Source organism: Lissotriton helveticus, chromosome 11 (genome assembly GCF_964261635.1).
Source record: "Lissotriton helveticus chromosome 11, aLisHel1.1, whole genome shotgun sequence".
Lineage (NCBI taxonomy): Eukaryota > Metazoa > Chordata > Amphibia > Caudata > Salamandridae > Lissotriton > Lissotriton helveticus.
Window position 1 is genome coordinate 1050222241 of NC_136072.1, and position 1005921 is coordinate 1051228161.

Sequence of the window (1005921 nt, forward strand, 5' to 3'; positions counted from 1 at the left end):
TCTCTAAAGGGGTGGGAGGGAGTGTACAGGGTATGGTTTGCTTTGAAAGTTTGAAATTGCTCACAAAGTTACCAAACTCCTCTCCCTTCTCTTTTAACCCTAGAAAGATAAGATAAATGTGCCAGTCTCCTTCCAGGATGGGGAGTGGGAATGATTCACCTCCAGAATTGGGGTGGTCGGGGCAAAGGGCGTTCTACACAGCAACAAATGCTTTCCCTGAGGAAAAAGGTGTGTGCGCATGTGGCTCTAATCCTCCTGTGCGGACTCCTTCGCGATGAAGAACACTCTTCCACAACTAAAATACATGTTTATTGTGATCTTCACAGTGAATGAGTACCTGGTGTGACATGCTAAAACTTTAAACCAACTCGTGAAATGTATCGCTCTTCAGTGAGCAATCTAGCTGACCATTTTCATTAAGTATGGACATAATGTGAAACAGAGCATTTACTTTGTTGATACTGATGTAGCGCTTTTACCCTGTTTGCAATCCAAAACACTACTGATGAACCAGGACCATGCTGCCGTCGGCCATTGGCCGACGGCAGAACTACTCGCTGGTGCTGCCGTCGGCCAATGTCCGACGCGGCCCCGCCCGTTATGCGGAAGTGCCGCACTTCCGCAAAATCGCGGGCGCAGTAAACGGGTTAAGATTTTGTTGATCCACAACTGGACTTGGTCAACATGTAAATGCATTTTTAATTGACATTTCAGAATTAAATGTAAAGCACATTCGGCTTCACAATAAAGACTGACAAGTATTAAACTGAAAACCATGAAGGTTTATTAACTGTTTAAAGGTATATATATTATTTATTCGATCAAAAATATGATCATTTACAATAATAAAAACATATCATGAATGTAAAACAATAAAAGGTTAAAAATCCATATTTCATAAAAATCTTATATCAGGCGAACAATAACAGCACTAAAGGGAATACATAAAAACAAGATTTCATCACAAAAAACATATAAAAGTAGGTATTATCCAGTCAAATTTACGGAGGCACTTTTATGGAGTTTGGACCTTCTTCACCAAGCGTACAGCAAAAATCTCGATATTGCAAATACGAGCCACCGTGTTGTATCAGATCTAAAGATGCGTAGAGCTTCACTAGGAGATCTGAACGACAGAAGGCGGCATACTGGAATTATCCAGGTTTTCTTATAATCAGCATGAGTGGGACAATAAAAAAGAAAATGATCAGTGGTTCCGCACTGGTGTGGCACGTGGGGCACAGAGGTGTTACAACTGCATTTCCCCACGTGCTACTTCTTAGATTCAGAGGTAAGGTCCCAAGTCTTAACTGAATGTACAAAGCTTTTACCTGTGGTGGTTTAATATCGTCCATAAATATTTCAAAGCCGAAGACGCCTCTAAAATTTTTAAAACTAGCAGTTAAAGTGCCATGGGCAATACCTTCTATATGTTGGCGATCCATATACTCCCAAAACCTTCTTTTGAGCAGAGGAACTATTGATTTTGTTATGGAGCCTGGAACCTCCCATGCGCACCCCAACCCCAGGGCCAGAAACCAGTCCTTGATTTTATTGAACCATTTTATACGGCCTGATTTGTTTATGCAAAACAATTAGTTCTTCCAGAGCCACCTTCAACAAGACCTTTGTTTTACTGGGCCAGATTCTGATCCAAAACAAGAGTGCCTGGAGGATAGCTAAGTGGTCTATGGGTTTAAGGCCAAAATCAAGTCTTAACGGCAATAAGGGGGTGCTCGCAGGTAGGTTCAGGATCGCCCTGATGAATTTATTTTCAGCCAGGGTTAGATCATTTAAATTTTCCAATCCCCATAGCTCAGCACCATAAAGGGCTGCTCCTAGACCTTTATCTACATGGAGTTCCAAAATAGGCAACACTGGGCGATAAGGAGATGCCCTGGCCTTCCTGGCTATAGCCAATCAGCATGCTGGAGGGTCACAACGCTCTTCTCTATTTGGGGCGTCCAGGCCAACCTAACGCTAATACGAACCCCCAAATAGTCAAAATATTTAACCTGCTCCAGTGGTTGCGAGCCCAGCATGAGTTTCCCCTTATTTGATTCATAGGGATTAAAGGTCATGTATTTTGTTTTGGAGCACTTTATTTCTAACCCCTTCTTCTTGCATACTTTGTCAAATTGATTTAAAAGGTTCTGGATTCCACAAGGTGTCCTTGACATTAACAGGGTGTCATCAGCAAAGAGTAGACAGGGTACAGAACTGCCTGCTAATCTTGGGGCATCACCACCACAATTATATAGTTCTTCAATAAGACCATTAATATAGAGGGTGAAAAGTGTTGGGGCGAGGACGCAACCTTGTCGCACACTTTTCTTTACTAATATGTCTTTTGTCAGGCTGCCTTCAGTGTTCCACCTAACCTTTGCATAAGTATTAAGATGTAAACTAATCAAAATGTTAAGTAAATAGGGTGGGATACGCAGTTTGCTCAAAGCAAGCCATAGTTGGTTGCGGTCTATCGAGTCAAAGGCCGTTTTTAAATCCACAAATACAACATACAAGTGGCCACCTCTTATGGTCACTTCCTTCCAGATTAGCAGGAGAAATCTGAACACTTGATCAGTGTGGCGGCCCTGAATCCCGCTTGAAGGTCTGACAAGATATTATTATCCTCGATCCAATTTTGGGTTCTAGTCAAGATTATTTTGCAGAACATTTTTTGTGAGACCTCTATAAGGCTGATCGGCCTATAATTGCAGGGCAACCCCCTGGAGGAGGAGCAGTTCGGTTTTAGACCGGCCCATGGTACGGAGACAGCACTGGTGACCGTAATGGATGAGCTTCGGAGGCGAGCAGACAGGGGCCAGGCAGCAGTGTTGATTCTGCTGGACGTGTCTGCCGCCTTCGATGCGGTCAACCATAACATCTTGTTGAGACGGTTGAGTGAGGTGGGAGTCACGGGGGTGGCCCATAGATGGTTTCACTCCTTTCTCTCAGGGAGACAGCAAGCAGTATCCCTTTCTCCTTACCAATCTGCCTTTACTCCTGTCTCACATGGGGTGCCTCAGGGCTCGGCCATCAGCCCCATTCTTTTTTTTTTTGTTTTTTTTTGAAAACCTTTATTGTACAAAAAGAGCTCACAAATACGGGCCTACAACCCACCGGGCTGGCCACCACAGAGCCGAATGTCAGGAGCAATGCACAGAGTATCACAGTATACAAAGGCAAAGAAACAGGAGAAATAACAAGCATCTTAGAGCGATCACAGGAGATAAGAATTAGAAAGGTAGTTTTCTTATTTTAAAAGGACGGGTAAGGGAGTACAGGAGTGTGGCGGGCCAAGAGACAATCCAAAGGGGCGGGGCCGCGGCGGGCAGCAATACAATGATCGTAAAAACACAGGAGAAACAAACACGAAATAGGCATACCAATAAGCACCGGTCAAAACAACAGACATGAGGAAAGGCCATCGCACACACCGTTCAATGCCCGCCCACCGCAGCTACCACCCGTCCCACCAAACAGCACAGAAAAAGACCCAAAGACAAGAACAATACGAAACGGACCCCCAATAAAAGAAAGGAACCCCGCATAAGGGGGGGGCGGGGGGGGGGAAAGGAAGGGGGAAGAAGGAAAGGAAGGGACTCTTATCCAAACACCCGCCCCCGGGCGACGAAACAGGAAAACCATAACCCGGTACAAAATAGACATTGAAAATACAGAAAACACACCCAGCAAATCAGAATCATCGTGATTCCGGAAAAATACCCCAGAAAGACACCAGGGGGACAGACGACGAGACAGAGCCCCGAAAGAAGGGATACACAAGGGCCATAGAACCAAAAAGGGAGAAGAAAGGAGGAAAAAGATCCCCCAAAAACAGCAAAAGACCCCCCCACCCACCCCTCAAGCCCACCCTACACCCCTGCAGAAGGCTACGGCCAACCCCCCAGCAGCGTGCCTGTCGCCCTAAAATAGAACCCGAAATATATGAGAAAGAAACAAGGTAGAAACAAAGGCAAAAAGAAGGGCCAGGGAAAGGAAGGAACATTACACACGGGAGAGGGCAAAAAACAGGATAATCTGCAACCATCCCACCACCTGTGAAAAGGGGAGAGGCAGAGCCCACGGGAAGTTAAACGACATCAGGATAAGTTTCAGGAGTCCCACGAAGTTACGCAACATCACAACAGCACATGTCGGTCATAGATCAAAAACAAGACTACCGCATATAATAAGTCATTTCAGCCCTGTCCGCTTTTGTCCAAGGTTGTAATCATCCAAACAAACAAAGTCCAAACGACGAGGGACACAGGGTTCAGGAGGAAATCCAGCGGCAGTCCCGAGGAGAAACGTGAAAGAAAATACGGAGAATATAAAAAAGTTACGGTACAATCTTCGCACCGCAGGCACAGTTCTATGGACAAGTCCAACGAGGCAAGCCCAGCTGGGTCGGCACAGGCGCCCCGGCCGGGGAGCCGACGCGATGAGAAACAGAAAGGATCATCGAGGCCTGGACAGGATGCAAACGGACCGCAGACCAGCGGCCGAGGCAACAAAGCAGGACGACGAAGGGCGTCGGAGAGTCTCCAATTCAAGGATGCGGTCTCCGCCGGAGGCACAGAGACCAGGAGCACACCAGCCGTACCCTGCAACAAGGAAGCAAAATCCAACGATGGGGGCCCGCCTAAATCAAAAAGTGGGTCCGCCTCCACAGGGGAAACAGGCGCAGCCACGGAAGTCCGCCAGGAGTATAGTGCATCCAGGACAACTTGAAGTGCAGGAGACCCTTCACAAGATCCGACATCCGGGCCGTGTGGCGGGCCCCCAGTGCTCGCCCAGGCCCGGCAGAGACTCTCAGGGTCGGCCGCCATCTTAGGAGCCCAGCAAGCCCTCGGTCGACGGGGGCCCCGGCCGGAGCAACACCAAAGCAAAAGGAGGTCAGCCGAACTGCGGCGGGGCGCCCCAAGGCAGGAAGGAGACCCACCAGAAGAAGGATGTTCGGCGGCCCCCTCGTGCCGCCGGCCCCGTTCTCCGAGCCCGGGCGGAAAATTCAAAATGGCCGGGCCGGGGAACAAAGGGGGGGACCAAGCCGGATAAATGAGGAGGCTCCCCCGCAGGAGGCAGCGTCCGCACCCCTAGGCCCAGGCCAGTCGAGTCCGCCAACGGGCACAGCCGGCCTATTCGCACATCAGCCTCCGCAACCAGATCCACAGCGCCAGCAAGGGCCGACCATCGCGCTCCGTCACGTCCCGTCGCTGCCAGGAGGTCAGGCCAGTCCGCCCCGAAGGCACCGAGCGGGACCACCGCACAGGATCGACAGCACCCAGGATCACCGGAGCAACGGGTAAGTGTCCGCAAAGTGCCCGCGGTACCGAAACACCGCAAGGAGGGCTTCCCGGGGCAGGAGAAATACAGGATAATCGAAGAAAACAGGTGGTTGAACGGAGCCGAGCTAAAACGCGGCCATCTCGGTCGCGAGCTAGGCTCCTCCCCCAGCCCCATTCTTTTTAATGTCTATTTGAGACCCCTGCTGACCATCATCAAGCATCATAACATCAAAGTCATCAATTACGCTGATGATACGCAACTTATTCTCTCCCTGGAGGGAGAGCAGTCCATCTCAGCAGAAGGGTTTCATAGATGTTTAGGAGATATGTCACTATGGCTGAAGGAGAATTCCCTACAGTTTAACATTGCTAAAACTGAACTGATGCATTTCGAGACGCATAGGAACAGGGGAGGGCCGTCCATGAATCTATGGCCCCCAGAGTTCCCCAACCCCGGCCAGCCGGTTAGAATAGTCCGTAACCTAGGGGTTACATTTGATTGTAACCTCTCCTTGGAGGTGCATGTGGGGAAGGTGGCCAGCTGCTGCCTGGCGATTATTCGCTCTTTGAGGAAGATCTTTCCTCTTTTACCCCATCAAGCCCGCCCTGATAGCACAAAGCACGATACTTAGCCGGGTAGACTATTGCAACGCTCTGCTCCTCGAGTCTACCTAAATTCCTGCTAGACAGGCTACAGCGGGTACAATCGGCCGCTGCTAAACTGGTTTTAGGCTGGTCAAGGCGGTCTTCTGCCTCTGGAGCACTTACGGAGCTGCACTGGCTACCCGTGGCACAGAGAATTAAATTTAAATCTCTGTGTCTAGTATTTAAAGCCTTGCATGGAAAAGGACCAACCTCTTTTCAGCAAATGTTTGAGTGGTACGTCCGGGCAGAGCGCTCCGCTCTTCGAGAGGAATGTCAATAAAAGTACCACGCTTTAATAAAGTCAGAGCAGGGGGCAGAACATTTGGGGTGGCTGCGGCCAGGCTGTGGAACACTTTACCTCTTGAACTGCGGCAACACAAGGATCTCCTCGCGTTCAGAAAGAACCTTAAAACTTGGCTTTTCCCCAAGAACTAGGCCTGTGCATTAACCCCCTCCTGTGTTGATATGGTCTCTGAGTTACTAGCGCAAAGATGCCTGTCAGGTGGTAGCGCGCTTTAGAAATTGTATAAATAAATAAACCCTTTATCTCCCTTTTTGTGAATGGGAATAATCTCGGCACCCCTCCAGGTTGCTGGGATTTCACCACCTGAAAAGATGGCGTTAAAAACTGCTTCTAATAGGGGGCCCCAGATTAAGGGTTCAGCCTTGTACAGGTCTCCCAGCAGCTTTTCTAAGACCGGGGATTACCCTCTCTGTAGTGCATTTATAGCTGTGATGGTTTCCTCTACGGTGATGACTGTCTCCTCAGTTAAAACTGTGTTTGGTAATTCGAGTTGCAAGCCCAGATCAGTGGTAGCACCCTGTCCTGCGTATAACTCTTTAAAATAGTTTAAAGGTATTACCCAAAGAAAAATAAATTGCAAGGAGTCGGTCAGTTAATCATTTGTCATACAAAGCATGAAGCTCAGAATAAAATGCAAATCATGAAATAGCAGAACAGAGTATAAGGCAGCTCAGTAAAAAGGTAATACATTAGAGTTCAATCAGACAGAATGCCGCATGTAGGGGAAAGAGAACCCAAACCCTCTGGGTAAAGCTTATTTTTTTAGTCAAACACAATAGAATTCATACATTTTGTATGAATGCACGCAGACTCATAATTCCCACCACATTATATTAAAGAAATATCAGTGCAATTTGAAATCACATTTCTCAGCACTGCCCCACAGGCCTTTACAATACAGTTCCCATCCCCGGTGCTCCTGTGCCACCATATGGGTAGAACAAACTCTGTTACAATCAAGGTTAAGTTGTCATGATAATTATATTGTGATGCTAACAGGAGAGACCTTGAGAAAGCATTCACTTTGCTAACACAGCCCGAAACGAAGCTTGAGAATGAAGCAACATATTGCATCATGAGAGAATGACATTGTGATTCAAACATCATTTAGAAACTAACAATTGTGTACTGAATGCATGGGTGAGGGAAATAACAGAGTCATGACTGTGTGGAAATTAGATGGTGACAGACAGGCACCACTAAAACTGAGGTCTATGTAATTCATGTTAAAATATACACAGATCCCAGTACAATACCTCGAGTTCATTATCAATTACTGAGTGTCAATACAAATACACATATTCAATAAATCTGCTATACCAATATTCACATTTTAAGGGAATTATTTATTCAATAATTTGTTCTGATCCACTTTACGTAGTAATATATCTTATGGAAACATTATTAAAAATTACTTGAGGTCTGATTCATACATACTCACACAAACTGTAGAAATTGAATCTCTACACTCTCACTTGATTAAATTGTGTGATCTTAAGCACATTACTGTTTCTCTCACTTAAACGTTCTCTATCTTGCACGTGTCTATTCTGCAAACATAGAAAAGTTACATTTTAACCTCCAAAGTTGACAGACGTGAACAGTTTACCCAAATACGTTTAGTACGTGCCATCCGAATGGTACTTTTCAGGAATGGTGGGGTAAACACTGTGTGTGCAAGTGAAGCAGTGTTGCTGTAATAATAATTTCTTTTTCCCAAGACCCCCGCAGGCACAGATGGAAGTTGGCTGAGTGGAGTGATTAAGTCCTTTCGAAAGAGAGGAAATTATTTGCTAGTTGTCCAATGGCCTGGCGTGTAGGAGTTTCACCACATGGCATTCTGATTGGCTGCACAATCCTTAAAAACAAACATGCATTGGCAAAACTTGTGTAATGGTTATTTTTTAAATATATTTTTTATATATATTGCAAACAGATGCCACATAAAAAAAGGAAAAAAGAAAACATGCAGTGGCCTCAAAGAGGCAGATCAATTTGCTTGCAATAACATTTAATATTAAAAAAAATAACCATCATTTATGATTTTATGTTCACTGTATGGGTGCGACCTTGAAGGTATGGGTACTTAGAGTAGGTACAGAAACATTTTTTAATTTTAATGTACATATATGTATAGAAAAATGTGATTCTTATTAATACAAAGAAAAGAAGAATTACTATAACCTGAAGACTTAGTTTAACCACAAAAAGATGCACAGAAGCACAAAAAGATGACTGAAAAACTTAAAAAAAGAAAGAGCAACAGAAACAAAACAAGCATCTGCAGTGCAATAGGTCTCGCAACAACGCGAGTTTAAGCTATTGACATCGTAAATGACAATGCCTTTTATTTATGTTTTGTTTTTTAAAACATAAATAAAAGGCATCATCGTTTACAACAACTAGCTTAACCCCTTTGCTGCTTCTGTCAGCCAACAGCCGTCGCGAGCACTACCTCCGAAGTGCTGCGCACGTCCGTTGGCCTGCCCGCTTGATCAAAGCGCCGCACCGCGGCGGAATTTTTGCCGCGGTTAAGCGGCTAAACTCTCGCAAATGCGAAACCTATTGCATTCCAAATGCTTGTTTAAAAGTGTGTTTGTGAGGGGGTTGCAAACAGAAGGTAGCAGAAGGAACACAGACAAGGAGAGTGTGGGGAAGAAAAACTGATAGCGCTGTGGGGGAAGGGGCACTGAGGGCATAGGTAAGCAAACGATAGACAGAGCAATGTGCCCGGCAGGGGGAAAAAAGCAAATGAGCGAGAGCAACGTTAAGCTGGGGGTGAAAGCACACCATTTACAGGTAATCTGAGCCGAGTAGCAAAGTGCTACGAGATTCCACTTTGGCACTGGATAACTGCTCCAATAACTTCTGGGCGGGTTCACGCTTGAGGTTGCGGGCGAGTGTGTCCAAAGAGACATTTGCAGCCAAAGAGTTTCTCTCTTTCTGGGTCCATTTCACAGAAGAACAAATTGAGAAAAGAGGGTAGGAGCACTTTGTTGAAATCATGGTTTTTAGCAGGTGAGTGGAGGAGCAAACCTAAAGCATATTAATGTTTAAGATAGATGTTCGTTCAGAAAATAAAACAGGTCAAATCTAGTGGAATTTACGCACCTTTGACCTCCCTTAACCCCTTCGCTGCTGGCCCAATTCCCCTGCCGTGCTGGGGGGAGGGGGAGCGTGCACAGCGCCCCGGTGCCCACGGTTCTCGTGTGCTCATGACGAGCTGAGCTCGTCACGGCCACGCCCGTTTCAATAGAATGCTCAGCACAGCAGGGGAATTATCCCCGCATGTCAGCGTTCTAACGGCCGTAACGAGCTCAGCTCGTCATGAGCACACGAGAACCGTGGCTCATGACGAGCTGAGCTCATCATGAGCGTGGGAGGGGTTAAGGTATCACTGAGTTGCTCCCTTCTTTCTCCTGTGGCCCGGGAAGAGCTCCCCATTTGCTACGAGCTACGAACCAGCATTTACGAAGGACAATGACACAAGCCAATGACAAATATGGGCGGAGAGTGGGAGGGGCTTCAAGTACATACTCCAATACAGTATGGCTCGCAGAACAGAGCATGCACTGCCCAGGCTTGACCTAAAAAGCATTGGCAAAGTAAAGTGTTTACCCACCATCCCTGGCACAGAAGTGTACATCTTTTTATAAGAATGTGCACATGTGATCCAAATTAATTCCATCACTCACAGTGCAAGAAAAGCAATGGCAAAAATAGGCTGACTCGCTGCCCCACCCTATATTCTGTGGTGGACAGATGCAAAATGAGAAGGAAACTTGTACAAACCAAAGTATGAAGGTGGCTGACCCAAACCCCATCTATGTATATATAGATATCAATGTATTTTTTCTCTATACATGTATATTAGAGCAAGCCCTGACAAAGCTAATGGGTCTCACCTTTTGGGTTTATTGGCTTTGCCAATGCTGTTTGCTGATACTGGGCAACATCACCAAATAGCAAAATGCTTTTTAACAATTCTGCACAGCCATGGCAAATAAAAAAGGTTCAATCACATAGTTGCTGTTGCTAGTCACCTCCTTCTTTTTGTAAGCTCATGTGTCACCACACATGAGTGCACCTACTGAATGATGCGGGTGCCATTTTCTATTTTTGCTGCCTGACCTCAAATGGTGGACACCACTTAGATCGGTCAATAAAGAAAAGAAATACGAAGTACCCAAAAACGCTTTTTGGTGTATTAAAGTTCAAAACAAAATCCACCAAAAACAAAAGTTCAAATGTCCGCGAGGGGTGGGGGAGCAATAAAGACACTGGTGGGGGAAGAAACAAAGGTGAGACGAAGCAGCACATGAGGGAGAGAGCAACATGGACCACAGGGGCTTGGGGAGAAGCAGACAAAAGAGCGAGAGATGTGGAAAGAGCAACACAGAGTGCCTCAGCAAAGGAGCACACAAGCGACAGAGTGCTACACAGTAAAGAGAAGAACACGGAGCATGTCCAATCAAGGTGGCAAGTGTTTGGGGAGGGAAGCAGCTAGAAAACACATGCACTCTCATAGAGTGCTGAAAGAAAAATAAAAAATAGTAGTGCCTTAAATGTGTCTACTGGAATGATAAAAGACGTCCAGTCAAACAGATGGTAAAGAGGCCATGCTCTAAGGAAGGGGCAAACAGAGGAAGTGGAAGGAAAACCATTAAATAAGAAGCAATCAAATAAGAGTTACAATATACCCAACTTTAGGTAAGCAATAGGCGGGCTCGAAGCCCACTATAAGTTTTTGGTAAGCACACAATAGGTCTTTTGCAACAAGACATGACTGTCTTGTAGGCAATATCTAAACATGGACCGATCTTAAAACGTATATGAACTACAAAAATGGAAAAGCTCTTCACAGACCATCTAGTGACCCTTAGTCAAGAATTTGGTATGTATCTGCCGCACCCTTCCAAAACATTCTTCTATCGCAAGAAAGGCATTTTCAGGTCTCTGGAACATCTCTGACACACAAACAGAGGGGGTGCCTGCAGTTTCAGCCCAGCCATCCAAGCATAATGAAACTTCGGGCCAGCGACCACTGCTCTGTTATGCATTGGCACCAATGGGCCACTTTGGTAAAGTGGTGGGACCTACTGATGCGCTCTACATCCACATCCCCCACGAAAGAACATTGGCATGTATGGGCAATAAAGTGCTGATAGGTGTCATTCCTAAAATTACTTTTGCACTTCTTAAAATAAGTGTGACAATATGTTACACCACACACAATCATTTTTTTTTAACAAAGGGACATTTCTGTCTGCTTTGCGCCTACATTGAGCTTTCCTCTTCCAATGGAAAGCTACTATTGGTGCAGTAGGTGCAGTGGTACCGGGGCCATGTGGAGCCCATTGAACCTTGACAAGTGCTGTACATTACTACCCCAAGAGCAGTCAATGGGGCCATTTTGTTGCTTGCACCAAGGCCCATGACATCCATGCTGTGCTACTGTCTTCTGCAACAGCTCTGCCCCAGGTCAGCTCTGCCAACGAAAGATGCACTGAAATCTGCACGTGCTACGCCTTATAGAACGCCCCAGAGTGCCACTTTTGCACAGGAGCAGTAGAATATGGCACGTACAGGTCAGTTTGTGGACATGCATCCTATTTCAAGAAAAATGTTCTTGAAAAGAGCTTGTGTTATTTACTTGCCTTTCTCTCACTACCTTCTGATGTAAAGACAGAACTGTTATTTGTCACTATTATCCCTACCTAGCTCTTTTTTACAACTGTTACTGGTAAGGTAATAATATGGCATGTTCCTGTCTATTCAGAAGCATAGCTGACAGCTCGATCCAGGTCTTGAGGAATTCCTTCAGCCAGTCCTAGTTTTTTATCCAATAACATGTTGCATTCTGAGGGCCCGATTACAAGTATATGTGATATTTATCGCACCTGTTAAATAAGGATACCAAAGAGTACGATATTTATCAGTTCGATAAATAGCTCCTTTTACGAGTTTTTGGTGTTGGTGTAAAATCGGCATGATACTGTCAATATCGTATACTTCCCCTGTTATTCGGCGGGCTGGACCTGCCGAAATTTTAAATAAAGGTTGAGTTATAGTGCGCACACAACGTGACACTCTCTCTCAACCCCCACGGCCACCAAACATCGCTCTCCGCCCACTCCCCGCCATGCCCAAGAATTATCATGGTCAGGTTATATTGTCCAAAGCGTAGAATTTATTCACTTCAAACAGGTAATTCACCATAATCCACAACAAGAGTACAAATATCCTACTTGAATATATATACATAAGATTATACATGGCATCACATCATCTTATCAGAACCCACATGGTAAGGCAGTAAAAAATTAACATTGACATTACAGTTCAGCATTGCGTCAAGTAGACCATACACTTGAACACTCAGCTGCGCACATGGCGCCGGCAGGCCCCAATGCGCTACAGCAAGCAGATAAACACTCAGCTGGGCACACTGCGCCGGCAGGCCCCACCGTGCTACAGCAACCAGATACATAACTTGAAAATCAACTTGAAATCCAGGGCACCGCATAGCGCACCGGCCCTCCGGGGTACCTGAACAAAGGCAACCTCCCCAAGAATCACCTCAGTCCATAGGTGGCAGGTTAGGGCAGTAGAGCCGAGGGCCACCGGCTGGCCAATCCCTCATCCCCGCCAAACCTATTGCACCGCAAGCCTACCCCCTCCTGGGGTCCATCTAGTCACTGAACCTCCATTGTTGTACCTGCCCCTTTGCTGTTAACCCGTTTACCGTGGCGCGGTGCAGGAGTTTCACGCAGTGGGCGGGGCTGCATCGGACGTTGGTCGTGCGCATCATCCCAGGGGTAGTGCTTGCTTCGGCCGTTGGCCGATGCGAGCACGCAAAGGGTTAACTGTCAGCGCTCCGCTTTATTTATATTGCCGGGTGGGTGGTTGCCGACTCTCCTGAAGCTCCAGGGGTCCAGGGATAAAAAGAGGACGGGACCCTTAAGACACCACCTTTAATACCTCAGGACTTAGGATTCAGTTCCATTTTCCGCTAAGGACCATCCCAACCCTACGTCACCTATCAGTCTCCCTCCTCACCTTGGGACCTCGGTCCTGTGGCGCTACTAAGGGCGCCCCTCCCCTAGGCGTGGAGGGCGCCCGTGCATTATTTAACGCATCCAATAATTTTCGAATACAATAGATACAGGCATGGGCAGCGTGGGCAGCTGCCCAGGGCCTCGCACTCAGCCCACCAGCATGGGGCCACGCACTGGTGGTGTGTCCTGTTGTTTCCCTGGCGATGCATTTCAGAGAAAGGTGTCACCTTGCAATTAAGGTCTTTCAGAGGGGTCCCCCTCCCCAGGCCTCTCAGGGATGGTGTCTTGAGGCATAGCGGAGGGAGACGCTCCCTTCAATTGCAAGGAGACCCATTCAAAGACACCATGGGAGGCCCATTGTCCAGCATTTTGGCACCGCCATAGTTTTAACTTTTAGCCCACAAGCAATTCTCACACCTGTCGGACTGAAGGTGTGAGAAATGCTTGTGGTCTGAAAGTTAAAACTGTAGGGGGCCAAATGCTGGACAATGGGCCTCCCAGAGTATCTGTGAATGGTCTCCTAAAGGGGCCACTTATCTACATTAGAGGGGCCTCGCACATTCCATTTTAACCCAGGGCCTCGCAAATCCTGCCTTCACACTCGCATACATGCCAACATTTTAGAAGAGGAAAGTGAGAGATTTTAAGATAATAATCGAGTGAATGTTTTCCTGCCTTTGACTTCTATTGAAGGGGAGGCTATGTCAGGGGGGAGCTGCCAAAATAAAGCCATTGTATGCGCTCGTAATTGCGACCCATGTCGTACAATTACGAGGAACTCGTGAATTCAGGAGCTGAGACTTTGGTACTTTAGCTTTTTAACTTGGGAGTGAAGGCTAAAAAGTCAGCACTCTCGTTTTTTTTTTTATAAAACGTGTAGCTTTTGTCCCATAACTGAGCCTGTTCCCCGAGCACTGTTCATGCGGTGATGATAAATCGCTCCCGGAAGCGGAGCCTTTTCTAGGAAAACTCTAGAAGCTCCGGGAGGAATGCACAACATGTGTGTTGCAGCCGAGTACAGCAGCATCCGAGAGAGGTGGGGGAAATCATTTAAAAAACAAGAAGAAAAAATGAAAGCGCTGTACTTTTCACATCACTGAGAAGTCCCTTTGAAGCGCACCCAGGGGCCATCAAATGCTGCTGTGTCTTCTTTACTAGGGGACTCGAAACTGAAAATAGTGCCTGTGCCTAATTTGTGAAAAAATAAATAACTGCCAGGGCTCTCCTCAGGAGGCTCTGCAGCTTGCATCACACATCGACCCCGTCATGCTTCCAATGACAGTAACAACATAACTACTGACCATCACCCCTTACAAGTGTGACAATTCGGACTATTTAGGGCTTCCAAAGGTATGACTGGCTTGGGCGGCTGGTAATAGCCATTTATTTTGAATGTATATTGAATTATTATTTAACTTATGTTGTGATCATTTCTAGATTAGCCAGACAGCGCCACCTTGTGGCAGACTGTCACAAGCACCGGTGTTGACAATTAAGGGCCCGATGTAGGTCGCCAATTACCGGTCGGTAACGGCCGATTTCGGCCGTTACCGACCGGTATTTGGGAATTGACATGTAGGTGGGCTCATATTTACAGAATCAGTATATTTACCGATTCGGTAAATTTACAGAATTGGTAAAATACCGAATCGGCGATTCTGTAAATCAATATGTAGGTGGCACTGTAATCAGTGCCACAGGCCCTTACCGAATCGTTATTTACCATGGAATACTATTCCATGGTAAATAACGAATTCCAGTGTACATGCACATCTGTGCATGTACACCAGTGCCATGTGGCACACAGACATGCCCTTAGGGCATGTCTGTGTGTCACATGGCACACAAGCCAGAAACAGGGGTGCAACAGGGTGTCAAAGTGACACCCTGTCCCCCTTGTAAAATCGGTAATTTTATCCAATTCGGTAATTACCGAATCGGTATTTGCTATTGAATCCTATGGGCTTCAAGGCCCATAGGAATCAATGGCAAATACCGATTCGGTTACCGAATCTTACCGCTTCGGTATTTTTACCGAATTTTTTACCTACATAGCAATTACCGAATTGTAAATACCGAATCGGTAAAATTCGGTATTTAACATTCGGTAATTTGCTATTACCTACATCTGGGCCTAAGTGTTGAGCACCAGAAAGCACCGGCTCAAATTATGCATTACATAGTGCACAGCACTGGAAAACACTTATCATGCCTCGATTAATGTTAATTTGATTTAATTTCTCATGTTTTCCAAGTACGACTTGAAAAATGTGCCCAGGGGACATGTAAGCTGCCTTCTCAGGGTTTATGAAATGTTCCAACGTGCCTTTAAAGGGTGGCTAAGCTGGTTTACTACCGGTCTTAGTACATCTTTTCGAATGCGGTCTATTTGGGTGCACCACAGAGTACGATCAAAGTCCTACAAATCGTTCAGAACTGCGCAGCCCGACTTCTCATGGACGTCCCTAGACGCATCACTGCCAAAGCGGCACTGCGACAGCTGCACGGGCTTCCAGTGCAGGAAAGGATTTGGTTGAAGGCCATGTGTATGGCCCACAAATCTATTACAGATAACGGCCCTGCTCTGCTACGTCCTATGTTCCATCAGTACAAGAGCATTCGGCCTTTAAGATCGAACCACAAAAATCTGTTGACAGTCCCTAGGGTAAAACGGACACGAATGGGTGGACGTCGTTTTTCATTTCATGCAGCAAAATTTTGGAATCAGCTCCCCGAAGCTATCCGGCTCGAATCGAATCATCGCACCTTCAGAAAAATTGTTGAAGACCTTTCTTTTCCCTTGAATGATGAACTGCGATGTTGGTCTGAATGCACTGGGATGCCTCCGGGTAGCCATGCGCAATACAAATGTGTATTCAATTCAATTCAATTCAATCTATGTCCTTACATTTATTTATTTAGCTACTGCTCCATCCTAAAGCTTATCAGACAATTAGTAAAACCAATACTGCTGGGAATATTGACTGGTAAACCAGAATGCTCAAGTCATAGATCAGATAACCAGAAGAGACCCAGGGATAGAGGTTAGGAAGCAGACACCAGGATTTGGAATGAGTTGGAGTGGGGCATTTACTGAGATTGATGACGGAAGATTCACTCCCCTTTGACCACTGGCCCAAAGTTAACAAAGAGGGGTCTAGAGACCTAGAACTCCAAGTACGTGTCAGGTTCATTCTAACAGTTCCTAAGTGCAAAGGGCAGAGAACATTGAAGACACCAGCCTTTATGAAGGATGCAAAAATAAAGGTTATTGGGCCAAATCCATGAACACATTTCCCCATAGAAACAAAATGGGTAAAACCCTTTGATGCATCTGGCCCATTGTAGTGTAAAGCTTCGGGTTCCACAAAGCGTCTGGCTGATGCGGGAGACACCAAGAGGAGCATCTGGCACATACTGAATTGGGTTGGTCTTTGATCATCAGAAAGTGCTCACAGCTACTAGTTCCATGAGGAGTTTCCTCACTCCCCCTCTACCAATTCGAATACATTGTCAGCACCATGTTGTCTGTCATAATGTTTGCAATTCCAGCATAAGAAAGTAGAACAACGCGGTCTGAAGGACAGCAGAATATTTTCTGCAGTTGGAGTTGAGGAAAGATTCCTGGTCTGACCAATGATTCTGCACAGACATTGACTCTAATGATGAATCCCTCCTGTCATGCTGGCATCAGACGGAGGAGGCATCACAGGTGATGGGATGGAGTTGATCCTCTGAAGCTCAAGTGCCATGGGCCACGTCTGGCAGGATTGGACTCTGGAAGGTGGGTATCCAAGGGGTGAAGGACCTTAGAAATCCAAGGGGTGAAGGACCTTAGAAATGCAAGGTGCCATCTCTTCCAGAAAACGAAATACTTCACAAGCGCAACACAGTATGAGAGGAAGACACAGAGGTGTGTCTTGAGCTTACAAGCCCTAGGGGTTCTTGCAGGACCTATATGAGAGAGGGGTCTAAGGCAAGTCAGTTTTCTTAGGGGGCAAGTCTATGTCCATGCTGTGTATTAGACCCACTCAGGCTAAAGCCTGGCAATGGCATTAGCCCAAACAGAAGCATCCTGGCCTAGCATTGTCCATCTGGATTAGCTGTTCTTAGTAAACAGCGAAGGGTTCGTAAAATGGAGATATGAGAGTAAGCATAGGTAAGATCTATGGAGCTAATTCAGAATGTAGTGCCCCTGGCACATGTTTTCACATCCTTCGCATCTAGTATGGGTCAGAGGTTTTTCAAGGGACTGAGGATATGCCAGTCCCCCACTTCCCCTGAGGGGCCAGGACTATGGCCACCTCAATCAGCAGCATCAGGATGCTTCTCTTTAGTGCACAAAAGTTCACCAGAATCTTGAGTACTTTTGATTTTTTATGGTTTTTAAATGGTTTTATTTAATTTTGTCAAGAATGATAACAGTACGCCCACCTACAACCACAGGCCGGCGGGTAATTCGTTGTTGCCATCATGTTTTATAGAATCAAGCACAGAGATGAACAAAAGAAGGAGACAAGGAGGGAGTTGAGAGAGAACAGAGTATAGCAAAATATAGAGAGAAATCAGTTGGGGAACAAAGAGACAGAGAACCACCCATTGCCCAAAGTAAGGCCTGGCAGGGAGTCAAGTCCGAGGTCCCCTTGAGGAAGAGGGTGGGGCGGTACGGGGGGCGTGAGAAATCGCAGGAGTCTGAGATATCGAGGGCATGTGAGCTCAACGAACTCGGAGGAGAGGTACACCACGGTAGACCCCCAGGTTTTGTCAAACTTAGGGAACGTGTGATGAAACCCAGCAGGGATCCGTTCCATCCCGACCACCTCCCACAGTCTGTGTAGCCTGTCTAGCTTGGTGGGGACACTTCGCCAGGAGGACTTGTTTGGCTGCTCCCAGTGCCAAGGTAACTGCCCTACCTCTGCAAGAATGGAAAGGGTATGTAAGGGGGTTAGGGAGTTTCAACAAAATGTAACTAGGGAATCTAGGGAGTTCTGTTTGGTATATGTGGTCAACTAAAGGCAGGACGGAATCCCAGAATGACTGCACCTTACGGCAATGCCAAAGAATATGAGATAAAGTGCCCTCCTGAATGCATTTGAGCCAACAAAGAGCACTGCTGCGGGCCTCCATTTAGCAACCCGCGCCGGGTATAATACCAGTAATGTGCAATTTTTAGGAGCATCTCCTTCCCTGAAATGCTGCATGATGATGCACGAGCCCTGTGTATAATGTCCGACCATTCTTTCGGGTAGAATTCCCTATCCAGCTCTGATTCCCACCTTCGCAGCGCTGGGGACTTAGAGGGGTTCTTAGCCTTATTGAGAAAATAATAAATGTCCGACAGGAGACATTTATTGGAAGTGCGGGTGATAAACCAGATCTCAAATTTCGTAAGGAGACGGATGGCATGCGGACGCACCTGAGGCCGCAAAACCCAATGGCGCAGTGCTAAGTACTGCCAGTATGCTTCCTTGGGGATCCCGTAATGAGATACCAGTTGGGGAAGTCCATAATGCCCTGCAAATCAAAAAAGTCACTAATACGCTTACAGTTCGCCTCCTGCCATTTCAAGTAGGTGTTCCCAGTGAGAGCTGGAGGAAAGTCTGGGTTCCCAATAAGGGGAGTCAAGGGTGAAATGGTCGTAGAGAGCTGACATCTTTCTGGTACTCTATCCCACACCAGCATGGTAGTGTGCAAGACTGGAGAGAGGGAGGCACCCGGTGGGCGGTGTCACCACAGGAGCCAAGAAACTTTCCAAATATGAATCCCGGCCACGCCTAGTCCATAAAGTACCAGTGCTTTTCAGACTCCAGTTGGACCATTCCACCATACAGCGTAGCCGCATCAAAGTACCGGCTCAGGTGGGGTACCCCAAGACCTCCGTCATCCTGTCGCAAATACGTGAGGTGTCGTGCCATGCGTGGCTTCTTCCCTCCACAGATGAAGCCATTAATTAGTTGTTGCATTTGGGCCAATATTGTGGGTGGCGAGCATAGGGGAAGCGTTTGCATTATGTACAACAGACGCGGTAATATTGACATTTTAACCGCAGCTATCTTGCCCAACCATGAAACAGCATGTTTCTTCCAGGTGTTTGGGTCTTTACAGGTCTTAACCAGCGCTTCCGAGTAGTTCAACCTAGGCTCCCTTCGCAGGGTCAAAAAGATCCGGAGGCTCAAATACGTGATATCACTGACCGCCCAGCAGAATGGAAAGAGTTGTGACAATTGGAGGCGATCCGCCGCCGGGATCGTGAGACTCAATACCTGTGACTTCTTCAAGTTAATTTTGAACCCCGACACAGCGCTAAAGGCGTCCACACCCGCCAACAGGGGTGGAAGAGATGATAGTGGGTTGGAGAGGAAAAGAAGCACGTCGTCCGTGTATAGCAAGATCCTATGCTCCCTGTCCCCCATCCGGATCCCGGTGACCGTAGGACGGTGACGGAATCGTTCAGCAAACAGCTCCATGTACAGCACGAACAGGAGAGGGGAAAGCGGACACCCCTGTCACGTGCCGCGCCTGATCGGGAAAGGTTGGGCGACCACTCCATTGACCCTAATCCGGGCTTGTGGCCCTTCATACGCACAGTTCACCCATTGCCGGAACCGTTCCCCGAGACCAAATCGGCATAGGAACTGGTGCAAATAGGGCCAGTGGACCTGGTCAAATGCCTTCTTGGCATCCACTGACAAAAGTATCGCCAGAATCTGGTTGCGCCACATTTTATTTAAGAGATGGCACAGTCGCCGATTCCCATTCCCACAATTGCGATCTGGGATGAATCCCGATTGGTCCGGGTCCACCAGACCTTGCATATGCGGAGCGAGTCGCGCCGCCAGAATGCTGGTAAAGATCTTCAGGTCAACTTTGAGCAGGGAGATGGGACGATAGGAAGCACACTCATGAGGGTCCTTCCCAGGTTTGGGTATGACCACCACTTCAGCCATGGTCATTGAGGGGGTGGTTTCCCAGTGAAGCTGAAAGTGTTGAAGAGGCGGGCCAAATGAGGAGCGAGGTCGGACACATATACTTTATAAAAATCTACTGAGAATCTGTCTTCGCCCGGGGCTTTGCCAGCCGAAAGACCCTGAATAGCCTGTTAACTTCCTGTTGTCCGCCTCCAACATGGTCGCAAGGGAGTCTAATAGCGGTGTCACTGGCGCTGTCTGTGGGTATTCTTCAGCTGCGATGGGGTCCAGACTGTCAGCCGAATATAGAGCCTTATAGGAGGCCTTGAATTCAGACGCAATGTCTCGGACCGCTCGCAAAGTCTTTCCCCGGGCAATCGTAAGTTCCGCAACCCGACGCAATGCCGTTTCAGCTCAAAGAGCATGCGCCAAGAGTCTCACGGCTTTGTCCCCCCTCATAATAGTGTTGTTTGGTGCAGAGCAAGGCATATTCGGCACGATCCAGATCTAGGGCTCGTAGTTTCCTTGCTTGCATAAGCAGACGCCGTGTCTGAACTGCCCCAGTACAGCGGTGGACCCCCTCCAGCTCCCGGACTTGAGCCTCCAGCTCCCCCCTCTTCTCCCTCCGGTCTTTGTTACGACTCGCCGCGATAGCAATACAACGCCCGCGAACGACCGCCTTCAAAGCGTCCCTAGCGTGTCCACCCTGACCATGCCCACATCGTTCAGTTTCAAGTACGTTTTTGATAGCATCCCACAGTTCAATGATATTAGCCTCGTATGTGAGTATGGTGCAATTGGGACGCCAGGACTGTCGCCCCGGGGATCCTCCCAGGAGAGTCAGCATTAAAACAACCGGTGAGTGGTCCGAGAGAGCCGCTACCCCAATAGAGACGTCTTCGATGGACGCCGTGACCCTGGTAGAAGTCGAGAAGAGGTCTATGCGGGCATAGGTCTGATGAGCCACGGAAAAGAAAGGGCATTCCTGCGCGGAGGGAAAGCGGTGGCGCCAAGCGTCCGTAAGGCCAGCTTCTTTCAGCCTATGAAGTGTCGTGGGGTAAATCGAGACCATATGCCCCACCCTAAGCATCGACCTGTTCAGGTCTGCGGCCGGGACTAGTCCCCCTTGATTACCAAATCCTCATCCAGGGATTCCATAAGCAAATTAAGCGCATAGCGTTAAGAAGACCTCCTGATGCTCATTAGGACTATAGACCAAGGCAATTGTGTGCACCTGCTTTCCCATTAACACCCGCAAACCAAGAAGTCGTCCAGCGACTTCTGCGAAATTCTCGACCACTGTCCCCTGGAAATGCGTGGCCAGAAGGATCGCCACCCCGGCCTTCTTCCCGGGTTCCGATGAGAAGTATTGTTGATCGAACCATCTAGAGCGAAGCCGCCGCCAGTCCGCCCGCATGAGATGAGTCTCCTGTAGTAGGCAGATATCGCACGTAGATTCTCTCAACAAGGTAAGAAGCGCTCGCCGTTTCGCCGGTGAATTGATGCCCCGCACGTTGAGGCTCAAGATGACTACATTAAGATGGATCATGAGCCTGTATGGGAACTCGTAGCCAAACCTGCTCCCCGCCAGCAACAAATAAACCAGGGAGTGTTACTGGGTACTATAGGAGGCTTGTGAAGGACTATGGATCCTTAGTGATTCCCCTCATAGAACGTACCTCAAAAGGAAACCAAAGATAGTAAACTGGACAGTGAGCTGACAAAAAGCTTTTGACACTCTGAATGATACAATGTGCTCTGCGCCAGTTCTGAAAGAACCAGACTTTACCAAGCAGTTTATTGCACAATACCAAGCAGTTAATTGCACAAACAGGTGCCTCTGAGCACAGCAAACGTGCAGTCCTGACTCACACAAATGAAGAGGGACATGACCAAAACCTGTTGCTTTTATAAGCAGAAGACTACTGCATAGAGAACAGCGTTGGAGTGCCATAAAGAGGGAAGTCTTTGCTGTGGTCTTGGCCCTGAAAATGTTGAGGCCATACCTGTTTGACATTCACTTCCTAGTTCAGACAGACGCAGATAAAAGGTGAACATCCCATATTGTTATAGTATTCCATATACCTACAGGGAATAGACTTTACAGTGAAACATAGACATAGGACTGCACATGCCAATGCAGATGGCCTTTTCAGGTTCTTCCACTTAGAAGGTGAAGACTCTACAGTGGAAGGTTAGTTTCATTCTCTTTCCTTTGGCTGGGGGAGGGTAGGTCATGTGAGAAAGTGCCCCCTTTTGCATGGTTAGCCCCCACTTTTTGCCTGGTTTTGATGTGGTTTCAAATGTAGTGCACAGGGTCTCTGCCAACCAGGTCCCCTGTGCCAGGGCTTCTTCCCTAAAAACAAATCCCCAATTGGTACTTCTATCCCCTGTAATTCCCTAGTAAATGGAACCCTGAGTACCCATGGCCTGGGAGCTGAAGAGGGTCCCCTGGGACTATGCCGCTGCCCTTGTAGTCTGCATGCCCCTGTAAGGGAGAAAACTATATGGTCGACTTGGCACCATGCCTGTGTGCCATGCTGACTAGCATAGGTAAGTCACCACTCTGCAGGCTTCACAGCCCTAAGGCAAGATGCACTATATCACAGGTGATGATATATCTGCAGGAGCAGTAAGTGCCAGGGAGCCATAGAGAGCACATGGGTTGGAAACTCGACAACTCAAGTTCCACAGCACCATGATGGCTTCACTGAACATAGGATTGTTTGGTACCAAACTATTCCTTTCAATAAATCCACACTGATGCCATTGTGGGATGTATTGTACCAGGTACCCAGAAGGCACCTCAGAGATGCCTCCTGAAAACCTACCAACCCAAGTGTGGTCTCTGATCAGCTACCCACCCCAGGCATGCTTCTGGGCCCCTGGTATAGAGCCCCTGCTCTCTGGGACCAGAAACAATGCATATGCTGGGCAGAGGTGTCACTCCTCTTCCCACAGGATGGACCAGTGTTCGAAGAGGGACACTTCAAAGGCCTGCCGCCTTTGTAATGTGACCCCTAGCCTCTGCTGCTAGCAGCAGATGGCAGCTCCTGGTTTACACCCCCATTTTGGGTGGGAAAACTTAGAAGAATAGGAGGTGTGCCCACCTCTGCCAACTCCACCCCTAAGGTGGGGGAAGCGAGGTGAAGTCCCTGCCATCATAAAGATGGAAAGACTCCTCCAATCAGGGCTAGATCTATGCCCCCTCCCACATGAGGGTGGCATGATAGAGGGTTTAGTCATCTCAGGTAAGGTGCCCCTTGGCCCTACCTGCTACTCCCCTAAATGCCCCTAAATCTAGTATTTAGGTGGCTCTCCCAGGCCTAGACACTAGATCTGTGATGACCTAAGAAACAAGACGACTGCCTTCGCCCCATCCCTACCGACATGTCTCCAGCTTCTGCAAACCTATGGCCAGTCTTGCAGCTAGCGACCTCTGAAAACCCTGGGAGGGCTGCTATCTTCGAAAAAGACTCCGATCTCCCGTGGACAGCGGACCTGTCCAAGAAGAAACAAGCTCCAAGGGCCCCAAGTCTAGGTGGATCCGCGTCTCCTGCCCACAGCCCGAGTCTAAGTGGCTCACCTGTGCAGTGAGGTCTCCCCAGCGACCCTGACCTCGTGTCCAGCATTGGCTGAACTCCATGGCGACACCTGCAGTGTTAATTCAGAGCTACCCCTACCGGCTATGATAAGAACACTCCGAAGTCGAAAGGCACACCTGCACCAGAAGCCGCTTTGCCTTGGTGAGCTGAACCAACAGTGCCCCTACTTATCTCCGCTGTTTTTGGTCTCCCTTCTGCAACCTCTGGTGCCACACCTGCAGTCTGTTTGTGCAAAGAAGAACCCCCCGTTAAAAAGCATTAAGCGTCCAACGTCGAAATTGCAACCGGCCGCCCCTGCGTCACAGGTGGTGTATGTTTAGTGCTGCTTTGTGGCCCCCTGTGCTTAACCTAACCCCCAAAGCTTTGCCCCTCAACCGATCTACTTACCTGCAAGCAGAGTGGTTCCAGGCACCCCCAGTCTCCATTGAACAGCATTGGTACGAACTCTGATTTTTTGACCTCTGCACATGGCCACCCCTTTGCCGCTGGTGGTGCAGTTTGGTACTCACCTGACCCTTGCCCCTTGCTGACATTTGATCTCGAAGACTGGAATTGTAAGTGCAGTACTTACCTATGTAACTGAGATATTGTTTTCCCCTTAAGATAACACTGAACTGTGCTGAAAGGTTTCTATGTGTCGATTTTTAAAAGTGAACACTATCTTTATTTAAAAACATACTTACCTATTGCGAATATCTTGGTCTTAAAATAAAATGCAAAGTATATTTTCCTAAAATTAGTCTGGCTCTCCTTTTTGAGTCGTGTATCCATTATTGATCACTGTTGTGCAATAAATGTCTTACACTCCTCTGTGTTAGGCCTAAGCCTGCTCGCCCACACTACCACTAATAGAGCACTTTGGGTTGAGGCCTGAACCCTTTGGGGGAATCCCTGGACTCTGTGCATGGTATCACCACCTAGTGGTAATACCATATACAGTATAGTTGATGAGGGGGTGAAACCGCGAAACCGGTCCTATGATGCTTGTTTCCGGTCCAGGGAGGACCTGGCTTGGCAGTTCGGGCTGGACTGTTCCCATGAGGCACAGGGTCAAGACTGATTTGCATATGGCCAGGTCCAAACTGGGATGGCATGGTGAGCAAAAAAATGATGGATTTAACCCAGATCTCTTGACAGGGGGTGAATGTTTTGATTTGTTCTGCATTCCGTCCATCAATTGTGTGTCTTTTGCTTCCTCGCCCAAAGTGCGCGGGGTATAATCAGACGAGGGTCCCGGGCTCACTGTACCACAGGATTCAAAACTGGGGTGGCATGGTGAGCAAAAGAATGATGGATTTAAACCAGATCTCTTGACTGGGTTGCATGTTTGGATTTGTTCTGCATTCCGTCCATCAATTGTGTCTTTTAATACCATATACAGAGCCAGCTTCCTACACAGGGTCAGCTCACCCTCCCTCTCATCATATCATTATACTTTCGATCTAGACCCATATCCAGTAACAGCCCTGGTGTCTGAGGCTTTATTCGGGTTGAGTGTTGTTTTGTGAGGTGGTTTTTTGCTGCTCCTTTTGTGGCGCAGACCACTTTGCACATCAGTGCTGGGGAGTCTGATTTCTTGATGCCTGTGGCTGATGCTTGATTCTGTTGCTGCCTGTTAACACCGGAAGGAGGCTGTTGCTGAGCATACAGCTCTTGTTCCCGGTGTCAAGGGCTTGATTCAGAGGCTTTTCTGGATCCGGCAGTAGGAGGTTATTGTCGCTTTTCCTAGGACAACCACAGTCCTGGAGTATCTTGTGTTTTGTTGCCAGATCTGTGTTAGCTGACACCGGCTGAAGGTTACGTTCTTGTTGTCGTGGTTGTTGTCTGGGCTATCCGAGGTTGCAGTGGCCACTTCTGGGCATAGCTCACACAGGATTCAACATCTGATCAGGGAACAGACTGGGCGGAGAAGTGCATGATGCCAGATTCAGCTGGGAGATGATCCCGCTCAACCTATACGTATGCCCCGATGTCTTGTGCTTTGGGTTCCATCCTTGGCGCTGTTGCCCCCACTCCATCTCACAGGCCCTTCCTTGGCATCTAGAGGGAGGTATTAAAATAAACAGTATCTACAACGCAAAGTATACAGTGATTTCTAGTGCACAATGGCTCACTAACAAAGAAAATCGTGTATTTGTCAGCTCAAGTTTGGATCAAGCAATTTTGGGTTTTGTTTATGGAGTGAAGTTCTGTTTCACTTTGGTTTTTACAATGAATGATGTCATGTGATTGGGTGTGAGTGTGGATTGGAAAGCTGTTTTACCTGTCGTTGCCTATTGCCAAACCGCTCTTAAAGATTGTATATTGATCGCTGGGTTTTTATAAACATTTCACTTGACTTTTTTTTATTTTTTATTCACTGTATTAAGTTTTGTGAATATATAAACACAGCTTGAACCTCAAACCTAATTGCAGACCTTTTGGTTGAAGATCGCCCACTTTGATTTCCTTGTAGGCACTGTGGTTCCCTTTTGGGAGTTGCCTGGTTGTCCGATTAGATTTGGGCACCATCTTGTAGCGGGTTTGTACCCGAATTTGAATGTTTTTAGGTCTCGCTGAGATAACGCGCATGCGTTCTCAGCGAGACTTAAGTAAAGGCATTCAAAAATGCTCCCAAGCAGGCGGATTGCCTACAGTGCATGTGTGCAGGCGTGTGCACATCGAACACCATTTGGCAGCCTGTAAGCCTCTCTCTGCACTCACACTTCAAAGGAATCCGCTCCCCCGCCCCCGCCACGCAATGCTGAGAGCTTGTTGTTTACACACAACACCCCAGCTGCTTTTGACCCACCACTTCCATCTCCCTGCTCTGTTGTTTCACCCAGCCCCCTACTCCAGCCATGTCCTGCGCTGTCCTGTCCTCTATTTAAAAATTAGTTGGCTATGCTTTGGGAAGCATTCTTACATTTATCGAGAACTTTACCCCATCACAGGCTCTAAAACAGTCAAACTAGTCTGAAACTCAGCTGGTCTTTCTGGATCCCTCCATTGTTCCCACATGTACGAGTTTGAACTCGGCATCTGGTAAATTCTTTTGAACGTGCATTCAGCACAGTACTCGAGGCATACTGTGCATCAAGCTGGTTTTCCCGGCCCACATTTTCACTTAATGACCAGACCGAAGTTTTTGGAGCACTGTTAGCAGAGTTTGTTAACAACCATTGACAAAGCCAATAGACCCGACTTATTGTCAGTATGCTGCTACTCATTGCATCATATATCTGGATGCAATGACAGAAACAGCCAAAATACAAGTGGGGCAGCACACTAAGCTAAGCACAATTAATTTTTTTTTGCACGTTATTCAAGCCACTCCTTTTATTACATTACCCACGCCAATGGCGTTATCCTTTCAATCCACTTTTTGCTGCTGTAATGTCCCTCACATTTTAGCAAATTAAGGTGTTATGTGGGGCTGTTAGGGCAGGGCGATGGTAGGTGGTATTGCAAGTTATTTCACCCTTCACCCCCTATCAACCCATTGTAACCTTCAGCGGTGTGCACCCCTTCACACACTCGCACATAGCTGACCATCGCTGCGTGCTCTATTCAGAGAGGCCAGGTATTGCATGGGCGTACATCAGCCGTGTGATGTGACTACAGGCCAGGTAATGTCCCCCAAGTGACTTGTGTTCCCACTATCTTTCCACAGCTTGCGCCTGTTTAGTCCCCTATGCACCCAAATGTGCTGCATTATACTGCATAATTTGGCTTCTTTTTTTTAATTTTATTTTTTTTAGACCCAACCCTGCCGCATATTATAGCCCAAGCCATCGCTGCTGCTTATTTATCTTATGCAACTAACAACCATTGACAAAGCCAATAGACCCGACTTATTGTCAGTATGCTGCTACTTGTTGTATCATATATCTGGATGCAATGACAGAAACAGTCTAAATACAAGTGGGGCAGCACACTAAGCTAAGCACGATTTATTTATTTTTTGCACGTTATTTAAGCCACTCCCTTTATTACATTACCCACGCTGCTGGCGTTATCCTTTCAATCCACTTTTTGCTGCTGTATTGTCCCTCACATTTTAGCAAATTAAGGCGTTATGTGGGGCTGTTAGGGCAGGACGATGGTAGGTGGTAGTGCAAGTTATATCACCCTTCACCCCCTCTCAACCCATTGTAACCTCCTTCAGAGCTGTGCACCCCTTCACACACTCACACATAGCTGACCATCGCTGCGTGCTCTCTTCAGAGAGGCCAAGTATTGGATGGGCGTACATCAGCTGTGTGATGTGACTACAGGCCAGTTAATGTCCCCCAAGTGACTTGTGTTCCCACTATCTTTCCGCAGCTTGCGCCTGTTTAGTCCCCCCATGCACCCAAATGTGCTGCATTATACTGCATAATTTTGCCTCTTTTTTAATTTTATTTTTTATATACCCTACCCTGCCGCATACTATAGCCCAAGCCATTGTTGCTGCTTATTTATCTTATGCAACTAACAACCATTGACAAAGCCAATAGAACCGACTTTTTGCAGTATGCTGCTACTCGTTGTATCATATATCTGAATGCAATGACAGAAACAGACAAAATACAAGTGGAGCAGCACACTAAGCTAAGCATGATTTTCTTTTTTTTGCACGTTATTTAAGCCACTCCCTTTATTACTTTACCCATGCTGCTGCCGTTATTCTTTCAATCCACTTTTTGCTGCTGTACTGTCCCTCACATTTTAGCAAATTAAGGCGTTATGTAGGGCTGTTAGGGCAGGACGTTGGTAGGTGGTATTGCAAGTTATTTCACCCTTCACCCCCTCTCAACCCATTGTAACCTCCTTCAGCGCTGTGCACCCCTTCACACACTCGCACATAGCTGACCATCGCTGCGTGCTCTCTTCAGAGAGGCCAAGTATTGGATGGGCGTACATCAGCCGTGTGATGTGACTACAGGCCAGTTAATGTCCCCCAAGTGACTTGTGTTCCCACTATCTTTCCGCAGCTTACGCCTGTTTAGTCCCCCCATGCACCCAAATGTGCTGCATTATACCGCATAATTGGGCCTCTTTTTTTTTTATACCCAACCCTGCCGCATACTATAGCCCAAGCCATTGTTGCTGCTTATTTCTCTTATGCAACTAACAACCATTGACAAAGCCAATAGACCCGACTTTTTGTCAGTATGCTGCTACTCGTTGTATCATATATCTGGATGCAAGGACAGAAACAGCCAAAATACAAGTGGGACAGCACACTAAGCTAAGCACGCTTCTTTCTTTTTTTTGCACGTTATTTAAGCCACTCCCTTTATTACATTACCCATGCTGCTAGCGTTATCCTTTCAATCCACTTTTTGCTGCTGTACGGTCCTCACATTTTAGCAAATTAAGGCGTTATGTGGGGCTGTAAGGGCAGGACGATGGTAGGTGGTATTGCAAGTTATTTCACCCTTCACCCCCTCTCAACCCATTGTAACCTCCTTCAGCGCTGTGCACCCCTTCACACACTCACACATTGCTGACCATCGCTGCGTGCTCTCTTCAGAGAGGGCAGGTATTGGATGGGCTTTTCTCCTGTTAAGGGGCGTCATTCATTCCAGTTACCTTCCACAAGGTCATATTCATTTTTATTGTCCCGGAAATATTAGCTTATTTGTCCAGAACTATAGGATGTCGAGCGACTCTGTGACTCAAACCCGATTCCCAGTTCTAAAGTCAGCAGGTCTGGCCATTACACCGCATCCTGGGTTGAGGGGAGAGGGGCAGGCAATGCCACATGGAGGCTCAGCTCGTCATGGGCTCGAGGTGCCAACACGACCTCAGGCTGAGCCAGAGCCAGGCATGTCCCCCCCCCACACCCCTCTTCCCCTCCTTCCAGTATTCAGGGAGCTAAGCTGAGCCTGCCAGGACATCTCTACAGGCCTCTGCTCTGCTGATGTGGACGGCATTAAATCAAGTGTGTACTGGAAGGTGATGCCACGAGTCCTCGCTTCCTTCCTGATGGCTCTGCGCACAAGGCGTCTCTTCTCCTTCTCTGTACATCTATCTCCCGTAGCGCCTCGCTCTCCACACAGCTGCTTTCTCCTAGCGCTGCATGCTTCTAGCTCACTAAAGCCTTACTAAAGCTTGAGGATGAGTTCAAGCGCAGTGGAAGACCTTTTACAATAGTTGACTAGTTATCTTTCATTTGTTTATTGGTGCATTTGGATGATAAACAGGTACTGCTAATAAGGTGAAATCTTTGCCCAGATGGTAAAATAGTTAAGTAATATAACAAAATGTGTTGCATTATGACGCATAATTTGCCTTTTCTTGCCATATAATTTAGCGGCATACTTTGGTCCATCACTGCCACATAAACCCAGTGGTCCTATATATAATGTTCTAGTTAGACCACTATTTCTATGTCAAGAGAGTTTACAAGCTCAGAAATAGACATGTGCATACTTTTGTAATCGTCTAGCGTAGGGACGGCATGTCGGGGTCTCGCAAATTACCTATTTTGCATCTATTTTCTCACATTTCGGTAGTTTTGTGAATACAGTTGGGTAATTTAGGTGGCTCCTGGACATGTCACAGCAGCTTCTTTTGGCGTCTCAGGTATAATCACCCTTGGATCTCAAGAGGCTAACTCTCGGATCTCACCGGAGGGTCACTTTATTATCTCACGTGAAGGTCATTTGAGGATATAATGTAAGGGTCACTTTAAGAGCTAACATTAGGGTTATTTTATTAAATGCTTTAGATTTCACAGGAGGGTCTCCATTAGCCGGCCAATGAATCAATGTACTGGTATACTGCTTTTTCCCAGCTGCGATAGATGCAAAGCGGAAGTGTGCCTGGGATTTATTGAGGCTTAACAGCAGTGCAAGGTGTAACTCGGACCGACCGTCAAGGGGGAGCAGGGAGACTGGAAGCACTTCAGAATATGAGCATAAACTGTGTGCTCCTCAGAGCTGACAACATTACGCTTATCTGCCCCCTCACCCGACCCACACACACAGCCACACACACACACCACACACACATACAACCACACATACAACCACACACACACACAATCACACACAGAACCAACCATCAATACACACTTTCACCAAGCACAGACACCATCAGTCATCAGTGCAAGCTTTCACCGGGCACAAACACCACCCGCTGTCAGTACTCGCTTTCACCAGACACAAACACCATCAGCGGTTAGTGCACGCTCCCACCAGGCACACACCACCAGACGTCAGTGTGCGCTTTCACCAGGCACACACACACCACCAGCCGTCAGTGCACGCTTTCACCAGGCCCACACATACCACCAGCCGTCAGTGCACGATTTCACCAGGCACACACACACCACCAGCCGTCAGTGCACGATTTCACCAGGCACACACACACCACCAGCCGTCAGTGCACGATTTCACCAGGCACACACACACCACCAGCCGTCAGTGCACGCTTTCACCAGGCACACACACACCACCAGCCGTCAGTGCACGCTTTCACCAGGCACACACACACACCACCAGCAGTCAGTGCACACTTTCACCAAGCACACACACACACCAGCAGCTGTCAGTGCACACATTCATCAGACACACACCACCAGCCATCAGTGCACGCTTTCACCAGGCACACACACCATCAGCTGTCAGTGCACGCTTCCACCAGGCACACACCCCACCAGCCGGCAGTGCACACTTCCACCAGGCACACACACTACCAGCCATCAGTGCACACTTTCTACAGACACACACACCACCAGCCATCAGTGCACACATCAATTGTTAACGCATCCACAATTAACTATTGTAACAATAGCAGTATGGCGCACTTTACTTTTAAACATAGTCATTTAAAGTGCAGCATGCCACCAGTGCTACAAAAATAAATACACATTTTTTTGGCCTACAATTTATAGACTTTTGTTGCAATCGGTGTTGCAATATTTAGCAATGCCAATATCTCAAACGTAATTAATACGAGACCTATTGCATTGTAAATGCTTGTTATGAGTTACTTTTCTCACCATTCTGTTAACTTGATTTTGTTTACCAGTACTGTCCTTCTGCAGGGGAGCCTGCCACTGGACTAAGGGGTTGCTGGACCCCAGTTTGCAATTTCTTTTACCCACCTGCTTGCTTGTGCCTGAGTCTCCTCTGAGGTTTCGGCCACGCCCCTTCTGCTTAGCGGCCTATTTAAAGAATGTGTCAGTGCGCCAAAGGATAGCCCGTCCGCGCCCGGACAGCACCCAGCCCCACAACCCCATTCCGATTCATATGGGAAAAAACGTACTTTGTGAAATACAAGAGGGAAGAACTTCTAGTGTTTAACATGGCAAGTAAGTAGAGCAACTGCACGATATTCAAACCTTGGTGTGGTCCTTTAGAATGCCCCTCCGGTGGACTCTCTTTCCTATGATAACATACAAGCAAGTCGTCGAAGAAAGCCCAAGGGCACCCCAACCACAGCAATATCAAAATGCTTCAGCTGTGCTCTTATAAATGCTCGGTCTCTAGTTAAACAGACTCGAGTTCGCAGAGATGGTAAGTACGCACAAGTTTGATGTCGTATTCATCACTGAGACTTTAGCCGACCAGTCATCTGACCCAGACCTGGTTCAAGCAATCCCTGCAGGATACTTAATTCATAGAGCAGATAGAACCGAGCGGGGAACTGGCTCTCATTTACAAAAACGATCTGGTGGTATTGGGATCATGAGTGGTTAGTGAACTGGAATGCGAAGAGCTTTCATTTCAAATTGAACTCACTAAAACATATACTTTTTTTTTCTTTTAAACAAACTTTATTGAGATTTTGTGGTACGTTGCGGCAAGCGCCGGTTGCATATATTTCGGATACAGTACATTGCAGAGTAGTACACATATATTCAAACAACAATACAGCCTGTGAAAGTAGAGACTAACCAAAAACTTGGCACAAACTACACAGTGTTCCCCCATGCAAGAAGTATCTACTAGGCTGGTGTATGAGGCCAGAATGTCCCACCTTGTGCTCATGTGTTGTAGCACTGAATAATACATATACTTTTAGAGGCATCCTGATTTACCGACTCTGTGGTCCAAGAAATACATTAATTCCCAATACAAGCCCTTTTATTGAATCTAGTATTGATGCCTCTGATTTTTCAGTTCTATGGGATTTCCATTTAGAAAAACTGAATGAAGGAGACACTGCATCCCTGATTGATTTCATGACCAACTTTGAGCTACAACTGGCAAAGCACCCTACGCACTTCTCTAGCTATACTTTAGATGGAATCTTTACAAATGGCTCTACAATAAATGTAATAGAATTATCATTACTATGGTCAGACCACAAACAAGTAACTTTCAGCATTAGTACAGCGCTACCTCAAGAAAGATTAACTAACTTATCTCCTGCCTTCGAAGGTCATGTTTGGAAGAATATCGACCTGTCATGTTCGAATCTTGTTAAGAAATTCTAAACTGAGCTTTAACTCAGATGTTGAGCTAGCTGTCTCTTCATACTCTTCTTGGATCAAGGCAACAATTGACTCCCTAGCTCCTACAAAACTGATCTTAGCGACGAAAATAAGCTTAGACTGCAAAAACAGTTTTGCAGAAGGAAAGAACAACAGTGGAAATCCAAATATGACTTCGTAGACAAAGATTTACTCACAAGCTATAACTGATTATAAAAACTAATCTTAGAAGAAAAAAAATATTTTACTGAAAAGATATCAGGCAAAAACTCAAATAAAGAGCTATTCCGCACAGCGGCAAGCTTAGCAAGAGTACTTGAACTTATAAGCAACACTTGTGGTCAGAACCTCTTCAATGTTCTAGCTACGTTCTTCCAGGGAAAAGTAGAAGACTTATTTAATTCATTTACCAACAATAGTCTTAGTAGAATAAACAGCTTTTGCAGGCAGGTGCGGGGGCAAGATGGCCGCTGTAGCGCTGTAGGTAGAAGTCGCACCATACCCCCTCTCCGACCCAAAGCCTAAATGAGGAGACGGATGATGATCCAGGGACTATAGGAATGCAGTCCTCCCCTCAAAGCGCAAGGATCTATCAAGGCGAGAGCAGAAGAGCGATCTGGCAGAGGAAAAGCGGCATAGTTGCCAGAGCTGTATCCCTCTGGAAGAAGACCAGGGCTCTGTCCACCGCACTGGGTGAAGCGCTACACTGTTTTCTGGCTGAGAGGGTGATGGCGCAGCGCGGCAAGGAGAAACAACAGCCGCTGTCTGGTAGCACGACTAAAGAGGCTAGCCAGAAGGATGCAGCAAAAATGGGCGCAATCCCCAAAGCCAAGATGTTATTGCCCCCCGCTAAGAAAGCCACACCGGTTGCCCTAACATCGTCTGCTGCATTGAAAGCGCAGCAGCGCAAGCTGGAGAAAGCCCAAGAAAAAGAGATAAAGCTGACGCGAAGCACTGCCGCTGCCCGAAGCAGCGGGGGACAGGAAGGGCCGTCCCGGGGCCTGACGGACAAGAAAAGAACTGACAGGGACCCTACCTTGAGACAGCCCTCGGTAGCAGAGGCGTTTGGCTCATTGGTGAACACGGGGGAAGCAGGAACAGCGGCGGCAGGCAAACCGACGGGAGTTGCAAACAGGAACGTCCTCGAGGACGCCAGCGACTGTGTTGCTAGGCAACAGGATTACGCGGTCCTCACGCTTCCCGCGGAATTCTCAGCAACCTCGGCAGTAACCTCAGCAGTAATGGCAGACGGTCTACAGCAGGAACCGGTGAGCCAAGGTGAACTGGGAGACGCTGCCTGGAGGGTAAGAGAGGATACTGATGGGGCAGAGAGCCACAACAACTCCCAAATGTTGAAGGCCTTAAAGGAGGTGGAAGCAGAGATGCTGGGGGGGCAGATACAGAAACAGGGGCCCAAGGAAGTAGAAGGTGGGAGCCTGGTGAGCGTGGATTCACAGAAAGAACTGACAGAGCCAGATATGGTCGAAGGGGCTGAGGGAGATAGGTTCTTCACAGTCCCAGAGGGTTCTGAATCTACCATGGCCAGTAGCGACGAGCAGAAAGAATTTTCAGATCTAAGTCCCGGTACGGATAGTGGAAGCTCTAGAGGCTCTAGGGGGTCCAGGGGGAGACGCACCCTGAAAAAACGGAAGGTGGGAGGAAGGAGGGCTGGATCCTCTCCAGGCACTCACAAAAAACTACTATGGGACTATTCGGCCACATCTAGCATTTATAAAGAGGATGGGCAAGTCGGGCAAGGCGAGGGGGAGAAACTTGATATTATGTTTGCCATGCTAAAACAAATGCAAGTAGAAGCCAGAGCGGAAAGCAGAAGAGCTAGGCATGACACCAAAAAAATCCAAGCCACAATCAGGAAAGTAAACAAAAAATACGAAGAGGTGGAAGAGAGAGTGGTAAGCGTTGAAGAGAGAACTGGTAGATTGAAGGACGAAGTAACGGACTGGAACACATATAAAGTTGATCAGGAAAAGGCTGTGGTGGACTTGCAATGGAAAGTGGAGGAGTTGGAGAATCGCCAGAGGCGCAATAACGTTAGGCTCCTTGGGATAGAGGAAGGGGTGGAACAACAAGATCCAAGAGGGTTCGTAATCAAGTTGCTAAAAGGGGCTTTCCCTGATGTGCCATGGCAGTGGGAGATGGAAGTCCAGAGGGCCCATAGATTTCCACTCACCAGAAAGAAAAGACAGGATGGGGGCACAGACACACTCCCAAGGGCTATGCTGGTGTTCTTCGGGAACTTTCTGGCTAGACAAGAACTGATGGACAAGGCCAGGCCAGATTCCAGGAAATCCTTTGATGGTGTAACATTCTTTGCCAGACCTGACTTTTGTCATGTGACTGTGGAGAGGAGATGGCGCCTCAGACAGTTAATTGCAGCATTCCAGAAACAAGGGGCAGAGGCGTACCTAATGTTTCCGGCAAAGTTAAAAGTTATATCTGCAGGACGTATGAGAATGTTTTTTTCTGAGATAAAGGCGGGGGAATTTTTGGCAGAACTGTCAGAACAACGCAGAGATAGGAGCAAGGAAATGGCAAAGTGAAGGAATAGGGGCAAAACAAAAAACTGAATAGGGAGGGCTGCGATGTGTTTTTTTTGTTCTCTAACCTGAATCATCACGGGTACTACTGGAAGAAGAGGGAAGGAGAGGGGGGGCGACTCTGCAACGCACAGCGATCACGCATAGGTCAGCTCTGACCTATTTCCCTGTGCTAGGGGGGGAGGGTATCTGGCGGGTGGTGGGGTGGGAGGGGGTTAAGGGGGTGGGTGGTGTGGGGTGCGGTGGTGGTGGCGTAGGAGAAGAGAGATATGCAGTACAGATTTGTAAGATACACAAAGGAGAGAGACAATTACTGATTAATTTTATAGGAGGAATGGGAGAGATGGCAAAGTCAAACCTGATTAATGGCTGTTAGGATAATCACGCTTAATATCTGCGGGCTAAATAATGCAGAGAAAAGGCAAAAACTAGCCGCAGCTTTACGATTTTGGAGATCTGATATAGTATGTTTACAGGAGACGCACGTGGCTAGGAAAGATAACTATATGCTTGAACAAATGGGGTTTGAGGTGCTCGCCTACACAGGACAGGAAGATAGGAAAAAGGGGGTGGCGATATTAGCTAGGAAAGGGGTTGTAAAAGTTAAAAGGAAGAAAGAGGATCAGGATGGGCGATGGGTACTGCTGGATGTGGAAACATTGGCAGGGAGACTCACAATTACCTCAATATATGGGCCAACTGAAGACGAATCTGAACTACTGGAATTTCTGGATGGGGAATTGGCACTTTGGCCGGAGCCTGTAGTATGTTGCGGGGACTTCAATATTAATGGTTTGGATGGCTTAATCGAGAGGGATGGGGGTAAATACCGGGGTAGGAAGATAAGGACATATAAAGCAGTACAGAATCTAGTTCGACACAACGCCTTGGTGGATATGTGGGCTGAGAAAAATCCCATAGGTACAGGCAGTACCTACTATTCAGCTCCCCATAGAAAGGTTACTAGACTGGACTATTTTTTCATCTCGAGTTCACTGATGGGCAGAGCTGATATTGAACGACTCCCTAGGTTAGTGTCGGATCATAGTCCGCTGGCTTTAAGCTTGACATCTAGCAGAGAAAGGGATAGGACGCATAATCAATGGACGTTTGAACGGGGGCTGCTAAAGGAGGAGGAGTACGTGAAAAGAATGCAGGATTGGATTACACAATATTGGGATATAAATAGATATTCGGCCTCAGCGGATATGGTGTGGGATGCTTTTAAAGCTGGGGTAAGGGGAGAGACACTAAGTTATACTATGTTAGGAAACAAGAAAGAAAGGGAGAGGATAGAGGAGGGGCTTAGAAGTCTGGCGAGTTTAGAGGAAGGTCTAGTGGGTGCAATAAGCAGACAAGCACCTATTGAACAGATTTTATTGGATATAGAGTTACAGAAAGCGGAGATAGGAGCAACTTTGGCGCAAAAGGCAGCAGGGAACTTTTTAGCAAAAAAAGAGAAATGCTATGAGTTCAACGAAAGAGTGGGTCACTTATTGGCAATAAGAACTAGACAAACATTAGCTGCAGGGGAAATAAAAGAAATTAAGGACAGCACAGGGACTATAGTTAATAAGGTGGAGGAAGTGCAGGAAGTCTTTAGGAGGTTCTACGAATCACTATATGAGCAGGATGCAAGTAACGATATGCCAAGGATAACAGAATATCTGTCACAAACACCAAATAGAGGGTTAAGTACGGAAGAAAGGGAGAGATTGGACCTTCAGTTAACGCTACAGGAGGTAAGAGAAGCAATATTTAGCCTCCCCTCTGGCAAAGCAACAGGACAAGATCAAATTCCGGTAGAATTTTAGAGGACCTTTTGGGATGTGCTGGGTACAGATATCTGGTCAATATGCTGTATGGCGCAGGGGGGAAGGGTAGTTCCACAGTCCTGGGCCGGGGCGGATATAATTGTAATATTAAAAAAGGATAAGCCTCCAGTAGAGCCAGGATCATATAGGCCAATAACGCTATTAAACGCAGATGCAAAAATATTCTCTAAAACACTAGCAAAAAGGCTTAGTAGGGTTATAGAGAGTTTGGTGTCCCCAGAACAGCATGGCTTTATACCAGGTAAGGGTATCACCCAGCATACCAGACAGATGATCACCGTCCTGGACGCAACTGAGGTGACAGGAGACCCTGTCGCGGCTATTTTTCTGGATGCTGAGAAGGCCTTCGACAGGGTCTCCTGGGACTATCTGTGGAAAGCTTTGGAATGGGCTGGGATAGGTGAAGGCTATATAAAATCAGTTCAGGCACTTTATAAGCAACCAACGGCTAGGATAAGAATTAACAAATCATACACAGAGGCCGTACGGATCCGACGTGGGACTAGGCAGGGATGTCCAGCTTCACCTCTACTATTTGCCATATACCTAGATCCGTTGCTAAGAAGACTGACATGTAATCACAGGATCCCCCCAGTCAGATTACACGAACAGGAATATAAGTTGTTTGCCTATGCGGATGACGTAGCAATCATAACATCAGAGCCAGGGGGGGCCCTAATAGAAATAAAGCAAGAGGCAAAAAACTTCGGGTCTTTTTCGGGGTATCTTATAAATAGAGGAAAGACGCAGATAGTGCAGAACAGGTTTGCCAATTTCCAGGATACCAGAGTAGTTCCGGAAGCAACGTATTTGGGGATCAGGGTTTCAGCAGAATTGGATAGAGTCGTAGAGATTAACATAGAGCCACTCTTAGGGAAAGTTAAAAGAAACTTAGAGAGAGTCAATAATTTACATCTGACGCTAATGGGGCGAATTAACATGATTAAAATGGTCACGTTTCCGAAACATCTATATATCCTTAGAGCAATTCCGTTATATATTGAGGGCACATGGTTTAATAAAATAGAAGCAAATATGAATAGGTTTATATGGGCACAGGGGAAGACACGAAGGGCGTATCGTTTCTTGACACTACCGAGGGAGAAGGGGGGTTGGGGTGCACCTGATTTTAGACTATACTACTGGGCAGCAGCTCTACAATACGCGCAAGGATTATTAGGTGATAGCAGCCAGGGTGGAGAGAGATCGGGCAGTGTGAATGCTTATGAAGCAGTTCTGGGTAAGGAGGCAGGGAATGCCTTGGTGAATACAGTGGATTATGTATATTTCAAACATACTAGGTTTAAGACTTTGAGCGCAATCTATAAAATCTGGAAGGCTGTTGGGAAAAAGCTAGGAATCGGGAGATATAACAGATATCTTAGGTTACACTCTAATAATGATCTCCCCGCAGAAATCTTCAGAGATACAGTCATGAAGGAATGGGATGGTAAGGGGATTAAAAAACTAGGGGACCTGCTGGATGTAGAAGGGGTGTTCCTTTTATTTCAAGAGATACAAACTAAGTTTAATATTCCAGGATGTAATTTTTTTTAATATTTACAAATCAGAAGTTATTTTTATAAGAAACAGGGTGGGACAGTAGGGATGTCTCATTGTAGGATAATGGACTACTTGGAGCGTAGTACACGGGCAACGATTAGACAAATTTACGCTGAACTTTATGCACTAAAAACAGATGATAGAGAGAAATTCTCCAAGAAATGGGTGGAACAAGTAGGGGCGCACCCTGATGGTTTACAAAACTCACTAGATTTAGGTCGATCGGTGTTGTGCTCAGCTACGCTACAAACCCAGCATTACAAGACGATTTATTCTCTCTATCATACGCCTGCAAGAATTGCCCAGTGGGGGGGCACTACGGGCATAACATGTCCAAGATGTAACTCAAGTAGTGCCAACATTGTACACATGTTTGCACAATGCCCACAACTATATACATTAAAACTGGCAATCGAAGAATTTATGGAAGTCTCGCTAGGGATAAAGATTAAATTGTCAGAAGAACTGATAATATTAGGGGTGAATAAAAGAGATAGCAATGCACATCCAGAACTTTTTTTTATGGTCACGGCAGTTTTAAGGATTATTATTGCAAGGGCCTGGCTTGATAAGACGGCACCCACATTTCAGACATGGATAGCAAGGCTTCTCTCCACATACAACTTAGAGAAGGCCATCTATGATAGGAAAGGTAGAAGGGCAAGGTCATTGGGGGGTGGGATCTGGTCACCCATAGAGAAATGGAAGAATAGGAGTAAGTAGAGGCTCAAAATATATGAAGTCTGATTTTGATTGTACTTGAATTTTGCATTTGTACTTGAATTTTGTGAAATGTCTATCGATTTTCTTTTATTTTCTGTACTGCTAAAACATATTGGTATTATTGGAAAAATGAGGGGCAAAACTCAATAAAAATATTTAAAAAAAAGAATAAACAGCTTTTGAAAGCCGTCCATATATCAAAGGTTGGGAGAATTGCTTCCATCTGAATACAAAATAGGTACACAAGCTAGTACCAACAACCACCCCCGGTTCGCCTTTAGACCCCTGCCCGCCCAGAATAGTGAGAAGCTGACTAATCTGTTCAATTAAATCATAAGAACAGGCCATTTTCTATGTAACTGGAAGACGGCCTCTATACTTCCTCTGCTAGAAACAAAAAAACTAATATGGAGGCGCAGGAAACCAGTAGTTATAGACCCATCTCTAGGCTGCCATTTCCAGCTTATGAAATTCTGGATTCAACTCAATTTGGGTTTTGAAAAGCACGTATTACGGAAACAGCTCTTATCATGGCTTCCACTGAATTAAGATCCATTCCAGATGCGGGAGGGAAGGTAGCTATTATCTTAATAGACCTCTTAGCGGCCTTTGACACTGTTGATCACAACATTCTCATCAACCGACTCTTAAAAGTCTGAAATCAAAGGCAAAGCTCTTAAACTTCTCAAATAATTCACTGTTACTTAAACCGGGTAAGCCCCCACTCAGTGCCAGTCATATCGACCGTTGTCACTCCTTAACCATGAGTATAAAATCTTGGCCAAAATACTGGCCACCCGTTTAGCGCTGCTCGTCGACACTACGCTATGTCCCTATCAGGCGGGGTTCGTACCCGGCCGATCGACTGCACTCAATTTGCGTACCCTGTTTTCAGAGTTGAATCAGATGGAACCATCACTACCAGCGGCGGCTATTTTGCTAGATGCCGAAAAGGCATTTGATTCTTTGGAGTGGTCTTTCTGGTACGCGGTGATGCACAAACTGGGAATACCCATCGGATATTAATAGTGGGTCCAACTGCTCTATTCTCAACCCATTGCCCAACTACGAGTAAACGGGACAGTCACGGCACACTTTCCACTCACCCGAGGGACTCGACAGGGGTGCCCACTATCCCTCCTGTTTATTGTCGCAATAGATCCCCTCACTCGCCATATTCAGGTGCGTCATCTCCATAGGGGGTTGCAACTCCACACAGGACCGCTTGCTGCCTCCTTCAATGTTTGTTCGAAACCCAGCTGAGAATTTACCCCCGCTTTTGAGGGAGGTGGTCCGCTTTGGGGTACACTCAGGATTGGTCATAAACTCGGCGAAGTCGGAAATATTTCCGCTTATCTCTGCCGATACCCCCGCGGACGTAGAATTCCCACTGAAATGGTGCTCAGACCCTCCAAAAAATTGATCATCTATCTACATTGCAGTGCTGCAGAGGTTATTCGCCTTAACTATGAGCCTGTAATGGACCGGTTAATGGAACAAATTAATAGATGGATCAAACTCCCCCTCTCTATAGCTGGGAGGATCGCTATCATTAAAATGGTAATTTTACATCGCTTGTTATATTTATTTCTAAACATTCCAATTGCCTTGACCACGTCTTTTTTTGCTACCCATCGCTCCCTGCTGACTCGACTGATTTGGGCGGGTAAACAACCATGTATAGGTCTCACTACTCTGATATTACCATTTGAGCGGGGAGGGTTTGATGTCCCCGACTTTTATTTATACTATCTTGTGGCACAGACACATTTCACATACTTTTGGTACCACCCAGATGCCCGTATACAATACCATAGGCCTGAGCGCTCCCAGATATATCCACGCTCACTCCAGACGGTCCTGCCACTGGTCCTCCCTCGCCACCCCGGTGAGATAGAAACAATGGCAACGACATGCTGGGCATGGAATAAATTGCGACGTTACTTGCGCCGCGACATTCTATACTCCCCCCACAAACCCTAAGTTGACAATTTATGGCTACCTCCCACCACTGAGGCACTCGCCAAAAAAACGTTGGACAGACATAGACTGCGCACTGTTGGGGATTTGTTCTGTGGCTCTCGCCCGCGAACAATTGCTGAATTGACAGAGGGGGTGGGCACGACATATATGGATAGTGTCCTCCTCCATAGAGTACGAGGTGCCCTATTGAGCGCCTTGCCGGAAACAGCTACTTAACCGGAGGAATTTCCTCCTCTCACTTTGGTCATTAATTCCCCGGACTGCACTCACCTAGTTTCACGGCTATACCACTTATCGCGGACATTGAGGACTGTAGAGGGCCTTAAGGCCAAAGCAGCTTGGGAATAGGATCTGGGGGTTCCGCTGACGGACGTAGTCTGGACATATTGCTGCTCACAGACGCGATATATATCATTCAACTATAGGCACAAACTACTACATTATAAATACCTCCATAGAATATACATCACCCCAAAGTTAGTATCCAGTGTGGAAATGTGCCTTTTTAAGGGGCACACCGGTGCAGGAGTCACCCTTCTCTGTCCACAGGTCCTTAGACCACAGCTTTCCAAACTGTGTGGCGCGACACGTTACTGTGTCGCGCCCCATGCGTAGGTGTGTCGCGGGATGTGATGTGATGACGTCAGGGGCGGCCGGCCGATATAGGAGAATGAGACTCCAGCCTCGCTCAGCATAAACTCCTCGTGTCTAAAAATGGATGTGTCTGTGTGTAATGCAACTGGTGCACGTGTAAAGCGCTCTGAGACCTTCCAGTGGAGTTTGTGCTACAGAAACTCGCACACACTCCGGCGTTGATCGAGGGCTTCCTGCCAGCTGGTGTCTGGCTTCTTTGAAGTTTTGCCGCCCGATGCCCAGGCGACCATCGGGGAGTGGGGCCATCTCTGGGGGAGGTAGGAGGTGGGATCGAAACTCCTCCACCTCCCTCCTTTGGGAAAGGCTCGCTGCACCGAGACCTGGCATGAGCGTTTGGCGCTCCTGTTCTTCTTCTTTCGAGGCCCTGCGTGGGTTTTTTTTGGAGCCAGGGGTCTTAGGACGGGTGCAGTCTAGTTAGGCTGGGGACTGTTTTGTTCTAGGGCTGGGCTTCAGGAGTCCGGGGGATCGGGTTGCTATACTGGTGTCTTTCCTACTTCCCCGGGGTTGGTGAGGGCAGAGGCCCGGGTTACATAAAGGGGGCTGCTGGGGGGGGGGGGGTCAGGGACAGTAATGTAAGGGGTCCAACGCCAAGGGGGCCAGGTCTAACATGGGTAAATAGCATAAACTCCCGGTGTCTAAAAATGGATGTGTCTGTGTGTAATGCAACTGGTGCGCGTGTAAACGCTCTGAGATGTTTATTTATTTATTTATGTGTTTTTATATAGCGCAGACTTTACCCGAAGGTGTCAGAGCACTTCACAATAGGAACAGAACTGATACATGAGAACATTACAAGAGAGCAAATTACAAAAGCAAACGTTACCAGGCAGTAGAGATGTGGCATGGGGGAAAGGAGGGGGTGCAGGACATGTGCCCTCTAGTCTTCGGCAGAGACAGGAGGTGGCCCTGGAGAGAGGTCCGTCTGAGTGAGAGCTGTAGTGCACCAGGAATGGAAAGGCACACATTCTAAGAGCAGCTCTCGGGAAGAGGCCCTGCACTGAAGGGTGAGCTCTGGGGGCAGAGGTGTAATAGGAGAGAGGAGGGGGTGAAACACAGGAGGAGAAATACAACAAGAGGAAGAGAGCCGGGTGATTAAAGTGAGAGAAAACCACGAGAGAAAGCATAAGAATGGGGAGAAGTGGTGGCTCTCACTGCAGTGAGGGCAGTGCCCACTGCGAGGAAAAGCAAACCTAGCTAAAGCCAGAATACTAGATCAAAAGTGTGGCCATGAAGAGCAGAGTTTTACGAGACAGAATTCCTCCAAAAACATGCAACATTCTGGGATTCTAGACCACAGAGATTTAGTCTAGGGGCGAAACTACTGGTGACCTGGTGATCTGGAACTTTTGGTTTTAATTCCAGCTCTGGTGTGTGTGTGTGTGGGGGGGTGTGGGGTTGTGTGTGTGTGGGGTTGTGTGTGTGTGGGGGTGGGGTTGTGTGGGTGTGTGTGTGGGGGGGGGGGTTGTGTGTGTGTGGGGGGGGGTTGTGTGTGTGTGGGGTTGTGTTTGTGTGGGGGTGGGGTTGTGTGGGTGTGTGTGTGGGGGGGTTGTGTGGGTGTGTGTGTGTGTGGGTGCCTGTGAGTGGGCGTGTGTGTGTGTGGGGTTGTGTATGTGGGGTTGTGTATGTGGGGTTGTGTGTGGGTTGTGTGTGGGGTTGTGGGTGGTTCGGGCTAGCTCGCTGTGCTCGCTTGCGTTACCGTGTCCCTGAATTTTTTTTCACAAAAAGGTGTGTCACCAACATGAAAAGTTTGGAAAGCTGTGCCTTAGACTAACAATGTAGAGATTGGCACTGAAGCTGGAATTCAAAATAACAAGTTTATTTACTCATGAGTGAGACCACGTCCATACAACACCCTCAAGTGTTCCAGGAGGTAGTGGCTTGAATACACAAACAATGGTGCTTATATAATGTATTTTCTGCACTGGTAAGCATGTAGTTACAAATAGAAGGTACAAGCATACACAGGAATAGTTACAGCCAGACATGGGCAGATGAGTAATCACTTAGTCAGCAAAGTGGGAGGGGGAACAGAACTGCTTACAGCAGCACAAAATATCTGACAGTTACATATTTAACCAGGTGCATTTTAGCAGCTACAGGCCTTTGCTCAGCACCGACATTGCTTTGGCCCAGTACAGAAGGAGTTAACTAAAGTTGATGACTCAAGCAGAATAGAAGGGCAAGCAGCAGTGAAGACAGAAGAATTACATAGCTTACAAAATGGATGCCACAGACAAGATGGCTTCAGCTTATGCTAACAGAAATTATTACACGTTTTCCACAGACGGCCCTTTTAGCATAAGCTAAGACATTTTCTTACGCTTCTAAGGGGGTACGATAAATGTGACACATATCAATTAACATTATGTTGCTGACTTCTTGATCTATTGCTAAACGGGCATTTACATTTTAGACATTTGTTTTAAATGGTAGATAAGTAGTACAAGTGGAAATACAGAGGGAACAAAACATCTGTCTGGTCGACCACAGAGACATTCATTGCACGTTTTCCCCTTCTACCAGCATAGTGATTGAACAATTGCAAATCTTGCAAGTTGGGGGAGCTAAAAACACAGGTGGTAGAAGGAAGACTATGTAACAGGTCCCAGACCAGCCTGGAGGTAGGAAGTAGTATGCCTTAGTTCCACACAAAAATAAGCATGACGAAATGCAAGGAAGCTGCTTCGGCCACTCGTAGACATCTGCAACACTGCAGTACAGTTGCTGTGGCCCACTGGCACATCGCCTGTACTTTGTACAAAGAGGGGGCGAGTGGCATGGCAACAGAGATAACAAGAGGTCCATTTCCTTTACCCAACCAAGAATTTGAATACACATAGTTTGTTGCTGCACTTCTTTTACTATATTCTTCCATTTCTAAAGCAGTCCCTTTTGCTTTTAGATCCCCATCTTCATTGGGGTAACAGACTTTGTTCATTAGAGGCATGTAGAAGTTTGAACCAATCTGGGCATGAGCCATTGTTAGAGAATGGCAGCGGTGACAATGGGATTCCTTTTATGTTCCGATGAGGAGGAATCTTGCCACAAACCCAACAGTTAGTAGCATTGCTTAGCTGGTGTGTCTGATGCAACATTTGAAGAAAGGAATTGTTTCTCAAATTTTGTCGGTATCCCTGTTCATGTTGCGGCAAATCAAAATGAGGGTGCTCTTTTGCAGCAAGTGATGTAACAGTAATGTTAGAAAAGGAGGCTCCAGGCATTACTTCCTCCACTACCCACATTACAGTAGCGATGATGGCAAAAATCAAAGTGAGTCCAATAATGAACATACTCTTTCGATCACAAACTTTTGCAGCACTTGATTTCTTCTCCACAGGTATGTTCCTCTTGCCGTTGAACAACAGAACAGATGGTGCCCTAAGGTCCTGGGCAGACGTTGGTTTCTTCGCCGAGGTTCAGACGAGTAGCCACTAAAAGAGTACCCCCCTTTCTAACTCAGTCTTTCACTTAAACAGTCTTTTTCAGCAATGAAGTGTCTTTCTTCCGGGGTCGCAGCTGATATCGAGATGTACCAGGGATCGTATGGTCCGGGAAGACTTACTCAGGTCCTTCAGGTGTCGTAGCTTGTCCTTTCTCGGTGTCCAGGATATTGCGGGCATCTGCCAACACAGCGGAGCTTACAATGGCATGAGGCATGGAATCGCCAGACCGCAGGTCATGGCTTTCACCCCGCGACCTGTCTGGAGGAACTTCCCGTACCTGTCAGTTAACTGAGACAAATAGTCGTTCATCAATACATAGGGTACATCATTGATAGGGCGTGGCGTAGGAATCCCTCAAATATTCATTGGCCTTCAAAAAACCACCTCATACGGTGTGAGGCCAGATCGTGTATGTGTTATCGATCTGATAGAAAGTAGTGCTAGGGGCAGGCCATCGTGCTATTTCAAAGATATGGAAGCCTGTATTTTGGCCAATTTGAGTTTTAGGGGAGAATTGTAATGTTCCACTAGCCCTGCTGATTGTGGGTGAAAAGCAACATGAAACTTCTGTTTAATTTCTAAACCTTTCATGAGGTAATCAACAACTTGCCCAATGAAATGGGGTCCGTTGTCCATTTGCAGGACCTCAAAAGGTGCAGTTGGTGTCGCAAACCCTCCTGTTGGAGTTTGCGTTCACTTTCTAGGATTATACTGGAGACAGATGAGACAAGACTGGACTATCTTTTTAGCAGTGCTGGCAATATCAGGATTATCCCAAACTTGCATAAGTTGTTTTGCTATTGAGGATGCACCAACATGTGCCGGCCCATGTGCCATGTGAATCATAGGGTGTAAATAGACTGTGGATAACTTACATTGGGTTATTTCTTGATTCCTCCAACAGCCCTCATCATCCAATGCTCCCTCCTCCCTCCAACTCATCAACAGAGCCTGTCATTTTACCACATACATGAAGGTGGTACTTCGCTGCATTGCGGTCTCCCAAGCTGTGTGATCCGCAAAGGTATTGCCTGCTCCTATTTTATCGGTCACTTTCTTGTGTGCCCTACATTTAACAATTGCCACTTTCTTAGAATAGGCCAAGGCAGAAGGAGATTATGTACTAATTCCCCATGCACTATTTGTGTCCCATGTGAAGTGAGAAAATAATGTATGAAAAACTAGGGATCCACTTCCTACAGTAAGAAGTAAGGCCAATCAATGCACGGACGTCCTTCTGAGTATGGGGCACAGGTGTGTCTAAAATGGTCTGAAAGCGGTCTGGTGTGAGTGCACGTCCCTACTTAGACAGGAGGTGACCTAAATAGGTAACCTGCTGTCTACAAAATTGCAACTTCTTCTGAGAGACTTTGTGATGATGAGAGGCAAGGAATGATAACAAGGACAGTGTTCCTTTCACACTAGGTAAGGATGCCAGGGAGGCATCTTCATGGATAAGACAGGACCTCTCAACCATTGGATAATTGTTATTTATAATAACATGCACACCTTCTAGAGAACAACGTATTTTGGAATTAAAATATTTAAGCATATCGTTACCCACACTGTTGTCCGGTGTTTTGGGGAAAGCAAAAATGGACATGCTGCAGTGAATGTATCAAGACTAAATGCAAGTGGCTGTGACAGCGGGCTAGATGTAGGCGTCCCATTGAATCCTATCGATGTTTTCATTGCGCCAGACAGGGGAGCTCTAGGAACCAATTTTTTAGACAGAGCGCTACGAGTAGCTCCTGTATCAACCAGAAACTGATCAGTAGAGCCCAAGACATTTTAATCAACATAAGGACCTTTCTGATCTACTGGGACCTCAACCGGTTATTTACCCCATCCTAGGCCTTCCTAATCAGAATCCCCAGGACCATCAGCCGAATAATCAGACATTTGATATTGATTTATTATATCAAAGATATTACAATAATTTGGTCCGTGTTCAACTGCCTCAAACCTGGGCCGATTTCCTATTCCTCCTCTTTATCCTGAATTTCCTGGGCGTCCTCTCATGCTTCCTCTACCCCGTTGATACTGCTGACCTCGCAAAAGGGCGCACTCAAAGTTCATCGAGAGAAAGGGGGTACACCATGGGTATATACTGCACGTCTGCCTCTACCACCACCTCTGAACGGTGGACCATATACTTGAGCCAACATAACTTTCGCTTTTAACTCCTTAACCTTCTTATCCTCTTTGCCTTATGCTTCCAATTCCGGACGCTCATAATACTGGGCCATAGTCAAAAGGGAGACTGGGGAAGACGTAGTCCATGAACTCTCACTTGCATTGAGGTGACTAGCTATTTCTGGCAACATGTTAGCAACAAATTTGTCGACAAACAAATGCTTACCCGTGTCATCTGTCAATGACTGTCCACTAAAATCATGGAATGTCTCTTCAAATCATGTATAGAAATCAGAAACTGACTCATCCGCTTTCTGTTACAAGACACTAATGTAGCCCAATCTATTTTCTTAGGGGGTATGAGAGTTTTCAATTTGATCACAATAGCTTTGGGAAGATCTAGTATCTCCTGTTGTGGTTTCTGCGCAGGTTCTCTAGCCGCATACGATGTAACCTGCAACTATGGTCTGATACTCATGTAAAGCGCTCTGACACCTACGGGTCCAGCCAGCGCTATATAAAAACTTTAAAATATTTACATCTATTTGCTCTAAATGCACACAAGTATCACCATAGGCAACATTATTATCTACCTTCCGAATTGATCTCAACATATCAGGGGGCAAAATAAAGTCCAAAAAACATGTCAATATCTGGCCGAGTCATAGTACAGGAGCTAATAGCTCCTTCCACTTCTTCATAAAAAGCGGCCAGATTTTTCCATGGATCAGGCAAAGCAGCTTTAAGAGCCATAACGTCTGCTCTACTCCAAGGAGTATAGACCCAATTATAAACAAAATATCCTTTTGCATCATCTGAATCTTTATCATCATTCGTTCCCGCTTCCTTTGGGGAACATACAGAGGTGCTGCTTCACGCATGGGGTTCATAGTAACTTCAATATCACTAGTATCTTTGTCTGTCCCCGTAGCTCCCTCTTGTCGCTCCGGGGTCTCAAGTGTTTGTTCTGTTGTAGCTTTACCAGCTGCTTTTTCCTCCTCTCGCAGACGGAACGTGTCAGTGCGCAATTTAGCCACTCGCCTAATTAGATTAGGCACCTGTGAAGGAAGAACGGTACCATCACTTAATTGTTTATAATTAGAATTTATATCAGAGGGCTCTAGATCATCAGAGTGTTTTCTAAAACTGAGTATTACTTCCCAAGTAAACGTCTCTACAAAATATAACTGTTCTAAATCTTTCCACTGCTAAACCATTGCTATGAATTCTGGAACAGAGGAGCGGATCGAAGAGTGACCTTGCCTTCAGTAGTCAAATTAGAGCGAGTCTTCCGCCCAACTTGCTTATCTTCATCCTTTACTTCTGAAGACAAATGCTCCTCATCAGAACCCTCATTCTCAGGGGCACTAGGGAATTTATACGGGGTGGAGGTCTATCTAACAGTATGGAATCATCCAGAGGTCTATTAAGTATGGGATAAATAGGGCGCCTACTAGGGTACTGGCCAGTTACCTCTAAACGACGCTCCCTATCTTCTTTTTCTTTTATTTCCTTCATCTCCTGATTTTTCAATTCCAACGCTTTTTGATATATCTTTTTTGCTGTTCTTTTTCTGCTATAGCTTCTTCTTTCCTCAATCTCTCATGCACTTCTTTCTCCCACATTCGTACACAATCAAACATATTATGTCGACTCTTTTGTTTAAACAGACACTGCTCTACATACTAACAGCCTGATTCATCAAGCCGAAATCGGCTCGCAAACGGCCCGATTCTGAGAATCTGGCCCTTTGCGAGCGCTATTTTTGCATTTGGGATTCATCATCCCAAATGCAAAAATCGATAATAGCGATTTCGCTATTTTGCGAGGATTTACATTTAAGGAATCTCTATTTGAGATTCCTTAAATGCAATTCATCATCCATTTAAAAATTGTGAATTCGCAATTTCGGCCCGCTATTTACCGCGAGGTCAAACCTCGTGGTAAATAGCGAAAACTTAGAAAAATGCTTTTAAAAGCATTTTTCTAAGTTGCATGTTGCACACACACATGTCCTTTGGACATGTGTGTGCGCAACACCTGTTTCAATTTGCATTTAAGGGGTGCTACAGGGTGTCCTTTGGACACCCCTGGCACCCTTTAAATCGCTATCTTATTTGCGATTAGCTAATTGCTAATCGCAATAAGGAATACTCCCCAATCATTCCTATGGGCCTTTTGGCCCATAGGAATGTATGGGGAGTTATTCCTTATTTGCGATTAGCAATTTGCTACTCGCAAATAAGGAATGTGTAGGAATCGCTATTTATTTAGCAATTCCTACATGAATCCCGTTTTGCAAGTCCTTAATAGCGATTCGTTATGAATCGCTATTAGGGGCTCGCAAAACGGGAGATTGATGAATCAGGCTGTAAATCTTTTTAAAATCAAATGACCCATTCACTAGCCATCGTAGATTAGGATCCTTTTTTGTATATTTGTTCCACAGTGTACTATACATTATGGAAGAAATACCGTATTTAATATACATGCACCTATTAGGGGTCCCTTATAGGGGAGCCAGCTGACTTCTTTCTAAATCCATTTTGGTACCTCCAAGACAGCAACACAACTTACGGAGTGCGCTAGGAGCAGGCATGCTACCAATTTTGTAAAATATTACTTATCGCAGATACATCAAAGTAGAGAAAAAATCTCCACATTACCTGCCTTTATCTATTGCAACAGATAAACAAACAAACAAAACCAGAAACTTTGCCAAGCAAATCCAAAATCAAGAGTGCCGCTTCAGCGACCTTACCAAACAAAAGTCTCCAACCTCCAACTACCAATTTCTTGTTCTACCTAATCGTCACTGCAAAACTTGCGCCAAAGGAGATCTCAGTCGGGACCGGCCACCACCTGGAGGGTCAAATCGGGAAACCAGAAAAGTCACTTCGGTCTGCAAAGACAAGGGTCTCCTCATGCAGGACGTCTCCTCAGTAAGATTCCATTCCCCCGTCAAGACCACTCCTTCGGGCGGCCACGTCTCCGATGAGCCCCACGAGTTGGGCACCAAATGTGCCTTTTTAAGGGGCACACCGGTGCAGGGATCACCCTTCTCTGTCCAAGATTCCTTAGACTAACAAAGTAGAGATTGGCACTGAAGCTGGAATTCAAAATAACAAGTGTATTCACTCATGAGTGAGACCACGTCCATACAACACCCTCAGGTGTTCCAGGAGGTAATGGCTTGAATAAACAAACCATGGTGCTTATATACTGTGTTTTCTGCACTAGTAAGCATGTAGTTACAAATAGAAGGTACAAGCATACACAGGAATAGTTACATCCAGACATGGACAGATGAGTAATCACTTAGTCAGCAAAGTGGGAGGGGAAACAGAACTGCTTACAGCAGCACAACATATCTGACAGTTACATCTTTAACCAGGTGCATTTCAGCAACTACAGTACTTTGCTAAGCACAGACATTGCTTTGGCCCAGCACAGAAGGAATTAACTAAAGTTGATGACTCAAGCAGGATAGAAGGGTAAGCAGCAGTGAAGACAGAAGAATTACATAGCTAACAAAATGGATGCCACCAACAAGATGGCTTCAGCTTATGCTAACAGAAATTATTACACGTTTTTCACACCAGGATGCACCCTGATACTTCTAGTGTATGTGCCAAATGGGCGATGCTGGATGCTGACTTTGGACATCCAGCATGGAATTGTATAAACATTCAGGCATATTGGGGAGAGGTATTTCACCACCTGTCACTCATGGTCGAACAAGCACTGTCCCCCTCACCACTTCTGGCATTGTTGGGATATGTCAAACCTATTAAAAGGTGCATCACGGTTCACCGCCATAGCCCTGCTCTTAGCTAAGCGTCAAGTTTCCTTGCACTGGGGTAGAGCACACTCTCCGACAATAAAAACACGGCTTCGAGATCTCATATATTGTAACACAACGAGCGATGATTATGCCACACTGCTGCCTCTGACCTCGGGACATTTGGTAGCCGCTTAAAGATTACCTACAGCTTCATCCATTTGTTGAGAAGCGGGACTGAACCGCATGCAAACTAATGGAGATGCCATGCCCGCTGTGCTTTCTGTCTTGGCCAAATGCTATTATTAAACAGCTCCCGGATGATGTGCACTATGCAATGTATATTTACTGCCCTATTGCCACTGTAGGAGAGTAGGATCTGCTTCCTATGGTTACCCCCACGTTTTGCTGTTTCACTGGTTTTTCGACTTTAGTCTGGCTGTGGCCCTGCTAATCAGGACCACAGCCTAGCTGTTCTCTCTCTAGATTGATTGCATGTACATTAGGTACGCAACAGATTGGTTACTGGGTTACCCTTGTGAGTCCCCAGTATATGGTACCTTAGGTACCAAGGGCATAGGTACCCCTGAGGCCTACCAGGGGCTGAAGCATGTATTATGCCACGCCTGGGAAGCCTTCCAAAATGGCACCACATGTCTGCACTTGCAGCCTGGGTAAAGGTGGTGTAAGCACCCTTACTTAGATATAGTATACCTATATCTACCTATATATATGGACACATATGAACCTATAAGTCACTCCTATGGCAGACCTTGACAATCCTAGAGGCAGAACACTGGGTTTGTGTGAGAGTGTGGAAAAGTAAATTTTGCCTTGCCATATGTGCCTACGTGTTCCCCATCCTATGTTATATGTGCATGATCGATATGCATATATCCCCCTATGATCGATTAAAGACGCATTTATAGTTGTGTCCAACTCTAGTATGCCAGTCTCCAGTTCTCGTGAAAGCAACGAGTATTAGGCCTATGTTGCCACGTTTTACAGTGTGCACGTTAATTCATTGAATTGTCCCCGTTCCTAGGCCTCAAAAGGGCCCGGACACCAGATTCAAGCTCCAGTCTCCTGAACCCATTCCGAGGAGCGATGCAGCCCCCACCTGCATCCCTGACCCTTCACTTACTTCCGCCGCGCAGCGCGGTGCCCGGCCTGGCTCTGCCTGCCTGTCTGCCAAGAATATGTTATGCTTCTAGTTATCAGTCCAGCTTTCCTTCTTCACATTCCTAAGCTAACGAACCGTATAAACATCTCCAGCTATGGTCTAGTCTTTCTGTCTCCATGTAAGAGAAATACTGTATTAATATTCATAGAATATTCCTAGCACACGCAATACATGTAGAATAGATGCATGCACCAGTCTTAGTGTCAAGTAGCCTCTGCCCTGATGACATTTAGATTCTATCAACATGTTCTCCAAACACCAGATACCAGATATGATATAGGTACATGTCGTCCTGACCTCTCAGACTTTAGTCTCCTCTTTTAGTACAGAAGTCATAGCCCCCAGTTCTCCCCAGATACACGTCATGGCCCGTTTGCGCGCACCACTAGGTTAAAGGTTCCAGCTGCTCAGGTAGCCCCCCTCCATGTTTCCGCCCATTTCATGACACTTCTGTGAAGTTCTCATCACATGTCTAAGTGCACGCCCTGTGCACGCCTTCTTTTCACACCCATGTCTCCTTATCTTACGCTTGTCATTAGTTACGCCTACTGTATGTAATGTAATTGAAATGTCTTACTATATATATGTTGAATTATGATGAAAGAGCTGCAGCTGCCATCCCGTGCCTTCGATGTCACTTTATTTCAGGCTGTCCTGATCCTGTCCCTTCCCTTATGCCTGATTAAAGCCTGATAACCTCAGATTCCTCGGATCTTGCCTCTTATTTATTGAGCTATCTGTTATTCTTAATGTATTCAAAAATAGTACCGGTAATTAATTATTTATTTACCACATAAATGGCGCCCGAACAGGGACTTACCTCTTCCCCACGCGCCGGCGATCCAACGCAGGCCCCCTGACCCTTCTACAGCCGTGACGGAACCCTATGCGCAAGTGCAGATATTTCTGCTTCAAGTCTCCCTCAGGCCTACGGAGGAGACGGAAACTGCGGTCCGGTATCCAGACGAGGCGGTGTGGAAGGCGGTTTGTCCCGACCAGAGCCCAAGCCGAGAGAGCAAGGTCCGAGGTATCCGGAGGCCCACCTGTAACCGAAGTTTCCGAAGTTCGTAGTCCGACGTCGTAACAGTCCAGTCCAGTCCGAGGCCTTCCAGTTTCTGCTTCCCGGTGAGTACCGTCGCGGGGGAAGTATCTAGACAGGATCATTAGTTTGATCCTGGTCCGTTGGGTTTGGGTACACAGATCCATTACGAAGTATTCACCTAGGTGGATACGGGTCCTGACGTGTCTCTTTATGGGACCGGTATGTTCTGTACTGTTTTAGCAGTGCATCCGGTAATTCTAGTAAGTTTCGTTCTCGAGAAATTCATGTGTTCTGTTTTCAGTGTATCAGGTAGAAATTCTGTTCGAACTGTTATTCATGTATTTTTATGTCGTGGTATGAGTGCTTTGTTCGCTATTTTATTACTGTGATTATTGTGTATTGTGTTGCAATTATATAACCGAAATGCCTCTGTTCTCGAAATTACGTCAGTTAAAGACCAGAAAAGGGTTACTCGAAGAAGCAGTTCCTGTCCCTCCTAGGGACAGTCCAGGACATTTTATGTATCACAAGCATGGCTTAGATGCCATAATATATCTAGACTTATGGGCGGATTATACTAAGGAACTAGAAGAGAAATATAGATGGCCCGTATCAGGTACATGGGATGCCGAATGCATCATGCGAGTAGAAGAAGCATTATGGAAAAAGAAAGCCAGACAGTCCCAGAAAGATGCCATCGAGTTATGGCGCAAAGAATCTCATAAAAGAACCGAAAAAGAATTCAGAAAAACCGAATTAAGTAGGGCATCCGCAGAAAAAGCCCAAGAAAGGGAATTAATCGAAGAAGGTGAACGAGTTAGAGCAGAACAGTCAGACAGACAGAGAAATGCCCTTATTAAAGGTATGTATCCTCTTCTTGCCGAGGGCTTGCCAAAAGCAACCCCGGAAGCACCCTGTAATTTACCGCCGCCATTGGTCCCGACTAAGCTACGTCATAAACCGACTGCAGCTGATATTTTTCTTTCGTCCTACTTGGACGACACAGTACCAGCATATGCAAATCCTGTTCCGCCTGCTCCTGTTAATAATGTAATCCCTGTTCCTCCAGCCGCTGGTCCCGTGGGTCCAGTTAATGTTACAGTACCTGTTACAGCACCCCCGGCCCAGCCTACAGTACATGCACCCGTTTTGCCAGTCTCTCTACCAGCCCGTACAGTATTCACCGACGATTCTAGTTTAGGAGCCGCGGGGGGAGGTTCTCCTCGCACCCCGCCTCAACCGAAACGTCTGACGCTACATGAGCTAGCGCTTCAGCGTACGCCAAAAGTGTCTACATACGTAGATATCAAGCGACTTCTTACTGATTGTATATATGATCCAGTTCCAGGCGAAGATCACATGATCTTATATTCAGTACGTCTAAGACGTGTGGCCAGCTTTTTGACCACCCTGCCCGATATGAAGGAACATCTAGACAGAATATATCGTTTTATCCGTACAGGAGTAAATCCAGGAAGTATTCACGAAGCTATGGTTCAAAGAAAAGTCGAGACTCAGCTCATGATTTTAAAGTTCCTGATTAACTGTTTAATAAGAGAGCAAGATTGTCCAGAAAAAGATCAAGAAGAACTGAAAGTCCTGACTAGGTGGAGTAACAATATAGCCGATGGAAAACACAAGACACAAGGTTGTATAGAGAGTATGTACAAGAAAATTCGTAAAGAAATAATACGTATACACCAGAAAGAGGAAGAAAAACGAGCAACCGAGAAAGAGAATGACTCTTCTAGTGAAGAGGTAGACAACGAGAATCCCGACAGAATAGCGTATGTAGGTAGAACTAGACTTTCTGACCGACATTCACGCCTAGATTACAAGAAAGCTTTTCCTCCTCCAGCACCAGAACAGTGTTCTCTTGAGCAAGTATTCCAAGCTACCGATCACATTCTAAAATCACGAATAGGGTATAGCGAGCTTAGTACAATGCATGAACAAGAACTAGCCCCATCAGCAGTCCGATGGACTACTGATTCTACCACGTTTCCAGACAAAATAGTGGCTCAAATTTTTCTGAAACTCCCCCCAGCCGAGCAACGTCTGGTGGGTATGTATATGATCCAGCACCTCATTACGCTGTATGAGGAACAACATTCTTATCCAGGTCCGCTACATGATGTATTGAACGAGTTACTCCAATATAGATGGAAAGGTCTAGGTACCGATTTAATTAGTGTCATTCTAGAACAGCGCCACAAATACCGAACGTTTCTGAATCCACATTTTGTTCACGTCTCACCCCCAGAAAGTAAATCATTCTACATAGACAGACAGAATCCGTTACGAGAAGTGCATCCAGTCAAGAAAGAGGGTGGTGGTCTAGAACGAGTATTTGTTTACACCCCTATCACGAAAATAGAACTTTTGGAAATGAAAAAATTAATTCCCTGTCATGATAAAGATCCAGCAGGGTTTCACCGTGAATTAAAGGACATGCTCCGTATGGGAGAATACACGTATCCTGATATCATTAAAATGTTAAAAGTCCTGTTGCCTGCGGGCATATATGAAAAACTCAAAGAAAAAGAATGGGAGGTGGGAGAGAAAAAGATAGATTGGACAGCATTAGAAGCTGAAGATAATTCACGAGTTCCAGGTACCGGTCTTGGGGATAAAGCTAAAGCTTTGCCCGAATTGTTAATCAAAGTTTTGCCAAGATTACTAGCCACGAAAAAGGAAGATTGGGATGCCATCTCAGCCTGTAAACAGAAACAAGACGAAGATACTAGTGATTTTTATTCTAGATTTGAGAAATGTTTCATTATTAATAGTGGTCTGAAAACAAGTAGTGAATCGTACCCTCATCTTTTTGTTACCAAACTAGTCGAGAATTCAAGTCCACAAGTTAAAAATCGAGTCCTGAAAGTCGAAAGTACATGGCAAGCTAATACTCCGTCACAGATGCTCCAGATGTTACAGTACCACCAGAACAGAATCAGGGAAGAGCAGGAACACGAAAAGAGACGTATGAAAGACACGAAAATGAAAGTACTAGTTGCACAATCTGTTCCACAAGACAGTCAGAAGAGGGGTCCGAATCAAGCCAGTCATCCTGCAGTTCCCGTTAAAGGGACATGCAATTACTGTAAACAGCCAGGTCATTTTATAAACGAATGTGCAGTTCTGAAACACAACATAGCTACTGGCAAGACTAAAGAAAGACCACGTCCGCCTAGACAAGAACAAGTTTCACAGACTTCCCAGTCACCACAGAATGCACAACAGACAGTTACAGTACCGCAGCCTATCGCTGCAACACAGCACGTTACACAGCAGATGTACCAGTACGCACAGTCAGAGTATCCAGATTATCAGCCATACTCATGAAACAGCCTAGAGAGGGAGGTAGGCTTGCCTCTCATCGAGATTCCTGTAGATCAAGAGGGTCCCTATGTACACAGTCAAGTATTAGGGAAAGACAGAAAGTTTCTGATTGATACAGGGGCAAGTAGGACTACCATCAGTCATGACGAGGTTCCAGGGGCTCCACTCTCAGGCTCTAGAAATGTTTCCCTTGGATTTTCAGGAAAGCCTATTGTTAATGAAATATCGAAACCAGTTACTCTAGAAGTTGGTCCATTGTCCCGAACTACAGATTTGTTACTCACGAAGTCTTGCCCAGAAAATCTGTTAGGCATTAAAACACTGAAAGAATTAGGAGCAGTCATATGCTGCTCCCCAGAAGGGGTCCGTTTGTTTCTCCGTGATTTTAAAGGTCATTATGTATTACGTGATTTTGATCCAAGATTATTGAATGTACCGCAGCATTTATGGGCGCAAGGTCCAACTGATGTAGGTTGTATGCATATCACACCCCATCGTGTTACTCTGAAGAAAGGTGTTGTGTTACCACGAATCAGACAGTACAAATTGCCACCTGAGGCTGTAGCAGCCTTATCCAAAATTATTGACGAGCTTATTGCCCAAGGAGTGGTTGTAGAAACTGACTCCAATGTATGTAATTCTCCTATCATTCCAGTCCTGAAACGTACTGATCCCAATGCACCTCCAGTTTATCGATTAGTGATTGACCTTCGAGAACTTAATAAGTGTATCATTCCCCAGTACCCAGTAGTCCCTGATATTTCCTCACTCTTGACAGCCATTGATTCTGAAGCCACATTCTTTACAGTTATCGATCTCAAGAACGCATTCTTTAGTGTCCCTATTCATCCAGACAGCCAGTTCCTTTTCGGTTTCTGTTTAAATGGAAGAAGCTATAAATTCACACGAGCTCCTCAAGGTTTTACAGAAAGTCCTAGTATTTACAGTCAAGCACTTAAAAGACAACTAGACAATATTCACATGCCAACTGACACTGCCCTGCTCCAGTATGTCGATGATCTATTGATCACAGCCCGTTCTGAACGTGCGTCACTTACAGTTTTGTATTTTCTGGCCGAGATGGGGCACAAGGTGTCCCCTTCCAAATTGCAATTCTGTGTCCAGCAAGTGGTCTACTTGGGACACTTACTGTCCAAGAGGGGTAGGCAGTTGACACCTGACCGTATCCAGTTAATAGCACGTCTTCCACAACCCAAGACACAGAAGGAGGTACGAGCTTTTATCGGCCTCACTTCTTACTGCAGACAATGGATTCCTCAGTACGCATATCTAGCCAAGCCACTGATACAGTTAACGACACAGGAGGCAGCCGTATCGACTGTCCTCCCTTGGACTCAAGAACATACACTTGTTTTCAATGAATTAAAGAAAGCTTTATGTAATGCACCTGTTCTAGCAACACCGAACTACAGTAAGCCTTTTACACTTTTCGTTACTGAACGTGATGGTACTGCATTATCTGTTCTCACACAAGATCAAGCAGGACAATACAAGCCCTGTGCTTATTTTTCTAGCACATTAGATCCAGTGGCCCAGGCTCTGCCTGCGTGCCTCAAGTCAGTTGCAGCCACAGCTCTAGCTATCAGACAAAGTGATTCCATAGTGTTAGGATACTCCCTGACAGTACAAGTCCCACACTCCGTGGAAGTTCTTTTAAACCGAACACAGACTCAGCACTTGACAATTGCCCGTTTAACAGGTTATGAACTGACACTGTTCCAGCCACACATAGAAATCAGACGCTGCAACATTTTAAATCCAGCTACACTGTTACCGTCAGTTACTTCAAATCCTGCCACACATGACTGTGTGGAAGTTGTTAACACCATGACAAAGCCAAGACAAGACTTGACAGACATTGCATTACCTGATCCCGACCTGACACTTTATGTGGATGGTTCATGTATGAGAACAAGTACAGGAGAACTAGTAGCCGCGTATGCAGTGACTACTGAAACCGAAGTTATAGAAACACATCGTATAGACACCCTGTCTGCTCAAGCAGCAGAGCTTGTCGCTCTGACCCAAGCCTGCATACGTGCCAAGAACCTGAAAGTTAACATATACACAGATTCACGTTATGCATTCGGAGTCGTACACGACTTTGGAGTGCTCTGGCAGGAGAGAGGTTTCATGACTTCTCATGGAACCAAGATTCAACATGGCCCCCTCATTCAAGCTCTGTTAGATGCAATACATTTACCGACAGCTATCGCAATCATGAAGTGCAAAGCACATACGAAAGTCACTGATATCATTTCCCAAGGTAACGATCTAGCAGATCGAACAGCCAAGCTCACAGCTCAGACTCCAGACATTCCAGTTAACACGACACAGACACACATTCCAGAACAGACTACTTGTATGATAGTTAAGGACCCTACACAAGATGTCATAGACATACAGTTACATGCTACTCCCGATGAAATCAAGAAATGGTCTGAACAAGGAGGGGTCCAGACAGATCAAGGATGGTTGACGAAGGGAAAAGCCACATGGTTTCTCCCCGACTCTATGGTTCAAGTCATTATTAACACCGCACATAGTCCAGCACACTTAGGAGAAAAAGCCATGTTAGACAGTATCCAGAACCTCTGGTTCAACAAGCATTTACGAGCAGCAGCCAAACAGAAAGTCCGTACCTGCATGATCTGTTGTCAGTTCAATCCAGGAAAAGGTGTCCCGGTGGAACAAGGTGGATTCCATCCTCCTGACCACCCTTTTGAAGTCCTCCAGATGGATTATATTCAGATGGAGCGATGTCGAGGTTTCAAGTATGTCCTCGTAGTTGTATGCGCTTTGTCCAGATGGACAGAAGCATATCCAGTTCCAGATTACACAGCTGCGACCACTGCCAGGCAGTTGGTTCGTGAGTATTTTCCCCGCTATGGATTACCTAGGGTCGTGTATTCAGATAACGGCCAGCCATTCTCGTCCGAGCTCATGAAACAAGTTTCCCTTCTGTTAGGGTACCAGTGGAAGTTCCATTGTGTACGCCATCCTGAAGCAGCCGGTCTCGTAGAGAGACATAACCAGACTCTGAAAATCCGCATCGCAAAAGTATGTGCAGAGAAAGGCGTAGATTGGATAGTAGCACTGCCAGTTGCCCTTTTCTATATGAGAATGGTTGCTCATTCCCGTTCAGGTCTGTCCCCGTATGAGATAGTGTTTGGACGTCCCCCCAATATGTGGGGTACACCTAGACCCCGTATCATTACCGATGTTGACAGTAATATGCTGACAGATTACCTTGCTTCCTTGATGTCTGCACTACAATCTTGTCGTTCACAGGTTGCCGCTGCATTTCCAGACAACACCGACGTGAAACCACACGAGATCGTTCCGGGGGATCTCGTGCTGATCCGCAATTTTGATCGTTCAAGTCCGCTGCAGCCCCGTTGGAAGGAACCCCGTCTGGTCCTACTCACCACCCGGACGGCGGTGAAGGTGGGAAACCGAAAAGGGTGGCTACACGCGAGCCACGTCAAGAAATTCCATGGACTCAAAACTAGAACATTTCTCAAGGACTGCCCCGTTCTCAAGGACTGCCCCGTTCTCAAGGACTGCTCAGAAAATGAATCTAAACTCCCCCTGTTAGAGAAAACTCCGCAGCAGGAGTATAAATCCAAGTTGAGGTCTAGTAAGTCAGCCAGTTTAATTGTCTAAGTCCCTCTCGGGTGAAACGGTTAGACAGGTTCCTGACATGTATGAGACAGACCCACACAGTGAGAGAGTTAGTCAAAACTCTAAGAGATGTATCGTTACTCTATTCTTTTTATTGTTCCTGAGTCTTATGGTTACATGCATAAGTTATGCGTTGCATTTATGCTTTCCTATTTCACATGTACAAATGTTTTCTAATGTTACAGTAGAGCACACATTTAGTGACCTGCCTCCTCACGAGTTATCCTATCGTCTTGCTATGCGTAATAATACTTTTATCCGAATGCTGCACTATTCACACCAGACCAGCAATGCCACTAATTGTTGGGTGTGTGGTCGACTCCCCCCTTTCCAGACACCGAAGGGAGTTCTGCCACTCTTTCCTTATCCGTTTTCACATAATGGTTCGTGTGGAGCATGGTCCACGTTAACGTCATCCCTAACTGATATATCCCTTCTGAATCGAACATGTTTCCCAGACAAGGAAGGTCTTTCCCATAGAACAGGGTTAGATCTAGAAAATGAAGTATATGATCTAGGTAATTATTCCTCGAATTTCATGGTTCTGAATGTTCACTCCGATACTACTCCAGATTTGCCTGCTATTTCAGTTCTACCAGTTAAAGGCGAATTATGTGTCAGAAAGAATGGTTCCGCACATGTAGGACATAGTGATTGTACTACTGTGGTCGAGTATAGTGACAGTGGGAAATCTAGTTTCAAAGCCTCACGTCATTCTTATTTTGTTTGTGATCAGACCGCATATGTTCGTCTGCCCCTCGATTGGGATGGAACATGTTATATTGCCTTCCTACTGCCACCAGTTTTCCTAGCCCCATCCGATTATCACAGAAACACACATCTAGTACACGTTAGACATAGAAGGGAGACTGAGTCCCCAATTGTCGATCAAACTGAAACTGCTCTAGAACAGTATCAAGACTTCAATAAAGGATTCTTTTTCTTTATAGGCCCTGTCCAGAATAGTAAGTTAATACGTAGGTTAACCAGAACCCTTGAAGCAGTAGTGAATGAGACTACTTCCGCTCTAGGTAACTTAACTGAAGAGCAATCTGCTATGAGATTTGTCGTGCTCCAAAATCGTCTCGTCCTTGACGTTATACTGGCCGATAGAGGAGGAGCTTGTAGAGTCATCGGATCTAGTTGCTGCATTTTCATTCCTAATAACGCGCCGTCTGTTTATTCAGCTATAACCAGACTTCATAAAATTGCCCATCAGTTACACCAGAATCCAGGCACCTGGACATGGTCCGGTTGGCTCTGGAATATCATATCTGCCTGGGGATGGAAAGTATTGTCATTCCTAGGTATAGCAGTAATGATCATATTCAGTTGCTGCCTCTGTTTACAATGTGGCCCTGCGATTTGCGGCTTGTGTGCTACCTCTTGTATTCCTAGTCCTAAATCCCGTTCCAAGACAATTCGAGACGAGCAAATGATGCTATATGAACAGATAGATGGTATCATGAATATTGATGTTTCCTGATGGAAACGTAGGGCACAAGGAGGGAATGTGGAAAAGTAAATTTTGCCTTGCCATATGTGCCTACGTGTTCCCCATCCTATGTTATATGTGCATGATCGATATGCATATATCCCCCTATGATCGATTAAAGACGCAATTATAGTTGTGTCCAACTCTAGTATGCCAGTCTCCAGTTCTCGTGAAAGCAACGAGTATTAGGCCTATGTTGCCACGTTTTACAGTGTGCACGTTAATTCATTGAATTGTCCCCGTTTCTAGGCCTCAAAAGGGCCCGGACACCAGATTCAAGCTCCAGTCTCCTGAACCCATTCCGAGGAGCGATGCAGCCCCCACCTGCATCCCTGACCCTTCACTTACTTCCGCCGCGCAGCGCGGTGCCCGGCCTGGCTCTGCCTGCCTGTCTGCCAAGAATATGTTATGCTTCTAGTTATCAGTCCAGCTTTCCTTCTTCACATTCCTAAGCTAACGAACCGTATAAACATCTCCAGCTATGGTCTAGTCTTTCTGTCTCCATGTAAGAGAAATACTGTATTAATATTCATAGAATATTCCTAGCACACGCAATACATGTAGAATAGATGCATGCACCAGTCTTAGTGTCAAGTAGCCTCTGCCCTGATGACATTTAGATTCTATCAACATGTTCTCCAAACACCAGATACCAGATATGATATAGGTACATGTCGTCCTGACCTCTCAGACTTTAGTCTCCTCTTTTAGTACAGAAGTCATAGCCCCCAGTTCTCCCCAGATACACGTCATGGCCCGTTTGCGCGCACCACTAGGTTAAAGGTTCCAGCTGCTCAGGTAGCCCCCCTCCATGTTTCCGCCCATTTCATGACACTTCTGTGACGTTCTCATCACATGTCTAAGTGCACGCCCTGTGCACGCCTTCTTTTCACACCCATGTCTCCTTATCTTACGCTTGTCATTAGTTACGCCTACTGTATGTAATGTAATTGAAATGTCTTACTATATATATGTTGAATTATGATGAAAGAGCTGCAGCTGCCATCCCGTGCCTTCGATGTCACTTTATTTCAGGCTGTCCTGATCCTGTCCCTTCCCTTATGCCTGATTAAAGCCTGATAACCTCAGATTCCTCGGATCTTGCCTCTTATTTATTGAGCTATCTGTTATTCTTAATGTATTCAAAAATAGTACCGGTAATTAATTATTTATTTACCACAAGAGGGTGCCCTAGCATGAGCTGAGCTCCTCTGTAGCTTTCAGAATCCCTTCCTTATAGCTGTTCCATGATATAGCCATACCATATACTCTTAAGTGCATTATAATCCTCACGGTTAATGCTAACTTTGGAATGGCTTTATCAACACATGTTACATTTCACCCTCCTAGAGGGAGAAGACATGTACACACTGGTAAACCCGGTAGAAGTTAAACAGAGCCTCAGCATCACAAAACTGATGCTGCTGCCAAAGACACACGGCTCTGACCTCCTGCTGCTGGACGAAACTCCGGCAGGGGAAGCCTGGACAATAGGTTTCCTGTCCAGGGAGGTGCCAGCACCTCCCCAGACAGGCTTTAGTCTATTGGGGCAGGGTGGGTTGCATTCAGTGAATGCTTTTCAGAAACTGCCTGGGGCACACAAGGTGCTCCATGCATTTCCCAGTTCTAACCGGTTGCTGGGGCACTCAGCCCCAGCTCTGGTGCGAAACTGGACAAAAGGGAAGGGGTGTAACCACCCCCTCCCCAGGTCCTCCCATAGGTGGGACCCTAGAGTTAGTCCAACCCCTCAACTTAGTATAAGTATAGGAACCCAGTCCCTAGGTCTTTAGATTACCCTGGACGAAACTCTGAAGTAGAAATCTTGGACCTTTGACATTTCATTTCGACTGAAAGACTGAAGAAATCTCCCTTGGGGTCAAGAAGTGACCTCCCTGTTCAAACAGGCATCAAAGAAGCATCTTGCCAGTCTGCATTTTCGAGGCTCCCGCCGGATCCTGAAGAATCTGCGACACAGAACACGGACTTCCAGACATCTCCGAGACTGACACGAGTCCCCAGCAGAGCTGAGACCTGTAGCTATCACGAGAGACGTGGGACCGGAACTCCTGTGCATCCTGCAATTTTGCAAGTGCACCTACTTCCCAAAGTTTCCTGAAGTTGTACATTAGGGTATTTGAAGCCCCTGCCCCGAGCACTTTTTGCACCGAAGCTCAGAGGCCTACACTTCCGAGTGTTCCGTGGGCCCGCTTCCTGCATTTCCGCTCGAGCTCTTTCGCGATCTCTAGTCCGTTGGCTAGTGGGTACCCACGAAGGAAAATCCTTTGTTTCTTGGGATATCCTGGTTGCTCCAGAAGTGCCCTGACTCCCCTTCAAAGGGTGAGTCCCTCAGATCTTGCTGGTCTGCACCGAAGCCAATCTTGTCATCTTGCATGGGTTGCTCTTGCCAAGGCTTGTTGGGTCCAATCCAGATATCGACGCTGCAGCACTCGACATCCTTCGTGGGACAGCTCTAAACCAGCTCCTGGTCATCGTCGACGCCTCCTGGACCTCGTGGCTGAAGAGTCAAGCTTCACCTACTTCACTTGAAAGCACCCGACATCGGCTCGCATCTTCTTGTCGCCATCCTGGTCACTAGCTAGAGATCCAGACTCTGTCCCCTCTGCTTTCAGGTTCTTCAGATCTCCGATCCACCCGGACACTTTTTCTCTGGTCGCCTGCAGCACTTCTTCGCAGCTCTCCATTGGCATCGACAACGAAACCCGACACAAAAAGACACCTATGTACCCGGCTTCCCTGGGTGAGGTAACACAAGTACTCCGGTTCTCCTGTGGGTCTTGACTCTCGAAGTGTCTAAGTCTAAAGGGGTTCCATCGTAGTTCACTCCTAAGTGTCTCTAAACTTTAAACTTGTAACTTGAATTTCCTCCATAGAAGTCCATGGTGATTCGCGGCTGTGTTTAGACACTGCACACGTCCCCCGTGGGTCTCCTGCGTCCCTACCTTGGGTGGTTCCTGGGTGCCCCAGCAGTTCTACAGGCCCTAGGCCTTGTCTCTATGTTCTACGTGGTTCTTATACCACTTTCTTAGTATATGGTTTGTGAGGACCCTAGGGCAAAGCGTATACTGTGCAATTTACTTTGTGCTAATTAAGTTCTTGTATTGTACTTTGACCCCTAGCCTCATAAAGAGACTAGAGGGGTTGTGTTTAGAATAAATACATATATTTTTTATATATACCTGGTGTGGTTCTCCTTTCATTTGATCATTCGAGAGATTATACACTGGTAAAACAAGCTGCTTTACATTCCTTCAAGGCTTAGCCTGAAGGCTGCTCTTCACAGCTACCACTAGGATAGCTTTCTATAAAGGTTGTCTAAACTTACCATTAATAAGGGTCGTTTGGACTGGTGCAAGGTGCCTACTAGAATAGTGGACATCATATGCCAGGTCAACTTCTCATAGCCGCCACTTCCCATGCTATTTGATCATACCTGTACTGTGATTTTTAGTGAATGATTAGTCAGGTAAGCTCCCATGTTGTTGATGTTTTGTTATTGGTACGCAACTACTGCTTATCCCATCAATCTGGCCATTCTTGGGCAGTGTATTTGTTGAATATTGTATTGTATGCACGATTGTTTATTGGCTACATACAATAAAAATAAATATACATTTTAAAAAAAACTTTTCAAAATTTTTTTTAGCAGGTAGGGAACAATTTGTTCAGATGGGAGAGGGGTGGAATAAGATAACAAGATTTAAAGGCCTTTTTACAGAAATCCAGTACTGATGGAAGAAAACAGTAAAAAGGGTTTAGGCAAGGACTCAACCTGGACAGCCTAAAACAAGTAAATCCAGCAAATAGAAAGCAAGCAAAAGTGAGTTTCAAACCACAAAGCCAATGGTAAGCAATGGATAGAATGCATTCCCAGGGAGGCTTGCTGAATGTCCCCTAAATGTTGTTAGTACACCACTTCCTTCTAAAAACAATCCTGCCACCCATCACAATTCCAGAGCTATAATACACATATTTATTTGGCTGGGAGAGGGAACAACTCTGGCTCAGAGGATTATGGTTTGCCTCTGGGCCTAGCAAAGGCCAATGTGTGTTAATTGCTAATCTCTTGCTGGGATTAGCTATCTGGGAGTGGACAGGAATATTTAGTAGAACAAATGGCTGCTACCTCTTTTGACTTTCAGATATCAAAGAGGGCTTCTTCCATTCATCCCCAGGAACTTCCTAGATAGTTAGGCCACAGTAGGAGATAAATCCCGTTTTGACTCAGCCCGGTAGGGAGTGGCCAAGGGGCTGAAAACAGGCCTATCTTGTGGCATCTGGGTCTCTTGATCTTGAAACATGGGTCCCTGTGTAATTACACTAAAAGGCAAAGAGGAAGTACTGCAAAAGGAAGTTGGGGGACTGGAAGAAAATTGTTAGTATTAGGCAGTAGAATACCTCCAATGCACAGGAGGAATCCTACCCCTCCAACACTACCTCTCCTGATCATTCCTCGACCCAGGTAAACTATCTAAAGAAGGTTATGTAAGGAAGACATATCCGGACTCCTGTTGGAAGAGGACTCACGGGGATCCATGATCCTGTTGGCATCCAGGGACTGGAACTGCTCTCAAATGATCATGTGGTTGGCCTCCTGTTTACCTGCTTGAGGGAAACAAAAAGCAGAAGGACTCCCGACTACAAAATGGTTGAGCTGACTGAAGAGGACTAAACCCTGTAAAAGATATAGCTGGAGAAAAACCTGGTGCCCCCTCACCTGCTCTGAGGAACTAGGGGCTGCAGGTGTCTTTTGCTCACTACATTGATCTCTATTTTCCTAATTGGTTCGGGAATGTTATTGTGTTATGTACTTAACTTTAAAAATTGTTGGAACTGCTTAAGAAAAAGACTGATGAGAGACAATACACAAAAACATCTAATTGCAATACACAAAGCAAAGTTCTTTTCGCAAGTGTAGTATGTTTTGTAGAAAATCTTTATCTTCCAGAAGGTCCTTTGTATACATGTAGAAAACAGCCAACGCGTTTCACCCTTCAGAAGGGCTTCTTCAGGGCTGTGAAATCATACAAAGTAGTAAACATTTAGAAACCGCTATTTAAAAAGATTTACAAAAGATTTGTGGTTTAAAAAGACAAATACGATTTAGAAAAAAAAGTTGTACGCTTGGACAATCAAAGTCCAATAGAGAAGCACGGAGTAAAGGTCAAGACAGAGGAGGAAACAGGACATCTACATATTTTTGGGCAACGTTTATCTTCACTAGAATAATTTCAGCGGTCACATGGTTAGCTTAACACCTTCCTTTTTGGAATTTATAGCATATTCCTCTTAACAGTATCGGCTCAATATTCCTTTCATTCAACTTCTAGGTACTCTACCTGACTACACAGGAGGCTTAACAATGCCATAATAATCATTTATTTGCCATCGGAGACAATGTAAGATCTTATTGGATTTATGAAAGGTAAGATCTTATTGGAGGTATGACATTTGGGTACTCATTATTAGCATTAGGTATGCTAGAATTACTTATCTCATCCACATTATGGGTGACAATGGTCATGGTTTAGCGCTACTTTCTGCCCTTATCGTGTCTTATCTTTCTCTTGAGCGGTTTGCTCCTTTTTCCTTCTTGTCTTTCTGATCATTGGGCCCACAATCCTTTACCCCCACCCCCTTCCCTCTTTTCACTACTTTTAGGTTGTGTGGCAAAGAGTTTTTAATAGCTTACATTTTCTCTCTTTATCTAGGTCTCTTGTTTGGAGAAAATGTCCAAGAAGTGGGATGGTCTGCTATAACATTTTTGGCTGGATTATACAAATGGATACATGATTTTGGCCATCTTACCCTTGGCAAGAATAGGCTTTTGCATCACAATACTCTACATTTTTTCTGCACTTAGGGTGTCTACTATAGATCGGGAATCGACCTTATCAGTATCTTTCAGGCTTTTTCTCTCCTTCTTTTTGTGACACGAAGGTCACAAATTGAATTCTAGCTGCTCTCTTTTTACTCTTTGACTTTCCTTAAATCATATTGAGCATGGTTCTTTCCTCCTCTGTCTTGCTTGACCTTTACTCCATGCTTCTCTAATGGACTTTGGTTGTCCAAGTTTACCAGTTTTATCTTTTTTTTCTAAATCCTATTTGTCTTTTTAAACCACAACTGAATTTTTCTTTTTAAATAGCGGTTTCTAAATGTTTACTACGTTGTATGATTACACAGCCCTGAAGAAGCCCTTGTGAAGGGTAAAATGCATTGGCCGTTTTCTACATGTATACAAAGGACCTTTTGGAAAAGAAAGATTTTCTACAAAACATACTATGCCTACGAAAAAAACTTTGCTTTATGTGTACTACAATTTGATGATTTTGTGTATTGTTTCTCAGCAGCCTTTTTCTTGAAATTATTTGTGGTCATGTTGCACCTGGCTGTTTGAGGTAGGCGATACAAGTTGAGAGTACCTTTAGTGACCTGCCTAGGTAGTGCAGTTGCCATATACCTTGCTGCCCTTTGCTTTTTTGAAACGATGTTAGGGTTTGAATGACACACCTAGCGCACTTTCACACTATTATCAAACATGAGTTTTGACAACAACAGGGAGGAACTAGCCAAAGACCTCTATTAACCAAACAGTGAGATCAAACAAGTAGTCTCTAATGTAGGTAGCAAGAATGAAGGTTTAAAACTAAAATGTCAGAGGCTTGAACGACAAAAAATAAAAAGGAGTTGTCCAAATGGTGGGAGGGGGTCACCCTTAAACGTTACCTAGAAAAAAACAAAAGTCCCCAAGGGACATAAGATCGTCACTTTTCCCAATTTTGACTATCTTGATCCGAATCTAATATCAGAATGGGAAGATAATTTACACAACTCTTCATTTACCATGATGAAGATATGGATCCAGCATGTTGAAAGAAAATACACCAAACTCCAGACTGAGATCAAGGCTCTGGAGGAAGAAATACGTCAACTAACTTTCCTGAGGCCACTGCTAAAAACTATGCAATCCTGAAGGAACAATCAGACACTAGTTAAAAATAGGAAACGTAATGAAATCATGAGAGATGATCGCGACTAGGACAACAGTCGTATCTTTACGTTTGCAAGACGATTTGATGATATACAGGTCCCCAAGGCCACAACACCTGTCACTTCCAACACCGGAAGCATCTCTAGCATCAGCGCTAGTTCAGAGGCCTCTTTGGTAGATGAATCAAACACAGAAGGGGGCAACAAGACTGAATTACAGGGAGCTTGTTCCTCGACTTTTTTAGAGGAGGTACTATGATTTAGAATCGGAAACAAAAAGCAAAGAGAACAAGCATTGCCAAAGCCAACAGGTCTCGCCTATGGGAGCTATTTACTTTGCCAATGGTTCTAGCCATCCTATACAACATTCTGATGTAGTGCAGTGTGTTTTTTAAGCCAATTATGGCATTTACAAAATAATGAAAGCATTTTTATTTGTCTGTCCTAGTTGGATTGGTTAACAAAGAAAAAAGTAGCAAGGGGGAAGCAACAGGAGGAAGTGTGAAGCAACACTGTGGCGCAGGTGGGTAAAGCAACAGGAGAGCATTGGGAAGGTCAGGGGCGTAGCTTCAGGGGGCGTTTGGGGTATGACACAGCCCAAATAAAAAGATTCTTGGCTTGCTAGTTGGGTCTGGGGCCCCTTATTTGCTCTGCTGTTTATATGTCGGTATTTCTTGTCATGAGCCAAAAATGAAATACAAAATAATTACATTTGTTGTAAGTGGGAAAGAGAGAACAGAGACAGAGATACCCATCTGGTGGCTGAATTTCAAAATGTGAAACCAGATAACCTGGAATAATTCTGACTTCCCTGCTTGTCCAAATTGTGTGAACCAAGGCAAATATTTTATTTCACAGAGCTTCCTTTATCTTTTTTATCACATATGAGCACACTTTTAAATACTAGAGGTCAGAATGCGTACTGTAGAAACAGCTCTTCCTTTATCTTTCTTGTCACATATGAGCACACTTTTAAATACTTGACGTCAGGATGCGCACTGTAGAAACATCTCTTATATTTGATTTAATAGACTTTAATGTTGCGCCCTCTCCTATAAGAATTCAGGTCACATGACTACTGAATTGCCTCTTAGTACACTTATGGCATTTCAGTTGGGGGCGAGCCAAAAATGTTTCTAAAAACTATCACTTTTAATTAATGTATGTCCATATGATGATATAATCTGAAGCACTAAAAAGAAATGCTTCCACATAGTGAAGAAATACACTTTTATGGATTTTGAAGGGATTGTTACATATCACATTTTTACATTATGTTTGTTGCACAATATACATGCCAAACATTTTCATTTCTTGGCTCGAGCTCATACTCTTAGTGCCAAGCCAGATCCATGACTCTGGCTCGGTTCGCCCTATTAATTTATCTGTGCACCATCCTCTACTTTTGACTCGGGCTTCATAGGAAGGGCCATCAGTCACTTGATTAAATATTTCAAAGGCGGGGACTAGAAAAATTGAGCCTTCCCGATTTGACAACTCTACCATCATGGCTTTTTATAGCAGAGACGAAGCAGAGTGCGTGCTGTGAAAATACATTTAAAATAAGTGATCCTAGGGTGGGGACTCCAGTCCATTGTGTCATAAGTATCCGTAGCCAAGAGTTCCCGGGGACAACTACCTGGCCCAGGTGGGATGGGCAGGGGCGTAGCTTCAGTGGGTGTTTTAGGTGTGACACCCCTTAAATTCATTCTTAGACTGGCAGTTTTTCTCATCATTATCATTTCACTAAGAGTTTTTAACTTGTTGATTTTTTGGATCATGATTTTGAACACATAGATTGACTGGTTTACTAAAAAAGTCGTAAATCTGAACCTACAGAAGTACTTGTTGAATTGGTGCAAATGTACTACTTTTTGGAATTCACAAACATTGGCAGTAGTAGGCTTAGAAAGCTGTGCAAGTCTCAGGTTTCTAGGCATACTACTGGCAATCAAACACCCAAAAGGTAATGGGATGAATGCTTGCAAATAGTCTAACCAGTGGCATTCGCTCAGGGTAGCATTCTAACCCTTCGTTTGTTGCCCACTGTGTCACCCTAGATAGAGGCCCAACTAATTAAAATCAGTACAGACCCTATTCCTCGTGGAAACAGTCTTTCCCCAATTTTCGTCATCTCACCTCTTCAGTGTGCAACACGTTGCTTTTTTGGATGGGAAATTTGAAATTCACCCCTCCAAATGTCATTGACTAGCCTATGCCCATGAGAAAGGTAAACACAGTGCAAGTAGGATGCAAAAAGAAAGCGAGAGAGGATCATGGGGGGGGGGGTAAGTAGATGAGAGAGAGGTCGAGGTGAAGGTGAGGAGAGAAGCACAAGTGCAAAAAAAGCAAAAAAGGGTTGGTATGAGCAAACAAGAGCATTACAGAGGAAAGCAGGGGAAAAACACATGGGCAGCGCAAGCACATGAGCGAGTTCAACGGAGGTGAAGACATACATGAGAGAGACAGCTGGGAAAAAACCCACTCTTGTAGAGTGCTTAAACAAAAAGATCAAATTAGCGACTTAAAACAGAGCAGTAACAAAATACAAGTTATGGGTCCATGCTCCAGGGCAGAGACAAACCCAAGAAAAGGAAGTAAAGCCCACACCTGATAACCAATTAGAAGCAAGAAAATGAGAGTAACAATGTTAAGCAATGGGCGAGCCTTCGCCCATTGAAATCTGATAATGTGTCTTGCAACAAACTGCGCATGTACTGTTGTAGGCAAGACCTAAAAAGAAGTTAAATATGTTCCCTTTATATCCTTTTTATTACCACTGAACAGAAATGTCGCTGCTTGTTCAGTGCTGTAGTCACAGACAAGAAACACAACAAACATTTGTAGTCTCAATTACTTGCCAGCAATTTTCTTAACATCAACCCACACTCATCACAGTCTTTCTTCATGGAGGGGACAATTGTATCATCACACAGGAAGAAAATACCCCCCTAGGATCTCTTGCATTAATAGACACATTTTCACTTCATTCCATTTTTCCATTTGCTTTTCTGGACACAGACTGATTTTGTTATCTTGAAGAACACACATCATTCATTCATTCTTCAAAAAAGTAAATAAGAAATATGAAGAGAGTCGGCTTTGTGTCAGCCCCTTCAGCTATTGGCTGTTATGTGTTTTCTGTAGTTTGCCATACGTTGGATAAGTGGTCCATCTAGGCCAAAGGAGTTTGTGGATGATTACATCATTTCATTTGGGTTCTTCTTATATGATGGGATTCAAGTTGTTTTGTTAGACTACAACATTGTTGCTTTTTGATGTATTTACTGTGCCTACATAATAAAATGAATCACAGGTTTATGGCTTTTTTTGTTTAGGAAGGATTTGTTGTTTACGTATCTAGCCTGCTATAGAAGCAGAGTGCCATTAGCTAACTGCTGCTGCACTTTAATTTGAATTATTTTGCTGGCATGATAACATGTTGTATTTGCAGCCTTTTTAATCACAAAGTAAAAGCATGGACTTACATAGTTTTTCTTAAAGAAATAATGAATATACTTGAACTTTACCAAAAGTATATGTTATGCAAGATTTTGTGCTTATGCTTTTTAAGGGTACAACTTAATTCTGTCAGTACACTCTGTTCAGGAAAGGAGCCCCACCCCCAACATCCATATTGGTGTAGCCCAAGGTTTTGCTAATAAAATATTGGATCTTTTCCCTAAGACAGCTGGGTGCAACACACTCAATGTCGCCTAACTCTAATTAAACCCATGCCCTAACAAAAGGTCAGGTATAATGATTTTACCGTAGGTAATTTTAGTTCAAATTTTTAAATGTTTTTAAAAAGTGGGAAATCTTCCCACTGTTTTACCCCAAACTGCCTTTGCTCCTTCCACATTCCGGTTTATATGACGGCATAGGGAAGGATATCTTTAGAAAGAAGAATGTAGGACTGATATGAGGAAGACATGGACTCAGACTATAGAGGATTATCAGATAAGGATTGGGGCATCACCTCATCCATCTTCCTCGTCATATAATTTACTCATTATACACTTATAGTTCTCTGCAGTGCATAAAGAAAGATTCTGGTCTGACGATATAAAATTCTTCACAAATCTTATTATATTATCATACCAAATACAATTATACAGTCACTGATAGTAATTCAAGGATTTTTGATTCAAAAACCTTGGCCGTGATACATTTTCTGGATCTTTCCTCCAAAACACGGTCCAGAATATGGTTTTCTAGGACGCCCCACCCCACCTCTTCGGCACTAAGGACTTAGTCAAATCAACACAGAAAACCAGTTGGACTTCAGCCACCCCACAACCTACTAAGCAGTATTGGAGTGAGATGTTTCCAGTAACGATCAATCCTATAAGACATCACAAAGCTAGTTAGTAGAATGACATACCTTCTTTCATTAAGGCCGGGTGTGGTGGCTCAGTGGACTGATGCGTGTACTGCAAGGACCTGTGTTCGACCTCATGGTCACAGGTTCAAATCCCGGGGTCCACTCAGCCTTTCATCCATGTGAGGTCGATAAAATGAGTACCATTGAGTTGGGTAACAACAAACATCTGTTATTCAGCGCCAAGATACCTGTAGTGGTGAACGTGCGCTTTACAAACACACGTTATGTTAAGGAAAGGCAGACTCAAGAACACTGAGAAACATTTGAAATGTTCATTTTAAACTCAAAATCCTATCCTAGTGCACACAATATGATTTGGTAATTAAAATAAAAACAACCAGAGCTGTAGCTGCAGCATTTTCCAAAAGTGTGAACAGCAGAAAATAATCTTAACATATTGGCTATGTAACTTTATAACAACCCCAGCCTAATTTCTTTACTTATTAAGCTAATCTTAGCACCAAAAGGAAAACCTAGTTTGAATTTCAGAGATGGTTCGCTTTTGCATACTTGTTTGAATAATAAACGGCGATATTATGTTCAATATGATAGCAATATCTGCTATTCTTATTAGCAATTGAAGCCAGGCTGATAAGGTTAGCAACTGAAGGCAGAATGCCTCAAGTTAGCCTTCAGCAACAGTAGGTGGTGCCGATTCTGCATGTCCTACCTTGTCTGTGGCACTTGACACAAAGTTCCTCCCTAATCCTTCACACAGTGTGGGTGGCTCCTGTAAAAATATTTAGTTATTATTGAGTATTTCAGGATAAATAATTAGCAGAAGACAGCCTGGTGCTTGTCCTTTGATTTATTCCGGGAGACTGTGCTCTTTGAACAATAACAATAAGAAATATAGTTATCGGGTAAGATGGCGGCCAGACCTCTGGCTGTGTGAGCTGGTCCCAGCGCTCTCTCCCCTGGATGACTTGCCGACTCCGGTTTTCTAAGGATTTCTAAACGGGCTAATCGTTTAAGCTGAGTGACCATCTGCTGGATTTGAACCGGCATTTCCTTCACTCTGGGGAAAGCTAAAAGCAAGTGATAATTTACTTTACACCAACCTGAGAAGGGAATGCTTTGGTGGCCCCGCATTTATAGAAGCTGTCTTCCTCGTTGGATCCTTTCACTGCGGCGCTCGACGGCTGGCAGCTTATGCTTTGAATCGCGGCATTCTCGTAGTGCTGACATGCCCCCGAAAGGTCAGACGAAGAACCCGCCTCGGAGCTCTGCAAAGACCGGGGCTGCAACGACACAACTTCCACGGATTCAGGCGGGAGCTGTACCTGGTGAAAGTATTAAAAGAGACCAGTTAGACTGCGCGGCTGTAAAAGGGGCGAAGAATGTCAAACCTTTCCCGACGATGTTTAAACTTCAGGCAAGCAATAACAACAACAAAACGCCACAGAATCCGGCTGCTGTAAAATCTCGCTGCTTGCCTGCTGTCTCGCCCAAAACCTCGGCAATGTCCTCTACTGGTAAGGTAGTCAGCGCTCCTTCTTCATTATCTCTTACGACTGACGCCATGGTGGGGGGCGCACTCAAGCATAGTTGACCAGCCATTAGTGGGGGCAGTTGGTAATAATATTCCCGGAACTACGTTTCATACTGAAGCTTTGCTGGATTTAGAGGTGCAGCCCAGTGGGCTGATGGGAGCTGTAGTCCCTCCAGATTCAGCATTAATTACAGTTAGCAGTTGCTCACCCCCCTTTACATCCCATAGTGCTTCCACAACAGCAAAACAAGCATATTCAGAGAGCAATGATGCAAACTCCCCTGCAGACTGTCTTAGCAAATCACGATGGTGACACAGATGGCGACAATTTTTATTCCTTGTCAGAACATACAGTCTCCTCTGTGGATGATGGTGGTTTGGATAAGGACTGGACAGATGATGAGGATAGTGAGGCAGGGGACTGGCGAACAAACGAAGCCTTGAATTTCGATGTTGCTTCCAGGGGCCTGTGCACAGTTCGGAAGCTACATCAAGATTCCTGCTCAAATACTGGCTCCCTAGCTTGGGACTATTCATTTTCTACACAGCCTGGCGTACACGGCAATGCTATAGACCAAGTATCCAATGGCTCTGACCCACCTCCTTGAGGAAAATTATATTTTGCCTTGTTATATGTGTCTACGTGTTCCCCATCCTATGTTATATGTGCATGATCGATATGCGTATATCCCCTTCTGATCGATTTAAGACGCAATTATAGTTGTGTCCAACTCTAGTATGCCAAGTATCCAGTTCTCGTGAAAGCAACGAGTATTAGGCCTATGTTGCCACGTTTTACAGTGTGCACGTTAATTCACCACATTGTCTCCGTTTCTAGGCCTCAAAGGGCCCGGACACCAGATTCAAGCTCCAGTCTCCTGAACCCACTCTGAGGAGCGATGCAGCCCCCACCTGCATCCCTGACCCTTCACTTACTTCCTGCCTCGCAGCACGGTACCCGGCCTGGCTCTGCCTGCCTGTCTGCCAAGAATATGTTATGCTTCCAGTTATCAGTCCAGCTTTCCTTCTCTGCATTCCTAAGCTACTGAACCGCATAAACAGTTCAGCTATAGTCTAGTCTTTCTGTCTCCATGTAAGAGAAATACTGTATTAGTATTCATAGAATATTCCTAGCACACGCAATACATGTAGAATATATGCATGCACCAGCCTTAGTGTCAAGTAGCCTTTGCCCTGATAACTTTTAGATTCTATCGTCATGTACTCCAAACACCAGATACCAGATATGCTATAGGTACATGTCGTCCTGACACCGCAGACTTTAGTCTCCTCTTCTAGTGCAGAAGTCATAGCCCCAGTTCTCCTTAGTAACACGTCATTGCCCGTTTGCGCGCACCACTAGGTTAAAGGTCCCAGCTGCTCTCAGGTAGCCCCCTCCATGTTTCCGCCCACTCATGACATTTCTATGACGTTTCATATCACATGTCTCAAGTGCACGCCCTGTGCACGCCTTCTTCTTCCGCCCATGTGTTCTTATCTTACGCTTGTCACAAGTTACGCCTACTGTATGTAATGTAATGTAATGTTATACTATATATATGCTGCACTGTTAATGAAATGGTGCAGCTGCCTTCCTTCCTATTTTATTTCAGGCTGTCCCGTTCGAGTCCGTTCCCTTTTGCCTGAATAAAGCCTGTTCAACTCGGACACATCGGATCCTGCCTCTTATTTATTGAGCTATCTGTTATTGTTAATATATTCAAAAATAGTACCGGTAATTAATTATTTATTTACCACAGAAATGGCGCCCGAACAGGGACGTACCCCTTCCTCACGCGCTGGCGATGCAACGCCGGTCCCCTGACCCTCTGCAGCCGTGACGGAACAATACCGTGCACGTGCAGATATTTCTGCTTCAAGTCTCCCTCAGGCCCACGGAGGAGACGGAGACTGCGGTCCGACATCCAGACGAAGCGGTGTGGAATGCGGTTCGTCCCGACCAGAGCCCAAGCCGAGAGAGCAAGGTCCGAAGTATCCGGAGGCCCACCTGTTTCCGAAGTTTCGGAAGTATGTAGTAGTCCGACGTCGTAGCAGTCCAGTCCAGTCCGAGGCCTTCCAGTTTCTGCTTCCCGGTGAGTACCGTCGCGGGGGAAGTATCTAGACAGGATCATTAGTTTGTTCCTGGTCCGTTGGGTTTGGGTACGCAGATCCAGTCCGAAGTATTCACCTAGGTGGATACGGGTCCTGACGTGTCTCTTTATGGGACCGGTATGTTCTGTACTGTTTTAGCAGTGCATCCAGTAATTCTAGTAAGTTTCGTTCTCGAGAAATTCATGTGTTCTGTTTTCAGTGTATCAGGTAGTAATTCTGTTCGAACTGTTATCAATGTATTTTTATGTCGTGGTATGAGTGTTTTGTTTGCTATTCTATTACTGTGATTATTGTGTATTGTGTCCCAAGTGTACTACCGAAATGCCTCTGTTCTCGAAATTACGTCAGTTAAAGACCAGAAAAGGGTTACTCGAAGAAGCAGTTCCTGTCCCTCCTAGGGACAGTCCAGGACATTTTATGTATCACAAGCATGGCTTAGATGCCATAATATATCTAGACTTATGGGCGGACTATACTAAGGAACTAGAAGAGAAATATAGATGGCCTGTATCAGGTACATGGGATGCCGAGTGCATCATGCGAGTAGAAGAAGCATTATGGAAAAAGAAAGCCAGACAGTCCCAGAAAGATGCCATCGAGTTATGGCGCAAAGAATCTCATAAAAGAACCGAAAAAGAATTCAGAAAAACAGAATTAAGTAGGGAATCCTCAGAAAAAGCCCAAGAAAGGGAATTAATAGAAGAAGGTGAACGAGTTAGAGCAGAACAGTCAGACAGACAGAGAAATGCCCTTATTAAAGGTATGTATCCTCTTCTTGCCGAGGGCTTGCCGAAGGCAACCCCGGAAGTACCCTGTAATTTCCCGCCACCATTGGTCCCGATTAAGCTACGTCATAAACCGACCGCAGGTGATATTTTTCTTTCGTCCTATTTGGACGACACCGTCCCAGCATATGCAAATCATGTTCTGCCTGTTCCGCCTGCTCCCGTTAATAATGTAATACCTGTCCCGCCAACTACTGTTCCCGGGGGTCAAGTTCATGTTCCAGCACCCCCGGACCAGCCCACAGTAAATGTACCCGTTATGCCAGTCACTCTACCAGCCCGTACAGTATTCACCGACGATTCCAGTTTAGGAGCCGCGGGGGGAAGTGCTCCTCGCACCCCGCCTCAACCGAAACGTCTGACGCTGCACGACGTAGCGTTACAGCGTACGCCAAAAGTGGCGACATACACAGATCTCAAGCGACTTCTTACTGATTGTATATATGATCCAGTTCCAGGCGAAGATCACATGATCTTATATTCAGTACGTTTAAGACGGGTGGCCAGCTTTTTGATCACCCTGCCTGATATGAAGGAACATCTGAACAGAATATATCGTTTCATCCGTACAGGAGAGAATCCAGAAAGTATTCACGAAGCTATGTCACAAAGGAAAGCCGAGGTTCAACTTATGATTTTAAAGTTCCTGATTAACTGTTTAATAAGAGAGCAAGATTATCCAGATAAAGACCAAGACGAGATGAAAGTCCTAACCAGGTGGAGTGACAATATAGCCGATGGAAAACACAAGACACAAGGTAGTGTAGAGAGTATGTACAAGAAAATTCGTAAGGAAATAATACGTATACACCAGAAGGAGGAAGCAAAAAGAGCAACCGAGAAAGAGAATGACTCTTCTAGTGAAGAGGTAGACAGCGAGAATCCCTCCAGAATAGCGTATGTAGGTAGAACTAGACTTTCCGACCGATATTCACGCCTAGATTACAAGAAAGCTTTTCCTCCTCCTGCACCAGAACAGTGTTCTCTTGAGCAAGTATTCCAGGCCACCGATCAAATTCTGAAATCACGAATAGGTTATAGCGAGCTTAGTACAATGCATGAACAAGAACTAGCCCCATCAGCAGTCCGATGGACTAGTGATTCTACCACTTTTCCAGATGAAATAGTGGCACAAACGTTTCTGAAACTGCCCCCAGCCGAGCAACGTCTGGTGGGTACATATATGATCCAGCACCTCATTACACTGTATGAGGAACAGCATTCTGATCCAGGTCCGCTACATGATGTATTGAACGAGTTACTCCAATACAGATGGAAAGGTCTAGGTACCGATTTAATTAGTGTCATTCTAGAACAGCGCCACAAATACCGAACATTTCTGAATCCACATTTTGTTCACGCCTCACCCCCAGAAAGAAAATCATTCTACATAGACAGACAGAATCCGTTACGGGAAGTGCATCCAGTTAAGGGAGAAGATGGTAGTCTAGAACGAGTATTTGTTTACACCCCTATCACGAAAATAGAACTCTTAGAAATGAAAAAGTTAATTCCCTGTCATGATAAAGATCCAGCAGGGTTTCACCGTGAATTAAAGGACATGCTCCGTATGGGAGAATACACGTATCCTGATATCATTAAAATGTTAAAGGTCCTGTTGCCTGCGGGCATATATGAAAAACTCAAAGAAAAAGAATGGGAGGTGGGAGAGAAAAAGATAGATTGGACAGCATTAGAAGCTGAAGATAATACACGAGTACCAGGTACCGGTCTTGGGGATAAAGCTAAAGCTTTGCCCGAATTGTTAATACAAGTCTTGCCAAGATTACTAGCCACGAAAAAGGAAGATTGGGATGCCATCTCAGCCTGTAAACAGAAACAAGACGAAGATACTAGTGATTTTTATTCTAGATTTGAGAAATGTTTCATTATTAATAGTGGTCTGAAAACAAGTAGTGAATCGTACCCTCATCTTTTTGTTACCAAACTAGTCGAGAATTCAAGTCCACAAGTTAAAAATCGAGTACTGAAAGTCGAAAGTACATGGCAAGCTAATACTCCGTCACAGATGCTCCAGATGTTACAGTATCACCAGAACAGAATCAGGGAAGAGCAGGAACACGAAAAGAGACAAATGAAAGACACGAAAATGAAAGTACTAGTTGCACAGTCTGTTCCGCAAGACAGTCAGAAGAGGGGTCCGAATCCAGCCAGTCATCCTGCAGCTCCCGTTAAAGGGACATGCAATTACTGTAAACAGCCAGGTCATTTTATAAACGAATGTGCAGTTCTGAAACACAACATAGCTACTGGTAAGACTATAGAGAGACCACGTCCGTCTAGACAAGAACAAGTTTCACAGAATTCCCAGCCACCACAGAATGCACAACAGACAGTTACAGTACCGCAGCCTATAGCTGCAACACAACACGTTACACAGCAGATGTACCAGTATGCACAGTCAGAGTATCCAGATTATCAGCCATATTCATGAAACAGCCTAGAGAGGGAGGCAGGCTTGCCTCTCATCGAGATTCCTGTAGATCAAGAGGGTCCCTATGTACACAGTCAAGTATTAGGGAAAGACAGAAAGTTTCTGATTGATACAGGGGCAAGTAGGACTACCATCAGTCACGACGAGGTTCCAGGGGCTCCGCTCTCAGGCTCTAGAAATGTTTCCCTTGGATTTTCAGGAAAGCCCATTGTTAATGAAATATCGAAACCAGTTACTCTAGAAGTCGGTCCATTGTTCCGAACTACAGATTTGTTACTCACGAAATCTTGTCCAGAAAATGTATTAGGCATAAAGACTCTTAAAGAATTAGGAGCAGTCATATGCTGCTCCCCAGAAGGGGTCCGTTTGTTTCTGCGTGATTTTAAAGGTCATTATGTATTACGTGATTTTGATCCAAGATTATTGAATGTACCGCAGCATTTATGGGCGCACGGTCCAACTGATGTAGGTTGTATGCATATCACACCCCATCGTGTCACTCTGAAGAAAGGTGTTGTATTACCACGAATCCGACAGTACAAATTGCCACCTGAGGCTGTAGCAGCCTTATCCAAAATTATTGACTAGCTTATTGCCCAAGGAGTGGTTGTAGAAACTGACTCCAATGTATGTAAATCTCCTATCATTCCAGTCCTGAAACGTACTGATCCAAATGTACCTCCAGTTTATCGATTAGTGATTGACCTTCGAGAACTTAATAAATGTATCATACCCCAATACCCAGTGGTCCCTGATATTTCCTCTCTCTTGACAGCCATTGATTCTGAGGCTACGTTCTTTACAGTTATCGATCTCAAGAACGCATTCTTTAGTGTCCCTATTCATCCAGACAGCCAGTTCCTTTTCGGTTTCTGTTTAAATGGAAGAAGCTATAAATTCACATGAGCTCCTCAAGGATTTACAGAAATCCCTAGCCTTTACAGTCAAGCACTTAAAAGACAACTAGAAAATATTCACATGCCAACTGACACTGCCCTGCTCCAGTACGTCGATGATCTACTGATCACAGCCCGTTCTGAACGTGACTGCGAACGTGCGTCACTTACAGTCCTGTATTTTCTGGCCGAGATGGGGCACAAGGTGTCCCCTTCCAAGTTGCAATTCTGTGTCCAGCAAGTGGTCTACCTTGGACACTTACTGTCCAAGAGGGGTAGGCAGTTGACACCAGTCCGTATCCAGTTAATAGCACGTCTTCCACAGCCCAAGACTCAGAAGGAGGTACGAGCTTTTATCGGCCTCACTTCTTATTGCAGACAATGGATTCCTCAGTACGCATTTCTAGCCAAGCCACTGATACAGTTAACGACACAGGAGGCAGCCGTATCGACTGTCCTCCCTTGGACCCAGGAACATACACTTGTTTTCAATGAGTTAAAGAAAGCTTTATGTAAAGCACCTGTTCTAGCAACACCGAACTACAGTAAGCCTTTCACACTTTTTGTTACAGAACGTGATGGTACTGCATTATCTGTTCTTACACAAGATCAAGCAGGACAATACAAGCCCTGTGCTTATTTTTCTAGCACATTAGATCCAGTAGCCCAGGCTCTGCCTGCGTGCCTCAAGTCAGTTGCAGCCACAGCACTAGCTATCAGACAAAGTGATTCCATAGTGTTAGGACACTCCCTGACAGTACAAGTTCCACACTCCGTGGAAGTTCTTTTAAACCGAACACAGACTCAGCACTTGACAATTGCACGTTTAACAGGTTATGAACTGACACTGTTCCAGCCACACATAGAAATCAAACGCTGCAACATTTTAAATCCAGCTACACTGTTACCGTCAGTTACTTCAAATCCTGCCACACATGACTGTGTGGAAGTTGTTAACACTATGACAAAGCCAAGACAAGACTTGACAGACATTGCATTACCTAATCCCGACCTGACACTTTATGTGGATGGTTCATGTATGAGGACAAGTACAGGAGAACTAGTAGCCGCGTATGCAGTGACTACTGACACTGAAGTTATAGAAACACATCGTATTGACACCCTGTCTGCTCAAGCAGCAGAGCTCGTCGCTCTGACCCAAGCCTGCATACGAGCGAAGAACCTGAAAGTTAACATATACACAGATTCACGTTATGCATTCGGAGTCGTACACGACTTTGGAGTCCTCTGGCAAGAAAGAGGTTTTATGACTTCTCATGGAACCAAGATTCAACATGGCCCCCTCATTCAAGCTCTGTTAGATGCAATACATTTACCGACAGCCATCGCTATCATGAAGTGCAAGGCACATACGAAAGTCACCGACATCATTTCCCAAGGTAACGATCTAGCAGATCAAACAGCCAAGCTCACAGCTCAGACTCCTGACAGTCCAGTTAACACGACACCGACACACATTCCAGATCAGACTACTTGTATGACCGTTAAGGACCCAACACAAGATGTAATAGATATACAGTCACATGCTACTCCCGATGAAATCAAGAAATGGTCCGAACAAGGAGGGGTCCAGACAGATCAAGGATGGTTGACGAAGGGAAAAGCCACATGGTTTCTCCCCGACTCTATGGTTCAAGTCATTATTAACACCGCACATAGTCCAGCACACTTAGGAGAAAAAGCCATGTTAGACAGTATTCAGAACCTCTGGTTTAACAAGCATTTACGAGCAGCAGCCAAGCAGAAAGTGCGTACCTGCATGATATGTTGTCAGTTCAATCCAGGTAAAGGTGTCCCGGTGGAACAAGGTGGATTCCATCCTCCTGACCACCCTTTTGAAGTCCTCCAGATGGATTATATTCAGATGGAGCGATGTCGAGGTTTCAAGTATGTCCTCGTAGTTGTATGCGCTTTGTCCAGGTGGACAGAAGCATATCCAGTTCCAGATTACACAGCCGCGACCACTGCCAGGCAGTTGATTCGTGAGTTCTTTCCCCGCTATGGATTACCTAGGGTCGTGTATTCAGATAACGGCCAGCCATTCTCATCCGAGCTCATGAAACAAGTTTCCCTTCTGTTAGGGTACCAGTGGAAGTTCCATTGTGTACGCCATCCTGAAGCAGCCGGTCTCGTAGAGAGACATAACCAGACTCTGAAAATCCGCATTGCTAAAGTGTGTGCAGAGAAAGGTGTAGATTGGATAGTAGCACTGCCAGTCGCCCTTTTCTATATGAGAATGGTCGCTCACTCCCGTTCAGGTCTGTCCCCGTATGAGATAGTGTTTGGACGTCCCCCCAATATGTGGGGTACACCTAGACCCCGTATCATTACCGATGTTGACAGTAATATGCTGACAGATTACCTTGCTTCCTTGATGTCTGCACTACAATCTTGTCGTTCACAGGTTGCCGCTGCATTTCCAGACAACACCGAAGTGAAACCGCACGAAGTCATACCAGGCGACTTCGTCCTCGTGAGAAATTTTGATCGTTCAAGTCCGCTGTAGCCCCGCTGGAAGGAGCCCCGCCTCGTTCTCCTCACCACCCGGACAGCAGTAAAGATTGAAAACCGAAAAGGGTGGCAACACGCCAGCCACGTCAAGAAATTCCATGGACTCAAAGCTAAATCTTTTCTCAAAGACTGCCCCGTTCTCAAGGACTGCCCAGAAACTGAATCTAAAATTCCCCTGTTAGAGAAAACTCCGCAGCAGGAGTATAAATCCAAGTTGAGGTCTAGTAAGTCAGCCAGTTTAATTGTCTAAGTCCCTCTCGGGTGAAACGGTTAGACAGGTTCCTGACATGTATAAGACAGCCTCACACAGTGAGAGAGTTAGTCAAAACTGATAGATGTATAGTTACTCTGTTCTTTCTATTGTTTTTAAGTCTTATGGTTACATGCATAAGTTATGCGTTGCATTTATGCTTTCCTATTTCACATGTACATATGTTTTCTAATGCTACAGTAGAGCACACATTTAGTGACCTGCCTCCTCACGAGTTATCCTATCGACTTGCTATGCGTAATAATACCTTTATCCGAATGCTGCACTATTCACACCAGACCAGCAATGCCACTAATTGTTGGGTGTGTGGTCGACTCCCCCCTTTCCAGACACAGAAGGGAGTTCTGCCACTCTTTCCTTATCCTTTTTCACATAATGGTTCGTGTGGAGCATGGTCCACGTTAACGTCATCCCTAACTGATATGTCCCTTCTGAATCGAACATGTTTCCCAGACAAGGAAGGTCTTTCCCATAGAACAGGGTTAGATCTAGAAAATGAAGTATATGATCTAGGTAATTATTCCTCGAATTTCATGGTTCTGAATGTTCAGTTCGAGACTACTCCAGATTTGCCTGCTATTTCAGTTCTACCAGTTAAAGGCGAATTATGTGTCAGAAAGAATGGTTCCGCACATGTAGGACATAGTGATTGTACTACTGTAGTCGAGTATAGTGACAGTGGGAAATCTATTTTCAAAGCCTCACGTCATTCTTATTTTGTTTGTGGTCAGACCGCATATGTTCGTCTGCCCCTAGATTGGGATGGAACATGTTACATTGCCTTCCTACTGCCACCAGTTTTTCTAGCCCCATCTGATTATCACCGAAACACACATCTAGTACACGTTAGACATAGAAGGGAGACTGAGTCCCCAATTGTCGATCAAACTGAAACTACCTTAGAACAGTATCAAGACTTCAATAAAGGTTTCTTTTTCTTCATAGGTCCTGTCCAGAATAGTAAGTTAATACGTAGGCTAACCAGAACCCTTGAAGCAGTAGTGAATGAGACTACTTCCGCTCTAGGTAATTTAACCAAAGAGCAATCTGCCATTAGATTTGTCGTGCTCCAAAATCGTCTCGTTCTTGACGTCATACTGGCCGATAGAGGAGGAGCTTGTAGAGTCATCGGATCTAGTTGCTGCATTTTCATTCCTAATAACGCGCCGTCTGTTTATTCAGCTATAACCAGACTTCATAAAATTGCCCATCAGTTACACCAGAATCCAGGCACCTGGACATGGTCTGGTTGGCTCTGGAGTATCATATCTGCCTGGGGATGGAAAGTATTGTCATTCCTAGGTATCGCAGTAATGATCATCTTCAGTTGCTGCCTCTGTTTACAATGTGGCCCTGCGATTTGCGGCTTGTGTGCTACCTCTTGTATTCCTAGTCCTAAGTCCCGTTCCAAGACAATTCGAGACGAGCAAATGATGCTATATGAACAGATAGATGGTATCATGAATATTGATGTTTCCTGATGGAAACGTAGGTCACAAGGAGGGAATGAGGAAAATTATATTTTGCCTTGTTATATGTGCCTACGTGTTCCCCATCCTATGTTATATGTGCATGATCGATATGCGTATATCCCCTTCTGATCGATTTAAGACGCAATTATAGTTGTGTCCAACTCTAGTATGCCAAGTATCCAGTTCTCGTGAAAGCAACGAGTATTAGGCCTATGTTGCCACGTTTTACAGTGTGCACGTTAATTCACCACATTGTCTCCGTTTCTAGGCCTCAAAGGGCCCGGACACCAGATTCAAGCTCCAGTCTCCTGAACCCACTCTGAGGAGCGATGAAGCCCCCACCTGCATCCCTGACCCTTCACTTACTTCCTGCCTCGCAGCACGGTACCCGGCCTGGCTCTGCCTGCCTGTCTGCCAAGAATATGTTATGCTTCCAGTTATCAGTCCAGCTTTCCTTCTCTGCATTCCTAAGCTACTGAACCGCATAAACAGTTCAGCTATAGTCTAGTCTTTCTGTCTCCATGTAAGAGAAATACTGTATTAGTATTCATAGAATATTCCTAGCACACGCAATACATGTAGAATATATGCATGCACCAGCCTTAGTGTCAAGTAGCCTTTGCCCTGATAACTTTTAGATTCTATCGACATGTACTCCAAACACCAGATACCAGATATGCTATAGGTACATGTCGTCCTGACACCGCAGACTTTAGTCTCCTCTTCTAGTGCAGAAGTCATAGCCCCAGTTCTCCCTAGTAACACGTCATTGCCCGTTTGCGCGCACCACTAGGTTAAAGGTCCCAGCTGCTCTCAGGTAGCCCCCTCCATGTTTCCGCCCACTCATGACATTTCTATGACGTTTCATATCACATGTCTCAAGTGCACGCCCTGTGCACGCCTTCTTCTTCCGCCCATGTGTTCTTATCTTACGCTTGTCACAAGTTACGCCTACTGTATGTAATGTAATGTAATGTTATACTATATATATGCTGCACTGTTAATGAAATGGTGCAGCTGCCTTCCTTCCTATTTTATTTCAGGCTGTCCCGTTCCAGTCCCTTCCCTTTTGCCTGAATAAAGCCTGTTCAACTCGGACACATCGGATCCTGCCTCTTATTTATTTACCACATGATGACTTGGGCAATAATATACCAGACAATAATGGCGCACTGTGAAGAGACTCGACTGGAGAGTGCCCACACACAGGGAGCATGTCGAAGGGTCCAAAACTCTATTCGCAGAGTAGCCAAAACTTGCGCAGATATCTCTTCCAGGATAGGTGAATCAGAAGCAAGGATCTCCACTCTTGAAGATGACTTAGCCACTCAAAAGGTCACTACAGACTCAATCAAATCTCAGAGGGACGACATCCAGTGGAAACTTGTTGACATTGAAAATAAGGCCCGGAGAAATAACCTAAGAGTCCTAGGGGTGCCTGAAGGGATTGAGGGTTCAGATATTAGGCTGTTCGTGGCTGAACTATTCGCTGAGGCATTTCCCGAGGTCAAGGAATGGGATTGGCAACTTGAAATTCAGCCGTCCACCGGTTCCCTTTCAAACCGAAACAACGCTCTTGACAAACGGATAATAGGCCACGTGCTATCTTAATTTGTTTGACCAGCTTTCTAGCTAGAGAAAAGATTTATGATTTAACCAGGCCTGATAGGAAGAGAGCTGGCAAGGGCTGTGAGTTTTTTGTTAGGCCTGACCTTTGCCCAGCTACGGTTGAACGGATGTGGCAGCTCCGTCAGCTAATTACACCTTTTCAGTCTAAAGGTGCGCAGGTGTTTTTGCTTTTCCCTTCCAAGCTTAAAGTTATTTATCAAGGCCAGACTAGATTTTTTGTATCTGAAATCCAGGCTAAAGAGTTTATGGACTCAATCTGAATTGTTAAGCTGTAAGGAAATGCTAGTATAGCTTTTCTCTTTTTGGAAACCCTTAGTTTTTTTTTCTTTTTTTATAAGGGGCATTGTTCTTTATGGGGGGGTGATGTTATATTTGTTTAGGAACTTTTTTCATCTCTTTGTTTACTTTTATATCCCCTCGGACATGCCTTTCATTGGTATTTCTATGTTGGCAATGAATTCGGGGGGGCTTGTGCTCATACCAGTTCCTCCATCTCCTGGACTTCGGTCCTGTTGCCTTATTTGGGGGGGGGGGGTGTTCGTGGGTGGGGTCAAGGGTTGGGCGGGTGGTCTGGTGGGAGGGTTGGGGTTGCATAAAAAAAAAGCTTGAAAAAACAAACTGATCATGGCTCTTTGTTGAGTAATGTTACTAATGTGATATTTTGCTATTACGAAGGGTGGGCTGATATGATTGTACATGTGTTGGCTAATTTAGGTTCTTCTCTTTTCAAGACTGAATGGCGCTGGGTAAAATTCGAATAGGTTCTTGGAATGTCTGTGGGTTGAATGACGGGAAGAAGAGGGCCCTGTTTTCTAGAGTAATTCAGGCTCTACATTTAGAGGTACTATGCTTGCAGGAAACCCATGTACCCTGGAGCAATCGAGATTACCTAAAAATTCCTGGGTTTGACTTAAGTGTGTGCTCTCGGCAGACCTCAATGATTAGAGGGGTGGCAAGTTTATTAAGATGAGGACTGGGATCATGTTTGAGAACTAGCCAGGATAGCGGGGGGAGATGGGCAATGGCCAAGATATTGATCAATGGTAGAACACTAACTGTTTGTACTGTATATTGTTCAAATTTGGATGATCCTGCAGTCCTACACCATCTGAATGCAGAACTGGCTCTCTGGCCACACCCCATTTGTCTTTGCTGGGATTTCAACATCAATTTGCCAGCTGATTTTAGTCTATTAGGGGGGGACAAAATTACTTAGGTAAGAAGCCTAGAGTATTTAGAGCTCTGCAAGCCTTGTTTCAGGAGCACTGTCTGATCGATCTTTGGTCCCATCATTATAAAAATATTGATGCCTATACATATTTCTCTGCTCCCCATAAAAAAATGGTTCGCCTAGATTATTTTTTATCTGACCAATTGGCCGACTCTACCTTGATTTCGATATCACCCAGGATAATATCAGAGCATAATCCTGTGATTATTGGCTGTACCCTAAGTCGCATAGCGAGGGTCCCAAAGGTCTGGACTTTTGAGCGTAAACTGCTATCAGAGCAACCGTATTTAGATCATATGAGGACATGGATAGTACAATTCTTAAACATTAATAGGGGGTCAGCCTCAAGTAACACTGTTTGGGATACACTAAAGGCAGCAATCTGTGGTGAAACGAAGAGTTTTTCATCTTTCCGCCAGAGGAACATACAAGACCTAACTAATGGGTGTATTGATGAATTACGACTTGCAGAGGTCCAACTCACATGTGCGATTAAGGAGGGCCGGGACATAGTTCAAAGTCAGTTACAGGTTGCTCGAATTAGGGCTTCCCTGCTGGAGTTTTTAGGCCAGGACCTTGCTGCAAAGTATTTGCAATTTCGCTCAATGATGTTCGAGTTCAGCGAAAAATCGGGCAGGGTCCTCGCCAAGCGCCTTCAGCAGCGCAGTCTGGCCAATCGTATTCTCAAGATTCAGGACTCTCAGGGCCATATCCAGGATACATCTGAAGGGGTTTTAGCTGTTTTTTTCAGTTTTATCGCTCTCTATATACAGAGGAAGCTAGGGATCTATTTTTAGATCATGAGTTTGGGGCCTTCGTACATGATCTTAACACCTTACATCAGGGGTCTTCAAAGTGTGGGGCGCGACACCCAGGGGGGCCGTGGAGTGATGGAAAGGGGGTCGCGCATTCTCGATCACACTTCTGCCAGGGCCCATCTGACTACAGGGATTCAGCCCACCTCCTCCCCCGTAGTGTGTCTCAGCTCGAGCTGCTGTGAGCTCCGCTGGGCTGTGTCTGCAGTCTTATCTCCAGCACAGCCCGGCACCCCGGAGTTTTTCCACAGGTCGTTAACGACCATTTGCATATTTACATACCTTTTGAAAACTGGTTACTGAGGCTTAGTTTTTTTTTTTTATAGTTCCAGTACCCCGGGCCCCAACTCAGCCTTTTCCTTACATTTGTATTTTACATTTACTGCAATAGTGTGAGAATGCATTTCATGAAAAGAAATAAAAAGTAGGGTTGCCAGAAGAAAAAAAAATACCAGCCATTTCCCTTGTAACACACTGTTTGCTACCTATCACATTTTGTTTGCTTTATATACTTGCACAAGTGCCACCATTGCCTACGTAATGTTTGTTCTTGTGTTTGAGTGTCTGCCATTTATTGCAGCATTATACCTCTACTTGTACTTTGTACGCTTTTGTAACCTGCACACATATCACTTTTTCCTCCTGTAATGTACCGTTTGCTACCTCTTGTATTTTGGTTGCTCATTATTGTCACTTTTGCTTCATGTAACTTAACGTTTGCTTTTGTAATTTGTTCACTTGTAATTTTCTCCTCATGTAACATTACTGTTCCTATTGTGAAGTGCTCCGACACCTTCGGGTAAAGTCCGCGCTATATGAAAACGCATAAATAAATACATTCGTAATGTGACTTTTCTGTCTTTGTTCCCTTTAATTATCAGTCATGGATCATTGAGGCAGCCCTAGAACACAATTAAAAGTGATTTCTATTTAGATTTTCTGTTCCAAGTATGCACAGATGAGTGCTGAAATATACAGCTTTAGGTGACTGCTTATTTTTGTACCGTCTGGGACATCAAAATAATGAGCAGGCAACCCTAACCATAGGACTGGAAGTATGTTGCAAGATCAGCATATTATTTATCTCCTCCACCCTCGATCCCTGATTAATGTCATAATAGCAATAGTTTAACTTATATCTTAAACCCAACGCCGCCGTCAATATGTTGAGTTACTTCAAGTGTCTGGAAATGCACCCTGCATTCAGAGAACTCACTTCTCATTCTCGCACTTCACTTTCATGCTCACCCTGCACTCACAGCGATCACAATGCACTCATACTGATCACCATGCACTCGCATCATTCACCCTCTCACCCTGCACTCACAGTGATCACTCTTCAATCACAATGCACTTGCGTTGTTCACCCTGTACCTCAGCCTGCATCATTATTAACCATGCATTCATTCATCCCACTCTGCACTTATATCCACACCCAAATTCATATGGCCACCTCACTCACCCTGCAGTCACTCCTCTTTCCCTACTCTCATACTGTTGTATCGCTCACCGTGCACTCACATGGGCACTCTTCTCATCCACAGAGTGCAGAGGGTTAATGTGCCTGCTACAAAGAATATGTACTATGCAGATCACAGAACTGAGTGTGAGTAAACTATGCATAGCACTATAAAAAAAAAATGTTTGTCAGAAAGGTGCTACAGAGAGATGAGGTGCATTGTTGGTGCCACTGCAACTTTAACCACCCACCCATTGCCTTGCCTGTGCGGCCAATGACAATACCTATGCACCTACCAACCATATCACTGTACAAGTGTGACTATTTCAAGCCCCCAAAGCTATAAGAATGGCATGGATGTCATGAGTTTATCGTTTTTAATGTATATTGAATTAATAAACAGCTGTTCTGCTCATCTCTAAACTACACAGACAGAGCCACCATGTGGCAGACGGTCATGGTGCCTGTGTGCACAATTAGGTGCCAGTGTAGAGCACCGGAAACCACCTGCTCTAATTAAGCACTGGTGCTGGGGTAACAGGGAATAGGGACATTCGTTCAAGAAGGTGTGAAAGAACAAAGTAGAGATGTGAAAGATGAATAAGGGGACTGGAGAGGTTTAAGATACAAATAGACAACAATTGAATGGAGAGACTTGAGGTGAATGAGAAGTGCAGATGGGCACAGGAGGTGACGGGGCCAGAGAGGCCATGAGATAAATGCGAGAAACTGTTAGAGATGAGGGCAGTGACAAGACAGAATGGCAAGAGGTGATTAAGGGTGAAGTGAGAAGTTGAATGGGGAGAGTTCAGAAGTTGTAAAAAGGGGTGAAATAAAATGCCGGCAATATGAGAGAGGGATACGGGGTTGGGAGAGGAGAGAGGGATGGAAGGGAGGGGGTGAGAGGAAAGCGGCATAGGTAAATTGCTTAACTCTACACAAGACCGCCAGGGTTTTAGGGACTCCTGCTGCTCCCGGCCAGGGCCAGGTGAGCTTCTAATGTGGAAGCACGTATTCCTGCAGAGTGGAAGGCTCATCACAAAGGTTGACAAGACATCTTTCTGATGTTCATTGCTGTATTTAGGTTATAAACTGGTACTGATGGGGTCAACTCTTTCCTCTGTGTTATTGTGTGCAAAAAATGTCAAAATAATGAAGCAATTCTATCCCAAAATAACGTGGCATCACATAACATTATTTACATTTTCCTCTCACACAATTTAGTCAAGCCTTTCATGTAATTTGGTCCTCACCTGCCTCGTAATTCCAGAAGCCCTGCCTACAGGTTTAGAAATGTTTGTCAGGAGGGGGTCCTTACGACTGAAAATGTAGAGAGGGGGTCTCGGCACCCAAAAGTTTGAAGACCTCTGCCTTACATGATGCGGATCAGCAGAATGCTGCTCTTGCCGCACCAATTGAGTGGGAGGAGGTCGAATCAGCAATCAATTCATTAGCTAATGGCAAAGCGGCTGGTCCTGACTCTATCCCTTTGGAATTTTACAGTGCGTTTCGGTCAGAGATTCGGGTGGATTTCTTAACAATACTTAGAGAAGCTCAGCTAGGTCATATACCAGACTCAAGGTGTCACATCACTATTATTCTTTTTAAAAAGAAAGATAAGCCGGAGATAGACCCTTCATCATTATGCCCGATATCGCTGATCAACACGGACAGCAAAATATATGCAAAACGTTTGGCCACTAGATTAGCTTTGGTGATTTCTCCACTAGTTTCAATACGTCAACATGGCTTCATTCCTGGCAGGGACATGGTGGACCATGTCCCTCATGTTATAGCACACCTCAGGCAGCTGTGACCCCCTCTAACTCCCCATTTAGAGATTTTGCCAGGGGTGTAGTAAAGATCGAATAAGGCCATGTAGCTTTGGGATCGCAGGCTACTGGAGATTAGCACAGTACTAGATAATTCTAAAGCATGGGAGATATCCAAGTGGATAATCATCTGGGAGACCAGAGAGTAGGTTTTGATATAGCAACCCGATTCGTGACCTCCTCAAAATCAATTCCATAAGTGTAATCTTATCAAATAGGGTGGCAGCTTGATGTGTCAATTTATCTAAATAGCTTTGGACCTGTAGATACTTAAAGAATTCATGCATATCAAGGCCAAACTTATCCTTAAGGAATAAAAAAGGAAGCCATTTTCCCCTTCGAGGTTAGGTCTCCTAGAACCGTTATTCCATGCGGCCTCCACCTGGATGTAGTTTGTTCTTGGAAAACAGAGGGCAACAATCTGGCTGCCGCGAAAGGGGGTATAATAATTAATGCTGGGAATTAGCCATTTCCGAGGAACATTCCTCCACACTGAGTACATTGATGTAATAACCTTAAACTTGGTCTTTTTGTAATAACTGGGTTCAAGAACCGACAGTAATATCCCCTTGGCATCTTCACCTTAACCAATCTCAAAAATAGAGGGTCTGCAGAAGAGTGGGAGTATCGCCCTATCCCCGAACAGCGGCAAAGCATAGTGCTGAAGAAGAGCTGACCAATTATAGAGCACCAAGTTTGTCACGGACCACCCACCCCTATCCAACGGGAGGTGCATCCACTTTGCCGCTCGTCGAGGCTGAGGATAGCCCCAGAGAAATCTGTTACAGCACCTTTCTGCACGAGCGAGACTTGACTGTGCAAATTCAAGTGGGATAGTTCTAAATATATATAAAAACTTTGGTAAGATCGGCATTGTTAAAACATTCCTTCTCCCATACAGAGATAGACGCAAATGATATAATATTACCAAAGTGGAACTAACCAAGTTAATGATGGGTGTGATATTAAAATCTGGAATATTGTCAACTGCAGCTGTGATTTTTATCCCTAAATACATCGCCTATTGAACCACTGGTGCATCGGAGAGGGCCATAGCGGTTGATTGGATAACCTGAGTTTTCTGGACATTGAGCTTATAGCCAGAAAACTGGCCGTACTGTTCAGCTAGGTTCTTAATAGCTGAGAATGAAGAAGATAAGCCACTAGTTAATACTATAATATCGTCGGTGTATGCCAGAACCTTGTACTCAGACACATTGACCCTAACTGGAGATATATTCAGAGAGCATTCAATTTTGCTAATAAAAGGAACATTATAGAGAGCGAACAGCAGGGGCAACCCTGCCTGGTGCCCCTGCGGATATTAAACGATATTGAGACCGATCCCGATATAGACAGAGTAGCTTCTGGGGCAATGTAGAGTGACTGTAGTACTTGAATAAATCCTGGGCAGAACCTCTTCCAGTGAAGGACTTTCCATAAAAACTCCCAGGCAAGCCTGTTGAACACCTTTTCGGTGTCCAACAGGATCGCACCGAGGGGAGATTTTGTAGCTTGGGGCCAGTCTAAAAGTGATCCTTAATCAAAATAGTGTTCTTCTCTTGGATTCCTGGGGACAAAACTGGGAGCACTGTGATTACTGGCTCCATGGGCGTCCCCGAACCTGCGTTAAAGACCCCCGGCACTATTTTGATTAAGGATCACAATTTTGTGATTCTGGAACTACTGCCGGCGTGGACAGAGTGCGCCTTAGCAGGCGCAGACCACCCAGTCAGCAACACATTGGTCCTGACGAAAACCTTATACTGACACATAGGTTGAAACATGTAGACCTCTTTTTATAAAAAAAACATAAACACGACTTGTTTAAACACCTACAGCCCACCTAACCGGGTAAAGGTGTCCCATTATTTTTAACTAGCATCCAAGACACTCCAGAATAAACTCTACGAGTGGGTAGTACTGGATACTTTTTAAAACACACTATTACCTTTCTTGTACATATAAAAACAAAAAACCAGCTCCACTGTAGTCAGGTGTCGGTGGATGGTCCCAGGTGGGACCCCAATGATGAAGCATGTCACCAACTAGGTTGGTGAGTGAGGGGTCTTCTAAGGACAAAGGTTGTCCCATTTTGGGTTGCGAATAAACGCACCTCATTGTCGTCCTTAACAAAGGTAGTCTTCTACCTCTAGGGGGCACTCCTCTTTTTGTTGTTTATCATTCATTTAAGGGGATCAGGAGCTCCCACCCCATCTTGACTGGTGAAAGACCCTTTCTCTCCCTTACTGTTTATTAATTATTTAGAACAGTCAACTCTCGTTAAATACTGTGAATAAAGTCGAGCAGATTTGATTATCACGTAACAAAGAAAAAATGACGTAAAATAAATGTGCATTCTATATTTAACACTCATTCATATCTAAATTATTCATATGCGTAACCTAAAATACCTATTAGAGAAAGAAACGTGATAATTGTGAGAAACCGAATTGTTGGTTGACTGGGGTGTGAGCCCTGGTCAAGCAGCAACCACAATCTTAGTCATGGTAAGGCTCAACCAAATCCCAACTTAACCTGTCCTCATCACCCTTGTAGCTTGGCACAGAGCAGTCAGACTCAATTTATTTGTGTAATACTTCAAACAGTAAAACTGTGAAGATACCACACAAAAAGATCCCACACAAAGTTAGAAAAATAGCACACAAAAATACAATTTAGTAAAACAGGAGTTTGTTTTTTTAAGAATAAAGTGAATATAGCGCCAAAAAAAAAAAACACAAAGCGCCAACTCGGGACATCTGGTCACACTGGCCCGGGTCAAATTCAAAAGTTTAGACCAACTGCAGGCCCAGAAGTGTACTGAAGAGGTGGTGTCTGAGGTTCAGTATTTATACACAATTGTGCCTTTGAAGTGGGGAGAAGCTTCTAGAGGCATGCCTTTGAAGTGCAGAGATGCCTTCCTTCCTGGCTCCAGACGAGGGGGTATGCAGCCCATTCTGTGAACTGGGTGAAACACAGGTGTCTGAAACTTAATTCAGACAATTCTGAAATTATGGTTTGGCAAAGCCACTCCCTTTGACCGTAGAACTTTCTGACCTAAAGATCTTGGCACTCTACCTATTCCCAAATCGGAAGTGAGAAGGCTGGGTATTAAATTTGACAAATACTTAGCTTTTAAACCTTCATATGAGGGCTATTACAGTCAATTTGCGTTGCGTTGCTAAGATCATTAAATTAAAAAAGACATTGAAGTTAATCCCCAAACACACCAGGAAAGTGGTAGTGCATTCCTTGGTCACTTCTAGGTTGAACTTTGCTTTATTTCGTATTTTCAGTTAGAAAAAACTGCAGTAGCCAGCCTGATTTTGAACTGCCCTAAGAGGCAATCCACTACTGAGAACCTCAAGTAGTTGCATTGGCTACCGATTCAGCAAAGGATTAGATTTAAAGGCTTGTGAAATATCTTTAAGAGCATTGCCTCATAAAGGGTCTCTGTATTAACAGAGAAGATTAAAGATGTATACCCCTGCCAGGGCTCTTCGTTTCAAAGTAAGGTCTGCATCCCAAGGATTCATAAAGAAAGATTGGGTGGTAGATCCTTCTAATTTCTGGCCGTTGAATTGTGGAGCTGCCAACAGCTGTGACTTGCGTCTGAGCAGGCTTTCAACAGCGTCTTTTTTAGAGATGCTTATTTATAATTCTTACCTCAGTTTGCCTACTGGTCTGAGCACTTATCTTTGAAGTAGCTCTGTGCTTTATAAATGGTTCTTCATTCCTTCATTCATCCTCTAACACAGCTCCTGGAGTTGAGATCTCTACATAAACCTCTGTGAGGAGACCTTCTCCAGGGTTTCAACACCATCCAACTATGAGAGAACAAAAGACTGAACCAGCAAACAAAACAACCATTGGTGCAGTTGGTGTCATACCAAGGAAAGACAAGCATTTGCAATGCAATGCAATGCAATAGGTCTCGCATTTACGCGAGTTTAAGCTATTGCCATTGTAAATGACTGCGTTTTCTTTATGTTTTAAAAACAAAAATAAAAGGCATTGTTATTTGCAATGTCAATAGCTCAAACTCGCGTAAATGCGAGACCTATTGCATTGCAAATGTGTGTTTTTCTACATATCGGGTAAAGTTCCAAAACACTGCTTTCTGATCAGAGGCCGAAGCTAATGCTACCTTTTACTCTGTGCCTTTAAAACTCGCTACTTAAACCAAGCTACCCTCGTAAAAACAATTCTATATAAAAGCAAGTAGAGCACATTAGAAATGTGGGAGCTTCTTTAATTCGCATTTACAGTGCTTCAATTTTTTTTCCATCTTTATTTTCAGTTTTATAAAATTACAGACAAATCAGCTGTCAGCAAGGCGCAAAGTAAGAGTCTACACACAATAATCCATATAACAGTTCGATAATCATTGCCAGGGATCCTAGGTCTCCAGTATTGTACCCTGGGTGGAAAAACTGTATGTGCTTACACTCCAGTATTTATGCATAAAAGTTGCTCTACCCACCCCTTCTCATGCAACTCTCTTCTCATTCGTCTGTGTGGTCACTGTCAGCTACCACCGTATACAGTGCTTCCAAATGTATAAACTCTTCAAAAAAAAGCACGAGGTTTTTCAAGGTAATTAAGGACCTTTCGACTGTTAGAACAACGATGTGCGTTTGTTGGGAGCATATCTTGGCAAGAGGGAATCTGACCTTAGTACACACTGCAGGAAAAAAATAATTTGTTCAATTCTGTAGCCATAGCTAGTGGCCACCAGATTGATCAATTCAATTGATCCCGCAGCAAAACAAACCAAAGCATGCAGGCAATACACACCTTACTCTCACCCTCTTAATTGATGGCCCTAACAACAACAACAATGCTGCAAGTACATTGATAATAATTACGCTGAAGCGACTACATAAAGAATTCATACGAACTTAAGCCTTCATAAAAGCATGGAGAACACTGCTACAGAAAAGCAAACTCTAGCGTGTCTCATGTAGCTAGGAAGGTGTTTATGTTCTCTGTTTTTATATTATTCGCCTCGTCAAGGGAATTGAAAAAGACTAACAAACCTGATAATTTTCATGATCTACACTAGGAACTGAATCATGGATGTAATTTTAGACCTAAAAGGGTACCATTTGCGGGAGATTAACTTTGAGGTCAAGGTTTTGCTGCATAATAAGGAGTCCTCAAAGCAGAGCCACAAAATAAGTAGCACAGCATAGGCGCTATGTGCTCGGGTGTTATTACCTTTGCATGATGGAATTTATTATTAATCAGGGGAAATTCCTTACCCAGCTTGACAGCGAGACACCAATAAAAATTAATTGGCGCTAGTGAAACCTGCACGCACCAAAACACGGTATAATTATCTAGTGGACAGGCACATTTGTTAATGGCAAAGGAAAATAGTCCCATCCTCATCCCCAAAAAAATAGTGGTGATTAAATGGTCCTGTGCGCCCGTCGTCAAACCACAAGCACATTAGCAGAGTATTTTCTGGTCTTGGAGTTCTGTCATCCCATTTCCAAATTCACAAGCACTGTTGAATCTGGAATAGAAATAGTGGTATTTGTAGAATGCCAACCTATCTGAATGGAGCAGAATCTGAAAGTGATGTCAGCCACCACAAATTATATGATTGTTGTACCTGGATGCTATGTCGGCCATGGTAAACACTAACAATGACTAGGTCACACATACTGAAGTTCTATAGGGATTGTTGGGTGGGTGGGTGCAATAAAATGATTGGAAAGACACTAAGTGAGGGGAGAGGTGTTTACCCGAGGAGGGAAATGGAGAAATGTTCACGGGTTAGAGTTTTTGTTGGTGTAGCATAGATTGTGTATTTATTTGTGTGGGGTGACGATTGTGACCAGGGACTGTAGGAGATGTGACTTTACATGATGAATGACTGTATGTCTGCTCACATCGAATGTGCCAGGGGTAAACTCCTTTGTGAAACCGTATAGAACCCACACCTACCTTAGAAGGATTGGGGTGCATACTGCGCTCCTCCTGGAGGCAGAGGCCGATAAACTCCACAAAAATTGGAGGGGACAGCTTTAGTCATCTACATACTCCTCCTATGCCAGGGGAGTGTCTATATGGGTGGCTCTGGTGGTCACGTTCCAGCTGCGCGGTCAGGTTGCCAATGTAGCAGGTCGATATGTGCTTCTACATGGTACAATAGATAATAAATGTGAATGCTTAATGTATATGCACCCAATGCTAATGATGGGGAGTTCTTTGGGGCTATGGAATCTGAACTGCTGCCTTACGTCGGACTCCCCATTGTTTGGGCAAGTGATTTTAATTGCGTCCTAGATGTACGACTGGATCGGCATCCTTCTTGGATGGGCACAAAGCCTTGTATGGTGACCAGATTGCGGGAAACCATGACTAGATTACAACTCGTTGAAATATGGAGAGAACTTCACCCCACGACTAAGGAATTCTCTTGCTATACCCCCACCCATAGTGCTCATAGTCAGCGGGATCATTTTCTTTTAACAAACGAGGGTATCCTAAATATCCGATAGTGAGCTACCTGGAGCGGTTTTTATCAGCGCCAAGTGCAAGGGTGTACACTGACAGGGAGGTTTTCGGTGCATTTTGAATCGAGAGGGGTACCTCAAAAGCTACACGCTGTTGCTCCTCCTGTTTGTGCTCCCTATGAAGCCACTGGCGAGATAGCTCAGAACCAAACTGCGAGTCTGGGCCATGCGGGTGGGAGACGTGACATGTCTTGTCCCTATCCATTGACGACGCACTGATATGTGCGAAAGATTCAGAGCACTCCCTGCTTCTACTCCTGCAGCTAATGGAAGGTATAATATTTTGTATTTTGATAATAAAATAATGAAGAATGCAGATAAGTCAAGTTGAGTGGGTTTAATAAATCCTCATCCACGAACATCCACAATTAACTGACTCCCTCAGAACCCCAGAAGAGTGTACATTCTGAGAATCAAGAACACGGAGTGGAATGACAACTCTTAAAGAGAAAGTAATACATTAATGTAAAATGAGAGAACATCACACATCTCCCTTCTTTTATAAAATGAAAAAGAACATCACACATCTCCCTTTCCTTATAAACAAACTAGAAGAAAAACAACAGGCTAAATGAAAAAAAAACAGACTAAACATAATCTTTTAAATAGTACGGCGCACTACGAATTCTTTGACTTCTTGTAGAAGACGAAGACAACCTGTCAAAAGAAGCGTTAGAGGGAAGAAAAGAATTATTGCACAAACTATTGTCATTATGAGACGAGCCACAATTCACATTAGGGTTAACAATAACAACACGACTCTTATTCCAAATTCTTCCATCTTCAGTCTTAACAGCATTTTTGAAAATTTTGACAACAGCTCTAACATCAGTATATTTTGACCACGGTTTTCGTCCAACAGGGGTCTTTATCTTAACTAGATCACCAACTTTTATCTCATGAAACTTAACACATTTCTTTATGTCAAAATATGACTTACGTGCACTTTGCTTAAGCAATTCTTTCGTCCTCCATTCACCTATGTCATTGTTCACCAAACCTTTGTTTAAGCACATCCACCCAGGACACAACAACGTATTAGGAATCCTCCCTTTGAAAAGCTCGAATGGTGATCTCCCAGTGGAAGAATGAGGGACAAAGCGATAGGTATTTATCCTGTCTTGGAGAGTGGTTTTCCAATTCAAACCAGAAGCCCGAGCAAGTTGAATTGACTCCTTTAGAGTTTTATTGACCCTCTCAACAGCACCATTAGTCTCAGGGTGATAAAGTGAACATTTTTTTTGAGTAATACCACATTTTTTTAAAAAATCAACAAAAAGTGTGGAACAAAACTGGGGACCATTGTCAGATAATATACTATTTGGAAATCCTTCCTTGGAAAACAGAGGCTCTAAAAAATTAATGATGGAATCAGAAGTAATCTCCCTGACAGCAGAAACTTCAATCCATCTTGAATAAAGATCAATTAAAACAATGAGGTAGGGAGTGTCAGAAACACCAGATAAAGGACCCAAGATATCAATGGCAACCTCATCCCAAGGGTGACCAGGTAAATTCCTCTTAACCATGGGCATTTGTCTAGTTTTAAGAATCTTGTCGCTAGAACAACACTCAGGACACTCTCTGACCATTCTTTCAGTCTCAAGATCCATACCCGGCCACCAAAATTGCATACGTAAGAACTCTTTGGTCTTAACAATCCCCAGATGACCACAATGAGCTAGGGACAACAATTTTCCTCGTAGCGAAGAGGGAGGAACAAGTTTAGTACCACGAGTCAATAGACCATTACTTACAGAGAGCTCATCTGAAACTAAAGACCAAGGTTTAGACAGGCGTAAATCACCATTTAAAGAAAGAATCACATTGGAAATTTCTTCATCTTTACCCAACTCCAACCTCCATTCATTTTCATTAATTGCACCATCTGTAATTTCACACACATTAGTACATTCATCAGGTTCACACAATTCTTCATGATCAGTATTCTCACTGTTAACTAATCTAGATAAACAATCAGCTGATCTGTTAGCTATCCCAGGGATATACTCTACCTCAAACTCGAATTCTTGTAGAGAAACAATCCATTTCCTAATTCTTGATGAAATGGCATCAAGACCTTTCTTTGAAAAGACCTCTCTCAAAGGTTTATGGTCAGATAATACACACACCTTCGTTCCCCAAATGAGATTCTTGAACTTTCTCAACGCCCAAAAAATGGCAAGGGATTCCTTCTCTATTACTGAGTAATTAAACTCCGATCCTCTGAGGCAACGAGAAGCACAGCAAATAAGATAATCTTTACCATTTCTCTTCTGAACTAAAACCGCACCCAGGCCTTTATCACTTGCATCTGTGAACATGACAGTGGGTAGTCCAGGAACAAATGCATGAAGAGAAGGAGCTTTTCTTAATTCTTTCTTGATACACTCAAATTCCTCTTTACATTCACAAGACCAGTCAAATACAACACTTTTTGCAGTCAACTTTCTCAAATTATGGGTTTTGTCTGCGAAATTTGGAATAAATTTACCATAAAATTCCACCATGCCCAAGAATGAGAGAAGTTCATCTTTACAGGTTGGATCCTTAACTTTGTCTATAGTTTCAACAAGTTCCTTCTTTGGAAAGACACCATCACTAGTGATACGATGACCCAAATAATTAACTTCCAGAACTCTAAATTTGCATTTGGATCTCTTTAAGGTCATGCCAGCACTAGCTAACCGCTTTAAAACATCAGACACACGACAATCATGTTCAAGAATATCATTTCCATAGATTAACAGGTCATCTTGATAGCACTTAACACCTGACAAACCTCTTAGGATCTTTGACATGATACGTTGGAAGACCGAGGCAGCCGAAACGAGGCCAAAGGGCATTCTCTTAAATTTAAACGTACCCATAGGTGTAATAAAGGCAGTCAGGTCTTGAGAATAAGTATCTAGCTCTACCTGATGGTACGCGGAAGCTAAATCAAGAGTGGTAAAATATTTTGCACCTTCTAGAGTGCTGACTATTTCATCAATATTGGGAAGGGGAAACCTATCAACCACTACTTCCTTATTTAGGGCTCTCAGGTCAATGCAAAGACGAATTTCACCTGTAGATATCTTTGCTATAACCACAGGCGCAAGCCACTCCGTCGCCTCTACAGGTACAATAATATCATTCTTCACAAGTTTGTCAAGTTCTTCCTGAACTTTCGCCTGTTCTACAAGGGGAATCCTCCTCACTTTGGCCGCAATAGGAAGAGCATTGGCTTTTAATTTTATGTGAAGTTTATAACCCCGCAAACACCCTAGTTGCTCTTTAAAAACATCTGGAAATTGCTTTGCTAAAGATAAAGACAAACTTTCATCACTCACATTTTTACTTACAGAGTCAGACACTTCTTGAATTTGAACTTGGGGAGTGGCATTTGGATCAAGAGTTACTCCTAAATAGCGTTGATGTAACCAACCTAATAGTGCATCACCTTTCTTTGACACATAAACTTTACCAACAGTAATCCTTGAACCAAGTTCTATTTCAGCCATGAAATAACCCAGCATCATAATGGGTTTTTCACTATAACCTAGAGGAAAAATATCACACTTGAATAGTTTCACTTTGTCTTTAAACAATTCATTATATAACTTTTCATCAATTATGGTTATTTTTGAGCAAGAGTCAAATTTTAAATTAATCATAGAACCTTCTACACTAACTAAATGAGATGGATGGTCTGATTTGTCATCATTAACTTCAAAGCAAATCGATCTCACATGAGGCTGAGGCCATCTTCTTCTTGAGTTATCGCTATTATATGTTTTACTTCTGCATAACTTCGCAAAATGACCCCTCTTATTACATAAATTACATGTTACTTTCAATGCAGGACACATAGGTGAATTAGCCAAATGATTATATTGACCACACCTAAAACAAGAAAATTTGCCAGTAGAGAAAGGCAAAGAAGAATTAAAAGACCTAGCATGCTTTTCATCACTTTCAAAATGTTCTACTTTTTTTTTTTAACTGATAAACAGTCTCATCCACTTTTACTTCATCCTTCGACTCAGGGGTAGCTGGCTTTTCTTTCTCTTTTCTAAGTTCACCAACACATTTCGTCATGTGTTCTACTTGTTTTGCTATAGTTAAAACTTCTTCTAATGGAGGTTCATCTTTTAGCCATAGTTCTTTTCTTATATCATCATGTGCGCATCTTAAAACAAACTGATCACGTATTCTTTCATCAAGTGTCTGTCCAAAATTGCATGACGAAGCAAGTTTTCTCAAGGAAGATACATATTCTTCTACTGTTTGATCTTTCTTTTGCTCACACAAACCAAAATGGTACCTTTCCATGATGGTGCTAAGTCTTGGCAAATAATGCCTATCAAGTTGAACTATGGCTACCTCATACTCATTAAGATTTCTTTGTTCAGCCGCTGTTAAGTCTGGTAAATGTTCGAGAACATCTTGTCCTTCGCCCCCAAGACAATGTAATAAAAGTGAGTGTTTTCTTTCAGCACTCAGATTGGTTCCGCAGACTCTAGCGTAGTTCGCAAATTTTTTTTTCCATTTTTTCCATTTTATATTTGGCTCTCCAGGACTTGTAAGGAAAAAAGCAGGCTGTGTAACATTTTGCATTTCTTATATTATAAATAAGTACACCTTATTAGTTTAATTAAATATGTAATCTGTAACCAATCACTTCTTAATGTTTTCTTTCTCCTAGTTATGCCTTGTTAAATAAGAGTTTGTATTCTCTCTTTCTTTGTGTTATTCTATTACTGTGTTAAAACGAAGCTTGAACTACAATTGTTTTAAAATTTCTCTTGATCTCCACAAGATGGCAGTGCAGATAGATTGTGCTCTATTATGACTCAGCGCTGTGATGGCAGTGTAGATAGATAGTGTTCTATTCTATTTCAGCGCTGTCTTCTTGAGTCATAGTATTATCTTTGCCAGAACACTCCAGGAACAATGTACGTTCCACTGGAATGCAGCGCAGCTCTCCTGAAGCGCAGAACACCGTCAGCGCGTAGTGCGTCCTCTTTTTTTTTTTGAAACGCATGCGTTTGAAACGCACGCTGACGTAGAGCGCGAGCAGAGGCAGAGACGGAGCGCGAGCCAAGACAAGCCCGTCTTTCTTATTTAAAATCTTTAATAACTCCCAAATCCTGTCAAAGTACCTCCCGCTCTCCTCACCACAATGATATTCTTTAATCTGCCGCTGGGAAGTCTTCGCTTCCTTTGATATCCGCGTTGACAGCCGCCGGAGGAGAAAGCAGGTCAGGAGGAAGTAATCTGCTTGAAATGTTTGTCGTGTTGTCCTGTTGAGGTCGTTTCCGATCGTCGCCAGTATAATATTTTGTATTTTGATAATAAAATAATGAAGAATGCAGATAAGTCAAGTTGAGTGGGTTTAATAAATCCTCATCCACGAACATCCACAATTAACTGACTCCCTCAGAACCCCAGAAGAGTGTACATTCTGAGAATCAAGAACACGGAGTGGAATGACAACTCTTAAAGAGAAAGTAATACATTAATGTAAAATGAGAGAACATCACAGAAGGCTTCGGAGTGGTTCAGGTTTCTGTGTTAACCACCAAAAGGCAGTGCTGTTACCCCTGGTGGCACTGAATGTACCCGATCTTCCACAGTGAAGTTGCCATGGGAGACCAGGAGTTTTTGTTACCTAGGTATGCAGATAACACATGAACGCCACCTGCAATATGAACTAAATATGGGTAGGGTAATGGATGGGCTCACAGACTCAGTTCAGCTTTGGACCACCCTGCTACTGACAGTCATGAGTAGGGTAACTTTAGGCAAAACTGTCCTATTGCCCCACTATCTATATGCAATGCAAACTTGTTCTGTATGTATGTTGCCATCCTCATTGGTCCTGGTGTCCCTGGTGTGGGTGGGGAAGAGAAGCAGGGTCTGCCTTGCAATCCTTAAGTTGAATCTTCGCCATGGACCTTCAACTATACTATCTGGCGGGCCTACTGGTGTATGCCACTCTATGGTGCAAAGACGGCCTTAACTGGGAAAAGAAACTGCTATCGGGCTCCACCATGATAGCTGAGATCACAAGGTTACTAATGACAAACTTCCGGCGGGCTCCCTTCATTGTCATACAAGTAGCACAGGCATGGGAGAGGGCTGTCACTGAGGTTCTGAGACATGCGCCCTATGACAAGCTCCATTCGATTTGGTGCTACACTCATTCATGCACACACGGGACACCATGGATGTCTCAAAACGGCTGGAGGGAGGTCGTCAGAGGGCAGGAGATTTATTTCTAAATGGTGATTTTATGTCCCTTTAGGAAGTTAGAACTCATTTGGGAATAGACCAAGGACAGTTCTTGCAGCAGGAGAGGATATCATGCACGGCCTAAGAGATATGGAAATAATTCCTGGAAGAGCCAGGAGAATCCGATGCATTGCCGGTGATTTTGGATGCTAGTGACAATACCTATATCGACTAAATGCAGCACCAAAAAACAACTAAACACTAATCCCCCTACGCCGACTGCTGTCCATCAGAACTTACCCGACTGATGGATCCACTCCACCTACACTCCCCCGAGACTTCTATTGAAAATGGGATGCTTTGGAGAAAACGGAGCTACAGCCCACTGTGGTGGACACCCCTCTGGATCTTGAGTGTTTAATGTGCAAGGGATGCTCCTCTCTTCCCTCCAAGGTTTCCCCAAAACTTATTTCTCCTCCCCCTCCAGGGAACATGTACTGTGCTCATAACTCTTTTCACACACTGAGATAATACGCGCCAATGCTGTTACACGGTTTTATTTACTATCATATTCTGTTTTCATAAGGTTATTGACTCACAACATTTGGATGGTTCCTACAGAGGCACTGTTCATGTATTTTATACAACTACCCCGTTTTTATAATATGACCTATATTGTCTTGAAAAAATGGATAAGAAGATTTTTTAAAAATAAATAATGACTACTGGTTCTGAGGAAATGCCAGTCAATTGCACATTAGAGATTTACGGTCCTGGGATCAAGCACCCTGGTTGCAATGTCAATGGAGTTCTGGGTTAACCACCTTAGGAAGAAGTTATGCCCGACAATGAAAGATAAGTGTTTAGAAAATTATGAAATCTTTTGCAGACAGTCCCAAAGATGAATTTACTTTACCAACATTTAATGTCCCTGGTAACTAAGATGTTTTCCATCTACCTTACAAAAGATAAATTTTTATCGTTCGCAATATTACTACACATGTGAGCAATAACAGATAGTCTAATCTACTCAAGGGCATTCTTTATCCCCATTACGGGAGATTGTGAATTGAATTCATGCTTTAAAAATACACCGAGAACAAATGATAAGAATACGACGTCACCTGCTTTTACAGTGGTAAAAGCTGCAACCATGATAAAACAAGCATTTGCAATGCAATAGGTCTCGCATTATGAAAGTTTGAGCTATTGGTCTTGTAAATGACAATTTTTTTATTTATGTGTTGGTTTTGAAAATAGCTAAATTAATGGCTTTGTCATTTACAATGCCAATAGTTATAACTTTCGCAAATGTGACACCAATAGCATTTGTAATTCAACATGTTTTGTATTTACGTGACTTAGATGTATTGATATTACAAATAACAACGGCTTTTAATGTTTTAAAATAATTACTACTTAAATAAAAGTGATTATAATTTATAAGTCCAGTGGGTCGCTCACCACTTATCCTACCAGCGTGTAGCCCCGATGCGTTGTGGTCCTTGTAGTCAGCATCAGCGGGTGCGCCTCTGCCTGGGTCTTGAGGAAAAATCAGTCGCGTTGGCCATCCCTGGACACCGGTGTTTCGAGGTTGTTGCCTCTCGTCAGCAGGGAGTAGGAATGTGTGAAGGGGTGCTGCGTAGGCTGCCAAAAATATTTTCAGGTGTGGTACCGCTCGTGGCACGTAGGAGCGCAACCCGGGCTCGTCAGCCCCACCGGCTCAAGGGAGCCTGAATATACAAGTAAGTCCAGTGGGTCGCTCACCACTTATCCTACCAGCGTGTAGCCCCGATGCGTTGTGGTCCTTGTAGTCAGCATCAGCGGGTGCGCCTCTGCCTGGGTCTTGAGGAAAAATCAGTCGCGTTGGCCATCCCTGGACACCGGTGTTTCGAGGTTGTTGCCTCTCGTCAGCAGGGAGTAGGAATGTGTGAAGGGGTGCTGCGTAGGCTGCCAAAAATATTTTCAGGTGTGGTACCGCTCGTGGCACGTAGGAGCGCAACCCGGGCTCGTCAGCCCCACCGGCTCAAGGGAGCCTGAATATACAAGTAAGTCCAGTGGGTCGCTCACCACTTATCCTACCAGCGTGTAGCCCCGATGCGTTGTGGTCCTTGTAGTCAGCATCAGCGGGTGCGCCTCTGCCTGGGTCTTGAGGAAAAATCAGTCGCGTTGGCCATCCCTGGACACCGGTGTTTCGAGGTTGTTGCCTCTCGTCAGCAGGGAGTAGGAATGTGTGAAGGGGTGCTGCGTAGGCTGCCAAAAATATTTTCAGGTGTGGTACCGCTCGTGGCACGTAGGAGCGCAACCCGGGCTCGTCAGCCCCACCGGCTCAAGGGAGCCTGAATATACAAGTAAGTCCAGTGGGTCGCTCACCACTTATCCTACCAGCGTGTAGCCCCGATGCGTTGTGGTCCTTGTAGTCAGCATCAGCGGGTGCGCCTCTGCCTGGGTCTTGAGGAAAAATCAGTCGCGTTGGCCATCCCTGGACACCGGTGTTTCGAGGTTGTTGCCTCTCGTCAGCAGGGAGTAGGAATGTGTGAAGGGGTGCTGCGTAGGCTGCCAAAAATATTTTCAGGTGTGGTACCGCTCGTGGCACGTAGGAGCGCAACCCGGGCTCGTCAGCCCCACCGGCTCAAGGGAGCCTGAATATACAAGTAAGTCCAGTGGGTCGCTCACCACTTATCCTACCAGCGTGTAGCCCCGATGCGTTGTGGTCCTTGTAGTCAGCATCAGCGGGTGCGCCTCTGCCTGGGTCTTGAGGAAAAATCAGTCGCGTTGGCCATCCCTGGACACCGGTGTTTCGAGGTTGTTGCCTCTCGTCAGCAGGGAGTAGGAATGTGTGAAGGGGTGCTGCGTAGGCTGCCAAAAATATTTTCAGGTGTGGTACCGCTCGTGGCACGTAGGAGCGCAACCCGGGCTCGTCAGCCCCACCGGCTCAAGGGAGCCTGAATATACAAGTAAGTCCAGTGGGTCGCTCACCACTTATCCTACCAGCGTGTAGCCCCGATGCGTTGTGGTCCTTGTAGTCAGCATCAGCGGGTGCGCCTCTGCCTGGGTCTTGAGGAAAAATCAGTCGCGTTGGCCATCCCTGGACACCGGTGTTTCGAGGTTGTTGCCTCTCGTCAGCAGGGAGTAGGAATGTGTGAAGGGGTGCTGCGTAGGCTGCCAAAAATATTTTCAGGTGTGGTACCGCTCGTGGCACGTAGGAGCGCAACCCGGGCTCGTCAGCCCCACCGGCTCAAGGGAGCCTGAATATACAAGTAAGTCCAGTGGGTCGCTCACCACTTATCCTACCAGCGTGTAGCCCCGATGCGTTGTGGTCCTTGTAGTCAGCATCAGCGGGTGCGCCTCTGCCTGGGTCTTGAGGAAAAATCAGTCGCGTTGGCCATCCCTGGACACCGGTGTTTCGAGGTTGTTGCCTCTCGTCAGCAGGGAGTAGGAATGTGTGAAGGGGTGCTGCGTAGGCTGCCAAAAATATTTTCAGGTGTGGTACCGCTCGTGGCACGTAGGAGCGCAACCCGGGCTCGTCAGCCCCACCGGCTCAAGGGAGCCTGAATATACAAGTAAGTCCAGTGGGTCGCTCACTCCCTCGAGGCGCTTTGAGCTGACGAGCTCGTGGAGAGGCACCTGCGCGCCTGGAGAGATACTGCGTTCCAAGAATACGGCAGCCTGCTCAGCAACTCCAAATAATTTTGCCTAATCTCTGCTGATGACGGATAATAATCCAGAAACACGTGTCCAGAGATGGCCAGCACTAATCTGCACCCACCTGGTGAAACACTCAAGACTTTCCAAGTGTACTCGCTTGTCGATCGGAACTGCATCTACCATGATGCCCAGGGGCGACTCTGCTGGGAGGTGAAGCAGTGTGCTCCCACATCAGTTTCTTACTTAAAGGCTCCCTCGAGCCGCTTTGAGCTGACGAGCTCGTGGAGAGGCACCTGCGCGCCTGGAGAGATACTGCGTTCCAAGAATACGGCAGCCTGCTCAGCAACTCCAAATAATTTTGCCTAATCTCTGCTGATGACGGATAATAATCCAGAAACACGTGTCCAGAGATGGCCAGCACTAATCTGCACCCACCTGGTGAAACACTCAAGACTTTCCAAGTGTACTCGCTTGTCGATCGGAACTGCATCTACCATGATGCCCAGGGGCGACTCTGCTGGGAGGTGAAGCAGTGTGCTCCCACATCAGTTTCTTGATTATAATTTATAATGGCAATAGCTTAAACTTTTGTAAATAACTTTTGTGAAGATTATGTTCAGTGTATTTTATTGTGATGAAAATCCAAGAACAGAAGTGAAATATTAACATCTTTTTGTGACATTTGTAATAAAGCTTTAAACATTGAGAGAACATAATTGAACCAGTTGTTGTTGAATGGTTGAACAGATTGATGTAGTGATGGCGCTGAGTGATGCTGTGATGGCGCTGAGTGATGCTGGGGTGGCGCTGAGTGGTGCTGGAGTGGCGCTGAGTGGTGCTGGGGTGGCGCTGAGTGGTGCTGGGGTGGCGCTGAGTGGTGCTGGGGTGGCGCTGAGTGGTGCTGGGGTGGCGCTGAGTGGTGCTGGGGTGGCGCCGAGTGGTGCTGGGGTGGCGCCGAGTGGTGCTGGGGTGGCTCCGAGTGGTGCTGGGGTGGCTCCGAGTGGTGCTGGGGTGGCTCGGAGTGGTGCTGGGGTGGCTCGGAGTGGTGCTGGGGTGGCTCGGAGTGGTGCTGGGGTGGCGCTGAGTGGTGCTGGGGTGGCGCTGAGTGGTGCTGGGGTGGCGCTGAGTGGTGCTGTGGTGGCGCCGGGTGGTGCTGTGGTGGTGCTGGGTGATGCTGTGGTGGTGCTGGGTGATGCTGTGGTGGTGCTGGGTGATGCTGTGGTGGTGCTGGGTGATGCTGTGGTGGTGCTGGGTGATGCTGTGGTGGTGCTGAGTGATGCTGTGGTGGTGCTGAGTGATGCTGTGGTGGTGCTGAGTAATAATGTGGTGGTGCTGAGTGGTGCTGTGGTGGTGCCGAGTGGTGCTGTGGTGGTGCTGTGGTGGTGCTGTGGTGGTGCCAAGTGATGCTGTGGTGGTGCCAAGTGATGCTGTGGTGGTGCCAAGTGATGCTGTGGTGGTGCCGAGTGATGCTGTGGTGGTGCCGAGTGATGCTGTGGTGGTGCAGAGTGATGCTGTGGTGATGCCGAGTGATGCTGTGGTGGTGCCGAGTGATGCTGTGGTGGTGCCGAGTGATGCTGTGGTGGTGCCGAGTGATGCTGTGGTGGTGCCGAGTGATGCTGTGGTGGTGCCGAGTGATGCTGTGGTGGTGCCGAGTGATGCTGTGGTGGTGCCGAGTGATGCTGTGGTGGTGCCGAGTGATACTGTGGTGGTGCCGAGTGGTGGTGTGGTGGTGCTGAATGGTGGTGTGGTGGTGCTGAGTGATGCTCTGGTGGTGCTGAGTGATGCTCTGGTGGTGCTGAGTGATGCTCTGGTGGTGCTGAGTGATGCTCTGGTGGTGCTGAGTGATGCTCTGGTGGTGCCGAGTGGTGCTGTGGTGGTGCTGAGTGGTGCTGCTGAGTGGTGCTGCTGAGTGATAATGTGGTGGTGCTGAGTGGTGCTGTGGTGGTGCTGAGTGGTGCTGCTGAGTGGTGCTGTGGTGGTGCTGAGTGGTGCTGTGGTGGTGCTGAGTGATGCTGTGGTGGTGCTGAGTGATGCTGTGGTGGTGCTGAGTGCTGCTGTGGTGGTGCTGAGTGCTGCTGTGGTGGTGCTGAGTGCTGCTGTGGTGGTGCTGAGTGCTGCTGTGGTGGTGCTGAGTGCTGCTGTGGTGGTGCTGAGTGCTGCGGAGTGATAATGTGGTGGTGCTGAGTGATAATGTGGTGGTGCCGAGTGATGCTGGGGTGGTGCTGAGCGATGCTGGGGTGGTGCCGAGCGATGCTGGGGTGGTGCCGAGCGATGCTGGGGTGGTGCCGAGCGATGCTGGGGTGGTGCCGAGCGATGCTGGGGTGGTGCTGAGCGATGCTGGGGTGGTGCTGAGCGATGCTGGGGTGGTGCTGAGCGATGCTGGGGTGGTGCTGAGCGATGCTGGGGTGGTGCTGAGCGATGCTGGGGTGGTGCTGAGCGATGCTGGGGTGGTGCTGAGCGATGCTGGGGTGGTGCTGAGCGATGCTGGGGTGGTGCCGAGCGATGCTGGGGTGGTGCCGAGCGATGCTGGGGTGGTGCTGAGCGATGCTGGGGTGGTGCTGAGCGATGCTGGGGTGGTGCTGAGCGATGCTGGGGTGGTGCTGAGCGATGCTGGGGTGGTGCTGAGCAATGCTGGGGTGGTGCTGAGCAATGCTGGGGTGGTGCTGAGCAATGCTGTGGTGGTGCGGAGTGATGCTGTGGTGGATGCTGGGTGATGCTGTGGTGGTACTGAGTGGTGCTGTGGTGGTACTGAGTGGTGCTGTGGTGGTGCTGAGTGATAATCTGGTGTTGCTGAGTGGTAATCTGGTGTTGCTGAGTGATAATCTGGTGGAGCTAAGTGATGCTGTGGTGGTGCTGTGGTAGTGGTGCTGAGTGATAATGTGGTGGTGCTGAGTGATGCTGGGGTAGCGCTGAGTGATGATGTGGTGATGCAAAGGGCTAACAGAGAGCAGAAGGGCAGAAAAACAATGGAAAAACGAGTCTAACAGAGGGCAGAAGGGCACAAAAACGAGTCTAATAGAGGGCACAAAGGCACAAAAAACGAGTCTAATAGAGGGCACAAAGGCACAAAAAACGAGTCTTACAGAGGGCAGAAAGGCACAAAAAACGAGTCTAACAGAGGGCATGAGGGCAGAAAAACGAGTCTAACAGAGGGCAGAAGGGCACAAAAAACGAGTCTAATAGAGGGCACAAAGGCACAAAAAACGAGTCTTACAGAGGGCAGAAAGGCACAAAAAACGAGTCTAACAGAGGGCATGAGGGCAGAAAAACGAGTCTAACAGAGGGCAGAAGGGCACAAAAAACGAGTCTAATAGAGGGCACAAAGGCACAAAAAACGAGTCTAATAGAGGGCACAAAGGCACAAAAAACGAGTCTAACAGAGGGCATAAGGGCAGAAAAACGAGTCTAACAGACTCTATTAACCAGGGGAACCCAGGTACAAAAAGCGGCCGCGAAATGAAATGGAAAGCGGCCGGGAAACGCATTCCTTTGAAGTGTGAAAGGCGGGAGCGCATTGGCAGGGGAGCAGCAGCCTTTGATGTGCGAGCGAGTGGGAGGGAACACCATATGGGGTGTGATTAAGAAGTGAGCTCAAGCGCGCGCTGGGGAAGCGTCGCGCTTGAGTAACTCACATGCATTGGGGACAATCCTCGCTGGTTTCAAGAGCTGTTTGGCCTACTATACTCTCGCAGAGCAACGCATGCAGGTTGGTTGAGCGAAACCTAAAAAGGACTTAAAACAGTTGAAAATATACTTCACACAAACCGAATCAGACTAAGTCCATTATCACACAAAACCAACAGCTGGTACCTTAACACCCTCTAATAGAAAATAATAAAGGCAGGGACTTAATCCTGTTACGATAAATTAATGTCTTTTTACTGTAAAAAAATACATATTTAGTTTAATGTTAAAAAATATATAAAAGACATTTTTTTATCAGAAGATATTTAATAACCTTATTCATTTAAAAAGAAGTGTAGCTTTTTAATAGATATACAATAATTTAAATTAATTCCTAACATAACTTGCAACAATTTTAGTACAAACAGAATAAATATAAATATTTTATTTTAGGTGGAGATCTTTCAAATACACCTTTTAAAAAAAATTGAATTTATTTTTAATGTATTTGAATCAATTCAATATTTAATTCTAAATTAAGTGAATAGTGCTTTAGCATTTTTTTAGTTTGCTCTGCATTTCAAATACATATCTAAAATTATTTTCAATTAATATGTAATATAAACATATTTGTACTTTTTTTTAAAGTTGAATAGCCTTTTGAAAACACCCCTATACATTACTATAGGGAGAAGGGTTACACCCCTAACTTTAGTGAGTGGAGACATGTAAGTCTACACTTTGTAGCACGTTTAAACTTGGAAAACGGGGAAAGTAGCAAAGTTACTTCAAAGTATAAGAGTAAATTTACATATATAGATATACTCACTTGTAAAGGTACCTTTGTGAATAGGCCTCTTAGAGAGCCGAGAAATTAAGTATCCCAAAAAGAATAATGCTGCTGAGAAAATGTAAGTGGATGTATAAGGTATTGATTGATAGGCCAGTGTCTACTGTAGGAAGTCAATCATTAAAAAGTCTCCGAAGTCATCCAGTCAGTGAATGGTTACAATGTTGCAAAATGAGTAGTCCATTCTGGCACCATCGCCTCAGTATTTCTTTGGCAAGGTAACTCAGTGGGCTTAGGTACTTTCTACTGAGCACCAGTTAAAAGTTCAGATTAATTGCCAGTAGTGGAAGAACCTCACAAGGCTGTTGAAAGAATATTCTTGCAACTGGATTCGCAGTGACGTGAACCAACCAGGGCCTCTTAACAACTATGTGGGGCTATCAGGAAATGCTCGGGGGGGGGGGGGGGCAGTAATCCTGGACGGGTCTGATACCATTTTGCGGTGCTCCCTGTGCACTGGATTTTTAGGGGCCTGTGTCGTCTAGTGGGCCGGTCCTAGTCAAAACTTTAGAGTCTTATCAGTGAAACGTCTAGGATGTCTCACAGTTGAAAATGTATTTTGAAAGTAGGTTCCTGTAGGGTTGGAGTTTCAGCTGGGATGGTGGACAGCGCTGCAGAAGTTAAAGAAATGTGGACCTCTGAGAAGAAACGCACATCTCAAAGTTTCTGAAATCCAGAGAGCACGTTTTTGGTTCCAGACACATTTTGAAGCACACCAAGGAAGGGTCGGGCCCAGGCCTCCATGCAGGCAGGTTAAGCGCCAGATAACAGGGCTGTGAACAGGTGATGGGGTTCACCTGTGCAAAGACAAGGATAATGCTCTCCTTCGTAAGTACAGTGGTGAAGATAGGTAACTGGAAGGGTCCAAGTTCAGCATCTCCTATCCCCCCTTCCGTGCACAGCCGGCAGGTTCCCAGCTCCAGAGGCTCGGTACGATCCGGGGGTCTCAGGACCACAGCGGGCTGGATCTTGTACGTCGGGACCCTCCCAAGAAGAGTCCCCCCTGGTGCCCCCCACACCTCTGTGCCAGAGCATAATTTATCTAAAACCCACACTGCCAGTCGATGTTACGAGCGATGCTGCGGAAGGTCAGCTACCAGTAAAACCTAAGCAGAGGGTCCCTCTGAGCAGTGAGGTACAGTTTCAGTGCCCATACGTCCTGGTCGGCCGTCCCCGCACTGGTGCGTTCAGTGACTCGGCTCCTGGATGCCAGTAGTTTTCGTCAACACGGCAGTCGCTAAAGAAGGCAGAAATACCCACATCACCGCCGGAGATTTCCGTTGAATTTGCAGTTAAAAATCCCTGAGTGAACTTGTGGCTCAACTCAAAGTTTGCAATCTCTTTCACGGGTTCGCCTGAGGTGACGGTATCTGCAGAAACAAGTCAAAACGAAAACAAAACCGAAACCTACTGTCATGTATTCCTATAGGTTCTGAATCGATCCCCCTATTCCTGACCCTATTCTGGTTAAACTAACTATCAAGTTAACTAACAGTCAGCCCATGAGGCAAGAAAAGCCCCCATGATGCAGATACCGTTATCTGACGCAGTCACACTACGGCACAGGAACGTGTTATCTGATTAGGTCATAACGCTTGAGATCTAATTAGACAAGCGACATTCCTCCAGCCCCTGATAAGGCATACGACGTTCTCATAACAAATCAAATCTATGACAACCTGGAAAATCCGTGCGGCCATTGTTTTGATTTCACAGAGAACTTCAGTAAAAGAATGTGCTAACGAGCAAGTCGTATGACATCTTTATTGACGTATCTATGTCCATCCTTACGTCAATCTCGGCACCTTTAAGGTATAAATATTGCCGATCTTGCCCTATGCAAACACACGCGTGGTGACAAGACGGAGCAGCCATACTTGCCGAAGCCGAGAGCAGAAGCAGACCCCGCTGGCAGCAGCCCCGCCTTCCTGACGCGCTGAGAGACGCGCTGCTATCTCAAGCCGAGAGACCCAGCACCGGCGCTTCTGGGCAGCCCTCGCAGGCAGCCTGGAATATCGAGAGCAGAGAAAGAGATACCATTCCTCATTCATCCTAAATTCCAGGTACAGAACTGAATAACCCCTCACAGAGAATTCTTTAGTTATTCACTTGGCAAAAACAAACTTAACTTAAACTGTAACTTTCTATTCCCGCCCACGCATTAGACTTAGGTCAGGTACACGGGGTAGGCGTATTTAGAAACACCAGTTGAGTACGTTTAGTCAAATGTATATGTGTATGTAAATATATTTTAATCATTTTAAACATCATATGGCTCAGAAACCATATCAATGTTTTTACAGTATTATTTTATACTATTGCTTTTAATGTATGCACTTTACTTAACTATAAGTATTGCAATAATATCGATCCATTTCTCTTGTACGAGAAAAGAGACTGATCAATAAATAACACCTTTTTATTGAACACGCCCGTCTCTTCCTTTTCTCTACAATCTGATGAGACTAAGAATGCACGTACTGACTGAGTAAAATAATTGCCTTGTGCTCACACGACTCTTGAGATTGACTCTTGATTAGGGGAGAGCAAAGTTGTCATGTTCTATGGTTGTCAGAAACTAAATCCCTTCTCGTCTAATCAGGGAAGTTAATTCCTCCTTGAACATTCGAGAAAGTTTCTAGCGAACTCTGAGCTACGCTGGCAAACCCAAAACTTAAGTCTAGTATCGACAGTAGTAGACCTAGTTAACGTCTGGCCTAGGCCTTTACTGCTGTAGGTACTATTCCAATGCGCAGAGCCTATTGGGAAAATAGGAGCTACACTACATGGCGCCCAACGCGTTTGGAAAGGGCGATAAAACTAACGTAAGACATTTAGAGTAACTCAGTCGTGCTTTCTCACTCAGACCGCTTTTCCCAAATACTCCAAAGACGTCTGGAGTGGGTGAAAGGTAATATCCTCCAAAACCGCACAGGAGGGAACTCCTATGTATGTTTCTTGGTATAGTCAACGTTGAAGGATACACTGTTCCAAAATATTGTGCATCTAATCTCTGTTCCATAAGAAACCTGATCTGCAAACAAACAAAATAACCATCCTGACAGTAAAATGTCAGAAAGTGATGAAGAAAGAGAGGCAGTTAGATTAGCAGCTGAAATAGCAGCAGCAGATACTGCACTAAAGGATGCAGACGCGGATATAATACTCATTCCGGTCAGCAAAAGGAAATCTATAACCGTAAAACTTATAGAAAATGGACTGACACCTAGAGGTGGCACAGTCATATTCGTAATTGAGGCACACGAATATCGGCAGACAGAGGTATACTATTCATGGATACATTTTCCAGCAGCAAATGCTGTAACAAAGTACTTCCACTATTACAAAATAGAGGTTCCACCCGACATTTACACTCCTTTCGAGGAGGTGGAAGTACCACTCAAATTCCAAGAGCATTTGCTCTTATTTGATGGCGCCCTAATACATAATAATCACATCACCAGGCTCGGTCCTTTAGGTAGACCAGGAGCAACGTGGCCGGTCTTAGCCGGATACACACCACACCCAGACATCGAAGGGATGTCTACAGGAGAGCTCTTAATACAGCTAAAACAATTACTAAAAATTCATAGACAATTAGTTCAGTATGTAATGCGGACTTCAACAATTCAGCCAGCGATTAAACTACCACAGCTGACCCCTCACCAGGGGAACACAAATAAAATCACACCACAGAACATCCAATCCTGCCTAGGTAAAGTTCCGGCTAAACGGGAACAAATACCATTCTGGTTGGCACAGAAAATCACCCAAATAGAGGCGGTGTTTCCTGACACCACCCCATTAGAAAAACACAGGATTCTGACTATATGTCTCCCAATGGGAATCGCACCACACATAGAGGACTGTGACACTTGGGGTACAGTCTTTGCTTCCATCTACACAAAAACGCACGGTGTTCCTTCCATTTCGGTGATACCAGATGTGCTAAAACAAATTCAAGATGAATACGGTCCAGAACCTGCTTTAACTCTTGGTATGAAATTACTGAAAGACTTCAAGCAGGTCTCGGCTATATTAGTAGCCAATATAAAAGGTGAAGCAGCAAACGTGGCGATCCGCCAGAGGTTAAAAGAGACAGATATAGCAGACCAACCAGCTGAAATGGCCAGAATCATAGAAAAATCCTATGAAGAACTAGGTAGAGACAGTTTAGGTGGAATACCAGTAAAACCGCAACTGACTGAAAGTCCAGAAAAAATATTTTTTAATAATAATTCACCAAAAAAGAACTGGGATGGAAACAAACAATCCAATCCAAAAGAAAAGAAATTCCAGTCCCGAGGAAGGTCTCCTAGGCGAAGGGAGAAATCTCCGAACCAGAGACACAGGTCACCCCAGAGTGACCCCTCTGGGAAAAGATATAACCTTAGAAATAGGGATAATATTAAAAAACCTGATAGATATCAAGACATTGATACACGTCCCTCTCAATCTTTTCAGAATTCCTCGCAGAAATCGGAAAGAAGAGGACGATCAGAACAAAGAGAAGAGCACGCCAAGTCCAAAGACAAGGAACCTGCTCAGCTAAAAAAGAAATTACAATTTCCAAAAAAGAAGGTGGCCAGTATCAAGGTAGTTAACAATGCCGAGAATACTGAGGACACAACTGAAAAACGGAGAGTGGGCTCAGACAATGCTAGACAGCGCAGCAGAAGTGAGCATAGCTCGCAAAGTCCTTATGAATCATCTGGAGACAGTGGACACGAATGAATACCTTCAAGTGGAAACTGCAGACACCAGAGTTAGCAAGCCCCACAAGATATACGAGATAACATTACGTATAGAGGGAGATAAGACTAGGAAAATAAGGGGACTATTTTGGGATAACCTCTCCAAGGGCTATGATATCCTTCTAGCTGACAAAGACTGCCCACCAGAGTTTGTCAGGGAGTGCCCTCATGGCGAAGAAGTAATTATGCCTGCCTTCTCGAATCAAATCCCGATTCATAAAAAATACACACTTGCTAGAAAGTGGGCAGTGGCCTTAGCACCTGCTTTATATAAAAATCATGTAGGATGGGATGAGGATTCTCCTCCTCACAAAATCCAGTTAAAATCACAACCTACTGCACAAAGGCAGTACCCAATTAAGCAAGAAGCTAAAAAACAGGTAAATGAAATACTAGATCAGCTAGAATACCAGGGGGTGATTGAAACTTGCACCTCACAAATGAACAATCCTTTGTTTCCGGTCTCCAAACCAGACAATTCATATCGTCTAGTTTTGGATTACCGACACCTTAACACATGTTGCAAAACCTTTGCAGTGCAAAACTCACACAGTGCTGCACTAATGAATAACATAGTACGCAAAAAATACAAAACAACCTTGGACATCTCCAATGGATTCTTTTGTCAAAACATAGCACCAGAGAGCAGATATTTAACTGCATTCTCAGTAAATGGCACTCAAAAGCAATTCTGTCGATTAGCCCAGGGGTACAAGAACAGCCCGGGGGTATTCTCAGCGAGAGTAACAGAATTACTACAACTATATGATGATGAAGCATTATCTTATGTCGATGACATTTACTTAACAGATGATGACTTGGAGACTCACTTGAAAAGAGTGAACACCATAATACTTTGGTTCGCTGCAGAGGGTTACAAATTCAACTTTAAAAAATCCAGAATTGCCCATCTGACAGTCCTGTTCTTAGGATATGAGTTATCAAGTGAAGGTAAAAGCCTGGCAGACAATTTCCTAGAGAAATGTGCCGTAATCCAAGCTCCTAAAACACTAAAAAACCTAGTCAATTCTAGGCTTCCTAAATTTCGGAAGAACATACATTGCAAATTACGCAGAAAGGGTCAAACCCCTTTATGATCTAATTAAACCAGACTTTAAAAAATCCAATTGGACTCAAACACATACAGAAATTTTGAGATCCTTACAAACAGACATGCTAATTAAAACAAAATTAGAAACACGTGATAACACACGCAATCTTGTGATTCGAGTCATCCCAGGGAGATGCGGATTCACATACCTGACCTCTAATGAGGGAGAAAAGGTACCAATTGCATTCAAATCACACTTGTGTACAGAAGCTGAACAGAAATTCAGTAATACAGAAAAAATCATTCGTGCAGTTCAAACCGCAATAGCTAGAGAAAAAGACATAGCTGACGGTAGACATATCACAGTCAGAACAGCAGAATCAGCCTTTGAGGCACTAACAACACCGTGTAATTTACCAACAACAACATTGAATCCGGAATGGATACAATGGGTGAATTCAATCACAACGGACAAAGTATACTACTACTTTGATCCAGAACTAGAAGAATTAAAAAATCTAAAATATGAAAAGACGTATCCTCTGCCAATCGACATTCTTCCTCTACGACATTACGCCTGTGTAATCTATACAGACGGACATGCTCAACCCTCCGTTTGGGGAGAACATGCATACAACCCCACATGTGAGATTACAAAAGAAGTGTGGCGCGGAGGTAAACTAAGACCTCTATTAACAAAATCACACTCAGTAGAAACTAATTCAGAACTACAAACTGAAATAATAGCTTTGAAAATGGCGCTAGATAATGCGGATCGCGAATTCCCGACACTTATAGTGTCAGATTCATATTACTGCGTCAAAGCATATAACAAGGATTTGCAGACATGGATTCAGAACGGTTACAAAGATGACACAGATGCACCAATAAAGCAGAAACTGCTCTGGGAACAAGTAGCTCTTTTACAAAAAGAACTACCAAAGACTCACGTGACACACTCACTGAGTCATCAGCGTGATGGCGTTCACGTTGTAGGGAATTCATTGGCTGAAGCAGCCGCAGCGGCAGCCACTAAACCGGCTCCCGTAGATCGAAAAAAGCGTACATTAAAATACATTGACGGTGAAACAATGCTGGCGGTGAAAACGTCATCAAAAGGCGACTGCTCAGCGTTACCGATCAACTATCCACTCAATTATACATACATAATCGATGCAAACTCTGTCCCTTTTGCTCGAATCCCTGGAGTGGGGGATAGAGTGATTCCAAACATGGACAGGAGAAACTTGTTAATCGCAGACGCACACATGGGCGAGGGTCTCAGACACCTCAAACTGAAAGATTCTCTGGAAGAATTACAATCACGGTACTGGTGGCCAGGCATGAGCCTGCATTACACCATGTTTGTAAAAAACTGCCCAAACTGCAACAGAGATCGCAGTGGGGAGAGAAACAGTTTAATACCTCGTCGTATCAAGGCAGATAATATCACCAGTAAAAAGCAGGGCTTGCGATTAACATATACAGGCTAGTTTCCACTTATAATGTAGATCACCAGCACTCGGCTGACGTCCGGACTGTTATACAAAGATTTGCGAGTCTAAATGGCATATACGCTAAGAGCATGCTACGTTCGACCATTGTTTTCACTCAAGCCCTCCGGCCGGGGGGGAAACATGGCCTAATGAGCACAGCCCAGCGGGAATCTTCTCACTTCCTTCCTGAGGGTACTGGATGGTGTAAAGAAAAAACCAAGGCAGAAAGCAATCTATAATGGAAAGGATATTAGGTTCGGGAGCTGGGTGGGTCAAACATCTAATAAGTGTCCAACGTAGTCTAAATAACTTGCCAAGAAATTCTCTGAAGGGATTCAGTCCGTACGAATTATTATTTGGAACTAGAATGATAATCTCTGACCTTGATAGTCAGACTTCAGTGGTTAAAGAAAAAAGCTTTGATGTCAAAGACCGTTTGGCTATTTTGCAGGACTTAAACAAAACAAGAAAAGACCTGAGCAACATACAGTTGAAACAACAGCCAACAACCACTGAAGAATCACCACCTGTCCCAGCAAGACCTGTCTGGATTCCAAAAGTCGGGGATCTAGTCAGGGAGAAGATCGCGGTAAAGAAGGAATTTGGGCCTTCTTACAGAAAAGCAGTTCCTGTCTTGTCTGTCAACGGGACAAGATCAGTTGTACTACCGCCACTTGCTGGTAAAAAGGAGAACCGAGTTGTATCCATCGACCTGGTAAAACCACAACATGTGGCCGATAACAAACAGTAGGCCAAGTGGACTCCCAATAAGTAGCAGAACACCAAGGTTTGCTACCAGTACAGAGGTCCTAACGAAGAGGCTCATCACATTCGAAACGCCTACAGAAGAACAACAAGGACTATGCAACAATGCAATAGAACTCAGACCTCTGAAAACCCAAATAAAAACATTTAGCAGGGACACACCAATCTATAATGAAGTACCAAGTGACAATGCAAGAAACAAAAATCCTGAAGCAATTGGAACAATTGACAGAACTGCATCCGGGTACTTCATCAACTTCGATGATTCCTCTGAAGGCTTCAGTGATTCAAAGACACAGCCATCATCAAAATCCTTTAAAGACAAAGCTAAGGAACTTTTGAAACAACTGAAAGAAACATATCTGATTTCTCCATGGATTGAATTTTGGGTGGGTTTTGGTGCATTTATCCTCATACTTTGGCTCATCATGGTATTTACTTTGGGACGCTTCATTGAGGGAAAATATGCTAAAATGGACACAGCAAGTCAGAAAATCAACTTGATCCTCAAGCCACACACATCTTCACACGTCGAGAAAAGAGAACTTTCTTCAACCAATTTCACAGCCAATCCGATACCTGGTGGGGTAGCCTGGGACAACACTGACTATGAAATTTATGGTCCGGTCGAGATCCTGAAATATCCACACCAAATCAAGATCTCCGTGAGTGACTTTGCAAAACCAAACTCATTTGCTGATGATTGGGACTTCGAAAGCATTAACAACATGATGTCTGATCTAGTAATGTCTGCTAAATTTACAAAACATGATTATTTGCAAGGTTCTACAAATTATGATAGTATGTATTGCTATAACCACTATGGTAATCATTTTTTGCATAAATCTGCACAACCTAGAAATGTTTTAAATTATAATCAATGGGAACATTGTGCAACACCTCCAAAAGGGAGCTCAAGAACCGTTTTAACACAAGTAATGCTGAAACATTTTATTTTAAAATGTCAAACAAGACAGGGATGAAAACCATGATAACCAACACAAAGTTGATATATTCAGATTCATTCTTCGAAGAAATGAATACTTTAGGATTTAATTATTGGGACAAAATTGTTGATTTGAAAAGTGTTTGGGGTACAAAAGATTGGCAAGTACAGGGTTTAGAAGCTTTGTTTAGAGCCTGCATGATCCCAGAACAAATGATATTTTTAAAGGACACTGTTCAACAAACCACCTGTCTTGGCTTAGCCAAAATCAAAGATTTAAATAAACCGTCTATTCCAAAGCCAATAATGTTTAGCAATAACTGATACAGATGAAGAGATAGACGTAAACCATATATTAAACCAAAACAGAACACATCCTGATTGGAAACAATGGTTAATCTGGCCCACAGATACAAATAACTGTCAAGATAGATTTCTGAATAAAACACAGGGTTTCAAAATGACCAGGCCAGACCCTAGATATCCCCAAAGACATCACCCAGGGATAATAACAACCTACAGTGTGGGCAAATTATGCCTTCAATGGCTACAAACTTCCACACTGCCTGAAATTAAGCAACACCTAACTTTACTTACTGATGGTGCTGACTTGCGTGATTTCATAATGGGACCACGCAAACAGCGTCAAAAGCGTTTCATAGCAGCCTCTGTATATGCAGCATACAATGAGGCCTGGAAGGTTACTCAAATTGAAACAGCAGAGAGAATACGGGAAATTGAGCGTATTAATTTGGAAAAATCACTTTCTGTAGTGGACAATGGGTTAATGACTCTGTCCTCCAGAATTTTTTCTTTGGACAGCTTTGTGTCGTCAGCAATCGATATATTATCGCAAGACTTACTGTTATTACAACATGGTCAGTCACAATTGCGTTCTATTGTACAGCTTGGCTGGACGTTACAAAATCTTCGTTCAGGCTATGTGCCTTGGCGTTTAATCAACACAACGTCACTATTCCAAATCTTTAACCTTACTGATAGACAAATCGGTATGGCACAAAAGGGTGCTGATTATACAATCTTGAGCATTGAAAAACTAGAAAGATTACCAATGACAATGTCAGAACGACCTGTCAGTGAATGGATAATCCACGGAATCATAAATATTCCAATCTCAACCTTCAGGTTTCAATACTGCCAAAAATATATACAGGCTGGCATGTACGAGAAATTGGGAAAGGGGTACCTTAAAACAACTTGGAACCTGCCCTATTCACATGCATGTGTCAGTAATAAAGGACAGAAAGTGTTTCTTAGTGGCAACAATTGTGCTATGTCACTAAGCGGCACGCTTCTGTGTAACGGAATTAGTTTGCATGGAGCCTGTGAAGGGAATTCATACAACCTTTCATGTCACCAGCAAGGCGCACCTGCAACTGAAATAGAACCATTCTTTCAAAGACTCTATAATGGGAGTTACATTCTTATTGTAGACCGCAGATGTTGTAGTCTTATGCCCGGGACTCCTTATCTAGTCACTACGACGGCGAAGGTCAAGTGCTGTGGACGTTCTTTATTCCCCAGCTCCTTTCCAGACAGGGAGGCAAGAGCATGGCCCAATTTGAAAATTACTTCTATTCGAATATATACTTTAAGCAGAATGAAAACAGTGCTTCTTCAGACGCCTACAAGGCTCACGTCATCAAAAGAAACGTATGATCTACAAGTCGCAAGGACGACTGCAGAGATACATACATTATTATCAACTAATTCCCCCGTACATTTCGCGGAAATCCTGAGCGAAATCTTAAATATTTCTGATACCACTGGGGTCTCAAAGGTATTTAAGACAGTATTTTCGATGGCATTAACACCATTCAAAGCCATACTGGGTATTTTTCCAGATTTCGTCCATTAGATTTTTGGCGGACTTCCCCTGATCCTGGGACTAATTGCAGGAATCCTATTCTTAGTCCTTATTTTTCGTTATGGCAACCCATGTCACAGATCAAACTCTCGCGACAATGGAAGATACAATCCTAGCCATTGGATACCGGGACCGGATATCAAAAATCCTGGGACTATCCCGGCTTAGAGACCTGAACATGACTTGGTTTCTATCATTTCGACCAATGTGGCAAAGATGTGTTTTACCTGTATTGAGATGTCTGCTATGCGGAGAAGAATGCGTGTTAGACACCTGTCTGACGCTACAATCGGATGCGCCAGTGGATGCAGATACATTGTTGGTTCCTACCAAGGTTCACGCTTTGTGCTGCCCTCAAAGGCTACCAATCCTGATGACGGCATTCCTGGAATCTTCACCACTACGATTGAAGAGTAGTGAAGTTCAAGATGAAAGCAGCATTGAACAGGTACGACCTTCTGTCAGCAATGCGAATCAGAATGTCAATGCAGACAATCATGCGCACAAATGCATGGTTACCCCTATTTCCGACTTAGTGGAACTTTCCCATGAAGCTGTTGACAGTTTTTTCGAAAGCCTTAATGATATGATGTTCCCTCCAGAACAGAAATAGAGACTTTGAAGCAAGCTCGCACACGGCGTTCCCTGAATTCGGCCTTCAACTTTAAAAATAAAGTCACATGAACAATTCTTCCCACCAGTTCACGGACAACAATTTTTTAGCAGCCCCAAATTATTTTTCACAAAATTTTCGGGACACTTATCTTCTGCTTAAAGTAAGAAACTATTCCTAGAGAACTAAGATTTCTATTTTTAGATACTTTATAAACTTTAGTTGCCCGCTGGTATGTTCACAAATGTTTTATTATGTGATGAGATGGTCTCGAACTTTCTTTCTGTATAGCCATATTAAGAGCCATTTCATGTGTATTTCTCATATACCAAATAAGCAATAATGCATACAAATGCGTGTTTACTTTAGCGTTTAATTCATAGCTTAAGTGCATACAATATATATGACTGCAATTTTTCAGTATATTTGAAAATTTCAAAATGCATTTATGTATTTTGGGGTGGTAAGGTATACACTATACTCTATAGTATGTTGTACTATGTTATACTAGGCATAGATTAGTAAATATGACCATAGTTAGCATGGAGTGGGTGTCATGTATTCCTATAGGTTCTGAATCGATCCCCCTATTCCTGACCCTATTCTGGTTAAACTAACAATCAAGTTAACTAACAGTCAGCCCATGAGGCAAGAAAAGCCCCCATGATGCAGATACCGTTTCTGACGCAGTCACACTACGGCACAGGAACGTGTTATCTGATTAGGTCATAACGCTTGAGATCTAATTAGACAAGCGACATTCCTCCAGCCCCTGATAAGGCATACGACGTTCTCATAACAAATCAAATTTATGACAACCTGGAAAATCCGTGCGGCCATTGTTTTGATTTCACAGAGAACTTCAGTAAAAGAATGTGCTAACGAGCAAGTCGTATGACATCTTTATTGACGTATCTATGTCCATCCTTACGTCAATCTCGGCACCTTTAAGGTATAAATATTGCCGATCTTGCCCTATGCAAACACACGCGTGGTGACAAGACGGAGCAGCCATACTTGCCGAAGCCGAGAGCAGAAGCAGACCCCGCTGGCAGCAGCCCCGCCTTCCTGACGCGCTGAGAGACGCGCTGCTATCTCAAGCCGAGAGACCCAGCACCGGCGCTTCTGGGCAGCCCTCGCAGGCAGCCTGGAATATCGAGAGCAGAGAAAGAGATACCATTCCTCATTCATCCTAAATTCCAGGTACAGAACTGAATAACCCCTCACAGAGAATTCTTTAGTTATTCACTTGGCAAAAACAAACTTAACTTAAACTGTAACTTTCTATTCCCGCCCACGCATTAGACTTAGGTCAGGTACACGGGGTAGGCGTATTTAGAAACACCAGTTGAGTACGTTTAGTCAAATGTATATTTGTATGTAAATATATTTTAATCATTTTAAACATCATATGGCTCAGAAACCATATCAATGTTTTTACAGTATTATTTTATACTATTGCTTTTAATGTATGCACTTTACTTAACTATAAGTATTGCAATAATATCGATCCATTTCTCTTGTACGAGAAAAGAGACTGATCAATAAATAACACCTTTTTATTGAACACGCCCGTCTCTTCCTTTTCTCTACAATCTGATGAGACTAAGAATGCACGTACTGACTGAGTAAAATAATTGCCTTGTGCTCACACGACTCTTGAGATTGACTCTTGATTAGGGGAGAGCAAAGTTGTCATGTTCTATGGTTGTCAGAAACTAAATCCCTTCTTGTCTAATCAGGGAAGTTAATTCCTCCTTGAACATTCGAGAAAGTTTCTAGCGAACTCTGAGCTACGCTGGCAAACCCAAAACTTAAGTCTAGTATCGACAGTAGTAGACCTAGTTAACGTCTGGCCTAGGCCTTTACTGCTGTAGGTACTATTCCAATGCGCAGAGCCTATTGGGAAAATAGGAGCTACACTACACTACGAGCCGCGCGACGTGAGCTGTCTACGGTAGAAGCTCACGTGCGCGACCCAAGGCGCATGGCAGAGTCGGATTCCAACGCGCGAGACCCAACCCCAAGGCGCGCGACCCAATCCCAAGGTGCGCGTCGGAATCAGACTCTGCCATGCTTCTTAAAGTGCGCGTGGCCATCTCCTGTCTCCAGCCGTTGTCGGCTGAACCGATTGCTATACTCTCTCAGCGAGAGCGCGCTTTTCGCAGCGAGACCTAAAAAATGACACAATGGTTTTACAGCTACGGTAGGGATACAATCTTGGCGACAGTGATGTGTATATACCCTCAATGTGATAACAATTAATATATAATAAAGCATGCAGATCAGAGGCACCACACACACAATTTGAAGAGTCCGCACTGCACACCTAGCAATGGCCATTAAGGACCCAAAAATAAATCAATGTCGACCCTTCAAAAACATCTCACACACACACAGGTTTTAGCAACCATACCCAAGCACACGACCCTCTACATAACGGCTCATCACACACCCCGCAAATGCGCTTCACACACACACTGCCTTTTTGCACCTTTACATGCCCAGCGCACAAAACAGCAAAGCTATCCAGTGGCCCTACACTGAACCTGCTAAGATTCTTGTTGCTCTACATACGGGTATTTCAGCTTACCTGTACCTCCAGAGGAAAGTCACTTGTTATCTCAAAATCCCCCTTCACACCTCTTTTCGCATTTCTATAGTCCCCACAAGAGCCCAAGCAAACAGATAAACAGCCAACCTGTTAATACTACCTTATGAAAAAAAGCGTCCAAAAGAAAACAAATAGGGTAGGAGTTAACGTGTACACAACTTGGCCTACGCTTAACCATCACGGCTCTAGTAACATATATACATCAGAAGTGTCATTAGTGACGTGCCACGCGAAAACACTACTTGCAACCTACCTAATCTGATGAGGAGCTTCACGGTGCAAATATATTTCAATCACGTTAATTTCCCTTCAAGGCGAAATCACTGGTTACATAAAATAAACACGTTTCCTTTTACATCTACTGAAAAATGCTCCAATCATGAACCAAAATGTGTAGTCCAGAAGAAATAATTACAACATTCATTTCCAAAAATATTGAGTACAATTCTACCAGTCAAAACATTACATGAAGCCGTCACAAATGATTCTTTGCATAGGTAAATGTTTAGATTCTTCAACAAATTCAGTACTGCTACGCATGTGTGCCTTAGTGTAAATATTACAGCACCTTACTCGCAGGCCTCTCTGCAACTACCTCCCTGTGCAGAAGCAGAACCACAGCAATTAGAACTAAATACAAATACAGAAAAAAACTGCATTCATAATTGATAGACCCAAGTAAAACAAGCCGAGTGAAAGTGGCGCTGAACAAAACAAGGCTTCTTTCATTTACTTGCTTCCCCGTGAAATGGATCCAAATTAAAAAAAAAAAGCCTGTCAGTGGTGCACGCGCCATTGTGAGCCATGTGCTTTCAATTATCGCGCTTGTGTCTGGGCACAATAATTGAACCCACATGGCCTATTGGTGTCTATTACGCGCACCAAGCGCGTAATAGACACCAATAGGCCATGGGCGGAGCAATGCGCCGTCTTTGGCCAATTGCGTGCAGTCTTTTTATTAAAGACGCACGCAAAGGCCAATCGGGTAGCAGAAAAGGAAATGCACACGCACAAGCGTGTGCAATTTCTAGGTCAGCTACGAAACCACATTTTTCCCTTACAAAATGTCTCGTGCTATGCAGTGCATCGCTAGGCGCGAGACCTAAAAACCAGGAGAGGAGGAGGAAAAACTGTAGACAAGGACAAGGTACTCACAAGAAATCAGAGGAAGCAATTGAACAAACGTTAGTGTAAACAATGCATGAAAATCAGAACCAATTGTCTGAACTAAGATCTGTTGAAGACCTTTATCGGATTACACTTCGATCATGCATGAAAAAATTTTTTTGAATAAAGGACTTGGATTCTGTCCTGTATCCTGGGGTGTGTTTTCAGACCTGCATATTGATCTGTTTTTTGTGAGGAGAGCTAAGCTCAAAGGTCACTTTGCTATCAACTGCTCTGCAGCTATAATTGATGTACCACAAACAGATTACTGTTTCACACATTAAGGATGTATCCACACTTATCCTTAGACACTGACAATGAGTCCTCAATTGAACATGTTCTAGACAGCTTGAACATCATTCAGGACTACAACTGTGTTAGTGGTCTAGATACGTGTAGTAAATTCACACCCCAAGGCTCACATCTAAATAGCATTAAGGTGTTTCACAACTTAGTGACTGATGACTTACACCACTTAGAGGACAGACTCAGGCACACGAACAGGAGATATGTCAAGGACAATCTGACATTAGACGAGAGGAAAGCCATCAAAAGTCGGCAGAACACTTGTGATAAGGGAAGCGAACAAGGGGGGAAATGTTGTGGTTATGAACAGGAGTGATTATGAGGGTGAAGTACAGAGGCAACTCAACAACACAACACATTTTGTTGAACTTGCACATAATCCATATGCACAAGCCTTTACTGCGATTAATATCCAGCTCTCGCATTAGAAAGAAGCGGGCCTCCTCTCAGACACCGAGTACAACTTTCTCAAAATTCAAGTCCCTAGGTTTCCATGCATCTATCTTCTACCGAAGATACAGAAGAAACAACCATCCCCACCAGGACGCCCAATCATTTCGGGTATTGGCTCCATGACGGAAGCACTCTCCAAGTTTGTTGACACCTTTCTGCAACCTCTGATAGTCAATCTGCCTTATTATGTCAGGGACAGTATGGACATACTGAATACGTTTGAGGACCTAAAATGGGATGACACAATGTGGTTCGCCAAATTGGACGTAGAATCTCTTTACACCTGTATTAGGCGAGACCTTAGGGAAAATGGCTGTAGAGTTCTCTCTCTCTAAAAGACGGGCGAATCTCTTTGATCATAACCTGATGCTGCTTGAGATGATCAACCTTATCCTTGATAACAATTTCTCTTTGACAAAATATGGTTTAAACAACAACAGGGGACTGCAATGGGTTCTAAATTTGCCCCTTCGTATGCCAACCTCTTCATGGGGTGGGTGGAACACACATATGCATGGTCAGCAACAGCCGCCTCGAACCGGACTAGGCACATCCAGTTCTGGGACCACTACATAGATGACATCATCATCATATGGACAGGGACTGGACTGGAGCTACAGGAGTACTTTGGCTATCAGATTGACAATACACTCAATATCACCTTCACCCTTGAGATATCACAATCCGTGATACATTTCTTTGACCTTGAGCTATACATTAACAACAACAGGATTGAAAGCCCACTACACAGAAAGGAGACTGCAGTGAACAGCATTCTACACTAGTTCACATTCACCGTAAACTAAGTCTATCCCCTATGGGGATCTGTTACGCATTCGCAGAAACTATAGCAAGGAGGTAAACTTGGTCACACATGCTAAATTAGCAACAGACAGACTCAAAAGGTAGGGCTACGATCAGCGCACCTTACACACTGCAGAAAACAGGGCTAGGAACACCGACAGAAGACACACACTTGTCAGTAAAAAACACAAGACACTTGACCTCGATAAAAAAAGACTTTCTTCATCACAACACACTCTGCATTGAATCATGAGGTCTTCAAAGTACTTGGTAAACACTGGGCACTGCTTAAGGGTGTACCAGGGGTTAACACTCATTTCAGAGAGGCCTTCCATAACATTCAAGAGAAGCAGAACTATCAGGAATGCACTGTGCCCTAGCTACACACTTTACAAAACACCACAATCACAAGGTTGGCTTCAGAAACCCTTGAGCTTCTACACCTGTGGAACCTGCAACATATGTAACCTGGGCTGCAACAAACCAATGATCCGCTACAATAGAGGGACACAGTACAAGATACATTGCATCAATTGTCTCACTAGCCATGTGATATGCGTACTGATCTGTGGATGTGACAAGATCTACACTGGTATCACTACTAGACAGCTTGAGACACGCATCCAAGAATATCACAGGGACACTACATACGCGCTGGTTTCTCATGAATGTAGGAGTGGTGTGGACAGATCCAAGTTCCGTTTCCATGATATTGATGTTGCACAAGGCAACATGAGAGGAGGCGACAGGGAACTTGCACTCAAGACAACTAGAAGCAAGATGGATATGCAATCTGTGCACTACTAAATTGGGTCTTAACATTGACAATGAGATGCATTATTTTTTGTCATAATCTTGTGTAATGCACCAAATGTCATTACCATCTCTTTAGTGTCAAGGATCCATTGTGCATTTCAGATCTTTGCAATACGGATGTCGAGTAGGCAACTACCAATTATGCCATACACCTGGGGCACTGTAACCCTATTGCCCTACTGGTAGTTACATACATGCATATGGATATTTATTTATTTTATTTATTTAATTTAATCAGTTTTATATAGCGCTGGCTAGCCCCAACGGTATCAGAGTGATTTACAAAGGTTGGGAGTGGAACAAACTGCAATAAGACAATAATACAAAAAGGGAAGGTGCAAGATAATAAGAACAAAATGCAAAGAACAATAAATAAATGGACAAAATAGTTGAGCTAGTATGGGTAGGGAGGGGAGAGTATGGAGGTAGGGGGGAAGTGAGGCGGATGAAGAGAGAGGGGATAGTGTAGGAGAAGACAGTGATTAAAGGAGAGCTAGTGGTGGGAGGGTGACAGTATTTGTGGGAATGAAAGGAGGGGGGAAATAAGTCAGGCATAATGAGGAGGGAACATCGCAACAGTCATGGGAACTTTGATTAGGTGGCAGGATTCAGGACCCCAGTATTTGTTGAGAAGGTGCCGCTTGAGATTTTTTTTAAGCTGAAATAGGAGTGGTTGCAACTCACTATGGGAAGTGAGTTCCAGATCGTAGGCGTATTTCTTGAAAAAGAACGCAACTGGGTAGATTTCTTATTTACCAAGGGGGGTACTAGCAGAAGGATATCTGTGCTCCTCATTTCTCTAGTGCATCCTGCTTTGTGGGGTTTGTCTGAGAGATATAATGGGGAGTGATGATGTAAGGCTTTATGTGTGATGCAAGCATTTTTGTAGGAGGATCTGCCTTCAACAGGCAGACATTTGAAATGTTTGAGGAAGGGAGAGATGTGGTCAGTTCGCTTACAATTCGAAATAAGCCTTGATGCTAGGTTAAGAACTGATTTGATCGGGCCAGGTGGACTTTCGGTGTTCCAGATAGAATGGCGTTACCATAGTCTAATCTAAAAAGTACTAGTGATTGCACAACTAATTTAAAGTCATCAGCAAGAATAAAGGGTTTCATTTTCTTGAGGTGCTGTAGTGAGAAGAGCGCGCCTTTGACCGCGTTTTTATGTGGTGGAAAGGCTGAGGTTCTGGTCAATGCTTATTCCGAGGGATTTAACTGAGCTAGAGATGGACAAAATTAAGAGCTTTAAGGTCAGAGATCCAGTGATGAATGGGGAGCCGGTTGTTTCTGGGAGCAAACAGAATGACTTGCGTTTTTTTTAGGGTTGAGTTTCAGGTGGTTGTGATGGAACCATTGTTGAATCTTTGTCAGGGCATCATTGAGGTGTAGGATGTCAGCTTGGGGTTTGATTTTATAGTAAAGGTGGTAGTTGATTACTGCTTGTTTAATAAGGAGGGTAAGGGGTTCCATGAAGAGGTTAAATAGAGAGGGAGAGAGAATAGAACCCTGGGCAACACCCAGAGAGACAGGAATAGGTTTGGAGAGGCAATTGCTAATTTTAATTTGTTGTGCTCTGTGCTGAAAGAAGAAGGTGAACCATTTGAGAACAAGGCCATTTAAGCCGAACCGGTCTTTAAGGGTGTTGAGTAAGGCGGAGTGGTTAACAGTATCGAACGCGGCAGAGAGGTCAAAAAGAATGAGAAGGGAGGGCTCCCCTTGTCAAGAGAATGATGGATGTCATCAACAATGTTGAGCATAGCAGTTTCAGTACTGCAGCCCTTTCTTAAGCCTGACTGTAATGTGTTTGTCCAGTTGGAGTAAGGCACATTTTTCGAGGGCCTTTGATAGAAGAGGAAGATTGGATATGGGACGTAGATTATTAAGGTCGATGGGGTCAGCAGAAGCATTTTTGAGGATGGGAGTAATGTGGCCAAGTTGGAGGGAAACCGGGATACACCCTGTGGCCAAGGCGGAGTTGATGATGGTAGTCCAATTGGGAGCGATGATTTGCTTCAAATCTTGAACGAGGTTAGCGGGAAGAGGGTCCAAGGTATGAGAGGAGGGTTTAAGCTTAGTGATGATGTTGAGGACTTCCCGTTCTGTAACTGGGCTGAAGTTAAGCCAAGACGCATTATTCTAGTGAGGAATTGGTCCGGGGGAGAGATGGTGGAGGGGGGATAAACAGAGTCGGGGCGGAGGTGCAAAAGGAGAATTGGATTGAAGGTCATGACGAGGTGAAGAGCACTGTGGTGAGGTGGCAAAGGATAGATCTTGGCGATTTTTTGGGAAAAGAAGTTAGCAATTTCATCAAATTTTTTCGATAGTAGCCATCAGTTGGGGGGGGGGGGGGCCAAGCGGTTTGATTTTTAATAATGCTGAATAATTCCCTGGGTCTATTTTTAACTCGGTTGAGCTGTGCGCGGTAGAAGGAGGTCTTTTCATTGAGGGTGTGTTTTTTTTTAGATAGCTATTGCGGTTCTGAGGAGGGCAAGATTTGAGGGGGAGGGTGTTGTCTCCATTTGCGTTCGGTCAGCCTAAGCGTGCGTCTCTCATGTATTCGAAAGTGGTTTGATCGGTATTTGGAACATGGGAGAGTTGGAGTTCATCTTTAAAGATTATGGCTAGGCCCCCACCAATTTTGTCAATGGCTTTACTAAGGATGGTTTCCGAGATTTCTGTTGCATGTCGTGCTGCTGATCGACAGTATGCAGTTGAGGGGTTTAGGGTTGGGTTTGGGGGGCAGCAGGAATGTATAGTGGTAAGTTGCGGAGGACGTCTGGGCAAACCAGGGGTGGGAGGGATACGGCTTCTCCCCAGGATCACCTGAATAATAGAGTGGGGTGTAGGAGGGTCAGTACCACGGTGAGTTGTGGAGGAGGCCTGGGGGAGGCAGGGATAAGGCTTCTCCCGAGTTACCGGACTAGTAGAGTGAAGTGTAGGAGGGTCAGTAGTCGAGTAGCTAGGGTGGTAGGTATTATTTATATCCCCAGGGTCAGAGGGGGAGAGATGGATCGGGGCTAGGGATGGTATAGTAGGACAGTTGCCAGGGGTTCCATCGGCTAAGATACCGTGAGGAGTAGTACACCCTTGTTGAGGGAAAGGAGTGTTAGTTTGTACTGCGCCCATGGTAAAGGGATGTTTGGCAGGATTAGAGTCGGAGATGGCATTAAAATCTTTCCTGAGAGATGAGAGTTCCAATGTCAGGATAGAGAGGTGGAGTTCAATGTTAAGAAGCGATTGGGTTAAAAGCGAGGAAGGTGAGTAGGCAAGTAGGTCAGGGGGGAGGAGAATGTTCACCATTAGACCGGGAGAGAGGAAAAGAAAGCGGACGGGGAGGGAACCCAGGCGGCTGGAAGTGCGGAATGTTCAAGAAACTAGTCTGGGGATGAGTTATAGAGTGAGAGCCCACATACCCGGGGTCTGATGGGTGCTATGAGAGGAAAAGGGGGCATGGGGCGAGTGAAGAGGGGTGCCATCAAGTCTGTGGGAGTGGGCGTCATTGAGAATGGAAGAAATTGGTGTCCAAAGTGGAGCAGTAGGGGGGTTGGAGTGATGGGGAATCAATATGAGGGGGCTGGGGGAAATGGGAGGTCAGAGGGGAGAGGTTAGGGTTGAGTGGGAGAGAGTCAGGAGGAGGGGAGAGAGTTTAGGGGGGGCGAGTGGGATGACAGAATATCAGGAGAGGGTGGAGGGGCAGGTGAGGCGAGGGGGGAGAGGGTTTGAGTGGTTAGGTATGATGTGGAAGTGTCGAGAGATGGAGAGGATGTTAAGGGGCAATGGGATGAGAGGTCTGGGTTGGGAGTCATAGGTAGTTGCGGAATCAGGAAGTGGTCGGGTTGAATCAGGAAGTGGTCGGGTTGGTGACAAGGGGGGGAAAGCCTGGGGGAGTTCCTGTAATTGCGAGTTTGTCGATTTAGGGGAAGGAGAGGATAGAAGGTCGTATAAGGAGCTGTAGTGGTGCTCAAAGATGGTGAGGTGTTTTTCAGAGGCTTGTATGAGGATATTTCCGAATTTAAAAACAGAGATGTGGAGGAAGGGGTGGTGGATAGTTTCAGACCATATGGGATTTTGCAAGATTTCGTGATGGGGAGGTGGTGGAGGAAGATACTTTTCCATTTAGAGGGGCATCAGGAGTAAAAGATGTAGTTGGTTTTAATAATGGAGGTGAGGCTGAGATACTTATCAACAAATAAAGTTTCTTGGTGACATATTAATAGTTTGTTTCAAATTCTTCTTAGCATTTTTAGAGAGGTTGGGAGGGTAAAGGATAGTCCAGGAGTTAGGGCCACACCTAGAAATGAGTGAATCCAGGCTGCAGGGCTATGATTGATGGGCGGCATAGTAAATTGATTGGGATGATCGACTATGTGGGCAGGAGATTGGCGGGAGGCGCAAGGATGGAGGAGAGTGGAAGAGTAGGGGGTTGGAGAAAAATCAGTGAATGGGAAATTAGCCCCAAAACCAGGGCAAGGGCCTTGTATTGAAGTGACTGGATGCAGGGAGGGGTTGGAGACAGGGGGTAACAAGAGTTACAAAATCGTGATCTAAGTCAGGGAGAGGATGAAATAGTGGTCTACCAGTTGGGGAGACCGCACAGTAGGGACCACAGGGAGGATGGGTGAAACATCAGAGGGGGATCAGTATATAACTAAAGGCAGAGTGCAATGTGCATTCGTTTGGCTAGTAAGGGAGCCTGCAATTTAACATTCAAAGCAATAAAATCCAGAGGAGGTAGATCGCGTTGGGAGCATGTAGCACATTAGACAAGGAACAACAAATCACTATAAATTAGATACAGATAGGCTGACAACAGACAAAGCAACATTTGAATAGTATAGCATCAAAGTGAGGTAGATAAAGTTGGGTGCACGTATAGCATGGGTTTAAAAATACAGATAACTTAGCAGCAAGTCACAGAACATTTGTAATATAAGAGCATCAAGAGGGGATAGGTCAATTTGGATGCACAGGTTGCAGAAGATTAAAAACATCTAGTGACAGTTAAGGAGAAAAATTATAGGTTGTCAAGACATAGGTAAGGAAACAAAATATTAAGGCGTCAAAATGAGGTACAAAATAATAAAAGGGGGTACCAATGCACATTAAGTTAAAAGCATCTTGGGGCAGTCCGGATAAGATAGAGATAGATATGATAGTTGTCTAGTGCCAGACACCTGGGGCACTGTAACCTTATTGCCTCCAATGTGTAACAACTCAAGGATTATTGTATGTGGGTGTTGTCCCAGTCTCAACCTCTTTTTCCATTTTGCTTAAATTTTGGTTGGTTGCACTTACAACTGCAACAATACCCGGTTACTCTTTCCCTTTACTCGCATATATATGAGAGCAGCGCACGCTGCTTAATTACCATTATGCCATACCGCGGGGGCACTGTAACCCTATTGCCCTAATGGTAATTAACATATATGGGTATGATAGTGTCTTAAGTATCACCACTGCTGTATACATGGGGTACTGTAACCTTATTACCCCAGATTTGTAACAATGCAAGAATTAATGTAAATGGGTGTAGTCCCAGTCTCAACTGGTTTTTCCATTTGCTTAAATTATGGTTGGTTGAACTTACAAATGCAACAATGCCCTGTTACTCTTTCCCTCTACCTCTACTCGCATAGTTGTGAGGGCAGACATACACGCTTTTACAACAATAATTGTTAACTGAAATTCGATGATGAATTACTTTTTACTGTAAATTTAATGTATAATTTGCTCACCTCTCCATACATATGCATTTATATATGATGGGCTTACACTATTTTGCTTACCATTTCCGGTAAAAAAGTTAAATTCTCCTTTCTTTACATCCCTCGTTTTTCAAACCCCTCAGACAAGATTAAGCAATGAGGTGGACTACCTATCTCACATAAATTTGCGTAACCCTAACAACTATATTTACTAGTGCACTAATCTTACTCAAAAAGTATTTACCACTCAATCCCTTAATTGCAACAAACATTTGATAAATTGTTTTTTATGGGTGGGGGACACCTCTTATATGCCACATTTTTTTAATCTAGAGTATCTTGCATCTAATTGTACATTCTTCTTAAGAATATTGAGACTGTTTTACCGACTTTTCATTCTTTTTGTTTTTTATTTACTTTTTTTCCACAAATACCCTCTGTATTAGTCTGCAGTATAGGATACATTTTTAGCGTTTTTTCCACCTTTCAGAATTAAGTATGTATATCATTAAGCTTCCCTGGAATTTCAGGGATAACGCTATACAGGAGGACGAAAGTGCTTTTTTGCTTCAACTACGACATTTTGTTTAGCGCTTAAGCCTTTTTTTTCGGTCTCGGCAGTACGAAAGTGACATGCACGTGTTGGTGCACGTCGGTTACTAGGGACACGGTAAGCTTTATAGGCTACAGCACAGCGCACTCCATGCGTACTGCTGCTGGAGCTGGACTCCGGGGTTGAACAGACGCGATAGGATAGAAGTAAGTTCCTTTACACCGGGATCGTTTTTAGGTCTCGTGACCTATCAATGCGCATGCGCATTGAGAGAAGCGAGACTATAGGGCTTTAAACAAAGTTTAACTAACTGTGGCGATTTGGTGCTGTGCCCGTGCGCTTTTAGGTCAATGCGCAAGCGCATTGACCTAAAATGCGCGTGCACAGCATCAATTCGCCAGCCATCTGTTCCCCAGCAGCTCCGCCCCACAAGCTTCCCTCAGCGTGCGCTCTGGCTCAGCCGAGCCGCACTCCTCCCACACAAGTGAAGGTTCACTTCAAAGGCCCCCGCATTTCTCCTCCCCCCTCCCCACAGCAATGCCGGCCGTACTTTCACTTTGACGGCCGCAGGCCGTCTCTCGTGTTTTTCCTCCCCCCTCCCAGTTTTTTTTTTTTTTTAAACTTGTTTGTGTTGTTGCTTATGCCGGCCGTACTTTCACATTGACGGCCGGCCGTGACTCTCGTTTCTGCCGTGCTTGTTTTGCTCTCTCTCTCTCTCCTCTTCACTTTGACGGCCGCAGGCCGACCCTCGTGTTTTTCCTCCCCCCTCCCAGTTTTTTTTTTTTTAAACTTGTTTGTGTTGTTGCTTATGCCGGCCGTACTTTCACATTGCCGGCCGGCCGTGACTCTCGTTTCTGCCGTGCTTGTTTTGCTCTCTCTCTCTCCTCAAGTCCTCCGATGCACTTCTCTCCCTGCCCGCAGCGTGCCCCCGTCTCGCCTTTATTTTTGCTCTCTGTCTCCTCAAGGCTTCCCCGGCGCTCTCGCGCATTATTCCGCCAGCTGCAGCAGTCTCGTTCTGTCTGAACGAGCAATAATAACATCATTTGAGACCAGCATCGCAACCGACCTGTTATTATCCTTCCTTGGAAGAGACTGTAGCGCTATTCTTTAGGATGTTGACACTCTTTTCCACACCCTCCCCCAGGCGTCACCGTTAAATTAAAGTGGTGTGGTAGTCAGCTGTTGCATTTTGTTAACCCGCTCGCGCCCCCAGTGGACAAATACACTTTTGATGTGAAAATCTGCACTTTTATTAATGCCATCCTGCGGGCCGGCTTCGGCCTGGGAAAGGTGCCCGGCTTTGGGGCGGGGGAGCTTTGAAGGTGTCTAGTGCTTGGGTTAATGAACACATTAAATGCTATTGTCCCCTTCAGTCGAGCACCATTTGCACAATAAAGAGGGGGCTGTTTGATCAACAAGCTACCCCTCCGTCCCTGGCGCCAGGGAGTCACACACCTACGGGCTCATCCACAGACCCCTGGTGATGGCTTCTGAATACCCCTTCACACCTGCATATCCTACAGGAGACGTAGTAACACAGAGGGGTAGTGACTGCCCCATAACCATGCTTTTTGGCAGGGTAACGCTGCACGTGGTATGTTGCCTGTGAATTAAATCAAGCATACAGGAGTAGTTTATATAGGTCGTATGCGGTTTAGTCAGGTTCACAGCCTCCCGTGTTTCAGCAGATTAGGTGATTTAGGCGGAAGGTGAAAGCGATTTTTCCAGGATCACACACTTTCCCCAAGTGAGAATCCAGAATTAAATTCTTGTCTCTTCGTGGTTTCAGACAGCTTAATCACTTTACCTAATGCAGTCCGGCAGGTTTGACCTACTGACATTTAATGGTTAGCAGGGTTGCAAACTTTACTGCGCCTGGTAATTACCCGATACGATAATCATCCTTCCTATTCTAATTACAACCCCTGTGCAAATAGGTGCTTGTCTAGTGTTCACAATTTAACGGGCACTTATAACCAGACCGGTAGCGCCTTGTTAGTACAGATGTAGCATTACTTGCTTGTTGAAAACACTATCCCTTGGACAGCTGTTACAACAAGATGGCACACATTCCACATAATATGCAAAGCCTGACACAGCACATCATGTCGAGGTACATATACTTTATCAACACATTTTGTGGCTGCGAACTTTATGGTAAATGTGTCTCTTTGAAATCTGAATGGAGATGTAAGCCATGTTAGTGAATATATTTTATGCTACACATTCTCATACATCAAAACTGCTTAGTAGCACCTTATGTTGATGACGTGGACTGTTACAGAGCGCTGCTTAGACTTGGCGAGCAGATGTTAGTGCAACCTTCCTTTTTGGCAAAAAAAGTACAACAAACCCTTAATTTAGCCAATTGATTCAATCAGCTGGTTTACGTATCGCAGATAAAAAAAACATTAAACAATGATCCCCAGTAAAAATACCATTGTCACTAACATGCAGAAACCATTAATAGCGTCACATGAAACACATTAATGGCCCGATTCATAAAGACTTCTGTACAAATGTATGACCTGAAGTGCGTATACAAGTTTTTTTTTAAAACTTATGGTTTTAGTTTTCAGCGCAACAGCTTCCAATTCATAACATATACATTTACTATATGGAACTACTACACTGCCATGGAAACCTGACACTCTACCATCAAAACATAGTTGAGATGACCCATCCAAGGTAGCCAATTATTTCTCACGCCTGATGGCTCTACCTTATTTGTTCGGCAGCATCAAGAATAAAAATGGACCTGGGGATCAACCGATTCATTAAAAAAAAAATTTTCAAGGGCCCCAACCCAGTTGAAATTGAAGGGGTTAACTTGTTGAAATGGCATCCACCAGGAATAGAAAGAACTAAAGCAGGTGTGTGCCACTACTGTGGACGCGTTGATAAGCAGTTGCACGCCTGAGCCCTCCACACACATGCACGCTCTCTCGCACTCACACACACACACGCATACTCACACATGCAGGCTCTGCTCTCTGTCTCTCCCCCTCTCACACACATGCACTCTCTCTCTCTCTCACACAGGCATGCACACATGCACATTCTCTCTCTCTCTCACACACACACACACTCAGCCTCACACCCTCACCCACCCTCACACACCCTCCCCCTCACTCACCCTCACACACCCACTCACCCTCACACCCCCTCACCCTCACACCACTCAGTGCTACAACACATATTGTGTTACAATAGGTGTCACATTTGCGAAAGATAAAACTATTGGCATTGTAAATAACAAAGCTATTAATTTCGCTATTTTCAAAACAAGCACATAAATAAAAAAAAGTGTCCTTTACAATACCAATAGCTCAAACGTTCCTAATGCGAGACCTATTGCATTGCTGTGCTTCTCTCCCCTGCTGCGCACTCATGCTCTCAAGAGATGTGGCCTAACGACCAGAGCTGCCATCTAAGTCACATAAATACAAAACATGTTGCATTCCAAATGTTATAGGTGTCACATTCGCAAAAGTTATAACTATTGGCATTGTAAATGACAAAGCTATCAATTTAGCTATTTTAAAAACCAACAAATAAATAAAATATTTGTCCTTTACAAGACCAATAGCTCCAACTTTTCTAATGCGAGACCTATTGCATTTCCAATGCTTGTTGGTCAATGTATATCTCCGTTTCTGAAACGGAGATCACAATGAGGATTACCGGGCGGGGTCACCTTTTGGAAAATAAAGATTTTCTACAAAACATACTACGCCTGCGAAAAGAACTTTGCTTTATGTGTACTGCAATTTGATGATTTTGTGTATTGCCTCTCATCAGCCATTTTCTTGAAATGATTTGTGGTCATGTGGGTAGCTGGCCATTTGAGGTGGGTGATACAAGTTGAGAGTACCTTTAGTGACTAGCCTAGGTAGTGCAGTTGCCATATACCATGTTGCCCTTTGTCTTTTTGAGCACTGCTTAAACGTAAAAGCACTTCTATGGGGTTTGTCTGCTGTTTGTGCAATAGCACCCAGAGGTTAATAAGAGATTCACTCAAAACTGTTTTGACCTAACCAGAGTGGGATTAAATTGGCAGGGGTGCCCTCCTCCCCAATTAATAATTACATTTCTGACAAACTGCAAGGGCAACAAGCATTGGCAAACACAATAGGCTATTGACTTAGCCATTACTGGGAAAACGAGAACTTGCAAAGCCAGTAGTTTTGCTTGGATTTGGAGTACTAATATAATATTTTTTTAATGCTGCTGTGCTGAAAATAAACAAAATAACTGTTTTCTGTATACAATGCATTTATAAAATGATGTAATGCCTCATGAGTCAGTGAATATTTAAAAGGTCAAATAGTCCCTCAGCATTTTAATGCAAACAGTCCATAACGGGCGGAATGTAGCACTAGATAAAGATATACTCCTCTGGGTGTAGTTAAAGTCCACTATGTAAATTTTAAGGAATTTAGTAGTGATGGTAATGCACACAAATGCGCTATCAAACCAGACCGAAAAAGAACAACTTCTGCATAGAATGCAGATATAGAACTGAATGTGACAGTGTAATGATTCACTACTCTTTTTGGATTTAAAACAAGCCATCATGCATTCCAACAGAAAAACTTCCTAGAAGACGGAATGACATTCCAATTACCAGTCATTAAGAGGAGGCAAAAGGAAAATACTCCCCTAAGACCGTCCAAAGCCCACTCTAAGTTTAAACAAAGGATAACACGAGGTAAACAAGCAGCTGTGCAGTCAAGCCAGAACTAAAAAATAAGCGAAACTGCACACTGTTACAAAGAGAATAAAGTGACCAAGATTTTAAACACTGTGAAATACAGACGTTACTGAAAGCAATATTTCACACAAATATCATGGACTATTTCATTATACTCCTCTTTGTATATTGGGTGTTGTGCATGAAATGTGGGTGTATTTTTAGGTTTGGGGAATTTACAGAATTACTTCTTAACAATCCACCATTTTCCAATCAAAACATGACACGCACACCATAATCATCTCATTTTAAGGCACTAATGCTTGAAATGTTATAAACAAAAAACACAATTATGTTTACATCAGTGCCATAAGAATAGTTCTTAGAATTAACAAGTGGCCGGTTAATTTTTTTAAAATATTTACTCACTTGCAATGGTTGCCAAACTGGCAGAAAGCATTACAATAATGAGGAAAAACAGACTAACAGTGTCAAAATAAAATCTTTTTAAAAAGAGTTCACAAGTTTAATCTCGTGTGTGTGATCAAAGTCCCTTTTTATGAGCTCCCATCATCTCGTGGTGGGCTTTGTATGCAAATTGAAAAAACACAATTTATATTAGTTTTACCTAATCTTTTTTATTGCAAGTATAATAGAATACAAAAACGGACATTCTACCCATGCGCTTAACATCTTGGGTATACTCAATGCAGTGACTACTCTGTCGTAAATGCCACATAGATTATCCACCTTTTACATACATAAATATAGGTCTCGGATGGGCTGGTGTTGACTTAGACGTGGAGTCAAGATGCCGACAGCATCAGTTGAGAACAAGTAATACTTCGATAAGGCTTCCTTTAGACCCCAAGTTATTAATTCCCTGAACTTTTTGAATACGCGGGGAATGGTTTATATCCCTAACATGGCTCCACCAGAAACGTTAACATAATGCCATTAATATCAGGGATCGTTCCGGACACACGTTGTATGGCAGCCGCTCTAGTCTGCCCTTGGACAAAGAACCTGGCCTTCATCCCCTTGAAGTGAAAGCCCGAGGGCTTGAAATTCACGCCACAGGAATTCGCAATAGCGAACAGTAGCCACTCCTCCCTGTACCAGCTTCCGTTTAATATGGTAACCCGGTACCACTGAGCTTCCGGTCCTAGCATGTCATCTTTTTTCATGGTGGCGCTGTTGTCCATCTTCGGAAAGTCTTCGAACACTTTTCGGAGGCTGGGGGGCGCACCGCACTTCTCCACTATTATGGGTATCAGTTTGCCCTCCTCATCTGGGATTCTGAGGTTCAGCTGCTGCAGGACATTCGCTACATCCTCCCCTTGCAGGTAGAACCGGGCCTGCGGGTTACAGAACTGAAAATCCACGGGGGTGAAATGCAAGATGCAGGCGCCCTGGAGAGTGGACAGGAGCCAGCCCCTCTCGTATTTGGCGCCCTGTGGGATGGTTATCCTGAACCACTGCTGTGGGTCCTCCATGTCATCGCCTCCCTGGCCCGGCGAGGCTATGGGTTTTAGGCGGGTTGTACTGGTCACGGATTGGAGAGCGGCGTTAGCGACCACTCTCCTCCGCCTGCCACCCACACGATTGCTCTCGGTGTAATTCGCTCTCAGCCCGCAGGATTCTTTGTCTGCGACCGGATGTACGCGCCCGGACTCGAACAGGAGACACACACCGAAATACTTTCCACCGGAGGGTCGAGAAGATCGCTGCACACTCACACGCAGGACGTCAATACGTCAGCATCGGGGCCACCAGTGCGCATGCGCGGTGTAAAATACACATGTAAGAATGTTGTTACAGTGAGATTCGGAAGAGGGTGGCTTTCTTAACATCTCAGTGACTTATTGATCAGTCACATAGAAATAAAAGAATAATGAAAATAAGCAGTGAGCTAGCAAGAATTGCCGCCATTTATTTGTAGTTTCTGTAATTTTAGGCACGAGCCGGTGGTATTAAAGATTATTATACTATTTTTTTTTCAATATTTTTTTTTCAGTGAGCTTGCAACATTAATTGATGTATGTTTATAATGAATGGTGGTCTTATTCACTCGATCAAACTTGAATTGTCATTGAGATTTTACAACTGACCTCGCTATGTGATGACCTAATGATAGACCCTTTAAAAATGGCCGTATTTTTTTCCTTACCGATATGGTTCTTCATTTGAGCAGAGAAACGTTCGTAGCATGTCTAAATAGAAAGCCAAACTCATCGACGATACAGGACTACTTTACTGCGTCAAAAAAGCTACCCGTAATCCAAGAATATATAGTAAAATGATAACTCGTTTTTGTAAGTATACTATATACCTTGATATTCGCTAGGTACATCTCACGCGGAGTTAGTTTTCTCAGACTTTGTTATGTGTAAAGCGTACTACACCCGCGAGGGTATCCTGGGGTGGGGGAATAATTTAAAAGCCAGGTCTTTATATATAAAGTAATGAAGAATCGTACAGTTTCAAGATGGCTCTTTGTTTTTTGTACACTTTCATGGCGTTCGGACGGGAGGGGCGGGGAAGGGGGTGGGGCAAGTCTTTCTTTTGCTGATCCAAGAAGTACCTCTTGTATTTCTATTTCAGCGTAAAGACTACAGCTACGGGTCGCGTGAAGGGGTACCTGTTTTCTGCCAGGACATAAAAAGATGTCTGAAGCAGCTGGTACTAGTGACCAGAGTGCAATAGTGACCGTTGAGGATGTACAGTTGCTGGTGAAAAAGAAAGACGAGTTGGAAGCGCAGATCAAAGCCTGCTATGATGTATTAGACGACGTGAGTACAGAGAAAGTGCCAGTCACGGGGCCTAGTAGGGAAAGGGAGTTGCATGATCTTCTACAGCAAAGGTAGCAAACATTTTTGGGACATAAAGTGTCTCTTTAAGAGCTGAAGGTTTGTGGAATTAACGTTTGCGCCCTTTTCATTCAGTCCTGCATCTTTAGCTGACTGAACTTTTGTATGGCTGTATTTTTGGGCTCTTAAGTGCAGGTTGTAATTAAAAGGTAAAGTTGTTTTCCTCACTGCTGCGATTAGACACTCCATATTTCACCATACATGTAATGTGTCATCGCTGGACTCATTCTTTCAGTCATCCACATTCATTCTTGCATTCACCCACTCATCTACAGTAAAACAAGCAATTAAGCATGTATTCGTTTATTGTAAGAATACGTTTAGGAAACGATAAAATGCTTGTCAACATGTGGGCAGGTGTTTGTCATGGAAAGCCAGGATTTTCCATAGCTGTTGCTGGAAAGTCCTAATTTTTATTAAAGACACAGAGGAGAGTATTATGCCTTCTTTTTTGCACTTATTTAACATTGGAGCCAGATAATAAAAAGTAGTAAATAAAGAAAAATAGAGTTCCCAGCATTCCAAGAGAAATAAGCTAAGGCAGTGGAACCCTATAGAGCACAGCACCTAACCCGATATCCCTTATGCAGTATGTCTGTCTCTTGGGGATACCCAGAGATCTGTGTGCACATTGTCAACGCACCCACTACCACAATGCAATCCAGTAAAGGAGCATCATAATTGAAACAAAAGCAGAAGTGCACCACAAAACAAGGAAAAATTATTCAATCCAAGTCCAAAAGTGTATTCTTCAAGTGAGCTTCTTTTATTCAAACCGAGTTAAAACAACAGTCTTGATGTGTTTGAGCAGCCGACGCGTTACCTCCATTCACATGGACTTCTTCAGGGCAAAAATGGATGGTATGCAGTAAAGCGTGCTTATCAATCCAAATATGTTGTACAAGCAGTGGATGTGGTAGAGACCTTTTCAGATATTGAGTCACACTTATGAAAAACCCTTCGTACAGGTAAAGTATACACGCTAGGGATCAAGTTGTGACCGATCCGGGTCCTCCAGTTTAATGTGGGCCCAGCTGTGCCGGTCTTGATAAACCGCGCTGTACAGAAAAGCGCATCTCCCGTCGATTACTGTCAGAACGAAGTTCCCAGCATGCCCTTGTGCCTTGATTACCAGTGTGTACCACACAGGTGTTTGCATTAGTCCTAGTATAAATAGACCTCTTGTAGCCCGCAGTGTCCTCCTTCTTGATGCTAAAATGACTAGTCTACAAAATCAAGTAACTGCAGATAAACATCATCAACAAGAACACAGTCCATTCTTTGAAAACATTGTCCTCACTGGTTTGTTTGCACAACTGTAAATTGCGTAACTAGAAAGAAACAGGTTATAAATACTAGGGAAATATGGTGAGTCAGGTGAAAACATTCTGAAAGATGTGGGATAATGCCTTTGTTTGTTTAATAAAATTGGGAATTTTCAGCAATAGCTCCTTTTTGTGTCAAGAACCGGAGGTTCCTATTATGCTTTTTTTAAACATTACTAGCAACAGTAAAAGCAAATTGAGATATTGGTTTGCAGTGCAGTGTTTTAAACATTGAGACAGAAGACCAATCAGTAAGCCATAGTGGTACCCGGAGCCCAAGCTTTGTTGATGATATTGATAGTTTCTGGCAGAATGCCTGAGACTCACCAGGAATTCCCGACAACTTCCACGCCATGAGTTGATGGTTGCCGGAGAGGAGAATGTTGTGAAAGTGCCCTGAATGAGTCTGATGGAGATGTTGGACATCGGGCAGAAGCATTGAAATGTCTACATACATTTGAAGAAGATCCGGATATCAGATCTGAGACGACAAAAATTGAGTAATTATGATCACTGTAGTCAACTCTTATCTGATCTTTGATAGACATCGGAATATAATCAGAAATAGAGAAAAAGCGTAAAGGTCGGGCACTAGAAAATATTTCCCTCGATTGATGACAAAGTCCCCATTTTCCAGGAAAGAAATTGAGAATTGTAGTGAATTCAGCAGGGCAGTCCTGTTTTGTGGATGATGAAGAATATTGTCTAAGTAAATGAGAAGTCTAAAACCCAGAGTACTCAGGTAGGATACCACATGTTTCAAGAGTTTGGCGAAACTCTGTAGTGCTGAGAATAAACTGAAAGGTAGAGCTGTTAAGTGGTATGAAAAATCCTTCTCTTGGAACTAAAAAATCTTGCAAAAATCTGGATGAATAGATACTGAAAGAGCCACCTATCCAGTTGATCCCTGTGATGGAGTATAGTTTCCATTTTGAAGTGTCTTTAAACGAATAGTTGAACTGATGTAGGTTTATAACCAGTCTTAATTTTCTGCTCTTTTTTTTTTTGCATGAAAAAAATTGCTTAAGAATCCTGAGGAATCTAAAGTTGTCTTATGAGTTGTACCTTTTTGTAGAAAATCTTGTACTTCCTGAGAAATAATGGATTCTGAGTGAGAAAAAATGATTTTTGTGTAGGAACAAAGGCTCTACTGGATCTTCATAAAACTCATATTTGATAGCTCAACACAGTTTTCGGAACCCACTGATCAGTTGTCAACTGACTCCCATCTATGGAAAAATTGTGAAATCCTCCCTGGCAAAAGTACTGGAAGTGGAATATACTTACAGATGGCAGAGTTTGATCTGGTTTGAAGTCTGTGGTAGTATCAGCCACCTCTTATCCTCTGGGGATGGAAGGTTGGTCTTCTATATTAGTAATATGGGTGTCTTTGTCCTGTAAGAACAGGGACCTGGAATCAAATTGTCCTTGCCTGGCAGAACGGCCCTTCTTTCTGCCAGGCCATGTAAAAATAAGCTGGTCAAAAACGTTCTTCAGTGAAAGTTGTGGCTTATCAATTGAGTTTAATGTTGCAACATATTTGGAAATTTCTTTGTTAAATATCTCCAAACAATTGGCACTTGACAACTGGACCTTCTTTTGAAGTTTCTAGTTACAAAAGCTTAAGATCAAGTTTGAGAAGTAGGCCCTTGTGTCTCTTGGTGGAAATGGTTGTGTTGGTGCTGCCAATCAAGAAAAAATATATTTGCCCTCAGTTTGAGTTCGGAGTAGTCTTTTGAGTTTGCTCCCTAGTTTGCTCTTTTAGCTAGCTTGAAACTTTTTGTTATTTAGTCAATTTCAGTCAGTAGTTTATCCAGACAGGCCGACTAGGCTCTGTCAATAATTTTTTAGTGTCTTTACAATATTTAGTAAGCAAGCATTTGCAATGCAACAGGCCTCGCATTTACACGAGTTTGAGCTACTGGCATTGTAAATGACAATGCCTTATATTTACGTTTTGGTTTTTGAACCATAAATAAAACGCATTGCCATTTACATTGCCAATAGTTTGAACTCCCGTAAATGCGTGACCAATTGCATTGCAAATGCTTGTTCAAGGTAGGAAACCAGTCATTAAGTACACTTCCTATGCATTTTACACGTCTCCATAATTCGAAACGGGAAGAAAGCATGGCAGTGGAAAGAATGATGTTTTGTAACCGAGAGTTGGTCTGGAAATGTGTTAATTCTGTTAAAAAAAAGCCTGACTAACTTTCCTAATTGCATTAGAAACCTGGTATGGCAAGATGGCCGCCGTCAGGCCGTAGGGAGCTGTCGCACTTTCCCCCTCTCCGATGATTATTGCTGACCCCAGCTGATTGCGGATTACGGACGATGGCTACTACCTGGCTCCTTGGGGATTAAACAACTTTACTACGGAAATGCTCAAGGATGATTTTGCTCACTAACTGCGCCCAGTGGTTTATGCAGTAGGTTTCTGTGTATGAGCCCAGACAAGCAAATTTAAGGTCACAGTCTGCTACCTCGATTGTGGAGATAGCTAGGCGATATTCCGTTTTGGCTGGAGAACCTTGAGACAGACCATGGCACCAACAATTCAGAAGGAGCGGAAGGAGCAATGGGAAAAACAGGAGAAAGAAAATGAAAAAGCGGCTTCCAGCGACCCAGGTGTCCCAGCGATCAATCTAAGGATAAAAGCTTTGTCTAAACCCCAGACCCGAAGGGCACTGGAGAAAGCTGCAGAAGGGTGTAAAAGAATCGAGGGCGCCGAGGAAAAAAAAGAGAAGAAAGAGAAAGACAGAGACAGGGGGCTCCCTGGAAAAAGAGGAAATAAGGGGCGACAATGTGATGAAGATTTAGGGAAGGAAACAACCTTACGCCAGCCTACCTTGCAGGAATCCTTTGCCTCAACTCCGACGCCGATGCCAACTCTGCAGAACAACCAGTCATCTGCCGCTGAAGCAGCCGGAGGCGCGTGCATCCAGGTATAGGGAGAGGCGCCCATCGGGAACTCGGAGCCGCGAGTGGAGACGCAGGACGCCATGGAGGCTACCGAGGGACAGAACTCGGAGGCGGATTTGGACGCCACTGATACGAATGCACAGAGGAAGAATCATACGATGCCTATGTTTCAGAGTATTTTTAATGTTTAAAGGAAAACAATATCCCAAAAGGTATGAATAAACAGACAATTTATATTGCATGCACAAGGCATTACAACAGTCAGGGAAAGGAGACGCTTATACACAAGGATTCAAATTACAAAAATGATCTTTAGTCTCTTAATATTCAATTCATATCAAGATAATTTCATGCCACAGAGAATATGTACAGCACATAAATGGACAGTTCAAATGACAACCGATAAAACTTGGTGCTCAATATATACAAGTGATAAGTGGCGACGCAAGTGAAGTAGGTGAACAGCGATGAACGGCGCAAAGTGAGCAAAGTGAAATATATACACAGTGATTAGCTCAACAAGTGACCAACAGTCAATAACTTTATGTAATATAATTCACAATTTTTTGTTAAAGTCATAGTAGGATGCGCCAATAAATTGCGCTGTGGAGTCGACGACGTTTCGGTCCATATCAAATGTAGACCATCATCAGGACTGGGTTGTCTCGTTTGGAGTGCTGTCAGGGAAAACAGGACACAGGGTAAGGGTACTTGGACAGACTGGGATGGAAACAATTAGGTGAGGGACGTAAAGTACGTCGTGACAGGGGGAATAAACCAATGAGGGACCGGCGTATAGAAGGACCCAGGTGACGCTAAACAGAAGGGAAGGTGAATGGAAAGGGGTAGTTAAACGGGAGCATGTGAACTATATCGATGAACCAGATGATGGTAAGTAATGCAGTAGGGAACGAAGTGAAAGGAGGAAAGGTGTAAATGCGTGCACTTGTATAATCAAAGCATGGGCGGTGATGTGTTTCAGAGTAAGCAACTTGCGGAATAGCGGGACCAGCGGTCTGGGCAACCCTCTAAGAACACGAAGGTAGGAGTGAACAGCAGAGCGGGCTCGGGAGGCAGTTACATGCGCCTGTTTGTGTAAACGCTGGACTGGGTGACTCTGTCGACAAGGAATCTGGGGTTGAGACTGTCGATAGCTTGGGCAGTGGGAGAAGTGATACCCCTACGCTTTGTGGCAGTGATGCAAGCTGTACGGGCCAATTGATGGAGATAACTGGTAACATGATAACTGAACAGGATACAGGGGGGGAGCCCAATACCTTGAGGCAATCTGTGTCACTGAATAACATTAGCGAATCGCTTGCTGTCAGTGGGTTTATTACGCATGGATTGAACATTAACTCTTTAAATCCTGGATCTCCGAGTGACGACTGCTTTTATTCAGTAAACGATGAGGAGGGGGAGGAGGAACACGATGAGGTAGGCTCAGATTCGGGGTTGGATGCAGGCTTGCACTCATCGACATCGGAAAGTTGCATAGAGGACTCAGAGTTGGTATCGGATACCTCAGAGGTAGATGAGAACAAGGTAAACAAGGCCTGTGCTCGAAGAAAATCAAAGAGTGCTAAGAATAGATCACGCAATAGGGCAAAACAAGTATTAAGCCCTTCGCAGCCTGAGGGAGCAAAGAAATTGGATTGGGACTATTCCGCCACTTCGCAGCTATATCAGGAGGGAGTAGGAAATAGTTCGCTACATTTACAGCAGTCCCATCCACAGCCTCAAGCACAGGCCTCCAGCTTTGACCTCTTATTTACAACATTAAAACAGATGCAAAGTGAAGCTAGGATTGAAAGCCGTAGAGCTAGACAAGCGAATAAAAAAATACAAGGGTCATTACGAAAAGTCAACAAGCTGTATACAGATATTGCAGGAAGGGTTACGGAGGTTGAAGAAAGAACTGGGAAGCTGGAAGATGACGTATTAAAGTGGCAAGAGGTTAGGCATGAGCAGGAAAAAACATCGGACATCTTATGGAAACTCGAAGATTTCGAGAACAGACAAAGACGCAACAACATAAGACTCTTGGGTGTGGCAGAGGGGAAAGAAGGACAAGATGTCTGTGCATTTGTGGTTGATTTGCTCAAAGGGGCACTCCCTGAAATAGTTAAGTGGGATTGGGAAAATGATATCCAACGTGCCCACCGGTTTCCTCTGTTTCAGAGGAAGGGAAACGTGGCAGATAAACCAAGGGCAATACTGGTGAACGTAGGGAATTTCTTACTAAAGGAGGAGACCATGAGTAAGGCTAAGCCTGAGACTAAACGCACATACAAAGATATTACCTTTTTTGCTCGGCCTGATTTTTGTCACGCCACCGTTGAGAGAAGGTGGCGGATGAGGCAATTGATAACACCGTTCCAAAACTTAGGGTGTGAAGCCTATTTGATGTTTCTGTGTCGCCTCATGGTAGGGGCAAATGGTCAATTTAAGGTATTTTTCTCAGAAGTTAAGGCCCAAGAATATCTTACATTTTTGAAGGAAACCAAGGGCCAGGGCAGTCTGATGGTAGCTGTAAGGCAGATAAACCACAAATCACAACAATAATAAATAAAGGATAACTTAAGGGCATTAAAAAACCGGTGGCTGTAAAATATCTGGACTGATTAGCAGCAGGGTCAGTATATTAAAGGAAATAAAGGAAACAACAGAGGCTCCGTCCCTAACAACCTCAGAAAAGTTCCCCTCACACTAGAAAGCTCGACCACCCTTCTCTCTCCCAAACTCAAATGCATCCTACTAAACTGCAGATCGGCCCAGAGACATTCCTCCGACATCGCGGATCTCGTCTCAGCTAGGGACCTGGACCTAGCCATTCTAACGGAAACATGGCTCACTGAAGCCTCTACCCCGATTATGGACATACTAGTCCCCCCCAATTATCACATCATTAGGCTGGACAGGTCTCCGGGCAAGACGGGTGGGGGAATTGCATGCATTTTTAGGAGCAACCTCTCCGTTACTCAAGTCTCCTCCCCCTCTCTTTCCTCCTGTGAACTCCTCTGCCTCGACATCACCAGCAAGGGCAAACAAGTCTGTGCTTTACATCTCATCTTTCACCCTCCTGGTGACAATCTCATATTCACCCAACAACTCATGGACCTGATCACTTCCAATGCCGGCCGGCAGACCACTCAAGTCTACCTGGGTGACTTCAATCTCCACTGGAACGATCAGAAAGACACCGTGGTGAATGGTCTCAAAACTTTCCTCAATACGCTTGACCTCATCCAATTATGCGATAAACCAACACACGACAAAGGTTCGATTCTCGATCTCATCATTGCCAAAGAGAACGCTACTCAACTGGAGGCGATTCTACCCTGCGATTGGTCAGATCACCACATTATCACCTTCTTTATCAACGAAAAAGTTAAACCTAACCCTACTCAACCAATCAAATCAAAAACATGGAAAAGGGATTTGAAGAATCTTAACCCCTCTACCCTACCTCCCCACATCGGCAACCTCCTCCTCCCCCCTTCAGGTGCCTCAGATGCTCAATCACTGACTGACCACTACCTTGAATCTATGAATACAATAGTCAATGAAGTCGCCCCTCTGCAACTAAAGAGAGTCTCCACCAAAATTTCTAACCCCTGGTATGATGACAGACTCAATGACGAAAGCCGTACTATGCGAATGGCAGAGCGCACCTGGAGATCAGACCCTTCAGCACTGCATCTCAAAAAGCTTAAGAACAAGAGAAATGCCTACTTTAGGAAAATAAAGCGCACAGTCGGACTTCTTCAGCCGCCAGTTGGGGATATATGACTGTACCACGCGTACTTTTACAACGCGTACCGTTCCAATGCTACTTTTACCACGCAAGTCGTTACAACGACTTGCGTGGAGGGGCGCTGGATAGTAAATTTTTTAATTTACTATTCCAACTCCAGTCCCCGTGGACTCTAGGGAAAGGAATTGGATAGTAAATTAAACTATTTACTATCCTGGAGCGCCCCCCAGCGCAAGTCGTGGTAACGACTTGCGTGGTAAAAGTAGCGTGTTAACGGTACCGCGTTGTAAAAAATGCGTGGTTACCGTTGTATACCGCCAGTTGGACCAAGCGAAGAACAGGCCAAGAAAGCTGTTCGAGCTAATCAAGACCCAAACAAAGGCACAACCCGCACAACCAAACAGCACAACAAATGACACCCCACATTGTGAAGCCTTCTCTGCTTTCTTTAAACTAAAGACTGACAACATAAGAAATGACCTCATCATGGATGTAAGCTGATACCCCAACCGCACCAGAATGGTAAACACTCAACCTAAAAACAAGGCATCCTGGCTTTACTTCGACACCTACTCGGAAGAAGCAATACACAAACTGCTCTGCACCTTGAAGCCCTCTAATCACCTCACAGACCCTCTACCGGCTAATGCTGTAAAAGACTTTATCCCCTTGCTCCTCCCTCTCTGGACCAAGATCATCAACAGCTCTTTGCAACAAGGCCACATTCCAGACTCCCTTAAGGTGGGGCAAGTCACGCCTATACTCAAGAAACCTACAGCTGATCCGTCCGACCTAAACAACTATCGGCCCATCACCAATATCCCCACCCTGGCCAAACTGCTGGAGAAATGTGTCCAACTCCAACTAACAAAACACATTGATCAATTTGACCTCCTCAACCCTCATCAATCAGGCTTCAGAGCGAAACATAGCACGGAAACTGCTATGACACACATAATTGATGACGCCCTCCAAATTCTGGATCGCAATGAGTCCTGCCTCCTCATCCTTCTTGACCTCTCGTCAGCATTTGACACGGTCAAACATGAGAACTTGCTGGAGCTGCTAAGTACTAGAATGGGGCTATCGGGAACTGTTCTCAATTGGTTTTCGTCCTTCCTTCACAACCGGTCTCAGAGGTTCAAGATCGACAATGTGCTGTCTACACCTGTGCCTGCAGATCTAGGTGTTCCACAAGGATCCACCCTCTCCCCTACACTGTTCAACCTCGTCATGGAACCGCTCGCCACCTTGCTCCAAGCATCCAATGTTCAATTCCATATGTACGCCGATGACACACAACTCTATTTAAAGTTACAATCCCCGGAAGATATTCCACGCTTATTAACACCCAATCTTGGCTGGCCGATAATCACCTCAAACTAAATGCTCTGAAAACTGAGTTCCTACTCATCTCACCCCCGGCGAAAATCTCCACCACCCAAACCTGGCTCAACAACCTAACGGCACTCAATGTCCAACCTACCATCGTGGACTCGGCGAAATCCCTAGGCATCACACTCGACGCCAAGCTCAACATGCAGCAGCACGTCAGCAAAGCCACAAAAGCAGCTAATTTCCAAATTAACACGCTGAGGAAAATTAAACCCTTCCTCCCGGCCAAAGACTTCCAAACTGCTGTACAAGCTTTAGTCATCCCTCGAATAGACTACGGAATTGCGGCCCTCAGCGGTCTCCCGCTATCCACAACAGCACCCCTAAGAGCCTCCCTGAACGCTGCCGCGAGACTCATTACTGGCTCAAGAAAGCACTCGCACATATCCCCAGACTTAAAGTCTCTAAAATGGCTGCCTTTTGAAGCCAGAATACAGCTAAAAATTGCAGTTATGACACACGCGGCCGTGCACCACAAGGCACCCAACTACCTCGCTCAAAAGTTGTCTATATCAGGAGGTGCGAGATCCAATAGGAGTACAAAAAATCTACTCCTGAAACCACGGAGATTCCGGAAAGTGAAAACATACAAGCGGTCCTTCTCAGGAATGGCACCCAGGATCTGGAATGCGCTCCCTCCGGAAACCAGGCTGATCTCCTCCACTGCACTCTTCAAGAAAGAGGTGAAAACCATCCTTCTGGCCAAGATCTCCTGATCGTTATAGATGTTGGTTCAGAGACTTTGCATTGCTTTGTATCACTGCTCACCTCTATCCTTTGGCACTATACACTATACTCTACCTGTAGGGGACACTACTACGCTACTCTCTTACTACCGACCTAGATATGATACACATATATATTATTTCCTTACCTGATTGTATATTGATTGGTTTTATGTATATTATTATTATCCCTGTTAGTACCATGTTATTGATTATTATACTGTTCCCATTATCTCTGTTGACTCCTACTGCCCCTACCCTGTCTTTGTGAAGCGCTCTGATATCTGTACGGATCCTGTTCGCGCTATATAAATAAATAAAATAAATAAATATGGGAGAAAAAAAAAGGAGGGGGGTAACCTGGGGCCTCGGTTGTCATGCATAGGTCAGGATTGACCTATTTGCCAGTAAGGGGGGGGGGCTCGTAGGGGAGGGAACTCAGGGGTGGGATTGGGGGAGCAAAGGGGCACAGGGCGCGACACATTGAAAAAGCAGATGGGTGCAATAGGAAGAGTAGAGGATTGGGTGTGCACAGTTGGTACAAAACCCCTTATGAATAAAATAAGTAAGGAAATGGATAAATGTAAAAATGATAAAAAATGTATTATGGCTTTCTCGTTTGGACAATCATGGGATGCAGGTTAATGGGTACTCGTTTAGTCACGTGGAATGTCTGTGGTTTAAATGTTCGTCAGAAGAGACAGACTGTCTCTATAGCATTAAAAAGATGAATGTGGATTTTGCATTATTACAGGAAACCGATATTATGGGGATACAAGGCTATCTTCTCAATCAGTTAGGATTTCATGTATTAGAATACTCAAAACAGGGGGCCAAACATAGAGGAGTGGCTATCTTATCTAAAAACAAGGATGTAATAATAAGGAAAAAACTGGAAGATCAGTGGGGTAGGTGTGCATTGGCTGAGTGTTTTCTTAATGGGGATTGGATTACCCTTGGGGTAATTTATGGATCTACTGAGGATGATCCAGATTTTTTTGAATTTTGGGATGTAGAATTAGCTACTTGGGCCCCCCATATCATCCTGGCCGGGGATTTTAATATTAATGGAGCAAATGGTTTGGGGCCATGAATGTATGGGGGATATCAAGGCAGGAAAAAAAGGGTATGTCAAGCGCTACTTAGCCTTGCAAGAAATAATGCGCTAACAGATGTAGGGGGAGCTTAAAACCAGGGGACAAGGGGTTTACATATTATTCAGCTCCACACAGGATTTGTGTAAGGCTTGATTATTTTTTTACGTCCAATTCGTTGCTCCCTAATCTAAAAATAGAAAGGCTCCCCCGGGTATTCTCTGACCATAACCCGCTAATTTTGAACTTAACTGCAGCAACAACGGTGAGGAGAGAGAGGGTATGGACATTTGAAAGAGGACTATTAAGGGAGGAACATTATAGACAGCATATGGTACAGTGGATCAAAACTTTCTTTGAGATTAACAGGGGGAGTGCGGCTGCAGGCATAGTCTGGGATGCCTTTAAGGCGGGAGTTAGAGGGGAGACCCTTAGTTACAGCACTTTTAAAAGGAAACAAGAGCGCCTAAGGAGTGCAGAATTAACTAAGGCAGCTCTGGATGCTGAGGAAGAGTTGTCACAATGTGTGTTGGTAGGGGCACCGCTTGAACATGTTCTTATTAAGGTTGCAAAGGCAAAAATGGAGGCAGAAGAGGACGTTGCAAACAAGGCTGCTAAGATCTTTTTGGCAAACAGGGAGAGATGTGGGACGTACACTTGCCATCCGCACCAGGCAAAAGGTAGCTACAGGGGAAGTTAGGGAAGTCAGGGATCTCATGGGTGTGCTCCATATAGATTCGGAGGGGATACGTGAAGTATTTAGGCACTTCCATGCTACTTTTGTATGATGAGCAACAAGGCAAAGATCCCGAGGCAATAAGTGCATACTTACAGGAGATACCGGTGACAATGCTAAATGAGGAAGAAGCTGAAATATTAGAAGTGCCCCTAGACATAGAAGAAATTAAAGCTGCCACGCTGAATCTTTCCTCCGGCAAAGCGGCTGGACCAGATCAAATTCCAATTGAATTTTATAAGGTTTTCTGGAATACACTTATTAAGGATATTGTGAATACAATGCAACAGGCGCAGGCAGGGGATTCTATACCGGGATCCTGGGGAGGGGTGGATATTGTTATAATCTTAAAAAAGGGGAAGCCACCTACTGACCCCGGCTCATATAGGCCAATTACTTTAATGAATGCCGACACGATGATTTATTCTAAAGTACTGGCATTAAGATTTGCCAGCATAATCCATACTCTGGTGAGCGATAATCAGCCCAGCTTTATCCCCGGGAGGGGTACTACCCATCATACCCAAAAGGTCATCACATTATTTGATGCGGGGGAAGTCTCAGGAGACCCGATGGCAGTAATGTTATTAGATGCAGAAAAGGCCTTTTATCGGGTCTCCTGGGACTACCTCTGGAATATTTTAACCTCATAGCTGCTATGGAACGTCCAGCTCCAGTGCTGGACGTTCCATTGCGCAGGTGCAGTTCGAACGTTCAACGGCCGACGGCAGCACTACGGAGGTAGTGGTGCCGTCGGCCGCTGAACGTGCGCATCGCTTAAGGGGTTAAGGAGAGCTGGGTTTAGGGAGGGCTATGTTAAGGCGCTGCAAGCTCTATATATAGCTCCAGTAGCTTCTATTCGTGTAAATGCAGGATCTACGCTCCCAGTAAAAATAAAGCGGGGAACAAGGCAGGGGTGCCCGTGCTCCCCGTTGTTGTTTGCGATGTATATGGATCCATTGATTTGCAGAATGGAGTTGAACGAAAGAATTACTCCACTGACTACACGTATGGGCCAATGCAAGATACTTGCATATGCCGATGACGTGGTGGTTATAACACCAAACCCCGCAGAGGCGATAGAACAGGTTGAGATCGAGGCAGTAAAATTTGGGCAGATCTCAGGGTATGCGCTGAATACCTCTAAGGCACAAATAATAAAGAATCGCCAGGTGGATTGCTCTGATTATCGTGAAGTGCAGTCAGGAGTATATTTAGGGGTAAACATCACTTCTAATTTAGACACCTTAGTCGAGGTAAATATAACTCCAATAATCACTAAAGTGAAGAAAGACTTGGACAGGCTTCAGAACTTGCATCTTTCTATAATGGGGCGTACTAATATTGTAAAAATGATGATCCTCCCTAAGTTTTTATATATTTTTAGGGCAATTCCGCTACTCTTTGAAGCTAAGTGGTTTAAAATTTTAGAGAATATGATTAACAGATTTATCTGGCCCAAGGGTAAGACAAGGAGAGCGTTGAGATTTATGGCGCTCCCTAGAGATAGGGGAGGGGGGGCGCTGCCGGATCTAAAACTCTATTACTGGGCAGCTGCTCTACAGTATATGGTAGGCTTACTGGGGGGTGCAGAAGTAGAAAGCCACAATGTGTTTGGCACCGTGGCAATATATGGTTTAGTATTGGGGGCAGAAGCAGAAAATGTATGTTTGAAGCATGTGGACTCGCGTTATTTTTAAAAGGACTCGATTTAAGACAATTTTTGCAGCATTTAGTATTTGGAAGGCTTTTATGAAAAAATTTGGCCTTGGCAGGTATAATGCGTATACTAGAATGAGTGATAATCCTGCTTTTCCCCCGGACATTTTTTCTGACTCTGTGTTTAAAGAATGGGGGAGGCTAGGGATAACGAAGATTGGTGATATCATGGGTACGCAGGGACTTATGCAATTCTCGGAGATTCAGACAAAATACGGATTAGAGTCAAGACAATTTTTTAAGTATTTACAAGTAAGAAGCTTCATGGCAACAAAGAGGGGAGGGTCGGCAGGATTTGAAAAAAACTCAATTATGGAGATTATACAGGATGGTTCAGATTGCACGATTAAAAGGTTTTATTCTGAATTGATAGAATCTAAACAGGATGATTTGGAAAAGGGGGCAGATAGATGGGCACAAAGATTAGATATAGGGAAAGAGTGTTTTTTTCTTTCATTGGATATGGGACAGAGTATCTTATGCCAGCGGCTCTTCAGGCACAACACTACAAAACTCTGTACCGACTATACTACACGCCCGCAAGAATTGCACAATGGGGGGGAACAACGGGAATTAACTGCCCAAGATGTGGAAGCTTAGCGGCCGATATAGTTCACCTTTTTGCAACATGCAGTCATCTGCAAACAACACAAAAAGTTATTGAGGTGTTCTGTCTGAGGTCACTAGGAATAGAGATTACTTTATCACCTGCGATAATACTCCTAGGTGTGAATAATGATGATAGACAGATGAGAGATGGCTATTTTATTTTTGTTGCCATGGCAGTGCTGAGGCTGTGTATAGCTTCAGCATGGCTTGACTCCGACCTATCACCAATGGTTAGCCAAATTATTGACAACTTATAACTTAGAGATGGCAATTTATGCTAGAAAGGGAAAAAAGGGAAGGAAATTGGGTAGGCAAATCTGGGAACCTATAACTAGGTGGAAAGAGGGAAATACTGGTTAGTTCATTACATATTGCCATAATCATTATCATTAATTTCAATGCCTGTATAACTTATTTTTCTTCGTAATGTATGCTAAAATTATTTCTTTTAAGAATGTGGTAATGGTAAACAGAATGTAATTGATTACTGATTTGCTTTATATTCTTCTTTTATTGTTGTATTTTTTTTGCTGCGCCCTGTGCAAGTAAAAGGGGAAAAACTTTCAATAAAAATATATATAAAAAAAAAGAAACCTGGTATGAAAATGCAAGTGGAGCAAGCAGGGCTGGCTCCAACGACATGTAAACGACGCCCAAATCAAAATCTACTTTTGAGTTACTTAGAAAACACAGCAAGCTTAAACACGGTGTAAACAAAGTTATTGAAGTAAAGCTATGTAAAGGAAGGGTGCAATCTATAACACCTTGAACGCTTAGTTTAAAACAAAATAAGGGAAACACTGGTATCACTCTATTCATGTACATTTTAGCAAATGAATGCAAAACATACGAGCTGCAGATGGCTTACGTATTTGTTAGTTTAGGCGTACATAAAATGTTACGTTAAAGATTAAAACGACATCTAAATCCATTTAAATAAAGTAACCAGCAGAAATTTAACAAAATATATATATCACTCTAAATACTTAATTAGGCAAGGTTTGTGAAATTACATCAGCTTGATTTACCATTAAAATGTTTTCAGCAGCTGAAGTGAAACATCATTTCATGAACTGCCTGTGTGCCATGGTACTTATAAAAATAAATACATAAATAAATCAACAAGAAGCAACACAATCTGGTCTTTTAATACCCAGCACCCCCATCATGTGTTCCTCACAACGCTCTTTGCTGCTTGCAGGCTTGCTGTGTGAAGCTGAAGGCATGTTGAAGGAGCAGGAACGAAAGAGGAAGGGAGGAGTGTGAGCGAGTGAGGAGGCAACAAATGGGACAAACCTAAGGGCTCATTAGGATGGCGGACGGACCTGCGTCCGTCCGCCACCCCAGAGGAGGAGGGACCGTCCGCAGGGGCAGCGCGGTCCCACCAATGCAATTAGGATGTGACCGCCAGCCTGGCGGTCACATCCTCAATATTTAACATTGCGGCGGGTGCTGCTTGAAGCAGCACCCGCCGCAAGGTTAAATATGCATGCTTAGCATTTGCATGCACAAAGCGGCAGGCACCGCGCGGTGCCTGCCGCTTCGTGCACGCAAATGCATTGGTACCCCCCATGTGCACCCCCCACGCACCCTGGGGGCCCGCAACGGGCCCCCAAAGAAATCACCGTATGCCTTTCCACGGCAGAGAATCCGCCGCGGAAAGGCATCTGTTAACCCCCATCCTAATATGGCTGGCGGTGTCTGATAGACACCGCCAGCCATGTTAGAGCTTTTCCGCCGCGGTCGGAAGGCGACCGCGGCGGAAAAGCTGCAGACGGATTTTGAGACCCACCGCCATCCTAATTTGGCGGTGGGTCTTTTGTGCCTCCCCAGCGGTGGCTTCCGCCGGCCCGGAGGATGCGGGAAAACCCCGATCCTAATCGGCCCCCGAGTGAGTTGTAGAAAAAAAATCACATTGTATCAGCACAGTGCCTGCTTTCATAATTCTAAAGCGGGCGCCCGGTATACTGTTGACAAAGCTAATAGCTGCATGTGTGCAGCCCAGCCTTGCAGTGATTGACTTTGTCAACAGAATACCGGCGCTGTGCTGAAAGTGCAGCGTCTGTGTTGTAAAGATGAAGGGGGGCACCATGCTGAATCAAAGCACGGTGCCTGTGCACATGAAGCAAATGCCATAGTAATAAGAAAAAAAAAGCAACACAATCTGGTCTTAGCCTGACAAATTGGAGACAAAAAAAAACAATCCTCCTACACCAAAGGAACAAATCTGTTTTGTTCTCAGTAGGGGGAAAACCTGCTCTGTCAGGAGAGGAGGTAAGCACAGCATAGAAACGTGCAAGGCGCTGAGGAGACTGCCCGAGGTGCGTATCCGGGTTTTAAATTATGTTATTTACGTGTGTGCTGATTGGTATGTACTTTAAAAAAAATGATTTTGCAAATCATTGCAATAATGAAGTTTTAGAGAAAAAGGAAAACATTCCAATGTTTCACTCACTACGCTACGTCCCGGTTTATGTACCTAATAGATTGTGAAGGGTTTGAACAAGAAAACACCATACATTTGACCATATAGAGAACAAAATATGAATGGTGGGAGGGTGACTCTGTGATGGACACCAAGATAAACCTCCCAAAAGGAAAAAAAGTGTATCGTCTGTGACCGAGAAGGTGGCTTAACATCCAAAGCTGCTGATTTTGGTGCTGGGTAACAGGGCTCGAGTCTCACCATAGGCGTAAATTATTATCTATTTATTAAAAATGAATAACCAGTGTCTCGAAGAATGCAATCAACCACCATTGATAAAGTTGCTACTCGGAGAAATAGAAGTACAAAGTGTGTTAGGAAGCAGCTGCCATGGCTGAAGCTGGTGTCCTGTGAGTGCGGTGTACAATTATAAAGTAAATAGTTCTTGAGACTGCTATCGAAATCTCCCGTGTTAGGGCACTAGTAAAACGGCCAATCCTCATGGGCGGTTAAAAATGAAGACAAGGTGGTACTAAGGAGGGACCAGCGAGCCTATTAAATAATCACCACCCTCTTTATGAATCGTTTGGCCACCATAAGTGTGGAAGGGTATGCTCAGATGTGAGTCCCTTGCTCACTGCAGCATCAGGATTCAAGCAAGCCGGGCCGAAGACGGCTGTAATGCCAGAAACCGGTCCCCGGAAGCTTGTTTCCTTTCCAGTAAAGAATTGGCTTGGTAGTTTGGTCTGTCCTGTTCCCATGATGCACTGGGCCAGGGTCAGACTAATTTGCATGTAGCCAGGTTCTGAGCTGGGATGGTGCAGTGAGCTAAAAAACGGTGATGGATCAAGCCCTGATCTTTTGACTGGGTAGGAGTGTTCTGCTTAATTCAGATACTCTATCCATCACCACCCCCTTTATGAATCGTTTGGCCACCATAAGTGTGGAAGGGTATGCTCAGATGTGAGTCCCTTGCTCACTGCACCATCAGGATTCAAGCAAGCCGGGCCGAAGACGGCTGTAATGCCAGAAACCGGTCCCCGGCAGCTTGTTTCCTTTCCAGTAAAGAATTGGCTTGGTAGTTTGGTCTGCCCTGTTCCCATGATGCACTGGGCCAGGGTCAGACTAATTTGCATGTAGCCAGGTTCTGAGCTGGGATGGTGCAGTGAGCTAAAAAACGGTGATGGATCAAGCCCTGATCTTTTGACTGGGTAGGAGTGTTCTGCTTAATTCAGATACTCTATCCATCACCACCCCCTTTATGAATCGTTTGGCCACCATAAGTGTGGAAGGGTATGCTCAGATGTGAGTCCCTTGCTCCCTGCACCATCAGGATTCAAGCAAGCCGGGCCGAAGACGGCTGTAATGCCAGAAACCGGTCCCCGGAAGCTTGTTTCCTTTCCAGTAAAGAATTGGCTTGGTAGTTTGGTCTGCCCTGTTCCCATGATGCACTGGGCCAGGGTCAGACTAATTTGCATGTAGCCAGGTTCTGAGCTGGGATGGTGCAGTGAGCTAAAAAACGGTGATGGATCAAGCCCTGATCTTTTGACTGGGTAGGAGTGTTCTGCTTAATTCAGATACTCTATCCATCACCACCCCCTTTATGAATCGTTTGGCCACCATAAGTGTGGAAGGGTATGCTCAGATGTGAGTCCCTTGCTCACTGCACCATCAGGATTCAAGCAAGCCGGGCCGAAGACGTCTGTAATGCCAGAAACCGGTCCCCGGAAGCTTGTTTCCTTTCCAGTAAAGAATTGGCTTGGTAGTTTGGTCTGCCCTGTTCCCATGATGCACTGGGCCAGGGTCAGACTAATTTGCATGTAGCCAGGTTCTGAGCTGGGATGGTGCAGTGAGCTAAAAAACGGTGATGGATCAAGCCCTGATCTTTTGACTGGGTAGGAGTGTTCTGCTTAATTCAAATACTCTATCCATCACCACCCCCTTTATGAATCGTTTGGCCACCATAAGTGTGGAAGGGTATGCTCAGATGTGAGTCCCTTGCTCACTGCACCATCAGGATTCAAGCAAGCCGGGCCGAAGACGGCTGTAATGCCAGAAACCGGTCCCCGGAAGCTTGTTTCCTTTCCAGTAAAGAATTGGCTTGGTAGTTTGGTCTGCCCTGTTCCCATGATGCACTGGGCCAGGGTCAGACTAATTTGCATGTAGCCAGGTTCTGAGCTGGGATGGTGCAGTGAGCTAAAAAACGGTGATGGATCAAGCCCTGATCTTTTGACTGGGTAGGAGTGTTCTGCTTAATTCAGATACTCTATCCATGACCACCCCCTTTATGAATCGTTTGGCCACCATAAGTGTGGAAGGTTATGCTCAGATGTGAGTCCCTTGCTCACTGCACCATCAGGATTCAAGCAAGCCGGGCCGAAGACGGCTGTAATGCCAGAAACCGGTCCCCGGAAGCTTGTTTCCTTTCCAGTAAAGAATTGGCTTGGTAGTTTGGTCTGCCCTGTTCCCATGATGCACTGGGCCAGGGTCAGACTAATTTGCATGTAGCCAGGTTCTGAGCTGGGATGGTGCAGTGAGCTAAAAAACGGTGATGGATCAAGCCCTGATCTTTTGACTGGGTAGGAGTGTTCTGCTTAATTCAGATACTCTATCCATCACCACCCCCTTTATGAATCGTTTGGCCACCATAAGTGTGGAAGGGTATGCTCAGATGTGAGTCCCTTGCTCACTGCACCATCAGGATTCAAGCAAGCCGGGCCGAAGACGGCTGTAATGCCAGAAACCGGTCCCCGGAAGCTTGTTTCCTTTCCAGTAAAGAATTGGCTTGGTAGTTTGGTCTGCCCTGTTCCCATGATGCACTGGGCCAGGGTCAGACTAATTTGCATGTAGCCAGGTTCTGAGCTGGGATGGTGCAGTGAGCTAAAAAACGGTGATGGATCAAGCCCTGATCTTTTGACTGGGTAGGAGTGTTCTGCTTAATTCAGATACTCTATCCATCACCACCCCCTTTATGAATCGTTTGGCCACCATAAGTGTGGAAGGGTATGCTCAGATGTGAGTCCCTTGCTCACTGCACCATCAGGATTCAAGCAAGCCGGGCCGAAGACGGCTGTAATGCCAGAAACCGGTCCCCGGAAGCTTGTTTCCTTTCCAGTAAAGAATTGGCTTGGTAGTTTGGTCTGCCCTGTTCCCATGATGCACTGGGCCAGGGTCAGACTAATTTGCATGTAGCCAGGTTCTGAGCTGGGATAGTGCAGTGAGCTAAAAAACGGTGATGGATCAAGCCCTGATCTTTTGACTGGGTAGGAGTGTTCTGCTTAATTCAGATACTCTATCCATCACCACCCCCTTTATGAATCGTTTGGCCACCATAAGTGTGGAAGGGTATGCTCAGATGTGAGTCCCTTGCTCACTGCACCATCAGGATTCAAGCAAGCCGGGCCGAAGACGGCTGTAATGCCAGAAACCGGTCCCCGGAAGCTTGTTTCCTTTCCAGTAAAGAATTGGCTTGGTAGTTTGGTCTGCCCTGTTCCCATGATGCACTGGGCCAGGGTCAGACTAATTTGCATGTAGCCAGGTTCTGAGCTGGGATGGTGCAGTGAGCTAAAAAACGGTGATGGATCAAGCCCTGATCTTTTCACTGGGTAGGAGTGTTCTGCTTAATTCAGATACTCTATCCATCACCACCCCCTTTATGAATCGTTTGGCCACCATAAGTGTGGAAGGGTATGCTCAGATGTGAGTCCCTTGCTCACTGCACCATCAGGATTCAAGCAAGCCGGGCCGAAGACGGCTGTAATGCCAGAAACCGGTCCCCGGAAGCTTGTTTCCTTTCCAGTAAAGAATTGGCTTGGTAGTTTGGTCTGCCCTGTTCCCATGATGCACTGGGCCAGGGTCAGACTAATTTGCATGTAGCCAGGTTCTGAGCTGGGATGGTGCAGTGAGCTAAAAAACGGTGATGGATCAAGCCCTGATCTTTTGAATGGGTAGGAGTGTTCTGCTTAATTCAGATACTCTATCCATCACCACCCCCTTTATGAATCGTTTGGCCACCATAAGTGTGGAAGGGTATGCTCAGATGTGAGTCCCTTGCTCACTGCACCATCAGGATTCAAGCAAGCCGGGCCGAAGATGGCTGTAATGCCAGAAACCGGTCCCCGGAAGCTTGTTTCCTTTCCAGTAAAGAATTGGCTTGGTAGTTTGGTCTGCCCTGTTCCCATGATGCACTGGGCCAGGGTCAGACTAATTTGCATGTAGCCAGGTTCTGAGCTGGGATGGTGCAGTGAGCTAAAAAACGGTGATGGATCAAGCCCTGATCTTTTGACTGGGTAGGAGTGTTCTGCTTAATTCAGATACTCTATCCATCACCACCCCCTTTATGAATCGTTTGGCCACCATAAGTGTGGAAGGGTATGCTCAGATGTGAGTCCCTTGCTCACTGCACCATCAGGATTCAAGCAAGCCGGGCCGAAGATGGCTGTAATGCCAGAAACCGGTCCCCGGAAGCTTGTTTCCTTTCCAGTAAAGAATTGGCTTGGTAGTTTGGTCTGCCCTGTTCCCATGATGCACTGGGCCAGGGTCAGACTAATTTGCATGTAGCCAGGTTCTGAGCTGGGATGGTGCAGTGAGCTAAAAAACGGTGATGGATCAAGCCCTGATCTTTTGACTGGGTAGGAGTGTTCTGCTTAATTCAGATACTCTATCCATCACCACCCCCTTTATGAATCGTTTGGCCACCATAAGTGTGGAAGGGTATGCTCAGATGTGAGTCCCTTGCTCACTGCACCATCAGGATTCAAGCAAGCCGGGCCGAAGACGGCTGTAATGCCAGAAACCGGTCCCCGGAAGCTTGTTTCCTTTCCAGTAAAGAATTGGCTTGGTAGTTTGGTCTGCCCTGTTCCCATGATGCACTGGGCCAGGGTCAGACTAATTTGCATGTAGCCAGGTTCTGAGCTGGGATGGTGCAGTGAGCTAAAAAACGGTGATGGATCAAGCCCTGATCTTTTGACTGGGTAGGAGTGTTCTGCTTAATTCAGATACTCTATCCATCACCACCCCCTTTATGAATTATTAAATAATCAGAAGCCAGCATTTACAAAGGACACTGACACAAGCCAATGACAAAATGTGGGCGGTGCTTCCAGTAATGCTCTAATACAGCATGCCTCGCATAGCGAGCAGTGTGCATTCGGTGCATGCGCGCTGCTGCTAGGCTTGACTTAAAAATGTTAGGAGTGTTTGAAAAGTCACTGGTGTTGGAAGAACAGGGTCTGCTATCAAAGGTATGGGACACTTGGGTCTGAATTTATTTCTAAGCACCTTCTGCCCCTTCACCAAATGTGTTTAGGGATGATCACATTTTTTCATGTATATATTCTTCAACATGTGGAATAGTGGACCAATCTGATGGCACAGTATGAAATAAACAAAAAGGTTCAAAATAAAGGTTCCCCGCTGTCTCCAGAATGTTTTTAAGAGAAGAAGAACATTTTTCCTTGGAGAATTTGGTTAGTCTTTTTATTTATATCATCAAATTGGTCACCCTAAAAGAAACAACGTTTCCTGGTCTTGAAATCTACCACACGTTTGGATGATCGTTTGGGGGTGGATCATCATTGGAGGAATCAACATCCTCAATTATAATTATGTCAGCGTTCATGTACGTAGAACCTGCTTGATCAGTGAACCTACAGAATTATGATTAGTTTTTTTTACTTACTTTTGAGGTGTTTAAAAGGAAACAGCATTTGTTTCTGGAGTTTTAGATTTCGGAATTTATTTTGGCCTTCTACCAACAGCAGGAAGGGTCTGAAATGAAGAAATAATTAGTTTTTAACATCCTTCCGAATGTTCTTTGTAATAGATTCTATGGATTCGTTGACTACTGCTTTTACTGAGTTATTAATAAAAATGCTTTTTGAAAATCTTTGAAATCAATTTTTCATTATCCTCCATTCCCTTAAATTAAGAAGGTCAGCTGTTAGAAATAAAATATTTGTCCCAAATAGCTAAAAGAAATGTAGCAAGCACTAATATGGGTGCGCTGTAGCCCTTGAAGAATCCTCATGACAGTTGCACACCCAATTTGTGTGGTTAGGGGGCTCTGTTAACCTTAAGTTTATGAGGCAATGTGTCCCAAGAGGCAAAATTCAAACCAGCATTTGAAAAAACAGTCAATATGAAAGGATTAACCCAAAAACGGATTTCAATATCAGAAATTTAGAAAACACATGGCGCTTTATTAAAATAGTAAAGTGCAGTACAGAAATCCAGAAAAATATGCAAAAATAACCGTATTAAATTGAATGAAGCCAATTTGCAATGAAGGCTTTCAGTATTCAGAATTAATAGAAAATTAAGCAATTTCAAAACATATTCGAAGTCTCATGTGCTATCAATAGAAAATCAAGCCACATCCCTAGAGGCTCAGGTAAGGTCTCAAAGAGTTCAACCTCACCCTAAATCCTGGGGTTTATATATAGTTGTTATGCTTAAACAATGATAGAAACGACAACATGAGCATAGTGTGATCATTTCTCCAACAGATTGTAAATTGTCATTTTTAAAACGTCACATAGCCCTATCACTTTATCACTAACCACCTGCATGGATATTGATTCTGTCCCTGCTGACAGAATGTCGCCCGGAGGTGTTACATAACACACAGAAATTAAACTATTATTAATGGATGCAATCCAGTGCGCTAGCAAGAAGAACCTTGGGCAATGTTACAAAAGGTTTTCCCTTCCAGTGAGTTCTTCAAGAACAATATTGTAATATAAAATAAGCAGTGCTGCTCGTAGGGTGAGACAGAAATATAAACGGATAATAAACATACTAATGTGGCATCTATCTTAGTTAAAATGGCATCAAGGCCTAACTGAGGCCTAGTGAATCTAAGTCAGGGAACACACAAAAACACATCGTCATGATTTAATTTCAATTGCAATAGCCCTCTCGTTGTGTAAAGTGTGAATTAAAATGCAGAACAACTAATGCTTATGCATATTTCAGTAGAATCATGAAAATTCGAACAATTGTTTGTGTGGTGATTACATTGTCACCAAACCCAAAACTATTTAGAGTATGCTTCAATTTCTGTCTCTTGGGTCTTGATTATTCTAACATCTTAAGTTGATCATACTCAATCTCTAGTATCCTCCTTCTCCAACTCACAATGTTTTCTTTTGGATGCCGTCAGCTTCCTCTCGTTGCACCTGCAATTTGACCCCATCTTTGAAATGATTAGTTCAAAGAAATAGAACAATTGCACAAATGAACACAATAATTAGAAGTTATAACCCGTAACATGTTCCGTCCCAAACCTCTCACCAACCTTTCTAAAGCCCTTTCCACGCTCACTGACCCGGAACCCAATAATTCCCACAGTCTGTACACTTCAAAATCTTTGACTTCATGTATATTAGTTACATTAGTGACATATGCAACTCACTCTTACCTTCAAAACCCTATAGACCATACTCCTTCGCTAGAAGGATATTTAATGTAAGGTGGTTCTCTATAATTGTAGCATGCATTGCAATTAATTCATTATTTATCTGAGTTAATGCACCAGCAGTGTTGAAAACAAGGCAATCTATCCAGAAGCTTTGATAATCTTCTAATTTTCAGATTGTTCATAGCAGCACCAATAGATTAAATCATAGCACATAACACTTCAAACGCAGTTTGTCCAAATCCATGCTTCACTCTTTAAACCAACCACATAATTAATCTAATTTAAATGGTAAGCTCTCTGGAATACCAAAGGCTGGTAACCGCTTCCCACCCAGTTGTAAAGTGGGTTAAAATAGTCGCACACAATAAATCCCTCTGAATATTGGCTCTTCACCAATCAAAAACACATCCTTAATAATATAACTCCTTCCACACCCACTCTCACCCACAAATTCCATTGGCTTAATTTTTTGTGACTCCTGGTGCACCATACACTATTCACTCTTTCTTTAATGGCCCATTCTCAACCTCGATGCACAATAGAATTCCCAAAGTTCTGCTCTGCCTCAATTAAATCTTTAATTTCACTTGCATTTCTCTATTCTCTCAGAATTCTCGCTCTCCTTGCGTTATTTTTCTTAAATTAACTCATTTTTCTTTTTACTCAAACTATGTATAGGATTGTTTTTCATTTTTATCAACTTTTAAGTTAGGTTGTGCAAACTCTTTCAAATCTTTAGAATAAGTCACAGAGCTCCCAAAGTCTTTGGGAACAGAAAGTTCTTCCAACGAAAGATACAGCGACAAAAACGTTTGGTTGTGAAATATACTAACAAAAACATTACAAGACCAGCTTTAAGTCTAAGGCAACTAGAAGTATGTAGAGCCTTTTCCTGGAGATGAAAGATGAAAAGTGCAGACTAAACAATTTCCTATGCCCGTATCTTAATAAATTATCATATATGTTGTTTTCACAACTAGCCACTAATGTGTCCCTATTTGTTGTCATATGTTCTACTTTATTGAATTTAGTTCAACTTGTAAAGGAGAGACCTCGCCAGCGAAATAAATTAGACACAGTATTAGGCTAATTAAAAGTGTTAATAACATTATCCGAGAAATCATGCTAATTATACAGCATCTGCGGTATGCCATCTGCTACAGAGGAGAAAATAAAAGATTGAGTTAAACAATCAGGAATCAAAAATCAGGGCTCTGGATCTCTTTTTCAGAATTCAGATCTTATAGATTCTGGAAACTATTATCGTTATTTGGATGCATAGGTTTCAAGCAAAAGCAACAATATTATTTTGCAAAGTTAGAAATCCGAGTTTAATCAACTCATTAGGTTTCAGCAAAAGTTCCTGGCCGTTTTTCTTCATTTGGTTTAAAGATCAATTGGCAAATATGATTTCCACATATAACTCATTTTTTTTTTCTTCTTCTGACGCTAGACGGATCCACTCAGGTAACAAATACTTTCTGTTTGGCACCCTCTTTCTCATTGGTCTTTAAGCCAGAGATGGTTCACTATCGCTACTGTCCGAATCAATTTCACTTGTCTCTAATTCTTCTCAAATTGATTCTGGTCTCTGATTATTCCAGTGTAGTCTCTTGTTGCTTCTCACAAGCCACTTTTCTCCTCAGTGTACCTTTTCAACTTTTGTATCATCACGATTACTGCTGAATCTTCTTCTCCATTTGCTGCTAGATACATGCTCGAATCAGGAGCATGACAGCATAGTGAACCGTTTTCCTGTGATGGTTTCTGAATCTCTGATTTTCACTTTCTTCTTTTTGCTATGACTTTGCAACAGTGTGTTTTCTTGATTTCTTTTTTCAATCTGCTGATTTTCAAACTTACTACTTGTACCTTCACCATGTTCTTCTTCTTCCCTCTCTGGATCCAAGCAGAAAACTTGAGAATGAACTGTAAATCAGTGGTTGTATTCACCACTTCTTCATCTGCAGTCTTCACTTTATGTGAGCTGCATGGATCTACTGTGGGACTCCAGCACATTTCTCAGCAGTGTTAGTCACAAGCACAACTTGATAGGCTCTTTCCGCCTCGGCTCCAGGCAGGTTTTTACAGACCTGCTTCTTGATCAGCGCCCAATCTCCTTATTACAGTGGTGTTTCCAAATTCTCCTGATCAGAGATGGATTTCTTCACATCAGCAAGACCTTCATAGTAATCCAATGTGACATCATCAGTTATTTAAACAAAAATACTGCTATAGGAACAAATTACTAAACAATAGCAGTGTGGGTCATTCAGTGTCGCACCAGTGTGACGTTCCTATTTTGCGGATGTACTCCGCTCCACTTTACATGACCACACTGCTTAAGAATCAAGATCAAGCTTAAAAGAAACAATACAAATGAAAAGGGTGAATGTTAGAAATGGGATTTCTGGTAGGCTAGGGCACGGGCCAAAGCCAGGCAAAAATCTCCACTCTAGTCAGGATAAGGGAGTTACACTCCTAAAATAACCCCTGCTCACCCCCTTGGTAGCTTGGCACGAGCAGTCAGGCTTATCTTAGAGGCAGTGTGCAAATCAGGTGCACAGAACCCACAGTAATAAAGTGTACGCACTACAAACGGACAACACACCAGTTTAGAAAAATATCCAATATTTTTATATGTTTAAAACAAGACCAAAAACGACAAAAATCCACAGTACTATATGAAAACAGTCTGTAGTTACCAAAATAAGTTTAAAACACAGTTCCTCGATGTTGATAGCTCCGCCCGGGGGTACCACGGCGTCGTGAACAACAAATCCAACAGTTCTGGCTGGTCGCGGGCCAACTACGGTGTCGGGAAGACCAGCAAACAGTACCTGTGAGAAATGCAGGGTGATCAGGCCCTTGAAGTCACTCGTGTTGCAGATCGAGCTCCTCTCAGATGGAATCAGAAGCGCTGGCGTCAGGTGCTGCGGTTTGAAGTGCGGCGTGCGGTGCCCCCAGGTCGGTGTGAGCAGCGACTCGGTGGCAGCGTCAGATGGCGTTGTCGGTGAGACCGGGGTCGCGGTGCGAGATGAAGGCGGTGCTTGTCACGGTGCTGGCAGGTCACGGTGCAAGCAGCGACGTCGTCTTTGCTGAAGCGCTGTTGTTGGCTGACGAGCGGGAGTCGATGGTGTGGGCGTCAGTGGGCTAAGGATGCGACGCGGGATGAGGGCGGTGCTTCGTGTGACTTACGAGCGGTGCCCTCAAACCACAGTACAAGCAGCGGTGTCTATTTCGGCATTGAGTGTCGGCGTCGGGGAGGCCAAGGCGTCCTCGTGAGGCAAGGCGCTGCGGAGTGCGGTGCCCACAGGTCGGATGCGAGCAGCGTCTCAGTGGCGGCATCAGCATGTGTCTGTGAGACCAAGGTCGCGTTGCGGCGGTGCTCTCTGAAATGCTAAGGCTTCGGCGTGAAGCGAGGCGGTGCCGAGTGTGGTGCCCACAGGTCGCGGTGCAAGCAGCTGCTCGGTGGCGGCATCAACAGGCATTGTCTGTGAGACCAAGGTTGCGGGGCGGCTTTGCGGCGGTGCCCTCTGCAGTTCCTTCAGGACACTGAGTCGGCAGCAGCATCGTAGACATTGTCGAGTTCCTGTTCCTCTGATGCAGCACAAAACACACAGTCCCCAGTGCTGCGTGCAGAAGAGCTTGAAGTCTTTGCTGTTCCTGAGACTTTGTGAACAGGGGGCAAGCTCTACCTCAAGCCCTTGGAGAGACTCACAAATTAGGTTGCAGAAAGTCCAGTCCAGGCCTTTCACTGCCCAAGACAGAAGCAGCCACTTCAGGTCAGCCCAGCAAAGCACACTTCAAAGTGGTAGTTCCTCCTCACAGCTTATCCAGCTCTTCTTCTTGGCAGTCTTCTTGATCCAGATGAGTTCTAAAGTTCAGGGGTCTGGGACCCAGTATTTATGTCCAAAAATCCTTTGATCTTTCAGGCAGAGGGTGTCTGTGCCCGGCCAGAACTAGTTGGGCCTTCTCTGGTGTGAATTCCTGGCAGGAGGTGAAGATGGCCTTTGTCAGAGGCAGACCAGGCCCTTTGAGGTGCAAGGAAATCTTCCCCCTTTCCCCATCGTAGCCCAGGTTAATTCAGCACTTTCCTGACCTACCTAGACTATCTGGAGCCCATCCTGCCCCCAGCCTTCTGTCATCCAAAACCCAGACAGGCAATCCACATTCCAGCAGAGGCATACGGGATGACCAAGCAAGAAAATACCCACTTTCTAAAAGTGGTACTTTTAAACGCAGAATGTAAAAATCACCTTCACTAAAAGATGCATCTTTAGATTCTGAGTTCAGGCCTACTAAACTTTTTTTTCTTACCGAATTCCCTGGGCCAGTTGTATTTATAAGATGTTTCAAACAAGCCTCCCATTCTATCCTATGGAGAACTGGTAGCCTTGCAATAGTGAAAAACGAAATTGGATGTAATTCACTATTAGGACATGCCACACACACCAGGACATGTCCTACCTTTCATATACACTGCACCCTGCCCTCAGGGGTACATTGGGTTTACCTGAGGGATGTCTGACATGTAAGAGAAGGGAAGATTAGGGACCGACCAGTGTGTGCACTGGCCTAGTCGACATGGCAGTTGTAAACTGTGCACAGTCTCTGCAATGGCAGGTCTGAGTTACCGTTTTCAGGGCTACTCACGGGGGTGGCACAACTAGTGCTGCAGGCCCCCGGGTAGCATTTGATTCACCAGCCCTGGCACACGCAGTGCACTTCACTAGGGGCTAACAGGTAAATCAAATATCCAATCATGGAAACACCAATCCATAACACAATTTACACAGAGAGCATATGCACTTTAGCCCTGTTTAGCAATGGTAAAGTGCCCAGAGTCCTAAAACCAACACAAACAGGTCAGGGAAAAATAGGAGGAAAAAGCAAAGTTTTGGGGATAACCCTGCAAAAAGGGCCATTTCCAACAATGGAAAAAACCTATCCATAGTATTGCTCGAATTTGAGCAATACGCACAAGTTCCAGAAGATTCAATGTCTATGTATATCCACAAAGATTGTTTGAATAGAGTCAATTCCACTGGAACTTTGTGTGCGGGCTGGAACACCAAAGAGGAAGAAGAAAGGTGGGGTACTGTACCGCCCAAACTGGTCCAACTCAACAAGGACTCTTGGCATATGACACCTTCTACCACATGGGGGAGAAGTGATTATTTGTAACTGTCCAATCCTGATGAAGTCCTAAGGGACGAAACGCGTTGGTTGGGAGGAATACAATCTGTTTTTGATGCCAATTATTCAATTAAAAGTTGGACGAAAAAGACTCCCATGGAATTGGCTTTCTTTGAACTATCTTTGTGGATATTCATGGGCATTGACTCCTATGGAACTTGTTCGGAATGCTTGAATTGGAGCAATACTGATGATAGATTATTTTTTTCACTCCCTTTCAACTGATTTGACTGCTATAGGAACATTTGTAATCCACATTCTCTACCCATGAGTACGTCCTGAGGCAAGAGACAAGACTTTGTTTGGGGTTCTTCTGATGTCTCATGAGAACAAGAGGAAGGACATCTGGCCACTTCAAATTTGTGGAGGCACACACCATGGCAATCTTGGCTTTAATAGTGCCATTCATCTTCTAAACCACACCTGATTCTCCTAGTCGGATAGGATTCCACTCATTTAGAAAATGAGCAACCACTGCAATATATTTGAGCCCATTATAAACAGACCTCTCTATGAAGTCTGCCTGCAATCTACTACATAGGCCTTCATATTTCCCTATGTGACTAATGATGACTATTGTATGCTTACCCTGGTTAACTATCTGGCAAGTAATGAATCTCTGACAAACATCTTACCCTCCACTTCTGAACTTTGTATTATACCAGTACCTTTTAATTATCCTGAACATACAGTCTATGCCCACATGGTTCTGCTCACGTAGATACCTGCCCGTATCCTGAAGCACGCAGTCAGGGAGAACCGAGCCTATTGGTGATCCAAAGTGACCAATATATCATTATAATCTCTCCAACAGCCTGCTTTTTTCCTACTTTTCTTTTCATCCTCTGGTACTTCCTCCTGCAATTCTCTGAGCACTCTCTATGTTGCCTGTTTTGGATACAACATAAAACCATTCAAATTGTTTGCATCATTAGTTTCACATTGTTTTGTTTCCTGTGCTTGTTTTTGCTTATTTGATTGCACTTTCAAAAGCACAATATTGCACAACTTGATCTGCTTAGTTATTGCACACTGTAATCATGTCATCACCAGACGTATGGGCTACGCATTTTACAGCTATTTCTCTAGGTTGTATTGTTTCAAGTAAGTCTAGAATGCATACACCATTCATATTGGTGCAAAGTCATGTACCACTACAAATCCATATTGTCTGTCTTAGTAAATCATCACTCAATTCATTGGCTAAACAACAAGCTCCCGTCAGTGTAATTAGTTCCACTATATTGTGATGAAATTACGTCAGACAAGTATGATGCTTGAATAATTTCAGAAATGGAACAGACGGCATAAGCAACTTTCAGTGTTACTCGATGGTCTCTCAGACAAGAACCATCCACAAACAGTCAGATTAGCCTTTTCAAGGGGAACATCTGTGATATCTGGACCCTGGCTTGGAACACAACTCTGTTACATTGATAAAGTCTTGATCGGGATCTTCATCGTGCTTGAGAACTTTATTATCATTGCAACCCAATGCTAGCCACATGCCCATCATTACCGTAGAAGAAACCGTAGCCACCATGAAGTCCATCAGCTCAGGGGCTCCATCGGACCACTGTCCCACCACACCTACTTCAGAGGAACGCAACCCATCAGTGCCATGCTCACACCCATTCTGAATTTCTCCACCTCTTCCATAACCTTCTCAGACCCTTGGAAACACGCAATTGTTCTATTGTTGTGGAAAAGCTGTCCGCGGACCCTTCGACGCTCACCAACTACAGACCGCTCGCCCTGCTACCTACCTGGCCAAGGACTTGGAGAAAAGCATCAACAGACTGCTCACCAAATACTGCAACGACCACTAACTCCTCCTCAACACCATTCTGTCTGATTTCAGACCCAACCGTAGCTTGGAAACTGCCCTCATCGCTGCCACAGATGACATCCTCATGACTGTACAGAGGAGACCTGGTGGGCCTTACTCTCCTAGACCTCTCATCAGCGTTTGACAGTCTCCCACGCGGTCCTTCTCTAACACCTACATAACATTGGAATACAACTACCCTCACTCCAATGGATCTGCTCCTTCCTTACTGGAAGGGCCCAGTAAGACAACTGTGCCCTATTCACTTTGGACGCCAGCGACCTTATCTATGGAGTTCCGCAAGGATCATCCCCGAGTCTGACCCTCTTTAATGCATACATGATCCTACCAGCCAGCATCATCCGCTCTCACATCAACATCCCCACCTACACTGACTCTCCCTCACAAACAAAATGCCCAGACCTTGATCAAGTTCAATGCTGGCATGACTGAAGATTTGGCAGTTGAGCCTTCTCCTGCATCTCCCCTAAAGTGTGGACCGACCTGCCACTGCACATAAAAGCCTCCTCCTAACTTGTTGAATTCTGCTAGAAACGGAAGACATGACTTCTCTAATATCCCTCTAGGCCGTAGGTTTGGCTAGACTCACACTTGCTCAGTGCTAGGAGACCCTCCTGGGTGATGGTGTACTCTATAAATCTGCATAACATAACAGTTTGGAATCTGCATCAGTGTTGCAAGTTTCAAGTGATTGCACATTTTTAATGAAATATTTTCATCTGCCAGTATTGTTTTCTCATATTTTGTAAGGCAGCTGTGTCAGATGCGGAGTTCGAGTAAGAGTCCGCAAAATTTCAACTAAATGAGGGACTATCACAATGACCCTGTCACCCATAATAATCCTTCACTCATTTCAATTGCTAGGAAAACGGCTGCAACCACTTTTAAGCATCCGGAAAGAGTTGCAGCTACTGGATTTATTGTAGCAGAGAAATAAATGACAGGCAGCGTTACCTCACAATACTTTTGGATGAACACAGATAAGGCACACCCTTCTTTTTCATAATAAAGCAAGTAGAATTATTTTTCTTAATCAGGCATTCCACGATTGAGTGTGCTATACAGATTTTCTCTGAGCTTTTAGAAGACTTTCATGCATTCACCATCAAATGGCACCAGATGCTCTGTCACTGCGAGTAAGCCTCGGTTAAGGCTTCACAGTCAGGGAAAAAATTGGGATCCCCAGATAGTAGCCAGCAATTCCCAAAACATCCTCACTTCCCTCTGGGTGGGTGGAGAATTCATCTGCAGGATTTCTGAATTGAATTCATTGGAAACTTCCTTTGCCCCTTTCTCAATGTGATGGGCAAGATAAATGACTACTTTTTTGCTATACTTCATCTTTGTAGATAAGACCTTATGACCATTGTCAGAAAAATAGTTCAAGAGCGCAATTGTATCGAACTTGCAATACTCTTTTGCCTTTGCCACTAAAAGGTTATCCATGTAGTGGACTAGCAAACTTTCCAAAAATTTCTTAGCAATATGACTAAAGATTGAGGAATCAAAATGCTAAATATTGGCTATCCTCATGTACGTGAATGGAAGTATCATTCTGAATCCGGAGGAATTTGAAATAATCAGGATTTCAGTTCCATTGGACAACATGGGGCTGCAATTTTGTTAATCTTTCTCCGGTCTTGAACTACCCTCTGTCCTCTGGTGTTTTTTTCTAATGTCCATCACGGTGAGTTGCAAGGACTACCAAGCACCTCTCGTAAAATACCCTGCTCTAGCATCTTTTCTAGGACTCGCTTCATTACCTCTTCTGCTTCTAACAAAAGTTTGCACTGACTAGTTCTGGAATAGAAAGTGTCTTGTTTGACCCGTATTCTGTACTAATATATCAATCTTATTTCTTTACCTGTGAGATCCCATATCTCTCCTTCAACTGTGTGTCATTACCATAAATCAAGAGGCAAGTAATTTTTGTGAGACCCGGGAACAACCAAACTCTTGACTCTTGTGATCTATTTTTTTTTTTACGCACTGAATCTTCGTCTTGAGTTTATAGCAAAGTCTTTAAACTCAGGAATAGCAAGCGCCATCCACGCCAAGCTGAAAAATGAAAAAAGCCTTTTACCATTCCAGGCACAGTGTTACAACTTTGGATTGGTAAAATTGCAACATCATTTGGTGTTCAGTAAATCAGCCCATTTGTCTTGCAAAGCAACTCTGTCAAGTGAATTAACAGAACTTGATTTTGCCATAGTTTGCTGTCTCAGTCCAACAGACCCTATCTGGTTTGCTTTCTGCGGCATCTAGAGACAAATCATTTTGAATTAAATCTGGGGGTCTGTCTACAGTCACGCTTTCAGTGCCAATTTTTCTGCAGAAATGACAGTGCTCTTCTTCAGCAAGTTGATGTTCACATTCGTCCCAGAATTTGTCAGACTTTCTATCTCTACCCGTAGCGCCATATCCCTGTGTTTCCACTCCTTGAATTCCTTCCATCCCATTCACATAACAATTTTTCATGCAACACAAAATCCATATCTAAATTTGTTGCCAGATTTCTAGCATTTCTCTGAATCTGTTTCGCCTATGCAATCATCAACTTCTCCTAAACTTTTTCTGCTTAACATCAAAACAGTCACTACAATATTTGGCATCCTTGAGTATCTCATTGATACATTACACCCCGCTGAATATTTGAACTAAGTTCAGGTCGCAAACCTAAACAAAAGCCAACACGAATCTTCTAATGCCTTCTCTTTCTGGCTGTTCAACTCTGCTATACTTATTATAAATCCACATGAGTTTTACATAATGCTCATGCACTGACTCTTTCACCTCTTGTGGGACTTTCATTATTTGTGCCCCGTTCACCTCTTTCTCTGGCACCTTCATTTTCAAATGTTCTAGCACTACCATGTATTTTTCTATAACTAATTCAGATGGAGTATTAGGTTCTCGGTCGCTCCTGTGCTGGACAGGCAGAAGCCACTTTACATTCCGCCCACAAATCTTTAGTAACAACAAATTAAACCGGTGTCTCCAGACCTGCACAAAGCACATTTCAAAAGGGTCACTATCTGTGTACCACTTGTCTAGTCCCTCTATCAGCTTTAGAAATGTTTCCGTAAAAGCATAACGATCATTTCTTGTCTAAAGAACATGCACCTAGTTCCCTCCATGTACTTCTTGCGAAGGAAACTGTCACAGATTCTGATTCAGGCTCACTGATGAAGTTGTTCCATTTCTTTCCTGTATCAATGTTTATCTTTTCAGATTTAACTTTCTTCTACCGCTTGTCCCTTTATTTTCTCAAATCACCCACCTTTTGTACGTTCAATTAAGTCTTCAATATGAGCTTGCAGAGTCATTTGAACCGTGCCTGAAATGTCTGAGAGGTCACTTGTGTAATGATAATTGATTTTTTTTTCCATCTCCCATGTGCACAGGGCTCTCTGCCCTCAGTACCCCTCATCCATCCCTCCTGTGCACAGGGCTCTATTCCCTCAGTTCCCCTCTTCCAGCCCTCCTGTGTACAGGGCTCGCTGCCCTCAGTACCCCTCTTCCATCCCTCCTGCACACAAGGCTCGCTGCCCTCAGAACCCCTCTTCCATCTCTCCTGTGCACATTGCTCGCTGCCCTCAGTACCCCTCTTCCTTCTCTCTTGTGCACAGGTCTCTCTGCCCTCAGTACCTCTCATCCATCCCTCCTGTGCACAGGGCTCTATTCCCTCAGTTCCCCTCTTCCAGCCCTCCTGTGTACAGGGCTCGCTGCCCTCAGTACCCCTCTTCCATCCCTCCTGCACACAAGGCTCGCTGCCCTCAGAACCCCTCTTCCATCTCTCCTGTGCACATTGCTCGCTGCCCTCAGTACCCCCCTTCCTTCTCTCTTGTGCACAGTGCTCTCTGCCCTGAAAAAGTGGAAATACGTGAGAGTGAAAAGAAGAAAAGAACGACAGAAAAAAAGAGATAGGACGCTATTTAAAAGAGTGGACATGCATTTTTTAAAGATCTTTAACCCAGGCTGGCACAGACTAATTAACTGCCCTTTGCACTGAAATAAACACATTTATACAATTCCACTTTAACGATCTCATCTTGCTGATAGCGGCGTCACCCAAGTGAATCCTCGTCCCATAAAATATTTCCTCCTTTCTTTTTTCATGCCATATTAAAGCATTTATATTTTGAGTTTTGAACTTGCTGCCTGTCTTTTTAAAACTAAAAAGGACACACTCAGCTGCCGCCTGATACAATAGATGGATCTGCAATGAAAGCGTCGGCTTTCCCTGACCTGAAATGTGCATCTCAGCTGTAGTCATTTAGGAGCACGGAACCAAACCAATGTCGTATTCTTGAGGTAAAACAGCGGAACCTTCCTGGGGAATTCAAGTGCGGGAAAAAATTATCGTCTCGAGTCCACACGCCACGGACAAATACAGCTGTCTACTCTAGTACACAGTGTAGGGCATTAAGTGGAATTTGAAGGCGGTTCCTGCAGGGCAGCCACGAACCACTGAGCGTAAGAAAAACATGTCTTTTAAACACAACCTGCAGGTTTGCTGAATCTGCACTTCCATGGGTTAGCATGAAAAATTGTGAGTGACATAATCCGGTATTTTCACTCAAGTGAATCGAACACTCAAAAGCACTGAGTGATGTGTAAATTATGCAAAAATGCAAAACAGAAATGGGGGCTGTGGGCAGGGTCGGATTGGGATTGCAATTTGGCCCGGGCACTGACGAAAAAAGTGGCCCACATTTGCGGGGCGTGGCTGACATTTGCGGGGCGTGGCCCACATTCGCGGGGCATGGCCCACATTCACGGGCGTGGCCCACATTCGCAGCCATACCCTTTCATGAAACGCACAAGGAATGTAAGTGGGAGGATATTGTTCTTGGGAAGGACACAGGGCCAAGGTGACAATGTTCTACAAGCTGAGCACCTGAAAAGCAGACAGGCCCCTTTCTTTTACAAAATTATTCCTCAGCCCTCCAGTTCAGGAGCAACTGAAAAAAACAGCAAGGCCCCTTTCTCTTAAAAAATTATCCCCAGCCCTCCAGCACAGGAGCATCTGAAAACAGCGAGGCCCCTTTCTATTACAAAATTATTCCTCAGCCCTCCAGCGCAGGAGCATCTGAAAAACAGCGAGGCCCCTTTCTCTTAAATTATTCCCCAGCCCTCCAGCACAGGAGCACCTGAAAAACAGTGAGGCCCCTTTCTCTTAAAATGTTATTCCCCAGCCCTCCAGCACAGAAGCACCTGAAAACAGCAAGGCCCCAGCTATTTGTATATTACTCAACCCTCGCCAGCCCTTCACTGCCTCAGGGCAATGGTGTGGCAGGAGAGGGGCTAAAGCAAAAACACAGCTTCATCCATGGGGCTGGGGGGGAACTAAGGTGAAGATTGTGCAGTTCCCCACATCACCTGGCCCCCATAGTGAGACCCATTCTTCCTCCCCACTATGCCCTGAATGAAGGGCTGTGGGTGAGGTGTTAAAGCAAACACTGTTTCTGGGATGCGTGGGCCCCAGGGGGCCAGGTGAAAATGGCTCATAGGCCTGAGCAACCCCTGGCCCCCTGGGAGGCCAGTCTGGCATACAATCACCCCTCCCCAGCCCACCATCAGCGTGATTGCTTGGCAGGGCAGGGGGTCAAGAAGAGGCCCGCGATCCCGGTTTGGTCTCCCCCTACTCAGAGGGGAGCTTGCAAATACAGCTTTAGGCTAACTAGATGCTCTCCCCCATCGGTTTGGTCTCCCCCTACGGTACTTATGGGAAGGGGGAGATCATCACGATGGGGAGATTAAAACGACAGAACACCGGGTGAAGCTGTTTTCCTCTCCCTGTCAGTGCTCTCTGTGGACTGGTAAAGGGGGAAAAACCGGCCCACAGAGTGCACTGAGACACCGGCCCTTCGGGCCATGCCCGAGTGCCCGCAGTGCCAATCCGCCCCTGGCTGTGGGACGCCCCCGGTTTAGAAGGAGAGTTTTCCCGCCAAAGTTATCCAGCCAGCGAAACTTGAAAGCCCGGCAAACGATAAGCACACTTCTCAAAAGATAGCTCCTCGCAGCTGCCTGAAACTTTGAAATATATTTTTTTCTAGGCATCCCCACAATCTGCAAAAACATGCTACAATATCCAATCCATAAATAATAAATCTGGATAGCCAACATAAATATCCTCGGGGAGCTTTGCCATATTTTGACCTTTAGCCAATGGCAATCTTTAATACTTTTTTATATTTCCAAACGATCTTTGCTATCATTGCAGTCATATAAAATGAAACCTCGGGAGTTTAGCAAGCCACACTGTTCCCAAACCTATGCCTGCCTGATGCATATAATAGCAGTCCCGGCTCGCGGGGGGGAAATGGGGGGGGGGGGGGTGTTGCACGGGGGTGGGTGCCAGGACATTAAATATAAAACAAAACTTACCTCACAGCCTGTCCGCTCCACCTCTGCTCCCCTTGGCATCTTCACGAATGGCACTGGAGCGGGCTGGCAAACCCTCTCAGCCCATCCTGGCGCTGCCAGCAGCGCCAGGATTGGCTTAGGGCACGGTTAATCTTCGCCTGCCCATTAGAAGACCGAAGGGCTCCTAATGGGCATGCGCAAACAAGTGCAAACACAAGTGTGCATGACTGGGCACGGGTGAAAAAATCGCTCACCTTCCCCACTCATGCGCACTTGTGCAGCTGCCTGTTGCCCCTGGTCTGACAATCATGTCAGTCAACATGACGCCAGACCGCCCACCCCCTTCAGACTCTAAAGGGGTGGGCGGTTCGACATCATGCTGACTGACATGATTGTCAGTTCTCCCTCAGCGTCTTCGAACTTAAGTAAACTGATTCAGTTTACTTAAGTTCAGAGCTGCCGAGGGAGCTGCGGGTGGGGGGGCTACACCCGAATTGACCCACCACACCTGGTGTGGGCAGAAGGGGGAGAATCAGAGGCTGGATTCCGGGAGTCAAAGGAAGGAGAGGCAAGAGCCAGAAGAATGGTAACGAAAGAGACGAAGAAGGTAGGGAGAAAATAAAGACATGTAGAAGACAGCAAAGAAGGTAACACAGGGAAGCATGGAGGCAGAGAAAGAAGCCAAGAATGAAAGATGCTAGATAGGAAGTATGGAAGAACGAATGGACGAAAAGGATAAGGGAGTGGGGGAGAGAAAGGAACAGAGGGTTTGAGTTAGCAACTCGGCTTGAAAGATAAAACCGGGACTAGCTAAAGGATTTTTTTCCTACTCCGTGATACCCCAGTATGATTTTCCTCGACAATCAGTACCTCTTAGAATGGAAAACGTTGGAGACCCCTAACCTACATCCACACGGAATAAGCCATCCTGCAGCATTATAGTGAGTGCTTCAATCAAGTAAGCCCTGTTGAGATTTATGTTGCAAAGTACTGAAGTAAAGCTGTATTTTGCTGAAGCCGTGGCTTCACCACACAAGATTATGAGCTCATGTAATGTGGGCCAGTAATCTTTGCGCGTGACCTGAGCCTAATACGCTGGGAACCATTATTCCAGGGAACAGCATCCCAGTGACATCATCGCATTGCACAGTGATACTTTGTGCACTATTACTACTGAATGTAGTATTTCTGATGATATTATTCCTGACATAGTATTCCTTAGTAATTTTAGCACCATTTTCCATTCATAACCTAATGTTGCTCACATAAATTAATTACTTTACCATTATATTGAGGACTGAGGCTCTTCCCCCAAATAAGGCTCGTTGGCACCTGTCTTGTGGTTGTTTCAGATGATTTATTATCAGTAAGATTCCCTTATTTATTTGCGAATGTGCCCGCTGTAAATGGCCAAACTCCACCACATCACATTGTCACACATGTAGCCCATTGGGCTTCAAAATGCTTCAGGGGTTCACATTTTTAACAAAAAAATCTTAAGCAAACTGCATCACACTCCCTTTCCATGACTCCTAAAAGCACACACTCCTATTTATAGAGTGTTGTTTCTTTGATAGACTCATTTGTTTTTTGACCCCCTCATAGTTTTGAATAGCTGACATCATTGGCCAGCACTCTCACTCTTAATTGTTCCAGCACCACTGGGAGCATGGAGGCTTTTGAAAGATTGCATAGTTGCAGCAGTACGTCCTCTCATTAATGGCACTCTGTGCATGCTGCTCAGGTTAATGTACGTTCATTGTGTTGTCCCAGTGAGGACGTGTCTTCTGTGGCTCCAACACATGAATGCAGTCACATGCAAGTCTACTTGTACCCTGTCTTCCTTTGTGCTGCAAGTACACCCTCATTTATAGAGCGTGTGGGGGGAGGGCTGCAAGTTATCAATGCTGCATAGTGATGCCCTCTTGGGAGACAGCATGCACTGCTTGAGAGGCCTTCTGTGATAAGACTACTGCACACCAGTAGGACAAAAAAAGCTTTTGTGGATTTCCTCACAACGTCACTCCAGTGTGACTTCTGCCCTTCATCTGATCACCCTTTAGGTTGTAGGAGGGCAGATTACTCAGTGGAGGAAAGCCCACAAAGTGGTTCTTGGGGGTCTGGATGATACCGTGGCCTTGGCCACTGAGGTACCGCAGCACCCACCAAAAAGTGTGGCATCAAGAAAGAAAGAAAATGGAGGGAACTTTACCTTACCTGCACTGCCCGATTTCCCCACCCAACTTGCTCATTAAAGGAGTGGAGCAGCGAAGCGCCAAAAGTGGCGCAAACCTTTTAAAAGGTGACGAGGTCACTAGGTGAGTGAATCAATTGTGAAACCAGAAAGGGGGATGGATAATGGCAGCGACAGGCAGGATTACAGAAGACTGTACGAGCTTGTGGTTAGCAGAAGGAGTCTACCGGAGGCCTCTATAGCCAAGGAAGCAGCCTTTTGAGCCAGGCCTGGGAACCGGTCAACTCTACGGGCGATGTGACCTAAGCTTGACGAGACGAAACTGAGGAACAGCCTAATGAATTGGTACCCAGGAATGCCAGCAGCAGGGGGTCATGTAATCTATGGGTAGGCCAAACCCAGGAGAAGTTTGTACCAGCAGAGCAGGTGCAGACAACAGACAGTCTGGTGACGTCCTGTGTGTAGAGGCAGAACAACGGAGACCACCAACTGGCTGGTAACGCAAACGGAGTCCTGTCAGCCATGATGACAGAAGCTTCCAGCACCCAGGAGAGCCTGCACTAAGAGAAGCTTCTGCACCCCCAAAAACTACCAGCAGCTGCACTATGCTAAAGGAACCGGAATAGCCACTGCAAACCACCTTGTGAAATCTTCCCGCCACCTTCAATGCAGCAGCCTGCAACAAGAGGCAAAGATACAGATGGTTACAGTGTGGAGCCAGCAGTGTCCGTATGGGAGCAGTAAGTCGTGGCGAGGGGAGTGACAAGTGGGCCTGTCGGGATCGGTAATAGTCATTGCCTTGAAAGTTAGCTTGAGTTCAAGTTTCCGAAAGTTCTAGTCAATTACAAAAGATTGAAGTCTAGTCTAATATGTCACATTAACTTCGGGGGCACCCAAGAGGCAGCACCAGCAGTAAATCAGTAGGAAAAGCCTAAGTTCCCCAGACTTGGCATAGAAGCACAAGAGTGGTTGGAGGTCAGCAAAACCACACAGATGAATTGAAGAAGAGTACAAGAAAACAAAGAAAAACTCAACTGAGGCGGGCTAGAGACAGTGCATACCAACCTTAAAGTTGGCTGCAGATGGGACATAGTGCCTTCAAACTGTGGAGAAGATAATACTAAAGGAACTGTGCACAGCTACAAGCTGAGGACATGGGGAAAAGGGCTAGCATGGTATAGGAGTTTATTGAGGCCAACAATACTTTGCCAGCATAATGCAGGCAGCAAAAGCAACACAACATGGTAAAGAAGCACCTGATGGAAAGTGTGGAGGGGGTTACTAGTGTACAAAGAGGAACAGGTTCCTGAAATTAGGGCAAGCGGATTCAACAGGACGACATATATAGAGTAGCAAACAGATGAGGACCAACCAACTGAAGGCAATGAACGGCAGAGAAGCACCAGTATCAAGAATGCAAAAGAGAATAGAGACCAAGTGCTAGGAGGGGGAAGGTTCTAACATCTGTAGCCAGCACGGAGGCAACCGGGTCTGGCCGAAAAAGTACCAGCAAGAACAGCAGTGGTAGGCCAATAAGCAAGTATGCAGAATCTAGGCCAAGAAGCAGTGCAATATGGGGCTCTGGGGTAGGGGCTCAGACACACACCCATTATAATGCATGCAGAGAGCACCCCCAATTCTGGGTTAGCTTGGCAGGATGTTGGGAACCCATTAAGAGCAGTCAGCCACACAAGCAATGCATAAGCATGCAATGCACCATTCAGCAAACTTCTTCACCACAACAGCACTCATTATCCATGGCAGTGTGCATGCAGCCACTTTCAGCACCGGTAGCACAGAGTCACACAAGCGACCCAATAAGTGTGTAGGGCGCCAATCTGAGCCTGAGCGGGTTGGTGACTAGCCCAGTTTTGAGTGAGCAACAGTTCTTATGTCAAGGCATCCCCAGGGCTGCCCTACTGATTACGAAATAAACAGGTCTATCTAGCCACCTCCCTTTGGCGGAAAAAGACTCATTTGGAGAAAGGAAGTAATTGACATATTTTTGCTGCTAGAGATACAATTATAGGGCATAGACATATTGACAAGAAAGATGAGGAGGCCCTGAAAAGAGCGGAACATTGACAAGTAGTTCAGTGTCTTTTGTATCAATGGATATGTGAATGTAGAACGGTTTCTGCAGTGTGCAGCTGATTTGTGGCTCTTGAGGCTAAGAAGCACGAAGCATACAAGCTAGTCTAAGGGAATCCCTAGTAATAATAGGACAAGGGGTTTCAGTTGAAGATGCGAATGGGGCCTAACATGGAATGGGACAACAAAGATGTGTCAGGCAGCATTCACAAAATGATGGCAGCCAAAGATGATGGTGTAAATAGGACCATTCCTCTCGTCAGTCAAGTTTCAAACCTAGCCCAGACAACCCAAGTTCTTCAACAGGACAAAGCCTTATACAGGGTGGAAGAGCCATGCAAAAGGAAAAAACACTTGAGCCACATTTCCGAAGTTCCAGCAGACTAGTGGTTGTGGAGCCCACCCTCTTAATTTCAGGCACATATGTGCGGCAAGTGTGAGGGGGGTACACAGCAGCCGAGTGCCGCAAAAAGGAGCATGGGATAAGAAAGAGGCACACAAGAGAAAGTAATATATAAAGAAGAGTCACTCAAATTCCACTTGGCAGACACACCCATAAACAAGATAAGACTCTTAAGAATTTCCCGGCTTCTACCAAAAAACATGGCAGATTTACTGCTGCTGCTGCTCGAGAGATTTATAGAGGGAGTCCAAATCTGTCATGAAGGAAGCATAACCTCAAGGCCAACCTAAAATATCAAATTCACTGCAGAGCACCCAGGGGTTGATTCAGAAGGAGCGGTGGTTAGGGCGCATTGAATGTCCATTTGAACGGCCTCCTTCTTCAAAACTGGAGATATACCCTGTGAGAAATTGGGTTAATGATGAGATGGTGTGAACCCTTCTCAAGAAACTGCCACAATCCTTGTCAGGGTAAACCAAAGAACGTCACTAAATTAACTTGTGCTTAGCCTTGCACAAAAGCGGTCAGGCTTAACTTGGAGGCAATGTGTAAAGTTTTTATTTCACACTCCTTTAGATAAATAGAGAAAATGTAAATACATTAATTCACAACAAATCAGCAAAAATACAATCCGTAGAACCGGAGTTATACCTTTTTTTAAATGAAAAATAGCAGAAAAGATCAATGCGTCAACTGAGGGCATGTAGTTGTGCGAGACCGGGTCAAAGATGGAAGTCATGACTGACTGCAACGGAGCCCACTTTGGTACAAGAAGTGGATTGGGCCCAGTCTCTGCTTACCTTTTGGATTTTTAATATTTTTCAAGAAAATATTTTGAGGACGTAAAGTTCTGCAGGGCAAGGCAGCTGCTGGTGTCCGAGGAGGAAGTCTCATTGTCAGGAAGCCGCTGGAAGAAGTTGATGTGAAGATTTCTACATTCAGACTAGGAGCCCGATTTTAGATTTTGGTGGATGGGTTACTGTGTTAAAACTGTGACGGATATCCCATCCGCCAAGATATAAATCCCATCATATCTGATAGGATTCATATTTCGGCATATGGGATATCGGTCACTGGTGTGATGGAGTAACCCGTCCGCCGAAATCTAAATCGGGCCCACAGTCGATTGTATGGAAGTAGAAAATCTCCAGCTGGACCAGGCTGTAGCCGATGAGGGCTCCACGAGGCAGGATACCCCTTCTGTGTACCACTCTGAACAAGATTTGCTGCTGTAGAGAAGTATTTAGCAGGAGTTGCTGTGAAGTCAGGTCGACTGGTGCTGTACCTTGGGTGGATCGGCAATCTGGTAGATCCCAGTCTCCTCTCAGTTCCCAGAGCACTTTTTCCCAGAACTTTTTCTAAGTCCCTATGTGGTGATGTGTTGGATTACATCAGTCATTGATGTCACCTAGAATGTTGCTGGGCATGTGTTCTGCAGAAGGCAGTTACTCTTGTGTTTCTGGGCTGTTGCAGCTGCGGCGGCTCTCTCCTACAGAATAAACTACTTAACACTTTTCCAGTGTCCAGCTCATCTTTACACTGGCGACTGAGGATGTTTGGATCAACTTTCAAAGCATGACAGTCACTGGAATTCAAAGGTGTTCTCTCTAATTATCGAAGCAAGTGTTTAATCTTCTGATGACCGTTGATGTGCTGATATGGACTTTACATTTATGTGAGTACACACTCTTTATTTTCGTGTCGCAGCGCAGTTTGAAGAGAGAGCCGCCGCGTTTTTTTTTAAGAAGCTGCCAACAATTTGACTTATGCGCGCTGTGTTTCTTTTTGCCTTACCCATATCAGAAGCGCTGCCTGCTTTTCTTTATGTGTTGAAAAGACTGTTTCCTGCACTTTCAGAGGCATTTTTTAGGGTGTTTGCTGCTTCGCTGCTCCTTGTCATGTCGAGTGCTCCGCGGCTGCAGCTGCGCTATTGTGAGCTCCTCTCAGCTTGATTTTCTGGATCAAGTGATGACGTTGTAGAATCTTCCGTCTCACTCAGCCAAGCTCACACGCATGCGTCATTTTGAAGACACTCCATTGTGATTACGTGTAAAGCGTTTGTCTCATCAGCGCCATCCTCAAGACAAGCGCAGAATTTTATTTGATCAGCGCTAACAGCTACATGCGTCACGTCGTTACCAAGACACTTCCTTGTATTGACGCGCAGACGCCGTTTCCAAGACGATTCATTGTCTTCACGCGAAGAGTATTTACCTAATCAGCGCTGATGCGCACAGCCTTGTCTTCGTTTATTCTAATCACGCTGATGCGCACAGCCTTGTTTTTGAAGTAGCGTTTCAACGTACTGTTTCCTTTCAAGTGGCATATATGTACTGCATCATTAAGCAAGTTGTTTTAACAACAGTGTAATTTTCATCGGCTATTGTACTGCATCTTATTGCTCTGTTTGTTTTTAAATATAAGTTTTCTATCATTCTTGACATATTTTCAATTTTTCACGCTGACACACACAGCAACTTTCTGTGCTTGTCGAGCATTTTTCTAATACCACGCTGACATGCACAGCAGTTTCTGAGTTATATTTCTTCATCTTGTGTTTGTGGGACATGCTACTTGCAATTTGAAAAGAAGGCTTATGGGTTATATAATGCCATTTAGTAGGTGAAGTTTATTTTATGTTCAGAATATAAAGATATCTTTATTCAAAGGTTTATTCTTATATGAAACACAAGAAAATTTTCTCTTTTTCATAAACATTTTGGATTATTTTTATTTTTATTTATTTATTTTTTCTCGATTTTGGATTTTGATAATATTCCTACTGTTTTAAAATGCAGCGCGTCTTACCTCCAGCACCTTTTCTTCAAGAGCCTGGTGATCCACCATTGGAGTGGAAGTTGTGGTTCAGATCTTCAGATCTTTTAATGCATACGTAGGCGCTATTGATGGTCTTAGATATAGATTGAAAGGAAAAAGAACCTCATGTACTATCATTTAGGTGTAGAGGGACAAAATATTTTTGATCACCTGCCTCCTTATGTTCCACCTGAGGGTGAGAATCCAGATGAATTTGACCAAGCTGTCTCACAATTAGACAAGTATTTTACTAAAACCAAGAACTTGGTAGTTCATAGGTACAAGTTCTACACTAGAGTACAAAAACCTGATGAGAATATTGACAGTTTTATTACAGCTTTAAAAATTCTAGCTGCGAAATGTGAGTTTGAAAATTTCACATCACGGCTGATAAGAGATCAGCTTGTTGCATGTTGTCATTGTAAGAAGACACAGCAAAGACTGCTTACATGTAAAGATCCATCACTGGATAAGGCTGTGGATATTGCAAAAAGCATTGAGACTTCTATAGATGATGTCAAACAGCTTGAAACTGCATTATCCAATTCAACTGTTTCTGGTGCTGTTTCTTCCAAGCAACAAGTGCCTATTAGTAAGCTTCCAACTCCTTTAAACCAGAATACCACTCGAGGTTATATCAGAAGACCATATGGGTTTAGAGGAGGCAGGTATTTCGTACAGAATAGACAACAATTTAATTCAAGAATGTTTTGCTACAGATGTGGTTCGAATCAACATGTTTCTTCTTTCAAAAACTGTCCGGCATCTAATCAGCAATGTGGTCAATGTGGAAAAATGGGTCATTTTGCGAAAGTTTGTATGAGTGGTAGGAAAAATAGTGTTAGATGTGTTATTAATGATAGTGATGAGTTTGTTAACAATGAACAAGATAATGACCAAGATGATGTCATTAGTCAGAATTATGTTGTTGTAGTCAAACAACAGTCAAACAAAGAGGAAATGTTTCATGTGCCTGATCCTGAAATTGATGTTTGTATTGGAAATAATCATATTCAGCTTCTAGTTGATACTGGGGCACGCATCACTATTGTTTCACAAGAAAAGTTTTTTAAACTTTGGAAAGACAAAAGTCCACTACCACCAGATGTTCTTACTGTAGCTTTCGAAGGAAGCAGAATTGAACTACTAGGTTATTTTTGGGAAAACATTACAGTATTTGGAGTAACTATCAAAGGGAAAGTATATGTAGCAAAGAGGGGAATAAATGTTCTAGGTCTTTTGCATCAGGCGGAATTTGGTTTGACAATCAAACCTGGTCAGGCTAATCCTGTTATGATTGATCAGAATAGCATCAATTTAGTATCCAAATCACATGTCTCTAGTGTTTGGGAGCATAAGTTTAGCAAAATTTTTGAGGATCGCAGTCAAGTTGTCAAACGGAAATTGGTGGAGTACCTCTCGTGTTGCTAGGGATCCAGGTTTTTCATCTGAAATTGTTAAAGGTAACAACAACAATGTGAAAAGTAGTAATAACACTAGAGTGAGCACAAGAGTTCGTAACAGACCACAGTTTTTAAGAGACTATGTTTAGCCAAATGTATGCATTTCTTGAAACTTTGTTTGAAATTAATGGATTATTGTATTTTACTTTCTACCTTGTCATTTTCAGTTGTGTTTTTTTTTTATTATTGAGGGGGGAGGTGTGGTGATGTGTTGGATGACATCAGTCATTGATGTCACCTAGAATGTTGCTGGGCATATGTTCTGCAGAAGGCAGTTACTCTTGGGTTCCTGGGCTGTTGCAGCTGCGGCGGCTCTCTCCTACAGAATAAACTACTTAACACTTTTCCAGTGTCCAGCTCATCTTTACAGCCTATATTTTCATTTGGGCACCTTAAGTACCAGAGCGCTAGAGGGGCGCCACTTCGACGGTCTGTACTCACTCAGGCTCGATCCACGTGCTAGTACGAGATGATTGGAGCCTTTTCTTTCTCTGAGGCTCTTATTAGTAGGCCAGCCTCATAAGCTTTGTAGTCACTCTGGAAGTCTTGGGTTTAAGCAGGAAAGCAGGTCTCAAGCAGCAGAGCAGTCCTTTTGGTGTAGTAAGGCAAGCCTCTGAAGTACACAGCAGCCCATAAGCAGCAGGGCAGTCCTCTGAGTCCTTCTGCAGGTCTAGAAGCAGTGGCGGTGCGTCCATGGGGGGCGTTGCCCCACTAGCCATGGACGACCGCACTGCCAAAATGAGCGTGATTACTTTTTAAAAAATAAAACTGAGCCGAGCGCGCAGGCACCCGAGCACTGCGTGCTACCGGCCCGGGACAAGCCCGACTGAATCGGGCATCCATTAAGGAAGTGGGCCGTGGGGGGCGGGGCTGAGGCAGAGAGTGACAGGCAGAGTCAGGCAGCACACAGTTACAGTACAGACAGCTGCCCGCTGACTGCGCATGTAAAATACCGGAGTCTTTAATATTTTGCCTGGCCCGCGCATGCGTAGACTGTAGCCCTTCCCTCCCCCCTCCCCTCTTGCACTCAGAGACATAGGCAGGACCCAGGCCCCCGGTCTGATTTAGGGCAGATAGTATCCTGCTCTTAGCCAATCCTGGCGCAGTGGCGCTGTTAACGCTGCGCCAGGATTGGCTGCTGCAGCAGGATGGTGCCGCGTGGGTGTTGGCTGCTATCTATGCTGAGGGCCGCACACTATGGCCAATCACATATGGCTATATCGCCATGTCGTTTGTGATTGGCCATTTGCCTACGCTGTGGGGACGTGACCGCGCGTGGCACACCAGTGCTGGAGACTCCTCGTCGTGACCAGCAGTGAAGTCGTCGTTGCGCTGGCGTTGCAGAGTGCGGCCTACCGCCTGCGGCCTGCCTGGACCTTTGCTTGTGCAGCAGAGTAGACACTAGCACTAGTTGCTATTGTCCAGCTACACGACACACATGGTAGCGAGTACTCATGATGGGGTTGAGCCCGGGACCCACACCTAACACAGATCTAAAAGATTATTGCTTCATCATAATCCTCGCTGTGAATAAACCTTGACGGGGCACTTGTGAGCAAACCATGAAATGTTAATTGTTATACTGTAGAGAGGACTCCCCAATGCATGTGTTGGTTCGGATGAAGTTGTTATGGGATTACGCATAAAGAAACCAATCTGGTGACTCAATGTACAGTGAAGCACTAGTTCAGTATCTTTTTAACTAAATCACAGGTTTAACCAATACCAGTACGCTGTTGCAGCATCTAACGAGAGCTCATTAGTCTGTGATCTGGCATAATCAAACCACACTCCAATGCAGATCCTTCTAGCTTGAACAGTGGTGTGGGATGCTTGGAAATGCCAGTTGGATATTTTAACCCCGCCCTTTCACCCAGGTAAGTCAATAGCCTAGAATGCATTATTGTAAAACAAGGAACCCACACTGTGTTGCCCGAGAACTGGACCTATTTATTTTGGCAAAAGATGGAACTAAAAACGCATTGCAGTGTAACCTGTACTAACCATGCACTATTTCTTTACCACAGCAGAAATCTGTTGGCTTAACTGGAACTTTGGTGGACAATGCCGGGTACCCGAGAGCCGATATTGACATTTATCAAGTCCGTACAGCAAGGCATGACATTGCATGTAAGCACACCTTTCAGGATCCGTCAAGTTAACTTTGATTTCTCGATAATAAATCTTTTCCAGCTAGTGCAGAAAGCAAACGGTACATGATAGGTGTTCTGGCTTGGTTGCTGGCTGTGAATTATTGTTGTAGTATCTCGTAGTATATAGCGTTTTTAACAGAAACCTCTTTTCAAATGATTGTTTTGGGAGTGTAAATGTTGATTTATTTTTTAATTTTTATCATCCTACTCTGAAAGCCGGTGTCTTAATGATCTGTGACCTACAGTTCTGTAATACCAATGAAGGAGAAGTACAGTCTCGTAACTGGGTATACAATACAGTTTTTGCCCTCCGTGAGGGGTTCCAATATGAATTATGTGATGCTACAGCAGATGCAGTTCTGAAAGTAATGCCATGACTACTGCTGTATTCTTGGTGCCAGATTCCAACAAGCATTGGCAAAGTCAGGTCTCACCTTTAAGGCCTATCAGCTTTGCATTAGTTCTAACCATGCTATTTAGCAACCCTAATGCTGTGCAGCATGGCTTTAAAAAACAGAAAAACAGGCCAATGACATGACTGGCTGTGTCAATTTGTAGACAGATGCACGCACCAAGAATATGTGCGCCTGCAAAAGGCCGCAATCGCTTTTATATTTTTGTATGCCAGTCAGTTCGATCTGTAAACAAAAAGATAAACAAGTAGAGTAGGTGGAGGAAGCAACACAGAGAGTGCTTGTTGGGCAGAAACACAGAGGGTTGGGGATGCAACATCTGGGTGTAAGTAAGGGTAAGTAACACAGACAGAGTGGGTGGGGGAAGCAAATGCAGAGAGAAGTTGGAAGGAACAAGCAGACAATACAGTGCAACATGAGAGAGGAGTTGGTCTAACGGCTAGGGCGGTCGACCTTGAATCTGGGAAACTGGGTTCCAGTCTCGGCAACGACGCTGAACATCTTGTGATTCTGGGCAAATCACTTAATCTCCCCGTGCCTAACAAAAATTAATGTGTGTCCTCATGTAACGTAACTGGTGCTATGTAAAGCGCTCCGATAACCGATTTGGGTCAAGTTCGCTGTATAAAACTCTGTAACAAAACATGGAGTTGGGGAGGAGAAGCAAATGAGGGCAGAAGAGACTTACCCAGCCATCAAAAGAGTAACACAAGCGAGTATGGCAGAGGGGAAGTAGATGAGAAGACTGCTGGAAAACACACATACTCTTGTAACTGCTTAAACAAAAATAATGAAGTAGTGCCTGAAAAGGGAGTTTTGGAAGGACACAGGAAATGCTTCCATGCTTTTGGGGAGAAGCAGAAAAGCCCACACATGCTAACTAAGAAAAAGCAAGCACATGAGAGTGACGATGAAGACAACCAGTGGTGTGCAATGGGAGGGCTCCAAGCCCACTGTAAGCTAACCGTAGTCTTGCAACTATCAGTGTGTGCACTGGCCTAGTATGTGGAACCTAATAACACTATTTCTTTCTTAGTAAAACATAGGTGTGTAAAAAAGTATCATTTTCACCCAGAGACAAATACTCTAGAGCCACACGCTCTGGATCTGTCTACTTGCACTGATGTTACTTAAAACTACAGAAAAGTAAGTAGGTATTGGTGAGATGGAAAATGTGGGTACTCGGTGAAATGCGATGGTTGGAAAGCTCCAAGTTTGGTGGATTTGTTAACATAATTTGTAGAAGTTTTGACATTTTTAGAATTCATTTCTGGTTCATAAAATCAGATTTATGGTGAACAACCAGTTACACATCACGTTTCTATCAATGTATGTTTTAATAGGACCTGGGAATGAGCCCTTACCGTTTTACACCTGAGTTTCAAACTCTCCACCTCTGCATCCAAAACAACCTGAAGCAGTTTTTGTATTTCTGTGTATTGGTCAAGAAGGTTCCACAATCAGCGAAGGGCTCCATTATTCAGTACCAAGCAATAGAGACATTTAGTAATGGCAAACGTACTGGTTCATAGTTTGATTGCCTACTCCAATGCATTTCAGTGTATCCCGTTTAAAATATGCCAGTTAATGCGCATCAGAGTGCCTGCCGTTCCTAAAAAGAACAAGCATTAGAAATGCAATCGGGCTCGGATTTATTTGAGTTTGAGCTAATGGCATTGTAAATGCCAATGTATTGTTGCTATGTGTTATGGAGTGTGTTCATGTGGTGTGTACTGCCAGTGATCTCCTTGTGAGTGTGAGAATATTGCACCGTTACTGCCTGTGATGTCCTTCTTGTGAGTGTGAGAAGCTTGCACCTCTGCTGCCTGTGGCCTCCTTGTGAGTGTAAGAAGCTTGCACTGCTGCTGCCTGTGATGTCCTACTCACTACTCTACTCACTACTCTACTCACTACTCTACTCACTACTCTGCACTCACTACTCACTACTCTACTCACTACTCTACTCACTACTCTACTACTCTACTACTCACTACTGTGCACTCACTACTCTACTCACTACTCTCCACTCACTACTCTACTCACTACTCACTACTCTACTTTCTACTCACTACTCTACTCACTACTCACTACTCTACTCACTACTCACTTCTCTACTCACTACTCTGCACTCACTACTTTACGCACTACTCTACTCACCTCACTACTCTACTCACTACTCTGCTCTCACTACTCTACTCACTACTCTACTCACTACTCTACTCACTACTCACTACTCTACTCACTACTCACTACTCTGCACTCACTACTCACTACTCTGCTCACTACTCTTCTCACTACTCACTACTCTCCACTCACTACTCTACTTTCTACTCACTACTCTACTCACTACTCACTACTCTACTCACTACTCACTACTCTACTCACTACTCACTTCTCTACTCACTACTCTGCACTCACTACTTTACTCTCTACTCTACTCTACTCACCTCACTACTCTACTCACTACTGACTACTCTACTCACTACTCTGCACTCACTACTCACTACTCACCTCACTACTCTACTCTACTCTACTCACTACTCACTACTCTGCACTCACTACTCACTACCCTACTCACTACTCTACTCACTACTCACTACTCCACTCACTACTCACTACTCTACTCACTACTCTACTCACTACTCTACTCACTACTCTGCACTCACTACTTTACTCACTACTCTACTCACTACTCACTTCTTTACTCACTACTCACTTCTCTACTCACTATCCTGCACTCACTACTTTACTCACTACTCTACTCACCTCACTACTCTACTCACTACTCTACTCACTACTCACTACTCTACTCACTACTCACTACTCTGCACTCACTACTCACTACTCTACTCACTACTCTACTTACTACTCACTACTCTGCACTCACTGCTCACTACTCTACTCACTACTCTACTCACTACTCTACTCACTACTCTACTCACTACTCACTACTCTACTCACTGCTCTACTCACTGCTCTACTCACTACTCTACTCACTACTCTACTCACTACTCACTACTCACTACTCTACTCACTACTCACTACTCTACTCACTACTCACTACTCTACTCACTACTCTACTCACTACTCACTACTCTACTCACTACTCTGCACTCACTACTCACCTCACTACTCTACTCACTACTCACTACTCTACTCACTACTCTGCACTCACTACTCACTACTCTACTCACTACTCTACTCACTACTCTACTCACTACTCTGCACTCACTACTCACTACTCTACTCACTACTCTACTCACTACTCTACTCACTACTCACTACTCTACTCACTACTCTACTCACTACTCTGCACTCACTACTTTACTCACTACTTTACTCACTACTTTGCTCACTACTCTACTCACTACTCTACTCACTACTCACTACTCTACTCTACTCACTACTCTACTCACTACTCTACTCACTACTCTACTCACTACTCTACTCACTACTCACAACTCTACTCACTACTCTACTCACTACTCACTACTCTGCACTCACTACTCTGCTCACTACTCACTACTCTACTCACTACTCTCTACTCTACTCTACTCACTACTCTACTCACTACTCTACTCACTACTCTCCACTCACTACACTACTCACTACTCTGCACTCACTACTCTACTCACTACTCTACTCACTCACTACTCACTACTCTACTCACTACTCTCCACTCACTACTCTACTCACTACTCTACTCACTACTTTCTACTCACTACTCTACTCACTACTCTGCACTCACTACTTTACTCACTACTCTACTCCTGTGTCAGTTTTCTGATGTTAGTGTGAGCCTCCCTTCTATGTCAGTGTACCAGCCTTAGAGCCCCATGTGATGTGATTGTCTCCTTATAAACTGCTTATTACATACTAAGTAAGCTTAGAAGAAGTAACAATATGGATGACCACTGGGGGTGGGGGAGAAGGGGTAAAGGATAAAGATGGAGAGTTCTGGTGATGAATATTTTAGGTAAGAAACTTGAAAAAAAGTGGAAAGTAAAGGGCAAATTTACTAAATGTTAGCGCAACTGATCCCAGCAATCAATGTTTCTGTGTGCGTGGTTCAATTGAGAGAGAAATATTGGCGAGCTATATTTACTAAAAAAGGCCTGTTCCTGCATTCTCCCACTGCACTGCTCCATGATGCACAAGCAGGCACCATTGTGCAAAGGTGTGTGTGTGTGTGTGTGTGTACGTGTGTGCGTGTGCGTGTGTGATGGTGTGAAAACTAGATCTGATGCATGTGATTCTCTACATTGCTGCCCGGCTGTTCATGCGCTCGCACAGAGCTGAAGGGAAAAAAAACACAGCAGTGCACACGCTCCCACACCATCTGTCTTCAATTACCGGCACCTCGGACAGCTGGTAATTGAGGATTTATGTATTCTTCTACGCGTTTCCGAACACTTTATGCAGGAAGTGAACATTGACAAATTCCTAAGCCCTATGGCGTGCTGCCTTACTTAAACACAGCCTTGCCTGGACCAATTACCATGCACATGGCAAAATACCACACGCAAAAAACGCGCGCTTTCTGGAATGTGGCAGTCCCGAACCCCTTTCAGAATTCTTTTTTTTTTCTACTCCATAAGAGCTCGGAAGCCCCGCCCCACTTCGTGGTGACGTAGGCCCGAGCCCTAAAAAACAGTGGCTTAATTAGCATATGAAATTCACTGAGCAATGGTCGGTTTCCATTTACTTGTCTGTGGACACAAATCAGTGAATGTTTTAGACAGTAAGCAAACTGGCATTTAAAGCATACTCCGCAGATTTCTAAACATGTAATCATTTGCATAGTATGAGCAAATTATTAAGCGCATATATCTGATGTGCAAATAAATATAATGTTAATGAACGCAGATTTTTTTTGAAAGTCTGTGCTGTCATTGATATCCAGAAATTATGACGTTTGTAGCAGTGATGACATGAAGTTAAAGCTAATCATTTGCGAGAGATTACAAAATATGTCTGTTGTGACCATGTGAGTTCTCAGCACTCAGAAGTGGCCTCCTGACTGCAAGCGTGCTTTGCAAAAACAATAAATTAATGTTATCACATCGACATGTGAAAATCGCGTTTTACAATAACATATACATTTAGTCACAAAGACGTGACATTAACATGTTTGATTTCAGTTTTTCTCATATAAATCACATTAATGTTTTACACATTAATGCACAATTTAGCTTAGAAACAACTGACAGTGACTTCCTTTTAAACAGGACTGTTCTTAAGGTATCCATAGATTACCCCTGCTGAGTCATTCTTGCAATTTAGGAAGACACTGCCGGTGGGAGAGAGGATTGAATACAAACTGAGATTACATTACAACTGTATGTGATGGCATATACTGTTTGCAAATGTGAGCAGAAGCAGAGGTGGGGCACAAGGTGAAATACGAAGTGTCTCAGTCTATGTCCTCCTTGGGCTAAGGCAAACTGGTCACCCTTCTTGAGTGATTGAGGAGTACCACGGATACTCGTTTCCACCCTGACCTGTAATCTGATCTACATGATCACAATGAACTCTTGTTTTAAATTCCATTGTGCTAACCTGCCTTCACTGAAGAAGGCCACGTAATGTTTCATCTTACAGTAAAAGCCTCCATAATGTCTAATGCAGTGGGTCTTCCAGAATAGTTGGAGATACAAATGGCATTTCATCTGTTTTTCTGTTTTTCACTCTAAACCTATTGACAATGGTTCTCCTTTAGGCTTGCAAAATGATCACAAAGCAATAATGGTGCAGATCGAAGAAGCCCTACACAAGCTGCATGCGCGAGAGAAAGAGAAGCGCGCACAGGACGAAGCAGAGGCACAAGCTGAGTCACACAACCAGAGTGACACTCTGCCACATCCTTTCGCTAAAGTGGATGCTGTCACTCCAGGATCTCCGGCTAACATATCGGTACATTTTTGATAATCACCTTTGTGCCTTTTTTATGGTGGGTGTAGTGCATGGAGTATAATGGAAAACTGTTGGTATATCATCAATCTATTTTGAAGTGTAAAATGTAATCCAAATGCTTTTAGCAGTCTAGTCCCTGTATAGATTCTGTCTGAGATAATCATCATCTTAAATAAATTAGGAATTTGCCAGACCACTAGTGTGACTGATGTCCTACACTTGGCTGTCACCTCGGTGTACTTGCCACCTCTGTTCAAAATGAACTATTTGCAGTTGGATCATTTCAGATCTAATTTGCCCCACTCCTGTACTTCTATCTTCTCTGGTACAATGTTTGAAAAAACTATTTTGTTATATGTAGAAAGCACTCTTCCAACAAAGTCTAGCACTGGTAAACTGCACACAAACTTAAACCTTCTTGCCATGCAATAGGATTGTGGAGGGACGAAATGTATAAATCTGAATATAATATGCAATTTATCTTAAACACTTAATACGTTTTTAAGGGTGGCTTAGATTTTTAAAAATATTTTTCTGAGGTCTGAGTGTACTAGGTGGAAGGAGCGCAGAATCTTCGGTTTGAAAATTACCTAAATGTGTATTTTGCTCTATATGGGAGGGTGAGGGGAGAGGCAGAGTGGGGATGGTTTCTGTCACTGTATACCCAAGCATCTCTCAAGGTAAGGGCATGAGCGGAGCGGGATAGTTAGTGCTGAATATGCTTTTAAGTTTGAGAGTGGAATGGATGTAAAGTGTTGCAGGGATTCTGTGCAAACACAGAACTATGCGTAGGATTATGGGACCTTAGTGCATAGGGACTGAGTCATCCTACCACCTTAGTACCCATGAGCCCTGGACCGACTAGCTATAGTGTCTCACTTGCTCTACTACTAACCAGAACACAACACTCACGACCCTCTCTGGAATTGCGGTTGCAAGACACACCTTTTCACTTGCACTCTTGTACTTGTCCATAACAAGATCTAACAGAGGCACGAACCAGTTTAAATTATTTATTTTAACTAACGTGCTCTAATATGCAGTATACGTGCCACAATAATCTGGAAAATGTGCAACACCAATATGGTAAGCATAGCAATTAGTCTGTAAATCATAAAAAGAGCTGTCATTATAAAAAGAGTGTAGCCTAAGTTCCCTCCCCTTGTATAGAAGCAAAATGATTATATATCAGAAGATCTCTAGGCGTACCTCAGTCTATAGATGGTAGATCTACATCATACCTGCGGTCTTGCTTTTCTCCCTGGAATCGTCCCTCTCCAAGTGTGTGCTACCTATTTGTGTATTCCAATAAGGCCAAAGTGCATATTCCCAAACAGCTGCATCGGTATGTTTTGTCTAGGAGCTAGGGCCGTACCAGCACAAAATAACGAGGGACGCTGTTGTTCGACCTTGCTCACAATGTTCAGACTAAGTCCCAGGAACCAGTAGAGTGTGAACACAGCGATAGATTCTCATGTGAAAACGGCAAAAGAGGCATTCGCAAAAATAAACTTGTGTAGTAACGTGTACAAAGCAGCGATCAATCTGCAGCGTGGGGATGCTAACTTAGAGAAGACGACAATGTCCCCATGGGCCATGTGACAAAAGTAGGTGACTTATATTAAAAAAATTCAGTGTGCAGATGAAGGTCCCAGTTCTGAAGAGGAACAAGCTTGGCAGTATAGTCATAAGTTGTTGCACTGTGCGGAAAGCTGTAGCATCAGTCTGCCTGTCATCTGAGAACTGTAACTTCCTACCTCGGGTCAACCATTTCTTCTTGGCACTGTCAATCAGGGTTCGTTATGCGTACCTAATCACCCAACGCGGTCTCAAGGCGCTAGGGAGTGGATGGGGACGAGGAGAGGGCGCAGCTCCTGGATGTTCACAGCTATTCGTCTAATAGCCAGGTGTTGAGGTCCTTCAAGAACTTGGAGGGTGTTGGTGTTTGGAGTTAGAGAGTGAGGGTGCCCCATGCCTTGGCTGTGAGGAAGGAGAAAGAACAAACTCCTGTTCTGGTCTTCTTGGTGCGCGGCACCGCAGCAAGGGAGAGCTGGGCTGAGTGGAGGGATCTTTGGGGTGTGTGGAACGAGAGACGGTGGTTCAGGTAGGCAGGTCCGGTGTTGTGGAGGGCTTTGTGGGCGTGAGTGAGAATCTTGAAGGCGATTCTCATCTCAACTGTTTCCTCTTGTGAACATTTTCGCAAATCCAGTGAAGTTGCTCCATGTGATTGCTCTGAAACAAATATCTGGACTCAGTGTACAGCCAAATGTTCCAGCACTTATAAATTGAGGATGGTTACTGCCTCTTCCGTAGGGTATGGAGAGGTTACGATGGGGGAGTGAGTTTGGGATAGATACCTGGCAGCTGTTCCAGGGTGCGAGTTTGGTAGATGGGCGACATTAAAAGTAGCCTATAAAGCTCTTCACAGAGATGGCAACTGATTTTAATTGTGCAAGGACACACACTATGATGCATGTACCCAAGGGACAGCATCTGCCGTACCCCTCATGGGAAAATCTTTATTTCCTCTTAACTGGCAACCTTTACTTTATCCTTAATGTATGTGGTTGTGCATTTTTATATATGAGTCTACATGCAGCAAGGACACGGTAGTGTTTACCCTTCAGGTAGACTTCTTCCTGATGAACGTTTCAGCCTATATATAGCTGTTCTTGTAAATATCTAGCCCCTCTGCAAGGCATTGGACAATTTACATTTACATTCTGCCAGGGCAACGGGCCTTTCTGGAACAATTTATTGGCTGAATCCACTTAAGCAACCTCGACTGCTCAGTTCCAGAATTTAACCCCCACTTGGTTGTCTGGCCACAGACATCCAAATACATATCCAACTAACCACTTGCTACAGTTTACTGCACTCTTGACTTAAGTACCGGTTGTCTAGAAAGTAGCTCTCTGATCTGGTTGGCTCAGATAATGGAATTTGAACGTGGGTCACTATCTGGTCAAGTAAGCCCTCAGTTTGCTTTGAGTCCTACCATTGACTTTGGAAGAAAGCTCCGACAACCACCTATGAAGTGGCATTGTACCAGGACCTGTACTTTAAGTTTCTGTTAGCCACCCAACTTCACCCCTCCCCTGCCACCACTCCAGGACATACAGTCTAGATGATGCAAAGGCCCTACTGATGTGCCCAGGCAGGAAAACCAGCCCAAGGCCCAGATGATGGAGACCTGCGTGGATGGCATCTTGAATTGAAGCAAAGGTATACTGAAGAGCCACAAGAATCTGCTGCTAGTATGACCTGGCCTAAACCCAAGACTCAAACCTTTTCTAGACAAGAGAGTTGAGAATGTTCTACAGACACAATAACTGTGCGCGCACCTGAGCTCCATTACCCTTGAAAAGATGACCCACTGACTGAGCGCGTGCTGTTGTGACCCTTTAGTGAACCTTTCCATGTCCTGGAGAAGGTTGCTGAACTCAGACTGTATTCGATTGCACCTGCTCAGCCTGATCTCAGAAGTGATAGACCCCTCTTTCTGCGATGTATTGCTTCTGAGTTAACTCAGTTGGTCCACTTCCACCCAAACCAGTGTGCTCAGCAGTCCAGGATGTGTGCCCCTTGTCCTGTAAGTGATGCTCCACTGTAAAATGTTGCCTGCAACCAAGTGCCAGTTCCATGTTGCCAAACAGTGGTATTCCTAATTTGTGGCCTAACATCTAGTTCACTTTTGGATGATTGTCTTTTAGTGCTTTGAGCACAGTCTCTGCCGCACTGTTTGGTTTGAACCCTGAGCTGCAGCGGAAAGTAGGGCAAACAGAATTTGCCTACGTTTCACTGCTATGCCTTTCATGTGTGTAAATAAAGATCTATTGTTTTTGTAAGTAATAGCATGACTGTATGTTGTTCTTATTGTGTATGTTTACTGTCATATTGTGGCTTACATCTCCTCCAGGGGAATCCTTATAACTAGTCATAGCACCTGAATTGTCTAGCATGTGTGTCTGTGTGTGTGTGTGTGTGTGTATGTGTGTGTATACAGTGCTTTTCTGGGGGCGTGGCTTGGCGTGTGGCAAGATGGCAGCACTGTGAGGCTGCTCAGCCGGCCACCACACGAAATCCTATAATATCCTGCATTTCAGGAGGCTGATGCCGATGGTTTGAAGGGGGGCGGCCTGTGTTTACCACCCGGTGCGATTGAGGGGTCTGCTGCGGCTGTACGACACCAAGACGCTGCACCCCTGTCACTGAACGGAGGTGCGGGTCTGGAAGTGGTGCGGGGACAAGCGGCGCATGGACGGCGGCTGGTGTCGCCTGCTCGCAGCTTAGTGCAGGAGCCTGCTGCGACGCCCGTGCCCGACAGACAACGATCGCTCGAGGGGTGGAGAGGCCTGCTGGACTGACCCTGGAACTACGAGACGCAGGGGTGAGTGCGCTGTAGCCGGGGAGTGCGGAGCGCTTGCGGCCTCACGTCACCATAGACCACTGAGAGGACTGCGTGCCCTCCCCCTCCCTCCCCGCCATCGGACACTTACTGCGGGGCTACAGCTGTGAGGTGCACATCTGCGGGAGAGCAGGAATCACACGCTGCTGGGGTGTGCTTCAATTCCATGTGGACTCCAGCGGGGGAACGCCGAGGGTGACCGGAGGAGCGCTCTCGAGTTTCGCGCTTGCTGGCGGGACGGCAGGACACTGGGAGAGCCTCCAGGACAGCGCCCGGCTCTCGGGGGCGCACTAGGCCGCAACTAGGCCACGACACCCGAGAAGAGGCTGGTGCCTGACAGAGTAGAGAAAGAGGCACTAGAACGGCTGGAACTGGCGGGGGTCCTTCCATCCTTGCAGAACTAGCTAGCTGAACCCCTCGAAGCTGTAGGATAACCTGGTGCATGGGGAGTGGATGACATCGAGATAGATATTGGTGCCCCTGAGTCCCCTTGGGCCCATTAAGCATCTGGGCCTGCTCTGACGACTCCGTGCCGCCTGGCGGGGCCTCCGAGAGTGGGGGTAAGACGGTGCGCCTGACAGGGGGGAGCACTGCTGCTAAGACGAACTTGGTGATTGCGCAGGGTGACGCAGAGTGTATTGGAGCACGAAAGGGAAGCAACCCGCACGGTGGGTCGACGACGTTTGCCCCCCCCTCACCCCCCGCATCTGCTAGTGGAAATCCATTGGAGAATTGTGGGGACCGGGGCGATTGGGGGCTCGGGCTGGGAAAGCGGCTCACCTAGAGACCAGACATGGGCAAACCAGACATGGCCCAGCCGAAATTGACATTTGAGCTTCAGAAAAATGGCAAACCGCCACAGTCAGATGCGTCCGACCAAGACACGGAGGCTGCGGCACAGAGCGTACTTAATCTGGAAAAAGCATTAGCCGCCATTCAGAATAGTCTACAGGCCATAGACGGAAAGATAGAAGCATTGAATGGCCGCATGGACCAGTTCTCGGCCAAACTAGATAAACAGGCCGCGCGCATTGGTGAGGCGGAACAGAGGATCACGGAAACCGGTGATGGCCTTCAGCAGGTGGCGGAGAAGGCGTCGGATATGTCTAATCTACTTGCGGTAATCCAAGCAAAGAACGAGGATATTGAAGCACGCTCGAGGCGCAACAATATTCGGGTCCTGGGGCAGCCAGAATCGACAAATGTTGGCCGGCTGGAGGATTATATGGAGCCCATGCTGCGAGAGGTGTGTGGCCCGGACGAGTTGTCCCCTATGTTTGCGGTGGAGAGGGCTCACCACTCGCTGGCGGCGCGGCCCCCCCGGGTGCCCCTCCGAGGCCTATCATACTTCGCCTGCTAAATTACCTCGATAGAGACACTGTGTTGCGCATTACTAGGCAAAAGGGCAAGGTGATCTATCAAAATACGCCGCTGGCATTTGATCCTGACTCCACTGCTCAAGTTCAGGCGGCGCGGAAAGAATTTCAGAACGTAAAGAAGCTCCTCATGCAAGAAAAAATCCCGTACGCCATGCTGTACCCCGCAAGGTTGAGGATTGGCGAGTATGAAGGAGGGAAAATCTTCTCGACACCGAAACAGGCCATGGCATATGCTAAGTCCCTCAAGTCCACGCGCAAGACTACTGGCTCGACATCTGATGTTGAAGACTGAGTATATTACTGATTGAAATGTCTGCTTGTTGTCTGTGATTTGACAGGTTGTTGGACCTTTGCTTTCCTTCACACATTGGTGCGCGGGTGAATTTACTGTGTGGGTAGGGAAATGGCGTAATTGGTGATTTACCCCATTTAGAGATGTAGTTGCTAAACTGTGTTTATGCTCAGCCTTTGTGGGAGGTGTGCGGGATAGGGGAGCCAGGTAGAAGGGCTTGAGACCTCTGGGTGGTATACGACGCTGGTCGCTCCTGTGATAACGCTCAGATTGGTATACTCCTGACTTCTGAGGTGTAGGAGGCTTGGTATATATGCGGTGGCCCACTTCCGCCTAGTGCCGGAAGTGTATGGTGCCGTCACGACCCCCAATGGGTATGCCCCACAAAGTAGTACGGTTTGTGTTATGTTTGTTGGGATGGGGGGGTGGGTTGAGTGTGCCTTTGGCGGGTTGGGGGTGCCAAGGTGGGTGGTGGGGTGAGGGCCTGAGTCTTCTGATTATTTACATGGTATACATCTGGTCATCGCACATACTGAGCTATATGATTTCTCATGGTGGCAGGATGCTGGCTCGAGATTGCATGTAGGGGTGACACCTGATGGGTGAGAAGTATGGCTGTATTACCTGGAATGTGCACAGACTGAACACACCCAAGAAAACCAGGCAGACGCTCGCTTATCTTGATAGACAGGGAGTTTAGATTGCCTTATTACAGGAAACCCATCTGACTAACCACACGGAGGGAGCTGTCGCGCGACGGTGGGCCTCCTTTAGACTGGCCTCCTCATATTCTAGTTATGCCCGGGGTGTCCTAATTTTAGTGAAGAAAGGCACCCCGTTTCAGCCGATTGATACTAAGGTAGATGGCGAGGGAAGATGGGCTGTGGTGCGGGGGAAGTTGGGGAGGGGGATGGTGACCATAGCTAACATATATGGCCCAGTGGTTGACGAGACAGCATCCTTCTTAACCTTATTCCAGGCGCTGCGCGCATGGCCGGATTCAGCTTTGCTGCTTAGGGGAGATCTGAATACCTGTCTGGACCCCACTGTAGATAAATCCCCCCTTGCCAGTGCCAGCTCAATGTGTGCGGGACTTTATGGAAGAGTGGGGGCTGTCTGACGTCTGGCGCCTGCGACATCGGGGAGTCAGGGAGGGCACACACATCACCCCAGCCTACAACACATGGTCCCGGCTAGATTACTGGCTGATAGGTGGTGAAGCGCAGGACTAGGTCACAGAGATTGGTGCTCTCCCGCAGACCCTATCCGATCATAAACCAGTTAGGCTCACTATTCTTGTGCCACACAATATCCACCGACCCTTCACTTGGCGATTTAGAGCGGACTTCCTCTTAGATCCAATCTATGAAGATACCATCAGGAAGGCCATAGCACAGTACTTTGATCTGAATGTAGGTTCAGTAGACAGTGCGGCTACCCTCTGGGAGGCATTTAAAGTAACGATAAGGGGAGTATGTATAGGTTCATCGGCGGGCATTTTGCGGGACATAAGGGGACACATGAGCCGCACTGAACGTAAACTGCGAGAACTAGAGATCTCTTGCGTCTCTCTACCCTCACCTGAGACGCTCACTCTCATTCGAGAATACGTTGAGGAGTACAACGCACTGGCAGCCTCAGAGGTTAAATATATGTCTAAAAGCTTTGTGGCGAGAGCCTATGGGGAGGGTGGAAGGCCCGGTCGGGTCCTGGCTCAACAACTGCGTGACCGAGCGGAGACTCCTTTAGTTCACTGCATAGTGGACGATTATGGGGAAGAACACCACACACCTGATGACATTCTAGACCAATTCCGAGATTTCTATGAGACATTATACATGTCACGGGGCGACCTGGTGGAATCTGAGCTGACGGACTACCTTTCAGATACAGCGTGCGCTTGGTTATCCGATGAGCATAGGAAATTCCTCAGCTTACCTATCGATTAGCAAGATGTCCGAGAGGCTATACTGTCGCTTCCTAACAAGAAAGCTCCAGGGCCTGATGGGCTGACGGCTGAATTTTATAAGCGCTTCGCTGATCTCCTGGTGCCCCATCTCCTCGCGGTGTACGCGGAGGCACATGAGGTTGGCTATCTCCCCCCATCACTTCGCAGGCGCTTATTATCACCCTGCTAAAGAAAGATAAAGACCCGGCTCGGTACGAATTGTATCGTCCTTTATCGTTAATTACCATTGATGCTAAGGTACTTGCCAAAATACTAGCTACTAAATTGCATCCTCTAATGCCCCTATTGGTTTTACCGGACCAATCTGGCTTCATTCCTGACCGCTCCACGTCCTGGAATCTTCGTACGATCTTTGCAATGTTTCATGTATTGAAGTCCAAGTTGCCCGCTGTGGCTGTGCTGCTAGACGCAGCCAAAGCGTTTGATTCAATTGAATGGCAGTACATGTTCTCCATCTTGCGTAGAATGGGGTTTCCTCCTGTGTTTGTCCGCTGGGTGCAGATTTTGTATGCAGATACCTCGGCAAGGGTGAGAGTGGGTGGCCTAACGTCGGAACTCTTCACCATCCACAGGGGCACTCGACAGGGGTGCCCACTGTCCCCCTTTCTTTTTGCCATAGTGCTGGAGCCTCTTGCCTGCCGCATTCGCCAAACACAAAGAGCGGCGGCCCTGAACTTTAATAATAGGCCGGTGGGCATCTCTGCGTACACGGACGACATGGTCTTATATATCCGGGAACCTCAAGTATACCTCGCACAGGTTATCCGAGAATATATTCGATATGGTTTATATTCGGGCCTCACCATAAATTGGGAAAAATCGGTCATCATTCCCCTCACGTCTGCCACTGCGTCCCCTCACTTGGAATACCCTCTGCAATGGTCAGAAGATCCGGTGAAATATCTGGGTGTGTGGGTCCATCGTGATCTAACACAGGTAACTCGTGAACATTACGGTAGAGCGTACACTAATCTGGTGGACCAAATTGATAGGTGGGTCAGGTTACCCTTGTCGTTGGCAGACCGCATTGCGGTGATAAAAATGGTGATCCTGCCTAAATTTTTGTACCTGTTTGCTAATGTGCCGATTCGCTTAAATAAACATTTTTGTAAAATGGTACGGACGCAATAGCTCCGCCTGGTGTGGGGTATGAAGCCGCCCAGAGTTGGTTGGGCCACGCTTACGTTGCCGTTCGATAGGGGCGGGTTTTGTGCTCCTGATTTCTTTGTCTACTACCTATGCGGATTGGCCCAATACGCGTATTTCTGGTATAAGCCGCATGGTTTTATCCCGCATGTGGCGGTCGAGGAAGGAGATGCTGGAGAGGTCCCTCTGCATGGTATTATCACACATATGCATAGAGCGACGCTCAGAGCAGAAATCAATACTATCGATGCCACAGTTTGGGCCTGGCACAGTATAGGCCGCAGGACTCAGAGGCTCCCGCTGTACGCTCCTAAAATGCCGATAGAGGGGCACAGCGCCCTCTCTGTGGCGCAGGAGCGTGGAGCACTGCGTACCCTTAATGAGGCGGGTATAACAGTGATGGGTGATTTATATAAGGATGGGACGTACATCACCAGGGAGGACTTGAGCTTCATCTCCAATCCCACACCGCTATTTTTATATACATGTTATCGACTGCGTAGAGCAATCAGGGATCATTATACTACATTTCCGAACGAACCGCCGATATCGAAATCACTGCAGCTGGTTGTGACGGCGCCCACTATAAAACATCTACTCCCTAAACTATATCAGATGGTACAGGAGGAATCGATACTCCCGGAGGACAAGAGCCTGGCGAGATGGAATGGGGTCTTGGATGCGCAGCTTACGGCGGATTTGTGGGGCCAGATATGTGGACTAACGGGGAGGCTTACAGCTAATAGCAATCTGCGCATCATACACCTAAAGTTCCTACACCAGACATATCATACCCCAGTGAGGTTACACAAAATTGGGCTTAGAGATACCGATTGTTGCAGACGCTGTGGGCAGGAGGGTGCAGACTTTGTCCACCTGGCATGGCTATGCCAGAGAGTTCATACATACTGGTCAGGTGTATTGGACATGTTATACGAGATGACTGGACATAGGCTAGAATGCACACCACTGCTCTGCTTATTAGGATATGTGCCTGGGGTGCAGGGGGTGATGGGTCGCTTTGTGCAGATCGCCCTGTTGTTAGCCAAGAGACGGGTGCTGTTCACGTGGGATGGTAAGCTGGCCCCCACTACTGCTAAATGGTTAACTGATATGACGTATTGTAATGAACAATTGTCTCTGTATGAGGAGGAACTTCCAAGAAACTCACGACCTAAGGACATCACAGATCAAAAGTGGTAGCCCAGACGATACTATCCCAGCGAGGATAATGCCCGCCCTAGCCGAACAACTCTGCCCCATGATTGGAGAAATGGTAAATCTCTCTCTGAGCACAGGCAATGTCCCTAGAGTATGGAAACGAGCCATTGTTAGACCAATTAGGAAAAACACTGCGACTCCGTGGACCGAATTGGCTAATCTGAGGCCCATCTCCTTACTACCTTTCCTAGGGAAACTGACTGAGAAGCATGTCAACCACCATCTCTCCAGCTATATCGAACTTGCTGGGGCCCTGGACTACTCTCAGTCAGGTTTCAGACCCAAACATAGCACTGAATCCACCCTTCTGTCAGTCACTGATGACCTGCACATGTACCAGGACAAGGGCATCTCAGTAATCTTGGTTCTTTTAGCTCTGTCAGCAGCGTTCGACACCGTGTCACATTCCATCCTGACTGAGCGGTTGTCGAACGCTGGCATCAAGAACAAAGCCCTTGCCTGGCTAAGGAGTTTTTTATCCGATCGCACCCAGACTGTCACCATGGGTGCATATCGTTCAGCGGAGGTGGAGATATCAAAAGGGGTGCCACAGGGTTCGTGTCTAAGCCCGACCCTCTTTAACATTTATGTGGCACCCCTGGCTAGAGTGATGCGTAGGTACGGGTTCATCCCAGTATCCTACGCTGATGACACCCAGCTCCTCTTCCCCTTTAAAACCCTCTCCGCTGAAGTAAGAAACTCCTTCTCATCAGGCATGAAGGCAGTGGCACACTGGATGTCCTCCAACTGCCTTCAGTGCAACGTCAGCAAGACGGAAGTCATGCTGTTTGGAGAAGCCAGGATGCTATGGGCCCCGGATTGGTGGCCACAGGACTTGGGAGCAGCCCCCGAACCCAAACAGATAGTGAAAAACCTGGGGGTCCGTCTGGATCAAGAACTATCACTAAAACAGCACTCAAACTACATCTCGGGTTCTTGTTTCCATACCATCAGCCTGTTGCGTAAGGTCTTCCCTCTACTGCCGGATTCCTTTAGGAGGACGCTAGTGCAGGCACTCGTGCTAAGTCGGATCGACTACTGTAATGGCCTGCTGCTTTCTGCCAATGAAGGCGTGTTGGCTAAGCTCCAGGTCATTCAAAACACAGCGGCTCGCCTAGTTCTGAATGCTTCGCCAAGAACTCCATCTAAACCCCTCCTTGAGCAACTACACTGGCTCTCGATCCGGCAAATAACAAAATTCAAGATAGGCTGCCTGATCCACAAATGTCTTCATGGACAAGGGCCTGCATATCTTGAAAACAAATTTATTCCCTACATTCCATCTCGTACACTAAGATCAAGCAATAATCTGCTCCTAGTGGTGCCCCGTGCTAGGAAAGCGAGGCATGGGAATAAAGCGTTGTCAATTGCAGGACCCACATTATGGAACAGACTCCCTCTATCCCTAAGACAGTGTACTGAGCACTTAAAATTCAGAAGGCAACTGAAAACCGTTCTGTTTAAAAATGAGATCTAGCATCTGCTCCAACTTACATCTCCTGTTTAGCCGGCACCAAAAGCGCAGAGATACTCCATCTGGAGTCGATTCAAGCGCTATAAAAACCAGCAAATACATAAATAAATAAATAAATTTGGGCCCCGCTGAGAGACTATTTGCTGGCCCGGTGTGAGCAGCCGAAGGATACTGTCCATGATAAGTCGGACTGAAGGGTACTATGTGGTCACTGCTATATGCAGCCACTTGGTCGTCTACCCTAACTGTTCGCTGCAAACTAGTCCAGGCATTCGTATTCACCATTGGGAAAGGTCGAATTGTCTTGTAGTGCGATTTCAAATTTGAACTGAGACTCGGGTGGGAAGGGGGGCTTACTCAGTTTTGTATTCTTGTACGGGTTATAGAATTCAATGCTGTATGTATTAGTGTGGAATGTACTTGCCATGCCTGTTTGTTTTCAGCTTGAAAATCAATAAAAATAAAATAAAAAAATAGAGCGCTTTTCTGTAGTAGCCGCTCATCTATATCTATACTAATATAATAAAGAGAGAGCCCAAACCTTTGAGACGGGTAATATCAGGAACCACAGCACCAATCACAACACCCAATACAGCGTTGGAAAGGGCAGTTGCAGCAGAAGGACATAGGCTATGCAGACGCCCACTATATACATTTAAAAGGTAAAAGAACCGTGCCAGCAAAGTAGTCCCTTGCGGGCGTGTCTGCGTTGTGCTGTGGGCGTGTGCTGGTGGCGTGACAAAAGCTGGGGGCATGTGGTACATTCCGCCCTTCATGCCATGTCTCATATTGTGTGCTAATCCCACCCTGTTCTCTTTAAATACCCCTTCACCCCATAATCATAACCCACCCTTACTCCTTAAAATACCCCAACACCCTTAAACACTAACCCAGCTTAACCCTATAAATATACCCTGTACCCCAAAACCCAAACCTTTCCCTAAACCCTAAAAATACCCCTGTACCCCAAAACCCAAACCTAGCCCTGAACCCTATAAATACCCATGTACCTCAAAACCCAAACCTACCCCTGAACCCTAAAAATACCCCTGTACCCCAAAACCCAAACCTAGCCCTGAACCCTAAAAATACCACTGAACCCCAAAACCACTCCTGAACCCTAAAATACCCCTGTACCCCAAAACCCAAACCTAGCCCTGAACCCTTAAAATACCCCTGTACCCCAAAACTCAAACCTACCCCTGAACCCTAAAAATACCCCTGTACCCCAAAACCCAAACCTAGCCCTGAACCCTAAAAATAACCCTGAACCCCAAAACCCAAACCCACCCCTGAACCCTAAAATACCCCTGTACCCCAAAACCCAAACCTAGCCCTGAATTCTTAAAATACCCCTGTACCCCACAACCCAAACCTACCCCTGAACCCTAAAAATACCCCTATACCCCAAAACCCAAACCTAGCCCTGAACCCTAAAAATACCCCTGTACCCCAAAATCCATACCTATCCCTAAAACCTAAAACTACCCCTGTACCCCATAACTCAAAACTATATCTGAACCCTTAAAATACCCAAACACCCCAAAACATATACCTCAGTACCCCAAAACATATACCCCTATACCCATACTTACCTTATCCAAACATTTAAAAAAACATGCTTTTACCATTCATGCATTTACAACGAATTTAGTTGTAAATGTATGCGTTGTAAAAGCATATCAAATGTAATGCCATGCGTTATAATGGCATTGCGGAGTCATGGTACTTTCGTAATGAAAGTATGCGGAGTGATTGGTATGCGGAAAGAAAGTTGCGGAATAATGGGTGTTTACCCTCCCCCGGTAAGTATATTGGTGGCACGGCGGCCCACATCTCCAGGAACATACTCATATTTTTTCACCACCCATTTGAAAAATGCACAGGTCTCTCTCATTGATGGCCAGCACCGACATACACTTTTAAACACACCTCCCACCACAAGTTCTAGAATTGCAAACTTTAGAGCTGGGGAGCTACGTTCGAATCTCGGCATCAGCTCAACATCCTGTGATTCCAGGCAAATCGCTTTGTCTCCCCGTGCTACCACAAATTAATGTGTTCTTCTGTAATGTAAATTGTGCTCATGCCATGTTGTCGAGTTTGCGCTATATAATATTGCAAGGAAAAATAAAGTAGGGAAACTCAAGTTCACACACTACTGAACGCGCACTCCTAAGTGCATCAGCAGTGCACTGTGAATCGGAGCGTTTCACAGGCCTGTCACAGATAAGAAATGCTATCAAAACGAAATCCTACAAAACAATATACTACTGGCCGGCAGCAATTCATACCCAGACAACGTCGGGACGGGCTGCTAGTATGTTAAATGATAAAATAAATCATTGCAGCCTAATAAAAAACTAAAGTGGCCACATTTAATTTTATATCATCTTTACAAAATGTCAGCAATTGCTTCCAAATTGTCACTTCTTTTTTTAAAGTGACTAGAAACATCTTTTACAAAATATTTTTACAAAGATGTTCTTTAATTATTTGAAATGTGCTTTTTCACAGTAAAGTTTGTGTGTGTACATGCTATTAAAGGGTTCCGTGGGCAAGAACATTGATTGCATATGACTTTTATGAGGGCTTTGCTGGAAGAGGACTGGGATATGGGTAAGTAACTTTGCATTCCAAACCATCTCCACCAATTGGTATAAGCCATGACTCCTCATCTAAGCATACAGAGTACTTAGTTATCCATTTGAAGTGCACTGGTACCCAAGGCCCTGGGACACCAGTTGTAAATGACAGTTGAAAGGTTACGCCCAGTAGCCATTAAGTGCCCATGGACGTGCAGTAAAGACCTCATAGCCACAAATACTAATCCATTGCCAAAATAGCAAGTGTGATGAATGCAGCTGTGCCTTCATTGCAACTCAGAACATGTTGGTCCTGTAGTTTTATCCGTTAGAGCCATGTTCCTGCCAGTGAATCAAAACAAAAATCCCATGAGGCAGAAAATGAAGCTCTGTAGTGAATAGTGAAATTAGTTGTCTGTGCAAACTGAAAGTTTTTTTTTCTGTTCAATTGTTACGTATCGAAAGCAGCAACAAGACATAAACGGACATGAAATAATGTAACTTTTTGTGGCTCTTTTTAAGCCTTTTTAAAAATTATGTATTCAGTGTTCAGATACCATTTCCTTTCCCCTTTATTGCAAAAGTGATTTTCTCATAAAAGGAGAATACATTTTTATTATGTTAGGTTTCTTATTCAGGGCATGGTTAGTAAACGTTTTTCAGGTTACTAATAAATCGAGCCACCAGCATTTTAGGGGGTGCTGGAATAAAATTTTAGGAGCTTTCTAAACATTGGAGCTGTAGAACTCTGACAAAGTGGTCATCCGTTAAATTCTGATGTTCCTATTAGTTTTTAAAACACATGCTGTTGTAAAATATAACAGTATGTGTGAAAAGTGGCCTGCGGTATGGGTGAGGGGCAAAGGACGTAACAAATTGAATTGAGGGACTGCAGATCGAAGAAGGGGGAGATAGCCCATTCAGGGCTGTCCGTTTGGGAGGACACTCCAATTCAAGGAAACCTTAGGATACACTTAAGATGGTGCCCGCAACAGCACAGTGAATCAAGCATCCCTCCCCTCTGTAGACAGGAAATTACATGGTGATTGAACACCTTTAAAAGAGAGTCTGCACGAAACCTGTTTGTATTTGGACGAGCATTGAGGAAGGCAATCGCCGAAACGCGTCTGCTCTTTGAAATAAATCATCCTGAAACCCACTTTCTCTTGGAAGAAGGAGCGTTTATAAATATGAGAGTTCCACCCTCTCATGGAGCACCCGCCCAGAAGGGGTTCTACAAGTGCCTGGCTTGGTGGAGTTAGGAGAACTCTCCTATTTATAAATGCTGCTACTTTAAAAAAGAAATTGTCAGAACTCACTGGGTTTCAGGATGATATATATATATATATATATATATATATATATATATATATATATATATATATATATATATATATATATATATATTATTTATTTTTAACTTGCATAGCAAAATAATCATAAGTACTAGACTAGAAGAATTAGTACCTGCAACGATACACCTGAACCAGGCTGCCTTTTTTTGCATCAAACACATAGTTCACAAATCGTACATTTTTTGTGCATGAAGATCTCTTTGAAAAGGCTGATCTACTTGCTTTTAGGAAGGTTTGGTTTAATAGAGATATGAGTTGAGTATTTTTATGTGGAGTTATGGCCAAGGATGGAAGTAGTGCAACACGGTCTTAATGCCTTGGGTTGCATATAGGCCCTAGACATGGCTGCCCACTGTCTTCCACAGACCTATGCAGCTTGGCATTTGGGTGGGTAAATTGAGGCATTGGCTGACAATTCCCTTTTTAACAGCCTCTAGACCAGAATATACATTCCTGCAATTGTTAACTCGATCACACAAATGTATCCTGCAGCGATTGTACAAACACAGTTGGCCCAAGTACATAATAATTTTGTTTGCCTGTGACCTAACAAGAAACGGATATAGATCCCTTTCCTTCTTTTCTCATCCTCCGTTGAGCTGGGCACTCCAGAAGTTTAAAAGCTAGACATTTCGCTTACTTCGGATGAAAATTTAAGTATGGAACATTAAATACACAATATGATTTCTACACTAATAGACCGACTCCTGCTGTCACTCACAGGCAGAGATCTCAAATGCATATATCCCTTTACTAACACCATAAACTTAGTAAAGAGTGGGACACTAAGAATATTCAGAAACCTTACAAAGACTTAGTTTAGAGCGCAATTCTCTTAGAGTACAAGATACAGTAGGAGATGTTTGTTGCACCAGACCTGATCAGCTGTTACTTGACCTACCAGCTACAACCATGAGCACTGTGGTTTAAGTAGTCATTCTTATGGGGCTTTGCGAGATACAAGGGGCCCTATGGCAGATCTTAAATGGCCTCTCCTTAAAATTTAAACCTAAACTTGATTACCTGCATCCACTAATGCAGTATCTCATAAATGTAGGCTTCTGGCTGCAAATGTTAATGTTCAAGAGCAAACGGAAGAGTATCCCAGAGCCGTGCAGATTAAACAGAAAAAGCTCTCCTACCCACTGGTACTCGTTTAAACTTAGGGATGATAAGGAGGTTTGTGTCAACATAAAGCAAAAGATGCCTGGGATGGTACAGTTTAAATCTCTGAAAAAAGCGGGTTCCAACTTGATGAACAGCTTTATGTATAATACACAGGGATTTAAACTTGATGATTTCAGGCAGGGGATTCTATTGTAGCAAATCCAAAGCATGAGGTGCAAAAGAGCAACGATTGTGGGAAAATGCAAATCTAGCAGCAGCAGCTTTGATTTTGGAAAATAAGTTTGAGGAGGTAATTGGGGGAACTCAAGAATAAGGAGATGCAGTAATCGAGCTGGCACAAACCTACACCTCAAAGGGACAGGTGGGACTTGGAAGAAGCGGAAAAAATCTGCAAATTATCTTCACAATTGAAAAGCAGGTGGATGATAGTCTAGTAACCAGACTAGAAAGCAAGTTCCTCATCAACATGGAAACCTAGATTACTTACAGAGCAAGAGGCAGCTGATGTGGCATTACCTTTTCATTGGTCAGGCATAAGCTGGGAGTGTGCGAGCGGGACTGCTGTTGGAACAACACAGCATTTCTGGCTTATCTGCATTACATTTTTAGGAGGTTCGACCCTGCCCTGTGGGGCTGTCATGCGTGCATGCAATTATGAAAGGCCTCTAATGGAAATGGGGTAGGTTGGTCAACTGATATGACCAGCTGAATATCGCCAGCATAATTCATAAAGTTTACCCCATGAATTTGAGTTGAGCTAGAGGTTTTAGTTGGATATTAAACCAGGTCAGAGTCGAGGAGGAACCTTGGGGAACCCCTTGACCGACAGCTATTAACGTGGAAAAAAAAAGAGGGTGATGAACAGCTTGATATCAGTTTTCCAAGTAAGATGTGCACCACCTCAAGGCTGTACCTGTGATATGGACCTCTGTGCATCCTGGAAATCAAGATGTTGTGGGAGACCATGATCTCGTATATTTTATATAGGTTTCGACACAAACCTTAGTGTTCAAGGTAGAAGATGCAATTTAATTGGGTGATTGGTTTGTGAATGATAGACTCCTAACCACAGACACATTGACCCAAGAATGTGAATTTGAGAAGAAGCACTCGCTGAGATATAGACAAATGAGAATAGGAATGACAAGTGTTTGTTAGTCTAAGTATTTCCCAATTAAAAATAAAAACACACTGTTCACAACTGATGGCACCTGTTCAATTAAATGTAAAAGTAGATGACCAGAATATTTGGTGGAATGGAGTGTAGCCACAAACGTAAAGCCAGTGGGCACATTTCAGAGTGAAAATTAATAATTTAATTTGAGGTATTGGATGTGCTGTGGGACAGATGCTGTCAACTTGCTATATTGGTATTCTTGAGTTCTAAGTACAAACATCTATAATTTCCATACCTCTGCAGGATATTCATCCATTGAAAAGAATTTTAAGAGCAAAGTTACTTTTGGATTAGAGATGCATGTGTGTACTCACTGATCAATAATCAGAAGCAGCTAGATTCTGAAGGAAATGTAGTAAAATGTAACCACCTCTTACTCGACAAGAGAAGGCTGGCGATGTTGTGGATAAGAGAGGAATCTAATAAATGGGAGCATTGATTATTGGGTAATATGGCAAGATTCACTGTGGCCTAGGTGCATAGGGAACAAAAAACCTAATTCTATGGAAATAATAAATGGATATGGAAAATATATGCTTATACAATGCCTATAGACCTTAGTTAAGATACATCCTAATATAGAAACCTATCCATAATGTTCAGGGTTCATGGCAAATGTTTATGTATTACGATGTAAGAGTCCAGCTCTAGGCATTGAAAATAAAAAGATTATAGGTAATATCTTTTGATGGACACATATTTTGTTTTTTAATTGCTAGAGACCAAATAGGTAATTAACACTAGCAATCAAAGTCATTGTGCTAGTCACATTAAGATGTCTTCTTTGTAAAATCCCCTGATATGTTTTTAAGGGGCAAGATTTATGTTTTATAAAAAAGTACTGCATTCCGCTTTGTAACTAAACATGTTAAACTATGCTTGCTTGCTTACATTTGCTCTGTTTGTCTTGTAGGGTTTACAAGTTGGAGATGAGATTGTTGAGTTTGGCTCAGTAAACGAACACAACTTTCAGACTTTGCAGAATATTGCCACTGTGGTACAGCACTGTGAAGGGGTGAGTTGACACATGCCTATCTTATTAATGTTTTAGAAAAAAACATGTTTTATACTGATACGGTTTGTTCATACTGGAGTAGTTTGTTGCGCTCCTAGAACCCATTGTTCCTACATGAAATCTGATACCAGCAGTTTTTTTGTGTTTTACAATATTACAGCAGGTTAGTTTTCCAACAAGAGCCTGGCGACCCTATTGTGTAGCTTATCTCATTTCCTCTGTATTGAGTGTTCTTATTTATAATGGGTCGTTCGGTGTATCGTGTAGCCTCAAATGGCCCCACTGCTGTTTTTGTTTCGGACACCATTACTCATGAGTTGAGGCTTGCTCTCTGGGTTGTCAATACAGTTCGCATTTTGTTCTTCTGCCACATTGAGTGTATCTTTATTAGTATGCTTGGTGTCTAGTTTGGCCTCCAAAGGTGCTATTTACAGCATGAACATTCACATGTATAAGTCCTGAGTCACTGATATGCTCTCAGTTGGCCATTTTAGTATCGGGTGCCTTCATTTTGTAGCGTGAGGCTTGGATTTCTGTATGGCACATGCATTTCGAGCATGTGGTATTTTTAGTGTGTCGGCGCACTGGGGTATCAGCCGGAAATCTGATGGGAGAGACTGTATCAGTGTCCATTTTTAGAGGTGCCATTGCGTTGACTTTTATTGACAGGGATAACTGCAGAGATGTTTGAGGCTGAATCCGAATTGGGTACTTAAGATGGGTTATGGTACCGGTATGGCCCGCTGGTATCTAAAGTAATGCTTGCAGTAGTTACTGCAGTACAGCTCTACCGAGGAGGTGCTTGAGCATGACCTCGAAACTGTATTAGGATATTGGCACCGCTTACCTCAGGAGAGTTAGCCATGCACTGTTAATTGGCCGACAGTTTGCGGTCAGGCGAGTATTGTGGCATTGTTGATATGATGTTCTGGGTATGTTGCTGTCAGATCGCTTCACCCTGCGCCCACAGCTAGCATTGCTGTCTTTACTTAATGTGTAGTGTGTGCCAAGTGGTTTCTGTGTCTTGGTCTCTGTAGCCAAACATCTCCGCTCTTCCGACCACATGGGGAGGAGCTTACATCAGGGGTAAAGTTTAGAGATGCATATCAGCATAATAGCTGCAGCGATCATAGGTCACTGTAAGGTCACTGTTGCAGGGGGGTGTAATTGCTGGTAGAATGAGGTTTAGATCATGTTATACAGAGATTTAGCCACCTATTGTTAATCAGCCGCTATTTTGGTGTCAGGTGAGTAATGTGGCTTTGCTGATATTATGTTCTAGTTAGATTACTGGGCAGATCGCTTCATCTAGTGCCTGCCATCAGGTAGCATAGCTGATTTTACGTGTTTTATGGCGTGCCCAAATGGTTTCTGTGTCTAGGAATCCGTAGAGCTTGCTGAAGTTCTTCGCTCTCCCTTCCATGCGGGGAGTAGTGTGGAGATGAGCGGCCTGCACAGGTTGTGAGTGCTGCCTCCAGTGGTAGAATTATATGACCTTAATAATACTGCTTTAATCCCAAAGATGTTTGAAGTTCATTTTTGTCGCCCTTGTTCGTTCGAGGTCGGAATTATTTGACTTTATCTGCCTCCATGGATCTGAGCTACAGGCTCACTCTGCCATCTACCTCGCGCTCCAAGCCATGTCCCCATAGAATTGTTAGTTATGGTTACATTAATTTCTATACATTTCTAGAGAAATTATTTTAGCTGGTCCTTATTGGCACATACAACTGTTCACTCCAGATGGTGTTCTTGTGTATAGAATACAGTTGAAGGTTGAACTGTCAACAAATTTGGCTACATTATCTTGAGGCCGGAATACATACTTCTCCCTTATATTCGATACGCTCTGTTTAGTTGACGTAGAAGTGCTCTTTATGGATAATACCTTGTGTAACACATTTTATCGATCTGTACGTAAATGAAATTGTGTCTATTTAATGTGTTGTTGAGCTTTGGGCTCCTATTTTTAAACAAAAATGATGTAATTTTTTTTAATTCAATTTTTGTTTATTTTGAAATTGGTTTTTGAAGCCCATTGGACCTCTTTTTCACCTTATTTGCTTTTCTTACTTTGTATTTTCTAAACTGTGTGTCATGTTTCTTTGATGAAGTAGGTTTCTTTGAAAGTGTAGCATTGTATCATAATTATTGTCTCCGCTACCTTGGGGTTGTTGGGCTGCCCTGATCTGATCTCATCTGTGTTACAAATTGAAAATCGGATGGCAGTTGTACACAACAAACTAATTGTGTTTGGAAAAGATCTGAGACGAGTTGTGCTATCCTTTTTTGTGGTAACAGATACTCCGAATTGGAGTTTGCAACCTCAACAATGAAGTTTCTAATGTTCAAATCTAATTTTAGGAGTTGGTAAAGTTTTACTGACTCCTAAAAGAGTATTTGGTATGGGTCTCCATAGTAAAGGTTCACTTTTTGCATCATCACTTCCCCCTCAACTTTTAGACTAATGCTGCCTTGCTGTTCAGGCCCCAGTGAATATGCTCTGACCCCAAACTATGTGGGCAATTGGCTTACACCTGATTGGCTTATTTAACGTGGCCCTAGAATGTGGTACAAGAGGTACCCAGGGCTAGTAGATAAAACGTCACTAGTGGACTGCAGCACTTTTTTTATTTTATTTTGTTTTTATTTTGCAGAGTTTTATATAGCGCGAACTAGACCCGAACCGAATCAGGTATCAGAGCGCTTTACATAGCAGCAGTTACGTTACATGAGGACACACTTTCATTTTTTTTTTTTTTAGGCACGGGGAGATTAAGGGCCCGATGTAGGTAAATCCCATTTACCGATTTAGAAATACCGAATCGTACCGATTCGGTATTCAAAAATCGGTAAATGGGATGTAGGTCCCAACATCTGGATTCGTTACCGAATCCTTAACAATTCTTAAATTACCGATTTGGTAAATACCGAATCGGTAATGCCCATTCATTCCTATGGGCGTTGAAGCCCATAGGAATGATTAGGCATTACCGATTCGGTATTTACCGAATCGGTAATTAAAGAATTCACAAGAGTGCAGGGGGTGTCACTTTGACACCCTCTAGCACCCCCAAAACGGCCATGTGTGCAATGTGGCACACAGACATGCCCTAAGGGCACGTCTGTCTGTCACATGGCACATGTGTACATGCACAGATGTGCATGTACACAGGAATCGGTTTTTTACCATGGATTTGTATTCCATGGTAAAATACCGATTCTGTAAGCCATGTGCTGCCGGAACATAGGCTACCTACATTACATTTTCGGTAATTTTACCGAATCGTTATCATTACCGAATCGGTAAATATTACCGAGTCGGTAAATTTACCGATTCGGTAATGATAACGAATCGGTAAAATTACCGAAAATGTGCCCCTACATCTCCATAGCCCTTTACCGATCGGAAACGGCCGAAAATCGGTATTTTCGGCCGATTCCGATCGGTAAAGGGCTACCTACATCGGGCCCTAAGTGATTTGCCCAGAATCACAGGAGTTTTTTTTTTTTTTTTTTGGCGTCGTTACCAAGATTTGAACCCAGATCCCCAGGTCCGAGGTCGAGCGCCCTAGACGTTAGGCCAACCCCTCTCCCTTAATTAGTTGTGCCACAACTGCAGTGACAAGCAGAAAACGTTACTGTAGGCCTGCCATTGCAGCCTAGTTAGGCACCTTATACCCTGCCGAGTCGATATGGCAGAGTAAACCCTTTTTGCCCGGTCACATCCTGCCTATTAATATTAGTAAGCCGCCCCTGGGGTAGGCCTTGGTCGCCCACCAGGTAGGGTGCTTAAACACAAAAGAAACCTACAATTTTTTTAAATATTAACATGCCTTGACAGTGAAAACATGAAATTGCCATTTCCACTGTAGCATGGGCCGGTGGTCTTATTAGCTAACATGGAGTTTAACTAGCCACCTCGCTAAGTGCTAACCTCCATTTGAGACCACTAAAGATTTTAGTCAAAGATATCAAATTAATTGTTAAATACAATCTCCGCAATTAGTCTGGTTTAATGTAAGGTAACTTTTAATAGAAAGGTGACTTTAGAAAGTCACTACTTGTTGCTCATACCTTTTTAGTAGTCTTTTCTGTTTATCTCCAGCATTTGTCAAATGAGACAACATGATGCCTCGTGCTAGGAAGTGTTCAGCGCTCCCAGGAATAGGGAACAAAAAGAATTGCCATAGAGAGAAGTTGTGACCTCTCCCAGTAGAATGACTACTGGCTGATGGCCACAGATTGGCCCAGCTTCAAAGCGGCTGCCACCTTAGTGAAGTAAATGGTGATCACACCTTCACCTGCCCACTCATTTGTGTAGACAGACCGTCAGGCATCTCCTCCAGTTGGGGTTGGTGGGGGACCTGTTGCACAACTGACATTCCAGTAAGAGTGGCTCAGTATGCTAGGCATACTCCAGGGGCGTGCCCAGAGCTCTTCAGAGGTGAAGAATGCCTGTGCATCTTGGTTAAGGGTAGAGAAGTGTATCCTCGGATTGTTTGATGACCAAACCCACAGGAAGCGATGTGAAGTGGGAAGGGCAGCCTTGTGGGAATTATTGACCCATTGGCTAGTAAGGCCTCCCTTCCACAAATGAGAAAATGTCAAAGTGGCACCCCAGACCCACAGTCCTTGGATCACTGTTGGAATGGCAAGAAGGCAGAAGGACTGTCCTGCTGCTTCCTTGACCCATCAAAGAGAGGCTGAACCAAGGAAGGATTGCATCTGCTGAACTCATAGTAATGGTAAAGAGGACTATGTCTGCTGTGCCCACTTGTAGAAGAACTCCACTTGTGCCCAAAACTGAAGGAGGACTGGCCTACTGCTCACTAGACCCAGCAAATCGAGGCTGCAGCAAAGACTGAAGTGAGGACTGTCCCCTCAGTCGCCACTTCAAAAAAAAAAAACAACAACAAAAAAAAAAAGATCCATTTGTGTCCGAAGTGACTCCAAGGACTAGGTGCTGAACCCCCAGTTCAGCACCAAGGACCTAAATCTGATGGAAGCCTCCACTTGTGAGAGCTCGGTTGCCCAGGATCACCTGCCCACTGCTAGACACTGAAGTGCCTGCTGGGAGATGGTTGTCATAGAAGTGGACCCTTTGCAAGAAAGAGACCTTCACCTGTTGACAACCGCTGAAGACCACTGTAACTATAGACCAATTGACCAGTGTCAACTGGACCTGCACTGAAGTCCACTGGTGCATCATGGGAGATGGACACCTGAGGCTGGAAATGACCCTGAAGGTTGTGGATTCTGAGGTGGCGCCAAGAATATTCACTTCATCTCGTCCACAGCTCCAGCATCTTCAGCATCCTTGACCGTGTTCTGAAAAGTATTATGAATGTAAAATGGTGCCACATGGCTAAAGAAATAACAGCCTAAGATGTACGTGCCCTTTGGCACCAAGTCCTAACCACAGCAATAAAAAAATGCATATTTTCCATAAAGCAACAATTTCAGGTAGTTGGTAAAGTACATTCAACTTGCCAAAATGTTTTTGAAAGAGACTGAACTTTTGCCTTCAAAATACAAGTTTTCATATTTAGTAAATAGTCCTCAAACTGAAGAAAAAAAAGATTGTCATTTTGATCAATTACTCAAATGTACAAATGCCCCACAACGACAGAATCTGCTTCAAATGGCCTGGTATTATAATCACATGTTATGAAATCACCACAGCACCAAAGAAGCATCCGACATGTCATGCCATCATTATTACAAGGCCACCATTTTGTCAAGGGTGGATACCTTAATGGTCCGGTTGCTCACAAGGTCAGTGTTGGCAATTATTATGCCATGGGTGGCCACCATTATGTTGGCAATGGCCAAAGTTCGGTTTTCATGTTCCCAATATCTCAGTGTTGGCCGGCAGTATGTCACAACTAGGCCATGAATGCCCAAAATATGTCAAGGATGACCATTATTATGCAAGAGCCAATATTATACCAGGAATAGACACAATTATCCCAGAAGTGAACCCTGTATGACAGGGAGCACTGTACACTTTCGGTAGTAGTTTAAACCATTCACAGCTTTCAAGGGGCAACACTGTTTAACTCGTTGCCTGCAGCAGGAATTCCAGCCCGGTGCTGGACATTCCAATCGAAGGCGGGGTCGTGACGGAACCCAGCCGTCATGCGCACAGGCCACCCGTGGCTCATGACGGCTGGGTTCCGTCAAGAGCATCGAAGGGGTTAAGAGAGAGAATGCCAGACACACACAATCACACATAAATGTGAACATATATACCACACACAACTCATCCATCTGAAAGAAGTCATGTTCTTCATTGTCAGAGCTTTGGATCCAGCCTGTGCAGCTCCTGGCCATATCATGTACCCAACTGCCACACTTTCTCCGTGGCTCCTACATTCCAAGGACTCCACTTTGCCTCCTATTGTGATTCTTAGTTTACTATTTACATACATGGTAACCAATATTCTTGTAACTTTGCTAGATTGCGAGTGGGGACGGACTGTCACTTTGCAGGCCCAGTAGGCTGACACAGTGTGTTCCTGGGTTAGCATGAACCCCTGTCAATGGTCTGGCTGGCTGGAACTTTAAGGCTCTAGGGATGAGCAGTGCTGTTTTCTTTAATGTGTGAGATCCTCTGAAGGATTCACTGTCTAGGCGTCTCTTCTGAAAGCTTCTTCTAGGATGCCGCCAATCTACCAGTACCTCCTGATGTACTTGTTGGAGGCCCATGTTTTAGTACACCTGGCCCCTCTTCCCCATTCAGTAAATAAGTGAAAAGCGTGAACGGGACAGTAATGTAGTGGACTACATGCTGATGTTGGTGAGATTTAACCTGTGTGCAATCCCCAAACACTGACTGAGAGAAAGGTGGGATGTCACTCTTTAGCCCATGTACACTATCTTTGAATGTCTGTGTAAAAATTACTCTGATAATGGTAATCATCAGAGATATGATCTTTGACCACAACTATATAAACGATACTGGAAATAAGCTGTGGGAAAGATGTAATGACTTGTAAATGATGATGATTAGAACAGTGGCCCAAACCTCTAAAACTCTAAAGTTGGGGACAAAAGGAAAGCAAACAAAAACACTCAGGTTTCAGAAATATTTGATTAAATAAGTAACATATTTTGTTTCACCATGGAGACAATTTAAAAAAAGAATAGCGTAATAACTAGAATCGATTTGGTTACAGTATGTTTGGCAGCATAACTTTGCAAGAACAAGCATTGGCATAGCCAATAGGTCTCGCTTTTGGCACCTTATAAGTATTTAGTTTTGCAGCACAATATCCTTGGTGCAATATCAGCTGTTGCATGGCTAAACCTTGTACCTTATAAGTGTTTAGCCATGCAACAGTTGATGTTGTTGCACCAAAGATATTGTGCTGCATAACTAAATACTTATAAGGTCCCAAAAGCAAGACCTATTGGCTATGCCAATGCTGGTCCTTATAATACTGTGTATTCTTTGCTACTCGAATTTTCCTGTAAATAAGCCCTACTTGAGCCTTTGTTATTGTAATAGAGTCAGTTATGAGAGCTGTAAGCACAGCAGGCGACCTGCCTAGAAGATCCCCCGCCTCTCCTTCCGAGCACCGGGGTCTTTCTTCTGGATCTGGCCAACACGTCTGTGCTGTTTGCCATGACTGTTGGTGGGTGTGCTTGTGGTAATGCTCTGTTGTCAAGATACCTCGAAAAGCCGCTGTTGTTTGCTGGTGACGTGCTGGAAATGTTTCTCACATTGAGCCCTGGAGCTCATGCACTGGTTGGGAAACACATAAAGCATGTCGCTGCTGACACGTAATCAGATCTCTGTGTTGCATCTCCTGCGCAGGTGCCGCAATTATAGCAAAAGTAAATATTTTTTTCTATGTCTTCACTTTTGCTATAATCGCGGCACTGTTGCTTTACTTTTAACGTTAAAAGTAAAGCGCGGGTGCCGCGATTATAGCAAAAGTGAAGAAATAGAAAAAAAGATCTATTTCTTTACTTTTGCTATAATCGCGGCACCCGTGCTTCACTTTTAATGTTAAAAGTAAAGTGCGGGAGCCGCCAGCCCTGCCAAGTAGCCCGCATCAGGAGTGACACTAACTCATTTCAGTGTGGTGGTCCGCATCACCCACTGAAATGCAAAGTCACCCATATTTAGCGCAGCCTGGGCTGTCAAGTTCCCAGGGCGCTGGCTGCTAATCCACCATTTTCGACTGTGAAACCTCAGAGCGCAAACGTGCACTGTATGCTGTTCCCAACAGGTTTGGGGCTGCCTGAACTCTAGGGCAGCTGCTACTGTTACAATGTAACATACTTCATTAGGATTGAGTTCACCGTGCGGCCGCGGCATTACTATTCCACTGATGAGGGAGGAGTCAGTGATTACCCTGCCCTATGGCTATGGATAGGCACGGACAGTCAGCCATTGAGGTCAGGTGTGAGTCTTGGAGGCTCACAGTGATAGGCAGGTGGGTCCTACTGCAGCCGCCCGCTGCGGCAGTTGAAGTAGAAAGTCTGCCTCTTCAGCTAGCGGCAAACATGTAGGCTAGCACTGCCCCTAAGAATTGTGAACCCCGGCGGATCGCGCTGCCACCCTCAATCATGCCTGGCGTCAGTCTTGCAGAGGGCGGGGTCAGAGTTGGCTTGCGGAGGCCGGTCAGCACCAGTCTGGCTCTTGACACAGGAAGTGCCCAACGTAGCCCCTGAGGAATCTTTATTTTAATGTTTTACTGTCCTAATGACATGATGTGCTTTCACACGCAGACCGCGCGGTGATACATTCCTGTTTAATTGTGACCACGTTTCACAGCTGACCATTATATAGGCACACATCACGCACCTGCTTGTTTGCACAGAATGCAGTTGGTTATGAGTGCAGCAAATTGCCGTTTCTTGTGGCCATTTTGCACTGCTGTCTTTTGCTGTCATGTGGTTTTTTTTAATGTGACGCTTTGGAGCAGGCACAGGTAGGCAGTGCTGCCGTGACTCTCGCAGATCGGGCCAGGTACCACACGGCATTGAAGCTAGCTGACTGTACTATGTAGGCCGAAAGCGTGCCACCCTTGTTCGGAGCCCAGCTCACTCCGCATCTGCAGCCTGGCTCTAAAAAGAATAGGCGGTGCGGAGGATAGTTAGAACCAAGTAAGGGGCTCTCAGCAGCTCGCCAGCCCAACTGGGACACATCCACCTGCATTGCCTAGTTTGCAGAGAGCAGGCCATTGGCCTCTCATAGCAGCTTTGAGGCAACCTGGACTGTAAACAAACACAGGAGGCAGGGTGCCAGCTTCCGCCTAATGGGCCTCTCTCTCCTCAGACCGCCTGAGAGGAGTCTGGGGAAAAGGTCTACAGGCCTCATTCAGGGTTTCTCAGCTGGAAAAGCGTTGTATTTTAGGCAAAACATGGGTTTTCTGACACCCTGGACACATTTCTTTCACAAAGAGAAACATACAAACTATAGCCTTTCACAGTATCTGTCAACTGACATGACCCACGCATGTTCGCAAAACTCCATTTGTTTCATGAGGATTAGCTGTGAGTAACTGTTTTTTAATAGTTTAGTGCCCTTACGTTTCTGTTGCTTCACAACAGTTTTAAGATATTCGAGTTTCTCATTCCTCAATGGGGTATAATTTGTGATATTTAAATGTTTCCTTCATCTTCATTCTTTGATATTGTCGAATAAAAATGTCACTCATATTTGTTGAAATGTCACTCATAATTACATTGAAATTATGAAAATGTCACACATGGCAATCTGAAACCTTGGCAGCTATGAGCCGCGATTATAGAAAAATAAAGAAATAGAAAAAAAATCTATTTCTTTCATTTTGTTATAATCGCGGCACCAGCGCTTTGCTTTTAACATTAAAAGTAAAGCGCCGGTGCGGCGATTATAGCAAAAGTAAAGAAATAGAAAAAATTATCTATTTCTTTACTTTTACTATAATCGCGACACCCGCGCTTCACTTTTAATGTTAAAAGTAAAGCACAGGAGCCGCGATTATAGCAAAAGTAAAGAAATAGATTTTTCTTTTCTATTTCTTTACTTTTGCTATAATCGCGGCACCGGCGCTTTACTTTTAACATTAAAAGTAAAGCGCCGGTGCGGCGATTATAGCAAAAGTAAAGAAATAGAAAAAAAATCTATTTCTTTACTTTTACTATAATCGCGGCACCCGCGCTTTGCGCGAAAGTTAAAGAAAACAAGGGATGCACGCACAGCAAAGACGGAGCATGGCGCATGCGCTTGTGCACGTGACCGCAAGCTGGTGGCGCTTTGGTAGCACTTAGAAAAGCCGCTACTACATGTCTCGCCAGAGCAGCGCATGCGCTGGCTCAGACGAGACCTAAAAAGGCCATGCCAGACAGATAGTGCGTTTTTTGGATTGGTTGACAAGACCAATCAAGGCTGAGGGACTGTAGTGTACTGTATCTTGGTCTTCCACACTATTTGATTGAGACTGCAATTGGTACAAAACCAGGCAGCCAGGCTGCTCTACCAACAACCCTGGAGGTGTTCTATCACCCCTTTGATGAGGAAAGTCCATTGGTTCCGGGTGAAACAGTGCATGACTTTTAAGACGGGTTGTCTCATTTTGAAATCTCTCTACGGAAACTGCCCTGATTTAATTTCTTCCCGAATTAAAAAATAGACTCCGTCCCGTAACTTGAGGTCATCTCATCTCAATCTTCTGACAATTCCCCCTTTTAAGAAGACAGGAAGGTACTAGATTCTCTATATTGGCCCCTCTGTGGTGGAATTCTCTTCCATCTAACATCAGAATGACTGTTGATTATTCCAGATCCAGACAACTCTTGAAGACATGGCGCTTTACACAAGCATATGAATAACATTCCGGGCTACAGTCCTGATCCTATACTTAGCACCAAGAAACCAATCGGTGTACGAGCGCTGTATACATGATTTTAACATAACATATTATTAGGATACAGAAAAGCCATTTATACATTTCTGCACAGAAGAATTAAATTAGATGAAAACCCCTGAAATGGGAGATAGGTTAGCAATCTAAACAAAGAAGTGGCTGAAGTACAGGTGACAGAATTCACTGTTCAACAGAGTCTACACTGCATAAGAAGTAACATGTTTAGCCAACAAGAATTAGATGTCTGTGTATTTCTGTTCATTAAATTTGTGACATGCAAGAGGCGATCTGCCCTAAGTGTCTATAATATAACATTTCACCAAAGCAGTCAAAACTCTACTAGTGCAAAATGAGACCTGATCTGCAGGGAGTGGGAGGTGGAAGGAAAACCACAAGTTCATTGCTCAGACTTGCAGCAGGTATCGTTTGGTGCGTAAATGGAGTGCTAACTTGAAGAAAAAGACAGCATTTGTTTCTACTAATGAGAAATACTACTGGTAGAAAAAAAAGGAAATTTCGGGTGTATAAGGAGACCTAACAAGAAGAGAAGGCAAAGTTTTGTTTTCACTGTCCCTGTTGCTGCTGAGGTCCCATCTGGACTAATGTGTGTAGCCCTACAGTCCCACATAAGGAGACAGGTTGCACTCCGTTTTTTCAAACCATTTTCATCACAAACTTTTTTTTCCCCTTGTTTAAGTGTTTGGCGTGCTCACTGAATCGTGTCAAGCCCACACTGCACGTGTACTACATAAACACATCTTTTGTGTTTATGTAGCCCTACAGTCCCCCATCTTAAAAAGGACAAAGGCATGTTTATTAATTCATCTTTCAATGACCTCTTATGAATATAAGTACTGAAAATGTAAGGAAAGGCGGGATGATGAAATGTTTGAAGTTTTGGAGAGAATAAGCTGGGAATGTTAGGCAGTCTGTTTTCTACAGTACTGTCCACCAGGGCTGGACTGGTCGTTGTGGGCACCAGGCAATCCCCCTGTGCGCCGCAAGGGTGGGGGCCGTTTTTGGGCCCCTGGGGTCCGTTTTTGTTACAGGGCCATTTTGCAGCATAGATGCAAAATCGACCCCGTAACAAAATCGGCCGAAAACCGGCCCCGGCAACGAGCCCAACCTCCCCCTGGGGGGGGGGGGGGCTTGCCGAGCACTTTGCCAGGGACGGTTTTGGTTCCCAGTCCGACCCTCCTGTCCACTTGGAACTAAAGTTCATAAAAAAAGGCAAGAGACCGGTACAACTAGTGATATCATGTGTGGTGTTTATACTGAATCATTCTACTTAGGAGAGTTGGTGTTTCACCTGTATTGCTTTACCTTTTCCAGATAAAGGTATAAGTAGATTTTAGTAGGGGGATGGTACTCTCAAATAGTTTTCTGGATTGATGACTATTAATACTGTGTATTGTAATATGTTTGAATCCACTTAGTGCTTTACTTAAGGAAGGCAGAAGTGGGTAAGAAATATTTCTTAAATCCTTCCTTTACCCAAGTCATTTTACTTTGACCTGCTGTATTTATTTGTACTGCAAAGAATGAGAAGATTAGAGTATCCGCTGGTGTAAAAAAATAGTGATTTTTTTCATTTCAATTTTAGAAACCGCTGAGTTTGACAGTTCTTCGTGAGGGCAAGAAAGTCCATTTAGGGCTCACGCCTCAGCGATGGAGTGGGAAAGGATTGATGGGGTAAGGATTTTTTCTCGGTACTTCTACTTTGGTTAGTATATTAATCTTTTAACGTTCTGGCTGCTGAATGACTTTGATGTGTCTTAGAACAGACTTAGAAAACATTGAAGTGACCTGCAGATTTCATGCCAATCAGATTTCATCCCCAGGACTGGATTTCTATTCATATGTGTATTAGTTACTTACGCTGTCTCTGCCTGATTTCTCTGGCTATTTTTTACACATTAAAAAAAGATTACTCTTCTTGCTCAACCACACAAAGAGCTTTTGCCTTATGTTAATTAAGATAACGACTTCATAACAGTAGTTATGTTGTTGAAATATCCTAACTAGAACTTCTGCCACCTGATGCGATGAGCCCTGAAAAGCAGTTTTTAGTGCAAATGTTTGGTGTCCGGTTTCAGCCAATGTACAGTGGCTAATTACGTGTTTTGCTTAATTTCTAGGTGTAACATCATTCCACTGAAGAAATGATCTTTAAATCATAATTGGACTGTTTCTGGTTGACTTTTGGATTTTTCTCTGGAAAAAAGAGTTTCTCATTGAGCATTTATATATTTTTGAAATAGTTGAAGAGCTTGGACTGCAGAGACTTACTGAACAGAACCATGTCAACACACCGGTCTGCATTGGCAAGAGAACAAAGGCGATATGAATGCAGCTTTTTAGTCTGCATTTGATTATTTTGGCAATTCCTTATGTTAAAGCTGAATTGAAAAGATCTTCAAATAAAGGAGGAGTCACTCAATGGGGATCTCCAGTATCATTTATTGCTCTCTGCTGCAATGTGGCATCTCTGAGCATCCACCAGAGAGTCTGCTTCAGCTTACAAACTACTCCGTTTATATATCTTTGTAACCACATAGAGAACATTCTGCAATTGAAGCATTTCTTTGAGCATGTACTCCCACTGACATTTTCCATGCACCAGGCATGCTCAACTAAACTGGTAGACATGTTTTTCTGTCTTCACACACATAGCACAGGGGAAAAATTAAAGGCTTTCTCAATTCTCCCATGTGAACACCTTTTTGACACCGGCATTCACTCTACTTCTATGGTCATCATTTACATAATTTCATGCTGATCTGAGTTTGAGACACCATAGTTGTACTTCTGTTTACACGTGGTTAAGTGCTTCTGATAATGTTACTTGGGGTGGTGTCTTATTCTTGGTATTAGTAATCCCAAATAACAAGCCCCAACCCCTCACCATGAAAGCCAGGCATGTATGTGCTTTAGAGCCACAATTTGCGTATATTCCGTCACCCAGAAACAATAGGTATTTAGGGCCACAAAGTATTAGCTAAAGAGAAATTAACAAATCAGTCACTTTCCCCCAGAATGTTGCTTACCATTGCCTTGTATGCACAAATATTGCTGTGATGGCATTGAGAACTGCAGAAAAAACGAGGTCCTTGTCTCACTTCCCATACTATAGTTGCATAATTGTTGTTGAAATAACACTGCATTATGCCTCATAAAAGTTTCATTAAACATTTCTTCCAAATAATAGGGAACACAATCTATTCAACACCAAAGGGAATTGTATTTTGATCCTGTAACGTATCGGTAAGATCATTATTCGCTCCTACAATAGCTAGGAGCTCTATCAGGGGAAATATAGGCCATACAATGATTCATTGCATGAAAGAGGGCCTGCTAATTTTAGCATTCCTTGCGATATAACCATAGGAAGTTTTAAGCAAAACCAACAGCCAGTGACATTCATTTCTCTATGATATGATTCTGGTGTAAATCTGTTGTGGAAACAATTGTTATAGTTAGGACTTCCTGTTTGCCAGCGGAGGCCATCATTTCATATATTGGTATTGCAAGAAAGAGGGCTAAACAAAGCAAAGCAACAACAAACATTGCAAGAGAAGGGAAACTCAGTAGTCTGATTTTGAAATCCCTTGTATGTCTCTCCATAGTTGTATATTCTCATGTTCGTTCCATTTATTAAATTTCGACAGCACACTTGGTTTTAAATTGTACCTCTGTTCATTGCATTCTTCATAATCACAAGTCCCTCTGAGGTTACCAGTACGTGTGAGGCTCTGGATCCAGACTGTCAAGCCTGTTAGTTGGTCTCAGAAGATTGTCATACAGATCTAGGCTGCAAGTTGTAGCTGAGCCTGTCAGTATACTCTTCTTGCAGGTAATCTGGTATGCGCTCTGTCTGTTCTTGACTCATCTGTGAAGGTGCTCTCTTCACATGGCTAGCATGTATCCAGTTTTTACTTCGCTGGCATTTCACAACGGTGTTAGTATTCAGCTGTATTTGAGTGGGGCCTTTCCACCTATGCTGGAGACAATGTTGTGCTTGAAGTTCTTAGTGAACACCTAGTTTCCTGGATGGAGACTGTGTCCTTCAGTTGTGGATGATGCAAGCAGGGCGTCTATCACCTGGTTGTACTAAAGATTCAGTCTTTTAGTCAGGGCAGTGCAATAGTGTCTCAGCGTTGCATCACCAATGTGAATAGCTGCATTTCCTTGTGGAGCGGCCCCCGCACGCATTTGGCGTACTGCGCATACTTTGAAGTGCTATGGGCAGTGCATCTCCCCAAGTCTGCTCAGTCTTGGCAATCTTTGCCTTAAGAATGCCATTCTTCTTTTCCACCACTCACGCTGCCTGAGGACTTTTATTGCCTGGGCCTTACATACCCACTCCTCCACTTTGTGCACAAAATGTGGACCGTTATCTGATGAAATCCTGGGTGGGACCCCTATTCTCATTATCAGTTCCTTCAGCAAAAATGTAGCCACTGTTTGTGCATCATTCTCCTTGTTGCCAAGGCCTCAATCCAGCCAGCAAACATACAGACCACCACCAGTTCATACCAAAATCTGGGTGTTGGTTGAAACTCCACAAAGATCATCTGTAAATGTGCAAAAGGTACTTATGGAGCTGGGGAGTGTCCCCCTGTTTTGAGCGTTACCTTCCCACTGTTAAATAGTCCACAAATGACAAAGTTCTGACAGATGGCCTCTGCATTCTTTCAAAAGTCCTTATTATACCAAAGTTGTGAAAAATATCTACACATAGCTTCCTAGTTGTGCAGGGCCATGGATAGTAAGGACCAAATTATACAACAAAGCATCAGGCAACCTAATCATTCCATTCGGTCCTACCCAAATCCCTTCAATCTCAGCAGCGGCAGTTCCTCCATATGAACGGAGGAGTGTCTCCACCCCCCCCCTCCCACACACACACACACACACAGCTGCACAGAAAGTGAAAAATAAAATCGTAATAAAATGATTTTATTACAATTTTATTTTTTTACTCTCTGCCAGCAAATAGTGTGTGGGTGGGGCCAGTGCGTCACTGCTGCTGATTGGCAACAGTGAGGAGTGCCCATTTCAGTTTGAAGTGCGCATGTTGGTTTGGCCAGCTGTCTAAGAACAGGCACAGCCCTCCAGTGCCTTTCGGAGCTAAGAGCCAGCCTGCTCCAGCCAATCCAGATGCTTTACTCATGCTGCATAACAGCTTGAGAGCAGCTTCTTGATTGGACAAGGGAGTTGACTGTGGGACCTTGCACTTGGTCTGGAGCCAGGAAAATCAAGGATTACATCGAGGACTTGCAGTGTAAAATAAGTGTAACATTCTACTTATTTTTATGAGTAAATTGTTTTTTAGCCCCCACTCCTCCCAATCAGTATGGCACAAACTGCCAATGAGAAGGGGCTCGTGAACAACTTCTCTCTCTGCTAGAAGTCATTGCGTCTCTATATCCCTCTTTTGGGCATGATCAAATCTCTCCTGCTGGGAAATTACTCCTAGGTTTCACTTCCGGGTTGTTGTACCAGGCCGTGAGAGGCCTGGTTCACACCCTTGGTTCGGCCCCCCACTCCCCAGGGGGAGGGGGATAGTGGCTGGACCGGGGTCTCAGTAGAGGCCACCCCCGGGAAGCAGAGCCTGAGCACCAATATAGAGGATTGGCTAGAGATAAGGGAAGGGAGACAAGACAAGGATGCAGAAAGAGCGGGCCCACCAGATAATGGGGCTGCGCCAGCTCGGCCGTAAATCTAGGGTTTGGAATGTGGTAGGGAGGTAGGGGTATTTAAATGTGGGCAGTGGGCAGTAGATACAACCAAGCTATCCTGGACAGGTTCAGGCGCCATGGAGGCGTGGGGTGGCTGCAATATGATCTGAACTTCCGCCAACGCATGGAGAAGTCACCCTAGAAATCGTGGGATCAAAGAGAGGCGAATGAATGGATGGAACAGATGGGGTCCAAAGCAGGTTACGGGTTAGGGTTAGCGAGGGCAGGGGGTGTGCCATAGCAGTGGACAGCACCACCATCGGAACAGGGTTGGCAGGGAAACAACACACAGGCACATTCTTTGGTGAATGCCCCATACGGACTGGGTCAACAACTAGTGACCAGCTTCCAGCAGCAACAAGTGAGACGGGTACCGTTTCAACACGGGATCACCTATGCGGGGAATGGAACAATGGAGGGGTCCCAGCATCAAGGTGCTGGAGTTGGCCCTTGTCAGCAGTCCCCTCTGGGTGGCGGGGGGCAGCAACATACATGGGTAGGTCTCACGCAGCAACAGGCAAGTGGAGGACAAATGCTGCAGCAGCAATTGGGGTCAGTAGGACAACAATTCACACAAGTGGGGCATAGCCCGCAGGCAGGCACGGGTTTTCCAATTTCCACCATGCAGGCTGGGGGGCAGCTACCCCAGGGCAACAATGGGCTGCCAAATGGGCAATTTAACGGGGTCAGGGGTCCTCAGCCCTTGATGGCGGTGGGGTTCCCAGGTGGCGTGGGACAGACAACAGCAGGGCAGCAAGGGGAACAAAGTCAGGTCGGCATGGCGACAACACAAAATTCCCCAGGATCAGTGCTAGGCCAAGGACAGGTCATGGGGAGGAACCAGCAGTCGCTCCAGGGGCAGCAGCAGGCATTTCGAGGGCCAAAGATGGCAGACGGATTCAAGCAACCGCTGCAGCGTAAACCGAGGGATAATACCTGTCGACTGTTCAATGCCGGCAATTGCACCTGGGGGGTGCAATGCAGATTTCGGCATGGGTGCTCCCAGTGTAGCGGAGACCATCCCGCTTTGGCATGCAAAGCCCTCGTTAGATTTGCACCTGGCGCCACGTTCATGGGTCAGCCATAGTCTGGGCCTGGTAACAAAAGGCCCGTCCCCTATAAACTTTGATTTGCTAGCAACACTTTTGAATGATTACCCAAAGGATGAGGAGAGGGAACTACTTTGTTGGGGTTTCAAGGAAGGATTTAAAATACCTTACTGTGGTCCTTCAGCAGGCAGGTCAAATAGGAACCTTCGCTCAGCCGAGGAACTTCCGGATACAGTTGCAGAGAAGATACAGAAGGAGCTGCAGCTAGGAAGAATAGCAGGCCCATTTGACACCACCCCTTTAAGCAACTTCATTATTTCCCCGCTAGGTATTGTCCCAAAAAAGGAGGCAGGCAAATACCGAATGATCCACCACCTCTCTTATCCCAAGGGCAACTCAGTAAATGACTGGCTAAGCCAGGATTTCTGCACAGTCTCCTATGAAACATTGATGAAGCCATCGAGTTAGTCAGGCAGGCGGGGACAGGAGCACTCATGGCGAAAGCCGATATTGAATCAGCTTTCAGTCTGTTACCAGTGCATCCCGACAGCTTTCATTTGCTGGGGTTCCAGTTCAGAGATAAGTTATACTATGACATGTGTATGCCCATGAGTTGTTCCTTTTCCTGCACTTATTTTGAGGCATTTAGTTCCTTTTTGGAGTGGGCAACGAACAAGGTACAGCCAATGGGTGGCAAGCTTCATTATCTGGATGACTTCTTGTTTGGAGGTTAACTCCCCCGAGTGTGCCCAGGCATTGCCAGCCTTCACGATGGTGTCGCAGGGCTTGGAAGTTCCATTGGCAGCAGAAAAAACGGAAGGCCCCACAACTAAGTTAACATTTTTGGGGATAGAGTTGGATTCAGAGGAAGGGGAGTCACTCCTCCCAGTAGAGAAAGTACAGAACTTAGCAGCGGCTATTAAAAAGGTTTTTAGCAAAAGAGAAGGCAACTTTAAAAGACATCCAAGAATTAATGGGTAAGCTCAATTTTGCATCCAGTGTAAGTAAGTAAGTAAGTAAATGTAAGCTTTATTCGATTTCAAATAAAATCATAAAAGCACAGCAAATGCATCAATTGAAATTTTACATTATACATTATTACTACGAATATGATAAAAACATGTACATATAATCGCTTGATTAAAAAGTAAAAAAAAAAAAGAAATCATAGTAAGACATCAATTGTTATGAACTTAAAACCTAGCACGTTAAACAACAGTGTACAATGGGGTACCAGGGAAAGAAATCTTTTACCACATAGATTTACGGTACTTTATAACTGTATTTAGGAAGCTTGATACGGCATAAATCACATGGTCATCTTCTAACCGTAACATTCTCTGAAAGGCTGGTCTACAATTTCTCATACCCCATTGATTTAGTAGGGGTTTTAAAAATTGTTGTCTAGGATAACTGTACAATTTACAAAAGAACATTATATGTATGTTTGATTGCACAGCAATATTATCGCATGGGCAAACCAGCTTACTAGATGACCAGGTGTTCATGTCAGGTAAGGTGACCATGCGAAAGAAAGTCCCAAGACGCAAGCGGGACAAAAGCATACGATGAAACTGACTAGGGACAACAGTCAAGTAAGTTTGCAAGCCTTCATTGGGGGTAATTTCCTGGAAATTTAAAACTGAGTATTTTTGTTTTTCACAATTCCATCTCCCAGTTTCCAGGTGGTTGATTAGCATTTTCTTAAAAATTGATCTTGAAATACCCTCCATAGTGCTTGGATTCTCAAAATATTCAAGGTGTCCCAGCTCAGAAAAAATTGATCTTACGTATGATAACCATCTGAAGTTGGCAACCCCGTCTAAAGCTAAACAGTCTACTATGAGATCCCTGTTAAAACTACCTTCGGGAGTTACCCACACCTTATGCCACAGGATGATTGGAGACATCTTAATGATATCACTGAGGTATTTGACTCCTGCCTCAATATGCGCCATAAATGTAGAGGTACTTTTAGGTACTCCCAGTAAATAGCATAAAAATTTATTTTCACAACCCTGCAGAGAGTAGTCATTCTCAAAGCCCCATAGGCCCGCCCCATAAGTAGCTGTTGACACACACTTGGCCTGGTAGATCTGTAACAGCTCCTTAGTTGGCTTACCGCCCAGTCTAGCCGAGAAAGTGCGCAAAGCGCCTAAGGTGCGGGTGAAGGCCAGCATTCTTGCTGCTATCGCCGGCTTCCAGCGGCACCTTCTGTCAAACAGAACTCCTAGATAACTAAAATTATCAGTTGTGGCTATTTTCTGTTTATCCAGGAATATATTACAAGGGGCTCTATTAATCTTTCTAGAACATGGCATAGTGAATGTTTTTGATATATTCACTCTGAGGCCTCTATCCTTCATATAACTAGCAAAGTTGGTTACCGCCCTCTGTAGACCGACTTGGGTCTGAGACATTATGGCAGCGTCGTCGGCATACAGTAAAATTGGGATTGGTAAACCTTTCACCATAGGATAATCATTTGATGCAAGTGAAAGGTGTTGGCCAACAGAATTAATATAATACGTAAAGAGTCGTGGGGCCAAGATACAGCCTTGCCTCACCCCTCTTGAGATAGGACATTTTTTAGTGCATTCCCCCTGTTTGCCGTACCTCACTCTAGCACCTGAGTTGTTATAAAGCTCTTTGATAAAAGTAATTAACCCCTTCGACGCTCATGACGAGCTGGGCTCGTCATGAGGTAGCCTCCTCGCACGCTCATGACGAGCCCAGCTCGTCATGAATAATGGGTTTTTAAAAATCTCAGCACTCGAGCAGAATTCCGCTAGCGCGCATGCGGTTAAGCGAGCATCAATACCCAGTTCACCCAGCGTGGTCCATAAAAGTAAATGGTCCACGCAGTCGAAAGCGGAGCTTAAATCAAAGGTTATAAATAGAGCTCCGCCTCTAGCTTTGGTGTATTTGGAGATAAGAAGGGATAAATTTAGACACTGTTCAATTGTCCCGATGCCTTTCCTAAACCCATACTGCAAGTGTGATACTACTTTATGATCTTCCTCCCACAATTGTAATCTTTTTAAAATGATTCTACCTGCTACTTTCATAAGGCCATCCAATAGGGATATTGGCCTATAGCAGGTAGGATCGTCCCTGTTGCCTTTCTTAAATATAGGGACCACTATGGCATCAGACCATGTTTCAATAAACCCACTTCGGTTTCCCTGGTTTAAAACATTTGTAAGCAATGGTGCCCAAAACTCTGGTTCAGCTTTATACACGTCTACCGGAAGACAATCTGGCCCTGCTGCCTTGCCTGATGCACTTTCCCTTATTGCAGCTCGAACTTCTTCTATAGTGAAAGTTAGATCTATTGGAAATGGATGTAGAAAGGGATAATCGCATCCACTTTTAGCTATAGTTTTATCTGCGGCAGGAACCACCCCTGATGGAAGTGTCATATCTTCTTTCCTTGTATGATTATATAGTTGGCTGAAATGGGTTAACCATCTTTCCCCAGTTATGGCGAGATCCATTGTGTTGCCACTTTCCCTCGGTTGGTATAATGTTTTCACCAGCCTCCAGAAGAGGGAACTATCTTTCTGTCTAGAAGCCTCCATCAGTGAATCCCATGCACGTATCTTTAATGCCAATTTTCTTTCTTTGGTGGCCAGTTTGTATAATTTCCTGGCTTCTCGTATAATAGGCGAATTACGTGGTTTCAGATTCAAGGCCCCTTTTAAGGCTTTCAAAGCTTTTGTACAATTCCCATTAAACCACCCCTCAGAGTTTGTTTGGTTATTTTTAGGCATACGGACCAACAATTTTTTAATATGACATTGAATGTTGGCAAAGGCTGCCATAGTATTAGTGGGCTCCTCGAATTCTTCCAAGCAAACATTGATATCACTAGCACAATGAGAAAACAGCTTCTGTAAGAACGTGCTGGGCACAATTTTTTCCCATTTTACCACGTATCCATTAGTTTTGGATAAATCGATCTTGAATGGATACAAGCGGGAAGTTCCCATTTTGTCAGAGCACCCTTTTACATTTAGCCCAATTCTTAAAGGGTAGTGGTCACTAAATATATCTTTGCCGACTTCCCAGGAAGATATAAACCCTGGATTGGCATGAGTCGTAAGTGCAAAGTCAATAACCGAATTACATCCTCTACCAAAGAAGGTTGGCTCAAAAGGGATGGGCGGTGAGCAGGTCTGATTCACAAAGAAAAAATCAAAATTAAAAACAATACCATTTAGAAGTGACCCCATCTTTGTGTGGGAGAAGTGGATGGGACCCTCCACCCCATGATCTGACAGACCACACAAGTCTGTTTCAATGGACGGGCAAATGGTACAATTGAAATCCCCAACCCAAATTATCTTTGCCCCCTTTGAGTATTCAACCAGTCGGGTCATATGAAACAGCATGTTTGACATGGTAGACTCCATTTCGCTATTAGGGATGTTATTATAGAAATTCACCAATAAAATTTTCTCATTAAGGCCCCATTTTAAGAACAGAATTTGAAAATACAAACTAGAGTAAAATTTATGGACCTTAACATCCGCAGTGATAGAAACATAAACGCAGAGCCCACCCTTATTATGTCCCTGTGTTGACAACTCTGCCGTGGAGTGAAAGGTCTGATACCCCAGCAGATGAACTTCCTCTAACAGCCATGTTTCTTGGAAGCACAGGATACCGTGCCTTTGTATGACTGCTAACCATGCTTTGTTTACGACTTTACTTCCTAGACCTGCCACGTTCCATGATAGAAGAGAATTAAGATGGGATACCGTAGTGGTGGGTACATCTGGACTCCCAGTGATCCCCATGGGATTTCTCAAGGGCTGGGAAGATGTGATGATAAGATCAGATGAAGTCGTAACGCTAGGAATACAACAATCATGGGAAGTTGGTTGGGGACGATGGGGGACAGGGCTAGTTTTCAAAGCAAGTCCTGATGACATAACCCCCTCCCACGCCTTGTCCTGTTGCTCGTTCAACAGACTAGTAGGAATATTTTGAACGATAATACGTTGTCGCACCCAGTGCCCCTCCCACGTCTTCTCTCTATTGTTGGGCTCAATGAGTCATTCATTCTCATCCATCCCGGAAGGAGGATGGAATAAATTAGTCAATGGTATGTTCCAAACTTCCTTGGGATTATAAGTTTGAAAGTAGTCCCATTGATTATGGTGGATGGAATTTTTGTGAATTGGCGGCAGTTGGTTAGACTGCCACGGCGAAAAATAAGGATCGCTATTGATGTTATAGTGATTATAGGCCTTGGGAGTCATTGGAGGCTGCGAACGATAAGGTACATGTGATATGTGCCTAGTGGGTTGGGGATAAGTGGGCATTGGTTGGGAGGAAGCAGGAACATTTCGAATGTTATATCTTTGATCCGGCTGCACGGATATCATAGGTCCTAACGGGAGTTCCAGTTTCCAAGTATTCATGGGATTTTGGGTTTTATTCCTCATTAATAGAGTATTGGGGGGCGGAGGCTTCATCAAAGATTCCGGATAAAAGTAACTTAAATTGTGCGTGGTAATCCCCCCTCGCCCATCCCAGGGAACCAATCGCTAAGATAAGTGACCAATCTGTGATCTTTAAAATTAACTATGATCACATCACCCTCGATGTCCTTAGGTCTGGTGCCCACCCAATTACATCGCCTTACTGAAACGATATCACAGTTTAGGTGCATCGGGGGCGGCCTATTTCTCCTCAGCCAGTAGATAACCTTATTTTTTAAGTTAGAATGGTGTTCTGGGTTACCCGCTGGCGGGGGAGGTACACCTGTAAGTACGATGACATAGTTTAGGCATTCAGGCGGTAAGTCAACAGTATTTCTTGATCTTAATCTTAATGTGGGGTCAGAAGTTGTATTACCCAGAGGGTTAGTATTATTTGGGCGTCTGTTTTGGGTCCCTTTATTCGGAATAGGCTTGTCTTTGATGTTGGTGTTGTTAGTTGAACTAGATTTAGTGTTTAATTTGATATCTGCAACATGTTTACAAATCCCATCTGTGGGTTTTTTAGTTGTTATTGGGGTACCAGGCGTTGGCTTAGGTTGGCTAGAATGTTTGTTAGACTGTGTTGAATTGTTACTTCCATCAGGTATATAACAAAGTAAGCCCTTCTGCCCTTGGAGGATTTGATCGACTTTCTCCCCCAAACTTACAATCCTTTCTGTAAGAGGTAAAATGAGAGCCTTTATAAGAGAATTAATGTCACCCAATAACCCTGAATAACTAGGGACAGATATCGGTTTAGGGGTCGTGTGCCCCGTTGAGTCCACTGTCCCTTCCTTTAGCGGAGTCGTATGTAGAGTATGCAAAGGATTGGTAAATTTCGTGGACGTACCATCTTCACTGTGAAGTGCTTCTTTCCTTCTCCTCTTCCTTGGAGGAGCACCAGAGGAGCTATTAAGACACTTGTTAATAACCTTCATAGATGTATTTTCAGGTGAGTTTTTAGACTTCCCGGCAGGAGTACTGGGATGAACTTGAATTGGTCCAGTTGGGGTAAATATGGGCGAAGGTATATTTATATCGTAAAGTGGGGCTGGATCATTGAGGGGGGTACTTAAGTCTATTGTCTGACTATCCAGTACTTGAGAGGGGATAGTGTCAGAAATAATTATAGGGTCCGTCTGGCCAGATAGTTTATTCTGAGAAATGAGGGGAATATCGTCTGTGGAAAAGGAATCGTTGTCATGATCATTTGATCTTGTAAGATCTATTAAGAGACCTGTAGCTACCTCTGGGTGCGAGAGGGGTCTTTGTTTAAGCAATTCGATAGAGAGACGTCGGCCAGCTCTCTTCTCTGCAAGTGTAATGTCCCTATCGACTTCATTTTTGATTTTGGCAAAAAATGTATCCAGGGGTCCTAAAATAGTGGTCCCTATCGTTCCTGGGGTAGAGTTTGCCTCAAGTAAAGACATCTCCTAACCAGGACGAGTTAACAATAAAACCAAGGGAACAAATACCTCTATGGGATATATATGACAATAGCGCAACCTACTCCACCTAGGGTATCGTTAGTAGCATAGGGAATCTATCACAAGAATACGTATGGCACAATATAATCAGATCAATAACACATAAATAAATAAGGGCAAAGGCAAAGGGAGTGGGCCCGGCCCGGCCTCCTTTGGCCCCGGACGGCCACAGACGGTCCCGCCCTTGTCCCGGGCTTCTCCCGGCGCACTCCCGCGCAGCGGGACTTGTGTGCTTGCTTTATAACGTGAGAGAGTGAGGGGGGGGGGAGGAGGAGCCTTCAGGGAGAGCTGCCTAGGTGGATTGAATCAGGGCAGGCGGGCGCTTCTGGGACCAGTAGTCCTGCGCCTCCGCCTGCTCGCAGCCCTGCAGGTGACCTTTGACCAAAACCCCTCCACAGACGAAGGGTCTTGAGAGGTGCCTCCCACGCGATGCGGGACCCGCGGAGCGGGTACCGCGAGGGCCGAAAGAAAGTGCTGGTAGTCCTGAGAGAAAGGTGAGATCCGATGCCTCCCAGCGCCGAGTCCAAGAGGAAGGTCCGCAGTGTGTTACCATCCAGGGTTATTCAGGTGGGGAGAGTTTTTTCAAGAAGGCTGGCAGGGGCTACAGCGGGCATTATTCAAAAACATCACTTTGTCAGGTTGAAGAAGGGGCTGAAGGAAGACTTGAAGATGTGGTTGGCTTTTCTCCAAGGTTTCAATGGGGTTAGAATATGGCTGTCGCTATGGACAGCGGATGAGAGGTCGCAACTGTACACAGATGCCTCCAGGCAGGGGAGTTTTGGGGCAATATTGGGTTCTGCCTGGTGTGCCAAAGGGTGGCCACTTGCCTGGCGATGATGTGGCCTCACCAACAGTATCACAGCGTTAGAACTCTTTCCCATTCTGGTGGCAGTGCCAATTTGGTCGGACACCTTGGCTAACAAGAGTTTGGTCATCCAGTCAGGCAACATGGCAGCCGTCCATGCAATTAATAATCAAGCGGCGTCATGCCCCATAATATTAGGCTTATTAAGGCATTTAGTGAGCGGGTGTCTCCGTTATAGTATCCAGATAACAGCTAAGCATGTGCCAGGGGTTCAGAACAAGGCAGCTGATGCTCTTTCTCTCTTGCAGTGGGAAAGATTCTGGGCAGAATGGCCAGAGGCGCAGCAGGAAATGACGCCCTTCAAAGAGGAATATTGGAGACTAATGCATTAGAAAGTCAACTACAGAATATGGCTGAAGAGGCTTTAGCGGTGGGAACAAGGCACCAGTATTGACGTTGTTTGGACACTTTTTGGGACTTTACAGCGGGGGCTTCCGAGCTTCCAGACAATGTTCAGCAACTGGGGAGGCGGGTCAAACAGTTCGTGGTGTGGGCCAGGGGAGTCAGCAAATCTAGGTCATGGGTTGGAGAGCACCTATCAGCAATAGCATACCATTCCAAGCTAAGGGGGTTTGATGATTCTACAAAGGTTTTGTGCTTAGGGCAGCCTTAAAAGGGTGGGCCAAGGGGGAAGGCAAAAGGCAGGATCACAGGTCCCCAATTGATTTTAACACACTAAACATTCTAATGGACAACCTCCCTTTGGTGTGCTACTCAGAATTTGAAAGTACGCTGTTTAGAGTAACTTTTTCCCTGGCCTTCTTTGGGGTCTTAGTGAACTAATAGCTAGTGCGAAATGGGATAAAAGCAGCAGGGCCCTGTTGGTGAAGGACATATCCCTAGGCACACACCAGGTATTCATACGGGTGCGGCACTCTAAGACGGATCAGGTGGGAAGGGGACAGTACATTACACTGAATAGGATGGAGGGGCACAGCTCGTATTGCCCAGTGACGCTTTTGGCAGGGTACATCCAGGAACGGGAAGGTGTCAACAGCGACAACTACCTTCTCACTCACGAGGAAGGGACACTGTTAACACTTTATCAGTTTAAAAGGGTGTTAGCAGCAACAGTCCAAATAGCTGGGCTCCAAGGGTGTCACTACACTACACATTCCTTCCGCATTGGGGCAGCCACCACAGCCTTCCAGGAGGGTATGTCGGCAGAGGCAATAAAACAGATAGGAAGATGGGAATCAGACAGGTTTCGGGTGTACATTCGCCCAACGTCCAACAGATAAAGGATTGGTAAAGACATGTTTTGCGGTGATTCAGTTGTAGGGGTCTTGACTACACTATGTACAGCAAGTTAAACGTAAAATAAAAGGCTGACGAAAAACTTAGACTCAACCTTCCTGTGCTTCTGTTCTACTCCACAGAATACAAAACAGTGTGGGTCATCGGGCCCTCTGACGTGTCCAGGGCTGCTAACAGAGCCCGCAGCATTGGGTGGAATGCAACGTTCCCGTTTCAACAGACAAGGGTGCGATGGTTTGGAAAGACGGTGTTGCACTGGAGAGAATTGGGGAGCGTCATTGAAGAATTCCGCACCAGTTCGAAGGACCAGAGTGTTTTAGTAATTCATCTAGGGGGAATGACCTTCCAGTGATGGGGTGGGGTGAACTACTTCACATGATAAAGAAGGATCTCACCAAGTTAGCCAGGAGCATGGTCACCACGGAAGTTGTATGGTCCGAGATCATTCCTAGAAGGGTATGGGCCGGTGCGCGCTCCCAAAACGGGATGGAGTTGTCAAGGAAGAGGCTAAATAGCCTCATGGCCAAATTTCTAAGGGGGTACGTTTATGGAGCATCAGGCACACCCTGATTAACTTGCGGAAGCCACACTATTACAGAGCAGATGGGGTGCACCTATCGGACACTGGGACAGATGTCCTGCTACGGAATATGCTAGCAGCATTGAATGCAAGGGGCTGTTGGTAGTTCGCAAGAATGGTGCCGCAGTAATGGCATGGGGGGGCCTCGCTGGCAGCGATAGCTCCCAGCGAGGCATGGCCGTACTTACAAAGCGATCCAAGAAGAATGCAAAATGTAGGTTGCGAAGCGGGCACAGACCGCAAACGGGGCAGTCAGGACCCAGGCGGTCACTGGCAAGCTCCCCGAGCCCCCTGTGTTCAGGTGAACCGGAAGTAAACAATTAAGTATGCAACAGAGGGCAGAGCCTGTGGCATGGAGGAAGTTGGGATACCGGTTACCGGGTCACCTCACAGAGATGGGTGGGGGAACAGTCAACCAGGTTTGGCGGGCGGGAAGCACATCGGCTTGCCCAGGTAACAAAGAGGGTAGACACCTGAAGGGAAGAGGCACCGGGATGGGGTGGGAACAAACGCTTACCCGGAAGGAAATTTGTGGACACCGGAAGTGAAAGGTCACCCGGCCGGGTGGGAACCGGCTGGTTACCCGGGAGTGAGTGGACACCGGAAGCGAAAAGGGTCACCCGGATGGGTGGAAGCAGACGCTTACCCAAGAGTGCGTGGCAACCGGAGGTAAAAGGTTACCCGGTCGGGCTGGAAGCAGAAGCTTGCCCGGGGAGAAAGGAAAGGGTGTGTCCCCAGGCGATGGGTTTACCTTGGCAAAGATAGCTGCACTGAATGTAGGGCACAGAGCAATTGGGGTTAAGGACGGTGATAGGTCACCTTGGCAAAGATAGCTGCACTGAAGGTAGGGTACAGTGCAGAGCGGATGGGGTAAGGACACAGGCTCGCCAGACAAAATAATGGAGTGTAAAGGATCGCTTGTAAGTTGGAAATGCCTAATAAACTGCGGCCTCAATTCTTCCATAAAACAGAAACTTGTATGGTCTGAATTTATTGGGATTCGGGCGGTGCGACCATGCGGGGGGTGCCTCTGCTGAGTATGTTGCCTTCCAAGAGCATGACCAGTCTCCGGCTTGCAAAAAAATGTCTTCAGGCTCAGAGCGCACCAGGCCTGGCATAAACCTGTGATTGTTTCACTTACACACGTGCATCTTTCCTGCACATAAATCTACTGCAGCAGTGCAGTATTTTTGGATTGGGCTGCCCTGTTGACCGTCCGTGCCTTGGCAAGACAAATGATGGGCCTGTGACCTGCATTAACCTCCGGGATGAACAGTTAACCCTCCGCCTCCTTCCACACGTATCTTGGAGTAGTGTGGCTCACTGGTTAGAGGCGGCAGACCCGGGAGCAGAAGTCGGCCCGGGACCAGGGTTCAATTCCCGACGCGGCAGGGTCGTGGACTTGGGTCAGTGGACTCGATAATTCTCGCTTCAGTGCTTAATCTAATCAGGGGTTCCACTCGGCAACTCTGGGCATTAGCTTGCCTAATCTCCACAACGGCCCCATCAACTCCGGGGATGCCTGGCTCCACCTTGGGGACTCCCAGCAGGGACCATCCCACAGGGAAAGCCAGGACGGGTTCCCCAGAGTTATACAGCGCCAGGAAACCTACGGACGGGTAGCAATGCGCTTTACAAGCTCAAATACATTTACATTTACATCTTGTAAACTTCCCTGCGGAATATTTCTCTACACCTAATTTCCAATGCACAGTTACGACCTGTGCCTTGTAGTTTGGTTTTCCACATACACACCAGTTTAAAGGCATTGGAACAGAAGTTTAAAAAACTATGCCTGGCCAATAAATTAGCATCTAGCTTCCTTTTCTTTATGCAATGTGGACGGTTCAAAGCCGGGGGTTGATAGGTCCTTCTTACATGAGGCAGTTAATATAATGTACTGTATATTCATAATCTAAGGCTTAAGGCTGCCCGTTTCAAGAGACTACAAGCCATGACGAGCCCATGCAAAGTACCCTGAATTGCATAGGTCTGCTTCCGCTAATACGAAAGCTCGTGCCCAAAGCAAGATTTATTAGTAGAGCTGACACAACCCCCTCACAGACTTGGTGTTGTTTAACCACCTACACTTTGCCAGCCTTACCAGGCGGCATCAAGCTCTGCTAACGCTTCCAGTAGCTGGTTCTTTGAACAAATGTGCAAGTAAACCACTCATTGACAATGGCACATGTGAAGCGCTTGAAGGCACACGCTATACACACTTTCAAACGTACAACCTTTTCCAGAGTCTAGGAACTAGGGCACTTAGGGTACTGGGCAGCATCCGGGTAGGGCAATGTCTTAACACCATTATCTCCAATTGGGTGAGCAAGTTTCTCCCTGTGGACCCTTAGCGTTTCTGGGGTAGTGAAGATGCGCAAGAAGTAGTAAATGCTTTAGAACTCATACCGAGAATGAAACTGAAATACAAACACAAATGAGAAATGAACTGTCCAGGAAGAGCTCCTGCAATGATCTGTTGTGTTATGCTAAAATGGTAGGGAAACAAAACAAATAATACAGGTAGTTGTACCTGAACAGCCAGGTATATTATTTTGGAGTGCTGCCCGTAAGAATCTCAAGGGAGGTCGCCAAGAACTAGATGCTGTTTGTTGGATCTGGTATAGAACCTGCGAGGAGAAAAGACTCATGACGACGGGTGACCTACACAAGGGAGGAGAAAGGGCTCATGAAAACAGGTGACCTACTCGAGGGACGAAAAAGGACTCGTGCCGATGAGTGACTTACACAAGGAACGAGAATGGGCTCATGACTATAATATAATAATAATAATAATCCACATTTGTAAAGCGCGAACAATCACTCGTAAGGGTCTCAAGGCGCTGGGGGCCGTCGGGAAGATTAAGCAAGCTATTGCCCAGAGTCACATGGTGCTGGGCTCACCTGCCGCGGGACCCGGGATCGAACCGTGATCCCCAGATTCCTGCAACAGTCGCCCTGGCCGTGGCGCCACCCCTCTCCCTCCCTCGACTATGGGTCAGTGGTGCAGCTGGTGGAGTTGCACCAGGGCCTAGAGCCAGTGAGTGTTAGTAAGAATGAGAACGAGTGAGTGTATGAGTGAGAATGAGCAAGTGAGGGAATGCGAATTAGAGCGAAAGAGACTAAATGTGAGAGGAAGTGAGTATTTGAGTAAGGCAAATTTTTGGGGGAAAAATGGAGTGGGCTGTCAGACACTTTTATGTCCCAACACTTCCAAATGTCACCAAACGTCACTGAACCTCTGTACCCTTTTTTGACATTCAACCTTTTCTCCCTCAATTGCATTCTTTTCTGAAAAACGAGAGTCCATGTTTACATGGCATTCGGCTTTTGGCGTTTGCTCTGATTGCGCCACTTCTATAGTACTTGTCTCTACTAAGGCAGTAGTTCTAACAGTTTGATCAGCAAAGTTATTACCCCCTACTCACATCATTGGTCATCTTCTGATGGGCAGCACATTTACTTAATGGCAAAGGCAGTGCATTAAGGAGGTGCACTATTAAGGTTCATGTTTTATTTTAGCACTGGCTGACATCCGAAATCCTCTTTCCTCCCAAAGCCTACCAAAATCTTGCGTAATCTGAAAAGCATATTGGCTGTTAGTATAGATGTTCACTGTCCAATCTGCACTGAAATCAAATGCTTGGGTGAAGGCTTTATCACTGCTGCTTGGACTGACAATTGTGATATTCGCCTTGTCACTGCTTCTGTTTGGAATGTGGTTATAGCATAAGCTTAACTGATTTCTCCTGTTGGTATTTTGACACCTGATCCATCGCCCTATAAATCTGCATCTCTTTCAATGAAAGGCTTGTCCAACATATCAATTCTGCCTTTATTTTCTTTGTTCTATCGCCAGACTACAATCATGCAAATCTGTCATTTGATCTTTCACAGGCAAAGGCATCAATGTGGTTGGGTTCAAAGAAGTACAACAATGTAAAGTAATATTGGTAGCCGACGATAAAATCTGTTTATACCTAGTCAATCTGACATTGGTCAAGTGCTGCGTGCATGTTTTATTCAATAATGTATTTCCCAAAACCAAACTCTCGCTTTGAGGGCAGCAGCAGCAGTCTCAGCAGAACAGACATTTTGGAAGTGCTCTGGCTACAGTGTCTAATATTGCAGACCAAGGGCGGCTTCTCTGCTAAGGTGGAGGAGCGTCACCCCACTGCTTTAAGATCAGTGCAGAGAAAAATGAAAATGATGATATCAAAACGATATCATTTTATTTTTCTGTTCCTATGTAAGAGGAGGAGCAGGGCTGGCCAGAGCAGGGGCCAGGCGAGGAGTCGTGACCACACTCAAAGTGCTCATGAATGTTTGGCCATCTTGGGCCGGCCAAACATTTATGCACACTTTGCATGTTCCCCGCCAGGCTGCATTACACAGCCTGGTGGGGAACCATGCACAGGCTCCATGTCCCCATCTGAGCCCCGAACCATGGAGCTCAGACCAATAACAACACTGCAATGCAGCATTGTGATTGGCTTTCAGGAACTTAGGGGAACCGATGACAACGCTCGTTGTCATTGGCTTAGGAAGCCTGAGAGCCCAGGTGCTTCCTGCAATGAGGAGAGGCGGCTGCTGGTGATGCGACCAGCAGGTAAGTTTTCTTTATTTTGTTTTTTTCTCGTCCTCCCGCCACCGTTCCCTACCAGCTGCCACTGTTGCAGACAGATATGCACTGGGTGTCTTAAGACCCCCAAGTTCCTGTGTGAGCATTGAAAGGACACATCCTTCTCGCTCATGTGTAAAGAGATGGAACTCTTTAGTTTAGCATCCCTAATGCTGGAGACTCGCAGAGAGCTTTCTTAATAGTTTGAAACTTATGTTGTATATCTGCATACAGGAGACCGGATCAGTGACATACTTATGCGTTGTAAAGGTTTGTAAATAAGGTACACATGTGGTATCCGCTATCTACAATACCCTGCTTTACTTAGGAATTATTGCGCTTCATACTGTGTTGTGGGAACAGGATGTTGCATTATTGCAAGAATATGTTCGGGTGATATTTTCCTGTCCCCTTAAGAAGTAAGGTGGGCTAAATAGGACACCTGCTTGCTACAGAACTACCATTTCTTTCTGACAATGAAGGAACCATTACCCCTGTGCATCATAGTAATCTACACCATAAATGTCATGGGCCATCATTTGATGTGGAGTCTGCTGTTGTTGCAGGTCAAAATAATTTGTTTATTGGACCCGACGTAGACCCTGGGAGGGATGCTGGAAAGGAATTGAATGGACGTTGCATGGGGTGGGGGGAGGTTTCATGCTATAATGGGAATTGTTGGGGTTAATGGGGCATTCATTCTTTCAATGGCCATCTCCCACCACAAATACGACATCCCTGATTGGGGTGTCCCTCTATAGCCCAGCTCTGTCCCCTAAAATCTCCTCTCTAGCCCCATGTATTTCCACAGAATCCCCTACCTCGTCCCTTATAGGGGTATTAAACTGATGTAACTGCTGAACCATCAACTTAGTTTTGGTATCTTTTCGTTGTTTTTCATGTTGGTGGTCTCCGTGTTGCTGTTGAAAATAAGAACAATACTTTGCATTGGATAATATTTTATCTAGGGCTCCACTGCCCAACAGGGAATTACAGTCTGTAAATGTTTCTTAATCTGGGGTAACAAACCCTGGACAAAGGCATTCACAAGAGCGGAGCCAGACTCTGGGTCATCTATGTTTATTCCACTATGGGTTTTGATACCTTTGCACTCTGTTGAATAATAAGCATGTATTGTTTCCTTCTTTCCTTGTACTAAAGGTGCTCGTTTAGACTAATCCATTCTTTTCCTTGAAATCATTTCGAGAAGTAGCTGCAATACCTTTGCTGGGAGCTCTAAAACCTCCTCCCCCAGTGATCGATCATCCTTTCATTTAGGTTCCACTTTTGGGCACTGCAATGTATTACCCGTCTTCACCCTTGCCCACAGATCAGATGAAACAATAATAGAAAACATGATATCTAGGTCTAATTGAGGTCACCCATATTCGGGACCTGGTCTACACCTTTGGATATCACATTTCTGGATCCTCTCTTAAATTAGGAACATCTTAAGTAAAGGTGTACAAACCCATTTTCGGCCATGTGTTATAGACCTATAGAAACTCCTAAGGACCTGCTCCTGAGACTTCTCTCATGGAATGCATATGGCTCACCGAGTGGCTTCCTTCCCCCTTGCTCCAAACAAACAGTTGTTTTTTCCTTTTATAGGAGTAATGGAAAGTGTAGTAATATGCAGTTGACCCATTGTCTCTCACTGTCTGCCACTGTAACATTTTGTCTTTCCAAAAGCCTCTAAGCTCTATAATCCATTTGATAAATGATATTGCTGCTGCTAAATGCAAATGATTTTTTGTCTGTGGCTTTGCACAATGCTTTTACCTGATCTACCCAGGCATCCACCTCAGAAAGTGGTATCAGCAAGATAAACTCTTGAGTCATAGCCCTCAGTTGTTTTGCTAATTCCCACAGTTTTGTTCCACAGTAGGTCTTCTGCCATTTGTTCTACATCAGGGTATCTGCCACTTTTAAATATCTCAATAGCCCTTTGGCCAGCTGATTGTAATTGTGAATGAAGAATATACCTAGAGTCATTCTCATCTCTCTCTGTCATATCACTTACACCTTTCTTCTGAACACTTACTGTGCTTGGTGTATAAGGTGATGGTTTCCTTTCTGAAATCCTTTCGATAACATAATCCATTCTCCTCCTCTTCTACAAGCCGGGCAGAAGTCCCCACCTCAAAAGCCTTACTCTTTTAAAGCATCCTCACACTAATATTCAATACGTTTCTGCATGCTTTTGGCCTGTCGAAATTCCTGTAACTCTTGCGTCACTGTAATATGTACTATTCCTTTCCTTTGTTTTGCACACTTCGGCTGCCTGGCATATGTCTCATTCATTCAAACAATCAAACTGTGCCAATCTAATCTTTTTTTCCCTATCCCTTGTCTCCATGAAGTGTCTTAAATACTGCAATTTTGCTGAGAATTTGCAGATAAATATTGTCTCGATTATATTCTTGCCATTGATTCAAAAATATACCTGTCAATCTAGGTACCTTTGTCATCATTTCATGTGCTGGAGGCCCTTCGGGTGGTGAAGGCTGACTCTGGTCCAACCGATTACATTTACTAAGTTCTTGACCTTTTATTAAAGTTATTCTTAGGCACACCAAAAACCCTGGGAACTTTAAATATCCTACCATGGAGGATTCAACCTCCTGAAATGAGGAAGAACCAGCTTCCCCCAGAAAATAAATACCCTTTATTCCCTTTATCTTTGCCTCTTTTCTTCCTTTATCCTGCTTGTCACTCTTAGCCAGTGACTTGCGTCTCAATCGTTTTTTGAGATAAAGCATGGGTCACTGACCTTGTTACATGGGATATGTAGGGCTCCACACTCGTCCCTTCATTGCAGTGCTGCGAGCCATACCAGAGTGGCCCCTGTTCATCCCTGTACTTTAGTTGGAGCACTCCTGGCCAAGATGTCCACCAGGTCACAGAATAAAGTAATGGAGTCAAACTCAAAAGGGACATTGCCCAGAGACAGTTATGGCAGTGTTTATTGTTTGTAGGTTCTTATTCAAGTAGAAGATGGCAAAGAAATAACAATTGCACGTGCATTAAGGGCGCTCTTTGTAGCTGAATTTAATTACTTGGTTATGGAGAAAGTGAGGCTAGCGGTCAAGAGGGCCTGGCTCCGACATTCCTTCTAACTTCCGTCCCATTTCTTTATTACCTGCCTTCTCCAAGATTCTCGAAAAACATACCCATCACCATCTTGCACAGTTTACTGAGGACAACCAAATACTACATTCCACACAATCAGGATTCCATCCTGGGTTCTCCATGGAAACAACTTTGTTAGGGGTTACGGAGAACTTACGTAAGCTTTTGGACAGAGGCGAGACAGTGGCACTGATTTTATTGGATCCCAGTGCCGCTTTCGATACCATCTCGCACTCCATACTCATAGAGAATCTAGCCTCTATGGGTGTTGGTGGTTCTGCCTTAGGCTGGCTGGTCTCATTTCTATCTCAACGCGTGTTTCAAACATTTTCCAATACTGCAACTTCTCATACCTATACTGCTTCTTATGGTGTCCCCCAGGGCTCGATACTAAGCCCGCTTCGCTTCAATCTCTATGTTAAACCTTTATCGTACATAGCAGAACGAGAAGGCCTTACACTCTTCACCTACGCCGATGATTCCCAGATCACATTTTCCCTCTCGAACGCTGACCAGGATTCTACATCTCTCCTGCAGTCAGGGTTGAGGAAAATTGCTGACTAGATGAATCTTAATTTTTTAAAACTAAACGGCGACAAAACAGAGGTGTTAATATTGGGCCGACAACACGATCTTTGGTGCACCAAGCACTGGCCGTCTGAAATGGGACCCCTTCCTGTCCCATCCGATCACGTCCGCAATCTGGGCTTTGTCATCGACAACGCTCTGACAATGCAACAACAAGTAAACACGGTTTGGGCCACCTGTTTTACTATAATGCGTTGGCTGAAGAAAATCGTCTGGATGTTGCCTTGCGACACCCAAAAATCCGTAGTCCACGCTCTCATAACCTCCCGCCTGGACTACGGGAATATTCTTTTCTTAGGGGCAAATAAGTCAGTGATAAGGCGTTTACAATTAGTACAAAACGCTGCAGCGAGATTTCTGTGCAAAATACCCAGATCTAGTCACATTTCAGGTCCTCTCCGTGATCTTCATTGGCTCAGGGTCGAGAGTCGAATCAAATTCAAGACCCTGAGCTACATGTTTAAAATTAAAGCTGGCTCAGCTCCGCTTTATCTGCAATCGCTTGTCCAGACTCACACTCCCTCACGTAATCTGAGGTCCTCCCATTTGGCCTACTTCGTTGTGCCCAGAACTAGACTTGTCAGAATGGGTGGTAGGTCTTTTGCTCAGTTAGGCCCCACTCTTTGGAATTCCCTGCCTTTGTACATTCGAACTGAAACTAGCTATGTTCACCTTTGCAGAGCTATTAAAGCCTGGCTTTTCAATAAATAATCTCAGTTGCTGTTTATATGGGGACTATAAGCAACCTGCCTGTCCAGCGCTGGGAAACCCTTTTTGGGTAGCTGTCGCGCTTAATAAACTTAAATAATAAATAAATACATTATAATAAATATTTCCTGCGGGAAGCTTGATCTCAGTCAGAACCGATCACAAGCCTTTAAGGTGGTATTTATGAAGAAAGGTTTGGATAATGTGTTGGCGAGAATACCCAAATGGGTAATTGAGCTACAGAAGTACACTTTCTCTGTTGACCACATTCCTGGAGCACAAAACTACACCGCTGAATATCTCGTTTGGTTGGAGATATTTGCGTGGCCATGGGGTTTGAGGGTGTTTGGACAGAGGAGTGTGTGTGTAGTGTGTGCTGGTGCGATTTCTGTGGAAGTTCTCTAAGAGGTCAATGGTGAAGATACTTTGAAAAATGTTTCCATTCTTGTCAAAGAAAGGTAGCCACGTAAAAACTTAATGGGAGATAATCTTCATCCTTATTTCACAGTTCAGGATTAACTGTCACTACATGATGGACCTGTGTTCAAAGGTAACAGACATCTTATGCCCAATAGTATGAGAGCATGGGTTTTTGACATAGCCCATGAATGACATTTAGGGGTTGTAAAAACAACTGGTAGCATCAGAGCGGATCTCCTGTGGCCTGGACGTGACCTTGAGGTGGAGAGGAAGACTGCAGAGAGAGGGATAAGATACTGAAGACTTGTACGATCCCTATGGTGAATAGGGATTTGACAAGAGGTTTAAGGGAAGACGTAGTTTCCATAGGAAAAGCGTTTTGTTTTGCTGATAACTTTGGCGCTGTTTGACGAATCTTCACAAATGTTTCAACACTAGTTTGTCACTCACTTCAGCTTCTGTTTAAAAAGTTTTGAGGTGATTCGTCAGGTGAGGGCCAAGAAAAAGCGTTTTTTCAATTCAATTTCCCATGGAGATTATAGACACTACTACAGCCCAAACAGCTGAACAGAACTACACCAAATTTGGCAGAAAGCTAGATCTTGGTCCAGAAGGAGTGTTTTTTGTAATTTGTTGTTCATCTGTTCAACATTTATTTTATGTATATCTAGAGACACGGCTCCACTGCAGTGGATCTGTGAATCCACGTGCCAACAGCAGTGCTGTGATTTGCTGCCACCACTTCAACCAGGAAGTGGTGAAAGCCATCTTGGAACTCGGAACTTGGTACTCGGCTCTAGTTCCAAGAAAAATGCAAAAAAACTTAAGGGGGCAGAGTAGGAATACCCTTACCCTCTAGAACTGATGAGGGGGGTCCCACAGGGCTTGCAGTAAATAAAAAAACGTATTTGTTTTTATTTTATTTTGCTGCTAATTCGCGAAGGATCTGCAAATCTGTGGAAAAATGTTTTGAAAAAAAAGCATGGTCTCCTGCACATTATATATATTGGAGGGGGAGGGTGCACATGTGCCCCTCCTTCCCAGGGTGATTTTGGCACGGGTACCCCATATCCTAGGGTCTAGCTGATTATGAGAAGGGGAGGAGGGCCGTGGGGCCCCTGCTCCAGGGGCTGATTTGAGCCCGGGGACAGCATCCCTGGGCCCCTGCCTTTAAAAAAATAATTATGATTTAAATGGGAGGGGGCACGTGACTCTCTTCCCGGCCTGATTTGGACTGGCCATAGTCCAAAAGGGAGAGGTGGGCACGCAGCCACGGGGACCTCATTCCCCGGGGCCCAGCTGCAATTACAAATGGGAGGGTTGTGGAAAATGACTAAAATTAGGTATATATAAGCGGCGTTCATTTATGTTCACCCCAGCCACTGTTGAAAGTAAAGTGAAAATCGTGAAACAGTGGCCACGCCATCTTGTCCCTTTTAGGCCCCATCATGCACGTAAGTGGCAGCCATTTTGTGTGTCGAGGCCTCTCTGCCCACTGCCAATAGCCTGCGCGTCTCTCTCCCCCTCACTCCCCGGCCTCGCAAGCATTCCCCCGCGCCCCGACAGCCCCCGGTCTCTCCTGCTTGGGCCATAAACGCACCTCTAACGCGACCCTGTCTCCGAGCCACATCCCGCGCTGAACCCCCTCGCTCTTTCATCTCATTCAAAGAACAGGCCCTTTTGATAACCTCTTCCTCCCTGCCCGATTGTCCGGCCTGATCCCAGGCCATCACCTAGCCCAACAGATGCAGTTTATTGCCCCCTACAGTAGGACCTCTCCTCACATCAAAGGAGCGGGGATTAATCAATGCTTTCGCACCCCGAAGATCCGACTGATCACACACATCCCCGTTCCCAGCGGAATGTCCAGCTGCGCGATAACCACCACATGCTGAGATCGGGGTGGGAACTCTACTGTAGATGTGTGTGGAAACGGGCCTGGACCGGGGATTCCGAGGATGTCTTTTCTGTCCTTCAAAGAAACATTACGGATGCAGTGTATGTAATAAAGCCATAAACCTGTGTATAAGAGGCCAGGCCTCCGAGATGCGGTTAGAGCACCTCGAGAAGATACCCTGTTGTCTGATTTGACGTGTTCTGCTCCGTCGGAATAAACTCCTGTTTCCTGCCTTCCTGTCTCCAGCGCCTGCCTCTTTGTTTGATAATATCAGATAGTATGAGAGGCGGCTAACGCCGGGCAAACACTGAAGGTTCTTGGTCGACATCGGCTCTACCTTTTCACAGGGTGGCCAGTTGTTCCCCCTTTCTGTGAGCCATTAGTGGCCCTGGGGATCCCATTCCCCAGGACCGGCTCATATGCTATGTCCCAGGGTGCCTACTTCCATGACATAGCAGTTTCCGTCCCGCTCAAGTGCAGACAGGGAAACCTGTGTTTGCTCTCACTTGACTGGACCAATTTCAAAACTGCCAGGAAGCGGGAGCAAACACTAAGGGGTCGATTACGGTGCCATCTGGAAAAGCTCCGAACGGGGTTTGGATTCGGCGAATCTGAATCATAACCTATGATTCCGACCGAATCGGACACCTTTCTGGACGACCGATTACAATGCAAGAAAACCATTCGGGCTGTCAAATTCTGTTCCGAACGGCATTCGGGGAGCCCGCATCGTTTGGAGCCTAATCATACAGCTTCATGTACACAGTTTCCCAATAAGTGATTATGATGACCAATCCGCAAAGCCGTTCCGATTCGGGCTGATCGTCACAAACAGCTGTCGGAATCTGACTTTAGGGGCCGTAGCAGGCCCCCATTCACCCAAAGGCCTCAGGGTGGGGCCGTGGGGGTACCCGTGGGACCCCTCCTTACCACCATGTATAGTGTGGCATGCACCATGGGTGCCCATCACAGGGTGCATGGTTTTCCCTATCAACCCCAAATGGGAGCCTGTGTTCTTGTTCAGAACACAGGCTCCCATTTAAGTCAATGGGAGTCCGACCGAACGATGTATGGAAGCATTGTAATCGATCGGTCAGACTCGAAGAACACGATTCGTTCGGAAAAAGATTCCAGAACCGATTTGGTCGGAAGAGTTTCTTAACGAGATCATAATCGTCCCCTAAGTATGCTCCCAGCAGGCGGGAGCATAAAAAATGCACTGAAGCAGGCAGGGAAACAGATGAAAAAATTGCTTCCTGCCTGCAAGGAGTACCGTTTTTAGCTGCTCCCTATGGGCAGGAGAAGCTCCCCCGGCAACCTCCAACCATAGTGTGGTGGGTGCCCTGGGTGGGAACCAGGACATCCACCCTTTGCTGGACGGTCCCCTGGGGGCCAAAATCGGTCCAGGGAGGTTGGGTGTGCGGCCCCCTCCCCCTTTAGACAATGGCCTAGCCCTGGGGAATGGGATCCCTGGGGCCGAAATCGACTCCGGAAGAGGGGGAGGATGTGCCCCCTCACTTTTGTTTTTTTTTAAAGGCTGTGTCCCGGGTAATGGAGTCCCTGGGGCAGAAATCCACCCTGGGAAGGGGCTGCACGACATCCATCCCCCTTTAGGCATTGGTGGGGCCCTGGGGACGGGGCTGCATGCCCCCTCCTAATTTAAATAGGTGATGGGCTGCAGGAAATGGGGTCCTCAGGGCTGAAAACGGCACAGGGAGGAAGCTGCTTGCCCCCTCCCCCTTGGGTACTTTGCCGGGCCTTGGGGAATTGGGCCACTGGGGCCGAAAGCAGCGAGGGTAGGGGGCCCACAGGTTGGCTGCCTATGAGGTTGGGCACAGGGCCTGGCCGTAGGCGAGGTCTTGTGGCCAACCCAACACCACGCAATGCCAAAGTCGGTGTGCAGCGTGGGGAGGGCTGCATGTGGGGGGGGTTGTCTGCCAACCCCTACGGCCAACCCCCACCGGTGATTGTATTAACGATTGGTAATGAAATATTTATGTTAAAAAAAAAAACAACTAGAAATTCACTGAAAAAGGTTAGAGGGACGTTATAGTTAGCTTCAGATTTTACACATAAAACCATTGAAATTCAGCAGTGACTATAACTTGCACCATAAGGTAAACATAGCTCGCACCCTCGCCATGCACTGCTTATTACCACACATATTACATCAGCAAAGCATACTTTAAAACATCAATGATAATATCACTGCAACATTCGCAACAAAATTATTCATGAGAAAACTGTACTAGGTAGGGGTGCGAGTTATAGTTACCTTGGGGTATAGCGATAGATTGCATGCATCAATTGGATTTTTTGTTCTGCTGCAGAGCCACATTTTTAATACTATTAAGTCCAGGGGTGCGGGGGGTAGTAGTTAGGTCAACAGACAGGTAGTTAGGTAGATAGACAAACAGGGTTGGATAAATAGATACTGGTAGATTGATGGGTAAGTAGACAGATAAACAATTAGTTATGCTGTCGGATGGGGTTGGATGGGGAGATAGAACAGGCAATTGGAACAGCTTCAATTAGTATTATAATAGCTGCATATCTGCATAATCACGACATAGAAGAGCACTGAAAGCAACATAGAGAGCCATGCAAGCAGGACATGCAGGCTACATTGGTTAACAATTATAACTGTAGTCCTCAATTAAAATGCAAACCAGTGTGACTTCCATGAATGCAGTTAAACACACATCATTGTATACCTGCTAGGGGGCGTGGCTTGGACGCCGATGTAGGCGGCAGCGGATTCCAGAGCTCCTCCGCGGCCGCCCTTCTCCCGCAATTATCCTGAACTTGATTCCGGGATCCCCAACCTCGGAACGTGCTCCTCAAAGCCCTGTGCCCTTCTTGGAAAGGGGGGCACCAGGGACCGGGATCCCCTGGCGGCGCGGGAGCACTTTTCGCCGCGCTCGGTGAAGCCCGAGCCTCGCATCCACAAAATGGCGGCCGGAGCAGGAACTGGGAGCGCCTGACTGAGGCTCCCCCTTTGATGTGAGGCGACTTCTGCGGGCCAGATAAGTGAGCGGAAGGCGCAGGACCCTTGCCCAAGCAGGCACGAAAGGTGGGGAGTCGGTGGCGTGGCCCAGAGTGTCCCCACGAGCGGCCAGGCGGAGTGTTGCCTGACCTTAAGATGGTGGCGCCCACGCTGCGCCTAGGGACACATTGCAGCAGTAATTAAGGGACAGTAAATCAGCCCTGGAAGAGCGATAATTCCTCAGATTGGGCAGAGGCACGGGTGTCCATCCTGGAATTGGGGGAGGGAGACAGCCACTGACTCTGGCGACCCTCTACTGCCGGTGAGATTCTCCAGGGGCCGTGCTCGGACACGTAGAGCAGATCCGAACGCTGGGTCCTGAAGGCGCTGGACTACTAAGGGCCCACTGAGACCCCCCTTGGAGCTGAGGGTGGGGGAGGTGATCGGAGGTGCTGAGCTGAGGTGGAACCTTGACTTGCTGGAGCGAGTCCAGTCCTCGAGTGATTGTGACTGAAGAGAGACACGGAGGCCCTCTGGCGGTGCTCCCTGGGGGCTGTGGTCGGGCCTACAGGTGCGACAAGGAGGTGCGGGACGCTGATTCTACGGGTCACTAGGCACAGGCGCCTTAATATTGGAAGGGGGCTTCCGCGTTGGCTGCACTGGCTGCTACACAAGTGAATCCGGAAGTGTGCTCCTATAGATTTGACCGAATTTGCAAGGAGGCCCTGTGACGCAGTGAGTGGGGAGGCACTGGGAGGCCGGACAATCACTAATACACCCAAGATGGGCAGGGTGTCCAAGTAGAAAGGTTTTTAAGAACTACGGCTTGATGACCCGGGTCACGCCATGGAAGATGAGGATTCGGCGTCTGGGACAAGAGCTTCCTCACAACCACGAGACCCTTCTTTGGGCGACATCATGCAGGCTATCATGGCCTCGAGAGAGGCCTTGGAGAAAAGAATGGATCCGACCTTTCCCTATTAAAAGATGACCACCGGAAACTCAGGGAATGGGTGGCGTCTAATGAGACAACCATGAAAGACATTCCAGACAAGGTTGATGCTATACAGAAAACGCTGAATGAGGTGGTACAGAGGGTCCGCGTGCTGGAGGTACGGGCAGAGGACAGCGAAGGGTGCTCCAGACGCAATAATCTCCGCATCGTGGGAATCCCGGAGCGGTTCCAGCTGATGCATTTTCACATCCTACATAGGGCTTACCTAACACCAGACCATCTTTATAAATACTTTCCAACCCAGTCAGCGGCCTGTCCACGATGTGCAATGGAGGATGCCGATTTCAAACATATGTTGTTGGCTTGTCCGGAGCTCGACTCCTTTTGGCAAGGGGTGACGACACTGTTGAGGGATGTTACAGAGCGGGACCGACAATCCTCCATTGCACATTGTATCCTTCATTGGTTTCCCCACACCTCAAAGAACAAAATCACTAGTAAATTTATTGACTTGGGGTTCGTCTTAGCTAAAAAAAACATAACCTCTCAGTGGAAGGCGAACATGGGTCCCAGTATAGATAAATGGAAAAATGAATTTAGTAAGTGGGCTCAATGCGAGGGGGAGGTCAGACTACAAATGGCGCATAGAACAGGTAATGAACAGGCATTAGAGAGGGCGAGAGCCTGGGAAAGATTAGTCATAGAACTCACACTCCCTGCAGACGAGGATGAGGAGACCCCTGCACATAGCCCTGGGACACACTCGCCATAGTATATCGAGATGAATGCAGATCACCTTGCATAGTTCGGTTACCGACTGCTGCCCCTTCCTGTGAAGTGAGACGACTCGTACCACATGCTATCCATTGGTCCAATTGCAAGATATGACCAGAGATGGCAACCCATTTCCATCCCAACGGGGTTGCACAGTGACACGCCTGGGGGGAGGGGGTGGGTTGTATTGGATGAGGGAGGGGGGGATGTAGTTGGGGTAGGGGGTACATGGTTAATGGGGGTGGGAAGGGGCGGTCCCCTAGGGGGTTTTGGTCTACTGACCGCATTTGGTTGCACTGCTGTTATTGCCCAGGAGCACAAGGAATGAGTGTACATATTTTCCTATTGAATAAGATACTTCTCCGAGTGCTTGCCTTGTACTAGACTGTTGATTACGGCGGATATGCGGTCCTGATGTAATGCCATTTGTGCTTTTGTGCTTTCAACTCAATAAAAATTGTTTAAAAAAAAATCATTGTATGCCTGCTAAGAAGAGAATGAATTTATAAAGAACAGTTTTTAAATAGACAAAATGTGGATTGCTGTAAAATAGCAGTCAGATAAACAAAGTCCACCACAACAAACATTTACAACAGCATTAGCAAGAGACAGGAACTGATAAAGCTGGCTTGTGTCCTGTGTTCACATGAAAAGAATCCTGCTATCACATCAAGATCCAAACACAAAGGCAAAATTAAGAAACAAAAACACTATCACTTAAGGGAACTTCCTTGTGTGCAGCTGTGCTCCTGTGAACCTGCAAAATGCAGTCACTCGGAGTGAAGTTGACCAGTGGCTAAAGCAGGCTGCCCCATTGCCCACGTTGTATTGGACATAACTAAAATGTGAATGGCTCAACAACAAACCAATGAAGTAAGAGGGTTGATAAAAACCCCTTTATGTAAGTATATTATACATATCATGTTAGTAAAATCAAAAGGCCTTGGTTTATGTTTGACCTAAAAAGTGCTTGGATGGGCAGGAGGGACACTGTAGCACTAGAATCTTCTGACCCTGCTAACATGGCGCCAGAGGACTGATTTTCCTTTTAAATTTATTTAGTCCTGTGCTGGTTCCTGTGCTCTTTCGTTTTAGGGTGTGTAGTGGTTGGCAGATAACCTAGGAGGCTGGTGGCAAACGGAATGTACAAGAAAGAGAAGAGAAAATAAGAATTACAAATACAATGGAAGTGTTTTTAGTTACTTTGTATTTGTGCAGTAGGTTCAAAATAATTATGACCCCCAAAATAAAGAGTTATGCCTGACAAATATAGGTTATTCATTATCGTATCACTTTAAACTAAAAAATTGTAATTGTAAACTTACACATAATCCTTACGCTTCTCCTAGTTTTATACCGTACATGTTCAAAAATGGCACGTGTGATTGTAAAAGAAGAAAAATAAATTCCCTGAATGTGTGTTTTATTAAATCGTAAAAAGAAATCTTCATAGTCTCAGTTCATTTTGTATCCTCAATCATGGTTTCTTTATTTTCACATAATGCTGGCACACCAGGTCGCAGTTGTACAGTTTACTCACAGTGTCAGGGTTGGGAGGAGGAAGGTGGGACTCAGTTGATCAGGACCATATAGGGGTGATAATGCCTGCATGTACTGGATGCCCCATCACCTGCATAAGCTGAGGTGCTCAATGGAGACTGTATTTTAAGTTGAATACATTCAATCATAGCCAGATAAGCCGGACTGCATCCCGAAGAAGACCCTCGGAGAACGCGTGTTTTACTTTACAATGCACGCACTTACTACTTTAGCCTTTTCAATGCAGCCTTTGCCAAACAGTTGTACTTACCATGCACACCTTTACCATGCATGGCAAGTATATGTAAGGTAAGTAGTGAAAAAAAAATATTTTTTGTAAAACTTGATTGTAAATTTTTTAGGGGAACCCGCCCCAAACACATTTTTGGGTGGTTCACCTAAACAAAATATATGTTAAGTAATATAAATTAATTATTTTCTTTTAGAGGGCATGATTTTTAATTTACTCCTAACCTCTCTTTACCACTACCTACTGCTAACCATAAGATGACACTTACCTGACCATGGGATGAAGTACATGATGTTCTTCCCGGTGCGTCTCAAGATTTTGGTGGATGGGAAATCCTACTTCTTCACGTCTCCGGAGGACGCCCATTCCTGGCTGGAGGAGCGAACACAGCAGCCGGGAGAGCCCCGACCGGGTGGCAGCTGGAGGAATACGGCGGAACAATCTCCGACCTCTTCTATGGGCTCCGCTGGGGGAGAGCGCCGGCGGCAGGACGGCCTCCGGCAGCCCAGCAGGAACAGGAACCGGAGCCTGTCAGCTTCACCGGACATGGGGTGAGGCGGCCTGGGCCGCCCTGGGACGCAGGAGGAGAATGGAACACACGCATCGTATGAGGGCCCCCGTGTGCCTGGGACTCCTGATAGGGTGGTACGATGGACAATGGTATCCGAGGGGGGAGTCTCCAATTTTATTTAGGCTCCCTGGTTCGCAACACCTGTGATGTTATGAGGGTGGGTGAGTCACGGAGGGTCCTCCTGTCAGGGATGCGAATTGTTTATGGGGGTCCCTCGGCTTCAGTTATGGTAAGACGTCTAGTTCGCTACAGGGGCGGGCTGGGTGAACCCCTCGGGTTGCTGTACTGGCTATTCTATGGACCCCCTAGGTTTTTGTTGTGAGGGCTACAGGCACTCTGCTTGTTGGGGGATGTCGGGCCATGTTGGCCGACGTAGCAGGGTAGCAGGGAGGGGGGGGTAGGGTTGGGGTTCAGGGGGGGAGAGTCAATTGTTTGCTCTATGTAAGTTTGTTGTTGTCTTCTGTTACTGTTTTGGCTCCAACAGCACTGATGGTGGGCAGGTGGGAGGTGGGGGGGCAGCCATCCCTCACGCTGGGTACACAGTTATGGTGCATACTTCTAAGACACAATTAGTTACTATCCTGTCCTGGAATGTTAACGGACTGCAGGATAAAATTAAACGTACTATGGTGCTCCAATATTTACGCAGACATGCCCCGGATATTGTCCTCCTCCAGGAGACACACTTGATTGGGAACCACTGCAAGGCCCTTGATAGATTCGGCTACACACTGCGGGCACATGCAGGCTTTACCACTGGCTCTAGAGGAGCGGGGATCCTCATTAAGAACTCTTGGCAGCTGACAATAGGGAGGCAGTGGTCGGACTCTTTAGGGCGCTATGTGGCACTATCTGTTCGGTGGGAGGGTCTCGCACTCAACCTCTACTCACTCTATATTCCCCCAAGGCTACACGGTACGACATTCCCAGACATTGGAAATCTGTTATTGGAGCTGCCACCTGGGGTCCTGATCCTGGGAGGGGACATGCATGAGGTCATGGCCAGGGAGCTAGATAGCTCCCAGATTTTGCCTACCAGGGGGGGGAGGGAGTCGCTTACGGGATTTTGTGCATGCTATGGGCTTGGTGGACTTATGAAGGGCACATAACCCGCATGCTCGACATTTCACACACTTTTCCGCGGCACACGGCTCAGGGTCTAGAATTGTTTACATTTTCACCCAGGTGGGTCAGATGGGCCTCTTTAAGGGAGGCACACATAAAGCTAGAGGGATCTCTGACCATTCCCCGGTGGAGGTACAGTTATGGGGGCCAGAGCGGGAGTGGACTATTCCCCCCAGGCTGGATACCTTCCTGTTTAAAGATCAGGAGTTTCAGGAACAGTTTCGGGAACGTGTAGACCAATACTTTGAGGAAAATGTAGGTTCAGTTAGCTCTCATGGTATAGTGTGGGAAGCATATAAAACTGTGGCTAGGGGCTTCGTACAGGCAGAGGTAGGGAAGGAAAAATACGCACAGATTGAGAGGTTGGAACAGGACCTCTAGGATCTGGGGGATGCCATGGGGGCGACGCGGGAGCAGGAATGGGACTGGAGGCATAGGCTGCGACTCACTGAGAAGGAATTGAGAGATATTCTTTCTGACCAAGCAAGATCACGTGCATTAGCCACCCAGAGGCGGGTGTATGACCTAGGGGACAAGGCCAACAAAATGATAGCCTGGCTCGAAAAGCGGGACAGGGACCGTAATTGGGTACCAGGACTTCGTGTGTCAGACGGGATGGTGCAGGATAAGAGCAGGGATATAGCAGAGGAGTTTGCACGTTATTACGAGACAATATATAGGACGCACACTACTAGGCGAGAGCAGGATTGTGAGAGTTTCCTTCCCCTCCTGCAATTGCCCACCCTGGATCCGGCAGATAGGGACATTTTGGAGTCGGACATCACAGTTAAAGAAGTAGAGGATGCCATTGGGGATCTGCATGCTGGGAAGGCGCCGGGACCCAACGGGTTTCCGGCGGAAGTGTTTAGGTGCGTCTCCAGCAGGGTAGCGCTGCATATGCTGCGCATGTTCACTGAGTCTAGGCAGGAAGGGAAGCTTCCGAAGGATCTTAGGTCAGCGACGGTTGTAGTGATCCATAAGGAGGGTAAGCCTCAGGACCTGTGTAGTTCATATAGACCCACCTCCCTTCTTAATTATGAAACGAAAGTTCTTGAGAAGATTCTGGCCACGAGACTGGGGGCGGTGATCCAGTCTCTGATCCACCCGGATCAGTCGGGCTTTATGCCAAACAGGAACACGCAGCTTTTTGGAGTGCTGCAGGCGGTCTCTGAACGTCCTGGAGAGCCGGTGGCCATACTATCTCTGGATGCCCATATGGCCTTTGATAGTATAGAGTGGCACTATCTATATGCTGCCTTGGGAAAATTGGGCTTCGGAGACAATTTTCGATCATGGGCAAGACTACTGTACACTGAGCCATTGCACGGGTCCGAGTCAATGGAGCTCTGTCGAGGGAGTTCCGCCTGAGCCGAGGCACGCGGCAAGGGTGCCCGCTCTCTCCGACCCTTTTCGCCTTGGCTTTGGAACCCCTGGTGTGCTGGGTAAGGACAGACCCCCTGGTGTGGGGCATAGATCTGAAGGGGGGCTGGGAGGAGCGCATATCATTATATGCGGATGACGTTTTACTGTATGTGCAACGCCCGGCTGCCTCCATCCGGAGGTTGATGGATATTTTGCCTAAATTTGGCTATCGTACTAATTGGGGCAAATCCCATGGCCACGTACTGACGGGGCCGCAGCCGCATTTAACCGAGACTTGTGAGGGCCTGGTCTGGAAGGGGACTTTTCGGTATTTGGGTGTCTGGGTGACAAGGTCAGAAGCAGAATTTCTACGTTTGAATGTGTGGGCCCAGCTGGAGCGACTACGTGGAGACATGGAGCATTGGAAAACCCTAGAGCTCTCCTTGATGGGGCGCGCTGTTTTATTTAAGTTGATGGCCCTGCCACGGCTTCTATACATACTTCAGAGCACGCCCTTCCCTGTCCCTGAGTTTTTTTTCAAAGTGGCTGAGTCGGAACTGCGCTCACTGTTGTGGAATGGGGGTTGCCCAAGAATAGCTCTCAAGAAACTACAGCGGGGGCCATACGAGGGGGGCCTTGCGGTTCCAGATGTCCGTCTTTACTATTGGGCAACGCAACTGATCAACATTAATGGGTGGGTGTTTGCCCCGCTGGAGGAGCCGGCATACAGAGTCGACCGAATGGCCTTTGGTGCAAACACATATCTAGCTGCCCTCTACACGGGGGGTAGAAGTCGGCTGGCGTTGCCGCCCCAAACGGTGACAGTGGTGGAGGCTTGGAAGCGGGAAACGAAGGCACTAGGCTGGGGGGCGAAGCATACAACACAAACCCCGTTTTGGCATGGGAACTTTCTTCCGGAGGTGGCGAAACTCCGGGGTCCTCGCAGGTGGAGCCTCATTGGTATTGACGTACTGGGGGATATTTGGAAAAGTGGGGGTATGATGGGATTTGACACCCTGCAGGAGGACTTTGGCATGGGGAGGGGGGAGTTTCTTCACTACCAGCAGCTGCGCCATGCTCTACACAAACACCTGAGTCAGGGGAAGCTCATCAACAATTTGGCGGACCCACTGGGTCCTCTGAGAGAAAAGTGGGAGTCGGACGTTGGACTATTAGAGGACAACTGGGGGGAGGCCCTCCAATGCCCCCGGGAAGTGGCAGTACGAGCTAGGTTCAGACTGGTCCAGTTATGCATTTTACATCGCTCATACATCCCACGCACAGTACAGTATAGAATTGGGTACGTTGACTCATGGTTCTGTTTAAGGGGGTGTGGGGAGGAGGGCTCCTTCTTTCATATACTGTGGGGGTGCGCCAGAGTCCGGGCTTATTGGTCCAGGTTGGCTGACATTATGTCAGAAGTAGTGGGTGCAGAGGTCCCGCTAGAGGCTAGATGGCATGTCTTGCGGGTGACAGGCGACGTCACGTGGCCTAAGTGGGATAAACAATCCCACAATCCTTGGCAAGTATGGTTGCCAAAAGGAATATAGCTAGATTATGGGGGATTGATCTACTGCCAACGGTGGAAGAGTGGGAGAGGGATCTGGACTGGTGCCAGCAAGCGGAGAAGGTCATTTACACTAGCCGAGGTTGCCCCAGGAAGTGGGAGAACATTTGGGGGGCGTGGAGGTGATATAGGGGGGAGATGTGGGATACCCAATCTGGGACTACTCCTGTTTAATGTATATAGGCCGGCCCCAGGGGGATATTGGTGCTGTTGTTGCAGTGAATGGCCCTGTCCCCTTTGTTTCCAGAACTTGACATTTGTGTGCACAGGACCTTATGTTTTACCATGATTGTATGCTTGATTTTCTATGTAAATCCAAAGGAACTCCCGAAGTCTACTGATGTGCTATTGTATGGAGCTTGTTCTTATAATAAAAAGAAAAGAAAAAAAAATGACACTTACCATCCTTTACCACTACGCAACCGTGAACCCTAAAATGACCTTACCTCCCTGTACCACTACCCACTCCTAAAGTCTAAAATTACTCTTACCTGCCTTTACCACTGCAACCCCGAGAACCTAAAATCACCCTTACCACTTACCTACCCCATAACCTTTAAAATTACCCTTACCTCTCTTTACCTCTATGCACCCCTAAACCCTAAAATTACTCTTATCTTCCATCCTTTCCACTGTCCGCACCAAAACCTTTTCTTTTTAAATAACATAATTATGTTAGTTCAAAATAATTCCTGTGCGGTAAAGGTATAAATACTTAACTGCGTAGTAAAGGCTGCGTGGTAAAGATTATGTTATAAAGTCTGTTTCCCTTGGAGAATGCAGAGGCATTCAGAGAACAGGAGAAAGAGAAATGACCTTGTTGGCTCCTACAAGAGTTAAACGAGTACCTTATAATATTTTGATTTGGTCCGTACAGCAGACAGATGTTGCTTGCTTTCTGTGGAGGATGCAACTAGAGGAGATTTATCCCGGTCCTGGCATATGCACCACACGTGCGGTGCCTGTCACATGGTGCAGGGACATGTACTCACAGCCGAGGGCCAGGGGGGAAATGAGGGGGCCTGCTATGGGCCCCAAGGTCCCTTTCCACTATCTTTTCCATGGTGGGTGAACTGCCATATAAAGGCTGGCAGGGAGGGACAGCGTAATCCCTACGGCAGTGCCTGGTACGCACCGCCACCAAAGCAGGGACTGCGAGGCCCTCCGCCGCACCAGCCGGCTCTAGGAGCCCGTTGGATGTGTGGCATTCTATGTTTCCGCCTGCCATCATAATGTGGCAAGCGGTGAAAGTGGTCCCTATTATAAAGAAGACTCTTTCTCCCCTTGTTATTGTTTGACACTGCTTGTACTATTTATCAGGTACTATCTTGTTGTATGACTCGTGCACTTGTTCCAGTAAATTCTGTGTTTTAAATATTGCTTTGAATCGTTTTAAACTGAGTCCCTGTCTATAAAAATGCTTTTATATTTTAATTTTATTTATTATTGTTTGTACTTTTATAGCCCTGGCGGCTAAAATAAAGTTATTTGAACCGAAAAATCTTTGACATCCAAACAGGCCCGGCTTTAGCGCTGGTGGCACCTGCTGCAACAATCTTTTTTGACACTCCCCTCATGACCTCCTTCTGGGCTTCCCTCATGACCACTCGTCAAAAAAGCCCCTCATCACCCCATATACCAGAGGTCTTCAAAATTTTGTAGGTTGAGCCCCCCCAGCTGAATTTTTTTAGATGTTGGGCCCCGCCCCATCACCTGACGGAAATTTCTGGAATCTGTTACACTACATAATCGACCGCCACATGCATATCACGGGCCATATCCGGCAAATAATGTTCAACACTATAAGAGTGTTTAGTAAATTGCAGGTTTGTGAGTGGGTGTGGTGAAATGATAGTGGCTTATTACACAGCTCAAAACACAATTTTCCATGATAAAATGTGTGCAAATTGTTTTTACTAGGATGCTTTGTTTTACACATGACATAGATTAATAATAACACCACCAAAATAAATGTGACAGGTGTGCCGTTTTTTAGCCACATAGACTGTCAATCTGTTGATGGATTTTTGCTACTGCCATCCTCAGGTTGTGCTCCACATCCAGTCTTGAACAACACTTAGGGCTAGATGTAGGTAATCTGATTTTACCGATTCTTAAATACCGAATTTTACCGAATCAGTATTCAAAAATCGGTAAATGAGATGTAGGGGAAAAATCGGTATTTTTTACCGATTCGGTAAAATTCGGTATCGGACTTTCGGAAATTACCGAATCGGTATTTACCGATTCGGTATTTCCCATTCATCCCTATGGGCCAAAAGGCCCATAGGAATGCATTGGAAATACCGAATCGGTAAATACAGAATCGGACAGCAAGCAAAAGTGAAACTTAACACAACAGCCAATCAGGTGCAACCACCCTCCCCCTTCCTACCAGGAAGTGGCTACACAGGCAGCTGCAAGTAATTAGAAGGTTCTGGAGAGGCAGTTGGAGCAGAGAGACTGGGAGCAGCAGCAGACAGAGTTTGTGCTCTTTTCAAATTTAAATATGGCAAGCAGCAAGGACACAGAGCAGACTGAAAGGAAAAGAAAGCTCAAATTCAGCAACATGGAGCTACAGGTCCTTGTTGAGGAGGTGGTAAAGGTTCACCACAGACTTTTTGGAAAGCAGTCCCTTACTGTGCCAGAATCAGCAAAAAGGAAGATTTGGCTGGACATCTTAGAGAAAGTAAATGCAGTGGGAGTGACCACCAGAGTCACTGAAGATTTATAAAAGAGGTTCTATGACCTAAGGAGCCTCACAAAAAAAAATTGGCTGACCACCACAAACAGGCCACTCAAACAGGTGGCGGAAAGAACACTGCACCCCCCTCACCGACCTGGAGGAAATGGTAGCCACAACCTTGGAGCCTGAAAGCGTCCATGGACTGGGAGAAGTGGACAGCTCGGCGAAAGCTGCAACTAAAAAAGGTGAGATGCATGCACAGCAATCCCCCTCACACCCTCATCCATCCCTCACCCCTTGCAGCTAAGTTACCCCAGTCCCAGGTTGTCTGTGCAAAACTATAGCAATGCATCATGGTACACGTAGTCAGTTAATGAAAGAGCATGTCACACAGCACTGTAATCACCAAGTCAGTCAAATGAATGCATACATAATGAAGGGCAGGCAGCATGTACTAAGTGCTATTTCATATGTTTAATTGTAGTGGCTGTGAGACATTTGCACCTAGCTGATATGTGCTCATATGTCCACAGGTCACACATCCAGAAGGCAGTCTGAGGAGGCAGAAGGCACGGCACCCGAGAGGGATGACAGTCATGAGCCAGGTCCCAGTGCATCACAGGACACAGGTGTTCCGAGTGGGCAGCCAACTTCCCAAGAACCTGACATCAGTGAAGAAATGCAGGCCTTCCCAATACCTACACAGTCCCCACTATTGGTTTCGTCACCCGGAATGCCAGCATCCTTAGAAATAGAAACACCTGCTGCACACCCTAGCAGGAGGCATGTCGTCTCCCCACTGCTGGAAATGGAGACAGCTGCTGGTGAAATGGTGGGTGAAGACTCACACAACTTGCCTGAAGCTGCCATCACTACCACACTGCAGCCCAGCACAGAGCCTGTACCAAGTACCGGTAGACGCCGCACAGTACAAGGAAGGAGTGTAGGTGCACGTGGGCAGGGGTCCAGTGTCTTCCAAGGCCTGGAGGGATCCATGGTCAGGATTCAGAGGATGCAGGGCAAGGGCATCATGTCCTGTCAAAGACAAATGCGAAACCTCAACATCAACATGCAGGAAATTGTTAAGGGCATCAGGGAGCTGGTGGAAGTTAACAAGAGCATGGCAACAGGCATACATGACATGTCCCAATCCATGCAGCAACTGTGCACAAAACTGGAGTCTGAAATTACATCAAGGCGCAGGGAGAAGCAGCGTGCAGAGAGAACTGAGAAATCTATCCACCGCCTGGCAACAGCCACATCCCTGCTATGCAGGCGTAGCATGAATAGTCAGGAAGTCCTGACTCATAACAGCAATCAGATGACAAGGGGCATAGCCGGAATGACCGGTGTGCTGGAGGCTCTACTCAATGCCCAAAGTGCACAAACTGCTGCGATTGACGTGCCGGACACTGAAGGTAGCACCAGTAGGAGCAGCACGGCAAGCCCCCATGTCGTAGAGACAAGGAGGAGCAGCAGGTGACAGGGTGAGGCTACAGGCCAAACGCCCAGTGAACAGGTTGAGCCACATACACCTGCTAGTGCAAAGCGTGGCCGCAAATAAACTGTTGATAATATAGCCTACAGCTATTGGACATTAAAATCATAGATAAAAAAGTTTTAGTTGCACATTTGTGCCATTTCAACCTGCCTAGTGACAATATACAACTACGGTGGGTGGATTCAACACCTGTATGTGTGTGTTTGCTTGCTGTGAAATGCTTACTGTTGCACTTTTGTTCTTTAACATACCTGGAAATATACTACATTAAACAATAGCTTGTGCTTTCAATATAGGTTTCAGTGTCATCACTTACTCGGAAATAGTTGCGTGTTATTTCCTCACGTCTGTATCTGCCATCACTTGGTGTTGACACTCCAGCAGGTTGTGTTTCAGGCACAGCAATGTCGTTGTCATGATCCTCATAGTCTGACAACTCCACCTCAGTCCCCCTCTTCACAGCAAGATTGTGCAACATGGCACAGGCAGCAATGATCATACAGCAGGTGATGGGGGTATAATGCCTTGCACCTCCGCTCTTGTGCAAGCATCTGAACCTGCTTTTCCAGATACCAAAGGTCCGCTCAACAACATTGCGTGTGCTCTTGTGTGCCCGGTTATATCTTCTTTGGCTGGGTGTTGAGGGGTTGAGGTAGGGGGTGAGTATGAAGGAGCGGAGGGCATATGCACTGTCTCCTAAAAGGAAATGGGTATAATTTACTCACATGCATACATGTACTGCTTACTCCAATAGGTGTGATAGGGGTCGCACACTGTGTCTTACCTAGGAGTTATCCTTCACCAAATTCACCTGCAGTCAGCCGTGCATAGATGCTGTTATTCGAATAACCAATTTCCACGGGAGCGAAGAAGAATACCCACACCTCCAGGACACAGAAGCAAGAATGTGAAATGTACACACTCCTGTCTACTGTCCCCTAAAAGTATGAGGGAATTACCCAAGGAGTGTCCACCACTCTCCTCATACGAGGGGGTTGGCAGGGTCCAGCAGGAATCTCAAGTGGTTGTCCAGGCTAGGAAACAAAATGGTTATACACGTAATAATCCCCTTGTTACACTGACCTAAATACAGGATACATTGACATGCGTGATATTCCAGACAAGCTTACCCCAACTGCAGGTCGGGCGGGCCTTATCGAAGAGTTCAGGTAAAGGGAAGCAGGATTCTCAGTAATGTGGCAGGAGGGGTAGAACTCTCGAAGGACATACACACCAGACACAACCAAAACAATAATGGGAGTGAGGAGCAGCGACCGGCTGTCTAGGGCTGAAACAGCGGAGCAGCACACACACACGAGGAGAGACACCCGGCCCTAAAAGAAGGCAAGGGCGGAGCGCTCACTCTCAAAGGAGTCTCCAAACAACAAAGAAAAATGAGGGTAAGTACAAGCCTCAAAGAAGAAGCAACGGAAATGAATCGGGCAGAAAACGCCCGCAAAATGCGTGAGAAAAGGCAGAGTAGTCGCGAGAGATTACTCGCGCAAAATCAGAGAAATGCCGAAGACCGGCAGATACATTCTCACAGTGTACCAGACTTGAGGGAAGCTGCAGGACAGGGGGACAGCTGAATGCAGGCAGAGAAATATCCAGGAACACATGGAGGGATCCGTAGGACGCCACGGAGGACGTGAGCAATCAACCAGGAAGTGAAGAGGGGGCGTGGTACCGGAACAGTAAGCCAAGCAACGGCTACGTTCTGCCGCGCCTCTTTACTCAGTTTAGGGAGCGTCCACAAAGGTTTTAGTGATTAGTTAGTTTTAGGGGTAGGGGCTAAAAGGTCACATTGCCTGCAATCTCGCATGTCAAGGTGTCTAAATCCTAACAGTACCCCTCCTCAAAGGCCTATTCCCAGGACCAGGCTTGGAGGGATGAAGCCTGTGAAATTGTTTAATTAGTCTAGCAGCATGAATGTTTTCAGCAGGTTCCCAGGGTCTGTCTTCTGGGGGGTATCCTACCCAATCTATGAGGTACTGGAGTTTGCCTCTAGATTTCCTGGAATCCAGAATTTTGTGCACCTCATATTCGGCTTCTCCGTCGATCTGTACAGGTGGGGGAGGGATTTCAGGGACAATGGAAGGTATATATTTCTTTATCAAGGAGCTGTGGAAAACAGGATGGATTTTCATGCATGGGGGTAGTTGCAATTTCAAGGTGACAGGGGATAAGACTTTCTCTATGGGGAAAGGACCTATAAATCTGGGTTGGAATTTTTTCGACCCTTCCATCTTGAGATTTCTAGTGGACAACCACACTTTCTCTCCTATTGTATACAAAGGCTCAGGTCTTCGGTGTTTATCAGCTTGTTTTTTCATGGCTTCTTTGGCTTTACCTAGCTCTGTCTTTGCTGATTCCCATACATGCTTGATTTGGGCATGATGTTCATCTAGGGAAGGTACAGAGGAATCCTCATGATGTAATGTAATAGGGATCATTCTAGGGTGTTGTGCCTGCAAAAAGAAAAAAGGAGAAATATGTGTTGCAGAATGGCTAGAATTATTGTAGGCGAATTCTGCCAAGGGTAGGGCTTGAACCCATGTGGATGGAAGGGATGTCAATAAACAACGCAAAAACTGTTCTAAAATTTGATTGGTCCTTTCTGTTTGCCCATCCGTTTGGGGATGATATGCCGTGGAAAGTCTGTGATCTATACCCAGACTAGAACACAACCCCCTCCAAAACTTCGAGACAAACTGGGGACCTCTGTCTGAGATTATGACAGTGGGTAAACCATGTAACTTTACATTTTGTTCAAAAATACAGAAGCTAAGTCTTTAGAGGAAGGTACTTTCTTCAGAGGAATGAAGTGTCCCATTTTGAACAGTAAATCAACGACCACATACACTGTGGTAAAACCTTGACAAGGGGGTAAATCAGTCATAAAATCCATACTGATCGTATGCCAGGGATTTGGAGGAATGGCTATGTTTTTCAAGAGTCCTGTAGGAGCACAGTGAGACGCCTTTTGTCGAGCACAAGTAGCGCAAGCTTGTACATAGGCTAACACATCTTTGGACATAGAGTCCCACCAAAACCACCTGTGACAGAGTTCATTAGTTTTCCGAATTCCGGGATGAGCTGCCAAAGAGCTACTATGACACCATTCTATGATCTTTTGTCTCAACTTGGAAACAGGAACGAACAGTTTGTTCTCATGATAAAACAACCCTTCTCTGATAGTGTGTAGAGGATCTTTCAACCAGTCTTCAGGTGAAAAGTCTAGGAGAAGAAGTTTGATATCCTCAAGGAGGTTGTGGTCTTTTTCCCCCACTCCCAGTATCTTGTTTGCAGGAATTATAGGAAGTGATTGTTCTTTGTCCATACATTTTTCATGACCAAGACGTGACAAAGCATCAGCCTTCCCTTGCTGTAGCCCTGGACGATAGGTGATTAAAAAGTCATATTCACTAAAGAATGACAGCCATCTCATTTGCCTTGGTGTGAGGGCTCTTGCTGATTTAAAGAACTGAAGGTTCTTGTGGTCAGAATAAATGGTAACCACATGTGGGGATCCTAATAAATGATGTCTCCACTCCTGAAAGGACAGCTTGATGGCCAACAGTTCTCTTTCACCTATAGTGTAGTTTCTCTCTGCAGGTAATAAGGTTTTTGAAAAATACGCTATAGGATGCATTTGTCCTGTCTCAGTGTTTCTTTGAGAAAGGATACCTCCAACTGCGTATTGAGAGGCATCCGCCTCTACAAAGAATGGTTGTGTATTGTCTGCGTGATGAAGGATTGGAGCGGAAGTGAACTGGGCTTTTAGGTCACAAAAGGCTCTTTCAGCTTCGTCCGACCAGATAAAAGGTACCCCTTTTTTCAGTAGTTGAGTTATTGTGGAAATTGTTGCGGAAAAGTGATCAATGAACCGCCGGTAAAAATTGGCGAACCCTAGGAATGATTGTATTTCCTTAACAGAGGTAGGACTTTTCCATTTAACCAAGGCCTCAACTTTCTTGGGATCCATCTGCAGGCCATTAGGTTTGATGGTGAAGCCCAAGAAGTCCACTTCAGAAGTGTGAAACATACTTTTGTCCAATTTAGCGAATAACTGGTTTTCCTGTAGTTTGTTAAGGATCTTTCGGACGTGTTCCACATGATCCGTCTCATTCTGAGAGAATATAAGGATATCGTCAATATAGACGATGACAAAAATGCCGATATATTCCCGTAGTATGTCATTGATAAAGTATTGGAACGCTGCCGGTGCGTTACACAGACCGAACGGCATAACGCAATACTCATATAGCCCAAATTTGGTGCGAAAAGCAGTTTTCCATTCATCGCCCTGTTTAACGCGTATCAAATGGTAAGCACCTCTGAGATCTATTTTCGTGAACATTTTTGCTCCTTTGATCTGGTCAAGAAGGACCGGAATCAGGGGAAGAGGGTATTTGTTTTTTATTGTGATTTTATTCAAAGCTCTATAGTCTAGACACGCCCTGAGCCCACCTTCCTTCTTATCGATAAAAAACAAAGGAGAAGACACGGGGGAAGTAGAATGTCTAATAAATCCCTTAGCCAGCATCTCATCCAAATAGTCTTTTAGATAATCATTTTCTGCTGGGGTTAAAGCATAAATACGACTGCAGGGCAAAACTGCTCCTGGTATCAAGTCAATTCTGCAATCATAACTCCTGTGCGGAGGTAATTTAGTTGCGTTTTGTTCGCTAAATACATCATAAAATTCTGAATATTGTTCAGGTAACCTCAGGTCTGCCCCTGTTTGGACTGCACAAAATAAGGGAAGTTCAGGTTCTCTGGCTTCTAGGTAGCAGTGAGATTTACAATGCGGAGATATCAAGGTAACAGTTCTTTTGACCCAATCTATTGCGGGGTTGTGTACTTGTAACCATGGTACACCCAAGATGACACCAAAATTAGGTGCGTCTATGAGATCAAAGACAAGACTCTCCGAATGCCCATTATTAAAAATAATAACCACAGGTGGGGTTTGATAGCTTATCAACCCAGAAGATAGTTCGGACCCATCCACCGCCCATATAGATTCAGGCTGGGGTTTAGCAACAAAACACAGGCCCAGTTGTTTAGCAAGTTTGATATCAAAGAAGTTCCCTGTAGCTCCAGAATCTAGGAGGATAGACATGGTGTATTGTTTTTGGCAGCTGTAAGTGAGTGTAATGGGTAACGTAAAATGTTTTACTACATGTATCTTGCTGGTAGAGATCTGCTGAGGTGTGTAGCCTGAGGAATCGACCTCTCTGTTCCTCAAGCTTTCTAATTTTCCGAACTAGTAAGACTGCTAGCTGATTGTCTTGGTGTCTTAGGGCGTACTGGACAGTCTTTGGCAAAATGGCCCCCTTTACCACAGTATAAGCATAGGTTTAATTTTCTTCTCTTGTCTTTTTCTTCTGTGGTTAGAGGTCCTTGTATTCCCCCTATTTGCATGGGTTCAGGGGCATCTTTCGGTAGGGGTTTCTCAGCTCTGGTTAACACAAATCTAGGTACAATGCTACGAGTCTTTTCCCCCTTTCTCTCATGCAGTCGATGATCCAATTTAACAACAAGATCAATGAAGGAGGCACAATCTTCCGGGGGGTTCACTATTTGGGAGAGTAAGTCCTTTAACTCATCACCTAATCCACGATAAAACAGGGAAGTGCGCTTATCTTCTGGCCAATGAGTTTCCGCCACTAAACGGTTGAAATTCGTAATGTAAGACAAGAGATCTTTGGAGCCTTGTTTGAGATTGAGTAACTCTGTATCACTTGCTTGCATATATGAATGTTTGGCAAAGAGGCTTCTAATCTTTTCCTTAAAGAGATCGAGATCATATAACAATGGATCATTATTCTGGACCAGTGGAACAGCCCATTCCGCTGCATTCCCTGCAAGATAGGAAATTATGAAAGCCACTTTGGCAGAATCGTCGGGAAAAGCAGCCGCTTTACATAAAAACTGGAGTTGGGATTGGTTCATAAACACATTATATTTAGCGCTATCCCCTGTGAATCGTTCAGGCATAGCTAAAGGAACAGGGCTAGGAGTATTCACAGTGACTTGAACAGGGGAAATGGTAGCCTCGCCACTAGTCTCTTTGTCTGTTTCTGGGGGAGTTAAAGTAAATCTAGCGGGTTGTATATAGTTTTTGCGGGATTTAGGTATGGTACCTGTTCTTAACTGGTGTACCTCTGCTAATAGTCTTTGGTTTTCTACCCCCAATCTACCTACTTCTGACTGAAGGGCCACTAATGCCGCCGTGAGGTCTTCCATGGTATGCTCCTGGAGGTCAAGAGCATCCACCGAAGGGTCAGGATTCATCTTCGCTCGGGGGAAGGGTAGTTCGTGGGCTTGGCTTTCTGTTAGTCGAATAACCAATTTCCACGGGAGCGAAGAAGAATCCCCACACCTCCAGGACACAGAAGCAAGAAGGTGAAATGTACACACTCCTGTCTACTGTCCCCTAAAAGTATGAGGGAATTACCCAAGGAGTGTCCACCACTCTCCTCATACGAGGGGGTTGGCAGGGTCCAGCAGGAATCTCAGGTGGTTGTCCAGGCTAGGAAACAAAATGGTTATACACGTAATAATCCCCTTGTTACACTGACCTAAATACAGGATACATTGACATGCGTGATATTCCAAACAAGCTTACCCCAACTGCAGGTCGGGCGGGCCTTATCGAAGAGTTCAGGTAAAGGGAAGCAGGATTCTCAGTAATGTGGCAGGAGGGGTAGAACTCTCGAAGGACATACACACCAGACACAACCAAAACAATAATGGGAGTGAGGAGCACCGACCGGCTGTCTAGGGCTGAAACAGCGGAGCAGCACACACACACGAGGAGAGACACCTAGCCCTAAAAGAAGGCAAGGGCGGAGCGCTCACTCTCAAAGGAGTCTCCAAACAACAAAGAAAAATGAGGGTAAGTACAAGCCTCAAAGAAGAAGCAACGGAAATGAATCGGGCAGAAAACGCCCGCAAAATGCGTGAGAAAAGGCAGAGTAGTCGCGAGAGATTACTCGTGCAAAATCAGAGAAATGCCGAAGACCGGCAGAAACATTCTCACAGTGTACCAGACTTGAGGGAAGCTGCAGGACAGGGGGACAGCTGAATGCAGGCAGAGAAATATCCAGGAACACACGGAGGGATCCGTAGGACGCCACAGAGGACGTGAGCAATCAACCAGGAAGTGAAGAGGGGGCATGGTACCGGAACAGTAAGCCAAGCAATGGCTATGTTCTGCCGCGCCTCTTTACTCAGTTTAGGGAGCGTCCACAAAGGTTTTAGTGATTAGTTAGTTTTAGGGGTAGGGGCTAAAAGGTCACATTGCCTGCAATCTCGCATGTCAAGGTGTCTAAATCCTAACAGATGCCACTGTTTTGAAATATATAGGAGTCGTGGGTACTCCCAGGGAATTTTGCCACAAGGTCAGTAATGGTGAACTTTGCATTGCAGATCACCTGCACATTGATGGTGTGGGTGGACTTCCTATTCATGTATATATATTCGGTGGCAGCAGGGGGACAAATGGGAATGTGCGTGCCATCAATGCAGCCAATTATATTGGGAAAACGTGCCATCTGGTAGAAGTCTGATTTCGTTTGGACCAGTTCAGCATGGGTTGCAGGAAAGGATATATAATGCTCCATCCTCAGTAACATGGCGTCAAGGAATTTGTGGAAAAACCTTGACAGGCTGCTCTGGGTCACCCCACCTACCGCAGCAACCACACTCTGGTAACTCCCAGACGCAAGCAGGTGTAGGCTGCACAGCACCTGCACGTGGGGAGGAATGGGGTGTGCCCTTGGGGTAGTATGCTCCAACAGTGGGTGAAGGTCCCTGATGAGTGCCGTGATGGTGTCTGGGGCCAACCTGTACCTCTGGAGTATCTCTGCCTCTGTGAGCATGAACCGGGTTATCCTCTGTCTGTAGACCTGCTCCTCTCTCTGCCATTCCCTCTCTCCTTCCTCCTGTAGCCGTAGCCGTCTTGCAATGACATAAAATGCCGCCATTGTGCAAGAAGAATTGCATTTTGGGTCCATTTTTATAGGTTGCACCTGTTTACCACCTGATTCCAATCCATGGTAAATACCGACTCTTAAATACCGAATTTCAAGCAAATTCGGTATTTCAGAGCTTCCCTACATCTCAATATCCATTTTTAGCACTTCTTAATTACCGATTCGGTATTTTACCGAATCGGTAACTTTACCGAATCGGTAAAAATACAGAATTGGTAAATTTACAGAATCGCAAACCGTTGCGATTCGGTAAATTTACCGATTCGGTAATATTTCCGATTCGGTATTTTACAGAATCTGTAACTTTACCGATTCGGTAAATTTACCGATTCGGAAGATTTTCGGTCTCCTACATCCCGAAAGCTCAATACCGGTCGGTAACGGCCGAAAATACCGATTTTCGGCCGTTACCGACTGGTAAAGGGCTTCCTACATCTGGCCCCTAGTCTTTAGTATCGTAAGTGCTGGAAACCAAATCTCACACAAATAGGACAAACTGAAAGGCAAGAGAGTTTTGATAGCAGTTTCTCTTAAATCTGAATATTCTGCAGACATTTTCAGCCAAAACATTGACTGTAAGGGAGACAGTGTTATCAGATTTTTCGAGCACTCCCTAGCTCAGAGTTGGTTCACGAAAAACAATTCTTCTCTAGAAACCATTAACAAATGTTTTAGGCAGCATTATAATGGGATAATTGCCCCCCAACCAGTTATGGATCCGAAGACAAAGGTGAAAGTCCACAGATAAGGCGCCGAACGAACACCTAATTGAGAATTCCTTAGTGGTACGATAAGTTGCTTGCCTGAAGCAGTGGGGGTTTAGGACACGTTGGGCTTATGTTTAAAAAATAGAACTGATAATAGTTAAATGATGTTGCCTATTTTACTTCAGAGCAACGTTGTCTGACAGACTTTGTGGTGGCAGGGACATGTTAAGCATTTTGGGTGCCCTGGGCAAGTACTATTTTGGGGGCCCCTGTTCAGAAGAGCTTTGAGATTAAATGATTCACTTTCAGCTCTACCAAAAATGCGACAACCTGCACTCCCCAATGTGTATCTACTTTATCCCTTAATCAAATTGTCCGCTAAATTATATATGGGTGCTGTCTCAAATCCTGGTCGACCCCTCCCAGGTCCTAAATATGTCAACAAAAAGACAGGAAACCCGTCATATGAGACGCACTATTCACTGGTCCAAGATGGAGCCTTACTTATTTCCTAAAGATGCTTCTCAATGCAGTTTTATATATATTTTTACAACAGTCGTGCATACATATATTCAAACAATATATTTACAAATTGTAAGAAGATGTTGAGATGCATAAACAAGGATCCACACTAAAACTTCATTGTGTTCATTTAATTCTTATTATTCCTTAAGAGTTCACTGTGGTTCGATAAGTCTTGCAATTCAATTCACATCATATCCCGTGTATCAATCCCGGGTTTTAAGTATACCCAATGCATTTCGGTTTGAAAAACCTTCATCAGGGGGATTACTGCAAATAACAGAAAACAAAGAACATTCCTCTGTAATTCCAACTGAAGAGCTTAAGAAATGTAAAAGGGATAGACATAGCCAGTCCCAGCATGCATATAATCAAAATAGTTTATCATGCTCATGTTAAATGTAAGTTCAAACATACTTCCACCTATGTACCCCTGTGTCTGCAAAGTACACTCATTACCAATGAACAGTGTAGGAAAATGTGTAAGGGATATCACCTAAGTGAATACCAAATCTACCACATACCTGTTGCCAAAAAACGAAACCTCACTATACGAGTGTAAAAGAGACCTGATGCGCCCAAAATGGGCGGAACTGTATGAAAACAAAAATTAAACCTCCGTAAATCAACACGTCACTATGATCATTACTAACTTATGGTTACCTCTGCACGTCGAGCCAAACATACCTATTGGTGTCCAAGTCGTTTCCTGTTGTCTGTTACGCCCCTCCAATGTCGAAAAAAGCCCTGGTGACGCTATGTGTCAATATCCTATCTGTAATGTGAAGAGATAAATAATAATGCAATAAATGGCCTGCAAATACACTACTGCTCATGTGAGTAATGAACGTATGCCCACTTGAATCAGACAATACCTGCATCCAGTGTAAACCACTTCTCCTCGGCGTTCCGAATCGCAGCGTCCTCCCCGACTACACCAAATCGAGAAAACACCCTTCCTTGACGTCAGCTTCTGTCCAGCCAGTCATCATAATGCTCCCATCTATATCCTCCTCTTACTGTCACCAAAATCGAAAACAGACCATACTCCACCAAAATGTACTACGGAAATTCGTCCAAGATGGCTCCCTCCATACAAACATGTCGAAATTTTCATTCACACTAGCAAAACTCTAATTTGTAAAAGCTACTCTATGCCACCAATGTATATAATCAAAGCGCATCATTATTTCAGAAGATACTCGAGAAACGGATAAAAACGGCCGCAAGGGACTGGCTGTGTCTATCCCTTTTACATTTATTAAGCACTTCAGTTGGAATTACAGAGGAATGTTCTTTGTTTTCTGTTATTTGCAGTAATCCCCCTGATGAAGGTTTTTCAAACCAAAATGCATTGGGTATTGTTAAAACCCGGGATTCATACACGGGATATGATGTGAATTGAATTGCAAGACTTATCGAACCACAGTGAACTCTTAAGGAATAATAAGAATTTAATGAACACAATGAAGTTTTAGTGTGGATCATTGTTTATGCATCTCAACATCTTCTTACAATTTGTAAATATATTGTTTGAATATATGTATGCACGCCTGTTGTAAGAATATATAAAAAATTGCATTGAGAAGTATCTTTAGGAAATAAGTAATGCTCCATCTTGGACCAGTGAATAGTGTGTCTCATATGACAGGTTTCACTTTCAGCTCTGCCATACCTTCTTTAGCCAGGCTACTAATGGTGCACAGGCGCTATGGTCGAAATTCTAAAAGTGTTCACATCTAATATTCAAAGATAGTGATGTGTGTTTTCACTGTTGTAACAAAGCAGCAGCCCACAAATTTTACAGCGAATAATATCTGTGATATCCTCCAATTTCTCATATGTGAGGACCCGTTTTGATCTAAAATAAACTTTTTTATGGTTGTTGCATAAAACAAAAACATTTCTCTGTACATAGTAATAGAACTCTCTCACATCAATCACATTAAAAAGAAAATAAACAAAATGATATTTACAAGAATCTGTTTAGGAATTATTCCAAGCCATCAGGGCAAAAACAGAGCTGCCTCTATCAAGAAGCCCCTGAAAGGCTGCATTACAGTGCATGTAAATGTGTCCTTTTGTAATTTAGGAAGAAAACCTTGATGGGGCACGACATGCCCATACATGTGTACGGGGGCGCAACTAGACCCAAACTTCAGGTGGGGGCGAACACTCCGAACCAGGGATGGCCGTAGCACTAGTCGCACACAGTGGAACGGTCTGTTTTGCGCCCCCTCCCCCATTTCCTCCTCCTCCATGAATTTCCTCACTACCACTCACCAACAATGCACCTCTTCTCTCTACAGCACCTTTCTGGCAAACATTTCTTTTCTATAGCACTACTCATTGTTTACCCACACTCAGTTCTTTGATCTGCATGGCACACGTTCTTTGTAGCAGGCACATTAACCCTCTGCGCTGTGTGGGTGGTGGCAGGAGTACCATGTGAGTGCAGGGTGAGCCATGCAACAGTATGAGAGTAGGGTAAGAGGAGTGACTGCAGGGTGAGTGAGGTGACATATGAATTTGGGTGCAGATGTAAGTGCAGAGTGGGACGAATGAATGTATGGTTAGTGATGGTCTTATTTGAGTGAGATTGCAGGTTTGGCAGTGGGAGGGACAGGTGAGTGAAGTGTCACATGAGTGCAGGGTGAGTAGTGTGCTTGTGTGACTGCAGGGTGAGGTACAGGATGAACAGCGCAAGTGCATTGTGAGTGCAGAGTGATCACTGTGAGTACAGCGTAAGCGGGTGAATGGTGTGAGTGCGTCGGGATGAGTGTGAGGGCATTGCAATCGATGTGAGTACAGGGTGAGCATGAAAGTGAAGGGCGAGACTGAGGAGCGAGTTGTCTGAATGCATGGTGCATTCCCAGACACTTGCAGTAACTCAGCATGCTATTGTCAGCAGTGCAGGGTTTCAGATATGTTAAACTATTGCTATTATGGCATTAACCAGGGATCAGGGTGGAGGAAATAAATGTGCTGATCTTACAGCAAACTTCCAGTTTTATGATTAGCGTTGCCAGGTCCTTATTTTGAGGTCCCAGGAAGCACAAAAATAAACAGTCACCAAAAGCTGTACTGTCAGGACTTGTGTGTGCATACCTTGAACAGCAAATATAAATAGAAGCACTGTTAAGAGTGTTCTAGGGCTGTTTGAATGATCCATGACTGATAATAAAATGGAACAAAGACAGAAAAGTCACATTACTAATGAATACATACTTGTTTATAAGCATATTTAGTGTCAGGACAATGAAGTTGCAGGCTGTTTAAACAACACATGGCTGGCTGGCATTTTTCTTTTGCAACTTGAAGCCCTGTGTGAATTTAAAAAAAACTTTGTCTCCTTTTGCTAATATTTAACCCTCCCAGGACGGGGTTAAACTTGTAGAGTTGAAATGCTTCCGCTGCAGTGGGAGGCAGGATGTGTGTGTTCTCTTCTAAAACTGAAAGCCAGGAACAGATAGACGTAATTTCAGCTGCACTGGGAGGCAAGGACTCTCCTGTGCTATGAAATCAAATGCGAAGGAACAGGACTGTCTGTTTCCTTGCTTTCGTTTTTAGCAGGAGACACCTGCCTCCCACTGCAGCTGAAGCACTTCAGCTCTAAGAATTAACCCCCTCCTGGGGCAGTTAACTCAGCTCTTTACATCACAAAAGCACGGGCACCTCATGCCTTTTCTATTTCCCTCCCCCTCCTTCCCCTCTCCAATTCTCTGTTACCGGAGCTCGGGGTGAAAACTTGGACGCCGGACAGTTAAACACCAACAAAGGGAAGATCTTGGTGTGGAGTGCGCCCCCCCCTGAAATGGTAGGCGCTCCCCACAGATTGAAGAACTCTGCCATAGACCCTCTCTCGCATACATTTCATTTGTTTAAAAGCGCTGGTAAAGGCTGACTTTACTAACCACTCAGCTATCCACATAAAATTCAAATATGTTCTTTGCAACAAGCATATTAACCCTCAGTGCTACATTATGGCTAGTCAATACTGCCACTAGACAAAACTCTGAACCCTCTCTCTAGCAGGAACATTAATCACAAGAGTTATCTTGACATTTTTTGCTAAACAGAGAGCTGCCGTGAGGTCAGTGTCCTCCCATCCCCCCGCTTCCTGGTCAGGGCCCAATGCGGCAGCACCAGTCGCGCCACCCTAAAGCTGGACCTGCATCCAAATATGTGACTTGCAATTTGTGTGAGAAGAAGCTGAGCAGGGGCAGCAAATGGAAAAGAAGCTACAGAACCACACTGAGGCCCAGGCCTCTTTTTCTTTTTTTAAAACGTTATAAACTTTAATACAAATTTAAAAAAAATCCCCCACCCCATTCCTAGTTCCTGGTCCACTAACTTACAGCGTAATGTGAATAAAGCTTGTATCTACACATGAAATAACAGATCATTTCACAGCAGGCATATATATAGATCTGTACATCTTCCGAGTGACAAGGGGGGAATGGCCCTATCAGAAAGCAAGCTGTTCTCCTCTTGGGGATGCGGAATGTGGGGTGGGGCCGGGGCCGCTCCGTGATGATGGAGGGGTCAGCATATCAATGGCTTTGAATGTTTCAAGCATCTGGTCCCAATTGAGAGAGATAGGGACCTTGCGTAGCACTCTAAATTCCTCCTGCCTAATAATCATACTCTCCGCAGTGCCCCAGCAGACCGTTTCCATCTGCCATAAGAGAGGTGTAGGGGGGAAGCAGATTTTCACCGCATTGTGATGGCTCGCTTTGCTATAAGCACAGCCAGGTCAGCAAATCTAAATTGGACTTTCCGTTCCTTAGGCCGTTTATGCAGACCCAGCAGGCAGCTTTCCGCCAAAGACCAAACAGTCGTTCCAGTGACCTCCTGCACCCTATTTCCCACAGTTTGCCAGACATGCGTAAACGCGGGCACCCCCACAGCATATGAATGAGGTCTGCATCTTTTTCCTGAAACCTAGGGCAGGTGAGTTGTGCGTTAGGAAACGTACAGTTAAGGCGATGTGGTGTGAGATATGCCCTGTGGATAATCATGTACTGTATGTATTTAAATTTAGCATTGCGGGACACTTTCTTAGGGAATTCTAAAACAGTGGACCAGTCCTTGTCCGACAATTCCCTTCCCAGCTCCAATGACCATTTAGCACGGAGTGGCAGTAATGGAATCCCTGAGTGAGCCCGAACACCTCTATATAGCCAGCGGGTGAGGTGACGTCCCCTTCCCATGAGATGTGTAGCATATATTCATGCTTAGGGGGTTCAATACCGTCAGGGGACCACCAGCATTTGATGTAGTGCGAAATAGCTGCGTGTAATAAAATAAGTGTCAGGGGTGACCCCCTGAGTGCGGACAAAATTACCGTGATCTGCTAGCGCTCCCTCAGTAAAGAATTCTCCAACGGTCGACACACCTTCTTGCTCCCACACGAAGAGGGCCCGCCTTGAGATTAAACTAGGAGTAGTAGGTATCCCCAGTAAGGGAACGTTGGGGGAGTCCGGGGGCCCTTTTGGTGTATTCGAGTGCCCTCTTCCAGTACAATAACACAGTTTTAAGCAGGGAGGGCTGCAGGCGGAGCCCCAATCTGTGGTAGGAGTAAACTATGATGGAGACCCCGGTCAAGAAGTATGGACGTGTAACCACTTTCCTGAATGTGCCGTCCCGCCAGCCAGTAGGATAACCACTGCAGTTGGCTGGCCATGCAATAAGCTTGGAAATCCGGGGCTCCAATTCCTCCCTCCTCAGGACGTAGCTGTAATTTGGCCAGGCTGACCCTCCGACGCCCTTTACCCGATATGAGTTCTAACAGGAGTGTGTCTAGTGTACGAAAAATGTGGGATAGGATAATGACCAGCAGGTTAGTGACGAAATAGATTAGACGAGGAAGCATTACCATTTTAGAAATGGAGATTCTACCCATCACCGACTGGGGTTGCGAGGTCCAAAAGGAGACCTGGTTTCGGAGGGATGCAATAGGCTTCAACAAATTACCATCTATAAGATCCTGGGATGATCGATATACTTGTATACCTAGATACTTAAAGGTGTCTGGGGTGGTAGTCAACGATACGGTACCAAACCGCACAGCCTCCGGGGTTGCCCAATATTGCATGTAGTAAGCATAGGATTTGGTTTCATTATTAGCCAGCCCCGATACTTGTTCAAAGTGTTGAAATATGGCCGGGACAGGTTCCAAGTTGGACGTAAGTTCATTTAGGAATAAAATAATGTCATCCGCGTATGCAGACACTAAGTGTGTGTTATTATGGAGAACAATCCCCCGGTCCATGGCCTCACTGCGAAGTTTAATCAAAAGGGGTTCTAATGCGAGCACAAACAGTAAAGGCGACAAGGGACATCCCTGACGTGTCCCCCTGGTTAGAGGATATGCCGAAGAGATATAAAGCCAGTCTTGGCACGTGCTGTGGGAGCAGAATACAATAATTTAACCCATTGCAGGTAACCTTTGGGGACGCCAAACTTTGCCATGGCAGACAACATATAGGTCCAATCTAGGGTATCAAACGCTAGTCGCATATCAAGAGAAATGCATCCGAATGTGGAGGCCCAGGCCTCTTAAGCCACTACATACGTGGCAGTTCCTTGCTGGGGGAAGAGGGATGCTGAAGAGGCAGTGGCGTAGCAAGGTCAGGTGGTACATGGTGCAGACAATTTCTTGTCACATCCGGATTGACAAAATGGCAAAAATCTGGGGCATATTCTCAAGGAGCTATCGCCGAGTTAACGACACTTCATCGCAGCCAAAGTTGCGATAAATTTATCACCCCATTCACAAGCTGGTGCTAACAGCTCATAGCACCAGTTTACCCGGGATAGCAACCGCAAAAAACAACGCCACAGACAACCCCGGCAACTATTGCTAATGAGATGCAGAGTAGGCGTTTCCATCCCAAAAGCCGCGACAACACCACTCCCCAACATTCTCAATGACCAAAAAGACCACGGAACATGCGATAAGGCGTGTTAGCAGGAGGAAACTAACACCTGGTCCGACCTGGTGCAAAGTCAGACCACAGCCTGCACCACAAAAGGGAGCCCAGCCCAGAACCACACCTGAAGAACAACAGATGCCATGGAGCCACTGACCATGCTGGCTGGACACCCAAGATGGCCACAATGCCCACCGCCACCACCCCCAGGACCACCCCCCACCCGGACCCCACCCCGGGCACACACCACCGGACCAAGACACTGCACATCAATGGCCTGAAAACATGGAAAAAAGTACCCGCCTGATGTTGCTCAAATGCAGCAATCAACACACATGTGAGTACAGAAATCCTGAGTCATTCATGCACCATTGAAAGACCAAACAAAAAGTCACATACTAATTAGTCTCCAAATAACTATTGTGAAGAGTCATGGCGGGGCATCCCATGACAATCTGTGTGTCACAGCCTGCAAGACCATATCCAAGATAAGAAGGTGTGTCAGGCACTCAGCAAAGGACAGGAAGAGAGAGAAAGAGAGAGACTGAACAAGGAGCGCAATGCCAATTCTGCCCTTGGCTCATGCAAACATACCAACAGCTGTGTGTGTCTCGAAATTCATGCACCCCAAATCACAGGCCTGGCATCAAAGTCAGCTCAAAGGCCACATCACATCTCTGAAATGCAAGCAGTAGTCAGACTAAAATTTGGAAGACAGCTCCTTTGTCCATACACAGAAGACGGAAGGCCAACCGACCCTCCGACCTTGGTCCTGAATGCGGCTGGCAAACCCTGCGTGAGATACCAAACCAGCCTCTGACAACTCCCACACCATGAACAGCGCCAATGAAAAACGAATGTGTCCACACCCCACACACACAGCCCTGCACGACCTACACCTGCAAGGGATGCCCTTGACACATTGGTCAAAAACTACCCATTCGTCAAAACGTTGCACACACATACGACTCATTGCCCTGAGCTGTGGCATATTATCCACAGAACTACCGCCGGTCTGAGGAGTGCTGGTGCTACAAGACCAACAAAAGCAATGGCAGGCATTCCCGGGCACAGGCACAACCCCTGTCACGTGGAACTGTATCGCGCATGAATGCTGCATCTGTTGGGATCTGTGCCAATGGCAGTGTTGCGAATCAGTTACCGTCTGAGTTTCCGTCTTGCCTACGTCACCTGCGTCCAGCCCTGGTTCCACTGTCGATCATGTACATTTGAGGGCCCCATGGAGGTCTGCCCATCCAACGCAATGGTAGCTGAATTGGATTATGACCTGACAGTGCGCCCCCTGTTGGCCCACAAACAGGAGTGTCACCGGGATAGCCATGCATGGAATGCACTGATCTCTGGTGTATGCGCAGGCAGTTGTGCATGGGAGATTGCACAACTCCTCGTGCGCAGTGGCCACATCGAGGCGCTACCCTATTAGGCTGTGTTGCGGATTGGGGAAACGGCGTGGGCAGAGCACCTCTGCCCGGACCAGTTAATGGATTGGGTCACCCTGGTGTTTCTTGAACCCAACAACGGTACTATTGGAGCACATTGCCCATGAAGTTGCGCTGGCATTCATGGATGAGTAACTACATTCCTGCAGCCACATCGGATTGTCACCACCAGCACAGGTCCGAACACCTTGTTGCATCTTGGGGAATGCTCACATATCCCACCAGAACAGTGGACATGTCTGCCTTTGTCTGGACTCAGAATGCATGTGCGTGGAACTACGCGTGTGTACACACACCTGTGCAAGGTGAGGCATTTCCATGGTCGGAGCAGCACAGCGTCGTTTGGCAACGTTCCCAAATCGTACATACTGCTGGGGGGGAGGGTGTGAGTACATACATGGCAATGTAGCATGACATGTGACCTTGTCGGACCCTTCCACCGGATCACTGTCAGCAGAGCGGACAGTCCGCGCAGTCCAGTGGCACAGCACTATGCAGACCCCATGGGCTGAGTCGTGTCCCTTCACACGGGGCAATGGGCAGATGCCAAACATCACATGACTCGTCCAGCAAGGCTGAGACCGTTGCCATCCGTAATGATAGGTGTACATTTTTGCACCGCCATGTCTTGCACCTCGACATGTTCCCATGTTTCCCATGTTTTGACACACACGCAGCTTTTGGCATGTTTGCATGAGCCAAGAGCACGATTGGCATTGCACTCCTTGTTCAGTGTGTAAGTGTCTCAATCCTGTCCCTGCATGTTGTGGCCCTTGCCTTTTCCGTACTGACACGCACATGCCAATAAAGTCTCCGCAACTTCACTACTGTCCAACTGTGATGAGTGTTGATTAGATGTACAAATCGTGTGCCACAATGAGCATCGTCCCTACACAGAGAGGGACTGAGTGACGCCTGTATAATGGGGGTGGGTCCCTTTTGAGTGCTCCACCTCTGTGAGCCAAACACTGTGTTTGTGATAGTTGCTGGAAGGGCTGTGCACTTACATGTCTCCAGCAATGTGAGTATGTTCTCCAACCTCTGACCATGTGGAGCAATTATATGAATCACAACAGAATGTGTCCACAAAGATGTGTGCGAGTAGGTATGCAAAGTGAACTTCTGGTGTCACATGTGATGTAGGACACCACTTCTGGCCTGCTACCGATTTGGTCATTCCTACACACAGCCCTATTCAATCCATGGACGTGTGCCTACGTTGGGGGGTTGCAAGATTGTTGTTAATGTGCAACGAAGCCACAGCTAGTACTCACCTTCACAGATATCCAACTGGCCATGTGGCCCAGGGTTCAACATGCGCATTGATGTCATTTACTAGGGAGTACCTTCTTATGCAATCATTGTCCATACATACATATATTCTTTCAAACTTGAGTGAACATAGTCATGACACATCTGTGTGATTTTGAATGTTTTATTCACATTCTGGTGCATTCCAGAACTGGAGCTGTACATGGCCACTCCAACCCACATTCCATGGAAGCCCAGTGGTAGGACAACCAGAGTACTCCGGGGATTGGTAAGAGATTTGGGAGAGGGAGAGTGCAGTCCGCTGCAGGATTGCTGTGTTATTGTCAACCAGTGAAGATATGCCAGTCCATGTCGGGGTCCAGGTGTATGTCGCAGAGTGTTCTGGGGGTCAGTGGAAGGAGTTGTCCCAGGGCATGATGCATAGGGCAGAACCAGGCAGGGACAGGTCATATGGCGGTGATGGATGCTTCTACCTTCTTCCTCACATAGTAATTGTCATCCATATCTTAGTCCTCTGATACTTCTTCAGTGTCCGGTGTGTCTGGTGTGTGTGGCAGGGTAATGGCTGCATTACTGGGTGCCACTGACACATCAGGGTGCGATGGTAATAGGGCTGCATCACTGTGTGCCACTAACAGATCAGGGGTCTGAGAGGTGTGTGTCCCAGTTCCCGCTGCAGTCATCTGGGACCAGCTCAGTGGCAGCAATGGCAGGATGATGAACTGCAAGGCATGGAAAATCCCAGCTACATCTTGTTAGTGTTCAGCCATGGCAGCCATACTTCCAGCCTGCATCTGCTCCATGGTCTCAATTGTACTATGCATCTGAGCCAACTCTGTGAACTCATCGCTGGTGCCTGTATGACTAGCCAGTTCTTGTATTCGAGAGATGACCCCAGCGATGTCAGCCAAGGATAGTCGTGGAGCATGGTGCGGACAGTGTGGGTCCATTAGGGACTGTAAGTGGTCCCTGATGGGACTCAGACACCCACGTATGGCATCGAGTTTGGCTGTCATGAGCTCGAAATCCACCCGCAGTTGATCAGCCAACTCCACCTGGCAACCCAACACACGGCTTTGGAATTCCATGTGTTGTTCGTGGGGGTCCTGGGAGATAGCTGTGGTGGTGTGTGTTTCCTGTTGTGTGGTCTGTGCAGGTGGTGGGGTCGCCTCTGGGCAGCTGGGCTGCCCTGCTCCTGGGGGTGGGGTGCGGAGGCTGTCCATTAGCCGTTGGAGGGTGTCTGAACAGATGTGCAGGTTGTCCTCTTCATGGTCTGCTCTGCAGTAAGTGTTGTTTGTCCCCCTGCAATGTTAAGGGGGGATGCATGTTAACAGAGGTTCCCATGTATGTTTGTTGCCGCTCTGCAGATTTTTACATGCAAACTGCATGACAATGCACATTGTAACTGTTTTGGTGGAGCTGGCTATTTTATGGCAGACAGTGGGTTTTGCGAGTACATGACGGATGTGTGGTAGTACCCGTACATTTTATATTATTTCTACCGACTCCTATTCCTTCGCTAACTGATCATGTACCAATTGGCGACCTGGCATAAGAATTCGACCACTGGTGGGGTCAGCAATGATCATTACTGGGCACAGGTACACCGTGATATACTTGCACGAATGTCACAGCACACATGACTGTGCGTCAAATTTGTACACCGAGGAAAGGTGGAGTGACTGGGAGGGCTTGGTCCTGGTTGGAATCTTTCCTTCAGGACCGCAGCTTCTATGTTGAACAGGGTGTTCATAGGCCAGAGGCTTTTGACCTAAAGCAGGGAGTCCCCCAGGGCTCCAGCTTGAGCCCCACCCTGTTCAATCTTTACGTGGCGCCGGTGGCTTCGATCACTGAGCAGTATGGGGTAGAGGTGGTAACTTACGCTGACGATACTCAGCTGGTTGTGGCCCTGACACAACCAGCTGAGCACACAGCCAGCAATTTTACATCATGCCTACAAGACCTGGCAGGCTGGATGGCCAACAATTGTCTCAGATTGAACGGGGACAAAACGGAGGTGCTTATCGTTGGTAAGTCCCCCTCGGTCTGGACCTCTGCTTGGTGGCCTCAGGCACTGGGCCCGTTACCCGATCCGAAGGACCATGTGAAGAATCTAGGCATTTGGATTAATTCCAAACTGTCTTTTGACTATCACACCCGCCGAGTGGCAGGGACATGCTTTGGTATTCTTCGCAGTCTGAGAAAGACACTCAATTTGCTCCCTGTGTCAGCTAGGAGGGCCCTGGTCCATGCCTTGGTTACGTCCAGGCTGGACTATGGCAATGTCCTATATCTGGGAGCAAATGCGAGTTGCCGTAAAAGACTACAGCATATCCAGAATGCAGCTGCCCGCCTTGTGTTGCTGTTGCCCAGAAGAGCCTCCTCAAAAAAAGCCTTGGAGACATTGCATTGGCTTCCCATTAAGGAACGCATCGAGTTTAAAGCTCTCTGTGTTAGTCACAAGATCGTTCATGGGAACGGCCCTGGCTTCCTGCGCAATCTGCTCCTCCCGTACAAACTTACCCGGCTCCTGCGCTCATTGGGCGCAGGCTTGCTCTCGATCCCTAGGATTAATAGGGCGCGCATGGGCGGGAGATCTTTCCGCTCCTTGGCTGCACATAGTTGGAACACCCTTCCACTCAGGTTACGTGTGGAGGCGTCGGAGGTTGTGTTCCGGAGGGAGCTAAAAACCTTTCTGTTTCCCAAGCCTTAAGTTTTGCCGCAGGCTTTCCCTGTCTGCCCGGGTGCTGTCTAGTCCACTGATAGCGCAGGGACACACTGGTAAGTGTAACCAGGCGCTTTAGAAACTCAGAAATAATAATATCACTCACCACCCGAGGGGTACTTGTCTTCCCAACCTTCAACCCACTTACAGGACATCAACTACGTGGTGTCTTAGCGCCGGGGGCAATCGTGACAGCACTCGCTCCATGAACGGCTTCCCATACGGGTGAGTCATATGTACACGCTATATCATGTCTTCGGCTGTTTTAACTTTTCCCTAAGTCTGACACCAGTCATCATAAATTTTTAAAGCATTGTAAGGTAGGGAGGACGGTGGCAGAGTCTCCCCGACTCGCTTGTACATCATTTGCTGACCGTGAGTGCATGAGTGCGCACTGCTCCTAAAAACTGCCTGATACCTCTGAGCTGTGTTATTTTTAAAATTCGCTCTTTGTAATTTTATCGTTTTATTTTCATTCACCTCTGTTGCTGATACTAATTCAGGGGGCACTAGGGGTCCATTTGAGCTATTCCAGTAGTGAGAGGGGCTGTGCTCGACCTTCCACCTGCCCGCCTCGGTCCGACTCGGCAACCAGTGCCATTGAGCGGAGGGCGGGACAGGAAGAGCCAGTCACCCCACCCCAGCCTCACGCGCGGTTAGCGCTCTAGTTGTGCAGCAGGCAGGGCTATTAAGGCGGCGAGGAGCTGCAGGCAAATCGTGGTAGGGAGGACGGTGGCAGAGACTCCCCGACCCGCTTGTACAGCATTTGCTGACCTTGAGTGCATGAGTGCGCACTGCTCCTAAAAACTGCCTGATACCTCTGAGCTGTGTTATTTTTAAAATTCGCTCTTTGTAATTTTATCGTTTTACTTCCATTCACCTCTGTTGCTGATACTAATTCAGGGGGCACTAGGGGTCCATTGGAGCTTTTCCAGTAGTGAGAGGGGCTGTGCTCGACCTTCCACCTGCCCGCCCCGGTCCGACTCGGCAACCAGTGCCGTTGAGCGGAGGGCGGGACAGGAAGAGCCAGTCACCCCACCCCAGCCTCACGCGCGGTTAGCGCTTTAGTTGTGCAGCAGGCAGGGCTATTAAGGCGGCGAGGAGCTGCGGGCAAATCGCGGTAGGGAGGACTGTGGCAGAGTCTCCCCGACCCGCTTGTACATCATTTCCTGACCGTGAGTGCATGAGTGCGCACTGCTCCTAAAAACTGCCTGATACCTCTGAGCTGTGTTATTTTTAAAATTCGCTCTTTGTAATTTTATCATTTTATTTTCATTCACCTCTGTTGCTGATACTAATTCAGGGGGCACTAGGGGTCCATTGGAGCTTTTCCAGTAGTGAGAGGGGATGTGCTCGACCTTCCACCTGCCCGCCCCGGTCCGACTCGGCAACCAGTGCCGTTGAGCGGAGGGCGGGACAGGAAGAGCCAGTCACCCCACCCCAGCCTCACGCAGGGTTAGCGCTCTAGTTGTGCAGCAGGCAGGGCTATTAAGCCCTCTCGTCACCCCGTGCGCGCAGCGGTCGAGCGCAGGGGAGCGCCTTAGGACGCGCCTGAGACGAGCCAGAGAGGAGCCCGTCCGCGACCGGACGGGGCCAGGTGCCATGATCCCTACATCTCCTGAGCAATGCCCGAGCTCTCTTAGGAGGATAAGCTATTCAGCCCAAGAACTACGCAATTTACAATTTATCTCCCTCTCGAGTTGTGTGGAGGACCCATGGCCTCTTCCGGATGGCCCGTTCTCGTGCAAGATTTGTAAATATCAGTCCATCCCCAGTAAAGAGCGCTTGGATAAGAGACTGCCGGAGAACCTTAAGATTTCTTCTCCCATAGGCAACAGCATTCTTTGTAATGTTAGGTCATTATTCAAGCACTACTCTGAGGTTTGAGACCTGATTCATTCTGCTCTTCCAGATTTTTGTTTCTGTACTGAGACATGGTTAAAACCGCATTTGGTCCCAGCTATTACGCTTGGGATTCCATTGGGATATAAAATAATTAGGCTAGATCGCCCCGTGAAAACTGGTGGGGAGGTGGCCATTGTCTATAAGGACATTTTTACGATTACCATCTTGGACCAAAGTTGTACCAGCGACATTAAAATTTTGGTTTTTAAAATAAGCAACCACATGGGGACCAGCTGGAAGGGGGCATTGGTGTATCGTCCCCTTGGCCCCTGTATGGCTGCCTCTACGATTTTAATGGAGACTTTGGCACCCCACATCTGTATGGGGACCAACTTCTTACTCCTCGGAGATTTTAACATTCATAGCGAACTCTTGGACAATGTAGAAGCTCAAACTATGTTAACAGATTTAGCCACTTTGGGCCTGAAACAGTGTAATAATGGCCCCACCCATCAGGCCGGACACACCCTAGACTTAATTCTGTCGAACTCCCACTTGCTGACCTGTTTTCCTCCCAAACAGGTAGAATGGACTGATCACTCTGTGATAGAATTCATTTTACCCACCCTGATAGAGGAACGCCCTCAACCTGCCCTTCTACCACTCTGGCGCAGACAGTGGTACAAAGTGTCTTCAGAGGTTTTTAAAGACACTTTTGAATCCCAGGGCATTCTTACCTCTGATACCTCTGACATTGCTCTCTCCAAATTCAACATAGTTCTAGACACTGCAGTGAATTCTATCGCTCCTTTAAGAGCGTGTAATCAGCGGTCTAATCACCTTCAGGAATTGTGGTACTCGGACCTGCTGCGATCTGAAAAGAAAGTATGTAGGAAGTTGGAGAAGACCTGGAGAAACTCCCATACTATAGTAGATAAAACCTATTATCACTCTGCCTTAAAAACCTATCATAAAAATATTAGAGCAGCACGGAAGAATCACATTATCTCTCAATTGGCTGAGGCAGGTAAGGACCCGAAAGTATTATATCAGGTTCTTCAAACGTTTACCAAACCCATAACTTGTGAAAGTCCTGAGACTGTGTCTCAACAACTCTGTGACGATACTGCCAGATACTTCCTGAATAAAATTGAGTCCATCTACGAAAAAATCGCTCAATCAAGACTTGTAGCCGACACCAGTGATCCTCCCCAGGGCTCATTACAGGGGACTGTAGACATTAGTTCCATAAAAATGTCCTCTATACCTGAGATTACATTGGATAATGTCAATAATCTGATTGGCACAGTTAAATCAGGATGTCCGGTGGACCTTGTCCCTGCCCGAGTGATGCATCTAATAGGAGACACACTCAGCCCGACTATTCAGACACTGATCAATCTTTCTCTATCTGAAGGGTCAGTTCCATCGGAGTGGAAGAACGCCCTAATAAAACCCATTAGGAAAAACACATCAGTCCGTTGGTCTGACATGTCTAATTTGAGGCCTATCTCTCTCCTGCCTTATCTTAGTAAATTAATAGAGAAACATGTCAATTACCATCTCTCGAGTTTCATTGAGCGGGTCGGGTGCCTGGACCACTCCCAATCTGGGTTCAGGACGAAATATAGTACCAAAACCGCCCTGCTATCTGTCACGGATAACATACGTATGTCCTTAGACATAGGTCTGTCTGTGGTGTTGGTGCTGCTGGATTTGTCAGCAGCATTCGACACCATATCCCATGCCATCCTTTTAAAAAGGCTGGAGGAGATTGGACTAGAAAAATCTGCTCTGGCGTGGTTTGCTAGCTTCCTAACAGATCGTACCCAGCGGGTGAACATGGGGGAATTTAGTTCCGCCTCATCCAAAATCACTAAAGGAGTTCCGCAGGGCTCCTGTCTCAGCCCTACGCTGTTTAATGTTTATGTTGCCCCTTTGGCTGGAATCATGAGATCCTATGGGTTTGTACCCATATCTTACGCTGATGATACCCAGCTGTTGTTCACCTTTAAAACCTTTACTCCTGCGGTAAGGCAAGCTTTCTCGAACGGCATGACGGCGGTCTCCAGCTGGATGGCCAATAACTTTCTCTAATGCAATGTGGGAAAGTCCGAAGTCATGCTGTTCGGGGAAGCTAAAATTCTGTGGACTCCAGACTGGTGGCCTGCTAGCCTAGGAGCGGCCCCCTCTCCTAAACAGGTGGTAAAAAATCTGGGGGTCCGTCTCGACCAGGACCTCACACTTCAATATCATACCAACATCATTGTGGGGTCCTGTTTTCACGTCATCAGTCTTCTTCGGAAGGTATTCCCCCTCCTACCTTATAGCTCTAGGAAGACTCTGGTTCAGGCTCTCGTGCTGAGTCGCCTGGACTATTGTAATGCTCTTTTATTGGCGGCTACTGAGGGCATTTTGAACAAACTTCAGGTAGTGCAGAACACCGCCGCACGACTGGTGGTAAACGCCCCTCCCAGAACTCCGTCCCGGCCCCTTCTTGACCAGCTACACTGGTTACCAATTCGAAAACGTATCGAATTTAAGACCTGCTGTGTGGTGCATAAAAGCTTGCATAATCTGGGACCGCTCTATCTGGCCGATAGATTTGTCCCTCATCTCCCCACACGCAACCTCCGCTCTAGTAACCAGTTTTTACTACAGGTTCCCCGAGTCAGAAAGGCCAGACAAGGATGACGCGCCCTCTCTGTTATGGGCCCTCTGCTGTGGAACAGCCTCCCTTTCTCCCTTAGGCAATGCACCAGCCACTTAATTTTCAGGAAAAGTTTAAAAACAGTGCTGTTTCAATACTAACGCCTCATTTCATCGCACTCTCCTCTTACAGCATTGCGCGGAGATACACCTCCGGGTGTGATTCCGGCGCATTACAAACCCATAAATAAATAAATAAATAAATATCGACTCTTTGATTTTTAATTCAGGAATGGTATACCCTTTCCGTCGCTTTCCCTATAGACAGTTGATCCTAACAAGTGAGCATGTTATGGATGACACTTTATTAATTTCTTCTTTATGTCATCCTCTCCAGGTTTCTACATGGCGGAACCAGGCACACATTAGACTAGATGAATATATGGATATCTAGTAGTGTAGATAGTTTCCCCTATTTTGGTCCTGAGGAATTGCTGAGTATCGTTTTCAACAAATAAAGCATGAAACATGTCGACCATATTGTTAGAGTAGGTTCTTGCTTCCACGGACTTTAGAGCCTGACTAAGCAACCACTCTCTCTCTTTTTTTGTTTTTAATAAAGGTGGGTTACTACTTCATTAACGGTTTTTTGTGGACTACCCAACCTTTTTTAATATCACTTCAACACATCTACACCACTCACTTCCACCCCCTAGGGCCCTCACCCCCACAGCAGCATACGGTAGGAACAAAAGATCCCCGTCAAAGAGCCCCTTTACGAGTGCCCGTAGGGTATTGCACCGCCGACCCGACGAGAGGCAAGGCCATATGATGAAGCATGACACCTAGCTTACTGGGTGTGTGAGGTCTTTAGTTCCGAAAAGGAGGATCCCCTCTGTTGTGCCTTCACTCACTTTTTGTTTTCAACTGTCTCATCCAAGTTTTTGGATCCAGGGGAACTGTGCATTCCTTTTTTGATACAGTACCCGTACATTGTCATCACACAGTGTCAGGCAAAATGCCAGATGTGAGTGGCCAGTTACTACGCACAAGCGGAACCTGTTGAGTCCTCTGTCCTGTGGTGTAGGTGTTGCACTTTACCCACATTGCCGTCATTGGTGATGTTCTGTGGTTGCTATGTGCGTGTGCTGCATTATGGGGGAGTCGATCCTGCGGCTCTGATTTCGTGGACCCTTGTCCCTTTGAGGTGGTGTGCCTTGAATTGTGTGCTCTTCGAGGGCTGGATGTTTGTGACTTGGGTCATTTGTGCTCTTGCACAGATTTAGTGGCCTTGTGCATTGTTTGTCTGCTGCGTGTATTGACTGGCATGCGTTGTAGGTGCACATGGATGTGTCGGAGTGTGACCTGCTCCTTTACGATGTGATCCACACTTGGCCACCTCCATTTCTATTCGTGTACAATGTCATTTATTTAGGCTGCTGCTATGCTATTGGTCATGCAGTGTCACTTGCTTAGTCAGTGTGGCTCACACAGCCACTGCTTTCCTAGTTTCATCACATGTGCATGGATTGGTAGTGTCGTTGGTTATTTGGAGGGGGTCCATTTGTGCACATGGTGGACGGGGGCCTACTTGGTGTTTGTATGTGTGGTGCAGTGTGCCAAGGGTATCATGAACATTTTCCACTGTCATTGTGCGTGTGTGCCATTGTGCCCATCTTCCCCCGTACCTCCAGTCCCTGGTCATCACTCACCCTGTTGCTGTTGGGTCAGTTCGTATCGTGCTGTGCCCAGGCCCTTGACTTCTGCCACCGTCTTCACACTGGTGACTATGGCCACCAGTTCCTCCAGCTCGTCCTGTGGTGCAGGACTCCCACCTCCAGTCGCCGTTGCTGCCTTACTGTTGGCGGTGAGTTACTGTTTGGTCTGTCTTTGCACATCATGCCAGCGCCTCTGGACCTCCTCCATTGAACTCCTCGCCAATCCGACTGCATTGACGTTGGTGACAATGGTCTGCCATATTTCCGTTTGTGTTGCAGAGCCTTGAAGGTGACGAACAGTTGTTGGTAGTGTCCTATCACCTCCGTGACAATAATCCGGTCTTCCTGCGGACTGAACCCCATCTTCCTCTTCCTCTTCTCCTTGCCCTTCCTCGAACACGGTGTTCCATGTTGGTACTCCGTGGGGCTTGTGGGTTTCGGCTTCTCCTCTGAACTTGGTCCGGGTGCATCCATGGTGCTACGCAGTTTGAATTGGTTTTGGCTTGATTTTTGTTTTTGCTTTTATAGTGTGTTTTCCGCATGACACATGGGTACTGCAGGGCTGGTACTGGATATCGATGATTTTGGTATCGCGCTTTGGGGCATCTCAACTTTTTGGGCGTTCGTGTTTCGCATTTTTTGTTAGTCGCGTTGACTTTTGCGCAGTCATTTATGGTTTTATAATGCTACTATCGCATGGTGCCACCGGGGTGGGAATTGGACATTAAGAGGGTGTTATTTTCTTGTGATAGACTGGTATATGCACAGCTGCGTTAAGTTACTTTTGCAATGGTTATCACCACTGTTCCCATTAAGGTGCACGCGCACCTCTCTTAACGTGAGAGCGCACTCCTGGATGTGCAGCGCGCACATACACAGGACATCCCGCAAGATAGTCACGTGCGGCCCAAAAATCAGTCACTTCCTGGATGCGGTGTGCCGGAGGAAGAGTCGGGACTCAGGAGTGCAGGTAAGGCTGGCTTTAGGGCTTTGGGGCTTGCGGCTGTTGGCACTTGCGGGGCAGATTATGGGCTTTTGTTTAAGTATTCATGTTAATTACAGCTCGTGAAGGGGCTGTGATTAACATGAATACTTAAACAAAAGCCCCTTCACGAGCTGTGATTAACATGAATACTTAAACAAAAACCCCCAATCTTCCCCCACCGCACTTTGCAAACAAAAGAGTAGAGCAAGTTTAAAAACACAGCGTGTAAGTACACGCTGTGTTTTTAAACCTGCTCTACTCTTTTGTTTGGAAAGCGCGGCTGCGAGAGAGATTGTGGGCTTTTGTTTAAGTATTCATGTTAATCACAGCTCGTGAAGGGGCTGTGATTAACATGAATACTTAAACAAAAGCCCACAATCTTCCCTGCACCGCGCTTTACAAACAAAAGAGTAGAGCAAGTTTAAAAACACAGCGTATACTTTCAGAAAGTACATGCTGTGTTTTTAAACTTGCTGTACTCTTTTGTTTCGCTGAACCTGCGGATAGAACCGTTGCTACATTAGGGGAGAAATTTGCTTGTGGGTTTTCTTCTGTAGAGCGAGGTTGATTATTTGCCTTCAATAACATGAATATTGAGGTCAAGCTAATTTATCACGCAACTGCTGCCTGAGAGTGTAAAAACAGATCACTCACTGCTGGATTGATTTACTTACATGGGGAAACAGTCAAGCGTTTCGAAGGGTACCCTGGAACTCAATAGGAAACGTAGTGCTTCGCAGTCTCACCAGGGGTCTGAAGTGCTCTATGAATAATGCAGTCAGTCCACCCAGAAAGCACTTTTGGCCTTGTAAGGGATTTGGACGTGTTATTTACACACCAGTATCCACTTATTGTAAGGCAATGGTAACTGCTCTGATGTACTTTAGTCCTGACCTGCAGCACCCTTTCCCTTCCCTCCCTCACCAGGGGTCAACAGCGGCTGCTCTGAACATGCACCTTAGCAAAGGCCTGCAGCATCAGTGGCATTCACCCACTGCACTGCACAGTGACTCTCCTGAGAGCCTGCTATTCTTGCTGTTGATCAGCAGTAGCAGCTCCCTTGATGCCTCTGAGCCCTGACCTGCAGCAAGAATGTTCATCCACTGTCCATCCACTGTACACCACTACACCAGTGCACCGCAGTCTAAACTGGAATCACAAGCAGCTCTGATAATGCACCCCATTCCATAAATGAGATCTTTTTCTTTTATTCTACTAGTAAGCCTTACATTCACTCTGTCAGTGATGGCTCTGCAGACGCACCTTAGTCGTGATCAGTGTCACCAGCTGATACTCCAACCCTCGGATTATTCCAATCCTGCCACAAGGCAATCTGTTATTCCAGTACTGAGGCACTGGCAAGGTCTGTCAGAACACCTTTGCCCTGCCCTGCTGCACACAGCTCTGCCAACACAGACACACACCCCACTTCAGACCTGAATCACAGCACACAGCTCTGCACATACAGACACACACCCCACGCACACAGCTCTGCACACAAAGACACACACACCCCACACACACAGCTCTACACACCAGACACACACCCCACCGGTTTCTTGGTTGTTTGAGGGACACATGTGGAAGCCATCAGGTGCCTGTCGTGCTGGACATGCAATGTTGAGGCAATAGTGAAATGGTGCAATAGCTGTGCCAGATGTTTAATAATCGTCTGTCTATGACGCATGCACTGCCCACAGAGCTTGATGGCGCCTGGCACGCCACACGTCTAGGTATACAAATCCTGTACATCTAGCAACACGACAACGAATATTATACAGTCCTGTCCCCCTGAACACTGGAAAACAACCATTGGCATAGCAATAGGTCTCGCATTTTCGAAACTTTAACATATTAGTATAGTAAATGACAAAGTCTTTTATTATTGCAGGTTTTTTAAACAAATAAATAAAAAACATTGTCATTTACAATGCCAATAGCGCAAAATCTCGCAAGTACGAAACCTATTGCATTTCAAATGCTTGTGTACCCGTCCTCTTAGCGAAAGGACCAGTACCATTTACAATACCGATAACTCACACTAGTACAAATGCGATAGATTTCGCAGTTACAAAAAAGTTAGCTATTGCCATTTTGCATTAGAGCATTTTCTTTGCTTTTTGGAAAGGAAAAACAAAACAAAAAACAATGTCATTTACAATGCCAACAGCTCGAAATAATGTCATTGCGAGACCAATTGCATTGTAAATGATTATTATTTATTCCAGCAGACTTCAACATTAATAGAAAAAACTACCCTTCCCAAGAAGCAATAGGAAAGGAACTACAAAAATTCATCCAAACAACAGTCAGTCTATTCTTTCATACCCGAATGTCCCCTGATCAACTTCTTCCTTTCCTGCTCCAACAGATAGCGGTGGTTTTTGTATTTTTTTATTCTCAGTATTTATTAATATTTGGTGCCTTTAACTCAGTTTTTTTTTTTTTTTTAGCAACGCCTGCCGTCGAAGGGGCTCTCAGCTAGGGTGACCAACCGTCCGTAAATTTCACGGACAGTCCGTAATTTCGGCAGTCTGTCCGTTGTCCGTGAAGGATTCTCTAACGGACGCCATTTGTCCGTCATTTTAGCCGGGCACCGGTCGCCCCACCCTAACGCCGGCACAGCTTGCACCCGCCTCCCTTCTTGACTCCCATGCTGTTTCCGAAGCTCAGATACCCATCAGCATTGGAGAGGCACAGCGGGATGGCACCCCTCACACCTCCAGCCCTTGATGAGCTGTTAAGAGGTGTTAAGAGGTGCTCGAAGGTGACTGAGAGGAGGGGCTGCAGCTTCAGGAGCAGGGGCATGCATTCAGATGCAAACAGCCCTGAATGGTCACGTCTCTGCAATTTAGAGGGGGCCTCACACATTCCATTTCTACCCAGGGCCCCAAACATCCTAGACTCGGCCAGATTACACCGAAGCAGCACGTGGTTCTCTTCACAGAGCTTAATTACTGTCATTAAATTGTAAGCAAACCTAGATTCTTCAAACATGCAGTTTATAATGTAATAAAATAAAGAAAAGGCACAATCGCACCCACACTGATTAACAAAGTATGGAGGACAATCAGTTCTCTTAGAGTATCTCCTGTAAGCACTGTACATCACAGTGGGGGATGACATTTTGGAAAGAGAGCCTGTCTTTGTTGTCTTGTGCAGGAGTGGGCGAGGAGCCCAAGATGATACTAGAATACTGCATGCCCACCCCTGTGCCCACCCTGGTGGATCCTGTTCCCCCTCCTGTGATGGCTCCTGTCCCCCCTCCCCCCACCTGTGATGGCTCCTGCCCCCCCCGCCTGTGATGGCTCCTGTCCCCCCTGTGGTGGATCCTGCATCCACCCTGGGTGGCTTCTGTCCCAGTCCTGGAATGGCTCCTGCAGCGAGGGTGAAGTTCTTGATGGGCCTCTTTTCAAAAGGGCTCAGCTCAAAATTAATATGGAAAGGTGGGCGAGTAAGTACGTGAAGGGATGGCTGGATGGCTGGATGAATTAGTGAAAGGGTAAATGTATGAATGAAAGAGTGAATAAATGGATAATGAGAGAGGATGGATGGATTGATGAGCGAGGGAAAGGATGGATGAGAGAAAATGTAAATAGCTGGATGTATGGGTGGAAGGGTAGCTGGATGACGGATGAGGGGAAAGATGGATGAGGGGAAGGATGGATGGATGAGGGGAAGGATGGAGGGGACGGATCGGTGGATGAGGGGAAGGATAAATGGATGGGAAGGATGGATGGATGAGGGGAAGGATGGATGATGGATGAAAGGAAGGATGGATGAGGGGAAGGATGGATGGATGAGGGGAAGGATGGATGGATGAGGGGAAGGATGGATGGATGAGGGGAAGGATGGATGATGGATGAAAGGAAGGATGGATGAGGGGAAGGATGGATGGATGAGGGGAAGGATGAATGGATGAGGGGAAGAAAGGATGGATGGATGAGGGGAAGGATGGATGGATGATGAAGGGGTGGGTGAAAGGATGGATGGATGATGAGGGGATGGATGGATGGATGATGAGGGGGTGGGTGAAAGAATGGATGGATGGATGATGAGGGGAAGGATGGATGATGAGTGGGTGGGTGGAAGGATGGATGGATGGATGGATGATGAGTGGGTGGGTAAAAGGATGGATGGATAGATGGATGAGTGGGTGGGCGAATGGTGGGTGGGTGAAAGGATGGATGAGTGGATAGGTGGGTGGGTGGATGGTGGGTGGGTGAAAGGATGGATGGGTGGGTGGATGGTGGGTGGGTGGATGATGGGTGGGTGGGTGAGTGAAATGTTGGATGGATTGATAAGTGCAAGGGTGAATGAATGGACGTATGAGTGAAACGGTGGATGTAAGGATGGATGAGTGAGTGAAAGGGAGGGTAGATGGACAAAAGGATGAATAGATGTGTGAAGGAGTGAAATGATAGATGGATGAGTGATAGGGTCAATGGATGGGTGCATGGATGAATGTATGGAAGGAAGGTTGGCTAAGTGAAAAGGTTGATGGAGAGAGAAAGGGAGGAAGGATGGATGACTAAAAGAGTGGATGGGTGGAAGGATTAGTAAGTGAAAGGATGACTGGATTGGTGAAAGGGTAAATGGCTGGATGGATGAGTGAATGGATGGATGGGATGAAGAATGGATGGATAAATGTACAGATGGATAGGGTGAAAGGGTGGATGGATGATGGATGAGTGAAAGGATGGATGAAGGGATGGATGAGTGAAATGATAGATGGAAGGATACATGATGGATAGGTTTGCAAATGGTTGAATATGTTTGGAAATGGCTGGGCTTACTTATGTACTATTGCACAACCTCTGATGTGTCTGTAAAACGTATCCAATTGTCCTGAAGTTTTGTCCTGAATTTTGACCTCCTGTCCTGAATTTGTGTCCTGAATTTTGATCCTTTGTCCTGAATTTTTACACTCACCGTCCTGAATTTGCACCAATGCCAGTTGGTCACCCTACTCTCAGCGCTCCATTCGCGGCTTACCTATATCTTGATACATGAGGCTGCGAGGGTGCGGGAGGTGTCCCACACACTAGGGGGTGGGGGTGTGGGTGGGGGTGGGGTGAATAGCCAAGACAAGCTTTACGTGTCTAGTTGCTCCGCGGCGGGTGCCCTCAAAACCGTCATATCGATACCGACGAGATTATGTCCCTGCAAAACCTGTACCTTTTCCGAGAAGCCTGGAAGACTGAGATGCTCGTTTGGGTAAGCATTGACAAAACTAACTAAGAGGCAGAAGACCGTGCAGTGGGTCTGTATTCGTGAGCACATCATGCATACTATTTTCAGTGTCACTGCGCTTTTGAGTGCCGCTTAGGGCTGGGCACAAGTGGAACCAAGTATACCCTGCACAAACAGAGGGTGGTTCAGCTCCAGAGCTTCTGGCCCACTTTGCACTCCTAGTTCATCCATAATCTAACTGGACACACCCAGTGCATGCTGTAGACCTAAGAGAGATTTAGCAGGCTTTGTCCATTTCATTTTCCGTTACTAGCACGCCCTAAAAAGTTGACTTCCCCTGCCCAGTGCCACACTTTCTATTTGCAATTCTAGTGCACCCACCAATTTGACTGGCCTCACCCAATGCCACAATCAAGCCCCAAAGGTTGCCCTGATAAATCCCACAGTTCACAATTTCCCTGTGTTCACGCATCTACAACATCTACAATATGCAGGCAGACATGGAAGGTGAATACATGGAGGAAGAGTCCATCTCGGTCCTTCCTCTGGACGATTAAGTCTTATGATGGTACCACCATTGGAGTCTTGTGCTTTTCTAAACCTGAAGTGTACTTGCCTGTGTAACCAATTCATGTCATGGCGTGTTTACCCAATTTGCAAACCGACCTTAATACCCTTAACGTGGCGCTGTATGTGTGAAAATGCACCATCTTTTCACTTTTTTAATAAACGTTTGGAGTGAGATTTAGCGCTGCACACGGCACACATAGCCATGGTTGTAGCATACAGAGACCGTCCACTGACGCACACAGAAGAAAAAAATTAGAGGGAACGTTGGTTATCACGCGTTCTTGAGAATATTCCCCTATGTGTTTAAAAAACATATTTTTGCCATTATGTCACTCCCCCTCAGTGATGACACTTGTCACAACCGGCTTGACAAAATGGCTAAAATATGTTTTTAGTACACATATTTTTGCCATTTTGTCACCCCCTCAGTGTTGACACCCGGGGTGGCCTGCACCCACCACACCCCACTTCCTACACCACTGTGAAGAGGTGAGCATGTCTAGTGGAGACCTGTTGTTGATCCCTATTATGAAACTGTGGGATTGCATTGTTTGGTGAATGGCACCATCATCTGATGTGGTGAGCAAAACGGGGATGCCCGGCTGAAGTAAATTAAAGACCTCCAGCAATTCTCCCCAAAACCAGTTTCCTTCAGTCACCACAGTTTTGTATCCCCATTTTGGGTTTTTTCTGAAAAATAGCAGTGTTGTAAAAATAGGACTGTTTTTTGTTTCCTCCTCAAAAAATATACAAATATATATATATATATATCTCTTTAATACACACAAATATATACGCACACATATATTTATCGCTATCATACAGCAAAAATATTTTTGGAACCGACTTTAATGATATAAAAAAGAGAAAATTATGTGCTTGTTTTTTACACAACTGTAAGAAAGTAAAAATGCAGACTTCTTGGAGAGTGAATGAAATGAAGAAAGTGAGTTAGAAGGACTTAGTGGGCGAGTGTGAAAGTAAGAGACAGCAAGTGACTGAGTGAAAGAGTGAGGGAGGGTCTCGGGGGGGAGCCAGTGTATGAGAAAGGGTGACTGAGAAAGTCAGCAACATAGATGTGCTGAGTAAAAATCGAGTGAAAGTGCGAGTGAGTAAAAGTAAGGTAAGCGATAAGTGAAGAGTTGAGGGAGTGTATGAGTTGAGTGAGAGACTGTGAGTAAGGGAATGCATGAGAGCGGTGAGTAAGAAACTGAGTGGGGGTGAATAAAGATTGAGCGTGAATAAAAACAGGAGTCAGCGGGTGAAAGTGTGAATGCAGGGACTGAAAGAGAGAGTAAATACAAGTGATGAACAGTGGATGCAAGGGAGGGAAAGCATGAGCGAGTAGGCTAGTGAAAAAATGAGTAACAGTGAGTAACAGTAAGGGAAACTGAATGAAAGGGTGAGTCAAGGTGAGAGTGACTGACATAGTGAAAGTGAGGAATAAAGTGAGTGTATGGACATGTCTGTCTTTCTGATTGTGTGAACAGAAGTAAATGTGTTGTAATGCTTGCAGTCTTGCCTGGAAACCATTCAGTTTTCAGGATAGATCCTGCAAGTCATAAACTAAAAACATGTGCTTAGCATAGTGTGCCACCCGACTGGTAATTTTCTGCTTCTGACATTGCATCAGATATATAAAACAACAAATAACATTACACCTTCAACAAGCTAGGACTATTGGCTTTGTCTATAGTTGTTATTTGCATAAGATAAATAGCACCAACCATGACTTCGTTGCATATAAATATTGAAAATGCTTCGGTGCTGAAATGATGAGACTATAAACAAATTATAACGAGTCTTTTTGAAGTTATATCAAAGGCAGGGAAAGGTGGCACTGCTGCAGAGTTAATATTTTTTCACCCTGAGGGTGAGGGCGAAAATGGAGAGCTCGATAAGGACCCGTCTCAGCACCAGCTTTTTTGAACTGCCGGTGCTGAGCACTGGCAGGACCCGGCCCACTTAAAGCCCTGGCTGCCACCCTAGGTGAGGGGCCTCAGGAGTTTGTAGGACATTTGAAAGGGTCCGCTTTCGAAGATCTCTGCAGTATGTGACTTCTCCAACCGCCATCTTGGCCACGCCCCCTACAGGATGTTTTAAAATGTTCAATATTATATTTTGCTTCATTATCTATATACACTTTATTATTCTGTTAATATTATTTAATTTTCTAAGCAGTTGCCCTGAGTAAGCTTAGCGGACTCCCAGACCACAGATCCAGAACCTCTGGTCTATGAAGCTGCAGTCCCATGGGGTTGTGCTTTATCAGGGTACCAATATTGTAATGGTCAATAAAATACATTTCTAATGTGACCCTTGGTGCTCAGCAATGCCAAATCTCTAGCATGATAATCTGGGGGTAGTATTCTCTTGGTCTCTTTTAATTTCTGTAAATGTGTGTCTACTTCATTATAACTAACCTTCTCCCAAGCAAGAGCAGGGGCATTTGCTGTGGCACTGGACCCAAGACGCTATCTATGGAGGGAATCAAAACAATTTTTGAACTTCAGGCTTACTATAACAAATCATTTTACGAATACGTGTTTTTTTTTCATTAAGCCAAAAAACCTTGGTGAACTTATTTTTATTGGAAATCACAAATTTACCTTTAACAGTGGTATAGAGTGGAGGTTTGAGGATGGGGCAACAAATCAACAAAGATAATGTTATATATATTTCAAAATGGTAATTTGGTGTCATTATGTATTGACAAAGTGGGACATGAATGGTGCTGCCGCCAAAAAATAGAAATGCCTGAATGGCTAGTAATGGCCTGCGGCAAAACCTGGCATTACATTTTCCCAAAACATTCATGCAACAAGTGTGTCTAGCCATACTTCAGATTACTAGGGAATTCCATAAGCACCTCGTGTCAAAACACCAAGTTAATTATACTTGATAAACTAACTCTGTTCTTCAACTGAGGTAGTTAGAAATTGAAATCTTGAAAAGAGCAGCACCCACCTAGCTTGAGGTTGGAGAATATATATAGTTGGTAATAGCAATCTGGAACGGGTTGATGCTTTTGATTACCTGGGCATCCGCCTGACCCCCACAATTAATTGGGAGGCACGCATTGAAAAGGTAAAGATGCAACTTACACACCAGACCGCAAACATAAGTAAAATACATAGAAACTCACTTTCAAGACAGCTTGCACCAGCCCTTAAAATGTATAACACAAAAATCTTAGGGGGTGCTCTTTATGGGGTTGAACTTTGGGGCACAGTTTCAATAAACCTTCTGTCATCTATTGAAAATCGATTTCTTAGATCTTTGACAGATCTACCTGCAAGTACACCACTGGTGCCTCTTTTCCTGGATCTAGCGCAAAGGCAGCTGATACACAAAATAAGTTATAAACTCCTGATGCTTTGGCACAGATTGTTGACCGTGGATGACCTTTGTTGATATCGGAAGCCTCTTTTAGATCTACTAAAGCTTCCCTCAACTAGCTCAATTCCTTGGTTTAGAGCATTGAAAGTGCTACTAGGGAGGCTTGGAATGATGGGGTTTTGGCTAGACCCGGGTAAAATGTCCTCTGTATCCAGGCAGAAGCTGAAGGAAATGTTTTGGGAAACAACCCTATTGCAAGCTTCGCTCAAGGTTAAGGACAACTTTACTATCACTTTCCTCAATTTTAAATGTGCCCCTGTTTTGAGGATTCAATGGATGAAGTTGTCCCTCCACTGGCTCGCAAGTTATTCTTTCAGTTTTGGTACAAAACAACACCCACTAAATTGTTTTGTAAAAAATGGAGTAAGGATCCAGCTGATGATGACCAATGCCCTGCTTGTAATAGGAGTCCCGAATCCATTATTTATCTGTTATTTTTTTGCCCAAGTTACAAATCTCTTAGGGAAAAATAGACAACTCCCCTTTGCCAAATTGTTGGTCCCGGCCATTACTTGGAGGTGCTTAGAACTTTGAGCACGAATACTAGCACAGTTGTGGTCTTTGGGTTATCGAGATATTGGCAAGCACTGTGGCTGGAAAGGTCCAAATGTATATTATGATGGTCTTTGATCAGCTGTGGAAATACTGATATGCATTTTAGATCCAGTGTCTAGAAAGCATCTTAGGTCTACTTTATCTTGAAAGCATGTGTTTTCTTTTAAATGTTATTATGTGACATAAATTGCTTCTATTTATATTTGGTCCTTTGTGTTGTAAATGTTCTGTGCTGTGTACTTTTATGACCTTATGGTCGAAATAAAGTAAGTAAAGATGAAAAGATATATTCAATTTTTTCAAATGTACCCAATTATGAAGTTGTGTAACAATTTGAAATGATAAATCCATATTTTAAAGTGCTGTTGTCATTGATTACACAACTCTGTGACAGGGCACTGAGGAGAAAGACTAAAATGGTGGATAATTAATCACACAGGGTTGCATGCCAAGTGAGGACTGAATTGAAGCTACTGTCCATTTAGAGAGTTAGAGTGGGTGACAACTGTCTTTAATAAAAGAGAAAGAGTGATGTAACCACAAAGCCTGGTATGACTATTGATATTGACTACTAGAGTTAGAAGTTGAGATAGGACGATGCTCTTTGTGGGAATGACTGAGTAGGGCCTGTGCTAGGGAACATTGAGTGCGCAACTGCGGAACAGAAGACGAGGCGCTGAGAAGATGGGAGACTTGCATAGAACTGCGTGTGGCCACTCACCATAGAGATTTGTCACGCACTGATTCTCCACAGTGAGTGGCCCCATGCATAGTCGATCTTCATACTGAAACACAGAGGGAGCTGTTTTTGGACACTCTAATCTTTACGCCGGTTTATGGAATTTGGACATTGGTCGGCCAGGATCAGCAACATTGATTGTGTTCACACATGATCTTTGTGGTCAGGTTGTGACCAGTTTATCCGGAGGAAGACCCCATTTAAATGCCTGGTAGGTGTTGAAACGTCCATTGTTGGGCCTTAACCATGTTTGCATTGGATGCCAGATGCTAAGAAATCCTGAAAAGAAAATTCTATGTGGATTCTATTTTGTATTCAAGTCCTGATGGTTAAGATTTATACTTGTTATGTGCAGTCCATTTGATTTTCTTCTTTTTCACTCATTTGTCTTCACCTTCACTGCACTGTCATTTTTAGCACGTGTTCACGAATTGGAATTTTCATAAGACTTCTTGTTTTATAAAAAAAAAGGTTTTGTTCGGTATAAAAAAAATAATTAATCATCTTAACGATTTCTTGCGCATTGGATGTGATAGCAAGGCAATTGAATAGAGTAGGCTCTGCAAAGTGATTGAATGATTCCTTTTGAAACCGTTCTTGCACATAAAGCCACAAGCTTGGCAGCCATCGTCAGAGGTATTGGTTTTACCAATGCTTGTTACATATGTGATTAATACACTAAGGGCCATATATATCAAGTGTGTTTCCCGTTTGCAAACAGGCCGATTCGCAGAATCAGCCCATTTGCGAAATGGAAAAAGCCTTTTGGGATGTATAATCCCAAAAAGGCATCGCAAAATAGGGAATCGCAAATTTTGCGATTCCCTAATTTGCAATTGCATTTAAGAAATCGCAAATTTGCGATTCCTTAAATGCAATTCTGGGAGCAGCCACAAATTGTGATTTGCCCTTAAGAAATTGCAAATTACCACCAACTTCTAGTTGGTGTTAACTTGCAATTTCTTAGAAAAATGCACTTTGTTGCATTTTTCAAAGTGCGATGTGCACACTAAGCATGGGCGCAAAATCTGTTCCGCTCGCGGATTTTGCAGATTTTCGGCAAATTCGCGATCCGCGAATTCCCGCAAATTTGCCGAAAATCCACGAACCCGCGAGCGGAACGGATCCGGGGGGCAAAAGTTCAAGCTTCAAGCTTGTAACTATTTTAGAACGGCGCCGGCAAGCTGCCAGCACCATTCTAAAATAGTTACTAAGTTAGCTTCAACAGGAAGCACTAATAGATAAAATGCAGGTGCTCGAGCACCTGCTTTATTTTATCTATTAGTACTTCCTGATGAAGCTAACTTAGTAACTATTTTAGAATGGCGCTGGCAGCTTGCCTCCGCCATTCTAAAATAAAACAGGAGTGGGGCAGAGGGCAGAAGGGCACAGCAACGAGTGGGGCAGAGGGCAGAATGGCACAAAAACGAGTGGGGCAAGGGGCACAAGGGCACAACAACGAGTGGGGCAGAGGGCAGAATGGCACAAAAACGAGTGGGGCAAGGGGCACAAGGGCACAACAACGAGTGGGGCACAGGGCAGAATGGCACAAAAACAAGTGGGGCAAGGGGCACAAGGGCACAACAACGATTGGGGCAGAGGGCAGAATGGCACAAAAACGAGTGGGGCAAGGGGCAGAAGGGCACAACAACGATTGGGGCAGAGGGCAGAATGGCACAAAAACGAGTGGGGCAAGGGGCACAAGGGCACAACAACGAGTGGGGCAGAGGGCAGAATGGCACAAAAACGAGTGGGGCAAGGGGCACAAGGGCACAACAACGAGTGGGGCAGAGGGCAGAATGGCACAAAAACGAGTGGGGCAAGGGGCACAAGGGCACAACAACGAGTGGGGCAGAGGGCAGAATGGCACAAAAACGAGTGGGGCAGAGGGCAGAATGGCACAAAAACGAGTGGGGCAAGGGGCACAAGGGCACAACAACGAGTGGGGCAGAGGGCAGAATGGCACAAAAACAAGTGGGGCAAGGGGCACAAGGGCACAACAACGAGTGGGGCAGAGGGCAGAATGGCACAAAAACGAGTGGGCCAAGGGGCACAAGGGCACAACAACGAGTGGGGAAGAGGGCAGAATGGCACAAAAACGAGTGGGGCAAGGGGCACAAGGGCACAACAACGAGTGGGGCAGAGGGCAGAATGGCACAAAAACGAGTGGGGCAAGGGGCACAAGGGCACAACAACGAGTGGGGCAGAGGGCAGAATGCACAAAAACGAGTGGGGCAAGGGGCATAAGGGCACAACAACGAGTGGGGCAGAGGGCAGAATGGCACAAAAACAAGTGGGGCAAGGGGCACAAGGGCACAACAACGAGTGGGGCAGAGGGCAGAATGGCACAAAAGCGAGTGGGGCAAGGGGCACAAGGGCACAACAACGATTGGGGAAGAGGGCAGGATGGCACAAAAACGAGTGGGGCAAGGGGCACAAGGGCACAACAATGAGTGGGGCAGAGGGCAGAATGGCACAAAAATGAGTGGGGCAAGGGGCACAAGGGCACAAAAACGAGTGGGGCAGAGGGCAAAAGGGCACAAAAAAAACCGAGAGGGTGGCAGTGATGAACCAGAGGGCGCACAAAAAAAAAAAACGCGAACACGCAAAGCACCCCGCAAACACGCCAAGAGCCCTGCGAACACGCAAAAATATAAAAATCTGCAAATTCGCGAATATTGCGGATCGCGAATTCGCAAATCCGCAAATTCACGGATCGCGAATTCGCAAAATTCGCCCATGCTTAGTGCACACATGCATATTGCAAGGGTGCAACAGGGTGTCCTTTTGACACCCTTGCACCCTTGTAATTGCATTTGCAATTTGCAAGTCCCTAATGGGTACCCGACTTGCAAATTGCGAATGTCTTCCCATTCATTCCTATGGGCCTCGAGGCTCATAGGAATGAATAGGAAGGAATTCCTTAATTGCGATTCGCAATTAAGGAATATGTAGGATTCACAATTATTAAAGCAAAACCTACATACATTGCATTTTGCGAGTCCTTAATAGGGATTCGCTAAAATTTGCTATTAAGGACTCACACAACTGTTTTTTGAGACATATGCCCCTAAGCGGCTTCAGTTCACTATTCACATGCTTTCACATTCAAAGGAGTGACAATGAAATGAAGCATGCTTTTTTTATCCGCTCAACATTTTCGGTTTCATCACTGACTTCTAGTGCCACCTTGTGGAATTTTAAATCAAAACTGAAACCTCCACATAAAAAAAAATAGATTTTAAATAGTATAATTTACGACACTAAGGGCCATATGTAGGTAATCCCATTTTACCGATTCTAAAATAACGAATTTAACCGATTCGGTATTTTAGAATCGGAAAATGGGATGAGGGTAAAAAATCGGTAAAATATACCGAATCGGTAAAATTCGCAATCTCCGATTCGGTTTACCGAATCGGTAAATACCGAATCGGTAAAATCCGAATCGGTAATACCCATTCATCCCTATGAATGAATGGGAATTACCGATTCGGTATTTATCGATTCTGTAAATACCAAATCGGTAAATACCGAATCGGAGATACAAAATAAAACCAATTGAGCTTGTCAACCAATCAGGTTCATCCACCACACCCCACAACAAAGCAACAGCGGAACCAACCAATCAAATGCATCTACCCCACCCCACAACCAGGAAGTGGCCACACCCATGCAGGTGCAGAGTAACTGAACATTCTGGAGAGCTGTGAGACACTGAGCAACTGTCCGCCCTGAGCTTAGCTGAAGTGCACAATGGAATCCCAGGACTCACAGAGGGATGGAGCAGAGCGCAAAAAAAACTAAAATTCAGCACAGCTGAACTGCAGGTGCTGGTGGAGGAGGTTTTGAGACACCACACCCAGCTATTTGGAAAGCAGCATGTTGCAGAGGCTGTGAAAAGGACTACCTGGCTGGGGATCCAGTCAAAGGTGAATGCCATCGGGGTCACAACACGGGAAATTGATGACCTTAAAAAACGGTGGTATGATCTTAGGATCATAACCAAAAAAAAGCTGACAGCACAGAAAAAAGAAGCCAGTGCCACAGGGGGAGGAAGTAGCAGGGCACCTGCCGTAACAGATCTGGAGCAGCTGGTGGAGTCCACCCTGGAGCCCTAGAGTGTCCATGGGATAGGGGATGCTGACAGCTCAGCCGGAGCTGCATCAAAACAAGGTAAGCTGCATGGACATCAACCCTCCTCCCCTTCCCTGTCCCCCTTCCCCAATGCAGTTGTGTGTTTCACACTCCAGTACAGGTTTTAGGATTTACCTGCAATGCATCATGGGAGACGTAGTCATAGAAACATACATCACTACATTCATCACAGAAAACAGCAAGGCATGCCACACACCACATCCATAATCAGTTGAGGACTTTGCAATTGTGTGACAAGAATGTGATTTAATAATGAATCACAGGTGTACAGCACCACTGAGCCAATTTCCATATCTGTCCACAGGAGAGTCATTGCGCAGGAAAGGGAGAAAAGGGCACCCCAAACGGAAAGGAGTGAGGACACAGGCCCAAGTGCAGGGCAAAGCACTGAGCCGCCACCCGCACCCACAGCACAGGCAGCATCAACACCAGAGCGACCCACCACAGCACAGCCTTTTTCACTTCTGCTGTACGACTCACCACAGCAGGAGCCACCAGCACTCTCTCCCTCACCAGCTACAGATTCCTCAGAACTGGTAAGGCCAAGGAGGCATGATGTGCCCCCTCTCAGAATCTTGGAGACGTCTGATGATGATGATAGGGAGGGTGACACCCAAACCGCTCCACTGGAGGCAAACAACGCTGGGCAGCAGTCCACATCTGAAGGTATGCATACCGGTGCCAGACGACGTAGGGTCTGGGAGAGAAGCACAACTCAGGATGGAGAGGGGGTCTTCTATGGGCCGGAGGCCACAATGGTCAAAGTACAGCGCCTGCAGGCAAAAGCAATATTATCTGTTTAGAGACAGGTGCGCCACTTAAACACCAAGATGGGCAACATAGACCGGGGCATTAGCTCAATGGCAGAGAGCATGAAAGATATGGCAGAGGGAATAAGGGACATGTCGCAGTCCATGATGGCTCTCTGTGAAAATATAGAGTCAGACCGCACACAGAGGCGCCAGGAGAGGCAGTGTATGCAGCAAAATACCAAGGCGATGAACCGTCTTGCAACAGCCACCTCCCTGCTATGTCGGCGCTCTGTGGCCATGCAAGAGGGCCTTGTGCACTGCTGCACAGATGTGTCTAGGGGGATGGGGACAGTGACATCTGCCATGGAACTGCTACTGACCAACCAGTCACCCAACGCTGGAGACCTAGGTGTGGGGGACACTGAAGACACCACCAGCAGGAGCAGCAGTAGCACGCCCATACCGGACATACGAAGAAGAAGCAGGCGCCAATCTGCTGACCCGGGCTCAACAGCCACTGTAGAAACCCTGCCTCGGGCATCCCGCACTGTTGTGCGTGGGCGCAGACAATAATGCTGCCCACACTACACAGGACATGTCAGGGTCAAGTAACCTGTGACCGCCCAGTGAGGTAGTCAGACATTGGAGTACCATGGTGTGCCATTACCAATTTGCCGTAGTGCCCATTAAACTACGTCATTCATATTCACAGCCTGGCTGTGTCTCCTTACTTACTTAGAAATAGCTTCGTGTGATCTCTGCCCGTCTCAGTCTACCATCTGTTGCTGGCACTACTCCTGCTGCATAGTGCTCTGGCTGTTCTGGTCCATCATCAATGTCCACATGATGAGTCAATTCAACTTCTGTGCCTTTCTTCGAGGCAAGGTTGTGCAGCATGGCACAGGTTGCAATGATTTTGCAGCAGATGATGGGTGTGCACTGACGTGCTCCTCCACTCTTGTGGAGGCAGCAGAACCTGCTTTTAAACAGTCTTTCGGTAGGGGTTTCTCAGCTCTGGTTAACACAAATCTAGGTACAATGCTACGAGTCTTTTCCCCCTTTCTCTCATGCAGTCGATGATCCAATTTAACAACAAGATCAATGAAGGAGGCACAATCTTCCGGGGGGTTCACTATTTGGGAGAGTAAGTCCTTTAACTCATCACCTAATCCACGATAAAACAGGGAAGTGCGCTTATCTTCTGGCCAATGAGTTTCCGCCACTAAACGGTTGAAATTCGTAATGTAAGACAAGAGATCTTTGGAGCCTTGTTTGAGATTGAGTAACTCTGTATCACTTGCTTGCATATATGAATGTTTGGCAAAGAGGCTTCTAATCTTTTCCTTAAAGAGATCGAGATCATATAACAATGGATCATTATTCTGGACCAGTGGAACAGCCCATTCCGCTGCATTCCCTGCAAGATAGGAAATTATGAAAGCCACTTTGGCAGAATCGTCGGGAAAAGCAGCCGCTTTACATAAAAACTGGAGTTGGGATTGGTTCATAAACACATTATATTTAGCGCTATCCCCTGTGAATCGTTCAGGCATAGCTAAAGGAACAGGGCTAGGAGTATTCACAGTGACTTGAACAGGGGAAATGGTAGCCTCGCCACTAGTCTCTTTGTCTGTTTCTGGGGGAGTTAAAGTAAATCTAGCGGGTTGTATATAGTTTTTGCGGGATTTAGGTATGGTACCTGTTCTTAACTGGTGTACCTCTGCTAATAGTCTTTGGTTTTCTACCCCCAATCTACCTACTTCTGACTGAAGGGCCACTAATGCCGCCGTGAGGTCTTCCATGGTATGCTCCTGGAGGTCAAGAGCATCCACCGAAGGGTCAGGATTCATCTTCGCTCGGGGGAAGGGTAGTTCGTGGGCTTGGCTTTCTGTTAGTCGAATAACCAATTTCCACGGGAGCGAAGAAGAATCCCCACACCTCCAGGACACAGAAGCAAGAAGGTGAAATGTACACACTCCTGTCTACTGTCCCCTAAAAGTATGAGGGAATTACCCAAGGAGTGTCCACCACTCTCCTCATACGAGGGGGTTGGCAGGGTCCAGCAGGAATCTCAGGTGGTTGTCCAGGCTAGGAAACAAAATGGTTATACACGTAATAATCCCCTTGTTACACTGACCTAAATACAGGATACATTGACATGCGTGATATTCCAAACAAGCTTACCCCAACTGCAGGTCGGGCGGGCCTTATCGAAGAGTTCAGGTAAAGGGAAGCAGGATTCTCAGTAATGTGGCAGGAGGGGTAGAACTCTCGAAGGACATACACACCAGACACAACCAAAACAATAATGGGAGTGAGGAGCACCGACCGGCTGTCTAGGGCTGAAACAGCGGAGCAGCACACACACACGAGGAGAGACACCTAGCCCTAAAAGAAGGCAAGGGCGGAGCGCTCACTCTCAAAGGAGTCTCCAAACAACAAAGAAAAATGAGGGTAAGTACAAGCCTCAAAGAAGAAGCAACGGAAATGAATCGGGCAGAAAACGCCCGCAAAATGCGTGAGAAAAGGCAGAGTAGTCGCGAGAGATTACTCGTGCAAAATCAGAGAAATGCCGAAGACCGGCAGAAACATTCTCACAGTGTACCAGACTTGAGGGAAGCTGCAGGACAGGGGGACAGCTGAATGCAGGCAGAGAAATATCCAGGAACACACGGAGGGATCCGTAGGACGCCACAGAGGACGTGAGCAATCAACCAGGAAGTGAAGAGGGGGCATGGTACCGGAACAGTAAGCCAAGCAATGGCTATGTTCTGCCGCGCCTCTTTACTCAGTTTAGGGAGCGTCCACAAAGGTTTTAGTGATTAGTTAGTTTTAGGGGTAGGGGCTAAAAGGTCACATTGCCTGCAATCTCGCATGTCAAGGTGTCTAAATCCTAACAGATGCCACTGTTTTGAAATATATAGGAGTCGTGGGTACTCCCAGGGAATTTTGCCACAAGGTCAGTAATGGTGAACTTTGCATTGCAGATCACCTGCACATTGATGGTGTGGGTGGACTTCCTATTCATGTATATATATTCGGTGGCAGCAGGGGGACAAATGGGAATGTGCGTGCCATCAATGCAGCCAATTATATTGGGAAAACGTGCCATCTGGTAGAAGTCTGATTTCGTTTGGACCAGTTCAGCATGGGTTGCAGGAAAGGATATATAATGCTCCATCCTCAGTAACATGGCGTCAAGGAATTTGTGGAAAAACCTTGACAGGCTGCTCTGGGTCACCCCACCTACCGCAGCAACCACACTCTGGTAACTCCCAGACGCAAGCAGGTGTAGGCTGCACAGCACCTGCACGTGGGGAGGAATGGGGTGTGCCCTTGGGGTAGTATGCTCCAACAGTGGGTGAAGGTCCCTGATGAGTGCCGTGATGGTGTCTGGGGCCAACCTGTACCTCTGGAGTATCTCTGCCTCTGTGAGCATGAACCGGGTTATCCTCTGTCTGTAGACCTGCTCCTCTCTCTGCCATTCCCTCTCTCCTTCCTCCTGTAGCCGTAGCCGTCTTGCAATGACATAAAATGCCGCCATTGTGCAAGAAGAATTGCATTTTGGGTCCATTTTTATAGGTTGCACCTGTTTACCACCTGATTCCAATCCATGGTAAATACCGACTCTTAAATACCGAATTTCAAGCAAATTCGGTATTTCAGAGCTTCCCTACATCTCAATATCCATTTTTAGCACTTCTTAATTACCGATTCGGTATTTTACCGAATCGGTAACTTTACCGAATCGGTAAAAATACAGAATTGGTAAATTTACAGAATCGCAAACCGTTGCGATTCGGTAAATTTACCGATTCGGTAATATTTCCGATTCGGTATTTTACAGAATCTGTAACTTTACCGATTCGGTAAATTTACCGATTCGGAAGATTTTCGGTCTCCTACATCCCGAAAGCTCAATACCGGTCGGTAACGGCCGAAAATACCGATTTTCGGCCGTTACCGACTGGTAAAGGGCTTCCTACATCTGGCCCCTAGTCTTTAGTATCGTAAGTGCTGGAAACCAAATCTCACACAAATAGGACAAACTGAAAGGCAAGAGAGTTTTGATAGCAGTTTCTCTTAAATCTGAATATTCTGCAGACATTTTCAGCCAAAACATTGACTGTAAGGGAGACAGTGTTATCAGATTTTTCGAGCACTCCCTAGCTCAGAGTTGGTTCACGAAAAACAATTCTTCTCTAGAAACCATTAACAAATGTTTTAGGCAGCATTATAATGGGATAATTGCCCCCCAACCAGTTATGGATCCGAAGACAAAGGTGAAAGTCCACAGATAAGGCGCCGAACGAACACCTAATTGAGAATTCCTTAGTGGTACGATAAGTTGCTTGCCTGAAGCAGTGGGGGTTTAGGACACGTTGGGCTTATGTTTAAAAAATAGAACTGATAATAGTTAAATGATGTTGCCTATTTTACTTCAGAGCAACGTTGTCTGACAGACTTTGTGGTGGCAGGGACATGTTAAGCATTTTGGGTGCCCTGGGCAAGTACTATTTTGGGGGCCCCTGTTCAGAAGAGCTTTGAGATTAAATGATTCACTTTCAGCTCTACCAAAAATGCGACAACCTGCACTCCCCAATGTGTATCTACTTTATCCCTTAATCAAATTGTCCGCTAAATTATATATGGGTGCTGTCTCAAATCCTGGTCGACCCCTCCCAGGTCCTAAATATGTCAACAAAAAGACAGGAAACCCGTCATATGAGACGCACTATTCACTGGTCCAAGATGGAGCATTACTTATTTCCTAAAGATACTTCTCAATGCAGTTTTATATATATTCTTACAACAGGCGTGCATACATATATTCAAACAATATATTTACAAATTGTAAGAAGATGTTGAGATGCATAAACAATGATCCACACTAAAACTTCATTGTGTTCATTAAATTCTTATTATTCCTTAAGAGTTCACTGTGGTTCGATAAGTCTTGCAATTCAATTCACATCATATCCCGTGTATGAATCCCGGGTTTTAACAATACCCAATGCATTTTGGTTTGAAAAACCTTCATCAGGGGGATTACTGCAAATAACAGAAAACAAAGAACATTCCTCTGTAATTCCAACTGAAGTGCTTAATAAATGTATGAGAATAGTGTGTCTCATATGACAGGTTTCACTTTCAGCTCTGCCATACCTTCTTTAGCCAGGCTACTAATGGTGCACAGGCGCTATGGTCGAAATTCTAAAAGTGTTCACATCTAATATTCAAAGATAGTGATGTGTGTTTTCACTGTTGTAACAAAGCAGCAGCCCACAAATTTTACAGCGAATAATATCTGTGATATCCTCCAATTTCTCATATGTGAGGACCCGTTTTGATCTAAAATAAACTTTTTTATGGTTGTTGCATAAAACAAAAACATTTCTCTGTACATAGTAATAGAACTCTCTCACATCAATCACATTAAAAAGAAAATAAACAAAATGATATTTACAAGAATCTGTTTAGGAATTATTCCAAGCCATCAGGGCAAAAACAGAGCTGCCTCTATCAAGAAGCCCCTGAAAGGCTGCATTACAGTGCATGTAAATGTGTCCTTTTGTAATTTAGGAAGAAAACCTTGATGGGGCACGACATGCCCATACATGTGTACGGGGGCGCAACTAGACCCAAACTTCAGGTGGGGGCGAACACTCCGAACCAGGGATGGCCGTAGCACTAGTCGCACACAGTGGAACGGTCTGTTTTGCGCCCCCTCCCCCATTTCCTCCTCCTCCATGAATTTCCTCACTACCACTCACCAACAATGCACCTCTTCTCTCTACAGCACCTTTCTGGCAAACATTTCTTTTCTATAGCACTACTCATTGTTTACCCACACTCAGTTCTTTGATCTGCATGGCACACGTTCTTTGTAGCAGGCACATTAACCCTCTGCGCTGTGTGGGTGGTGGCAGGAGTACCATGTGAGTGCAGGGTGAGCCATGCAACAGTATGAGAGTAGGGTAAGAGGAGTGACTGCAGGGTGAGTGAGGTGACATATGAATTTGGGTGCAGATGTAAGTGCAGAGTGGGACGAATGAATGTATGGTTAGTGATGGTCTTATTTGAGTGAGATTGCAGGTTTGGCAGTGGGAGGGACAGGTGAGTGAAGTGTCACATGAGTGCAGGGTGAGTAGTGTGCTTGTGTGACTGCAGGGTGAGGTACAGGATGAACAGCGCAAGTGCATTGTGAGTGCAGAGTGATCACTGTGAGTACAGCGTAAGCGGGTGAATGGTGTGAGTGCGTCGGGATGAGTGTGAGGGCATTGCAATCGATGTGAGTACAGGGTGAGCATGAAAGTGAAGGGCGAGACTGAGGAGCGAGTTGTCTGAATGCATGGTGCATTCCCAGACACTTGCAGTAACTCAGCATGCTATTGTCAGCAGTGCAGGGTTTCAGATATGTTAAACTATTGCTATTATGGCATTAACCAGGGATCAGGGTGGAGGAAATAAATGTGCTGATCTTACAGCAAACTTCCAGTTTTATGATTAGCGTTGCCAGGTCCTTATTTTGAGGTCCCAGGAAGCACAAAAATAAACAGTCACCAAAAGCTGTACTGTCAGGACTTGTGTGTGCATACCTTGAACAGCAAATATAAATAGAAGCACTGTTAAGAGTGTTCTAGGGCTGTTTGAATGATCCATGACTGATAATAAAATGGAACAAAGACAGAAAAGTCACATTACTAATGAATACATACTTGTTTATAAGCATATTTAGTGTCAGGACAATGAAGTTGCAGGCTGTTTAAACAACACATGGCTGGCTGGCATTTTTCTTTTGCAACTTGAAGCCCTGTGTGAATTTAAAAAAAACTTTGTCTCCTTTTGCTAATATTTAACCCTCCCAGGACGGGGTTAAACTTGTAGAGTTGAAATGCTTCCGCTGCAGTGGGAGGCAGGATGTGTGTGTTCTCTTCTAAAACTGAAAGCCAGGAACAGATAGACGTAATTTCAGCTGCACTGGGAGGCAAGGACTCTCCTGTGCTATGAAATCAAATGCGAAGGAACAGGACTGTCTGTTTCCTTGCTTTCGTTTTTAGCAGGAGACACCTGCCTCCCACTGCAGCTGAAGCACTTCAGCTCTAAGAATTAACCCCCTCCTGGGGCAGTTAACTCAGCTCTTTACATCACAAAAGCACGGGCACCTCATGCCTTTTCTATTTCCCTCCCCCTCCTTCCCCTCTCCAATTCTCTGTTACCGGAGCTCGGGGTGAAAACTTGGACGCCGGACAGTTAAACACCAACAAAGGGAAGATCTTGGTGTGGAGTGCGCCCCCCCCTGAAATGGTAGGCGCTCCCCACAGATTGAAGAACTCTGCCATAGACCCTCTCTCGCATACATTTCATTTGTTTAAAAGCGCTGGTAAAGGCTGACTTTACTAACCACTCAGCTATCCACATAAAATTCAAATATGTTCTTTGCAACAAGCATATTAACCCTCAGTGCTACATTATGGCTAGTCAATACTGCCACTAGACAAAACTCTGAACCCTCTCTCTAGCAGGAACATTAATCACAAGAGTTATCTTGACATTTTTTGCTAAACAGAGAGCTGCCGTGAGGTCAGTGTCCTCCCATCCCCCCGCTTCCTGGTCAGGGCCCAATGCGGCAGCACCAGTCGCGCCACCCTAAAGCTGGACCTGCATCCAAATATGTGACTTGCAATTTGTGTGAGAAGAAGCTGAGCAGGGGCAGCAAATGGAAAAGAAGCTACAGAACCACACTGAGGCCCAGGCCTCTTTTTCTTTTTTTAAAACGTTATAAACTTTAATACAAATTTAAAAAAAATCCCCCACCCCATTCCTAGTTCCTGGTCCACTAACTTACAGCGTAATGTGAATAAAGCTTGTATCTACACATGAAATAACAGATCATTTCACAGCAGGCATATATATAGATCTGTACATCTTCCGAGTGACAAGGGGGGAATGGCCCTATCAGAAAGCAAGCTGTTCTCCTCTTGGGGATGCGGAATGTGGGGTGGGGCCGGGGCCGCTCCGTGATGATGGAGGGGTCAGCATATCAATGGCTTTGAATGTTTCAAGCATCTGGTCCCAATTGAGAGAGATAGGGACCTTGCGTAGCACTCTAAATTCCTCCTGCCTAATAATCATACTCTCCGCAGTGCCCCAGCAGACCGTTTCCATCTGCCATAAGAGAGGTGTAGGGGGGAAGCAGATTTTCACCGCATTGTGATGGCTCGCTTTGCTATAAGCACAGCCAGGTCAGCAAATCTAAATTGGACTTTCCGTTCCTTAGGCCGTTTATGCAGACCCAGCAGGCAGCTTTCCGCCAAAGACCAAACAGTCGTTCCAGTGACCTCCTGCACCCTATTTCCCACAGTTTGCCAGACATGCGTAAACGCGGGCACCCCCACAGCATATGAATGAGGTCTGCATCTTTTTCCTGAAACCTAGGGCAGGTGAGTTGTGCGTTAGGAAACGTACAGTTAAGGCGATGTGGTGTGAGATATGCCCTGTGGATAATCATGTACTGTATGTATTTAAATTTAGCATTGCGGGACACTTTCTTAGGGAATTCTAAAACAGTGGACCAGTCCTTGTCCGACAATTCCCTTCCCAGCTCCAATGACCATTTAGCACGGAGTGGCAGTAATGGAATCCCTGAGTGAGCCCGAACACCTCTATATAGCCAGCGGGTGAGGTGACGTCCCCTTCCCATGAGATGTGTAGCATATATTCATGCTTAGGGGGTTCAATACCGTCAGGGGACCACCAGCATTTGATGTAGTGCGAAATAGCTGCGTGTAATAAAATAAGTGTCAGGGGTGACCCCCTGAGTGCGGACAAAATTACCGTGATCTGCTAGCGCTCCCTCAGTAAAGAATTCTCCAACGGTCGACACACCTTCTTGCTCCCACACGAAGAGGGCCCGCCTTGAGATTAAACTAGGAGTAGTAGGTATCCCCAGTAAGGGAACGTTGGGGGAGTCCGGGGGCCCTTTTGGTGTATTCGAGTGCCCTCTTCCAGTACAATAACACAGTTTTAAGCAGGGAGGGCTGCAGGCGGAGCCCCAATCTGTGGTAGGAGTAAACTATGATGGAGACCCCGGTCAAGAAGTATGGACGTGTAACCACTTTCCTGAATGTGCCGTCCCGCCAGCCAGTAGGATAACCACTGCAGTTGGCTGGCCATGCAATAAGCTTGGAAATCCGGGGCTCCAATTCCTCCCTCCTCAGGACGTAGCTGTAATTTGGCCAGGCTGACCCTCCGACGCCCTTTACCCGATATGAGTTCTAACAGGAGTGTGTCTAGTGTACGAAAAATGTGGGATAGGATAATGACCAGCAGGTTAGTGACGAAATAGATTAGACGAGGAAGCATTACCATTTTAGAAATGGAGATTCTACCCATCACCGACTGGGGTTGCGAGGTCCAAAAGGAGACCTGGTTTCGGAGGGATGCAATAGGCTTCAACAAATTACCATCTATAAGATCCTGGGATGATCGATATACTTGTATACCTAGATACTTAAAGGTGTCTGGGGTGGTAGTCAACGATACGGTACCAAACCGCACAGCCTCCGGGGTTGCCCAATATTGCATGTAGTAAGCATAGGATTTGGTTTCATTATTAGCCAGCCCCGATACTTGTTCAAAGTGTTGAAATATGGCCGGGACAGGTTCCAAGTTGGACGTAAGTTCATTTAGGAATAAAATAATGTCATCCGCGTATGCAGACACTAAGTGTGTGTTATTATGGAGAACAATCCCCCGGTCCATGGCCTCACTGCGAAGTTTAATCAAAAGGGGTTCTAATGCGAGCACAAACAGTAAAGGCGACAAGGGACATCCCTGACGTGTCCCCCTGGTTAGAGGATATGCCGAAGAGATATAAAGCCAGTCTTGGCACGTGCTGTGGGAGCAGAATACAATAATTTAACCCATTGCAGGTAACCTTTGGGGACGCCAAACTTTGCCATGGCAGACAACATATAGGTCCAATCTAGGGTATCAAACGCTAGTCGCATATCAAGAGAAATGCATCCGAATGTGGAGGCCCAGGCCTCTTAAGCCACTACATACGTGGCAGTTCCTTGCTGGGGGAAGAGGGATGCTGAAGAGGCAGTGGCGTAGCAAGGTCAGGTGGTACATGGTGCAGACAATTTCTTGTCACATCCGGATTGACAAAATGGCAAAAATCTGGGGCATATTCTCAAGGAGCTATCGCCGAGTTAACGACACTTCATCGCAGCCAAAGTTGCGATAAATTTATCACCCCATTCACAAGCTGGTGCTAACAGCTCATAGCACCAGTTTACCCGGGATAGCAACCGCAAAAAACAACGCCACAGACAACCCCGGCAACTATTGCTAATGAGATGCAGAGTAGGCGTTTCCATCCCAAAAGCCGCGACAACACCACTCCCCAACATTCTCAATGACCAAAAAGACCACGGAACATGCGATAAGGCGTGTTAGCAGGAGGAAACTAACACCTGGTCCGACCTGGTGCAAAGTCAGACCACAGCCTGCACCACAAAAGGGAGCCCAGCCCAGAACCACACCTGAAGAACAACAGATGCCATGGAGCCACTGACCATGCTGGCTGGACACCCAAGATGGCCACAATGCCCACCGCCACCACCCCCAGGACCACCCCCCACCCGGACCCCACCCCGGGCACACACCACCGGACCAAGACACTGCACATCAATGGCCTGAAAACATGGAAAAAAGTACCCGCCTGATGTTGCTCAAATGCAGCAATCAACACACATGTGAGTACAGAAATCCTGAGTCATTCATGCACCATTGAAAGACCAAACAAAAAGTCACATACTAATTAGTCTCCAAATAACTATTGTGAAGAGTCATGGCGGGGCATCCCATGACAATCTGTGTGTCACAGCCTGCAAGACCATATCCAAGATAAGAAGGTGTGTCAGGCACTCAGCAAAGGACAGGAAGAGAGAGAAAGAGAGAGACTGAACAAGGAGCGCAATGCCAATTCTGCCCTTGGCTCATGCAAACATACCAACAGCTGTGTGTGTCTCGAAATTCATGCACCCCAAATCACAGGCCTGGCATCAAAGTCAGCTCAAAGGCCACATCACATCTCTGAAATGCAAGCAGTAGTCAGACTAAAATTTGGAAGACAGCTCCTTTGTCCATACACAGAAGACGGAAGGCCAACCGACCCTCCGACCTTGGTCCTGAATGCGGCTGGCAAACCCTGCGTGAGATACCAAACCAGCCTCTGACAACTCCCACACCATGAACAGCGCCAATGAAAAACGAATGTGTCCACACCCCACACACACAGCCCTGCACGACCTACACCTGCAAGGGATGCCCTTGACACATTGGTCAAAAACTACCCATTCGTCAAAACGTTGCACACACATACGACTCATTGCCCTGAGCTGTGGCATATTATCCACAGAACTACCGCCGGTCTGAGGAGTGCTGGTGCTACAAGACCAACAAAAGCAATGGCAGGCATTCCCGGGCACAGGCACAACCCCTGTCACGTGGAACTGTATCGCGCATGAATGCTGCATCTGTTGGGATCTGTGCCAATGGCAGTGTTGCGAATCAGTTACCGTCTGAGTTTCCGTCTTGCCTACGTCACCTGCGTCCAGCCCTGGTTCCACTGTCGATCATGTACATTTGAGGGCCCCATGGAGGTCTGCCCATCCAACGCAATGGTAGCTGAATTGGATTATGACCTGACAGTGCGCCCCCTGTTGGCCCACAAACAGGAGTGTCACCGGGATAGCCATGCATGGAATGCACTGATCTCTGGTGTATGCGCAGGCAGTTGTGCATGGGAGATTGCACAACTCCTCGTGCGCAGTGGCCACATCGAGGCGCTACCCTATTAGGCTGTGTTGCGGATTGGGGAAACGGCGTGGGCAGAGCACCTCTGCCCGGACCAGTTAATGGATTGGGTCACCCTGGTGTTTCTTGAACCCAACAACGGTACTATTGGAGCACATTGCCCATGAAGTTGCGCTGGCATTCATGGATGAGTAACTACATTCCTGCAGCCACATCGGATTGTCACCACCAGCACAGGTCCGAACACCTTGTTGCATCTTGGGGAATGCTCACATATCCCACCAGAACAGTGGACATGTCTGCCTTTGTCTGGACTCAGAATGCATGTGCGTGGAACTACGCGTGTGTACACACACCTGTGCAAGGTGAGGCATTTCCATGGTCGGAGCAGCACAGCGTCGTTTGGCAACGTTCCCAAATCGTACATACTGCTGGGGGGGAGGGTGTGAGTACATACATGGCAATGTAGCATGACATGTGACCTTGTCGGACCCTTCCACCGGATCACTGTCAGCAGAGCGGACAGTCCGCGCAGTCCAGTGGCACAGCACTATGCAGACCCCATGGGCTGAGTCGTGTCCCTTCACACGGGGCAATGGGCAGATGCCAAACATCACATGACTCGTCCAGCAAGGCTGAGACCGTTGCCATCCGTAATGATAGGTGTACATTTTTGCACCGCCATGTCTTGCACCTCGACATGTTCCCATGTTTCCCATGTTTTGACACACACGCAGCTTTTGGCATGTTTGCATGAGCCAAGAGCACGATTGGCATTGCACTCCTTGTTCAGTGTGTAAGTGTCTCAATCCTGTCCCTGCATGTTGTGGCCCTTGCCTTTTCCGTACTGACACGCACATGCCAATAAAGTCTCCGCAACTTCACTACTGTCCAACTGTGATGAGTGTTGATTAGATGTACAAATCGTGTGCCACAATGAGCATCGTCCCTACACAGAGAGGGACTGAGTGACGCCTGTATAATGGGGGTGGGTCCCTTTTGAGTGCTCCACCTCTGTGAGCCAAACACTGTGTTTGTGATAGTTGCTGGAAGGGCTGTGCACTTACATGTCTCCAGCAATGTGAGTATGTTCTCCAACCTCTGACCATGTGGAGCAATTATATGAATCACAACAGAATGTGTCCACAAAGATGTGTGCGAGTAGGTATGCAAAGTGAACTTCTGGTGTCACATGTGATGTAGGACACCACTTCTGGCCTGCTACCGATTTGGTCATTCCTACACACAGCCCTATTCAATCCATGGACGTGTGCCTACGTTGGGGGGTTGCAAGATTGTTGTTAATGTGCAACGAAGCCACAGCTAGTACTCACCTTCACAGATATCCAACTGGCCATGTGGCCCAGGGTTCAACATGCGCATTGATGTCATTTACTAGGGAGTACCTTCTTATGCAATCATTGTCCATACATACATATATTCTTTCAAACTTGAGTGAACATAGTCATGACACATCTGTGTGATTTTGAATGTTTTATTCACATTCTGGTGCATTCCAGAACTGGAGCTGTACATGGCCACTCCAACCCACATTCCATGGAAGCCCAGTGGTAGGACAACCAGAGTACTCCGGGGATTGGTAAGAGATTTGGGAGAGGGAGAGTGCAGTCCGCTGCAGGATTGCTGTGTTATTGTCAACCAGTGAAGATATGCCAGTCCATGTCGGGGTCCAGGTGTATGTCGCAGAGTGTTCTGGGGGTCAGTGGAAGGAGTTGTCCCAGGGCATGATGCATAGGGCAGAACCAGGCAGGGACAGGTCATATGGCGGTGATGGATGCTTCTACCTTCTTCCTCACATAGTAATTGTCATCCATATCTTAGTCCTCTGATACTTCTTCAGTGTCCGGTGTGTCTGGTGTGTGTGGCAGGGTAATGGCTGCATTACTGGGTGCCACTGACACATCAGGGTGCGATGGTAATAGGGCTGCATCACTGTGTGCCACTAACAGATCAGGGGTCTGAGAGGTGTGTGTCCCAGTTCCCGCTGCAGTCATCTGGGACCAGCTCAGTGGCAGCAATGGCAGGATGATGAACTGCAAGGCATGGAAAATCCCAGCTACATCTTGTTAGTGTTCAGCCATGGCAGCCATACTTCCAGCCTGCATCTGCTCCATGGTCTCAATTGTACTATGCATCTGAGCCAACTCTGTGAACTCATCGCTGGTGCCTGTATGACTAGCCAGTTCTTGTATTCGAGAGATGACCCCAGCGATGTCAGCCAAGGATAGTCGTGGAGCATGGTGCGGACAGTGTGGGTCCATTAGGGACTGTAAGTGGTCCCTGATGGGACTCAGACACCCACGTATGGCATCGAGTTTGGCTGTCATGAGCTCGAAATCCACCCGCAGTTGATCAGCCAACTCCACCTGGCAACCCAACACACGGCTTTGGAATTCCATGTGTTGTTCGTGGGGGTCCTGGGAGATAGCTGTGGTGGTGTGTGTTTCCTGTTGTGTGGTCTGTGCAGGTGGTGGGGTCGCCTCTGGGCAGCTGGGCTGCCCTGCTCCTGGGGGTGGGGTGCGGAGGCTGTCCATTAGCCGTTGGAGGGTGTCTGAACAGATGTGCAGGTTGTCCTCTTCATGGTCTGCTCTGCAGTAAGTGTTGTTTGTCCCCCTGCAATGTTAAGGGGGGATGCATGTTAACAGAGGTTCCCATGTATGTTTGTTGCCGCTCTGCAGATTTTTACATGCAAACTGCATGACAATGCACATTGTAACTGTTTTGGTGGAGCTGGCTATTTTATGGCAGACAGTGGGTTTTGCGAGTACATGACGGATGTGTGGTAGTACCCGTACATTTTATATTATTTCTACCGACTCCTATTCCTTCGCTAACTGATCATGTACCAATTGGCGACCTGGCATAAGAATTCGACCACTGGTGGGGTCAGCAATGATCATTACTGGGCACAGGTACACCGTGATATACTTGCACGAATGTCACAGCACACATGACTGTGCGTCAAATTTGTACACCGAGGAAAGGTGGAGTGACTGGGAGGGCTTGGTCCTGGTTGGAATCTTTCCTTCAGGACCGCAGCTTCTATGTTGAACAGGGTGTTCATAGGCCAGAGGCTTTTGACCTAAAGCAGGGAGTCCCCCAGGGCTCCAGCTTGAGCCCCACCCTGTTCAATCTTTACGTGGCGCCGGTGGCTTCGATCACTGAGCAGTATGGGGTAGAGGTGGTAACTTACGCTGACGATACTCAGCTGGTTGTGGCCCTGACACAACCAGCTGAGCACACAGCCAGCAATTTTACATCATGCCTACAAGACCTGGCAGGCTGGATGGCCAACAATTGTCTCAGATTGAACGGGGACAAAACGGAGGTGCTTATCGTTGGTAAGTCCCCCTCGGTCTGGACCTCTGCTTGGTGGCCTCAGGCACTGGGCCCGTTACCCGATCCGAAGGACCATGTGAAGAATCTAGGCATTTGGATTAATTCCAAACTGTCTTTTGACTATCACACCCGCCGAGTGGCAGGGACATGCTTTGGTATTCTTCGCAGTCTGAGAAAGACACTCAATTTGCTCCCTGTGTCAGCTAGGAGGGCCCTGGTCCATGCCTTGGTTACGTCCAGGCTGGACTATGGCAATGTCCTATATCTGGGAGCAAATGCGAGTTGCCGTAAAAGACTACAGCATATCCAGAATGCAGCTGCCCGCCTTGTGTTGCTGTTGCCCAGAAGAGCCTCCTCAAAAAAAGCCTTGGAGACATTGCATTGGCTTCCCATTAAGGAACGCATCGAGTTTAAAGCTCTCTGTGTTAGTCACAAGATCGTTCATGGGAACGGCCCTGGCTTCCTGCGCAATCTGCTCCTCCCGTACAAACTTACCCGGCTCCTGCGCTCATTGGGCGCAGGCTTGCTCTCGATCCCTAGGATTAATAGGGCGCGCATGGGCGGGAGATCTTTCCGCTCCTTGGCTGCACATAGTTGGAACACCCTTCCACTCAGGTTACGTGTGGAGGCGTCGGAGGTTGTGTTCCGGAGGGAGCTAAAAACCTTTCTGTTTCCCAAGCCTTAAGTTTTGCCGCAGGCTTTCCCTGTCTGCCCGGGTGCTGTCTAGTCCACTGATAGCGCAGGGACACACTGGTAAGTGTAACCAGGCGCTTTAGAAACTCAGAAATAATAATATCACTCACCACCCGAGGGGTACTTGTCTTCCCAACCTTCAACCCACTTACAGGACATCAACTACGTGGTGTCTTAGCGCCGGGGGCAATCGTGACAGCACTCGCTCCATGAACGGCTTCCCATACGGGTGAGTCATATGTACACGCTATATCATGTCTTCGGCTGTTTTAACTTTTCCCTAAGTCTGACACCAGTCATCATAAATTTTTAAAGCATTGTAAGGTAGGGAGGACGGTGGCAGAGTCTCCCCGACTCGCTTGTACATCATTTGCTGACCGTGAGTGCATGAGTGCGCACTGCTCCTAAAAACTGCCTGATACCTCTGAGCTGTGTTATTTTTAAAATTCGCTCTTTGTAATTTTATCGTTTTATTTTCATTCACCTCTGTTGCTGATACTAATTCAGGGGGCACTAGGGGTCCATTTGAGCTATTCCAGTAGTGAGAGGGGCTGTGCTCGACCTTCCACCTGCCCGCCTCGGTCCGACTCGGCAACCAGTGCCATTGAGCGGAGGGCGGGACAGGAAGAGCCAGTCACCCCACCCCAGCCTCACGCGCGGTTAGCGCTCTAGTTGTGCAGCAGGCAGGGCTATTAAGGCGGCGAGGAGCTGCAGGCAAATCGTGGTAGGGAGGACGGTGGCAGAGACTCCCCGACCCGCTTGTACAGCATTTGCTGACCTTGAGTGCATGAGTGCGCACTGCTCCTAAAAACTGCCTGATACCTCTGAGCTGTGTTATTTTTAAAATTCGCTCTTTGTAATTTTATCGTTTTACTTCCATTCACCTCTGTTGCTGATACTAATTCAGGGGGCACTAGGGGTCCATTGGAGCTTTTCCAGTAGTGAGAGGGGCTGTGCTCGACCTTCCACCTGCCCGCCCCGGTCCGACTCGGCAACCAGTGCCGTTGAGCGGAGGGCGGGACAGGAAGAGCCAGTCACCCCACCCCAGCCTCACGCGCGGTTAGCGCTTTAGTTGTGCAGCAGGCAGGGCTATTAAGGCGGCGAGGAGCTGCGGGCAAATCGCGGTAGGGAGGACTGTGGCAGAGTCTCCCCGACCCGCTTGTACATCATTTCCTGACCGTGAGTGCATGAGTGCGCACTGCTCCTAAAAACTGCCTGATACCTCTGAGCTGTGTTATTTTTAAAATTCGCTCTTTGTAATTTTATCATTTTATTTTCATTCACCTCTGTTGCTGATACTAATTCAGGGGGCACTAGGGGTCCATTGGAGCTTTTCCAGTAGTGAGAGGGGATGTGCTCGACCTTCCACCTGCCCGCCCCGGTCCGACTCGGCAACCAGTGCCGTTGAGCGGAGGGCGGGACAGGAAGAGCCAGTCACCCCACCCCAGCCTCACGCAGGGTTAGCGCTCTAGTTGTGCAGCAGGCAGGGCTATTAAGCCCTCTCGTCACCCCGTGCGCGCAGCGGTCGAGCGCAGGGGAGCGCCTTAGGACGCGCCTGAGACGAGCCAGAGAGGAGCCCGTCCGCGACCGGACGGGGCCAGGTGCCATGATCCCTACATCTCCTGAGCAATGCCCGAGCTCTCTTAGGAGGATAAGCTATTCAGCCCAAGAACTACGCAATTTACAATTTATCTCCCTCTCGAGTTGTGTGGAGGACCCATGGCCTCTTCCGGATGGCCCGTTCTCGTGCAAGATTTGTAAATATCAGTCCATCCCCAGTAAAGAGCGCTTGGATAAGAGACTGCCGGAGAACCTTAAGATTTCTTCTCCCATAGGCAACAGCATTCTTTGTAATGTTAGGTCATTATTCAAGCACTACTCTGAGGTTTGAGACCTGATTCATTCTGCTCTTCCAGATTTTTGTTTCTGTACTGAGACATGGTTAAAACCGCATTTGGTCCCAGCTATTACGCTTGGGATTCCATTGGGATATAAAATAATTAGGCTAGATCGCCCCGTGAAAACTGGTGGGGAGGTGGCCATTGTCTATAAGGACATTTTTACGATTACCATCTTGGACCAAAGTTGTACCAGCGACATTAAAATTTTGGTTTTTAAAATAAGCAACCACATGGGGACCAGCTGGAAGGGGGCATTGGTGTATCGTCCCCTTGGCCCCTGTATGGCTGCCTCTACGATTTTAATGGAGACTTTGGCACCCCACATCTGTATGGGGACCAACTTCTTACTCCTCGGAGATTTTAACATTCATAGCGAACTCTTGGACAATGTAGAAGCTCAAACTATGTTAACAGATTTAGCCACTTTGGGCCTGAAACAGTGTAATAATGGCCCCACCCATCAGGCCGGACACACCCTAGACTTAATTCTGTCGAACTCCCACTTGCTGACCTGTTTTCCTCCCAAACAGGTAGAATGGACTGATCACTCTGTGATAGAATTCATTTTACCCACCCTGATAGAGGAACGCCCTCAACCTGCCCTTCTACCACTCTGGCGCAGACAGTGGTACAAAGTGTCTTCAGAGGTTTTTAAAGACACTTTTGAATCCCAGGGCATTCTTACCTCTGATACCTCTGACATTGCTCTCTCCAAATTCAACATAGTTCTAGACACTGCAGTGAATTCTATCGCTCCTTTAAGAGCGTGTAATCAGCGGTCTAATCACCTTCAGGAATTGTGGTACTCGGACCTGCTGCGATCTGAAAAGAAAGTATGTAGGAAGTTGGAGAAGACCTGGAGAAACTCCCATACTATAGTAGATAAAACCTATTATCACTCTGCCTTAAAAACCTATCATAAAAATATTAGAGCAGCACGGAAGAATCACATTATCTCTCAATTGGCTGAGGCAGGTAAGGACCCGAAAGTATTATATCAGGTTCTTCAAACGTTTACCAAACCCATAACTTGTGAAAGTCCTGAGACTGTGTCTCAACAACTCTGTGACGATACTGCCAGATACTTCCTGAATAAAATTGAGTCCATCTACGAAAAAATCGCTCAATCAAGACTTGTAGCCGACACCAGTGATCCTCCCCAGGGCTCATTACAGGGGACTGTAGACATTAGTTCCATAAAAATGTCCTCTATACCTGAGATTACATTGGATAATGTCAATAATCTGATTGGCACAGTTAAATCAGGATGTCCGGTGGACCTTGTCCCTGCCCGAGTGATGCATCTAATAGGAGACACACTCAGCCCGACTATTCAGACACTGATCAATCTTTCTCTATCTGAAGGGTCAGTTCCATCGGAGTGGAAGAACGCCCTAATAAAACCCATTAGGAAAAACACATCAGTCCGTTGGTCTGACATGTCTAATTTGAGGCCTATCTCTCTCCTGCCTTATCTTAGTAAATTAATAGAGAAACATGTCAATTACCATCTCTCGAGTTTCATTGAGCGGGTCGGGTGCCTGGACCACTCCCAATCTGGGTTCAGGACGAAATATAGTACCAAAACCGCCCTGCTATCTGTCACGGATAACATACGTATGTCCTTAGACATAGGTCTGTCTGTGGTGTTGGTGCTGCTGGATTTGTCAGCAGCATTCGACACCATATCCCATGCCATCCTTTTAAAAAGGCTGGAGGAGATTGGACTAGAAAAATCTGCTCTGGCGTGGTTTGCTAGCTTCCTAACAGATCGTACCCAGCGGGTGAACATGGGGGAATTTAGTTCCGCCTCATCCAAAATCACTAAAGGAGTTCCGCAGGGCTCCTGTCTCAGCCCTACGCTGTTTAATGTTTATGTTGCCCCTTTGGCTGGAATCATGAGATCCTATGGGTTTGTACCCATATCTTACGCTGATGATACCCAGCTGTTGTTCACCTTTAAAACCTTTACTCCTGCGGTAAGGCAAGCTTTCTCGAACGGCATGACGGCGGTCTCCAGCTGGATGGCCAATAACTTTCTCTAATGCAATGTGGGAAAGTCCGAAGTCATGCTGTTCGGGGAAGCTAAAATTCTGTGGACTCCAGACTGGTGGCCTGCTAGCCTAGGAGCGGCCCCCTCTCCTAAACAGGTGGTAAAAAATCTGGGGGTCCGTCTCGACCAGGACCTCACACTTCAATATCATACCAACATCATTGTGGGGTCCTGTTTTCACGTCATCAGTCTTCTTCGGAAGGTATTCCCCCTCCTACCTTATAGCTCTAGGAAGACTCTGGTTCAGGCTCTCGTGCTGAGTCGCCTGGACTATTGTAATGCTCTTTTATTGGCGGCTACTGAGGGCATTTTGAACAAACTTCAGGTAGTGCAGAACACCGCCGCACGACTGGTGGTAAACGCCCCTCCCAGAACTCCGTCCCGGCCCCTTCTTGACCAGCTACACTGGTTACCAATTCGAAAACGTATCGAATTTAAGACCTGCTGTGTGGTGCATAAAAGCTTGCATAATCTGGGACCGCTCTATCTGGCCGATAGATTTGTCCCTCATCTCCCCACACGCAACCTCCGCTCTAGTAACCAGTTTTTACTACAGGTTCCCCGAGTCAGAAAGGCCAGACAAGGATGACGCGCCCTCTCTGTTATGGGCCCTCTGCTGTGGAACAGCCTCCCTTTCTCCCTTAGGCAATGCACCAGCCACTTAATTTTCAGGAAAAGTTTAAAAACAGTGCTGTTTCAATACTAACGCCTCATTTCATCGCACTCTCCTCTTACAGCATTGCGCGGAGATACACCTCCGGGTGTGATTCCGGCGCATTACAAACCCATAAATAAATAAATAAATAAATATCGACTCTTTGATTTTTAATTCAGGAATGGTATACCCTTTCCGTCGCTTTCCCTATAGACAGTTGATCCTAACAAGTGAGCATGTTATGGATGACACTTTATTAATTTCTTCTTTATGTCATCCTCTCCAGGTTTCTACATGGCGGAACCAGGCACACATTAGACTAGATGAATATATGGATATCTAGTAGTGTAGATAGTTTCCCCTATTTTGGTCCTGAGGAATTGCTGAGTATCGTTTTCAACAAATAAAGCATGAAACATGTCGACCATATTGTTAGAGTAGGTTCTTGCTTCCACGGACTTTAGAGCCTGACTAAGCAACCACTCTCTCTCTTTTTTTGTTTTTAATAAAGGTGGGTTACTACTTCATTAACGGTTTTTTGTGGACTACCCAACCTTTTTTAATATCACTTCAACACATCTACACCACTCACTTCCACCCCCTAGGGCCCTCACCCCCACAGCAGCATACGGTAGGAACAAAAGATCCCCGTCAAAGAGCCCCTTTACGAGTGCCCGTAGGGTATTGCACCGCCGACCCGACGAGAGGCAAGGCCATATGATGAAGCATGACACCTAGCTTACTGGGTGTGTGAGGTCTTTAGTTCCGAAAAGGAGGATCCCCTCTGTTGTGCCTTCACTCACTTTTTGTTTTCAACTGTCTCATCCAAGTTTTTGGATCCAGGGGAACTGTGCATTCCTTTTTTGATACAGTACCCGTACATTGTCATCACACAGTGTCAGGCAAAATGCCAGATGTGAGTGGCCAGTTACTACGCACAAGCGGAACCTGTTGAGTCCTCTGTCCTGTGGTGTAGGTGTTGCACTTTACCCACATTGCCGTCATTGGTGATGTTCTGTGGTTGCTATGTGCGTGTGCTGCATTATGGGGGAGTCGATCCTGCGGCTCTGATTTCGTGGACCCTTGTCCCTTTGAGGTGGTGTGCCTTGAATTGTGTGCTCTTCGAGGGCTGGATGTTTGTGACTTGGGTCATTTGTGCTCTTGCACAGATTTAGTGGCCTTGTGCATTGTTTGTCTGCTGCGTGTATTGACTGGCATGCGTTGTAGGTGCACATGGATGTGTCGGAGTGTGACCTGCTCCTTTACGATGTGATCCACACTTGGCCACCTCCATTTCTATTCGTGTACAATGTCATTTATTTAGGCTGCTGCTATGCTATTGGTCATGCAGTGTCACTTGCTTAGTCAGTGTGGCTCACACAGCCACTGCTTTCCTAGTTTCATCACATGTGCATGGATTGGTAGTGTCGTTGGTTATTTGGAGGGGGTCCATTTGTGCACATGGTGGACGGGGGCCTACTTGGTGTTTGTATGTGTGGTGCAGTGTGCCAAGGGTATCATGAACATTTTCCACTGTCATTGTGCGTGTGTGCCATTGTGCCCATCTTCCCCCGTACCTCCAGTCCCTGGTCATCACTCACCCTGTTGCTGTTGGGTCAGTTCGTATCGTGCTGTGCCCAGGCCCTTGACTTCTGCCACCGTCTTCACACTGGTGACTATGGCCACCAGTTCCTCCAGCTCGTCCTGTGGTGCAGGACTCCCACCTCCAGTCGCCGTTGCTGCCTTACTGTTGGCGGTGAGTTACTGTTTGGTCTGTCTTTGCACATCATGCCAGCGCCTCTGGACCTCCTCCATTGAACTCCTCGCCAATCCGACTGCATTGACGTTGGTGACAATGGTCTGCCATATTTCCGTTTGTGTTGCAGAGCCTTGAAGGTGACGAACAGTTGTTGGTAGTGTCCTATCACCTCCGTGACAATAATCCGGTCTTCCTGCGGACTGAACCCCATCTTCCTCTTCCTCTTCTCCTTGCCCTTCCTCGAACACGGTGTTCCATGTTGGTACTCCGTGGGGCTTGTGGGTTTCGGCTTCTCCTCTGAACTTGGTCCGGGTGCATCCATGGTGCTACGCAGTTTGAATTGGTTTTGGCTTGATTTTTGTTTTTGCTTTTATAGTGTGTTTTCCGCATGACACATGGGTACTGCAGGGCTGGTACTGGATATCGATGATTTTGGTATCGCGCTTTGGGGCATCTCAACTTTTTGGGCGTTCGTGTTTCGCATTTTTTGTTAGTCGCGTTGACTTTTGCGCAGTCATTTATGGTTTTATAATGCTACTATCGCATGGTGCCACCGGGGTGGGAATTGGACATTAAGAGGGTGTTATTTTCTTGTGATAGACTGGTATATGCACAGCTGCGTTAAGTTACTTTTGCAATGGTTATCACCACTGTTCCCATTAAGGTGCACGCGCACCTCTCTTAACGTGAGAGCGCACTCCTGGATGTGCAGCGCGCACATACACAGGACATCCCGCAAGATAGTCACGTGCGGCCCAAAAATCAGTCACTTCCTGGATGCGGTGTGCCGGAGGAAGAGTCGGGACTCAGGAGTGCAGGTAAGGCTGGCTTTAGGGCTTTGGGGCTTGCGGCTGTTGGCACTTGCGGGGCAGATTATGGGCTTTTGTTTAAGTATTCATGTTAATTACAGCTCGTGAAGGGGCTGTGATTAACATGAATACTTAAACAAAAGCCCCTTCACGAGCTGTGATTAACATGAATACTTAAACAAAAACCCCCAATCTTCCCCCACCGCACTTTGCAAACAAAAGAGTAGAGCAAGTTTAAAAACACAGCGTGTAAGTACACGCTGTGTTTTTAAACCTGCTCTACTCTTTTGTTTGGAAAGCGCGGCTGCGAGAGAGATTGTGGGCTTTTGTTTAAGTATTCATGTTAATCACAGCTCGTGAAGGGGCTGTGATTAACATGAATACTTAAACAAAAGCCCACAATCTTCCCTGCACCGCGCTTTACAAACAAAAGAGTAGAGCAAGTTTAAAAACACAGCGTATACTTTCAGAAAGTACATGCTGTGTTTTTAAACTTGCTGTACTCTTTTGTTTCGCTGAACCTGCGGATAGAACCGTTGCTACATTAGGGGAGAAATTTGCTTGTGGGTTTTCTTCTGTAGAGCGAGGTTGATTATTTGCCTTCAATAACATGAATATTGAGGTCAAGCTAATTTATCACGCAACTGCTGCCTGAGAGTGTAAAAACAGATCACTCACTGCTGGATTGATTTACTTACATGGGGAAACAGTCAAGCGTTTCGAAGGGTACCCTGGAACTCAATAGGAAACGTAGTGCTTCGCAGTCTCACCAGGGGTCTGAAGTGCTCTATGAATAATGCAGTCAGTCCACCCAGAAAGCACTTTTGGCCTTGTAAGGGATTTGGACGTGTTATTTACACACCAGTATCCACTTATTGTAAGGCAATGGTAACTGCTCTGATGTACTTTAGTCCTGACCTGCAGCACCCTTTCCCTTCCCTCCCTCACCAGGGGTCAACAGCGGCTGCTCTGAACATGCACCTTAGCAAAGGCCTGCAGCATCAGTGGCATTCACCCACTGCACTGCACAGTGACTCTCCTGAGAGCCTGCTATTCTTGCTGTTGATCAGCAGTAGCAGCTCCCTTGATGCCTCTGAGCCCTGACCTGCAGCAAGAATGTTCATCCACTGTCCATCCACTGTACACCACTACACCAGTGCACCGCAGTCTAAACTGGAATCACAAGCAGCTCTGATAATGCACCCCATTCCATAAATGAGATCTTTTTCTTTTATTCTACTAGTAAGCCTTACATTCACTCTGTCAGTGATGGCTCTGCAGACGCACCTTAGTCGTGATCAGTGTCACCAGCTGATACTCCAACCCTCGGATTATTCCAATCCTGCCACAAGGCAATCTGTTATTCCAGTACTGAGGCACTGGCAAGGTCTGTCAGAACACCTTTGCCCTGCCCTGCTGCACACAGCTCTGCCAACACAGACACACACCCCACTTCAGACCTGAATCACAGCACACAGCTCTGCACATACAGACACACACCCCACGCACACAGCTCTGCACACAAAGACACACACACCCCACACACACAGCTCTACACACCAGACACACACCCCACCGGTTTCTTGGTTGTTTGAGGGACACATGTGGAAGCCATCAGGTGCCTGTCGTGCTGGACATGCAATGTTGAGGCAATAGTGAAATGGTGCAATAGCTGTGCCAGATGTTTAATAATCGTCTGTCTATGACGCATGCACTGCCCACAGAGCTTGATGGCGCCTGGCACGCCACACGTCTAGGTATACAAATCCTGTACATCTAGCAACACGACAACGAATATTATACAGTCCTGTCCCCCTGAACACTGGAAAACAACCATTGGCATAGCAATAGGTCTCGCATTTTCGAAACTTTAACATATTAGTATAGTAAATGACAAAGTCTTTTATTATTGCAGGTTTTTTAAACAAATAAATAAAAAACATTGTCATTTACAATGCCAATAGCGCAAAATCTCGCAAGTACGAAACCTATTGCATTTCAAATGCTTGTGTACCCGTCCTCTTAGCGAAAGGACCAGTACCATTTACAATACCGATAACTCACACTAGTACAAATGCGATAGATTTCGCAGTTACAAAAAAGTTAGCTATTGCCATTTTGCATTAGAGCATTTTCTTTGCTTTTTGGAAAGGAAAAACAAAACAAAAAACAATGTCATTTACAATGCCAACAGCTCGAAATAATGTCATTGCGAGACCAATTGCATTGTAAATGATTATTATTTATTCCAGCAGACTTCAACATTAATAGAAAAAACTACCCTTCCCAAGAAGCAATAGGAAAGGAACTACAAAAATTCATCCAAACAACAGTCAGTCTATTCTTTCATACCCGAATGTCCCCTGATCAACTTCTTCCTTTCCTGCTCCAACAGATAGCGGTGGTTTTTGTATTTTTTTATTCTCAGTATTTATTAATATTTGGTGCCTTTAACTCAGTTTTTTTTTTTTTTTTAGCAACGCCTGCCGTCGAAGGGGCTCTCAGCTAGGGTGACCAACCGTCCGTAAATTTCACGGACAGTCCGTAATTTCGGCAGTCTGTCCGTTGTCCGTGAAGGATTCTCTAACGGACGCCATTTGTCCGTCATTTTAGCCGGGCACCGGTCGCCCCACCCTAACGCCGGCACAGCTTGCACCCGCCTCCCTTCTTGACTCCCATGCTGTTTCCGAAGCTCAGATACCCATCAGCATTGGAGAGGCACAGCGGGATGGCACCCCTCACACCTCCAGCCCTTGATGAGCTGTTAAGAGGTGTTAAGAGGTGCTCGAAGGTGACTGAGAGGAGGGGCTGCAGCTTCAGGAGCAGGGGCATGCATTCAGATGCAAACAGCCCTGAATGGTCACGTCTCTGCAATTTAGAGGGGGCCTCACACATTCCATTTCTACCCAGGGCCCCAAACATCCTAGACTCGGCCAGATTACACCGAAGCAGCACGTGGTTCTCTTCACAGAGCTTAATTACTGTCATTAAATTGTAAGCAAACCTAGATTCTTCAAACATGCAGTTTATAATGTAATAAAATAAAGAAAAGGCACAATCGCACCCACACTGATTAACAAAGTATGGAGGACAATCAGTTCTCTTAGAGTATCTCCTGTAAGCACTGTACATCACAGTGGGGGATGACATTTTGGAAAGAGAGCCTGTCTTTGTTGTCTTGTGCAGGAGTGGGCGAGGAGCCCAAGATGATACTAGAATACTGCATGCCCACCCCTGTGCCCACCCTGGTGGATCCTGTTCCCCCTCCTGTGATGGCTCCTGTCCCCCCTCCCCCCACCTGTGATGGCTCCTGCCCCCCCCGCCTGTGATGGCTCCTGTCCCCCCTGTGGTGGATCCTGCATCCACCCTGGGTGGCTTCTGTCCCAGTCCTGGAATGGCTCCTGCAGCGAGGGTGAAGTTCTTGATGGGCCTCTTTTCAAAAGGGCTCAGCTCAAAATTAATATGGAAAGGTGGGCGAGTAAGTACGTGAAGGGATGGCTGGATGGCTGGATGAATTAGTGAAAGGGTAAATGTATGAATGAAAGAGTGAATAAATGGATAATGAGAGAGGATGGATGGATTGATGAGCGAGGGAAAGGATGGATGAGAGAAAATGTAAATAGCTGGATGTATGGGTGGAAGGGTAGCTGGATGACGGATGAGGGGAAAGATGGATGAGGGGAAGGATGGATGGATGAGGGGAAGGATGGAGGGGACGGATCGGTGGATGAGGGGAAGGATAAATGGATGGGAAGGATGGATGGATGAGGGGAAGGATGGATGATGGATGAAAGGAAGGATGGATGAGGGGAAGGATGGATGGATGAGGGGAAGGATGGATGGATGAGGGGAAGGATGGATGGATGAGGGGAAGGATGGATGATGGATGAAAGGAAGGATGGATGAGGGGAAGGATGGATGGATGAGGGGAAGGATGAATGGATGAGGGGAAGAAAGGATGGATGGATGAGGGGAAGGATGGATGGATGATGAAGGGGTGGGTGAAAGGATGGATGGATGATGAGGGGATGGATGGATGGATGATGAGGGGGTGGGTGAAAGAATGGATGGATGGATGATGAGGGGAAGGATGGATGATGAGTGGGTGGGTGGAAGGATGGATGGATGGATGGATGATGAGTGGGTGGGTAAAAGGATGGATGGATAGATGGATGAGTGGGTGGGCGAATGGTGGGTGGGTGAAAGGATGGATGAGTGGATAGGTGGGTGGGTGGATGGTGGGTGGGTGAAAGGATGGATGGGTGGGTGGATGGTGGGTGGGTGGATGATGGGTGGGTGGGTGAGTGAAATGTTGGATGGATTGATAAGTGCAAGGGTGAATGAATGGACGTATGAGTGAAACGGTGGATGTAAGGATGGATGAGTGAGTGAAAGGGAGGGTAGATGGACAAAAGGATGAATAGATGTGTGAAGGAGTGAAATGATAGATGGATGAGTGATAGGGTCAATGGATGGGTGCATGGATGAATGTATGGAAGGAAGGTTGGCTAAGTGAAAAGGTTGATGGAGAGAGAAAGGGAGGAAGGATGGATGACTAAAAGAGTGGATGGGTGGAAGGATTAGTAAGTGAAAGGATGACTGGATTGGTGAAAGGGTAAATGGCTGGATGGATGAGTGAATGGATGGATGGGATGAAGAATGGATGGATAAATGTACAGATGGATAGGGTGAAAGGGTGGATGGATGATGGATGAGTGAAAGGATGGATGAAGGGATGGATGAGTGAAATGATAGATGGAAGGATACATGATGGATAGGTTTGCAAATGGTTGAATATGTTTGGAAATGGCTGGGCTTACTTATGTACTATTGCACAACCTCTGATGTGTCTGTAAAACGTATCCAATTGTCCTGAAGTTTTGTCCTGAATTTTGACCTCCTGTCCTGAATTTGTGTCCTGAATTTTGATCCTTTGTCCTGAATTTTTACACTCACCGTCCTGAATTTGCACCAATGCCAGTTGGTCACCCTACTCTCAGCGCTCCATTCGCGGCTTACCTATATCTTGATACATGAGGCTGCGAGGGTGCGGGAGGTGTCCCACACACTAGGGGGTGGGGGTGTGGGTGGGGGTGGGGTGAATAGCCAAGACAAGCTTTACGTGTCTAGTTGCTCCGCGGCGGGTGCCCTCAAAACCGTCATATCGATACCGACGAGATTATGTCCCTGCAAAACCTGTACCTTTTCCGAGAAGCCTGGAAGACTGAGATGCTCGTTTGGGTAAGCATTGACAAAACTAACTAAGAGGCAGAAGACCGTGCAGTGGGTCTGTATTCGTGAGCACATCATGCATACTATTTTCAGTGTCACTGCGCTTTTGAGTGCCGCTTAGGGCTGGGCACAAGTGGAACCAAGTATACCCTGCACAAACAGAGGGTGGTTCAGCTCCAGAGCTTCTGGCCCACTTTGCACTCCTAGTTCATCCATAATCTAACTGGACACACCCAGTGCATGCTGTAGACCTAAGAGAGATTTAGCAGGCTTTGTCCATTTCATTTTCCGTTACTAGCACGCCCTAAAAAGTTGACTTCCCCTGCCCAGTGCCACACTTTCTATTTGCAATTCTAGTGCACCCACCAATTTGACTGGCCTCACCCAATGCCACAATCAAGCCCCAAAGGTTGCCCTGATAAATCCCACAGTTCACAATTTCCCTGTGTTCACGCATCTACAACATCTACAATATGCAGGCAGACATGGAAGGTGAATACATGGAGGAAGAGTCCATCTCGGTCCTTCCTCTGGACGATTAAGTCTTATGATGGTACCACCATTGGAGTCTTGTGCTTTTCTAAACCTGAAGTGTACTTGCCTGTGTAACCAATTCATGTCATGGCGTGTTTACCCAATTTGCAAACCGACCTTAATACCCTTAACGTGGCGCTGTATGTGTGAAAATGCACCATCTTTTCACTTTTTTAATAAACGTTTGGAGTGAGATTTAGCGCTGCACACGGCACACATAGCCATGGTTGTAGCATACAGAGACCGTCCACTGACGCACACAGAAGAAAAAAATTAGAGGGAACGTTGGTTATCACGCGTTCTTGAGAATATTCCCCTATGTGTTTAAAAAACATATTTTTGCCATTATGTCACTCCCCCTCAGTGATGACACTTGTCACAACCGGCTTGACAAAATGGCTAAAATATGTTTTTAGTACACATATTTTTGCCATTTTGTCACCCCCTCAGTGTTGACACCCGGGGTGGCCTGCACCCACCACACCCCACTTCCTACACCACTGTGAAGAGGTGAGCATGTCTAGTGGAGACCTGTTGTTGATCCCTATTATGAAACTGTGGGATTGCATTGTTTGGTGAATGGCACCATCATCTGATGTGGTGAGCAAAACGGGGATGCCCGGCTGAAGTAAATTAAAGACCTCCAGCAATTCTCCCCAAAACCAGTTTCCTTCAGTCACCACAGTTTTGTATCCCCATTTTGGGTTTTTTCTGAAAAATAGCAGTGTTGTAAAAATAGGACTGTTTTTTGTTTCCTCCTCAAAAAATATACAAATATATATATATATATATCTCTTTAATACACACAAATATATACGCACACATATATTTATCGCTATCATACAGCAAAAATATTTTTGGAACCGACTTTAATGATATAAAAAAGAGAAAATTATGTGCTTGTTTTTTACACAACTGTAAGAAAGTAAAAATGCAGACTTCTTGGAGAGTGAATGAAATGAAGAAAGTGAGTTAGAAGGACTTAGTGGGCGAGTGTGAAAGTAAGAGACAGCAAGTGACTGAGTGAAAGAGTGAGGGAGGGTCTCGGGGGGGAGCCAGTGTATGAGAAAGGGTGACTGAGAAAGTCAGCAACATAGATGTGCTGAGTAAAAATCGAGTGAAAGTGCGAGTGAGTAAAAGTAAGGTAAGCGATAAGTGAAGAGTTGAGGGAGTGTATGAGTTGAGTGAGAGACTGTGAGTAAGGGAATGCATGAGAGCGGTGAGTAAGAAACTGAGTGGGGGTGAATAAAGATTGAGCGTGAATAAAAACAGGAGTCAGCGGGTGAAAGTGTGAATGCAGGGACTGAAAGAGAGAGTAAATACAAGTGATGAACAGTGGATGCAAGGGAGGGAAAGCATGAGCGAGTAGGCTAGTGAAAAAATGAGTAACAGTGAGTAACAGTAAGGGAAACTGAATGAAAGGGTGAGTCAAGGTGAGAGTGACTGACATAGTGAAAGTGAGGAATAAAGTGAGTGTATGGACATGTCTGTCTTTCTGATTGTGTGAACAGAAGTAAATGTGTTGTAATGCTTGCAGTCTTGCCTGGAAACCATTCAGTTTTCAGGATAGATCCTGCAAGTCATAAACTAAAAACATGTGCTTAGCATAGTGTGCCACCCGACTGGTAATTTTCTGCTTCTGACATTGCATCAGATATATAAAACAACAAATAACATTACACCTTCAACAAGCTAGGACTATTGGCTTTGTCTATAGTTGTTATTTGCATAAGATAAATAGCACCAACCATGACTTCGTTGCATATAAATATTGAAAATGCTTCGGTGCTGAAATGATGAGACTATAAACAAATTATAACGAGTCTTTTTGAAGTTATATCAAAGGCAGGGAAAGGTGGCACTGCTGCAGAGTTAATATTTTTTCACCCTGAGGGTGAGGGCGAAAATGGAGAGCTCGATAAGGACCCGTCTCAGCACCAGCTTTTTTGAACTGCCGGTGCTGAGCACTGGCAGGACCCGGCCCACTTAAAGCCCTGGCTGCCACCCTAGGTGAGGGGCCTCAGGAGTTTGTAGGACATTTGAAAGGGTCCGCTTTCGAAGATCTCTGCAGTATGTGACTTCTCCAACCGCCATCTTGGCCACGCCCCCTACAGGATGTTTTAAAATGTTCAATATTATATTTTGCTTCATTATCTATATACACTTTATTATTCTGTTAATATTATTTAATTTTCTAAGCAGTTGCCCTGAGTAAGCTTAGCGGACTCCCAGACCACAGATCCAGAACCTCTGGTCTATGAAGCTGCAGTCCCATGGGGTTGTGCTTTATCAGGGTACCAATATTGTAATGGTCAATAAAATACATTTCTAATGTGACCCTTGGTGCTCAGCAATGCCAAATCTCTAGCATGATAATCTGGGGGTAGTATTCTCTTGGTCTCTTTTAATTTCTGTAAATGTGTGTCTACTTCATTATAACTAACCTTCTCCCAAGCAAGAGCAGGGGCATTTGCTGTGGCACTGGACCCAAGACGCTATCTATGGAGGGAATCAAAACAATTTTTGAACTTCAGGCTTACTATAACAAATCATTTTACGAATACGTGTTTTTTTTTCATTAAGCCAAAAAACCTTGGTGAACTTATTTTTATTGGAAATCACAAATTTACCTTTAACAGTGGTATAGAGTGGAGGTTTGAGGATGGGGCAACAAATCAACAAAGATAATGTTATATATATTTCAAAATGGTAATTTGGTGTCATTATGTATTGACAAAGTGGGACATGAATGGTGCTGCCGCCAAAAAATAGAAATGCCTGAATGGCTAGTAATGGCCTGCGGCAAAACCTGGCATTACATTTTCCCAAAACATTCATGCAACAAGTGTGTCTAGCCATACTTCAGATTACTAGGGAATTCCATAAGCACCTCGTGTCAAAACACCAAGTTAATTATACTTGATAAACTAACTCTGTTCTTCAACTGAGGTAGTTAGAAATTGAAATCTTGAAAAGAGCAGCACCCACCTAGCTTGAGGTTGGAGAATATATATAGTTGGTAATAGCAATCTGGAACGGGTTGATGCTTTTGATTACCTGGGCATCCGCCTGACCCCCACAATTAATTGGGAGGCACGCATTGAAAAGGTAAAGATGCAACTTACACACCAGACCGCAAACATAAGTAAAATACATAGAAACTCACTTTCAAGACAGCTTGCACCAGCCCTTAAAATGTATAACACAAAAATCTTAGGGGGTGCTCTTTATGGGGTTGAACTTTGGGGCACAGTTTCAATAAACCTTCTGTCATCTATTGAAAATCGATTTCTTAGATCTTTGACAGATCTACCTGCAAGTACACCACTGGTGCCTCTTTTCCTGGATCTAGCGCAAAGGCAGCTGATACACAAAATAAGTTATAAACTCCTGATGCTTTGGCACAGATTGTTGACCGTGGATGACCTTTGTTGATATCGGAAGCCTCTTTTAGATCTACTAAAGCTTCCCTCAACTAGCTCAATTCCTTGGTTTAGAGCATTGAAAGTGCTACTAGGGAGGCTTGGAATGATGGGGTTTTGGCTAGACCCGGGTAAAATGTCCTCTGTATCCAGGCAGAAGCTGAAGGAAATGTTTTGGGAAACAACCCTATTGCAAGCTTCGCTCAAGGTTAAGGACAACTTTACTATCACTTTCCTCAATTTTAAATGTGCCCCTGTTTTGAGGATTCAATGGATGAAGTTGTCCCTCCACTGGCTCGCAAGTTATTCTTTCAGTTTTGGTACAAAACAACACCCACTAAATTGTTTTGTAAAAAATGGAGTAAGGATCCAGCTGATGATGACCAATGCCCTGCTTGTAATAGGAGTCCCGAATCCATTATTTATCTGTTATTTTTTTGCCCAAGTTACAAATCTCTTAGGGAAAAATAGACAACTCCCCTTTGCCAAATTGTTGGTCCCGGCCATTACTTGGAGGTGCTTAGAACTTTGAGCACGAATACTAGCACAGTTGTGGTCTTTGGGTTATCGAGATATTGGCAAGCACTGTGGCTGGAAAGGTCCAAATGTATATTATGATGGTCTTTGATCAGCTGTGGAAATACTGATATGCATTTTAGATCCAGTGTCTAGAAAGCATCTTAGGTCTACTTTATCTTGAAAGCATGTGTTTTCTTTTAAATGTTATTATGTGACATAAATTGCTTCTATTTATATTTGGTCCTTTGTGTTGTAAATGTTCTGTGCTGTGTACTTTTATGACCTTATGGTCGAAATAAAGTAAGTAAAGATGAAAAGATATATTCAATTTTTTCAAATGTACCCAATTATGAAGTTGTGTAACAATTTGAAATGATAAATCCATATTTTAAAGTGCTGTTGTCATTGATTACACAACTCTGTGACAGGGCACTGAGGAGAAAGACTAAAATGGTGGATAATTAATCACACAGGGTTGCATGCCAAGTGAGGACTGAATTGAAGCTACTGTCCATTTAGAGAGTTAGAGTGGGTGACAACTGTCTTTAATAAAAGAGAAAGAGTGATGTAACCACAAAGCCTGGTATGACTATTGATATTGACTACTAGAGTTAGAAGTTGAGATAGGACGATGCTCTTTGTGGGAATGACTGAGTAGGGCCTGTGCTAGGGAACATTGAGTGCGCAACTGCGGAACAGAAGACGAGGCGCTGAGAAGATGGGAGACTTGCATAGAACTGCGTGTGGCCACTCACCATAGAGATTTGTCACGCACTGATTCTCCACAGTGAGTGGCCCCATGCATAGTCGATCTTCATACTGAAACACAGAGGGAGCTGTTTTTGGACACTCTAATCTTTACGCCGGTTTATGGAATTTGGACATTGGTCGGCCAGGATCAGCAACATTGATTGTGTTCACACATGATCTTTGTGGTCAGGTTGTGACCAGTTTATCCGGAGGAAGACCCCATTTAAATGCCTGGTAGGTGTTGAAACGTCCATTGTTGGGCCTTAACCATGTTTGCATTGGATGCCAGATGCTAAGAAATCCTGAAAAGAAAATTCTATGTGGATTCTATTTTGTATTCAAGTCCTGATGGTTAAGATTTATACTTGTTATGTGCAGTCCATTTGATTTTCTTCTTTTTCACTCATTTGTCTTCACCTTCACTGCACTGTCATTTTTAGCACGTGTTCACGAATTGGAATTTTCATAAGACTTCTTGTTTTATAAAAAAAAAGGTTTTGTTCGGTATAAAAAAAATAATTAATCATCTTAACGATTTCTTGCGCATTGGATGTGATAGCAAGGCAATTGAATAGAGTAGGCTCTGCAAAGTGATTGAATGATTCCTTTTGAAACCGTTCTTGCACATAAAGCCACAAGCTTGGCAGCCATCGTCAGAGGTATTGGTTTTACCAATGCTTGTTACATATGTGATTAATACACTAAGGGCCATATATATCAAGTGTGTTTCCCGTTTGCAAACAGGCCGATTCGCAGAATCAGCCCATTTGCGAAATGGAAAAAGCCTTTTGGGATGTATAATCCCAAAAAGGCATCGCAAAATAGGGAATCGCAAATTTTGCGATTCCCTAATTTGCAATTGCATTTAAGAAATCGCAAATTTGCGATTCCTTAAATGCAATTCTGGGAGCAGCCACAAATTGTGATTTGCCCTTAAGAAATTGCAAATTACCACCAACTTCTAGTTGGTGTTAACTTGCAATTTCTTAGAAAAATGCACTTTGTTGCATTTTTCAAAGTGCGATGTGCACACTAAGCATGGGCGCAAAATCTGTTCCGCTCGCGGATTTTGCAGATTTTCGGCAAATTCGCGATCCGCGAATTCCCGCAAATTTGCCGAAAATCCACGAACCCGCGAGCGGAACGGATCCGGGGGGCAAAAGTTCAAGCTTCAAGCTTGTAACTATTTTAGAACGGCGCCGGCAAGCTGCCAGCACCATTCTAAAATAGTTACTAAGTTAGCTTCAACAGGAAGCACTAATAGATAAAATGCAGGTGCTCGAGCACCTGCTTTATTTTATCTATTAGTACTTCCTGATGAAGCTAACTTAGTAACTATTTTAGAATGGCGCTGGCAGCTTGCCTCCGCCATTCTAAAATAAAACAGGAGTGGGGCAGAGGGCAGAAGGGCACAGCAACGAGTGGGGCAGAGGGCAGAATGGCACAAAAACGAGTGGGGCAAGGGGCACAAGGGCACAACAACGAGTGGGGCAGAGGGCAGAATGGCACAAAAACGAGTGGGGCAAGGGGCACAAGGGCACAACAACGAGTGGGGCACAGGGCAGAATGGCACAAAAACAAGTGGGGCAAGGGGCACAAGGGCACAACAACGATTGGGGCAGAGGGCAGAATGGCACAAAAACGAGTGGGGCAAGGGGCAGAAGGGCACAACAACGATTGGGGCAGAGGGCAGAATGGCACAAAAACGAGTGGGGCAAGGGGCACAAGGGCACAACAACGAGTGGGGCAGAGGGCAGAATGGCACAAAAACGAGTGGGGCAAGGGGCACAAGGGCACAACAACGAGTGGGGCAGAGGGCAGAATGGCACAAAAACGAGTGGGGCAAGGGGCACAAGGGCACAACAACGAGTGGGGCAGAGGGCAGAATGGCACAAAAACGAGTGGGGCAGAGGGCAGAATGGCACAAAAACGAGTGGGGCAAGGGGCACAAGGGCACAACAACGAGTGGGGCAGAGGGCAGAATGGCACAAAAACAAGTGGGGCAAGGGGCACAAGGGCACAACAACGAGTGGGGCAGAGGGCAGAATGGCACAAAAACGAGTGGGCCAAGGGGCACAAGGGCACAACAACGAGTGGGGAAGAGGGCAGAATGGCACAAAAACGAGTGGGGCAAGGGGCACAAGGGCACAACAACGAGTGGGGCAGAGGGCAGAATGGCACAAAAACGAGTGGGGCAAGGGGCACAAGGGCACAACAACGAGTGGGGCAGAGGGCAGAATGCACAAAAACGAGTGGGGCAAGGGGCATAAGGGCACAACAACGAGTGGGGCAGAGGGCAGAATGGCACAAAAACAAGTGGGGCAAGGGGCACAAGGGCACAACAACGAGTGGGGCAGAGGGCAGAATGGCACAAAAGCGAGTGGGGCAAGGGGCACAAGGGCACAACAACGATTGGGGAAGAGGGCAGGATGGCACAAAAACGAGTGGGGCAAGGGGCACAAGGGCACAACAATGAGTGGGGCAGAGGGCAGAATGGCACAAAAATGAGTGGGGCAAGGGGCACAAGGGCACAAAAACGAGTGGGGCAGAGGGCAAAAGGGCACAAAAAAAACCGAGAGGGTGGCAGTGATGAACCAGAGGGCGCACAAAAAAAAAAAACGCGAACACGCAAAGCACCCCGCAAACACGCCAAGAGCCCTGCGAACACGCAAAAATATAAAAATCTGCAAATTCGCGAATATTGCGGATCGCGAATTCGCAAATCCGCAAATTCACGGATCGCGAATTCGCAAAATTCGCCCATGCTTAGTGCACACATGCATATTGCAAGGGTGCAACAGGGTGTCCTTTTGACACCCTTGCACCCTTGTAATTGCATTTGCAATTTGCAAGTCCCTAATGGGTACCCGACTTGCAAATTGCGAATGTCTTCCCATTCATTCCTATGGGCCTCGAGGCTCATAGGAATGAATAGGAAGGAATTCCTTAATTGCGATTCGCAATTAAGGAATATGTAGGATTCACAATTATTAAAGCAAAACCTACATACATTGCATTTTGCGAGTCCTTAATAGGGATTCGCTAAAATTTGCTATTAAGGACTCACACAACTGTTTTTTGAGACATATGCCCCTAAGCGGCTTCAGTTCACTATTCACATGCTTTCACATTCAAAGGAGTGACAATGAAATGAAGCATGCTTTTTTTATCCGCTCAACATTTTCGGTTTCATCACTGACTTCTAGTGCCACCTTGTGGAATTTTAAATCAAAACTGAAACCTCCACATAAAAAAAAATAGATTTTAAATAGTATAATTTACGACACTAAGGGCCATATGTAGGTAATCCCATTTTACCGATTCTAAAATAACGAATTTAACCGATTCGGTATTTTAGAATCGGAAAATGGGATGAGGGTAAAAAATCGGTAAAATATACCGAATCGGTAAAATTCGCAATCTCCGATTCGGTTTACCGAATCGGTAAATACCGAATCGGTAAAATCCGAATCGGTAATACCCATTCATCCCTATGAATGAATGGGAATTACCGATTCGGTATTTATCGATTCTGTAAATACCAAATCGGTAAATACCGAATCGGAGATACAAAATAAAACCAATTGAGCTTGTCAACCAATCAGGTTCATCCACCACACCCCACAACAAAGCAACAGCGGAACCAACCAATCAAATGCATCTACCCCACCCCACAACCAGGAAGTGGCCACACCCATGCAGGTGCAGAGTAACTGAACATTCTGGAGAGCTGTGAGACACTGAGCAACTGTCCGCCCTGAGCTTAGCTGAAGTGCACAATGGAATCCCAGGACTCACAGAGGGATGGAGCAGAGCGCAAAAAAAACTAAAATTCAGCACAGCTGAACTGCAGGTGCTGGTGGAGGAGGTTTTGAGACACCACACCCAGCTATTTGGAAAGCAGCATGTTGCAGAGGCTGTGAAAAGGACTACCTGGCTGGGGATCCAGTCAAAGGTGAATGCCATCGGGGTCACAACACGGGAAATTGATGACCTTAAAAAACGGTGGTATGATCTTAGGATCATAACCAAAAAAAAGCTGACAGCACAGAAAAAAGAAGCCAGTGCCACAGGGGGAGGAAGTAGCAGGGCACCTGCCGTAACAGATCTGGAGCAGCTGGTGGAGTCCACCCTGGAGCCCTAGAGTGTCCATGGGATAGGGGATGCTGACAGCTCAGCCGGAGCTGCATCAAAACAAGGTAAGCTGCATGGACATCAACCCTCCTCCCCTTCCCTGTCCCCCTTCCCCAATGCAGTTGTGTGTTTCACACTCCAGTACAGGTTTTAGGATTTACCTGCAATGCATCATGGGAGACGTAGTCATAGAAACATACATCACTACATTCATCACAGAAAACAGCAAGGCATGCCACACACCACATCCATAATCAGTTGAGGACTTTGCAATTGTGTGACAAGAATGTGATTTAATAATGAATCACAGGTGTACAGCACCACTGAGCCAATTTCCATATCTGTCCACAGGAGAGTCATTGCGCAGGAAAGGGAGAAAAGGGCACCCCAAACGGAAAGGAGTGAGGACACAGGCCCAAGTGCAGGGCAAAGCACTGAGCCGCCACCCGCACCCACAGCACAGGCAGCATCAACACCAGAGCGACCCACCACAGCACAGCCTTTTTCACTTCTGCTGTACGACTCACCACAGCAGGAGCCACCAGCACTCTCTCCCTCACCAGCTACAGATTCCTCAGAACTGGTAAGGCCAAGGAGGCATGATGTGCCCCCTCTCAGAATCTTGGAGACGTCTGATGATGATGATAGGGAGGGTGACACCCAAACCGCTCCACTGGAGGCAAACAACGCTGGGCAGCAGTCCACATCTGAAGGTATGCATACCGGTGCCAGACGACGTAGGGTCTGGGAGAGAAGCACAACTCAGGATGGAGAGGGGGTCTTCTATGGGCCGGAGGCCACAATGGTCAAAGTACAGCGCCTGCAGGCAAAAGCAATATTATCTGTTTAGAGACAGGTGCGCCACTTAAACACCAAGATGGGCAACATAGACCGGGGCATTAGCTCAATGGCAGAGAGCATGAAAGATATGGCAGAGGGAATAAGGGACATGTCGCAGTCCATGATGGCTCTCTGTGAAAATATAGAGTCAGACCGCACACAGAGGTGCCAGGAGAGGCAGTGTATGCAGCAAAATACCAAGGCGATGAACCGTCTTGCAACAGCCACCTCCCTGCTATGTCGGCGCTCTGTGGCCATGCAAGAGGGCCTTGTGCACTGCTGCACAGATGTGTCTAGGGGGATGGGGACAGTGACATCTGCCATGGAACTGCTACTGACCAACCAGTCACCCAACGCTGGAGACCTAGGTGTGGGGGACACTGAAGACACCACCAGCAGGAGCAGCAGTAGCACGCCCATACCGGACATACGAAGAAGAAGCAGGCGCCAATCTGCTGACCCGGGCTCAACAGCCACTGTAGAAACCCTGCCTCGGGCATCCCGCACTGTTGTGCGTGGGCGCAGACAATAATGCTGCCCACACTACACAGGACATGTCAGGGTCAAGTAACCTGTGACCGCCCAGTGAGGTAGTCAGACATTGGAGTACCATGGTGTGCCATTACCAATTTGCCGTAGTGCCCATTAAACTACGTCATTCATATTCACAGCCTGGCTGTGTCTCCTTACTTACTTAGAAATAGCTTCGTGTGATCTCTGCCCGTCTCAGTCTACCATCTGTTGCTGGCACTACTCCTGCTGCATAGTGCTCTGGCTGTTCTGGTCCATCATCAATGTCCACATGATGAGTCAATTCAACTTCTGTGCCTTTCTTCGAGGCAAGGTTGTGCAGCATGGCACAGGTTGCAATGATTTTGCAGCAGATGATGGGTGTGCACTGACGTGCTCCTCCACTCTTGTGGAGGCAGCAGAACCTGCTTTTAAACAGTCCAAATGTGCGCTCAACAACGTTACGTGTTGCTCTGTGTGCCACATTGTAACGTCTCTCACTCCGGGTTGATGGGTTTATGTAGGGGGTGAGTACAAAATACCGCAGGGCATAAGCGCTATCGCCTAGGTGGGAAAGAGAGTGCCATTAGTTACATAGCATTTCATACATTCAGCTGTCATGATTATCAGGGTGTGTCACTGTGATTTACCTAGCAGGTATCCTTCCCCAAATTCACCAGCAGCCAGGCGTGTGTAGATCCCACTGTTCTGCAATATGTAGGAGTCGTGGGTGCTCCCTGGGAACTTGGCCACAATGTCAGTAATTATGCTGTCAGCGTTGCAGATCACCTGCACATTTATTGAGTGGGTGGACTTCCTGTTGCGGTAAATGTACTCAGTGGCAGCAGGTGGGCAGATTGGGATGTGGGTGCCATCAATGCAGCCGATGACGTGTGGGAAGCGTGCCATTTGATAAAAGTCAGTCTTGGTCTTGAGCAGTTCAGCATGTGTGTCAGGGAAGCTGATATAATGATGCGTTCTCTGCATCATGGCCTCTAGGAACTTCCTGAAGAAACGGGACAGGCAGCTCTGGGACACCCCACCTACCACAGCTATAACCCCCAGGTAACTCCCAAATGCAAGCAGGTGTAGGCTACAGAGCACCTGCACATGGGGTGGGATAGCGTGCGCCCTTGGTGTTGGGTGCTCCAGGAGTGGGTGAAGGTCCCTGATCAAGTCCAGTATGGTTTGGGGGTCTAGCCTGTACCTTTCATGGATCTCTGCCTCAGTAAGTTGGAAGAGTGTGATCCGCTGTATATAGACTTGCTCCTCCCGTCTCCATTCCCTCTCTCCAGCTGCCTGTAACCGTAGACGCCTTGCTATGACGTAGAATGCCGCCATTGTGGTCACAGAGTTGCATTTTGGGTCCTTTTTTATAGCCTGCACCTGGTTACCACCTGCTTTCAATCCATGGTAAATACCGACTCTTAAATACCGAATTTCTTGAAATTCTGTATTTTTGAAGTTACCTACATCTCAAATGTCATTTTTTCCCATTTCTTTTTTACCGAATCGGTAGATAAGAATTCGGTATTTTCCGATTCGATAATATTCCGATGCGGTAAATTCCGAATCAGAATTTTCCGATTCGGAAAAGTCTGAGTCGGTATTTACCGTATCTGGCTTTTTGGAGCTCCCACATCTCAATTGCCCAATACCGGTCGGTAACGGCCGAAATTCAGTAAAATCGGCCATTACCGACTGGTATTGAGCTACCTACATATGGCCCTAGATCTCTTAATTCAGCAAGTAATACACGCATTCATATTTTTAAATGCATTTACTATCTTCTGTGTTCTTTAAATACATTCATTGTAATTTACCGATAATATGAGCTCTCCAGTATTCTATCTTGCTCTCAGTAACGCCTAGAAGTGGCCTTTTTAATATGTATAAAAATATGCATATGTGGCATGTTGAATGATGCTATGTTTTTTATTGATTTACATTTTGTTTTTTATTTTACATACAATTAGTAATAATGGCAATTTATGAACGAAATCATACAAATTGTATCGTGATTTTTTGAAACAATTATGGTTAATTGTGATTATATTGCATTCCTGTTTTCTAACACCATCATATTGCCATCACTTATCAGCTGCACATTTTGTACACCTGTGAATCTAGCCATTTTTAATGGTAAGCAGGTTTTGTAATCAGTCAAAGATAGGGGACAGTGGTCTTTTGACGAGGTCCAAAGTGCATGCCCTGATATACTACAAAAAATGTGTACGAGGTTCCTTAGTGGGTTGCAGACACAGTGGGAGAGTGTGTGTGATGATAGGTTGAGGATTTGTCCTCCAAGGAGGGGGGAATTCCTCCTTTAGGAACAAGTGCCCTCACACACCCAGCAAGCTAGGTGTCATGCTTTATCATATGGGCCTGCTCCACGTCAGGTTGGCGCTGCAATACCCGATGGGGACCCATAAAGGGGCTCTTTTTCTGAGATATTTTGTTCCTTGCCGTTTAGGTGCCGTGGGTGTAAGGGGCTAGTATGTGTAGATATATTGGTGAATGTGCAGGATAAAACAGGGGAGGGAATCCGCTAAATAAACTTTATTCTGGAAGGATCCCAGCCTGGTAAAAAATTAAGGAAGGAGAGGCGACTAACTGGCTGCGAAGTGTCGGAAAAGCGTTCTACTCCTAGATGGTCGACATGTTTCTCGCCTATTAGTCAGGAATGATCTGTGGAGATTCCTCAGGACCAAATGGAAAGAAAACTATCTACACCAAATGGTAATGTGTAAAACTACCTACCATACAGTGGTTCTACGGGGACTGTACCCGCAGGTTGAGGCCAACTTATGAAGGGGAAGTATATTAAAAACATAGTAAAATAATTATGCATTTGTCATCACACATGAGTTCATTCAATGTTCCTAGACCTCTAACATGATCATAAGTGACCCGATCAAAACAGAATGATACTTATAGTTATCACTCGTGGAAAATACAGATGTGCAGTGCTATTATTGGTGTAATTATAGCACAACCGTGACTTTAAAGAAAAAAACCAACAACAGTGACGAAGTAGACTGTGACAATGGTGGTGATCAGACTTATCTACACCTCACCTAATGTATGTAAGATCGCACCTCATCCGTTGCAGTGGGATCCTAGACATACGCAGTATTGTTTCTAAAATGAATACAAATATAACGTTTTGGCAGTGATTAGCCGGTATGCGGAAAAAAACACTAATCGAGAATTCTTAAAACCCAGTCAGTCAATCAAAGCAGTACAGTGGCGCTGGGTAGGGCAAGGCTGTATGTACAGTAAAGTAGAACACCTATCCTCCTTGTATTATTAAAGGACCTTTATTTTTCTAAGCCCAGGGTTCCGGGGGTAGATCGGAAGGCAATACTGATCAACGGGCGACCCCACTTGGTCAAGCCCCGGAACTGTAGTGAAACCGAGGAACATTGAGAATCCCATGGACTAAGCAGAAGGTTTAAACTCAATCACAGTAGGGGGAGAAACATGTCAACCATCTAGGAGTAGAGCGCTTTTCTGACACATTGCAGCCAGTTAGTCACCTCTCCTTTATTAATTTTGAATCAGGCTGGGATCCTTCCAGAATAAAGTTTATTGAGAGGATTCCCTCCCCTGTTTTATCCTGCACATTCACCACTATATCTACACATACTGGGCCCCTTACACCCATGGCACCTAAACGGCAAGGAACAAAAGATCTCCGAAAAAGAGCCCTTTTATGGGTGCCCGTCGGGTACTGCAGTGCCGACCCGACGAGGAGCAGGTCCATATGATGAAGCATGACACCTAGCTTGCTGGGTGTGTGAGGGCCCTAATTCCGAAAGGAGGAATTCCCCCTCCTTGGAGGACAACCGATCAACCTATCATCACACACACTCTTCCACTGTGTTCGGTGACCCACTGACAAACAGGCTTTGTAGACATGGTTTCAAAATACCTACATGAAACAGGTCACACTCTGGACTTGCTGTTGAAAATCAATATTAAATCCACAGACTCCATTCATTAATCACCTTTCCTCTCTTTCAAACATAATCTACCCACCCATTATATACAATATGAAGGAGGCCACAATGAAAGCGATAGAGCCTGCAACTCAGCTACAACTCAGCTACACCACACATGCTTGGCTACACCTCCACCGCTTGCCCCTAGCACAGTGTGCTGAGTATTTAGGTTGAGCATTTTAGACCTCTTGTATATACTTTATTATACACTCATATGTGTATGTACTTTGTGGTCTCTGGAGATCAGCCCTAGGACTTGTCTGCTTTTGCTTAGGGACTGTTTTTTTCTGTTCAACTGCCTCTATTTAACTGACTTGATCAAAAACGACCAGTAGAGGTCAGTAAAGTACCAGAATTGCTTTCTGCTGAGGGACTTTCTTTTTTTAATTTTTCTGCCAACTGCCTCTATTTGACTTTCTTGATAGAAAACGACCAGCAGAGGTCAGTAAAATACCAGAATCACTTTAGCATTCTCTAGATTCCAGTCCATAGAAATTGTCTTCCACAAGCACCCGTAACGATAATATTTTTTTAAAATCTTGTATTTTCAGTGATAGGACCATCAAAGGTCCATATTTTATATTAAAAACAGAGCTTTGGACTATGCCATTTCCCGCTGAAAGGCAATATTTCTCTCCATGTGTTCCCATACCTAGCGCGTCCCGCAGTTTGGTGCTTACTTTCCCTCCATGTTAAAGAACAGTAGATGTTTCAGCACCCAGGCTAATGTGCTGCGTAGCTAAATACATACAAGGTACTAAAGGCGAGACCGATTGCATTGCAAATGCTTGTTATTTCTACTGATGCAACCTTCTGTACCTCACAAGGAGGCACACCGTGTATGTGTGGTGGCTAAGTCCAGTTCAGAGCAGGACTTTGGACGGAAGGGCTATTTTCTCCACCACCTGCACTTGCAGCTCATGTCTTTGAGTCCTATCTTGCTTCAAAATCAGATAAGCTCTTGCTCACTTTTCATTGTTGTACTTCCAACCTGAAGTTCCCCAACTTCACTTTTCTCTGCTTTGATAATTTGTTGCATCACCTTCTGCTCAAAGGATTATCCACATAATCAAATTCTCTACTCCATCCAAAAATTCCCTCCTATCTGGTATTTACTCACCATGTCTTACCATTGTTCACAACGTCCATTATCTATCCTTGCCTCATCAAACTATTAGTCAGTGTCAAAGCTTGCTTTTTTCCACAGAATACTGCAATGCCTAGTATTAAATGTACAAAAACCATAGAGTACCCCACAAGACCATTGATAGTCATTCATTGAAAAAACACAGCTCGAGCATTTATCTCATTACATATTTCATGAGTATTATTTTTACTAATGACTTCCATTAATATGATAATCTTATCCATTTGGTACAGACAATACACTTCTATACACCAACTTACATGGATCAACACAAGTCAAACATTACATGACATAAAACAATTAGGAAAAGTTATTCAAAGATCCAGCATTTACTGAACTCTGTGAGTTATTGACATTAAATCCAAAGTAACTCATATCAATCACTGTGTTGCCCCTTGAGTCGCATGGGGTTAAAAGGTTGCTATTAACTGCCCAGCCCTGCATTTTTTGTCAAATAACCTAGTTAATCCACTCAAACTGATATCCATGAGCTAGAGAAACATTACTCTTGCATATTGCAGACTGATATCTCAGCCCATCACAATCACTTCTCACCCAATCTCACATTTTGATCTATCCGCTGTCTCTGACACAGTTTCTCACCGCTCTTTGTGAACATCCGATAAGTTACTAATCATCTGCAACAGTCCAAAGAACAACCATCAGGTTAGGTTTCCCTGCCCTGATGTTTCCAGGTGTAGAGGTGCTGGAAGGGTCAGTAGCCTTGAGCCCTATATTGTTGAAGTCAATAGTACCAGTAAAAAAAAACTGCAAGGAGGGACTTAGGGACAAGTCCGGCATAATCCCTCAGGAGTCTCTGCTTGTGATGGTCTCTCAAGCAAGGGTATGCTGTTGGTTTCAGTGAACTCAGGCTGTGGGGCTTGGGTCCAACAGGACTTGGCTGGCTGGCCACTTGCATTTGGGCTCTCATGACTGATGTCTGTTTTGCAGAGGAGGGGAAAACAGGACAGCTGGGCCACTCTCTTCGTGGGTCTCGCGGACCGTAAAGTCCCTCGACGTGCAGGTCGTTCTTCCTTGATGGTGGTGCAAAGGGGCTCCTGGAAGGTCTAGCATCTCGAAACTCGGTGGAGAGACAAGGCTGACCTTCTAAAGCCACAAAGACCTCCTCCTGACATGCTGCTCCCTTGGTGGGCCCAATGGCCAACAACACAATGTACCGGACAGATGTGGTCACTGCCTGCAGGGGAGGGGCTCCTCCACTCCAGGGAAGATGCTAGATAGTTGGTGAAGTGCTGGACAGTACTCTAAGTGTTAGGGAGGCAGCACAGCTTTTGGACGAGTCTGGTCTCTGCAATTGCCGAGGTACCAGCAGCCAGGCAGGGTTTGGCGCCAATTTCAGAGTAGGTCTTCTGTTCCTGCGATGTCAGCTCTCCTTTGTCCTTCTTCTGTTCCCAGGTAGATTAATCTATCTGTCTGGTGTTGGTGCGACTCCTAAATACTGAATTTAGGGGCATTGAGGTGAGTGTAGGGTAGTAGCCAATGGGCTACCTATCCTTGGGGTGTCGACATCCTCTTTATGACCGCTTCCTGCAAGGAGGGGAGCATAATCCTGACCCAGAGTTCCTAGTTGCACCAAAACCAAGATGGTGAAACCCTTATTCGACTGTTCACTTCTGGTAGCCCCCCTTTAGGGGTGTGCCCAGCCTGTAAGCATGGCATGCCTTCTGACTAGCTAAAGTCCCACCTTCTGTGGTGCCAAATGGGCCCCAGGGCAGGGAGTGGCCTTCCCCAGGTCTAGGGGAAGCCGGGGTCGCCTATCAAAGGTAGCAGAGGCTTTGAAGCCTCTGGCCTTGATATGATGAATCACTAGCCATCCTGCTGGAGGAGGTGTAAACATATTCTGCTGAAGCAGGCATTGTTTCTGGCCTCTGAGAGCATGCGCTTTCACCTACAGGGGGTCCGAGACTTGTCTGTGGTAGCAGGATGGATGATATCAGTCAGCCAACACGCTAGAGGACTAATAGGTTTACGGGAGGCACCTTTAATGTGCGGAATACTCACAGTTCAGCTCTTGTGGATAGTCTTGTGCGCAAAAGGTTCAAAACTACACTTGACATATCCAATGGATTTTTTGCCCATAATCTGTCCCCTCTTAGTAGTCAATGGACAGCATTTACCAGTGGTGGCAAACAACCGTCAGTCACGTACGACAATGTGAGTTTAAATGGTGGCAATCCAGTATCAAACGGTACGAGGCATCAGGCTTAGTCACAGTAAAAAGAGGGTTATTCATCGGAGACACAGACGTTTCAATAACACCTTGATATTCCAATTGTTCAAGTATTTCCACAACAGAAGCTTTACCTTCACGCCGCATGGGGTATTGGGGTTGACACTTTGGCTTAGACCGCAAAGGAATCTCAAGTCGGGGGAAAATTTGTCCCATCCACAGTGAGTACGGTACAAATCAGGCGTAAGCGCCTTAGCCCAATCTTCTGCAAAATGCAGAGCCTGCTCTTTCAGCACTGTGTGCGCAAAAATAGGGAGGATTACCTCCTCCCCTTGAGGAGCAGCTAAGACAAAGGGTGGAGGCCAGTCGACCTCCGCCAACAAAATATCATAGGTAGTAGTTAGATTTTCCCAAAATAACCATTTTATGGTACGTTCTATGTCACCTTCAATTATAAGAACAATGGGTACTCACAAACTTTCTCTCGGGGTCCAACTTTACAGTGTGGTTTGTGTCCTAGGGCCGCACCGGTGGGAGCGGGGTGAGTGGGTGAGGGGGCAGGGCTAGAGTAACAAAAAAAACAGTGACCATGAGGTTGAACACAGGTCCCTGCAGCGGACGCCTTCGTCCACTGAGCCACCAGACCCGGGATACACACATCTCTCTCTCTCTCCCTTTATCCCCCTCTCTCTCCCTCTCTCAACCTCTCTTCCTCCATCTCTCCCTATTCCTCCCTCTGTCTCACTCAGACTGTCTCACTCCCTCTCACTCCCTCTCTCTCCGTCTCTCTCTCCCTCCCTCTGTCTCCCTCTCTCTCTCTCTGTCTCCCTCTCTCTTCTTCCCTCTCCCTCTCTGTCTCCCTCTCTCTCCTTCCCACTCCCTCTCTGTCTCCCTCTCTCTCCTTCCCTCTCCCTCACTCTGTCTCCCTCTCTCTACTTACCAGTCCATCAGGCGTTATTCATACTGAAGGGACCTTTCATCTGGGCGGTTATCTCCCGCTCTCTCCACCTTCTCCGAGAATTAAGGAGGAGGAATCATGATCAAACTCTTTTGATGTCAGGATATCCGCTGTAAGGGGCACTTGGTCATTCATAGATTGCAGTGCACATCGTATTGTTGGTGCACCATATACTTGTTCTTACGTGATAATTGGATCTCAAATCATTTACCCTTTTATACGTTGATAGTGTATTTATAGTACTTTCTACCAAGACCCCGTGTTTACATGACACTTCATGTCTGATCTTTTCCATGAACATCCACGTGGATACTCACTATCTTCATTGATAATAGAGATTGACAGAGCGGCCTGCAACCCAATTGGTTTTTACAACTTACCGTGGACATTTATTTATCTATTGCCCTGAAGAAGTCCCGGCAGGGACGAAACGCGTCGGCTGTCCTATTTTCACTGTATTGAAAAATAAATCATCTAAACAAAACGGACTTTCTGGACATTTATACTTGTGAAGTGATTATTGAAAACCTGTTTATTCTATGGTGCACCTGTGCTTTCAATTAACTCATGTTGTAGTTCTGTTCTGAACTGGCATTGTGTTGGCGGGTGTCATATCGGTGTGCACATGATCCCCACCTAAGGGTTTAGATAAGGGGAATTTTTCACAAAAGTGGCCAATTTTTTGTATCAGGTGCATTTGTATCAAGGTTCCGCCATCCACCATGCTTTAGAAAACAAAAAAAACAGTGACCATGAGGTTGAACACAGGTCCCTGCAGCGGACGCCTTCGTCCACTGAGCCACCAGACCCGGGATACACACATCTCTCTCTCTCTCCCTCTATCCCCCTCTCTCTCCCTCTCTCAACCTCTCTTCCTCCATCTCTCCCTATTCCTCCCTCTGTCTCACTCAGACTGTCTCACTCCCTCTCACTCCCTCTCTCTCCGTCTCTCTCTCCCTCCCTCTGTCTCCCTCTCTCTCTCTCTGTCTCCCTCTCTCTTCTTCCCTCTCCCTCTCTGTCTCCCTCTCTCTCCTTCCCACTCCCTCTCTGTCTCCCTCTCTCTCCTTCCCTCTCCCTCACTCTGTCTCCCTCTCTCTCCTTACCTCTCCATCACTCTGTCTCCCTCCTCACTCTGTCTCCCTCCTCACTCTGTCGCCCTCCTCACTCTGTCGCCCTCCTCACTGTCGCCCTCCTCACTGTCGCCCTCCTCACTCTGTCGCCCCTCCTCACTCTGTTGCCCTCCTCTCTCTGCCGCCCTCCCCTCCCTCTGTCTGTCACCCTCCTCCCTCTGTCTGTCACTCTCCTCCCTCCTCCCTCCCTCTGTCTGTCACTCTCCTCCCTCCTCCTTCCCTCTGTCTGTCACCCTCCTCCATCCCTCCTCCCTATGTCTGTAATCCTCCTCCCTCCCTCCCTCCTCACTCCTCCCTCCCACTGTCTGTCACCCTCCGTCTCCCTCCCTCTCCTTTTCTCTTTTTTTCTCTGTCTCCCTCCCACTCCCTTTCACCCTCCCTCTCCCTCTCTTTGTCTCTCTCCCTCTCCTTTTCTCTGTCTCCCTCCCTCTCCCTCTCTTTGTCTCCCTCTCTCTGTCTCCCTCTGTTTCCCTCCCTCTCCCTCTCTTTAACTCCCTCTGTCTCCCTCCCTCTCCCCTCTCTGTCTCCCTCTGTCTGTCTCCCTCTCTTTGTCTCCCTCTGTCTCCCTCTCTTTGTCTCCATTCCTCTGTCTCCCTCCTCCCTCTGTCTCCCTCCTTCCTCTGTTTCCCTCCTCCCTTTGTCTCTCTCCTCCCTCTGCCTCCCTCCTCCCTCTGGCTCCCTCCTCCCTCTGCCTCCCTTCTCCCTCTGCCTCCCTCCCTCCTCCCTCTGTCTGTCGCACTCTCTCTGTCGCCATATGTCTGTCCCCATCTGTCTGTCTCCCTCCCTCTGTTTGTCTCCCTCTGTCTGTCTCCCTCCCTCTGTCTGTCTCCCTCCTTCTGTCTCCCTCCCTCCCTCTGTCTCCCTCCCTGTCTCCCTCTGTCACCCTCTACTCCAACTGTCTCCCTCCCTCTGTCTGTCTCCCTCCCTCTGTCTGTCTCCCTCCCTCCCTCTGTCTGTCTCTCTCTCTCTCTGTCTCCCTCTCTCTCCTTCCCTCTCCCTCTCTGTCTCCCTCTCTCTCCTTCCCACTCCCTCACTCTGTGTCCCTCTCTCTCCTTCCCTCTCCCTCACTCTGTCACCCTCCTCACTCTGTCTCCCTCCTCACTCTGTCACCCTCCTCACTCTGTCGCCCCTCCTCACTCTGTTGCCCTCCTCTCTCTGCCGCCCTCCCTCTGTCTGTCACCCTCCTCCCTCCCTCCCTCTGTCTGTCACTCTCCTCCCTCCCTCTGTCTGTCACTCTCCTCCCTCCTCCCTCCGTCTGTCACCCTCCTCCCTCCCACCTCCCTCTGTCTGGCATCCTCCTCCCTCTCTCCTCCCTCCCACTGTCTGTCACCCTCCGTCTCCCTCCCTCTCCTTTTCTCTGTCTCCCTCCCTCTCCTTTTCTCTGTCTTCCTCCCTCTCCCTCTCTTTGTCTCCCTCTCTCTGTCTCCCTCTGTTTCCCTCCCTCTCCCTCTCTTTGACTCCCTCTGTCTCCCTCCCTCTCCCCTTTCTTTGTCTCCCTCTGTCTGTCTCCCTCTCTTTGTCTCCCTCTGTCTACCTCTCTTTGTCTCCATTCCTTTATCTCCCTCCTCCCTCTGTCTGTCTCCCTCTCTTTGTCTCCCTCCTTCCTCTGTCTCCCTCCTCCCTTTGTCTCCCTCCTCCCTCTGCCCCCCTCCTCCCTCTGGCTCCCTCCTCCCACTGGCTCCCTCCTCCCTCTGCCTCCCTTCTCCCTCTGCCTCCCTCCCTCCTCCCTCTGTCTGTCGCCCTCTCTCTGTCTCCATATGTCTGTCTCCCTCCCTCTGTTTGTCTCCCTCTGTCTGTCTCCCTCCCTCTGTCTGTCTCCCTCCTTCTGTCTCCCTCCCTCCCTCTGTCTGTCTCCCTCCGTGTCTCCCTCTGTCACCCTCTCCTCCAACCGTCTGTCTCCCTCTGTCTGTCTCCCTCCCTCTGTCTATCTCCCTCCCTCCCTCTGTCTGTCTCCCTCCCTCTGTCTGTCTCCCTCCCTCTGTCTCCCTCCTTCTGTCTGTCTCCGTCTGTCTCCCTCCCTCTCCCTTTCTGTCTCCCTCTCTATGTCTCCCTTTCCCTCCCTCCCTCGCTCTCCCTCTGTCTGCCTCCCTTTCCCTCCCTCCCTAGCTCTCCTTCTGTCTGCCTCTCTTTCCCTCCCCCTTTCTCTCCCTCCCTCACTCTCCCTCTGTCTGCCTCCCTTACCCTCTCTCCCTCGCTCTCCCTCCCCATCCCTTTACCTCCCTCCCTCACTCTCCCTCTGTCTGCCTCCATTCCCCTCCCTCCCTTGCTCTCCCTCCCTCTCCCTACCTTTCCCTCCCTCGCTCTCCCTCTGTCTGCCTCCATTCCCCTCCCTCACTCTTCCTCCCTCTTCCTACCTTTCCCTCCCTTGCTCTCCCTCGCTCTCCCTTTCCCTCCCTACTCGCTCTCCCTCTGTCTGCCTCCCTTTTCCTCCCTCCCACCCTCTCCCTCCCTTTCCCTCCCACGCTCTTCCTCCCCCTTCCTCCATCCCTGTCTCCCTCCCTCCACCTCCCTCCCTCGCTCTCCCTTTGTCTGCCTTCCTTTCCCTCCCTCCCTCGCTCTCCCTCTGTCTGCCTCCCTTTCCCTGCCTCCCTCGCTCTCCCTCCCTTTCCCTCCCTCCCTCTCCCTCTGTCTGCCTCCCTTTTCCTCCTTTGCTCTCTCTCTGTCTGCCTCCCTTTCCCTCCCTCCCTCGCTCTCCCTCCCTCTCCCTCTCTTTCCCTCCCTCCCTCGCTCTCTATCTGTGTGCCTCCCTTTCCCTCCGTCCCTCGCTCTCCCTCCCTTTCCCTCCCTCCCTCGCTCTCCTTCCCTTTCCCTCCCTCGCTCTCCCTCCCTCTCCCTCCCTTTCACTCCCTCCCTCGCTCTCCCTCTGTCTCCCTCCCTTTCCCTCCCTCCTTCGGTCTCCCTCCCTCTACCTCCCTCTGTCACCCTCTTCATCTCACCCTGCCTGTGTGTGTCTGGGCTGAGGCAGCATCCGGGCACACACACAGCCGCACCCAAGCACTTCACAGGTCTTTAAAAGGCCATTTGTATGTTAATGAGGCTTTTGAATTTCACCTGTTAGCGCCCCTGCAGCTCCACTCTGACTTTCATTGGAATGCCCGGGTACCCACAGAGCAGCAGAATATCTCAGAGTCACGGCAAACAGTAGACACTCTTTAATTATTATTTTTTTAAACATGGGTAAATTGTCTGCAGGTCCGCGTGCCGCCAAGGAAGGCTTGCCGGGCTGCTGGCGGACCGCGGGCCGTACTATGAGTACCCGTGCTCTACTACAACAAAGGTGTCAGTCGCTGTCACCTTCAGTAGTGGACGTAATGCCTCTCGAACTATGATAATCTCCGCCGCACTGTCCAACAGTGTCCGCGCCCATGTCAGATTCCGAAGCTGCTTTCTCACTATCTGTGGCATATCTCGCTGTTACAGCAGCAACTTTCTTCTTTTTAAACTGGGGCCTTTGACGCTGTGACTCGTCCTGCTTGCCTTTTCCGTCAGCCTTGCGAGGCTGCTCACGGCTCTGTTGGGCACCTTGTTCTCTGCCGCCGCCTCATCCACCTGTGGATGAGACCGATGTTTTCTGCAAAGAGCGAGGAGAACGTTGTTCATGAACCTGAAATCTATCAGGTGACTTAATCGTAGTGCGGTCACCCAACTCATATGTACACTCAGCAGAGGCAGGTATAGGTGAAGGAGGACGGGACCCTTGTTTCTGTTGCTGTTTCCCCTGTTTTTTATTGTTACTCTAATTTTGTTTCGGGAACTTTCTGGCGATCATCTTTATCAGAAGTCGCCAACTGAGTTTGCTGCTGTGCTTGTTTTTTAGCATAAGGCCTAACACCCAAACTATTACGGCCAATGGTCTTTTAAGCCTGCGTAATAATTTTCGGTAACTGACGGGGTTTCTCGGCTTCGGGAACATCGCGCAAAGCATTAGACACCTGGAAACTCACCGCATCTCCCTTAACATTAGCAAGGACGAGATGGCGAACCATGTAAAACGCTCCCACGAATCGCATTCCCAACTCTATAGCTGCCTCCGGACCGTGTTCATCTTGAACGCGTTTAATGACGGAGGATAGGACAGCCCATTGACAGGGTGCCGAAGCACCCAGTATAGACTGCCGCAAATATCACACCCCATGTGGTACAGTCATTTGCGTCCGGCACTAAGTCTTTCTGCAAACTTATAGTAAGGATCCTGTGTTTTTCCACAGGAGTGGTATTAGGAAACACTGCCTCCAGTTGGTCAAATTTCTCGGCAAACCAGAAGGGCATCTCATCCTTATCCTGGGGGCGCTTGCCCATAAACACATTAACCATAATGGAACTAAGCTTCAGCCTGTTCGGTCCAACTGGATGCGACGCACCACCAGGGACCCCACCAGGGAGGTTGCGGGAAATATAATGAACCAGACCCCTTATCACTGACACTGCAGAGGCATAAAGGGGCCCTAATTCAGCAGCTGTGTAACGCCCCGCATTAGGGTGCGGGGTATAACCAGCTAAAACAGGCCAAGAAGCGCCTGCAATTGACATCGGTCCCATTCTGACCGCCGTCAAAGTGTGTGGGGGGGGGGGCGCCATTAAACCAAACGTTGTGCTGCCAAGCAGAAATTGGAACTTCCTGTGTTCTATATGGAGCGTATTCTACAGGCACGGCAGTCGTAGTGTAATTATGAAACAAATTAGTATTAGCATCAACCGCTGGAAACGTGACCCATGAGTAAAACAGCTCAAATGGGTACGCTGCGTCAGCACATACAACAAAAACCACTGCCATGCCTTCCAAAGAGACGTTGAAATCCTGCAAATGATTGCGCACAGCCAAGCGACTGTGTCCTGGGATATCAACCTCAGCCATATCGACAAAGAGAACGATAAGTACAATGCAATCGAATGAAGCACACCTGGGTAGTAATTCAATAGAAAACCGTTTTAAAATATCAAGCTTGAAAAGACCTATGTAAGCTTGAAGTGGGCTTAGACTTCCATGCTCCTCCATCCACTCATGCATGCGGTCGATGAGAATTTTAGCAAACAGTTTCTATGTAACATCGATCAAACTGATCGGCTTAAAGTTGGTAGGCAGGAGTGGTGAACCCTTTTTGAATACTGGGAACATGTCTGCCACAGCCCAGGTTTCCGGAATCGCCATGCCTCTCATGATGGCATTAAATATTACCCATAAATAGGGACCCCATATTTCTGGTTCTGACCGGAATAGATCTCCTGCTATCTTGTCCAGTCCCAGGGCTTTTCAGAGAGGAAGCTTGTTAATGACACTTAACACTTCTGTCAAGGTAATCCCGGGGAGGGCCCTTCATGAATGGTCCCTGATAATATTAAAGATGTTTCATCCATTGGGGAGAAATAGCCTCTGTGGTATATACGGCCTGAAAATGAGATTTCCCCACTGCCGCTGCAATATTCAGCTCAAGGGCTGGTTTCCCTGAACAAACTATTGCCCAGAACACCATCATGTCCCTATTAATTCTGGCATTTTTAAGGGCCTCCCATCTTTCTGATTCCCAGCTCTTCTTTGCTCGCTGAATATTAACTCGGTAGAACACCCTCATTTTTTTTATTGATTGCCTGTCCTTAAGTTTAATGGCTTCTAACATGGCTTGTTTGGTCTTTCGGCAAGAATCATTGAACCAGGTTTGTTTGGCCCCCTTTTTCACCTTAACAGGAGCCCTGGGATAGAATATGTTGGTAAAATTCGATGTAAATTTTGCGTGCAAAGGCGCTATTCTATCGTTCTTATGAAGAATGTCCATTGTCATTGCGGCCTCCCCCAGTTCTGTCAAAGATTAAGTAATTACAGAATACAGTGTGGCAAGCCTGTGTGGTGACTGCTCAATTGTCCCCCACCTTAACCTCCTTCTATTATTAGAGAGTGTTAATGTACTGGGTGCGTGGGTACAGCTGCTTGTTGGGTTTATATGGTCCGGGAGCTCCTTTACCAAAGTCAAGGCATTATGGTCATTGTCTTGTCGCAGCAGAGCAGCGAAGTCAACAACCCTTTGCCAGAGCCTGGTCTCAACTAAAATATAGTCCAACAGGGAGGATTGGCCTGTTCTATTACAAATTACCTTCCCTGGTCTGTCTGAATTAGTGCAATCATTACACACTCTCAGTGAGTAGGTCAGAGTGACAGAATAAATCTGAAGTACCAGCGGGGACCAGGCCTTAATCGGTGAGATTTGGGGGTCGAGAATTAGCCAAAAGAGATCCTCCGCACTGGGCATTGTATCAATGGATTCAGCAAGGGGCTCAAATTGGCAGTTAAAACCGCCCCCAATGACCAGCCTTATATCCATCGGAATTGTGTAAGTAAAGGTATTTAGCTGGTCAAAAGTCAGAGATTCTCGGCCAAGACTTACAGGACGGGAGTAGAGATTAATAAAGCTATTTTCAAGTTGGAGCGAAAGGTTAGCACAGTGCACTGGATGTCATTAGAAAGAGTATTCAACTGTTCAGCCTTGCAGCCCAGATGTGTCGCAACCCATTTAGATAGACTCCCAGATGGTCTGCCTCTTCCCCCCCTTGGTGGCGGGTTCATTGAATGTACTATACGCCAGCCTCGCAATATCTTCCTTCGCCCACGTTTCCTGGAACATGCACATTTCATGTTTTTCCACAAAGAGTCCCCAGTCTGGGCAGTGGAGTTTGTTTTTTAAACGAGCAATGTTCCAGGATAATACCCTCAGCCTGTTTTCTGGGTTACAGTTATCAAGAGGGGCGTTAATCATATGGGTGTTAAGGGGTTGGCGAGCTACCAGCTGGTCCAGGGGTAGAGATGCTGATGCTTCTAAAGGAGTGCCTACCCTAGTTTTACTGTCATCCAAAAGGGGAGGTAGTGCAGTAAGTGGGGTGCCAAACAACTTGTTTCGCTCCGCACTTGCACCATTATCCACCAGTTGTGTTACACTATCTGCGTCATGTAGATCCACCCCAACCCCACTAAATGTGGACTGGCGCGCCTGGCCACTGATAAGCTCACTAGTATCCCTTCCAGGCCTGGAACACATAAGTCCAGGGGGTGGAAGGCCCCCGATCATTGCGAGTCAATCCCCCTCTTCTAATGACTCGTATCTGTTCTCTACTGGTAGATTATATAACAGGGGTCTGGGGGAAGGGCCCACAGTATAATGTTCCAAGGGCCAATTTTCTAAGGAGTTACAGTTGTAAGCCCTAGGCTGGCTATGACAGTGCGAGTAAAAATAGTCCAATGGGAAGACCCTAACCCTTGTATATGGTTCCTGAGTATGGGGATTTTGGCCTGCTAGAATATGCAGTCATAAAGTTAATAAATACACAATCCCCTTGATTGTTTTTTGTCTCTTACCCACCCAACCAACTTTACGCACCATTATGATCTCCCTGCTCTGTTGTAACTGAATTGTCTGTGCCTGGCCAGCCAGAAAAGGCAATTGCGTTTCTTTCTGTCCGTTTTTAATATCTGGCGCTCCGGTCAGTACGATGACATACAGTAGTGATGCTGGGGGTAGATTAATGATGGGAAGAGTTGCTGCTTCAGGCATCCTCAATGCACCTTCCTCGGTGCCCAACCCTTCTCTGCTTTCCCTAGGCCCTAAATGAATGGGGTTATTTTTGTTCAGACCCCTCAACTGGGATGCAGGATTGTTATTTCCATCATACTTGTTAAATTGCATGTGGTCAATACCAGCCCTGGGCTCTTGGGGTTGCTGGTTGCCTAGCTTTTCGAAGGGGGGGAGGGTGGAGTTAACTTTCTTTTTGCAATGGTGGTCTGCCTTACAGGGCCCCGGGATCGAATTAGGGGCTGCCTCCCTTGAATCTTCATGCTGATCTAAAAAGAACTGGCCTGTACTGTCTGTCTGGACACTGCAGTTTTTCCCCACCCTGGTGCCTAGGTGTTGCTGGTGCTGGTATTGGTAGAACTATTGGACCTTGCTAGAGCCACTTTATCTAAACGATCTACAATGGAGGCAAGTTCTTCCTTTACTATGGCTCTCGGTTGGATCTGGCGGTCCGCTAAAAGATTTTGCACCCAACGTGGGCAGAGAGTTGGGTCCGAGGGTTAATAGGGAGACCTACTCTGCTCTCTGCATTGTCTATTTTGTCAGCACTGGGATTCAGCTCAACATTTTTCTTTCTATTGGGACCACTTCCACTAGTTGGCTTACGTTATCCTTTCTTTGGGTTCCTAAAGACAGGCTTTAGTGGTACTTCATGAAGAGGAGATGGAGAGGACTATGTTGTCCTAGCAATGGACACGGGGTTGACCACTGGGGAGGTGGAGGTCTCAGGCACCGGGCAAAAAATGTCTGGGGTTATTGACAGGCGCCTCTCTGTCAATTCTATTTAATTTGTTACTACTCCTAAAGCCCTCTGGAGCATCCTGTTGGTTGAGGTTTGTGGAATTGGGGAGGGAATAGACACCTGGGGCGAGGCTGGAGTTTGACTATACATGTTTGTTTCCCCATTTTAATAGCTTAAAAAACTACAGAGCAGTCGACCCCACTAAGAATCAGCCAGGAGGACTAAGGTGAACCAAAAACAAATGAAGATTATGAAAACAATGGCAAGAGCGGAAAACCAACGAACAGACAGATCTGCACCATTAAAGGAAAAAAATATATATATATTCAATGGCCAAGAAGGGTAGCACCAGCTATCACATGAGCTTCCCAGACCGGTATGGAAACTTTCACAGTTAGTCCTTGTTAGTCATAAGTGGACCCGAACCATAGATCCCTTACCAAGGTCTACCAGTTCAATGCTGAGGCCCCTGCTAGGTCAGAATACATAATAGCAGGAGCACGGTAGAAATGTAGCACAAATAATAGTGATATATAAGAATAAGGGGAAATGAAGGGTCCAAGAAATCCCACTCACAAAACCATATGAAAAAAGGTATGTTCTAATTCAATTGTGAGACTAAGGTTTAGCAACTTAACCCGAACTATGGTAATAATGTAAAAAATCCTGATACAGACACCCGCACTCAAAACTAGCAACGGTCAACACGGCAACAGAACCTCAAGGTGATCATCAGAGGGGTGGCCCTGCCAGGCCTTCTCCGACTGCAGAGATGCCTGGGGGTTGGAGTCCCTGGTGTGGTTGTGCGTCCCGCGCTGCGGGGGATGTTTGCCCCTCTTAAGTGCCTCCAGGTGCAAACAGCTGATGGGGCTGGGCAAAGCTCGCGGGGGTCACGGTGGAGGCTCCAGCCGCAGAGATGCCTTATGATTGTTGGAGTCCCCGGTGTGGTTGTGCATCCATCGCTGCGGGAGATGTTTGCCCCTTTTGAGCGCCTCCTGGCGCAATCAGCTGACGGGGCAGGGCAAAGGTTGCAGCGGTCACTGTAGTAAGGATGGTTCAGGAGTCCAAATAGTTCAACGTAAGTTTCTTTTATTCAAAGAATAACTGCACCCACGACCAGATGCTCACGCCGCATACCAGGATCTCCGACAACTGACTAACGTTGTTAGAATCCTGGCATGCCACGTTCAGCACTGGATCGTGGAACACGCTACAAAAGATGCTAAGCATAGGTAGGCATCCTCGTGCCAGGTTTACAGCACGAGGATGCTAAACTTTAAGAATACTACAACTTCTCCCTCCTTACAATAAACTAAATACAAAAATGCAATAAGCAAACTAAATGACAAATAAAACAATATAATAAATGATGTATATATGAGCACTTTTACAGAAAGAAAAAGTTCCATATGCTAAGACATTTCATAGTCATTAAATTTTGAAGGTAACTTTCTACAGCGAGTTTTCAGGTCAGATGCTGAAACAACTGCATCATTATTTGTTGCCACAGAATTGGTGTCTGAAACACTCTCCGAAACCAATGTAGGAGATGAGTTTCCACAATCAGCAACAGAATCATGACTAAAATGAATCCAATCAGAATCATCTAAGTCATGAGTGGAAAGCTTAATCAAAGAATCAGCTTGGGAGTCAGAAAGGTGAACAAGTGATCTTTGATTCCACCACTCCTTTTTACCAAGAAAAGCTGAACCTTTACTGATACCAATGACTTGAACAGGTGGAGAAAATCTTGAAGAGCCCTTTGGCAATTTCTTAGGATTTTTTATGAGAACCCAACTACCAACCTTGAGCTGTGTCGAATTAAAATGTTTGCCTGCATCATGAAGAGATTTCATAAGAGTTTGTTTCTTAACTACTCTAGATTCCACTTCCTTGTTGCATTGAGGAGTTTTAACATGCCTGTTAATTAACCAATTTGGAAACAAATTGGTGTGAGCAGTTCTACCTCTTAAAAGCTAAAATGGGAAACACCTGTGGTGCAATGAGGAGAGATATTGTAAGACCATAGTTTTGAATCCAGAAAATCTTGGACATCATGTTGAGAGGAAATAGCAGTTTGAATGGCATATTTAACTAATCTATTGGCCCTCTCAACCAAGCTGTTAGAGGTTGGCGAGTAAAGAGCAACTCTAAAGTGTCTAACATCGCAATCTGTGAGAAAAGAAGTACATTTTTGAGAAATGAAATGGGTGCCATTATCTGAAACTAACACGGAAGGAGATCCTTCCACAGAAAAAATGTTCTTCAAAAATGTTATAGCATTAGTAGAGTTGGATGCATCACAAAACATGTGATAGACCCACTTAGAGTGATAATCAATCAACAAAATGATATACCTGATCTCGTGTGGTAACAGATCATAAGGTCCAGAAAAATCCAGACCAACTTTGTCCCAAGGTTTAGTAGGGAAAGGAACAGGATGTAAAGAGGTGTTGATAACTTTCTATTTTTTGTCTGATAACAAGCATTCAGGACAAGAATCAATATGAAATTTTACCTGGGATTGTAAGGATGGCCACCAATAGCATGACTTAATGAGTTAAGAAGTCTTGAAGATTCCTAAATGGCCTTGGTGAGCAAATTTAATGATATCATTTCTAATATCAGAAGGGGGAACAAACAAATCACGTCTCATGACCTTATCATTAACTAGGGATAACTCAGATGCAACCATGGCAAATGCTTTCAACTCATTAGAAAGTGTTCTATTCTCTGGCCAACCTTTACCAATATAATCCGAGACCAGTTTAAGATTCTGATCTTTTTTTTTTGCTTTTAACCAGGATTCTTCAGTGATACTAGGGCATGATTCAATAGCATCAAGAGAGGCAATTACACATTCTGTGTCTTCCGAACTCAATTTCTGAAGGATCATGCAAAGCCATGCGAGAGAGACAATCAGCCATGAAATCTTTTCCTCCAGAAATATGTTTTATAACGAAATGAAACTCTTGAAGTTTGGAAAGAAGTCTAACCAACCTAGTTGATGCTTTTCCCAGACCATTACCAGTTAATAACTGCGTAAGAGGTTTATGATCTGTGAAAAGTTCAAATTCATGTCCCCAAATGTAATTTTTGAACTTTTCTATGGCCCAAACACAGGCAAGAGCCTCACGTTCAATAGTGCTGTCGTGAGTTTCAGATGGTTTTAACATTCTTGAGGCAAAGGCTATGGTGTGTTCCTTGCCTGAGACCCATTGGCCAAGAACTGCTCCTATTCCAGTAGGAATAGGATCCACCATAATGAAACATTTTGAGGAGTCATGAAAAGGGTGAAGAGCAGGAGCATCAACAATGAGTTTCTTTACCTGAGAAAAAGAAGAAGACACTTCCTCAGACCAGTCAAATTTTGAACCTTTACGCTGAAGAGCACGCAATGGCTCAACTGTCTGGGCATACCCTTTCACAAAACGTGCATAGTATTCTGCTAGTCCTAGGAAAGAACGAAGGGCATCTTTGTCTTTCGGAGGAGTGGCTTGACTAATGGCTTTAATGAGAGAAGTTTTTGGCTTGATAACCTCCGGAGAAAGCATATGATCCAAATATTCTAGTTGTGTGGCAAATTTGCATTTTTCAGTCCTGATTGTTATTTCTGCCTCATCTAATTTTCTCAGGACGGAATATAAGTTACTTAAATGTGTCTCCCAATCATCAGAATATACCAAGATATTGTCTTGGTAAGCCTGAACTCCTGGAATGTTTTTGAAAAGATTGTCCATTATTTTCTGAAAAACGCTGGCTGCTGAAGCCAACACAAAGGGCAATTTAAGATATTTAAACACTCCAAAAGGTGTAACAAAAATAGTAAACTCTTAAGAATCAACTGTCAGAGGTACCTGATGGCACGCTGACCGTAGGTCAATAAGTGAAAAAAATGTCGTCCCTCCCAAATCTGCCAGATGTACGTGAATTTTGGGAAGGGGGTGGCAGTCAACGAGTATGTTTTTATTTAACGTGCGTAAATCTGCCCATAATCTGACCTCACCAGATTTTATGCGGACAATGGGAGAAACCCATTCGGAGGAATCAGATGGAGCAATTACACCTTCATCACACAATGTTTTAAGAACAGTTTTTAGTTCATCTTTGGCACTAAGAGGTAAAGGACGTACCTTATGAACAACAGGTTTGGCATCAGATTTCAACCTAATTTGATGTTGGAAACCTTGACAGTTCCTAATTTCTTTGAGAATAAATTTGGAAATTTGTCTAAAACCTTATAAATGTCGGATGTGTGATCCGTGAGACATAAACAGTCTGTTTTAGGATGACAATCATTTCTGGAACCAGCAGCACTGTAGCCTTGAGGGTGATCACCTAGAGAAATGGGATTATCAGAACCAGGAATAAGACGCAAACCCATTTTCGCCAAATCTTGCCAACCGATGATGTTGCGTCCTTTAACTGCAACGTACACCTTTGTGAATCTTCCTAAACATTCAAGTCTATAATTAAAATAACCCAACATATCTATGTCGAACTCACCGAAAGCCTTTGGATTGACATCAGTTTGAGACAAGGAAATAGATCCTTTCCATTTTTCGTGAAACATTACATCTGAAAGGATGGTTATGGGAGAACCAGAGTCAGCCATAATAGGGATTTCAATATTACCAAAGAATGCAGTTCCCAATGGACCTTTCACAAAGTGTGGAGTGAAAATGGAATTACATTCAATAGAAACTACCATATCTTGAAAGTGATCAGAACAATTATCAATCGCCTCAGAGTAGTCAACGCTACTGATTCTGGTAGTTTTCTTTGATGATCTGCATACCCCTTGAAAATGACCAGTTTTCTTGCAAAGAACACATCTCTTCACAATAGCGGGACACATGAGATAATTACTTAAATGAGATTTAGATCCACATCTAAAACAAAAGGTATTACTTTTTCAAACTGTTTAGTTGGTTTATGTGCAGACACAGCATTAACTGAGTTAGTAACATCCTGTATGTGAACCTTGAAAGAGTTGAGAGATTGTTCTTGTTGAAGAACCTTAGAAGTGACCATAGATCTCTCGATACTCTTAGCAATATTGATTGTTTCTTGAAGAGATGTTTTCCTACAACTAAGAAGTCGTTCTTGGATCTTCTTTGAGAAACAAGATAAACCAAATTGATTGCGAATGTAAATTTCGGAATCAGCTTCAAACTCGCAGGTTGATGCTAAAACTTGTAATTCCGCTATACATTCTTCCACAGATTCATCTTCACGTTGTTTTCTCCTAAAAAAATTGTCTTTTCAGCATAATATTTGGTTCCTGGTCATAATGTTTAGAGAGACGTGATAAGGCTTCTTTATAGGAGTTCCAATGACCAGCGTCACCAGCTGGAGTAGGAAATTTAGGCAAATTTTCAAGCACATGTTGTGCAGCAAGACCCAAACACCCATAGAGAATTGCTATCTTGCATTCCGCTGAAAATTTGATGGCATCAATAGCTACAACATGATTTTCGAATGCTTTTACCCATTGCCGCCATGGAATACTGGGTTTTCCAGGATGTTGCAAAAAAGGAGGTGGTTGTGCAAATTGTTGAGAAGAAGCCATTCTTAAATTAAGTTAATAAATAATTGAATAAACTTGTGCAAAGGCAAAATAAGGCTAGAGATAAACTAAATGCTACTAATAGTTTATAACAAAATTGAAGTGAAATCTATTTCTGACTAGTAGATTAATGGCAAAATGTAATTGTATGAAAATATCAATCATGAATACATCTGTAAACATTAAGCTAATGCTAAAATATCTTAAAACTAGCAGCCTGCCCCGACCTTGTCCGGGAGCAATCAGGCTTCCCCGACCCCCACCCGCCCCGACATGGCAGCCCGGCCCCCGCCCGCCCCGGCCTTGTGCAGCAGCCCGGCCCCCCGCCCGCCCCGACATTGTCAAGCAGCCCGGGCCCCCGCCCGCCCCGTCCCCTGCCTGCCCCGACCCCCGCCTGCCCCGACCCCCGCCTGCCCAGACCCCCGCCTGCACGGAACCTTACCTCAGCTGCCGCTCCTCCCCCGCGCTCCTCATTTCACCGCTCCGCCGCTCCTCGCCGCTTACCGCTCCTCCCGCCTGTCCGCCGGTCCTCGCCGCCATTCCGCCGTTCGTCACCGCTCCTCCCCCGCGCCATGACCGCCGATCCTCCTCGCGTTCCTGGACGCCGCTCCTCCCCGCGCTCCTAACGTCAGTACGCAGGTCGCGGCCGGCGCTACTTCGAAGGTACTACTTTTTTTATGTTAATTTTTTTAATAACGCATATTTTTATACTTTATATAGCCTATGTCCATCTGCACACCCTGACGATTAAAATGATGTATCGGGTGTGTGGATTGGCGCTGTGGTTCCCGAGTTTACCCGCCTCAAAGGTGCAAAGTTCTTCCTTTATAATAGTAGTATAGATATGTAAACAGTACTCAGGATACACATCGCAGGTTGTACAATCATGTATAATTAAAATATAACAGGTGTGCCTGTCACCGTAGAAAAAGCAGGCTGGATTGTCAAAGCTACCGAAATGTCAAGTTTTTATAATGTAAAAGGTGTGCCTGTCACCAAAGAAGCGTGCAGGCTGAATCGTACTTTTTTTTTTTTGAAAGAAGATCGACGAAAATATACAGCGCGATGAGCTGCTTGTTGAAATTATCCGGCGCAGCGTAGCGTTGAATATCTCAGTTACCTTGGTAACCAAAACGCTCTTCATAAGATGGCCGCCAACGTGGGAGCGTAAATAGAAGGCGTATGCATGGTTCGAAATAACGTGCATACGTCAAAGCGCAGGAATGCTGTGGAGGACGTCAGTTAACAACGCCCGTTGCTAAGGAATCGTTGAGGAGGCGTGAGCAGTGACGCGGACGTCAGTTAGCAACACCAGTTGCTAGCCAAGGACGTTAGCAGTGACGTCACGAAAGCCTCCGGAAAGGGAAATCCACCAAATTGCCCGGAACTGGCAACCACGATTAGCTGGGGTGATGAAGAAGCTGCAAAACCAGAAACGTGGAAGTCTTCCGCTCGGGGCTAATGGATAAAGAAACAGACTCCGTGAATCCTACGGAAATTCTTCTTGAATCACGTGGTAAATACCTTGTCGCCAAATGAGGTAAGGATGGTTCAGGAGTCCAAATAGTTCAACTTAAGTTTCTTTTATTCAAAGAATAACTGCACCCACGACCAGACGCTCATGCCGCATACCAGGATCTCCGACAACTGACCAACGTTGTTAGAATCCTGGCATGCTGAGTTCAGCACTGGATCGTGGAACACGCTACAAAAGATGCTGTGCATAGGTAGGCATCCTCGTGCCAGGTTTACAGCATGAGGATGCTAAACTTTAAGAATACTACAGTCACAGTGGCGGCTCCTGCCGCAGAGATGCCTGGGGGGTTGGAGTCTCCGGTGTGGTTGTGCGTATTTATATACCACTTACTAACCCTGAAAAGGCATTTAAGTGTTTTTCGCTCCTCCGGTACTCAAAAAGGATTAGTGGTGGGTTAGTATGAGGAAATATGTGTTAATTTGAGTGGTGAACATGTGAATCTGTTATGTGGATTGAATAGGACTAAATGGAGGGTTAGAAGAGGTAAGAGTCTAGAAGCTGTTATTTAGGAGATCATTGTAGTAAGACCCCTGAAAATGCTATGAGGCACGTTTCGGCACGTAGCACACTACCCCGAAACCCAAAGAGGTTTAGTGGGAGGTTAGTATAGGGAAATATGTGTTAATTGAGATTCAGTCCTTCTCACAACTTGTAATTGAACAGAAACACAATTTGAAAAAAAGCAGGAGACATAGATGCGTCCTTGATACAGTATGGTGAGAAACATCTCAGGAATCACACTCTGTCTGGTCATGCGAACATCAGCAAGACTTATTTAGAATACAAATTAGCAGTGTATAGCTGCCAACTGTCCTGTTTTTGCCAGGACAGTCCCAGCAAGTTGGCGACTGTCCCAGGTAATTCACTGGTGAATCACTTAGCTTTGCACGATCTGCAGATGGGTCACTGTAATACCGTAAATAAAACGTGATATCTGTCCTGTGTGCAACCAAAACCTGTAATGGAATATTTTTGTCAGAAATCCAGCAGATGGCACTCCTGTATTTGTTTTGAAATGTTATCAACATCTTGCTATACTTTTCTTAATCCTGTTATCACAAGAGCCAAAAGTGAATGTTAAATGATGCTAATTATGGATATTGGGTGGAGTGGTGGAGGTTTGGGGCAGTGGGTGTGGTACATTTTCAAGTAACTAATTGATAGCTGTGCTGCAAAGTGTCCCTGGAAATTTGTTTTAAATGTTTCCAACTATGCAGTAGTCTTCACACGTTAAACTGTGAGGTTGAGGCAAGATGGAGAACAGTATAAACACTGCCTAATGTTAGCACAAGCCAGTTCGGCACTCTTAATTAACAGAAAATCACCTCTCCCACTGCTGTTGGATGTTTTACGACCGTTATGGCATTAACACAAAAAACGGACTACATGGAGAACCGACGTCACTTCAGCGATTTTAAACCAAGCGGCCTCCTGAGAACTGCATCGACCCTTAATGATAGTACCCTGTTTGATGAGACGAAAATGAACAATTCAAAATGTTTCACACAGTTAGAAAGATAGTATTTTAATCGTGTTTAGTCGATTATGGTTTAAGTAATAATTTACAAGATTATGCATTTGTGCTTACCTTTTTGTAAAGTGTAGAATATTACAAATATAAATCCGAGGTTGTACAGCCCCTTGCTATATAATTTCGCTGCTACATTTTCCAACAGATGTCGTCTATGCTGTCGCAGATAGAACACGCGACTATTTAAAGATGGCAGCCTCGCTCGACGAGCTCTGGGGCCATTCTTGCGTTTCAATGCCTTGCTGTACACGGCGAACACTGCCGCAAAGGTCGTTTGATGTCATGGGAACGGGGATGCATACAAACAGTTACCACGGCGACGCTGTGCCGCTTGAGCTGGCTGTGGCAGTGACCTGCCTGGTCGTCCTCAAGAGTCCATTCAGAGCAGGTGAGTGTGAGGCAGTATGGGTGACTTAACCGTTCAGCAGTTTATCAGTGCATGAAACACAATTTATAATTTCTCCCTCGATATCAGTTGTAGGCATCATCCGGAATTATGCATTGCGTAAATATTTTTTAATAATGCGATATCAATGGAACTGTTTAATTTTGCTGGACATTTCCATGCCATACAGACCTAAAACATAATATGATGATGTTCTTTTCTCGAAATGTAGTACTGAATTAAAGGACTGACTTTTTGCCAGAAGAGCCCATAGACAAAATACAAATACGCCATGAACACAGAGCTTTCACGTTTACTTTTCCAAGCGTGACTAGCTCACCCAGTGAAGATTTTCAGTCCTGTTAATTCCTTAAACAGCAGGACTGCAATTCCTACCCCAAAACAAAGAATAAACCTGAAATGGATTATCAGCTCATGCATAGAATTGAGTAACATGCTTGCTCGGTGAACATTACATTAGTGGACCAAACAGCTGAACAAATCATGCAGGATTACGAACATTTACAGAGAGATTTCATAATTGAACTTAAATGGAAAAGGATATACAATCACACATTAAATAACAAAAAAACAAAACTAAATAGAAGTTGAAAGAATCGTGCACTTGGCCATGATGCTCCTTCTAGAACTTTTGTATGGATTTCCAAATAGACTTGAACTCATCATGTAGGATTAAGAACATTGCAGACATACATTTCATTATTGAACTAAAAAGAAAAAGTGAAAAATATATAAATCAAACATTAAGTAAAAAAAAATAAAGAAAAGTTGAAAGCATGTATACCAAAATCGTTTACTTGGCCACAATGCGCCTTATGGAACTTCTTAACGGATTTCCACACAAACTTGAAGAGCAACACTCGTTTGAGCCTAAATGATCCACACTAGCATCACAATCAACAGCCAGTGTCACTTTAAATATGATTTTGAAAGCCAAAGCCAGGGTCTCATCTGTACATATTATGATATTAGTATTTGCATAGTACTTTTTGTCATTAATAATTGTATCGCTTTCTTGCTTTCAGCAGCCTTTCGTGTGGATTGATCTGAGACTGCTATTTCCTCAATTGTATATGTTGTTCCTTGGTGTTTGACTGCATCGAGATTCCGTTCACTATTTAGGTTAGAAATAGTTTGTGTAAGTTAGTGTGAACCAATAATGAGTTTTTTTTGTTGTAAATTTCTTTATTGGCATTTAGAACAAAAACATTCAAACAACATTAACAAAGTAGCCAGCGTCATCCAGTCTCAGCATATATTAGCTTAGTATACAACTGTCCAAATGTTATACAGTATCAGTTCTCTGCGTTTCCAAATCTAAAAAACTCAAAGCATATTGCACATTGTCCAGACGGTTAATGGTCGGGATAAACTTTGCACAGTAAACTCCAAGTGCTCTAGGCAATTTCCTCTATCAGGGCCTACGAATACTTACAACAAAAAACCTTGAGTCGTGATGACCACTGGTCAACACAGAGTACTCCGAATAGGCACTAGGGCATAATTAGGCATGTTTATTGGTCTGTAGCTGACCCTGAGGGGTCTGTTTCCACATGTTGTGGCGTGCGGGCCCACTCTAAAAATGGTCCCCAAATGTCCCTCAGCCTGGACGCCGAAGGCCGAAGGCATAAGTTCCCAAAAGGTGTCACGTCTCAAATCCATTCTTTCATGAATCCTCCTCCCCCAATGCATAGCTACCCTCCGCTTGGCCAATAATAATAACTTGGCATGTAGCTTACGAGTCCGCCTTGGTGTGTTCTGAACGTAGCCCAACAGTTGTGAACCAATAATGAGTTTGATATATGTAAAGCTCTTTCTATTGCTTTATATTTAAGAATGGATAGGTCTTCATACATATCATGCATTTCAAAAGTTTGAAATATAAAAAATAAAACACAAACAATTAACAAATCTTATTGGGATACGAAAACTGCAAGATCCATACATTTGTCATGCATTGGTAAGATATGTCTCCATCAAGGACCACCTTAGACAAAATGTATGATGATCCTTTGCCGAGGTGAGTTGTTTGGTGATAAGGTTTAGATTGAAAAATTCAGTCCCCAAACTTTGAGCATTAAATGAGAAGTGGAGCCATCGTTGACGTTTTGGTGTCTGGTGTCTTAAATACGTGAGGCCATTCTTAGGGCTGCTTGACATGGGATTTGTGCAAATCACTCTAGTATGATGAATTCGAGTTGAAAATGAGCAGCCTAACAATGGGCCTCATCAGGTGAATAAGTAAATTTGGGCATATCAACTTTATTTGAGTGAGAACAAACATTCTCATTATATGAGTGAGAACAAACATTCTCATTGTATTGACTGAATCAACAGTAGATCGATAGAATTAGAGTGGCTGTTTTTTCTCTTAATTGTCTACTGTTTATTCAATCAATGCAATGAGAATACAATGAGTTTAAGCTGCGTGGAGATACTAGTGGAGTGGACCCGACCCTATTGTGCTACGAATCGAATGTTGCTGCCAAAAAGTATAAAAAAGGATGACAAACACAATGGTGTGATAAAAAGGCTTTTCTAAGGAAGGAGCCACTACAATGCTAAATAAACTTGTTGAAATCGGATGCATAGAGATTCCATAAATATGCCTTTAATATTAAGGATCTGTTTCTGCTGGAATTAAGGGGGTAATTATAATGGTGGGCATATTGCCATCGCCGGAACGGCGGAGGCGAGCCGCCCGCCAAACCCACTTGATTTACCCCCGCCATATTATCATGGCGGAGGGTACTGCGGCGGACGAAATTGCTACGATTGCCGGCCGAGCAGACTTGGCCACTAATATGGTGGTGGTGCCTACCAGGCACCGCCATCCATATTAAGATGGGTGCGGTAACTGGCCTTTCCATAGCGGCGTTGCCGCCATGAAAAGGCTGTCAGGTATTGGCTATGGGGGCCCGGGTGGGTGGGAGGTGCACTTGGGGGTATGTACCCCCCTGCAGTTCCCTGCAGCAAGTGGCAGGCACAGCATGGTGCCTGCCACGTGGTGCAGGTAAATGCCAGGCATGCCCTTTTACCATTGCGGATCGTGCTGCAGCCAGCAGCACCATCCGCAATGGTAAATACTGGCAGGCGCATCCTAATTGGGCAGGTGGAACCACCGTACATCTGGCGGTCGGTCACATCACCGTTATGGTGGCAGGGGGACTGATATCCGTCCGCAATCATAATGAGCCCCATAGTTTTTACACACACATTGTAAAATATTCGACACAATCAGAGGCTGTCTCCCCAGTACAGTGGAGTGGTATATATTTTTTGACTTTGTGATGTGTAATATAAGAGACACACAGAGGCGCTGAGTCGATGTTGCAGGTGAAACATATGTCCAGTTGTAAGTCCGGTATAGAATATCCATATCAGGTTTGCATTAGAGATTGTGAGATAATATTCTTGATTTACTGAAGATAACTATTTAGTTTAGTCCTCAAGAACGTGGATCCTATAAATCTTCCCCACCAAAACATATCTACGAAATATTGTGACATGATCTACTGGCACTGGATATTCTTATATGATAATTAATACGTTTCATGAATGCTCAGTGACACATACAGCAGAAGTGTGTATGCAGAATGACAGATTGATATGTCTTATACAATTCTTCATTGTATGTTATGTGCAATGTATGTTTTTATATGTCTAGATGTAAAAGGTTAAAAAAGTGTTAAATGTATTTGTATTGGATTCACATCATATCTATATTTTCTAGCACTTTATCAGTCACATTTGTTATCTTTTTGGTTCGGGGTTTTATTTTGAGAGTCTGTGAGATTGAGTGAATATGGAATTAACGAGATGATATTTTTTAACATATACTGAGGGAAGAACCTATTCTCCTATTTTTATAACCCTGACCCCTCGGTCTGAAGGGTTACTCTCTATTTTCTTGGATATTTTTAGTCTTCACCATTTTCCCTTCATCTTTGCTGTGTGAGTTAAAAGTGATAATAATGGGTCTCAAGAATACATCTACATACTTCGACTGGGGGTGTTTTATAGCATTAATGTTGGAGAAATCCGTCTCAAAGGTGGTCCTTCTGATTTTTTTATGGACTGTAGGAACTCCATACAAAACTGAAAAATTGTAATGTTAGCATGATTATGTAAAAAAATACTGAATTTCACCTCTTCCTCACTCAAATTGGTTAATAGGCAGGGAACACATTTCGTCATGTTTTCAAAATTTTAAATACTGCTTTTTCAAGAATGGCTACATCTGGACTCAGAACATCTAGACTGGCTGTAAAAGTTGAGGGCAGGGTGAGCCCTGATTTATTAGGCTCTTCTACTATATCAGTAGTCCACTGCATAAAATTTCTTTTAGCCTTACTTTCTTTACGCAGGAAATCATGTATATCTCCGTGAAGATAAAGCAGATTAGTTTCCTGAGTGAGGCCATACCATAGACCTTTTTGATGACATATTTTAGCACTCAACAATGATTTCTTTAGAAGACAGATTGAAATTGGTGTAGTGTAGTTCCTATATTCCCAATAGGCTCTGCGCATTGGAATATTATATTCTATAGTTTAGACGTAGGACTGAGGTCGACTAGGTCTCTATCGAATGTATTAAACTTAATAGTGAGTGTGCCAGCTAAGTCAGAGGTCAGTAAAAACTTTCTCGAATACACAAGAAGGGATTAGTTTCTGACAACTGCATAAACATGACAACTTTGTATCCCAAGAATACGAATTGTATCTCTAGAGTCGCGGAAACAATAGATAAATATTTCACTTAGTCAATCGTGCATGCTTCGGTTCAACAGAAGTGCAGAGAACTAGAGAGACGGGCATTTTCAATAAAAGGTTTTATTGAACAGTCTTCTTTCTCATGCAAGTAAAGTGAACTGCTACAATCGTAATGCAGGCTGCAAACTATAATGCGTACAGTGAGAATAGTATTATAAAATAATACTGTAAAAGCATTGTATGGTTTCTAAGCCATATAAAAATACATACATAAATACACAGGCTAAAATACTCAACTAGTGCTTCTAAAATACGTCTACCCCAATGTACCTAACCTAAGTCTAGTACGCGGGAGGGAGTAAGTATTGTATAGCATAGGTTTTGTTTTCTTTGCCAAGAATCTCTCCAAGATTTCTCTTAGGTTCTAATCAGCTCCATACCTTTAGTTTAGAATGAAGGAGGTCTGGTATCTCTGTCTCGGGACTCGATTTCCCAACACCCTACCACCAGGTATAGGAACTGCTGTGATGTTCATTAATGACAAGTCTCTTTGTTCACGATGAGATGATTTGTGTGGCGTGAGGAGTAAGTGGATTTTTTTACTTGCTGTGGCCTTTTTACTGTATCTTCCATTTATCAGCATTCCTAAACTTAATACAAGAACTAGCCAAAGTAGGAGGAAAAGTACACCCAACACAATCCATATTTCAATCCATGGTGAAACTAGATAAGTGTTTTCCAGTTGATGAAAAAGTTCTGTTGCTTGTTCTTTGAAAGTTCTTTTTGTTGGCATTGTTTCAGGTTCACTGGGATCCTCGGAAAACGTATCAAAGTTAATGAAGTAGCCAGAGGCAGTTCTGTCAATTGTAGGTATTGCATCAGGATTACTTGAAATCGCTGGAGCTACTTGATCCCTTGTCATATTAGTATAGTCAGATGCTATATCATTGTAGACAGGTGTTTCTTGACAAACTGTTATTTGGGTCTCAAGAGGCACACATTCCATGGCTTTGTTGCTTAGTCCTTATTTTCGCACTGCAGATTCCTCAAAGGTGATGAGTCTTTCAGTTTGAACCTATTGGATAGTAGCTAGATTTGGTCGTCTCCTACATCTTTGGAGTCCACTTGGCCTACTACTTATGATTGGCCACATGATGTGGTTTTACCAGGTCGATAGATACAAACCTGTTCTCCTTTCTTCCTGCAAGGGACGGTAGTAACACTATTCTTGATCCGTGGATTGCTAGCACAGGTACTGGTTGTCTGTTAGAAGGCCCAAATTCTGTCTTATACGCGATCTTTTCTCTGACTAGATCCCCAATCTTTGGAATCCAGGCAGGCCTTGCTGGGACGGGTGGTTCCCCTTCAGTGGTCATTGGCTTCTGCAATGTGTTGCTTTGACTTCTCCTTGTTTCATTTAAGTCCTGCAAAACAGCCAAATGGTCTTTGATATCAAAAGGTTATTGTTCTACCACTGAAGTGTGACTATCAAGGTCCTGGACAATCATTCTAGTTCCAAAAAGGATTTCATATGGAGTGATTCCACCCAGAGAACTTCTTGGCAGATTGTTAAGAGAACGTTGGACACTTATTAGATGTTTGACCCACCCGTCACCGGAGCCTAATACCCTAGCTGTTATAGATTGCTTTATGTCCCGTTTTTTTCTCTCCACAAGAGGCGTCTGCGCAGGTCGTTTCACCTTTTGTTAGATTTCACATTCCAAAACATAGTTTCGGGTCTGTTTCCTCCTGCGCGGCCACCAGTATATTTATTTTAGTAAAGACACTGTGGCGGAAACACCTGCATGTGCAGAGGCAAGCCCTTCATGTGCTGCTAAGATTAGTCCTAATCTAAGTTCCATGTTTGGAATTACACTATCCCCCACTCCAGGGATTCGAGCAAACGGAACATTATTTTCATCAGTTATATAGAGTATTTCGGTGGAAAGCCTTTTGGTATTGTTTTACAGCTGTCTTTGCTGGAAGCAGTGCCAGCTTGCATTATTCTGCTGTCTATTTCCGTTTTTGAACGAGTGATTGCAGCTACGGAAGCCGTTTGCACAGCTGCCTTTGCGGCTTCTTCAGCCAATGAATTCCCTGCAATGTGAACACCATCACGTTGATGAATCAGTGTATGGATCACGTGAGTCTTTTGTAATTCTTTTTGTAAATGAACTACTTGTTCCCAAAGCAACTTATGCTTGATTGTGCCACCTTTTGCATCTTTGAAACCGTTTTGAATCCAGTTCTGCAAGTATTCATTGTAAGATTGAACGCAATAATACGAATCGCACACAATGAGTGTGGGGAATTCGCGATCAGTATTTACAAGCACCATCTTGAATGCTTGTAGTTCAGCTCACTGAGCTGTACAATCTCCAAGAGATTGCGTTTTTGTGCCCATTGGTCGGAATTTACCATCGCGCCAGAGGTCTTTAACGATCGCGCACGCAGCACTATAAGCTTGTTTACCCCCAATTGTGGGTTGTGCTGATCCGTCTGTATAAATTATACAATCGTACTGTTCTAGAGGCAGAATCTCAGTGTGCAGAGGACATTCTTGTTCGTATTGTAGAAATTCTTGTGTTTTCAAGTATGGGTCAAAAACGTATTCAACGTCTGTTGCAGCAAGAGAGTTAACCCATTGTATCCATCTTGGATGTAAAGCCTTTGCATTAGGAATGCTCGCTTTTGTCACTGCCCCTAAGGCAGGTACAGGAGTAATGACCATTATGCATTTTCCCTGTACGAGGGCTCTCTCTTTTGCTACTGCAGTTTGAACCGCTGTCAGAATTTTTTCTGTAGAAGTGAATTTCATTTCAGTTTGTGTGTACAAGTGTGATTTATAAGCAATTGGTACTTTTTCACCTTCATTAAAGGTTAAGTAAGTGAATCCGCATCTTTCTGGGATGATTCGGATTACAAGGTTGCGTTACGTTTACACGTGTCTGCAAATGTGTTGTTGCTAACATGTCTGTTTGCACTGAACGCAAAATTTCTGTGTGTTTTTGAGTCCCAATTAGCTGTTTTGAAATCAGGTTTGATTAATTCGTAGAGAGGTTTAACCTTTTTGGCGTAATTTAGAATGTATGTTCTTCAGAAATTTAGGAAACCTAGAATTGACTGCAAGTTTTTCAGCATTTTCGGAGGTTGGAACAGTGAACACTTTTCTAAAAAGTTGGCTGCCAGGCTTTTGCTTTCACTTGATAACTCGTATCCTAGAAAAAGGACGTTGAGGTGGGCAATTCTTGATTTTCTAAAATTTAATTTATACCCTTCAGAGGCGAATCCAAGTATAATGGTATTCACTCTGTTCAAGTGCCTGTCCAAGTCATCGTCTGTTAGATAGATGTCGTCGAATTAAGGTAATGCCTCATCATCATACGTTTGTAGTAACTCTGTTACTCTAGCTGAAAATAACCCCAGACTATTCTTGAATCCCTGGGGGAGACAACAGAAGTGACGCTGTGTCCCCATAATTGAGAAAGCGTCAAGTACCTGCTTTCAGGTGCAATGTTTTGACAGAAGAAACCGTTAGAAATATCCGATGTGGTTTTATATTTTTTACGCACAATGTTATTCATTAGTGCTGCACTGTGTGCATTTTGTACTGCAAAGGTTTTACAACAAGAGTGAAAATATATGTAGTCCAAAACTAGACGATATGTATTGTCTGGTTTGGAGACAGGAAGCAAAGGATTGTTCATTGACGAGGTGCATGTTTCAATCACTCCTTAGTATTTAAGTTGATCTAATATCTCCCTGACTTGTTTTTTAGCTTCTTGCTTAACTGGGTACTGCCTTTGTGCCGTTGGTTGAGTTTTTAACTGGATTTTATGGTGAGGGGAATCCTCATCCCATCCTACATGATTTTTATATAATGCTGGAGCCTGGGTTACAACCCATTTTCTGGCATAGGTGTATTTTAAATGAATTGGAATGTGATTGGAGAAGGCTGGCATAATGAGGTTTTTGCCATGTGAGCACTCCCTGACAAATTTTGGTGGCCAGTCTTTTTCAGCTAGAAGAATGTCATAACCCTTAGAGAGCTTCTCCCAAAAGAGTGCTCCTATTTTTCTAGTTATATCCCCCCTCCATCCAGAGTGTTACTTCATATAACATATGGGGTACACTAACCCTGGTATCTACAGTTTCAACTTTGATGTACTCATTCAAGTCCACTGTCTCCAGATGATCCTTCAAGATCTTGCGAGCTGTGGTTACTTCTGCTGCGCTGTCCAGCATTGTCTGGGCCCACTCCCCGTTCTTGAGTTGTGTCCTCAAGATCCTCTGCATGTCTGATTTTTAGAGCTGCTACCTTCTTTTTGGTGAATTGGGTTTTCTTATTTTTTGGAACGTGTTGATCGTCTTTGGACTTCACGTGTTCTTCCTTGTGTTCTGACCGTCCTCTTCTTTCCGATTTCTGTGAGGAAATCTGAAATGTACGAGAGGAACGTGTATCAGTATCTTGATATCTATCAGATTTTCTCAAATTATCCATGTTCCTGAGGTTATACCTCTTTTCAGAGGGCTCCTTTTGAGGAGACCTACCTCGGGATTGAGAACGCTTCTCTTTAGAAGTTTATTTAGTATTCTCCCACTTCTTTTTAGGAACAGTGAGAGTATTTTTAATAAAGACCTTTTCAGGACTTTCAGTTAGTTGGGGCTTAACTTGTTTCCCACCCAAACTATCTGTACCTAGTTCTTCATAGGATTTTTCAATTATTCTGGCCAGTTCATATGGTTGCTCATGTACATCAAATTCTCTTCTTTTTTGACGGATCGCCACAGATGCTGCTTCACCTTTAATATTAGCTAATATTATAGTTGAGACCTGTTTGAAATCTTTCAGTAGTTTCATACCCAGATTTAAAGCAGGCTCTGCCCTGTATTAATTTTGAATCTGTTTCTGTACGTCTGGTATTAACCGCCATAGACGGAACACCATGTGTTTTTGTGTAGATTGCAGCAAAGACTGTACCCCAAGTGTCGCAGTCCTCCAGGTGTGGTGCTATCCCCATTGGTAAACAGATTGTTAAAATCCTGTGTTTCTCATGAGGGGTAGTATCAGGAAATACTGCGTCGGTTTGCGTAATGTTTTGAGCTATCCAGAATGGAATTTGTTCCCGTTTTGCGGGCAGTTTACCAATGACTGATTGTATAGTCTGTGGTGTAATTTTATTTGTGTTCCCCTGGTAAGGGGTGTGTGGTGTAATCCTTATAGGAGGTTGGACTGTTAGAGTCTGCATGACATATTGAACCAATTGTCTATGTATTTTTATTAGTTGTTTTAGTTGAACTAAAAGTTCTTCACCTGACATTTCTTCAATATCAGGATGTGGTGTATAGCTGGCTAGTACCGGCCATGTTGCTCCTGGTCTACCTAGTGGACCGAGCCTGGTAATGTGATTTTGATGTTGTGTGGGCGCCTTTAAGCCAGAGCGCATGCTCTTGGTAAGCTAGTGGAATTTCAATGTCCTCAAAAGGAACGTATTCCGTTGGATGTTCCTCTACTTTGCAAAAGTGAAACACATGTGTTACTGAATTCGCTTCAGGGAAGACAATCCATGAATAGAATACCTCTGTCTGCCGATATTCATGTGCCTCTATGACACAAATTACCCTACCACCTCTTGATGATAGGCCATTTGTTATAAGTTTTATAATGATGGTTTTCCTTAAGTTTTCGGGGATGATTATAGCATCCGGGTCGTCTTGTTGGAAACCTGTAATGTCTAAGCCCGGTTGGGTTGCAGTTTCTGCAGCTCCACCGGGCGTATTGTTGTCGCCGTTAAGCAACATTGTTTAATGAACGTTGCAGAGCAAGTTTCAAGGAAACCAAGATAAGGTCACAATATTTTGGAACACTGTATCTTTCAACGTTAAATAAACCAAAAACTAATACATAGGATTTTCGTTCTACTCAGTTATGGCGGATATTTTATCTTTTTACCCACTCCAGACGTCTTTTGAAGTATTTTATGGGAAAAAGGGGTCTCTGTGAAAAGCACGACTGAGTTACTCTAGTATCTAGCGTTAAATTAGTGCCTTATCAAACTTTGGGCGCCATGTAGTGTAGTTCCTATATTCCCAATAGGCTCTGCGCTTTGGAATAATATATCCTATAGTTTAGACGTAGGACTAGGGTCGACTAGGTCTCTATCGAATGTATTAAACTTAATAGTGAGTGTGCCAGCTAACTCAGAGGTCACTAGAAACTTTCTCGAATACACAAGAAGGGATTTGTGTCTGACAACCGCATAAGCATGACAACTTTGTTTCCCAAGAATAAGAATTGTATCTCTAGAGTCGCGGAAACAATAGATAAATATTTCACTCAGTCAATCGTGCATGCTTTGTTTCAACAGAAGTGCAGAGAACTAGAGAGACGGGCGTTTTCAATAAAAGGTTTTATTGAACAGTCTTCTTTCTCATGCAAGTAAAGTGAACTGCTACAATAGTAATGCATGCTGCAAAGTATGATGCGTACAGCGAGAATAGTATTATAAAATAATACTGTAAAAGCATTGTATGGTTTCTAAGCCATATAAAAATACATACATAAATACACAGGCTAAAATACTCAACTAGTGCTTCTAAAATACGCCTACCCCAATGTACCTAACCTAAGTGTAGTACCCAGGAGGGAGTAAGTATTGTGTAGCATAGGTTTGGTTTTCTTTGCCAAGAATCTCTCCAAGATTTCTCTTAGGTTCTAATCAGCTCCATACCTTCAGTTTAGAATGAAGGAGGTCTGGTATCTCTGTCTCTGGACTCGATTTCCCAACACCCTGCGAGGGGAGCTTGGAAACACTGGAGCTGGATTCTCAGCGAGAGAAAGGACATCTTGTCGATCAGTGTGTCAGCTGGAGGGTCGGCTTCCTTCGGCACTTGCTGTAGCGAGCTGCGTCTGGCAAGTAGATAGTCGAGCTGCTCCGAACCACCGTGTCTTGCTAGAGCAAGTGAAGGCATACTTATACCTTGAAGGTGCCGAGTTTGACGTAAAGTAGGGCATAAGAACGTCAGTATTGAACCCCAAGGGAATAGTAGTTCTTTGTAAAGTCCATGAGTTCTTGGACAAATCAATATTCAAGCAAGGGGAGGTCCCTGACTGCTTAAGCCGATTTTCCAAGGAATCGTTGTGACGTTTTGGTACATGCCTGTATTTAGACTGCATGGGCTATGGCTAAATAAGGATATGATTTCTATGCCTATATTAGGGCAAATGTGAATTGTACCTATATAAGGGCATGAATCGGGGAAAATTTGCTCGTGCTCGGATCCTATAAAGCCATACAACATTGGGATCTCATTTTAAAATATTATTCCTTTATTTTAATTGACTCCATGGAGCGACACATGATTTGTCATTGTACGTAATGGAAACTATAAATATAGTATCTACTTGGAAATGCAAATGGTCAAAATGTATTTTAAAAGTATGAGGAGAGGAAAATGTTTAATAGATAATTGGCTCTCTACTTTAATTGGTAAGCAAGAGTTGGGACCCTAGATTGTTCTGGTTTCTTAATAGGTACCCTGAAGGCTATCTGATGATTTAAGTAAACAGATTGGAAACCTGTCTCTTTGTTTTTCCTTCTAAAGTGTTATGTACCCCAATGTCCCCAATTTAGGCCTAGGTAGCTACGTGACCTTTGACCTACATTTGTCTTACCTTGCTCTGCATAACTGTTCTAGCACTGACCTTTTACCCAGTTATGTGCTGAATAAATGTCGATCAGTTTCCTAGAAACTAACCTCATTTATTATGCATTAGGATTCTTAGAAAAGTCCCTGCACATGACGTACATAACAGGATTAACACACTCTGTATAAAAGTCATGGTCAGCTTCATCATAGGGCAAAATGACTACTTTGCATAATTGCAGGTATTGATTTGGGCTCATTTAAATAATCGTACTCACAACTTATCAATTGTTTAAGGAAACCAAGGCTATCTTTATGCTATAAAAGAACCATACCAACACTACATAGGCAGAGGAGAAGCTTCCAAGCTGACACAGGACGCTGAGGTCAATTGCAGGTATTGATTTGGGCTCATCTAAATAATCGTACTCGCAACATATCGATTGTGTAAGGAATAACCCTGGGCGGAGCTGGTGGAGCAGGACTACACGGAGGACCACGGAGTATGGAACAAACTCCGCTCCGCCACCCGCCTCCACCCACCCCCCATTAAGAATTAATTAAAAATACATTAAAGGGAAAAGAAAAAAGACTTACCTTGACTGCTGCGTCCCCGGGCTGACGTCCTCCTCTTCCTCCCTGTCTCAGGGTGATCTGCGCATGTGCGCTAGCCCGCACATTTCTCGCAAGGAATGCGCGGGAGTGCGAGCATGCGCAGATCACCCCGAGACAGCGAGGAAGAGAAGGAGGGCAGCCCGGGGACGCCGCAGTCAAGGTTAGTTTTTTTTCTTTTACCTTTAATGTATTTTTAATTAATTCTTAATTGGGGGGTGGAGGTGGGGGCTGGTCAACTCCGCTCCACTGCGGAGTGTACAGAGATTTGCCTACTCCGTGTTCTCTGCGGAATGCGGAGTAGGCAAATCTCTGCGCACTCCGCGGGCAGAGTGGAGCTCTCCACCCGCGCTTAGTAAGAAAGAGAGGCTATTTCTATGGTATAAAAGAACCATACCATCACTAGATAGGCAGAGGAGAAGCTTCCACGCTGACACAAGATGCTGAGGTCCCGGCCTGCAGAAGCTATAATACACAGTGGTCTGACATCTGTTGCAGGGTGTCCAAATTGAGACCAAGACGGGGTCCTTCATTCTCTTCCATCAGGTAATGGGGTTGGCTCTTTCCTCAGGGATTCCTGGGTTTACACCCGCATACATGCTAGGTAGACTTAGGTAGGGTTTGCATCGTAGGAGTACGCTTGATTACCATCAGGTATCTGTTTGCCTGCATATATTCAATATTTTAGCACCATGGTAGAATTCTAACTTTTATTGACTCTGTTGGTGCTTGTAATCTTATACATTTGTTTCTGTCTGATGATTGTCGCAGCAAACATGTTTTATACTAAAATGACGCTGGTTCAATAAATACTTATTGAAAACATCCCCATCGTTTATTCTGTGTATCTCTCTTAGTCTAAGTGAGCACGATTGACTAAGTGAAAAGTACTGTACTGTTTCCATGATCCCTTCCTGAAGGATCAAGGGTTGTCATGTTCGATAGTTGCCAGAAACTATTCCCTCCTTGGTAAGGTTTGGGGGCCTATGGTGGCACCGTGAGCTAGCTGGTCTAAAGGCTAACATATCCTTTGGGGGTGTCTGAAATCAGTCTCGACACCAATCCCTTAGTTCATGTTGTTTAAGCGAGCAGATCCTATGTATTTTTAGGAACTACATGACAAAATATCTGTTAGTTTTTCAGTGGAGGGAGAGACACACTAGTTGGTGGTGGTCACTTCCTTTACTGTATGTCACTTGTTTGTAGTGTTAATATAGATTCAGTTTCAGCCAGGATGCTGGTTTATCTTATATGATTTATAATTTACAATTTATGATCTAGGACAGGAATAGAAGTTTAATTTTGGTATTTTCTATGTTCTAGATAAAAGCGGTCCTGAACCCTGCTGTAAATAAAGTAATTTAATTGGAAGCGGCTCCTGATGAAGGACCTGTTTGTATTTTTGGTTCAGTGGATATAGACAACCAGTGTTATAATGGCTAATTTGATATGATGCACACTGTCTTTTGGAGATATTTGGTATTGTCCTGGACCCGTTGTTTTCCTCTAGTAAGATGTGTGTGTGTGAATGAGGGTAGTTAGGGTTCAGGAGTTAATACATAAAGACAATTTGGTAAAGTAACTTTGATAATTAAATTAATAATTATATAATATATAATGTATTTAAGTGGGAATGATTTATTATGTGAATGTGTTAAAAAAATGAATATTTGAAAAACATTTGCGTGACGTAGATCATGTGTTTTTTTAATTAAAAAAAAAAAGTATTTATTTTATTTATTTTGAGAGTTTTATATAGCGCTGGCTAGACCCATTATTAATGCAACTGAGGTTAAACAGCAAATATTACCTTTTTATATTACTTTTTGGTTGGAAGGGTCTGCCAATTGAGTTCTCCTTTATTTAGGTTGTATTGATTGATTGGTTAGTAATTGCTTGACTGGTGCAGAGTGCTTTCTATATATGTGTCACAATCCAGGTCACAAACTGATATAGGACTCCTTGCGACAGGGGAGGTATCTGCTTGTAGTGCTTGTAGGGCCATATCCACTCCGCTGATAAACATGGATAATAGTGGAGGGGCAAGAACACAACCTTACCGAATACCTCGTTCTACAGTAAAATTCTCAGTACATTCACCTCGTGAACCAAAGTGTGCTTTGCTTGATAATTTCTCGTACAACCTTGCAAGAAAGCAGATAATCGGTCTAGGTGCACCAATAATGAGCAGAGTTAACCAGAGATTGGAATGGTCGACTAAATCAAAGGCACTACTTAAATTTGCGAAGCAGAGATACAGTCTACCACCTTTAGCACATGTATATTTACCTATTAATAGGTCCAAATTCACACTATGCTCTAAGGTACCCACTCCTTGTCTAAAACCAAACTGCGCCGGGGAACGAATTGAATGTTCGTATGCCCATTCTTCTAATCTCATGAGTAACACTTTACTCGTTATTTTCGCCAAAGAATCTAAGAGTGATATTGGGCGGTAGTTCTTTGGTTCGGATTTGTTGCCCTTTTTATCGATTGGTACAATAGTAGACATTCCCCATGAAGGTGGAATCACAGTGGTCGCAGCCATATTGAAAACTCTGGTTAGAATTGGACCCCACAAATCTACAACAGTTTTGTAAACATCCACTGGCAGCCTATCAGGCCCTGAGGCTTTATCCTCTATGCTTTCTTTCAATGCTAATAAGACCTCTTCTATCGTAATATTCAGTGGTAGGTGAGTCAAGGGGTACTGTTTCTTCCTTGCAGCTGGTAAACTAAAAATGTCCGTAAAGTGGTCAACTCAGGCATCACATGTAACATGGGATAATAGCTCTGCAAAAGGATAACGATTTAAAAAGGATGAATTGACACTATCCCAGAAAAGTTTGTTATCCATTGTATATGCAGCCCGAGACAATTTAGACCAAGCTTCCTCTTGTAGCTCTTTTTTCCTAACAGAAAGGACATTTGTGAAATTGTATCTAAGGGATTTGATCAACATATTGTCTCTGGGTTGACAATAGAAGGGCAATTTCAGTTCTTGGGAGGCTATAGTACATGCATGGTTAAACAAGCCTATGCATTGGCCATGGACTGTTGTACTCTGGCGGGTCAAGAAGGTCGTTGGTTGTATAAGTAATGTTAGTGAAACTGGAGAGTAACTGATTGGAAATAACTTAATCTTCCAGACAATAGATGATATCTATATAGCTCTTGGAACAAATACCATATATAATTTTGGTTGGATCAACTCCATCCCACAAAATCAACAGCATGGCATTACATTGCATTAATGTACACACAGCATCGGCTTGTCTCTCACAGGCACCGTATGAAGATATTTATTACACCAGTTCTCTCGTCTCCCCCCCATGCACCTCCCTCGCCAAGCGCTTGACGTCTGGGTACTATCAGAGTAAAGATCTGGCTCCTGGGCATGTTCTAGCCACCACAGATCTGCGAGGGTAACCTCTATGTTCATAAATGTGTTTTTCCTCTATCATCAACCAATCCTTGTCTCTCTCCCATTCAGCCAGGGTAGGTGGATCCCGACTCCCCATTTCCATGCAATGTTGCGTTTTGCGATTGCAAAGCTCAGAGTTACCCAAATTTGTTGTTTCCTACTAAGGTCTGTTTGTCTTCATATATTCAAAGGACATAGTTGTGGTGTGTGTTGGAGTTCTTTCCCACGGACCGTCTGTAATTGTCTCGCCAGAGCTCGCCATATTTCTGAATAATGGGACAGTCCCATATTATGTGATAGAATGTGCCTTCCTATCTGCATTGTCTATTACCACTGGGGTCTGCCTGTCTTTTGATTTTCGCCAGTGTGACTCATGAGAAGTATGTTCTGTGGGAATCTTCAGTTGGATTAGTCTGAGCCTCGCGGTTATGGCTACTTCCTTCGGAGATACCAACGCCTCTTGCCAGTCCTCATTTTCCAGTATTCCTATGTTATTTTGCCATTTCTTGCGTAAGGTCTGAGGAGGGTCAGGCATATTATTAAGTAGTTTCTTATACATCAGGGTGATCGGCTTGGTGTCTATGCAATCGTTTAGGAGTCTGTCCTCCAGTGGAGCTGCCTTTGGACGGACTGTACCTTGCAGGACGGCTAATTTGAGAGCGTGACTGATCTGGAGGTATCTGAATGTCTCGGAGTCAGCAATCTTAAAGTCCTCTTGTAATTTGGTAAAAGGTTTCACGTTGCCTTTTAACCACAGGTCCCCAACCCTCGAGATGCTGATTGTGTCCCCTGACCAGTTTGTGAGTGGCTATTCAAGGGGGATTCCCACCCCACAACAGGTGTGTTTCGATTTCCGCTTCTATCTTGACCAAGTAGGAGTCAGAGAATGGATAGGGATTGTTTTGAAGGACTTATAAGAATCTTGATAATGCCATCATCTTAAAGAGGGCAGCTCGTCCCAGTAGAGACAGCAGCAGTTTCCTCAAGTTTTGCACATCTTTTTGTCACCTTCTCAAGGGGCCCAGCAGGTTTAGGGTGTAGAACAGAACAGGATCTCGGGAAACGTTGATTCCCAGATATCGGAAGGTTTCTTCTGACATTGTTACAGTACATCCCGGGGGGAGCTTTGGTTGGGGGCCATAAAGGATGTAAAGCACCAATTTTGACCAGTTTATAGTATATCCTGAGTATTTACGGAAATTGGTAAAGATTTGGAGGAACCTGTTAATGGAAGCGCTGGGTAATGCCATATAGAGTAATATATCGTTGGCTTGTAGTGAGATTCTATCTTCCCCCTCCATTGTCCATTTAAGGGAACAGATCATGGGATCCTTCCTTATCCAGGCCGCCAATGGGGTCAAGCATTAGTGCGAAGATCAGGGGTTACAAAGGGCATCACTGCTGGGTTCCTCTGAGGGGAAAAAGGAGTGCGAGTTGCGCCCATTTACCTTGTGCTATGGGGTTGGTGTAGAGAAGTTTAATCCATGTGATATATTGCGGTCCAAAACCAATCCATTCCAGTACCACATAGAGATAGGGCCATTCAATGGTGTCAAACGCCCTCTGTGCATCCAGCGATAGTAGCTGTGCAAGTGTCGGAGGTTTAAAGCAGTGTTTCTCCCCGGCATGAATCCTGACTGGTCTGGGTGCACTCATTTTTTGATGAGTGGTAGTAGTCTATTAGCTAATACTTTGGCTAGTATCTTAACTTCGGCATTAAGCAGCGATATGGGGCGATATGAACTACTCAGTTTGGCCTCCTTACCCTGTTTGTAAATGACTACTATAGTGGCTATTCTCTGATCATTTGGGATGCTCCCATGTCGTTTACTATCATAGTACATCTGACGTAGGTAGGGAGCAATCGTCAATGCTGTCAGTTTGAATAGTTCTATTGGGAGGCCACTAGGTCTTATTGCTTTCCCGGATTGGATAGTGTTATTCGCGCCTATACAGGGCTCAAAAATTCCACTCGACCGCTCGCATAGTCGAGCTAAATTTAACATGGTCGAGCTGTTTTTAGGTCCTACTTGCCCTTTCAAGGAAAACAAACCAACTTTTGTCCTCTGTCTATGAACACAGAGCAAATGTGACAAGATAACAAGATTTAAAGGCATTTTTATTGCTCACAAAGTTAATGAGCAATAAAGATGCCTTTAAATCTTGTTATCTTGTCACATTTGCTCCGTTTTCACAGACAGAGGTCAAGTAGGTTGCATTTAGGTCGAGGACATTTTTTAAGGTACTAGTCCTGCAGAAGTAGTACCATTTTTTTGATTTTTCGAGCCCTGCTATAATTTCCTAGTCAGTGATTTCACCATCTAGTGTATTGGCTTCTTCTGGTGACAGCAACAGTTAACACATGCCCAAAAGGACATTTTTGGAGTTGTTAAGGGTTGTGGTGGATGCAGGGGAATACAGTGTAGTATTGTGTGAATAGTTCAGCTATTTCTTGTGGGCCCTTAATAATCTCATCTTTCTCATTTCTAAGACATGTCACCCATCTGTCTGCTTTTTACCTCCTGTCCAACCATGCCAGCAGATTCCCCGCTTTGTCTCCTGTCTCATATAGTCTGTGGTATGTTGCCAGATGTCTACTTTTTGCCTCCTCTGTCACCAGGTTTTTGTACTTTTGTCGCTTGAGTTCTAATTCGTTTGAGATCTCTTCTGAATCAGGATCTGTTTGTTGTGTTTCTAAATCACGGAGCTGTTTCTCTAGTTGTGTGGTTGCTTCCTGTTAAACCTTTTTATGCCCAGCCGTAGTGCTTGTCCCTTAGTGACTGTTTTGTAGGCTTCCCATAGTGTTGGCGAAGAATGAACGAAGCCTTTATTTTCATTAAATTAGAATTTTGTTGTGCTGTGAGGGGAGAAAAGCCCGATATTCCCCGCGCTAATTGTCTGTCGTCATGAAAGGAGGACAGTTGGTCTGGCCAAGCCAATATATAGTCGATCCACAAGTGACTGTTATGTGCACCGGAATAAAATGTGAAGTGTGGCCTATTTGGGTTATGGGTTCTCCAGACATTTGCTAGGCCCATAGCCACCAGGTATTCCGCTAGGGTGGAAAAGCCACCAGGTTTGTGTCTCGGGGTTTCGATCATGTGTACTGCATAACACCATGTTGAGATATCAAGTCTCCCATAGTATTATTTTTACTTCACTCCGGGAGGGTGGATTTTTGCAGAGTTGGTGGAATATAAACCGATAAGAGGCTAAGTGGCCTACCCTCCCATGTGCCCATAATGGCATCGATTCAGTGAATCAACATAGGATCTGCCCCGAATGAAAGGGAAGTTCTTACGTATGAGGATTCCTGTCCCTCTGATGCCCTCAGTGAAGCCGACGTGAGCCACTAGCGTGTAACCCCATCTAATTAACGCCTTGCATTTATTCCTAATGAGATGGGTCTCCTGCAGGAATACTACATCTGGAGTGTGTCACTTAAGAAATTGGAAGACTATTCCTCTCTTCAGATTATCTCCCAAACCGTTTACATTCCAGGACAGCAATCTAAGGGAGGGGAAACAGGCATCAGAAGGCGCTACATTTTGGTGTGTAGGCCTAGTTTTCACTAATCCAGAGGAGCCCACAGGGCAGACCACCACAGTCTGTGGAGATCGGCGTGATTGCTGTCACGGCTGCGTGGGACTCAACATGTAGGCTAACTGCATGTGACTGAGTGAAGTATTTCCGCACTAATAAACTAACTCTAACAAAAAAACATCCCCAAATGACATTTATGGTACAGTATTGTTTTCTGGTATGTAGAAAGGAATCCACCCCACACCCTGCTACCCTGCCTGACGGATAAGCAACTTCCCACCACTCCAACATGAAGAATGCCTATCGATCCCCCAAAAATAATTTACAGGGGGGAACCAGTGATAGAGCGCGCGAGGCCACCCGACCAATAGTTTCGCCGTTTCCGGCTTCAGGGCCCATATACTTTTCAAATCACCATATACATCGATCAGGTGACTTCACGAGCTCTACCAAGTTGGTGTGTGTGTGTTCCCTGCTACCAATTTTCGGTGCACCCGACTTACCATCCACCGATGCGGGTGCCTAATGACCACAATGAATCAGGGAGCTAGCTGTAAAAGAAAGGCAGCAAAATACAAACTCAACCAATAACATTCAAATACTGTTTAAATGACCACGGACAACTGGAAGTTTTAAAATGTTTATCTAAAGTTCATTATTTTCTTGCATGAGGTACAATAAAACAAGGCAATCAATAACCAAGATAACGTAAATTATATATGCATAAAGAAATAATGACAGAGTAATCATCAAGGTACTAATAAAACGTAACGAGAAAAGATACTATGCAAGTCAGTATTATCTAAACAGGGATACCCTAAGTGTGGGTGACTATAGGAGAGCTTATAATGAATAACACGCTTCACTTAAGGTGAAGGGGCCTTTGAACAATCTAGGCAACGAAGTTCTAGACCATATCAGGAAATGACATACTGCTATGCAAAATATAATTTCTAACAAATGAGAAGACATAGGAATAAACTTATGGAAAATATAAATGACTTTCAATAGTTGCAGAAAGGCATGGAAAATATCACATGTGCAATGTTGAACTTTATTAAAGCAAAAGTTAGAAATTCAGAAGGTGCAAGAATTTCAAGAGGTTCAGAGCAATATTTACCTAGAAAGGTGTGGAAACCAAACCCTGGCCACGGGTCAGTTAAGGACAGGAAACCCTCAAGGAAGGATACCCCTCAAAGGACAGCAGGTGCAGAATGGACACCCAGGACAGGACAGGATACCCTCGGAATGGGAATCAAGTCAGGACCCTCAGGACAGGACAGCAAACCCTCAGGACAGGACCCTCTTCAGGACAGGACCGGAACCCACAGTTCGGAAGCAACGCCTGCGCTCCACCCGCTCTGCAGCTATCGATCAAGACCCCGATTGGGTCAGCGAACTCCCAGCAAAGTGCTTCGCCAGCACTTTAAGGTTCAGTAGAACCTCAGTCTATGGTCAAATTCGGACAGAGTGCTTGCAGCGCTCTGTATCTTCAGTCACCTATTGAGTGCGTTGGGTCAGTGACAGGTCAGCTAAACCAGACAAGTCGGACGGTTCACTAGGTGAACCCAGGGTAGATATACAGTTTGGGGACAGTGTACCACCCCCCAATGTTGCAAAGTGTCAAAATCCCTCAATTTGGATTGGTCCTAAGGTAGGATTTGGGTAACACACCAATCACAATACACGATTTGAAGCCTTCATTAACATATTTGGGTACCGCCTAGCAGGTTTGGGGTTTCTCATGAGAACTGTGCAGAATATTAACATTGTAACACATGAGGAGCAACACTCGCCGTTCTCGTAGCGCAGAGGTGGCTTTCCCAGGCGCATCTCGACTGTGGCTGCCAGCTGGCTGAGTTCCACTGTCCAAAGTGGCCACCTTTCAATGCTCCCTGGTCATGCGCAGAAGAGACCGTCAATATGGCTCCCAATCAGTTTGGACCCCCATTCCCCGCGGTACATGAAAAGTAAGCGAAAACAAATTAATACATAATAATGTCATTATGAAAATACATCATAGGGTTTGTACTTTTAACTCATCATCAAGAAATAAAATTATTGCATTAAATGTTAGCTACATTGATACGGGCACAAGAGCAGTGGCACGAGCAGTACCACATGATAAGCACAGCTATGAATTACGCATGCGCATAACTTTCCCTCCACTTCTGCAGACGCGTCAGGACACGTGAGTGTGGCTGACGCATGCGCAGTAACTAAAATACAAGCGGCGGCCATATTAGAGGACACGGATTAAATTCATTAGAAATACACATAGGCAAGCTTCGAGAACTTTGCCTAAACAGAATAAATGTTAGTAAAACATACATTTTGTTACCTTATTACACATAAACGAGGTTCTTGACTTCGGCACGCCGCAAAATATGCGAAGCTTTGCTTCATCAATCCCCTCTTTGATGATATTTACTATCATCACAAATTATAATGGAACCAGATGCCAACTTTCTTTCATACCTTATAAAGTTCTATTTCTTCCAGCAACCGTTCTAACTTTTCTCTCTCAGTTTTAGCAGGGTGAGAAGTCTTCACCTTTTTGTATATCTGATCATTCACTTCCTCTAATTCAATCTCATCCACACTTCGTTTCACTCCTCTTGCATTTACCTCGTGCTTTTTGGTGCGCTTGCGGCATTTACAGCATAAGAAAATGGAAAGTATAATAAGACCTATAATACCAATTGGCATCAAAATTTTGAATAATAAGCTTTTACCTATGCTAGCAAGCCAATGACCTACATTTGAGAGACCATCTACCAGTCTCTTCCAGGCACTATCAACCTCGAGTGGTTTGAGTTCCTTTGCCAAATTAGTAATGTTTTTCACATATCTTTTGATCTGTACACTTTTATCCGGAATATAAGTGCAACAATGTTGCGCCTTCAACATCCGGCAGACTCCGCTCTCTTTCGCTAATAAGGTGTCAAGAGCAAGTCGATTTTGTAAAACCATTGATCTGATCGCAACCATTTCGGTATTGACCAGCAGAAATCCATGAGCTGTTTCAGTAGACAGCACATCTACTATAGTAGACAATTTGCAAATTCTGTGAGTGTTCAGAACCACTCCCACTCCAGGTATCAGTGCACTGAAAATACTACCCATAATTTCACCTATACTTTCTCTTTTACTACGCACTAAGCCATTAGTATCTTCATTGCTTCCAGCTTTTCCATTCACATGGTATATTTTCGGGAAGACAATGCCAAAGTAGCAGCTTCCATACCAGTGATCCGGCAATTTGAAATAAGCCTTGTCCCCACAAATATAATAAATTCCAGGAAACACAGGCTCTGACCCATTTTTGAAACCCCAACCTCCAATTACCTTGTAATTATGTTCGCATTCACTGGAACCAATGAAAACATTATTATAATAGCTAGTCTTCTCGCGGTGAAGACATAGCTTGCCTTTCTTTTCAAAATCCAGCAACAGAGCAGGACCCGCTCCACCAGATGAGGTGCCTTCCATGTTCTCTGCCCACTTTGGCTTTTTCTGACTTTCGTCATTAGCCTTCTTCTGAATTTTAATTCTCCTTTTCTCTGCCATGTTCAGGAACATCTTTTCCTGCTCACGCAAAGAACAAGTCAAGTTATCTCTGTGTGCGTCTGCTATGTCAATGTTACCTATAGTCAGAAAGTAGTCTCCCATATATCTTATGGTGTCAGTTTTGGTATGTACAGGATTCAAGTTCCCACGTATAGGAAGTTCAGAAAAGATCACGTCATTGTTAGAGTAATAGTACTGTAACGGTCCTCTTTTATAGAATAAACTAGCTAAAATGCTACAGGAGATTCCATATGTCAATGGCAGATGATGGTATGTCACGCCTTCAGCCACAGAAGTAGGTAGCTTCATGCAGACATAGCAATCTTCAATTTCCATAGTCTCTACATAGTGTATTAACAAGTTTGCGAAAACATTTAAGTGTGTCCTGTTCTTCATTCCATGATAATGTAGTCCTCCCTCATCTGATGCTTCTAAGTTCTGTTTTGTTTGTCTCAAAGCTCTTTCATGTCGTGCTACACTCTGTGTTGTTAGCTCCTCATTGTCAGTATTTACAACTTCAGTAGGGACAATGTTAGTATCTTTACTTACAGCAAAGGGAATGAAAATTGTTAATCCTATCCAGATAACTATCAGTACTACTACACTACATATACACACCTTGCAACACGTCTTAAAACGGCTGCAACTAGGTCTACCATTCACCGTTGAATCAGACATTTTGGCTCAGAAGGAGTCTCTCGAACCCCTCTTTTTGGCTTTACACAATTAGCTTACTTTGTGCAAATTCACGGTGGTTCGTCTTCCTCTTCAGCTGAGTACTCTGGGACGGGTTCTCCGTCGCTCACGTCAGTTATATCAAGATCTTCAAGCTCCTCCAAAACCAGTGTCCATTCAGGAGACTTGTACTTTTTGTTTTGTCTTTTTATTCGCTCACTCCTTCTTTTGGAAGAGTCTTCTTCTTGCTCTGCTATCCGAGCACTTCTTCTTGCTTCTGCACGTTTTTCTTCCACTGTCTTTATCCTAAGTCTCAATCTTTTTACAAACCTAGGCTCAAGGTTGTTTCTTTTCTTTAGTCTCTTAGTCGGTACTTGGACTTCACTTTCTTTTCTTATTCTCTTGTTCTCTTTATCTTGTGGTAATTCTTCTCCACTTTCTTCTCCTACTTCCCTTATCTGACTAGTTCCAGGGCTAGCATCAAATTCTTCTGCCTGGTTGCTAATCTGGCCTTGTTCAGGAATATTTTGTTTTTGGCTTTCGATTGTCTCTGTTTCTGTTTCTGTTTCCTGAACCCGTTCTTTTAACCCTCTCTGATCCTGTTCAAGCACTTCGATCTCTTGATTTTCTTCTGCTCGAACTATCACTCTATTTCTAGTCTCTCCCTTATCTGCATCAGGTGTTAGCGGTGGTGTATCGAATACCTGCTCTGTCCCTGTCTGACCTTCTCCTTCCTCAGTTTTGATGTGAATCTCAAGCGGCTGAGGTTCTTCGCCTGTGCCTTGCTTTTCCTGACTAGTCCACTCTCTCCCTTCACTAAGTCGTTCTCTTGTTCTGATAGGATCTTCGGTCAGATCAATCATCGGTATCCATTCTTCTGGCCATATGCTTGGCAGCTCGTCTTCAGCTACTCCTGGCTCAGTTTCCTGGACCTCTTCCACAGGCTGGTTTCTTGGCAGTTCGTAGTCAACTACTCCTGGGCCAACGTCTGCTGTTCCTGCAACCTGACTGGTGCTGGGCTGCTCGTTGTCAGCTGTTTCTGGTCTGGCTCCTTCAGGGTCCTCTGCTGGTTGCCCTTCTTCTTCAAATCCTCTGTCTGGTAATACCTTCTGGGTGTGTCCAGCGTGGATCCACTGAGGAACACCTGCGACCTTCACTGCAGTGGTTGTCACCAGGATTACTTGGCGTTTCTTTCCCCACCTTGGTGCCAGACAGCTTGATCGAGTGTGCTTCTTTATTTTGACCCAGTCTCCTGGAACCAAGCTGTGGAGAGGAGTCGTTGGATTGAGGATGCCGTCGTCTCCAATCTGGCGAGAGATAGAACGCACTTGGTCACCCAATCTTCTGCAGTATTCAAGCACCAAATCATCAGTAATACTCAACAGTTTGCTTCCTGGCACCCATGCTTGCCTCATCACTCTTCCCATAATGATTTCATGGGGACTTAGGCCTGTCTTGCGGTCAGGAACACTTCTCAGTCCCATCAGGACCAGGGGCAGGGCCTTCACCCAGGTCATGCCAGTAGCATCTGTCAGCTTTGCTAGTCTGTTTTTGATAGTTCCATTTACTTGTTCCACTATTCCAGAAGCCTCTGGGTGGTATGCACAATGGAGTTTCTGCCTTATTCCAAAGGCCTTACACAGTTCAGCCAGTATTTCATTCTGGAAATGTCCACCCTTATCTGATTCAATAATGTATGGTATTCCGAATCTAGGTATCAGTTCTTTTAGTAAACACTTCGCTACTGTCAGTGCGTCACTTTGAGGAGTAGGGTAAGCTTCTACCCATTTTGAAAATACGCAAACAATGACAAGGACATATCGTTTCCCTTCACAACGGGGCATGGTGATGAAATCAATCTGTATCCTTATAAAGGGACCCCCTGATCTCCCAATCCTGCTCAGTTCAACCATTGTCCTCTTGCCTGGGTTCATCTGTTGACATGACAGGCACCTCTGGCAGAGGGACTCTGCTACCTTCCTGAACTTTTTACTGTACCAAGTCTGTTGAAATACCAGAATCATGGCATCCCTACCAATGTGTGATCCTTCATGTATTAATCTTGCCATTGTGCCAAGCAAGTGTCGGGGTAACACAGGCATACCAGTTGGGCCCAAAATCACACCATCCACACGTCTCGGTCTACACCCATCCTCCTTCCATTTCTCTCTTTCTTGCCAAGGAGCCGATTCCTGCCACTCTCTCACTTCATCCCACGTAGGCACTTCTTCAAACACCTGAAGCTGGCAGCTGGTTCCTGGCCCCCCTCGTTTTGGATTTACAATATACCGATCTTTGGCACACCATTGGGCCACTCGATCAGCATAATCGTTTCCCAGTGATACTCTGTCCATGCTCCTTTGATGAGCAGCACATTTTACCACTGCCAGTTCTTTGGGCAACTGGATGGCCTCTAAAAGGTCATGAACAACCTTTGCATTCCGAATGGGAGTACCTGAGGAAGTCATGAATTCCCTCTGCAGCCACAATTGGCCAAAGTCATGCACAACTCCATAACAGTACTGACTGTCAGTATACACTGTTATGCGTAAGTCCTTCCCAATTTTGCAAGCCTTTATCATGGCTATCAATTCGGCTACTTGTGCAGACTTGATGTTATATAGGTAACCTGCTTCTTCAATTTTGGTGAAAGACACTACTGCATAAGCAGCACTCAAGCCTCCTAGTTCATGTCTTAGACAGGAACCATCCACAAATAGTTCTTTATCATGCTCAGGCAATGGTACTTCTTTTGTCTGGGCGTGGCTTAGTACTGAACTCTGTCAGGTCAATACAATCATGTTCATCATCATCCCCACCTTCTATTTCCAAGGGGTCGGGGAGTAAGGTGGCAGGGTTCAGAATACCGCACCTAACAATGCTTACATTTGCTGCACCCACAAGAATCCTCTCGTATTTAGTCAGCCGACTAGGGGTGAGATACTGTGTTTTAGTTCTGGTCAATAGAATTACCACTCCATGTGAAACATACACGGTCACAGGATGTCCCATGACAATGGACTCACTCTGTTCCAAACTTGCACAGGTAGCAGCTACTGCTTTCAGACAGCCTGGTAACCCAGCAGCTACTGGGTCCAAAGTGGCAGAGAAATAGGCCACAGGCCTTCTGGTCGTGCCATGTTCTTGAGTCAGGACTGACAATGCGCAATTATCGCGAGTGTCACAGAATAGGGCAAACTCTTTGGAATAATCTGGCATTCCCAACGCAGGGGCTGTACACAGACAGTTTTTCAGTCTTGTGAAAGCCATTAGACTTTCATCGTCCCACTCTACAACATCTGGCATTCCTCTCGTGGTCATTTTTATCAAGGGCCTGGCTAAGGCTGCAAAACCCAGAATCCACTGTCTGCAGTATCCTAATACCCCCAGGAACATTCTAACATCTTTTTGAGTACGGGGCAACTGCATCTTTTGAATTATTCTCACTCTTTCTGATGTGACTTTTCTGACACCCTTTTCTATCTGGTGTCCTAGATATTTTACTGATTTCGCACAGAACTGTAGTTTGTCAGGGGCCACTTTATGCCCTTTCTCACACAGATGATTTAGGAGGGCAATGGTGTCAACTACACAGTCCCTGTGACTTTTAGACGCCAGTAGAAGGTCGTCTATGTACTGCACTAACACAGAGTTCCCAGGTAAGATCAAAGTCTCTAGACATTTTTTCAAGATCTGATTAAAGATAGAGGGGCTCTCTGTATACCCTTGAGGGACCCGGTTCCAACAATACACGTGACCCTCGAAGGCAAATGAGAAAAGAAATTTGCTGTCGGGGTGCAGGGGTATCGAAAAGAATGCATGACATAAATCAATCACAGTGAACCATTCAGCATCCCAAGGGATCTGGTACAATATCACTGCAGGGTTCGGGACAATAGGGCAGCAAGGAACTACAATTTTGTTAACCTTTCTCAGGTCCTGCACTACCCTATACTTGCCACTAGGCTTTTTGATGCCCATAATCGGTGAGTTACATGGGCTGCTCATCACTTCCTGTATGATGTCTCCTTCTAATAATTTTTGTATTTCCAGAGTGACACCTGCTTTCACTTCAGCATTCATTCGGTAAGGCCTAGTGTTAGGATATACTGCGTTGTCCTTGATGGCTATCTGTATGGGGTCCACATCTTTCATCAACCCCACATCTTTTCCAGTGAAATCCCACACCTCTGGCTTTACGGCTTCCTGGAGTTCTTGGGGCAAGTCCTGCAGGGTCAATCTTTTAATTTCTGAGTCAGGTCTAAGTAACAATAATTTATAAATGCCGTCTTCATCTGGGGTCTGTATTTCAACACCTTTTGGTGTGCAAAAGATGGTACAGTTCATTTTGCACAGCAAATCACGACCCAGTAGATTCACTGGACTGGTGTCACAGACGACAAATCTATGCATCTGTTTAAAATTTCCAATTGAAATCTCCATTGGTTCGGTAACAGGAGTACTAATCAATTGATTAGATACACCCACTACTTGGATATTTTCTCCCGAGAGGGGTAGGTTTGGAACGTCCACTGTTCTTACAGTAGAACGGGTAGCGCCAGTGTCCAACAGAAAGGTGACATCATTTCCGTCAACCTTTCCTTCAATATATGGTCCAGACTGGTCTACCGGCAAGGAAGCGCCAAGTACGCACTCCTCGTCCTCCCCTCTCAGGCCCCGTCAGTCCTGATCATTACAAAGGAAGGTATCATTCAGCAGATACTGCGAAGTTGCTGTATTTCTGTTCTCCCCGCTTTCCCAAACCTCTATCTCTTCATCTTCTGCCTGTCTTCCCCTGTATACCTGCTTGGGTGCTCGAGGCACCTGAACTGTTTTTACCTGGGGTTGAGTCTTTCTTGGTCTTTCTTTCTGCGTCTGTGGAGTTAAATCAGGAGTTTTTTCATTAACATCGACTAATTGGGGACACTCGTTTCGCCAGTGTCCAATTTCGCCGCACTGATGGCAGGGAAATTTTTTCATAGCCTCTTCCCTGCTAAATTTGGGCCGGGGCTTTCCTCCACCCCCTCCCCCAGGACCTTTGCTCTCAGCATTTTTAACCATGTTACTCAATTGTTTTTCCTGCTGTTCTGCGAGCTTCACCTGAGCCCACATCACCTTTTCCTTGAGGGCCTTTTTCTTTTCTGCCATCTCATCCTCGCAGTACTTAGCGTACCGCAGGACCTCATCCATTTTCTTAGTATGCCAACAGATTTTATTATCTTTTATCCACTGACAAATTTCAGGTCTTAAACCATTTACAAACCTGTAAATAAAGTGCGTCATGTCCTTCAAATCGATGTTATCAATACCACTGTATGTTTTAAATACCTGCAATAACCTCTCATAGAAGGAGTGCACTGTCTCGTCCCTTTCCTGAGTTGTTCTATCTATTTTTGTCCAATCAGTTTCTTTTGCAGGCACCTTTTCTTTCAAATGCTGAATTACCTGCTCATATTTTCGCATGACATCCTTTGATGGCTCCCCAGTTTCCTTGTTTCTGGGATACTCCTCACTGGGCCAGTCTATGGCTATTTTACACTGGGTCCATAAATCTACTGGAACCACAATGTCGAAAAACCCATCCAGGTCTTTCCACAGACATTTCTGTACCTTCACGAACCTCTCCACCTGCCTGTACCAGTCAACTGGTTTCTCTCGTAATTTTGGAAAATCGTTCGTGAAGGACACAATATCCTGCCTAGACCAGGGCACATGCACATATTTCCCTCCTGGAACTTCGCGCATGGGGCATAACTGCTCAGGTTTTTCTACCTCTCTTAAAGCAAACTCGGGAGTCACTTGTCGGGAGCGAACCTCTTCTCTCTTTTTCGCCCACCTGCTTCTCCATCTTTCCACATCTCCCCATTTCTGTAGTACCCCCATTAATTCTTTAATCTGCAACTTCTTCCCTGCCACATTCAGGTGTTCTATATCTTTGTCTGAGAAGTCTGCTCTGTACGGTTTCTGTAAGGGCTTGGATTTTGAGATATCTACCCCCATACTAACTGCTGTTTCGGTCAGTTTTTCGTGGAGCACTCTGGTGTTCCTTGTAAAGCTTTTACATATGAACGACAATTCTTCTTCAGAGTAGGTATTCAATCGATCCAACCCCACATTTCCTGCCATTAATTCTTCTATTTCGACCCTCAGCTTGTAGAGGTCTAAAGGTTTTGTTTGCGGAGTCTGTTTCTCTAATTCACGACTCCAACTCTCAATTTCATCCGGAGTTACCAGAGAGACATTCCTAGTACCTGTTGCTGTCTCTAATTTAATTTCTTTTGTATTAAAAGGGTTATGCCTCTGCTGTATTCCCTTTCCAGTCTGTTTGTTTGGCAATTCCAAAAACGCAACTTCAGACTCGCACTCACTGGACTGATCATCTATGATGATCGGTTCCTGTCTCGGGGTTGCCATGACTGGGGTCATAACTGGAGTAATCGGATTTCCCTGACCATTTCCGTATAACGGGACCACCGGTCCAATAGTTACTGGAATAGTCAATGCCTCAGGACTGGTATTTAACTGGGAAATTTTCTGAATTATTTCTGTTCTTTGTCTAGCTAGAGCCTCTTGCTCCTTTTCCACTAGTACCCTTCTTAAAGTTGTGTCATGTAATATCTGTGGGGTCAACGGAGGAGTAAAACTCGGGGCAGTAGGATGCGTTTCACTTGGTCCCCCACCATAATTTGGTTTCGGGAATAAAGTTCCAGTATTAAAGGACCTGCGCTCTTCCCCATATGGAGGTTGAACAAAAGGCAGTCCTGAATTCGATGGTTTCTCTTCGCTTTCATACAAGGGTCTGGGAAAAAAGATTTTCGTACGTGAATATTTTTCTTCCTGGCTTGCGGGTACTTTGGGATATATATCCCTTGTTTCCGTCGGTTCGGGTTTTTCAGGATAGGGCAATACTTGACCACCCCCTCCCAGTCCCAGGGACCTGTCTTCTTCCTTTAGGAAGTGGCGTCGGGGAACATCTCCTACACTGGAAGGTCGGGTTCCCTCATTGTAAGGTGGCGGACTTCTGGTACAGATGTCATCTATTAGTTCATCATCTGAATCCCCCAGGGCCCCCCAATGTTTACATTTTTCAGTACTTTTCTCACCCGCTCCAATGTTATGACATGCCGGCATCATGGGAAACAGACCCTCAACAATCATGCTCTGCCTCCACTGTTTTATCCTTTTATCCCTGGATTCCTGTTTCTGCCTGGGGTACCACTTGGTCAAACCCTTGTCCATTCGGGGTCTTTCTCTTTCAAAAGCCTCAATCTCCCATTCCTCTAATGCCTCATACTGCGTTAGTCTCGGTCTGGGATGCAGTTCATTCATTCGGGTTCTTAAATTAAATAAGATCCTACCATTGAAAGTACCATCTAACGGAAAAGCCAATACTCCGTCATCTTTTGTGTACTTCACCCAATTCTCCAACCACACACAGGTATTGTACCCTCGGTCAAACATCATGAATGAGGCAGGAGTATTAGGTGCTGGAACAAGAACACCTTCTCTAGATTTTATCGGTTTGTCCGTTTTGAAATAATTTTCACCTTACTTACAAGGGACATTTTTCTCTTGGTTCCGTACATAATATCGTATCTATTAGTCTTCCACTGATCCCTTTCAAACCCTAGGTGCCTTGGATCAGGTCGAGTTCCTGTAGTCTGCGAGTGCCACATACGACTTCTGCGCTAAACTTTGTTTACAAACTACCTCCAATCAAAACGCGCTTCAGAAATTCGTGCAACCAATGGGTGCGCGACACTAAATAAGCTCCGCCAATGGGTGCGCGGCCCCTTCGTGAGACCGTTCCCACGCTCCGGCGCTCACCCCTCCTTTACAATTCCAGCTCCGCTACCCGCCCGCTGCTTCTACCAATCCCAGCGCGGCACAGAGTGACGTCAGAGGCGCTTCGCGACTGACTCCCTCCCTTCACAAGGTAACGGAAACTTTCTTTCTTTTAAAGTGCTCAGTGCTTGGTTAATTTACAACAAATACACATTCGCCACAGTGTTCAAGTGTCTAGACAGAGAAAGAATTGTTTTACTGCAAGTAAACTACTTCCATTTACTTTTCACTCGCTGCGGGCAGATCTCTTCCGCCTACCCTTCACTCTAGCATCGGTGAACCTGTTATTCCCCTAAACTCATCCACTTCTTTCCGGGATATATTCCGAGTTTAAGGTTTCTCAGCGGACCCCTCTGCTTTCACGCTAGCTCCGAGGAACCTGCTACTCTTCCGATGTGACCCTTACTAGGTTACGCCACTATGGGAATTTTGCCAATGAACCCCGTTACTGTCATTTATTCACACATGTATTCAGAAAACCCTAGTTAGTGCTTCCCGGTTATCCTAACCTGCACCTAACTTTCCTCGAACCTGTGACCTCAGGACAATGGATTCTATTCACCACTTGCCCTTTCAATTCCCCGGGGAGTTCGGACAACATACAACTAGACGATTGACAATTGCATGGATTAGTACATATAACAATATAAGAACAAGAATAATGGCAATACAGTAATTCATGAATTTCAGCAGCGTATTCACAAGAGAGTGATCAGTTCCCTCAGAACAGCCGCTCTTATAGCAGCATTAATATAATAGCAGCTTCCGACTTAACTAGTCCAACTAATCCCTGCCTTACTCTCAACTAGTCCCTAACCATCCTCTAGCTACCAGAAAACTGATAGAGCGCGCGAGGCCACCCGACCAATAGTTTCGCCGTTTCCGGCTTCAGGGCCCATATACTTTTCAAATCACCATATACATCGATCAGGTGACTTCACGAGCTCTACCAAGTTGGTGTGTGTGTGTTCCCTGCTACCAATTTTCGGTGCACCCGACTTACCATCCACCGATGCGGGTGCCTAATGACCACAATGAATCAGGGAGCTAGCTGTAAAAGAAAGGCAGCAAAATACAAACTCAACCAATAACATTCAAATACTGTTTAAATGACCACGGACAACTGGAAGTTTTAAAATGTTTATCTAAAGTTCATTATTTTCTTGCATGAGGTACAATAAGACAAGACAATCAATAACCAAGATAACGTAAATTATATATGCATAAAGAAATAATGACAGAGTAATCATCAAGGTACTAATAAAATGTAACGAGAAAAGATACTATGCAAGTCAGTATTATCTAAACAGGGATACCCTAAGTGTGGGTGACTATAGGAGAGCTTATAATGAATAACACGCTTCACTTAAGGTGAAGGGGCCTTTGAACAATCTAGGCAACGAAGTTCTAGACCATATCAGGAAATGACACACTGCTATGCAAAATATAATTTCTAACAAATGAGAAGACATAGGAATAAACTTATGGAAAATATAAATGACCTTCAATAGTTGCAGAAAGGCATGGAAAATATCACATATGCAATGTTGAACTTTATTAAAGCAAAAGTTAGAAATTCAGAAGGTGCAAGAATTTCAAGAGGTTCAGAGCAATATTTACCTAGAAAGGTGTGGAAACCAAACCCTGGCCACAGGTCGGTTAAGGACAGGAAACCCTCAAGGAAGGATACCCCTCAAAGGACAGCAGGTGCAGAATGGACACCCAGGACAGGACAGGATACCCTCGGAATAGGAATCAAGTCAGGACCCTCAGGACAGGACAGCAAACCCTCAGGACAGGACCCTCTTCAGGACAGGACCGGAACCCACAGTTCGGAAGCAACGCCTGCGCTCCACCCGCTCTGCAGCTATCGATCAAGACCCCGATTGGGTCAGCGAACTCCCAGCTAAGTGCTTCGCCAGCTCTTTAAGGTTCAGTAGAACCTCAGTCTATGGTCAAATTCGGACAGAGTGCTTCGCAGCGCTCTGTATCTTCAGTCACCTATTGAGTGCGTTGGGTCAGTGACAGGTCAGCTAAACCAGACAAGTCGGACGGTTCACTAGGTGAACCCAGGGTAGATATACAGTTTGGGGACAGTGTACCACCCCCCAATGTTGCAAAGTGTCAGAATCCCTCAATTTCGATTGGTCCTAAGGTAGGATTTGGGTAACACACCAATCACAATACACGATTTGAAGCCTTCATTAACATATTTGGGTACCGCCTAGCAGGTTTGGGGTTCTCATGAGAACTGTGCAGGAAATTAACATTGTAACACATGAGGAGCAACATTCGCCGTTCTCGTAGCGCAGAGGTGGCTTTCCCAGGCGCATCTCGACTGTGGCTGCCAGCTGGCTGAGTTCCACTGTCCAAAGTGGCCACTTTTCAATGCTCCCTGGTCATGCGCAGAAGAGACCGTCAATATGGCTCCCAATCAGTTTGGACCCCCATTCCCCGCGGTACATGAAAAGTAAGCGAAAACAAGTTAATACATAATAATGTCATTATGAAAATACATCATAGGGTTTGTACTTTTAACTCATCATCAAGAAATAAAATTATTGCATTAAATGTTAGCTACATTGATACGGGCACAAGAGCAGTGGCACGAGCAGTACCACATGATAAGCACAGCTATGAATTACGCATGCGCATAACTTTCCCTCCACTTCTGCAGACGCGTCAGGACACGTGAGTGTGGCTGACGCATGCGCAGTAACTAAAATACAAGCGGCGGCCATATTAGAGGACACGGATTAAATTCATTAGAAATACACATAGGCAAGCTTCGAGAACTTTGCCTAAACAGAATAAATGTTAGTAAAACATACATTTTGTTACCTTATTACACATAAACGAGGTTCTTGACTTCGGCAAGCCGCAAAATATGCGAAGCTTTGCTTCATCACCAGGACTTCAGATTCCGCAAACCCTCTCTCTCCCCTCTTTAAATTTTCAAAGCGATCGACTATATATACTTTACAGCATTAACACTACGCCCGGTAGTGATCGATAGCCTTTAGGGGACTTGCTTTGCCAAGTTCAACAATCAATCCATTTGTTTTTTTGGAGTCAGGCGGTAGTGGGGAAACATTAGTCACTCTTGCCTGGATTCTTGGATATGAGTGGAGTCCCACCTGTGTTCGACTCAGAGCCAGTTTGCACTTTCACTAGACGGTTGGGTCGGTTACCTGTCGGGCTAGAGTGTCCCACCGTGCGCTATCCCTCTAGCCACTCCCAGGTTTCCTTAGTGCCCTTTCCACTGAAAAATAGTTGGACAAGCCTCGGGTGCTGCAGACTTTTCAATATGAGGTCTTCCACGAAAAGATCAGTGGCTGGGCCTTAGGCGGACTCTGGAACACCGATATGCTCGCGTTATTGCGCCTAGATCGCCCTTCATACTCGTCCAGTTTTGCTTCCAGTATTTTAGTTGTGTTACTCAGGACTCTCACTTGTTGGAGGGTCGAGAAGTCTGATTTCAGTGTTTGGGTTGTTTCTACCACTTCTAAGACTCAGTCATTCAGCTTGCTTAGATCCGCCCTCACCAGTGAGACTTCGGAAGCTATCGAATCTATGCGGGTTTCTAATGATTGGCGAACTTTGGTCATGGCGGCCATGGTATCTTTCAAAGTTGGTTTGTCTTCTCTGCTGCTGGCTCCTGCGTACTGGCACCCTCTTCTTGCTCTCTTTGTAGTGTGAACTTGTCCAGCTTGGTTTGGTGTGTGCCCCGCCCTCCTCTGCTGGTCGCAGTGGCGTGTCCGCCAAACAGGCAATCTACAGGGTATCAGGGCTGAGGGTCGATCCACCAGTTATTCACCGCCACCTGATCAGGGGGTTTCTGTGTGGCCTGTCGGCATTCCCCCAGCTGGGTCGTACCCCCACTTGAGGTTCTCGCTTGGCGTCTGAGGTAATGCCCAGTGACTCGGTGTTCTAAAGAATTAGGGGGTGCGGTTCGATCAGGATATTGTCCACTGGTTGGTCGGGGATTGATTTTGTCCACCTGTGAGGAGTCTTTGTGAAGGTGTAGAGGTGATGGCCCGGCACCCCTTGGTGCGAGGAGCTCTCTTCGGCCCCAGTATCTCGACGATGGACAGGGGTGGGGGGGCTAGTTACAGCCATCCCCATGACTTCCCCACTCATTGGTTATCTTCCTCCACCAGCATGGAACAGTTCTGATATTTCGATGTTCTCAGTGCCTCCTTTCACCGCGGTCCCGTTCACATCTCAGCCGCGTCTCAGTGCTGCTTCGCACCTGGCTCTCAGACCACATGCCAGTCTTCGGGTCAGGCCAGGCCACGCCACAGTCACCCAAGGGCATCAGTGGAAAGCCTGGGCAACGCCAAGAGCCGCCGTCAGGAGTGCTCACTCAGAGGAGGCGCGGGTTCCAAAGCCAAGGGCCCTGCCCCCTATGTCCTCTTTCCACAGGATCTGTCACTGTCGGTCCCGGCCTGCACCGGAGGTTAGGCCACAAGATGTCACGTCCTCCCGAGACAACTGGAATTTAGCTGTAGGCAGGACCCTGCTACCCGACGTCTGTGGAAATAATTTCAAACTCTTTTCTACAGATTTTGTGGCGAATGAAGGGGGTAGGGGCATCAGGCTCGCAGAGCTCTCCTAGTGTGCAGCCGTTATCTTTTGATGCAGGCCATGCCCCCCAACTCCATCCCACTTAATGCGAACTGATTAGGTCTTACAGGGGTGATGTTAGTAATAAGACTTTGTGAGACGTTACTGGCTTTGCCCCAAAAGAAAACCGTTAGCACAATACAATTGTGGAACACCACTTTCTTGCATTACCTGAAATTAAGATATGGTCAATGATGGACGTGGCTTTCCTTCTTATAAACGTTGGTATTGGGTCTCCATTATTATCACAAGCGCATTTTAATAAATGTAAATCTAGCTTAGTGATCATTACATTCAGTAAACCCCCTTAGTTGTTGTGAGAAAAGTGTAAATAACCAACTCTGCCTGGTTGGTGACCCCAGAAACCCGTTTGGTTGAAAAGGGGCATGGTTGTATGTTAAAGTCTCCTGCCCAAATGAGTATACAACTATTGGTGATAAAGGAAAGTAATGTCTCTAGTCATCCATCGAGAGCTGAAACCACAGTTCAATGGGTACAATCAACAACTTTATTGTAATAATTAACCAATACCACATCCCGCCCTCCTTTAAATGTTAGCCATAATATTAATGAATGTGGTCCCATAGTTATTTTTTTCTTGATATTTACAGGGAGCTTATTTAATATATCCCAGCAGGCGATGGGTCGGCCTCCAGCCAGTGTGATTAGAGACCCTTGAAATAAATGGGGGCTATACACCAAGTTTCCTGGATACATATTATATCAAGATCACTTATAAAATCGGACCAGCATAGTGAACCCTCTTTGTTCGCTAGTCCACCTACATTCCAAGATGCAATTTTGTATCCTCCCTCCAAACCAGGGTGAGAGGTGCATAGAGGATGGCAAATTATGCGATGCAACTCTCTGACATGTATTTTTCGCAATATTGTTCATGGATAATGATAGGGACCCAGATAAAATATTGTGAACACAATTAATATCGTTAATGTCCAAATCAGTATCCTCCTTCCTGCCCTCCCAAATTAGAACCTCATTCGTCTTGTGTTGCCCTGACTTATGTCAGTCAGTATCCTGGAGGTCACTCAATACTTGGAAGTCATGTTGCCTCTGTTTTGGTTAAATTTACCTCTTGAAGAATAGGCAGACTAAGTAGCTCCTGCTTCTGCCAGCTCTGCCAAAAACCTGATGTCCAAAATTGTTCTGTAAGGAAGTTTGTGCTTAATCCATTGAGGCAAAAGGGTCTATTTATTCACTCAGATCAATGATAAAGGCATCACTAAAGGGTAAGCCATTAGTTTATTTTTGAAAAAACAGTTTTTATTGGGTTTTTTAGTTTAAAACACCAACGTGGTGCTAAAACATTTGAGCACAACACACATACCATAGAGCACAATAAAATATATATGATCTGAATTCCAAGTGGGGAAACTCATGCAGCACACAGTAAACATTGCATGGGTGATTCGTAACAACTGAGCAGATAGTGTGTCATGTTAAGCAAGTTGCCCAAGCCATTTCCCCCATACCTTGGCATGCATCTGGGGGCATCCCCGGGCTTCGTAGACCACCTGTTCCTGCTGTGCACACCAATATATCCCCCTCCTCCATTTGGCCAGGGTGGAGTGTGTACAAGCCAGCCATTGTGAAGCAATATCATGCTTAGCCACTAGTAGGGCCATCCCTAAGAAGGACCTCTCCGCCCTTGTACCCACTGTCCCCTCCAGTCCACCAAGTAAGATCAATGTCGGTGACATGGGAATCTCCCGTTCTAGAACCCCCGTTAGTTCCCCGATCACTTCTGTCCAGTAGGTGGACAGGACCTCACAGGTCCAAATCATGTGATAAAAGTCTGCAGGCTCCGTTCCGCAACGGGGCAAGTGCGGTTGGGGCGCAAGCCAGCCCTATGCAGGCAATACGGGGAAAGGTAAATGAAATAAAGATAGTTAGTTTGAATGAGGCATAGCCTGGCCGATGTAGTTACTTCCAGTGGGCCATTAGTGCATCTCTCCAGTCCTCGTCCTCCATTGTCCCACCCACTCCTCCCACCGGTTCCTGAGGTGGTCCATTGTCCCAGGTGAGTTAATGAGGAGTGTGCAGTAGATCTGCAAGATCCTCCCTCTACCTAAGTGCCCCATCAGCAGCGTGACTTCCAGCGGATAAACTCCGGCAGGTGGTCTGAGGAAAGAGAGTGGGCTGCAAGTGTGTATCTGAGCTGGAGATACCTGTAAAATTGAGAATGTGTGAGGCGGTATGTCTGCTACAGCTCATGAAAGGACCTTATATGAGCCTCTAACCAGACATCCCCAACCCTGAGATACCCATGCAATCCCAGGACCAAAAGCCACTGAGGGACGCCGTTTCCCTCAACCAGGTGCCATGCCACGGTGGAGTTTGCTGCATGAGCATGGACCCCCAATGTACGTGTCGTATGGACGATTTCCATGCCATAAAAACTGTAGGCAATGTGCGGGGGATCGGGGTTCTATAGAGTATATTCTAGATCTGGGAAAAACCCAGTTGTGTGAGTTCCACCTTGTAGGCAGGATCGTTCCATTGCATTGAACCAGTCATGGATAACAAGCATTTGGGCGGACAGGTAATAGAGAGAGAGAGGTTGGACATTACCACACCCCCATCATATGGTCCCCATTGGCAGTGTGTGTGGGCGATAAGTGGCCTGGAGCCTTTCCACAAGAAATATATTGTGGCCCTATCTAGAGCCGAGAATCAGGTTTGAGTTAGCTGTAGGGATAAATTCTGAAAGACGTACAAGAATCGTGGAAGGATCATCATCTTATTCTGTGCTCTCTTCTTAAGTTAGGACCCAGTGGTTACTCGTTTATGGCTTAGTTATTGCTTCCTAATGTACAAGGACAATTGACGAGGAAGACAAACAAGCCTGTAACGACCCAATTATTTACTGGTAATCTTCATTACTTCTTGTCCAGGTCTTCCTGGTCATAGTCTTGGATTTCACTCCCTCCACTCCTGGATTGCAGTACTAAACGGGCCTTCATTATAATTGGTATTACAGGAAGTGAAATTACTAATAAGTAACCAGCCCGTTTATTTGCAGCCTGTTGTGATGAATCCGCTTTTTCTTTCTGTTCGGAAGACTGGTTGCTGTGATTAGACAGCGATAGTAATTTTTCCATTATGGTTCTAGTGTGGTTTGTTTGTGTGTTATTTTAAATCAATCAATCAATCAATCATTATTTTGGTACATGGCCATAAAAGGATAAATAAAAATATGATACAATAAATAAAGGAATAAAACAATTTACACAAAATTCCAATTCATAATTTAGTCCAGCCTAGGTTTGGCAGGGCAGTTTTACATACATCATTTCATACAATCACATATTTTAAATAAAGTTTGTATGTTTTTTCCTATGGGTTTATCTATATCATTACATTTATTTAGAATGTACTTTTAATATGTTTACTTTTGTTTGTATAAATAAAATCTAGTGTATGTTCTTTGGTAATCTTGCAATAACATTATTTCTACAAGAGATCCTCAGAACATACCACCCATCAAGGTCCTTATTCCTATTGAAAATAAATCTAGTCGTGTGAAACAGACTCCTACTTCAGATGATGACAGAGAGACGCCTATGCATTTTTGTGAGACTAACCTCTGAAAGCAGCTTCCCCAGACCTATATGGTATTAAAAGCTTCACGTGTGTGATGCCTAAACTTAGGATTCACATTTTGTTGTCAGTACTATCCTAGTCTGGTAGGCTTTGGTAGTTTAGGCAACTACCCAGAGACAGGAACATTTTAATAAAAGCACTTGCACTCCTGTGCCAGCCACCAGCGTTTCCAATCTTGGAATGCTTCGTAATTAATCATTTTCGCTATACACATAATGGTATCCATCTGTTAACTAACTGTGGCATTGTAATAGGGATGCACTGCAGAGAAGAAATACATATGGGAGAAATATCACATAGGGCCATAACTAGTGCCGGGGCTGATGCTCTTTGTGAAGAAGGGTTCTGCAGAGCCAGCACCAGAATATCCCGTGCTACCAAACCTCATGACCCAGAGAGCATCTAAAAGGGACCATGTTTGCACCACGAATCCAAACTCAAGAGCGTTTTTGTCCCGGCCGGTTTCTGTGACGTGAAGATTTGCGATTTGACCCTTTATTTACACAATTTGGAACCACGTTGTGGCTATTCACAATAATGTGACATCTAAATACAAGTGAAGCTGTGTAGTTTATGTCTTTATGTAAATCTATCTCTTTCAGGAAACTATGGCTGAACCAAATGAAATCCCAACTGAAAAAACAAGTGAACACGACAAAGAAATCCAAGATCAGTCTGAACATGGAGCAGCGAGTGAAGAAGATGCATTGGGGCATCTTGTTTTGGAAACTGAAAGCCCCAAAAACATTTCAACACCTAGGGCTGAGCAGGACGAGCTTGACCTTCCTCGTGAACCTGCCTCTGATGAGGAAGGAACTGAACCTAGTTTGGAAGCAGGTGCTGACGTGAGCAGAGGAGAGGAGGAAGTAGTCATTTCCCAATCACCCCCTCCTGAAGACTTGTTGACCTCCTCTGCCTCTCACCGGTCGGTGTCAGCAAGGCAAAGCTTGAAAGTAAGTCTATTAGAACACATTTGGCAACTGCATTCATTGTAATAGGTAGTGCAATTAATAGTCAAAGTATTTGAATCTTTCATTAGTAAAATGAGGTCTTTCAGACGTTAGCTTCTGAGGTATTGCATGACTGACCATGTTACAAATTGTAGATCTGAGTAGACACTCCAGCATTGACTAAATAAAACAATACCATTTGCAAGCTTTTTCTACCACTGTCTAGAATTGCTCTCCCCATTACAAATCCATTGGCAACAGCCAAAGCTCACCTGCACAAGCACACCAGTGCATGTTCATGAGTTTCTTGATATCCAGGGCAAGTACACGGTGCATACAATATTGATAGGACCCACCATATGCAATTCCTGGAGTTTGGTCAGTATTTACTTCCTTTTAATAGACTTTCACCCTTCACACATATACATGTAAGTAATACACATTTGTGTTAGAGCTAATGGCACATTTCTCTGCACTGAGCAGGCAAAGACAAGGAGGAAGATTCTGTTTACCTGTATATCTTTAAGTGCTCTCTGCAGCAGTGATCACTGTATTATTGCATCACAGTGCCCAATGATGTAAGCAAATTGTTAAGCTAAATTCTGGCACATCTTTTGATTGCTGTTGCTGATGGACAGACTTTGCCTACTACCTTAGATGAAGCCACTTAACCAGGGTAAGAATGTTCTAATAATTCTGACTACACTACACTATTCAGGGATCACATCCCCTCAGTCTGAAATTGGCTTACAAACCAATGTATTTTTCTTGTACCAAATATTCCATAAACGTGTCATGTTAATGGCACACTAGATACCGAAAACGAAGACGAATCATAAACCCCATGTTAGTAATATTAATAATAACTTATTTTTTGTGTATTGTACTTGGTACCACAATCTTGCAACTTTGGTTCTGTAGCAGTCCACCAAATCGAATTCATTAATTTTATTTTTCATTTAAAAAGTTTTCATTGGCTCAAGCATTGATGACAGGGGTGTAAGTATCCAGTGAGAAACATCATACAAGTGGAAGTTATAAGTAAGATCAGTTGAGAAAATTCCAAATTCAGAAGATAACCACTATAGCTGTAAATGATAACAGTTATCCACTATAAAGTTTGTAACAGAAGCATATTTCGAATCCAAAATATGTTCTGGAGCCATTTTATAAGAGAAGGGAGATACGAAAGAAAAGTAGAGTGAAGGAGAGAAAGTAGATTGAGAAAAGTATGTGAAAGGGATCACGACTAGCTGGATAATGTAAAGCCATGTTAGTCAAGGGTGCATCTTCATGGTAAAAACTTGATGTTTATAAGTAGGGCGACCAGAGGACCAGTGCTGTGCGTTAATTGTGGGGGCATGTTTTTTTTGCTGCTAACCTTCCAATAAAATCCAGAATTTTCCTGAGAATGAGAGGTTGTGGGATTCCCAGAAGCATGTGTTGTCCGCACTTCCGGTGAAGCACAGCCAGGCCCGCAACATTAGGAAAGAAATGTTAGTAGCACTTTTCCATTCTGAGAGGGTTTGTTTTGTACCAATGGCAAGTGTGAGATCAATAAGCAGGAGGTTTTCAGGATGTAGGGTAGGGAGGTCTCATGATGAGAAAGTTCCAAGAGAAGCCATTAATGCATCAATGGTTAGCTGAATATTAAAGATTGTTTCAATTAGGCTTTGTATTTGGGTCCAAAGAAGTAGAACATGTGCACAATTGAGTACTGTGTGCGTCAGGTCACCAGGGGCTATCTTGCAGTTCCAATAGAGTTGTGATTTATAGAGTTTGCTTGGCGTCCAAAGGGCGTTGTGCAGAATATTGTTTCTACATTGTGTGATTGCAAGTGGACTTCACTCTTGAAAGGGAAGGACCACATTTTCCTCCAAGAGGCAGCAGGAGTACAATTACCTGAGAGGGCATTTTTAGCGTTCCACGTAGAAACTGTTTTGCAGGTAAGGTGTGATGTGGAGGGTGAGAGAAGAGAATATGTCTTCACGGCCACATGGCCAGATCTTGTAAACTTACCTAGCAATGTTGGGAGATCTGGTACATGAGTTCTCCCTAGCTTCCTTAGTGCAGCCTTGAGCTTTACAAATCTGTAAACGTCCATGTTGGAAAGGTTGTAAGTGTGCTGTAGTGTAGCACAGGGAGTTGGGTGGTCCTTAAAACCTAGACCTTTTATCTGGTCAATAAAAGCGGTGTCATTCTCTACACGAAACAAGGATTGACCGTAGGGAGGCTCTAAAACTCAACTACAATTAGATTGCTGATTGTGCTAGCTCTACCCCTCAGCAAGAGAACAAAGGGGTTGTGGCACTTATATCACAGAAATCTAACATCAACATGATCTCCTAGTAACAGGATAAAGCTGGGAGAGGGTAATCACCCTGGTAAAAAACAGACAATACTGAATGTTTTATCTTAAACAATTTATGCCCCAAACAACGATGATCCTGAGTTCTGGTCTTTCTTCAACAAATTCATTGCTGACATGCCCAAGGTCACAGGAATAATAATAGGGAGTGGCTTTAACCTTCTATTAGATGGTGATCGTGATGGAAAGTCAAATGCAAAATTTTGATTTTTCACAGCCTGCTGGGCAGAAAATCTGGATTTTATTGAGGACACGGAGGATAATATTATGCAAATTCTCCTTTATTGGCATAGCTCAGCAGTAACAATGAGAGAACATAGAAAATATGAACATTCTAGAAGATGTATATAGCTCATGAACACACAGCCATCATCCTTCTTTGTCCAATGCTGCGAATCAATAGAATAAGGTCAACAAAAATTCAACTTGAAGCAAGACGTCCAACGAGCCATCTCCATTAAACAAAGGTAGGAATTCTTATTCTGAAAAGAAGGATACATAAAAAAGGTTAAAAGATATAACCCCTAGGGAGGGGCGATTAGTGGAGGGATAATATTAGCCTCCGTGTCCTTAATAAAATCCAGATTTTCTGCCCAGCAGGCTGTGAAAAATCTAAATTTTATGGCATGACACGGAGGCCAACATTATGCAAGTTCAAAGTGAATTGAGAACATTGTCAATCACATTATTAATTGGTCTAAAATAAAAAATTTTAAACATAGTTTCATTAGACCAGTCAGCGGCTCTTAAAATATCTTGATATTTCAAGAGACAATGGTCTCAAACTTCAATTCAAGTATCAAGACAAAAATGAATATAGACCAAAATTGAAATCTATATTAACTGTCCAGCCGGACAAATTTAATAGTTATTATAATCAGATGTGGTAAAGTTATTCAACAATTTCCAAGTGGGACACAGCCTGTGTCCAACTACCACATGAGTACAAACAAGGAGACGTATAAATGCAAGGCAAAGGAAAACAGTCTGTAAATTGTTCACAGTTAAAACAGGCAATTAATAATTAGGTACACTTTATGTGATTTCGTAATAAAAAGATTTTCAAATCATCAAGTGTAAGCTGTCGACGACGTTTCGATCCCTTTTTAATATGGGATCATCATCAGGACATATTGATTGATGCCTTTACTATTTCAGAAAAATTGCCAAACATAGTACATAACACCAAAATTACATAAAACAAGCAAAAACAATTATAAAATGAAAAACGGAATAAGCAAAAAGGGTAAGGAAGAAAGAAGGGGGAAGAAATTACATAATAATACAATATGAAATTATATGTTGGACACAATACTAACACAAAAGAAATCACTCCCTGTGAGCTTTAGTCTGTACACCTCAAAATTTGTGACCAAGCAGGGACCAATATTTCAAAGCGCGTTGTGGCGGGGGCTCATGCAGCGTATTTAAGTGATCTACCGAGTGAGTTATTGGCACTGTAGGAAGGATGATGCCACGCACGGTCGACTAGGGAACTTGTTATAATTGTGGGCATCAGTGCAACAATGGTGATAAAGTGGTTTAAGACAAATCACAATTACAGGCGCCGTACCTCAATGTGGAACAGAATCATCTGTAAGTGCTTGGCAAAATGACCAGTGTAAACAATAATCTGGAAAAATTGGACATAGGACATTAGGGCCAGTGCGTAGCTTAAACCTGAATGAAGTGGAAAATCCCAAAAAACTGCTTACCACTAATAAGATCCAAATACTACGTAGGGATCAACAAGGGTAAAACAGATGATGGGAAAGATTTACCTACAGATAAAAATGAGGGGTCGAAAAGGGGTGTTAACCTTTATTAAATTTTGGTAGTAACAGTCCATTCTAATGAAAATTACCATGCCAAATTTAGGGAGGGACTCACCAGCGGGTAAAAGTTGCTGGTCGCTCTTGGGTCAGTTCCTGCAGGATAGAACAATGATTGCTCAGTTTATGCAGAACGGAGAGATAACGGCTATAACGATATGTATAGCAAGGCATCTTATCAATAGGCCTTCATAGAGGCTCCGGAATGGGGAGTCTGGCGCGACATGCGAGTAATTACTCGGAGAATCCAAATGGAGGATGTAGCGAGCGCCCGAGTCAATGCTCGATCTATTCAGGGCGGAAAGTATGTCCTCCCTAAGAACGCCGTAGACGCTGAAACAGTATCACATGATCATGGTCATGTGATCGCCAATGTGGCAGAGATTCTATAGCATATCTAGGGGCCATCTTGAAAGGAAAGTCGATATACCATCAAAATAATAACTGGAGCACCTAGTATCAGCCGCATAGGCCACTCGATAGCAAAAAATATATATATATAAATATAAAACGATGTCTATGTACGGGCCAAGAACGACATCTTAATTTATTTAAGAGTCGAGTAACTAGCGATCATAATTTATACGAACAAAATCGCTATTTTGCAAGGGTGAAATGCGCATGAAGGCTGAGAGCTTCTGAAATAAAAATACTGTTTGCAATAAGCATGCGCCATGGGTAAAAAAATAGACTGTGTGAACAACAATGTTGTTTACTTAAAGGTCGAGTAACTAGGAAACATAGTGTGTCCAAATGCGGTGGCCATTTTTGAGAGGTGAATTAAACATGAAAGCCCAAATGACATACCTTTTGAGAATACAATTCTACAATCACAAGGAACCGTTCCATAAAGAAAACAATTTCAAACTGTTATCAAAAAATTATTAATGTAATAATCGGCTAGCCGCTCGAGAAAAAATTCAAATAAAGCACAATACTAGTAAAGAACTAATGCTTACAGGTGGACCTTATTTTTGTATCAAAAATCCGTAATCACAGTGGGTCAGTGAGCATACCCTTTAAAATAAATTAGTTAAAAACAAACCTCATGAATACTACTTCAGCAATACATCATCCCATAGATTACATAAGCTACATACTAGCAATGTAACTGAGAGTTAATTCATAGGAAGCAGAGTTAGAGAACAAACTCATGTCGAGCTTAATATCAGGCAATAAAGTCCAATAGACATCAGAGCAATGAGGTCCAGTCCTCCATGCGATTCAAGCCAGTATGGATACTTTTGGTCCTCAAAATCCATTGTAATTCCTCTTTATTGAGCAGGGTGCCCACATCACCTCCTCTTGGGGGGCTTTTGACTGCGTCAATAATTGTCCATTTGAATTCAGATTCACTGTGATTTTTCTCAGAAAAATGGTCCGCAAGGGGTGCATTAGGTGTCTTGCACCGAATTCGGCTCTTATGTTGTCCAATTCGTAGGCGGGCCTTTTGAGTAGTTTGTCCTATATATATTAGTTCACATGGACAAAAAATAGCATAAATTACATTCGAACTGTTGCAATTTGTGAAATGTTGTCTATGAAAAACCACCTGTTGAAACAAAAAGTCCTTTCCTTCAATTGTGTTTTCACATACACTGCAAGAACCACATTTTACATGGCCTGTTAATCGTGGGAGCCCCCATAGGTCTTCCAGTGAGTTTCCAATATTTACTACTGGCAATGCTGCCCTCACTAGATGCTCTTTAATGTTTTTAGATTTCTTAAAAGCAAATAGCGGACGCTCTAAATTTAGGACACCTGCATTGAGTGTGTGCCAATGTTTACTAACACTTTTTTTCAAAGCATTTGAAATGGGTGAGAAAGTGGTAACGCATACAATGTGATTATGTGTCACTTTCTCTTTTGGCTCAAGTAAGGTTTCTCGTGGGCAATACTAAGCCCTCTTAAGAAATCGTCGGATGAGTTTTCTAGGATATCCTCTTGTTAAGAGTTTGGTAGACAGGGTGTTAGCTTCTCTAAAGTAATCTTCCTTTTGAAAACAATTTCTTCTCAACAGAAGAAACTGCGAAAGAGGCAAAGAATCACGCAAAGCCCTAGGGTGATTACTCTGATAACTGAGCAGCGTGTTACGCTCAGTGGGCTTTCTATAAAGGCTTGTAATAAGTCTTCCTTCATTGTGAAAAATGTTTAGATCGAGGAAAGATATTTCTTGTGTGTTAGTAGATAGAGTAAACTGCAAGCCATTGGAGTTATTATTTAGCCAATGATGAAACTGTGAGAGGAGATCCACAGATTCACACCAAATCAAAAAAATGTCGTCTATGTATCTCCTCCACAGGGCAATAGCACTGTGGAAGGGATTCATAGGCGAAAGGATACAGTGGCACTCGAAATGATCCATATATAGGATCGCTAGATTGGGAGCAAAAATTGCTCCCGTTGATGTCCCTCTGACTTGACCATAGAATTGATCATCAAATATGAAAAAATTCTTAGTAAGGCAAATCTCTAATAGTTGTATAATAAACAGAGTAGGTACTGAGTGTGGGCGTGGTCTGGAGTCCAAAACTTTCTCTATGACCAGAAGGGAATCCATTTGGGGGATATTAGTGTATAAAGATTCCACATCTAGGGTACAAAGTACCTCAGATGTGGGATCATAGGGAAAATCTTCGATCAGATTGATCATACCCATACTGTCCCGTATGTAACATTGGGTATTTGGTACAAATTCCTTTATAAGATGGTCTACATAGTGACCTAGTGACTCAAGACCCGAACCGCAACCCGAAACTATGGGTGTTCCGGGGGGATTTTCGGTATTCTTATGGACTTTCGGCAATGTATATATTACCGGTGTCCTTGGTGATTTAATGTTCAAGAACTGGAATTCTTTTTTAGTAAGATATCCACAGTCTAGAGCTTCAGTGGTCACCTTGTTTATCCTTTCTTGGATCTCCTTCGTAGGGTTTTTTGATAGCTTGCAATAATGTGCATTGTTGCCTAGTTGTCGCAGAATCTCATCTCGGTATCTATCTTTATCCTGCAGCACAATACCGCCCCCCTTATCTGCTGGCTTAACAATCATCAGATTGTTGTTTTTAAGATCTGCCAACGCCTGTTTTTCAGCCAATGAGATGTTATAGGGTACAACTACTTTACTATTCTCGATTTTTGCCAAGTCTATTAGAACCAGTTTTTCGAAAGTAATAATTTTGCCTGGTATCATGCCTCCTGAAGGCGAAAAAGTAGAAGGAGGCCTGAATGGAGTATTGGAAATTGGAGGAGTGGAGGGATTCAATAGAAAGAAGCTATGGAGTCTTATCTTTCTGAAAAAACGTAGAAGTTCAGTCTGGACTTCTAAGAAGTTAGGGCGGACAGTAGGGACAAATGAGAGTCCTTCATTGAGAATAGATCATTCAAAAGGCGTAAGACAGTGTTTGGTAAGATTAAAAATAGGTAACATGGTAGTGTCAGAGGTGTCAGGCTCAATATTAGTCATATTGGAAGGAAAATCCTGATTCACCATTGATAATGCTGCCTGCGAGTGAATCGTTCTCCCGGAGGGTTTGGCCAGCGTTGTGGTTGTTTGCCTCTTCCCCTTTTGAGCTGTTCTGTCTGGCTTCGCTCTAAAAAAGGAGTTCTTTGTGGGGTATTTTGCCCTTCGCTGTTATCTGAATTGTCAGAAGAATCCGCTGAACTATCAGAGAAACCTACAATGTTTCTTTTTTTATTAAAGCGACCCCAAGGGCGTTGGTTCTGAGGGCCCGTGTAGGATCTATTGGAATAGAAATCTTTTGAAAGATATGGATAAGCACGTTCAAGTGAGAATTTCTGTATATCTTTCTTCACTTTAGTAGTTTTTTTATTTTGTTCAATTCTGTTAAATTCGTCCACAGTCTTCTGAACCTCCTCTAAAAGTTTTTTTATATCAGTAGGGGGAACTTGTTCTTTTATTTGTTTTTCTAGATCTTGAATTTCTATCACAACTTTATTAAGCTCCTCGGTAGCAATATCTATTCCAAGCACCATCCAGTGCCTGGAACAAGTGGTGCTGATGTAACTGAACCCGGTGGTATATTTGGGATTATCCGTAAATACCCCAGGGATATTGCGTACTAATAAACCATGTGGTATAATTTTTGCCCGTAAATATTCAGTCAGCAATTTTATCATTAATTCAAGTCTCACCAGTTTATTTTTACTTTTTTCTAATTGTTCTCCTAATGTACTGTTTGGCGGAGTTATAGAACCTGTATTATCTGAAAGAAGTGATGGTCCTGCTATAAGTTTCTGGATGTAGTCTTCAGAGTACATAGGTGTGTGATCAGACATACCAAAAATAGAAAAGGTGGGGAAAAAACATACAAAACAGTGTGGGTAGAAGGATAAGAAGTGAGACCACTTGGTGAGAAGTGGTAGGGGTGCTAGACCCTTGCAACCATGCGATTGCGCAACATAATATTATACAAAACAAGGGAAACCCAAAGTAGCAATAGGTCTGGGACCTTGGGAATATACAGTATTTCAAGAGACAATGGTCCCAAACTTCAATTCAAGTATCAAGACAAAAATGAATATAGACCAAAATTGAAATCTATATTAACTGTCCAGCCGGACAAATTTAATAGTTATTATAATCAGATGTGGTAAAGTTATTCAACAATTTCCAAGTGGGACACAGCCTGTGTCCAACTACCACATGAGTACAAACAAGGAGACATATAAATGCAAGGCAAAGGAAAACAGTCTGTAAATTGTTCACAGTTAAAACAGACAATTAATAATTAGGTACACTTTATGTGATTTCGTAATAAAAAGATTTTCAAATCATCAAGTGTAAGCTGTCGACGACATTTCGATCCCTTTTTAATATGGGATCATCATCAGGACATATTGATTGATGCCTTTACTATTTTAGAAAAATTGCCAAACATAGTACATAACACCAAAATTACATAAAACAAGCAAAAACAATTATAAAATGAAAAACGGAATAAGCAAAAAGGGTAAGGAAGAAAGAAGGGGGAAGAAATTACATATTAATACAATATGAAATTATATGTTGGACACAATACTAACACAAAAGAAATCACTCCCTGTGAGCTTTAGTCTGTACACCTCAAAATTTGTGACCAAGCAGGGACCAATATTTAAAAGCGCGTTTTAGCGGGGGCTCATGCAGCGTATTTAAGTGATCTACCGAGTGAGTTATTGGCACTGTAGGAAGGATGATGCCACGCACGGTCGACTAGGGAACTTGTTATAATTGTGGGCATCAGTGCAACAATGGTTATAAAGTGGTTTAAGACAAATCACAATTACAGGCGCCGTACCTCAATGTGGAACAGAATCATCTGTAAGTGCATGGCAAAATGACCAGTGCATACAATATTCTGGAAAAATTGGACATAGGGCATTAGGGCCAGTGCGTAGCTTAAACCTGAATGAAGTGGAAAATCCAAAAAAACTGCTTACCACTAATAAGATCCAAATACTACGTAGGGATCAACAAGGGTAAAACAGATGATGGTAAAGATTTACCTACAGATAAAAATGAGGGGTCGAAAAGGGGTGTTAACCTTTATTAAATTTTGGTAGTAACAGTCCATTCTAATGAAAATTACCATGCCAAATTTAGGGAGGGACTCACCAGCGGGTAAAAGTTGCTGGTCGCTCTTGGGTCGGTTCCTGCAGGATAGAACAAAGGATTGCTCAGTTTATGCAGAACGGAGAGATAACGGCTATAACGATATGTATAGCAAGGTGTCTTACCAATAGGCCTTCATAGAGGCTCCGGAATGGGGAGTCTGGCGCGACGTGCGAGTAACTACTCGGAGAATCCAAATGGAGAATGTGGCGAGCGCCCGAGTCAATGCTCGACCTATTCAGGGTGGAAAGTATGTCCTCCCTAAGAACGCCGTAGACGCTGAAACAGTATCACATGATCATGGTCATGTGATCGCCAATGTGGCAGAGATTCTATAGCATATCTAGGGGCCAAGAATGCGGCTGATACTAGGTGCTCCAGTTATTATTTTGATGGTATATTGACTTCCCTTTCAAGATGGCCCCTAGATCTCCGCCAAAGAGCCCCTCTTCGAGGTGTAGCCCGTTGGGTATTGCACCGCCCACCCAACGAGGAGCATTACCCATGATGAAGCATGACACCTGCAAGGGTGTGTGAGGCCAATATATCCAACAAAATGGATACCCACTGGTTGGTTACCATTTAACCACCTTTACATATCCACTCCCCAGTGACCTGCACCTATATCCCAGGAACAGCCCAGTCCTCTCTTTGGTACCAGTTATCTGAGGGCAAACACTGCGGCTTGGACCTTCCACTTGTCTCGAGTGGTAATTTTGCCCTCTAGATGTACAAAGATCTCCTCTCCCTCTTTTTGTATACAACACTTCTATCATGCCAGCATGCAGTAGTGGACCTTGCACCATGGTCTTTTTCACCCAAAGCATCTCCGCCCAGCAAACATGAGCCTTTTAGGGGGAAAAGGGCTAGCCACCAGAATATGCATTTAAGATTCCCTTTCAATCATTCAAAAGATTTTTGGGCTAAACGTTATTCTCCTATTAACCAATATTCAATATATAACAGATGTAATGAGATTTAAACACATGACAGAGAAATTAGCAAACATAAAGTCTGGGAAATTCACTATTTTTGGTATCTAATATAGTGCTTTAGGGGGCAGTAGTGTCAACAGAACACAATAGCATAACTTGAACATCTGCTACATTGTGGCGTAGCATACTTTTCAGGGCTGGAGAGAGGCTCTGGAAAGAATTGGGGGGGGGGTCTATTTCTGGGACCCATATAACTAATGTATGTGCTGCCCTGGGATTTTTCAGTCTTGGATGATTATGGTTGCAGTTGGTGCCTCAGTCATCATGAAGTAATTTTCTTAGCAGACAAAGATTCATGCAAAGGCAATTCAAACATTGTTACCTCTCAGTAGTACTGTAGATATTTACTCTTGCAGGACATGGCTATGGGGCTGCCACATCTACCAGCGGCATCTTGCAGCATTCTTCCTTGTTTGCTGTGCTCCTTCTTGTGAATGATTTAGGCTGTTTCCATTTTTTCCTTGGAAGGTGACCAGTTCATGCCTTGTTGCGTTCTAACTTGTGTGCCTGTTTCGAACATTCCTTGTGGCACAATGTTGAACAGATGACACTGCCGCCTGACCTCTGACGCTGTGGGCCGCGCCGCCTTCTACGAGAGCTCTCTTCCCGCTGCAAGAATAGTGCGTCCATTCGGTGAGTGGAGGCTTCCTCTGACACTGTACGGCCCCAGCCACCCCTCCATTTCGCTTTTCCCCCGTGGCCTCCACAAGCGGTGCCCATCTGCATGCATCGAGAGCCAGCATTTGTCCAGAGGCCCTCTCATTTGGGACACAGGGACTGTCATCTGCTCGGGGGCGAGCCACAAGGCTCAGGCCCCCTCACCCTTGCTCCTGACGTATGCCTGAGGTCCCACCCACTGCAAATTATACCGGCCCCGGGAGATCTCCTCAACCCCTGCTAGGACCACTTTACCCACCGCTGTGGACCCCGCGACCCAGTGATACGCACCTCACGGGCAAAGATACAGCTACGCTATCATACAGGCCCGCATTAGCCCAACATACCATTGACTGCCATAACCCTCGCCTCCCTGGTCCCTCTCACTGCCTGCTCCGCCAGCTACCCTACTCATCCGCTACCTCCAGGATTCGTTAGGGGCATCGCCCCCCCCAAATAACCAGCCCCAGCTACCTCTGCAGCCCACAGTGGCTTCTTACCATCTGCCTTCAGCGCCTACCGCCACCCTTATCGTACTGTCTGCCACTACATACTCTGGGTGCCATCACACTCGTATCTCTTGGATATTATTGTAGAGCTGTCTCCTACTTTGCCACCCTGCTCTAAGAAAAAGCACCTAAGCCACAAACCAATACAATTTCCAACTGTACGCTGGCTGATGGGTTCCCAACATCATTTGCAACACTGGTGCCCTCGCTGGGAGCTGTCTTCTTGATCCTGTCACTGCATCTTTAGGATATCAGGAGCTATGGTAGGCTGAGCCCCCCTTTCCATGTGTCCCTTCTAGGGCTGGGACTATTATTCTCTGGCGGCCGTGTCCTGGATACTGACTCTAACTACCTGTTGCCTGACCTTAGGATTGCCACCAGTGTACAGTACAGTCCCCTTCCTGACCCAAAGATGGCTGCCATAGTGGTCCCCTCCACGTTGTTTTACTACACTGAGACAACAATTGGACATTGACCAGACCTTGAACCTATCCCCTAACCTGCTTACACATCAGGACTTGGACCCTCCGGAACTTACCCCAGACTGTGGAGACCAAGCAATTTGGTTTATGCCTGGTGGAGCTACCAGATACCTAAAGAGGAGATGGGTTGTGGCCGCCCGCCCCCTGCCGTCACCTACCCAGCCGGACCTTGGGCAGATTTTCCCCTCGTCTCTACGTTCTATCTTCTTCCTACCCCTTTACCCTATCCCCTTACCCTTCCTTGCTCCACTCACCTTGTCCCCTATGTTCTTTAAATGCTTTTCTTGATACTTATGTAACTTTTATCTGATGTAAATTGCAACATTACTGTTCCTCATGTAAAGTGCTCTGATTCCTTCGGGTCTAGCCAGCTCTATATAATAACTCATTATTAAATATGTTCCCATTTAGTACTCTTACTCTCTTTGTCTGCTTCCCTAGCTTCTATCTCCTCTCCCCGAATCTCTCCCCTTGCCTGCTACTCTGCCTAGCCCCCTGTCCTTTGACTAAGCACTCCTTCTCCCATTGTTGGGGAAAGATCCAATATTTATACTCTGGAGTCTCAGCACACCTGCTGAGAGAGTCCACTGCGCCAAGGGAGCCACTCACAGCTGAGGTATGGCATGGCACCCCTTGCCAAAGCACTCCCTCTACCCTTTTTGGGGAAGGATCTGTAGGCCTTGGAGTCTCAGAGACCCCTCTGAGAGAGTCCACTGCGTAAAGGGAGCCTCTCGCAACAGAGATAGGGAAGTGATACCACTTCCACTGGGATCACAGCTTACTGGACTTTGGACTTTGCTTTGACTCGTCTACCGCTTTGTGTCCCCGTCGCCCTTCCCCTCCTCTTTCCATGCGGTGTCTCTCGCCCTCCCCTCCGCTTTTCCGCCTTCATTATCTGTCTACTTCCCCTGCTCCTACCCCCCCACCCCATAATTTCTCCCCTTGCCTGCTTTTCCCCTTACATATTTGTGCTTATTGTTTATCTCGACCTTACAAGTAACTATGTTGCCATGCTCTAATAACTTTGTAAACTTTGTAATCGATGTAACTTGTAACTATGATCTGATACTCATGTAAAGCGCTCTGATACCTCCTGGTCTAGCCAGCGCTATATAAAACCTTTAAAACAAGTAAAATAAAATAAAAATGATATGAAGTCTCCTGAAGGCTCAAAAGGCTTGACAAAGAATTGATTATGATGAAGCTGGAATGTTGCTTGAACCTTCAGATATTAAAATAGGACAGAATGCTAGACGTCATCCAGAATCTGTTACAGAGTTCTATTCTGCATTTGGCAATTTAAATGGCAAAGTCCGTAACAACTATGGTGGTACTGTTTTTCCATTTTATTCCACCAGTCTTTCTGTATACATTGATCATTGTGGTCCAATGCTGGAAGTACACGATATGTGCAGGAATGGTGACTGGTCTATCCCCTTTATTAGGTCTCGGCCTAGAGACGCGCGTAGCGCGTCCTCGGCAGAGAACTATTGTAATCATGTCACCCGCCAAAGCCGACAAAAGGAGACAAGAGCTGGGCACGCGCCCAGCAATCCTAATGGGAGAGGGAGCGACAAGTGCTGGCCATGCGCGGATTCAGTCGCGCGCACGCTCACGGCGCCAGCGTCCCCGCCGCGCGCCGATCACTGCTCTCTTCCTGGCCGGCATCGAGAAGTTTTGCAAGGCAGTGAGGGCACTGAGAGGTAGGTGCTTGTTCAGAATGTTATGTCCTCTAATTGCATGGACTTGAGTGATTGCAGAGTGGTGAGTGCAGAGTGGTGAGTGCAGAGTGGTGAGTGCAGAGTGGTGAGTAGTGAGTAGTGAGTGCAGAGTAGTGATTGCAGAGTAGTGATTGCAGAGTAGTGATTGCAGAGTAGCGATTGCAGAGTAGTGAGTGGTGAGTAGTGAGTAGTGAGTGCAGAGTAGTGAGTGCAGAGTAGTGAGTGCAGAGTAGTGAGTAGTGAGTGCAGAGTAGTGAGTGCAGAGTAGTGAGTGCAGAGTAGTGAGTGCAGAGTAGTGAGTGCAGAGTAGTGAGTGCAGAGTAGTGAGTGACGAGTAGTGAGTGCAGAGTAGTGAGTAGTGAGTGTCGAGTAGTGAGTGTCGAGTAGTGAGTGTCGAGTAGTGAGTGTCGAGTAGTGAGTGTCGAGTAGTGAGTGTCGAGTAGTGAGTGCCGAGTAGTGAGTGCCGAGTAGTGAGTGTCGAGTAGTGAGTGCAGAGTAGTGAGTAGTGAGTGCAGAGTAGAGAGTAGTGAGTGCAGAGTAGAGAGTAGTGAGTGCAGAGTAGAGAGTAGTGAGTGCAGAGTAGTGAGGGTAAAGTAGTGAGTAGTGAGGGCAGAGTAGTGAGTAGTGAGGGCAGAGTAGTGAGGGCAGAGTAGTGAGGGCAGAGTAGTGAGGGCAGAGTAGTGAGTGCAGAGTAGTGAGTGCAGAGTGGTGAGTGCAGAGTAGTGAGTGGTGAGTGCAGAGTGGTGAGTGCAGAGTGGTGAGTGCAGAGTGGTGAGTGCAGAGTGGTGAGTGCAGAGTGGTGAGTGCAGAGTGGTGAGTGCAAAGTGGTGAGTGCAGAGTAGTGAGTGCAGAGTAGTGAGTAGTGAGTGCAGAGTAGTGAGTGCAGAGTGGTGAGTGCAGAGTAGTGAGTAGTGAGTGCAGAGTAGTGAGTAGTGAGTGCAGAGTAGTGAGTAGTGAGTGCCGAGTAGTGAGTGCCGAGTAGTGAGTGCCGAGTGCCGAGTGGTGAGTGCAGAGTAGTGAGTAGTGAGTGCAGAGTAGTGAGTAGTGAGTGCAGAGTAGTGAGTAGTGAGTGCAGAGTAGTGAGTAGTGAGTGCAGAGTATTGACCAGCGAGTGCAGAGTAGTGAGTGCCGAGTAGTGAGTGCCGAGTAGTGAGTGCAGAGTAGTGAGTAGTGAGTGCAGAGTAGTGAGTGCAGAGTATTGACCAGCGAGTGCAGAGTAGTGAGTGCAGAGTAGTGAGTGCAGAGTAGTGAGTGCCGAGTAGTGAGTGCAGAGTAGTGAGTGCCGAGTAGTGAGTGCCGAGTAGTGAGTGCCGAGTAGTGAGTAGTGAGTGCAGAGTAGTGAGTAGTGTGTGCAGAGTAGTGAGTAGTGAGTGCAGAGTAGTGAGTAGTGAGTGCAGAGTAGTGAGTGCAGAGTAGTGAGTTGTGAGTGCAGAGTAGTGAGTGCCGAGTAGTGAGTGCCGAGTGCAGAGTGCAGAGTAGTGAGTAGTGAGTAGTGAGTGCCGAGTAGTGAGTGCCGAGTAGTGAGTGCCGAGTAGTGAGTGCCGAGTGGTGAGTGCCGAGTGGTGAGTGCCGAGTAGTGAGTGCCGAGTAGTGAGTGCCAAGTAGTGAGTGCCGAGTAGTGAGTGCAGAGTAGTGAGTAGTGAGTGCCGAGTAGTGAGTAGTGAGTGCAGAGTAGTGAGTAGTGAGTGCAGAGTAGTGAGTAGTGAGTGCAGAGTAGTGAGTTGTGAGTGCAGAGTAGTGAGTGCCGAGTAGTGAGTGCCGAGTGCAGAGTAGTGAGTAGTGAGTGCCGAGTAGTGAGTGCCGAGTAGTGAGTGCCGAGTGGTGAGTGCCAAGTAGTGAGTGCCGAGTAGTGAGTGCCGAGTGGTGAGTGCCAAGTAGTGAGTGCCGAGTAGTGAGTGCCAAGTAGTGAGTAGTGAGTGCAGAGTAGTGAGTAGTGAGTGCAGAGTAGTGAGTAGTGAGTGCAGAGTAGTGAGTAGTGAGTGCAGAGTAGTGAGTGCAGAGTAGTGAGTGCCGAGTAGTGAGTGCCGAGTAGTGAGTGCCGAGTGGTGAGTGCCGAGTGGTGAGTGCCGAGTGGTGAGTGCAGAGTGGTGAGTGCCGAGTGGTGGGTGCCGAGTGGTGGGTGGTGAGTGCCGAGTGCCGAGTGGTGAGTGCCGAGTGGTGGGTGCCGAGTGGTGAGTGCAGAGTAGTGAGTGCAGAGTAGTGAGTGCAGAGTAGTGAGTGCAGAGTAGTGAGTGCGCAGAGTAGTGAGTGCGCAGAGTAGTGAGTGCGCAGAGTAGTGAGTGCGCAGAGTAGTGAGTGCGCAGAGTAGTGAGTGCGCAGAGTAGTGAGTGCGCAGAGTAGTGAGTGCGCAGAGTAGTGAGTGCGCAGAGTAGTGAGTGCGCAGAGTGAGTGCGCAGAGTTGTGAGTGCACAGTGTGAGTGCAGAGTGTGAAGTGTGTGAGTGTGTAGGGTGAGCAGTGTGTGAGCGTGCAGGGTTAACAGTCTGTGTGCGTGCAGGGTGAACATTGTGTGAGCGTGTAGGGTGAGCAGTGTGTGAGCGTGTGGGGTGAGCAGTGTGTGAGCGTGCAGGGTGAACATTGTGTGAGCGTGCAGGGTGAACAGTGTGTGAGCGTGCAGGGTGAACAGTTTGTGAGTGTGCAAGATGAACAGTTTGTGAGTGTGCAGGGTGAACATTTCCAATCCAAACCACATAATTCCATTACACACCACATGCATACCCTCCATAACACATGGCTAAAAGACATTGCCATTTACAATGCCATTAGCTCTAACTCAAATAAATCCAAGACCTATTGCATTTCCAATGCTTGTTTGTCTTGGGGACAGATACTGTCTTCAGAAAGGTCAGAAATGTGCAAGTCCTGTATACAAACTTTAGAGTGACATGGTGTAGAACCACCCTTCTTTGTACTTTATAAGTCTCACTGGGCTCATGTTGTCCCCCTACCATGGTTCTCACCTTAGATGGTAAACACTAGATCTCTGACCTCTGTATCCCATTAATCAGTCCCTGCAATATAATTGTCTTCCTCTGCACCGAGATGATAGCAATTTTCATTGATCCTGTTGTTTTGTTGACCATTTTTGTACTGCCCTCCTTCATCACCTTTAGCAAAACCTGCACAGTTTGTCTAGTCCCTTATATTAATTTATTCATGTTTGTTCCATATAGTGTAAAGTTGGTCATTGGTTGGTATGCTGAAATGCCCAGCACAGATGAAGAGCAAAGCAGGGAGATGGGCATCCTGTATTCTTAGAGTAACTGAGACTGTTGGCAATTAAAGTAATTGTGGCTCTACATCAACCACCTGTACTGAAGTGCTCACTTATCGGCACCTGAAACCGCCAAGGCATATGTACCTTATCAATAAATGCTTCTTGATTCAATGGACCATGGATTGTAAGTAGAATGTCAAGTTAAGGTCTTGCAAGAAGAAGGTCTCCTCCTTAACCGCCTGTGAACCCTATTTTGGGCCCAATGGTCCAGGTGTAGGGAGTCATTGCAGCTCACATGCCAAGCTTCAATATAACAAGTTAGTTAGCCATTCCATAAGTAAGTGCATTTATAATGACCATATCAATCAAAGTTATTCCATTGTTTTCATTTTCCTGCAGGATGGAGTGGTCTAGTCAAAGTTAAATTAGCTCAGCACCCTCTCAATATGTGCACCATGCACTAGGAATGCCCTCCATTAGTGCATAGTGTACTTCCTAAGAATGGGCTACTCTTTCTTTGGAGGACTCTTGTACTGCAGGGAACTCTGCATTGGCCCAACCTACACTCATCTCTAGGTACCCTCATGGGGTACTTGGTTTTCTTTGTCATAGTTGAAGTCCCAGAAACCACTGAGTGGCCACCATAGAGCCCCAATACTACAGTATTTCAGGAAACTCTCTGACTCACTCATTCACTTTCATGTACTAATACTAAAGCCCTAGATCTGATGTCACTGGACAGGGTGACAGATCATCATCAGTGTCCTACCCTCGCCCTCTCAAATCTGATATGCAGAAGTCCGTAGGGGAAAAGGGAGTGAAGAATCTCAGTATTTGGGATAGGATGTCAATTTTATCGTGAACATCGGAGGCTCATTCACTACTCAAGCTTCTAATGGACCCACAGCTCTTATCGTACTGCAGGGAGAGACTTCCTTTCATGCTCTGAAAGGATTTCATAGTATCACTTGTGCTAGGTAGATTTCTGCTGAACTTGGTCTCCTCGTGCCAATATTCTTTGCTTGATTTCAGGTATAGTTGTGATGTCTGTAGTATACTTGTAGGGACTGGTTGGAGAGCCTACAGCTGGTGACAACCAATGCCACAACTTCACTACTCTTGATACTATTTTCAAATAGCTAAATGTTTTATGTACATCACTGAAGAATATATATTTCCAACTTATCTAGAGTGGTTGAAACAAAATAAGCATCAAGGGAGAAGTAGGGCAGTTATGACCATGAGCAATAGCACTTTTGTCACGAATGCACTTTCAATTTAACATCCCAGCCCTAAGGGCAGCATACACACGATAGACATCACAAAGGGGTGAAAACTGAACTTGGGTAGTTAATTTTTGTGTTTAGTATTAATACATGTATATTTAAGAAGTGTTTGGGTGTTTGACAATTCATGTGAGTTTTCATTTTTTTTACAACAGATGATTTATTTTTAATTAAAATTATTGTTTCTTAAGGACATTGTGGCAGACAAGGGTGAAAGTTCAGAGGAAACAGTGGGAGAATTTGAAGAAGAATATGAGCAATCTGAAGCTACTACCTACAGTCAGCAAATAGATGCAGAGCTTCCAGAAATTGACAGTGAACTATCACCTTCAGATGAACAGCAGGAAACATCACTTTCAGACGTCAAATACCTTGAATCGCAGCCAAAGTCACTTACAGATGCCTCAAAGATTGAACAAGAGGAAACTTCACTTTCAGATGCCACAGACCTCAAACAAGATGAAGTTGCCTCTGATTTTGATCAAGAAGAAACCTCACCTTCAGGTTTCCAAGAGACTGAAGAGGAGAAAATGTCACTTTTAGATGTCAAGGATATTGAACAGGAGGAAGAAACCCCTTCATATGTCATAGAGCCAGAACAGGAGGAAATGCCCCATTTAGAAGCAGAAGAGATAGAACAAGAGGATACTTCCCTTTTTGGTGCTGATGAGATGGAACAAGAGGATACTTCCCTTTTAGGTACTGAGGAGATGGAACAAGAGGATACTTCCTTTTTAGATACTGAGGAGATGGAACAGGAGGAGACTTACCTTTCAGATGCCCTAGATATCGAACAGGTCCAGAAGTCCACTTCGCAGGTCATTGGGATTGAAAAACTGCAACAGTCTGTGTTAGATGCCACAGAGCTTGCACAAAGGCAAACGTCTCTTTCAGATATCAAAGACCTTGAACATGAGGAAAAATCAATTTCTGATGTCAAAGAAATCAAACATGAAAAAAAGTCAATTTCAGATGTGAAAGGGATGGAACACCTGAAAACGTCCCTTTTAGATGTGAGAGAGATCAAACAGGAGAAAACGTCTCTTTCTGATGTCAGGGTGAGCGAAGAGCAAAAACCGTCTGTCGTAGATGTGAAGCACGAAAAATCCTTTTTAGGTGTCACAGAAGTCTGCTCAGAAGTGGAAAGTTTTGAAGAAGAACAAATTATTTATTGCAGACTTCCGGCGGAAGACTCCTTGGTGTACACTTCAACCCCAAAAACAATATTTGAGCAGGAACCCCCCACTGCTGGGACAGATGCACTTGTGAGTATTCCACTGATTAATACCATAATGTTATGAATCATTAGCCATTTAGACCTATCTTTTTGTGTGCTTCTTATATGGGATAATCAGTACATGCCTGCCCCTGCTCACCAGCAGTTGATATTGCTTATATCACCATCTTTTACAAAAGTATATGGTAAGTATCGTATTGCCATGGGCTTTGTCAGCGAGCATTAATAGCTTACAGTTTTACGCTGGGGAATCTGCAAATATTTTGTCCAATCCAATCACAATAGTCCTTAGATTTCTCATCACACGTATTATCAAAAGGAACGATCTACTTGTGTATATGTAGTTTTTAATAATCCGGTACAGTGATTGTAATGCTTGAATCTCACACTCAGTTTCTCATATAGCACATTCAGTTACAACTCCAGAGTATGCATTGACGTTCTGGAATACTTTGAAAGATAACTGTACGGCAATAGTGTACTGTCAATGCTATATGAGAAATTAATCGAGTGTGAGATTCATGCATTTCATGCACTGAACCCAATTATAATATGCTACATCAAAACAAATGGATTATTCTATTTGATAATACTTTGAAAGATGACTATATTGCTCTGAAGGAGTTGATTGAGAATGAAACTCGGCTGTTTTTAGTTCAAATTTATTTTATTGATTTTTAGAAAAGAACAAATGCATTGCAATTCTGTTGTAAGTTCCCAAGGTCACGCTATGGGCTGACTGTAATATGCGCATTACATTGATCTGAACATTGTATTCGGGAGTCATCTGGTGCGACAAATGTCCTTGAATATCGCCTCTGTGTCGTCCAGTGTACCTAGACATGAAGTACTTTTGAGAACAAACGAGGAAAAGCAAAGAAAACAAAACCCTCCCCCCTTCCCCAAGAACACCCTCCACCCCAACCAGTGTGCCGAGATGTGTGGCGTGTGTATAATAGACTTATGGTGCTTCTGACCTGGGCTCGGTGTCAGCGTGTTGCGCCTCAGTAAGGCATAGTAGGCAAAGGTATTTGGGGCATGTTATTTCATTGAATTCCACTGATAAGAGTGATAACAACGGCTGCCAGACTGGAAAGAGGCCGAGGATTGCTTGAGTGTGGCTTGGATGCGCTCCAATCCCAGGGTGTGCCAGAATTTGTGTAACCAACCCGTGTGTGTGGGCCGTGTGTTTGTTCCCCAAAGGGATAGGATGTGCTGTGAGGCTGCCTGTAGTGCCAGACCCATCTGTCGCCCCCTGGGGGATTTCAGCAGTAACATGAGCGTGTTCGGGAGTCCCAAAATAGTGTATGTTGGAAATCGTGCAATTTTGGGGTCTACGTCGTTGCGAACAGACATCCTGTAGGCCGTGACCTCTTTGCAGTCCCTGAGAAGATGTGTCAGAGTACCTTTCTCACCGCACCCTCTCCAACAGGTCGAGCTGCGGGATGGGTTTAGGGTGACCAACATGCATTGGTGCAAATTCAGGACGGTGAGTGTAAAAATTCAGGACAAAGGGTCAAAATTCAGGACACAAATTCAGGACAGGAGGTCAAAATTCAGGACAAAACTTCATGACAATAGGTAAGTTTTACAGACACATCAGAGGTCGCGCAATAGTATATAAGTAAGCCCAGCCATTTCCAAACATATTCAACCATTTGCAAACCTATCCATCATGTATCTTTCCATCTATCATTTCACTCATCCATCCCTTCATCCATCCTTTCACTCATCCATCCATTATCCATCCATCCACCCTTTCACCCTATCCATCTGTACACTTATCCATCCACTCGTCATCCCATCCATCCATTCACTCATCCAGCCATTTACCCTTTCACCAAACCAGCCATCCTTTCACTTACTAATCCTTCCACCCATCCACTCTTTTAGTCATCCATCCATCCTCCCTTTCTCTCTCCATCGACCTTTTCACTTAGCCAACCTTCCTTCCATCCATCCATCCACCCACCCATCCATCCATCTACTCATCCACTCATGAATCCATCCATTGACCCTATCACTCATCCATCTATCATTTCACTCCTTCACACATCTATCCATCCTTTTGTCCATCTACCTTCCCTTTCACTCACTCATCCATCCTTACATCCACCCTTTCACTCATACGTCTTTTCATTCACCCTTGCACTTATCAATCCATCACTCCATCCATCATTTCACTCATCCACCCACCTGCCCACCCATCATCCACCCACCTATCCACTCATCCATCCTTTCACCCACCCACCATCCACCCATCCACTCATCCATCCTTTCACCCACCCACCATTCACCCACCCACTCATCCATCCTTTCACCCACCCACCATTCACCCACCCACTCATCCATCCATCCTTTCACCCACCCACTCATCATCCATCAATCAATCCATCCTTTCACCCACCCACTCCTCATCCAGCCATCCTTTCACCCACCCACTCTCCATCCATCCTTTCACCCACCCACTCATCATCCATCCATCCATCCTTCCCCTCATTATCCATCCATCCTTCCCCTCATCATCCATCCATCCATCCATCCTTCCACCCACCCACTCATCATCCCTCCATCCATCCTTTCCCTCATCATCCACCCACCCACTCATCATCCATCCATCCATCCTTCCACCCACCCACTCATCATCCATCCATCCATCCTTCCACCCACCCACTCATCATCCATCCATCCATCCTTCCACCCACCCACTCATCATCCATCAATCCTTCCTTCGCCTCATCATCCATCCATCCTTCCCCTCATAATCCATCCATCCTCTCTCATTATCCATGTATTCACTCTTTCATTCATCCATTAACCCTTTCACTAATTCATCCAGACATCCACTCATCCCTTCACTTACTTACTCGCCCACCTTTCCATATTAATTTTGAGCTGAGCCCTTTTGAGAAGAGGCCCATCAAGAACTTCACCCTCGCTGCAGGAGCCATTCCGGGACTGGGACAGAAGCCACCCAGGGCAGAGACATGATCCACCACAGGGGGGGACAAGAGCCATCACAGGCGGGGGGTGGACTGGAGCCACCACATGGGGGGACAGAAGCCATCACAGGCGGGGGGGAGGACAGTAGCCACCACAGGGGGGGGGAGGAGCCATCACAGGAGGGGGGACAGGATCCACCAGGGTGGGCACAGGGGTGGGCATGCAGTATTCTAGTATCATCTTGTGCTCCTCGCCCCCTCCTGCACAAGACAACGAAGACAGGCTCTCTGTCCAAAATGCCATCTCTCACTGTGATGTACAGTACTTACAGGAGATACTCTAAGAGAACTGATTGAACTGATTGTCCTCCATACTTTGTTAATCAGTGTGGGTGCGATTGTGCCTTTTCTTTATTTTATTACATTATAGACTGCATGTTTGAAGAACCGAGGTTTGCTTCAATTTAGTGACAGTAATTAAGCTCTGTGAAGAAAACCACGTGCTGCCTCCTTGTAATCTGGCGGAGTCTAGGATGTGTGAGGGCCCTCTAAATTGCAGAGACGTGACGCATTCAGGGCTGTTTTGGATGCCCCTGCTCCTGAACCTGCAGCCCCTCCTTTCAGTCACCTTCGAGCACCTCTTAACAGCTCATCAAGGCTGGAGGTGTGAGGGGTGCCGTCCCGCTGTGCCTCTCCAATGCTGCGGGGTGTCTGAGCTTTGATACAGCATCGGAGTCAAGAAGGGAGGTGGGGGCAAGCTGTGCTGGCGTGGGGCGACCGGTGCCCTGTTAAAATGACGGACAAATGGCATCCGTTAAAGAATCCTTCACGGACAACGGACAGACGGCCAAAATTACGGACTGTCCGTGAAATTTACGGACGGTTGGTCACCCTAGATGGGTTGCCTCTGTGCAGCCTAACTGGAGTCAGATACCAGTAAGTTGCGTGCTTCACAGCTGTCTCTCTGCCTGCCGTGTTCCTGGCTGTGTGATTGGCCCTGTAATATATTGAATGCCATTCCCGGTCGTGAGCGTTCACCCCAGCTCCTCCTCCCAACGCCGCTGGAAGGCCGAACGATGTGTCTCAGGAGGTGGGGAGAGCATCTTATAGAGATCTGTAATTAAGTTGCGATCTGAATCTTCGGTAACTAGCAATTTTTTTAATCCCGTCATTTTCCTACCAACTAAGGGACTAACCTCAGGGTGTGTTAACCAGTGCCGAAATTGAAAGTATTGAAAACGCTGTGGAGCAACAATGTCTTAGAGCTGTGGCAGTTTTGAAAGTGGTATGAATCCCTCTAGGTCAAAGAGATGACCTGCCGAGCTGCATCTATATCCACGCCATTGTGGGAACATGTGAGTGTCCGTACCTGGGGCGAAGTCAGGATTGTCAAGCAAAGGAGTTAGCGGCGACGGTAATGTCGTGAGCCCCCTTTCAGTTGCCACCGAGTCCCATACGCGTAACACCGTGCGGGTAATGGGTGATTTTTGAAGATATTTAGGTCTGTGCGCTCAGCAGAGGAATGGTATTTTCCATAGTGAGGTTTGGGGCATTGCCCTGTCTTGGAAGAGCCATCTCTTCTCTGACTCAGGCCTGTACCATTCCAGCAGATACCTCAATTGTGACGCCTGGAAATATTGCTGCAGGTTGGGGATCCCCAGGCCACCCTCATCCGGCGCTCGAAAGGCCAGGTTTCTATGCATTCGCGTTCTCTTCCCTGCCCAGACAAAGTGTTGTAACGCCTCCTGCAAAGTCTTGATGGTCCCCGCTGGGGGTAACACTGGGATAGTTTGAAAAATGTATAATATTTTGGGAAGCGCTGACATTTTTACCACTGCGATACGCCCTAATAGGGATAATGGTTGTTTCTGCCATCTCCTGAGATCCCCTTTGACCTGTGATGTAACTTTAGAGTAGTTTAGGGCAACCGTTTGGACTGTCGAAGGGGTGAGAACGATTCCTAAGTAAGGGAGTTGCGTTTGGACCAATAGTCCCCCATTGTGCAGGGTTGACTCATGTGTGGCGTGGGAATTGCTGCCAAGTGGCAATAACATTGACTTCCCCTTATTCATCCTGAGGCCTGACACCCTTCCGAAAGCCTCCACCTCATCTAGGAATGCTGGCACTGACTGACCGGGATTGTCGAGCGCTGCCAAGATGTTGTCGGCGTATAGGCTAATGGAGTGCGGTTCCCAGCCAAAGGTTGTGCTGCGAATGTTCGGGTTGTCTCTCACCCTTTGCGCTAATGGTTCTTTATATAGCGCAAAGAGGAGGGGCGAGAGCGGACACCCTTGTCTAGTGCCGTGTTGGATTTCGAATGGGCTTGAGCCCAGCCCGTGGATTCGGATTTGTGCCTGTGGTCAATGATAGCAGCTTGCAACCCACGCTCGGAAGCGTTCTCCAATACCGAAGTGTTCCAGAATCTTCTCGAGAAAGCCCCAATCCACTCTATTGAAAGCTTTCTCAGCGTCTATGGATAGGAGCACGGAGTCTGACTGTTGGTAGTGGGATTTATCTATTAAATGGAGAGTGTGGTTAGTGTTATCGCTACATTGTCTACCAGGGATGAAGCCTGATTGATCTGGTTCTATAATACCTGGAAGACGTGGTCCAAGCCTAGAGGCGAGCACCCCCGTGAAGAGTTTGAGGTCAAGGTTAAGTAGGGAGATCAGCCTGTAGGTATGTGGGTGGTATCTTTGCCTGGTTTAGGCAGCACTATGATGTCAGCTTCCAGCATGTCAGGAGGAATGGAGCCGGGACCATGAAACTAATTAAAAAGTTTTGTAAGAATCGGTGCGAGTAAGGGGCAAAAAACGTTGTAAAAACCTAAGGAGAAGCCGACCGGGCCAGGTGTTTTCAGGGGCTTAAGACGGGAGATTACACTAACCACCTCCTCAATCCTGATAGGTGCATCCAGCGACGTTGCACCTTCTGCGTTGAGAGCGGTGGTGGCTGCGTCTTGTAAGTAGGCCTCTGCGTTCTTGTCAAGGAGGGGGTCTGCACTATAAAGGGATGCATAATATTCCCTGAACTCTTCCGCAATCCGCGCCTCGTCATGTATCTTGTCCCCGTGCTTATCGTGTAGGGTTGAGATTTTGGACCTCTGGACTTTGGCCCGAAGCGTACTCACCAGGAGTCGTCCCGTTCTATTCCCACCCACATATGACATGTGCTGGAGCCTGAGTGCCGCGTATTCGTCCCTGTCTATGTCTAGACCTGCCAGCTGGGCCCTTGCGGCTTTCATCTGTTTCCAGATTCTCGGAGCTCCTGTGCGACCTTTCAAGTTCAACCACTTTGGCTGCTAATGATTCTCGTTTGTCTTTGCATTCTTAGAGTTCCGCCGCTAAAATGGCAATTAATTCTCCTCTCACCACCGCCTTTAGGGCCCCCCAAACGGCAGACACAGGCGTGTCCGGCCGGTCATTAAGCTCAATGTAGTCAGTGATGCGTTTGTGGAGTTGCTGGACTAGCCCCCTGCATTGCAATAGGGTTTCCCTCAACCTCCACCGGCCCTGTGATGCCTTAGTGCGTGGGACCCTAATCGAGATTTCCAAGGCGTCGTGACCTGAAATAGCGGCTGGGATGATGTCCACCTCCTCCATCTTAGCCAGCAATTCTGAGGAACCTATGAAGTGGTCTAGTCTGGCGTATGTGTGGTGCACCTGAGAATAGAATGTGTAATGCGAGGTCCCGGGGTGCTTAGCCCGCCACATGTCCACCAGCCCCCTCTGTACCAACCAGTCTTTCCCGTCTGTTGAACGTGCGCCTGTGCTGCTGAAGCGGTGGCCAGACCAATCTCTCTCCCTGTTCATAACCAGGTTGAGGCCCCCCCCTATGAGTAGGAAGTGTTCTGGGGAACGTAGAGACTCCGACAGGGCATTTTTAAGAAAGGGCTCCTGACTCGTGTTAAGGGCGTACAGGGATCCCACTGTCAAGGATAAGTCACCTACTTTAATGCTATAGGCGAGAAGTCTGCCCTTAATCTCCCCGACCTTGTCCCCAATTTGACTGTGAAAATGTTTGGCAAATAGTATTGCCACTTACGCCTTTTTGTCGGCGGTGGAGGAGGAATTGCTGAGGGAATGCGCAGGACCTCATCCTGTGCTAGTCTTTGGTGAGTAGATGGTTTCTTGAAGTAAACATATAGCGGCGCCTGAGTTTTCTAAGTATGATAGGACCGCCCTCCACTTAATGGGGGTATTAAGCCCTTTCACATTCAGAGTGATAACGCGTAACGTAGCCCCAGTCACCTCACCGATGGAGTGTAGAAATTGCCCATTCTATTGGAAGCCACCCACGCTGCAGATCTCCTGCTGGCCCCTGACCCTGTCGGCACATTGGTTCCCTTCCGCCCTCTCCAACTCCTCAACCCACCCGAGCCCTTCCCCCAAACCTCCCCAAAATCGGAATTCCCAAACCCCTCCCCCCCCCACCCTAACCCCAACAGAAAACCCCCAACATCGGATCATTGTCCCAGGCTTGGTAACACTCAACATAGGCCTGTGGTAAAGTTACGTATAGGAGCGTGTAGCAGTGGCGACCCCCCGCCCGCCTCCTCCCCCTCTCCCCCCGGGCCAGCATTGTTGTAGTGCCAAAGCGACCCCACCACGCAGAGATCTCAGTGGACGATGTGTCTCTGCACACTACTTGAATGGCCAAGGCCCGTTCCTGTGCCATGATGGATGGGTCTGGTTTCAGTTCCGTTTTAGGTGAGCGTCTACGGCCAACCCTCTGCCATTCTCCCTGTGACGGTCGCTGGGATGGTCCTGGTGAGGTAGATCCCTAGTCTTGCTCAATGCCTAGCAGGGCGAAGGTGTTCCGGAGGGGTCTCATCTGGTGCAAGGTTCTGTTCCATTTGAAGATCAATCGGAAGGAGTGACCCCAGGTGTAGGGGACCAGTTTATGTTGTGGCAAATTTAAATGCTTTCCTTTTTTGAAGGGTGATGGCCAATAGGTCTTGTAACAGTGCCACTGGGTGCCCTTGGTACTTGAGAGGTTGTTTCTGGCGCGCTTCACGAAGGATACTCTCTTTTAATGGAAAGTCTGGTAGGAAAGACAAAATGTCTGGGGGGGGGGCGCGCGCTGCGCCAGTCCCACCCTGTGAGCTCTGTCTATGCGAATGTCAAAGTCTACTGGCTCCCCCAAGATCTCTGGAAACATGCCCTGCCTATATTCAGTTATGTTCGCTCCAACTTGGCTGTTTTTACAGAAATGTAAGAGATAACTAAATGAAGTACGGTGAAAGACCTAAGGCCTACTGATATGAGATTGATCAAAATATTTGAGTACCCCACCAGCATTGAACTATGTGCAATTTCTGCACATGTGGCAGCAGAATCTTTAGCAGTTGGGTGCTGTTTTGGGAGAGCACCAAGTCAAACTTTAAGAGTAACTTTGGACTGTGGTCATGCTCGCCATAGCTGTTTTGTAAAGTATTTACCATTAATATCTTCTCCAAACTGCTTTCATGCATTCTTTCCTTCCTGTCATCTTGAGCCCAATCAGGCCGGCTTCAGATCCGCCCACTCTACAGAGGCCGTCATTCTGGCAGTTCTTGACACACTCAGGAGCAACGCAGACGCGGGTCTCTCCCAAGCCCTCGTACTTCTTGATTTGTCGGCCGCGTTCGACACGGTGGATCATAACATCCTTCTCCACCGTGTCGGGCAGGCTGGCATTCAAGGTGCTGCTCTTGAGTGGGTCAGGTCCTTCCTCACTGGAAGAACACAGGCGGTCCGCCTGGGCCCCTATACTGCCAAATAAATCCCCACGTCTTGCGGAGTCCCCCAAGGCTCCTCCCTTTCCCCACTCCTATTTAATCTATATCTCCTGCCACTCATTCAATCCCTTCGGAAATGGGATATCATCGTCTACAATTATGCTGACGATTTACAAATCATCCTCTCACTTAACTCACCACATGCCATCAACACATTCCACGCTGCCATGAATCACATCCAACTATGGATGAACCAGAACCAACTGAAGCTGAACCCCGGTAAAACTGAGCTCCTTCTCCCTGGACTCAGTCACGTCCACTGGGGCCCGCAGTTCTGGCCTGCGGAGCTCGGTTCTCCCCCCGTCCCTGCAAAAACAGTAAAGAGTTTGGGGATAATCATTGATGCCGAACTCTCCCTCAAAGCCCAAGTTGGAGCAGTAGTCTCTTCCTGCATGTACCAACTTAGGAGGATCCGCAAAATCCGCCATCTTCTTCCCCCTGTGGCCCTTACCCAAACCGTCATCTCACTTGTACTCTCCCGTTTGGATTTCTCCAATTCCATTTACCACGGTCTTCCACAATATCTGTCACATCGTCTCCAAGTTGTCCAGAACCAGGCGGCCCGCCTGATTCACGGAATCCCCAGATGGCAATCGGCCAAACCGTTGCTTCATAGTCTTCATTGGCTTCCAATAGACCTAAGGGCAGCTTTTAAGGTGGCATGTCTCACTTTCAAAGCCCTTCACTGTTCTGGCCCTGCATTCCTCAAATCCCTTATCCGCCCCCACTGTCCAATACGTAACCTCCGCTCAGCCCACCGTCACCTGTTGGTCACTCCTAAGAATAAAACTAAGAAATTCGGCAGTCGCCGTTTCTCCTATTTAGCTCCTGTGCTCTGGAATCTCCTTCCTCCCTCAATTAAATCTTCTTCCTCCCTTCTGAATTTTAGAAAACTATTAAAAACTCACCTTCCCCCCCCCCCTCAGCTAGAACTCTGCTATTCACGCTTCCGCCTCACCTACCCATTCTGTCTACCAGCGCCAGGAAGCTTCGGCGTCAGCGGGCTCTACAAATTGCACCTAAGATAAGATAAGATGGACACTTACTTCTCTGTGAGTGTGATATTGTATCTAGGCTGTAACAAACCAAACCCTGCCCTTTTTCCATCTGGTTACCAAATAATTTAGGGGCAAACAACCTTCACTCTTTCAGTGTAAACAAGCAGAGAGCTATATTGTTTTTCTGGATAGATTTGCTGTATGAGTTTGGTTAACGGTTTCCCCGTCACAAATGTGACAATTATACAGTCCTCCTTATTACAAGTGCATTATACATTAGGCCACTTGTATAAGATGGAAGAAATATCATCCAAGTTATGATGGAGTATTGCATCTGCCAAACTCTATATCAGTCCCCGAGTTCAATTTCTCCATTTCTAATTAAGGTGGTCTTAGATGTCACATTCGGTTCACTGAATAATGCCTGTGGCAGGGAATTCCGCTTGAAAACGCCAATTAAATATCAGCATTACTTATTCAGGGGCATCCCAGAATGTAGAAGGATCCCGCATCCCAATATTTATGTTCTATGTTAATCAGAGGATATTCTGCTCCATGACTGCGGCCATTTGGTCAATTGGAATCATTTTAGTCAAAGTGTTAATTTGGCCAAGAAAAATCATCAACCAGAACTGCTGTGACACCATTGCCAAGATATCTGTAATAGAAGTAAGTCCCTGTGTGAGATGCATCGAAGATATTTCTTGATGCATCCATCATCCGCTTTACAGATACGTTTTCAGCATACTGAATTGGGTTATACCCCCATGCCCAAAGATGTTCACCAAATTGTGCTGCTCCTAATGCATTTGTTCTATAATTTTCTAGAGTTGGCCCAATCACTCTAACTGCAGAGAGTGCACTTCAAGTGGCAGGAGCCTCTAGCTATTTGTGTTCCAAGCAGCAATATAAGGAGTCCATCCTAAAGAAGGTCCTATTCCTCAAACTTGGTGAAACTGGGTTACAGCTCATGTGGCTCCAACTCAATATTCCATGGCCTCCTAAATATTGATGGGTGAATGTTTTTCTGACTGAAAGAAGCAGAGGTAGATGGCTGGGAAATGCTTTTCAGAAATGTATTTCTGCACTTGAGGACAAAGAGATATGCACACTAGTGTTCGACTGTGGGCCATGTACTATTGCATGATTGATGGCCTGCCTATCTGGCCACAGACTGTCTGTGACCGGATGAGCAATTCTGGGGCAAGGCTATTCAGCAGCTAATCAGAATGGTCTTATAACAGAGATCTATTACGATTAATTGAAGGTAGCCAATCAAAATTGCTTGACCACCTGGAAGGAAGCTGAGAGACGTTGTGGGCAGGGGAGTTCTGAGGAGGTCTTCAGGCTGTAATTTAAACAAAGGATTATATTTCGATTTCACAAATCATCCTTACAAGACTGTTTTGTTTGTAGGAAGGCTGTGATCAGGCCATCTTTCCATTTGCATAACTGAAATTTAAAAACACATTATCTTGGAATATGATAGGAAACATAAAAAAGATAACAGATTGGCAGCAAAAAATGAGCAAATAGCAGAAAGGGCAAACAGGACTCTAGTAAGTCCTTGCAGATATGTTTGGAATGTTCTACTGACATCTATGAAGTATGTACATGGTCATGTAGCAGAATGCATTTCTAATCTGTCACTATTTATGTATTTTATCTCTAGAATATGACTTGGGCATTTGGCATTAACAGCAATCTTCCTGTTTTCAATCTCCACGATGAAGATCAGAAGGTGATTGTGTACTTCTGTGCTCACACCACTGTCCTGCATGATTTCAACCTCAATCAGCAGCGACATCTCCAGGTACTAACTCTCAACTCACTGCAGGGCAGAGACCTACATATTGGAGGAATGTTAGGATGTTGTTAGAGCAACTGTATCTAAGGTTTGTCTTTGAGAGACTCAGTCAAGCCACGCTTTCAAGATAACCACTGATACTGTAAATGTAAATCTTTTGCACGTATATGTAACTTGTGTAGATATACTGAAAACCTGACTTGGCTCTGGTCCTTGAATGCCAACACTGGTTAAGCTTGTATTAATGGTAAGTCATGCTTCTTAGCGTCTAATTTACTAGACACCTTGGTTCCTATCAAGGCTTCCCCTCTTGATCACATTGTGTGAGAAGAGAAGTTACTCCAAAATTTCTGATGTCTTTCTAAAATCACTGCGAACAGAGAAAGTGAGTTAATATTTTTGAAGATCAACTCTTGACAAGACATCTGCCTGTGAACTGGTGAACTTTCTTATGAAGCCCACTCTCTTTCAAGCAGTTACAATGTGCAGCAAACTTTTCTATATGAAGACACCAGCCACCAGAAGGCAACCCTTATGCCCATATAATCACAATGAGTAATGTGATTACATTATAGTCTTTTTATCATAGTCCCTCTTGCTTTGCCTTTATTTGCATGTATTCTCCATCAATAGTCATAAATGTTAGAATAATATATACGCTGCTTGCAGAAACAATGGAACCCTTCATATCAATATATATGTCCATTAATATACAAAGAGGGTGAAAAGTGCAACATAGTCAAGTAGCAGAGCACCATCCAGCAGCCTATACCCGACGAGATTTTCGGAATTTCAGACTGTTAGTTGTGCCATAAAATTGTGTTAACATTACATTGAAGCATCTTTAACATCAACTGTTGCCTACGTTTGAAGTAATGAGGAAAAGTGCAGTCTGATAGGTTAATTTTTAACTCTTATGATATGAACCTATCTATTTAAGGCTCAAAGGACGTTCACTATTCATGACATCTTGTAACGGCAGTTGCCGTAGGGAGGGAGTCCGTGTTTTTTTTTTTATCATGTGAATGGGATCGTGGAATACATTGAGTCTTTTTAGGCCTGTTTCTTTATGAGCAGTTTCTCACACAACTCTTTCTTACTTTTACTCAATGTATTTTACAGCTGACAAGCTGAGCAAAACATTTTCCCCTCTCTTCAGATAGTTTTCCTGTCAGACTGTCTTCTCTAATTGGTAATTGTCTCATCTGTGGGGAGAATGTTTCAGATCTACACCAAGTATGTGTCTACCTTCCTCAGTCCATCAAGGAGTGTGACTTTTCAAAAAAATATCTTTGAGGATAGAGAGGCAATAAGACTTCATGGCAAATTGGAGGATTCTATGATGAAGGAGAAACAAAAAAAGCTTTTTGGGATTGCTCTGCTTACACTGGGATGGTGCCTACAATCTCAGAGGACCTCCACAGAGGGAGATCCATGGAGAAAATATATTGGTATTATAATTTTCACTGACAGCATTCCAGATCTCCATCGAAGACCATGGGATCTTTGTCTAAAGCCTGAGCCCCAAAATGTTCTCTGGCAAGAATTAGCTCAACCTTGATGATGAAGCACTTTCATCACCATCACTTTGTAAATGCACTCAAAGCCCACAGTTGGTTCTGCTTTGCAATAAATGTCAGAGTTTTTGCGGAACACCTTTGTCTTTGGCCCCATCCATTTATTTCACCTTGTCTCAACATTCAACAACAACATTACCTCTGTCATGCCACCTTATAATGTCGTCCAGATGGATATTGAGATTTTCAATGTTGATCTTTTTTCCTGCTCCTCATACTTTAAGTGAAAATACTGAGGCTATGACCTACTGCAGAGCTATCTCACAACCTTTGGGACCTCTTCATTTTGTTCCTACGGAGGCTCCATTCAAGCCTCACCACTGCCTCTAAAATCTCCTTCTGCCTCCAAAATTGGTGTCACAGCAGACATGAATATCATCTGTGCGAAAACTGTCTTTTTCACCATAAAGATCTGCAGGTGGTCATGCTCTGCCTCAAACCCGGCATTTTTAAGAATCTGGGAGGCTCCCCATTCCACAATGCTTTGTACTGGCAGTTGCCTGTCATGTCGTTTTTTTCTAGCTTGTTAAAGTAGTATCTCTGAACTTTTGTGAGTATAGAGGAATTCATTTTTAAACTTTTTGCTCAACGTCTTTGAACATCTCCTGTCAAATGAAATGATTTTTTCCTGTCTGTGTCTAAAAAGAATGGCATCTCTTTTTTCCAAGTGCCCTTCATGTGGAAGGAAGAAGCAGTTACATATGCCCACAAAGTCTGTGTGGTCAGCCTCACTGTTTCTCATCCTGTCAAAGAATATAATATTAATAATAAAGAAATTTATAAAGCGCATGGTTACGCCATCTCGGCGTTTCCCCGTGCTAGGGTGAGATAGAGTGGCATCGACCCAGCTTCAGGCATCAGCAATAGCTAACCGAAAACAAATGGGTTTTAAGCGCTTTCCTAAATCTAACTTCGGAGGTCTCCAGCCGGAGATTTATCTGGAGTTTGTTCCAGTTCTGAGCTGCCAAGACCCAAAAGGATCTACCTCCCATTCTGGCCTTCTTCACTTTAGGCACCATCAAAAGGCCAGTCCCAGTTGATCTCAGGGACCTACCAGGCACATAGCTGGTGACCAAGTCCTTTAGATAGGACCCTGCGTCCTGGGTAATGCGATGGCATGTGCACAATGCTTTAAACATCACTCGCTTCCTAATTGGAAGCCAGTGCAAAGCGTCAAGGGCTCTTTTGGAAGCAGCTCTCCTAGGTTGTGCCAGTACCAGTCTCGCAGCCATGTTCTGCACTACCTGCAGTCTCCCCAGGCATTTCACGGTAGCGCCCAGATAAAGGATATTGCCATAATCAAGGCGAGATGTAATGAGGGAGTGCACCAACGTCTTCCTTGCTTCTATAGGAAGGAGATCCATTGGTTTCCGCACATTTTTCAGGACTCCGAAACATTTCCCCACTACACGTCGAGTGTGTGTTTCATAGGAGAGAGTGGGGTCCAGCCAGACCTCGAGATTTTTAGCCAGGGTACATGGAACCGGAGTGGGGCCCAGACTAGGAGGCCACCATGCCGACGTCCAGCCTGATGCATTCCCCCCTACCACGAGCACCTCCGTTTTGCTGCCATTCAACTTCAGGCAGTTCTTTGCCATCCAGGAGGCAAGCTCCTGCATGCATGCCCTGAAGTTAGAGGCAGCAATCTCTGGCGCACGAGATAGGGAGATCACCAGCTGAGTGTCGTCGGCAAATGAGACTACCTCTACTCCGAAGCCTGGTGCTATCTCAGCCAATGGGGTGACATATAGATTGAACAAGGTAGGGCTCAGGGCAGACCCCTGGAGCTTGATGTCCTTGCAATAGTGCGTCGCTTGTCTGACCTGAAAGCTCCGCTCTACCAGAAACGATTTCAGCCATTTCAGAGCCGGGCCAGAGACTCCGCCTTTATTCAAACACTGCAGCAAGGTGTAGTGTGCCACAGTGTCAAAGGCAGCGCTGAGGTCTAGCATAACCAGGGCCATAGTGTGTCCAGCGTCTGCCCCCTGTCTGATGGATTCTGTGGCCAGGAGTAATGCAGACTCCGTAGAATGGAATGCCCGGAAGCCCCATTGAGATGGATGCAAGAGGCTAGATACCTCAGCATAGGTCACCAACTGTTAATTGACCACTTTCTCAGCTATTTTAGCCATGTATGGCAGAAGCGAGATAGGACGCAGATTTTCCAATATGTCTGGGCTGATGTTCGGCTTCTTCTGGAGAGGGAGAACAATGGCCCTTTTCCACCTACCCAGCACCGTGTGAGATCTAAATGAGACCTCCAAAACATGCCTGATATAGGGCTCCAGAATATCCACACTTTCGCCCAGCACCTTGGGTGGGGCAGGGTCCCTGGGTGAGCCTGACTTGATGCTACTACAAATTTTTCTGAGGAGCATGGGGGAAGGAATAGTAAATTTATACAATCTCTGACCCACCTCAGCTTCCCCAGTCATTTCCTCAAAATCCACACCCCTCATTTCCGACCCTGGAAAGGAGGAGTACATTTTCTCCACTTTTTCCGCGAAAAAGTTCGCAATCCGGTTGCATGACTCATCTGAGCCAGCCGCTGGTGCGACGGTAACTGCGAGGGAGGAGATCTCCTTATATATTTTAAAGAGCTCTTTTTTTTTTTTTGCAGAGTTTTTATATAGCGCGAATTAGACCCGAACCGAATCAGGTATCAGAGTGCTTTACATAGCACCAGTTACGTTACATGAGGACACACTGTCATTTTAGGCACGGGGAGATTAAGTGATTTGCCCAGAATCACAGGAGGTTTTTGGCGTTGTTACCGAGGCTCGAACCCAGATCCCCAGGTCCGAGGTCGAGCGCCTTAGCCGTTAGGCCAACTCCTCTCTCTTTGGTGGAATTTTCCGCCGATCCAATTTTTGTCTGATAGTAGGTAGCTTTAGCCCTCCTAATGAGACCATAATATTTTTTTCGTTCCTCAGTGTACTTCGCTTTGTCATGACCCAACAACTCCTTTCTCCACCGCCTCTCCAGGCATTTACATTCGGCCCTAGCAAGATGCAAAGCCGGTGTAAACCATGGAGCAGATTTCTGAGCCCTACCCACAGATTTATTGGGGAGTAGCGGGGCCACCTTATTAAGAGCAGTGTCAATGCGCCTTTCCAGGTTAAGGCAGGCAGTTTCAATATCCATGCCTCCTGGGGGCCCGCCTGTTGTCAGTGCTCTGTTGAAATCATCCTGCGCGAAGTTTTTCCATTTCCTGCGCGGGTGATTGCACGGCTCTTTTTCCCCACCACCAGTCTCTGGAACCTTCACCTTGAAGGGGATCAAACAATGATCCAACCAGGGAACCGGGAGAGGGGGGATAACTCCTACATCCTCCCAACTGGCAAACACCGGGTCTAAAAGGTGTCCGTGTTGATGTGTGGGGACACATGATTTTAGGCTCATCTGAAGTGATAACAGGTCCTAACGTAGGCTAGAGGCTTCCTTATCCAATGGATCCTCCAAGTGCAGGTTCAGGTCACCCAGCACTAAAAGCTTGTCATGTCTCAGTGCCAAGTGGGCGATCCCCTCATCCAGACTCGGGAGGAAACGTGTAGGGGGGCCGGGAGGTCTATAAATCAAAAGCCTTTTCACCGCAAAATTAGCATTAATTTTAAGTGTGAAGGAACCTGCCTCACTGTTACAAATCATAGAGGGTTCAAGGAGGCATTCAAGGGGGGGTTTAAAATTGACCGTTATCCCCCCCTCCTCTTCCTGTAGCCCTATCTATTCTGGCTATAGTGTAGTCAGGGGGGATTGCTTCTAGGATATCTGGCTCAGAATCGTTATCCAGCCAGGTCTCCGTCAGAAACAAGATATCAAACTTGTTATTGACAAGCAGATCATAGATTTCACTTTTATGTTTACATAGGGATCTACAGTTCAGTAGCCTGCAGCACAGGACAGTGCTACTAGATTGCCTTACCCGTTCAGTATTCCACCTGAATGAACAATGACTGCAGGCCTCATCAGGGGTGGCCGCCTTATTATGCATACAGCCACTAGCCATAGGAGGGCACAGTGCCTGTAGGTCTCTAGAGCTATATTGAATGTGTACCGCAGTTAGAGCAGGATTTCTGGCCCCGGTCCCCGTTCGGCCACGGACAGGCGCAGATGGGCTTACCTTTGGCGCACCTTCGGCGCGCCGGCGGCGCGCCCGCTGCAGGCGTCCGCTACGCGGCCGTTTATGCATGTGACCGTTATCCCCGCTCTCCTGCAACAACTAGACCACTACCCATTTATAAGAAAACCTCTAAAAGAACGCTCAAGAGACATGAAAGCTGTCAGGACACAACACATGAGGGCAGAACAAATGAGAGAAAGAAAAAAAGGGGTCTAGAAATATTAGCCTCTCGTCTAGCCTTTTTAAGTGTGCTAACTGACCAAAACTTTTATGTCTCTGGAAATACTGATGAAAAATGATGTGAACTTTTTGTCATCAATAGAGTGTATGTCAATGGTGATCTAGGTCTTTGACATTAACAGTGATGTCGATCAAGGTTCTCTGGCAGTTGACGGTGTGTAGGTTGACATCGATTGGCCATGATGTCTCGCTGTCAGCGTCAAAGGTGTTCTTCTGTTGATCTTGTGTGATTTGACATCAAAGATCTAGAATAATGTCTGTTTTGAGGCAGAGACACAACTTTGCCATTTTTTGAAGAAGAACATATCGGAGCAGACCCTTTGATGGAGGCACCGTATGTTTTGCCATTCTATGAAGCTGAGAATGGAGCTGGTGTTTCTCTCTGCAACTGGAACTCCTTTCTTTAGATCTCTCTGTGATAGTGTGTTCCAAAATCCAGAATTCTTCAAAGCTGAACCTAAGGTAGAATGAGTCAGTCATAGCCACGGCAGACAGCCAAAAATGCACATCTGTGCTGTGGTCAGTTGTTCCATCTGAGAGAGAGAGAGAGCGCAAATGTTTGGATTCAGTAGGACCTAAGAAATATTGTATGGCCTCCAGACTCTTGACAAGACTTTATGGAGATAGTAATCCTTAGTCTCCAACTAGGTTAGTAGAGCAGCAATAGATTCAGCTGAGCTTGTTGCAACTGGCTACTGTCATAACATTTCTTTAAGAAGATCTTCATGGCTTTCTCTGTTGAACTTACAGCCCAACGTGCCTTTTTCGCTCTCAGCATATTTTGAACAGCATATTGAAGAAGAAATGCTTAGGATGAAAAAAAATGTTTAGAACCTAAAAGCTATTGGTCTTTAACCCCTTCAGCGCTCATGACGAGCTCAGCTCGTCATGAGTTACGACGCTCGTACGCTCATGACGAGCTGAGCTCGTCATGTAACGCGGCTTTTGAAAAAACGCAGCGCGCAGCGGGAAAACCGCTAGCGCGCATGCGGTTAAACAGGGTGAACCCAAAGACAGACAGTACTTTCTGGTAGATGGCTCACTCCCCATGATGGTCATATCAATCTCAGCAACAACAGAGGCAACCGCAAAAATAACAATAACATAAGCGGCATCAAAAGCGGAACACCACTACCCATAAAATATTGCATTCCAGACAGAGGCATTCATCCAGCATCAAACAATGATGGCCTAAAGCCTCTTCAGATGCCCACTCCTGTTAGGAGAACAATGACATTTTACCTGAAAGAGTAGAAACTTCTAACCCTGGATAGATGGGTTCTAAATATTATACAACAAGAATATCCAATTAGTTTCAGGGCTACTCCACTGCCCATTTCACCAAAACCAACATCAAAACATCAGTTGTCCGTACTAAAAAACAAAGTGTGTCTTCTTTTACAATAGCCAACAGAACAAGAGAGTTTAAGCCAGGTGTTTCATAACCTTAAAAGTCCGATGAAACAATATTCAATGTTCGGTTTGTCAACAAGTTTATCGTCAAGGAAAAAATCCGAATCCTACCACTCCATTAGTTCTACCAGCACATAAAGAAAATCTACTGGCTATGCTTCATAGACCTTCATGCCACTTATTTCCACATTCCATTGTCACAACTAACAGGAAAATTCAGATATTTCTTGTAGGAGATAAAGATTATCAATACAATGTGCTATAGTTTGGCCTAAATTGAACCCCACAAACGTTGTCAAAATGGATTGGAGTAGTTACAGCCCATCTAAGGAGAAATGCAATATTTGTTTATCTCTACCTCGATGACTGGCTAATAAAAGCAGTCTCTCAGTTGAAAGCTGCAGGGGATTTTAAAATCATGGCCATGCAACTTTTTAAGATGGGTCTCCAAACCAACACGAGCAAATCAATACTAAAGCTAGTACAGTGTTTCACTTATCTAGGGGCAAATGTATGTGCCCTACAGAGGAGAGAATATAAACCATTCAGAAAAAATGCACGGAGCGAAAAAGTCCAATGATCCAATAGCTTACCAAGTTGCCTCACTCACAGGATCCATGGCATCCTGCATATGCACATTGCCGAACACAAGACTGTTAATCAGACTGCGACTGCAGTGCCTTGAAGACCAATGTCTCAAACAGGCAACAATTGGACAGACACCTGTCCTCAAAACATCTGCACTATACGCATTGGCATGATGTTGTAAAAGTCAAACATTGTTAGTAGAGGTTCCATTCCAAAAGGTAACTCCAACACAAATCATAGTCACGGATGATTCTCTATTAGGGTAGAGAGCCCAGGCAAAACATCTGACATTTCAAAGACAAAAAACAAACAGAAGAAATATGTGTCACATCAGTCTCCTAGAACTTAAAGCAGTGTACTTGGAACTCAAAGCTTTTCTTCCTTCTCTGTCCTCAAAGGACATAATGATTCAAATGGACAATGCCACAAATAGGTATCATACCAACAGACAGGGCGTAACAAGATCAAGACAATTATATATGTAGGCACAAACTATGTGGCACTGGGCCCTTGACAGAGGATTATCTGTGATGGCAATACATATCAGAGGAACACAAAATAAAGAAGTACATTTCCATTTCCTTAACCAACATCGCAAGGAAAACCACACATGGGTTCTGAACAACAAAGCTGTCGAAGATATTTATAAAATAATGGGATACTCCATCCTTAGACCTATTCCCCATGGTACAAAAGAACATGCAGAGATTTTGAGTCCAGGGCACCAGCCAGAACTTAACTTAATTTGTCCATGCCTTTCCTCCGATCCTACTCACATCAGCAGTAATTGTGAAAATATGAGAATAAAGGACAAAGGTGATTTTAATAGCATACGATTAGGTGGGACAGTGGTGTTAACTGGACGTGCTACTACTGGCTGTCTAGCATCACTAATGGTTGCCGTGCAGACCAGATCTTTTCGACAGATGTCATGCCCAGATCAATCACCCAAGTCTTTAATCATTTAATTTGGCTGCAGATCATACAATGCAGCCATTTTAGTCTAACTACTGACTATATGAAAATAATAAAAGAAGCAAAACACCAATCAACAAGATCCTGTTATGTATAAACATGGAAAGAGTTCTGCATTTGAGTCCAAAGCTAGTGTTGCAACCCAATATTGTGCCAGGAGGATGTAATACTTTCATACTTGCAACACCTAGCCAAATTAAAAGTACAATCTGAAAGAGAATTCTAGTTGCAGATTCCTTACAGAATTGCAGAATATCCTGAGGTCCCATGGGTTCATCCCCATATCATATGCCGATGACACCCAATTACTTTTTCCACTTAACAAGCTCACCTCAGAATTACGGGCAGCATTCTCCAATGGAATGAGTGCAATATCACACTGGATGAGGAACAATTTCCTCCAGTGTAATGTGGGGAAAACATAAATCATGCTCTTTGGAGAGGCACCCCTCTTATGGACACCCGACTGGTGGCCGACAGAACTAGGCCCCCATCCTGTACCCAAGACGTCTGTCAAAAATTTGGGGATCCGGCTAGATCAGGCACTCACAATGAAGGAGCATGCTGCTCAAACTGCGGGGTCTTGCTTCCATGTAATGGACCTACTCCTCCGAATTTTCTCTCTGCTCCCTGATTCCTTCTAGAAAACCCTTGTCCAGGCACTTATATTAAGTCACCTTGACTATTGTAACTGCCTGCTAGTCTCTGCGCCTCATTGGCCAGATTACATGTAATTCAGAACTCGGCAGCACGAACGGTCCTTAACGTTCCCCCGAGAACTCCCTCCCGCCATCTTCTGATGAAATTACTTTGGCTCCCCATCCGCCAAAGGGTCAAGTTTAAAATCTGCTGCACCATCCATAAGGCATTGTATAGCTCAGGCCCCTTTTACCTATCTGAGAAATTCAAGCCTTATGTTCCCTCGAGATCTCTTCGCTCGAGTACAAAACACATGTTGATGGTACCACGAGTAAGAAGAGCAAGACTAGAAGGAAGGGCTCTCTCCCATCTTGGCCCTCACCACTGGAATGAGCTGCCTCTACCTCTGAGACAGTGTTTAGACCATCTACAATTCTGCTGCTTAAAACTACTCTTTTCTGTACCTGTTAGCTTGCTGGAGCCACACATCACCTTCATTTTCCACTTAAGCGCAGAGATACCCCTTTGGGGTTCGATTCTAGCGCTATATAAGCAAATAAATTAATAAATACAATTTCCCAGGTGTCAGACTGGATCCAGTGATTTTGGGTGAGCAGTACTCCTGCATGCTGTCAGGTGGCTCCGGGCGGAGCCGTGTGATGCCGCTAGTGTCATTGGCGTCAGTTGTGATGTCATGGTTACCTATATAGGCGCCACCCAGGAGTGCGGCAACAGTTCCTTTCTTTCCGCTCCAATTAGTGCTGATCTGGAGAAGAGCTAAACCTCTGTCACTTTTTGACAGGCTTTTTTCAATGTTTTGTTGATTAATTTTTCCTCGTGTGTCAAGGGATGACTTCTAGATTGGTAGGTTTCAAGCCGTGTGGCGCTTGTCACTGTGCCATGTCGATAACCGACCCCATCTTGTTTGCTTGTGGTGTCTCAAGCGCAACCACGACTCAAAGTTGTACTCGGACTGCTGGACCATGGCATATTGGAGTGATTCCCTCGAAGATTAAAGAATTTTACAAGGCCAGGCACTGTGTATTTGAGTAGGCCAGCCCATCTGGTGCGCATAACAGCCCGCAGGGTCAGAGGAAAGCCACCCCCCCCAGGATCCACACTGATGGCTGCAGCCCCGGTGGGGTCTCATGGATTCGATTCCGGATCTGGGTGGGCGCTGGTCTAGTAAATTTGCCCGTAGCCCAACGTCAGGAAGTATGGCTTGGACATCTATTCAAAGGTAAGGAATCTTCAGCTAGAAGTCTCTATCAGATGAACAAGTTACTTACCTTCGGTAACACATTTTCTGATAGATACAGCTGCCGTGTGGATTCCTCACCTTGTGAATATCCCCTGCGTCAGCAACATTAGGAAATTCTTTTTGTAGCTTCGCGCCGACGTGGACCCGGACGTCATAGAGGCACGGCATCGCTCGCGACTCTGCTGACGTCACCGACGCCTATATTAGGCCCACGCCGGCGTGATGACATCAGTTCCCTTTTTCCGCGTCGTCGACGCTAACGGTTTCCTGGGATCGTCTGTAGCCTTTGCTGTAACTTTGTTACTTGCTATTTTTCTAGTCTCTTTGTCTTCTCTCTTTCAACATGACCTCGAAGAAGACCGGGTTTAAAGCCTGCGGAGAATGTAACAAGATAATGTCCATCACAGATCCACATGAATGCTGTTTGTGGTGTCTGAGCTCCGACCACGACGTCGAGGACTGCCAATCCTGCAGGAAGATGACACCAAAGGCCCTCCGGGAAAGAGAGGCAAAACTTCTTGTTGCCAAGTTTAAAGAAGGAAAGGAGAAGAAGAAATCAAGATCGCGGACTCGACGCTCGAAGTCAAGGTCTCGATCGAGGTCGCGATCAGATTCGTCCTCGGCCCATGCTTCAAGATCTTCAAAAAAGAAGCATAAAAAGAGAACCCATGAATCCCGACATCGATCGAGGAAGGAGTCGGGGTCCAAGCCGAAGTCGCAGGTGAAGCTGGTCGAGAAGGTGGTAGTATCTTCGGCTTTGGAAGAACAGGATGCCGAGGTTGAGGCGTCGCATGCGAATTCCCCGAAGCAGAAAGCTGTTCCATCTCCGGACCCATCCCATCCTTCAGGTCGGGAGGATGAAGGTGAGGAGGAGGAGGTTGGAGAGGGAGAGGCTCAGCTGCCCGAAGGTCGTACGACTCCAGTGCACCAGCCCGAAGAGGAGATCGACGTCGTTTCGACTCCGCGCCCTCAAGAACAGCCTGGGGGTTCGTACCCAGCCTTCCCGGCTCCAGGTCAGGATCCTACGCATTTCCTGAATGCGATGTTCGGAATTTATTCAAGGGCTATGTATCCCTCTGGGGCTCCTGCTGGTCCCATGGGTCCGATGGCATATGGTCTGGGTGTTCCTCAATCCTATGCACCTGCGCCCTTTATGCCCTTTATACCGGCTCTAACGCCGCATTGGCATTATCCGACTCCGGCGAGGCCTTCGACTCCGATGCCATCGACGCCGAGATCGATGACTCCGATTCCTTCGACGCCAGTTTCATCAACTGTGATGCCGAACCCTGAACGACGTCGTGGATCTCTTCCTCATCCGACGTCGGGTTCGACGCCGGCTCCGGCTCAGTCGGAGTCGATTGCGGATCCGACGGCTTCGAATGTGAAGCAAAGATCAAGGCGTGAAGCCCAGAGATTGATGGAGGAAGAAAGATATCGAGAGGAAAATCTGGAGGAAGGCGAACTACAGGAGTCTGACGACCCTTTTGAGGACCTGACTGTGGCTAGTGGCCTAGAACTGTCACCTGAATGGGACCTTGTTTCGGTTTCTAATGAGCCCTCAAGGGATGTGACGCCTTATCATGTAGTGATAAAGAAGGCTGCAGGTTTATTAAACATTGCTCTACCAACTGCAGAATTTAAATCTAATCTGCTCACAGAGGTCCTTCCCTCTCCTTCATCAGTGACTGAACCGTTGCTACCTTTTAATGATGCCTTAAAGGATCCAATTTTAGAGATTTGGAAAAATCCTGTATCAGCTCCTGCTGTATCTAGGGCTGTAGCTAGGAGGTATAGGGCAGCTCCTGAAGACCCGGAATTTTTAACCTCTCATCCTCTGCCGGAGAGTTTGGTGGTGCAGGCTGCCTGTTCCAAAAGATCTACGGGTGCATTTCCGCAGGTTCCAGCAGAAAAGGAGTCGAGAAAGCAGGATCAGGCTGCTAAAAAGGTTTTCTCCTCTGCCAGTATGGCTTTGAAGTCCACAAACGCAACCTGCTTGATGGGGCGTTATATCCACGCTCTTATGGACACTGTGAAACAGTTGGTGCCCAAGATACCTGAGGAGGATAGAAAAGACTTCCAAGAGGTAATCTCTGATACTCAAGCTGCAGCAAGGCAGGTTATTCAAAGTGGATTGGACACGGCGGACTCTGTGGCGAGGGTCATGGGTTCTTCCGTAGCGACAAGAAGAGCTGCGTGGCTGAAGTCAAGTGAGTTTTCCACAGATGTCCAGGCGGCATTAATGGATCTTCCATTTGACGGGTCTGGATTGTTTGGAAAAAATGCAGACACTGCTTTGGAACGCTTTAACCTGTTCGGTGCTCATGACAAGGTCAGCTCGTCATGCAGTACACTGGAACTGTGCTTATGACGAGTTGACCTTGTCATGAACCATAGGATTTTAGGATTTTCAGCGCAGGAGGGGAAAACCTCTAGCAGCCAAGGTGTTAAAGACAGCAGGGCGACAGCAAAGTCGTTGGGCCTTCAGACCAGGGGCACTTTGAGAAGACGTTCAAGAGGATTTAGCAGATCTTCTTTTCGAACCTATAAGTCAACCCAGCAACAGCCACAGCAGCAGCAAAACTCATTATATAGATCTTATATAGGCAAGCAAAGGGCCCGAGTTCGGGGCCGTAATGCTTCCTCCTCTTCCTCCTCTTCCCCATCCCAGCCCCCAGCCACCGCAGCAAAGCAGCCCTAGATCCGCCATTCCGGATCATGTGGGCCCAGTGGGGGGCCGGCTTATCCATTTTCTACAAGATTGGGAATTGATAACATCGGATATTTGGGTTCTCAATCTTGTAAAGAATGGGTATGCTCTTCCCTTTCGGGAGTTTCCCCCAAATTATCCTCCTTGCCAGGGTTATTGTTCGGAGGACCATCTGCTTCTCCTGCAGGAAGAAGTCCTGACACTGTTTCGAAAAGGTGCGATAGAGGTGGTTCCAGAGCAGGAGAGGGGTCAGGGATGCTACTCCCGGTATTTCCTGATCCCCAAAAAGGATGGCAGGCTTCGGCCAATTCTGGATCTCAGGATCTTGAACCTTTACCTGAAACAGGAAAAGTTCAAGATGCTCACTCTTGCACAGGTTCTTCAAGCGCTGCTGGAAGAAGACTGGATGGTGTCGATCGACTTGCAGGATGCATATTTTCATATTCCCATCTTGAAGTCGCACAGAAAGTATCTCCGTTTTACGGTGGGATCGCAGCACTACCAGTTTGCGGTCCTTCCGTTTGGACTTACTACTGCGCCTCGAGTCTTCACCAAGGTGATGGCAGTGGTGGCGGCGCATCTCAGGAGATCAGGGATTCCAGTATTCCCTTATTTGGACGACTGGCTGATCAAAGCAGAGTCGTCAGAGAGAGTGCTCCATCATCTGCGAGAGACAACCCAGTTGTTGTACAGGTTGGGTTTTTCAAAAAACGTGCCCAAGTCTCACCTGGTGCCCTCCCAGCGCAACCTGTTCATAGGTGCTGTACTGGACACAACTGTATGTCGTGCATTCCCTCCTCCTCAAAGGATTCGCGACATACAGGAGATGATTCCTTTATTTTACAATGGAGCGGTCGTTCCAGTCCTGAAGGTCCTTCGCCTGCTCGGTCTGTTGGCTTCATGCATTCTGTTGGTCAACCATGCGCGCTGGCACATGAGGGCGCTCCAGTGGTGCCTCCGCAGGCAGTGGTATCAGCACAACGGAGATCTCAGGGAGTCAGTGAGGATCTCCAGAGAAGCTGCGGCGGATCTGTCTTGGTGGGGCGTGGAAGGCAACCTGCTCTCAAGGAAAACCTTTCCAACTGCCTCCATCGGTGGCCACAGTGATAACGGATGCATCCACTCTCGGGTGGGGTGCTCATCTGGGGGATCTGGAGGTCAAGGGCTTGTGGTCTCCAGAGGAAAGGTTGCTTCACATCAACCTTCTAGAATTGCGGGCGATACGTTTAGCGCTCAAGGCCTTCCTCCCTTCCCTTCGCGGTCAGTCGGTTCAAGTCCTGACGGACAACACGACCGCGATGTGGTATATCAACAAGCAGGGAGGAGTAGGATCGCAGTGTCTCTGCAGAGAGGCTCTGCGTCTCTGGTCCTGGGTTCAGGACCATCAGATTTGTCTGATGGCGAATCATCTGGCCGGAGTGTTGAACGTTCGTGCAGACAGTCTCAGTCGGCAGTTCTCTGCCGACCACGAGTGGAGGCTTCACCCGGAGGTGGTTCACGACATCTTTCAGATGTGGGGAACTCCTCGGTGGACTTGTTCGCCACTTACGAGAATGCGCACTGCCTGTCATTCTGCAGTCTCCAGTATCCGATGCAAGGAGCCTTGGGGGACGCGTTTCAGTTGAGTTGGAGAGGTCAACTCCTTTACGCGTTTCCTCCCATACCCTTGATTCCTCGGGTTCTGAGGAAGATTCGCCAAGACCGGGCCCAAGTCATATTGGTCGCCCCGGACTGGCCAAGAAGGGTGTGGTATACAGATCTTCTCCACCTCTCCTCTCACCCGCCGCTCCGTCTCCCTCTCAGGGCAGACCTCCTCTCTCAGCTCCATTGCACCTTCATGCCTGGAGATTGAACGGGGCAACCTGAATTCCTTTTCCCTCCCGCCTGACGTTGTGGATGTCATCTTGTCAGCCAGGCGTGACTCCACTAAGTCCATCTATTCTTATAGGTGGTCGAAATTTGTCACGTGGTGTGGGGAAAGGTCTATTGACCCTTTGAAAGCCCATTTGTCTAATGTTCTCCAGTTTGCCCTTTCTCTGGCGCAGCAGGGGCTTGCGGTTGCCACGTTGAAGGGTTACCTTTCAGCGCTGTCGGCATTTCTCTGTTTGCCTGACCAGCCTTCTCTTTTCAAGTCTCCTGTGGTTTTAAGGTTTTTGAAGGGCCTCTCTAATAAGTTCCCTCCTTCACCTTTTATTGTGCCTCAGTGGGATTTAAATCTTGTATTGACCTTTTTGATGGGTGCTCCCTTTGAGCCTCTTCACAAATGTCCCATGAGGTTTCTTACCCTTAAGACAGTCTTCCTCGTTGCAATAACCTCGGCAAGGAGGGTTAGTGAGCTTCAAGCTCTTAGTTTCAAGCCCCTTTCTTGACCATTCATGCTGATCGAATGGTTCTCAGGACCAGGGCTGCTTTTCTTCCTAAGGTGGTTACTCCCTTCCACCTAGGACAGTCCATTACTTTACCTACCTTCTATCCTCCCCCTCACCCTTCTAAGGAGGAGGAGAGACTGCACCGTCTGGACCCTAAGAGGGCGGTGTCCTTTTACTTGGACAGATCCAAGGACTTTCGTTTGGAAGACCAGCTCTTCGTTGGATTTGCTGGCTGCAAGAAAGGAAGAGCGGTCCATAAAAGAACTTTATCGAGATGGATCGTCCTCTGCATAAAGATCTGCTACTCTTTGGCCGGTAAGGAACCACCAGAGGGTATAAGGGCTCATTCTACAAGAGCTAAGTCTTCAACCTCAGCATTGGCTAGAGGTGTACCTGTTGAGGATATTTGTAGGGCGGCAACTTGGTCTTCCCTCCACACTTTCGCGAAGCATTACTGCTTGGATTCCGAAGTGAGGAGGGACGGTCACTTTGCTCGCTCTGTCCTTCAGGATTTCCTGGTTTAGAAGAGTGGACACCCTCCTCCGGGAGTGGGGACTGCTGTGGGACTCTATTCACAAGGTGAGGAATCCACACGGCAGATGTATCTATCAGAAGAACAAGTTACTTACCTTCGGTAACGCTTTTTCTGGTAGATACAATATCTGCCTGTGGATTCCTCACTGACCCACCCGCCTCCCCGTTGTCCACTCTTCTATGCCAGAGTTACTGTAATGTAATTATTTTGTTGTCAAGGAGATGTTTCAACTGCTTTCTTGCATTTGCTTTACACTGTGTGTTTTGCCTTGACTATTGTGTACTGTGTATATTATGTATATATCTACTGTCATTGGTCCGTCCGTGTGCCTCGATGGCACGGAAAAAAGGGCGGAACTGATGTCATCACGCCGGCGTGGGCCTGTTATAGGCGTCGGTGACGTCAGCGGAGTCGCGTGCGAGGCCGTGTCTCTGTGACGTCCAAGTCCACGTCGGCGCGAGGCTACGAAAAGAATTTCCGAATGTTGCTGACGCAAGGGGATATTCACAAAGTGAGGAATCCACAGGCAGATATTGTATCTACCAGAAAAAGCGTTACCGAAGGTAAGTAACTTGTTCTTCTGGTAGGTGGGTCATTTGTTAAATGGTGTTGAGCGAGATCGACTGATCCTTTGCAGGCCCCCTTGTCTGATATTCTGAGATTCTCTCTTTCCCTAGCTCAACAAGATTGTGCAGTAGCTACTGCTAAAGGCTACTTGTCGTCCTTGTCTGCTTTTCTCTGTTTACCTGACCAACCCTCATTGTTTAAAACTCCCACAGTTATGAGATTCATTAAAGGTCTCACAAATACATTTCCTCCCTCTCCTTTTATCGTGTCTCGGTGGGATATAAATTTGGTTCTCACATTCTTGATGGGTTCACCCTTTGAACCATTACATAGTTGTCCCTTAAGGTTTCTAGCATTTAAAACAATATTTTTGGTTGCAACCACTTCCACAAGGAGGGTGAGTGAGTTGCAAGCTCTTAGCTCTAAGCCTCCATTTACATCATTCCTTGCGGATAAGATGGTTCTTAGGCCCAGAGCTGCTTTCCTGCCTAAGGTTGTTACTCCATTCCACCTAGGGCAATCCATCATTTTACCCACTTTCTACCCTCCCCTCACAGTTTTAAGGAAGAGGAGTGACTTTATTGCCTGGACCCTAAAAGGGAGGTCAGCTTCTGCCTTGACAGGACCAAGGACTTCAGGTTGGAAGGCCACCTCTTCATCGGATATGTGGGCAAGATGAAGGGCCGGGCCGTCCACAAGAGTACGCTGTTCAGGTGGATTATCCTCTGTATCAAGATCTGCTACACCTTGGCCAAGAAGGAGCATCCTTAAGGTATTTAAGCTCATTCTCCCAGAGCTAGGTTTTCTTCTTCGGCTTTCACTAGATGTGTCCCTGTGGTAGACATCTGCAACGCAGCAACTTGGGCCTCCCTCCACACTTTTGAGAAGGACTATTGTTTGGATTCAGAGGCGAGGCGGTGTAGTGTAGTTCCTATATCCCTGATAGGCTCTGCTCATTGGAATAATATACGCTATAGATTTGACATAGGACTGAAGTCAGTATGTCTCTATCGAGTACATTAAACTTAATTACTTGTGTGTGCCAGCTAACTCAGAGGTCCCTAGAAACTAGGGATTAGTTTCTGACAACTGCATAAACATGACAACTTTGTTTCCCTTAGGGTCGGAACAATATCTTCAGAGTTGGGGAAACAATAGATTACAGTTTCACTCAGTCAATCGTGCATGCTTCGTTTCTACAGGGTTGCACAGAAATAGAGAGACAGGGGTTTCAATAAAAAGGGTTTATTGAACAGTCTTATTTATCATGCAAGAGATATGAACTGCTACAATCGTAAGACAGAATGCGAAGTATAATGCGTACAGCGTTAGCAGTAATATAAAATAATACTGTAATAGCATGGTCTGTAGCTATGACATATATAAAAATACATACATAAATAACACAGGCTAAAATACTCAACTGGTGCTTCTAAAATAATCCTACCCCAGTGTACCTAACCTAAGTCTAGTACGAGGGAAGAAGTAGGTGCTGTTTAGCTATGCTTTAGTTTAGTTGTGCCAAGAATTCCCAAAGGTTTCTCTAGGTTTTAATCAGCTCCATACCTTTAGAATGAGAGAGGTTTGTATCTCTTTCTCAGGACTCGATCTCTAACACCCTGCAAGGGGAGTCAGAAACACTGGGGCTGGATTTTGGGCGAGGAGGGTGACAGCGTCTGGTCAGTGCATCAGTTGGGGAGTTGACTTCCATCGGGACTTGCTGTGGTGTGCCGCGCTGTGCAAGTAGGTAGCCGAACCGCACCGTGCCTTGCCATAGCAAGTGAAGGTATATTTATACCTTGAAGGTGTTTAGGAATGGGAAACATCCTTTACCACGCGGATTTTACTCCGCGTGGCTTTTAGAACGCATCCGTTACAACGCAAGTCGTAACCACGACTTGCGCTGGAGGGCGCTACAGGATTAAGAATAGTATATTTACTATTCCAACACCTTCCCTAGTGTCCACGGGGACTGGTGTTAGAATAGTAAATTATACTATTCTAAATCCGCGCCCCCAACGCAAGTCGTTGTAACGACTTGCGTTGTAAGGGACGCGTTGTAAAGGAACGCGTTGTGACGGTACGCGTCGTACCGTCATACATCCTTTAGGAATGCCTGTGTTTTACATACAAGTCAGGCATATGAACGTCATGAATGAACTCCTAAGGAATAGATGTTCATGCATAATGAATGAGTTCTTGGAGAAATCAATATCCAGGCAAGGGGACGTCCTAAAGGCTTAAGAGACTGGTTTTCCAAGAACTTGTTGTGACGGAGAGGATCGGATGTAGTTGACCATGCCTGTATTTGGTTAGTATGGGCAATGCCTAAATAAGGGCTGGATTTCTATGCCTAAATAAGGGCAATGTGAATTGTACCTATATAAGGGCATATATATCGGGAAATCTATATACGGTATCTAAATCGACAAACAACAGAGGGAGGGCCATTTTGCACGTTCTGTGCTGCAGGATATTTTGGTACAGGCAGGCAGACACCCTCCGCCGGGAGTGGGATTGCTTAGGGATTCAATTAATACGGTGAGGAATCCACAGGCAGATGTATCCGTCAGAAGAACTAGTTACGTACCTTCAGTAATGCTTTTTCTGGTGGAAACAATATCTGCCTATGGCTTCCTTCCTGACCCACCTGCCTCCCCGTTGCCTGTCTGCTTATACCGAAAAATAATCAGTGTATTTTTTATATGATTTATTATTGGAATCATGTGATGTTTGGCACTAGAAAATGTCTAAGAAGAGAAATGTCCAGTGTTGGCTCTGTTTGTAAACTGTGTACACTTGTGAAAATGTTGTCAGTACAGCTGTTTGCCTCAAAAGTACAGAGAAAATGGGTGGAACTGACATCGGCATGCCAACAAGGTCTTCTTATAGCTCTAATGACATAACGCGTAGTTGCTTGTGGAGCCATACCATTGTGACGTCCTTGTTGACGTGGGAGAGCTGAGGAGAAAAGTTTCAGTGGAATGCTGCTCATCGGGGTAATTCATAAGGTGAGGAATCCACAGGCAGATATTGTATCCACCATAAAAAGGGTATCCGAAGGTAAGTAACTTGTTCATCTAGCTGCAGATTCCTACAAACTCACCCATGCCTCCCCAATCTGTGTACTCATTTATCTAGAGTTGTTCCCTTTTACAGGGCCCTAGTTGTGACACACAATAGTCAGTTCACGTCATGGCTCTGGTCTTCTGGAATGAAAAAGTGAAAAGGAGATAACCCTGCGCCGGCGACGTCCCACTGAGCCTGACGGAGTCACCCAACGGTGCACATCGGTACTGCTCAGCAAAGGTTTCCAGATCCAGTCTGATGCCTGGGCAATTCAAAGGTAAGGAATCTGCCGCTAGAGATTGTCTTTAGCAGATAATGCGTTACCGAAGGTAAGTAACTTGTTTGTTAATTGATATAACAGTTTACATAAAATCTCCACAGCAGTTGTCCTTCTTTAAAATCCCAGTGAATAAATACTTTCTGGAGAGTCTCAATAAGGGTTTTCCTAGAGTGAAAAGAGCATAACCTCCATGGGTACTCAACTTAGTGCTGTCTAAACTAATGAGTGCTCTGTTTAAGCTTTTACATAGAGCTACTTTGCAACATCTTTCATGGAAAACAGCCTTTAAATTTTAATCCCATCAACAAAGAGGGTTAATCTCATCAACAAAGAGGGTTAATGAATTGTTAATTCTATCATCAGTGGAACCTTTTACCATATTTCATGCTAATCTTGAGGACTCCTCTATCCTGCTTACCAAAAATAATATCTTATTTCCACATCAAACGATTATTCTTCCTACTTCAGATAGGCTACCTAGCTAACAAGTCTTTTCTACCATCTCTGATGATTCGGTTTCATACAGTCATCACAACAACCATGCACTACCTGAACAAACAAGGAGGCATGAGATCAGTCCCTCTGTGATTCATAAAAAATCTGATAGTAGGTCTTGTGCCGTGTCCATTAAATAAAGGCAATTCAGTTACTAAAAATCTGAAATCACCATCCAATTTTAAGAGGAAAATCAAAAAAGGGTTCTCGTTAACGATATTCCACAATACATTTTTGCAGAATGTGGATATCCTACAATAAATACTGGAATTTGGTTCATTGGCCAGTGCCATTTTAATAAACGGATTAATGATATAACTGTACATTGTTCTTTCTTTTCCTTTACTATTCCCATTCATAATGAAACTCAAGAATTGCGAAGCAAAAATAATTCTCATTGTACAGACTGACCAAGGCAGTGTTTGTACCCCGACCTGTTACAAATATCCTTAACCACTTCGGCGCTCTCGTCATGAGTGACGACGCTCGTATGCTCATGACGAGCTGAGCTCGTCATGTAACGCGGTTTTTAAAAAAACGCAGCGCACAGTGGGAAAACCGCTAGCGTGCATGCGGTTAAGCCACTCAATAGATTGCCCTACAAACCCAGCCTACTCACCATATTACATATTCCATCCAAACCTGACATCCTTGAACTCGACAGTAGCTCCTAGGATCAGGCAGTATGGGCATTCAATGCTGCCCCAGTAATGCATGAAATATCTATGGGAGCCTAAACACTCTTTAACTAGGACTTGCTATTCCTTCAAGTGGAAGAAATTTTGCTTATGGTGTCAATAACAAGGGTACAAGTGAATGACAGGCCAAGAGGAATTGATTCTGCCATACCTGTTGAATTTGGCCAAACCAAATTTATTTTGTTTTCCGTCAAAGACCACCTTCGTGCTATAACAGTCTTCTGGAAGGGTCCTAATCAAACATTCCTTTAAAAAATTCCTCTCCTAAAAGCCTTTTTAGAGGGCCTGAGAAAGTCTTTCCTTCCATAAGTACACCTCCTACTCTGTGGGAGCTCAATTTCATGTGGTCAAAATTAATGGGCCCATCCTTTGAATATATTCACAAGGCTTCATTGTGGCATATTTCTTTGAAGACTGCTTTTTTTTAACCTGTATCATGTCAACTCGTAGGTTTAGTGAAATTCAAGCCCTACCAGTAGTTGACCCTTCCATGGTGTTTCCTGCAAACAGAGTTGTAATGAGAACGTATCCTTTCTTCCTTCCTGAAGTGGTATCAGATATTCATATTAAACAGAACATTCCTCTCCGTCTTTTCTTTAGCAATCCTTCTTCACCAGCATGTGCATTATACTCTCTGGATGTCAGAAGAGTCCCTAGATTCTATCTAGATCAAGCAAAACCTTACACAAATCTAGCCAACTTTTTAGCAACTATAGTCAAACTTGCCAGGGTCTGTCCACTTCAAAACAGTCTGGCCCTAGTTCGATTGTTTGATGCTGTATATCCCTGTGTTAGCAATTGTCTAGTAAAACCCTGCCAGAGAGACCTACAGCTCATTTCAGTAAGGCAGCCACCATAGCTTGTCTTGGAAACATTCATTTTTCAGACACATCAAAACAGCTACTTGAAAATCAGTCCACATTTTATCAAGACATTATTGTCATGATTCCAAGACAAAAACTGACTTTAGTGTTCTTCAAACTGCTCTGAGGAACCTCTTGGTTAATCCTATATTCAATGTGCCTTCAGTTTCTCATATTGGGTATTTTGCCTCATGCCCAAGAGCCACGAAGTTAGTATATTTATAGCTTGCTACTCTATTATCACGTTATTGATGAACCATGAAGATCCTATCATGCACCGGAAATGATTATTTAACTGTGGTCCAGTTCTGCATCAAGAGAACTTTCATTAAAGTCATACACAACTCTCCCTTCTCCCCAGCCTCATTTGTTAAGCGTCCGGTATAAAAACGTCTGAAACTTAGTCCTATCTCCCACTATTCTGCTTCAGAAAACAATTCCTCCCTGAAGAAATTTCTAGTACAAGGCATCATGGGTAGTAGAAGGCCCTGGCTCCATAAAACGACATGGCGATTATAATGTAAGCCTATCAGGCTGAACCTTTTCCCATTCCTTCAACATGTAGGCAGCAGTTAAACTTATAGGTGCTGCAATGTAGTTTTTAGGAAAAGGTTTCCTTCACAACTAGCAGTCTAAAATTTGGAAATCATGCCTGTTGTAGGCTTTTGGAAGATATTCTGAAACATCTGAATATGTTATCTCTTTTACCCACTTTGTTTATATAATTGACGTATATATTGATATAAAGGGCCTTATTATGATTACAACAGTCCTAAGCAACCCCCCCCCGTACTGGTGGTGGCGGTCCGACCACTGGCACCACTGTGGGTCCTCTTGCAGTATTCCGAGTGTGGCGGTTGTGCAGAGGAAAGGGCCAGGAATATGCTGGCGGTGCTGCTGTGGTACTGTTGAGCATTTTCTGACGTTCATTTCCACCCCCCTTTGTGAGCCTGCCATGAAAAGGGTGGCGGACATGGAAGTAAAGGGGCCCGAGAGGGCCCCCTGCCATTTCTGGGCCTGGAAGTGTATGCAGGGGGCACAAGTTGTGCCCCCTGGACTGCACCCCTGTTCCTCCACGTTATGCCATGCAAAACATGGTTTGTACCACACTGTGCAGGAACATGCCGCAGTCGCTGTCACGGCAGCAGTCTGCTATTAAAGCGCTCCTATGAGCCTTAAAAAGCTGCTGCTGCGAGACTGCTGCAGCACCGCCCGCCCACCATGGATTAAATTCTTTATTTGGCAAATGGGCGCACAACGGGCGTGTTGGTTCTCCTGTCAGCACGTCGATGGTGGGCTGACAGGAGGACCGCCAAACACTTAATAGGGCCCTAAGTGTGTTGGGGTCCCCACACACCAGAATGAAATTATTCTAACAAGGGCTGCAAGTAAATAACCATTTTCTTTACATTTTATTAAATGATTATTATTGTGTTAATGTCTCATGAAGTTGTAAAAGATGATAGATTTTTGGCAACAAAAGTTTCCTGTGTTATAAAGAATAACATTCTGCTTATTAGGGAAAGGATGGTGCTAGAGCACCTGAATAGCTACATCAGCACTGTGTTTCTGAAGAGGTGCACTAAGGCTGTCTATTTAAATATTGACAAGAACCAGGGGCAGCTTACAGGCCTGCATGATTCCCTTGAATATCTGGATTCTATATTGTAATTTACTGACACTTTCAATCAGAATCTGGAGGTAGTTCCTGTCTAGAGCTATTTCAGTATTTCTATAGCTTCTAGTTCCAGGACAGCATGTGATTTTGCATCCCACAGCTTTAGAATGAGCCACGTTATCAAAGGCCCACTCAAGAGCCAAAAAAACTAAATATTTTCTTAGGCCCACTCAGAGAGCTTACCTTTTAATGTTAGGATTACCTCCACATGATCCTTTTATATTTTGCCCTTCTGGGACAGGGAATATGTTTATTGCCAACATTGGTTCTTGTCTGGCACCCTTTGTCCTAGCAAAGCCAAACTTTATGGTTCAGGGGACCTCAATTTCCACTTAAAGGATACTAACAATAAGGACACCAGTAACATTCTAGAGACTCTAGCAATGTTATAACTACATTGCCCTACCAACATATAGAGCAGGCCACACACTTGATTCCATCTTTAGCAATATAACTGCCCTGAGTATAGCTCAACCACTTATGATTCCCTGGTCGATCATGCAGCCCTCCCATTTCAGGCACCCTTTCGCAAACGGACCACCTAATCCACCTAGCAACTCTCCTTATACATAAAGGCCACGGATATGCTTGATTCCACTCATTTTGGCTTTAGACCATGTGACAGCACAGAAACTGCTCTGCGGCAATGTCTGAGGTTCGGTTTAGGATCATGAAGGCTCCGCTGCCCTGGATCTCTCTGAGGGCTTCAACGCCATATCCCAACCAGTACTGATCTCCCCACTTACTGCACTTGGCATTCATGAGGAGGCTTTCAGCTAGTTACAATCATTTCACTCAAATAAAATAGTGTCCATGGAAACCTTCAGGTCAGACAACTTCACCCACAATTGTGGCAATCCTCAGGTATCCTTTCAGTCTCATCCTGTTCAGTATTTACTTGACTTCTCTGGCTCTCTGGTAAAACCATTTGAATTCAACATAATGTCATATGGTGATGATAACTGCTTATTTCCTGATCAAAAATATTTTAAGACACAAAAGGCAAATTAGGTCAACCGTATGCCTAAGGTAACTCCGTGGATGAGTACTAAGTACGTAAAGCTATATGGAGATAAAACTGGAATTTTACTCTTCAGTAATCGCTCCTGGACCTGGTCCCCTCATTGGTGACCGGATGCACTTAACCACCCTACTGTTCCTCCTATGGCCCAGGTAGAAGCAGAGGAGTCACCATGGACACACATTTTTCCTTTTCTAAACAGGCCAGTATAGTGGCGGGCATTTGGTCTTTTAATTTGGAAACACTCACCATAAATCTTTCTAAGTCCTCCCGCAGGATAATGGTCCAGAAACTAATAATGCTGAGGATCAGTCATGGAAATACTTTGGCATGCCTAAATATATCCCAAATCAACTCCAGACAGTTCAAAACACAGCAGCCAGACTTTTTTGAATATCCCAAAAGCTACATCAATCAAAGAGCATTTGACACCTTACGCTGGTTCCCTGTGAGCAAAATAATCCTTTTAAAAGCACTAAGCATCACCCGCAAATCAGTCCACAATAAGAAGCCCTCCTACCTAGGCCATCAACTGGTTCCACCTAGAAACAATGGTGGAAGAATCTTCTCATTCCTGATCCCCAAATTAAACACCATGCCCCTCTGTATGGGAAAAAATCACAATATAAAACTTTTCAAGAGTGAAAAACAGGGCTATATCAACTCAAGCTGTAACACTCCCTCTCTGACTTGACTGTTGTCTTTTAGCACCGGAATACAGCTGTGTAGCCAAACACTTTGCAAATCAATCAATCAATAAATAAATATAGCCAGATACAGTCGGAAAGGCTCAACGGTGATCATCCTAGTACAAAAGCTTACCTAGACCAGACTTGATATTTAATTTTCAGTGGGTAACCTGTCACTTTAAGGTGTTCAATTCTTCAAGTAAATTATTACACCAGATGTTTTTTGTACTTGTGCCTTCACACACAACTTCTTGTCTCTATTTCTTGTTTGATCTTCTGACTAATCTCCCCTCGGTTGATTGAAACAAGAGATATGTGATTTACTGATGTCGTTCAAGCCATGCTATTTTTCAAAATTTTAATTTGAAGATAATCATCTCAGAATGTCTTTGGGTGCATTAATTGCAACTGGTTCATCGGAAATTTAAAATTGGATACAAAATCATTGGCCATATGCATGAACACACTTTCCCATAGACTCAGAATGGGCAATACCCTTCGATACATCCTTTTAAAACTTAGATTTTAAACAAGTTGGAGATGCTTTTAGATGTCATTTTAGGGTGCCCATAAAGGTATAGTTCTCCAACCCAAACTCCAAGACCAGTTCTCCTTTGAGCAGGAACACAAGCAATGCCAGACCAGTTTCGTTCTGTGTGGGCCTTTTTAAGTACGGTGCAGCTTGAGTGCTACAGCACAATGAGCAGGTGACCCATGGCTGGACAGGTGTATGCTCAGACGTGCGTCTCATTCTTACTGTGCCTAAGCTATACCTTATGAATGAGACCAAAGTAGGTCAAAACTAGTTTGGGGTTGCTTGTGTTCCCATCCGCAGGTTACCTGAACTGGAGTTTGGGCAAGACTGTTCCTATTGGAGCAGGACTAAGACTGATTTCCATATGACCGGTCTCTAATGACATTGGTGAAAAACGATGGTCTATAATGCAAGCCCAAGCAATCACCAATGGTTTAAATTATTTCAGGTATTCCATCCCCTTGTTGTTTGTTGCAATAAATGTCCTGAGTGAAACGTGTATGCCCAGACATGGGTCCTACACTCACTGTGTCACAGTACTCCAGCTATATCTCATTGATAAGTCTTAAGTAGGTCCAAACTGGTCTGGGGTTGCTTGCGTTCCTATCTGGAAGGCACCTGGCCTGGTAGTTTGGTTTGGTCTGCTCCTATTGGAGCAGCAAAAAACGATAATCTGGAATGCGGCCCTGTGTAATTACTGGTCTGAGTGATCGCCAGTGACTGAAGTTGATTCAAGTGTGCTTTCCATGACCTTGTTGTATGTTGCAATTGAGTATAACGTGGCATACAATGTAAAACGGACTCTTATGCTGGCATTTGCTCTCATTGGTAATGTAAATTACACAGATTAAATTAATTTGATTGTTATGACAATGAATGTTTCTGTGTTTCCTAGGGCCATTGTAGCTCCATATCCTGTGTTTGTGTAAGTGAAGACAGGCGGTGGATTGCAACAGCTGACAAAGGACCAGAAAGTCTCATTTTAATCTGGGACACTTTTTCAGGGTATGTGGTGACTTGCACACAATCTAATTAATATATTTTTCGACTTCTGCAGATACATATGTTTAAGGTGTGGGCAAAGTGGGTAATTAACAAGGGCCACCACTCTCTAGAGGGCTCCATTGCTGGCCTTCCACATAGCAGAAGACCTATGCCTAGTATTCTTTGCTCGCAAGTTGCATGACCTGCAGGTGAACATCACCCATACAATCTTTTCTTTCCTCTTCTATTTGCTGGAATGTCTAAAAGGCATCTTGAGGCTAGAACAAATAAACATAATCAAGAAGGTATCTCGTATGGTCAATACCCAAAGCTGAAGCAGGCGGGAGCCATTTGGCTCTGTATAAGACTACATAATAAGACCATAAGGCTCGACTGACACATCACACCCACAATGGACGACATAATTGCAGACATCAATGGTGCGTAATGTTTCAAAGTTGGATCTTAATGCTGGCTACCACCAGCTGATGCTCAACCCAGCCAGTAGGCGTATAATGATGTTATGCCCACCTGGAGCTAAGGAGATACAAATGCCTCAACTTTGGGATTTCCCCGGCATCCGAGGTGTTCCAAATTTCGATTAGTGAGAGACTATCTGGATTAGAAGACTTCCCAAACATAAGTGATGATAACCTTATATACTTATGCTAATGTATTTGTATAACTATAACATCCCTGTAACCTTTGTATTCCTTATATATTTATCCTAATGTATATGTATAACTATAACATCCTTGTAACTTTTGTTTTTTTCATTGAATATATCTATCTATATATTTATTTTTGTTGTTTGTTATCCCCACTGGAAAAAAACAAAGGTTACAGGGACGTTATCATTAGGATTTGTTTTTTTAAACTTAGAAATTAACTGGAAAAAACAAAGGTTACATGGTCATTATAGTTAGGTTCAGATTCTACACACACAAAACCATAGAAATTCAGCAGTTATAGTTACCATAGCTAACTATAACTTATGCCCCTCAATGCACTGCTTATGATGTCACATATTATATCACTCGTGACATGGTCCGTGACATCACTGACGACATCTCAAATGACATCTTGATGATATCATCCAGTAAGCGTAAGTGTTTTGTAAAACGTTCTGAGATTTAAAGATATATACTAAGCTGCTACATGAGTTAAATTACTGTTCTTTCTGTACTACTAATGAGTAGTACTATTTCTAACATACGTCATTTGAGGAAATGTACTAGTTATGAGTAAAATAGCCTCTACACTGACACATGTCCCCTGCTGATGTATATGTATGGTTGTGCTTTGCGACAGTCTAAGTTCATTAAGACGTCATTTCACAGTGATGCCTGAGATTAGTTTTGTTTTATGCCATACTGAATAGTTTCCTTAGACCTCTCTCCTTTGTGATGAATGACTTTAGTAGTAGAGTACACTAAATTAATCTGTTCACTAAGACCTTTCTCTAGGGTGATGGCTCACTGTAGTAGACATTTACAACAGGCTCACTTCTCTGCTCACACCTTTCTCCAGGATAAAGAATCATTTTACTAGTGGTTTGTCACACAGAGGCCTGTCTGCTAACACCTCCCTACTGTTTGTATGTTGCAGTGCTTTGTGTAAATCTGACATTTGCACTAAAACCTCTTTCCAGGTTCACATATTGTATTGTTGGGGTTTGCAATAGACTAGCCTATACAGATGGACTTTTCACTTTGGTCATTAATGTTTAGAAATAACAGGACTAACAACTGAGAACTGTCTCATACTTGATAAGTGAGTGTAGTAGTTGAACAGGGTATAGTCCTGGCTCGTTGATATACCTCCCTAAAAAAATTGTTCAGTGATTTTCATTTTTGATTTGTGTTCTGGTATCATTAGAGAAACAATTTATTTTGGGTAGACATTGCTGATCCGGGTCGAATATTTCTGGACAACATTTTTAAAAATGGCAGATTCGCTGCAGTAATGATGCAATATTTCAGGAACAATGAGACCTATATACTTCATTTTGGTGGCAAAACATAGGTTTTGGGGGTAAATAATCTTTTACAGACAGAAAATAACTCCTCATAGCAACCCTTCCACCATTTTCCAAAATGGCAGCTCTATAATGATGTGTTTTAGCCATCATATTGGTAATTTATTTTAATAGTTTATGTTTCATGTTTTCCGCTGATTCGAATTCGTAAACATGAGTGAAGCAGGTGGTAGCAGAGGATCTTTACCTCCTGACAGAGTATTGCTAACTACAAAATCCGAGGACTCCTTCAATAAAGAAAAATGTGTCATGTGCCAAACTTATCCGAAGTCATGAAGTTCTTGCTACCAAAATAAGATCACGGGATGCAGTAAAATCAGCAGGAACCATTTTAAGAAATGTCTTAAAAGATTTAGATTTTGGACTTAATGACAAATTTTGTGATGCCCTGTAGCTCTGCAAATCAATAAGGTCAACAAGAACGCCTAATGTTGTCTTACATTTTTTTTATATCATTGTATAATATCAGCAAAGCAAAACTGTTACAAACTAAAGTTCTTGAGTTCGGAACAGAAGCCGACAACATTGATGATGACTTCAAAGATATAAGTGAAAAAGTGGGAGACAATCCCACTAACCGACAGGCTTATTCTGTGAAAATGTACTGTCTTTTCCAAATCATGTTTTAAGGTTACATCACGGCAAAAAGAAAACTCTGCTGGACATGATGACTGCACGCGCAGTCTATGACAAGTGCGAAAGTAGAGAGCTAATCATTTCAATGAATAGGAATGGTGTATCAACAAGTTATAATAACATTGTATGGAGCAGGAATTTGTTAGCAGCTCATTCTGTAAAATCTTGTGAATCCGGCGGCACACACTTTCCAAGTCACTTTACCAGGAAAGGATTTACAATTGCTGCTCTTGATAATTTTTAGTTTGAAGACAGCTCTTCTTTGTCTGGAACATCCAGTACACATGATACTGCAGTGGTGCTTTTTCAAGACTGTATCAATGAAGTAGCTGCAGGAAAACAAGCTTTGTCAGCTGTTGTCAGAAACTAATGAAGCTGCAAACTTATAACCCAACTGCCTTGCCAACGTGTGCAAAACCACTACAAGCAATCAACATGTCTCAGTCTACCAGAAAGTTTCATAGTGGCTGAGGACATGAATCTTTTACCAGATGCTATGTTCTTGTGGAAAAGTAAATTTTGCCATGTTCTGTGTCCCTACGTGTCATCCATCATATGTTATGTGTGCATGACCAATATGCATATGTTATTCCCCATGTCCAATTAATGACGCAATTATAGTTGTGTCCTCCTCTAGTATGTCAGTTTCCAGTCCTCGTGAATACTACGAATATCAGGCTTATGTAAAGTAATGTTGCCACGTTTCTCAGTGTGCACGTTATTTCATTATAAAGTCCCCGTTTCCAGGCCTCAACAGGGCCCGGACATCAGATTCAGCTCCTGTCTCCTGAAGCCTCGTTGAGGAGCGATCCAGCCCCCACCTGTATCCTCGACCTTTCACTTACTCCCTGCCTCGCAGTGCCCGGTGCAGCTTGGCTCTGCCTCTGAGTCTGCCAAGACTATGTTATGATTCCAGCTATCAGTTCAGTCTTCCTTCTCTGCATTCCTAAGCTACTGAACTGCATCAATAGTTTCCGTCATTGTCTAGCCTATTCGGCTCCATGTTAAGAGAAATACTGCATTTAATGGTCATTTAATATTCTTCATCACGCACTACATGTAGAATAATGCATGCTCTGGTCTTAGAGTCAGTTAGCTTTTCCCCTCATGACTTTTAGTTCATATCAACATGTTCCCTAAACATTAGATACCAGATAGGGTTTAGGTACATGTCGCTCCGACCCTCCAGACTTTAGTCTCTGCTCCTAGCACAGAGTTCATAGCCCCCAGCTTCTCCTAGTGATACGTCATTGCTAGTTTGCGCGCACCATCAGGTTAGAGGTCCCGGCTCCTTAGGTAGCCCCCTCCTATGTTTCCGCCCATTCATGACATATTCTGTTACGTCTGCACCACATGTCTATGTATACGCCCAGTTACACCTCTTTTTACTCTTATCTTTCGCGACTGCTACGCGTCACGCCTTCTGCTCCACCCACTGCTACGCCTACTGCAATGTAATGCTATGTGTTTGCGCTATGTATATATGCTCGTGTATTGTTATTAAAAGTTAGAGCGCGCTCATCCCAGCCCCAGCAGCTGCTGGGCCCTGTCATCCTATTCCTATGCAGGTTGTCCTGTTCCTGTCCTTATGCTGTATTAAACCTGCAAAACTCCTACTACCTCGAATCTTGACTCTTATTTATTGAGCTATCTGTTATTCATTCATTCATTCAAAAATAGATCCGGTATTATTTATTTATTTACCACATAATGGCGCCCGAATAGGGACTTGCCCTTTCCCCACGCGTCGGTGAAGCCACGCCGACCCCCTGACCCTCTGCAGTCGTGACGGAACTCTTCTGCGCAGTGGCAGATATTTCTGCTCAAGTATCCCTCAGGCCCACGGAGGAGACGGAGGAGGCGGTCCAGCATCCAGACGAGACGGTGGAGGAACGCGGCGAGTCCCGACCAGAGCCCAAGCCAAGAGTCCAAGGTCCGAGGTATCCGGAGGTCCACCCGTAACTGAAGTCCGAAGTCCGAAGTTCGTCGTCATCGTCGTAGCAGTCCAGTCCAGTCCGAGGCCTTCCGTTCTTGCTGCCCGGTGAGTACCGTTACTGGGGTGGTATCTAGACAGGGTCAATTTAATTGACTCTGGTCTGTGGGTTGGTGGTACACAGTCCCACAAACGAAGTGTCCACTTCGGTGGATGCGGGTCCTGACGTGTCTCTTTAAGAGACCGGTAAGTTTCGTACTGTTTCAGCAGTGCATCTAGTTTCTGTTCTAGTCAGTTCTGTTCTCGAGAAATTTCAAGTATTTTCAGGTGGTATTCTGTTCGAACTGTTATTCATAATGTCCTTCATGTATTCTAATGTCGTGGTATGAATGGGAAATAAGTATCGTGTTTATTGTGTATTGTATTGTGTCTAGATTACAGTTCAGTCATGCCCATATTTTCCAAGTTACGTCAGTTAAAAACTAGAAAGGGTCTGCTGGAAGCAGCAGTTCCCGTCCCGCCTAGGGACAGTCCAGGTCACTTTATGTATCAGAAACATGGCATAAGTGCCATATTGTATCTAGATTTATGGGTAGAGTATACCAAACAGTTAGAAGAAAAGTATAGATGGCCCGTATCGGGTACATGGGATGCCGAATGCATCATGCGAGTAGAAGAGGCATTATGGAAAAAGAAAGCCAGACAATCACAGAAAGATGCCATCGAGTTATGGCGCAAAGAAGCTCATAAAAGAACCGAAAAAGAAATCAGAAAGTCAGAACTAAGTAGAGAATCCCAAGAACGAGCCCAAGAAAGAGAATTAATCGAGATAGGTGAACGAGTTAGAACTGAGCAATCAGACAGACAGAGGAATGCCCTCATTAAGGGTATGTATCCTCTTCTTGCTGAGGGCTTGCCAAAAGCGACCCCAGAGGCATCCAGTAATTTCCCGCCACCATTAGTTCCGACCAAGCTACGTCACAAACCGACCGCAGCTGATATTTTTATTTCGTCCTATCTGGACGACACAGTCCCCGAATATGCAAATCCTGTTCGCACTCCGCCCGTCCCTGTAAACCAGGTAATTCCTGCTCCTCCAGACACCGGGGTGCCCTTAACAGCCCCCCCGGGTCAGCCCGCCATACAAGTCCAGCCCACGTTACAATTACCCACTCTGCCAGGACGGAAAGCATCAGTTGATGATTCCAGTTTAGGGGCCGCAGGAGGAGGTCTTCCTCAAACTCCGCCGCCATACAAGCGTTTATCAGCACTCGAATTACATGCTCAAGCATCACAGCGTACTCCTAAAAGTAATAAGTCTGTTGCAGAGATTAGGCAAACCCTTGGCGAATGTGTCTATGACCCAGTTCCAGGCGAGTTTAATATGGTTTTATATTCCGTACGCGTAAGGAGAGTGACCGAGTATCTAGTCACCCTGCCGAATATGAAAGAAGACCTAGACAGGATATATCGTTTCATCCGTACAGGGGATGACCCACAAAGTATTAGTAATGCCATGTCTCAAAGGAAAGCCGAGATTCAGCGCATGATATTAAAGTTTTTAATTAACTGTCTAATAAGAGAACAAGATTACCCGTCTAAAGACCCGGAAGAAATGAAAACTCTAACAAAGTGGAGTGATAATATAGCCGAAGGAAAGCACAATACCATTGGTGCCATGGAAAGTATGTACAAGAAAATCCGTAGAGAAATAATAAAGATACACGAACAGCGTAAAGCAGCACAAGTAAGCGAGAAAGAAAGTACCTCTGATCCTGAAGAGGAAGACGATGAGAATACTGCCAGAATAGCGTATGTAGGAAAACCTAGATTTCCAGATCGCCATTTACGTCTAGAACCCAAGTCTACTTTCCATCATCCAGCACCAGAACAAGGTTCCCTAGAACAAGTATTTCAAGCTACCGATCACATTCTGAAATCACGAATCGGTTATAGTGAGTTAAGTACCATGCATGAACAAGAACTAGCCCGATCAGCAGTCCGATGGATTACTGATTCTACCACTTTTCCAGACGAAATAGTGGCACAAATGTTCCTGAAAATGCCCCCAGCCGAGCAGCGACTGGTGGGTATGTATATGATTCAGCACCTCATTACACTGTATGAGGGTCAACATTCTGATCCAGGTCCGTTACACGATATCCTGAATGAGTTACTCCAGTATAAATGGAGAGGTCTAGGTACCGATTTAATTAGTGTTATTCTAGAACAGCGCCATAAATATAGAACGTTCTTGAACCCGCATTTTGTTCATGTCTCACCCCCAGAAAGTAAATCATTCTACATAGACAGACAGAATCCGTTACGAGAAGTCCACCCAGTCAGAGGAGCGGGTGGCGAAATGCAGCGAGTGTTTGTATACACTCCGATCACAAAGATGGAACTTCTCGAGATGAAGAAATTAATTCCCTGTCATGACAAAGATCCAGCAGGGTTCCATAGAGAATTAAAAGACATGCTCCGTATGGGAGAATACACTTACCCAGATATCATTAAAATGTTAAAGGTTCTGCTACCCGCAGGGGTGTATGAAAAGCTAAAGGAAAAAGAATGGGAGGTGGGAGAGAAAAAGATAGATTGGGCAGTCCTAGAAGCCGAAGATAAGATACGTGTACCAGGTACTGGTCTTGGAGAGAAATGTAAAGAATTACCAGAATTATTGATTCAAGTTTTACCCAGATTATTAACAACGAGAAAAGAAGACTGGGATGCAATCTCAGCCTGTAAACAGAAACAAGATGAAGATATTAGTGATTTTTATTCTAGGTTTGAAAAGTGCTTTAGTATCAACAGTGGCCTCAAGACAAGTAGTGAGTCATACCCTCACCTTTTCATTACCAAATTAGTCGAGAATTCAAGTCCACCAATTAAAAACCGAGTTTTGAAAGTCGAAAGCACCTGGCAAGCAAATACTCCGTCCCAGATGCTCCAGATGCTCCAGTACCACCAGAATAGAATCAGGGAAGAGCAAGAACACGAGAGAAAACGTATGAAAGACACGAAAATGAAAGTACTAATTGCACAATCTGTTCCTCAGGACAGTCAGAAGAGGGGTCCGAATCAAGCCAGTCATCCTGCAGCACCCGTTAAAGGGAACTGCAATTATTGTAAACAGCCAGGTCATTTTATAAATGAGTGTGCAGTTCTGAAACATAACATAGCTACTGGTAAGACTAAAGAAAGACCACGTCCACCTAGACAAGAACAAGTTTCACAGACTCCCCAGTCACAGAATGCACCACAGACAGTTACAGCACCGCAGCCTATTGCTGCAACACAGCATGTTACATCGCAGATGTACCAGTATGCACAGTCTGAGTATCCAGAGTACCAGCCATATTCATGAAACAGCCTAGAGAGGGAGGTAGGCTTGCCTCTCATCGAGATACCTGTAGATCAAGAAGGTCCCTATGTTCACAGTCAAGTATTAGGGAAAGACAGAAAGTTTTTGATTGATACAGGGGCAAGTAGGACCACAATTAGTCATGCCGAAGTTCCAGGGGCTCCGCTCTCAGGCTCAAGAAATGTTTCCCTTGGATTTTCAGGAAAGCCTATCGTTAATGAGATTTCAAAGCCAGTCACTCTAGAAGTAGGTCCATTGTCCCGCACTACTGATCTGTTACTTACTAAGTCATGCCCAGAAAATCTATTAGGCATTAAAACACTGAAAGAGTTGGGTGCAGTTATATGCTGTTCCCCAGAGGGAATACGTCTGTTCCTACGTGACTTTAAGGGTCACTATGTATTACGAGATTTTGATCCCAGACTGTCTAATGTCCCGCAGCATCTATGGGCGCAAGGTCCAACTGATGTAGGTTACATGCAAATCACACCCCATCGCGTGACTCTCAAACCAGGTGTAGTGTTACCACGAATCAGGCAGTATAGATTGCCACCTGAGGCTGTAGCGGCCTTATCCAAAATTATTGACGAGCTCATGGCTCAAGGAGTAGTTGTAGAAACTGACTCCAATGTATGTAACTCTCCGATCATTCCAGTCATGAAACGTACTGATCCAAATGCACCCCCAGTATATCGATTAGTGATTGATTTACGAGAACTTAACAAATGTATTATTCCTCAGTACCCAGTTGTCCCAGATATCTCTTCCCTATTGACAGCCATTGATTCCGAAGCCACGTTCTTCACTGTCATAGACCTCAAGAACGCATTTTTTAGTGTTCCCATCCATCCAGACAGCCAGTTTCTTTTCGGATTTTGTTTAAATGGAAGGAGCTATATGTTCACACGCGCTCCTCAAGGTTTCACAGAAAGTCCTAGTATTTACAGTCAAGCACTCAAGAGACAACTAGACAACATTCACATGCCAACTGACACTGCCCTGCTCCAGTATGTCGATGATCTACTGATCACAGCCCGTTCTGAACGTGACTGCGAGCGAGCGTCACTGACGGTTCTGTATTTCCTAGCCGAGATGGGGCACAAGGTGTCCCCTTCGAAGCTTCAATTCTGTGTCCAGCAAGTGGTCTACTTAGGACACTTGCTGTCCAAGAGGGGTAGGCAGTTGACACCAGACCGTATCCAGTTAATAGCGAGTCTTCCTCAGCCCAGGACCCAGAAGGAGGTACGTGCCTTTATCGGCCTTACTTCTTATTGCAGACAATGGATTCCTCAGTATGCATTTCTAGCCAAGCCACTGATACAGTTAACGACACAGGAGGCAGCCGTATCGACTGTCCTCCCTTGGACATCTGAACATACACTTAGTTTCAACGAGTTAAAGAAAGCTTTATGCCAAGCTCCAGTTCTAGCTACACCGAACTACAGTAAGCCTTTTACACTTTTCGTCACTGAACGTGAAGGTACAGCATTATCTGTTCTCACACAAGACCAAGCAGGACAATACAAGCCTTGTGCTTATTTTTCTAGCACACTAGATCCAGTCGCCCAGGCGTTGCCTACGTGCCTCAAGTCAGTTGCAGCCACAGCACTAGCTATCAGACAAAGTGATTCCATAGTTTTAGGACACTCCTTGACAGTACAAGTCCCACACTCCGTGGAAGTTCTTTTAAACCGAACACAAACACAGCACTTGACAATTGCACGTTTAACAGGTTATGAATTGACACTGTTCCAGCCACACATAGATATTAGACGCTGCAACATCCTGAATCCTGCTACACTGTTACCATCAGTTAGTTCAAATCCTGCCACACATGATTGTGTGGAAGTAGTTAACATTACGACAAAGCCAAGACAAGACCTGACAGACATTCCGTTACCAGATCCCGACCTGACACTTTATGTGGATGGTTCATGTATGAGGACTAGTACAGGAGAACTAGTAGCCGCGTATGCAGTGACTACTGACACCGAAGTTATTGAAACACACCGTATTGATACCCTGTCCGCTCAAGCAGCAGAGCTAGTTGCTCTGACACAAGCCTGCATACACGCCAAGAACCTGAAAGTTAATGTTTACACAGATTCACGTTACGCATTTGGAGTTGTTCACGACTTCGGAGTGCTCTGGCAGGAGAGAGGTTTCATGACTTCTCATGGAACCAAGATTCAGCATGGTCTCCTTATTCAAGCTCTGTTAGATGCCATACATTTACCGACATCCATTGCTATCATGAAATGCAAAGCACATACGAAAGTTACTGACATTATTTCTCAAGGTAATGATCTAGCAGATCGCACAGCCAAGCTTACAGCACAGACTCCAGACATTCCAGTTAACATGACACACACTCCAGATCCGACTACATGTATGACAGTTAAGGACCCTACTCAAGATGTCATAGATATCCAGTTACATGCTACTCCCGATGAAATCAAGAAATGGTCTGAACAAGGAGGGGTCCAGACAGATCAAGGATGGTTAACAAAGGGTAGAGCCACATGGTTTCTCCCCGACTCTATGGTTCAAGTCATCATTAATACCGCACATAGTCCAGCACATTTAGGAGAAAAAGCAATGTTAGACAGTATCCAGAACATTTGGTTCAACAAGCATTTACGAGCTGCAGCCAAGCAGAAAGTCCGTACCTGTATGATATGTTGTCAGTTTAATCCAGGTAAAAGTGTCCCGGTGGAACAAGGTGGTTTCCAGCCTCCTGACCACCCTTTTGAAGTCCTCCAGATGGATTATATTCAGATGGAGCGATGTCGAGGTTTCAAGTATGTTCTTGTAGTTGTATGCGCTTTGTCCAGATGGACAGAAGCATATCCAGTCCCAGATTACACAGCCGCGACCACTGCCAAGCAGTTGGTTCGTGAATTCTTCCCTCGATATGGACTCCCTAGAGTCGTATATTCTGATAACGGTCAGCCATTCTCATCTGAACTGATGAAGCACGTTTCCCTGTTGTTAGGGTACCAGTGGAAGTTCCATTGTGTGCGCCATCCTGAAGCAGCCGGTCTAGTCGAGAGACACAATCAGACTCTGAAAATCCGTATTGCAAAAGTGTGTAAAGATAAGGGTGTGGACTGGCTAGTAGCTCTGCCAGTCGCTTTGTTTTATATGCGCATGGTCGCACATTCCAGATCAGGTCTGTCCCCGTATGAGGTCGTATTCGGCCGCCCCCCTAACATGTGGGGTACTCCTAGACCTCGAAGTATTACTGATGTTTCATGTAATATGCTGACAGATTACCTAGCTTCCTTGATGTCTGCCCTCAACTCATGTCGTTCACAGGTTGCCGCCGCATTTCCAGACAATACCGAGGTGGCACCGCATGAGATCGTTCCAGGTTCGATGGTGCTCGTCCGGAACTTTGACAGATCAAGTCCGCTGGAGCCTCGTTGGAAAGAGCCCCGTCAGGTCCTCCTCACCACCCGTACAGCCGTGAAATTGGAAGGACGCCGCGGCTGGGTGCACCTTTCGCACGTCAAGAAATTCTACGGATTAAAGCCGGTCTCTAAAAACATTTCCCAGGATATCAAGACTTGTCAAAACATTGTTCCTAAGGACTGTCCCGCAAATGACATTGACACAACCCCTCCCCTGTTAGAGAAAACTCCGCAGCAGGAGTATAAGCAAAAACTCCGGTCTAGTAAAATAAGTCAGCCAGTTTGATTGTCTAAGTCCTCCCCTAGGTGAAACGGTTAGACTGTTTCTGACATGTATAAAATAGACCCCCATAGTGAGAGAGTCAGTCAAAACTCAAACCGATGTATCGTTTTTCTAAGTTTCATATTATTCATCAGCATAATGATTTCCTGCACTAGTTACGCATTTTTCCTGTGTTTTCCAGTTCCTCATGTAAATAAGCATTCTAATGTTACAGTAGAACACACGTTTAGTGATCTGCCCCCTCATGAATATTCATACCGCCTCGCTATGCGTAATAACTCATTTATCCGCATGTTACATTATTCACACCAGACCAGCAATGCCACTAATTGTTGGGTGTGTGGTCGACTCCCCCCTTTCCAGACGTCGAAGGGAGTTCTGCCACTCTTTCCTTATCCTTTTTCACATAATGGTTCGTGTGGAGCATGGTCCACGTTAACGTCATCCTTAACAGATATGTCCTTTCTTAACAGTACATGTTTCCCAGACAAGCAAGGTTTCCCCCACAGAACAGGTTTAGACCTAGAAAATGAAGTGTATAATTTAGGTAACTATTCGTCGAATTTCATGGTCCTGAATGTTCAGTCTGATACTACTCCAGACTCACCTGCTATTTCAGTATTACCAGTCAAAGGCGAATTATGTGTCCGTAATTATGGTTCTATACACGTAGGACATAGTGATTGTACTACTATTATCAAGTATAGTGACAGTGGGAAATCTGTTTTTAAAGCTTCACGTCATTCTTATTTTGTTTGTGGTCAAACCGCATATGTTTGTCTGCCCCTCGATTGGGAGGGAACCTGTTACATTGCCTTCCTACTGCCACCTGTTTTTCTAGCCCCCCCTGACTACCATAGGAATTCCTTCCTAGTACATACTAGACACAAGAGAAACCTCCCGATTGTCGATTATACTGAAACTGCTGCAGAGCAATTCATTGATATTGATAAAGGTGTGTTCCCTTATTTAGGTACAGTTGTAAATAGTAAGCTAATCCGTAGGTTAACAAGAACCCTTGAAGCTGTAGTAGATGAGACTGCCTCCGCTCTAGGTAACTTAACCGAAGAGCAATCCTTTATGAGATTTGTCGTTTTACAGAATCGTCTCGTCCTTGACGTCATACTGGCCGATAGGGGCGGGGCCTGTAGAGTCCTCGGATCCAGTTGTTGCATTTTCATTCCAAATAACGCGCCGTCTGTTTATTCAGCTATAACCAGACTTCATAAAATTGCCCATCTATTACACCAAGATCCAGGCACCTGGACATGGTCCGGTTGGTTCTGGAATATAATTTCCGCCTGGGGATGGAAAGTCCTGTCCTTTCTAGGTATCGCAGTAGCGATCATATTCAGCTGCTGCCTCTGTATACAATGTGGCCCTGCGATTTGCGGCATGTGTGCTACCTCTTGTATTCCTAGTCCCAAGCCCCGTTCTAAATCCCGTTCCAAGACAATTCGAGATGAACAAATGGTACTGTATGAAATGATAGATGGTATCATGAATATTGATGTTTCCTGATGGAAACGTAGTGACAAGGAGGGAATGTGGAAAAGTAAATTTTGCCATGTTCTGTGTCCCTACGTGTCATCCATCATATGTTATGTGTGCATGACCAATATGCATATGTTATTCCCCATGTCCAATTAATGACGCAATTATAGTTGTGTCCTCCTCTAGTATGTCAGTTTCCAGTCCTCGTGAATACTACGAATATCAGGCTTATGTAAAGTAATGTTGCCACGTTTCTCAGTGTGCACGTTATTTCATTATAAAGTCCCCGTTTCCAGGCCTCAACAGGGCCCGGACATCAGATTCAGCTCCTGTCTCCTGAAGCCTCGTTGAGGAGCGATCCAGCCCCCACCTGTATCCTCGACCTTTCACTTACTCCCTGCCTCGCAGTGCCCGGTGCAGCTTGGCTCTGCCTCTGAGTCTGCCAAGACTATGTTATGATTCCAGCTATCAGTTCAGTCTTCCTTCTCTGCATTCCTAAGCTACTGAACTGCATCAATAGTTTCCGTCATTGTCTAGCCTATTCGGCTCCATGTTAAGAGAAATACTGCATTTAATGGTCATTTAATATTCTTCATCACGCACTACATGTAGAATAATGCATGCTCTGGTCTTAGAGTCAGTTAGCTTTTCCCCTCATGACTTTTAGTTCATATCAACATGTTCCCTAAACATTAGATACCAGATAGGGTTTAGGTACATGTCGCTCCGACCCTCCAGACTTTAGTCTCTGCTCCTAGCACAGAGTTCATAGCCCCCAGCTTCTCCTAGTGATACGTCATTGCTAGTTTGCGCGCACCATCAGGTTAGAGGTCCCGGCTCCTTAGGTAGCCCCCTCCTATGTTTCCGCCCATTCATGACATATTCTGTTACGTCTGCACCACATGTCTATGTATACGCCCAGTTACACCTCTTTTTACTCTTATCTTTCGCGACTGCTACGCGTCACGCCTTCTGCTCCACCCACTGCTACGCCTACTGCAATGTAATGCTATGTGTTTGCGCTATGTATATATGCTCGTGTATTGTTATTAAAAGTTAGAGCGCGCTCATCCCAGTCCCAGCAGCTGCTGGGCCCTGTCATCCTATTCCTATGCAGGTTGTCCTGTTCCTGTCCTTATGCTGTATTAAACCTGCAAAACTCCTACTACCTCGAATCTTGACTCTTATTTATTGAGCTATCTGTTATTCATTCATTCATTCAAAAATAGATCCGGTATTATTTATTTATTTACCACATTCTGCAAAGCTGATTTAAGAAAAGCCAGTTCCTTTGCGGGCTGGAATTCATGCTCTGATCTTCCAAAATACAGTCCCACTGAAGAAAGTTGGGTTTTTACCAGTAATACCATCTCTAGTCACAAACTACATAACAGTATGCACAGCTCTAAAACAAATACCAAAATGTACCTGCTCAGCTTGAAGACCAGCCTTTTATGTGATGAAGGTGTCTTGCTTACTGTAGCTGACATTTTTATGAGCAATCCAATAGAATTTGGTGATCTTTCTCTAATGAAGGGTGTTTTCCTGATGACAAAAGTTGTGTTGCGGTGTGCAGGAGGTTATCTCAGTGGATGTGGCATAGACGATGCACTTATTGAGACTAAAATCTTTGGAAGCAAACCTTTCCAGTCAGTATTGAGCGGAACTCATTATGTTTGTTCGTTACACAGTATACTCATCATACCTGAGGCTATCGAAACATTGCTTTGGAATGCTTTCTGGAACAAGAATGACAAGTTAGGTTTTGCATATCTTAACTCAGAAGTGAACAACGCACAGGGTGCACTTCATTCAGAAGACATAATACGAAGCCAGGCAATGTTCAATACACTCAGTTCAAAATCAGAAAACCTGAAAACCGAGTTTGTAAAGTTTGTCAAAGAATGTGAAGAAAAATCTGAACTTTGCAACTATTGGGGAAATGTTTTACTCATTATAGCTCTATTGAACAACTTAGTGCATGCTGATCAGGAAAGCGACTGGGAACTGTTTGTGAATAGTATGGAGTCACCGATTACTGTGTTTCGCAAATTCTATTGCATAAACTACCTGAGATATGGGTCCTAGTATATGGAAAGAGTGAAGAAGCTAGAGGTGGCAAACCATACCTCTACAGAAAATTCATCCAAAGACATTCTGTGGTGAAAAACAGCGAGGGAAGGTTCAAAGCTGTGGCTCCAGATATGAAACTTGAACAGATGATCCAGAGATCACAGAAAAGTTCCACGGTAATTGATGGTCAGACATCTAAAAGTGAATATGTTGCTCAATGGCTGCTAGTTTACCATGAAGTACTTTCTATTTGCAATGTTTTCAGAGAGATTAAAAATTAAAAATTACTGGACCATTGTGAAACTGTTCCTCACCACAAACTTGTGGGAAAAAGAGGGAAACATTTTAATAAACATGTTGAAAGCCTTCTTCATGCAGCAGCAAGGAAACCCCTTTGAAATGACTGAGCCTGTGCAACTACACAACTTTGTGATCAAACAATATGTGGATAACTATATAAAGTCCCTTCTACTAGATGTCCTGGAACATGGATCAAAACTATACGCATAACATTGCAAGACTATGGAGGGCTCAGAGCCCACTGTGTATCGAAGATTGGGGTAAAGATATGGACTGGTGCATGGTCACAGAAAAGTACGTATATGAAGCCCGGGGGTGCCCGAATAAATGGACGCAGGTCTGGGGACAATGGAACACCCATAGAGGGGAGATTTGTGAACCTCCAAGATCGAGAGAAGATGTTATAAATGGGACCTGTATATGTCTTAAGGGGGACTGAAAGTATTGTTTGTGACCTCTATGTCTTCAGTAGCATTTGTAGTATAATAATATTATCATTCTATATGTACTGTGATATTATCATTGATCACGCCTTGATTTCAATAAAAAAGATTTATAAAAAAACTATACGCATAACTGAAGCAGGAGAGATTTGTATTGAAAGAGAAAAAGCTGTTTGACATAATTACTAAAGCTAAACACCCACTCTTTAATTGTCATAGTAAGAGTTTCATCCAACTAGCCACTACAAAACAGGTTATAAAAAACAACTTTTGCAAGCCCACCACAGAGAGATACGGATGTAGAAAAAGAAAAGGGTGAATTTATCAGGGATATTCTGTCACATGATCTTTTTCCAAGGAACGCATTATTTGATGGAGATGCTGCAACTAAACCAGTCAAGCACAAACACGTACCAAAGTAAAAAATAAACTTTCACCTGAAGAATTTTAATTAAAATAGGTTTCCCTCATTGAAAACTGCTGTTGTTGTGGGCTATATGTCACAATTGCGAATGGTCAAAATTTCATCCATGCAAAACTTCGGAGAGGTCTTTCAGACTGTTCTACAGATGTGAAGGTCAGTATGCACCTTGCAAGAACTGCACATGGTCTTTGACAGTTATTTTGAACTATCTGTCAAAGAATGTGAGAGAATCAGACGAAAGTCTACAAGGGGAACAATTGACTTGCCTGCATAAAAAATTCGACACTTATACCTGTGCAACTTGATAAATTCTGGTCATCAACATTGAACAAGATTAATTTGGAGATGTTAACTCGCCAAAACATTGCTGATGCTTCAGTAAACACTGAATTTCCAATTATTGCAAGTGGAATGATTGTCAATGAGAAGTTGGTGCCTGCAGAGAGATATTCAAAAGGTACCAGCCATATTGTTCAAGAACTTAACAGCACATTGGAGTAAGCTGACCTTTGTGATGTGCCACATGGTGAGTGGACTCTTCTAAATGGATCCAAAAAAAGAACAAAGGGGAGGGGGGAGAAAATGTAAACTTACCTTACCGGTGGCCGCCTCTCCTTCATTCCTTCTTGCCACGACACAGGAACAGGAAGCACCTTGGCTTCCAGCCTTCTCTAGCCAATCACGATGCTGCTAATAGCAGGGTCGTGATTGGTCTGAGCCCCATTGTTCAGATGGGGACTTGGGGCCCGTGCATATTCTCCACCTAAGCTGTGCATCACAGCCGGTGGAGTACATGTAAAGTGCGCATGACTGTTTGGCCATCCTAAGACGACCAGCCAAACTGTTATACGCACTTGGAGAGTGCCACCACTCCTCCCCTGCTCTGTGGGTAGCCCCACCCCACACCTACCGAACTGCAAGGAAAAAATAAAATGATAATAACATGGCGTTATTATCTTTTTATTTTTTTGTGGGGCGACGCTCCTCCGCCTTAGAGGAGGAGCCGCCGCTGTTGTAGCCACAATTTTGGAAAAAGGCAGAATGTTTGCTCTGAGGAGTTTTTTCCGTCTCTATAAGACTACTTCACCCCCAAAACCTATAGTTTGACACCAAAATGAAGTATATAGGTGTCATGGTTCCTGAAATTTGACATTATCACTTCACCACATGCGCCATTTTTAAAAATGTCGTCCAGAAAAATTCAGCCTGGATTATCAATGGCTACCTAATCTTAATTACTTCTCTAATGATCCAAAAACACAAATCAAAAATGACAATGTTTTTACAGAGGTATATCCGGGGGCCGGGATTATTACAGTGAGCTCTGTGCTGTATGTCTCTCAACTGTGTCTTCTTCTTACTTTAAAAAAATGTAAATTTTATTTTATGAAGTATATTGAAGTTTACTTTGCTGGATGATGTCATCAGTGATGTCATTGACCATGTCATGAGTGATGTAATATGTGAGGTCATAAGCAGTGCATTGCGGGGGAGTAACTCCTAGTTAGCATAGGTAACTATAACTGCTGAATTCCTATGATTTTGTGGGTGTAAAATCTGAGCCTAACTATAACATCCCTATAACCTTTGGTTTTTTAGTGAATTTCCATGGTTTTTCAATGCTATTTCCTAACTGTAACGTTCCTGCAACCTTTAGTTTTATAGTGAATTTCACTGTTTTTTTTATATACATTATACTACAATTTCACCTATAAGTTCTATTTAGTAATATACATTTTTACAAGTTTATAAATACATTTTAATAACACATTTATTATTATACAATTTAAAACCAACAATTAACAAATTAACATAAATTATTTAACTTTTTACGAATGAAAAACACAAAGTCTTTCTCTGTTTTCCATTCAATTTATGGATCCGCAGATCGGCTGCGATATACCACAAGTCTGGCCACCCATCCACATTGAAATCACACTCTAAATCAGTTATTTCAGTTTTACATCTCTCTGGAGACAGTCTCTGCAGCAGAGTTCCATCTTTTTTGTCGATTTCCTTCAAAAGATGAGTGTTTCAAAGTTAAGATCTCTTCTGCTGAAGATAGAAGTGAAAGCAAAGAGCAGTACGAAGAAGAAAACAACTTACCACCTCCAAAGAATTCCTGTGACGTTTGGAAATATTTCTCCATCCCTTCAGGAGAAAAAAAAGTTATTGCGAAAATTCTGCAGTGCCTTCTATGCAACAAAAAACTGCCAGGAGGTACTCTGAAGAAGTGTTCACATGGCACATTGTCTGTTTGGAAACACCTGATAACCATACATACAAGGATATATAAGAGGATGATAAGAGAGAGGGAAGGTGGTGCATCATCATCAGCAGTTGGACCATCTGTGGGATCCTCACAACCTGACCAGATATTTACCATCCCACTGTTTCACCAAAACTGCAAGACATTGTCACTCATTGTGTCAAACACCTTATGCCTATTGAACTAAATAGATCCTCTGTTGCCCAGTTTATGGATGCTGTCAAGAAGCATAATTCTTAATATTTGTTTCACCTCATCCTTCCATCTTCCATTACTCTTTAAGCACAAGTAGATGTCTGAAAAGCAAATATAGAATACGTTTAATTTGAGATTAGATTATATACTATAAGCAATAGAGTCGCTACATAAGTGGTTATGTCAGTGTGTAAGAGGCTGTGTAAGTGTCTGAGTATGGGTTTATAAATGGGAATTTGAGTGGCTGTATGGATGGGTGACTGGTGTGTGAGTGGTTGACTGGATATGTGAGTGTCTCTTTGAGTGAGTCATTGGATGTGTACATAGTTGTGTGACTGGGTGTGTTGGTGAGTGTATGGGTGTGTAACTGTGTGCAAGTGGCTCTGTTGGGATGGATACATAAGTGCTGTATGGTTGTGTGAATGTATGTGTAAGTGCCTCTGTTGCTATCTGACTGAGTGTGTGAGTGGCTGCATGGTTTTGTAAATAGGTATGTAAGTGGCTATTTGGATGGGTGACAGAGTGTAACTTGGTGTATGGGCATGTAAATAAGTGTGTGTGTAACTGACTGTCTGAGTTCTGGGTATATGAATGGCTGTATATGTGTGTGAGTGGGTGTGACAATGCCTGCATGGGTGTGGGAATGACTATGTAAGCATATGTATAGGTGAGTAAACGGGTATGTGCATGGATTTATGGGTGTGTGACTGAGTGCATCAGTCACTGTGTGGCTATATGAGTGGTGGGTAGATAAGTGCTTTTGTGGAAGTGTAACTGGGTGTATAAGTGCCTGCCTGACTGTGTGATTGGGTGCAAATAACATACTGTAAATTGCACACTATAAGCAAGCACCCACATCTAATTTCTAACACATTAATTCATACTGGCTTAATAAAATAGCTATTTTGTCAGTATACCAATTCTTTCTCCTTTGCTGCTCACTACATTTTTAGTTAATGTTCTCATCTAAGCTCCCTTCTGTTTTGCCTGTTACTTTTGTGTCAAGAAGCTGTACATGGTATTTCAACTTATATAAACACACTTTTTTTAATATACTTTTTTATAGTACAACCTAATTAACATACCTGTAAAATCTCCTTGCTGTTGTCCAACGTTTAGTGTATTAACTGTTAAAATCTGTTTTCCCCTGCAAATTTCAGGTGAGAGAGATGGCAATCCTCCTCCACTCTCAGTACAAAAACACCTAAATGGCTACCTTTCCCCATGTGACCTTACTCATACTGCTAAACTTAGCAAATCACAGACTTACTTTCATCTTTTATTTTTGTTATATCCCTCCTAAATGGCCACTATTTCTTTAACCCTTTCCATGTTTCCTCTAAAAAAAAGTCCAATTTGGTAGGTTATTCGCGGATCCGCAGCCCTCTGTAAATCCATGGTGGATACACGGATCGACACAAAAGCCCTGAAAAGCATTCAATAGTCTGCTCTAAATGCCTTTCATTTGTTTTATTTTGCGAACTATTGTCAATTATAAGACATACATTCCCCACTGAGCAATTTATATACACCAGTCTGCTTTTCAGTTCCGCACTGCAGTCTCTTTTGTTACCTTCCCCTGCACTCTTTTATCTCCATTTCCATAGTAACCAAGCTTCCAGTAGTCTCTGCCTACCAGTAGGTAAAATGTTCACAAGACTTTATCTAAACAGCATACTAGCTTCACATTAACTATAGCAGGTGTAGTTGAGTGTTGGCAATTCCAAGCATATCCCAAACAACATAACTTTTTTTCCCAAAGCGAATTACAGAGGTAATTACTTTTTTTGTTAAAGTGACTACCTGATTTTATTTCCCTGCACATCTCGATCCAATCAAATACGTTCTTTTATATTTTACAAGCAGTCCACCGTTTTCGCTGCCTTTCATCTTCAAAACTGCCTCGTTCTGCTGTAGCCTTTTCCTGTGCGTTACTCCTGTTTGTCTCCAGAATGGTTAGAGTCTGGATTGTGGGCCATAGTTTTGCGTTTTGGTCTAGCGTGAGTGCTAGAAAGAGTGCCATTGACAGATACCTAGGTTTACCAAATGCAGACATCACTTGGGTTGGCCAGAGAGGGTTAAAGTGGCAGCGATTGCTGCCTTTGGTTGAAAGCATTATGAATTTCCAACATCCAAACCTCGTGATTGTGAACTGTGGTGGCAATGAGGTAGGCACAATTACTGGGATAGCACTGGAAATCCTAATGAAGGATACATTTGATAAATTGATTTTATTATTCCCCACATACTGCCTTGGCATTCTCCAACATTTACCAAAGAACAAAGTGGCAGTGTTCAACCCAATTTTGATCACAGTTGGAGAAATCCAGGAAACATATCCATCAAGCTGTTTCTGCTTTTCTCAGAGACCACAACATAGGCTCTACATACAATAACACCTTACGCTTTGAGATGGACAGAATATATTGAAAAGACGGAGTCCATTTCACTGACACAGGCAATGGGGTTCCTCAACAACTTAAGACTGCATCCTTTTCTATGTATAGTTATCATCTAAACACCATAAGCACAAAGGCTCTTTTCAGAACAAACCCTTTTCCCAAACACTGTTTTTTTTCCAAATCCTTTTTTGTAATTTCTCACTCAGATCCGCAGAACTGCCGCAGGTCCTCTGCCAAATAAGGGATCTGTCAGCTATGCTACAAGCGGATCTGCGACGGATCCACAGATCTGTCCCCAACCAAAGTCCACATTCAATACAAAATAACAACACATTTCATACGGTGGGTGTGTGAGTGGCTGTATGGGTGTGTGAGTGGCTGGATGTGTCAGTGACTGTGTGTGTGAGTGGTTATCTGAGAATGTCTGAATGTATCACTGACTGTATGGGTGGGTGAGAGGGTGTGTGAGTGGGTGTATGAGTGTATGAGTAGGTGTATCAGTGGTTTTCTGGGTCTCTGAGTGGGTGTATGAGTGGTTGTGTGGGTGTGTAAGTAGAGACCCGGTTCAGAGGGCACATGCAGGTTTACTAGCGGGTGCCTGGCATTTGCGGGCAGTGTGCCAAATACGCTACCACCCCCCTCCCAAGGTCTATGTGGTGACACTGTCTCACTGCATTTTAATTTTTACGGTCTCCCAATTGAGAGACCCTAAAGGGGATTTTTTGTTTTCCCCTTTTTTGCTTGCACTTTTTCTGACGATTTTTACTTTCACGTCCCTTGGTAGGGTGGGCCATAGTGTGTCCATACCGCCGGGGTATAGTCCACCGTAGGTCATGACGAATGCCAGGTAAATAAAACCGACATTGGCAGAAACATGTTGACCATCACTTAATATTACTGGAAACAGACCAATCAACTCATTTGGTCTAGGTTTCCAACACATTTTTAATATGTCTTATTGATCAGCTAATAAAATATTTTTTGATACAACTAAGGCATTTTTAACCCACCACTTACAAGTTTCCTAATCACTCAAACGATCACTTAGCTCTCACATCTTCACGTTACCCGCTCCGCAGTAAATCTGGCGTTGAAGCACACTGGGGTGGCACTCGGTCACTCCCAGTGGGGCCCAATGATGAAGCATGTCACCGACCAGGTCAGTGAGTGAGGGCTTTCTAGACACACCAAATAGGTGTTGTTTACTTGTGTGCTCGAATACCCTTTTCCTTTAAAGTTACTAACACTCTTTCATTGTTGTTCAATATGGTGTGTAAGTAGGCACATGAGTGTGTGGTGGGTGGGTTTATGAGTAGATGTGTAAGAGGCTGTGTGGGATTCTAAGTGGGATATGAGTGGTTGTATGAGTGTGTGAGTGGCTGTGTCAGGGGTTTTGTTGTATGAGTGTGTGAAAGGCTGTATAAGTGGCTGTGTGGGTCTGTGAGTGAGTTTGTAATTGGCTATATGAGTGTGTTCATGGCTGCATGAGTGCCTGTGTGGGTCTGTGAATTGTTCTCAGGGTCTGTGAGTAGATATGTAAGTGACTGTATGGGTGTGTGAGTGTCTGTATATATGTGTGAGAGGGTGTATGGGTGTGTGAGTGCGTGTATGGATGTGTGAGTGGTTGTGTGGGGGTGTGAGAGAGTGTCAATGGGTGTATTTTTTTGTTTAATTGGGGTCCAGATCTGCAGATCTGTTGCGGATTCACACAGGGCATGCTGAGCGCCACAGTGGATCCTCATGCACCCCCCCTAAAAAGGACCCTTACATACCCCACTATCGGTCCCATAGGACCTTGACCCCCTATATTCTAATTCTGCTTTATTCTCCCCCCCTACCCCCGGGAACCGTGTCCCGATTGACAAAATGTCTCTCTCTCTCTCTCTCTCTCTCTCTCTCTATCTCTCTCTCTCCCTCCCCCCTCTCTCTCCCTCCCCCCTCTCTCTCCCTCCCCCCTCTGTCTCCCTCCCCCTCTCTCCATTCCCCCCCCCCCTCTCCCCTTCATTGAATTATTTGGCTATGCAGTAGTACTACTTGTTTATTACAGATTTAAAATATTTTAAGTTCCTACATACAATTATTCTGTACGGTATGCCTTCGCCAAAGAAGGTCTGAACGTGCATCCACACAAGTCAGATGGATCCAAAAAGCTCTTACCACCCTGAACACCACAGAATTGAGGGGTTTCCTCGGCCTAGCCACATACTGTGACAGGTTTGTCCACCATCTCCCAACCCTGTTGAAACCTCCTGAGAGTGATAACAAAGATCAATGCCCGGTGGGAGTGGAAAGCTCAGGCGGAGGAGCATGTGAACATTTTGAGAAAGCACTACTACATGACAGCATGATGGACTATTGTCATCCCCTGAAGAACACAGACATCATTGAAGATGCAAGCCATTTAGGATTTGGTGCCGTCCTTGTCCAGGAACATGAATTCGAGTATGGAATCTTCTAACATTTGCCAGCAGGGTTCTAACCAACATGGAAACAAGCCATGCATAGATCGAGATGGAAGCCCTCACCATCAAGTGGGGATGCCACCGCTTTCACCTGCATCTTTACAAGCAAGTGTTCAAAGTTGTCTCAGACCACAAGCTGCTGGTCCACTATTCGCTGGCACAGCTCTGCATCCTCAGCTAAGGCTTGAGATAGTGCAGCTCCAGCAATATACCGTCATAGTTGTGTTCAAGCAGGGTAACCAGTAATCTGGCGGACTTCTTGTTGAGGCACCACTATGCACCCTGATGAGGAATGACAGCACCAACTGACGATACAGAAGAATATATCCATCTAGCCTCTCTGAGTGCCTGCCTGAAAGCCATGTCCATGGAGGAGATCCTGATGGCATTAAAAGAAGACGGCCTACAGAAAGGTGTAAAACCAATGCAACAACATTAGTAGGTAGCGTTCTTCAGAGGCTCCCACCAATGGGGTCGTGCTGACAAGCTGATACTCTCTAAACTGTGAAGGATGTGAGAGGAGTTGAGCACCACCGAAGATGGACTCCTCTTGAAAGCGAATAAAATGATGGCGCCTAACACACTACAAAAGAGGGAGATCAGAAGGATAATAGATCTGTGTTTCAAGGAGCAGAATTCAGCGAGTACTTGGAACATCTGGGAATCGAGCACCAGAAGATAATGCCTCAGTGGCCGCACCAGAAGGTAAATGCCTCAATGGCCCCACCAGAAGATAAATGCCTCAATGGCCAGACCAGAAGATAATGCCTCAATGGCCGCACCAGAAGATAATGCCTCAATGGCCGCACCAGAAGATAATGCCTCAATGGCCGCACCAGAAGATAATGCCTCAATGGCCAGACCAGAAGATAATGTCTCAGTGGCCGCACCAGAAGATAATGCCTCAATGGCCAGACCAGAAGATAATGCCTCAATGGTCAGACCAGAAGATAATGCCTCAATGGTCAGACCAGAAGATAATGCCTCAATGGTCAGACCAGAAGATAAATGCCTCAACGGCCACATTAGAAGATAAATGCCTCAATGGCCTAACCCGAAGATAATGCCTCAATGGCCGCACCAGAAGATAATGCCTCAACGGTCAGACCAGAAGATAATGCCTCAATGGCCGCACCAGAAGATAATGCCTCAATGGCCGCACCAGAAGATAATGCCTCAATGGCCAGACCAGAAGATAATGCCTCAATGGCCGCACCAGAAGATAATGCCTCAATGGCCAGACCAGAAGATAATGTCTCAGTGGCCGCACCAGAAGATAATGCCTCAATGGCCAGACCAGAACATAATGCCTCAATGGCCAGACCAGAAGATAATGCCTCAATGGCCAGACCAGAAGATAATGCCTCAGTGGCCACACCAGAACGCCTCAATGGCCAGACCAGAAGATAATGCCTCAATGGCTGCACCTGAAGATAACGCCCCAATGGCCACACCAGAAGATAATGCCTCAATGGCCACACCAGAAGATAATGCCTCAGTGGCCTCACCAGCAGATAATGCCTCAGTGGCCTCACCAGCAGATAATGCCTCAATGGCCTAGCCAGAAGATAATGCCTCAATGGTCAGACGAGAAGAAAATGCCTCTGTGGCCACACCAGAATATAATGCCTCAATGGACAAACCAGAAGATAATGCCTCAATGGCCAGACCAAAAGATAATGCCTCGATGGCCAGACCAGAAGATAATGCCTCAATGGCCACACCAGAAGATAATGCCTCAATGGCCTCAAGCCAAGGGAGATGTAAAACCTTGAAGAAGGCCCTGTGTTTTGGGGTAGGCGAAGGCGAGGACTTGTAGTGGCGTCTCTACCACTTCTTACAAATATACCGCAATACACTACACAGCATCACCAAATGCTCTCCCTTGGCACTCAAGTTTGGAAGACCTGTGCTTGACAGTATTCCACCAGGCCCCAACTGACAGCCAACCACCGTGGACACCTCTGACATCCAAGAAAGGCCGAGGGTGAATGTCATCCTGGCTGGAAATTCCGGACTCCATTTGAAAGGGTCCATGGACAGTCAAAAGAGTCCAGGGCTCCAGGTGGCTGTCTGCGCCTCAAGGAAGTGAGGGGCGACTTGAAGCGTCTCATGGTTCAAAACAGTCCCGCCAAGGGACATCAGAAAGAATCAGCCCCCTGTGCTGGTGCGCAAGTGGCATAGGTTCATGCAGACCCTGAGGCCCCCAATGCCGTTCACCGGGTGTTTCCAGCGAATTGTGCTTGGTAAAACTGCAGGTGCTCGAATGACCCTGCATCTTATAATCTTGTTTGTGTGTAAACCATAGTTGGCGCACTGACTCGAATGTACCCCTCCACTTAATGTGGTTATTCATGAGCTGTGTACAGCTTTACAGTTCAAGATACTTTTCGACTTATTAATTATATAAAGATGCAAAAGACACATGCCCTAACCACCGAATGAATGCTTGTGCTTTGTTTTGCAGTATTCCGGTGCGCACGATATTCGACAGCCATCCAGAAGGGGGCGTTGTTGCCATTGCAATGTCAAGTAACGCGAAATATTTAGCAACGATCGGTGGAGGAACAGTGCAGGTAAAAGAGCCCATTACATTCGTTTGCCACCTTTTTGCGTCATTGAAGGACAGAACAGGGGCGTCGTTAACCTCCCGCTTTAACATCTAAAGCGGGGGTGGAGTTCTCGATGGGCCTTTTCTGTCTACAGCTCCGTAAACCATGCTCCTAAATAACGTGAAACTGACTGAGTGAAAGGATGGATTGATGGATGGGTGAGTGAAAGGGTGGATGGGTGTAAGGATGGATGAATGAGTGTAAGGATGGATGAATGAGTGTAAGGATGGGTGAGTGAAAGGGTGGATGGGTGGAAGGATGAATGAATGAGTGTAAGGATGGATGAGTGAAAGGTAGGGTGGATGGGTGGATGGATGAGTAAAAGAGTGGATGGATGGATGAAAGGGAGTGTGGCTGGCTGGATGGATGAAAGGGAGTGTGGCTGGATGGATGAAAGAGTGGATGAATGAGAAAAAGGATGGATGAGGGAGTGAAAGTACGGATGGATGAGAAAGTGAAAGTACGGATGGATGAGGAAGTGAAAGTATGGATGGCTGAGTGAAAGGATGGATGAATGGTGCTGTGAAGGGGGATGGATGAGTAAAAGGATGGGTTCTGGGGCACTGTGAACTCCCACAATTAGCAGCTACAGTGAGGGTGGAGTTTTTGATGGGTCTCTTTTGTCCACAGTTTGGCAGAGAAAGGTGAGTGAAAGGATGGATGGATGTGTGTGTGAGTAAAAGGGTGGGTGGCCGGGTTAGTGAAAGGAGGTATGATGGGAAGATGGATGGATGAGTGAAAGGATGGATGGATGAGTGAGTGAAATCGAGAGTGAATGAATGGAGAAAAAATGGATGGATGTATGAGTAAACGGGAGGGTGGATGGATGGATGAATGAAAAGATGGATGGATGAGTGAAAGGATGGATGGATGTTGAGAAAAGCATGGATGAGTGAGTAAAAGGATGGATGACTGAGTGAAAGAATGGTAGATGAGTGAAAAGGAGGATTGGGTGGATGGATGGATAAAAGGGTGGATGAATGAAAGAATGAATGTATCAGTGAAAAGAATGATGGATGGATGAAAGGGTGAATGAATGAAAGGGTGGGTGGATGGCGGTTGAGCAAAAGGATGGATGAGTGAGTGGAAGGATGAATGGCTGAGTGAAAGGGAGGATGAATTGAACGATTAGACGGAAGGAGTGAAAAGATGGATGGATGAGCAAAAGGATGTATGGATGAATGAAAGGATGGACGGATGAGAGCATGTAAAGGTGAAATGGTGGATATGAGCAGATGGATAGATGGAAGGCTGAATAGATAGATGCTTGGATGAAAGAGCGTAGCAAGGTTTCTGGGGAGGGTTGTGATTCATTTGCTTGGCGCAATAAGAGTTTTAGTTTCAAGTAGGGGGTATTTCACATTTTTGGCTATTAACCTTGTTGAAAAGAGTATGCTTGCCAGAATACTTTTCTCTCCACTGGGTTTGTTTATTTTTAGTGTCGTAGAAACAGTTTCTGCATGTTTTCTATGCTGTGACTCGGTCTATCTACGTATGCGTGCAACGCACAATTGTAAAGGCTGTCAAGATTTCAAATGGCTTATGTGTGACATTTTCACAATTTCAGTGTAATTATGAGTGACATTCAAACACTATGAGTGACACTTTCGCTCGAGCAAAATCAAGCAATAAAGACAAGGGAAACATATAAATATCAGAAATGACACTCATTCGAGCAACGAGAAACTTAGAAGATCTTAAAACAGCTGCAAAGCACCAGAAAGGGCACTGCATAGCTGCCAAGCTTATGGATTAAGCCAATGAGAATCGATGCATGGACCAAAATTATAGCCAGTAGAGTGAGGGCGTGTGCTTGAGAGGACGATCACAAGTGTCTCGTGGCTTACTGAATACTGGCTTGTGATCCTCCTCTCAAGCACTCTTCTGGCTGTAATTTTGGGCTATGCATCGATTCTCATTGGCTTAAGGATTGATGCTTCCTGGCTAGCGCTGTCAAGTTGAACTTGTTAAATGCCTTGATAGAAGTCAGTGATTATTCAACGGCGGCCAGCATGCAGCAGGTGAGAAAGTAATGGATATAAGTAAAAGTAATGCTTACACCGTGTTTGGAGAACAGAGCAGAGCCCGCAGCTGAGCAGCAGATACACTCCCAACTTAAATGCATTCTAGCCTGCCTGGTACGAGAGCCTGCCTTTGGGTGGTCTCACTTGTGCTCTAAATGCATGACTAATGCATTTTAGTGCAGTAATGCTGAGACTAGCACTAAAATGCGTCAGGGGCAACCCCTGATGCATGGTCCTTGGCATGACTGGATAAGGAAGAGACTTGTCCAACCTGCGACAACCTCTACATGCTGCTATTCTTGGTTGAGGTCTTCTTTAGAAGCCAGAGACTGTTAGTATAGTGTTCTTGCGCTAGGGACTCGGACTGGCCTTGGAGTGTACCAGGATGAACTGTTAAAAACTATAAGTCATCCCTAAGGCAAGCCTTTCAATCCTGAAAGCAGGGTGCTAGGTTATGAATGCGAGGGTGCCTTGCATGAGCTGGGCACCCCCTACAAACTCTGTTGTCACTTTGCCAGGCTTTGTAAGTGCGGGCAGCAATTTTCCTAAATGTATTGGTGATGCGTCATTACACAATGGCTAACCAAATATTGGCTGTGCCGAACTTGGGCATGTTTGGTATCAAACATGTGGGAATCCTACCCCAACACCGTTACTGGTGTTGGAGGTATGATTCCATGCACTGGGGCTCCTCAGGGTAGCCCCCAGCACTCCCGGTAACAGCCTTCCAGGATCTGCCAGCAAGCTAGTGCTGCTGCCGACCCCAGACACAATTCTGCCCTCTTGGAGCTGAGCTCAAGCAGGGGAAGTTTGAACAATACATTTCCTATCACAGGGAGGTGTGACCACCTACCAGACAGGACTAAGGGCCAGATGTAGGAGCCCAAATACCGGTCGGTAACGGCCGATTTCGCCCGTTACCGACCGGTATTTATGAATTGGCATGTAGGGGGCCAATTTTACCGAATCGGTAAATTTACCGAATCGGTAAAATACCGAATCGGTATTTTTACCGATTCGGTAACTTCCAGATGTAGGTGGGACTCTTCTGAGTCCCAAAGGCCTTTCAGATTCGGTATTTTACCACCCATTCCAATTGGGTGGTAAAATACCGAATCCAGGTGTGCATGCACATGTGTGCATGCACACCTATGCCATGTGACAGACAGACATGCCCTTAGGGTATGTCTGTGTGCCACATGGCACACATGCCTGTATTCGGGGTGCTAGAGGGTGTCAAAGTGACACCCCCTGCACCCTTGCTGGATTCGGTATTTACAGAATCGGTAAATACCGATTCGGTATTGCCCATTGATCCCTTTGGGCTTCAAGGCCTATAGGAATCAATGGGCAATACCGAATCGGTATTTACCAATTTGGTAAATACCTATTTTTACAGAATCGGTAATTCAATTACCGATTTTACCTAAATCTCCCTCCTTCTATTTTACCGATTCATAAATACCGAATCGGTAAAATTCGGTATTTATGAATCGGTAAAATAGAATTACCTACATCTGGCCCATAATGTATTGGGCTGGGGTGGGGGTGCTTGCTAGCACCACCAGGCTGAAGGGCACATTTGGTGCCCTCCTCGCATACTCCAGTTTGAGCCAGTTCAGGGAGCTCTTGGTTCCCACTCTGGCATGAAACTGGACAAAGGGCATGGGGGTATCCTCCCCCCTATCCAGCCCCTATTCTGGGAGGGACCCTTGAATCATTCCAACCCTTTCCCCAGGGTACTTGAGGGCTTACCTGTGAATGGCTCTTCAGATGTGTCGTGGGACAAGAGTCAAAACCAAAACAACTTCCACTTCGACCGTTTGGGCACCTTGGACTTTGCCTGGAACAGAGACTGCACCATGGAAGACTCCTGCTGCTCCTGGTCTTGGTGTTCTGCAAGTCTTCTTCATCTTCTGTGCTTGTGCTTCACCCAAGTTCCGCTCCAGGCCTGTGGGCATCAAAGACACCCGAACGACTCTCCCTTGGAGCGAAGCAGTCACTCCCCTGCATCTGCAGGCACCACAACGAGGCTGACCGGTCTGCTGCGCCTGATTTCCCACAGACTCTGAAACTCCCTGGAGGCCGGACATGTCCTCTCAGCAAGTTTGATGCCAGTACCCCTCGTCGGAATTGCTGGAACAGAACCCCTGTGCACTGCGTTGACTTGTCGTTGCCAAGGCTTGTTGGCTCTGTCCTCCAGAGATCTGCGGGCTACAAGAAGCTCCAGCCTCCAGCATCTCTGCCTGCCACTTTGTCCTCACCACATCCTCTGCACCATGGGCCTGTATCTTCGGTGAGCTGTTTGCAGTCCTCTTGCGACTTCTGTGCCTTTGGCCTGTGGGTCCTCTTAAGATTCTCCTTTGACTTCAGTGGGCTCCCCTGCTTGCTCGACGCCTGCTGGGACTCTCCTGCAATTGGTGTGTCCCTTAGACCTTGCTAGTCCCAACGTTGCTCCCTTTTTTGTTTACCATGTCTTTTGCTGCTGCCAATGCTTGTTGGTGCTCCCGCTGGATACCGACCAACCTGGTTCTTTTTTATTATTTTATTTAACCATATGGTAGATAATATCGCAGTTATTATTTTTAAGCAGCCAAGTACATATACATCTGATTTTGTTTTGAAGCAACCAAGTGACAATGACATTGGTATAAAGCCATACCTTTATCTTACTTCCATGCACAAATATTAAGTCAGGTTGGGCTGTCTAGTACATCATGCCGGGTCATTCTCGGAGTCTCCCACCCAGGTTTAGCGGCTGGGGGAGGGGGTGCATATGTTACGCCTACAGGTATTCCACTTTCCCCAAATTTGTTCCCATTTCTTGTGGCACTCTCTCCCTTCATAGACCACTTTCTCAGCCACCATGCAACAGTCCAAGTCCTTCTTCCATACAGCTAGTGTTGGTATAGTTGAAACTCCCCATCTCTGGGCTATGTTACATTTGGCGATCATTGTCCCCATAGTTACCAAGATTTACTCTTTGTGAGTGAGGTCTGTAGCATCCCATATATGAAGGTGGCACCATTTAGGAAGGGTTGTAAGTCTATCCCACACACTTCTCGTTGGCACTGTACCACACTCCCCCTGATTCTTTACTTCTGACGTGGGACAGCTCGTGAATGGCTCCTGGTCCTTTGCAGTGTTGCCTACTCCTCACAGCTGGAGCGACAAAGTCACTGTCATCACTCCTGCATCTCCCGTCATCGGTGGTCATTGCTCTTCCCTGGCTCCTGGTCATCTCCGAGTGGCATAGACTCTGTCCCCTCTGCTTGAAGGTTCTTCGCTTCAAGAATTCACCCTTGGATTCCACCAGACTCTTCCACCTTCCTTGCCAGCGGCATCTTTCCTGAAGTCTTCCGTTGTGGTCTACAGTGGTTTCCGACGTCACTTTACACCTATGCATCCGGCTTCCCAGATGCAGGTATCCTGGTTCGTAGGGTATCCACGGGTGGGGTGACTCTCTAACCTTCTGTCTTCCACCGGGTTTCTTCAGGATCAACTGGGAAAGGTACTTCTTCCTGAAAACTGTAACCGCAACTTCCCTGTTGGCTTGCATTGAGTATGCAGCTGTGTTTCCACTTCACACAGCTTCAGTGGGGTTCCTGCGTACTTACCTTGGGTGGTTTCTTGTGTCCCCAGCTCTTCTGAGCCTCCTGGTCAAAGTCCCTAATTCGGTTGCAGTTTGCATTCCACTTCTTTAGTATATGGTTTGGTCTCCCCCTGGAGACCGCTGTGTATTGAGCTTACTTACTTGTTTACGATTGAAGTATTGTGTATATTGTGTTGATATCACCGGGTAGGAGGTATATCAATGTGTTTGTTGGGTGTGTAGTAAATATACTTATTTTTATAACTACACTGTGTGGTTCTGTTTTGTTTAACCTACATTATATGATTATTTCTGGTAAAACAAGCTGCTTAACACTCTTTCTGGACTAAGCTTAAAGGCTGCTCTCCACAGGTGTAATGCACAGAGAGGAGTAGTGTGTATGAATCTGTTCGAGAGAGGTGGCACGTGCTTCGTGAAAAAATACTGCCCTCATTCACAAAATTGTGACATGCTTCAATTGGCTTGCTTACAGTACACCCATGCGTAGACAAATGCCTGGGGTGGAGCAAAAGGGAGGATAAGACAATACAAACATATACAAATAATAATATGGTAATGGATCCTGGGATCACCGAAAAAAAAGTGCAGTGAAGATTAAAACTAGTTCAGTGGTATCTTTTGTAAATAATTTATTCCTAGATCCACTGACTAGGATAAAAAATGTGAAGGATGGTGGTGACAGGAAAGTATTAGGAGTTCCTTCACCCCTCTTTACTGCCAAAGTTATGAAGCATGTCACAATTTTGTGAGTGAGGGCAGTATTTTTTCACGAAGCACGTGGCACCTTTCTCGAAGAGATTCATACACAATACTCCTCTTTGTGCGCGATACAGTTGTGTTTGGGGAGGCTGGAGTAGTGGTTGTGCTGTGCCTCTCCCCCTTCTTGTGTGTGAGAAACTGCTCTCCACAGCTACCACTTGGAGAGCTGTCTAGATACAGAGTCCACCCCAAGACGCATTCCTTTTAACCCATTTTTTATCCCACTTCTTCGGGCAGCCTCTGTTCCTGAAGACCTTTTCTCCTGTGATCAATGATCTATCCATGTCCTTTGCCCATTCCCCAATCGATGGTTTATCACTTACGCCCCATTTTTGGGCAGTGTTTCTTTTAGCTAGGGCCAGCCCCAGGGACACCGAGGTTTGCTCAGTACGGGTCAGGTCAGTGGCCTTCCATATATTAGCAGGCAGAGTTATGGGGAGTTGATGATGTCTTTCTCAAAAACCTCTAAGTTTAGTTATGATTCCATCGCTGTAGGGTTGATTCACAGGGCACTCCCAAAGTGTATGGAATAACCTACCGTTTTTGAGTGCCGAACCTGAGGCATTCCGAGTCTGTCCTCGTTTTCATCTTGACCAGGGTACCCCCCCCCCCCCCAAGAGATAGGTCCTTTGCAAGATTTTGAGTTGAATTAGTCTCAGCCTCATTTGACTAGCTACTTTTAGTGGGAAAGATATTGCCTCCTGCCATTCCTCATCCTCTAAACTCCCTATGTCTGTCTCCCAATGCTGATTGAGGCGGACAAGTGGGTCTGGTCTGTTTATTAATTTTCAGTAGGTCAGGGATATAGCCTTACGGGTCATGTGTTCTGAAAGTAACCTGTCCTCCCGCAGGGATGCCTCGGGTAAAACCTCTCCCCTAGGAACAGCAGACTTTGACATGACTTACTTGTAGGTATCTGAAGGCCTCTGAGTTTGCCAACTGGTATTCCGCTTGCAACCCACTAAATGTGACCACCCTGCTGCTCTTCCACAGGCCGCAGACTGTAGAGATACCAATCGCGTCCCACCTGTTGAACCCGGGCAGTCGCTCAGTGTGCCCAATTGCTCTGATTCCCACAAGGGGGTCACTTGTGTTATTTTTTTATGCCAGCCCAATATCTTAGTTACCTGATGCCAAATTGCCGTGGTCTGGGCCGTGGGATCAATGAGGTGCTGATGTCTTGGGTTTGTGTAGAGTGCTTTTTGGTGACCGCCGGTCTCAGTAACCATTTTCCATCATATAGGCTGGTTCAAGCTGCGGGCCATAGACCCATTGGTTGATTACCGCCAGTTGAGACGCCCAGTAATATAGCTTACGGTCAGGTAGGGAGATCCCACCATCGTACCACCCTCTCGTCAATTTATGTGTTGCAATGCGGGGGTTCTTCCCGTCCCACAGTAGGGTACAGATCACACTCTCCACACTGGTGAAGTATGTGTCTAAGACTTTGAAAGGGGTGTTTTATAGCACATATAGGAAGAGGGCAGTGCCAGCATTTTAAACAGCGCCGCTCTGCCAAGTAGGGTCAGAGGGAGGGCTCGCCAGTGTCGGAAGTCATTTTGCAGTTGCGTTAGCGGGCCCCGAAGATTGTTGTTATAGAAGAGAAGTGGATCAGATGTTATGTCAATTCCTAGGTATCTGAATCCTTCCGTCACCACTGTGACCTTGCAGCCTGTCGGTGTACGCGGTATCTGGCCACGGAGCATGTACAATGTGGATTTTGTCCTTACCAAAGATCGAAAATATATGAAGGATCCTATGGATTGAGGTCTTCGGGCCTGCAACATACAGCAGTATGTCATCTGCGTATAAAGAAATGTTGTCTTTGTGTTGCTGTGACCATTTCAACCCTCTGATCAGAGAGTCCCTCCTCACCCATGCCGCCAGTGGCTCTAGCATCAGGCAAATATAAGAGGCGACAGTGGGCATCTCTGTCTTGTACCTCTGCCCAGATGGAATCGTCATGATGTGTGTTGATTAACAACTATTTGCGCTGTCGGGTCAGCATATAGTAATTTTATCCACTTTATGTATATCGGGCCGAGGCCCATATGCTCCAGGACAGCGAAATAAGTAAGGCCATTCGATCGTATCGAACGCCATCCTAGAGTCGAGGGAAAGTAGGGCCACACCTTCTTGCACTGTTCCTGCCCTTCCCAGCACCCTGTGTAGCCAGCGGAGGTTAAGAGCAGTACTTTGTCTGCGCATGAAGCCTGATTTCCAGTTTGCAAAATTTGTGTTGATAATGGGAACCAGTCGGTTGGACAGGGCTTTGGCTAGGATTTTTGTTTCTGAATTTAGAGAAGCGAAATGGGCCAGGAGGAACTGCATTCCTCTGCCAGCTTACCCTGTTTATGAATCACTACAATTAATGCTAGTCGTAGGTCATCTGGGAGGGAGCCTTTTTGGAAACTTTCTAAATACATGGCTCGGAGGGAGAGTGTTACCTTAGAGGCCATTAACTTGAGCAGTTCAATTAGGATTCCATTGGGCCCCATAGCTTTTTCTGATTTTATTCCCCACAGGGCTACTACTAACTCAATCCTCCGGGGTTAAGGAGGCGACTGGGATGGTAGCAAGCAAGTCTCTGAAGTCCATGGCGTTTGTGGTGGTTGCGGGAATATATATTTGGGAAAAGCAGGAGGCAAAGGCCAACGTTATCTCCTGGGGGTCGCTCAACTGTTCTCCCTTTTCCCCCATTAGGAGGGGGACCCATCTCTAGGCCCAGTCTCGCTTTTCCAGCCAGGCCAGTAATCTACCTGTTCTGTCACCCAGCTTGTACACTTAATGTTGTATGCTCTTTTGCTTGGACCTGACTGTCTCCGTTACTAGCTGCATACAGCCCAGTAAATTCGTATTTAGGGAATGTATGGTGGAATCATCACCTGAGTTTGTTACCTTCACTTCATCCACCTGGATCTCCTGCTCTAGCGTCTCAATATGGGCCCTCAACTCCCACTTGTGCCCTACCATTAATGCAAGCACTCTGCCTTTGATCATGGCCCGAATGCCCCCCAAAGGGTCTGTGGCGACTCCACTGTGCCTGTGTTCTCTTTGAAATACTGGTCTGTGTCTTTCAGTAATTCTGTCCTTGCATGCGGGAGTTCCAGACACCATGGATTGATCATGAGAGTTGTTCGGTTGGACTCTGGGCCTGTCATTATCCTGGTGAGGACTGGGGAGTGATCAGAGATACCCCTCGCAAGGCATTTGGCTTCTATACAGTTGGGGACATCTTCTAGATGTGTCAACAGGTAGTCAATGCGAGATTGGCTACCATGGGCTCCTGAATGATATGTATATTGATGTGTCTGCAGGTTGAAATATCTCCAAAGGCAAGAGAAATTCTGCCAACTGTGACCTGCCATGTGGGTCTTGCTGTGGGGGGCGTCGGTCTATTTGCCCATTCGCCATTAGATTAAAGCCCACTCCCATCAGTAAAATCCCAGGCGGGAGATCAAATAGGATCGGTCAGGGTTGTTTTTTTGGTAGCGGGGATTATATATAGCAATAGTAAATTGAATGGTTTCCCTTCCCTTGTTCCGGCTGTTGCAGCAAATCTGCCCTGTGTGTCTACCCATGTTTTATGTGTTACGTAGGGGCAGTTTTTGCGGATGAGTATGCCGGTCCCTCTGGAACCGGAGGTGAATCCTGCGTGGGCTGCTAGTTTATATCCCAATTGATCTAGTGCCTTGCAGGTGTTGCTTACCAGGTGTGTCTCCTGCAGTAGGACAATCTCTGGGGCCTGTCGCTTTAGGTACTGTAGTAAAATCCCTCTTTTTAATTTGTCTCCAAATCTATTCACATTAAAGGTGAGGAGTCGGAGTGACCTCCCACTCATATTATGTGCCCTGTTCCCTGTAAGGGGCGGGATTATCTGCGTACCGTATACTGTCTGCTCCGTGTCTAGTCCAGGACATTAACTTATTCCTCGCCTTCCATTGGTGTACGTGTATCTGTGAGGTCTTCCTTCTCACTGTTGCAGTGAACTTCAGTGACTTTTGGGGTTTGCTTTTAAAGGTATCTTTGGTTGGGAGATTAAATTGAACGTAATGCTTGTCCTCCTCAGAGGGGATGCAAAAATAAGCACATCGCTGAGGCAGTCTCATAGAAGGTTGCTCTTCTACTTGATCCTAATCGCGAGAAGAGAAATCTGTATGAAATGGAGGGACCCTCTGCCTCAGAGAGCGGAAGATTGGGTTAAGGCGGCTGTCAGGGTTTGCAGGTTGGATCAGGGTATGGTGAAGAGCACTACCCTGGGTATATGGACTGATTTCTCAATCTGGTGCAGCTACCTAGGTTTTGATCACCCATGCCAATGATTACACTGAGTCACTGGTAAAGGTGACGGTCCAGCATGGTAATAGGACCTGGGCGAATGCAGCGATCGCTGGGAGGATAGTTTGACGTTGTGGTTATGGTTTATTGCAGACGGTCTTTGGTGATATGAGGAAATAAAAACATTTTTTTTTTAAAAACACATAAAAATATCTCCTATCCGGCGATATGAACACAATGCTCATACTACTTTGCAAATAGAATAGGTAAGTAGCCCAAATACACAGTGGTCGTTAGGGGGAGAACAAACTATATACTAAAATAGTGGGGTGTGAACAACAACTCAAGTCAAGACTGTACCCAGAAGACGTAGAAGTGCTGGGGAAGTCAATGGGTAAGTTGCAGTTGCAATTTTAAAGAAGAAGGGCCCTTGCCAGTGGACCCTGAAGAAACCCTGTGGAAGGCAGGAGAGCCACCCCACCCGTGGATACCCTATGAACAAGGATACCTACACCAGGGAAGCCGGGTGCATTGGTGTGAAGTGGCGTCGGAAACCGCCGTCAAACTCAATGGAGAACTTAAGGAAGGTGCTGCTGACGAAGAAGGTGAAAGTGCCCAGTGGAACCCAAAGGTGAATTTAAGATGAGAAGTGCCTGCAAGCAGAGGAGACAGAGTCTATGCCACTCAGGAATGACCAGGAGGCACGGAAGATGAATGCCTACTGATGTAGGGTGATGCAGGAGAGTTGACAATGACCTTGGAGCAGCAGCTGTGTGGACCAGGTGATGCTGTGAAAGACCAGGAGCCATTTACGAGCTTTCCCACGTCTGATGTTGAGAATTGAGGGGTCTATGTCCATCGGGAGCACCAACAAGCCTTGGCAACTGCAAACACTGTGGCAAGCAAAAAAGGTGCAGTATCGGGACCAGCAAGGTCCATGTGATTCACCACAAGCAGGGGAGTCAGAGTAGGCCCTGAGCAATCAAGGGAGCCCACTGGAGTCAAAGAAGACCCTTGAGAAGACCCACAGGCCGGAGGCACAGGAGTCGCAACAGGACCTCGAGCAGCTCACCAAAGATGCAGGCCCACGGTGCAAGGGGTGTGGTAAGGATAACAATCTTGGCTGCAGGAGATGCTTGAGGTTGGAGCTTCTTGGAGCCCGAAGATCTTTGAGGAAGAGAGTCTAAAAGCCTTGGCAACTGCAAGTCGGCGCAGTGCACAGGGGTTATGTTCCAGCAGTTCTGACGAAGGATACTGGCCTCAAACTTGATGAGAAGACAGTGCAAGCCTCAAGCGATTTGCAGAACCGCCACCTGTGTTGCTGAACCTTTCGGAGTCCGTGGGAGCCCAGGATTAGCAGACTGGTTAGCTGTGTCGCAGTGCCTGCAGATGCAGGGAAGTGACTCCTTCACTTCAAGGAAGATTCATTCAGTTGTTTTGAATGTCCACAGGCCTTGTGAGGATCCTGTGTGGAGCATGCACAGATGTTGCAGCAGACTAGCAGGGCAACAACCAGAGCAGCAGGAGTCTTCCCAGTCGCAGTCTCTGTGTCCAGAGTAAAGTCCAGCGAAGTCCAGAGTGTCCAGTTGGTCGAAAATGAAGTGCTGTCTTATCTGAATCTTGTCCCACGATGAATCTAGGGACCCACCCACAGGTAAGCCCTTAAATACCCTAAGGAAATGGTTGGGACGATTCAGGGGTCCCTCCCAGAGGAGGGGCTGGACAGTGGGGAGAATACTCCCATGTCCTTTGTCCAGTTTTACACCAGAGCGGGAGCCAACGGCTACTTGAACTGGAGTATGCAAGGAGGGCACCAAGTGTGTCCTTCAAGCAGTCTCAGTGGTGCTGGCAAGTAGCTCCACCCTGCCCCAATGCAATAAACCCTGTCTAGGAGGTGGTCACACCTCCTTGTGACAGGATATCTATTGTTATGCCTTCCCCTGCTCGAGCTTGGCTAAGCAGCAAGAGGGCAGAAACATGTCTCTGGTCGGCAGCAGCCCTAGCTTGCTGTCTGGTTCTGGAAGACTGGTACTGGGAGCACTGAGGGCCTCCCGGAGGAGCTTTATAATGCATGGAATCATACCTCCCACACCGTTTATGGCATGGTGTGTATGATTCCAACATGTTTGATACCAAACATGACAGGGTTCATTGCAGCCAGTTTAGAAACGGTCATCGTGTAATGACACATGACCACTCTATATGTCATAATGGCTGATGCACTTACAACCCGGGAGAATGGACTTCGAAGGTTGTAGGGGCACCCTCCCACTTTAGACCCAGCACCCTGCCTTCAGGATTGAAAGGCCTGCCTTACGGGCGACTTATAGGTTTTAAGTATAGTGACCTCAGATATAGGGAATCCTATATCTGTTGTAAGTGGTGCTAGCTCCAGCGTACACAGGCTGCAATGGCAGGCCTGTAGTAACAATTTGAGTGGCCTCCCTCGGGTGGCAGAATACATGCTTCAGCCCATGAGACCCCTGGTGTAGCTCTGCCCTGGGTACTTTGGCACCATATACTAGGGACATATACGGATACACCAGTGGCCAATGTGGGGTGTACCTAAGTACTCACCATAACCAATTTAGTGGAGAAAACACAGAGACTGGGGTCCTTATTAGCAGGATCCTAGTCAGACTAGTCAGAAACAGCATTACACCAGGCAAAAAGTGGGGGTAACCATAAAAGCAGATCCTACTTTCCTACAGCGTTGGACCAGTAGAGTGAGAAAATTATATCATGTTTGAGTATCAATTCAAGTTTTTTTTCAACAGATTCTTGTAAATTAAATTCAATTTGTCTGTGTCTTTGAGCAAAAGGATGGATGTTCTCATTTATATGCAATTCTACTTTCGTAGTTTAAGTTTTCCTAACCCATGAAACAACAAAGGAAACTGACTTACTATTTCATGGTGAGCATTCATGTTGTAGTTCACTGATATCAGTCCCATAATCTGCAGCTGTGTTGAAACTGAGTAGACAGGCACTTGACGCTGTACCTTGAAGCACATGAATGGGTGCTTTTACTTTTGTTTTTCTGGAGCTTCATCGTCACTTCGAAAGAATCGTGACTTTTTAGTGGCATCGATGTAGCCCCTAAATACGCCTTAGTTTTTGATGGCATAAATCGGGGCAATGGTGGCAGTTCATTGTATTTCTCATCTGGCATAATGTTTATCGATGCACCAATGTAAATGGTGAAAGGTATTGAACAACCATTTCCTTTCAGTGTAATCTTCAGACAATGTTTAAAGTCTTCGGTGCTTTTTCTCTGCAATTTTTTCTTTGACAGATGTTTTTCATCACATGCCACCAGTCTGACACACAGACACTTTTTTTAGGTAAACATCGACATTGCACAACCATCTTCTTCTCTTTCACTTGATATTGATACTGAAGAACTCTTTGACTGTGATTTAGATGACAATAGACTTCGTTGGTGTCGATTTTCCTCCACATGTGTTGTTGCTTGGCCATGTGAGTGTGCGTCAATCGTTGCTTCTGGAATGTTCGGGCAGCCATTTTGTCTTTGCACCATGATGCACTACCTTTTTCCTTTGCCTTGCAAACTGTTACAAAATGGTTCTCCTTTCCACAGCCTTTTCATATCTGTCCAATGGCGGAACATCTACCTTCGTGTGGAAACAAAAATCCACACCTGAAAAGCAACTTCTTCTTACATGGAGACATCACTTTGCGTCCTTCAGCCCTGTGCTTCTGCTTACTTTTCATGTTCATGACTGACTCATTCTGGCCACCTCTGGCCTCCATGTCAGCAGCAGTTTGTCGATCAGCCTGCTCTTCAGCTCTGGCAGCCATGACAACTTGCTAAAGACTAAGACTTCCTCTCAGCATTCAATGCCTGAATTAATCTGACAGGCATCTTTCAAAAACTTTGAGTGGTATTGCTTCCTCATCATTGAATTCATTGAACTTACAGTGTTTGATGAGTGTATCCAGTCTCTCAACAAATGTATCGATGGTTTCACCAACTATTTGTTATTCTTGACTGAAAATTTACCTTTCATAATAAACATTCTGCATTTGATTGAACTGGAGATTCAAGGCGTCTTTGATCTAAGGGTATGTAATTTCGTCAGCTCGAGGCATTTTATTTATGACATTCATACCATCACCAGCAAGATTTTTAAGGTATTTGATAATCTTACTGTTATCTGTTTCTTCTAGTGCATAAATATAATCATCAACACTTACCCCCTGGGCACTCCTCATTTCCAGCTAACCGACACCCCGCTCAGCTGACTGAACGCTGCCGCGGACGAGTGTTTGTTTCAATCTTGACGCCATCCCTGGCCCAGCGGACACGCCCACTCGGGCTGGCCACGCCCCCTTTCCTTGTCATAAAAGCGCGCTGATTGAAAGCGCCGCACTAGCAGAACCCCTCCTGAGGCGAAAAGCCGGGAGCCACATTGCCGAATTTTAAAATTGATGTCACTATATTTTCTGTGTTTTTAAACTTCACTTACCCCCTGGGCACTCCTCATTTCCAGCTAACCGACACCCCGCTCAGCTGACTGAACGCTGCCGCGGACGAGTGTTTGTTTCAATCTTGACGCCATCCCTGGCCCAGCGGACACGCCCACTCGGGCTGGCCATGCCCCCTTTCCTTGTCATAAAAGCGCGCTGATTGAAAGCGCCGCACTAGCAGAACCCCTCCTGAGGCGAAAAGCCGGGAGCCACATTGCCGAATTTTAATATTGATGTCACTATATTTTCTGTGTTTTTAAACTTCACTTACCCCCTGGGCACTCCTCATTTCCAGCTAACCGACACCCCGCTCAGCTGACTGAACGCTGCCACGGACGAGTGTTTGTTTCAATCTTGACGCCATCCCTGGCCCAGCGGACACGCCCACTCAGGCTGGCCACGCCCCCTTTCCTTGTCATAAAAGCGCGCTGATTGAAAGCGCCGCACTAGCAGAACCCCTCCTGAGGCGAAAAGCCGGGAGCCAGATGGCCGAATTTTAATATTGATGTCACTATATTTTCTGTGTTTTTAAACTTCACTTACCCCCTGGGCACTCCTCATTTCCAGCTAACCGACACCCCGCTCAGCTGACTGAACGCTGCCGCGGACGAGTGTTTGTTTCAATCTTGACGCCATCCCTGGCCCAGCAGACACGCCCACTCGGGCTGGCCACGCCCCCTTTCCTTACCCGTTTCGCCTCCATAAATGATGCTCACTTATCGGACGCGCAGCGGGCGCGTCGATTGCGCACCGAAGGCGCGCATAAGGCAAGCTCGTCTGCGCTCGTCCGCGCCGAGGACGGGCCTAGGGCCACCCCCTCCGATTCGTCTATGCCTCACACATTGCTTAATACGGGAGTAATCACATACACTTCTGAACAACTCCTAAACCTCAAGGCCTCAGCGGACGTGCCTCATGCCTTACCACACCTGCTTTACACCAATCCGAGTATTGGTCCTCACAAATGTTCTACTTGCACTATCCCCATCCCTCCCACGATTTCCCCCCGACAGATGTTAGCAGCACTTATAAATGTACGATCTCTCCCCAAACACAAAACTGAAATTTCCGAATTCATCGACTCTCATAACTTGGATCCACTATTCGTTACTGAGACCTGGGGTGATGACTCCTCTGGTCCAGATTTCAAAGAGGCCACCCCGACAAACGACTGCGTCTATAGATTAGATAGACCTAAAAGAAAGGGTGGAGGGATAGCCATCATTTACAAAGACCACCTCAAAGTCACAATTACGGACTCTAACTATACTGAGAGTGAGGCTTTCTCCTTTACCATCGGCCTCTCGGGTAAACAATCACTCACAGGTATGTTAATCTATCGCCCCCCCGGGTCTAGGTTGAAATTTCTCACGAATCTTAGTAATCTAATCGAGGTCTCAGTAGGATCGCCACATTTCACCTTACTGGGAGATTTCAACTTTCATCTCGAAGCAACTGACGACCCTGACACCTCGGTGTTTATCAACGACCTAGCAGCAGCTGGTCTTCAGCAAATGGTCAAACAACCTACCCACAAAGCGGGACATACCTTAGATGGGTTATTTACCAGCAATCCTCACATTTCTGTTTCTAAGGTAATCCCTCTTACTTGGGCGGATCATGCAGCCGTCTGTTTCTCCATAAAAATCAACCCCCCTCCACCTTCCTCTACATCACCTACCCCTGTCTCCTTTAGAGACTGGAAAAATATTAATCCCTCCCATCTCGCGGCGATGATGCCCGACAGTACCACCACTAACGAACAGGATCCCACACTAGCTTCCATCAACTATCTGAACAACCTAAATATGGCTTGCCATAAGTTAGCTCCTATCAAAACTTCCTATCGCAGCAGGAAGCTCCCCTCGGCCCCATGGTTTACGGAATCCTTACGACTGCAAAGACAACATTGCAGGAATATGGAAAGACACTGGCGCCGCCATTACGATCCTACGGACAAAAACGCCTACAAAAACGCCCTTTCCAAATATAAAAAACTCATTACCTCGGAAAAAACTCACTACTATACCTCCCAAATCAATCAGGCGAAAAATTCTGCAAGAGAGCTATTTCAGGTGGTCACACATCTCTCTAACCCACCCGCCCCGCGCTCAGACGGATCACAGATTCTCTGCGATTCTATAGCCAAATTCTTCAAAGACAAAGTTAGTGCGATTTTTTCAGCCTTCACCCACTCTTCCTCGTCTCCCATCCCCATGTTACCTCCCAATAAGGCGCCTAACTTCTCTGTCTTCGAAGCTACCACGGAGGAACATATCCGACAACTTGTCGCTCGCACCAAATCAGGATCACCTTCAGATCCTTGCCCTCCCGCCATCCTTAACCTCATCCCTGAAGCTATTTCCCCTGCACTGACCACTATCTGCAATGCTATGTTTTTAACTGGCATATACCCTTCGGTTTGGAAGGAGGCTATCATCAAGCCACTTTTAAAAAAACCTACTTTAGATCCCCTCGTTCCCGCCAGCTACCGACCCATTGCTTGTCTCCCTTTTCCTGCAAAAATTTTCGAAAAAACCATGAATACACAATTATCGAAATTTATAGACAACAACAACCTACTGGATGACACCCAATTTGGGTTCAGACAGGGGCACGGAATGGAGACTGCGCTATTAAAAGCAGCAGACGAAATAAGGATGACGTTGGACAAAGGAGGAGCGGCAGTACTAATACTTTTGGACCTCTCCGCAGCCTTCGACACGGTCGATCATGTCATCTTGATCGACCGTGTCGCAGCCATGGGAATTAAGAACAGAGCTAAAGAATTTCTTGCTTCTTTTCTGGCTGATCGTCCACAGACAGTGAAGATGGGCCATTACACCTCCCAGACCTTTACTCTCCTCTGCGGAGTACCACAGGGCTCCTCGCTAAGTCCGACACTCTTCAACATTTATGTTTCAGACTTAGCAAGGGTAATAAAATCTTATGGAATCGCCCTCACAACCTATGCGGACGACACTCAACTGGTGTTATCTGTATACAACGATGGTACATCAGTTGCGGCAAACTTCCAAGAGGGAATGCGGGCAATCAGCTCCTGGATGTCATCAAACTGTCTTAAATTAAACTCTGACAAGACAGAGGTGATGACATTCGGGAAACTGGAACCAACCTGGTCCCCCCAATGGTGGCCACCTGAGATGGGAGTACCACCTCAACCGGTTGCCAAGGTTCGTAACCTGGGAGTCATATTTGACAACAAAATGACTTTCCATCAACATGCCAACTCCGTGGTCTCCTCATCCTTTTATATCCTAAAAAGGATTAAAAAACTGATTCCATATTTACCTCTTTCTGCTGGCAAAACTCTAATCAGTACTTTGGTCTTCTCTAGAACAGATTACTGTAATGCCCTTCTTTTGAATGCCCAAGAAAAGCTCCTCAACAGATTGCAGCTGGTCCAAAACGCCTCGGCCAGGATCCTACTAACCATTCCCAAATTCACATCCATCTCCCCTTATATTCGAAAGCTGCACTGGCTCCCAGTGAAGAGCCGGACAAAATTTAAGGCATTATGCATTGCATACAAAGCCATTAACAACCTGGGCCCACAAATTCTAAAAAAAGCCTTCCACCCTCTTGAACACTCAAGAACTTTACGTTCGTCGTCAGCCCATCTGCTTAAAGTTCCACGTACAAGAAGGGCCAACTGGGGAGATAGATGTTTTACCATCTCGACAGCCAAACTCTGGAACACGCTACCCCTCTATATCAAAACCGCCCCCACGCTCATCAGTTTCAGAAAAAAACTAAAACCCTGGTTGTTCTCAGCATAACTTTTCTGCCACAGTGCCGGTTCTGTTCTGCTAGCGCCGAGACACCCTTGGGTATTTGCGTGCTCTAAAAATCGCAATAATAAATAAATAAATAAATAAATCAAATGTCTCTATCCAAGCAGTCCATCTCTCGTCAGTATTCTGCTTTTTGGTGGTGTCAAATGGTGGTTGTGGTTTCAAGAAGGTGGCGGCAGCATTTTAGGCCTTTGTTGAACTTACTGACATTGAGGGTAGCATTCGCTCTGACGCTGTCTGGTGATCATGTTCATATAAACCATCTCTGAGGCCTTGCAATGTATTGGCCTTGGGGTCATCTTTGATAAGAACTGGAGACGTGGCTTCTTTCTTCGCTGCCATTGAAAACCTTCACTATTCCGATCGTCGCTCTCGACTTTCAACCTTCGAAGACTTGTGGAGTTGTTCTGAGCCCCACTCTGCAGCTTTGGTGGCACGCCTCTTCAGGTAAGCACAACCCTGGACACTTGTCCTTGGGCGACTTCACCACCCAGTGCTGTGGTATGATGACTCTCTTTAATCGGTGCTGATAAGCAGACAATTGTTTCTTTTATCAGAATGACTTTACTTTTAGGTGTCGCTGTGTATTTTCTGATCCCTGGTTGATCTCTGCCTTGCAACACTTCTGATCACAGTGTTATCCTGATATTTTCTGTCGCTCTTCGCTGCTCTTTCAAAACTTGTTTGTATCCACCTTTAGCATTATCACTCCGCATGATGTATAGCTCTATGTTTTGTAGTAGAACATACTTCTGTTTATGGCCTTGCCAGCAGGTCCTTGGCCATCGAGGTGTAGACTTCTCAATGATGCTTTTGTTATCTTCATATGCTTTACACTGGCTGAAGTTGAGCTTTGACTCCACATAAGCCAGACTTCAATTTCGTACTTTGACTAAGGCCCACGTGGCATGCACAAGCAGTTTGCGGGACCACAGCAAACTCACTGGGAAAGCACTGTAGGTCTTTGGGTTACTTATCCTCTACCTCCTCACCAGTTGTATCACCCTCCCCAGCCTGGGTACCCACCATTGACTACACCACACACGGAGCTTGGTATTACATGTCTTTATCCGTCTGCATGTAACCATGAGCTCATCATTGTAAACCTGCATTCACTTGACTACGCTCTGACACTTACGTCAGAGTCCTATGGAGCCCATCCGGAGTCAAAACGGATCAATCTTTGCTAACTCCCATGACACTACACGACCCAGCTGTCCTGTTTTAAATAACTTGTTGTGAAGAGGATTTTAAAAAGTTTGACGCACGTATCCTCCAAAGCCCTTTGTGATGTCAGAGTGGGATTTAAATTTGGTCCTGACTTTCCTCATGTGTTCTCCCTTTGAGCTGATGCATAGCTGCTTCTCCTTACTCTGAAAACTATTTTTAGGTCGAGCTGGCGTTGGAGCGCGAAGCGCTCCCGCCAGCGATACTATAGTCACCTTCCTCCCTGTCAAGGGAGTAACAGCTGTGAACGAGCCCGATACAGACCTGGGCACGAGCCGACCCAGGTCTGTGAACGCGCTTCAAGGTTGAGCAGCTTGTGCACGTTTGTTGGACGTCAGGCGCCGCAAGGCTGCCAGACCAATTATCCCAGCATGAAACTCTACTTCCTGAGCCACAAGACCAATTATCCCAGCAGGAGTCTCCACTTCCTCAGGCGCCGCAACAATTATCACAGCATGAGACCCACTTATCACAGCATGTCAACAGGCGCCCCAGGCTGCTGGAGCACTCAACTATAATTAATGTGCAGTTGAGTGCTCCAGCAGCGTGGGGCCGCTCTCTGCATGCTGTGATAATTATCACTTTGGGGCCTCATGCTGTGATAATTAGGGTGGCATGCTCTATTTGCAGCACTGAACATTTTCAAAGAAGGCATTGGAGACACTCACCCTTACGCCCTCACCCCCTCACTCGCCCTCACACCCCCTGACCCCTCACACACCTCCTCACCCTCACACCCCCTCACCCTCACACACCCTCACATACCCTCACACACCCTCACACACCCTCACACCCCCTCACACCCCCTCACACCCCCTCACCTTCACACCCCCTCACCCTCACTCACCCCCTCACACCCCCTCACCCTCACACTGCCTCACACCCCCTCACACCCCTCACCCTCACACCCCTCACCCTCACACCCCTCACCCTCACACCCCCTCACCCTCACACCCCCTCACCCTCACACCCCCTCACCCTCACACACTCTCACCCTCACACACTCACCCTCACACACTCTCACCCTCACACCCCTCACATACCCTCACATACCCTCACTCACCCTCACACACCCTCACACACCCTCACTCACCCTCACTCACCCTCACACCCTCACCCTCACACCCCCTCACCCTCACACCCCCTCACCCTCACACCCCCTCACCCTCACCCCCCCTCACCCTCACCCCCCCTCACCCTCACACCCCCTCACCCTCACACCCCCTCACCCTCACACCCCCTCACCCTCACACCCCCACACCCTCACACCCCCACACCCCCTCACCCTCACACACCCTCACCCTCACACACCCTCACACTCACACACCCTCACACACACTCACACACACACCCTCACATACCCTTACCAGCATAGCATAGCATAGCATAACGAAACACAGCATAGCATAGCATAACAAACAAAAGCATAGGATAGCAAAAGCACAGCATAACAAAACAAAGCATAGGATAGCAAAACACAACAAAACATAGCATAGCAAAACACAACAAAGCATAGCATAACAAAACACAACAAAACACCATAGCATAACAAAACAAAGCATAGCAAAACAAAGCATATCATAGTAAAACAACAAAACATAGCATAACACAACAAAACATAGCAGAATAAAACATAGCAGAACAAAACATAGCATAACAAATCATAGCATAACAAAACATAGCATAACAAAACATAGCATAACAAAACCTAGCATAACACAGCAAAACATAGAATAGCATAACAAAACAAACCATAGCATAACATAACAAAGAATAGCAAAACAAAACATAGCATAGTAAAACAAAACAAACCATAGCATAACATAACAAAGAATAGCAAAACATAGCATAGTGAAACAAAACAAAACATAGCATAGCATAACATAACACAACAAAACAGCAGAACAAAACAGCAGAACATAACAAAACATAGCAAAACAAAGCATAGGATAGCAAAACAAAACATAGCATAGCAAAACATAGCATATCATAGTAAAACAACAAAACATAGCATAACACAACAAAACATAGCAGAACAAAACATAGCAGAACAAAACATAGCAGAACAAATCATAGCATAACAAAACATAGCATAACAAAACATAGCATAACAAAACATAGCATAACAAATCATAGCATAACAAAACATAGCATAACAAAACAGCATAACAAAACATAACATAGCATAACAAAACATAGCATAACAAATCATAGCATAACAAAACATAGCATAACAAAACAGCAGAACATAACAAAACATAGCATAACACAGCAAAACATAGAATAGCATAACAAAACAAACCATAGCATAACATAGAATAGCAAAACATAACATAACAAAGAATAGCAAAACAAAACATAGCATAGTAAAACAAAACAAACCATAGCATAACATAACACAACAAAACAGCAGAACAAAACAGCAGAACATAACAAAACATAGCAAAACAAAGCATAGGATAGCATAGCAAAACATAGCATAACATAACTTAAAACAAAACATAGCATAGCAAAACATAGAATAGCATAGCATAGCAAAACATAGAATAGCATAACATAACACAACAAAACAGCAGAACAAAACAGCAGAACATAACAAAACATAGCAAAACAAAGCATAGGATAGCAAAACAAAGCATAGCATAGCAAAACATAGCATATCATAGTAAAACAACAAAACATAGCATAACAAAACACAGCAAAGCATAACACAGCAAAGCATAGGATAGCAAAACACAGCATAGCATAGGATAGCAAAACACAGCAAAGCATAGGATAGCAAAACACAGCAAAGCATAGGATAGCAAAACACAGCAAAGCATAGGATAGCAAAACCCAGCAAAGCGTAGGATAGCAAAACACAGCAAAGCGTAGGATAGCAAAACACAGCAAAGCATAGGATAGCAAAACACAGCATAACATAGCGCATAACATAGCGCATAACATAGAGCATAACATAGAGCATAACATAGCGCATAACATAGCGCATAACATAGCGCAACACATAGCGCAACACATAGCGCAACACATAGCGCAACACATAGCGCAACACATAGCGCAACACATAGCGCAACACATAGCGCAACACATAGCGCAACGCGCATAACATAGTGCATAACATAGCGCATAACATAGCGCATATCGCATAACATAGCACATAGCATAGCGCATAACATAGCGCATAGCGCATAGCATAGCGCATAACATAGCGCATAGCGCATAACATAGCGCATAGCGCATAACATAGCGCATAGCGCATAACATAGCGCATAACATAGCGCATAACATAGCGCATAGCATAGCGCATAACATAGCGCAACAAATAGCGCAACACATAGCGCATAACATAGCGCATAACATAGCGCATAACATAGCGCATAGCGCATAACATAGCGCATAACATAGCGCAAAGCATAGCGCATAGCACATAGCATAGCGCATAACATAGCGCATAGCGCATAACATAGCACATAACATAGCGCATAACATAGCGCATAACATAGCGCATAGCGCATAGCATAGCGCATAACATAGCGCATATCGCATAACATAGCGTATAGCGCATAACATAGCGTATAGCGCATAACATAGCGCATAGCGTATAACATAGCACATAGCATAGCGCATAACATAGCGCATAGCATAGCGCATAGCATAGCGCATAGCACATAGCATAGCGCATAACATAGCGCATAGCGCATAACATAGCGCATAACATAGCGCATAACATAGCGCATAGCGCATAGCATAGCGCATAACATAGCGCATATCGCATAACATAGCGTATAGCGCATAACATAGCGTATAGCGCATAACATAGCGCATAGCGCATAACATAGCACATAGCATAGCGCATAACATAGCGCATAGCATAGCGCATAGCATAGCGCATAGCATAGCGCATAGCATAGCGCATAACTTAGCGCACAACATAGCGCATAGCGCATAGCATAGCGCATAGCATAGCGCATAACATAGCGCATAACATAGCGCATAACATAGCGCATAACATAGCGCATAGCGCATAACATAGCGCACAGCACATAACATAGCGCATAGCATAGCGCATAGCGCATAGTATAGCGCATAACATAGCGCATGACATAGTGCATAGAGCATAGCGCATAACATAGCGCATAACATAGCACATAACATAACGCATAACATAGCGCATAACATAGCGCATAACATAACGCATAGCGCATAACATAGCGCATAGCGCATAACATAGCGCATAACATAGCGCATAGCGCATAACATAGCGCATAACATAGCGCATAGCATAGCGCATAACATAGCGCATAACATAGCGCATAACATAGCGCATAACATAGCGCATAGCATAGCGCATAACATAGCGCATAACATAGCGCAACATAGCGCATGACATAGCGCATAACATAGCGCCACATAGCGCATAGCGCATAACATAGTGCATAACATAGCGCATAACATAGCACATAACATAGCGCATAACATAGCGCATAGCGCATAACATAGCGCATAGCATAGCGCATAGCATAGCGCATAGCGCATAGCATAACGCATATCGCATAACATAGCGTATAGCGCATAACATAGCGCATAACATATCGCATAGCATAGCGCATAACATAGCGCATAACATAACGCATAACGCATAACATAACGCATAACATAACGCATAGCGCATAACATAGCGCATAACATAACGCATAGCGCATAACATAGCGCATAGCGCATAGCATAGCGCATAACATAGCGCATAGCATAGCGCATAACATAGCGCATAACATAGCGCATAGCATAGCGCATAACATAGCGCATAGCATAGCACATAACATAGCGCAACATAGCGCATGACATAGCGCATAACATAGCGCATAACATAGCGCCACATAGCGCATAGCGCATAACATAGCGCTTAACATAGTGCATAACATAGCGCATAACATAGCGCATAACATAGCGCATAACATAGCGCATAAAATAGCGCATAGCGCATAACATAGCGCATAACATAGCGCATAACATAGCGCACAACCTAACCTAACCAAGCATAGCGCACAACCTAACCTAACCAAGCATAGCGCACAACCTAACCTAACCAAGCATAGCGCATAACCTAACCAAGCATAGCGCATAACCTAACCAAGCATAGCGCATAACCTAACCTAACCAAGCATAGCGCATAACCTAACCAAGCATAGAGCTTAACCTAACCAAGCATAGAGCATAGCCTAACCAAGCATAGAGCATAGCCTAACCAAGCATAGAGCATAGCCTAACCAAGCATAGAGCATAGCCTAACCAAGCATAGAGCATAGCCTAACCAAGCATAGAGCATAGCCTAACCAAGCATAGCATAGCCTAACCAAGCATAGCATAGCCTAACCAAGCATAGCATAGCCTAACCAAGCATAGCATAGCTTAACAAAACACAACAAAACATAGCAAAACAAAACAAAACATATCATAGCCTAGCAAAACATAGCATAGCATACCAAACACAACAAAACATAGCATAGCATAACAAAACATAGCAAAACAAAGCATAACACACACCACACACACACAACCACGCACACACAACCACACCTAACTATCTATCGCCCTCACTCTATCTATCGCCCTCACTCTATCTATCGCCCTCACTCTATCTATCGCCCTCACTCTATCTATCGCCCTCACTCTATCTATCGCCCTCACTCTATCTATCTATCGCCCTCACTCTATCTATCTATCTATCGCCCTCACTCTATCTATCGCCCTCACTCTATCTATCTATCGCCCTCACTCTATCTATTTATCGCCCTCACTCTATCTATCTATCGCCCTCTATCTATCGATCTATCTATCGCCCTCACTCTATCTATCTATCGCCCTCACTCTATCTATCTATCGCCCTCACTCTATCTATCTATCGCCCTCACTCTATCTATCTATCGCCCTCACTCTATCTATCTATCGCCCTCACTCTATCTATCTATCGCCCTCACTCTATTTATCTATCGCCCTCACTCTATCTATCTATCGCCCTCACTCTATCTATCTATCGCCCTCACTCTATCTATCTATCGCCCTCACTCTATCTATCGCCCTCACTCTATCTATCGCCCTCACTCTATCTATCGCCCTCACTCTATCTATCGCCCTCACTATCTATCTATCGCCCTCACTCTATCTATCTATCTCCCTCACTCTATCTATCTATCTATCGCCCTCACTCTATCTATCGCCCTCACTCTATCTATCGCCCTCACTCTATCTATCTATCGCCCTCACTCTATCTATCTATCGCCCTCACTCTATCTATCTATCGCCCTCACTCTATCTATCTATCGCCCTCACTCTATCTATCTATCGCCCTCACTCTATCTATCTATCGCCCTCACTCTATCTATCTATCGCCCTCACTATCTATCGCCCTCACTCTATCTATCGCCCTCACTCTATCTATCGCCCTCACTCTATCTATCGCCCTCACTCTATCTATCGCCCTCACTCTATCTATCGCCCTCACTCTATCTATCGCCCTCACTCTATCTATCTATCTATCGCCCTCACTCTATCTATCGCCCTCACTCTATCTATCTATCGCCCTCACTCTATCTATCTATCGCCCTCACTCTATCTATCTATCGCCCTCACTCTATCTATCTATCGCCCTCACTCTATCTATCTATCGCCCTCACTCTATCTATCTATCGCCCTCACTCTATCTATCGCCCTCACTCTATCTATCGCCCTCACTCTATCTATCGCCCTCACTATCTATTTATCGCCCTCACTCTATCTATCTATCTATCGCCCTCACTCTATCTATCGCCCTCACTCTATCTATCTATCGCCCTCACTCTATCTATCTATCGCCCTCACTCTATCTATCTATCGCCCTCACTCTATCTATCGCCCTCACTCTATCGCCCTCACTCTATCTATCGCCCTCACTATCTATCTATCGCCCTCACTCTATCTATCTATCTATCGCCCTCACTCTATCTATCTATCGCCCTCACTCTATCTATCTATCGCCCTCACTCTATCTATCTATCGCCCTCACTCTATCTATCTATCGCCCTCACTCTATCTATCTATCGCCCTCACTCTATCGCCCTCACTCTATCTATCGCCCTCACTCTATCTATCGCCCTCACTATCTATCTATCGCCCTCACTCTATCTATCTATCTATCGCCCTCACTCTATCTATCTATCGCCCTCACTCTATCTATCTATCGCCCTCACTCTATCTATCTATCGCCCTCACTCTATCTATCTATCGCCCTCACTCTATCTATCGCCCTCACTCTATCGCCCTCACTCTATCTATCGCCCTCACTATCTATCTATCGCCCTCACTCTATCTATCTATCTATCGCCCTCACTCTATCTATCTATCGCCCTCACTCTATCTATCTATCGCCCTCACTCTATCTATCTATCGCCCTCACTCTATCTATCTATCGCCCTCACTCTATCTATCTATCGCCCTCACTCTATCTATCGCCCTCACTCTATCTATCGCCCTCACTCTATCTATCGCCCTCACTATCTATCTATCGCCCTCACTCTATCTATCTATCTATCGCCCTCACTCTATCTATCTATCGCCCTCACTCTATCTATCTATCGCCCTCACTCTATCTATCTATCGCCCTCACTCTATCGCCCTCACTCTATCTATCGCCCTCACTCTATCTATCGCCCTCACTATCTATCTATCGCCCTCACTCTATCTATCTATCTATCGCCCTCACTCTATCTATCTATCGCCCTCACTCTATCTATCTATCGCCCTCACTCTATCTATCTATCGCCCTCACTCTATCTATCTATCGCCCTCACTCTATCTATCGCCCTCACTCTATCGCCCTCACTCTATCTATCGCCCTCACTATCTATCTATCGCCCTCACTCTATCTATCTATCTATCGCCCTCACTCTATCTATCTATCGCCCTCACTCTATCTATCTATCGCCCTCACTCTATCTATCTATCGCCCTCACTCTATCTATCTATCGCCCTCACTCTATCTATCTATCGCCCTCACTCTATCTATCGCCCTCACTCTATCTATCGCCCTCACTCTATCTATCGCCCTCACTATCTATCTATCGCCCTCACTCTATCTATCTATCTATCGCCCTCACTCCATCTATCTATCGCCCTCACTCTATCTATCTATCGCCCTCACTCTATCTATCTATCGCCCTCACTCTATCTATCTATCGCCCTCACTCTATCTATCTATCGCCCTCACTCTATCTATCTATCGCCCTCACTTTATCTATCTATCGCCCTCACTCTATCTATCTATCGCCCTCACTCTATCTATCTATCGCCCTCACTCTATCTATCTATCGCCCTCACTATCTATCGCCCTCACTCTATCTATCGCCCTCACTCTATCTATCGCCCTCACTCTATCTATCGCCCTCACTCTATCTATCGCCCTCACTCTATCTATCTATCTATCGCCCTCACTCTATCTATCGCCCTCACTCTATCTATCTATCGCCCTCACTCTATCTATCTATTGCCCTCACTCTATCTATCTATCGCCCTCACTCTATCTATCTATCGCCCTCACTCTATCTATCTATCGCCCTCACTCTATCTATCTATCGCCCTCACTCTATCTATCTATCGCCCTCACTCTATCTATCTATCGCCCTCACTCTATCTATCTATCGCCCTCACTCTATCTATCTATCGCCCTCACTCTATCTATCTATCGCCCTATCTATCGGCCTCACTCTATCTATCGGCCTCACTCTATCTATCGGCCTCACTCTATCTATCGGCCTCACTCTATCTATCGGCCTCACTCTATCTATCGGCCTCACTCTATCTATCGGCCTCACTCTATCTATCGCCCTCACTCTATCTATCGCCCTCACTCTATCTATCGCCCTCTATATATCTATCGATCTATCTATCACCCTCACTCTATCTATCTATCGCCCTCACTCTATCTATCTATCGCCCTCACTCTATCTATCTATCGCCCTCACTCTATCTATCGCCCTCACTCTATCTATCTATCGCCCTCACTCTATCTATCTATCGCCCTCACTCTATCTATCGCCCTCACTCTATCTATCTATCGCCCTCACTCTATCTATCTATCGCCCTCACTCTATCTATCTATCGCCCTCACTCTATCTATCGCCCTCACTCTATCTATCTATCGCCCTCACTCTATCTATCTATCGCCCTCACTCTATCTATCTATCGCCCTCACTCTATCTATCTATCGCCCTCACTCTATCTATCTATCGCCCTCACTCTATCTATCTATCGCCCTCACTCTATCTATCTATCGCCCTCACTCTATCTATCCCCCTCACTCTATCTATCGCCCTCACTCTATCTATCGCCCTCTATCTATCGATCTATCTATCGCCCTCACTCTATCTATCGCCCTCACTCTATCTATCGCCCTCACTCTATCTATCACCCTCTATATATCTATCGATCTATCTATCACCCTCACTCTATCTATCTATCGCCCTCACTCTATCTATCTATCGCCCTCACTCTATCTATCTATCGCCCTCACTCTATCGCCCTCACTCTATCTATCTATCGCCCTCACTCTATCTATCTATCGCCCTCACTCTATCTATCTATCGCCCTCACTCTATCTATCGCCCTCACTCTATCTATCTATCGCCCTCACTCTATCTATCTATCGCCCTCACTCTATCTATCTATCGCCCTCACTCTATCTATCTATCGCCCTCACTCTATCTATCGCCCTCACTCTATCTATCGCCCTCACTATCTATCGCCCTCACTCTATCTATCGCCCTCACTCTATCTATCGCCCTCACTCTATCTATCGCCCTCTATCTATCGATCTATCTATCGCCCTCACTCTATCTATCGCCCTCACTCTATCTATCTATCTATCGGCCTCACTCTATCTATCGCCCTCACTCTATCTATCGCCCTCACTCTATCTATCGGCCTCACTCTATCTATCGGCCTCACTCTATCTATCGGCCTCACTCTATCTATCGGCCTCACTCTATCTATCGGCCTCACTCTATCTATCGGCCTCACTCTATCTATCGGCCTCACTCTATCTATCGGCCTCACTCTATCTATCGCCCTCACTCTATCTATCGCCCTCACTCTATCTATCGCCCTCACTCTATCTATCGCCCTCACTCTATCTATCGCCCTCACTCTATCTATCGCCCTCACTCTATCTATCGCCCTCACTCTATCTATCGCCCTCACTCTATCTACCGCCCTCACTCTATCTACCTATCGCCCTCACTCTATCTACCTATCTATCGCCCTCATTCTATCTATTTATTTAGATACTGATCGCCATCACTCTATCTGTCTAGCTATCTATCGCCCTCACATCTATCGCGCTCCCTCTATCTATCTATCCCACTCACTCTATCTATCGCATCACCACAGCATCACTCAGCACCACCACAGCATCACTAAGGGGCACAACAACATCACTATGCGCTACCACAGGATCATTGAATGCCACAGCATCACTAGTCGCCACCACAACATCACTCAGCGCCACCACAGCATCAATCTGTGCAACCATTCAACAACAACTGGGTCAAATATGATCTCTCAATGTTTCAAGCTTTATTACAAATGTCACAAAAAGAGGTTAGTATTTCACTTCTGTTCTTGAATTTTCGTCACAATAAAATACACTGAACATATTCTTCACAAAAGTTATTTACAAAAGTTGAAGCTATTGCCATTATAAATTACAATAACTTTTATTTAAGTATTAATTATTAAAAAAATTCAAAGCTATTGTTATTTGTAATATCAATACATCTAAGTCACGTGAATACAACACATATTGCATTACAAATGCTATAGGTGTCACAAGTTATAACTATTGGCATTGTAAATGACAAAGCTATTATTTTTGCTATTTTCAAAACCAACACATATATAAAAAATGTGTCATTTACAATACCAATAGCTCAAACTTTCCTAATGCGAGACCTTATGCATTGCAAATGCTTGTTCTTGTTGCAGTTACTGCAGCCCAGTGTATGAGTGAGTTTCAGGCCCCCTCGATGAACAGCCTTACACCACCTTTTTCCAGACAAAATGGTATTAAGGACCAGGATAGTCTTTTTGCTAAAAGAAATAATCCTTTTCCCAATGAGCATCTCATCACCCCTCCCTCCCCAGCGTTCTTTGAGAACCCATTCCACCAGGGCCACAGCTATTACAGCTGCGCTGGCATGCGGAAACCTGTTCTGGTCATTTGTCAGGCTGTGACGTGGGCCTCAATGCACACTTTCACGAAGCTGTATTGCCTCAACAGCCTGGTCTGATGGCAATTCGTCCATTTTGTCATGCAGGACTTTTTAGTCTGAGCCCATTCCACAAATCGGCTTCTTTGGTAGGTACTGCCTTGATATGTATTCTAAAGCTGAGGATTCGGCTCTTTGAAGTATAGATCAGAAGAACAAGATACTTACCTTTGATAACATTCTTCCTGGTTTCCTGGTGGATACTCTATCTAACCAGTTACTTCACTGCCCTCTCATCTCCATGTTCTGTGGAATAGTCTATTTTCTCATTTAAAAAGGTCCCAATCTAGAGATCTGCACATTGGTACCTCTGATAAGGTTTTGGGCTCCACGTCTGAGGGTGCGGTCAAAATTAAACTGACATCTGACAGGTGGAGAAGTGTGGCTCACTGGTTAGAGGCGGCAGACCCTGAAGCAGAGGTCAGACCCGGGACCAGGGTTCAATTCCCGACGCGGCAGGGTCTTGAGCCCAAATATCCACGGACTTGATAATTCTCGTTTCGGTGCCTACTCGAGTCACAGGTTCACACTCTGCAGCTCTGGGCATTAGCTTGCTTAATCTCCACTACGGCCCCCCCCCCCCCGCGGCGGGATGCCTGGCTTTCACCTTGGGGATGCCCAGTATGGGTATCTCACAGGGAAAAACCAGGACTGGTTCCCAAGGCAAGCGCCGAGATGCCTACGGGTAATCGAGCGCTATATAAGAACGCTTAATAATAATAATAATAATAATAATAATTGGCCCGTAAGGGTGGCACCTATAGTGGCTCTACTTTGCCTCTTCTGGGGCAGAACAAAGTCCACACGGAGCTGCAAGATGCCAACTGCTGGCATGCAGGAGCACTGCTAGGAGTTTCCAGATCTTTATTCTAAAGATGAAGAATCTGCAGTTAGAGTATCCACTAGAAAGAGTGTTACCGAAGGCAATTAACTTGTTCCTCCGGTCTGCAAGCAGGTGGTTTGCCAATGATCTGAAGAGGATTTGTTCTCAATCAATGGGACAAGAACATTCCTGTACGCTTTTCTCTAATTCCTCTGTTAACTGGAGTACTATACAAAATCAAGATGGAGCGGTGCACAATAATTCTACCTGCTCCAGTGTGGGTATGTCAAGATTGGTCCTCTGAGTTTTGGGATATGTATGCACAAACTCTGATTTGATTAATACCAGCTCCCCTATGAGAACTTCACCACAACTCTCCTTTCCTCCAACTAAAAGCCCGGCTCACCAGGACCTAGAGTTCTGGCGTTTACCGGTAACCGGGGATTTTAAAAGCGACCAAAGCCAATTCAACCATAAAATATTATACTATGAAGTGCAAATGCGATTATTTCATGGACTGAAAAAGGAAAACTGAATCCCCTTGAAAGTCTCCTCAATTTCTTCCATTCATGTTGCAGTTGGAATAGTTTGGCCTATCCTTTGCATCCATAAAAGGTCATCTGGCTGTATTTTCAAGATTTCTAAGATCTCCATGCAAGAAGTTGTTTTACTCTGAAAAAATAATAATGAAAGAATGCATGAGTGGATTATTTCCTCATATACTGAAACTTTCTCTGGAATGTGAATTTAAACTTGAAACTGGCAGCCTTAATGAGTGCAACTTTTGAACTAATTCCTAAAGTGGCCTTAAAACACCTCCTTTAGAAGACAACTTTTTTTGCTGGCCATTACATTAGTTATAAAATAGGGCTCCTGGTTTTATGGTATTTATTTTTTGCCCATTTCCGTCTGTATTTATCCATATTTATTTTGTGTTTCGCGTATAAATGAAGTTGTAAAACTGTACATTTCCATATCTATTTAACTGATAGACACGTACTCATACTTTGATGTCTATCGTATTTTAGCTATTTAAGCTGCCAAATATTACATAACTATACATCCAGTAGTAAATACCAGCATTATACCATAAATGTATTTTGGCATATCCCGTTATTTAAAGAAATTTCATCCTGATTTTTTATTTTCCATTCTGTCCATCTGCTCAGCTGCTGGCCTATAATTCATGAAAGACATCACAGAGAGTCACTTAAAAGTACAATTTGCTGTATTTATCCACTTTTAAAAATAAATGCAGACAGAAAACACATTGTTTTATGTCTGTGTTTATCTGTAAAAATCCGTAAAAATGGAAAGCAGGGAGTCTTAGTTATAAATGCATTTATTATTTCATGCAAATAAACTTTTCTGCGTTTTTCAATAGACCAAGCTACAAATCCAAAATCACTCCTAAAATGCCAACAACATTTCACTTAAACCCAGAATATTTATTTTCCAACATTTTTCCAAATCCCAGCACACCAGCAGAAAGAACGTTGTATTCCTTGTACATCAAAAGATCTCTCAAATTCTGTCTTCTCGCTCAAAGGTTCCAGATAAGCTATGTTTACCCTTTGGGCCAACGTATAAGGTATACTGGATTGTGACTTGCATTAGCTTAGCTTAAAGTGATATGAACAGACTGCTTTCAAGAGCAGTCAGAGCTCACTCTACTAGTACTATGGCATCTACAACAGCCCTGCTTGCAGGAATACCGCTTAAAGACATTTGTAAAGAAGTTTCATGAAGCACTCCTGCCTCGACATTCAGACATCAACAAGGAAATAGCCATAGGGTGATCAGTGCTAAGATACTTTTTTACTTAAGGTAAACCTCATGTACCCCTTCCCCTTCACTATCTTTAAAATACTGCTTTGGTAATATTAATTCAAGCGTGTGACACTTTAAAGATCCAAAGCGGGAGACGGGAAAATGTAACCTGTAATCATGGCTCTCAAGCACTGGCATCTTAAATAGATTTGCATGTGCCCACCAACCTCCTCTTTTTAAGAGGCTCCAGCCAATAAGTGTGACACCTAACAGGCTAGAAAATCTGCAACTTGGAAGCCTACGGCCAGGGAGAGAGTGGAGGATGCTGGTATCTCATTGGCTAGAGTTTGGGTGTAATGATGTGAATAGGAGGCTATGTAAAGTTCAGTGTTATTGAGCATAAATGCACACTACTATGTTTACATGGAGGCTTCCTGCCCGACGACGGCGAATAATTCATGCACGTTAAGTCTAGAAATATGCCAATGCTGGAGAACTGTGGTTTTAGGTAAGTAACATTTTCTTTCTACTACCCCTAGCATCTTTTTGAATCTACGCTGGTTCCAGTACCTGAATCTTTCCATGCAAATGATGCCTCAAATGAACCTAAACGTCAAGTATGGCAGCCTGACTCTCTTAAACACAGCGCTCACTTTGACCAGTGTGCAAAATGCTGCATGTACATTGTGGCCTTTGACCAGTCATTATCAACCTATTTAGGCAGTGATGGGTCTCGCAGCTGTGAATATACTTGCACATGGTGTACACACCCGCAAAGCCTGTCCCGCCCATCGCCCAAACTTCCTGACAGGTTACTCACTCAGCTGGTAATAGTTGCAGAATGTACAGCTGCTTCCTTCTGTGTTAAGAACCTGGGAACATGCTACCTTTGCTTTTCCCACCTGCATGAATACAAGTTACACTGGCACAGGTGGAAGACCCAGGTGCAACTTCCATGGCTGTTTCAGAGGATTATAATTAAAAAGATGTGCAGTTTTGGACCCAGAAACCAATGTAATGAGACACAGGTCTTGATTTAGATCTCGGTGGGCGGGTTACTCTGTCACAGTGGTGACCTATATCCCGTCCGCCTAAATATTATATCCTATGGGATTTATATTTCGGCGGACGGACATCTGTCACCGTTGTGACAGAGTAACCCATCACCGAGATCTAAAACCACGCCCATAGTTTCTATAAACACAGGCCAGTCCATGATGTGTGTTACTGCAGTAAGAAGCTGTGTGTGTACTATACCTGCGAGATGTCAGGGTTTCATCAGCCAGTAAAATTTGAATGTGTGACAAAATCTCATGAGTGAAATTGGATTTCTCTTTTTATTTTATCAGAGAGTTTCAATATGGAATTGGACTACGAGTGAGGAACATGCTGTCTCTACTGTAGAGCTGAGTACAAACTATGGTCAGCAGGTAAAGCTGAATAAAGGCTATTGCACAGTGATTTCCTAATGACGTTTAGATTGCATGATGAATGGCAAATGCATACATACCATGTTTCAGTTTTCTGTTGAATTCTGTGCAAGATCTCCCTGTGGCTATTACATCGCTATCTTTTTCAAGGATGTGCATTATGGTCCACCTCCAGGGCCGGACTGGCCATAGCTGGCACCTGGCGGTTCCCCGGTAGGCCGCTAGTGTGGGGGCCGGATTTGGGCCCCTGGGGAGCCAGTTTTGTTACCGGAGGTCAGCAATTTCAGCCCCCTGTAACAAAATCGACCGAAACCGGCCCTCGCAAACTGCTCAGCTGCACTTCCCCTCACCCCAGGGGGGGCCGGCTGAGCAGTTTGCCAGGGCCGGTTTCTGTTCCCAGTCCGGCCCTGTCCACCTCGAATCTGCTTAAACTTTTACAACATTAATGTTTAAGTGTTTAACCAGTGACTCTGTCCCCTTTGGCCCTATCTGGGGAAGATTCTGTCTTCACCGAACAGGGAAGCCTGTGTCCTCCACTTGCCTGCAGGGGCTTCTCGGCACTCTAGCAGGTATGTGCTATGCACAGGCTGCCCTGCTGGGCGAACTTGCTTTTATGCACTGACCTAGGCCAGGAAGTTAAGTTAACTTAATGCAGTTACCATTAAAGTAATGATGTTGTCCACTCCTGACAATGCTTTAGCCAAGACCGTTTTATTTTAGTAACATTAAATATATATAATTTATATAATGTACTTAATTAGAGCTGTCTGATTGACATCTTCACCCATTGGTTGATTGTTGTCATGGACATTTTTCTTCTTGCTCCCCAACCCCCCCCCCGCAGAATTTTTCACAACAATTCTATTCAATTGGCAATGTTTAAATATATCTAGACTTATTTAAACATTCCATGTAAGTTAGCCCTTTTAAAAATGCAATCAAATACATGATTGCCAAGCATACTATTCTGGCCACATGGTGATGATCAGAAATGGGGGTGAGGGTTTTGAAGAATATTTGGAGTCTCTTCCCTTCTGACACATACTCCCCAGCTAGGATTTAAATGACAAAAGATGTTAGTGATGGCCCATTATGGAGTGGCTTACTGCAGCTCATTTCTTTCTGCTTAAAACAAAGCACTGTTATCAGCATAATGCGTCTTTTGGCCAGAACCTGACTCCCCTCTGAGGATCACTTAAGTTCCCCAGTTTGAAAACCCATGACATAGACCATGTGTCAGTGGGCCAGCCCTCTTCAGCTACTGGCTGAAGTGATTTCACTCTGAGCGACAGCATTCTGCTCCTTCACTAGGAGCACACACAAAGTGGATCCTTCATTGTCAGGGACTACTATGTCAATGTGTGCTTTTTCAGACCCAAAAAGTATTTTTGTTTTTTGACACTTTTTTTTATTATTGGCGAAGGACCGGGAGATACTACATTGTTTTATCAAAACTGTGACAAACCAAAAAGAAGCATTTACGTAGAAAGACTGGCAGCCAAAGCCAGATATATTTGTTTTGCCACTGCTTGGTAACTGTGAAAATGAAGAGCACTGAATCTGGCAAACTCTTTGTAGAGGATTTTCTCAACATATCGACCTAGAATTCAATTCGTGTTTTCTGGAGTAACTTTAGACACATCGATTTTTTTACATGGCATATAGTACTGGAGTTTAGGTTGTTTTTATTTTGGGCACAAATGGAAACTCAAACTCAGTGATATAAATTGTATAAATTAATTTTCTTTTCCAAGGTCAAGTAGAAAAATTAGATCGAGAACCGTGGTTAGCTGGTACCACTGTCATTAATGTGTTTGTCCACTAGAGGGACACTGTTGCTCTGTTTGCTGGTAAATCCCCGTGGTTCCTCTCTCTAGGTTCAGTTGCTTTGTAGTGATGATTCGTTGCTTCTGCCGCCCCTCAGACCAGTTTGACGGCGCCAGACGACCGTTCTTGCAGCCCTGTTTCCTCAGCTGCTGCCGGATACCACAGGGCGCGCCTGACACGTGCTCCTTGAGTGTTCTCTCGCGTTCGCCCAAGTGACGCAACGCACGAGGAGCCTGTAAACAGGGAAGGAGGCCGACTGGTGAATCACGGGCCGGGTGTGCTCACCCTGGGCGCTGACGGCTGCGCCCTGTCATTATGTCTACTTTCACAAGCAAGCAGGCTCTTGTGACTGAATGCACGTTTCTCTCCAGAACCTACTGAGAGCGGACCGGAGTGAAACCGCACGTCAACATGTGAAGCAAGGGATGACGTCACATTTTACTGCGCTTTATTTCCAGCTTTGTATTGGAAAAAATCGTAGTGACGTTAGCTGATATCATGAGTTTTTTTTGTACCGCCTTTTTGATGGTGTATTTGTCAGCTACTCGAAGCTCCAGCACGTAAACCATAACAATCAGGGTTGTTTAAGACGTCCTTGGAACTGTGGACATTGGGAGACTATTTGTTGTTTTTGGCGCCTTGGACTGCTTTTAACGCCATTGCTCAGCAGGGCCTCTTTGTCTATATTTACTTTGTTCACTCTGTCGTGAACCGGTTCTCTTCAGACAGATATCAATTTGCACAAATAAACAGCTGTGTGCAACACCTGCTTCCTGTAGATTGTTGTGTCCCCGCCCCGTCCTATCTCTGTCTGCCTTTTATTGGACACCTAGAACTCTTGGAAGTCCTACTCACCAACTAAGATCTCCTCCTGCATCTTCATGCTAAGTTAAAAGGGCCCAGATTCAGCCAGCTGCAGAAAATAAAGCTTTACTTCCCAGCTTTTAGCCTCCACAGTCCAAACCAACATACTTTCAAACTCGCTCCTCCTGAATATAAGTCCTTGCCTATCCCTCAAGCCTTTCAGGAGGAACTTGAGACCGACCTGAAGAATTATCTTTACCCTACTATCCCTCTGCTCGCTCTGTGGTGACTTCCCCCCCACCTATGACCTCATCCAAGGAGCTTGACCATTTTCATGCTCACCACACAACCGATAAGCTAAAAGCACTTATTGTTTCTCTCCTTGCCCCTTCCCACGCCATGGTACTCTGTTTTTGCAGATTAAAATCACTTTGCTTTACGTGCTGTGCATGTCCTGATAGCTAGGAGTATTTTAAAGAGGATAAGGAGCAGTGCTATTCCAAGAGAATTTCTTCAGCATGGAACTTTACAAGATAGATATTTAAAATCTTAAAGAAGATAGTAATTTCTAACACATCTAGCCAAGACTATTCGCCAGATGCACATGCTAAGAGCCAGAGATACTTAGTTCAGAAGGTTGCTTCTCTGCTGGGCTTTGTATTCACAACCATGTCTGACCATTACCTATTGAACAGATCAGGCTTAATCAAGTGGAAAATCGATAGTCCCATCGCCAACGTTCAGGTTGAAACAGAACCTGAAGAATACAGTTGACCGCAACGGGGTTGCTGCGCTACTCTGCTTGGACCTCTCAGCTGCCTGTGACTCGGTTGATCATGACACTCTGAAACAAAGACTCTATGAAGCCGGCATAGAGGCAACTGCTCTAGAATGGATCGCGTCCTACCTTCGAAACAGAACTAATGTCATCCATACCCCATCTTTCTCGTCCAAACAGTACTCCACAAAAGCAGGGGTCCCTCGGTTCTATCATCTTGCCCATGCTTTTCAACATCTATATGAATCATTACCAGTACTGATCAATACATTTTACCTCACGTGCTATAACTATGCAGATGACACGCAAATACTCCCTCAACTGGAATGCTCCAAAGATATTGGAAAATCACCAAATTTCAGCTGTCTCAGAGCCGTGGATCAGTGGATGACTTGGAGCCATCTCACATTGAATGCACACGAATGGCGCGAACGGGGTCCTCATAGCCAACGGGGGAAAGCCAACGCCAGCGGTGAAACCAGGACAGCTCGAACAAGAAAACGAAACTGAAGGTGCCTATGGGAGCCGCCATCTTGCCCCAAAAAAGCAAAAGTAACCAGAATAAACAGCAGCAAGACAGCAGCGGCGCCATGTAAGGGGGAGGGGGGCCACCTAACTAGCACCGGCACCACAGAAGACAAAGGTAAAAAGGCTCGCAAGACACGCAAGAGGGGGCCTCATTGTTAACGGGGGAAGCCAGGTCAACTCGCTTAAGAACCAGAACTGTTGGTGCCACCACGGTGTCTCGAGCCGCCATAATACCCCAGAGCTAAACAGTTCTAAACAGCAGCAACGGTAGTCATTATCAAGGATCTCAACCAGGTACTAGACCACGCCACAGACAGACACCCGCAAAGAGCCAGCCACTGCTCTCAGGGGCAGAATACCCTGAAGAATCAGTGTGCTAAGCTCCAACTTAGAGACCCCTGGAGACTCCAACACCCAGACGCTAGGGACTACACCTTCTACTCTCACCCACATAACTCATACAGCAGGCAGGATTGACTACATCCTTATCTCAGCCTCGCACACACACCTTATAGACCACACAGAAATTGCCCCGAGAACAATATCTGACCACTCACACATCAGCCAAACGCTTAATGGGCGGCATAACGAACACAGAAGCCGTAGATGGGGATTCAACAGCGACATCCTTAAAAACCCAGATAATGCAGCCGAGATAGAGGAGACCATAAAAGAGTACTTAGATTCAACGATAATCCAGACACAGACCGAGGTACCCTCTGGGACGCTATGAAGGCCACAGTCAGGTGTAAAATACCATCAAATCTAGAATGAACAAAGACAGAAACAAAAAAATATTAGAGCTTGAGGGGCAGATTAAGAAACTGGAAATGCGCCATAGCACCAACCTAGCTGACAAGAACACCCTCACAGATCTAACTAGGAAGAAATACGAACTCAACAAGATTTTAAGTGAAAGGGCAGGCATGTGGATAAACAAATATAAAGCAATAAACCTCTGTACAGCGAACAAATCAGGGAAAGCACTAGGCTCATATCTTAAGAGCAAGCAGAGGCGTCACACCATTGCAGCAATAACTGACACTAATAAGAATTCCCAAACATCAAACAAGGAAATCCTCAAGGTCTTTAAACACTTGTATGAGTGCCTTTATAGGGAAGACAAAGACCTTAAAGCAGACGGGGGAGCCAGCCTACTAGACAAACTAATCCTGCCCAGGCTGACTGATGTACAAAGAGCATCCCTAGAACAAGAAATAACTGGGGCGGAGATAGAGAAAGCTGTAACAGCCCTTAAGGACAACAAAGCACCTGGCCCGGACGGATACACAGCAGGGTTCTGTAAGCGCTTCCTCCACCTAAACAAGACCACAATGGTGGAGGTCTTTACACACTGTATCCAAAAGGGGAAAATGACAAACTCAATGGCTGAGGCCAACATAATTGTCATCCCAAAAGAAGGCAAAGACCCACAACACCCACAAAACTATCGACCCATCTCCCTAATTAACGTAGACTGCAAGATCTATGCAAAGGTACTAGCAGTGAGACTAAACACGCAACTCCCAAACCTAATCCACAACTCTCAGGTGGGGTTCCTCAAAAACAGGATGTCCCAGGATAACACAAGTCTCCTATGTCACTTAATAAACCATGCCTCTACCAATAACAAACCAGCAGTTATGATTGCACTCGACGCCGAGAAGGCGTTCGACCGAGTGTCGTGGCCCTTTTTTGACCAATGTATGCAAAAGTTCGGGCTAGGGGAAAACTATAGAAGAATGGTGATGGCGCTCTATAACGAACCGAAAGCCTATGTGGTAGTCAACAGGGGCACCTCGGAACCTCTAAACCTGGGAAGGGGAACGAGACAAGGTTGCCCACTCTCTCCTGCACTTTTCCTACTCTCCCTGGAACCATTGCTGACCATGATCAGGAATAACACCGAAATAAAAGGTATCCCAATCAGGGGAAACACGGTTAAGCTAGCCGCTTATGCGGACGACATACTCATTACAACAGAGGACCCTGGCTCCTCGATAGCGGCCCTAATGTCTACCATTGAGGAATAGGCCCACGTATCGGTCTACAAACTCAACAGAGACAAGTCTGAATACAAACCACTAAACGTGCATACAACAAGGGCGGTATTAGGAGACTCAGGGCTGGCTTGGCAGAAAAGTTTCCTAAAATATCTGGGCCTTTACTTCGGGAGGGATCTCAAATCTACCCTCGACTATAATGAACAAATAATATTAAACAAGCTGAAAGAGAAGCTAGACTCATGGTCACCAAAGTTTGTCAGCTGGTGGGGAAGGGTAGAAACAATAAAAATGATGCTAACACCCATGGTTAACTGCCTGCTCAGTATGCTCCCTCTCATCACCACGGAGGACTTCCATAAAAAGTTAGATATCCTGACAAATAAATTCCTCTGGAGAGATAAGAAACCCAGAATAAGCCTTCAGAAATTAAAACTAAGCAAATCTCAAGGAGGACTCAACATCACCAACTTCAAAACATTACAGACAGCATGCCTAGCCAAACAGGGGATATACTGGATCTCGCCAGAACAGGAATACACGCCGGTATGGCTGGCACTAGAGAGAGATATCCTAAAAGGTCTCGACCCTTTAGCCCTACTCACAGCTAACAAACACCCCGAGACCAATAATACCATACTCACAAACACCAAAAACGCCCTCCTCAAAGTCGACAAAAGAATGGAAAGGAGCATTAAAAACACAAAATGGGAATCTATTTGGTTCAACACTAAAATAAAATACAAAGACAAGATACTTAACAGTAACGCCTGGTTTGGACGGGGCATCTCCACCCCAACCAGCTAGAAAAGCTCAATAACCTGCTCACTTTTGACTGCCTTAAGCACTTGCACAACCTACCAGATATTGAATTCTATAGCTTCCTAAGAATAAGGGCGGCACTCACGAGAGCAGATCTTAACAAGGAGGTCCCATCAATCCTCCAATACATGGCGAACCTAAACAAAATCGGTCACCAAACGTCGCACCTATACAAACTCCTGAGCCCGGGAACAAGACTAAATGACAAAACAATAGATTATTGGCAAGCCCAACACACTTGGCGCTTCAGTGACAAAGAAAAACAACTCCTCTGGACCTCTGCAGCCAAAAATAAAGTCACCCCTACCTTAGCACAAACTAAATACTGGCTCCTCCATAAAACGTAAGTCCGAATGAGGTTGCACACTGCTCGTCCCATCAGCGTGTGACCCCGGAGCATGATGATCGATGTAGTCGGTATCAGCGGGTGCGCTTCTACCCGAGTTTAATGTCTTGAGGGTGTTCACTGGTGTGCTTGCCATCCCTGGACACGTGTTTCGCGTTCATTAACGCTCATCAGCAGGGATTAGGCGTGTGCACTGGGTTGCTGCGTGGGCTGCCGAAAATATTCATAGGTCCAGATACCTCTTAAGGCGCGCAGGTGCGTTGTCTCGAGGTCATCACCTCCACCGGTTCAAGGGAGCCTGTATAAATAGTAAGTCCGAATGAGGTCGCACACTGCTCATCCCATGAGCGTGTGACCCCGGAGCATGATGATCGATGTTGTCGGTATCAGCGGGTGCGCTTCTACCCGAGTTTAAAGTCTTGAGGGTGTTCACTGGTGTGCTTGCCATCCCTGGACACGTGTTTCGCGTTCATTAACGCTCATCAGCAGGGATTAGGCGTGTGCACGGGGTTGCTGAGAGGGCTGCCGAAAATATTCATAGGTCCAGATACCTCTTAAGGCGCGCAGGTGCGTTGTCTCGAGGTCGTCACCTCCACCGGCTCAAGGGAGCCTGTATTAATAGTAAGTCCGAATGAGGTCGCACACTGCTCGTCCTATCAGCGTGTGACCCCGGAGCATGATGATCGATGTAGTCGGTATCAGCGGGTGCCTTCTCTTCCACCCCTAACTATTTTCTCTACTGATGAGGGAAGTTATCCCGAAACCCGAGCCATGTCATCCAAAAACCCGGGACATGTATCGGGTCTAGAGATCATCAGTTCTACAAGTACCGACTTGCACCCACTGGGGTGAACCACTCAAGAACTCCATGTACCAGAGTCCCTAGGGGCGATCCGGAGGAGGGGCTAGCGGTGTGCGCTCCATTGCGATTGCTTCTAAAAATAGGCTCCCTTGAGCTTTGAGCCGACGGGCTCCTGGACGACGCACCTGCTTGCCGGTTCGGGCATCGAGGCCATTGACGGTTGTTTGGCGGCCTTCTCTTCCACCCCTAACTATTTTCTCTACTGATGAGGGAAGTTATCCCGAAACCCGAGCCATGTCTCGGGCGATATCCAAAAACCCGGGACATGTATCGGGTCTAGAGATCATCAGTTCTACAAGTACCGACTTGCACCCACTGGGGTGAACCACTCAAGAACTCCATGTACCAGAGTCCCTAGGGGCGATCCGGAGGAGGGGCTAGCGGTGTGCGCTCCATTGCGATTGCTTCTACAAATAGGATCCCTTGAGCTTTGAGCTGACGGGCTCCTAGAGGACGCACCTGCGTGCCAGTTCGGGCATCGAGGCCATTGACGGTTGTTTGGCGGCCTTCTCTTCCACCCCTAACTATTTTCTCTACTGATGAGGGAAGTTATCCCGAAACCCGAGCCATGTCTCGGGCGATATCCAAAAACCCGGGACATGTATCGGGTCTAGAGATCATCAGTTCTACAAGTACCGACTTGCACCCACTGGGGTGAACCACTCAAGAACTCCATGTACCAGAGTCCCTAGGGGCAATCCGGAGGAGGGGCTAGCGGTGTGCGCTCCATTGCGATTGCTTCGACAAATAGGCTCCCTTGAGCTTTGAGCCGACGGGCTCCTGGACGACGCACCTGCGTGCCGGTTCGGGCATCGAGGACAGTGACGGTTGTTTGGCGGCCTTCTCTTCCACCCCTAACTATTTTCTCTACTGATGAGGGAAGTTATCCCGAAACCCGAGCCATGTCTCGAGCGATATCTAAAAACCCGGGACATGTATCGGGTCTAGAGATCATCAGTTCTACAAGTACCGACTTGCACCCACTGGGGTGAACCACTCAAGAACTCCATGTACCAGAGTCCCTAGGGGCGATCCGGAGGAGGGGCTAGCTGTGTGCGCTCCATTGCGATTGCTTCTCCTCCATAAAACGTACTGGACCCCAGCTCGCCAGGCGGCCGCCGGGCTCCGTGAGAACGATCTATGTTGGAACTGCCACAAACAAAAGGGAGACTTAGCACACCTTATCTTTTACTGCCCCAAAGTCAAGGCATTCTGGGGGAAAATAAGCGAATTCATAAACAGCATAATGGGGTACTCACCACAACCAGACTTCCTAGGGGTAGTCACCGCCTTCACGGCCCCAGAATTGCAGTCAGAAAACGACAGACAACTGATTGACCTGCTCACAGCAGCTGTTAAAACTATCCTAACTAACTGGAAAGACACAGGGAAGGCATCCTTCAAAAGTTGGTTCAATTGGATTACCTTCCTTAGAGGGGCGCACAACATAACATTAAAATATTCATATATTCATCCAACCCCAACCCACCCCAAAGGGCGAGATGTGGCACTCCTTGGACAACTTCCTGGGCTCTCACAAACCACCCTAGGCTGGCCACATGTACCGGTACCCCCATATTCCGCCGCCCTCCACCGCAATCCCTGGAAGTATGGCTGCTAACTATCGCGCTACCCTTCCTGTCCCCTCGCCCTGCCTTTCATTTCTACTTTCTTTTCTTCGCTTCGAGGGCATACACAAGTCCACCAATGGCAGCAAACGCCAAGTGTCGTGATTGTATATCTAATGTACAAATGACTAATAATTTCAACGATATGCCTACTGTAACCTCAACGGCGTATAAGGATACCACTATTGCCTTCACTATATCTGTACTGTATAATAAAAAAAGAAATAGTTTATTTTCTAATCTTTTGAAATTAATTTAAAAAAAAAAGAAACCCCCATCATCCTGTGCCTCTATCAATATCTTTAATCTACATATATTTACCTCCTTTATGTATCTATATACTTTCAATGTACTTATGGATCTATATATTTATCACTTTCTTCTAATTTTGCATTTCCAATGCACTACCCTATTCCTTAGCCTATACTTCTCCCAATATATCTTCTAGCTCAACCTTCTGACTCATCTCAAACTTCTTTCTACTACTCTTTCCAATGCACTACCCTATACATCTATCAATATATCCTCTACATCCACTCTCTCATTTATCCCAAACCCCATACCACTACTATGACCCCCAAAATAACCCTTTCCAGACTCTCTCTACTCTACCCCTCCTTGCATCATCTGACACCTCTTTTACTATACAGATCCCCTAAAACAAACCTTTCTATACTCTTCCCTCTGACTCGTCCCCTCCAAAACTCCTTTTTCTCCTCCAAAAGCCTCCTCCTACTGCTAAGACCGAGAAAAAAAAATCCTTTACTCTTTTATCCCTCCACTATCCTTTTCAGTCAAAATAACAGACTAACATGTTCACTTCTCAAATTTCATATTCAACTATACCAATCCACCACTAATCCTTTATGGGTTCCAGAGTAGGGTGCTACTCGCCAATAAAGCGTCTCAACACCCCATCAGGGTTACAAGAGCTATATAAATGCAAACCTTTTCCCTTTTCTACCCCTCCGCAACCCTTCTCAATCCAAATAACTGACTAACATATCCATCACTAAAATTACTTTCATGTTTCACCATACTAATTCAAAACTATTCCTTATGGGTTCCAGAGTAGCGTGCTACTTCCGCTTCAGAACCCCATCAGGGGTAGCAAGCGCTATATAAATACAAACCTCTTTCCCTCCTCTATACCGCCACCTACCCTTCTCTACCCAAATACCTGAATAACATATCCACTACTCAAATTACTTAATATTTCACTATACTAATTTTCAACACTAATTCTTTATGGGTTCCGGAGTAGCGTGCTACTCGCCAGAAAAGCGCTTCAACACCCATCAGGGGTAACAAGTGCTATATGAATGCAAACCTTTCTTCCCCTTTTATCCCTCTGCTAGCCTTCTCACTCCAAATAACTGACTAATATCCACCACTGAAAATTACTTTCATATTTCACCATATTTACCACTAATCCTTTATGGGCTTCCGGAGTAGCGTGCTTCAACACCCCATCTGGGGTAACAAGTGCTATATAAATACAAACCTTTTTTTCCTCCTCTATCCTTCTGCTATCATTCCAAATCCAAATAACTGACTAACCTATCCACCACTTAAAATGTACTTGCATGTTTCACTATACTAATTCAACACTAATCCTCTATGGGTTCCGGAGTAGCGTGCCACTCGCCGAAAAAGCGCTACGACGCCTCATCAGGGGTAGTAAGCGCTATATAAATGGGTGCGTGCTCTAAGAAAGCCGGAGCGTTCCCCCCTACGTCATTGGCAGCTGTGTGGTGATATAGAGGCGTTGAGTGGCAATTTATGGACTATATGTTGACAGTACATTTTATGTTGTAGCAGGTGAGGGCTTAAGTGGGTAGGGTCCTGCCGGTGCTCCACACCGGCAGTTCTTAAAAGCAGATGCAGAAATGGGTCCCTATCGTCCTCTCCGTTTTTACCTTCAGCGTGGAGGGTAAAAAAGCTAAACACTGCAATAGTACCAAGCAAACATAAGCACCAGTTAAATTTAACAAGGACATATTCATGTTTTGAATCACAGGATATTGATCTGACGGGAGGTTCTAGCCTGCTTTCTCAACTCGGCAGTACTAGCCTTAAGCCACAACCTGGCTCACAAAAAGGGAAGCATTTTCAATATTATATATAACAGAGTCATATTTGTTGTTTATTTATCTTACACAATTTACAACCATTGACAAAGCCAGTAGCCCTAGCTTGTTGTAGGTGTAATGTTACTTGTATTGTATATCTGGATGAATGGACAGACGCATAAAAATACCAATTGGGCAGCACACTATGTTAAGTACAGATTTTTAACTTAAGTGTTTTAAGCCACGTGCCATGGTACACAATTTAAAACACAGACTTCAAAGACAAATGCTCAGTAAAATTCATCTCACTCTGGCTATTTTGGCCTTTGAAGCACAGTGTAATGAATAAAACATAGCTCCTACAGACAAACAACACAAGACAGAGGAATATGCTACTCAGGGTAATCTTAGTGAAAGGTGCAAACGTGGATATGTGCAGGGGAAATATGGAAGCAATGATATACAATTACATGATTATTAGGCCAACCTGTTTAGGAATGCATAGGTCCATCATTAGATTGGTCACAGATGGGAATCTGTGGTCCATCACATTCTAGGAGAGAATTATATGCATGGGTCTTTTATGATCATAAAGTGGGATTGTGGGAAGGGGAATTCAGCTCAGTCGTAAGTGTGTACTATTATCTGCAGCGTGTACTCTCTTGAGTTTTCTTAACTTACATCTCAAATGACAGCATGTTCGCCATTTTCTTTAAGCCGGGCTAGGGTTGTACTCTTCCAGTGTCGTGACCTTGTGGTTTGGGGACATTGGTGATGCTGTTTTCTATGAAGGCATCGAATTATTAATTTCACAATACTCCAGAATTCAGTTTTGGGTTCTGGTGGAACCAAAGGGATAGCGAGGGGCATCAGTATTAATATTCGGATGTTTGTTGATGAATTATGATATTCTGCCATCTTAGATGCCTTCAAAAGAGCCCTGAAAATTACCTCCTCCATCTCAGTTGCCATTCTGACCCATCCGCTTCACCTTGTAATGGTGACACTAGGATGAAGGATATCATGATTACAAAGAGGACCAATATATGATCAATCTTTGTCTTTAGTTGTCTCTGTATCAACCCCCTCACCCTTGTTTTACATACCAAGCACAGAAAAAGGCCCAAGTACTGTTTTTGATGTATACCTTCATGCCTGTTTCAGATGCTAATCAATTAAATTAACACCAGAAAAGTAAAATGCAGTGTCCAATGTGGGTAAAAATGAAAAATTCTAATTTTTGTATTTTTGGAAACACTTTTTAAATTGATGCTACAGAACTGCATTATATTTTAGTTTCATGATACTTACAATTGGCATTTCTTTTTAGAGCTACATAATATTTAATCCACTGGATCATACACAGCTGATCAGCAACAGTGCATCACAAGTGATATTTTATGCATGGGTAAGTATAAATGAGCATATTGTTTTCTACAGTCTAAAACAACTGCACAAACTCTCTTAATCTCAGGTTCAGTACTTTCTATAGATTTATTGGATTATTTTGCACTCAGAGAGCTCATACAGCTTGTAGATGGACTTTAGAGCTGTTGTGGAATCGAGGTTATTTAACCATCGTTACACAGCTAAATTTGTGTTTCCTGAATCATAAGCAGTGTTTGTGTGAGACCGCGATTGTGGGGGCCAAAGGGTAGAAAGGGGTCCCTGAACCCCATACGTAGTGGTTGAGTTAATTTGAGAGTGGTGTCCTGGGGCCCATCCTATCTTTGCTGTGTAAAGTGAGCCAAGGATAATCCTTTCCGTCCTTGACCCTCAGGGCAGCATGGGCCAACAGCCAAAGGATTGTTAGGCAGTGTAGGGGCAAGAGCTCAGAACGCAGTAGTCAACAGACACCTTAAGATAATGCCTAGTCTAATGCTTATCTTGTGGGGGAAAAAGAATATACTTTGAATCAGTAGAGCCACCATACATATTTGTTGTAAGTTGCACTGGAAATCATATGGGCGTGACACTTCCCTCTTTTCCCCACTAATAGTCTTCCCACCCACTGAGGTTGGGGCTCCGCTATTACCATCCCGCTATGCCAGGGTATAGGCCAGGATTATGCTCAGGTGCAGATTGCTCACAGTTTTCATGAATACAGTAGGTAACTCGATTCAAAGCTTTCGGGTGACTTTGGCACCACACATTCTGAAGCGAGCTCAGTGGCTTCACCCACTCATCTCTGTCTATGTCATCCCTCATCAGCAACTGTCCTGACTGTGCAGCAGGACTGAGGGGGTGGGGTGTTCTCACCCATACAAGGTAGACTCCTTTGGGGCTGTTCACCACAGCGGCTGCTCTGTCCAGAACAGTCTCCACAAGACTGGCTCAGAAAGACTACTGCAATGCCACTAGCTTCCAGTCTTTAGCAGTGGTGGCCCTTAGGAGTTGGCTATGAAGCTGTGCATCAGCTGGCAATAGTTGTGTCCTCCAGGTCTATTCCTTTCAGCTCTCGAGCCAGTTGCAGCCACCAGGCCCTTTTGGTATTTCCCTCTTCAGCGTTTTGATATTTAAGTTGGTAGTACTAGTCACTCATACTACGGCAAGCTCCTGGGTCGACTCAGGTTTACAACCTCTGGTACAGGCTTAGTTGCAGCTTCTCAGAAACTACACAGATAGACCAGGGGACCTCTTCTTAGTACAGGTCACTTTTGGATTACTCTCTTAAGTTTGTCAGCTTCCTCTGGGGGCTCCTGACACCGGAAACATGCTGGGCCTCTTCTTCCCGGGCAGTCTCTTTTCCTGCAGAGCTACACACAGTTCTTCCCTGTCTCTGAAGGTAGCCAGACTTTTGGTTTCTTAAATCTTATTCGCAGCTCTGCAAGCAGAAAGTGGTGATTTCATGTGATGTCCTCTCATCTCTTAGAGACTGTCTGCAGATACCAGCAGTGGTTACGGTAGCTCTTCACATACTCTATGGAGCACACCCATACTTGGTCAAGAAGAACTAGGGAATGGAACAAAGTGGGTTGGTTTGGATCCCACTTTTCTATGCATTTTCTAGAGAGGGGTTGTGGATTCGCTGTTTTAAATTTGAGAACCGATTTGGGTGTTTCTTTTCAAGTGTCCTCTGGCTGCTCTCCGGAAACTCATTTGTGTAAAGTGCTGCTTCTCACAGCAGGTAATAATGGGGCTGTTACCAAGTAGGAAAACATGAGCACAGTATTCTCTACACCAGGCTCTTTCACACAATGGAGAGCGAGAGAAAATCAGATCAGTTGCAGTCTCCCGTTTTACAATCTTATCACATACAAGCAACCGCTGCTGTTGAGCATTCTCCTCAGGTATTGTGTTTTTTTTTTACTCTGTCAGGGTGTGGTAAACTCCCTCTGCCTTATCCTGGGGGATAAGGGTATTCAAAGATATTGGAATAGACGCCTCACTCACTTATCGTGACATGCTTCATCATTGGCGCCTAGCCACACCCAGGTAAGATGATACTACCTGGGCGAACTCAACCATAGATGGAATGGGAGTTCTTAGATAAAGCACTACTGGATAAGCAGGGCTCCAGATGAGTGATGTTTAAAAATACCTCTAGGTATACCCAAAAGCTATGTTTTATTTGGAGGGTACCTGGGGTATGTATGAAAACGTGAATTTGTTGGGTTTTACTGAATATAATTGTTCTTGTTGTAGCCCTTTTGCTGCGCCAACATGTTTCGGCCCTCGCTAGGAGCCCACGTGGGTCTGGAGCCTTTGTCAGGGCTAGTTTTGTGTTCTATTGTCCCTGCTTCTATATTGTGCATGCATTCCATGCACTAAAGTGAGGCCTAATGCGCTCACCTGTCTTCTTTCTGTTCCCAGTAGATTTTCCACTGGTTTATTTTTCCAAGTGGCATGCAGATCGGGTGGGAGGGGCTGTCTTTTAGTCACACATTCATCAAAGATCCCGCACCGTGAAATTATCTATGGGAAACCACTCCCCCAGGATAAGGCAGAGGCAGTTTACTACATCCTGACAGAGTAAAAAAAACTGAATTTCCTAGGAGAATTCTCTACACCAGGCTGCCATCACCTTCCTTAAGTGGTATTCAGAGACAGGCAAAAGTGCAGACCGTGCCTAGAAACCTCCTCACCTTGAACAACAGAAACTGCTGTCCCTCACCCCTACCGTCTACAAAATGGCATTGCTCAGCAATACTAAAAAGTAGTCATTTGTAGCAAGGACCTCATAGGATTTCTAATGGTAGCCCTGACTCCATCCTTCTCTCTTCGGTGACTGGGTCTCCAACCTCAAACCAAAAGAACATAAATAATACACTTCCACTTCATCTTATGTCATGGTAATCCAGGGGCATTAAAAAAACATACACACACATGTATGGTGGTGTAAAATGCAAGGCAAAGAGCCTAAAAGTTTAAAATAATTTAGTTTTGAATAATTTCCTGAAATTGTAGTGGTCAGTGCATTCTCATAGGTGTAAGAATGAAAAGAAGTTTGCACAGGTGTAGGGGAAGTTTGTTCCAAATACAAGGGGCTAGGAAAGAAAAAGCATGGCCACCTGAACGTGTTTTCTTAATGCATGGTATATTAAGAAGAGACTTATTCTTAGATCTCACAGACCTTGTTGGTCGATAGAGGATACATTTTTCCTTTAAGTAGCTAGGTCTCTTACCAAAGAGTGCTTTGCTCACTAGGCAGCAGATTTTGAAGGTGATACACTTCCACACTGGCAGCACAGTGTAGTGCAGGTAATAAAGGGACCGAGGCAGATCTCGCTGGCAGATTGTGAATTAGACGAGCCGCTGTATTTTGAACTACCTGGAGCTTGTCCAGGAGGGATTCATTTACCGCAGCCAGGAGAGCACTTCCATAGTCCAGGCGGCTAATAACCAGTGCCTGGACTAGTCTTGCGTACTGTCAATTGGAGCATTGGAAAGACTCTTCGTAGTAGCCTCATAACATGAAAGCAGGAGCCAGCGGTGGATATCAGTTGGTCTTTCATAGTTAACTTCTGATCAAGTTTTCTACCCAGATTTTTCACTGAAGATTTTTGAGTAGGTGGTGATCCTAATTCAGGCAGCCACCACCCAGGAGGCCATAACAACTGAGCATAAATTACCATGGCCCAAGAATCAGTGGAAGTGTATTATCTGCACAAGCACTCGACATGCACACAGGATATCAGCACAAGGTCCTGGGACTCAAGTAAAAGAAAAGCTTTACACAAGAGGGGACAGAAGGCCACTCTCTCACTGACATAGATAAAAAGATCTGGTCATAATACACATAATTAAATATGATACACTGCAACCACTGCTTTTCATGATAAACCCTCAACAGAGAAATTAATCCACTGTTCACTAAGAGGGCACGCTTGATGCACCCCTACAAGTCACACCATATGTCCTGGACTTCGCACTGTTAGGGACGGGCCTATGCCTCTGCACACATGCTATATGAGCATGATACCAGGGCCCAAAGAAAAGCCAGGACAACAGTTTCACATGCAATCGGGCATTCAGGGCAGGCGCATATGCCCACATACCATGCAGGGGGCATTTCCCATCCCAACAATTTGTCAAGCCTCGTATGCTGAATGCTCACTTTGCCACTGGATTCAAGCAAGCCTGGCTGAAGACGGCTGAAATGCCAGAAACCAGTCCTAGGAAGCTTGTTTCCGGTCCAGCGAAGGCATGGCTTGGCAGTTCGGGCTGGACTGTTCCCATGAGGCACAGGGTCAGACTGATTTTGCATATGGCCATATCTGAACTGGGGTGGCAGAGTGGGCTAAAGAACGGTGATGGATTAAACCCAGATCTTTGACTGGGTGTGAGTGTTTGATTGGTTCAGATGCTCCGTCCATCACCACCTCCTTTTTTACCGCTTTGTTTGCCATAAGTTGGCAGCGTATGCTCAGACGTGAGTCCCTTGCTCACTTTGCCACTGGATTCAAGCAAGCCTGGCTGAAGACGGCTGAAATGCTAGAAACTGGTCCTAGGAAGCTTGTTTCTGGTCCAGGGAAGGCATGGCTTGGCAGTTCGGGCCGGACTGTTCCCATGAGGCATAGGGTCAGACTGATTTGCATATGGCCATGTCTGAACTGGGGTGGCAGAGTGGGCTAAAGAACGGTGATGGATTTAACCCAGATCTTTTGACTGGGTGTGAGTGTTTGATTGTTCAGATGCTCCGTCCATCACCACCTCCTTTTGTACCGCTCTGGTAATCCAGGGCCATAAACCACCTTCAGCTATCAAGCTTAACATGCTGTATGCCGCAGTAAGTGCTGAATGTGCAATATGTTACGATATGCCACAGTTGATGGGTCTAGACAGTACCGTCCAAATTGGGTTGTTTTCTTCTTGAATGATTGTCATTAATCATCCCATTTTAATAGTAGGCCACATCGTCTGTTAATTTGGAGACATGGGACCATACCGGTATGTGCCGCATAATGACCCACTAGATGGCTGCTTAGTCCCATACAATATGTTGTGGTTCTTTCTTGATACTTAAAAATGATTTATGGAAACAGAGGCAATACTGCAACTCATGATCATTTCGTAGTAGTTGACCCCCTCTGCAGACCACGGTATTTTCCTTATTATGCACAACTGGTAATAGTAAAGAGCACGCACTATTGTCTGTACTTTTTTTTGTAAGTATATTCTTATTCAAATTCTCAAGCAGTTTCTCAACAACACTGGTTTTATTAAAAGACCACTTTTTATTTTACGTTAATTTGCAAATCAGAAATGCCAAAATCTTAATTTATTGAGGGCGATGGAAAGAGGGCTTAAAACATTGTGTCTCAATTCTAAAATATCAGAATCGGACATTTCATCGGTAATACCTTGCACCTGCTGCAAAAAAACTTTGTTGAAACTAACCCTCCAAGTGTAATAGCTCACCTCCTAGAGAACAAGCAAGGTCTTAGATTAATCTCTCCAGAGAGGTAAGATATGGCCCTCACATTTCACCTCCCAAAGGGTTTCCCTCCTTTGCAAATCCTCAAAAACTTTTACTGGATCGAAATAGGGGATAATGGAAGCCCTTCAGTAGACCAGAACATTGTATTGAGTACATCGTAAACACCTGCACACCAAGATACATAAATGCTGTTATGATTCATTTCATGTCTCTCCTTTTCACCATCGCATCCGGATTTAGTTCAGGACTTCTTTAAAAAACACAGATTACAGGTCTCATTACAGGGTCCCTGGTTTGCCAGATTCAGACGGTATCAAGAGTAATTGGCTGAACTGGGATTACAAAATACACAGTAACACATGGATTGGGAGTACTTTACCCCTAAAACTCCATGTGGTAGGTGGACTCCCAGGATGAAATTTCGAGGGGAAAAAGAGGAATAACCAAGTGAAGCAGGCCTGAAATTAGTAACTCATGAATTACTTTTTAGGGGATGCTCCCTATTTGCCCCCAGTATTGCTAAGTCTTGGGCTGATTTTGCGAAGACTTTGTAATAAGACCCTAAAGTTTGCTCTCAGGATTTAATCACTTAGTGTTATTAAACGTATGCAAAATCATGCAAACGTATGCAAAATCATGTTGCACTCAAGTTAGAACCCCTAACAAGAAGTTTTACAGCTTCCTTATATGCCGGGCCACTGGAATTATATGGCAGGAGAGGGCCAAATTATGAGGCAGGGTTGACGAAATGATGTGGCAATAAAAGGTGAATTATGCGGCATAATGGCGCAATTTGTTTATAGTAGTACTTAATTATTTTTTACTTTTTACACTTGTTAACACTGTCTGGGCATTGGGCATACCTTATTAGTACCAGAGTAATACCCAGATATAGCAATAAGCAACAGAATTGTGACCAGTCAACTTTTGCAAAAGGCCTTCCCTTGCACTGCAACACGTGCCACTGTATTTATAGTAACTTTTGAACCGTTTGAGCTAGGAACATTTTTTTGTTAATATCTGCAGATTATGCAGCAGATGATGGATTATGTGGCAAATGCCCCAAACCTATAATTATGCAAAATTCCCCACAGCCGCACATTCGCATTATTCCAGTAGCACTGCTTATATGTAATTGGCTCTCCATTCTATTCTTCACGGATTTTTGGAAGAGAACTGTCTCAATAAGGAATTTTAGTGATGCCCCTTCTTTAAGTGGAGGAGGGACAGACTATACCCTACATACTTGCTGTTGCCCAACTGCAGCCTCTTAACCCTTGTTTTCACTTATTCTCTGCTGCTGTTTCCAGCATTTTCTGAATTCTCTCCTCACTGTTAATGATTTATGTCATTATGGATTTCAGCCTGTTTTCAAATGAGTGATGCTTTTTTATGGAGGGTTACAAACAAGCTATGACTTTCCTAATTCCCTTAGTTGGGCTCTTTATGCATGAGAGGTCCTCTGCAGTACTATCCCAGACACCAGATCCTGGACGAGACCATACCCGTAGGGCTCCATGAACGTGTAGCCCAGGCCTTGCTCACCAGTGACACTATCTCACAGGCTAGCTGGGAGTTGGTGAAGACACTTTACTTCCTGAATTTATTGTTGAATAGTTTGGTCAAAGAGAAACTGGTTTAGGAGCTTTCCACCGTCTAAGAGGATGGGCATACTTTAAGCAATAGTAGACACTCATGATTAGTTACCCAACACACCTCTTAGCTGAGACTGTTGAATCAGGGAAGCAAGCTCCTTGCTGTCACTGCCTGGCCTTCACCAAGCTTCTGCTTTGTTGTTTTCTGCACCGCTCATTCTCTACACCTTTGCTATAAAGGCCTCCAGGCCAAGACTCAGCGGCGAGAGTACGGGGCTGCCATTTTGTTCTCATCCCAGGCCTGGGTCTGGAGGAATTTTCATCTAGAACTCATAAAACAGGCAATGTCTAGACTCTACAATGTGTTTTTACGGGGTCCAGAGCATGCACACTGTTTCCAGCACCCTAGACTCGCACTTAGACCGTGGAGAACGGCAGATTAGCTGGGCCAGTTTAGGGGGCTAAAGAGATGGCAGCCATGTGAGGCATCTCTTCAAGCACGGGCAAGTCGGGTTCGGATTCTCGGCTTTTTACTGCCCTGTGGTTAAAGTGACCAGATGCCTGCTGCCGCCTGTTCTTTGCCTAAGTGAATGAATGTAGGTTACATTGTTGCCCCCTGAACTTGGCAGCTCATTGTGTGTGAGGAAAATTTCCAAACCTAGCCTATATATGAGTCAAGTTAATATAAAAGTATTTGTCTCTTCCTTTGAAGCAAGCAGGATTGTCCAAGAGGAGTGACCTGATATCAGCTGGCAAATTGTTGGCTTGGGATGTGCTGAGTGCGAAAACTGGCAATAGACTGTCTAGGTTTAAATATGTCTAGCTCACATCCAGGCCTTCAACAACCCTCCAGGAGACAGGTGCGGCATGGGATTTTGAGGACACCCTCCAAGATGTAAATGCAAAAAGTAAAGAAGTTTCAAAATGGTATGGGTAATGTCTGGAAGCAGAGAAAATGAGTGGAGACTCCATATGCGATCTGGGGGGGGGGGGACACATTTCAGGATGAGGATTTACAACTGCTTTGAACGGACTCATTAAAATCATTATACTCCATAGTTACACCTGCAAACCTCAAAAGACACCACTTTTTGTAATAAATAGGCTGTATTGTACTCCTCAAAGAATATCTTAATTTGTGTTACAGCCTGTCCCTAGATGTAACAGATGCAATTTTCCAAAAGCTAACGATATACATATCTTTTTTGCATGCCCTGCAATGAAGGAATATTGGAAGGTTATACAAACTACTATAAGATACATTTTAGGGGAATCCATAACCTTGACACTGGCCTTAGTACTCCCAGGGGTAGATAACAACCTACAAGTCACTTTAAACAGTAAGCAAAGGGGTCTGATATTCTATCTATTGCCTCTAGCCAGACGTGATTTTTGTAAACATTGGACAGACCCTGTGCCCCCATATCCTACAGGTTGGTTAAAAAGTGGACCAGCAAGATGGATACCGGATGTAATCCACGAAGGTCGGGGAAAATCTGGCAGGACTTTATAAAGGGGGCAAGTTAGCATTGTGGTACAAATTAGGGCTGTGTTGAAATATTACAAATCTTTTCATAGTCTTTGATTACACCAGACCATGGTAGCTTGGGAGGATATCCCCCCCCCCCATGCGATAATAGCTTTGGAGGCTCGGGTGAGTAAATGCAACGGACCATGAGACGAACAAGGGTGCCGAAAAACGGTCCAAGACTTGCAGAATGCCATGGTCATATGAGGGCAAAAAAATATATATATTTGCACAAGTTTTCCTTTATGAAAAGATAGTGTATTTATGCCTGATATATGAGACCCTAATAAAAGCTACTTGGAACTTTTTCGTTATTCCCTGTGGCATATTTGAAGGGATTTCGTTTCTTTGTGGGACATTTTGTTATATTTATAAACCTGCTGTCCACAATGGTGATCCACAGACACTTAAAAGATGCACATCCCAGGAAGCTAAATATTCTTTAAGGTCAGTCTCCAGGAAGATAGCTATGTTGTCATAGCTGTGGGCCTGTAATATTCATCTAACTAGAGGGATAGTTGTAAGACTTATGTAACCCGAGAAGTACTATGCTGTCAGACACCTGAAACTTTAAGATAGGTTTATTTCCAAAGGAAACCTTTGCTGTTTGAAAGCGGAGTCTATAAGAACGTTGTAACCTCATGTATAGTCTTCTATCTGTATTTGGAGCTTGTAAGATCTCTCAAAGATCACCCAGAGGAATGCCTTTGTTGCCCCGAGACCTGAGTCTGGAAGATCTCTGTACTCGGAGGAGAACCTGGAGGAATATGTCTGCAATCAGAGGTCCTACAATGCAACATCTGTCTAGCCTCTCAGAGAGCTTTGTTGTTAGATATCTGGGCCTGGAGGCTTTCGCTAACTTGATGGATAACGCTGCTTTCACAAACTAGAACTTGTAGGTTCTGTGTAACTAAGTGATAGCGTTCCTGTCGGATGCAAAATCTTCTAAGAATATGCAACCTGGAAGATAGTTTTGCTATCTGAGACTTGGGGCCTTATTTAGATCTCGCCAGATGGAATACTACGTCACAAATGTGTCCTCTGTATTACGATCTCCATAGGATATAATGGGATAGTAATACGGCGGACGGCACGTTTGTGACAGAGTATTCTCCTTCCCCAAGATCTAAATCAGGCCCTTGAGATTTTACAAACTAAAGGATAGCTGTGTTATCATAGGTTTATGTATCTAATATCTCTGTAACCTCAGTGGTGGATGCCTGAGTGTGCGCAATGTTTGTAACCTGACTACCAGCTCTGTTATAAGTATGACCACACATTGTCTAAATTTAGGGTAAGCCTAGCTGTCCAAAGCCTGAATCTTTAAGAAATATGCCACCTTGTGGATAGTTCTTTCTACATGTGTGTTTTTTGTAACCTGAGGTATGTAACCTGCGTTATTTCTCCTATCCGAGGTGTAACATTTTTCTCTGATTCTGTCAGGATAATCTCTGATTCTGTCAGGTCTTTGTAACCTAGAGGATTGTGGGGGGAAGGGAGCTCGCGAGCCCGGAGCAAGATGGCCGCACTTTAGTGCAGCTCTGCTGGTCAAGAATACCATCCGCCTAATATCCGTTATATCTGGCGCCATCCGCTGCTGAATAGGATAAGCAATTGCTCCTGAGACATAAAGGAATGCTTTGCTGCTTGCAAACTTAATATTTGCCACTCTTAACGGCCTAATCTCCGCCAAACCCCCAGGACACAAGATGGCGGCCCGGTGAGCTCTGGCTGCTGATCTCAGCTTCCTGGCACTGAGACTGCTTTGCGGGGAGCCTGCCCGGCAATACTGACCTCCCGACAAGATACCCAGCCCTCGGCGTGTGGTGGGACAGCTCTGAGCTGTGCGCCTCTGTCCCTGCAGGGAACTGGGCTGACGCCATTTCGCGACCTGGGCTGCTGAGGTGAACATTCACTGTGCGGCCCCTACCTGTCGCTGCTGATGAGGTACTAGGATCCGTGCTGGCTCTCTGGGTGTGGCGGTCCGGTGTGTGGTACATGTCTGCGCCGTATGCGGGTTTCAGTCCCACGGAGGCCCGTATTGCATCAACACGCTGCCTGTGACTTCCGGACATTAGTGTGTGGCGGCTCCTGTGTTGAGGCCCAGACGCCGGCGGCTGCCGCATCCCTGATCCGCGGCGCGGTCTCCCCAGCGTGACGACTGCGGCTCTGACTGCCTGCGGCCCACAGTTTATTTGCTACTCGGTGGACCTCTTCACTGTAAAGTACTCACGACGCACTGACTGACGACATGATTGGGTGAGTGCTGCTGCTACACTGCCTAATCACCGTGGTGGCCTTTGGCGCCAATTGCACACCTTCCTGCTTCTACACAAGGTGTTGTGAACCCACATACAGAGATCGTAGTGGGCCTGAAGGTGCCACTGGTTAGACTTTCATAGCTGCAAGTACCGGTGCCTACATTAGGACTTTGGCTGCGGTATGCGTAATTAAAACCTCCTCACGAGCGGACAAAGGATTTTCTCTGATAACATTACTATCTATCTGGCCCCAACACAAGCATACCTAGTTCGCCGCTAGCTCTTGCGACCCAAATCTTGCTTCTCCACTGAAGCAGGCTGTGTGAATAGCGCTAGGTTGGGGCTATATGTGCTATCATTGACCTGCCTGACCTTCACTTAACACTACAGTCAACTAATACTGGCAGTTACAGTCATCTCCTTGTGGGGAGGACAGACAAGCAGCAGAACAAGTTGCACTTTGAAGCCAAGAAGCATACAAAATCGCATGCTTCGGACACTGATCCTGATCCCAAATCCGGTACGACTACAAAAACTGGAACGTATGATGTTAACCATGCAACAAAGCTAGCAGTCCATCGACGCCAAAATCGATCATCTCAACTTGCGTATGGACAGCATGCAACTAAGATTGAGAAACATGGCTCGCAGATCGCGGAGGCGGAACAGCGCATCTCGACTGCAGAGGATTGCTTGGAAGGCGTCAGTACGTCGTATACCAATATGGAGAAGCTGTTGGAGGTAATCTGGGCTAAGAATGAGGATATCCAAGCTCGCTCCCGCTCGAACAACATCTGTATAACGGGTATTTTGGAAACTACCAACACCGGGCCATGGAGATTTATGTTGAAACATTGCTCACTACCCTGCTGGGAGCAGAACACTTCTCAAAGGTGCTCATAGTTGAACAGGCTCACCACTCCTTAGCTGCTCGTCCAATCCCTGGTGCCCCGCCTCGTCCCATAATTGCCAGACTCTTGAACTATCAGGACCGGGACACAGCACTTTATCTGGCTAGAGAAAAGTGCAAGCTTGACTACCAAGGAATGAAGGTGGAACTTTTTCCTGACTTCGCTGTCGCAGTACAACAGACTCGCCATGAATTTCAAGCAGTCAAAAAGAAATTGCAAGCTTTACACATACAGTATGCTATGCTATATCCTGCCCGTCTGCAGATTCAACATGCTGGGAAAGCACATATCTTCACGACACCCAAGGAAGCGCTTCAATATACCGCGGATCGAGTGACAGGAGACACTACGAGAGAGGTGTGTGGACTCCGACTCTGAGGGATGAGCACGTGAGACTTTACTGATCATTGTAACTGGGGTAATATTCCTCCTACCCTGAATGAGATGTGGCTCCTGAACTAGGATAGACTTATGTAAAATGTTCCAATTTGATAAGACACTTGCCCTTTTTCTCTTCTTTACTTTGCAGAACATTTATGTATAACGTATGCTCCTCGCTAGGCACACAATAGGATATTGACATGATGAGTGCTATTTGGTTTGATCCTTTGTAAACTATTAGAAGGCCGTGGACTGGTTAGCCTAGCTCTACTTTTCTTGACCCACCCTGTTATACGGGGGGCCGTGGGCTACTAGCGACCCACAGTATAGGAATTCACCAAAATATTATGTTACTTGGTTGGGCCCTGTTTGATGCCCCTACAGGGCTCTTGTTACCCTTTTTTCCTTTCATGATAAGCGACTCATGGATGATACTGATTACTTGTTTTTTTTCTATGGGGGTGTATTTACGGCATGGTTCTATTGCTGTAGTAGGTGGGGGGATTAGTTGGGGGACAATTTTTTATTGTGATAGCTTTGGTAAGTGTATTTTTCACAGGTCCTGAACTATACGACTCATTTTTCCTAAAAAGTGACGCAGTTTGTATCATCCAACTCTACAGACATGGCTGACTCAAATCATCCCACCATATCCTGGATAAGTTGGAACGTAAGGGGGCTTAATAATGCTAAAAAAGTACAACAGGTGATTTCTTATTTGGACCGGCACCATATTAAAATTGCCTTGTTGCAGGAGACACATCTTATCAAACGGGGAGTCTCACACATAGCCACTAGATGGGCGGGAGTACGGTTAGCTGCTTCCTACTTCTCATGCGTGTGGGGTTATGATTCTTGTGAAGAAAGGTATTCCCTCTGTACCATTGTGTGTCGATGAGGATGAGGAAGGGCGATATATTATAGTACAGGGACACTTTACAACACACAGATAGTAATTGTGAACCTACATGGACCTAATTTAGACAACCCTGCTTTTTTTTGACACATTATGGAATAAGCTCTGCAAATTATCCTCCTCAGCTCTTATTTGTGGGGGCGATTTTAATGTGGGCTTAGATCCCAAAATAGATTGGGCGACTATGGTAGTTCCCCCTCCCCGTAAAGCTTCTCTGTCAGTGCGTGATGGAATGTGGACGTTAGGCCTCACAGATATCTGGAGATTGCGACACCCAAACACTAGAGAGGGTACATGCCACTCATATGCACAGCAATCCTGGTCACGTATAGACTACTCGCTAGGCACTCAGGATGTTTGCACATGGACTACACAGATCAAACACTTACCTTGAACACTATCGGATCATTCTCCAGTGGTACTTAGCATGTCTCTGCCCTCTCATATTCCTTCTCCCTTTCAATGGCGATTGCAATTGTCCTCGTTACTGGATCAGGTCTTTAGAGAAGGGATTCGAGAGGCCATATCTGATTACTTTTCACTTAATACCGGGTCTGTCCAAACTATAGAGACACTTTTGGAGGCTTTCACAGTTACAATTCGATGGGCATGTATAGGTCTCCAAGCCGGGGTTCTGAAATCTCTGCGTCGCACCATGACATCGCTTGAGCGCGAATTAGGTGACCTGGAACGCAAATACGGCGAACAGGCAGACCCCAATACTCTGGCGCTTATCAAAGAGAAAATCGTCGAATACAACAAAGTAGCTGATCAAGAGGTCAACCATCTATCGTGTCGGTACAAAGTGCGTTATTATAGTGAGGGGGGCCGGCCGGGCAAAACATTAGCTAGCCGCATCTTGGAACCTCACACTCAGGCACCTATGGTTCAGGCTATCACTACTAATGAGGGTACGCACTACGACACACCTGTTATACTGAAAACATTTGCGGATTATTACGCCCGGATGTCTGCTCATCGGTCAACTGCTGATGTGGCGGAACTCGAGCAGTATCTGGATGATATTGGTTTAGTGTGGTTATCTTGCGGACAACAAGAGTTCTTGATGCATCCGCTCACACTGGGTGAGGTGCGGGACTCAATTATCTCTTTGCCTAATGGAAAATCTGCGGGCACTGATGGGTTGCCAGCAGAATTTTATAAAGAATACATTGACCAATTGGCCCCATGCCTCCTTCAATTATATGAAGAAGCATACGAATCTCAATGTCTACCGCCAACCTTACGAGAAGCACCAGTGGTCATGCTCTTCAAACCTGAGAAACCGCCTGACACGTGTGATTCTTATCGACCCCTATCCCTAATTACCACAGATATAAAAATATTAGCGAAAGTATTAGCCACCAGGCTGAAACTGCTTCTGCCCATTATGGTGCTACCAGACCAATCAGGGTACATCCCCACCCGTTCCACATCACATAATTTGCGTATGCGACAATGCATGTGTTGGAGCCCACTCTGCCGGCAGTATTGGTGCTTCTTGACGCTGCAAAAGATTTCGATTCGATCTCCTGGTCCTATATGTTTACCATTTTACATCGCATGGATATCCCATTCGGTATTACTAATTGGATAAAAATATTATATACTAATCCTGTAACACGGGTTAGAGTTAATGGGCAGATATCTGAGAAATTTTATATACAACGTGGCACACGACAAGGGTGTCCCTTGTCACCTCTGTTGTTCGCTCTCGTACTCGAACCCATAGCTTGTATTTTAAGGCAGCGCCATGCTCAAACCGCGTTACGATTTTTACAACGTCCTCTTGCAGTCTCCATGTACGCAGACGACATGGTGCTGTATGTTCGCGAACCAGTGAACTATCTTACACAACTTATACGGGAGTATGTCCGATTCGAACGTTTTTCAGGGCTGGGCATTAACTGATCTAAATCAGTTGTATTGCCCCTCACAGATTGTACACGTCAATTTGACATGGAATACCCCTAACATGGTGCATAGACACTGTAAAATACTTGGGCTTATGGCTCCACAGGGATCCGCAAGCTGTTGTACAGTCCAATTATGGCACTGCCATCACGCGACTTGAGGGACAAGTAAGCCGCTGGATCAAGCTGCCCCTCTCATTTGCGTATCGAATAGCGTTGATGAAAATGGTAATCCTTCCGTGCTTCCTGTACCTTTTTTTAAAAAAAATATTCCTGTACACTTAACGCTGCTCTTTTTTGATAGGCTTCGCTTTCTTCAAGTCACACTAGCCTGGGGAGGTAAAAAACCCGGCTCAAATGGGAGGTTATCACCCTTCCTTACGATCAGGGAGGGTTTGCAGCGCCTGACTTCCATCTTTATTAACTTTGCGCGCAGGCGCATTACGCCTACTACTGGCAGCGCGACCCAGAATACATACCGCATGTGGCGGTGGAGGCGGGTGCTATGCACCCCATACCGCTTAAAGCCATGATCGTCAACAGGCACACGGTATTTGAAAAGGGTGAGTTTGACACTGTGCAAACTACATCTAGGGCCTGGCACGAACTAGGCAAACGGGTGCAAAAATTGCCACCATACTCGTCTGGCATGCCACTATTGCATCACTCTGAGCTTTCAAACACCAGAGAGACTGGCACACTGCAGACGCTCAAAGATATAGAGAAGTCAACAATGGAGGATATATTCCCTGGAGGTCAGTTCATATCTTCTGATAACATAAACGCCCGGGGTACTGTCGTCGCCATGCACCTCTTTGTCTATACGGGGCTGCGCTCTGCTATGCGCGCCCTTTATCCGCAATTTCCTACGGAACCACAGACACTTGAAGCACTACAACTGATATACACCACCACTTCCAAAGCCAAGCTAGTCACTAGTCTTTACCAGGCGTCACAGAGGGATGTAACTGTTGGGGGTGCATCGGCGTTGGCTAAATGGAATGCCATGCTGCCTGATCCGCTGTCTGAAGATGATTGGTTTAGTAGTTGCCACTTAACGGGTCAGCTGACAGCAAATGGCAATTTACGATATGTGCATTTTAAATATCTGCATTAGATGTGCTACACCCCAGCTCAGCTTCATAAATCTGGGTTGCGGGAAGCTGACAATTGTAAACGCTGTTGCGCACCTGGTGCCAACTTCTATCATTTAGCTTGGGAGTGCCCAAAAGTGCATGAATATTGGAGGTCATTAACACACATTTTATGCCTGATGGTTGAGGAATCTGTTGCATGCAGCCCACAAGTGTGCCTGCTGGGTGTCATCTCTAAAATTAAGGTGTCCAATAAGAAGTTTGTAGCCATAGCACTATTGTTGCCTAAACGCAGGGTCTTCATATGCTAGGGGGGCAGGCTTGCTCCTACCACTAAACTATGGTTGCAAGATCTGACTTACTGTCGAGATCAGCTAACATGCTACGCAGAGGAACTACCTACTACATCTAAACCACAAGACATCTGGGGGCACACTCACGTCTTACCTACTATCGATACCTGACATCTGATGCCCATTATGTTTTGTAAGAATGCAACACTAGACAATACCGTAAACTGCATTTTTAATCAATGTCCTGTCGGTATGACCCTGCGCCATTGAGTTGTGTAATACTGTGATCTGTTAAATGTGATATTCTGATCTGTCCATGCTGTACCAATGCTTTGAACTGGATCCTTGTCTGTTGTTCATTACTTTTGAAAATGTATAAATATATATATATATTTTTTAAACCTAGAGGATTGTTGCCTGAGTATGTAAGATATGTGTAACCTGATAGTTCTTTACTCGGAGACTACAGCATGTAGTATGTCTATCCTGAGGTGTGGATTTGCAAGCCGAACCCTGAGATATCATTATAGCATTTGATTGTTCCACTGTTTGAAGTCTGTGCTAGTTCAATCTAGAAGGGACCGCTCTGACAACTGAATCTATAAGGTTTCCAAAGCTTAATGGATGTAAATTACTCCTTGGGAGATGATAAAGGCATAGGTGACAAAGGCATATCAGCTGTAGGGACAGCAACAGTTTGTAACTTTTCCTCTGTAAAAGCTCCTTTCTGATCAACAGAAGCATCAGGCATCAGAAAGCTATTCTGAGGGTAGCTAGATAGCAGAGTTGAAACTGGCTCTGAGGAAGAGGTTAAAGACTTCTACCATCCTCTCTTCCTTCTCCTATAGTTGGCGAGACAGTGCTCTTTTTTAATGCTTTTTATGTCTCTGTTCAGCTGAGAGAGATCTTGATGTTGGCATGGATGAAGTCCTTGATCTGGTTCTTGATCGCAGATGAAATTCGGACTCTCCTTCAACAACAATGAGGCCATAAAATGTTTAGCCTTGCTCGCCCTCAGCATCTTAGGATACATTTGTTGACATAGGTCACATGATGCAGGTTCATGTTCCTTTCCAAAGCACCAGATGCAGGAGGCGTGAGGGTCAGTAACCAACGCGTCTGAAACTGAAAGACTTGGGGTGTCAAAGAGTGAAAATTCTTTAATAATTTTGTCGAAAAACAATGTAAAAGCGCAGAAATGAAAATGTTGAGAAAAAACAATGGTCCTGGATCTTGCCTGTTCAAAGGAAAAGTAGTGATGTCCCGGCACACAAAGCGCCTTATATGTAGGTCAACATGTCATTTTTGGTGGAGCTATGAGACACTGCTGCCTATTCAGAGTAGCACCACCTAACACTGGTGAGGAGAAGTAGGTAGGTTAACATTTCTAGAAATTTCTGGCACCTGGGAAGGGATGCAAATAAGGAATTTCCAAGAGGCACCACATGCATCAGAAAGAACTTTACGGTAGGTAACTTTTTCTTTTAACCCTGACTTGGTAAACCGGAGAAGAGGTTCTCAACTTGAACTTGAATACTTTAATATCTGTGCACAGCTCCTTCATGTCTACGAATCACTTTGGGTGTGCACTATTAAAACTATTATATAACTTAATGTAGACCTTGACATTGAGTCTGCAGCCTGTGAGCCTTCTTCTACAGACATTCAATGTATTATATGTCTTTTCAGTATCCACATTTTTCCAACAAACTGCTCCAAGCAAGCACACACTTCGCTCTGAAATCCTTAGCTTGAGCCATTCCAATATCGTGAGCTCATTTACAACTTTATAGCGTAATTATTGTATTATGTTTTACATTGTTATTTCTCCCTTTTGTTTTTAAAATAGTTTTCATTGTTTTTTCTTACATGTAATCATATAACAAAACCTTCCATTTTAGCTGCAAATATTCACTTTACAAAAAACGTACGTTTATGCATGTGCATTTTTGTCCTTATAATGTGTACCCTCTTTCTTATCATTTATAACAGACACGTAAGTCTTGTCACATTTCCAGCCCCCCCCTCTGGCCCCAGCAATATGGAGTTCAGTCTGGCTGTAACTATGATTCAAGGTTTGAGTGTTCTGCAGTATTGCCCTTTTTATGTTTCCCTTTTCTTTTTGTGATCTGACGTGGTTCACTTAAAAATACATGGGGGCTGATTACGATGTCGGTTGGAACGCATTCCGATCAACTCAGTTTCGGAATGGTTTCTGACTGACTTGGTTCGGAGAGTCCGACCAACCGATTACGATGTTTCCGAACACCATTCGGTCGGACTCTCATTGACTTTAATGGGAGCCTGTGTTCCGACCGACAACACAGGCTCCTAATGAAAGAAAGTGGAGGGCACTGAAAAGCTCACACCCTGTGGTGGGCACCTCATGGTGCCTGCCACACTGTGCATGGTTGGAAAGAAGGGATCGATGGGTACCCCCACAGGCCCCAACCGGAGTCCTCTGGGTGAAGGGAGGCCTGCTATGGGCCCCCAAAGTCAGATTCTGACAGTCGATCCATGTCGGACAGACCGATTCAGAAAGGCTGTCCGAATCTGACATGGTAATCGCTTGATCGGAAACACGGCCCATAGAGACATACGGGTCGGCTCCGACCGACTCGGTGTCTCCAAATGCCGTTTGGTGCGAGTTTGAACGAGTCTGACAGTCCGAACAGTTTCTGACCATCGAAATCGGTCGGTCGTAAATGTTTCTGAGTTGGTCAGAAACAAGGCTTCCGAATCGCATTCGGACTAACCGAATGGCATTTGGAGCCTTTTCGACCGACATCGTAATCGTCCCCTTAGTCTTGGGCGACATTCTAACTCCCCGTAAATTGTGCTCAAGTAATAAAGTGCTGGAAACCATGTCTTGTTTTTTTTTACAACAAATGTTATTGAATTTTCCATCCAAAGGGGGAGAGCCCCCAACAAATCACATTCATACAAGGCAATGCACATACGTATGTTAGGTGTTGCCGAGGGTATCCTTCAGGAAGCTATAAAATACCCACCCCAACAGCCCCCACCACCCACCTCCCCCATCCCTGCACCATCCAACCCGCTTGAAAGACTAAACAGGCATATATATATATGAGTACATCTCCGCGCCAACCAATCCATGAGTAGGAGTGGAACCTCACGTGATGGTAAGTCTGTCTTTGAGATCTTGATTCGTGGGCGTGTGAGACATCAAAAGAGCAATACCCCGATACTTGGCCCATGCAGCCCAGATTTTCCTGTGCCTCTTCGGGCAAACCCTGGCCTGAAACACCGCCACCTCGGCAAACATGCATTTATCCAATGTGGATTTCCAGGCAGCCACCCCAGGGGGGGAAGAGGACTTCCATTGCTGGGCAATGCCGCGCTTAGCCAGTGTGAGCCCCAGGAAAAGAAGGTGTCTCTTATAGATGTTCCTCCTATATCGTCAGTACTATGGAGGAGGGTCAGGCGCGAATCGTCCGGGAGGTCCCACCCCAGTATCCGCCCCAGGCAGGACAGCATGTCTTTTTTTAAAGTTATGTTTGACATTGATGATTTGGACGGGCAGTTTCTCCATTGCAAGATTTTCCCAAACAATTGTACTATCAATGGGATGGTTCTTGTTTCACGTTCTTGCAAACATTGTTGTTGCTTTTACTAAGAGCAGGGTTAATATTACTCCAATAGCATTTGTGATATATTCCACCCATCTGGGCATACTCTCAGTTTTTATGTTTCTGGCTTTTTCTGCTATGGGGTACCCCACTGTACCCTTAATAGCAGCTAGTATGTCCTTCCAGAAGCTTGCGATCAATGGCGTGTCTCCGATGTCCCTTCATCTCTTCCAACAGCTAGCTGATGCCCTCAGGAATATGAATGAATGACTATTGGACTTGTAGAGCGCAAACTTAGCCCATGGGCGTCAAGGCACTATTTGCAGAACTGAAAGGTGCAGACATATGGCATGCTTATACTGAAGTCTGTGAGAAAAGCCAGGTTTTTAAGGCTTTACGGAAGAGAGAGTGGGACACCTGACTAGAGAGCTCTTCCGGGAGGGAGTTCCACAGCTTAGCCGCAGCAGTGGAGAAGGCTCTACCTCCCCACTTTGCCTTCTTAAACCTCGGAAAACAACAAGGAAGCTTTAAATTTACTGGCATCTTTAAAAATGTTTAATCTTAATATTCAATCCCTGATTCCTACCCATAAAGCTGGCCATCTCTTGGACCCGATCTTTGCCAACTGGGAGGGGGTGGCAGTGCAACCCCCCAGTAAGGTATTATGGTCGGACCATTTTCTGGTGGACTTCACCATTTGTGGGGAGTCCAAACCACTGTCTAGTTCCAAATTGACAGCAGGCAAACGTAGGCAATGGGGGAAAATTAAGCAGGATGAGTTAGAGCTGGCTTTAAAAAGAAGCAGCCCCCCACTTAAAAATAGTGTTGATGAAGCCTGGACTGACTATGAAAAGTGGCTGTCAGGAGCCTTAGATGAAACTGCCCCGTGGACTATTAAGGCCCCAGCGAGGCGCTCGAAAACAGCTCAGTGGATCAATGCTGATTTAAAAGCTTGTAAAACGGATTGTAAAAAGCTGGAGCGCATTTGGCGCAGTAAATATGATGACTCGGCCAGACTCAATTATAAAAAGAGTATAAAGAGTTATCATAAACTGATTAGATCTACCAAACGCAACTTCTTAAAGAACAGAATTGAATTGGCAGAGAACTCTACTAGAGAGCTCTTTGTTATCTACAAGGAACTCACCTCATTGGAGAGAGCTATAGCTCCTGACCTGCAACTTTCCAGAGGTACTGGAAGAATCCCTTAGGGATGCCTTCAATAGCAGGGAGAGGACCAACAAAGGGTGCCTTAATCAGTTTGCGGTGCCTAATACCACGGAGTTGCTGAATATTATCTGTAGCATTAAATCTGGCTCCCGAAGCATGTGGCCCGCCCTAACGTCTTTAGGAATCAAGCTGAGCTTTTGACGACTTATATAGGACACATGGCAAAACTGTCCTTTTTAACTAGCCACATACCTCAAGACTGGAAAATAGCGCAGGTCATCCCCATAAAGAAAAAACCTCATCTGAGTGCTGCGCAGTTGGATAACTATCGACTTATATCACTGCTGCCTTTTTGCGCTAAGGTGGTGGAAAAGATAGTTAACAAGCAGCTCTCTGAATACCTGGATAGGGGACTACATCTGCATCCCTCACAGTTAGGATTCAGAACACACCACTCGGCTGAGTCGGCCCTCCTTTTCTCCACCGAGCTATTAAGGAGTAGAGTGGATGAGGGGAAGACAGCCGCGCTCCTTCTATTAGATCTGAGCGCGGCATTTGACACCGTCTCTCATCCCCTGCTGCTCTCTCGTCTTAGCGAGGTTGGCGTTGAGGGCCTGGCTCACGAGTGGATGCGTACATTTTTGGCGAATAGGCAATTTCAAGTCCACTGTCCACCCTTTAAATCTGAGCTGCGATCGCTCAGACATGGGGTGCCTCAGGGCTCGATTCTGAGCCCGACTTTGTTTAATCTCTACATGGCGCCCCTGGCTAAGTTGGTTGAGGCGTACGGGGTTGAGATAGTGTCATATGCTGATGACACCCAGCTGGTAGTGACACTGTCTCAGCCTCCGGAAGAGGCCTCAGCCAACTTTACAGCCTATCTGAGCGGATTAGCGGGATGGATGAATACAAATTGTCTACGGCTCAACGCTAACAAAACTGAACTCCTGGTGTTGGGGAAATCTCCATCCATTTGGTCATCGACATGGTGGCCTAAAGAACTTGGCACCGTTCCTAAACCGTTGGAACGGGTCAAGAATTTAGGGGTCAAATTGGATGAGACTCTATCCTTTGATCACCATACCAGAGGGATAGCAGGCAAATGCTACGGGATTCTTAAGATCTTACGCAAGACACTGGACTCGCTTCCTGCTAACAGCAGGAAAAGTTAATCCATACTCTGGTGACGCCCCATCTCGACTACAGAAACGTGTTATACTTAGGTCTGAATAGGAAATGCCTTCATAGGCTTCAATGTGTTCAAAACTCAGCAGCTAGATTGGCTCTTAACCTCTCTAGAAGATCTTCAGGGAAACAAGCCTTAGTGCGTCTCCATTGGCTACCCATACGTGAGCGCATTAAATTTAAAGCATGTGTATGACCCACCGCATTGCTTACGAGAGAGGTCCCGTATATCTTCAAAAACTACTTACCAAGCACTACCCTAATCGTTATTTACGATCTCAAGGCCGTATGCTCTTTCAGGTGCCCAGAATCCAGCGGTCACGGATGGGTGGTCGTCATTCAAATATTTGGCCAGCAAACAGTGGAATGACCTCCCCATTGAGCTCCGTATGGAGCCATCTGAAGGAAGCTTCAGGCGCAAACTGAAAACCTACCTTTTTCCTAAATTTTGAGATCCTTCACCCTTTCCTTTAGCGGCTTTTCTTTTCTTTGGGGTTCTGCTCTAGTAATTGGTTTTAAAGCGCGGGGACACACTGTTTCCTAGTGTAACCATGCGCTATACAAATGGTACCATTATTATTATTATTATTATTATTATTACTGTTAACAGATTTTTATCTGAACACCGGAGCTGTCTGCTGGGAACATAACAATGGAAATCGCCTTAATCCCATCTGGGCCTGAACCATAATAGGCCTCTTGAATCAGGCACAGTGTTTTGAAGAGGATCCTATGGTCCAAAGGAAGCCAGTGCAGCGACCTGATGGAGGCTGGGACTGAATGGAATTTCGGTAGATTCATCACCAGCCTGGCCTCAGCATTTTGCACCAGCTGCAGACGTCACACTAGGCCTTTATTAATGCCCAAATAAAGGGCATTACAATAGTCCAGTCTGGATGTTACCAAGGCAATAACAGCCTGCTGGCGTGCTTCAAAGGAGAGGAAATGGGCGATTTTTGTAAGGATCCTGATGATCCAGAAACATGTGGACACTGTCCTGCTGACCTGCAGACTAAGGGAAAGTGAGTTATCCACTATTACCTCAAGGCTTTTCCATGGAATACTGAGCAGGGGCAGACACCAAGAGTGTCCGGCCACCAGTCACTGGACCAGATCTCCAGTTTACTGCCGAAAATCAGGACCTCAGTCTTCTCTCCTTTCAATTTCATAACATTTTCCACCATCCAGGAGGAGATTGTCTGCATGCAGTTCCTGAAATTAAGGGCAGAATCCCTGATACTGTGAGAGATGGACACCATTATTTGGGTGTCGTCCGCATAGGACTGCATCTCTAACCCAAAGGTTCTCACAACCTTAGCCAGTGGGGCAACATAGATGTTAAAAAATGTTGGGCTCAGGGAGGATCCCTGAGGAACACCACACGACAGTGGTTTGGAGGCCGAGTAAAATTGGCCGAATTTCACAGTCTGTGCCCGATCACTGAGAAAGGAGGCAAGAAGCCCCAAGGCCGAGCCTCTGATCCCTATCTCTCTGAGGCGTTCAACCAGCCTCAGAGGGGACAGGGTATCAAAGGCTGCGGTAAGGTCAAGTAAAACAAGCAAGGTGGTATGCCCTGCGTCTACTTGAATACGGATATTGTTGAATACAGCAGTCAATGCTGTTTCCGTACTATGGTGGCTTCTAAATCCGTGTGTGAGCCATTGAGCAATAGGTGATCGTTTAGGTATGCACTGAGATGAGAATTAAGGTACGTTTCCAGAATCTTAGCTGGAACAGGAAGTAAGGAGATCGGCCGATAATTCTTCAGTTCTACAGGGTCCAGAGAAGGCTTCTTCAGAAGTGGCTTCCCCACTGCCGTTTCCACAGATTTCCCTTTGTAGATAGTGGTCGGAGTTCTTAGTCTTGTGTCTGGTGAAGATTTGATTCCATTGGTTCCAGAGAATCCCCTCACTGTATCTCAAAGGGTGTTTTCTGTCTGGTTGTAGCGTTCCTGTTAAGGACTTACATTGATAATATCTAAACCTTTCATCTTCAGGGAAATGTTAGGTTTTCCTACAGTTTTCAAATGATCTGACTTACCTCTTGGCGAAGAGATCCTCTACTCTATCCTTCCTAGCAAAGGCTCCTACCTCACAAGTCGGGTTTTTAGTCTCAAACTCTTTCGTAAATTGAAGCAGTGTTAGGGTGGTCCTGAGGGATTCAGGGATGTTGTTCTATATCCAGGGTGCATAGGTGGAAAAGGGGTGTTGCCATGTTTTTTCTTTTTTTACACCACTTAATCTCAGTCTGATAGCGTCCTGCCGGCGGACGTGCCAGAAAGATGAGCTTGTCTGCAAGATTAGCGGGATGCTGTTCATGACAGTGTTGTAAATGGTGCAGCTGGTTTTGAAGATAGTACGGGCTGGCAACGGGAGCCAATGGAGTTTTTCATCACATTGGGGTGATGTGATCATATTTCTTCAGGCCCTGGATGACCCATGCTACGGTGTGTAGGATGCAATGCTTAATTTGAGCTGGTGGTTTCCTGTGCTCGGCACCGGCACTTAATTCTTAGCACCTCCGCTTGTGACAGCCTACCACATGTTGGCGCTGTCTGCCAGATTTGGGTGTGAGCACAACAACAGCTAATTATTAATATAATATCCATTAACAATCACTTATACATGCCACCCAAGCCCATTCTTACAGCTTTGGCGGCCTTGAATAGTATGAATTGTTACACTTGTAGGAATGTGATGGCTAGTAGTTGTGTTACTGTAATTGGCAGTACTGGCAGGGGCAATGGATGGTGCAAGCTGCTGTGTCCTCTTGACTGGGGCCCTGGCACTTGTTTTACAAATCAACCACTGGTGGGATGCTCTACGGGGTGCCAGTGTGGAGTCTGAGAGGTCATTACCCCATCCAGATGCAAGAGTATGAGGGTTAAGACAGCAGTTCTGAAGTTGCTTTGTCGAAGAAATGGTTGTACTTTCTTTAGAAGAGAGAGCTGGTACCCCTTCATCTTTGTGTATTTTGGCAGTGTGTTCATTGAGGGGGAGGTTGGTGCCCAGGGTGAATGCAAGTGACATGGGGTTCAATCACAGTTGAGGTTTGAAGCAATCAGGGTTCCTGTAATTGAGCCAGGTTTGTACGGTTTCTTGTTTGTTGTACATAGCAAAGTATGGTATATAAGAATAGTATGTCTTTCATCTGCATATGTGTTTGCGTAGGACTTGCACTATTGCGGTAATTGCTGTGAATTTAAGCAATGGCAGTTGCTGTGTATGCACTTGACCGGAGAGGACAAGCTGGATTTGCATCTGACCAAGTAGATTTTACTGTTTCACTTAAGTGGAGATGATACTTTAGTATTGACTGATATGACATAACAATAACCACAACATATTTATTTACAGGAAGATACACGTTTGGAATACAGTGCTCCGTCGCTAACAAACACAGTGAGTATACACATTTTTAATGCTGGTAATTACCATGGGATTTTCCTTACCATATGTCTGTGATCCTGACTCCGTTGTTGAGCATTTCCCACTCGGACAGGATCCACTGTCAAAGCGGTTACCACCTTTTTCAGGGGAAAGTATCAGGTAATTTCTCATGTTTTGATATTGCAGAAGGGTGCCCCCATATAAACTTTGCTAAATCCTATGCCTTCTTTTTTAACTTGGCAAACTCACCTGTGTGTACCTTAATATCATTTAGAAATAATATGAATCGTTTTAAAATGCTTAGAAGGGATTTTATATTTCAGAAGGAAAGAAGTGCGAGTTTTTGCAGGTCTTTTCATTTTTATGTGTTGAATTTGATATAAAAATGCCTGCCATGTTGGTAAAATACTGGCCACGCGGCAAACCTGCCTGTCAAATGTGATTTGGCTTATAATCTATCTGTATTTACTCCGAGCTGCAGACAGCACAGCTTGAAACATGCAGCAGTGAATGATCATCTATGTTTCTAAGCTATGCTCTCTATAGCTGGTTTCATTTCATTGTTGCATTGTATTGTTTTGTAACTGCATTTTTATATAGCACTTACTACCCCTGATGAGGGTTTGAAGCACTTTTTGGTGGGTACAATGCTACTCTGTTACCAAAGTTAGTGGTTCATCCAATGGTGATGAATTATTGTTTTAAATTTGTTTTTTATTGGGTAGCATGCTACTGAGGTCCTGATTTAGATCTTGGCGGATAGGTTACTCCATTACAGCAGTGACAGATATCGCTTCCATCAGAATATAAATCCCATAGGATATAATGGGATTCATTTCGGCGACCGGCATATCCGTCGCCGTTGTGATCTAAATCAGGCCCTAAGTTAGTATACACACTGTGCACAGCACGATTTTGTGGGAGTAGTGACTCAACACTGCTCTGCACCACTGTGACATGTGAATCCTGCGAAGCCTTTCTAGCTCTCAGCATAAACCTGCTTCACTTCTATCATAATATGGACTAGAAATGTGTTCAAGCCTCCTTTCATACAAGAAGTAGAGAATGTATAAGGGCACACAAAGCATGAGGGAGCTGTCATGGCCCATAAGTGTTTAGGAGGGCTGTATCCACCTTTGAAGCTGTCAACAAGAATAACAAATGCATACATTCATTCCTATATCTGCCACCTGGGTCTAACATGGTTTTGATTTCATTGAATTAAGTCGTTGAATTGCAAACCTGCCAGACCACCTGTTCAATGCACTGTGAGCTCTGGCTACTCTGCCGTTGTCTGCCTTTGTTAGACATAGTTCATATAAGAAGAAAATAGCACACCTTGTTTTCCAAATTTACTTTTGTACTTAAACCGTTTACATTTAATAAGGCTGTGTTAGCATCACCAGGAGCTCATGCTCACCGGTTTACCTTGTGTGTGAAAGTACAAACCTCTAAACGTCCTACCACTCCTGCAATCCAGGTATCTTTCAGGTCCTTCTATCTCATGAGAAGTGTGACCAGTTATGGTTTGCTTTAATCTGGCAGCGTAAAAGTGTAGTGAGTTTTTTTTGTATTTTAGAGTTCAGGGAAGAGTAGCACTAAGGGGAAGTAAGGGTTTTTTTGGTCTAGGGTAGCAGGAGATTTTTAGGATTTGGGAAGAGTAGCACTATGGGATAGTTAGGTGATTGTAGGATTACTGCAAGGGTATAAATATGAGCTAGCTCTGGGTTTTTAGGGTTCAGGGATGGTGGGTGTAAAAGGGTAGTAAGGGGTTAGGGTTTATGTGAGATTAGCGGTAACAGTTTTTTAAGGTTCATAGAAGGGTAGCCATAAGGTGAAGAAAGGTGTTTTTATGCTTAGGAAAGGGTAGCGTTAAGGGATAGGAAATGGGTTTTAGGATTCAGGGAAGAGTAGTGTTGAGAGGCACTATGGGGTTGGAAGCTTTTCAGGGATTGGTAGTGTTATGGGACAGGTAGGGGCTTTTAGATTTAAGGAAGTGAAGCATTAAGGTGTAGTAAGGGGGTTTTATGGTTCAGGGAAGGATAACATTAAGAAGTTAGGAGTTTTAAGTTTTCATGGACTGGAAGCGTTAAGGGGTACTATTGGGTTTCTTAGGATACAGTTAGATAAATTAAAGAGTGCATCTACTAAAAACGACTTAAAATTCGACAGTTTTGGAATTGTTATGTGTAATAATGAAGGACACAACATTATTACCTCGACAGTTTAAATTAAGTTTTAATATGCTGTCATGTGTTATGGAGTTTATTAAACCAGAGTTTAAACCTGGTTTAAACCATAGCTATAGACCCTATTGTGTGTTGTATTTAAAAAAAACTCTCCCTTTTGTTACTTTGAAAGTTGGAGGTTAAACTTTTAATCTGATTTTCATCTTTAATGAACAATTTCACAGCTGCGTGGCGTGACAACAAAGGGTCATTATTATTTAATAGAGTCATGAAGTAATGTGCGCAGCATTGCAGAAGGGCTTCCCACTTCCCGCGCTGACATCTGAGATTATGGAGTAAAAGGCGCTTAAGTGTTTTCATTTGTTTTCGAAAGGGTTCTTGTGGGTTTTCTGGAGGCCTGAAAGAACCGCACCTCATGAGCTGTCTTTCACATTGCAGACTTTCAACAAGGCCGTGGGCGCGTTCAGTCAGTCGGTGTTTTACCTCGAGACCTTGAAAGCCTTGACTGCCACCTCTGCAGGGAAGTTCGTGGTGTGGGACACCATCGGCCCCAAGTCCTTCGCGCCGGACCCGTCGCTGCGGCCGCACCAGAAGCGCGCGCTGAAGCTGATGCCCGTGCAGGAGGAGGCCATCACCGTGCTCACCGTCTTTGACAGGTAATGAGCATCTCTGCGCAATTACAACATCCCTTCACAAAGAGACTTTCTGCCTTAAAGGCAAGAAGAAGAATACAAAAAACGTAAAAGCCTCATATAATGGTAGGTAATTACCAGTTGCTAAGAAATTATGAAAATTAGGTTATCTTTCCCCCACCGCTCATTTTACTATTAAGCTGAGGAAAGAATTGTCTTCAGGCCTCATTCTGATCGGAGCGGTAACTGAAATCCGCCGCGAATTCTATTTGTTCCCGAATTCAGATCGCTGGTTCCTTGTAAATTGTTCTCAGTCGTGGTTTTCTTTGCCTTTTCAAATTGCTCAGGGAGTTACTTAGATTTGTATGGCACATTGTGACTAAAGAGGAATACCAGGCCGTAGACCCGGCCCCAAACAGTTACCACGCTAGTCCCCATTTGTCATAGAGAATCCTGTATTTAGGTGTAAAAACACAACCCGATACCATGTAGGAACTGTATATCATTTTTTGTGCCACATTTCTTTACTCCCCTCCCCCTCCTTTAGAGTGGGGATTCTGGTGTCGCGATTGTTTATTACGATATATACAAAAACGGTCCTACCTGACAATCCAGACAAGTTACATTAATTAACGTATCTTATCACAATACAATTACACAGGAAAGAGATACATCTAATTTCTCAGAAGGGAAGAGTAGACACGAAATTTCAACATCACAGAAAGAAATGTAAAACAGATGCAAACATTAGATTGTATTAGAACTCGATAGTATACATACATTATTTACATACAAATGGTTATTCAGTACACAAGGTGCTCAGAAAAAGTGCGCATGTGAAGATTAAAGAAGAAAAAATGGAAAACTCATAACATCATCAATAACATTTGAAACAGAGCCTCTCTGTATATCCAATCCAACAATTCGATTATATTCCACTCTAAAGAGGTAATTGCTTGAGTCAATGTTGCCTCCCTGTGGACAGTCTCTCCAATCCAGGCTGTAAAAGCAGGGAGTTGTCGAAGTTTCGACACAAAAATTTAAGATTAAGGCCAGTTAGGACCTTAAATATGGGGTCTTCATCAGGACAAGGTAAACCATGAAAAGGGAGCAACCTAAGAAAGAGAAAGGAATACATGCCTCATTAAAATATTAAACGTGTGTGTGTAAGGATAGAAACAGACTCAAATCCTGTAGTCCTATAACCTCCCGTGTGTGGACTGATAAATGGATCTTAACGAAGGGCTTATCGTCTGAAGGGAAGCTCTCCTATCACTAAAAACAACATGAAACCACCATTACTTGTGGGATCACAACATGAATGCATTAACTCTATGAAAGCGTTAATAACAAAAGAGCTCACCTCACATACTGAGTCGTCAGAGTGAGAAAACAGCCGTAAGTGCATAAATCTTGGTCCGCACAATAAGAAAAAGTACATCTGCGTGCGTCATTGTGTGTCTGAGTTCATTAACAAACTATAATACGTATTAATAAAAATGCTGGGGAAGATTTACTCACCAAACAACCAGAAATAATCAAATTGGTTGAAGGTGGGAGAGTCCCTCATCAATGGATCGGCTCTGAAAAAGGGCCAGAAAGGTAAATTATCGCTGTTAACCGGGTTTGGAAGAAAACAAGAGAGCGCTTCATGGTAGCTCAGCCACTTACCTCTCATGTTACAAAATAAAAAGGCTCCCTTATGTTACTCAGATAACAAGATTTTTTTGTATGTATCGCACTATACCAGTATCCTTCAGCTCCAAGGTTAACTACATTAGTTTGTAATTGTTTTTTTATAAAGCAGGTTAAAGCAAAGCTCCAATTTCTTTCTGAATGACGTCTTCTTAACCCGGGTAATCTACTTTTGCCTTGATGACTCTTGGAGAAAAAAAATTGCTTTTGAATATCCTCCTGTATAGCGGCAGTGCCACCACCATGTCCCTGTGCAGTCTGGGAGGGGACGATCCAACAATATAGGTTGGTGTGGCTGGAATCCTCACTCCAATAGGGACAAGGGAGGGAAATACCTGGCCAGCCACTCATAGATTGGCACCAGTGTGACCAATCAGGAAAGAGAACCAGTCTCACAGACTCCCTGAAGAATAGATGATAGGGAACAGAAAAGTGAGATTCTTGGCATGTTGAGAGTCGCAAGGTAAGGTGCAGCAACAGAAGTGATGGGAGCTTGGACAATCTAGAAGTTTGTTGTTGTAGGTAAAGGTATGTTTTTAAACATCCTACTTCTGTAGTCCAAGATACTAAATACGAATAACTAATTACGAATATACAATAAAGCAATGAGTCAGTCACAGTCAGGGACGTAGCCTAGTCGATGAGATTCGGGGGTGTTTTACTCTGGCAGAGTAAAATTTCCTCTGTCTGTATAAAATTTCCTCTGATGGCTTTACGTAAGCCATCCGACCGTCAGCCCTCTTTAGATTGGACTGTCAGATTTTTTTTTAACTGTTTGTCACCGCCGGGTATATCATGGCAATGTAAGAAAATAAGCCAGACACCATCGGAGTAGACTCCCATGGCATTAGGGTTATGTGTTTTTTTATTTTCCAAAGACAAACTTTCTCTATGGGAGTTTGACGTTGGAAAAGTTTGATGCCAGTGGTCATGTGTGATAGAGCTATTTTTAAAAGTTTTGCAACATTGATAGGAACCACCATGACTGTGATTCCTGCTGATGCATAAAGATGTTTGCAGGGCTAGTAGACATCTTTAAATTTGGTGGGTAGAGTAAAGGCTGACACAAAGTCCTTTGTCATTCTGTCTGCCTTTTCTGCATCTGCTAAACACCAAATCATGCCCTCTGTGTAGAGTGGCACAGTGGGTGATAAACAATGGGTTAGAAAGTTGCCCTGAGCGATTTCCAGTGGGTAGACTACTTGCAAGCATTCATCCGATCACCTTATTGGTGTTTGATTGCCGGTAGTTTGCCTGGAAACCTGAGACTGATGCAGCTTTCCAAGCCAACTACTGACAATGTTTGTGAATTCCAAAATGTAGTACATTTGCAAGGAGCACTCATATGGGTGCAGTTTTACTACTTTTTTGGTAAACCGGTCACAATGTATATTTAAACAAGCATTTACAATGCAATGGTTTCGCCTTTGGAAAAGTTAGAGCTATTGGCATTGTAAATGACAAAATTTGTATTTATGTGTTGGTTTTTAAAACAGATAAATAAATGGCATTGTCCTTTACATTGCCATTAGCTTAATCTCTTGAAAATGTGAGACCTATTGTACCCTACGGACGAGCTCAGCAGACAGCAATTACTAACAAACACACACACACACACCCAGAGCTGATCCTCAAAAGTCTAACACTTCTCTTAGATTGTTTCCTTCATTTCTACCCTTAAAGCTAAAGATCTCTGCACCCAATGTTGTGCATTTGTGGATTGGTGGTAACAGTCAATGTAAAAAACAAATATTCATAAAAAACAAATATAGAAGCTGAGGGCATACTGACTCGACGCCAAAACATTTGGTGAAAAGCCACTACGCATACCAAGATACAAATAAAAGTGAGTTCTGTGGCGTACGTTCAATAAAATGATTTGTACAAGTCAAAGGTCAACCATTAAATGAACCAGCAGTACCCGACCTTTGACTCGTGCTCCACCGTTTTGCATTAGGGGGTTGGTTGGCCGCATGGCTGTTCTCACAGTGACTTTTGAACCCTGATACATCACAGTAAAACATTCACATCACAATAAAACAACCGTCCACATTACCAGATGATGCCTGGGAGCGGGAGGGACAGCACACAATTTTAGGCCTCTAAAATGGAAACACACACCCCACACTGCACGACAGCAATGTTTTAATCGTGGCCAAACAACTAACGCTGTCCTAAGTTAACCCATCTTTACTAGCACCCAACTTTGAAAAAATATAATCCTGGTCGAGTCACTCCATAAGCAACAGTGAAGTGGGTGCCCATTTTTCCACATAAAATCCCGACTTTCCATTGATACTTCACGGATGCCAAAGAATGCTCAGCTTTCTCTTGCCACCACAGCAGCGGGAGCTTGCAAACCGGCACCCACACATGGTGGTTATTGGAATATGAAAACAAAACATCTGTTTTGTTACCTCAAACTGTGCATAATTGCAGCATCACCTCAACATAAGCACAATGTAAAATACATACATTGAAGAAAACAATCTGTTTCCTGGTCTGTAGCACCCACAGCGAAGCCAAAGTACAATTCTGCATGTGAATCTAACACAAGCATCAGCTCGCCTACAACAGATACAAGTTTCAATGTAAAACCACTATGAGACGTTGCTGCCCGCGTCCAGGCATCATCCATCTTAACTGGTCAGTATACACACACTGCATCAGACGTCATACTCAGCCATCCTTAAAAGTTAACTGCAAAGCACCAATGGCTGCACTCTGGAAACGCAGATCCGTCTTGAAATCCTGGGCGATTTCACGAACCAGGCGCTGGAAGGGCAGCTTGCGGATCAGAAGCTCAGTCGACTTTTGGTAATGCCTGATCTCTCAGAGGGCGACAGTACCTGGCCTAATAAGGAAGGTCAATGACAGTCAGTACAGAAACGAGTCAGGCAACTCAAAAAACAGCGACAGCCAGTAGTGAGCGGCGTGAAACACTTGGGTGAAGTGAAAACAATGCAACCCCAAATAATACCTCCTCCGATAGTGTTCAAGAGCATGTGGACAATGACAACCTCGACTCCTAAACGGAAATGCCCACTACAAAAACTTTGCACCCTGTGGTACATTTTCACCCGTATAAATGTAAAATTGCGTTAGACACCCACCCATTAATCTTTAACAGCTAGGAAGGTTTCAAGAAAAAAAAATATTAAAAAGCAGGTGCAAATCCAATGTGTGACTTTGGCTGGCGGCCAGCCTTGGAGCTTTGTCAAAGCATAATCTAGCATGATTTCTGTAAAACGTTATTGTCGACTATTCTGCCAGGGGCCCATCACCAAGCCAGCTCCACACACGCCCACGCCTCAGACACCCATTGACTAACGAGGGGAGGGGAAGGGACAGCGGGAGGGGGGAAGGCACACGGACAGCGGGAAGGGAGAGGGGGGACGGGCTCACGGACAGCGGGAGGGGGGGCGGGGGAAGACAGGACAGCAAGGACGACTTCTTCCGTGCAAAGCGAAACATTCACAAGACTGGGCAGCAACGAGACAGACAAAGACGTAAAACAAAGAGGGAGACAACATAAGACGGGGTACACGAACAAACACGGGGCATGTCAGAACAGTGTCGCACTTACCTTTATCTTGAGGAAAAAGATCCCTGAAGCCACAAGCCGTAGACGAGCCAAAGAAAATCTGAAATGACAAAAAAAAAACATAAGTAACAAGCATACCGTGCAAAGCAAAACATTCACAACACGGGGCAGCAACGAGACACACAAAGTGGAGAAACAAACAATTAAAAAAATGTAAACAAAATGCATCTTACCTGAACGCAAATAAAACCAACACCAATCCGGCTGAAGGCACTCCTGAAAAGACGAAAACAACACGGAAAGACAAAAAAAAATAAACCCCGCCCACCGCCGCACTGACGTGTCCAAAGGGGCCGGATGAGAAAAATTCTCAGAAACGCCCACGAGTCGCCTCGGAGAATGACGGACGCCTCTGTTTCCCAATGGCTAGCGTCCATTTATGGATCTAGCCAATGGGAAACAGAGGCGGGACGAACATCCATACTGGTAAACAAAAATTTTCGCCTGCGTGAACCGCTGCTTGCGCAGCTTTTCGCCAGGCGAAACCTAAAAACAAGTGGAACCGATTTCTCATTATGTTTTTCTGCAGCCCTCGTCCTTCAATTTTTAAGATGCATAATTTGCCCATTCAGGGATTGATTTTTTTCTTTTAACAACAAAACAGACTTGGTTACTCACAATTGTTAAGAGGACGAATAAGCATTAGCTCGTGTAAAAATGTGTAATATCTTGCAACATTTGTTTTCTATCCTCTATGAAATCTCCGCATTTATGCTAGTACATTATGTTTTGTGAAATATCTGCCTGTTTTTTAACATAACTATCGTTTTGAATCTAGATTTGTATATATATATTCTGATAGATACATCTGCCGTGTGGATTCCTCACCTTGTGAATATCCCCTTGCGTCAGCAACCTTCGGAAATTCTTTTTGTAGCTTCGCGCCGACGTGGATCCGGACGTCACAGAGGCACGGCATCGCACGCGACTCCGCTGACGTCACCGACGCCTATAATAGGCCCACTCCGGCGTGATGACATCAGTTCCCTTTTTTCCGCGTCGTCGACGCTAACGGTTTTCTGGGATCGTACTGTAGCTTTACAGTAACTTTGTTTCTATTATCCTGTTATTGTGTCTATCTTGATATTTTTCGAGATGTCGTCGAAGAAAACTGGATTTAAAGCTTGCGGCGAATGTGGCAAGACTATGTCTATCACCGATCCTCATGAATGCTGTGTCTGGTGCTTAAGTTCCGACCATGACGTCGAGGATTGTCCTTGCTGCAAGAAGATGACTCCGAAGGCTTTAAGAGAGAGAGAGACAAAACTCCTCGTGGCAAGACTTAAAAATAAGAAAGTTAAAAAGTCTTCGAAGTCTCGATCTCGACGGTCGAAGTCGAGGTCGAGGTCTCGTTCGAGGTCACGCTCTGAGTCGTCTTCGGCTCACGCTTCGAAGTCTTCGAGGAAGAAGCACAAGAAGAGGAGCCATGAGTCACGTCATCACTCTGGAAAGGACTCTAGTTCGAGACCGAAGTCCCAAGTCAAGCTTCTGAGTAAGGAAGTAGAGGTTTCAGAGTCAGAAGATCATAACTCTGTTGGTGAGGCTTCACATCCGAATTCACCAGAATCTCAGAAGCAGGTCCATTCTCCGGTTCCATCCAATCCTTCTGGTCAGGAGGATGAAGGTGAGGAGCAGGGGGCTGGTGAAGTCGAAGTTCCGGTGCCTGCGGGTTCGTCGACCCCGGTTCCTGGACTCGATGAAGAGGTCGACGTCGTGTCGACTCCACCTCCTCAGGAACAACCCAGAGGTCCATATCCTGATTTCCCAACTCCAGGTCAGGATCCTTCTCAATTCCTGAACGCCATGTTTGGTGTCTATTCCAGGGCAATGTTCCCGTCTGGTGCACCTGTTGGTCCCACGGGTCCTATGGCTTTTAACTTGGGTGTTCCCCAGGCTTATGCCCCTGCGCCCTTCATGCCTTTTATGCCGGCTATACCACCGCATTGGCATTTTCCGACACCACCGGTGTCGTCGACGCCGAAGCGCACGACGCCGACTCCATCGACGCCGGTTCCATCGACGCCGATACCTACGACTCCGAAGCAGGATTCTGCTCGACTTCATATAAAAAGACCTCATCCGACTTCGGGTTCGACGCCGGCACCGACCCCGTCGGAGTCGATTCCGAATCCATTGGCTTCTATTGTGAAGGAAAGATCTCGGAGAGAGGCCCAGAGACTTCTGGAAGAAGAAAGATGTCAATATTCAGATACTGAAGAAGGGGAGTTACAGGATTCTGAGGATCCTTTTGAGGACTTGGGTGAAGCCAGTGGACTTGAACTATCTCCTGAGTGGGATTTGGCTTCGGTGTCAAATGTACCATCTAAGGATGTGGTGCCTTGTCACACCGTTATAAAAAAGGCAGCAAGTTTATTGAATATTACTCTGCCCACTGCTGATTATAAACCTAATATTTTAACTGAGGTTCTTCATTCACCTTCATCTGTTATTGAACCTATGTTACCCTTCAATGATGCCTTATCTGAGCCCATCTATGAGGTTTGGAAGAAACCTTTGTCTGCTCCGGCCGTTTCTAGAACAGTGGCGAGGAGATACAAAGTTGCACATGGGGACCCTGAATTTTTATCGACACATCCCCTACCTGAGAGTTTGGTTGTGCAGGCTGCCTGCTCAAAGAGATCTGCTGGTGCTTTTCCACAGGTTCCTGGGGATAAAGAATCCAGAAAGCAGGATCAAACTGCCAAGAAGGTTTTCTCCTCAGCAAGTATGGCGTTAAAATCAACCAACGCAACGTGTCTGATGGGAAGGTATATCCATGCCTTGATGGATTCTGTCAAACAGTTGATTCCGAAAATCCCTGAGGATGACAGAAAGGATTTTCAGGAGGTGATATCGGACACACAAGCAGCTGCGAGACAGGTGATTCAGAGTGGTCTGGACACTGCTGATTCGGTGGTGAGGGTCATGGGCTCTTCCGTGGCCACTAGGAGGGCTGCCTGGCTTAAGTCATCAGAGTTCTCTGCAGACGTTCAGTCTGTTTTGATGGACTTGCCTTTTGATGGCTCAGGATTGTTTGGCAAGAAGGCTGATGCTGCCTTGGAACGTTTTAAGGACAGTAGGGCCACTGCAAAATCTTTGGGTCTCCAGTCCAGAGGTTCTACTGGAAGACGCTTCAGGGGTTTTGGAAGATCTTCCTTTCGTTCTTACAGACCATCTCAGCAGCAGCCACAACAGCCGCAGAATACGCTGTACAAGTCGTACAGGGGCAGGCAAAGATCCCGCCCTATAGGGCGTCAAGCTTCCTCTTCCTCCTCCCCTTCCCAAACCCCGGCCAACGCAGCAAAGCAGCCCTAGATCCGCCATTCCGGATCATGTGGGTCCAGTGGGGGGTCGGCTTACACATTTTCTACAAGATTGGGAATTAATAACATCGGATCTTTGGGTTCTCAATCTTGTAGAGAATGGGTATGCACTTCCTTTCCAAGAATTCCCTCCCAATTACCCTCCTTGCCAGGGTTATTGTTCGGAGGACCACCTGCTTCTCCTGCAGGAAGAAGTCCTGGCTTTATTCCGAAAAGGTGCGATAGAGGTGGTTCCAGAGCAGGAAAGGGGTCAGGGATGCTACTCCCGGTATTTCCTGATCCCCAAGAAAGATGGCAGGCTTCGGCCAATCCTGGACCTCAGGATTTTGAACCTTTACCTGAAACAGGAAAAGTTCAAGATGCTCACTCTTGCGCAGGTTCTTCAAGCGCTGCTAAAAGAAGACTGGCAGGATGCGTATTTTCATATTCCCATCTTGAAGTCGCACAGAAAGTATCTCCGTTTTACGGTTGGGTCACAACACTACCAGTTTGTGGTCCTTCCGTTTGGTCTTACTACTGCGCCTCGGGTCTTCACCAAGGTGATGGCAGTGGTGGCAGCTCATCTCAGGAGAACGGGGATACATGTGTTTCCGTATCTGGACGACTGGCTGATCAAAGCGGAGTCGCCGGAGAAGGTGCTCCATCATCTGCAGGAGACAACTCAGTTGTTGCACAGGTTGGATTTTTTCGATAAATGTACCCAAGTCTCACCTGGTGCCCTCACAGCGCAACCTGTTCATAGGTGCGGTACTGGACACAACAGTATGTTGTGTATTCCCTCCACCTCAAAGGATTCGCGACATACAGGAAATGATTCCTTTATTTTTCAATGGAGCGGTCGTTCCAGTCCTGAAGGTCCTTCGCCTGCTCGGTCTGATGGCTTCATGCATTCTGTTGGTCAACCATGCACGCTGGCATATGAGGGCGCTCCAGTGGTGCCTCCGCAGGCAGTGGTATCAGCACAACGGAGATCTCAGGGAGTCAGTGAAGATCTCCAGAGAAACTGCAGCGGATCTGTCTTGGTGGAGCGTGGAAGGCAATCTGTCTCAAGGAAAGCCTTTTCAGATTCCTCCATCGGTTGCCACAGTGATATCGGATGCGTCCACTCTCGGGTGGGGTGCTCATCTGGGGGACCTGGAGGTCAAGGGTCTTTGGTCTCCAGAGGAAGGGTTGCTTCACATCAACCTTTTAGAATTGCGGGCGATACGTCTGGTGCTCAAGGCCTTCCTCCCTTCCCTTCGCGGTCAGTCGGTTCAGGTCCTGACGGACAACACGACCGCGATGTGGTACATCAACAAGCAGGGAGGAGTAGGGTCGCAGTGTCTCTGCAGAGAGGCTCTGCGTCTCTGGTCCTGGGTTCAGGACCATCGGATTTGTCTGATGGCAAATCATCTGGCCGGAGTTCAGAACGTTCGTGCAGACAGTCTCAGTCGGCAGTTCTCTGCCGATCACGAGTGGAGGCTCCATCCGGGGGTAGTTCACAACATCTTTCAGATGTGGGGGACTCCTCGGGTGGACCTGTTCGCCACTCGCGAGAATGCTCACTGCCTGTCATTCTGCAGTCTCCAGTATCCGATGCAAGGAGCCTTGGGGGACGCGTTTCAGTTGAGTTGGAGCTCGCAACTCCTTTACGCGTTTCCTCCCATACCATTGATTCCTCGGGTTCTGAGGAAAATTCGCCAAGACCGGGCCCAAGTTATATTGATCGCCCCGGATTGGCCAAGAAGGGTGTGGTACTCAGACCTTCTCCACCTCTCCTCTCACCCGCCGCTCCGTCTCCCTCACAGGGCAGATCTCCTCTCTCAGATGGAGGGGCAGGTTCTACACCCCCACCTCCAGACCTTACACCTTCATGCCTGGAGATTGAACGGGGCAACCTGATTTCTTTTTCTCTCCCTCATGATGTGGTGGATGTCATTTTGTCAGTCAGGCGTGACTCCACTAAGTCCATCTATTCTTATAGGTGGTCTAAATTTGTTACTTGGTGCAGGGAGAAGTCTTTAGACCCTTTGAGGGCCCATTTATCTGATGTTCTCCAGTTTGCCCTTTCTCTGGCACAGCAAGGGCTTGCTGTGGCCACGGTGAAGGGTTATCTTTCTGCGCTGTCGGCTTTTATCTGTTTGCCTGACCAGCCTTCTCTTTTTAAATCTCCTATAGTTTTAAGGTTTTTGAAGGGCCTCACGAATAAGTTCCCTCCTACCCCTTTTATTGTGCCTCAGTGGGATTTAAATCTTGTTTTGACATTTTTAATGGGTGCTCCTTTTGAGCCTCTTCACAAATGTCCTATGAGGCTTCTGACTTTCAAAACGGTTTTCCTCGTTGCAATAACCTCGGCAAGGAGGGTAAGTGAGCTTCAAGCTCTTAGTCACAAGCCCCCTTTCTTGTCCATTCATGTTGATTGAATGGTTCTTAGGACCAGGGCTGCTTTTCTGCCAAAGGTGGTGACTTCTTTCCACCTTGGTCAATCCATTACCCTTCCTACCTTTTATCCTCCCCCACACCCTTCCAAGGAGGAGGAGAGATTACACCGTCTTGACCCCAAGAGGGCGGTGTCTTTTTACTTGGACAGGACTGAAGACTGTCGTTTGGATGACCAGCTCTTTATTGGCTTTGCTGGCTGCAAGAAAGGAAGAGCGGTCCATAAGAGGACTTTGTCGAAATGGATCGTCCTCTGCATTAAGATCTGCTACTCTTTGGCCGGTAAGGAACCTCCAGAGGGTATAAGGGCTCATTCTACGAGAGCTAAGTCATCAACCTCAGCGTTGGCTAGAGGTGTGCCTGTTGAGGATATTTGTAGAGCGGCAACTTGGTCTTCCCTCCACACTTTCGCGAAGCATTACTGCTTGGATTCCGAAGTGAGGAGGGACGGTCATTTTGCACGCTCTGTCCTTCAGGATTTCCTGGTCTAGAAGAGTGGACACCCTCCTCCGGGAGTGGGGACTGCTGTGGGACTCTATTCACAAGGTGAGGAATCCACACGGCAGATGTATCTATCAGAAGAACAAGTTACTGACCTTCGGTAACGCTTTTTCTGGTAGATACTATATCTGCCTGTGGATTCCTCACTGACCCACCCGCCTCCCCGTTGTCCACTCTTCTATGCCAGAAGTTTCTATAATGTATTATTTTATGGTCAAGGATTTGTTTATTTCAAATGTTTTATTGCATTTGCTTCACACTGTGTGTGTTACCTTGATTTCTATACTGCGCATACTGTGTATATGTCTACTGTCATCGGTCCGTCCGTGTGCCTCGAAGGCACGGAAAAAAGGGCGGAACTGATGTCATCACGCCGGCGTGGGCCTATTATAGGCGTCGGTGACGTCAGCGGAGTCGCGTGCGATGCCGTGCCTCTGTGACGTCCGGATCCACGTCGGCGCAAAGCTACAAAAAGAATTTCCAAAGGTTGCTGACGCAAGGGGATATTCACAAGGTGAGGAATCCACAGGCAGATATAGTATCTACCAGAAAAAGCGTTACCGAAGGTAAGTAACTTGTTCATCACTGCCAGAGACATGTGATAAGATAGCCGCTCTGATGGACACCGTATTTAGGTACAAAGAGTTGATTTGGCCATCTTCGCTGTTCTTGAATTAGTTTCAACATCGCACTGTGCACTTTAAAATGGAGGTTTGTATAGCTTCTTACCGACATTGAAAAGGTGGCAACACCGAAATGCGCCTGTTGGTGCGCGGGGAGGGTTTCGCACAAATAAATCACACGTAAAGAATTCCCGTGAGTGCTGTGCTATTTTCGGACTGATTTGGATTGTTCACCGTTGTGGCAATATATATATATATATATAAATAATTGGTGCGTGGTCACTTGCACTTGAGCCCCCTCCCTTAAGAGTTCAGCGGACCGTGGCAACTGTTGTTTCATCTCAAGGTGCTTGAGAAACGCCGAACCCCCGCAACTCGCTGTGCAAAAGACAAGCTGTTGCAAAACGGGCAATTACTTCATTGCGATGCCTCTGCTTACTCAGGTGAAGGCACATTGGTGCACAGCGATATTGATGGTAGGGTGAAGGTCAGCAACTCCAGCCTTCCTGCACTACACCATCCACAATTCCAAAGGGAGCTGTAGTCACCGCCCACTGGGGCAAGGACTTCCATATGTGTGACTACAGCGAGACAACTCGGGGCAGCCAGTGTGAAAATCTTCCCCGAGAGGTGGAAGGGGTGTCTCTACCAATTGTAGCGAGGCGCTTCATTTTAAATAGTGGACATTGCATCAGAATCGAGCAAAGGCATCCGAGGCAGGTACGGAGTGATGAAATGCATAATGCCGCTCGTCTTTTTCTGCAATAAAGGAGGTTGAAATAGCTTACCTGTGTGGGCTGTCATCTTTTCGAAAGGAGAGGATTGTCTGGTTGGATAATTGGTGCGCAGCCACTCGCACTTGAGCCCCCTCCCTTAAGAGTTCGGCGGACCGTGGCAACTGTTGTTTCATCTCAAGGTGCTTGAGAAACGCCGAACCACTGCAACTCGCTGTGCAAAAGACAAGCTGTTACAAAACGGCAATGACTTCATCGCGATGCCTCTGCATACTCAGGTGAAGGCACATTGGCGCAGCGATATTGATGGTAGGGTGAAGGTCAGCAACTCCAGCCTTCCTGCACTACAGGATCCAGAATTCCAAGGGAGCTGTAGTCACCGCCCACTGGGGCAAGAACTTCCATTTGTGTGTTTACAGCGAGACAACTCGGGGCAGCAAGTGTGAAAATCTTCCCTGAGAGTTGGAAGGATTGTCTCTACCAATTGTAGTGAGGCGCTTCATTTTAAATAGTGGACATTGCATCAGAATCGAGCAAAGGCATCAGAGGAAGCACGGAGTGCCGAAATGCATAATGCCGCTCATCTTTTTCTGCAAGAAAAGGAGGTTGAAATAGCTTACCTGTGTGGGCTGTCATCTTTTCGAAAGGAGAGGATTGTCTGGTTGGATATATACATATATATATATATATATATATATATATATATATATATATATATATATATATATTTTCGTTGTATGTATTTCTTCTATGTCTTTGGTCACGGAGTTGGTTGCTATGACAATTCATTTTCGTTTACACTATCTTGTTTAAGATATAATGCACTTCACTGCAGTGAGAACTGATGTTGTGAGCAAGGCGGACACGTCCGCCGAAACGCGTCGTCCATCACGTTTGGAATAAAGACTTATCCTTGAAAGCACCGCAAACCCATGGAGTCAGCGCCTGTTTACTATTGTTCAACCAGGATTGACATCAATATATATATATATATATATATATATATATATATATATATATATATATATATATATCCGTCGCCAGTAGGTACATATAGTTAGGACCTAGTTACCATAGGAAATCTGCAACATTCTATTGGGAATAACTTTGGCGTCGATTGAGGAAATTGCGTGCAATTTTCCAAAATTTTGGCCAGCTCAGTTCTGCTCCTTCCCTGAAAGTTTTGGGGGTATTCGTCAGGCGGGGGCCGAGAAAAAAGGGGGGTGTCCCAAAACGTGTTTTCCCCATGTTAATTTCCATAGGACGATTAGACACAGCTACAGCCCGAACGGCTGAACGGAATTACACCAAACTTGGCAAAATGGTAGGGACTAGTATGCAGAAGTGCCTTTTCTATATTTGGTGAAAATCCCTCCAGTAGTTCCTGAGAAAATCAAAAGAGAAAAAAGATATATATCTATAGCAGCTTACTGTAAGCTTACCTTTCCGAGCACGAGCTGCATGCTGATTGGCTGTCAACTGTCTGTCAACACTCCAAACCAGAAACTGTTGGCAGCCATCTTGGGACCAATGTACATGATAGCACCTCATTAAAAAGCATTGCACCTCATTAAAAAGCATTGCAGTTAATAGAAGGTTTTAAGACTTTAGTTACATTATAAATCATTTGTTGATAGTACCATACACATTTTAAGAATTGTGGTGTGTTCTAAGGTGATTTTACCATGTGCAAAAGCCTTCTGCTGGGATATCATTAATCATGTTTGAAAGAAAACTATTATCCCATGCTTTCCCACAGTGGTTTGGAAGGGGATCTATAAGCTAAGCTGAAAGCATATTTTCTGTAAATTCACATTATCTTTCTCAGTCATGTGAGAATGAAGTCTGACATTCTCAGTAAAACATGTACATTCAACAAGGACAGAGACTGTCAGTTGATTCCTTTGTGTTCTACTGCAGCTTCCCAGAGTGTTCTAAAGAACAACTAGAGCGCTAACAGTCCTACTTATTACAAAGGTATGGCACACCTGAAGCCATCTTGATTGGAATAAAGTGGTAACTCTTAAAACATTTAATTTAAAAAGGAACAAAATGAGGGGGTATATTTTGCCATAGAAAAATTAGGGCACATTTTGAGTGACTTCTCAAATCCTCCTCTATTTCATTAAAAAATTCTGACATGCAGTCTCCCAAGATGGCCACCAGAGACAAAAGAGCCCAAATGTAGCCCAAATATCACCCAGGTGTAGCCCAAGTATAGCCCAATGACATAATGTCCCAGAGTGTTCTAAAGAACAACTAGAGTGCTAAGAGTCTTACTTATGAGAAAAGTATGGCACACCAAAAGCCATCTTGATTGGAATGAAGTGGTAAGTCTGAAAACATTTAAATTAAAAAGGAACAAAATAAGGGGGTTCATTTTGCCATAGAAAGTATGATTAGTGCTGCAGAAAGAAAAATTAGCGCACATTTTGAGTGACTTCTCAAATCCTCTTCTATTTCATTAAAAAATTCTGACATGCAGTCTCCCAAGATGGCCACCAGAGACAAAAGAGCCCAAATGTAGCCCAAATATCACCCAGATGTAGCCCAAGTATAGCCCAATGACAGAATGTCCCAGAGTGTTCTAAAGAACAACTAGAGTGCTAACAGTCTTACTTATGACAAAAGTATGGCACACCAGAAGCCATCTTGATTGGAATGAAGTGGTAAGTCTAAAAACATTTAATTTAAAAAGGAACAAAATGAGGGGGTTCATTTTGCCATAGAAAGTATGATTAGTGCTTCAGAAAGAAAAATTAGGGCACATTTTGAGTGACTTCTCAAATCCTCTTCTATTTCATTAAAAGAATTCTGACATGCAGACTGAAACATGCACTTTGAATACCAGCAGCAGACTTCCCTGGTGAGCAGTAGCTTTACTACAGTGATCTAATGAGCAACTAGAGTGCTAACATTCAGAATTTATGGCAAATGTGTGACGCATCTGCTAGAGATCGCGGGTCACCCGACCAATAATTTCGCCACTTCTGGCTTCGGGCCCATATACTTTACTTTATCATATACATTGATCAGATGACCACACAATCTACTACCAATAATTGTGAGTTCCTTTTCGATTTATTTTCAGTGTACCCAACTTACCATCCACCGTTATGGGTACCTATGACCACGATGGGTCAGGGAGCTAGCTGTAAAAGGAAAAGCAGCAAAATACAAACCCAACTTTTATACTTTATTTTATAAAATGACCACGGACAACTGGAAGTTTTGAAAGTTTATCTTAAATTCAAGTAAGGCAGTCATACAGTTTTATCAATAGAATTACTAGTGCGTCAGGGAACCCGCTAAGTGAGAGGAAAACTAAGATAAGGGGCAAGGTGAACACGCTATAAATCTGAGTTACTTAGTCAGTTTTCGAGAGAAAAACCAAAACCATATCAGGAAGTTGCAAACTGCAATACAGAAAATGATTTCTAAAAGGTAGGGTAACATAGGAACACGCTATGAAATCAAATGCAAATGACTTTATGAAATGCAATGGTTGCAGGAGAAAGCATGGAAAATTATCACGTGCAAAAGTATGTCTTTATTGAAGCAAAGACAGAAAAATAGAAAGGTGCAGTTTAAGAGTTTCAGAGCAATATTTACCTAGACTGGTGTGAAAACCAATCCTGGCCATGGGTCAGTTAAGGACAGGAAAACCCTCAAGGAAGGATAACCCTCAGTAGGACAGCAGGTGCAGAATGGACACCCCAGGACAGGACAGGAAACCCAGATTCGGATCAGGACAGGACCACCAGGATACGACCAGCACCCGCAGTTCGGAAGCAACGCCTGCGCTCCACCCTCTCTGCAGCTATCGATCAGGACCCCGATTGGGTCAGCGAATTCCCCGAAAAAGTGCTCCGCCAGCACTTAAGGTTCAGTAAAACCTTCAGAGTCTATGGTCAGATTTCGGACAGAGAGCTCCGCAGCACCTCTGTATCAAGTCACCTATTGAGTGCGTTGGGTCAGTGACAGGTCAGCTATTCAGACAAGTCGGACAATTTCTCTAGCTAAACCTAGGCTAGATATACTCTTTTGGGTCAGTGTACCACCCCCCAATGTTGCAAAGTGTCAGAATCCCCAAATTTCGATTGGTCCTAAGGTAGGATTTGGTTAACACACCAATCAGAACAGACTATTCTAAGGCCTAATTTGCATGTTAAGGTGCCGCCTAGCAAGATTAGGGTTCCCACGAGAAGTCGCACGGAATACAATGGGAAGAATACAATTTGAAACAATTAGAATACAATCATGATGCTCTTGCTGGGTGAAGGTGCATATTCCCAGGCAGGCTCTGGCATCGACCTTCTTTGGCTTGGTTTCAATGCCGCCGTACCATGGATTGATTCTGCGTAGACAGGCCCTCCAAGATGGACTCCCCAGCCCCATCACCCCTCAATTGCCGAGGATACATGAAAAGCAAGCGAAAACAAATTAGTACATAAAAATAAATGAATGTACTTCATGTCATGATGTCGTACTTTAGCTTCATCATTATAAAAATATACTATGCATTAGTGATAAGTGCAACGAATAATTTCACAAGAGCAGCAGCACAAAGCTTCAGCACGTTAATACAAATGTGCGCCATCTTGTGGCTGTTACGCATGCGCACCCTTTCCCTCCAAAACTATCTCTAAGTGTAGTCACGTGAGTGTGACTGACGCATGCGCAGAAGAGGAAAGTCAAGCAGCGGCCATTTTTAAAACACGGATTAATCGTATTAGTAAAACACATAGGCAAGCTTCTCTATCATACATATATATCGGAAATAAAAGATATTAGTAAAACATACAATTCGTTACGAGGTTACAACGGTTTCGAGGTTCATGAATCGAGCAAGTCGCGATGCGAAATCTTGCTCTATCAATCCCCTCTTTGATGATATTTACTATCATCACAAAAAATGGAACCAGATGCCAACTTTCTTTCACACCTTGTACATTTCTATCTCTTCCAACAAGCGATTCAGCTTCTCTTTCTCAGTTTTGGTAGGGTGAGAATTTTTCACCTTTTTATAAATCTGATTATTCATTTCTTCCAATTCAAGTTCATCCGCACTTCGTTTCACTCCTCTCGCATTCACTTGGTATTTCTTTCGGTGTTTGCGACATTTGCAACAGACGAATATGAGAAATAGGATAAGACCTATCACTCCAATTGGCATCAGTACCTTTAACAATAAGCTTTTACCTAAACTAGCAAACCAATGACCTATATTGGAGAGACCATCAACCAGTCTCTTCCAGGCACTGTCAACCTCGAGTGGTTTGAGTTCCTTTTCCAAATTAGTAATGTTTTTCACATATCTTTTGAGCTGTACGCTTTTGTCCGGAATGTAAGTGCAACAATGTTGCGCCTTCAACATCCGGCAGACTCCGCCCTCTTTTGCTAATAAGGTGTCAAGAGCAAGTCTGTTTTGCAAAACCATTGATCTGATCGCAACCATTTCAGTATTGACCAGCAGAAATCCATGAGCTGTGTCAGTAGACAGCACATCCACTATAGTGGACAATTTGCAAATTCTGTGAGTGTTCAGAACCACTCCCACTCCAGGTATCAGTGCACTAAAAATACTACCCATTATTTCACCTACGCTTTCTCTTTTGCTACGCACTAAGCCATTAGTGTTTTCACTGCTTCCAGCAATTTCATTCACATGGTATATTCTCGGGAAAACAATGCCAAAATAGCAGCTTCCATACCAGTGATCCGGCAATTTGAAATAAGCCTTGTCTCCACATATATAATAAATTCCAGGAAACACAGGCTCTGACCCATTTTTGAATCCCCAACCTCCAATTACCTTGTAATTATGTTCACATTGACTGGAACCAATGAAAATGTTATTATAATAACTAGTCTTCTCGCGATGAAGACAGAGTTTCCCTTTCTTCTCGAAATCCAGCAACAAAGCAGGCCCTGCCCCGCCATTTGAGGTGCTTTCCATGTTTTCAGCCCATTTAGGTGTTTTCTGCCTTTTGTCATTAGCCTTTCTTTGGAAACTCTCCCTTCTTTTCTCTGCCATGTTTAAAAATACCTTTTCCTGTTCATGTAATGTACAGGTCAAGTTCTCTCTGTGTGCTTCAGCTATGTCTATATTGCCTATAGTCAGAAAATAGTCTCCCATATATCGTATTACGTCACTTTTGGTATGTACAGGATTCAGATTTCCACGAATGGGAAGTTCAGAAAAGATCACGTCATTATTAGAGTAATAGTACTGTAATGGTCCTCTTTTGTAAAATAAGCTTGCTAAAATACTACAGGAAATTCCATAGGTCAGAGGTAGATGATGATATGTCACGCCTTCAGCCACAGAAGTAGGTAGCTTCATGCAGACATAGCAATCTTCTATTTCCATAGTTTCTACGTAATGCACTAACAAATTTGCGAAAACATTTAAGTGTGTCTTGTTTCTAACTCCGTGGTAATGTAGTCCTTCCTCATCTGATGCTTCTAAGTCACGTTTTGTCTGTCTGAGTGCTTTCTCACGTCTTTCTACACTTCGTGTTGTCAGTTCTTCAGTGTCGGTAATCTGAGTAGGGTCAATATTAGTATTTTTACTAACCATAAAGGGAATGAAAACTGTTAATCCTATCCAAATTAATATTACTATAACTATACTACATATACACACTTTGCAGCAAGTTTTGCAACAACTGCGGCTAGGTCTACCACTCACGTTTGTATCAGACATTTTGGCTCAGAAGGAAATTTTAACCCCTCTTTGCAGCTCTTTCCAGGTATTTTTATTGCTGAGCAATTTCACGGAGGTTCTTCCTCTTCCTCTGCAGAGTAATCAGTAATCCGTTCTCCGTCGCTTTCGTCAGTGATATCAAGATCCTCAAAGTTTTCCAAGATCAAGTAGGTCCACTCTGGATCCTTGTATTTTTCGTTTTGTCTTTTTATTCTTTCACTCCTTCTCTTGGAGTTATCTTCAGGTATTTCTGCAATTCGGGGACTTCTTCTTATGTCTGCAAGTTTCTCTTGGACTGTTTTTATTCTTAATCTTAGTCTTTTAATATACCTTGGCTCAATGTGCTTCTTTTTCTTGAGTCTTTTAGCTGGCACTGTTATTTGGCTTTCCTCTAATGTTCTTTTATTTTCACTTTTTTGTGGCACTTCAATTTCTGTCTTTTCCCTTTCTGTCTGACTAGTCCCAGGTCTTGTATCTATTTCTTCTGCCTGGTTGCTAAGCTATTCAGAAAAGGGGGTGGTGATGAACAGAGTGTCTGAATTAAGCAGACCACTCTTACCCAGTCCAAAGATCAGGGCTTGATCCATCACCGTTATTTATCTCACTGCCCCATCCCAGCTCAGAACCTGGCTATATGCAAATTAGTCTGTCCCTGGCCCAGCGCATCATGGGAACAGGGCAGACCAAACTACCAAGCCAATTCTTCACCAGAAAGGAGACAAACTACCGGGGACCGGTTTCTGGCATTTCAGCCTCTTCGGCCCGGCTTGCTTGAATCCTGATGGAGCAGTGAGAAAGGGACTCATGTCTGAGTATACCCTGCCACACCTATAGTGGCCAAAAACGATTCAGAAAAGGGGGTGGTGATGAACAGAGTGTCTGAATTAAGCAGACCACTCTTACCCAGTCCAAAGATCAGGGCTTGATCCATCACCGTTATTTATCTCACTGCCCCATCCCAGCTCAGAACCTGGCTATATGCAAATTAGTCTGTCCCTGGCCCAGCGCATCATGGGAACAGGGCAGACCAAACTACCAAGCCAATTCTTCACCAGAAAGGAGACAAACTACCGGGGACCGGTTTCTGGCATTTCAGCCTCTTCGGCCCGGCTTGCTTGAATCCTGATGGAGCAGTGAGAAAGGGACTCATGTCTGAGTATACCCTGCCACACCTATAGTGGCCAAAAACGATTCAGAAAAGGGGGTGGTGATGAACAGAGTGTCTGAATTAAGCAGACCACTCTTACCCAGTCCAAAGATCAGGGCTTGATCCATCACCGTTATTTATCTCACTGCCCCATCCCAGCTCAGAACCTGGCTATATGCAAATTAGTCTGTCCCTGGCCCAGCGCATCATGGGAACAGGGCAGACCAAACTACCAAGCCAATTCTTCACCAGAAAGGAGACAAACTACCGGGGACCGGTTTCTGGCATTTCAGCCTCTTCGGCCCGGCTTGCTTGAATCCTGATGGAGCAGTGAGAAAGGGACTCATGTCTGAGTATACCCTGCCACACCTATAGTGGCCAAAAACGATTCAGAAAAGGGGGTGGTGATGAACAGAGTGTCTGAATTAAGCAGACCACTCTTACCCAGTCCAAAGATCAGGGCTTGATCCATCACCGTTATTTATCTCACTGCCCCATCCCAGCTCAGAACCTGGCTATATGCAAATTAGTCTGTCCCTGGCCCAGCGCATCATGGGAACAGGGCAGACCAAACTACCAAGCCAATTCTTCACCAGAAAGGAGACAAACTACCGGGGACCGGTTTCTGGCATTTCAGCCTCTTCGGCCCGGCTTGCTTGAATCCTGATGGAGCAGTGAGAAAGGGACTCATGTCTGAGTATACCCTGCCACACCTATAGTGGCCAAAAACGATTCAGAAAAGGGGGTGGTGATGAACAGAGTGTCTGAATTAAGCAGACCACTCTTACCCAGTCCAAAGATCAGGGCTTGATCCATCACCGTTATTTATCTCACTGCCCCATCCCAGCTCAGAACCTGGCTATATGCAAATTAGTCTGTCCCTGGCCCAGCGCATCATGGGAACAGGGCAGACCAAACTACCAAGCCAATTCTTCACCAGAAAGGAGACAAACTACCGGGGACCGGTTTCTGGCATTTCAGCCTCTTCGGCCCGGCTTGCTTGAATCCTGATGGAGCAGTGAGAAAGGGACTCATGTCTGAGTATACCCTGCCACACCTATAGTGGCCAAAAACGATTCAGAAAAGGGGGTGGTGATGAACAGAGTGTCTGAATTAAGCAGACCACTCTTACCCAGTCCAAAGATCAGGGCTTGATCCATCACCGTTATTTATCTCACTGCCCCATCCCAGCTCAGAACCTGGCTATATGCAAATTAGTCTGTCCCTGGCCCAGCGCATCATGGGAACAGGGCAGACCAAACTACCAAGCCAATTCTTCACCAGAAAGGAGACAAACTACCGGGGACCGGTTTCTGGCATTTCAGCCTCTTCGGCCCGGCTTGCTTGAATCCTGATGGAGCAGTGAGAAAGGGACTCATGTCTGAGTATACCCTGCCACACCTATAGTGGCCAAAAACGATTCAGAAAAGGGGGTGGTGATGAACAGAGTGTCTGAATTAAGCAGACCACTCTTACCCAGTCCAAAGATCAGGGCTTGATCCATCACCGTTATTTATCTCACTGCCCCATCCCAGCTCAGAACCTGGCTATATGCAAATTAGTCTGTCCCTGGCCCAGCGCATCATGGGAACAGGGCAGACCAAACTACCAAGCCAATTCTTCACCAGAAAGGAGACAAACTACCGGGGACCGGTTTCTGGCATTTCAGCCTCTTCGGCCCGGCTTGCTTGAATCCTGATGGAGCAGTGAGAAAGGGACTCATGTCTGAGTATACCCTGCCACACCTATAGTGGCCAAAAACGATTCAGAAAAGGGGGTGGTGATGAACAGAGTGTCTGAATTAAGCAGACCACTCTTACCCAGTCCAAAGATCAGGGCTTGATCCATCACCGTTATTTAGCGTGGAAGGGTATACTCAGATGTGAGTCCCTTGCTCATTGCACCATCAGGATTCAAGCAAGCCGGGCCGAAGACGCCTGAAATGGCAGAAACCGGTCCCCGGAAGCTTGTTTCCTTCCCAGTGTAAGAATTGGCTTTTGTAGTCTGGTCTGCCCTGTTCCCATGATGCACTGGGCCAGGGACAGACTAATTTGCATACAGCCAGGTTCTGAAACTGGGATGGTGCAATGAGCTAAAAAACGGTGTTGGATCTAGCCCTGCTCTCTTGACTGGGTGAGAGTACTCTGCTTAATTCAGAGACTCTGTCCATCACCACCCCTTGTGGTAAATAATTTTGTCCACCCTAAGCGTGGAAGGGTATACTCAGATGTGAGTCCCTTGCTCATTGCACCATCAGGATTCAAGCAAGCCGGGCCGAAGACGCCTGAAATGGCAGAAACCGGTCCCCGGAAGCTTGTTTCCTTCCCAGTGTAAGAATTGGCTTTTGTAGTCTGGTCTGCCCTGTTCCCATGATGCACTGGGCCAGGGACAGACTAATTTGCATACAGCCAGGTTCTGAAACTGGGATGGTGCAATGAGCTAAAAAACGGTGTTGGATCTAGCCCTGATCTCCTGACTGGGTGAGAGTACTCTGCTTAATTCAGAGACTCTGTCCATCACCACCCCTTGTGGTAAATAATTTTGTCCACCCTAAGCGTGGAAGGGTATACTCAGATGTGAGTCCCTTGCTCATTGCACCATCAGGATTCAAGCAAGCCGGGCCGAAGACGCCTGAAATGGCAGAAACCGGTCCCCGGAAGCTTGTTTCCTTCCCAGTGTAAGAATTGGCTTTTGTAGTCTGGTCTGCCCTGTTCCCATGATGCACTGGGCCAGGGACAGACTAATTTGCATACAGCCAGGTTCTGAAACTGGGATGGTGCAATGAGCTAAAAAACGGTGTTGGATCTAGCCCTGATCTCTTGACTGGGTGAGAGTACTCTGCTTAATCCAGAGACTCTGTCCATCACCACCCCTTGTGGTAAATAATTTTGTCCACCCTAAGCGTGGAAGGGTATACTCAGATGTGAGTCCCTTGCTCATTGCACCATCAGGATTCAAGCAAGCCGGGCCGAAGACGCCTGAAATGGCAGAAACCGGTCCCCGGAAGCTTGTTTCCTTCCCAGTGTAAGAATTGGCTTTTGTAGTCTGGTCTGCCCTGTTCCCATGATGCACTGGGCCAGGGACAGACTAATTTGCATACAGCCAGGTTCTGAAACTGGGATGGTGCAATGAGCTAAAAAACGGTGTTGGATCTAGCCCTGATCTCTTGACTGGGTGAGAGTACTCTGCTTAATTCAGAGACTCTGTCCATCACCACCCCTTGTGGTAAATAATTTTGTCCACCCTAAGCGTGGAAGGGTATACTCAGATGTGAGTCCCTTGCTCATTGCACCATCAGGATTCAAGCAAGCCGGGCCGAAGACGCCTGAAATGGCAGAAACCGGTCCCCGGAAGCTTGTTTCCTTCCCAGTGTAAGAATTGGCTTTTGTAGTCTGGTCTGCCCTGTTCCCATGATGCACTGGGCCAGGGACAGACTAATTTGCATACAGCCAGGTTCTGAAACTGGGATGGTGCAATGAGCTAAAAAACGGTGTTGGATCTAGCCCTGATCTCTTGACTGGGTGAGAGTACTCTGCTTAATTCAGAGACTCTGTCCATCACCACCCCTTGTGGTAAATAATTTTGTCCACCCTAAGCGTGGAAGGGTATACTCAGATGTGAGTCCCTTGCTCATTGCACCATCAGGATTCAAGCAAGCCGGGCCGAAGACGCCTGAAATGGCAGAAACCGGTCCCCGGAAGCTTGTTTCCTTCCCAGTGTAAGAATTGGCTTTTGTAGTCTGGTCTGCCCTGTTCCCATGATGCACTGGGCCAGGGACAGACTAATTTGCATACAGCCAGGTTCTGAAACTGGGATGGTGCAATGAGCTAAAAAACGGTGTTGGATCTAGCCCTGATCTCTTGACTGGGTGAGAGTACTCTGCTTAATTCAGAGACTCTGTCCATCACCACCCCTTGTGGTAAATAATTTTGTCCACCCTAAGCGTGGAAGGGTATACTCAGATGTGAGTCCCTTGCTCATTGCACCATCAGGATTCAAGCAAGCCGGGCCGAAGACGCCTGAAATGGCAGAAACCGGTCCCCGGAAGCTTGTTTCCTTCCCAGTGTAAGAATTGGCTTTTGTAGTCTGGTCTGCCCTGTTCCCATGATGCACTGGGCCAGGGACAGACTAATTTGCATACAGCCAGGTTCTGAAACTGGGATGGTGCAATGAGCTAAAAAACGGTGTTGGATCTAGCCCTGATCTCTTGACTGGGTGAGAGTACTCTGCTTAATTCAGAGACTCTGTCCATCACCACCCCTTGTGGTAAATAATTTTGTCCACCCTAAGCGTGGAAGGGTATACTCAGATGTGAGTCCCTTGCTCATTGCACCATCAGGATTCAAGCAAGCCGGGCCGAAGACGCCTGAAATGGCAGAAACCGGTCCCCGGAAGCTTGTTTCCTTCCCAGTGTAAGAATTGGCTTTTGTAGTCTGGTCTGCCCTGTTCCCATGATGCACTGGGCCAGGGACAGACTAATTTGCATACAGCCAGGTTCTGAAACTGGGATGGTGCAATGAGCTAAAAAACGGTGTTGGATCTAGCCCTGATCTCTTGACTGGGTGAGAGTACTCTGCTTAATTCAGAGACTCTGTCCATCACCACCCCTTGTGGTTGCTAAGCTGGCCTTGTTCAGGTGAGTTTTGATTTTTGTTTTCGAATGTCTCTGTTTCCGTGTCCTGAACACGTTCTTCTAGTTCTGCCTGATCCTGCTCGAGCACTTCGATCCCTTGATTTTCTTCTGCTCGAACTATTACACTATGTCTAGTCTGTCCCTTTTCGATATCAGGAGTCTGTGGAGGAGTATCGATCACTTGTTCTGTCCCTGTCTGACCTTCTCCTTCGTCCTCAGTTTTGATGTGAATCTCAATGATCTGAGGGTCTTCGCCTGTGCCTTGCTCGACCTCTCTATTCCACTCTCTATCTTCTCCTATTCGCTCTCTTGTTCTCAGTGGATCTCCAGTAAGATCGACTATGGGTATCCAATCTTCTAGCCAAATCCTCTGCAGCTCGTCATCAGCTACTTTCGGACCAACGTCTGTGGGCTCCTCGGCAGTACTGGTGCTTGGCCATACGTCATCGGCTGCCTCTGGACCAACGCCTAAAGGACCCTCAACGGGACTGGTGCTCGGCCGTCTGATATCAGCTACTTCAGGACCAACGTCTGTAGACCCCTCAGCGGGACGACCTTCAGCTCCAGGCTCCTCGTCTGGTATTACCTTCTGGGTATGGCTGGCATGGATCCACTTGGGAACGCCTGCACACTTCACTGCTGTCGTCGTTACCAGGATTACTTGGCGCTTTTTCCCCCACCTTGGCGCAAGGCAACTTGAACGAGTATGCTTCTTTATCTTAACCCAGTCACCAGGAACCAATTTGTGAACTGGAGTTGTTGGGTTGGCGACGGCGTCTGCCCCAATCTGGCGAGAGATAGAACGCACTTGGTCACCCAGTTGCTTGCAGTATTCAAGTACCAAATCATCAGAAATGCTTAACAGTTTGTATCCTGGTACCCATGCTTGTCTCATCACTCTTCCCATCAATATTTCATGGGGGCTCAGGCCTGTTCTTCGATCTGGAATGCTTCTGAGTCCCATCAGAACAAGAGGCAAGGCTTTTATCCAGTTCAAGCCGGTAGAATCACATATTTTTGCCAATCTATTTTTTATAGTGCCATTTATTTGTTCTACCACTCCAGAAGCCTCTGGATGATATGCACAGTGAAGCTTTTGTGTGATGCCAAATGCTGTACAAAGCTGGGCCAAAATTTCATTCTGAAAATGAGTACCTCTATCTGAGTCAATAAATACTGGAACCCCGAATCTAGGTATCAACTCTTTTAGTAGGAGCTTAGCTACTGTTATGGCGTCATTCTGTGTGGCAGGGTAAGCTTCCACCCATTTTGAAAATAAGCAGACAATGACAAGGACATATCTTTTTCCCTCACATCGTGGCATGGTAATGAAATCAATTTGTATTCTCACAAAGGGACCCCCTGATCTCCCAATTTTCATCAGTTCAACTTCTGTTTTCTTGCCAGCGTTGAACTGCTGACATGTCAAGCACCTCTTGCAAAGGGACTCTGCTACCTTCCTGAATTTCTTGTTGTACCAAGTCTGTTGAAATACCAGAACCATGGCGTCCCTCCCAATGTGTGATCCCTCATGTATCAATCGAGCCATTGGGGCAAGCAGGTGTCTTGGTAACACAGGCATACCATTTGGGCCCACCATGACACCATCCTCACGTCTCGGTTTACAACCTTGTTCTTTCCATTTCTCTTTCTCTTCCCAGGGCGTCACATGCTGCCATTCTCTCACTTCATCCCAAGTAGGCACTTCTTCAAACATTCTAAGTTGGCAGCTGTTTCCAACCCCACCCCGATTGGGATTTATTCTCAGTCGATCCATAGCACATTGTTTTGCCACCCGATCAGCAAAATCATTTCCCAAAGATACAGGGTCAAGGCCCTTCTTATGAGCAACACATTTGACCACTGCCAATTCTTTTGGTAACTGGATTGCCTCTAAAAGGTCTTGGACAACTTTTCCATTCCGAATGGGGGTACCTGAAGAAGTCAGGAATTCTCTTTGTAGCCATAACTGGCCAAAGTCATGCACAACCCCGTAACAGTACTGACTATCAGTATACACTGTTACTTTTTTGTCTTTTCCCAATTTGCAAGCTCTTATCAGAGCGATCAATTCGGCTATTTGTGCAGACTTTACTCCAAATAGATAAGATGCTTCTTCAATTTTGTCTAACGTGACCACAGCATAGGCAGCACTTAGGCCTCCTAGTTCATGTCTTAGGCAGGAACCATCCACGAACCATTCCACATCATGCACAGGCAAAGGAGTTTCTTTAATGTCTGGGCGAGGTTTGGTACTGAACTCTGTCAGGTTAATGCAGTCATGCTCATTATCTCCCTTATCTTCCATTACCATTGAGTCAGGGAGTAGAGTGGCAGGGTTTAAAATGTTACATCGGGTAATAACGATATTTGCAGCACCCATGAGAATCCTCTCATATTTAGTCAGCCGACTAGGGGTGAGATACTGAGTTTTTGTACGATTCAATAGGATCACAACTGCATGTGGAACATATACAGTTACAGGATGTCCCATAATGATAGACTCACTTTGTTCTAAACTGGTGCAAGTTGCAGCTACTGCTTTCAGACATCCAGGTAATCCAGCAGCCACTGGATCCAAAGTGGCAGAAAAATATGCCACAGGCCTTCTGGTCAACCCATGCTCCTGAGTCAGGACTGACAATGCACAATTGTCACGAGTGTCACAGAATAAGCCAAACTCCTTGGAGTAGTCAGGCATTCCCAGAGCAGGAGCTGTACACAGGCAATTTCGCAACTGTGTGAAAGCTGTTAAGCTCTCGTCATTCCATTCAACTGGGTCCTTTGCTCCTTTCTTTGTCATTTGTATCAAAGGTTTTGCAAGAACTGCAAATCCTACAATCCATTGCCTGCAATAACCTACAACTTCGAGGAACATTCTGATTTCTTTCTGAGTACGGGGTAACTGCATATTTTGAATTATTCTAACTCTCTCTGAGGTGACTTTTCTAATACCTTTTTCTATCTGGTGTCCCAGATATTTCACTGATTTCGAACAGAACTGTAATTTCTCAGGGGCCACTTTGTGTCCCTTTTCACTCAGGTGATTCAGTAGGGCAATGGTGTCAACCACGCAATCCCTATGGCTTTTAGACGCCACCAGTAGGTCGTCAATGTATTGTACCAAAACGGACTTTCCAGGTAAGACTAAAGTTTCAAGGCATTTTTTCAAGATCTGATTAAAGATAGAGGGGCTTTCTGTGTACCCCTGGGGGACCCTGTTCCAGACATACACGTTACTGTTGAAAGCAAATGAGAAAAGAAATTTGCTATCTGGATGCAATGGGATCGAAAAGAAAGCATGACATAGGTCTATTACAGTGAACCATTCAGCATCCCAGGGGATCTGATACAGAATCACTGCCGGGTTCGGAACAATAGGGCAGCAAGGGACCACTATCTTGTTTACCTTTCTCAGGTCCTGCACTACTCGATACTTGCCATTAGGCTTTTTGATGCCCATAATGGGTGAATTACACGGGCTACTCATTACCTCCTGTATGATGTTTGCTTCTAGCAATTTTTGTACTTCAATGGCAACACCTGCTCTTACTTCTGCACTCATTCTGTAAGGCTTGGTATTGGGGTATACTGCATTTTCCTTCATGGCTATTTGTATGGGGTCTACGTTTTTCATTAATCCCACATCCTTTCCTGTAAAGTCCCATACTTCTGGCTTCACTGTCTGCTGGAGTTCTTCAGGTAAGTCCTGTATAGTCAGTCGTTTTATTTCTGAGTCAGGTCTAATTAACATTAGCTTGTAGATACCGTCTTCATCTGGTGTTTGAATTTCGACGCCCTTTGGTGTGCAAAAGATGGTACAATTCATTTTGCACAGCAAATCACGTCCCAGCAAATTTACCGGACTGGTATCACAGACAACAAATCTGTGCATTTGTTTAAAGTTTCCAATTGAGATCTCCATGGGTTCGGTAACAGGGTTACTAATTAATTGATTAGATACTCCTACTACTTGGATTGCTTCTCCCGAGAGGGGTAGGTTTGGAACGTCCACTGTTCTCACAGTAGAACGGGTAGCGCCAGTGTCCAATAGAAAGGTGACATCATTTCCATCAACCTTTCCTTCAATGTATGGCCCTGACTGGTCTACCGGCAAAGAGGCGCCAAGTACGCACTCCTCGTCCTCCCCTCTCAGGCCCCGTCAGTATTGGTCATCACAGAAAAAGGTATCGTTCAACAAATACTGCGAAGTTGCTGTATTTCTATCCTCATTGCCTCCCCAGACTTCTACATCATCACCCTGTGGTGACTTCCCTTTAAATATAGGCTTTGGCGCTCGAGGCACTTGAATCGTTTTTACCTGTTGCTGGGTCTTTCTTTGCTTTTCATTCTGCGTCTGTGGAATTAAATCAGGTGTTTGGGCATTATCATTTTGTAAATACGGACACTCGTCTCGCCAATGTCCAATTTCTCTGCACTGATGGCAAGGAAATTTCTTTTTGGCTTCCTCTCTACTCATTTTAGGTCGAGGCTTTCCTCCATTCCCTCCCCCAGGACCTTGGTTCTGAGCCACTTTATTTAATTTACTCAGCTGCTTTTCCTGTTGTTCTGCGAGCTTTACTTGAGCCCACATCACTTTCTCCTTCAGGGCCTTTTTCTTTTCTGCCATTTCGTCCTCACAGTACTTTGCGTACCGTAGGACCTCATCTATCTTTTTGGTATGCCAACAGATTTTATTATCCTTTATCCACTGACAAATTTCGGGTCTTAAACCGTTTACAAACCTGTAAATGAAGTGGGTCATGTCCTTCATCTCGATGTTATCTATACCACTGTATGTTTTGAACACCTGCAACAGCCTTTCATAAAAGGAATGCACAGTCTCGTCCCTTTCCTGCGTGGTTCTATCTATTTTGGTCCAATCAGTTTCCTTTGCAGGTACTTTTATTTTCAAATGTTGAATTACCTGTTCATACTTCCTCATCACTTCCTTCGATGGTTCCCCAGTTTTGTCATCTCTCGGGTATTCCTCACTAGGCCAGGCAATGGCTATTTTACACTCAGTCCACAGATCTACAGGGACCACTATGTCGAAGAACCCATCCAGGTCCTTCCACAAGCATTTCTGCACTTTTACAAATCTTTCTACCTGCCGGTACCAATCGACTGGTTTTTCGCGTAATTTTGGGAAGTCATTAGTAAAGGACACAATATCCTGACGAGACCATGGGACATGTACATATTTTCCCCCTGGTACTTCACGCATAGGGCATAACTGTTCTGGCTTTTCAGCTTCTCTTAGAGCGAATTCGGGAGTTACCTGCCTAGACCTGGCCTCATCTTTCTTCCTAGCCCATCTGGCTTTCCATTTTTCCACGTCTCCCCATTTCTGCAATACTGTCAATAGTTCCTTGACCTGTGCCTTTTTCCCTGACACATTCAGGTTTTCCAAATCTTTGTCTGAAAATTCTGCTCGGTAGGGCTTCTGCAAGGGTTTCGATTTAGAAATGTCTATTCCCATACTAGCGGCAGTATCTGTCAATTTTTCATGAAGTACTCGGACATTGCGGGTAAGACTTTTGCACATAAACAACAGCTCTTCTTCAGAGTAGGTATTTAATCTGTCTAATCCTACGTTTCCTGCCATTAATTCTTCTATTTCTATTCTCAGTTTGTAGAGGTCTAAAGGTTTCGTTTGCGAAGTTTGTTTCTCTAATCCTTGACTCCATTTTTCGATTTCCTCAGGTGTGACCAAAGTGACACTTCTAGTACCTGAAGTCGATTCCATTTGAATCTCCCTCGTATTGAAAGGATTATGTCTTTTCTGCATTCTTTTCCCTGTATTTCTAATGGGCAGATCCATCAGTGAGACTTCAGATTCACCCTCACTCGTCTGTTCATCTACAATTAAGGGTTCTGGTCTGGGTTGTGCTATTACGGGAGAAATAACTGGAGGTTTCGGACTTTCCTGCCGATCCCCGTATAATGAAACTACGGGTCCGATTGTTACTGGGATTGTCAATGCTTCAGGACTGATATTTAACTGGGTAATTTTCTGAACGATCTCAGCTCTCTGTTTTGCTAGAACCTCCCGCTCCTTTTCTTCTAGTAATCTCTCTATGGATTGGTCATGTAACACCTGCGGGGTTAGTGTGGGAGCATAACTTGGGGCAGTGGGATGAGTCTCACTGGGTCCTTCACCATAATTTGGTTTTGGGAATAAACTTCCTGTACCTAGGGATCTTCGTTCTTCCTCATACTGTGACTGTAATAACGGCATTCCTGAACTCGAGGGTCTCATCTCGCCTCCGTAGGGAGGTCGAGAACAAAAATCTCCTTCACGGGAATATCCTGTCTCCCCACTAGCTGACATCCTGGGGTAAATGTTTCTTGTATCCACTGGTCCTAGACTCTCGGTATAGGGAGGAATGTGGTAACCCCCTCCTACACTTGCGGACCTAACTTCTTCCTGAGGAGGAAGTCTTCGGGAAATATCTCCTGTACTGGAAGGTCGATGTCCCTCATTATAAGGAGGCGGACTTCTTGTACATAGGTCATCTAATAATTCATCATCTGACTCTCCAATGGGTACCCAATGTTTAGATTTTTCCAACCGTTTCTGTCCCCCAGTAGGATCATCTGCTGGCATCATGGGAAACAACCCCTCCACTATCATATTCTGCCTCCACTGTTTCATCTTTTTAGCTCGTGCTTCCTGCTTCAACTTTGGATAAAATTTTGTTAACCCTTTATCCATCCGTGGCTTATCCCTTTCGAAAGCCTCGATTTCCCATTCCTCTAGCGCTTCATACTGCGTTAATCTAGGTCTGGGATGTAAATCATTCATTCGGGTTCTCAAATTAAATAGAATTCTGCTGTTAAATGTTCCATCTAACGGAAAAGCCAATACTCCGTCATCTTTCGTGTATTCCACCCAATTCTCCAACCATACACATGTGTTGTACCCTTTATCGAACATCATGAAAGATGCGGGAGTGTTGGGTTGCGGTATGACAACACCTTCTCTAGTTTTAATCGGCTTGTCCTTTTTGAAATAATTTTTCACCTTATTTACAAGAGATACTTTTCTCTTAGTTCCGTACATAATGTCGTATCTATTAGTCTTCCACTGATCTCTTCCAAACCCTAGAGATCTGGGATCGGGTCTAGTCTCCGGAGTATACGAGTGCCACATACGATTCCTGCAAGCGGCTTTGTTTACAAGTCACTCCCAATCCAAATGCGTCTTTTATTTTCGTGCGGCCAATAAAATGCACGAGTTCAAATATTTTCGACCAATGGGTGCGCGGCCCCTTCATGAGACATTTCTCACGCTCCGGCGCTCGCCCCTCCTTTACAATCCCAGCTACGCTAGCAGCCCGCTGTGTCTACCAATCCCAGCGCGGCACGGAGTGACGTCAGAGCCGCTTCGCGACTGACTCCCTCCTTCACAAGGTAACGAAAACTTTCTTTCTTTCTAAAGTGTTCAGTGCTTGGTTATTTAACAACGAATACACATTCGCCACTGTGCTCAAGTGTCTAGACAGGAAAGATTTGTTTTACTGCAAGTAAACTACTTCCATTTACTTTTCACTCACTACGGGTAGATCTCTTCTGCCTACCCTTCACACTAGCATTGGAGAACCTGTTACTCCCCTAGACTCATCCACTTCTCCGGGATATATCTGAGACTAAGGTTTCCCCAGCGAACCCCTTTGCTTTCACGCAAGCTCCGATGAACCCGCTACTCTTCCGATGTGACCCTGACTAGGTTACGCCACAATGGGAATTTTGCCAATGAACCTCGTTACTAACATTTATTCAATCATACATTCAGAAAACCCTAGTCAGTGCTTCCAGTTCTGCCTAACCTACACTAACTTTCCTTGGGCCAGTGACCTCAAAGCAAGCGGATTCTATTCACCACTCGCTATTCAATTCCCCGGGGATTCTTAACAACATGCAAGACGTTTTACGTACGAATGGATTAATACATATAACAGTATGATAAGAAGAACAATAATTTTAAAACATTTCATAATTTTTCAAAGCAAACACTTCAAGTGAGTGATCAGATCACCCGAATTGCCTACTCTTGTTAGCAACATCCGACTTAGCTAGACTAACTAGTCTTACCTAACCTTTAACTAGTCCCTAACCATAACTCTGCTACCAGAAAATTACTGCTAGAGATCGCGGGTCACCCGACCAATAATTTCGCCACTTCTGGCTTCGGGCCCATATACTTTACTTTATCATATACATTGATCAGATGACCACACAATCTACTACCAATAATTGTGAGTTCCTTTTCGATTTATTTTCAGTGTACCCAACTTACCATCCACCGTTATGGGTACCTATGACCACGATGGGTCAGGGAGCTAGCTGTAAAAGGAAAAGCAGCAAAATACAAACCCAACTTTTATACTTTATTTTATAAAATGACCACGGACAACTGGAAGTTTTGAAAGTTTATCTTAAATTCAAGTAAGGCAGTCATACAGTTTTATCAATAGAATTACTAGTGCGACAGGGAACCCGCTAAGTGAGAGGAAAACTAAGATAAGGGGCAAGGTGAACACGCTATAAATCTGAGTTACTTAGTCAGTTTTCGAGAGAAAAACCAAAACCATATCAGGAAGTTGCAAACTGCAATACAGAAAATGATTTCTAAAAGGTAGGGTAACATAGGAACACGCTATGAAATCAAATGCAAATGACTTTATGAAATGCAATGGTTGCAGGAGAAAGCATGGAAAATTATCACGTGCAAAGGTATGTCTTTATTGAAGCAAAGACAGAAAAATAGAAAGGTGCAGTTTAAGAGTTTCAGAGCAATATTTACCTAGACTGGTGTGAAAACCAACCCTGGCCATGGGTCAGTTAAGGACAGGAAAACCCTCAAGGAAGGATAACCCTCAGTAGGACAGCAGGTGCAGAATGGACACCCCAGGACAGGACAGGAAACCCAGATTCGGATCAGGACAGGACCACCAGGATACGACCAGCACCCGCAGTTCGGAAGCAACGCCTGCGCTCCACCCTCTCTGCAGCTATCGATCAGGACCCCGATTGGGTCCGCGAATTCCCCGAAAAAGTGCTCCGCCAGCACTTAAGGTTCAGTAAAACCTTCAGAGTCTATGGTCAGATTTCGGACAGAGAGCTCCGCAGCACCTCTGTATCAAGTCACCTATTGAGTGCGTTGGGTCAGTGACAGGTCAGCTATTCAGACAAGTCGGACAATTTCTCTAGCTAAACCTAGGCTAGATATACTCTTTTGGGTCAGTGTACCACCCCCCAATGTTGCAAAGTGTCAGAATCCCCAAATTTCGATTGGTCCTAAGGTAGGATTTGGTTAACACACCAATCAGAACAGACTATTCTAAGGCCTAATTTGCATGTTAAGGTGCCGCCTAGCAAGATTAGGGTTCCCACGAGAAGTCGCACGGAATACAATGGGAAGTATACAATTTGAAACAATTAGAATACAATCATGATGCTCTTGCTGGGTGAAGGTGATATTCCCAGGCAGGCTCTGGCATCGACCTTCTTTGGCTTGGTTTCAATGCCGCCGTACCATGGATTGATTCTGCGTAGACGGGCCCTCCAAGATGGACTCCCCAGCCCCATCACCCCTCAATTGCCGAGGATACATGAAAAGCAAGCGAAAACAAATTAGTACATAAAAATAAATGAATGTACTTCATGTCATGATGTCGTACTTTAGCTTCATCATTATAAAAATATACTATGCATTAGTGATAAGTGCAACGAATAATTTCACAAGAGCAGCAGCACAAAGCTTCAGCACGTTAATACAAATGTGCGCCATCTTGTGGCTGTTACGCATGCGCACCCTTTCCCTCCAAAACTATCTCTAAGTGTAGTCACGTGAGTGTGACTGACGCATGCGCAGAAGAGGAAAGTCCAGCAGCGGCCATTTTTAAAACACGGATTAATCGTATTAGTAAAACACATAGGCAAGCGTCTCTATCATACATATATATCGGAAATAAAAGATATTAGTAAAACATACAATTCGTTACGAGGTTACAACGGTTTCGAGGTTCATGAATCGAGCAAGTCGCGATGCGAAAACTTGCTCTATCACATCTGAATGCCTTCTTGATGGAACCAAAGTAAACAAGCATTGAAAATGCAATAGATCTCGCCCTCGTTTAATTTAAAGCCATTCTGTTTGTAATGAGGTGGCTTTTTAGCTTTGCTTTTATTAGTGTTTTTCAAACTTTCATGTAAATAACATGCATATGTATGCATATATGTAGCCATGTCTGAACTGGGGTGGCAGAGTGGGCTAAAGAACGGTGATGGATTAAACCCAGATCTCTTGACTGGGTGTGAGTGTTTGATTGATTCAGATGCTCCGTCCATCACCACCCCCTTTTGTACCGCTTTTGGCCGCCATAAGTGTGGCAGGGTATGCTCAGACGTGAGTCCCTTGCTCACTTTGCCACTGGATTCAAGCAAGCTGGGCTGAAGACGGCTGGAATGCCAGAAACCGGTCCTCGGAAGCTTGTTTCCGGTCCAGGGAAGACATGGCTTGGCAGTTCGGGCTGGACTGTTCCCATGAGGCACAGGGTCAGACTGATTTGCATATAGCCATGTTTGAACTGGGGTGGCAGAGTGGGCTAAAGAACGGTGATGGATTAAACCCAGATCTCTTGACTGGGTGGGAGTGTTTGATTGATTCAGATGCTCCGTCCATCACCACCCCCTTTTGTACCGCTATATGTATATGTATTCATGCATTTATATTTGTATTTATATAGATATGCAGATTATATATGTTTATATATGTATGTATATATATATATATATATATATACATACACACATACATATATATAAATGCATATGCATATATATGCATATATATATGTGTATATGTGTGTGCGTGTAGAGAAAGGTAGAGTGGTAGAGGTAGACAGGTAGGGACTAGTAGAGAGAGGTAGAGAGGTAGAGAGTAGAGAGTGAGTAATAGAGAGTAGAGAGTGAGTAGTAGAGAGCAATAGAGAAAGTAGCAGAGAGTGAGTAGTAGAGAGTAGTAGAGAGTGAGTAGTAAAGAGTAGTAGAGAGTAAGTAGTAGAGTGAGTAGTAGAGAGCAGTAGAGAGTGAGTAGTAGAGAGTAGTAAAGAGAGAGTAGTAGAGAGTGAGTAGTAGAGAGTGAGTAGTAGATAGTGAGTAGCAGAGAGAGAGAATAGTAGAGAGTAGTATAGAGTGAGTAGTAGAGAGTAGTAGAGAGTGAGTAGTATAGAGTAGTAGAGGGAGAGTAGTAGAGAGAGAGTAGTAGAGAGTGAGTAGTAGAGAGTGAGTAGTAGAGAGTGAGTAGTAGAGAGTGAGTAGTAGAGAGTGAGTAGTAGAGAGTGAGTAGTAGAGAGTAGTAGATAGTGAGTAGTAGGGAGTGAGTAGTAGAGAGAGAGTAGTAGAGCAGTAGAGAATGAGTAGTAGAGAGTGAGTATTAGAGAGTAGTGTAGTAGCATTCCAACATTTGGCACAGCACCACTTGCACAACAAGTCCAATCAAAACATATCACTTAGAGTCCTTATTGAAGCGCTGAATCTTGGTGTATATTCAAATGCTTTTATTTTCCTTAAATTTATGTACCACAGCCAGCCAACGCGTTTCGTTCTGTACAACAGAACTTCTTCAGGGCGTTCTTATTTCCTTCAAGTTATGACGGAATCCTGTTGTCATATAACTAGATATTTCTTCCAAATGTTAGACGAGATGTAAGTACATTCTTATTCAAAGTGACTAGGTATCACTTTTACCCACACAATTCGGGCAGACTTGAGTAATTTATAGCATCCTCAAAGTCAGTCTTTCAAAAATTCCAAAGTATAGGACATGATAATCTAAATCCAAATGTTTCTCAAGAAAAGTCATTTTCAATCGTTCGGAATATCGCGATTCCTTGTGGGACCCCCTGAGCAGGCCTATGGAATCAGGGTGCTTCTACCCTGCTCCCTTTACGTGTTTTGCACCTTTGTTTCACTGCTTTCTTGTGCCTTCGTTCTACCGAGGCACAAGATGGCTGCCAACACTTCCTGGTTTGAAGTGTTGAGAGACAGTGGCAGCCAATCAGCATGCCTTCCCGAGAAAGCTGCATGCTCATTGGCTGTCAACACTTCTAACCAGGAAGTGTTGGCATCCATCTTGTGCTAGTGTTGACAGACAGTGGCAGCCAATCAGCATGCCTTCACGAGAAAGCTGCATGCTCATTGGCTGTCAACACTTCTAACCAGGAAGTGTTGGCATCGATCTTGTGCTCAATAGACAAAGGCAAAAGAAAGCAAAAAAAAAAACTTGAAGAACACAAAAAGGGGGCATGGTAGATACACCCTGACACCCTAGGCCTGCCCAGGTGGTCCCACAAGGACAAAAAAGGACCACTTTTTATTTTTTTAAACCTGGTCTGTTTTTAAAAAAATTACCTAACGGGGGGACCAAATCGTGGGGGCATAGTGATAAAGAAGTGTGGGGGGTCCACAATCCCCACCACACTTCCCCGGGGACTGCCGCCCCCGGGGCAAAGCAACACAGCCCTTTGGCGCATACTGGAGGCTCCTGGTGGGCTAGTTGGCCCCCAGGGACCCCCAGTATGCAAGGGGAATTAGTTCCTACTCTGCAAACACGCCAGGGGTTGCGCTGCAGAGAGGTGTAAAAAAGAGTGTGGCCTCATTACACCTCTCTGCAATGCAGCTCCCTGGCTCATACTGCAGGTTCCAGGTGGGCTAGTTGGCCCCCAGGGACCCCCAGTATGCAAGGGGAATTAGTTCCCCCTCTGCAAACACGCCCGGGGGCTGCGTTGCAGAGAGGTGTAAAAAAGGGTGTGGCCTCATTACACCTCTCTGCAATGCAGCCCCCTGGCTTATACTGGAGGCTCCTGGTGGGCTAGTTGCCCCCCAGGGTCCCCCAGTATGCAAGGGGAATTAGTTCCTCCTCTGCAAACGCGCCAGGGGTTGCGCTGCAGAGTGTTGTAAAAAGGGGGCGTGCCCTCTGAACACCTGCCTGCAAAAATGTAGTAAATCAGTATAAAAAAACCCAAATTAATACATTTAAAAATTGTCATTTAAAAAACCGTTGAAATTCAATGAAAAAACCATAGGTTTCAGGCCTTATATAGTTAGGCATTAGCATTTAAAAAACCTTGCAAATTCACTGAAAAAAACATAGGTTTCAGGCATTATATAGTTAGGAATTAGCATTTAAAAAACCTTGCAAATTCACTGAAAAACCATAGGTTTCAGGCCTTATATAGTTAGGAATTAGCATTTTAAAAACCTTGCAAATTCACTGAAAAAACCATAGGTTTCAGGCCTTATATAGTTAGGATTTAGCATTTTAAAAACCTTGCAAATTCACTGAAAAAACTATAGGTTTCAGGCCTTATATAGTTAGGAATTAGCTTTTAAAAAACCTTTGAAATTCACTCACAAAACTATAAGTTTTAGGGGTGTTATAGTTAGCTGGACATTTCACTCATACAAAACCATTGAAATTGCTCCTATATAGTTAGTTGTACTAGCTATATTTCGCGCACCCGCAATCCACTGCTGATGATGTCACATATTACATCATTCAAGACATGGTCAGTGACATCACTGATGACATCACTGATGACATCATCCACGTGAACATCACATACACCTTTTCATACACTAGTAAAATCTTTCATCACTCTTTGTAAAATACAGAGTATCATATTTGAATCCATTGACACAGCAATACAAGTATTTAAAAACCCACTCATTGATTCCTAGATGTATACACACATCTAATCACTTACCTGTAGATTCACTCATACATGCTGTCAATGAAAAATAGAGCACTATCAAAAATACTTATACACCTGTATCGACATTACACACCAGCACACAACCTATTCACATATGAAGTTATCCTACTCACTTATGCAAACAATGGATCATACTTACATACTTAGTTAGCTACACACTTATACAAACACCACTTCATCTATTCATTTAGATAGTAAGTCATATTTAGTATATTATAAAATCATCATTACAAGTATACAGTTATCCATACAGTCACTCACACAATCATTGAGGCTTATGGATACTTATTTATATACAACAACTGACACATACACTGCCTTTTATTTTTCTAGTTTGTTGGACATGTACCATTGAGAAATATATTTGCTCATCACCACACCCATAAAGATATTCACTCACCCAAACAACTGTTAGAACATGTAGTTTTAACTTCATATATCTACTGAATCAACTATTCACACATCTTTGGGCAGTCACACACCCTCCACCGAACCACACACACATTCACTCTCCCATACAGATACTCAATTAACTAATCAATAACTAATATAGACTTTCACATAGCTAGTAACCAACTGGAGAACCAGTTTACACACCAACTGACAAAGTGATACAGATATTCACACAGTTTAGTCACTATCCACTATATCTAGTGAGACACTATACATTGTTAAAGTCCTCCATCCAAATATTTATTTTTAAATATCCACTCATACTTCAATGCAAATTGCTATATATATATATAATGCATATTTAAATAACGAAGCAAACCACATTCACTGGATGATGTCATCAGTGATGTCATCATTGATGTCATTTGAGATGTCATCAGTGATGTCACTGACCATGTCATGAATAATGTAATATGTGACATCATCAGCAGTGGATTGCGGGTGCGCGAAATATAGTTAGTACAACTAACTATATAGGAGCAATTTCAATGGTTTTGTATGAGTGAAATGTCCAGCTAACTATAACACCCCTAAAACTTATAGTTTTTTGAGTGAATTTCAAAGTTTTTTTTAAAGCTAATTCCTAACTATATAAGGCCTGAAAACTATGTTTTTTTCAGTGAATATATATATATATATATATATATATATACATCCAAAATTGCCCTGAAGCAAGGACACCCATTCGCAAGCTGAGTGCTTTCAACAAAGCCTTTATTTAACAGAGACGGTGTTTCAGTCCACAGCACAAAGTCCTTATGCGTTTCAGAGCCGGAAGGCTCCTTCATCAGAGAATGACGCTGTAAAACCGGCAAACTCGCTGGGGTGCCATTTCACTGCATGATATTATATTGCCCAGGTGGGCCTCGCAGGTGAGTTCTATTTGAAGCATGCTGGGACCCGTAGTTCTGTGATTAGAGATGTAGTTATCCCACGTGGGTGCAGTTTTAAACAGTGTCTTATTCTTTTAAAATCATGCCCGAGTGGGCTGGAATGAAAACAACAGAATCTGCTTACTGTCCTCCGCTGCGCCTCAAGGTCCAACAATCCCAAACCTCTTTGGCCCCCTAGTAAACTTCATGGTGGGGCGTCCTCCTCGGCCAGGCTGCCGAGTAAATAAACATCCAAAATTGCCCTGAAGCAAGGACACCCATTCGCAAGCTGAGTGCTTTCAACAAAGCCTTTATTTAACAGAGATGGTGTTTCAGTCCACAGCACAAAGTCCTTATGCGTTTCAGAGCCGGAAGGCTCCTTCATCAGAGGATGACGCTGTAAAACCAGCAAACTCGCCTGGGTGCCATTTCACTGCCTGCTATTATACTGCCCAGGTGGGCCTCGCAGGTGAGTTCTATTTGAAGCATGCTGGGACCCGTAGTTCTGTGATTAACGATGTAGTTATCCCACGTGGGTGCAGTTTTAAACAGTGTCTTATTCTTTTAAAATCATGCCAGAGTGGGCTGGAATGAAAACAACAGAATCTGCTTACTGTCCTCCGCTGCGCCTCAAGGTCCAACAATCCCAAACCTCTTTGGCCCCATAGTAAACTTCATGGTGGGGCGTCCTCCTCGGCCAGGCTGCCGAGTAAATAAAAATCGAAAAATTGCCCTGAAGCAAGGACACCCATTCGCAAGCTGAGTGCTTTCAACAAAGCCTTTATTTAACAGAGACGGTGTTTCAGTCCACAGCACAAAGTCCTTATGCGTTTCAGAGCCGGAAGGCTCCTTCATCAGAGAATGACGCTGTAAAACCGGCAAACTCGCTGGGGTGCCATTTCACTGCATGATATTGTTAATGTTGTTAATGTTAGGTACACTTTTAGAGCGCACGGCTACCCCAGAGGGTGTCCCAGGTGGGCCTCGCAGGTGAGTTCTATTTGAAGCATGCTGGGACCCGTAGTACTGTGATTAGCGATGTAGTTATCCCACGTGGGTGCAGTTTTAAACAGTGTCTTATTCTTGTGACTAAAATTCATCAGTCACAACGTCTAAAAAAATAGTCCATGTGTTTAAAAATATCAATAAAAACCATGGTCCCTCTCCCACCTATTCTTGTTTTCAAAAAAGCAGTTCTAGCAGCAATAATGTTATCTTATGGTGTTTCCAGGATTTCCATGTCTCTTCAATTCTTTGGTTTCCTGCCATATTGAACCTCGTCATTTTTTTCTTCTTTTCTTTCCTTCTTCTTCATTACAAATGGACATATAATTCAGCATCCAAATTATGTCCTGACGTGTTCTCAGTACCAATGGCTAAAATTAATCTAGACTCAGTTCTACGTAGATTGAGGGTCCTGTCTCCACCTCTTTCTTTTTGTTTTATGATCTTAATTCCTGAGTATTTCAGTTGTTTACAGTCACTAGAATGGAATTCGTGAAAATGTTTAGCCATTGGGTACGTGAAGTCTTTGTTTTTTATGGCTCACAGATGTTGTAAGATTCTTAGTTTTAGTTTATTGTTGGTACTCCCAATGTATAATTTATTGCATGGGCACACCAATAGATTATACGACAAATTTTGATTCACAGGTAATGTGATCCACAATTTTCTCAGTTTGGCCATTTTGGAGTGGGTATGTAGTCATATTTTGACCATGGTCACATGCTCTACACTTGGAGCATTTCCAGAATCCCGGAATATTGAGCCATGATGGTGTAAATTCTTTTTTTTACTCAAAATGACTGTGTGAGTATGTTTCCCAAGGACAATTTTTTCTATACGTGATGTTGGGTTGGGGAGACATTACCATTTCAACTGTTTCATCTAGCATTAAAATGCTCCAATGCCTTCGGATAATCTTTTTTAGTTCATTGCTCTGGTTGTTAAAATCAATGATTAGTCTTGTCGTGGCCTCATTTATTCTTCTACGTCTCTCCGGATTCTCTTTGTTTATTTGTAATAGATCTGCTCTTGTTGTTAAGGTGACTCTATTTCTAGCAGTGGTTATCACATCAAGGGGATATCGTTGTTCTTGAAAACACTCACTCATTTCTTTTAATTGTAAATTCAGGTCTGATGTCTGAGCAATTCCTTTTTTGCTCGCAGCATTTCCCCGTAGTTAATGTTCTATTTAAGATTTTGTGGGTGCCCACTATTCGCATGCAAAATGCTGTTGCATGCAGTGGGTTTCCTATTTTTTTTTGTGCATATCTTTTGACCTTGAATTAAAACTTCCACATCCAAGAAGATGATGTTAGTTGAACTTACTGTACATGTAAAAGTTAGATGTACTTATTTGCATTGAGAAAGTTTAGGAAGTTCTGGAGGTCGTTGTGATTACCTTCCCAAATAATGAAAAGGTCGTTTATGAATCTTGACCGAAATTTGATGTTCCCAGAATCTTAATTTCTCAGTATATCTGTCCCCCATACGGCCATCAGTAAGTTAACGTAAATTGGCGCAAAAGATGTCTCCATAGCAGTTCACTGCTTTTGCAGGAAAAGGTCACCTTTGAATAGAAAGACATTGTGTGTTAAACAGTATGTGAGCATTTCTATTAGCATTTCCTAGTGCTCGAGATAGCTTATGGACCTTGTTTGTAGAACTGTCTCACTGCTGCTATCCCATCAGAATGGAGGATGGAAGTATAGAGTGACGAGACATCAATTGAAGCCATGATATAATTTTCTTTCCACGAGATCGCCTTTATTTTATTCAGGAAGTCCATTGTGTCCCTCGGATAGTATGGAAGTGCTGTAACATTATTCATGAGGAAGATGTCAATACATTCGAGATGTTGATTCCCTCAGAGAACCGATGGAGCTCACTATCGGTCTTCCCTGTGGATTTTGAGTTGATTTATATACTTTCGGGAGAAAGTAGATTGTTGCGATAATTGGATGGTCAGTTTTTAAATATAAGAATTCTTCCAGATCGATAAGATTCTTATCTTCCCATACCAGTAGTTTCTGATGGTATTCCTCCGTCCAGTTCGTCATTGGATTTGTTTTCAATTTTTCATAAGGTCTTTGTTGCCTAGTTGTCTATTGGCTTCTTTTATGTAGCTCTCATATACGTTAGTTCTGGTTGGTGTCCCCCACCCTGAAGTGGAACACTGTTGAACCCACAAGAATGTTGATTAATAAGGTAGCCCACTGGCTATCTAGATATGCAGGCTTTAGCATGTCAAACAATAGTCAGATCCTCATGGCCAGAAGAGTATCCTGGATAAGCAAGACTTTTGAGGGGGACTGCATAGTTGTGAATTTTAGACTCACCTGGCTAGCACAGGAGGCACTTCACCTTTTTAGAAGCCGACCGAGGGCGGGGGACTGCTCACGTATTGGCCTGTTACCACTGGGGGTTTTCTATAGACAAGGTCCTAATGGCCCAGGGGGAGGAGATTTACACGGCCGCCAGACAGCCCCCCCAAGGGAGGGGGGTGGGCTGGCACTCTCACTATTTAATAAATACGCCCCACTTTACCTGGGAAGAAATCTTAGTGAAGTGGACTAACTACAGGGAGAGGAATTAGGCCAAGAAAATGTGTCAAATGTGGCTTCCTTACATTTAACATCACAGGCGGAGGAGTATTCAAGATGTGCTATCCCGAACGTGATTCAGCTTGCTTCTTGTAAAATAAGGCTACCTAGGACAGAGGTCTCTCAAAGTAGCGATAGGATTATTATAGGCATTTGCCCCTCTCTAAATCCCTCAGGGAGTCCTCTCGAATTAGACCAATGCTTTATTTAGTCAAAATTACAGAGAAAGTTGGATACTAAAGGTTTACTTTCTCACCATTTGGGTCAGTGGTTATTCATTTGTTTATCCTATTACGTGTGTACCCCTCCTGGGACATATAACTACTACTGAAGTATTAAGTACCATGTTAAATTGATTTTATCCTCCCAACAGAACCATTATTGTTTGTTCAGTTTAAATAGTTCTGCACTGCTCCCGGATAAGGAGCCAATGCCTCCCCCACCCATGTGATCATCCACCAAGATGTTGCGTCGCTGAAGACTACAGCTCCCAGAAACCTTCATACCTGGGCGGGTGGGACGTGGGGAAACAGCTTTTATTATTATACTTTGGTCTTCTATTAAATCTTTTAATGCTTTGTGTTCCTCTTATGTTAAATTCCATGATTTGTTTTTGGTTATCTTTTTCTTTTTGTTGGTATTACCAGGGTTGTTGATTGACATTTTATTGATTTCCTCCACCATAATCTCATGAAGTAGGTCAATCTTATTGCGCGGTGGGAGTTCTGGGCAAAAGGTCGATTGTGTTTTTAAACCACTATTGCCACCTTTGTTTGTTTCAAACCCCATCGTTTGGGAAAATTCCCGATCGGTGTCTTGAAAGGATTGAGCTTGTTCTATTTTTGTTTCTATCTAAATTTGTGAGGATGCTGCAGCTCTCAGGGTGGGAATGTCATTTATGCATATATATATATATATATATATATATATATATATATATATATATATATATATATATATATATATATATATATATATGCATAAATGACATTCCCACCCTGAGAGCTGCAGCATCCTCACAAATTTAGATAGAAATATATATATATTCCCCCGATCTGGAGCCTGACCCTACGGAGTGGCCTCACACCTGGGCACGGAGCAGCCCAGACTTTTCACCACGAAAACACCACAAATTGAGGCCCAATACTGCTGACAGGCTTTTATTCAAGTTTTATATATACATTCACACGCACACACACACACCTGATCTAAAAAAATGAACAGCTTAAAACTTCAGAGCTTTCAAAATTTGTGGCATTTTACCCTGAATGTTTTTTTATGGCCAGCGCTAGGTTTTCCTACGGTAGACTCCGCAATCTGTGACTGCGCTGAAATGCTCCATGCTGGTGCCATACTGATCATCAGTATGGATTAGTTCTGCAGACACAGTGGGAACACAAGTAAATGCCCCTTCACCCTACACTATGAAGAGACTGAAGGCAGTGGGCCACGGATGTCAATTCACCAAAATGCCTGGGGTAGCGTAAGTGAAATCCCACACACTTTCACTCACACTCACACTTACATACTCTATTTTTCACATAAATTCACTCTTGCCCACGAGCACACATATAATAGACATTTAAAAACCTTTTGTTACTCACCTAAGCTCCCAGGGATGTTCATGTTACACCTAATTGCGCTCCATGTTTCAGTACACTTATAGTGACTAATGTAATATTATTCACTATTAGTGTAATAAATAAGACTGAAAACAAAGCGAGTGGAGCCCCAACCAACGTCTGTAAGGACGAGCTGTCACTGATTTTGCCACCACTGAGGCCAGGGGTCGCAAAGGCCGTGCCATGGGTCTCAAGGGGCAAGCTAGGGGTCGCAGCTGCGACCTCTCGTGACCCCTTACTGACATCCATGCAGTGGCAGTCCCTATCGAAATGCTCCCTACTGTACTTTTGTTGAAAGAGCGGAGTGTTTCGTCTATTCAGTGCGATACTGTACTCTGTCTTACTCAAGAATGCAAGTTGGGCAGTGTCTTTTCTGCTTCCTTAGGGATTCTAAGACTATGATGTTCTTTGGCACACACCCATTTATCTCGAGGGCTGCTTGGAAAGCAGTGATCCTATTTATAGCTCGTTCCTAGGACAGCTCTCATTGGTTTGTGGCATAACCGGTTCTGCTCGTTCAGAGCATGCATGATGGTGTTAAGAAATAGCCACCTAGAAAGTGGATGTGAGTGGAGAAAGCAGACAAAGCCCAATTTCTTGATTTAGTAGTTTGTGGTAAAGTCACAACCGCTGCCGTCCGTTCTCCACTGGCAGATTTATCACCTTCACTCCTAAGCATGGCTGTGGAAATTCTGCCTCCTGCAATTCCATTCGTGGCAGAATTACTCCATAAACTGGGAGTCAGTGAATTTTATTTCTTGACCCATGTCTAAATCAGGCCTTATGCCCTACATTTTATGGTCAAAATTTTATTCTTCCTTTGGGTATCTCTCTTTTCCATTTTAGCATGTTTGGCAATCTAGCACGCAATTTGTTGCTTAGTTATTGGCAAGCAGTCATATAACCCTGTTAGAAATGTTAATGCCAGTGGGTTCCTGCTGATATACTCCTAGTTTTTTAAACCATTTTTCAGTTCGTTTTTATGCATTTCTTAGCACAAAATGCATATAATTGAGTCATATTCTTTACCATCGTACGATGTATTTGCAATTTACATTCTTCTGGAGCCAATCCAGGAAAACGTGTCAATGACAACATTGATAGTTCTGTCCAACCAAGAGTGCAGAATTCAGTATTCATAAAACAACAGTTTAATAAGATAAACCTCCCCTGCCCAGCCCCATACCGAATTGTGAATATAGTGTAGCTATCAGTATTTAACGTATTTCTTTAAAGAGTGGTGTTAACATTTATGCTGTTCATTGTATTTGTTCAGTAAAGTACATCTGTGGTTTTCTAAAATGGATCTAATGTGTAACTTCGCAGCTGCTTGTGATAATCTGCCTCTGCGACTGCGTTTACAAGTTCCATCCATAAATCTGCTGTAGGTCCCTGCGTTGTCCATGTCTTGCTCCAATTCTCAATGTGGATCCTTCTGCCAGTGCCCAAATCTCAATATCTCTCTTCCATCTAATATGCGGTGGACCATCTGGTGAATGCCAGTGCAATGCTTTTCTTCTCTTCCAGGAGTTGGTGTCTAATCAAGGGATTGGCTGACATTTCTGTCTCAAACTTACGAATTGTACCTTCCATTGTGGTTAATTCCCTCTCCAAGTTCTGCCTTACCCTCGTTGCTTGACTCAGGCAATGTCTGTGTTCCACAACCTTGCATGTTTCCCATTTTATACTAACATGATCAGAGGTGTGTTGTTTATGTTGCAAATACCCCTGTGTAGTCTGAGCCTAGAGGTAGCTAAACATCTGATCGTGCAAGAAGGGGAGTGGGAGTTGCCAAGTTGGGATCGGGGTTAGACTGCTCCCATTTTACACACATTAGAAGAGCATTATGATCAGAGAGGATGTGACATATTCTATACATGTGAACATCTTCCCAACTTACAAAGAACCCAACATTTTGTCAAACCTGACATGCAAATCGTGTGTGGGAGATTGAAAAGAATACTTTCCTACACCCCTCATTTCTAGACCTCCAGATGTCATTGAGTTCTCAGTTTCCTGCCCAAGTTCTGAATTCCTGTGTCATTCTGATAACTGGGGAGTCTGCAAGTGGAGGATAGGAACGACTATATGATCTCTGCTCAGTAGCTTTGGCCACTGCGTGTCTTGGGCTAACAATGGCATCAGGGAATCCAGAATTTGCAGACGCCCTGTGTTCAGGATGTTACCCGTACTCACTTGAGTGCAATGTAACTTACCCTGCAGGGTGATAAATCTGCCTGCCCATTTGTGTAAGCAGGGATGATCCCAAAAGGCACCAAAGTTTATCCAAATTAACAAACCCCTGCCATGTGAAGAATAATGTGTAGCATACACCTGACCCTTCCAACGCCTCTTCAATCTGGACACTCATGATCCAAGTGTATCTCTTGAAGCATAGCAATGTCTATCCCTCTACGCTTCAGGTGGACAAGTATTTTATATCCTACTTAATGACCCATTCCTCTCATGTTCCACATAAGGAGTGTGTATTTATTTAGATAGTGTGTCCTTTTCTTTCATTATATTGATCAAGAACCCTATGCCATATTATCTGTTGAGGGGAGAATTTCCTAGGTTAAGAGTAAGTAGGATCTCCGATAACCCCACTGCAATTCCAGAATGCCTAGTTAAACAACCTTCCTCTATGAATCGGTGAGGCTGAGAATGTACAACAAAACTTTCCTCAACTCCCATGCCCCTGGTCAATGTGGCAACAGCCACAGCCCAACGAAATGTAAATAGAACTGGAATGTAGCTCACATTCCCCAGTTTACGGACATGAAGTATAGAGGGTTGGTGGCCTGTACCCACACTTTACTTTCCTCTCCATCTGCACTGCATTCCCCAAAACACCATTCGAGCCTAACAGAGTAGCTTCAAAAATTCATTCTACAAGCTGGGTGCCTCTTACCGTACCAATTTGCTAACGTTTATACGAGCCCCTCCCTGCTTGGTTCCCGTTTTCTCCTCCTATTGTTGCAATCCTGTTCCCCTACTGAAGGGAATCTAATGTCATCTGCAGTCCACAAGTTCAGCTGCGGACATTATCTGAGTCTGTGCTCTCCCGTGTTGTTTCTGAAGTGTTCCAATTCAGTTCTTGTTGCAACATTGTGACAAATGTTGTCACTGTTACCCTCGCCGCTGCTCGTTCCTGTTCCACCTGCTTCTGTGATGGCGATTTCACTCTGGCGTTATCTGTTCCTGCCCACTGGTTCTGCAGCCATTCCCAAAGCTGGAGGGATCCTTAAAAATCAGAAACTGACTGGACATTACCAGCAGCTTCACCAGAAAGATGAACATGTATTGTAAACCTGCTTCTTGCATTTTATTTCTTAACCTCTTTTAACGATGCCCTTGTATGTTGAACAGCCATGGTGTAATATGGAACGATGGACACAGAGCTGTTTTAAACTTGGAGTCGACCAGGGTTCTGGGCTTTCTGTGATATCAGGTCTCTGTAATTGAGTAGGCAGGCGACCACAGGACGAGACTGCACTCCCGAGGGCGGGTGTATTGCTTGCACAATGTGAGTGCTTTCAAGCTCAACAAGCATTGACCGCGTGTGTGTGTGCGCGCGCACGAAAGTGAAAGTGCAGAAGTGAAAGTGATTGCGCTCCAGATGGCACCTCGGGCGCTGAAAGCTGGCAGCTGCACGCAGGCACGCGCGCGTAACGGCAAGCGCTAGGCCAGCAAAAGCGTGTGTTAGCACGTTGAAAACCCCACTTACTAAATGTCTCGCAGAGCAGCGAATGGGCTGGCTCAGGCAAGACCTTAAAATGATGCTAAACCTTGCGGTGCCACTTCGATGGATAGCCAACATTCCAGGTGTCCACCATGTTCGTTTGCTCCAGGTTTTCGAGTAAGCCAACAACTCAGGTTTTGTTTCGGGGGTTACAGCCTTCAGTGTCCTCTGCTGTTCTGTCTAATTGTTCTATCTTTCCAGAGAGTTCCGGCATTTGTTTTTGTACAACTGTCGGCCGTATCTCACCTATGGGGCCTTCGTTCCATTATTGGCTAATCAACTGTGGTGGTTGCATAGATTGCCTAGGGTTACTACAGCTTTTTTAATTTTGGTCCCTAGAACTTCTCTAGATGTGTGGGTGGCTTCAACGATTGAATCCAAATTATTTTCATAGTTCACCGCATGTGCATCGGACACAGTGGTATGTTTTTCCTTTGGCTGTGGTGGCATACAAATTCCAAACACAAACTCATGTCCTCCATGGCCCTGCTCCTGCCCATGTTGGTTACTGTGTTCCAAACAGCACTTGTCCAGTATTATTTCTCACTCACAATAGCCATTACTCTTGCACCAGTAAGTAATATACCCTTCTTGCCTTTGGTCGTGCGGCACTCCACAGCGAGTGCAGTCACTTCCCAGGATTCCCAACAGAGTGGAACGGCCCCCTGAAACCCAGTACAACACTCTGTGAGGTCTAGGAGTCGTCAATAGTGACTGTCATGTTTTACTGCATGTGAGGTTCACTAGTCGTACGATTCATTAGCACTGTACCTGATCAATGACAGCATCTCTCTATCAAAATATCGGTTGCGAACTCTCCAACTGCCAGTAGTCCGGAGTATGTTCTGCTGTGCTGTGCTCTCTGTTACACCATTCATTAACCTTGTTGTGTGGGAAGCTCTTGCTCACTTGCAGATGCCTACCTCTGCCGGGTCTTCTGGGTTGCAAAGTTCCCTCATACCTCAATGTTCGTTTTCAGGGCAAGTACATGGCAGGATGAACTCCTGAAAATTCACAGATTCCTCCTCCTCTTCGCTAGACTGCTGTTTCTTAAACTGCTGATCTCCTGCTCAGAACTGATCAGCTCCCATCTGCTGTATCATGGTGGCTGCAGGCCAGGCAGTTCCGGGCTTGCGCTGTCTCTGACCTAGGCGTGGGTTGTATCTTGGGCCACAAAATTGCTCCACACATCTACCACCTTGTATAGGGTACAGGTGGGCCCTTTACTTCTGTGCTCAAGCCCATGTTTAATCAGGCTGGTGGGGGATGCAGGCAAACAGTTCGGAGCTCCAAGGCCGGCCCCAGGCATGGGCAGTGTGGGCAGCTGCCCAGGGCCTCACACTCAGCTCCCCAGCATGGGGCCTGCGCCAGCTCAACACACCACCAGCCCTCTTGTACTCCTGCCGATTCAATTAAAAGAAAGGCGTCTCTTTGCAATTGGGCCCCTCCTGGGGCATCTTAGGGATGGAGTCCCAATTGCAAGGAGACGCATTTTGCAGGTTTGTCCTGCAAGTAGGCCTCCTGCAGAGCTGCCCATTCAGAGACACTGTGGGATGCCCATTGTCAGCACATTAGCGCCCTAGAGGTTTAGCTCTGAGCCTCCAAGCAATTCTCACACCTTCAGCCCGAAATGGGCTGTAAAAGAGGTGCTTGTATATGGCTGAGGGCAGTAGCTGTGGCCCAGGAGATGTCTGAACAAAGCAACTTTTGCAGCCATGAATGTATCACGTATGCAAATTAGAGGGTCCTGGCACATTCCCTTTTGGCCCAGGGCCCCAAAACCTTAAAACCGGCCCTGCAGAGCTTACTGAAGCATGAGCATCTTCGCTCACCGCTGCCCCTTTCCCCCCCCCCCCCAAATACACTCCCTAGCTGCAATTTGTTTGACCAATCCTGGCGCTTCTCTTATGCAATTTGAGAGCAGCGCCCTAATTGGAGGGAGTGGCCTCATTTGGCACTCCAAAGCGCTCTGAAGGTCTGAATTTGCTATAACCCAGCTGTCTCAAGACAGCTGGGTTAGAGATGTTTAAAGAGTGCATGTGTGGCTGACCGTCGCAAGATGGCCGGCCAAAAATACAAACCAAGACACACAGGAACCTTTTCAATTCTTAAACCGGCAGCACAGCCATATAACACAATGAGTCTAACTAATTAAATCCTGTTATCGTTATTCATTATGTACTCCTTATTTGAATCCATTTCTTTTTTCCGTTTTTTTCTTTATCTTCAATTAATTTTACTCATCCTCATTCGATCGGTGATAGATCTTACAAACACAGAAGGCAGGGGGGTTTCCAAATGCCACGTATTTTATTGAGTAACCCAATGCATTTCGGGACGAATCCCTTCATCAGGGGTCTCTACAATACAACAAGCATTTGCAATGCAATAGGTCTCGCATTAGGAAAGTTTGAGCTTTTGGTATTGTAAAAGACAAATTTTGTATTTGCGTTGGTTTTGAAAATAGCGAAAGTAATAGCTTTGTCATTTACAATGCCGATAGTTTTAACTTTCGCAAATGTGACACCTATAGCATTTGTAATGCAATATCTGTTGTATTTACGTGACTTAGATGTATTGATATTACAAATAACAATGGCTTTACATTTTTTTTAAAGAATTAATACTTAAATAAAAGCTATTGTAATTTATAATGTCAATACCTTAAACTTTTGTGAATTACATTTGTGAACATTATGTTCAGTGTATTTTATTGTGACGAAAATCCAAGAACAGAAGTGAAATATTAACATCTTTTTGTTACATTTGTAATAAAGCTTGAAACATTGAGAAAACATATTTGAACCAGGTGTTGTTGAATGGTTGCACAGATTGATGCTGTGGTGGCGCTGAGTGATGTTGTGATGGCTAACGAGTGATGCTGTGACGTTCAGTGATGCTGTGGCGTTCAGTGATGCTGTGGTAGCACATAGTGATGTTGTGGTGCCCCTGAGTGATGCTGTGGTGGTGCGGAGTGATGCTGTATGCTGTGCTATGTTGTGTTTTGCTATCCTATGTTTTGTTATGCTATGCTATGTTTTGCTATCCTATGCTTTGATTTGTTATGTTATGCTATGCTGTGTTTTGTTATGCTGTGCTTTGTTATGCTATGTTTTGTTATGCTATGTGTTGTTATGCTATATGTTGTTATGCTATGTTTTGCTATGCTATGCTATGCTATGTTATGCTTTGTTGTGTTTTATTATGCTATGTTATGTTTTGTTTTGTTATGCTATAATGGTTTTGCTATGCTATGTTTTGTTGTGTTTTATTATGCTATGCTTTGTTTTGTTATGTTATGCTATGTTTTGTTGTGTTTGGTATGCTATGTTTTGCTATGCTAATATATGTTTTGTTTTGCTATGCTATGTTTTGTTAAGCTATGATGTTTTGTTATGCTATGTGTTGTTGTGTTTTGTTATGCTATGTTTTGTTATGTTTTGCTATGCTATGTTTTGTTTTGCTATCCTATGCTGTTATGCTATGCTATGTTTAGTTTTGCTATCCTATGCTTTGTTTTTTATGCTATGCTGTATTTTGTTATGGTATGTTTTGTTGTGTTTTGCTATGCTATGCTTTGCTATGCTATGTTTTGTTATGCTATGCTATGTTTTGTTCTGTTTTTTTGCTATGCTTTGTTTTGTTGTACTGTGTTTTGTTGTGCTGCGTTTTGTTGTGCTGTGTTGTGTGAGGGTGAGTGAGTGAGGGTGTGTGTGAGGGTGAGAGGGGGTGTGTGAGGGTGAGTGAGGGGGTGTGTGAGGGTGTGGATGAGGGGGGTGTGGGGGTGGGTGAAGGGGGGGTGGGTGAGGGGATGAGTGAGGGGGTGAGTGAGGGGGTGGGGGGGGATTGAGGGTGAGGGATTAACAGACTAGAGAGACGACTCTGAGAGATAAGGCACAAAAGAATGTTAACTACTGAGAAAAAGGGAGAGAACGAGAAATGCAAGAAAGGAAAGAGAAGTGGAACTAAGAGCGAGCCGTGGGAGGGGGAAGAGGAGAATGTGAGGCAAACAGCAAGTACGAAAGAGAGGTGGAAGAGGAGAGAGAGTAGAAAGGAGAGACGAAGTAGTGAGAGCAGAAGGGAGAGAAGAGATAGTGAGAAAAAAATAAACAGAGCAAGAGAGAGAAGTGAAACCAGAGGATGGAAAAGAAACGAGAAGAGGCGGTAAGAGAGACACATAGATGACATGGTAGGGAGAATAGGATAGAGAGAGAAAGAGAGTGAAATGATAGAATTGGAAAGTCGGCGTGGGGAGATGGCAGGCAGATAGAGAAACGACAAGTGGGAAGGTAATATGGAAAGAGAGACAAGGAGAGGGGATGACAGCAATGAAGGAAGGGGAAGACAGTGGGGAAGGGAGTGGAAGATGAAGACTATGGAGGAAACAGTTATAATGGGATAATGAGAGCAGTCTGACATGGGGAGCGACTGAAGAGAGGGTCGCAAGCAGAGAGAAAGGGAAGAGACAGTGACAGGACGGGGACACATAGCCTGCATGTGTGAGAGGGCACAGGAATAGTAGAAGAGAGAAGGGAACACAACGGAAAAGGGGCTCATGAGAATGTAAAAAGCAGTAACGAGTTGCTGGAGGAGAAAGGGTGCACCATTATCCGATGAAGAGGGCTGACATCACATGCCAGAGGTCGAACTAGCCTTGAACAAAACCGACCTACATCTTCACCCTCCGCAGGTAAAGAAACGAGTACCAACGGCTTACTCGATGCTTATGCACAAAGAGACTAATTGCTGAATGTATTTGATATTTATTTCAAGTGGTTAGTTTTAACTCTATGAGCGTTTAAAAAAACAACAAAAAAAACAATAGTGCATGTAGCTTTCCGTGCCACTTTGCTGTGCTGAATTAACGATTTGCCTTTTTCAGGAGGCAGCGCTATAAACTATTTTAGTGCACATGAGTTATGCGTGTGTGACAGAGAGTTTCCTCTGTTTGCGCAGGCTGTCTGGTTGCAGTTCCTACCGCTTCCTAGTCACTTAAAAAAAAAAACACAAGCAAGCAAAAAAAAATACGTATTTCACTGTACTCGTGTCACTACTGTAAGCTTGGGCGTGAAATACCACAGATATTGATCACGGTGGCGATAGCGTGATATTCTGCCGCAATTGCTGTGTAGATGTGCAACACCCATCAAACAAAGATGGACGAAGGAAATAGCGGGACAATGCATGGAGACACACCCTGCAGGCATCTTAGAGGCACCACTGAGTCAAATGTCAGCCCAAACACAGAGGACAGGCGAAGCGAGCACGAGAAAGGGTTCCTACCGCAAACACAGCACAGATGTTATTCCCGGACAAACAAAAGCGCGGAGATGCCGGTCTTATGGCCAATTGAGCGCTATGCCAGTGGCACGCAAAAAAATATTGCCGGAGGACTTTGGTTGTGTGTGTTGTGTCTTGTGCAAACCCTAACACGGCAGAGGCTGTGAATGTAAATGTTTCTGCCTAGTTCTTATTCTAATATTTGCCAATTATAAAAGCTGGCATTAAAAAGAAGCGACTGGGCCAGTTGAAAAAAAAAAGCATGTATCCGCCCACGGTTTCTCTTCTCCAGGGAAGCAAACAGCAACGGAAAATAATCGAAAATAGTCCCAGTGTCTGCGCTCGTAAGAAATGAAATAATGGCAAGTCCTTCGCTTAGTTTAGTCTGGCAGACATTGAAGACATTTGGCAAACTACAAAAATTAGAATGTGCAGCACCTTCACGGGCACCATGAATTTCTTCCATTAAGAGACCACAGTAGCGTAGGCAGTGCACAGGGCCTTCGAACAAACAAAAACCTTCAGTGGGGCGGGACTTACGTCTTCGGAAGCCCGCGCATGCACCCACGGAGTGCCTGAGAGCGGGGCTCCCATGCCCAAGGGAGAGCCCCGTGGAGGCTGCAGAAGTCCAGAATGGCGGTAAGTGGGGCTTAGCTGTAGGGGGGAGGGGTTGCGCTTGTGTGTGTGTATGTGTGCGGCGGCGGCGGGGTACTCTGTATGTGTGTGTGCGTGCGTGTGTGTAGGTGCGCTGGTGTGTGTGCGGCGGGGGGTCTCTGTGCGTGTGTGTGTGTGTGTGTGCGTGCGTGTGTGTAGGTGCGCTAGTGTGTGTGTGTGTGTGCGGCAGCGGGGGGGCTTGTATGTGTGTGTACCTGTCTGTTTGAACAGCCTGCCGGAATCGGAGCGTGTGTTCACGCGCGCGACCTGATCCGATTCCGGCAGGCTGCGTGCGCGTGCCAGTGCCAGTCTCTTGTCCAAGTCCTTTTAATCCTTGAAAGCTGACACGATCGCAATAGGCTCGCTTTGCGACCAGGGTCTTCGCCCCTGAAATCGCAGCGAGACCTTAAAAGGAACCTGCACCTGTACTTTTCCGAGAGCTGACAGAGCATTTGGACAATAATGACAAGTATATTCAGTCAATACTAGAAACTGTTAGTATCGTCAAAGGAATCAATGCACAACACAAAATAAAGTGAGACACAATTCTAAACCAAACGTGGACCATTTTACAAAGTACATAGGTGCAGAAAAAAACATTTCGTAAACCAGAAGTCCCCCAAAAAAAAATTGTAGTGTTCTTGCAAAACCAAAATACATTATAAAGTTAATTGGAATTAAAAGAGAAATGGTATGAAAACAAAACAAAAAGAACATACGTACTAAAATCGAAGCCCACAGCATTTTCCTTAAAAATCCGCAATTCACACCTTTCCTGAAGCAGTGGCAAGCTACAACATCCAACTTCTTTTAGTAGCTACCTTTACTCGACTATACCAGCATGTTCAAGACACAGTTGTCCTTAGTTCACAAAAAACTCATTAGAACACCAAGTAAAGACAAACTTATTGCATCATATGTTAGCATTGTCTCACTTTATTGGCTACAAAAAAAAAAGTCAAGTAGATGTTTGTACTCCTGAAGTAAACGCCTCTTAAAGACCAACCATATTGTTAAACCTAGGTACTATTATAATCATTATTTCCTAATACATGATGCAAAAATAACGAACTCTGAAATACGTACAAACATAAGTATTTCAAACTGAATTGTCTATCTGACCATGTAATGTAATGTAATGTATGTATACTTGTAAAGCGCACTGTTACCTCGTTACGTGGCGTCCTGGCGCTGTATACCGCTGGGAAACCCGTCCTGGCTTTCCCTGTGAGAGGGCACCCCAAGGTGAAACCAGGCATCCCCGGCGTTGCTGGGGCCGTTGTGGAGATTAAGCAAGCTATTGCCCAGAGTTGCAGAGTGTGACCCATGGTTAGCTTAGGCACCTAAGCGAGAATTATCGAGTCCGCGGACATTGACCCAAGACCCTGCCGCGTCGGGAATTGAACCCTGGTCCCAGGCCGACCTCTGCTTCAGGGTCTGCCGCTTCTAACCAGTGAGCCACACTTCTCACCATGACAACAGAAGCTAGCATTTAAGATATAAGTTTAATTCCAAATGCAATTAAAATGGGGTTGGAAAAGAAATAAGTTGGCATACAAAATTCAGAGGTCTCGAATTCCTGGCAGCATATGCTCGTTTTGGAGCTGAACTCCCAGATGACACGTCAGCCAACCCATAAAGCTGTCATTCATTAATGTACAATACTCTTCATTGTGGCAGGTCACTCAGGTTTATGACAACTGAAGGGTTACAATCAATTTACAAAAAATTACGAGATACCTTCAAGTGTGTTCAATCAACAAATAAAAAATTGTTTTGACCTGCGTTTCTAGTATTTTAACAAAATTATTTAATATATCTATTGTGGTGTACATAGAATGAACACTTCACATTTCTGTCTCTTCAGAGAGCCTTGTGAAACTAAATATACAGATCTACAAAAACAAAAGTAGAAAAAACACACCTAGTTACAGCAGGCTAAACCTCTATGAAAGATGTAAAAAAAATGCAATAAATATAAGTCTTGTGGAAACAAGTAGTGCAAACTAGCCTAAACCAGTATAAATCAAAAAAATTAAATTTTTAGTTTGGCTTTGTGTTTTTTTTAGAGGTGAGAAAACGTTTCACTACGTTGCATGGTCAACCATGATGGCATACTGGACAGTAGTAGATCATACAATTGTGTATAGTATGAAAAATGTTAAGGCTAAGCGCTGACACCTTAAACTGGAGGTTATTAACGACAAAATTACTTTAAATGGAGAGTAATTTCCTTGGTGAAACATGGAACGTCAATCAGTCAAATATGGTGGCAGTACCATGTACGCCAAGAGAATAACCTGGAGTGTCTCAGGACAGGTGGATGGGTCCAAAATCACTTCTATGTATTACGAACTGTAAGTGAAAAAAAAAATCGATAAATCGCTGAGTGGGCTACAACACCAGTGTAAAAACTGAAAGCCATGGGAGAAAAGTGGTGTGGAACGTTATGTGCAGCTATTTAAAATGAAATTTAGGAAGACCTCCTAAGGAGGTCAGCATTGTATAGAAGACCTACATACACGCCCGAGTCAAAGATGCAGCCCAATTATGTTCTTAATCATTAATTTACACTGTAAAATATCTCGCCTCTAACCCGGTGTAGTGTAACTTTCAGGTTTATAGATTCCAAAACTTATGAATAAATGCTCACTTTTCTGATCACCTCTGAACATGTGAAAGGTCTGGCATCTCAGTGAAGAGGATAACTCTTCAGATTACAGTGCTGTAACAGGGAGGACCCCTCACAACCCATTGTTCTTCTTGCTCATGTGTCCTTTGACATGTTTTAAATATTCTCAGTGCTTTATCATCGCTGTGAAGGTCATGATCGTATTAAATCAAAAAGACATGGGTTTCTCTTAAAAGACCCCATTTTCATGCAAAAATAGTGACAATCTAAATGATGAAACATTTCATTTTATGTAGTCATTTGTAACCATAAATGCTATTCTGTAGCATTGTAATTTGAAGGTGCTAGAGTTAAACGCGATGATACTCAACTTATTAAAATCTTAAGTATAAAGATAGACAGTTCCTTGCTAGCATTCAAATCTGTGAACCAAAGGTTGCACCTAGATGCTAGCTAAAAGTGATTGATTCACGGACTATGTTTCAGGCTCGTGTATATAAAAATGCATCAAGAAATAATACATTGTTACTCGAATTACAACATGAAACAGTTTAGTTTATACATTGCCCCACTATTATAATAACCCAGATATAGGGCGGAGTGGCAGCTCAAATATGATATTTTCTCTAAATCTACTCCCAGCTGTTACTAAAAATGGATAAGTTGTTTTCAAATGATCACATAGTGAACATCATCGACAAGATATTTACTTTCGGATGCCAGCAAACCTCTAGAAAACATTATTCTTGGTTTCTAAACCAAGTCTGTAACTATACAACAATCTGTTGAATTAACGAAATGTGTAGTGAAAAATAGGCTGCTGTCTCCTCGGTTCGCGTTTTCTGAGTACTAGGCAATTGAAAATTGAGTAAGAACAGCCTTGATGGTCAGTCTATACCTGTGATGCCAAAGCGTCAAACTGGGGCATCTTCCGCCTTTGTAACGATTTAAAATGTATAACAAAGGTTACAGTAAACATATCTAACCAGGGGGTAATCAAACTGGCGAAGAAAATGCTGCCTGTGCCCCACCACTCAAACAACTTTATATATTTAAAGTAATAAGTGTCAATGGTGCAGGAGCTCAATATTTAGAAGTAATTACAATGTCATCGTAAACCAAACATATGAGATTCGAATTGTAGCATTAGAGGCCAGTGCCATCAAAAGCAACCTCAATCCTTCAAATGATAGGCATCTTCTGACGCAGAGGCACGTTTCCATTTGTAGTCCATTCATCTGGGTGTACCAAATGCCAGTACGGTTACGTACCAGGCAGCTGGCTATGTACTCCCTATTCGGGTATCATTTTCCTAGCAGCTGGGTGGGCATCTCACTCATACCACAGCATGGTGGGCAGCATCGCTAACCACTGGTCACCTGGCAATGATACAAAATCCTGGGTAACTTTCCTCTTACTACAAACTAACCTGTAACTCTAATCATGACTTTAAACTATATTTTAATGTGTAAAGATGATTACTACATGAACCACTTAATTTCATCGACTCATTTAAATGATGAGCCCTGGCTGATTTAAATCCCTTTCTTGCATAAGAATCACAGCGTTGTAAGGAGTCAAAGTACACGAATTTAGACCAAGAGTTAAGTGTAGATGCCACAGATCTGGTTATGCCGAGCGTAAACCGATGCTTAATAAGTATACAAAGGGAGGAAGAGAAAACATTTACTCAAGTGCCTGTTCAAAAGTACGGTTATCATAAGTCCGCTACTTACACGGACCATCCGTAAACTCAACTTCATATCCGTCCTCCTTTGCTAATCTTTGAACGGATGTCATTGAATGTCTATAGCACTTCCGGGTCGTATACGAACCAATCCCGAGGCTAAGCATGTTCTGGGCGTCACCTACGAGTGGGCGGTTCTGTGAATGTGTAATGTGACCGATGATTGTAGCAAATTGAGGGCACTTTAGCCAATCCTAGTGTTCCATGGAGTCTTCCGAAGTGTCGATTGGCTGTAGAGTTCGCACGTGCTTTCTCCCATCCCTCCTCTTACCACCCCTGTGTTCGTTCGTAAAGATCTGTTGTGGTTCGCAAGGGAGCGAGAGTGGTGTTGGCATGTCGGTTTAGGCAGGGTTTGTTAGAGTCGTCGCTAGAGTTGGGCGAGCCTCTGAAATGTAGCTGTTCGGGGAGTCTCGTGCACCTGTGAACAACAGAATGAATGAGTGAGTTATTCATTTTCGTCTTGATATCAAATGGGGAAACCAGAATAGTGAATCTGAGCGCATAGTTCACGATGTGTATGTAGATGTTAACCACCAGTGTGCTATCATATAGTGGCAGTAAGGCGCACAACGCTAAAATGGCTCCCCCCCCTTCCCCGCTCCCCCGTGTCTTAGCACGGGCCGCTGTCGGCTGGGCAGTGTCTGGAGAAGTCCAGAATGGGCGGTAAGTGGGGCTTAGTTGCAGGGGGGAGGGGGGTGCGCTTGTGTGTTTGTGTATGTGTGCGGCGGCGGCAGGGGGGCGGGGGTCTCTGTATGTGTGTGTGCGTGCATGTGTGTAGGTGCGCTAGTGTGTGTGTGTGTGTGTGTGTGTGTGTGTGCGGCAGGGGGGTCTGTATGTGTGTGTACCTGTCTGTTTGAACAGCCTGCCGGAATCGGAGCGCGTGTTCACGCGCGCGACCTGATCCGATTCCGGCAGGCTGCGTGCGCGTGCCAGTCTCTTGTCCAAGTCCTTTTACTCCTTGAAAGCTGACACGATCGCAATAGGCTCGCTTTGCGACCAGGGGCGTCGCCCCTGCAATCGCAGCAAGACCTAAAAATGAATATACATTGACATCATTGTTACTCATCAACCTCTATAGTACATTTGATGTAATCTGCATAATCATGGTGTACAAGGTTCGTACTCAATACTTAAAAAAACATACTGAAAACATGACGGTTGTTTGAAAAAACTTTAGCGAAGGCCAGCTTTCTTTTTTGTCCTCACATGAAGCCACCTAAACTCGACTAACACCTCTACCTTTAAAACAAGCATGCTTTACTAGCCATTAGAACTCTTTGTATAACACTGCCTTGTTGCACTTACCGTGGCATCTGTAGTTCATCATTCAAGATAAAAAAAGGACACGACCTCGCATACAACCAGCTTGTATTTCGTCAAGCATGAAACATGCCATCTCGACGGGTTCACATTTTAAAAGTGGTCAAACGCATGTCTTTCTCCTCGTGGTAATATAATCGACTGCTTCTCAGTCGTTCATCTATTTATCCTGGCGCGTCAATTGTCTGCAGGTGCTCATGTTTATACATCATATTACGAAAGCTCCTGAGCAGTCAACAACAGACTTCCGGTCATCGTAAATGTTGAACCGTTATCCTTTCTACCATTCAACACTACATTGCCCAGAATCCCTTGTGATATGTTTTCTCTAATCTATAGTTCCCTCGTTACTCATATTGTGTACCCTTTAACTGAAACCATGAATCTAAATAGGCAAATCACCATAAAGTTCTCAGGGTGCAATTACTAAAACACGATGATGCTTATGTCATTCAATTTTACAACAGTTTGTAATAGCAACTGAATGTCTCGTTTATTTCCAAATAATCATGACTGGAAACCATGACTCCTGTGTGTATCCTCTCTGTTACATTCGTCTGTTATCAGTCCATTAATCCTTACGTTTTTTCATGTTAATCAAAGTCTTTTGATGGGTGCAAACTCGCGAGTAGGGCGGCAGTTAATGCAATCAAAAATATGAGTTGCAAATTGCACACCTAATTTGTTGTACGTCCTCTTAATTTTACCAATTACACTTTGAAGGTGTGCATGCCAGGAAAGCGCTCCACTCAATTTCGCTGCAATATGACCCAAGACACACAGGAACCTTTTCAATTCCTAAACCGGCAGCACAGCCATATAACGCAATGAGTCCAACTAATTAAATCCTGTTATCGTTATTCTTTATGTACTCTTTATTTGAATCCATTTCTTTTTTCCGTTTTTTTCTTTATCTTCAATTCATTTTACTCATCCTCATTCGATCGGTGATAGATCTTACAAACACAGGAGGCAGGGTGGTTTCCAAATGCCACGTATTTTATTGAGTAACCCAATGCATTTCGGGACGAATCCCTTCGTCAGGGGTCTCTACAATACAAAAATGAATATTCATTGACATCATTGTTACTCATCAACCTCTATAGTACATTGCCAAAAATACATACACACTTTAACAGCGCATAGACAGCCCACCCTCCTCTCTGCTGCTGTCACTCAGCTGCAGCCCCGCCCCCGTCCTGGTGCTCTGTTCCAGACGGGGATGAAAAATAAAATGGTAATAAATTACCATTTTATTTGTCATCTCTGGGGTTTGGGGGGAATTTGAGATGGGGCAACGCTCCTCTGCTCCAACAGAGGAGCTGCCCCTGATTGCACTGCTACTTCCAAACAGTGGGTTATATCAGAAACTGATCCACAGCTAAAGCAGCATGAGTTAAAAATGCATACTTAACCATCTTATACATTATCCGTCCAACCCTATATGTCTTCTCTGTGCCACAACTTTTTGTGCTATTCTTTTCACTGACGTGAAAGTCTTGGACTGTGCTGTAGTCCTATGTTCATTTCAAGCCTCTCTTGTGAATGTCCTTCTTGCAAAGGTTTATCAGGTTTATCCACCGAATATCTAACTTACATTTGTTTTACAATGCACATCCTTAACTGTCGGGGCCGTAATTCTGCTACAGATCCCTGGATGAAAATAAACAAGGGGGATATCACATAAATGCTTCTGTGTCTGAACTATTTGAATTTGTGAGTAGTTTTGGGCATGTCTTGTAAAAAGATATGTGATGGTAGTAGTTGAATTTGCAACCAATAACTGTTGTTGGGGCAATTATTATTTACTAGCACTTAAATATGAATTGCTTGATATTAGCATAGGTCGACTTTCATCACGTATGTTTTGTTTTTTCTCAACAATTTAAAATACCCTTTTTTTTTAAAAATAGTTTTTACTGCCATTTTGTATAAACAGTGCACAGCGTAACTTAACATGTAACAGGGAGTCATGGGCTCGTATGACAGTTTTCTAAGTATATTTCATAGCACGCAATGAGAGTAGCCTGCCCATACCTGCATAAAAGGAGTCGAGGCGGAGGTAACTCCCGCAAGTGGGAGGGAGTAATTCAACAGCCGGAGGTCCATACCTTGATGGAGAATGTAAGTCCACAAAGGGCGATCAAGCAATGTGTTAAACTTGTAAAGGAGTAAAAGGAAACCAAGGGAGAACTGGAAAATGAACCAGAGAGCAAATTTTGACGGAGGAAGGCCTCAATCCTAGTGCGTAGTAGGGCAAGCGGGCAGTGGGAGAAAGGCTGGGCCACCTATCAGGTGCGCAACGCCCATTGTGCTCAAAGGGCTTCAGCCCCCACCCTCCTCGTGTGTGTCAGCCTGGGCTGAGACAGCTTCCCGGGCGCACATAGACAGGCAGCCGCACCGAGTACTTCACAGGTCTTTAAAAGACCATTTACTTGTTAACCAGGCTTTATTGCTTTTCACCCCTTCTTAGAGCCCCTGCATCTCCCCTCTGCGAATTGCTGAAAGAATGAACCCCCCCCCCCACCCTACTTTAGTCTCGGAAAGGTGGGAAAGTGTTCTGGAAGGAGGCTCAATCATCATCTGGGGATCAATCAACTTTGGCATCAAACTATTACAGTTCGCAGCTTTCTGGCTTCGGCTAGGCCCCAGGCTTCCTCTATGTGGAGGGTCAGGCTCCCAGCTTCCGCCCATAGCTTGATCAGTCAGGTCGATGATGTAGTGAGGCTGAGGCGGGCCGTCTTCCAAGGAAGAGTGATCACGTTTTTTTTCAAGCGCTAACTCCAGGTCAAGAAAATAGGAAGCCACCTTACAGTTTTTTGTTCCTCGGTAATGACCTAGCGCAACCATCACCCAGAAATGTATCTCAGACATTTTGGTTATCATCTCGCTGCGACTTATGACCTCTACTCAGTATGTGAGTAAGAAGGGACTATCCCAGAACACGTGTTTGAAGTCAGCTGCTGGCGTGGTGCATCTAGCGCAGGAGTCCGGGGAATATTCTGCTGATGCACGCACGCGAAAGGCAAGCTGTGTGTAGTATGCAAAATTGTCTGAGCTTCATCCCAGTGTTCTGAGAAACTTTCTGCTGGAATTCTGATGCCTTAGCCCATTATGTATCACGAAGGGCCCCACCAAATTCTCCCTTTCAGGTATCTTATGTGGTTTGTCACGAAACCTGTGTGTGAGTAATCAGGACTTTAATGTGCCAAGTGATAAGTTTGGTTCCAGCACCTACGGTATGCGGGGAATTCTTTACGACGTGTGTTTAGTGCCGCATCAGCTATAGACCAAATCCACCAAAGAGTATTCAGCACCAGGTTGTAGATAAGGAGTTGGCCCTCGTGGAGGCTGAAGTGTTCCACCAGGTCTGGAAACTGCAAGAGGTTACCATATCAGATTAGGTTGCCCAGAGTCGGTATGCCAGCACGCTTCTAAAAATCGTTGGTGTCTTTCCTCCCTGTACTTGTCGTTTTCTTTTCCTTAGTCACAGCCCCAGCCATTCTGTTGTCCCCCCCACATCCTCCTTCTTGCTCCTGCACCCCCCATTTTCCCACCGCTGCCCCCTGCGGCCCGCCCCCTCGCCGCCCCACTCCCGCCTCCTAGCTGCTCCGCCCTCCCTCCCCGCCTTAAATGGCGGCCGCTGTGAGGGCGCGTGCGTCCGCCGAGGGCGCTCCAAAGGCAAGCCCGTCTGCACCCGTCTGCGCCCAGCGCCAGAACCCCTGGACCCCGCGAACGCCACAACAGCAGAATCCACTACAATGCCAGCAGCCTCCACGCACTCAACGCAGGCCGAAACCCCACCTGCTTCCGGGCAGCCCCGAAACGGACTCACGGACCATTCTCCTGCCGCACCTGCAGCTTCACCTGCGACAGAACCACCAAACCTCCTAGGACTGGACCCAACCACCTCCGCTGCATACTCCTCAACACCCGCTCCGCACGCAAACACGCCATCGAGCTCTGGGATCTGCTCGACACCTCCGCCCCAGACGTGACCTTCCTGACCGAGACCTGGTGGAACAACTCCTCAGTACCCGACATCGCCATAGCCATCCCAGATGGCTACAAGATCACCCGCAGGGACCGCACCAACGGAGACAGAGGAGGAATAGCCATCATCCACAAATCCACCCTCAAGGTCTCCACCCACGCAAACGACACCCCCAACACCGCCGAAACACTTGCACTTCCGGATCCAAACCGACCCCAACACCACCCTCAGAGGAACACTCATCTACAGACCCCCCGGACCACGGGCTCAGTTCAGCGACACAATCGCCGACCTCACCAGTACCCACGCACTCGACTCAACAGACTACATCCTCCTCGGGGACCTGAACTTCCACCTCGAAAACAACAATGACGCAAACTCCTCAACCCTCATCGACAACCTAGCCAAACTCGGCCTCAGACAACTCGTCACCGCACCCACCCACCCACGCCGCCAGCCACACGCTGGACCCCGTCTTCTCCACAGGCTCCCACGTCACCTTCGACCACACCACCGAACTCCACTGGAACGACCACCGCTGCATTAATTTTACCTTCAAGAACCCAACCACACACCACCGCACCCAAAAGCTACCTCGCCGCTGCTGGAGCAAAGTCACAGACGACCAGCTGAACACCACCCTCGCCCAGAACCCCCTCACCGACCCTACCAACGCAGATGCCGCAGCCTGCAACCTCAGACAGTGGATCGAAGACTGCGCCAACACCCTCGCCCCACTCAAGAAACCATCCAACAACCACACCAGCAAAAGAGCCACCTGGTTCACCGACGAGCTGCAGACCTCAATACGCGCATGCCGGAAACTGGAGAAGACATGGCTCCATGAACGCACACCGGACAACTACGCAGCCCACAAGGACGCCACAAGCAGACATCACCACCTCATAAGACTAGCAAAGAGATCCTCCTTCAAAAACCGCCTGGACAACAACACACACGACAGCAAAGAGCTCTTCAGCATTGTAAAGGAACTCTCCAACCCCAGCGCCAACACCAACGACATCCCGCCCTCACAAGAACTGCGCGACTCACTAGCCATCTTCTTCCACCGCAAGATCGCTGACATCCACGACAGCTTCAACACCACGACCGCCCCTACTACGCCAGTCGCCACCTCCTCTACGAACACCACCAGCGCCAACCGCCTGACCTCCTGGGCCAACGTCAATGACGACGAGACACGCAAGGTCATGAACTCCATCCACTCAGGATCCCCGTCAGACCCTTGCCCACACCACGTATTCAACAAAGCAGATGCAGCCATCGCACCCCAACTACGGAAGGTCATCAACATCTCCTTCGAAACAGCGACATTCCCGGAAAGCTGGAAGCACGCCGAAATCAACGCCCTCCTCAAGAAACTCAAAGCGGACCCCAAGGACCTCAAGAACTTCCGGCCCATCTCCCTGCTTCCATTCCTGGCAAAGGTCGTCGAGAAAATCGTCAACATGCAACTGAGCCGCCACCTGGAAGACAACAACATCTTAGACCCATCCCAATCTGGATTCAGACGCAACCACAGCACCGAGACAGCCCTCATCGCCTCCACAGGCGACATCAGACGCCAACTAGACAACGGCGAAACATCAGCCCTCATCCTCCTGGAGCTGTCAGCCGCTTTCGACACGGTCTGCCATCGCACTCTAAAACACGCCTCCTAGAAGCCGGAATCCAAGAGAAGGTCCTGGAATGGACCACGTCCTTCCTCTCGCCAGAACCCAGAGAGAACACCTCCCACACTTCTGATCCGAAGCCACCGACATCATCTACGGCGTCCCCCAGGGCTCATCCCTCAGCCCGACGCTGTTCAACATCTACATGGCCCCCCTCGCACAAGTGGCCCGCCATCACGACCTCAACATCATCTCCTACGCCGATGACACCCAACTCATCCTCTCCCTGACCAAGGACCCACTCACCGCCAAAACCAACCTCCACGACAGAATGAAGGCTGTCGCCGACTGGATGAGGAACAGCCGTCTGTAGCTGAACTCGGACAAGACGGAGGTCCTCACCCTCGGACTCACCCCCTCAGCCTGGGACGACTCCTGGTGGCCGACCACAATGGGAACAGCACCAACACCCACCGACCATGCACGCAACCTAGCCTTCATCCTCGTCTCCTCCCTCTCCATGTCGAAACAGGTCAACGCCGTCTCCTCCTGCTACAACACCCTCCGCATGCTCCGCAGGATCTACAAGTGGATCCCGAACGAAACAAGAAGAACGGTTACACATGCCCTTGTCAGCAGCAGACTGGACTACGGCAACACACTCTATGCAGGAATCCCAGCCAAACATCTTCGCCAACTACAACGCATCCAAAACGCCTCCGCCCGACTTATGGTCAACGTCCCCCGCCGCAACCACATCACCCCCCACCTGAGAAACCTACACTGGCTCCCCGACGACAACAGGATCACCTTTAAGCTCCTCACACACGCACACAAAGCACTCCACAACGCCGGACCAGCCTACCAGAACAGCAGACTCAGCTTCCACACCCCCACCCTCCAACTTCGATCCTCCAGCCTCGCCCTTGCCGCTGTCCCCCACATCCATCGTACTACCTCCGGCGGCAGATCCTTCTCCTATCTCGCCGCAACGACCTGGAACACCCTCCCTACCCACATACGACAGACCCAAGACCTACTCGCATTCAGAAGACTCCTCAAGACCTGGCTCTTCGAACAGTAGCAGCCCCTCCTCCCCCCAGCGACTTGAGACCCTCACGGGTAAGTAGCACGCTTTACAAGTGTTCCGATTGATTGATTGAAAATATAACTTGCAGCCCTCTAAGCATCCCATAGGTTTGGGTAGGCCCAATAGTGGTGCTGCAGTAGCTTAAGGGGTGATGGATTTGGTAAGCAATATACCACTTGCCAGGCAGTGTAACGCTACCAAGAGAAGGCGGGGAAGATCCATGCTGAGGGCCGTTCCTGGGGCTGAAAGTGCCAGGATGTCACCAAGGGCGAGGGGTGGTCCATCTCATTCGGAGTGGGCCCTGCCAGCTATCTGGCCAGCTGTTCAAGCAGGGCAGCCAAATTGTAGTATTTAAAGTTAGGGGTACCAAGCCTGCCCTGGTCAGCCGGGAGGCGCAGCTTGGACAGAGACACACGTCCGCGAGACAAGTGCCAAACAAAGTCCCTTAGGACTCCGTCTAGATCTGGTAAAAATATTTGTGGGAGGAAGACCAGGAGATTAGCAGTACCACTGGTAGTTTTTATTGCTGAAAAATTCAGATACATCCCACACATATCTGTGTACATGATACAGCCAATAACACTAGCAGTTTCAAATACCTCCAACACAACACTTCACAATAAACTACCTCATAATCTACAAGGATCTGGCTATAGAGCCCAATCTCTTAGTGCCTGTGTTTGTTGCCTTGATAAGTGACGTACTCTCTGAACTTGTGCCTTTTGTTCTTAGGCTGAGGCCTACCACCTTTAGAACTACATACAGCTGATAAGGAAAGTGTATCAACACATTTATGGAAAGTAGGTCTGTTTGTCCTTTATGCATTACTACACCATTCATCCGATCGGCATGAAACTTTGGGAAGTTGTTGAGTACACTCCCGCAAAAGTTTCTGGCAAAAATAAATAAATACATAAAATAAAAAAATAAAAAAAGTTACAAGTTGTTGAGTACACTCCCACAAAGATTTCTGGCAAAAAAAGGAAATTGTTAAATATCGGCCCCCCGGCCACACAGGGCCCCCATAATCTTTCCAATACTGAATGTTTACAGTTTCTGGTGTGACTCGCTTTTGCAATGACCATCAACAAAGCACAAGGACAATCGCTGCAAGTGTGGACTAGATTTGGAGAATCCGTGCTTCTCACATGGACAACTGTATGTGGCCAGCTCACGCGTCAGAAAACCTTCTGATTTATTTGTGTACGCACCAGACGGAAAAACAAAAAATACCGTGTATCCACAAGCACTCGAATAAATAAACAGAATTAAAACAACACTTTAAAATGTTTTCCATATTAAAATGAAAAAGTTTCAATAAAAATTACACAATGTAAATTAAATGTTATCATAACAAGTTTCCTTAAATTTCCTTTCTTCTGAGATCGCAGCAACGCGCGACGGGTAAGCTAGTACTAAATAAAACAAAGATTGAATAAATGGAAAAATATTTTTTCTTTGTTAACCTATTAAAACGACTTGTTACATGAAGAAGAAAGAGGGGGAAGGCCATAGAGAATGGGTACAGGATCTAGAGTTGGGTATAGGAAAAGAACAATGCAAACTGCTGGCCTGGATACACACACTTGTTTACCACAAACAGGAGGGATGTGCTGGAATGGGAAACTGAAAAGGGACATTGTGAATGGTTCTCTGATTGATAGAAACGTCTCAAAGCCCACAAACTGCATTAGGCACTAGAAAATGTATGCTGGAAAGATGAGAAGAAGCAAAGGTTGAAGAAGACCTGATTTGTAGTACTGTCAATGTCAGGATTTAGGTCAAAAAGCCCAGTAGGAAGGGGTAACAAAGGCTGATGTTCAACCCCAGGCCAACCCAATCCTTGTGTAAACATTCACCCTATAATTGTGTTGTCCCTTGCATACATCTCCTAATCACCTGATTCAGACAGGGAAGAGAGTGGAAACTTTGAAACACTGGTCAGTGACAAGTGGGAAGGCTAGACCTCTTGGAATCACTCTGGACTTCGAGCAAGCTCGTGCTTGTTGTAGTGACATTTCATTGGCTTTTGCTTGTGGCTTTCAAAAATGAAAGCACGCGATTGGCCAAAGGCAGCTTTCTGTCCCACCTTTTCTTAAAATGTTGACGTCTACGTCATCTACCTTGCAGTTACAAGCAGCGGCGCGCAGTGTGCCATCTGTTGAGTATTATATTTCAAAAGTTGTTTTCGGTCTGCTTCGAGCGGCCGCGCTTCCAAAAGCCTCCTGCCCTACCCCTTCCTTCCCTCCCCCAGCTCCTTTGTGCCCCTTCCAGGAGCCGGCTGAGACGGGAGGAGAGACGCTTGTTTTCGTGTTGCAGGTCTCCACACTTTCACTCCCTCTCCCTGCACGAGTTTGATGCAGGTTCCGGCTATTGTGAGATGTTTCGTTTTAAAAACCTTAGAAACCATTCAGAAAAGACACATTTCTACAAGTGTGTTACTCCTTTCTAACAAACATCGTGATATTGTGCATCTACCCTTTCAACGCCTTGTCCTCTCTGAGCCCGCTCCTTCTCTCAGCCCCATGCCCCCTTCACACTCTGTCCTCCCATCTCTCCCTTTCTTTCAGCTTACGCTGCCTCTTACTGCCCCGTTCTCACCTTTCTGACCAGCTTTAGCCTTTAATTTTAACCAACGCCCCCAGGGTGGATGATATCGAAGGAAGGAACGCAGCGCACCAAAAATAAACACATTATGTAAAACGGTACCATATAAAGCTCTTCTAAAAATGTAGCAAACAGAAGGCTTAGGATAGTAAAAAACATTGTGGCAAAGCTGAATGTCATACACGTACGTACTTAGAAACCATTCAGAGTGGACACATTTCTGAAAGTGTGTTACTCCTTTCTAACAACCATTGTGATATTGTGCAAACTGCTTTTCCCTGTTGCATCTTCCCTTCCAACGCCTTCTCCTCTCAGTGCCCGCTCCTTCTCTTGGCCCCATACGCTGCCTCTTACTGCCCCGTTCTCTCCTTTCCGACCCACTTTCTCCTTTAATTTTGACCAACGCCCCCAGGGTGGATGATGTTGAAGGAAGGAACGCTACGCGCCAAAAATAAAGACATTGTGTAAAATGGTACCATTTGAAGGTCTGCAAAAAATGTAGCAAACAAAAGGCGTATGATAGCAAAAAACATTGTAGCAAAGCTGAATGTCATACACATACGTACTTAGACACCATTCAGAATGGACAAACTTCTACAAGTGTGTTACTCCTTCCTACACCCATGGTGGCACCAGGGTACACTTTCCAGGCCGGCATACACTTAACTTTCACCAGCTTAACACAGGCGTAATGTAGGCACTAATTCAGCATTAACACATCACCACATCGACACCACGGCACTATATATCCAGCAATTGCCAACACTGATTATGTCTGCCATGGGTCTGAGACCTATTGTGACAACATTCACAGGATGGCCATATAAGGTAACAAAAATACTTTGAACCCTGAGCCTTACCGGGTCTGTGCAGTGCAGGAAGCGCCATCGGGCTGTGCCGTGAGGTGAACGGCTGTGTCTTAGGCAGAGCGGGAGCGCCGGGAGACTCCCTTGGACTCCAGCCCCCAGCAGCACCAGGGGCGACGCGCCCGTGACGCGTCGGGAGCGCCAGGAGGAGATGAAAAGGAGACGCCGCCGAGAGCCCCGGGGAGCCATACTTTGAACCCTGAGCCTTACCGGGTCTGTGCAGTGCAGGAAGCGCCATCGGGCTGTGCCGTGAGGTGAACGGCTGTGTCTTAGGCAGAGCGGGAGTGCCGGGAGACTCCCTTGGACTCCAGCCCCCAGCAGCACCATGGGCGACGCGCCCGTGACGCGTCGGGAGCGCCAGGAGGTGGTGAAAAGGAGACGCCACCTCTCGCCCTGCGAGTCGTGCGCAGGAGAAGCCCGGGACAAGGGCGGGACAGTCTAAGACAGTCCAAGACTGGCCACGACTGGACTGGAACCGAATTTCTGCAAAATAGCACACTGTCAGTTAATTAGATAACAGATATCCGTGGCTCCAATACTGACTGTCCCTGGGTAAAGTGCGAGCACATCGTTATTGGTAAGGGGCTTCAGCTTAATATATATATCATCTGGTTGTCACCAGCCTTGTATATGTCTAAACAAAAGACCCCCATTGCTCCTGCCAACACCATGGACAACTATTTAGTGCAGGTGGTGGCAAAAATAAATAACGAACGGAGGTCTTCCTTGGGACTTAGCACCTCACCAATATCATCCCAATGGGAGAACTTAGGCATGAATTTGATGGATTTGGACACAACAAATGCTATAGAATCATCTATCCAGCAAATTACCGATAGATCATTGCTAAATGTTTCCACGGTTTCAAATCTAGACACTATTGTTGACATAACAGTGGGGGATAATATAGATGTATTCCAACATGATCTAGAGTTAGTCGAGGATTGTATGTCTCCACCGGCTCCTGTCCCTGCGCCAAGAGCAGCCAGAGGGGACTCTAAGATTCCCCCCAAAAGACAAGGGCTGCGGTCTAGTAGGAAAAGACCAGCAACCCCCCCTAGTAAGAGTGTCATAGTAGGAAAAGTGGGAGAAGAAAATGGCAGTTTAGGTTGGGACGACGCCATTATAAAGAAATTCATGGGTATGTTGGACACTAAACTAAATCGGATAATTAAACCGCTGTTGTCTAAAATTGACCACCTCACTGATAAAGTTAGAAAATTGGAGACCCTTTTAAAAACTACTAATGACAATGTGGGGGAAATACCGAATTTGGTATTAGGTAAAATCGACGAAAAGCAATCTATGGAAAATCTACCAGGGGGAACAGTGGACGTATTAGCTCCCATTCAGTCAACTGGATTAAATCTTGGCATGCAACCAAATAACTCTGTAGCCGTTGGCCCCTCAGTAATCCCAGGGAATATTACAGATTCAGGCCCAAATCTAGAAATAGGTCCTGTGGAACTAATCGTTGAAGCCTCATCTATGATTCTTGTTCTTGCCAACGTGCCACCCCTGAATACAGGCCAGATTGAGCCACCTGAATCCTTGCTAAATAAAGCATTGCAATGGTTGAGCAATAACATGCACATTTCTTCCTGGGGCAAACAAAAGCTGTCAGAGGACTTGGTAACAGCAAGACAAGTGAAGTGGATAGGGAATAAACCTAAGAAATTTGCTGGGGATTGTGTGGTACTGAACTTTAAGGGCCCAGAAGTACTACCGGAAATCCTGCTTAATCTATTCCCTCCCCAACGCAGAACGGCAGAACTAATACCACTCACGCTGGACTTCTTCTATAGTAGAAGAGGACTAGTGGCAAAGCCAAGTGTATTAAGGACCAAGTGGTCAGTTGTGGGTAGTAGAAGGGCTAGGGATGGTCCAATTTGTGACTGGGGGCTGAACCTGAAAAACAGATTCTCTGCCTTATCTAACCTAAACGAATGCGATTGACTCGCAGGGTGTAAACATTTGCCAGCCAAACCACAGAGAATGCAAACCAATGGAATGGCAGATATTATGGCATGCACACAATCCCATAACCAGACAATAGGATATAGGGAACCCCGAGTCTCATATTCTGTAGAGGCAGATAAAGACCCATATGGTAAAAATAGGGAAATGGCAGGGAGTGAGGTAGTATGGGAAGGCGGAAAAATAATAAGTGTTGACCATGTTGAAATTGACGTGGAGATGGGCCAGCCAGGGCCACACCTAGGAGAACCTTCTTTGACCCTCATCTCATGGAATATAGCAGGCATAGCGAACAAGATAGCTACAACAGAATGGGTTGATTTTATTGACCAATATGACATTATCATGCTACAAGAAACTTGGTCACTAAACCCAGTTTTTCGCCAGGGGTACTTAAACTTCTACATACCAGCAATTAGAAATCGCTTAGGACGCCCCTCCGGAGGCCTACTAATTTGGATCCGCCAGTCACTGAATTGCATAATAACGCAAAGATCTTTACCATCTAATGATATCTTAGCACTTAACATTAGAAGGGACAGCGGCCAAGAACTCGCTCTGTTTAATGTTTATGCCAGGGGGGTTGGTGGCGGTAAATCCTCAGATGTAGTAACTATTTTAGAACAGGATGTTGAATTGTTAACACTTCAACCGCACATTATTGTGGGTGGGGATTTCAATTCCACCTTTGAACCCTTGGGTGAAGAGGATAGGATTCTGTCCGAGGAGGAGGACATTAAGTGGGGAATACCTCAGTTGGAGGTGCCTGCCATTAAAAGATGGAGTGCTGTGGCAATTCAGCTAAAGAGTCTCTGCTTAGCAAGTGGACTGAGAGCGGTAAATGGGCGCACGCCCTCTGATCTAAAAGGGAATAATACATTTGACAATGGCCGTGCATCTAGCAGAATTGATTATTTTTTAATAGATGTAAGGGCCTGGAGCAAATTGATAGACATGGCTGTAGAAGTAAGATTGGAAAGGGATCATAATCCCCTGTGCATGACCTTTCACTCTTAACATGAGACCACAAAACATGTCAACAAAAATGAGCGGGTGACGCAAGATGTTGTGTGTTCAAACAACCAGCGCCACTTGAAATGGAGAATGTTGATAGAGGATGTAGTGAAATTAGAGGACCTCAAAAAAGTAGTGACTGAGGAAGTAAATAACATCAAGTCCCATTGTGGGAATCCAAACTTCCAGGACTACATGATGGAGGTTCACAAAAACCTCTTCTGTAAACTTCAAAGCTTCTTCATTAAAACTGTAGATCTAAGCAGAGTTAAAAAAGAACAACCAAGGCAGGGATGGTATGATAAGAGCTGTAGACTGGCACAACATAATTTAAGCACTGAATTGAGAACGGGTAACGCCATAGCTGTTAGGAAGGCGAGAGACAGTTATAGATTGACCCAAAAACAAGCCAGGAAACGTTGGGATGAAGAACGCTGGTGCGAGCTGAAACAGGCTTGCGCAGCCAAGGATTCCAAGTTATTTTGGGCCACAGTAAAATGGGATAGGGGAGGGATAGCTGCACAACCACAAAACCATGTTGCTAAAAATAAATGGACTGAGTTTTTCCAACCACAGTATGCCCGCAACCCAATGCATAGTTATGATCCCCCCCCCTCTAACTGTCTTTTTTAAACACCAAATATTTAACGAAAAAGATGTTAGCATGGCCTTGGACTGTGTAGCGGGGGGAAAAGCACCGGGCATGGATGGAATCCCGGCAGATGTGTTCCTATCTGACCGGAATTCATGGTGCACTTACTTTACATGGTTGGCTAATGCAGTGGCCATTGGAGGGGGTGTGCCCGCCTCATGGAAGGGAGCGGAAATCATCCCTATATTTAAAAAAGGTGACAAAACTCAGGCTAAAAACTATAGACCCATCAGTCTCATTGACACAGCGCAAAAACGTATGGGGCGCTTAGTCCAGAATAAATTGCAACAATGGATTGATGAAAAAAACACACTGTCACCACATCAAGCAGGGTTTCGCCCCTTGACCTGCAGTGTTGACCAAGTTTTCCACTTCATAGCCATCTATTGGAGAAATGTCACACTAAAAAAGGGCACATTGTACGCTGTCTTTGTGGATTTAAAAGCAGCCTTTGACCTGGTCCCAAGAGAAAAACTGTGGCAGACCTTGGCTGATGTAGGCATAAGCCAAGAACTCCTCACCCTGCTTGTGCGCCTCCATGAAAATAACTTTGCTAAAATTAGGTGGGGCAAGCAGGGAGAAGTGACTGAGCCCTTTCCGGTGGAGCGAGGGGTGAGGCAAGGGTGTGTCCTGGCCCCAACACTATTTTCAATTTATATAAATGGTATTGTTGATTATTTGAAGAAATCCCCAAGTGACGCCCCAACCATAGCAGGTTTACATGTCCCCGTCCTAATGTTTGCGGACGATACGCTTTTACTTTCACGTACTCCGAGTGATCTCCAAAAAGTGGTTGATGCCTTGGGTGAATTTTGCGATAGTCGGGGCCTTGAATTGAATACCACCAAGACTAAATTCATGTGCCTTAACCATCAGTCCACGTTTAAAGGTGTGATAACGTACAAGGGCACCCCACTTGAGAAAGTTGATGCTTTTTCCTATTTAGGAATTATTTTGCAGGGAGATATGAAATGGAAATCGTATATCAACACGGTAGTACTAAAGTTTAGCCAGCTTGCAGGCGTAGTCGCCCGCAAACATAGAGCCTCGCTGACAAAACCAATAAACTGTGCCCTTGAAATCTATAATATGAAAGTATTGAGCGCCTGTTTGTATGGTTCCCAACTTTGGGGTTTTTCAAATCTAGGAGATTTGGGGCGGGCAGAAAATAGATTTTTGCGAGGACTTGTAATGGCCCCACAAAGCACACCCACAATCCCATTAAAGTTGGACCTCGGCAGGAATAATGTTGAGGATATATGCCGGCTACGGCCACTGTTGCATTGGAGGCGTTTGATGGTGACCCCAGAGCTAAGTCACTATGCCACAGCTTTGTCAGACGTCGTCAAGTGTGATCGTTTCCATTGTATTGTATGGCTAAAAGAACTGCGGGGCCTACTTGCAAAGTTAAAACTGGAACATTTATGGGGTAACAGGGACATGGCTTGCTTTCCTTTGAAAACAAAATTGAAAGAAATGTATTGGGAGATGGTGTATTCAACAATGTATTGTAAAAGATCTGTACCAAATTTGTCATCTCGCTTTTTGGACATCAAAATGTTCCCATCGTGCGAAGCATACTGGGACATAATTGAACACCGCAAGACAGGAAATTATATTTCCAATTTCGCGTCGGTACACTCCTAGTGAATGCTTTCAAGAAACATTGGTCCCCGTCGTGGGATGAACATTGTTATCATTGTAAAGACCAAATACAGCACATCTCCCATTTATTGTTTTGTTGCCCTTTATATGTAAGCCCACGGCGTAAATGGTTAAAACCAGTCTGCTTAAACATCGGCACTCGCAGTCAATCGATAGCACTTAGAATATTAGAATGTGACTGCTCTACACCATTTGTGATTGCTGTAGCAAAATTTCTTGCTTGGGCCTGGGTAATCCACACCCGTACATTATTGTTAAATGTAACATAATGAAGTATGGTTGCTATGTTTTAAATGCTCGCCCATTGAAACTTTTTTAAACAATTTAAATGAATTAAGCACAAATTTTATTCGTGTAAAGTATTCGACTGTCACTTGTTTAAAATGTTTAATATGTATTTTAAAAAGTATTTTTAACTTTAGTATTTATTGTACAGGGTTAGGATGGATGCTTTTATGACAAATGTCGAATAAAGCTTTAATGATGATGATGATGTAACAAAAATACTTATTATTTTATTATAAATTTTCAACATGCTGCACAGCAGGTAAACTCCTCTACAACATAGCCTAAACACATTGGTGAAGCCAATAGGTCTGCAAAACACTTATAATGTCCCAAATGCTAGACCTAGTGGCTATGCCAATGCTTGTTTCCCTTGTGAGGTATTTGGGTGGTTGATTCCCCCAGAGACAGTCAGGGTTGAAGCTTGACACTCCCCCCCCAAAAACACAACATATTCATAAAAAAGTAAATTTGTCATAAATATTTTGTTCTTAACCTTATGTCAGAACTGCATTTGTCAGAAGCAAGGAGATCAATTGCCTTCCTCCATCTTATCTTTGGACCACGCCCGTACCTTATATAAGTTAGCTGGACCCTGAGCCATGCGAGTTACCTATATCAGCAGTGAACTCTTGTACTGGACCAGCAGTATGGAGTACCTGTTCCCAACTATTCACTGAATGGATAATACATTTGAAGCAAAGTGACTTGTTTGCTCCAGACATACTGCTCAAATCGTTGTACTAACAATGAATAGTTGTATTGTTCTTTGTAAAAGTATCACTAGCTCTGGAACCCACACAATTCATGGTCCTCCTTACATTAGTATCCCATAAGGAACGTCATCCTTTGAAGCTAACCCTCATGATCAACCCTGGTCTTGTGGCATCAATAGTACCAAAAATGGTCTCTACCTAAATGGTACAGTCGGGCAAAGCTATATATTCAAGACCATCCAGAAAATGTGACAATGAACTTTCCCAAATATCAGCTTAATATGAAAGTAAACCAGTGTAAACTGAGCAAACACACAGAGCCCATAACGCAACATAAATCCAGCAGATATGACACAACAGTGACTTCATGCAATTATACAATTGTGTGGTATCCATCTACACTGTCCTGGGAACAGTTTAGAGGATCTTTAGAGCAGAGGCAGATTAACAAAGTAGGTACATTCATAGGGTGCTTATACAACTTTATTCCCATACAAATGAGGTGATGAACATGGAGGCAAAACTCGGATGAGTAGGGGTGGTGAACGGTGGCAGTATTGCAGAGAAAACAAAATCCAAGGCCATGCACTACATGACAGGAGCATTAAAGAATACAATACGAGGGTTAACATCTGTAACTTTGATATTTCTGTCATTAGAGACACTAACTGCCTAGAGAGTGTTGAAGGGTGGATAACTATGCTTTACTGCGATCTATATGGAGGGCAGGATCCCCACCCATCAGCCATGTAGGTGGGACTGGGTAGTGTCCACATAGTCCATGCCTGTGAATCTGTATGATGCTTTGGTTGAGATGACACTCGTGTCCATTGGCCATAAATCGGTCCAACAAGATTGTGGTGCATGGTACAATTATGGTAGAAAATTATCTGTTCCCAAACTGGAAAAGCACTGTTTATCTCATCAAGATGTATCTTCTAGTAACATCAAGAACAGGCCTTAATTTGCTAACTTACCTGTTAGGGAGCTGTGGAAAATAATTTAGACTCAAGTAAATCCATGGCTAAAGTCTCAAGGATTCAAGTTATCAAACAAGTTCATTGAGCGGCACATATCTTGCAGGACTTTCAGTGCTTTCCCATTACCCATTGTAGGTGCAGTTGCTCAACAAACTCAGTTGTCTCTATGTGTTAAGTAGGAGAGGTTAATTGGTTACCTAAAGCTAAACAAAGCTACTAGTTATTTACTATCTTTTGGAAATGACTACCAAATTGGAAGCCCCGGATGGCTCGTTCTTGGAACCCTCAAAAATATTTTATTACCTTACCTGACCAATCGCCTGGGCTGTGACATGTTTTCTTGCAAATACAAGGGCTATTCCTATAATATTAGCATGCCATTTATAATGTAATTCGTTTGGATGCTAAAAGCTAATGAAAAGAGGCTAGCCTCTGGTGATTTCCATTTTTATTGGTTTCAGAGTTTTCTCTGCTGCTGTATTGTATTGTGGAAATAACTGGAGCTGTCCAGTCTGCCACTTGGTTAGACTTCCTTATGCTACATTAAAATGTTCGAGTGTAGGGTTCATAAGATAGATACACCTTTACCACATTCTTCACCATCTTTGGGCAGGATTTGATTTAGTTGTCTAACGTAGAGAAGCACAGATTTTAGGTGGGGTTTAAAGTTAAGATTGGAGTCCTATTTAACTCTAAGGTTTTGTGCTGTGTTTGCTGATGTGGTTGACAAGCCAAGAAGTTCAGGCGGCCTAGGAAGTTTACTTAAGTTTCAAAGTTTCTAACCTGGTCGCATGAGCAGTTCTACTGTCTTAGCCCCACTCAGCATTAACCCAATTAAATTCCTTCTTCGTGTTATATCTTCAAAGTGTGCTCTTGGTCAGAAAAAATCATTATGAAGGCTATTGCCCACTGGTAGAGACTGTGTATAACTGTACCCTTAGCCTGTTGGCCCTGATTATGGAAGAGAAGCCCAATAAATAGCTTAACAAGAGTGGTGACAACAGTGGAGCTTGAGGCACCCAACATTTCACAGCTGCTTTGCAAGACATGAATTAACCAAGCTTAACTTCTGTAATTCCTATCATGAAGGACCTAAACCACTTGATAATTACTTCTGAAACAGCAGATTTGCGGAATGTTAAAGTCTAGTGCATTAAACACTACTGAAAAAATCCACAACAAGCACCGATAATTTGCCTTTGTCCTTAGATTCTAGCAGATTCTGAAGCAGTGATGCAAATATTTTCTTGGTGCCATGATGAAGCCTAAAGCCACTCCAGGAAAGGTTCAAATTGGGAGAAAACTCCCTCTTCCATAATTTTTGAGAACTAAAATAAACTAGGTGTTGGGGCGGTATTTTGGAAGTGCTTTTTGATCAAAGGAAGAAAATGTTAGTTGTTCATTGTGGGATCTTTATTTATAGACTTCAATAAAGATTTCTATGATGCAGAACCAGGACGACAGGTACACAAACATTTCTTACCTTAACAGCAGTTTTGCCAGGATTGGATCTTTTATAGACTCACATGCTTGAAGATGCCACGTCATCAGACTGGGAGCCCTCAAAAGCATCGCTCAATAAAGCCCTTCAATAACACTGAAAACAACCATAGACCACTTACAGTTGATTCACTTTCTTTTATTGCCCAGAGATTGACCAATCAGGCTGAAAGGCAGAGAGCACTACTCTCCTCACAGACGCTTAACCCAGAACGGACATGAACAAAATGAGACAGAGCCTCCCCCCGGACAGTTGACCAACCCACACACCAGTTTGGCTGGCAAACGACATATGGGGTCATTGAAGTCTCCTCTCCAAAATATACCATAATACCTGTTCTTCTATTGTAGGGAGGGTCACCAACTTTCCCTCCAGCTCTATGACCACATCCACACTGCAATTGCTAAACAATAATGTTAGGCCGCCCATGGGTTTCAGCTAATATAGCTGGTAGTAGGGGAAACTGACCTGATCGGTTACTCTTTCCCCAGATAACTGACAGATATTAACATGGCTAATCCACCCTTAGCGCTCTCCGCTTTGGAAGGAATAGAATGTGAGTTGTAAGTTAAATAGCTTTGTAGATGGAAGGGGACTACTGCCCAGGTCTGCTAAAAGCACTGGAGATTAAAATCCTCTATAAACAAAATCTAATCTGGGCTCTGTAATTTAGCTCTAATCCCAGTCACATTCCAGGAGATTAAATTGATCTGGTTAAGGATGAGATGGCCTTTTGAGTGAAATTTGGCTTGAGAGAATGGAGGGGAATGGTAAGAGATTTCTGGGCTCTCATTGAGGGATCCTGTGTCTGAATCCAGATTAGCCACCGTAATTCAGTCAGTATCATTTGATAGATTGACAAATACAGATATTTCTGAGTCATAGATAGTGACTCTGTAGTTATGATTAAGCAAGTTAAACCATAGGAGAAGTGTTTTTAATACTAATATAATAGCTTTGACACGCTTAATGAACATGCATGAAACTTTTGTAAAAAAAAAAGATGTATATATCAAGATTGATGCTTTAAAATTTCATGAAGATTGGTCGAACGGGAGTCCGTTATGAGATTCTCAAAATAATTTTAACTGAGGGCACTGCAACAGGCAATTGAACACTTTACACCAAATGTGGGCAGATATAGTTTTTGATCCAACTAAGGAGAAAAATGTTAACATTTATTGACGTCTGACATATTAGAAAATTGAAAGTAAAATTGAATCTGTCTAAGTCACAATTTATTCTTCTTGATCATTTCATAGCTTACAAAACCCCTCTCCTTGTTTATGAACCTCACTAGGGAAAAATAAAAAAATGTGTTTACCTTTTTTAGTTAGGGTTTCATATCACCCTTGAAATCAGCAATAAAATCACTGATAAAATCTTTAAAATTGTAGACTTTTGAAGGCCGATTCACAAAGATAAACTGAAAGAAAAATCTAACTTCACGTAAATGCCCTTAGTGAATATCAAAAGTTGTAAAGTTAGACTTTCGTCTCAGTTTACCTTTTGAATCGGACCCTTGGTCATTAGCATGTTTGCTGAGAGTGGAAATACAGCTTTGTTATTATATGTATGCGTTCACAGGACTTCTGAATGTTGAAAACAGAACTGTAGTCTTCCACCTACAATTAATGTCCATTAGAATATGCATTGCTAGTTATTGTTATTGCACTATCCTTTGCTATATAGATACACAGACGACACAATAAAGGGCGTAAATTGTAGCATTTCATATCCCATCACCATTCACTTCATTGAGATTATCTAAATGGCAAATAATTGCTTTTTTTAAGTTTCTGCTTCTATAATTATCCATTGTAAAGACATCTGTATGTTGACAGTGGTACCTCAACCTTCCAGCTACAATTTATGCCCAATAGGATATCTATTGGTAGTTAGTTTAATTGCCTATCTTGTGTATATATTCTTTACAAGGTTATCTAACAATAATACATTCTCCTAAGCATTGAATTGAAATCATCAATGATGTTATTTGTTCTGACATTAGAAGTGATTTGACAGGGTGATTGTGTTTTGGAGTCACCCTACCTGCTGAACTTCAGTGTTTTGGGGTTTTGGAGCATGTAATCATAACATCATTTCAATTGAAAAAGTTTAAGGGAATATTAAAGATATATGTATCTGTGCAATATGACTGTTTCCAAAAAGTAATACATTGGCGTTAACAGTGATGGTTGGTAGACTTTGAGTTAGAGATGAACACAGTAAGAGGGAGAACAAGAGAACAATTGTGGTGTATGTATTTAAAGGTCAAGATGAGCCCGGTCCCGAGAAGGGATTTGCAGATTGAATTGTCATGTAAATAGGAATATGGATTTCAAGAAGTCGAGTACATTTGGGAGGCAGTTTGTTGTAGTAACCATTTGGTTTTTTTCCCTTTAGGTACTTTGTAACTGGCGACGAAAAAGGTCAAATCAAATTCTTTGATGATCAGCTTGAAATTGTACACTGGTATGGTAATTTAAACCTGGGGCCAGTCTATTCCATTTCCTTCTCTAAGAGTCTTCCTACTCCTGCAAGTCAGAAAACCAAATATCCCACGGATAGTACTCTCAAGGGCCAGCAGTTCGCTGTCAGGTGAGTTTTGAATTCAACACTGAGTACAGCAGTCACAATCAGCAGAAGTGTAACTTGTGTCCTTCAACTTTCTTAGAGCTGAGCACACCACAGCTTGAAATAGGGGAAGGTAGAGCTCTCATTTGCATAGCAGCATTCATCGTAGTTAGTGATTAGCTGCAAAGTATAAAAACAATTGATTTAAAGACGCAGGAGGCTATTTACAATAACATTTTGATGTACTTAAAGTAGTGATTCTGTAATATTTTTTTATACTCTTATACACTCCTTTGAGAATTATCCCCAAAACATCTAAGATGGGAATATCCGTATACAATGAGTACAACTAGGAACGGCTATGCCCTGTTTGCACTTTTATTGGTAGTGTTGCGGCACGTAGAAGAGCACTTCTGTAATGCCTCTGTTATTCTATGTCCCCCGCTGCTTCACACTATTTTACTTGCTTTTTCAACCCCTCATCCCCCCTTCATCTGTTTACTATGTTCTAGGCAATGAGGTTATAGTAAAAAGACTAACACAAAATATGGAAGGAGTAGGAGGAGTATACTGCAGCCCCATTTGCTTATTGGCCACTGCCATGCGTCCAGTAGCTATGAAGGTCCTGGGGAACTGTGTGTTACGTCAATAAAAACAGTTCATCTCAGACAACAATTTCTTTGATAATAGTCAGTCTTTTTTCAGATCAGGTTGCTGTACTGAGGCAGCAATTCTCCACATTATCAACGCACTCATGCCTTAACATCTTCCTTGATTTCGCTTTGACTTTCAACACCATCAATCATCCCACTATTCTAAACATTCTAGAGGAGAGGATGGGTATCCATAGAATGGTATGTAGTTGGTTCTCATCTTACTTTGTAAGGAGGAATGGTATGTGGTTGGTTCTCATCTTACTTTGTATGGTGTTCCAAAGCCATCAAATTTCACATTCTTGCTTCAACCCATTTCCACTCTTGCAAGGGGTGCGCCAACGCTTGATTGTCTCACCAACCTCCTTGAGCCTGTATATGGAATCTGTAGGCAACTTGCTAATAAACTTCAACATATCCTACCACTTCAATGCAGACGAGTCTCAGCGGTAGCAGAACGTTTCCTCCTCAAAAGACAATTAATTTCTTCCTCTTATCCTGGATAATATACAGTATGGATAAATCTTCACACCTCAGTCTGAACCCATCAAAAACTGATGTTTTACATATTTCTCCTCCCAACTGTTCCCTTTCAGTGTATTCTTGGATAAAAGCACTCAATATCCTGGACTGTCTCCTCACTATCATTGACTGCACAAAATCTCCAGGCCTACAGTTAGGCAGGAATCTCTATCCAAACACCTACAAAATTAGATGTAATTCTTTGAAATCTTCATAGCGGTTTGATTAATTCAACCAAATGGACTCCCCCGCTTACTGTCTCACTTTGTACCATGGACTGCCATAACCTATTCTGTAAATACTAACCAACTTGGACTAAACTCTAACCTATTTTGTAAATATTATGTAACATATACCAAGCATGCAAGTTATCTAATGGTAAGAGCAGAGTAATTTTACATACACTATTTACCTCGCTACTTCACCTTACCAACATTGTATTGTGTAATGCTTGTCTTGCACTCGTCATGACAACCCCTTCTTCATTCTACAGAAGATATTTTCCCACACTTACTGATTCACCACAATCTATGGTTTCACCATTTGATGTAATCAATAATTTGTGACGGGTAGCAAAATGTAATATTATTATGTTATATTAATTTGTATAGCGCACAAATCACCCGAGAGGGTATCCAGGCGCTTGGGCAGGCATGTAGGTTTGTAGACCCCAAGGTGCTTATACGAAGAGCCAGGTCTTCAGCTTCTTGCGGAACTTAGAAGTGACGAGGAGGCTTTGATGTGTTGAGGGAGATTGTTCTATGTTTGGGTGTGATGTAGGAGAATAAGCAACCTCCAGTTTTGCTTTTGTAGATGCGGGGAATGTGTGCAAGTGAGAGTGAGGCAGAACATAGGTGTCTGGTGGGTTGATAAAAATGCAAGCGACTGTTCAGGTATTCTGGTCCTGTGTTGTGCAGGACTTTGTATGTGTGCATGAAAAGTTTGAATTGACTGCGCATTGCGAATGAGAATCAGTGAAGCTTCCCGAGATGCAGTAAGATGTGGGTGTGGTGTGGGAGGTAATGTATGAGTCGTGCAGTGGTGTTCTGGCAGTGGCAGCTCCTTGAGGGAGTGCTGTGGGCGGTGGGGTGGGGGAGGGGCAGGGCGGGGGGTAGTAAACTCTGGTATTCGTCCAAACGGAGTTAAGTAAATAAATAAAACAAATTACATTGCATGGGCTGTATCGCCGATCGGAGATGCAGCGTGCGCAATGTAATTTGTTTTATTTATTTACTTAACTCAGTTTGGCCGTATGCCAGAGCTTACTACCTCCCACCCTGACCCTCCCCCGCCCCGCCTCACCACCCCGCAGCACTCCCTCGAGAAGCCGCCACTGTGTTCTGGATGGTCTGGAATCTGTGTAAGAGTTGTTTGGAGAATCCGGCATAGAGAGTGTTGCGGTAATCCAGCCAGCTGGTGATGAATGCTCGCGTGTTGGTACGTCTGGTGCTCTGAGGCAACCATTTCATTATTTTTCGCAGCATGTGTAGGATGTGGAAGCAGGAGGTGCACACAGCATTAACTTAAGCCATCATGTTGAGCTTGTCGTCTAGGATGATCCCTGGATTTCTTGTGGGGTCTGTGGGTATGGATGTTGGGCCTCGCTTAGACGGCCACGAGGTGGAGTCCCATGGGGAGGTCTTGTTGCCGAAGACCAGTATTTATGTCTTGTTTTAGCTGAGCTGCAACCAGTTGGTTCACATCCAGTCTGCTACTATGGTCATGCAGTTGGTGAAGATGGTTCTGGCGGTGGTTGTTTTGGTCCATCAGGCAGAGGATGAGTTGGGTGTCATCAGAGTAGGCGACAACGGTGATGTCTTGTAATCGGATAATGTTGGTGAGCGGTGTCATGTATATGTTGAAAAGGGTGTGGCTGAGAGACGATTCCTGTGGGACTCTGCATATCAATTTCCTGGTCACAGATTTGAAGGGTGGCAGCCTGACCCTTTGGGTTCTTCCCATGAGAAAGGAACAGATCCATTTGAGAGCTGATCCTTGTATGCCAATCTCTTGATGTCTTCCGATGAGGGTGTTATGGGAGACAGTGTCGTAGGCCGCAGAGAGGTTGAGCAGGATGAGAACCGCTGTTTCTCCTCAGTCCAGGATGATTCTAATGTCATCGGTGGCCTCGATGAGTGCTGTTTCGGTGCTGTAGTTTTTTCTGAATCCTGATTGAGTGTTATCTAGAAAATGTGAAGTTTGAGGTGGGTTGTGAGTTCCTTGTTGATGGCCTACTCAATTCGTTGGGCTGGATAGGAAAGCAGGGAGATGGGTCAGAAGTTACTTAGTTGATTCAGGTCCGCTTTGGGCTTCTTGAGGAGGGTGTTGATTTCTACATGTTCCATCCGGGAAAGTGGTAGACGTGAGGGAGGTGTTGAGGATGTGGGCATGCTGGTGCTGATTGATGATGTACCTGGGTTGTAGATGTGGTGGGGGCATGGGTCTGTTGGGGCCCCTGAGTGGATGGTCTGCATGTTTTGCCACTGTGTTGTTTCTGGTGAGGGTTGTCCATTCGGTCAGGTGGCCGTCTTGATTAGTTGGTGGTGGCTAGGTTAGCAACGAGTTCTCTAGGTTTAGGTTTGTGTGCAAAGTTGCTGTAGATGTTTGCGACTTTGCTGTGGAAGAAGTTGGATAGGTTGTTACATAGTGGCTAGAAGGCAGTGATGTTGGTGACAATGGCTGAAGGCGAGCTGAAATACAATTCTTAACATTCAAGAAGATCTCCGTGCTGCTGTTGGAAATTCCTTCAGTGCGGTCCACTAGTGCTTTTTTCTTGCCTATTGGTACAACATAAACTTCAGTCATTTTTAAAACACATTGTCATCTTTCTACAATGAGGCCTTTTCTTCCGCATATTCCTGGGCTGTTAAAATCACCAGCTGAACTGTTCCAGACACAGCTTTGACTAAATTGGTTCCTGGCATATTTGCTACTCCCAAGAAAGCTTCCATTGCAACAGCTTGTCTTGACCTTTATCAGAGGTCCCTACGGGATTCATTACAATTCTTTTCTGGCAGACTCACTTGCGACTCCCTTGCGATGGCAGACATTTTCAATAAGTGTTAACAGAAGGAATGATGGTCGCAGCATCACAAAAGGCATATTGTGGGTCACATCATTTCTATTTCTCTAAATAAATCTTTCCATTTCTAACTAGAGACTCTGCAAGAGTTCATCACACTTCTGGATCAATTTACTAGACTAGAGAGCAGTCCACCTGGCTAGCACATCTTTTCTTCGAGCAATAAAGACCAATTCCTAGCTTGTTCAAACGGCTAACACAAGGTAAAATAAAACACAACACTTCGGGGAAACATAAAGTTTAACATGCGTTGAATGCAAAAATAGCAATAAGCCAGCAAGCTAATTGGTGACAATATTCCTTTCAACAGACCAGACCTTCCACTCAAAATCCATTTGGAACATATTATGTTAAAATCCATACATTTCAGTAGCTGTTTTACATATGTTGTGCACAATGCAAGTCAATGGAAATGTGAACAAGTGTTACTTAATTGAAATTAACTAATGCGCAGGAAGCAGAATCTACTCACGAGAAACAACATGAGAGGAACTTGGAATAAAGTTAAAGATACAAAAGCAAATGCTGTGTTGGCGCTTCTGCTGCCAGTCCTCATAATGAGGCTACACTTAATACACAGGAAATGTGCAAATGTACAAAGCCAAATAAAGTGGATGCTTCACCTCAGAAATCCTTAAAACCAAGCAGGTATATTAAGGCTTGTAATTCCACATATAACATATTCGTGTATAATGGCATTGGCAAGTTCATAATAAGTATTGTAATTTTAAGGTACATTATATGCGCTTCTCATTTCTAAACAACAACAGTGCACTATCTACACGAGGAAGGAACCAGATCCAAGTTGCTGTACCTCAAATCACAAGCGATTTGGCGATCGTTCACAGTCAGAGTCCTGCAAATCAGTACTTCACCTTCCAAGTGTTCAGAACACAGAGGCTTACTCACGCAGCAGGAGTATCCAAACAAATCACCAGTGGGCCATAAACAGTGATGCGTTACGCAAAATGTTTGCTGCCTAGTTATATCCTCTACTTAATCTTTTCGCAAATGCAGAAAACAGGAAATGTCCAGACTTCACCTCTAGGTATTACCAGCCAGGAATGAAGGGATACGCTGTGTTTATTGACTGGTTCGAGTAGTTTCTGTATGGAATTCTGCGAAACTTCTGATCTCATCAATAATCATCCAACTGACTTAATTAAAACTGGCAAACTGAATTATTTCAGAGTAACTATCAGCCAGATTCATCATCGGCATGTTTTGCGAGTCTGTAATAGCGAATAATAAGGAATCGCTATTACAGACTCGCAAAACGGGATTCATGTAGGAATCGCAATGTAGGAATCGCAATATTTATTGCGATTCCTACAGCTTCCTTATTTGCGATTAGCTAATTGCTAATCGCAAATAAGGAATAACTCCCCATTCATTCCTATGGGCCTAAAGGCTATTAGCGATTCGCATTTTGATTTTGCGATTTCAAGGGTGCAGGGGTGTCCAATGGACACCCTGTTGCACCCCTGAAATGACATTGGATGCTGGTGTTACGCACACACATGTCCTTGGGACATGTGTGTGTAACATACAACTTAGAAAAATGCACTTAAGTGCATTTTTGCTATTTACCACGAGGTTTTACTTTGCGGTAAATAGCGGCCCAAATTTGCGAATTCGCAATTTTTAAATGTTTCATGAATTGCATTTAAGGAATCTCAAATAGAGATTCCTTAAATGCAATTCCTTGCAAATTTGCGAATTCCATAATTGCGATTTTTGCATTTGGGATGATGAATCCCAAATGCAAAAATTGCGCTCGCAACGGCCCAGATTCTCAGAATCTGGCCCTTTGCGAGCCGATTTCACTTTGATGAATCTAGCTGTATGCTACTTATAGTGCCAGATTTACTACTCCAATAGTGGTTCGCCAGCCCTCTCCTTTCAGAGCGCCCACATTTCTGTGCAGAATTCATCTCCTTCACATGTTCAAGGGCAAAATTCTACATCCCAAATTACCATCCTTAAGTTAGACAGCATGGCTCCTAAAGTCATACAATATGGGCATCTGTATATTCCTTGGGACTGTTTGGACATTTTAAAGGAAACCAAATGCCCATCTGCTAGAGCCTCCTATATGTTCAAATTAGAAAAAAATCGGAATTTGGTGTATTGATAAAAATATCAATCCAACAAAGTGTCAGGAAGATGTGCCATTCCCTTCATTAAAGGTACATCTTGGTGCGATTATGTCTTACAGATAATGTACTTCACAAACCTCGTTCTCCAGGGTTTCTTCAAGTCCCCTGTTATTAAAGACTCCCTGGGAGGCATTTAAAAGGTATACCACCTGTAAGAAGTCCTTCTCCTCCTGGGAAACTCAATGTAGTTCTTTCAAAACTTCAGATAATTTTCCCTGTTGAAAAAGTCCTTCCCCTACAGCCCAACAAATTCTGAAGTTGATCTATTTTCCTTCCCCTCTAGGAGGCTAAGGTACTTCATCAGTCACCAATGATTTCCGTGCTGAGAAAGGGTTGGACTACCGTTTGCGAATGCCTAAAAATGAATTGGCTTGTGGGTGTTTACAAACGTACAAAGCTAACCATGCTTTTTTCTGACCACCAACAGCCCCTTGTGTGGGATTTACTACTGAGGAATTCCACACACTTGTGACAGAGAAATCTGTTGCAATAAAACCTTTCATGTCTGCCTCGTTTCCTATTGTGGATTCCAGACAGGCATAAGTAGACTCATTTTCAGCCATAAGTTAGTGTTTATGGCTAGAAATGTCTTCATGAATTGTACTCAATATTTCTAAAGTGAAGTGTTACTTCACAGCTTTTAATCTGATCAGGTCCATGCAATAGTAGCTCATCTAACCAAGATTTTACTTTACATTCTGGTGGTTGTAGCTTTCTTTGTTCCACTATGCATTTTTTTTTTTTTTTTTTTTTTTTTTTTTTGAAAAACCTTTATTAGCAAGTTAGTCAAAGACAATTATGGGCCCACAACCGTCATGGCCGGCCGCTAGACAAACAGAAAACATCGCAATCAATTATTACATGTCTCAACGTCCGTAACCCAAAGTTGTGGGGTAATACTCAGAATAGCATTCGTAGGCGCATGCATCCAAGATGTAGCAGGATCCAAAAAAGGTTTAATTTTATGATATTAAATAACTGGATCAAGTGTCATATACTAGTGAAACGGCAATAATCGAAATACTGGCGTTAGATATGTCAAGCAGGATACGCAGGCGTGGGATTACATTTCGCACCATTCAGTGCCCGTCCAATCGGTATAACACATCAGGATTTATATTCAGACTTGTCCACGATATATCAGGATTTAAGAGGATTCCATTCTATAGTACGAATAAAAGGATCCAGTGACATACAATAAAGCAAAGTCTTACATGGAACGAGTCATGCAACAGGATATTCGCCCTCAATAGAAGCATAATTGGGAAGTAAAAAAAAACAGGATATGTAAGCAGTCAGTGACTATGTACTAAAATCGATGCCTTACCCATAGAATCAGTAAACAGTGCGAGGAAACAAAAGCACAAAGTGCAAAATTCTTCCCAAAAAGAACAAGACCTGACCCCCCGTCTAATCAGAGATATATAAGAATTAAAGAAAGAGATAGAAGAGAAAGGAAAAGAAAAAGGCCATAGAACAAAGAAGAAACGAAAACCAGGACCCATCCCCCAACCCCCCACCCTGCATACCAGCGGAAGGCTACGCCCCCCCCCCCCCATAGGCATGCCTGTCGCCCCAACAAAAGAAACTCCGAACATGGGAAAAGGAGGAGGGCCCTCGCGCCGGCCCCCAATCCCCCCCCCCCTCCCACCGCGTCCCAGAAAAATATGTAAGCCCACCAAGATGGAAAGCGGGCAGCATTTTACGTCCATCTCAACCCCCCAAAATCACAGTAGCGAGCCGGGCTCTGCATCTCCACTGGGATCATCCAAATAGTACAATAATCAGTCAGCGCTCATCCCTGGACAGTTCGAACAGAAGTAAACAAACTCCCCGACCCGATAGTTCCGTAAGCAGATAAGCCCGGTGAACAAACCTGCCTTGTGAGAGCCACCCAGGCGCTCGGCAAAGGCAGCAGCACAATGTCGTCACCTCTACTCCAGGTTACGCTTTCCATCATCGAAAGTATACGGCGTTGTTGTGTAATAAATGGTACAATAGTCGTGAGAATAGAAAAGTCAGCAATTGCGCAAATCCGGCCGATGTGTTCATTAGTCTCATCATCTAACACTGTGCGCCCCTGGGAGTATTCGGTGTCTAAGGATTGGGCATAGCCATGCGCCAGATCTAGAATACCCTCATCCGCTCCTCTAGGTCTCGTCTCAGGAGCAATGGCCGCCAACGAGTCATGGATGGTCAGCCATCGGAGGCTCAGGGAGGAGTGAAAGTCGTCGATAGCCAAAAGGACATCTCTCAGTGTGGGCTCCATTTCTGCTCCGCCGGTAGAAGCCGAGCTCATTGTCCCAGGGGACCCCTCGGACGAGATAGAGCACATCGTACCAGGTAGACAGGATAGTATTGTTTGCTAGTGACGTACGGGTGGGTAATGGCGGAGCACATTAAGAGCGTTCAATCGTGCTTTACCGCCCACCCCGTACGGGCCGTGTCCAGGAGAAGGAACAAATCTCGACGCCTGCTACAGCTAATGAGCGATCACTCCGAGGCCCAGGTTACCCCCGGACAGCCCACAAAGAAAGTCCGGTGCGGGCGGAGGGTCTATCTTCGATCCCCGGGACAGCCACTTCAGAGGGAGTCAGCAAAATGGGTGCGGCAAGGCTCTGGGCTATTGCGCCGTGCTCAGCCTGTGCCCGCCCCTCAAATCGGCGAGCTGTGATTTTCGTCCAGATTCACCGGTCCTCTTTGCCCGGCCAGGGCTGCTGCTGATCGCCTCCTCACCGGCCACGCCACCACTCGAGGTCCCGGCTTATCACCGGCTCAGGCCGCGATCTTCGCGACGATGTTTCTCAGCCATCCGGGGCGGCCGCCAACCCGGAGTTACACGGCCAGGCACCGCACCATCTCAGCTGTACGGGGGTGTGGTTGAAATGCAGGATGAATGTCAGGATGTTAGGGAAGGCGAGGGCGAGCGGCGGAGCCGGACGCCTAGGCGGCCATCTTGGTCGCCGTCTTGGCTCCTCCCCACTATGCATTTGTGACCTTATATACCAGAATGCAATATAAATATTGGTCCGGAAGAACCCCCTCAACTAAGAAACTTACAAGCTCCATTATATGTTAATTTAAGAAAATAGACTGATGCTGTCAAAATGGTTTGAAGGGAGTTTTAGGGATTTTAGTGACAATACATTATGTCGAAAGTCCAAGCGGCCATAAATCACTGGGTAACACAAGTAAACAAGGACCACTGTTTACGCAGCTCAGGGTAAAAAGCTCCTTGTGTTCAAATCTGAGTCATTCAAGCAGGGCTAACCTGGACGTGGTTCTTGGCTGACTTCCTCTCCAATCCTTCCTGCAGCCCTAGCTTCTGGAGTTCTCCATCTGTCTGTCACTTTCTGCAAGAACTGGGTGTCTCCTCTCTGTCTTTGTAGGCAATGCCAAAACAAGGCAAGATATCACTCAGCAAACTCTTTGGTATTGCCCTGTTTCTTCTAGTGAAATGGCTCAGTGAATCCAGCAGACAGTTGTTCATATACTATAGGTGGACATGTCAGGTCCTTGCAAGGTTAACTTTGTCATCCGTCAAGGGTCAATAAATTCACTGGCATCAAATTAGGCAACTCCAGACCATGAAACAAAAGTACAGCAGCAGCAAGCTAAATTTCAAACATTCACAACTATTACTCTTAAATGTAAAGCTGTGATGCCACCTTTAGTTGGCTACTTTTATTGTGAGTCCCTATACATAGTCATGGCTGCATTTTGCATTGCTGCACAATCCACACAGTCATCGGGGTGAGACAGGCCATACCTACTCACTCAAGCTTCCCAAACTGCATAACAACTTGCCCTGTTTTACTATCTAATTGTAAAATGTTATATTGATTTACATTACTACTTTCAAGCCAGGTGTATTTTTATTGACAATGCTTCTGTCCAGTTTTGAGGTTATCTGGGAAGGTTTGTTGCATAATGGAGATGTTGAACATGTTTAGGAGAGGAGTTGTGGCATCTCTATGAAGAGATTTCATGATGGATGATGGCATAATGGTGTCTTCCTAAATGGTCACTTCAAGTACACTAAGAATTTTGGTTAGGTTTTCATCCAAAAGAGAATTAAAGAGTGACCATGAGGGGACTGAATATAATGGGGTTGTCAGTGGAGTGGATGTCTGCTTCTTTCTGTTACTGTGAGACCTGATTTTGCTTATCTGTTGGAGACAAAGTGATTGATAGTGTTGCACCTGTTGACTGATCACAGAATTGTGAGTTGGTGCAGTGCTTAACACTCTTTAAGAGAGCCTTGCTACTATTAGCTTCTTTGATGGTTGTCTTGTAGTAGGTGGCTTTGGATAATCTGAGTAAGCAATAAGCGATCTATGAGCTGAGTCGGGTTAGGTCAAGTTAAGTCATTTGATAATCTCCATTTCTTTTCCAATCTTTGTTGTGCTTGTTTTCAGGGGTACCAACGCCCTGACAGTGTTGCTTTGGATGATCACGTTTTCTTATGTACATTAAGGTCAACGTGGTTGAGTAGTCTGTTGATATCTGATGAGTTCTGCTGGATATTTGAGATGTCAGCGAGTTCCTTTTCAAGGGAGTCCATAGAAAATCTTCAGGGAGCAATACAGCTGATTTATCTTTTCAGTTGCCCATGGTGCACAGTTTTGCAGTGGAGGACGAAGAAGAGGATGGCATCGTAGTCCATCCATTACAGGGGTACAGCAACCTTACACTAGATTGATGGTGTGGCTAGCAGGATGACATCCACTGTGTTGTCTTCAGCATGGGTCGGCTTGATGCATTGTTGCTTATAGTTTAGAATCTTGAGAAGTGTGTTGGGATTCTTTCATTGTCTTGGTTCTCGAATTAAGGTGGAGGTTAAAAATCTCCAAAGAGCATGGGGTGGCAGTCCTGAATGGTAAAAAAACCTGCATGATCGTAGTGTTTAGGTGTGGAATTCAGAGAAATCCCTACATCAACAGTAATTGTAAAACAAGTAAGAGAACATTTTTAGATAGTGGGTGAAATTTTTTTAAAGCTAAAATGAGATCTTGTGCATTGCTTGTGGATACCCTTATATGTCTAGACATCCAATTCACTGGCGGATGTTTCACCTAATTTTCTAGTTATCTAATCCTTCAAAGTCTTAGACTGATTTAAGGACATGCTGTCCTAATTGTGTTTTTTAATATCCATGAACAGCAATTTTGTGGTCTCCACATCTGATGCCACCGTACTGCATGTATCAACAAATGGCACAAAACTTAAAAAGTTAATGCAGGAGCCATACGAAGTTGTGCCCGGCCTTGCCTGTCATCCTTCCCAGCCGCTTCTCGCCATTGGAAGTTACAGTGGAATTCTGAAAGTCTGGGACTACAAGGAGAAAAATCAGTTTGTTAGTAGGATCTTCGAAAGGGGCTTACGTTTACATTGCCTCACCTATAACATTGATGGTAAGTGATAAAAACAATTGCCAATACAGGGTATTTACATTTCTAAATGTGTTGGTATGATTTATAGTAAACTCCTTTTTTTTGTATAGAATGGGAAATAAGGTGCATTCTGAGTTCCGATGAGGTCACTTACTGGGGTGTTTGCATATACTTACCTGTGTATGAAATTTGAATCCTTGTTTCTGACATGCCTTGTAACCAGATGAGTCAAAGAGGAAAAATGCCCGAGTGTCATAGATAGTTGCTGTGTAGAGGGACTTTAATTCCAGTTTAACAGTATTTAGTTGTTCGCCCTTAGCATTGGACACATTATTGCTACAACTGTTGGTTGATTGCTACAGGGGATTTGATAGCGTTCAGGATTCTACACAAAGTGTATAATAAACTCTTAATCCAAAGCAGTTTCTCATACTTTTGATTACTGTAGTCCAGTTCACAATGTTGTGACTCAGTAATGTCCCTTTTCAACTTTATGTAGTTATTGTTAACTTAACTTCTTCTTCTTCCCTAGCAAGTGATTCATTCTCAACCTTTTGGCCCGCACTGGTGGTCTAATCCATGGGTTTGAGAAACACTGGTCTAAATGCTTTAAATGTGATTTGCTGGCCTCACATCAACACCTGTCTATGTAGTTAATCAACAGCAGACACCTGCATTGTGGTTGGTCAGTGTGATGTAGTTGACATGTTGTGGGACTGTCAATTGAAGGGTGGTCCTGTGTCCATGTTGAAAAACTATTGTTAAATGTTGTCAGAGATCATGGGGCATATTATCAAGACACGCGATAAAATTATCGCCGTTTTAGCGGCAGAAAATTTCCGCTGAAACGGCAATAATGGGCTTGATAATATGCTCTATGGAATTCCTACTGAAGCCCATGTTAGATGTCCTTCACATTTAACATGGGCTTCAATTGGAATTCCATAGAGCATATTATCAAGCCCATTATCGCCGTTTTAGCAGACGTTTTCTGCCGCTAAGACGGCGATAATTTTATCGCCTGTCTTGATAATATGCCCCGTAGTTTGTTATTCTCCTCAAGCATACATTTAGAAATGCAAAGCTAAACCCCAGTCTCTTATTTAAGGAATAACCCCAATTTGCATCTGAAGTGAACCCCACTGTACCCCACTGTGGAAATGAACAAGACTAATCACTTAGACTTACTACTACATTGGACTTTGCCTGAGCTGCACTGTCTTCAGGCAGTTTAGAATCAGTATCTGTGCTTCATATGTAAAATTAAATTCTATAATTGGTTTAATAAATCACACATACACTGCTTAGGCCTTTTACAATAAACACATATCTTTTTTACATATGGAGAGCGCTTAAACTGCACTGTGGTATCCAAGTCCTTTGATACCATAACACCAGTTGTTACCATTACCCAGCTCAATACTGCTAGTTTTTCAAAATAAAAATAACAAATTGGGGGCCTAAAGTCTAACATGCGTTTAATGCAGAAATAATGCGCAACCAGGAAAAATCACCAAAGGACCTTGTCAATTCAACGGACCAGAACATCCACTCATAATCCAGTTGGATATTGAATTCTATTCAAATTACACATGTTTTATACTCTTTATTCTTAATGAAAGTAAACCGGAACATGAACACTTATCTCCTGACTTTGTTTACACCTCGATGGCACCTAACTTCTCAATATTTTCTTCTTAAATGGTACTTTCTTAACATGGCTGTGCTGTGTTACCATTTATTTTATTTAGGTTCCCTATTGGCTGTTGGTTGTACTAATGGAAGTGTGTACATCCTTGATTCCCTGACACTGGAAGATGAGTGCCCAGAACCTTTCCAGTATGCCCGGGGGACAATAACTCATATGAGCTTCTCCTATAACTCCCAGTATCTGGCAACAGCTGTGAGTATTTCAAAGTTTTTTCACTCAAACCATTTTTTATGCAATGCACTGTGTCACAAAACCATGCATGTGGATTTATTGATGGAAAAGTAACAGCACTGACTTACTTAAAATGGAAAGCATTGAAACACTGTAGGGGACGGATCCCTCGCCTACAATAATTGTGCTCTCTGATTAGAAGTTCCTCTAAACGTTATGTTTTGTATATTTGTAAATCGCACTATCACCCGTGAGAGTATCATAGAGCTGAGCAAGCATGTGTGCCTAGCTCTACCTGTGGTAGGTTGGTTAATTGAAAATCCAGGTCTTCAGCTTCCTGTAGAATTCAACCAGAAAGGAGGAGGCTCTGATGTGGAGAGGGAGGTTGTTCTGATAGAGCGCACAGGTCACCCGACTATAGTTTTACCATATGCACATTTGGGCCCATAATTCAATTCACCATATTTATTTAATCGGGTAACCTACACTCTACTACCAGTTATTTAATCCTAACTAATTCCTATACCATGGATTTACCAATCCTTGTCATTTGGTACCTATGACCACAATGGATCAGGGAGCTAGCTGAAAAGATAAGCAGTCTAAAATAACATTTATAACATTTGCACTCTTTTATAATAATCACAAAATCAAGAAGTTTTGAAAACCTTTATCTATTCTTCTTCGAGGTTTGAAAGCATAAGCTTTACAGCAAGCAAACTATCAATAATAAGAATCATGAAAAGCGTATAACCATGTAAGCGATATATGATGCCAACCATTTAGAGGTCTAAAGGGAAGGTAAGAACAGGGAACATGCTAATAAGAATCTTACAGAAAATTAGACCTAATATGGTGTTTCTAAAGGACGGGAAAAATAAGAGTCATACTAAAATCACAATTTAATCACTGTTAACGGGTGGGTAAAGCAAAAGGACTCAAATTGGAATGACGAAAAAATGGAGTAACCATGTAATCTGTAGGGAAGGAAAAATGGAACACGCTAATAATTCAGAGCAACCACTTTATTTAGGCTAAAGGAGGGTAAAGAAAAGGAACATCTATATACTCATGAACAGTTCTCTTATCTTCAATTCTAAAGGATAGGGAAAAAATGGGTCATGCTAAAATGGCAAGAATCACGATTTATTAATGTCTTAGAAAGGAGGAGGAGAGGAAAAAGAACATATGCAGTTATGACTCTAGCAAGATTTCAGGAAGGGTAAGGAAAAGGACGCAAGTGTGTTTCCCTCACAGAATTATATTTACCTAGAACGGTGTGGAGACCAACCCTGGCCACGGGTCAGTTAAGGACAGAAGAACCCCAAGGAATGCAGTTGCCAGTAGGCCAGCAGATGCAGAATGGAAACCAGGACAGGAAAACCAAATTTGGATCAGAACCGGACCACCAAAGTTGAGACCAGCACCTGCAGTTCAGTTGCAACGCCTGCGCTACTCCCTCTCTGCAGCTATCAGTCAGAACCCCGATTGGGTTATCGAATTCCCCAGTAAAGTGCTTCGCCAGCACTTAAGGTTCCCAAAACCCCGATTGGGTCTGTGAGTCTGTCTGACAGAGTGCTCCGCAGCACCTCTGTTCTCGATCAGCTATTGAGTGCGTTGGGTCAGTGACAGGTCAGCTATTCGGACAAGTCGGACAATTTCTCTAGCTAAACCTAGACTAGTTATACTATTTTCCAGATCAGTGTACCACCCCCCAATGTTGCAAGTGTAAGGATCCCCAATTTTGATTGGGCAGAGGAAAAGGACAGGTCATCACACCACCTAAAATTTGTGCTTTCTGAGGCTCTTCATTTGCATTTCATCAACGCCCCTTGAATTTCAGGTTCTCATGACATATGCTTTACACATAACAATGGTGAATTTAACATTGTATACAATGTAATGGTTTTAGTACAGTTCAGCTTCTTCGACTAGGTGAGAGGTGTCTTCCCAGGCGCATCTAGGCTGGAGTTGCCATCTGGCAAAGTTTCGAAGGTCATTGCTGTGGAGACTCGTAGATCTTGCGCAGACTCAGTTTCAAGCAAGATGGAGTGCAAGAAGGGGCAACAGGCCGTATTTCGTAATGTACCATGAAATGGAAAGGAAACAGTTTTAGAACACAGAAAAAAGAATACACTGTATACCATGAACTTCTATTCTATCCCCATTACTTTATAATAACTATAGCTTTAGTGATTAAGCAGAACGTACAGCATAGCAAAAGCAGCAATGCAAGCCTCTCGCATGTGAGAACACAAAGCAGCCATCTTAGCTCTAATGCGCAGAAGCAACATATTCCCTCCAAAGCTCCGAGTACATCACGTCACATGGGTATGACGGACGCATGCGCAGTAGAAATTCCCGCGTAGCAGCTGCCATTTTAGGTTGCAAGCGTATTAGGATTAGTAAACACATAGGCAAGCTTCTCTCGGACACCCGAAAAGTGTCGGAAAAGGGGCAAATTAATAAGACAAACATGTTGATTAGTTAATTAACGTTACTTGAGGTTCATGAGTTCAAGCAAGTCGCTTTACGTGTGAATCCTTGCTCCATCAATCCCCTCTTTGATGATATTTTATATCATCACAATTAATGGAACCAGATGCCAACTTCTCACATCTCACCCAGTTCAATTTCTTCAAACTTTTTATTTTGTCTTTTCTCATTAGCTTTATTAGGATGAGAATTCTTCATTATTTTGTAAATCTGATTACACAATTCTTCTAATTCGAGCTCTTCGACATTTCTTTTCACTCCTCGCTTATTCACAGAATATTTCTTTTTGTGTTTTCGACACTTACAGCAAATTATTATTATGAACACTAATAGACCTATTCCCGCTATTGGCATCAGTATTTTACTCACAAGACTCTTACCTAAATTAGAAAACCAATTACCTACATCAGAGAGACCATCAGTAAGTCTCTTCCATGCACTGTCAACCTCAAGTGGTTTAAGCTCTTTTTCCAAATTTGTAATGTTTCTCACATACCCTTTAATTTCCACACTTTTGTCCGGTATGTAAGTGCAACAATGTTGCGCTTTAAACATTCTACAGACTCCGCCCTCTTTTGCCAATAACGTGTCAAGAGCAAGTCGATTTTGTAAAACCATAGATCTGATCGCAACCAATTCGGTATTGACCATCAGGAAACCTCCAGCAGTGTCAGTTGATAACCAATCTACTACTGTTGACAATTTGCAAATTCTGTGTGTGTTCAGAGCCACTCCCACTGTAGGTATCAATGCACTAAAAATATCACCTATTATTTCACCAACACTTTCTCTTTTATTACGCACTAATTCATTAGGTCTCTCAGTGCTTCCAGTGATTTTCCCCACATGGTATATCTTTGGGAAGACAATACCAAAGTAACAGCTCCCGTACCAATGGTCGGGCAATTTGAAATAAGCCTTGTTCCCACATATATAATAAATTCCAGGAAACACAGGTTCTGACCCATCTTTGAAACCCCAACCCCCAATTACCTTGTAATTGTGTTCGCATTCACTGGAACCAATGAATATATTGTTATAGTAACTGGTTCTTTCTCTTTGAAGACAAAGTTCCCCCTTCTTTTCGAAATCCAGTAACATAGCAGCATTAGCCCCACCATTTGAGGTGCTCTCTATGCTTTCAGCCCATTTATGGGTTTTCTGATATTTGTCTTTTGCTTTCTTTTGGAAACTTTCTCTTCTTTTCTCTACCATATTTAGAAACATTTTCTATTTTTCGTGTAATGAACAGGTCAAGTTATCCTTGTGTGCGTCATCTATATTTATTTTACCTACAGTTAGAAAATATTCACTCATGTATTTGGCTACATCTCTAGTTGTATGTACAGGGTTCAGGTTTCTTTGCACGGAAAGTTCAGAAAATATCACATCAAAGTTTGAATAATAATACTGTAAAGGTCCTCTTCTATAGAATAAACTAGTTAGAATACTACAGGAAATTCCGTAGGTTAGTGGGAGATGGTGGTATGTCACACCTTCAGCTACTGAGGTAGGCAGCTTCATGCAGACATAACAGTCATCTATTTCCATAGCTTCTACATAATGTACTAACAGGTTTGCGAAAACATTTAAATGAGTTTTGTTTTTGATTTTGTTATAATGTAGTCCTTCCTCATCTGGTGCTTATAAATCTATTTTGGTTTGCTTAAGGCTAAGTGCTTTCTCTGGTATATCTACTCTTTGTGGTGTATTTCTAGTTTGTAACTCTTCGGTGTCTTTCAGCAATTGGTTAGTAGGGTACAGGTTCAGGTCTTTACTCATCATAGAAGGGATAGCTATTGTTAGTCCTATCCAAAGTATCAGTACTATTGCTACACTACATAAACATACTTTGCAGCATGTTTTTAAACAACCTCGTATCGGCCTCCCATTCACGGAGGAATCAGACATTTTGACTCAAAAGAAGCTTCAACCCCTCTTTGTAACTCTGCACAGCTTGCTTACTCAGGCAATCTTCAGGTTGGTTTCGCTTCTTCGTGGGTCTGATCAGTAATCAACTCTTCATCACTTTCGTCACTTATTTCCAGATTTTTAAAGTCTTCCAATATAAAGTAAGTCCACTCAGGACTCTGATACTTGTTATTCAGTCTCTTTATACGGACACTTCTTCTCTTCGTTTTTATCACAGACGGATCAGTTTGACTTGAGACTTCATTTATCTGCTCAGGTTCTTCGTTTATTGTCTTTAGTCGCAGTCTCAGTCTTTTTACAAATCTAGGTACTGCATCTCCTATTCTGAGTCTTTTAACTGGCACTGTGTCTTGGCTTTCTTCAAACACTCTTTTATTTTTGTTTAGTTGTGGCACATTTATTTCAAGATTGTCTTCTGTATTCCTTCCTAACTGACTAGGTCCAGGTCTTATATCAGTTTCTTCTGCCTGGTCCCTAAACTGGCCTTGTTCAGGGGTGTGTTGGATTTGGCTTTGTTCTGTTTAGTTTTCTTCTTCCTGAACACAATTGTCTACTCCTGTCTGGTCCTGTTCAAGCACTTCGAACTTTTGATTTTCTTCCGCTTGAACCTCTGCCTTAATTTCTATCTGTCCCTCTTCTGGCTCAGGAGTTCTTGGGGGGAGTGTCAATTACCTGTTCTTTCCCTATCTGGTCCTCCTCAGTATCAGATTTGATTTGAATTTCGATGATCTGAGTATCTTCCTCTACACCTGTCTCGTCCTCACTATCCCACTGTCTGTCTAAATAGGTTTGTCTTCTTGTTCTCACAGGATCTATAGTCAGGTTGATTATTGGGACCCAATCTTCTTGACTGGAGCTCGGTTGTTCTTCTTCAGCTACTTCAGGACCGTTATCTTGAGACCCCTCAGCTGCACAACCTTCAGCCTCATTTTCTTCAGGTTCAGTCACTTTCTTCGTATGGCTGGCATGGATCCACCGTGGTACCCCTGCACATTTCACAGCTGTGGTGGTAACCAGAATTACTTGTCGTGGTTTTGCCCACCTTGGTGCATGGCTACTTTTCCGAGTATGTTTCTTTATTACGACCCAATCCACTGGGTTCAGGTCATGTGCTGGAGTCGTTGGTCTGGCGACAGCGTCTTCCCCAACCTGGTGAGGGATAGAACGCACTTGGTCAGCCAGTTCTTTGCAGTATTCTAGTACCAAATCATCAGATATGCTTATCAGTTTGTATCCTGGCACCCATGCTTGCCGCATTGCTCTTCCCATCAGTATCTCATGGGGACTCAAGCCCGTGTTCCGGTCTGGAATACTTCTAAGTCCCATCAAAACAAGGGGCAAAGCATCTGGCCATTCCAGTTGAGTGGATTCACACATTTTTCCCAATCTTGATTTGATAGTGCCATTCAGCTGTTCTACCACTCCATGAGCCTCTGGGCGATATGCACAGTGCAGTTTTTGCGTGATCTTGAATGCTTCACAAATCTGTTTTATCACTTCACTATGGAAATGTTTTCCTCTGTCTGATTCAATTGTGACTGGAAATCCGTACCGAGGTATAAGTTCCCTAAGTAACAACTTTGCTACAGTGAGGCTATCATTCCTGCGTGTGTGGTAGGCTTCTACCTTCTTTGAGAATAGGCAGACAATGACAAGTATGTATTTCATTCCACGACAAGGGGGTAACTGAATAAAGTCAAGTTGTAGTCGAATAAAAGGGCCCTCTGCCTTTCCAATCCTTCCTGGTAACACTACCGTTTTCTTTCCTGGGTTAAATTGCTGACAAACCAGGCACCTCTGGCAGAGTGCCTCTGCTATGTTTCTGAATTTCGAGTTGAACCATGCCTGTCTAAATATGCGTATCATAGCATCTCTTCCCAAATGTCTGTCTCCATGTATCAACCTATCCATAGGAGCAAGCAGTCAGTCTGGCAACACAGGCATACCATCAAGATAAACGATGACACCATCTTCCACCCTCCTCTGACAACCACATTTTCTCCAATTTTCCTTTTCTTGTGGCTCTGCTGTGTCCTGTAAGTCTCTCACTTCCTCCCATGTATTTATTCCTTCTAGCATCAAAAGTTGGCAGCTGTTTCCGTTTCCCCCAACCTTTATATTGATAGCCATCCTGTACTTTTCACAATGCTGGGCTAACTGGTCAGCATATCGATTACCTGCTGTCACTTTGTCATTGCCAGATTTGTGAGCAGCACATTTGACCACAGCCAATTCTTTTGGTAACTGGATTGCTTCCAGTAAATCCTGCACATAATTTCCATTTCTGATAGGAAGGCCTGAAAAAGTCAGGAACTCCCTTTGCATCCATAATTGGCCAAAGTCATGCACAACCCCATAACCATACTGGCTATCAGTATATATGGTTATTTTCGAGTTCTTCCCAAATTTACAGGCTCTTGCCAATGCAACCAATTCAGCTACTTGTGCAGACTTGACTCAATGTAAATAGGACACTTCCACGGGACCTCCCAAAGTACACACTGAGTAAGCAGCGCTTAAGCCTCCCTCCTCATGTCTCATGCATGAGCCATCTACAAATAGCTCATAATCTTCATTAATCAGAGGCTCTTCTTTTATGTCTGGGCGTGGTTTTGTACTAAATTCGGTCAAATCTATGCAGTCATGTTCAACCTCTCCTTTCACTTCTGCTGAGAGTGAATTAGGCAGTAAGGTAGCTGGATTCAGAATATTACATCTAGCAATCGTTACGTTTCCTGCACCTATAAGGATTCTCTCATACTTAGTCAGCCGACTTGGTGTGAGATACTGAGTTTTAGTTCTTGTCAGCAAAATCACAACAGCATGTGGAACATACACAGTTACTGGATGTCCCATAACAATGGACTCACTCTGTTCAAGACTCATGCATGTTGCAGCTACAGCTTTCAGACATCCAGGTAATCCATCTGCTACTGGGTCCAATGTGGAAGAAAAATATGCCACTGGACGTCTGGTTAAACCATGAATTTGGGTCAGGACTGAAAGTGCATAATTATCTCGTGTGTCACAGAACAGTGCAAATTCTTTTGAATAGTCAGGCATTCCTAATGCAGGAGCTGTACACAGACATTCTCGCAATTTCACAAAAGCAGTCATGCTTTCGTCATCCCACTCCACTGGGTCCTTAGCTCCTTTCTTTGTCATTTTTATCAACGGTCTTGCTAGGACTGCAAATCTGACAATCCACTGCCTGCAGTATGCAACAACCCCAAGAAACATTCTGATTTCTTTCTGAGTGTTGGGCAACTCCATGTTTCGAATTATTCTAATTCTTTCTGTAGTAACTTTCCTGACACCTCTCTCTATCTGGTGCCCGAGATATTTTACTGATGAGGTACAAAACTGCAGTTTTTCTGGCAACACTTTATGTCCTCCCTCACCTAAATGGTTCAGTAAGGCAATGGTGTTGACCGGTCTTTCCTGCTTTTAGACGCCACCAAGAGGTCGTCTATATATTGCACCAGGACTGATTTTCTGGGCAATATCAGAGTTTCAAGGCATTTTTTCATAATTTGATTAAAAATTGAAGGGCTTTCTGTGTACCCCTGAGGAACACGATTCCAGACGTAGACATGGCTGTCGAATTCAAAGGAGAAAACAAATTTGTTATCTGGATGATATGGGATCGAAAAGAATGCATGACATAGGTCAATGACGGTAAACCATCCAGCATTCCATGGTATTTGGTATAGAATAACTGCAGGGTTTGGCACGACAGGACAGCAAGGAACAGCAATTTTATTAACCTTGCGCAGGTCCTGTACGACCCTGTACTTACCACTTGGTTTCTTTATGCCAATTATCGGTGAGTTACAAGGACTGCTCAACACTTCTTGCAAAATGCCTGCTTCTAGCAACCATTTGATTTCTATAGCAACCCCTGCTTTTACATCTGCACTCATTTTATACTGTCGAGTATTTGGGTAGACTGCATCTTCTTTTATGGCTATTTTAATTGGGTCAACATTTGCCATTAGTCCTACATCTTTTCCAGTAAAATCCCATATCTCCGGTTTCACTGTCTGTTGGAGTTCTGCAGGTAAGTCTTGTATTGTCAGTCTTTTAATTTCTGAGTCTGGTCTGGGCTAACATTAACTTGTATATTCCGTCTTCATCTGGGGTCTGAATCTCAACACCATTTGGAGTGCAAAAGATGGTACAGTTCATTCTGCACAACAAATTTCGTCCTAATAAGTTCACAGGACTTGAATCACAGACAACAAATCTATGCATCTCTTTAAAATTCCCTATTTTAATTTCCATCGGTTCTGTAACTGGGGTACTAATTAACTTATTAGAAAGGCCCACTACTTGGATCGCTTCTCCCGAGAGGGGTAGGTTTGGAACGTCTGCGGTTCTTACAGTAGAACGGGTAGCACCAGTGTCCAACAGAAAGGTGACATAATTTCCTTCAATCTTTCCTTCAATGTATGGCCCTGGCTGGTCCACCGGCAAGGAGGCGCCAAGCACGCACTCCTCGTCCTCCCCCCTCAGGCATCGTCAGTAAGGTTCGTCACAGAGGAATGTGTAATTTAACAGAAATTCCCAAATTTCGGTGTCTTCACCCTGTTGTGCTTTGCTCCTATAATTTGGCCTAGGTGCACGAGGCAACTGATTCTGTTTTACCTGCTGCTGGGTCTTCCGTGGTATCTCATTCTGCGTCTGTGGATTTAAATCATTAATTTGCAGATTACCATTCTGCACAGCCTTACACTCGTCCCTCCAGTGTCCCACCTTTCCACACCCGTGGCAGGGAAACTTTTTTCTTACCTCTTCTCTGCTCATTTTTACCCTCGGCTTTCCCCCACTCCCAGGGCCCTGACTCTGATTACTAGTCATTTTGCTTAACTGCTGCTCCTGGTGCTCTGCCAATTTTACCTGTGCCCACATGACCTTTTCTTTCAATTCTTTTCATTTGTTTTCCAGCTCATCTTCACAGTACTTTGCATATTTCAGGACTTCGTCAATTGGTTTAGCTTGCCAGCAGATTTTACAGATCCACTGTGAGATCTCATGTCTTAACCCTAACACAAATCGATATATGAAGTGGGTCATATCTTTCATTTCTATATTATCCAGGCCACTGTATGTCTTGAACACCTGTAACAGTCGTTCATAGTAAGAATGTACAGTTTCATCTCGATTCTGAGTAGTTCTATCTATTCGGGTCCAATCAGTCTCTTTTGCAGGCACCTTTCCTTTCTGAAACAACATCACCTGATTATATTTCCGCATTACGTCCTCCGAAGGAGCCCCGTCTTTGGGTCTATAGGGAACTCTTCACTAGGCCAATCAAATGCAATTTTACATTCTGTCCACAAATCTACGGGAACTACAATGTCAAAGAAACCATCCAAGTCTTTCAGAAGGCATTTCGAAACCTTCACAAATCTCTTGATCTGTCTGGACCATTCTACAGGTTTTTCTCGCAATTTTGGGAAGTCATTTGTAAAGGACACAATATCCTGTCGAGACCATGGAACATGTACATATCCTCCACCTGGCACTTCTCGCATAGGATATAATTTTTCCACCTTTTCTGCTTCTTTTAAGACATACTCAGAAGTCATTTGTTTGGATGTACTTTCCTCTTTTTTCTTTGCCCATCTGGCTTTCCATTTTTCTAATTCTCCCCATTTTTGTAACAGGTTTAGCAATTCTCTTCTCTGCACCTTTTTCCCTGACACGTTCATATTTTCTAAATCCTTGTCAGAGAATTCTGCTCTGTAGGGGTTTTGCAATACTTTAGACTTGCCAATGTCTATTCCCATACTAGCTGCAGTGTCCATTAATTTTTCATGGTACACTCTAGTATTACGGGTGATACTTTTCCAAATGAATAATAATTCCTCTTCACTAAGGGGTGTTCAATCTGTCCAAACCCACATTCCCAGCCATCAGTTCCTCCAATTCTATTCTCAGTTTATATATATCTAATGGTTTTGGCTGGGGATTTGGTTTCTCTAATTCTCAGGTCCACCTGTCGATTTCTTCAGGAGTCACTACCGTGGCACTTCTGGTACCAGAAGATGACTAAATTTGAACTTCTCTTGAACTAAAAGGAGTGTTCTTTCTCTGTGAACTCCTTTCTGGTTCCCTTATCGGTAGATCCATTAGGGAAATTACGGATTCACGTTCACTTGCTTGATCGTCTATTATCATGGGCTCTTTTCTCGGCTGTACTACAGATGGGGTTATAATTGGAGCTTTTGGACTAGCTTGCTTATCCCCATACAAAGGAACAACTGGGCCAGTAGTTACTGGGATCGTCAGAGCTTCAGAACTGGTATTTAATTGGGAGATTTTCTGGATTAGTTTAGTTCCTTGTTTAACTAAAACTTCTCGTTCTCTATCCTGAAGTACCTTATCCATGGAGGTTTCATGTACTATCTGCGGAATCAAAGGAGGGTTATAACTCGGGGCACTTGGATTTATCATACTTGGTCCCTCACCATAGTTAGGTTTCAGGAAGGGGTTTCTCGTACTTAGGGATCTAGGTTCTTCATTATAAGGTGGTGGATTCTTCATTAACAAATCCTCCAGATAATCATCATCTGAATCACCACTGGTCATTAAATGTTTGGTTTTCTCTGTACTTTTCCCTCCCATGGGCTCTTCTACTGTTAATACAGGGTACAGTCCTTCTACCATCATGTTCTGTCTCCATTCTTTAATTCTTTTTTCTCGGGTCTCTTTCTTTACCTTCGGATAAAATTTACTTAACCCTTTGTCAATTCTGGGTCTGTCTCGCTCAAAAGCCTCTATTTCCCATTCTTCTAAGGCCTCATATTGCGTTAGTCTAGGTCTGGGATGTAAATCATTCATTCGGGTTGTCAGGTTGAACAAAATCCTTCTGTTAAATGTACCTTCTAAGGGAAATGCTAAAATTCCGTCATCTTTAGTATATTCCACCCAATTTTCTAACCATACACAAGCATGGTAGCCTCTGTCAAACAACATAAATGATGCGGGAGTATTAGGTGGTGGAATAATAACTCCTTCTCTAGTTTTGATGGGCTTGTCTTTCTTGAAATAATTCTTTACTCGGTCTACAAGTGTCATTTTCCTCTTGCTTACGTACCTAATGTTAGGTCTGCCTATTCTCCACTGATCTCACACAAAACCTTGATATCTTGATCAGGTCGAATCTCTGGATGACTTGTGTACCACATATATTTTCACAAATCACTTACTCTGTTTACAAATTACTTCCAATACTAGCGCATCTTTTATTTATCTGCAACCAACCAAATATGCGGTTTCAAACAATTTCAACCAATGAGTGTGTGGCTTTTCTCGTAAAACGAGTTCCCACGTTCCTGTGCTCACCCCTCCTTTACAATGCTATCTCAGCTACACACCTGCTGTTTCGACCAATACCAGCGCGGCTCGAAGTGACATCAGCGCAGCTCTGCAACTGACTCCCTCCTTTACAAGGTATCGTAAAATTCAATTCTTTAGTTAAAGTGCAAGTGCTCTGTTTTAATTTACAACGCAAAACATTCGCCACTGTACTCGAGTGTCTAGAAAGGAAAGATTTGTTTCACTCCAAGTAAATCCCTTCTGTTTACTTTTCATATACTGCGAGTAGATCCCTCCTGCCTAGCCTTCACGCAAGCATTAGAGAACCTGCTACTCCTCCGGACTCATCCACTCTGGGATATATACTAAGGCCAACGTTTCACCAGTGAACCCCTTTGCTATCAATCAAGCTTAGACGAACCTGCTACTCCTTCCGTGTGACCCTTACTGTAGGAGAGTGGGGTCTGCAATCCCATGGCCACCCCAGATTTTTGCTTTTTGCTTCACTGATTTACGACTGTACCTGGCTGTGGGCCTGCTAATCAGACCCACAGCCTAGCTGTTCTCTCTCTAAATTACAACCATGTACCCTAGGTGCATTTACCAATTGGTACTGGGCCACCTTATCAGTCCCTGTACAGTATACCTTAGGTATCCAGGGCATAGGTGTACCCAGGGCCTACCAGGGGCTGCAGCATGTATTATGCCACAACTGGCTGGCCATCCAAAACAGACACAACTGGCTGCTCGACAGCTGGGGCAAGGTGGTGTAATCACCCTTTGCTTTAGATATAGTTCCCTATATCTAACCCTAAAAATGGACACATATATTCCTATCAGTCACTCCTATGGAAGGCCTTATCAATCCTGAAGGCAGAGTGCTTGGAATTATGTGAGATGGTGCTCTGGCATGAGCTGAGCCCGTTTGCAGCTTGCGGAACCAAGTCCTAATAGCTGTTCCATGATAACGCTATACCATATACTCTTAAGTGCATTATAATCCTCGCGGTTAAATGCTAACTCTGGTATAACATTATCAAAACATGTCGAGTAAGGTGTCATACGAATTGGAATACTACCCCCTCACCAATTCTGGCGACGGGGGTAGCATTCCACCCTTCTAGAGGGACACGACATGTATGTAACTGTGAACCCCGGTTAAAGTTAACTCAAGCCTCAGCATCACAAGATGGATGCTGCCACCACAGACACAAGTCTGACCTCCTGCTGCTGGGAGTCCTTCCAGCGAGGGAGGCTCAGACAAAGGGTTTCCTGCCTTGGGAGGTGCTAGCACCACCCCAGACAGGATTTTGTGTATTAGGTAGGCCAAGGCTGAAAGGAATGAGACATGCCTGGGGCACACAAGGTGCCCTGTGCATACACCGGTTCCAACCAGTTGCTGGGGCACTCCAGCCCCAGCTCTGGTGGGAAACTGGACAAAGGATAGGGGGTGTAACCACCCCCCTTCCTGGTCCCACCCAGAGGAGGGACCTAGTTGTAGTGCAGCCCCCTTTAGCTGAATAAAGGTAGGAGCTGGTCCCATTCCCAGTTAGATTAATATTGACAACTTCCACGAAGAACTCTTGACCTTCAACCTCCTGGACATCAGAAGACTGAAGAATCTCCCCTATGGTCAGGGAGTGACCATCCTGCTTCGCAGGCACCATCAAGCTCCTGTGTGGTTTGCTGCAAGTCCTTCCTTCCCGGAATCCGACGACCCAGCTGAACGAGACCCGGACCTCCAGACCCCTCTGACATCTACCCACATCCACAGCACAGCTGGGACCCGTGGGTGCGACGAGCAACGTGGAGACGGCCATCTTGAAGAAACCTGCACAGTGCTTCCAGCACGACCCCCGAGTGACCCTCGAGTAAGTGCATTGGGGACTGAGAAGCCCCACACCGACGCAGCACCTGCATCAAAGACCAGCCCCCCAGCCTCCACGAGATCTGCGTGGGGCCCTTTTGCCTGGTTGCTGCTTTTCCTGTTGTCAGGTCACTGGCCGGCTGGCTGGTGACCTCTGAGACGACGACCCGAAGATTTCGACCCTGCTAGTCTGGTCCCCCAGACTGGCCCTTGCTTCCTTGTGAAAGAGAAGCACCCCGGACCCTCCTGGTCCGCACCAGACGCCATCTTTGTTCCACCGCGTGGCTTGCATTAGCCAAGACCTGTTGACCAGATCGACGATCCAACACCGCCATCAGCAGCAGACTACGTGGGACAGCTCGTGCCTCCAGCCTGGTCGTAAAGAACAGCTCCTGGTCCACGCAGCTACAGAGAGAAGCGACCCTTCCTTCACCTGAACGCGGCAACAGCATCTGGTTCACTCCTGGTTCCAGCACCGTCACTGGCTAGTGACCAAGACTCTGTCCCCTTCCCTTTCAGGACTTCTCCTTCCTTGTTCCATCCTTGGAACCACCGGACTCCTCCATCTGGCTGCCTGCCAGCAACTCCTTGTTTCAGGCATCACCGGGATCAACGCAGCAAACCCGACACCACTTCAGCCCTATGCACCCGCAGCCTGTGGGTTAGGTAACTAAAGCTTCTAGGTGCTGAAGTCAGTGTTCACTATCCTAGTGTCCAGGTCCACTGTTGTTTTCCCTCCATCCAGCGGGGTTCGTCCGGAATCCGTAACTTTGTAAACTGTAGCATCCATAGACGTTGGTACGCATCCCGCGTGAGAGTTTCCACTCTGCACGTGAGTCCCGTGGGCCTCCTGCTCCGTACTTACCTAGTTCGTAGCGTAGTCCCAGCGATCCTCCAGCCTCTGGATCTCCTTACAGTACTTTCCTTCCTCGCATTCCATTGTTCTTAGTATATGGTTTGTCGTGCCCCTAAGGCACACGTGTAAATATTGTGCAAACTCGTATTTCTTTCCTAGTATTGTCATGTGCTTAGCCCTCTGATCTCATAAAGAGTTCAGAGGTGTTGTTATTAATAAATATATTGTTTATTTTCATAACAACCTGTGTGGTGTCCTTTCATCTGGTATTCAAGGGGTTATATTGAGGTAAAACAGCTGGCTTCACATGCCAAAAGAGTTTAGCCTAAGACTGCTTTGTCCATGCTACCATTAGGATAGCTGGTCTATAAAGGTTGACTTACAACCAATCACCATAAGGGTTGTTTGGACTGATACAAAGTGGGCACTAGAACTAGTGAACATCATATATCAGGCCAACTTCTCACACTTACTAGGTTATATCACAATTGAAGTTTTGCCAGCGAACTCTTTGCTATTATTTATTCATACATTCATACAGAAAACCCTAATTAGTGCTTCCAGTTCTGCCCAACCATGCACTAACTTCCTGCAAGTAAGTGACCTCGCTGCGACGTGGCTTCCACTTACCACTCGCTGTTCTGCCCCCGGGGATTCCAGACAAACATACAACAATCACAGACGGGTTTTGTTAATACATAAATCAATATAGCAGCATATCAAATAATTATTTCAAAACATTTCGATAAATTTCAAACAATTTTCATTTGATCGATCGATTCTTATTTAGCAGGAATTTTCACTTTTCACAGTTAGCAGCAGTTTACCTACCTACCTATCTTAACTAGTCCCTAACCATAGCTCTGCTACCAGAAAATTACTGATAGAGCGCGCAGGTCACCCGACTATAGTTTTATCATATGCACATTTGGGCCCATAATTCAATTCACCATATTTATTTAATCGGGTAACCTACACTCTACTACCAGTTATTTAATCCTAACTAATTCCTATACCATTGACTTACCAATCCTTGTCATTTGGTACCTATGACCACAATGGATCAGGGAGCTAGCTGAAAAGATAAGCAGTCTAAAATAACATTTATAACATTTGCACTCTTTTATAATAACCACAAACTCAAGAAGTTTTGGAAACCTTTATCTATTCTTCTTCGAGGTTTGAAAGCATAAGGTTTACAGCAAGCAAACTATCAATAATAAGAATCATGAAAAGCGTATAACCATGTAAGAGATACATGATGCCAACCATTTAGAGGTCTAAAGGGAAGGTAAGAACAGGGAACATGCTAATAAGAATCTTACAGAAAATTAGACCTAATATGGTGTTTCTAAAGGACGGGAAAAATAAGAGTCATGCTAAAATCACAATTTATTCACTGTTAACGGGTGGGTAAAGCAAAAGGACTCAAATTGAAATGACGAAAAAATGGAGTAACCATGTGATCTATAGGGAAGGAAAAATGGAACACGCTAATAATTCAGAGCAACCACTTTATTTAGGCTAAAGGAGGGTAAAGAAAAGGAACATCTATATACTCATGAACAGTTCTCTTATCTTCAATTCTAAAGGATAGGGAAAAAATGGGTCATGCTAAAATGGCAAGAATCACGATTTATTAATGTCTTAGAAAGGAGGAGAGGAAAAAGAACATATGCAGTTATGACTCTAGCAAGATTTCAGGAAGGGTAAGGAAAAGGACGCAAGTGTGTTTTTCTCACAGATTTATATTTACCTAGAACGGTGTGGATACCAACCCTGACCACGGGTCAGTTAAGGACAGAAGAAACCCAAGGAATGCAGTTGCCAGTAGGCCAGCAGGTGCAGAATGGAAACCAGGACAGGAAAACCAAATTTGGATCAGAACCGGACCACCAAAGTTGAGACCAGCACCCGCAGTTCAGTTGCAACTCCTGCGCTACTCCCTCTCTGCAGCTTTCAGTCAGAACCCCGATTGGGTTATCGAATTCCCCAGTAAAGTGCTTCGCCAGCACTTAAGGTTCCCAAAACCCCGATTGGGTCTGTGAGTCTGTCTGACAGAGTGCTCCGCAGCACCTCTGTTCTCGATCAGCTATTGAGTGTGTTGGGTCAGTGACAGGTCAGCTATTCGGACAAGTCGGACAATTTCTCTAGCTAAACCTAGACTAGTTATACTATTTTCCAGGTCAGTGTACCACCCCCCAATGTTGCAAGTGTAAGGATCCCCAACTTTGCTTGGGCAGAGGAAAAGGACAGGTCCTCACACCACCTAAAATGTGAGCTTTCTCAGTCTCTTCATTTGCATTTCATCAACGCCCCTTGAGTTTCAGGTTCTCATGACATATGCTTTACACATAACAATGGTGAATTTAACATTGTATACAATGTAATGGTTTTAGTACAGTTCAGCTTCTTCGACTAGGTGAGAGGTGTCTTCCCAGGCGCATCTTGGCTGGAGTTGCCATCTGGCAAAGTTTCGAAGGTCATTGCTGTGGAGACTCGTAGATCTCGTGCAGACTCAGTTTCAAGCAAGATGGAGTGCAGCTAGGGGCAACAGGCCATACTTCGTAATGTACCATGAAATGGAAAGGAAACAGTTTTAGAACACAGAAAAAAAGAATACACTGTATACCATGAACATCTATTCTATCCCCATTACTTTATAATAACTATAGCTTTAGTGATTAAGCAGAACGAACAGCATAGCAAAAGCAGCAATGCAAGCCTCTCGCATGTGAGAACACAAAGCAGCCATCTTAGCTCTAATGCGCAGAAGCAACAGATTCCCTCCAAAGCTGCGAGTACATCACCTCACATGGGTATGACCGACGCATGCGCAGTAGAAATTCCCGCGTAGCAGCCTCCATTTTAGGTTGCAAGCGTATTAGGATTAGTAAACACATAGGCAAGCTTCTCTCGGACACCCCAAAAGTGTCGGAAAAGGGGCAAATTAATAAGACAAACATGTTGATTAGTTAATTAACGTTACTTGAGGAACATGAGTTCAAGCAAGTCGCTTTACGTGTGAATCCTTGCTCCATCAGTTCCATGCATTAGGAGTGATGTAAGAGAATGCTCATCCTTCTGGCCTGGTTGTGCGTATGCATGGAATGTTGGCGAGTTGGAGTCCTGCTGAGCAGAAGTGTCTGGATGGTTGGTGGAAGGAGATGCAACTGTTCAGGTAGGTGGGGCCTGAGCTGTGCAATGCCTTGAATGTGTGTATGAGGAGTCTGAATTGAGCATGTTTGGAAGTCAGTGTAGTTCCCTGAGGTGTGGTGTAATGTGAGTTCTGTGTGGAAAGTTGAGAATGAGTCTGCTGCTGAGTTCTGGGTAATCTGTAGTCTTATAGCGAGTTCCTTGGTGACCCCGGCGAAAAAGGTGTTCCATAGTTCAACTTGCTGGTGTCTAGGGCGTGAGAAAAGTAGAATGCAGTGACGGCATTGACTTGTCCAGTTTGTTGTCGATGTTATTCCAAGGTTCCTGGTGTGGGTTCTGGGTGTAGGTTCAAGTTCAGCCGGCCACCAATTGAAGTCCTATGGTGAAGAGTTCTTGCTGGAGATCACTACTTCTTTCTTGTCCGTGTTAAGTTTGGACAGTTCTCTTTCATCTAGTTAGCAACTTTGATGGAGGCGGTTAACTTGTTTCTTATGTTGGGAGTCTCGTCCAAGAGGGAGGGTATGAGTTACATGTCGTCTGCGTAGCAGAGGATGTTAATGTCGTGTGCGAGGATGACATTGGCCAGAGGGAACATATATAGGTTGAAGAGGGTGGGGATGAGCGATGAATCTTGAGGGACTGTGCAGTTCAGATTGCAGGCTTCCGAACAGTAAGGTGCCAGGCTCACAGTTTGTGCTCTATCTGTTAAGATCCAGTGGAGAGCGGGTTCTTGGACACCAATCTCATGTAGATGCCTGATAAGGATGGGGTTTAAGACCATGTCAAATGCTACAGAGAGGTCCAGAAGAATGAGGTCTGCCATGTCTCCTCTGTCAAGAATCTTGTAGATGTCATCTCTGGTGGCAATGAGTGCTGTGTTTGTAGTGTGGTTGTGCCTCAATCCAGACTGTGTGGCATCAAGGAGCTGGTGGTGTCTGAGGTGGTAGGTGAGGTGTTGGTTGATTAGTTTCTCTAAGACATTTGCTGAGAATGGAAGGAGGGAGATGGGTGTGTGTGTACTTTGAAAGCGTGGCAGGGTCAGTAGATGGTTTCTTGAGCAGGAGTATGAAGGTGGCATGTTTCCAAGTGTTCGGTAATATACTGAGTTGAGCAGAATCGATAGAGGCAATGTGGATGGGTGTTAGTACTTTACTGATTGGTAGGTGGCCTTTGGTGACGGCGCGGTTGGGCAAGGGTCAGATTGGGATCCCATGTGGATGGTGTTCATGGTAGCAGTAATTTGAACAGTGGTGATGACAGGCCATGAGGTAGAGGCTCATTCATCGGCCATGATAGGAGGTTGAGTTGCAGTGGTAACCGGATCCAGTTGAGGGTCGAAGTTGCTGTTTATCGAGGTAATTGTGTTATAGAAGAATTCTGAGTGCTTGTTGCAAAAGTCTGTGAGGGGGTAATGTTGCTGGAGGCGACAGGAGGCATGGTGAAATCTTTGATGATGGTGAAGATTTCCTTGCTGTTGCTAGTGCTGGCGTCTATGCAATCTACAAGAGCTCTGTGTGTGGTGTTCCATATCTGCTGGTGGCAGCGTCTTGGGGCTGATTTGAAGATTTCCTTACCTGCGATGTCTTGGGGGCCACGATGGTACCATAGCCCTTGACAAACCGACGGTAATAACCAGTGAGGCCTAGGAAAGCCCTGACCTCCGTCTGGGTTTTGGGGGGCTCCCAGGCCAGGATAGTCTTGATTTTGGTCTGGAGGGGCTGCACCTTACCGCCGCCCACCAGGTGCCCCAGATAGACAACACATCCCTGTCCATTCTGGCATTTGCTGGTCTTGGTGGTTAGGCCAGCCCACTGCAGGGCCTGCAGCACCTCCTGGAGATGCTCCAGATGGTCCTCCCAGCCGCTGCTGAAGACAGCTATGTCATCCAGGTATGCAGCTGAGAAGGCCTTTAAGCCAGAAAGTACCAGGTTTACTAACCGCTGGAAAGTGGCAGGAGCATTTTTCAGCCCAATGGGCAACACTTGAAATTTGAAGTGGCCCTCTGGGGTGGAGAACGCAGTCTTATCCTTGGCTTCGTCCGCCATAGCGATCTGCCAGTACCCTGACGTAAGATCGAAAGTGCTTAGGTACCGAGCTGCCCCTAGCCGGTCAATGAGCTCATTCGCCCTAGGGATCGGGTGAGCGTCCGTGTTAGTCACGGAGTTGAGGCCTCGATAGTCCACACAGAGCTGAAGTTCTGACGTGGTGCCGGTGGGGCCGCTTTCGGTACCAACACCAGCAGACTAGCCCTGGGGCTGCTGGACGGCTCGATCACACCCAGCTCCAGCGCTGGATGCTGGTCTTCACTTTGTCGGACAGCCGGTACAACTTGGTCTTAACAGGGGGGCTGTCTCCTGTGTCCACGTCATGGGTACACAGGTGGGAGTTTCCAGGAGTGAGGGAAAACAAGGAGGCAAACTGCTCCAATACCTCGCGGCAGTCCTTCTGTTGCTCCGGCATCAGGGACGGGGAGAGGACCACTCCCTCTACCGATGCATCTTTCTCTTGGGACGCCAGAAGGTCCGGCAAAGGCTCACTCTCTTCCTTCTCACTCCCATCCGTCACCATCAGGAGGGTAAGTTCCGATCTCTCATGGTGCGGTTAACGTGCAACATCCGGTGGGGTTGCCGCGGGGTCTTCAGATCCACCGTGTACGTGGTTGGGCCCTTCTTCTCCAGCATCTCGTACCGCCCAGTCCACCAGTCCTGGAGGGCACTAAGCTCTCCGGGCTCCATGACCCACACCTTCTGTCCAGCTTCCAATTCCACCGGGTGGGCGCTCCGGTCGTACCACTCCTTCTTGACAGCTTGACTGGCCTCCAGGTTGTCAGATGCCTCCTTCCACAGCTTGGCCATCTGGCTGCGGAATGCCAGCATGTAACTTAACACATCCTGGGGTAGCCTCCTAGGAATCTTCTCCTACCCCTCCTTCACGAGACTGAGTGGTCCCCTAAAAGGGTGTCCATACAGAAGTTCGAAGGGGCTAAAGCCTACCCCCTTCTGTGTCACCTCCCTGTAGGAGAACAACAGACAGGGCAAGAGGACGTCCCACTTCCTCCTCAAGTCCTCAGGCAAACTCCAGATCATTCCTTTCAGCGTCTTATTCAAGCGTTCCACGAGCCCGTTGGTCTGGGGGTGGTGAGGAGTGGAGAACTTATAAGTCACCCCACACTCCATCCACATGGCCTGCATGTAGGCCGACATAAAGTTGGTGCCCCTGTCCGACACCACAACCTTGGGGAACCCCGCCCGGGTAAAAATCCCCATCATGGCCCGCGCCACCGCAGGTGCAGTAATGGTCCTCAGAGGAATGGCCTCCGGGTACCGGGTGGCGTGGTCCACCAGGACTAGGATGAATCTAAGTCCCGAGGTGGTCGGCGGATCCAGAAGTCCGACAATGTCGATGCCTACCCACTCGAAAGGGGTTCCGACGACCGGTAGTGGTTCCAGGGGGACCTTCAACTTGGTCCCCGTCTTCCCACTCGCCTAGCAAGTCACGCACGACTTGCAGAAGGTGTCAGAGGCGATTCTCATCCTGGGCCAATAAAAGTGTGGGACCAAATGGGCAAACATTTCATCCTGGCCCAGGTGTCTCGCCAGGAGATCTCATGAGCCAACTCAATTAGAAAGGCTCAGTAGCATTGGGGTTCAGCTAAGGCCCTCGAGGACCCATGCACCGGAGCCATGGGCTCACTGTAAAGAAGGCCGTCCTCCCAGTTGATATGGTAGTTCCCAGCAGCATTTCCAGCTGCTTGGGCTTCGGCCTGTAGCCGCATGCCCTCAAGGGTGGGGTACTCCCTCTGCGCCCGACAGAATTCCTCCGGGGTAGGCCCTCCTTCCACGTGCCACGCTGCAGGGGTCGGCAAGTCCCCCACGGGACCAACGTCATCCTCCGTGGACTCCGGGGCCACCGCAGCGGGTGCTCAATCTATCTCACGGGGTGCATCCTCCAAGGCATCTTCCTGTTCAGCGGTGGGCTGGGCCATTGTTCCAGGCTCCAGCCCTGGTTGATTCCCTTGCTGGACAGCCATGAACCGTGTGACCACACAAGTCCATCTTGGTAGTCCCAGCATCTCGGTGTGTGCTTGAAACTCCACCTCCTTCCAGGCGGTATGCTCCAGGTCGTTTCCTAACAGACAATCAACTGGCATGGCAGGGCTCACCGCGACTCTCAACAGGCCCAAGACCCCTCCCCACTCAAAGGGAACTTGGACCACGGGATAGTGACCCACACTGTTGTCAGCCATCACAACCGGGTAGAATACATCAGGAATCACTTGCTCCGGGGACACCAGCTGTCTCCTTACCATCGTCTTGCTGGCACCTGTGTCCCTCAGAGCCTCCACCCCCAGCCCGTTAACCAGGACCCTCTGCCGGTACTTGGCAGTATTTGAGGGTACCTGAGTTTGTGGGACCATCTCCCTGTCCCCCCGGGATACTAGGGTCAAGCCTGCCTACTCATCCCCCTTACATAGGGACAACTCCTCCCCCAGGGCTACACTAGCCACCCCGGGGCTCTTACCTCCAGTAGGGGCTGTGGACCTTTTCTGACACTGGCGATCCCCCTTATAGTGTCCCAGCTCCCCAAACTCGTAGCACCAGACAGTCTTGGGCTACTGACTTTGGAGAACCAGATTGGGGCTGGGATCCTACCCCTCTATTTTGGGGGCCTTTGGAGAACTCCTCATTTTTATCTCCTCTCTCTTCTGGGGAAAATTCTGTCCATCCTTCTGGGAGTCCCCCCCGGATTACTTGTGGGGTACCCGGGTACTGACCCAGGTATCCGCCTCCTCCGCAAGCTCCCTCAGGTCGGTCTACTTGCGGTCCACCAGGTGTTGGCGCAGCTCTGGAAAACACTTATCAAGAAAGTGCTCTCTTAAGAACAGATCCTACACGCCTTCGTAGTCGGTCACCTCACTGACCTGCACCCAACCTTCTAATGCTTTGCGGTCATAGTCTAGAAAATCTACCCAGTTCTGGGTGGGATGCTTGTGGCTATTTTTGAATTTCTGTCGGTATTTCTCAGGGGTCAGGCCAAATTTCTTAAGTAACGCTTCCTTCATCACCGAATAATTGGCCTGGTCCGCCTTATCTAAGGTCAAGAGCGTGTCCCTCCCCACAATAGGCATGTACCATTACAGGCCACCCCCCCAATAACTCTCGGCGACCCCATGTGCTACTAAGGACACCTCATAGGTCGCTAGCCACTTATCGATGTCATCACCTATACTGAAACTGGCAACCACATCCTTAGCTATCTGTAGGGCTTTAATTTCCAATTCCTTGAGGCTAAGCTCATGGAGAAGCTTCCTTTCCTCCATAGCCAGCCTCATCTCTTCCCGCTCCTTTTCTAGACTAGCAAGCTCTAGCTTAAGTTGCCTCTTCTCCCTCCTGTCCTCCGCCAATAAGCTCCTCACTGACACACTACTGGCCCTGGAACGTCTTACTGGCAACACATTGTCGCTAGCATCTATGTGCAGTAGGTCCAGCTCTCCTGGAGCGTCCTGCACTCCCTGCCCCTCTTCCCCTCTCCCTCCTGGGCGGGCCAATGCCCATGCTCTCAAGCTCTTCTGAAGCTCCTATCTCTTGGCGCCTCGCTTGAAGAATATACCCCCTTCCCCTGGCAGAACTCCCTAAGCTGCGTAACTGTGTATGTTTCTAGGTTGGCCAGCTCGAACTCCAGCCTGCTAGGTGGGGCCTCGGACAATACCAGGGAAAACCACTAGGACGTAGGTAACAGGTTTAACACAAGAGCATTCACAATCAGGCAATTAGGGAGAATTTTTTAGCTTGCAGTTAAACAGGTGTCAGATTGCGCGCACAATGAGTCACTGTAGGGTGCTGCACAAGCACAAGCCCTGATTCCACCGCTGAACACCAGTGTTAGACCCGGAAGGTCCCAGGGACCACCGACTCCTTCGTGGTAGATTGGCACGAGGCGGGGAAGGCACTCCGGAAGCTATGTGTTAAGTAGTTGTGCAGCACACACTCACACTGACTCAGTAATGTACACGCAATGAAACAACACCACCCCAGGTTCATTGGCAAAAACAAGTATTTTTATCTCTCTTCTGACAGGATTAGAAATCGCAAAACTCGCACAGGGTGCAGAATAGACAGTTTCTCCAACTGCAGGTTACTACATCAATCAATCAATCAATCAAGATATTTGTATAGCGCGCTACTCACCCGGAGGGTCTCAAGGCGCTTGGGGGAGGGGGGGTCTGCTACTGCTCGAACAGCCAGGTCTTGAGTTGCTTCCTGAAGGAGAGGTGGTCTTGGGTCAGACGGAGGTGGATCGGGAGGGAGTTCCAAGTCTTGGCTGCCAGGTAGGAGAAGGATCTTCCTCCCGTGGTGGCTCTTCGGATGCGTGGAACGGCGGCGAGGACGTGGCTGGTCGATCGTAGCTGGCGGGTGGGAGTGTAGAAGGTCAGGCGGTTGTTGAGATACCTGGGGCCCAGGTCGTGGAGGGCCTTGTGTGCGTGGGTGAGGAGTCGGAACGTGATTCTCTTGCTGACGGGGAGCCAGTGCAGGTCTATCAGGGGTAAACATCGTTTACCACGAAGTTTTTACAACGTGGTACCTTTAGCACGCATCCCTTACAACGCAAGTCGTTACCACGACTTGCGCTGGAGGGCGCTAAAGGATTAAAAATAGTAAATTTACTATCCAAACACCTTCCCTAGGGTCCACGGGGACTGGTGTTAGAATAGTAAATTATACTATTTGAAATCCGCGCCCCTCCAACGCAAGTCGTGGTAACGACTTGCGTTGTAAGGGATGCGTGGTAAAGGGATGCGTTGTGACGGTACGCGTTGTCCGGAGATGTGGCTGTGTCGGGGGATGTCCAGGATGAGTCGAGCGGAGGCGTTCTGGAAGCGTTGGAGTCTTTTCTGTAGTTTGGCTGTGGTTCCGGCGTAGAGGGTGTTTCCGTAGTCCAGTCGGCTGGTGACGAGTGCCTGGGTGACCGTCTTCCTGGTTTCGGCGGGGATCCATCGGAAGATCTTTCGGAACATGCGTAGGATGTTGAAACATGACGATGAGACGGCGTTAACTAAGCGGGTCATCGAGAGGGAGGAGTCCAGGACGAAGCCCAAGTTGCGTGCCTGGTCCGTTGGTTTGGGCGCGCTGCCCAGGGCAGGGGGCCACCAGGAGTCGTCCCAGGCAGAGGGTGATGATCCAAGGATGAGGACTTCTGTCTTGTCTGAATTCAGTTTCAGGCGGCTGTTCATCATCCACTCTGCTACATCTTTCATCCCTTCGTGTAGGTTGGTTCTGGCGGTGGCGGGGTCGTTGGTGAGGGAGAGGATCAGCTCGGTGTCGTCGGCGTAGGAGATGATGTTGAGGTTGTGTGGGCGTGCGATGGCCGCGAGGGGGCTCATGTAGATGTTGAAGAGGGTGGGGCTGAGTGATGATCCTTGTGGTATGCCGCAGATGACTTCGGTGGCCTCGGATCTGAACGGGGGGAGGCGGACTGCGAGTGGTCGAGGGATCCGTTTGTCTCGAGGAAGGCGGCAAGCTGTCTGTTGACGGTCTTCTCGATGACTTTGGCAGGAAAAGGGAGGAGCGAGATGGGGCGGTAGTTCTTGAGGTCGGTGGGGTCCGCTGATGGTTTCTTCAGGAGGGCGCTGAGTTCGGCATGCTTCCAGCTCTCCGGGAAGGTGGCGGTGTTGAAGAAGCAGTTGATGATGTCCCAAAGTTGGGGTGCGATGCCGGAGTCGGCCTTGTTGAAGACGTGGTTAGGGCATGGGTCGGTTGGTGATCCGGAGTGGATGGTGTTCAACGTGCGGATGGTGTCTTCGGTGATGACCGGGGTCCAGGCGCGGAGGGTGGTGGTGGGGGGCATTGGCTCGGTGGTTGGGTGCGTGGTCTGTGCGCCAAAGCTGTTGTGTATGTCGGCGATCTTGCTGTGGAAGAACGAGGCGAGTGAGTCGCAGAGGTCTTGCGAGGGAGTGATGTCGTTGTTTCCGACGCTGGGGTTGGAGAGCTCTTTGACGATGCTGAAGTGTTCCTTGCTGTTGTGGGTGTTGTTGTCTAGTCGTTCCTTGAATGCTGTCTTCTTGGTGGTGTGGATCAGCTGGTGGTGTTTGCGGGTGGCGTGCTTGAGGGCGGTCATGTTATCTGTAGTCGGGTCTTTGCGCCAAGCTTTCTCGAGGGCAGTTCTTCTTGGAGTTCCTGAGATTGTCGTTGAACCAAGAGGCTTTCCTGCTGCCGGGCCTGCTGGGATGGTTTTTCAGTGGTGCGAGGTCGTCAGCGCAGTTGGCGATCCACTGTGTGAGGTTGTTGGCTGCTTGGTTGGGGTCCGTTGAGCTGGTGGGAGGGTTCTGGCTCAGGGATGTGGTGAGCTTGTTCCAGCTCCTGCGGGGAACCTGTTGCGGGTGGTGGTGGGTCGTGGCCCTTCTGAAGCTGAAGTGGACGCAGCTGTGGTCGGTCCAGTGGAGTCCGGTGGAGTGGCTGAAGGAGATGTACTTGCTGGAGGAGAATACTGGGTCAAGCGTGTGTCCGGCGTAGTGGGTGGGGGTGTTCACCAGTTGCTTGAGTCCGAGGTTGGCGAGGTTGTCCAGCAGGGTGGTGGTGTTGCTGTCATTATTGTTCTCCAGGTGGATGTTGAGGTCCCCTAGGAGGATGTAGTCAGGGGAGGAGAGGGCGTGCGGGCTGATGAAGTCTGTGACGTCTTCGCTGAATTGTGTGCGAGGTACTGGGGGTCTGTAGATGAGGGTGCCTCTGAGTTTGGTCTTGGGGTCGGTGTGTATCTGGAAGTGCAGGTGTTCGGTGGCTGTGACGGTGTCGTCGGAGTTGGTCGTGACACGGATGGTGTTCTTGTGGACGATGCCTCCTCCAGTCTGGTTGACGCGGTCCCTCCGGATGATCTTGTATCCGTCCGGGATGGCGATGGTGATGTCGGGCGCTGAGGAGGCGTTCATCCATGTTTCCGAGAGGAAGGCGACATCTGGAGATGTGGTGTCGAGCAGGTTCCAGAGTTCCACGGTGTGTCTGTGGACGGAGCGGGTGTTGAGCAGGATGCACTTCAGGTGGTTGCTGCTGGTGCTCGGCTTGGCGGGTGCGGTGCAGGTCCGGATGCAGGTGAATTTGCAGGCTTGGCAGGTGAAGGGTCCCTGGGTGCGTCTCGGGGTGGCTCGGTAGCAACCAGGGATCCGGCCGGTGTTGAGTGTGTTGAGGGTGGCGGCGTCGTAAGCCGGCGGGTGGGCTGGCATCTGCCGGGGCCAGGGGTTCTGGCGCTGGGCGCGGTCCAGGCGCGGACGGGCGTGGACTGGCTTGCCTTTGGCGTGCCTTCGGCGCACCCGCTGCGCGTGAACGCTGCGCGTACACGTGCACTTTGCCATAAATGGCGAAGTGGGAGAGAGGAGCAACTGGGAGGCGGGAGCGGGGCGGCGAATGGGAAGGGACACAGAGAAAGAAGGGGGCGGGGCCGCAGGGGAGCAGCAGCGGGGGGAGGGCGGGGGGAGGGCGGGAAACGCGGCAGGGGCTGGGCACAACAAGTGGGGCAAAACACACAATAACGCTGGAAAACAGAGGCAATCGACGAAAAAACAGAGGCAAAATACAAAATACAAACGCAACAGAGGCAAAATACAAAATACAAACGGTCAAGGACCAGGAGCACAGCTGTGGGCAGCGGCGGCACTCGGCGGGATCGGGGGCAGCCTGGGCACACTCACGGGGAGTGTGCGCGGTGCGTGGGGTGACCGGCCCAGAGGGTCAAGGGTCACTGCTCACCACCGCGTGCACTCCGCCATAAATGGCCAAGTGCGAGGGAGGAGCAGTTGAGAGGCGGGAGCGGGGCGGCGAATGGGAAGGGACACAGAGAAAGAAGGGGGCGGGGCTGCAGGGGAGCGGCGGCAGGGAGCGGGGGGAGGGCGGGAAACGCGGCAGGGGCTGGGCACAACAAGTGGGGCAAAACACACAATAACGCTGGAAAACAGAGGCAATCGACAAAAAAACAGAGGCAAAATACAAAATACAAACGCAACAGAGGCAAAATACAAAATACAAACGGTCAAGGACCAGGAGCACAGCTGCGGGCAGCGGCGGCACTCGGCGGGATCGGGGGCAGCCTGGGCTCACTCACGGGGAGTGTGCGCGGTGCGTGGGGTGACCGGCCCAGAGGGTCATATAATATTTCTGGTACATGGGTTCACTAACATGACGATTCTCACATTCAGGGTCAACTTAGGCAACATTAATTTTGCTAACATTAATAAAGACCACATATCTTTTGCATATGCTCATTAAAGACAACCTTACGGGGGTACATATTCATGCAATTGAACAGTCTCTAATATCATGGAAATGGGGGTAACACCTATTTGGCAGTTCAGGCTCTATTCAGGCTCACTGAAGTCCTTCCTGCCAGGAACACGACCCAGGCAGTCAATACCTCAAAGTTCTCAGGCCCCTGGCAGGTAGAAGAGAGGGCTCACTATTGATAGTCTGGCCAGCAGGACAATATGTAGGGCCTTAGAGGGGCATAGGCCACAACGTCCCCACGCACTCACCGGTGTAATGTGGAGAGGGGCACCGCAGGAGCCAGGCAGCACCAGGCCTCATCGCGGGGAGGCGGCCCCTTCCCCCTCTCCAGGCAGCCTGCTGCTACGGCCCCTCTGGGCTCTCTCATGGAGGGGGGGCGGCGAGATTCCTCCGTTTCCCAGGGCTCTCTGTGGCAGAGGAGCTGGTGTGGGGGCTCCCACAGGCAACGGAGCCCCCCCCCCCGGTGTAGTTCAGGGTCGGCCTTGAGCCTCTATCGGCCTCGAGGCCCGGGAGCCAATCCCAGTGCGACTTCAAGGGGGGGCACGGTCGATGACGCAGCTGGCGCCCCGGTTGCTCGTCAACGCGCGCTTGCACGCCCCAGGCCCTGCACTGCCTTCTTCCACACCGCAGCGGCCCTCCCTAGGCTTCGGAAGCCACAGCGGAGACCTTCGTTGGCGCCTCTTCCTCCCTCGGTGCAGCATTGTCAGCGCCACCAGGTCACGGGGGAAGCCCGCGCAGCTCCACCCACGTCTCCCGGGCCGGCGGCGGTGATCTTGGTCCCACAGCCCAGCCGCGGGCGGCGGTGAGTTTGGGCTGGTAGCGCTTCTGGTCACAGCGCAGTAGCGGGGCACAGCCTGAGCACGCAAGGTGAGTGACAGATTCTGGCGATATAGCGCGTTTGGCACAGTGCTCGAGGAAAGTGGCGACTTTCAGCCCTATGGCACTTCCCAGACACAGCGCCTGTTCCTAAGGCACAAACAAGTTCTGGGCCCACAGCGCTCCTACAGCAGCAGCAGCAGTTTCTCGAGTCTCTCAGCGCTAGTTGGAGAGATCCAGGGGTGAGGCAACCAGCGCTTCTTCCCTCAGCGCTGGCAATAGATGGCAAGCATTAGTTGCAGGGGTTAGCTGCAGTAGTTGGGAAGATGGAAGTCTTGAGCAGGCAAACTGGAGTTGGCACTCCGGGTTCCCCCTCACACTGGGCAAGGTCAGCAGGCTGGCAGGATCACTTAGCTATCTTGGGGACAGCAGGGCCTAACCTCAGTCAGCCTCAGTAGTGTAGCTTCCCCCTGGCCCAGCAGCCTATACTCCAGCGGAGGGTCCCCAGGTCCAGTAGTGCTCCAACTAACTGTCAGGTTTTCCCTTCCTTACCTTTATACCCCTAGGTCAGGTGACCCTACAAAAAGGCGGCAAGTTCTAGCGCCAACCTGGGGGGTTGGAAAATTCCAGAAGGCTCTGGGGACTCTGTGGTGGCTTCTCTGGTGACAAGAGGCGGGACGCTCAGGGTTACAGTAACATTATGTCCCAGCCTGATCCCCACTACTAGCACGCAGGAGGACAGTGGCCACTCCGCAGGAGCAGGGGCCTATGGTAACCATATTGTTAGGAGAGAGCACCTGCACCTCAGCACTGTTCACCAGCGGTAAGGCGCCCAGGCCCAGATGCATCAAGCTAAAAAACGCTCGCAAAGGGGCAGATTCTGCGACCGGTATTTTTGCATTTGGGATGCATCATCCCAAATGCAAAAATCGCAATTTAAGAAATCGCAAAATTGCGATTACTTGATATGCTATTGCATTTAAGGAATCTCAAATTGAGATTCCTTAAATGCAATGCATTAAAGTTAAAAAATTAGCAATTTTGCTAATAGGGGGCGCAAATTACCATGAAGTTGAACTTCATGGTAATTTAAAAAAACTTAAAGTGCATTTTTCAAAGTTCCATTTTACACACAGACATGCCCTTAGGGCATGTGTGTGCAAGATGTACCCATATGCAGATTTCAGGGGTGCAATAGGGTGTCCTTTTAACACCCTGGCACCCTTGAAATTGCAATCTCAATTTGCGATTCTCTAATTGAGAATCGCAAATTGAGATTGTCTTCCCATTCATTCCTGTGGGCCTCAAGGCCCATAGGAATGAATGGGGAGGTATTCCTTAACTGCGACTCGCAAATTGCGAGTCGAAATTAAGGAATTTTAAGAAATCGCTATTTTTTATGCGAGTTCTTCATGCATGGCATTTTGCTATTCCTTATTAGCGAATCCTTATTTTTCGCTAATAAGGAATCGCAAAATGGATGCTTGATGCATCTGGGGGTTATAGTCCTATGTCCAACAAAAGATGGTGGCAAAAATGGCAAAAAATGCGGGGTAAGAACACCCTAGGGCTGACAGGTCTAACACACAGGTAGCAGAAAGTATCAACTGCGGTCACAGGAAATGTATCCATGTAGAATGTTCTGCTTTGTTTGTCCCGTGGACCACAGGCCCTAGTATAAGTTTTGCTTTTGGTAATAAGTAATTTCCTTGCAGTTATAAAATCGCTAAAAGCATCCATTAAGCGTTGCAGTCCCACTGGAGTCCTAGCCAGCAGAACTGTGTCATCTGCATACAAAAGCACAGATATGGGGTGCCCAGCCACTATGGGGGCATTGGCAGGCACTGCTTGTAGGGTCTCATCTACCCCATTAATAAACAAAGAAAACAACAGACGCGATAATACGTATCCTTGCCGAATGCCTTTCTTAACTGCAAAGGTATTGGTGCATTCCCCCAAGAGGCCATAACAGACTTTACTCGTTAAATCCTCATAAAGTCTGGCCAGGACATAGACAATAGGCCTCAGTGCCCCCACAGAAAGCAAAGTGGACCAGAGAATAGTATGATCTACTAAATGAAAGGCGCTGCTCAAGTCAGCAAAGCAGAGGTATAATCTGCCGTCTTTGGCGTGGGTATACTTGCCTATTGGTAGATCAAGGTTCACACTTTGCTCTATGGTACCCAGGCCCTTCCTGAAGCCAAACTGAGAAGGTAAGTGTATAGAGTAATCCCATGCCCATTCTTCTAGTCTTTTTAGCAAGAGTTTACTCATCACTTTCACAGATGAATCTAAGAGTGATATAGGCTTGTCATTTTTAGGCTCTGATTTGTTGCCCTTCATAAAAATGGGGATAATAATAGATGTGCCCCATGTTGGCAGGATGTTTGTCTTCACAGCCATATTAAAAACCTTTGTTAAAATTGGGGCCCATAACTCAACATTATATTTAAAAACATCCACAGAAACCCGTCCGGTCCCGTGGCTTTACCACATTTGCTTTCTTTCAAAGCCCACAACACTTCTTGCAACATCATTTTTAAAGATGCCGGTGAATATAGCAATTTTTACTTATTTTGAATGGTTACAGTTGGTGCCATGTCTGGGCTAAAGATCCAAGTAAAGTTGGCAACCCACGTGTCACAAGCAACGTGTGACAGCAATCCCGGGAAAGAATCATCCTTTATAAAAGAGGAATTAACAGTATCCCAGAAGAGTTTACTGTCCCCTGTGTCTGCTGCTTGGGACAGTTTCAACCATGACTCATTTTGTAGTTCTTTTTTCCTACCTGATAGTACCTCTTTGTGTTTAAATCTCAGGGATTTAATCAATAGCTTGTCACTAGGTCGTTTACCGAGAGCCAATTTCAGGTTCCTGGTGACAGTGGTACAGGCATGGTCAAACCAGCCTTTACATTTAGGTGGTCCAGATTTAGTAGGGCAAGTCAGAAGGGCATCAATTATAGTAACAATGCCTGTATAATTAAAAAATATCTGATATGGGGTAACCACGTCTTCCAAGCAAGACATAATAAAATGATGGCCCTTAATACAGATATCTTGGAAAAACCGGGTCTGATCCACTCCATTCCACTTCATACGAGTCCCGTAGGGTCTAAATGGGACTATGTCAGCGACACGATTAGGGATCATTTTTCAAAGGAGACAAGGGAACCCAAAGGCAATACGGTAGGGACCTTGGGTGTATTGATTGTTAACAGAGACAGTGGTCCCTATACAGGAAGACTGTCAACATATGCTAGATAGACACTATGTTCTTTGTCCAGCCGGACAGCATTTATTCAACATTAGATATTTTAGTGAAGCATTAAATAGCATATACAAGTGGGACGCAACCTGCATCCAACTCCAGAACATATATGGGCAACATCAATTGTGAGTGGGGGGAGAGAAAAAGGGGGGGGGGAAATTTCAGGCAAAAACACAAATTCTGTCTTCAATATTGCTTTCCAGACTTAAATTACAGGAGAGTACCATTGCAAATTGTAATCCTACAAAATTTACAAACATATGGTACATAAGGTGTCGACGACGGTTCGATCCCTTTAGGAGAAAATCATGGGATCATTCTCAGGACAGTAATAATAAACATGCCTGTATGCAAACATTATAATCCATGTTTGTCTAATTAACATGTAATACAAGGTGGGAGGAAGAAAATTGGGGGGAAAAAGGGGATAAAAATACATTAGGGCATATAATGGCAGACCATACATGTATTACATCTGTAACATATGTGCAAAAAAGAAGATTCTTGGCTGTTGGGGAAATAGCAGTCATTTAATGCATTTAACGAACCGCATGTTAGGATGCTTGAGACCCGATCGGAAACTTGGTGATAAGTGAGGAAGAAGAAAACATGCGGAATGCGCGCAACCTAATGGTTTAGAAATGTACAGGGGCCTGTGTAAGTGAGGAAGAAATAAACATGTGGAATACCGGCAACCATATCGGTTAGGTGTACCGGAGCCAGTGTGGGGTTTCCAAAGTGAGGGCTAAAGTTGTGAATACATGCGGTAGAAAATTACCGTGAGAGCGGAGGAGTACACCCTAGGGCTGAACTGAATGGCACTGGAGGATGTCCTGAAAAGGAAATGGGACAGGAGCCTTGCACTCTACTATTTCCTTACTTCCTTATATCCTCCACTCTAAGATGGCCGTCTTGGTTCTCATCCAAATTTAATCCCCCGGGACCCTGATCACATGCCAAATCACGTCACCATTCACGTGCACCGCCTCGTGGTTATACTACCGCAATTTTTCATCCCTCAATTCGCATATTGACTGCCCTGCCTGAGCTGCAGCACCTGGACCGTATTGGAGTATTTACTCGGTGAGGGGATTCACGCCGATGCCGCTGGCACACCCGCCCGGTATTCTGCCCGACCTTGTACTTATTTAAGCCTTCGTTCCCTGGTCCGCCGTCGTGACGAAATTTATCACAGACAAACACTAACCAGTACCAGAGCGTCCAGCTCTTATCTCAAAGGGACGGTTTTAACTCCCGAAGCTGCTGGCTACTGCCCCTGCAGGCTCCCGGTACTACAAACTCATTCAATACACGGGTAAGGATTGCCGCTCATTACCCCGGGCTTCTCTCGCAATCCAAGCAAGAACCGCTTTTCTGAATATCCCGTTTCCTTTTCAGGACATTCTCCAGTGCCATTCAGTTCAGCCCTAGGGTGTACTCCTCCGTTCTCACGGTCATTTTCTACCGCATGTATTCACAACTTTAGCCCTCACTATGAAAACCCCACACTGGCTCCGGTACACCTAACCGATATGTTTGCTGGTATTCCGCATGTTTATTTCTTCCTCACTTACACTGGCCCCTGTACATTTCTAAACCATTAGGTTGCGCGCATTCCGCATGTTTTCTTCCTCCTCACATATCAACAAATTTCCGATCGGATCTCAAGCGTCCTACCAAGCGGTTCGTTAAATGCATTAAATGACTGCTATTTCTCACACAGCCAAGAATCTTCCTTTTTGCACATATGTTACAGCTGTTAATACATGTACGGTCTGCCTTTATATGCCCTAATATATATTTATCCCCTTCCCCCCCCCCCATTTTCGTCCTTCCACCTTGTATTACATGTTAATTAGACAAACATGGATTATAATGTTTGCATACAGGCATGTTTATTATTACTGTCCTGAGGATGATCCCATGATTTTCTCCTAAAGGGATCGAAACGTCGTCGACACCTTATGTACCATATCTTTGTAAATTTTGTAGGATTACAATTTGCTATGGTACTCTCCTGTAATTTAAGCCTGGAAAGCAATATTGAACACAGACCTTGTGTTTTTGCCTGAAGTTTCTCCCCCCCCCTTTTCCCCCCCAAACTCCCCCCCCCATGTTGCCCATATATATTCTGGAGTTGGATGCAGGTTGCGTCCCCCTTGTATGTGCTACTTATTGCTTCACTAAAATGTCTAATGTTGAATAAATGCTGTCCGGCTGGACAAAGATGGCCCACATACATGCCCTAAGGGCATGTATGTGGGCCACATGTGCACACATGTTAATTTCAGGGGTGCAACAGGATGTACTATTGACACCCTTGCAACCCTGAAATTGCATTCACAATTTGCGATTCTCTAATTGAGAATCGCAAATTAAGAATGTCTTCCAATTCATTCTTATGGGCCTCCTAGCCCATAGGAATGAATGAGAAGGTATTCATTATTTGCGAATCTCTATTTGCAATTCGCAAATAAGGAATAATTGGGATTCGCTAAAAAATGTGCTAATCCTACCTACATTTCGTTTTGCGATTACCAAAAAATCGCAATTCGAGAATCGCAAAACAAAAATTACCTACATATGCCCCATAGTGTCTATCTAGCACATGTAGACCAGTTGCTCCTTAGGTCTTCCTGTCTAGGGACCACTGTCTCTATTAAAAACGGTTAGGGATAACAGCAATAGGCTTGTCCCAGAGGAAAACTGACAAGATTCAACAGTTATGGTCACTCTTACCCTGACAAACAACCCTTGGTGGGGTGCACCACTTACATGCGTTAGCTGAAATTAAAATATGATCAATTGCAGATGTGGAGTTTCACTCAATAAAGGTTTGGATGTGGTTCCCATCACTATCCGGGGCATTTTTTAATAATTGTAGATCGAACTTAGTAATCATAGAATTTAATAAATTACCATATTCATTATGAGGGAAATGTGAGTAACCGAGCCCAGCTTCGACGGTCATACCACATGCCTGTATAGCAGAATGAGGGCATATTTGAATGTTAAAATCTCCAACCCATAAAAGTATAAAGCCGTTTGTATGTAATCGACTGGACAAGGGTCTCCAAGCCTCCTTCGAGTGCTAGGGCTACCCTTCCCCGGGTATTATTAAAAACATTATTATAGAAGTTGACCAGAACCATTTCCTGGCCTCCCCTAAATGTCAATCACAGAATTAATGAGTGGGGCCAATTGAAATTCTCCTCTTTAAGCTTACAGGGAGTTTGTTTGATATTAAAACCATAAACCCCCCTTTGGCTGTCCCTGCTGTGGATGTCTCGGCCTTCATCCAATGTGTCATGAAACCCTCAAAATAAACAGTCTCAATACACTAAGTATTATAAACTCCATCCATTCTGGGGTACCCTGTTTTGGCTAAACCCCCCATACTCCATGTCACAATTCTGTACCCACCAACCAGCCCTTGACCACTGCTACTTGGTAGCGCTAAATGGGATGGAGCAGTTACTATGTGTGTAAGATCTACTACGCCGTTACAAGGAGACGATGAAGGGGGGTAAGATGACAGCGCTTTGTTTAGGTCGATTGACATATGTCCCCATTTCATGTCAATCGATATCATGAAGGTAACTCAATACCTGATATCTATTAGAAACCATCACTGACTGGGGTGGGGGGTATGCGAGAACAGGGTAGTTAACTAGTGGGTCTGGGCTAATTGTATTATGTATGGAGGACTGAAAGTGCCTGTAAAAGTAACCCAGGGGCTGAAGTGACATGTTATCATCCAATTAGGTATGACGTACCTCCCCCATAAGGGCACCCGTAGCACATCTAGGTTCCCTAAAATTAATTATAATACAGTCTCCATAATGATTTCCAGTGTACTCTGCTTACGAACAAAATTTGTTAGGCATCCCTCGCCGGGAAGTGGCAGTTCCTATTAAGCCAATAGATAACCTTGTTCTTTAAAGAGTCATAGGATTCTGTTTGGCCCGGTGTAGTGAGGGGGCGTTAACTATAACTGCAACATAGGGGACACATTCTGGGGGTAAATTAATAGTGATCTTAGCATCTACAGCATTGGTTTCTGTACTATTGGCAGTACTATTCTCTGCTAATAGCATGGCTCGTTCGCTTCTACCATGTAATGATTGCACGGTAGCAGCATTAGTTAACCGTGATAGGGTATGTGTTTGAGATATAGGTGCCAGTAATCCCTTGTAATCCCCGGGAGTAGCTTCAGGTAAGGTGCTTGTATTCCCTGACTTAATTGTATTAGCACTTATACTCATTATATTATGCCTTAATGAGTTGGTTATTAGTGTTGTCGATGGAGCTAATGTCCTATCAGCCCTATAGGGTCCATCCTCAATTTGTCTCAGGGGCATGGTAAAGTAACGTGTCTTAATCTGTTAAACTATGTTAGATAATGTCTCTAACTTTTCAAGTATTGGTGCTATCAGGACTTCTAATCTAGTGGAAATCTCTGCCAGTAATGAGGCCCATTGTGAATTCCCCAAATCGCATGATATGCTTCCAGCCTCTGTACTAGTAGGGGCCACAATCTTGGGGGTGTTTGGTCTTCTAGGGCCTCCAGGCATAACACGTTTTTTTTGCATTTCCTTTTCGGGGTAGGGGGATTACAAAGAGTAATGCTGGTACTAAGAGGTTGTGTAGACTCATTCGTTAAGGAGGCATCTAAGCTATCTGTGACTCTAGGGCCAATAACTTCTGTGGTTGGGCTCTTATTAACGGGGGTATAACTGTGGCATCCCTAGGAGAAACACTAATCTCACTCCCATGCCCTCTAGAGAGGCATTGTTTAATGATATCTATCTCCTGGGAGATGAGCCTACGCCCGGGCTTCAGTACAGCCCACATACTATCTCTCATGGACACTTGTGCTATACCCATGTACCTTCTCACACCAGGGAGGTTAACTAATGAAAGGATGAATGGGTTATATGATATGACCAGGATGTAATGTATGGTGTACAAGTAGCATGTTGTTTATTTATGAGATCACTGATTCGTATGTACTGTATTATACAATGAAATGCTAATAAAAACGATTTACAAAAAAAAAAAAAAATCTATCTCCTGGGAGATCACATTGACTGCCCTCACCAGAAAGGAATCAATAGAGCGCTTCGGATATTGGAAAATAATAGCCAAGAAAGTCCATATAGGATGACCAGCAATTAATTGCACAAAGGTAAATGCGTCCCACATATACTAGTAGTGATACACAGCTAAATTGTCACAATTGCCATACTACCATAAACCTAGGAAAATAAAACAAAACCTTTGTGCTGTACTTTGGGGGCAGACGGGAAAACAGTACTTTTTAACAAATGGTGTCCAAAATAACGGGGGGGGGCAGCCTTATCCGGTCGTGACGGGCAAGGATGAGCCCACCCTTGGCCCGCACGCGTCCCGTGCAGCGGGTCTCCTGTGCTGATTATAAGCACCTCCTGGCGCGAAATTGATCACGCGGCTGCGGCCGTTTCCCTTGGGCTGCCTGGGAGCTGAAGTCCAATGCCGGCTGCAGGAAAAAAGTATAGTCTTTCGATTTAATAAAAATCATAAACTATACTCCTAGTGTGAGTTTGTGTATGTCTATGAGGTGAAAAGAGGTTTGAAGTCCACTAATAAATACTCTTGTGAGTATCACAAGACTGATTATTGCCTAAAATGCCTCTTCGTCATGTAAAGCTCAGAGGAGTGCATGGTTTATAGTCTATTGAGTTCTCCGTCTCATGATGGTATGTTGACTAATTCTGTGCTGCCAGAGAGACTAAAGCTTACAAATCTCCAGCCATATCCTGTAGAGATTCTAGAAAATGTAGCAGAAGATGCCATAAGATGCTTTGAGAGAACTTTCACGTACACCAAGTAGTTCTGTGAATTGTGCAAATGGTCTTAAATCTGAACATTACATTGGCACAACAATATGTGCAGTGCAACTATTTAGGAGTTATTACCGTAAGTTGACTATGTTTGGCGGTCTACATGTTTCAGCCTGTTAAAAAAGTGGAAGGGCTTTCTTCAGGACCAGGTGAGTGAATAGTGAGTGGCAAAGGTGAAGGATGCCACGTGAAACCTGTTGAGATACCTAAACACGCGCTAAGGTGTATGGTGTAAGTGTCGGCAGCCGGGACTACGAGGGACCTATTCAGGTTTGCAGCAGAGGAATCTCCAAGACCAAATCGGATTCTTGGATGATCACCCTTACCCCGATATTCTGCCTAATATCCCCATACATTGTATTTTTTCAAGTGTCAGTGTGTACGCCGACACTTACACCACACACCTGAATAGTTGCACTACACATATTGTTTTTTAACCATATCCTGAGCCGCCAATATTAAAATTAGAAGCAAGGATTCTCAGAGATATTTTTAACTGTAATAACTCACTTCACAACACATTTATGCACACCTGCTCTGCTGTAATCAGGCGTCGTAGCACAACCGGGAGGCACTCGGCGGCCCAGTTGGCCCCAATGTTGAAGCATGACACCAACCAGGTTGGTGTGTGAGGGGTCTTTTAAGAACACCTAATTGGTCCATATTCATACTACATACAGTGTTCTAACTGCATACACATATCGAGTCCGTCCATATTGTTTAAGTTTAGTATCCTTTTGGGGAACGGGACGCACCCCTAGTCTTATCCCTAGCTCTCCCCTTGATTTTTTTCTAATTTCATATCTAAGCCATAGGCAATCTACAGCACACCTTAATTCTGCTGAAAATCGCCGACCACATGACTTACAAAATATATTGTAAAAATGTAAGTAAATCACATCAACTATTTTAATGCTGTCAAACATTTTATTTCAGGATGTAGAATATACAGTGACACTTTTCAAGCAAGTCTGCAAAGGGGAGGATCCAGTCTGGGAATTTTTTGGACGACTTCGCAGTCACTACAAGCCTATTCAAACTTTAATATTTGGCATCAACGTGGATTGTGATGAAGCAAGACTCCTAAGTCTTGGGATGGACAGAAACTTGGTTGGTACAATTACAACTGATTGTGATAAAAAAAAGTAATAAGATGCAGCAAAACATTTAATCAGTTCTAAATGTTAATGCTCATTGTATGGGGACATAACTACGTAATTCTAAAGAGCTTGGGTCCAGTTCAGCAAGTTTTGCATAGTGATTATCCAATATCAAAAAGTGAGTCACTCCAATAGTTTTGCAGTTCTAGGCATTCAGTGGAATTAAGCAACGTTCATGCATTGCAATGAATTGCAGAATGTATGCTAATAGCAACACCTTGATGATAATGTGACTCAGCCATGAATGCATGGCACATGTGCTGGCAAATTTCATATAGAGTGGTAATGTCTTTTGTCTTTCCTGCTGACTACAAAGGATCATGATGTTGATGTCAGCCGCCAATCATATTACACGCTCTCTCAATGAAGGGTGACTTGTGGGCACTGACCATGTGTAGGCCGCTCCAGTAATGTGCAAAAAGTCACCTGGTTGTACTACTGCCTTACTGAAATGTGAAATTCTCTAGAAGCCATGAACTGCATAAAATGCTCATCCTGTGGCTGTGCACTTGCACAGCGAAGCTGAATTGATAGACCCTCATAATTTGGCAATGATTCTTTTGAGTATAATGAACCATCATCGGTTCTCTCATCCATTTGTTCATGTAAAAATATCGCAAAGATAGCAGACATTATTCAGGGTGATATGGCTTGAACGGACAACTTTCTCAATAAATGTCTTTTTCAACTGTTATAAAATGTGGTGCAAAATTGTACAGAGTTTGAGCAAATGTGTGTAGTCTGGATCCAAAGTACTAGGATTCTCAATCCTTGGGTCTTCCATCGCTTAACATGCCTGAGTCATCCGCGTCGTCAAGGTGGGAAGCCCCACAGTAACTTATAAAACAGCAGTATGAACTCAATATCACTTTAGAAACACACTCCCCTCATCTTATAGTTGAGTGCCCTGGATCTTACCCCTCCCAGAGGCCATAGTAACTCAGATTTCTACCACATGTTGTGTGGAAAGAGACTACCAGAGTTTTGCTGTCTCTTCAGACAGATAAGTAACACTCTCACTTTACTTAAATCTTTCTCTAGATTGTGGATGTTGAGCTCTTCTCTAGATTGTGGATGTTGAGCTCTTCCACCGCTACCTCTGGTTTATATAATTAAATTAATTTTGGACATGGCAAAATCTTCGAATTAGATACTCTTGAATCAAATCAAATAATGCTTTATTTGATTATTAAAAAAAACACCAAAGCAACATATAAGAAAATATTCAGAATAAAAACCTCAAATTTAAAAAGGTAAAATCTATAGAAGAATACCGACATTATAATGTATTTTACTAGTCTCAACCAAAACTTTAAAATAGTCCTAATCAATATATTAAAATATGCTTAGATGAATCCTGGCCTTTTCCAAAGCATTCGCCCACATCCCTCCCCACCAAAGAATACTGCTATCTGTTTCGGGGCTCTAATTATAATACGTGACCTTGTAGAATAAAATAATCAAGAGGTCAAGATAAAAAATATATGTAAATCACAACTTGGAGGCTTAACCTCCCACAGACAGAATGAATTCATGCTTGCGCCACACCGCAGACAGATAGCGGCTAACAGAACAAGCATTAGAAATGCAATCGGGCTCGGATTTATTTGAGTTTGAGCTAATGGCATTGTAAATGGTAATGTATTTTTGCTAAGTGTTATGGAGTGTGTTAATGTGGTGTGTAGTGGAATTATGTGTGTTAGATTATAATTGTAGCAATGGTGGCATGCTGTGTTTTTACATGAATATGTTTAAAACTAAAGTGTACCATACTGAGATTGCTACAATACTTAATTGTGGATGTGTAACAATCGATGCATGTACTGATGGCCGTGACTGCCTGTAGAAATTGTGCACTGATGGCTGGTGGTGAGCAGTAGCATTGGTGGTGGTGGTACTGCTGGCCGTAGTACTGGTAGTGGTAGTACTGGTGGTGGTGGTACTGGTGGTGGTGGTACTGGTGGTGGTAGTACTGGTGGTGGTAGTGGTATTGGTAGTGGTAGTACTGGTAGTGGTAGTACTGGTGGTCGTGGTACTGGTAGTACTGGTGGTGGTGGTAGTGGTAGTACTGGTGCCTGTAGTACTGGTAGTACTGGTGGTGGTGGTGGTACTGGTGGTGGTAGTACTGGTGGTGGTGGTGGTACTGGTAGTACTGGTGGTGGTAGTACTGGTGATGGTGGTACTGGTGGTGGTGGTAGTGGTACTGGTAGTACTGGTAGTGGTAGTACTGGTAGTGGTGGTGGTGGTGGTGGTGGTATTGGTAGTGGTAGTACTGGTGGTGGTGTTACTGGTAGTACTGGAGGTGGTGGTACTGGTAATGGTAGTACTGGTGGTGGTAGTACTGGTAGTGGTAGTACTGGTAGTGGTAGTACTGGTGGTCGTGGTACTGGTAGTACTGGTGGTGGTGGTAGTGGTAGTACTGGTGCCTGTAGTACTGGTAGTACTGGTGGTGGTGGTGGTACTGGTGGTGGTAGTACTGGTGGTGGTGGTGGTACTGGTAGTACTGGTGGTGGTAGTACTGGTGATGGTGGTACTGGTGGTGGTGGTAGTGGTACTGGTAGTTCTGGTAGTGGTAGTACTGGTAGTGGTGGTGGTGGTGGTGGTGGTATTGGTAGTGGTAGTACTGGTGGTGGTGTTACTGGTAGTACTGGAGGTGGTGGTACTGGTAATGGTAGTACTGGTGGTGGTAGTACTGGTGGTGGTAGTACTGGTAGTGGTGGTACTGGTAGTGGTGGTACTGGTGGTGGTACTGGTAGTGGTAGTACTGCTGGTGGTAATAATGGTAGTGGTAGTACTGGTGGTGGTACCGGTAGTGGTAGTGCTAGTGGTGGTGGTACTGCACGCGGGTCTGTAAAATTGGAAGTGTATGGCGGCCCTGCGACTGTATGCATTTGTAAAGTCTGCACGTTTGAAGCCTTGTGGCGCTGCAAGCACGTGTGTCTTAAACATTGCAAGGTTGGTGGCACTGCACTTATGTCTGCATAGCTCACGTTCTACGTGGCACCGCACCCGTCCCTGTGAATATGAAGACACGTTCATAAAGCACGAGTTCGTCGTAAAATCAAAGCGTTACTAAATTTCTCATTTAAAAATGTAGAATTTTGGAAACTATCATGTGCACTGGTAAAAAAACACACATTGAGTCCATAGAAAGGAGACATAGCTAAAGCTATTCTCCAGTAGGTGCAGCAGAGAGTGGGCGCGGGTTGTAATTGGGATGTACAGATTGTGTTTACCTCTGGATAGAATGTTGATTAACCAATGGACAGTAGAGAGATGGCAGCGGCTGTCGATCATGATGATGAAACCTATGTTTCACAGGGACTGGGATGTCTTGTTCATATTTACGGATCCCTAGGACCTATAGGCTTATACCACTGCATTTTGTTAAATAAAAGCACTGTGTATGTGGGTATGCAGCTGTGTGGACATGCATATATATATTATTTACATAATGTGTGTGTATATATGTATATATATATATATATATATATATATATATATATATATATATATATATATATATATATATATATCAACGTTTGTAGACATCCGTGCAACATCGGATGTATTCATAATGCATTCTTACCAGTGGTCAGTTGCACGGATGTCTACAAACGTTGACTGTATTTTAGCACCATACTCTATAGGTCCACGTTCGATGAGACTGCCACTCTATTTCTGTAAACATGCATGCACCTTTCCATTGTTTGATGAAGAAGGTGCGATGCCAGCTCATACAGGATTTCGTTACAGAAGTATTTGAATTGAATTTCGTTGTATGTCAGTTACTTTTGAGAGTTCAAAGAGTGTGCATACGTAGCTGCAGCGCTGTGCATGACGGGTGCTTCTATTACACGCTTTACATAAGGGGCACTCTGTTTGCAAAAATGTATTTAATGTTTACTAGTGCGGCTTCAGTCGCTGGATTATATTTAGGTCGTTTATATTACAGGGGGGTTATGTGTTCTGTTTGCAACCTGCCTGCCTTATTACAGTCTCTGATATTCTAATGCAGTTATAACTAGACAGATCATTGGCTAAACTCTAAACCAAGCCTTTAGTTTTTACGTGGTCGCGGGGCCACACATCAGCCTGCCCCAGGTCACACGGCTTTGTGAGATCTCCAAATGTACAATGCGAGAATAGTAGAAACTGGGCTACCTCTCCTCACGAGGCGCAGTCCTTGAACTGCGCCATAATTGCTGTTAATTCTGCACCCTTTAACTCACTACAAATGCTGAAACGCAGTCTCCGTTTGAAGATATATCCGTATATTTTGCATTGCGGCCATGTCATGTCGCATTCGTTTTGTTATGGCGGCTCTCTCTTTAAAAACACTTATTCTCCACGTACAGCAGTCTGGACGTTACTCACGGCCTTGTCGCCCTTCGTGCTCGTATACACGGCCTCGCTGTTAACTGCGTCATTCATTCCTTCGGAGCGCTAGGCGCTGTGATATTGCGCTTTACCTTGCTGGTTCTGGGAGGGATACTGTGTTTGCAGATGTGTCCTGGGGAGGCCCCGAGGTCACTCTATAACCTGCAGTGGGGGCTTCAGACAACCGCTGCCTATGTGGGGCCTCCTGCAGACTGCGCCCACAGGACCGCACGGCCCTGCAAATAAAACTGCTTCCCCGCGGCTGACACAAGCCAGATCACTGCAAATTGATGGCCCTGCTTTTCTCGTGAGACAGACCCGGAAAATGTAGTTGTGTCTGATGGATATTGGGCTCCGTCTACACGAAGCTGCAAGAAACGTCCTGGAGGTCGGAGAAGCTCTGTTCAGATCAGATGTTCAGTGCACAGCTTCAACCGAGGGTACGTACCTGCAGGAATGTAGCGAGGTACAATGCGAAACTAAATTACAAGACAGTATGTGGAGGGAGAAACCCGCTCTGTAACGCGCTGCAGAGTTCTACGAGTGTGCATCTCAGGAATCCCTTTCAGAGAAATAAAAATGTCTTAAGAAGTGTGAGTATACGAATCATATTGATTTGTGTGATGGATTGTGCAATTATAAATAAATTGGTCCTGAAGTTTCCAATTCTTCAGTTAAATAAACAAAAACACCTTTCGGAAATACTGCTTATTTCGCATGGACAATTTGCCGAAAATGTCGGAAAGAAACTGGAACAGAAAAGTGTGCAGGCCCGTCCCTTGCGGTCTGAGCGCATGCCAGGAAACTAGATTTCTGTTCGAAAGTCCTCATTACCGGCCCTTGCTATCTGGCGGCAGCGTTTAATGGGCTGCGCGGGATTCTTTCCGAAGCGCCGTGTGTTTTGGTTGCTCCGTATCCTGAGCCAGCTAGCGCCTTAAGGAGGCATGCGCCTACGCCTGGGCGCCAAGGGTGCTCGGCTCCTTTTGTTTCGACGTAGTTACCTCTCGCAGTCCACGACAAACTTGGGAAATGTAGCTCTAGTTTACCATGCCAATGTTATCACGGTCCTCTCAGGAAGCTGCGCGCTGAGAGCTGCAGAATTGTGAACGCGCCCGGCCATCTGGATTCACTAACGGAGGCACGCTGACAGCTCCTAATTATAATTAATGTACTTCTTAGCGCAAGCACGCACGAAATATGCCCAAAATGGCGGAACTAAACTACATTTACCCTATCACTTCAAGCCTATTAAAACGAAAACACAAGGAAGACGAATCAATGACCAGATGACAGAAAACGCTAAGGAATGTCTGGAATTTCTCTCTCCAAGGCCCTAGGAGATACTTCTTCTTTTTTTTCTCCTTTAACATTAGTTCTCAAACTCCTCCCAGTTTCACTGGGAAGGAGTCCGAGCCCTAAAAAACTACTGGTGTAGAGCTGTCTCTTGTCAGAATCCTAAAAGCTACTGAGTGGATTTTGGTCCCAAGATTTAAACATATTGGGCATATCCACTTGCACCTCAAATATTAATTTTCTGGGCAACAGAGCAGTTAATGCTCCATAGTCTCCGGTTTTGACCCACAAGCAGGGCAAAGAGTGGAACCAGTGTCCATGTTCCAACTTCAGGTAAACACTTTTGTAGGCAGACAGCCAAAACGAAAAATAACATGCAAACTCTTAGTGAGTGCAGGAGTAATTATATCAAGAGAGACTTCAAAAGAGGGCATGTCCTTAAATTCAAGGGATTTCTCAGTCAGCTGCCCATTAGTCTTTCGCAAAACAAAGTGTTCGCGGAAAAAAGCCCAGTAATTTTCTTTTATGATTCTAGCTTCAGACTTGCGAACACTGATAGCGTTATGCCAAAAGGTTTCAAAACCAAACTTCAGGAACCAATTTGCGTACAAAATTAAACAAAGGGAGTTGTTGAACATTGCTAATGGCCATGATTTCCCTTAAAGAGTCCCTATATTCCTTAAGTTCTGGAGTAGTTCACAGACGTACCCAGAACACAAGTGGCTTAAGTGGGGTCAGGTACGAGATTCATCTAATGCCTATATTAAAAACAAGCATTGGCATTGCCAATAGGTCTCGCTTTTGGGCCCTTATAAGTAGTTATGCAGCATAATTTCCTTGTTGCAACAACATAAAATGTCGCATGCATAAACACTTAGATGGTCCCAAAAGCGAGCCCTATTGGCTATTTGCAATGCAATAAGTCTTGCATTTAGGCAACTTTAGGCTGTTGGCATAGTAAATGACAATGCCTTTTCAATTTATTGTAAAAGTAAAATTTTTTGAAAGTTATTGTCATTTACAATGCCATTATGTTCAATTTAAGTAAATGGGAGACCTATAGCATTGCAAATGATTGTTATTTATGATGTGTAGCCTGGCGTTGCGTGTGTGAGTGGCGTTGCGTGTGTGAGCGGCGTTGCGTGTGTGAGTGGCGTTGCGTGTGTGAGTGGCGTTGCGTGTGTGAGTGGCGTTGCGTGTGTGAGTGGCGTTGCGTGTGTGAGTGGCGTTGCGTGTGTGAGTGGCGTTGCATGTGTGAGTGGCGTTGCGTGGATGAGTGGGGTTGCGTGGATGAGTGGGGTTGCGTGGATGAGTTGCGTTGCGTGTGTGAGTGGTGTTGCTTGGGTGAGTGGCGTTGCGTGGGTGAGTGTGGTGTTGCGTGGATGATAGTGGGCTTGCGTGGGTGTGAGTGGCGTTGCGTGTCTGTAAGTGTTGCTGTGTGGGTGAAAGTGGCACAGAGCCTTTGATGTGGCCTGGCGCAGGAGAAATGCTGCTGCTGCTAATTAAATACAAGAGCGGCCGGGAAGCGGCCGGGAAACACAAGTACGGCCGGCCACATAATTAGGGGAGGAGAAGCCGCACAGCACACGCTGGGAGAAGCCCTTTGATGTGCTGTGCGGCCGGGATGCGCGCTCTGTGCTGGGGGAGGGGGGAGGGCCATTAGCCTGAACTCGCGGCAAGATCAAACGAAGGGTGGGAGGGACATTGAGGAACAGATGGCCATGAAAGTGTATGGGCCAAAAGCGCGTGACTGTGGCCACGTGCACTCGAAGAAAACGCCACGAAAAAATGCGGTGGTTTGACAATCAGTTCGAGCACTTGAATTCTCGCCATTTCCCATTCCTTCGGAATGGTAAAGGACGAGACCTAAAAAGCGGGGTCAGGGGGATTCTGACTGGACAAGCAAGGAATGATCTAGCAAAACTGTTCTCCGCTATAGCCAATTCCTGGGTATTAATATATTCCCAAACATCAGCTCCATAGGAAGCAGCACCTTGTGCTTTCACACAATATACTTCTAGTGTGGGAGACCCTGCACGAGAGTTTGATACTTTATGCAGCCACAAAATACCTGAGGCTCTATGCTTGAAAAGAAGTATACTCTTATTAAGTTGGGGCTCTCAGCTAAGTTTGTCTGAGATCTTGACACCTAAATAATCTATGCTATGCCCTGTTTCTAGAGAATCAGTTCCTACCCTCAAAATGCAATTTCTGGCCGTCCCTGTTCTGAACACCATAAACCATTTAACTGCATTAAATTATAAGCCTCTGCTTGTACAAATATCCTGAAATGAATTAATCAGTACCTGTGAACACATGAGTGTTTTTGTAATCAAAAGTGAGTCGCCTGCGAACAATAACATTGGAATTGTTTTGCTATTTGAAAGAGGAGAATCATTCTGGCAGTCTAAAAAAAACTTGTACAACTTAATTAATATATAGGTTAAATAAAGTGGGAGCGAGGACTCACCCCTGACGTACACCACACAAAATAGGAATTCAGTCCGTCAGCTCCCCTTTACTACCCCTGCAGACCTGGGCATAGCTTTCTATGTGCAACTTGGCAATGAGGTTCATCAAGTTCCCAGGAACCCCCATTTTTAGCAACACACCCCACAATTTCCTCTGTGAACCAGATCAAAAGCGGCCCTAAGGTCCTCAAACGCCATATACAATTTCTGCTTGCGAAGTAGTGCATATTTCCAATGGAGAAGAGACAGAGAAAAAAACTTGGTTGGATGTGCAGGTCTTCAGACAAAATCCGTCTTGAAGTGGTGACAAAACTGAATTATCGTAAACCCACCTTAGTAGTTTTTCCAGGACTTGCCTTGCATACTTTTTTTGTAGATTGTCCAAAAGGCTTATATGCCTATAATTGGAGGGAATACTTGGATCTCCCTTCTTACACACCGGGATAATTTCAGCACCCCTCCAAGTGGACGGAATTTCCCCTCCCCTTGCTATGGCATTAGAAATAAGATTAATACAACTTGTCCAGATCAGGGGTTCAGATTTGAACAAGTCACAGGGGATTTTGTCAGGTCTTGGGGCTTTAGCAGATTTTAATGAAAAATGTACATCCACTCTTCCGCCGCTACCTCTTAGGTGATTAAAATAATTTTGACTTGGCAATATCTTAAACAAAGGATCCTCTTGAGCCATGTTGCAAGATAAATGTTTATACTGATCCACATAATAAAATGCATATATTGTCCTTATATAGATCATACTGCAAAAGTCTGCAAAATCTGCAGGAAATGCTCTGCCAAGACTCTCAGTGACCTGCAAAATCTGCAGGAAATGTTTTGCCAAGACTCTCAGTGACTGTATAAGAAGGCTACTAGGGTGGCTTTATACATTTCTTCGGGGCAAATCTGCCCAAAGGGCCCCTCAAGATAAGACAGTGCATGAGTGCCATCTTTAGACCTCCAACATTCCAAAGAAGGTTTGAGGAATTAAGTCTCTGAAAAAAATGGAACAGACCTGCCTTAAAGTGCAAAAGAAAAGAACCTTCGTCCTCACCCATGTCTCCACCATTGTTTCCTCAGATGAAAAGATCTAGAAGGGATCTATGGCACAATCTACAGCCCAGGCCAAGTTTAAATCAGATGCCAGGACACACAAAAAGAATGTGGTTACTCACCCCAATACTATTATTTGTACCATCAGCCACTGGAGTATTATCTGAATTATCCACGATTATGGGAAAAGGAGTGTTCAATAGGTTGTGGAAATTATGATAGGCACTATGAGTCTGCGTTAGAGTTTGGAAGATGGTTACTCCATCACTAATGTGACAGATATGCCGTCCGCCTTCTGGCAAGTCCACTAGTATATCATTTTAATATAATGCCCTTGTAATAAGGCGAACACGTACTGTTCTTGTAAGGTCTTATCTGCCACTAACAATTTCAAAGTGTACTTATGGGGAACATCCCACCAGTGGATGGTGCTACATCTGTGCCTATGGAAGTTGTAGTTTGTGGGGACATCCCACCTGTGACTGGTGCTACATGTATGACTCCAGAAGTTGCAGCTCTGGTGATGTAATTTCTTACTCCTTATTATGCTATTTCCCTCTTTCTCCATGTTCCCTGTGACAGTGACACAGAGAAGGTCAAATAATCCAGGCACTCTTTTACACAGCTTTCCCCAGACAGGGAAGGAAGAAGGATGAATGCTTTTTGAAAGAGTATCTTCTGTGACAGCCACATCGATGAAAACACCTAATGACATGGCACTCTTGGGCTGATACGATCAACAGTTTATATGGAGAAAACATGGGAATCTAGCCGTACTTACAAGCCAGATCTAAAAATACAATGAACGTCAATGTACACTTACTTAAACAACTGCTATGTATGATGTCGTCTTGTATATGTATCATCTCATTGTGCTATCAGAGAATGATCCCAATGCAAGAAGAACTTGACAGGCAATGGTTGCACATATTAGGCTCCCTCGACAAAATTCAGTTCATAGTAATAATAGGGTTATCTTCCATGGGGGACATTGGCAAGAATACCAGTGTGAGCCTCTTATACCTTCCACCTCAACTTAAATTAGTTGTAGCCCCTAATACCTCAATGGAAGGAGAGGCAAACCTCCACATGCATGTGCTGGAATTAAGAACCATCAGTAAAGACCTACAGTCTTTCCTACCCCAAGTACATCACTTATTGATGTTAATCCAGATGATGGTTTACATAACAAAGCAGGGAGGCAAAAGATCTCACGTACTTTATATAGAGGCTAAACGTCAGTGCAACTGGGCCATACAACACCATATTTCAGCAAAGGCAAAGAACTTACTTGAAGCAGAAAATGATCAAATGGATTACCTCATCTGCTTAATTTAGGATTGGCAGAATGGGAACTCCAGGCAACCTAATGAAGAAGGTGGTTGATGGAGGAGGAAAACCAAGGGTGGACATGTTTGCAATAAAACAGGAAATGCCAGATCTACAAAAGCAGGTACCCAAAAGCAGGAACTTTGGGGGAAAATATTTTTGATTGCTTTGCACGGGACATATATGTATGGTTTTCCCCTTCTTAGATTAATTCCAAGGGTGGTCGCAAAGCCAAAACAAAAAGCATGCTGGATGGTCCTAATCCCTTCGACTTGGACCTGAGATTTCTGGTTCATGGACCTGCTTCATCTAGCAGTTCTGCCGCCCAATCTACTGGGGTCACAGAAAAGCCGTCTTTCATCACAAACTGGGTACATTGAAACTATCAGTCTGGCTCCCAAATTCCATGAATTATCTCATTTAGGCATCCCTGCTACCTGTAGAAAGATAGGGGCACACTGAGCATCAATCCACGATCTATTCCAAATGGTCCTACTGATTTTCACCTCAACAAACCGACTATATTCAATGTTTTCTTTCAGAAACTATTCAACTCTGCAGGAAGAGCTTTGCACTATTGATGTGTGCATATGTCCTACATTCCTTCTAGACCAGAGGAAAGACTTAAGAAAATTAGTTGCTCATAGCATTTTCTACTCCATGATCTATCATAATCTAAATAACGAACCTCAAGATTGGTATCAGCAGGAGGGTAGAGCTGGCTGAGTATCAAGATTGTTGCTGAATAGCGTGGTTGATGTCACTGCCACACAAATCAGATACAATCATTCACCTACTTGCACTATCCATACAACAGAACCACACTGCCTGCTTGAGTATAATCCCATTAACAATTTCAGCAACCTGGATTGCTAAATGGACCTGCAGACGGTGTAAATCCTGTGCCATCTGGTAATGCAGTGAGGAGCCTTGAAGTCAGCACAGAGGAGATGAAATGGCACAGCGCTCGTGATATACTACTCCAACTAATTACCTACAGGGAAGGGGGCCAGGCACCTGGACTGGCAACCTTCGGGTGCCTAAGCAGTCCTGCAGTTGTGTGATTCCTTGCTGTCAACTGGCCATCCGGAGCACATTGACCCGTCTGTTCTGAAAAGAAGAGTGGCTGGCAGAGGGCAATCTCAACTAGGCCCAGAGTCCCAAGGGACATCGACCCATTTGCGCAGAGACATTTTAAGGCATCGGCAAAGTGGGCAATTGCCCAGGACCTCCACATTTCCAGGGGCCCATGGGGAAAGTGAACTTTCTCTCCATTTTAATTCTGTCTATTCTATTTCTCTATTTAAACCCCTCCCTGCCTCCCTGGTGTCATCTTGAGGATTTTTTTGGGTACCAGGAAAGACATATTTCAGTTGTTTTCATGTGACCCTGTTAACGTTTAACCTATAGTTTAGTATTCTGGCAGCATGCGCTCTTGAATTAGCAGTATATTGGTAATAACATTTAAATTTGTCATGTAAAAGTGCCCCAAAAATCTTTTAAGATGACACTGCATTTGTGCTGGAAAGAAAAAAAGCTGACAGAGGGCAATCCAGCTAGACCCAGTGTGACAAGGGACATCAACAAGTCTGTGCTAAAAAGAGTGGCCAACAGATGGCAGTTCCGCCTGGGCCCAGCATGTGCCACAGTGTCCCCAGCACTAATGGAAGGGAGTATGTACTTTACCATGTGGACCCATGATGGCAACAGCATGCAGTTGGCTTCTACTGGCTCTTGAGCCACCTGCATCAACAGCAGTGTGTGAGTGAAGTGCCGCAAATGTATCTACAATAACTGAAGTCAATTAACAATGCATAACTAAAGGCTAGTGCATTTGTATTGACTAGGAGAGGCAAGAGAGACAGCCTGCATATAGGATCCAAACTATAGATAATCAACTATAGAAATGCTCCTCCAACATTCTCAGTGCAGGACAACATACAATATAAAGGGTGTGATGAGAGTAGGCCCACAAGATTTCATCCAGCTAGAGTACTGACATAATAGCAGTGGATGAACTTTAGCAACTGCCTCCCACACATTGCTGCCTGGACTTGTAAAGTATATATTACTCTACCCAATATAAGCAAACTGATCACAAACAAGCTAATCTGACTTTTGAAACTAGATGAACAGGTTGCATAGCAAACAGGGACACTAAAAAAGCAAGAGGTCAGTCAATATGACAACTGTGGAGGGCAACAAACATGATAAAGATGTCAACGAACTACTTAAAGTAATTAACAAAAACCTATACAGTATTGATGGCAAGATTGACTCCCTAATGATTAGGGTTGAACATAGGCCATTGATAATGGAGCGGCTCAACAAACAAGCTGACACACTGAGGAGAATAGTCTTGAATTAGACAATGATAATACAGTGACAATTTAGCAGCAATTGAGAGAACCGTTGAAGCAGCTAGGCTAAAAAATTAAGACTTGGCAGCATGATCCAGCAGGAAAAATACATGCATTGCGAGAGTTCCAGAATCCACCAACAGTTGCAGAATGGAAGTTTGTGGAAAACATGCTCATTGAACACCTTGGAAAAGATAGCTTCTCACCAGTATTTATAGTTAAGCTTGCCCACCGGTCTTTGGTCTGTAGCCCCAAGCTGATTCCTGAAGTTTCTCAGAGTTCCATTATAGCATACATCCTGAATTACAGGTCAATTAAGTCAATCAATCAGGATTTATAAAGCGCAGCTAATCACCCGAGAGGGTATCCAGGTCCCGGAAGCTTATTCTAACAGCCAAGTCTTGAGGGCCAGTAGGAATACCAGAAGCGAGGTGATGGTCTGGAGTTGATTGGGAGGCTGTTCAATGTCTTTGCTGCAATGTGGGAGAAGAAGCCTCCTCCAATTATGTTTTGGTAGATGCATGAAGTATGGGCAAGTGAAAGGGAAGCAGTGTGTAGTCTTCTTGACGCTTGATGGAAGTTCAGGTGGTGGCTAATGTAGTGTGGGTCCTTGGTTGTGAAGAGCCTTGTGTACGTGGGTAAGCAGCTTTGATTGGCATCTCTCCTGTATGGGTAGCCAGTGGAGTTGTCTGAGGTAGGGTGTTATGTGGGTTTGTCAGGGAAGGCCGAGGATGAGTCTGGCTGCGGTGTTCTGTATGGTCTGAAGTCTCTGTAGGTGGTGTGCAGCAATTCCTACGTACAGGGCGTTGCCGTAGTCCTTAATCCAGTTGGCTGGTGATGAAGGCCTGTGTCACTGTGCATGTCGTGTGTAGGGGTAGCCATTTGAAGATCTTACGTGGTGTACGTGAGGACGCAGGCAGAGGAGACATTGTTAATCTGTGATTTCATGGTGAGCTTGTTGTCAATGATGATTCCGAGGTTTCTGGTGTGGTCGGAGGGAGTGGGTGCGGGTCCTAGGTCTGATGACCACCAGGAGTTGTTTCATGTGTTGCTGTTGAAGATCAGAATTTCCATCTTGTCTGTGTTCAGCTGCAGGCAGTTGTTTTTCATCCAGTCAGTGACTCTTGTCATGCATCTGTGGAAGTTGGTTCTGGTGGTGGTGGTGGTGGTGGTGGGGTCATTGGTAAGAGAGAGGTGGAGTTTAGTGTTGTCTGTGTCGGAAATTATGTTGGGACCGTGGGATCTGACTATGTTGGCCTGCTGGGTCATATAAGTGTTGAAGTGCTTAGGGCTGAGGAATGAGCCCTGGGGGATATCGTAGGTGATCTTCTTTAGTTCAGAGGTGAAAGGTGGATTCATTTGAGTGCTTCCCTTTGGATGCCGATGTGGTGTAGTCTTTCGATCAGCCTGTTGTGGGATACAGTGTTGAAGGCTGCCGAGAGGTCGAGAAGGGTCAGAGCTGCTGTTTCTCCTTGGTCAAGGAGGGTTTGGATGTTGTCGGTGGCTGCAATCAGGGCAGTTTTGGTGCGGTGATTGCTGCGGAAGCTGCATTGGGAGGAGTTGAGTAGCTGGTTATGCTCCGGGTGTGTCATGTTGATGATCTTTTCCAGTACCTTTGCTGGGAATGGGAGCAGGGAGATTCGTCTGTAGGTTTTGAGTTCGCTGGGGTCAGTGGAGGGTTTTTTGAGGAGTGGTCTGACTTTGGCGTGCTTCCAGGTGTGAGGAAATGTTGCAGTGGTGACATAGGTTTTGGGCAGGGTGGTCAGCTCCTGGCCAATCCTTTGGTTTCCCAGGTTGAAGATGCGGTGCGGGAATGGGTCTGAGGAAGCTCTCAAGTGGATGGATTACATGTTAGAGGTGGTGTCCTGGGTAAACAAGAGGTTACAGGTGGTCAATCTGTGGTTTGTGTCGGCTGTGAACCAAGATAGTCACCATTCTCAAACTCACATATGAGGAAAGAGACCTGGAATATTCAGGGGCCCGAATATCCCTCTTTCCAGATTTCACAATTGCCATGCAGGAAACGCGCCACACCTTCACCACCGTTAAGATGAAGCTACACACTCTCAGACTTTCCTACGCAATGCTCTTCCTATCAAAGCTCAAAATCACATGGAACAAATAAACACAGATATTTTGAGATGTTCAGGCCATGCACATTTACCTGAGCAAGATCGGGGAAGGAGGTGTGATGCCATCCTCAGGTGAAGTATTGGAAATGAAAGTTGACTAAATTATGGTATTGTACCATATGATTTTACAATGATGTCTGAATGGTAATCATACATATTAACAGTCAGGTTCATTCTCTAAATTAACTATTGCAAATCTTGCATCCATGTGCAGTGTGAAATATTCCAAAGAGATGACTCTAAATATTTGTCCCGCATATGGACCTAATGAGCGTCCATAGATGTTAGTGCTAATGGAGGTTTTGATAGTTTGGTTTGATGGTTAGCAGATTTTAAATACGGCGGAAGTCACAGCAGCAGGAAGAAGATTTGGTGATCGCTACTCCGGTCTTTCATGGCAAGAGCCTTAACAGTGCAATATATACATTCTAATTTCATAAGCTTATGGTTCTATATTTGTTCATGAGAAATTCACATCAGTTTGGGGGTGGCAGTGAGTGGAGAGGGCCAGTTACAGGGAACACAAGGTAGCGAAGCAGCAATGACAAATGATATTGAAACTTACAGGACAGACACTACACTGAACATCTAGCAAACACTTCAAGAGAGACAAAATACCATCCTTCAAGCTCTCTCATAAACAAAGCAAAAAAGACGAGGTGACATCGGTCCACAGACCCCGATCAGAGCCTCCAGTGCTTTTTACAAAGGTACCTGTGGTGCTTCCTAAGACATTGTCAGCTTACTAAACATTGTTGGCTTACTAAGACAACAGTACTTCCATTGACGTCCGTGAAACCGTCAAAGAGATCAGCTACGATATTGCAGCAGCGACCACCACAGTGGAAACCAGCACCTCACCTTCGACAGCCACTTTGTTGACAATCCCATCGGTATTATTGTCGATGGAGATATTGACGATGAAGAGACTGGTGCAGTTGACAAAGCCCTAAAAAATTCCATGAAGTACTTAGAAGGGTGTTTCTGTGCCATTCCCATTGAGTCCTGCATCGCCAAGCAAGGTGGGACCTCTAGCACCAAGTTAGCTTTAGGACATTGATGATGAAGGGTCTTTTGGTGCTGCCTGTAGCCCCCGCTGACTGTATGTTAAATAGCAAGAGGAGGATGAGGAATACATGAAGGGTGAATACTCATTTCCACCTTGAACATACTCACAGGTGATTAGAATCGTTCAGTACTTTGAAGATTATGAGTCTTATGAACAGGAATACCACGATGAGCTGATGGAGGTGGTGTTCCACGATCATTTGTTACAAATTTAAGCATTCGTTAAATATTTGTGTCCCCAGTTTACTACAAAAAGGTTTCCAGAGCTTTTAAAAACAAAATCACCAAAGCAATCATATTTTCCACTTTATTTGGCAGTTCTGTAGCCATGCCCATCTACTCCTTGTACACCACATATTTTGCCGTCACTTCAAATCCCTCCACCAAGTCCTGTATTATCTGCAGTGGGTGATGACTTTTATTCCAGTGATGATTGTGAGAAAGAAGTAGTAACAGATGATCTAAATCTAGATTCAGAGATGTATGATTACTTACCACCTGTTTCCCCGCCAGCTACTCTGCCAGCAGGAGAATCACCCCTAGATGATATCAGAGGTTTTTATGCTCTTTTAGAACGAGTATCTAGAAAAACTGATTTACCAATAAAGCAATCAAGTTGTTTTTATGATTCCAATAAACCCACTCATAAATCTGTTAAAGCTATTCTTATAGTGGATTTAATTTGGAATGAAAGTGTAAATGTAAATGTCATGAGAAACACGGCAAAAATCTCTGCAGCTGTCCCTCGTCTGGACAAAAAATATAAGGCTCAGGATGATTTACCTACGGGTCTAATAGGTCAACTTCTAGCTAATTCCATAGTATTGCAGGCTGCCCAAACGAGATAACTAAACCCAACTACTTCTAGTACCCCACCACCTGACAGAGAGGGAAGGAAGGGGCCTAAACAATATTGGTAAAAGGTTCTCTGCCATGACCGTAACTGTCCCCAGAATAAACAAAGCTAGATGGTGTGGCAGGACTTTCTTCTTCTGTGCCAGTAAACTTTGGAACTCTTTGCCTCTAACTTTGCACTCCCAATCCAACCTGCTGCAGTTTAGATAGCAGCTAATAACCTGGCTTTTTGCTGAATCACTCAGTCAATCTTGGTGACCTGCTCTCTCTTTGCTGACCTTCTGGTAATAAACCGCCAGCGCTAAGACACCTTCAGGTAATTGTGCGCTATGCAAAATAAATTTACATTACATTACAGCAGCTATGGTAAGGGCGGCCAACTCATTGATGATACCTGCTCATTACCGCTGGCAAATATGGTTGGACATTAGCACATATTTGTACCTTTTGCCAGAGGACTAAGAGAGCTGAGGCAAAGAACAACCTGTGTGAAGGAGAGTGAGCCTTGCCTACAACAGTAGACTGTGCCATGGAAATAACATCTATAGGGTTCAGGCAGCTTACATGTGCTGCATTTCTCTGAGCCCGATATCGAAGAAGCTTTTTTTAACTTTTGTGGAAAAGAGCTTGCGTTCAATCATAACTGACACCGATACGCCAGGATCATTTAGCATTCTATAGCAGAGACGCCAGCCCTTTCATGAAGCCACAGGCTGAGTTCAATATACATTTAAAGATGAAGATTAGTCCTTGATTTATCAGCCCTATCAACCTCCTCAAAAGACCTGCCTGCAACAATATACATCACAGCAGGGCTTTATCACCAGTTGCTTACATGAAGCAAGCTCCTCGAAGAAAAGAAGGGATCTTAGAGTAAGCAATCTATCAGAAGACCGTGATGTGATGGAAGCACTGACCACAATATTTTACCGCTCAAACAAAGTGGGAGGAAGAATCGCCAATTATCACAGGCATTGCAAGTGTGTAATTACAGACTGTTTGGTCTTGGACCTCAGAACATACATTTACACTTTATAATATATCCAAAGACCCCCACATACACCACCATTAAGCACATCCCATCTACTCCTTCGTCTGTAACCTTTAGAGATTCTGATCATGTTACACAAAGGAACTATTGAGCAAGTGCTCTTTGTCCAGCAAAAATACTGGTTTCTACCTCTGCTTTTTTTAATAAAGAAACAATCTGAAGAATAGAGCACAATTCTTCATCATCAACAACTAAACAAATACCTCAGAAAAAAATAATTTAGCATGTCACACTCCCACACTCCTTGATCCTTCATCTTCTTAATCATGGAAACTACATGATATTATTAGATCTCTAAGATGCGTATTTTCACATCGCTATACATCCAAAACACCGCAAATATTTAAGTTTGATGTGGCTTGTCACGATAAACAATTCAAAGTTCTCCCATTTGGCCTCACATCTGCCCCTCATATTTTTACAAAATGTCTTGCTCAAGAGGCCACATATCTGAGAAAAAAAGATCACCATGTTTTCCCTACCTTGATGACTAGCTAGTAAAAGCTTCTTCTTATCAAGCAGCTAAAAACCTGATGGAGCCTTGTCTGTGTCTTTTCAGAAATGTTGGTCTTACTGTCAATAGAGTCAAAATGTCCCTCAAATGGTGCAGTAAGGTAACATTCCTTGGAGCCATGCTGAATACTTCAAAACATAATGCTTATCCAACACTAAAAAGGTGTGCAAAAGTAATGGACCTTGCCAACAAATTGTTAAAAAGACAGTTTCGAAAGATGGCTCGGGAGTACAGATATACTGAGAACATTATCTATGTTCTCTCTATTTATCAAGACGTAATCTATCCTTGAGGAGTGATGATTTTTCTTACAGTGAAATGTAAACCCATCTACACTCCCCATCTTGGCTCTCCATAGATCTGCTAGATTAATGTTAGATAGTAAATTTTTCATAACCATACGAGACCGGGGGGACTCTTTAATGTGACTCGCATTGGATCTATCCTTTACTGGATCCAGTCTAATATTAAAATCCCCCCCTATGACTAAGGGTAGATTTACTATAATTAAATTGTCCCGAAGTTTTACCAAAAAGAACGGGTCGTCTATGTGCGCAAGTCATCACCTCTCCCTCGAAGTCTAGCTGGGCGATGATCCATCTACCTGTTTGGTCTGTCTGAGCTGATTTTATTGTGCAAGTAATCCCTTTTTTCAGCAGAATTGTGACCCCGCGAATATTTGATGATTGCTGGGAGTGGCTATAACATTGTATCCATGAGATTTTTGAAAAGATAGATTCGGACTCCATCCTATTTAAGTGAGTTTCTTGCAGCAAACATACCTGTGCAGTAGACATCTCTAAATATTTAAATATCAATCTTTGTCTCCTAGGACATCTCAGACCATTAAGGTTCCAGGAAATAAATTGAATATTACGGCCCCCCTTCATTTTACCTTTCCACAACTTGAAAACCTTTTACCGAGGTCTTGGTGGAATACTCTACTTAAACTAAGAAAAAGAAAGACGATTTTACTTAACCTATGAGATGAGAAATATTTTTTACCTATTTTGCCCCCACCCTGTGCCCCCCAACCCAGTGCTCCCCCGGCCCCCATCCCTACCCTCACCAACCCAAACCCTCTGTGCCCCCTAGTGCCCCAACCACCTTGAGGAACCCTACCTTCTAATAGGCAAAAGCCTATTTGGACACATCACCCTCAAGGCAATAAAAATTATATTTGAAAAAAAACTACTGTGTTTGGCGGTGGGATACTTGATTGTTAAAATGACCTCAACTGCTCTCCCCCTACAACCCTCCCTGCTTCTCAAGTTGAATTTTTGTTATAAGGGTATCTACTTCATTGGTCGTCCTGATCATGTGCATGTGGTTGTTCCACATAATTTGCAGCGTGGCGGGGAACCGCAGTTGGGCCTTTGCCCCTAAGCTGTTTAATTCTGCCAGTCTTTTACCCAGTTCCCATTGCCTCTCCGCCATTATGTGGGAGATATCAGATCTGATGGAGAACGAAAAGAGATAACTGAAAAGGAAGAGAGTCTAACCCCCTCTCTTAGAGCTGCGGAAAGAATCTGCTCTTTGATTGAATATGATAAAAAGTCGACCAGAATTTTCCACGGTTTCTGGCTGCCCGGGTTCCTTCTAAACGGGTCTCTGTGAACCCTCTGAATTTCACGTACTAAGTCCACATTAGGAAGACTCTAAAGAACCGTGCCCTTCAATAATGACGTAAAAAACCCTTTTATATCCTCTCCCTCTATTGCTTCTGGGATGTTTAAAAATTTCAGATAAATTTTCTTTGAATGATTCTCCAATCTTTCAAAGGTCATCCTTAAGCTCCTTATTTTGAATTAATAATTTCTCCAACTGAAAACAGGTAGACTCAATAGCACTCTTCATATCAGGGATTTCCTCTTCAATAACCTCAGTCCTTGTGATGACATCTTCTAGTTTGTTAGCCAGGATTTCACATGAAGAACCAATAACCGCCTTCTTTGCCTCGGAGACTGAGAACCTATTTGCTGACTCCGCTTGGTTTGCTTCTGAGACAGTAAATCTATTTGCCATCTCTTCTTTCAGGGCTAGGAGAATGTCTGCCAAGGAGTGGGAATTTGGTACAGAGGAACTCTGAGTTATCGAGAGCGTTCTCATTACATGGTACACAAGAACCACTAAAACTGCTGGAATCTTCTGTCTGCCCCATACATGGCTCTTCAGGGGGATCCATCCTCTGATCTGGGACTACTTTTACATCAGCCCCCTTCTGTAGACTGAGTACTGAATATCTGTTAGAAAGAGTGATGGTCGGGTGCACCTCCAACCCTGGAGTAGTTGTTACAATGACCTCAGTAGACTCCGCTAAATCAGCATCTGCGTTCAACAAAGTGGCTTTTTCCTGAGTGCCTGAACGCTTCTACGGCCTCAATAGAGACAATGGAGGCAGAGGTAAACTCTGAATTAGAACCGGGCATGGCTTTGGATGGCCCCTCTACACCAGATTGAAGAGTAGGCTGCGACTGCGCTTTTGTTGAAGAAAGGGACATGACCCGATAAAAGGTTTTCAGTGATGGAGTGAATTTAGATTTAGTAGCAGCCGCTTTCTTGTCTCGTGCTTTTGCCTTGCCTCTTTGCAGTTTGGTTTTTACTGGGGTTACTGGTGACCTGTTTTACTGAGGTTTTTATTTCTGCCACTGGGGGAGATACACGCTGCGATAAAATAGGTTGTATTATCAAGTTATTTGACGCGAAATGTGCAGCCCTTGCCCTCAGTAAATATCTGGTCAACTTAGGGGGGATATTCCCTCTTGAGGAGCAGTCCCCTTCTCCATGCAGTACGAGGAAGCCTTTCTTGAAATCGAGCGTGGAACACTGCTGCCAAATTTATCTGCTGTAGTGCCAGAAAGTAGTTTCCCCCCTAAAGAGGAGCATTCGAACTGATTAATTACCAAAGAAGTCCTCCCTGATGTCGTGCATCAGGCCCCAGCCTTCCCTACCTGCTCTAAGGAGAGAACGGAAACCTTCAACCTGTATGCTTTCCCTGGCGCTCCACACACCAGCAGGGGAAGAAGCTCACTACGCCTCCATTCACTTGCTGCAATCCCCCACTTCCAGCCAGAGCTCCGTATGCCCAGGCTGAGCTCACTAACACCAACACCGACGCCGCCACAGCCAAAGAGACGTGGGAGGACTAGAGCGCCAACTGCCACAACCCCTGCCTGAATCGGTGAGGGTGGGTCCCCGCTTGCGAACACCATGTAGAGCCGCGCTAAAGCACCTGCCACCGCGGTCTGAGACTGAACAGCACAAAAGTAGAACTTATTAGTTAATCCAAGGTCAGAAACCCGATATTTTTTTCTTTTTAAAAAGGATATATTTCCCAATGATTGCAGGGTGCAGGAGACGCTAGAAGAGGTTGTCAAAGCCTCGTACTCCCACCGCCATTACGAGCCTGAGGAGGTACGCCCGCGGCCGTCATGTTCCTCGATCCCTCCCAGTAGGTAGTGATGTACCTCCAATTAAAATCATGGCACGAGGCGGAAGCTCGGGAAACAGTAGGTAACTGGGAACTTGAGTACTTATTTCAAGATGTCCGCCAGAGGAAGAAAGAAATATCTTTGTGGTACACTAGCCTATTAGAAGCGGAAGATCATGGGGTCCCTCCCCAGTCATCAGTTTGGAACTCCTCCCCACTTACCCACAATATAGGAAGCTTTTTTGAAACCTCCCTCAAGCTATTGTAGAAATTCATAAAGCCTGCTAGGTTAAAGAAAAATCACTTTTTTGTATTGAATAGGCTTTATTACACCCCGGCCAAAATAGCCAAATTTGCACCTGTTCCGGCTCCAGTATGCCCGAGATGTTCCCTCAGTAAGGCGGACGATATTCACATGTTTTTCGAATATGTGGAACTAGCTCTATTTTGGAAAAATGTGGGGGACTCTTTGAAATCCATGTTTCAAATGCATCTAAAGATTGATCTCCATCTGGTGATTTTCGGTATATATAGCCATGTAAAAAGGTCGGTGTCACAGCCACATATGGGCCTGCTTCTTTACCTTGTGATCTTGGCAAGGAGGGAGATCTGCATTAAATGGAAGGATCTGGCTCCCCCCACCAGAGAAAGCTGGCTGAAAGCGGCATTGCGCATGGCTAGTCTAGACAAAGAGGGCGCATCGGATTTCCAAGATAACATCTGGTGTCCCCTGTAAATTTGGGGTCGCCGCCTGCGCTTGATAACCTAACAAGCCGTTAAAACACCTTGGTTTTATGGTTCGTCCTATGATTACACCAGTCCTCGGGGTCAAGAGGAAGGCCACGGTGGGCCAGACCAATGCAGTGAGTCGAGGGGCGCCCAGTTAAAGCATAAGTCGACTTGCAAAAACTGCTAGTCTTTTGGTGAGATGAGGACAAAAAAAAAAGACCGTTTCTGTTCACCTGTCTCCAAATCACTATTGAGGATGAGATCCTCAAGCATTCCTTTGATCCCGTTTTGCCACCTGTGAATGCGGCATCTGCAAGAAAAGCTGGACATGCGGTGGTTTCACATCCAGGGTTCCTTAGGCGATATTGTGAACATCACTCCAATAATTAAATCGATTTTTCCAGGTGGACTTTGCATATCTGTCCCCTAGAACTGAAAGCTGTGCCATTAGCTCTCTGACGTTTTGGCCTTGAATCAGGGGCTCTTCGATACTTGTGGGCACGGATAATACAATAAAAATGCATTATATCAACATACAAAGCAGCATAAAATTCCAACTATTGTCTATAGAAGCACAAATAATTTGGAAATGGCCATGACAGCATCACATCACACTAACAGTAGAGCATGTGCCAGGACACTCTAAGCAGGGTGACAAAACTGCCATGACTGAGAGTTAAATTGTCAACTAGTATATGACTTCTCCACTCATTGTGGCAGGCCAAAGGTGGATCTATTCACAACTGCCCAGAACTGGAAATGCCAATTTTACACACGTTGGCATCCATAACCAGGGTCGTGGGTGAATGTGCTTTCATTAGCATGGTCAGGAATCTTTGTCTATGCGTTTCTCCCAACACAAATGGTTCCAAAGGTTCAGAACCAAGATGAAGAGGGATGCAGGCAAAATCATACTAATAGCCCCAACATGGCCCAGACCGCACTGGTTGACAGAGCTACTTCTCCCAATGGGACAACCAGAGTTCTTAAAATTGTCAGCTCCTGAACACAATGAATACTCACATCTAGATATACCAGAGTTTTGCAAAAAGAACTTAGCTGGAGGCAGGGCAGAAACAACAAACAGAACTTAGAAATGTAAATGAAAACTATTCTGTTTAGGGTGTGTTAAAGTACCCTTACCAGCTATAACACGTTTTATGAGATCTTCCTACAAGCCCTGTGGTCAAATAGAATTGTGATGGAATTCTTAGGACATCTTTTTAGAGCTTGTCCTCCATTGAAGCATCCACCAACTCCTTTGTAATAAAATATAGTACTTTGCCAGGTGAAGAATCCTTTTGAAATCATTCATCAATCCAGACTGAACTATCATTCCTGGAAAACAGCTTTGCTGTTAGTATTACCATCTGCAAGAAGAGTGAATGAACGACAGGCGATTACCATTAAGGAGCGCCATATGCTGTTTAGGGATAACTGGGTTATATTAAGAACAAACCCTTGATTAATTCCAAGGGTACCATCTTTGTTTCACTTAAATGACCCTGGTTTCAAAATTCTAACTCGAACAATGTAGGGGAAAGTGCGCTTCACACTCTTGAGTTAAGAAGGTGCTTGAAATGTTATACAGACAGCACTAACACATTTAGAAAGACAGATCATCTATTGGTAGCCTATGTTACCTTTTGTAAAGATCTCTCTCCTTCAAAATATAGCACAGTCCGCTGGATCTCTGTGGCTATTGTATTTTGTCCTTGCAAAGCAGGAAGACCACTGGAAAGTAAAGTGAAAGCATACTGTACAGGAAGTGGGTCCACTTGTTCTGTTCTATTCACAGGTGTGTCAAGGAAAGACCTTTGTAGGGCAGCAACGTGGAAGAATAGATACATGTGAAACTGCACAACAATGAATTGCTCTTCACGCTGTACTAGAAAATTTAGAATATGGTAGCCACAGAGGCATTGGTACTCGCAAACATTTTGCCAGAAACGTTATCATATATGTATTGTAGTATTGTATTGTATGTTGCTCTTGTATAGCGCAACTGCCACCCTACGGGTATCCTGGTGCTTCTTGAAAAAAACCTGATGAGATGAAAACGGCATATAGAAGGCTGGGTAGTGGGCGCCAAGGTCTCAGACTTTAGCAAAGAGCCAGGTCTTTAGGCTCTTTCTAAAACCTATCAGAGAGTCGGCTTGCCTGATGTTCTGGGGCAGCTCATTCCACAGTCGGGACGCTACTGTGCAGAAAGCCCTGCCTCCCATCCTAGATCTCTTGAATCTGGTGGTTGTTGCCAGGCTTAGACTGGAAGAATGAAGAGACCTGGTGGGCTTATACCATGTGAATCTTTCCTGCATGGGCAGGGGGCCCATGCTGTGTAGCGCTCTATAGACGATGCACAGAGATTTGAATGTGACTCTGTCCCTTACGTGCAACCAGTGAAGGTCTCTCAAAGCCATCGTAGTAGAGAAGCTGCGTGGTCTATTGAGTGCCAGCTAACGACTGGACTCTCTGCAGTCCCTGCTAGATGTATAAAGGGGCACCTAGATATAGGGAGTTACAGTAATCCAGTCTGGCCAGGATTATACTCCTTACCACCAGAGGTCTGGTCTCATCAGGTAGGAGAGGAAGAATCTGTCTAAGTGCTTTTAGCAAGCCAAAGCAGACACTAATTGTTTTGTTTGTTTGTGATACCGTTTGCAGGTTTTCATCAAACAAAACTCCCAGATTGCGCACGGTCTTAACTGGAACGCAGAGATCGGCCCCTGGGGAGAACCTAAGCTCGCACGGTATTTGCTGATTCAGTTTAGCCGCCGAGCAGTAAACTACCTCCGTTTTCCCCTCATTAAGTTGGAGGGAGTTTGCACTAAGCCAGCCAGAGACCCGACACATGCATTCCTGGAATGTGTCCAACGACACCGCATGTTTCCCTATGTACACTATTGCTGTAAGATATCTTTAAAACTAAAGGTGTTCAGAATGTTAAGCGATGCAGGATACCCTAGTTACTTCCTTTCTTTACTTCAATTAACCTTTGAATATATACCTGCCTGTTTATTTAACATCTTATTTATGCTAGTGAAGAGTGGAGTAAACAGCAGCCTAGTTCTGCTGTTGATCAGGAGGCTGCATGTAAAAGTCATGTGGCCCCCGGGCTATATTTGGGTATTGCTGCTCTGAGGCGAGTAGTGTTCAGGGTGCCGCAATTTGATTGGCTTAAGCTTAGTTGTTTTCAGATTACATTAATGAGATAATAAAGCGAATTTTGTCAGCCATTGCACGCTATGTTTAGCATAGAACTGCTTTCTGAATTTTACTGTAGGGCTCGACGATGGGGAATGATTCAATGGATATGAACCTATAAAAAACATACAAATACTAAAGAACTACAGTTGCAGATAAGTAACTTTTTTTTCCATTCAGATAAATAACTTATATCTTCAAACTCATAAGTAGATCAAATCTGTGTTATGGCTTCATATGTAACTAAAAACAGAGTGAGTTGAAATGTTGCACTCTTTTTGTGAAATTACAGACCGAGATTAAGCATAAGTGAAAGGATGCTGGCCTTGCCCCAAAAGGCACAGATGCAGGTGTTACAAGACTAGACACTAAAAGTATTTGGATGATCTGTGAAAGTTAGGGAGAGCGATTGCATTTGGAAACATGGACCATCATGTGCATCAAAGTGAATTAATGTCTACCTGCTTGGTTTAACTGAATATTCTTTTTAGGTGGAGTACGATCTGAGCAACAGCACCAAGGGTAATCTTCAAATCCTGAGCACTGACCGCATTGAACAGAGTGCAATCCCCAAATGCCTGGCCTGGTACCCTCCAATTACTAAGGAGAGTTTCATTGTAACTTCCAATGACCAGTTCAAAATGAAGCTTTACAATGCTACTACCAAAATGTGCAGGTACAGTACCAATGAGAGAGTGAGTGAGTGCAGAAAAAATGTGAAGAGCCCACAAATGCTGTGCAAGCAGTCTTGGGGCAATAACTGGAATATATAGGCAGCAGCTAGAAAAGGAATTGCCTTGTTTTCACAGTACTGAATGAATGGTAGCATCACTTACACTGCGTACTTCATAGTGGACTGCATATTCCTACTGTTTTTAATTATCTTAAATTTAGTAGCTACTTCATTGGCTCTTCTGGATCTATTTGATGATTTGGTAGCAACCTTTGAATGAACTACAGGTTAGTCGACTACTTGCCCCAACGTTTGGTCCCAATTGTTATCTTAATGTGCTCAACAATGGGTATGACTCTGGATGGGAATGGACTCAGTAGAGAATGTAGGTGTGACTTAAGGAACTTCGGAGTGGGGACGACTCTTTTGTTGAACATCGTGGGGTGTGACAAGATTAGTACATTTTAAGTAGGTGGCTGTATACACGTCTTATGTCACATAAATATTGTATGCGCCAGGGTTGATTTGAAGCATGTTGAATATTTAATGATTTTAATCATTTATACCATGCATGTTCCAAGGCTCAGTTAGTCAAGACTCAGAAAAGGCCCGTTTAACGAGTATGGCTCAGGAGAATGGGATTGTGTCATGGGATAGAATCTGGGCCTGATTGTCCAAAAATATTGTAAATCTACTCCTGTAAATTTGTATCTACCTTTGTGATAGATTCATTTTTGGGGGGAATTTTCTCAGAAATTCCTTGAAATCCTAAGAATCTGTGACAACTGAAGCTTTCCTAGTGTATCCATATGCATAAGCCAGAGTAAATACTTAGCAACAATGCATTTGCTAGGTTTTGTGGGTGTTCGCCAATGCTGCATGACATTCCCACCCAGGAACACTTAGCAGCCAAGTTACTTTAACCTAATGTTTCACCGGAGTAGAATATTATTACACTACTGTGAAGTAATATTACGTGGGAGTAAATTGATTTAGGATTGCAGATTCTTTCAGGGAATACTTAAAAAACAAATTGCTATCATATCCCATCTTAAATTATTCTTGGGAAAATCAGTTGAACACCATAGAAGAATGATCTCTGAAGTATTCAAACTTATGCACAGTGAATCTTCCTAGTTGTGCTTCACAAAGCATTTTCAGCACATCATATTACACAACGAAGCCTATTCACAAACGTAAACTTTTACATGTTAGTAAATCTTACATACTGTTACATTTTGTAGTAATTTTACTACTTCTGGTAATTTGGTGTTTCGAATTATAGAATCGAATTCGGAAGGTTATGCTTGTCGTGCAGTTAATTGGGAGAGTAAAACAAGTGCAACAGTGGTGAAAATATGACAATGGCGCAAGTGCTTGTGATGTTAGAGTATATAATGATAACGCAGAAGCCCAGGTGCATTGTGGTATTTCAAGCCTTAAAAATACGTCTAAGATTCCTGGTTACTGGTTTTTCGAATTTCCTTTGATATTCTTAGGGCGTCGCGAGTGACATAGTGAGCAATTGTGAAATTGTGAGATTACATTAAAAGCATTACAATTTGTTACTTTGGAAAATAGTACTTGTCCGGAAAATAAAATGAAAAGCAATTTCATTCACAGCGAACAATGTCTTTCAGAGGAGTCCTGCTATAGAAGGGTTGTCCAATCCTCACTTCTATTTAGTCCTGTGTGGATGGTGTCGAACTGAATTATGGTTTTCAATTCTTCTCTGTTCAGGAGTTGTCCCAAGTTGCCTCCTCTTTGTGGCTACTAGACCGCTTTTAAGATTGTCCATTTGATGTCATCGGCGGTATGATTCAGTTCTGCGTAATGTTCAACAAGTGGGGCATTTGGAGTCCCGCATCTAATGCGACTCCTGTGTTGGCATATGCAGGTTTTTATTTTTTGAGTGGTCTGGCCCACATACATTTTTGAGCAGGGGCAAAGTATTGCGTAAATCACATTACTGCTGTTACAGTTGGTAAAGCTTTTCATTTCAACAGTGATACCCTTGTGACAAAAATTACGTCCCTCAATTGTGAAATCGCACACATTACAACACCCACACTTTGCGTGGCCCAGGAGTTGTGGTAGACCCCAGCTAGCTTCAATGGTAACCTTAGGTGTGGGGACTGGTAGGGCTGCTCTGAGCAGGTGGTCCCTGAGGTTCTTGCTTTTCCAGAAAGCAAATAGAGGTCTTTCTAGGTGTATTGGACCTGCATTTATCGTTGGCCAGTGCTTGAGGATAGATTTTCGAATTTTGTTTGACACAGGGGAAAAGGTAGTTACACAGGCTATCCTCTCTGTTTTATCACGTGTCTTGGGTGTAAGCAAGACCTCACGTGGGCAATACCAGGCCCTTTTTGATGCCGTTTTTACTAGTCTTCTTGGGTAGCCACGTGTTTTTAGTTTGTTAGCCAGGGTGTTGGCTTCCCTGAAGTAATCTTCCTTGGATGAGCAATTACGACGTATCCTCAAAAATTGAGAGTATGGCAGTGAATCTTTCAGAGCCTTCGGGTGGTTACTGTCGTAGCTCAGGAGAGTGTTTCTTTCTGTGGACTTTCTGTACAAGCGTGTTAGCAGTTCGCCTTCATTATGGTAGATTGTCAAGTCCAGGAAGGCGATTTGCGTTTTATCATGGGCAAGGGTGAAGTTGAGGTCTGCACAGTTATTATTGAGCCAGTGGAGAAATTAATTCAATGTGGCAATATCATGGTTCCAAATTAGGAAAATGTCGTCTATATAATGACGCCAGAGTGCTATACCCGAAGGGAATGGATTCCCGTCCGTCAGGATAGAGCCAGTTTCAAGTGCATCCATAAACAGGATAGCCAAGTTGGGGGCAAAAATAGCCCCCATGGAAGTCCCCTTTATTTGTTGGTAATATGCATTGTCGAAAGTGAAGAAGTTTCTAGATAGGCATAACTCGAGCAACTGAAGGATGAAAAGAGTAGGCACTCTATGTGGGCGGGGGCGTGAGTCAAGGGTTTTCTCTCCTATCCTTTCACTCACCTTCTTAGTACAGTACAGGACTGTGCCCTACTGCAATGAAATGTTTATTTATTTATTTATTCAAAGTTTTATATAGCGCGAACATGATCCTTACAGATATCAGAGCGCTTCACAAAGACAGGGAAGGGGCAGTAGGAGTAAACAGAGATAATGGGAACAGTATAATAGTCAATAACATGGTAATAACATGGATAATAAAAACATACATAAAACCAATCCATATACAATCAGGTAAGGAAGTAATATAGAACAGCACAAGTCATTGATCCCACTACAACGGTGTACAGGTGGATCAGTAAACCAACGTGTATCATATCTTGGTCGGTAGTAAGAGAGTATCATAGTAGTGCCCCCAACAAGTCGAGTATAGTGCCAGGGGATAGGCTGAGCAGTGGTACAAAGCAATGCAGAGTCTCTGAACCAACATCTGTAGCGATCAGGAGATCTTGGCCAGAAGGATTGTTTTCACCTCTTTCTTGAAGAGTGCAGTGGAGGAGATTAGCCTTGTTTCAGGAGGGAGCGCATTCCAGATCCTGGGTGCCATTCCTGAGAAGGAGCGTTTGTAAGTTTTCACTTTCCGGAATCTACGAGGTTTCAGGAGTAGATTTTTTGTACTCCTATTGGATCTCGAACCTCCTGATATAGACAGCTTTTGAGCGAGGTAGTTGGGTGCCTTGTGGTGCACGGCCGCGTGTGTCATAGTTGCAATTTTTAGCTGTATTCTGGCTTCAAAAGGCAGCCATTTTAGAGACTTTAAGTCTGGGGATATGTGCGAATGCTTTCTAGAGCCAGTAATGAGTCTCGCGGCAGCGTTCAGGGAGGCTCTTAAGGGTGCTGTTGTGGATAGTGGGAGACCGCTGAGGGTCGCAATTCCGTAGTCTATTCGAGGGATGACTAAAGCTTGTACAGCAGTTTGGAAGTCTTTGGCCGGGAGGAAGGGTTTAATTTTCCTCAGCGTGTTAATTTGGAAATTAGCTGCTTTTGTGGCTTTGCTGACGTGCTGCTGCATGTCGAGCTTGGCGTCGAGTGTGATGCCTAGGGATTTCGCCGAGTCCACGATGGTAGGTTGGACATTATGTGCTGTTAGGTTGTTGAGCCAGGTTTGGGTGGTGGAGATTTTCGCCGGGGGTGAGATGAGTAGGAACTCAGTTTTCAGAGCATTTAGTTTGAGGTGATTATCGGCCAGCCAAGATTGGGTGTTAATAAGCGTGGAATTCAGATGTTTGATATCTTCCGGGGATTGTAACTTTAGGTAGAGTTGTGTGTCATCAGCGTACATATGGAATTGGACATTGGATGCTTGAAGCAAGGTGGCGAGGGGTTCCATAACGAGGTTGAACAGTGTAGGGGAGAGGGTGGATCCTTGTGGAACCCCTAGATCTGCAGGCACAGGTGTAGATAGTACATTGTCGATCTTGAACCTCTGAGACCGGTTGTGAAGGAAAGACGAAAACCATTTGAGAACAGTTCCCGATAGCCCCATTCTAGTACTTAGCAGCTCCAGCAAGTTCTCATGTTTGACCGTGTCAAATGCTGACGAGAGATCAAGAAGGATGAGGAGGCAGGACTCATTGCGATCCAGAATTTGGAGGGCGTCATCAATTATGTGTGTCATAGCTGTTTCCGTGCTATGTTTCGCTCTGAAGCCTGATTGATGAGGGTTGAGGAGGTCAAATTGATCAATGTGTTTTGTTAGTTGGAGTTGGACACATTTCTCCAGCAATTTGGCCAGGGTGGGGATATTGGTGATGGGCCGATAGTTGTTTAGGTCAGACGGATCAGCTGTAGGTTTCTTGAGTATAGGCGTGACTTGCCCCACCTTAAGGGAGTCTGGAATGTGTCCTTGTTGCAAAGAGCTGTTGATGATCTTGGTCCAGAGAGGGAGGAGCAAGGGGATAAAGTCTTTTACAGCATTAGCAGGTAGAGGGTCTGTGAGGTGATTAGAGGGCTTCAAGGTGCAGAGCAGTTTGTGTATAGCTTCTTCCGAATAGGTATCGAAGTACTGCCAGGATGCCTTGTTTTTAGGTTGAGTGTCTGCCATTCTGGTGTAGTTGGAGTATCGGTTTACATCCATGATGAGGTCACTTCTTATGTTGTCAGTCTTATGTTTAAAGAAAGCAGAGAAGGCTTCACAGTGTGGGGTGTCATTTGTTGTGCTATTTGATTGTGTGGGTTGTGCCTTTGTTTGGGTCTTGATTAGCTCGAACAGCTTTCTTGGCCTATTCTTCGCTTGGTCCAACTGGCGGCTGAAGAAGTCCGACTTTGTGCGCTTTATTTTCCTAAAGTAGGCATTTCTCTTGTTCTTAAGCTTTTTGAGATGCAGTGCTGAAGGGTCCGATCTCCAGGTGCGCTCTGCCATTCGCATATTACGCCTTTCGTCATTGAGTCTGTCATCATACCAGGGGTTAGAAATTTTGGTGGAGACTCTCTTCAGTTGCAGAGGGGCGACTTCATTGACTATTGTATTCATAGAGTCAAGGTAGTGGTTAGTCAGTGATTGAACATCTGAGGCACCTGAAGGGGGAAGGAGGAGGTTGCCGATGTGGGGAGGTAGGGTGGAGGGGTTAAGATTCTTCAAATCCCTTTTCCATGTTTTGGATTTGATTGGTTGAGTAGGGTTAGGTTTAACTTTTTCGTTGATAAAGAAGGTGATAATGTGGTGATCTGACCAATCGCAGGGTAGAATCGCCTCCAGTTGAATAGCGTTCTCTTTGGCAATGATGAGATCGAGTATCGCGCCTTTGTCGTGTGTTGGTTTATCGCATAATTGGGTGAGGTCAAGCGCATTGAGGAAAGTTTTGAGACTATTCACCACGGTGTCTTTCTGATCGTTCCAGTGGAGATTGAAGTCACCCAGGTAGACTTGAGTGGTCTGCCGACCGGCATTGGAGGTGATCAGGTCCATGACTTGTTGGGTGAATATGAGATTGTCACCAGGCGGGTGATAGATGAGATGTAAAGTACAGACTTGTTTGCCCTCACTGGTGATGTCTAGGCAGAGGAGTTCACAGGAGGAAAGGGAGGGGGAGGTGACTTGAGTAACGGAGAGGTTGCTCTTAAAAATGCATGCAATTCCCCCACCCGTCTTGCCAGGAGACCTGTCCAGCCTAATGATGTGATAATTGGGGGGGACTAGTATGTCCATAATCAGGGTAGAGGCTTCAGTGAGCCACGTTTCCGTTAGAATGGCTAGGTCTAGCTCCCTATTTGAGACAAGATCCGCGATGTCGGAGGAATGTCTCTGGGCCGATCTGCAGTTTAGTAGGATGCATTTGAGTTTGGGAGAGAGAAGGGTGGTCGAGCTTTCTAGTGTGAGGGGAACTTTCCTGAGGTTGTTAGGGACGGAGCCTCTGTTGTTGAGTGTTGGGAGCCTCAGAGGGTTTGTGGGAATTGTGGGTATGGGGATGTGCGAATTGGAAAAGTCTTTTACCGGACCTGGGCCATAAGAGCGTAGGAGAGAGCAAAGGTCGAGGTCCGACAAGGGGCTGAGAACACGACGGGGGCGGTGGGAGTTATTGCGAACGGGGATAGTAGACCATTGCTGGTGTCGTCGGGGGCGAGTGTATGTAGGAAGGGTGCGTCGTTTGTAGGGTAGTGGGATGGTGGGAGGTAGACTGGGCTGTGAGGAGAGAAGGTCTTTGATTGCGTGGACGTCTTTTTTGATTTGTAAAATTTCCTCTTTGACTTGTTGGAGTGTGGATAAAGTCAGGTCAGGAGGGTTGCTGAGGTGTTCCGCGGTGCTAATGAGTGGGATGGTATTCAAGGTGTGGACGTGTTTGTGGGCGAGGGGTGTGAGTGGTGAAGGTGAGGCAGGCGGTGGGTGGGAAGCATAGGTAGTGACTTCAGTGGGAGACGGTACAGGTGAGTAGAAGAGTGAGTGAAGGTTGAAGACAGTGGGGGAGACAGGAGGGTAGTGAGGGCTAAGAATAGGAGGTGGGAGAGAGGGGGGTGCTAGGGTAAGGGAGGAGGTATGTTCTGTATCTTGTGTTGGGAGGGGGATGGCGTTGTGAGTGGGAGTGGGGAGGGAGCAGGGAAGGGAGAGGTGTCTGCCGTGGGGGGGATGGGGTGGATGGGTGGATAAACTCCGAGTGATTGTGTGTGCAGATGTAGGCGTGTTGTGGGTGGGAGTTGTTGTGTCGGGTGTGAGAGACACGTGGGTGGGAGTGGAGAGGGCGATGGGGAGGGAGAGGTGTCTGTCGAGGGGGGGATGGGGGGGGTGGATAAACTTTGGGCGGTGGCTTGTTCAAATGGTGGTGTGTTGTGGGTGGGGGATGTTCTGTCCGGGGGGAGAGGGATGGAGGGGGTGTGGGTGGGGATAAGAAGGGTCATGTTAGAGGGGCTGCTAGTATGTGCGGTGGAGATATTTGTGACTGTCCTTGGGGAGTGGCGGGCGTTAACAGCAGGTGGGCCATTTACTGGGGTGCTGGGGGTAGAGGTGTAGTAGGTGGTGGCTGCGAGGTCAGGGGGGATAGTGCTGGCGGAGTTCTGGGTGTGGGTCCGCAGCTTGGAGAGGTGCTCTTTGAACTTGGGGAACAGGTTGTCTAGTAGTTCCAGGTTCTTGTCCGTGGATTGGATCAGGACAATCCCGTTATTGTAAATTGTAATGGTAGACCTGCCAGGGAAGAGGTGGGAAGGTGTGATGGTGAGAATTAAGCCATGGGTTGTTTTCCTGGTGGTGGAGACTGTGAGTAGAGATAGGAAAGTTTTTCTCCATTGGGCTCTGCGTGATGTGTGGAAGATGATATCAGTATTCAGGGCTCCATTGCCCGATGAGAAGTAGGTGTCAGCAAAGGGTGTTTCCGGGTGCGACCTCAAGAAGTTGTGTTTAAAACGTTTAGTGGCATTTTTGGAGAGAGGGGTGGAGGGGTAGTTAATTCTAAAAGTGTGCTTGCCGTTGAGCTCCATTTTAGAGAGGCTGTGGTGTTAGGTGTATGAACTAGGGCGATAGTACAAACTGTCAGCCGCTAGTTACAGGGCCAAGGAAGACACTAGTGAGTGAGCAAAGATATAAGAGGTAGAAGTCAGTGTGATCCCCGAACAGCCAGTGCGTGGGAGCATCTTACCAAATGTGTCCTATATACAAGGTAGCAGTCAGCTTACACCGTGTGACCAACTATGCGAGGTAAGGCCTATTAGGTGGAAGCTAAGTTACATATCAGAATGTACAAGGTAGCAGCAGTGTAGTCTAGGCTTAGAAAGTGGCTGGGCGCAGCTTGCCTGACAGAGCGACTTGAATGAGGTAGTAATAATCAGTGCAATATCGTGACGTAGCTTACAATGAAAAACCAATAAGTAAATAAATAAATGCGGTAGCGGACAGTGAATGATGGGGATAGAGGTGAGATATGTGCAGCTTGCCGCATATAAAATACAGGCTAGAATAGGGCTAAACTACTAATGAGTTACTAAATCCCATAAATGTGCATACATATTGCAGCAATAACAATATAACACTAGAATATACGATAGCAATGTGATATCAATGCATACAGTGTAGTAAGCCAATAATAAAACAATAAGATAAAATAAAATTAGCGCCTGCAGTAAAAGGCAATGACTAGTCCATGATGGCCGCTGAGTAGAGAGAGAGGTCAGTCTAAAATGGCCGCCATGTAGGGGGTCTGGAGGCGCTAGTCCTTTTTTTGTTGTTATTGCTTGTGAGCAGGGTGGAGAGGTTCCAGGTTCCGTTAGAAGCAAGCCCAGTTCCAAGCTAGATATGAGGTAGCGTACGTTGTATCACAGGTGAAGGAAAGGTGTCATGTGTACCAGTTACGGAGAAAGTGCCAAATACGATTAGAGATAGCCTGAGGAGTCCAGTTCTTAGTACATATGGTGCAAAAGAATGATTAGCCAAGATGGTGGTCCGAGGGGGAGACTGTATCAAAATGGCCACCACATATGGGGAGAAGAGACATTAGTCCTCTATTTATTTCCAAGCTTTGTGAGCAGTGAGATCAGACATTTAGTCCTCTTTTTATTTTCATGCTTGTGAGCAGTGAGATCAGTTTCGTTTCTCACGCTGTGAGGGAGACTCATCCCGATGGACTCTCGTGGGCACAGTAGGTGATTTATAGCCATTAGGTTCTTGTTTTTCCGACCCCCGCCATTTTGTACAAGTACAAGTACAATACAGTTCAGAACCAGGAAAATGTACATAAATACCTTCTCTTGTAGTCAAAGACTGTGTCCGCTGCACGCTAATGTGCTCCACCAGTGTCTGCAACCTATTTCCATGCCGGAGTCCTCTGCTCCTCTCAGCCCTCCAGTCCGTTGGGGTTCCTTTACTGCGGGGCGGGCGGGAGAGGGGAGGGGGGTGATGTCCTCATCCCGGTGTGCGATCGGCGGCTTCTGGGTGGGGGGGGGGGGTCCGTTGCTTCAACTCGTGAGTGGAGGCGGTCCGGTCCGGTGTTCGTCCCGCGGTGCTCCCCTACTGCGCGTGTTGTCCGTTGTTCCCCCGTAGCGGCCAGCATCTGCCAATTTCGAGAGGGGGGGATGGGTCCGGTGCTCGGTCCACCTTGGTCCCGGTGCTGCTGGGCTGGTCTGTTGCTTCCGCTACTCCGCGCGGAGAGTGTCTGATGAAAACCTCAGCCGTGGTGTTTCTGGATTCCTCTGTTGTGGCGGTGCTAGCTCGGGACCATCCGCCGAGCCGACTCAGCGGCTCCCCGGGGCTTCAGCTGCGCCGCGATGTGGTGTTTCTGAAGGCACGGGTCTAGTGGCAGGTTGCGATAGCTCCGCAGTCCGAGTGCCGGCTCAGCAGGTCTTGCCTCCTTCAGGTCAGACTCTGTCTCAGTGGGTGTTGTCCGTTGTTGAAGCGAGGGCTTGAATCCAGAGGCTCAGCCGGTTCACGCAGTTTCAGGCTCCGACCTCCATGAGAGGACCCCTCGGGCAATCCAGTTACTTCCCAATCCTGTTACATGCTCCAGTTACTTTTCTGCTACAAGATCCGGCGAGCTGGTATGTGCTAAACAGGGATAGAGCCCAGAAGGAATCCCCAGCACCAGGAGCTCTTCACGGGAGCTCCTGCCAGGCGCAGGCTCCTGCCTGTTTTGTTGCAAATTGTAAAATTTAACCTTTTATACCTGAATTGATCAATAAATTCCCTGTCCGGCTGGACAAGGAAGCAAATGATATAGCAGCCTATTGTGGTCTATACAATATTATTTTTTGATCTTGCTTTAGCTTAGGACCTTTGTTCTCTTGAAATTCAATGATACCCATGGTCCGTAGCCATTTACTGGGTTCCCCTTGTTTATTTATAAAGACATTTAAAAGACAGCACTAAACATAGATCTGAAATTTTAAAAAGCTAATTAAAGATTTAAAGAATATATTTGACATATTTGCAAATTAACTGTTAATGTAAATTAATTTCATATATACATTTTAATTGTAGAATATTTTTTAACAACTGCTACTGTACTAATAACTAAGGCCCTTATTTCAATATCGGTGGGCTTACCATTAACAGGCCATCAGTGGCTGGCCCACCGACATCTATTGAAGCGGTCTGACTGCCAAATTATGACTTTACAAATGGAAAGTCCACAATTCCTTGTATCTTTATAGCAGCCTTTATTGAAATTTGATGTTTCCCAAACAAACGGCCAAGACAACAGCCAAGGCGTTTCGTTCAAGGGAATTTAAGTTCATCAGGGCTGCAAGTAATACATAAAAACATATATAAAGAAACTAATTATGTCAAATAACACGACATAAACAAAACAAATGCCATGAATCCATATACTTTATGACAGGCATTTAAAAGACAGTACTAAACATAGATCTGAAATTTTGAAAAGCTAATTAAAGATTTAAAGAATATATTTGACATATTTGTAAATTAACTGTTAATGTAAATTAATTTCATATATACATTTTAATTGTAGAATATTTTTTAACAACTGCTACTGCACTAATAACTAAGGCCCTTATTTCAATATCGGTGGGCTCACCATTAACAGGCCATCGGTGGCTGGCCCACCGACATCTATTGAAGCGGTCTGACTGCCGAATTATGATCTGGCAGTCAGAGGCATCTGGGACAGGGACCAACCGCTGCTGTTCTGATGGGCTCAAGGAGCCCGCCGGGGCAGCAGTGGGACTGTAATCCCTACAATAGAGGCAGTACCTGCTCAGGCACTGCCGTACGGATTACGATGTCCCTTTTTGTCTGCCTTTCTATGGCTGTCTGACCGCCATAGAAAGGCAGACAGAAAGAGACTTTGTGGGCCCCTTGCAGGGCCCCTTTCCCCCTGGGCCTCTGCTATTGGGCCTAGTGGGCACCTGTGGTGCCCCCCAAAAATCCATGTACTGTGTAGCAGGCACTGCATGGTGCCTGGCACAAGGTGCATGGATGTTTGAAAACATACATTTTTCTATTGCAGCTTGTGCTGTGGCCCTTTTCCGGCCGCTGCACAAGCTGCAATGGAAAAATGGATGCTCCCGGTTGCCCATATTTGGCGGGTGGAGCGCACGTCCAACCGACATCGTAATAGGCCCCTATATTTTTTATTTAAATGACATTAAGTTGAAGTATAATAAATTAAAATTATACTTATGAAGTTTTATTTTAAAAAATAGCACCGGCCTAAAGTAAAATATTTATATATATTATTATGTAGTAAAAGTAGCTAAATGGCATGTAGAGAATTAATTGACATTAATTTTCTTAATTGTTTAGTTTAATTTATTTTAAATTGAAAAAATATAACATTATTTTCTAATACAATAATATGTATTTCTCATTTAAATTGTAATATTAAAATAAATATTTATATATTTTAAAGAGTTTACATAATTTAGTTTGTCTTCACTTCACTTCCTTTAAGGTTTTGTTTTAAGTCCCTACCTCTATTATTTTCTATGAGAGGGTGTTGCAGTACCTGTGAATGGCTGTGAATGGTGCTGGACTTACTACTGTTTCAGGTCCTTTTGGCTATTGAAGTGCTGCTTGTGAATACCAATAGTCTTACTCTTGTGGGTGGGGTGGATATTCCTCCTTAAACCCCTTCATAACTCTCCTTAGTTCTCCCCAAACCCCTCCCCGTTAGTAGTAAGTATTTTCCCAATTTTTTAGCCACTCCCTCATCCCACTCATATTTTCTACTAAAATGTATATCTATGTGTGCGGAGATCTCTTCAGTCAGGCTCGGACCTCCGTACATAAAAGATAGGAGAGGCAGAGGTGGAGACCCCTGCAATTAGGTTTGTTACTGTCATACTCTCTTGGTACTACTAAACGCTCTACGAAATGCACTTTGTTCTTAGACTTGATTGATTACCTTAACATTTAACATTGCTGTAACTCATTTTTACATTTCATATATCAATATCCCATTCCTGTTTTATAGGATTAATACAGAATATGTACAGGACACTTTCTCTTTGTTTTCACAAAAAGTTAATTTGCTTTTAAGAAACTTGGTGCAATTTGTACGGTGTAAGATTATTGCATACGGCACAGTATTCCAAAAGTGAACATACATAAAACATATAGAAAGAGACTGTTCTAAAACCCAAAGGTTGATGACTGAATTCAAGCAAATGTTGTTATGGGATAGTATATGTGTGTATTCAAGAATCAAATCATCAAACAACCAATGGATGGGTTATCTGCGTTCCAATCTGGAGAAAGTTGTCTGGTCTCATCAGGACCTCGGTCATCTGAATAAAGCACCACACTGTGTGTAAGTACAGGGTACCCACAATAGTCACCTCCAGAATATTTTACATTAAAGAGTGGGTACTAAGCATGTTCCTAGAAGATTGCTGGTGTCAGTTAACCCATTCCATTTTCAAACACAAGACTCCATCATTCTGCCAAGTAAACACCAACTTCTGTTCTGTCCACACTGGCTGCCATCACCAAATGAGTAGAAAAGGAAACGTTAGGTAATATGTTTGCTTCTAAGGCAGTAGAGTTAACTTGGATACCATTATGTAAAACATAGGCCAATGTCTTCATATTTATGAACAAGCTGTTTTGAAAATACAATATCAGGTATTTTTTTTAAAGTGCAAGCTTTATGTTCCCTCGAGAGGCATGATTCTAATACTCTGTGTTTCGGGTGTTTTAGCACATTACATGTACACCAAATGGTTTGCAGGGTCATAAACTTGTTGTTCAGTAAACTGATCCTGCTGACATGGTCACACAATATTAGGCTACAGTGTCAGAGGGGAGCATATTTCCAGCGTGCATCATTCCTCCCAAGGCATTATGATAAAAATAGTCCTCAATGGTGTTAATGCTCAGTGAAACTCAAGTGCTTGCCACCCAGTGTTGGCACAATCAGTGGTGCTGTATATCCTTGCATGTTTCATGCGTAATTGGCATTCATCAGTGAGAAGCAATACAGATTGGGTGCCTGTGGCAAACTACTTTTAATATTTCAGGTTCTGTGCCACTCCAAGCACATAGACACATCCCCAAGGAGATGCACCTCTGAAGACTGCATCAACCAGAGTGCACTGGGAGAACAAGAACAGGCAGCACAAGCAAGAGAACTACATTTCCCATCACCTATTTGCACAAGAAGTCACATCATTGGATTGTCATTCAGCCATCTGCACAGGAACTGGACATTGCTGCAGCCATCCCTACGATCATCAGACAAGATCATTGGCACAATCCCAGAGATGGAATCCCCATTATATTCAATTATGGCATAAGCTGCAGCACCTACACAAACACCCCCACCAGCTACAGGAAACACCTCCTGTTCAAGATGCACATGAAAGCCAACTTCTCCCTAGGCAGAACCCTTGTATACAGACCACCAGGACACCTCACCAATTTCACCAGAGTTATCATGAACTTCGTTGCACCCCTCATCATCAACTCTAGCACCTTCATCCGCCTCGAAGACCTTAACTTTAACCTAGAAGACCGAACTGACCCAAACTCTATCGTCCTTCTAGAAACTCTTGGAAACCTTAGACTCATCCAGCAAGTTACTGAACCCAGCCTGACACCTACTGGACCCAATTGTTTATTCAATCAGCAACATCACGATTAACAAGCCAACAACTATGACTTGTACAGATCATGCATGCCCATGTCAGTTTCAGCATACCAATACCCCACCACCACTGAGCTACCACCACTGGACAACCCCTGCTGCAGCTGGAAAAGCATCACTGAAGAGGGGGCTTCTGCCCTTTCCGAGCACCTGTCCGAGAACACCAACAACTTGCCGAAAGTCATCAAGAACCTCAACAGCTGGATCACCATGCACCGACATCCTGGCTCCCCTCAAGCACAACCCAATAGTAAAAGGACTTGACCACCAGCCAGCTGGTCACAGAGAAACTCACGCTGATCAAATACCACTGCATTCAATAGCAATAGATAACTGGTCAAGACACTGCAGAAAAAGACTTCTTCAAATCGGCTCTAAGGCGCTACCACCAGCACATAGGGAACACCAAGTGCGCAGCTCTAGCAAATCGCATCAATGCCACCACTAACAGCATCAGCAAAATCTTCGCCATCATCAAAGATTATACCACTCCTCCTGCCACCTCCAGCAAAATCACCTCCTCACAAAACCTTTGCAACACGTTATGCAATTTCTTCTGTAACAAAATCAACTCCATTTAAAGTAACTTTGACCCTCAACCAGACCCCATCGCTGTTGCAACTCAACTTCCCATAAACTTCCCATCAAGGCTGATGAACGAACCTTGACCTAGTAGCCTGCTGGCACCACCGCCGAAATCGCTAAAACCACAAAGACCATTCAACTGGGGGCTCCATCTGACCCTTGCCCCCACCACGCCTTCCCCGAAGGGCTCCTACTGATCGACAAAGCTCTAACACCCATCCTCAATGACTCCATCGACTCAGCCACATTCCCAGACACCTGGGAACATGCCACCGTCATGCCCCTGCTAAAAAAAACATCTGCTGACTCAGCAATGCTTTCCAGCTTCAGACCCAGCTCCCTCCTTCCATACCAGGCAAAGTTCTTAGTGAAACTAATCAACGATCCCCCACTGACCACCTCAGCAACCATCAGCTTCTCAACGCCTCGCAGTCTAGATTCAGGCCCTAACTCAGCAATGCTTTCGAGCTACAGACCCATCTCCCTCCTTCCATACTAGGCAAAGTTCTTGGTGAAACTAATCAACTGATCCCACACTGACCACCTCAGCAACCACCAGCTTCTCAACGCCTCGCAGTCTAGATTCAGGCCCAACCATAGGACAGAAACAGTAGCATCCACATGATCCTTGATAGAGGAGACTTGGCAGCCCTTGATCTTCTGGACCTCTCTGCAGCAGTCTCACATCCCATCCTCACCAGGCTCCTGCACAAGACTTGCGTTCAAGGACCAGTTCTCAGATGGATCTGCTCTTTCCTAAAGGATACAACACAGACTGTCAGCCTGACATCTAACTTCTCAGAAGCCCACAAACTCATCTGCGGAGAGCCTCCAGGGTCATTCCTCAGCCCCACCCTCTTCAACGCATACAGGATCCCTCTGGCGAGCATAATTTGGGCACACATCAACATCGTCTCCTAGGCCGATGATGTGCAACTCATACTCTCCTTCTCTGACAAGACCCCAAACACAAGAAATAACACCTACTGGACCCAATTGTTTATTCAATCAGCAACATCACGATTAACAAGCCAACAACTATGACTAGTACAGATCATGCATGCCCATGTCAGTTTCAGCATACCCATACCCCACCACCACTGAGCTACCACCACTGGACAACCCCTGCTGCAGCTGGAAAAGCATCACTGAAGAGTGGGCTTCTGCCCTTTCTGAGCACCTGTCCGAGAACACCAACAACTTGCCGAAAGTCATCAAGAACCTCAACAGCTGGATCACCATGCACCGACATCCTGGCTCCCCTCAAGCACAACCCAATAGCAAAAGGACTTGACCACCAGCCAGCTGGTCACAGAGAAACTCACGCTGCTCAAATACCACTGCATTCAATAGCAATAGATAACTGGTCAAGACACTGCAGAAAAAGACTTCTTCAAATCGGCTCTAAGGCGCTACCACCAGCACATAGGGAACACCAAGTGCGCAGCTCTAGCAAATCGCATCAATGCCACCACTAACAGCAGCAGCGAAATCTTCGCCTTCATCAAAGATTATACCACTCCTCCTGCCACCTCCAGCAAAATCACCTCCTCACAAAACCTTTGCAACACGTTATCCAATTTCTTCTGTAACAAAATCAACTCCATTTAAAGTAACTTTGACCCTCAACCAGACCCCATCGCTGTTGCAACTCAACTTCCCATCAACTTCCCATCAAGGCTGATGAACGAACCTTGACCTAGTAGCCTGCTGGCACCACCGCCGAAATCGCTAAAACCACAAAGACCATTCAACTGGGGGCTCCATCTGACCCTTGCCCCCACCACGCCTTCCCCGAAGGGCTCCTACTGATCGACAAAGCTCTAACACCCATCCTCAATGACTCCATCGACTCAGCCACATTCCCAGACACCTGGAAACATGCCACCATCATGCCCCTGCTAAAAAAAACATCTGCTGACTCAGCAAAGCTTTCCAGCTTCAGACCCAGCTCCCTCCTTCCATACCAGGCAAAGTTCTTAGTGAAACTAATCAACGATCCCCCACTGACCACCTCAGCAACCATCAGCTTCTCAACGCCTCGCAGTCTAGATTCAGGCCCTAACTCAGCAATGCTTTCGAGCTACAGACCCATCTCCCTCCTTCCATACTAGGCAAAGTTCTTAGTGAAACTAATCAACTGATCCCACACTGACCACCTCAGCAACCACCAGCTTCTCAACGCCTCGCAGTCTAGATTCAGGCCCAACCATAGGACAGAAACAGTAGCATCCACATGATCCTTGATAGAGGAGACTTGGCAGCCCTTAATCTTCTGGACCTCTCTGCAGCAGTCTCACATCCCATCCTCACCAGGCTCCTGCACAAGACTTGCGTTCAAGGACCAGTTCTCAGATGGATCTGCTCTTTCCTAAAGGATACAACACAGACTGTCAGCCTGACATCTAACTTCTCAGAAGCCCACAAACTCATCTGCGGAGAGCCTCCAGGGTCATTCCTCAGCCCCACCCTCTTCAACGCATACAGGATCCCTCTGGCCAGCATAATTTGGGCACACATCAACATCGTCTCCTAGGCCGATGATGTGCAACTCATACTCTCCTTCTCTGACAAGACCCCAAACACAAGAAATAAGTTCACCGCCTGCATGACTGAAGTCTCTAACTGGATGAAAGCCAACTGTCTCAAGCACAGCACCAACAAGACAGAAGTAGTGTTCTTTGGCAAGAACAGCTCATCATGGGACTCAGACTGGTAGCTGGATGAACTCGGCCCCACACCCAGAACCCACTCCAGAAACTTCAGAATAATCATCTACAACAAACTGGACATGACTACACTAATCAACGATGTCTCTGTATCCTGCTTCCACACCCTGAAAATGCTGAGGAAGGTATTTAAATGGCTCCAAGCAAAAACTGGAAAAACTTTCCACTCATGCCCTGGCAACCAGCAAGCTACAGGACCACTTTCTATGCCAGTATCACCAGGCAACTCAATAGAAGATTACAAGCAAACGCTGTTTCCCCTTATAAGCTTGCTTCTATGTCCAATATGACAAGTGTAACACTACACTATCGCCATCGTTTTGATCACATTCATACTTTTTTTTTTAGCAAAATATGCCCCATTACGAGGAACATTCATGATGCTCCTGCATTCTATTACAGGACTGCAGTCACCTGATCCTGCTCATATATACTGAGGCAACATGTAGGATAGAGAGGATGCTCGAGCACAACAGCCAGGGGCTCTCCTTGAACTAAGAAAGTGATGGAGGGATTCTACCCTCTTTATAACAAGTCGTGGATTACTGCTTATTTTAAACATAACTGCGTATTTAAACTATGCCAGTTATGTGGAGATACCCTGAGCTCGTCCAGAGTTAAAATGTATATTTTTAGCATTGTCATAGTGTGTGATGACGATTTTCCCAGCCTCACCAGCTACCTATAAAGCGACGCTTCCACTAATAAGAGGTACTTTTCTTTCTTTTGATTACAGTTGCTCTCAATATTTCACAGTGATGACAGTTTCAAATAGCAAGATAAGATATTGTTAGGAATTACATCACCTTGCCCATTTTTATTTACTTACCCGCAGGACCATTCACATGGGCCGATAGTGGAGGCATTCCACCATCACGTCTGCATGCCCATTCTAGCTTAGTATTACCACAAGACCACTATAACTGTCCCTGTGCTGAAGGGGCAACACCTTAGCACAGTTGTAGGAAGGGGGATACCTGACTATGGTTACCCCAGATTTTTTGCCTTGTGTTTAGCTGGTTTTCGACTTAGTTGGCCTGGGACCCTGCTATTCAGGACCCCAGGCTATCTGCTCTCTCTTTAAAATGGACTCCATGTACCCTAGGTGCATAACTAAATTGGTATTGGACACCTTATCAGCCCCTGTACAGTGTACTATAGGTACCCAGGGCATAGGTGCATCCAAGGCCTACCAGGGGCTGCAGCATATCTTTTGCCACCCCTGGATGGCCATCCAAACTGACACAACTGGCTGATCACTCAGCTGGGGCAAGGTCGTGTAATCACCCCTTGCTTAGATGTAGTATACCTATGTCTAAACCTATATCTAGACACATATATACCTATAAGTCACTCCTATAGCAGGCCTTTACAATCCTGGAGCAGAGTGCTTGGTTTTATGTTAGATGGTGCTCTAGCATGAGCTGAGCCTGTCTGCAGTGTTCGGAACCATTTCCTTACTGCTGTTCCAGGATATTGCCATACCATATACTCTTAAGTGCATTATAATCCTCGCGGTTATTGCTAACTTTGGTTTGGCTTTATCAAAACATGTCGTGTAAGGTGTCATACACTTTGGAATACTACCCCCTCGCCAGTTCTGGTGACGGGGGTAGCATTCCACCCTTCTAGAGGGAGAAGACATGTTACTTTACTTAAAACGCGGTTAATCCTAACCAGAGCCTCAGCATCACAAAATGGATGCTGCTGCCCCGACACAAGTCTGGCCTCCTGCTGCTGACCGAAACCTGGCAGGGGAGGCTTGGACAAAGAGTTTCCTGTCACAGGGAGGTGCTACACCACCCCAGACAGGAGATAGTGGATTGGAGCAGGGAGGGTTGAAAGAAACTAGACATTGCCTGGGGCACACAAGGTGTCCCATGCAAAATCCAGTCAAACCGGTTCTGGGGCACTCCAGCCCCAGCTCTGGCACGAAACTGGACAAAGGGAAAGGGGTGTAACCACCCCCTTCCTGGGCCCCACCCATAGGAGGGACCTAGCAGGTAATCCAGCCCCTTGATTTGGAATAAAGGTAGGAGCTGTGCTAGTTCACATCAGATTATCCTGACTGAAACTTTGATACAGAACTCTGGACCCTTCGGCATCCCACTCGACGTGGAAGACTGAAGAATCTCCCTTGTGGTCAAGGAGTGACCACCCTTTGCAAACAGGCACCATCCAGCGCCTCACCGTTTGCTTTGTTGCAGTTCCCGCCGGAACTCAAGCGACAGAGATCAACAAGACCAGCTCCCCTCGACTTCTAATAGCCCGATCCACAGTCCCAGTGAATCTGAGACCCGTGGAGGCGTCGTGAAGCGTGGAGCCGGCCATCTTGGAAAAACTACAAAGTGCTGACCGTGCGGCTCCCGAGGCTCCCTCGAAGCTGTGCATTAGGGTTTGAGAAGCCCCAGCCCCGAGCAGCTTTTGCACCGAAGATCTCCCCTCCACACTCACCGAGTGCTGCGTAGGGCCCTTTTGCATTTTTCTGCTTGACGCGTTGGTCCGGTCACTTGCCCGTTGGCTAGTGGCCCCAATACCGACGATCCTTTGAATTTACACTGCTAGTCTGGTTGCTCCAGACTGGCCCTCGCTCCCCTGAAAAGGAGCAATCTATCTGACCTTGCTGGTCCGAACAAGAAGCGATCTTCCAATCCTGCGTGGGTTGCACTTGCCAAGGCTTGCTAACTCCGATCCGGAAGCCGACACCGCCAACAGCGAGAGCCTTCGTGGGACAGCTCGTGATTCACTCCAGGTTATCCTCGATGCCCCAGAGTCCACGTGGCAGCGGAGACAAGCTTCCTGTCAAGCACCTGATTGCGCCCGACATTGCCTGGTTCCTTCCTGGTCACTGGCTAGTGACCCAGACTCTGTCCCCTCTGCTTTAAGGTACTCTACATCTTCGATCCACCCTTGGATCCAACCGGACTCTTCTCTACTGGCCGCCTGCAGCATCTTCATCTCCAGGCTCCATAGATCTACACGACGAAACCCGACACACTTTGGCACCTATGCACCCGCTTCCTGTGGGTGAGGTAACGATCTAATACTGGTGCTCCTGTAGTGGTTTACACCTCTAGTGTCTAAGTTTAAAGTGTGGTAATTCTATTCCAGTTGGAAGACTCCTAAAACTGCAACTCGATAACTTTTACGCACCATTGACTTTGCATTGGTGCATACGTGTGCTTTTAGCGCTGTACCCGATTCCCGCGGGCTACTCCCGTCCTAACTGCTGTTAGTCCAGTGTAGTCCCAGCGATTCCCAAGGCCCAGGCCTTACCACAGTTCGAAAGGTGATACTTATACCACTTTTTTGATATATGGTTTGAGTGGCCACCGGCCTCATCCATAATTGTGCAACTTTCATATGTTATACTGTGCTTTTGTTTAAACGCTTGTGCTTCTATACTCATAAAGAGTACAGGGGATTATTCTAGTAATAAATACATATATTTTTATAATATATAACTTGTGTGGTGTCCTTTCATTTGATATTACTGTCATATAGCTACTGTATATCTTTATAATGTGTTAAGTTAGCATAGGCTCATTACATGTTTAAACGCCATTTTTCCTTTTGCTGCTTTTGCACACGACACTTAATTGTTGATTTAGCTTTCAACCTAGTAGTTCATTGTGGTTTACAGGAGAATAATATGTTATTACTCTGATATCAGCTTTGCTTAATAAACTATGTCTGTACAGAGAGTGCTGAAGCTTCAGGAATAACACGATACAGAATTGTTATGAGGTCTGATCTTCGCGCCTTCATAGACATAACAGAAGTGCAGCTTCTGCTAACTTTGGGCTTTAGGCGGGTTTTATATTGCTTTGCTTGAAGCACACAAACACACTTGATGCTGTTCGCATGAAGAGAGAGCTGGTGTATGCTGATGTGATCTCTTCATTCTAGGATCCTGAGGTATGGGCCCGCCCTGCTAAAACCCAAAGAGACCTTCTTAGCTATTAATATAATATGTGAGTTAGGGAGGGTGAGAAATAAGTGTTGTTAACCCTTATTCATTACAGCATGTTAACATGCTGTCACCATTTGCTTTCTATGGACTAGTAACTATGCTGATAACTTTGCTTCTGATAATATGTTTCCTTGTATTATCTAAGATACTGCGCCTGAGAAAACGGCATTAGTAAATAAATATTTCAAATGTACACGTTTCCTCATTTACTCCACGTTCTGGTTTGAAATGATTGTATAACGAAAGAGTGCTCATGTGTTCCACTTAACCTGAGGTATTGTAAGTTCATGTTCTGGTTTGTCTAAACATTGGGAGTTTGTTATGACCAATGAGACACTGTAGCTAGCTCGGTAAGGGGTTTGTTGGGTACTAAGGTGAGTTTTGGGTCACCCTAATTCGCTGAGGTTCCAATCCTCTGTGCACAGTTCTGTGGGAGAACAGAAACCCTGCTACATGGCGCCCATACGTTGGTGGTCTTATATCATGACACTCGAGTAGTATATCGTTCAAACCTTAACCCCTTCACTGTCGTTTCCGGAAAACGGTGTTGTCGGAGAAACCTACCTATTTTTTGAAATAGGTCTTTTCAAGCTTGAATCTATCTGAAACGGTTTCTTTGAATTACTACCCAGTTGTGCTACAAAGTTTCCTTTGTTTTTCTGTAGTTCCGGTGTAATCATGGCGCAGGCTGTGGCCATCCCGCAGCATAGTCGCATTGCGGTGCGCAACCATTGCTTTCCAAGTCCCGTTAGATGGCTTGGCTGTGATTTTAGTGGTGTGTGCAGATCCGGCGTACCCTTTCGAACTGTTTTATTCGTGGGTAATGTTTCCGGGAGTGGACGCAAATTCTGGTGTGTTCCACACCTACACACCCTCCCTTGTACCGGCTGAGTATATACCGTACAAGGCACTGGAAATACCTATTGATCATTGGCAGCATCGCGTTTGGTTTGATGGCGCCCTACCCCACTCTTTGTCCGCTGCGAGGTTAGGTCCTTTGTCCATTCCAGGCACAAATTGGCCTGCATTGGGTGGATTCACCCCGCACCCGAATCACGGCGCTTGTCCCCTTGCGGATATTCGCAGACTACATGTTGTCTCGATTGCCGTGATTTGTGCATTAGTACAAAACATAGGTCGTCATCTCCCGGGAGGTCCCCCGGGGGGTCCGGCCATTCAAACGGAACATGGCGGTTTAAGGCTCAATCCGGTTATGGTCAATTCGGTTTTTGGTAAGCGACCCGATGATAAAGATGAATTCCCTTTCTGGCTTGCCGAGAAATTTGACCAACTGGAGGCTGTGTTTCCGAATTCTACTCCTGCTGATAAACATAGAATGTTGACGACTACTTTGCCTAAGGATTTAACTCCTGAACTTGTTGACTGTGAAAGTTGGGGGAACATTTTTGCGGCCGTTTATACGAGAGGTTTCGGCACCCCGTCTATGTCCGTACTGCCTACGATCGTTAAGCGTGTTCAGGATGATCACGGACCGGAAGCAGCGGTTGAATTGGGTATGCGCCTGTGTGGTTCTTTTGAGATTGTTAGCGATCTCATCCTCTCCAATATAAAGGGAGATGCGGTGAACTTTCAGGTGTCGAATGCTTTGGCTGCTCTACCCGATGCCGAAAAACCCCGACAGTTAGCAAAGATTGTTGTGGCCGCATATAAAACTATAGGTCGCACAAGTAAAGGTCTGAAATATTTTGCTATCAAGGAGAAAAAACAACCACAAGGGCAGTCTGCTACGGCAGATGTCCAGCCCAAGTCCAAAAAACAAAATTGGCCTAAAAATCAGAAACAGGGGAAGCAACAACAGCAGACTCAGGATTCTTATCCTGCGCCACAAGTTCCTGCGCCGACAGAGAGAGTTTATGATTTGCGCGATCGCGCGATGATTAAATCACCTGATCGATTTCAGGTTTCTGATCAACGCTCTCCTCGTTCCTTTCAGGACTCATCGGCCCCAAAGACCGGTGGAGGAGGAGGCGGAAGGGGACGTGGTGGCCAACAAGGACGTGGCCAGCCCCGCCAGACAGAAGGCGCAGGGAAGCAGGAGGATTCTACGCCAAAGAGACCGCAGTTTGCAAAAAAGAAAGTCGCAGCCTTGACAGCGCATCGATATGCCACAGATAGTGAGAACGCGGCTTCGGAATCTGACGTGGGCTCTGACCTTGCTGGACAGCGCGGCGGAGATTACCATAGTGAGAGAGACGCTGCGTCCACTACTGAGGGTGACAGCGACTGATGTCTACGTTGTAATAGAAACAGCCGATACAAGACTTGCTCCCCCTGAAAGACTTTATGAAATAGTCCTGTTAATTGAAGGTGACATACAGCGTACCATCAAAGGGGTATTTTGGGAAAATCTTTCTTCTACGTATGATATTTTGCTTTCGGAGGCTGACTGGCCCCACCTTTTGTGCTCGCGGCGCCGCCGCGAGGGGAGGAGGTGATCCTCCCCAGTTTCGCGAACACTGTCTCTAAAGAGCATGCGCAACATTTTGCAGAAGAGTGGGCTCGGGCTCTCGCACCGGCTCTGTACCGTAACCAATGTGGTTGGGATAAATTGTCCCCGTGCCACGAGATTCCTTTGCGGTCTCAGCCGCAGCCTCAACCTCAATATCCCTTACGACGTGTAGCTAAAGCTTCCGTCGCAGAAATCCTTGAACAATTGGAATATCAGGGAGTAATTGAAACATGTGTGTCACCGATGAATAATCCTCTTTTTACTGTGACCAAGCCTGACGGGTCGTATCGTTTGGTATTGGATTACCGGCATTTGAACTCGCATTGCCGTAACTGTGCAGTACAGAATACTCACGGCTCTGCTCTAGTGGATAGTCTAGTGCGTAAGCATTTTAAAACAACGCTTGACATATCCAACGGTTTCTATGCCCATAGATTGGACAGCTTTAGCTCCCAATGGACCAGTTTTACATGCGCTGGGGTCCAAAAACAATTCCGGCGTCTCCCAATGGGCTATAAGAATAGTCCTGGTATATTTACCGCACGCATAGTCTCTCTTTTGGAGAGAATCGACCCAGATGCTTGTTCGTATGTGGATGACATATATCTCACAGACGACGAAATTTGGGAGCATCTGTGTCGTGTAAATTCAATTATTTGTAACTTTGCAGACATGGGTTACAAATTTAACTTTGCAAAATCGCACATTGCTGAGTACACAGTGTTGTTCCTGGGCTATGAGCTCAACAATGAAGGTAGAGGTTTGGCACCTCACTTCTTGGAGAAATGCGCACAGTTGCGCACTCCTACAACACTGAAAAAATTACAGTCGTTACTGGGCTTTTTAAATTTCGGGAGGACATATATTCCGGAATATGCCCAGCGTATCAAGCCTTTGTATGCTTTGATACAACCAACTTTTTCGAAATCATGCTGGCTGCCTGAGCACTCAGCCATCTTGCAGTCCTTGCAGGCTGATCGGCTCGCTTCTAAGTTCTTACTAACTCGTGATAACCATACCAACCTGGTGATAAGAATAATACCGGGGACAGTGGGTTTCACGTACCTCACTTTTAATGAAGGAGACACAGTACCTATTGCTTACAAGTCACACTTGTACACTTCGGCTGAGATGCGATTTCCCACTGTGGAAAAGGTTTTAACAGCTGTGCAGATGGCGATTCTTAAGGAACGAGCTCTGTCACAGGGGAAACGCATGTTGGTTGTTACACCCTGTCCTCATTTGGAGGCAGTCACAAAAGCCAGTGTACCAAATTCAAAAGCTTTGCACCCTCGGTGGATTCAGTGGGCTGCGTCCTTGACGTCCACGGATGTCACGTTTATTTTTGACGCCTCTTTACGGTCGCAAGAGTACTTGCAGTATGAATTTGTTCATCCTGCTCCTCTAGCTATGCGACCTTTGGAGGACTTCCATTGCATCATTTATACTGATGGTTCGGCGCAGGTTGCGCATGGCTCTAAACATGCCTACGTTTCCGCATGCACCATTGTGATCGGTGCCATGTTGAACGATGAGTTCATAACCAGGGAAGTGCACTCGCTGCCTCTGGGAGATTGCACCGCACAATTGGCAGAGCTTCGTGCTCTCTTACTAGCATTGGAGTACGCTGATCCTAGTGTTACTACTCTTATTGTGAGTGATTCTTACTACTGTGTCCAGTCTTACAATGAAAACTTGTTCTTTTGGATTCAGAATGACTTTCGTGATTCCAAGGGTAGCACAATAAAACATAAAATGATCTGGGTTCGAGTGGCGGAGCTTAAGGCTACGTTGCCGCTCGTTTTTGTAATTCATACTCTTGGCCACCAGCGTGTTGCAGTCCACGCTGTCGGTAACTCGCTTGCTGATGAAGCAGCGAAATCAGCGGTGTCTACATACTTAGTTGCAGCAGTTACTCGGTCCAAAAGTAAGATTGATAGTGACATCTTGGCAGCTGTTGCTGCCACTGAGAAGGGAGGTAAACATCCTACGGGGTTCCCTTCGAAGTACACATACCACTTAAGTCCCGAAAAGGTTCCTTTTGTGAAAATTCCTGATGTTGGGGAACGTTTGATTCCCAACTCGAATCGCAGGGCTGACTTGATTACAGCGGCTCATGAAGGTGTGGCGTCTGCGCATGCGGGCGTCTCGGCCACTGTAACTCAATTACAACAACGTTTCTGGTGGCGGGGACTGTACAAACAGACGCGTGATTATGTCCTTCTTTGTGACATTTGTCAGCAGATTAAACCTTCGACTGCTGCGCGTCCGCCACAGACACAGTTGTACATTTCTAATAAACCGCTAGGTTGTGTTTATTTAGATCACTGCGGTCCTTTTTCCTCTGATACTGCGTATAAGTACATCTTAGTAGCAGTTGATTCATGCACACGCTTTGTGTGGGTCTGGCCCCATCGCAGCGCTGATTCACGGACTGTCATTAGAGATTTGCGTATCTTTGTGAGGATCTTTGCCTGTGGTACCTTCCATTCGGATCAGGGTCCGGCTTTCGCCTCTAAGGCGTATAAGGATGCCATGAATTCGTTGGGGGTCCAAGTCAAGTTTTCGTCTCCTTACAGACCTGAGGGTAATAGTGTAGTGGAGCGAATGAACCGTGATTTAAAGCAATCTTTGACAGCTCGAGTTATAGGCACTGGCAGAAACTGGCTAGCCCACCTCTATGGCGTGCAGCGTGCTCTTAATAATCTCCCTAGAAGGTCTCTGGGTGGGCGGACCCCATACGAAATGCTCTTTGGCATCAAGATGTACGTCCCCGACCTTGACAGTCTAGACTGCGTGGCTCGTGCCGCAACCTTTGACGTAGATGAACATTGTAATGTTTTACAGGATCTACAAAAGACCAGAGACAGTCTTGCAAAGGAACATTTGCCCTCCACGTCGGATGCTGCGTTGCAAATCCCGGTGGTCGGCTGGCTACCCCAAGTTGGAGAACTGGTTCGAGAGAAGATCGATAACAAGAAAGAATTTGGTCCTTCTTACCGAGCTCTGGTTCCAGTGCTTGGAGTGAAGGGTACAAGAACAGTTATTTTACCACCGCTTCCTGGTCGTAAGGAAAACAGGTTTATCTCAATTGACAATGTCAAGATACACAGAGTGGCTGATTCTTATTAGAATGACACCGGCTGTTTCCTGTCCTTCCATTGTGAGAAATTCAGTTTTGCCCACTGCTTCTAATCATGATACTGAAGTGGCCATCGAATTACCTGCAATTTCCAGTCCTTTATTAAGTACTTTGCCCGGTACAGACCATGATGAAATAGACTATACTTACCCCACTGACTTGACCATGCCTGACCTGCAAGCCCGTTTGGCCACAGAATCCAGGTTTTCATTTGACACTGTTTCCAATGCCTCGAAAATACCCTCACGTTTTGCAGTTTATGCCAGGATTGCATATGGTAAAACAGCTGGCTTAACATGCCCTCTTGAGTTAAGCCTTTAGGCTGCTTAGTCCATGCTACCATTAGGATAGCTTGCCTTTTTAAGGTTGACTTACAACCATCACCATAATGGATTGTTTGGACTGATACAAGGTGCCCCCAGAATTGGAGACATCATACATCAGGCCAACTTCTCACAACAGTACTAAAATTCTAAAGGCAAAAATATGCCCTTCATCCCTTCACACTCCCCCATGCGTACCGATAATACTTTATTTCTCCCAAAACATGGGATTTTTAATCATTCACATACTCCTACCACACGGTTTTAGATTGAGTTTGCAAGACCTTTCATACAGAGTTCAACAGCCAATGCGCTGCTCCATCCAACACTAAGGAATGCATGAGACCAGGCACAAAGGTTCCATGCAAACCTACACAAAGTTTACTAGGTGCAGCCTCCTGCACCTTGTATTATCAGGGTACCACTGCATGAAAGAAACAGGCACATAGCAGGACAAGATGGAGTTATCCGCAAAATGGGGTTCTGCTTGTACTCGTTTCCTAAGTACATTATCTCCTCTTGTTTTCAGTTCCTTCTTCCAGCTGCCAGCCACAGCCACACCTTCCGCAATATTATGTCATAACAAAGAGCCATAGGTTTATGAGAAAAACATATGCAAAAAACCTACAATACAATCAAAAAAGGATTCCATTGAAATAGGTCCAGACAATGGCCACAGACTCATAGAGGCTTTTCTACGGCTAAAAGATGTTGACAACCACTATTGATGCTTAGGAATATTAATGCATCCGAACAGCATCACACCTTGTTTTTAATTTTACCCCTGTACCTTTCTTCCATATTACAGAATCGTTTTTCAGGCATGGGAGGTAATTTTATGGTTTTGGCAATCCCACCAGTATCGGGTCTGGTGGCTCAGTGGACTAATGCGTTCACTTCAGGAGCCTGTGTTCGACCTCATGGTCACAGGTTCAAAACCCTGTGGATCCACTCAACTTTTCATCCATCTGAGGTCGATAAAATGAGTACCATTGAGTTGGGCAACAATAAACATCTGTTATTCAGCACCAAGATACCCTTCTGGGTGAACGTTCACTTTATAAATACAGGTTATGTTATGTTTACCAAACGCTCTCCCTCCTGTTGGTGGCGTGCTACACTTGGGGATTCAAGTACCCAGGTGCGGAACCCGATGATGACCCCACCCACCAAGCTGTCCCAGTGAAGATGATATACAAAGCTGGAGGCATTTGATGGTTTAGAGTTTCTGGGATAACTCTTGTGAGACTTTGGCATTGAGAAAAGTGTAGTTCACTCTTCTTTGATCAGATGAACTTGTCTCCAGGAGCTGATTGGATCCCTTCATTACTCGTTCCTCCCCCTTTGATTGATAATGAAGATTAAAAGCCATCCAGAACTTGGCAACCAGACTCATCTTCAACCTCCCACACAGAACTCCCATCACACCACACCAGCGGGAGCTCCAGTGACTCCCGATACACAAGCTTGCTCAACTTGATGAAAGTCAACTGTCTCAAGCTCAGCAATGACAAGACCTAAGTAGTGATCTTTGGAAAGAACATCTCACCATGGAATTGCAACTGGTGGCAGGTGGAACTCAGCCCCACACCCAGAATGCACGCTAAGAACCTCAGAATAATCACTGACAGCAAACTGGACATGACTGCACAAGTCAATGCCATCACTGCATTCTGTTTCCAGACCCTGAAAATGCTAAGGAGGATCTTCAAAAGGCTTGCAAGCAAAACTAAAAACTTACACCCTAGCCACCTGCAAGTGCACTACGGGAACAACTTGTATGTCGGGATCACCAATCGACTCACTAGAAGACTACAGACCATCCATAACTTGGCAGCCAGACTCATTCCCAACTTCCCACACTGATCTCACATCACACCACACCTCAAGGAGCGCCACTGGCTCCTGATACACAAACGCACTGAATTCAAACTTCTCAAACACAAACATTTGAGGCAATACAGACCCCACCTATCTTAACAGTTGCATCTCCTTCCACCTAGACACCTCCACTGAAAAAGACTCCTACTCACACACATCTCATGCATACACAGAACCAGATCAGGAGGACGGGTGTTCTCTTACCTCGCTCTTAAAGCATTCAACAGCCTCTCACTAGACACCAGAGCCTCCTCCTCTCTTCTTTAATTCCACAAGAAGCTAAAGACATTATTAATTAACCAACCTACCATGTACAGGGCAAGATGCACACCCATGCTAAGCGCCAGGTGATAGTGTGCTTTACAAATACACATAACACCAGGCACACAGTGTTTTCATCCCCTGGTGTTTCACTTTCCCTAAAGGATGCTGGATCGATGAACCCTAGGAATGCACCTGTGTGCTTAGAGTGGTACCGAACATGATATACTAAAATTTGCTTGCCAGGTACCCCCAAACCAGTGGATTGCTCCTTATTAATGACTGCCAGTTAGGAAGAAAGACATGTCCAAGGATATCCAGCACTTGCTATGCCAAAACTGGATGGCAAACAATTGATTGTGAGTATGTACATTACTGTGGACAACATCGATCAGAACAGTTCATCCTAGATGATAAAACGTATCAGTTGCCCATCAGATCATCAAGTAAAAATATCACGGAGAACCCTCAGAAAACCCACTAAGGTCAACACTAGTTATGAAGTTTGAGTTCTGCATCTTTGATGGACTGCTGATTAAAGCAAGTTACTCCAGTATTGGAACTTTTGTAGTGTAGTTCCTATTATCCCAATAGGCTCTATGCATTGGAATAATATCTTCAATAGTATAGACCTAGGGCAGAGGTTAACTAGGTCTTCTACCGACGATATTAGACTTAAAGTTTTGTGTTTGCCAGCTAGCTCAGAGTTCACTAGAAACTTTCTCGAATAGGCAAGGAGGATTTTAACCTCCCTGGATAGACAAGAAGGGATTTCGTTTCTGACAACCATAGAACATGACAACTTTGCTCTCCCCTAATCAAGAGTGTATCTCTAGAGTTGTGTGAAAACAATAGACAACTTATTTTACTCAGTCAGTACGTGCATTCTTAGTTTCACCAGTTTGTAGAGAAATAAGAGATGGGCGTGGTTCAATAAAAGATGTTATTTATTGATCAGTCTCTTTTCTCATACAAGAGAAATGAATCGCTATTATTGCAATACTTGTAGTTAAGTAAAGTGCATACAGTAGAGACAGAATTATAAAATAATACTGTAAAAGCATTGATATGGTTTCTGAGCCATATGATACTTTAAAATGGATAAAATAGATACATACATATATACATTTGACTAATCATACTCAACTGGTGATTCTAACCACGCCTACCCCAGTGTACCTGACCTAAGCCTAATACGTGGGCGGGAGTAGATAAGTAGCAGTTTAAGTTAAGTTTGTTTTGCCAAGGGACTGATTCGAGAATTCTCTGCAAGGGGTTATTCAGTTCTGTACCTGAGATCTAGAATGATGGAGGGCTGGTATCTCTTATCCCAGGTCTTGATATTCCAGCTGCCTGCGAGGGCTGCTTGGAAGCGCCGGAGCTGGATTTCTCGGCAGGAGAAAGGCAGCGTCTCGTTCTCAGCGCGTCAGGAAGGCGGGGCAGCGTCTGTGGGCTTCGCTCTCTGCTGGGCTCCTCAGCACGTCTCGCTGCTCCGATCTCGTCACCACCGCATGTGTTTGCTTAAGGCAATGTCGGTAATATTTATACCTGAAAGGTGCCGAGATTGACGTAAGGATGGACATATATACGTCATTAAGGATGTCATATGAACGGGCTCGTTCACACATTCTTTGCTGAAGTTCTCGGTGAAATCAAAACAATGGCTATGGGAATTTCCCAGGTCGCTGTAGGTTTGATTTGTTTTGAGAACTCCGTATGCCTTATCAGGGGCTGGAGGAATATCGCTTGTCTAATTAGATGGCATGCGTTATGACCTAATCAGATAACGCGCTTCTGTGCCGTGGTGTGGCTTAATCAGATAACGGTTTTTGCACCGTTGGATGGCTGCTAGTTAATTATTAACCAAACCAGGGTCAGGAATAGGGGAATCGATACAGTTCCTATAGGAATACATCACACTTTCATAGATTCACATGCTTGAATCATTCCCCTTTGGGGAGATGGGAGTCCCTGGTACATCAAAATAGAAATTCAAAGCTAATACAAAGTTGAAACTAGGCCTAGGCTCATTTCGATTTTGTAACTTATCTCTATTGTTTTGTAAAAGAGACCAAAAGTCAATCCTTAAACAATCAGGACCTTTCACCCTTTAAAACACTCCTTAGAGACCCTTGGATCCTCAGATTGTTCATGGCACGTTGTACTAAGGAGTCTCCTCTGAGCTCTGCTCAGATTCTTCTATTACTTCAGTGGTTTTTGACAGATTTCTGCGCTTCAATCAACATCTTCTACTGCAGTGCCATTTTCTTTAGCACTGATTTACCTTTTTCTGGCATAGTCATGTCAGATACGGAGAAAGAGTTTTTTAGAGCCAGTGCCACCTGCTCTAACAAAAGACTTCATACAGATGACCCTCACAGTAACTGCATTTATTGCCTGTATCCCAACCATAAGGCAAAGGAGTGTAAGTGATGAGCCATCCTCTTCATCATCTAGGAGGTCACATAAGAGGGGGAGATCACCGCACGTTCATTCTTCTAGTGAGTGTCCCAAAAAAAGCACTCAAAAAGACCTCTCTCGGGTCTCATGGACACAGCCCCTCTAAATCTCAAGAAGAGAGAAAGGGACATTCTTCGGGGGACAGTAAATAAAAAACGGCTAGTTCTAAGCCTTCTTCTACACACCCTCAGGACAGGCACGCTTTCAAGAAACCTTCCTCAATACTTCCTAAAGAAAAACCGTCAACGAAAAGTTAAATAATTGGTGAGAACGTCAACGAAGATGCCCTTACCGTCATTGACAAGTATGGAGGCCCGCCATTCTTTGACTTCTAAGCAGGAGGCAAGTGTTGCACCGAGGTCGACCCCAGTGCTAGAGACTCTGTTATCAGTGAACTCTTCAGGTTCTTCTCCATCAGTTGGGCTGTCAACAACATCATCATCGACGAAATGAGTGGTAACGACGACGACTACATTAACAACACTGGCAGCGACAATTTAGATGACGGCGGCACCGATGACGGCGACTGAGATGATGGTAACAACGACATCTACGACAACGACGCAGATGACTATGGCTTCTGAATTGCCGCCGATAACCACTTCACCAACGGTGGTGTCATCAGCGGTACCATTGACAAGAATGTCAACAACAGAAGAAACACTGGAAAAAAGAGAGAATCCGAGAACTAGACAGATTAAACCAGAGGTTAACTCACTTAGCAAGGTTACAACTTTGTTGCCTTCTCATCTGTTGGAAGAGCAAGATTCTAAGGAGGATGATGGTCCTTTTGGTTACACGCATAGCCCATTGCAATTGCACGTCAAAGGCCAGGAAGATGATTTTGATGGAGTTTGGCGAGCATCAGTATTATATTGCTCAACAGGAATACCACAGTGTCTATCAGGAGGAGGTAGTCTGCATGCCACCATCGCTACTAACAGACCTGCAATTCATGTTGGCAGACTATACTAAAAGTTTTACACCGGCATCTTCTCCTCCCAAACAGTATACATTGTCCTCTTGGCCACGATGTATCCCATCTACTCCCTAGAGGGTTCAAGATTTACAGCCGGAGCTTCCTCAGAAATCACCACCATCAGTTCCTCAACAAGATCCAGGAACTACATATGATGACCAGGAAGAGGGGGAGCTCAGAGATCCACACCAGGAGTTGGACGACTACCTCAATCCCACACCATCTTCTCTCTCTCCTGTACCCACTGACTCACCACCAGAGGACATTGGTGGTTTTCACAACTTACTTGAAACAGCAGCCAAGAGGTTTGATCTACCAATGCCTACATCTCAAAGTTTTTTAATGATTTTAAATAGCCCTTTAGAAAATCGGTGCAAGCTATCCCTATTGTAAGTCACATATGGGAGGAAAGGCTCAGAGTCATGAGAACCCCAGCCACGGTGACACCAGTGTTATCCAGATTGGAGACAAAATACAAGGCTCCAGAAGATGCTCCCGTCTGCCTTGTGGGTCTTCCGAAGCAAGAAGGTCATTTCTCAGGCAGCGCAGAGAAAGTCCAAGAACCCTTCTGTGCCCATCACCACACTTCCAGATGAAGAAGGCAGGTGCCTTGATAACGCTGGTAAGCGTTTTTCTTCAATGTAAGCTCTGGTAGCTGCCAATGCTCTTGCCATTCTAGGTCAATATGATTGAGAAATGTGGTGCGATCTAGCTCCATATGAAGATCAGCTTCCTGAGGACAGTAAATCAGAGGCAAGGATGATTCCCCAGGAAGGAGAGAGAGCATCTGTGTAGGTGATAGATTGTGCGATGGATATTGCCACTACAGCATTCAGAGGTGCAAAAGTGTTGCGCCATCAAGGATGGCTCAGGGCCACCTTGTTTAGGCCAGAAGTACAGAACAAGATTCTTGACATCCCATTTGACGGAGAAGCGTTGTTAGGAAAGCACATTGACGATGTGCTGTAGCATATAAAGATTGACACCGAAACTGCGAAGTTGTTGGGGATGCTTCATACTGGGCGGTACCCTTTAGGGGAGCGAGAGGAAGGGGCCTTCCTTCCTATTGGGGTGGATACCCGCAGTATAGGTATCCCTCCTACTCCACCTCTTCCCAGCCATATCAACCGCAGTATGCCCAGCTGCAACCATAATCCGGGACATATTCAGGATCTACTCCCAGATGGAGAGCAGGGCGTCAAGGAAAAGATTGCTCATGTCACCAATGACGAGTTCCAGACTCCAGCTATCTCTTTCCCGACTCCTCCACAGTTTTCCTTGGGAGGGCAAATTTATTTACATGCTCATCAATGGCAAAAAAAATAACAATGGACCAGTGGGTCCTCAACCTTGTACAATTCGGCCATATCCTAGAGTTCCTTCATATTCCACCTTGTACTCCACCCGGTCAGCAAGAAGTAAACCATCTACATCTCCTGCGTTTGGAAATTCTTGCAGTGCTCCGAAAAGAAGCAATGGAACCGGCTCCAAAATCCCAGAGAAGTAAAGGGTTCTATTCCCGTTTCTTTTTAGCATGGAAAGTTTTCAGACAATGGTGTCTGAGCCTGGATTTAAGGACACTCTACACAAACCTCAAAAAACAGTCCTTTCATATGGTCCCGCTACAGGACATTTTGTTATTCCTAAACCCAGGGGATCACATGAACACCTTAGAATTACAAGTTGCATATTTTCACATCCCCATCCATCCCTCCCACAAGCAATACCTTCGATTTGCCATAGCCAGAAGCCATTATCAATTCAGGGTGCTGCTGTCTGGACTGAAATTAGCTCCAAGAATATTCACCAAATGCCTGGCTCCAGTGGCAGCCCTCCTAAGGAAACAACGGCATGAGGTGTTTCTCCAGTATTGAATCTTTCATAGATTCACATGCCTGTAACTTCCCCGTCGTCATGGTGGCAGTCTCATGGTAACAAAATGACTATAGCAGTATCATAGATTAAAACACTGCATAGAAAGTCCCATAGGGAACCATAATATTTGGTTGCCAAACCTCCTCGTTATCTGGACCAAAACTCAGCCAATCAGCTGCCAGCCCTGACATCACACTCCCCAGCAGAACCATCATACCTCAGATTTCCAACCGCCTTCGTGTGAGAAGGAGTCTCCCTGAGCTCTGCTCAGTTTTGTTCCTCTGAACTTTTCAACCTTTCAACTGAAAGTTTTCTTTCTACTGGATTAAGGTACTGTGCTCCTTCCTTTACCTACAATGGCTTAAAGCTCTAAAAAGAGGCTTTTCAGGCCTTGAAGATCCTGTGGAAAACCTAAGCTTTATTCTGAGGATCCACATAAGGACTGTTTTTACTGTCTCCACCCTAAACATGTCCCTAAAGACTGCAAGCACTGTAGAACCTTCTCGGCTAAAACCTTGAGGGACAGGGAGGCACGTTTGTTATTATGGCTTCAAAGAAGAAGGCCACCTCAGATTCAGACTCTGAAGAAGAGGTAGATCCTCAGTCTTCCAAAAAGAGGAAGTCTTCTACCCCTGAAGAAAAAATAGATCCTAAAAAGCAAAAGACCAAAGAAAAAAAAGGTTCATCCTCTTCTTTACCTCAAACACCTTTAAAGAGGTCTTCTGTTTCAAGGGAGGTGTCATCTGCTCCTTCTTCTAAGGTAGGAGTTTCTCCGGCTTTGATTCCTGTGAAAACGGCAACGACGCCGTCGAACACGATGATATCGATGACGACAACTGCGTCGACGATGAAGACAACATCGCCGAAGAAGGGTTCGTCGACCGCGTCAACGACAACCTCGTCGACGCCATCTTCGTCAACGGCTCCATTGGCGTAGACGACATCGTCAACGATAATTCGAATTTCGTCGACGACACCATTTAAGTCTCCGAAGACGAAGTCATCCATAACTTTAAAGTCCTTCAATCCGTCGACGGGCTAAAGTCCTTCAATCCATCGACGGGCTCGTCGACGGCGAAGAAATCTGCAGATTTTACTAGTTGGACTAAGATTTCAAGGCTGCCACATTCAACTCTGCTGGAGTTGCAGTCAGAGGATGAGGAATCTGGAGTAGCTTATACTCCTTCCCAACTTCAGATAAAAAGTCAGGACACTGACGATGATGAGTACCAGGAAGTTCAGGAAGTGTTTTCTTTTCAAGACCGTCCAGTGACTGAAAAGAGATATGAGTCTTTTCAGCAGTCTTATGATTATGAGGAGGAGGAAGAAGTACAGCAAGAAGTGAGAGAGGAAACTGTTTCCATGCCAATTTCTCTTGTAACGGATCTTCACCAAATGATTAACGACTACTATCGTCGTTTCCCGGATGCTAACGCTCCTGCTTCAAAGCCTACAACAAGTCAAGTTCAGGTTCAAGGGGCTCAGCCTCCGCCTCCACCTACGCCTTCAATTAAAAAAAATCGTTCTCCTCCTATTATTACAATCAGAGATGATTTAATGGAAAGTGATGGAGATCAACCAGAAGAAGGGGAACTTCTTCAGGAAAGTCCAGTTGGGATAGAATGGGATCAATACGCTATTCCTACTACGCCATCTCCATCGCCGTTTCCAGCAAATTCTCCTCCTCAAGATATCGGAGGTTTCCATGATATCATGGAAAAGGCCTCAAAAAGATTTGAACTTCCGCTTCCGGTCAAAGAAGCAGAATGTTTTCTTTACGACTTCAAAGAAGAATCTAGAAAATCAATCCAGGCAATCCCAATTATTGATTTCATTTGGGAAGAAGGATTGAAATTGATGAAGTATCCTGCCTCCGTCGCAGCCTCGGTGTCTAGAATAGAAAAAAAGTATTGGGCACCTGAGTCCTCGCCAGTATGTTTAATTGGGCATCCACGGCCAGAGTCTGTGGTGATGCAGGCAGCACAACGCAATTCGAAAAATCCAGTCTCAACAACTACAGCCCCTCCGGACAAGGAGGGAAGACGCATGGATGGAGCAGGAAAGCGTTTTGCTGTCTTGGCGGCAGCAGCTATTAGAGCTGTAAATGCGTTAGCCCTCCTCAGTAGATACAATCGACAAATGTGGCTCTTCAAGGCATCAAGGCTGACACCGATACGGCGTGTGCATTGGGCTCTCTGCAACAGGGCAGGTTTCAGTCCTTTCAAAGGAGAGGGTCGAGAGGACAGTATATTCAAAGACCCGCATATCAATCTGGCAGATATCAGCCTTACAATCAGCAGGGGTATTGCCAGTTTTCCAGTGGTCAGCAGTTTCGATCCTCAGGTACCTCGTATCAGCAGCAGACAAAAGAAAAATCTTTGGCAAGAGGCAAACCCAACAGCCTAGTAGAAGACAGTGACTTCAACACGGCGCCCGCCACTTGTTCAAGCTCCAACAACCATTATCTGGCTCTGTTTTATCAAGAATGGGAGTCAGTTACAACAGACAGATGGGTACTGGACATAATTCATCAGGGTCATACCCTGGAATTTATACAGAAGCCTCCAAATCAACCTCCCATTCTCAGAAAGCAACGGCACCTGTCCGCACTCAAAGCGGAAATGTTATCTCTCTTGCAAAAGGAGGCAATAGAAAAAGTGCCACGTCTTCAACGAGGGAAAGGCGTTTATTCGCATTTCTTTCTGATAAAGAAAAAACTTACGGGGAAATAGAGACAGGTAATGGACCTGAGAAGTTTGAACAAATTAATCAAAAAGATATCTTTTTGCATGTTATCCCTTCAGGAAATACTACTTCTTCTTTGCAAAGGGGACTAGTTGGCATCCCTGGACCTCTTAGGTGCTTATTATCACATCCCGATCCATATAAAACACAGAACATTTCTACGCTTAATGGTGGCGGGGCGCCACTACCAGTTCAAAGTCCTCCCATTCGGTTTGAAGTCGTCCCCAATGGTTTTTACGAAGTGTATGGCACCAGTAGCGGCTTACTTACGACTTCAAGGTCTCCACATCTTCCCGTATCGAGACGACTGCCTCATAAAAGGTGCTTCGCTTCAGGAAACCCAGCTCTCTCTACAGTGTTGCATGGATCTCTTCAGTCGTCTGGGTCTGAAAGTCAATCTAGAAAAGTCATGTCTCATTCCATCTCAATCTCTTCAATTTCTGGGAGCCATGCTCCTCACAAAAGATGCGAAAGCTTATCCTTCAGAGGAACGTGTTCAGAAGATAATAAATCTGGCTTCTCATCTTCAAAAGTTCACTTCGGTAAGAATCTACAAGTCCTTATTAGGGATGATGTCTTCTTGTATCCCCTTGCTTCCCAATTGCAGGCTGCACATTAGGCCTCTTCAAGAGCTTCTGGACAATGGATTTAATCTCAAGGATCCTGCGAAAATCGGGTGACTATCTCTCCTCAGGTGAAAAAGGCGCTGTCATGGTGGACAATCAGAAAACACTTAACAAAAAGTCTGCTCTTCGAGCCTCAACATCAGAGTTATGTAATGATGACAGACGCATCTCTGCAAGGTTGGGGGACACATCTCCAAGACCTAGAAATACAGGGTCATTGGTCAGAAAGAGAAATTCATCTTCACATCAACCTACTAGAGTTAAAGGCAGTGTTCTTGGGATTACAAGCGTTTCTACCCAGGATCAAAGGTTCCACGGTACTGGTCAGGACAGACAGTACAATTACCATTTTTTACCTATTGAAACAAGGGGGTACAAGGTAGGAACTTCTCTCAAAACAAGCGCAGGAGATTTGGAGGTGGTTACTACTCCACAACATCTCGCTGCAAGTTCAGCACATTCCGGGGGTGGACAACTTAAGAGCAGCTGCCCTCAGCAGATCTCCAAGTGTTTCTCACGAGCGGGAATTACATCAAGATCAACTTCTCCAAGTCTTTCGCCTTTGGGAACCCCATCGCTGGATCTTTTCGCGACCATTCACAACTCAAAATGCAAGCACTTCACAAGCAGATTTCATCAGAAAGGATTGTGGAGCAATGCACTTCAAGTGTGCTGGACAGGGATGTTCGCATATGCATTCCCTCCATTCCCGCTAATCTCAAAAGTGATTCGGAAAATGAAATCGGAGCCGTGCCACTTAATCCTCATAGATCCAGCATGGCCGAGACAGGCTTAGTTCTCCGATCTCCTCAAGCTGTCAGTGGCACCCAGGATTCAGTTCCCGTTCTTGCAGAACTTGATCTCCATGAACGACGGTCAAATTCTCCAACCAATTTGTCGGCATGGAACCTCACGAGCATTAGTTTCAATCTTTGAATATTTCTCAGAAATGCTGAGATATTCTCTCAAAATAACGAGCAATCTCTACAAACAAGACCTATACGGCTAAATGGAGGATGTTTTGTCAATGGTGCGCTTCTCAAAGTCTTCATCCCTTTAATATCTCTTTAGAACAAATCCTGCCACATCTTTTGCATTTAGCTAAAGCAAATCTTTCACATGCCTCTATAAAGGTACATTTGGCAGCTATCTCAAGATATAGAAGAGATCCTAACCGTCCATCTCTCTGGTGTCAAAGAGTGATAAAAGAATTTCTATGGAGACTTTTCAGGGCGTTTCCCCCGATTCACCGTCCAACAGTCTCTTGGCAGCTTAATACGGTTCTGGCACAGCTCATGAAGTCTCCTTTCGAACCGATGCATAAAGCAGATTTACAATTTCTTTCATGGAAGACGGCCTTAGTCTTTCAGCAGGGAGAGTAAGCGAAATTCAAGCTTTCTCGATTTCAGAACCCTTTCTCCAATTTCGACCAGACAAGGTTATCTTGAGGACAAATCCGAAATTCATTCCTAAGGTTCCCTCCATATTTCTTCTCAATGAACCTGTGGTGTTGCCTACATTTTTTTTTAGAGATCCTTTGTCGTCTGCGGAAAGGTCTCGGCATTCTCTGGACGTCAAAAGGTGTCTAAAGTTCTACAATGACAGAACAAAGTCATTCCGGAAAAACAAACCAACTTTTTGTAGCATTTTCTGGCCAAAGAAAAGGTTTGGCACTATCCAGATCTAGTATTTCTAGATGGATTTCTTTGACTATCTTTGTGCCATGACAAAGCCGGTAAACCTCTCCAATCCAGACTACATGCGCATTCCACCAGAAAGATGGCAACTTCTACGGCCCTATTTGCAGGAGTGTTGCTGCCTGACATTTGCAGAGCTGCAACGTGGAAGAATGTGCACACTTTTACTACACACTATTGTCTAGATCCAGCATGGGGTAATGAACACACACACACACAGACACACACAGACACACACACACACACACACACACACTCACACTCACACTCACACACACACACACACACACACACACTCTGCTGTCCTCACCCCGTGAGATCCATCCTGCTGTTAGCAAAATCCGGATAAGCACACAACTCCTTTAAATTCCATCTAGCTGCTATATCCCAATTTAGGAGGACATCTTCAGGACCATTATTATGGTCCACAAGGATCGTTAACCAATTCATGAAAGGTCTTTTCTTCACCTTTCCACCTGTCAATCCTCCGCCACCTCTCTGGCATTTTAATATAGTATTGTCACAACTCATGAAACATCCTTTCGAACCTATATATAAAATGGACTTCAAACTCCTGTCATGGAAAGTTGCCCTTCTTCTGGCGTTGACATCGGCCAGGAGGCTTAGTGAAATTCAGGCTCTGACTATCCAGGAACCGTTTCTGCAGTTTTTTTTTTTTTTTTTTTTAAATATTTATTAACATGAAGGCAGAAGATATATGCACAATATCACATTCCTAGGTCACTATCACATTTCCTTCGGTCACTTTAAAATGAAACGGATAATACAAATCACATTTTGACGCGGGGTAATTGATGTCTGAACAAGGATACGGCTGGGCGACGTCAGTGACCGTGTCATATAGATTGTAACACACATTATAACAAACCCATCTGGTCATTCTGTGTTCTAACTCCCTTCAACACAGTTATCTGTTCCTAGCATAAGGTGACTAAAAACAATAAAACCCAACTAGTGTCATCACTTAACAATAGATAGTACCTGCACAAACCTAGTCATTATCCACATCACATGACCAGAACAGTTGCAAAGGTATTATAACACTCATGCGCCACCCCAGCATGAACAATAGCTCACCACTCATGCCCGCCCACTCTAATCCTCCTCCTCCTCCGAGTCCAATTCGTCGTCTTCCGGTAAAGGTTCACATGGTTCCCCCCTGTATTTGTTCCAGGGTGTCCAGACCTTATTCCATTTACGGGGGCAGGCCCGTAGTACATAGACCGCCCTCTCCTTTACCATCAGTAGGTCCATATTTCTGATCCAACCAGCCGCCGTAGGCAATTCTGGTGCACCCCATTTTTGTGCAATATCTCGCTTGGCCACTGTCACGGCCAACGTGACCCACAGCAGACCATATCTGTCCAGGTCATTAGGGTCCCAAATGTTCAAGAGGCACTTACGGGGTTCAGGCAGGATTGAGAGTTTGATGGCCTGGGACACTGTGCGCATAATTTGCTTCCACAATTCTTGGACCTGTGGACACTCCCATAGTGTGTGAAACAGAGTTCCCTCCTCCCCGCAACCTCTGAGGCAGAAGGGGTGTGGCGCCCTCTGTATTCTGTGAAGTAGCGTTCTGGTGTAGGAAGTGCGATGTAATATCTTGAGTTGCACTAACCGGAACCTAGCCGAAATGCCTACTTCCCTTGGTGATGCAAGCGCCTCATTCCACTCTGACTCGTCTACGTCTCCTATTTCCCCTACCCACTGCTCTCTGAGTTTCCGTGTGGGATCTGTCAGGTTGTTAACCAGCTTTTTATATGTGAGAGAAGTTGCCCTCTGTTCCATAAAATCCGTCAGTAGTCTATCCTCTAATGGCGATGACTCTGGGAGTGTGGTGTCAAGCGGGATTGCCTGTAGCAGTGCGTGCCGTATCTGCACATATCTAAATGTTTCAGTGGGGCCCAGATCATATTGTTGCTGGAGCTGCGGAAAAGCAATTACCGTGCCTTTGTCCCAAAGTGGAAAGTCCTATGTGGTCCCATTGTGCGAACCCCTTACACGTCCGTAAGTTTCCCAGTGATTTGGTGTCCCACAATGGCGTCATCCTGGTAATTTTCCCCTTCCAACCCAGTCGAGATTGTGCTGCATGCACAAGGCCGCCGTATGATGTGTCGGACCGAGCAGGTGTTTGACTTGTGACAAATTATACAACACGGAGAGCATACCGTCCGTCCCAAGCTGCGACCAGTCCGCCTTGTATGCGGGGTCTTGCCGTGAGACGTGGATCCAGTGATTTATTATCTTAAGTTGGGAAGCCCAATAGTACAATTGAAGATTGGGTAGCGCGATCCCCCCCTCATACCAGCTTTTCACTAATTTGTCATGCGCTATACGAGCTGGGCCGTTGCTCCACAGTAAGTTGGAGACTAGTGCAGCGACTTGTTTGAAGTAACGCGGTGCCACCATATAAGGGGTATTTTCCAGTACATAGAGAAATCTGGGGAGAGCCATCATTTTATACAATGCCGCCCGCCCAAGGAGGGTCAGCGGCAAGGTCGCCCAGTATTTCACATCCGCACGTAGGCGGACCAGAGGCGGCATCAAATTTTCGGCATAGAAGTCTGCGGCATTATTGGTGATGAAAATACCCAGGTATTTAAAGGAGGCGGTTGCCAACGTCAGGGGGCAGTCGTCCTGCAACTGTGGTTCCGGGCCATGGAGCACGTATATAATTGATTTGGACCAATTAAGGGTGTACCCTGATGACATTCCGTGCTCATCGCAAAGTTTCAACAGGGCAGGGATCCCTTCATTAGGGTTAATCATATAAATCAGCATATCATCTGCATATAGGGAGACTTTATCCTCCCACCCTTCCTCCCAAGTGATGCCCCGGAACAGTGGCGTTGCTCTGAGCAAGATGGCCAGTGGCTCTATCACCAGTGCAAAGAGCAGGGGCGACAGCGGGCACCCTTGTCTAGTCCCGCGCCCCAATGGGAACGTTGGTGAAATGTGGCCATTTGCAACCACCTGTGCCACCGGTGACGTGTACAGTAACCGTACCCATACGAGATATTTCGGTCCAAAGCCCATACGAACAAGAACTGCAAACAGATACTCCCATTCCACCAAGTCAAAGGCCATTTTTGCGTCCAGGGATAGAATCACTGCTTGGTCCGAAAGGAGATGTGCACGCGCCAGCACTCCATGGACCCTCCGTAGGTTTAGTGCTGTGCTCCTGTGTGGCATGAATCCCGACTGATCGGGATGTATCAAGGTGTGTAGGTGCTGAGTCAAACGACTGGCCAGGAGCTTTGCTAGGATTTTTGCTTCAACGTTAAGCAAGGAAATGGGCCGGTACGAAGTACATGCAGTCAGTGGCTTATTTGGTTTAGGTATGGCTACGATTGTGGCCATGCGCTGGTCAAGCGGGAGCTCCGCCCGTTCCACACTTTCAGCATACATATTCAACAGGGGCTTACTCAATACAGAGGCCGTTGCCTTATACCATTCTATGGGTAGCCCGTTGGGCCCCAATGCCTTGCCGGACTGCAACGCCTGTATAGCCAACTGGATTTCATCCTCCGTCAGGTCAGCATCTAGTTCCTGCTGTGCTTCTAGCGGAAGCACGGGGATATCAATGCGTTCGAGTGACGCCGTCGCCTCCTGTGCCGTGACGGTCCGCACCGGGGTGTATATCTCCTGATAATGTCGCGCTAGGGTGCGCACTATCCGTTCAGGGTGCGTCTGCAGCTGGCCATCATGCGCGTAGAGTCTTTGTATCCCTCTGTTACAGCCACCCCGTTTGTCTATCCAAGCCAACATCTTCCCAGCTTTGTCGCCCACGTCATATATTCTATGTGCGGTGTTTGCCAGATGTCCCCTAATAGTCGTCGTGAGGTGAGCCTGGTGTTGCTGCTGTCGGAGTTGCAGCAAATGTGCTGTTTCTGGGGTGGGGTCTGACATGTGGGTGTTGTTTGCGTTGTGAAGTGCCAGTTCTAAGTTCGCGAGCTCACTTCTGGAATCCCGTTTATGCCCAGTGATCGCCGCTATAGCCGCGCCGCGCAGGACTGTTTTGTATGCCTCCCACAGCACCGAGGGCGAGGACACTGTCCCTTCATTCTCTTTAAAGTAGTGTGAAGTGGCTAATTTGAGTTTCTTTCTAATACCAGGGATTGTTAAATAGTTGGGGTATATCGGATATATTCTAGCGCGCTTCCTCTCTTCAGTAGTAAGGCGGAGGGACACCGGGGAATGATCAGATATGCCTCTGGGCAGAATTTCTAGTTTGTCCACCGATCCCAATCCCACCCCTAAAAAGAAAAAGTAATCTATACGTGAGAGACTGTCATGTGTAGCGGAGTAATGCGTGTATTGAGTCGCTGCGGGGTTTAACTGACGCCACACATCCGTGAGGCCCATTGCGGTCAGAAAACCAGGAAGCGTGGCAGCCCCTCTCGGGCGGTCCCGTACGGGGAAGGTGTCCAGTGAGGGGTCTGTTATTGCATTGAAATCTCCCCCAATGATCATATCACCCTCCGGGAGGTCAAGGAGAAATTGCCCAAGTGCCGGCAATGCCGTAGAGTGGAGTGCCGGGGGGATGTACACGGATATCACACTGAGGGGCCTTCCCTCCCACTGGCCATGTAGCGCCGCAAAACGACCTTGATCGTCCGTCCTGCGGCTTTCCACCATAAAGGACGAGTTCCTTTTAAGGAGTATCCCAGTGCCCCTGGAGCCCGTAGTGAATTCTGCGTGTACTGCCATAGCATACCCACGTCTGTCAAGCGCTTTACACGTACTCCCTGCCAGGTGTGTTTCCTGAAGCATCACTAAATCAGGCCCATGGCGTTTGATGGACTGCAAGACCAATCCTCTTTTAATTTTGTCCCCCAGGCCTCTAACGTTCCATGTGAGCAGTCTCAGGGGGGGCACTGCAGTTATTGCTTGGGCACCCTCAACGGGGGCAACGTGTCCCTGTTGGGCCATTAGGGTGTGTGGCTAGTGTGACTGATGTGTAGCAGTAGGATGTAACGCAGCCGCAGTGTCGTGTGCCAGGGTACCAGGAATGTATGGCCTGCGTTAGGACCGTGTACCATATGAAATTAGTGATGACAAAGAACAAGAACGTTAACATTACAACTTCCCCCCCCCCCCTCCCTGCTCCCCTGACCACGGACTGGCTCCCGCCCGCATCCCCAACTTGGCAGAGTGCTTAATCCCATCCCCAACTATCTTACTTACTCGTGGGGTTGGTGAGACCCCTACAGGCACCGGCCAATGCCCGCCCTACTCAGCTCCATCAGCTTCGGGTTCCCAAATGCCGCAAGTGTGCAGTCTCTCATGCAGCATATTGTATCAAACTCGGACCGGCTGTCCTGAATCAAGTGGGTCCCTTTCAAGATCAGATTCCAGTCCCGCGGCGCCTTCCACGTTCAAGGGAGTACTGGACGTCTGTTCCGCTGGCCTGCCGTTGCGATGATTCTGGCGTTCCCTGTGTGGGCGCTGGTGTTGGCCCATCTGTCTCCATCCGTCCAGCCACTCCTGCGCCCCCTCCGGCGTATCAAAGAACCACGTTTTCCCTTCGGCTACAATCCGTAATTTGGCGGGGAACAGCATCGAATATAGTAGGCCTCTGTCACGAAGCGTCTTTTTGACCTCAGTGAATGACTTCCTGCGCCTGGCCACCTCCGCCGTGTAGTCCGGAAAGAAGGCCAAAGTCGAGTTTTGAATTTTGACAGGCGGTGAGACCCTTGCCGCTTGCAGGATTGCGTCCCTATCCCTAAAGTTAAACAGTCTGGCCAGTACAGGCCGCGGTGTGGCTCCCGGCTTGGGCGTTCCGCCAGGCACCCGGTGTGCCCTCTCAACGGAGAAAAAGTGGGACAGGCCTTTAGGTTGTAGCTTAGTTTTAATGAGGTTCTCTATGTACAGATCCATTGCACCTTTTCCCTCCGATTCCGGCAGGCCAAGGATGCGCACGTTGTTTCTTCGGGAGCGCCCTTCCTGATCGTCAAGCTTCTCCTGTAGTTGCTTAGTGACTTTTTCCATTCGCTCCATCGCTATTTGCAGGTCTGATGTGTCCTCAATGAGCGATTTTGTAACCACCTCCACCTGAGACACCCTTTCCGACATTTTCTTAAAGTCTGCCCGAAGCAGAGTAACTTCTGAGGAAATGGAGCCCACCGTAGACTGTACCTCGGATAGGGTTTTCATAATGTCCTCCAAAGTCACCTTTTTAGTCCCGTCTGTGTCCGGGGCTGCGCCTGTGGAGTTCCGCCCGCCGGCCTGAGTGTGCCTGTGTTGGTTATACGCAAATTTGTCAAGTTTCGCCTGTGTCGACGCACTCCTACTTCCTTTGCCTGCCATGGCGCTGTACTTGTGGACGTATAGCTAGCTCCTAGCGGTATCCACAACACCACCCGTCAACGAGGTGCTTGGTGCCTCTGTTCGGCAGGGGGGAGCGCAGTCAGGTGAGTGTCCCACGGGTTCCAAGATCTGGTACCGTTCCTCGCAGGGCCCAGGCTCGCTTCAGTCGGTGGTGGAGGTACAGCCACCTGAGCCGTCGCGACGGTCAGTGCGTTAGTCCCGGTGCCTCCACTCCAGCCGCTCCTCCACACCTCCCGGTATAGAACTCCTCACTGGTGTTCACTCGAGCGGCCGTCCACTCCGGCCCCCCGTGTCTATATTACTGTGCCTTGTCTCGGTGCTCCTATGACCCCTCGTCGATCTCCTGGCAAGGCTCACCCTGCTTAATGGTGGTCAGGCCCCCCTGCGCAGCAGGATGGCACCCCACGTTTGCAGCTCTAGGATGTCACTGACCGATGTACTGAAGCGTCCCCCGCCGGGACGTCCACCGCTATGTTTCTCTGCAGCGTGCCCAGCGCCTCCAGGACGGTCTCCCCGGGCGGTTCCCCTTTGCTGCAGAGCACTGCGCCAGGATCTAGGGGCCCAGTCCTGCCCCTCCGTTAGTCTTAGGTGGGGACATAGATAGTAATGTCACTGCGGGAGGACACCGGGGCCCCCGGTGCGATCAGCCTCACCTTGCCTTGCATGTGTTGTGCTGGACAAAGTTTAGTCCCCAATATGGCGCCGGCCGAGACCCAGGGGTACCCCCGTCCGCGCTGGTGCCCGCACTGTAAGCCGCTGTTCTATGCAGCCAGTATTGGTGCGGTAGTCTTTCTTGCCCCCCCGGGGGCTCACACCCGCAGTTTGGACCGTCGAAGCAAACCTTGTCACTGTGTCCCGAAGGGGCCGGCTAACGCCACCTCGCCCAAGCCGATCAGGATGCACTTCCGCCGGGGCGCACTAGACACGCAAGGCCGGTGCGGCCAGGCAGTCACAGGCCACAGTACGTCTCTGTCAGACGGAGCAGTTCCCGGCTCCCGATTTCCGCCGGGACCGGATCAAAGAGCGCCGCTCGGGTCCCCGAGCCGATACCGCCACTTCGGGCGGGCGATGAGACGGATAGATGGACGGATTTTACTGCGGGCCGATATGCCTCAGGGAGCTCCCGCTTCAAGCTGCCGCCATGCTTGGCAGTTGGCCACGCCCCCTCACCGTTTCTGCAGTTTAGCAGTCCTTCGTACCAACACTAAGTGTATCCCCAAAGTTCTGTCAGACTTTCATTTGAACAAGCCTCTTATCCTCAAGACCTTCTTTTCACAACCAACAACTGCTGCAGAAAGAGCTCTTCCTTTGCTAGATATGCAGCGTTGTCTCAAATTTTCATCAAAGAACCAACGCTTTTCACAAATCAACCTAGCTCTTTATGGATTTCAGTGCACCCCGGAAGGGTTAGCCTTCTTTTTTCTATGGTCCTCAATATGAGTGGTGGCAGGGTACTTGGGCTGATATTAATTGAGCCTTACAAAATCAAACTACACAGGGTAACAATTTATTGGGTCTGAAAAATACCTCCAAGTTAGGAGTTTGTTTCCAAAAATGGAGACTAACAAGCAACAAAATCTGCATGTTAAATAATTAGTGAGCATTTTTATCTGAATACATTTCGGAAGCTTTGACCTGCTGAAATTTGAGAGAAAAATGCGAAGGTTTTGTGTTAGCCGCCAAAATCCTAATTGCAATATGTGCAGTAACAGAAGTTACCACACATCATTATTAACCTTGCCACTAATAAAGATGGCAAAAGAGCCAATTTTTCCATATTAGTTCACAAACCAACCAAATACAGACAGCTGACTTTCACTGATTCTAAGGTTAGCTTCATTTTATGGCTGAAGTGTATTATAGGTGTGCACATGATAAATACCCACTCCTCTGGATTGAGAGCAGTTATTCTAAACAAATTTGTTTACTAGACATACAAAGGGGAACTGTAGACTCAAACAGTTCTAATTGGCCATTGACTTGAATGGAGTACTGATGGGTGTTGAGGGAGAGGGGGTACTTGGCATGGCAGTTCAGGCTGTTCGAGTTGAACTGTTCCTAATAGAACTGGGGCAAGACTGATTTGCAAATGGCTGGGTCCAAACTGAGATGGAATAGTGAGCAAGCACGCCCCGCCCCGTAGAGGGACGGGAAGACCCCTAGATGAAGCATGACACTATGGGATTCTTAGTGTGTGAGGGGGATTTTAAAAACACATAGTGGTTTCCTGGTCAACACCAGGACCGGCAAGACTCACCTTAACTTTAGATCACCATATATCTAAAAACTAAAAACAGGTAGAATCATATTGTTTGCTTAGACTTATTTTTGGAGGTAGATTCTATCTAACATACCTCTAAACTCCCCCTTTTGGTTTTTTTTGGGTTGATCTAATGACCTGCAGAGTGGCGGCGATGAATTGAGTGCTTTGCCACACGAAACACGGCCACGGGGGCATACTCTGAGCTGGGCTGGAACTGCCGAGCGTGAACAAGGCCGCTGTAGGAGGGAGAGCGACGGACCCAAAGGCTGCAGCTCAGGGGTTGGATCGGAGCCCAGTGGCGGCTAGGAGGAAGCAAACTGCGGGATAAGTCTTAGAAATCGGCCGAACTGGCCCTGTTGAGGAAGCACTGCTGAGTCTGCCCAGAGCCCTGAATTGGTGAACCCTAGAGCTGCAGCAGTAAGTGGAAAACTCGGTGGCATGGTGCACAGCCGCATGTGAGGTCTTGGAGCTGGGCCGGAACTGTAGGGTGTGGACACAGCATTGGAGGTACGTGAGCGGCGCACTCCGCCTGGGAGTGAGATGCAATCTCCCTCAATTACCGGCATGGGTGAGGTGAGGGCTTGCACTTGAGGGCCCTCAGATTGTTGGTGTAACAGCTGCGTGAAGCACAGCCAATCCGGGCCACCACCAGCAGATACGAGAAAGTGGGGGGTCGCTTGGCTGCAGGGGGCTCCATGCACATGGATATGAATCTGCCTCCATTATGAATTCAGATGCAAACAGTGGTGGAATAGCAAGGAGGAAGGCTAGGGCCATGCTGGCTGGGGATAGACCTAGTGAGAACACGCAGAGGTGCGAGTGGACAGCTGGGGCCCCCGCATTGGATGTGCCCCGCTCTTTGCTGCATGGCTGAAGCAGAGTGGTTTATCCCCCTGCAGACATTGTGGAACTAGCACCAGCACACCAGGCACTGACACAACGAGTAACGGAACTCACGGATAGACTCCGTGTCCTACAGCGCAGAACCGAGAGGGCCATAGTAGACGCAACAATATTCAAATTCTTGGTCTACTGGAGGGTGGAGTGGGAGGACACATTGTCGCCTACATGGAGCCCTGGCTTAAAACAGTGTTGGCCCTGGGATGCCTGACGGCCTTCTACACACTCAAAAGGGCCCACCGGTTGCCGGCACGTCCCCGGCCCCGGGCCCCCTCCACACCCAATGGTGGGCAGGCTCATACATTAGAAGGACAGATATATCCTGCTACCGAAAGCACGTTCTGACGGCCCATTCGTGGTGGGTAATAGTAGAGTCTCAATATTCCCGATTTACACACTCAAAGTCCAACGGAAGCGAGCCTCCTTCTTGGAGGTCAAAAAGGCTTTGAGAGAAGAGGGCCTCCAATACTCGCTGATCTACCCTGCCCAGCTCCGCATAGTATTGGATGGAAAGACCCACATCTGCGATGATCCCAAGGCGACTTATAGGTGGAATCATACAAAACAGAGGGTCCACCTGTAAGGCGGGATCTGGTTGTGAAGCCCCAAAGCCAGAGGCCCAAGAAACGATCAAAGATACGCCTAGCGCTGGGCTCATCAAATAAACCAAGCCCCTCCCAGACAGTCCAAGAAAGAGCTGCAGCACTACAGGCTCTAGCAGAGATAGTCCATGCTGGGAGCCCTGCGTCAGAGGTGGGGTCGCAATCATTGAAGGGAACTGAGTGCTCCGAATCCGATTCATCCTCAGGGTATAGCCTACAGATGCCGGAGTTGACCCCCAAAACAGCTGATGAGATAATATGACGTGGGTCCCATGCGCGAACAGTAGCAGCTCTGTATTGGATGAGGGGCGGAGGCACCCTCCCTGCACTACCTAGGAATATATGTGACCTGAGTAGTGCTGGTCTGTATGCGAGCAGGAGTCCCCTTTGTGTAGCCTTACAGCTAGAGCGGTCGACCTCTAAGCTGGGGAACCGGGTTCGAGCCTTGGCAACGACGCTCAACATCCTGTGATTCTGGGCAAATCACGTAATCTCCCCGTGCCTAACAAAAATGAATGTGTCCTTCTGTAATGAAACTGGTGCTCATGTAAATCGCTCTGATACCCAATGTCTCAGATCTAGTTCGCGCAATATAAAACTCAATTCTTTTTTTATTTTTTTAACCACAAGCCCTGATTGATAAAGAAAGCAGATATGTCCTCATTGCAGGGAGACTATTTGGTAAAGATATTACACTAGGCGCAGTGTACACCCCCAACCAAGACCAAAGGGCTTTTCTGACTCACCTCCCTGCCCAGCTGGTGAATGTACGGACGGGGCATGTGATCTTGGGGGGGTGACTTTAACTGCATTGCAGATATTTAACTGGACCGCTCCCACCCCCCGTCAGGGGCTCAGACACACCGCATAGCAGCAGGGTTTCGGTAGTGGCGAGAACAAGGGGGGTTGAAAGACGCTTGTAGGGTCCAGCATGCACACACTAGGGAGTATTCTTTCTTTTCCCCCATGTATCAGCTACACACAAAATTAGATACTTTCCTTTGCTCCCCTGACTTTATTGGCTCCTTAACACATACGGAATACCTGGGGTGGACTTTCTCTGACCATAGTCCACTCCTGATGCTTTATAGACCCCATGGGCAGAGACCTCCTATTCCCACATGGAGACATGATCCCTGGCTACTGGAGGATGTCCCGTTTGGAGAATCTTTGCGTTCTCTTATTGGTACGTTCTTCCCAGACAATGCACAGTCTGCATTGATTAATGGAGTGGGAGGCATTTAAGGTGGTAGTGAGGGGACATTGTATGGGACAATCAGTTGGAATTAAGAGAGAACTCCATTGCGAGCTGGACACTATAGAAAGTGAGTCACGAGCTTTGGAGGAGGCACAGGGCATAGACACCCAAGCACAGGACAGCCTCTTAGATGCTCTCACATGACCTAATGAGGTGTTGGAAAGGTTTAGATGCCATGATTATAGGGACTACCTAGCTATGGCCCAGGGAGTGGAAGGGAGAGCCTGCCGTTTACTAGCATGGCTAGTCAAACCAGAGACTCAAGGGACGCAAATCACACAAATTCAGTCAGATACGGGTATACCCGTCTATGACCCAGATAAAATCAACGGGTTATTCCAGGGATATCACAAGAAGCTGTATACCGCCCCACGGGCGGCAAACTGGGCTGACCTAAGGGCTTTTTTGATCTGGTACAGCTCCCAATGGTAAGTGACCAAGAGAAGAATAGTTGGCAGGACCCGTGACACTGCAGGAGGTCCACGAGGCCCTCACTACGATGGCCACGGAAAGACCCTGGGCCCAGATGGCCTCCCTGCGGAGTTTTATGTGAAATATGCGGTGGAGCTGGCACCTTCCTTAGTGACTTTATACGGTGAGTCCTTGCAACTTGGCCATTTACTTGAAACTACTAGAAATGCCATGGTGATCCCACTCCATAAGATACTAGCCCCTGGCGCCAGAGTTGCAGACTACAGACCCCTCTCCATGCTCAATTTGGATTTAAAAATACTTAGTAAAATATTAGCGCGCAGATTACTACAGCTCATGAAGTCTTTAAATCATGCCCACCAGAATGGCTTTATCCCTTCCAGCAACACCTCCTATAATTTAAATAGGCTTTACTCTGTGCTGTTTCATACGGAAGCATGGTCCCTCACCCAAGCGGCAATAATGTCGATTGAATGGGAAAAGGCCTTTGACACGTTAAGCTGGGATTATCTCCATGAGGTGATGTGACGCCTGGGCGTAGAGGATGAGTGGGTGAAATGGGTGCACTGTTATATTCACACCCTACAGGCCAGTTCCGGATGGGCAAAACTATATCATCAGAATAGCAAATAACACATGCTACTCGTCAAGGCTGCCCCCCTGTCACCGCTCCTATTTGCCTTGGCCATAGAGCCTCTGGTAGCACTGTTTCGACAGGGTGGAGAAGATGTGGGATTGAGGGTGAATGGAAGAACACATATCATCTCCTTGTATGTGGATGATCTTTTGAGCTACTTGAATAACTTTGAAAGGGGTTCTTACGTTGCTTTGCAACTGCTAGAAGGGTTTGGGACACTCTTGGGCCTACAGGTTAATTAAAAAAAGACCCATTTGTTCCCAGTGGCTGGCCCTTTTTCTAGGCCCCCAACCTTACTGGTTGAAATTAACTGGGCACCCAACAAATTATGATATTTAGGTATTCATGTTTTCCACTCGTTAGATGACTTGAAGGAGGGCAATCTAGATAGAGCATTAAGATCACTCAGGTCTAACGTGCTATTTTGGCTCTCCTTGCGACTTCCCATAATGGCTAGGATCTCTTTGAAGAAAGGGGTCATGCTGCCTCGCCTGCTATATCTTTTTACTAACCTACCAGTGCTAATGCCAGGAAGGTGGTTCCGACAGTTGGATTCTCTACTGCTGGATCTGGTTTGCGGGATGGGAGACGGAGAGTCTGTCGGGAGACGGAGAGTCTGTCTGGAGACCCAGCAGCGACCAATTTCCGAGGGAAGCCTCGAAGTGCCGGATTTTGAGCTTTACTCTTTGGCATGCCAACTGCAATGATTAGCCCAATGGCTAGACGGAGTGAACGCAGACGGGACCATTTTGATGGAATCTGACAAACGCCCCCAGCTATTAGTGGCAAGGTTGTTAGATAACTCTTCCAAGGTCCCGTATACCGCAACTCTACAAATCACTGCCCTGCAATGTTGGAAACGCTGCATGGCTAGGATAAACGTGACTCCGAAGTACTCCCCGGATTTGCCTCTGGTTGGGCTACCACACGGAGAGCTACAATCAATCGTCTTATCAGACCAGATGATAACCTGGCTGGAGGTGAGGCTTGACACGGTGGGTGCTTGCTACCGGGAGAAGGTCTTGCTTCCCTATGCAGTACTGATGGAGGAGTGCAGTCTCCCACCCAGACAGTTCCTGCAGTATGAGGCCCTGACCCAGGCGTTTGCACAACTTTGGGGTTTGGGAGATTAGGAACCGGAAGCGCACAATGTACTACATTCCTTACTTACCCTGGGAAAGTGGAACATCAAATTAAATGGTTTTACGCCTCCCTCATCCGAGCTTCCCTTTCCCCTGTGAGGGTTCTGCGAGACAAATGGCAAATGATTCTAAACAGGAAGCTAACTGACTTGGAATGGAGTAAAGTGTTGGAATCCCCCAACAAGATATCCAGCAATACGCGACTGAAATACATTCAATATCATTTTATTCACATGTTATATATGACACCCCATCACCTTTACGTCACCTATGGGGGTGAACCTAGACGTTGCCAGAGATGTGAAGTATATTGGATGCAGACTTTGTGCATATGACCTGGGCGGTGAAAAGTTGCTTGCATACTGTTCGGATGTGATGACCGAGATTAATGCCACACTGGGGCGCACTCTTACCATCACAATGAACACTTGCCTCTTAGGGCTCTTCCCCCTCCCACCAAAACGTAAGGCAGGAAATAGATTTACCGACCTCGCCCTGATACTGGCTAAACGACGGATAGCCATGGCATAGAAGTCTGTCATTGGCCCACAGATATCTATCTGGAATCGTGATGTGCTCACTTGGGCTAGCGCGGAGAGTAGAATTCTGCATAGAGAGGAGACCAAAAAGCAAAGACGACACCCAATTGCAGACCAGTAGAAAGATATACTATCCATCTGGGAACACCCGAGCCACCCTAATAGTGCAGAAGACACTAGTTGGGACACGACAGATTAGACCCATGATGTAAGACAAAGACCTTAACCCACAGCTAAGGGACAGGAATGGAGACCCTAAATATATGCGCTATGAGCAAACTCGAATACAAATTACTTCAACCACACCCAAACAAACCTCCCCCATACCCCCTTCCCCTGATGCTGAGATTTTCTGTTTGCGTGTACAAGTACCTCTCCCCTACCTCAGGTTAGCTATGTTGTTCAAGTTAGTTTATTACCAGTTTGTAGGGTCCTTAAATTGGCCACGTAACACCACTTGCTCCATAGTAGATACATTGCTAGAGACACCCACTGATCGTTGTGGTGGGCAAACACAGACAGGATTCATAAACATGACTCATTATACTGATAAGATGGAACCATTTTAACCCCGCAGATAACCCTGAACCAGTACATACAATCTGATTATGAAAACTCACCTTTGTAAATAGAAAATGTATAGTTCCTAATTTTGGTACTTTCTTCTAAAAACAAAGGACTGGATTCATTATTCCAAGGAAGAACTTGTTATTAAGTATATGTGTGATAGTGAAATGTCATATGTTTGAACAAAATGGCAATAAAGATAATAAAAAAAGAAAATAGTCCTCCCATCCCCTTTTGTGTGTTTATTTTAAGAGGTTAGTTGGTTGCTAATGCAGTATCTCAAATATCATGACATTTCATTCATTTGGCATCACCTTATTAAGATAGACTTAATTTGGACATTATATGCAAATGTTCAAGAATAAACATAATTTTCCTGAATAGTTTTGTTTTTAGCTGACCCCACTGCTAGATCCATCCTGTTGCTCCGTTCTTTTAGCTGTAAACATGTATCTATGGGCTGGTTTCACATCTATTCTGACACCCAGTTGAGACTTCGTTTCGCAAATGATGAACATGAATATTGTGGCATCTTTGGCAGTAAAATAGCTCTGATTTTCAAATGAGACAAGGTCTCTAACACCGATGGATTAAAAACTCGTATGAGTTCAAATTGACAGCTCCAATCGCAACATATAATTTAGGTGATGTTCTAAAATGCATTAGAGGCAAAAACGTGGTGCAGAACAGGCCCATTCACATTCTCTTGTGCTAATGATGTTACTTTATGGTTTATAATTATTGCTGAAAAAAGAACATAAAAGCACGAAAGTGCATTTGATGTACTTTTTCTAAGAACATTCATATTGCAACTTATATTGATAACCACCGTCATTGTAATCACACTTCTTTATGCATCCCTTTCTGAGATTTCTACTTTCATCTACACATAATTGCTTAAAAATGTTCGCCTGGCTTTAATCAATTTAGACCTTTTTCACTTACGTGTTGCCCTTGTTTCATTTACTCATTTTTTACTAAAGAAAACATTTAAAATCTGTTTCTCCAGCACAGGGTATGCCATAAATTTAGTTCTTGTGAATAAATCCCAGCCACCAGAGTGGAACTTGGAAACATCTCAAATTTGTATTACGCAAAGTTTTTTTCGTGAGATGTTATTTTTCTAACAGTTCAGAGTTTGGACACTTATTTCTCTATTCAGTGTCATTCTGATGAGAAGCAGTATGGCAGTTATTTCCAGAACATAATATGATTTGGATTGTCCATTTCTGTCATTATCATAGGCTCTGTTAAGTAGGTACTGCTCTCAAAGTGCTTGAGAGATGACGGGTGAGGATGGACACTAGGTGCCTTTACTGCCTACAATTGGACAACGATGTATCCACATTGAAGCATTTTTTAAAATAAGACAAAGGAGAGATCCTGCCTTTGCCACAACTGCCTTGGGCACAGCCCAACCTCCTGTAAATGTTTCTGGGTTCCCCTTCATCTGTCATTGTTCCTTTTTTCCATCCGGTTGTCCTTTTCAGTGATAATGCTGCCATATGTTCCTGTTCAGGACTTCAGTCCTGTTCTTTTTTGGTGCGCTTTGTCATCTGACATTGAGTAGTCCATTAAAGCCAAGTGATAACAAGCATTGGCATAGCCAATAGGTCTTGCCTTTGGGACCTTTTAAGTGTGTAACAGTTGTTGATGTTGCACCAAGGATATTGTGCTGGATAACTAAACACGTATAAGGTCCCAAAGGCGAGACCTATTGGCTATACCAATGCTTGTTGATTGTATGTTACCTTTACCTTGCAGTCTTTACCACTGGGCACCGTTATCATGTAATCTTTACAATGCAGGTAAGATACCCAGTAGGGACCATCTCACAGGGAAAGCCAGGACGGGTTCCCCAGCGGTCTACAGCGCAGAGATACTCCTTCGGGAGTCGATTCTAGCGCTTTAGAAACCCACAATCAATCAATCAATCAATCAATCAAGTACCAGGCAGGTTATTTTTTAGGTACATTACAATGCACAACTTTGCCACACAGGCAAGATATATATATATTTTTTTAATGACATAAGCACTTGTTTAATGCCTGTGATGCTGCCTCATGGGCAGAGCGTCAGGGAGTCACTCGCATCGATTTGTAGAGTTGCTACCTGGGCTTCAGTAGACAATTTTGTTTGTCATTAGAGACTGAATGGTTTTGAACATGATAGAAGGAACTTTGGTGCAGGGGTTCTCACTTCAATACTGTCATCGAATATGTTTCTTATTTATACTAAATCCATTGAGTGCTGCAGTAAGTGGTTTTGTTCATTTCATTTTCTCAAAGTTGAAGGATGTTTTAGCTTGGGTACTCCTCACCAAGACAAGGGAGGGTATGCCACGATTACTTCCTGGAATTTGCATCGCTCCTAGCCCTAATTGTCCTCATCCCAGTCATTACCAGCCTGAGGTGTTGGCGGGCGACGGCAGTAAACACATGCAAGACACGGTAATGTGGGTGACTAAATATACACCGTCTCCACAGTCTACGCCAGTGGCGCAGCACAATTTATTGGCACAAGCTGCGTCACTCAGACCTAATCAACACTTTCCCAACAGTAGGGACGCTGGGGCCCCGCCTGGAGCCTTCCAGTAGTACGCATGCGTACTACAGAGCCCTCTCTTTTCTTTACCACTCTTGCCTAGCATGTCAGGAGAATTCGAGCCCCTTTCATGCTATTGAGATTTCATTGCTGAAGTTTATTTAGCCTGTCTCATAATATAGGGGGAGGGGTAGTTATGCATATCACAAGTAATGACTGGGGCGCGCACAGTTAGGACTAGGAGTACTGAAGAATACCTTTGGTTCAAGTTCGCACCAAACAACAAACATACACAGTTCAGCTGAGCTACCACTTCTAAAAACAATGATTAGTGAAAGTAAATTCCTGAACTGGGAAAGTTAGATCATGATGACGTCGAGTCAACTGGCAGCCCTACGCACGGGTGATGTAGACATGAGAAACACAAACCACCACAACACACCCACTTCCCCAGAGATGAGCAGCAGTGGCACACGGGTGAAACAAGAAACACAGGATTAGCACGCATGCGCAAAACATATGGGTTACACTATACTGCGCTAGTTACCGCAGTTTGAAAGACAGATGGGAAACACACACAAGTGACAACTGTGTTCTGTATGGAACGAAAGAAAAATCAGTGCTGCCTGTTCTCAGCAGAGAGAAGGGGGTGGGGTGGGGCAGAGGGGCCTCTGCGTTCTCGTCCCTCGAATAGTGGCAGATGGAGCCATACGCAGACTGACAGATGGAGGGTATCCGGGGTGTGGGGAGAAAGACAAAGAAGGAGGGGGTAGGGCAGGAATAAAACACATGGGGGAAGGGTGAATGGTGAGTGTAAAGGGAGAGGTGTGGGCTTTCAGTTGTATATAGCGCAAACTCATGAGCAAAAGTTAATTACCCACATGGCGGCTGCGCGCGCGTGCACGCGCACGTGCACACAAGCTTGAGGCCAGCAAAAGCCTCTGGTAGCACCCTGAAAACCCCCTTACTAAAAGTCGAGCAAGCAGCGCATGTGCTGCTCTCGGCTCGACCTAAAAATGCATATTGAGGGTTGGAGTTTTCGCAGCTGGTGACTCGGCTTCAGGCAACTTAGAATCAACTAAGCCGTTGCCTATTCACAAAAGAAATGTGCAGTCACCTTCAGATGCACAAGGGTTCTACAGGAGACTGATCCATACTCAAACTCCGTGAGACAGATGCCAAAGAAGATCCAACTGGATTTGATGTTTGTAATGATTAGTAAAATTACCAGTGGGTTCTTCTAGATGTTCTTTTGCATCTAAGGAGTCCCCACAGGATGTTCTCTTCCTTGGCTCTAATAAATATAACAGCCAGGTATTTTAATATTCCAGTACAACAGGCACAAAACAAATCATTGTTTCCTATTTGCAATCTCCTCAGTCATGCATTGGGGGATCTGTTGCAACAGTACAACCGCTACTATCCTATATTTGTTATACCTGTGGACACTAACATTTTTCCATTAGGATTTAGAACATGTATGGTGCACCCTAAACAGTCTTTCCCATTTTTTAAGATTGCCTCCTGATTTATTCCTCAATGGTTGCCGCAATTGTCAAGCGTTATGTTGGTAATCAAGGTGCCACCACCCCTTCTGATACATGCTTGGATTCAAAGTTATAGGCAAGAAATTGTGTAATATTGGTGTGGTCACACTCAAAGCAGCTGATGTAAATTACATTGTAAACAGAGTTCACTGCAGTGAATAGGACAAAATAGATAGGGAAGAGGCAGAGGAACAGTGAATGGTCACACAACTATTCCTCCCGTCACAAAGGTAGTCGATCCACAACAACTGCTTCATTTTATGCCACATTCCCACATGGCAACATTGTTGGAGAGTCATCCATTTTTTTACAGAATGGATGGCTATTACACCAGGTGCATGGGTGGTGGGGACTGTGAGAGTTGTCTAGAGTAAGCAATTCTTTTAATTTCCATTAAACATTCCACCCTGGATTAGGCATTTCTTCCACTTCCATCTTTGCCTAAGCAGTCAATCACCCTTTCACCATTTCATACGATTCTAGGTTACCATGGATCTTCAGGATGCCTACTTGCATTTACAATTATATCCGCATTATATCTGGCTTGTCGGCTTCTTCTTTGCTTAATAATGAGCTTTGCACACTATTGGCCCCTTCAGATTGAAACACACTTTTCTAGGTATCATGTCACTGCGCATCCCTCTTGTTCCTCCCACTCTTATTCCTCCCACTCTTATTCCAGTGAGAGAGCTACAAGAGTGTCTGAGGTAACAGTGGGGCCATATTAAGGTCTCGCTGGCGTTGCAGCGCGAAGCGCTGCCGCCAACGAGACTATAGTCACCTTCCTCCCTGCCAAGGGAGTCAGAGCTGTGAACGAGCAGCTCCAAGCCTGGGCACGAGCCGACTCAGGCCCGTGAACGCGCGGGAACGCTAACGTGCACGTTCACGGCGTCACGCGTCTCTTCTGAGGCGCGCTCCAGGCCGACTTGCGGTGTGCGTGCTCCAGCGTTTCTGTGGCCGGAGGTAGACGGCATGTGGCAAGTGAGGGCCGGGGGGGGATTTGTTTGCTTGTTTATTACTTACTTTTTGTGCAGACTTGTCTGAGATTGCAAACCAAAGCAATACAAAATAGCTTTGTGGTCTCGTGGATAGAGTTAGAACTACAGCGTTGTTGTCGTGGCCTCGTACACCTGTACTGTCTTAGAAGGTGCTTAGTTATTGCATTGTCATCACAGTGTACAGTTGGTGGTACGTTACTCCATATAGTACTAGATGGACGGACTTGTGTTGTGATATCAGTAACATTTTGACAGTGAGTGGCGTATTATCTCCGGGCTTGATACCATGGAGCTCCGTGTGTTGGCATACCCTGTAGTAATATTTGTGTGCGGCCTGTTTATGTAACTCTTCTGGCAAAGGGCTGCTGGTGCATGTACACAAAGTCCCAGCCGATAGACTCGGCAGCTGCACCATATGACATTGTTTACTTTTGTAGTAAACGCTTTCCCCGAGGTGAACTATAAAGGCTGGTTTTTTTTTTTTTTTTTTTTTTAAAGCCCAAATGTTGTTTTAACTTTGTAAAACAATTGCAAAAACAGAACTGCAGCTGTACTTGAAAGGAGCTATTTTTGGGTAGCCTGGCTGAGCTCTGAGGGTAATGAGCCGACTGTCACGAGGACGGGCCGCGTCACACCTCCGCCGGGCGGGGGGAGGAGGGGAGGTCTGAGGCTCTTCCTCTGTACTCCTGCATTTAGACACGTTGTGTGCGCGCGCCTGGCCCGGGCTGGCGCTCGCGGCTCCGTCTGCCTGTCGTTCATTTCAGATTCACGCACAGCTCTGCACTTGTGGGAGCTCGGGATACATATTGGCAGGCACTTCAGAGCGCAGCGATGCCTCCGCTGACAAAGGCCCTGTCAAGTGCATTCCTTGTAATATGAGAGGCACTGCATCAAATCTTGGTACCTGCTGTATAATACAGAATTATTACTCGAGTAAGTCACCGCTGATGTCTGTTATTTCATGAGGACTGCTTCGGATCTTGACCGTATTTTTTTTACTTCTGACCTGTAATGGCGTTTGCTCCATTAACGAGCTATATACTGCATTATATACATTGTCTAAGGGGCGCCTCCGACCTCCATAGCTACACACCAGAAACTAAAAACACTCAAGTCGGTGCTTGAGTAAACGTCAACCCTATCGGCTTTGCTAATACTTGTTTAATGTGCTACCAAGACTGATGTAGGGCGCGTACGTCATAAGCTTCCATTTTAAAAGCATATTTCAATGGAGCTTTATTAAATGACATTTTAGACACAATCAAAACTTCAGAAAACGTTACTATTCAAAACTGTGAATTGTAAGGTAACATTCCCAACCTCTGTTCGATAGCGACCCTCCAGTCGATTTTTGTCGTTTTGGTTTCTAAAAAAATCATACAAATCTGTTTTTTATAAACGTGTCATATTACCTTTTGTGTTGCATGACTTTCTTATTTCGTTTCTTTTTTAAAAAAATTTTTTTTTACATTTTTATATAATGAATACAGTCACAACCACTGTTGCAGGGTTAGGCAAGAATGGTAGTAGTCGTTTGTACAATGGTGAATATATTGCTAGCCCCTACTGCTTGTACTTTGAGAGTGAAAGAGAGGTAAGAAGGAAAGGACAGAAAAATTAGTGGTGAAACAAAAGAGGAATATAGTACAGGCATGTAGAGAAGAACAGTCGCTTAACACTACATTGGCATCAGCTGTACATACTGCATTATATCTGACACTGCTTCTAAATACTTAAAACATTTTCCTTTTTAGGTCTCGCCTCTCAATGCGCATGCGCAGTGAGCGGAGCGAGACTATAGGGTCTTAAACAGACCTTACCTAGACTGGCGATTTGATGCTGTGCCCGTGCGCTTTTAGGTCAATGCGCAAGCGCATTGACCTCAAATGCGCGTGCACAGCATCAAATCGCCAGCCATCTGTTGCCCAGCTTGGTGCCGCTCCACCCCCTGCCGGATCAAAGGCTTTTCACGGCCGGCCGGCGTGCTTTCAGTTTCATACCGGATCAAAGGCTTTCACGGCCAGCCGGCCGTGCTTTGTTTCCCGGGTTTCAGTGTTACTACTTTTCACTGGACTTCTCGTCATGCTTTATTTTTCTTGCCCATCTTGTCCCGCTTATCCGATCCCCCCCCCCCATGTCATTTTTGCAGGAATCATTATAACATAATTTACCGTTACCGAGGATGATGCTTCAATAATCTTCTAGGTAGAGCTATTGCGAAGTTAACCACCGCCAAATGGTTTGTCAAACAATTTGTGATAAAGCCTGCATGCCAACCGTAAGTCGATATATAATTGGGCTGCTGTACGACTTTATTTGTGTTTACTCCTTGCAAGCTACTCCTTTGGTGTGGGAACTAAGGGCTCTTCTGAGGTTTGGAAAAAATGCACATTCTTATGAAGATATCTTTTGGCTCGCTCACTCCGTAAACTAGGCATCCCTGTTTTTAGGTTTCGCCTGGAGAACGGAGCGTAAGCTCCGCCTCCAGAGAAATCTCTTGATTTCAGTAAGGACTCTGGAATACGCCCCCCTGTCCCATTGGCTAGCTCCATAAATGGAGGCTAGCCATTGGAACAGAGATCTGTCCGTCATTCACGGACCAGATTCGTGGGCGTTCCCTCGATTTTTTCCCTGGGCGTTCCCTCTGTGAGTCATGCGGCGGTGGGCGGAGTTGTTTTTGTTTTTTTCGGCGCCATGTTGCTCTCATTCTGCGGCCGACCGATGTTGGAGGAAGTCCAGGTGGGTGAGTGCTTGTTTTTCCATTTCCTTGCCTTCCCGCCCCCCCTCCCGCTGACCGTGTGCTGTTCCCGCCCCCCCCTCGCTGTCCTGTGCCCCGTTCCCGCCCACCCCCCCTCGCTGTCCTGTGCCCCGTTCCCGCCCACCCCCCCCTCGCTGTCCTGTGCCCCGTTCCCGCCCACCCCCCCCTCGCTGTCCTGTGCCCCGTTCCCGCCCCCCTCCCCGTGTGTCCGTTCCGCCCCCCTCCCCGTGTGCCTGTTACCGCCCCCCCTCCCCTTTCACTCTCCGTTGCTTGTTTCTAAATTGGCAACAATGAAAGCTCCTCAAGAGAAGCAACGTAAGAGACAGCGTATATTCTAAACAAGTCTCCATTTCTTTGGTTGAGGGCAGACTGTTGACTCTGATATAAATAAATGCAGTTCCTGATGTCTTCTCGGTGTTATCGATTTCTCTTCCCGGATTGTCCTTCCTTCATTTCTTTAATTGTAGGCCAGACGGTGACGCGAGTGTCTGCTGAGATCCGGGAGGGGCGCGGACGGGGCAGCTGTGGGCCAGAAGGGAGAGATGTGCTCGGGACGTGTGAAGTAAACCTTTGCCCCTTTAGCACGGACAAATACTGTTGAGGGAGGCAATACGGTGTCACCCTCTGAAGGAGAGGCAGAGCCAGTCTGTCCCGGGAGAGAGGGGTGAGAAAGGTATGTTCCTTGTTTAGGGTTAAAGGGACTTGATACGGGGGCTAACGAGCTGTTTGCCTTTAGAGAAGGCAACGAGATCCCTGGGGACCAGCGCCATGTTGCTCTCATTCTGCGGCCGACCGACGTTGGAGGAAGTCCAGGTGGTGAGTGCTTGTTTTTCCTTTTCATTGCCTTCCCGCCCCCTGACCGTGTGCTGTTACCGCCCCCCCCTTGTCCTGTGCCCCCCCCCCTCGCTGTCCTGTGCCCCGTTCCCGCCCTCCCCCCCTCGCTGTCCTGTGCCCCGTTCCCGCCCTCCCCCCCTCGCTGTCCTGTGCCCCGTTCCCGCCCCCTCCCGCTGTCCGTTCCGCCCCCCCTCCCCTTTCACTCTCCGTTGCTTGTTTGTTTTTGGTGCCCAGGGGGTTGCATTCAGACTTGTATCGCCCAAGCACGTGGTTGCCATACTATTTAGAGCAAGTTTAGGCTTACTATTTGACTGCAGTTAACAAGAAATCATCTGGAATGCACTGGGTTTACATTGCCACTGAAAACGCAAAGGTTTAAATGGTTTCTTCTGTATGGCTTTTATCTAATTGGGAGCAGGGCATGGTGCTATTAAGAGGATTAGCAAACTTTTGATTAAATGCACTATGCCTTGAATTTCTTATGTTGAAGTGGACTCTTTTGGCAGTAATCACATCGCCAGGAGAATAATTGAACACCGTGTGCTGTTCCCGCCCCCCCCTCGCTGTCCTGTGCCCCGTTCCCGCCCTCCCCCCCTCGCTGTCCTGTACCAGGAGGCGAGTGACCAATACTCCTCTGACTGGATCCAAAGCCCACTGTGTACATCATTTTATTTTTATTATGTCTCACCTCTGTCTGTTGCCAGACGTTTTGGTACTTTACAGTGGACTTAGCGCCCGCCCATTTCTACTTCGGTTCATTGTCACTCTCCTTTGCTTGCTTGGAATTCTTAGCTTCGGTAGGTTTTCCTCCCTCTACTTTATTTCTGTTTTTTTTTCTTCTTTAGCGTTATGGACGCACTGCTGTCCATCCACGGCTCACTATTTCAGGTGGCACTTTTTTCTTTTTATTTAAGCACCACTTTATGAGAGTGCGTGTTTCCTCCAGCTGGCTCCCTTGTGTACTTTTCCCCCTCTGTGTTTCTCACTCATTCTGTTCCTGCCTTTCATCCTTTGTCATTTTGCTTGACCCAGCATCTCCTACCCATCCTTCGTTGTCAGTGTGCTCTCCCGACCCTCTCCTGCCCACCCTCCATTGTCCATGTGCTCTCCATACCCTCTCCTGCCCACCCTTTGTTGACGTGTGCTTTCTTTACCCTCTCCTGCCCACCCTCCGATGTCCGTGTGCTCTCCCCACCCTCTCCTGCCCACCCTCTATTGCCCGTGTGCTTTCTTTACCCTCTCCTGCCCACCCTCCGATGTCCGTGTGCTCTCCCCACCCTCTCCTGCCCACCCTCTATTGCCCGTGTGCTTTCTTTACCCTCTCCTGCCCACCCTCCGATGTCCGTGTGCTCTCCCCACCCTCTCCTGCCCACCCTCTATTGCCCGTGTGCTTTCTTTACCCTCTCCTGCCCACCCTCCGATGTCCGTGTGCTCTCCCCACCCTCTCCTGCCCACCCTCTGTTGACGTGTGCTTTTTTTACCCTCTCCTGCCCACCCTCCGATGTCCGTGTGCTCTCCCCACTCTCCCCTGACCACCCTCTATTGCCCGTGTGCTTTCTTTACCCTCTCCTGCCCACCCTCCATTGTCCATGTGCACTCCATACCCTCTCCTGCCCACCCTCTGTTGACCTGTGCTCTCCCTACCCTCTCCTGCCCACCCTCCATTGTCCATGTGCACTCCATACCCTCTCCTGCCCACCCTCTGTTGACCTGTGCTCTCCCTACCCTCTCCTGCCCACCCTCCATTTTCCGTGTGCTCTCCCCGCCCTCTCATGCCAACCCTCTGTTGCCCGTGTGCTTTCTTTACCCTCTCCTGCCCACCCTCCGTTGTCCATGTGCTCTCCCTACCCTCTCATGCCAACCCTCTGTTGCCAGTGTGCTTTCTTTACCCTCTCCTGCCCACTCTTCATTTTCCATGTGCTCTCCTCACCCTCTCCTGCCCACCCTTCGTTGTCCATGTGCTCTCCTTACCCTCTCCTGCCCACCCTCTGTTGCCAGTGTGCTTTCTTTACCCTCCCCTGCCCACCCTCCGTTGTCCTTGTGCTCTCCCTGCCCTCTTCTGCCCACCCTGTTGCCAGTGTGCTTTCTTTACCCTCTCCTGCCCACCCTTCGTTGTCCATGTGCTCTCCCCTCCATCTCCTGCCCACCCTCCGTTGTCCATGTGCTCTCCTTACCCTCTCCTGCCCACCCTCTGTTGCCAGTGTGCTTTCTTTACCCTCCCATGCCCACCCTCCGTTGTCCTTGTGCTCTCCCTGCCCTCTTCTGCCCACCCTGTTGTCACTGTGCTTTCTTTACCCTCTCCTGCCCACCCTTCGTTGTCCATGTGCTCTCCCCTCCATCTCCTGCCCACCCTCCGTTGTCCACGTGCTCTCCCTACCCTCTTCTGCCCACCCTCTGTTGCCCGTGTGCTTTCTTTACCCTCTCCTGCCCACCCTTCCTTGTCCATGTGCTCTGCCTACCCTCCGTAGTCCGTGTGCTTTCTCTACCCTCTCATATTTAATGTACTTATAAGACCTTTGGGATAGCTCCTTTCATCCATTGGTCTGTTTCTGCATTATTCACATTTTGCTTCCACCCTCCAACACATACACCATAGGCCTGCGGTCTGCGCACTTCAGTCGTTTGGATCCCCCGATTTATGTATGGCTCATGACAGCCCCAGCTCCTTCCCTATTCCTCTGCCTGGCTCACTGCAGTGTCAGTAGCTTCGCAGACTCGGCCTCCTACTCTTGTTGCAAATGGGAATCATTGCAACATGTGTTCTATTTTGTTCAGTATAAACATTTGTTGTCAATTTAGGAGTACTATTCTCAATATACTTTGTAAGGTGCACAGCGGTTACCCTAGACTCCCCCTATAACATGTGTATTGTGAGTATGTGAAGAAAAAGTTACATGCCTGTGGTAACGACCTATCTGGTGGATGCTCGGTCTACCTGCAGATTTCTTACCTGTAGAATAATCCCAAGGATCACACTGGATACGGAAACTTCAAAGCTTTCAGACTGCTGTTAGTGGTACGCTGGCTTTGTATCGATGCCGGAAGAGGCATCAGATGACATCACTAAACATCCTGGTGTAACAACATTCAGTTCCCATCCATTATTTCCAAGCCTTCAAGGCGAGCTGACGGATTGGCATTGACAAAAGTAGTACAAAACTAAATTTGAATCTGGGGATTTTATTAGCTTTCCCCAACAAAAATCCATCAGAGAGGCGGGCTGGTTGCTAAGGTATTATATATATGAAAGAGCTTAAAGATTACAGCCTAAATGGTATCAACGGTCAGCATCTTTTTTTATTTGCTACATATGAGAAAAAGCACATGGAGGTCAGCAACTGTCGTTAGTGACAGTGGAAGAGTAGACTGTATCTGACATTCGATACCCGACAATCTCTGTAGGTCAAAGGCCAGCGATTCTGAATATTCATTGAGGTAACCAATTATTCATGTATATAGGAACACAAAAAATTAGCGCCTGTGCTAATTTGGAATCATTCACTTAAGCGTTTTTTAGCTATGGTGTGGCAAAATACTGTTATGGGAATATGAAGGGCAAATACAACCTATTTCTCAGCTCTAGAATTCCTTCTCTCCCCTTCAATATGTATTCATCAATTTGCATAAGCCTTTTTTTTAATTAACTTTAGTTACATGAACTATTTTTGGTAAAGTTTCATGAAAATTATTGAAGTGAAGTTATGGTTAGGTTATCGCACCAAAAACTGTTTTGATAAAAAAAAAACTGGAAACGCACAAAAACACGCACGGTGCAGTTATGATTGTGAATTAAAGCCTAAAAATCCCACTGACATTAACAATCCATAAATTGCAAAATAGTCATGCAAACTATAACTCGGTCACCAAAGGAGAACTAGTGGATTCGCCAAAAAGAAAAAAAACAAGCATTTACAATGCAATGGTCTCGGCATTTTTTTTTTTTTTTTTGGGGTTAAAGACTTTTATTGAGCAATCAAATAAAAATTACAGAGATGGGCCCACAATAGCAACGCACAACATAAAAAGCAAACGATCACTTTCGTGGCCAGGCACAAAGCATATACCAATTATTGCTCAAAGCATAGGACAGGACATAACAATTTTCTGTATTAATCATAAAAACAACGAACTCTAAACAAGGCGAACGCACATTAATCAAGTCAGCCCAGAAGGCGGAGGGGAGAGACACTAATCAGGAAGACAAAAGCAAATCAATGGGACTCGTCAAGGCCGGGGGGGGGGGGGGGGGGGCCAGCGGGGAGGGCAGGAAAATCCTAAAATAACATGAAAAAGTTTTTGGGAACGTCAGCCTAGGGAGATAAGGTAACATCGGTGGTCTCGGCATTTTTAAAGTTAGAGCTATTGGCATTGCTCATGACATTATTTTTATTTATGTTTGTTTTTTTAAACATAAATAAATGGCATTGTCATTTACAATGCCAATAGCAGGGCAGAAGAGCAAGCACAACGAACGAGGGGGCAGGACAGCAAGCACAAGCAACGAGCTATAAACAGACACAGAGAGGAGGAGAGAATCCCCAGGTACATGGAACACTTACCCAATCAACAATTGTGAGACTAAAGGTATATAGGAAGGCACACAAAGCACCAGTTTCTAGAAGAAAGTATGTTGGGGAGCTCATGGGAGGTCAAATGAGAGCAGAAAGAGGTAAGGGGCGCTTGAAGACTGGAAGGGATCGTCAGAGCAGAAGTCATGTGGGGAGAACAGACGGCCAAGAAATAAGAGTGCAACAGAGAAAGGTAGGGCAGGGAGCAAGGAGAGAAAAGGCAAAAACATTAAAAAAGTGACAGGTTAGGAGATCCTAATGATAAGGGGGTACAAATGAGGGCAGAGAAATGCACGCAAAGGGAAGGAAGTCAAGTTGTCATTTACAATGCCATTAGCTCTAACTTTTCCAAAGGCGAAACCGTTGCATTGTAAATGCTTGTTTAAGCCTGGTTTCTTTTTTAAATTAGCAGAGCAAAGAGCATACAAGCTAAATATGTAAACTGTATTAATTGCAGTGTTTTTCTACTGCTTAATTTGAAAGGAAACGTGCTGGTGCTATTATCAGATAGCAATTGTCTGCTGCTGCTGAGCGCCACAACCCTCCATCACCTCCACATCCACCACCACATCCACCGTCACATCCACCGCCACATCCACTGCCACATCCACCGCCACATCCACCGCCACATCCACCACCACCACATCCACCACACCCACCACCACTACATGAACCACCCCATCCACCACCACCACCCCATCCACCACCGCATCCACCATCACCACATCCACCGCATCCACCACCACCACATCCACCGCATCCACCACCACACCCACCATCACCACCACATCCACCACCACCACCACATCCACCATAACCTCCACATCCACCATGACATCCACCGCCACATCCACCACCACATCCACCACCACCACAACATCCACCACATGCACCACCACCGCATCCACCACCACATCCACCACCACATCCACCACCACATCCACCGCATCCACCACCACCACATCCACCACCACATCCAACACATCCACCACCACTTCAACCACCACCGCATCCAACACCGCATCCACCACCACCACCGCATCCACCACCACCACATCCAGCGCATCCACCACCACCGCATCCACCACCACCTCCACATCCACCATGACATCCACCGCATCCACCACCACATCCACCATCACCACCACATCCACCACCACATCCACCATCACCTCCACATCCACCATGATATCCACCGCCACATCCACCACCACCACATCCACCACCACCACATCCAACACATGCACCACCACCGCATGCACCACCACCACATCCACCACCACATGCAACACATCCACCACCACTTCCACCGCATCCACCACCACCACATCCACCGCATCCACCACCACCACATCCACCGCATCCACCACCACATCCACATCCACCATCACCTCCACATCTACCATGACATCCACCGCCACATCCACCACCACATCCACGACATCCACCACCACATCCACCGCATCCACCACCGCCACATCCACCACATCCACCACATCCACCACCACATCCACCACATCCACCACCACATCCACATCCACCACCACTTCCACCACCACATCCACCACATCCACCACATGCACCACCACCGCATCCACCACCACATCCACCACCACATCCACCACCACATCCACCACATCCACCACATCCACCACCACATCCACCACCACCGCATCCACCACCACCACATCCACCGCATCCACCACCACCACATCCACCGCATCCACCACCACATCCACCACCACATGCAACACATCCACCACCACATCCACCGTCGCATCCACCGCCACATCCACCGCCACATCCACCGCCACATCCACCACCACCACATCCACCACACCCACCACCACTACATGAACCACCCCATCCACCACCACCACCCCATCCACCACCGCATCCACCATCACCACATCCACCGCATCCACCACCACCACATCCACCGCATCCACCACCACACCCACCATCACCACCACATCCACCACCACCACCACATCCACCACCACATCCACCATAACCTCCACATCCACCATGACATCCACCGCCACATCCACCACCACATCCACCACCACCACAACATCCACCACATGCACCACCACCACATCCACCACCACATCCACCACCACATCCACCACCACATCCACCGCATCCACCACCACCACATCCACCACCACATCCAACACATCCACCACCACTTCAACCACCACCGCATCCAACACCGCATCCACCACCACCACCGCATCCACCACCACCACATCCAGCGCATCCACCACCACCGCATCCACCTCCACATCCACCATGACATCCACCGCATCCACCACCACATCCACCATCACCACCACATCCACCACCACATCCACCATCACCTCCACATCCACCATGATATCCACCGCCACATCCACCACCACCACATCCACCACCACCACATCCAACACATGCACACCTCCGCATGCACCACCACCACATCCACCACCACATCCACCACCACATCCACCACCACATGCAACACATCCACCACCACTTCCACCGCATCCACCACCACCACATCCACCGCATCCACCACCACCACATCCACCGCATCCACCACCACATCCACATCCACCATCACCTCCACATCTACCATGACATCCACCGCCACATCCACCACCACATCCACGACATCCACCACCACATCCACCGCATCCACCACCGCCACATCCACCACATCCACCACCACATCCACCACATCCACCACCACATCCACATCCACCACCACCACATCCACCACATCCACCACATGCACCACCACCGCATCCACCACCACATCCAGCACCACATCCACCACCACATCCACCACATCCACCACATCCACCACCACATCCACCACCACCGCATCCACCACCACCACATCCACCGCATCCACCACCACCACATCCACCGCATCCACCGCATCCACCATCACATCCACCATCACCTCCACATCCACCATCACCTCCACATCCACCATGACATCCACCGCCACATCCTCCACCACACCCACCACCACCACATCCACCACCACATCCACTGCATCCACCGCCACATCCACCACATCCACCACCACATCCACATCCACCACATCCACCACATGCACCACCACATGCACCACCACCGCATCCACCACCGCATCCACCACCGCATCCACCACCACATCCACCACCACATCCACCACCACATCCACCACATCCACCGCATCCACCACCACCACATCCACCATCACCTCCACATCCACCTCCACATCCACCTCCACATCCACCACCACATCCACTACCACATCCACCACCACATCCACCACCACATCCACCGCCACATCCACCGCCACATCCACCACCACCACATCCACCACACCCACCACCACTACATCCACCACCACCACCCCATCCACCACCACCACCGCATCCACCACCACCGCATCCACCATCACCGCATCCACCACCACCGCATCCACCATCACCACATCCACCGCATCCACCACCACCACATCCACCGCATCCACCACCACATCCACCATCACCACCACATCCACCATCACCACCACATCCACCACCACATCCACCACCACATCCACCATCACATCCACCATCACCTCCACATCCACCATGACATCCACCGCCACATCCACCACCACATCCACCACCACCACATCCACCACATGCACCACCACCGCATCCACCACCGCATCCACCACCACATCCACCACCACATCCACCATCACATCCACCACATCCACCACCACATCCTACACATCCACCACCACCACCGCATCCACCATCACCACATCCACCGCATCCACCACCACCACATCCACCGCATCCACCACCACATCCACCATCACCACCACATCCACCATCACCACCACATCCACCACCACATCCACCACCACATCCACCATCACCTCCACATCCACCATGACATCCACCGCCACATCCACCACCACATCCACCACCACCACATCCACCACATGCACCACCACCGCATCCACCACCGCATCCACCACCACATCCACCACCGCATCCACCACCACATCCACCACCACATCCACCACATCCACCACCACATCCTACACATCCACCACCGCATCCACCACCACCACATCCACCGCATCCACCACCACCGCATCCACCACCACATCCACCATCACCTCCACCATGACATCCACCGCCACATCCACCACCACATCCACCACATCCACCACACCCACCACCAACACATCCACCGCCACATCCACCACACCCACCACATCCACCACCACATCCATATCCACCACCACATCCACCACCACCACATCCACCACATGCACCACCACCGCATCCACCACCACATCCACCACCACTTCCACCACCACATCCACCACCACCACATCCACTGCATCCACCACCACATCCACCATCACCTCCACCACCACATCCACCATCACATCCACCGCCACGTCCACCACCACCACCGCATCCACCACCACCACCGCATCCACCATCACCACATCCACCGCATCCACCACCACCACATCCACCACATCCACCACCACATCCACCATCACCACCACATCCACCACCACACCCACCACCACACCCACCACCACACCCACCACCACCACATCCACCACCACATCCACCACCACATCCACATCCACCACCACTTCCACCACCACATCCACCGCATCCACCACCACCACATCCACCACCACCACCACATCCACCATCACCTCCACCTCCACATCCACCGCCACATCCACCGCCACATCCACCGCCACATCCACCACCACATCCACCACCACATCCACCACCACATCCACCACACCCACCACCACATCCACCACACCCACCACATCCACCACCACCACCCCATCCACCACCACCACCGCATCCACCACAACCACCGCATCCACCATCACCACATCCACCACATCCACCGCATCCACCACCACATCCACCATCACCACCACATCCACCACCACATCCACCATCACCTCCACATCCACCATGACATCCACCACCACAACCTCCACCACATCCACCACCACCACATCCACCACATGCACCACCACCGCATCCACCACCGCATCCACCACCGCATCCAGCACCACATCCACCACCACATCCACCACATCCACCGCATCCACCACCACCACATCCAACACATCCAACACATCCACCACTACATCCACCGCATCCACCACCACCACATCCACCGCATCCACCACCACATCCACATCCACCATCACCTCCACATCCACCATGACATCCACCGCCACATTCACCACCACATCCACCACACCCACCACCACCACATCCACCGCCACAACCACCACATCCACCACATCCACCACCACATCCACATCCACCACCACTTCCACCACCACATGCACCACCACCACATCCACCACATGCACCACCACCGCATCCACCACCGCATCCACCACCGCATCCACCACTGCATCCACCACCGCATCCACCACCACTTCCACCACCACATCCACCTCCACCGCATCCACCACCACATCCACCGCCACATCCACCACCACATCCACCGCCACATCCACCACCACATCCACCACCACATCCACCACACCCACCACCACTACATCCACCACCCCATCCACCACCACCACCCCATCCACCACCACCACCGCATCCACCACCACCACTGCATCCACCATCACCACATCCACCGCATCCACCACCACCACATCCACCGCATCCACCACCACATCCACCATCACCACCACATCCACCACCACATCCACCATCACCTCCACATCCACCATGACCTCCACCACCACATCCTCCACCACATCCACCACCACCACATCCACCACATGCACCACCACCGCATCCACCACCACATCCACCACCGCATCCATCACCGCATCCACCACCACATCCACCGCATCCACCACAACCACATCCACCACATCCACCACCACATCCACCACCACTTCCACCACCACCGCATCCACCACCACCACCGCATCCACCACCACCACATCCACCGCATCCACCACCACATCCACCGCATCCACCACCACCTCCACATCCACCATGACATCCACCACTACATCCACCACCATCACATCCACCACATGCACCACCACCACATCCACCACCACATCCACCACCACACCCACCACCACCACATCCACCACCACATCCACCATCACATCCACATCCACCACCACTTCCACCACCACATCCACCACATCCACCACCACCACATCCACCACCACCACCACATCCACCATCACCTCCACATCCACCACCACATCCACCGCCACATCCACCGCCACATCCACCGCCACATCCACCGCCACATCCACCGCCACATCCACCACACCCACCACCACATCCACCACACCCACCACCACATCCACCACCACCACCACCACCCCATCCACCACCACCACCGCATCCACCACCACCACCGCATCCACCATCACCACGTCCACCGCATCCACCACCACCATATCCACCGCATCCACCACCACATCCACCACCACATCCACCGTCACCACCACATCCACCACCACATCAACCACCACATCCACCACCACATCCACCACTACCTCCACATCCACCGCCACATCCTCCACCACATCCACCACCACCACCACATTATTTACAAAATTAAAAGCCATTGTTATTTGTAATATCAATACATCTCAGTCAAGTAAATACAACACACATTGCATTACAAATGCTATAGGTGTCACATTCACGAAAGTTAAAACTATTGACATTGTAACTGACAAAGCTATTAATTTTGCTATTTTCAAAACCAACACAAATAAAAAAAAGTGTCATTTACAATACCAATCGCTCAAACTTTATTGACCTCTTTACTGCAATAGCAAGAAAATGATGGATGGAAATGTTTGAATTGTTTGAGTCCTGGTAATTAAACTGTGTTGTAGGACGCCAGCTGTGTTTCTCTGAAGGGGTCCAAAAAGGCCAACATATGCCTAGAGTTGCGTTTGTTCCTGTGCAGATGGGTTTGCCAAAGCAGTTACGGCTAGACTGGCCTCATCGGGCAAAAACTGTTTCGCTTGTAGTCCCAGTCTGTAGTGGCATGGTGGGCACAAAATGGACTGGATACGACCTAAAGTAACAGATAGTAGCCAAGAGCTCTCAGTGTAATAGGACAGAAACTGATGTGGGTTAACAAGCTTGAAACATGTTTGAGGTTACTTGTGTCCCCATGCAGTTCGAGTTAGAGGGTGCCTAGAGGTCAAGACTGCTTTAGATATGATTGATCTATGAATGGCATGGCACAGTGAACAAAAAAGATCTGAAATATGACCCAGGCTAATTATCGGTGTCGGAGATGAATTTAGGCCTTCATCCACACCTTCTGTTTCCAAAGAATAACTATCATGTATTTTCTCGAGGTCCTCACACTCTACAGACCCTTTACCTAGAGCAGCAGCAATGTCCCTCTGCTGCCCCAGAGCCGGCAGTGTAAACTTAAACAGTATCCTACCATGCTCCCTCTAACAGCTAGCAGAGAAACAGGATGTCCACACCAGCTTTTCCTGCTGTGGATGTACAAGTATTTGCACTACCCCAGAGTGGTCTCTCTCAGGTATTGCATCTTTTTAGACTTAACAGCTCCTTAACTGCAGCAGCGGCTCCTACCTGTTGCCTGAAGTATCACAGCGCTTCAAGGCATGCTCACAGGGGGCTTCCAAAGTGTGGCACCTTTCCTCTTGCGCTTTGCTCTCATGCAGTGGAGCACTGCTCATACCACTATACCATGGGATGAGGTGCGCTGTGAACAGCGGAGCACAGTGGGGTCCAGGAAAAAACAGTTTCCTCTTTGAAACAGCTGCCAGCCAACCTCTGGATTAAAGGTGGATTCGCCTCATCTTAGGTGACCACGACATGAACAGGACACAGTAATCTTGGATGAGGGGATTTCCCTGACAATGTAATGGTCTTTACCAGTCGAGTGATCACTGACACCCACAGATGGTCAACCCTGCTGCCACGGGGCTGGAACATTGAGTGAGCCTGGGTATTTCCTACTCTCAGTCCTTTGTACACATTCCTCAGCATCAAAGTACATTCACCTTTTATCCTGTCTCAAATACAGTGGATTCCATTTTTGTAAAAATTAAGTTTCACTACAATACAAAAAATCGTGGCAAATTACTTTGGAATTCAAAATTGTAGAAATCTATGCAACTAAACTATATATATTCCCTATATGGCAAAGTACTATATAATACAATGTATTGCATTGTGTACTGTGCAAAATAATATGCAATACTCAGTGCTTTAAATGGGCCGGTACTCACTGGTACTGAGTACTGGCACTTCTTTGATTTATCACTCTGAGTACCTGCACTTCTCTACTGCCCTGGAGAGTACCGGTACTCATTGGCTGTGCTAGTGAGCAGGAGTGGAACGTGTCTTTGGCAGCCAAGGCGCCGCTTCTGTAGCCCCGATCTGAGTCCCAGCTGAGCTATTCAGCAGGGCTCATTTGAATAATGTCCGGGTGCTCGCCTTCACGCTGTGCTTGACAGCAGGGTCCGCCCAGGCCCTGTGCTGTCAATCACATTCACACTATCCTGTGCGTTTGTGGAAGCACAGGAATTATGTCAGTCCCCTGGCAGTGGCAATCAGGCTATGGCCAGTCCGACCCTGATTACAATTCAAAAAGCCATGGTAGGTGAAGAGAAAAGATGACTTTTATCATACCTGAGTCTTTTGTGTGTCTGCTATGTTTGCCTGCATTTGGATGCCTGTTTTTGGAAGAAAAAAATTAGAAAGAGAATCAAGACACTCTCTGGAGGTATTTTAAAGAAAATGTGTGGCAATTTGTTTGTACATGTCTGCTCTGCGACAAAGATTCATAAATAATGTAAGAGGGAGGGTTGGTGGGTGGGTGGATGAGTGAGTGGATGGATGAGTGAGCAAGACGTATAAATGGATGAATAGATGGATGGATGAGTGAACGAGGGTGGATGATTGGATAAAAGGGCAGATGATGGGTGGATAAGTGAAAGATTGGATGGATGAATGAAAGGGAGGATGGATGAAAGGGTGGATGATGGATGAGTGAAAGGAGGGATTGAGTGAAAGGGTGGAAGAAATAAAGGAGTGAAAGTGTTGATGGATGGATGAGCGAAAGGATTGATGGATGAGGGAAAGGGTGGATAAAGAGATGGATGAGTGAAAGGATGAAATGGATAGGTTTGGAGTTGAGTGGATGGTTTTGGATATGAAGGGTGGATAGACGGAATGGTGAAAACTGAATGATTGATGAAAGACTGTCTAGACAATAGAATGTAAAGGTTGAATGGTGGACATCAGCAGGTAAATGGTAGGATGGAAGGATGAATGGATAGATTGGTGGAAGAGACAAGAGATATCTTCTGGGGAGGGTCATGATGAGTTGCTTCATTTGCTTGGTGCCATAAGAGCTTTGGTGCGACGTGGGGGTATTTTCAGTTTCTTCCTACTTGTGTGCTGAAAAATATATACTATTGTGTCAAACAGCAATTAACAGTATAATATTAAGAAGGTGCAACTATTACAAAAAAAGGAAATGTTAACATATTATCGGATTTCTCTTTCATTTTGTGTAATGAGTTAACCTTCTTTGTTTATATAAACACACTTCTCAAGTGTTTTGGTATGTGCTGGCTGCAACTAATATAGAAGATGTTAAGTATCATCATGTCTTGCTCTTAGCTCCGCCCCTAGCCCCGTCCATTCACTACACCTCTAGCTCATTTTAATGAGTACCTGCATTTATTTTTTCCCCTTTAAAGCACTGGCAATACTATGCAGCGCACTTCAGAACAATGCAGTGCATTAGAATACAATGCAATACGTGACAATGCATCATCCCTGGTGTAATGCTTACATTGCCATATTACTGGTAAATCCTGTCATTTTTATAACATCACAATTATTGGCCGAGGCTTCAACTGGGTGGGTTGGCGTAATGTGTCTGCATACATCCAAAAAGCGCTTTGACGCCTCTCGTCAGGGGTAGTAAGCGCTATATGAATGCAATTACAATACAATACAATGCTTGGGTTTCTATTCTGTAAACCTCAGAAGCACAGAACGGCCTCACAGGCGCCTGCTGGGCACAACAGGACTGCCAGCTGCATGCCGCCATTTCCTACAGCACCGTCCACCCTGCTCACTGCTCACATTTGTTGCATGAAATGGAGGTGGTGGGGGCTTGCTGCTTGATAGACCCCCCCCCCCTGCAGGCAGCCGTGTTCAGAGCAGGGGTGGGCAGTGTGGAAAGAGCCCCAGTAGCTGCTTCCAGCTGGTGGCATCTCCTGATCGAACCCTTTATAAAGTTGACAAATAGTCCTGCAGCAAACATACACGGGGGTAGTTTTATAAATGTATGGTGAAGGTTCTCCTTTAAGAAGAGGATGTTTTCAGGACGCTGATACCTTGACCTCTTAGAAAGTCTTCAAGTAAAGGGCACACAATTCATATTTTGGAATCGTTGACAGTGGTGATGATTTGTGAGCCTCGAAGCAGCCAACAGCCTCATTTTCAGGAAAGGCTCCAGAGTCTGACACTTGCTTTGAGGCCATTTTCGGTTCAAGATGGTCCATTAATCAGGACTCTAATGATATGGGCAAGTCCTTGTGCTAAGAGGCCTTTGGAGAGAGTTGCTGCATTGCTCTACTGTGCGCATCGCCCCCTGCCTGAGCACACCCTGGCCGTTTGTGAGCGGTGTCCTATTGAGAGATTATTAATGGTAGACTTTAATGGAATTGGGAGCCTTGTTTAGAACGATAAACTAATAAACTCCGCTCCGGAGCGGTTCCCGCCTCTGTGGTGCGCATCCATCAGTTTATTAATGCTCCAGCAACGCCTCATCTTTCCCCCCACTGCACGATGACTGATGACTCTGCTAATCTCTGCTGAGGACTAGCTCCCATTGCACGTCTCCCTGTGCGCCTTTGCGCCCAGTCTTACTTGTTACCAGCATGTAACAAATTATAATAGGCAGTAATGAAAATCCGCCGACCATCTCACAGACCTCTGGAATGGAAAATATTGGAATCTCTAATCTACCAAAGTTTGCGAAAAAAAATATCTTCTCTCTGTTGAGAAATTGACACAAAGCCCAAACAAATTTGGTAACCAATCATTTCCCGTGCTTTAAATAAGATTAATCTGAAGCGCTTTTGCTTAGCAGGAAACTAAAACAATATCATTGGCGAGGATGAAAGTCTCTCATCAAACGTAATTTATGGTGTTGCTTTATTTGTTTCCCGCAAACATAAATTCAGAGATAGCTCTTCGCATTTGAATGAAGTCTGCAATTATTGGGATGCTGTGGGAGATGGCGGATCTGCATGGCGCGGCGCATACTAAACAGGTCGCGCGTGATGCAGATGCATCGCCTCCTATTTAGTGCCCTCCCACGGAACGCGTGCTAAAGACCGGTTTCTCATTAAAGAAAACAACTCCTTATTATGTCAAAATGTTTTAGCAGCCGCTCCTGTCATGCTTTCATGTAGCTTGAGGCGGATAGAATTTTGATCAGGTATGGAGGATTGTAGTGTACGTCGGTGCAGATCTGAGAATTGAAACCTCTCCGGGATCTCATCGACACCAGTACATTTGTCATCTTCTTTTCATTGACTGGAGTACTCTGATAATATTGGAATGTAACAATGTGCTTTGCAACATTTTTGAGGACAGAGGGAACAAATTGATGGGATCGTTTAACAAGGTTCTAGTTTTGTTGTATCTGTAAAGGAGCTCCTTGCATCCAGAGAATAGCTCCACAGGTACTGCAGATGCCATTATGCATCCGCATCAAAGAGGCGGCATTATGAAGTAATGTGTTCAGTGCTGCGTCTGCTGCTCCATTAGGACAGCAGGCTCAGCCAGTGCTTAGTGTTCATGTTTAACGCTCTGCTTTATTTGTGTATGATTAGCCCGCATATACTACTACAACACCAAAGTATCCATACCATTATGTCTACATCGAAACGTGCCCAATGTATGGACGTGAAGAGAGATATTTTGCACTTTGCACATAAGGGGAAGATGTCTTAAAGCTTCCAAAGTCCATTCGCAAGTATAGAGACCACCCTTGTGGCAAAACGTTTCCACCTATGACATCACATCACAATACAAGACATGTCTCAACTTTACTCCCAGTGATGGGTTATTGCTTGTTAGCAAGCAAAGATTAATAACAGACACAGCCCACTGCATTCAGGACGTGACAAGACACAACCTTTCCAAACACTGATAATTTGAAACACAACCTGCTTTATCACAGGAAACGACAAGACACAACCTTTCCATGAACGGGCTATTGCTGCATTAGGGGAAGTGGCTGGACACAGTGCTCTCTGTGTAGCGAAATGGAAAATTCCCTGATATCTGAAGGAAATGCAGAATATTGGTGGACTTTCTTCTGTGGATTTTCCTCCAGATGTTGCATTTGTTCTGGATGTGTATACCCTTTCCAATGCCACCCAATCAGGTCCACTGGCTTTTAGATGTCTTGTGAAAATAATGCGCATCCAGTTTCTGATTATGAGATGGGTGAAATTACAACACGCTCTTCATTTGTCCCAGCAAATCCCTCCAGGTATTGCATTAGGCTGTGTGGAGGAAACGGGCTTGGAATGTGGAGGAGTATGGTATGTTTTTTGTTTTTCTTTCTTTAAGGTGTGGCAAAACAGAATCTGCAAGTTATTCCCCATTCCAGTCTCAAGAAACCTGGAAAGGGGTGGTAAAATGAGCTCATGGTAAAACCGTAAGGCACACTAACAGAGGCACCCTAGAGCGATGTTAACACGTTAATTTCATGCACTCTAGAATGAGGGCCTTACTACTTTGCAGAGCCACGTACACTTATTTTATTTACATTTATTTAGTGCACGTCTGTTAAGCTTCTTGGTGCTATCGGTACAACAAATAACAAAAAAAGGAGATAAATTGCATCAAGAGAATGCCTAAAGTATCCATTACAATAAAGATGAATTACTACTGAGAGAAAAAAATAATATTTTGAGTCCTCTCTTAAACTTTATCATATTTTGCTCTTATCGTATAACTAGGAAAAGTAGAATCCAGCGTAACACGCTGCAGCCACTGAACTTGGTCTAGATCTGTAAGTGGAAGTTCTAGTTTAAGGAATTAATAGTAGACACTGGTGGGCCAAGCAAGGTGAACGGCTTCGGACATATTACTTGAACTTTGAGGCCCCAAAGTCAGGTATATTGGCATAAATAGCCTTGTGGACAGTTGTCATAGCAGCATTCTGCACATGCTACAGGCATTGCAAATTGTTTAAAGGTGCTGCCAGATATATTGCATTGCCATAGTTCACCCCAGAAATTACCAGGGCACTAATCACTGTTATATGATATAGTAGGTCGATCAGAGGAGACACCTTTTTACAGTGTCTTATTGAAGGAAGCACATGTTGGCCACTTTGGAGACCTGGGTTTTGAGGAATAAATCTGATTGGAAAAATATATCCATCGGCTGCAAGATATTTGGCAGGGATCGGTGAGGACCCATAATCTGTAGCCAAATGACCCTCTCCCAAGTGGATGCTACAATGGCCTTATGTTCTGTTATTTGGATTTGTAGAGCGCGACATATCACCAGAAGGGTATCCTGGCGCTGCAGCAGGTTTGTAGGTCGTCTGCTGGGGGTTTAGTTGGAGAGCCAGTCCTTCAGTCTTTTGCGGGATTCAAGAAGTGAGGAGGAGGCCCTGATGTGTATAGGGAGGTTGTTGCAAGTTTTGGGTGCGATGTAGAAGAAGGCTAGGCCACCCACTCTACTTTTGTGGATACAGGTGGTGAGTGCAAGATAGAGTGAGGGAGAACGTAGGTGTCTGGTGGGTTGGTGGAAGTGAAGGCAGCAATTGAGGTATGCCATTCCATTGTTGTGTAGTACCTTGTATGCTTGCATGAAGAGTTTAAATTGGCAGCATTTGTGAATCTGTAGTGTGGCATGATGTGTGGGTGACGTGGGAGGTACAGGATTTTTTTATTTGGGCAGAGTTTTTATATAGCGCAAACTTGACCCGAATCGGGTATCAGAGCGCTTTACATAGCACCAGTTATGTAACATGAGGATACACATTCATTTTTGTTAGGCACGGGGAGATTAAGTGATTTGCCCAGAATCACAGGATGTTTAGCGTCGTTACCGAGACTTGAACCCAGATCCCCACGTCCGAGATCGAGCGCCCTAGCCGTTAGGCCAACTCCTCTCCCCTCTAGATGCAGATGCAGCGTTCTGGATGGTCTGAAGTAAGTGGAGGAGGTGGTTGGGGATTTTGGCATAGAGTACGTTTAGGCTGTGGGGTTTTAGGTTTAAACGTATAACTGATAAAACCCCACTGAAAGAAAAATAGCCCTCACCGGTGAAAACATATAAACACTGTAAAAACACCTGCACAACCACAAACTAAATGCCATTCAAAGAAAGGAAAAAGAAAGTGAAAGAGTCATTTTGTTCTTACTGAAGGGGTCAATAAAATGTAACTTTGTTATACAAGCAGCAGTAAGAAAGACTGGCTAACATTTTCTGCTTGAGTTTTGTTCTTTAGGGATGCCACTAAAATATTTTTTCTTCTTCCTTTTACTTTTTTCAGTTTTATGGCCTTTGGTCTAAAGATGCAGGGTTTCATTTCACGTTTTAGGTTTAGTTTAATTATTTTATAAACTGTAGAGAATCAGGTCATTTATTTATTTATTTAAGGTTTTTGTAGAGCGCGTAGTAACCCCTGAGCATCCCAGCGCTAGAACCTGCAGAATCAAGAGGGAGCAGCAGCGGAGGAAGAGGGGGATCATGGGAAAAGGAACGTTTTTAAAGATTTCCTGAAATGGAGAATGTTTGGTCCGGTTCTTAGTTTGCGTGGGAGGTTGTTCCAGTGCTTTGCAGTATTTACCGAGAAGCGGCGGCCTCCAGACCTGGCTTTTTTCACTCGGTGTACCATGATGAAGTTCTCTTGGTTTGACCGGAGTGACCTGGTAGCTGCTTAAGGGGTAATGAAATTTTTGAGACTTGGGGGACCTTTGTTGTGAAGGAGTTTATGAGCCAGGCAGAGGGCCTTGAAAACCACCCTCTCTCTGACTGGAAGCCAATGAAGTTGCTTCAAGGCAGGTTTTGCTGATGATCTTGCTGGGGTGTTAGTTAGGAGCCGGGCAGCGGCGTTTTGGATTTTCTGTAGGGTATTGAATGTGGCTTAGAATGAGGTCATATCAAACTCACATTTGATATTTTGGCTGCATTTGATTCTTTCACTGATAGGTGAAATGGCTAGTTTCATAAAATTCTTTCCTAATATGTGTCATCACATTTGCCCACAGAGAATGGGTAAAACCCCTTAATACATCAGACCATAGTTTCTACTGGGTCAGTATTGATAGTAGGTGAATTGCCAACACCTCAGGCTTTAAACATTAAATGCAAGGTATAGTGACAAGTATATATATCACCAAGCATCTGGGATAGTGGTGAAAACATGACACCAGACTTTTGGAAAACATGGAACGCAGTGTCACTTGTCATGCTCTGCAAAAAAGGTTCTTTCCAAGTTCAACAAAGATTGGAGTGATATTGTTTGTATTTGTAGTGATTCAGCTACCTATATAAAACATTTGTGTGATGACCTGTCAAAATTAATACCCGAGCTGAAGTAATTCCCTGTAGGAGATCCTTGCCACTTGTTAGATGGTATGCTGAAAGCATCTTTACAATCTTCAGAGTTAATGAGGGATGCTATTGACTTTTTAGTCCATTCTGGTGCACTGTTTTCTTATGCCCAGGAACTAAAACACAAATATTTATCATTTCGTGCTTTATGTGGCATCAAAGAAAGAGTCATCTCAACTGTGCCCCTTAGCTGACGGTTCTCAGCCCAAGGGGTAATGAATGCTGAGAGGGCCTTTTCACAGAAGTTTACATGGGAAGGAAAGCGCGAGCGCATATGACCAAAGACTCACTGAAGAAGTATTGTATGGTGTACTACAATAAGATGAATTTGCAAAAATCTCTTTGGACCTCATATACACTATACGTACACTGTCTATATACCATGTTCTTTCAGTGCAGAAAGTAAGCAATGATAAAAGCAAAACGTTCCATAAACACTGGAAAAACACTTTTTCTGTTGTTTTTAGTGCCTTGTTGAGTTTGTCGTCTTGGATGATTCCCAGGTTTCTTGCGTGGTTAGTGGATATGAGTGTTGGCACAAGCTCTGATGGCCAACAGGTGGAGTCCCAAGGGGAGTTCTTGTTTCCAAAGTTCAACACTTCCGTCTTGTCCGAGTTGAGTTTCAGCCAGTTGACTTTCATCCATTGTGCTACACAGGTCATGCAATTAGTGAAGCTGGGCCTGGTCGTGAAGGACTTGTCAGACATTTGAGGGGACAAGCTGGGTGGTGTTGGTGTAGGAAAAGATGGAGATGCTGTGAGCTCTGATGACGTAGGTGAATGGCATTATGTACTTGTTGAACAAGGTAGGGTGATAGATGACCCTTGAGGTTCTGATGTGTAGGTTTACGCTGTGTTCTCCCTGTGAGGAAGGAGCATATCCATTCCAGGATTGGATCTCTGATGACCCTGTTGTATAGTCTTTTTAATGAGACTGGAATGTAACACTGTGTCGAATGCAGCAGAGACCTCTATTAGTATGAGGACGGCGTTTTCTCCTCGGTCCAGTAGGATGTAGATCTCGTCTGTGGCGGCTATCACTGCTGTATCTGTGTTGTGGTTGCTGAGAAAGCTGGATTGTTTGTGACCAAGAAGATTGCAGAGTTTCAGGTGGTTGGTGAGTAGAAGGTTGATTGCCTTTTCTATCACTTTTGCTGGGTACTGTAGAAGGGAGATGGGGGGGCAAGTTGCTCAACTTGTTGAGGTCTGACGAAGGTTTCTTAAGGAGGTCCGTGACTGCAGTATGTTTCCTGTCTTTGTGGAATTGGAGGACGAGTTGATGACGTGCATGAGGAATTTGCTGATCAAAGGTCCTCCTAAGGTGTGGCTATGATGTGGACAGGGGTCAGTAGAGCCCCAGAGTAGACGGTTTTCATGATTGAAGTGGTGTCTTCCTCTGTGAGTGTTCTGCAGGTGGTTAGGTGTGTGTCAGAGTGGACAGTGGGCAGGTTGCTGATGATGTCCTTAGGTTCAGGTTGTTTTTCAAAGTTATTGTAGATCTATTCCATTATGCTGTTGAAGAAGTTAGAGAGATTGTCACAGAGTTCCTGGGAGGGATTGATGGAGTTGGCTGAGGCTTCTTGGTTAGTAAACTACTTGATGGCTGCAAAAATCTCTTTTTCTGATAGATACATCTGCCGTGTGGATTCCTCACCTTGTGAATATCCCCCCTTGCGTCAGCAACATTCGGAAATTCTTTTTGTAGCTTCGCGCCGACGTGGACTTGGACGTCATAGAGGCACGGCATCGCTCGCGACTCCGCTGACGTCACCGACGCCTACAATAGGCCCACGCCGGCGTGATGACATCAGTTCCCTTTTTTCCGCGTCGTCGACGCTAACGGTTTCGGGATACTCAGTAGCTTTTGGTAACTCTGTTACTGTTTTTCTTCGTTTCTCTGTTCTCTTGCCTCTTTGTCTCTTTATTATGTCGACAAAGAAGACAGGATTTAAACCCTGCAGGGAATGCGGAAAGATGATGTCTGTTACGGATCCACACCAGGACTGTATTTGGTGTTTGAGCTCCGACCACGACGTGGATGGATGTTCGTCGTGTCAAAAAATGAATCCGAAGGCCCTGCGAGAAAGGGAGACCAAGCTTCTTGCGGCTAAACTGAAGGCTGATAAAGGAAAGAAGTCTTCTAAATCCCGCTCGAAGAAGTCGAGGTCGAAGTCAAGATCAAGATCTCGGGAGGCGTCGGCTTCGAAGTCCTCATCGGATCATGCTTCGAGGTCACATAAGAAGCATAAGAAAAGGAGGCATGAATCTCGACGTCATTCGGGTGAGAAGTCAGACTCGAGGTAGAGATCACCCAAGAAAATTAAATCGAAAGTGATCCCTCCACAAGAGATTTCAGATCGAGAAGGCGAGGCCTCGCCTTCGGAGTCGCAAGTTCATTCTCGGACTCCGGTTTCCGATCCGACTCCGGCTCAAGAAGAGGTCAGTGAAGTTCCTAATGAAGAAGAGGAATCGACTCCTGTTGTTGAAACAGATTTGAATCTGCCTCGAGATCGACCTGAGGGTGATCATCCACCCTTTCCAGCTCCAGGTCAGGATCCTTCAGCGTTTCTCAACGCTATGTATGGTGTATTTTCGAGGTCATGGTACCCCTCTGGAGCGCCTTCGGGTCCCATGGGTCCAATGGCATTTAATTTGGGTGTACCTCACTCTTATGCCCCGGCACCTTTCATGCCGTATATGCCGGCCCCCACTCCACTGTGGCAGTACCCAGCTCCACCGGGGTCGACGACGTTGTCGACGCCGGCTCGACCGAAGTCGACGACTCCAGCGCCAGCGTCGCCTGCTCCAAGCAAATCTCTGGACCATCCTTCTAAACCTGCGGATTCGGTACCGACGTCGGCTCCGGCGCCGTCGGAGTCGACAGTGGATCCGGCTGCAATCCGTGTTAAGCAGAGATCTAGGAGAGAAGCTCAACGTCTCCTGGAAGAACGAAGGTATTATGAGTCTCATTCAGATTTGGAAGAAGGTGAGCTGGATGAAAATTATTTCGAGGAGCGTGGTCTTGAATTTTCCCCAGAGTGAGTATTGCCATCAGGTCCTGATGCGCCCTCTAAAGATGTTCAGCCATATCATGTGGTAATGAAAAAGGCAGCAGGACTTAGGTTTATCATTGCCTACTGTTGAATTTAAATCAAATCTGCTTACTGAGGTTCTCCATTCACCGAGCTCAGCTGTTGAACCATTACTCCCATTTAATGAGGCTTTAACTGAACCCATTATGGAAGTGTGGAAAACGCCTCTTTCTGCTCCTGCTGTCTCAGAAGGTGTGGCTAGGAGATATAGAGTGGCTCCTGAGGACCCTGCCTTTTTGTCATCTCACCCTTCTCCTGAAATTCTGGTGATTCAAGCTGCATGTTCAAAAAAGTCAGTTGGTGCTTTTCCCCAAGTGCCTGGTGACAAGGAAGCTAAAAAACAGGATCAAGTGGCCAAGAAAACTTTCTCCTCCGCAAGTATGGCGTTAAAATCAACGAATGCCACTTGTCTTATGGGAAGATATGTGCACCCACTTATGGACTCTATGCGTTCATTGATTCCAAAGGTTCCAGAAGACTGCAGGGGTGACTTTGAGGAAGTTTTATCAGATACTCATGCGGCAGCTCGTCAAGTTATCCAGAGCGGCCTAGATACTGCAGATTCTGTTGCAAGGATCATGGGCACTGCGGTTGCCACAAGACGTTCAGCTTGGCTAAAATCCTCAGATTTTTCTGCTGATGTGCAGTCTGCATTGTTAGATCTGCCTTTTGATGGTGAAGGACTCTTTGGCAAGAAGGCAGATACAGCCTTAGAGAGATTTAAGGATAGCTGGGCGACTGCTAGATCTCTTGGTCTTCAAGTTAGAGGTTCAACGACCAGGAAATTCAGGAGTTTTGGACGCTCTTCTTTTCGTACCTATAGACAAGGTCAGCAGCAGCAACAACAGCAGCAGCAGCAAAATACCTTGTATAGGTCATACAGGGGAAAGCAAAAGTCACGTCCTCGAGGGCGTCAAGCCTCTTCCTCCTCCACCTCCTCCAACCCCCCAGCCACAGAAAAGCAGCCCTAGATCCGACATTCAGGATCATGTGGGTCCGGTGGGGGGTCGGCTTACCCACTTTCTACGAGATTGGGAATCGGTTACATCAGATCTTTGGGTTCTCAATCTCGTAGAAAATGGGTATGCCCTTCCCTTTCGGGAATTCCCTCCCAATTACCCTCCTTGCCAGGGATATTGCTCAGAGGAACATCTGTTACTCCTACAGGAGGAAGTTCAAACTCTGTTAAGAAAGGGTGCGATAGAGGTGGTCCCAGAGCAGGAAAGGGATGCTACTCCCGGTATTTCCTGATTCCCAAAAAGGATGGCAGGCTTTGTCCAATCCTGGATCTCAGGATCTTGAATTTTTATCTGAAACAAGAGAAATTCAAGATGCTCACCCTTGCTCAGGTTCTTCAGGCACTGCTGGAAGAAGACTGGATGGTGTCACTCAACTTGCAGGATGCGTACTTTCACATCCCCATCCTGAAGTCACACAGGAAGTATCTCCGTTTTACGGTGGGATCGCAGCACTATCAGTTTGCGGTCCTTCCGTTTGGGCTTACTACTGCGCCTCGAGTCTTCACCAAGGTGATGGCAGTGGTGGCGGCGTATCTCAGAAGGTCAGGGATTCCTGTATTCCCTTATTTGGACGACTGGTTTATCAAAGCAGAGTCGTCAGAGAAAGTGCTCCATCATCTGCGAAAGACAACCCAGTTGTTGTACAGGTTGGGTTTTTCGATAAATGTGCCCAAATCTCACCTGGTGCCCTCCCAGCGCAACCTGTTCATAGGTGCTGTACTGGACACAACTGTATGCCGTGCATTCCCTCCTCCTCAAAGGATTCACGACATACGGGAAATGATTCCTTTATTTTACAATGGAGCGGTCGTTCCAGTCCTGAAAGTCCTTCGCCTGCTCGGTCTGATGGCTTCATGCATTCTGTTGGTCAACCATGCACGCTGGCACATGAGGGCACTCCAGTGGTGCCTCCGCAGGCAGTGGTATCAGCACAACGGAGATCTCGGGGAGTCAGTGAGGATCTCCAGAGAAGCTGCGGCGGATCTGTCTTGGTGGGGCGTGGAAGGCAACCTGTCTCAGGGAAAGCCTTTTCAGTTGCCTCCTCCGGTGACCACAGTGATAACGGATGCATCCACTCTAGGGTGGGGTGCTCATCAGGGGGATCTGGAGATCAAGGGTCTTTGGTCTCCGAGGAAAGGTTGCTTCACATCAACCTTCTAGAATTGCGGGCGATACGTTTGGCGCTCAAGGCCTTCCTCCCCTCCCTTCGCGGTCGTTCTGTCCAGGTCCTTACGGACAACACGACCGCGATGTGGTACATCAACAAACAGGGAGGAGTGGGGTCGCAGTGTCTCTGCAGAGAGGCTCTGCATCTCTGGTCCAGGACCATCAGATTTGTCTGATGGCAAATCATCTGGCCGGAGTTCTGAACGTTCGAGCAGATAGTCTCAGTCGGCAGTTCTCTGCCGACCACGAGTGGAGGCTTCACCCGGAGGTGGTTCGCGACATCTTTCAGATGTGGGGGACTCCTCGGGTGGACCTGTTCGCCACTCGCGAGAATGCTCACTGCCTGTCATTCTGCAGTCTCCAGTATCCGATGCAAGGAGCCTTGGAGGACGCTTTCCAGTTGAGTTGGGGAAATCAACTCCTTTACGCGTTTCCTCCCATACCCTTGATTCCTCGGGTTCTGAGGAAGATTCGCCAAGACCAGGCCCAAGTCATATTGGTCGCCCTGGATTGGCCAAGAAGGGTGTGGTACACGGACCTTCTCCACCTTAACTTTCACCCGCCGCTCCGTCTCCCTCTCAGGGCAGACCTCCTCTCTCAGATGGAGGGGCAGGTTCTACACCCCCACCTCCAGACATTACACCTTCATGCCTGGAGATTGAACGGGGCAACCTGAATTCTTTTTCCCTCCCACCTGACGTTGTGGATGTCATCTTGTCAGCCAGGCGTGACTCCACTAAGTCCATTTATTCATATAGATGGTCGAAATTTGTCACGTGGTGTGGGGAAAAATTTGGGAGCCCATATGTCTGATGTTCTCCAGTTTGCCCTTTCTTTGGCGCAACAGGGGCTTGCTGTTGCCACAGTGAAGGGCTATCTTTCAGCGCTGTCGGCATTTCTTTGTTTGCCTGACCAGCCATCTCTTTTTAAATCTCCTGTAGTTTCAAGGTTTTTGAAGGGCCTCACAAATAAGTTCCCTCCTACTCCTTTTATTGTGCCTCAGTGGGACTTAAATCTTGTCTTGACCTTTTTGATGGGTGCTCCCTTTGAGCCTCTTCACAAATGTCCTATGAGGCTTTTGACTCTTAAAGCAGTCTTCCTCGTTGCAATAACCTCAGCAAGGAGGGTAAGTGAGCTTCAAGCTCTTAGTTCCAAGCCCCCTTTCTTGACTATTCATGCTGATCGAATGGTTCTTAGGACCAGGGCTGCTTTTCTGCCTAAGGTGGTGACTCCTTTCCACCTTGGTCAATCCATTACCCTCCCTACCTTTTATCCTCCCCCACACCTTTCTAAGGATGAGGAGAGGTTGCATCGTCTGGATCCCAAAAGGGCGGTGTCCTTTTATTTGGACAGATCTAAAGACTTTCGTTTGGATGACCAGCTCTTCATTGGGTTTGCTGGCTGCAAGAAAGGAAGAGCGGTCCATAAAAGAACCTTGTCGCGATGGATATTCCTCTGTATAAAGATCTGCTACTCTTTGGCTGGTAAGGAACCACCAGAGGGTATAAGGGCTCATTCTACTAGAGCTAAGTCTTCTACCTCAGCATTGGCTAGAGGTGTTCCTGTAGAGGATATTTGTAGAGCGGCAACTTGGTCTTCCCTCCACACTTTCGCGAAGCATTATTGCTTGGATTCCGAAGTGAGGAGGGACGGTCACTTTGCACGTTCTGTTCTCCAGGCTTTCCTGGTCTAGAAGGGTGGACACCCTCCTCCGGGAGTGGGGACTGCTGTGGGACTCTATTCACAAGGTGAGGAATCCACACGGCAGATGTATCTATCAGAAGAACAAGTTACTTACCTTCGGTAACGTCTGGTAGATACAATATCTGGCTGTGGATTCCTCACTGACCCACCGCCTCCCCGTTGTCCACTCTTCTATACCAGAGTTTCTGTAATGTATTTTTTTTTATTGTCAAGGGGCTGTTTATTTCAAATGTTTTATTGCATTTGTTTCACACTGTGTGTGTTTTACCTTGATATCTGTAGTGCGTATACTGTGTATATGTCTACTGTCATTGGTCCGTCCGTGTGCCTCGAAGGCACGGAAAAAAGGGCGGAACTGATGTCATCACGCCGGCATGGGCCTATTGTAGGCGTCGGTGACGTCAGCGGAGTCGCGAGCGATGCCGTGCCTCTATGACGTCCAAGTCCACGTCGGCGCAAAGCTACAAAAAGAATTTCCGAAGGTTGCTGACGCAAGGGGGGATATTCACAAAGTGAGGAATCCACGGGCAGATATTGTATCTACCAGAAAAAGCGTTACCGAAGGTAAGTAACTTTTTCGTTGTGGTTGGAGCTGGCTTTGATTCAAGCGGTGAGGGATCTTCTTTAGGTGTCTCTCAGAAGGTGGTGGGTAGTGCTTTAGTAGGGCCTTGAAGGTTGATCTGGTGCTGGCGTTGTGGTAGTCTCTCCATTTCCTTTCCAGCTGTTTGCAGTATCCTTTGGAGTCCTGAAGTTTGTCTGTGTACCAGGAAGCCTATATGTTGGTTCTGTGGAGTTTGTGAGTTTTGATGGTTTGGTTGCAAGAGCGTCTGCAGTTTGAGATCCTCTGGTTGAAGTTGGCGATCTCCTTGACTAGGTTGTCTGTGGTGTTGGGTTTGTCGGTTTTTAGTGCGCTGCGCAGGCCCTTTTCCGTTTTTCTGTTCCAGGTACAGCTTTGTAGGTTGTTGCTGATGGGAGCTTTGGTTTGTGGCATGGAAATTTTGAGTTGGATGATGAAGTGGTCTGTCCATGTGAGCGTTGAGGTGGAGTGGTAACTGATGCCATTGCTAGAGGTAAAGTTAGCATCTAGAGTGTGTCTTGCACTATGTGTGACGTCTGTGACAAACTGGGAAAGTCCATTGTTGTGCAGGCTCTCTTGGAGGTTGGTAGAGCAGTGGTCGGAGGGGTCTTCCAGTGGAAATTGAAATTGTCAGGAAGTAGAATGTCCTTGGTGTGAATGATGAGGGTGACAATAAAGTCTGAGATGAGGTTGCTGACGTTGCTTTGTGGTCCGGTGGTCTGTACACTAGGGTGACCTTCAGGGTGTATCTATCATTGGTTTGTAGGCTGAAATGCATATGTTCCAAGAAGGGGGTGTCCAGGTCCATGGTGGTTGTGCATTTGAGGGTGTCTTTGTATATGATGGTGAGTTCCCTTCCAGGTTTGTGAGGGCGGTCTTGGCGTGCAATCTTGTATCCTGCTGGGAAAGCTGAATCGATGTCAGGAGATAAAGAGGGGTTCATCTCGGTTTCCCGTTGGAAGAGGAAGTCTGGTGTGCTGTTGCTAAGGAGGCATCACAACATATTTCTACATTCACTGGCATGTGAGGAAGAGGTACACAGCCAAGATGGGGGTGATTTTAGATTCTAGCCCTACCTGAAGAGATTTTAGATAACCAAGAAATCAGCTGGATTCCATCTGCATACATGTTAAATAGGGCCACAGCTCAGTGTTGCAGAGGAAAGGAAATAGCATCCATCGCTGTGGAACACCACATTTGAGCTTTCGGCACAAAATGAAAAGTGGGACTTAATGATCATCTACAATCTAGATCAAGATATACCCAGAACAACCTGGCTCAACCAGCTGCTGGAAAGAATAGACTGTTTGGTGGTGTCAAAGGCTGCTGAAAGATTTAGTAAAATGAAGGCCTGGCTATCGCCACTACTAACCAGTAACTATTCATTCTCCAGCACTGTACTGACTCCCTTTTGTGACCTGCTCTGTAAGCTATCTGGAACGCGTTCCCTAGAATTTTATCATCTTCAAAGAATTATAATTGGGCCAGAGCTACTTTTTCCACCTCGCAAGTACCACATAGTTTCAAAGCTCAGAAAGGGGAATAACACCATAATGTACCCTGTTCCCTTATGCGCCAAATTGGAATTTGTGCATTTTGCCCAAACAATTAGCTCCAGGTTCTGCCCAAAGAAAATTGTGAGGGGCAAAAAAACCTGTGGGCGCAGTATCACCGCGCGAGTTAGAATCCCAGTTTGGGGTAGAAATGTGTTTGCACGCAGTTTGGGATTTGCGGGGCAGTTAAATAATTCCCTGTGTGTTGGTTTCCAGCTATCCTTATGAATACAAAGATAAGCATGATCGGTACTTTACATCCCTCACGAGAATTGTAACAGAAAGAATTGATGATTTGAATTTCTATATTGAATATTCTATCTTGTTCATTGTTGCCATTGTGTTCTGTTTCTGTTTTTCAGAAAGACTGTTTTAGGTCCAACGTATGGGTCTCCTCTCAGAAAGATGGAAATCCTTCCTCGAAAAGACATTGATGATCCAAGCAAGGGTTATCTGGCTTATATCACAGATGATAAGGTACCAATGTCTTTTTCTCTATTTATATGTGGGTAACTTAGAAGATCTGGTTGTCACGGGAAATATGTGTTATTTTGAAATAAGTTTATTTTGTGACATGCTCTCCTTTTTTCCTACTCTCTCTTCTTCTTAATATTATTGAATACACTGATGCTAGCAGGTGAGATGAGAAACTGCACCAAAAGATGCTGTTGCTTTAAATTAATTTTTACGGCCAGTCACACTTGTGCATCCCTATGCAGGCCATATTTAATCTTGTGCTTCAAAAACTCCCGTGGCTCTCCCACTTCCTTTACCTGACAAATACTGTTGATTTTCACATTATGCACAACATTGTGAGGATTGGCAAAGGGTCGAGCTGTACCTGTACAACAACATGGAGAGTCACTGAAAAAAAAAACAATTCTCTGTATTTTTCCACTTTTAAAAATAAATACACACAGGAAACACTTTACAAGGTGGTTGGTGTATCCCGACATATGCGTAAACCCCTGTTTATGCATGGGTCAGAATTACAAGTTGGTAGGTATTTAACTCATCCAATAAATATCGTATGTGTTAAATACCTCAATCTTCGTTACATTTCTGAGGTCAAATTTGTCAAAATTTAACAGGGAATAAGTATACGGTATTTATCGTGTCATAAGTATTTTTGTGCATTAAACACCAAAATCTGCATGTTATTTCTCACCAACTTGTAATGCAACCTGTGGTATCATTATGTACCAGGTGTGATAAATAGTACCTAAACTCGTAATCAGGGCTACTGTTTTGTATAAGTATTTATCTGTAAACACTAGTAAAAAATGGAAAACTGGGATCCTTAAGTATAAAACAGTTCATGAAAGGGCTCTTCAAAGCTTTCCCCAATAAGGTGCTCTCTAGTGCCATGGGAACTGAATACTGTTTTGAGTCAACGTATGCTGCCTCCTTTTGTTTCCATCCATAAAGTGCACCAGAAATGATTCTCATAGAAAACGACACTGTTACTTGCTCTCACCTCAGCATGGAAAGTGAGAGAATTGCAGGCATTCGCTATAAAGGAGCCATATCTTTGATTTACCAAAGATAAGGTAATTCTGCCCACCAGTCTGAAATGTATGCCTAATGTCCCGCAAGACCTTAATTTAAATAAACCTGTTTATCTGTGATCTTTTTTCACTAATCCATCCACATTTGCTGAAAGATATCTCCACTCACTGGATGTTAGCAGGTGTACCAGGTTCTACATGGAAAAAAACAAGGACTTACGTAAGTCAGACGAGCCACTTGTACCCAGAGAGAGGGTACATTGTGCTAAATGGTGACAACTCCTGCACTTTATGCTGAAGTGCCTTTTAAAAGGCATTTGGAAAAGTAGGCAGGCTTTCACCATGCGCTACTGACTGGATATGAATGCAGCAGCCAACTCAGCAGTAGGACAAGCAGTTCTATGCTGTCTGTTTTAGTAAAGGTGAGACTGCTTCCTGTTTTATGAAAGGTTTATGTACTGCTTCCTATTATGATTTAAGCATCTGAATCTAGAATGATCTCCACTGTTGGTATATTTCATAGATTCACATGCAACAATCTCTCCTGCGCAGGGGACAGGCTTACGTTTCTACATGACCCTTCAAACGTGTGCTATGAGATCTGAGCTAAGAGCTCCGAACTTCCACTTAATTTTCTAAAAAATAGTTTTTTCAAATGAGGTGGATGCGCTACTAATCTAACACTGTTGTTTGGCCTATGGCCATTTTAACTCTTAACTGCAATTTACCCAGTGATTCCCAGCCTCAGGATAGGGAATGATTCAAGGATACGAGTCTGTGAAAGATACCATTGCTGGAGAATTGGGAATTACTCATAAGTAACTCATTTATCTTCGATTGTGGCTGCATTACCAATCCTAGTATCTCCACCTTGGCACTTATTATGAATTTAGCTTCTCAATTCCGATGGGTCTGAAAGATTTTTTCTAGGTGGCCGGTAAGTTTCACATGGGTGGGCCGGTAAGTTTTACTTGGAAATTTGCCTGCTGCATCCTTTAATAATTCAGAAAAGGGAACGCGGTTTGCGTCCCTGGCTGATGCACAGCAAAAGTAAGAAGAAACTCTTCGTGAATTCTCCCAATTTTTCAAATTTGTCCCAAGTAATCCATGTTTAATCTGATGACTTTATAACCTTTAAATGCTCCATATTTTTCAACTTTGATATTATTCACTCCAGAGACAGCGAGATGATATGATAAGAAATGTTTTAATATGCATCTTCAAATGTCTTATGTTGCAAGAAGCTTAAACATAAACACGTGCGTTCAACATTCCTTCGACCACGCCACAATAAAACCCAATGCATTTCGAACTGTCCATTAGTTCTTCGTCAGGGGTACTGTAATAAATTTAGAAAAAGGCCACGTCAAAAAATATATCTAAGCACGCTGCAATTTCACAAATAACATAGAATGCTAATTCAAATTACATAAACATCACCTCACCCTCCCGTGCAAAGCATCAAGTCAGATAACCGTGAAAAACTCAAAATCGGTCTAACACGAGACCATATTACCCAAAAGCCGTTTGTTGCCTTTAATCCTCCCGTTTATACATGACAAGAATCCAAGATTAAATATCAGTGTAGTGCTCTCCCCTCTCCCCTTGCTGTTTTAACATTAATGCCACAAGACAATACGTCTTTATTACCTTGCTCTCGAGGTCGGTGGCTTCTACTACATGTCTTCAATCTTGTGAGCCAACACCCTAAACGGTGTCGATACCAGCTGTAGCCCTCCCATCTTGCTTGTTATTTAACCCTCCCTTCGCGCTATTACTCAATCGGTCCTTAATTGACACCTTGTGATGTGTTACGTATGCCTTAATTAGGCTAAACAAAAACTACCAACCCACAATGCACTAATCCGGTGATTGCAAATCATAAGTGCCGGAATCCCAAAGCATAATAAAATGTTACTGGTGTAAAATATACGCTCATGTGAAAACTGTGATACTGTAATACATAACTCATGATAACAGTCTCTCATAAGTCATAATAAAATAGACACAATATAAACGTAGGCCGATTTGATGACATCTTGGCTTCAGCGTCGAGTTCACACAATGTGATGCTGTCTCTTCAGTGAAAATCTTTAAATATTCCAATGTTTCTCATGTTGTTTCAACTGGTGGGGTGCAAAACCGCATTTAGGACAAGAAAAATAGTGATTAACTAAGCAAGAATAGCGTGTGCACACCTTCCCTTTCAAGGATTGTTAATAGGTTCCGCTGTGACTGCAGGTTAAAGCGTGCGATCAGCGCTGTGCTCGTCCACACACAGTTTTCACATGAGCGTATATTTTACACCAGTAACATTTTATTATTTTATTATGCTTTGGGATTCCGGCACTTATGATTTGCAATCACCGGATTAGTGCATTGTGGCTCACAAGATTGAAGACATGTAGTAGAAGCCACCGACCTCGAGAGCAAGGTAATAAAGACGTATTGTCTTGTGGCATTAATGTTAAAACAGCAAGGGGAGAGGGGAGAGTACTACACTGATATTTAATCTTGGATTCTTGTCATGTATAAACGGGAGGATTAAATGCAACAAACGGCTTTTGGGTAATATGGTCTCGTGTTAGACCGATTTTGAGTTTTTCACGGTTATCTGACTTGATGCTTTGCACGGGAGGGTGAGGTGATGTTTATGTAATTTGAATTAGCATTCTATGTTATTTGTGAAATTGCAGCGTGCTTAGATATATTTTTTGACGTGGCCTTTTTCAAAATTTATTACAGTACCCCTGACGAAGAACTAATGGACAGTTCGAAATGCATTGGGTTTTATTGTGGCGTGGTCGAAGGAATGTTGAACGCACGTGTTTATGTTTAAGCTTCTTGCAACATAAGACATTTGAAGATGCATATTAAAACATTTCTTATCATATCATCTCGCTGTCTCTGGAGTGAATAATATCAAAGTTGAAAAATATGGATCATTTAAAGGTTATAAAGTCATCGGATTAAACATGGATTACTTGGGACAAATTTGAAAAATTGGGAGAATTCACGAAGAGTTTCTTCTTACTTTTGCTGTGCATCAGCCAGGGACGCAAACCGCGTTCCCTTTTCTGAATTAGTTTAATTGCTGTGTGTGGACGAGCACAGCGCTGATCGCACGCTTTAACCTGCAGTCACAGCGGAACCTATTAACAATCCTTGAAAGGGAAGGTGTGCACACGCTATTCTTGCTTAGTTAATCCCTAGCATCCTTTAATAAAGCAAAAAGTAATACTCTATTTCTGAAAATGAAATTATATAAAGCAATTATATAAATAGTGGTATATATTATTCAGTATCTGTTTAATCATTTACCAACAGATATCAAACCTTTGCATCTGAGTTTGTGGAGGAAGATGTTTTTGCAGAGGAAGGGCTGAATAGGAAGAAGCTATAGACACCTCTTCTTTATCAAAAGAAACAACCACACCAACTCATGTTAATCAATGCAGAAAAACAGTGTGTCACAGACGTCCTTCACATGTTACACCATCATCCAGTCCTGAACCTCAACGTCGACAGCTTTCTATGGCTGCTTTCTACACACAAGACTTAGGAGGCAAAGAAGGGTGGCTAAGGGAACCCAAATTCAAATCTCACTAAATATGTCAAGAGCAACACCCTCCAGGCAGGAATTGTTATACATTTAACATTCAAAGCTAACCATCCGAACATAGCAATTGGATGCGATCGAGAATATTTAATTTAATTTTATTGATTTAGATCTCTTACGAGATCAACAATTGCACATAATTCCATCTCTTTACATAAATTCTTCTATAAAATATTTTTTAAATCTAATTTAGAACATTAATAAGACAAATTTAATACATTTGTACAATTTATAAAAAAAAATTCAAATTAAATACTTATAAAAAGCGATCAGGTCAGTGGAGGAGGAGAGGTTATATCTGAAAACAGTAGGTTTTATAAAACGATTTCTAGTCTCTACTACTGCCTTATTAGAGCATTTCCATAAGATATGTATTAAGTCCTGGGTTCCGTGATTGCATTTGTTGCATACCCCACTATCTTCATCAAGGTTATACCAACTTCTTGTATAAGCCTTTCACCCTTTGCGTGCGTCGGACGGGCCCCGGCCATCCGACGTCACGGTGGGCGTGTGCGGAGGATGACCGGGGGCCGTCCTGACCATGCCTAGTCATAAATCAACCGCACCGCGGCGGAATTCCCGCCGCGGTCAACAGGTTAAAGGAAGTAAACCTAGACTAGACGCAGCATGGTAATACATCTCCTGATACTATTTTCCAAAGTAAAACTTACATATTTTTGGGGGATATTAAACTCAATAGGAGAGGTGATAGGGGCGTGGCCTGCATCGAAAGAAAATGGTCGCACACTAGGCAAGCTCCGTGAGCCTGATCCACCGACCTCTAGCATCCAACACAACAATCCGGAGTAAAGGGTACAAGTTGACATCTACCAACGTCTGGTGGCAACATCCTCACCCGCAGCGAAATTCCAACCGACCCGGTGGTGGCGGAAGGTCATGACATCTTGCGGCCTCTGCCCTAGTGCAGACCGGGATCTACAGTGGCAGCTACGCTTGCAGGAAGACGTGGATGGATGACCCGAGACTTGGAAATCCGTGCTTCCTCCGAGTGAGCTCCCCAGGCGGCGACTGCGGTGTGGTTCAGCCTCTCCACTGGCGCTCTGAGGTGAGAGTGGTGCGGCCCAACCTGACACGAGGACTGGTGGGTGACCGGTGAACCGGTCGCGAAGTGCAGCGGTGCGCTGGGATGCAGGCAGGATCAAGGTGGGGCAGGTGGTGGTACGACCCGCCCTGTGTACAGAGACGCGCTAAAGACCGATGGGCTGACATTGAGGCAACAGAAGTGTTCCATGCCAGCAGGGGGAGAAACTAACAAGTGGGGGAGCCGTGGAGAGGGCTGTGCCCCCCACCTCCCGTCTACCATTGAGGCAGCACGTCTAAAGAGAGCTCCCCATGCCTGGGATTGCTGCGCTAATACCTTCACAGCGCCTCCTCACAATTGGGCAAAAGTCAATCCCCAGACCAGGTTAACAATATGCTACAAGAGGAGGCCACAGTGCCTCCTAATTCTCACAAACGCCTGTGTCTCTAAGTGCTACATCAGACGCCAAGTGGGAAGTGGGAGTGGGGGGATGACCCAGCTGGGGACAAGCTGATAGTCTGCACGGCAACCCCTTGGTCAGGCGGCGGTGAGTACCCGGTGTACCGGCCCTCCCCCCGAGACCCCAAGGACTGCCTGGTCAGTGGACGCACCATGTCGACCAGCAATGTAGGGCAGGACACACACCAAACTAAGCTGGACAAGTCCACACAACAAAAAGGTCAAGAGGAGGGTGCCAGCACGCAAGAGCCAGCAGCGGAGAAAGACGAACCAACTTTGAAAGACATAATGACCTCCATCACCAACGTGCACCAATCACTAGAATCCAGCATAGACTCAATAGCTTCCGAAGTCTCATAGGTAAGGGCGGATGTACGCAAACTGAGAGACTGAGTCTTAGAAGTTGAAGTAGCAACCCAAACAAATGAAAGTCCTGAGTAGCACAACCAAAACACTTGAAGCTAAACACTCAAAGCTAAACTGGACGAGTACGAAGGATGATTGAGTGCACATGATTGGCATTACCGAGCTCGCCGAAGGCCCGGCCACTGATCTTTTTGTGGAATACCTCATATTGAAACGCCTGCAGGCCCGAGGCTTGTCCAACTATTTTTCATTTGAAAAAGTAAGCCAAATACCCGGCGGAAGGCCGAAACCAGGGGCCCCTCCGAGGCCTATTCTGGCACGTATCTTCAACTTGCAAGATCGAGACGTTATATTACACAGAACACGCTTGGCCCCTCCGGTCCAAATAGACAACAGCGGCATCTCATTTTTTCCTGATTTCACTCTAAATGTGCAAAAACAAAGGCGTAACTTCATTGCAGTAAAAAAAAACGCTCATAGATAAGGACATCAAATACGCAATGCTGTTTCCTGTAAAATTGAGGGTGGAAGCTGAAGGTAAAGCCTGTTTTTTTCTCCAGCCCTAAGGAAACCTGGGAGTGGCTAGAGGTATGGCGTACAGAGGGACACTCTAGCCCGACGGGTAACCGAACAAACCGTCTAGTGAAAACGCCTTCCACCACTGACGCATGCGGCCTGCCCCGTGGGCCCCTTTTACTTTGCAAAAATGATGCCTACACCCCAATAACTAGCAGCTTAGTAGTGCTTGTTCTCCCTCCCTCAGATTGCTGTCCTGGAATGTAAACGGTTTTGGAGATAAGCTGAAGAGAGGAATAGACCTCCAATTTATTAAGCGACACACTCCAGATGTGCTATTCCTGCAGGAGACCCATTTCATGGGGAATAAATGCAAGGCGTTAAATAGATGGGGTTACATGCTAGTGGCCCACATGGGCTTCAGCACAGGTTCCAGAGGGACAGGCATCCTTGTACATAAGAATTTCCCCTTCATTGCGGGAAGATCCTATCTTGATTCATTGGGTAGAATCGCGCCCATTACAGGCACATCAGAGGGTAGACCACTTTGTCTCTTGTCGGTTTATATTCCACCAACTTTGCAAAAATCTGTCCTCCTGGAATTAAGTGAATTAATATTAGATCTCCCCAAGGGAGACTTGATATTAGGGGGGGATCTAAATATGGTGCGGCGCAGTACAAGTGATCCCAAACCTCCAGCATACATGACAGTCAGTGCGGATTGACTATATACTGGCTTGGCCAGGCCAACTGTCCTCGTTTCATGGTGTCAGACGATTAGTGCAAGGAATATCACACCACTCTCCCTTTGCTGCCAGCTTCACTCAGGGCACTCTGGTCTGACGCACTAGGATCACTCTACACCCTGCTGTCTTAAAATTCTACACATACGTGAAGACCTAATCTGCACAACCAAATTCTATTTTATTGAAAATGAAGGCTCCATGCACCCTACGCAAACGCTATGGGAGGACCACAAAGCAATCATTAAGGCACAAGCACTATCCCTGACAGCCGCGTATAAAAAGGATAAACAGGGAGCAACCATAGAACTAGAGAAACAGATCAGTGAATTAAAAACACAACAAACAAATCTGCATTCGGAAAAGATCTCACACACACTAGAACTTAAGCATCAGGAGTACAAAAACTTTGTGACAGAGGAGGCAAAAAAGTAGTCGTCTAGCAACATATCACAGACTATACGAGACAGGAGATAAAGCGGGGAAACTACTGGTGTGGTTGGACAGGAGGGAAAAAGCAGACAGATGAGTGTCTTGTCTCAGAAACAAGAAGGAGGAGAATATTAAAAACCCACAAGAAATAGCTGAACTATTCGTACAATACTACACTAGGATATATGCCCCCTTGTCCACTACAACCCTTAGTGACTCCAAAGAGTTGCTCTCGGACATGCATCTACTGTCGCTGTCACCTGAGGAGGCCGATACACTCAATAGTGAAGTCACTGACGAGGAAATTATAGGCGCAAATAAAACAATTCATTCAGGGAATAGTAGAGATGATACATTTATAGTGAGGTAATTGAATGCAATATGCCATGTCAAGCTCGAAGCTTAATCGAGGAGTCGTATTTTTGAGAAAGTGCTTCAAGTGTGCTGAAGACCAGGATTGAAGAATGGATTCGGTACATTGAAAATATTGTAAAGCAGTCTTAAGATGTGTTTGAAATGTATCTTGTTTTTTCCCCTAATTTAAAAGTTTCATATTTCAGTGAGCCTTCTCCTGTGTGCAATATTTTGAAAGCCCATCTGATTATGTTGGCTAAAGCTATTGAGAATGCACTTACTATTGCAAATTCTAGGTGAAGGATCTGTACTGGTACAGCTTGACTTCATAACATTAATTTATGTAAAAGTTTACCTTCGATAATATTCAGAACGTTCCATCTGGCTATGAGAATGTACTCTGTAGCGTAGGTTATGGTTGGTGCAATTTTTGCCCTGTATATTTCTAAAAAAGCTTGAAAATTATACTTTCCCGGGTAAGTGTAAAATGTCCTTATGGCGGTAATGTGTGCTACTGCTTTTTGGTTCATCAGGTGTAGGTGAGAATGAACCTCTAGGGTTTTTTAAAAGACTCAACCGAGATACTTAGAGGCTTTTTTTTCCACAACAAATTTTATTGATTTTCGATGGCACGGGACGGGTGGAGCCCAAAGCGTACATTTTGATATGTTGCAGGGTTTCTGTACTCACACAGAACTGTGCACAGAGGAGTGGAACCTCGGCAAATTAGGATGTCCCAAAACTTACCTTAGCAACCAACTCACCCCTTACCGAGCTAGCTACAGTGTCTCATTGGACATATCAAACACCCAATGTTTAGACAAACCAGAACATGAACTAACAGTACCTCAGGGTACGTGGGACTCATGAACACTCTTTCGTTATATTATCATTACAAACCAGATCATGGAGTAAAGAAGACACATGTGCATTTGAAATGTTTATTTACTAATGCCGTCTTCTCAGGCGCAGTATCTTTGATAATACAAGTATACTTATTATCAGTAGCAAAATTATCAGCATAGTTACTAAGACATAAAAAGCGAATGGTGACAGCATGTTAACATGCTGTAATGAATAAGAGTTAACAACACTTATATCTCACCCTCCCTAACACATATATTATATTATTATCTAAGAAGGTCTCTTTGGGTTGTTTTAGGGCGGGCCCATACCTTAGTGTCCTAGCATGAAGGAATCACATCAGCATACACCAGCTCTCTCTGCATGTGCACCGCATCAAGTGTTTTAACAATTCTCGTGCAAAGCAATATCAATCCCGCCTCAAGCCCAAGTTGGCAAAGGCTGCACTTGTGTTATGACTATGAAGGCGTGGAGATCAGACCTCATAACAATTCCATATCGTGTTGCTCCTGAAACTTCAGCACTCTCCGTGCAGACATGTTTTATTAAACAAAGCAGATATCAGAGCAATAACATATTATTCTCACATTCACCACGGCAAACTACTAGGTTGAAAGCTAAGTCAACAAATGAGGGTCGTGTGCAGAAGTTGCAAGAAAGGAAAAATGGCGTTTAAATCTCAAACGTACCTATGCTAACTTAACACGATATAGGGATATATAGGAGTTATACAACACCCCCCCATGATCCGAGAACGGACTAAATAAGGTAACAGAAGTGCCATCACATGAGAGCAGAATCCATTTATAAACGAGCATGAATAAAGATTCAAATATAAAAAATAATGCTAAAAAAATAGCCCACAAATATACTGTGGCTCAAGCCAATAGGCAAGCAAAAAATAAAATGTCTTGACCAAAAGTCAATAAAATCAAGGAAATGCTATCAATCAGCATGTCAATTTGAGGCAGTGTCTATGATAAGACCGTATATGAAAAGTAAGCTGCAACAGCCTCCAGGAGGAAGTCACTGTCCTCATCAGAAAACAGTTCAGCCATCCAATTTAAAAGATGAAAGGAACATACGTGATCTTCCAGCACCGGATCCTCTATAACCATCAGAGGACAGCTCGGTGGGTTCTCAAGAAAACTTAGTTCCAAGAAATTCTGCGCTGCCGACAACACATCCCAGGGACCCATTAGTCCATGTGCCACCGCCAAGGCCATAATCCTTTCGTCAGAACAAACCAACTCGTGAGCAATGATAGGACTCATCAGTTGATCAAAATCGACGTCAGAAGATGCTGGTCCGCAGAGACACAAATCAATGGCCCAAAGGAAATCGCAGGTCAGACAGCGAAATACAGGCTGGACACAGGTGAAATAGGAGAACCGAAAAGATAATCCAAACGCCGTGCTTAGAGTCGCTAACGGCAGTGTGCCATAGTAATCAAGCATGCGGTTGCGAAACCGCGTCAGTAGTAGCTGTGCGTGGTCTTGCACAGGAAGGGCATCCATATTTAAAAAGGCAGAAAACCACCAATGCGCCAGCCGCCAATGCAAGCAAAAACGGGAACCCTCCAAATAAGGATGAAAAAATAGAATGGAAGAAGGCAGGGATGACTCCAAAAATCTTCTCAAAGGAAGTCACGAGACCACCGCTAACAACTTTAAAAAAATGTGCTAGGCCCGTTGTGGAGGATGCGTTAAAGATAGAACGGACCATGGCTCCGAAATGCAAAGGCAAATCAGTGTTTAAAAGAGCCTGAACCTCCGTACGGGTGTTAGCAATGTGAAGCACGAAAGTTTCACGGGCCGAGCTCAAGGCCACCTCTTTCTGGGACAATAGAGCTCTTATTCTAGCCATGCCGCTGAATTCTGCTCCCAAGGTCGGTATCTGTGGCCAAATGGAAGACTCCCTATGTTCACGTGTGGGAGGATAAAGAACATTTCTGCAGCAAATAACTCGCTCACTAACCGTTACTATGAAAGCTATACCTTTAATTAAACCACAACAGTTTTCATTATTGAGCATTAAATAACTACCATTCTCTAACAATTTAAACGTGGGGATGATAGCAGGAACTGGCGTGCCCTGTAAAACGCAAGCCATATTCGGTCTGTCCTTGTTACATGAACCGTGTAACTGTATGTGTCTACACATTAAAGAATGATCTGGCGTCTCAGTACACTCATCCCCTGTTAGATAAACTTCTTGTTCATCCTTGAAACATCTGTATGTGTATGGGAGTGACCAGACCTCATGAAGAAAACCGCTACCTAAGGGTTCAAAACGACCTATTGGCACATATTTCATACAATTTGAAAACTTATATAAAGCAAAAGGCAGCGTTATTAAACCGTGGATAAGCCACGTCGCAGCAGTGGTCTCTGCCACAGAAAAAGGTAAAGATTCCAATCTTTCAATATGGAGCATAGAAAAGGAAGCATCACGCATTGAAAGCAAGCGTTGTTTGTCTGTCAAATTAAACGGTGCAAATAAAGAGGAAACGTTCATGTATCCCCAGGGAACTTTACCCATTTTTAGAGTCTGTAGTGTCCATGCAAACTGCATGATTGAACGTAATTGATTTTGACCATGGTATAATACAGACACTTCATCATGCACAATATCAACAACAGACGACACAATATTATCTAATGTGTAAATTCTAGAGGAAAGCACGTTAATGCTATTGTCAACAACTGCAAGAACTTTCTCAAGATTTGCCTGATCAATTGCCCTAAGGCGTGAAGCAGCCTCAATTTGTGAGAGTTTCCAAATTTCATTGTAAACACCATATAACCAGCGTTTCGACCTGCCACTAGCTGGGCCCTTAATGAAATCATTCAAATCCACGTCTGCATTCAGTTTGGAAAGGTGATACTTAACCGCAGGTAAAGTTGAATGTTTCAGCCAAGCTTGACACAACTTGCCCACAGAGTAAGAGGTGACAGTATGACTCAAATCAAAACGGGGATCAGATCTAACAGTCTTAAAACCGTCAGTCATATTTAAAAATCTCTTTTGGCAAGAATCAGCACTACGGTGCCAAAGCAGCCAACCCTTGGGGTTCATACTGGAAATGTTAAAAGAGGAATTCAGAAGCAGAGCCTGTATCTCTCTAATGGACAATTTAGTAAAATTACTCCAATTCTCATATTCCTCCAACTCCGGGAAAGACGGGGTGTTCAACCTTTTAGATGTAGCCAATCCAAAGCATGTGGTCTGGGAAATGGTTTCATTTAAAAACAACATATGATTTGGGATGAGACATGCACGGTGCAAAGCCTCAGTGCCTTGTACCTGCCAGGCCCTTGAGCCCCAAACTGATTTAAGGTCTATGGTATCCTTCCATAACTCATACCCTCCAGTAACTAATTGATCCAGGAAGGCCTTTGAATATAACAATTTTGTATTTGTAAGTCGAACCTTGGACAGTGGCTGTTTGTTAAATTTAAAATAAAAGGACTCGGGATTGGACTGATTAAAGTCAGTGAAATAAGTATACTTTTTAAGAAACGTTTCTGAACTCCCTTGTGTAGGTGCTGGGCAATGTTCCCACTGAGTAAAATTAACCGCATCCCTTCGGGAAGATGTCTTGTGTAAGAAGTGATTGCCATAATGTTGGTAACAGAACAATTCACCGTAATTAGCAGATTCTAAATATAAATCCTCAGCATCAAAAGCAGCATAATATTTCAAATCAGAAAACAAACTTTCCACAGCATTAACATCCCAATCATCAGAACGAATGTTTTGTTTCACCACATCCCCCATATTAACTCTTAGTACATTAGGGACATTAACGACTTCCGTTGGGCCATGAATCTGAAAACGAACTGCATCCCACGCGATTCCATCCAGAACAGGCCACGCTGTGATGTTAACCAAAGTCAAGTCTCTTTTTAATCTATGTGTAGAATGTGAAGAGGAAAGTGGGGCCAAAGTTCCATTTAAATGAGTAATGCAAGTTCTCTCCTCGACATAGTGTCCATTCATAATCCGGAAAAAATAAAACACAAAACCAATTGACATAAAAAGGTACAGTGAAAAAAGGACCAGCCAAATGTATATCCAAGGAGGTATCAAAAAATGTTTTTTAAACAGGCCAGCATATACTGCAATTTTAGAGGGTTTTTTCGAGGCAAGGGAAGCAGAGTCAAAAGAAAATCTGGATTCCGTGGCTAAACGAGCTTGCAGGTCAGGCATGGACAAATCAGTGGGGTATGTATAGTCTGTCTCATCAAGGTTAGTTCCTGGTAAATTATTCAATAATGGACTGGAAACAGCAGGTAATTCGATGGCCACCTCAGGTTCATTATTAGAAGCAGTGGGCATAACTGAATTTCTCACAATGGAAGGACAGGAAACAGCCGGTGTCATGCTAAGAAGAATCGGCCACTCTGTGTATCTTGACATTGTCAATAGAAATAAACCTGTTTTCCTTACGACCTGGAAGTGGTGGTAAAATGACTGTTCTTGTGCCCTTCACTCCAAGCACTGGGACCGGAGCTCGATAGGAGGGACCAAACTCTTTCTTGTTGTCGATCTTCTCTCGAACCAGTTCTCCAACTTGGGGTAGCCAGCCAACTACCGGGATCTGCAACGCATCATCCGATGTGGAGGGCAAATGTTCCTTTGCAAGAGTGTCTCTCGTCTTTTGTAGATTCTGTAAAACATTGCAATGTTCATCTGCGTCAAAGGAAGTGGCGCGAACCACCGAGTCTAGACCGTCAAGGTCAGGGACGAACATCTTGATGCCAAAGAGCATTTCGTATGGGGTCCGCCCACCCAGAGACCTTCTAGGGAGATTATTAAGAGCACGCTGCACGCCATAGAGGTGAGCCAGCCAGTTTCTGCCAGTGCCTATAACTCGGGCTGTCAAAGATTGCTTTAAATCACGGTTCATTCGTTCAACTACACTATTACCCTCGGGTCTGTAGGGTGACGAAAACTTGACTTGGACCCCCATCGAAGTCATGGCATCCTTATACGCCTTAGAGGCGAAAGCCGGACCCTGATCCGAATGGAAGGTACCACAGGCAAAAATCCCTATAAAGATACGCAAATCTCTGATGACAGTCCGTGAATCAGCGCTGCGATGTGGCCATACCCAAACAAAGCGTGTGCATGAGTCAACTGCTACTAAGATGTATTTATACGCAGTATCAGATGAAAAAGGACCGCAGTGATCTAAATAAACACAGCCTAGTGGTTTATTAGAAATGTACAACTGAGTCTGTGGCGGACGCGTAGCAGTTGAAGGTTTAATCTGCTGGCATATGTCACAAAGAAGGACATAATCACGCGTCTGTTTGTACAGTCCCCGCCACCAGAAACGTTGTTGTAGTTGCGTTACAGTGGCTGAGACGCCCGCATGCGCAGACGCCACACCTTCATGAGCCGCTGTAATCAAGTCTGTTCTGCGATCCGTGTTGGGAATCAGCCGTTCCCCAACATCAGGAATTGTCACAAAAGGAACCTTTTCGGGACTTAAGTGGTATTTATACTTCGAAGGGAATCCCGAAGGATGTTTACTTCCCTTCTCAGAGGCAGCAACCGCTGCCAAGATGTCGCTATCAATCTTGGTTTTAGACCTAGTAACTGCTGCAACTAAGTATGTAGATACTGCTGATTTCGCCGCTTCATCAGCAAGCGAGTTGCCAAGAGCGTGTACTCCCACGCGCTGATGACCGAGAGTATGAATCACATAAACGAGTGGCAACATAGCCTTAAGCTCTGCCACTCGAACCCAGATCATTTTATGTTTTATTGTGCCACCCTTGGAATCACGAAAGTCATTTTGAATCCAAAAGAACAAGTTTTCATTGTAAGACTGGACACAGTAGTAAGAATCACTTACAATTAGAGTAGTAACACTTGGATCTGCGTACTCCAAAGCTAGTAATAGAGCACGAAGCTCTGCTAATTGTGCAGTGCAATCGCCCAGGGGCAACGTGTGTACCTCCCTGGAAATGAACTCATCATTCAACATAGCACCGACCACAATGGCGCATGCGGAAACGTAGGCATGTTTAGAGCCATGCGCAACCTGCGCCGACCCATCAGTGTAAATGATGCAATGGAAGTCCTCCAAAGGTCGCATCGCCAGAGGAGCAGGATGAACGAATTCATACTGCAAGTACTCCTGTGACCGTAAGGAAGCGTCAAAAATAAACATGACATCTGCGGATGACAATGACGCAGCCCACTGAATCCACCGAGGGTGCAAAGCCTTTGAGTTTGGTACACTGGCTTTCGTGACTGCCTCCAAATGAGGACAGGGTGTTACCACTAGCATGCGTTTCCCCTGTGACAGAGCTCGTTCCTTTAGAATAGCCATCTGTACAGCAGTTAAAACCTTTTCTATGGTGGGAAACCGCATCTCAGCCGAGGTGTACAAGTGTGACTTGTAAGCAATAGGTACTGTGTCACCTTCATTAAAAGTGAGGTATGTGAAACCCACCGTCCCAGGAATTATTCTTATTACCAGGTTGGTGTGGTTATCACGAGTCAGTAAATATTTAGAAGCGAGCAGATCAGCCTGCAAGGATTGCAAAATGGCTGAATGCTCAGGCAGCCAGCATGATTTTGAGAAAGTTGGTTGTATCAAAGCATACAGAGGCTTGATACGCTGGGCATATTCCGGAATGTAAGTTCTGCCGAAATTCAAAAAGCCCAGTAAGGATTGTAATTTCTTCAGTGTTGTTGGTGCGCGCAATTGTGCGCACTTCTCCAAGAAGTGAGGAGCCAAACCTCTACCTTCATTGTTGAGCTCATAGCCCAAAAACAACACCGTGTGTTCAGCAATGTGTGATTTTGCAAAGTTGAATTTGTAACCCATGTCTGCGAAGTTGCAAACAAGAGAATTTACACGACACAGATGCTCCCAAATATCGTCGTCTGTGAGATATATGTCATCCACGTACGAAAAAGCATCAGGATCGAGTGCCTCCAGAATAGAGACAATTCGAGCGGTAAATATACCAGGACTATTCTTGTAGCCCATTGGAAGACGCCGGAATTGCTTTTGGACTCCAGCGCTTGTAAAACTGGTCCATTGGGAGCTAAGGCTGTCCAATCTGTGGGCATAAAAACCATTGGATATGTCAAGCGTTGTCTTGAAACGCTTACGCACGAGACTATCCACTAGGGCAGAGCCGTGGATATTCTGTACTGCACAGTTACGGCAATGCGAGTTTAAATGCCGGTAATCCAAAACCAAACGATATGATCCGTCAGGTTTATTCACAGTAAAAAGGGGATTATTCATCGGTGACACACACGTTTCAATAACTCCCTGATATTCCAATTGTTCAAGGATTTCCGCGACGGAAGATTTTGCTTCACGCCGAATGGGATATTGAGGTTGAGGCTGCGGCTGAGACCGCAACGGAATTTCGTGGCAAGGCGACAATTTATCCCAACCACATTGGTTACGGTACAGAGCCGGCGCGAGAGCCCGAGCCCACTCTTCTGCAAAATGCTGCGCATGCTCTTTCGAGACAGTGTTCGCGAAACTGGGTAGGATCACCTCCTCCCCTCGCGGCGCCGCGAGCACAAAAGGTGGGGGCCAGTCAGCCTCCGAAAGTAAAATATCATATGTAGAAGACAGATTCTCCCAAAATACACCTTTAACGGTACGCTGTATGTCACCTTCAATTAACAGGACAATTTCATATAGTCTTTCAGGGGGAGCAAGTCTCGTATCCGCTGTTTCTATCACAACGTAGACATCAGTCGCTGTCACCCTCAGTAGTGGACGCAGCGCCTCTCTGACTATGGTTATCTCCGCCGCGCTGTCCAGCAAGGTCAGAGCCCACGTCAGATTCCGAAGCCGCGTTCTCACTATCTGTGGCATATCGATGCGCTGTTAAGGCTGCGACTTTCTTTTTCGCAAACTGCGGACGCCTAGGCGTAGAATCCTCCTGCTTTACTGCGCCGTCCGTCTGGCGGGACTGACCACGTCCTTGTTGGCCACCACGTCCACGTCCACCCCCTCCTCCTCCACCGGTCTTCGGGGCCGATGTGTCCTGAAAGGAACGAGGAGAGCGTTGATCAGAACCCTGAAAACGATCAGGTGATTTAATCATCGCGCGGTCGCGCAAATCATAAACTTTGTCGGATGGCGCAGGAGCTTGTATTGCAGGAAAAGGACCCTGAGTCTGCACTGTCTGCTTCCCCTGTGTCTGTTTTTTAGGCCAATTTTGTTTCTTGGACTTTGGCTGGGCATCTGTCACTGCAGATTGCCCCTGTGGTTGTTTTTTCTCCTTCACTGGAAAATATTTCAGACCTCTACTTGTGCGGCCAATCGTTTTATAAGCGGCCACCACAATCTTTGCTAACTGGCGGGGTTTGTCGGCATCGGGCAGAGCAGCCAAAGCATTCGACACCTGAAAGTTAACTGCATCTCCTTTAACATTGGAGAGAATGAGATCACTTACAATCTCAAAAGAACCACACAGGCGCATACCCAATTCAACCGCTGCCTCTGGACCGTGATCATTCTGAACACGTCGAACGATTTCAGGCAGGGCAGTCATAGACGGGGTGCCGAAGCACCTTGTATAAACTGCCGCAAATGTTTTTCCCCAGCTGTCACAGTCAGCTAGTTCAGGAGTAATATCCTTCGGGAGAGTAATCGTCAACATTCTATGTTTATCAGCAGGAGTAGAATTCGGAAAAACCGCCTCCAGTTGATCAAACTCCTCTGCTAGCCAGAATGGGAAGTCATCATTGTCAACAGGACGCGCACCAAAAACCGAATTTACCATCACTGGATTGAGACGCATTCCGCCTCGTTCCATGGGAGCGGCCGCACCCCCCTGGGGACCACCAGGAAGATGTCGACCGATGTATTGCACCAAAGCACGAATCACGGAAATGGAAACTACATGTAGCCTGCGAATTTCTGCCAGGGTACAAGCCCCGTGATTCGGGTGCGGTGTAAAGCCACCCAACGCAGGCCAATTAGTACCTGGAATCGAGAGTGGACCTAACCTCGCACGGGACAAAGAGTGGGGGAGGGCGCCATCAAACCAAACTCTATGCTGCCAATGATCAATAGGTATTTCCAATGCCCTGTATGGCGTATATTCAGCCGGGACATCCGAGGCGGTGTAGGAGTGGTACAAACCAGAATTAGCGTCCACAGCCGGAAACGTAACCCAAGAGTAAAACAACTCGTAAGGAAACGCCGGATCTGCACTTACCACGAAAATCACAGCCATCCCATCTACTGGGACTTGGTACGTCTGAAGATGATTGCGTACCGCTACGCGACTATGCTGCGCAATAGCCACCGCTGCCGCCATCACAGAATTGGAAACAAGAAAACACAAAGAATACTTTGTAGCACAACTGGGTAGTAATTCAAAGAAACCGTTTTAGTAAGAATCAAGCTTGAATAAAGACCTATTCCAAAAAATAGGTAGGTTTCACCAACACCCCGTTTTCCGGAAACGGACGTGAAGGGGTTAAGGCATGAATGATAAACTACTCGAGTGTCATGATATAAGACCACCGAAAACGTTGGGCGCCATGTTGCAGGGTTTCTGTACTCACACAGAACTGTGCACAGAGGAGTGGAACCTCGGCAAATTAGGATGTCCCAAAACTTACCTTAGCAACCAACTCACCCCTTACCGAGCTAGCTACAGTGTCTCATTGGACATATCAAACACCCAATGTTTAGACAAACCAGAACATGAACTAACAGTACCTCAGGGTACGTGGGACTCATGAACACTCTTTCGTTATATTATCATTACAAACCAGATCATGGAGTAAAGAAGACACATGTGCATTTGAAATGTTTATTTACTAATGCCGTCTTCTCAGGCGCAGTATCTTTGATAATACAAGTATACTTATTATCAGTAGCAAAATTATCAGCATAGTTACTAAGACATAAAAAGCGAATGGTGACAGCATGTTAACATGCTGTAATGAATAAGAGTTAACAACACTTATATCTCACCCTCCCTAACACATATATTATATTATTATCTAAGAAGGTCTCTTTGGGTTGTTTTAGGGCGGGCCCATACCTTAGTGTCCTAGCATGAAGGAATCACATCAGCATACACCAGCTCTCTCTGCATGTGCACCGCATCAAGTGTTTTAACAATTCTCGTGCAAAGCAATATCAATCCCGCCTCAAGCCCAAGTTGGCAAAGGCTGCACTTGTGTTATGACTATGAAGGCGTGGAGATCAGACCTCATAACAATTCCATATCGTGTTGCTCCTGAAACTTCAGCACTCTCCGTGCAGACATGTTTTATTAAACAAAGCAGATATCAGAGCAATAACATATTATTCTCACATTCACCACGGCAAACTACTAGGTTGAAAGCTAAGTCAACAAATGAGGGTCGTGTGCAGAAGTTGCAAGAAAGGAAAAATGGCGTTTAAATCTCAAACGTACCTATGCTAACTTAACACGATATAGGGATATATAGGAGTTATACAACAATACATATCGGATTACAACCATCAGATTATTTGTACACATCAAACTGGCCTGCAAAATGACAGGCACAATAACAGAAAATTTGACACAGGTTACCAGACTGTTCCCAGATCAACGCATGATTAGATGAATGCACCACATGACAAAGCGCTTTGTCCTATGCAACCTACTGGTTGGTAACATGTCCAGGTCAGAGACATGGAGGGTCAGTGTGCGCAGGTGGGTAGATCTATGTCCCGGTATATTGCGCATCTGGACCAGATCTTTCTGTGTTTCTGTGGGCAGCCTGGGCCTGAAAGACCGCGATCTCTGCCCTCATACACCTGTCCAGAGCCTTTTTCCACACCCCCCCCCAATTATGGTGAAGAAGACCCCTTCCACTCCCAGGCAATGTCTCGCTTAGCAAGTGTGAGGTCCAGGAATAAAAGATGCTGTTTATAGCAGTTCCCCCTGATCTCTTCAGAGCTATGGAGCTTTGGATCAAAGGGAAGGTCCCGGGACAAGACCTGTCCCAATCACAACGAAATCCTACTCCAGTACAGTTGTAGTGCACTACAGCTCCAGGCCGTATGGAAGAACGTTCCCTCCGCCTCCCCACATCTGAGGCAGGTAGGGGATTGGATGACCCCCATTCTCCAGATGCGGGAACGGGTAAAGTTTACTCGGTGGAGGTATTTAAATTGAATGGGACAGCAGCGTGCGGAGACAGCAGTGCCACGACGGCTGGCAAGAGCCTCTGCCCAACCATCGCCTATCAAGTCTGGCAGGTCTGTCTCCCAAGCCCCCCAGTTTTGAGCAGTGTAGTTCTAGTGTGCATGGTCAGCATTTGGTAGATCTGGTGAATCTTGTGGCACCCGAGATCTCCCATTAGTAGGCGGCCCTCCAGAGGGTAGAATTCTGTAAGGCTGTCCAACAAACGTATCAGGGGTTCACAGCATGTCTCAGTTGGAGGTACTTGTAAAACTGATACTTATGCAGCTTTAATCCATTTTGTAGTTGCTGGAACCATTTGAGAAGAGAACCCTGCATGATATCCCCCAAGGTGGAGATTCCCAGCATACCCCATTTATGAAAACCCGGTAGAGTAGCCACAGGGCGAAGATATGTACCATGCCACAGCGGGGTCATCTGTGTCAGGCGCCCCCCGCCCATTTTTCTACCAGCGGAAGGCATGCTGTTCAGGTTCAACTGGCTATATAAAAGTCCAAAGAGGGGAGTATCATCCATGTCCACATGCTCTAATGCATATGCCGGGTCTGTATGCGAATTGTACCACCACTCGTTGAGGACGAGAAGATGGTAGGCAGTGCAATACGCGTAGATATCAGCTGCCGCAATCCCCTCACAGCACAGCACAGAAATAGCTGAACTATTCGTACAATACTACACTAGGATATATGCCCCCTTGTCCACTACAACCCTTAGTGACTCCAAAGAGTTGCTCTCGGACATGCATCTACTGTCGCTGTCACCTGAGGAGGCCGATACACTCAATAGTGAAGTCACTGACGAGGAAATTATAGGCGCAAATAAAACAATTCATTCAGGGAATAGTAGAGATGATACATTTATAGTGAGGTAATTGAATGCAATATGCCATGTCAAGCTCGAAGCTTAATCGAGGAGTCGTATTTTTGAGAAAGTGCTTCAAGTGTGCTGAAGACCAGGATTGAAGAATGGATTCGGTACATTGAAAATATTGTAAAGCAGTCTTAAGATGCGTTTGAAATGTATCTTGTTTTTTCCCCTAATTTAAAAGTTTCATATTTCAGTGAGCCTTCTCCTGTGTGCAATATTTTGAAAGCCCATCTGATTATGTTGGCTAAAGCTATTGAGAATGCACTTACTATTGCAAATTCTAGGTGAAGGATCTGTACTGGTACAGCTTGACTTCATAACATTAATTTATGTAAAAGTTTACCTTCGATAATATTCAGAACGTTCCATCTGGCTATGAGAATGTACTCTGTAGCGTAGGTTATGGTTGGTGCAATTTTTGCCCTGTATATTTCTAAAAAAGCTTGAAAATTATACTTTCCCGGGTAAGTGTAAAATGTCCTTATGGCGGTAATGTGTGCTACTGCTTTTTGGTTCATCAGGTGTAGGTGAGAATGAACCTCTAGGGTTTTTTAAAAGACTCAACCGAGATACTTAGAGGCTTTTTTTTCCACAACAAATTTTATTGATTTTCGATGGCACGGGACGGGTGGAGCCCAAAGCGTACATTTTGATACATATCGGATTACAACCATCAGATTATTTGTACACATCAAACTGGCCTGCAAAATGACAGGCACAATAACAGAAAATTTGACACAGGTTACCAGACTGTTCCCAGATCAACGCATGATTAGATGAATGCACCACATGACAAAGCGCTTTGTCCTATGCAACCTACTGGTTGGTAACATGTCCAGGTCAGAGACATGGAGGGTCAGTGTGCGCAGGTGGGTAGATCTATGTCCCGGTATATTGCGCATCTGGACCAGATCTTTCTGTGTTTCTGTGGGCAGCCTGGGCCTGAAAGACCGCGATCTCTGCCCTCATACACCTGTCCAGAGCCTTTTTCCACACCCCCCCCAATTATGGTGAAGAAGACCCCTTCCACTCCCAGGCAATGTCTCGCTTAGCAAGTGTGAGGTCCAGGAATAAAAGATGCTGTTTATAGCAGTTCCCCCTGATCTCTTCAGAGCTATGGAGCTTTGGATCAAAGGGAAGGTCCCGGGACAAGACCTGTCCCAATCACAACGAAATCCTACTCCAGTACAGTTGTAGTGCACTACAGCTCCAGGCCGTATGGAAGAACGTTCCCTCCGCCTCCCCACATCTGAGGCAGGTAGGGGATTGGATGACCCCCATTCTCCAGATGCGGGAACGGGTAAAGTTTACTCGGTGGAGGTATTTAAATTGAATGGGACAGCAGCGTGCGGAGACAGCAGTGCCACGACGGCTGGCAAGAGCCTCTGCCCAACCATCGCCTATCAAGTCTGGCAGGTCTGTCTCCCAAGCCCCCCAGTTTTGAGCAGTGTAGTTCTAGTGTGCATGGTCAGCATTTGGTAGATCTGGTGAATCTTGTGGCACCCGAGATCTCCCATTAGTAGGCGGCCCTCCAGAGGGTAGAATTCTGTAAGGCTGTCCAACAAACGTATCAGGGGTTCACAGCATGTCTCAGTTGGAGGTACTTGTAAAACTGATACTTATGCAGCTTTAATCCATTTTGTAGTTGCTGGAACCATTTGAGAAGAGAACCCTGCATGATATCCCCCAAGGTGGAGATTCCCAGCATACCCCATTTATGAAAACCCGGTAGAGTAGCCACAGGGCGAAGATATGTACCATGCCACAGCGGGGTCATCTGTGTCAGGCGCCCCCCGCCCATTTTTCTACCAGCGGAAGGCATGCTGTTCAGGTTCAACTGGCTATATAAAAGTCCAAAGAGGGGAGTATCATCCATGTCCACATGCTCTAATGCATATGCCGGGTCTGTATGCGAATTGTACCACCACTCGTTGAGGACGAGAAGATGGTAGGCAGTGCAATACGCGTAGATATCAGCTGCCGCAATCCCCTCACAGCACATCGACTGAGTTCAAGTTTTATGTAGTGCTACTCGGATGGCGCCACCACCCCACAAGAACTTATTCAGGATTGCATTGACTTGAGCAAACCAAGAGAGAGGGATATTATACGGAACATTTTTCAGCCGGTACAGTATCCTAGGCAGGGAAATCATCTTAAATATAGCCGACCGCCCATATAATGACAAAGGCAGATGGGACCAGATCACTGTCTCTTCTCGTATGTTTGCAAGCAACGGATTGATAGTGTGTGTCCATGAGAGTCTCGGAAAAGGTGAGATGAAAACCCCAAGGGATTTAAAACCGTCTGGTGCATGAGATAGTTGGGCGGCCCAGGTCCCACGCCCCTGCTCCCCACATACAGGAAACAAAATGGATTTTGAGGGATTGGCGCTTAAACCTGAAGTCTCCCCGAACACCCAGAGAATCTGGAGGATACGGGGGTCCAGTGAACTAGGGATCAGTCATGAAGAGCAGCACGTCGTCCGCGTATAACGCAATTCTGTCAGGACTAATCTGCGGCCATTCGAACCCTCAAATCAGTGGATCTCATCACACCCAAGGAGCCAGTGGTTCAATAGCCAGGATGAATAACAGTGGGGACAGGGGGCAGCCCTGCTGACTGCCGCGACGAACAGGAAACTGAGTCGACCTATGCCCAGCTACCCGAACTGAGGCCAACTAATCTGTGTATGGTGGCTGGACGTACCCTAAAAAGTGTGGGCCACGATTTAATGACTTAAGAAGCTGAAACATATATGTCCAACTAAGGAAGTTGAACGCTTTGTCTATGTCTGCCAGGAGGACGGGGTCCGGTCGACCTAATTACGGGCCTTCACTTATAAGGAAATAATCCGCCAGGCTAAATGCTTCTCGAAACGTATTATAGAAGCAAGTAATTCTCCGAAAGAATTATTTAGCACAATCTCTTCTTTGGCAGCCCACAAACCAGTAGACATACCACCTAGTCGCCAACTATGTGAAGACCTTGCTAATTTCTTTTTGAGTAAGGTAGAGAAGATCTTCCATCCCCTGGACAGTCAAATCACGATCAACGCCTTACACTCTACCCCAGAAATGCATCCTGAGACCAACAGGAAACTCGAGATACTAGAGAACTTCTCCCACATTAGTGAGGAGGAGGAGGTATCAAGCTGGCTAACGAGGATAAAATCAGGTTCTCCTCACGACCCCTGCCCCGCCACGATTGTTAAATTAGCCCCCGCCACCATCGCGTCTGGACTCACTCCCCTGTTCAATGTCATGCTGGACACGGGGGAATTTCCCCGGCGCTGGAAACAAGCCTCTATCTTGCCTCTTCTAAAAAAAACAACCTAGACGTAACTGACCTGAACAACTTTCGTCCCATCGCTAGATTACCCCTCCCAGCTAAAATCATGGAAGGCATACTAAACAAACAGCTTAGTACCTTCCTGGGTTCAGGAGAGATGTTGGACTCTTCTCAACATGGTTTCAGGGCGGGACATAGTACAGAATCGGCGCTGATTAAATCAGCCGAAGACATTCGAAGGGTGCTGGATGCGGGGGGCAGAGCCGCTCTGATCCTGCTGGACTTATCAGCGGCCTTTGATACGGTCCACCATAAATTATTGGTGGACCGATTGAGTGCCTGCGGGATCCAGGGAAAGGCTCTCAACATCTTGAAAGCCTTCCTATCCGGCAGGACTCAGTCGGTGGCCCTGGGGGAATTCGAATCGGAACCATTTGTGCTTCCCTGCGGAGTCCCACAGGGTTCATCCCTGAGTCCGACTCTTTTTAATGTCTATGTCTCTACCCTGGCGCCTGTGATTAGATCCTTCGGATTTAATCTTACGTCATACGCTGACGACACGCAGATTGTTGTGTCGCTGCGTCCGGGAGAATTAGACAACACAGCAGATCGGTTCAGATGCTGCATGCGGGAGGTGAGCAATTGGATGGCAGGAAATTGCCTTAAGCTCAATTCTGCAAAAACAGAAGTGCTGCTGTTTGGGTCAAGAGACAATTTCTGGTCCCCTCGTTGGTGGCCAGAGGAAATGGGGTCGCCCCCCTCTCCGGTGGCAAAGGTAAAAAATCTGGGTGTTTTGATGGACGACTCCTTGACTTTCAGGCCACAAATCAATGCCATGTCCTCGGCTACCCACTACGTAATTAAAACCATCCGGAAAGTCCTGCCATTTCTGCCGGCGGAACATAAAAAGACAGTAGTAACCGGTCTGGTATTGTCCCGGCTGGATTACTGCAACGCTCTGCTACTGAACGCCCAGCAGGGACTCTTAGACAAACTGCAAATCCTGCAGAATGCAGCTGCACGTCTGATCACGGGCACTCCCAAGTTTGCCTCAGTTTCTCGGGACCTCGTAAAGCTGCACTGGCTCCCAGTCCGCAAAAGAATTGTGTTTAAATCACTCTGCGTGATCTTCAAGGCGCTGCATGGCCTGGGCCCCCAAAACATGACCCCTCTCTTCCAGTGGTACACGCCATTGCGAACGCTACGATCAGCCGAGCAGGGGCTGGCTGTAGTCCCCAGAGTAAGGAAAGTCCGCTGGGGAGGCAGAAGCCTCTCCTTGGGTGCTGCCAAGGAATGGAATGCACTACCTCTAAGCCTCAGACAGATCCCCGACTTGCTCAAATTTAGGAGGGCCCTTAAAACTTGGCTTTTCACACAGTAACTCTCTTGTCCGCGCCCTCTAGCAATCAGTCAGCGCCAGGACACCTTCGGGTAACAGCGCGCTTTAAAAATGTTAAAAATAAATAAATAAATAAAATTCATGATAGCGTTGCAGACACGTCGAATATTGTGTCCGGTCGACCGGTGTGGCATAAATCCCCACTGGTCGGGGTGGACCAGGTCATGAATACACGTGCGGAGGCGGTCGGCAAGGGCCTTGCCTAATATTTTGGATTTAAAGTTAAGGAGGGAAATTGGGCAATAAGACGAGGGATCTTCCGGGTGACGGCCAGGTTTGACGAAAACAATAATTTCGACGTGATGCCAGTCCAGGGGCAAGATATGTTGTTCTAGAGCCCCATGAATTGCATTTAGCAAATGGGGACCTAGTGCCGTCATATACCGTCGCAAGAAGTCGCAGGGAAAGCCATTGAGGCCAGGCGCCTCGTCTGGGTGTAGGCCGGCAAGAGCGGCACCAAGCTCTTCCACTGTAATTGGAGCCTCTAGTTGGTCTCGAGCCTGATCTGATAGGAATTCCCCTATCAAAGCGCTCAAGATTATCTCTCTCTGCTCGTATAAGAAAGAGTAGTAGGCTGCGAATATATGGGCCATTGCCTCGGGGCGGTGCACACTGCTCCATCCGTGCCACAAATTGTCGATACAGGAGTGGGGGACATCCTGGCCTGGCACAACCGGTGGAGCGTTTTGCTGGACTTGTCACCCCATTGATATATCCTATGTTGCGATGCCAACCAGATCACACGCGACTTGTCCATAAGCCCGGAAGCTGATGTCAACCCCGCGGATGTTAGGTTTAAGCGCCTCCCAGTGGGTGACCTTAGAGGAAACCGAGGCGATGTTGGAATGGAAATACTCCGATATGGCCTGACGGTTCACTTCTTGGTACTCCGGTGCCCGAAGATGCCAGGGTGACATATTCCACCTGATAGGGGTCCTCAATGACCCAGTACATAGCTTAAGTAGAACCTGGGAGTGAATGGAACTACCTTAGTTTTAGAGCTATTCACCTTTAGGTAGTTTACTTATGTATATTTTGTTAGTGCGTCTATATTTCTCTATAAGCCCAACATGGTAAGGTCCAAGATTACTACGTCGTCTGCGTACATTAACACGTATATTTTCAAAAGCTACTTTCGGAGGGAAATGATTTACATTTTGAAAAATCTCGGGAAGATCGCTTATGTAAAGCGATAACAAGAGGGGTGCTAAAAGGTAGCCCTGCTTTAGGCGGGTCTGAATGGGTAGCTTGTGAGTCAGGCCTTTCTCACCTCCCATCTGGACTTTACACCTTGTTGAGGTATGAAGGGCTACTATCAGCCTCAAAAGTGAATCCAGTATCCCTATTTTCTTTAGTTTCCTCCAAAGAGATAGTCTGTCGACCCTATCAAAGGCTGTCGAAAAATCAACAAAAAGACTATATATTGTTTGTGATCTAGATAGTACATAGTTATCGATAATAGAGTTTATAATACCTATATTTTCGATCATGGTGATTGGGCCGAAAGCCCGCTTGAAACTTTGGGATTATACCCCTGGGGAAAGCCCAGTACCTTAGATGCTCAAGAATGCTTGCTGCAAATCTTTGCCCTGAGGCGTGCAGGAGTGCAATTTGCCTATAATTACCAGGATTAATTTGAGTATTGGAATGATGATACTCCCAGTCCATGAGTAAGGAATTTGGGCGATGGCGTAGCAATATAGAAAAAGGGGTGCCGGGAGCACACTCCACTTCGCCGGGTCGCTTTGTAGTACTTTTCTCTTTCAAGAGATCACGCAGCCTAAAAGATACCCTGGTAAATACACGCCCAAGTGAAGGAAAACAAGAAATAACACAATCAGTCACCATGGCATGGGGCCTGCCTAATGTGGTAGGCGATTTCCAATGTGGTAACTGCAGTGTTTGTCATCTAACCAGCAACACCAAAACACTCTCATTGGAACCAGGTAAAGTGTGGAAACAACTGGTCCACACTAACTGTAACAGCACCTATGTAGTCTACTTGATCAAGTGTCCATGCAATCTGTCATACGTAGGGATGACATGCAGGAAAATTAAGCAGAGGATCTGCGAGCATCGGAGCACGATCAGGAGCAAAAAAATCACAATGAAGCTCACCGAGCACTTTCTTGAAAAAAAACACACTACCAATGATATGAAATGGACCATTATAGAGCAGATCAAAACAGGGCCCAGAATCCAACAACGCCTTTTTGAAAAGGAGCAACAATGGATTTACAGGCTCTCAACCCACAAGGTTGAATTGAATGGCAATATTCCTTGGAACTCAGTCCTCTCAAAATGAATTTCAATTCCAAATAAATTGTAATTCAAGCGCTTCACATGCTCCATGCTTGGGCTACAGATACTGAAATCAACATAAGACAATTACCACTTCCCTCAAAGTAGGTTGACCATAACCTAGAACTAGTGACCCCAACAACAAACAACTGACACTCCACTTTTAGTTCACACTGAGATGCTGGACACTCGCACTTTCTATCTGATTTAGGATTGGAGGTTTAGGTTCACGTCCCCGAAGCGTCACAATTCTATTAGTAAGAGTCTGTAGGATGGTTTACTCCGTTTTGCCCAACTGCATCTTAATTTGGGGCTTTTTTTAATTATAGCCTTTTCACGTTGCCTTATTAACAGCCACGGTAGCGTCTCCCACTTGGCCATAGTACTACGTACTCATATAGCTATGGCAATTCTCTGGAGCACGCACCCCTACACCTCCTACTCAACTTAAAGTTATAAGGGTGATTAAAATACATCTACATTTGTGGCCCATATAGTTTATTGTATATACTTTTCACCACGCTGTCCGCTGGCACGCAGCTTTACTACTGTGTATTCGCGTTGCCCTGGGAACGCTCCCCATGACGCTGTCACGTTGTCCACATGACCACGCGGCCACGCCAACCCGGAAGAGACCTGCATTTAGTTGCAGGGCCTCTCCGATGCAACATCCACGGGGAGTGGTGGCCGGCGATTAGGCGATTTGGCAGATGCTACCTTCCTGGCACAGTGAGTAATCCATCGAAATGCGAGGGGGACCTTTCCCTTCGTAATCAGGCTTTGCCCGCCATTTGGGACACCCTGTGTCGGTCATCCTGAACTGGGGTGCTTAACGTCCTCACTTCCCTTTTCTCTCCACCAAACCACATCGTGCTTCAGGAGTTAGCGGCATGACCCCGACTCCCATGGGGCACTGAACAGTCGATTTTGAGTAAGTACGATTATCCTTGCATTGTGTCCTCCTGTTATTTCGGTACCTCACATAACAACGTTTTTGTCAGATAGCATGCATGCATTACCGGTTACGCCCGCGCAATTGTTACGAGAGCATAATCATCCACTTTTAATTGATGAATGAAAGTGGTGTGTTTAATTATACTCACTGTCTCGTGAATCTTGATATTGTGTGAGTTGATTGACACTGCAGTTTACCGGCATAATTTGCCCTTGTGCACAACCTAGGAGTGGTCTCCCAACTAATTCTTCGGTGATTTAATATGTCACCAGACTTAAAAATGCGCATTCTTTTGACCACTCTTCTGTCTCTCGCTATAAGAGACAGTCACTACCAATATATTATGTAGTCATCCTGCTCATGCAGCGCACCATACGGAGAGAGCATGGAGCACCCAACCACCCAGACGCCACATTGCAGGCACGTAATCTGTATGTTTGTGATTGTGTTTTTGTCTTCACAGGTTTTTTCCTTTCCCAAATCCTGGATAAAGGGAAACCAACTGTAAGTACACAGTTAGGTCACTGTGGCCGAGGGTTGGGTACACCTTAGCGTGTGTATACCGCCCAGGTCACTCACACTTGGTCCTGACGAAAACCTGGCAATTTCCAACAAAGGTTGAAACATATAGACCTTTTTATGCTTCTTCACTTCACACAGATACTGACCGTCAATTTAACCTATGCAGCAAGTATCAAACAAAATGTTTTAACATTGTCCGGTAGCTCTTGAATAAAGTTTTTTTCATAGAGGTAAATCTGCCCAATTTTTAATCCACTTTTTCCCTCACATTCACGAAAAATAACCCGCTCCACTGTAGTCAGGTGTCGCAGCGCACCCGGCCGGCACTCGGCTGTGCGGGTGGGACCCCGATGAGGAAGCATGTCACCAACCAGGTTGGTAAGTGAGGGGTCTTCTAACAAAAGAACATCTTTCTTTTGTATACTCTCTCTCTCCCCACATCTTGTTGAGACCTTGACAGGTCCTGTGGTGGTACTCCTTCTTTTGTTTGCTTACTTCAAGGTCAAGGAGACCAGGAGTACTCCCCTCCACATTGTGGAAATCCCTTACTCTCTACTTGTTTTTGCATACTTTTATTGTTATCATATCTGGACCCATGGCAGCTGACGTTCTTGCCTTCCTGACATAAATCTCAATTTGTTTTCCTGAGGGGGAAGGTAAAGGTTGTTTGGTCCTATCAGAATGACTCAAGTGGAATGGTCTATCCCTACTGCTGGAATGCTCTATGTTTGATTTGTGGAGATCCAGAAGGTAGCTTTACCACCCGGTCTCTGATATTTGCATCAATTCAATGAAATTGAGGCTGCCCATTCCTTTGACATTCAGGTGGCAGAATTGCTTGGAATTCCTTTTGGTGGCGGCCATATGTAATTCTATCCAGTGTTTGTCTGACGCTGCTTTATATTTTACCTTAATGTGTCTTTGTAGTTTTTTTCTTCAGGCTAGCTATTTCTGCTTTTCTTGAAACAGTGATAAATTGCTTGGACTTAAGAGAGGAACTATATGGGGGAACCTACTCATGAAGTTTGTTGGTAATGGCAGTAAAAGTTTGTTCAAAATGCTTAATTGGGTTCAGGATGCTATCTGTTGACCAGAGCTGTTGAGAGGATAATACTTCATTGATTATCTTTGAGCTTGCCGTATTCCAGATGATTCGGCCCTGCTTGGAGTCTAGGACCGACTCACTATTCATCCGAGGGAGCGTCCATGGGGAGATCGAAGAGAGATTTAAGATGAGATTCATATGAAATTTTGCATGGTTGCATTTTTGGTATAGCAATGTGTTTCATATCATGTCTTCCAGTATAGAGCTGCTATGGACTCCTTTTCTTGTGTAACTTGCCAGTATATCCCCATCAAGGCTTCTGTTTAAGATTACTCCGCCAATTCCGATTGCTAATTCAAGTTGCATCTTTCCTCATTTGTCCAATTTGATGGTGTTGGTAGAAAATTGGGAATGGAAATGCCCAGGAGACTTCTTCTACTATAATTCTACATGTTTTAATTGTGTGGTGGAGATTTTTGCATTGAAGTCTCCTGTGATGAGGACTTGATGTCTACCACACGATTCTAGTATTAAGACTATCTGGTCGAATATTTTTACAAGCATTGGAATAAATTCCAGTCCGGGTAGAATGTAAACGCTAAAAAGAAATATGGTTTCATTATTTCAAGAATTTTTGTTGCCTGAATTTATCCTTATACATTGTGCGTTGTTATTTCCCATTTCTATTCTTTCAAAATTCCAGTTTAGGTCTTCCTTCAGTAGGATCATCAACCCCCCCTTTGTGTGTCCTCTTTTTACCCCTTTTTGCTGGGATTTTGAATGAGAAATAATCCTTTTTACAAACACAGACCAGGTTTCCTGGAGGCAGACCAATGCTGGCGAACTTTTAAGAAGACATGAGAGTTTTTGAGGTTTCAGACCTGCAATATTCCATGAGAAAAGATTGATGGTTTTAGTGGAGGTGGCGTTTTCCCTAAAATGGGAGTTTTGTGCCTCATCCTTGTCTTAGCTAAAAAGGGAGTTTCGTGCGTCATCCGAGGATGTTGGTAGTAAGGTGGATGAAGGACTTTTACATCTGTCACCAATAACATCAATAAATTGATTGAGCCAATATCATCTTTATGTGGTGCAATCCATGAGAAAAGCATCTGAGAAGAAAAATATATGAGCATGTTCTTATGTGTATGTAGAGTTATGGCTAAAATGTAGACAAATCGGCAATTGCTAAGGGGTTCTCAGTAGAAAACCATTAATATCCAGCAGGAGATGGCCTACTTTCGTAATGATGTATCCAAAAGATTGGGTCAAGTTACTTCATCACTGGAATTACTCCAACCTATTCTGAGAAATTCCAGTGAGCCGCCAAGCCCTGGTCAGGAAACTGAAGAGGCTTCTAGCCGCAGTAGGTTATCTATATCAAAGGGTCAGAACCCAAAGAGCACTAGGAGCTGCACACCTGAAACAAAAGGGGATACGTTGGAATCAACAACAGACAGGCCTACACTTTCAAAAACAAGCATTGGAAATGCAATAGGTCTCGCATTAGAAAAGTTGGAGTTATTGGTCTTGTAAATGACATATTTTATTTATTTGTTGGTTTTTAAAATTGCTAAATTGATGGCTTTGTCATTTACAATGCCAATAGTTATAACTTTCACGAATGTGACACCTATAGCATTTGGAATGCAACATGTTTTGTATTTACGTGACTTAGATGGCAGCTCTGGTCGTTAGGCCACATCTCTAGAGAGCAGGAGAGTGCAGCAGGGGAGAGAAGCACAGCAATGCAATAAGTCTCGCATTAGGAAAGTTTGAGCTATTGGTATTGTAAAGGACACATTTTTTATTTATGTGCTTGTTTTGAAAATAGCGAAATTAATAGCTTTGTTATTTACAATGCCAATAGTTTTATCTTTCGCAAATGTGACACCTATTGTAACACAATATGTGTTGTGAGGGTGAGTGAGGGTGAGGGTGAGGGGTTGAGGGTGAGTGAGGGTGAGGGGTTGAGGGTGAGTGAGGGTGAGTGGTTGAGGGTGAGGGGTTGAGGGTGAGTGAGGGTGAGGGTGAGGGGTTGAGGTTGAGTGAGGGTGAGGGGTTGAGGGTGAGTGAGGGTGAGTGAGGGTGAGGGGTTGAGGGTGAGTGAGGGTGAGGGGTTGAGGGTGAGTGAGGGTGAGGGGTTGAGGGTGAGTGAGGGTGAGTGAGGGTGAGGGGTTGAGGGTGAGTGAGGGTGAGGGTGAGTGAGGGTGAGGGGTTGAGGGTGAGTGAGGGTGAGGGTGAGTGAGGGTGAGGGGTTGAGGGTGAGTGAGGGTGAGTGAGGGTGAGGGTGAGTGAGGGTGAGGGTGAGGGGTTGAGGGTGAGTGAGGGTGAGGGGTTGAGGGTGAGGGGGTGAGGGTGAGGGTGAGGGGTTGAGGGTGAGTGAGGGTGAGGGGTTGAGGGTGAGTGAGGGTGAGGGAGAGTGAGTGAGGGTAAGGGGTTGAGGGTGAGTGGGGGTGAGGGTGAGTGAGGGTGAGTGAGGGTGAGTGAGGGTGAGTGAGGGTGAGTGAGGGTGAGGGGTTGAGGGTGAGTGAGGGTGAGGGTGAGTGAGGGTGAGGGTGAGTGAGGGTGAGGGTGAATGAGGGTGAGTGAGGGTGAGTGAGGGTGAGGGTGAGTGAGGGTGAGGGGTTGAGGGTGAGTGGGGTTGAGGGTGAGTGAGGGTGAGTGAGGGTGAGGGGTTGAGGGTGAGTGAGGGTGAGGGGTTGAGGGTGGTTGAGGGTGAGTGAGGGTGAGTGAGGGTGAGGGGTGGAGGGTGAGTGAGGGTGAGGGGTTGAGGGTGAGGGGTTGAGGGTGGGTGAGGGGTTGAGGGTGGGTGAGGGTGAGGGGTTGAGGGTGGGTGAGGGTGAGGGGTTGAGGGTGAGTGAGAGTGAGGGGTTGAGGGTGAGTGAGGGTGAGGGGTTGAGGGTGAGTGTGAGTGAGTGTGAGGGTGAGGGTGAGGGGGTGAGGGTGAGGGGTTGAGGGTGAGTGAGGGGGTGAGGGTGAGTGAGGGGGTGAGGGGTTGAGGGTGAGGGGGTGAGTGAGGGGTTGAGGGTGAGGGGGTGAGGGGTTGAGGGTGAGGGTGTGAGGGTGAGGGGTTGAGATGGGTTCATATAAGGTTCCAAAGGCGAGGCCTATTGGCTATGCCAGTGCTTGTTTTATTATTACAGTTTTCTGTTTTATTTTTAGCAGCATTTGAATCACAAGTTAATTTCCCTGTAACTGTCTGACACGAACCTCGAACAATTATATGAGCTATGTGCATGTTGTACTATTTTGGAAATCTTGAAAAACTCAAATAACAGATTCAAACAAAAAGACCACTACATCGTTACGTGCTTCATGTGCAGATTTTGAACCCCACATCCTACTGCCTTGAGTCTATTGCGCGCGCTGTTCCAAGCTGTGCACGTCAGCCTCCTGAGACATTTGTGTACCAATGCGTGCCGTCATGGTTGTGTGACGTTTTCTCCGTGCATGCTGGGAATGTCACACACGCTCAGTATAATGTGCTTGAGTAGAGTGCGCTAAATATAGACAACCTTTCACTGCTCACACAGTTTATTATTGCAACAGAAGCTTATATGCAGGAACGCATTGAGGCAACTTTCAAGACTTAACTAGCTTTGAGGTGTGTTTGACTTGTTAAAGTATGGCTTCAAATAAGTTATTTAATCATTAACCCAGTCCATTTCTCCAGATTCCTGGTAAACCACAGGTCAAATGGCAACTGTGATTTAGAGCATATGAGAACTGTATTATCGCAAATGATGGAAAAGATATCTCACCTGAAAGAAAAACAAGAAAGGAAACAAGACGTAGGGCATTGCTGTGGGGAGGGGGGGGAGGAGAAATGCACACGGCGGGCAGGGGAGGGGGCGGAGCGGGGAGAGCGGCATGAGGGTGTGAAGCAGCCGGGGCCTTTGAAGTGAAGCTAAGCTTCACTTCAAAGGTGTGGGAGGAGTGCGGCTGAGGGAACAGACGGCGATTTGGTGATGTGCACGCGCATTTTAGGTCAATGCGCTTGCGCATTGACCTAAAAGCCACGGGCACAGCACCAAATCGCCACAGTTAGGTAAACTTTGTTTAAAGCCCTATAGTCTCACTTCTCTCAATGCGCATGCGCATTGATAGGTCACGAGACCTAACAAGGAAGAGACATTAAAAATTCAAATGTTTAATCAGAAAAATGTACTTAATTTAAGTATGTTTTGTGCAAAAAATATGTACTCAACAAAGAAATCTACTATTTTAATTTAATGATGGACCATCATGTTTCCTATAAATAAACATGGGAAAATAGTTACATATTGTGAAGAATGAGTGCGAGTCTTTTTTAACAATTGACAAAAAATAAACTTACCTTAAAAATAGTTTATTGTTACATATATGAGCGATTCCCTTCCTTCTGCAACCCTTATGCCATTTTGAAGAGGTCATCTGAACTGATATAATCAGGCAGTAGTGGGTGTCCTTTTATTGTAGCTGTGTTGTGCAGCATAGCACAGGTTGCAACAATCTTATAAAATACCTTAGAAGAATACAGAAAGGCACCACCATGTTTCACTTCTCTATTTTGCGGATGGGCTCTTTAATGCGAAGGAAATACACGTTTTTGTAATCGCAATGCATTTTGCGAATTATTTTTTACCGCAAAAACGTTAGTACATCTGGCCCTAGGAGTTGCCCTCACCGGTTAATACAAATTCAGATTTTGTCCGCACATTTCAGACTTGCATTTAAATGACATACTTGCTTTGCTAGGTTCTTAAATATGACGTATCTGGTTGATATCATATGACATATCTAGTGCATCGGGCAAGCATACCATGCTTCACTGTCTTTACTGGCATTGTTTAATTGATGTTATGCTTTGGTTTCTTCATAGGTTGGGCTGCAAATGTTGCCAGTTGATGGCAATCCACACACGTCTTCGGCTCTCATTTGCCATCCAGCCGGTGTCGCCAACTTAGTCTGTTCCTGTGATGGCGCCTATGTCTTTACGGCAGGAGGAAAAGACTGCACAGTGCTGATGTGGGAAACTAATTTACAGTAAGCTACCGAGTACCAAAACTGCAGACACTTCTGTACTAACACTGATAAAACAAATAGGTTGGACTTTTGTATAGTAACGATTTTACAAGCTTCCTGGAGTCACACAAATCTGATACTCATTGGCAGCAGTAGTACAAGCTTGTCTTACATGCACAGAGAAGGTGCAATAAAAGGAGCAGTGGTCCGACTTTCCCATGTGCACAGGAGAGGGCGAGTGTTGGTTCTGACCCATGTTCTTTGTTTGAGGCATTGCATAGCAACACTATGCTTTTAAATCTGTTGGTGCTGCAAATTGTGTTACCTTCTTTTGACCCCACAGGGTGTTTCCCCACATGTTTTCCCTCCCTCTCCCTGCACATTCAGCCAACGCTCCTTACTTCCTTCTCAGAAGCCCAAGACTTGGAGTTGACAGAGGCCTCACTGAGGGGCTTTCTTTATACCTTAAGTTATTATAGGGGACAAGTTGTTTAACTGCATTGAGTTTCCGTTCCAAGTGGTGTTAGGAGAGAGGAGTGGTCAGGGAAAGGCAAAGTCAAAGCTTGTCTTACATGCACAGAGAAGGTGCAATAAAAGCAGCAGTGGTCCGACTTTCCCATGTGCCCAGGAGAGGGCCAGTGTTGGTTCTGACCCATGTTCCTTGTTTGAGGCATTGCATAGCAACACAATGCTTTTAAATCTGTTGGTGCTGCAAATTGTGTTACCGTCTTTTGACCCCACAGGGTGTTTCCCCACATGTTCCCCACATGTTTTCCCTCCCTCTCCCTGCACATTCAGCCAACGCTTCTTACTTCCTTCTCAGAAGCCCAAGACTTGGAGTCAAGAGACCTCACTGAGGGGCTTTCTTTAGACCTTAAATTTATTATAGGGGACAAGTGGCTTAACTGCCTTGAGTTTCCGTCCCAAGGGGTGTCAGGAGAGAGGAGTGGTTAGGGAAAGGCAAAGTCAAAAAAGGCCAACACCAAATGTCTAACTTTGTGTGTGTTCACAAAGATTTGTATTGTATTTCCCTTTTGTATCTTCACATTTAACCCTTTGCTTACAGAATCCCTTTAATGATGCGACTCTCTCTGTACACTTAAGTATCGGTACAAACCAGAAACATATGTGAAGGTCCTGCATTCCGATGCATAGGTTGCTTACCTTGGAAGGAATTCAAACATAAGAGTTGGTGTTTCTTAAATGAGGGAAGCAGTTTTAAACCTCCTCAGTGCCTATTCACTTAAGCATAATTACTTATTTGTGAATCAGGCAACATTATGTCTTACTGACTTATCTCTTTGATATGAATTAGGCCTCCATGTCCAGACCCAATTCAAAAAGCATTTCCTGCGAGTAGCTGTATTAGGCGTGACGTACTCATGTATTTCCAAAGGCATGCCTAGTCCAGGAAGAAAAGCCTGATCATAAATGATTTTTCTGTGAGCAAGCACTTATTTGGGGTGGGGGTAACTTTGACAGCCAAGACTCAGAGTTACTGATTCTATCTCTCTTGGTGTTTTTCTGTTGCAAGAAATGTAATCTCTGTCTTTTGGTGTTTTAATGTTATTGATACGCTAATCTTTTCTTGCGGCGGTTCTTGATCGGAGGCGGCCATGTTTGACCAGTACCTCTCTTGTTGCAGAGCTCTGGAGGCGGCTGCCTCTCTCGGGGGACACGATCTTGTTCCTTTCTATGGACTGCTGGATGGCGGGAGAGATGGCGAGTTTTTTAGGGTGAGAATGGTAACAGTGGGGAATTTTTCACGCATATGACTGCCGCCTTTCTCAGAGAACAATATTAACAATTACTTCACATTTTAAGTAAAATATTAAATATTATTTTTTTAATATGTTCTTTTTAAATATGTTTTCAATGTAGGTATAGTTTGGACAGTTCTAAAGTGTTTTTGAAGTTGTCTCTCCTTGTATTTTACTGCTTTAGGTTTATGCTTTGAGGAGAAAACACATCATTTTTTACAGTTTTCTCATTTTACGGTCCTTAACTTGAAACACAGTCCATGCAGATGAAATACTGGCAAGGTGGCAACCCTATTCTTGTGCAGTATAATTAAACGCGCATAAGCAAATGCATGAGATCGCATTGATAGGAGGTTTACCTGCGGCGTCTGGCTCATTCATTTCATGACATGGCTTTGACGACGCCAGTCGCGTGCTGCTGTTTCAGTGGTTTCTCTGTTGGATCGGTGATTCATTGTGCGTCCTTGTTTCTGCTTAGGAAATGGAGGACTATTTTTACTACGCACTGCTGCGTAGTCAAGGCGTCGACACAATGGAGCCCAGGCAAGTGTCGACACGAATTCCCTTGAAGGAAGTACCGTTCATAATGCGCGCCCTAGGATTCTACCCCACGGAGCAAGAGGTTAGTAAACGCCACCGGCGCTCGAGCGGGGTGTTCTTTACTTCAGACGACTGTTTTTCATTCATGATGACAGATGATAAGGGCGCCGCAGGGACCGTACTACACTCGCTTCGAAACAGCGTTTATATTTAGCAGATTGAAGTCATGGCATGCATGCTAATTTTTATCAACTTATATATTCATTTTAATTAAAGAAAAAAACTGTTTTGTAAAACAGTCGTACTGTGTTTAAAGCGATAATTCTAAAGTGCAAAACAGCCCAAAAATAATTACACAAAGCAACTGGTGAGAAATAGCACCTAAGGCATCTTTAGGCTATGTGAGCGCTGTTTGCCTGTTCATTGACAAATCATGTTTTTCGATGGTATTTCGTAGCCTTGTTTTTGCCAGAGGGGTTGTCAGACATAACAGGTGGACCAGTGCTTAATATGTAAAATATTAAATCCCAGTGCCCAAGTTATTTAATATAGGCCCACTGCAGCAGACACAACCCAAATGTCACTTTAAACTTCATGTTTAAGGGTGAGAGGTATATTCCCGAGAGGCTATTGCGCTCAGGAACAACCTCCAACCTGTCTCAACCTAGGTTCAAATTAAAGACCAAAGGAGGCAGGGCCTTGTCTGTGCTCCTTCCACAACTGTGGAACGAGCTTCCACCTACCTTGAAAGAGGAATCGCAGCTTCTACCTTTCAGAAAGAAACTAAAAACGTATCTTTTCAGAAAGGCCTTCATGACATCATAGGAGGTGAAACAACTGAGGTTCTAGGGTCATTAGTGTGTTATGTTTTTTCTGGTAAGCGCTTAGAGACCGGCGGTGATAGGCGCTATACAAGTAATCCCTAACATAACATAACAGTGCTGGCACTTTTTTTAGATATGTTAAAATAAATGCAAAAACACTTCAGTAACTCATCGGGGTAGCAAGCGCTATATAAATACAACCCTTTTCACTCTTCTATGCCTCCACTATCCTTCTCAATACAAATAACTGACTAACATATCCACCACTCAAATTACTTTATGAAAAAGCACTTTGATGCCTTGTCAGGGGTAGTAAGTGCTATATATTTGCAATTACAATACAACACAATACAATTGTTCCTAACAGTGTGTGGCAAAATCTTAATGCATAAGGTGGATTGTTTCCTTGTTTTTTTTACTTTTATATTTGCTGGAGCAATTGTACATTTATCTTTTAGATGTTCTTATTTTGAGTTTTCAGCAAGTGACAACCTTTTCTTTATTTCCGTTTTTTGTGAACTATGATGCGCCCACTATCGGACCTATTGGTGTGGCTAGCCTTCATTTTAATTTCATTTTGTCACTACATTACAAAAAGCTTCACATAACAATCGCTGAGAATACTTAAGTTGCACAAAATTACTATTTAACTATGCTTAAAAAACTGTCATGGAAGGCCTCGAGGAGCAGATGGGCTTCCTGAAAGGCAGGACACATTTATAAGGAATAATTAGTGTGCACAGCCGAAGGGGCCAGAAGGGCAAGTGATTTGAATTAAGAGAGCACGCGGAGGAGGGTGATGGACCAGCCTGAACTAGGAGATGGAGCATAAGAGGAGAGAAGACGAGAGAGACAGGAGGGGAGAAAACCATGGACATAAACTAAGGACAATTCAAAGGAAGTGGAAAGTGAATCGCAATTAACCCTGGGCGTAGTGTGCGGAGTGGGGCTCTGCGGAGCTACGCGAAGTGGGCACATAACTACGCCCACCCGCGCACTCCGCGTAGCCCCACTCCGCGCCGCCCGCCTCCCTCCCGCCCTCCCTAAATACATCAATAAAAGTATAAAAAGCTATTAAAAACACTTACCTTGTCTGCCGCGTCCCCGGGGCTCCCTCTCGCCGTCCCGCGATTCGCGCCGCCACCGACCCGGATACTAATGCGCATGCGCGGGCGGCCGCGCATGCGCATTCCTCATGAGAAATGCGCGGCCGCCCGCGCATGCGCATTAGGACCCGAAATGGCGGCGAGAATCGCGGGACGGCGAGAGGGAGCCCCGGGGACGCGGCAGACAAGGTAAGTGTTTTTAATAGCTTTTCATACTTTTATTGATGTATTTAGGGAGGGCGGGAGGGAGGCGGGTGGCGGCCGGCTACGCTCCGTGCACGGAGCGTAGCTGGCCGCCCACCCTTAATCGCAATCAGTGATAAGAGGTAAGGAGAGAGATGAACAGTAGGAAAGAGTTTACAGAGAAGTTGGGTGAAAGAATTAAGCCATAATTTTAGAGGGGCAAAGTTATCAGCGGAGAAGTAAACAATGAAGATGGGAAAAATAAGTGTGATACTATGGGGTTTTTTTGGCCGGAAAAGTCATCATCAAGAACCTGGAAAGGCAAAAGAAAGACCAGAAGATACATTTCTCCAGATTGGAAGAATGGTTTTAAATTTGCAAATAGTTATACTTGGATTTACCTTTGTTTCCCACCTCACGCATTAAAGCAGGATAAATATTGTTGCCCTGAATGGGAGGTTTTTACTTCCTCTGTACTTGAAGAGACTCAATGGACAGTTGTGGATCAGGAACAAGACTGTGGATCTGGCTGTTATCCCTTAAGGTTAGGGTCAAGCCCAGGATATGGAATAGAGCTTGGCTGGTGTGACTTAAGCCAGAGGAGGATGTAATGGCCTGCGCAGAGAACCTCAGAGCCCTGCTGAAGAACATCCAGAACTAAGTCCAAGCAACCTTTATGGTTGTCACATTAAAGACATGAGCTACTCAAGAGCCACAGGACCTTGCAGCCCAGGTGGCTGGAATCGACCTTAGAACTACTGTACTGGCTGGGAGGTTGAGGACATGATTCAATTGGGATAAAAAAATAGGCTCGGGCACCCTAAAAAAAGTAGCCCACATTTGCGCATTGTGCCTTTTCGCAAAACACTGCTTCAGTGTTTTAAGTAATAATGAAAAGAAGGGGGTGGTCTTCTAAAAAAAAAAGGCAAATGTTGCCAGGACTAATTGTGCACGGATTAGTTTACAATGGTGAAACACACCTGAATATAAGTAAGGCCACTTCTGCTCAGGACTTCCCCCTCTATCTGTATTCATTAATTGGCCGACCCAGCTAGAGACTGGGAATGATACCTCCACCCCGATGGTGAAGGGGATGTAATAGAGGCCCATCTGCCTCCGGAAAGAAAGCTATGGCCCCCACTGGGCCGCTGGCGGCATCTGAACAACACAGACACAGCCCAAATTGGCATCTGCGCTGGCCAAAAAGCGGCCCACAGCTGCGAGTCTGATAGAGGCCCATTACCTGAGTGCCCACCTTCCCAATCCGACCCTATTGTAGGCCTGCAGGGATCAGTGAAGGACTGCAAGTGCGATGAACTTGCATCATCCCTAGTTTCCCTTGTACCATCTCTGACTTTGTGGGGACTGGTATTTTCCCCTTCACAGTCACAGAGGATTTTCCATATCACACTAGAACGTATTGCATCATTACATTTGCTAAGGTCTGTACATGTTTTCTAAACTGTTGCTATGTTCCTTTTAGCCCTTACAGTTGCAGAATTATCGTACATTATATGTGCGGTTTGATCCTAGACAATTCACAATTTATCTGGTGAGCCCAGTAGCTGCTCCCTGTCCCATAAGTCCTCGTGTCAACCTAAAACCTTGACCATGCTGTGCTAGGTATGTGATACAACCTTTGAGATTTCTGATACTCTGAGGAACATGCTCTGGACAGTAGTACATTACCAGCAGTCATCCCCTACATTGATTTCGGGACAAATATGACTTCCAACTGGTACACCTTAGTCTGTGTCTTTCGACGGGACACTGACAATCGGATTGCTGGTAAACTCACAACTGGACACTGAAGATCTGTAAACTGTTCATTTAGCAAAATAAAATATCAACGATGACTTGAGTTGAGCCCATAGTTTGTTGTGGGTTACTTATGAGCCTTTTGGTTACTTGGGGTTTGAGCTGACGTTTAAAATTAAGAAGCTTTCCCACCTCAATGTATTAACATCAATCAACTCTTCTGTGAGAGCCCCATATAGTATACCACCATACGTGATAGTAGTTAAATGACTGACAACCCCACAGTATTTGGAAATATGTGATTTACTCTGCTTATTCAATTATTCTGATGCTGAAATATTGCTGGATACCCTCTCCATGTGTGACTGAATTGCTGTGTCCTAGAAGGGATATGCAGCCCATTTAGAACACTTGTTTTCTAAATTGGGCCTGGCTAGATGCCCAAGTCCTGTGTTTAATGGTACTCTGACTTGTACACTGAGTCCATTATTCATGGGCCCTGGAGATTCCTTCCAACAACATGCACCCAATCCTAAAGAAAAATCTCATCAATCAATAACAACCGTACCCTTCAGACCAGCCATACGAAACCTCAAATCTGGATATCTGACAACTTTCCGATACTCAACCTGCAGAAAGTGAGTCCCTCCGTAAGCCTCCCAAACAAAAAAAAGCAAAACGGATTTGATGCTTAACTTTTTGATGAGCTCAAATCCAAAGATTTTCTCTGTTAGTGAAATGTGTTAGTTTATAATTGACCTCACTATTTAGTTCGCTGAAGTCATCAGCAGAATGCTGAAATCCACCAACTTTCACCTTCACTCTGTCAAAAAGATGCTTTGATTATTTCATGGCTGGACTTTGGAAATGTCATATTTGCAAGTGTCCCCAACTTCACACTTGTCATAGTTAAGCTATTTTACCATCCACGGCAAAACCTTTATCTTTTATAAAAAACATTTGATCAAATCTCCCAAAAGTAAGTTACTTTCACTTGCTACCTATTGAGTATACGATCATGTTTGTAATTTGTTGCCTTGAGTGTTTTTGGGACACAAAATCCTTAGCATGGCTCTTCAGAGCCATACTCTGGCCCTGCACAGTCTTTGTGTTTTTATCATATCTCCCATCTCTCATCTCCCCAGCCCAGAACCTGACATTCATGTTAGCTTGCTGAAAGGACGCCCTGTTAAATGCTCTGAGACCCCCAGAGCACAACTGGGCGGTTGAGGGAGTATAGTTAGAGCACCCTTCTTTGAAAGAGTGTCTTCTGTCCTCCTTACCCAAGCTTTTGGGTCTCATAAGTAGCATCGTGAAGTATAGTTAATGAAGAGGCCTTTTTCTGTGGCCTTGTGGGACAAGTCTGCAAGATTTGTGTTTACACTTTGTTTATATCATGGTTGAGCTGGAAGCCTGTGTGTGCAGTTGGCAGAGTATGAGTATATTGTGTAGTCTTTACTTTGTATGTTTGCCGCTGTTCCTCTTCCAGAGTGCTCCCAGCTCCCCCCCCCCCTTCCTCCCTGATCTACATATCAGTAAGATGAGTGTCTACTGTCTGGGTTTCAATACACATTTCCCTGTCCTTTTTGGAACCAACACATGAAGGATCATGTTGTCCATAGTACGAACATTAGTTCCTTTTTTAGTGGTAATGCAATCTTGGATTGGAAGAGTCCTCCAGAATTTGAACATTGCAGGGGAGCGATTGGTTAGCTCTTATCATAAATGCTGGCCCTCTGGTCTGGTAAATGTCTCCATAATCTCTCATCAGTCAAGGATGGAACTGCACTTCAGTATATTTGAGAAGGGTTGAGATCCAAATGTAGAGTTTGCCTGATTTCTATTTTCCTGCCACACTGGACGAGGAATCCTGTTTGAAATGCTGCTTGACTACAATGGGAGGAAAGAGCCCTGCCTGTTGAGGAATAGGGTGATAGACTATGCCTTAGAGAAGAGAGCCTGCTGGCTGCCTGTGATTACATGTGGCAGCCACTGAGGTCTGCACTGCTCCAGAACACAAGGTTTCCCAGTTGCTGAGCATGAGGTGAACCCAACAACGTCTGTCAGCAAAACCCAGGAGAAGTCTTGTCACCTGCACTATCTGTAGGAGTGTCTAATTCATCATGATCTCATAATTGCTGCAGGAAAACCCAGTTGCCTCCAGGAGCTGTATTTATATTCACCTGAAGTTTACTAATGTTTGCAGAGAGGGCCAAACATTTACAGAATAACTATAATCAACGTGGCTCACTCAAGGCTGGACTGGGAACCAACATCGGCCTTGGCAAAGTGCTCGTCCGGCCCCCTGCCTCCATACCCCCCCAACACCCCCACCGGGTGTTGGGGGTGCCGCTGAGCTCTTTACCGGCCCCCACCCGTGTGGCGCACCGGGGGATTGCCCGGTGCCCGCTACGGCCAGTCCGGGCTTGGGCTCACTCCTGGCCTTCACTATTCACGGAGGTAATTGGAGGAGTTTGCCATTATTCCAGAAAACCATTGACAGCATCCAGATAAATCTTGAAATAGTCAAATTGGAACCACCCCAGTCCACCATCTCCAGCTCGTTTTGACTGAGGAGGATGCTGGAGTCCATGCCCAGGACCAATGGGTACCCATAGCTCCATTAAATATGCTGTGCCCAGGCCCGGACTGGCCGTTGCGGGCACCGGGCAATCCCCCGGTGTGCCGCAAGGGTGGGGACCGGTTTTGGTCCCTGGGGGCTGTTTTTGTTACAGGGCCGAGTGGGATGGGTATGCTCAGACGTGAGTCCCATGCTCTCCACACCACTGGAGTCAAGCTATCCTGGCTGAAGAAGGCTGATAGCCAGAAACCGGTCCTAGGATGCTTGATTCCGGTCCAGGAAAGACATGGCTTGGCAGTTCGGGCTGGACTGTTCCCATGAGGCACAGGGTCAAGGCTGATTTGCATATGGCCATGTCTGAACTGGAGTGGTGTGGAGTGCAAAAAAACGATGGATTTAGGCCCATATCTCTGTACTGGGGTGAATGTATGACATTGTTCTGCATTCTGTCCATCAACTGTTGTTTTGCATTTGTCACCCCGAGTGGGATGTCCCTTCACATTTGGGAGACTGGAGTAATCCCAGTCCTAGAACACAAAAGCTGGTCTCAGGCCGTGAAGCAGCTTGCACCGGAACCAACTGGGGTAGTTTAGGACCCACTTCTATACAGCATTACCGTTCCTCTTACCAGGGAATATTGACATAACTAACAATGATAATTTATCACCGAGGACTCCATGTTTGGTCAGAAAATAAAAACGTAGGGCTCTTGCATCTGCCAGAGCACTCCAGTTCTCAACTCCCGCCTTGTAGCTTGAGCCATTACATATTTAGGTAAATCAAGGAATAATTTCAAAATACTACCTTCTAACCCTTCCCATGAGCCCAGTCTTTCCATTGCTAGCACCTCAACTCCATATAGGGCCTGTGGGATTAGTTTACCTTGTATGACTTTACCTAATTGCTCAAAGGTATAGCTGCCATATCTGCGATCAAACATTTTCAAGCCATTCAAGTTGTCATTACAAGCCTCTGGGTAGCCAGTTGTTTGTCCCATCTTAAATCATCTCAGAAATTCATACCCAAATGCTTGTACCATTGGACCTGTTCCAACCACGCATTGCCTAGAAACCAAGTGAATTTCCTTTTTCTTCTTGCAAGGAACAGGGTTTTTGTCTTTTCAGTGTTAATCGTTAATTTATTTTGTAGGCAATAAGATCTTAGTGCGTTTAATTTGCGTTGGAGCCCTATAGGCGTAAGATTCATCACCACCATATCATCTGCATACATAAGGCAACTAAAATGCCTACCCCTAATCTTAGGGGGAAAACTGAGAGTGGCACTTAAAGTCTGTGGGAGGTCCGCTATAAACATGCTAAACAGAAGTGGAGCTAGAACACATCCCTGTTGTAAGCCATTCTCTACCTGGATTTTCCTCAACAGGCTACCTAACCCGTCCAGATCAGCTTGTACCCAGGTATCACTGTGTACCTCATCAAGAAATTTAACAAGGCCTTAGATATATTCCACGGTTGAAGCTTTTACCAAAGTGTGCCTCTGTTGAATGCTGCCTGGAAGTGAATGAAGCAGCAGCAAAGGGCACTCACCAGCTCAATTGACCTCCTTGCAACACTGGCTGGACTGTTCCCATGAGGCACAGGGTCAAGGCTGATTTGCATATGGCCATGTCTGAACTGGAGTGGTGTGGAGTGCAAAAAAACGATGGATTTAGGCCCAGATCTCTGTACTGGGGTGAATGTATGACATTGTTCTGCATTCTGTCCATCAACTGTTGTTTTGCATTTGTCACCCCGAGTGGGATGGGTATGCTCAGACGTGAGTCCCATGCTCTCCACACCACTGGAGTCAAGCTATCCTGGCTGAAGAAGGCTGATAGCCAGAAACCGGTCCTAGGAGGCTTGATTCCGGTCCAGGAAAGACATGGCTTGGCAGTTCGGGCTGGACTGTTCCCATGAGGCACAGGGTCAAGGCTGATTTGCATATGGCCATGTCTGAACTGGAGTGGTGTGGAGTGCAAAAAAACGATGGATTTAGGCCCAGATCTCTGTACTGGGGTGAATGTATGACATTGTTCTGCATTCTGTCCATCAACTGTTGTTTTGCATTTGTCACCCCGAGTGGGATGGGTATGCTCAGACGTGAGTCCCATGCTCTCCACACCACTGGAGTCAAGCTATCCTGGCTGAAGAAGGCTGATAGCCAGAAACCGGTCCTAGGATGCTTGATTCCGGTCCAGGAAAGACATGGCTTGGCAGTTCGGGCTGGACTGTTCCCATGAGGCACAGGGTCAAGGCTGATTTGCATATGGCCATGTCTGAACTGGAGTGGTGTGGAGTGCAAAAAAACAATGGATTTAGGCCCAGATCTCTGTACTGGGGTGAATGTATGACATTGTTCTGCATTCTGTCCATCAACTGTTGTTTTGCATTTGTCACCCCGAGTCGGATGGGTATGCTCAGACGTGAGTCCCATGCTCTCCACACCACTGGAGTCAAGCTATCCTGGCTGAAGAAGGCTGATAGCCAGAAACCGGTCCTAGGATGCTTGATTCCGGTCCAGGAAAGACATGGCTTGGCAGTTCGGGCTGGACTGTTCCCATGAGGCACAGGGTCAAGGCTGATTTGCATATGGCCATGTCTGAACTGGAGTGGTGTGGAGTGCAAAAAAACGATGGATTTAGGCCCAGATCTCTGTACTGGGGTGAATGTATGACATTGTTCTGCATTCTGTCCATCAACTGTTGTTTTGCATTTGTCACCCCGAGTGGGATGGGTATGCTCAGACGTGAGTCCCATGCTCTCCACACCACTGGAGTCAAGCTATCCTGGCTGAAGAAGGCTGATAGCCAGAAACCGGTCCTAGGATGCTTGATTCCGGTCCAGGAAAGACATGGCTTGGCAGTTCGGGCTGGACTGTTCCCATGAGGCACAGGGTCAAGGCTGATTTGCATATGGCCATGTCTGAACTGGAGTGGTGTGGAGTGCAAAAAAACGATGGATTTAGGCCCAGATCTCTGTACTGGGGTGAATGTATGACATTGTTCTGCATTCTGTCCATCAACTGTTGTTTTGCATTTGTCACCCCGAGTGGGATGGGTATGCTCAGACGTGAGTCCCATGCTCTCCACACCACTGGAGTCAAGCTATCCTGGCTGAAGAAGGCTGATAGCCAGAAACCGGTCCTAGGATGCTTGATTCCGGTCCAGGAAAGACATGGCTTGGCAGTTCGGGCTGGACTGTTCCCATGAGGCACAGGGTCAAGGCTGATTTGCATATGGCCATGTCTGAACTGGAGTGGTGTGGAGTGCAAAAAAACGATGGCTTTAGGCCCAGATCTCTGTACTGGGGTGAATGTATGACATTGTTCTGCATTCTGTCCATCAACTGTTGTTTTGCATTTGTCACCCCGAGTGGGATGGGTATGCTCAGACGTGAGTCCCATGCTCTCCACACCACTGGAGTCAAGCTATCCTGGCTGAAGAAGGCTGATAGCCAGAAACCGGTCCTAGGATGCTTGATTCCGGTCCAGGAAAGACATGGCTTGGCAGTTCGGACTGGACTGTTCCCATGAGGCACAGGGTCAAGGCTGATTTGCATATGGCCATGTCTGAACTGGAGTGGTGTGGAGTGCAAAAAAACGATGGATTTAGGTCCAGATCTCTGTACTGGGGTGAATGTATGACATTGTTCTGCATTCTGTCCATCAACTGTTGTTTTGCATTTGTCACCCCGAGTGGGATGGGTATGCTCAGACGTGAGCCCCATGCTCTCCACACCACTGGAGTCAAGCTATCCTGGCTGAAGAAGGCTGATAGCCAGAAACCGGTCCTAGGATGCTTGATTCCGGTCCAGGAAAGACATGGCTTGGCAGTTCGGGCTGGACTGTTCCCATGAGGCACAGGGTCAAGGCTGATTTGCATATGGCCATGTCTGAACTGGAGTGGTGTGGCGTGCAAAAAAACGATGGATTTAGGCCCAGATCTCTGTACTGGGGTGAATGTATGACATTGTTCTGCATTCTGTCCATCAACTGTTGTTTTGCACACTCGCAGAGTGAAACAGTGGTCCATAGTTTAGTGCTTTGGTCTAAAACCTACCTGGTCCACAGGAATGAGTGCAGTATCAATAAATCAGGGATTTATAGGGCGCACTACTTGCCCATGAGGGTCTCAAGGCACGCAGGGGTACAGGCAGCTCTGTGGTCATCCGAAGAGCCAGGTCTTGAGATCTTTTCTGAATAGGTGCATTGTCGGGCTTCTTCTGATGGGAAGGGGGAGTTTGTTCCAAATCTTGGCCGCGATGTAGGAGAAGGATCTGCTACATGTTCTGGCCCTGTGGATGTGGGGGGACTGTGGCTACTGCTAGGTCGGCATAGCGGAGGTTTTCCTTGGGGACGTGGAAGGAGATTCTTTTGTTGAGGTATTGGGGTCCGGTGTTATGGAGGGCTTTGTAGGCGTGTGTGAGCAGTTTGAAGCTTATTCTTTTTTTGACTGGGAGCCAGTGGAGGTCGCAGAGGGGGTGGTTGATGTGGTCATGTCGTGGGATGCTGAGGATGAGTCTGGCTGCGCCGTTCTGGACGGTCTGGAGTTTGCCGAGGAGTGTGTTGTCGATTCCTGCAAGGAGTGTGTTTCCATAGTCCAGTCTGCTGGTGATGAGTGCGTGGGTGACGGTCTTCCTGGAGTCGGTGACGATCCATTTGAAGGTCTTGCAAAGTATGCGAAGGGTGTTGAAGCATGTGGAGGACACAGCGTTTATCTGGCGGTTCATGGTGAGTGAGGAGTCGAGTATGATGCCGATGTTGTGGGTGTGGTCTGTAGGGGTTGGAAGGTTTCCGAGGGTGGGGGGCCACCAGTTGTTAACCCATGCGGAGGGGGTGGATCCGCAGTTGAGGACTTCCGTGTTGTCCAAGTTTAGCTTCAGGCAGCTGCTGCTCATCCAGGATGCGACATCCTTCATTCCTTCTTAGACACTGTGCCTGGTGATATCGGGTTCCTTAGTGAGGGAGAGGATGAGCTGGGTGTCATCGGCGTATGAGACTACGTTAAGTCCGTGTATTCTTAAGATGGTTGCGAGGGAGGCCATGTAGACTTTGAAAAGCCTGGAGCTGATGGAGGATCCTTGGGGTATGAAAACAATCCGATAAAGAAGGGTCCTAGGGCATATTTATGGACCTAGCATGGACACAGCCCCAACAATTAACGAAGTAAACACAGAGTGTCCACGAGTCTAACACAAATCAACTTTCATAAGACATTAACCAACAAAATAAAATAAACAGGATCAGAACGTGAGAAAAGTGCCCCTAAAGTGCACCTAATGAGTAGGGATACCCATCAGTCACCGTCCGATACCGCCCTAGTCATCATCTGGGCTTCCTTGCACCCCTCTCGTCATGAATCATAAAAGATGTAAATTAGGACTAGATGTATATGTTCAACAACTAATTATGAAACACGGGGTACATGTACAGTGAAGGTATCAAATTATAGGTGAGGGATGAAAAAATTGCAGTGCATAAAAGTGTGTGAGGCAATCAGTGAATTCAAATTTGGTAACTGAGAGAAACACAAATTTATTATTATCGCTCAGTTTATCTAAGGCTAAAAACAGTGCAAAAAAAGGTAGTTTCAACAATTATCTACCAATAAAGTTCGGGTGGTAAACATGTTTCAGCAGAAAGATAGGACACCATTGTCCTCTGCCTTCGTCAGGACCTTAATATATAATTGCTTCTTCCCTTTGGACCCTGCACCTGAGGACGCCGCATCTTACCCGGAGAAGTAATCTGCCCCTGTGGACCTGTGGGCTTTGCAGTCGCCTCTACAACTCGCCGCACCCGCTTCGCGGGTGCCGCATCGCTCAGCAGGGGGCTAAGTAGACGCTGTTCCCGAGAGGCGGCTGGGCAGTAAAACAGAGGAGGAGCATCGCGCTGCAGGGACTCACTCTCCCAGGTGTCCCTGCACGGCCCTACACACCTGGCCTGCGCACCCTGTGAGCCCCGCCCCCATACCGCCATAATTTCTATTTGTTGGACCAATCTTACGCTGCGCGGGAGCGCCGGGCTAAGCCCGGGCAAAGGGCGGGCCGTCTGTGGCCGTCAGGGGCCGACTAAGGCCGGGCTGGGCCTATTTTCTTGCTTCTCACCTCCACCCCCATCATTAACGAAACGTTTGCCACTGCCACAGGTATGAGCCCCGAAAAATCAATTGTTGACAAGGCGGGGGGTTGCCGCTAAAGGGTACTCTGGACAATTATTTCACCAAGGTCCTTGATGATCTAGAAAAGGAGACCATGCTAGCCGAACGAAGGGCGGAGCGCCGTCGTTCGATAGAAAATATGAAACTTAAAACCGTCACAGATCACATGCAGAATGTTTCTCTTCCTAATGGGGGTAACCTCAATGAAACTGAAGATCTTACTTTGCTAGAGAGTGTTCCTCTTTTGCTACGTGACTGTATCCCTACACCGTGTGCCTCTAAGGGGCAGACCTTGAGTCCTATTCCCCTCACCAGCCCTATTAGTTTAACAAAGGATACGGTCATAACAAATCGCTCATTTGATAAAATTAAACGTAGCAAAGAAAAAAGACCAACCATGCCTAAGATCCAGGGTCCCCCACCCTGCAAAAGAAGACGAAAAGAGGGGATAATCCAAAAACTTAAGATTAGCCACACAGACTTCGGCAAGTCTAATAAGCGTGGTATCCTAGTAGAACAGGCCCCAGTAGTTGTAGAAGACAGATCAATAAATTTGTTAACTCAACATACACCTTCACACATTGGGATGGACATCAGCACTAGTGTATCCACTGACGCCCCTGTAGAACCCATACTGAAACCTGCTTACACTAGTGCTTCACTAGACAGTTTGGAACATTTAATCAGATCCTTTATCCTACCCATTATTGAAAGGTTAAGAACAGTAGAGAAGCGTCTCGAGGAGATGGAGATGGGCACAAGGAGGAAAGACAATTTATCTGAGGCTTTAGTGAGTGTGGTAGTGCCGCCTCAAATCCCGGTCACATTAGCTACGTCCAATACCCCGAAAGTTTCTTTTAAACCCACTAATGCCAAACCAAACCCTCCCAAAACAGCAAGCTCCATACAAAATAAACCATCTCCCCCAAAACAGATCAAAAAACCAGCAGCAGTTCCTACGACTAACATCACGAGAGATCAGGAAAAGGTACTTGTGGGGAAAATACAAGATGAAAGGAGAGGCACAAGACACACAGGGGTTCTAAAGAACAGAGGACCATTAGCGGAGCTTCCACCAGAAGCTGTGCCATATGTGGTTGTCTTGACAGGGGTTCCTGTACTGGCAGACGATAAAATGGAAGGATTTGCTCAGCTTAAGAATAAAATTATGCATTGGCTCAGATTACATAGACCAATCACAAGCCACATCAATGGCGACATAGTCCATGTTCGCCGACTACCATGGCTGGGCAGCAGAAGCAAGGCTATTGAGGGAGATGTTGTTGTAGTTAACTTTAGAGATCCATGTGCGGTCAATTACATACTGAACTGGCCGGTAGGGAACGGTAACAACAGCATCATCCCCCGCCCCCTGACATACTTCTATCCCAGATCCCTGGTATTTGCCCCGAATAACACAAGTAGACAAACAAATATTCACACCTTTTTCCAGCCCCATTTAATACCGGGCATTTGTCACATACACAATATCAAATGCCGGTACCAGATCCATACGGGTGGAATACTGTACCTTTCAGTGCAAATACAAATTTTAAAAGAAGTATGGACCATCTGAGGCCCTTTACTCCCCTGGAGACATCCAATAGATGTGATGTCTTTAATGGAATGGATGACTGCGATTGAAGTTTACAGTCTAGGTGGGGTATGGGTAGCCTGGTCCCAGCCACTAATTCTGATGATGCAGCCTACGGGGTTTTAGATGATATCACTTTGTATTCTACATCACATCAACTATTGGCGCAAAAACTCACATTTAGTCACATTCATAGTGAATTAGTATACAATAAATCCACCAGTGTGAACACTGTTCCAAATACGACAGTATCAGGGGGAACTTCTGTGGAATTTCAAGCTGAGACTAGAACATACCCTCCTATAGTTGGTAGTGGGGTACCGATGGTGAAAGATAGGACATACTTGGGCCTAAGCCCTTTCGCCATAAAACGAAGATTTTGGGGCAGCCAGCCGAAGTAGATACAGGACTAAAAATCAGCTCACAGAGCAATATCTCCAACGAACTCGACAATATAATTTGGAATTCAGATTCTCATAGGGATGCACAAGTACAGAATGACTCGGCCCCTAGAGATCTGGTAAATGACCAGGCTGGCCACTATCTGGTATCCTGGAATATAGCTGGTCTTAAAAACAAAATAGCTTCCCATGATTGGTTAAATTTTATTGATAACTATAGCATAATCACCATGCAGGAAACATGGGCAATGGAAACCTACCATCGCCTGGGTTATCTGAATTTCTCTATACCTGCGACCCACTCACACAGGGGAAGGCCAATGGGGGGGCCTGACCACTTGGGTTAAACAGGATGCCAGGTATACCACGGCGCATTTAGATTCCAACTCTAAGGACATTCTAATTGTTAAGCTCCATTCGTCTGAGTTTGGGGATTTATTAGTATTTAATGTATATGCAAGGGGTATTCCGGGAGGTAAATCCACCGAGACTGTTAAACAACTGGGACAGTGATTAAAATTACATAGGGGAAAAGCAAACATAATGATAGGAGGTGGTTTTAATTGCTCCTTTGAGCCGCTGGACCAATTTGATATCGACCTCACAGAGGCTGAGGATGATAGCTGGCAAATTCCTCCACTAACTATACCACCTATAAAGAAGTGGACTCAAGCAGCAATCCAGCTCAAGACTTTTAGTCTTGAGTATGGATTAAGAGCAGTAAATGGCAGAACTAAAGGGGACAAGGACGGAAGTCCAACTTTTAATAATGGTATTCGCTCAAGCAGGATTGACTATATTCTTGTTAATCTGGAATTTTGGTCAGCCATCCGGTACATGAACATTATTAAAAGAATTGAGAGCGACCATAATCCTCTTAGTTTAGAGTTTCAGCTTTTTCTAGAAACGGGTGTTCCTGATACAGATACATCCAATGACATAGTCCTTGCAAATGACACAAGAAGGTTAAAATGGGCTGAATGCATGGATAATTGCCAATTCATTCCAGAAATGGAAGAAATGGTGTTTAGTGCAACCAGTGAGTTACAGTGTTGCACGACTAGTAATGATTTTATGACCAGGGTGGTTCCCATTCACACATCTCTTTTTTTAAATCTTAGTACATTTTTTATAAAGAAAAAAAGTGATCTTCCACGCAAAAACAGAAAGAAACAGGAATCATGGTATGGCAAAAGTTGCAGAATTGCATATAAATCTCTAGTATTGGCCGTGAAATCAAAGGATAGGCTTTCAATATGCGAAGCGAGGCGTCACTATAAAGTGACCCAGCAGGAAGCAAAAAAATGCTGGGATAATAAATATTGGGAAGAGCTATATGAGGCATGTAAGGCTAGAAACATGACAGGATTCTGGAACTTAGTGAAATGGGGCAAGGGATCCCATAGGTCACAGCCAGAAAATTTCGTCCCACCTGAACTATGGGTTTCACACTTCAAATCCCAATTTTCAAACCCTGTCCGGGAGAGTGGGGATAGTCTGGATCCTATTACTAATCATGTAGTTACCACTCCGATAGTGTTTAGTCGGAGTGACGTTGAACACGCCCTAAATACCATCCCGAGAGGAAGAGCCCCGGGTCTGGATATGATTCCGGCAGATCTTTTTATCCATTGTAGAGAGGCATGGGGACCGTACATAGAGCTGTTGGCGAATGCAATTTCCAGGGGCTCCCCGGTACCCGACGCCTGGAGGGGAGCTGAAATCATTCCAATTTTCAAAAAAGGGGATCGTGCAAAGCCCTGCAAATTACAGGCCAATTAGCCTAATTGCATGCATTCAGAAGGTGGTGGCAAGGCTTGTACTACACAGGATCCAGAACTGGGTTGATGATTCGGGGGTTATGTCTGCACTACAGGCAGGCTTCCGCCCGTTTACCAGCACCGTGGACCAAGTTTTTAGATTTTCCAATATATACTGGAAGTGGGTTATCCTTGGGGGAGGCACCCTCTACGCAGCCTTTGTCGGTTTGAAATCGGCATTCGATTTAGTTCCACGCTCAAGGCTGTGGCGAGTGCTTCACGATCAAGGTATGCCACAAGAACTCCTTACTCTTTTAATTAAATTCCACAAAAACAACTATGCACAGATTAGGTGGGGTAACCATGGTCAGGTCACTGACAAATTCAATACAGAAAGGGGAGTCAGACAAGGGTGCGTCTTAGCACCAACTCTGTTTACGCTATATATAAACAGGGTTATAGAATATTACAGGGAGGTTCATACAGATGCACCCAAATAAAATGGCATCCCTATACCCCTGTTAATGTTTGCAGACGACACCCTGCTAATCTCCAAGACGCAAGAAGGGCTTCAAAAAGCAATTGGCTGTTTTGAGGATTTTTGCTTAAACAATTGTTTAATTATAAATGTGTCTAAAACAAAATTCATGGTAATGCATAGACACAAGAAAGTGAGGGGCACAGTTTTCATGAATGGAGAGCGTTTAGAACAGACAGATTGCTTTAGCTATTTGGGCATTACACTGGGATCTAGGATGGAATGGAAGCCACACATGACTTACCTTACTGCAAAACACGCACAGTTAGCAGGTGTCCTCCTGAGAGAAATAAAATCATCAGCTACTCAACCATTAGCCCCAGCTTTAAAAATATATGACACGAAAGTCAGGGCTTTGTTGTTATATGGGGCCGAACTATGGGTGGGTCACTGTTGTCTCTTTCCTGGCAAAAGCCCAAAATAAATTTTTGCGGTGCATAACTAAACTTCCCAAATCAACACCATTGACACCGCTGTACATGGACTTGGGATGTCAGAAATTTCAGGACATATGTATTTATTTATTTATTAAAGTTTTGTATAGCGCTGGCTGGACCCAAGGGTATCAGAGCGCTTCACAGCAAGAATAAAGGCGTTCAGACAGATAATGCGGACAAAAAGCAAGGCAATGAGCACAGGAGTGAGTACAGTCTATACAATAGCAGCCAGGCGTGACATAGCTAGCTTTCGACCAGTTGCATATTGGAGAAGGCTCTGGGTTACGCCTGAACTAACCCACTATGCTGCAGCGCTCCTAGAAACCAGGAATATGGACATAGGGGGCAAAATATCATGGTTTAAACAGGTTAAGTCGCAATATAAAGTCTTGGGTATGGAGCAACATTGGGAAAATCCATCAAAAAACATCTTCCCATCACGGAAAGCCCTAAAAGAGATGTATTGGGCTAACATCGCCCAAAGGGAATTCCAAACGCACACTGACGCATCACTAACTAGGGCTTTCCTGGAACTTAAACACATCCCAGTATAGGAGCGATATTGGGACCTTATCACCATCCCCATTGACAGGAAACTCTTTCATCCATACAGGGTAGGAAGCCTTCCTATCAACACATTCACAAGCAAATGGTCCAGTAATAAGAATGACCAATGTCCTTTTTGCATAGGCCAATCTGAAACTCTAGCCCATGTCCTATTCATATGTCCAGTATACAAAGCTCCGCGTCACAAATGGATCAAACCTATCTGTTTACAAAAAGGTATTCTCAATGGTACTGTAGCGCTCAGGATCCTAAAAACTGACTGCTCCGACAGTATGGTTATTGCACTTGCAAAGTTCCTAAAATGGATGTGGACTATACGTAGAGACAAAATGAAGCTAATATAGACTGCAATGTCCTAACCTGGCTTTTTAACAATTATTAACTTTTAATCATGTAATTAACTTTTAAACGTCTTATAAAACTTTTAAGAAACAGTATATTTATTTTCTTAAACAATGTGTTTTGGAACATCCTGTACTAAACCTTTACTGAACAGTTAATCCATGAATTTTCCCTTGACCAAAAGGACTTTAGGATGACTCAAGTACGTAATGTTATTTTTAATATTTGCTGTTTTAATGTAATGTCTTTTATGACTTGTGTCGAAATAAAGACTTAATGAATGAATAATTGCTTCTGCAATAAGTGAAAATAAACAGAAATTGATAAAATCAATAAACCATATCACCTGAGATCCTAAGTAACTGGTCACTCCTCCTGTGTGTGGATTTCTCAACCACTAGTTCACAGGAGAGTATGGCCTCACCTCACCTAGCTGCGGCTCAGGGGGATGAAGCACCGCTCTCTCCGTCGGTACTCCAGACGGTCTACCGGGCCTCCCCCAGACGGCCCGGTAATCCAATCACTGCTCTTCCACTAGTTGAGGCCTTGACATTTTGCACTATATCAACTTACCCTTCAGTAACTGGGCACTCCAACAGACAGGTTTCCTGGAGCAACAAACTGGGTAGTTAGTCAGGAACTCTCTTTAATTTCCTATTTCCGTAAAATATTTAAACTCATGAATGTTCCATACCAAGACAGCCTGGCAGTAGATGCACTGGCTCCTACCAATCGATCTCCTCTACACCCCCATCACTCCAGGCAGGAACATAGCGACCCTGCATGCCTTTGAAGGGGGTGGGGGGGGGGGGGGGCTCCCCACTCCCTATTTGTAGGGGGGCTATCCACTCCCCAATTCCTCAACTCAATTCCCTCATCGTCAAATTTTAGTGCTCAGGAAGCACTTATCAGTAATCCCTTTCTAAAATTGTCGTATAGAATTTCTGAGCCTACATCCTTCCTCACTTAAGGAGCCTAGAGTTACACCCTCCACATCAGGAATGCAGGCAGTACACTTACAATGTCTGAAGGCTGTTTCACAACCTACATCTGGTGCCATGACACATCAGGGCAATCAGAAAAGGATCCCACTGGTAACAGCATATATACATACCAGTAAACGAAATGGAATCCTGCTGTCATAGAGTTGTGTGAGCCTGGTTTGGGCCACAGTAGTAGTAAGGACTAGGAGTAGGAAGTTGATTAGCTTATTCAATTTAGAACTATTTGTGTTACACAATAACCTGCAATTGAAGAAGTTTGTGAAACTGGCAGCGTATTCCAGGGAAATTAATCCATCGTATTATAACAAAACATATTTTTTATTTTCGGGCTATATGTTTTTTTAGCATATGTAACAGCATCAAAACAATGTTTAAAATAATCGTAAAAGACAAAAAGAAACTCCATCAAAAACACATTTATACCTGGATAAGGGTTAAAAATAACTGTCAGAATTATGCACAATAATTGTGAGCTGAGGCAGAATGTCCATGAAAGAGACGAAGGACTACCAGATATCTCATTGTACATTTTAAGTACTGGGAAGTTGAGGCTGGAATGAGGGTGAAGCCTTAGGAAGGCTGGCTTCTGGAAACTTGGAAAGTGGAAGCATTGGCTCTAAAGTTCACTTACGGTTCGCCTTGGTTTTCTGCTGGGTGAATTAGGGTAAAGTTGGTTAATGTGGCTGTTGATAGGAGACGTGCATGACAACTTGGATTCTTGCAATGTGTTTTCCTTTCAATATACCAGTTCTCACCCCGTTTTCTTTCTGCACCTTTTTTGTTTTGCTCCGCCCTGTTTCCTAGGGTTCCACCATCAGTGTCCTTTCCTTTATCTTTTCCCTGATGCTTTTTCCTTTTATTTTGCAGGCAGTTTTCCAAAAGAAGACATCTGCCTTTTGATCTCAGTAGAAATGCTTTTCTTGATTCCTCAAGCCGCTACCGCCCTGATTCCTCCACTAAATAGGTCTCCAGCTCTTCTTTGCACATTGCACTGAATGCTGGAGTGTTATTGCAAAGCTATTATTACATTGCTTTCCTTTGCCTTTGGATAGTATGTTTGCTGACTAAGCTGTCTTTCAGTAAACAAGGCCTGAATGCGAGGAAGTTGAACAAGGACCAAAGTGTTTTTCTTATTCCTTTCCTTTTTCTATTTTTCAGGGGTTCTTGCAGCCACCATACTTTCATCAAGGAGGAATCCGGAAGCTTCAGGGATGTGTGAGGATTACAATAAGTTTGTAACTCTCATCTTATCTGTAACATTAGCTTCTAAGAGAGTAGTTCAAGCTAACAGAGATGCGTTCTTGGCCTTCAGACAAGAAAGAGAGTTCTACCTCATTTTGAAGACAAACCAAAATGGGGAACTCTAACCTGATGATCTCACATTGGTGAAACCTCTAATTTGCCAATTTACAAAGACATGGGCAATCCTTTTTCAGCAAAAACATGAGAAACTTAAAAAAAAAGTGCTAGGTGCAAGTTGGGGCAGAAGTCCTCAGAAATAGGTAGTGGTCCTAGGGGTAGAGGGCTGAAAGTAGGTGCAGTGGTATTGGGGTAGACAAAGGAGCACATATATTAGGGTATAGTTAGAGGTGAAGAAAAAACATAGCAGAGTAGGGAACTAACTTGGGTGCAGTGTTGTGGGTTCTGTACGTGTATCAAATCTTGTATCAATTCACTTACCTAAGCACTATAATTAGCATCTCACATTTGATGGCTGTGAACATGTCCCTTCTCTTTTTCACTGCTGACGCTGCATTATGATTCAACAATGAAGGTGTCTCGCTCTCTCAGCAATATTGCTGAGTCTATGAACTCTTTAGAAAATGTTTGCCTGATTATATGTGTATGTTGGTCTGGCAATTGTAGTTGTTTTAGCTGGGTAAATTGCTCTTAAGCTGGAACATCATGTACCTAGTGCCTCCACCTTGTATAACTGGATTTTTACTTCTCTTGGCCCATCATTATTTCCATAAATATTTCCAGGCAAGACTGTAAGAGACTTCGCTGAAAATCAAAATGTCTACACTTCACCTACTGTGCAATTGTTCACACCATTTCTTGGGGTGTTAAATATTCTTTTGTTTATTTCATGTTTAAAAGCAACTGAAAAAGGGGGTGTGGCCAACTGCTGGTGAAGATGTCCGCACAGTAACCCGGCTCTGGCCCTCACTTCCTAATCCGCCTAATATCGTACTTAATCCTGTGGCCTGGGGTTAAAACTCAACCCGGGCCGGAGCCGAAGTGGTTGGCGACTGTGCTCATCCGGGGAAAAAACAACTTCATCAGCTGGAGGTCCTGCCCGACAGAGAGGTGCGGCCTGAGAGCGCCTGGTGACCGCGGGCTTGCGTTGGTGTGCGGCAAGAGGAATCGGCGCCATCCCAGCAAGCTGCGGCAGACTCTCTAGCTGGGTGGCCTTGGATTCGTTAGAGAGCCACTGCTGCCGGAGCTCGACTTGGGAAATCAGAATCTTCTCCCGAGCTCAGAGGAATGTGAGTGGGGGAGGAGCGAGCTATTCCAGAGCCTGGCAAGGAGACATAGCCCAGTGAGATCATCGACACCAGCCCGGCCCGCACCCGCATGGTAGCTCCCCCGGAGAGGTGGTGTGTGGGGGCCCCATGCAATGTAATCAATCTCTGGCGGCCGGCTTCAGTGATCCAGGGATAGTGCCCTCCCGCTGATTGGATCCGGGGCCTAGACAAAGCCTGTGACTCCGGTGGACAGGGCCCGACAGGCAGGTGGTGGAGGCGTCTGCTTACCAAACAACTCTACATGAACATTGTAAGTGCCGGTTTGCACGAACCTAGACACACGCTCCTACATGACGGCTCCCCGTGACTGACAGTGAGTAGGGGCGCATATATTGGAATTGACCTCCGGGCGGCCGGCTGGAACGACCAGGGCATGGTGCCCCGCAGCGGCATTGACCCAGGACCTAGGTGACGTAATGAATCCGGTGGCGGGGAGGGCCTCTAGGGGCAAGCAAACAGGCCAGTGGGGACGCTTTCCTGCGCAGGCAGCGGTGACACCTTCCCACCAACTATATACTGACAACGCCTAGCGCTACCACCCTGGTGCGGCAATGTCAGGGAGCAAGGGAAGCCGCGGCACACACTAGCTGAAGCTAGATACGTTTTCTTGGAATTAGGCACAAGAGGGGGCGACTGCCCATCCTGAGGTTGAGAAGGACATGCACCATGTATCTAAGGAGAAAAACTCTCCCTCCTTGCAAGACATCTTAGAGACGGTCACAGCGGTGCACGCTTAGCTTGAATACCGAATTGACACAGTGTCCATTGAAATCGCTTTACTACGTGTGGACTTTAGGAAGATGGACAACCGTGTTAAAGGGGTGAAGGGGGTGACTCAGGGCCTGGCCAGCACCTCAAAGGCCTTGGAGAAACAAGTTCATGACCTGTAATCCACCAGTAAGGCCTTCGCTGAACAGTTGGACGACTATGAGGGGAGTGCCAGGTAGAACAGCGTTAGAATTCTGGGGATTCCCGAGAGAGCTGAGGGACCCGCCATGGATCTATTTATCGAGGAACTCATCACCTAGCGGCTGTAGTCCAAAACTCTCTCCAAATTCTTCTCTATAAAAAGTGCGCACTGTGTGCAGGGTGGCCGGCCCTGACCGGGTCAACCGCCTCGGCCAATATTTGCACTTGTCTTCAACTCTCGGGACAGGGACATGATCTTGCAAACGACACGTACTGCCCCTCCTCTCAAAATTGAAAATAGCAGCATCAAATTCTTCCCTGACTTCACCATGAAAGCCCAAAAGCAAGGACGATGCTTCCTCAACGTCAAAAAGGCCTTATGGAAAAAGGCCTGAAGTATGCTATCCTGTTTCCTGCAAAACTCAGAGTTAAGGCAGAGGGTAAAACATGGTTCTTCACAGAACCGGAAGCAGCTTGGGAGTGGCTAGACGGGTGGCGGAAGCAGCTTGGGAGTGGCTGGACGGGTGCCGGAAGGTTGGCGAACCGGGAAATCCTGACAGGCGTGGAAGACCAAGTACACAGGATTGCGACCAGCCAAAAAGAACAGACTCTTGCCGACAAAGACACTCCGAAGAGGTCATAACATTCTTCACCATTGACTGTTTAGCTAAGCTCCCTTCTAACCGTCCCATGGGGCTGCAAACTCTAATTGGTGCTTTCCACTCCGAATTTCCTGGAGGCTTAGAGGTCCAGAAAAAACCAGCAAGGACAACGGCTGCGCGATAGCGAGTGGCGGGACCAGGAGCGAGCCCCTCCACTGGCAGAACCAGCTGAGTATTCCAATGTTGACCTTGTTTAGATATACTCCAGACTGCAATTTACTTCTTGTATGGGGCTGGGATGGTGGGGTTTTGGTTCTATGTCTCCCCCAAAACAGGGAAGGGAGGACGACGGGCACTCTGCAATGTTGGGAAGGTGGAAAGTTTGAAGTCTGTCATGCAGGGAGGCAGGATGGGGGATGTTCATAAGTTCAAGGGGTTTTCTTTGTTCAATTTTGTTTCCATTGACACACGTGTCCAGGGTATTGGTTCTTAAGGCATGCTCTTGTCCGGAACAGTCCCACCCTTCCTGCGGTGGGGATACAGCTCAGCCTCCAAGTCTGGCACCCACCATGAACGTAGACCCATCAACAACACACAGCAGGGATGTCGCTGGGAAACATGCTCTGGGTCTCGTAGGGGCGCCGACACCAGCAGAGCCAGCTGAGTCCAGAACAACCGAGACAGCATTCAATCTACTCTACTCGAATGTAAACAGACTGGGCGACAGCTAAAAAGGGGATTGGATCTTCAATATATTAAGCGACAGGCGATCAACGTTGTTCTGTAGTAAGAAACTCATTTAGTTGGCAACACCTGCAGGGCACTCGACCGGTGGGATTATAAATTGGTGGCAGATTCTGGCTTCACCACAGGATCCAGGGTGGTGGGGATACTGCTGCGGAAAAGTTTTCCCTTCCTAGCTACACACGTGAGCACAGGTAACTATGGATGCTTTGTGGCCCTCTCGGGCAGGCGCATAAACATCATGTTGGTATATGTTCCTCCGGCATTGCACAAGGTGGCGTTACCAGATCTGAGTAAAACCGGGATGGCTGACTGCCTGGCATCAATGGGCCTGGTCGATGTCTGGCGTGAGGCGCACCCACAAATGCGCCAGTACACCTTCTATTCTGCAGCCCATAATAGCAGATCACAAATCGATCATATTTTGATACTGGCTGACAAACACATAACCTCACGGAGATTAGCCACCTCGCCAGGGGCATCTCGGATACGTGGTTGGTGCCCCCCGTGCCTGTAGAACAATTTCCATTAACCATTTGTCCCTCAAAATTTCGTACATCAAATCTAACCTCATCAAAGCTACAGACAACTACTTCTCAAGAATGTGGGCTCAGTTCAATCGTCTCAAACTATATGGGAGGCCTATAAAACAGTTATAAAGGGGCAGGTTCTCTCCCTGGTGGTGGGGTATAAAAAAGAGAAGTACAAAAAACTGGAAGAACTGGAGCTAGATATTCAGGACAGGGAGCAGGCTATTATCACGAGGCATGATGATGCGGGTAACCATGTCTTGGAACTCAAGCGGCAGGAGTATAAGGCGTTGACGACTGAGCCTGCCCGGGATAAATAAATACCGGACACAACAGCATAAGATATATGAGCTCAGTGATCGAGCTTGCAAACTGCTTGCCTGGCTGGAAAGACGAGACAGGGCAGACCGATGGATTGCAGCCATTTACGGGCGTGACAGGGTGTGGACGAGGGACCCGACCGCTATAGCGGAGGGCTTTGCTGAATATTTTAATGAGCTCTACTCCCCCAAGGCACCAAACACAATTGATACTCGCGGGAGCTACTTAAGGACATCAAGATGCTGATGTTGACCAGAGAGGATCAACAAACGCATGATGCAGATCTCACTATCGACTAAATAACAGCAGCTATACAAAGCATACAGGCCGGGAGGTCCATGGGCCCCAACGGTTTGCTGGTAGAACTCCTCAGGCTAACCTACACGAAGGTGGCTCCCCACCTGCTGAACATGTTTCTCAAGAGTAAAAGTGAGGGGATACTGCCTAAAGATCAACATGTGTCCTCCATAGTCGTTGCAGCCATACACACTCTAGTTACACTCAGAGCTGGGTCCGCATCGTAGGAGCATTTTAGGTTACCATACTGCATATATGCCTTTATATATTCATTGCTTCAGCACCATGGTAGAAATGTATCTACTGTTTACCTTGTTAAGTGGTTGCCAGAAACTGTTCACTCCCTGGTGGGTTAGGGGGCTTACAGTGGCACTGCAGGGGTGTCTAGAAACAGTCTTGACACCAAGCCCTTAGTTTATGTTATCCAAACAATGCACAGATCCTATGGATTAGTAGGAACTACACAAAAGGATCAGAGTCACTATTGGAAGCTTAATAAATGATGTACAGACACAAAGACATTGGTTCTATATCTACATCAATGTGAATTTATGTAAATATCTGTGACACTTGTGAGCCTTAATTGTACTGCCTTGCCTTTAATTAAGAACAAACACTGAAGCATTCTGATCTGAGATGCCATTTTGAGCAAATTGTAATTAAATTGTGACCGTTAGCAAATCCTTTAATTTGAGACCACCTACCTCTTATGATGTGGACTTGGATTTCAGATAAATCTCAAACTTTCTTCAGATATGGTATTCACACACAAGGTTCTGAGGGCCTGATTCACTAGGTAACCGTTCACTTCTGTTTAAGTTTATAGTTTCTTTGGTATTTACTAACTACAATTTTAATTTTACAAGACTGCATTACCATGCTCTGCAGTCGTAAAATTGCTATCAAATGATGTAATTTGAAATATACTGTGACTGCTCATTCTTCTCTGATTTAGAGCTGTGCGCAATTCTGTGTTGTGCCTCAGAATAACCGGGGAGTGATTGGATATTGAAAACTAAGATGTTATTGAAATTCCAGACCTTCAAGTGAAGTGGACAAAATACTGAAACAGTTATGTGTTTCTGATATTTAAACTATACCATATGTGATCTAGGACTGATATTTTGATGCATGCAAATTCTGTTAATATCTAAATACAGCTAAGTAATAGGCCTATACGAGGCTCAGTCTTCCAGGTCTTTGCTCAAACTAATGAATGCTTCTGCTATAGTCTGATACCGGTCCATTTTCTTGAAAGAGACGAAGACGGTACATAGAGGAGTTATAAGTGAGTGGGATCTGAATTTATTAAGAGAGCTGTAAAGACATTGGACTTGATTCATTTTCCAAGACCATGTATGGAAGACAGCCTTGTGGATAAGTTGGGCTACGCATACGAGGGCTACATATTAAATCCATACTATTTATCATATTTGCCCATGACAAAGCCTCATTTGAGTTGAGAGCACACAGTGGTTGCAGTGAGTCCTCATTATGTGGTGTACCAACGTATGATTGTGAAATATTGAAGGTTGCTATTAAGCTTGTGTATGTTGCAGTCTGTGTTGTCTAAATTATGGAAGCTGTAGATGTTGGATAACAGGATAGGAGGCGGTGTCTTTAAAAGGTGCTACTCAGTTTAATCCACCCAGTATTATATCCATAATCTAAAATCACCAGATCTGTCACTCAGTCAATCACAAATTGATGTGAATCAATATGAACTTCCACCATCTATTATGATCAATACATGGAAAACACATTTAAATATCCAGAATAAAAAAGGGGAAGGAAAGGAAGGCAAGTATTGGGGACGGAAAGGTTTGTGAAAATACCTGATACACTTGAAGCAGATGATTCACAATATACAGTCTCTGTATTACATGCCTGAAAAAAAAACGCTTTAGACAGATGACTTGGTATTAACCTGTTTGTTAGTCTACTATTTGGTCGAAACATTGACAACTCATCCTTGATTGAACTATGATTACTTCATATTGGAATAACATGAGAAATCCTCAACAGGCTCCTTACTGCCTTGATTTAAAATATACCCCAGGACTTTTTACAGTGTTTTTACACAATCTTGTATATATTTGTTTTCTTTTTCTGGGAGCACTGCGTCATCTGCACTAATGTCACTTTATTTTATGCACCTGTAAAATACGATATAAGAAATACCCAAATGCAAGATTAAAAGTGGCTTATAGTGTAATTTTTACATCATTAGTGTATGAAAAGTCAATATGTTCCGTATTGAATCCATTGACTTAATACGCATCGTTATACTAACAACAAGTCCCATTAGACCATAGTTATGCTTATTAGCCTTAAAGTTTATCACAGCATAGGTATAGTCCAATATCTAATACCCAGGGCTTGACTGAGTTCCACAGTTAGCCTTGGCAATAATGTTGGGAAAAGGAAAACAAGTGACAGAATGGCCACTCTGCAGGCCTGCCAACAAGCCTAACCTAAACTACAGTCAGCTGATGGTTCACACATCTCAAAAGCCTCTCTGAAGGTTGCTCCTCACATTGCTTGAAATTTGACAACTTATAGATCAGCCCTTGAGACCTTGTTACATATAGTTTGGCCTCACCCAGGTGCCCTTTTCTATGTCAAGGTACATTATGGTACTCTCTGTCTCACTGTATGACAAAGCAGCTTGACTTATTTAGGGAGGTCAGCCTACAGTTGATCCTAGGAGACATCTTGAGTGATCAGCATGTGGAATGATGTAACTCTTTAACAGTGGCAGTCTTCTCTTCCCTTTTAGATTGAGGATATGTTAAACGAAGTTAAATTCAGCGAGTATGTGAATACTGGAAAGCAGGTGACAGACATCAATCTTGACGGACTGCTCCGTCTCTACTGTAACCATCGACCAGCGTTTGGCATTGCTATGGCTGAGCTGCAGCAGGCATTCAAAGTACTGGGTATGGAAGACGAGAATGGGGAATGGGCTATGGACCGAGGACAACTGCTTTATCTACTTCAAACTCAGGGTGAGTGGCTATGGTTTCTGCACTGCTGTGCGATGATATCGTTCTTTGACGATGTAGCAATTATTGCTGACCTATTGATTAGGCCAGAGCGAAATTGTTATTACCTGTGCAAAATCATATGAAATTCCCGTATTTCTTGGAATGTAAATTTCAAGTTTTTTCCCCCATTCTACAATTACACTAGTTCTCAAATATTTTCATCCATTGAATACTGGTGTGAGCAGAATGTGTATAATGTGAACTGCAAAACCGCAGTCAAATGTCATTTTCTGCTTTTCCATGGGAATTTGTATGCAAGGTACGCCTCAATAATCATGAAAATATCAGCCAAGTACATTTGGTGTAAATTTTTGCAGAAAAACACTTACTTTTATAAAATATTTTATCAGTTTTGTCCACCCCTTCTGTTAATGGAAACGACATCAATGCAGAATAAGACCCTACTATGATGGAAATCAGTCGCAGCCCATATGACTTGGGGGTGGGGAGGATGCACCTCAGGGAGGGGGTCATGCGGGGGAGGTTTAATTTAAAAGAAGTAAATGTTAAGTTAATTTACCATTGCCTACCCGTCTCGCGTCCTCGGTCTGCGTCGTCCACAGCTAGCCTCCCTCCCCTCCCCTAAGCCAATCACAACTCTGCAATGGCAGCGTTGTGATTGGTTGGGACGCCGACCCCACAGGCGTCTATGGGGAGGCCATTTTCTATGAAAGCTGCATGCAGCCTACATAGAGAAAATGCTTAGTGCATATGACTGGTTTGGTCGGCCCTGGGGCCGACTAAACAATCAGCGTCCACAACAGTGGGCAAGCCACTCCTCCCCTGCCCTTGAGCAGGACCGCCCACCCCCAACCAAACCCTGCCTTCTGCTTTCTCACAGTGCAAGATGCAGAAACGTAGAATGGTATTTAAAATACCATTTTATGTTTCTGCTTCTTGCACTGCAAGAAATCAGTGGGGTGACGCTCCTCCGCCCACATGGAGGAGCCGCCCCCCTGACGGGGCTGTGGGGCTCTCAGGTCCCCACAGCCCGGGGGACAGCCACCCCCCGGGGCTTAAGAAAATTGGGTGGGGTCTCTCGGGCCCCCACCCAATTGTACCAAGTGTACCAAGCGGGATCAGTGTCGTTCGAATCTTATTAACCTAAAGGATTTCAGTCAGAGTTTTTGGTCCTGAGGAGAACCCCGCAATTGGGGGTTCGAAATGCGTCGAACTGACCGGACCCTGTGTCAATGTGAATGAACAGACGACTATTGTGTTGCAAATAAGGATTCATGTCCAATTGACAGTATTGACGGAGTAGGACTCTAAATTCAGAAATGTATTAATGTTCATGTTCATATGTACAAAGAATTTGTGTTTTTTGACATAGGGTCACTTAAAAGTCTGTTGTAAATATTGTGATTTTGTATGAATGAGGTATGTATGATTTGGGTAGGATGTGTTTCATGGTGATTGTTTCCCATGACGAAACATGTGTCCGCTTTGCTTTCTTTTGGCTACATTTTGTACGATCTTAACGAACATTGTATGAAGATTGACAGCTTGATGGAAATTTCAAGTTTGTGAAGAGAAAATAAAATAAAATAAAAAGGAACAGATATAATAAAACTTTGCTATGGAAAAGAACATGATTTGGTCTCTCTTTTCTCTAATGATTTAATTTGTTACACTGTGCTCGGGGACAATAAGTCTTTTTTTGGTATTCTTTGTATTTTCACAGAGGAGGTTAGGGGACGTTAGCTAACCCAGCCACGTCTTGTGCTCTATTGTTTTTCTCTGAACAGTTGTATACAGATTGAACACCGTGCACACTAGGGGTTACCCATCTTTGTGTGGTTGATATTTACCATGAGCTAAGTTACCCATGAAGTGTATTGTATAGTGTCAATGTGTCAATGTCGCACATAACAGAAGGTTGCTTCGCCTAAGGTGGTTGTATGTGTAATGTCATTAATGATGCTTCATACTGTTGTGAGCTATTTTATACTTACTTTCATACCTCTACTACCATAGTCCTTTATAGAGTAATGTGTACAAAAGTAGGTTGGATGATGTCATCAATTATGTCATTCAAAATGTCATCCGCGATGTCAGAAGTGAGGTCATTGAACATGTCGAGTGATGTAATATGTGAGGTCATAAGCAGTGCATGGCGGGACACGTGTTACAGTTAGCTCTGCTAACTGGTGAATTTCTGTGGGTTTTTTTAGTTCCAAATGTAACTTTGGCAAATACATTTTCACCTTGTTTTGTAAAGTGAATATATATGCATATATATATAATTTGTTCATTCCCTTTCCCCTGTCATTAAGTTTGTGGATGGTGGGTGCGGTGAAGTATTTCACTTATGTTCATGCACCATGTGACTCACTTTGGAGGTGGAGCACTGCAAAGAAAAAAATGTATTTAAATGTGTGCTGACCAGGTGCACGGTGTGTGATCAAGAGCACGTGTTGCTCGAAACGCGTTACCTGGGAGGAGATTAAAACCTACCTTACTGCAGCCTGGGGTCCGTGTCTTCTATTGCAGGAGTGTTTGCAGTATTTGGAGACTTGTTTTTCTACATGTTACGGAGGCGGGCTGTCCCCGTTACGGTACCCGCTCGCTTTTCAAGTGGCCTCGCTACAACAGCTTTCTTTGTTTTTGTTCCAAGGAGGAAATTTTGCGAGGCCCCCTGAACCGAAAGAAACAACCACGACCGGTATTGGAGGAAGACGCGCTAGTGGCTGATCGGATTGGTGAGCTACGGCGGGTGTCGTCCAGTCATAGATGTGGTGTCATTCCGGGATTTTCAGGTAGCGAGCTCAAGGCTTTAAGCAGTCAGAAGACCGATATCGGCGTCAGCCCTCGGTGAACCATATCGTATACTCCTCGCTTTGTCACCATGTCAGCCAGTTTGGAGAGAGAGCGTGAAGACGCGGCAGAGGCGCTGTTTAACAATGTGCAGAGAAACGCCTCAACTGCCAGTGCAGCGACATCCGGTAATCAGCCTAGTAGTGTGCAACAAAATGCTAAACAGTTATTGAAGACTGTAGAGAAGAAGACCAAGTCAGAAATCACCAAGTGGTGGGAACATAAATCGCTCACTAAGTACGTGGAAGTAGGCAGAATTCCGCGTGGCTTGCGAATTATGTTGGCGCCGAGTTTTGAAAATCCCAACCCGGCTATGCTGAAGAAATGGGGGGAGCTGAACCTCGACGCCTCAATGAATTTGGTGAAAGTCCTAATTGAATATGCCGTGATAGATAGGGATATATTATTGGAGGATATTAAAAGCCTTAATGAGCAGCTGGATGCCATTGCCGACCCTGAAACAAAACTTCTGATAACGGCCATGCGTAAGGAAATTAGTGAGCGGCTGCGCAAGCATGAGGAGCGCATTAAAGTAAGAAAAATCCACAAGTTTGCGAGGGATTTGAATGACTACACAACCGGGCAAATATATACATTCTCCCGTAAGTTTGACAAGGCGCGACAATCCAAACTTACTAAGCAAACGCCAAGGTTTGACGGAGTGGCCACTGCAAACCGAGTGGATGAGCAGAGTGAGAACTCTGATGCAGACTCAATTTCTTTAGCCAGTACATCGAGCACTTCACTAGTGGATTGCACTGGGGTGGAAGGGAGCAACCCAGGTAGAATCCTCAATCTCGCAGAGGAGATTGATTTTTTAGTGGAGGACCGTCTACAAACACTGCGACCCAGGACGCGGAGGAATCAAAACGCAGGAGGCGCAACGCCAAACGTCACGCAAGGCGAAAAAAACGAAAAGCAACAGCAGCAGCCACAAAAGAAAAAGAGGCAATGGTACAACAAAAAGAAATACTGAAAGACTGTACTGTTACTAATCTTACTAATATGACCTTATCAGCGGCAGAAGAACAACTTTTAAGCTTAGGGCTAAACTTTTGTCCTGAAAGTTCATTCAACTATACAAACACCAGAGCGGATGTTTTTAAGTTCATTCGCAAATTGAAGTTGAAAAAATTCTTTGCCTCAAAACCAGCAAGCAAAGACAAAGGCAAAACCACCAAACAAGTGACGATATCTGGAAACAGCATTCCTCCACCAGCGGCACGAGATGCGAGACTGCTTCTGACACTGTGCAACTTGGAGAATCCCACCAACAATGACGATGAGGTCCCATCCACACAACGTGAGCTTTATAATGTGGACATCTGCCAAAAGGGATCAGGAATCAGCCCATTTAAGCCGGTAAGCACGTTTTTGCCTGTAATGCCAAAAGATGCGGTAGACATTTACCATGATTGTGTCATTGAAGATCTTAAGAAATTAAACCGCAGAGTGCAGGCTCAAACGCATATGAACAAGGCTAAGGTCAATCAATATAACATGTTAATGAAAAAGTTGAGTCAGAATCATGAAGTGATCATCAATAAATCAGACAAAGGTGGCAACATTGTGCTCTGGAATAAAGAAGAATACATTGTAGAAGCCATGAGACAATTAAATGACACCTCTTGTTATGATAGATCGAATGGAATGGCATATAAGCGAGCCAAAGATGAGGTGAAAAAGATGCTAATGTCATTTAAAAGGAATAATTTGATCTCACAAACTGAATATGATTTTCTGAATGTTGAACACCCAGTGATACCCATACTATATCTGATTCCCAAAATACACAAGCAGAAAGTTCCAGTACCTGGCCGTCCAATCATTGCGGCCATTAACAGTGTAGGAGAGAACATTTCCAGTTACATTGATTTTTTCTTGCAAGACATTGTGAAAAGCTTACCAAGCTATATAAAGGATACAGGGGACTTTTTGAGAAAATTAACCTCCATTGTGTGGCAAGAGAACTGGTGTATTATAACTTTGGATATAGAGTCGTTATATACGTCTATTGATCACTCCAAAGGGTTAGAGGCAATCAAACATTATCTTGGTCTTCGATCATGTGAATACTACGCTCACAACAAAATGCTGTGTGACTTGATACACTGGTGCCTGCATAATAATTATTTCATGTTTGCTAAGGGCATATGGAGACAGGTACGGGGTGTGGCGATGGGGTCGTGCTTCTCTCCCAGCTACGCGTGTTTACACGTGGGCTGGTGGGAGGAGCGCGGCCTCACTGCCACACCAGGATTTGAGCATGTGCGATACTGGAAACGGTTTATAGATGATGTGTTTTGTGTGTGGGAGGGGGATGAGGCAAGTGCGCAAGTTTTTGTTGATGCTCTCAACAGGAATCAGGAAAATCTCTTCTTCACCTCCAACATTAGTAAGGTACAGGCAGATTTTTTAGATGTTCATCTAATGATTGAAAACAACTCTGTAACTACCTCCCTTTTCCGTAAACCGACAGCTGGCAACAGCATATTACACGCCAGTAGTAACCATCCGCAACATGTGATTAATAATGTCCCATATGGAGAATTGGTGCGTGTCAAACGTATAAGTAGTACCCCTGAGATATTCGAACGAGAAGCCAAAAACACCATAGACAGGCTACGAGTCAGGGGTTACAGTGATAGGGTTCTGAATAGTGCCCTACAAAGAAGCCGTGACAAACCCAGGGAATCTTTATTGAGACCTGAAACATCAAAACCTACTTCAGAAGATAGTACCCCTCGCCTGATTCTGACCTATAGCAAGCAGGAAAAACAAATTAGGTCCATTGTTAGGAAACATTGGCCAATTTTGATGACTGATGGTTTTTATAGTGAAGTGTTACAAAATTCACCCACGATAACCTATAAAAAATCTCAAAGTATGCACAACAGCCTAGTGAAAAGTAGCCCAGAATCAGGTGGTGGCAGCACCTGGCTCAAGTATAAAGGGTTTTTCAAATGTTCCACATGTAGGGCGTGCAAGTTTGGTGTGAACACCACTCATTATAGCACACCATTCTGTCCAATTAGGAAGGCCATTCGAGGTAACTTTAACTGTCATAGCGAGTTCGCTATATACGTCCTGACGTGCACCTGTGGGCTGCGGTATGTGGGCAGCACTAAGCTGCAGGTGCATGTCAGGATATTGCAACATCTGCGTGCTATAGTGAATAATGACAGTGCGTACCCAGTGGCGCGCCACTTCAAGTCAACGCATAACAATGATTTGTCTCAGTTGACTTACTTTGTTATTGATGTGGTGGCTCCTCTCAGTCGGGGAGGTGACAGAGAGGGACTCCTAAGAAGAAAAGAGACAGAATACATAGTGGAGCTGGATTGTAAATACCCAAATGGGCTTAACACAACTGAAGATTTGCATCATCTTCTTTAAGTAAGCACATTATGTATGTTGTGTTGCGTAGCACATGAGTAACAATCTTCATAAATTCAATTCTGATTAGGATTCTTGTTTTCTTTATTTTTAAAGGGTCTACAAGGATTCTGAAATACAATGCGTAAGATGAGAAAGATTGTAGCATTGAGTTGTACCCATTAGGAAACAAGCGTGTGAATTACAGCTTCCACGACGTTGAACTGATTACAAGCAAATAATCCTATGAGAAAAAAACTCTCTCCTAACAAGAAACTGTATAAATTTTGAAAAAATGCACATTTTATGAAATTTACCAAACACAAAGATTTTTTTTGTACTTTGTTGTTTTTTTAATCATTTCACATTGACTTATGTATGTATTGCCACTTAGGGTTATAGTAATGACTAGAGGGGAACTGTGAATATAATGAATATGGTGTTCTCAGATACCGACCTTTTGGACCGGCAGCAAACTCCAGTTCAGTAGTTTTTCTATGTAGTAATATCTAATTGTATATATCTGTAGATAGTGTATATGGTTATATGGGAATTTAATATGGGTTGGTATGTATATGTGTACAGTGTATATATATGTATATACATATATTCATATTTATATTTATATGTATTTTTATATATGGTAGATAATGTTTGTGAATTTGGAGTAGTGTTTTTCGGATTAATTTGTCAAGGAGGTGTATTGCCAAGCCTTGTATGATGGATTTCACAAGGAGCAATCTATGAGAACAGTGTAATATGTTGCATTCATGCAGTTATATATATATATAATTTGTTCATTCCCTTTCCCCTGTCATTAAGTTTGTGGATGGTGGGTGCGGTGAAGTATTTCACTTATGTTCATGCACCATGTGACTCACTTTGGAGGTGGAGCACTGCAAAGAAAAAAATGTATTTAAATGTGTGCTGACCAGGTGCACGGTGTGTGATCAAGAGCACGTGTTGCTCGAAACGCGTTACCTGAGAGGAGATTAAAACCTACCTTACTGCAGCCTGGGGTCCGTGTCTTCTATTGCAGGAGTGTTTGCAGTATTTGGAGACTTGTTTTTCTATATATATAAATATATATATATATATCAAAGCAATTCTCCAAAAGAAGAAGAGACACCAGGCGGGGACGTTTTGGAGGCTTTAATTCGGAACACAAAAACGGCAAATGCATTTCGGCATACATCACAGCCTTCTTCAGTGCCTTGAGGTGTTCACAGGATGCGCGATAACTATCGCGGTTTCAAATACCCAGCTGCATCCTGTTGCCTGAGTGATAGCTCCGCCTCCATGGTGAGTAAAGTTTGTGGCAAGTTCAATAACGCCTACATGTCCCAGAATGCAAAATTCAGATGAGCTGAAAATGTCAGGGAAGGGGACGGCATCACATAGTTTCACCATCCTCAATGTTGATGTGCCTCCCAAAATTAGTACCTCCTCGGGTCCCCAGTACCGCATATATATATATAAAGACACTTTCGACCATGTGATCACTTTAAAGCATTTATGTATATATGTGAATAAAATATTTGCGCTACTTTCATAAATATGTTTAGAAATTGAGCTGGCTTTATGTAACATTTAGGGGCACATGCATCTAGCCCTCATTTTGCGATTCCCAAATAGTGATTTTTACCGATTTGCTATTTGGGAATAGCAAAATGCTATGCATGTAGGAATCCCAAAATAATTTGCGATTCCTACACATTCCTTATTTGCGCCTCGCAAATTGGGAATCGCAAATAAGGAATGGCTTCCCATTCATTCCTGTGGGCCTAAAGGCCCATAGGAATCAATGGGAATTGCATGCGCAGTTTGTGAGTACCAAATAGGTACTTGCAAACTGCGCATGCAATTTCAAGGGTGCAAGGTTGCCAAAATGACACCTTGATACACCCCTGAAAGTGCAATTAAAAACATGTTTATGTGCAACATAGAACTTTGAAAAATGCACTTTTGTGAATTTTTCAAAGTTTCGCAAATTAACACCAACTTTAAGTTGATGGTAATTTGCGTTTCTTAAAATCTAAATACTTTTTTTTTTTGTTGCATTGCATTTATGGAATCGCAATTTGTGATTCCCTAAATGCAATTGCAATTTAAGTAGATAACCTAAATAGCGTTTTTTGCATTTGGGATTATGCATCCCAAATGCAAAAATTGCGGTAGCACAGGGGCAGAAATGATGCATGTGCCCCTAGGTGTCATGCATATGGGACTGACTGGTCTTACTACTCTGTCTTCGGTTGGTGTTTTTAGGTGGGTAATTGCCAAATGAGGAGTAACAGCAAGAATGTATGCAATTTACATTAATATATTGGTGCAACTATTTGAGCACGGCTCTATAACCCCCTCACCCCGGGACCACTAGAGGAGCAGACACCACCAGGCACTGGATACAGTCAATGATGTGAGATGTTACTTTGAACCCTCCGAAGCAGCAGGCGAGCAACCTGCAGGCACGCACTGTATACAACCAACTACGGTAGATGCTCTAAAACCACCAGGCAATACAACTAATACTCGTTATTTCCAGGTCCTCTGGAATCTTCTGTATTAGGGGACACCTAAAAAGTAACCAGTGGAATTAATAACTAAAAAGTTGTACAACACACAACACCATCGAAGGTTTATCAGTTATGTAATGTGACAGTAGAGGGTGCGCCAATGGTGAATATGTGATGGGGCAGTGCTCAAATGATGGTCCTCTGCAAGATGAACGAAAAAGACAAGTACATGGTACAATCACTTCAGCGGATGCTATAATTTTAAGGTAGGTAGCATGTTGGTAGATGCTGGCCTTTTTCCTACTAATGATCCTCCTATGGCTATCATGTAGGTCAAAACTGAAAGGTTTGTTGATGTTTTGACACCAAAATCAGTACTTAAATTGTTGTCATCATCTGGACGATTGATTAGGAAAGTAGCAACTCGGTAAAAATGGAATCAGAAGGGCTCTGAAATGTAGAAATAGGTGTCAATAAGGAGAAAGTTCAAAGGAAAAAAGAAATCTAGTATGTATAATACTTAAGCAGGGAAGGGAGCTATGTATGCAAGTAACATACCATAACGCTAATTTGGGGGCAAGAAGCAGCCCTGCTTAGTGCCTGTGAAAAGACCACTGAAGGACGAGACGTAAATCAAGCCGGGGGCTGAGGGTCCCTCCTCAAGAAAATAAGTTGAGCTTTTTTTTGGATAATATTGGTTATAAAAAAGGAACGGGCCCAAATGTTGTTAGGGGACCTAAACCAAACGATTTTAACAATAATAGGTGGATAGAAGTACGCAGAGTAGAACTGCACTTCCGCATGCTCGGGTACAAACTGTTCAAGATCAAAGGCATGCTGACATCACAGCGAAACAAAAGGGAAAGCTTTCAGTTTTGGTCAGGGCTTAACTCTGCCCTCCATCGATCAATTCAAGAGAGGCAGGGGTGGAAAGGGGACTTTGTCCCCTTTCCAGTGTCTCTCCCCCTACTTTGGGATTGCACTAGACACACAATCGCCAAGCAGGGATCCACTCCACTAGACATCTGGCAGCTAATAGTGCAGGGTGGTGAGAGGCCCTACTGGCACAGACCTGTGCTCCCACCCTCCCTGGGACTCCAACAGCCTTTCTGTCCCGCTAGGGAGTGGATAAGGGGGATTAACACCAATCTGCCCCGAGGGGATAGAAAGCCCACTAGAACTAGAACACTAGGGAATGTCTTGGTTATATATTTATTGAGGTGGAGGGGGCAGACCCCTGGGCGTGCACCAACCCTGATCCCTAAAGCACCAACAATCTTTCTGACTTCCTAGGGTGCCGAGCATGCCCATCCCCTTGGCAAGCGCGAGGAAATCACAGATTTTCCTCACATTACTTTGAGGGTTATCTTCTGGAATTTTGTGCAGATCCACACAATTCTTACTACCCAGCATTACCCACATTTCTTCCGATATAAATGGCACCCCAGTTGTGTGTTTTGGTCTTGCACACAGCACAAGAATGGATCAAAATAGGGATTATGTAAGAATCCATTCATTTTCTTTATTATTTATTATTTTTTACAAATCAAACCCTCATTAAAATCACAAAGGGAACCATGTAGAAAAAAAACTCTTCCACAAACCTTTTCCTTTCAGAGGAATCTGAAGGAAAAGATAGTGCAATGTAGTCAAATAGGCTACAACCATGTAATACTAGAAAATTAACACTGCAGCTTTAAGACCTCCCAATCCTCCCGTATCTCATCATGCTTTTTAGTGGCATTTGCTCCATTTCTTTTTTCTGGCTCCTGGTGACAAGATCCTGGAGCACTGACCTTGGCCCTTTTTGAATTCATCTACTGGAACCCTTGCTAAACCTTATTTAAACACCTTTAGTTGATGTCCCTAAGGACTTAGAGTATTTTAATTTCTTTCCTGAAAGAAATTATTTTACTTTCTTCACAAAAAATGCCATGCATTTTAGGAAATGGCCCTCGTGTGGCAGAAAAAGGTACAAATAGATACTCATGATCTTTGTACTGTAGACTTTCTAGATATCCACATTCTTGACAAATCCTCCCACTGCAGAAAGTTTTGAAGGTGCACTCTGAAGGCCCGGGAGAAAATACACTTTCATGGACTTCAGTAGGAACAGCGCAGATATCACTCGTCCCTCTAAGGATGGACTGGTAGGTCAGTGGACTGAGGAGAAGAGGAACATTCTACCAGTGCTCCAATTACCATCTCTGAGATCTCCTCCAAAGGTAGGCATGTTTATGGAAAGCTGTTCATGATGGATCTCAATGTCAATGACATGGAGTCGTGATATGTGGCTACCTGTTTGCCTTCAAGAGTTGGTTCACCATTGAGGAGGCAGTGAGAGCCTTTTGACATCAATGGAGTTTGCCATGTCACAGCACTATTCAACTTCGAGGTATCCTTCAGCCTTTCTTCACCCGTCTGTGGAATGGGTTTGGAGACAGCCTATGACCTCAGATTGTGAGTATTCACACATCTAGTTTCTTACAACATCCACTACTCCAGTAGTTGAACTACTGGAGTCTCCACCCTGAAGAGTCCTATCGCCTCCCCAGTCCGTTACACCATTGGAAACTTCACCACGAAGCGACACTTCACCAGTCATTCCAGTTGCTGGGTCAAAGGCAACAGCCCCACCATCAATACCATACATTACTTCTGACACAGCATCACCAAGGATATCGAGGACTCCTTCTTGGAGGTCACATTCTGATAGATACATCTGCCAGTGGATTCCTCACCTTGTGAATATCCCCCTTGCGTCAGCTACATTCGGAAATTCTTTTTGTAGCTTCACGCCGGCGTGGACGACGTCATAGAGGCACGGCATCGCGCGCGACTCCGCTGACGTCACCGACACCATAATAGGCCCACGCCGGCGTGATGACATCAGTTCCCTTTTTTCCGCGTCATCGACGCTAACCGTTTCGGGTAATCTCTGTAGCTGTTTGGAAACTTTGTTACTGTTTTCTCGATTTTCTTGCTTCTTTGTGTCTCCAGCGATGTCGACTAAGAAGACCGAGTTCAAGCCTTGTGGAGAGTACGGCAAGATGATGTCGATCACGGACCCGCACGAGGATTGTATCTGGTGCCTGAGTTCTGACCATGATGTCGACGGCTGCTCTTCGTGTAGAAAAATGAACCCGAAGGTGCTTCGTGAGAGGGAGACCAAGCTTCTGATGGTGAAGTTGAGAGGAAGTAAGGAAAAGAAGACTTCGAGATCACGTTCGAGAAGGGCGAGGTCGAAGTCGAGGTCGAGGTCGCGATCAAGATCCCGTACGGCGTCGCCTTCGAGGTCTTCATCTGATCATGCTTCGAAGTCGAAGAAAAAACATAAGAAACGAAGGCATGGGTCTCGACATCACTCCGCCTAAGAAGAAGCATGGGAAGGATTTTGTGTCCCCATCGCCGGAAGTCTTGATCCAGAAGGTGAGGCTTCGCCTTTGGAATCGCGAGCTCATTCTACGACTCCGGTTCCGAATCCATCTCCGGTGCCGTCCCCGGCTCGAGAGGATGAAGAGGTCCCTTTGGATGAGGGTTAAGTACCTGTGGAAGAAGAGGCGAATCCGGAGCCTATAAAGGGTCAGTCTGAGGGTTCTCACCCTCCTTTCCCGGCCCCAGGTGAAGACCCTTCTGCATTTTTAAATGCTATGTATGGTGTCTTTTCCAGACAATGGTACCCCTCTGGTGCACCTTTGGGTCCTATGGGTCCTCTGGCTTTTAATTTAGGAGTTCCCCACTCCTATGCTCCAGCTCCCTTTATGCCTTTCATGCCGGCTCCGACGCCGCCTTGGCAGTACTCGGCTCCGCCGAGGTCGTGGATGCCGATACCGACGTCGCCTGCTCCGAGTCGACCTCGTGAACAGCACCCGGGGCCTTCGGATTCGATCCCGGCTCCGTCGGAGTCGTTCACGGATCCAACGGCGCGGCTGTTGAAGGAGAGATCTAGGAGTAATGCTCAGCGCCTCTTGGAAGAACAAATGTATAGGGAGGCTGAGGCTGAGATGGAGGAAGGTGAGCTTCAAGATGATTGTTTTGAAGATCTAGCGGAGGCTAGTGGTCTGGAGCTTTCTCCTGAATGGGAGCTGCCATCTGTATCTGATGCTCCTTCAAAGGATGTTAAGCCATACCACATGGTCATGAGGAAGGCTGCAGAACTTTTGAATTTAACCTTGCCTACGGTCGAATTTAAATCTAATCTTCTGACTGAGGTTCTCCATTCCCCCAGTTCTGTGATTGAGCCGTTGCTCCCTTTTAATGAGGCTTTAACTGAGCCTATTTTGGAGGTTTGGAGCAAGCCTCTAACAGCTCCTGCAGTGTCTAAAAGTGTTGCAAGGAGGTATAGAGTTGCACCTGGGGACCCTGAATTTTTAACGTCACATCCTTTGCCAGAAAGTCTTGTTATTCAGGCAGCTTGTTCTAAAAAGTCTGTGGGCGCATTTCCTCAAGTGCCTGGGGATAAGGATACCAAGAAACAGGACCAGACTGCTAAGAAGTCCTTTTCCTCAGCAAGTATGACTTTAAAGTCAACTAATGCCACTTGCCTTATGGGGAGATACATTCATGCCCTTATGGATTCGCTGCGTCTGTTGGCTCCTAAAATTCCTGATGACAACAGGAAGGATTTTGAGGAAGTGTTGACTGACGCACAGGCGGCTGCACGCCAGGTGATCCAGAGTGGGCTGGACACTGGCGATTCGGTTGCTCGCATCATGGGAACTGCTGTTGCTTCTAGGAGATCTGCCTGGCTTAAGTCATCGGACTTTTCGGCAAACGTTCAGGCCACATTATTGGATCTGCCTTTTGACGGTGTTGGTCTTTTTGGAAAAAAAGCTGACGCAGCCCTAGAGAGATTTAAAGACAGTAGGGCTACTGCCAAATCTTTGGGGCTGCAGACCAGGGGTACATCTACCAAAAGGTATAGAGGTTTTGGACATTCTTCCTTTCGTCACTACCGGCAAGGTCAGCAGCAGCAGCCGCAGCAGAACCCCCTATACAGGTCTTACAGGTGTAAGCAAAGAGCTCGTCCTCGAGGACGTCAGGCCTCCTCCTCCTCCACCTCTTCCAACCCCCCAGCCACAGAAAAGCAGCCCTAGATCCGCCATTCAGGATCATGCGGGTTCTGTAGGGGGTCGGCTTACCTATTTTCTTCGGGATTGGGAATCGGTTACATCAGATCTTTGGGTTCTCAATCTCGTAGAAAATGGGTATGCTCTTCCCTTTCGGGAATTCCCTCCAAATTACCCTCCTTGCCAAGGAAGTCCAGACACTGTTGAGAAAGGGTGCGATAGCGTTGGTTCCAGAGCAGGAAAGGGGTCAGGGATGCTACTCCCGGTATTTCCTGATACCCAAGAAGGATGGCAGGCTTCGTCCAATCCTGGATCTCAGGATCTTGAACCAGAGATAGTGCGCCATCATTTGCAAGAAACAACTCAGTTGTTACACAGGTTGGGTTTTTCGATAAATGTACCCAAATCTCACCTGGTGCCCTCCCAGCGCAACCTGTTGATAGGTGCGGTACTGGACACAACTGTGTGTCGTGCATTCCCTCCACCTCAAACGATTCGCGACATACAGGAGTTGATTCCTTTATTTCACAATGGAGCGGTCGTTCCAGTTCTGAAGGTCCTTCGCCTGCTCGGTCTGATGGCTTCCTGCATTCTGTTGGTCAACCATGCACGCTGGCACATGAGGGCGCTCCAGTGGTGCCTCCGCAGGCAGTGGTATCAGCACAACGGAGATCTCAGGGAGTCTGTGAGGATCTCCAGAGAAGCTGCAGTGGATCTGACTTGGTGGGGAGTGGAAGGCAACCTGTCTCAAGGAAACCCTTTTCAACTGCCTCCATCGGTGGCCACAGTGATAACTGATGCATCCACTCTAGGGTGGGGTGCTCATCTGGGGGATCTGGAGGTCAAGGGTCTTTGGTCTCCAGAGAAAAGGTTGCTTCACATCAACCTTCTGGAATTGCGGGCGATACGTTTGGAACTAAAGGCCTTCCCCCCCTTCCCTTCGCGGTCGGTCGGTTCAAGTCCTGACGGACAACACCACCGCGATGTGGTATGTCAACAAGCAGGGAGGAGTAGGGTCGCAGTGTCCCTCCAGTGTCCCTCCAGAGAGGCTCTGCGTCTCTGGTCCTGGGTTCAGGACCATCAGATTTGTCTGATGGCAAATCATCTGGCTGGGGTTCTGAACGTGCGTGCAGACAGTCTCAGTCGGCAGTTTTCGGCCGACCACGAGTGGAGGCTTCATCCAGAGGTGGTTTGTCACGTCTTTCGGACGTGGGGGACTCCTCAGGTGGACCTGTTCGCCACTCAAGAGAATGCTCACTGCTTGTCATTCTGCAGCCTCCAGTATCCGATGCGGGGAGCCTTGGGGGACGCGTTTCAGTTGAGTTGGGACTCACGGCTCCTTTACGCGTTTCCCCCCATACCCTCGGGTTTGAGGAAGATTCGCCAAGACCGGGCCCAAGTTATATTGATCGTCGCGCATCGGCCAAGAAGGGTGTGGTACACAGATCTTCTCCACCTCTCCTCGTGCCCCCCACTCCGTCTCCCTTTCAGGGCAGATCTCCTCTCTCGGATGGGGGGGCAGGTTCTACACCCCCACCTCCAGACCTTACACCTTCATGCCTGGAGATTGAACGGGGCAACCTGAATTCCTTTTCTCTCCCACATGATGTGGTGGATGTCATTCTTTCGACCAGGCGTGACTCCACTAAATCAATCTATTCGTACAGATGGTCTAAATTTGTCTCTTGGTGTGGAGAGAAATCCGTTGACCCTTTGAAGGCTCATTTGTCTTATATTCTGCAGTTTGCTCTTTCTTTGGCGCAGCAAGGGTTTGCTGTTGCCACAGTTAAGGGTTATCTTTCGACTTTGTCGGCATTTCTCTGTTTGCCGGATCAGCCGTCATTGTTCAAATCTCCTGTGGTTTTAAGATTTCTTAAGGGTCTCAGTAATAAACTCCCTCCTACTCCCTTTATTGTGCCTCAATGGGACTTAAATCTTGTCCTAACCTACTTGATGGGTTCTCCCTTTGAACCCTTGCACAAGTGTCCCATGAGACTTTTGTCTTTTAAGACGGTCTTCCTGGGCGCAATTACCTCGGCAAGGAAGGTAAGTGAGCTTCAGGCTCTTAGTTCAAAGCCCCCTTTCTTGACCATTCATGCTGAACGAATGGTTCTTAGGACCAGGGCTGCTTTTCTGCCTAAGGTGGTAACTCCCTTCCATCTGGGACAGTCTATTACCCTTCCTACCTTTTATCCTCCCACTCACCCTTCCAAGGAGGAGGAGAGACTACACCGTCTGGACCCTAAGAGGGCGGTGAGCTTTTATCTCGATAGGACTAAAGACTATCGTGTGGATGATCAGCTCTTTGTGGGGTTTGCTGGCAGCAAGAAAGGAAGAGCGGTGCACAAGCGCACTCTTTCAAGATGGATTATTCTATGCATCAAGATCTGCTACTCCTTGTTGGGTAAGGACCCTCCAGAGGGTATAAGAGCTCACTCTACTAGAGCAAAGTCATCAACGTCTGCTTTGTCTAGAGGTGTACCTGTAGAGCACATTTGTAGAGCAGCGACATGGGCCTCCCTCCACACTTTTGCAAAGCATTACTGCTTAGATAGTGAGGTGAGGAGGGTTGGTCATTTTGCGCGCTCTGTCCTTCAAGGTTTTCTGGTATAGAAGAGTGGACACCCTCCTCCGGGAGTGGGGACTGCTGTGGAAATCTATTCACAAGGTGAGGAATCCACTGGCAGATGTATCTATCAGAAGAACAAGTTACTTACCTTCGGTAACGCTTTTTCTGGTAGATACAGTATCTGCCTGTGGATTCCTCACTGACCCACCCGCCTCCCCGTTGTCCACTCTTCTATACCGGAGTTACTGTATTGTAATGTATATATATTTTATTGTCAAGGAGATGTTTTGTTTCAATTGCTTTCCTGCATTTGCTTCACACTGTGTGTGTTATCTTGACATTTATGTACTGTGTATACTGTGTATATATCTACTGTCATTGGTCCGTCCGTGTGCCTCGAAGGTACGGAAAAAAGGGCGGAACTGATGATATCACGCCGGCGTGGGCCTATTATGGTGTCGGTGATGTCAGCGGAGTCGCACGCGATGCCGTGCCTCTATGACGTCGTCCACGTCGGCGCGAAGCTACAAAAAGAATTTCCGAATGTTGCTGACGCAAGGGGGATATTCACAAGGTGAGGAATACACAGGCAGATACTGTATCTACCAGAAAAAGCGTTACCGAAGGTAAGTAACTTGTTCTTCTCCTCGCAGATCTCAGACTGTATGGCATTATAGACGTTACTCTTGCCGTTATAGACACTATAAAAGATCTTGGGCCTGATGTACGAATTTTTCACTTTTAAAAAGTGGTCGCAAATCACGCACTGACTTTTTGTGAATGGAAAAGAATTTAGCAAACTGACCTATAGTTCGGTTCACAGAATTCTGGATCGTTGTGGGTCACAATTCAACATACCGCATTAATATGTATGAAGTAGGTTATAAATTGCCACCCACTACAATTGGCTAGAGGCATAGGTATGGTGGCCTGCTCGGGTGAGCAGACCACCGTATTTGCTATTGCTTTTAAATAAAGCAATCTTATTCTTCAAATCTGACCTTTTTCCTAAAAAGAGAGCAGGTTGAGTTAAAAAAAAAAAGAAAAGTAAAAAAAACTTTTTTAGGAGAATGAAATGGTCTTATGGACCACTCCCTACTTACAGAAAACGTTTTTGTTTACATTCTTAGAGAGTAAGGGGTCCCCTGGGAACGCCTTCGCATTTGCGAATGATATACCATCCGTTGTGAATTGGTGGTAAAATATTAATGTTTTGCAACCTAATTTTGGTCTCAAAACATTAATACATATCGTAAGAAATCTGTATTTGGAAAGGACTCCCTGAACACACCCCTTCCAAATAGCAATCATCTAACACTCACTTAGCTTGTTTAACTGTTCAGAAAATCTTTTCCAAATCATTTATTGTGTCTAGTCCATTACAAAAAGCGTTCTAGGAGTTGCAAATCCAGAGATTTACTGAATCTGAGTGTTTGCAACTATTAAAATACTTTGTATTTTCAGGCCCCTTGTTGTTCCATGCGTTCTTTTAGGTGTTCTTCAAGGGAATATATTTTTTTGCCTTAATGTTGTTCTTCACCATCAAAAACCAGGAGATATTCTCTGAACTGGGTTGAGCACTACTAATCAGGATTTCCCCCCATTGGCATCAATACTTTTCAGATATTCTTGATTTGAAGTGCTAATAAATGTTATTGACCACTGCCAGCCACTTCTACTAATACTTCGGGGATGTTCAAAAGCTTACACCAGCCTATTTCTTCTAAACCGTTCCTTTCTCCTGTTCCAAGTCTCTTCACACCTGCAGTGGATTTGTTACTCACCCTGCTTCTGTGAAGGTCACATTGTTCGTACTACAGAAATAAAATAGAAATCTCCAGAGCAGGAGCCGTTGTTCAGGTTTGGCACTGCACCTGACTCAGTGACTGTCCCGCTGCAAGTAAGAATCATGAGACTGTTCCTTCTTCCATGCTTTCTCCTAATAAGGAGAGCAAACGGTTCGGAGAAAAGTCTGCGCCAATTAAATCTACTAGTGCTGCTACCCTCTTGGGCAAATATGACAGGTTCTTATTGAAGTACCGTGTTATTTAGAACCCAGCGGTGCCAGGGAACACACCCAAAGACTTCGAGTTCTCCTGCCTCAGACTACAGAAACGCAGAGACTTCTTGGTGACATCAAAGATCAAATTTATTGGCTGCAGCCAGTAACAGGTATCCTAGAAGTACAACACGGTGTATATTCTCAGGAGACTGCTCAAAATTACAAAGCCAGTCAACCCTTTTTATACAAAATATTATGCTTCAGGCAAACATTCCTCATTTATAGTAAACCAATTCCATGTGTACAATAAAAGCATTACATGACAAACCCACTTTTCATAGTCCAGCCCACCATCAATTACCCGGCAAGGCCCAACACTTTCCATCAGATAAATCGGCTGGACCGCTAATAAAATCGGGCACCTCCTCATCGTAAAACAGGTCATAAAGAACGGATCAGAGACAGGTGTGCGTGAGATTAGACATAGTTGTGTGCAATGAAGGGTTTATGGTATGCTGTGCCTTGATCCCTAATCTCGATCGGCCACTGGGAAAGGAACTGGCTGAACAGGTTTGGCTTCGGGCAGTGGACTCAGCTTGCCCAGGTCACACAGAAGTCAGCTGAAAGTGTGCGTGTCCCTAAGACTCGTTCGGCCTTAGTCATCGGCCTATGTGAGGGCAACCACAAAATGGCTGCCGTACACAAAATGGAACCCGAGGGTTCACAATGGAATCTCTGATTTCATGGTGATCACGTCACTCTATCATGACGAAAATACTACTATATAGTATACTCGTTATTCTCGGTCTGCTGATACCAAAATCGTCATGATATGATGATGTTTATGTCACGGGTCCAGAATTCACGGAACCACAGACCCTCCTTTTGCCCTTACATAGGCAATAACCTTTACTCACGCTAATCTGAGTCTAGGTCTATATTCATAAAGTCATTGAGATGTTGCTGTAGCATCATCCTATTACTTAGCTCGTCCCCCGATACAGGTTTCCTTACACAGGATGTAGCGCAGAGGCCACATATAGCAGGAGCACACTGTACGCAAAGACAGAACAGGAAAAGAATGGCTAAAATCATCCCAATGACCATCAGAATCTTCCATCCCCAGGCGGACATCAGTTCCCAGAACCATCCCAACAACGACCAATCTGCATTATCCACATGTATAGATTCGGAGATTTTATGCAGTTTGGAAATGGCCTGGTACACTGTCGGAGCATTGTCTGGAATGAAAACACAGCAACTTGATTGGATCACTTTACATACCCCACCTCGATCTGCAAGTATGACGTCTAACGCGACCCTGTTCTGAAGAGTCATAAGACGATCCGACTGGAGCTCAGCAGTCAAATTACTAAGGGCACCGGCAGTTTCAACTACGGTGGACTCCACCACTCTCGTCAATTGCCGTATGTTCCTACTGTTAACCATAGGTCCCCAAAACGGCAGAAAACCCTTCAAGAAGTCTCCCAATTCTTGTCCTGCACTGTCTTCCTTACTGAAGACACCCCTAACTATCCTTGTCCTATGGTAATCTGCCGCAGCTGTGTAGGTGGGAGGCAACAGGAACGAAACAAAACATGTGCCCGAGAAGTCAGGGGGCAACCATGTGCATGCTCTATCATAACAGATGAAATAGGTACCAAAAAGCTGCTAGGAACGATGGGGAAGTCTGGGACGCAAAAACATACGTTTCAGTGCAGATACTCTTCCCTAGCTGAGCTCTCGGATTCTTGCCATTACCCTGCAGACAGTAGTGACCCTGATGGGGTACGATCCAAATCGGGGAGGATCTTTTCGCTCGCTGGTTCTCATCCAGGTTGACTCCATATCCGGTTACATTCCATCCAATATATGCTAGTGTGTCATCACTCGGGATAGTCTCATAGGAAGTGGCTCCTCTAATCATGTCTACAATACCCTTAACTAGAGCACTATTCTTTGGATTATCTTTTACAGAACGTAGGGGGTGGACTTCACGGGCGTAGGTGAACATTGTTCTGTATGCCCATATAGAACCATTGTAGCTGAATGGTAGGACCAGATAAGGGATACCTTTATAAGTAGTATGAGGCATAAGACCACACACCCAACAGTTAGTCGTGTTGACTACTAATTGGTGTTGGTGCAAGAGCTGAACGAAGGAGTTATTGACAAACTCTAATCTTCTAACGGACTCATGTTCAGGTAGAGGGTGAAAAGAATGCGAAGAAACAGTAGAAGGAGGTATGGGCTGTACAGTGGGTGCAAATGTCACTCGAAAATAAAATAAAACATAACCTATTAAAAACATCATTACACTAAGCAACATGAAAATGCAAAATATCAGGAAACGTTTCTTGGTCATTATTATACACATTTTGGCTTTAAAGTTCATCTCTTTGGCAGGTCTCTCCATCTCGAAAAACTCCATCCTCTAACCTTGCTGCTCGCGGAGGTAGGGTGTTCCGTGCTAAGGAATGCGCCTGTCGGTCCAAGGGAAATGCCCAAGAACCAACCAGAACCGTCGACCTTGTGTCTTCGGCTTGCACTCCAAAGACTTGTCCCCCGCGACCCCACAGCTGAACCCGGATGGTGGTTCGAAAAACAAAAATAAAAAAGTTTCTCAGATCAGAGAGCTGCACTTTCAAAAATAGCAAAGAAAAGAGTTTTTTTATTTGTCCATAGTTCTCGGCCTCAGATTATAACGGCTTTTCCCTGGTAGTGTCTGATCACGAAACAATAGGTCAGGTTCAGTAGTGTCCAGTCGAACTGACGGTGGCACGGCTCCTTGCAGAAAATCGTCGCTTTCACGCTCAGAATTTGTCCCTTTTACACGTGCATCGCTGAAAGGCAGAAAACGAGGCACAGTCTCAGTCTCAGAATCTGCAAAACCCTCCTGGACCCGCCGGTTGTACAGCAGAGGCAAAGGGACCCTCTTGCAGTGTACGCCGTGGATCCAGCTCTTCTTTCCTTGGACTCGCACTGCAGATCTTGTTGACAATAGGACTAAATAGGGGCCGTTCCAGCGGGGCTGATCATTCTTTGTCCGCTGAAAGTTTTTGACCAAAACCCATGAACCAGGATCGATGATGTGTCCTGGATCTTTAGATGCCTGAGGCAGAGTATCGTGGACCTGGTGGTGTAAAACACGCAATTTAGCCGTCAAATCATATAAGTAATCAAGCAGTACAGGGTGTTCAATCTCGCTGAATTTTGTCGGCCTAGGCACTCCCCATATGTTGGCTGGGCGGCCGAACACAATCTCATACGGACTTAGTCCCACTCGTGAATGCACAGTCATTCTTGTCGATAGAAGTGCTAGGGGCAAAGCATCAGGCCATTTAAGACCAGAGCTCGCTTGTATCTTGGCCAGTTTCAGTTTTAACGTGCCATTATAGCACTCTACTAGTCCAGCTGATTGGGGGTGATTTGCAGCGTGAAATTGTTGCCGGATTCCTAGCCCTTCACATACTCTCTTCATCACTTGACCTACAAATTCACTCCCATTATCACTCCAGACCATTCTCGGCAAACCAAACCTAGGGAAAAATTCTTTGACAAGGGCTTTAGCTGTGGATAAGGCAGTGTTGTCTTTCAGGGGATATGCTTCTACCCATCTCAAAAAGGCACAAACAACAACGAGTACGTATTTCAAGTTGTTACACCTCTCCATGTGGATGAAATCTAGCTGCAAAACCTCGAACGGATACGTTGGAGGCGCAAAATGACCAGCTGGATTTGGAGTTCCCCTACCAGGATTGTATTTCAGACATACCATACAATTCTTGACCACATTTTCTGCACACTTAGGAATTCCAGCATTTTGCCATACTGGGGCCAACAACTTACAGATCCCTTTCACACTGATATGAGCCATTCCATGGGCCATTGTAACCACTGCAAGCACGTACGCATTGGGTAGCAGCCATCGTTGATGCTCTGACAATTCAACCCAACAACCATTTGAGTCTAATTTACCCGCGCTCTCTCTCCACACACCCAGTTCTTTCTCTGTAGCTTCAGCTTGAATAGACTTCACACTCTCTATCGTATCTTCACACATTCCAACGTCACCAATCCATCTTGCAGGGCCCGCCACATACATTCGACTCATCACATCTCTTGCTGTTTCTTTCGCCACTTCATCAGCAAACGCCTTACCGCGACCAACGTCGTCAGTAACCTTCTTATGTGCACTGCATTTCACAATTGCGACTTGCAACGGCAAGGTAAGTGACTCAAGGAGCTCATTCACCAACTGACCATGCTGTATCTTAGCTCCATGCGAGGTCAGGAACCCACGCTCTTTCCACAATCGTCCAAAACTATGAGCCACACCAAAAGCATACTGACTGTCAGTGTATATGGTCACTTTCATTCCTTTCGACTACACACATGCTCTCGTAAGTGCAATCAACTCTGCTGCTTGAGCTGAATTATGTGGGATACGTGCAGCTTCAACAATCGTATGCAAAGTCGTAACAGCATATGCTGCAGTCGTATCACCATTCGGAAGCTTGAAGCATGAACCATCCACCCATAAGGTACCATCACACTTCACAAGAGGAGTGTCCTTAAGATCTACTCTCCCTTTTGTTTCTTCTTCTGTCCTAAGAAAGCAATCATGCTGTTCAGAAACATCTGTTTCTGCTACAATCGGCAACAACGTAGCTGGATTCAACGTGTTGCATCTCTTTATGTGCACATGGCTCGCTAACAGTGTCAACTCATAACCTGACAATCGAGCACTAGTTAAGTGCGGCGTCTTGGTCCTGTTTAACAAGGTATCCACTGCATGTGGAACCATTACAATCAATGTATTATTCATCACTAAACCAGCAGACTGTCGAATAGAAATAGCTGCTGCCGCCGTCGCTCTCAAGCAACTCGGCAACGCTCTAGCCACCGGATCCAAAGTTGACGAAAAATACGGGCATGGACGCTGCTTGTCCCCAAAAGACTGTGTCAGCACTGATAACGCACAACCTTCTTTCTCATGGACATATAGTGTAAAGGGCTTACTGTAGTCGGGGGTACCCAACACAGGAGCCGAACACAATGCATCACGTAATTCGGAAAAACTTTTCTGACACTCATCGGACCACAGGAGGGGATTCGGTGTATCTTTACAAGTTAATGCCACCAATGGTTTGGCCAGCAAGGAAAAATTCGGTATCCATTGTCTGCAATATGATGTAATACCCAAGAAAGCACGCACTTCTCTCTGTGTCACTGGCACACTCAGTTTTGCAATCGCTTGAATTTGTTCTGGGGTCAATCTTCTTCCCTCCTTCGATAAGAGATGATCTAAGTAGGTCACTTCTTGTCGACAATACTGTAACTTCGAAAGAGACACCTTGTGATGAAAATCAGACAAATGACGCAACAATGATAAGGTAGCTTTCTTACAAATTTCCTCTGTATCGGCGGCCACTAACAAATCGTCAACGTACTGAAGAAGAGTAGCACCATCAGGTAAAACAATCGTATCAAGCTGTGTTTTCAAAGCCTGACTATATATTGATGGACTCTCACAATAGCCTTGGGGAGCGCGTTTGAACCGGAAGCTTCGTCCTCCTAAACAGAATCCAAATATGTCCCTGCTCTCCTTCACAATCGGGATGCTGAAGAAAGCATTCTTCAAGTCAATCACCGAGAACCAAGTGGCTGAAGCTGGAATCATAGTTAGTAAGGCAGTGATATCAGGAACGACTGGAAACTGTGGCACAACTATCTTATTCACCTCTCTAAGATCAATCACATACCTGTAAACAGGTGGCTGAGAAGGGTCAGTTCGTTTTAAGACAGGCAAAACAGGGCTATTGCAAACATTACCTCTTGTTTCTTCAATTACATCCTTTTCAATCAAATCCTAAATGATCGCTAGTAACGCTTTTTCACCTTCATTAGAGATCTTGTATTGAGGAATGCGCGGCATTTTAACATTCGCTTTCAACGTCACAACATATGGCGGTATTTCCAAAAGACCCACATCATTAGGACCAGTAGCCCAAAGAATATCAGGAAGAGAAGACAATTCTGTCGGAAGTTTATCCTTCGACAAATACATAGGAGAGACCACTTTCTTACCTAATGTAAGTTGTACTCCCGAGGGAGAACAATACAATGTCGCATACAATCTTTTCAACAGATCCAATCCCAACAGGTTCTCACCACAACCTGTCGTCAGAATAAGGGGTGCTTCGAATTCACAAGGTCCAACAGAAAGGGACATAGGACTAGAAATCGGGTTCCTAACCGGGGCGCCAGAAAAACCTACTGAAGCATTCGTCTCGCCAGACAAAGGTGCGCCAGGGAGTTTAGAGTGCATAATAGAACTCTTTGTAGCACCAGTATCCAACAGAAAAGGTTCTGACACACCTGATGTAATCACCTCAACATAAGGTCCACTCTGATCTACTGGAACTGAAACAACTCCCTCTCTTTGTCTATGGCTGTCCTAGCAATAATTACCCTCCATATTCTCAACTTCTGCATAGTAGTCATCAGCATAGTACTGAGTCGTCCTACCAGATGCACCATTCTGCTGATCAAAACTATTCATTGAATTTTGTGGAGGAAAGGAACGTGCGTTCCGGGGGAGTCCTCCACGTCCTCTACCTCTAGGTGCTTGTGGAACACCTCGACCTCTTGCGCTAGAACCACTATTCATACGTTGTAACAAAACAGAGCAGCTACTTTTAAAATGACCCTCTTTTTTGCAATATGCACATTGATTAGGGCCTACAGGAAAACGTGGTTGAGAAAACTCGAACCTTTGCGAATTTCTCTGAAACTGCTGAGGCTGCTGATAATCACGCTGGTTATTACGGGGCGGATACGCTTGATGTAAAAGCACTTTCGTCTTCAATTCTTTAGTTTTCTTGTCTGCCCTATCTTTCTCATCCTTATCCCTATTTTTGTAGTATTGCGCAGTGGCCAATATCTGTGCTGAAGAGGAAACAGCCCACGAACTCTCGGAATCCTTCAACTTGGTACATAACTCGGGAAGCAGATTATGTACAAACTTATCAACGAACAACCGTTGACCACCTTCAGTACTCATGTCTTGATCACTGTGGTTGATAAACGTTTCTTCAAACCTAGTGAAGAAATCGGACACCGTTTCATCTTTCTTCTGCTTACACGCAGACAGTTTATCCCAATTTACACGCATCGCAGGCATTAAAGTCTTCATGTAAGTAACGATCTTACCAGGGAGTTCTGCTACTAAAGGCTCAGGTTTAGCACCACCAACCTGTCGGCCATCTGCAGCAGCAATATTAACCCAAGTATCACCTAACTCCTGCGCATGATCCGTGTGACGAATCAAGCCCCATAAAGGCTGTGGAACCACATTTCCAAACAACATGTCTATATCAGCTAGATTCATAACACATGAGTCTGCGGTTTGTGATAATTCCTTATAATACCCTGCAGGATTTTTACGGGGGTCAGGTAAGGTCTGTTTAAGAGCCAAAACTTCAGCTCGTTTCCATGGAACATGTACCCAAACACGCTGAAAATGAGGTTGAACAGGTGGCTTAGCTGCTAGATCCCCTTCTTTCCAAACAGGGGGAACTTCTCTCATCGGATATTGTCGCGCTTTTCTCCTAGCAGAGGGATCAGGTTCAAACAATGACCGAGAGATAGCCTCACTCCTAAACGACAACAATGTTGCAACCGCTCTCTCAGCATCGGAACCCACAATCGTGCCCTTCGCAAACTCGAACCGTACACGGCACAACTCAGGCGGATTGGATTCCAAATCATTATCCTCCAATTCTTCACAAAGAAAAACACACATTTTATCAAAAACATATCTCTGCTTCGGTGCTTCCCATTGGCGGAAGACATCCATAACAGACTCTAACTCATATCTTGTAGGATCAGTAACCCATTTATGCGCTAACTGATCCAACACTTCCTTTTCTCTAGAATCCGTCAGTTGGCTACGTGACTGTTTCCGCTCTGAAACAGGGGTCGTAGTTAATGACCCAAAGAAAGGAGACAAAAGACTAGTAACAGTATCCGTCATTCTCTGTCGAACAGAAGGAGAAGTCGACAAAAGAACAGGAGGAAAAACAGGATGAGACAAGGCAGACGCAGAGGCAGTATCAGGAGGAATATCGGAAGGAGTAGTTGATACAGTAGGCAAAGTTGTAGGAAGTATTAGCGGAGTAGGTAGCAAAGTCGGCGGCCCTTGAGGAGGCTGCGCCATAGCAGTAGGAGCCAACTGAAGAGTAGCTGGCGGCTGTGGGAGAATCTGAGGCAAAACAACAAGAGGTTGCGCCGCTAAAGGTTGCGGAGGTGCTGTAGCACTCTGCGCATAAGGCGGTGGCGAACTCAATAAATAAGACATTAAAGGATCTTTCTCAAGTTCTTTTGCTGTATCTTGTTGAAGAGGTGGCAAAACTGGATAGCATTTATCAATCGCCATTTTACGTTGTCTGTGCAACTGTTCGCTTGCCTGTTCTTCTTCGTTATCCTTAAACTGTATAGCAGCTTGCATTATCGAGATACCTTTCTCTCTTTTATTTCTTTTTGCTAATTTAATTTCTTTCTGTTTGGCTTCTTTTCGCCATAGGCGGAAAGAGTCAAACATCGCCGGCCGGACTTTCTTCTTAAAAAGTCTAACCTCTAGATTATCTAAGATTTCTGTGTCAAAACTGCCATATCGGGGCCATTGTAGGACACCGTCCTTCCTAGTGTACCTAATCCATACTTCATTATACGCGATAGGGCCCACGCCGTGCTTCACGTACAGCTCATAGGTTGGAGTCCCAATCGGAGGACCCGGACACGAGTCCTCCAATTGGGAATCCCTATTTCGACCACAACAAAACAAATTTCCAGGTCTGCTAAAACCAGGCATCTTCGCTCACTAGTCTAGCTTCAAACTTCAAAGGATTATCGAATACGATAGTCTAGTGAATACACGAGTCCCTCGGCTTTGGCACTTGCAAGTTCCAAATCAAAGATCCCAAGGGGATACCCAAAACTAAGAGCCAAAACTAAGGACTGGGAGATGCTCCACTCATACTTAACTGAAGTATCGATGGCGTCACCAGAAGACTCGTCTATCGTCTCGCTCTACAAATCATCAAAGGGTCCAAGACAGGGCGATAGTCAGGGCAGCAGTCCTTCGTAGCCGTTGGAAAGCGGGGAACCTCGCAGCAAAGACTTTCGGACCACGACGACATACAGGGGTCGATGAAGTGGTTGGCCTTCCTCCAGAATTTTCACACGAAGCTCCTCACGAGCCTCAGGCTTGGACCGGTACCGCTGAAATCGCCCCACGTTGGGCGCCAAATGAAGTACCGGGTTATTTAGAACCCATCGGTGCCAGAGAACACACCCAAAGACTTCGAGTTCTCCTGCCTCAGACTACAGAAACGCAGAGACTTCTTGGTGACGTCAAAGATCAAATTTATTGACTGCAGCCAGTAACAGGTATCCTAGAAGTACAACACGGTGTATATTCTCAGGAGACTGCTCAAAATTACAAAGCCAGTCAACCCTTTTTATACAAAATATTATGCTTCAGGCAAACATTCCTCATTTATAGTAAACCAATTCCATGTGTACAATAAAAGCATTACATGACAAACCCACTTTTCATAATCCAGCCCACCATCAATTACCCGGCAAGGCCCAACACTTTCTATCAGATAAATCGGCTGGACCCCTAATAAAAGCGGGCACCTCCTCATCGTAAAACAGGTCCTAAAGAACGGATCAGAGACAGGTGTGAGTGAGATTAGACATAGTTGTGTGCAATGAAGGGTTTATGGTATGCTGTGCCTTGATCCCTAATCTCGATCGGCCACTGGGAAAGTAACTGGCTGAACAGGTTTGGCTTCGGGCAGTGGAGTCAGCTTGCCCAGGTCACACAGAAGTCAGCTGAAAGTGTGCGTGTCCCTAAGACTCGTTCGGCCTTAGTCATCGGCCTATGTGAGGGCAACCGCAAAATGTCTGCCGTACACAAAATGGAACCCGAGGGTTCACAATGGAATCTCTGATTTCATGGTGATCACGTCACTCTATCATGACGAAAATACTAGTATATAGTATACTCGTTATTCTCGGTCTGCTGATACCAAAATCGTCATGATATGATGATGTTTATGACACGGTTCCAGAATTCACGGAACCACATTATGGTATTTGTTGCAAAAGGTAGCTGATGACTTGCCCCGAGAAGGAAGTGAGGATTTCTTATAGAGAGTTCTAGCTGCAGATTCCTCACCTTTTTAATATTCCCAAGACGTCAAACTGGATCTAGCAACTTTTCAGCAGTACCTGTGTGAACCAGTAGGGGGTGCCCTATAGCTCTGCACTAAAGCCGTTCTGCTCCAGAAAGGATGTGCAGAGCCTATTTAGGCACCACTCCTTCACGCTGGCATCCGTTAATTTATTTCCTTGCCCCCAGACGTGAATCCGGAGCGCCCGCTCGTCTCTTTTTAAACCTTTACCTCGATAACAATTATATTTAGGGGATATGTCACCACCCAACATGGCAGGGTTTAAACTTTGCAAGGACTGTCACAAACAAAATCTGTGACAGATCCTCATCAGATTTCCCTGTGGTGCCTGTGGTAGAGCTCCGACTCTAAAGCCTGCATTGACAGTGCTTTGATGATCCTGAAGGCCGTACAAGACAGCAAGAAAACACTACATCGCCAAACACCTGAAGACTCCGAGGTGACACTGGCCAAGTCAAAAGTTTGGTCCCGGTCCTGTTCGAGATCCAGAAGCTGCAGGAGTTGTTCCAGAAGCCGGCCTTCATCTAGGTCAAAGTCTTCGGGTAAGTCGAAGGAAAAACTTCAGCAAACTACAAAGAATCTAAGCAGGACTTGATCCATTGCCACCACTCAAACTCCCCAAAGGAGGAACGAGGTGGCATAAAGCATCTCGATCTTGCTCCTGAAGTTTTTCGACTTCAAGCCAAACCCACATCTTCTTCTGGCACAACCTGAGTTTTTGGGGCTGTCCTCCCCACCGAAACAGAGCCAAGAGTCCCATGAGGTCATGCTCTGACTGTCTACATCCTTGCTGATTCCCTCTGGCATGCCTTCGGGCATCATGGAGATGAGGTGAGGATCACTCTTGGCGGCAGCTGGACCCTCCGATCCCTTAATTGACCAGCTCCAGCTCCACTCTTGATCCCGCTTCCAGCACCATGATCCATGCTGGTTTCCGGTTCTTCAACGCCAATGCCAACTCCATCAATGCCTGAATACGAGGTTCTGATTGTCCTCTATGATGCTGAGTCAGTGCCAGTTTTACCTTGACCGTGGCCACGTCTGGCTTCGGTGAAACCCCCTGCCTCTTCTTGATCTGCTTCCACAATGACTAATGCACATCCTGAATTCCTTGTTCAGTACACATTCTGACAAGTCTGCAGGTGAAGAGATTGGCCAACCATATCACAAGGAGAATTGGTATGACAAACTGCAGGAGGCTAGTGGCCTCAATACCTCCCCTCCGGTCCAGCCACTGTGGATAGTGATTCTAACACCATGGTAATACGTAGTGTCCAAAGTCCTTGACCTCAAGCTCCCCATCTTGGAGGTCAAAACCAGTGTCCTTACAGACGTCCTTTAGCCCGCACAAACACTCGCTGAGCCCCTCTTGCCACATAACGAGGTCCTCATGGAAACTTTGTTTGAGGTATGGACCAGACCTTTCTGTAGACCCCTGGTCATCTACCTGATTGTTTGATACCACCTCCTGGGCCCCAGGCGACACTGCTTTTTTATCTCAGCACTCTCATGAAAGATTGGTGGGCCAAGTAAGACTAGCCCCAACACATTCCCTGCTACTCTCTCTGATCAGGAGTCAAAACGGGTGAAGATGTTTTATAAAAGAGTCTTGGTGCTTGGTGCTTCAATTAGTCACTGCCAGCAGACTGCTGCAGCACTATTCCCATGCTCTTTGCAATTCGGTGGCTCAAATTGTCTCAGGTGTCCCTGAATATATTCGACCTGTCTTTGCCAGGCCATACAGGATGGTCATGATGCAGCCAAATTCACAACTTGCTGTTGCTTGTACACCACCATTTCCATCAGGCGTGCCATTGGCACCAGGGTCGCCATTACCACCCATTCTCAGCTGCGGTCAACCGTTTTTACAGGTGAATTTCAGCCATCCCTCACTGACATGCTTTTTGACGTGACTTGCATACAAGGCAGACTCGGCTCTCAAGGAGTTAAGGGAGACTAGGGACACTCCACATTACTGAGGCATATCTGCCCCACCCTGTCAACAGCATTATCCCTGTTGCGGCTTCAGCAGCCATACTCCACACTGCCAGCCAATCCAACCTCAATAGGGCACCCAGCAGTTTTGCAGTCGAGGCAGTGGTGGCCACTGCCTCCGTAGTTAAGGTCAACGGGTAGCCCGGTCTACTGCCCCACGCAACCCCATCTGCTCAAACTCTTTGGCATGACCGTAGCGACGCACAGCCACCCGTGGTATCTGACAATCCTTATGTCACAAAGATTGCAGTGCACACCTTCCTTCTTCTGTTTATTCCTTCATTTTGCCAATTCATTTTAAACTTGCTCTTTTTAGCGTGCTCCCCGAGTTACGTGATCTACCCTGGTATCACGCTGAGTTAAACATCATAAATAGAAGGAGCGAAGTTTCACTCCTAAACCAGGTGCACAGCTTTAAATTGGGGTTATCCCACTTTTTTATCCACAATTTTCCAATTTTGACGAAAATTAATCACCGTACTCCAACTTGTTTATTCTGTTTTATTTATTTTCTTCGTTTCATTCAAACTTGAAAAGCTTATGAATTTTAATGCTTCTAATGAGCCAGATATGCTCATCCAAGCCTTTTTCTGGTCACGCCAAAACACATAAAAACATCCTCCGTAGCAAATCATGTTATACCCAATGCATTTCGGGCTATTCGTAAGCCCTTCTTCAGGGGTTCATTACAATAAAAGAATATTGAAATTAGAATATGGCTTCATACCCTGTGGTTGACAGCAAATATGTTAAAAACCAGTCTTATTGCCCCGAATGTTAACAACGTTTTCCCTCTACAACGGAGCGTAATGCTAACGCTAAAATGCCTGAAAAACCACCATTCGTCCACTTCGAGTTTTAAACTTCCCCCAAATGTAGCATCACTGTTCTGCACTTATCCATGTTCTCCTTCATACTACCCATTGTTTATCTGCCATATCTTTTCTCTGTTTTGCTCGTACCTTCATTGCTTCTTGCCACATCTCTCTCCCTTTCACAACGGTTCCCTTCGTAAAACAGTACTGCTCTGCACATCGTAACTCCCCTCTGTTTTAAATCATGTGACATCACCCTTCTTCTGGGATTAACCCACCACCTGTTGTTAATCATCAATCACAGTGTAATCCCTTGTAAACTTCATTACCCATGATGCACCTCTTCTTGCATAGCCAAAACACGGTGATATCTCATACTAAACCACACCCAGAGGTTCCCCAGACATTTAAATACTATTCCCCGCCCTCCCTTATGTTGTTTTCACTATCACGCTGCAACAAAGGTATTGAATTTAATTTAAACTGTAAAAGTTTGTAAAACATTTCGTTCGGTATGTAACGTTTTCCATGGACTGCTTTTCCTGTCCATCAACTAGATGAAACCGACTCTTAGTTCACAAAGTTCCTTCTATTTCAAGAATGTGCAAATCAAGTGTGTGCTCATTTCCGTTGAATTTGTTTTGCCATTTCATACTCTCTGTGGGTGCAACTTGCAGGTAGGGCAGACAAGTATTCCATATGTCACAAGATTGCAGTGCACACCTTCATTCTTCTGTTTATTCCTTCATTTTGCCAATTCATTTTAAACTTGCTCTTTTTAGCGTGCTCCCCGAGTTGCGTGATCTACCCTGGTATCACGCTGAGTTAAACATCATGAATAGAAGGAGCGAAGTTTCACTCCTAAACCAGGTGCACAGCTTTAAATTTGGGTTATCCCACTTTTTTATCCACAATTTTCCAATTTTGATGAAAATTAATCACCGTACTCCAACTTGTTTATTCTGTTTCATTTATTTTCTTCGTTTCATTCACACGTGAAAAGCTTATGAATTTTACTGCTTCTAATGATCCAGATATGCTCATCCGAGCCTTTTTCTGGTCACGCCAAAACACAAAGGACAAATTATATAAAAAGGTTACGTGGCAGCCATTTCTTCTTGGCCTTTTCACCAGAGCAGTATTACTGGTTTAAGTTGGCCTGTAAAACGAATTTCCAAAAGGGCTAATGAATTCCTTTCTATGCTGATATTTGGAGAATGGGAGATCAATTTAGGGCCAATATTGTTGTCAACATCTTTTTAGACTCTCCTCATTAATATATTTTAAAGTTGTTTTCTTGCAAGTATTCATGTTTCTTGTAATTGCTGCGGCCAGGTGAGTGGGAGAGTGGCAAGTCATATGGGCACAGCTTCCATTTTTATCATTCTCATAAGACAAAGTTGTGTTGAGGATTAAGTTGTGTGTTCAGCTGAAAGGGGTGTCGGATTTGCATTTGAGCCAGAAGAATCGGGTACTATTTTATTCCTCCGCCAATCTTTCCAGAGTGGACTAGAGGCTATGTTCAGGATGAAGGAGCAGTTAGGCAGCAGTTTGCTGGCTTCTCTGGAGCCTGCAAGTCTTGTGCTGTGTTTGAAACTGGAATTTCTAAGAGAGGAAAGGCAATACTTGCTCCTTTATTAAGGCTTGGGCCAATTAAAAAACGTTGTTGTGCAGCCTTGAGGGACTCTGTGAATATTTTTACAGAGTGTAAATCTGAATTAAAAGTTGAGGGGCAAGACAAGGTTTGTTTGTAATGTTCTCCAAAGATTTTTTGGTCATGTAGTTGCCTATGTTTTTTTCCTTCTATTTCTCGACATATTGCTGATGAGTCTTTATGAATGAGGAGGGATTATTCATTGGACGATCAAGTTACCTTTGGTAACCTATTTGTCCAGTCTAGTAACTGGGGACAGAAGAATTGCATAGGAAGATAAAATATCAGTCAGGAAAGGTATGTTACTAAATGTAAGTGACTTAGTAGGCTCTTTAGTTATCATTGATTATTAGTACTTGAGAGGGAATAAAACATTGACCATTCATTTCTAGTCTTCCAGCCTATTAGCCACCAGAACCATGGGTATTGGGAAGAGACCTCTGTCTCACTTAGGTAATGGATGTTTAGGCCACGGTGGCTTGAAATACAGCGAAAGTATTCTGTCAGAGCCAGAAAGAATAGAAAGTCTCAGACAAATAACTGGTCCTGGCTGTGGCAAGTGTGTTGCTTGCTATACAACACATTTTGAACTCAATTATCCATTTTAATGGGGTGGAAAGTCATTGACTCGTGGGCGACATGGTTGAATTTACAGGCACCAACCAAAAAGCGTTGACCTGAATGAAGTACCTCAACAATAGAAACCCTCCTAAAGTCATTCTTCTTCAATTAGTTTGTACATTTGTAGAACTTGAATAACAGTACGAAAATCTACTTTAACAAAGTAGGTTGGGAGGCTGTTTTTGGTTTTCTATTAGGTAGTTATGATGGAAGTAGGCTCTGCCCAGTTACGTGTCTCTTATTGTAAAATAGCTAGCAGGTTAGGAAAGTGTACCTTTTGAGGAATTTGAAAAGGAAACGTTATCATAAGTGTCTGAAGCATTCAGAACTGGACGTGGTCATAGTTGTCTTTGTGACCAGGAAAATGGCAAGCCTCTTGTATGCACCACAGAATCATGGCTTCCCGGGGAACAAGCTGGTTCAGGAGTTGGAGTCAGGTTCCTGCTAAGGAGGAGAAACTGAAACAGTGAACTATGTATTCATTGTACTGAGGATCTGTCGCATTAAACAGACCATAGGTGCCATAGGTTAAGATGCTCTTTTGTGGTGCAGACAGGCTTGAGAGTGATATTTGCTCGGCTCAGGATTGTATTGCTGTTATTATTTATTATTTAATCAGAAATACATGTAAAAATAAAAACATGTTGCATTGTTACCTGTATGCAAAGTAATTTAGAAGTATAGATTTTCCAGTAAAAAAGGTAGTATAAAGATGCGAGATTGTCTTGCCTCTTGGAAAAGAGGAAAACATAGCTATTCCAAACCTAAATCCTTGCTGACCTACAGTTTCTGACCTGATACATATTGTCTATATGGTTAGTTTCCCAAAACTAAAAATCCATCATGGAGACAAAACTATGCTTGTAAGCCAATAACATACAGTGGATACATAAAGAGTACCAGATTTCCAGATTTTTTATGTGAAGCATGGTCTTCGATCAGACGTAATGTTTGAAAAACGTTGCACTCATAGCAGAGCCCAAAAGGAATAATGAAGTTGTTTAAATGTCTGAAACAAGTATGTACTCTGTAATGACCACTGGTATGCCCCTGAATATCGAATCAACAATATCGATGGGATAGAATATGGAAAATAAAATATGGACCGGTAAGTAAGTCTAGATTGTTCTATACCGAACTCCACATATATATACCTGCATGATAGATATATCTTCAAGGTACCTAGATATGGAGTTAGGAATAGTAAATCTATACTTCCCTTTATGCGTTTGAAGTTCGGTATTTTGTTCTTCAATATTAGTGTACCATGTTATTAGTGTTTATATTCAGTAGAACAACCCTCATCTCTGCAATGTGTACTGTTAAGATTGTATCTCAATTATATATTCGGAGAATGATGGTAGCAATTCAGAATTATCAAAACACTTTTTTGGTTTAAAGGTTGTAGCTCTATTGTTGGTAGAGATGTTGGCAAGTGTTCTATGGCCAGTATAGTCCAAATTATGCCTTAGTTTATGTGGAAAACAGCCTGTGTGCTGCAGCTAGAGATGAATAGTTTACTAGTTCTCTTTAAGTTGCTTGATTCAGAGGCTTTGTGTCTTTATCTTTTGAATGTCGGAACCAATTTTACACACACACTGTAAGAGTAGAGGAAATGCTGATACTAAGTAGACAGTTATATTTTTCAATGTTATTTCAAGTCAAGTCAAAATACTTTATTTCCAAGAAATACATTCTAATAGAAATATGCACACATTTCACAATTCATTAAAATGGAGAAAGAAATCTTAAATAACCTAAAACAACAATTAATGATGACATCTTTCAGCCATGCATACTTACACATTGTACAATTATTTCAATGTTATTTGGTTTTGACCATAGTATCATATGCTTACATAACCCTCTTCCCAAGCCTTTAAATCTCAGACATCTTCTATTTGATGTATCAGTTCACTTTATCGGATTGTGTTATCCCAAATTGTTACATGAGTACTGCACACCTTGTGTACAACAAGGCTGTACGCTGCCATAAAATAAATGGAAAGGTGTTGCCTTTTGTTAGGACGCTGTATTGCTGTATCTCCGAACAAAGGTGGCAAGAAGGGCAACCAAGAGCTTCCTAATTAAAAGTGAACAAGTCTACCATGTCTCTGTCAGTAGAAGTAAGTGGCATTTTAAAAACACAGTATGGTGCTGCAGCCTTGGAAATGTTAAGGTGTGTAATATTCATTGTATAGTAGTTAATGTAAAAAATAAGATTAATTGAAGAGGCTTTTGTCAGTTGTGATTGTCACGTTGAGGGAGTCATTTTAAATAATACCTAGTTGCATCATATATTGGAGTGTAAGCTCCAATACACCCACTTGCCACCACTGTAATTGTGGCGCATATGTTGTCAACTTACCCTACGTTCATGAGGTCGAGTGTCAGATCTAGCAGATTCCAGTTTCTGGGTCAAAAGATAGACTTTGCTGACGTTCACCCTTATGACATGGGGTAAGTTGACCACTGTAGTTAGGGTACCTTAGAAGGAAATAGATGTTTCCTACAGTCTTACGTAATATAGAATACCAAATAATACTTACTAACACTTTTCTTCTGTTCCAGGTGAACACATGACAGAGGAGGAGCTTGCTGAACATCTCACTACCCTTATAGGTCTAAATCCAGAGGGCGGGAGCTCTGAAAATGAAAGTTATGATGCAACAGGTATTCATTACTATTATAATCTATAGGTAGATTAAGACGTCAAATGTCATATTTGCTCTTTCAGTTACTTCTGTTGCCTACTTTTGTTATTGTTTCATTCAGATGCATTTACATCAGGTGGCAATAGGCATTTTGATTTATTTTGGGTCACCATCATCTGTTGGGGTGGTTTTACTCATTTGATTTTTCGTCTTTTCTTTTGTTTACAGTTGTTCTTAATGAGGACAAGTTCCTGTGCCCTTTCTTTTCCACTTGTGGTCTATAGCTTACACCTTCCCTCCGTTTTGCACTTTGATTTACCACTGCTTCTCTATGCCGCCTCTTTCCTTAACACTGTTATTCCTATATCTCAGGTTTGTCATTGGCCTCCACCTTCCAAGAAAACCTTAGAAAATGTAGCCAAATTTCTGTCTTTTGAAGCATCATATAATAGATGAAGAGTCATAGTGTTTTAAAACAGTTTGAAATGGTATTCATCACTTGTGAAGTTGTTCAGTCCCTCAGGGTCTACAATAGCCAGGAGCTTCACTGCAACAGGAAGTCATGAATATGCCTATCAGAATTAATATGTGCCTGAAAGGAACCCTGGCTACACAGCAGACAATTTTATTTGTTGCAGGGTGCCTAACATAATTACTGTGTCATCTCATAACCTATCAAAAAAATGCGACCAGACTAGCTGCTGATATATAAAGGTTGCGGATACGTTCGCTTGCTTGTTTTAAAAAAAAAGTTTTAATGTTTTTATTGACTTTTCCAACTTGAACACTGTCAGTTCTTGGTACAAAATAACGGGTAAATGTACAGTACATGTGATGGGCAAGTATACATACAAATGTCATGCAGTCTTGCAATGTCTGCATTAGGTCTAAGGCCCGCAATAACTTACAAATTGTTGGTTGAGCATGGGATCCCGGTTCTTACAAATACAGCATAATACATATAACGGCGTTTCCATCCTAATACATTAATTTCCTCCAGTAGGCAGGCCCTTTGCACATGTCTTAGTCCCCCTTCTCTCTCCATGAACTAAAACACAGGAAGACCGCCCAGGCGACCAGCCAGATGCACACAGTTTCAATCTGCATGATCCCCTACATATTCCACTAGGGGTTCCCAAATATCTCTGGGGCGGGATGTGACAGGCAGTAGTTCTGAATAGATCGCAAGCTGGTCTATAGAATATATGAAATCTGTGAGCCAATCTTTGAACTTGGGGCCCGCCCCTTGCCCCATCTGAAAGCCACACTGCGCTTGGCCAATAGCAGTCCCATTGCTGCAAATTTCCTATTTGTTTTTTGTATTTCAGCCGTGTAACCCAGTAGCACAAGCAAGGGGGACCTCGGGAGCGGGGCGCTGATCGTTTTGGATAGTGCATCTATCACCTCCCGCCAGTACCCCTTGACTTCACTGCATTGCCATGCGAGATGTTTGAAATCTGCACCCTCCTACTGGCAACGCATGCAACGATCGCCATTTCTCAATTTGTATTTGCATAGCAGTGTATGTGTGTAATAGGTTCCGTGTAGGAACTTAAAGAGGATAATACACAGTCGGCTGCTTGCCGTGATGGCTTTGGTCGGTGTGCAGCAATAAGCCCATTGCTCATCTGTCAGTGCGTTTCCAAGTCATGATCCCACACCTCTCTATCCCCACATGCCAACTGTGGCTTTTCTAACAGCACAGCACGATATGTTTGGGACACGACGTGCACCAGTCCTGACATGTTTAACACTGTGTGCAGGACCTGTAGCGTGGGGGGCTCTTGTGGGAATCCTGGGATATTGGCCATAATTTCATGCTTCAGCCTTATGTACAGTAAAACCTTCCGCAGAGTGGCCCCATCCATGGTCAGAAGCTCCTGTCGGTCTTTAAACTTGCCCTTGTTGTACAAATCTCCCCATACACTGAGGCTCATCTTACAAAGCATTTCCCAGCATACAGCCTCCTGAGTGACATGAGCGCTTAGGAGATTCGAAAATGGCACAAGCGGGGAATGTAGCACAGGTTTATCCACTATTCTTGCTAAGCGCTTCCGCGCATTATTGGTGCAGGTTACCACGTGGTGGATCACTCCCTCCCCAGGGACACGTGTTCCTAGAAAGGAGCTTAGGGGCGTGGGCGCCATGTATCCCTGCTCAATGGCCAAGTGTGGCATAATAGGCGGTGGATGAAGCCAGTACACTGTGTAGTGGGCTTGAGCGCTGAGGTAGTATAGTTCTCTTCCAGGGGATCCTCATCAATAGTCATAAGCATTAGAATATTCCCGCCCATGTGCGGGACCCCGGAAACACTATATTATATGTGCCCCACATATATATATACACTCATATATAATATATATACATATATATATATCCCCAAACCACGTTCCCCTCCAAGGAAAAGAACAAGCCACACCAGTTCTGCAGGTCAGAAAACGCGCTTTATTTAAGCATCCCAGGCATGACGCGTTTCGTCGTTTGACTTCATCAGATGCCCTAGTGATTGGGAAGTGCTTTCCGTGTCCACCTCTTCAAACCCAGCTGGCCTCATTACGATTGGGTGACGCCTGCTGGTAAACGTCAGGGAGCATCGTGAAACTCAGCACTCCGAATTTCACACTAGGCAATCACGTAGTAAGTACTGCCCCAAGTGGGCGGTGACTGCCTATTCTCACCTGGCGCTCAGATTTTTGATGGAAAAGCGGCTGACCTGGAACCATCACCCACCCGCAGGGCACACTCTGCAGCCTCGGAGCGACACCTCTGTGTGCGACGCTCCCTTGTGTGATCACGATCCAAACAGTGGGCAGGTCACAGGAGTGCAATGCGGTGGTTCGGCAGCTTCCCCAGTCTGTGAGGTAACACCAAAGAAAGTTTGCCACTACTGCCGCCGAACAGCTTCGTTGGGTGGGGGGCTCAATTTGTGCTGTGGCCGCACAAAAACATCTCCAAACCACGTTCCCCTCCAAGGAAAAGAACAAGCCACACCAGTTCTGCAGGTCAGAAAACGCGCTTTATTTAAGCATCCCAGGCATGACGCGTTTCGTCGTTTGACTTCATCAGATGCCCTAGTGATTGGGAAGTGCTTTCCGTGTCCACCTTTTCAAACCCAGCTGGCCTCATTACGATTGGGTGACGCCTGCTGGTAAACGTCAGGGAGCATCGTGAAACTCAGCACTCCGAATTTCACACTAGGCAGTCACGTAGTAAGTACTGCCCCAAGTGGGCGGTGACTGCCTATTCTCACCTGGCGCTCAGATCTTTGATGGAAAAGCGGCTGACCTGGAACCATCACCCACCCGCAGGGCACACTCTGCAGCCTCGTAGCGACACCTCTGTGTGCGACGCTCCCTTGTGTGATCACGATCCAAACAGTGGGCAGGTCACAGGAGTGCAATGCGGTGGTTCGGCAGCTTCCCCAGTCTGTGAGGTAACACCAAAGAAAGTTTGCCACTACTGCCGCCGAACAGCTTCGTTGGGTGGGGGGCTCAATTTGTGCTGTGGCCACACAAAAACATCTCCAAACCACGTTCCCCTCCAAGGAAAAGAACAAGCCACACCAGTTCTGCAGGTCAGAAAACGCGCTTTATTTAAGCATCCCAGGCATGACGCGTTTCGTCGTTTGACTTCATCAGATGCCCTAGTGATTGGGAAGTGCTTTCCGTGTCCACCTTTTCAAACCCAGCTGGCCTCATTACGATTGGGTGACGCCTGCTGGTAAACGTCAGGGAGCATCGTGAAACTCAGCACTCCGAATTTCACACTAGGCAGTCACGTAGTAAGTACTGCCCCAAGTGGGCGGTGACTGCCTATTCTCACCTGGCGCTCAGATCTTTGATGGAAAAGCGGCTGACCTGGAACCATCACCCACCCGCAGGGCACACTCTGCAGCCTCGGAGCGACACCTCTGTGTGCGATGCTCCCTTGTGTGATCACGATCCAAACAGTGGGCAGGTCACAGGAGTGCAATGCGGTCGTTCGGCAGCTTCCCCAGTCTGTGAGGTAAAACCAAAGAAAGTTTGCCACTACTGCCGCCGAACAGCTTCGTTGGGTGGGGGGCTCAATTTGTGCTGTGGCCGCACAAAAACATCTCCAAACCACGTTCCCCTCCAAGGAAAAGAACAAGCCACACCAGTTCTGCAGGTCAGAAAACGCGCTTTATTTAAGCATCCCAGGCATGACGCGTTTCGTCGTTTGACTTCATCAGATGCCCTAGTGATTGGGAAGTGCTTTCCGTGTCCACCTTTTCAAACCCAGCTGGCCTCATTACGATTGGGTGACGCCTGCTGGTAAACGTCAGGGAGCATCGTGAAACTCAGCACTCCGAATTTCACACTAGGCAGTCACGTAGTAAGTACTGCCCCAAGTGGGCGGTGACTGCCTATTCTCACCTGGCGCTCAGATCTTTGATGGAAAAGCGGCTGACCTGGAACCATCACCCACCCGCAGAGCACACTCTGCAGCCTCGGAGCGACACCTCTGTGTGCGACGTTCCCTTGTGTGATCACGATCCAAACAGTGGGCAGGTCACAGGAGTGCAATGCGGTGGTTCGGCAGCTTCCCCAGTCTGTGAGGTAACACCAAAGAAAGTTTGCCACTACTGCCGCCGAACAGCTTCGTTGGGTTATATATATATATAAAAACATGCAATAGCAGCCAAATAAAGAATAGAGCTGAAATATGCTCCAAAGAATTTCCACCATACATGAGAAATAAGCATTAGAAACATGAGAAAACAACACAAGGTTTGTTTTAGAAACTGTTTTAATGCTCAGAAAGCAGTAGAAATTCTCATAACTCACTGGAAGCATAGAAAGCTCCCAGGCTGCATTGCAAACACACAGTCTAAAAAGACTGAAAAGCTAACCTGTAGCTGCATAGCAATAAACTGACACCGTGCCTTTAAGGCACCCATGACCCCCAGTATCCCATCATGCCTCTGGGGTGACAGTTAGGTCAGTTGTTCTTTCCGGCTCCTTCAGAGAAGGACCCTGGTTACACAGCTCCACTATTTTTCTGGTTTTTGACAGAAAAATTCTTCACTTTTAACAATTTTTTGCTCTTACTCGACGTTTAAAAGCTAGTCAAGTAAGATACTGTCTTTTTCAGCCAGTTTGGTGAGCATTTTCTCCTGAGAATGCCTTCACTATTTGACAAGTGTCCTTCTTGTGGCAACAAGAAGGCCAAATCAGACAACCACGACGTCTGTATCCTGTGTCTGCCTGAAGATCATGATCCAGGCAACTGTCCTCATTGTGAACACCTGTCAGGAAGAACTCTTAAGGACAGGGAGAGGATTCGCATTTATGGCCTAGCTCATAGGTCATCAAGAGGAAGATCTCCGGTGAAGAAGGGCTCCAAGAAGACTCATACATCTTCCAGAAAGAAGTCTTCACACCCTTTACCTTCAGCGTCGGTCTCGGCGCTGAGAAAAGAACCACCGGTGGATCATTCGTCGTCTAAACTACCGTCGACAGCGGGCTCGCCGTCGAAGAGAAGACCAGGTACGTCGACGACGTCGAAGGATCCAGTTCCATCGTCGAAATCCCCTCCGCCGGCATCAACCGGGCGACGTCCGACGTCGAGGAAGGGTACTCCGCCGCCGTCAACCGGGCGATGGTCGGCGTCGAGATCCAAGACCCCTCCGCCGTCGTCAACCAGGCGACGACCGGCGTCGAGGGAGGTCACCCCTCCGCCGTCGTCATCCAGACGTCGACTGGCGTCGAGAAGTGGGACTCCTCCGCCGTCGTCAAAGAAACGACGTTCGGCGTCGAGGACCAAGACCCCTCCGCCGTCGACAGGAAGTAGTCGATCGGCGTCGAGGATACAGTCTCCGTCGGTGTCTCGTCAACTCTCGGCGTCGAGGGTGTCCAATACCCCTCCGCCGTCGTCGCACAGACACTCGACGTCGAGGCAGAGGACTCCGTCGACGGCTGGGCATCACCGTTCGACGTCGAGAGAAGGACCTCCGTCGACGACTGAGCTTGGTCATTCGACGTCGAGGGAGAGACTTCCATCGACGACCGAACATCGTCGTTCGACTCCGAGTAAACCTCCGTCGACGACTGGACACCGTCGTTCGACGTCGAGAGAGAGGGCTCCGTCGACGGCCGGTAATCGCCGCTCGACGTCGAGACAGGGAACTCCGTCGGCGTCTGCTCATCGACGTTCGGCGTCGAGAGACCATACATCCTCGCAGAGGCAATCTAAGTCAAGACTGTTTGATCCGCCGAATCCCCGAAGGCGCACGACGACGAGGGAAGATCGCTCGACGTCGAGGGGTTCAGACGTGGTTATGGTGACGGAGTCAGCTTCCCGTCATTCCACTTCGAGGTCCTCTAGCTCCTCAGCTGCATCTTCGAAGTCCAGAAGTCCCGTACTCAAGTCTCCTGAGCGTCGGACAGACCCTCGAGCGGATAAAGTCAGACTGTCACCTAGATGGTACAGATCTTTGGACCATTGGAGAGAGTGTGGGGCTGCAAAGCGTATGCAAGACTATGCCAGCTCACATCACAGATCTCCTCTTCTGGATCTTGTGGAGGAGATGGACAAGCGTAGCCCTCCCAGGCACAAATCTCCTGTGAGGACACCAACCAGATCTCCAAGAAGGTCCCGCTCTCCCAGAAGAGAACCTCGTTCAGAGGACCGGGTCAGATCTCGCTCTCCGAGACGGGAGGAGCGTTCAAAAAGGTCGAAAGGGAGGGGGCGCAGTGATCACCGTAGATGTCGACGAACTCCGTCTACTTCATCCACCTCTTCAACCAAGTCTTCTAAGAGGGACTACTCCCCTACTCTAACGGACAGTCCTACGTCCAGATCCTCCCCAGTGGATGACATTGGCACGTATCTAGACGTCTTGCAAAGAGGAGCTCATAAGTTGAACATTGAAATGTCTGTCCCTCAGGTTACAACGACAGTCATTTTTGAGACTTTACATAAAAAAGGGATCTCTCGTCCTCTACTGCCATTGGTCCCGGGAATCATGGTTCCTGTCAATGAGGTATTCCTGACTCCGGCGGCTATCAGAGCGGTGCCAGCCCGCATTCAGAAAAAATACAAACCGGCCTCTTCTGACCCGGTGTTTGTAAAATCTGACCCTCCAGCAGACTCGGTAATTGTGGCAGCGGCGAGGAAGACCCACGCAGTTGCCGGCTCTTCTTCAATCCCACCAGACAAGGACAGCAAGACCCAGGATTCCTGGGGTCGCAAGGTTTGCAACTCCGCTGCTTCCACTCTTAAGGTTTCTAGTGCTGCTGCGCTTCTGGGTCGGTACGACAGAGCATTATGGGACTCTATGGAAAGATTCAAATCCAAGCTGCCAAAAGAAGATCAGCAGGATTTTGAAGAGACTATGACTGAAGGATGTCTGGTAGCCAATCAGATGATAAGCACGGCTGCTGATGGTGCTGTCCTGGCGGCACATTCCTATTCACATGGAGTTTGTGCTAGGAGGTCTGCATGGTTGCGGCTTACAGGCCTGAAGCCAGATGCTCAACATCGCATCCTTAATCTCCCCTTTTCGGGTTCCGCTCTCTTCAGGGAGCACGCTGACAAAGAAATGGCCCGAATGAAGACGGAACTGGACACAGTGAAAGCGGTGGGCTTGGAAAAGAAGAAAGAGTTCAAGCGCCGCTTCAAGACCAACAGGGGGAGAGGGGCTCAACAGAGGGTTCAAACCCCTCAATGGTCCCAAAATAAGAATCAAGGAAAGTCTCAGTTTCGAGGTAAACCCGGCAGAGGTAGAGGAGGTCATCAACAATCCTCTACCACCACGAGAGGAGGAAAAGCCTGAACAGTGGCTTCCTCTGGCGCCGTTGCCCACTCCAGTGGGAGGAAGTGCTTCGCAACACCTGGCAGAGTGGGTCAGCATCACAAAGGATCAGTGGGTGCTGAATATACTGCGCAATGGATACAGGCTACGTTTCCGTGCGCCTCCGAAAAACATTCCTCCGAAGAGCTCTTGCCCTCACCAGCTGAGCTTGCTCCGGAGAGAAGTGAAAATCCTACTGCAAAAAAGAGCGATAGAGGTGGTCCCTCTCGCTCAAAGAGGAAAGGGAGTTTACTCCAGATACTTTCTGGTCCCCAAAAAAGATCAGGAGGACAAGTTCAGACCTATACTCGATCTACGACTCTTGAACAAGGTCATCATCAGAGAAAAGTTCCGCATGTTGGCGCTTCACCAAATATGTCCACATCTTCAAGTCGGAGATTGGATGTGTTCGGTGGACCTGCAAGATGCATACTTTCACATCACTATTGCTCGACAACATCGCAAGTACTTGAGGTTTGTCGTGGGGAACAAACACTACCAATACAAAGTACTACCCTTCGGTCTCAAGTCCGCACCACGAGTCTTCACCAAATGCATGGCAGTGGTGGCGGCTTTTCTGCACAAGATGGGGCTCTTCATATATCCATACCTGGACGACTGGCTCCTAAAAGGTCCATCTCCGGTACAGGTAAAGCACGATCTTCATCTGTGTCTACTCCATTTACACAGGCTCGGTCTCCATGTGAACCTGGAGAAATCAGTCCAGCAGCCTACACAGTCTATCCACTACCTAGGCTCCGTTCTGGACACAAAAGTGGGAAAAGGGTTTCCTTCGGAGGAGAGACTTTTTTCCATGAGCCAGAAATGTGGAATCCTACTAGGATCTCGGCTTCCAACAGCTCGACAAGTAGCATCCCTGCTGGGTTCCATGGCGTCCTGCATCTTTCTCATCCCAAACGCCAGGCTGAGAATGCGTCCGCTACAGCAGGCTTTGGAGGATCAGTGGGTTCAGGCGACAGGTCTTTGGGAGGATCACATCAGGCTCTCCCAAGCGACAAAGGAGGCTATCAAATGGTGGACACGGAGAAAGAATTTGCTGGTGGGGGTTCGTTTTCACCAACCTCTTCCAACCCAGTCGATAGTGACGGATGCCTCTCTACAAGGTTGGGGAGCGCACATGGGTCCGCTTCAAATGGTCCGCTTCAAATTCAAGGCCAGTGGTCTGCGCAGGAGCAGACATACCACATCAATATGTTGGAACTCAGAGCGGTCTTCCTGGCTCTCAAAGCTTTTTTACCAGCGATAGGGTCCAACTCAGTCCTAGTTCAGACGGACAATACGACCACCATGTTCTATCTGAACAAACAAGGGGGCACACGATCTCGCCCACTCTCACGAGAGGCTCAGGCAATCTGGCATTGGCTCCTCCCTCGAGGCCTCACGGTAGTGGCAGTGCACCTCCCAGGCGAGTTGAATGTAAAAGCAGACGCACTCAGCAGGCACTTCGAAGATCAGCCAGACTGGGTGCTAAACGACGAAGTAGTAGAAGAACATTTTCGTTGCTGGGGTCGTCCAACCATAGATTTGTTTGCAGACGACGAAAACTCCAAATGCCACGCCTTCGCGTCCAGGTTCCACCGTCCAGGGACTCAGGGGAATGCTCTACTGATGGATTGGTCAGGGACATTCGCTTACGCGTTTCCTCCCCTGGCTCTGATTCCGAGAGTAGTTTCCAAGCTCTGCAAGTCGAACATGGAAATGATCCTGATAGCTCCGGACTGGCCGCGGCAGTGGTGGTACCCGGACCTTCTACATCTGTCTGTGTGTCCACACAGACGACTTCCTTGCAGGCCGGACCTGTTGAGCAAGATGAACGGGAGGATAATGCATCCCAACCTCCCATCACTGAACTTAACAGCATGGCTCCGGAGGTCCTGCAATACGGACATTTGAACTTGCCTCCGGAATGCATGAACATTTTAAAGGAGGCTAAGAGACCTTCCACGAGAGCGTCCTATGCGTTCAAGTGGAAGAGGTTTTTCTTATGGTGTAGGGATCATAGTCTTGATCCGACTAAAGGTCAGGAGGATGTCATCTTGCCATACCTCCTTTCCCTAGCGACTGCTGGTTTAAAATACGCTTCTATTAGGGTGCATTTGTCAGCCATAGTAGCATACAGAAAATCACCTGATCAAGTTTCTTTCTTTCAGGTTCCAGTGGTTAAGGACTTCCTCCAGGGGTTGAAAAAAGTGTATCCCCCTGTGCGAAATCCTTCTCCTCCATGGGAATTTAACCTGGTGCTATCCAGGTTAATGTCACCGCCTTTTGAGCCCATCCACAAGGCCTCTTTACAACATCTCTCTTGGAAGGCGGCCTTTTTGGTGGCTATTACCTCTGCTCGCAGAGTAAGCGAGATTCAGGCTCTCTGTGCGAAAGAACCATATACTGTCTTTCATCACAATAGGGTAGTCCTAAGGGCTCATCCAGCTTTCTTGCCTAAAGTCATTTCTGATTTTCATATAAATCAGTCCATTTCCCTCCCTTCATTTTTTCCAAATCCTACGACCCCAGCCGAGCGGTCACTTCACTCATTAGATCTTAAGAGAGTACTCAAGTTCTATTTGGAAATGACCAAAGGGATTAGGAAAACAGATCAACTGTTTGTGAACTATGGTTCTATGCGAACAGGTTTTCCAGCGGCCAAGAGGTCTATCACGAGATGGATTGTCTTGTGCATTAAATTGGCTTATCAGCTTGCAGGCAAGCCTTTGTTGCAGTCACCCAAAGCGCATTCCACTAGAGGGAAGGCCGCTACGGTAGCTTTCTTGCATGACGTTCCAATGTCGGAGATATGCAAGGCTGCGACATGGAAATCAGTTCATACATTTACGAGGCATTACTGCCTAGAATCTGATTCCAGGGCCGATACTCAAGTAGGACAAGCCTCTTTGAGGAATCTATTTGGGTAGCCTACGGCCTGTACGAGCTTATTGGTTACTAGGCTTAATATGGTTATTACTGTATTGTTGCTCCTTTGCCCGCAGGGAGATGAGATGAGGCTCGCTATTCTATTCTAATGCTTATGACTATTGATGAGGATCCCCTGGAAGAGAAGGATTAGTTACTTACCTGTAATCCTAGTTCTCTTCCAGGGGTACCCTCATCAAAGTCATAAGCAACCCTCCCGCCTCCCCGGGCAAAGGACATTCTTTAATAAGGAGATATTGTTAACCTATCTGTTACTGGGTTTATTTTCAGTCTCCGAAAAGAACAACTGACCTAACTGTCACCCCTGAGGCATGATGGGATACTGGGGGTCATGGGTGCCTTAAAGGCACGGTTTAGACTGTGTGTTTGCAATGCAGCCTGGGAGCTTTCTATGCTTCCAGTGAGTTATGAGAATTTCTACTGCTTTCTGAGCATTAAAACAGTTTCTAAAACAAACCTTGTGGTGTTTTCTCATGTTTCTAATGCTTATTTCTCATGTATGGTGGAAATTCTTTGGAGCATATTTCAGCTCTATTCTTTATTTGGCTGCTATTGCATGTTTTTATATATATATATATATATATATATATATATATATATATGTATATATATTATATATGAGTGTATATGTAAGGATTGCAGGCTGGTTCCACAGGAGCGTCAGGAATCCGAAGAGTAATCCGCAGCCTTCCCCTACGGTCTTCCGACTCTATCAAGCACTAGAGTACGAGAGACACGCCAGGGGAAAACAGGGAAACAAAACAAGGAAAGATGGGGGAAGACAATGATGATTGATGGTACTCTCCAGTAGTGAATACGATGGTGTCTCTACGGAAGGAACCGGAACAAACAGGTAGGCTGTAATAACAAGAGGAAGTCAACAACTCTAGCTCTAATCCAGTAACTAGAATATACCAATGTACAAATACAACCATATCACATACCCCAGGTTCTTATTATGTAGCAGAGGTAACATGTGAAGGTGAAGACAATGGCACAGCGTCTGGAGCTATAACAGGGATGACACAATAGGCTGTTGAGCACCTGCATGTGAGATGGTGTTAGGTACAATAACGGCCCATATAACTCCCTTCTTACATCAACTATAATGGACCAGCCTTCGAAGACACTTTCACTACTGTGTGGCATATAATGACCTTTCCGCCCAACACTTCTGGAGATATCTTACACAGTGTATCACCATCTAGAAGAACCAAAGCAGGACATATAATTCATACATATGTATATATTGTACTAGTAAAAGATTGGTAGCGCATGTGCGCTCTTACCGCGATTCTTGGTAGTGTGGAATATGCACCCACCCTGATCCACGCAAGAGTGCCACCAAATATCAAGGAAAGAGGGTTCCAGTATTATCTCAGCGATAATGGCTGATGTTCTGGAAATAGGGGATAACAGGGACTAGGTGGAAACAGGATAGGGACAGGTAAATAGTGAGGGAGCAACTAACTAACTAGCTAAGAAAAAAAACAATAACCGGGGAATTTACTGACACCGGACAGCGGAGCTAAGCCCGGCCGCCGGGTGCAGTACACAAGTAGTTGAAAACCAATAGGGAAAACAATCCCCACCGGATGGCGGAGCAAAGCCCGGCCGCCGGGTGGAGAATGCAGCCTGAGGACAATTAGAGAAGAACCCTCTGAAATGGATCCCACCGGACGGCGGAGCAAGGCCCGGCCGCCGGGTGGAGAACACAACCAGTGGATGACAAGGAAGTACACTCCGGCGCTGAGTACAGGCTCTCTATCAACACCGGAGAATGCTGTGCCCGGCCGGATAGCGGAGCTAAGCCCGGCCGCCGGGCGAGGCACACGGAAAGGGGAAGAGGGGGATAGGCGTTCACGAGGTACGCCGAAGGCAGCGGAACACTGCCAACCAATGCTGCGTAAGCGTCTCCCGAGTTAGGAGAAGGCAGGGGACGCATACGCTCAACCAGCAACGGAACAGGAAAGCGAATCAGGAACTGCTAGGTCAGGCAACAAGGAATAGACGGAACCGGAAACAAGGGAAGCTTGACGCTAGAACGTGAAGCGTCGTTCTCTGTTTCCTGGTTCTTTAAATATCCTGTGTCTTAAAGGGACAGCGTAGGGGAGACCCGAGGCATGACAGTATATATATATGTGGGGCACATATAATATAGTGTTTCCAGGGTCCCGCACATGGGCGGGAATATTCTAATGCTTATGACTTTGATGAGGATACCCCTGGAAGAGAACTAGGATTACAGGTAAGTAACTAATCCTTCCATATCTTGTGCTTCGAATCCCCCTTGGAGAAAGGTTGTATCATAGTCCTCCATCCCACCCAGTGTTGCTTCCCACCCCCTCCATGCCAGCTTGATAAGTAAAGACCAGAGAGTAATAAAGAAGGGGAGCCCTGGGTTGTAGGGTATGTTGATGAATAAATATAGGAGTTTGGATAGGATATTCATCTTCATCAAGGCCACCCTGCCGGCCAAAGTGAGTGGCAGTGTGATCCATCGATCCACCCAGTTGCTGATAGTTTCAACTGAAGCACCATAATTTACGCAGATAGTTTCCTCCGTATATCTAGTTATGGTCACTCCTCAAATATTTTATTTCAGATTCACCCCAGCTTATTGGGAATTCCAGGGAGAATTTAGCAGTGTTGGGAGTGAGTGGGAAGATCTGCGAGTTACTCCAGTTGAGTCTTATCCTGGATGTGTCACCAAACCTGATAAACTCCTGGAGGATTGAGCTGAGGCTAGTGTTGGGGTCCCGTAAATAGAGGGTGATATCATCAGCATATAACAATATTAGTATCTGTCGGGAGGGATATTGTATGGCATAGTCTCTGTGATGTTGCCTTATTTTGGCTGCTAGGGGTTTAACTGCCAGGGCAAATAGTAACGGGGATAATGGGCATCCCTGGTGCGTGCCTCTCATAATAGGAATCGGGTCTGAGTACAGGCCGTTAACCTGAACAACGGCCTCAGGTTGGGAACAGAGTAGTCTTATCCCTGCTAAGAATGGCTGGGGAAGGCCCATTCTGCCTAGTATTGTGATCATATAATCCCATTCCAGGGAATCAAAGACTTTTGTGGTGTCTAGAAAAATCCCAGCTGCAGACAGATCTGGATCTATATTGTGCAAGAGTGCAAATGTGGTTTGCAAATTATGTGAGGTGGCTCTGCCAGGTATAAAGCCTACCTGGTCTGGGAGGACCAACCCGTCCATCAGCAGGGTCAGCCGGTTGGCAAGGACGTTGGCTAGGATCTTTGTGCTGCAGTTGATTAATGACAGGGGTCTATATGCCTCGCATCTATTGGCCTCCTTGCCTGGCTTAAGTAAAGATATGATCAAGGCTTGTCGCATGGACATGGGGAGAGTCCCAGACTCTCTAGCTTCCTCAAAGACTTGCTTGAGAATGGGGGCCAATTGCTCAATGTAACTGTAGCGGTTGCACAGAAGGGACCAGGGGAAACGTCAGGTACGTTTGCAAGGAGGATTATTAACAGGGAGATTTCCCCCTTTTCCAGGGCAAAGTAAATAGGTTATGTAACAGAAAAATGATCAAGTCTCGCAATCACTGGTGTAACTTTCAACACAGAGTGATCCACGTTCCCTCTTGCTCTTCACTCCAGGCCCTTGGTTCTCGTGGCATCTCGGTGTACCCGGTAACTCCCTCGGTCCGTAGGTCAGGCAAATAAAAAGAAATAAACGACCAGGGATTACTGTTGTGTTTTCTTATACTGCCATATGTGCTACTGGCAACAAAACCGCTTGGGTAGTGAGGGATGGGAAACGTGAGGAAAGCCGACGCGGTGTAAATCCAAACAACACACGCGTGCCGTAGTTCCCGGTGCCTCCCCACCACCCCCACCCAAACGACACCCGCAAAAGAACTTGCCTTCAGCCACAACCCGTGTCCAGGGCCGTGGCGAAAGGACCCGGGGCGTCCTCTTTCCCCTGCGGGTTGTTGGGCTCGGTGGAACTGCATAAAGCTCTTTCTTCGGTCTCCGTCCTCTCGGTTTCGCCGTCCCCGTCTTCTATCACCGTTTTCTCTTCGCTCCTCGTTTCTCTACGCACTTTCTCCTCCTCCGGTGTCGCCACACTCAGCTCCGTCCTTCCGTCCCTTTTCTCGTTCCTCCTTGATGACGTCAGGGGTTCCTTCTCGATTCTCCCAGCTGCAGCTAGACCGCTAACCTCTTCCGGTTCGGCTGGTGAGTCGGCACTGTCTGCTGGATGCTTCCTGTCTGTTCTGCCTCCGTCCCACTCACAGTAACATTTATAGAAATCTGCTGGTAGACCATCAGGCCCTGGGGCTGTACCCGTACTCTTCAATGGCAGTAGCCAAGAATTCCCTGCGAGAATCATCGATCCACCCAAGGGCTGTATCTTCAAAATAGAAAGCTATGTCCGGCGGGTCCCGGCTACACGTGTGGTATAGTGCAGTATAATATGTTGAGAAGACATTAAGGATCTCCAGTGAATCTGTGTGCTTAATGCCCTCTTCGTCAAGTATTTCCAGGATCTGATTAGTGAATCTGGGGATCCTAGTTACTTCAACCAGGGCAGCGCCCCCTTCCTGTAGGACCTATCAGTATGGTATTTCAAGCGGAATTTAGCCTCACGCTCCACCTCCAGCAAATATTCAGCCAGTAGCTCTTTGAGCCGTGCCTTTTGGTGCGGGCAGAGATGGAGGCCAGTTTGTCCTAAGCTTGTTTAATGTCTTTCTCTAGTTTACGATATACCTATTTCCCCTACCATCTTTTAATTGATGTGTCCTTTCTCAGGTGCATGAGCTTGGACGTGCAGTGTAAAGTGACAGGCTTTTCAAAGTCAGATATTTGGCCCGGATTCCGAGTTTGCTGGAATCCACATGCTCTTTAGGGTATCAGATAAGTAATGATACCCTGGGGTACGTTATTTATCTATCGGGTACGATAAATTACACCAGTTACATGTTTCTGAGGCTTAACATGTAGATTTTAGTGCTATCACAATCTAGAGGGTGTGTTTCCAGTGCGTGTTTTCGTTCAGACCCCCGAACGCAGCAACAGAGCAGCAGCAGAGCGGGAGCGGGAGTAGGAGCAGGAGTGGAGGACGCGGAAAAACGTTCTGATACTGCTAACAGCTGCTGGCGGCTCCTGCTAATCACCTCTGCAGATTGAAACCAACAGAAACCAACAATAACGTGGCAGATCGGTAGACTGATTGCCGGGGGGCAGCGGCCGTGGCTGCGGCTGCGACTGCGGTCGGAAACGCTTCTGATCTTGCGTTCTTTGATCACGACCGAGTGCCGCAAACTGCCGCGAACCGCCAAGAGCTGCAGGTAAAATGGCTGTGAGATGCCGGTCACCAGGACCTAAGTTCAACCTCAGTTCCTGGCAGTATGTGACAGCATTCAGCAACATTCCTCCAAAAAAACACTCAGCTCTCTTGTGACCTACAGCGCCAGCCTAAGACGGCAAATTGACATCCCTGGAGAACACGGCTAAAGTTGAGCCTACCCTGGCATGCACTGAAAATGGGTACCGTATCGGGTGACTAGGGGGGCACAATTTGAGTCCGGAGAATTGCTCAGAGTGCTCAGAGTTGCTTGGTGACTGAGGGGAGAGGAGGTGATCTGAAAGGAGCCCGAAATAGGCCTAAGGGCGACAGACCGTAAGACAGTAAACAGGTGGGCATGTAGATATGAGGCATGAAGGCATGAAAGCAAGAAAGAGGCTGTAGGTGGCTGGGTGTGCTAGTGCATCGACAACTGTAGAGAGCAGCTGGGAGTCATCTCAGCTGTGGTGCTTCAGAGCACCCATATTCTGGCCCCGTGCTCCCACAAAGATATTCTTTTACCCCTCAGAATCCCCTGTGGACCTCTGGATCATCGCATTAGTAAAAAACGATATCAGCACCATTGAAATATAATATAATAGGAGAAGGCTCGATCTACTTTCTTCCCCCTTCTATCCATCTATCCTCTCTCATCCCCGAATGGGGGGGGGATTCTTAGCTGATCCTAACTTTAGTCTCCCCTCTACGACAAAGCAGTATGGTCTATAAAAGACTAGGGTCCCGCACTATACATATGAAAAAAGTGGATACAGCACGAGCATCAGTCAACTACAAGAATACCTGTATAATGTCTCAACATGGAGCATCGGTACCGATAGAGAAATCTTTAATAACAAATTTCTTCTTGCCTACAACGACAATAACTACAGTAACTACAGATACCCCTAAAAAGTCTCCTCAAGAGGACCAGATAGAGCAATTTGCAACCCCAGTTAAAGGAAAAGCTGGCGTTATAACAGAGGGCTTAGTTTTCAAAGCCCTTCCTCTCAAGGATGTAGCTTTTCAAAATGCTCAATTGTTGGATCCTTCGAAAACTCATGACTTTACAACGTCCCAGGAGCCTAACTTGCTGTTTCCCTCTGAGGCGGAAGCCGGAGGACCTTGTGCTCTCTTGCACCTTTAATATTGAAAAACGAGTGATTTTGCCAATTGTTTTTAAAAACTGTATAAATATTTTAATTGGAGCGTTTTTAACCGCCCTGACATCCCTATAGCGAGATTAATTCGCTGGGCACACCCTTTCTCAAAGCGTCGATCCACTGAGGCGCTGGGAACAGTGAAAGACAACTTTGGCAGCCATCTTTGATTGGGCAGGCTCGCCGGAGAGCTCGACGCCCCTCCCGCCCTCCCAGGGTATTTAATAGTGCATTATTCCGGCTCCGCGAGGTATAACTTGCTGTTTCCCTCTGAGGCGGAAGCCGGAGGACCTTGTGCTCTCTTGCACCTTTAATATTGAAAAACGAGTGATTTTGCCAATTGTTTTTAAAAACTATAAATATTTTAATTGGAGCGTTTTTAACCGCCCTGACATCCCTATAGCGAGATTAATTCGCTGGGCACACCCTTTCTCAAAGCGTCGATCCACTGAGGCGCTGGGAACAGTGAAAGACAACTTTGGCAGCCATCTTTGATTGGGCAGGCTCGCCGGAGAGCTCGACGCCCCTCCCGCCCTCCCAGGGTATTTAATAGTGCATTATTCCGGCTCCGCGAGGTATAACTTGCTGTTTCCCTCTGAGGCGGAAGCCGGAGGACCTTGTGCTCTCTTGCACCTTTAATATTGAAAAACGAGTGATTTTGCCAATTGTTTTTAAAAACTGTATAAATATTTTAATTGGAGCGTTTTTAACCGCCCTGACATCCCTATAGCGAGATTAATTAGCTGGGCACACCCTTTCTCAAAGCGTCGATCCACTGAGGCGCTGGGAACAGTGAAAGACAACTTTGGCAGCCATCTTTGATTGGGCAGGCTCGCCGGAGAGCTCGACGCCCCTCCCGCCCTCCCAGGGTATTTAATAGTGCATTATTCCGGCTCCGCGAGGTATAACTTGCTGTTTCCCTCTGAGGCGGAAGCCGGAGGACCTTGTGCTCTCTTGCACCTTTAATATTGAAAAACGAGTGATTTTGCCAATTGTTTTTAAAAACTGTATAAATATTTTAATTGGAGCGTTTTTAACCGCCCTGACATCCCTATAGCGAGATTAATTCGCTGGGCACACCCTTTCTCAAAGCGTCGATCCACTGAGGCGCTGGGAACAGTGAAAGACAACTTTGGCAGCCATCTTTGATTGGGCAGGCTCGCCGGAGAGCTCGACGCCCCTCCCACCCTCCTCCCACCCAGCCCGAAGTATGTATAAAAATCACAGTATCACCCGTCCGCGCAGCGGGCGGGCGCAGCGGGCGCGCCGGCGGCGCGCTGGAGGCGCGCCAGAGGCAAGCCCGTCTGCGCCCGTCCGCGCCGGACACGCGCCTAGCGCCATACCCCCTGTGTCATGCCATATCGAAAGAATTACATACACCGCTGATGAAATCCGCAAGCTGAATCCCGGGCCACTGCCGATTTGTTGTCTAAATACTTCAGAGATTCTTGAAGATCAAGCCACCATCAGCTGTAGGAGCTGCAAAACTACTATTCCCCTCATTAACAACAAAGTTAAACATCGGATCGACGCTACCCCCACGCATCCCACGATATTCATCGCCCTTATTAATGCTCGCTCCCTGGCTAAGCATAGGCAAGACATTGCTGATTTAATTACAGATCACGCAATAGACATCCTTTTCATAACTGAAACCTGGATGGATGATACATCCGAGCCTGACCTTCAGGTAGCTGTACCGGAAGGTTATAAGGTGCATAGGCAAGACAGACAGGGGAGAAAAAGAGGAGGTGGCCTGGCTATCATCACACGGGTCATCTTCCCAGTTAGACTCTCCCCGGTACCATCGTCGGCATGCGAGGCGCTGCACTTTGCCATTAAATTGAACGCGTCGCATAATTTTAAGGGAGTGCTTATCTACAGGCCACCTGGACCTCGCTCAGAATTTCTTTCCACTTTTTCCTCCTGGTTGGAACCCTTAGCCATTGAGGATTCCTTTATGGCATTAGGAGACTTAAATTTCCATCTGGACAGGACAGATGAGGCGGACACACTAACGTTACTAGGAGATTGTAACACACTGGGCTTAACCCAGTACATAAAAGCCCCAACACATGATGCAGGACATACCCTGGACGCTATTTTTTCTAACATCAGTGATCTGGAGGTATATAAAATCTTGCCGCTCACATGGACAGATCATCATGCCATTTTCTGTCATTTACCGTTCAAACGACCCAAACCGGAAAAACAGGTCCTTTATCAAAACAAATTCAGAGTATGGAAGGACATCGATGATGAAACCTTTAAGATGTCCCTGGCCAACACCTGTCCGAATATCCAGTCTGACCCCACCGAAGCAGTGGAGCAGTACCATAACTGGGTAGGCAAGGCGATAGACACGCACGCTCCTCTAAAAACTATATCAAAAAATAGAAAGGTGCCTTCAGCGCCGTGGTATTCAAAAACCCTTAGACTGCAAAAACAGATTTGTAGAAATAAGGAAAGAACCTGGCGTAAAACATATGATAACTTAAGCAAAGCTCAGTATAAAGATGAACTCACCATCTATAAAAAAATGATTCAGGAGGTAAAAAAGGACTACTTCGAGCAGCAAATTGAGCAATCAAAAAATTCGAGTCGACAACTGTTTGAAGTAGTTAAGACTCTGGCAGGGAAGGTGGTAGATCTGAATCCTCCACACACTCAGGAATTCTGCAATAATTTAGCAGATTACTTTTTCTCAAAAGTAAACGATATATATGCAGAATTCTCGGTCAATCCATCGAACACCAGCACTTATCCTAAATTATCAAAAAATAGTATGGACTGTTCGTTTTCCCGATTTAGGGATATGACGGAACAGGAAATAGGAGATATTATGAGACTGGTTAAAACAGGTTCAGCCTTAGATCCTTGCCCCCCTAAAAATTTTATTCCAGTAACTGATGTGGTGAGCAAAGTCATAACCCCCATCTGTAACGCCATGTTCCAATCGGGGATCTTTCCGGATAAGTTAAAAAACACTTTGCTGAAACCCTTACTGAAAAAAACTGGTCTTGACAAAACAATTCTCAAAAATTACAGACCCATTGCTAGCCTACCCTACTTGGCTAAAATAGTGGAAAGAGCAATGAACGTCCAACTAGCCGAATATATTGAGCAAAACAGTCTCCTGGACGAATCGCAGTTTGGATTCCGGAAACTTCATGGGACGGAGACTGCCCTCATTAAGGCCGCCGATGATATCAGAGCCATTAGGGACCAAGGAGGGACAGCTATACTGGTCCTACTGGATCTCTCGGCGGCCTTCGACACGGTCAACCATACCGTTCTGATTGACCGTGTCGAGGAGATGGGCATATGCTCAAAAGCCAAAGAGCTTCTGGCATCATTCCTGTCCAACAGAACACAGGCAGTAACATTGGGCGCATTTCAATCCCCTCAGCTCGCCCTCCCATGTGGCGTCCCGCAAGGCTCATCCCTAAGTCCGACACTCTTTAACATCTATGTGTCGGACTTAGCAAGGATGATTAAGAACCACCGGATGAGCCTTACCTCCTACGCCGACGACACCCAATTGGTGATCACTATTAAGAACAACGGGGAGGAGGTTGCCACCAGATTCCAAGAAGGCATGCTTGCCATCAAGGAATGGATGTCGGAAAACTGCCTGCGCCTCAACTCGGAGAAAACCGAGGTAGTGATCTTTGGAAATTTATCACCACAGTGGTCCTCTCTTTGGTGGCCGACACCCCTCGGAGCCCCTCCAGAACCAGTAAAAAAGGTCAGGAACTTAGGCATTATATTTGACGACAATCTTAATTTTTCCAACCATGCCAACCAGGTTGCGTCGTCTGCTTTCTACAAGCTTAAGATAATTTAAAAAATCCTGCCCTATCTCCCGGAGAGTGCTAAGAAAACAGTGGTGAGCTCCTTAGTACTCTCTTCACTCGACTACTGTAACGGACTGTTTGTAAACGCCCAGGCAAGGGTGGTGGCCAAACTCCAGCTTATACAAAATGCGGCCGCAAGGCTACTAGCTGGCATTCCTAAGTTTCAGTCCACCAGGCACGCGATTAGAAATCTCCACTGGCTAATAGTGAGAAATCGCATCAGATTCAAGACCCTGTGTCTCACCTACAAAGCTCTCAAGGGTCTTGGACCAGCCTTTCTCAAACGAAAACTTCAATATTACTCACCAAAAAGATCCTTACGCTCCGAACATAGCCACCTACTGGTAGTGCCACGCACCAGGACGGTGACATGGGGCGACAGAAGCTTTACCAATGCCGCAGCCAAAATCTGGAACATGCTCCCAAAGGAAATAAAACTGGCACCATCGTTATTTCAGTTTAGAAAACTGGTAAAAACTTGGTTATTCGATCAATAATCCGCTCAGAAACGATACGTTTGAAGGAAGATACCACCTTATTCTGGGATTTTCAGCAAAATTATAGCGCCAAGACACCCACGGGTATACGCCGCGCTTTATAAATTTTTAAAATAAATAAAATAAATAAATAAAGAGACTGAGAATCTCTCGCCTACGAAAGACCCCCCAGGGATATTTATTAAAACGGAAAACCAGGAGGGCCTGGGACAAATTGCAACAACATATTTCACTCTTCCTGATCTTAATTTTATTTCACCCACTCATCTTGTTTCTAAAGATGCTCAAAAACAACCAGTCCACATATTATCTAGCACTCCAAGCAACTTGCTAGAGCCAGATCAAAATTTCTCTCAATCTTCTGAGTTCCCGCCGTTTATCATGCCGCAATCAGCAAATAGTCAAGATCCTGTATCAAACACCATTCGGTCACTACAGAGAATTATGGATTCTTGGATAAGAATTTGGAAAACTCGGATTTGATTTTTGAAACTCAAACCGGAATCCTCCAATATCTCATAGATAAAAAAAGGAAAAAACAATTGACTCAATCAAATCAACCTGTTCAAACAACACACGCAATCTCTTATTCTACAGTATGACACAGGCAGAAAAGAGAAGCGTCTCGTAAATACCTCAGTCCCCAGCATTTCCCCATCGCAAGAAAATGGGGCAAAGCAGAAGGAAATTCAGATGGAAAAGAACCAAATACAAAAAAATAAAAAAACAAATCCCCTAAATGGTGATGAAATGTACTCCCTTCGGAAACTATTCAAAGACACTGGCCCAGAAAGCGATAAGGGGAAAACCATTCAAAACCCCATATCTTTATTTCCAATTTTTCTAGTAAAAAAACAAAAAACTGGTCTCTCCCCTTCTCAAATAATTGATATGAGAGGTGATGGGGAAGCCCCATCCCGGAACCAATCATTTCAACTGGAACCCGTAAGAACACCTCATAAAAAGGAGAAATACAAGTCCTGGAAAAAGAACAAGACGAAGCTGACAAAGAAAAGAGCAAATCAGAGAATATCGAAAAGAGCTTCGCGAAAAGTAAAATTTCTCCAAGTAAGCCCAATAAAACAAGATGGGGAAGCAACCAACCACATCAAGAAGAGTAGTAACGGATCACTCAATATTTGTCAGCAGTCACCTCCAAAAATTCCTCTAATGGAAATAAAAGACAGAAAAGTCTTAAATCTGCTAGCTCCAAATTTCTCATCAAATTGCTCCAAATCAAAAGAACATATAACAGAAGATAAACGCATCTATCAACATTTCCAGGATGATTCCGAAAGCTCAGTCTCAAACCTGTTAAAATGTACAGACATATTCCCGAGTTGCACATGTCCATTAAACCGAGGGAGAATAGTCAAAATGTTACGTAAGATTAGACTGCTCCAATCGCTAACTACAGGAGAAATAAAAGTAGTCTCTTTTCCTGACAAAATGACCTGCTCAGTGGCCCGGATAGAGTTTAGGTCAAATGTAGTTCCAGCTATTATAATTAAAGAACAAGGCATTCTTCATAAAAAAGGTTTTGATATTGCCATGGTTAAAAAGACCAGCTCCGTATGCAAACAGATGAGGGATGCTAAAGAAATAAAAGACATCTCTAACAATATTTTTAATCAGCAGAGCACGGAAGATAAAGAAAGGAAACACACGCAAGACATCCCTCTGCAGATCTCTATGAAAGATGGAGTCCGGCAATTCTGGAATGGATCGAACTCACGGCAAAAGCTGCATCCGGATGAAAATTCCTGGGCTTGGATAGTGAAATCTCTGCACAGGAATAAGTTGGGCAAGGACTTGAAATTGCCTTTTTAGCGATAGGCTTGTAATAGTGTCATGGAACATCATGGGAAAGACAACTGATAAAATGCTCTTTATTCTGGAACATTCACCGTCAATTGTGTTACTGCAAGAAACATGGTCCATGACAACTTTCTCGCAAAAAGATTACTTTGTGTTTGTTAAAGCAGCCGAGGCACGCAAAAAGAGGCCTAGAAATCCTACTGAGAGAAGAGATAGACTGGGACCCGGAGGAAATTGAGCTTTCGCTCCCAAATGTCCAATGCATTAGCATTAAGTGCCGGAAAGAAAGAATGGAGACTTCATCTAACCTCTTACTTTTTTTTTTTTTTTTTTTTTAAACCTTTATTATATCGTTCAACACAAAATACAGAAGTAGCCCTGCATCGACAGGGGCCGGTCACCACATGTATGGGGAACGTATCAGGAAACCCAATAACACAGCTCTTCAGCCGACAACCCATGGGTCCGGCAGCGGTGGAGGATAGACGATGTATTGAAAACATTTCGAGATCAAGGATATGCCTAAGGTTTCATTTTATATTTAACCCCCCCCCAAAAACAAGATAAAGAAGAAAATACAGGATATCCGGAGCTACACACTGGAGGTATAAAAATGCAGGTAGGCGTTAAAAGGCAGTCATGGATCAAGATAGACCAACAGTAAAAATGCAAGCGCCAGTATGTTCACTAAGGGAGAAGAACAAAGCTACCTATCTATCATCATAACCACCCACCCCAAACCCCGCCCACTCATATGCTGCAGGATGAGATCGAAAGTATCGCTACTGGACCCTGCGAGAAAAAGAAAAAGGGGCCATAGAACACAACAAAGGCAAAATAACAAACCCCCCCCACACCCCCCACCCTGCACCCCTGCAATGGCTACGGCCTACCCCACTAGCAGCGTGCCTGTCGCCCAGAGGAATACCCTAAAGAGAGAGAAAGAGAAGAAAGAAGGGGCCATAGAACAAAACAAAGGCAAAATAACAAACCCCCCCACCACCCTGCACCCCTGCAATGGCTACGGCCTAACCCACTAGCAGCGTGCCTGTCGCCCAGAAACGTCCCTAAAAGACAGAAAGAAAGAAGCGGAGGAGGAGAGACAAAAAACACACTCCCGGACTCCCTTACCCTCCACCAGACGCGACCACCCGGAAACAAGTTCAAAATAAATGTAGCGAGATGCACAATCAATCCGCATTTCACAGGTCACAATCCCAGCAGCAGATTAAATTATTTTCACGTATCCTAAAAAGTCCCACAAGTTAACCCTGGCCAGTACGAATGACCACTGGAGCACTTATAGCCCAGGCCACTGCAACAAGGAGAGAGGTAAAGTTTTCATGAAAGTTCAAGTAAGTATGAGCAAGCCAAATAAAGGATAAAGGTTTACGATCTCCACAGAGCAAGCGAGGAAAAGCGTGGAAGGATGATAAAACTTTCCAATAGTCACAGGTGATCTTGTTAAGGCAGTCAAAGTTGTCCATAGTGATATTCGGCGAGATAGGGTTCAAACAAGGGACGCTGACAATGTCCACGGGCGCGCGATATGTCTCATAGGAATCAGCAGCGCGAAAGGGATCCGGCGTCTGCACAGGGACCTCGAAGTTGGATACACGATGTTTCACTGGTGGCACCGTTGGCTGCGATGATGGCATAAAGCCGCTGTCCGGTCTCCGGCAAAGATCATCCATTGTTACCGACAGTGCCTGGTAGTTGACAATGATCTGTGAGTGGAGCGTTCTAATGGCCGCCATTACGGCGCGCAGCGGTGGTGTGTCTTTCGTCCCCTCCATCTCCTCTCGTAAGCAACAGATCAGGATGCAGACCCCGGAGGCCGACTACTCCGGGGAAGCAAGCAAATCTGGAGCGGACACCAACCACGGGCGTTCTCACCTCACAATGTTGCACCTTCGCCGCTGGTCGGGGCTCCCGTCCGCACACCCCCCGACAAGCTTACTATGTCACCGGGCGTCGGATACAGGGCCGCAGCAAACGTTGTGTCACGCCGTGGCGTGTGCGTTGCAGGCAGGATACAAAATCGCTGTTTAAAACAGGTAGATTATGTCCCCGTTCGGGAGACCGGACAAAGCCCAAGGTTCACAGCCGATGTTGTTCAATTCCAACCCGGACGGGTTAGAAATCGAGGCCCCGGCTTCCACTCCCAGGTAGGCCGAAAATGAATAACCTCTTACTTTTTAATATATATTTTCCACAAGGAACTTCAAAAGATCAAATCTTGACCAAAGCATTCATGAAAATCGAATCAATCCTAGAAGTAAGAGGATATCCTATGATGATAATGGCTGGGGACTTCAATGGAAAGATCTCTAATTCACTAATCAATAATATGATTGAATCTCCACAGGAAGAAGCCTGTTCAATACCAACTCCCGTCTTCCCCAATAAAATAAAAACAGATAAAATGGGGAAAATGCTTTTGTCATCTATTGAAGCAATTAATGGCATTATAATAAATGGGAGAAAAGATGATGATATTGCGGCAGCATATACCAGACTGGGTCCAACTAAGTCCTCAATCATAGTTTATTTTATCTGTAGTTTAGATCTATTTCCGAAGGTCAAATCGCTTTCTACTCAATATTCTCATGAAAGTGATCACGCATTACTTTCTGTAGAAATTGTTGTCTATACTCAGCATACTCCCCCGTGGTCACTCTGTTCCTTTGAAGGACAGGCAGTAATGGATCACAAAACAGGAAGGATACATTGAAATTCCAAAGCAATCAGTAAAATAAATCATATAATTTCCCAAGATCTGCTAACATCTACGAGTAAAATTGGCAATCCGATAAACAGGTTTGAAGCTACTTTACAATCGGTAGTTGCCTCTCTCCAAGGAAGTACCTCGAGACGAGAATTCGTTAAAACATGTCATATGGGAAAATCTGTGGATAATAATTCTCGACAATTAAATAAATTGACTAGAATTCAATTCCGCTCTTTCTGTGTGCAAGGAGAAGGAGAAATAAGGAAGCTGAAAAAACTCCACCAACGGAAAAAGGAGAAAGACAGACAAACTCTAAGAGATCGTGTCTGGGTCGACATTCAATTAGCAGTAAAACACAAAAATAATAAATTATTCTGGAACATAATCTCTGCACAGATGGGGATACGACAATCTGCTCAAGGGACACCAGTATCATCATTTGACTGGGAAAAGTATATTATAAGGCTCTATAAATCTAATCATCATCACCTCTTTTTCCCCGGACTGGATCAAGCACTGAAGAACCAACCTGAGCAGGAACCAATGAAAATTTCAGCCGCACAAATCTCTGTTCTGATGTCCTCCGCCAGTTCTTCAGCAGCGATGGGACCAGATAAGATTCCAATGAAAGTGTTACAAAAAAACACTGATGTCTGGGGTAAATTCTTAGCCCCACTCTTCCAATATTGCCTGAAAAGTGGAGAAATTCCAGAATTTTGGCGAGGGAGTATGGTGGTTCCCCTCCTAAAAAAAGGCACAAGAACGAATACTGCAAATTATAGGCAAAAAGCTCTTCTCGACGCTACCGGCAAGATCTTTGCTGCTTGCGTTTTGGAACACTTAAAAGACCGGGCTTTTTCAAGAAAAGTGATCCCCATGTATCAGGCTGGGTTTCGCCCAAAGCATTCTACATTGGACAATATTGCTGTGTTCCAAACAGTGCTTGATAAGTTTGTTAAGGTAAATGCTCAAATTTTATATTGTGCTTTTAAGGATTTTTTGACAGCGTTCGATAGTGTAGATAGATTGACACTACGGAGAAAATTGGCTAATATGGGGATTCCCAAAGATCTCTTAACAATAATAATCTCTCTTCACACATCAACATGGTGCAGAGTCCAAACAGGGGGAGAGAAAGGCCTAACCAAACCTATCCCTTCGCGGAACGGGCTGAAACAGGGATGCTCATTAGCTCCCCTATTATTCTCCATCTACAATAGCGATCTCCCGGGGCGTCTTTCTCAAATTAAAAATTACCCTCCTAAATTAGCTCAAGTTGATATACTCTGTTTAATGTATGCCGATGATATCGTTATACTCGATCAGACCCTGATAGGCCTGCAAAGAACCCTGAATGAGTTAAATCTTTATGCAACTGAAAATTTTCCGGTGCCAAATATCACTAAAACTAAAGCACTCCTCTTCTGTGGCAGAAGGAAGCCTTTACCTTATATTTGGTCTTTAGGAGACAAACCGATAGAGACAGTAAGAGAGTATGTTTATTTGGGTCGTATTTTTACTTCTAATCTGCTGGATACAGCCCACCTCCAACACCTGAGGCGGAAGACAGAATCTCACGTTGGGGCTTTACAGAGACTGTACCTCTCCAGGGGAAATAGACACTAGACACTTTACACCAATGTTGAAGGTCTATGGCATGAAAATCCCTCCGATGTTATCATATGCCATGGAATATACACAAATTAAAACATGGCAATCTATAAAAGCAAAGGAAGGGACCATACTCCGAAAATTGTTAAAAGTGTTGCAGTCTGTACCAGTTCAAGCCCTAGGTCTTGAGCTATCGGTAACGGGAATCTCAGCCAGAGTTATTTCTAATATTATTAGGTGGGTGTACAATTTATTACATGCAGCGCCAGACACCTTAAGACATTGTTAAAATTGGAGACTTTTAGAGAGGAAGCGTCTGGGTATACTTTTAATAGGAATACGGTGAAAGCCTTTGAGGTTTCTCAATGAACAGTTGTACTTTTACAGGAGGGGTCCCCAGCACACTTGAAATTGTTTTTAAAACATCTGGCCTCTAGAATCAGTTATGAATCTGATAAAGAATATTGCATTCAATTGAAGCATTATAAAGTGTTTACAGAACAAATATAATTTAAAACCTATGCTCCCTATTTGCGTTTTCAACTGGAGCGCGGAGTAAGGCGTTGTCTCCTACTCTTACGTTTGGGTATACTCCCTTTAGCAACATTTAGCTAGCTGGGAAGGTACAAATAACCCCAAAGGCTTATGTGAATTATGCAAAGGTGGCCAACAAGATTTGCTTCACGTTTTACTAATATGTCCCGATGTGAGTATAGTAGCGGCACGATGACGTTATATAATTCCAATCCAATTAAAGTATAATGCATTCTTGGGCCAAGATCTACTTACATTGTGTAACTTTCCTGTTAATTAATTTGTTTGCCATAACTTGTTTACGTTTTTAAAAAGCTTTCTGAAGCTGTTCTAAGTTATAAGCACAACCAGAAGATCTTATCTTATCTTATCTTATCTTTCTTGAATGTTGTATGGGTAGGTGGTAGAATATTGCTACTGTACCATCTTATAGTGTGCTTTAAAAGCACAAGTTTTTCATCTTAATCATTTTTAAGAGTATTAATAATAATTTTAATTCTGTATTTGTTAATCTCAGTAGAGGGCTGTATCAAATAAAAATGTACCTACTTTACTGACTTACTGACTTTAGTGCTTCCTCCACCAAAATCTGCATGGCACAGTAAATGCTATACACCTTTCCCCTGTTAAATTTCAGCAGGCATTACCTGCCAAAATATAACAATGGGTGAGATATTTAATTCATACGGTGATTATTGAGTGAAGAAGATATCACTGAACTCGTTATTCCAACCCTTGGGCGAATAGAGGCCCACTCAGATTGGAAAACCCACTCACAGTGGGGGTTTTAGTATTAGTCCTATATTTTTCAGTTTTTCCTTTACCCTGTTATTTTTGCTTGGCATTTCTCTTATGTCATTGTATGTGATTTTTATGCGTTGTCGTGTTCTATACAAAATGCTCAGTGACTCGCAGGCTTGTATGCCTTATACAACACCACTCAAGAAATAAACAGAATAAAAAATAAGAAAATTGAACTTTGCCCAAATTAGCTTTACTGGGTCACTCATATAAGTGGCTTAGAATATTCAAAGTAAAATGCAGTTCTTCTAGGATGCCGAACCAACGTACTAGTTGCGATATTGTATCTGATATATCAGGTGTCATGTAATACATGGACATGTTTCTTATGTGCTTTTAGAAATTAGTGTTTGAAACAATTGTTTTTCATTCCTTCAGATTTCCTGCAGGTTTTATCATTGGAAGAAAATAATATAGTTGAGTTATGTCACACCAGTCAATCTAGAAGTATATTCAAGTGATTTCAAATTACTAATCAAATCATCTGGAAACCCATGAACCAAACTTGATTCCATGTATCATTTGTGCTTGGGCTATTTATGTAGTACATTGGTTATTAGTCTTACTTTTTTATGTTCTGTTCTTTCCAGGTTCTGCAGTTTTGCTTGAACAAGAAATTCCGCAAACCATTACATCTCGAATGTTTGCTACTGAAATTCTAGGTCTGCCAGTTCCCTCTCCGCAGGAAGTCACCTATGAAGACAGTGCGACCAACATGGCCTTAACAGCAGACGTGTGTTGAAAAGGGTGCGACCGTCCTTATTGGTGCACGGTCTTACTCTTCAGCCAATAGGATTGCGTCATTCCTGAACAGTAGATGTTTTAACTCGAGCTCTGCCAAAGAAAGGCTGACTTTCACATTTGTAAAAAAAAAATTAACTGCAACGGAACGAATAAGGGTATTGGCTCCAAATCTCTTGTCTTGAAGCTTAGCATCATCCATAGACCTTACCTGTGTCCTGTCTTTTTGAGAATGAGTCCCTTTTTCTTTCTATTAACATACAATGAACAGTGAAATGACAGAATCACATAGAGCGTATTATGATTCATAATAAGTATACACAGTGTTGACATTAATGGGACGTTCATATGTGAATTTAAACATAAAATAATATTTTTTTAGACCTTGTCTGTTGAGTTCATGCTTTGTGTAGCGCTCGAGTATATCAAAGGTGTTGTAAAAAAAGTATTGATTTAAAAGACTGTCAGGTCTGTGAATTAACATGTTCTCTTATTAGCAAGAGTTATTAACTCATTAATAACATATTTCTGCTGTGGTCATGCAAGATGTGGCGCCCATGGCGTTTAAAGAAAGACAGTTGCTTATATTCATGAAATGTGTTCCTCGATTAGGGAAAAAAGGGCCTTTTGCACACGCACAAATTCACAAACCAAATTTGCATGAACATATATGCCCTGTGTGCACGCAGTTTGTCTTGCCACACGTATATTGACACCATCACAAAGCTTGAGCACACAGGTGAACCAGGAGCCAGGGCAGACGTGTATTCCAGTGCGTCCCTTATTCACGGAGGGATGGACTGAACTCTGCACCTTCTACAGTTCCCTCTCCCTGTGTCTATGTGACTTCAGCGGACGTCCCATGCCCCACTCACGATGCTCACCTGGTTCGTTTGAGCCGATGCCGATCTGTAACTGCAGGGGGCGCGCGTCTGCTGCTTTGTTATACATGGAGTTTCGGGTGCACCTTCTCCTCCCGCCTTTTGCGATTCTGGACACCTTTTTTTTGGAGAACTTTCGCATTTAATAGAACATTCTAATAAACATGAAAGATGCTTAAGCTTTCCAATGTGTCTACAGGTAATATTTTAAAAAGACAATTAGATAGGGCGCAAAATCAATTGCGAGCAAACAGAAACAGGATTGGATAGTGCGGCCTGTATTGAAACTCTTAATACAATACGTTTAGTTACGTTAGCAATATTATGTCATACGCAAGTGTAATCCAAAGTTTTAGTGCACTCCGCATGCTCGTGAAAGGGTGAATGGCGCAATCCAATCTTGGTGTTTTTTCCTGTTTCTGTTTGTTTGCAATTGATTTTTCACTCTAGCTAACTGTCTTTTTAAAATATTACCTTTTGAGACATTGTCGTTTATTACCAGATTCACCCAGGTCTCAACTGGGTTTATGGGTTTTCTCCTGTTGTCTTTTTCTCATACCTGCCAACTCACACGGTGCCACCGTGTGACACACAATATCGACTCCCAGCACAAGATGGCATGGAAAACGAGCTGAAAACCACTGTAAATAGTGGGTTTCCAGCTCGGTTTCTGAGGCTTTGAAATACTGACGTCCATTAAGGGGTGTGAAAACACCCCAGGACATCGGCACCAGCCTCAGCAAGTTTTTTATTTTTGGGGAGGAATGGCTTGGTGGGGTAGGGACTAGTAAGTACATACCTGCACGAGGCCCCACCCCCATTCAAGGCCCCACCCCCTCCTCCCACGGTGAGATTGTTCTTCAAGCTGGCAGGTATTCTTTCTTGTTGTAAGCTCTCCAAAGAATTGTATCTGCGACAAACAGTGTTGAAAATATCCATATTTTCGAATGCAGTATTTGAATCACTCTTCTGTTAAATGACATAATCTATTTTGGAGTATGACACCATTGAAGCAACTGAAGAGTATTTATGCAGCTGTGTATTTATCCATATTTCTATTTGCCACAATTTTTCGATTTGGTAAATAATTGCAGTTTTGTACTAGATAGGCCAGCAAAATGTGGATTAATGGCATGTACAACTGTGTGCAAAATATCTATAGGGCAAACTAACTGAGATTTATTTTAGAAAGCCTAAGAGACAATTGCAGCTTGCCTAATTGCTAATTTTGCAAATTTGGCAATTTTACTCACAATCTCAGTTTAGCTTTGTATAATTATTTGTTTTTAAATCGACCATTCCGTATCTTTTTGGATTTAACTACAAGTCACACAATAAAAGCAGTGTTAACAAAGAAAATATCTGCCTTATCAGTTAGCAAAGAATCAACTCCCGTTCTACTTTTCATTATTTTAAAATTAAACTGTCTTTTTTCCAAGTCGAGTTTTGTCAAAGGGCTTATACATTCCGTAAAAGCTCTGACTTTGGATACATGTAAAAACATGTTGGTTAACGTGTCTGCAAATGATACATGTTTATCAACCCCTAGTAAACAATACTTGTCAAACAATACGTACCGATTGTGAAGTATTTTTCAGACTGGGTATAATAATTAATTTTTAGTTATGGCTTTGCTCTTGTAGTTAGTCCTGCAGTACATAACTTGATAGGGATGTACTTAGGACACGTGGAAATGCATCACTGACTCCAGCCAGTACTGTGGGCGCTGGTATAATCAGCAGCTCTTTGCTCCTGTACGCTATAGTTTTGCCTTTTTAAGTGTCTTACATGTTTAGGTTCAAAATAGCCTCCAGTTATGCATCAGTGTTAGTTTGTTGACCTTTTAATTGCAACAATTGTCTGTCCTGTGGCCCTCATTAATGTCTATTTTTCTTTGTTGCAAAACATGCAAAGAAAGATCACGCTGTTGGGAAATCTCAAACACGCCTCGATTTGCTATCTTTTATTGGTGTAACGCAAAATAAAATGTGGCAGTGGTACAAAGGATAAGCTGTTAGAGTCCCACAGACTCTTTCACATGGCAATGGTAAATGGAATATGGTCACTCAGCTTTGATGACACTGACTTTCTAGGAGCGATCAGATGGTAAAAGTCTCACGTCAATATAACCCCAGGTGAAAGTGCATGAGGTACGAGTGTGGTGCGTTGCAGTGGTGGGGTGTGATTTATGTTTTGGTTAGGGAGCCAATTTGTGGGTGGTGGGGTACAGCCTTCCTCATGCTGCATTGCAACGGTTAGGCATGGAGGTTCTTGGTGTGCCTCTGCCACCTAAATAAAATACCATGCATTTAGGAATTTTGCCTAGTTAGCTATGGCTGAAGACCTGGCACAGAATAATAGTTTTTGGTATTCACCCTTTTTCCCAATAGTGTGTCTGAAAACCTACTGCAGGTGCAGCTATGCAGACTCACTACTGGGAATGTCAGGGGACACTACTCACAGGGTCTTATTCCTCCTGTGCGGTGTTAACAGAGGGGACATCGCACAAGCGCAATAGAGCCCCCTGTGCAAATGCACACTTCAAATAAATGCCTCTGCTGTGAAAAAACTATTTTACTTGTGGAGAAAGTCCTTCCTCATCACACCTAATACATGTGGGGTGATCTGTTACCCTTTCCATCCTGAAAGAGGAGTAGCACTAGTCCTTGGTTGGAGAGATGTGGGGTGATCTGTTACCCTTTCCATCCTGAAAGAAGAGTAGCAATAGTCCTTGGTTGGAGAGATGTGGGGTGATCTGTTACCCTTTCCATCCTGAAAGAGGAGTAGCACTAGTCCTTGGTTGGAGAGAATCTCAACCATTTCCACGGTGTTGAGGTCAGAGAGGAGATTGAAAGGTCCACAAATATCCATGTCTGTGGGCAATCAGAAACTTCAGAGGCGGACCACTGTTGGTACATCATCTCAACGATTTACAAGTGCAGATTCTTCCGCACCTCTGGGAATAAATCCGCCCTTTTAAATACATCTATGCCCACCAGAAATTCCTAAGTGGGCCACTAGCAGGTGCACAAATGGTAAATTCAGCAGTAAACCTACACTTACGACTAAATGTTTTTTTGGGAATCAAGCCCATTGCATCCAAATAGTGCAAGCTTTTGACAATGTTGCGCAAGAAGTTTCAAATGTTGTGCCACAACATAAAAAGATTTTGTAACTACTCACAGGCAAACCGAGTGCCATTGCCATTTTACCTGTAGCCTCAGTCTGTGCCAAAATGTTTAGCTATGAAATCCATGCTAAATTACCACGATTAGGCCTGGGGATTCTTCATGTGTAAATGTTCTGCGCTCAGATTTACAACTCTGGAGTAATAAGGGAGGGGCCCAAGTAAGAACCAAGGTTTGCATGGAAGGCATTGGATGACCTTGGGAGGGGGGAGCATTGTTCACATGTTTATGAAAGAGGGATGTAGCTGTACAGCAACACCTGTCATTCCAAAGAGGAGACCATGGATTGGTTGAGATTGTGTAGAGCTGGGTTTTTCAAAGTCGGTCCTGGAGGGGATTTTTAAGATCACTGCATTTATCTAAATGGGGATATGCTAAAAATCTGGCATTGATTCGGCCCTCCAGGACCGAATTTGGAGAACCCACTGTAGAAATAAATCAAATCCCAGCTCTTTGTCTTGTCTATGTAGAGAAGACCTACAGTTGTGTTGTACAAACTGTTGGTGGATGTGTCTGTCAGGGTCATAATTAGCAGGAACTAATGGTAAAGATGGCCATGCAGGTAGATAGGTGGCTATGCTGCATGCTTTGCACAGGACATGAGTTCCCATGAGAAGAAGGACAGTTGATGAAGAATGTTGCTGCTGCCCATGTTTTTGTGCTATTTCAGAGAGTGTTTGCGGTTGGATAGTGTAGTGGTAGAAGGGCCAGTGAAGCAGCAGGTATTTTGATGTTGAAATGAAGGATGCGGATGAGTTTTTGTTTAGTGGGATATATTGTAGTTGCGTTTGTTGGCCTCAGGGCAGGTTTGGTGGGAAACACCAAGTGATGATGAGGGTGTGAATAAATGCCATATGTGAACACGTGGATTATGGGCACATAAGAGTGACATGATATGATAATGTTAGAGATGTAAGGTATTTTTGGTAGTTATGGATGCGGAGTTGACATACTCACATCTTGATTGCCCATTCTGCTTGCTCATGATTGTGGTCGAAATTGTGTAAGTTGGTTGGTCTCAGCTTTTAGTGGAAGGGATCTTGGAATTTGGAGGGTGCATATCTTTTAGAGTTTTGTCTTCACAAATGAATATCTAATATGCTTCATTTGTAAAATACAGGAGGCCTAACGTTTTTCCTAGGAGCCCACTGCCAGTGCTGTCAAATCCCGGAGATGCCAATTACAAAGCTACTTAATCTTGATTCCACTTCATGCCTCTTTCATCCCCCCACACGTCCTGTGCCGTACCATACTCTTGTAGTCTCTGTTTGCCCCCTGCCCTATCTTTCATTTCCTCCTTTCTCCTCTTGCCCTGTGTCAAAATCCGATGATAAAAAATAAGGACCTCCCTTCCCCAAAATGAGTGCCGGAGCCTATCAACTGCAACTGCGTGCAAAAATGTAGGTCCGGATCTGACATGTAGCGTGTCAAGATATATGTTCTTGAATGTATGACGTATTACAACGAACGTGTCATTACCACGCGTTCAATTACAACATAAGTCGTTACAACGATTAGCTTTAGGGAAGCACTGAAGTTTGGAATAGTCTATTTTACTATTCCAACTCCAGTCTGTGTAACAGTAGGGAAGGTGTTGGATTTAAATTCCAACAAGGAGTTCCCTAAAGCAAGTTGTTGTAACAACGTGTTTGTTGTAGTGCCTGCATTGTAATGGCGATGCTTTTTTGTGACAGTGTTGTTATCTCTGTTTCCCTATATTCATATCTTAGTGGCTTTGTATTGAAATGAGGGGTGATCCACGCAGTGGCGGCATCTGTAGATTTCAAAACAGGACAATGCCTTTCGCAGGCTGCTAGGGCTGGGACGTAGTCTGTGTTTTTTACATGTGACGTAGTCTGTGTTTTTTACATGCGGGGCTTTTGCTGGCATGTGACTGACTTTAACCTAGCTCAGTCTGCCTTTCATAAGCAGAACTGGTCACAAAACCTCAATATTCACTCGTTCTTACTGTAGGTGTGCCAGCATTCTACTTGCACTGTGTGACGTATGATTCCTCACCTACTGAGTAGATTGGAACACATGTCCAGTCCAGGAGCTGCTGTGTGCTTTGAGGGCTTATAAAAGTACATATGGCCTGCCTATTTGGTGTGAGTTTATAGTGCATGCCATGTCGCCGCACACCTGTCTGTATTGTTCAGCCACATCGTCTCATACAGTGGCTCCGTATGGCTGACTGCATTAAAAGAGTCCATCAAAATAGTTGGAAAGGGCAGGAACTGTTTTGATCTGCCATCACAGATTGAACATATATCTACAGAGGCAGTTGAAAGGTCTGTGGTTGTTGTAGCCTTGAGGATATTTCACACAGAGCGTGGTCTGCAACCTTACAAGAAAGGTGCACTTTATGGATATGCTGCCTATTTGTGCCCTGCACATTGTTTAGGTCTGACATGTAACATGCACCATTCATGGCAACCATATTGCATTCTGTATATACTAATACATACAGAAAGAGGCATTAGATCTAGGTTTAATGTGTAGTGATGGTTGTAATTTGGTAAAGATCCTTCAGCCATGGTTCAGAAAAATTCTTCTTTAAATTTAGAAAAGAAAATACTGTCAAGTCAAGTCAAGAATTTATTCGGTGAATAAAAAACACCATAAAAGCACATTTATATACACAAATAACAATTAAAACATTATTAAATACTGATTTAAGATCCTTGTACATAATTGTTAAAATAAAAGGATTTGCCAACATAAGGGCCCAATAAATACAAATTCATTCATTCATCTCCGCTTGTTTGTCTTAAACGAATAGCAACTTTAATAAAATTCAGGATGCTACATAGAGTTAATGGGTCAGAGGCTTTTAACAGAAATATTAGGGCATCCCTGGCGTGTTCCAATCGCGTTTTTTTTAAAATATTTACAAGGAATCTGCGCCTGGGCATGGAAAAATAGGGACAAAGCAAGACAAAGTGAAGGGTATCCTGCGGAGACCGGTTGTCGCAGCCGCAGGGACCCTTCTGCTCAATAGATGAGGTAAACCCTGCAGGTATAGCCAGAATAAAGGGGAGCAAATTCAGTCTGAGACGGCACATTAAAAATCTGTCCTGTGCATTATGCAGAAGGAATAAGTAAGGCTCCATACCCTCCACACTTTTTACCAAACCATGGGCCCTTACAGTCTTTTTCACTCCTTCCGCATCCGCTCGACGTTGGGTTACTTGCCCCAAAAATAATTCCCCCACCCGTTTCTTATGCTGTGCTGAAATAATAGCAGGGTTTGTGAAAAGATTCCCCAGCCCTATCTCCTCCAAAGTATTTTTCACGTATTTGAGCCAGGGGATGCGCATTGAATAGGTCCTACCTAGGCAGTCCAATAGGATTTCTCTACTTAAATGCGCATCTGGGTTTATCCATATTTTTAACCAGGCCACTATTGGTCTGAGTTTTACCAAATCTTCCAAATATGGCCTCCCTAGCTCCCTGTGGGCTATAAAACCAGCCGTGCTGGGTGGCACCCTCAGGATTGCTTTCAAATACCTAGTTTCTTCTTGTTGGATACTTACTGTATTCACAAACCCCCAGACTTCTGCCCCGTAAATTACTTTGGAACATGTTATGGAGCCGTACAAATTCATCACCTGTTCCGGACTCCATCTGCCCACCCTCCTACCATATCCAGCTATTGCCCCGTTGGAAGCAATCATTTTTGCGCAACGCTCTACCACCAAAGGGGTAAATTGCAGGGCACCATCAAAAGTTACCCCGAGGTAGGAGAACGTCTTAACCTGCTCCAGGCGGTGTGAGCCAATTGTGTAAACGAATTTGGTGGAAGGTTTTTTGCCGGCCAGAAGCACATATGATTTCCCTAGGTTAACAGATAGGTCTAGGTTACTCATGAACTCCACAAACCCTTCTATCAGGGTTTGTAGGCTGCGTGGGGTTCTTGCTAATAAAACCGCATCATCTGCATAAAGCAGGACGGGGATATGCCGCAGCCCAACCCTTGGGCGGTCTGTCTTTAGACCCAGAAGGAACTGCTCCAGGTTGTTGATATAAAGAGAGAACAGAAAGGGGGCAAGTATACAACCTTGTCTGACTCCACTCCTACATGGAAAGGAGTCAGACAGTCCTCCCTCCCTGTTAAATCTAACCTTGGCCGTGGTATCACTGTGCAGTTCCCTCAATATGGTGATTAGGCCACTTTCTATCCCCATACCTGACATCATATCCCACAGTTTTCCTCTGTTGACGTGGTCGAATGCAGCTGCCAAGTCCATGAATCCCATATACATGGGTTCGTCGCTGGCCAGGGTATACTTGGCAGTCAGCATATACAGGTTTAGGCACTGGTCACTGGTGGACCTCCCTGTCCTGAACCCATACTGAGTATCCGAGAAGATGTTATTCTCTTCTGTCCATTCGGTCAATCTATTCAGGATTGCCCTTCCCAAAAGTTTGGCCGATACGTCAATCAGGGAAATGGGCCGATAACACTTCGGGTCATCTCTATTGCCCTTCTTAAAAATTGGTACGATGATCGCCTTGGACCATGAAGGGGGGAGACCACAGGTAATGGCGGTGTTTAAGACCCTTGTCATCAAAGGAGCCCATAGATCTATGTTGCTGAGGAACAGGTCTGGCGGAATTCCGTCCGGACCCGGGGCTTTATTTTTAGTTAAACCCTCCATCCCTGTCACAATCTCCTTAAGAGAGAATGTAACTGGTGGGGCCTGTCTTGAAAAATCCGGTGGTTCCACATGGGTGCCCGACTCATGATTATATAAACCCCTAAAATGGGTTACCCATTGCTCCGGTAGAATATTAGCCCCTATCTCCGGAGAATCGTTTTCTAAAAAGGTCGGCTTATTGATGATTCTCCAGAACCCCGCTAAATCTTTTCTTTCCCCAGCTTCCTTTAGATCTGCCCATGCTTCTGCCTGTAAGGCAAGTTTCCTCCTTTTAGTCTCTTTTTTATACCTTTCTCTGCTGAGCCTAATAATCTGTGGATCCCGTGGTTTCGTCTTGAGGGAACATTTCAGTTCCCTCAGTGGCTTAGAGCAATCTCTATCAAACCAGCGGGGACTTGCCTGGGTACGTATAGGCCCACTAGACCTCAATAGTTCATCAATTAGGCTAGCAATGTGGACAAACGCTTCCAGGACCCTTGGGCCCTGTATTTCCAAATCCAAACAATCATTAATGGCCACTAGCCCCTTATCGCCCAGGGTTTTATAAAACTGTGCCCCATCAATTTTAGACCACTTCAATCTCCTACCTTGATCAGTGGCCCTCTCCTCAATTGGACAACGGGATTTGGTTACACTGCCCGCTTTATAGAGGAACGTTAAGGTGAGCGGATTGTGATCACTAAAACCGCTCCACTCTATCCCTACACTAATTATTTTGTTAATCAACGGTCTCGAGACCAAGATGTAATCTATAATAGATGCACAGCCCCTACCCTTGAAAGTTGGTGGGAGCATACCGTCCAGCTGAGGGTCTATCATGTTAATGGTATGCTCTAGGTCGTACTTAGCCCGAAGCAGCCCAAGAGCAACCCCAGTCGGCGTATGTGCAAAATGCGGCCCTTTCTCGATCGGGCATTGCCCCCAATCTGTATTTGCCTTTATCAGAGCCGGACAGAGGTGACAGTTAAAATCTCCTGCCAAAAGTACGCCATGAGACGGCCCATTATTCTGAGATATGATTTCTTGACCCAACCTCTGATCCAGTTCAGCCAATAGGGATGAATTAGTGTCTGATGTCTCACTGTTATAAAAATTAAAAACAGACAATTTCAACCCCTTGCCAGAGAACCGAACTGCCTGTATTCCGTACAAATTCCAATCAAAAGACAGCCAAATGCCTGGGAGAGATAAATCTACATAAATGGCTAAGCCCCCCATTGCTCTCCCAGAACTCGATTTTCGGGCGGGGACAAAAAAACACTTGTAACCCTCAAGATGGTAGTTATTCACCACCGCCCATGTCTCCTGTAGACAAATAACATTAAATTTCCTAACAAAATCAACCCACTCCTTGTTACTAAATATTCCAGCTAAGCCCGCTACATTCCAAGAAATTATCCTCATGTCCTCTCCACCCAAAACTGCACCCCCCTGGCTCCTTGATCCCATCTCCTGCAACTCCCCTTGTGCGTCCCCCCCACCTCCTCCCACCAACCCATCCACAGCCATACCATTATCTTCAAATAACATGGGTTCCACCTCCCTGAATGTTTGAATTTGCGGGGTCCGGTGTCCTTGCTCCTCCGGTATTGATACTTGAACACCCTTTTCTATGTTCTCCTTAGGGGCCTTCTCTGCTTGTCAATCCACCCCCTCTAGGCCGTTCAGGCAATCAAACCGGTTATAAGTAGGGAGGGGAGGTACTGGTCTGCCAAATAATGGCCTAGGTTGAAAGGCCTGGTGACTCCCCCTTCTCCCAACCCTCTCCCATCTATCATGAATTTGGGGTGGGTAAAATGGACCTGGGGCGATGGGAAAGAAGAAGGACACACGAAGGGTTTGAATAGTGGATTCCCTCGATATGTTTTCCCCTTGACATATGTGTGACACCGTACCCTTGTCCCTAAAGCTCACCAGTAAACAGTCCCCAGGTATGGATTTTTGGGTTCTCCCCACCCATGGGACCCTTCTTACCATTATAATTTCATTATTGAGGTGTCTCGGGAGGGGTCTATTTCTGTTTAGCCACTTGATTACCCTGGATTTTAGGGCACAAAAATCCTCTACTTCTCCTTCATCAAGTTGCGGGACCCCTGCCATAACCACAGTAAGGTCATTAGTTTCTGGTGGTAAATTAGGACGACGGGGTTTTACAGGGGGCTTCCTTTGGTGGTCTGGGCCACTATTATCTACCCGGTGAGCCGAAGCTACTGGTACTAGAGAGGGATTAAGTGTATTTACACAAAGTGGGTTGGTAGTTACAGGTTTCGGGTTTAGGGATTGATGCAGGACTACCCCCTTTGCAGCTTGTGGAGGGCCTGAATTTACTACCCTGTGTGCCGACCCTTGTGGGGCTACAGTGGTGGTACTAGATTCTGGGTCACTTCCCTGTCCGCCAGCGCGTGTTTTCAGACTTCCCAATGTAGCCTCCAATATGGTTAGCCTGATCTCAATCTTTTTTATACTTTCGCTGATTGGGAGTAGCAGCGACCTTAACAGGAATTCTACATTTCCCAGCGGCACAACAGAGAGGGGGACATTAACAATACTGGTCCCTGCATTATCGATCCGGGCAGGAACTGAGTTCGCCTGAACATTGGGTTTTGGGAGTGGCTCTGCCGGTGCTTTTACTGCAGATGCAGGGTTTTTAAAAGATTTGCCAAAATCCAGGTGTGAGATCTTGGGTTTACTACTTCCCTGTGCTCCCTTTGCCCTTCTCCTACGCTTTTTTGGAGGGGGTCCCAAGATTGCTTGTGTGTTCACTACTTTCGGTTTGGGGTTTCTATCATTATGGTCTTTGGGCGGTTGTGAAATTAGATCAATAGTCCCCCTGGCGGGACTGGGGCTTGTAACCAAAGCTGGACTCCTAATTCCAACTGGTGGTGTGTCAACGCACTCCCTTAGCAGGAGTGGGACATCCTCAATACAAGTGAGCTCCTCCCTAACTGTGATAGATTGTTCTCCCATGGGAGTATTTTTCAAATTATCTACTGATCGTCTACGTTCCGCCCTCAACCTGGACAAATTTCCCTCTTTGTCAGCTTCCCCCACTGCCCGTGAGAAGTAGTTTTCAAGTGTCCCAGTTTTCGCTCCTCCCGGTTTCTGTGGGGTACTCACCCTAACCGGGGAAGGCATTATTTTACTCAGAGAGACTCCAATATGAATCACAGGGCAGGTAAACAGATTAATAATTCAATTGTTCTAGCAGTTACCTGCACTGTCAAACAAAACCAAGAGAGTAGGCCCAGCCCAGCCTATTCCGGCCTGTGACGGCCTAGGACGGTCCCGCCCTTGTCCCGGGCTTCTCCCGGCGCTTCCGCGCGCTTCCGCGCAGCGGTAATGAGTGTGTCTATTTATAAGTCAATATAGAAAAGGGGAGGGGCAGACAGGGAGAGCGGCCCAGGTGTGGAGGATTGGGTCTGGCAAGCGCTCCTGGGAACGGTAGTCCCTGCAGAGCGCCTGCACTCGCTCGCAGCCCCGCCTGTCACTTGCCTGTGAAGGGACACAGTCCGAGTTCCTGATGCTCCGGCACACACCCCACACGAAGCGGGACCCGCGGAGCGGGTTCCGCGAGAGGTAGGAGGATGTTAGGAAAGTTTAAAGGTGCTCCGTCCAAGGCGCTGCAGTGGTTGAAGAGTAAAGCGTCCCAAGGAAAGCCCCAGGCACACGAGTCTTAAGCACTGGGGGAGGGGAGGGGCAGACAGGGAGAGCGGCCCAGGTGTGGAGGATTGGGTCTGGCAAGCGCTCCTGGGAACGGTAGTCCCTGCAGAGCGCCTGCACTCGCTCGCAGCCCCGCCTGTCACTTGCCTGTGAAGGGACACAGTCCGAGTTCCTGATGCTCCGGCACACACCCCACACGAAGCGGGACCCGCGGAGCGGGTTCCGCGAGAGGTAGGAGGATGTTAGGAAAGTTTAAAGGTGCTCCGTCCAAGGCGCTGCAGTGGTTGAAGAGTAAAGCGTCCCAAGGAAAGCCCCAGGCACACGAGTCTTAAGCACTGGGGGAGGGGAGGGGCAGACAGGGAGAGCGGCCCAGGTGTGGAGGATTGGGTCTGGCAAGCGCTCCTGGGAACGGTAGTCCCTGCAGAGCGCCTGCACTCGCTCGCAGCCCCGCCTGTCACTTGCCTGTGAAGGGACACAGTCCGAGTTCCTGATGCTCCGGCACACACCCCACACGAAGCGGGACCCGCGGAGCGGGTTCCGCGAGAGGTAGGAGGATGTTAGGAAAGTTTAAAGGTGCTCCGTCCAAGGCGCTGCAGTGGTTGAAGAGTAAAGCGTCCCAAGGAAAGCCCCAGGCACACGAGTCTTAAGCACTGGGGGAGGGGAGGGGCAGACAGGGAGAGCGGCCCAGGTGTGGAGGATTGGGTCTGGCAAGCGCTCCTGGGAACGGTAGTCCCTGCAGAGCGCCTGCACTCGCTCGCAGCCCCGCCTGTCACTTGCCTGTGAAGGGACACAGTCCGAGTTCCTGATGCTCCGGCACACACCCCACACGAAGCGGGACCCGCGGAGCGGGTTCCGCGAGAGGTAGGAGGATGTTAGGAAAGTTTAAAGGTGCTCCGTCCAAGGCGCTGCAGTGGTTGAAGAGTAAAGCGTCCCAAGGAAAGCCCCAGGCACACGAGTCTTAAGCACTGGGGGAGGGGAGGGGCAGACAGGGAGAGCGGCCCAGGTGTGGAGGATTGGGTCTGGCAAGCGCTCCTGGGAACGGTAGTCCCTGCAGAGCGCCTGCACTCGCTCGCAGCCCCGCCTGTCACTTGCCTGTGAAGGGACACAGTCCGAGTTCCTGATGCTCCGGCACACACCCCACACGAAGCGGGACCCGCGGAGCGGGTTCCGCGAGAGGTAGGAGGATGTTAGGAAAGTTTAAAGGTGCTCCGTCCAAGGCGCTGCAGTGGTTGAAGAGAAAATACTGAATACAACATAACAATATGGTCAAAAATGAGGGCAAATACAGTATAATTTAAGGAAACTAATAAGTGCAAAACTTTGGTTTGTATAATATGTTGTTTATAGAATTTGGGTTGATATTAAACACAAGATTTACCAGTAATAACTTAAAACACATTCATGTATTACCTATAGTGTCACTTAAAAGAATGTAAAAGATTAACTATAGACATCAGGATAACTGTATCAAATGGAAATGAATGCCAGTTGTAAGTGACTTTCTCCAGATTTGCTTGTGTGGTCAAGTCAACAGGATTTCCAATAAAAGAGGATTCTTGCTATCCCAAGAGAGAAAAACATATTTCGGATGTATGCAGAAGAAAGTCATTTATCTATGTCACAGATGGAGTTAGCTGGAGATCTAAAACTGTGATCAACTTTATCTTGATAAAAATCCCATTCCACCATTCTAGAATTAAATTGTAGTCAATAAACGTATGCAAGTAGGCTGAATTATCTTCTTTGCAGCTCCACTATTGAGCATCTTTCTTACAGTTTAATTTCTAAAGCTTCAAAGAGTCCAATAAACTCTCAAGAAGATGTTTGACTATATTATCAGAAGCTGCAGGGTGATACCGTGACCGTCATTGGAGGAGCCTAGAGCTGTACTTCACTGTGGCACATCTACAGTGGCCCATGAGGTGGCTGGCTGGAGATACACTGATGGACAGCAGAGCGATTGGAAACGAACTCCGGGGCACCGCAGTGCTGGATTGGCTGCTGCATCACAGCGGCCCTACTAAGTAACCTAGCAGACTAGCACGGGTTGCTAAGATCTTCTGGAACAGATACATTGAGCCCAGGTAGAGACGGTTGCCATATGTACTGGAGTTGCCTCTGTGGAACATACCAGGGAGCCACGCTGGATGCTCATGACCCTACACCATGCCAAGACGTAGGGGTGACACAGGTAGGCGCCCTTTATATGGATGGCGCCCTACGGTAGTTCCAAGAATTGCAAACTGTGTATGACTTGAGAGCGGGCCTCTTTTTGGCGCACATTGCACTTGTACTATAAGTGCATAATGCTTAGGGAGTAGGCCAAGAGGAGCCACAGCTGCACCATGGACTGCAGAGTACCCTGCGGCCTAGCTCATAGGCTAGGCAGGAAGGTGGTAATGATGCTGTATGCTGCCCTACAGGCATCAGATAGGAGTAATACCCTATGTAGTAGGCCCAGGTGGGACGCATGCCTTGGGGGGGGCTCTGACGGACAAGCAATGGGGGATGGCCCACGAGCATGTCCAGTGGGTCCCACGTAACGCCCAGCTGAAATTCACAGTTTAATTATCTCCATCACACGTACCTCACACCACACCGACTCCATAATATTTTCCCTGAAGTAACCCCAGTGTGCCTGCGCTGCAGACATGCTTTTGCAATATTCCTATACATAGTCTGGGACTACACGGTTCTGGCACAGGTGTGGACACGAGGTATGGATATATCTCGGAGGTGATAGATTGGCAACTGTCCCAAGATCCTCAGTTGTGCTTACCAGGTATCACAAAGCAGACGAAGCTTGATAATCATCTGAAACTAGTAGACTTGGCTGTGGTCCTCTTTAAACAACAGATAGCAATTGCATTGAAGTGTGCGCAGCCTCCGTCTGATGCATGCTGGCTCCGGGTGGTGCATAAATGGACAGTGGCAGAAGCAGGCGCCATGGCATGCGATGCAAGATGATGAGGAGGGGCTGGAGCGACCACGCGCTGGGGCACATATGTTTTTATTTTATTTTATTTTTATTTAATGCGATTTTATATAGCGCGAACATTACCCGAAGGTGTCAGAGCGCTTTACAAAAGAACCAGTTGCGTTACATAAGGACTTTACGTGAGATTACATAAGAGATACAACCAGAAAAAATTGCAAATGTACAAGTTATAAAGTCACACACAAGAAAGAGATATAAACAGATAAACTTTAAGATCACATAGGATTGTAGTTAGTACAAAGGTCTACTACATATACTAGTGGTTAAGAAATATATGTATAAATTGCAAATTCACTCAGGATTACATTTTAACAGCGATTAGGCTTGGACAATTATACATTACATATTTACAGAGCAGGAGATTCTTGCCATCGTTCAGCCAGGTGTTCAGGTAGTGTTGCACTTAGGGGCGGTGCTCTTGGGTCCGTAGGGGTCCCCGAAGAAAACGTTACCTAAAATGACAGCTGCATTGGTTGCTAGTTCAGTTAAATGATGTGTGAAACAAGACCTATGGAGCAGGCCAAGGGGTAAAGTACTGGCAGGGAACATCATAAAGGTCAGAAGTTGACAAAACCAGTGGCGATTCCTGAGATCACCCAGTGTGAGACCGGTCACCCTCACCGCGTTGAACTGCAAAATAAAGACGTGAAGGGTGCCTCATTGGGAAAATGCCGTGAAGGGGCAAGATTCAAATACGGGGATAAACTGAGGGCGATGGTCAAATTATGTGTTCAAATTGGCTGACAAAATAGATGGCCCCATGGAGCACTGACCAATGGTAGAGAGTTATAGGGGCGACCACTGATAGGGACCACACCCAGCTAGAGGTCACATTGCCCCGGCCACTCTGCTCATGTCTGGTCTCGCCCTTGTCTGACACACACCACGTGGTTCCAACGCCCACTCCACCTCTGCACTGCCAAGCCCCCCACTACTTGGTGCTCTTCGTAGACATTATCTCCTTACATACTGAGGCCACCCCTACACCGGAACTAGTTTTTCGTAGTTTTCGTTATTTGCTTTATTGTTACAACTGTGGTGATAGGCCTTTGTCAATACACAAACTAAATAGGTTGACTTTGGACGACTGTGCCACCACACCACTGGGACGCGGACCCTATTTGACCATCAGCCACACAGACACACAAATTGTATGTATATTCTATTCATAGATCAACAATTGATGCAAGAACTTCAGTGCTGTTACTTATTTGTATACATTTGTGGATCGTTCACTATGATATATAATATGCCAATAAAGACATATCCCCCCAAAAATGGAGTATTTTACTTTGAATTGACTAATCGTTTGCCTTTTTGCCTTCTGCAATGATTTTAAATTGCAAATAAACCTTCATAGTTTGTCCTTGAATCATGTCCTGTGTGGATCTTCCCATGCGAGTTTTGTGTTTTCTTTGTAAATTTGTATGTTATGACTCGGGCTCTCGCCCTTTTGAACTCGCATATAGCCCCAATCAGCCCTTTAATGGTAAAAATCGCCAACATGGGTATGCCAACTGACATGGAAGATGTGTTAGCAATTTAGTACAGCCGTCTAGTCTAATCCATCAAATAACAATAACATGTTTGTACATTCACCTGACTTTTGAACATATCCTTAAATTCAGGAATTCTGGAATACGGGACGAGCGATCATAAGAGACTGAGATTCATTCAAGTGTTCCTTGCCTGATGTTGTTTGTCGCAGTAAATGCCATAAGTGCAATGGATTTGCCCAGACGCGGGCTCTGTTCTCACTGTGCCATAGACTCCAAACTATACTCCGCAAAGCCACTCATTGCAAGGCTGAGGAAGAGCAATGCTGCAACATCCATAGATAGATGGAAAGGGGAGTTAGTGAAATGGGCCAGGGCAGAGAGTTTGCCCTTGCAGGCAGAGGAGCGAAGAGGGATACGAAGGAAACCAGTGGCACATTTATGGAATGAGATTTCTTTTGTTTCATACTGATAACACTACTTTAGAAGAATAACTCATTCAAGCATGCAAGATGTTTCTGTATCTGGTATGGCAATGTTCGTGCACTCCCCGCCTTTCTTGTCACCAGTTCTAACACAGGCGGACAGCATTTGAGAGCCCTTTACATTTTGATTATGCAGCAGAGCCAAGTTGAGGGAAAGGGAGATGGGTTTGGGTGTATTTGTTATAAGTCAGCAAAATGCCACGTGATGCACCGAGAAAAATGAGTACGGGATAACATTTGATATGTCTATTTGGTACATATTTGCACTGTTTTACATTCTGAAATGAACAGAGCAAACATGACAGAATTATATAATCATAGTATCAGTGACCCCAAATATACATATTCATCGATTTTGATTTGTATTTTTGTAAAATGATATATACCAATAAATATATTTTAAAAAGAAGCACTTCATCTATACCCACTGATTAGGCCTAAGTAGGCCAAACTTGGCCGAGGATTATTTGTGCTCTAGTTTAGAAAGGACCTGGCCTGCTAGTTAAGGCCAGCCTTATCCTATTAGAACAGGATCAAGGCTGATTTGAGTATGGTTGGTTCCTGACCAGAGTGGCATAGTGGGCAAAAAACAATGTCCTGGAATACAGACCTAAGCGATCACCAGTGGCTGAGATAAATCCCTTCTATAATTTTGTGGTTCGTTGCAAGAGGTTCTGAGGGTCATCTCGGGGTGTTGAATGACCAACTATGGGTGTCTAATAGAAAGCAGTGGGCAGCCAAGTATAAGATGGCACTGAACGGGATATCGGCAGGGAGCCGACGGTCATTTAGGGCTCCCTGGACCTCTTTGAAAGCAGACTGAAGGTGTCTATGAACCAGCTTTGGTTGTCTGAGGGTCTCTGTGAGCCAGTTAGTTCTGCCTGGAAGTCAGCTAAAGATTGCTGGTACTCTGCAGTGAGTGTTTGAAGGCTAGCTGAAGGTCTCTGAAACATTCTGATGCTCCTTGCGGTCCTGCTACAGGAGCATCACTTTTAATATGGGAAAAAGTGTCATACTTGCTGCTCAAGGGGCTTGTACATAGATCCCCAGTGTCTCTTAGGGAAGTCCAGTGGTGTTTAAGAAACTGCTGTAGGTAACGTAGGACAAGGAGGGGGACTAAAATGATGTGCCATGTGTTTCTGAGGGCCATCTTGAAGTATCTAAAGGAAGATCAACAGTCTCTGTTTGATGTCTATGCACCATTTGAGCTTAACTGGAGGCAGGCTTAGGATCACTAGTTTTGTATAAGGGCCATATGGAGGTAGTGTGGGTGAGGGCTGGTAGGGTATATTTATTGCTTCATTGTGTTGTCAGAATGCTGGCATATGACACGTGATGTCTCATAACTAGATGGGGGTGTCTGAAAGGGAATGAGGGCTAGCTGAAATGGTTAATATCCAAATGGGTGTTTCAAGCCTGGCTGAGCCTCAAAGTCTTAAAGGCCATAATGTTGAGCTCTATATTTTGGGTGGGCCAGAGGTGTGTGAAAGGTGATTAGGGGTGTCTGAATGTAGACAAAGGCCTCTAGTGCACGGCTGGTGTTCTGTAAAGGCCTTCTAGTGGTGTCAGAGCATATACCAAGTGTGTGTGAGCCTAAGTGCCACAGGATATTGAAGCAACAGCTGTGTGTGTCTGCTAACCTGCTAAGGGTCTCCAATGGTGAGATGACTGTCTCTGAGAGCTATGTAGAGGTGACTGAGCAAAAGCTGGGGGTCTTTGAACATCTCCCAGGGAAGACTGTCCTTGTATAAGGTCCATCTGGAAAGTCATTACAAAGCGGCGGGAGCTAAGGCAGAATCTTTTCTTAGGTCCAGCATCTCTGATGACCCTAGATCTCTGATTAATTTTGTCATAAAAGAAAATGTGTTTTGAGTTTCACTTTTTGTTCCGGGGAAGCTCCATACCTACTTCTATGATGTATGTTTGTGATTTACTATCATCTACACAATTCCCTGTTTGTTTGATAATATGTCATTGAATTTTTTAGAAGAGGAATAGTGAGGTTACTTTCAGGACTGGAATCTAGCTTCCTGCCAAATTTGGTGTAATTCTGTTCAGCAGTTTTTTGCGGTATAGTGTTCCAAAAAAGTGAATGGAAAATGCATGGGCAAATTTGTTTATGGGGCTCACCTTTTTTCTCAGCCCTCAACCCTCGTTTCACAGATCACCCTGAAACTTTTGAGGAAGGAGCTATGGTAGATGAACTTTTATTGTGGGGAATTTCGCGAAGATTCTTCAAACAGTGACAAAGTTTTAGCAAACCAACAAATGTTCTTCATAAGGAAACGCAGCCCTAATTACAACTACCCACTGGCAACTGCCAGTGTGTTATCTATACTACTATTATAAAGCAAGAACTTTGAACCTTTGAGGCGGGTAAACTCGGGAACCACAGCGCCAATCCACACACCCGATACATCATTGTAATCGTCAGGGTGTGCAGATGGACATAGGCTATATAAACTATAAAAATATGCGTTATTTAAAAAATGTACCTTAAAAAAAAAAGTAGTCCCTTCGAAGTAGCACCGGCCGCGACCTGCCTGCTGACGTCAGGAGCGGCGTCCGGGAGCGGCGGACATGGCGCGGGGGAGGAGCGGTGACGAGCGGCGGACAGGCGGTGAGGACCGGCGGACAGGCGGGAGGAGCGGCGGAGCGGTGAAATGAGGAGCGCATAGGAGGAGCGGGGAGACGGGGCAGGCGGGGGACAGGGCGGGCGGGGGCCCGGGCTGCTGGACAATGTCGGGGCAGGCGGGGGGCGGGGAAGCCTGATTGCTCCCGGACAAGGTCGGGACGGGCTGCTAGTTTATATATACATATGGTGATGGCTGGGAGCACCAACTCTAAATAAATCACTTTGCACCGAATTTGGGTCCGTGTCCGTATATTCAAGACAAGCGAAGTCTGCTTTATTGCTGGATCATCCTTGGAATACATATATATATATATATATATATATATATATATATATTTTATTATTTATTTATTTATTTTTTTTAAACAAAGCATTCTCGAAATGAAAGTGCACTCCAACACCAACAATATTTTCGAGGCAGAGCTGCATTTATTCATGTGCAAGGTTGGTTCTATAGCCTTACGCGTTTCGGGGCTCCTGTCCCCTTGGTCACAGGCACTTAGACATGCAATGGGGCGGATTTAATTTAAACAAGCATTTTCAGTACGTGACATCCAAAAGATCTTCAATTGGCCACCTTTAATTACAGCTTAGTGCTGCATGCTGGTAACGAAAGTCCATGATATTCTTGTAATATTTGAAATGTCTTGCTCACAGTGTTACCTGCAGTAGGCTCCGCTCCATTGCACAATTTAATCCGTTTCACAACCCTCCAGTGGGTCCTCAACATGAATTACAGTCTTTTTCCACAGCCAGCTGGTATTCCATAAGATATATATATATATATATATATATATATATATATATGGCAGCTCCAATCGTTTTCTATTTTCCACAAACGATAACGCACTCACGGGGGTTCATGCAGCAAAATTTTTAATAAGCCACGGACAGACAAAAACAGACGCGTTTCAGACCTAAAGTCCTTCGTCAGTGTTTACATTCCCGTGTCTATCTGACACATTATATGCACATCACTTCCTGTCAGTGAAATGAAAGATGGACACTTTTAAACGATTAATGTGGCGGCCATTTCATAGTGTTATATACAATAGGAGACACATTCAAAACATTATTAGATTGCGCCATTGTCGGTATGCATAAATTCAATCTAGCTGTGTATCAGCATATTACCGACAATTACTTGCCGCGAATTTACAATTTTACAATTTTACAATCGAATAAAGAATTTAATTGTCTCAACACCCCACAGCAACAAGAGTGCAGTCCTCAGTCAATCACACGGGGTTCCCCACAGATTTAAACACAAATGTGATTATAACCCATTAAATAGGAATTGTTCCCCTGTCGGTGAATAAAAATAATTATGCCGTGTATCAGCACCTCACCGACTAATGTAATGACAATGAGACTGCAACGTATTGCCTTAAACACCCATGACACCCACAAAATTATAAGTCTCATAATTTAGCCGCCAATAGACCACCACAATCACATATGACCATAAACTCCCCGTCAATTGCATCTTGGAGCGTTGGTTAAAACCAGAATCTAATATAGGTCAATAACAGGTGGGATTCCATTATACATTGCTTGGCCAACAAGTATGAGAAAAGTACTCATAAATTCAAAAATGAATTTTAAACAAAGTTTAGTAAGGTGTGTGAGAAATTCAATAAATGAATGAAAAGGAAGCAGCGAAGGAAAGGATAATGAGGAAAAAGAGTGTCTACAGAGAGAGAAGAGAGGCAAAGAAAGAGAAAGACAATTTTATATACAATTCAGTTACTCATTTCCACAATATATCCTCTTCCGGAAATTCTCAACGCATTTCTATTAATCCAATCAATACAGTATATGGAGTCCAATATCCAGCCAAACCAATGCCTTATTTACCCAAATGTACCGTAAGTTCCTCCCCGATATTAGGACCACCCGGCTGTTTAGTCTGCATGTCTATTATATAGCGCGACTCCAGTCTGCGAAGACATAGCAGTCTGTCTCCCCCTCTCGGGTTAGGTGAAACATGGTCTAGACCAAAATATTGGAGTAACTGGCGGTTACTCTGGTGTTCCTGCGCAAAGTGCCTAGCCACGGGGTAAGATGCATCTTTGTTCATTATGGCCCTTTGATGTTCCAGCACTCGCATCTTAACGTTGTTAATCGTGCTGCCCACATATTTAAGGCCACAGGGACACACCAGGCAGTATACCACATAAGGTGTCGTACATGTGATAAACTTGTTAATTTTCTTAGGGTGGACTAGACCTGGGATCTGATAGGAGAGGACCCTCTTACTGTTTTCACATGCTCGGCATTTTCCACATGGGAAAAAGCCTGCCATGTCCTTGAGGGTGCCCTGTACTGGAATTTTGATCGGTGCTAGATGGCTATGGACTACCATATCTTTTATGGATCTAGATTTGCGAAAAGTAATCAAGGGTCTAACAGGTACATCGCATCCAATAACTGGATCTGTGCGCAAGATATGCCAGCTCCGTGAGAGCATGCCTCTTAGGGCATTGGCCCCCTCCGAGTACGTGGTGATCATCCTGAATTTGTTCTCAATTTCAGAGTCATTCTTCCTTTTCTGGTCACAGTCCAATAATTCTCGTCTCGGAATTCTGGCTACTTTTTCTAAGGTTCTGTTGAGTAGGTCCGGATCATAGCCTCTCAAACGGAACCTCTGTATGCTCTCATTTGCTGCTGACATAAAGTCGGTGTCACGTGAGCAATTCCTTCTTAGTCTGAGCAGCTCGCAATACGGTATACTTCGTATGAGGCTAGATGGATGGCTGCTCTCGGCATGAAGAATGCTGTTCCCTGCCGTTGATTTTCTATAGAGAGCAGTCTGTAGCTTCCCGTCACCGACAAATACCCTCAGATCCAAATAATGTACTTGTTCCCTATCGATATCTGCTGTGAACTTTAGATGTAAATTGTTCTTATTAAGGTCCACAATGAAATCATTGGCTTCAGCGGAGGAGCCCCTCCACACCAGGAACAAGTCGTCAATATAACGACGCCACACCACAATATGCCCTGCCCATTTTGAGTTGTCCCCGACAAGGGCCACCTGCTCCTCCCACCAGCCCACGAAAAGATTCACGTAGCTGGGGGCGAAGCAGGTGCCCATCGCCGTCCCTGAGGTCTGTTTATATAGTGTGTCCTGAAACAAAAAGATGTTATTCTGTAAACAGAACTCTAACATTTCAGTCAACATTATACCATGCTCAAAATATTTGGCCAATCTCTTATCTAAGAAATATTTCACAGCCTCCACCCCTTTATCGTGCTGTATGCATGTATAAAGACTGGTGATGTCTAGGGTAATGGTGAGCTAGTTTAATAAGCCAAAAACACCCTAGGAAACTAATCTGACATGTGACTAAATTCAATCATACATAAACAGAAAGGATAACTATTTTTTGTTTATAAGTCAAAATATTTTTGTTTTATTTAGATCATTTTCTTCTTTTTTGATACACATTTCATATATATCTGTACATATTACTTTAAAATGACAAACTTATGTAAAAATAACAAATGTGCAAAAACAAGCTAAATAATAAAGACACATAACTGAAAGAAATTTTAGAATAAAAGGAAAATTATTCAAATGACAGTGATGTTAAACGGGGCTATTGGAGTAAGCAAAGCGGTGGGTGGAATCTCTACGTGCGTTTCGGCATTTGCCTTCTTCAGGAGTCCGTCATTTGCACTAAGACATATACATAAAAATAAAAGGTGGGTGTGACACTCTTCTATGATTAATGTTCTGACTGGATAATTCAGCTAGTGGGTGATAAGTATCATTGCTCTGTAGGATTATGTAGGATACCTTGTTATTGCAGTATTATCTCTTGTATCTGCGCTTCATATGGAGGACAATGACGAATTGAATCCAATATGTGCGATGGAGGACGCTTGTCTCCTAGTGGGTATTTCTTATTATTATTAGTTATTTCGAGCTAGTTAAATCAGCGGTATTAGTAGAGCCTGTAAGACCTCTTAGCTCCACTGTAGGATGTTCATGTCACCTGTCGCTGTGGCATCGATATCTATATTCGGCAGGAAGAGCGCAGGAGGGGGCCACACGGTCCTGATAGCTATAAAACCTTGTCTATAACTTGTGCTGCATTGTATCCGGTAAATTGGTTCTTGATGTAGGGTGGACTGAATCAATTAGTAGTTCTCAGCGTTTACGCTATATCGGCAGCATGCGCCGAGATTAAACCGGGGTTCTGGAAGGCGTCCCTCCTCGTGATAATACTGGATGGCTAAGTTTGTCATTTTAAAGTAATATGTACAGATATATATGAAATGTGTATCAAAAAAGAAGAAAATGATCTAAATAAAACAAAAATATTTTGACTTATAAACAAAAAATAGTTATCCTTTCTGTTTATGTATGATTGAATTTAGTCACATGTCAGATTAGTTTCCTAGGGTGTTTTTGGCTTATTAAACTAGCTCACTATTAGTTGTGTTACAAATAGAGTTTACATTATTCCCTACATTTAGTGAGCTCACCAAAAGTAGGGGTCCCCTTCTTTCTAAAGGATGTCTAGGGTAATGAGCAGAAAGGAAGGATCCCATGTGGTGTGTTCGATATATATATATATATATATATATATATATATATATATATATATATATATATTCGAGCTCGTGGGGTGTCCAACAACAGGCATCACTCGAATGCAGCTTCGCTTTTCCCCGTAAAAGCTTTACTTTATTTCTTGGCATGCGTGTCCTCGATTCTCGGTATTTACAGCATACCCCCGCAGCCTGACGCGTTTCGTGGCTTCACTTCTTCAGAGGCTGAGCGGGCGGAAGAGGCATTGCGGGTCACGCCTCCCTTTTTGAACAACATCATACGCTGTCATGCAGCTGCTTCAATTAAGACTGTATGCAATGTTCTCTGGGAGTTGTAGTCCGCTTTTCTTTTCCACAGATGGATGCCCCCAGAATATTAGCTGAATTCTTTAGCTCACATGGAGCCCCAAGGATCGGTGACACGCTCATCCAGAGGTTGCATTCCACAGTTGAGTCCGCTATAAGACTCCGTGGCTCCCTTCGAAGATGGGATGGTGCATGCCTAGCGGCAGGACGGCCGCTTATAGATTCGAGCTCGTGGGGTGTCCAACAACAGGCATCACTCGAATGCAGCTTCGCTTTTCCCCGTAAAAGCTTTACTTTATTTCTTGGCATGCGTGTCCTCGATTCTCGGTATTTACAGCATACCCCCGCAGCCTGACGCGTTTCGTGGCTTCACTTCTTCAGAGGCTGAGCGGGCGGAAGAGGCATTGCGGGTCACGCCTCCCTTTTTGAACAACATCATACGCTGTCATGCAGCTGCTTCAATTAAGACTGTATGCAATGTTCTCTGGGAGTTGTAGTCCGCTTTTCTTTTCCACAGATGGATGCCCCCAGAATATTAGCTGAATTCTTTAGCTCACATGGAGCCCCAAGGATCGGTGACACGCTCATCCAGAGGTTGCATTCCACAGTTGAGTCCGCTATAAGACTCCGTGGCTCCCTTCGAAGATGGGATGGTGCATGCCTAGCGGCAGGACGGCCGCTTATAGATTCGAGCTCGTGGGGTGTCCAACAACAGGCATCACTCGAATGCAGCTTCGCTTTTCCCCGTAAAAGCTTTACTTTATTTCTTGGCATGCGTGTCCTCGATTCTCGGTATTTACAGCATACCCCCGCAGCCTGACGCGTTTCGTGGCTTCACTTCTTCAGAGGCTGAGCGGGCGGAAGAGGCATTGCGGGTCACGCCTCCCTTTTTGAACAACATCATACGCTGTCATGCAGCTGCTTCAATTAAGACTGTATGCAATGTTCTCTGGGAGTTGTAGTCCGCTTTTCTTTTCCACAGATGGATGCCCCCAGAATATTAGCTGAATTCTTTAGCTCACATGGAGCCCCAAGGATCGGTGACACGCTCATCCAGAGGTTGCATTCCACAGTTGAGTCCGCTATAAGACTCCGTGGCTCCCTTCGAAGATGGGATGGTGCATGCCTAGCGGCAGGACGGCCGCTTATAGATTCGAGCTCGTGGGGTGTCCAACAACAGGCATCACTCGAATGCAGCTTCGCTTTTCCCCGTAAAAGCTTTACTTTATTTCTTGGCATGCGTGTCCTCGATTCTCGGTATTTACAGCATACCCCCGCAGCCTGACGCGTTTCGTGGCTTCACTTCTTCAGAGGCTGAGCGGGCGGAAGAGGCATTGCGGGTCACGCCTCCCTTTTTGAACAACATCATACGCTGTCATGCAGCTGCTTCAATTAAGACTGTATGCAATGTTCTCTGGGAGTTGTAGTCCGCTTTTCTTTTCCACAGATGGATGCCCCCAGAATATTAGCTGAATTCTTTAGCTCACATGGAGCCCCAAGGATCGGTGACACGCTCATCCAGAGGTTGCATTCCACAGTTGAGTCCGCTATAAGACTCCGTGGCTCCCTTCGAAGATGGGATGGTGCATGCCTAGCGGCAGGACGGCCGCTTATAGATTCGAGCTCGTGGGGTGTCCAACAACAGGCATCACTCGAATGCAGCTTCGCTTTTCCCGTAAAAGCTTTACTTTATTTCTTGGCATGCGTGTCCTCGATTCTCGGTATTTACAGCATACCCCCGCAGCCTGACGCGTTTCGTGGCTTCACTTCTTCAGAGGCTGAGCGGGCGGAAGAGGCATTGCGGGTCACGCCTCCCTTTTTTGAACAACATCATACGCTGTCATGCAGCTGCTTCAATTAAGACTGTATGCAATGTTCTCTGGGAGTTGTAGTCCGCTTTTCTTTTCCACAGATGGATGCCCCCAGAATATTAGCTGAATTCTTTAGCTCACATGGAGCCCCAAGGATCGGTGACACGCTCATCCAGAGGTTGCATTCCACAGTTGAGTCCGCTATAAGACTCCGTGGCTCCCTTCGAAGATGGGATGGTGCATGCCTAGCGGCAGGACGGCCGCTTATAGATTCGAGCTCGTGGGGTGTCCAACAACAGGCATCACTCGAATGCAGCTTCGCTTTTCCCCGTAAAAGCTTTACTTTATTTCTTGGCATGCGTGTCCTCGATTCTCGGTATTTACAGCATACCCCCGCAGCCTGACGCGTTTCGTGGCTTCACTTCTTCAGAGGCTGAGCGGGCGGAAGAGGCATTGCGGGTCACGCCTCCCTTTTTTTTTTTTTTTTTTTTTTTTTTTGGATGAGCGTGTCACCGATCCTTGGGGCTCCATGTGAGCTAAAGAATTCAGCTAATATTCTGGGGGCATCCATCTGTGGAAAAGAAAAGCGGACTACAACTCCCAGAGAACATTGCATACAGTCTTAATTGAAGCAGCTGCATGACAGCGTATGATGTTGTTCAAAAAGGGAGGCGTGACCCGCAATGCCTCTTCCGCCCGCTCAGCCTCTGAAGAAGTGAAGCCACGAAACGCGTCAGGCTGCGGGGGTATGCTGTAAATACCGAGAATCGAGGACACGCATGCCAAGAAATAAAGTAAAGCTTTTACGGGGAAAAGCGAAGCTGCATTCGAGTGATGCCTGTTGTTGGACACCCCACGAGCTCGAATCTATAAGCGGCCGTCCTGCCGCTAGGCATGCACCATCCCATCTTCGAAGGGAGCCACGGAGTCTTATAGCGGACTCAACTGTGGAATGCAACCTCTGGATGAGCGTGTCACCGATCCTTGGGGCTCCATGTGAGCTAAAGAATTCAGCTAATATTCTGGGGGCATCCATCTGTGGAAAAGAAAAGCGGACTACAACTCCCAGAGAACATTGCATACAGTCTTAATTGAAGCAGCTGCATGACAGCGTATGATGTTGTTCAAAAGGGAGGCGTGACCCGCAATGCCTCTTCCGCCCGCTCAGCCTCTGAAGAAGTGAAGCCACGAAACGCGTCAGGCTGCGGGGGTATGCTGTAAATACCGAGAATCGAGGACACGCATGCCAAGAAATAAAGTAAAGCTTTTACGGGGAAAAGCGAAGCTGCATTCGAGTGATGCCTGTTGTTGGACACCCCACGAGCTCGAATCTATAAGCGGCCGTCCTGCCGCTAGGCATGCACCATCCCATCTTCGAAGGGAGCCACGGAGTCTTATAGCGGACTCAACTGTGGAATGCAACCTCTGGATGAGCGTGTCACCGATCCTTGGGGCTCCATGTGAGCTAAAGAATTCAGCTAATATTCTGGGGGCATCCATCTGTGGAAAAGAAAAGCGGACTACAACTCCCAGAGAACATTGCATACAGTCTTAATTGAAGCAGCTGCATGACAGCGTATGATGTTGTTCAAAAAGGGAGGCGTGACCCGCAATGCCTCTTCCGCCCGCTCAGCCTCTGAAGAAGTGAAGCCACGAAACGCGTCAGGCTGCGGGGGTATGCTGTAAATACCGAGAATCGAGGACACGCATGCCAAGAAATAAAGTAAAGCTTTTACGGGGAAAAGCGAAGCTGCATTCGAGTGATGCCTGTTGTTGGACACCCCACGAGCTCGAATCTATAAGCGGCCGTCCTGCCGCTAGGCATGCACCATCCCATCTTCGAAGGGAGCCACGGAGTCTTATAGCGGACTCAACTGTGGAATGCAACCTCTGGATGAGCGTGTCACCGATCCTTGGGGCTCCATGTGAGCTAAAGAATTCAGCTAATATTCTGGGGGCATCCATCTGTGGAAAAGAAAAGCGGACTACAACTCCCAGAGAACATTGCATACAGTCTTAATTGAAGCAGCTGCATGACAGCGTATGATGTTGTTCAAAAAGGGAGGCGTGACCCGCAATGCCTCTTCCGCCCGCTCAGCCTCTGAAGAAGTGAAGCCACGAAACGCGTCAGGCTGCGGGGGTATGCTGTAAATACCGAGAATCGAGGACACGCATGCCAAGAAATAAAGTAAAGCTTTTACGGGGAAAAGCGAAGCTGCATTCGAGTGATGCCTGTTGTTGGACACCCCACGAGCTCGAATCTATAAGCGGCCGTCCTGCCGCTAGGCATGCACCATCCCATCTTCGAAGGGAGCCACGGAGTCTTATAGCGGACTCAACTGTGGAATGCAACCTCTGGATGAGCGTGTCACCGATCCTTGGGGCTCCATGTGAGCTAAAGAATTCAGCTAATATTCTGGGGCATCCATCTGTGGAAAAGAAAAGCGGACTACAACTCCCAGAGAACATTGCATACAGTCTTAATTGAAGCAGCTGCATGACAGCGTATGATGTTGTTCAAAAAGGGAGGCGTGACCCGCAATGCCTCTTCCGCCCGCTCAGCCTCTGAAGAAGTGAAGCCACGAAACGCGTCAGGCTGCGGGGGTATGCTGTAAATACCGAGAATCGAGGACACGCATGCCAAGAAATAAAGTAAAGCTTTTACGGGGAAAAGCGAAGCTGCATTCGAGTGATGCCTGTTGTTGGACACCCCACGAGCTCGAATCTATAAGCGGCCGTCCTGCCGCTAGGCATGCACCATCCCATCTTCGAAGGGAGCCACGGAGTCTTATAGCGGACTCAACTGTGGAATGCAACCTCTGGATGAGCGTGTCACCGATCCTTGGGGCTCCATGTGAGCTAAAGAATTCAGCTAATATTCTGGGGGCATCCATCTGTGGAAAAGAAAAGCGGACTACAACTCCCAGAGAACATTGCATACAGTCTTAATTGAAGCAGCTGCATGACAGCGTATGATGTTGTTCAAAAAGGGAGGCGTGACCCGCAATGCCTCTTCCGCCCGCTCAGCCTCTGAAGAAGTGAAGCCAACGAAACGCGTCAGGCTGCGGGGGTATGCTGTAAATACCGAGAATCGAGGACACGCATGCCAAGAAATAAAGTAAAGCTTTTACGGGGAAAAGCGAAGCTGCATTCGAGTGATGCCTGTTGTTGGACACCCCACGAGCTCGAATCTATAAGCGGCCGTCCTGCCGCTAGGCATGCACCATCCCATCTTCGAAGGGAGCCACGGAGTCTTATAGCGGACTCAACTGTGGAATGCAACCTCTGGATGAGCGTGTCACCGATCCTTGGGGCTCCATGTGAGCTAAAGAATTCAGCTAATATTCTGGGGGCATCCATCTGTGGAAAAGAAAAGCGGACTACAACTCCCAGAGAACATTACATACAGTCTTAATTGAAGCAGCTGCATGACAGCGTATGATGTTGTTCAAAAAGGGAGGCGTGACCCGCAATGCCTCTTCCGCCCGCTCAGCCTCTGAAGAAGTGAAGCCACGAAACGCGTCAGGCTGCGGGGGTATGCTGTAAATACCGAGAATCGAGGACACGCATGCCAAGAAATAAAGTAAAGCTTTTACGGGGAAAAGCGAAGCTGCATTCGAGTGATGCCTGTTGTTGGACACCCCACGAGCTCGAATCTATAAGCGGCCGTCCTGCCGCTAGGCATGCACCATCCCATCTTCGAAGGGAGCCACGGAGTCTTATAGCGGACTCAACTGTGGAATGCAACCTCTGGATGAGCGTGTCACCGATCCTTGGGGCTCCATGTGAGCTAAAGAATTCAGCTAATATTCTGGGGGCATCCATCTGTGGAAAAGAAAAGCGGACTACAACTCCCAGAGAACATTGCATACAGTCTTAATTGAAGCAGCTGCATGACAGTGTATGATGTTGTTCAAAAAGGGAGGCGTGACCCGCAATGCCTCTTCCGCCCGCTCAGCCTCTGAAGAAGTGAAGCCACGAAACGCGTCAGGCTGCGGGGGTATGCTGTAAATACCGAGAATCGAGGACACGCATGCCAAGAAATAAAGTAAAGCTTTTACGGGGAAAAGCGAAGCTGCATTCGAGTGATGCCTGTTGTTGGACACCCCACGAGCTCGAATCTATAAGCGGCCGTCCTGCCGCTAGGCATGCACCATCCCATCTTCGAAGGGAGCCACGGAGTCTTATAGCGGACTCAACTGTGGAATGCAACCTCTGGATGAGCGTGTCACCGATCCTTGGGGCTCCATGTGAGCTAAAGAATTCAGCTAATATTCTGGGGGCATCCATCTGTGGAAAAGAAAAGCGGACTACAACTCCCAGAGAACATTGCATACAGTCTTAATTGAAGCAGCTGCATGACAGCGTATGATGTTGTTCAAAAAGGGAGGCGTGACCCGCAATGCCTCTTCCGCCCGCTCAGCCTCTGAAGAAGTGAAGCCACGAAACGCGTCAGGCTGCGGGGGTATGCTGTAAATACCGAGAATCGAGGACACGCATGCCAAGAAATAAAGTAAAGCTTTTACGGGGAAAAGCGAAGCTGCATTCGAGTGATGCCTGTTGTTGGACACCCCACGAGCTCGAATCTATAAGCGGCCGTCCTGCCGCTAGGCATGCACCATCCCATCTTCGAAGGGAGCCACGGAGTCTTATAGCGGACTCAACTGTGGAATGCA

The 1005921-nt window shown here is 45.4% G+C and overlaps 2 protein-coding genes across 3 annotated transcripts; both read left to right on the forward strand.

The window, feature by feature from the left end:
* Window positions 1–145124: 145124 nt before the first annotated feature.
* Window positions 145125–232848, forward strand: PSMD9 (proteasome 26S subunit, non-ATPase 9). 2 transcript variants are annotated; one of them, XM_078667545.1, is made up of 6 exons: window positions 145125–145325; window positions 193946–194045; window positions 200201–200394; window positions 219442–219543; window positions 232012–232100; window positions 232547–232848. In XM_078667545.1, exons 1-6 carry the CDS (start codon window positions 145200–145202, stop codon window positions 232572–232574), a joined length of 639 nt encoding a protein of 212 aa, XP_078523671.1. In that variant the 5' UTR covers window positions 145125–145199; the 3' UTR covers window positions 232575–232848. The 2 variants fall into 2 exon arrangements, with proteins under 2 accessions (XP_078523671.1, XP_078523670.1); XM_078667544.1 differs by having other exon boundaries at window positions 145127–145325; window positions 193943–194045.
* Window positions 232849–383370: 150522 nt separating this feature from the next.
* CFAP251 (cilia and flagella associated protein 251) lies at window positions 383371–974945 on the forward strand. Its single transcript, XM_078667546.1, has 22 exons — window positions 383371–383495; window positions 424394–424744; window positions 443612–444685; window positions 456049–456189; window positions 483401–483510; window positions 509686–509794; window positions 545277–545357; window positions 558358–558435; window positions 584104–584148; window positions 586764–586981; window positions 669443–669637; window positions 681193–681443; window positions 683174–683325; window positions 722107–722280; window positions 748688–748872; window positions 841751–841865; window positions 877719–877882; window positions 879507–879597; window positions 880100–880243; window positions 908124–908352; window positions 944661–944762; window positions 974414–974945. The coding sequence occupies exons 2-22, from the start codon at window positions 424400–424402 to the stop codon at window positions 974563–974565; spliced, it is 4155 nt and encodes a 1384-aa protein (XP_078523672.1). The 5' UTR covers window positions 383371–383495; window positions 424394–424399; the 3' UTR covers window positions 974566–974945.
* Window positions 974946–1005921: the final 30976 nt, after the last annotated feature.

Bases quoted from the DNA above. Each gene is read 5' to 3' on its own strand.
- PSMD9 (XM_078667544.1), top strand. From the start codon at position 145,200: ATGTCTGAAGCAGCTGGTACTAGTGACCAGAGTGCAATAGTGACCGTT. The intron at 200,395-219,441 runs GTACATTTTTGA...TTTGTCTTGTAG, and splicing joins GATCTCCGGCTAACATATCG to GGTTTACAAGTTGGAGATGA. The intron at 219,544-232,011 runs GTGAGTTGACAC...TTTCAATTTTAG, and splicing joins TGGTACAGCACTGTGAAGGG to AAACCGCTGAGTTTGACAGT.
- CFAP251 (XM_078667546.1), top strand. From the start codon at position 424,400: ATGGCTGAACCAAATGAAATCCCAACTGAAAAAACAAGTGAACACGAC. The intron at 456,190-483,400 runs GTACTAACTCTC...TGTGTTTCCTAG, and splicing joins ATCAGCAGCGACATCTCCAG to GGCCATTGTAGCTCCATATC. The intron at 880,244-908,123 runs GTTAGTAAACGC...CTTCCCTTTTAG, and splicing joins TCTACCCCACGGAGCAAGAG to ATTGAGGATATGTTAAACGA.